The 1153433-nt window shown below is 37.2% G+C and overlaps 5 protein-coding genes, 8 long non-coding RNA genes, 4 other non-coding genes and 2 pseudogenes across 28 annotated transcripts in view; 10 read left to right on the top strand and 9 right to left on the bottom strand.

The window, feature by feature from the left end:
- The first annotated feature begins 1529 nt into the window (after nt 1–1529).
- LOC105219969 (uncharacterized) lies at nt 1530–835498 on the top strand. 11 transcript variants are annotated; one of them, XM_054225499.1, is made up of 16 exons: nt 1531–2058; nt 2116–2218; nt 163759–164426; nt 205635–205835; nt 205915–206066; nt 312843–312943; nt 313001–313568; nt 313630–313734; nt 336714–337177; nt 351521–351619; nt 446188–446499; nt 549729–550109; nt 599522–599850; nt 757162–757395; nt 797745–798002; nt 835306–835498. In XM_054225499.1, the coding sequence occupies exons 1-16, from the start codon at nt 1645–1647 to the stop codon at nt 835495–835497; spliced, it is 4581 nt and encodes a 1526-aa protein (XP_054081474.1). In that variant the 5' UTR covers nt 1531–1644; the 3' UTR covers nt 835498. The 11 variants fall into 11 exon arrangements, with proteins under 11 accessions (XP_054081478.1, XP_054081477.1, XP_054081481.1 ...); XM_054225500.1 differs by having other exon boundaries at nt 313016–313568; XM_054225503.1 differs by lacking the exon at nt 797745–798002 and having other exon boundaries at nt 1530–2058.
- On the bottom strand, nt 17579–18443 carry LOC128919895 (uncharacterized). The gene is made up of 3 exons (XR_008470031.1): nt 18003–18443; nt 17808–17947; nt 17579–17718 (listed from the first exon to the last, which is right to left on the bottom strand). It is a non-coding gene; the product is annotated as an uncharacterized LOC128919895 (long non-coding RNA).
- On the top strand, nt 17620–17974 carry LOC128919896 (uncharacterized). Its single transcript, XR_008470032.1, has 2 exons — nt 17620–17760; nt 17819–17974. It is a non-coding gene; the product is annotated as an uncharacterized LOC128919896 (long non-coding RNA).
- LOC128919892 (putative nuclease HARBI1) lies at nt 266654–276412 on the top strand (annotated as a pseudogene).
- Nucleotides 471384–471561, bottom strand: LOC114805085 (small nucleolar RNA U3; annotated as a pseudogene).
- LOC114805153 (uncharacterized) lies at nt 601787–608189 on the top strand. 2 transcript variants are annotated; one of them, XR_003753246.2, is made up of 4 exons: nt 601787–606405; nt 606470–606662; nt 606733–606853; nt 606920–608189. It is a non-coding gene; the product is annotated as an uncharacterized LOC114805153 (long non-coding RNA). The 2 variants fall into 2 exon arrangements; XR_008470034.1 differs by having other exon boundaries at nt 601801–606662.
- Nucleotides 608469–609158, bottom strand: LOC128919901 (uncharacterized). The gene is made up of 3 exons (XR_008470038.1): nt 608819–609158; nt 608659–608761; nt 608469–608609 (listed from the first exon to the last, which is right to left on the bottom strand). It is a non-coding gene; the product is annotated as an uncharacterized LOC128919901 (long non-coding RNA).
- LOC128919899 (uncharacterized) lies at nt 662221–664312 on the bottom strand. The gene is made up of 4 exons (XR_008470036.1): nt 663519–664312; nt 663286–663457; nt 662644–663228; nt 662221–662576 (listed from the first exon to the last, which is right to left on the bottom strand). It is a non-coding gene; the product is annotated as an uncharacterized LOC128919899 (long non-coding RNA).
- On the bottom strand, nt 664833–667190 carry LOC128919900 (uncharacterized). The gene is made up of 4 exons (XR_008470037.1): nt 666397–667190; nt 666164–666335; nt 665523–666106; nt 664833–665455 (listed from the first exon to the last, which is right to left on the bottom strand). It is a non-coding gene; the product is annotated as an uncharacterized LOC128919900 (long non-coding RNA).
- Nucleotides 668323–682830, bottom strand: LOC128919893 (uncharacterized). The gene is made up of 2 exons (XM_054225516.1): nt 682548–682830; nt 668323–668963 (listed from the first exon to the last, which is right to left on the bottom strand). Exons 1-2 carry the CDS (start codon nt 682813–682815, stop codon nt 668692–668694), a joined length of 540 nt encoding a protein of 179 aa, XP_054081491.1. The 5' UTR covers nt 682816–682830; the 3' UTR covers nt 668323–668691.
- Nucleotides 694540–696154, top strand: LOC128919891 (uncharacterized). The gene is made up of 2 exons (XM_054225510.1): nt 694540–694979; nt 695041–696154. The coding sequence occupies exons 1-2, from the start codon at nt 694668–694670 to the stop codon at nt 696016–696018; spliced, it is 1290 nt and encodes a 429-aa protein (XP_054081485.1). The 5' UTR covers nt 694540–694667; the 3' UTR covers nt 696019–696154.
- Nucleotides 835499–859282: 23784 nt separating the features above from the next.
- On the top strand, nt 859283–860541 carry LOC128919902 (uncharacterized). The gene is made up of 2 exons (XR_008470039.1): nt 859283–859813; nt 859891–860541. It is a non-coding gene; the product is annotated as an uncharacterized LOC128919902 (long non-coding RNA).
- Nucleotides 860542–925409: 64868 nt separating this feature from the next.
- LOC128920036 (small nucleolar RNA U3) lies at nt 925410–925623 on the top strand. Its single transcript, XR_008470156.1, has one exon. It is a non-coding gene; the product is annotated as a small nucleolar RNA U3 (small nucleolar RNA).
- Nucleotides 925624–929306: 3683 nt separating this feature from the next.
- LOC128920037 (small nucleolar RNA U3) lies at nt 929307–929520 on the top strand. Its single transcript, XR_008470157.1, has one exon. It is a non-coding gene; the product is annotated as a small nucleolar RNA U3 (small nucleolar RNA).
- A 51688-nt stretch (nt 929521–981208) lies between these two features.
- LOC128920039 (small nucleolar RNA U3) lies at nt 981209–981422 on the top strand. The gene has a single exon (XR_008470159.1). It is a non-coding gene; the product is annotated as a small nucleolar RNA U3 (small nucleolar RNA).
- Nucleotides 981423–1026286: 44864 nt separating this feature from the next.
- Nucleotides 1026287–1027024, bottom strand: LOC128919897 (uncharacterized). The gene is made up of 3 exons (XR_008470033.1): nt 1026709–1027024; nt 1026477–1026647; nt 1026287–1026412 (listed from the first exon to the last, which is right to left on the bottom strand). It is a non-coding gene; the product is annotated as an uncharacterized LOC128919897 (long non-coding RNA).
- A 10974-nt stretch (nt 1027025–1037998) lies between these two features.
- LOC128920034 (small nucleolar RNA U3) lies at nt 1037999–1038205 on the top strand. Its single transcript, XR_008470155.1, has one exon. It is a non-coding gene; the product is annotated as a small nucleolar RNA U3 (small nucleolar RNA).
- An 88377-nt stretch (nt 1038206–1126582) lies between these two features.
- LOC128919894 (uncharacterized) lies at nt 1126583–1127414 on the bottom strand. Its single transcript, XM_054225519.1, has 2 exons — nt 1127289–1127414; nt 1126583–1127227 (listed from the first exon to the last, which is right to left on the bottom strand). Exons 1-2 carry the CDS (start codon nt 1127368–1127370, stop codon nt 1126989–1126991), a joined length of 321 nt encoding a protein of 106 aa, XP_054081494.1. The 5' UTR covers nt 1127371–1127414; the 3' UTR covers nt 1126583–1126988.
- A 25613-nt stretch (nt 1127415–1153027) lies between these two features.
- The window catches only part of LOC105220365 (uncharacterized), a 1230-nt gene continuing 824 nt past the window's right edge, over nt 1153028–1153433 (bottom strand). The window contains exon 1 of the mRNA XM_011196806.2: nt 1153028–1153433. This exon is cut by the window's right edge and continues 824 nt beyond it. Within this exon, the coding sequence (XP_011195108.2) occupies nt 1153028–1153433 (406 nt within the window).

Raw genomic sequence — 1153433 nt, forward strand, 5'->3', positions numbered from 1 at the left:
TTGTTTCGTTTATAGCAAGTCTCTCTTGGGTGTCGTGCATGTCGGCAATATTTGTGATGGCCAACCGGGCCAACCAAAAACCTTCATCACTAAAAATTACGTTTTTACACTCGTCCCCACAAAACCGATATTTGTCGATATCATAATTATACATATGTATACTCATAAATTGTTATCGACAAAAAAGTTCAATCGTCCCAATGTTCTCTGAATTTCTTTGAAATTGGTTGAATAGTTTCTGAGATATGCTTTTTGACTCAAAAGTGGGCAGAGCCACGCCCAATTAAAATTTTGTATAGAAATTTGAGGACAGCCCTTTGGGCCCATCTTTTCCACGAAATTAAGGTCTTTGCTGTTTTTTCTTCCAAATTAAAGTATTTTTAGTAGTTTTCAATATAATCATTATATGGGAGGTAGGCGTGGTTACAATCCGATTTCCTCCATTTTTAGACTGTAAAAGGAAGTAGCTAAAGAAAACAAAAAAACCTATTAGTGGGCTGGGTTACACACACTTTCCTGCAAAAATTACATTAAAATCTGTCCCTTCCTAGTATCAGCATTTTTACCAAATTTTATTTTATAGTTCTACTAGCAGACCGCTCCGGCTTCGCACGGGTTTAAACAAACATTTCAAAAGTTATAAGTTTTTACACACTTATACACACTCTCCCATACATATGCATGTACTTTCCCCTTTCTTGTATATATCTAATATTTTGTTCTTCAAACCGCTGCATACGCCCCGTACTCGACTCAAGCGCGTACATGGGAGGTTTTGAAATTTTGTTCAGCAAGCAGCTGCGAGCGCTCTTTACTCGACTCTCTGGCACGCGAGAGTCTCTTGCGCTGCGAAGAGAATGACTTGCAAGACGATTTAGTTTTTGAGTTTATTCATTACAAACATACATACAAATCTTTCCTCTTTATAATAGTAGTATAGATTTATGGCTTAGGTACAGCAATTTATAGATTTTGGATTATAGCCGTTTTACATATACAATATCAACCTTCTTATGGTGCCAAGAAACACGTGTACCAAGTCGCATCAATATATCTTAGTTTTTACTCATGTTTCAGCTTGCGTGGACGGACAGATAGACATCCGTATTTCAAATCTTCTCTTCACCCTGATCACTTTGATATATGTATATAACTGTATATCTAACTCTTAGGTTAGTTTTGGGTGTTAGAAACAACCGTTATGTGAACAAATTTATTAAAAGCGCTTTTCAACATGTTGAGAGAATATAATCATGAGTTTGCTGAGACTATACTATCTATTCTTTATTTGGAGAATCTCCTTTATCTGCTTCTACCAACTTTTGGCTTTGAATTCGGAGGATCGTAGATTAAAATGTAACCCTCTATTTTCAGAGTTTTAAGATATTACAAACAACTGTTATGAGCAATTTCACCCCGAATTAAAACCCTTTTGATATAATTTGGTAATAATTCGATCGTACGAAAGATATGTGCCTACATTGCTCGTCATTCAAAAAATGTTCGATACAAATAGACATACAGACATTTGTTTCAAATAATCGCATTACAAATATTGATGTCACTTTTTAATTGTATTATATTCGTACACATACGTATTTCATTGATCCAAAAATCAGTTCGAAAATAAATTAATATATATTTATGTACAGCTATTTTGAAATACAAATGGAAATAATACACATAATGTTGGTGGCTTTACTATTACTGTCTAATAAAGTAAATGGACTCGAAGATATTTTTATGGAAACTCCAATTACTTCCATTTCCATGAGTCCGGAGGAAGCTCCCATTATTACTGCTGCACTATTGGAATGCTCAAAAAACATAAAGGATGGCAATCGACAGAAATTGGAAAACTATAGCCAAATACGAAGGCAATTGTTGGTGAACATTCGAGTAAATCCCAGTTTTAATGTAGAAAAGGTCGACAAGTTTCTAATCCTGGATGAAGTATTTGATGCAAAAAAGAGTTCAAAAGCTAAAATTATGTCACCTTATTTAATTGAAATTAGTAGAGGAGAGCCAGTTATTATGTATCCTTTGGAATTTGCTAGGGTAAGGCGAAATAAAAATTTCTTCATTTCTTCAGTACAAATAAAATATTTTTTTTAGTCTTTAAAACTTGACGAATTGAACAATACTAAGTTAATTGACAATTCTTATCATGGGCAAAATGTCACGAATCAAATGGAAGAAGTCCCTAAATTGAAATCAGGTATGTCGGAAAAGCAAATACTTTGAATTCAATCAGTTTACATTGATAAAATAATGAATCTCTGGAGAAATAACTTTTATATGTTTGATCGAACAAACTATGTAACTTGATAATGTGGTTGGTTTTATTCGGCGAAGTGAATTCGGAAAATCCACACTCCGTTCTCGTTGGTGTATATTCTGTATAATTGAGTTGATGTTTGCAGTTTAATAGGAGTCAGTGGGTTTTGGATATCTAACTCCTCCTTGTTTGGTATAGATTTTTCCAGGATAATTAGTAAATTAATTTAATTTTATACAATTTGTTTTTTTTTTTCTAATAGACAATTTTAATCATGACCATCACATAAGCTGTAATCGATTGGTCACTTCTCTGCTTGCTTTCTTCGGGCGCTGCTCGCCTGTCAAAAATTTTACTCCTGCATCACGGATGGAGTTACTTATCTTATAGTCCAGTGGTTACCAGTAAAAAAAGGTTGTATTATTTTCGTGGTCACTCTTGTTCTAGCATCACTTCTCCTCTTATACAACACGTTGGTGTGATTATCTTGCTCGCTCTATCTCATTGATTTTGGTGCAAATGCTGCATATGTCTTTCTGCTCTAATTTTTCTATTCTTTTGGAAAGCCAATCGTCACTATGTGGTTAGAAGACCCCCCGCCGTCGTTTGTTTGCTTCATCATTGCCATGGTCACCCCTTAGTCACAGGAAGTGGTCACCGCCTCCTTACTAAAATTTGGGTCAGTAGTCACCTAGTTCATGCTAGCTGTTAAATTTTATTTCGTTTCGAAAAAGAAGTTTATATTTTTTTACTTTCATGTATTTAATTGTATGAGGTATTTACATTTATAAATTAGTATGGTATTTTACATTATTAATTAATATTATAGAATAATTTTAAAATTTAAGCATTCCAAGTACAAAGTAAATTTTAATTTTTACAAACATTTATGTGGCTATCATTTACGTATAAAGTTAGTATTAATTATTAAATTTTATAATTTACAATTACTCAAAAGTTTTAGGTATTGATTTTTTTTTGTTAAAGCTCAGTTATCCATGCTTGACTTAACCTAGAGAGACTTGAGAACTGTCACATAAAAGATCCGTTTAATGGGCCTTGCATGTATTTGATTACCGAACGCATGACTTGACTTGAAAGTCTGTTGAATTTAGAACTCTAAGTTTACGTTTCATTCTCATTATGACACTATTCCAGAGTTGCCTGAATGTTTTCGTTTAAAATTAAATATGTTAAAATTCTAATCTTTACTATTTATAAATCTTCAAATAAAGAAAAAATAAGATAATTCGGAGGAAAATACCTTTTTCACAACAATTATTTTTTAATGTGTTTAATAAAAAACTCTTTTATTTTATTTATAACGCAAATACTTGTTTAACTTTAAGTGCAATAAACAAATCAAATCAAATAGGTACGATATGAGGGTAATTTTTGCAACAGAAACATAACTATTGCGAATCTCTCCAAGAATTTGTGGTGATCTGCTCAGAAAAAAAATATTTTGCGAATTTATGTAATGAAAAATTGATTGTAAATGTTCAAATACAATTTGAATAAATTATTTATTCACCTATCATTTATAGGCTTGGCTGGCTCCAATTTATTACATCTTCTAACAATTCTAAATATCGAAAAACTGAACTACGCGTGCACGTTTCTTTTGCGTATTCTGCTCAAAGCTATATTCATATATTTATTAAAGAGTTTTCTTTCAAACAGAAAATCTTCACGTGTTCACAGATTTCCTAATAGTGAAGATTTTTTTGTATACTAGTTTTAAAATCTTCAATCTTGGTGATATTTTAATTTAAAAAACTTAATTTTAAAGCTAAATCTGAACATCTGGCAACTCTACCCAGAAGCTATAATAATAACAGCTGAAGTTGAAGTTGTGTGAAGTATAACTGGATCTAGGTTTTCCAAGCCAAATTTTTCGAAGCTGAGTCAAGTCAAGCATCGGTAACTGGAGCTTTATACGATACAAATTAAGTTTCACTACTATTACGACTGTACATTTATTTGTATTTTGATGCAAATTAAACAATATTTTACGTTTAAATTAATAAATTAAGTGCTATTGCGAACGTTTAAAATTTATAAATTAACAATCATAATAGGCGTGTTTTATTTGACCAGCTTATTATGTATGGAAGACCTAGCCAACATAATTATGTTGGCTTGTCATAAGCTATCATAGATTGTATATTGAACTAGAGGCATTGCAAGTTCATAGCTTTTTTTCATTCACAATTGTTTCGGTTTTTCCTAAAAAGTAAAAAAAAAGTAGTATATTGAACTAGAGGCATTGCAAGTTCATAGCTTTTTTTCATTCACAATTGTTCGGTTTTTCCTAAAAAAAGTAGTTGGCAATAGCGAAAAACCCCATTTTGACATTCATATGTATGTATAAAAATGTTAACAAACAAAAATTTTATCGAACTTTATCCATATTTATTTTGACCATCCTGGATCCAACATTGTAGATTCCTTAAAAGCTCTGAATATTATAGAAAAGCGGGTTTCAACTTTTTTTTTCAAACAAATTACATTTCAGCTGAAAGTTTGGGCCACATTGCCAACACAATTCATTTTTAAGCGAAAATATGAAATAAGCTAAATGCGTTTTATTTGTCCATGATTTAGCTATTAGTTTGTGGTGGTCAAATAAAACACGCCTAATATCTATATGCGTAATTTCAATAATATCTGTGTTGTAGCATATTTTGTGTTGTATTTCTAGGTGCACGATTTTAGTTACTTCCTGACACAATGGCCAAAGGAATACCAGTGCTTCTCCATCGTACGGCGTATTTGAGTTCGAATTTGTATTGCATGATTGAAAGACAACTATCGTTGTATAAGTTGATGTGCTGCTGGTAGGGTTCTTTATACATGCGAGTAATACTTTATATCTACTTGTTGCGAATTCTGTTGATTGTTATCTCCATAAGTATTCATTACGTTTTTATTATTATTATTGCAATGTTGGTGTACATTAATGCAACCTGTTTCTATGAGTCCTCTGCCGGGAGTCGCTATTGTTTTACCATAGTTTGTGACACTATTAAAAGTACTGCCAAGGTGGTATCCAGCTAAAGCTTAAGTTTTTCTTCCGAAGTTTTATATGAACGTATGTATATTCAAACAAAATATTTCATGGTATAGTATATACCAGAGAACGGCATTTGCTGAATGAAAAACATTCGTACGCGCTCAACAGCCGAATAATCACACTGTTCGGATCAGCCGATCAAACTTGCCTGCGCTCACATTTTCGTTGTTGATTTTAAATTCACTCGTGTGTGTGCGATTTTTTGTTTCACTCCGAGTTTGTTCGGCTCGTGTTCAATATAATGATTTCAGGCGCTTGCTCATTCGGTTCAACAATCATTGTTTTGAACAAGAACAACACTCAACTCGCAAAAATCAACTCGTATGATTTTACTCATGCGCGCAGCAAGCGGCACTTTTTCTGCACAGATGAAATGTGAGAAGAAAAACAAGACAAGCTACAACAACAAACTGCATAGAAATTGTTACGGTACATGCAGTCGTTACGCTCACATCGTGTCGTCTTGTCGCTAATTGTTTACTCACAATCGATCAACACAGGCTCATTTTATTAAACGCTGACTTTTGTTCAGTGAGTTGAATTGAGTGAGAAATTTTGAACCGAGGACTCAAAATCCAAAGAATGATGTGTACGGCAAATTGAGTTGATTTTTACTCATCACTCTGTTTTTTTCAGTGAGTTGAGTTGAATGAAAAAGTTCGTGTATGAGTAAATCAAGAAAATAGTGATTTTTGCAGTTCTCTGGTATATACATATGTAAGATTTAATTTTATCAACTCACCCATCTACCTCCAGTGGCATACTCCTTTTTCTGCTTCTCTTCTTTGTTTTGCAGCTGGCTTTGCCTTCTAAAAGAACTAGTTGCTGAAATTATACTACTTTAAAATACTCTGCAGCACCCAGCCAATAATAGTATCGATATTTTAAAGGAAGATGTATTATAAATATAAAATAATATCAGTAACAAGTTAATAATACGCATGTTCATTCATTCCAAATTTTCTTTTCTAATGAATGGCGGCCATGGTGGCGATTTTTGAACGTTCCAATGTAGTACGTGCATCTCTCTCTTATTCATTTAAAAATTAGTGAATTGAATGAATGAATTCTAATTATCGAGATTGCCACTTAACTACAAAAAGTTGGTATTGCGTATGTGTTGGTAAAAACTGAAAAATTTGCATATATAGTGGTGTACGAGTTAGCTCCGTCTTGTAGGGAAGTTATCTAGTTGAATTCGTGCAGGAGAGTATGCGGATACCTCTTTAAAAATTCTATAGCTGCAAATTCTATATTCACAATGGTAAACACGACTCAAAATTCAAATTTTAGACAAAAGGGACCATACAAATATATACTTTTGTTGTGTTTACTTTGAAATACATTTTAATTGATTAAATAGAACGTAAGGCATAGACGCAGCTCGAATAAAATGGATAACAAATATTTTTGTGCAGATTTAAGTATTTCTCCACCTAAGACGATGGTGCTGCACTATTGCGCATGATTAAGAGGACATTTTAGCGCCTGTCTGTCTGTTTGCATTACAGTATAGTGCGTTCTATTGACTTCTCTATACCGCTTAGCCAGTCGATGACAGCTACAATATTTTTGAGTATTATTTTATTAGAAAAAAATGTATACTGTTATTTTGCGATTATCATCCTGTTTGTCTAATATTTTTTCGTGTTTCTACATAAATAATTTGAAAACTTTGTTTATCATTACAATTGTACACATTATAAATTATTAAATACTAACAGCAATTTAATTAAAATAAGTTAAAAATAATAATTAAAAGTTAAATGTTAGAGAAATTCATTTGCTGCTACAGTTCCCTTGCTAAGTCTGAAGGCCTCTTACATTTCAGTCGGTTTTCTCGTTCATCAGTTCTGATGAGTTTGGATGCCTCTTTACATGCTGTCTAAGCCTCATTTCGTGAGTCTCTGCAAGTTTGGTTATTTCGTTTACAACTGAATTCACACCAAGATCACGGTGAAAGTCAGCAGATCCAATCTTCTTAGTACGTTATTTTGGAAGCGCTGAATGCAGGCAATACAGTTTTGACTTGAGCAACCCCATAGTTTAGCTCCATAGGCCCAAATTGGCTTTAGTACTTGATTATATATAAACAGCTTGTTTTGTATTGAAAGCGTGGGTCTCCTACCGACTAGATGGTAAAACTTAGCAAATTTTAGATTAAGCTCACCCCTTTTTTCTTGACATGCTCTTTCCAGCGAAGCTTAGCACCTAGGGTGATCCCTAGGTACTTAGCTTTATTGTGATGTCGTATAGGAGTACCATATATATAAATGGGATGGAATAATATTTTTTTAAAGTAAAGTCTTCGTGCATTGATTTGGAATCGTTTAATTTCATGCGCCACTTTTAAGTCCATTTAGTAATTGTATTGACTGCTGTTTGCACTCGAAGGGTAGACACTGAGGTTGATTCTCCTGCTGCTAATTGGGCAGTGTCATCCGCAAATGTCGCTTTCACTTAACTTGAGTCAGTGGGGATATCACTTGTAAAAAGCAAGTAAAGCTATTGGGGCCAATACACGCTTCCCTGGGGAACACCGCAATTATTTCGAATATTGCTTGGGTAACTTGCATTTCAATTTTAGCAGTAGACCCGAATGCCAAACTATCAAAAGCCTGAGACACGTCTAAGAAGGCAGCCGAACAAACGTTATTTTTATCCATAGCATTTACAACGAAATTAACGATTCGGTGCACCTGATCAATTGTTGAATGGTAACCACGAAAACCGAACTTATGTAGTGGTATAAGGTGTTTTCGATCTATTATTGATTTGAGCCTCTTTGTGAGAACATTCTCGAAGACTTTCGATAGAGCTGGCAGCAGCGATATTGGACTATAAAATGTGACATCATGTAGTGGTTCACCCTGCTTAGGTATCATAATAACTTCAGATACTTTCCAAAGCGATGGAACGTATCTTAAGTATAATGCACTGTTTACAATGTTTTCAATTTATTTTTATACAATTCTTTGGCAGATTGCGTAATATTTCTCCGGTTATTAAATCAAACCCAGGAGCTTTTTTGAGCATTGCGTTCCTGATAATACTTAATTTATTTACTAGTAACTGGAGAAATGCTGACGAGTGGATCCAACCAACTATTTTCACAGTTTAGCTCATGTCCATCGTTAGGTGTAAATGTGTTTCTCAAATGATTCGCAGATACTGCAGCTTATTTTTTCGTTCGTTTTGGCCCACTCAGGATCGTTTATTTTTATTGGTGCGACATGTTTTATTTGTTTGCTAATATTCCTTGTAATTTTCCAGAGCGAATAATCGGTAGATTTATCAACAGTGAGTTTGGACAAATACGTTTTGAAGGAATAGTTTTTAAACTGTCTAATTTTTGTTCTTACATCTATTAAGCCCAGATTTGAGAGCAGCCGATTGAGTTTGCTGCCATCTTCGTCGAAGTTTGCGTTTTCTATGGATACCATCTAAACTTCTGTTTGTGCGTAGGGTTTGGGACCGACCACTTAAAAAAAACCTCCCCAATGAAACACCGAACAGAGCCTCGGATGAGAAACCCCACTCTTGGTGACAACCCCTGCAAACGTTTTAAGGATCACGAGCACAAGAAAATTCATCAAGCAACGTGGCTGTCCCCTGACCGAAACACGCGCAATCAAATCGATCACGTTGTGATAGAACAGGATCGACTTGCACTCCTGCTCTCTGAGAGCACTCATCAGCATCTCGATATAAGGGAGCTGTGGAACGGCATCTCAAACTCATTGCATACCGCTGCAGCCGAAACAATTGGTCTCCGGCAACGCCAAAAAACCAGTTGGTACGATGAGAATCTTCGTTCCGCAGTGGAGAGAAAACAGACTGCCTACTTCGCAACGTTGCGATCGACCACAACACGTTCTGGGTGGGATAGATATCGAGAATTGAAGAGGGAAGCGAGATGCATATGCAGACGTAAAAAGATAGAGGCCGAAATGCGTGAGCATGAAAAGCTTAAAAAGCTGGCCGACATGGGTAACGCTCGAAAATTTCAAGACCGGAGCATTATCATGTAGGGACCGAGGAGGTAATCTGGTAACAGATGTCCAGAGCATACTGAGATTATCACAGGGAATACTTCTCCGACCTGCTGAATGGCAGTGAAAGTACAACACCAGGAGATGCCGAACCCGATTCCCCAATCGATGACGATGGAATAGATGTTCCATTACCCGACCATGAAGAAATTCGAATAGCAATTACACGCATGAAGAACAACAAAGCGGCGGGGCTGATGGATTACCGGCCGGGCTATTCAAATACGGTGGCGAAGAACTGATAAGGTGCATGCATCAGCTTCTTTGTAGAATATGGTCGGAAGAAAGCATGCCTGACGATTGGAATCGCAGTGTGCTCTGCCCAATCCATAAAAAAGGGAGACCCCACAATCTGCGCCAATTACCGTGGGATAAGCCTCCTCAACATTGCATACAAGGTCCGGTCGAGCGTATTGATTGAAACACTAAAGCCCACCGTCAACGAACTGATTTGGCCTTATCAGTGTGGCTTTAGACCTGGAAAATCCACCATGGACCAGATATTCACCATACGCCAAAGCTTGGAAAAGACACGAGAGAGCAGAATCGACACTCACCACCTTTTCATAGATTTTAAGGCTGCCTTCGACAGCACGAAAAGGAGCTGCCTCTATGCCGCGATGTCTGAATTTGGTATCCCCTCTAAACTTATACGGCAATGTAAACTGACGTTGAGCAACACCAAAAGCTCCATCAGGATCGGGAAAGATCTCTCTGAGCCGTTCGATACCAAACGAGGTTTCAGGCAGGGGTACTCACTATTGTGCGACTTCTTCAATCCATTGCTGGAAAAAATAATACGAGCTGCAGAGTTAAATATAGAACATCCACTTAGATTCTTCTATAAGAGTGTACAGCTCCCGGCGTACGCCGATGATATTGATATCATCGGAAGCAACAACCGCGCCATTTGTACTGTGTTTTCCAGACTTGAAAAGGAAGCGAAGCGTATGGGTCTGGTGGTGAATGAGGACAAGACGAAATATCTCCTGTCATCAAACAAACAGTCAGCGCACTCGCGTCTTGGCTCTCACGTCACTGTTGACAGTCATAATCAGGGATGGGCACCACCACAATCAAACGAGCATCACAAAATGAGATTGTGTTAGTGTGCTTACTGTGGTACCAAACGAATCAGCAATCAAAAATATTCAGTCTGCTTGCAGAGGTTGAGCGAGCAGGTCTATGCCGCACGGTTGCACAATGCGAATATATGCACGTGCTAATGAATGTAAAAATTAATAATAATTTATATTTAATATAAATTATAGTAAAATTGGGTAATATAATAATTTAAAAAAGTAATTTAGTGCTATTTTATAATGAAAGAATTGTTTTCATTTCATACGTAAAATATACAACTTCGTTAGCATCGACCTGCACAGTCAACTGCTGATTGCAGATTGATGCTGAACACAAAGACGACGACACGACACGACTTAGCGACGGCTGACTACAAATGTCGCTTTGAAGCCAGCGTTTTGAACATTTTGAATACGGCAGCGACAGTGACAACAGCTGATTTTATAGTTTGAAGTTTGTGAGAGTTTTAATTATTGAAATTTTGTGTTTTGAATCAAAATAAATATATTCAATATGAATAACGAATATGTAATACATTTTGTGAGAACAATTGAAAATATTGCGCGCAATACAACTATTGCTAATGAATTACACAATAAGCTGCATGTAAGCAACCGAAGATGGTGGGTGCGTCCAGTCAACTTAACACGCCAAGAAGAAGGTTTTTTTAAAACGTGTATCAACCAACTCCAAGAAAAGGATGAAGAACATTTTTTTAAAGTGACTCGAATGAACGTTCCCAGTTTTAATTTATTGTTGTCGTTATTAAAACAACGAATGGAACGCTTTTCGAATAGAAAAGCAATTGATCCTGAAACGCGTTTGGCGGTAACCTTACTGTAAGTTAATTTTAAATAATTCTTACATAGAATACTTAAGCGTTTTTTAATTTCAGTTTCTTGGCACAAGGACGTAATTTTAATGTGATTTCTCGGTCTCGTAGTGCCTTTGGAAGTAAATTATTGAATGGCACTCTAGAAGTTCCTTCCAATTCAAACTTGCCGGGTACATCTACCAGCTTTCCGTATTATTATGTCGGTGACAGTGCGTTTCCACTGAAACCAAATTTAATGCGACCATATCCCGGCCGTCAGTTAGACGAAGATAAAGACAAATTTAATATAGTGTTATCTAAAGCCCGCGTGCACATAGAAAACGCATTTGGAATTTTGGCAAACCGATGGAGAGTTCTGCATACAACAATATCAGCTTTCCCTAAGCATGTAGATGAAATTGTTTTAGCTACAGTAGTACTTCATAACTTTTTATGCTACAAAATGACAGGAATTACTTCACCCCTGAACATGCTGACCACTCAGTAGGCAACCAAGAAATAAACGGCCGTTGGAGAGAAGAAGTACCTTCTCTTGAATCGTTTCACCCAAGAACTGTTAATCGTTCAACCACAAACGCTTTTCAGTTACATGAAAACCTAAAAGAATTTATTTCAAGAACTACTTTGTAATGCTACTCATGAAATATATTTATAATTAAAACAAAATATTATTTAAAAAAATGTTTTATTCGAAATTTTAATTTAGTGAAATTCTAATATATAAAAATAAAAAAGGTATTTCAGTCTCATAGTTTACATAATTCAAAATTAAAAATTCATTTTAAAATATATTTACATACATGTATACATTTTGTAAAAAAAAAGTATTTCAGTTTGTAGTATTACATTTTGTAAAAAAAATGTATTTCAGTTTGTAGTATCACATTTTGTAAAAAAGGTATTTCAGTTTTACTGATTTACTTAAAAACTATAAAAGCTATGTACATATATACATTTTGTAAAAAAAGGTACTTCAGTCTATAAAGATTTACTTAAAAACTAAAAAAGCTATTTACATATATGTATGTGATTGGCGTTGCAACCGTTTAGCCGGTTATAGCCGAATCGACGATAGTGCGCCACCTCTCTCTCTCTCCTTCGCAGTTCGGCGCCAGTTGGAGATCCCAAGTGTAACCAGGTCGCTCTCCACCTGGTCCCTCCAACGGAGTGGAGGTCTTCCCCTTCCTCGGCTTCCTCTGGCGGGTACTGCATCGAACACTTTCAGGGCTGGAGCGTTTTCGTCCATTCGGACAATATGACCTAGCCAGCGTCATGTGTCTGTCTTTTTATTCGCTGAACTATGTCAATGTCGTCGTATAACTCGTACAGCTCATCGTTCTATCGTCTGCGGTATTCGCCGTTGCCAATGTTTAGAGGACCATAAATCTTACGCAAAACCTTTCTCTCGAAAACCCCAAGAGTCGTCTCATCGGATGTTGTCATCGTCCACGCTTCAGCGCGGACGGGAATAATGAGCGACTTATAGAGTTTGATTTTGGTTCGTCGAGAAAGGACTTTACTTTTCAATTGCCTACTCAGTCCAAAGTAGCACCTGTTGGCAAGAGTGATTCTGCGTTGGATTTCAAGGCTGACATTGTTGGTGTTGTTAATGCTGGTTCCTAGATAAACGAAATTATCTACAACTTCAAAGTTATGACTGTCAACAGTGACGTGGGAGCAAAGACGCGAGTGCGCTGACTGTTTGTTTGATGACAGGAGATATTTCGTCTTGTCCTCATTCACCACCAGACCCATACGCTTCGCTTCTTTATCTAGCCTGGAAAATGCAGAACAAAAGGCGCGGTTGTTGCTTCCGATGATATCAATATCATCGGCGTACGCCAGGAGCTGTACACTCTTGTAGAAGATTGTACCTTCTCGGTTTAGCTCTGCAGCTCTTATAATTTTTTCCAGCATCAGGTTAAAGAAGTCGCACGATAGTGAGTCACCTTGTCTGAAACCTCGTTTGGTATCGAACGGCTCGGAGAGGTCCTTCCCAATCATGACGGAGCTTTTGGTGTTGCTCAACGTCAATTTACACAGCCGTATTAGTTTTGCGGGGATACCAAATTCAGACATCGCGGCGTAAAGGCAGTTCCTTTTCATGCTGTCGAAAGCAGTTTTAAAATCGACAAAAAGGTGGTGTGTGTCGATCCTCTTTTCACGGGTCTTCTCCAAAATTTGGCGCATGGTGAATATCTGGTCAGTTGTCGATTTTCCAGGTCTAAAGCCACACTGATAAGGTCCAATCAGTTCGTTGACGGTGGGCTTTAGTCTTTCACACAGTACGCTCGATAGAACCTTGTATGCGATATTTAGGAGGCTGATCCCACGGTAATTGGCGCAGATTGTGGGATCTCCCTTTTTATGGATTGGGCAGAGCACACTGAGATTCCAATCGTCAGGCATGCTTTCTTCCGACCATATTCTGCAAAGAAGCTGATGCATGCACCTTATCAGTTCTTCGCCGCCGTATTTGAATAGTTCTGCCGGTAATCTATCGGCCCCCGCTGCTTTGTTGTTCTTCAAGCGGGTAATTGCTATTCGAATTTCTTCAGGGTCGGGTAATGGAACATCTGTTCCATCGTCATCGATTGGGGGATCGGGTTCGCCATCTCCTGGTGTTGTACTCTCACTGCCATTCAGCAGGTCGGAGAAGTGTTCCCTCCATAATCCCAGTATGCCCTGGACATCGGTTACCAGATTACCACCTTGGTCTCTACATGAGGATGCTCCGGTCTTGAAACCTTCGTTAAGTCGCTTCATTTTTTCCTAAAATTTTCGAGCATTCCCTCTGTCTGCCAGCTTCTCAAGCTCTTCGTACTCACGCATTTCGGCCTCTTTCTTTTTTTGTCTGCAGATGCGCCTCGCTTCCCTCTTCAGCTCTCGGTATCTATCCCATCCCGCACGTGTTGTGGTCGTTTGCAACGTTGCGAGGTAGGCAGTCTGTTTTCTGTTGCGATTGCAGCTTTTCCTCGTCGAACCGTCCTTGTGTTTGTTGACGGGCATTCTTTCATTCAGCGCTCATAGGTGCGTTCTAGGCGCTCATAGAAAGCATCTTTGGTCACATCGTCCTTCTCCTCCGTTGGGGCGTGGGCGCAAATCAGCGATATGTTGAAGAACCTCGCTTTGATGCGGATTGTGGCTATACGTTCATCCACCGGGGTGAATGTCAGGACTCTGCGACGGAGTCTCTCTTCCACCACAAATCCAACACCAAATTTGCGCTCCTTTATATGGCCGCTGTAGTAGATGTCACAAGGACCCACCTTCTTCCGTCCTTGTCCCGTCCATCGCACTTCTTGGATGGCGGTGATGTCAGCCTTGATGATTGGGTGTCTCATCCGAGGCTTTCGTAGATTTTTCATTGGTACTTCGTTTTTATGTGGTGGGTCCCAAGCCCTACGCACAACCGCATAAGCGGGCTTCGCCTTCTCACTTTAGCTCGCCTTCAAACGGATGTCTGTTGGCTACCCAGAGGATACTTGGTCTAAAACCGGAAGTCGTGAGCTGCTTGAACCATGTGGAGAAGAATATTCATTTTGTAAAAAAAGGTACTTCAGTCTATAAAGATTTACTTAAAAACTAAAAAAGCTATTTCATATATACATTTTGTAAAAAAAGGTACTTCAGTCTATAAAGATTTACTTAAAAACTAAAAAAGATATTTACATATATAGATTTTATAAATATATAAATTTTATAAAAAAAGGTACTTCATTCTATAGAGATTTACTTAAAAACTAAACACTTATAGTGTGTTGGTGGAATAAAATTTTTTAATTTCACCAAACACTAAATTTGAAACCTTTTCTTCATTTCATTTATTACGTTTTGTGGAAGACCTGATTCAACTATTTTTGCGGCCAATGACGAAAAGTGCAGGGTGGTGGAGTTTTGCTTCCTATTACTTTCAACAAATCTAGCACAAGATTCGGTAATGCTTCTTCCTGCCATGTCTAGAAATTGTTCAAATTTTGCGCAGTCCTTTTTCTGTGAACATAAATTATTAAGTAATTAAAATAATTATAAAAAATAATACAAACTATATATTTTTACCTTTCGTCTATTTACATCAGAATCTGTATTCGTTGTTTCTTGTACTGAATTATCCTGGGAGTCGTCAATAATAACGATGTCACTATCCTCGAGACATTCCACTTCATAGCTGACATTGCTAATAGTTCTATAAAATAGATTATTAGCTTATATACATATATAATCATTGGTATATTTACTTACCGCCTGGAAGTTGTTGCACTCTCCAAAAACGACATCGCATCCAAGTATTTCCGTTTTTTTCTATTAACCACAGCACCACTTCCAGAAGGGACCTGCTCCATTCGCCTGCATCTCTTGTAACAATCACGAAGGCTCTTCCATCTTTTCTTGCACTCCAGTTCTATTAATGAATTATAAGTAACAATTTTATGTACTATTTATATAATTTACTTACCACTCAGTTTTATGCACACTGCGACTTCCTTCCACGCATGATCCTTCTTTCTCAAATTTTTATAATCCCCATTCCCAAGATCGTATAAAAGTGGGCGATGACGCACATCTTTTATTAAAGCTTCATCGAAATCCATAATTAAATCTGAAATATAAAATTTTAATTGCAAACAAAGTAATTTAATAATTAAACTTAAAAATCTTACCAAATAAAAGTAATGTGCAGTGATAATTTTACATTTCACATATTAGTGGCAGCTCTATAGCGGCCATTGTCGTCGTCAAAATTAGAAACATTTTTAATTTAGCGACAACGACAACTACAAGCCGGTTGTCGCGTAGTCGTGCTGTTGTCAAAAAATCTGTGCCCATAAGAACGCGTGTATTTTAATATTTGACAGATGTCGCTCGTCGATTGTCGTCTTCTATGTGTTCAGCACATGATTTTATCGTCGTTTATTTATCGTATTATCCCATCGTAGGTGCTCGTTTTACGCTCTTCGCTTGTGCGTGTTAGTGACAATCGGTGTGTGTACGTATACGATCACTTACGCTCTTTTAGCACCTGCTAAGACTTTGCCCATGACTGGTCATAACTTTGAAGTTGTAGATAATTTCGTTTATCTGGGAACCAGCATTAACAACACCAACAATGTCAGCCTCGAAATCCAACGCCGATCCACTCTTGTCAACAGGTGCTACTTTGGACTGAGTAGGCAATTGAAAAGTAAAGTCCTCTCTCGATGAACCAAAATCAAACTCTATAAGTCGCTCATTATTCCCGTCCTGATGTATGGCACTGAAGCGTGGACGATGACAACATCCGATGAGACGACTCTTGGGGTTTTCGAGGGAATGGTTTTGCGCAAGATTTATGGTCCTCTAAACATTGGCAACGGCGAACGATGGAACGATGAGCTGTACGATTTTTACGACGACATTGACATAATTCAGCGAATAAAAAGACAGCGGCTATGCTGGCTAGGTCATGTTGTACGGATGGATGAAAACACTCCAGCTCTGAAAGTGTTCGATGCAGTACCCGCTGGTGGAAGTCACGGAAGAGGGCGACCTCCACTCCAATGGAGGGATCAAGTGGAAAGTGACCTGGCTTCACTTGGTGTTTCCAGTTGGCGCCAAAAAGCATAAAGGAGAAACAAGTGGCGCGCTCTGGTGGATTCGGCTATAACAGCTTAAAGCGGTTCCTACGCCAAATATATATAAATTTATGTGACCTGGTCTACGAAAAAGGAGCTAACGTGCGAAAACTAGTTTTCTGGGAAACAGCATCTCACGTGAAAAAGCATCTCATCTTCCATCCGAATCAACTAAAAAGTGAAAATTGATTTTTTGACTCCTATGCCCCCTTTCCGTAGATGTATTTTGGGAATTTGTTTCCACTTAGATTCACGCGAATATTCGGTGTACTGTTCCACGCAGCATTTTGAAATACTTTTGTGAAAGATTCAACTTCTCAATCTAAATCAACATCTGTCGAAATGCACTTTAGCTTAAAGTCGACTTTATTCAGAATAGTCTTAAATTTATACCAATCAGTATGATTACACTGGTCTACAAAATGTAACTTTTTGTGTGCCTTTCAATTGAATACTTTATTTTTATATTGCTTTGAGGTCCCACGATGTATTTTGGGAATTTGTTTCCACTTAGATTCACGCGAATATTCGGTGTACTGTTCCACGCAGCATTTTGAAATACTTTTGTGAAAGATTCAACTTCTCAATCTAATGCCGGTATTCTGCGAGCAGTCTCAAGTCTCTAATAGAGACGAATCTGTGGTGTAATCTCTATAGTGACTTTTTGGTATTCTGGCGAGTTTGTCTCATCTCTATTTGAGCAATATCAGTCTCTAATTTGTGATGTGCTTTAAACCAGGTCACAGAAAAACAAGAGCACAATAATGGTTGATGCAATTGGCCTAATATATATTATAATGAAAAAAAAAACGAGAAGAAGAGAGGTAATGTATTAATATTTGTAATTTTGCAATAATGGATAACAAAGTACCTATGTTTTAGCTACACTCGTAGGCGCAATCTGGCTATTTTGCGCAACAAGGAAGATCACTTTTTATATGAAGAAAATACGTTTAGGAAATTCTTTCGATTTCCAAAACACAAATATGTATGTATATATATATCCAAAATCTAAAATATATAATAATCATAAAATAATGAATTTGTATTTTTTACAATTATTTACCTTCGATTGCCATTATGCTCAAATGTAAGGATGAGAACATGTGTTAGTCGATTGTTAGGTTGTTAACATTTTTCATATTTACTTAACAATTGATTCAGATAAAATGCATATATTACGCATTTATTATAAACTATTTCAGTATTATTTTCATTAATAGTATTATCCAATTATTTACAAGAAATTTTTCTGCTGAAATTTGGTAAAAAAAAAACTAATTGCGTGCAATCAATTCATAAAGTATCATTGTGAACATGCACTCATCTCTAATCAACTAAAATAAACAGCTGATAGCTTGCTTTTCTTTTCACCACACTATTTGGTGAACTTTTTTGAGACTGTATCAGCCAGAATACCAAAATGATACTTCCTGACTAACAGGGTCGCCAGTTCGCAATTGTGACAAATAAAGACATGAGACAAATGTGACAAGCAGAATACCGGCATAAGTCAACATCTGTCGAAATGCACTTTAGCTTAAAGTCAAGAAGAATTCTTTATTCCGTTTTAAGGAATTGCTTAGCTTAAATCTTAAACTAACGGCTTAAACTAGTGGTAATTGTACGTACATATTATAAAAGGGGTAAGTATAAGTATTTTCGAACTTTCGTTAAAAATTGTAATAGAGTAATTTTAAGGTAAGTATTAAGGTAAGTAAAAGATTGGTATTATAATTAATTCTTAGGGTAAGTACATATGTAAATTTTATAATTCAGTATATATAAATTCAATTATTTAATATTTCTTTTACAATTTATTTTCTTATTTTAAGTTTTAGGTTTTTACAATTGTATATTTATGTCGCTTGACGCAACACCGGCCACCTTGACAGGATCAGGTTCCTTCAACATCCATTGGAAGCAAGGCCAGTTTGTGGATGGGGCTTGCCGTCTTGCCCTTCGACGGTTGCGACGACGCGTCCGAGGACCCACTGCTGTGGTGGCACGTTGTCCTCGTGGACGAGTACGAGGTCGTTGAGCTGCATGTTGCGTGTGGGGTGCAGCCACTTGTTCCGCTCCTGAAGGCCCGTCAGATGTACTTTGGACCACTGTCGCCAAAACTGTTGCTTGAGACAGCAAACAAGTTGCCATCTCTCGCAACAACGAATTGGGTCCTCTGGCACCTTCTCTGGGGGTAGTGCTCGCAGGGAGCACCCAATCAGTAGATGCGCTGGGGTGAACGCTTCGCCGTCGTTGGGGTCCTGGCTCAACGGTGTTAGGGGCCGAGAGTTGAGTATGGCCTCCACTTCGGCCAACAGTGTTGCTAGCTCCTCTGCGGTGAGTAGCGCGTTGCCTATTACGCGAACGATGTGGTGCTTGGCGGACTTCACCGCGGCTTCCCATAATCCTCCGAAGTGCGGCGCCCTCGGTGGTATAAAGATGAACTTGAACCCTTCGTCTGCGGCGAATCTCTTCAATTCTGGAGCCTGGGCCAGAAATGCTTCTGTCAGCTCGCGCAGCTTGCGGTCGGCGCCGACGAAATTGGTGGCGTTGTCGCAGGTACCGTAAATATGTTATAACGAAGTGCGAATTTTTATTTAGTAATAGCGGAAATTTGGCTTCGTATGGGAGAGGTGCATTTAATAGGCGACCTCCTACTCGGATTAATTTAAACGAAAGCGATAAATCCGAGTATTCATGCAAAAATGGATTGAGTTTTTGCAAGTTTGCGGGTAGGGTGGTACCTTTATGCAATTTTTGAATAACATCCGAAAACTCTGAATGTTGGACCACCTGTGCAATTTTTAAAAAACTCAAGTTCAATTCATCTGAAGTCAGATCCTTGCCCATGGAGGATTTTGATGGTCGTCTGATCCATCGTAATATATATGCGACCACACGAAGCAATTTTTTATGAGAAGAGACTTTTTCAATAAGATCCAATATTGAATTTTTCTCAGTGGTCGAAATTAGTGTGAATGTATTTTTCTTCCTCTCTAATGCTTCGTCTTCTGGTGAGAGCTGGAAGTGGGTATTGATTGGCCATAATGCAGGGTCTTCTAGGTGGAACTGTGGACCGCCAAACCATATCGAATTATTCAATTCGTCCACGTTACAACCCCGAGACACTTGATCCGCAGGATTTTGTTTTGTTGGTACATGCCGCCAATGTACTTTGTCAGTCAACTCTTGGATTTCGGACACTCTATTTGCGACGAAGGTTTGTAATGAAGATGGATGCGTTTTGATCCAATGTAAAACGATTTCAGAGTCTGTCCAAAATGTTATATTTTCGAAATGTCGACTCAACATAGGCGCTACTCTTGACCATAATTTCGAAAGAAGATGTGCTGCCGAGAGCTCGAGACGCGGAAGAGACTTGGTCTTCAGCGGAGCCACTCTAGACTTTGCAGTAAGCAGCATACACTTAATACCACTAGCAGATTGGCTTCGTATATATATGCAGCATCCATACGCCCTTATTGAGGCATCGGCGAAGCCATGTATTTGGCAGATGGCACTCGACTCTACGTTTACATAGCGAGGAATGCTGATTGATGAGAGCTGCAGTAGGTTGGCTTTGAAGTTCTGCCAGCTAGTGTCAAGGCGCAATGGAATCGACTCATCCCAATCCAGTTTTTGAATCCAAAGCTCTTGTAATAAGATTTTTGCTTTGGTAACTAGAGGGGCTAGTAATCCAAGAGGATCAAAAAGACGAGCAGAAACTGATAATATGTTTCGTTTAGTGGCTCGAAGATCATTAAAATTGTCATCTAAGACAAATCGAAACAAATCCTCTTTCGGCAACCAATGGATTCCTAACGTTTTAGTGGAATTGTTGTCATTGAAGCTTAATGACTTTTCAGTGTAATCACTGTCGAAAAATTTAGGGTGGTTCGAAAACCATTTCGTTGGGGTGAATCCAGCCGAGTCTAATATTTTAATTACCTCACTTCTTAAAAGATCTAGAGACTCAAAATTTTCGGATCCTGTTAATAAGTCATCAACATAAAAGTCTCTTTTAATGGCCAATGAACCGAGTGGATATTTAATTGTATTGGCATCGCTGAGCATTTGCAAACACCGTGTTGCGAGAAATGGAGCAGGCGCAGTGCCGTAAGTGACGGTGTTAAGTCGAAAAATTTGAATTTGCTCTGAAGGATGCTCTCTCCACACTATGAGTTGACAATTTCTGTCTTCTTCATGCATAATAATTTGACGGTACATTTTAGTAATGTCCGCTGTTAGTGCATACTTATGTAAGCGAAAACGTAGAAGAGTTGAGTATAACTCTTCTTGGATGGTTGGACCTACCATCAAAAGTTCATTCAATGCTACTTGAGATGAAGATCGGCTCGAAGCGTCAAAGACAACACGTAATTTGGTTGTAGTGCTTTCGGGCCTTAAAACGCATTGATGCGGAATGAAGTAGTGTGGCTCACTCGGGATCTTATTGTTTGTTGGGCTCATGTGTCCCAGTGCTCTGTATTCATTCATAAAGTCCAGATACATTTTACGAAGTTCTGGATCTTTTAATGTCCTTCTCTCCAGGGCCTGAAACCGCCGAACTGCGGTTTCATATGAGTGACCGAGTAACTTACGGTCAGCTTTAAAGGGCATTCTGACTTGAAGCCGTCCTGATGGTAATACTTGAGTTGTATTAACGAAAAAATTTTCACACTCTTGTTGCTCTGGTGTGAATCTATTGCCATTTGATTCTGAAGGTAATTCTTCTAAAGCCCACAATTTTTGGACTACTGAATCTATTGACGTTAAGTCTTCTTCAGCTTGGCATAATGTGCTTTGTATTTTGGGAGGAGAACTTAAATTGCTGGCGTATTTGCCAGATACAATCCACCCTAATAGCGTCTTTTGAAAAGTTGGTTGATTAGGACCATTTTTAATTTGGCCAACAGCTAAAAGCTCGAAAAATATTTCTGCACCCAATAGGATGTCAACTTTTTTAGATTTATGGAATTCTGGATCCGCCAATTCAATATTGTGCGGAATTTTCCAGCCATTAACATTAATGTTATGGTCTGGATGATTAGCCGAAATGCTACGCATTATCCAGAATTCCGCCGAAAATTCATAGTTATTTACCCGCGACTTAACAAACGCGCTTAATTTCGCCCCCACTTTCGTATTGGAATTGCCGATTCCAATTACTCTCAATATTTTATGTTGGCGTCGAATCCGCAACTTCTGCGCCAAGTCCTCCGTCATAAAGTTGACCTGGGATCCTGAGTCCAGCAACGCTCTGGCAGGCAGGTACTCTCCACAACTGGTCCTCACTTGGATGACTGCTGTTGCCAACATGACCCGATCCGGCATACTCGCTGTATGCATGGCATGAGTGGTTGATGGCTGCGGATGAGGTGCAGCGGGGAAGGAAACCGGATACTGATGCAACAATGTGTGATGCGATCGATTGCATACACGACATCGATCCGCTCTGCACTTGGATACAGTATGCCCCTTACGCAAGCAATTTATGCATAAGGGCACCGATTTCACAAACTCGAACCTCTGCTGCACCGGAAGCGTCTTGAAAGTGGGGCAGGCAGTTAAGTAGTGGTCCTTTGATTTGCACTGCTGACAAAGAGGCTGCCTCGTATTAGCTGCAACTAGCGCCGATTTGGTCCTATCCATATGTTGTTGTTTCCCATGGCTCGCACTGGCTGTTGGTATGGGCTTCGTCCTTGAATGTGAGGCTCCTTCCGCTGATAATTGCTGGTATCGTCTATTTAAGGTGGCTTCGCAGTCCTTCCACAGTGGCAGCTTGTCGTAGTCCAGCTGTTCTTCCCATTTGGATCGGGTGGCAGAATCGACCTTTGTCATCACTATGTGTATAATTATCGCGTTTGTTATCTGCTTCTCATCGCCCAGCGATAGCAATGAGTCGTATACTGCAGACACTTCGTCAATCATTGATCGCAATGACGGCGCGGATGGCTTTGGGATGGTTGGCAGCTCAAAAAGTTTAGATATTGTATTGAAAAATATCAAACATTTATTATCATAAACTTTTTTGAGACTTGCCAACGCTTTCGGGTAATTTTCATCCGACATTTGGAACGCTTTCACTATTCCCAAAGCCTCACCAGATAAACAATTAATCAAATGGTTAAATTTTTCAATATCTGGGATATTTGGATCATTATGAACCAAACTCTCAAACAAGCTCATGAAATTTTTAAATTCGGAATATTCTCCCTTGAATTTCGGCAGATTCATTTTTGGAAGACGTGAGCTGTGAGAAGCTACGAATGATGTTTCGGCAATTGACGTTCTATGTTTTGATAAAATTGATTTAATTAGGGATTTCGTTTCTACGATTATATCCTCTAACTCCCCTCGGGCCATGTCATCTTCATCAATCTCTTCAATTTTAGATTGGCATTTCATTAATTTTTCACTATGTGAATTCAAGATGTCGAGCCGACATTCTAATTTAATAGGATCAAGTGACATAGTTTTTTCGAGAAGGCCCGTTTTAATGCGCAAAATGCTACTTTTCGCAACCGTTCTTTGACGTCTTAACGACTTTAAGTCCGTCAACTCCTTAGTTGGAGACAGGTTAGCGATAGTTGGCTTTAACTTGCTCATTTTGCTTTGTTTGAATTAAAATTCACGAAAAAGAAAATTTGGCAACAGAATAAGTTCTGAAAATATTGGGAATCAATTCACGAAAACGAAAAAAAATATCGATTCCCAAATAAAAAAGCCAAATCGAAAATAATGCAAAATGAGCAATAGCACAATAGAATTAATTTAATGTACGAAAATCGATAAAATTGCGAAAAATCGACCGATAAATTGTGAAAAATGATTTGGAAAAATTGCGAAAAAAAACTAATAATTTTAATTTTATATATTTTATTTCTTTATTTAATAAATAATTTATTGCTTTATATATAAGCTACCGCAATCCCAAAATCCCTTATTGTTTCACTTCAACTTTGTACATTTAGATATAAATATACGTGGGGTTCAAATATATAATATGTATATATGTATATATTGTTATATGTGTATGTATTTAAGTCAATATAGTGAAAAAGGGAGAGCCAAAAACTGAAAGTGTGCACTTTTTTATTTATTGTAATTTTCTTTTGTTTGCACCACTTTCAATAATCCGCACTCGTTACCTGTTGTGAATGCGTAGGCGGTTTGCCTGCGTTCACTTCCCTTTGGCAGATGATGCAGCGGCAGCTCATTCCTACGAAGCGTAAGTAGTGTTGTAGATGCAGCGTCGGTGGCCGGTGTAGCAGCAGCGATGACGTTGGCGTAGCAGTGGTGAATGTAGCAGCAGTGATGACGTTGGCGTTAAAGTCGCAGCGGCGATGGTGGTGACGTAGTAGCAGCAGCAAGGATGATGGCGCAGCAGCAGCAGCGAGGATGGATGATGACGTAGGGTTTTTTAAACAGTAAATGCTAACTGATCACCGCACAGTAAATTTGGTACGTATATTTATTATGATTTTTTTTTTTTTAAACGGTGTTGTATCTCTACACCGGCACTTTTTCCTTAACGGATTTAGCGGCACCGGATATTTTAGCGGTTTCAGAGTTTACGGCACTAAAAGCGGTATTTTATAAAAAATATATATGCTTGTATGTCGTATAGATTTATATATATTTTTTTTTTTGTTACACTTTAGCCGATTATTTAGGACACTCACTGTACCTTTCTCTTTTCGCACGTTTTTTGGTTACACTCTTTTGTTTGGTTGTCACTTTGAGCACTTGTACATATGCACCTCTTTGGTTTTGTTGTTTTTATTTTTTGAAGGTTTAGGAAAGTTGAGGTAAGTTGAGTATTTAGCATTAGCATATGTACATTTATCTCACTTTCAGCACACACTTCTTCTCACGTAACGTTGGGTAAGTATTGTTGTTATATACACTTTATAATTGTTATTTTTATTTATTATTTTATTTTCTTTTATTTCACAGGTATTAGGTAACCGCCGGTAAGTATATAGAGTATACGTATATGTGTATGTACGTATATTTAACCAACTTTTTGCACTCTCCACTTCACTTATGTATGTATATTTATTTATGTATATAATTTTTAATTATTCTTTTTTCCCTTTTTTACTCCTTTAGGTACCACTACACTGCACTATCGACACTTGCACTTGATATACCGATTATGTTATTGTATATATATGTAATTGTACTTTCAAATTTAAGCACTAATTATTTTATGCACTGTATTCGTTTGCACTTTTTATCTTATTTGTTAATTTTCACCACACTTCACTATATAGCAAATTATTTGCTGTTTGCTATGTACATGTATATATAGGTACACTATTGTATTTTAATTTCCAATGTGCTTTTATGTATGTTTTATATGTTCAATTTTTATTTGTTTTCACTTCACTGTCACGAAAGCCGAAAACCGAAAAGAATTACAGGCAATTGGTACGAAAAGAGTATATTAGCACTAACACTATTAGTTGGCACTTTTCAATAAGTTTTTAACTAAAATCGCGCACAAAGTCCCTGCTCGGGCGCCATGAAAATTCTCAAGCGTTTTTGAGAAATGAAAAGTTACGATTACGAAAAGATAAGGGGGTGCGCGATTAATATAAAAAACCTAATTGCCTGTATTAAATGAAAAGATAAAATAGCCGTCAAAATAAAACGCGTGCGTACGGTTTCACGGTTAAAACAAGAAGAATTCTTTATTCCGTTTTAAGGAATTGCTTAGCTTAAATCTTAAACTAACGGCTTAAACTAGTGGTAATTGTACGTACATATTATAAAAGGGGTAAGTATAAGTATTTTCGAACTTTCGTTAAAAATTGTAATAGAGTAATTTTAAGGTAAGTATTAAGGTAAGTAAAAGATTGGTATTATAATTAATTCTTAGGGTAAGTACATATGTAAATTTTATAATTCAGTATATATAAATTCAATTATTTAATATTTCTTTTACAATTCATTTTCTTATTTTAAATTTTAGGTTTTTACAATTGTATATTTATGTCGCTTGACGCAACAGTAGGGAATATCTTTCTTCTGCTTTGAAGGTGCGTAAAATGTCCATAAATAAAACAAAACCAATCTCTTAATTTGCAAACAGAATCCGCCATGTTTATTTAAGCTTTAATTGTTCTTTTTTTATATTAATTTTAGTAAAAATCACATCCGATATGTACTGCTTAGTAAGTCAATTATGCTTAATTTTATCACACCCGATTTGTAAGTCACATCTGCCTAAACGCGAGAACTCAGTGTTTGGCCCGGCCGAACTTGACGACGTTTTCACCTACTTTGTATATGTTGGCGTGTAATTTTGCCAATTAATCGTAAAGAGCTTTATTTACATCAATGGTGTCTTTGGTGACCCCCACTGAATGTTGATTTTGTTGTTATAATACGGAACTATTGAACAACAAGTCCAATAAAATGGCTTAAAAAAGTAGTAAATGTATTTATATATTTATTTTAACTAATATCCAACGAGAAACACAACAAAAAATCTATAGTATGAAATGAAAATAGTATTATGAATGTGAAATACAGTTTTTTTCAGAAAATGCTGTTCTCGGGTATACAAATTTTTGGATTTCGTTATCTCCTAGACTTTCCTTTTGATAACCGCTCCCAGTCCATCGGCCCCTTGCAAAAAAAAATATATTCTAATGAAAACTATTTTAATTATTTTATAAAATTAACCAGACTTGATAATATAAATTTGATTTTAAACTGAGAGCAGTTACCTTAAAAAAAATAAATATTTTAGAAAAGCAACTAAAGGATTTCTTAATTTTGGTTAAGAGATTTATCAAGAAAATAATATGTCATACGTTAACTTGTCACTTTTAAAAGCAAACGATTTTCCCTTACAACCTTGTTAAAATGAGCACTCTTATTTTGATTTGGAAGCCTATAATTTTCGTCAAAATCTATTTGAATAGCTATTTCAGTGGAATTTAAAGTGCGGTTTTTGCTCATATGTAAATAATTAATGTAAATGTATATATTTACATACTTAAGTCAATTTTATAAAACAAAAAATAAATTTCAATTTTTAAATTCCATACCTACGATGTCGCACGGGACCAATTTTAAGTAGTTACCAAAACCACAAATCTTCTGATTTTTGAACAAGGTTTTTTTTATTTTAATTGTATACAAGTTTACTGTTTATACCCAAACTTTGGCGAGCTTCCTGCTTATATTTGCGATGATGTGGGAAAAAGCGTTGTTTTTTGATGTCACACGGGACATTAAAATATAGGATAATAAGAGAGCAAAAACTTACAGTTATTTGCAATCGCATGCTTCCTTATGCATTTTATTTTGCTCTTTGTACCCTTATAAAGGTTTTACATAAAGCAAAAAATTATACATGATATGTGTCTTTAACAATTGACGAAAAAACAAATGCAGTAGAAAAATCGAAATGAGAAAAGTAGCTCCAATTCGACTTGGCTTTGGTATATCTCGTTATTGGTTATGAATTAATTTAATATAAATAAATTTAAATATTTTCCTATGAAAATATGCAAAAACTTTGTAATTCTAATAATGTTTAATATTTTGTCTGTGGTAGACCTTCTGGCGGAAATGCCCTTATATAAAATTGGAAATATTAAAATTAAAAAAAAAATAACATATTTGATTAAGATTTTCTCTTCTTTTTCGTTTGTCTTTTGTAATCACTGTTAGGGGTATCGCTTTTCAAATTCCAGCAGTAGTCCGCTAACATTGACGCATCCCATCGGCCCTGGTATCTCTTTTCCATTGTCGAGATATCTTGGTGGAATCCTTCACAATGTTCGTCACTTACATCACCGCAATTAGAAGGGAATAAATCACCAAAAAAAAAAACAAGTAAGGAAAGGCTAAGTTTATTTTATACTCTCGCAATTTAACCAATACATATATGCGGAATAAAGCTCACCGTATTTTTGAAAAACCTACAATGAGGTATATGGAAATGTTATGACCCGATTTTAATAATTTTTGGAACAGAGACACACTATTAGAAGAAAACAATTTCCTCTGAATTAAATTGAGATATCTGAGAGATTTACCCATATTTTCGGTTAAAATTTATCTTTAGGCACTGAGTTCAACATGCTCGATATCTGGGGCCTTGAAAAGTTATAGTCCGTTTTAGACAATTTTTTCACAAGTGATGCCACAGATCATATACTGTATTTGTGTAAAGTTTTATATCGCTATCATCATTTGTTCCTAATGTATATATTATAAAGTGAAGGATTCAGATGGAATTCAAAATTGATTTATAAAGAAAGTAGTCGTGGTTGTGAACCGATTTCATCCATTTTCCACAAATGGAAAATCAGGGTGTCCATAAAATATTATATACCGAATTTCATTGAAATCTGTCGAGTAGTTCCTGAGATATGGTTTTTGACCCATAAGTGGGCCATGCCACGCCCATTTCCCATTTTGTAAAAAGATCTGAGTGCAGCTTCCTTCTGCTATCATTTCTGTGAAATTTTGTGTTTCTGACGTTTCTCGTTAGTGAGTTAACCCACTTTTAGTCATTTTCAACCTAACCTTTGTATGGGAGGTGGGCGTGGTTATTATCCGATTTCTTTCATTTTTGGACTGTATAAGGAAACGGTGAAAAGAAATGACTGCAGAAAGTTTTGTTTATATAGCTTAATTGGTTTGCGAGATATATACAAATAACCGATTTGGGGGCGGGGCCACTCCCACTTCCCCAAAAAAATTACATTCAAATATGCCCCTCCCTAATGCGATCCTATGTTCCAAATTTTATTTTCATAACTTTATTTATGGCTTAGTTATAGCTCTTTATGTGTTTTTGGTTATCGCCATTTTGTGGGCGTGGCAGTGGTCCGATTCCGCACGTGTTCCAAGTTTCATTAAGATATCTCAATTTTTACTCAAGTTACAGCTTGCACGGACGGACAGACGGACAGACGGACAGACGGACAGACAGACATCCGGATTTGAACTTTACTCGTCACCCTGCTCACTTTGGTATATATAACCCTATATCTAACTCGTTTAGTTTTAGGACTTACAAACAACCGTTAGGTGAACAAAACTATAATACTCTCATTCGCAACTTTTGTTGCGAGAGTATAAAAAGCATCTAAAATAATTTCATATTTTCGTATGTTTCTTTAGTATGCACAGTGTGGCATAATGGAATCGAAGGTTGTGTGTTACCATTATGGAGAAGAACAGCTTTTAATCTTAATTTTGAGGAGTCTATGAACAGCCGCCATTTCTGTGGATGGTATTCAATGTTCAAAGCTTTCATCAAGCCATTTACGATATTACAGAATGCAAGCTGGTTTTCGGATTTGAAATAGGGCATCAAGTTCTTGTGACGATATCTGTATAAACAGATTTTGACATCCGGTTGAAGCAAATTCCATTGCTTATGTCTCGATCCTAGTAATTCCGCTTTATCTTTTGGCAAATTTAATTCTCGTATAAGGTCGCTGAGTTCATCTTGCGAAATTCTATGAGGTTTGTCACAAAAAATATTGTCACCCACAAACTGTGGCGATTGTGAGGTTGTAGGCTCATTGTAGTCAACTTCCATTGAATTAATCGCTTCTTCAGAATCTTGCTGGTATACTTCGGGAGGTCGAGGAACAGGTAAATCGATTCCATGTAGTACAGGTCGCGATACAGAGGCTTCGTCAGGGTATACTACGCTTCGTTTCTTTTTTCTTGATATACCGTACTGGCAAAAGTAACAGTCATTCGCATGATTGGTAGGTTCCCTCCACATCATTGGTACACCAAAAGACAATGAACGTTTCTTTTTGTTTAGCCACTTAATCAGATTTGTGGAGCAAGTTGTGCAACTAAAATGTGGTTCACACGATTTGTCTTGGCTTTTAATTTTAATTCCAAAATAATCCAGTTTCTAAACGTTGTGTTATTGAGCATCTTTGGTTAGTAAGGGTCACCTTACCACAAATGCAGCAAAAATTGTCTGCACAATTAACACATTTACGCGACATAAGGAAATTGTAGATTTTTCACTAAAAATTACAAAAAAACGGTAACAATTTCACGTTTTAACTGTTGAACAAAACACAGTCAACGTTAAACACAACAAACAAATGTGAAATAATAAAATTTCCGCGGGTAATCACTAAATATTTTGAGTTATCATTATTAATGTGATAAATCTGTCGCGCTACCCTCTATTATATTTATAAGGCATAAATGCACAATAAGAGCTAATTATGAATTTTAACTTGTATATTTATGTTCAACGAGTGAAATACAATCAATAGTAGTATATTTTCATGTTGAAGGCAATTTTGATGTAGACCAGTGTTATTAGATAAAGAAGATGTGCCGGACGAAATTACTGGTTTTTCACATAGAGTTAGTAACACTGGTGAATGATCAAAACTTAAATCTGAGCTATTGTCAATACTTAAATTGATTATCGATACTTTGTTGATGACAAAAAAGTCAAGTAAATATGATAATTTCCTATTATCTGCAGGCCAATAAGTCTCCCTGTCGAAATGACATTTCATCCAATAACTTGTATAGCTTTCAGAAGTTCTCGACCTTTGGTTGTATTTAAACGAGATCCCCAATGAGTGTATTTTGCAATAAAGTCAACACCCATAATGTACCTTCCGTCATATTTTTGTAATAAACTCGTATAAGTATCAGTTTTTATTTATGCCTGGGCGGACTATGTAGAGCAATTAAGTATAATGACTAACTGTGCATTTTCACTCAAATTGCTATAGCTTGAATTTCTTCAGTGTTAATCTGAGCTTCTTCGAAATGTTTAATAACACTTTTGATTAAAACCGCGCTTCCTCCTCGTGCTGAGTTTGCTGGGTGCGGAGTGTGGTATAAGTCATAATTTTTGAATTTAAAAAATGAATGCTTTGTAAAATGTGTTTCGGACAACAAACATACATCAATATTTCTGTCGTTTAGTATAACTTCCAACTCATTTTTACTTTTAGAAAGACAATTGGCGTTCCTTAGCATTATTTTCAATGAGTTACTGTTCATCAATAATTTGTATATGGTATTCAAGAGCGCTGAGGAACTGATTTATGGACTTAAATATTTTTTTTTTAATATCCAGGAAGCGATATGTTTTCTGTTTCAAAAAATTATTTTGTATATAAATTTTACTTGATGCTAGTATATTTTATTATACATATCTGATCCTTTATTGTATATCAGTGTACAATTGTATTATGTTATACACTGGTTTGACTTTTTAAAATAATTTAGAATAAGACAATTATCATAACTATTTCTTTTTTTCTTTCCACGTTACGCGCAACACGACAGTGACCAGTGAGTATGCCGACCATATTCCTACATTTGCCTCTATCGAACGTCAATAGAAATTTCGTGTACTTCTTATCTACCGCCTTGCACATAACTTTTGCCGTTTTGCATCCCGGTATATTCTTCCTGCGCACTTTGAACTTTTTTACCAAGCTTATGTCTAGATCATCATATAGACAGTGTATGGGTTTATTTCGTTCATCATGTTTTCGGATGACAGTCTTACGCCTCGTTTGGCAATCTCGTCCACTATCTCGTTACCCTCTATGCCCTTGTGGCCTGGCACTCAGTAGAATTGAAGTCGCCTATTTCTGGCGACATCATCCACTGCTGTCCTACCACTCAAGACACTTTTGGGCGATATACTGAAGAAGGATATTGCCTTGATTGCCGCCTGACTGTCTACGTATATGTTTACTTTAGAGTATCCTATTGGTGTGCTTAAGGATAGCTCAGCGGCTTTTCCAATTGCCAACACCTCCGCTTGAAATATACTGCAGTGATCCGGTAATTTGAATGGTTGCGTTACACCTAACTCCGGGCAGTATATCCCCGCGCCTACTCGGTCCTCCATTTTCGAGCCGTCCGTAAATATGTTTAAATTGCTGCGTGCAGGTGCTATGCCCTTACACCAGCCATCTCTTTCTAGGTTTACTTTGAACCTTCTTTCCCATTTGAAAAATGGGGTCAGGTAGTCGGTGTCCGCCAAACTGCCATGCTATGCCCGAAGGTTCTATACATAAATTCTCCTGCTGCCAAAAGGCGCCCCGCCAATTTTGCAGCGCTGTTTTCAGCGAAGAAGGGTGGATCTTAGTGCTCCCGTTATGCAAAGAGCCGCAAGTCGCTGAACCCTTTCCATTGGTTTTCTATACGTTGATTTCCGTGCGCCTGTCCACCACACTAGAGCACCGTAGAACAGAATCGGTCTTACCACTGCTGTGTAGCATCAGTGCATAAAAGAGGGAGAAAGCGCCCAGGTAATACCAAGCATCTGCCTGCACTCATATAAAGCATTGCTATCAGTTTGCTGTCCAAGACTACCCCCAGGTACTTGGTGCGGTCCTTGAGAGGCAGTTCTGTCCCATTTAGCGAGGGGTGTCTCCATGTGGGAATTTTGTACTTCCTCGTAAAAACAAACAAGTCAGTTTCCTCCGCATTCAACCCCAAGCCTGTGCTCAAGTATGAGTTCAATACAGTACTGAGAGTGGTTGTCATAACGTTGCTAATAGTGGGTAGACACCAGCCCGTTATTAAGATGGCAATGTCGTCCGCATATGCTACTATCTTAGGGGCTTTGCCGTCCAGCTTCTTTAATAATTTATTCACCACTAATGTCCATAGGAGCGGAGATAACACCCCACCTTATGGGGTACCCCTGAGGACCTCCCTGGTCATTCTGACATCGTTCCATTCTGCTATTATCCTTCTTGAAGTCATAAGGCTTTTGACCCACCGTTGTATTGCAGTCTTAACGCCTATTGACTCGATTCTGTTCAGAATGGCTTTTGTTGACACGTTGTTAAAAGCTCCGGAGATGTCCAGGAAAGCTCCGAGGGCATATTCCTTATATTCCAAGGCTTTTTCGATGCTGAATACCAGCGAATGGAGTGTAGTCTCCACGGATCTGGCTTTTGTATAAGCATGTTGCGCTTTAGACAAGCTGCCGAGAGGCGCTGCATCCCTGATATGCACATCCAGTATTTTCTCTAGCGTTTTCAAGAGGAAGGAAGTTAAGCTTATGGGTCTAAACTCTTTCGAGTAGGTTGGGTTGTTTTTACCTGCCTTTGGTATAAACACATTCCTAGCCTCTCTCCATGAATGCGGCACATAGCTGAACTTCAATCACCACCCTGAAAATCGGTTTTAGCCACGGAACAACCAACCATTGAGCTTTTTGCAGCGGCAGGAATAATTCCATCCGTACCGGGTGATTTAAATGCGTCGAAAGACTGGATTGCCCATTCTATCCTCAGTTCTGTTATGATATTTTCGGGTACACTTACAGCCCTTTTCCCTTCGTTAAAGGGACTATCCGTGTTCTTGCAGCCCGGGAAGTGCACACCGAACAGGTCTTCTAATGAATCCTTACAGTTATCCGTCCACTCCCCGTCACCCTTGCGAATTAGACCAAGCAGGACAGGGCTTTTGGATAATAGCTTCCTGGGTCTCGCTAACTCGTTGGTCTTTTCCAAGCTGCTACAAAAGTTTTTCCAGGACTGACGTTTGGTCCTGCGCACAAACTTTTTGTAGTCCCTTAAAAGATCCTTGTACTCGTTCCAACAGTCCTCACTTTCTGCTTGTTTGGCCCAGTTGAACATATCACGTACCATGCGTCTATGCAAACCGAGCTCCTTGTTCCACGAAAGGGGCTTCGTTTTGCGCTTTAATGGTAGAGTAGGTCATGCGGAATGAAATGCTTTATTGAGAGCATTTGTGAATAGATCCACGCCTGCCTCTACTTCTTCATGAGAATTGAACACTCAAGGTCTTAGTCTTTTGTGCTCAAGTATTTGAACATAGATATCCCAGTTTATATTTCTGGGATTTCTCCTAACGTCTACCTTAATTTTCGGTTCAGATTTTATAGAGAAATAGATGTACCTGTGGTCAGAGAATGACGGTGTACTTAGCACTCTCCAATTCTCTACCAGTGTTATGTATAAGACGTTATTGAGGTGGGTCCTATATACGTAGGCTCCTCTCCTCGGTTAGCTATCACTAGACTACTTTGTAAAACGAATCTGCGTAGGGACTCACCTCCTTGATTGATGTCGGTGCTGCCCCAGATCGTGTGGTGGGCGTTGGCATCGGCTCCCACTACTAGCGCTTGCTTCCTTCTTCGGGATGCCGCTACCAGCCTATGAACTTCCGTCGTGGGTGGGGTATAGGCTCATCCTTGACATCCTTTACCGTCACAACAGTCAGATCGTCTGTGGAGAGGTTAAGATCAATATAAGATCTTTTCTAAACGGGGAACGCCCCACGCCATCTTCCCGAACCTTGCGTACAGAATGTCGTCCGCCGCCTTATTGATCTGAAGGATGTAGCTTTGGCCTCCATCTTCATTTGACGATTTTGCCACGCTCAACACCCTCCAGTCGCTAGTCGGCACGTCCGAATTCTGGTGTTGTACCAGCCGCAAAGCATATTCCTGGTCCACTAAGCGAGGTATAATAACCTTCGCCTTGGGCACCGATGGAATATCATTGCGGTCCACCACCTCCAGTCTCTTATTCTCCCATAGGCTAGGAAGCATTCTCACTGCATCCTTTACCCATGTAAGCGACGGGTCATCCTTACAGTTTAGGATTTTAACCCCGCTAAGCCACCCAGCTCCATCAAATGTGGGCATGAATGCGCTTGGCTCAGCATCCATCCTCGCGAAGAGGGCTTTCAATAGCTTCATTTCCACTATTTTCCACCGCTCCTGTGACATCTGCGCCAGCGGGTTACTACGGTCAATAAGTGCCACGATCAGATGTCGTTTTGCAATTTCACTGGCCGCTGCCGCTGCTTTGGATGTTATTGGTCTGTCATCCGCGTGCCTGACTTGTTGCTTCTCAGCAACGTCCTTTCACTTCCTCTTTTTCGCTGGTGCCTTTGGTTCGCTCTCCGTCGAACGCTGCCTCTTTTCAGCTATTTGCACCTCAATCCGATTAGTAAATCCGAGGCATTGCACCAGTTCCGTGTTGCGAAATGAGCACGACCGGTCTTCACCTCCTCTCTGGCCCAAGCCAACTGTTGCACCTCATCTTCCTTCAGGTTGGACTTGCCCTCGAGTCGGTTACATATTCCGACCGCCACCTTGTATCTAGCTTTGGCTTTCATCCCCTCCTTGTTAGGCTTCTTCCGGGGCCCTCTCTTGTTACCAGAGTTGGTACCCACGGTCGACAGCTCAGGAATGCGAAGAAGCTCTTCTTTTTTCGCGTTGATGCTTACGGCTCTTTGGCAGTAAAACTGCAACCACTGCAGGATATAGCTAAGAGGATTTTTGTCGACGTTTTGTCTCTATATAGACAACGAATTATTTGAATATTTATTTCTTATTTTAAAACGTACCCTATTTTTCCAAATCATCGCAATAAACAAGTGGGCACACCTTTCGTAAAATTTTCGTCAGCAAGGATTGGTATGCACACAAACCCATACGCGAGAAAATCTCCACTTTAATCGAATATATTATTGGTAACCTTTTAATGTCGCAAATTTATGGCATTTATTGTAAATTTCGTGAAATGACAACATCGCGAGGCAGGTGTTCATTTATGTGCCTATGTGAGATTATTTTCAATGGCATAAAGCGTGTGTTTTACTTATTCTTAGGCCGGAATTGGACAATTTCCCGTCATTGGCAAATGCCAACTCTCCACTAGTTATCGACACAGGAAGTGTTAGCATCACTCGTATTGCCGTAAACCAATTTGGAACGATATCTATTAATTCGTTGAACGAATATAGTTGTACTTTAATGAGAAATTTTTCTTCTATATCCTTTATCTGAAACCGAAAATCTTGCAAGTCATTCACTTCGCATCATATTCGCGTGCCAGAGAATCGAGTAACGAGCACTCGCATCTGCTTGCTGAACAAAATTTCAAAACAACAAAATATTACAAATATACAAGCTCGTTTATAATCAGAGAGAAAGACAACGGACACCAAAGACTAGTGGTCGTAATCAAGTTTTAGTTCATTACAAATAAAATAATTTCATGTTCGATTTTTCTCATTTTACTATTTTAAATTAACCCTCGGAAGAAACGGGAAAGTACATACATATGTATGGGAGAATGTGTATAAGTGTGTAAAAACATATAACTTTGAAATGTTTGTTTAAACCCGTGCGAAGCCGGATCGGTCTGCTAGTAATATATATGTACATTAGTATGTAACAAGTACTAGTATTTTGGTTTGCTAAAATTACGCATGCATCATTTTGGAAAAATATAAATTCTAAGAAATAGAGTTTCATATATTTATTGATGAGGAAACATTAAATTTAGATGTTATCCAGCAGGATAACGCGCTTATCCACATCACCGGGTATACTAAAGCATTTTTTGAGTCGCGTAATATTCCCGAACTTCGGTATCCGTCATTAAGTCTAAGTTAAATTCAATAGAGGATTTATGGGAAATACTTTCCGCAACATTTTTTAGATGAACAAAACAGTATGACAGCTAAAACAAGCCATTGAGGAGGAATGGGCGAAGATAAACGTTTCAGTACCGTAAATGTTGGTCAATTCTATAAAAATTTGGCTAAAACTTTTGGAAAACAATAACGGAGGACCAATTTCATATTAATAAATAGAAAATATTTTATTCAAATTGTTTACCTATTTAAAAGTTAATACTTAACTAAAAATTTTACTTTTACACAAGTAGCTATTTTCTATGGTATAATATGAAGTTTTATTAAATTGGTTACTTTTTCTTCTTTCATGTATATGTATGTTTTTGTTTCTTTAGTAGTATTACTAACATTTAAGAAAAAAAAATCAAACATGAATAAAATATGCAATGGTTTAAATAAAATTGAGAAAAATAACAGTGAACAAATATCAATTTTGCTGAGGTACGTAGTAAACACAATACCATAATACTTTTATCATGGTATTTTTACCACATCTCTGTCTCAGGTATTAGTGTGCGGGATTTGCGTGTTATCATTTTTACATTTTGTTTCCACTATTCCATTCCTTTAGTTCTTGTAATACCGTATATGCTACGATTCTATCAAAAGCTTTCCCAAAGTCAAGGCTGATGACCAATTGGTGGTTTTTCGCCGATAATGTTGTTGATGCGCAATTTTCAAAGTAGTGGGTATATGACAAAAACCACTTTGAAAAGCGAACTGATTGGGCCTTATAAAACTATTTTGTTTGGCATACCACATGATATGTTGGATTTAGGGATAGGGATAATTGCAGCATTTTTCCTGTCTTGGGGGAATATACCTTTCTCCAATATGTAAAGTAATTAGTCTGATTTTTAAAGGAAGTGGAAGATTTTTTAAGAGGGGTAGGAAATTTTATCTGATCCAGGCGTTTTTCCGGATAATTTTATTATGAAAGTTAGAATTTTTGGAATTGTTTGACAAAATTTTGTTCAATGTGTCGGGAAACATATATAGGACCTAATGAATTTTGGAAAAATCAATTTTATTTTTATTGTATCCACTTGAAAGAGCTTTAATATTACAACATATTTTTTAGGGCTTGAAGTGGGTTTTATATTAGCTGTTAGTTTTTCAAGCGTTATACAAAACACCCAAAACTAAACGAGTTGGATAAAGAGTTATGTATACCAAAGTTACCAGGGTGATGAGTGGAGTTCAAATCCGGATGTCTGTCTGTCCGACCGTCCGTCCGTCTGTGTAAGCTGTAACTTGAGAAAAAATTAAGATATCTTGATGGAACTTTGTACACGCGTAGCACGTTAGCACCATAAGAATGTTGCTTTCGAAGATGGGTGAAATCGGACTAGTGCCACGCAAAAAGGCAATTGTTTTGGGGAAGTGGGAATGGCCCTGCCACCTACTAAGTTTTTTGTACATACCTGTGGTTCTAGTTAGCGTACACTTTCCGGGATGCAAGAACCCGGTTAACTCTCCACACGAAGGAAATACTGCTGTTATCCTGTCCGAGTGTATAATTACGGAGGATAAATAATGGGCAATCCGCTCCCTCGACTCTTACAAATCTCCCGGTACGGATTGCATCTTTCCAGCCATGGTAAAGAACGCAATGCAGCTGGTCGTGCCGTGGTTGCGAGTGATATTCAGAGGATGTCTAAGGTTTGGTTATGTACCGCACTCATGGAGAGAGGCTAGGGTGGTTTTCATACCGAAGACAGGTAAAAACAATCCAACCTACTCGAAAGAGTTCAGGCCCATAAGTCTTACCTCTTTCCTTCTGAAGGAGAAAATACTAGATGCACATATAAGGGACACAGCGCCTCCTGGCAGCTTGACCAAATCGCAACATGCGTACACAAAAGGCAGATCCGTGGAGACTGCACTCCATTCATTGGTATACAACATTGAAAAAGCTCTAGAATACAAGGAATATGCTCTGGGAGCATTCCTGGACATTTCGGGAGCATTCATCAATGTGTCTACGGAATCCATACTGCGAAGTATTAAGTCAATGGGTGTTGAGCCTGTCATACAAAGGTGGGTGAAAAACCTCCTGACTTCTAGAAAGATAAAAGCAGAATGGAATGAAATGATGCCAGGGTGTCCAAGGAAGTCTGTAGAGGTACTCCGCAAGGCGGAGTGCTATCTCCACTCTTATGGACATTAGTGGTAAACAACTTACTAAAACAGTTTGAAAACAAAGCTCCCAAGATAACAGCGTATGCGGATGACATCGCCATCTTAATAACGGGAAAGTGTCTGCACACTGTCAGCAGTATAATGACCAGCACTCTGAGCACTGTCAAAAACTGGGCAACGCTAGCTGGACTGGGGCTCAATGCGGAAAAGACAGACCTTCTGGTGTTTACTAGAAGGTACAAAATACCTGCATGGAGGCCCCCTTCGCTAAATGGGACCGAGCTCCCGCTCAAGGACCGTACCAAATACCTAGGGGTAGTATTGGACACCAAACTTCTGTGGAATTACAATGTGGAGGAGAGAGTGAGGAAAGCCAGTAATGCTCTGTATGAATGCAGGAAGATGCTTGGCACTACCTGGGGGCTTTCTCCCACTCTCATGCACTGGTGCTACACAGCAATAGTGAGACCAATTCTGCTCTATGGGGTTCTGGTATGGTGGACGGGTACTAGAAAATCTACGTATCGGAAGCCGATGGAAAAGATTCAGCGGCTTGCAGCGCTATGTATAACGGGGGCCCTAAGAACCACCACAACGGCTGCTCTAGAACAAATATTTAACCAGCCACCTATAGAACTCTTTGCCGAAAACTGCGCGGCGAAATCGGCGGGTCGACTGATGGAAATAGGTGAATTCACATACAGATCCTTCGGACACAGCTCGGTTGCTAAGGGCAGTCTGACAGGTATCGACTATCTGGTCCCATTCTACAACTGGGAAAGAGGTTTCGTGGTAAACATGGAAAAGGATGGTTGGCGCAAGGGCACCGTAACTACACGCAACACCTTAAATTTCTATACGGATGGCTCTAAAATGGATGAGGGAGTAGGTGCAGGAATATACTGTCCGGAATTAGGCATAAGACAACCGTTCAAACTGCCGAACTACTGCAGTATATTTCAAGCAGAGGTCTTTGCTATTGGGAAGGCAGCAGAGCTAGCCTCTAACGCACAAGGCCAATCCTCTCAAATTAACATCTACGTAGACAGCCAAGCGGCAATCAAGGCAGTAACCTCGTGTCGAATATCGGACAAAAGTGTCCTGAGCAGCAGGGCAGCAGTGGTGAGGGTCGCCAGAAATATGAGGCTACACTTCTACTGGGTGCCAGGCCATAAAGGCATCGAGGGCAACGAAATCGTAGACGGGATTGCCAAGAGTGGTGTACAGCTGATCAACATCGCTAAACCCATGCACATTCTATACGATGACATAAACAGGTGAACAAGAAGAATCATATCTCCCTTGAAGGATCTACCGGGGTGTAAAATTGCAAAGGTCATGTGCAAAGCGGTAGATCAAAAATATACAAGGTTCCTACTGGTCCTCGATAGAAAGGGCTGTAGGACCATGGTTGGCATTCTTACCGGTCACAGCCTTGTAGCGGCATAAAAATGGGGCTGTCAGATCGGGAGGAATGCAGAAAATGTCAAGAGCGGGGCACCAAGGAAACAGTGGAGCATCTCTTGTGCGTTTGTGCTGCGTTAGCGAGACAGGGTTTTAGGAACTTAGGGGCCCCACAGTACGATAAGTTAGAGGAGATATCGTCAGTGAAGCCTCATAAACTATTAAAATTCACGACAGGAGCTGGCATCCTGAACGATGACTACTACTCAGGTAACACGTAAAGGCACTCCATTCTGGTATCGCAAAGGACTATAACTGGTCTATGCGTAGCTTGCAGGCCTACCGGACCAACCTAACCTAACCTATGGTACATAAAACACCATAAACCTCAAACTTCATTGCAAAGATGGCACTCAATTTGGTACACAAAATTTTAAAAGGGTGTGGCTCCGTCCACTTATGGGTCAAAAACCATATCTTCGAATCTACTCGACCAATTTCAATACAATTCGATCTGTAATATTTTCCTGACATCCCAATGATATGTTATACAATAGGCCAAATCGGTTCACAACCACGCCTACTTCCTATAAACCAGAACTTTGAAGTCAATCTGAACCGTTTACTTTACAATATAGGTTAAGAGCTAGTGAAGATATCGGAACAGAACTTTGCACAAATACTGCATTTATAGTTGGCATCGTCCTTCTAAAAATCGCCGAAATCGGACCATAAGTTTTTAAGGCCTCATATATGGAACATGAGGACCACAGTGTTTCTAATAAATTTTTTAATGAAAATATAAGTTAGTCTCTCAGATATTTTAAATAAATTCAGATGTAATACTTTTATTCTAATAATATGTCTCCGTGCCAAAAATAAGTGAAATCTGGTCATAACTTGACTTGGTGCTCCCATACCTAATATTAGGGTTTCCAACTTTCAATGGACTTAATACCATGTACAGAGGTAGTCAAAATTATTTACACATCGGACGTTTTTTAACAAGTTTCACATAAAAAGCTTTTGCTTGTTGTTATTGTTGCAGGTAATGATATGTCGTTGTAAACCTTGATCAATTCCAGAGCAAATGAAGTCGTTTTGCCAAGAATAGCTAGAAATATGGCGGAGAAATAAGCAAATGAACTGAAGACTCGCAGTAGTCAAAAGTATTTACACACATTTTTTTTGCGTCAAAAGTATTTACACACGGCGATTTAGCCTTTAATCATTGGATTTGGTTTGAGCAAGAGTAGAAATTGGATTCTATTGCATTCATAACTCAGCAATAAAATATAAAAAATTGGTAAATAAAATGCAGAAAACAAAAGAATTATCGATTATAACTAGATCGGAGACTGTTACTAAGTTTAAGACTGGGGTTTCGGCTTCAGAGTTAGTTAAAATTTATAGAATTTGATGAAATACTGTTTATAAAGTTATTAAAAAAGGACACGAAATATTGCAAGGGCAATTTAAATATAACTGGGCGGAAACCTGTGATAACTCAAAGAAACTGCAGAAGATTAGTAGGAACTGCCATACAAAATCCCACAATTAGTCCTGTTAATATTGCAACTGCATCGAATCAGTATATTGCTTGAACAGTCAATGATGCTACACTGCTCAGGACATTAAAAAGTTTACATAAATACCTGACGTTTGGCAAAACTTGGACAATATTTCCGAAAATAAAAAAGCGATATGCCAGTCATTTGTTATAAATTAGTTAGTCGGCCTTTTCCAACAACTTACTACATTTTACAACAGGACAATGCTCCATTTCATGAAGGATCTTTACCAACAAAACTTTTAAATGAAGCAAATCAAGTTGACCTCTGCAGAGTCTCGGCTTGAACTTTATTGAAAATATTTGGGGTTTCTTTAAATATCAGAGGACAATTGATATAATAACCGAAAACGCCGAAATTACCGACATTTGGTCTAAATTAACAATTAACTTAACCCAAATGCATTGAATAAATTCGGACCATAAAATGTAACCAATTACGAATATATCGCCTTAGAATAGTAACGTAGACTAAAAATTATCATTAAACAAGTAAGGAAGGGCTAAGTTCGGGTGCAACCGAACATTTTATACTCTCGCAATTTATTTATTTAACTTAATTAATATTATATACTACACAATTTGACGCACATATTCGTCATATATATTGTATAAAGTCTATTGAAAGTTGGAAACCCTAATATTAGGTTAGAAGCACCGAGGTTCTCATGTTCGATATATGGGGCCTTGAAAACCTATGGTCCGATTTCGGCGGTTTTTAGAATGGGGCTGCCACACTATAAACGTAGTATTTGTGCAAAGTTCTGCACCGATATCTTCACTAGTGCTTACATTATATATTGTAAAGTAAACGATCCAGATCGTCTTCAAAGTTCTGGTATATAGAAAGTAGGCGTGGTTGTGAAGCTATTTGGCCAATTTTCACAACATATTAGTGGGATTTAAGGAAACTATTACAAACCAAGTTTCATTGAAATCGGTAGAGTAGTTCCTGAGATATGGGTTTTGACCCATAAGTGGGCGATGCCACGCCCATTTTCCATTTAGTAAAAAAATCTGAGTGCAGCTTCCACCTGCCATTTCTTATGTGAAATTTAGTCTTTCTGACGTTTTTCGTTACTGAGTTAACTCACTTTTAGTAAGTTTCAACCTAACCTTTGTATGGGAGGTGGGCGTGGTTATTATCCGATTTCAACTATTTTCATGGGGTGTGGGGGGTACGTAAGAGAATTGACTACAGAAAGTTTGGTTAATATAGCTTTATTGGTTTGCGAGTTATATACAAAAAACTTATTTGGGGGTGGGGTCACGCCCACTTTTAAATAAAAATTACATCGAAATGTGCCCCTCCCTAATGCGATCCTATATTCCAAATTTTATTTTCATAACTTTATTTATGGCTTAGTGATGACCCTGTATAGGTTTTCGGTTTTCGCCATTTTGTGGGCGTGGCAGTAGACCGATTTCGCCCATTTTTGAAAGCAACCTCCTCCTGCCAAGGAATGTGTATTCCAAGTTTCATTAAGATATCTTAATTTTTACTCAAGTTATCGCTTGCACGGACAGACGGACAGACGGACGGACAGACATCCGGATTTCAAATCCACTCGTCATCCTGATCATTTATATATATATAACCCCATATCTAACTCTTTTATTTCTTGGTGACACAAACAACCGTTATGTGAACAAAACTATGATACTCTGTGCAACAGGTTGCGAGAGTATAAAAATAACAGGATAATCCATTTCAAGTTGTGTGTAAATACCTTTGACGCAAAAAAATGTGTGTAAATACTTTTGACTACTGCGAGTCTTCAGTTCATTTACTTATATCTCCGCCATATTTCTAGCCATTCTTGCCAAACTGAGTTCATTCTCTCAGGAATAAATCAAGGTTTATAACAACATAGCATTCCGTTCCCTGCAACAACAAGCAAAAGCGTTTTCTGTGAAACTTGAAAAAAAAGTCATTTTTATATCTATAGATTAGAAATTGTTTGTATGAGAATTTAAAAAAGTGTGGATTTAAGACTTTTTCAGGACCTTATACTTCAAGGAATGTTGCAAAAAAAGAATTAGCGAAATCGGTTCAGCTGTTCTCGAGATATGCGCTTAGCAACACATTTTGCGATTCATTTTTAATTAATTTTTCTTAAATGCGTTTTTTAATACTTCACTATTTAATTTTTTATAATTTTCCAACATACAAACCTTGTCCTAACAATAAAGAATTCATAAAACCAAGAATCATCGGATTTGGTGCAATCGTTCGAAAGTTATGGGCGTACATACATTTCGAAGATCCATTTTTATTTATATAGAAGAAGAAGATAGATGTGTTCTGTTAGAAAAAAGTACAAAGACAATAAGAAAAGTAATTCAAGCAACGGTGCGTTGCTGCAAAATAAATAACTGTAAAACAGAGTAAATATAGTTGACACTGTATTTACATATCTACATACATGCATACATACGGCAATTTATGCGAGCATTTGATTGTGCTGTTTAGCGTTATTTCACTTGTTCTGCGATCATTTATATATGCAAACATCTTTGCTTTGTACTTTACTTCAATAAGTTATGTAGTGAAAGATGCGAGAGATGGAAGAGAGAGAATGCATACATATGTATGTACTTTACTTCATTACGTTATGCTGGAAAAGATGTGCAGAGATGGAAGAGAGAGAGTGCGTGCCGCAAACGTTAAAGAGCACACGCACACACACAAAGCGCGCTTCGCTGTAAACTGCGTTTGGTGAACGAAAAATCTTATGCTTGCAATATTTTTGATTTTTCAAAAACTTCAACCCGAAAGAAAAAGGATTTGATTTCGGAAAATTAAAAAAAATAAGTATGCCACTCGCGAGCCTAGAGCAAATGCTTCATTTTAAAAAAGAAATTATAAAAATCGCTTCAGAACTTTAGGAGATTAGCCGTTACAAACATTTTTCATATAAGCGATTTTATATAATTAGTATAGATTAGTAACAAAAATACTTATTAATATCAATAAATATGAAAAAAAAAAAACAAAATTATGTACAATGAACCAAAAAAAAGAACTTAACTTAAACTTAAACTGATTAAGATTTTGACTTGAATCCAAAAGTCAGATAAAATGCGTTTAATTAGTTATTTTGTAAATAAAATGTATTTAAAAAAATTAATTAATTTATTAATTCCGTTTCGGAAGCCATAAAAAACTTGAACAGTTTGCATTGATGAAGATTAGAAAGTTGTTTAAGAAAAATTAATGCTTTTATGGCTATTAACTTTGGGTTCTAGTAGCTTTATCTCCATATAGACCCACAGATGTTTGCCTATATTTTGTGGGATTGAGGGCTAAGCTATGTGGAGGATGTGGCAGCACTTTCAAATGTTGTACAATAGCCATTCCGTAACCAATAAAGCGGAATGCTTTGGATAGTTATCCTGAACGGGGCACGAATCACCATTGAAGTTAAGTTTATGTGCTTACTGAGCCAAAATATGTTTTTAATATTGCAAAATAGTCCATTCTTTTCACTATTTTTTCGATGAAGAGAAGATTGCCGACGCCAGTTGTGGCTATGCCCCCCACAAATACAAATCGACGATTATCGGATCAAATTAAATTAAATTTGTACTCATCTGTAAAATTTTTTGAATTCTAAAGTAAAGTTATCAAAATGGATATATGCTTTGGTATAGTAAACGTTTCGCAATATTTCTCTTCGATAATTGCGACTTGTTTCGTGATGTATACAGTTTATAATGAGAGCAAGAAGTTCCGCATAGTTTCTAATTGGAGTTATGTATGCAATATCAGGTTCCTCCAATACCATAGCGATAGCCACAGGGGATATTTTGGGACCTTTCTTGATCCTTCGTGCAGTTTTCCTTTCAGCTTGGGACGCGAAAAAATTGGGCCTTCCGCTAACCTCAAATCTTCCAACTTCACCGATTTTTATACTCTCGCAACCTGTTGCACAGAGTATCATAGTTTTGTTCACATAACGGTTGTTTGTGTCACCAAGAAATAAAAGAGTTAGATATGGGGTTATATATATATAAATGATCAGGATGACGAGTGGATTTGAAATCCGGATGTCTGTCCGTCCGTCTGTCCGTGCAAGCGATAACTTGAGTAAAAATTAAGATATCTTAATGAAACTTGGAACACACATTCCTTGGCAGGAGGAGGTTGCTTTCAAAAATGGGCGAAATCGGTCTACTGCCACGCCCACAAAATGGCGAAAACGGAAAACCTATACAGGGTCATCACTAAGCCATAAATAAAGTTATGAAAATAAAATTTGGAATATAGGATCGCATTAGGGAGGGGCACATTTCGATGTAATTTTTTTTTAAAAGTGGGCGTGACCCCGCCCCCAAATAAGCTTTTTGTATATAACTCGCAAACCAATAAAGCTATATTAACCAAACTTTCTGTAGTCAATTCTCTTACGTACCCCACCACACCCCATGAAAATAGTTGAAATCGGATAATAACCACGCCCACCTCCCATACAAAGGTTAGGTTGAAACTTACTAAAAGTGAGTTAACTCAGTAACGAAAAACGTCAGAAAGACTAAATTTCACATAAGAAATGGCAGATGGAAGCTGCACTCAGATTTTTTTACTAAATGGAAAATGGGCGTGGCGTCGCCCACTTATGGGTCAAAAACCATATCTCAGGAACTACTCTACCGATTTCAATGAAACTTGGTTTGTAATAGTTTCCTTAAATCCCACTAATATGTTGTGAAAATTGGCCAAATAGCTTCACAACCACGCCTTCTTTCTATATACCAGAACTTTGAAGACGATCTGGATCGTTTACTTTACCATAGGTTTTCAAGGACAAATATATCGAACATGAGGACCTCGGTGCTTCTAACCTAATATTAGGGTTTCCAACTTTCAATAGACTTTATACAATATATATGACGAATATGTGCGTAAAATTGTGTAGTATATAATATTAATTAAGTTAAATAAATAAATTGCGAGAGTATAAAATGTTCGGTTGCACCCGAACTTAGCCCTTCCTTACTTGTTTTTTTTAATTTAACGATAGTTTAATCATAGTGGATATTTCGGGACTATTTCTGTTTCGCCAAGATTTTACTGCCTGTGTTAGTAAACTTCGAGGTGTTTGATTGAGCGGGAAAATGTAAAATGTGAATTTCCGGGTACTTATTTGATTCAATTTTGTTATTGTCAAGTAACTCTTTTCACAATTCGTTTTTATTTATTTTTTACAATGTATTAAACAATTGACAGTAATTTACCATTACATGTATGTATGTGATTGGCGTTCATCCGTTTAGCCGATTATAGCCGAATCGATGAGAGCGCGCCACTCCTCTCTTTCCTTCGCAGTTCGGCGCCAGTTGGAGATTCCAAGTGTAACCATCGGCGTGTACTGCATCGAACACTTTCAGAGCTGAAGTGTTTTCGTCCATTCGGACAACATGACCTAGCCAGCGTAGCCGCTGTCTTTTTATTCGCAGATTTACCGTTACATACTCTTCGTAATAACATTAAAAACGAATTTTTGAATTAGTAGACGATTGATTTTTAATTTTTTCCCCACTATTGACCCCAATGAAGTAAAAACATTTGGGAGCTATCAGAAATGTTTTCTGTGGCCCTCTAAAGAGTGTAAAATTTAAAAAATTGATCGTAAAATAAGAAAATACTAGAACAAAAGCGATGAAGAGGCCCTAAATTATAAATCATTGGACGTGTACAGCACTCAAAGGCGCCTGCTACACGTGCAATATATATCGTGAATTTCCTGTATTGCGATATTTATTGAACGTTTAGCATGCAATATATTGATGGATTACGTCCATATCACAAAATATTGAAATATTTTGAAATCAAGATAATGGATCGTGGATCGCGTGATAAATATTGAAATATTGAAAATATTTGTGATTTGTAAGTCCGAATTGGTGAAGGACAATAGTGCCAAAATCTTAAAATCAACTACATACATATACTCTAATAAATTGAACATGAATTATAATGTTTACAGTAGAATATTTACCAACGTTATGCAAATCATCTGCCAAAGGTTTTTTGATAATGTCCAAATATTGGATGCATATAATGAATTGCTGTGAGAGCAAAAACAAGAGTCAAACATGATGTTCTTCGGTTGTCTTCCGACATTTAAAAAAAAAAGTACGAAAACATAAACATATAAATTTTTATGCTCTCGCAACAAAAGTTGTAAGAGAGTATTATAGTTGTCCACATAACGGTTGTTTGTAAGTCATAAAACTAAACGAGTTAGATATAGGGTTATATATATCAAAATGATCAGGATGACGAGACGAGTTGAACTCCGGATGTCTGTCTGTCCGTCTGTCCGTCCGTCCGCCTGTCCGTGCAACGGATAACTTGCCTAAAAATTTAGATATCTTAACGAAACTAGGAACACGTATTCCTTGGCACCCTGAAGAGGTTGCTTTCGAAAATGGGCAAAATCGGACCACGCCCACAAAGTGGCAAAAACCAAAAACCTATAAAGTGTCATAATTAGGCCATAAAATTTGGAATAAAGGATCGCACTAGGAAGGGATGTAGTTTTTTTGGGGCAGTGGGCGTGGCTCCGCCCCCAAATCGGTTATTTGTATATATCTTCAAACCAATGAAGCTATATAAACCAAACTTTCTGCAGTAGGTTCTCTTACGTATTCGACCACACACCATGAAAATAGTTGAAATCGGATAATAACCACGCCCACCTCCCATACAAAGGTTAGGTTTAAAATTACTAAAAGTGGGTTAACACACTATTGAAAAACGTCAGTAACACTAACTTTCACAGAAGAAAGAGCTGAAAGAAGCTGCACTCAGACAAATAGTGCATATCATCTCTGGCTTTACTTGTGAAAAAATTGTCGAAAACTATAACTTTTCAAGGCCCCGGATATCGAACATGTTGAACTCAGCGCCTAAGGGCAAATTTTAACCGAAAATATGGGTAAATCTCTCATATAATTTAATGTAATTTAGAGGAAATTATTTTCTTCTAATAACGTGTCTCTGTTCCAAAAATTATTAAAATCGGCATCTTTTAGCTCCCATATACCTAATTATAGGTTTTTTTAAAATACGATGGGTTTTATTCCGCATATATGTATTCGTAAATATGTGAGATATCTGTATAAATGAATGAAATCGGTTCAGGAATTACCTCAGCCCTCATATACATGCATACTATATATGACGATTTTCGTTCGTTGTTTATAAATCATTTTACCGCAGCTGCATGAGTACCATCACTTCATCCTATCACTCCTGGTATTCCAAATTTTTGCCCAAAACGACGTCGACGTTGTGCTTTTCTGGAATCCACTTCAGACATTTGAAGCTTAATCCACTTCGAGTTCAAAATATTTTCTTAAACACTAATCACTTCGGCTAAAATTTTGGAGATTGTGCTTCTACCTATAGCAATATCGGTATACTTTCCAATTAAACGTTGATATGAACCTTCAGCGAAAAACCTAAGACTTGACTTAAACCGCCAATTTCATTAAATTAGCATGTATGTTTTGGCGCGCAGCTTCATAAGAAATCTGTATGTTGCACTCTCCTAGAACTATTTCATAAGAACACTGACCGAAATTTTTGGAATTTGGTGCAGTTTTCGAGACATTAGGCACTGTACATGTCCACTTATTTATAAATTAAGGCCTTTTCCTCGCTTTGGCTCTAGAATTTCCATATTTTCCGATCAATTTTAGCGATTATACACAATTTGGAGGGTGAAAGAAAACATTACTGTTAGATCTCAAACATTTTTACCCCATTGGGGATTATGGGCCAATAATTGGACCTCTTCAAACAAAACCCTTTGCACGGCATATTAAAAAGACAATATTGGGTATTTTAGATATGAAAACAAGCAAAAATTAATCACTAACTAATTGACAAATGCATTGAAAATGCCTTTACGAAGAATAGTTAACGGTAAAGTACGGTTAACTGTGTAACACGTGCTTAACAAGTCAAAACACGAAGTGTGTAAAGTGTTTCTTGACACTAACAAAATTGAATAACATAATTGAATTTTTTTTGTTGTTCTTGGTTTGTTTTTGCATTGCTTTCGCTGATTTTTTTGCAACAATTCTCTTTAAATACTGTATGTAACCAAACCCGATGCAAAAAAAAGTTGAACTGAAGTAAAAAATTTTGCTGCGGAAAGTGAAATGGTGTATTTATTTTCAATGTGTAAATTGTTTCTTGACAAACTGTATACAGTTATCCCCGCTTAAGTACAAATTTAAATTTCTGGGTTTTCGCGTAACATAAGTAAATTAATTAGTGAAACTCATTCTGAAAAATACCTGGAAAAGGGCGGAAAATAACTTCTTTAACGATAAAGCAAAAGATCGAGATTATAAATATAGTTAACCGCGATGAAATATCAAAAAAAAGGGGTTTCTAAAAAATACAATTGCAAAGTTTCGACTATTCGCCGGATTTTAAGAAACCAAAAAGAAGTGGAGTTATCTGTTACCAGAAATAATTTAAAACGTCATGTAATATTTTCAACGCAGACGAAAGCGGACTATTCTGTAAGGCCTTGCCAAATGGAACATTGTGCAGAGGGGGCATCAAATCAGTGGGCGGTAAAACACAAAAGACCCGCCTAACCCTTCTATTACTTTGTAACGCCGATGGAACTTTAAAAAAAGTGTTCGTAATCGGAAAATCAAGAAATCCAAGGTGTCTTAAGGGGAAAGTACCTCCAGTGGCATACTCTTCGCAAAATAAAGCATGGATGACAGGCTCATTGTGGTCAATGATAATGAAAGAATTCGATTGTGAAATGGGAACGCAAAAAAGGAAGGTCTTGTTAGTTGTTGATAACGCTGCTTGTCATAAAGTTAATGGGTTGAGCTTGGACAATGTCAAAATAGAATTCTTGCCACCAAATACAACTTAAGTGTTACAACCTCTTGATTAAGGAGTAATTCACTGCTTCAAGATTTATTACAGGCATATTTTGATACGGAAACAGATACTGTCCATCGAGAAAGGCGAATCAATAAACAGTTTATAAATGTTCAATGTTCTCACATATATAAAACGATCATGGTGGCTTGGTTAAAGCGAAACTATTAAAATTTGTTTCAGAAAGGTAATACTTTAACATTATTATAAATACATATGAATGTGAAATTTTCTACAGTTTAAATTTACTATTTCTTATAATTTTGCAGGCAAGATTTCAATCTTCTGAAAATTAATTTAATTGTATTGAGAAGGTTATCGATACAATAAATATTCCCCTGGAAATAGAAGAGTTTCAAGAATATGTCGCTTGCGATAACAATGTAAATTGTTTTGGAACCCTTAATGACAATGAAATAGTGGAATGTGTACTAAATGAAGATAACGAAGTCTGTCAGTCTCCAGAGGAAACTTCTATGATTAATATCCATCCACCTTCATTTGCAGAAGCAATAAATGCGCTGATCATTGTTAAAAAATTCATGGAGTGTAACAATATTGAAGGAGAGGAAGTTGAAAATTTTGAAGAAAAGCTTTTTAAAAGCAGATTTTTAAATTTTCATCAGAAAAAAATTACAAACTTTTTTAATAAAGTAACCAATAAATATGATCTCATACTTCAAAACAATTTTTAGCGCATACATACTACGTACATATCTGTACACTATATATAAGAATTAACATTTTTGTATATTTTAAGTTCCTATTTTTGTGTAAACTGAAACATACACATATTAATTTTATATTTTACTTTTGTTTTTATTGTTATTAAAAAGATTAATAAGATTAATAAGAAATAAATAAAATTTTCATTGTAAAAGAAAAAACTAGACGATCGAGATATTGAAGTAAAATTTTGGTAAGTGCCTCGAGGCACTAAAGCGGGATTCTTTTAAGTGTCTTTCCCGCTAAAGTGACCCAAAAGTCTTCCATGAGAAGAAGGGGCACTTAAGCGGGGATTACTGTATACATATCTAATTGAACATACAAGTTATCACGAGAAACACAGTTGGGTTTAGAATTACCCAAAATTGTTGCGAGTGGCCTGACAATTTTGTATTTCTTCAATCAGAATTATTCATAGTTCTCACCAGTGCAGACGTGCTGCGAAATAAATATAAATGTAAAAATAAAGGAACCTATTTTTTTTATTATTGGCGCTCAACGTGGGACAATCTATCAACGAAGGACATCAGCTACTACTATCAACTGATGTTGAACCGTGAAGCAGCCAAGAGTTGAAATGATCAGCTAAGATATTATCAGCTACTACTATCAACTGATGTAAAACCATGAAGCAGCCAGGAGCTAAAATTATCCACCAAGATGCCACCACCATCCAAAACCAAACGGGAAGCACCCAGGAATTAAGAGGGTCAACGGAAACTATCAACCAGCAGTTAGCCAAACATTGCCGTAAACCAAAGAAACCAATGATGTAAGTTGAGGGACTCAAAATCATTTTAATGTTTTTTTTTTGTTTTTTTTTTTTGTAAAATTGTGATTGAAAGTTGGCAATTGAAATTAATTTTGTGGATTTAAAATTTAATATTTTAACTGAATTAAACAAATCTCTAGTGGATTTAAAATTTTAATTGAAGTGAATAAAATCTCTAGTGGATTTAAAATTTAATATTTTAATTGAATTAAATAAATCTCCAGTGGATTTAAAATTTAATATTTTAACTGAATTAAACAAATCTCTAGTGGATTTAATATTTTAATTGAAGTGAATAAAATCTCTAATGGATTTAAAATTTAATATTTTAATTGAATTTAGTGGCTGATGCGCTATCACGCCAATTCATAAATTCCTTAGATTCTGATCCTAAATCAGATGCCGCCACTATTCACAGTGAGCAATCCTTTACTCTATTCTGGAAAAAGACAATACTCCGTTGAAGAAAACATTTGTGCTTTTCAGAAACAAATTACGCCATTTCCTTCCATTTACTGATAATGAAACATTGTTCAAAATGGTGCAGAAATAGTAAAATCTGATGTAGTCAATGGTATTCATTGCGAGCTACCTCTGTTGGCTAAGATCCAACATTGGCTAGTAACTACATTCCCAAACACCACATTCCGTCACACAAATAAATTTGTTACATACATTTTTGATCCTAATAAACAAAGGGAAATAATTGCACAGGAGCATAATATAGCTCATCGTGCTTCTCAGGAAAACATTAAGCAAATATTGCAAGATCATTTTTTTCCAAAAATGGAGAAAAAAGCTAGGGAAGTATCGACAAATTGTAAAATTTGTGTAAAACCTAAATATGTTAGGCACCCAGTGAAACATCCCATAGGGAAAACACCTGTCCCCATATTTCCTGGAGAAATCCTTCACGTTGACATTTTTTCAACCAATGCCACCTATTTTCTTACTTGCATGGATAAGCTATCAAAATTTGCGGTAATGCAACCCATTCCTTCACGAACCATAATATTGATATAAAATTAATATCGATTAAACCCCGCATTTTGCAGTGGGTCAACCTATTTACAGGGACAAAAACCATATTCTGCGATAACAAAAAATCGCTAAACTCGAATACAATAAAATCATGTCTCAGAGATCTAACATAAAAATTGTGAATGCTCCGCCCTTGCGTAGTACCTCTAATGGACAGGTGGAAAGATTCCATAGCACCTTAGCAGAAATTGCTAGGTGTCTAAAATTGGAGAAAGGAATTGAGGACACTACGGATTTACTTGCAACAATCGAATACAATAAGAGTATTCACTCTGTAACAGGCCAGAAACCCAAAGACATTTTTCAGTCGAGGGTGGGTGAAACATTAAAAACTCATAACAAAACTAGAGTAGAAAGAAAATGTGCAGTAGGAGAAATAATTCATATTAAGTCAAATAGGCGTTTAGGGAGCAAACTGACATCCCTATACATAGAAGGTATAGTTCAGGAAGACCTGGGGTCTACTGTAAGAATTAATGGTAGAATAGTTCATAAGGACAATCTTCGGTAGCTAAATAAAATTTGTTTTTCTTCTGTAGATTTCTTATCCTTTCGATTTTTATGACCCTAACCTTGACAAAAGGGAAAGTTGTAGACTACACACATTCAGAATACTTACCGATTACGGATGGCGACGTGGTTTTATGGGACTCGTACGGTTACATTAGACATACGACAAATTTGACGGCTTATGCGGAATTAACATTTGACACTCGTTCTACATTACGCCTTTATCCACGTAGTTATATGACGAAACTGATGATAGCGGATTTAGAAAGAATAGACAAACTCCTTCGGACGATAATGGGACCAACAAGACACCGACGCAGCTTGAACATTTTAGGAAGTCCTCTCAAGATTGTAGCTGGTACACCAGACTTCGGCGACTTTCAAAAGGTGACGATAGAACTTGACAAACTTAAGTACAATAACAAACGACAAATAGAAATAAACTCAAAATTCCAGGAACAAGTTACCGAATTAACTAACACAGTAAATGAAATTTAAAAAATAGAAAAACTGAAAGAAATCGATACCGGGCACCTTTCTTTTGGCCAGAAATAGGGCTGTCATTACAGACCTGGATAATATTATACTTTCAATTACTCTAGCTCAACTAGGGTTACTGAACCCAACTATTTTTGGTAATAATGAGATAAATTCTATATTGAATACTGAGTCTCTCAACAATCTAACAATAACAGATTTACTTTTAGTTTCTAAGTTTAAAGTCTATCAAAATGACAACCTTTTTAATTTCTTAGTTAAGTACCCTAGACCTAAGTAAAAGGAAATTTATTTTACCAGTAGCGCACAATTACCAAATGCTATCACTACGAAACAACGCTGTGGCAGTCTGTGGAAAAAACATCTATTCCTTGGACGACTGTGCAGAAACGGTCATGAGATTTTGCAGAAAATATAACATCTCGACTTGCGCTCAACAACTAGCACTACAGCTCATTGTAAAACCGCAACTGGTGAACTAGATCCCGTACAGGAGATTGATGACGGCATGGTTGTGATAAACGATCGTGCAGCTTTGGTAACATCTGACAACGAAACTATTGTATTGAAAAGAGGTACTTACTTGGTAACGTTTTCAAACAAAGCTAGCGTGAATGAAACAGATTTTGTAAATCGAAATGCTATTCAGATAAAAGTAGCAGAAATTCCTTGGGCCACTCAAATAAATATAACTGGACATGATAATATAATGTGTCTACCTTACCTGCGACATCGTGCACTAGAAAACCGTCAGCTGATGGAGCAACTAAATGATGGTTGCAAGACAGGATTGACAGCAACATCAGTCATCCTAATCTTACTGGCTATCATCGGCGTTTTGCTTGCCTAGTTACTTGCTCTAGAAAGCATAAGAGACAAGCGGCAATTGTAAGGGTAATTGAAAACATCACCCAAGTGCAAACCAGAAGGTCCGAGGACGTCCCTCACTTAGGAGGGGAAGATTTATCACGAGAAACACAGTTGGGTTTAGAATTACCCAAAACTGTTGCGAGTGGCCTGACACAGCAGACTCCACGCAACAATTAGCGGTCGGTAAACAAAATATTCAAATTACAAATGTTGCGAGTGCAATAAATCAGCACTTCTGCATTCTCACGTCTGCAGTTGTAATTTGATACAACTGACTGTTTAGCGACTGCACTGCCAGCAGCATCGTTTGGATAGCTTGCAGGGTAGGCTAAGTAATTACAATTTTGTATTTCTTCAATCAGAATTATTCAGAGTTCTCACCAGTGCAGACGAGCTGCAAAATAAATATAAATGTAAAAATAAAAGGAACCTATTTTTGAAGTTTAACTTCTTATACGAGTTCGGAAAATGTTGCGTTAATTGTTGCGCAACATGCAACATTATGCATAAACATACATATGTACATGTTTATATCTCATTGAAAAAATACACAAACTTACATTTGTATATGCGTGCACGTAAGTTTGTCAACCACCAAAAATCAAAAGCAATGTTCTACAAAAACAACAAGCGCCAAAAATTTATGTCGATATGTTTGCATGCTCATACATATTCATACATATTTACGACAAGCCGATTTTCTACCAACAGGCGGCCATAAATTTTTCGACACATCGAGCTTTACAGAGTCGTTTCAAGTGACCCCTCCGTAATTATAAATGCGCAAAATATGTATTGGAAAGTATTGACTTACTATTAGCAAATATAAATAATTAAATGTATTTAAATATTCTACTAATATATGATGCCAAATATTAATTTACTACAATTGATTTTAGTAAGAATCAAGACATAAAACAATCCATAATAATATGAGTTGGGGACATGGACCTCTTTGCCTGCGAATACGCGACATTGATTACAAGTCTGTGACAAAAAAATTACTATTTGCGGTCATTCGTTGTCCTTGGCAACGAAGATTTTACAAGAAATGTACTACAAGTGCACATATTTACGCACATATGCATGTAAACAAATTTGCGATCATTATGCGTATGGTTCTTTTGATTTTTTTTTCTTTCGTTTCTGTTTCATTTCTGCGAATTCTCCACTAGTTTATGTGACTTTTGGTTGAAATTCTCTGCGTTTGCCGTTGAAAATTTAAGACTATGCTTCACAGGATCATTTCTTGTAGTCCGTCTTCATTTACTTTATTTGCAAATCGAAAGTATTACTTTTGGTTGGTGACATATTCACATGTGTATGTATAACCATATTCATATGTGTACGTACTACATAATAATCTTAATCTTAAGGTTGTGGGTTCGAGCCTCACCCGGGGCATTAAATTTTTTATTTATTTCAATAAAATTAAATATTTCAAATTTTTTAAGGTTTTGGGTTCGAGCCTCACCCGGGGCAGTAAATTTTTTACTTATTATTTCAATAAAATTAATTTTTTTTGAAGTTATACTTCTTATACGAGTGCGGAAAAATGTGTATGTATGATTGTATTTCAAATGATCAATTGAAGAAATGATCCTACGACAAAAGGAGGTACGACTATTGATACGGTATTCGCGAGAAATATAGATAAAATAGATGTAAGAGTTTTCATATCGTATATTAGTTATTATAATCCAATTGTAAATATTATAGATATCAATCCGTCAGAACCCAGAAATGATAATTGATTTGGACTTTGGTTTATAAAATGTGCATAATAAATTTATAAAATGTTAGTATGTACATATGTACAAAATGATATCACTAAGAATAACTTCTTGGAATATCACTATGTTTAAAACAAGCTGATTTCAAATATCTCTTACCGCGGGTCGGGGAAAATATTGAAACACCAAGCTTGAGTGAGAACTATTTCTTTCTGATTTTATTTTGGTTTTTCTCTTATTTATATACAAATTTTAGAATTATCTTAACTATATAAATATTTGTGTATGTTTGTATGTATGCTGCATATTGTTTATGCCGCAATGCATGGGGTTATTTTCAAGTGCACATGCACATTTGTATTCAATTGCCTAAATTTATATCTTAGGTCAATAGGTTATCTTAAGTAAATATGTTTGTATTTTTGAGTGCATGTGTATTGCATACGTACGTGCCTCACATAATTGTATGTTTATTTGCCTGTTCATGTATGTATGTATGCCTTTTCAATATATTTGAACATACATATTTAAGAGTAGTGGACTGTATCTGTTCTTACATATTTCTTATATTACATATTTCTATTCTTATTCTTTATATGTAGTATAATAAAAAACTAAATATATAGATGCGTATTGAAAGTGATGCCCTTTGGCATCAACGCACATGTTCATTTTTGAACATTCTCCCGTGCGATAATGTTATCATCTTTTCATATATTAATTTCTTCACATAGTGGTATTTCTTTTTCATTCGTGAATCAAGCATGTTATTTTTTGTCATATATGTTGTACTGTTGTCTGGTATCTTCTTAACACAAACGTCTCCATCAGTCATCTTTGCCGGAATCGGTGTTAAGGTTATTCCCCTGTTTCTGTACGATTTGTTTTCTTCGATTCCGTTACTTTTGTTGTCCATTTCTTCTTTGATTTTGCGATCCTTGGTATCAGGTTGAAACGGAGTTCCGTTTCTATCTTTTTCTTTGTCTTCAACCAATTCAGTTGGTTTTTCCTCAGCTAAAAAGAATTCATGAGCCACGTCACATGATTCTTTTGTAACTTTATTGTCTGCTAAAGAACTTTCTGTAATAAGTTCTTTTATTATATTGGATCCATTTTTGGTAGCAGCATCAGCAAATAATGAAATGCCATTGGGACCACTCCAATAAAACATTTTATGTAATTTGGAATACATTAATCTTTCCGTAGCAGGTGTGGAATGGTCTTTTGTTTTTGCGTCAAAACAACTAGTAGCTGTAGCTTTGAAAGGTTTACTCGAAAATTTAATGTTGAACAATTCTTTTTGCATTTTCAACATTCGCACAATTTCAGCGACTTCAACCAGTAATTCCTCTGCTTCCAAATTTTGCTCCACGAGGTTTTGAAAATGTTGCAATCGATTTTCATACCTTTCGAGTGCAGCTTCGTCAGCAATATATATATTTGCTTTTACCTTTGCAATTATAGATCTAATTCTTTCCGATCTTTTTTCAATTGCTTGCAATAAATAGTCTGCCACCTTTTCGGTTGGGCTATACGTTCTTGCCCCTGTATCCATTCCTTTGGATGCTTGTTGTTGTCTCCCAACTCTACAACAAATGCGGCATACTTCCATATATTTTTTTTTATATTAAAATTTTATAAAAAAACAAACTTTTCTTCAAAGAATTTGAGGATTTTTTGTTTCGATCGCCTTGTTGATCTTGCTGTGCCTCGACTCACAGCTGCCTGTATTTCTATATACAGGTCTTTTTATTTGTCTGAGCTCACATTCTGCTCTAACGACCAAAATTTGTAATAGGTGCCTCTATATTCTAATAGCAGGAGAACTATTTCATTCTGATTTTATTTTAGTTTTTCTCTTATTTATATACAAATTTTAGAATTATCTTAACTATATAAATATATGTGTATTTGTGTATGTTTGTATGTATGCTGCATATTGTTTATGCTGCAATGCATGGGGTTATTTTCAAGTGCATATGTACATTTGTATTCAATTGCCTGAATGTATATCTTATGTCAATAGGTTATCTTAAGTAAATATGTTTGTATTTTTGAGTGCATGTGTATTGCATACGTACGTGCCTCACATAATTGTATGTGTGTTGCATATAAATGCATATATGTTTATTTGCCTGTTCATGTATGTATGTATGCCTCTTCAATATATTTGAACATACATATTTAAGAGTAGTGGACTGTATCTGTTCTTACATATATCTTATTTTACATATTTCTATTCTTATTCTTTATATGTAGTATAATAAAAAACTAAATACATAGATGCGTATTGAAAGTGATGCCCTTTGGCATCAACGCATATTTTCATTTTTGAACAACTAAGAAGTATAACTGCTTCCGCGCGTAGGGACTCCACGCACTCTTTTGTTATTACTTACATACATACACAAGATCTGGTTTGCCAGACTGTCCCTATGCCAAATATTTTTTTGAAAGGGCAGAGCATATATTACTTCTTTAAAAAGTGTTTTTGAGAGAGCTTAAGAATTTTTATTTTATTTTCGTTTCGTTTATTTATACTAGACAGTGACTTTAATTTATTTGTTAATTTGTAACATTCTTTTAAATTTATGTTTTACTTTTCTTCTTCGTCTTCTTAGAATTTGGAACAGTTGGTGTTCTGGAAAATAATAAATAACAATCTTAGTATGTGAATGCGCTTTTAATGTTTAAAAAAACGATAAATCGCCTTATTTATGTTTTACTTTTCTTCTTCGTCTTCTTAGAATTTGGAACAGTTGGTGTTCTGGAAAATAATAAATAACAATCTTAGTATGTGAATGCGCTTTTAATGTTTAAAAAAACGATAAATCGCCTTATTCAAATTATGTCTATCGCCCACCCCTAAATTTACTCATGTGAAAATTGCTTTGGTGAACACAAGTGTTTAGTGGCAATTTGGATATACAGTTTGTCAACTAATTAATTGCAAATTGCAAATAGATACAAAAAATCCACTTTTACATGAAATTCCTACAGCAAAAGTTCAGTTTTTTATGATTTTTCTTTTACAGTATTATTATAAAATACATATAAAAATAGAAAATGTTGTTTTTAATTTATTTTTATTTACAATTGTACCTAGTATACAATGATTAAATGCTAACAACAATTTAATATTAATAAGTTAAAAATAATAATTAAAAGCTAAATGTTAGAGAAATTCATTTGCTGCTACAGTTGCCTTGCTAAGTCTGAAGGCCTCTTACGTTTCAGTCGGTTTTCCCGTTCAGCAGTTCCGATGAGTCTGGATGACTCTTCATTTACATGCTGTCTAAGCCTCATTTCGTGAGTCTTTGCAAGTTTGGTTATTTCGTTTTCAACTGAATTCACACCAAGATCACAGTGAAGGTCAGCAGATCTAATATACCAAGGAGTATTAACTATACTTCTTAGTACCTTATTTTGGAAGCGCTGAATGCAAGCAATACAGTTTTGACTTGAGCAACCCCATAGTTGAGCTCTATAGGCCCAAATTGGCTTTAGTACTTGATTATATATAAACAGATTGTTTTCGATTGAAAGCGTGGATCTCCTACCGACTAGATGGTAAAACTTACCTTAACTTTTGTTTGGAGACATTTGCGGATGACACAGCCCAATTAGCAGCAGGAGAATCAACCTCAGTATCTACCCTTCGAGTGCAAACAGCAGTCAATGCAATTACTGAATGGGCGCATTAAATTAAACGATTCCAAATCAATACAGGTAGACTTTACTTAAAAAAAACATCATACCATCGCATTTATATAAATGGTACTCCTATACCACATCACAATAACCCTATGTACCTAGGAATCACCGTAGATGCTAAGCTTCGCTGGATAGAGCACGTCAAGAAAAAGAGGGGTGAGCTTGATCTGAAATTTGCTAAGTTTTACCATCTAGTCGGCACGTCTAAAACACTGGAGACACGTCTTCCGTCTATCACAACGTGATCGATTTGATTGCACGTGTTTCGATCAGGGGACAGCCACGTTGCTTGATGAATTTTTTTATGCTGGAATCTGGTACTACAGATAACCATATTTCGGGCCCCAGCGAAGTCGATCAGCCTCAGGCCGTTTGGCGATGTTTCGTCATGGAGGCTGAATTTTCCGACTGTTGTGCCAAAGACACCTTCTTTACCCACCCTGGCGTTAAAATCGCCAAGCACGATTTTGACATCGTGGCGGGGGCAGCGCTCATAGGTGCGTTCTAGACGCTCATAGAAAGCATCTTTGGTCACATCGTCCTTCTCTTCCGTTGGGGCGTGGGCGCAAATCAGCGATATGTTGAAGAACCTCGCTTTGATGCGGATTGTGGCAAGACGTTCATCCACCGGGGTGAATGCCAGGACTCGGCGACGTAGTCTCTCTCCCACCACAAATCCAACACCGAATTTGCGCTCCTTTATATGGCCGCTGTAGTAGATGTCACAAGGACCCACCTTCTTCCGTCCTTGTCCCGTCCATCGCACTTCTTGGACGGCGGTGATGTCAGCCTTTAGTTGTATGAGGACATCAACCAGCTGGGCAGAGGCACCTTCCCAATTAAGAGTCCGGACATTCCAGGTGCATGCCCTCAAATCATGATCCTTAGTACGTTTGCAGGGGTCGTCATCAAAAGGGGGGTTTCTCATCCGAGGCTCGGTGTTTGTTTTCATTGGGGAGATTTTTTTATGTGGTGGGTCCCAAGCCCTACGCACAACCGCACAAGCGGGCTTCGCCTTCTCACTTTAGCTCGACTCCAAACGGATGTCTGTTAGCTACCCAGGGGATACTTGGTCTAAAACCGGAAGTCGTGAGCTGCTTGAGTCATATGCAAAAGAATCGTTCCTGGCCACTCCCAAGTGAATGGCAATCAGAAACTTTCCTCACTTACGTGAACTTCTACATATGACCCCATCCCCCAAAACAATATTCCGAAATAATTGCTTCCTACTTAAAAGATAGATACTTTCGCATAAAACAAGAGGATGCATACTCAAACTTGCAAACGACAGAAGCAGGTGTTCCCCAGGGAAGCGTGTATTGGCCCCAATAGCTTTACTTGCTTTTTACAAGTGATATCCCCACTGACTCAAGTTAAGTGAAAGAGACATTTGCGGATGACACAGCCCAATTAGCAGCAGGAGAATCAACCTCAGTATCTACCCTTCGAGTGCAAACAGCAGTCAATGCAATTACTGAATGGGCGCATTAAATTAAACGATTCCAAATCAATACAGGTAGACTTTACTTAAAAAAAACATCATACCATCGCATTTATATAAATGGTACTCCTATACCACATCACAATAACCCTATGTACCTAGGAATCACCGTAGATGCTAAGCTTCGCTGGATAGAGCACGTCAAGAAAAAGAGGGGTGAGCTTGATCTGAAATTTGCTAAGTTTTACCATCTAGTCGGCACGTCTAAAACACTGGAGACACGTCTTCCGTCTATCACAACGTGATCGATTTGATTGCACGTGTTTCGATCAGGGGACAGCCACGTTGCTTGATGAATTTTTTTATGCTGGAATCTGGTACTACAGATAACCATATTTCGGGCCCCAGCGAAGTCGATCAGCCTCAGGCCGTTTGGCGATGTTTCGTCATGGAGGCTGAATTTTCCGACTGTTGTGCCAAAGACACCTTCTTTACCCACCCTGGCGTTAAAATCGCCAAGCACGATTTTGACATCGTGGCGGGGGCAGCGCTCATAGGTGCGTTCTAGACGCTCATAGAAAGCATCTTTGGTCACATCGTCCTTCTCTTCCGTTGGGGCGTGGGCGCAAATCAGCGATATGTTGAAGAACCTCGCTTTGATGCGGATTGTGGCAAGACGTTCATCCACCGGGGTGAATGCCAGGACTCGGCGACGTAGTCTCTCTCCCACCACAAATCCAACACCGAATTTGCGCTCCTTTATATGGCCGCTGTAGTAGATGTCACAAGGACCCACCTTCTTCCGTCCTTGTCCCGTCCATCGCACTTCTTGGACGGCGGTGATGTCAGCCTTTAGTTGTATGAGGACATCAACCAGCTGGGCAGAGGCACCTTCCCAATTAAGAGTCCGGACATTCCAGGTGCATGCCCTCAAATCATGATCCTTAGTACGTTTGCAGGGGTCGTCATCAAAAGGGGGGTTTCTCATCCGAGGCTCGGTGTTTGTTTTCATTGGGGAGATTTTTTTATGTGGTGGGTCCCAAGCCCTACGCACAACCGCACAAGCGGGCTTCGCCTTCTCACTTTAGCTCGACTCCAAACGGATGTCTGTTAGCTACCCAGGGGATACTTGGTCTAAAACCGGAAGTCGTGAGCTGCTTGAGTCATATGCAAAAGAATCGTTCCTGGCCACTCCCAAGTGAATGGCAATCAGAAACTTTCCTCACTTACGTGAACTTCTACATATGACCCCATCCCCCAAAACAATATTCCGAAATAATTGCTTCCTACTTAAAAGATAGATACTTTCGCATAAAACAAGAGGATGCATACTCAAACTTGCAAACGACAGAAGCAGGTGTTCCCCAGGGAAGCGTGTATTGGCCCCAATAGCTTTACTTGCTTTTTACAAGTGATATCCCCACTGACTCAAGTTAAGTGAAAGAGACATTTGCGGATGACACAGCCCAATTAGCAGCAGGAGAATCAACCTCAGTATCTACCCTTCGAGTGCAAACAGCAGTCAATGCAATTACTGAATGGGCGCATTAAATTAAACGATTCCAAATCAATACAGGTAGACTTTACTTAAAAAAAACATCATACCATCGCATTTATATAAATGGTACTCCTATACCACATCACAATAACCCTATGTACCTAGGAATCACCGTAGATGCTAAGCTTCGCTGGATAGAGCACGTCAAGAAAAAGAGGGGTGAGCTTGATCTGAAATTTGCTAAGTTTTACCATCTAGTCGGCACGTCTAAAACACTGGAGACGGCCTGAGGCTGATCGACTTCGCTGGGGCCCGAAATATGGTTATCTGTAGTACCAGATTCCAGCATAAAAAAATTCATCAAGCAACGTGGCTGTCCCCTGATCGAAACACGTGCAATCAAATCGATCACGTTGTGATAGACGGAAGACGTGTCTCCAGTGTTTTAGACGTGCGTACGCTCCGAGGACCAAACATTGACTCGGACCATTATCTAGTAGCAGCAAAGATACGCACTCGCCTCTGTGCAGCAAAGAACGCCCGTCAACAAACACAAGGAAGGTTCGACGTCGAAAAGCTGCAATCACAACCGACAGCCGAACGATTTTCTACTCGACTTGCACTGCTGCTCTCTGAGAGCACTCATCAGCATCTCGATATAAGGGAGCTGTGGAACGGCATCTCAAACTCATTGCATACCGCTGCAGCCGAAACAATTGGTCTCCGGCAACGCCAAAAAACCAGTTGGTACGATGAGAATTGTCGTTCCGCAGTGGAGAGAAAACAGACTGCCTACCTCGCAACGTTGCGATCGACCACAACACGTTCGGGGTGGGATAGATATCGAGAACTGAAGAGGGAAGCGAGACGCATTTGCAGACGTAAAAAGAAAGAGGCCGAAATGCGTGAGTATGTAAAGCTTGAAAAGCTGGCCGACATGGGTAATGCTCGAAAATTTTATGAAAAGATGAGGCGATTAACAGAAGGTTTCAAGACCGGAGCATTATCATGTAGGGACGGAGAAGGTAATCTGGTAAGGAATGTCCAGAGCACACTGGGATTATGGAGGGAACACTTCTCCGACCTGCTCAATGGCAGTGAAAGTACAACACCAGGAGATGGCGAACCCGATTCCCCAATCGATGACGATGGAATAGATGTTCCATTACCCGACCATGAAGAAATTCGAATAGCAATTACCCGCTTGAAGAACAACAAAGCGGCGGGGGCCGATGGATTACCGGCCGATTCAAATACGGCGGCGAAGAACTGATAAGGTGCATGCATCAGCTTCTTTGTAGAATATGGTCGGAAGAAAGCATGCCTGACGATAGGAATCTTAGTGTGCTCTGCCCAATCCATAAGAAGGGAGACCCCACAATCTGCGCCAACTACCGTGGTATAAGTCTCCTCAATATCGCATATAAGGTTTTGTCGAGCGTATTGTGTGAAAGACTAAAGCCCACCGTCAACGAACTGATTGGACCTTATCAGTGTGGCTTTAGACCTGGAAAATCCACAATGGACCAGATATTCACCATGCGCCAAATCTTGGAAAAGACCCGAGAGAGAAGAATCGATACTCACCATGTTTTTATCGATTTTAAAGCTGCCTTCGATAGCACGAAAAGGAGCTGCCTTTATGCCGCGATGTCTGAATTTGGTATCCCTGCAAAACTAATACGGCTATGTAAGCAGACGTTGAGCAACACCAAAAGCTCCGTCAGGATCGGGAAGGACCTCTCCGAGCCGTTCGATACCAAACGAGGCTTCAGACAGGGTGACTCACTATCGTGCGACTTCTTCAATCTATTGCTGGAAAAAATAATACGAGCTGCAGAACTAAATAGAGAGGGTACAATCTTCTACAAGAGTGTACAGCTCCTGGCGTATGCCGATGATATTGATATCATCGGAAGCAACAACCGCGCCGTTTGTTCTGCGTTTTCCAGACTAGATAAAGAAGCTAAGCGTATGGGTCTGGTGGTGAATGAGGACAAGACGAAATATCTCCTGTCATCAAACAAACAGTCAGCGTACTCGCGTCTTGGCTCCCACGTCACTGTTGACAGTCATAACTTTGAAGTTGTAGATAATTTCGTTTATCTGGGAACCAGCATTAACAACACCAACAATGTCAGCCTTGAAATCCAACGCAGAATCACTCTTGCCAACAGGTGCTACTTTGGACTGAGTAGGCAATTGAAAAGTAAAGTCCTCTCTCGACGAACCAAAATCAAACTCTATAAGTCGCTCATTATTCCCGTCCTGATGTATGGCGCTGAAGCGTGGACGATGACAACATCCGATGAGACGACTCTTGGGGTTTTCGAGAGAAAGGTTTTGCGCAAGATTTATGGTCCTCTAAACATTGGCAACGGCGAATACCGCAGACGATGGAACGATGAGCTGTACGATTTATACGACGACATTGACATAGTTCAGCGAATAAAAAGACAGCGGCTACGCTGGCTAGGTCATGTTGTACGGATGGAAGAAAACACTCCAGCTCTGAAAGTATTCGATGCAGTACCCGCTGGAGGAAGCCGCGGAAGAGGACGACCTCCACTCCGGTGGAAAGACCAAGTGCAAAGTGACCTGGCTTCACTTGGTGTTTCCAGTTGGCGCCAAAAAGCAAAAAGGAGGAATGAGTGGCGCGCTCTAGTGGATTCGGCTATAATCGCTTAAAGCGGTTCCTACGCCAAATATATATATATATATAACTTGCATTTCAATTTCAGCAGTAGACCCGAATGCCAAACTATCAAAAGCCTGAGGCACGTCTAAGAAGGCCGCCGAACAAACGTTCTTTTCATCCATAGCATTTACAACGAAATTAACGATTCGGTGCACCTGATCAATTGTTGAATGGTAACCACGAAAGCCGAACTTATGTAGTGGTATAAGGTGTTTTCGATCTATTATTGATTTGAGCCTCTTTGTGAGAACATTCTCGAAGACTTTCGATAGAGCTGGCAGCAGCGATATTGAACTATAAAATGTGACATCATGTAGTGGTTCACCCTGCTTAGGTATCATAATAACTTCAGATACTTTCCAAAGCGATGGAACGTATCTTAAGTATAATGCACTGTTTACAATGTTCACCATTATTTTTTAAACTGTCTAATTTTTGTTTTTAGTTGCGCAATACATCTATTAAGCTCCGACCTAGGGTGCGGAGTGTGGTATAAGCCATAATTTTTGAATTTTAAAAATGAATGGTTTGTAAAATGTGTTTCGGACAACAAACATACATCAATATTTCTGTCGTTTAGAATAACTTCCAATTCATTTTTATTTTTGGAAAGACCATTGGCGGTCCATAGAATTTTTTCAAAGAGTTACTGTTCATCTATAATTTGTATATGGTATTCAAGAGCGCTGAGCCGCTGATTCATGTACTTAAATAATTTTTCTTGTTCGTTTAGTTTATCCAAAAATTGGGATAACGGACTACTTTTTTGAACTGTATGTATTTGTCTGACCTTGCTTAGCCATTTGCGCAAATGTAAGTTTAGAAGTTGATGGGAGAGGTCTTACTTCCTTCCTTCCTTTGTCCACAACGGGGTTTTTTGGCTGAGCATTGCACAGTGGTTGCGCCCATAGGAGAAAATTCAAAAATTTCATAACAACAAAAATTTGCGAAAAGTTACCAAATCGTCTCTAAAATGTCCAAGCTTCTTCATGGCAAAACGGTTTTTACTGCAAATCTAATGGGACATTCTAAAAATAGAATGCAAAGTGTGATCAACTGTTCAATTTTGCAGCGAAACTGCGCTAAGTTAGCTTTTTGTGAAAACAAAATTGAATTTCAAAGTGGTCAAACGTTTGCTAGAGAGGTCCGAATTTGATTATTTAAAATGAATTTTATTGTTGCAGGTATTTACTTTAATAAATTCATATTGTGAAATTAATTTTATTGATTTATTATTTGTTGTGTACTTTTGATTGATTATACTTTTTTTGTGTATTTTTTTAACGTAATTTTTATGTTTAAATAAACATTTAGTTATGTTACCCCACGACCCCCCCTTTATAAGTGTTATCAGTGTATTTGTCAATGTTTTAAGGTACTATAAATGTTAGGTGTAGCTGCCGATATTTGCCCATATGTTTATATTCGTGAATAAACTTAAGCTGTCGTCTTACTGTTGCTCAAATTTGGTTTGGTAGAACAAAGCATTAAAAACAAAGGCTACGCAGTAGAGATGAGAAAACTTAACATTTGTATTGGTTACATTTGCAAAAAAATTATTGCTTATTGGACTAAATACAATCGTTGTAAGATTTCAATTGTTCAGTGGTTCCGCCGTAGGCCAAAAATCAAAAAATCCATCTATCGATTTTTTTGACAAAATGTAAACCGATGGCCTCTAAATTGTCCAAACTACTTGTTTTCAAACCGGGTTTTCCCAAAAATCTAACGGTACTTTCTAAAAATAGAGTTAAACGCATGAACAACTGTATTTTTTAAAGCACATCAGACATTAAATTAAATTCGCAGCAACAACGCAATTCAAATTGTTCTGGTAATTGTTCAAGTTAACGAATCAAGATTATTTCAATGGCTTTTGAAGCTAGAGGTATTTATTTTAACTTGTGAAATTAATTAAGACTAACGTGATTTGTATTTTTTGTGAAATTAGTGTTTTATACTCGGATTACCTATTTTTTGAACCTTTTTTCTGCGTCTTCAATGTGTTTACATAAAGTTTTGGTTGTATTCCCCGCGATCCCCCGTTAGATTTATTTTACATTATCTTTACCAGAGTCTTAAGGTAATAAAAGTGTTAAAGTTAGGTGCGGAAATTTGCAGATGTAGAAATAATCGTCAAAATAATAATGGCCTTTGAATTAACTATTTTTAAGTTCAAACTCATTATATTTGGACTAAAAACGCTTGGAAAGAAGGATAAACCATCTTTATTTCAATCTATGTACGGTCTACTAGAGGATGCATTATAAGTTTTTGTTCTAATTATAATGGCTGTAGAATGGCAGTGAAAAAATGAACTGTATTAAATTGGTTGATAATTTGCTTTTTTCCTACATGATTTGTTTATATGATATTATTCTTAAGGTTGAATGTGGGGGTTGGATGGGGGAAACTATAACGACAAATCATGTTCAGCTTGTTTATCGCTTTCTTAAATGTTTTTACAAAGCCTTACTGAAAGTTTTGACGCTCCGACCATGGCCATGAGAAGTATTTTTGCCCATGATTGCCATATAATGGCAATTACAGTTCTATGGGAGCTATTGAACCTAGTAGTCCGATGGGTCCAATTTTTTTACTATATATTTAAAATAATTTTCTAGATTTTTGGTGAAAATTTCAAAGCGATATCTCAACGGGAAGTATTTATGACCGCACCTTCATACAAGCCCAACCCCTGTGCATTGGCATTCTCCTCAACTGTATTACCATTCTTTTTGTTTCTAATTTTTTGCAGTTCTTTTGCAATGACACAACCGCGGTAGCTTGCAGGATGGGTTTCGCCGCAGTTGTAACATTTGTCAGGATCTTTTTCGGCTTTGGTGCATTCAGTTGTAAGATGTTTGCCTCCACATTTCACACATCTCGATGGCTTACCGTAGAAGTTTTTTGTATGTCCAAAAGCTTGACAGTTTTCACACTGAGGGATTAATTGAGAAGCTTTGATAGGCTCAACCTTGAAAACAGGTTTTTTGCATTTTCGTTAAGTATAATATCTTAAAACAAGTAAGGAAGGGCTAAGTTCGGGTGTAACCGAACATTTTATACTCTCGCAATTTATTTATTTAACTTAATTAATATTATATAATACACAATTTGATCCACATATTCGTCATATATGTATATTGTATAAACTCCATTGAAAGTTGGATACCCTAACATTAGGTTAGAAGCACCGAGGTCCTCATGTTCGATATATGGGGCCTTGAAAACCTATGGTCCGATTTCAGCGATTTTTAGAAATGGGCTGCCACACTATAAATACAGAATTTGTGCAAAGTTTTGCACCGATATTTTCACTAGTGCTTACTTTATATATTGTAAAGTAAACGATTCAGATCATCTTCTAAGTTCTGGTATATAGGAAGTAGGCGTGGTTGTGAAGAGATTTGGCCTATTTTCACAACATATTATTGAGGGGTAAGGAAACTATTACAAACCAAGTTTCATTGAAATCTGTCGAGTAGTTCCTGAGATATGGTTTTTGACCCATAAGTGGGCGACGCCACGCCCATTTTCCATTTTGTAAAAAAATCTGAGTGCAGCTTCCATCTGCCATTTCTTATGTGAAATCTATTGTTTCTGACGTTTTTCGTTAGTGAGTTAACTCACTTTTAGTAATTTTCAACCTAACCTTTGTATGGGAGGTGGGCGTGGTTATCATCCGATTCTAAATATTTTCATGGTGTGTGGTAAGGTACGTAAGAGAATCAACTGCAGAAAGTTTGGTTTATGTAGCATCATTGGTTTGCGAGATATATACAAATAACCGATTTGTGGGCGGGACCACGCCCACTTCCCCAAAAAAATTACATCCAAAAATACCCCTTCCTAGTGCGATTTTTCGCCATTTTGTGGGCGTGGCAGTGGACCGATTTTTCAAAAGCAACCCTTTCACGGTCCCAAGGAACATTTGTTCCAAGTTTCATTAACATATCTCAATTTTTACTCAAGTTATCGCTTGCACGGAGAGAAAACAGACTGCCTACCTCGCAACATTGCAAACGACCACAACACGTGCGGGATGGGATAGATACCGAGAGCTGAAGAGGGAAGCGAGACGCATTTGCAGACAAAAAAAGAAAGAGGCCGAAATGCGTGAGTACGAAGAGCTTGAGAAGCTGGCAGACAGAGGGAATGCTCGCAAATTTTATGAAAAAAATGAAGCGACTTAACGAAGGTTTCAAGACCGGAGCATCCTCATGTAGAGACCAAGGTGGTAATCTGGTAACCGATGTCCAGGGCATACTGGGATTATGGAGGGAACACTTCTCCGACCTGCTGAATGGCAGTGAGAGTACAACACCAGGAGATGGCGAACCCGATCCCCCAATCGATGACGATGGAACAGATGTTCCATTACCCGACCATGAAGAAATTCGAATAGCAATTACCCGCTTGAAGAACAACAAAGCAGCGGGGGCCGATAGATTACCGGCAGAACTATTCAAATACGGCGGCGAAGAACTGATAAGGTGCATGCATCAGCTTCTTTGCAGAATATGGTCGGAAGAAAGCATGCCTGACGATTGGAATCTTAGTGTGCTCTGCCCAATCCATAAAAAGGGAGATCCCACAATCTGCGCCAATTACCGTGGGATCAGCCTCCTAAATATCGCATACAAGGTTCTATCGAGCGTATTGTGTGAAAGACTAAAGCCCACCGTCAACAAACTGATTATACCTTATCAGTGTGGCTTTAGACCTGGAAAATCGACAACTGACCAGATATTCACCATGCGCCAAATCTTGGAAAAGACCCGAGAAAAGAGGATCGACACACACCACCTTTTTGTCGATTTTAAAGCTGCTTTCGACAGCACGAAAAGGAGTTGCCTTTACGCCGCGATGTCTGAATTTGGTAACCCCGCAAAACTAATACGGCTGTGTAAATTGACGTTGAGCAACACCAAAAGCTCCGTCATGATTGGGAAGGACCTCTCCGAGCCGTTCGATACCAAACGAGGTTTCAGACAAGGTGACTCACTATCGTGCGACTTCTTTAACCTGATGCTGGAAAAAATTATAAGAGCTGCAGAGCTAAACCGAGAAGGTACAATCTTCTACAAGAGTGTACAGCTCCTGGCGTACGCCGATGATATTGATATCATCGGAAGCAACAACCGCGCCGTTTGTTCTGCTTTTTCCCGCATGGATAAGGAGGCGAAGCGAATGGGTCTGGAGGTGAATGAGGACAAGACGAAATATCTTCTGTCATCAAACAAACAGTCGGCGCATTCGCGTCTTGGCTCCCACGTCACTGTTGACAGTCATAACTTCGAGGTCGTAGATAATTTCGTATACCTGGGAACCAGCATCAACAACACGAACAATGTCAGCCTCGAAATCCAGCGCAGAATAACTCTTGCCAACAGGTGCTACTTTGGACTGAGTAGGCAATTGAACAGTAAAGTCCTCTCTCGACGAACCAAAATCAAGCTCTACAAGTCGCTTATCATTCCCGTCCTGCTTTACGGTGCAGAAGCTTGGACGATGTCAACATCAGATGAGACGACACTAGGAGTTTTCGAGAGGAAAATTTTGCGCAAGATTTATGGTCCTCAGAACATTGGCAACGGCGAATACCGCAGACGATGGAACGATGAGCTGTACGAGTTATACGACGACATTGACATAGTTCAGCGAATAAAAAGACAGCGGCTACGCTGGCTAGGTCATGTTGTCCGAATGGACGAAAACACTCCAGCCCTGAAAGTGTTCGATGCAGTACCCGCCGGAGGAAGCCGAGGAAGGGGAAGGCCTCCACTCCGTTGGAGGGACCAGGTGGAGAGCGACCTGGTTACACTTGGGATCTCCAACTGGCGCCGAACTGCGAAGGAGAGAGACAGGTGGCGCACTATCGTCGATTCGGCTATAACCGGCTAAACGGTTGCAACGCCAATCACATACATACATATCGCTTGCACGGACGGACAGACGGACAGACATCCGGATTTCAACTCCACTCGTCATCCTGATCATTTATATATATATAACCCCATATCTAACTCTTTTATTTCTTGGTGACACAAACAACCGTTATGTGAACAAAACTATAATACTCTGTGCAACAGGTTGCGAGAGTATAAATATTATCTGAAAATTCGAAGTTTATTCGATAATAACTCTTCCAGTTATTCGACAAATAACAAAGATCGCGCGGGCGCTCCAAAACGCCCGAAACTTTAAATGCGTAACTCGAAAACCGCTCAGTAGATTTTAATGGAATTCATACTTACAAAAATTTCGATTTTTAAGACCAATTAACTGTTGATTTTTTCCCGAAAATCTAGACAAAAATTTCCTGAGGACGCCATTTTGTTAATTAAAAAAAAATGCTTCGATCAGGCCCAGGATTATATATTTATAAAACTAATTTTTATTATCCGATTTTAGATGAATCTCCAAGGACTTATGAGTGTCACCAAAAGACCTTTTTTTGAAACTGGGTCAACACAGATAACTTTGGAAATTATAATTTTTTTTTTAAATTTTCGTGTTAAAACATTGTGTAATAATGCCATATTATTACTTTTGTAAAATAACATGATCTAACAGCAAACAAATTACTGAAAATTCTTATTTTTTCGTGTCCCTGACTACCCCTAACCCCTTTATAATGCTTTTGATCTGATAAACTTTCTTAATGTCCCCGGTAGCATCGAATACTACTAAAGGCTTATCTATTGGTTCTTTAGTCTTCCATTTAAGTTTGTTAACTGCAATTAACACATTAAAGCCTTGATCTTTAAGGTCGTTCAAGATGGATTGAGTATCACATGAGTGGTGTAAATTTTTATACTTTCGCAACAAAAGTTGCTAAGAGAGTATTATAGTTTTGTTCACATAACGGTTGTTTGTATGTCATAAAACTAAACGAGTTAGATTTACGGTTATACAGTATACTCTCGAAAATTCTCAGAAAGTAAATAATCGCGGAAAAGTTAATCACCTTTAAGATTACACATTAGGGTGGTCCTTATTTTTCGACTTTTTAAAACTTAACCGGGCACCCCGTAATATGATTCTCTATCCTAAAATAAGAAATAAGAATTTTTAAAATTTATTTTTTGAATAGTTTTAGAGGTCGCTACCTTAAGTCGAACTTTGAAAAAAAACAGTTTTATAGACATTATAAGTATGAAGTTATATAATTACTTTCAGATATTTTTGTAACGCATTTTAAATTTTTCGCCATTATTTTTACATGGTTGGCATTTCTGAAATTCCTAACCCGTCAAAGTTTAATGTTAACAGATCTTCAATACTTCGAAATCGTTTAAAAATCGAAAAGAAATTGCACAATCTCTTAAAAACGAGTTTCAACCTGATGTGCCATTAACGATTTTTTCGGATGGCAAGTTAATTGAAGACATAAGTGGTCACGAAACTGTAGATCGTCTACCAATTTTAGTGTCGGGACTTGGAGTAGATCAGCTTTTAGCGGTTCCAAATTGAATTGAATTGTGGAACAGGGAAAGCTTGTGCATCAGCTGTTTACGAATCAATAACTTCATGGGGTTTAAGCGATAAAATAAAATGTTTATGTTTTGACACTACAGCTGTAAACACCGGTCTGATAAATGGAGCTTGTGTTCTTCTGGAACAGAAAATGAAGAAAGATATGCTTTGGCTGGCCTGTCGCCACCATGTAGGGGAAATTATGTTACAAGCTGCCTTTGATCAAGCTCTAGGTCCATCTAGTGGGCCTGATATTCTATTGTTTAAAAGGTTAAAAAAAATTGGGAAAAAATTGACCAAAATGATTATAAAACAGTAATTCATGTACCACGTCCTTCAAGATCATAGAAAATATTGCTGAAGACAGGATTTCTTTTGCACAAAACCAACTCCAAATATATCAACCTCGAGATGACTATAAAGAGTTGCTGAATCTTACGATCATTTACTTGGGAGGAGTTCCTGAAAAAGGAGTATCATTTAGGAGGCCTGCTGGCCTTCATCGCTAGGTGGATGGTTAAAGCCATGTACTGCTTGAAAATTTTCCTTTTTCGACATCAGTTTAAGTTTTCAAAGATGAAGAAAAAACAATCAAAGATATATGTATTTTTATAATATATATGTAAAATACTGGTTTCAAGCTGCTATCGGATATTCAGCACCAAGAAACGACTTACAATTATTAAAAGACCTTGACTCCTTTAAAAATATAAACCCAGTAATAGCCAAAATTACTATGAAAAAAATACTGGGCCATTTATGGTACTTATCAGAAGAGTTGGTGTCTTTTGCATTTTTCGACGACGAACTATCAGCTCAAGATAAGAAAAAGATGGTAAATGCACTAAAAAACAAAGGTGTAGCGAATTGTCCAAAAAGAAAAAGCATTGATGTCGAATACATCAGTGAAAAAAGCATAGAATATTTTGTGACTAGCAACTCTTAACGATTTTTTCATATACTGGGCATCTCATCACAGTTTTTGAGTAAAGACGTTGAAACTTGGAAAGATGATTCTGATTTTAAGGCTGCAAAAGCAATCGTCCATTCTATGCGGGTAGTGAATGATATTGCTGAGCGTGGTGTTGCCTTAATGGAGGAATATAATAAATTGATAACAAACGATGAAGAGCAAAAGCAGTATTTGCTTTTGTTGGTAAAAGACTACAGACAGAAATATCCTGATTCAAAAAAATCAACACTTCTATCCTGATTTTACACAATTTCAGTATTAAAACATACTCTTATTTGTATTGTTTACTTAAATTTTGCATGTAAATGTTTTATATCAATAAATAAAAGTTAGTGATTAATATATTGATTTTATTGTTTTAAATTAAAATTAAAACATTGGTAGCGACCTCTAAATATTATTTTAAAAATTAAATAAAAATACTGAGAGTGTTTCTTAGCATAGAAAAACAATTGAGATGGTGCCCGGACAAAAATTCCAAAAAAAAATTTTTTGACACATATAAGGACCACCCTATTACACATGCACCTCGAAAAAGTAAACTTTTTAATTTACTTTTCAGAGAGTGTGATAAAAAATTCGAAACGAAGCAAGCAGCGTACTACTTGATCCACTGGTTTAAAAATGAAAACGATGCAAATCAGGTGTCAGACTTTTTGAATTATCGTACAAAAATGGTCAGAAAATATATTGCAAAAGAAAAAAAACAAAAGAATATTCAAGATTTTTTCTCTTCATAGTAAATACATATGTATGTATGTAAATGTAAATATTTTTTTCATGTAAATCCATATGTTTTATTGAAGCAAATAAATGAATGAATTTTTTAAGTTTAAAAATGCATTTAATATTATAAAAACAGATAATTTATGTATATCTTTGGAAAAGTAAATTATTCGAAAAAGTAAATTACCCAAAATACCAATCGATTTACTTTTCGAGAGTATACTGTATATATCAAAATGATCAGGATGACGAGGCGAGTTGAAATCCGGATGTCTGTGCAAGCTGTAACTTGAGTAAAAATTAAGATATCTTGATGAAACTTGGCACACTTATTTCTTGGCACCATAGGAAGGTTGCTTTCGAAAATGAGCAAACTCGGACCACTGCCACGCCCACAAAATGGCGAAAACCGAAAACACATAAAGTGCCATAACTAAGCCATAAATAAAGCTATGGAAATAAAATTTGGTATGAAGGATCGCACTATGAAGGGGCATATCAGGATGTAATTTTTTTGGGGAAGTGGGCGTGGCCTCGCCCCCTACTAAGTTTTTTGTACACATCTCGCAAACCATTAGAGCTATATAAACCAAACTTTCTGCAGTCGTTTTTTAGCCACTTCCTAATACAGTCCAAATATGAAATAAATCGGATCATAACCACGCCCACCTCCCATACAAAAGTTAGTTTGAAAATTACTAAAAGTGGGTTAACTCGCTAACGAAAAACGTCGGAAACACTAAATTTCACATAAGAAATGGCAGACGAAAGCTGCACTCAGATTTTCTTACAAAATGGAAAATGGGCGTGGCGTCGCCCACTTATGGGTCAAAAACCATATCTCAGGAACTACTCGACCGATTTCAATGAAACTTGGTTTGTAATAGCTTCCTTACATCCCAATGATATGTCGTGAAAATAGGCAAAATCGGTTCACAACCACGCCTACTTCCTATATACCAGAACTTTGAAGACGATCTGAATCGTTTACTCAATATATAAAGTAAACACTAGTGAAGATATATATAATATATAAAGTAAACACTAGTGAAGATATAGGAACAGAACTTTGCATAAATACTACGTTTATAGTGTGGCAGCCCCATTCTAAAAATCGCCGAAATCGGACCATAGGTTTTCAAGGCCCCTTATATAGAACATGAGGACCTCGGTGCTTCTAACCTAATATTATGGTTTCCACCTTTCAATGGATTTTATACATTATATCCTTACATCCCAATGATATGTTGTGAAAATAGGCCAAATCGCTTCACAACCACGCCTACTTCCTATATACCAGAACTTTGAAGAGTGAACTAGTGAAGATATCGATGCAGAACTTTGCACAAATATTACGTTTATAGTGTGGCAGCCCCATTCTAAAAATCGCCGAAATCGGACCATAGGTTTTCAAGGCATCATATATCGAACATTAGAACCTCGGTGCTTCTAACCTAATATTAGGGTTTCCAACTTTCAATGGACTTTGTACAATATATATGACGAATATGTGGGTCAAATTGAGTATTATATTAATAAAGTTAAATAAATAAATTGCGAGAGTATATAATGTTCGGTTATACCCGAACTTAGCCCTTCCTTACATGTTTTTACCTATGTTGTTTATATTTTCAGTTGCTTCGAAGGTAAGAAGAAACATATCGGCTCCTTCGTTTTTCATTTAAGTTTGTTAACTGCGTTTAAAGCTTTGAATCCTTTTTCATGAAGATCTAATATTATGTCCTCTGGTTTATTTGAGTGATGTAAGTTTTTGACCATTACTTTAATTGGTCGCGATTGCTTATTCTCGTAAGAAAACCATGGTAAACTCTCGTTAGATAAGATCTTGGTTAACTTTATGTAATCATCAGCGTCTGATGTATTGATTTTATAGACATTGTTATTAAGAAGTTTGATAGAAAAAACCTTTTTTAGCTTTCTTATTCGTAGTACTGCAAATTTTTTGGTATCCACAGTCACCTGATATCATTGTTGGTGGAGGCCTTGAGCTTTTTTCTTTTTTTTATCAATTATGCCTGTTTATGCGGTATTTGACGTAGTTGGCACATTAAACTGAGGAGATAGTTCAGCTTTTCTTTTTTTACTGGGTCTTTTTTTCAAGATCCAATCTGTTTCATGGGCGAGCTCTTCCTCATCAGTTTCAAAACTTTCATGTGTTTCTTTATTTGTCGAAATTATATTTTTGGTTTTCAAGTACTGATTTTCAGCTTTGAGCAAGGCAATTTCTTTTTCTAATTCAGCACACAGTTGCTCGATTGATTCCAACTGCCTGGTTTGTTGGTTTATTATGGTTTCATAATGATTTGTTTGGGGTTGTTACCGGGTTTTTGGATAGTTGGCCTCCACCAGGTGGAGGCGTTTGGAAATTTTCGATAATAAACCACTAGTTAGTAAAACTGTGAAGTGAGTTCAACTTACAGGTGTTCTCCGTGATAATCACTTCCGTGTAGAATCAAGCTTTTTATACTCTCGCAACAAAGTTGCTACGAGAGTATTATAGTTTTGTCCACATAACGGTTGGTTGTAAGTCCTAAAACTTAACGAGTTAGATATAGGGTTATATATATCAAAATGATCAGGGTGACGAGAAAAGTTCAAATCCGGATGTCTGTCTGTCCGTCCGTCTGTCCGTCCGTCAGTGCAAGCTGTAACTTGAGTAAAATTGAGATATCTTAAAGAAACTTGGAAGACGTATTTCTTGACACCATAAGAAGGTTAAGTTCGAAAATGGGCGTAATCGGACCACTACCACGCCCACAAAATGGCGAAAACCGAAAACACATAAAGTGTCATAACTAAGCTATAAATAAAGCTATGGAAATAAAATTTGGTACAAAGGATCGCACTATGAAGGGGCATATTTGGATGTAATTTTTTTGGGGAAGTGGGCGTGGCCCCGCCTCCAAATCGGTTGTTTGTATATATCTCGCAAACCAATTAAGCTATATAAACCAAACTTTCTGAAGTCGGTTCTCTTACGTACCCCACCATACACCATGAAAATAGTTGAAATCGGATAATAACGCCCACCTCCCATACAAAGGTTAGGTTAAAAATTACTAAAACTGGGTTATTTAACTAAGGAAAAACGTCATATACACTAAATTTCACATAAGAAATGGCAAATGGAAGCTGCACTCAGATTTTTTTTACAAAATGGAAAATGGGCGTGGCGTCGCCCACTTATGGGTCAAAAACCATATCTCAGGAACTACTCCACCGATTTCAATGAAACTTGGTTTGTAATAGCTTCCTTACATCCCAATGATATGTCGTGAAAATAGGCAAAATCGGTTCACAACCACGCCTACTTCCTATATACCAGAACTTTGAAGACGATATGAATCGTTTACTCAATATATAAAGTAAACACTAGTGAAGATATATATAATATATAAAGTAAACACTAGTGAAGATATAGGAACAGAACTTTGCATAAATACTACGTTTATAGTGTGGCAGCCCCATTCTAAAAATCGCCGAAATCGGACCATAGGTTTTCAAGGCCCCTTATATAGAACATGAGGACCTCGGTGCTTCTAACCTAATATTATGGTTTCCAACTTTCAATGGATTTTATACATTATATACGACGGATATGTGGGTCAAATTGTGTGTTATATTAATAAAGTTAAATAAATAAATTGCGGGAGTATAAAATGTTCGGTTGCACCCGAACTTAGCTCTTCCTTACTTGTTTATTTTATCTTTTATAACTTGTATTATTTTGTAATTTCAATTAGTTTATTTCTATTACACTTTAATTCACTCCAGTTTACTCCAGGGTTGCATTCATTATACCGTCAACATAAGATGAGACAGCTAGGAGTTTTCGAGAGGAAAATTTTGCGCAATATGGAACGATGAGCTGTATGTGTTATACGAATACGTTGACATAGTTCAGCGAATAAAAAGATAGCGGCTAGGTCATGTTGTCCGAATGGACGACCGAGGCAGGGGAAGGCCTCCACTCTGTTGGAGAGACCAGGTGGAGAGCGACCTGCTTATACTTGGGATCTCCAACTGGCGCCGAACTGCGAGGGAACGAGAGGAGTGGCGCGCTATCATCTATTCGGCTAAACGATTTCCACGTCAATCACATACATACATACACTATACCATGGTCTTGTATAAGAATAAATGTTGGACTAGACGAAGAAGTTTGATAGGTGGTCCAAAATACAATGGTCTTGTGTAATAATATATGTTGGGCTAAAGGAAGTAGTTTGCTGGGTGATCCTAAATTATGCAGCGTGAGACCAGATGTGGTCATGTACAATGACATCGCAATATTAATGTAACTATATTTTTGGAACACAATCCAATCCAATCCTAGTAAATAATGTGGCCCCACATTTTGCAGGGTTAGTACCTAGGTACATTCTACACCACCTTCTAACACCCACACAATAACACACACTCGTCACTCAAGAGACCAACACACACCAATACACCTACTATACGTCAAACCAAAAGAACAAAAGGAGAGAATATGATCGGAATCTCTTCTTGCGCTACGACATTTCTTTGGCGAATAATTTGCGATCACTCCGTTTTAAACTTAAAATCTATTTTACCTTTTTCTTTGAATCAGTAAATTAAAAATTTGATTGCTACTCTCATTAAATTATAAACGAATTGTTACGATATTATACGAAAAAAAAATATAAGCGTGTGTTCAAAGTTAATTTACGTACAGTATGCAAAATCCGTATTCGTACACCCTATTTTTTCAGCGAAAATAGAAATTTTCAAACCAATTTCGAAAACAAAAACTAGATTTGGATGAAAACTGACTGCAGAATGCCAAATGCATTGAGTTTTAAAAGTAAATAACATTTCCTCAAAAACTAAAATTATAGCATAGGCACAGGCAAAATCCGTATTGGTATACCCCTATGTGATACCTATAATCAATAGCATAAATTAAAATCAGTACTTAGTGAGATATAATTTTTATACTCTCGCAACAAAGTTGCTAAGAGAGTATTATAGTTTTGTTCACATAACGGTTGTTTGTAAAACCCAAAACTAAACGAGTTAGATATACCAAAGTGATCAAGGTGAAGAGTGGAGTTCAAATCCGGATGTCTGTCTGTCCGTTCGTCCGTCTGTGTATGCTGTAACTTGAGTAAAAAGTAAGTAAGATATCTTAATGAAACTATGCACACTTGTTTCTTGGCACCATAGGAAGGTTGCTTTCGAAGATGAGCAAAATCGGACCACTTCCACGCCTACAAAATGGCGAAAACCGAAAAGATATAAAGTGGCATAACTAAGCCATGAATAAAGCTATGGAAATAAAATTTGGAATGAAGGATCGCACTATGAAGGGGCATATTTGGATGTAACTTTTTGGAGAGGTGCTTCTTTCCAACTTTCAGGGGATTTTATATACATATGTATATGATGAATATGTGGGTCAAATTGTGTATTATATAATATTAATAAAATTAAATAAAAAATTGCGAGAGTATAAAATGTTCGGTTACACCCGAACTTAGCCCTTCCTTACTTGCTTTTAATAACTTCGTGCAATCGTCTTTGCATTGATTTCCCTAACTGGGGATAATTTCTTGCACTTCTTTTGCAATGTTTCTTTAAGTTGTTTCCAGTCCCTAATATTAGGCGTGTTTTATTGGATCAGCAAATTAAGCTATTAGCTTATTTTGTATGGTAGACTTTGGTTTAAAAAAAAAAGTAGTTGGCAATAGCGGGAAACCCCATTTTGACAGATAAAAATGTAAAAAAAAACAAAAATTTTAAATTCTATCGATGTGCAAAATGGCAAATAAAAAGTGTATCTATATTTATTTTGACCATCCCCGATCTAATAATGATTGTTGATTCTTTAAAAGTTCAGAATATTATAGAAAAGCGGTGTTTAAGACAAGCTGATTTCAAATACCTCTTACCGCGGGTCGGGGAAAATATTTTAAAACACCAAGCTTGACTGAGAACTATTTCATTCTGATTTTATTTAGGCTCTTCACTAATTTATATACAAATTTTAGAATTATCTTAACTATCTAAATATATATGTTTGTGTGTAGCTGAGCACGAAAGTTAAGATTCTCAGTGTGAATTTTGTCACATTAAATTTTTCATTATTTCATTGAATATGCATTTTCGTGCGTCTTTATTCATTTTCAATATATTAATATTAAAAGAAATATATTAGAACCTAAAAGTATTAACTTTACTGTCATTAAATAACTTAAAACATTAAATGTAATACATAATATCAACGAACAAAACACATCGTTAGTCAATTCCCACAGGCCACATTTGCCTGGCGGCGACACAGACTTCGTCAGTTTTACTTTGATCATATTGGTATCACTTTATTCATTCAGCTATACTCGTGGTGTTTTTTGGTGGTATGGCTCATTTTGGTTTAGCTTGACTGAATTATTGTCTCATGAGACAATTGAGCACTTCAACGAAACGTATCAAGAGAAACTTACTCATTCATTATTCATACTCTCGCTTTGTGTGCTGTGCGTAAATGTGTTTTAGTGGATATTAGTGTTTGATGAGTTTTGACTTATGTATATGCACTAATACTATTTTTTATGTTACTCAACCAATGACTCAAAAAATGGATTAATTGCAGTTCTCTGATATACACCGAGTGTATTCTTATAATATACTTATGTCTACTACATATATGCAGCCTTTGCATAGGAATTCGTTAGTGCCCTCGCGACAGACAAGATTGAGTGTTTTTTATATTTATTTTATAAATGAATATTAAATGGAAAACTTATTTATTTAAGTATTTCATTTGACATTTATTGATTTAATTTCTACAAAAAAAGGGTTATCTATTTTTTATATTCAATTGTCAAAGCTTACGACGACATGTACATGACCTATCAGTTGATGCTCTTGTTGAGAAAATGAGTCTGTTAATAATATCAGAAACTCAAGTGTGTAACGAAGAAACCATTAACATTCCAAATTTCAACATTATAGCAAGTTTCAAAAGAGACAATTGTCCAGCAGGTGGGGTGGCTATTTATCATCGGTCCGATGATACTATGGCTATATGAATATAAAATGGAAAACTTATTTATTTAAATATTTCATTTGACATTTATTGATTTAATTTCTACAAAAAAAGGGTTATCTATTTTTTCATTTAATTGTCAAAGCTTACGACGACATGTACATGACCTATCAGTTGATGCTCTTGCTGAGAAAATGAGTGTGTTAATATTATCAGAAACTCAAGTGAGTAAAGAAGAAACCATTGACATTCCAAATTTCAACATTATAGCAAGTTTCAAAAGAGACAATCGTCCAGCAGGTGAGGTGGCTATTTATCATCGGTCCGATGATACTATGGCCACATTTTCTACAGATCATATATGTAGAAGTGCATGCGAGATATACCAGTATGTTTAGCACTAATGTTTCGAATATTGGTGATATATGTACAAACAATAAAAATGGCTGCCGTTTATATTTCACCAAAACAGACTTTACAAGCAATACGAGAGTTCATGTATTCAAATTTATTCATTTATTCTAAAGCTGCTTCCGCACTATTTATGATGAAAATTAATAGAAGAGTTGATCATTGTCATATGATTTTTAATGGAAATTTCAACATAATCTTTGCAGATGTCAAAAATCAATCAGTAATTGAATTTTTATATGAAGAATTTGATTTAACGATGTCCAATGATCGCAATCTTAGCACAACAAAATACAAAACTACTATTGATGCAGTATTCACAAGATATTTAAATAGATTTAAATCAAAATTGTTCATTTCATACCATAGTTACCATAGATCTATTGTTTCAGTTTTAGAATTTGATGAAAATCCTGATAATAATGATGAAAATGCTGATAATGATTGTATACGTATGACACTGGTATACTTACGTGCGGAAAGTATGAGTCGAAAGTGAAAGCGCAAACACGCAAGATTCTTTAAACGTTATAATAAGAGCTTCTAAGAGCTGCTCTTCCCTTGTCTCCCTGACTGCTGCGGTAGATGATGATCGCATAACCGTGGTTCTTGGAGCGGCAACGGGTGCAGCTGGCGCTATGGGTGTAGATTTTTCGGACCTCAATGTCTCGCTGATAATTTGTACGTCTTCTACGTCCATTTCTATGGGAATAGGAATACATATTAACATGATTTGACTCTTAATTTGGAACAATATTATATTTGGTTATGGGGTACATATACATATCGATATACACATATAATTGATCTAATCGCGTTTGTTAGGATTTGTTTTGTGTCTAAGAATTTTAAAAGATTGAATTTCGGATTTTTTTTGCGAATTTGCGGTATTGATTATTTATTTTTGATTAATTTTGCGGTTTATTTTGCGGTTTTGGTTGGTGCTCTTCGCTGTTTGGAAGAAAGCACAATTTTACGACTGGTCGAGTTAATATGCCGGTTTGTGTTCGTATATCGACTACTCTGATGTGACCATCTGATCCTCGATGGACCTTTTCAATGCGGCCTAGTCGCCATTCCGTTGGAGGAAGGCATTCGTCCTGGATGATGACGCATTCTCCTGCATTGGGTTCCTTTTGGGCTGTTTTCTATCTATATCTCTTATGGAGATCTTTAAGATAATCCTCCTTCCATCTGTGGCTGAATTAGTGATGGAGAATCTTTATTCTTTCCCATCGATTTATTAAAGAGAGTGAGTCTCCTTCTGTCTCAGGTATGGCGAGAAGGGGAGCTCCTCTTAAGAAATGACCTGGTGTGAGGGCTGTGAAATCGGAGGGATCTTGCGAGAGAGGTGATATTGGTCTTGAGTTTAGTACGGGTTCTATTCTAGCCAGTAGTGTGGTAAACTCCTCGTAATTGAATTTATGATTACCGGCCGTTTTCTTCAAATGGGACTTAAAGCTTTTTACTGCTGATTCCCAGAGTCCGCCCATATGTGGAGAACATGGGGGTATAAATTGCCAATCGATCCCTTCGGGTGCATATTTATTGACAATTTCAGGAGAGACTTCTTTCATGAAGTTTATAAACTATAAAGTTTTTACCATTGTCGCTCATTATCTTTGAAGGAAATCCGCGTCGTCCGACAAAGCGTGCAAATGCTGCAAGAAAAGCCTTTGTCGTAAAGCATACAAAAACAGCCACATACCCTTTTCTGAAAGAGGACGACCTTAACATTGAGGCCTTTATCTGGAAAGGTCCAGCAAAGTCAACCCCAGTGATGGTAAAGGGTAGAGCATAATTGCAACGTTCAGGTGGTAAGGCTGCCATTATCTGCGTACGCATCTTGTGTTTGTATATAGTACACTGTTTACACATGAAGATGGTTCGTTTAATTTGTGGCTTTAGTCGCGGTATATAAAATTCTTGTCGGACCATTTGTTGCATCAAGTGATGCTCACCATGCATTGTAAGCTGGTGGAGATATATTAGGAATAGATAAGTAAAGCGAGATTTCTCTGGAATAATGATGGGATGCCGTAACTGAGGCTGGAGTTCGCTAGTCTTCCATTTGCCCTGATTAATCCCTTAGCGTCCAAGAATGGATTTAAGACGAGAAGAGAGCTTCCCTTTTCGAGAGGTTGTCTATCTAACAACTTAGATTTTTCTCGATTGAAATAGCGAGTTTGGGTGTATGTGATGATACTAACTTTGGCATGTCGCAAGTCGGAATGCGTTAGTTGCACGAAAGGGTCATTTGGTATTCCTTTTATTTTTTGTCTAAGTCTTTGGGTAAATTTGTGCATATAAGCGACTACCCTTAGTGCTCTAGGAAATGATGAAAATCGGTGGAGAATATCATCCTCTTCGGGGGTGATATGGAAATTTTCAATTCTCCGACTTTCTGGCGGTATTATATTCCGAGCAGGAGACTTTGGCCAGAACTCTTGTGATTCTGTTAGCCATGTAGGACCGTTCCACCAGAGTGTAGTGCTGGTGAGGTGAACCGGTTTACAACCTCTTGTCCCAAGATCCGCTGGGTTATCTGCACTTGCAACATGTTGCCATTTGGCTGGGCCAACTAAATCTAAGATTTGTGATATGCGATTAGATACATAGGTCTTCCATGTATATGGTGGTTTTTCTAACCATGCTAAAACTATCTCTGAGTCTGACCAAAGATACATTTTGTGATTGTTTAATTTGAGATGGGTTTGAACTATTGAAATTAATTTTGCTAACAGAAGAGCACCATTCAGTTCGAGCCGTGGCAGGCTTAGTGTCTTCAAAGGTGCAACTTTGGCTTTTGCTACCAAGAGATGTGAAGATATTTCGCTATCGTACTGAGTTCGTACGTAGACCGTTGCGCAATATGCCTTTTCAGAGGCGTCACAGAAACCGTGTAATTCTACATTAATGTCAGGGGTGAAGTTAACCCATCGAGGGATTCGAATTTCTGATATGGTGTGTAAGTTGTTAGCAAATTGAACCCATTTAGTTAAACGTACAGGTTTTACCTGTTCATCCCATTCAGTGCCATCTTGCCACAATTCTTGAATGAAGATTTTTGCTTGAATCATTATTGGCGAAAGCCAATGATGATGTAAGAGTTGTTGAAATTATGGATGAGAATTGATAAATTTTGTATTTACTATTTACTAATATTTAATCATTTAAGTATAACCACTTCCTTCGAATATAGTTTCTATATTATTATACTTCATGTCCATTCAAAAAGTGCCCACATTGCTTTGATAAACTTGATTTTTTATGAATTTCCCGTGTCACGAGCGCATCTAAAAATGCTCACCCAAAGAAGTGCCCAACGCGGCATAAATTCAAGTTTTCACTTCTGCCTGCACTCCCGGAGTGCAATCCCACTCGGTTTTTATACTCTCGCAACAAAGTTGCTACGAGAGTATTATAGTTTTGTCCACATAACGGTTGGTTGTAAGTCCTAAAACTAAACGAGTTAGATATAGGGTTATATCAAAATGATCAGGGTGACGAAAAAAGTTCAAATCCGGATGTCTGTCTGTCCGTCCGTCCGTGCAAGCTGTAACTTGAGTAAAAATTTAGATATCTTGATGAAACTTGGAAGACGTATTTCTTGGCAGCATAAGAAGGTTAAGTTCGAAAATGGGCAAAATCGGTCCACTGCCACGCCCACAAACTGGCGAAAACCAAAAACACATAAAGTGCCATAACTAAGCCATAAATAAAGCTATGGAAATAAAATTTGGTATGAAGGATCGCACTATGAAGGGGCATATTTGAATGTAATTTTTTTGGGGAAGTGGGCGTGGCCCCGCCCCCTACTAAGTTTTTTGTACATATTTCGCAAACCAATAGAGCTATATAAACCAAACTCTCTGCAGTCGTTTTCTTTAGCCACTTCCTAATGCAGTCCAAAAATGAAAGAAATCGGATCATAACCACGCCCTCCTCCCAAACAAAAGTTAGGTTGAAAATTACTAAAAGTGGGTTAACTCAGTAACGAAAAACGTCAGAAACACTCAATTTCACATAAGAAATGGCAGATAAAAGCTGCACTCAGATTTTTTACTAAATGGAAAATGGGCGTGGCGTCGCCCACTTATGGGTCAACAACCATATCTCAGGAACTACTCAACCGATTTCAATGAAACTTGGTTTGTAATAGTTTCCTTACACTCCAATGATATGTTGTGAAAATAGGCCAAATCGCTTCACAACCACGCCCACTTCCTATATACCAGTACTTTGTAGACGATCTGAATCGTTTTCTTTACAATATATAAAGTAAGTACTAGTGAAGATATCAGTGCAGAACTTTGCACAAATACTATGTTAATAGTGTGGCAGCCCCATTCTAAAAATCGCTGAAATCAGACCAGGCCCCATATATCGAACACGAGGACCTCGGTGCTTCTAACCTAATATTATGGTTTCCAACTTTCAATGGACTTTATACAATATATATGACGAATATGTGGGTCAAATTGTGTATTATATAATATAAATAAAGTTAAATAAATAAATTACAAGAGTATAAAATGTTCGGTTACACCCGAACTTAGCCCTTCCTTACTTGTTTTTATTTCAATTGTATAAAAATTTGCTGTTTATACCCAAAATTTGGCGAGCTTTCTGCTTATATTTGCGATGCAGTGGGAACAAGTGTTGTTTTATGATGTCGCACGAGACATCAAAATATAGTATAATAAGAGAGCAAAAACTTACAGCTATTTGCAATCGCATGCTTCCTTATGCATTTTATTTTGCTCTTTGTACCCTTATAATTATATATATATACAAATGCAGTAGAAAAATCGAAATGAGAAAAGTAGCTCCTATGCGATTTGGCTTTCGTATATCTCGTAATTGGTTATGAATTAATTTAAAAATAATTTAGTATAAATAAATTTAAATATTTTCCTATGAAAACATGCAAAAACTTTGTAATTCTAATAATGTTTAATATTTTGTCTGTGGTGGACCTTCTGGCGGAAATGCCCATATGTTGATAGAAAAAATGGGTTATTCGCATTCTATCAAAGTGAATCAGCAATATAGTATTTTTCCTTTAAGAACAAATATGGGCATTAAGGCCAATATTCGAAAATAGTAGGTCTAGTAAAAATAATCCGTTATTTTTAAAGATATGAATTTTGTCATTTATATCTCGCATTGTGAAAGGCGTCACATAGTGATTCGATAGAAACTTGGGAAGATTGTTTGGAAGGTTCTTGTGCATGCACCTTATAGTCCAGGCCAGCACCAAGTGATCCGGTCTATGGCGAGCTTTTAAAAATAGACTCCTAGTTACGAATGCTTCTATACTAATAGCTTTATGACATTATTTCAAAATCTCAACAAGTTGTTAAACAAAACTGTTAATATTTGACATAAATCGAATCATTCTAGCAGTGCTAAACAAAACTTTGAATTTAATGCAAAATTATGTAATTCCTTTATACTAGACTTAAATTATCGTCGTGATGAATTATTAGTTTAGTCAAATGTGAATCACTGTGTTTTATATAGTAAACAGACGAATTCCAATTTTATGCTTTCAAGAAGTCAAAACAAGTAAAGAAAGGCTAAGTTCGGGTGCAACCGAACATTTTATACTCTCGCAATTTATTGAAGAAACATACAAACATACAAAATTTACCCATAAATTCGGCATAAAGTATAATATAATAACGAAAATCGTAATATATACTATATGAGGGCTGAGGTAATTCTTTCATTTTCACCAGCAGGGTACACTATATCCAAGACTATACGCTCACTTAATTTTGCTAAGATATCTCACATATTAACCATTACATATATGCGGAATAAAGCCCACCGTATTTTTGAAAAACCTATAATTAGGTACATGGGAGCTAGGAGATGTTATGACCCGATTTTAAAAATTTTTTTAACAAAAAACTATTTGAAGAAAACAATTTCCTCTGAATTACATTAAATTATCTGAGAGATTTACCCAAATTTTCGGTTAAAATTTACCCTTAGCCGCTGAGTTCAACATGTTCGATATCTGGGGTCTTGAAAAGTTATAGTCCGTTTTCGACAATTTTTTCACAAGTGAAGTCAGAGATGATATGTACTATTTGTGTAAAGTTTTATTCCGCTATCTTCATTGGTTCCTTATGTATACATGATAAAGTGAAGGATTCAGATGGAATTAAAAATTGAGTTATATGGGAATTAGGCGTGGTTGTGAACCGATTTCGCCCGTGTCATCAGGGTGTCAAGAAAGTGTTATATATCAAATTTCATTAAATTCTGTCGAGTAGTTCTTGAAATATGGTTTTTGACTCATAAGTGGGCGATGCCACGCCCATTTTTCATTTTGTAAAAAAATCTGAGTGCAGCTTTCTTCTACTATTATATCTGTGAAATTTAGTGTTTCTGTCGTTTTTCGTTAGTGAGTTAACACACTTTTAGTAATTTTCAACCTAACATTTGTATGGGAGGTGGGCGTGGTTATTATCCGATTTCAACTATTTTCAGGGTGTGTGGTGGGGAACGTAAGAGAACCGACTGCAGAAAGTTTTGTTTATATAGCTTTATTGGTTTGCGAGTTATATATAAATAACCGATTTATGGGCGGGGCCACGCCAACTTCCCCAAAAAAACTACACCCAAATATGCCCCTTCCTAGTGCGATCCCTTGTTCCAAATTTTACTTTTATAACTTCATTTACGGCTTAGTTATGACACTTTCAGCCCTATTCTGTACACTTGACAAAATAACAAAAAATTGAAAATTTTACAGATTTTTAACAAGTAAGACATTTTTTGGTATTCTGTGACAATTTTGATAAAAGAAAAAGCTTCTGTACGCATAGCTTTTCCCCACACGTGTGGGAAAAAAATAATGTAAACAGAAACAGCTGAGTTCTGTCCAATTATGTTCGAATTGAGTTGAAATTTGAATTGAATTATTTTATTACGGAAGTTTTCAAATGCATTCCAATATTTGTTATAAAATAGTTAATAATTTAACATTAATTTCACAGTAAGTCCTTTGCTCTTTGGCTAGATGTGAAGATTCAGAGAATGCGCAAATATTCCATGCTCCGAATCTGGATTTATTTTTCTTTTTTTATTTATTTTGATTGACCTGTTATCAGTTTATCTATCCGGTTTTTATACCAATGATAAGGTTATACCGCCTTTACTCGGTCGCCAGAACCTCGTTTGCTAACCATACAGAGGGTGCCGCGTAGATGAGGTGATAATCAGATGGCAGGGGCTATATATTCGCTTTTTGATCCCACATCCCCCGGAGTCTTTTGCTCCTCCGCGGAGGATATATAAATTTCATGTCGCGTTTTTTATCCGGGATTGACGCCTAAACTACTGAACCAATTTTACTGAAATTTTGCACACGTCTGCAGTTTGGTCTAACTTAAAAGATAGTATAGTTTGTATTGAAAATTTTAGTCGCAATGTCCATCCGTCTGTCCATTCGGCCATTCGGTCAAGCGATAATTTGAATTGAAATGAATTCGTTCGTATACGTTACAGTTAGCAATATGAGATTGTATTGTAGATAGGCAAAATCGGACAAATGCAAAAAATAAAAAAAGTAAATAAATTAAGACTTTTGCAACAGATATTCACAAGACCGAAGGACAATAGGATTTACACATTTTTACGTAAATGGACGTGGTTACAGCTCAACATCCGTCTATCCGGTCGGTCATTTGGTCAAGCGATAATTTGATCTGGAGATCCTAATATAACTTAGCTCAAACTTAAGCATTTTGTTACTATGAGAAGGTTGGAATTCTTGATGGCCAAAATCGGACTTCTGCAACGACTAAAAAATTATAGTTAAACAAAAAGGAATATAACAAACCTACAATTTGAATTATAAAATTCGGAACACATGAAATAGGTACGAAAAAACCCAAGAGAAAGTTTTGGTATATTTATCGTAAATCACTAAAGCTGACGGAGAAAATGGAGAGTAGTTAAATAATTTCAATTTATCAAATATACCTTATCCACAGCAATGCGTGGTCCGGTCACTAGTAATATTATATAATATAATGAATATACATTAGGGTGGGTCAATTTGTATGGAGCAAAAAAAATGCACCAAGCGGTTATCAAAATCGTAAACTACGATGAATTCTAAGAAAATTTGCCCAAGAAACCATGGGTCTAAAATCAAAATGGAGCTTCCGGTTTTTAACGAGAAACTTTTCATTTTGTTTTTTTTTTATATGTTACCTATCCACCCATAAAAATTAAAATAATAATAAATAAAATTTCAAACTTTAGTAGCTTTAATCTTCCGCGAAATCGTATTGCAGTTAACAATTTCATTTTATATATGTAGGGCCAAACAAAATATAATATACTTCTAAAGTTCACAATTAATTAGTTTTAAGGTCTTGTTTGCTGTCCATCCTAGATGTTGCGTTTCGACTTGCAACCGTCACTGCAATAACACCATCACGATTTTTTTCTATAGTTCGACGTGAAACGCTAGTCAGCAGTTGCACAAAGCGCTCGGTTCCTTGAATATGTGTCAAATTTCCACGAAATCGATAAAGTAGTTCCAGAGATTTACATATTTTACATATGCACTCAAAAGTGGGCGGTGACATGCCAAAATTTTCATATAGTCGGATTTCTGGCTGCAATACAACATCGAATACCAAACTCAAGATGTTTCCCTTCAACAGTTATTAAAATTTCTGATCTTTAGTGTTTTCAAAAATTACCGTTATATGGCAGGTGGGCGTGGTTTTTGTCCGCTTTTGATAATTTTCCAAATATCGCTTACATAGGCATAATGTAATACGTATACAGAATTTGAAAAAAATCGGTGAGGTGGTTCCAGAGATATACATATGAACTCATAAGTGGGCAGTGCCACGCCCCCTATAAAAAATTTCTGCAATGTCGAATTTTCTGCTTAAATACAACATCACATACCGAATTTGAGCAAATTAGCTTCGATATCTACAAAACAAGCAAACAATCCACAGTGGAATAGGAATTGCATTTTTTTTTTACAAAATACAAAATACGAAAGTTTCTCGTTAAAAACCGGAAGCTCGATTTGCATTTTAGACCCATGGTTTCTTGGCCAAATTTTCTTAGAATTCATCGTAGTTTACGATTTTGATAACCGCTTTGTCAAGAAAAAAATTGACCCACTCTAATATACATACATACATACAGAGGTCCTTTGTAATAGATTTAAAAATATTTGGAATGTAATTTTGATTTAGTTGGTTTAGCTTGAGAAAAGTTCCTTGGGGACTACGAAATCTAAACTTTGTTCATTATTGGCAAAAATGTGCTAAGCTGTAATCGAATGCAATATATGTACATATAGAAAACAATTTCGTCAAAGTTACCCTCATTATATTCATTTTTTTATACAAAAAAAGGGAAAAATAAACTTCTTAATATAAAAACGGCTCAATAACGCGAGCCATCAACATGTTCATATTTTTCCTCTTTGTATAAAAATAACGACAAAAGTAAAATATCTCCTTTACAACAAATTCATTTTTACCACTATCCATAACGAGATATTTTATTTGTCAAGAGCATTTTACTTCTTAACAACTTATCAAGAAAAAAGCTTTTTATTTTAGACATGCTTAAATGCTTGATAAATTTCAATTTTTTACAAATTAGAAATTTGTTGAATTTGTAAAGTGCACAGAATAGGGCTGTTTATGTGTTTTCGATTATCGCCATTTTGTGGGCGTGGCAGTGGTCCATATTCGAACTTAACCTTCTTATGGTGCCAAGGAACACGTGTTCCAAGTTTCTTTAAGATATCTCAATTTTTACCCAAGTTACAGCTTGCACGGACGGACAGACAGACATCCGGATTTGAACTTTACTCGTCGCTCTTATCACTTTGGTATATATAACCTTATATTCAACTCGTTTAGTTTTAGGACTTTCAAACGACCGTTATGTGAACAAAATGTGATATTACATGAAAAATAAATATAATTCATTAAATGGTTTCAAAACTATACATAAAAATTTGAAGAATTTCACTATTTTAACTCCAATAAAGTCTTCGTACATTCGTTATTAAGTAAAATAATTTTATAAATAAAATTATTTGATTTTGGTTTTAGTATTTTGTGGGATAACCCTTGTTTTTAATGACGGCTTTAAGGCGGTCTGACATTGATTCCACAAGCTTTTGGGTATGTATGTATGTGATTGGCGTTGCAACCGTTTAGCCGGTTATAGCCGAATCGACGATAGTGCGCCATCTCTCTCTCTCATTCGCAGTTCGGCGCCAGTTGGAGATCCCAAGTGTAACCAGGTCGCTCTCCACCTGGTCCCTCCAATGGAGTGGAGGCCTTCCCCTTCCTCGGCTTCCTCCGGCGGGTACTGCATCGAACACTTTCAGGGCTGGAGTGTTTTCGTCCATTCGGACAACATGACCTAGCCAGCGTAGCCGCTGTCTTTTTATTCGCTGAACTATGTCAATGTCGTCGTATAACTCGTACAGCTCACCGTTCCATCGTCTGCGGTATTCGCCGTTGCCAATGTTCTTAGGACCATAAATCTTGCGCAAAATTTTCCTCTCGAAAACTCCTAGTGTCGTCTCATCTGATGTTGACATCGTCCAAGCTTCTGCACCGTAGAGCAGGACGGGAATGATAAGCGACTTGTAGAGCTTGATTTTGGTTCGTCGAGAGAGGACTTTACTGTTCAATTGCCTACTCAGTCCAAAGTAGCACCTGTTGGCAAGAGTTATTCTGCGCTGGATTTCGGGGCTGACATTGTTCGTATTGTTGATGCTGGTTCCCAGGTATACGAAATTATCTACGACCTCGAAGTTATGACTGTCAACAGTGACGTGGGAGCCAAGGCGCGAATGCGCCGACTGTTTGTTTGATGACAGGAGATATTTCGTCTTGTCCTCATTCACCTCCAGACCCATTCGCTTCGCCTCCTTATCCATGCGGGAAAAATCAGAACAAACGGCGCGGTTGTTGCTTCCGATGATATCAATATCATCGGCGTACGCCAGGAGCTGTACACTCTTGTAGAAGATTGTACCTTCTCGGTTTAGCTCTGCAGCTCTTATAATTTTTTCCAGCATCAGGTTAAAGAAGTCGCACGATAGTAAGTCACCTTGTCTGAAACCTCGTTTTGTATCGAACGGCTCGGAGAGGTCCTTCCCAATCATGACGGAGCTTTTGGTGTTGCTCAACGTCAATTTACACAGCCGTATTAATTTTTGCGGGGATACCAAATTCAGACATCGCGGCGTAAAGACAACTCCTTTTCGTGCTGTCGAAAGCAGCTTTAAAATCGACAAAAAGGTGGTGTGTGTCGATCCTCTTTTCACGGGTCTTCTCCAAGATTTGGCGCATGGTGAATATCTGGTCAGTTGTCGATTTTCCAGGTCTAAAGCCACACTGATAAGGTCCAATCAGTTCGTTGACGGTGGGCTTTAGTCTTTCACACAGTACGCTCGATAGAACCTTGTATGCGATATTTAGGAGGCTGATCCCACGGTAATTGGCGCAGATTGTGGGATCTCCCTTTTTATGGATTGGGCAGAGCACACTGAGATTCCAATCGTCAGGCATGCTTTCTTCCGACCATATTCTGCAAAGAAGCTGATGCATGCACCTTATCAGTTCTTCGCCGCCGTATTTGAATAGTTCTGCCGGTAATCTATCGGCCCCCGCTGCTTTGTTGTTCTTCAAGCGAGTAATTGCTTTTGGGTATATCTTACATATATCTTACATATATTTTGAGCCATTCGTCTTCATGTGGAATATTATACGCCAAGTACATCCTTGTATTATGAGCCATGTGTTTGGGGTCGTTGTCTTGCTGGAAATAAAATCCTTCTGACACGCCCAGTTTTTCTACGTTTGGCCTTAGATTTCGCTTCAAAATATCTATGTATGCACGATGGTCCATAACCTCTTCTAATTTTTCGAGGTTGCCAACGCCACTAGCAGGCATTCTCCACCACCTCCGTGTTTTACTGTCTTAATTGTATTTTTAGGGTTGTATGCTTCTCCCGGTTTCCTCCATACTTTAGTTCGACCAACAGATCCAAAAATTTGGTATTTAGATTCGTCAGAGAATATAACATTTCGCCAAAACGTGGGTGATGCATTTTGGAACTTCTGAGCGAAGGCAATGCGCTTTCTACGATTTATTAAGTTTACGAGTGGCTTTCTGCGAAGCGTACGAGACTTAAACCCAGCATTTATTATAGCTTTTCGCACAGTTTCGGGATTAACTTTTTTTTGGCTGATTTGGTGAATTGTTGTAATTTTTTGAGCACTTATACATAAATGGATCTGCCTTAACCATTCGCTTGAATTTTAGCTGATCTCCATCCGCGAGAACTGACGGTCGTCCAGATTTGCTTTTGGTTTCTACACGACCCTCATATTTAAAGCGACCAATAACAGATTGTATTGTTGAACGGCTGCGGGACAATGTCTTGGCAATTTCCGCGTATGATTTCTATGGTTTCACGTGTAAATTTACTATAAGCTCACGATCTTTAATTGTCAAATATTTTCCAGGCATTTTTTTAATCACGAAAGTTCTATTGAAATTCGCGACTTTTACGATTCGAATGAGGCACTGAAATATCCCGCTAGCTTACTTTGTCCATTTTAGCAAAGTACCGTTATAAAGAAAGTTGCCCATTATTATTTAGGAAAAGTAAAAGCGAAATGTACGAAGACTTTATTGGAGTAAAAATAGTGCAATTCTTCCAGTTGTTATGTATAGCTTTCAAACCATTTAATGAATTATATTTAATTTCATAGTGTTTGTTTTGTTTTGCATCAATATGTGAAAACAAATATGTATGTAAATATTTGAGTGTTATAAGTAGCATGGAGGAACTATTTTATTTTGTTTGTGTGGCTATTGTTGATGAGCAGGAGTAATCAGGGAATAGGAGGAAAATTCTTAAAGGTCTGCGACCAGTCGCAGAACCTGCAAATGCAAGGGAAGTGCGATGCAATAAGTTGCACGCCAAAGCGCGCAATACCATTGAGAGAGTCTTTGGTGTTTTGAAGTCACGATTGCGGTGCCTCTCAAAACACCACATTCTTCATTACAGCTCTGAAAAATCGGCGATTTTACTTACGCGTGTACAACTCTTCAAAACATTTTACTGAAGCATGGTTTGGCTGCAGACCTTGACTTCGAAGAAGTTTTAGAAGAATCACAAGACAGCGAAATTGTTATCGAAAATCCCAATTAAAGGAAGGGTGCTAGAGTTAAAGAACGCTACATTATGTCTTCAAAATGTACAGATTTCCAGAAGCGTTGTGTATTATAAATGTAAGTTGGGTGTTTATTGAAATAATAATGCTACTTACGGTCTTTGCAGATTTTACTTCCTTCTAAATATGAATAAAAACATTTTTTTTTAATAATTGAGTGTTTTATTATTAATAGCTTTTATAACAATAACTTATAATATACTTATTAGTTATTTAACTAAAATACTTATTAATTAATCAAACTCCTTCCACTTGGCTGCTTTATGCGTTGACGCCACGTCCAGCATAGACACGACAAATGTCTTGTGGGAGGTGCGATGCGTTAAATCACAAATCCAATCCAATTCCACGCACGATTTTGGTGGTCCGCAAACACCTCACCCGTGTCTACTCTGGACGTAGCGTTAAGGCATTAAAAGTGTCTGCTAACATCGACCATAACATTTGCAGCCCTTGAGGGTGGGTGTATAATACTTTCTTGACACCCTGATGGCACGTGCGGAAAATGGATGAAATCGGTTCACAACCATGGCAACTTCCCATGTAACTCAATTGTGAAGTCAATCTGATTCCTTCACTTTATAATATATACATATGGAACCAATGAAGATAGCGAATTAAAACTTTTCACAAATACCGTATATGATCCGTGCCATCACTTGTGAAAAAATTGTCGAAATCGGACTATAACTTTTCAATGCCCCGGATATCGAATATGAAGAACTCAGTGCCTTTTGGTAATTTTTCACCGAAAATATCGGTAAATCTCTCAGATATCTCAATTTAATTCAGAGGAAATCGTTTTCTTCTAATAGTGTGTCTCTGTACCAAAATGGTTAAAATCGGGTTATAACTTTCCCTTCTCATATAGCTAATTATAGGATTTTCAAAAATACGATGGGCTTAATAGCTTATAAATTGGTTAATATATGAGATATCTTAGCTAAATTAAGGAAGCATATACATATATGATGATTTTCGTTTTTCTATTGGACTTTATGCAGAATACATGGGTCAAAGTGTATGTGATCTTAACAAAGATTTAGCAATAAATTGCGAAAGTATAAAATATTCGGTTGCAACCGAACATAGCCTTTCTTTACTTGTGTCTTATGAGGCTCGAGCCAGAATAGCTTCACAAAATATGACGCTCAAGAAATCTCTCAAAATTTTCCTCTCATCACAGTTATGACGTTCTTACAGAATAGGGCTGTAAAGCAGTGGTCGGCACGAGAGGAATTGTGACTGTATAGGTGAGCATGAAATAATGAATACCCAGTGAGAACTCTGTAGCCCAACATTTTAAGAATGTATTTAATTTTTTCATATAACATGAATTTTTGTGCTTATTTATTCATTTTAGTTATTTTATTATTTAAACAAATATATTAGAACACAAAAGCATTAACTTTTCTGTCTTTAAATAGCTTAAAACCATAAATATAATACATAACATAAAACGACATTTATAAAAGTAGGCATTTCGCGCAGGGCACTTATGCAAAGTGCCATAGCCAAGCGCGATGTATGTATACTCGTTGCTGGTTCGACAACGACTGAATGATAGAGCGTAAGCGTACGTGTGACTTGAGGCGGCACAATTGTGGTATGGAGTGCCGACCACTGGCTGTAAAGCATAAGTACATGCACATAAACACATACATACACACTTAAGTAAGGGTAATTGAACCATTCCGATATGCGCACAGGGGCGTACCAAAAAGTCCGGAAAATAAAAAATACTCGCAAAGCATTAAAATAAAAAAACAATAAACATTAACGCAAGTCCATACAACCGCGTGTTATAAAAACTATATAAGCGAATTTTATTAATTTTATCGGAAATAAAAGCTTTTATTTACATAAAAGAGTTTTCGGTTGCTACAGTTCTCAATATACACTGAAAGAAAATAAATACGAATATTTTATAAATTTATACTCTCTAAATGAATCTAGAAAAATCAATGAACACCACCACAATCACCGGATATGAATCCAATTGAACACCTTTGGGCGCTATTGCAACGTAATATAAGGAAGCACAATATTACGAGTAAATATATGTTTAAAGAAGTCTTTAGAGAAGAACGGGATAAAATTTCATCCGAGGAGACTAGAAAGCTGGTTTTTTAAGTACTTAAATGCCGTGGGTATCCAACTCATTACTAATGTATTTACATTTTTTATAACAATTTATGTATAATATTTTGATTTTTTAATTACTTTTATACTTTTATGTATAATGAAATATATAACACACAAATAATTTATTAAGGTGTCTGATAAGTTTTAATAAAAAAGAATTTTTGAAAAAATGAAGTGGTTTATTTTTTTACAAATAAAGCATTTTATAATTAAAACATCTTAGGAGCGTAAACTTATGACGCCTTGTATATATGTTTAAAATTATGTGTACAAAATTTTGAATATATGGGTGTGTGTTTTCACAATATTGGATAATTGTTTTATGTGTAATTAGTGAGGATTAAGTGTGTTATACCCCCGGGGTTAATTCGAGAGTTCTCTCAGTTAACTCCGTTTGCTAACTCCCATTTAATCCTCAAAATTTTAGAGAGTTAGTGGGAGTTTGTGGCAAATTGGATATGCAGTTTGTCAACTAATTATTTGCAAATTGCAAATAGATACGAAAAATCCACTTCGACATGAAATTCCTATAGCAAAAGTTCAGTTTTTTATGATTTTTCTTTTACAGTATTATTATAAAATACATATAATAATAAAAAATGTATTTTTTTTATTTTTTACAATTTTACCAAGTATACAATGGTTAAATACTAACAACAATTCAATTCTAATAAGTTAAATATAATAATTAAAAGCTAAATGTTAGAGAAATTCATTTGCTGCTACAGTTGCCTTGTAAAGTCTGACGGCCTTTTACGTTTCAGTCGGGTTTCTCGTTCAGCAGTTCCGATGAGTCTGGATGCCTCTTCATTTACATGCTGTATAAGCCGCACTTCGTGAGTCTTTGCAGGTTTGGTTATTTCGTTTACAACTGAATTCACACCAAGATCACGGTAAAGGTCAGCAGATCTGACATACCAAGGAGCATTAACTATACTTCTTAGTACCTTATTCTGGAAGCGCTGAATGCAGGCAATACAGTTTTGAGCTTCATAGGCCCAAATTGGTTTTAATACTTGATTATATATAAACAGATTGTTTTCAATTGAATGCGTGGATCTCCTACCGACTAGATGGTAAAACTTACCAAATTTTAAATCAAGCTCAACCCTTTGACCCATTGGCCCCAACACGCTTCCCTGGGGAACACCCACTTCTATCGATTGCAAGTTTGAGTATGCAACCTCTTGTTTTATGCGAATATCTATCTTTTAAGTAGGAAGCAATTAATACGCAATATTGTTTGGGTAACATGCATTTCAATTTCAGCAGTAGACCCGATTCAGTTGTATTGATTAATGCCGATAGTTCGCAGGTCTCATCTAATGGTGACTGCCATGGAATTAGTATGTCCCAAATGGTTGGTATTATATAGTTTTTTCCAATTGAGTCTGAGTAACTATTTGTCTTCAGTTGCAACTTCGTATTTTAGAGAAACGTAGAGAAACTTCTGTTTGGGTTTGGTTCAGACTGTCTTAAATGAAATCGCGCAAAAAGAATGTCACTTAATGGTTTTTTCATGCCTGCAATAAATATCCTCAGTGCATCTGTTCTGTATTTCTCGTTACGAGAGGCAGCTATGGTGCTTTCATATGCCATTATAGTTTTATTAATGAGGAGCGTTAACTTACGCTCGATCTCCTCATAGAACTGTATCGTAAGAGGACAACACCAACACCAACAATAATGTATAATGCATGGCAGTGTTTAGAGCTCTCCACAAAAAATTCAAAACTTTTATAGGCCATATGAGCAGCCTTTCACCACGAGACATACATATGTCTCTTGTTTCCTTTCGAAGTCAGGTAGTGACATTACCATGTCTAATGTTTCATCGCAACGTATTCCTGGTACTATTTCAGCATCTTTAAATACATTTACCTCGGCTACCGTTAATGATACAAGTGTTAACCGCAATATCGACAAGCGCTCTTATTTCAGATTCTCTGAGCGACATTTTATAAGGTGACACGTAAAAATATCACAATATTTTGCTTTAATACTTGATTATATAAATTAAACGATTTTATTATTCCGTTAAACGAATTATAATTAAATTTCTTTATTTTCCACAGCTCGCTGCTGTTCGGTTTAAGTGAGTCTTAAAAACTAAAGTTTACAATCATTTCCTAGCCTACAACTAACCAACGGCGTCGCGCTGCGCTGCCACCGCTTTGCCTGTGCGAATTCAATTCTGCTGACACCGTGTGAACGCAGTTATGCTGACACAACGGTTCGCATGGAATATTTGGCAGTCGACTGCGTAAACATAATTATGTTGGCTCGTAGGTATCGGATTACACTTAGTATGAGCGACCTGAGTGAAGGTTGCGTCGACGGATGTGTTTTCGACTAATTGGTCATCGTGAGAGTTAATTCACGATAACTCCTCCCCTTCTAGGTGGGGAACGTCCTCGGTCATCGTAGCTGCGTTTTTGATAGCCACTTCTACTGCTTTGTTTATGGAAATTCTCCTCCTGGACATGGCCATACTCCGTAGTACGAAGGCGACCAGTCCCGCAACGAGGAGGATACCAATAGCTGTCACACTTACTATATGACCTTGCTCAACATTTCGTTGCAGATGTTTTATATATTGAAGATTCTGTTGGTTTACATGGTGGAGGTAAGGCGCACTCAATATCTCGGTGTGTTGAGTTAAGTTGATTGTGGAGGCCCATGGCGTTTCAGGCTTAAGAGTCGCCGTGGCGTTTTCATTGTAAAATATCGTGTCATTAATCTTTACACGATCCTTGAAGACAACTAGGTAGGTACCGTTTACTGTGATCGGAGCCTCGTTATTTTCTTCTATGGTAACCAGCTGATCGTTAACGATTACCAAACCATCACTTATTGGCGCGATCGGTGGGAGGTTGTTAAATGTTATGCTGCAGTTGGCGGTGTTGCGTGTCGTAAGTTGTAAAGCGCATGACGTCATTGATGATGCTAGGCAGAACGATGGTGTAGTATCGCTACAGTTTCTTACTGCCAGCGTGTGATCGTGGCACGTGGCTAAGGTAGATTCTGGTAGGTGCAGGATTTGATGGCCGTGAGCTACCGGAAAAATAGTTACTTTCTTACATCTAAACTTAGGGATAGGGTATCTTATTAAAAAATATATTATATTATTATATTGTAAAATCTTAATCCTAGCTACAGCTATAACATCGGCTACAGTCAGGTTTGTGAAGTGCTCATTTCCTATTATGGAATTTACTTCATTACTGTCCAAAAGGATTGGGTTCAAAATACCAGCTTTTGCGAAAGTAATGAATGTAATTAGGTTATCTAATACAGTTATTATTGCTCTATTTCTGGCCATAAGTACGTCATAAAGATGACCTGTGTCTATTTCTCTTTGCTTTGTTGCTTTCAAGATTTTATTTATTGTAACTGTTAGGCTGTTTATTTCCTTTTGTATTTCGGTGTTAATGGTAAACTGTCGGTCCTCTGAGTCAATCAGTTGTTCCGCTGTGTTCGTTAGTCGGTCGAAGTCATCATGATCGGGAGTCCCAGTAATGTACTTCAGTATTGTTCCTAGTGCGTTTAAACTTCTCGTCTGACTGTGATGAGTATTTACCGTCTGTATTAGTCTACTTATCTGGTTTATGTCTGCTTCCAACAACTTTTTCATATGTGTTTGAGGAAAGTGTTCTGTAGCGTTAATTGTCTCGTCTCTTAGAAATTCGTATAGTGTCAGGTTAGTAACGTGTTTGATGTGTCCGAAGTTCTCCCAGATTACAAGTTCCCCTTCGACAACCGGAATGTACATTGCCTTGGAGTAGTCTATTGTCCGTCCCGTCGATGCCGATACTAATATGGCTATAACCAATTCTAAAGTAATCCTAAAAGCATATAAATTTTTAAATCTAATAAATGATCCTGAAAGAATATAAAAAAAAATTTTTGTCTATCTAATTTCAGCGAAGGTTGTCCTTATGGACCCTCCTCCCTCTTATAAGCACCGTTGTGCCTAAGTCTCTTTCAATGTTTTCCTCGGTATAGAGAGGAGTCAATTTATTGCCTAGTCTCTTATTGTTTTTGACAAGCACTTTGTCCCCCATCTGAAACTCTCTATCCTGTCTCTGTTTATTTTGGTTTATTAATTCCTTATCCTGTGCGTTTTTCAGGCGAGATGATATCTGTGTGTTGGCTATTGCCGAACGAAAAATGTTAATGGGTTTCTCCCCAGTCACCGTATGAATAGAGTTATTATATTTTATTGTGGCTAGAAGGACTATTTCCTCGATATCATCCAGTTTTTGATCAAGTTTAAGGCATCGCGATATTTCCATCAGTGTGCTGTGGAATCGCTCTACCTGGCCGTTTGATGTACTGTGTAAGGGTGGGGCATTCGCGATGTCGATGTCGAAATGATTTTTTAGAATGGCCTTGATGCTGTGCGAATTTAGTGACTTTTCGTTGTCACAATAAATGGTTTTTGTACTTGAAAACATGTTTAGTAACTGTAAAAGCTGTGGTTTTACGTCCACTATCGTTCTAGACCTAAGTGACTGTACTATCGCAAACTTTGAAAATTTGTCAATGCAAGTCAGAAAGTACTTTGATCCGGTGGAAAATATATCAATGTGGAGGATTTCTCCACAATATCTTGGTATGGATGTCTGAGCAATAAGTTGCTTTTTTGGGTGGCGGTCATACTTTGCTTGAGAGCACACACGGCAGTTCGCAGCAAACTGCTTAGCCTTTTTTTCCATTTTTGGAAAAAAATAGTCTTCTAATATCTGTTTTGTATTCTCTTGTGCCGCCCGATGCGCTCGATTATGCTCGGCCGCAATGATCTCTTGTTGTTCGTTTATATCTGTAATATCATTGACGAACTTCTCTGTATGTCTAAATTTTACGGTTGGAAATAGTTCAACTAACTTATGCTGAACCTGTGCTAAAGTATGCAGATCGCTGTAAATTGCGTTAACCACGCCAACTTTCACAGCCTCCTGTAGGAGTTTCAACAAATCGTCCGTTGTTTGATATGAAATGAGGTGTCGTGTTTTTTTCCCAAAAATTATGAAAGTTCTCCTCTGCGGCTCTACACCCTCTTCTATAAGGATCTGGTTGCGGAAGCAATTTACCGGCTTAACGGTTTTTTCGATTGTATTGGTTGACGACTCTTCACTGTGAATTGTTTCAACACTTGCACTATCTAGGGCGTTTATGTGCTGCCTAGATAGTACGTCTGCAACCACATTTTCTTTACCCGGTTTGTAGATGAGCTTCGCGTTGCACTCATCAATGAAAGCTTTCCATCTCTTAATTTTTGAATTCGGATTTCTGTCGGAAACCGCAAAGGTTAGCGGCTGGTGGTCTGTAAACACTCTAAGGTTGGGAACTCCGTATAGGTAGTTTCTGAGCGTTTTTAATGCCCATACAATGGCTAGTAATTCCCGCTCATTGGTCGCGTAATCCTCCTCGCTACTGGACAAGGTGCGAGAAATCATGGTAATAGGTTGGCCCTCCTGCGAAAGGACGGCACCTATGGCGTGTGAGGATGCATCCGTAGTCAAATCGAATGATTTACTAAAATCTGGATAAGTTAATGTTACGTCTTCAGATGCTAAAATTTCCTTTAATGTATTGAAGGCCTTTTCCTGTTCGTCAGTTAAATCTATTTTGATTTTTTTTGATTGTGACGCAGTAACTCGACCGTATGGGCCCCTCATAATATTCGACAGGGGTTTTGCTATCTTGGCGAAATCTCTTATGAAACAGCGGTAATACCCCGCCAAGCCCAAAAATGATCTCAACCCTCTTAAAGTGGTGGGCTGAGGGAAATTTCGAATTGTGTCGACTTTGTCAGGACACGTTTTAATTCCTCCTTGCGAAACCAAAAATCCTAAGCATTCAACTTCGCTTTTAAAAAATTTGGACTTTTCTGCCGAAACTCTCATATTGGCTTTGAATAAACTTCTTAATATTGCTTCAACATCTTTCAAGTGCTGTTGTTCATCCTTCCAGAATATAATGACATCGTCCACGTACACGAAACAGTTTTTTCCTATGTGTTCCCTCAACACGTCATCTATAGCCCTCTGAAAAATACCGGGAGCATTCTTCAGGCCGAAAGGCAGCCTGCAGAATTCATACTTCCCGTTCTTCACGGAGAAGGCAGTCTTTTCTCTATCGCGCTCCGATAGTTTAATCTGGTGGAAACCTGACTTCAGATCTAGAGTGGTAAAAAATTTACTCCCACCAAGATTGGACAATATTCCTGTAATATCGGGAATCGGGTATTTGTCACTGATAGTTTTCTCGTTCAGTTTACGAAAATCTATAACCAATCGTTTTTTCTCGAAGCCGTTTTCATCAAGTCCTTTCTTCTTCACCACCCATATAGGGTTGTTATATGGGGACCTAGAAGGTCAAATGATGCCATTCGCCAAAAGGTCTTGAACTTCGTTATTTACGAAATCCGAAACGCCCAGTGGATATGGGTATAACCTTGAGTATACCGGTTCCTCGTTTTCTGTGCGAATCATTGCAACTACATTAGTATTGTATGGAAGTGCCTCATTGGGATCTGCAAATACCCCGTTTACACCGCCAATTATTTTGACGAACGCCTTTTCTAAATGCTTAGGAATTGACTTGACCTGTAGTTGTAAATGACTTATGTCCTGGCTATTGATGAATAAAATAACCTCCTTGCCAAAGTCATGTTTAATCGTGTTTGTCCTTAAGTTTATATTCGTGCGTACCTTGTTCAATAAATCCAGACCAATCACACCATCGAACGATGTCAGATTGGGTAATAAAAAAAATTCTGTTACTACTCCGAAAATTTTAACTTGGCATTTTTGATTGATAGGGGTAACTCCGTGAATTGATTTGACTGAAAATGGATTCTGGACCGATTGTATTCCTTTTAACTTCGGTAGGGGTTTGATGTAACCCTTTGATGCTCCAGTATCGACAAGGAGTTTGACTTCCTTCCCCCCTATTACCCTTGAAATCCAGGGAAGGAGGGACTTTGCTCTAAAAAATTGAGCTCATCATTTTCAATGTTATCGGCAGCTTGTTCTGCTTCTTTATCGTATGTTGCTTCGTTAGGTAAATCGACTTCGTCATTTAGATGATTTACTCGTTGCAACTTAGGTCCGGTGTATCGTCCCGAATTCGCTGTACGTTTCTGCAGATTTCCCTGCGACCTGTTATTTTGAATCTGGGTAGGGTTATTAGATAAGCGTTTATATTGAGATATGGAAGAATCTACTTCCATAGGCTCGACGTGCCTTTGACCAGAATAGTTATTATTGGTATAAGATTTCAAGTTACTAACCGAATTATGTGTGTGACTGGCCTGACTGGTTTGCTTAGCGACTGAATAATGTGGATTTTTATGACCCGCACTGCACTCAGAGTTAAATGTCTTTTGATTACTGGTGTTCTGAGTAGTGCCAGTTTTTTTGTTGTACGAACCTTCATGTAATCTATTCGCAAAATTCGTCGCAAAAGCGTAGCGTTCGTTATTAGCGTCTACCTCCTGTGCCAAGGCCAGGGCAGATGGAAGATCTGATGGTCTCGACGCGAACAGGATGTCGCATAGAGGCTTCCTTAAACCTGATATGAATACCCTGAGCGCATCGGCTCTATACTTTTCATTTATGGTGTCCGCCACACCGCATTCGTAGGACATAATAGTCTTGTTTGCTAACAGAGTTAGCTTCTTTTCTACCTCATCGTAGAATTCTAAACACGACATTGAACCTTGCCTCAGTGTGGATAGCTCTTGCTCGATGAGATATATGGGCCGCTTATCCGCGTAGGTAAAGTCGAGGCGGGAGATTATTGCATTAAAATTCAATACCGTGTTAAAGGACGAAAGTACTGCGGCGGCTGCACCTCGTACCTTATTTCTAAGAATAGTAACCGCTTGGTGGTGACGTTCGCTGCCATCATATCTTTTAAATAACTCATATGCATTGTGTGCAGCTTCACGCCAGGACACATAGGTGCCCGGGTGACCGAAAAAATCTGGAAGAGATTTTATTGCATCAAGTGTGATTTCACAAGATATTGCAGGTATGATGGCCATCTTTGTGAATTTTTCAATTTTTGGCTTCGTCAGAGCAACCTGGTTCTGAATTGCAACTATTTTCTCATCGAACTCTAGTTTTTGGGCAGCTAATGCCCTGCCCATCTCTGCTCTAACCAACTCACCTACTTGTTCAGCGTTCATGATTTGTTCTTCTGTATTCTTCAAATTAAGTTTTCTGAATAAGTCCTCTAACTCCCTATTCATCTACTTCCGTAAAAATTTGTAATTCAATTTCACTTTATTTTATTAAAAGTTATTCATTCATTCACAATTCGCAAAAGCTGTATTCTCACTTCCTTATTTCACTTTTTTTCATTTAAATTAGAACGAGATAAGCACTTCACTCACCTTTTCATCCTTAAAATTGGTGACTTAAATTAAATCCTCTTCGAGGCTGGAGTGTCCTTTACTGCGTTCCTCGTTAAGGCCGGAGTGTTTTACTGCGTTACACTATTGTCGACTTAATTTTCGCGTGCCCCACGTTGGGCGCCAATTAAACGATTTTATTATTCCGTTAAACGAATTATAATTAAATTTCTTTATTTTCCACAGCTCGCTGCTGTTCGGTTTAAGTGAGTCTTAAAAACTAAAGTTTACAATCATTTCCTAGCCTACAACTAACCAATGGCGTCGCGCTGCGCTGCCACCGTTCTGCCACCTCTTTGCCTGTGCGAATTCAATTCTGCTGACACCGTGTGAACGCAGTTATGCTGACACAACGGTTCGCTTGGAATATTTGGCAGTCGACTGCGTAAACATAATTATGTTGGCTCGTAGGTATCGGATTACACTTAGTGTGAGCGACCTGAGTGAAGGTTGCGTCGACGGATGCGTTTTCGACTAATTGGTCATCGTGAGAGTTAATTCATGATAACTTATATAAACAGATTGTTTTCAATTGAATGCGTGGATCTCCTACCGACTAGATGGTAAAACTTACCAAATTTTAAATCAAGCTCAACCCTTTGACCCATTGGCCCCAACACACTTCCCTAGGGAACACCCGCTTCTATCGATTGCAAGTTTGAGTATGCAACCTCTTGTTTTATGCGAATATCTATCTTTTAAGTAGGAAGCAATTAATACGCAATATTGTTTGGGTAACATGCATTTCAATTTCAGCAGTAGACCCGATTCAGTGGTATTGATTAATGCCGATAGTTCGCAGGTCTCATCTAATGGTGACTGCCATGGAATTAGTATGTCCCAAATGGTTGGTATTATATAGTTTTTTCCAATTGAGTCTGAGTAACTATTTGTCTTCAGTTGCAACTTCGTATTTTAGAGAAACGTAGAGAAACTTCTGTTTGGGTTTGGTTCAGACTGTCTTAAATGAAATCGCGCAAAAAGAATGTCACTTAATGGTTTTTTCATGCCTGCAATAAATATCCTCAGTGCATCTGTTCTGTATTTCTCGTTACGAGAGGCAGCTATGGTGCTTTCATATGCCATTATAGTTTTATTAATGAGGAGCGTTAACTTACGCTCGATCTCCTCATAGAACTGTATCGTAAGAGGACAACACCAACACCAACAATAATGTATAATGCATGGCAGTGTTTAGAGCTCTCCACAAAAAATTCAAAACTTTTATAGGCCATATGAGCAGCCTTTCACCACGAGACATACATATGTCTCTTGTTTCCTTTCGAAGTCAGGTAGTGACATTACCATGTCTAATGTTTCATCGCAACGTATTCCTGGTACTATTTCAGCATCTTTAAATTTACCTCGGCTACCGTTAATGATACAAGTGTTAACCGCAATATCGACAAGCGCTCTTATTTCAGATTCCCTGAGCGACATTTTATAAGGTGACTCGTAAAAATATCACAATATTTTGCTTTAATACTTGATTATATAAATTAAACGATTTTATTATTCCGTTAAACGAATTATAATTAAATTTCTTTATTTTCCACAGCTCGCTGCTGTTCGGTTTAAGTGAGTCTTAAAAACTAAAGTTTACAATCATTTCCTAGCCTACAACTAACCAACGGCGTCGCGCTGCGCTGCCACCGCTTTGCCTGTGCGAATTCAATTCTGCTGACACCGTGTGAACGCAGTTATGCTGACACAACGGTTCGCATGGAATATTTGGCAGTCGACTGCGTAAACATAATTATGTTGGCTCGTAGGTATCGGATTACACTTAGTATGAGCGACCTGAGTGAAGGTTGCGTCGACGGATGTGTTTTCGACTAATTGGTCATCGTGAGAGTTAATTCACGATAACTCCTCCCCTTCTAGGTGGGGAACGTCCTCGGTCATCGTAGCTGCGTTTTTGATAGCCACTTCTACTGCTTTGGTTATGGAAATTCTCCTCCTGGACATGGCCATACTCCGTAGTACGAAGGCGACCAGTCCCGCAACGAGGAGGATACCAATAGCTGTCACACTTACTATATGACCTTGCTCAACATTTCGTTGCAGATGTTTTATATATTGAAGATTCTGTTGGTTTACATGGTGGAGGTAAGGCGCACTCAATATCTCGGTGTGTTGAGTTAAGTTGATTGTGGAGGCCCATGGCGTTTCAGGCTTAAGAGTCGCCGTGGCGTTTTCATTGTAAAATATCGTGTCATTAATCTTTACACGATCCTTGAAGACAACTAGGTAGGTACCGTTTACTGTGATCGGAGCCTCGTTATTTTCTTCTATGGTAACCAGCTGATCGTTAACGATTACCAAACCATCACTTATTGGCGCGATCGGTGGGAGGTTGTTAAATGTTATGCTGCAGTTGGCGGTGTTGCGTGTCGTAAGTTGTAAAGCGCATGACGTCATTGATGATGCTAGGCAGAACGATGGTGTAGTATCGCTACAGTTTCTTACTGCCAGCGTGTGATCGTGGCACGTGGCTAAGGTAGATTCTTGTAGGTGCAGGATTTGATGGCCGTGAGATACCGGAAAAATAGTTACTTTCTTACATCTAAACTTAGGGATAGGGTATCTTATTAAAAAATATATTATATTATTATATTGTAAAATCTTAATCCTAGCTACAGCTATAACATCGGCTACAGTCAGGTTTGTGAAGTGCTCATTTCCTATTATGGAATTTACTTCATTACTGTCCAAAAGGATTGGGTTCAAAATACCAGCTTTTGCGAAAGTAATGAATGTAATTAGGTTATCTAATACAGTTATTATTGCTCTATTTCTGGCCATAAGTACGTCATAAAGATGACCTGTGTCTATTTCTCTTTGCTTTGTTGCTTTCAAGATTTTATTTATTGTAACTGTTAGGCTGTTTATTTCCTTTTGTATTTCGGTGTTAATGGTAAACTGTCGGTCCTCTGAGTCAATCAGTTGTTCCGCTGTGTTCGTTAGTCGGTCGAAGTCATCATGATCGGGAGTCCCAGTAATGTACTTCAGTATTGTTCCTAGTGCGTTTAAACTTCTCGTCTGACTGTGATGAGTATTTACCGTCTGTATTAGTCTACTTATCTGGTTTATGTCTGCTTCCAACAACTTTTTCATATGTGTTTGAGGAAAGTGTTCTGTAGCGTTAATTGTCTCGTCTCTTAGAAATTCGTATAGTGTCAGGTTAGTAACGTGTTTGATGTGTCCGAAGTTCTCCCAGATTACAAGTTCCCCTTCGACAACCGGAATGTACATTGCCTTGGAGTAGTCTATTGTCCGTCCCGTCGATGCCGATACTAATATGGCTATAACCAATTCTAAAGTAATCCTAAAAGCATATAAATTTTTAAATCTAATAAATGATCCTGAAAGAATATAAAAAAAAATTTTTGTCTATCTAATTTCAGCGAAGGTTGTCCTTATGGACCCTCCTCCCTCTTATAAGCACCGTTGTGCCTAAGTCTCTTTCAATGTTTTCCTCGGTATAGAGAGGAGTCAATTTATTGCCTAGTCTCTTATTGTTTTTGACAAGCACTTTGTCCCCCATCTGAAACTCTCTATCCTGTCTCTGTTTATTTTGGTTTATTAATTCCTTATCCTGTGCGTTTTTCAGGCGAGATGATATCTGTGTGTTGGCTATTGCCGAACGAAAAATGTTAATGGGTTTCTCCCCAGTCACCGTATGAATAGAGTTATTATATTTTATTGTGGCTAGAAGGACTATTTCCTCGATATCATCCAGTTTTTGATCAAGTTTAAGGCATCGCGATATTTCCATCAGTGTGCTGTGGAATCGCTCTACCTGGCCGTTTGATGTACTGTGTAAGGGTGGGGCATTCGCGATGTCGATGTCGAAATGATTTTTTAGAATGGCCTTGATGCTGTGCGAATTTAGTGACTTTTCGTTGTCACAATAAATGGTTTTTGTACTTGAAAACATGTTTAGTAACTGTAAAAGCTGTGGTTTTACGTCCACTATCGTTCTAGACCTAAGTGACTGTACTATCGCAAACTTTGAAAATTTGTCAATGCAAGTCAGAAAGTACTTTGATCCGGTGGAAAATATATCAATGTGGAGGATTTCTCCACAATATCTTGGTATGGATGTCTGAGCAATAAGTTGCTTTTTTGGGTGGCGGTCATACTTTGCTTGAGAGCACACACGGCAGTTCGCAGCAAACTGCTTAGCCTTTTTTTCCATTTTTGGAAAAAAATAGTCTTCTAATATCTGTTTTGTATTCTCTTGTGCCGCCCGATGCGCTCGATTATGCTCGGCCGCAATGATCTCTTGTTGTTCGTTTATATCTGTAATATCATTGACGAACTTCTCTGTATGTCTAAATTTTACGGTTGGAAATAGTTCAACTAACTTATGCTGAACCTGTGCTAAAGTATGCAGATCGCTGTAAATTGCGTTAACCACGCCAACTTTCACAGCCTCCTGTAGGAGTTTCAACAAATCGTCCGTTGTTTGATATGAAATGAGGTGTCGTGTTTTTTTCCCAAAAATTATGAAAGTTCTCCTCTGCGGCTCTACACCCTCTTCTATAAGGATCTGGTTGCGGAAGCAATTTACCGGCTTAACGGTTTTTTCGATTGTATTGGTTGACGACTCTTCACTGTGAATTGTTTCAACACTTGCACTATCTAGGGCGTTTATGTGCTGCCTAGATAGTACGTCTGCAACCACATTTTCTTTACCCGGTTTGTAGATGAGCTTCGCGTTGCACTCATCAATGAAAGCTTTCCATCTCTTAATTTTTGAATTCGGATTTCTGTCGGAAACCGCAAAGGTTAGCGGCTGGTGGTCTGTAAACACTCTAAGGTTGGGAACTCCGTATAGGTAGTTTCTGAGCGTTTTTAATGCCCATACAATGGCTAGTAATTCCCGCTCATTGGTCGCGTAATCCTCCTCGCTACTGGACAAGGTGCGAGAAATCATGGTAATAGGTTGGCCCTCCTGCGAAAGGACGGCACCTATGGCGTGTGAGGATGCATCCGTAGTCAAATCGAATGATTTACTAAAATCTGGATAAGTTAATGTTACGTCTTCAGATGCTAAAATTTCCTTTAATGTATTGAAGGCCTTTTCCTGTTCGTCAGTTAAATCTATTTTGATTTTTTTTGATTGTGACGCAGTAACTCGACCGTATGGGCCCCTCATAATATTCGACAGGGGTTTTGCTATCTTGGCGAAATCTCTTATGAAACAGCGGTAATACCCCGCCAAGCCCAAAAATGATCTCAACCCTCTTAAAGTGGTGGGCTGAGGGAAATTTCGAATTGTGTCGACTTTGTCAGGACACGTTTTAATTCCTCCTTGCGAAACCAAAAATCCTAAGCATTCAACTTCGCTTTTAAAAAATTTGGACTTTTCTGCCGAAACTCTCATATTGGCTTTGAATAAACTTCTTAATATTGCTTCAACATCTTTCAAGTGCTGTTGTTCATCCTTCCAGAATATAATGACATCGTCCACGTACACGAAACAGTTTTTTCCTATGTGTTCCCTCAACACGTCATCTATAGCCCTCTGAAAAATACCGGGAGCATTCTTCAGGCCGAAAGGCAGCCTGCAGAATTCATACTTCCCGTTCTTCACGGAGAAGGCAGTCTTTTCTCTATCGCGCTCCGATAGTTTAATCTGGTGGAAACCTGACTTCAGATCTAGAGTGGTAAAAAATTTACTCCCACCAAGATTGGACAATATTCCTGTAATATCGGGAATCGGGTATTTGTCACTGATAGTTTTCTCGTTCAGTTTACGAAAATCTATAACCAATCGTTTTTTCTCGAAGCCGTTTTCATCAAGTCCTTTCTTCTTCACCACCCATATAGGGTTGTTATATGGGGACCTAGAAGGTCAAATGATGCCATTCGCCAAAAGGTCTTGAACTTCGTTATTTACGAAATCCGAAACGCCCAGTGGATATGGGTATAACCTTGAGTATACCGGTTCCTCGTTTTCTGTGCGAATCATTGCAACTACATTAGTATTGTATGGAAGTGCCTCATTGGGATCTGCAAATACCCCGTTTACACCGCCAATTATTTTGACGAACGCCTTTTCTAAATGCTTAGGAATTGACTTGACCTGTAGTTGTAAATGACTTATGTCCTGGCTATTGATGAATAAAATAACCTCCTTGCCAAAGTCATGTTTAATCGTGTTTGTCCTTAAGTTTATATTCGTGCGTACCTTGTTCAATAAATCCAGACCAATCACACCATCGAACGATGTCAGATTGGGTAATAAAAAAAATTCTGTTACTACTCCGAAAATTTTAACTTGGCATTTTTGATTGATAGGGGTAACTCCGTGAATTGATTTGACTGAAAATGGATTCTGGACCGATTGTATTCCTTTTAACTTCGGTAGGGGTTTGATGTAACCCTTTGATGCTCCAGTATCGACAAGGAGTTTGACTTCCTTCCCCCCTATTACCCTTGAAATCCAGGGAAGGAGGGACTTTGCTCTAAAAAATTGAGCTCATCATTTTCAATGTTATCGGCAGCTTGTTCTGCTTCTTTATCGTATGTTGCTTCGTTAGGTAAATCGACTTCGTCATTTAGATGATTTACTCGTTGCAACTTAGGTCCGGTGTATCGTCCCGAATTCGCTGTACGTTTCTGCAGATTTCCCTGCGACCTGTTATTTTGAATCTGGGTAGGGTTATTAGATAAGCGTTTATATTGAGATATGGAAGAATCTACTTCCATAGGCTCGACGTGCCTTTGACCAGAATAGTTATTATTGGTATAAGATTTCAAGTTACTAACCGAATTATGTGTGTGACTGGCCTGACTGGTTTGCTTAGCGACTGAATAATGTGGATTTTTATGACCCGCACTGCACTCAGAGTTAAATGTCTTTTGATTACTGGTGTTCTGAGTAGTGCCAGTTTTTTTGTTGTACGAACCTTCATGTAATCTATTCGCAAAATTCGTCGCAAAAGCGTAGCGTTCGTTATTAGCGTCTACCTCCTGTGCCAAGGCCAGGGCAGATGGAAGATCTGATGGTCTCGACGCGAACAGGATGTCGCATAGAGGCTTCCTTAAACCTGATATGAATACCCTGAGCGCATCGGCTCTATACTTTTCATTTATGGTGTCCGCCACACCGCATTCGTAGGACATAATAGTCTTGTTTGCTAACAGAGTTAGCTTCTTTTCTACCTCATCGTAGAATTCTAAACACGACATTGAACCTTGCCTCAGTGTGGATAGCTCTTGCTCGATGAGATATATGGGCCGCTTATCCGCGTAGGTAAAGTCGAGGCGGGAGATTATTGCATTAAAATTCAATACCGTGTTAAAGGACGAAAGTACTGCGGCGGCTGCACCTCGTACCTTATTTCTAAGAATAGTAACCGCTTGGTAGTGACGTTCGCTGCCATCATATCTTTTAAATAACTCATATGCATTGTGTGCAGCTTCACGCCAGGACACATAGGTGCCCGGGTGACCGAAAAAATCTGGAAGAGATTTTATTGCATCAAGTGTGATTTCACAAGATATTGCAGGTATGATGGCCATCTTTGTGAATTTTTCAATTTTTGGCTTCGTCAGAGCAACCTGGTTCTGAATTGCAACTATTTTCTCATCGAACTCTAGTTTTTGGGCAGCTAATGCCCTGCCCACCTCTGCTCTAACCAACTCACCTACTTGTTCAGCGTTCATGATTTGTTCTTCTGTATTCTTCAAATTAAGTTTTCTGAATAAGTCCTCTGACTCCCTATTCATCTACTTCCGTAAAAATTTGTAATTCAATTTCACTTTATTTTATTAAAAGTTATTCATTCATTCACAATTCGCAAAAGCTGTATTCTCACTTCCTTATTTCACTTTTTTTCATTTAAATTAGAACGAGATAAGCACTTCACTCACCTTTTCATCCTTAAAATTGGTGACTTAAATTAAATCCTCTTCGAGGCTGGAGTGTCCTTTACTGCGTTCCTCGTTAAGGCCGGAGTGTTTTACTGCGTTACACTATTGTCGACTTAATTTTCGCGTGCCCCACGTTGGGCGCCAATTAAACGATTTTATTATTCCGTTAAACGAATTATAATTAAATTTCTTTATTTTCCACAGCTCGCTGCTGTTCGGTTTAAGTGAGTCTTAAAAACTAAAGTTTACAATCATTTCCTAGCCTACAACTAACCAATGGCGTCGCGCTGCGCTGCCACCGTTCTGCCACCTCTTTGCCTGTGCGAATTCAATTCTGCTGACACCGTGTGAACGCAGTTATGCTGACACAACGGTTCGCTTGGAATATTTGGCAGTCGACTGCGTAAACATAATTATGTTGGCTCGTAGGTATCGGATTACAATTAGTGTGAGCGACCTGAGTGAAGGTTGCGTCGACGGATGCGTTTTCGACTAATTGGTCATCGTGAGAGTTAATTCATGATAACTTATATAAACAGATTGTTTTCAATTGAATGCGTGGATCTCCTACCGACTAGATGGTAAAACTTACCAAATTTTAAATCAAGCTCAACCCTTTGACCCATTGGCCCCAACACGCTTCCCTGGGGAACACCCACTTCTATCGATTGCAAGTTTGAGTATGCAACCTCTTGTTTTATGCGAATATCTATCTTTTAAGTAGGAAGCAATTAATACGCAATATTGTTTGGGTAACATGCATTTCAATTTCAGCAGTAGACCCGATTCAGTGGTATTGATTAATGCCGATAGTTCGCAGGTCTCATCTAATGGTGACTGCCATGGAATTAGTATGTCCCAAATGGTTGGTATTATATAGTTTTTTCCAATTGAGTCTGAGTAACTATTTGTCTTCAGTTGCAACTTCGTATTTTAGAGAAACGTAGAGAAACTTCTGTTTGGGTTTGGTTCAGACTGTCTTAAATGAAATCGCGCAAAAAGAATGTCACTTAATGGTTTTTTCATGCCTGCAATAAATATCCTCAGTGCATCTGTTCTGTATTTCTCGTTACGAGAGGCAGCTATGGTGCTTTCATATGCCATTATAGTTTTATTAATGAGGAGCGTTAACTTACGCTCGGTCTCCTCATAGAACTGTATCGTAAGAGGACAACACCAACACCAACAATAATGTATAATGCATGGCAGTGTTTAGAGCTCTCCACAAAAAATTCAAAACTTTTATAGGCCATATGAGCAGCCTTTCACCACGAGACATACATATGTCTCTTGTTTCCTTTCGAAGTCAGGTAGTGACATTACCATGTCTAATGTTTCATCGCAACGTATTCCTGGTACTATTTCAGCATCTTTAAATTTACCTCGGCTACCGTTAATGATACAAGTGTTAACCGCAATATCGACAAGCGCTCTTATTTCAGATTCCCTGAGCGACATTTTATAAGGTGACTCGTAAAAATATCACAATATTTTGTGAAAAAATGAAATTCTTGCGCAAAGATTCTATTTTTTTCTCCTATATAATTTTTAAAACAAAACAATTTTTTTGATTTATTTATTTTGATATTTTTATAAGCACTACATGTTTCTTTATTAATTTCTACTGCTGCTGCAGTAGTTATTGGTTGCCAATTAGGGATGGCCATTAAAAAAACATCGATGTTTTATTCGTTATGATGCATCGAAACATGACATAGATATTCAAGGTTGCATTTTGGTCCATTTGTTTTCTCTTGGTTCATTGGTCCATGACTTGGTGAAATGGTCCATTTTGAATGCAACCTTTTTTTCAATAAATGAACAGGGTTTTTTTTTTCATTATTACAATAAGATTTCAATTTTATCAAAAATTCGACGTATCAATTTTGCTTTGACCAATTTCCTTAATTGGTAATTGATTCGAGCGTAATCGGATCTCAATTTAATGTAGATTTTTTGGGAAAGAATAGGTTCCATAAATAATAGGTTAGGACAAGCAGCTTTCGGAGACTTGAACAACTTTGTTTATAATGTATTTAGCCTTCCGCACAGTTCAGACGCTGTCGAGCGAAAGTTAAGAAATCGCGGCACCCTCATTACAATTGGTCAGCAAAAGATTTTTTTAAATACAGTAGAACTTCAATTATCCGAATTAATGGGGACCGGGACCCATTCGGATAATCAACTATTCGGATAATCGGATTTTTTTTTTAATTGCCATTGGAGAGAATGTAAGCAACGTTTTGATATTACACTATTTTTATACTCTCGCAACAAATGTTGCTAAAGAGAGTATTATAGTTTTGTTCACATAACATTCATAACTAAACGAGTTAGATATAGGGTTATATATACCAAAGTGATCAGGGTGAAGAGTGGAGTTCAGATCTGAATGTCTGTCTGTCCGTCTGTCCGTCCGTCCGTCTGTGCAAGCTGTAACTTGAGTAAAAATTAAGATATCTTGATGAAACTTGGCACACTGATTTCTTGGCACCATAGGAAGGTTGCTTTCGAAAATAAGCAAAATCGGACCACTGCCACGCCCACAAAATGGCGAAAACCGAAAACACATAAAGTGCCCTAACTAAGCCATAAATAAAGCTATGGAAATAAAATTTGGTATGAAGGATCGCACTATGAAGGGGCATATTTGGATGTAATTTGTTTGTGGAAGTGGGCGTGGCCCCGCCCCCTACTAAGTTTTTTGTATATAACTCGCAAACCAATAAAGCTATATTAACCAAACTTTCTGCAGTCAATTCTCTTACGTACCCCACCACACCCCATGAAAATAGTTGAAATCGGATAATAACCACACCCACCTCCCATACAAAGGTTAGGTTGAAACTTACTAAAAGTGAGTTAACTCAGTAACGAAAAACGTCAGAAAGACTAAATTTAACATAAGAAATGGCAGATGGAAGCTGCACTCAGATTTTTTTACTAAATGGAAAATGGGCGTGGCGTCGCCCACTTATGGGTCAAAAACCATATCTCAGGAACTACTCGACCGATTTCAATGAAACTTGGTTTGTAATAGTTTCCTTACACCCCAATGATATGTTGTGAAAATATGCCAAATCGCTTCACAACCACGCCTACTTCCTATATACCAGAACTTTGAAGACGATCTGAATCGTTTACTTTACAATAAATAAAGTAAGCACTAGTGAAGATATCTGCAGAACTTTGCACAAATACTATGTTAATAGTGTGGCAGCCCCATTCTAAAAATCGCCGAAATCGGACCATAGGTTTTCAAGGCCCCATATACCGATACGAGGACCTCGGTGCTTCTAACCTAATATTATGGTTTTCAACTTTCAATGGACTTTATACAATATATATGACGAACATGTGGGTTAAATTGTGTATTATTAATATAAATAAAGTTAAATAACCAAATTGCGAGAGTATAAAATGTTCGGTTACACCCGAACTTAGCCCTTCCTTACTTGTTTTTATTGAATTAAATGAAAGAAACATGAAATTTTCACATGTTTTAAATATAAATAAAATGTACTTATGTACAAGTTTAGAAATAAAAATCATTGTTTTTTAAACATCTCCGTCAATGTAAGCTGTTTTACGGTCTTCAACCGTTTTCGGGCAGCCAGGTCACGCATTCGCTTGACGATGAGCAGTTGCAAGTGGTCACACTCGGGCTGACGCTCCATCCACTTCAAAGCAGTCTCTGTTTTTTGTGATTCGGATAATCGGCGATTCGGATAGTCGGAGTTCGGATAATTGGAGTTCTACTGTACTCTTAAGATCTCTTATTTTAAGAAGTTATATATATTGAGGTGCGGGAAAATGCGGAAAATTTTGATTTTCTGTAGAGGTATGAAGCCATATTTTTATTGAATACTTGGTATACTTACGTCTTGCGTAGTACAATGTCTAATCTGAAAAATTAGCTCAAGAACATAAAAAATACTAATATTTATAAAAGTTTATATGACATTTTACGCAAAACGCGTTTTTTTTCAAAAAGGCTACGTGACTACGATTCCAGTCCATTAGCTCAATTGAAAGTATAAAATCAAACAAATTTCGTTGGTATCGGGCCGATTTTCTCAAAAAGGTATTGCAAATGAAAAATTTTGACATAAAAATTTAAACGAAAAAGTTAAATAGTTCAAATCACGTCAAATAAATTTCGAACAATTTGAAAAAAGAAGAAATATGAATTCGGTTGAAAACTCTTTCCGCAATCCAAGTCACCGCAATGCCTTTTGCAGGAAAACATGACTTCGAGATAAATGCGTTTAAAGTTTTAAGTACAATTTTGTCTAGTGTAGCGGAGCGAAATGAGAGACGCTATAACTTCGTTCTCTATAAAATATCTTAAATCTCTATAAAAAATTTAGAAATTTTTATATCGACTTTAACATATATAACCCCTTAAAACACTTCACAATATTATCATATTTTATGTTATTCTGCGTGATATAAGCACCTGAAGAATATCCAATATTTGTTAATATATATTTGTTATTTGTGATCCCCGCTTAAGTGAACCGCACCTCCCCCCCCCCCCCCTGCCTTTTCCGTTTAAGTGACCATATTTTGCGGCATCGTTATTTTTTCTCTCAATTTACATATAAAATTCCCCTGTTAAGAGCCCCCGTTCAAGTGCCTTTCCCGCTTAAATGCCTGCAATATTTAAGCCACAAAAACAAAATTGTTTGCAAATTTCCTCTTTTAAGTGCCTTTTAATATCTTTGACATTAAATGCGCTGAGTATTGTCAAAAGTAAAACATCTACATAGTTTTTAATGTAAACAAACGGAGGCAAACAAAAACAAGTAAAGAAGGGCTAAGTTCGGGTGTAACCCAACATTTTATACTCTTGCAATTTAATATATTTAACTTTATTTATATTATATAATACACAATTTGACCCATATATTCGTCATATATATTGTATAAAGCCCATTGAAAGTTGGAAACCGTAATATTAGGTTAGAAGCACCGAGGTCCTCGTGTTCGATATATGGGGCCTGGTCTGATTTCGGCGATTTTTAGAATGGGGCTGCTACTCTATAAACATAGTATTTGTGCAAAGTTCTGCAGATATCTTCACTAGTGCTTACTTTATATATTGTAAAGTAAACGATTCAGATTGTCTTCAAAGTTCTGGTATATATGAAGTAGGCGTGGTTGTGAAGCGATTTGGCCTATTTTCACAACATATCATTGGGATGTAAGGAAACTATTACAAACCAAGTTTCATTGAAATCGGTCGAGTAATTCCTGAGGTATGGTTTTTGACCCATAAGTGGGCGACACCACGCCCATTTTCCATTTTGTAAAAAAATCTGAGTGCAGCTTCCATCTGCCATTTCATATGTGATATTTAGTGTTTCTGACGTTTTTCGTTACTGAGTTAACCCACTTTTAGTAATTTTCAACCTAACTTTTGTATGGGAGGTGGGAGTGGTTATGATCCGATTTCTTTCACATGCATTAGGAAGTGGCTAAAAACAACGACTGCAGAAAGTTTGGTTTATATAGCTCTATTGGTTTGCGAGATATGTACAAAAAACTTAGTAGGGGGCGGGGCCACGCCCACTTCCCCAAAAAAATTACATTCAAATATGCCCCTTCATAGTGCGATCCTTCATACCAAATTTTATTTCCATAGCTTTATTTATGGCTTAGTTATGGCACTTTATGTGTTTTCGGTTTTCGCCATTTTGTGGGCGTGGCAGTGGTCCGATTTTGCTCATTTTCGAAAGCAACCTTCCTATGGTGCCAAAAAATAAGTGTGCCAAGTGTCATCAAGATATCTTAATATTTGCTCAAGTTACAGCTTGCACAGACGGACGGACGGACGGACAGACAGACATTCGGATTTGAACTCCACTCTTCACCCTGATTACTTTGGTATATATAACCCTATATCTAACTCGTTTAGTTTTGGGTGTTACAAACAACCGTTATGTGAACAAAACTATAATACTCTCTTTAGCAACATTTGTTGCGAGAGTATAAATATAATATTACACGTATGGATCATCTAACAAAGGCATAGGCCATTGACGTCAAAAGCCAATAATAGCAAACTGCAACAAACAAAATTACAGAATACATGTTTTAACGTATGAACATAATACTTTATGCGAATTTAATAAATATAACAGTGTATAAATCTATATTTTACAGTGTTTTGAAAATGTATATGTTTTAATGAAAATTCTATAACTCGAAGTTTTTTTTGTATATTTATTTTTAACTTTTTAGTTTGATGTGATGCCGGTAATAGTGCTGCCAAGAGGGGAAATCTCAAAATCAATGATTAGGCAGTATTCAGTTTTTACCCAGAACCTTCCTGGGGCTTTGGCTTTTATAGAGATATTTTGGATCATATGTACATATGTCAAGTAACATCATCGATGGTTGAAACTTGTAGGTTGGCGTTACATACTTTTAGGGCACTGTAAGCATCTGAAGTTTAGCTTCCTAGCTTTGCAACTGCAAAACTAAAATATATTACCTGAAAGCCATGTGTTTTGGATTATTTCATATTATTTCTCTTGGTGTGATGTTATTTTTATGTATCACAAAATTTCCTACCCCCTCCTAAAAAGCCTTCCACTTTCTTTAAAAATTAGACTAATTTTTTTATACAATAACATATTAGAAAAAGGTATAATCCCTCAAGACTGGAAAAAAAACATGTTATTATCCCTATCCCTAACCCAACAAATCAAACTCCTCAATAGCTGACTTCAGACCAATTTCTTTAATACCCTATATGGCAAAAGTATTGGAAAAAATTATATCAAAAAGAATCATGTGGTATGACAAACAAAAGATTTTGATAAGCCCCAATCAGTTCGCTTTTCAAAGTGGTATTGGTGTCATGACCCTTTACTTTACTTTGAGCATTGCGCTGCAACAACATTATCCGCGAAAAACCACCTATCAGTCCTCAGCATTGTCTTTGAAAAAGCTTTTGATAGAATGCATACGGTATTACAAGAAATAAAAAATGGAATTTTGGAAACAAAATTTACAACTTTATAAAAGCATTTCTCTCAAATCACAAGTTTTCAGTAAGTGTTAACAACCACAACTCTACTATTTACCCCATACATAATGGCATACCACAAGGATCTCCTCTCTCAACTACGCTATTTATTATAGCCTTTAATCAACTCAACATCCTATTAGCCTCAAAACTTTATGTAGACCACCTCATTTTTGCTGACGATGTTTTAATATTTTCCACTCTAAAATATTTGAACAAAGTTAAAATCACTTTTACAAACATTCTAACCGACATAATGGAGTGGTCTAAAAGGTCAGGACCCAAGGTTTCTGCAAGCAAAAGTTCAACATTTCACATTTGCAGAAAAAGAAAATGCACCTTCCCAAACCTTTCCCTCGATAACAACCAAATCCCGCACACTAACACTTTACGAATACTTTTTGATAAAAAACTTACTTTTAAGGAACATTGTAAATATGTTAGATTAAGCTTACTTAATAGATTAAACATTATAAAGTTTGTTTCGTCAAAACACTGTCACATTCATACCACAACTCTTGTAAATATTGTAAAAGCACTGATGTTGTCAAAAATAGACTTTGGGCTCGCAATTTATGGTCATTGCGCTAAATCACACCTCGCACTCATTGAAACCCTTATCACATAGCGGCAAGAAGAAGCATTCGCGCATTTCCAACCTCCAACCAAAGTAGTATTAACCGAAGCAGGTCTACCTAACATTCATATTAGAACTAAACACAACACTATGATGCTCATACCAAAACGCAGACGCTGTCGAGCGAAAGTTAAGAAATCGCGGCACCCTCATTACAATTTGGTCAGCAAAAGATTTTTTTAAATACTCTTAAGATCTCTTATTTTAAGAAGTTATATATATTGAGGTGCGGGAAAATGCGGAAAATTTTGATTTTCTGTAGAGGTATGAAGCCTCTATGATGCTCATACCAAAACTTCACAAGTGTAAAAATTCGATGTTATTTAACCTAATGAAATCAAATTGCTCTACCAACAAACCATCTACGATCATAAGATGCATAAACATAATCAATCAGCTTGATATAACTTCGAAACCACAACTCATAAAAGATAACACTCATCCGCACTGGCTATCGCTGAAATAAGTACACACTTCAAATATCATAAATCAAACACCAATGCAGAGCAATATATTCAACTATTTATCGACACAGTAGATATGTATAAATGTATGGAAAACCATCTACACCGACGGATCAAAATCAGTAACCCACACTTCGTTTGCAGTGACAAACGACAAGGTGTCACTATAACAGTCGGTATTTTACCAACGTACTCCTCTGTACTCACAGCTGAAGCGGATGTGGATTCCAGGACATGCTGATATTAAAGGCAACCAATTTGCAGACGACCGCGAAAAAAAGCTAGCAAAGAACCTCTACTCTCATTCGCACACTATACATATAAAGACATACGCAATATGATAAAGAAAGTACTCCACGAGTCGGTTTCGAGAGATTGTTCAAATTTTCAACACCATTACAAGGAACATAATCCCTCAGGGGACAAACCAGATTACCCAACAGATTGCTCTTGCGATAACATAAAGATATTTCTTCGCCTTAGAATTGGCCACACAACAAAACGGAAAAACCAAATTGTACACATTGTAATCAGGCAAATGTTTCAGTCAATCACATCCTAAATGAATGCACCGCTTTAAATAATCAAATAACAACTAATTTTGGAAATACCATACCATCAAATCTATTAAAGACACCAAATACGGACAACATCAAGGCAATAAATAATTTTCTTAACATATGTAATATATTCAATTTAATTTAATTGTAAGTAAGTTAGTATAACTTGTGTGGGTCTTTGCATTTTAAATTCACCGTTATATATGTATACATAGTTTTTCTATATAAGTATACTTTCTTTAAGTATATACATATGTTGCATACGTTTATGCACATCTTTTTGCTGAGTTGCTCACTCGCAGTGTCAGTACCACTGGAAAAAGTTACAAACAAACATACATACATACATACAAGTGAAACTAATAAAAGCGTATTAAAAATGTTGTCTATTACAAGAGGGTAACCTATGCACCAAAATACATAGCTCATAGAGAATCATTAAAAACCTGATTTTTTAGATTATCCTAATAAAAAATTGACTAAATAAAATTAAACAAGTAAGGAAGGCTAAGTTCGGGTGTAACCGAACATTTTATACTCTCGCAATTTATATATTTAACTTTAGTTATATTATATAACACACAATTTGAGCCACATATTCGTCATATATATTGTATAAAGTCCATTGAAAGTTGGAAACCATAATATTAGGTTAGAAGCACCGAGGTCCTCGTGTTCGATATATGGGGCCTTAAAAACCTATGGTCCGATTTCGGCGATTTTTAGAATGGGGCTGCCATACTATTAACATAGTAATTGTGCAAAGTGCTGCACCGATATCTTCACTAGTACTTACTTTATATATTGTAATGTAAACGATTCAGATTGTCTTCAAAGTTCTGGTATATAGGAAGTAGGCGTGGTTGTGAAGCGATTTGGCCTATTTTCACAATATATCATTGGGATGTAAGGAAACTATTACAAACCAAGTTTCATTGAAATCGGTCGAGTAGTTCCTGAGTTATGGTTTTTGACCCATAAGTGGGCGACGCCACGCCCATTTTCCATTTTGTAAAAAAATCTGAGTGCAGCTTTCATCTGCCATTTCTTATGTGAAATTTAGTGTTTCTGATGTTTAGTGAGTTAACCCACTTTTAGTAATTTTTAACCTAACTTTTGTATGGGAGGTGGGCGTGGTTATTATCCAATTTCTTTCATTTTTGGACGGCATTAGGACGTGGCTAAAAAAACGACTGCAGAAGGTTTGGTTTATATAGCTCTATTGGTTTGCGAGATATGTACAAAAAACTTAGTAGGGGGCGGGGCCACGCCCACTTCCCCAAAAAAATTACATCCAAATATGCCCCTTCCTAGTGCGATCCTCTATTCCAAATTTTACTTTTACAACTTTATTTATGGCTTAGTTATGACACTTTATGTGTTTTCGGTTTTCGCCATTTTGTGGGCGTGGCAGTGGTCCGATTTTGCTCATTTTCGAAAGCAACCTTCCTATGGTGCCAAGAAATAAGTATGCCAAGTTTCATCAAGATATCTTAATTTTTACTCAAGTTACAGCTTGCACAGACGGACGGACGGACAGACAGACATTCGGATTTGAACTCCACTCTTCACCCTGATCACTTTGGTATATATAACCCTATATCTAACTCGTTTAGTTTTGGGTGTTACAAACAACCGTTATGTGAACAAAACTATAATACTCTCTTTAGCAACATTTGTTGCGAGAGTATAAAAATCAGCTAATTTATTGTCTCTAAGGCAGAAGAAAATTCGTATTGGAGGGATCTATCTAGAGGGATATAGGCTGCTCTTAACGCCAAAAAGAGGTCTCCCATTTGCCTTGTCCCGAGTAGTATGAAAGCAAAATATATATGGAATTGCTGGACAGTGAACTAATCACGTTTGCTAAGGAATATCATGGCGACAATTTGGTGTTCCAGCAGGATAATGCGCATATCCACGTCGGGATATACTAAAGCCCTTTTACTTGTGTTAACTTACTGAATTACAGCAATTTTAGTGACTTGCAGATAAAAATAATTCAAGACAGTTATGGTTTAAGAAGAAAAACCAACAATTCTAATCAAGTCGAAAAAGTTCTGAATCAGCCAAATTTTTTCAATAGCACAACTTTTTCATGTGCGCGCGAGTTAATTCATAAACTTATGAATGGTTTCAAAAAATATATATTATTTTGCTGAATGTGATCTTTATTCTTGCAAATTACATTCTTAATTGAACCTGTTTTTGTATTATCCTATGTGTTATATACTATTCGTTAAGTTGATAACATATCCATGTTTTGTGGCTTAGGTCTAAAGTTTAATCTTATTATTTATTGTAAACAAGTGCTTATCATGCGGCTTATCTTGCGGCCTATGCATGTCTTGTATTCAGATATGAGTTCAAAGTCTTGTTTTGATACTCTTGTTTATTTGATTAGGCAGAGCTGGCTTTATCAGCGTTTCTCATATACTTGTGTATAAATGTCGTTGATACTGGTATTAACTCTCCTCTCTCTTATAAAAAAAAAACAAAATGTCCTCATTTTTATAATGTAAAGTTGGCTGTGAGTTTTTAGAGTTCGTGTAGTTTCTTTCTTTCTTGAGTAACTTGTCGTAGTTTGATTAATTTGAGTAGTGTCCAAATTATCAGGATTATAATTCCAAATGTTGTAATTGTGTAGCAAAAAGTTTGGATCGGGTGATCTTCAATTGGAATGAGTAGTTTATGTAACTTCCGGATATTCGTAAATTTAGTTTCTTCATTGGAATTGATTACTTCATCAATTGTTATGGTGCCTTCATGTTGGATTATCTGCTTTATTGTATCCTGTATGTTTGTGTACTTTCGTCCATTTATTTTAATGGTGTCATTGAACTGGATCAGGTTTACTCCTGAGATAGTTTCGTTATTAATTTCATATTTTCCATCTAATATTATATTACCATAATCTAATATTGTGATATTTGCATTTGTTTCTTTAATAGTTTTACAATTTGCTTTTTCTTTTAGCACTAATTTCGAAATACTTTCATTATCCTTGTTGGTTTTACATATGAAAGTATTTAGTGATTGTTTACATTCTTTTACTCTTGAATAATTATTTATATTACATTGAGCTATATATTTGTCTAATATATATTTGCCATGCAGATAGCTTAATGATGCTATTTTAAATAATTTACATTTTTGCGTTATTAAAGGATATTTATAAATGATTACATATGTATTCTTAACTCTAATTACATTTATTGTAGAGTATTCCATTACATTTAAAACTGGAATATCTAACTTTTCGTTTTTTTATTATTTGTTTTATATCATTTAAATTTAAAGACTTAGACAAGTAATTTCCTGTCTTTACAGAATTTATAGTTTCGAATAGGGTTTCTAATTCCTTTAAAGTTTCTGATATGACCAGGCTTGTTGAGATTGATTGAGGATCAACCTTTGAGATTGATTGTTCAAAGTGTGAGTTAATGACTCTTTGTTGATTATTATTTTCTATTATTTCATTTAAATGTGTTTTTATTTCAATAAGATCGTCATGATCTGGAATCCCAGTTATAAATTTTATTAGAGTCCCTAAAATGTTTACTGATCTTTTTTGTATTGAGTGTGAAATAGTTTGTTCAATTAAATTTGAGATTCTATTTTCGTTTATAATATCCTGTTGTGTCCTGCCAATTGATCTATATTCTATCTGTTTATATTTTTCCATTATTGTCGTTAAATTAAATAAATGATATAAAAATTCGGTATCTTCATATAGGTATGCGTCGTCAGTTTCGGTGAATATAAATTTTTTATTTTTTAGATTGCTCACTGTGTATGCTTTTATGTTTATTATTAAATTCAATAGGAGTGTTACGAATGTTATCTTTATGTAAGACATGTTGTCTTCCTCCTCTCTCTACTAAAACTGTGTCCTCACGGTTTTCTATAACTATGTATTTTAGATATTTTTGTTCAGTTTTTGTACGTCGTTTTGATAGTGCGTAAATTATTTGTTTTGGTTCATAAACTTTTTGTGTTCTTTTTTTATTATGATATTCTAAAACTTTGTCTTTGTTTTTTTCAATCAATTGTTTAATTTCCGGATAATTCTTCCTATTAAAAAATACTTCTACCGGTTTTTGTTTGGTCACCGAGTGTATTGTCCTATTATACTCGTATACTGCGTTAAATATTTCCGTAACTGGATCGGTGTTATTTTGTTTAGCTAATGTTGCTGCGATTTCTATCAGTGTGCTATGCAAGCGTTCAATTGAACCGTTTGATGTCGAATGAGCTGTTGGCGTACGATTATGTGTTATATGAAGTCGTCGGTATAGTGACAAACAAGATATCGATCGCGTTATTGAAATTAGGTGTAAAAATTTCTTTTAAGGTTTTTGTTAGATATTCAGTGTTTTGATATTCAATAGTGTGTCTGTGATACTTTGGAAAAGTCGCTTGTGTTTCTTTTTTATTTCGTTCAGTTTTCTTTAATATGATTTGATTCTTAAATGAATTTATCGTTTGTTTTGCGTATGTATAGTTTTCGTTTGGTGAACTACGTGTCGAGTGCATCGATTCTATTGTTGAAGTGTTAATTTTTTGTCTTGATAATGCATCTGCTACTACGTTTCCATCTTTTTAGTTTTATATTTGAATTTTTTGTCCGAAATAGAAAATATCAAAGCCTGGTGATCAGTGTGTATAGTTAAATCTGCTATATCGTAAATATAATTCCTAAGTTTTCCTATAGCCTAATAATTCTTTTTCCGTTGTACAATAATTTTCTTCTGTTTTTGTTAATGTTCTTGATATAAAAAATATAGGTTTCTTTTCTTGTGATAAAACTCCTCCTATGGCAAAATTACTCGCATCTGTAGTTAAATCAAAAGGTTTTGAGAAATCTATTCAACTTGTTCTTTTAATTTTGTTTTAATTATTTGTATAGCTTTTATGGCTTCTTTATCTAATTTAATTTCTTTCTTAGCACAATTTTTTTACTTGTTATACCATTTTCTCCTTGTAGATGTGTGGTTAGTGGTTTTGTTATTTTGCTTTATCCTTGTATAAATTTCCTATAATATCCCGCCATACCTAAAAATGACCTTCATTCTTTCAGGGTTTGAGGTATCGGATACTTGTCTAATGTTTCTACTTTCTTAGGATCTACCGTTATCCTATTTTGTGTTATTATATGTCCTAAATATACGACTTGATTTTTAAAGAAGTGTGATTTTTCATCAGAGATTTTCATAATTGCTTTATGTAATGCGCTTACTATTATTTGGATGTGTTTAATATGTTCTTCAGGTGAAGGAATATATTAATACGTCGTCGATATATACAAACGCAAATTTATTTATATATTCTCGTAGAATATCATCAACACATCTTTGAAATATTGAGGGTGCATTTCTTAATCCGAAGGGCATTCGTATGAATTCATATTTTGCTCCATTTATGGAAAATGCTGTTTTTTCCCTATCTTCTTTTTTATCATAATTTGGTGAAATCCTGCTTCTAGATCTATCGTAGAAAAATATTTTGCTTTACCTAACGCTTGTATTGTCATGTTTATGTCCGGAATAGGATATCTATCTGTTATAGTTTTTGAATTTAATTTTGAAAATCTATCACTAATCTTTTCTTGGGTTTTCCATTTTCATCTATACCCTTTTTAGGTACTGTCCAAACTGGTGAGTTATAAGGACTTCTACTAGGTTGTATTATATTATTCTTTAATAATTTTTTTATTTCTAAATTGACAAAATCGTTATCTGCGTACGGATATTGGTATTGTTTCGTCCAAACAGGTTCATTATTATCTGTCCTAATGGTTGCTTCTATCGTTGTGGTAAATGGTAACTTTTCTGTTTTATTATTTCTCCTAATTATTTCTCTAATCTCCCCTTCATAATCTTTATTATCATTTGTGTAATTTATTTTTGATTTTTGTTTTTATTTTTATATTTTAATTGTAGTGACGTGAAATCTATTTCTGCATTTAATTTTTTTAATCCACAAAATCCTATTATCATATCAAAATCTTTGATATCTTCTAGTTCAAAAAATGGTAAATCATGCCTTAACAGATGTATTATTTTTTTACTAGTCATGATGGAATATCCATGCATTGATTTTGATTAGTTGGTCTTTGCCAAAAGTTATTTAAATTTTGTTTTTGGATTTCGATAGGTCGTCTTAAAATTTTTTTTCACTAGTTTGTTGTAATCGTATTTCGATTTGTTTAGCACTTGTATAGGTTTGCATTAAGCTTTGATATTGATTGGATGCTAAGGCTGTTGCCAAATTTTTATTTTTTAATCCTTTAATAAATTGTGTTATAGATTCTTGTTCAATATATTTGTTATTTATTTCTGTTTTTAGAAGGTCCACTGTATTTTTAATTAGCTTCCTGTGCAATGTCAATGTGTATTGGAAATAAGTGTCCAAGTCTTCTGTTGGTTGTTGTGCCAAGTTCTTCATGTGTTCTTGTATTTCATACAGTGCGTTTGGGTCGTGATATAGTGCGTCCAAAGCTTCCATGATACTGTAGAAGTTGAGAGGTGTGTTGTTGCATTCAAGTAACATATCTGCATGCCCCGTGATTCTTCTTCTGAAGGTTGTAATGATATTGTAGAATTGAGGTGTGTTCTGGAATACTTGGATGCTTTTTTGGACTTTTCCATGACTTTCATTACATGTGACTTCCATATCGTATACTCTTCTTTGTTTCCTTGGAAAATAGGTAATTCCTTTATGACTCCGATTTGTATATCTGTTACATTCTGGTATTGCATCGTGGCTTCTTGGTATATTGTTGGAGTAGAAGTTTCGCTAATATTAGGATTTGTAGTTTGGAACATCCGTAATATTATCTCCTTTTCCTTTCTCCTTTCTTCGTCCAATTTCGAGAACTGATTCTGAATGTAGGACATTATGTAGTTTTCAGGAGTGGTAGGGACTGTAGCTGAAGGATTTATGTCCTCGTTAGGCATTTCCCGTTTTGCTCCTTGACTCATTTTGTGAGTGTCTGTCTTCGTTAAGGAAGATTTAAAGATTTTGGCTTTTTTTAGTAAGGATTTCAGCTTAAGGATTTAGATTCCCTTCTTTATGTGCTTCGAAGATTCTTAAGGATGCCGAAGTCCTGTTGTGCGATCTCCTCCTTCCCAGTAAAGAGCGGTTGAGCCCCCAGCTAATTCATAAACTTATGAATGGTTTCAAAAAATATATATTATTTTGCTGAATGTGATCTTTATTCTTGCAAATTACATACTTAATTGAACCTATTTTTGTATTATCCTATGTGTTATATACTATTCGTTAAGTTGATAACATATCCATGTTTTATGGCTTAGGTCTAAAGTCTAATCTTATTATTTATTGTAAACAAGTGCTTATCATGCGGCTTATCTTGCGGCCTATGCATGTCTTGTATTCAGATATGAGTTCAAAGTCTTGTTTTGATAATCTTGTTTATTTGATTAGGCAGAGCTGGCTTTATCAGCGTTTCTCATATACTTGTGTATAAATGTCGTTGATACTGGTATTAACTCGCGCGCTCTACTTGCACTCATAGAGCGGTACACTAGGGCACTCTTACATATTAATGAAAAGTTGTGCTATATGAAAATTTTTGACTGATTCAGAACTTTTTCGTTTTGATTCTTATAGTTGACAGTTTAAGCTTCAATTTAAGCCTAATTACAGACTTCTAGCACGTCAGCATAATTCTCTACGCGTGATCAAAAAAGGCCAAAAACAGGTGTTTTTGAGACTTTGGGTCCATTTTGCTCAAAACCTCGACGTGATGGGCACTTTTGGAGGTCATATTCGTGTTCAGCGATGAAAATCTCATAAGAATACCATTGTCTGATCTTTGATGCAGAGAAAAAGTTACTTTTTGTCGACCAGTGTAATAAATATAATATAAACCATAAAAATTGTTTTGAATTTCTACAAAATTTTATGGCAAACATACTCAAATTTATAGATATTATCAGAAAAAATGCCATCAATGCATTAAAATACAAGTTCGGGAGGTAGAAAAAAACCAGCTATTATATAAGCTTGGCCGAAGAAATTTAAACGCCATGGAAATAATAGGAAATGTAGTTTATACCAATATTTTTGTAATTATAATAGTAACAATGCTAACAATGTTGTGAAATCAAAGACAGATTTGCTCAATTATCGAAGGGCAAACCAATTCTGATTTTCAATGGTATCACAAAATCTTATTGGATGTTCTTCTTTCCGAATGTTAGCAAAACCAAATCAGCTCTGCGTCTATTTATTTATAAATGACATTACTTACAAATTTTTTGGAATTTTATATGAACAATATATATAAAATGAGAATTTATTTCAGATTTTATTTTATTGAAAAATGAAAGTAGAGCAAGCGCGAAAAGGAAATTTTTCGCGAATCACAGTATTTTACTTTATGCTCACGAGAATATATTTTGATGATTTATATTTTGATTTTTTCAGTTAAATTAAATAATTACGTAATTTAGTTTGAGAAGTTCGTAGAAGTTATACCAGCTTTTATTTTATTTTGTTATTTTATTGTTTAACTTTTATGTAAAAAGTTAGATATTTCCTCATTCTAATTTGAATTTTCTATTTTGTGAATTTCTTTAAATTTTTTGATTTTTCCCGTTAACTTCAATAATTACGTCATGTAGTTCGTGTCTTCCATTTTAATAATTATTATATTTTTCCAAAGCGTTTAACGGTAAATCAAAATAAATTTGAGCATAATATATAAAAATTTTTTGGCGCTCCGCTACCATGAGAAGTATTTCTGCGCAACATCGCCATATAAGTGCAAAGACTGTACTATGTAAGTTATATGATGTAACAGTCCGATGCCGAGACAAAAAACCTGCAATGAATTACCTTAACAACATGGGAGCCGAAGTCAGCGTGATTTTACCGGCGCAACAACAGCAAAGAAATCCTGATTAAAGGTCCATCATAAAAACGAACGGCGAAAAAGTCATGTTTCTTAATTTGCGTCAACGCCGCCAATTTTCCTGAAAATGGAATGGAATGATTTCTTTTCATGTGCTTAGATCTATAGAATGCCAGTCAAACCTTCCAAAGGGTACTGGATCACAACTTCTGCGAATACGATTTTGCCTGGCCACATCTCGATGATATTTCGATGTCATCGAAGGATATGAACAAACATGACTAACATCTCCAATTAGTATTTGAAATGCTGCGCGAATAACAGTTAGCTATCAACCGATCGAAATAAACTGCAATGGAATCTCACCACCAGAAGAACGAGTACAAGACTTCCGAAATTTTAAACTAACTTAGCATGTGCTTTGCGACGCTTCCTCGGCATGGTCAACTTTTTTCCTGTGCTGCTGAAAGGCAATTGACTTTATTTAAGCTAGTGAAAGGAGTATGGTGTCATAAGTAGAAGTTCACGTAAGTGAGGAAAGTTTCTGACTGTCATTCACTTGGGAGGGGCCAGGAACGATTATTTTGCACGTGGCTCTAGCAGCTCACGAAGACCTCCTGGAAGACCCACAGAGTTGACTAGTAGTTGATGACCAGAGTATACTGAGTTTGCGGGAACACTTCTCCAGCCTGCTGAATGGCAGTGCAAGTACAACAAGCGACGAGGACCGATGGATTGCTAGCGAGCTATTCAAATACGGCGGCGAAGAACTGATAAGGTGCATGCATCAGCGTCTTTCCATAATATGGTCGAAAGCATGCCTGACGATTGGAATCTAAGTGTACTTTGCCCAATCCACAAAAAGGGAGACCCCACAATCTGCGCCAATTACCGTGGGATCAGCCTCCTCAACATCGCTTATAAGATTCTTTCGAGCGTACTGTGTGAAAGACTAAAGCCCACCGTCAACAAACTGAATAGATCTTATCAGTGTGGCTTTAGACCAGGAAAATCTACATCTGACCAGATCTTCACCATGCGCCAAATCTTGGAAAAGACCCGTGACACACCATCTCTTTGTCCATTTTAAAGCTGCTTTCTGAATTTGGTATCCCTGTCAAACTAATACGGCTGTGTAAGCTGACGTTGAGCAACACCAAAAGCTCCGTCAGGATCGGGAAGGACCTCTCCGAGCCGTTCGATACCAAACAAGGGTTCAGACAAGGTGACTTACTCTCGTGTGATTTCTTTAACCTGATGCTGGAGAAAATAATACGAGCAGCAGAGCTAAATAGATAAGATGCAATCTTCTATAAGAGTGTACAGCTGCTGGCGTACGCCGATAATATCGATATCATTGGAAACAACACCCGCTCCGTTAGTTCGGCTTTCTCCATACTGGATAGGGAACCGAAGTGTGTGGGTCTGATGGTGAACGAGGACAAGACTGTCATCAAACAAACAGCGACGCATTCGCGTCTCAGCTCCCACGTCACGTTTGACAGTCATAACTTTGAAGTTGTAGATAATTTCGAGTACTTAGTTGTAGATAATTTCTTGCACCAGCATCAACACCAATCATAATGTCAGCCTTGATATTCAACGCAGAATCACTCTTCCCAACAGGTGCTACTATGGAGTGAGTAGGCAATTGAAAAGTAAAGTCCTCTCTCGACGAACAAAAAACAAACTCTACAAATCCGTCATCATTCATGTCCTACTTTATGGTGCAGAAGTATGGACGATGTCAACAACCGAAGTTTAGGAGTTTTCGAGAGAAAGGTTTTTCGGAAGATTTATGACAACGAAAAACGATTTATACAAAGCAAATTCAATTGCTATCACAAACCAGAGGCCTTATCGAAACACAAACAAGATACAGCACTTACAATCGTGAACTATTAGCGGTGTATAAAGCAGTTAAATATTTACAACGTATGCATTTTTTATCATCACTGACCAAAAGCCAGTACAATATGTGATTCAGCAAAAGCTAGAAAAGGCATCCCCGAGTTAAATATGTAATTTTGAATTTATCGCTCAATTTACAACAGATATTCGATACATTTCCGTAACAGTCAACATAGTAGCAGATACAATGTCAGGTATTGACGACATACTACTCCAACACTCTCAACCTCATAAAAATTGCGGAGATTCAAAAATCTGAATTACTAAATTCGAATTCCAGCCTAATAATTAAAGCTGTTACGATGCCTGGCACAGATATAAAAATCGTTTGTGATGTAAGTACCAGCAAAGCACGACCATACTCAACTCCTCCTTTTCGCAGAACAGCTTTCAACTCAAAACATACCGGCGCCGCTAAAACCACAAAATTGATTTCGGAGAAGTTCGTGTGGCCTGGTTTCCGCAAAGAATGTCGCTTGTGGACTAGGCGCTGTTTTCCTTAAAGAAGAGCCAAAGTACAACACCGCAACAGCGCACCGCCATCAATATTCATGTTACCGGCGCAACGAATAAACCACATCAACATGGATATTGTCGGGTCATTACCACCTTGCAAAGGATATCGATACTGCGATAATGCTACATAAGAGATAAGTGGTAAAGTAATTTATCGAACATTTATGCATACGCATGCAGGCACTGAAGCCGTCTCCAACAACAAATAATTCAGCGCATGCACCATTCGTAGAAAAGAACACTCAATGCTATCAGTTTTCGTACGCAATGACGCAATTCGACCTTGAGACCGATTAAATTCGGCTTTCGCCGCGGAGGATAACCAAGCCCGATGTGTACGGTTTCGCTTTCCCGCTTAGGGAGAAGAATTGTGGGAAGGCCAAACATAATTAAAATGCAACTCTGCAAGGATAATTTAATGATGGTGATATGGCAACGTTAAATGTTATGTCAATCTGATATTCTTTCCTTTTCTCCGGTGACATTGATCTTAAGCTTTAAGCCGTTTTGTAAATATAACCACATAAAAATCGAACATTATTATGGACATTCCATGTTTTTATTTGCGTATTTACCGTTGTATTTATACCATACATATTGGTAATTGTGACATACAGTTACTCAATTTATTGATTGAATGTTCACAACTTTTTGAATATTTCTTCCTTCTTCTTGACTGGCGTAGCCAACGCTTACGCGGTTATAGCCGAGTCCAAAACAGCGCGCCACGTATCCTTCCTTCTGGCAGTTTGGCGCCAATTGGTTATACCAAGCGAAGCCAGGTCCCTCTCCACCTGGTCCTTCCATCGGAGTGGAGGTCTCCCTCTTCCTCTGCTTCCACCAGCGGGTACTGTATCGAATACTTTCAGAGCTGGAGTACTTTCATCCATTCGAACAACATGACCTAGCCAGCGTAGCCGCTGTTTTTTTATTCGCTGGACTATGTCTATGTCGTCGAATAACACATACAGCTCATCGTTCCATCGTCTGCGGTATTCGCCGTTGCCAATGTTTAAGGGACCATAAACCTTCCGCAAAACCTTTCTTTCGAAAACTCCTACTGCCGTCTCATCGGATGTTGACATCGTCCACGCTTCTGCACCGTAAAGTAGGACGGGAATGATGAGGGACTTGTAGAGTTTGGTTTTTGTTCGTCGAGAGAGGACTTTACTTTTCAATTGCCTACTTAGTCCATAGTAGCACCTGTTGGCAAGAGTGATTCTGCGTTGGATTTCGAGGCTGACATTGTTATTGCTGTTAATGCTGGTTCCCAGGTAGACGAAATTATCTACAACTTCAAAGTTATGACTGTCAACAGTGACGTGGGAGCCAAGACGCGAATGCGCTGACTGTTTGTTTGATGACAGGAGATATTTCGTCTTGTCCTCGTTCACCACCAGACCCATACGCTTCGCTTCCTTATCCAGTCTGGAAAAAGCAGAACTAACGACGCGGGTGTTGTTTCCAATGATATCGATATCATCGGCGTACTTGTAGAAGATTGTACCTTCTCTATTTAGCTCTGCAGCTCTTATAATTTTTTCCAGCATCAAGTTAAAGAAGTCGCACGATAGTGAGTCACCTTGTCTGAAACCTCGTCTGGTATCGAACGGCTCGGAGAGGTCCTTCCCGATCCTGACGGAGCTTTTGGTGTTGCTCAACGTCAGTTTACACAGCCGTATTAGTTTTGCGGGGATACCAAATTCAGACATCGCGGCATAAAGGCAACTCCTTTTCGTGCTGTCGAAAGCAGCTTTAAAGTCGACAAAGAGATGGTGTGTGTCGATCCTATTTTCACGGGTCTTCTCCAAAATTTGGCACATGGTGAATATCTGGTCTGTTGTTGATTTTCCAGGTCTACAGCCACACTGATAAGGTCCAATCTGTTTGTTGACGGTGGGCTTTAGTCTTTCACACAATACACTCGACAGAACCTTATAGGGGGTCTCCCTTTTTGTGTATTGAGTAAAGTACACTGAGATTTCAATCGTCAGGCATGCTTTCTTCCGACCATATTCTGCAAAGAAGCTGATGCATGTACCTTATCAGTTCTTCGCCGCCGTATTTGAATAGTTCTGCCGGTAATCTATCGGCCCCCGCTGCTTTGTTGTTCTACAAGCGGGTAATTGCTATTCGAATTTCTTCATGGTCGGGTAATGGAACATCTGTTCCATCGTCATCGATTTGGGGATCGGGTTCGCCATCTCCTGGTGTTGTAATCTCACTGCCATTCAGCAGGTCGGAGAAGTGTTCCCTCCATAATCCCAGTATGCCCTGGTCATCAATAACTAGATCGCCTCTGGGGGTCCTACAGGAGTGTGCTCCGGTCTTGAAACCTTCAGTTAGTCGCCGGATCTTTTCGTAAAATTTTCGAGCATTACCCATGTCGGCCAGCTGTCCAGTCTTTTCATACTCACGCATTTCGGCCTCTTTCTTTTTACGTCTGCAAATGCGTCTCGCTTCCCTCTTCAGTTCTCGATATCTATCCCACCCCGAACGTGTTGTGGTCGATCGCAACGTTGCGAGGTAGGCAGTCTGTTTTCTCTCCACTGCGGAACGACAATTCTCATCGTACCATCTGGTTTTTTTGCGTTGCCGGAGACCAATTGTTTCGGTTGCAGCTGTACGTAAGGAGTTTGATATGCCGTCCCACAGCTCCCTTATACCGAGATGCTGATTAGTGCTCTCAGAGAGCAGGAGTGCAAGTCGAGCAGAAAATCGTTCGGCTGTCGGTTGTGATTGCAGCTTTTCGACGTCGAACCTTCCTTGTGTTTGTTGACGGGCGTTCTTTGCTGCACAGAGGCGAGTGCGTATCTTTGCTGATACTAGATAATGGTCCGAGTCAATGTTTGGTCCTCGGAGCGTACGCACGTCTAAAACACTGGAGACATGTCTTCCGTCTATCACAACGTGATCGATTTGATTGCGCGTGTTTCGATCAGGGGACAGCCACGTTGATTGATGAATTTTTTTAAGTTGGAATCTGGTACTACAGACAACCATATTTCGGGCCACAGCGAAGTCGATCAGCCTCAGGCCGTTTGGCGATGTTTCGTCATGGAGGCTGAATTTTCCGACTGTTGTGCCAAAGACACCTTCTTTACCCACCCTGGCGTTAAAATCGCCAAGCACGATTTTGACATCGTGGCGGGGGCAGCGCTCATAGGTGCATTCTAGGCGCTCATAGAAAGCATCTTTGGTCACATCGTCCTTCTCTTCCGTTGGGGCGTGGGCGCAAATCAGCGATATGTTGAAGAACCTCGCTTTGATGCGGAATAAAGCCCACCGTATTTTTGAAAAACCTATAATTAGGTATATGGAGATGTTATGACCCGATTTTAATAATTTTTGGAACAGAGACACACTATTAGAAGAAAACAATTTCCTGTGAATTACATTAAATTATCTGAGCGATTTACCCATATTTTCGGTTAAAATATACCCCTAGGCGCTGAGTTCAACATTTTCGATATCTGGGGCCTCGAAAATTTATAGTCCGATTTCGACAATTTTTTCACAAGTGAAGCCAGAGATGATATGCACTGTTTGTGTAAAGTTTTATGCCTCTATCTTCATTGGTTCCTTATGTATACATTATAAAGTGAAGGAATCAGATGGAATTCAAAATTGAGTTATAAGGAAAGTAGTCGTGGTTGTGAACCGATTTCGCCCACTTTTTATCTGTTTTATCAGGGTGTCAAGAAAATATTATATAGCAAATTTTATTCAAATCGGTTGAGTAGTTCCTGAGATATGGTTTTTGACAACGCCCATTTTCCATTTTGTAAAAAAACTGAGTGCAGCTTCCTTCTGATATTTCTTGTGTAAAATTTAGTGTTTCTGACTTTTTTCGTTGGTTAGTTAACCCACTTTTAGTAATTTTCAACCTAACGTTTGTATAGGAGGTGGGCGTGGTTAATATCCGATTTCAACTATTTTCATGGTGTGTGGTGTGGTACGTAAAAGAACCGACTGCAGAAAGTTTTGTTTATATAGCTTCATTGGTTTGCGAGACAAATACGAATAACCGATTTGGGGGCGGGCCCACGCCCACTTTCCAAAAATATTACATCCAAATATGCCCTTTCCTAGTGCGAGCCTTTGTTCCAAATTTTACGTTTATAACTATATTTATGGCTTCGTTATGACTGCTTATGTGTTTTTGGTTTTCGCCATTTTGTGGGCGTGGCTGTGGTCCGATTTCGCCCATTGTCAATACTAACCTCCCCAGGGCGCCAAGGAATATATGTACCAAGTTTCGTCAAGATATCTTCGTTTTTACGCAAGTTATCGCTTGCACGGACAGACGGACGGACGGAGGGACAGACATCCCGATTTTAACTGTACTCATCATCCTGATCATTTTGATATATATAATCCTATATCTCACTCTTTTATTTCTGGGTGACACAAAACTACATACTCTCTTTAGCAACTTTGTTGCGATAGTATAAAAATAGCTGCACGAAATAAGCTGTGAGCTATTTTTTTTAGAAATACTTTTTCGACGATTTACCATGGGAAGCTAATTTTTTTTAAATATGAATTATAAAGAATTTGATTTTACAAATATATAAAATATATATATATAAATATATATATAAAATATAAATATATATGTTTTGTCTTTTATCCATGAATAAGTTAACAGACCTCAAACATTCGATCAATTGTTTGAGGAACTAGTAGCTTATTTCGTGCAGCTGTAAACTACTGATGATATCAAAAAGATTTAAATGCAGAATTTTTATAAAATAATTTTTTTATTCGAACAATAACTCAATTTTATTCTATTTGAGTGTTTGTGTAAATGAAAAAATAAGGTCACAGTTTATTTCGTGTAGTGTAATAGTAAAACTGTTAGTACTTCGTATGACCTCCTTTTTGTTTAATTACGTCATTAATACGATTTTCCATTGAAACAACAAGTTTTTGTGTAGTTTCCTGGCTGATCTTTTGCCACTCCTCGAACAACGCTGTTTTTAGATCATTCAAGTTACTAATCTGTCTTTTCCGTATCGCCAAGCCCAAAATTGCCCACAAATTGTCAATGACGTTTAAGTCAGGAGATTGTGGGGATGGATTCATGAGGTGTGGACAGTTTTAAATCAGCCATGATTGCACAATCGCCGATTTGTGTTTCGGGTCATTGTCCTGGTAATATCGGAAACTATCGCATACACCCAAAGCATCGGCACTTTGCAACAAATTTTCTTTTAGTATGTTTAAATATACATGCTTGTCCATTGTGCCGTCAACGAAAACTAGTTTTCCAACTCCAGAAGCAGCCATGCAAGTCCAAACCATGGCACTTCCTCCACCGTGCTTAAAAGTTGCCTTAAAATTTTTATATTGAAGTTCTGTATTGGGTTTGCGCCACACATAATTCAGTCCGATCCAAAAATGTTGAATTTGGACTCATCGACGAAAATGACAGCTTCCCAGAACGAATTTGTCTTCGTAACCTTGTCTCGAGCAAATTTAAGCCGACTGCCATTATCCACCACTCGATTTTCACGCACAAAGCGCTGTATGATGTATTGAACTGTACGAGTACTCAATCCTACCATCTCAGCTATTTTTCGCTAGCTTTGTCCTTGTTTAAAACATTAAAAACTACTTCTCTGTTTTCAACGCTAGTCCGTGGACCCATCTTTAAAAATACGTTTTTTATACTCTCGCAACAAACTTGCTAAAGAGAGTATTATAGTTTTGTTCTAATAACGGTTTTTTGTTTCACCCAGAAATAAAAAATGGATATGGTTTTATATATATACTAGCAGACCCGGCCTCACGTTTTTGTTGCTAAGGTATACATTAAATTAAGTTGGTCCAATCTTGGCTTCGGCGACGATATTGATTACTCGAGCTTGATTTATGTTACGCAGCATGATGACAACTCACACCACTTTTAATTGCAAAGTGAGTGGTGATAGTACAATCAATTTTAAATAGTTTTGGATAATTGACTACGTCATCCTAGTTTGTAGCTGTGTCAACTCTCTTGGACCGAAATTCTAAATTGTCGCATTAAGATCATCGATATCTTTGTTTTACCACCAATATAGGTCATTCATTTATGGTTATCATATTGAGGTTTCATGTCAGGAAAACTTCTCTTTCGAGTCAGTGATGTGACAGAAATCTGTTGGAAATGCTATTAATCCATCGAGGTGTCAACTGCCGACTGCTTCTACAATCGCAATTTGATATTGTTGCAAAAACACTCATATGTAAGTTGGTAATTGGCGATTCTTTATGTGTCGCCACAAATTAAATGATTTTAAGCATGCGATTAGCCCGTCAGTAACAGTTGATCCAGGAATAATAATTGGAAGAGTCTGGCGTAAATCACCTGCTAACAGAATCCTGGCTCCACCAAAAACGTTCATCGACAATCAAGATCTTTTAAAGTCCTGTGCAGTACCTCCAGCGACTTCTTGAATATTTGGAAAATCTTCGTTAAAGCGCTATTTTTGGCGATTTTTCCGACTGGTGTTTCGTTCATTTGCAATTTAGGAGTAATTTCAAGGCCGAATGTGCCGTTTGTTTGCCTACTAACAGGTGACAAGTTGCTGTTCCCGTTAATCTTGGTGGTGAAAATGAGTGAAATTGGTTCAGGAATTACATCAGCCCTCATATACTATATATGATGATTTTCTATTGGACTTTATGGCGAATATATATGTCAAATTGTGTGTTATCTAAATAAAATTACATCAAAAATTGCGAGAGTATAAAATGTTCGGTTGGACCCGAACTTAGCCTTTCCTTATTTGTTACAAATTGTTTTGGGTTATCGACACAACCTTATACAATTGAACAATAACAAAAATATTTTAACAAAGCAACAATGATAATCTTCAAAAAATTCTTTTTTTGTTTTCTCTGGAAGACCCACAGAGTTGACTAGTAGTTGATGACCAGAGTATACTGAGTTTGCGGGAACACTTCTCCAGCCTGCTGAATGGCAGTGCAAGTACAACAAGCGACGAGGACCGATGGATTGCTAGCGAGCTATTCAAATACGGCGGCGAAGAACTGATAAGGTGCATGCATCAGCGTCTTTCCATAATATGGTCGAAAGCATGCCTGACGATTGGAATCTAAGTGTACTTTGCCCAATCCACAAAAAGGGAGACCCCACAATCTGCGCCAATTACCGTGGGATCAGCCTCCTCAACATCGCTTATAAGATTCTTTCGAGCGTACTGTGTGAAAGACTAAAGCCCACCGTCAACAAACTGAATAGATCTTATCAGTGTGGCTTTAGACCAGGAAAATCTACATCTGACCAGATCTTCACCATGCGCCAAATCTTGGAAAAGACCCGTGACACACCATCTCTTTGTCCATTTTAAAGCTGCTTTCTGAATTTGGTATCCCTGTCAAACTAATACGGCTGTGTAAGCTGACGTTGAGCAACACCAAAAGCTCCGTCAGGATCGGGAAGGACCTCTCCGAGCCGTTCGATACCAAACAAGGGTTCAGACAAGGTGACTTACTCTCGTGTGATTTCTTTAACCTGATGCTGGAGAAAATAATACGAGCAGCAGAGCTAAATAGATAAGATGCAATCTTCTATAAGAGTGTACAGCTGCTGGCGTACGCCGATAATATCGATATCATTGGAAACAACACCCGCTCCGTTAGTTCGGCTTTCTCCATACTGGATAGGGAACCGAAGTGTGTGGGTCTGATGGTGAACGAGGACAAGACTGTCATCAAACAAACAGCGACGCATTCGCGTCTCAGCTCCCACGTCACGTTTGACAGTCATAACTTTGAAGTTGTAGATAATTTCGAGTACTTAGTTGTAGATAATTTCTTGCACCAGCATCAACACCAATCATAATGTCAGCCTTGATATTCAACGCAGAATCACTCTTCCCAACAGGTGCTACTATGGAGTGAGTAGGCAATTGAAAAGTAAAGTCCTCTCTCGACGAACAAAAAACAAACTCTACAAATCCGTCATCATTCATGTCCTACTTTATGGTGCAGAAGTATGGACGATGTCAACAACCGAAGTTTAGGAGTTTTCGAGAGAAAGGTTTTTCGGAAGATTTATGACAACGAAAAACGATTTATACAAAGCAAATTCAATTGCTATCACAAACCAGAGGCCTTATCGAAACACAAACAAGATACAGCACTTACAATCGTGAACTATTAGCGGTGTATAAAGCAGTTAAATATTTACAACGTATGCATTTTTTATCATCACTGACCAAAAGCCAGTACAATATGTGATTCAGCAAAAGCTAGAAAAGGCATCCCCGAGTTAAATATGTAATTTTGAATTTATCGCTCAATTTACAACAGATATTCGATACATTTCCGTAACAGTCAACATAGTAGCAGATACAATGTCAGGTATTGACGACATACTACTCCAACACTCTCAACCTCATAAAAATTGCGGAGATTCAAAAATCTGAATTACTAAATTCGAATTCCAGCCTAATAATTAAAGCTGTTACGATGCCTGGCACAGATATAAAAATCGTTTGTGATGTAAGTACCAGCAAAGCACGACCATACTCAACTCCTCCTTTTCGCAGAACAGCTTTCAACTCAAAACATACCGGCGCCGCTAAAACCACAAAATTGATTTCGGAGAAGTTCGTGTGGCCTGGTTTCCGCAAAGAATGTCGCTTGTGGACTAGGCGCTGTTTTCCTTAAAGAAGAGCCAAAGTACAACACCGCAACAGCGCACCGCCATCAATATTCATGTTACCGGCGCAACGAATAAACCACATCAACATGGATATTGTCGGGTCATTACCACCTTGCAAAGGATATCGATACTGCGATAATGCTACATAAGAGATAAGTGGTAAAGTAATTTATCGAACATTTATGCATACGCATGCAGGCACTGAAGCCGTCTCCAACAACAAATAATTCAGCGCATGCACCATTCGTAGAAAAGAACACTCAATGCTATCAGTTTTCGTACGCAATGACGCAATTCGACCTTGAGACCGATTAAATTCGGCTTTCGCCGCGGAGGATAACCAAGCCCGATGTGTACGGTTTCGCTTTCCCGCTTAGGGAGAAGAATTGTGGGAAGGCCAAACATAATTAAAATGCAACTCTGCAAGGATAATTTAATGATGGTGATATGGCAACGTTAAATGTTATGTCAATCTGATATTCTTTCCTTTTCTCCGGTGACATTGATCTTAAGCTTTAAGCCGTTTTGTAAATATAACCACATAAAAATCGAACATTATTATGGACATTCCATGTTTTTATTTGCGTATTTACCGTTGTATTTATACCATACATATTGGTAATTGTGACATACAGTTACTCAATTTATTGATTGAATGTTCACAACTTTTTGAATATTTCTTCCTTCTTCTTGACTGGCGTAGCCAACGCTTACGCGGTTATAGCCGAGTCCAAAACAGCGCGCCACGTATCCTTCCTTCTGGCAGTTTGGCGCCAATTGGTTATACCAAGCGAAGCCAGGTCCCTCTCCACCTGGTCCTTCCATCGGAGTGGAGGTCTCCCTCTTCCTCTGCTTCCACCAGCGGGTACTGTATCGAATACTTTCAGAGCTGGAGTACTTTCATCCATTCGAACAACATGACCTAGCCAGCGTAGCCGCTGTTTTTTTATTCGCTGGACTATGTCTATGTCGTCGAATAACACATACAGCTCATCGTTCCATCGTCTGCGGTATTCGCCGTTGCCAATGTTTAAGGGACCATAAACCTTCCGCAAAACCTTTCTTTCGAAAACTCCTACTGCCGTCTCATCGGATGTTGACATCGTCCACGCTTCTGCACCGTAAAGTAGGACGGGAATGATGAGGGACTTGTAGAGTTTGGTTTTTGTTCGTCGAGAGAGGACTTTACTTTTCAATTGCCTACTTAGTCCATAGTAGCACCTGTTGGCAAGAGTGATTCTGCGTTGGATTTCGAGGCTGACATTGTTATTGCTGTTAATGCTGGTTCCCAGGTAGACGAAATTATCTACAACTTCAAAGTTATGACTGTCAACAGTGACGTGGGAGCCAAGACGCGAATGCGCTGACTGTTTGTTTGATGACAGGAGATATTTCGTCTTGTCCTCGTTCACCACCAGACCCATACGCTTCGCTTCCTTATCCAGTCTGGAAAAAGCAGAACTAACGACGCGGGTGTTGTTTCCAATGATATCGATATCATCGGCGTACTTGTAGAAGATTGTACCTTCTCTATTTAGCTCTGCAGCTCTTATAATTTTTTCCAGCATCAAGTTAAAGAAGTCGCACGATAGTGAGTCACCTTGTCTGAAACCTCGTCTGGTATCGAACGGCTCGGAGAGGTCCTTCCCGATCCTGACGGAGCTTTTGGTGTTGCTCAACGTCAGTTTACACAGCCGTATTAGTTTTGCGGGGATACCAAATTCAGACATCGCGGCATAAAGGCAACTCCTTTTCGTGCTGTCGAAAGCAGCTTTAAAGTCGACAAAGAGATGGTGTGTGTCGATCCTATTTTCACGGGTCTTCTCCAAAATTTGGCACATGGTGAATATCTGGTCTGTTGTTGATTTTCCAGGTCTACAGCCACACTGATAAGGTCCAATCTGTTTGTTGACGGTGGGCTTTAGTCTTTCACACAATACACTCGACAGAACCTTATAGGGGGTCTCCCTTTTTGTGTATTGAGTAAAGTACACTGAGATTTCAATCGTCAGGCATGCTTTCTTCCGACCATATTCTGCAAAGAAGCTGATGCATGTACCTTATCAGTTCTTCGCCGCCGTATTTGAATAGTTCTGCCGGTAATCTATCGGCCCCGCTGCTTTGTTGTTCTACAAGCGGGTAATTGCTATTCGAATTTCTTCATGGTCGGGTAATGGAACATCTGTTCCATCGTCATCGATTTGGGGATCGGGTTCGCCATCTCCTGGTGTTGTAATCTCACTGCCATTCAGCAGGTCGGAGAAGTGTTCCCTCCATAATCCCAGTATGCCCTGGTCATCAATAACTAGATCGCCTCTGGGGGTCCTACAAGAGTGTGCTCCGGTCTTGAAACCTTCAGTTAGTCGCCGGATCTTTTCGTAAAATTTTCGAGCATTACCCATGTCGGCCAGCTGTCCAGTCTTTTCATACTCACGCATTTCGGCCTCTTTCTTTTTACGTCTGCAAATGCGTCTCGCTTCCCTCTTCAGTTCTCGATATCTATCCCACCCCGAACGTGTTGTGGTCGATCGCAACGTTGCGAGGTAGGCAGTCTGTTTTCTCTCCACTGCGGAACGACAATTCTCATCGTACCATCTGGTTTTTTTGCGTTGCCGGAGACCAATTGTTTCGGTTGCAGCTGTACGTAAGGAGTTTGATATGCCGTCCCACAGCTCCCTTATACCGAGATGCTGATTAGTGCTCTCAGAGAGCAGGAGTGCAAGTCGAGCAGAAAATCGTTCGGCTGTCGGTTGTGATTGCAGCTTTTCGACGTCGAACCTTCCTTGTGTTTGTTGACGGGCGTTCTTTGCTGCACAGAGGCGAGTGCGTATCTTTGCTGATACTAGATAATGGTCCGAGTCAATGTTTGGTCCTCGGAGCGTACGCACGTCTAAAACACTGGAGACATGTCTTCCGTCTATCACAACGTGATCGATTTGATTGCGCGTGTTTCGATCAGGGGACAGCCACGTTGATTGATGAATTTTTTTAAGTTGGAATCTGGTACTACAGACAACCATATTTCGGGCCACAGCGAAGTCGATCAGCCTCAGGCCGTTTGGCGATGTTTCGTCATGGAGGCTGAATTTTCCGACTGTTGTGCCAAAGACACCTTCTTTACCCACCCTGGCGTTAAAATCGCCAAGCACGATTTTGACATCGTGGCGGGGGCAGCGCTCATAGGTGCATTCTAGGCGCTCATAGAAAGCATCTTTGGTCACATCGTCCTTCTCTTCCGTTGGGGCGTGGGCGCAAATCAGCGATATGTTGAAGAACCTCGCTTTGATGCGGAATAAAGCCCACCGTATTTTTGAAAAACCTATAATTAGGTATATGGAGATGTTATGACCCGATTTTAATAATTTTTGGAACAGAGACACACTATTAGAAGAAAACAATTTCCTGTGAATTACATTAAATTATCTGAGCGATTTACCCATATTTTCGGTTAAAATATACCCCTAGGCGCTGAGTTCAACATTTTCGATATCTGGGGCCTCGAAAATTTATAGTCCGATTTCGACAATTTTTTCACAAGTGAAGCCAGAGATGATATGCACTGTTTGTGTAAAGTTTTATGCCTCTATCTTCATTGGTTCCTTATGTATACATTATAAAGTGAAGGAATCAGATGGAATTCAAAATTGAGTTATAAGGAAAGTAGTCGTGGTTGTGAACCGATTTCGCCCACTTTTTATCTGTTTTATCAGGGTGTCAAGAAAATATTATATAGCAAATTTTATTCAAATCGGTTGAGTAGTTCCTGAGATATGGTTTTTGACAACGCCCATTTTCCATTTTGTAAAAAAACTGAGTGCAGCTTCCTTCTGATATTTCTTGTGTAAAATTTAGTGTTTCTGACTTTTTTCGTTGGTTAGTTAACCCACTTTTAGTAATTTTCAACCTAACGTTTGTATAGGAGGTGGGCGTGGTTAATATCCGATTTCAACTATTTTCATGGTGTGTGGTGTGGTACGTAAAAGAACCGACTGCAGAAAGTTTTGTTTATATAGCTTCATTGGTTTGCGAGACAAATACGAATAACCGATTTGGGGGCGGGCCCACGCCCACTTTCCAAAAATATTACATCCAAATATGCCCTTTCCTAGTGCGAGCCTTTGTTCCAAATTTTACGTTTATAACTATATTTATGGCTTCGTTATGACTGCTTATGTGTTTTTGGTTTTCGCCATTTTGTGGGCGTGGCTGTGGTCCGATTTCGCCCATTGTCAATACTAACCTCCCCAGGGCGCCAAGGAATATATGTACCAAGTTTCGTCAAGATATCTTCGTTTTTACGCAAGTTATCGCTTGCACGGACAGACGGACGGACGGAGGGACAGACATCCCGATTTTAACTGTACTCATCATCCTGATCATTTTGATATATATAATCCTATATCTCACTCTTTTATTTCTGGGTGACACAAAACTACATACTCTCTTTAGCAACTTTGTTGCGATAGTATAAAAATAGCTGCACGAAATAAGCTGTGAGCTATTTTTTTTAGAAATACTTTTTCGACGATTTACCATGGGAAGCTAATTTTTTTTAAATATGAATTATAAAGAATTTGATTTTACAAATATATAAAATATATATATATAAATATATATATAAAATATAAATATATATGTTTTGTCTTTTATCCATGAATAAGTTAACAGACCTCAAACATTCGATCAATTGTTTGAGGAACTAGTAGCTTATTTCGTGCAGCTGTAAACTACTGATGATATCAAAAAGATTTAAATGCAGAATTTTTATAAAATAATTTTTTTATTCGAACAATAACTCAATTTTATTCTATTTGAGTGTTTGTGTAAATGAAAAAATAAGGTCACAGTTTATTTCGTGTAGTGTAATAGTAAAACTGTTAGTACTTCGTATGACCTCCTTTTTGTTTAATTACGTCATTAATACGATTTTCCATTGAAACAACAAGTTTTTGTGTAGTTTCCTGGCTGATCTTTTGCCACTCCTCGAACAACGCTGTTTTTAGATCATTCAAGTTACTAATCTGTCTTTTCCGTATCGCCAAGCCCAAAATTGCCCACAAATTGTCAATGACGTTTAAGTCAGGAGATTGTGGGGATGGATTCATGAGGTGTGGACAGTTTTAAATCAGCCATGATTGCACAATCGCCGATTTGTGTTTCGGGTCATTGTCCTGGTAATATCGGAAACTATCGCATACACCCAAAGCATCGGCACTTTGCAACAAATTTTCTTTTAGTATGTTTAAATATACATGCTTGTCCATTGTGCCGTCAACGAAAACTAGTTTTCCAACTCCAGAAGCAGCCATGCAAGTCCAAACCATGGCACTTCCTCCACCGTGCTTAAAAGTTGCCTTAAAATTCTTATATTGAAGTTCTGTATTGGGTTTGCGCCACACATAATTCAATCCGATCCAAAAATGTTGAATTTGGACTCATCGACGAAAATGACAGCTTCCCAGCTGTAAATGGATATGGTTTTATATATATACTAGCAGACCCGGCCTCACGTTTTTGTTGCTAAGGTATACATTAAATTAAGTTGGTCCAATCTTGGCTTCGGCGACGATATTGATTACTCGAGCTTGATTTATGTTACGCAGCATGATGACAACTCACACCACTTTTAATTGCAAAGTGAGTGGTGATAGTACAATCAATTTTAAATAGTTTTGGATAATTGACTACGTCATCCTAGTTTGTAGCTGTGTCAACTCTCTTGGACCGAAATTCTAAATTGTCGCATTAAGATCATCGATATCTTTGTTTTACCACCAATATAGGTCATTCATTTATGGTTATCATATTGAGGTTTCATGTCAGGAAAACTTCTCTTTCGAGTCAGTGATGTGACAGAAATCTGTTGGAAATGCTATTAATCCATCGAGGTGTCAACTGCCGACTGCTTCTACAATCGCAATTTGATATTGTTGCAAAAACACTCATATGTAAGTTGGTAATTGGCGATTCTTTATGTGTCGCCACAAATTAAATGATTTTAAGCATGCGATTAGCCCGTCAGTAACAGTTGATCCAGGAATAATAATTGGAAGAGTCTGGCGTAAATCACCTGCTAACAGAATCCTGGCTCCACCAAAAACGTTCATCGACAATCAAGATCTTTTAAAGTCCTGTGCAGTACCTCCAGCGACTTCTTGAATATTTGGAAAATCTTCGTTAAAGCGCTATTTTTGGCGATTTTTCCGACTGGTGTTTCGTTCATTTGCAATTTAGGAGTAATTTCAAGGCCGAATGTGCCGTTTGTTTGCCTACTAACAGGTGACAAGTTGCTGTTCCCGTTAATCTTGGTGGTGAAAATGAGTGAAATTGGTTCAGGAATTACATCAGCCCTCATATACTATATATGATGATTTTCTATTGGACTTTATGGCGAATATATATGTCAAATTGTGTGTTATCTAAATAAAATTACATCAAAAATTGCGAGAGTATAAAATGTTCGGTTGGACCCGAACTTAGCCTTTCCTTATTTGTTACAAATTGTTTTGGGTTATCGACACAACCTTATACAATTGAACAATAACAAAAATATTTTAACAAAGCAACAATGATAATCTTCAAAAAATTCTTTTTTTGTTTTCTCTTTTTATATTTTTCTTGTCAACTCGACAAAAATTCTCTTATTATTATCTTCCTCTCAATTTTTCCATATTTACTCACTTTCTAACCTTTTCCTGGCTTTCCACGAATATTTCAAGACTAAAATTAGCCAGATCGGTTTGGCCGTTCTCGTTTTTTTGCGGCACAAACGAACAGCAATTCATTTTTATATTATATTATTATCAAGCAACAATTTTTTTTTAATTCCGCACACGACCATTCAGTCGGGAGCCGATCGCGCGAATGATCTTAACCCCCTCTCCCGTACCCCGTGCCCGAGTGACGCCTACAACTCTACAAAGCATAGTTAGCAGCCGAGCGGCTTTTCAAAATTTAATTTATTTTAACTCGTGATATCTTTTGAATGGAATGTCAGAATCTAATAATTCAAAAAGTTATATAAAGGTTTTGAAGCGATCTTAAATAATAAATCATTTATTTTGATAAGGATTAATACTAAGGTACAAATAAAGAGCCTTTTCAAGTAGTGGTATTTTGATTAATTTTTTTATATAAAATTGCTTATTGTGACAAAACTATAATAGTTAGAGATATCATGTCGCGTTTTTTATAGGTAATGATAAGTTCAACAAAATTGTAGTACATCACTTTGTTATATCTTCAATCGTTTTCGCAGCATTCGCGATTAAAGAAAGTTTTTTGGTATTTTTTTACATTATCGGAGTTTTTGTAAGGAACCCAATTTTTTTTTTTAAACTAAATATAGCCTATGTCACTCAGGGATAGTATAGCTTTCCAACGGTGAAAGAATTTTTTAAATCGGTTCAGTAGTTTCGGAGCCTATTCGAGACAAACAAACAAAAAAAACAAACCTTTCCTATTTATAATATTAGTATAGATATGTAAATGATCAGAAGGTCGAGTGAGAGTTGAAATCCGGATTTCTGTTGCACATTTGGATGTAATTTTTTTTAGAAAAGTGGGCATGACCCCACCCCCAAATAGGTTTTTTGTATATAACTCGCAAACCAATAAAGCTATATAAACCAAACTTTCTGCAGTCGTTTATTTCAGCCATTTCCTTATACAGCCCAAAATTTTTTTTACAATTGATGCAACAGATCATATACAGTGTTTGTGTAAAGTTTTATTTCGCTATCTTCATTGGTTCCTAATGTATATATTATAAAGTGAAGGAATAAGATGAAATTCAAAAATGAGTTATATGGGAAGTTGTCGTGGTTGTGAACCAATTTCGTCCAGTTTCCACACGTGTCATCAGGGTGTCAAGGGCGACGCCACGCCCATTTTCCATTTTGTAAAAAAATCTCAGTGCAGCTTCCTTCTGCCATGTCTTATGTAAAATTTGGTGTTTCTGACGTTTTTCGTTAGTGAGTTAACGCACTTTTAGTAATTTTCAACCTAACCTTTGTATGGGAGGTGAGCGTGGTTATTATCTGATTTCTTTCATTTTTGGACTGTATAAGGAAATGGCTAAAATAAACGACTGCAGAAAGTTTGGAAAATTAGCTTTACTGGTTTGCGAGATTTGGGGGCGGGGCCACGCCCACTTCCCCAAAAAAAATTACATCCAAATATGCCCCTTCCTTGTGCGATCCTTTTTCCAAAGCTTACTGTTATAACTTTATTTATGGCTTAGTTATGACACCTTATGTGTTTTTGGATTTCGCAATTTTGTGGGCGTGGAAGTGGACCGATTTTGCCCATTTTCGAAAGCAACCCTCTCACGGTCCCAAGGAACATATGTTCCAAGTTTCATTAAGATATCTAAATTTTTACTCAAGTTATCGCTTGCAAGAATGGACGGACGGACAGACATCCGGATTTCAACTCCACTCCTCATCCTGATCATTTATATATATATACATATATAACCCCATATCTAACTCTTTTATTTTTTGGTGACACAAACAACCGTTATGTGTACAAAACTATAATACTCTGTGCAACAGGTTATATATATATATATTTGGCGTAGGAACCGCTTTAAGCGATTATAGCCGAATCCACCAGAGCGCGCCACTCATTCCTCCTTTTTGCTTTTTGGCGCCAACTGGAAACACCAAGTGAAGCCAGGTCACTTTGCACTTGGTCTTTCCACCGGAGTGGAGGTCGTCCTCTTCCGCGGCTTCCTCCAGCGGGTACTGCATCGAATACTTTCAGAGCTGGAGTGTTTTCTTCCATCCGTACAACATGACCTAGCCAGCGTAGCCGCTGTCTTTTTATTCGCTGAACTATGTCAATGTCGTCGTATAAATCGTACAGCTCATCGTTCCATCGTCTGCTGTATTCGCCGTTGCCAATGTTTAGAGGACCATAAATCTTGCGCAAAACCTTTCTCTCGAAAACCCCAAGAGTCGTCTCATCGGATGTTTTCATCGTCCACGCTTCAGCGCCATACATCAGGACGGGAATAATGAGCGACTTATAGAGTTTGATTTTGGTTCGTCGAGAGAGGGCTTTACTTTTCAATTGCCTACTCAGTCCAAAGTAGCACCTGTTGGCAAGAGTGATTCTGCGTTGGATTTCAAGGCTGACATTGTTGGTGTTGTTAATGCTGGTTCCCAGATAAACGAAATTATCTACAACTTCAAAGTTATGACTGTCAACAGTGACGTGGGAGCCAAGACGCGAGTGCGCTGACTGTTTGTTTGATGACAGGAGATATTTTGTCTTGTCCTCATTCACCACCAGACCCATACGCTTCGCTTCTTTATCTAGTCTGGAAAACGCAGAACAAACGGCACGGTTGTTGCTTCCGATGATATCAATATCATCGGCATACGCCAGGAGCTGTACACTCTTGTAGAAGATTGTACCCTCTCTATTTAGTTCTGCTGCTCGTATTATTTTTTCCAGCAATAGATTGAAGAAGTCGCACGATAGTGAGTCACCCTGTCTGAAGCCTCGTTTGGTATCGAGCGGCTCGAAGAGGTCCTTCCCGATCCTGACGGAGCTTTTGGTGTTGCTCAACGTCAACTTACATAGCCGCATTAGTTTTGCAGGGATACCAAATTCAGACATCGCGGCATAAAGGCAGCTCCTTTTCGTGCTATCGAAGGCAGCTTTAAAATCGATAAAAAGATGGTGAGTATCGATTCTTCTCTCTCGGGTCTTTTCCAAGATTTGGCGCATGGTGAATATCTGGTCCATTGTGGATTTTCCAGGTCTAAAGCCACACTGATAAGGTCCAATCAGTTCGTTGACGGTGGGCTTTAGTCTTTCACACACTACGCTCGACAAAACCTTATAGGCGATATTCAGGAGGCTTATTCCACGGTAATTGGCGCAAATTGTGGGGTCTCCCTTTTTGTGTATTGGGCAGAGTACACTGAGATTCCAATCGTCAGGCATGCTTTCTTCCGACCATATTCTGCAAAGAAGCTGATGCATGTACCTTATCAGTTCTTCGCCGCCGTATTTGAATAGCTCGACCGGTATTCCATCGGCCCCGCCGCGATTAGCCTCAGGCCGTTTGGCGATGTTTCGTCATGGAGGCTGAATTTTCCGACTGTTGTGCCAAAGACACCTTCTTTACCCACCCTGGCGTTAAAATCGCCAAGCACGATTTTGACATCGTGGCGGGGGCAGCGCTCATAGGTGCATTCTAGGCGCTCATAGAAAGCATCTTTGGTCACATCGTCCTTCTCTTCCGTTGGGGCGTGGGCGCAAATCAGCGATATGTTGAAGAACCTCGCTTTGATGCGGAATAAAGCCCACCGTATTTTTGAAAAACCTATAATTAGGTATATGGAGATGTTATGACCCGATTTTAATAATTTTTGGAACAGAGACACACTATTAGAAGAAAACAATTTCCTGTGAATTACATTAAATTATCTGAGCGATTTACCCATATTTTCGGTTAAAATATACTCCTAGGCGCTGAGTTCAACATTTTCGATATCTGGGGCCTCGAAAATTTATAGTCCGATTTCGACAATTTTTTCACAAGTGAAGCCAGAGATGATATGCACTGTTTGTGTAAAGTTTTATGCCTCTATCTTCATTGGTTCCTTATGTATACATTATAAAGTGAAGGAATCAGATGGAATTCAAAATTGAGTTATAAGGAAAGTAGTCGTGGTTGTGAACCGATTTCGCCCACTTTTTATCTGCTTTATCAGGGTGTCAAGAAAATATTATATAGCAAATTTTATTCAAATCGGTTGAGTAGTTCCTGAGATATGGTTTTTGACAACGCCCATTTTCCATTTTGTAAAAAAACTGAGTGCAGCTTCCTTCTGATATTTCTTGTGTAAAATTTAGTGTTTCTGACTTTTTTCGTTGGTTAGTTAACCCACTTTTAGTAATTTTCAACCTAACGTTTGTATAGGAGGTGGGCGTGGTTAATATCCGATTTCAACTATTTTCATGGTGTGTGGTGTGGTACGTAAAAGAACCGACTGCAGAAAGTTTTGTTTATATAGCTTCATTGGTTTGCGAGACAAATACGAATAACCGATTTGGGGGCGGGCCCACGCCCACTTTCCAAAAATATTACATCCAAATATGCCCTTTCCTAGTGCGAGCCTTTGTTCCAAATTTTACGTTTATAACTATATTTATGGCTTCGTTATGACTGCTTATGTGTTTTTGGTTTTCGCCATTTTGTGGGCGTGGCTGTGGTCCGATTTCGCCCATTGTCAATACTAACCTCCCCAGGGCGCCAAGGAATATATGTACCAAGTTTCGTCAAGATATCTTCGTTTTTACGCAAGTTATCGCTTGCACGGACAAACGGACGGACGGACGGACAGACATCCCGATTTTAACTGTACTCATCATCCTGATCATTTTGATATATATAATCCTATATCTCACTCTTTTATTTCTGGGTGACACAAAACTACATACTCTCTTTAGCAACTTTGTTGCGATAGTATAAAATAGCTGCACGAAATAAGCTGTGAGCTATTTTTTTTAGAAATACTTTTTCGACGATTTACCATGGGAAGCTAATTTTTTTTAAATATGAATTATAAAGAATTTGATTTCACAAATATATAAAATATATATATATAAATATATATATAAAATATAAATATATATGTTTTGTCTTTTATCCATGAATAAGTTAACAGACCTCAAACATTCGATCAATTGTTTGAGGAACTAGTAGCTTATTTCGTGCAGCTGTAAACTACTGATGATATCAAAAAGATTTAAATGCAGAATTTTTATAAAATAATTTTTTTATTCGAACAATAACTCAATTTTATTCTATTTGAGTGTTTGTGTAAATGAAAAAATAAGGTCACAGTTTATTTCGTGTAGTGTAATAGTAAAACTGTTAGTACTTCGTATGACCTCCTTTTTGTTTAATTACGTCATTAATACGATTTTCCATTGAAACAACAAGTTTTTGTGTAGTTTCCTGGCTGATCTTTTGCCACTCCTCGAACAACGCTGTTTTTAGATCATTCAAGTTACTAATCTGTCTTTTCCGTATCGCCAAGCCCAAAATTGCCCACAAATTGTCAATGACGTTTAAGTCAGGAGATTGTGGGGATGGATTCATGAGGTGTGGACAGTTTTAAATCAGCCATGATTGCACAATCGCCGATTTGTGTTTCGGGTCATTGTCCTGGTAATATCGGAAACTATCGCATACACCCAAAGCATCGGCACTTTGCAACAAATTTTCTTTTAGTATGTTTAAATATACATGCTTGTCCATTGTGCCGTCAACGAAAACTAGTTTTCCAACTCCAGAAGCAGCCATGCAAGTCCAAACCATGGCACTTCCTCCACCGTGCTTAAAAGTTGCCTTAAAATTTTTATATTGAAGTTCTGTATTGGGTTTGCGCCACACATAATTCAATCCGATCCAAAAATGTTGAATTTGGACTCATCGACGAAAATGACAGCTTCCCAGAACGAATTTGTCTTCGTAACCTTGTCTCGAGCAAATTTAAGCCCACTTTGTATATTTTTTTCGAATAAAGGGCTTTTTGAGACTACTCGACCATTGAAGGCATTTTATTGGGCGCATTTCTGCCATTATCCACCACTCGATTTTCACGCACAAAACGCTGTATGATGTATTGAACTGTACTAGTACTCAATCCTACCATCTCAGCTATTTTTCGCTAGCTTTGTCCTTGTTTAAAACATTAAAAACTACTTCTCTGTTTTCAACGCTAGTCCGTGGACCCATCTTTAAAAATACGTTTTTTATACTCTCGCAACAAACTTGCTAAAGAGAGTATTATAGTTTTGTTCTCATAACGGTTGTTTGTTTCACCCAGAAATAAAAAATGGATATGGTTTTATATATATACTAGCAGACCCGGCCTCACGTTTTTGTTGCTAAGGTATACATTAAATTAAGTTGGTCCAATCTTGGCTTCGGCGACGATATTGATTACTCGAGCTTGATTTATGTTACGCAGCATGATGACAACTCACACCACTTTTAATTGCAAAGTGAGTGGTAATAGTACAATCAATTTTAAATAGTTTTGGATAATTGACTACGTCATCCTAGTTTGTAGCTGTGTCAACCCTCTTGGACCGAAATTCTAAATTGTCGCATTAAGATCATCGATATCTTTGTTTTACCACCAATATAGGTCATTCATTTATGATTATCATATTGAGGTTTCATGTCAGGAAAACTTCTCTTTCGAGTCAATGATGTGACAGAAATCTGTTGGAAATGCTATTAATCCATCGAGGTGTCAACTGCCGACTGCTTCTATAATCGCAATTTGATATTGTTGCAAAAACACTCATATGTAAGTTGGTAATTGGCGATTCTTTATGTGTCGCCACAAATTAAATGATTTTAAGCATGCGATTAGCCCGTCAGTAACAGTTGATCCAGGAATAATAATTGGAAGAGTCTGGCGTAAATCACCTGCTAACAGAATCCTGGCTCCACCAAAAACGTTCATCGACAATCAAGATCTTTTAAAGTCCTGTGCAGTACCTCCAACGACTTCTTGAATATTTGGAAAATCTTCGTTAAAGCGCTATTTTTGGCGATTTTTCCGACTGGTGTTTCGTTCATTTGCAATTTAGGAGTAATTTCAAGGCCGAATGTGCCGTTTGTTTGCCTACTAACAGGTGACAAGTTGCTGTTCCCGTTAATCTTGGTGGTGAAAATGAGTGAAATTGGTTCAGGAATTACATCAGCCCTCATATACTATATATGATGATTTTCTATTGGACTTTATGGCGAATATATATGTCAAATTGTGTGTTATCTAAATAAAATTACATCAAAAATTGCGAGAGTATAAAATGTTCGGTTGGACCCGAACTTAGCCTTTCCTTATTTGTTACAAATTGTTTTGGGCTATCGACACAACCTTATACAATTGAACAATAACAAAAATATTTTAACAAAGCAACAATGATAATCTTCAAAAAATTCTTTTTTTGTTTTCTCTTTTTATATTTTTCTTGTCAACTCGACAAAAATTCTCTTATTATTATCTTCCTCTCAATTTTACCATATTTACTCACTTTCTAACCTTTTCCTGGCTTTCCACGAATATTTCAAGACTAAAATTAGCCAGATCGGTTTGGCCGTTCTCGTTTTTTTGCGGCACAAACGAACAGCAATTCATTTTTATATTATATTATTATCAAGCAACAATTTTTTTTTAATTCCGCACACGACCATTCAGTCGGGAGCCGATCGCGCGAATGATCTTAACCCCCCCTCCCGTACCCCGTGCCCGAGTGACGCCTACAACTCTACAAAGCATAGTTAGCAGCCGAGCGGCTTTTCAAAATTTAATTTATTTTAACTCGTGATATCTTTTGAATGGAATGTCAGAATCTAATAATTCAAAAAGTTATATAAAGGTTTTGAAGCGATCTTAAATAATAAATCATTTATTTTGATAAGGATTAATACTAAGGTACAAATAAAGAGCCTTTTCAAGTAGTGGTATTTTGATTAATTTTTTTATATAAAATTGCTTATTGTGACAAAACTATAATAGTTAGAGATATCATGTCGCGTTTTTTATAGGTAATGATAAGTTCAACAAAATTGTAGTACATCACTTTGTTATATCTTCAATCGTTTTCGCAGCATTCGCGATTAAAGAAAGTTTTTTGGTATTTTTTTACATTATCGGAGTTTTTGTAAGGAACCCAATTTTTTTTTTTTAAACTAAATATAGCCTATGTCACTCAGGGATAGTATAGCTTTCCAACGGTGAAAGAATTTTTTAAATCGGTTCAGTAGTTTCGGAGCCTATTCGAGACAAACAAACAAAAAAAACAAACCTTTCCTATTTATAATATTAGTATAGATATGTAAATGATCAGAAGGTCGAGTGAGAGTTGAAATCCGGATTTCTGTCCGTCCGTCTACCGGTACAAGCGATAACTTGAGTAAAAATTGAGATATCTTAATTTAACTTGAAACACATATTTGAATGTAATTATACTCTCGCAACCTGTTGCAGATTTGGATGTAATTTTTTTAGAAAAATGGGCATGACCCCACCCCCAAATAGGTTTTTTTGTATATAACTCGCAAACCAATAAAGCTATATAAACCAAACTTTCTGCAGTCGTTTATTTCAGCCATTTCCTTATACACATTTGGATGTAATTTTTTTAGAAAAGTGGGCATGACCCCACCCCCAAATAGGTTTTTTGTATATAACTCGCAAACCAATAAAGCTATATAAACCAAACTTTCTGCAGTCGTTTATTTCAGCCATTTCCTTATACAGCCCAAAATTTTTTTTACAATTGATGCAATAGATCATATACAGTGTTTGTGTAAAGTTTTATTTCGCTATCTTCATTGGTTCCTAATGTATATATTATAAAGTGAAGGAATAAGATGAAATTCAAAAATGAGTTATATGGGAAGTTGTCGTGGTTGTGAACCAATTTCGTCCATTTTCCACACGTGTCATCAGGGTGTCAAGGGCGACGCCACGCCCATTTTCCATTTTGTAAAAAAATCTCAGTGCAGCTTCCTTCTGCCATGTCTTATGTAAAATTTGGTGTTTCTGACGTTTTTCGTTAGTGAGTTAACGCACTTTTAGTAATTTTCAACCTAACCTTTGTATGGGAGGTGAGCGTGGTTATTATCTGATTTCTTTCATTTTTGGACTGTATAAGGAAATGGCTAAAATAAACGACTGCAGAAAGTTTGGAAAATTAGCTTTACTGGTTTGCGAGATTTGGGGGCGGGGCCACGCCCACTTCCCCAAAAAAAATTACATCCAAATATGCCCCTTCCTTGTGCGATCCTTTTTCCAAAGCTTACTGTTATAACTTTATTTATGGCTTAGTTATGACACCTTATGTGTTTTTGGATTTCGCAATTTTGTGGGCGTGGAAGTGGACCGATTTTGCCCATTTTCGAAAGCAACCCTCTCACGGTCCCAAGGAACATATGTTCCAAGTTTCATTAAGATATCTAAATTTTTACTCAAGTTATCGCTTGCAAGAATGGACGGACGGACAGACATCCGGATTTCAACTCCACTCCTCATCCTGATCATTTATATATATATACATATATAACCCCATATCTAACTCTTTTATTTTTTGGTGACACAAACAACCGTTATGTGTACAAAACTATAATACTCTGTGCAACAGGTTATATATATATATATTTGGCGTAGGAACCGCTTTAAGCGATTATAGCCGAATCCACCAGAGCGCGCCACTCATTCCTCCTTTTTGCTTTTTGGCGCCAACTGGAAACACCAAGTGAAGCCAGGTCACTTTGCACTTGGTCTTTCCACCGGAGTGGAGGTCGTCCTCTTCCGCGGCTTCCTCCAGCGGGTACTGCATCGAATACTTTCAGAGCTTGAGTGTTTTCTTCCATCCGTACAACATGACCTAGCCAGCGTAGCCGCTGTCGTTTTATTCGCTGAACTATGTCAATGTCGTCGTATAAATCGTACAGCTCATCGTTCCATCGTCTGCTGTATTCGCCGTTGCCAATGTTTAGAGGACCATAAATCTTGCGCAAAACCTTTCTCTCGAAAACCCCAAGAGTCGTCTCATCGGATGTTGTCATCGTCCACGCTTCAGCGCCATACATCAGGACGGGAATAATGAACGACTTATAGAGTTTGATTTTGGTTCGTCGAGAGAGGACTTTACTTTTCAATTGCCTACTCAGTCCAAAGTAGCACCTGTTGGCAAGAGTGATTCTGCGTTGGATTTCAAGGCTGACATTGTTGGTGTTGTTAATGCTGGTTCCCAGATAAACGAAATTATCTACAACTTCAAAGTTATGACTGTCAACAGTGACGTGGGAGCCAAGACGCGAGTGCGCTGACTGTTTGTTTGATGACAGGAGATATTTCGTCTTGTCCTCATTCACCACCAGACCCATACGCTTCGCTTCTTTATCTAGTCTGGAAAACGCAGAACAAACGGCACGGTTGTTGCTTCCGATGATATCAATATCATCGGCATACGCCAGGAGCTGTACACTCTTGTAGAAGATTGTACCCTCTCTATTTAGTTCTGCTGCTCGTATTATTTTTTCCAGCAATAGATTGAAGAAGTCGCACGATAGTGAGTCACCCTGTCTGAAGCCTCGTTTGGTATCGAGCGGCTCGAAGAGGTCCTTCCCGATCCTGACGGAGCTTTTGGTGTTGCTCAACGTCAACTTACATAGCCGTATTAGTTTTGCAGGGATACCAAATTCAGACATCGCGGTATAAAGGCAGCTCCTTTTCGTGCTATCGAAGGCAGCTTTAAAATCGATAAAAAGATGGTGAGTATCGATTCTTCTCTCTCGGGTCTTTTCCAAGATTTGGCGCATGGTGAATATCTGGTCCATTGTGGATTTTCCAGGTCTAAAGCCACACTGATAAGGTCCAATCAGTTCGTTGACGGTGGGCTTTAGTCTTTCACACACTACGCTCGACAAAACCTTATAGGCGATATTCAGGAGGCTTATTCCACGGTAATTGGCGCAAATTGTGGGGTCTCCCTTTTTGTGTATTGGGCAGAGTACACTGAGATTCCAATCGTCAGGCATGCTTTCTTCCGACCATATTCTGCAAAGAAGCTGATGCATGTACCTTATCAGTTCTTCGCCGCCGTATTTGAATAGCTCGACCGGTATTCCATCGGCCCCGCCGCGATTAGCCTCAGGCCGTTTGGCGATGTTTCGTCATGGAGGCTGAATTTTCCGACTGTTGTGCCAAAGACACCTTCTTTACCCACCCTGGCGTTAAAATCGCCAAGCACGATTTTGACATCGTGGCGAGGGCAGCGCTCATAGGTGCATTCTAGGCGCTCATAGAAAGCATCTTTGGTCACATCGTCCTTCTCTTCCGTTGGGGCGTGGGCGCAAATCAGCGATATGTTGAAGAACCTCGCTTTGATGCGGAATAAAGCCCACCGTATTTTTGAAAAACCTATAATTAGGTATATGGAGATGTTATGACCCGATTTTAATAATTTTTGGAACAGAGACACACTATTAGAAGAAAACAATTTCCTGTGAATTACATTAAATTATCTGAGCGATTTACCCATATTTTCGGTTAAAATATACCCCTAGGCGCTGAGTTCAACATTTTCGATATCTGGGGCCTCGAAAATTTATAGTCCGATTTCGACAATTTTTTCACAAGTGAAGCCAGAGATGATATGCACTGTTTGTGTAAAGTTTTATGCCTCTATCTTCATTGGTTCCTTATGTATACATTATAAAGTGAAGGAATCAGATGGAATTCAAAATTGAGTTATAAGGAAAGTAGTCGTGGTTGTGAACCGATTTCGCCCATTTTTTATCTGCTTTATCATGGTGTCAAGAAAATATTATATAGCAAATTTTATTCAAATCGGTTGAGTAGTTCCTGAGATATGGTTTTTGACAACGCCCATTTTCCATTTTGTAAAAAAACTGAGTGCAGCTTCCTTCTGATATTTCTTGTGTAAAATTTAGTGTTTCTGACTTTTTTCGTTGGTTAGTTAATCCACTTTTAGTAATTTTCAACCTAACGTTTGTATAGGAGGTGGGCGTGGTTAATATCCGATTTCAACTATTTTCATGGTGTGTGGTGTGGTACGTAAAAGAACCGACTGCAGAAAGTTTGGTTTATATAGCTTCATTGGTTTGCGAGACAAATACGAATAACCGATTTGGGGGCGGGCCCACGCCCACTTTCCAAAAATATTACATCCAAATATGCCCTTTCCTAGTGCGAGCCTTTGTTCCAAATTTTACGTTTATAACTATATTTATGGCTTCGTTATGACTGCTTATGTGTTTTTGGTTTTCGCCATTTTGTGGGCGTGGCTGTGGTCCGATTTCGCCCATTGTCAATACTAACCTCCCCAGGGCGCCAAGGAATATATGTACCAAGTTTCGTCAAGATATCTTCGTTTTTACGCAAGTTATCGCTTGCACGGACAGACGGACGGACGGACGGACAGACATCCCGATTTTAACTGTACTCATCATCCTGATCATTTTGATATATATAATCCTATATCTCACTCTTTTATTTCTGGGTGACACAAAACTACATACTCTCTTTAGCAACTTTGTTGCGATAGTATAAAAATAGCTGCACGAAATAAGCTGTGAGCTATTTTTTTTAGAAATACTTTTTCGACGATTTACCATGGGAAACTAATTTTTTTTAAATATGAATTATAAAGAATTTGATTTTACAAATATATAGCAAAAATTTCGCGTTTTAATTTTTTTGATACCATGGTTAGGTTTTATACTCTCGCAACAAAAGTTGCTAAGAGAGTATTATAGTTTTGTTCACATAACGGTTGTTTGTGAGTCATAAAGCTAAAATAGTTAGATATAGGATTACACATATCAAAATGATTAGGATGACGAGACGATTTGAAATCCGGATGTCTGTCAGTCCATCCGTCCGTCTTTCCGTGCAATGGATAACTTGAGTAAAATTGAGATATCTTAACGAAAGTTGGAACACGTATTCCTTGGTTTTTTTTGTGAAACTGGGAAAATCGGTAATTTGTATATATCTCGCAAACCAATTAAGCTATTTATATAAACCAAACTTTCTGCAGTCGGTTCCATTACGTACCCACCAAACACCATGAAAATAGTTAAAATCGGATAATAACCACGCCCAACACCCATACAAAGGTTAGGTTGAAAATTACTAAAAGTGGGTTAACTCACCAACGAAAAAGTCAGAAACACTAAATTTTACACAAGAAATATCAGAAGGAAGCTGCACTCAGTTTGTTTACAAAATGGAAAATGGGCGTTGTCAAAAACCATATCTCAGGAACTACTCAACCGATTTGAATAAAATTTGCTATATAATATTTTCTTGACACCCTTATAAAACAGATAAAAAATGGGCGAAATCGGTTCACAACCACGACTACTTTTCTTGTAACTCAATTTTGAATTCCATCACTTTATAATGTATACATAAGGAACCAATGAAGATAGCAGAATAAAACTATACACAAATAGTATATATGAAGCCAGACTTCACTTGTGAAAAAATTGTCGAAATCGGGCTATAAATTTTCAGGGCCCCAGATAACGAACTTGTTGAACTCAGCGCCTAAGGGTAAATTTTAACCGAAAATATGGGTAAATCGCTCAGATAATTTAATGTAATTCAGAGGAAATTGTTTTCTTCTAATAGTGTGTATCTGTTCCAAAAATTATTAAAATCGGGTCATAACATCTCCATATACCTAATTATAGGTTTTTCATAAATATCATCTCCTAACTCCCATATACCTAATTATAGGTATTTCAAAAATATTCCGCATATATGTATTGGTTAATATGTGAGATATCTTAGCAAAATTAAGTGAGCGTATAGTCTTGGATATAGTGTACCATGCTGGTGAAAATTAATGAAATCGGTTCAGGAATTACCTCAGCTCTCATATCAATATATGACGATTTTCGTAATTCTATTAAACTTTATGCCGAATTTATGGGTAAATTTGTGTGTTATCTTAATAAAATGTTTTCAATAAATTGCGAGAGTATAAAATGTTCGGTTGCTGTATATCAATATATATCCTTAGGACCAATCAAAACATTCCTTAAACTATAAATATAGTGAGTAATGTTAAGTTGGTTTACTTTAATGTGAAAAATTTGGAAATGAAGCAAGATATACCGATGAAATAAATTATATAGCAAACATACAAATAGCAGCAAAAGTAACTAAATACGCTAATGTACGAATCTTAACAGTATTTCTAAATAATTGCAGGACCAAGAAATTCGTCTTCATATTTGGAGAGAGAAGGAACTCAAAGAAAAAAAAATTATGGTTCAGAAACATTGTACGGAAATAATCAATCTTTAAACAATTCTCGCCAGGATTATTTTGCCAGTGATGTTAGTGAGATAGAAGACAATTTCGATCCAGCGAATGCTAACGGTATTAATAGATTGCCGATCTCAAGTGCAAGCGTAGAAAATCAATTTGTGGAGCAAGAAAAGAAAGAGTCTTCATCAGATAATAAACAATTTCCAGAAAGTTTTAAAGCGGAAGCTATTTTCCCAAAAGTTTCAAGGCTTCATGACAATAACTATAATGGGCCTAACGGCCAAAAAATTAAAGGTATTGTAGAAACCAAGCGACAGGTCGATTTATGGAAAAGCAATACCAACAAATCTGAATCCTCAAATATTGTTTACGCTGAACCAAAAAAGTACTCCGGTGGTATTTATGATGGTTCAGATAGAACTGTAGATTCAATAGAGAATTTAGTTCATTATCAGCATTCCATGCTAAAATCACCAATCAGCTTAGGTTCGCGTAAGGGCCATAGGAGAGTTTATAAACCGAGATTTTCAAAACACCGTCAACATCCAAAGATTTTTAACAGTGGAGGTAATGAATACGACATAAGCTCAGAGGAAGGGAATCGATATGTAAGTAACTTTTTTTTTGTAAAATTGGAAGCGGAACTAATGATAATTGTTAGTGACTAACTCATTCTTATATAACAAAAATCGTATTGAAATAGGTAAGATAATAAACAAATAAACCTTAAACGTTAAATTAACGATGCTACTATTCAAATAGTTGCTTTGCTGCGACTATTTGAATAAATGAAAATTGTTTGAAATCCAAGCAGCCTTTGATTTTTGTTTGTGAAAATGAAAATAAAAATTTTATGAACTTGCGCTATTCGAATAATCGACAAACCGAATAGTCGGAAAATAGCGGTTAATCGAATAGTCGAGAACTTACCACTATCTAGATACTGCAAACCGAATACTATTATTCGAATAATGCCCTATCCGGTTAATTCGGTTAGTCGATAAGACGACTCTAATACACAGCACTACATCTAACTCGTTTAGTTTTAGGACTTACAACCAACCATTATGTGAACAAATCTAGTATACTCTCTTAACAACTTTTTTGCGGGAGTATACAAATAATGTATTTCTAGTGTGACATCACCCATCTTAAAAACATAACATAACATTTATATGTAAGAGATACCGAAAAAGAGGACCACAATGTTTGTTGTCTTTTTTTCCGAAAATATACTTAAATCTCTTGTATATTCTAAAGAAATTCAAAGGAGATCGGTTTTTTTCTACTGGAGTGCCTCTGTGCCAAAATTATATATAGTGATTCTCGTTATTCTAGTGGACTTTAAGCCGAATATATGGGTCGAATTAAATAACATTAAATATATAACTTGAGATAGTATAAAATGTTTGTTTACACTTAGCCCTTCTTTCTTGTTTATTATGAACTAGCTTACAAAGAAAAATGTAATAACTTTAATAATATGTTAAATAACAAAACATGGAAATGAAATGTAAATATTTTTCCATGATCAAATCATATATTTTGTATTCAAATTTACGAAATATACATAAATTACACAAAAAAAATAAGATTACAAAATTGCAAAATATTTCTGGGTATGCTGGTTTGTTATTATTAATGTATACGATATATGTATGTATGAACATTAAAACATGTAGATGGCTTTCCACTGCAGCTAAATGCAGCCCATGAAATCAAGGTACCCCTTCCAAAACATCGCTTGTAGCAGGACCGTCGTTCCTGGTGCGAATCTCCCCAATATTTCTTGCAATGATCTGGGCCGACCAAATTTAATTTTTTGTCACTAAAGACTGTATTCTATTGGACTGTATTCTGTATTCCAGCCGTGGAATCATCCTTTCGCACCGATCATAAATGTTGTTTTTCGTCCGCTGCGTCGCAATGTACAATAACACAGCTCGACAAAATTAAAAATTGCTTCTTTGAATTTATCAACTGATTCTAGTTAATTTGGGCGCGCTGAATTCAAATCTGTAATCAGTTTGTCTCTAGTTTTCATGATATAGCTTTTTTTACCCGCCACTAACATATGACCTGAAAAAAAAATCGCAAAAAAAAATTTTTACCTGAATGTTTTTTTTTTAATTCAAATATTTTTTTCGTTTCATAAGTATATTTTACCTTCCAGTCAACTTATAGGTATCAAACCGGTTCGCTTAAGATATGCTTTTTTGATGAATTCGGTTAATTTAACTTAGTAACTCATTGTTGTTACTATTGATGGTATATAAAATATTTCCGAAAATATTATTTTTTGTGTAGTTGCTAGTTGATTAACGGGAATTTTATTTGTATAATATTATTGAGAGTGTTATTTTTTCTTATTGCGCTCCAATTGCATATCGGAAGTTAGTTGCTTGTAAGAAGTGGTTTATTGCAGTTGGCAAAGTTTATTAAAAAGTGTTGATCTCAATAGAAATGACTTCCAGTAGAAGACGGTGTAAAAAAACATAAGACCTATTTCGGAATTTGTTAAAAAATCGTATTTAGATTACTTTAGAGTTGATCTTGGCCAAGGTAAAAGCTGGGCTCCACACATTGTGTACAATACTTGCATTGTAAATTTGCGACAGTGGACTCAAGGAAAACGAAATAGGATTAAGTTTGGTTGCCGATGGTTTGTAGAGAGCCCAGAAATCATTTGGACGACTGCTACTTCTGTTAGTGAATATTGCTTTTATTAATAGGAAAAATCGAAATAAATGGCAGTATCCCGAATAACCGTCAGCTCGCCGTCCAATTCCCAATCCGAAGATGTTCCCATTCCAAAACTGAATGATTCTCTATAGCCGAGTTCGGGGTTTGAACATAATGCCGCTAATGATCTAAGTGATTGCTACAGTGTTTTCGAAGACACAGAAACTATTCCTCAACGTTTTAATCAATGCGAGCTGAATAACTTAATTTGGCCTTATCAAAAGAAGCGTCTGAAGTGTTAGCTTCGAGCTTAAATGATAATAAATTGTTAGAACGTGGAACAAAAATTACTTGTTACCGCACCAGGGATAAAGCTTTTTAAATTTTTTTTATAAGGAAGGCAATCTGGTGTTTTGTAATAATATAAATGGTCTTATGCAGGAAATGGGCTATCCAAGTATCTACCTATCGATTGGCGTCTCTTCGTGGACAGTTCCAAGAGAAGTTTGAAGTGCGTTTTATTGCACAATGGCAATGTGTATGCATCAATTCCAATTGCGCACTCAACAATGAGCACACAGCAATGAAAGAAGAATATAACAATATTGCATTAGTGATGAAAAAGATAAAATACCAAGACCACCAATGGATCATTTGTGTTGATCTTAAAATGGTCAATTTGACCGAAACTGAACGAAATGCGTAGGCATCATTCGTGCAAGTTATAAAAAATTTCTTGGAAATAATAAAGTTCCAAATTATGTTCAATTAGTGGAGAATATGCTAGATAAGTTCAGAGACCTTGGCTGCAACATTTTTTTTTTTTTTGGTTATTTTATATTGCAACTAGTTCTAAAATATTTACAAAAGAAAGACTAACAAGCAACTTATTACAAAATTACAAAAATACTCTGAGAGTATTGGCTAATTTAAAAGATCGCTGGGTTTTACGCGTTTGAGTCGTCTTGGTGGTCCATCTCTTGAAGTTAACATGACTACTTCTTCGTTACAATGCTTTGGCAACCTGGCTTCATGTGTTGCTGCAATTTTTAATATTTCAGCGTTAACTGAGTTTACGTTTAGATCACGCTCTATATCAGCACATCTACAATACCAAGGCGCTTTGACAATAATCCTTAGTATTTTGTTTTGGAATTGTTGGATGACTTTCTTATTATTTGCGTTAGTACATCCCGAGAGTTGTGCATCATAGCTCCATATCGGTTTGAGTACTTGTTTATAGATAAGTAACTTATTTTCGATGGATAACACTGATTTGTTACCAATTAGCCAATTAATATTCTTCAAGTCAAGTGTCATTCCCAAGTATTTAGCGGAGTTGAAGTATGGTATTCGTACACCGTCCAAAAACACGGTTGAACAAAATTTCTTTTCCTCAAATGCTTTTTCTATAGTATTTGTAAATCTATGGATTTGATCAATCGTAGAATGGTTAGCTCGAAACCCAAACCGATGAGCTGGAATTATGGCTTCTCTTTTTATGATTTTATTGAGACGTTTTATGAGAATTTTCTCAAAAAGTTTCGATATTGTCGGTAGAAGTGATATGGGCCTGTAAGAAGATATCCTGGTTTTCATGGCTTTTGAATCATAATAACTTCAGCAATTTTCCAATAAGTTGGCACGTATTTAAGATTAAAAGACGCATTTATAATTCTGGTAATTTTTACTATACTTATGGGAGCAAGCTGTTTTAGAACCTCGGCAATAATCAGGTCGTAACCGGGGGATTTTTTGTTTTTCAGATTTTTATTTCCTCACTTAACTCACTGCTTGTATAATTTCCTCGCTTTCCTGACTGCAGACAGAAGGATAATCTACATTTGTTTCATATGGGGAGAATATTTTAGCTAAATAATCGGAAAATACTTCCGCTTTTTTTGAATTACCTCTGGCCCAAGTATCAGCGCCTATTTTAATGGGACATACGTGAGTTTTTGGTTTTTGTTGTCTTTTACAGCTTTTCCAAAGAAAGTAATCGGAATTTCTTTCATTCGTTAAGGACCGAAGATATTTTGCGAAGCTTTCATTTTTGAATCTTTTAATTTTCCGATTAAGATCTTTTGACACTTTATTTAAAATGGATTTATCAACAGGGCAACCAGTTTGATGCCACTTACGTCGCAGCTTACGCTTTAATTTTATAATTTCTCTTATATCATTGGGATATTGAGAGTTCACAGCATATTTCCTTACTTTCGGTGTACTTTTCCAAACTGCATGTTGCACGCTTGTTTAAAATGTAAAATTTCAGATTCCAGTTAGTCTATATTTAATATAGAGTCATATTTGCTTTCATAACATTCCATGATCTTTCTGAAGTATTCCCAATCTGTACGTTTATTGCACAATGCCGCTGTATTGTCTTTAAAAATTACGGTTTCACTATAGGTTAAGTAGATTGGCGAATGATCCGAGTTTAGGTCATAACCCTGATTAATCGATAGATAGTTCCGCGATATTTTGCCGACAATGAAAACATCTATCAGGTCTGGAATCTTTTGACTATCTGTTGGCCAATATGATGGTAGGCCCGTCGATAATGCAAAACTTCCGGTTGACTGCAGTGCTTTATAAAGTTCTAGCCCCTTTGTAGTCGTAAACCTCGAAACCCAGTATGTATTCTTTGCGTTGAAATCTCCACCCATTATGACTCTATATCTGTGTCTATTTATTAAGTTTTGGTACTCTTCACATTGGATTTGATGTCTTGGTGGACTATACACCGAGGTAAATGAGAGTGGACTTTTAGCTCCGTAAATAGTCACTGTTGTAGTTTGAAACTTATCAGTTATAAGTTTTTCTTCCTCAACATGTTTAATCGTATTTTTAATTAATATTGCACTTCCGCCGCGTGCGCAATTGCTTATCATACATACGTGAACATTTTCCGAGTTCAATATAATTTCGATTTCATCCTTATGTTTGATTAACCCATTTGAGTTCCATAGAAGAATCTTTATTGAATTAGACAGCTTTGTTGTTTAACAGATATTTTTCAAGTTTACATAAACGATTTTGAAAGGAGGTGTTGAATTCCTCTTACTTATTGAGTTTCTGTAAGGTCTGCGATAAAATGCCATTATTGGAAATGTTCTCGTTATTATTAGCTTTTGAAACATGAGCAAAAGTAGATTTTTTCAATATTTCAGTTATAATTTTAGGGCCTTCTTGTTCATTAGTTTTCATTTTGAAATCTGCAGGATCTTCTACCTTTCGAGTTATACTGTCAGATTTTTTGTGGCCAATTGTTTTAGCTCGTAGTTTATGTAATTCTTTGACAACAAGGCAGCCTCTATAGTTGGCTGGATGCGCTTCGCCATAGTTCCAACATTTAGGCTGCTGTTGCTCTGGTTTTGAACATTCAGAGGTCTTATGCTTGCCGGAACACTTAACGCATTTTGGTCGTTTACCACAATAATTTTGTGTGTGACCAAATGACTGCCAATGTTTGCATAGTTTTGGTCTCATAGATCTTTTTTTATATCTTCCATGGGATCAAATGATACCAAAAACATGTCGAGAGGAGTTTTATCTTTCCATTTAATTCTATTGACAGCACTCAGTGCATTTAAACCTTGCTCTTTCAAGTCATTTATAATAGATTTCGGATCATAAGAAAGCAAATTTTTTATAATTACCCTAATTGGCCGTGTTTGTTTATTCTCAAAACTATACCAAGATATATTCCTGTTCGAAAGTGCTTTTGAAATGTTTCTGTAGTCTTCCTCAGAGAAAGTATTTAGCTTATATATTCCACTATTTAATAGTTTAATGGTAAAATTTGTTTTTGCTTCCGATTTTGCAATTGTATATATGTAGCTGCTGATAATTGCTGCCGTTAGAATCTCCAGACACCATAATTGGGGGAGGCCGCGAACTATTTTTTGGTGTAAGCGGTTTTGATGGTACTTTATCTGCCTGCAGGAGAATACTCCGCTTTTCGTTTTTTAGCTGGTATTTTTTTCAATATCCATTCAGTTTCTTTTGCTAATTCTTCTTCATCCGTTGAGAATATGGCCTTATTTTCTGAGTTAGGAATTTTGTTTTCTTCAATAGACTTAAGCTTCAGGTTTTCAGCTTTTAGAGTATTTACTTCTAATGACAGTTTTGCGCACATTTGTTCCATTTCCTCAAGTTTTTTCGTTACTCCTTCAATAGTTACATCTGTTTAGCTGTTTTATTTAACTTACCACTTCCTGCAGGTGGTGTTTTAATAATTGGCATTACGTTTAAAAATTGCTTATTATTATGTATATAATTGCATATAAACAATAAAGATTACAAAATAAATAATACTTGGTAACTCTATAATTTAGTTGCCTTGTGTAAAATTATTGACCTTAATTTTAGTATACTTTTAGGCTAAGGTACAATAAGCTATAATATTAGGTTAACTTTTGTGGCGCCAAAAAGTCTCCAATCCACTGATTTATGCGAAATAATTTAAAATAATTCCAATAATAATGAAAAAAATTATTTAATTTAATAATTATTTAAGTACTGTTCATCGGACTTTAAAATTTTTGTGAACATTAAATCTAGCACAAAGCCCTAAGTACGCCTCGGTGGTGTGTTAAAAGATGAAAATTAATGTAAACAAACCAAAGGTTTTCTACTGTATATACTGAGCCGCTGCTTCTACACTCCAACGTACCTGAACGTCGCGCTTTGCATTCTTCAGATTGATTTTGTTATATTTCTCGCCTTTTTCAGTAAATTATTTTATTTTTTTTTAACACACACTATTATTCACTCTTTTATCACTCAGAGTTGCCAACTAATCTTTTGAGTTGCCAACTAATCTTGGCTGCAACATGAGTATTAAAATCCATTATTTGCACAGTCACTTGGACCGATTTCCCGAAAATTTGAGCAATTTAAGCGAAGAACAAGGAGAAAGCTGTCACCAAGATATCAAAATTATGGAGAATCGGTACCAGGGAAGGTGGGATACACATATGATGGCAGACTACTGTTGGAATTTGCAAAGAGGCTCTGATCCGGCTGTTCATTCCAGATTGTCTCTTAAAAGAAGCTATACATTACACTGGTCGACACAAAAAATGAAACAAAGATCAGACAATGATATTCTTATAGGATTTTCATCGCTGAACACGAATATGACCTCCAAAAGTGCCCATCACGTCGAAATTTTGAGCAAAATGGACTCAAAGTCTCAAAAAACCCTGTTTTTGACATTTTTTGATCACGTGTAGAGAATTATGCTGACGTGCTAGAAGTCTTTAATTAGGCTTAAATTGAAGCTTAAACTGTCAACTATAAGAATCAAATCGAAAAAGTTCTGAATCAGTCAAAAATTTTCATATAGCACAACTTTTTCATGTGCGCGCGAGAGTTTTAGGTTTGTTCGAGCGGAGGAATAAAAATGCCGACGATGTTACTTCTATGACATTATATTTTATTCTCTGCTGTTTCAAGTTATGTTCTGCTTATATAACTACTAAAGTGATTACAATTTTCTTAATCTATTTCTTTGTTTTGTTTATTTTCTTATGAAATACAATATTTGTAAAATGTAATCTTATTTTCTATTGAATGCAAACAAACATGACTGTGGTTTACCCGATAATGTTTGGGTTATCATTACAGTCAAACATAAGGACCAAAACATGTTTGTATGCATTTGCATTATGTTCTTTATCTCAACTTGTTATCTTATATTTTTTGTAATGTTTACTTGTTTTTCTTTAATCTTTTATTTTGTCCAATTTACAATATTTTGTTGTGTGGTGTTTGGTTGGGATGATAGTGTACACATAACTCCTCCCTCCCTTAATGGAAAACTCTCCTGAGTTTGAATAGTATTGTTTTTCTTTTTTTTAATTTTACAAGATATTAAAATTATTATTATAATCACAATAAAACTTAAAATTGATATTCCAATATGAGAGATTAATTTCTTTTAAATTTTCTTCGTTTTTAAATACAAGGTCGTTAATTGTAATTTTGTTAGTGAAATTGTGAGTATCATAGTTTGGATAATAAAATCTCTGATGGTATGACATTTTAGTATTCGAGAATGTTTGGTATAGGGTCTTAATAGTGCAGTTATTATAATGAATCAATGTAGTGTTTTTCAACTTAATTTTTCTGTTGTCGCAGTTCTGGTTTAGTTCTATGCTATTTGCATTTTTTATTAAAATAGTTTCTTCATCAATTTGAAAAATTTCTGTAATGCTATTTTTGATAAGTACACAATTTAATAAGTAGATGCAATGTTTAGAAATTTGTAGTTCATTGAGTGTTTTAGCTTCTTCGAATTTATACGTGACATTTTTGTATTCAAAAACATTTTCGATTTCTTCTGTTATTTCTTTACCTGCTGTGTTTGGTATAGGAATAATAGTTTTTAATTGTACTTCCAGTTTGGCTGCATTGCTAATTATTACAATTGCTATCATCAATGTTATTTTGAAGATGCATTTGACCTAAAAATTTGTTTGGACGTTTAATATTTGTCGGGTGAATATTATCTAATGGCAATTTTCTATACCTTGGTTCGTATTTGTGCCGAACCGCTTTATAATTTTTTACGTAACCTTCTTTTTGAGTGTTATTAAACTTTTCTCTATTTCTATTTAGTTTTCCTATGTATTTTTCTTTAGTCTTCTGAATAGTGTCTTTAATCAAATTCTTATCAGTTTTTCCATTTATAACCTCAAGAGGTGTGGCTTTAATTGTAGAATGATAAGATTTGTTATATCATTCTATGCTTTGAAATACTTTTTCCGCTGTCGAAAGGCTTGGTTTTTCAATTTCTAGGACTCTAATTCTTTCGGATAGAGTATTATGAAATCTTTCGATATCTGAATTCCCAGTATGACTGTTTGGTTTTGTAAAATGAACTTCTATTTCTTCTTTCCTAAAAAAATCTTTTATGTTAATTGAGTTGAATTCATTATCTAATATTAATATTCTGGGTCTACCTTTGATAGAAAAGAATAATCTAAGCTTTTCTATAATAGTTATACTGTTTCTATCTTCTAGCTGAAATGCCATAGCAAATTTCGCAAATTTGTCTATAAAAGTAAGGAAGTAACATTTTTTATTTATGTATATATCCGCGTGAACTATTTCATTTATATCTGATGGTGTTTTCGTTAATTGAAATTTTGGTTTTAAAGGTTTTCTATCATATTTTGCTCTATTGCAAACATCGCAATTATTTATATATTTTTGAATCAAAACTTTCAAATTTTTTCAGTATATTAGTTTTTTCAAATTTTCATAATTTTCGTTAATACCTGCATGGCCTGTTTCATTTTTATGATATTGAGCAATTTGTTTATAAACTTGTTCTTCATTTTTCATATCTTTAGCATGGCATTCACATCTAAAAAACTTTACCTGTCTATTAAATATTTGAATAAGCTTTTGCTGAACTATATTGTACTGATTATCGGTTAAATAAGAAAAAATACCTACTTTTCCACTATTTATGTGCTTACGACATAGATCAGATAAGAGATCAAATGCTCTGCCGTAAATGTATGGTCTATAATATGTCACTGCCCAGACAATAGCTAGTAGTTCTTTTTCTGTAGTGGAATAACTTCTTTCGTGTTTGTTAAGTGTTCGACTAGCATAGCTTATAGGATGACTGATGACGCCAATTGCAAAGTCACTTGCATCAGTTGAAATGCCAAATTTTTTGTTAAAGTCTGGATATTTCAATATTGGTGGGCTTACTAATAGATTTTTAAGTTTTTCAAAGGATGATATGTACTGAGGATCGCGAGTGTTTATTTTAATATCCTTTTTTAAATATTTTGTTAAACCATGTGCTACTTTAGCGTAATGTCTTACAAATTTTCTATAATAACCTGTTATACCTAGGAATGATTTAATTTGCTTTGATGTAGTAGGCAACTTTAGTTTTTGAATGTTTTCGATTTTGCTTAAATTTGGTTGTATCCCTTCTGTTGTTAAAGTGTGACCTAGAAATTCAGTTGTTTTCGCGAAAAATTTGCATTTATCTACCTGAATCTTTAAATTATGGTTTCTTAATGCTGAAAATATTTTGGTGATATTTTGGGTATGTTCTTCAATACTTGAACTAAAAATTAAGATGTCGTCTAAATAAACTACACATATCTTGTTGATATATTCCCTAAGAACTGAATTCATTAAACGTTGAAAAGTTGCTGGTGCATTCTTTAGTCCGAAAGGCATTCTTATAAATTCAAAGTGTCCTTGGGGTGTAGAAAAAGCTGTTTTTGGTCTATCTTCTTCTTTTATTAATACTTGATGAAAGCCTTTTGCAAGATCTAATGTTTTAAAATACTGAGCTCTTCCAAGTTTGCTGAGTATTGTTTCTATATGGGGTATTGGAAATTTGTCATCTATAGTGACTTCGTTTATCTTTCTGTAGTCAATAACTATTCTCCATTTTTTTTCCTTGAATTGTCTTGCTTTTTCGGTACAATCCAAAGAGGCGAGTTGTACGGGGAATTACTTTCTTTAATTATACCTTGGCGCAACATCTCGTTCATCTGTCTACTAATTTCTTCTTCATGAATTTGGGGATATCTATAAATTTTATTATAAGTTGGTCTACTTGTTTTTGTAACTATTTCATGCTGAATTTCATGAGTATGAGAAAGGTTTTTACCTTCTTGGAAAAATAAATCGCTATTTGCTTTTAGAATGTATTCTAATTTTTGCTTTTCTTCTTCATTCATGTCACTATTTGATAAAATATCTAGCAAATTCTCTTTACATTCTGTAAGTATATTAATATCTTCGTAATTGTAAGGGCATGAGTTTATAAATTTAATTTTGTTGCCGTTTATTTCTACATACTCCTTTTCTGAATTAATTATTGCTTTAATGTATGCGATTGGCGTTGCAACCGTTTAGCCGGTAATAGCCGAATCGACGATAGTGCGCCACCTCTCTCTCTCCTTCGCAGTTCGGCGCCAGTTGGAGATCCCAAGTTTAACCAGGTCGCTCTCCACCTGGTCCCTCCAACAGAGTGGAGGCCTTCCCCTTCCTCGGCTTCCTCCGGCGGGTACTGCATCGAACACTTTCAGTGCTGGAGTGTTTTCGTCCATTCGGACAACATGACCTAGCCAGCGTAGCCGCTGTCTTTTTATTCGCTGAACTATGTCAATGTCGTCGTATAACTCGTACAGCTCATCGTTCCACCGTCTGCGGTATTCGCCGTTGCCAATGTTCTTAGGACCATAAATCTTGCGCAAAATTTTCCTCTCGAAAACTCCTAGTGTCGTCTCATCTGATGTTGACATCGTCCAAGCTTCTGCACCGTAGAGCAGGACGGGAATGATAAGCGACTTGTAGAGCTTGATTTTGGTTCGTCGAGAGAGGACTTTACTGTTCAATTGCCTACTCAGTCCAAAGTAGCACCTGTTGGCAAGAGTTATTCTACGCTGGATTTCGAGCCTGACATCGTGTTGTTCGTGTTGTTGATGCTGGTTCCCAGGTATACGAAATTATCTACGACCTCGAAGTTATGACTGTCAACAGTGACGTGGGAGCCAAGACACGAATGCGCCGACTGTTTGCTTGATGACAGGAGATATTTCGTCTTGTCCACATTCACCTCCAGACCCATTCGCTTCGCCTCCTTATCCATGCGGGAAAAAGCAGAACAAACGGCGCGGTTGTTGCTTCCGATGATATCAATATCATCGGCGTACGCCAGGAGCTGTACACTCTTGTAGAAGATTGTACCTTCTCGGTTTAGCTCTGCAGCTCTTATAATTTTTTCCAGCATCAGGTTAAAGAAGTCGCACGATAGTGAGTCACCTTGTCTGAAACCTCGTTTGGTATCGAACGGCTCGGAGAGGTCCTTCCCAATCATGACGGAGCTTTTGGTGTTGCTCAACGTCAATTTACACAGCCGTATTAGTTTTGCGGGGATACCAAATTCAGACATCGCGGCGTAAAGGCAGCTCCTTTTCGTGCTGTCGAAAGCAGCTTTAAAATCGACAAAAAGGTGGTGTGTGTCGATCCTCTTTTCACGGGTCTTCTCCAAAATTTGCCGCATGGTGAATATCTGATCAGTTGTCGATTTTCCAGGTCTAAAGCCACACTGATAAGGTCCAATCAGTTGGTTGACGGTGGCCTTTAGTCTTTCACACAGTACGCTCGATAGAACCTTGTATGCGATATTTAGGAGGCTGATCCCACGGTAATTGGCGCAGGTTGTGGGATCTCCCTTTTTATGGATTGGGCAGAGCACACTGAGATTCCAATCGTCAGGCATGCTTTCTTCCGACCATATTCTGCAAAGAAGCTGATGCATGCACCTTATCAGTTCTTCGCCGCCGTATTTGAATAGCTCTGCCGGTAATCTATCGGCCACCGCTGCTTTGTTGTTCTTCAAGCGGGTAATTGCAATTCGAATTTCTTCATGGTCGGGTAATGGAACATCTGTTCCATCGTCATCGATTGGGGGATCGGGTTCGCCATCTCCTGGTGTTGTACTCTCACTGCCATTCAGCAGGTCGGAGAAGTGTTCCCTCCATAATCCCAGTATGCCATCGGTTACCAGATTACCACCTTGGTCTCTACATGAGGATGCTCCGGTCTTGAAACCTTCGTTAAGTCGCTTAATTTTTTCATAAAATTTTCGTGCATTCCCTCTGTCTGCCAGCTTCTCAAGCTCTTCGTACTCACGCATTTCGGCCTCTTTCTTTTTTTGTCTGCAGATGCGTCTCGCTTCCCTCTTCAGCTCTCGGTATCTATCCCATCCCGCACGTGTTGTGGTCGTTTGCAACGTTGCGAGGAAGGCAGTCTGTTTTCTCTCCGCTGCGAGACGGCACTCCTCATCGTACCAGCTTGTTTTTTGTCGTTGCCGAAAACCAATTGTTTCGGCTGCAGCGGTACGCAGTGAGTTTGAGATGCCGTTCCACAGTTCCCTTATACCGAGATGCTGATGAGTGCTCTCAGAGAGCAGGAGTGCAAGTCGAGTAGAGTATTTCGTGGCTGTCTGTCCTTCCTTGTGTTTGTAGACGGGCGTTCTTTGCTGCACAGAGGCGGGTGCGTATCTTCGCTGCGACCAGATAATGGTCCGAGTCTATATTTGGTCCTCGGAGCGTACGCACATCTAAAACACAGGAGACATGTCTTCCGTCTATCACAACGTGATCGATTTGGTTCCGCGTGTTTCGATCAGGAGACAGCCAAGTAGCTTGATGTATTTTCTTATGCTGGAATCTGGTACTACAGACGACCATATTTCGGGCCCCAGCGAAGTCGATCGGCCTCAGGCCGTTTGGCGATGTTTCGTCATGGAGGCTGAATTTTCCGACTGTTGTGCCAAAGACACCTTCTTTACCCACCCTGGCGTTAAAATCACCAAGCACGACTTTTACATCATAGAAAGCATCTTTGGTCACATCGTCCTTCTCTCCGTTGGGGCGTGGGTGCAAATCAGCGATATGTTGAAGAACCTCGCTTTGATGCGGATTGTGGCTAGACGTTCATCCACCGGGGTGAATGCCAGGACTCTGCGACGGAGTCTCTCTCCCACCACAAATCCAACACCAAATTTGCATTCCTTTATATGGCCGCTGTAGTAGATGTCACAAGGACCCACTTTCTTCCGTCCTTGTCCCGTCCATCGCACTTCTTGGATGGCGGTGATGTCAGCCTTAAGTCGTATGAGGACATCAACCAGCTGGGCAGAGGCACCTTCCCAATTAAGGGTCCGGACATTCCAGGTGCATGCCCTTATATCATTATCCTTAAAACGTTTGCAGGGGTCGTCATCAAAAGGGGGGTGTCTCATCCGAGGCTTTCGTAGATTTTTCATTGGGGGGTGTTTTTATGTGGTGGGTCCCAAATCCTACGCACAACCGCATAAGCCGGCTTCGCCTTCTCACTTTAGCTCGCCTTCAAACGGATGTCTGTTGGCTACCCAGAGGATACTTGGTCTAAAACCGGAAGTCGTGAGCTGCTTGAACCATCTGGAGAAGAATCGTTTCTGGCCACTCCCAAGTGAGTGACAATCAAAAACTTTCCTCACTTGCGTGAACTTCTACACATGATCCCATCCTTACCTATATTTTCGGGAAAAAAAATTTATTTGAAGCACTCAGGCATGTTCAATATATGGGGTCTTAAAGACTTATGGTTCGATATCGGTGATATTTAGAAAAGCGAAGCCACACAGTGCAGTATTTCTGCAAAGTTCTGTTCCGATATCTTCACTAGTGTTCACTTTATAGATTGTAAAGAAACGATTCAGATCGACTTCAAAGTTCGCCCACTTCTCCGAGAAATTACATCCAAATATGCCCCTTCATAGTGCGATCCTTTGTATCAAATGTTACTTCCATAGCTTTATTTATTGCTTAGTTATGGGACTTTATGTGTTTTCGATTGTCGTCATTTTGTAGGCGTGGCAGTGGTCCGATTTTGCTCATCTTCGAAAGCAACCCTCCTATGGTGGCAAGAAACAGTCGTACCAAGTTTCATCAAGATATCTCAATTTTTACTCAAGTTAAAGCTTGAACGGACGGACAGATTAACGGACGGACAGACATCCGGATTTCAAATCTACTTATCACCTTGATCACTTTGGTATATCCGTATCAAACTCTTTCAGTTATAGGAGTTGTAAACAACCGTTATGTGAACAAAACTATTATGTATACTCTTGTAGTAACTTTGTTGCGAGAGTATAAAAATAAATCAATAGTTCACTTAGAAACAAATGAAATATTATTGTCCAAAGATACCATTCTAAAAGAACCAAACAATTGTAAAATATCCTATAATATAAAAAATGTGTGAAAAACAGCCATGCAGACATTAGCTTAAGAGAAACAAAAGGTATTTCTAAGTTAGTGGGGGCAAAGAATCGCTGTGTGACTTCAGTAATATCTATATCCAAGAAATTGAAGAAATTGACAACAGCTTAATATTACTTTAATGGCAGCATAATACATAACAATATAACCCGTCACCTGAAAGGAACATTCCTTATACATTATTGAAATGAAACGATTACTATCAAAAACAGAGAATTCAGCAATAGGGAGAAAACGATATTGAAACCTGGAATTCCACTCATCCAAATGACACCAAAAAAAATTGGAACGCCAGACACTAAAAATATAAAATAGAAAACAAATATGTAGACCAAATAAATACAGCATCCTCTTCGAATCACATCGCTATAATTGCGCTATCAGTCATTTTTATAGTGATAATTATGATACAAAAATTTTGCATAAAACCCAGGAAAAAATGATCCTATAAATAGAAAATGAGCCAACACAAATTCATAATAAAACAAGTAAGGAAGGGCTAAGTTCGGTTGCGACCGAACATTTTATACTCTCGCAATTTATTTATTTAATTTTATTAATATAACACACAATTTGACCCACATATTCGTCATATATATATATGGTATATAGTCCATTGAAAGTTGGAAACCTTAATATTAGGTTAGAAGCACCGAGGTCCTCTTGTACTATATATAGGGGCCTTGAAAACCCACGTCCGATTTCGGCGATTTTTAGAAAGGGGCTGCCACACCATAAATATAGTATTTATGCAAAGTTATGTTCCAATATCTTCACTTGTTAAGTTAGGTTAGGTTGTAAGGCTGTTTCCCAAACGGAAATACACGTAGACTTTAAAATATAGCCCTTTTTGAAGCTTGAATCTCCTAGTTTCGCAATTAGGAGTCGACAAAGCGCCCTGAAACTACCACAAATCTGCAGAGATTTTTAACTTCTATTTTCGCTATTTTGCTCGAAAAAGTGAGATCCGAGAAATCTCTTTCTTGATCTCGCAAAGGCGAGACATTCCAGAAGAAAGTGATGAGACGATTCCACCTCATCCTCCTCCATGCAGCTTCTACAGCTAGCGTCCGGTAAGATTTTTAACCTTACAGCGTGGATCCCAATGGCACAATGGCCAGTAAGATCCCGTACGACTAAGGAGAGATAAGGCTTACTGAGGGCGACAAGTACGGTCGACTTACCGCGGTTTACCTTAGGCAAGAAGGCTCTTGAGGCTGCGCATATGTTGGTAACTGACCAGCGCCTACCCAGCTCAGCCAAGGCCCATCTGTCCATTAGCAAACCGCAATAGGACAACGGTGCTCCTCCATGCTCCCATGCTTCTAATAATGAGTCCTTCGTTCCTGACCTTGCAAGCTCATCAGCCTTACAATTCCCCACGATTCCGTAGTGGCCAGGAACCCAAACTAATCTAATTGAAAAGGATGACGATGCCACCGACAATGACGATAGGCATTCCTTAACCAACCCTGAGCAGCTGGACAGTGAACTCAGGGCTAATATCGCCCTATTACTATCCGAGTGCATCGTCACCTTCCTAAAGGTTGTTGCGTTTCGAATCAATATATCCGTCGCTGCCTTAATAGCAGCCACTTCCGATTGAAAAACGCTGCAATAATCGGGAAGCCTGAAACTAAGGTTGATGCGAAGCTCCCGACAGTAAACTCCCCCGCCCAACTTCAACCCATCCGTGAAGAAGCTCACCGCGTTTCTCCTCCAACGGCTCCTTCCCGCCTAAACGTTCCTTGAGGGAATATGAGCAGAGAAGTTGATGTCCGGGCTATGCTCGGCGGTATGGAGATAATCCAATAACCTCGGGATGAAGTCGAAGTGTGCGAGGATACTTGAGTGCCAGGCACGCACTCGTCTATATACCCGGATTCCCTAAGTCTGACAGCAGCTTTCGCGGCTAAGCACCTTCCAGCTTTGTCCACGGGTGCTACATGCAGTAAGGCGTTAAGTGCCAAGGTTGGTGTCGTTCGAAGCGCTCCACTCATACTTACGAGAGCTGCTCATTGAACATTTACTAGTCTTTTGGCTAGTGAAGCCTTCTCAAGAGACTTCCATCACACGAGTATCCCATAAAACATAATTGGCTCGACTATAGTTTCATATAGCCAGAGAACCACCTTAGGTGAGAGACCCCATCTTTTTCCGATGGCTCCTCTGTAGCAATATAAGGCAATCGAGGTCTTCTTAGCTCTCTCCTCTATATTGGGTTTCCATGAGAGCTTTTTATCCAGGATGAGCCCTAGGTACTTGACTTTATCCGCTGGACGGAGACAAGTTCCGCCCATCAAAGGCAAGGACGCCTCCGGTATTTTGTACCGTCTTGAGATCAGAACCATTTCAGTTTTGCATGGATTTACGGAAAGGCCACATTCCGCAGCTCATTTCATTACGACGCCGAGGTAACTTTGTGTAAGTTCATACACAGTACCTAGGAATTTCTCCTCAACCATGAGAGCTACGACGCTCTGCAAGGTTCTCTAGCAGTCCGTCAATGACCATGATCTAGAGTAGAGGCGAGAGAACTCCTCGTTGGGGGGTTCTCTTGTTAACAGCACGATGTATACGCGCGCTACCCCACTCCGCCACGATCGTTCTTTTGCATAGAAGGGTGAAAACCAGATGTTTGAGGTTAGATTCAACCCTGTACCTATTCACGGCTCCAATTACCGCTTAAGGCAGAACATTGAACACTGAAGACATCTGGTAGAACAAATCTGAGTCTCCTACCGTATAGTTCCCAGTTCGTCTTCCTAAAATAGCTTTTGTTGGGCGGAATTGCTTCATCAAGACTAAACGCGATGTATATATGGTCCGAGAAAGAGTGGTCCTCTAGAACCCTCTAGTCTGAGATCATAGGTTCAATCGTCTTTGAGGCAAGGGTGAGGTCAAGGACCTCCTCCCTGCCCGCAGTCACAAAGGTAGGGGTGTTTCCCCTGCCACAAACAAAAAGATCTAGTCTACGATGAACTCAAAAATTGAATCACACCGTTTATTAGTATCCGAGCAGAACCAGATTTGATGTCGGGAGTTCGCGTCACATACTTTGATGACCCTGATTCTACCTGATTCATTTACCGCTAGCAACTTATGGCTCTCTTCGTCCTCAATCCAGAAATGCCGTTACTGCTCAGCCAAGACGACGTCGACTCCGTCCGGAGTAATAGCTCTGCGGAAGCCGCCTTTGCATGTTGGAGGTTAATCTGGAGAAATTTCATTCTCCGGACGCTCTCCAAGAGCGCTAATTCACCGCTTGGGCTGATTTCGTCCTGCTCCACGACGAATAGCCGGTCCAGGCCGAAGACAGACTCATCGATCGACGAGCCGCCCCCAATACTGGCCAGGTCTGATGGAGTGTGGTCCACCTCCATGGTCGTTTGACCGTCCTCTTCATCCTTCTTGTCCGCACTTGGAGGTTGTTGGCCATCCGCCTTGGGATCCAAAGAGAGGATCCTTAGAGCCACTCTCTCAAACCCATAGCTTATGACTCCCTTGGACTCGTTGAGAAAACCGAGAGACTCTGCGTTTAGTAGAATCACAGCTTGTCGATAAGGTTCCTCGGTCTTCTCAACCCGTACTAACTTCCAATCGTGCGTTGGCAGCGAGGGATGACAGTACCTCATAATCTCCCCTTCTTCCCCCCTCCCCCACTCGAGAGACTGCCTCCTTATAAAACGCTGCCGATCGTTTCCGGTTTCTCTTCTGCCCTTACGTTCCTGTGGAAACTCCCATGAGTCTAGCCGAAGTCCTCTACTAGTGCTGGCGACTTCGTCAGACACCACAGCCACGTTGTGGTCAGCAATCGGTAGGATTCCGCCGACACCACCCGTCCGTCCGTCTGTGGTTTTCCCGGAGACGGAGCCCACGCTAGTCCTGTTAGATAACCTGGGAGGGGACGATTTCGTCACCCCAGGGGTCAAGTTCCCATCCGAGACCAGGATGGATCCAGGTGTCGGTTCCGACTTCCTTTCACCTTCCCCTACACTTCTGTGGTTTGTATTTTCGTTTGTTATATTGTTTTTGTTGTTGTTTTCTGAATTCATGTTAAATGGGTCTCCACTCAGAGCCGCTATCCACCCCCCGAGAGTAGGGATGCAAACGATGTATCGATGTTTCTGAAACATCGATGTTTTCGTCAAAAAGCATCGATGTTAGCCATCGATGTTGTGATTCTAAAAAATCGATACATCGATGTCACTTTCAACGATGTTTTATGTCGATGTTTTTTTTCAAATTTTACTCCACATCTTTGTAGCACTTTTTCTCGGTATTAATGCGAAAACATCTGCTACGGAGAATTCGTTGGTTGAATAATACTGAGAATTCGCTTATGAATTAATGCGAAATAAGTTTTACAAAAAATCGAAAATACATTTTGTGTGACAGTCTATTTCGTGCTATGTGTGTTAGAAGTTGTTTTTGAGCGTTTAATATAAGTGTTGTTTCGAATTCATCTGTTATCAATCACAACTTTATTACAGGTGTAGTGAATATAAAATATATGTAAATAATTGCATTAGACGATTAAATATGTACACAATATTTCAGATTTTCAAAATGCTTCCTTCAAAATTAAAAAGCAGGGTCTGGAGCTTCTTTATAAGGAATTCAGATGCTTCCGCCACATGCAAAATCTGCAGCAAGAAATTATAAACATCAGGTAACACGTCGAATCTTCGCTGTCACGTTGAGAATGTACATAAAAAGGTATTACTCGATCAAGTTGATGATGCAGAATGCTCCTCCAAAACTACGCCGCACTCGGAACCAAAACAGCGAAAAATTTCTGATATAATGAACATAACACCAACCGCTGGGACGACAGCGTGAAGTGAGTTATCCGATAATAGTAGTAAGAAGACTGCATGTATTGAATCGTCTCCTAGTACATGTACTCCGTCAGTACTGCAAAATAAATCGGATCAGTTGCCAGCGCTGATCCAACCTAATGTGAAAGACTTTTTTGAGCAGGTCAAAAGTATTTCTTACCAAGATGGGTCTAAATCAAAGAAAATTACTGAAGCAATTGTGAAATATATTATAATGGACAACAAGCCATTTTTCACTGTAGAAGGAAAAGGTTTTCTGCAGATGATGAAAGAACTGGTTCCGCTTTTTAAAATTCCAAGTAGAGAAACAATAAAATTACGAGTGGATGAAAAATATGAAGCGCTGTCTTCAATTTTCAAAGAGTATATTCGAAAGTGCGACAGTTATTGCCTAACGTATGACATATGGACGGAGACAATGAAAAAGCAGTCGTTCCTTGGGGTAACAATTCATTTTTTGGACAATTTACGTTTGTTGAGTGGGACGTTAGGAGTAATCGAACTGCACGAAAGTCATACAGCAGCTTATATAGAAGAAACTATGCGTAAACTTTTCAACGAGTGGAACGTTTCCATAAATAAAGTTTCTGCTTGTGTAACTGATAATGATTCAACCATGATGAAATTAAATAGAAGCTTGTTTGGCGAAAAAAATAATACCCTGCTTCGCACACACGCTTAATTTGGTTGTAACGCAATCAATAGATAAGTCCACGGAAGTATCAGCTTTGATAACTAAGGTGCGCGACATTGTTAAGTTTATTAAAAGAAGTGTTAATGCCAGTGATCAATTGCGGCAGAAACAAATAGACACCGGGGCTTCTACAAGTAATACCAAGAAAATGATTCTTGACGTAAGAACACGATGGAATTCATGTTTTTATATGTTAGAGAGATTTTTCCAGTTAGCCCCTATTTTAAGTGAAGTACTGCTCACTCGCCCAGAAGCACCCTCTATGGTTAATGCCTCCGAGCTGAACAAAATTAAGGAGCTGATTGAATTATTAAAGTGTTTTGAAATTGTGACCACGGAGATTTCGGCTGATACCTACGTTACCATTAGCAAGGTTATACCTTTAGTAAGCTGTTTAACTGAAGCTCTGATAAAAATTTCAGCTCAAGATGCTATTGTAGGGGAGCTAAAAAGTGAACTGCAAAAGAACATGAATAAGAGATTTGACAAACTTGAATTTAATTCAGTTCTGGCGTTGGCTACTGTATTGGATCCGAGATTCAAATTACTGCATTTTAAAGATGCACTGGCTAAAAAAAAAACAGTTTTGTATTTAAATAGTTTCATAAAGATGCAAATAATAGCGTTAGTACGTCGGAATCTTCGGATGAGTTTACAACAGAAAACCCGTTTGATATTTGGAGCCATCATAAACAGTTGGCCCACCAAAATATGAAATGTAAGTTTTCCAATTCATCTGCTATTACAACAACGGAAGTTGAAGTGCAAATGTATCTTGGATCGGCTGTTGCTTCTATCAATCAGAATCCAACAGAAATGTGGGATGATATGAAAAATGTATTCCCGGAATTGTATAAACAAGCTTCCAAATATTTATCTATTGTGGCCACTTCAGTACCTAGTGAACGACTGTTTTCTAAAGCTGGAGCAACGATCACACAGCAAAGAAATCGCTTGACAGGAAAAAGACTTTCCAAATTGTTATTTTTAAATTCTGTTTTAAATAAATAATTTGTTGTTTGTTAAAAAACTATTTATATATTTTATTTATTGAGAAAAGGTTTTAATAGGTAGCTCAAATATATATCAACTAAAGGCGTACTACTGTATTTCACTTATTTATGGTTCTGAAATAAGCCTTTTATGCTCATTTATAAAATACGTTAAAAAAGTTCAAAAATACATCGATGTTTCGATGTATCGATGTTTTAATGGCCGATGTTTTTGATTTCGATGGGCTTTGGAGAAACATCGATACATCGAACCATCGATGTTTAATTTCACGATGTTTGCATCCCTACCCGAGAGGTAGTCGCCTTTGATGGTCGCCAAGGTTATCTCGTAAACGAGGCCAAGGCGAGCGTTGACGCATTCCATTATGAGGCTATGCGTTCAGAGCCGACCTGTGTAAAGAGGGATTCTTCTCAACCAACACCTACCACACCAACTGAATGGTGACGGGGGAGAACGTACACCGCGGCCTGCTCAAGTTTTAACGGGACGGAGGCGGTTTCGACATTAACCTGCCAGCCATTTTTGATGTATGTCACCACATCATATTCAGGTGACAGAATTCCGCACCCACCAGCCCAGGGTTCAACCAATACATTTACATATTGTAAAGTAAACTATTCAGATCGACTTCGAAGTTCTTGTATATAGGAAGTAGGCATGGTTTTGAAGCTATTTTCACAACATATCATTGGGATGCTAGGAAAATATTGCAAACCTAATTTCATTGATATTGGTCCAGTAGTTTCGGTTTTGTCCCATAAGTGGGCGGAGACACACCCATTTAACATGTTGTATTCCAATTTGAGTGCAGCTCTTCGGTAAGTTTGTTTATAATGAAATTTATCTAGTATTTTCCCTTTCTGAATTAAATCAGTTTTAGTAGTTTTCAACATGACCTTTGTATGAAAGGAGGGCGTGGTTATAATCCGATTTCCTACATTTATGGACTGTATAAGGTAGTACCTAAAATAAACGATTCTAGAAGGTTTCGTTGATATAGCTTAAGTACATAGTTTACGATATATGTACAAAAAATTTAGTAGAGGGCTGGGTCACGCCCACTTCTCCAAAAAATTACATCCAAATATAATTTTACTTCCATAGCTTTATTTATGGCTTACTTATGGCACTTTATCTGTTTTCGGTTTTCGCCATTTTGTGGGCGTGACAGTGGTCCGATTTTGCCCATCTTCGAAAGCAATCTTCTTATGGTGCCAAGAAATAAGTGTGCCAAGTTTCATCAAAATGTTTTAATTTTTACTCAAGTTACAGCGTGCACAGACGGACGTACTCCACTCTTCCCTGATCACTTTGGTATATATAACCCTATATCTAATTTGTTTTGGGTGTTACAAACAACCGTTATGTGTACAAAATTATATTACTATCTTACGAGAATATAACAAACAATGCTTCTAGATGAATGATTGATTTTGTACTGAGTGAAAAAGTAGATCGTGATAACAAATATAGAAATCATAGGAAAACAAACTGGCTAGCGCACATGCAAGAAGGGAAGAATTAGGCCCCAATGGTGATCCCCCGAACTTAAGAAATCTCAGAAAAAGTGCAGAAAGCAATTCAATGTAGCAAAACTATCAAAATAGAGCAGGAATGGATCGCTACTACAGCCTTCTGAGGTCATACAAAAAGGAAATCAGGAAATCAAAACGAAATTCGTGGAAATCCTTCTGTGAAGAAATTCAGACCACGGCAGAAGCGTCTCGGTAATAGCGAAATCTGCACATAACATTGAGTACCTTCAGAAGCCAGACCAGAGCTGGACGGAATCCAGTGAGGAAATTCTAAAATTGCTGATGGATACTCACTTCCCAGGCAGACCAGAAAAGTTAGCAGTTTCGCAACACGCATACTCCAAAGGAAAATCCACGGAAACAGCTTTAAACACTGTGGTGACAGAGATTAAAAGGGCTCTGGAAGTAAAGGAATACGCTCTCATAACTTTCTTGGATATAGAAGGAGCTTATAACAACATCCAGCCTAAGGCTATTATCAGCGCGCTTAAAGATCTGCATGGTTCATTACTTCAATGCTGGGGGTTTCAACGATATGCAGATCTGTCCGTAGGGGTACACCTCAAGGAGGCGTGCTATCCCCACTCCTATGGATCTTATCTTAAAGGGGAGTTCATGTTGTGGCCTATGCTGATGATATGGCGTTTTCAATTAGAAGAAAATTCCCAAGTATCCTCGCGGACCTTATGCAAACATGGTTAAATGAGTTAAGTCAACAGGCTAAATCCTGTGGATTAAGCCTAAACGCAAGTAAAACTGAGATAGTACTGTTTACAAGGAAAAACAAGATTCCAGAGTTCACACCACCTTCAATAAATGACACATCACTAACAATAAGTGAGAAAGCAAGCTATCTGGGACTAATTTTAGACAGAAAGCTATCATGGAAACCAAACTTGGAAGCTAGGGTAAAGAAGGCAGCTTTGGCCTTATACACCTGTAAAAGGATGGTCGGACCAAAATGGGGACTAACACCCCGCGTATCGCATTGGATCTACACAGCTGTGGTAAGGCCGATTATGACATACGGTTGCCAATAATCTGCAAGAAGTACGCAGTAAAGAGCATGGGAAGTCTGCAAAGAGCGGCATGTATATGTACAAGTGGAGCTCTCAGAACAATGCCGAACCAGGCATTAGATGTTATTCTGTACTTACTGTCTATAGACATATTCTGTAAGCAGCAGGCGGCAAAATCGGCACTTAGAATGAGAATCTTCACTACAAAACTGCAATAGGGGACCTTCTAGTATACTCGGCAAGTTCCCATTTCTACCAAATAGGACGGATTTTCGTAATCCAATAGAAATGAATCTAAATTCTGAACTACATATATCGTCCCCTCAATATAACAATAGCGTATGTGCTCATACGCCATTATTTTTTTATTGCATATTTAGAATCTCCATCATTGATTCTATGTCTGGTCAAAATTTCGTCAAATTCTACTTCCACATAGTGGGTCAAAATGTCATTGGAAATAATGGTGTAAAATAATGTTCAAAAATTTCCTTTAATAAGTGTATAAGCTCATATGCGCTATTTTGCTTGAAATTGCCACTGCAAAGTTGTTAAAAGAATAATAGTGTATGCGCATTATACTCCATTTTAGCCTGTAGAAATAAATACAATTTCTCAAAACTTTAACTCATAAAATAGATTATAATAATATATGTACACTATTGTTTGAGAAATAGTTTTATTCCGACTATTTCTATACTCCACATAAGCTGTTTTATTTTCAATACAAATTCGAAAGTTTTATCAGAAATTTGCAAGAGTAGTAGCCTATGCGATTTTTACGTTGTTTTGACTACATGAATGCCAAGGAAATATTGTAGTCATTTGAAATTTCAGCTTGCAAATTCATTTCGCAGAGAAAGTTTGTTCATTAAAAATATGGATTTTAAACATCTGAGTGAGTACCGTCTTTTATATAATGTAAGTGAAGTAAGTAAGGTAAATATCAACAGGCTGTGACACGAAACCACCAGTCGTTGTGGAAATTGTTCCAAAGACTGATGAGTTTGATTTCGCTGTGGGATTGCCGGACATAGAGATACCTCAATCAGATGATGAGAATGGTACAGACTTCTATGCAGGATCGTCGGACGAGTATGTCCCCGATTCGGATGATGATGCACTGGCTTTGGCAGATGAATTAGATAATGCAGTGATATAGACATCAGATGTAGTTTTAGAAGAAATCGCAGACTGTGGTGATACTTATATCAATAACAAGAATGAAAATGGTAGAAATATACTTACGCGAAAGAGAAAGGTGAGTACAGCAAACAGCTTTTGAGAAATATTATTGGGTCTAGCCAAGTCTAACTCTGAAATATTTCCGATCAATAGATTGAAAGTCATAAATGGGTGCAGAATAAAAGGAAGTATCATCGCAACAAAGGGAACCCGTATGTCACTAAGAGTGGCAAAAGAGTTGAAGAACGTGTTCCGAAACCCATTGACTCATTGGCGGCACGTACCGCCATAATTGCACAGAAAACTTCTCAGAAAAAGAGCGCACAGAGATCAATGCAGAATATTGAAATTTAGGCGACTATTCGAGGCAGCGACTGTTCCTGGCCAATTGCGTGAAAATTGAGAAGTGCAAAAGGACGTTGACAATTGGATCACGACGGGCGAACACATTTAATTCTACTCTCAAAGCCAAACAGGTATGCAAGAAGTTTTTTTTAAATAGTTTGAACTTGTCAGACGGCGCAATATCTGTGTTAGCCAAGAAGATGTGCCAAAATTAATTTACTGATAAGAGGAGTCAACATGGCCACCAGAGAAAATTAGACGAAGAGGCAGTTGCGCTTATAAACAGCACATCGAGTCATTTCCAGCCGTCGAAAGCCATTACATTCGAGCAAAAAGTCAACGACTTTATATTGCCTCCGACTTAACAATATCAAAAATGTACGATTTATTCAAAAAGCTCCACCCGGACGCTATCATTAAAGAAAACGTTTATCGCCGGATATTTTGCATGAATTATAATTATTCTTTCCACCGTCCAAAAAAGGACACCTGCTTAACAGCGAGAGGTACAAAAACGCTGAGGACAAATACTAATTTCAGAAATTTTATGATGAACACATCTTAAATAAGACAAAGGCAAGAACTAACAAGCAAACTGACAAGGAATCAGCTAAAAGTAACAGTAATTTAAAAGTGTTTACTTTTGACCTCCAGTCAGTGTTAACGACTCCTTGTAGCAACGTAAGCACGATGTATTACAGTCGAAAGTTCGCCACGTATAATAACACAATTTACGACATTGCCAGTGGAGAAGGTTACTGTTTTCTATGGGATAAAAATCAGGGTCAACGAGGATCGGATGAAATTGAGACCACAATATGGAAAATGATGAACTCGTTAGACGAATCGGTAACCGATGATATTCTCTACTCAGACTGCTGCGGGGGACAAAACAGAAACAGGTTCATTGCTACACTATTGATTTATATCAACAATACCTTCAAGCTTAATTCGATAACAATTAACTACCTCCAATTTCGATGCACTCTGCAATAGAACGTGCAAAGAGAAGTATATGCGTTTATTCGCCGAAAGAATGGCCAACTATAATGAGACTGGCAAGACGGAAAAACTCATATGATGTAGAGAGGCTTCAATACAGTGATATGATTGATCTCAAAGCCATGTTTTCGAGTTTAGGCCATAGCCTTAAGAAAAATATAAAAAATGACTCGGTAAATTGGCTTAATGTTAAATTACTCCAAGTGAACAAAATTCAACGAAAACAATTATTATACAAGGAGGAATGGGATGGAGACTTGAAAGTAATTGATATTGGAGGAACGCGAAAAACAAAAGAGGTGTTCAACTTTTCGTTTACTGGTAAATACAATAAAGAGCTGCCAATTTGTAATCGAAAGCTGCATGATCTTCAAAATTTGTGCAAAAAGAGTGAATTCCTCGTGGCTCACAGTCATTTTTTTTAACTTACGAGGTGGAAGAGAATGAAGACGACTGAATTTCTAGTTATTTTGTAATGTATACCTTTATTTGTCATATTTTTTTGTTTATAATAACCCAAATTGGACAGTAATGAATAAATGCCACTGAACTAACAAAACTACGAATTAATAACTGTTTTATAATGTTACAAATTGATATTTTTGAGATCAAATATTTTAATAAAAATACCGTAAAAATATTGAATAAAACAGCGTATACCATACAAAATAAAATAGTGTATCAGATACATCGTACGAATTCCTTAAAAAATAAAATGGCCTATATGGAGGACTTGCGCTTTGAATAACATAATTATGGTCTTAAAAGATGCGTAGAATAAAAAAAACTTGGTAAATTTAAAGACAAGAAACGGTATAATGTACTCATCGAAAAATCCACTATGAAGAATTTTTATTTACCGCGATATTGAGGTTTTAATAGACATCTGATTTGACAAAAAAAATTATACGCTACTGTTACATTGAGAGGACGATATCATTCCCCTCTAGAGAAGAGTGAGATATGGGAAAAGTGAACAAAGATTCAGTGATAAGTATTTACACAGACGGGTCAAAACTAGTTGGAGGTGGGGTATTCTCAGGAAAACTAGATACCAGAATCGCCTTCCGGCTACCGGATCATTGCAGTGTGTTCCAAGCCGAATTCACTGCAATTAAAGAAAGCCTTCCCGTTCTGTCAAAAAGAGTGTTAGCGACCAGACAAATATTCTTATTCTCGGATAGTCAAGCGGCTTTAAAATCATTAAAGTCACATAGAATATCTTCTAAGATAGTGAAAGAATGGATTTATTATTGACAATGACGTCATGTTTCACGATACACCAGCAATGGGTCCCAGGACAGAGTGACATCCCTGGGAACTGTGTGACAGATGAACTAGCCAGATTGGGCACCACACTGCAGTTGAAGGCCGATAAAGAGGGAATCTATATACCTCTGGCAACCTGCAAATACTTAAACGATAAACATGCAGTAGATACGGCTGAATCACAATGGAAACAAATATCGACTTGCTCCGTAGCAGACAAACTTGGCCAGAGTGGAATAAGAGCCGTACTTGTCGCTTATTGAAATTTAAGAGGAATGAAACAAGAACCCTTGTAGGGCTGTTAACGGGACACTGTCTGATTGGGAGACTGTGGCTACCATTCAATGATTACTACAGGAGCTGCCAAGAAGAAGAAGAAGAAGAAGAAACGATTACACACCTTCCTTGTGGATGCAAGGTTCTGTATAGGAAAAGAATCGCAACTATTGGACGCGGCTTTCTCGAGGATGTGGGCGAAGTTGCGCATGTCAAATTGTGTGAACTTTTTCACTTTATCAAGACCACAGGGTGGTTCAATGATGTCTCGATAGTGTGAGGGATCTCAGTCCCAGTGGTATCACAATGGGTCTCCCAAAGGCCTAGGTGCGTCGTTTGACAGCCACTTAACCTAACCTAGATCCATACAACCACAATTTAATAAACATATATTCAACATACCAAAATTCATTACAACAATGTATCGACATGCATTACAACAATGTATCAAAATTAATTACAACAATGTTTATTGCCACATAAGTGGGCAATGCCACGCCCATTTTCCATTTTGTAACAAATCTGAGTGCAGCTTCTTTCTGCTATTTCTTCTGTAAAATTTAGTGTTTCTGACGTTTTTCGTTAGTGAGTTAACTCACTTTTAGTAATTTTCAATCTAACCTTTGTATGGGGGGAGGGCGTGGTTATTATCCGATTTCAACTATTTCATGGTGTATGGTGGGGTACGTAAGAGACTCGACTGCAGAAAGTTTGGTTTATAAAGCTTCAATGGTTTTCGAGATATATACAAAAAACCTATTTGGGGAGTGGCCACGCCCACTTCCCCAAAAAAATTACATCTAAATATGGCCCTTACTAGGACGATCCTTCGTACCAAATTTTACTTGTATAACTTTATTTATAGCTTAGTTATGACACTTTATATGTTTTCGGTTTTCGTCACTTTGTGAAAATGAAAGTGAATCCAAAGTAAATACTGAATCGAAGCGTTATACGTGTCCGCAATTTCTCCGTTTCATTGCTTTGCGACTTGTTAATTGTCATTGCGATCGCAAGGCGAACTGGAAATAGCAATCGTTTGAAGTCAAACGGAAGATCAGCCGAAATCATTGGTATTCGAAGAAGACATACATTTTTACCTGCGTACTTTCCGTTAATAATGGTTGCCTCAATCAAATTCGGCATAAGTCTTTTTACCGAAAGTCGAGTACCGTTGCAAAGTCGCGATGGATTCATATTACGCAATATCATAATAACTGTACCAACTTTGAGTTGCAAGTTATGTAGTGGAAATCCAGGTAACTCCAAAAGTTCTAAAAGGAGTTCAAAAACTCCGTTGGATAATTTACTACATCATCGGGATTTCTTATGGAATCAACTGATTTGTATGTCACCAAATCGCCAGCAATTTTTGATTGCATGGTGAAATTCAGTGCGTGTACATCATTATTCTTTGCGGCAAGAATTTGAGAAGAAGTTGACTTAACCAAGCATTATTCTGATAATTCTCACTAATGTTTGAGAAAACATTTTCAATAAGAGCTAATTGAGAGTCTACAAATCGGCAAAAGTCGTTGGTAAGAATAATTAATCCAGATGTTTCATCAACTGGAACTTTTCCATTTCCAACAGCTAACAATTGTTTAGAAAATTGTGCAGCACTTTGATCATTTTGAAGTTGAATTCTCATATTAGTGGTTAGCGATAATGTTAGCTTGTTTGCAATAGTCAAGCATTGATCCTCAATCAGAATCAATCCTTCATTGTAGATTTCATCGGTTATTTGGATGTCACGATTATTAGTGTGAATGCGCAAGCGATGCAAGATATGTACATATCTTCACATACATATGTCGTCTTTGTATTTGTTCCATAACTGAATGGGTTGTGGAGGAAAACATGTGGTGATGATAATTGCGAACAGAGTTCGTATTTGTTACGCATTTGATGAAACAACTGAATCCGCAAGTGTTAAATCCCAATGAGAATCGTTCTCCAGCAAACCCAATAGTTGACATGCTTCCCAATATATTTGGCATTGGTGGCCGCTTCTGCCATTCCACCGAGTACATATAACAACGTGTGTAACTAAAAACTCGATACTTAGTAAGCACATCCATCATAACCTTGAGTTTTTGCTGAAAAGTCATTGCGATCTTGCGGTCATAGCGTCTTGAGCGTATTCGTGCATGTGGCGTGGGCTTCCGATATAAGATCATGGGAGAATCGTCAGACGTCCAATATTCTGAACATCACCATCTGAATGAATAGCATCGCGCAAGTGTATATAGTCCTCAGATCGTAGCTTTGCCTGATTGAATCGGATGAACGCTACACGTTCGGTCTCGACTTTGACATACATGTCGACAGCGAATTGTTGGAATAGCCGACGGCACTTCAGAATGACATTCTACTCATACGACATCATTAACGGTGGGTGCATTGAATCTTCGCACATGTTCACTTGTTGGGGTACAATCCGCTCTTATGAGAAATTGTGCGTATCCGATGGCATTCGTTCCAATGCTGTTTTGAACATATTAACCACATCAGTGTTGTATCTTTTACCTTGCAAGTCGGCATGAAGCCGCCTTCTCGAATGACATTAGCTCCAAAGGATGTCACGCGAAAGCAGTTTTTGTATTCAAGGATGTGTTGAAGAAAATGGCTGGAATCGGGATCACTTCCATCGAACAATGGTTTCAGTGGCTGTGGTGGTGTAAGTAATGGAACCAGGTTGACTTTTCCACTTGCGCAGCACAATCCAGCCGTTTCTCTTTTGAACTTTCACGCATTGCAATATCGGCATATAGTCGTCATTGATCCAATATCTAAATTTACATCATCACTATAGTTCACAGTGTTTGGACAATGGACAGGTGGTGAATTTAACCTCAAACTTACCACTTTAAGACAAATACCTGCTGTTGAAATTAAATAAAAATTTGCACAATACACGTGATTGATTTGATGGTTTACAATTGAAATGTTAGGAAACGAATAACTTATTTTTTTTAATTTTTTTTTTTTCACAATTTCACAGCAGAGAACAATGAGTAGCTGTCAAACAATGTATCACGCACCGGCGCCATCTACTAAAAATATTTGTTTGTAGTACATGCTATGTATCAGAGCTGTATCTGAAAAAAGATTTTCTGTTGAAATTTTTCCTGATTTTTTTTTGCTATAAACCTCACGGAGCCCGAGACCTATCCAAGGAATGCAAAACCGTGGAAATCGGTTCGTGCATTCTGGAGTTATAGCGTCAGGAAGGATATATGTAGTAGATTATATACATATATAATTAACAGATGTATAATGTTGTCACAATATATAATTTACATATTTATAAAGCTGCCAGAGTTCGACCATCCTGACTTGTAATCGTCCCGTCTGCTTCCTTATCCCTAATTTCTGCTAAGTTACGTTCATTTTTGCTTAAAACATTTTCTTCTAGTCTTTCTCTAAGAAAGCCAACGACAGTTCCCCTTTGTGAAACTCCGAAAAATAGTTCGCTTGGAGTTGTGCCTATACAGTACTTTTTGCTTAATTGCACATCAAAATTTACACAAATTTTCGTTCAATTAACCGAGGAACCAATTAACAGATACTCGAACCAATAAACAGAATCCCGTATAAATGAACAATTTTTTCAATTACAGGAATCATTCTTATTTAGACCAACTGGTGAATTAACCCTAGAAGGGTACTGTGAGTAAAATTTACTCACGTACGGAATAGTTTTGTTCGTAAATCAGCAGGTTGGCCACACTGAAAGTCAAGCCACTAGCAGTGCTTGTCCCACTCTGTCATAAGTCGGCTGCCGCAAGCATTGAATGGTGTTGCTTGATTTATCGTGCTTGTGGACAATTTAAAAAAAAAGTTAGTGAGTAAAATTTACCTATCGGTACCCTTTACATACTAAATTGTGTGAGTCAAATTTACTCATCAGTACCCTTTACGTGAGTCATATTTACTTATCAGTAACTTACTAAGTGTCTAAAAAATATATTTTGTGCTGCATTGTGATAATTATGTTTTTCTCTTGTATTATGTTACCGTAAAGAAAACTATAGAGCATATAAATGGCAGGTCACGGGCTATCAGAACAAAATATTTTGGATGCAATACTTGAACTAGAATCTGAGGAAGAAGACAATTTGGAGTTGGAGCTTTGTAACTATGAGGCGGATTCTTGGGCCAGTGTTGCAGATCCGGAATATCAACCAGAAACGGAGGAATTAAATGATGTCGAAGAAAATTTGATACACGGAATCATAAATGCAGAAGAAGCTGAAACAGAAGAAAGGGAGGAAACACCTGGAAGCAGCAAACGTAAAAAACAGAAACTTAGTGAAGGGAGAAGAAATGAAAGATCAGCTGCTCAAGAAATTCGTGAAACAGGAGAGGTAATTACAATTATTACACCTAGTACCAACAATCTGATGGGAAAATATGGAAATTTTATTTGGAGTAAGGAACCTGTTGCTGCGCTAGGTCAAAAAACTCCCTCCATAAATATTGTTCACATTCGCGATGGCCCAACAGCAAATAAAAGAAACTCATTGTGTCCTTCCAGCTGCTTCAAACTATTTTTTACCGCAGACATATTGGAAGGGATTTTGGTTTATACAAATAAAGAAATAAACATTCAAAGGAAGAACTATAACGATAAAACTCACTCGGTTTTGTCAAATTTGGAAATGGACGAACTTGAAGCATTTCTTGGTTTGTTAGTCTTGTCCGCTGCTCTCAAAGGTAATCACTTGGCAACACATATGATGTTTGACACTACCTACTGTGGGGAAAGGTACAAGGCAACCATGCCTGAGAGAAGGTTCAAATTTATCCTAAATTGTCTAAGATTCGATGACAAAGAAACAAGTACTGCTAGAAGAGAAATGACCAAACTATCTCCAGTTTCTTCTATTTGGGACAAACTTCTAAAGAATTGCAGGGCCAACTATAAACCTGGAAGCAATATAACCATTGATGAGCAACTAGTTCGATTTAGAGGCAAATGTCCATATATGATGTATATTCCTTCTAAACCGAACAAGTATGGGATCAAAATTGTCATGTCTTGTGATAGCGGAACAACGTATATGTTGGATGCCATTGTTTACCTTGGAAAAGGAAGTGTACCTCCTGCAATGGCTGCTGGTGAATATTATGTTGTTGAAGTGCTGAAAAATGTAAAGGGCACCAATCGAAATGTCACGATAGACAATTGGTTTACGAGTGTACCACTCATTCAACGTCTCCGTCATGAATACAAAATAACAACTGTTGACACAATAAAAAAAATAAACCACAATTGCCTATTGAAGCTACAGATATAAAGTTTCAAAAACGAACCGCATCCACTTCATTATTTATATTTCATGAGGATTTGACAGTTGTATCATACAAGCCCAATAATAATAAACTTGTATTATTGGCGTCTAGTATGCACCGTATGGGTAGTATTCATGAGACCACTGGAAAACCAGAAATAGTGCATGTGTACATCTCAACAAAAGGAGGAGTTTACAGTTTGGATCAGATGTACCAAAACATTAACCATGGCAGGAAAACCAGAAGGTGGCCTCTAGCATTTTTCCAAAATATGATGAACATAGCTGCAATAAACGCATACATCATTTACGCGCACAACATGTGTAGCCATGGGCAAAAGCCAGAATCGCGACTTAATTTTATATTATCTCTACACATGGAGTTAACGGAAGGATTTCAAAGGAAAAGATTAACTACTAATACAAACATGAGTCTGGCGTTGAAAAAATCCATTCAAAGTATTGTAGGCACAAGTCAAGAGGCCCATAGTGCCGGAGAAGACCAAAAGGGGCCAAGAAAGTACTGTAATTTTTGTAGTTATACCAAACGTAGATATACCACAAGTTATTGCAATTGTGGATTAGCTATTTGCGGTGAACATGCCCAAAAAAAGTGCCCCGACTGTGATAGAAAAATTTGTATGCATTCATAATCGTCAAAAATTAATAAACAAGTATTATTTTTGCTTTCTTTATATATTTTAATAAAAAACTACACTTATTTTATATGCTGGCTTTCCATTTTTTTTTCATTCAAAAATACTACTTTACAAAATAAATCAGATAATAACGTAAAAATTCTGAAGTGAGTAAAATTTACTCATCGGTACCTATAAGCGCCTACAAAATAACCGTACCCTTCTAGGGTTAATGGAATAGGGATTCAAAATTTGAAATTTTTATGTCTTATTAAATAGTACAACATTAAAATATCCAAAATTATGATATAGATACGATTAAAATTTCAAGAGATATAAGGAAAATCCTACCATTCTCCCAATCATGACGGAGCTTTTGGTGTTGTTCAACGTCAACTTACACAGCCGTATTAGTTTTGCGGGGATACAAAATTCAGACATCGCGGCGTAAAGGCAGCTCCTTTTCGTGCTGTCGAAAGCAGCTTTAAAATCGACAAAAAGGTGGTGTGTGTCGATCCTCTTTTCACCGGTCTTCTCGAAGATTTGGCGCATGGTGAATATCTGGTCAGTTGTTGATTTTCCAGTTCTAAACCACACTGATAAAGTCTAATCAGTTTGTTGACGGTGGGCTTTAGTCTTTCACACAGTACACTCGACAGAACCTTATATGCGATATTTAGGAGGCCTATCCCACGGTAATTGGCGCAGATTGTGGGATCTCCCTTTTTATGGATTGGGCAGAGCACACTGAGATTCCAATCGTCAGGCATGCTTTCTTCCGACCATATTCTGCAAAGAAGCTGATGCATGCACCTTATCGGTTCTTCGCCGCCGTATTTGAATAGCTCTGCCGGTAATCTATCGGCCACCGCTGCTTTGTTGTTCTTCAAGCGGGTAATTGCTATTCGAATTTCTACATGATCGGGTAATGGAAAATCTGTTCCATCGCCATCGATTGGGGTCTCGGGTCCACCATCTCCTTGTCTTGTACTTTCACTGCCATTCAGCAGGTTGGAGAAGTGTTCCCTCCATAATCCCAGTATGCCCTGGACATCGGTTACCAGATTACCATCTTGGTCTCTACATGAGGATGCTCCGGTCTTGAAACCTTCGTTAAGTCACTTCATTTTTTCATAAAATTTTCGAGCATTACCTCTGTCTACCAGCTTCTCAAGCTCTTCGTACTCACGCATTTCGGCCTCTTTCTTTTTTTGTCTGCAGATGCGTCTCGCTTCCCTCTACAACTCTCAATATCTATACCATCCCGCACGTGTTGTGGTCGTTTGCAACGTTGCGAGGTAGGCAGTCTGTTTTCTCCTCGCTGCGAGACGGCAATCCTCATCGTACCAGCTTGTTATTTGCCGTTGCCGAAATCCAATTGTTTCGGCTGCAGCGATACGCAGTGAGTTTGAGATGCCGTTCCACAGTTCCCTTATACCGAGATGCTGATGTGTATTCTCAGAGAGCAGGAGTGCAAGTCGAGTGGAGTATTTCGTGGCTGTCTATTGCGATTGCAGCTTTTCGACGTCGAACCTTCCTTTTGTTTGTTGACGGGCGTTCTTTGCTGCACAGAGGCGAGTGCGTATCTTTGCTGCTACTAGATAATGGTCCGAGTCTATATTTGGTCCTCGGAGCGTACGCACGTCTAAAACACAGGAGACATGTCTTCCGTCTATCACAACGTGATCGATTTGGTTACGCGTGTTTCGATCAGGAGACAGCCAAGTTGCTTGATGTATTTTCGGGCCCCAGCGAAGTCGATCAGTCTCAGGCCGTTTGGCGATGTTTCGTCATGGAGGCTGGATTTTCCGACAGTTATCCCAAAGACACATTCTTTACCCACCCTGGCGTTAAAATCTCCAAGCACGACTTTGACATCGTGGCGAGGGCAGCGCTCATAGGTGCGTTCTAGGCGCTCATAGAAAGCATATTTGGTCACATCGCCCTTCTCTTCCGTTGGGGCGTGGGCGCAAATCAGCGATATGTTGAAGAACCTCGCTTTGATGCTGATTGTGGCAAGACGTTCATCCACCGGGGTGAATGCCAGGACTCGGCGACGGAGTCTCTCTCCCACCACAAATCCAACACCAAATTTGGAACCAGCTGGGCAGAGGCACTTTCCCAATTAAGGATCCGGACATTCCGAGTGCATGCCCTTATATCATATGGGTATATAAACACACTAACAAAATTATAACTTCGACTTTTGAAGATATCTTATTTATTAGGTTTACTTAAAAAGATAAATGAATACACGGAATACATTACTTTTCTAACTTCACTTGCCAGCGTTCGTTCTTAGATCATGTGGCGTTCTTCTTCTGCTGTCAGTTTGTAGGACGCAAGCGGCTTTTACACCTTTCATGTTCCACACATGGAAGAGCTGTCATCGGCTACAAGTGGCAGAGTTGCTATCGCTTACAGCTTTGCTATCGCTTTACGGCTTTCCTGACCCATTGCGGCGCCCTCGCCCGAGGTTCTGTCGTCTTCTTCACCCACGTCGTCTGGATCATCTGGTGGTAGTTCACTTAAAGATTTAAGTTAATCTGATGAAAATACAGAAGTGCAGTGACGTTTGGTAGGCATGAGGTAGGTCCTCAACTGCATAGCGATCATTTGTCAAGACTTTGCTGATGATGAACGGTCCTTTGAATCGAGGTTCTAACTTACCTAATGTACCGGTGCTTATTGGCTCGTTCGTGGTCAATACTATATAATCTTGGTTGTATGTCGTCGGATGAGTATACTTTGCATCGTATAGCTTTCTGGAGTGTGCTCTTATATCGTTCACTCGCTGAGCCGTATCAGCCCGTAGTTGCAGTATATCGGAGTCGGTCATCAGTTTAGAAGTGCCTGGATGAATTGGTTCTGTAGGATGTCACGTGGCGTGTACCCGTAGAATAGTTGGAATGGTGTACAACCTGTTGTTTTATTATGAATGGTTTTGATGCTCCATTGTATTTGGCGTAAATTGTTGTCCCATTGTTTTTCGTCATCGGTAGAAGACAATAGCATGGATAGGACGATGCGGTTGGCGTACGCACTGCGTTGAGGATATGTTTGACGTTATTTTCGTTGCAAAACTTTTGGAACGTTTTCGAAGTGAAAGCCGTTTCACGGTCGGACACAATGCATTCAGATATTCCCAGATAACTCGTTATCTCTAACAACCCTTGAATTACATGTCTTGACTGCTCGTAAAATCGTGAATTTTGTGAAAGAATCTACAATTACCAGGACATGCTCATTGCGTTTGGAACTTTTTGGGAATGGTCCCAGATGATCAATGTGAATTATCGTAAACGGTATCGACTTAACGTCGTCGTAGTGATATCGGCCGTCTCGTCGTCCACCAGGGGTTTTGTTAAAGCCACAACCCAAACATGTTTTAATGTAGCTTTTCATATAGTTGCGCATTTAGGGGAACCAGAATAGATTGGTGATTCGTTTTATTGTTTTGTCAACATCCATATGTCCTGCCTTATCGTGGCATTCGTGAAGTATCTGGAATCTCAACTATTTTCGATATAAACGTCCTAGTTGGATGACGTCGTCAGCGTATTCAGGGCTCGGAGTATTTGGCATTTCCTTAACGATGTTCTTAATTTTCTCATCTTGTAGTTGGACACTTAACAACCAATCAGACTTGTCGATAATTAGTTTTGAAACTTCCAGATCAGCGGTATCTAATTCGTGTGCATTTTCATAAGGTGCGCGACTAAACGCGTCGACTTGACCGATACGTGAACCTGGTCGACGTTGAATCTCAACGTCGAATTCTTGGCTTCTCAACCACCATAGAGCAATGCGTGACATGAGCTCTCGTTTCTCCATCGTTGTTCTTAAAGCATTGCAATCATTGATGGCCTTTACTTTTTCCGTAGACGTAATATTTGAATCTTTCCAAAAGTTCCATCACTGCTTCATAGCAGTGAAAACGTTTTCGTTGTCGGTAGTAGAGCGACTGTAATATGCGATCGGGTGCAGTTGTCCATTCTTGGCTTGCAACAGAACGCTTGCAAGGCCGATAGAGCTGGCGTCTGTATGTATCGATAAAAATAAAATAAATATGTAGAAACAAATTAGTGAAGTGTAAATACATGTAAAGAACAAAATATATGTGAAAAATTCGGTGAAAAGTAACGTGTTAAAAATTGTTAATTTTTAAACTTTGAATACGAATATCTCGAAAACTATAGTTTGCGGCGGCTATAATTATATATCGTCGAAATCGTGGGACGATATACTAAAGCCGACCCATATTGCTGACATTGAAGGCACTGAGAATTGTCAAAAGAAAAACATACACATGGTTTTGTAATGATTTTATCTTTATAATTGTTATTAAAAAGTAAATTTTTTTTAATAAGAAATTAATGCGACTTTCAGTCTAAAATAAAAAATATTAGATCGAAGTATTTGAGAAAATGCTTGGTTAGTACCTCGAGGCACTTAAGCGGGATTCATTTAAGTGCCTTTCCCGCTTAAGTGTCTCAAAAGTCTTGCATGTTAAGAAGGGGCACTTAAGCGGGGATAACTGTATTGTTTAATTTTGTCCTTCATTTTGGGAACCCAATATGATTGTATTATGCACTGAAAACTTTTTCACTTCCCATTTGACCCATTTCATCGCGAATACTTTCTCAATAAATGTACTTCCATCTCATTTGTTATATAAAATTGTATATTTAGCCCGTTTTTTTCTATAAGCTAAGCCATTCCGCATTTCAAAAACATTATTTTTCCTGTTTTGCAACTCTCCCCGGATCTCAATAATTTACAACCCTATTTTGACAAATTGATAGATTGAGCTCAAACGTGTTTTCTTCAAGAACTAGGATTACGATGTTCGAGAACATAATGAAAGTTTTGCAATTCAAGATAACTCGTTATCTCATTAACGTTTTTTTATACTCGCAAGAAAGTTGCTAAGAGATATTATAGTTTTGTTCACATAACGGTTGTCTGTAACACCCAAAATTAAACGATTTAGATATAGGGTTACATATACCAAAGTGATCAGGGCGACGAGTCGAGTCAAAATCCGAATGTCTGTCCGTCCGTCCGTCTGTGCAAGATGTAACTTGAGTAAAAAATAAGATATCTTGATGAAATTTAGCACACTTGTTTCTTGGCACCATAGGAAGGTTGCTTTCGAAGATGGGCAAAATCGGCCCACAAAATGGCGAAAAACGAAAACACATAAAATGCCATAACTAAGCCATAAATAAAGCTATGGAAATAAAATTTGGTACAAAGGATTGCACTAGGAAAGGGCATATTTGGATGAAGTGGGCGGGGCTACGCCCACAAATAGATTTTTTGTATATATCTGGTAAACTAATAAAGCTATATAAACCAAACTTTTTGCAGTCGGTTTCCCTACGTACCCCACCATACACCATGAAAATTGTTGAAATCGGATAATAAGCACACCCACCTCCCATACAAAGGTTAGGCTGAAAATTACTAAAAGTGCGTTAACTCACTAACGAAAACACAAATTTCACACAAGAGATAGCAGAAAGAAGCTGCACTCAGATCTTTTTACAAAACGGAAAATGGGCGTGGCATCGCCCACTTATGGGTCAAATACCATATCTCAGGAACTACTCGAAAGATTTCAATCAAATTCGGTATATAATATTTTCTTGCCATCCTGATGACACACAACAACGACAACTTCCCATCTAACTCAATTTTGAATTCCATTTGATTCCTTCACTGTATTAGATATACATAAAGAACCAATGAAGATTGTTAAATTAAAGTTTACACAAATACTGTATATGATCCGTGACATTACTTGTGAAAAAATTGTCGAAATCGGACTATAGCTTTTCAATGCCCCGGATATCGAATATGATGAACTTAGTGCCTTATGGTAATTTTTCACCGAAAATATCGGTAAATCTCTCAGATATCTTAATATAATTCAGAGGAAATCTTTTTCTTCAAATAGTTTGTCTCTGTATCAGAAATGGTTAAAATCAGGTCATAAGTTCCCCTAGCTCTTATATAGCTAATTATATGATTTTCCAAAATACGATGGATTTAATAGCTTATAAATCGGGTAGCATATGAAATACGTAGCCAAATTAAATGATCATATATTAGGCCTGTTTTATTTGACCACCATAAGCTAATAGCTAAATCATGGACAAATAAAACGCATTTAGCTTATTTCTTATCTTCGCTTAAAAATTAATTGTGTTGGCAATGCGAGCCCGAACTTTCAGCTGAAATGTAATTTATTTGCTTTTCTATAATATTCTGAGATTTTAAGGAATCTACAATTATTATTAGATCCAGGATGGTCTAAATAAATATGGATAAAGTTCGATAGAATTTAAAATTTTGGTTTGTTTATAGTTTTATCTGTCAAAATGAGTTTTCTCGCTATTGCCAACTACTTTTTTAGGAAAAAACCGAACTATTGTGAATGAAAAAAGCTATGAACTGGCAATGCCTCTAGTTCAATTATGTTTTGAAGCAACAATGCTTGGTGAGACAAATGTCATACAAGCATTTGCTTTTGCTTCTCTTAGTGTGTTGTTGATTTGATTTGTTCGCTGAGAGCAAAACATTGCATTGTCATGTTAAAAGAAAGACTTGAAACAAGGAGTAAGCCCGCTTGTGCAGCAGTTTAATGTGTACCAAGTTTCGTCAAGATATCTCAATTTTTACTCAAGTTATACAAGTCAGACAAACATCCGGATTTCGAATACACTCGTCATCCTGATCATTTATGTACATATATATAACCCCATTTATTTCTGGGTGATACAAACAACCGTTATGTGAACAAAACTATTATATTCTCTTTAGCAACTTTGTTGCGAGAGATTAAAAAGCATTTGCTCATTTCTGTAATACTAAATTGAAGCTAATGAAGTTTTGATGTCGACGCTTAAAAAACGATTATCTTTCATGACTTGGCAAATTCCGCACATGTGCAGACTGCGCTCCTCACATCTGTTGGGCTGGAGGAGGATAATTGGTGGGTTTATTATTATTATAAATAAATTAAATATGTATATTTGTAATTATAATTAATATATTTCATTAAATCATAAGAAACAGCCTGAGTATTCATCAACTCAACCTATACTTAGCTTTAGCTGTATTTGTTAAAAGTTTTTCTAGAAGAAAATTCTCTAAATATACTAAATAGAACATATTTCTATATTTATAGTTTAAAAAGGGATATTGCCCAAATATTTACGACTGGTTAAATAAAAGAACTGCTGATTATGCTTTCCAAAACTTACTGAATGAAAGCTTTAACAGTAAATTTAAAAATGAACGAAAGAAGATATTTGAAAAAGGAGACAAAACATTTCAAAAAGATTCCACCGGGGTTCATATATTTCCAACAATTCCAGATAAGAGGCGGGTATGCTACTCATAAATAGTTTACAAATAATTGGAGCTATATACATATATAAATTTGCTATTACATAATTTATGAACAGAATCACGACAACTACGCAGAATTATTTGAATGCAGAGTTCGTACGCCAAAGAAAAACACCCGTAATTCTAATATTAATTCTAAGGAACCTAACATTCATGAAAAAATAATGAAGAATGATGAAGGCTTAATTTCCCCTAATGGTTTTCATGCGTAAGTTAACATCATTAAATAATAAATAAATATTATCAACTTTTTTTCTTAAATTTTCTAGCTTCGTTAGATCGCTTATTACCATCGAAAAATTATTAATGTTAATTTCACTCAAGATAACGCGTGTTCATAAAAGCTGATTGGCTCACAAATTACACAGCCACAAAAAAAATTGTCATGACCTTAGTGTCTTACTATATGCCTTATGGTTTTTGGGTCGCTGAATCCGAATCCCAGGTCCATTTAATCCCATCAGATCAGGGTTATGACATAACTCAGAAAACCAATATGGTGGACAGCGTTTTTAAAAATTCATCGGCCAAATTCTTTGTCAAATTAGACTATTAAAAACAGTCCTTTGTAATGCCATAAAATTCAACCCCCTGACTTAAATTTAAGAATTGACAAAGTGCCTCGAATCTCCCACAAATTTGCAGAGTTTTTTTGCCTAGATCTCGTAAAAGTGGGGCATTGCAAACGGAAATGTTGGAACGATTCTTCTTCATCCAGTAGCGTCGGAATGAAGTCGAAGCCCCCGAGAACGCACTCCCTTATATGCCTAGCCTCTCTGATCCTCATAGCAGTTTTTACGGGGTGTTATATGCAGTAGGGAATTCAGAGCTTTTTAGCTGTTGAAGTCTTTTCAACAACAGCACACGTGAATTCCGTAGAACATTATAGGTTTGATTATTGATTCATATAGCCAAAGAACTACTTTTGGTGAGAAGCCCCATGTTTTACCGATGGCTCCTCTACAAAAATACAGGACAACCGATGCCTTTTATGCTCTTTAGGCAATGTTGGCTTTCTTTTCTCAAAAAAATTTTAACATTAATTCTGCCCAGTACTCGGGTTTTCAAATTGTGAGTGAGAGTTGATGTTTAGTTGAAGCACATTTGTTCAGTTGAAGCACTGGTATACTTACTTATGGAATTATCACCAGACTTTAAAAAGGGCAAACACACAATATTTCGAAAACGTTATAAAATTTTATTCTTAAATTTAATAAGTTGCACTTCTCCTTGATGGAGGATAATTCGTTTATTACAATTTTAAAATGAATAAGTAAATGTTGGGATGGTTAACCACACACACACACAGCGCGCGAAAAGATTGCTCCAGGTGGGACTACGACTGCGAGTTGGTAACACGATATGTAGAAACGTAAAGGATGTCGAACTCGAAAAGTTACCAAACCTTCTGGTTCACGAATGAAATCGAATGAGAGTGATCCCGTTGGGATCAATCCCTTTTAATGATTTGGATGGTGAATACCACACTCGACTCGTTGATGATCGTGTGGTTGTTGTGTCGTACGATGAGCGGTGTTAGATTCTGTGTATAATGCGTGCGTGTGTAGTGGTGTGGGTTGTGTCTGTTGTGTTGAGATGTGATATGATGTAATGTGATGTGATGCGTGGTTGATGTCGCAAGGCCATATGAACATGTCATGTGAACATCCCGGCCCCCCTAGGCGGATTAATCGCCCAGGAGCCTCTGCAGCTGTTGCAGCGTGTCGACTACAGCTTTCAACCCTGTTGAACGTCGTTGTTGTTGGCGATGAGTGTGGCGTGGCGGAGATGGCCGCGAGCGTGCAGTGGTTGATCTAGTGCGATGGGCTCGTCGTCGTTGGATTGGGTTGCTGTGGGGTCTGTGCCGTGTGTTGATATGATTTGATGACGGGTTGGCTCGCCTGGGAAATCGGTGGAATAGAGTGTGATCCGGCAGTTGGCAGTATTGACATGCGCCGTCAGCCCAGCATTCTATGGTGGCGTGGTCATCTGCCAAGCAGGTCATGCAATGCCCGTGGGCTCTTGCAACCTGTTGTCTTTGAGCGGGCTTCATGCTCTGGAATATGGAACACCTTTTAAGGACGTGAGGGCGATGGCACAGGCTGCACCGTGGATAAACCCGGTTTTCTCTTGGCTGCTCTTCGCCTCTTTCTCCTGCTGCGGTAGCGGATAGTGGTCCCGTACTCATTAGTGTCCTCGGAGCAGCGACGGGAGCAACTATTTCGGACCTAACAGCTTTGGGGCCACTTGGTCTGTCTTCTACGTCCATTTCTATGATGATAGGAATATATATTAAATCTTGGTTCATGGTTTAAATTAATGATATTTATGGTTATGTTTGGTCATATATCAATATACATATATTCTAGTTTAATTTTGTTAATTTCTTTGCATATACGGATTGTAAAGATTGTATTGCGGAGGTTTTTGCGAATTTGCGGTATTTGTGATTTATTTTTGATTAATTTTGCGATTTATTTTGCGGTTTAGGTTGGTGTTCTTCGCTGTTTGGAAGAAAGCACAATTTTACGACTGGTCGAGTTAATATGCCGGTTTGTGTTCGTACATCGGCTACTCTTATGTGACCATCTGATCCTCGATGAACCTTTTCAATGCGGCCTAGTCGCCATTCCGTTGGAGGAAGGCATTCGTCCTGGATGATGACGCTGTTTTCCATCTATATCTCTTATAGAGATCTTTAAGATAATCCTCCTTCCATCTGTGGCTGAATTCGTGATGGAGAATCTTTATTCTTTCCCATCGATTTATTAAAGAGAGTGAGTCTCCTTCTGTCTCAGGTATGGCGAGAAGAGGAGCTCCTCTTAAGAAATGACCTGGTGTGAGGGCTGTGAAATCGGAGGGATCTTGCGAGAGAGGTGATATTGGTCTTGAGTTTAGTACGGCTTCTATTCTAGCCAGTAGTGTGGTAAACTCCTCGTAATTGAATTTATGATTGCCGGCCGTTTTCTTCAAATGGGACTTAAAGCTCTTTACTGCTGATTCCCACAGTCCGCCCATATGTGGAGAACATGGGGGTATAAATTGCCAATCGATCCCTTGGGGTGCATATTTATTGACAATTTCAGGAGAGACTTCTTTCATGAAGTTTATAAACTCCTTCTCTGTGGCTCTTTGGGCTCCGACAAAGTTTTTACCATTGTCGCTCATTATCTTTGAAGGAAATCCGCGTCGACCGACAAAGCGTGCAAATGCTGCAAGAAAAGCCGCAGTAGTCAGATCTGAACATAGCTCGAGGTGTACTGCCTTTGTCGTAAATCATACAAAAACAGCCACATACCCCTTTCTGAAAGAGGACGACCTTAACATTGAGGCCTTTATCTGGAAAGGTCCAGCAGAGTCAACCCCAGTGATGGTAAAGGGTAGAGCATAATTGCAGCGTTCAGGTGGTAAGGCTGCCATTATCTGCGTACGCATCTTGTGTTTGTATATAGTACACTGTTTACACATGAAGATGGTTCTTTTAATTTGTGGCTTTAGTCGCGGTATATAAAATTCTTGTCGGACCATTTGTTGCATCAAGCGATGCTCACCATGCATTGTAAGCTGGTGGAGATATATTAGGAATAGATAAGTAAAGCGAGATTTCTCTGGAATAATGATGGGATGCCGTTCGTTGTAACTGAGGCTGGAGTTCGCTAGTCTTCCATTTGCCCTGATTAATCCCTTAGCGTCCAAGAATGGATTTAAGACGAGAAGAGAGCTTCCCTTTTCGAGAGGTTGTCTATCTAACAACTTAGATTTTTCTCGATTGAAATAGCGAGTTTGGGTGTATGTGATGATACTAACTTTGGCATGGTGCAAGTCGGAATGCGTTAGTTGCACGAAAGGGTCATTTGGTATTCCTTATATTTTTTGTCGAAGTCTTTGGGTAAATTTGTGCATATAAGCGACTACCCTCAGTGCTTTAGGAAATGATGAAAATCGGTGGAGAATATCATCCTCTTCGGGGGGTGATATGGAATTTTCAATTCTCCGACTTTCTGGCGGTATTATATTCCGAGCAGGAGACTTTGGCCAGAACTCGTGTGATTCTGTTAGCCATGTAGGACCGTTCCACCAGAGTGTAGTGCTGGTGAGGTGAAGTGGTTTACAACCTCTTGTCCCAAGATCTGCTGGGTTATCTGCACTTGCAACATGTTGCCATTTGGCTGGGCCAACTAAATCTAAAATTTGTGATATGCGATTAGATACATAGGTCTTCCATGTATATGGTGGTTTTTCTAACCATGCTAAAACTATCTCTGAGTCTGACCAAAGATACATTTTGTGATTGTTTAATTTGAGATGGGTTTGAACTATTGAAATTAATTTTGCTAACAGAAGAGCACCATTCAGTTCGAGCCGTGGCAGGCTTAGTGTCTTCAAAGGTGCAACTTTGGCTTTGGCTACCAAGAGATGTGAAGATATTTTGCTATCGTACTGAGTTCGTACGTAGACCGTTGCGCAATATGACTTTTCAGAGGCGTCACAGAAACCGTGTAATTCTACATTAATGTCAGGGGTAAAGTTAACCCATCGAGGGATTCGAATTTCTGATATGGTGTGTAAGTTGTTAGCAAATTGAACCCATTTAGTTACACGTACAGGTTTTACCTGTTCATCCCATTCAGTGCCATCTTGCCACAATTCTTGAATTAGGATTTTTGCTTGAATCATTATTGGCGAAAGCCATCCTGCGGGGTCGAAAAGTTTTGCCACCGAGGAAAGTATTTGGCGTTTTGTAATGGCGGACATTGCAGATATTGACTCAATTGTATATGAGAATTGATCTGTTATCGCATTCCATTGAATCCCTAGAGTTTTGGTTGTGCTAGCCTTTTCAAATTTAAGAAAGTCTGTATCTAATAAGTCTTCCATTTTTATATCTTTTATTATTTCGGGGTGATTTGATGTGATTTTCTTTAAAGGAAAACCTGCTGATTTCAGTGCTTCGATCACTTGCGATAATGATTCGCCTGCTAATTGAATACTGTGGCTACCTGAAAGTATATCGTCCACGTATGTTTGTATTTGCAACACAGAAGATGCTAAAGGCAAGTTTTGTTTACATGTTTTTGCAACTTCATGTAACGTTCTAATGGCCAAATAAGGTGCGCAATTTATGCCAAAGGTTACTGTTTTGAGTTTGTAGTCGTTAATTGAACTATTGTTTGATTTGCGGAAGACTATGCGTTGAAAATCTTGGTCATCTTCGTGTACTAGAATTTGCCTATACATTTTTTCTACATCCCCATTGTAAACGTATTTAAACATGCGCCAATTTAGAATTAGCAACATGAGATCAGGTTGTAACGTTGGCCCTGTGTATAGTACATCATTAAGTGATTTGCCTGAGCTAGTACTCTTCGAGGCATTGAAAACTACTCGTACTTTTGTTGTAATTTTATCTGGTCTAATTACCCCGTGATGTGGCAGATAAAAAGATAGATATCTACCTTTAGATACTTTTTCATATGGTACAGTCTCTTCCATATGATTGAGATCGAGATATTCATCCATCACATTGTCATATGCTGATTTAAGCTCGCTTTTCTTTATCAGGCTTTTTTCCATGCTTACAAATTGCTGGACTGCTGATATTCTAGAGTGGCCTAGAGCTGTGGTTTCTGGAAAAGTTGGTTTGAATGGTAGTCGCACAACATAACGACCATGTTCGTTTCTTGTTGTTGTGGACTTGTAGTAGGCTTCGCATGCCTGGTCTTCTTCTGAAGGTTGTATAGTCTGAGGTAATTCTTCTACTTCCCAGAATTTTTTAAGTTCATTATTAAAATACTCGTTTGAGATATTTTTTACTTGTGTGGTGAAAGAATTTATTTTTTCAGTGACTTGGCCACTTATAATCCACCCAAAGATTGTATTTTGGGCTAACAATTTATTGGAGATTTTCTCAATACCTTCAAGAATTATTTGAGGTATTAAATCACTGCCTAATAATATGTCGATTTGGGATGGGGTATGACAGTTGGGATCTGCTAACTTGAGATGTGAGCATTTTTCCCAGTGTATTTTATTAACTTCATAACTTGGAAGCAAGTTTGTAAGTTGCGGTAGAACGATGGCTTGCGCATCTATTCTAATATCCGCACTTGGAGATACTATGGTGATTGGGCATATTTTGTTGGAATTTTGAATAATTCTTCCACCCATTCCCGTGATTTGAAAGTTGGAATGTTTTATTGGCAGTTTGAGCCGATTTTGAGCCTTTGAAGATATAAAGGATCTTTGAGAGCCTTGATCTATTAGTGCTCTTAGTTTGAATAAATCACCCTTATGTTCAATGGTGATGACCGCAGTGGGTAAAAGAATTTTGCTTTCATTTTCTGAATGAAGCGCTTGGATTTTTGCTGCTTTAGAGCAAGATGGTTGTTCTTCCCTTTTTTCGCGATTTGATGTTTCGGGATTGCTACATGAAGTTGTAGCGACTAACCACGTGGTTTTTTGAAATTGATTTTGCTTCATATTTTGAAAATTGTTAATATGAAGCAATGAGTGATGTTTTCATTGGCAATATACACAATTGAATTTGCTTTCACAGTCTTTTGTCATATGATAGTTTGACAGACAGTTTTTGCAAAGTTTGTGTTGCCGAACAAGATTGTTTCTATCTGAAGTGGGTAATTTTTTGAATCTCTCGCAAGATCTTAACTTATGACCTCCTTTACAGAGTTCACATAACGATTGCCGTTGATTATTTTGATTTGACACGAAGGAATGACTTTTATTAACGTGTCTGTTGTATTGAATATTATTGCTGGCTTGAGGTTTAAACGAGGTTTTACTCGACTCATTTGGCGGACTTGATATATTCATATTTTGGCTGCCCATTCGCTCAGCTATCTCGTATTGAGCAGCGAGGAATTTTTTCATTTGCTCCCATGTGGGCATTGCTCTTCTATCGTCAAGTGATTGCTCCCATCGTAGTACCGCAGCCTGAGGGAGTTTTTCTGTACAAATAGTTACTATCATATGGTCCCAATATTCTACGGGAGAATTTTGTGTTTTTAACACTGACAGGCAATTAGTCACTGTTGAGTAAAATTTTTGATATTCCTGTCTGGTTTCTTGTTTAATTTTTGGGTAATGTAATATAGTTTTTATAGGGTTTTCTATCATTACCCTTTTATTTTCATATCTTTCAACTAGTGCTTCCCAAACCAGCTTAAAATTGTCGCCATTTATATCGAATTGCTTGACGATAATGCCTGCTTCCCCATGTGTCTTGTACCTTAGTTGGAATAGCTTTTGGGCTTCTGCAAGTCTAGGATGGTTTATGTAAAGGGCTGTGAACATGTCCCGGAAGGACGGCCATTGTTCATAACATCCAGTAAAAACTTCAGTATCACAAGTTGGTACATTTAAATACATGCCTTTATCTAGGTCTTCTTTTGTTGTTGTGACTACTCTGGGTGGGTGAGTAGTGGCGCTATTTGGCCTTATTACATTTAATTGTTCGCTGATCATTCCATTTATTATTTCTTCCTGATCACGGCAATTATTTAATTTGGCTGTCGCCGAAGCTTTTATGTTTTCTGGGAGTTCAGCGTCGTCAGCTTCAATTACTGCATCGTACGCTGCCAGAAGGCGTGCCCATATTTCGTCGACACTTTCCAGTTTTGCCTTTAAAACCGATTCAGAGATGTCAGCGATAGGGGAAGCTTTGAATCTTGTGCAATAGTTTATAAAAGTATCACCTTCATTGATGAATTTTGATAATAAATGATCTTTTGTTTTTTTTTTTTGTTTTACACTCTGCTTTGAGCGTGTAGCTTCTGCAGGTGGGCCTTGTGTTTTATCTTCATCAGCCATTTTAGGAATTTCTAATGATATAGGTGTTCTTGGTTTAACCTCTTTCGATTTGTCGGATTGCATTTATTTGAAATGTATTGGAAGCTTTTAGCTTAAAAGGAGTTTGAAATTTGATATTGCTATATCAATGTAGTTCAATAAATTTTTGGAAAAATATAAAATTTTTTTTTTTTTTTTAAATTTAAATTTGAAAGATAATTAATAATTTTGATATAATTGAAAAAATTTTGTGAAGAGATTTATTTTCCTGTAAAGTCGTAAATCGGTACCGCATAAGCCGATTAATGGTATATTTAAATAAATATGTTATTATAATAATATATTTATATTATATATATATTAAGTATACATATATATATAAATTTTTTTTGTATAGATGACTGGAAGAAAACAAAATTTTGTTTTGTTTTACAGTGTATCCGTGTATCTCCAGTTCACTTGCGCTCCTTTTGTATATTTGTATCTGTAACCGAATCAAGAACGCGAAAGAAAAATTTATTTTCATATGTTTGCATATGCATATGCTTTATGTGTACCATATGATGTTTTCCTTCCTTGTTTTGTTTTGATCGTGTCCCTTGTAGTTAAGTATAATTGTTGTATATATATGTATATGTGTAACAAGTAAATATATAATGAGTGAAGTGAGAGCGCGAAATAGTTAAAATAAATATTTTTATGTATATTTATGTGTGTTTATATGTATATTGTGGTTTAATATAGTATGTATATGAAGAGAGAATATGTATGGGAAATGAGAGAGCACAAGGATGGGTACGATTGCGGTATCATTTATATAGCGCGAATATATATAGCGAGGAATATATGTACATACATAAATCTCTTTAAGCACTGTATTGTTTTTTATTTCTCTTTTCTTCTGCCTTTACTTAGAATTATTAGCGATCCTGCTTTTTGCTTTTTAGCTTAAGGGGTATCGCTGTAGAAATTGCAAGTATGTAATACTTGACTTATGTAAAATATTAGTTTTGTGGTTTTTTTTTTTGGTGTGTTTCGGGACACAGAATAAGTATATAGGCAGGTATGACTTTTGGTTTTAAGTATTTATGTATGTACAGTATATATATGCGAAAACTTACGAAGCCGTACGCGTAAATGGCTCGTTTTTTTGTTTTATTTATGTTCAATACGTTTCGCGACAGAGTTTTAAGTAGGGGAGCATGTAATGTTGGCTCTGCCCATATGTATGTATGTATGTTGGTAATATGTATATATATTTTCTTGTTGTATAAGTTTCGTATTCTGCTTTTGCTTTTATATAGGCGATCCTGCTTGTTGCTTTATTCGCTCAAGGGGTATCGCTGGAAAATTGCAAGTATGTAATACTTGTCTTTGTATATACATATATATTTTTTGTTTGAAGGTTATAATGGGTGTTTAGTTACACCAATAAGCAAAAGGGCAGTTACGTTTATTTTCTTTTCAGTTATTTAGGTACAGATATAACCGAACTGTTTTGCGGTTATTAAGAACAGTTCGGTGATATATTTTTTTTTCTTTTTAATTAACGGTGTACCGTAATACCGTCAAAAACTGTACCGAAATACTGTTAAAACTGTACCGTCAACATACATATGAGCGTACCTATTCTTTTATATAATTCGATAAGTAAATGGAATGGACTCACTTAATTATCCGCCAAGGGTTTTTGGGTTTTACTTATTTGCTCTCTTCCTTTTGCTCATATGCTAATTGCTTTTCGTTTTCCTATTTTGTTGGTTTCCAAGCTGCGTTGGTGTCCTCCTCCCTCGTTGATTGTTTGTGTATCCTCTTTCACTTGATATGTTTAGTGGTGTTTTGTTCTTTTTGTTGGTTTTTAAGTTAGTTCACTTTAGTTTTGTAATATTATATTGTATCGCGCCCGTTTTGTTCAGTTGAGGTTGTTGACCTTTCAGATTAATTTTTTGTGTTATATCGCGCCCGTTTGTTGTTGTATGTTAATATTTTATATGTTTTTGAAGTATTTAACTTTTTTATTTTCTTACACTGTTCGTTTATATGTGTGTATAATATTAAATGTTTTCGTTCTTTTAGGTGCTTTTTTCATTTTTTTTTGTTTCTTTTAACACTGCACTTTCACTTTTGAAAATTTTTCACTTATGTATACTTAGGTGCCTTTCCGGAAGGCTCGAAGGACCATTTGTTTAGTTGAAGCACATTTGTTCAGTTGAAGCACTGGTATACTTACTTATGGAATTATCACCAGACTTTAAAAAGGGCAAACACACAATATTTCGAAAACGTTATAAAATTTTATTCTTAAATTTAATAAGTTGCACTTCTCCTTGATGGAGGATAATTCGTTTATTACAATTTTAAAATGAATAAGTAAATGTTGGGATGGTTAACCACACACACACACTGCGCGCGAAAAGATTGCTCCAGGTAGGACTACGACTGCGAGTTGGTAACACGATATGTAGAAACGTAAAGGATGTCGAACTCGAAAAGTTACCAAACCTTCTGGTTCCCCCGTTATGGATCCCGTTGGGATCAATCCCTTTTAATGATTTGGGTGGTGAATACCACACTCGACTCGTTGATGATCGTGTGGTTGTTGTGTCGTACGATGCGCGGTGTTAGATTCTATGTATAATGCGTGCGTGTGTAGTGGTGTGGGTTGTATCTGTTGTGTTGAGATGTGATATGATGTAATGTGATGTGATGCGTGGTTGATGTCGCAAGGCCATATGAACATGTCATGTGAACAGTTGACCAGCACAATAGGAAGCCATTTTATTATTATTTTGTCATGTAAAAATGTGTGGGGTATCCACAATATTACTGGAATATTTATTTTCAATATATAATTATAATACAATACTTATATTTATAAATTATGCGTGAAACCACCATAGAAAAAAGAACATAGAACACCTGATCAGAGAATGACATTTAATGTTGCCATATCCATATCAATAAATTATCTTGCAGGGTTGCATTTTACTTGCTGATATTATTGTTTGGCCTTGTCACAAATGGAACACATTCAAGGAGGTAATGCAGCATGTGTATAATGTTGAAATATACAGAGGTAGCATTTTATAAGTTTTTCTTCAGGTCCAGCCATGAGACCGCTTTTATCGTGAACTCTGTACCTTATGGCCATTTCGTGATGTTTTTCATCTGAATCAGTTGAACTTGTATAAAAAACATAATAGAGTTCATTTCATTGCCTGAAAAACTAAATGTAAAAAAAAAAAACAAAAAAACTTAATATAAAAATAAAATTTCTATTCGTTTGATATCGAATGCGGCTACTCGAAACGTTACGAAATTTCACTCGATACGATTACTTGCTCGTTCAGGACCCATCAGAACAGGGTTTTGGCATAACCCCAGAAAACCATTATGGTTTTTGAAAAATATAAAATATTCTATTTTGACGTTGCCGGTTTTTTTTAAAAAAACTTTTCAAAAATTCAAAATGGTGAACCTATATGGTGGACGCATTTTAAATATTCACCATATTGCATCCGCCATTTTCAATTTGAAAGAAACTGAATTTTACAAAATAACGAATTTTATATTTTATTTCGGATTCGGATTCACGGATCCCAAAAACATAAGCCACATATAATAAGACCCCCAAGTCATGACAAACATTCTCCCCCCCCCCCCCCCCTCCACTAAATGCTGTTAAACTATAAAAAAATGCTGAAAAACTATAAATTAGTTATATCAATTTATAGTCACAAAAAATAAGTCTGTGTACTAAGTGCTGCCAAGTGTTAATTAGCAGAAACTAGCAGAAGTTTAGTGATTTAGTTCTTTTTAACAATTTTTTTATTAAAATTAAAATTAAATATTCATTAAATAACGATGAAATCACAAATTGTGAATGTTGAAACTAATTAGAATTTGATATAAACGATAATATTCGGGCATATGTGCACATATTAGTTAATTTATTGTTTTTCATTATAAAAGTTAATTCATTTTTTACTGTCATTGGTTGAATTGTGTTTAAAAGAATTTGAATAACAATTTATTCAATATTATATTGATTAATTTTTAGGAAGTAATACGATGTAATTGCCAAAAACAGCACTCGGATATATATCTGCTTTTCCGTTTTTTTACTTTCGCTAGCTGTGAGAGTAACTTGCTATTTTTGACATTCTCCTCTCCTAAAAAGCCAGTAATATAGTACAGAGAGATTCACATATACATACATATGATTATAAATATACTTATACACAATCGTGTGACGTATGTTTCAACGCTTAGCCAGTCGACTCAATCTGGTTACATTAATCAAGGGCGATATTTTGTAAGGCGTTGCGCAAGTGAAAATACAAGCAAACATAAAAAAGATACTCCGTAAAGCGACAATCTCTTAGTAAATTGGGTTTAACGCACTTCCTTTCTCCTTCAGAAAGTTGATTTCAGGCGAGTTTGACATAATTTTTGTAATCCCTTAAAAAAAGACTTTGAACTTTGTTAAAATTTTATTGTTCAGAGACGCGTACGACTTGTTGTTAAAGTATTCCGTTCGACAGTTCTGTTTGAATACTTTATTACAAACATACGCAAAAAAAAGCTGTTATAAACAATAAAGCGAACTATTAAGTGTTTGACAAATCAAATCAACATACTTATGTATATAGTGTGCAACCAAAAGAAAAAAGCCGCTAAATCGACGAATGACATCATCCACTCCCCAGTTGAGGACTAACGCTTCTAAAAGGATTAAGTGGACCGTCCAAAGAGAATGAAGAAGCTGATACTCCTGTAAGTTAATTTTAAGCTTATAAGCTATAAAATTTATAACTACCCGATATATTAAAAATGCTAATACCAATAAATATAGTCGGACAAATAAAATTTGAAGTTATAAGTACCCGATATGTGTATAAAAAAACTTAAAAGATTGTTAATAGTGGGACAAATAAAATTTTAAGTTTATATAAAATTTAAAATATTAAAAAAATTGTGAAAGCAACGGGTCATGTTAAGAAGTTCACGCAAAAAGGTTAAAAGCCTCAAGCAGCTCACGACATCCTGTCTGGATATCATGATGATTAGTATCTCCCGTGGCCACAAATTCTCTCTCCTGGCAGTTATTTTGCCAGGGAGAGACGATTTCATGATAATTTTAATTTTTTTAATTGACTGAATTATTTTTTGGGTTAATTATTTATCTCACTTTAATTATCACAGTATTAATAATTTAGGATAAGGGCAAATAAATTATTATAATTATTCATAAGTTTTATGAATTTCCAAGGGAAAGACAAAATCACTTCGCGAAACCAGTACACCGCCCGAAAAAAGAAATTTGGCAGGGTAGATACATAAGAAAAGCGGGACAAAAGTTTGTTTTAAAAATTATATGAAGTAAACAAAATTATTTTGTTTTTTATTTAACAATAAATAAGTATAATTATTTTCTTCCGATTGAACTTTGTTTAGGTTTGGCATCTCATACAAAAATATATGAATTGTCACACGATTTGACCCATATATTCGGCATAAAGTCCAATAGACTAACGAAAAGGACAAGGTTTATGAGGGCTGAGGTAATTCCTGAACCAACATACATTATATCCAAGATTATATGCTCACTTAATTTGGCTCAGATATTTCACATATTAATCGATATATGTGGAGTAAAGCCCACCGTATTTTTGAAAAACCTATAATTAGGTATATGGGAGCTAGGGGAAGTTATAACCCGATTTTAATAATTTTTGGAACAAATACATACTTTCAGAAGAAAAAAAGTTCTCTGAATTACATTAAAATATATGAGATATTTATCGGTGAAAAATTACCTTAGCCACAGAGTTCTTCATGTTCAATGTCCGATTTCGGCAATTTTTTTCACAAGTAGGGCCACAGATCATATTCAGTACTTGTGCAAAGTCTTTTTCCGCTATTGGTTCCTTATGTATATATTATGAAGAGAATGAATCAGATGGAATTCAAAATTGAGTTATATGAGAAGTAGTCGTGGTTGTGAGCCGATTTTCCCGATTTTAATATTTGTTATCAGAGTGTCAAGAAAGTATTATTTACCGAATTTCATTAAAAAAATCTGAGTGCAACTTCTTTCTGCCATTACTTCACAGTTTTAGTGTTTCTAATGTTTTCCGTTAGTGAGTTAGCGCACTTCTAACAATTTTCAACCTAACCTTTGTATGGGAGGTGAGCGTGGTTATTATCCGATTTCAACTATTTTCATGGTGTGTGGTAGGATACGTAAGCGAACCGACTGCAGATTGTTTGGTTTATATAGCTTTATTGATTCGCGAGATATATACAAAAACCCTATTTGTGGTCGGGGTCACGCAACATAAAGGACACAACGAGTTTTTTAGGTAATTACCGTACAAGTTACCTCTTATCGTAGAATCATCCATTTAATAAATATATTGTTGAAAATTTTGTTAAAGGAATTACTTAAAATAAGGATAATATTAGAATACAAATATGGCAACCGACAACTATTCGACTGTATTCCTTATCCAAAATATTGATAATTGGGAGTATATATATATATGTATGTAAATATATATATATATATATTTATCTATATATATTTGGCGTAGGAACCGCTTTAAGCGATTATAGCCGAATCCACCAGAGCGCGCCACTCATTTCTCCTTTTTGATTTTTGGCGCCAACTGGAAACACCAAGTGAAGCCAGGTCACTTTCCACTTGATCCTTCCATCGGAGTGGAGGTCGTCCTCTTCCGCGGCTTCCTCCAGCGGGTAATTCATCGAATACTTTCAGAGCTGGAGTGTTTTCATTCATCCGCACAACATGACCTAGTCAGCGTAGATGCTGTTTTTTTATTCGCTGAACTATAGAGGACCATAAATCTTGCGCAAAACCTTTCTCTCGAAAACCCCAAGAGTCGTCTCATCGGATGTTGTCATCGTCCACGCTTCAGCGCCATACATCAGGACGGGAATAATGAGCGACTTGTAGAGTTTGATTTTGGTTCGTCGAGAGAGAACATTACTTTTCAATTGCCTACTCAGTCCAAAGTAGCACCTGTTGGCAAAAGCGATTCTGTGCTGGATTTCGAGGCTGACATTGTTATTGCTGTTAATGCTGGTTCGAAATTATCTACAACTTCAAGGTTATGACTGTCAACAGCGACGTGGGAGCCAAGACGCAAGTGCGCTGACTGTTTGTTTGATAACAGGAGATATTTCGTCTTGTCCTCATTCACCACCAGACCCATACGCTTCGCTTCCGTATCCAGTCTGTAAAAAGCAGAACAAACGGCGCGGTTGTTGCTTCCGATGATATCAATATCATCGGCGTACGCCAGCTGCTGTACACTCTTATAGAAGACTGTACCTTCTCTATTTAGCTCTGCAGCTCGAATTATTTTTTCCAGCAATAGATTGAAGAAGTCGCAAGATAGTGAGTCACCTTGTCTGAAACCTCGTTTTGTATCGAACAGCTCGGAGAGGTCCTTCCCAATCATAACGGAGCTTTTGGTGTTGCTTAACGTCAGTTTACATAGCCGTATTAGTTTAGAGGGATACCAAATTCAGACATTGCGGCATAGAGGCAGCTCCTTTTCGTGCTGTCGAAGGCTGCTTTAAAATCGATGAAAAGGTGATGAGTGTCGATTCTTCTCGGGTGCATTTTTCATGTCTAAAGCCACTGATAAGGCCCAATCAGTTCCTTGACGGTGGGCTTCAGTCTTTCACACAATACGCTCGACAGGACCTTGTAAGGAATCTTGAGGAGGCTTATCCCACGGTAATTGGCGCAGATTGTGGGGTCTCCCTTTTCATGGATTGGGCAGAGCACACTGAGATTCCAATCGTCGGGCATGCTTTCTTCCGACCATATTCTACAAAGAAGCTGATGCATGCACCTTATCAGTTCTTCGCCGCCGTATTTGAATAGCTCGACCGGTATTCCATCGGCCCCGCCGCGATTAGCCTCAGGCCGTTTGGCGATGTTTCGTAATTGAGGTTGAATTTTCCGACTGTTGTGCCAAAGACACCTTCTTTACCCACCCTGGCGTTAAAATCGCCAAGCGTTCTAGGCGCTCATAGACAGACATCCGGATTTCAACTCTACTCGTCACCCTGACCAGTTTTGTATATATAACCCTATATTTCACTCGTATAGTTTTAGGACTTACAAACAACCGTTAAGTGAACAAAACTATAATACTCTCTTTAGCAATTTTGTTGTGAGAGTATAAAAACACAAATGTTGTTTCATTGAGAACTTCGTTCACATGAAGTGCAGTTGTTAAATGTATGTAAGTTATCACAGCTAGCATAGCTAACAAAATACACAGACAAGAATGTTGCAACTATAACCTTAAATTCAATTCAACAATATTCTGCAAATAAACAATATTATTGTTGTTCAATAAAGTTCATTTCTAAAAATTACAAAAACAGAACATTTCTTCTGCACTAAATCAGAGCGAAAGCCGTGCCGCCGCAATGTACATAGGTCGTTTCTCGATCAAACTGAGGTTCGCTGTGATTATTGCTTACGTTATAATTATTGAGTACATTATTTTTACTAGTAAGTACTTACTTACTAGTAAGTAAGAATTCGTACATATGTATGTTTATAGTAAATAAGCAAAATTTTGTATAAAAAAATGTATTTAATTAAGAAATTGAGTTCAACTTTGAAATTCGAAAGAACGTGTTATTGATTGTACGGTGGCGACCATTAATTAGCGCCCGAGAACTTAAAAACTTGAAGTTGCCTACACCAAAAGTATTAAAGTAAATCATTCAATTAAAATCTGTACGTACAAATATTTTTATAACTGAAAAGATAAACGACGGACACTAAAAAAGCCTGTGAACTTTGTTAAAATTTTATTGTACGTTTCGACTTGTTGCCGAAGTATTCCGTTCGACAGTTCTGTTTGGATACTTAATTACAAACTTACGCAAAGCAAACGGGCGTCAAGTGTCTTGACAAACCTTAAATTCTGTTACCAGCAATAAAGCGAACTATTGAGTATTTGACAAATCAAATCAAAATACTTATATAGTGGGCAACCAAAAGAAAAAAAAAACCGCCAAATCTACGTCTAAAATGACATCATCCACCCCCAGTAGCAGACTAACGCTTCAAAAAGTATCAAGTGGACCGTGCAAAGAGAATGAAGAAGCTGATACTCCTGTAAGTTAATTTTAAGCTTATATATATAAAATAGATAAAAATTGTTAACATATATAGTAAGACAAATAAAATTTTAAGGTTATATAAAACTTATAACTAACCGAAATATAAAAAAATATTAAAAAATTGTTAAAGCAATAAATATACTCTGTGCAATTTGTTGTAAATAGTAAACCTCAGAAATGGAACAAATTCGGGAAGCCATTACACACCTAACAGGTGTTGTTAATGCACAGATCCAACAATTCAAAATATTGAGCAATATGATAAATCAGTTAGGAAGCAGAATAAACCCCCACAACGAAAGTTCTATTTCTAATAACTATATTCACTTAAGTGAGTCAGACCTAATCCTGAACCTCCCAACATTCGAAGGAGACCCGTTCCAATTCATATCCTGGATCCGCAACGTCGATTCTGTTTTGCTGGACTACGAAGTAGTCAGAACAAAGCCACTGTATAAAGCTACCTTACGGCACATTATACAGAAAATTAAAGGCCCTGCAGATACGGCCTTAATTTCAATGATGATTGGGGAACAATCAAAAATTGTTTGTCACTGCACTATGCAGACAAACGCGACTTTAGGACTCTGGAACAAGGAACCTTATCCCAAAAACACTTCGGTGTAGAGCAATTCTACGCAAAGACAATTACCAATTATTAATATTATTAAACAAAATAAAGTCAGGATTATCCCAGAGAAACAAATAATTTTCTTCTGGAAACCTGGATATATTTATCAGAGCCCTAAACGGTGAATTGTCCAGAATGCTAGTCATTCAACAGCCCAGGAACCTACCCTCCTAAGCATACGTTTCCTGTCTAGAAATTCAAAACATTAACTTAAGAAATTATTCAATCTACGCTAAGAATGGAGGTAGCTCCAATCAAATGCAAAAACCCGAAATTAAACCAAAACCATTATTTGTACCAAGGGTATTAAATTTAATCTATAATAAAAACTTTCAAAATCAAGCACCGCCAAAACCCAGACAAACCATTACTAAACCGCCAGTCCCGATGGAGTTGAACCCTTCAATACATTCACGAAGAATAAACTATATGAATCGACCATTCATACGCCTATAGTAAGGCCATCCAATTATTCTTCAAATATTCCTAGGAAAACCCAAAAAATATTCAATGTCCAAACAGAAGACGAGGGATTAAATTTTATGACAGACGTCTGTCTAGCCTACCCTATTTAGAACTAACTTAAAAAACGGGGATATCGTTAAGTTCCTTATAGATACGGTAGCTAATAAAAACTTTGTCGTCGAAAAACTTTCAAAAAATTCAAAGAAATTTTAGTGTCCATTTAAGGTTCACTCATCCGCAGGTCAGGTAAATATAACTCATAACCTAATAATTTTGATTTTTTTTATATTACCTAAAAAAAAATACCATCAAATGCTTTTATATCATAGGCGATGATATCCTCAAAGAATTGGGAGCAGTCATAAATAGAAAAAATTACACAATAATCCTCAAGGATGTAGTACTGCCACTAAAGCAAAATATTTCATAACAAGTAAATAATATTCAAGAAAACTCCTATGAACATTAAATTATATTTGGAAATTTTCGGTCTTGTCTCCGAGAGCGGGACAATCGACACAACTGTATTAGCAGAAATTAGAACAACAAGCGAAGAACCGATCTATACAAAATCATATCCTTTCCCAACCAACCTACGGGGTGAAGTAGGAAAACAAATAACAGAACTTCTAAACAATGGTGTTATAAGGCCTTCAAAGAATCCGTACAACTCCTCATTGTGGATTGTTCCAAAAAAACCAGGTCCATCAGGAGAAAAAAAGTATAAAGTAGTTGCTAATTTTAAACGACTAAACGCAATAACAATACCCGATTCCTATCCAATACCTGATATAAACAACACTTAGGCGAATGTAAGTATTTTACTACACTCGACCTTACATCCGAATTCCACCAAATCAGGATGAAGGAAAGGGACATAGAAAAGACAGCTGTTTCTACAGCCAATGGGAAATATGAATTTACTAGGTTGCCATTCTGTCTTGAAAATGTCCCTTTAACTTTTCAGAGAATGATCAATAATGTTCTCAAAACAATTATAGTAAAATCCTGCTACGTTTATATCGATGACATTATAATAATGGGAAAAACTAAAGAAAAACACTTACAAATCAATCTGGAAAAATCTAAATATTTTAGAACAGAAGTGAATTTTCTAGTTTATATCGTTACGGGCTAAGGTATTTTGCCAGATCCTGAAAAAGATATCCGCTATTAAAAAAATTCCTGCACCTGCTAACCTTAAGGAATTAAAAGGTAATAGGTCTAGCATCATATTATAGGAGATTTATAAAGAAAAGAAAATAAATGCTCAAATAAAACAAGTCAGTCTAAACGGATACAAATATCAATAACAGAGGAAGGCTAAAAATCATTTAATGATATAAAATATTTACTTACGTCTTTTGAAATTCTGGTATTTTCAGACTTCAATAAACCCTTTATTCTGACGACAGATGCTTCCAATACTGCAATCGGAGCAGTGCTTTCACAAGGAACAATCGTTTAAGACAGACCCATCACTTACATATCTGGATCACTCAATAAAACCGAAGAGAATTACTCGACAATAGAGAAAGAAATGCTCGCCATAGTATGGTCTCTTGACAAATTAAGGACTTCCCTGTATGGAGCTAAAGAAATAAAAATCCTTACTGATCATCAGCGTTTGACGTTTACATTAAGTAACAGTAATAATAATGCCGATAGATTACCGGCAGAACTATTCAAATACGGCGGCGAAGAACTGATAAGGTGCATGCATCAGCTTCTTTGCAGAATATGGTCGGAAGAAAGCATGCCTGACGATTGGAATCTCAGTGTGCTCTGCCCAATCCATAAAAAGGGAGATCCCACAATCTGCGCCAATTACCGTGGGATCAGCCTCCTAAATATCGCATACAAGGTTCTATCGAGCGTGCTGTGTGAAAGACTAAAGCCCACCGTCAACGAACTGATTGGACCTTATCAGTGTGGCTTTAGACCTGGAAAATCGACAACTGACCAGATATTCACCATGCGCCTAATCTTGGAGAAGACCCGTGAAAAGAGCATCGACACACACCACCTTTTTGTCGATTCTAAAGCTGCTTTCGACAGCACGAAAAGGAGTTGCCTTTACGCCGCGATGTCTGAATTTGGTATCCCCGCAAAACTAATACGGCTGTGTAAATTGACGCTGAGCAACACCAAAAGCTCCGTCATGATTGGGAAGGACCTCTCCGAGCCGTTCGATACCAAACGAGGTTTCAGACAAGGTGACTCACTATCGTGCGACTTCTTTAACCTGATGCTGGAAAAAATTATAAGAGCTGCAGAGCTAAACCGAGAAGGTACAATCTTCTACAAGAGTGTACAGCTCCTGGCGTACGCCGATGATATTGATATCATCGGAAGCAACAACCGCGCCGTTTGTTCTGCTTTTTCCCGCATGGATAAGGAGGCGAAGCGAATGGGTCTGGAGGTGAATGAGGACAAGACGAAATATCTCCTGTCATCAAACAAACAGTCGGCGCATTCGCGTCTTGGCTCCCACGTCACTGTTGACAGTCATAACTTCGAGGTCGTAGATAATTTCGTATACCTGGGAACCAGCATCAACAATACGAACAATGTCAGCCTCGAAATCCAGCGCAGAATAACTCTTGCCAACAGGTGCTACTTTGGACTGAGTAGGCAATTGAACAGTAAAGTCCTCTCTCGACGAACCAAAATCAAGCTCTACAAGTCGCTTAGCATTCCCGTCCTGCTCTACGGTGCAGAAGCTTGGACGATGTCAACATCAGATGAGACGACACTAGGAGTTTTCGAGAGGAAAATGTTGCGCAAGATTTATGGTCCTAAGAACATTGGCAACGGCGAATACCGCAGACGATGGAACGATGAGCTGTACGAGTTATACGACGACATTGACATAGTTCAGCGAATAAAAAGACAGCGGCTACGCTGGCTAGGTCATGTTGTCCGAATGGACGAAAACACATCAGCCCTGAAAGTGTTCGATGCAGTACCCGCCGGAGGAAGCCGAGGAAGGGGAAGGCCTCCACTCCGTTGGAGGCACCAGGTGGAGAGCGACCTGGTTACACTTGGGAACTCCAACTGGCGCCGAACTGCGAAGGAGAGAGAGATGGCGCACTATCGTCGATTCGGCTATAACCGGCTAAACGGTTGCAACGCCAATCACATACATACATACATACAATAACAATGCCAAGTTAAAAAGGTGGAAAGCAAGGATAGAAGAATATAATTATAAACTCATTTACAAACCAGGAAAAACAAACATAGTCGCCGATGCGTTATCACGACTGCCAATAGAAGTTAGTACGCTAACATCCACGGATGAAAATTCATTCAAAGCAAAGCGCAGAAGAGGATAGCTCAAAGCTCATTATTCACGTTCATTATTCAGTATTCAAAAATCAAGTTATATTTATAGAAGTAAAGGAGGAAATTATACATAAAGAACCTCATCCAAGCTTTCACAGACACCGCTTTAAATGCGAAGTTTACGATAAAGAAAACCTAATTAAAATCTTGAAAAGCGTTCTAAACGCAAACATAATCAATGGAATTAAAATCCAAGAGAAATAATGAAATGTTATTACAGCAAGTATATCAAGAAAACTTCTCACAATTTCGTATCAGGATAACACAGAAAGTATTTACCGATATCGCAGATTAAGACGTTAAATTTAAAATAATAGAACAAAAACACAAAGAGCCTATCACAATGGTAAAGAAAATAAAGACCAGATATTAAAAAATACTATTTTTCACAAATGACTAAACTGATTAAAAAATACACTAAGTCGGCATCCACAAAAACCCAAGTTACAAGCTACACCAATACTTTCGTACCCAACAGAAATACTGCATATCGGCATTATAGAAATGTCCGGCGAAAAATATATTTCGTGCCTTGACAAAATCTCTAAATTTGAATGAAATGAATGCAGCTTTAAAAGCCCAATAACTCTGAACTATTTGGAAGGGTTAGGAATTGAAATCTATCTAGCACCACTTCAGAAAAGGGAAGTCAATGGTGCGATAGAAGTGTGCATTCCACTATTATTGAAATAATCAGATGTCTAGAAGTGGAATATCCTAATTGTTCTGTTAAAGAAATCGTCAATATTGAAGTTGACAGATACAATAACACGATACATTCACTTACGAAACGGAAACCAGCCGATGTTTTTTTTTAAGAACACAAAGAATTAATTACCAAGATTTAACAAACTTTAGGGAAATAGTTAATTGTGACCTTCGAAATGAAATATCCAGAAACCAAAAAAATACGCTAAATTATCACAACAAAAATAGATCAAAAATAAAGATTTACTAACCAGGTGATACTATATTTAAAAATAAAATAAAAATAAAGGTAAAACGCAACCCATTTTTAAGAAAGACACTGTCGCTAATGACAATACCGCCACAGTAACTACTAAAAATAACAGAAAGATTCATAAATCACATTCAAAAAATTACTGACATTTACTCTTTAGACACTTACCGTACTGGACAACTGGAACGGTGGACACCTACGAATAAGACTACCTGCTCGCGACGAGCAAACAAGGACTAGGAAAAATTACAAAAAGGACCTAACGGAGGATGGAGTCATATGTAGAAGTTCACGTAAGTGAGGAAAGTTTCTGACTGCCATTCACTTGGGAGTGGCCAGGAACGATTATTTTGCATGTGGCTCAAGCAGCTCACGGCTTCCGGTCTTAGACCACGTATCTTCTGGGTTGCCAACGGACATCCGTTTGGAGGCGAGCTAAAGTGAGAAGGCGAATCCCGCTTATGCGGTTGTGCGTAGGGTTTGGGCCCCATTACATAAAAACGAATAACCAATGAATAGGAAGCTTCGGATGAGACACCCCCCTTTTGATGACGACCACAGCAAACGAATAAAGGACTATGATTTAAGGGCATGCACCTGGAATGTACGGACCCTTAATTGGGAAGGTGCCTCCCCCATCTGGTTGATGTCCTCGTAAGAGTAAAGACTGACATCACCGCAATCCATGAAATGCGATGGACGGGACAAGAACGGAAGAAGGTGGTGGAGTGACATCTACTACAGCGTCCATATAAAGAAGCGCAAATTCGGTGTTGGATTTGTGGTGGGAGAGACTCCGTCGCCAAGTCCTGGCATTCACCCCAGGAGATGAACGTCTAGCCACAATCCGCATAAAAGCGAGGTTCTTCAACATATCGCTTATTTGCGCCCACGCCCCGACGGAAGAGAAGGACGAAGTGATCAAAGATACCTTCTATGAGCGCCTAGAACGTACCTATGAGAGCTGCCCCCGATGTCAAAATCGTGCTTGGCGATTTCAACGCTAGGGTGGGTAAAGAAGGTGTCTTTGGCACAACAGTCGGAAAATTCAGCCTCCATGACGAAACATCGCCAAACGGTCTGAGGCTGATCGACTTCGCCGGGGCCCGAAATATGGTCGTCTGTAGTACTAGATTCCAACATAAAAAAATACATCAAGCTACTTGGCTGTCTCCGGATCGAATCACTCGCAACCAGATCGATCATGTTGTGATAGATGGACGACATGTCTCCAGTGTTTGTGATGTGCGTACGCTTCGTGGTCCCAACATCGACTCGGACCACCATCTGGTAGAAGCTAAGATACACACCCGCCTCTGTGTAGAATAGCGCACACGTCAACAAAGACAAGGAAGGTTCGACATCGAGAAGCTGCAATCACAACCGACAGCCGAACGATCTTCTACCCGACATGAACTCCTGCTCTCTGAGAGCACTCAGCAGCATCTCGGTATAAGGGAACTGTGGGACGGCATATCAAACTCCTTACGTACAGCTGCAACCAAAACCATTGGCTTTCGGAAAAGTCAAAAAAACAGCTGGTATGATGAGGACTGTCGTCTCGCAGTGGAGAGAAAACAGACTGCCTACCTCGCAATTTTGCGATCGACCGCTACACGAGCGGGATGGGAAAGATACCGAGAGCTGAAGAGGGAAGCGCGATGCATTTGCAGATAAAAAAGAAAGAGGCCGAAATGCGTGAGTGTGAGGAGCTTGACAAGCCGGCCGACAGGGGTAATGCTCGAAAATTTTACGAAAAGATCCGGCGACTAACTGAAGGTTTCAAGACCGGAGCACACTCCTGTAGGACCCCCAGAGGTGATCTAATTGTTGGTGACCAGGGTATACTGTGTTTGCGGAGGGAACACTTCTTCAATCTGCTGAATGGCAGTGAAAGTACAACACCAGGAGATGGCGAACCCGATTCCCCAATCGACGACGATGGAACAGATGTTCCATTGCCCGATTACCCGCTTGAAGAACAACAAGGCGGCGGGGGCCGATGGATTGCCGGCCGAGCTATTCAAATACGGCGGCGAAAAGCTGATAAAGTGCATGCATCAGTTTCTTTGCGCAATATGGTCGGAAGAAAGCATGCCCGACGATTGGAATCTCAGTTTACTCTGCCCAATTCACAAAAAGGGAGACCCTACAATCTGCGCCAACTATCGTGGGATAAGCCTCCTTAACATCGCTTATAAGGTTCTATCGAGCGTACTGTGTGAAAGACTAAAGCCCACCGTCAACAAACTGATTGGACTTTATCAGTGTGGTTTAGAACTGGAAATCAACAACTGACGAGATATTCACCATGCGCCAAATCTTCGAGAAGACCCATGAAAAGAGGATCGACACACACCATCTATTTGTCGACTTTAAATCTGCTTTCGACAGCACGAAAAGGAGCCGCCTTTATGCCGCGTGTCTGAATTTGGTATCCCCGCAAAACAAATACGGCTGTGTAAGCTGACGTTGAGCAACACCAAAAGCTCCGTCATGATCGGGAAGGACCTCTCCGAGCTGTTCGATACCAAACGAGGTTTCATACAAAGTGACTCGTTATCGTGTAACTTCTTTAACCTGATGCTGGAAAAAATAGTTCGAGCCGCAGAGCTAAACAGAGAAGGTACATTTTTTTATAAAAGTGTACAGCTACTGGCGTACGCCGATGATATCGATATCATTGGAAACAACACCCGCTGCGTTAGTTCTGATTTTTCCAGCCTGGATAAGGAAGCGAAGCGAATGGGTGTGGTGGTGAACGAGGACAAGGCGAAATATCTCCTGTACTCAAACAAACAGTAAGCGCATTCGCGTCTTGGCTCCCACGTCACTGTTGACAGTCATAACTTTGAAGTTGTAGACAATTTCGTATACCTGGGCACCAGCATCAACACTGATAATAATGTCAGCCTTGAAATCCAACGCATAATCACTCTTGTCAACTGGTCCTACTATGGACTGAGTAGGCAATTGAAAAGTAAAGTCCTCTCTCGACGAACAAAAACTAAACTCTACAAGTCCCTCATCATTCCCGTCCTACTTTATGGTGCAGAAGCGTGGACGGTGTCAACATCCGATGAGACGGCACTAGGAGTTTTTGAGAGAAAGGTTTTGTGGAAGATTTATGGTCCCTTAAACATTGGCAACTTTCTTACTTACTTATTATTATATGAAAGTGCAACATTTGAAGGATACTTAAAAAAAAGTTTTATCGAAAAATAGCGAGGAATAACGGATTTATCGTCGATCTCTGCAGGCACCTCGAAAAAAAGTTGTTGTGCGGTGACCAGCCTACAGCATTACTGAATCATCCGAAACCAAAAAATCAAAATGCTTTCTTTAGTTTATTAGTTTATCTTTCAATTGACGTCGAGTTTTTTTTTTTTTAATTTTTAAATTTTTCAATTTTTGGTACCATTTTCAAGCCAAAATGACGATTTTAGACGAAAAAATCGACCTATTTGTTATTGTAAAATTGTTAGTAATCACAATTTTTGGAAAAACTCGACGTCATTCGAGAGCTATATATATGTAGAATATTTGTTCAAAATTTCAAAACGATCGATGCAGTAGTTTTTTCTGTAGGCTGGTCACCGACTTTAAAAATAACATATTTGGGAAAATCGATTCAAAGTTTTGTACACTCAGCGCAGATAGCTGGAGGCACCGTTATTCAACCTGCTGTAACTTCGTTAGTTTTTCTCCGAATGACCTAAAATTTTAACACAATATTCTTGAGATGTTGATGGTTCAGAAAAAAAATTAAAAAAAAAAAATATGAAAAACAAAATTTGTCAAACCTTACATCAGCTGTTATTCTTACTAACATCCCTGCCTTTTAATTTTTTTGATGCCAAATATCAATAATGGTGAAACGCAGGAAATTTAAGTGCAAAGTTAAGTAAAAATTATAATTAAAATTAAATGGAACTTAATTTTCAATTAAAAACTTTCGTGAAACCGGCTGTTAAACTATTTACATAAATTACATTTAAATAATCTAAATGAACTAGGACGAATAACATCAAAAAACATTTAGGCTGTTCACGATAAGGCGGTTATCGAGTTATGTGGTTATTTGATTAAGTAAACAACAACAAAATTAGGTATGACAAAATAACCAACTTTGACCAACCTAGGCCCTTGTTTACAGATTATGTGGTTGTTTGCTTATTTCCAGTGTTAGAAAGTCGTTGGAATTTTACTAATTGGCAGCACAAAAAATAAATAAAACTAAGCGAATGACATTTCCAATTAGATTTTCTTATTGGAAAATCTGCTATTAACAGCTGTTTTTTGTTTACAATCGGCAAATTAAAACCGAAATAAAAAGCTTCGGAATGCCTCACAAAGAATCAAAAAGCATTAAAATTATCAAAAATCATCAAAGTAAGTAAGAAATAAGACAGAATATTTGTCATTTATTTATACTCCAATTTTAGTGTCTACAGAAATACGAAATTCTGCAAAGAATTTTTTGAACCCTTAAAATTCGGATTAATTAATAAGCACATACCTTCAATAAAGTCCATTTCCTGAACAGCAGAAAATGCAGAGATATCTTAATGAAACTTGGAACACATGTTCCTTGGCACCCTTAGGAGGTTCCTTTCGAAAATGTGCAAAATCGGTCCACTGCCACGCCCACAAAATGGCGGAAACCGAAAACCTATACAGTGTCATAACTAAGCCATAAATAAAGTTATAAAAATGAAATTTGGAACATAAGATCCCACTAGGGAGGGGCACATTTGGATGTAATTGTTTTTGAAAAGTGGGCGTAACCCCGCCGCCAAATATGTTTTTTGTATATAACTCGCAAACCAATAAAGCTATATAAACCAAACTTTCTGCAGTCGTTTATTTTAGCCAAAAATGAAAGAAATCGGATAATAACCACGCCCACCTCCCATACAAAGGTTAGGTTGAAAATTACTAAAAGAGCGTTAACTCACTAACGAAAAACGTCAGAAACACCAAATTTTACATAAGAAATGGCAGAAGGAAGCTGCACCGAGATTTTTTTACAAAATGGAAAATGGGCGTGGCGTCGCTCACTTATGGGTCAAAAACCATATCTCAAGAAGTAGTCAACAGATTTCAATGAAATTCGGTATATAACACTTTATTGACTCCCTGATGACACGGGTGGAATATGGTTCACAACTACGTCTCCTTCCCAAATAACTCAATTTTGAATTCTTTTGATTCGTTCAAATGAAGATAGCGGAATAAAACATTACACAAATACTGTATTTGAGATGTGACATCACTTGTGGAAAAATTTTCAAAATCGGAACATGACTTTTCAAGGCCCCTGACATCGAACATGAAGAACTCAGTGCCTAAGGGTAATAGTGTAATTTTTCACCGAAAATATAGGTAAATCCCTCAGATATTTCAATGTAATTCATTCCCTCTGAATTTTTTTCTTATAACAGTTTCTCTCTGTACCTGAAATGGTAAAAGTCGGGTCATAACTTCCCGCAGATCCCATATACCTAATTATAAGTAATATTAAATTAAGTGAGCGTATAGTCTTCGATACATTGTATTTTGGTGGTGAAAACGAGTGAAATCGGTTTAGGAATTACCTCAGTCCCCATATACTATTTATGATGATTTTCGTTATTCGATTGAACTTTATACCGAATATATGGGTCGAATTGTGTTATCTTTATAAAATTACATCAATAATTTTAAGTATAAAATGTTCGGTTACACCCGAACTTAGCCTTTCCTTACTTGTTTCTTTAAAATGGTTTTTATATTTTCTTACATTTTGACTTTTAAATATACTTACTTGTTAAACTTTGTTTATGCATTTTATAAGTAGGAATTTCATTGAACTAAAATTGTAAACAATGAACAGCCGTTTGTGTAAAAATAAGCAAATAACCATACATAGGATGTTCACGGAGCATAGAGGTTATTTTTAATGTAATAATCACATAACCCAATAACCACCTAATCGTGAACAGCCTAATTATTTCAATTAGCTCAAGCTGCTAAGCAGTTCTTGTTGCAGTAACACTATCATTAGCTTTCTATATCATACTTAAACTAAGAAACAGAAATTCATTCTTTATCCCATCAATAATAGTTTATCCACAGCTTTCCGTAGCCAATAATTCTTAAAGAGCGAGCCGCTGGTGCTTAAGAAGGGGGAGTTATCACAGCTAGAGTAGCAAATAAAATTATAACAACAACAACAAAGCTGACGTAGCTTTCAAAATATACAAAAAAAAGTTTGTTGAACTATAATCAGAAATACAATTCAGCAAAATTCTGCAAATAAACAATATCATTTGTTGTTTAATAAAGTTCATTTCCAAAAATTACAACAACAACACATTTCGTCGGCACTAAACCAGAGCGGAAGCCGTCGCAATAAAGGCTGTTTCTCGATCAAACTGAAGTTTGCTGTGATTATTGTTTAGGTTAGCATTATTGAGTATATAGAAATAAGTACTAGTAAGTACGAATATGTACATATGTAAGTTTATAGTAAATAAGCTAAATTTTTTATAAAAAGAAATGTTTTCAATACAGAAATTGAGTTCAATTTTGCAATTCAAAACAGCGTGTCATTGATTATACGGTGGCGACCATTAAGTTGTATATACCAGAATGAGAAGAATTGAAATCAGGGCCCGAATCGCGGCAGTCGTGAGCGAGAAAGTAATCGTATCGAGTGAAATTTCGTAACGTGTCAAGCGTGAGAAAAGACGAGAAAAACGCTATTAGTATTTTAAATCATTTACATATTCAGGAAGTGGTTTAGACTGACCAATGAGTAATAAAGGGTGATTTTTTAAGAGCTTGATAACTTTTTAAAAAAAAAAAACGCATAAAATTTGCAAAATCTCATCGGTTCTTTATTTGAAACGTTAGATTGGTTCATGACATTTACTTTTTGAAGATAATTTCATTTAAATGTTGACCGCGGCTGCGTCTTAGGTGGTCCATTCGGAAAGTCCAATTTTGGGCAACTTTTTTGAGCATTTCGGCCGGAATAGCCCGAATTTCTTCGGAAATGTTGTCTTCCAAAGCTGGAATAGTTGCTGGCTTATTTCTGTAGACTTTAGACTTGACGTAGCCCCACAAAAAATAGTCTAAAGGCGTTAAATCGCATGATCTTGGTGGCCAACTTACGGGTCCATTTCTTGAGATGAATTGTTCTCCGAAGTTTTCCCTCAAAATGGCCATAGAATCGCGAGCTGTGTGGCATGTAGCGCCATCTTGTTGAAACCACATGTCAACCAAGTTCAGTTCTTCCATTTTTGGCAACAAAAAGTTTGTTAGCATCGAACGATAGCGATCGCCATTCACCGTAACGTTGCGTCCAACAGCATCTTTGAAAAAATACGGTCCAATGATTCCACCAGCGTACAAACCACACCAAACAGTGCATTTTTCGGGATGCATGGGCAGTTCTTGAACGGCTTCTGGTTGCTCTTCACCCCAAATGCGGCAATTTTGCTTATTTACGTAGCCATTCAACCAGAAATGAGCCTCATCGCTGAACAAAATTTGTCGATAAAAAAGCGCGAAACACATTTCGAACCGAACACTGATTTTGGTAATAAAATTCAATGATTTGCAAGCGTTGCTCGTTAGTAAGTCTATTCATGATGAAATGTCAAAGCATACTGAGCATCTTTCTCTTTGACACCATGTCTGAAATCCCACGTGATCTGTCAAATACTAATGCATGAAAATCCTAACCTCAAAAAAATCACCCGTTATATGCACTTATACAGCTACAAAATATATTTATAGACATACATATCTACATATTTTCTCAATTAAAAGGAGATTGTGGATATTCTTTTTAACCTAGGTGTTTCACAGCATATAGAATAATAATTTTGACTCTGAGCCAAGTACGGTTAGAACGAACCATTGGTTTACTGAAGGGCCGGTGGAAAATTCTCAGCAGTGCCGCATTAAGCCGGCGCGGGGGGGAATACGATCCTAAGGAATTGTTGCTGATAATCGTCTTAGCCGGAAGGATTCCCAGAATTTCTCCAATGCGCAAAGCGCTCTCACGTATGGAGACGGCTATCAGACACAAAGAATATGCAGCGGCAACCTTTATTGATAGATTGAATAGATTCGAAGTTGAGTCCATCCTTAAGTATCTTGTGTTCGGACTTCTCTGCGATAGAACGATCGTGGCGGAATTGGGCATCGTTCAGGTGCTCCGCGTTGTAAGCAGGGGTACACCCAGGGAGGAGTTCTCTCACCTCTCATCTGGATCATGGCCGTAGACGACCTTCTGGGAAAGCTTAAGGAAATCGGATGCCGGGTGATTGCCTATACAGACGACGTGGTTCTCATGGCTGAAGGTAATAGTTCAAACACAGAAAAACGTACCGCCCGTCCGTATTTGTCGCGCGTAGCAACCAAAATTTATCAAAAGTTATTTATTTTATTATTTAAAAATAATATAATTGGACTTTAAATTTTTGTTGTTTTGAGAAATTTTTAAATATTTTAAAGTTTATTTTTTAATTAATACAAAATATCAGTACTGGTAACCCTGCTGTGAGAGACTCGAGAAGTAGAAGCGGCCGACTCTTCTCTACGGGAAAAATCCAAATGACTAGAATATCTGCCTTAGCGTACGGTAGAAGCGGGCGGTAGCAGCGGTGATGACTGTTCATTTACATTGAAATCTCATAAGACAGGTCGTTTCAGTTCTCTCCGTCTACGGGTTTACGTCGTTCACTGTTTGAACTATAAATCTTGCTGTCGTAACTAGTTGGGCTTTGACAACGGTGTTTCTGTAAATCTGAGCTAGTTCTTTTTACCAGAAGATACAAGATACCGGTAACATCTCTACCGTCGATGGGTGGAGTTTGCCTTCACCCCGCAGACAACGTTAAGTACTTAGGTGTTGTCTTGGACAAAAAGCTTTCTTGGAAAGCCAACATTGCAGAAAGAGCAAAAAAAGCATCGGTTGCCCTGTATTTTTCTAGAGGAGCCATCGGTAAAATATGGGGCTTCTGACCAAAAGTTGTTCTTTGGTTATATAAAACAATAGCCAGTTCTACAATGTTCTACGGAATTCACGTGTGGTGGTGCTGAAAAGATTTCAACAGCTAAAACGCACTGAATTTCCTACTGTATATAACACCCGTGGACATATCCGGAAGCTGTATGGCCGCAAAAATCAGGCTCAGAGAGGCTGGGCATATAAGGGAGTGCGTCCCTGGGCCCTCTAGAATCCTCGGGCGCTTCGAGAGGTGACAATCCACTCTGATAGTAGAGCGGCGATATTAACCTTAAGCTCGACATCTGTGCGCTTCAGCCTAAAGGATTGCTAGTCTTCGATATCATTTGCATCGGATCACTTCGCAATCATACTAGTTTGGGTGCCTGGCCGCAGCGGAATCCCAGGAAACTGCACGGCTAATGATTGGAAAAAATTAGGAGCATCGTTATCCTCTTGCAAATTACCTCTGGATGAATGCTGGACAGTCACTAGCATCTATTCTGTCGCTAGATCCTTCTGGTCCAAAGTAAATCGGAAGAGGTCAAAAGAACTCCTCAGCCTCAGCAAGGTCAATCTAGCAGTCATAGCAGTTCTAACTGGTCATTGTGCTATCGGGATTCACGCGGTCAAACTAAAATTTTTACGGGATGGTAGCTGCAGAAGCTGCTTAGAAGAGGATGAGGAAGAATCCTTCAAACATATCCGTTTGCAATGCTCTGCTTTTGCGAGATCTAACCTCTGCAAATTTGTGGGATTCGAGGCACTTTGTCGATCCTTAAATTTAAGTGAGGGGGTGAATTTTATGTTATCACAAAGAACTGTTCTCAATTGTCTAATCCGGCACTAATTCTAAGTAATGATAAAAGAAGTCGGCATAGACGTGAAATGGCAAAATTCGGCCATCTATGTGCAGTGTTGCATAACATGTGCATATAATGTAAAAATTCAACATATTGCAGATATTGTGTAAATGAAAACAATGATAAAAATAATACGGAAAATAAGAGTTATAACGTTTAACAAATAACTAACGAGTGATATTTTGATTCCTTCGTACAAACGAGAAGTCATTATCGAATGACGTAATTTCAAATTCCGAAAGTGCATATTCGATAACGAGTCCCGCGATTGGGGCTCAGGATGTCTGTTGTATGTTCGTTTGAGCCGTAAATCTATCTTCATGAGATATTATTCATATTACAAAGAAAATTTATTCAGCCTGAAAAGCTTTCTTTTGGTACTGAATTTCTATTCAGTTTTTTCTCTCAGGCAGAACTTTGTTAAGTCCTTACTACTGACTTGTATAATGAAAACTATATGGACTACAATAAGAAATATTTTTTCGTTGCCTGCTTGATATAGAATACTCAGCTACAACTGTTGTTACACAAATTTCAGAACTACGACATAGAAATTAAATAGTAATACAAGAATAAATGTATTACATATTTATAAATGTTCAGCTTTAATGTAAACTTCATGTGACATGATGAGGTATTTCCATGAATATTAATTTTAAAACGAAAGAAAAATTCTTATCATTAATTTCGGGTGAATCAAACCTTATACTATGTTTACATATAACAAGATTATTTCCATTTACAAGCTTAACCCTATAATCTGTAATTAAGAAACGAGATTTATCATACAAAATTTCTCTCTTGATAATCCGAGATTATAAAATTATCTCGTTTTATACAACTCGATTTTCGGTGTTATTACTAGTTTTATCGATAATTTTGCGAAGAAGAGGAGAAATGACAAATGAAAATGTAAACAAAAATGGCCGACAGCGAGAGAAATATGTGTAATAAAACAACAAATATAAAACATTATGTACACGGTTAGATTATTGAACGAGCTTAAAACGAGATTATTTTCATATGTAAACATACTATTTCATTCGAATTTCGGACTTTTGTGACACATATTTTTATACTCTCACTAGTAGTTGCTAAGAGAGAATAATTATTTGTTCATATAACGGTTGTTGTTGTAATAAAACAACGAGATAGATATAGGGTTATATACATACATACATCATAATGATCAGGATGACGAGACGAATATTTCTGTCCTTTCGTCCGTACGTGCAACGGATAACTTGAGTTTCATAGCAAAAATGGGATTTCGTTCTAAAACTTATGTTTTGATCCATGCAAAATCTGTCAAACGAAATCACATTTTTCGCTGAAAACTTACATTCCACTCATTATATACAAACCTATACAAACTTTTGTCTAACATGATTTAATCGGCGCCCCAAGTTCCTTTATTATACCTAATAGGATTAATTGTTGTTTGTTCAACTTTTCTATCTTTTTTGCAAGGCGAAGGTGCTGCGTTGGAAGGGTCTCGATCAATTCTCTTGAAGAATAAGCGTTGCGCAAGACATTTATCTAGCTTTTCAAAGCCAATATCTTCATTATTAAAATTTAAAGAATAAATATTAAAGATTCTAAAGCATACCATTCTCGTTGCTCAAAACTTAAACAAACAAATAAGTTTGTGAACTATCAATGAAAACGTATCGAAAACACATGATGTCGGTCAGAACGACTTTGGTTCCACAATCCACAAATTGTGTTTTCAAGATGTTTTCAATGTCGGCCCGAACGTAGTATCTTGTATCTTGACGTAATTTTTACGCATGTTCCTTGAAACCATTGTCACGTTCACAGAATGGCAAAACCGAAAACTTAGAAAGTGTCGAAACGGAGCCATAAACAATGTTATGAGATAGTTATTTGGTACAGATAATCACACTATGGAGGGGCATATTTGGATATAATTTTTTTGGGAAAGTGGGCGTGGAACCAATGAAGATAGCGAAATAAAACGTTACACAAATATTGTATTTAAGCTGTGGCATCACTTGTGGAAAACTTGTCGAGATCGCACTATAACTTTTCAATGTCCCTGATATCTAACATGAAGAATTCAGTCCCTAAGGATAATCACTTGTAATTTTTTCGATTTAAGATTTAAGATTTCACGCCTTGTTTTTAAAATAATACCTACTATCGATCGATCGATGCATCGTAATATTCGTAAGCGGATGATAGGCGCGCGCGCGCCCGCACGTGTCAGTCACCGCTGATGACTGACCTAAAGTTGAAACAAAAGAGCGAGGCGAAAGCTCAGCCAGAGAACTTAAAGATATAGAGAAGGTCCAAATTGGAGTCGTAAGCCATCTGAAATTATGTCATTGTTTTTCCTTACAAGTCGATGAAAATACAGACATTTCCGATAATGCCAATCTGATACGTTTTGTACTATTATTATGATAATACTATTTATGAAGAGTTTTTGTTCTGTAAATCTTTGCCACACGAACGACCTCCGAAGAAATATTTAACTTGATTATTGATTATATCAACAAAAATAACATTGAATGGAAGAAGTGTGTGGGATTAAATAGTGATGGCACACGAGCAATGTCAGGAATTCGTACTGGACTTTATCCAAGGATAAAAGCCATAGCTCCGGAATGTGTATGGACCCACTGTATATAGGGAAGCATTAGCCGTCAAAAAATGCTTTTACACCTGACAGCAAGGATGCAAGAGTGTGTACAGTTCATTAACTTCATAAAATCTCGTCGACTTTCCTCAAGATTGTTCTCTGTTTTGTGCAAAGAAATGGGAAGTGATCACGAACATCTTCTTTCACACTGTGAGGTGCGATGGCTGTCAAGAGGTAATGTCCTAAAAAGGCTTATTGAATTCAAAGAAGAAGTAAAAGTTTTTGAAGTTATACTTCTTATACGAGTTCGGAAAAGGTTGCGATAATTGTTGCGCAACAGCAACATTATGCATAAACATACATATGTACATGTTTATATGTCATTGATCAAACACACAAACTTACATTTGTATATGCGTGCACGTAAGTTTTTCAACCACCATAAATCAAAAGCAATGTTAACAAAAACAACAAGCGCCAAAAATTTATGTCGATATGTTTGCATGCTCATACATATTCATACATATTTACGACAAGCCGATTTTCTACCAACAGCGCATTGTTGCGTCGCTTTGGCATTGCGCAGGCGGCCATCAATTTTTCGACACATCAAGCTTTACAGAGACGTTTCAAGTGATCCCTCCGTAATTATAAATGAGCAAAATATGTTTGGGATATAAATATAAATGTATTTAAATATTCTACTAATATATGATGCCAAATATTAATGTACTACAAGTGTACATATTTACTCACATATGAATGTAAACAAATTTGCGAACATTATGCGTATGGTTCTTTTGATTTTTTTCTTTCGTTTCTGTTTCATTTCTGCGAATTCTCAACCAGTTTATGTGACTTTTGGTTGAAATTATCTGCGTTTGCCGTTGAAAAGTTAAGACTATGCTTCACGGGATCATTTCTTGTAGTCAGTCTTCATTTACTTTCTTTGCAAATCGAAAGTAATACTTTTGGTTGGTAACATATTCACATGTGTATGTATAACCATATTCATATGTGTATGTACCACATAATAATCTTAATCTTAAGGTTGTGAGTTCGAGCCTCACCCGGGGCATTAATTTTTTTATTTATTTCAATAAAATTAAATTTTTCAAATTTCTTAAGGTTGTGGGTTCGAACCTCACCCGGGGCATTAAATTTTTTATTTTTTATTTCAATAAAATAAAATTTTTTTGAAGTTATACTTCTTATACGACTTCGGAAAAATGTGTACGCATATGTATGATTGTATTTCAAATGATCAATTGAAGAAATGATTCTACGACAAAAGGAGGAGGAGGACGACTATTGATACGGTATACGCGAGAAATGTAGATAAATTAGATATAAGACATTTCATATCGTATTTTAGTTATCATAATCCAATTGTAAATATTATAGATATCAATCCGTCAGAACCCAGAAATGATAATTGATTTGGATTTTGGTTTATAAAATGTGAATAATAAATTTATAAAATGTGAATTTAAGAAAGTGTCTCTCGCTAGTTTTCTTTTATACAAAATGATATGCATTTCTTGGAATATCACTAAGAAGTACGAGGGCTGCTATATATATTTCTGGCCTAGGCAACACTAAGTGTTGCCAGGTGCAATCTGACATTTCCATTGGAAAGTTTGACATTTTTTAGCATAACATCACTCAGAACGTTTTGTCATTTTATCGTGAATTGTTTTATTTGCAGGGAATTAAAAAATTCATCTCGGCCAAAAAATGGAATTAACTCGTGAACATTTTCGTGCGATCATTTTTCACAACTTTCGACGTGGATTATCGCGACAAGAGTGCATCGATGAACTAAAATCTTTGTATGGCTATGAAGCACCATCCAAGCGCCGTGAAAAACTGGTACAACGAATTCAATCGTGGCCGACGCTCGCTCAAAGACGAATTCCGTGAAGGTCGTCCAAAACAGCCGTTGTGCCAGAAAACGTCGATGCCGTACGTGAACTGATAATGCAAGACCGTCATGTAACATACCTTCAGATAGAGGCATGCCTATGCATTTCTCCCACCAGCATACATTCGATATTGCATGAACACCTGGCCGTAAAAAAGGTTTGTTCTCGTAGATCCCGCACAATTTGACAATCGCTCAAAAAAAGTGCTTCGAAATTTGATTTGAGCGCATGTAAAAGTGTATAAATCTTGATGGAGAATATTTTGAAAAACAATAAAACCATTTTCGTTGATAAATATTCCTATTTTCATTATTAGGTCAGAAATATATATAGCAGCCCTCGTATAACTTCTTCCGCGCGTAGTGACTCCACGCACTCTTTTTTTTGGAGCAACATCCCCCAACCGCTAGAGATGTAATATTTGAATTCAAGGACAGATTTCATGATGTTAGCTGGTTGGTAAAAGTGGTTTACATATCTGATATTTTTGAATTTTTAAATAATCTAAACATGGCATTGCAAGGTAACAATATAACAATATTTAAAGTGCAAGACAAAGTGGAAGCTGCAACGCGCGGAGATAGGGAACTTTCAAACATTTAGTAATTATGTGAAATACAAAAAGAGTATAACATTACTGCATTGCCACATGACATCTTAACTCAATTTAAAGAACATTTATTAGAGCTGGAGAGGAATCTTCAAGAATATTTTCCTCCAATCAATGGCAACAAAGCTTGGATAAGAAGCCCATTTACATTCAAGTTAGATTCCGAAACAAATTTTCCAGATTCAGATGTCGATTCGTTGATTGAACTGTCAACTGATACAGCATTCAAGTATACATTTGACGAAAGGACAGTGTGAAAATTACCGGGTAATGGCAAAACTAAGTTTGGGAAGCACTGCCATAGATCATATACTCTATGGGCGCTAGAGTATTGTGCAAAGTTTTATTTCGCTATCTTCATTGGTTCCTTATGTATATAATATTAAGTGAAGGAATAAGATGGAATTCAAAATTGAGTTATATTTTCCACACGTGTCATCGGGGTGTCAAGAAAATATTATATACCGAATTTCATTGAAATCTGTCAAATAGTTTCTGAGATATGGTATTTGACCCATAAATTGGAAGGTGTACAAACTTTCATTAGGATATCTCCATTTTCAGGCATCCGGATTTCAAATTTACTCGTCACCCTGATAACTTTGGTATATATGACTGTATATCTAACTCTTTTAGTTTTAGGTGTTCCAAACAACCATTATGTGAACAAACCTATTATACTCTCTTAGCAACTTTGTTGCGAGAGTATAACAATTGTCAATGAATTCTTTGCTAAATGCAAACACAAGTCGAAGAGATATTCATGAGAAACGAACGGGACATTCTTTCAAAAAAAACCAACAAGTGTTCTTCTTGGAATATTCTGGCATATATTCATGTTTTGAATGGCACAGATCTAATTGGAAATAAAAATTTTCATGCAAATGAGTTCACGAGAAATTTAACAAGTTGGTATATTTTCATTACTTCAAAGAAAAAATAAACAAGTAAGGAAAGGCTAAGTTCGGGTGCAACCAAACATTTTATACTCTCGCAATTTATTGATGAAATTTTATTATGAAAACACACAAATTTACCCACAAATTTGGCATGAAGTTTAATAGAATAGGGAAAATCGTCATATAAGTATAGATATGAGGGCTGACGTAATTCCTGAACCGATTTCATTAGTTTTCACCAGCAAGGTACACTATATCCAAGACTATACGCTCACTTAATTTAGCTAAGATATCTCACATATTAACCAATACATACATACATATGTATATGCGGAATAAAGCCCACCGTATTTGTGAAAAACCTATAATTAGATATATGGGAGCTAGAGATGTTATGACCCGATTTTAATAATTTTTGAAGCAGAGAGAATTCAAAATTGAGTTATTATATGAAAAGTAGTCGTGTTTCTGAACCGATTTCGCCCATTTTTATCCGTGTTATCACGGTGTCAAGAAAATATTATTCACCGAATTTCATTGAAATCTGTCGAGTAGTTCCTGACATATGGGTTTTGACCCACAAGTGGACGATGCCACGTCCATTTCATTTTCCATTTTGTAAAAAAAATCTGAGCGCAGCTTTGTTCTGCAATTTTAGTAATTTTCAACCTAACCTTTGCAAAGGAAGTGAGAGTGGTTATTATCCGATTTCAACTATTTCGTGGTGTATGGTACGTAAGAGAACCGACTGCAGAAAGTTTGGTTTATATAGCTTCATTGGTTAGCGAGATATATACAAATAACCGATTTTGGGCGGGGCAACGCCCACTGCCCTCATACAAATATGCCCCTTCCTTGTGTGATCCTTTATTCCAAATTTTACTTTTTATAACTTTTATTATTTTTATTTTACTTTTATAACTTTATTTATGGCTTAGTTATGACACGGCGGTGGCTTTTCCTGGCTACATGGGACGAGTACTGGGGAAGATTCAACACTTTTTTCACTTCCTCTTGGTTAATGTTGTTGTTGCAATATTTTTTATATTTTTCCGCAACTCTTTCAAGCAAATTTTTGGGTTTTTTATCTACCTATTGTAATATTTAAGAAAAATCCCAAAGTGAAAGCTCTGAAAGTTTGCCTCCAGAGTTCTTCAGCTTAATATTAAAAAATTTGGACACCTATTTTTAATATTTTTCTTTGAAAATATACCAATTGGTTAAATTTCTCATGAACTCATTTGCATGACAATTCTGATTTCTAATTAATTCGAAACATGAATATATGCCTGCATATCCCCAGAGGAACACGTGTTGGTTTTTTTTTCTAATAATGTCCCGTTCATTTCTTATGAATCTCTTTTAGACTTGTGTTTGCATTTTGCAAAGAATTCGTTCACAATTGATTTTTATTGTTTTTGCTTATTCGAGGCCTGGCACATCAGAAATAGCCAGAAATAACATGAAATCAGCGCTTAACATTTTTAAAGGAAAAATTCCCGAGCCAATGAAGATTATATTGATTTGTAGAAATCCAAACACACTGGAAGAAGCAATGGAAATCCTTTTCCAAGCAGGCTACGCATATAATGGCAACGAGACCAAACAAATCGAAAATGAGCCACGAAATAGAAATTTTAATAAACAAAACTACAAAAATGATAACGGAAATAATTCTAATTCAAAAAGACCAAATTCAAATTTTCAATATAGACATAATTTTAATTCTAATAATTATCACAGACAAAATATCCAATATAAACCTAATTATAATTCGCAAGAAAATTATCCTAGACAAAATTTTCAATATAGGCCTAACAATAATTCAAACCAACAAAGAAATCTTTATAGCTCTTATAATACACCCCATACAAGTCACCAGCAAAATAATCAACCAGAACCTATGGACGTAAATGTTTTCCAAAACGTCAAAAAACAACCAACATATGAAAATTTTCAATTTCCAGCCTCACGGGAAAATTACCACATATAACAGTAAAATCTAAATTAGGCTACTTAAAATTTTTAATTGATACAGGAGCTTCACATTCAATTATTAATCCAGACATATGCCACCCAAAATGGAATATACCAACGAATGAAATAACTATTAAAACTCTACAGCATATAATCAAAATAAATAAAAAAGTTCGTATCCCTCTTTTTGAAGAACTAGGTAGTAAGGACGTACCAATTGAATTTTTTATTTGTAACTTCCATAATTTTTACGATGGATTGATAGGAAATAATATTTAAAAGCCATTAGGAGCAATAATAAATTTAAACGACGATGTAATCATTATAGGTGAAAATAAAATACCTTTAATATATGGAGATCAACAAGTGGAACATCATTTTGGAAAACTAGGAATATATCAAGTTGAATTACCAGTAGAGTGCAAAGAAGGATTAGTGTACAAAAACGATATTTTTCAAACGATAAAAGTCTAGAAATATTAGAAGGCATATATGAAGCAGATAACAATAAATTTTAGTGGAAACACCCCAAAAATAATAAAATTTTCACCTTTTAAAATTGAAAACGCTAATACAAAAAATTTTTGCATATATAATGTAGGAGAGGAAACCCAACAACTTCCAATTTCGGAACAAATAAGAGTTGAACACCTCAATAGCGAAGAAAAAATATTACAGTTAATAAACAAATAAACAGATTTAACTTTTACCAATGCAATAAAGCATGAAATAAGGACTGTGAATAACATTCCAATTAATACGAAAACTTATCGATACCCATACATTCATAAGAAAGAAGTGGGTAGACAAATTAAAGAAATGTTGAATGCCGGAATAATCAGACCCAGCCATTCACCATATTCAGCTCCAGTATGGATTGTACCGAAAAAACTGGATGCAAGCGGAAAGAAAAATAGGAGATTGGTGGTTGACTATCGTAAGCTAAACGAAGTCACCATTGATGATAAATACCCCATTCCCAACATCGACGAAATTTTGGAGAAATTGGGAAGGTGTCAATATTTTACGACCCTTGATCTTGCTAAAGGCTTCCATCAGATTGAAATAAATGAAAAAGGTATTCCAAAAACCGCATTTAACGTAGAAGGCGGCCACTACGAGTTCCTTCGTATGCCGTTTGGACTAAAAACAGCCCCAGCCACTTTTCAAAGGCTGATGAATAATGTCCTAGGTGATTTTATTAATAAAATTTGTCTCGTATACCTCGATGACATAATAATATTCTCAACCTCACTTCAGGAACATTTGGAATCTATAACAAAAGTATTTAACGTTTGAAAGAAGTAAATTTAAAGATCCAGTTAGATAAAAGCGAATTTATGAAAAGAGAAACTAGTTTTTTAGGGCATATAGTAACTAAATCAGGAATAAAACCAAACCCAGATAAAATTTTATGCGTACAAAAATTTCCATTACCAACAACCCAAAAACAAATTAAGCAATTCTTAGGTCTCGCAGGATATTACCGCAAATTTTATAAATAAAATTTGTCTCGTATACCTCGATGACATAGTAATATTCTCAACCTCACTTCAGGAACATTTGGAATCTATAACAAAAGTATTTAACGTTTGAAAGAAGTAAATTTAAAGATCCAGTTAGATAAAAGCGAATTTATGAAAAGAGAAACTAATTTTTTAGGGCATATAGTAACTAAATCAGGAATAAAACCAAACCCAGATAAAATTTTATGCGTACAAAAATTTCCATTACCAACAACCCAAAAACAAATTAAGCAATTCTTAGGTCTCGCAGGATATTACCGCAAATTTTATTAATAAAATTTGTCTCGTATACCTCGATGACATAATATTCTCAACCTCACTTCAGGAACATTTGGAATCTATAACAAAAGTATTTAACGTTTGAAAGAAGTAAATTTAAAGATCCAGTTAGATAAAAGCGAATTTATGAAAAGAGAAACTAGTTTTTTAGGGCATATAGTAACTAAATCTGGAATAAAACCAAACCCAGATAAAATTTTATGCGTACAAAAATTTCCATTACCAACAACCCAAAAACAAATAAAGCAATTCTTAGGTCTCGCAGGATATTACCGCAAATTTATTAAAGACTACTCTAAAATTGCACTACCAATCACAAAGTATTTAAAGAAAGACGCTAAAATTGATGTTAAGGATCCTGATTATAAAGAAAGTTTTGATACTCTAAAAAAATTATTAACTAATTCCCTGTCTTGGCATATCAAGACTTCAATAAAAAGTTTGTTTTGCAAACGGATGCAAGCAACTTTGCAGTGGGAGCAGAGCTGTCCCAAGATGGACATCCTATTTGTTTTGCTAGTAGAACACTTAATGATCATGAGCAAAACTATAGTACTATAGAAAATGAATTACTAGCAATTGTATGGGCTACTCAACAATTGAGACCATATTTGTTCGGCAGGCGATTTCTGATAGAAACGGATCATAGACCCTTAACGTGGATATTTTCTATTAAAGAACCGAATTCTAAATTGGTCCGATGGAGACTTCGTTTACAAGAATATGATTATGAAATAAAATATAAGAAAGGAGTTTAAAATGGTAATCCAGATGCCTTATCAAGAGTTGAAATAAATATTAATGAAGAAACCCAAAATTCTGAAATGGATGAAACTGCCGAGATGACTCAGAATGAAAATATCATTTTAGAAACTAATTACCCAATAAATTTCTATCGACAGCAAATAATTTAAAAAAAAAACTGTATCAGGATCAATAAAAAATCAGGAAAAATAAAAAACGAAAATATTTTTAAAAATAAAAGAAAAACATAAACTGCAAAAATATTCGACGAACAAACACTTATCACTATAATAAAAAACCATTTTAATCCTAATAAGACTAATGCCATATTCACTACAAATGAATCTTTATGTAATATTTTCAATGAAACATTCAAGAAATATTTTAACGATAATAGGCAATTCAAAATCATTAGATGTAAAAAGCTACTAGAAGATATCACAGATGAAAATCAGTTAACAGAAAAAATCGAAAACACAAGCGAAATAATCACTGAGGAATAAATGAAAACTTTGCTGAAATGAAAACAATAATCTATCACCCCCAACTAAGAATACGAATAACCCAATATATAAATAACTGCGATATTTGTAACAAGGAAAAATATGACAGGCACCCAATCGAACAAGAATATAAAATAACTGAAACTCCCGAGAAACCTGGAGAAATTATTCACGTAGATGTTTTTTATAGTTTACAAAAAAAACTCTTTTTAACGTTTATCGACAAATTCTCGAAATTTGCGCAGGCAATTAAAATTAAAAATAGATCTTGAATAGAATTTAAATTAGCCCTAACGCAGTATTTATCAATAGTAGGAAATATAAAGAAATTGGTTGTAGATAATGAACTAGGTTTTAAAGCTCTGCCTCTATTGGTATTTCTTAGAGAACAAGAAATTTAGATACATTACACGTCAAATAATAATCATACATCTAACTCAGATGTAGAGAGGTTACACAACACTCTAAATGAACATATTAGAATTTTAAAACATGATCCTAATAAAGATACAGAAAATACAGAAAAAAAATATATAAAATAATTATGTTTTATAACAATACAATCCATTCAAGTACAGGAAAGAAACCAATTAATTCTAGAAATGGAAATATAGACCCAAGCGAATATCAAATAATTAGAGAACGAATAATAAATAATAAAGAAAAAGCTATTAATAAACTCAACAAAACACGCGAAAATGTAGAAATTCAGACAGGCCCTGTTTATTTAAAGGATGAAAGAGGAGGTAAAAACCATTCTAAATTTCGAAAAATAACCGTCATCGAATTAGATAATGAACACGTTATAACAGATCAAGGACTAATAAACGCAATAGGGAAAGGACTTAAATTTGTAGTAGGGACAATGGATAGTGATGACGAAAAAGAAATTATAGACAAAATTCAAACTCTAGAAAAAAGTAAGACTGAGACAATGACCGCCCTAAACGAAATGAATTATTATTATTAACCCAAACGATTACCCTCCTCCCGCCCAACCGACGCGTGGGGCGCAGTCCGCATACGAGCGGAATTTGCCGAGTCTAGAAAGGCAAGAGATTTTTAAGCGTCCGGTTCTCAAACTGCTCAGCTACAGAAACAAACATTTCAACAGCTGAGAATTAAAAATTTATAAAAACTAAAAGTTATAAATTTCTGAATATTACTTATTGAGAGAAGACAAAATAGTTTTTTTGATGCTAAATATTGAGTCAGATGGATCAAATGTGCTGGAATGTGAATTAAAATCATGACATATTCGGCGGAATGGTTCATTTAACTCAAAATTTGTTCTAGAAGATTTTAGAAATAATGGTCTAAACTGCCTGGATGAACGCAATGGGACATTAAACTTAATATCAGACAAAAGGAATGAACTACAAACTAAACCATTCAGAAGTTTTACTAGGAATATTATACCTAGCATTTCTCTGCGACTAGTGAGTGTGGGAAGATTTATAAGTTTTAAACGACTAGTATACGGGGGAAGATTCAATCTTGAATCAGAATGTAAGTGGCCTAAAGCAAAAAGTAAAAATTGTTTTTGAACGGACTCAAGCTTATCAGAATGGGATTGATAGCTAGGATTCCATACCACAGAACCATACTCCAATATAGGCCTTACCAATGTTGTAAAAAGAATTTTAGTAATATACGGATCATTAAATTCTTTAGACCAACGTTTAACAAAGCTAAGAGCACCTTTAGCTTTTAAGACAATTGAATTTACATGAGAATTAAAATTTAGTTTAGGGTCCATATTAACTCCTAAATCAACAAAGCTAAAAACTTGCTCTAAACTGAAGTTATTTATTACATAGGGAGAAAGATCAACAGTTCTACGGGAAAAGGACATCGTTTTACATTTTTTAAGATTCAGTGGCATATCATTTTTGTGACACCAAGTAACTAAATTATTTAAATCCGATTGCAACTCAGTCCTTTCGTTTTGAGAAGTATATGATTTAAAAAGTTTTACATCATCCGCATATAATAAAATTTCTGAAAACTTAATTACTGAAGGTATATCATTGATGAACAACAAGAACAGAATCGGGCCGAGATGACTACCCTGTGGAACCCCTGAAGTGACACTAATTAAATCGGATAATGTATTATTAAATAAAACTTGTTGTTTTCTGTTAGTAAGATATGAGGATACCCATTCAAGTAGTCTTGGTTGAAAACCAAGAAGATCCAGTTTTTGCAAAAGAATTGAGTGGTTTACTCTATCGAATGCTTTACTAAAGCCTGTATATATAACATCAGTATTCTTATTATCCCTAAAACCCATTGACACATGGTTTACAAATTCAAGCAAGTTTGTTACTGTAGATTTCCCTTTACAAAATCCATGCTGAGAAAATGAAATTAAAGGAGAGATTAAGAAAGTTATTTGGTCAGTGACAATAGCTTCAAAAAGTTTGGATATAGCTGACATTTTAGCTATCCCCCTATAGTTCTCAACAGATGATCTAACTCCACTTTTATGCAAATGTAATATAAAAGAGTTTTTCCACATTGACGGAAAAATACCTTGTTTAAGAGATAGGTTAAAAAGCTTAGTTAAGGGCAGATAGATATATTTTGCACAATTTTTAAGAAAGCTTGAGGGAATCATATCAGGGCCATATTTAAACGAATTAACGTAACTTAATAATTTAAGACATCTGTTTCAGAAATAATTGGTGTATTAATTACAGTACTCGGACATAACACTTGATATGGCACATTCATAGGGTTGTTTGAACAATAATTGGATTTGAAGAATTCTGCAAACATATTAGAAATAATATAATTATCACATGACATTGTTGATTTATATTTCATCGCGGACGGAAAATTGGAAATCCTGCGTTTGGAGTTAACGAAACCATAAAACAATTTCGGATTACGAATAATATTATTTTTTACTTTGATTATGTAGTTTTTATAACATTTTTTGTTATCTAGGGAATTCTATAGAAAATAAATTATTAAATATCACAAACCATATTAACAAACAACAGAAAACTATTCAAAAATATATAAATAATTTTAAAACCGAAATCCAAAACAAAATTCTCAATTTAGAAGACGAAACAAATTTCCTCGAAAATATTTTTCAGATTAATAACGATATCAACTTGTTAATAGACCACGTAAATGAAATAGGACACGTCATTTTTAATTCAAAACTAGGAATAATTCCATCAGACATATTGACAACTGAAGAATTCAATTTTATAAACCAAACAGAACCTTACCTACATACAAAAGTATCCGTTACATATAAAGAAAAGTTAGTAGTTTTGACATTAAGCATCCCAAAATTTTTAAATGAAACATTCGCTGAAGTTGTATTTGAACCACTACCAAACATCCAAAATAAAGCTGTAATTTTAAACAAAAATACTGTCTTAATATATAAAAATGAAATATATGAACCGAAAACTTTAGAATATAAGAAACTAACAAATATAAATGATAACTGCTTAACAAACATTGTAAAAAATTTAGAACCTAATTGTAATATGACTACAATGCAAAACCAAGAAGGAAAAGAAATTTATCCAGGCTTACTTATATTTAAGAATTACCATGATAAAATTATTACCAATTGTGAAAAACCACGAATATTTGAAAATTTAAAAACATTTCTGATAAAGTATGATAATTATAAAATAAATGTGAAAGAAATGTTTATCCTAAACAACCTAACATTAAGAGTTAAGGAAAATAATATATCACTCCCGAATTTAAATCTTAACGAAATACATTTTAACGAAACAATAAAGGCTGTAAAACGTAATCTTTTTAGAAATGCTATAATAAACACTGGGAGTAATATAGGAATACTAATGATTTTTACCTGTACTATTATTATAATCTGTATAAAAAACAATAACAGAACTTATGTAATCTCTTCGTCGGAGCCTCAGGCTAACGGTGGGGGAGTTATGATATCCACTTCACCATCACACAAAACATTAATATAAACATACACGTATGTATGTTTACATACATGTACACTTAACCCATCTTTACCCAACGTTGCGCAAACGCAACATTTCAAATTTGTTTTTTTTTTTATTTCTAAAATAAGGAAATAAATCTATGAAATGTAAGCCAGTCTCAAAAAGAAGAACTAACAGATAAATAAAAATTGTTTTTAAGGTTTTTCAAATACAAATGCATTTTATTTTTATCATTCAAAAACTGCTAATTGAGTCATCTCGGGATCGGTATATTCATCCAATCATAAAAAATATTAATTTAAATAAAGCTTTACTTTTTACACTGTACAATATCTTATTTGTGATATAAACCCTTTTGGTGGACAAAACTACCCACCCGTGTTGTTTATCTTACATTTCTAGGAAATGTTGAGTATACGCAACGTTGAGAGTAACAATAGTCAGTTTTTATTGTTACTCAGCATGCCATTCGTGTTAGAAATGTATTGTCAATAATGGGTTCTCGCTATTCAAGGAGTAGTTCTGTTTTGTTTTTATTATACAGTTGGTTCTAGAACGTTGAGCTAATAGCATAGATAACTTGATACGAGACTCTTTGGTTCGAGAGAGAGCTGTCAAAACTCACATTTTTTATAACATTTGCCAATGATGTCACTGCTGAAAAATATTAGCCTGGGTATTTAATAAATTATACAAAACACTAAATTAAACACTTTGAAAATGCATACATATTTTGCCAAAATATGTTCACACAGTTCAATGAAATTTCATTTCACACTAATTTCGTCAAGTAAATCATCAAAGGAAAGCCTGTAAGATTTGGATTCAAGATATGGTTCTTGTGTAGTTCAAATGGTTATCTGTATCGGTTTATACCATATGGCGGAAAGGATACTAACGACAATAGAAATGATTTAGGTCTAGGAGAAAAAAATGTTCTGGACCTATTGTCTGTCATTGAAGATCCTCGCAAACATCGCATTTTTTTTGATAATTTATTTTCTTCGCACAAATTATTTTGCATTCTGAAAGAGAATGGCTATTTTGCCACTGGTACTATTCGAGAAAATAGAACTATGAATAAAACCATGATAAATACGAAAACTCATCAGAAAAACGAGAGAGGGTCATTTGATTTCAGCTTTGACCAAAAACATGAAGTACTATTAGTTCGATGGAATGACAATTCTGTGGTGAATGTGGACTAACAACGCAAAAATCGAACCATTAGTTACAGCAAAACGTTACGATAGAAAACTAAAAAAATGGTGAATGTGCCACTGCCCCAGGTTATAGCAGATTATAATAAAATATGGGAGGCGTCGATCTGCATGATAATGGAATTGCCAATTACAGGATTCGAGTAAGAGGGAAAAAGTGGTGGTAGCCACTGTTCATCAATTTGATAGATAGTGTTTTAGTAAACTCGTGGAAGATTTACAATCTGGCAAATAAGCAATCTATGACTCAATTAGAATTTAAATCTTACTTTGCTGTTAGTTTGATGAAAACCGAAGAAGCCCAACTTGCAGATAATTCTCACTTTTTGAGTAATTCAAATAGAAATTTACGAAGACCATCCAAAAACGCATTACTTTGCAGATAATTCTCACTTTTTGAGTAATTCAAATAGAAATTTACGAAGACCATCCAAAAACGCATTACCTTCCAATACTTGCTTCGATAATATTGGTCATGTCATAGAGGAGCACTAAAATAAACGTCGAAGAAGATGTAGACAGTGTAGAAGTACAACAATTTATATGTCTAAAAAATGTCAAATACATCTTCATGCTGATTGTTTTAAAATATTTCACTCACGCTAGTCGCTATAGTATTAGCGTATGTGAAATATTTTAAATGTGTTTTTATGACTTGCTTGTATAATATAAGTTCAGTAATCCCAACGTTGCGTAGGCGCAACATTTCACGGAATGAAAAATAATTAATCAATATTTTTTTTTTTAATGATTTTCTCTTAATTTATGTATTTTTAAACGTAATAAACAATGAAACCATAAAATATGCATTTATTTTTACCCTTGGGATTTAATGGGTTAACACTTTTATTTAGTTTACATACTTATGTCATTAATACATAAATTAAAATAAACTATGTTCTTTTATTGTTTTCCACTTAATTGTGGGCAACTTACTTTTCATACGAGGCATCGAACTCTTTAATTTTCATATTAAGAATTATATCGAATTTCATTTGTTTATAAAATAGTTGAAATTGCATTGACAATATTTGTAACCAAAATTCTAAAGAATTTTAAGTGAGTTTCCGTTTTGCTTTACGATCGAAATTCTTAAGAGGCATTGCACTTATTAATTTTGCTGATAATAATTCTATAGAATTTTAATTGTATTTTGCTTTCTGTTTTTACTATTGATTTTGCATTTAAGATTAAGAACTTTTGTAAACTAACTCAGTCATATTCTTTGATTCAATAAAGTAAGAACTACTTTAAGAAAATTAACAAATGTTTTAATTACTAGTCTCATTGTGAAGATCTAATTTGCATCAACTGAAAGTGAGGGTAGATATTTATTTACCAGTCTCGAGCGCGTAGTCAGCGAGCACTTACTAGAAGTATTGCCACTCGAGAAAATACATATTTACGTACCAAAATGCTACCAAAACTCCTTTCAAATTAACAAATTTTTTTTCATCAAAACATGGCACCAAATATACATACAAACATAATTGTATAAAACAAGTAATTTAAAAATGTTCACCTTTTCGACTTGAATTAAAAATAAAGTAAACCTTTTTCTAAATATGAAATATATGCATACTCTGCAGATAGCCAGAGAAAAAAGTATCTAAGGAATAGCTTTCCTTTTATGTAGCAATTTAAGTGACACAAAAAGGCTAAGTGCGACAAAGAAGAACAATATTAATTTCAACAAGTAAGGAAAGGCTAAGTTCGGGTGCAACCGAACATTTTATACTCTCGCAATTTATTGCTACATTTTTATTAAGATAACACACAATTTGACCCATATATTCGGCATAAAGTCCAATAGAAAAAGGAAAATCATTATATATAGTATATTATATTAGATTATATTGTGAGGATTGCACCACGACCTAAGGTCTATTGTGCCAGGTCTATGCAGTCCAGTTATCACAGCACCCCCTCCAACCCCGTCCCGTTAAGAAATCTTAACAGTGTTGCAGGGCTGATGCATGCGATACTTCCTCTTTGGGGATAATGAGCCCCAATTGACTGTCCCCTCTCCTTCGCGATCGCCGGGCAGTCAAGGAGTAGGTGCTCTGGTGTCTCCGCCTCTAAGTCACAAAATCGGCAAAGGTCCGACGAGTGTATTCCCATTTTGTGCAGATGACACCGTAGTCTGCAGTAGTTTAAAGTATCTATGCAGTCCATGACCAGCACCGAGTCCACCTCGAAGGATGATAGTGCCTGAAGAGCTGCTTGGCTATCGCTGATAATGGCTATGCGTTCCTTATAATATCCCCTTTCCAATATTACCTCTGCACACTTGGTAATGGCATAGACTTCAGCTTGGAAGATGCAGGGGAAATTGCCCATGGATAAAGACAGCTTCAGGCGTGGCCCCGTTATCCCGGCGCCTATACCAACTGCTGTCTTTGATCCGTCAGTGTACCATTGTTGTGTGCTTCTACTTATGAGTTCCTTGAGAGTTGAGTCCTCCCATTCCCTTTTGTTGGATATTACTGTTTTGAAACGTCTAACAAGATAAACCCTTTTAATGATATCGTCCCTCGGCAGGAGAGTCATTGGAAGCTTCCTACCGATGATATCCAGTTGCCGGGCGCTTAGCATCCTGCTGTTTCCTAAACCTGGCCTTGTTAGCGCCAGTAGGGTTTTCTTGGCCATAGTGCCAACCACCAAATGAAGTGGGGTAAGGTTTAGGATTGCCTCCAAAGCTGCAGTTGGACACGTGCGCATAGCACCAGTGATGCATATACAAGCCAACCGCTGCAATTTGACCAGTTGCTTTTCAGCTGTGGCCAGGGAGATCCTTGAAGACCAGACCACCGCTCCATAAGTGGTTATAGGCCTCACAATCATGGTGTACATCCATCGCAGTATGTGTGGGCTACAGCCCCAAGTTTTGCCTGCCAGGCGTTTGCATACTATTAGTGCCTTGGTGGCCTTCGCTATCACGGAGTCCACATGCTTCTTCCGCCTCAGTTTCGTATCTAATAATCTTCTTCTTAACTGGCGTAGAAACCGCTTACGCGGTTATAGCCGAGTCCACAACAGTGCGCCACGCATCTCTGCTTTTGGCGGTTTGGCGCCAATTGGTAATACCAAGTGAAGACAGGTCCTTCTCCACCTGGTCCTTCCACCGGAGTGGAGGTCTCCCTCTTCCTCGGCTTCCACCAGCGGGTACTGCATCGAAAACTTTCAGAGCTGGGGCACTTTCATCCATTCGAACAACATGACCCAGCCAGCGTAGCCGCTGTCTTTTTATTCGCTGGACTATGTCTATGTCGTCGAACAACACATACAGCTCATCATTCCATCTTCTGCGGTATTCGCCGTTGCCAATGTTTAAGGGACCGTAAATCTTCCGCAAAACCTTTCTCTCGAAAACTCCTAGTGCCGTCTCATCGGATGTTGACACCGTCCACGCTTCTGCACCATAAAGTAGGACGGGAATGATGAGGGACTTGTAGAGTTTAGTTTTTGTTCGTCGAGAGAGGACTTTACTTTTCAATTGCCTACTCAGTCCATAGTAGCACCTGTTGGCAAGAGTGATTCTGCGTTGGATTTCAAGGCTGACATTATTATCGGTGTTAATGTTGGTTCCTAGGTATACGAAATTATCTACAACTTCAAAGTTATGACTGTCAACAGTGACGTGGGAGCCAAGACGCGAATGCGCTGACTGTTTGTTTGATGACAGGAGATATTTCGTCTTGTCCTCGTTCACCACCAGACCCATTCGCTTCGCTTCCTTATCCAGGCGGGAAAAAGCAGAACTAACGGCGCGGGTGTTGTTTCCGATGATATCAATATCATCGGCGTACGCCAGGAGCTGTACACTCTTGTAGAAGATTGTACCCTCTCTATTTAGTTCTGCAGCTCGTATTATTTTTTCCAGCAATAGATTGAAGAAGTCGCACGATAGTGAGTCACCTTGTCTGAAACCTCGTTTGGTATCGAACGGCTCGGAGAGGTCCTTCCCGATCCTGACGGAGCTTTTGGTGTTGCTCAACGTCAACTTACACAGCCGTATTAGTTTTGCGGGGATACCAAATTCAGACATCGCGGCATAAAGGCAGCTCCTTTTCGTGCTGTCGAAAGCAGCTTTAAAGTCGACAAATAGATGGTGTGTGTCGATCCTTTTTTCACGGGTCTTCTCCAAGATTTGGCGCATGGTGAATATCTGGTCAGTTGTTGATTTTCCAGGTCTAAAGCCACACTGATAAGGTCCAATCAGTTTGTTGACGGTGGGCTTTAGTCTTTCACACAGTACGCTCGATAGAACCTTATAAGCGATGTTAAGGAGGCTTATCCCACGATAGTTGGCGCAGATTGTGGGGTCTCCCTTTTTGTGAATTGGGCAGAGTACACTGAGATTCCAATCGTCGGGCATGCTTTCTTCCGACCATATTTCGCAAAGAAGCTGATGCATGCACCTTATCAGCTCTTCGCCGCCGTATTTGAATAGCTCGGCCGGCAATCCATCGGCCCCCGCCGCCTTGTTGTTCTTCAAGCGGGTAATTGCTATTCTAATTTCTTCACGGTCGGGCAATGGAACATCTGTTCCATCGTCCTCGATTGGGGAATCGGGTTCGCCATCTCCTGGTGTTGTACTTTCACTGCCATTCAGCAGGCTGGAGAAGTGTTCCCTCCACAAACACAGTATACTCTGGTCATCAACCACTAGATCACCGCTGGGGGTCCTACAGGAGTGTGCTCCGGTCTTGAAACCTTCAGTTAGTCGCCGGATCTTTTCGTAAAATTTTCGAGCATTACCCCTGTCGGCCAGCTTGTCAAGCTCTTCATACTCACGCATTTCTGCCTCTTTCTTTCTTTTTCTGCAAATGCGTCCAAGATATTTTATTTCCTCTACCCTAGCTACCGCTTCGCCATTGAGTGTAATGGAACCCAAGGCTGGGAGCGATCTTCTTCTTGTGAAGGGGATAATGGCTGTTTTTGATGGATCCAACATTAATACACCATTTCCTCGCTAGGGTTAGTCCTCTTTGGACAATGTCTCCAAGAGTGCTTTCGAATTTGCCTCTGGCGATGATTACGATGTCATCCGCATATCCCTGACATCGTATTCCTTTTTCTGATAGCACCTCTAATAGCTCGTCCACGACTAGACTCCACAGAAGCGGTGAGATAACCCCACCCTGGGGACAGCTTTTTGTCGTGCCTAGACGTATACTGCGTGAGCCTATCTGCGTTTCTGCGATTCTTGTACTGAGAACTGCACTAACCCATCTTACGATCGATGGATCGATCCGCCTCCTGTTTAGGGCTCTAGTAACACTTTCGTGGGAGGTGTTATCAAACGCACCCTCTATGTCTAGAAAGGCACACAGGACCACCTCACCGGTCGCAAATGCATCCTCAACCTCCGATACCAAGCTGTACAGAGCCGTGTCAGTTGATCTACCAACTCTGTAGGCGTGTTGGCTCGAGTGTAACGGGTAAGCCTCTAATGCCACAGTCCTGATGTAGTTATCCACAATTTTTTCCATGCCTTTCAGTAGGAAAGAGGTAAGACTGATTGGCCTGTATGATTTCGCCAAGGAGTAGTCCCTCCTACCAACTTTCGGTATGAAGACTACCTGTGCGATTCTCCATTTTTCCGGGATGTAGGCATGTGCTAGACTATCTCTCATCAACCTAACTAGGTGATTGAGGATATGTTCCCGACCATGCTGGAGCAGCGCTGGGAAAATCCTGGTGATTTGTACTTTTTAAAAGTTCCTATGGCCCATCTTACTGAGTCGGTGGTAAAGACTTCCTTAGCCACCTTCCAGTCCATTGGACCAGGCTTATGATCCTCCGTCCGGACTAGCTGTTCCGTAGGGATCGCACCTGGGAAGTGCGTCTCCAGCAGACATTTCGCCCTTTCCTCCAGACTTGTTGTGAACGTGCCATCAGGCTTCCTGATTGCTAATTTCGTCTCGATGGCTCCTTTGGCAAGGGCTTTGTGGAGCCTGGCTGCCGCAGGAGTTGAAGAGACGTTCTCACAAAATTTCCTGAAGTTGTCCCTTTTTGCAATCCTAATTTCCTTACTGTACTCAGTCAGGTTTCCCCTGTATTCGGTCCATTCACCAGTGCGTTTGGCTTTGTTAAATAGCCGCCGCACCACCCTCCTTAGTGACGTGAGTTTTTTGGACCACCATGGGTTTTTGTTTTTAACTTTCAGGGATGTCAGCGGCAGCTTGCCTGAAATGCATCTGTTATGATGCTCTCCATAATAACTGCCCTCTCTTCGATTCCCCTGCATCCACTTTTACCGCTGTTATACACAACACTCTCCGCGATAAGTCCGAGAATATCGTTATATTTGGACCAATTTACGTTTCTAGGGTTCCGTACCTCTGTACGATTCCCAACAACTAACCCCACCTTGAATTTAATAATTCTGTGGTCGGACAAAGAGGGTTCTGTGGAGACTCTTCACTGAGTGATCAGACCATTTGCAAGGTGGTTACTGAGGGTAACATCTAGTACCTCTTCTCTAGCCCTAGTGACGAATGTTGGTTGGCAGCCAACATTACTTATTTCTAGGTTATTACTTAGTATAAACTCCAATAGTGACTCACCTCTGTTATTGCAGTCGCTGCTTCCCCACTCCCAATGATGAGCGTTTGCATCGCAGCCCCAAACCAGGGGAAGATTGGCCATAATACAGTAGTCGACCAGCTTCTGTATACCATCTGGTGGTGCCACGGACGATTCACCCGGGAAGTAGGTTCGAAGGTTTTGTCAACCTGCATGGCCTCAGGGGCAAGTCCTTCCTAGAGCTCTTGGGTGGTTGGTAGGGCGGATTGCTCCCCCCTATCGGACTGCTCTTCCATGTTGGTCTCGACGTCGTCCACTCGGTCAGAGGACAAAACGGGCGGAGTAGCCTCGGCAACCGGATTGTGCGTATCGGTAGACTTAAGACCGGAAGACAAAACGGGCGGAGTACTAGCCTCGGCAACCGTTTTTGTCTTGTCGACCTTAGACTCCGTACCCTTCTTAAGCCAGGGTCTTATCGTAACCGTGCTATACCTGAAGTACAGCCGATATCCTTGTTGGCGGATTTTCGCATAGGACTCATCATCGATGCCGATATTAAGCCTGAGCCCCGCCTCCTCATCGGTACTACTGATGACTCTCCAAGCTGAGAGGTTCAGACCTTCGTTCTGCGCTTTCAGCAGACCAAAAACATAGTCTGTGGTTTTACCAGCACATCTCGGAAGAAACACCGTCATGTTATACGTGCTCGGTATGTCGTCACCTCGCCTGGTGCATAGTACCGGACCTTTCCATCCTGCTAGGCGCGGAGCAGTCTCCGCCAGCCAGGATGCCGTTTGCCGATTGGTGGTAGCCCTGTCGGTGTGGGACTTCCCACTGTCCGAGACAACGCCTCTATCTCGCTCCAGAGTGAGAGCCCTGGCTTCACTGGGCGATTTGCCTTTGCTAAGGTACCTAAGGTACCACTTTACGCTGGCCCCACTCATTCCAGCTCTCATTGGGTCATCATAGCCCCCTGGGCAACCGTCAGCCGGGATTTGAATAGATTTAGACCTCCTCCGATTTCTAATCCTTTTCCGGCTGTTACTAGGCGGCGTAGTTTGCCGTGATACCTCTTCTGCCCTCTTGCTGGTTCAGGGAGCCTCGTCATCGTCCCTGGCATGTTCCTCGAAGAGATCTCTCTCCTCAGAGGTTAGTCGTGCCAAGAATTGCCGACGTTTGACACCAGCCGCTCCTGGTGTGCGAGTACCTTCACCCTTAGCTGCCTCCTTAGGTGTTGCTACAGGGTTGGTTGGTTTCCGTTTTTGACTTTTGTCTTGTCCTTTTACGTTGCCAGTGTCGTTGCCTTTAGGGGTGTTGTCATTTTTGTTAGTTGTGTTTTTGTTGTTGTCTTTGTTCATCTTTGTCGTACGACCGGTTGCTCGAGTAGCCAAGCATCGCGGTCTAAAATTCTGAAGGGGAACTTGCGGTCCACCGCGCCAGCGCCCCATAGCGCGGTAAGGCCACAGTTACTTCCCAAGGCGGCCCGGTATTGGGAAGGCTCCATAATACTACAGCCGAATTTACCTCCCGGCTGCAAATCATCCAATGGGCACAGTACGCATAACACCCTGGATTGGGAGGTGGTAGCTCTTGGTCACCTGACACCGCTCCACCTAGGCGGGGCGAATGTCCGGCTAAGCCTCTGCACCAACGACAAGCTACCATCGCAAGAGGGGTATATAGGCTGAGGTAATTTCTGAACCGATTTCACTTAATTTCAAAAAGATTACATCCAAATATGCCCCTTCCTAGTGTGATCCTTTGTACACTTTTACTTTTAGTTTTATAACTATATTTATGGCTTAGTTATGACAGTTTATGTGTTTTTCGTTTTCGTCATTTTGTGAAGGTGGCAGTGGACCGATATCGCCAATTTATACCCATTTTATACCAAACTCCTCAGTGTGCCAAGGAATATGTGTACCAAATTTCATGAAGTTAACTCAATTTTTACTCGAGTTATCGCTTGCACGGACAGACGGACGGACGGACAGACAGACCGACTACAGACATCCGGATTTCAACTCTACTCGTCATCTTGAAATTATTTATTGAAAAACATACCTCAAACATAGTCCTCGTATTTACGAAAAAATCGATATAACGTGTTCGTTTTTTCGGAATACTACAGTATATAATACGTATACAGTATGTCAAGAAACAATTTAACACATTGAAAATAAATACACTTTTTCACTTTCCGCAGCAAAATTGTTTACTTTTTACTTCAGTTCAACATATTTGAATCAGGGATGGTTACTTACTGTATTTAAAGATATGTGATGCAAAAAAAAGCTGCGAAAGCAGTGCAAAAACCAACCAAGAACAACAAAAAACAAAAATCATTCAATTTTGTTAGTGTCAAGAAAATCTTTACACACTTCGATTACACTGGATCACAAATTTGAATTTGTTTTTTGTTCCACGGATGCCACTATCCAATTTGTATGTGAAATGGCTCGCTGATTTCGAAAATCGAGTTAATTTTTTTTTGATGGATACGTTTTTGAGATATTTGCAATTTACCGTTATTCGACCAAAAAAAAAAGGTGTCTTCATTTAATCATGTATATCCAGGCACTGACAAGTTGAGCAATCTTACTGCAAATTATGGAAAATAAAAGTGAATGAAATTTCCTAAAAATTTCCTAAAGTGAATGAAATTTCCTTATAATTTCTGAGAAATTGATTAATAACTTCGAGTTTTTAAATTTTTTTATGAAAAAATTGAAAAAAATAAACTTTGGCAAGAAAAACATTTTAAAACAAAAGATATTTTTATTTTATATGAAGTCCTGTTTATTAATAAAAAATTAAGCTACCAACGAACAAAATCCATGGATAAATAGGAAATATATATATATAATATACATGATCAAATAAATATATCCAAGTCGAGCAAAGTCAATGTATACGTATATGCGTATGTAGTGTGTAAAGTAGGGGTGGGATATCTGGCTATGCGCTGTTTCTGTTAAGTAAAAAGTCAATTTTCATGTCGTTTTTAGTTTTTATAAACTCATTTATTTATATATTAGTAATATATATTAAAACAATGTGTTATTTTTGTCTTAAGTTGATGTTCTTACATTATAGTCGAAATGATTATGTGTTTTGTTTTGTCGTTTATTTAGTTTAGGATCGGTTTCTCTTATGAGAAACCAACAGTAGTCACCCATCATACCGACGTCCCAGAAACCTTGGTATCGATTCTTCTGCGCGATCCTCGATCCCGATGTTGCCATTATGCAGTTATACGGCCTTCAAGCTCAGTTTATTGCTGTCTATGAACAATCGCCACTCCTCGGAATCCTATGGTTGACCAAACTCTTTGAATAATCCTGGAATGTCTTTGCAATAGCATACATTGTCTTCCTTCGTATAGTGTTTGACAAATGGTTCGTGACGATTTCTATAATATGTCACCTTAAATGGGGTGACACGAATTGAAATTGTTGCATACGAGAGGCATGTAGCTCAGCTTTTTCCTTGGATAATTCCAAATCTCTAATCCAATCGTTTAGTTTCGCTTGTGATAGAACGTTTCTCTCGTTTTCCATTAAAAATTCATTACAACTTGATTTCCCATATTCAGATGATCCTTCAGATACTGCTGTTGACAACGAAACTGGATACGCAACTTCAGCTGAATGTGGACCTGGCAATGAAACGGTAGGTGCGTTAGCAATCTTTTTCATAAAAAAATTTAAAAACTCGAAGAAGAACTTTTATTTTACACATTGTGTTTCTACCTCTTTTTTTAAAATGCTTGAATTTCTCAAATACATCTGATTTGTACACAATTGGTATAGCGAATACCTTTCTTGAGAAATCATCAACAAAAACCAACAAGAGTCTTGCGCCGCTGAACGATTTTGTGCTAATAGGACCAAGCACGTCCGAATGTATAATGTCCAGCAAATTTTCAGCACGTGTACCAGCTGATTTAGTTATTATTCTAGTTTGTTTACCCTTACAGCATACAATACATCCATTTTCACTTGCGCCGCTGTAATTTACTGACTGATTTACTGATAATTTACGTTGAATTCTGCACCTGATTCATGCTGTTTTTGCAAATATGTGCTAACCTTCGATGCCAAAGTTCAAAACTGTCAATTGTTGTCATTGCTTTTCCAACTGGAATTTTGGAACAGTCCAGTTTATACAAAACATTTTCTACGTACGCTTTTGCAATTAATCGGGTTTTTACATCATAAACCTTACATACATTGCCTTCGAACACCACCTTTTTGTTTTGTTTTGTTATTTGCTGCACCGACAAAAGATTAGCGCAAAGACTGGGAACATATTCAACATTTCGAATATTGGTTTCGATCTTCTGACGGTTTACATTTAAGACTAGGTTGACTTCGCCTACACTGTTAACAGGAACTCGCTCTCTGTTAGCTAAAATTACTTCATTATGCTCAGCTGTTCTAAACTTCAAAAATAACTTCTGAACGTTCGTCATATGTGACGTTGCGCCAGAGTTGATATACCATACACTTTCGCCGCTCTGAGAATGCAAACACGAATTTGCTAAGAGCGAATTCGAAAACATTGCCGTCTTATTTTTACCTTCATTCTTATTTACTTTCATTGCTTGCGTAGACTTGCGACACTCTTTTCGCACATGGCCTTCTTGACCACAGTTGTAGCACCCAAACTTTTTCCGTTTGAAATTTTTAACATTTATTTTTTGTTGGAAATTCTTCGAATATAATGCGTTGTCAGTTGATTCTTTGTTGCAATCAAATTTGACATCCTGCAACAACAAACTCTTAACGCTAGCGAAGCTAACTGCGCTCTGGAATTTTCTACAGCCATAACGAGTAATTGGTATTCGTTTGGCAATCCAGCGAGCAATAATGATGCTACTAATTCATCGCCCACGTCCAGACCAGCATTTCGCAATTTAATTGCAGTCATGACCACCTCGTTGACATAATCCTGCACGGATTGAAATTGCTCCAGTTTTAACTGCACCAGCATTTTCAAAAGCTCTACCTTGCGAGTTTAACCGCTGTCTTCATATGCTGCCATTAAAGAATCCCACGCGTCTTTTGCAGTCACTGCACTTGCAATATGTGAGAAATTACACCGCTCCACCATGAGAGTAATCTCCGCCAGTGCTCGTTCATTGCTGTCATGGTCTTTTTCCGATGAACCCTCGGATAAGCCGTTTTGGGTTATTTTCCAACAACTTTTTAACACAAGATACGATTTTGCGTTTCGCCGCCAATTATCAAAATTTTCGCGGCCCCGAAGTTTTTCAAATGGAAAACTAAGACTACCAGACGCCATTTTCGATTAAATAAAAAACTAATTTTAATTTTATTTATATTTAGTGAATAGGCCCATAATCTGTTGAGCAAAGTAAGGTACGCGCAGTTTCAAAGTAATAAAATTAAAATTTAGTGATGCCAGATTTACATTATTTATTTCATAACATAAGTCTTGGAGACAGCATCCAGAATCAAGTCTTTCTTGGACTTTATGTAGCTGATTGCAGACTTCGTAACATTAAAATCCCTAGCCAGTCGATTGGCTTGAACATCTTTATCCAGTTTGTTTAATATTTGAACCTTTTGCTCCAAAATAAGTGTATTTTTCTTACGTTTAGACGACATTTTTCAATATAATATAATAATGGTAAAAATTAAATCAAATCTTCACATCAAACATTTTATGTTTGAAGAAAAGAAAAAACATATACAGGTACACATTTCATATGTTTAAATAAAGTTTAAACATATTGCATATTTCACGAATTTCTCATTTTAATTATATACTTTTTTGCAATAAAATCAAAATTCCATACATCTTTAAAACATGTTATCGTAATATGACCTTGCCAGCCAAAGGTGGTGAAAAAACTGGTTCTACCGAAGCTTTTCAAGCCCACAAAAGTCGTAAAAAAGTGGTGAGTTTGCCATAAGCCAGCATAGTTGCTTCTGCATTTTTCAGCCTCTATTCCCCTCACACCTACGTATACAGAGATCTTACGTCTCTGTTGCGCTCATTAAGCAGTGTCATATAAATTATATAAATAAAAATATAGCCGAACTATTCTAATATCCCTAATCGTCAGCTGATGCTGGATTGCATTTTTTATTCCTATTTTAAATTTTCTTAAAATTTTCAACAATTTTTTTTTTATTTTAAAATGATTTATTTAACTTTATTTATACAGTCGAAGATCTCATTAACTCGAACTTTTGTATTGGCAATAGCGTTTAGAAATCAAATGTCATACAAATTTATTTCCATAACTCAAACTCCGTTAACTCGAAGTTCTCCATAACTCGAACTTTTGAAGTGGCAATAGAAGTCAAATTTCATATAAACTTCCTTCCATAAATCGAACTTTTGGACTATGGCATCATACAAAATTTAAAATTTTACTATAAGGAACAATTTTAAAGGAGTCCCTATATTCTTATGGAGGGGAACAAAAAATATGATATTACACTTATAGATTGCATAAATCAAATTGCATACAGACGAAAAGATCCAAACAATAGCAAAGTGCAAAGAAACATGGCTTCTAAACACTATTGCCAATTCAAGTGTTCGTGTTATGGAGATCTTCGAGTTATGGAAGTTCCAACGTAGTTATAAAATCTGCAAATACAAAAATTAATTAATTAGTTTTTATAATCGATGCCCGCAAATCTTATGTAATTTAAACCGCACATATTTGTTTGCAATGGATATGGATTCTATAAAATTTTTGATTTGCGCAGGCCGCACATATTTTTTTTTAATAATTTTACAACCGCGCAGAAATCTTTAAACATATTTATTTTCACACAATTTTTGCAACTGCGCAGACCACTTTAAACATAGAAGAAAACTTAGATGCAGTTATACTAAACACAGCGCGTAGAAATCAGCTGTTTTTGAATGTTGAGAGAGCACACAAATGTGACATTTTAGTTGATTTGTGAAATTTGTGAAGTTTGTGAAAATTTAATAAATATTAAAACAATTTGTTTTGCCGAATACTTTAATAATAATAATAAACTTTAATAATGGATAGTGATTTATTCCATGAACTAGTTTATTTAAATATTCTTCGCCTTCAAAGAAGAAAAGTATTGAGAAGACGTAAACGCCGCTGGTTCCAGCTAATCGGGATAGAAACCCAAATGGTTTCTTCTGGAAGAACTTTCTAAAATTAAAAGAAGACGACCAAAAATTATTTCTTTTAACACGAATGAATCGGAGAGTATACAATATTCTTTTAAATATAATTAGTCCGTTTTCAAAAAAAACCAAAACAACAAGTTGTCGTCGAGGAGCGAGTGGTTATAACATTAATGTAAGTTAAACAATCCTTGAAACATATTCATTTAATTGTATTCTCATATATTTTTTAGGTACCTCGCTTATGGAACACCTTTTGAGGTCATAGCCTCGATGCATAAATTAGGGAAAACAACAGTGTGGAATATCGTACTTGAAACGTGTGGAATACATTGGTTACATCTGTCCCCGATATACCTTAGCGAGCCAAGTACCGCACAATATAAAGATATTGCTGAAGATTTTTTAAAACTGTGGAATATACCCAACTGTGTCGGAGCAATTGACCGGAAGCATATAGCTATTATTCGTCCACAAAATTCAGGCGCATTATTTTATAACTATAAAAAGTTTTATAGTATAGTTTTAATGGCATCCTGCGACGCTAGGTATACGTTCACCTCTGCCAGCATTGGTAGCTATGGAGGACAAAGTGACGGAGGTACATTAAAAAATTTGCAATATTTATTTATTTTTATTTTATTTCAAGGTGTCTTTCAGCAATCTAAATTTGGTAAAGCACTCTTGGAAAACAAATTGCCACTACCACCAAGAGCTCCATTATGGAATGAATCCTCAACAGATTTTCCACATTTTTTGTGGCCGACGCAGCGTTCCCGTTGAAGGAAAACTTAATGCGACCTTACCCCGGTGCACAGCTGCCACGAAACAAAGCAATTTTCAATTACCGGTTATCGCGAGCTCGTAGAGTAATCGAAAATAGCTTTGGTATTTTAACCGCTAGATGGCGTGTTCTACGAAAGGTCATAGACTTTAGCCCAAAGAACTGCGAAACAATTGTGTTAACCTGCTTGGTTCTTCACAATTTTGTAATGTTGAATGACCATGATCATTGGTATTGTCCAGATACATTTGTAGACACAGACACCGCAGACCATGGAATATTGGAGGGAGAATGGCGTGAAGATTTAGAGAGTGTTGGAGGTGCATTACATTCAATAAGTACAACTCGACGCAATGCATCTTGTATCGCATTCCGTGTAAGAGATTTTTTGGCAGAATATTTTATAAACCAGGGAGCAGTTTCATTTCAAGAAGATCGTATTTAGTGTATATAAATGTTTGTGTATTTTATGTATTTGAAATATATACATATTTGTATGTATAAAATTGTAATCCAAGTATGAAGTACTATACTTTTTGTTACGTTACCTTTTTTATGATATTTTATTAAACCATATGTTTACATGACTTAGTAACATGCAACAACATCTCACACACGTCATCGCATCACATTACATCACGCATCACATCATTACATCTCAATGCAGTCCGACCAGGATAATTATTTTCACGCGCTGTGTGTGTGTGTGGTGAATCATAGTAACCCTCATTAATTTTATTAAACTTGTAACAAACCAATTGTATTTCATCAAAGAGAATTTCCATTTAATAAACTTAATAATAATTTTTATAACGTTTTACAAATATCGTGTGTTTGCCCCTTTCACATACTGGTTATAATTCCGCACGTAAGTATACTTGTGTCATACGTATACACCATAGATATATCTATAAATATTGTTTTATTTACTGAAAAAGATGGTAATAATCTGTATTAGGAAGATTACACAGGCATATGGCAAATGAATTCTGTATAGTAAAGTTTATTACGAAAATATGTGTATATATTTTATTTACCGACAATGATTACGACGATATCTAATTAGTAAATAAGACATAGGCTGTATAATCAAATAAATGTAAATAAACTAAACTTACAGTATATACACACATACTTTAGGCAAAATAGGATAAGTTTTCCCTATCAAAACGCCATTATACTTAAAAAAAAATTGGTGAAGGTTTTCTGCAACTACACAATGACAACAACCTTCCAATCACTAATCACTACCAACATAACTACATATCACACAAAAAATAAAAGACAAAGACACAAAATTAAAGAGTTATAAAAACAAATTGTTTTATTTTTTTTTTTCAAATACATTCTTAAAACTATTTTTGAAAAATGAGGTACATTGTTGTTTCTTACGTCTTTTAAACATTTTTACATATTAATTCAATATGTATAAAACATCAAACAAATGATTTAAAAATTAAAAAAAAAAATTATTCGGGTTCCGATTTAATAGCAAATAATGAATTTGTTAAAGCTTGTATTGCTTTCATTTGTTTTACCTCGCTCATATCGTTCATGATAGAGGTCAACATAACACCAAACGACCTCACCGCCTCGCTGCCTTTGCTCCTCTCTGCGCACATGCTTTTGCATAGCTCGCACGCTTCTTTGAAGCAGCCGTCGTCATCGCTGTTTGTTTTCTTTACTCTTTTCCGGATCGGAGTTGAAGACGACAACTCCGAAGACGACGATAAATTAGTCGGAGAACATTCAAAACTAATTGGCTCCAACAGCGAAAACAAATCATCTAAAATGTTTGTGGTGCAACGATTTCTGTAAAAGGGAAATAAATATTTAATACGTATAAAATATTAAAAAAGATTAACTTACAGTCTGAGCTGTATATATAGTTTTAAAAAGCTCATATTATCGAACAATGACCAGGTTTCGGCGTTACTCGCCCCACTTCCTGATGGTGCTTCCATTTTCCTTACCTCCCTACTGAATCTCACCCTTAGAGTCAGCCACCTCTTCGAGCACTGCTCTTCTGTAAAATAAACACAACATAAACTATTAACATCTACCTATATATATACATATATAAAATATATTACAATCTAATAAATAAATTGTTAATAACAATTACTTACCAGTAGCACCTAGCTCCTTCGCCACGTGTCCCTCTTCCGGCTCGGCACTCGGTAGCCTACGCAGGCCTTGCTATATAAAATTTCACGCGCCCGCACTTCTTCTATTAATTTTTCATCATTCATTGTGTTTATTCGGATTATTTATCAAATGGCAAATTAAATTTAGAAAATTAAATGATATTATGAAAATGAAATGATGAAAATGAAATGAAGCGTGCCATTAAAAAAGCGAGCGAAATAACTGAGCAGTCACCCTCTTAAATGTCAAAATAAAGGGAGAGAGCAAAGATGCCACTCTCTGAAATATCAACGTAACTTGAAATTCTAAATTCAACCGACTTTCAAGTCAAATCATGCGTTCTGTAATCAAATACATGCAAGGCCCATTAAACGGATCTTTTATGTGACAGTTCTCAAGTCTCTCTAGGTCAAGTCATAGGTAACTGGAGCTTTACAATTTTTATGTGCTGCTCCTGAGTTGAATGATCAAAACTGCTCCCGAAAAGCGAATGTTGCAACGTCTGAATACTAAAATTGTGCAGAATAACATTACATTAATTAATTTAATACAAATTGAAATTAAAAATAACAATCAATTCATTCGACTTACCTTTTTTGTTTAATGAGCGCAAATGACGTTTTTTCAATATTTTTTATTTCCCATTTTGGGATTTTTCTTTGACACTAATGAGACAAATATGTTTTCTCATTTGTACTCATTCTATAAGAACAAGAAATGAGATAACTAGTTTTCTTTTATTTGGGAAATTCTAATTACATATGTTTTCAAAAATGACGTATACATGTGCGTTGGTGTTGGTACTTCACAAAAAAATGTGTAAATGTGTTGAAACCTATGGGGAAAGTGGTTAGGCTTGTCTGGCATATAGTTGGCAACTCTCAATTCCACCTATTAAAAAAATACATTCCCGTTAATAGAAATAAATAAATTCTAAATTAGGTTTAAACGAAAAATTTCAATACGTAAAAAAATAAATGAATCTGTATGAAGAAGTAAAGAAAAGTAAACGTAACATATTTTCATAAACTTTGAAATGTATTATTATTTTTTTTTTTTGCAATCCCAGACAAGTTTTTGTTTGTTTCTTTTAACAGTGATAGGTACATATCGCACATTTACATGAAGTGTCACAACTCAAATAGCCGATTTTTCAGGAGAGCGGTTTAAAGTTTTCAATTGTCTCTTATTTAGCAAATACAGAAAAACGGTATAAGTTTATTAAATAAACTGGTAGCATGTAATATATTAAACATAATGCTGTGCAAAAGTGGACAAAAAAAGAGTGTAGTACAGCTTTTTCTTAGGCATAAAAGTGACCTCTTTTGAATTATGTCGTTATTTATTTGTGAAAATATAAATCAATTTCGATATTATAAGTTAAATGTGTCGTTATTGTTAAAAAAGTAACACGTACAAGTAAGGAAAGGCTAAGTTCGGGTGCAAACGAACATTTTATACTCTCGCAATTTTTTGAAGACATTTTATTAAGATAACATACAAATTTACTGTTTAAACAATGTAGTTTCTAACAAACCTTACCGCTGGTGGGGGGTAATGAAAGACTTGCATTGAGTGAGAATCTAATTCATTCTAAATTTATTTTCATTCTGTCACTGCTTAAATACAATTTTTGAATACATCTTAAAAACTAATTATATGTGTATGTGTGTATGTCTATATGTATATTATATATGATGCACGATAAGGAGTTATTTCAAATGCACACAAGCAATTGCCCAAATGTATTTTTATAACCAATAGGTTATCTTGTGCATACAAATATGTTTGTTTATTAATAGTTGAGTGCATGCGTGTTGCATATAGACGCATGCGTGCCTCATATAAGTGTATGTGTGTTGCATGTATGCGTGCAACATATAATGTATGTTTGTTGCATATTAATGCATATATGTTTATGTGGTTTCTTTTATATGCAATGAATTTTAGATTTTTATGAGCAAGTCTCATATTAAAATTTTGTTGCTAACCATTGCACTTGACATTTAGTGGACTGTATATACTTTTTATTTAATTTATTGCTTACATGTATATTTTTATGTATTAATGTATTTGTGTAAAAATATAATGTTCTACATATAATTCAATTTTAATGTAGTAAGACTTTCATGTTCATATATTTATGAACATTCTGCCAGGGGCCAAAGTTGTATCTTAACTTTACTTGTATATTATGTTTTATTATTAATATTTTTTAATTATGTCTAACTGGAAGTTCAAATGGAACAGTTACACTCGTTGTTACACATTTGGATCTTATATATAAAATTGTAATTATTAATGTTATTATCAAAACTACTGTTAGCGAAACGTGACCACTTATGTGATGAACATTTATACCTTTTAATTTTATATTTTCTGTTGTGAGGAGTTCTATTTGTTGTTTAAGATGTACGATAAATGTTGAATCAAAAGGTTTTATTTTGTAGTATTTTTTGTTATTCTCTAAGTCAGCAAACTTGTAACATGATTTGCTTCCTCTGTTCTACTGCTGTTTGTTATCTCCAGTGGGCATAATTTGTGAACAGGCCGTTTAAGTATGCCATTTTGTAATTTTAGAGTTACAACTCTTATATTTCCATCCTTTCCTGGATGAGTTTCAATAACTTTTCCTAATGGCCATTTGGCTGGATGAGTTTCTTCATCTTTAATAATAACTATTTGTCCTTGTACGAGATTTGCTTGTTTGGTTTTCCACTTCATGCGTTGTTGCAACATATTCGCTTTCCCATCGTTTCCAAAAGTCTTTTTTAAGTTTTTGTATTAATTTCCATCTATGTAATGAACCTATTTGGTTATCATTAATTGCTTCAGGACAATCTATTATTGGACATCCTATTAAAAAATGGCCAGGCGTTAATATGTCTATATCGCTTTCACTATCTATCGAACATAGAGGTCGTGAATTCAGTACTGCTTCAATCTGTGATAGTAAAGTAATCATTTCTTTAAATGTCAACTTACTTTCGCCTATCACTCTTTTTAAATGATATTTCACCGACTTCACTCCTGCCTCCCAAATTCCTCCGAAGTGAGGAGCTGCCGGGGGCCCGAAATGCCATTGAATTTTATCTGTTTCTAATATGGGAGCTACGGTGGAATTATTTTTGATTGCCATTTTAAAATCTCGGTCTAATCTTCTACAAGCTCCGACAAAATTTGTTCCATTGTCCGAGTATAAATGTTGACTTTTACCTCTTCTAGCAAAAAATCTTTTCAAAGCAGCTGGGAACGCTTCGGTTGTTAAATCACTCACTGCTTCTAAATGAATAGCTTTTGTTGCCATACAAACAAATACAGCTATATATCCTTTAAATGTTTTTTGTCCTCTTCCTTTTGAACATTTCATATGAATCGGTCCTCCATAGTCTATACCAACGTGTGTAAATGGAATTGACATAGATACTCGGAATTCTGGAAGATTTCCCATTAATTGTTTCGCTACTTCTTTGAGGTAACGTACGCATCGACTACAAGTTCGAATTGTATTTTTTATGGAATTCTTCAATCCAACAATCCAGTAATTCCTTCTAATCATTGATCCATTAACTTGTTTCCTCCATGTAAAGTTATTTTATGAACATTTTCAATTATTAATGATGACTAATGTGACTTATTTAATATTATTGGGTGCTTTTGATTAAATTGAAGATTTGCATTACCCAATCTACCTCCTTCACGAAGGATTCCCTTATTATCCAAAATTGGATTTAAGCTTGCAATGCTACTTTTATGATTAATTTCTTTTTTTATTTCTAAACTCTGAATTTCCTCTCTAAATTGTAATTTTTGCTGATATCTTATTAACATCTCTTCAGCTTCTTTCATTTCTGATTTTACTAAGTATTCAGGGCATTTTTCCCCTCGTATTCTTTTAATAAATCGCAAAATATAAGCGACTACCCTTATTAATTTGCTTAAACTAGAATATTTTAGTATTACCTTATCCAAGAAATGTATTTCTTTTGATGTTGTCATATATGTTGCATCGATTTGAATAATCTTCATTGGCCAATGATGTTCCTCTTCTCGCAACCATTTGGGACCCTTCCACCATAGATCGTGTTCTATTAGTTTATTCGCCAGTACCCCTCTGGATGCTACATCAGCTGGATTATCCTTTGTTCCAACGTGTTGCCATTTCGCATTGGAAGCAAGTAATTTGATTTCTTCTACTCGTGTTCTAATAAATCTGTCTTTACTTTGGCAATTATTTATCCATGCTAACGTTATAGTTGAATCGCTCCAAGCAAATATTTTCATTTCTCTGTTGATGACTGTTTTTATCCTTTGCAGCAATTTAGCAAGTAGGTGAGCTGCGCATAGTTCCAGTTTTGGTAACGTTTTCTTATTTTTAATTGGATTCACTTTAGTTTTACCAGCAACAATTGTTATAACTGATCCAACTTTAGCATATACAACTGCTGCATAAGCTTTCTCTGAAGCATCTGCGAATCCATGTAGTTCAAATTTAAAGTTGTTTTTAGTTTCAAACCATCTAGGAATTTTTATTCGTTTTATCTCTGGTATATGCTGCATAAACTCTTGCCATTCTTTTGTTAAATTCTCGTCAAGTAACTCGTCCCAGTTGAGTTTCATCAGCCAAAGTTTCTGTATAAATAACTTTGCTATAACGGTTATTGGTGAAAGCCATCCCATTGGGTCGAAAATTCGCGCTAAATCAGACAAAGCTTGTCTTTTTGTAACTAGCTTTTGCGTTGAAAGATTCGTATTAAATCCAAACATGTCTTTGGTAGGATCCCATTGAATACCCCATGTCTTTATTGTTTCGTCTTCTGCTATTTTTATTACTTCAATTGCTTTATTTACTGGAATTGTTGCTATGATTTCACTGTTGTTTGACATCCACTTCCTTAAGTGGAATCCATATTTTTGTAGTTGTTTCGATATTTCATACTGAATGGCCTTACATTCATCTATTGAATCTGCTCCTGTCATTAAATCGTCCATGTAGAAGTCATTTTTAATGATGTTTGAAAGCAAATAGTTGTGGGACTCGCATAATTTGGCAATTTCTTGTAAAGTTCTCGTTGCCAAGAAAGGAGCTGATGCTGTCCCATATGTAACTGTTTGTAGTTTGTATTCTTCTATCGGCTCTCCTTTTGTTTCTCTCCACAATATACGTTGGTAATCTTGATCACTATCTGTTATTTTAATTTGTCGAAACATCTTTTCAATATCACTTGTTAGTACATATTGCCAAAGTCTCCATTTGATTATTATGTCAAATATATCTTTTTGAAGTCTCGGTCCTATGAACAGGATGTCATTTAAACTACTTCCATTTGTAGTTTTTGCAGACGCATCGAAAACTACTCGTAGTTTAGTCGTTCTACTGTCTTCTCTAATTATTGCTTGATGTGGCAAATAGTATTTTCCGCATCTATTTTCACTTGCTTTTTTCATGAATATTCTTTTATAAATTGCACATATTGTTGTTTTAACTCGTCATTTGTAGCGAACCTTTTCTCACTGTATGTGTGTATGTCTATATGTATATTTTATATGTTGCACGATAAGGAGTTATTTCAAATGCACACAAGCAATTGCCCAAATGTATTTTTATAACCAATAGGTTATCTTGTGCATACAAATATGTTTGTTTGTTAATAGTTGAGTGCATGCGTGTTGCATATAGATGCATGCGTGCCTCATATAAGTGTATGTGTGTTGCATGTATGCGTGCAACATATAATGTATGTTTGTTGCATATTAATGCATATATGTTTATGTGGTTTCTTTTATATGCAATGAATTTTAGATTTTTATGAGCAAGTCTCATATTAAAATTTTGTTGCTAACCATTGCACTTGACATTTAGTGGACTGTATATACTTTTTATTTAATTTATTGCTTACATGTATATTTTTATGTATTAATGTATTTGTGTTAAAATATAATGTTCTACATATAATTCAATTTTAATGTAGTAAGACTTTCATGTTCATATATTTATGAACATTTACCCATAAATTCGGCATAAAGTTTAATAGAATAACGAAAATCATCATATATTGTATATAAGCGCTGAGGTAATTCCTGAACCGATTTCATTCATTTTCACCAGCAGGGTACACTATATACAAGACTATAAGCTCACTCAATTTTGCTAAGATATCACACATATTAACCAATACATATATGCGAAATAATGCAATAATGCAAATCCTTTCCTATGAATTGCATTAAAGTATCTGCGAGATTTACACATACATATTTTCGGCGAATAATTACTCTTAGGCACTGAGTTCTTCATGTTCGATATCTGGGGCCTTGAAAAGTTATAGTCCGATTTCGACAATTTCTCCACAAGTGAAGCCATAGATGATATACAGTATTTGGTTAAAGTTTTATTCCGCTATCTTCATCGGTTCCTTATGTTAACATTATAAAGTGAAGGAATAAGATGGAATTAAAAATTGAGTTATATGGGAAGTAGGCGTGGTTGTGAACCGATTTCGCCGGTGTCAAGAAAGTGTTATATACCGAATTTCATTGTAATCGGTCGAGTAGTTCTTGAGATATGGATTTGACCCATAAGTGGGCGACGCCACGCCCATGTTCCATTTTGTAAAAAAATTTCACTACAGCTTTTTTCTGATGGTTCTTCTGTATAATTTAGTGTTTTTGACGTTTTTTGTTAGTGAGTTAACGTACTTTTAGTCATTTTCAACATAACCTTTGGACTGTATAAGGAAATGGCTAAAAGAAACGACTGCAGAAAGTTTGGTTTATATACAAAACCTTATTTGGGGGCGGGATCACGTCCACTTAAAACAAAATTACATCCAAATGTGCCTCTCCCTAATGCGATCCTATGTTCCAAATTATATTTTCATAACTTTATTAATGGCTTAGTTATGACACTGTATATGCTTTCGGTTTTCGCCATTTTGTGGTCGTGGCAGTGGACCGATTTTGCCCAATTTCGAAAGCAACTTCCTCAGGGTGCCAAGAAATATTTGTTCCAAGTTTCATTAGGATATCTTAATTTTCACGCAAGTTATCGCTTGCACGGACAGACGGACGGACAGACATCCGGATTTCAACTCCACTAGTTATCCTGATCATTCATATATATACGAGTATAAAACCTTATCTTAATCTTTTATTTCTAGGCGACACAAACAACCGTTATGTGAAGAAAACTGTAATACTCTGTGCAACATGTTGCGAGAGTATATAAATTTAATTACCTTTTCGCAAATACTGTGGAACTTCCAAAACTCAAAGATCTCCATAACTTGAACTTTTGAGTTGGCAATAGTTTTAGAAGCCAAATTTCATACAAATTTCCATCCATAACTCGAACTTCTATAACTCGAACTCTTGAAATGGAATTGAAATTCCATACAAATTTCGTTCCATAAATCGAACTTTTCGACCAGGTCATAATTCAAAATTTAACATTTTACTATCAAGGACAAATTTTAAAGGAGTCCCATCTATATCGAACGGAGGCAAAAAAAATGCAATATTACACTTATGGATTGCTAAATCATGTAACAAAGGCATGGGATACAGACGTTAAGAGCAAAACAATAGCAAACTGCAACCAACAAAATTACAGAATACATGTTTCAACGTATGAACATAAAACTCTATGCGATGTGAATAAATAAAACGGTATATAAATCTATATTAATGTTCTCTCTAACTCGAAGTTTTTTTGTGGATTATGGTGATTCGAGTTAGAGAAGTTCCAGTGTATCTTTGCAACACAAAATACGTCGTTCTTTCGGAAAAGAAATCAAACTTCACCCTATGACAATACTATGTGTTGTAACACAAAATTCGTCGTGTTGTTGTGGTTAAAAGATAATGCAACATAACAAGTTTAATAACGGCATAATCTTATTTCACGGCTTATATTTCTACGCAACAGAAAGAAATTTTTATACAATATGGACGATGAATTTGCGTACATTTCTGCATACTCAACTAAAAATCGTGTTTTTTGAGTTATGACGCTATTCATGTAAATGTGCGATATATGTACATACAAATATATAATACCATAAAAATCTACAATGTAAAAATAAAATGAGATCCTTTTCACATGTTTTCTATTTCTTGGACGGTTTTTTCTAATTGGTCTTAATAGTGAGTTTAGTGTGAAAAGTTTGTTTCTTTACACGATGTTTGTTTTTTGCACGGGTAATTTACTGTCTCAGTTAACCTGGGCAAAAAGGAGATCAAGTGGACTTATTTAATATGTTGTGCAAATTCTGAAACTGTGCGGTAGAGTGATTAGATTAAACACAAACTTGAACAAATCAAAGAAACAAATCCTATTCATACAATTTTTAACCAACGGTACTCCAAAATGTTTTGATTTTTTTTATTATTATCAGTAACTTCCATTGACTTATTATCGATTAGATTTCTCACACCTACCCATTTACAGCTCAAATTTCTCTGCCGAACTAATAGCCATTCACGAAGCTATCAAATACGCCACAAAACTACCAGGAAAATTCGCAATCTGCACCGATTCCCTCTCTTCTATTGACTCGATAAAAAATGTTAACAACCAAAACTTTTACTCCAACTCAATTCGTAGATATCTACTAGAGAAACCAAATAAGTTAAAATTAATTTGGATCCCAGGTCACGTATAGATATCCGGCAACGAATGTGCTGACATGGCAGCTAAAAATGCCCTAAACGCACCACTCACTATTACACCCAACCTACTCTTCTCAGACATAAAATGTTTCTTAAAATCTCACTTCCTCCAAAAAGACCAAAACTATAACAACAATACTTCACAATGGTACTCAAATATATCACAAATCTCCAAGACAGTCAACGACTACTTAAAAATTAATACAACCTCTCTGACTAGAAAAGACCAAACAAAAATTATAAGACTAGGACACAATAATCTCACACATAAACACTTAATTGACAAAAACCTATCCAACATATGTAACTTTTGCAATAGTCATACAATTAGTACCCAACACATCCTTGATTCATGCACATTCTTCGATATCTACCGACTGTCACTCCCAGACCCAACACCCTCAAACCTACTCAAAAACCCTTCAACTAAAAACTTAATAACACTAATAAATTATTTAAAGTTTTGTAACCTATATAATAAATTATGAACTTACTATTCCTTCACATCTTTCACTCACGCTAACATGTTCCATCCCATCTAAATTAACTGCACTACTATATATCCTCACATACATATTAGCTTAAGGCCCCAGATGCCATAGCTTTAACTTAATATATTGTTCTATAATTTAGTTATATCTTCAATATTCTTGTAAATAAATAAATAAATAAATAAATAGATTTGGTCTAAAAGCTCCATATAAAATTCAAGAACGTTAGTTTTAATCTCACTTATTTCATTATCGTTTCATTTACTTTTAATATATGTATGTTTGACAATGTGTTCTAACAAATACTTTTGAAACATGGCCATGGTTCCACCCATGGTTTCAAGTGTGGATACGGCCAAAGAGAAACTTTTTGTCAAGAAACCTCTGTGTTATGATTTTTGTCCCTTTTATTTATCTTCTCACGTTAGGGCAAGCCACTTTATACATATTTTATTACTTTTTCGATGACTAAGGTAAATACATGGGCCAGGGGAGAGACGTCAAGACCAGTATAGATACCTAATTTACCAAAAGCAAAAAATAAATTGAAATTAGTGTTACAAATTAAAGGTGCCCTATTTTCTAGACTAACAAACCATAAAATTAAAATAACAAATAAATCAAAGTCACTATCTAAAATATTATTATAAAGAGAAAATATTTGTATGTATGTTTGTAATGAATAAACTCAAAAACTACTGTGCCGATTTCAAAAATTATTTCACCATTGGAAAGCTACATTTACCCCGAGTAACATAGGGTATATTTTCTTAATCTGAAACCGAAAATAGTCTAGCAAGTCATTCTCTTCGCATCGCAATCGCGTGTCAGAGAGTCGAGTAACAGCTGCTTGCTGAACAAAATTTCAAAACGTCCCAAGTACGCGCTTGAGAGTCGAGTACGGAGCGTGTGCAGAGGCTTGAAGAACAAACTCAAGCTCGGACTAGGGCGTCGAACTCTGAGCGTTCCCAACGCAAGTTTAGAGAGAAAGACATCGGACACCAAAGACTAGAGGTTTTAATCAAGTTTTAGCTCATTGCAAATAAAATATAATTTCATATTCGTATTTTCCTCATTTTACTATTTTAAAATGAACCTTCGCAAGAAACGGTAAAGTACATATGTATGTACATATGCATGTAAAAACTTATAACGTGTTAATTATTGTACGGTGGCGACCATTAACTGGCGTCCGATAACTTAAAAACTTGAAGTTGCCTACACCATTAAAGTAAATCGTTCACTTAAAATCTGTACGCACAAATATTATTATAGCTGAAAAGATAAACGACGGAAACCAAAAATTTTTACAGAAAGTTGATTTCAGTAGAGTTTGACATAATTTTTGTAATCCTTTACAAAAAGTCTTTGAGCGTACGACTTGTTGCCAAAGTATTCCGTTCGATAGTTCTGTTCGTTACTTAATTACAAACACACGCAAAAAACGATGCAAAACAAACACGCGTCAAATGTCGTGACATACCTTAAAACCTATTATAAACAATAAAGCGAACTATAAAGTGTTTGACAAACCAAAACAAAATACTTATATAGTGGGCTACCAAAAGAAAAAAGCCGTCAAATCAACGCCTAAAATGACATCATCCATCCCCCAGTAGAAGACTAATGCTTCAAAAAGGATCAAGTTGACCGTCCAAAGAGAATGAAGAAGCTGATACTCCTTTAAGTTAATTTTAATCTTATATAAAATTTATAACTACCCGATATATAAAAAACCTTAAAAAATTGTTAATAAATATAGACGGACAAATAAAATTTTAAGTTTATATAAAAATTATAACTACCCGATATATAAAAAATCTTAAAAAAATTATGAAGGCAACGGGTCATGTTAAGAAGTTCACGCAAAAAGGTTAAAAGCCTCAAGCAGCTCACGACATCCTGTCTGGATATCATGATTAGTATCTCCCGTGGCCACAAATTCTCTCTCCTGGCAGTTATTTTGCCAGGGAGAGACGATTTCATGATAATTTTAATTTTTTTAATTGACTGAATTATTTTTTGGGTTAATTATTTATCTCACTTTAATTATCACAGTATTAATAATTTAGGATAAGGGCAAATAAATTATTATAATTATTCATAAGTTTTATGAATTTCCAAGGGAAAGACAAAATCACTTCGCGAAACCAGTACACCGCACGATCGCGAAAAAAAATTGGCATGGTAGATACATAAGAAAAGCGGGACAAAAGTTAGTTTTAAAAATTATATGAAGTAAACAAAATTATTTTGTTTTTTATTGAACAATACATATGTATAATTATTTTACTTCCGATTGAACTTTGTTTGGGTTTGGCATCTCATACAAAAAATATATGAATTGCCACACGATTTCAGCCATACATTCGGCATAAAGTCCAATAGAATAACGAAAAACATCAGACAAGGCTTATGAGGGCTGAGGTAATTCCTGAACCAAATTTAATCATTTTCACCACCAACATACATTATATCCAAGATTATATGCTCACTTAATTTGGCTCAGATATTTCACATATTAACCGATATACATATGTGGAGTAAAGTACACCGTAATTTTGAAAACCCTATAATTATGGGATCTAGGGGAAGTTATAACCCGATTTTAATAATTTTTGGAACAAATACATACTTTCAGAAGAAAAAAAGTTCTCTGAATTACATTAAAATATATGAGATATTTATCGGTGAAAAATTACCTTAGCCCCAGAGTTCTTCATGTTCAATGTCCGATTTCGGCAATTTTTTTCACAAGTAGGGCCACAGATCATATTCAGTATTTGTGCAAAGTTGTTTTCCGCTATCTTCGTTGGTTCCTTATGTATATATTATAAAGTGAACGAATCAGATGGAATTCAAAATTGAGTTATATGAGAAGTAGTCGTGGTTGTGAGCCGATTTTCCCGATTTTAATATGTGTTATCAAAGTGTCAAGAAAGTATTATTTACCGAATTTCATTAAAAAAATCTGAGTGCAACTTCTTTCTGCCATTACTTCACAGTTTTAGTGTTTCTAATGTTTTCCGTTAGTGAGTTAGCGCACTTCTAATAATTTTCAACCTAACCTTTGTATGGGAGGTGAGCGTGGTTATCATCCGATTTCAACTATTTTCATGGTGTGTGGTAGGATACGTAAGCGAACCGACTGCAGTTTATATAGCTTTATTGGTTTGCGAGATATATACAAAAATCCTATTTGTGGGCGGGGTCTAACTCTTTTATTTATATTATCAGCCCCATTCTGTGCACTTTACAAATTCAACAAATTTCTTATTTGTAAAAATTTCAAATTTATCAAGCATTTCGTATTCTATGTCTAAAATAAAAATTTTTTTTCTTGATAAATTGTTAAAAATTAAAATGCTCTTGACAAATAAAATATCTCGTTGTGATAGTTGTGAAAGTGAATTTGTTGTAATCGAGATATTTTACTTTTGTCGTTATTTTTATACAAAGAGGAAAAATATGAACATGTTGATGGCTCGCGTTATTGAGCCGTTTTATATTAAATTTATATTTCCCCCTTTTTGTATAAAGAATTAAGATAATTAGGGTAACTTTGAGGAAATTATTTTCTCTGTGTTGCATGCGATTACAGCTTAGCAAATTTTTGCCAATAATGAACAAAGTTTAGATTTCGTAGAAATATAACAACCAACTAAATCAAAATTGCATTCCAAATATTTTTAAACATATTATAAAGGACATATGGACAATATATGTTCTATTATGTCATATGTTATATTATCCAGTATTCTATGACTTTGCGGGGGAACAAAAGACTAGGGGGGGATCTGGGATCAAGCAACCTCATTTACGCACGGCACTCCCTGTTTGGTTAGGGAGGTTAACGAGGCTCTGGCGACCGAGTAAAGGCGGTATAACCTTATCATCTATATAGAGTAAATGGGGTTATGAAACCAAACCAAATACTTTATATCAGGTCGGGGAGGCTTCATTCGATATCTCGACATCAGAATCGGATAGATAGGCTCATAACCGGTCAATCGTAAACCAAACTTATCAACGAAGCCACAATGAAGAAGACTCGGCTAAACCAAACACTCATCCAAATAACGACCTTTTGCATGAAAAATAGGGCCAGATTCGGAGCATGGAATATCTGCGCATTCTCAGAAACTTCACATCTAAGCAAAGAGCAAAGGATTTATTCTGAAATTTAAGTTAACTTATTAACTATTTTGCAACAAATATTGAAATATATGTGAAAACGTACTTTGTAAAATAATTCAAATAAATTTTTCAATTCTATTCAATATAATTGGACAGAAATCAGCTGTTTCTGTTTACATTATTTTGTTTGTTAGGGAAAAGCTTTATTTTATTTTATCAAAATTGGCACAGAATACCAACAAATTTCTTAATTGATAAAAATATGAAAAAAAAATTCAATTTTTTTGTTATTTTGTCAAGTGCACAGAATAGGACTGTATATGTACTGTCTTTAACAACTTTGTTTCGAGAATCGGAGAGGTCCTTCCCAATCATGACGGAGCTTTTGGTGTTGCTCAACGTCAACTTACATAGCTGTATTAGTTTTGCGGGCGCATGGTAAATATCTCTTTCTTTTTTGGTCTGCAGATGCGTCTCGCTTCCCTCTTCAGCTCTCGGTATCTATCCCATCCCACTCGTGTTGTGGTCGTTTGCAACGTTGCGAGGTAGGCAGTTTGTTTTCTCTTCACTGCGGAACGACAATTTTCATCGTACCAACTGGTTTTTTATCGTTGCCGAAATCCAATTGTTTCGCCTGCATCTGTATGCAGTGAGTTTGAGATGCCGTTCCACAGTTCCCTTATGCTGATGAGTGCTCTGACAAAGCAGGAGTGGAAGTCGAGTATAGTATATCGTGCCTGTCTGTTGCGATTGCAGCTTTTCGACGTCGAACCTTCCTTGTGTTTGTTGACGGGCGTTTTTTTGCTGCACAGAGGCGAGTGCGTATATTTGCTGCTACTAGATAATGGTCCGTATCTATATTTGGTCCTCGGAGCGTACGCAAGTCTAAAACACAGTAGACATGTCTTCCGTCTATCACAACGCGATCGATTTACTTACGCGTGTTTCGATCAGGAGACAGCCAAGTAGCTTGATGTATTTTCTTAACTGGAATCTGGTACTACAGACGACCATATTTCGGGCCCCAGCGAAGTCGATCAGCCTCAGGCCATTTGGCGATGTTTCGTCATGGAGACTGAATTTTCCTACCACCTTCCTTCTTTACCCACCCTAGCGTTGAAATCGCCAAGCACGATTTTGACAACGTGACGGGGGCAGCGCTCGTAGCTGCGTTCTAGGCGCTCATAGAAAGTATCTTTGGTCACATCGTCCTACTCTTCCGTTGGGGCGTAGGCGCAAATAAGCGATATGCTGAAGAACCTCGCTTTTATGCGGATTGTGGCTAGACGTTCATCCACCGTGGTGAATGCCAGGACTCGGCGACGGAGTCTTTCTCTCACCACAAATCCAACACCAAATTTGCGCTCCTTTATACGGCCGCTGTAGTAGATGTCACAAGGACCAACCTTCTTCCGTCCTTGTCCCGTCCATCGCACTTCTTGGATGGCGGTGATATCAGCCTTTAGTCGTATGAGGACATCAACCAGCTGGGCGGAGGCACCTTCCCAATTAAGGGTGCGGACATTCCAGGTGCATGCCCTTAAATCATTATCCTTAAAACGTTTGCAGGGGTCGTCATCAAACGGGGGGTGTCTCATCCGAAGCTGTTGCTTCCTATTCATTGGTTATTCGTTTTTATGTAATGGGTCCCAAACCGCACAACCGCAGGAGCGGGTTCGCCTTCTCACTTTAGCTCGCCTTCAAACGGATGTTTGTTAGCTACCCAGAGGATACTTGGTCTAAAACCGGAAGTCGTGTGCTGATTGAATCATGTGGAGAAGAATCGTTTCTGGCCACTCCCAAGTGAATGACAATCAAAAAGTTTCCTCACTTACGTGAACTTCTACACATGATCCCATCCTCCTAATATAATTGGGAGTACATACGTTAAAAACCAAAAAGGAGGCTCACATTTTTTAGTTCTTAGTGTTTGCTAAATCTGCGGATATAATTCCATTGACTTCATGTTAATCTATATATATAAAAGAAAGACGTGTAGTTCAAGTCTTTATAACTGAAGAACGGCTGAACCGATTTAGCTTAAATTTGGTTTGGAGGTAGCTTAGCACCGGGGCAGGACATAGGATACATTTTATACATTTTTCGTGACAAGAACGTGAATAAACTGTGGAATAAAAAACGCAACTGACATTCCATGTAAAACACAAATCTATTGTTCAAAAGTTTCATTGAAATCGGTCAAGTAGTTCCTGAGGTATGGTTTTTGACCCATAAGTGGGCGACACCACGCCCATTTTCCATTTTGTAAAAAAATCTGAATGCAGCTTCTATCTGCAATTTCTTATGTGAAATTCAGTGTTTCTGCCGTTTTTTGTTAGTGAGTTAACCCACTTTTAATAATTTTCAACCTAACCTTTGTATGGGAGGTGGGCGTGGTTATTATCCGATTTCTGTCATTTTTAGACTGTATTAAGAAGTGGCTAAAAAAACGACTGCAGAAAGTTTGGTTTATATAGCTTCATTGGTTTGCGAGATATATACAAATAACCTATTTGGGGGCGGGACCACGCCCACTTCCCCAAAAAAATTACATCCAAATATGCCCCTTCCTAGTGCAATCCTTCGAAAGCAACCCTCCCACGGTCCCAAGGAACATGTGTTCCAAGTTTCATTAAGATATCTCATTTTTTACTCAAGTTATCGCTTGCACGGACGGACGGACGGACAGAGATCCGGATTTCAACTCCACTCGTCATCCTGATCATTTATATATATATAACCCCATATCTAATTCTTTTATTTCTTGGTGACACAAACAACCGTTATGTGAACAAAACTATAATACTGCGAGAGTATAAAAAAAAAAACAAAAAAATGTATATCATGATGAAAACTAAAATAAGCGCAAATGACACCAAACTTACAGCCGGTTTCACGAAATTTTTTAATTGAAAATTAAGTTCCATTTAATTTTAATTTTTATTTAACTTTGCACTTAAATTTCCTGCGTTTCACCATTATTGACATTTGGCATCCAAAAAATTAAAATGCAGGGATGTTAGTAAGAATAACAGCTGATTTATGTAAACAAATAAATTGTATTTCTTTGTCAAAATGGTAAACAAATGGGAATTCAGCTGATAGAAAAGCGTAACCATGGTTACATATGACAGTATTTAAATAATATTTAAATGGCAAAGCGTGACCATTAAATTAAAAATTAAGTCAAATGGTGAAACTGAAATTAATTATTTTTCACTTAAATTTGTTTCGTGAAACCGGCTGTTAATGTTGTCTGTGATTGTATATCATGATTCAATTATGTAAGGTTTGGTAAGTAAACAGATTTCTCACTTTTTTTGGGTGCTAATGTTTTTCTCGAAATAGTATATTCAGAAAACCGTTTAAAAAGTTGTATATAGTAGCAGATCTAGCAATATATTTTTATAACTTTTAATTAAAAGTACGTGAATAGAAAATAGTTCGCAGAAATTAAATGTTTGTGTAAAAACCTTGGAACCGCTTTTTAATTATCTTATTCAGTTGTATACATATATTGAGATGCTGATATGAGTCATATCATATGACTTCACCGTAATGGATTTCAAACATCTACGATTCAAGAAAACTAAACTACAGTTCAAAAGAAATTGCAAGAACGTGTTTAAAGACACCAAATAAAACTGTTTTAGTAGACAATCGGTCCATGTCATCCTAAATGTAATCAGTCATCATTTTGTATCCATTGACCGAACATTCCTTGACTTTAATTGTAGCGAAAGCATAATTTTTAATTTTTTTTTTGTAAATGTCTGATAATTTATTATAAAAGTTTCATTCTAATTTCCGATAATAAAATTAAATGTTTGATTCCATTCTCTATAATTATTATTATAAATATATATGAACTCATAGTACTGGACGTGACACATGTATTATAAAATTACAATTCAAACCATTATTAGAAGACGACCGATTAGGCTTTCATGCTACTTATTAATTTTGGTTGGAGAGTAGTAATATATTTTATACTACACAAAAATAATGAAGCAAGGCTAAGAATAAAAATGAACCTAAAATACATAATTCAGAAAGAGATAATTGGTACACTTCATTCATTCAAATCTATTAATTGTGTAATAAAAGTCACTAACTGTGATCGAATTAATTTTTTAAAATTCTTGGACGTGTCTTGCTTGCCATCGCACAATTTACGACTATTGCCTCCTTAGTAGTCATGCTTCGAAACTTAAACCAAAAGATACTGGCTAACTGAACGCGTTTAGTGGTAAAGAAAATTTATGAACAATGTGATCTATGCCATGATACTCAAAGGAAAGTTCGAAGGTGAAGAGTTCTCATTCCGAGGATTCCGGTGATAGCAACCGATTTGCCGTTGGAGTTTAAACGACTTCAATTTGCGATCCGTCTTACATTCTCTATGACCGTTAATAAATGAGAAGGCTACTCCTTGAAAGCATGTGGCCTGAATTTAGAAAATTCATATTTTTCAAATGGTCAATTATGTGTATGTGGTATGTTCACGGGACAGACAACCATCTGCGTTATTTGTTCTTGCCTGATTATAAAATGAAAAACGTCTGATTGTAAATTACAAGGTGCTTCACTGAAGAGTGCAACCTATGCACCTAAATACATAGATAATAAAGAATCATTAAGATACTTAATTTTTTTTATTATCATAATCAATGCATGAAAATGAACTCAATAAAATCAAAAATCTGCTCATTTATCGCCTCTAAGGCGGAAGAAACTTCTCCGCTGGGCCAGCTAGTTTGAAATGAAATATACTGTTTCGCAAATTACATTTACAATTAGTGAAATTTTTCGAATATGTGAGATTTTCCCCATGTGGAATTCATCATATAAACAAGTAATGAAGGGCTAAGTTGGAACATTTTATACTCTCGCAATTTGTTTATTTAATTTTATTAATAACGGGTGATTTTTTTGAGGTTAGGATTTTCATGCATTAGTATTTGACAGATCACGTGGGATTTCAGACATGGTGTCAAAGAGAAAGATGCTCAGTATGCTTTGACATTTCATCATGAATAGACTTACTAACGAGCAACGCTTGCAAATCATTGAATTTTATTACCAAAATCAGTGTTCGGTTCGAAATGTGAAATCCGCTTTTTTATCGACAAATTTTGTTCAGCGATGAGGCTCATTTCTGGTTGAATGGCTACGTAAATAAGCAAAATTGCCGCATTTGGGGTGAAGAGCAACCAGAAGCCGTTCAAGAACTGCCCATGCATCCCGAAAAATGCACTGTTTGGTGTGGTTTGTACGCTGGTGGAATCATTGGACCGTATTTTTTCAAAGATGCTGTTGGACGCAACGTTACGGTGAATGGCGATCGCTATCGTTCGATGCTAACAAACTTTTTGTTGCCAAAAATGGAAGAACTGAACTTGGTTGACATGTGGTTTCAACAAGATGGCGCTACATGCCACACAGCTCGCGATTCTATGGCCATTTTGAGGGAAAACTTCGGAGAACAATTCATCTCAAGAAATGGACCCGTAAGTTGGCCACCAAGATCATGCGATTTAACGCCTTTAGACTATTTTTTGTGGGGCTACGTCAAGTCTAAAGTCTACAGAAATAAGCCAGCAACTATTCCAGCTTTGGAAGACAACATTTCCGAAGAAATTCGGGCTATTCCGGCCGAAATGCTCGAAAAAGTTGCCCAAAATTGGACTTTCCGAATGGACCACCTAAGACGCAGCCGCGGTCAACATTTAAATGAAATTATCTTCAAAAAGTAAATGTCATGAACCAATCTAACGTTTCAAATAAAGAACCGATGAGATTTTGCAAATTTTATGCGTTTTTTTTTTTTAAAAAGTTATCAAGCTCTTAAAAAATCACCCTTTATAACACATACTTATATATTCGCCATAATGGTATAAAGTAGAGCTCTTGGTATTTGACAAACCGAATTAACCGAATAGGGGATTATTCGAATAATAATATTCGGTTTGCAATATTCGGATAGTCGTCAGTCATCGACTATTCGGTTAATCGTTCGTTGTCGATATTATATATTAATTTTCTTATTTTTATTGTTCGAACATTTTTATTGAAAAAAGTGAAACATTAAAACTAACAAAAAACTTACTTTAAAATACAAAAAAAACAATGATTTCATGGGATCCATTAAGTAATGACAAAATAGTTTTAAACCTTTTCTATTTTGATATAAGAAAGTTAAAGGGTAACATTTGTTGGTTGCAAGCAACTTCTACGTGGTAACACAATGTTTCCAGCAATGGAGAACGTCCTCTCTGATTCTGATAAAGTGGATGGAATGCGAAATTTGAAAAAATCAAAGGCTGTTTGGATTTCAAACAATTTTCATTTATTCGAATAGTGACAGTATAACTATTCGAATAACCGCAGTAGAGCGACTATTCGAATGGTCGTAACATTGTGAGTGGCGACGGGCACGGAGACATATTATTAGAAGAAAAATATTCTCTCTGAATTTCATCAAAATATCTGAGAGACTTTTCGGTAAAAAAAACTATTCGAAGCTCTGAGGACTTTATGTTCGATACATTGAATACTTATGGTCCAAATGCGGTTCGTGTTCGATTTTTAGAAAGGTGATGCCTCACTATTTGCAGTATTTGTGCAAAGTTCTGTTTCGATATCTTCACTAGGGCTTACTTTGGCTTACTTTGTATATTGTAAAGTAACCGAGTCAGAACGACATCATATTTTTGTTATATGGGAAGTAGGCGTGGTTGTAAACCGATTTGGACTATTTTCATAAAATATCACTAAGATGCCAAGAGAATATTATGAACCGAATTTCATTGAAATTGGTGGAATTTTCGGAGATATAGCTTTTGACACATAAGTAGGCGGACCACATCCTTTTAAAATTACCAATTTGGGTGCAGCTCTTCTGTACCATTTTTGTAGTGAAATTTTCTGGTGGTTTTCCTTACTGAACTAAATTATTTTTAGTAGTTTTCAAAATAATCTTTGTATAAGAGGTAGGCGTGGTTATAATCCGATTTCTTCCATTTTTGGACTGTATAAAGAAGTGACTGAAAAAAATGACTCCTGGGAGTTTCGTTGATATATCCTCAGTAGTATACGAGATATGTACAAAAAAACTTAGTAGGGGGCGGAGTCACGCCCACTTTCCAAAAAAAAATTATATCCAAACATACCCCTTCCTAGTATTTACAATCCTTTGTACCAAATTTCACTAATTTATGGCTTAGTTATAGCTCTGTATAGATTTTCGGTTATCGCCATTTTGTGGGCGTGACAGTGGTCTGATTTCGCCCATCTTCGAACTTAACGTAAGGTACCAAGAAATACGTACACCACAGCTTGCAAGGACGGACGGACATCCGGATTTGAACTCTACTCGTCACCCTGACCACTTTGGTATATATAACCCTATGTCCCACTCGTATAGTTTTAGGACTTACAAACAACCGTTGTGTGAACAAAACTATAATACTCTCTTTAGCAATTTTGTTGCGAGAGTATAAAAACACAATTTTTTTTTTCATTGGGAATTTCGTTCACATGAAGTGTAGTTGTGAAATGTATGTAAGTTATCACACCTAGCATAGCTAACAAAATACACAACAACAAAGTTGTCATAGCTAACAAAATATACCTACAACAAAGTTGTCGTAGCTAGTAAAATATATATACAAGAATGTTGCAACTATAATCAGAAATTCAACTCAGCAGTATTCTGCAAATAAACAATATTATTGTTGCTCAATAAAGTTCATTTCCAAAAATTACAACAACAACACATTTCGTCCGCACTAAATCAGAGCGAAATCCGTGCCGCCGCATGTAGGTCGTTTATCGATCAAACTAAGGTTCGCTATGATTATTGCTTACGTTATATATATATATATATATATATATATTTGGCGTAGGAACCGCTTTAAGCGATTATAGCCGAATCCACCAGAGCGCGCCACTCATTTCTCCTTTTTGCTTTTTGGCGCCAACTGGAAACACCAAGTGAAGCCAGGTCACTTTGCACTTGGTCTTTCCACCGGAGTGGAGGTCGTCCTCTTCCGCGGCTTCCTCCAGCGGGTACTGCATCGAATACTTTCAGAGCTGGAGTGTTTTCTTCCATCCGTACAACATGACCTAGCCAGCGTAGCCGCTGTCTTTTTATTCGCTGAACTATGTCAATGTCGTCGTATAAATCGTACAGCTCATCGTTCCATCGTCTGCGGTATTCGCCGTTGCCAATGTGCAGAGGACCATAAATCTTGCGCAAAACCTTTCTCTCGAAAAAACCAAGAGTCGTCTCATCTGATGTTGTCATCGTCCACGCTTCAGCGCCATACATCAGGACGGGTATAATGAGCGACTTATAGAGTTTGATTTTGGTTCGTCGAGAGAGGACTTTACTTTTCAATTGCCTACTCAGTCCAAAGTAGCACCTGTTGGCAAGAGTGATTCTGCGTTGGATTTCAAGGCTGACATTGTTGGTGTTGTTAATGCTGGTTCCCAGATAAACGAAATTATCTACAACTTCAAAGTTATGACTGTCAACAGTGACGTGGGAGCCAAGACGCGAGTGCGCTGACTGTTTGTTTGATGACAGGAGATATTTCGTCTTGTCCTCATTCACCACCAGACCCATACGCTTCGCTTCTTTATCTAGTCTGGAAAACGCAGAACAAACGGCGCGGTTGTTGCTTCCGATGATATCAATATCATCGGCATACGCCAGGAGCTGTACACTCTTGTAGAAGATTGTACCCTCTCTATTTAGTTCTGCAGCTCGTATTATTTTTTCCAGCAATAGATTGAAGAAGTCGCACGATAGTGAGTCACCCTGTCTGAAGCCTCGTTTGGTATCGAACGGCTCGGAGAGGTCCTTCCCGATCCTGACGGAGCTTTTGGTGTTGCTCAACGTCAGCTTACATAGCCGTATTAGTTTTGCAGGGATACCAAATTCAGACATCGCGGCATAAAGGCAGCTCCTTTTCGTGCTATCGAAGGCAGCTTTAAAATCGATAAAAAGATGGTGGGTATCGATTCTTCTCTCTCGGGTCTTTTCCAAGATTTGGCGCATGGTGAATATCTGGTCCATTGTAGATTTTCCAGGTCTAAAGCCACACTGATAAGGTCCAATCAGTTCGTTGACGGTGGGCTTTAGTCTTTCACACAATACGCTCGACAAAACCTTATATGCGATATTGAGGAGACTTATACCACGGTAGTTGGCGCAGATTGTGGGGTCTCCCTTCTTATGGATTGGGCAGAGCACACTAAGATTCCAATCGTCAGGCATGCTTTCTTCCGACCATATTCTACAAAGAAGCTGATGCATGCACCTTATCAGTTCTTCGCCGCCGTATTTGAATAGCTCGGCCGGTAATCCATCGGCCCCCGCCGCTTTGTTGTTCTTCAAGCGGGTAATTGCTATTCGAATTTCTTCATGGTCGGGTAATGGAACATCTATTCCATCGTCATCGATTGGGGAATCGGGTTCGCCATCTCCTGGTGTTGTACTTTCGCTGCCATTGAGCAGGTCGGAGAAGTGTTCCCTCCATAATCCCAGTGTGCTCTGGACATCCGTTACCAGATTACCTTCTCGGTCCCTACATGATAATGCTCCGGTCTTGAAACCTTCTGTTAATCGCCTCATCTTTTCATAAAATTTTCGAGCATTACCCATGTCGGCCAGCTTTTCAAGCTTTTCATACTCACGCATTTCGGCCTCTTTCTTTTTACGTCTGCAAATGCGTCTCGCTTCCCTCTTCAGTTCTCGATATCTATCCCACCCCGAACGTGTTGTGGTCGATCGCAACGTTGCGAGGTAGGCAGTCTGTTTTCTCTCCACTGCGGAACGACAATTCTCATCGTACCAACTGGTTTTTTGGCGTTGCCGGAGACCAATTGTTTCGGCTGCAGCGGTATGCAATGAGTTTGAGATGCCGTTCCACAGCTCCCTTATATCGAGATGCTGATGAGTGCTCTCAGAGAGCAGGAGTGCAAGTCGAGTAGAAATAATAATTTATAATAAGTTTATAGTAAATAAGCAAAATTTTGAATAAAAAGAAATTTATTTAATTGCCGAAGTATTCCGTTCGACAGTTCTGTTCGGATACTTAATTACAAACATACGCAAACCAAACGCGCGTCAAGTGTCTTGACATACCTTAAATCCTGTTATAAGCAATAAAGCAAATTATTGAGTGTTTGACAAATCAAATTAAAATACTTATATAGTGGGTTACCAAAAGAAAAAAGCCGCCAAATCAACGCCTAAAATGACATCATCCAAATCAAAATGGATCAAGTGAACCGTCCGTCGTAAAAATTGTTAACATATATAGTCAGACAAATAAAATTTTGAGGTTATATAAAACTCGTAACTACCTGATATATAAAAAAAATATTAAAAAATTATTAAACCTCAGAAATGGAACAAATTCCGGAAGCCATTACACACCTAACAGGTGCTGTTAATGCACAGATCCAACAATTCAAAATATTGAGCAATATGATTCAGTTAGGAAACAGAATTAATCCCCACAACGGAAGTTCTATTTCTAATAACTATATTGAGTCAGCCTTAAGCCTGAACCTCCCAACATTCGACCCGTTCCAATTCATATCCTGGATCCACAACGTCGAATCTGTTTTGCTGAACTACGAAGTAGTCAGAACAAAGCCACTGTATAGAGCTACCTTACGGCACATTATACAGAAAATTAAAGGCCCTGCAGATACGGCCTTAATTTCATATAACATATTCAATGATGATTGGGGAACAATCAAATTTGTTTGTCACTGCACTATGCAGACAAACGCGACCTTAGGACTCTGGAACACGAACTAGGAACCTTCTCCTAAAACACTTCGGTGTGGAGCAATTCTACGCAAAGACAATCACCATATATAGCTGATACGTTTCCTGCCTAGAAATTCAAAACATTAACTTAAGGAATTATTCAATCTGCGCAAAGAATGGACGTAGCTCCAATCAAATGCAAAAACACCAAATTAATCCAAAACCATTATTTGTACCAAGGGTATTAAACCCTATATGAATCGACCGTTCATACGCCTATAGTAAAGCCATCCAATTATTCTTCAAATATTCCAAGGAAAACCCAAAAATTATTCAATGTCCAAACTTAAAAAAAAAATTATGATAGACGTCTGTCTAGCCTACCCTATTTAGAACAAACGTAAAAAAACGGGGATATCGTTAAGTTCCTTATAGATTATAGAAAATTCAAAGAAATTTTAGTGTCCTTTTAAGGTTCACTCAGCCGCAGGTCAGGTAAATATACCTCATAAACTATGTGTGTAATTTTGATATTTATACTCTCGCAACAAAAGTCGCTAAGAGAGTATTATAGTTTTGTCCACATAACGGTTGTTTGTAAGTCCTAAAACTTAACGAGTTAGATATAGGGTTATGTATACCAAAGTGATCAGGGTGACGAGTAAAGTTCAAATCCGGATGTCTGTCTGTCCGTCCGTCCGTCTGTCCGTCCGTGCAAGCTGTAACTTGAGTAAAAATTGAGATATCTTAATGAAACTTGGAACACGTGTTCCTTGGCACCATAAGAAGGTTATGTTCGAAGATGGGCGGAATCGGACCACTGGCACGCCCACAAAATGGCGATAACCAATAACACATAAAGAGCTATAACTAAGCCATAAATAAAGTTATGAAAATAAAATTTGAAACATACAATCGCATTAGGGAGGGGCACATTCGAATGTAATTTTTTTGGAAAAGTGGGCGTGACCCCGCCCCCAAATAGGTTTTTCATATATATCTTGCAACCCAATAAAGCTATATAAACCAAACTTTCTGCAGTCGTTTCTTTTAGCCGTTTCCTTATACAGTCCACAAATGAAAGAAATGTGATAATAACCACGCCCACCTCCCATACAAAGGTTAGGTTGAAAATTACTAAAAGTGCGTTAACTCACTAACGAGAAACGTCAGAAACAACAAATTTTACATGAGAAATGGCAGAAGGGCGTGGCGTCGCCCATTTATGGGTGAAAACCCATATCTCAGGAACTACTCTACAGATTTCAATGAAATTCGGTATATAACATTTTCTTGACACCCTGATGACACTGGTGGAATATGGGAGAAATCGGTTCACAACTACGTCTACTTCCCATATAACTCAATTTTGAATCCTTCTGATTCGTTAACTGAATGTATACATAAGGAACCGATAAAGATAGCGAAATAAAACTTTACACAAGTACTGTATTTGAGCTGTGACATCACTTGTGGAAAAATTGTCAAAATCGAACCATGACTTTTTAAGGCCCCTGATAACAAACATGAAGAACTCAGTGCCTAAGGGTAATTTTTCACCGAAAATATAGGTAAATCTCTAAATAAATTGCGAGAGTATAAAATGTTCGTTTGCACCCGAACTTAGCCTTTCCTTACTTGTTTATATTACCAAATTTAAAATCATTTGATGGTATCATTGGCGATGATATCATCAAAGAATTGGGAGCAGTCATAAATAGGAAAAACAGAGTGCGTGGAGTCCCTACGCGACTTTCGTAATAGATGCCGAACGATTTAGAATTTTTGTTTTAAAATCTTTATTGACTTTACAATTCGGTTGGTTCTTAAGAACTAACTACATTCTTTAAAAACTACTTATATTTATATGTTTCTTAAATTTTCAAATGCAGACTCAGCACAACATCAGTTGAACTCATTCATATGTTTGTGAAATCAATTAAATCAACGAAATCGATCGTTGCACCAAAATTATTAAAATAAACAAAAACGGAAGTATCGAATTACTATTGCAGTGTTCAATGAATTTTTTTGTTGTTATATACAAAACAAAATTAATTAGGTGACATTATTGTTGTGTAAGCAAACAATTGAGTTTGTTAGTTCGAAAATTAAAAAATGTGATTGGTCTGCCGTTTTATTGCGTAAACAACTAAAGCTTATTGTTTGTCATTTGCCCCAATTTATTGGAAGCGAGTTGAACGACTCATTGGAATGAGAAGTGGACGTATCTCCTCCCCCATTTGACTGAAAACTCTCCTGAGTTTTTATAATAAATTCTGTTTTGTTATTTTTACCTTTTTTGTAATAATAAAGAAATGTGAGTATTGCTATAAAAGTTGTGACACTGCAAGCTAAAGCAAGTCCGCTAGAAGTATAATTAATTTTTTTATGAAATCTAAGTTCTTCAATTTTTTCTATATTTTTAATTTGGTTTGCAATGAGTTCATCAAATCTTAACTGAGTTTTTGTATTATTAATGAAGAAAGTGCCAGGCATTGTGAAACTTTCATGGAATTCATTATTATAGTTGTAAAAGATTATTCCATTTATTACTATTTTACAATTATTGAACGTGATTAAAGCATTACCTTTTAAAGTTAATTGTCTTTCATTACATGTATTATTAACTACTGAGTTGACATGGTTTTTCAAAATTAGCAAGCCTGGTCGTATTTCCTTAGTTTCTAACTTATGATTTTTGATTCTTAAACAAGTTTTTGTAAATATACATAATTGTGATATTTTTAAATTGTTTAATAAAGATTCATTGTTATAATCATACATAGTTCCATTAATTTTTATGACTTCTTGGGCTTTAAACAAAAGCTCTTCATGTTGGTAATTTGGTATTGGTATAAATAAAGATCTTTTTACTTTAATTATTTCGTTTGGTATTTGTATAACAAAAATTGTTTTATTATTTTTATATTGAGCTGTGCTAACTTTAATATTTTGTAATTTATATAAATCTATATTGTAACGAACTAGTTCTTCTCCAGTTAGTATATTGTTATTCATTATATTCATTTTTGCAGACATAAGGTTGTTTTGTATGTGTTCAACATTGTCTAATAAAATTTTAATTTTTAACAGAGTATCGAGATACATTATTTTTCTTTCTAATTGTTGATCACTTGTAGCGATTTCATTAAATTTTCTTGTAAATTTTTCCCTATCTTCATCTATAGCTTCTTTAAGTTTTGCAATTGTTATATTAAATACGTTATTTATTTCTATATTTTGGTTTGAATTTTCTATTAGTGCATGGTTATTCTCGTCTATTGTTTGGAGATGTTGTTCTATTTCTTTTCTGTCGCTATCGTCCATTGTACCATATAGCCATTTCATACCTGATCCTGTGATATTAATTAATCCTCTTCGTTGTCTATGTGGGTTAATAGTTATTAATTGAGATTTAACCTTATTTAATTCTTGTATCAAAAAATGTTTTTCTTCATTATCTGTAATTTGTTCGATATTATGTTCAAAGTTTCAGTAACTTTAATAATTTCTAACGGGTTGATAATATGTAGTATTGTGCTGTAATTGACTGTTATCTTTACGTCTTCAAGAGAAATTTCAGTAAAACCGTTTGTACCATCAACGTTTTCCATCATTAGGGTTGCGTTGCTCAATATCAGAAATGTCATTATTGTTGTAATCGTCAGTATTGATTTTACCTGAAAATTTGGTAGTTCTTTTAATATTAGTTGTGTGAATGTTGTCGATTGCCATTTTTTTGTATCTGGGTTCCTGTTTGTGTCTAACAGCTTTATAATTTTTTACATATTGATGTCTTACTTTCTCAACCTCGTATCTTAAAAAAGGTAACTTTTCAGGAAAGAAAAAAACTGCTTATTTATTTACCGTCACTGTTTATGCAAAAATTGAAATGCAATTATTAAGGAATGAATTTAGGCGATGTACATAAGTAAAAATAATATACTTATCACTTTTAGTTTACGCATAAAACGAATTTTTTAAGATACGCGTTTACTGCATTAAAAATCATTTTCATTTTTGAAACTTGATTAAAAAGATACTCGTTTGCTGCACTTATATGTATACAACGAAGATATTTCAAAATAATTTAATGAAAACAATATTTTGTTTGAAATGAAAGTTTTATTGTTTAGAGAATATTAATTAATTTTAATTTAATCCTAGTTGCAAGTTGTCATAAAATGAATGATAGTCAGCTGGAATCATATGTTTCAAGTCGTCATATTTTCTTTTAGAAATCGGTAGTTGCTGATTATAGAGGCCCGGTATTACTAAGTCATCATTGTGCTGCACTTGTGGTCGCAATTTACGATGAGGTAGTAGTTTCCATTCTTCATCAAAACATAATTTATATTGAACTCCGTCATTTAAGGTATATTTGAGAGCTCGCAAATCAACAACGCATGGCCTTAGTGCCTGGTCGAATTGACTTCAAGTAATTTTTTGAAGTAGTTTGCTCCAGTTGAAAGTAGAGGAATTGTTTGCACTGCTTGCAAGTCTACTGTGAACATTTGAATATCGCCTTTTAAACCAAGTTCCTTGTCTTCGGATTTCTCTTTCCTAGCACGCTCCTTATTTTTTATATGAATCTGATATTCAAACTCTGGGACATTTGTATTTTTCTAAGCAAAGCAGATATCACATTGGTTTTTTTTGTCCTTGAATATACTTATATTGGCTCTAAAAAGCATTTGTACGTGGCTTTTTCAGTCTCATCAATGTTGCGATCTATCAAATATTTTTCAAAATCTTTGTAAACTTCTGCCCAAGTTTTGTACTGTACGTCGACATGTTCTCTATTTGTACTTTGTCGGCAATAATGTGAAGGCATTTTAGGTAAATTCTGTAGAAAATAGTTCACGTGATTTACTTTGGCAACGTTTGTTTTGCTTTTTCGATTTACTGTTTTACTTTTCTTTACCAAGCCAAGGTTGCTTGTATGTAGATTGCCAGTAACCCATTCGGACACGCTCCATTCACCAAGAGACAGCGTACCCAAAAAAAATTTTTTACAAACAATCTTGACCTCTCCTGATGTTTTTAAAGTGTAGACTAATGTGTTTACTCGCCGAGGAATAGTAGCAGTCGTTCTTGAAATGACAAGTCTTTGAGACACCATATCAACGACAAACGCCTTTTTTTCTTCCTATGGCAGTGACCAAAATACTTTAAAAATATCCTTCCTATCTTCTTCTGTAATTTCGTTGCACTGCTTTCCAAATTGTTGGGCACATATTTCCTAACGGCACCGAACTTTCACAGTTCTTTCTTTTCTAATTTGCATTACTCCAGTCTCTTTTTTGCTCCTCTTAATCGATGAATATTCCTGACCACGCTTTCGTATATGTTTTTGGCGGTTTCTAGTCTAGTTTTGCCTATCTCCCTGGCCTTGCCGTGCTCTTTTTATTTTAATGACACCAGAGGATTCATTCAACAATACTGAAGAAGATCCATTCTCAGATAGATCTGATTCAGTGCTGGGATGGTACTCGCTTTCACTTGCGGAAAAGTCGGATTCTGAGGAGAAGCCAGAGTTATCAGAACCTACTGAGAGAAAATGTCCTGTTTTCTCATTCAAAATTACGTTTCCAGTTTGTTGTGTTTCTGGTTTGTGGCATTGATTCTTGATAACAAAATGACCGATTTCAGCATCAAGATCTTTTTGGAGAATAAGAAAACGATTAATACTCAATTAAATATACATGTATATTGAGATAAGAGTTTGACGCAGTTACGAAAACAGGATTGCATGAGATACCAAGTTTTGTATTCTTAATTTTTTTACGATAGACACAACTTATTGAGATGGGAAGTTGTTGCAGTTATGGAACAGAGAAATAGCAATCGTTTGATATGAAAATCTCAAAACCGCAATTTTTTAAGATACGAGGTTGAGAAAGTAAGGCATCGATATCCCTCTCTGTCGGTGTGTTAATAATTTTCTCTTCTAGTGTTAAGCTTTTCGATTTGTTTTTCTTTTACTGTTTTAAGTCGTTCAAATATTTAATTTTTATCATAATTACCGTTTGTAATATCTATTGGCTTTTTCCCCGTTGTTGAATGTATGGATGTGTTATACCATTCGGTGCATTTATATACTTTTTCCTGAACTGACAATTCCGGCGTTTCTATTTTTATTATTCTAAACCTTTCGCCTAAAGTATTATGAAATCTTTCGATATCAGCATTGCCAGTGTGAGCATAAGGTTTTGTAAAATGAATTTCTATTTCTTCTCTTCTTAGGAAATCCTTTACATTAGTTGAGTTAAATTCATTATCGGCAATTATGCGTTTTGGCTTTGGTTTTAAGGAAAAATATAAACGAATTTTTTCTATTATAGTTATGCTGGTTCTGTCTTCTAAATAAATTGCAGTAGCTAATTTAGAAAATTTATCTATGATCGTCAAGAAACTGTGCTTTTTTATGACATATGTGTCCATATGGATTATTTCATTTGTATCTGTAGCGGTTTCTGTTAAAAAATATTTTGGTTTAATTGGTCGTCTATCGTATTTGGCTCTACAACAAACATCGCAATTATTAATGTATTTTTGGATAAGTTGTTTTAGATTTTTATAGTAAATTAAATTTTTTAGTCCTTGATAATTTTTATTAATCCCGCTATGCCCTGTCTCGTCTTTGTGATACTTTTTAATATATCTAAATGTTTCTTCTTCATTTCTCATGTCTTTCTCATGATATGTACATCTGTAAAATTTTATGGTATTATTGAACATTTCTATTAGTTTTAATTGAACAATATTATAATCGCTGTCCGAGATACCTGAGTATATGCCTACTTTTCCCGTTTTAATAAATCTTTTAAAAATATCGCTCATAAATCCACTTTTTATGTCGTCTAAACTTATATATATTTTTCGTTTACTTCCAATTATTTCGATTTCTCTGGTTTTACTTTCCGTTAAGATAATTTGTGTGTGAAAACGGTTGACAAAGTGGTCATTATTTTTTTCTTGTTGAGAATGTATAGTTGGAGATGTACTCATATTGTCTACTTCGTTTTCTCTTGTGCCAATGATTTCTGGATTTTCAGATTCTATTGTTAAAATTTCTCCGGTATCGGCATTTAATCGACTAAGAAAATCAGCTAATGTATTTTCTTTTACTTTAATATAGCCAATGTTAATATCATATTCACCTAGTTTAAGCGGCCAGCGTTGCAACCTGGTGTTTATATCTTTCCCTTTATATTTTGTTTGCAACCATTTAAGTGGCTGATGGTCAGTCATAAGGTCAACGATAGCCAAGAGCTCTTTTTCTGTGGTGGAATATTTTTTTTCATGTTCATTTAGTGTTCTACTAGCATAGCATATTGGATGATTTTCTTGTGTTAAAACTGCGCCAATCGCAACTTCACTTGCATCTGTACACAATTTAAATTTTTTCTTAAAATCGGGGTAACGAAGAATTGGTATGTCAATTAGAAGTCGTTTTAACTTATAGAAAGCATCTGTATATTGTGGGTCATTTTTTCTTAACTTAATATCCTTTTTTAAATACTTTGTCATTCCATGTGCAATTTTCGAATAATCTTTTATGAATTTTCTGTAGTATCCGCATTGAAAATTTTCTGGATATTTTGTTCGTGTTCTTGTATTGTGCTACTAAATATTAGGATATCGTCTAAATAAACAACACACGTTTTATTTATGTAGTCCCTTAATACAGAATTCATGAGCCTCTGAAATGTGGAGGGGGCGTTTTTGAGTCCAAAAGGCATTCGGACGAATTCGTAGTGTCCTAGGAGTGTGGAAAAAGCTGTTTTTTTCTGTCCTCTTCTTTAATGAGAATTTGGTGAAAACCCTTTGCAAGATCAATTGTTGTAAAGTATTCTGCACGGCCCAATTTTTCCAACATATTTTCTATGTTTGGTATTGGAAATTTGTCACTGACGGTTATTTCATTTAGGGCTCTGTAATCAATTACAATCCTCCATTTTTTCTTTCCAGAATTGTCCAATTTTTTCGGAACAATCCATAAAGGAGAATTGTATGGAGATGAACTTTCTCTAATGATACCCTGGCTCAGCATATCTCTCATTTGCCTATTAATTTCCTCTTCATGGATTTGGAGATATCTGTCTTTTGTGGTTACTATCTCATGTTGTATTTCATGAGTATGGGTTAGCGAATGCCCCTCTTCAAAAAATAAATCTGAGTTTTGGTTTATCAGTTTTTCCAACAAGGATTTTTCCTCTACATTCATATCTTCCCTTGTTAATTTTTCTAACACTTCTTCATTGGGTGGTGATATATTGAACGTTTGTATCTCGTTATATTGAAATGGACAACTTTCAATGAATTTAGTTTTAATGTTATTTATTTCGACGTACTCTTCATGTAGATTAATAATTGCTGAGAGTGGTTTTAAAATATTTTGACCTATTATAGCATCAAATTTTTTATTCTTAAAAGTAGTCAATTTCCAACACATAAATTTTTTTTCATTAAATTCGATTGGCAAAGGAGTTATGATTTCCTCATTAATACTAAAAATTTCGTTAATAGTGTTAAAAGTTAATGGTTGTATAAGTCGTTTGCGTTGATATTGTGGTAAGGATCCCGTGTCAAGTAAGCACCTAATTCTTGTGTTATTTATTGTTATTGTGATTATCGGTAAACTATATTCTCGGCCTGATATTGCAAATTTACCTCTTCACCATCATTAGTTTCAATGTGGTCTACTTCCATTTGTGTTACTCTATTATTTTGCCTAGTTCGTTGTGAATTTGGAAATTGTTGACGAAATGACCCTATTATTTGAACTATTATTATTTTGACGTAACTGTCCAGAGTTATTATATTGGTTATTACTGTTTTGACGTAACTGTCCAGAATTATTATATGGGTTATTACTGTTTTGACGTAACTGTCCGAAGTTATGATTGTTGTTATCCGTAAATGTTTGTAAGTTATTGTTTTGGGGAACCCTATGTTGTGGTAAGTATTGTGACTGTTGTCTATTGTTTGGTGTAAACCTGTTCTGTATATTCGGTCTACTGTCGTATCTTTTTACCATGCCTGTTTCTTCTAATATATAATATGCGCTTCTAAGACACGTTATGTTTCTACTATATATAATACTTGCTAGATTTGGCTCAATGTTTAAAAATGTTTTTAGAATTAGCGACTCATTTATTGACGGCTTAAATTCTGGAGGTTTATTATTATCTTGTTGTCTTGTTACTGCTTGGTGATACAGGTTATGGTACGTTTCCTTTATGCCGAAGTTTTTGATGAGTTCTTCCTTGATGTCTGGCCATGTGGCTTCTCGCCCCAATGTCCTTATTGTTGCTAGGGCTGGTCCTTGAATTTTATTTCTTACATACCTCTCAAATATAAATCGTTGCATTGGAATGTTGTTGTTGAAAAGGGGGAGAATTAGTTCTACCTCCCTTATAAAAGATGATAAGTCGTAGTCTTTGCCCGTATACTCTTTTATTCTTGACGCTTCTTTTATTAACTCCGAACCCGTTAAGTGAAGGGTTGATTCAGTTGCCATGTTTCTTCTTTTCTTTTTTTTTTGTTCACTTAAAACTGATTAATACCGACCGATTAATTATTATTAATCGTTGTAATTTTTATTATTAATCTTTAGATTGATACCGTGGTAATCTTATGATTACTTGCGAGGATTATCGACTGCGTAATAATTTTTATTATTAATCTTTAGATTAATACCGTGGTAATCTTATGATTACTTGCAAGGATTATCGACTGCGCCACTTTCGTAATAGATGCCGAACGATTTAGAATTTTTGTTTTAAAATCTTTATTGACAATTACAATTCGGTTGGTTCTTAAGAACTAACTACATTCTTTAAAAACTACTTATATTTATATGGTTCTTAAATTTTCAAATGCAGACTCAGCACAACATCAGTTGAACTCATTCATATGTTTGTGAAATCAATTAAGTCAACGAAATCGATCGTTGCACCAAAATTATTAAAATAAACAAAAACGGAAGTATCGAATTACTATTGCAGTGTTCAATGAATTTTTTTGTTGTTATATACAAAACAAAATTAATTAGGTGACATTATTGTTGTGTAAGCAAACAATTGAGTTTGTTAGTTCGAAAATTAAAAAATTTGATTGGTCTGCCGTTTTATTGCGTAAACAACTAAAGCTGTTTGTTTGTCATTTGCCCCAATTTATTGGAAGCGAGTTGAACGACTCATTGGAATGAGAAGTGGACGTAACTCGCGCGGATGAAGTTATACTTCTTAGTGATATTCCAAGAAATGCATATCATTTTGTATGAAAGAAAACTAGCGAGAAGCACCTTTTTAAATTCACATTTTATAAATTTATTATGCACATTTTATAAACCAAAGTCCAAATCAATTATCATTTCTGGGTTCTGATGGATTGATAACTATAACATTTACAATTGGATTATGATAACTAAAATACGATATGAAATGTCTTAAATCTCTTTTATCTATATTTCTCGCGAATACCGCATCAATAGTCGTACCTCCTTTTGTCGTAGGATCATTTCTTCCATTGATCATTTCTAATGAAAATTTCTCTCTGAGGAATGCCAGTAATGGTTCAGCTTCTGGCAATGAGAAATTTACATTAAAATCTCCCGCAAGGAGTACCGGTTGTTCGCTATACTCTACCGATAATATCTGCAAAAGCTTGCGAACCTGCAGTTGACAACGGTAATAAAGCTTTACCGTTGAACAATTTTATATCTCTCATTGATAAATTTGGTGATATATAAATAGCAATTAAATTAATTTTTTTATTATTATGATTATCGCTAGGGTTCATTTTGCATTCTACCGCACACAAATCGCCAATTCTTGTTGATGTTGATATCGTCACATCAGCATCACTCGCGTACGGAGCCTTTATATCTAAATGAGGAGTGAGAATATGACATTTGTCTTGTTCATTGTGATAAATAGCAACGCCTGAATTTCTGGTTTCATTTCGTTGAAATCCTACAACGAAATCAAAATTTGTTACGGATACAGGAGGCTCGTTGTCGTTCATAAATGTTTCTGATAACATCAAGATGTTTGACTGTTTAAACACTTTATCTGAGAAATCATCAACATGAGCACGAAGACTTTGACAATTGAATTATATTATTGATAAACATTTTCTTGTGCTAAGAAACTCGAATAATCCTTTTTCTAAGGTGACAATTGGATTTCGACGTAATTTTATCATTTCATATCGCAAAGCGCGACATGACCTGTCATTGCTTCCAATGCCATGATTAAATTTTTTCTGTTTGTTCACTGGGATAATGTAAATTTGGTGGTTGACAAACTTACGTGCACGCATATACAAATGTAAGTTTGTGTGTTTGTTCAATGATATATAAACATGTACATATGTATGTTTCATAGTACATTTCTTGCAAAATCTTCGTTGCCGCGGACAGCAAATGACCGCAAATAGTAATTTTTTTGTCACAGACTTGTAATCAGTGTCGCGTTTTCGCAGGCAAAGAGATCCATGTCCCCAACTCATATTATTATGGATTGTTTTATGTCTTGATTCTTACTAAAATTAATTGTAGTACATTAATATTTGGCATCATATATTAGGATAATATTTAAATACATTTAATTATTTATATTTTCTAATAGTAAGTCAATACTATACAATACATATTTTGAGCATTTATAATTACGGAGGGATCACTTGAAACGACTCTGTAAAGCTAGATGTGTCGAAAAATTTATGGCCGCCTGCGCGACGCTACATTGCGTTGTTGGTAGAAAATCGGCTTGTCTTAAATATGTATGAATATGTATGAGCATGCAAACATATCGACATAAATTTTTAATATTTATCGCAACTGTTCCGAACTCGTATAAGAAGTATAACTTCAATAACTCTCAAGGGTGTGGTATTGCCACTAAAACAAAATACATATCTCTAAACAAGTAAATAATATTCAAGAAAACTCCTATGAACATGAAGTTATATTCGGAAATTTTCGGATTTGTCTCCGAGAGTGGGACAACCGACACAACTGTATTAGCAGAAATTAAAACAACAAACGAAGAACCAAATCCTTTCCCAACCAACCTACGGGGCGAAGTAGGAAAACAAATAACAGAACTTCTAAGCAATGGTGTAATAAGGCCTTCAAAGAATCCGTACAGCTCCACATTGTGGGTTGTTCCAAAAAAACCAGGTCCATCAGGAGAAAAAAAGTATAAAGTAGTTGCTGATTTTAAAGGACTAAACGCAATAACAATACCCGATTTCTATCCAATACCTGATATAAACAACACTCTCGCTAGCTTAGGCGAATGTAAGTATTTTACTACACTCAACCTTACATCCGGATTCCACCAAATCAGGATGAAGGAAAGGGACATAGAAAAGACAGCTTTTTCTACAGCCAATGGTAAATATTAATTTACTAGGTTTCCATTCTGTCTTAAAAATGCCCCTTCCATTTTTTAGAGAATGATCGATGATGTTCTCAAAACGCTTATGGAAAATCCTGCTACGTTTATATCGATGACATTATAATAATGAGAAAAACTAAAGAAAATAAAAATCCTTACTGATCACCAGCCTTTGACGTTTGCATTAAGTAGCAGTAATAACAATGCCAAGTTAAAACTATGGAAAGCGAGGATAGAAGAATATAATTATAAATTCATTTACAAACCAGGAAAAGCAAACGTAGTCGCCGATGCGTTAACACGACTGCCAATAGAAGTTAATATTATGTATTCAAATTAAACGTATTTAAAAATCAAGTTATATTTATAGAAGGAAAGGAGGAAATTATACATGAAGAACCATATCCAAGCTTCCACAGACACCGCATTAAATGTGAAGTTTACGATAAAGAAAACCTAAGTAAAATCTTGGAAAACTTTTTAAACCCAAACATAATCAATGGAATTAAAATCCAAGAGAGATACATTTCAATATTACAGCAAGTTAATCAAGAAAATTTCTCACAATTTCGTATAAGGATTACACAGAAAGTAGTTACCGATAACGCAGATGAAGACGTTAAATTTAAAATAATACAACAGGATTACAAAAGAGCCCATCGCAATGGTAAGGAAAATAAAGACCAGATATTGGAAAAATTCTATTTTCCACAAATGACTAAACTGATTTAAAAATGCAATAAGTCATGTGAAATTTGCAGATGTAATAAGAACGATCGGCATCCACAAAACCCAAGTTGCAGGCAACACCCATCCCTTCGTACGCAACAGAAATACTGGATATCAACGTTATAGAAATGTTCAGCGAAAAATATATTTCTTGCGTTGACAAATTCACTAAATTTGTTAAATTTTTCAGGATAAAAAAATCAGTATTGCATATCAGGCATAAATTGATAAAGGCTCTACACTATTTCACTGTACCAAAGAATTTGGTAATGGAGAAAGAAGGCAGCATTTTAAGCCCAATAACTCTGAACTATTTGGAAGTATCACTTTATTTATCTCATTTCCTCCATTTTTGGACTGTATTAGGTACATAGTATCTAAAAGAAACGACTCTATAGAATTTGCTTAATATAGCTCTAGTAGATTACGAGATATGTACATAATACTTAATAGGGGACAGAGCCACACCCACTTCTTCAAAATAATTACATATATGTCCCTTCATAGTGCGATCGTGTGAACCAAATTTTACCATAGATTTATTTATGGCGTAGTTATGGCACTTTATGTGTTTTCGGTTTTCGCCAATATGTGGTCCGATTTCGCCCATCTTCGAAATCAACTTTTCACCACGATATCTCAATTTTTACTTATGTTACAGCTTGCACAGACGGTCAGACAAACACCCGGATTTCAAATCTACTCGTCACCCTGATCACTTTGGACACCTACGAATACGACAGCCCGCTCGTGACGATCAAATAAGGACTAGGAAAAATTACAAAAAGGACATAAAATTATCCACATATTGGCTCGGACGAGTCGCTGATGCTTAAGAAGGCGGAGTTATCACAGCTAGAGTAGCTATCAAAATATATCAACAACAAAGTTGTCGTAGCTTTCAAAATATACAAACAAGAATGTTGAACTATAATCAGAAATACAATTCAGCAATATCATGCAAATAAGCAATATCATTTGTTGCTCAATAAAGTTCATTTCCCAAACTTCAACAACAACACATTTCGTCGGCACTTAACCAGAGCGGAAGCCGTTCCGCCGCAATGTACGTCGTTTCTCGATCAAACTGAGGATTGCTATGTTATCATTATTGAGTATATCGAAATAAGTACTAGTAAGTAAGAATTCGTACGTAAGTTTATAGTAAATAAGCAAAATTTTGAATAAAAAGAAATTTATTCAATAAAGAAATTGAGTTCAACTTTGCGTGTTATTCATTCTACTGTGGCGACCATTAACTTGTATGTATGTAATCGGTTAAAAACTGTATATTTGATTATATCCGAATCGATAATAGTGACGTTGGAAATCCCCAGTGAAACCAGATCCCGCTGTATTTTTATTCGCTGAACTATGACAATGTCAATGTGTGGACTTTACTTTTGAATTCCCTACAAAGTAGCACCTGTTCGCAAGGGTGATCCCGCGCTAGATTTCAAGGCTGACATTGTTCGTGTTGTTTATGCTGGTTCCAAGGTATACGAAATTATTATTATTATTATCCGCTGTGTTTTTGAGCACCGTGAGGTAAGGCCGTCGTCGGCAGGTACTCACGTTAATATTGGCTTTAGATGTCCACAGTGATGTGGGAGCCCCGACGCAAATGCGCTAACTGTCAGGAGATATTTATCTTGTCCTCATTAACCACCAAACCCATTCGCTTCGCTTGCTTATCCAGTTCAGAAAAAGCAGAACTAACGGCGCGGTTGTTGCTTCCGATGATATCAATATCATCGGCGTACGCCAGCAGCTGTACACTCTTATGGAAGATTGTACCTTCACTATTTAGCTCTGCAGCTCGTATTATTTTTTTCCAGCATCAAGTTAAAGAAGTCACACGATAGTGAGTCACCTTGTCTGAAACCTCGTTTGGTATCGAACGGATCGGGGATCCCAAATTCAGACCTCGCGGCATAGAGGCAACTTCTTTTCATGCTGTCGAAAGCAGCTTTAAAATTGACAAGGAATGGTGCGAATGGATTCTCTTTTCACGGGTCTTTTCCAAAATTTAGCCCATGGTGAACATCTGATCAGTTATTGATTTTCCAGGTCTAAAGCTACACTGATAAGATTCAATCAGTTCTTTGACGGTGGGCTTTAGTCTTTCACACAGTACGCTCGATATTTACGAGGCTTATCCCACGGTAATTGGCACAGATTTTAGGATCTCCCTTTTAATGCTTTGAGATTGCTCTGCTTCCTTCCGACCATATTCTGCAAAGAAGCTGATGCATGCACCTTATCAGTTCTTCACCGCCGTATTTGAATAGCTCGGCCGGTAATCAAGCGGCCCCAGCCGCTTTGTTGTTCTTCCAGCGGGTAATTGCTATTCGAATTTATTCATGATCGGGTAATAGAACATTTGTTTCATCGATTGAGGAATCCGGCTCGCCATCTCCTGGTGTTGTACTTTCACTGCCATTCAGCAGGTCGGAGAAGTGTTCCCTCCATAATCCCAGTATGCCCTGGACATCGGTTACCAGATTACCACCTTGGTCTCTACATGAGAATGCTCGGGTCTTGAAACGTTCGTTAAGTCGCCTAATTTTTTCATAAAATTTTCGAGCCTTACCTCTGTCGGCCAACTCTCAAGCTCTTCATACTGACGTATTTTGGCCTCTTTCTTTTTTGTCTGCAAATACGGTCCGCTTCCTTCTTCAGCTCTCGGTATCTATCCCATCCCGCACGTGTTGTGGTCGTTTCGGCTGCAGCGGTAGTTCCTTTATACCGAGATGCTGATGAGTGCTCTCAGAGAGCAAGAGTGCAAGTTGAGTAGAGTAGTTCTTGGCTGTCTGTTGCGATTGCAGCTTTTCGACGTCGAACCTTCCTTGTGTTTGTTGACTTGCGTTCTTTGCTGCACAGAGGCGGGTGCGTATCTTCGCTGCAACCAGATAATGGTTCGAGTCAAGATTTCGTCCTCGAAGCGTTCGCACGTCTAAAACACTGGAGACATGTCTTCCGTCTATCACAACATGATCGATTTGGTTACGCGTGCTTCGATCAGGAGACAGCCATGTTGCATGATGCATTTTCTTGTGTTGCAATCTGGAGATACCATATTTCGGGCCCCAGCGAAGTCTCTCAGCATCCGGCCGTTTGGCGATGTTTCGTCATGGAAGCTGAATTTTCCGACTGTTGTGCCAAAGACGCCTTCTTTACCCACCCTAGCGTTGAAATCGCCAAGCACAATTTTGACATCGCTCGGGCAGCGATCGTAGGTGCGTTGTAGGCGCTCAGAGAAAGTATCTTTGGCCACATCGTCCTTCTCTTTCATCGGGGCGTGGGCGCATATAAGCGATATGTTGAAGAACCTCGCTTTTATGTGGATTGTGAGTAGAAGTTCATCCACAGGGGTGAGTTCCAGGACTCGGCGACGGAGTCTCTCCCACCACAAATCCAACACCAAAATTTGCGCTCCTTTATAAGGCCGCTGTAGTATATGTCACAAGGACCCACCTTCTTTCTTTTATCGCACTTATTTGAGCCCGGACATTCCAGGTGCATGCCATCATCAAAAGGGGGGGTCCGAGGCTTTCTTCGATTTTTCATTGGTACTTCGTTTTTATGTGGTGGGTCCCAAAACCTACGCACAACCACAAAGCGGATTCGCCTTATCACTTTACCTCGCCACCAAAAGGCTGTTTAGGTAGCCCAGAGGATACTTGGTCTAAAACCGGAAATCGTGAGCTACTTGAACCATGTGGACAAGAAGTGTTTTCGGACACTCCCATGTTAATGACAATCAAAAACTTTCCTCACTTACGTGAACTTCTATACATGATTCCATCCTCCTAATATAATTTCATCTCACCCCTTGTTTTCGGCCGCTTAGCTGATGGCTTAGCCTCTTCAGCTGACCTTTGCCTTTTAGTAACACCTTCTGGCGGTTCCAAGCTAAAGTTGGGTAAAACCGCTTTTGCACACTCCAAGGTTTTCTGGAGCTCTTTTGTGAGCTCCTCCTTTGTTGGTGGGTGCAGGTGCGCTCTTCGTAGAATATATGCAGCGCGTTTCCTCTCTGCATACTTCGCCTTCGAATGCTGTGATATTGAAGAGCAACAAACACTCAACAATGGAATAGTATTGAGCACAATTCACTTTCGTAACACATTTCTATTTGTAACGCTTTACAGAGTAGCCTCCCTGATTGTGGTTTGCGACAAATGCGATGCGTGAGTGGCATCCCTACTAAAAATAATCTCACATTGTTGCAATTTTGTCGTGAAATAATACATGTACATGTAAAAATGAACAATAAATACCCTACATTAGCGGGATTAAATGAGTACAACGATTTTATAAGCTTTATAACTTCCCTTCTCTCACTAGCAGAGAAAGCGTGCGTATCAACATCTTATATAATTAGCTCTTTTTTCAAAATAGGGTCCGCCATATTGGTTTTCTGAGTTTATCCCAAAACCATAAGGCCCATATATGTAGTAAGACCCCCAGGTCATGACAAAACAATTTTTTTTTGTGTGGCTGTGTAATTAATATCACAAATTTCACTTCATTTTTATTTATCGTCTGGTTAGTGCTATTTTCTGAATCAATAACGCTATCCCATAGATACTTAGTTTTTTTAATGAGTTAACAAAGACCATAATATTAAAATATTTTCAGATCCGGAATATTTTCAAAGAACATGAACCCTCATTTATCCGAAGATATTTCTATGACAGAGAAAAATACACCCGATTTTAACAATTTTTATGAAGATTATTGTAAGAAATTTAAACCTGTTCTGTAATAAGGTACTAATAACATTTTATACGCAAAAGTATTCCCACAAATAGGCACAAAAATCCATATAAAATTTCAAAATCAACAACTGCCTGGATGTATGCAAAAATTCGAGAGAACTATTCGAGATCCTCATCATAAGTATAATGATAAACAAGGCATTATAGAATCCATTGAACCACATGATGTACAAACTGAAAAAATATTAATAAATTTATTAAAAGAAACGGAATATCCTTTGTTAGTGAAGACCAATCCCTTTCCAGTGCTTTCTGACTTTTCGAAAGAAAAAGCGTATATTAAAACAATTATTGAAAACTCTAAACAAAAGAAAAGTTTGACACACAACGCCTTAAAATTAAGAAGCAAATTCAATGACAACAATTACGATACTATTGAATATCCAATATTAACATCAGGCTCAAAGTCTCGGCATATAGAAGGAGATGAACAACCTTGTTCTTCATGTGGTGGCAAGAATAAGAAACCTCCCACAAAAACAGACAGCAATGTAATGACCAGAAATAAAAAATGTAACTGCAAGGTATATCAAAACGAATGCTTATGTACTTCGAAGAAAATTCCACGCTCAATACATGATACTTGGTAAGTTTTAAGTAAAATTTGAAGTGATTTCAGTAAGATCCAGTTACTTACCAATCATCAGGTATTCAGTATTCAATATGAGTGCGCCCTTGCCGTTCCTAACAACGAAAGTGAGAATATTCCGCAAGAGGAGAAATATTTGGTTCAAAACTGCCCCATCAATAACGTAAGATATTTACATTTTTAAACAAATAAATAATGATCTTATTAATGACCGACCGATTCCCAATTCTTGGTCGATGCCGATCAAGGCAAGTTTGGATTTTCACATACATTCACAACATACACACGTTGGCTGCCAATATATCACCGGTGACACACGCCTAGTTCCCTACAATTTAGAGGCTAAGGTCCTTAAAAATGTATAAGCTTATTTTAAAAGAAAAAATATTTTATTCCATAGTGAAACACAAAGTTTACAAATAATACTAATACTATACTATTCATTTCGGACATTATGCGCAATATGTGGCTACTAGTTTGGCCTTCTTTCTTTTAGCAGACGTTTGTAGTTTTCAGCTCGAAATTGCTCTCTCCGCAACGATGTCTTTTTCGCTTTCCGTCCTTTGTTGCCTCCACTGATGTCATTAAAAGCCCCTTGCCTTGAGGACGTGTTCGTATTGAAGCGCCAGCTCTTCCACTTAAGCACCTAATTATATTTTACCGAAAGTCAGATATTTTCATATTGAAATTATTTTGGTTGTATAAAATATACTGTACGGCGTATATTCGTACATACGACATCGTATCACATCGAACGGAACGTATTAGAACATAAAAAGAACTTTTATGAAACCAGCGAATAGTTTTGCAGAGAGGGCTGAAGTAACTTGATTTTTGATCTGCCAAATCCATTTTTGCGCGAATATCCTGGTATTCTTGAATACTGTCATCACTTCATGTATAACTGCTGGAATCTGGAATGTTCGAATCTCCCCAGTAACACTAGAAGTTTCTGCTGATTCCAGCATGTGACATATTTCTTCGGAATTTATAATTTCATTACTTCACTAATTTTTAACAGAACTTTTGCAACCAACTGATCGCTATGAACTATGGATTTACACCAGTGATCGGCAGCCCATTGCCCGCGGAGCGCTCTCTGAGCGCACACTGAGTGCACGTGTGAAACACACGTACTTGCAATCATTGTTACACCATAGAATAGATGTGAGGTCAGTTGCTTGCTGACTTCACAGCGAGCAAGACGTGTGGTATGGATTGTACTCATGCATGTATCAACACAAAATACAATGTTTTTATATATTATTTGATTTCTATTTTGATTATTAATTTCTTTTATTATTTTTGAAAGTCAGTTCATATATACACAACTATTAATTTTCCAACTTCATTCGCCATTTAATATGTTAATAATAATTAATAATTGTGTTGTTAATTCGAAGTTGTACTACCGACTTTTTTTTTGCAAAAATTGATTGACACTATAAAAACGATTGTTAGGAAAACAGTATTGGTCCTAATTTCACTAGTTCTAAGAAAGTTCGGGACCAGTAGAACATACCCTTGGTCAGTTGAGTAGCTCTCAACACGCATACACTCTCACAAAATAAATTGTTTGATTGTATAAGTTTGCCGACCACTGATTTACACTGATTTACGTTTTCGAATTGTGATCACAGCTTAAACACGAAACACGACTTTTATTCCTTAAAACAATATAAGCAGAGAACCTAAATAGCACGAACACAAAAGGCACAAACAAGCAACACTTGTTCATGATCACGATGCAATATACTGATGCAATGCACAGTAGTTGGCCATGTATAAATACATACCATAAATACTTCTAGTTGTGATATCGTTATGAAATTTTCACCAAAAATAAATATTTTAAATATCTTGTAAAAAAATGGCCAGATGGGGCGACTATATTCTATAACTTCCATAGGAACGATCGATAATTTTGTTATTTTTGTTTTAAACTTTTACATTATATTGTAATAACAGTGAAATTAATATAAAAAGAAAAGTTTAAAAATTGAATTTTGGACAGATTTTGAACTAAAAAACTTACTTTTATGGTAAAATTTCCGCCATACACTGACTCAAAAAATAGTTGTAATAAAGACGTGTGGAAATTTTTCAACAAAATCGACTTCAAAATTCGAGATAAACCCGCTTAATGCTTTACATTCTCGAAATTTTAATCACATCGATTTCATAATTTTGGATAATATTTTAATATTGTACGATTTAATAAGACAAAAAACTTTCAAATTTTGATTCCCACGTAATCGCTTAATTCCCCAAATGGTCCAAATAAGCGTGATTCCTGTAATTGAACAAACTGTTCATATAAACAGGATTCTTTTAATTGAACAAATTGTTCAATTAAGCAAGTATCTGTTAATTGATTCCGGTTAATTGCAAAATTTCGGCAAATTTTGATGTGCAATTAAGCGAAAAGTACTGTATCTGCAAACTTAATATCTAATAAGGAAATGTTTTTTTAGATGAAAATTAAATTCAAAAGAAACTGAAATCAAGAAACACAATTTTTAAAAATTATAAAAATAATATGTTAAACCCAATAAATATAACGGAAAAAACACTTTTAGAGTGTTTGCAGTAATAGCTAAGTCGGAATTCATTATCCAGCCTTTTATTCATAATTTAATTTTGTGTCAATTCATATGCATCAGCTAATGGATGCCAACTTCGTACAACACTACATGTGTGTCATTATGCTGGCACATGGTTTCTTGAGCTTTTATTGCTCCTGACAAATTATTTGCAATTATCTATTGATGTGCAGAAAGACTGCCATTAATCCGCATTCGCTTTCCGAACAGCTTTTGTTTTCTTGCTGGTGTTCGGGTTTTTTTGAGATTGCTGTTCCAACACGGAGGAGACTTCATCTTTTTCTCTTATCTATTATCGCTAGTTCTTTTGTTACTAACCTAGTATATTTGTCCCACCAAGTTTTTCTAGGTTTTTGCAGAGTATCCAGGAGTGATCCGACATTCTTAGGTTGCTATTGAGAATGAATTGTAATTTCTACTGACCTCTGCTGTTTATGTAGCTTCCCCATACAGTGTGTCTCGCGTTAGTTAAGGAACACATCGTTGACCCAAAATTCTTATCAACTAAACATACATAATAAACATAAACATATACAAATATCAAATATCAATAGTTAAACATGCTTATCACCTCAACAAACATCACTATCGGTTAGACGAACCACAGCGGCACATCGGCTAATCTTTATCAGGAAAATAGTAAAAACATCTTTATCAGGAAAACAATAGAAACATCCTTATCAAGAATGCAGCAGTACATCCCAATCAGCAAACCACAACTATATAAGTAGTCTTAAGTCTATTATAAGCATCGTTTGTAAGAAGAGGGAGTTGTAAGAAGACGGTTCATTAATAAAAATGTTAAAATAAAAAAAAAAATCATAACATTATTAACTGGGGGCTCAAACCGGTCAATTAAGCCGTTTTTTACTCTACAGTAATGAAAGAGTAAAATAGACAAAAAATTCCACGGGAAATAAGATTTCCAACACTAAATGTTAGAAAAAAGTGCTAAAATAATTAACAAAAAAACAGAAGTATAGATCCTGAAATAGCGGACAATACATCACTAAGTATAGATCCTGAAAAAGCGGACAATACATCACTAATTAACTAGCAAACCTGGACGCACTAAAAAAACTTCGTAAGTCAATAAAAAAACAAACATTTGACGACAACAGACAAATAAAACCGCAAAACGAAATGGAAGAACAAATGGCTCAAATGCATGCACAAATGGCGTCACTGATGTCATCTCTGCAGCAGCAACAAGAAGAACTGAAACAACGACTATTAGCAATGGAACAAAAACATATTCCAGAAGTCACACCATTCATCGAACTTGAGGACATCAAACTCAACGTCCTCGATCCAAAAGAAATTGATTTGGAACTTTTCAAATCACTGCCTAAATTTGATGGCAGTCAGGCAGCATACAGATCATGGAGGTCACAAGTATGGACATTCATGGAAGCCATAAAAAACTTTAGCCATCATCCAAAGTACTACAGCGCTCTCGGAATCATAAGGACGAAGATCGTAGGACAAGCGGCTGATATTTTGACAAATCACAATACGAAGATGAATTTTTACTCCATTATCAACCGATTGGACTATACCTTTGCCGATCAATGTCCCCTATACGTTTTATTGGATGAAATGAAAAAAATTACACAAGGAAGGAAATCCCTAGCAGAATTCCATAGCAATGTGTCCAAAGCGCTCATTTTAGCACTGTCCAAAATTTAGATGTCTAATAAACATAATAGTATGGATATGAAGGACTATGCTAACCAAGAAGCAGTCAGGACATTCATTCTGGGCTTGAATTCAAAATACACAAGTGGAACGTTGTATGGCAACAATCCAAACAACTTGGAGGCAGCGTATGCAATAGCTTGTACCATCCATCATGACAACGCAAACCAGCAATTCGAGATACAATCTACTCCACCGAGATACAACCAAAATCCTCGCTTTCAACCCACACAACGTCACCAACAATTTGTGTCACAAAACAAGACAGAATATGATGATCCATCAAGACACAACTACAAGACCAACTATAATCCTCAATTCAACCATAACCAATCTGCATATCGTCACCAGCAGCAATATTGAGCAAATGACAGGATGCAGCAAATTAACAATCAACCTCAACAATGGCAACCTGCACTAGTTCCAATGGACATAGACAGCTCCAGACAATTTGTAAGTACAACAAGAAATATCGTAGTAAATCGTAGCTATAATAATAGACATAATACGAACAAAGGAAATAAGGAATTTAGCAATGGAAATGCGACCCACAAAATAAATCAAACCAAAAGGGAAGAAGATTTAGAATCTGTAGACTACTCGAAATATGAAGAACAATATGAATCAGGGAGCACTTTTTTAGGCGAATAAACGGGCTGAACTGCATTCAAACAATATGTGGCCTAACAGGCACGCTCGTTAACTTATTAGTAGATACAGGATCAACAAACAATTATATAAATAAAATTTGTAACATAGGGAAATCAATTAAAGTTAAACCATTTAAAACTAAAACATTGCACGGTTATTCCGTCATAGATTCTAAAAAAGTAATCACGATGTACGGCCATCATTTAACCTTTTTTGAAATAAATGAGCTTAACGAATTCGACATGATTCTTGGGGAACAAGGATTACGTCAAATGAAAGCAGAAATAAATTTATTCAATTATAGCCTAAAGTACCAAAAATAGATACTTTCAAAAAATGAACAAACAATTAACTATACTATTAATAATGAACAATTCAAAGACCAGGTAGACAAACTCATGAAAAGAAATAATTGTATTAGTGAAACATTTCCCTTCACAACCACCATTCAAGCATCAATTAGGACAGAATCAGAAGATCCGATATGGACAAAACAATATCCATATCCTATGGCTGATCACGACTTTGTCAGGAAAGAGATTGAGAAACTGTTAAATGACAGTATAATTCAACCAAGCAAAAGCCCATATAACTCACCTATATGGACTGTTCCAAAAATGGGCACCGATGACCAAGGTAGACCCAAGAAACGATTGGTTGTTGACTTCCAAAAAATTAACGCTCATACGATTACTGACAGATATCCTATACCAGACATTAATATGACAATACAAAATTTGGGAAAAGCAAAATTTTTTTCCACAATTGATTTGGAATCTGGGTTTCACCAAATCTTAATTAAACAATCTGATCGAGAAAAGACATGCTGTTTCTGTCAACGGTGCAAAGTATGAATTTATTAGGATGCCATTCGGTCTAAAGAATGCTCCATCCATATTTCAACGATGCGTCGACGACATTCTTATGGAATACATTGGTAAATTTGCATATGTCTATATTGATGACGTATTAATATATTCTTCCACACCAGAAGAACATATGGAACACATTAAAATAATAATTAACGCATTACATAATGCAAACATGACGATTTCTGACGAAAAGTCAACCTTTTTTCAAGATTCAGTCGAATACCTTGGGCATATCATAAAACATAACAAAATAACAGTTGATCCTAAGAAAATCGATACTATAAAAAACTACCCTCAACCAAAAAATTTAAAAGAACTAAGATCTTTCCTAGGACTTGCCAGTTATTACAGGAAATTTGTGAAAGATTTTGCTAAACTCACGAAGACACTAACAATTCATTTAAGAGGAGAGTTAGGAATGGTAAAAAAATATCAAAGCGCTAAAGTACTCATAAATCTGGATGATGCTGCAATAGAAGCTTTAAATAAAATAAAAAACGCATTGCAAGAACAGGTTGAACTTTTCCAACCAGATTTCTCCAAACCATTTAGTTTAACAACAGATGCAAGTAATTTTGCTATTGGAGCAGTTTTATCACAAAACCGTCAGCCGATTGCATTCATCTCACGTACATTGAATTTAACGGAACAAAACTATAGCACCAATGAAAAGGAACTATTAGCAATAGTATGGTCCCTACAAAAACTCAGAAACTATTTGTACGGTATAGCAGACATTACCATTTATACACACCATCAATCATTAATATTTTCTATTTCCGAAAGAAATCCCAACTCAAAATTAAAAGGTGGAAAAATTTGATTGAAGAATATGGTGCAATATTAGTTTACAAACCAGGACACCAAAATGTCGTAGCCGATGCTCTTTCCAGGCAACAAATTAATACTAACACTAGTTGTTCAGACCATTCACAAAAAGTTCATCAAACGATATTATTAAAAAAGTTAAACAACCTCTTAATTCATTTAAAAATCAAATAATACTATCGCAAGATAATGAAAGAAATGAAATAATCACCCAAACAATATTTCCTTGTCAACGTAGACATACAATATATTTCAAAGACACAGCAGATTTATTAACTAAACTAAAAGACACAATAACGCTAAATATTACTAATGCATTGAAAATAGATGACGAAATAATTTTCCATTTAAAAAATCAAATCGTTGCGGCTTTCCCAAACTATACTTTTGTATTAGCTCAAAATCAGCTTATTGATGTCACTTCTAGAAACGAGCAAATTGAAATAATTACATAAGTACACAAACGTGCCCATAGAAATTACAAAAATAATACCCAGTAAATACTATTAACTCATTTCTGGCCTAACATTAAAGAAATGTGTAAAAAAAAAACAATAGACGGCGAGATATGTCTACGAACGACAACCAAATAGACAACCTATAGGAAAAACACCAATTCCAACACAAACAGGAGAGTACATTCAAATGGACATATTCCATATCAATAACACGCAGTATCTCACCTCTATAGATAGGTACTCTAAATATTGTTTCTTACGAAAACTAGACACAAAGATAAACTGTCATGAATACATAGAAGAAGTACTAACACAAGTGTACCCGAACGCCAAATATCTCATGACTGATAACGAAAGTGTATTTAACGAAAACACTGCAAGATGCGTATACAATCGACTACATATTACACACGTAATAACACCAGTGCATCACTCAACTTCCAACGCTCAAGTCGAACGGTTGCACGGTACAATCATCGAGCTCTGTCAGAGTTTAGCCGCCCAAAATAGTTCCGCGCCGGGTGAAGAAATATTTAATGCTGTTCCCCAATATAATCGAACAATACACTCCTCTACAGGATACAAACCTGAAAAATTTTTTTTTAATCGTGAAAAATATCCCGACATCAAAAATACACTTGAAGTAAAACAATATAAACTACTTCAATATCATAATAAAAATAGGCAAATTATAACATACCAACCAGGCGATATAATATACAGTCGAACAGACCGCCGCACAGTGGGGCCAATGGAGATCATTTCTCGGATTAATTAACTGGAGCTTTATTTTTATAATTTTTGATTATTTTATATTTTATTCAAATCCAGTTAGTCACAACAAATAGTTTTTAAGAAGATTTGGATGCAGCTGTAATATTAAAATAATGGTTTACTATATATGACTATAGAATTGAAGCAATTCCAAAAAGTTCTTATTTAATATCGATGTCATCTGTATCTAAACTCTCATTGTAATAATTGTCACCTTCACTAACATCATCATCGTCATCGTCGACGTCATCATCATCATCATCATTATCATCATCATCAACATCTTCACTATCATCATCGCTATTTCCATACTCATCACTTATAATTAAATCGACGGCCTCTTCTGGTAAATTTTGCAAGTTCTTTTTTGGCAATCTTCGCATGCTTGAAATTATTGGATCTGAGGTTAAAAAAAAAGAATTGAGAATATCTTGATTAGACTTTTCGCGGCTGCACTTTCTTGAATGGAATTCCCGATATTTTTTAAAATCTTTATTGCGAGCTTCTTGTGCTTCTTCTGATAATTGGCCAATAGGCAAAAGTGCGTTATCAATAATTTCAGGTCCGTGTATAAAGTATTTGTGCAAAGTCGGGGGCATGTTGTACCACGGATACAACTTAACAAAAAGTTTTGCTGTTTTACGTGAAAAAAATCAAAATTTTTTGTTGTTTATTTCATACCCACTAGATACCACAATTAAAAGAATGTGCATTTGCTTTATCAAATTTAAATTTATAGAGGTTATTTCAGCAGACTTTTCTGCATTTAAAAAAAAAACGTCTGGCGGTATTACCATCATTTGTGTTTCCAAAGCCAGGTTTTGGTTGGTCCACTATTAATCCTAAAGTTTCTTTAAATTGCTTCTGAATTTTTCGCTTCGTCTCAGAAACGATTTGATTTTCTGAATCGGTTCTAGCTTGCCATTTCTGTATCGGCAATTTGTATGAAATATGTAGGAGGCTTTCAAAAAATCTAATCCTGCCGTGAAGAATAGATAAGCCAAATTTCAAGTTTTCTACATTTACAGGTCTTTCGATCATGTCTTCTATTATATTGTTAAAATCCTTAGTAGTTGCCCCACATAAATAGCACTTTTGTGTTGATGTAGTTCCAGTTAAAGCATTGCACACCTTCCCATCAATCATTGTCAAAATTAATTTGTGATCCACATATACAACTTTGTCATTAACTAGTATAATTGTACAAATTAAATTCTTAATTTCTTGTTCTACCCTTTCCTTTTCCGTAATCGCCACAGATTTGGTTTCCTTCACAAATTCAATTTTTAGGGGCCTACAAAATCTAGTTGATGATGGTCGAGGATTTTTCCAAATTACTTGTTCAGCCAACATAAGTTTTAGAGGCACAATTGTAGTTAAAAATACGGAGGAATCGATACCATCACATCCATGAAAAGCTTGCTTGTACGAACTGTGACCAGAGCTTCCATCAAATCCCCATTTAGTATACAGTTGGAGTTTTTGGTTAATTAACGAGTCAATACGGTTTTCATGAATTTGTATTAATCGTTCTGCTGTGTGGTTTAATAGTGCTTGTAAACTTACTTCAGCGGAAGTTTCGCTTATTGTAATGTACCGATAATCTGGATAGCACTTTTTTTTCTCGTTTTGTATAATTTTATATGACGGAAACTTATCTGGAGCAGATTGTCTAACAACAAAAAACGCATAAAATTTGCAAAATCTCATCGGTTCTTTATTTGAAACGTTAGATTGGTTCATGACATTTACTTTTTGAAGATAATTTCATTTAAATGTTGACCGCGGCTGCGTCTTAGGTGGTCCATTCGGAAAGTCCAATTTTGGGCAACTTTTTCGAGCATTTCGGCCGGAATAGCCCGAATTTCTTCGGAAATGTTGTCTTCCAAAGCTGGAATAGTTGCTGGCTTATTTCTGTAGACTTTAGACTTGACGTAGCCCCACAAAAAATAGTCTAAAGGCGTTAAATCGCATGATCTTGGTGGCCAACTTACGGGTCCATTTCTTGAGATGAATTGTTCTCCGAAGTTTTCCCTCAAAATGGCCATAGAATCGCGAGCTGTGTGGCATGTAGCGCCATCTTGTTGAAACCACATGTCAACCAAGTTCAGTTCTTCCATTTTTGGCAACAAAAAGTTTGTTAGCATCGAACGATAGCGATCGCCATTCACCGTAACGTTGCGTCCAACAGCATCTTTGAAAAAATACGGTCCAATGATTCCACCAGCGTACAAACCACACCAAACAGTGCATTTTTCGGGATGCATGGGCAGTTCTTGAACGGCTTCTGGTTGCTCTTCACCCCAAATGCGGCAATTTTGCTTATTTACGTAGCCATTCAACCAGAAATGAGCCTCATCGCTGAACAAAATTTGTCGATAAAAAAGCGGATTTTCTGCCAACTTTTCTAGGGCCCATTCACTGAAAATTCGACGTTGTGGCAGATCGTTCGGCTTCAGTTCTTGCACGAGCTGTATTTTATACGGTTTTACACCAAGATCTTTGCGTAAAATCTTCCATGTGGTCGAATAACACAAACCCAATTGCTGCGAACGGCGACGAATCGACATTTCACGGTCTTCAGCCACACTCTCAGAAACAGACGCAATATTCTCTTCTGTACGCACTGTACGCATTCGTGTGGTTGGTTTAATGTCCAATAAAGTAAACTGAGTGCGAAACTTGGTCACAATCGCATTAATTGTTTGCTCACTTGGTCGATTATGTAGACCATAAATCGGACGTAAAGCACGAAACACATTTCGAACCGAACACTGATTTTGGTAATAAAATTCAATGATTTGCAAGCGTTGCTCGTTAGTAAGTCTATTCATGATGAAATGTCAAAGCATACTGAGCATCTTTCTCTTTGACACCATGTCTGAAATCCCACGTGATCTGTCAAATACTAATGCATGAAAATCCTAACCTCAAAAAAATCACCCGTTATATTGTTAAAATCCTTAGTAGTTGCCCCACATAAATAGCACTTTTGTGTTGATGTAGTTCCAGTTAAAGCATTGCACACCTTCCCATCAATCATTGTCAAAATTAATTTGTGATCCACATATACAACTTTGTCATTAACTAGTATAATTGTATAAATTAAATTCTTAATTTCTTGTTCTACCCTTTCCTTTTCCGTAATCGCCACAGATTTGGTTTCCTTCACAAATTCAATTTTTAGGGGCCTACAAAATCTAGTTGATGATGGTCGAGGATTTTTCCAAATTACTTGTTCAGCCAACATAAGTTTTAGAGGCACAATTGTAGTTAAAAATACGGAGGAATCGATACCATCACATCCATGAAAAGCTTGCTTGTACGAACTGTGACCAGAGCTTCCATCAAATCCCCATTTAGTATACAGTTGGAGTTTTTGGTTAATTAACGAGTCAATACGGTTTTCATGAATTTGTATTAATCGTTCTGCTGTGTGGTTTAATAGTGCTTGTAAACTTACTTCAGCGGAAGTTTCGCTTATTGTAATGCACCGATAATCTGGATAGCACTTTTTTTTCTCGTTTTGTATAATTTTATATGACGGAAACTTATCTGGAGCAGATTGTCTAACAACATTGTATTGGTAGCGAGATAGCTTAGCTTCTACGAAGACAGCTAGAGCTTTAAGATTTGACATTTTTGTACTGACTACAGGTTTCTTTAAACTTTCGTTAAACCTTTTGGCTGTTGATGGTGAAAAATGTACGATACTACGTATCGCTTTTGATTTTTCTACGGAGCCGGTTGTTCTTAATTTAGTTTCTGCTGCATGAAGTAAAACTGGTAACTCTGTGGTATCTCTTAAAAATTTAGTTTTTTTTTTAATTTAGACGAATCACTAGAGTCATTAAATGAAATTTCTTTTCGACCTCTTTTACATGCTTGACCTAGTGGAAACCCAATTGACGATTGTAGCCAATTCTTATTAATATCAGATAGAAATCTATCTTCCCTTCTATGGGCCTTATTCCATTTTTTCTTAAACTCAAATACAAATTTTTTTATTCGTTCATTGAAAATTTGAGAGTTGTCTTCAGAATAACCAGTACGTTTTTTTAGCTCTTCTTTTAAATGCATGATTTTATCATCCATTGTCCTACAGCTGACACAATTGAAAATATTGTACAAGCTGAGGCGAGTAAAAAAAACGACGTTTGAGCATGTTCCTGCAAAATTTAATCACATGACTCTTAAAATATGGTATATTAAAACAAAACGAAAAATAAAAATATAAAATAACAACAACAAAAGCAACGAAACTCCAACAATATAAACAACAACAGTAAATGTAACAACAAAAACAACAACAAAACCGTTAGGCGCACAAGCTACAGTCCAGAAGCAAATTTAATTTATAAATTGCATACGGAATATTATTACAAATGCGAGGATATCTTCTGAGGCGCACTGATGCGCAACCTAAATTTCTCTAAAATAACATTTAATTGTTCAGGCTTTCCAATGGTGTTTAAATCTTATCTGAACTCAATTGAACTACCAACTTTTTGTCTACTTAAACTAAGAAAATTAATTTTTTTTTGGACTCCATATATATAATCTCAAAAAAACATACTTTTGCAATTATAACTTTACACACAATTTAGCAAACTAGTTCAATTATTACCTGAGTTTGATGGTTCCATGGTAAAGTTTTACAAACTTTTAGAATTACTTTACAAAAACACAATTTACGTACAAAAGATCTGCGGCTTTAAAAAACAAAAAATTAGATTTTTGTTTCACAAATATCAAGTTTGTAGCTTCACTACGTAAGCACTATTACGTATTTGACATTTATTTTTTTGCTTACTGATGTAGAATTTTGTGTACTTTAAGCAAGTATACTTAGTTTTGAAGGATCTTCATATATTTTTTTTTAATTAATCCGAGAAATGATCTCCATTGGCCCCACTGTGCGCCGTAACAAAATTGCTGCGGAATACAACAAACACAAGGTAAAAGAAGACCGTGGGGACACGATCTTAACAGAGAGGGGGAAAATCATGCATAAAGACAGCATACGTAAACAAAGCACACAATGCAACCCGCAAATATAGGACTAATAATATTTTCTTGTGTAATTTCATTCGGAAATTCCGATAAAATTACAGATCTCACGAACAAAAAATATGTACTTACTGAAACAGATGCAGTATACACTTACAATTATTCTGCTTATCTTTACCACGTGACGAACATATCTAAAATATTAGCACCCTACGAGAGCTTAATGAAAAACCAATATAATTCGAAGGAATACCATGTAGATAACATACTTTCAAGAAAAATAGAAACTCTTAAAGCTCAACTGCTACCATCTGCACATCGTACAAAACGTGCCATTAATTTTTTAGGTTCAGTTTTAAAATTTATAACAGGAACACCAGATCACGATGATCTAATAGAGATAAAGACAGGACTCAATCAACTCATTGATAATAATAATCAACAACAGCAAATTAATTCTCGATTCGAAAAGATTTTAGAAACAATAGATCCACAATCACTAACCGATGATTTAGTTATTACTGAAGTATATAAAGAATTAGAAACGATCACAAACACAATCAATTTTGCAAAAACAGGCAGTTTTTATTCAGGAACACTTAATATTAAAGAAGTAGAAGAAATCATAAAAAACGAAATTTATGATATTCCAATAATAAATATATTAGAATATTCCGATGTTGACATATGTATATTTAATAACGCCATTATTACAATTTATAAGTACCCAATAATAAAAAATAAATGCGAAATGTATAATTTAACACCATTAGCTTTCAAACACGGAAAATATGAACTTAAGAAAAGAGTTGCAAAATGCAATAACGAATTTACTAACATATCAAATTGTAAAAATTATATAGGAACAAATATTTGCAAAGAAGAGCCGAAAGACAATTGTACTATCCGATTATTAATTAAACAAAAGGCTCTATGTAAGGTAATTCAAGAAAATAATCCTTCAATACAAATCTTGGATCACGGTAATATAATATTAGATAACGAACATATATGGAATGGATTAAAAATAAATGGTCCACATTTAATTCAATATAATGATAATACCATCATAGACAATAAGATTTATATAAATCACGAGCAAGAAATAAAAGATATAATACACGCTCATCAAAATGACCAAGTAGAAATATTGAATAATTAAATTTAAATTCCAATTCAATAATATTCAACAAATGTATAAGTTTTTAATACCAATAGAAGAACATCCCATAAGATTTACTCTGCATTGTATCTTAATAATCATAATTCTAATTTTAATTATATACATATGCATAAAATTATACGCATGCCAACAATTACGCGAGAAAACAAAACGCCGCAAAAACTTCGAACAAACATACAACATCGAACTTCAGCGAATTACCCAGACGTCTTGAAATGGGGACATTTCATTTTCAACACAGGGGAGAGTTAAGGAACACATCGCTCACCCAAAATTCTTATCAACTAAACATACATAATAAACATAAACATATACAAATATCAAATATCAATAGTTAAACATGCTTATCACCTCAACAAACATCACTATCGGTTAGACGAACCACAGCGGCACATCGGCTAATCTTTATCAGGAAAATAGTAAAAACATCTTTATCAGGAAAACAATAGAAACATCCTTATCAAGAATGCAGCAGTACATCCCTATCAGCAAACCACAACTATATAAGTAGTCTCAAGTCTATTATAAGCATCGTTGTAAGAAGAGGGAGTTGTAAGAAGACGGTTCATTAATAAAAATGTTAAAATAAAAAAAAAAATCATAACATTATTAACTCGTTGGCGTTACACCCAATTAGGTCTTCTCTTTTGTTGTCTTCTATTAGCCTGATTAGAGATTCCGGTGGTACGACCCGTTCATTGGCCATATAGGCTGATGTCAGCAAGAAGTCTTCCCTTTTGTTCCACCATTACCACTGCGTTATCAGCTGTACTATAATTTAGGAATGAACTTATATATTTTATTATAAGAATACATGCTTTAGGTTTACCTTCCGTATGTTTGTAGAATATACTTTAGTTACTGCTGTTTAACCCTTTGAATATATCGTCCTTAACCCAGGGCTCCTGGTTTATACAGATGCCGATGCACCTCTCACTTAATAGGGCTACCAGATGTGCTGTAGCACTTTTTAAATGGTGCAGGTTTATCTGCACGCGCCTAACATGCTTGGTCATTGCTTGAATCTTTGATGACGATATCTCTTAACAACTGGTTGGGTTTGTAGACATCTTCTGTGTCGTCTTTATCAACCGCTTTGTCCCCTTGAAATATCTTCATTCTGGCATTGCGGATACCGAATCTCCTCGCATATTGCCACTAGTATCGGTATGATCGCTTTATTTGCCTTTTCTTCTTTTATGAGCTGTCAGTTATCTATACCAGGTACAGACTTATTTTGCAGCTTGATACATTGCAGAAGTTTTTCGCCCAGTTCCTCAAGAGGGGCAACCTCCAGAATTCCTCTTCGGCATATCCATAGCGGGTAATAGCCTAACCTTTGTATTCCTCCACTATATGTTTTTGGCGTTTGAGATCCTCTTAATCAATAGGGTTGCCTCCGCCTGGTCCTTGGCTACCTTACCTAAGATAAAGACTGCCCTTTGGTACCGGCTCTTCCACACTTGATTTTGGATTTTTTTCCTCTTTTTCTTTTGGATTACTCCTTTCGCCTCCAGTATACTTTGATTGGAACTCACGGTTGCATTGTAGGTGGAGGGTTCTAGGGTTATGTTATGGAAACATTGGTAGGTTCCTACTAGTTTTTCCCCGGTCACTACCGGCGTACATCCGGTGGAACTCTTTTTCGTCTCCTGACTGGAGTCGAGAAGAGTGTCTTCGTCTGATTCCGTGACAAGTTCCGGATTCCGATAAGTAGTAGTCATTGTCCTTGATGTTGTAGCGTTGGTCGTCAAAGTATCCATTTTTGTTGTTTCTGTTTTGTATTTTTGTATCTTCTTCCACGTTTTAGGCCCACGAGTAGGCCGGAAAGAGTTGATCACCCGTCAGCAGGGCTAAAAACTACTCTGTTAAACAACAATCGCATCATAAATTGTTTTAATGCACTTGCTTTTTCCCTTCGCAACGAAAGCACTCTGTATTATATTTGAGAGTTTCTAACGCAACAAATAAAAAATAAGGTTTCCATACATATTTGTATATTATATTTACTAAACAAATTTCTTTAAATTCCAAAAATAAGAAACATTAAATGGGAAAAAGAAAATATAAGTTGAAAAATTAGTACTAAAAATGCAAATATTATATAGATATTACCTAGTGTGGCCAATAAAAACGTTATATTTTAATCATCATTTTACATAATGTAATAATACTTGTATAATAAATATGTAATAATCGCTAGAAATTTTAATATTTATCTAAAGACTAAGGGAATATAATTTATATCAGTGAGGAAAGTTTCTAATTGCCATTCACTTGGGAGTGGCCAGGAACGTTTCTTTTGCATATGACTCAAGCAGCTCACGTCTTCCGTCTATACTCCGGGTAGCTCACAGACATCCGTTTGGAGGCGAGCTAAAGAAAGAAGGCGAAGCCCGATTCTGCGGTTGTGCGTAGGTGGGGCCCACCACATAAAAAAACATCCCCAATGAAAGACCAAACAGAGCTTCAGACGAGAAATCCCACTTTTGATGACGACCCCAGCAAACGTTTTAAGGATCATGATTTAAGGGCAAGCACCTGGATTGTCCGGACCCTTAATGGGTCTGCCCAACTGATTGATGTCGTCATACATCTAAAGGCTGTCATCATTCATCCAAGAAGTGGCGATTTTAATGCGGGAGCCGAAACAATTGGTCTACGGCAATTACAAAAATCCAGTTGGTACGATGAAAATTGTCGTTCCGCAGTGAAAAGAAGACAGATTGTCTACCTCGCAGAGTTGCGATCGACCACAACACGTTCGAAATGGGATAGAAATCGAGAGCAGAAGAGGGAAACGAGACTCATTTGCAGACGTAAAAAGAAAGAGGCCGAAATGCATGAGTATGAAATGCTGGCCGACATGGGTAATTCTCGAATATTTTATGAAAAGATGAGGCGATTTACAGAAGGTTTCATGAAGGGACCAAGGAGGTAGTCTGGTAACGGATGTCCAGAGTATACTGGGATTATGGAGGGAAGACTTCTCCGACCTGCAGTGAAAGTACAACACCAGGAGATGGCGAACCCGATTCCCCAATCGATGACGATGAAATATATGTTCCATTACGCCCCAACGGAAGAGTAGGACGATGTGACCAAAGATACTTTCTATGAGCGCCTAGAACGCACCTACGAGCGCTGCCCCCGTCACGTTGTCAAAATCGTGCTTGGCGATTTCAACGCTAGGGTGGGTAAAGAAGGAAGGTGGTAGGAAAATTCAGTCTCCATGACGAAACATCGCCAAATGGCCTGAGGCTGATCGACTTCGCTGGGGCCCGAAATATGGTTGTCTGTAGTACCAGATTCCAAACACAAGGAAGGTTCGAAGTCGAAAAACTGCAATCACAACCGACAGCCGAACGATTTTCTACTCGACTTGCACTCCTGCTCTCGGAGAGCACTCATTATCATCTCAATATTAGAGAGCTGTGGAACGGTATCTCAAACTCATTGCATACCGCTGGAGCCGGAACAATTGGTATTCGGCAACGATAAAAAACCAGTTGGTACGATGAAAATTGTCGTTCCTCAGTGGAGAGAAAACAAACTGCCTTCCTCGCAACTTGTGATCGACCACAACACGTTCGGGGTGGGATAGATATCGAGAACTGAAGAGGGAAGCGAGACGCATAAGCAGACGTAAAAAGAAAGTGGCCGAAATGTGTGAGTATGAAAAGCTTGAAAAGCTGGCCGACATGTAACGCTCGAAAATTTTATGAAAAAATGAAGCGACTTAACGAAGGTTTCAAGACCGGAGCATCCTCATGTAGGGACCGAGGAGGTAATCTGGTAACGGATGTCCAGAGCATACTGGGATTATGGAGGGAACACTTCGCCGACCTGCTCAATGGCAGTGAAAGTACAACACCAGGAGATGGCGAACCCGATTCCCCAATCGATGACGATGGAATAGATGTTCCATTACCCGACCATGAAGAAATTCGAATAGCAATTACCCGCTTGAAGAACAACAAAGTGGCGGGGGCCGATAGATTACCGGCCGAGCTATTCAAATACGGCGGCGAAGAACTGATAAGGTGCTTGCATGAGCTTCTTTGTAGAATATGGTCGGAAGAAAGCATGCCTGACGGTATGATCGCTTTATTTGCCTTTTCTTCTTTTATGAGCTGTCAGTTATCTATACCAGGTACAGACTTATTTTGCAGCTTGATACATTGCAGAAGTTTTTCGCCCAGTTCCTCAAGAGGGGCAACCTCCAGAATTCCTCTTCGGCATATCCATAGCGGGTAATAGCCTAACCTTTGTATTCCTCCACTATATGTTTTTGGCGTTTGAGATCCTCTTAATCAATAGGGTTGCCTCCGCCTGGTCCTTGGCTACCTTACCTAAGATAAAGACTGCCCTTTGGTACCGGCTCTTCCACACTTGATTTTGGATTTTTTTCCTCTTTTTCTTTTGGATTACTCCTTTCGCCTCCAGTATACTTTGATTGGAACTCACGGTTGCATTGTAGGTGGAGGGTTCTAGGGTTATGTTATGGAAACATTGGTAGGTTCCTACTAGTTTTTCCCCGGTCACTACCGGCGTACATCCGGTGGAACTCTTTTTCGTCTCCTGACTGGAGTCGAGAAGAGTGTCTTCGTCTGATTCCGTGACAAGTTCCGGATTCCGATAAGTAGTAGTCATTGTCCTTGATGTTGTAGCGTTGGTCGTCAAAGTATCCATTTTTGTTGTTTCTGTTTTGTATTTTTGTATCTTCTTCCACGTTTTAGGCCCACGAGTAGGCCGGAAAGAGTTGATCACCCGTCAGCAGGGCTAAAAACTACTCTGTTAAACAACAATCGCATCATAAATTGTTTTAATGCACTTGCTTTTTCAAATTTCTTTAAATTCCAAAAATAAGAAACATTAAATGGGAAAAAGAAAATATAAGTTGAAAAATTAGTACTAAAAATGCAATATTATATAGATATTACCTAGTGTGGCCAATAAAAACGTTATATTTTAATCATCATTTTACATAATGTAATAATACTTGTATAATAAATATGTAATAATCGCTAGATATTTTAATATTTATCTAAAGACTAAGGGAATATAATTTATATCAGTGAGGAAAGTTTCTAATTGCCATTCACTTGGGAGTGGCCAGGAACGTTTCTTTTGCATATGACTCAAGCAGCTCACGTCTTCCGTCTATACTCTGGGTAGCTCACAGACATCCGTTTGGAGGCGAGCTAAAGAAAGAAGGCGAAGCCCGATTCTGCGGTTGTGCGTAGGTGGGGCCCACCACATAAAAAAACATCCCCAATGAAAGACCAAACAGAGCTTCAGACGAGAAATCCCACTTTTGATGACGACCCCAGCAAACGTTTTAAGGATCATGATTTAAGGGCAAGCACCTGGATTGTCCGGACCCTTAATGGGTCTGCCCAACTGATTGATGTCGTCATACATCTAAAGGCTGGCATCATTCATCCAAGAAGTGGCGATTTTAATGCGGGAGCCGAAACAATTGGTCTACGGCAATTACAAAAATCCAGTTGGTACGATGAAAATTGTCGTTCCGCAGTGAAAAGAAGACAGATTGTCTACCTCGCAGAGTTGCGATCGACCACAACACGTTCGAAATGGGATAGAAATCGAGAGCAGAAGAGGGAAACGAGACTCATTTGCAGACGTAAAAAGAAAGAGGCCGAAATGCATGAGTATGAAATGCTGGCCGACATGGGTAATTCTCGAATATTTTATGAAAAGATGAGGCGATTTACAGAAGGTTTCATGAAGGGACCAAGGAGGTAGTCTGGTAACGGATGTCCAGAGCATACTGGGATTATGGAGGGAAGACTTCTCCGACCTGCAGTGAAAGTACAACACCAGGAGATGGCGAACCCGATTCCCCAATCGATGACGATGAAATATATGTTCCATTACGCCCCAACGGAAGAGTAGGACGATGTGACCAAAGATACTTTCTATGAGCGCCTAGAACGCACCTACGAGCGCTGCCCCCGTCACGTTGTCAAAATCGTGCTTGGCGATTTCAACGCTAGGGTGGGTAAAGAAGGAAGGTGGTAGGAAAATTCAGTCTCCATGACGAAACATCGCCAAATGGCCTGAGGCTGATCGACTTCGCTGGGGCCCGAAATATGGTTGTCTGTAGTACCAGATTCCAAACACAAGGAAGGTTCGAAGTCGAAAAACTGCAATCACAACCGACAGCCGAACGATTTTCTACTCGACTTGCACTCCTGCTCTCGGAGAGCACTCATTATCATCTCAATATTAGAGAGCTGCGGAACGGTATCTCAAACTCATTGCATACCGCTGGAGCCGGAACAATTGGTATTCGGCAACGATAAAAAACCAGTTGGTACGATGAAAATTGTCGTTCCTCAGTGGAGAGAAAACAAACTGCCTTCCTCGCAACTTGTGATCGACCACAACACGTTCGGGGTGGGATAGATATCGAGAACTGAAGAGGGAAGCGAGACGCATAAGCAGACGTAAAAAGAAAGTGGCCGAAATGTGTGAGTATGAAAAGCTTGAAAAGCTGGCCGACATGTAACGCTCGAAAATTTTATGAAAAAATGAAGCGACTTAACGAAGGTTTCAAGACCGGAGCATCCTCATGTAGGGACCGAGGAGGTAATCTGGTAACGGATGTCCAGAGCATACTGGGATTATGGAGGGAACACTTCGCCGACCTGCTCAATGGCAGTGAAAGTACAACACCAGGAGATGGCGAACCCGATTCCCCAATCGATGACGATGGAATAGATTTTCCATTACCCAACCATGAAGAAATTCGAATAGCAATTACCCGCTTGAAGAACAACAAAGTGGCGGGGGCCGATAGATTACCGGCCGAGCTATTCAAATACGGCGGCGAAGAACTGATAAGGTGCTTGCATGAGCTTCTTTGTAGAATATGGTCGGAAGAAAGCATGCCTGACGATTGGAATCTTAGAGTGCTCTGCCCAATCCATAAGAAGGGAGACCCCACAATCTGCGCCAATTACCGTGGGATCAGCCTCCTAAATATCGCATACAAGGTTCTATCGAGCGTACTGTGTGAAAGACTAAAGCCCACCGTCAACAAACTGATTGGACCTTATCAGTGTGGCTTTAGACCTGGAAAATCGACAACTGACCAGATATTCACCATGCGCCAAATTTTTGGAGAAGACCCGTGAAAAGAGGATCGACACACACCATCTTTTAATCGATTTTAAAGCTGACTTTGATAGCACGAAAAGGAGCTGCCTCTATGTCGCGATGTCTGAATTTGGTATCCCTACAAAACTAATACGGCTATGTTAACTGTCGTTGAGCAGCACCAAAAGCTCCGTCAGAATCGGGAAGGACCTCTCCGAGCCGTCGTCGATTGGGGAATCGGGTTCGCCATCTCCTGGTGTTGTACTTTCACTGCCATTCAGCAAGCTGGAGAAGTGTTCCCTCCACAAACTCAGTATACTCTGGTCATCAATAACTAGATCACCTCTGGGGGTCCTACAGGAGTGTGCTCCGGTCTTGAAACTTTCAGTTAGTCGCCGGATCTTTTCGTAAAAATTTCGAGCATTACCCCTGTCGGCCAGCTTGTCAAGCTCTTCATACTCACGCATTTCGGCCTCTTTCTGTTTTTGTCTGCAAATGCATCTCGCTTCCCTCTTCAGCTCTCGGTATCTTTCCCATCCCGCTCGTGTTGCGTTCGATCGCAGAATTGCGAGGTAGGCATTCTGTATTCTCTCCACTGCGGGACGACAATCCTCATAATACCAGCTGTTTTTTTTTTTATTTTTCCGAAAGCCAATGGTTTCGGTTGCAGCTGTATGTAAGGAGCTTGATATGCCATCCCACAGGTCCCTTATACCGAGATGCTGATGAGTGGTCTCAGAGAGCAGGAGTGCAAGTCGAATAGAAAAACGTGCGGCTGTCGGTTGTGATTGTAGCTTCTCGTTGTCGCTGCACTGAGGCGAGTGCATATCTTAGCTGCTACAAGATAGTGGTCCGAGTCGATGTTGGGACCACGAAGCGGGACCCTGCGAAATCGATCAGCCTTTGTCACGTTTTTGACATAAGTAAGCGATATGTTGAAGAACCTCGCTTTGATGCGGATTGTGGCTAGACGTTCATTCATCGGGGTGAATGCCAGGACTCGGCGACGGAGTCTCTTTCCCATAACTAATCCAACACCAAATTTGCGCTCATTTATATTGCTGCTGTAGTAGATATCACAAGGACCCACCTTCTTCCGTCCTTGTCCCGTCCATCCCACTTCTTGGATGGCGGTGATGTCAGCCTTTAGTTTTATGAGGACATCAATCAGCTGGGCAGAGGAATCTTCCCAATTAAGGGTGCATGCCCATGTCGTCATAAAAATTGGGATTCCTTGTCCGAAGCTGTTGCTTCCTGTTCATTGGTTATTCGTTTTTATGTGATGGTTCCCAAACCCTACGCACAACCGCATAAGCGGGGTTCGCCTTCTCACTTTAGTTTGCCTCCAAACGGATGTCTGCTGGCTACCCAGAGGATACTTGGTCTAAGACCGGAAGTCGTGAGCTGCGTTAGCCACATGCAAAATAATCGTTCCTGGCCACTCCTAAGTGAATGACAGTCGGGAACTTTCCTCACACATGACCCCACCTTCCATTATTTGGGTGTGTTTAATTCCTACCTGTTCTGTGGTTGGTACGGAGGAATCAATTTATTGTGTACTGTGTATTCGTCTAGTAAGCATTCAATATGCTAGTTATCCGTAAAGAAATGCTCTTCCAGAACCCTTAATTTGGATAACTCATTTATGATTTCCACCGTCACAAATGTTATATCTAACACTTCCTGTATTGCATATCAAAATGTAAATATGATGCCTAATAGATAATTATTTTTTATTAATACATATATTAATAAGTATTAACTGGCAAACTGCACAAACAGTTAAAGTTAAAGGCTCAATTTGTATCATGTGAATATCTTACCCGTATATTCAACATATTGAGAGTATATTCAAATTTTCGAAAAAGTCCTAATTTTTATATATAAGATTTTAAATTTTGATAATCAATATACATATATTTATTTTTTATTTTTTGTAGCCTGAGCAGCTTATCAGGAATCTTTGCCAACGCGAATCTCTCGATTTTGTTCTCATCCCATGTGGACATAATTCAGTTAGAAAAATCACTTCTAATACAAAAGCACCAACTACTAATTCCGAAAGATGATGTTAATGTATATCAGGGGAACATATTCGACAAAACTTTTAAAAATGAAAAAAATTGGCTGAATTTGAAAAATAATGAAAATATTAGAGGACCACATCAAGTTTCTCCTGAAAATAACTTGTTAGCGTACCACGCTCTCGATGATAAATACTTCATCTTACCGCAATATCCGCGTTCGCTAGACGTAAAAGAACATTTTAAAAGAAAATCTTTACATACATTCATAAAAACATTAGCTGATTTAGGCTATTTTCCTAGAACTATGAATATGTTAGATCGATGTCCAAGCAATTCAACAAGACTATGCCTAAATATGTTGAGTGACAAAGTTCCAGGTAAGTATTTTATTATTTATTCCTTTATGTTAACGTATCTGTTATCTATTGTTATGTAATGAGAATTTTGTCCATCTTGGAAGTAACTAAAATATTCAAAAGCAAATGGAACCGAAGATCTGATACTAAATCAAATTTATAGCACTAAACTGCAACATTACCTTTTTTCTGGGTATTGGACCAAACCAAATTTCTTAGGGAGATGAAACCATAAAAAGGTGTAATACTTTCTTCGTTTTTCGAAATTACTCGTTTCGTCATCTTGCTCTTTTTGATATACATATATAACCTATTCTCCAACTCGTTTAGTTTTATGACTTACAAACAACCGTTATGTGAACAAAAGAGAGTATAACTCATAGCAACTATGTTGCGAGAGTATAAACATTATAAACGCGTATTTTAGTATATATATCGGAAATAAAATCTCTTATTTTCTGAAAAGAAATTTTTGGTGTTCCCCTTTTATCAGTTTACACTGAAAATCATATTTTTAATTTGCATCTACGAAGTTAATATATATATATACATATGTATATATAATTTCCTTTAACTCCTGTTGGAGCGTAAGGCCAAACCTTGTTTATAGTTTCAGTAATCGGGTATTGTTCAAAAAATGGGTAAATATATATTCAAAATAAACCAATACCAAAATTTCTTTTTAAATTCTGGAAATTGATTTATGACGACAAAAGTTCAGGTACATATGCTCAAAACAAGGTGCAACAAAGAAAAAATGGGGTGAAACATTTAATACAGTAAATTTTTTCCTGCGAGTAACAGTTTTGTTAGATTCTGCACCAGATTTCCCTCTGCACCGTTTCATGACAACTCTGTATCGGTATTAGAAATAACAAGTAATGAAGGGCTAAGTTCGGGTGTAACCGAACATTTTATACTCTCGCAATTTATTTATTTAACGTTATTTATATTATATAATACACAATTTGACCCACATATTCGTCATATATATTGTATAAAGTCCATTGAAAGTTCGAAACCATAATATTAGGTTAAAAGCACCGAGGTCCTCGTGTTCGATATATGGGGCCTTAAAAATCTATGCTCCGATTTCGGCGATTTTTAGAATGGGGCTGCCACACTATAAATGCAGTATTTGTGCAAAGTTCTGCACCGATATCTACACTAGTGCTTACTTTATATATCGTAAAGTAAACGATTCAGATCGTCTTCAAAGTTCTGGTATATAGGAAGTAGGCGTGGTTAAGAAGGGATTTGGCCTATTTTCACAAAATATCATTGGGATGTAAGGAAACTATTATAAACCAAGTTTCATTGAAATCGATCGAGTAGTTCCTGAGATATGGTTTTTGACACATAAGTGGGCGGCGACGCCACGCCCATTTTCCATTTTGTAAAAAAATCTGAGTGCAGCTTTCATCTGCCATTTCTTATGTGATATTTAGTGTTTCTGACGTTTTTGGTTAGTGAGTTAACCCACTTTTAGTAATTTTCAACCTAACCTTTGTATGGGAGGGGGCGTGGTTATTATCCGATTTCTGTCACTTTTGAACTGTATAAGGAAATGGCTAGAAAAAACGACTGCAGAAATTTTGGTTAATATAGCTTTATTGGTTTGCGAGTTATATACAAAAAACCTATTTGGGGGCGGGGTCACGCCCACTTTTCAAAAACAATTACTTCCAAATGTGCCCCTCCCTAATAGGATCATATGTTCCACATTTCATTTTCATAACTTTATTTATGGCTTAGTTATGACACTGTATAGGTTTTTGGTTTTCGCCATTTTGTGGTCGTGGCGAGATATATACAAAAAACCGATTTGGGGGCGGGGCCACGCCCACTTCCCCAAAAAAATTACATCCAAATATGCGACTTCATAGTGCGATCCTTCATACCAAATTTTATTTTCATAGCTTTATTTATAGTGTTTTCGGTTTTCGCCATTTTGAGGGCGTGGCAGTGGTCCGATTTTGCTCATTTTCGAAAGCAACCTTCCTATGGTGCCAAGAAATAAGTGTGCCAAGTTTCATCAAGACATCTTAATTTTTACTCAAGCTACAGCTTGCACAGACGAACGGACGGACGGGCGGACGGACAGACAGACATTCGGATTTGAACTCCACTCTTCACCCTGATCACTTTGGTATATATAACCCTATATCTAACTCGTTTAGTTTTGGGTGTTACAAACAACCGTTATGTGAAAAAACTATAATACTCTCTTTAGCAACATTTGTTGCGAGAGTATAAAAGAAGGTGCACCCATTCTATCCATATCTAAACCAGGTATTGAGTCGCTATCCTTATTTGAACCTGTGGAAAAATTCAGAAAAGGTCATGGCGATCGTCAACCTCCAACGACGATTATATCCGAGTAGTGCACCAATCGCCGTTAATAGCTTATAAAAAATAAATATTAAATACATCAATAAAACGGAAAAATACACAAATTGGCAAACACAGTGGCAGAAAATTTAAAACCGCTTTCTATATATACAACACCTCGCACGACATCGAGTCTACAATTTTAACGAGAGTATATTAAGTAGGTCTTGTGTTTTGTGAATATTTCGGCCCTCATAGGCGAACGAATCGACTAGGAGGCGCTGCAGCTGTTGCAGCGAACTAAATACAGCGTTCAACCCAGTTGAACATCGTTATTGACTGCTGGTTGGTACACATATTCCCAACCTTCCCAGTTGATTGGTATTGCATATGGGCGTAATCGGCCCATAGCCATCCCTCAGTCCTCATATACTATATATGATGAATTTCGTTATTATAGTGTACCTCATGCCGAATATATGGGTAAAATTGTGTTATCTTTATAAAATTACATAAAAAAATTTCGAGAATATAAAATGCTGGGTTACACCCGAAGTTAGCCCTTCCTTACTTCTTCATTGTGGCCTTAGTCGCGGTGTTTAAAATTTTTGTCGGGCCATTCATCGCAAAATTACTTATGCAAGTCCTAAATGCATACTATTAAAAACAACGCTTCTAAATAAATTTGAAGTGTAACAGTTATTATAAAAGGATATAAAAATTATGGTATTCAATAGTTTCACCTTTTAAACCTTAACTAGATCTCCATGAATATTTCAAGACTAAAGGTCCAGACCCAATGCTGGCTGGCTTTACTTGCTTTGCTGTGAGAACTGTCAAAACTGAATAGAAATATACTAGAGCATATTAAAAGAGACTAAATGGATGGGATCATGTGTAGAAGTTCACGTAAGTGAGGAAAGTTTTTGATTGTCATTCACTTGGGAGTGGCCAGAAATGATTCTTCTCCACATGATTCAATCAGCTCACGACTTCCGGTTTTAGACCAAGTATCCTCTGGGTAGCTAACAAACATCCGTTTGAAGGCGAGCTAAAGTGAGAAGGCGAACCCGCTCCTGCGGTTGTGCGTAGGGTTTGGGACCCACCACATAAAAACGAAGTACCAATGAAAAGCGACGAAAGCCTCGGATGAGACACCCACCTCTTGATGACGACCCCTGCAAACGTTTTAAGGATAATGATTTAAGGGCATGCACCTGGAATATCCGGACCCTTAATTGGGAAGGTGCCTCTGCCCAGCTGGTTGATGTCCTCATACGACTAAAGGCTGACATCACCGCCATCCAAGAAGTGCGATGGACCGGACAAGGACGGAAGAAGTTGGGTCCTTGTGACATCTACTACAGCGGCCATATAAAGGAGCGCAAATTTGGTGTTGGATTTGTGGTGGGAGAAAGACTCCGTCGCCGAGTCCTGGCATTCACCACGGTGGATGAACGTCTAGCCACAATCCGCATAAAAGCGAGGTTCTTCAGCACATCGCTTATTTGCGCCTACGCCCCAACGGAAGAGTAGGACGATGTGACCAAAGATACTTTCTATGAGCGCCTAGAACGCACCTACGAGCGCTGCCTCCGTCACGTTGTCAAAATCGTGCTTGGCGATTTCAACGCTAGGGTGGGTAAAGAAGGAAGGTGGTAGGAAAATTCAGTCTCCATGACGAAACATCGCCAAATGGCCTGAGGCTGATCGACTTCGCTGGGGCCCGAAATATGGTTGTCTGTAGTACCAGATTCCAGTTAAGAAAGTACATCAAGCTACTTGGCTGTCTCCTGATCGAAACACGCGTAAACAAATCGATCGCGTTGTGATAGACGGAAGACATGTCTCCTGTGTTTTAGACGTGCGTACGCTCCGAGGACCAAATATTGACTCGGACCATTATCTGGTTGCAGCGAAGATACGCACCCGCATCTGTGCAGCAAAGAACGCACGTCAACAAACACAAGGAAGGTTCGACGTCCAAAAGCTGTAATCGCAACAGACAGCCACGAAATACTCTTCTCGACTTGCACTCCTGCTCTCTGAGAGCACTCATCAGCATCTCGTTATAAGGGAACAGTGGAACGGCACCTCAAACTCACTGCGTACCGCTGCAGCCGAAACAATTGGATTTCGGCGACGACAAAAAACAAGCTGGTACGATGAGGAATGCCGTCTCGCAGCGGAGAGAAAACAGACTGCCTACCTCGAAACGTTGCAAACAACCACAACACGTGCGGGATGGGATAGTTACCGAGAGCTGAAGAGGGAAGCCAGACGCATCTGCAGACAAAAAAAGAAAGAGGCCGAAATGCGTGAGTACGACGAGCTTGAGAAGCTGGTAGACAGAGGTAATGCTCGAAAATTTTACGAAAAAATGAAGCGACTTAACGAAGGTTTCGAGACCGGAGTTTCCTCATGTAGAGACCAAGATGGTAATCTGGTAACCGATGTCCAGGGCATACTGGGATTATGGAGGGAACACTTCTCCGACCTGCTGAATGGCAGTGAAAGTACAACACCAGGAGATGGCGAACCCGATTCCCCAATCGATGACGATGGAATAGATATTACATTACCCGACCATGAAGAAATTCGAATAGCAATTACCCGCCTGAAGAACAACAAAGTGGCAGGGGCCGATAGATTACCGGCAGAAGAACTGATAAGGTGCATGCATCAGCTTCTTTGCAGAATATGGTCGGAAGAAAGCATGCCTGACGATTGGAATCTCAGTGTGCTCTGCCCAATCCATAAAAAGGGAGACCCCACAATCTGCGCCAATTACTGTGGGATAAGCCTCCTCAACATTGTATACAAGGTCCTGTCGAGAGTATTGTGTGAAAGACTAAAACCCATCGTCAACGAACTGATTGGGCCTTATCAGTGTGGCTTTAGACCTGATAAATCCACCATGGACCAGATATTCATCATGCGCCAAATCTTGGAAAAGTCCCGAGAGAGAAGAATCGACACTCACCACCTTTTCATCGATTTTAAAGCTGCTTTCGACAGCATGAAAAGGCGCTGCCTTTATACCGCGATGTCTGAATTTGGTATCCCCTCAAAACTAATACGGCTATGTAAACTGATGTTGAGCAACACCAAAAGCTCCGTCAGGATCGGGAAGGACCTTTCCGAGCTGTTCGATACGAAACGAGGTTTCAGACAAGGTGACTCACTATCGTACGACTTCTTCAATCAATTGCTGGAAAAAATAATATGTGCAGCAGAGTAAATAGAGAAGGTACAATCTTCTATAAGAGTGTAAGCTGCTAGCGTTCGCCGATGATATCAATATCATCGGAAGTAACAACCGCGCCGTAAGTTCTGCTTTTTTTGAACTTAATAAGGAAGCGAAGCGTATAGGTCTGGTGGTGAATGAGGACAAGACTATATTTCGTCCTGTCGTTCCTGTCATCAAACAAACAGTCAGCGCACTCGCGTCTTGGCTCCCACGTCACTGTTGATCGTCATAACTTTGAAGTTGTAGATAATTTCGTTTATCTGGGAACCAGCATTAACAACACCAACAATGTCAGCCTCGAAATCCAACGCAGAATCACTCTTGCCAACAGGTGCTTCTTTGGACTGAGTAGGCAATTGAAAAGTAAAGTCCTCTCTCGGCGAACTAAAATCAAACTCTTTAAGTCGTTCATTATTCCCGTCCTGATGTATGAGCTGAAGCGTGGACGATGACAACATCCGACGAGACGACTCTTGGGGTTTTGGAGAGAAAGGTTTTGCGCAAGATTTGTGGTCCTCTAAACATTGGCAACGGCGAATACCTCAGACGATGGAACGATGAGCTGTACGATTTATACGACAACATGGACATAGTTCAGCGAACAAAAAGATAGCAGCTACGTTGGCTAGGTCATGTTGTTCGAATGGATGAAAACAATCCAGCTCTGAAAGTGTTCGATGCAGTACCCGCTGGACGAAGCCGCGGAAGAGGACGACCTCCACTCCGATGGAAGGATGAAGTGGAATACATGGTTAAATTAGATGACTGTCTGAGATATTTAAAAAGCTGCCAGATAACTGCATTTCCATCGATTAGTGGGATGTATATACATATATATATACTAGCAGACCCGGCCACACGTTTGTGTGGCTAAGGTATACATTAAATTAAGTTGGTCCAATCTTGGCTTCGGCGACGATATTGATTACTCGAGGTCGATTTATGTTACGCAGCATGATGACAATAATAGTTCAAAATATTATTTTCTTGTTTTCTCTTTTTATATTTTTCTTGTCAACTCGAATAAAATTCTCTTACAGTGATCCCCGCTTAAGTGCCCCCCGGTTTAAGTGACCAAATTTTGCGGCATCGTTCTTTTTTCTCTAAATTTACATATAAATTTCCCCCTTTAAGTGCCTTCGCCTAAGTGCCTTTCCCGCTTAAATGCCTGCAAAATTTGGTCATAAATAAAAAAAATATGTGCAATTTTCCTCTTTTAAGTGCCTTTTTAAGATTTTTTAAAAACTCATACAAATATTTAATTGTGTGGTAACATCGCCTTTTTCAACTATTTAATTGTGTAATCGAAAAGAATCGTCCATCTCTAAATGTCAAATTTAAATTTCTCGGTTTTCGCGTAACATAAGTAAATTAATTAGTGAAACTCATCCTGTAAAATGTCTGGAAAAGGGCGGAAAGTAACTTCTTTAAAGATAAAACAAAATATCGAGATTATAAATATAGTTAACCGCGATGAAATATCAAAAAAAGAGGTTGCTAAAAAATACAATTGCAACGTTTCGACTATTCGCCGGATTTTAAGAAACCAAAAAGAAGTGGAGTTATCTGTTACCAGAAATAATTTAAAACGTCATGTAATATTTTCAACGCAGCGGACTATTCTATAAGGGAGGGCATCAAATCAGTGGGCGGTAAAACACAAAAGACCCGCCCAACCCTTCTATTTCTTTGTAACGCCGATGGAACTTCTAAAAAAGTGTTCCTAATCGGAAAATCAAGAAATCCAAGGTGTCTAAAGGGGAAAGTACCTCCAGTGTCGTACTATTCGCAAAATAAAGCGTGGATGACAGGCTCATTGTGGTCAATGATAATGAAAGAATTCGATTGTGAAATGGGGAAGCAAAAAAGGAAGGTCTTTTTAGTTGTTGATAACGCTGCTTGTCATAAAGTTAATGGGTTGAGCTTGGACAATGTCAAAATAGAATTCTTGCCACCAAATACAACTTCAGTGTTACAACCACTTGATCAAGGAGTAATTCACTGCTTCAAGATTTATTGTAGGCAAATTTTGATACGGAAACAGATACTGTCCATCGGGAAAGGCGAATCAATAGATCATGGTGGCTTGTTAAAAGCGAAACTATTAAAAATTGTTTCAGAAAGGTAATACTTTAACATTATTATAAATACATATGTGAAATTTGCAACAGTTTAAGTTTATATTTCTTATAATTTTGCAGGCAAGATTTCAATCTTCTGAAAATCAATTTGATTGTATTGAGGAGATTATCGATACAATAGATATTCCCCTGGAAATAGAAGAGTTTCAAGAATATGTCGCTTGCGATAACAATGTAAATTGTTTTGGAACCCTTAATGACAATGAAATAGTGAAATGTGTACTATATGAAGATAACGAAGTCTGTCAGTCTCCAGAGGAAACTTCTATGATTAATATCGATCTACCATCATTTGCAGATGCAATAAATGCGCAGAGCATTGTTAAAAAATTCATGGAGTGTAATAATATTGAAGGAGAGGAAGTTGAAAATTTTGAAGAAAAGCTTTTTAAAAGCAGATTTTTAAATTTTCATCAGAAAAAAATTACAAACTTTTTTAATTAATTAACCATTTAATGCATTGAGTGTACATTAATTTCATTTTGATGTATTAAATAAAGATCTCATACTTCAAAACAATTTTTAGCGCATACATACGTACATATCTGTACACTATATAAGAATATAAATTTTTGTATATTTTAAGTTCCTATTTTTGTGTAAACTGAAACATACACATATTAATTTTATATTTTACTTTTGTTTTTAATGTTATTAAAAAGATTAATAAGAAAAAATTAAAATTTTCATTGTAAAAGAAAAAAAACTAGACGATCGAAGTCGATCGAGAAGTAAAAAAAATGTTAATAATTGTGAAGACGATTAATTTGAATAATAACTATCCTATCATCGAAATTTTTTTCCTTCTGTATTTCTTTATTTATTGAATCTGCTTTGTTTAAAGCCTAACAATAAGTATTAAAATCTTAAATCTATTTACAACTAAGTAAGCTCAAGAATGTGGTTGAGCTGTTTTGGTAAAACGTTGCTCTTTGGTAGGCAGGTAGATCTCTTCTTTTTCTTTTCTTTGATTGCAGGAATGTACCAAGGCATTAGCCAATGGGTTTGAATGTTCACGAAGTTTAGAAATACATTTATCTCTGCTGTCCTCTATTTCCTTCTTTACCATAGGAATATCAAGATCTTTATGGATATTTTCGTTACGGATGTACCATGGTGAACCCGCTAAGCTTTTTAGATTGGAATCTCAGAATTATATCAATGTTGGTTGCACAAGTCGTACCCTGCAGTTGAATACCATGCATCCAAACCGGTTTTATGATTGCATCGCGTTTAAGTGCTTTTTTTAACGTACGTACAGCCGATTTCAGTTGATGCAGAGTTGAAGGGGAACGACTTAACTGCCATTCACGTCTCGCTTGCCTTTTCTTATTTACAAGCTTTTCTATTTCATTATTTGTGATGTTTCTAAAAACCTTAATGTTTCTTTTAGGTGTTGCAAAGGCAGCTGCATTAGTTATTACATCATTGAATTCCATTATTCTTTCATCAATATCTCTTTCTGTATTTATTTTTAAATCGATATTAATGTGGCTACTGATATATTTTCTATATTTCAACCAGTTAGTTTTAAAATATGTTAGAGATACTTTTGGCTCAACTATCTTGGGCTGTTCGCATAACTTTATAAGTACAGGAGAATGATCAGAACATAAGTCAATACATGTATCTACTGTTATAAGCGTTCTATCTATGTTATTATCTATGTTCTATCACTGGGCCAGTATGTCAGCTTACAAGGAGATATTATATCAATGTTATTGTGCTTATCTACAATAGTGTAGTACAGCTGTCGTCCTTTCGGATTAATAAGACGTGAGCCCCAGTACACGTGTTTTTCATTGTAATCTCCATCTGCTAGAAATTTTGGACCTAGCGTTCCAAAAAATTCTTTAAATTCTTAGTCTGTAATTTTAAAACGAGGTGGACAGTATATAGCCGTCAGATTGAGTTCAGCACCTCGATTTTTCAATGATATTGTTGTAGCTTGTAACTGCGATGTAGCATACGGTTCTAAAGCATGGTGGTTTAGCCGATTTCTAACCAATACTGCTGTACCACCGTGCGCCTTTCCATCTGGATGATTTGTAGCAAGAAGTCGATATCCCGGTATAAAGAAATTGTTTTTATTTGTTAAATGAGTTTCTGACGGCAGCATTACATCTATGCTTTTTTCAGTCAGAAATCGTATTAACTCCAGTTTGTGTTGGTCTACATCGTTGGCATTCCATATACAAATATTTAGTATACATACTCATATTTTAGATAATAAGGTTTGCAACATTTGGTTTTGAGATTTGATCAAATCTTGGATCATGTTTTGCATCGTAGACATAAATTGTGTCATACATTGAGTAAGATTTAGAATCATTTCAATACCTCCAGGGATATTCATCATTTGGTTACGACGACATTGAATTCCCTGTAGTTAGCAGTGTGATTTCCTCCACAATTACTGCATTTTTTATTTGTATCCTCTTTTTAAGAGCACATTTGGTGTTGGGTGTAAATCACCACATACCACGCAAAAACTGCGAAGAGTGCAATAAGATTTGGTATGCCCATACTCCTGGCAGTTAGAGCATTGTACCGGAACATTTCTTTTACGAGGTTCTTCAACGGTAATTCTACGATGGAGTAAATATTTTAAATTGTATATTGGATGTGTTTCATTCTTTTTTATTGGATTAGGGTTTGGCAACAATTCGATATTAAACATTGGTTGTGGTACTTTATTTCTATTTAAGATATTTACCACATTTTTAATTCCAAAGCCGCATTCTTCAAGGGCATCTTTGATATCATTAGATTCTACCGAAGACTCAATGCCTTTTACAACAACAACTAGGCTTTTAGAGCTCTTCAGTTGATAAGAATAATAATTCTTGTTGTTATTTGACAAAAATTTTACTATATCCATAAAACTTTTCTCAGTGTAAGACTGTATTTTAGTTTCATCTTTTTTTTGTTGGTACCTACAACTTCACTTAGTTTATCAACAAGTGCACTTGAGCTACGCTCACGCAAATATATTGGCGGCGGTTTGGCATTCACGACTGTGGTGGCACCCTTCGCATCGTCGTCCAAACCATTGCTTAGTATTGCAAATCTGTTGCCATTTAAATTTCCAGGCTTATTTGTATTAAGCGTGGCGGGTTGAAACTTTTTGGTCAGTGCCAGTCTGTACAGAATGTACTTTTCTTTTTGGTACATGCTCACCTTGCATTGTTTTTTCCTTTGGTCCGCTCATCTGATACCTGCTTGGTTGATGTTGCCTGCTGATTTGTTGTTGCGCACTTGCTGTTTTTTCTGCTATTGCTGATCCCTTCTGCTGCTCGGCTGAGCACTTCGATGACTGATCTTTCTCACCGTTGGATTGTTTATTTGTGAGAGCAGATTTTGCAGGCTCAACAAAGCTGAAGAAAGCATTCAGAGAATGCCTACGACCTTGCTGTTGAGGCTGCGCAGCGCTCATATTTGTTTTTTATACTCTCGCAACCTGTTGCACAGAGTATCATAGTTTTGTTCACATAACGGTTGTTGTGTCACCAAGAAATATAAGAGTTAGATATGGGGTTATATATACATAAATGATCAGGATGACGAGTAGATTTGAAATCCGGATGTCTGTCCGTCTGTCCGTCTGTCCGTGCAAGCGATAACTTGAGTAAAAATTAAGATATCTTAATGAAAGTTGGAACACATGTTCCTTGGCATCCTGAGGAGGTTGCTTTCGAAAATTTGCAAAATCGGTCCACTGCCACGCCCACAAAATGGAGGAAACCGAAAACTTATACAGTGTCATAACTAAGTCATAAATAAAGTTATGAAAATGAAATTTGGAACATAGGATCCCATTAGGGAGGGGCACATTTGGATGTAATTTTTTTGGAAAAGTGGCCGTGACCCCGCCCTCAAATAAGTTTTTTGTATATAACTCGCAAACCAATAAAGCTATATAAGCCAAACTTTCTGCAGTCGTTTTTTTAGCCATTTCCTTATACAGTCCAAAAATGAAAGAAATCGGATAATAACCACGCCCACCTCCCATACAAAGGTTAGGTTGAAAATTACTAAAAGTGGGTTAACTCCCTAACGAAAAACGTCAGAAACACCAAATTTTACATAAGAAATGGCAGAAGAAAGCTGCACTGAGATTTTTTTACAAAATGGAAAATGGGCGTGGCGTCGCCCACTTATGGGTCAAAAACCATATCTCAAGAACTATTCGACCGATTTCAATGAAATTCGGTATATAACACTTTCTTGACACCCTGATGACACGGGTGGAATATGGGCGAAATCGGTTCACAACTACGTCTACTTCCCATATAACCCAATTTTGAATTCCATCTGATTCGTTCACTTTATAATGTATTCATAAGGAACCAATGAAGCTAGCGGAATAAAACTTTACACAAATACTGTATTTGAGCTGTGACATCACTTGTGGAAAAATTGTCAAAATCGGACCATGACTTTTCAAGGCCCCTGATATCAAGCATGAAGAACTCAATGCCTAAGGTTAATTTTTCACCGAAAATATAGGTAAATCCCTCGGATATTTTAATGCAATTCATTCCATCTGAATTTTTTTCTTATAACAGTTTTTCTCTGTACCTGAAATGGTAAAAATCGGGTCATAACTTCCCCTATATAATATATGGGGATATTCCTTACTTGTTTTTGTTTTGCTATTATTATTATTTGTTTATAAAAGTTTTTTTCTTTGAAAGCTCTTGCCCACATATGTTGTTTGTTATTTATTGTTATTTTAAACTGATTTGTTTTGGGTAAATTTGTTTTGATTTTAAGTATCAAGTTGGACCAAATACAATTACTCGTTTGTGAGTTCATTCGGAACATACACACGGACACTGGATTTTTATATATTAAGATATATATGTATATGTATGTGTGTATAATCGGATAGTTTTGCGGTTGCTACAGTCACGAAAAATATCACAGTCTATAGCCTAAATAGAAAAATATAGTTTAGAATAGGAAATGTAATTTAGACTTATCTGAAATTGTTCTAATGGACTTCTCTCCCTTTAATTAGAACCGCCGTTCCAAAGTCGGCTTCTACTTTTCACCTCTACTCTACTTCTACTTTATCACCTACCCGAAAAGTTCTGTTACGTCTTGTCTCATTATGCGTCCGTAGTTGTATTTCTTTGAACGTTTAAAAAATTTTCCAGAAGTGATTTTATTGTCCCCGAATTTAAAGATGGCTCATTATCGCAAAATATAATTCTGGTATGCGCATAGAAATTCATAAGTTGTAAAATTGATGGTTCAATGTCAATTATAGTTCTCGACGCTAATATGTCACTTAAATAAATCCCGCTTAAGTGTCTCGACGTACTTACCCAGCTTTTCTCAAATACTTCGATCTTATATTTATTTTTTTAGAAAAAAAGACACATTTATTCCTTATTAATAACAACAACCGAATATTTTATACTCTCGCAATTTATTGATGTAATTTTATAAAGATAACACAATTTGACCCATATATTCTGAATAAAGTTCAATAGAATAACGAAAAGCATCATAAATAGTATATGGGAACTGAGGTAATTCCTGAACCGATTTCACTCGTTTTCACTACCAAGATACAATATATCGAAGGCTATAGCCCACTTAATTTTATAATACCTATAATAAGGTATATGGGATCTGGGGGAAGTTATGTCCCGATTTTAATCACTTTTGGTACATAGACAAACTGTAATAAGAAAAAAATTCAGAGGGAATGAATTACATTAAAATATCTGAGAGATTTACCTATATTTTCGGTGAAAAATTATTCTTAGGCATTGAGTTCTTCATGTTCGATATCAGGGGCCTTGAAAAGTCATAGATTTTGACAAGTGATGTCCCAGCTCAAATACAGTATTTGTGTAAAGTTTTATTATACTATCTTCATTGGTTCTTAATGTATACATTATAAAGTTAACGAATCAGAAGAATTAAAAATTGAGTTAGATGGGAAGTAGGCGTAGTTGTGAACCGATTTTGCTAATATTCCACCCGTGTCATCAGGGTATCAAGAAAGTGTTATATACCGAATTTCATTGAAATCGATTTACTAGTTCTTGAGATATGGAGAAAGTTTGGTATATAAATTTTTTTGGTTTGCAAGATATATAAAAAAAAAACTGATATGGGGGCGGGGTCACGCCCACCTTTCAAAAAAAATTACATCCAAATGTGTCCCTCCCTAATACGATCTTATGTTTCAAATTTAATTTTCATAGCTTTATTTATGGTTTAGTTATGATACTCTATAGGTTTTCAGTTTACTCAATTTTGTGGGCGTGGCAGTGGGCCGATTTTGTCCATCTTCGAAAACAACCTCTTCAGGGTGCCAAGGGATATGTGTTCCAAGTTTTAAAAATTTACCCTTTGTTCAAAAATTTGAGCTTGATTTGAAAGTGCAGAGTTAACCGCAAACTCAATAAGCGTTTTTATTTCCGATTCTCTAAGCGACATTTTATGTAGTCCGGACACTCTACTTCACTATCACTCGTAAAAATATTACAATATTTAAAAAAATTAATCAATCTTTCGCACATATTCTATTAATAACTCTCTTGAAAGCAAAACATTTTTTTTTTATTTCGATTTTTTTGTTTAATAAGCACTCTACTTACATGCTTCTTTATTTATTTATAGTAATTATCTTCCAATCCGTTTTTGTTGGGCGCCAGTTACATAAAATTAAACAATTCTTGTTATTGCGTTGGATAAGGATTTTGTTCACTCAAGACACGCGTGAGTTCTCCGTCTGTGTATGAGCTATTTGTGTTAACTCATATGGTAAGGTAAACAATTCAGATCGACTTCAAAGTTCTGGTATATGGAAAGTAAACGTGGTTGTGAACCGATTTAGCTTATTTCATAACATATCATTGGGATGCCAGGAAAATATCATGAACCGGAGATATGGTTCTTAACCCATAAGTGGGCGGTCATGCAAATATGCCCCTTCCCAGAACGATCCTTTGTACCAAATTTCACTTTCAGAGCTTAATTTATGGCTTAGTTAAAGCTCTTTATATGTTTTTGGTTGTTGCCATTTTGTGGGCGTGGTAGTGGTCTGATTTCGCCCATTCGAACTTAACCTTCTTATGGTACCAAGCAATACGTGTACCAAGTTTCATCAAGATATCTAAATTTTTACTCAAGTTACAGCTTGCACGGACGGAGAGACATACATCCAGATTTCGACTCTACTCGTCATCCTGAAGACTTTGGTATATATAACCCTATATCTCACTCGTTAAGTTTTAGGACTTACAAAGAACCGTTATGTGTACAAAACTATTAAAACAAAAGGCAAAAATGCCTTTGCTCTTTATATTCTCGCAACAAAGTTGCTAAAGAGAGTATAATAGTTTTGTTCATATTTTTTTTTTTTTTTCATATAATTCTTTATTTATTGAATCTGCTCTTTGGAGCCTAACAATAAGTTATAAAATCTTAATTCTAATTAAAACTAGACAAGCTCAACCAATTGATTGAGTTGTTTTGGTGAAACGTTGCTCCTCAGTGTGCTGGCATATCTCTTCTTTTTAGACGTGATTGATTACAAGAATGTAATAAAGCATTAGCCAATGGGTTTGGGTGATCGCGGAGTTTGGACAAATATTTATTTCTGCTGTTCTCTACTTCTTTCTTTACCATGAGAATACCAAGATCTTTATGGATATTTTCATTACGCATATACCATGGTGAGCACGTGATTGTTCTAAGCATTTTTGATTGGAATCTCTGAATTATATCGATATTGGTTGCACAGGTCGTACCCCACAGTTGGATGCCGTACATCCAAATCGGCTTTATGACCGCGTTGTATAATAGAACTTTGTTGTCTAGGCTAAGTTTTGAATTTTTATTTAAAAGCCAATTTAAATGTGCTGCTCTTATCTTCATGCAGGTTATTTTGCACGATATGTGTTTTCTCCACGTGAGCCTTCTATCCAAGTGAATACCAAGATATGTTACTTCAGTCGCTTGGGGTACTAAAATATTGTTCATTTTAACTGCCGGACACGTTTTTGGTCTTAGAGAAAATGTAACATGCTTGCACTTCTGTTCGTTTACATTTATACGCCAGTTTGCTAGCCATTCTTCGACAAAAATCAAATGCGCTCCTAATACTTTTGATGCTATAATTGGGCATTTGTTTCGGCTCACTAAAGCTGTGTCATCCGCAAAAGTTGATGTCAAAATATTACTAGCTGTTGGAAGGTCTGCTGTATATATTATGTATAGAGTTGGCCCTAAAACACTGCCCTGAGGTACACCAGCTTTTATTGGTCGTTCTACAGATATGAAGTCTCCTACTTTGACAGTAAACTTTCTATTTTTTAAATAAGACTCCAAGGTTTTATGCATTTCGAGAGGTAAGCTTTTTTTAATCTTATATAAAAGCCCGTCATGCCACACTTTATCGAACGCCTGAGCCACATCTAGAAATATAGCAGAACAGTACTCTCTATACTCGAACGCCCTTCTGATTTCGTTAGTAATTCTATTTACTTGTTCTACAGTGCCATGTTTTGCACGAAAACCGAATTGGTGCGTTGGTATTACATTATTTTCAAGGAGGAAAGGAGACATCTTTGATAGTAACACTTTTTCAAATATTTTAGAAAGACAGGGTAGAAGACTGATTGGTCTGTATGAAGACGGCTGTGTCAAGTCTTTACCTGTTTTCTCTATCATGATGATCTGCGACTTTTTCCATGAACTTGGATAGTACCCGAAACTGAGAATAGCGTTAAAGAGCAAGGAGAGTACTGTTAAAGCAATATTTGGTAACTCAATTAGCATTTTTGGAGTAATTTTATCGTGTCCTGCCGACTTTTTAGGATTCAGCTCTTTTATGATTTTAATAATTTCAGAAGATGACGTTTGAATAGACCCAAGCGACTCGTTAGCGCTATTGGAGATGATTGGCAGCTTAAAGCTGTTCTTTGGGCAATTAGGTTGAAATACCTTTTCTAGGTGATTTGCGAAACAATTTGCCTTATCCTCGTCACTTCTTGCCCAGTTTCCACCCAAGCCTCTTATAGGCAAGTTGGAGTCGACTGGAGGCTTCATTGACTTTTGGGCTTTCCAAAGAGAATTTCCTTTGTTTGAATTTGGACACAGTTTCTTTATATAATTGTGAGTGTGGTATTCTTCCTCACGTTTAAGCGCTGTTTTTAGTTTTCGTACAGCATATTTTAGTTGCAGCTGAGTAGAAGGGGAGCGATTTAACTGCCATTCACGTCTAGCTCGCCTTTTTTCATTTACAAGCTTTTCTATTTCATTATTAGTGAGTTTTCTGCGGATAATCGGTTTATTGCTTATGTTTGGTGTTGCTATGACAGCTGCATTTGATATTACATCATTAAATTCTCTTATACCTTCATCAATATCTCTTTCTGTATCTATTTTTACATCAATATTAATGTGGCTACTCACATATTTTTTGTATTTTAACCAGTTCGTTTTGTGAGATGTTAGACCCACCTTTGGCTCAACGAATATGGGTTCTTCACACAACTTTATTAGTACAGGTGAATGATCTGAAGATAAGTCTGTACATGTATCAACTGTCACAAGTGATCTATCTATATTTTTGGTTACAGCGAAATCAATTAAATCTGGTATTTTGTTACGATCACTGGGCCAGTATGTAGGCTTACCAGGAGATATTATATCAAGGTTATTGTGGTTCATAATGGTTTGGTACAACTGGCGTCCTTTCGGATTATTAAGACATGACCCCCAGTACATGTGTTTTGCATTATAATCTCCACCTGCTAGAAATCTATGACCTAGCGTTCCAAAGAAGTCTTTAAATTCGCTATCTGTAATTTTAAAACGAGGTGGGCAGTATAAAGCCGATAGATTTAAATCACAACCCCGATTTTTTAACGATATTGTTGTAGCTTGTAACTGTGCTGTAGCATGAGAACCCAGAGTAAAGTTAACCGATTTCTAACCAATACTGCCGTTCCGCCATGTGCTTTCCCATCCGGGTGATTTGTAACATACAGTCTAAATCCCGGTATTTTAAAATTGTTTTTGTTTGTCAGATGAGTCTCTGATAATAACATTACATCTATATTTTTTTCAGACAGAAATCTAATTATCTCTAGTTTATGTTGGTTAACACCGTTAGCGTTCCATATACAAATGTTTAGTATGCTCATTTTTTACTTAATAAGGTTTGCAGCATTTGGTTTTGTGATTTTATTAAATCTTGGATCATGTTTTGCATCGTAGACATGAATTGTGTCATACATTGAGTCAGATTTAGAATCATATTTTCAATACCACTATTTGGAGGATTTTGCGGTGGTTGCATTTGTACATTGTTGCCTTTTACAACATTGGCATAGCTCCCTTGTACAGTATTATTTTTAATATTACTAGATTTCGGAATATGGTCTGTGATATCTATAATGTCAGTACGGGGAGTATGTAACATTTGGTTACGTCGTGCTTGAATTCCCTGTGACAACTTCGATTTCAAATCTTTATAAACAGGACAACCCCTGTAGTTGGCAGTGTGACTTCCTCCACAGTTGCTGCATTTTTTGTTTAAGTCCTCTTTCTTGAGGATACATTTTGAAGTGGGATGTAAATCTCCACATACCACACAAACACTGCGTAGAGTGCAATAAGATTTGGTATGCCCATACTCTTGGCAGTTGGTGCATTGTACCGGACCGTTTCTTTTGTGTGGTTCTTCTACGGTTACTCTACGGTGCAGCAAATATTTTAAATTATATATTGGATGCACTTCGTTCTTTTTAAGCTGGTTAGAATTCGGCATCAATTCAATTCTAAACATTGGTTGTGGTACTTTGTTTCTGTTAAAGATGTTTACGACAGTTTTAACTTCAAAGCCACATTCTTCAAGAGCTTCTTTGATTTCACTAGAGTCTACAGATGACTCTATACCTTTAATTACTACAGCTAGGCCCTTTGAGCTCTTCAACTGATAGGAATACTAATTTTTGTTTTTATCCGACAAAAACTTTACAACATCCATAAAACTTTTCTCAGTGTATGTCTGTATTTTCGTTTCATCTATATTGCCTTTTTTTAAAGGCACTATATGAAAGTTTTTTGTACCTACAATTTCGCTTAATTTAGCAACAAGAGTATTTGAGCTACGCTCACGCAAATATATTGGGGGCGGTTTGGCATACGCGACTGTGGTGGTACCCTTCGCATCATCATCAGAACCATTGCTTAGTACGGCAAATCTGTTGCCATTTAAAACGTCAGGTTTATTCTTGGTTGGCGTGCCGCCTAGAAATTTTTTAGGATTGACCGCTGACTTCACAGGACTTAATTTCCTTTTAATATTGACGTAGCGGTCAATGCCAATCTGAACAGATGGACCTTTTTTGATTTGTGCATTCTCACCTTGCGTTTTCTTCGCTGTCTGCTCGCTTGCAGGTACCTGCTTATATGTTGATGCGTTCGTGTTTGTTGCTGGCCGTTGTTGGCTGCCGTTCTCTGCTACTATTGTTGTTGCTAAGCTCTGCTTAGGGTGCTGCTCCGTTGATCGCTGAGATGTCTCATCCTTCTCGCCTTTGCCTTGTTTGTTGGTAGGAGCTGGTTTTGCAGGCTCGACAAAGCTAAAGTAGGCATTCAGAGAATGCCTACGGCCTTGTTGGTGAGGCTGCGCAGCGCTCATGTTATTGTTTATTGTTTATTTTCTCGCACTTAGAATTTGTTATTTTGTATTTATTATTGTTTGTACACTTTTATTTTTGTTTTGTTCATATAACGGGTGTTTGTATCACCTAGAAATAAAAGAGTTAGATATTGGGGGAGGGATATATGTATATAAATGATGGGCAGATTTGGATGTAATTTTTTTGGGAAGTGGGCGTGACCACCCGCCCACAAATAGGTTTTTTGTATACAGTTTGTCAACTAATTCTAATTCTTCCTTATGGTTACTGTTGTTGTTTTAATATTTTTTTATATTTTTCCTCATCTCATTCAGGCAAATTTTTGGGGTTTTTATCTAATTACACTGTCCAACAAATGAAGACTTTTTGAATGGAACAGAATAGCTACCCCATAATTCTGAAAGGGTATGTTGAGTAGATCATTTTTATAGAACCGATATGTACTGCTTAGTAAGTCAATTATGCTTAATTTTATCACACCCGATTTGTAAGTCACAGCTGACTAGACGCGAGAACTCAGTGTTTGGCCCGGCCGAACTTGACGACGTTTTCACCTACTTTGTATATGTTGGCGTGTAATTTTTCCAATTAATCGTAAAGAGCTTTATTTACAACAATGGTGTCTTTGGTGACACCCACTGAAATTTTCCGCCAAACATTTTCGTAGAATATTTTAATCCTTAAATGTCCTTTTTTAAAGGATTTTTTGTGGTTTTCTCGAAAAAGGGTCAAATTGACCCATAAGGAAACCAGTTAGAGGGTTAAGATCCTCCACAAAAATAATCCTCATACAATTCCACAACACAACTCTGACCATAAGAATTCTCTCAGACATTAACTTACAACATTTTTTTCATATAGTATAATGCTCCCTTCGACCAAAAAATTAAAACTTTGACCCACTGTAAAAAAAAACTCAGACGTGCTGGACCATAAGTTTGTTCTACAAAAATGATCTACTCAACATACCCTTTCTGAATTATAGGGTCGCTATTCTGTTCCAAAAATGCTGTTGGACAGTGTAATTAATAATTACATTTGTAAATTGTAAAATGGAAATTTTACAACAAAAATATAAAAATAATAAAACACAGTATAATCATACTAACATATATAATGTAGAAAAATTAAACCAAAGCAATACAGCAAAATTAACATTTAACGATTATGCAATAAAAAAAAAGTAAAGCATAAAAGAAATTCCAGAATTCAAGTACCATAAAAATTTATCCTATGGTATTAATATAACATTGATAATCATTGTAATAGTAGTAATGTAATCCTTGAAAAAATGGAAAATAAGAAAAAAACAAAAATAAAAAATTTTAAATACAAGAACTCAGGAGTGTTCTAACAGTAACGCTGGGGGAGTTGCATCCTAAGATGACTCCACTAATCCCAAACTGCCACAAGCCAATATGAATAAAAGTATTTTTTAAATAAATAAATACCAACATGTATATTCACTATTTATTGTAGTGAACGATATACATACATATGTTTATGCAATAAATTATAAAAACATATTATATTAGTGGAACTAATTTAACGTCACAAACGTTAACGTATCGTAAAACAGCTGTCAATTTGTACATGCATTTTATTTTATGACAATCTTGCAAATATGCGAAACCATTTTCAGTGGCAACCAGGGCAAGTTTACTCAATTCACAATCAGCTGATTATTTAAAGCGCTTATTTGGTTTAAAAGATAATTTGTGGTAATATTAATATAAATATGTGTTATTGACTCATTTAACATTTCACGATTTTGTTCGGACAACTAATTAGAAATGACTACATATATACTATTTTCAGATAAACATAATAATAATTGAAAATATTAATTTTTCATTCCCCGCAAAACTAATACGGCTGTGTAAGTTGACGTTGAGCAACACCAAAAGCTCCGTCATGATTGGGAAGGACCTCTCCGAGCCGTTCGATACCAAACGAGGTTTCAGACAAGGTGACTCACTATCGTGCGACTTCTTTAACTTGATGCTGGAAAAAATTATAAGAGCTGCAGAGCTAAATAGAGAAGGTACAATCTTCTACAAGAGTGTACAGCTCCTGGCGTATGCCGATGATATTGATATCATCGGAAGCAACAACCGCGCCGTTAGTTTTGCTTTTTCCCGCCTGAAACGATCAGCGCACTCGCGTCTTGGCTCCCACGTCGCTGTTGACAGTCATAACTTTGAAGTGGTAGATAGGTTCGTATATCTGGGAACCAGCATCAACAACACGAACAATGACAGCCTCGAAATCCAGCGCAGAATCACACCGAATGGACACCGCCGGAGGAAGCCCGCCGGAGGAAGACGAGGAAGGGGAAGGCCTCCACTCCGTTGGAGGGACCAGGTGGAGAGCGACCTGGTTACATTTGGGATCTCCAACTGGCGCCGAACTGCAAAGGAGAGTGAGAAGTGACGCACTATCGTCGATTCGGCTATAACCGGCTAAACGGTTGCAACGCCAATCACATACATTTGGTTTTTTAACCTTTTTACTTCAACACTGCCCTAAATCGGTTGCATCTTGATATAATAAAACTCAAACAACGCGCCACTTATACTGATTTCAATGTCGTTCTTATTTTATCAAAAAATACATCAATATTAGGGTTATTTTTTGGTATTGACGGCTCTTTAACGTAACCCCAGAGATTTTCTTTAGTGTTAAAGTTAGAACAAAATGATGGCCAAGCCAAAATTTTGATGAAAGTTTATTTTTCTTTTTTTTTGGTCTTTTCGGAAGAGGGTGGCTAGTTTGTGGTCTATTCCTACTGAACTTTCCGGGGTATTTTTACTTCCAACATTAACAACATTTGGGAATTTGGAAAGCCCAAAAGTCAGTGACTCCAACATGCCTATAAGAGGCTTGGGTGGAAACTGGGCACGAAGTGACTAGAATAAGCAAATTGTTTTGCAAATCACCTAGAAATGGTATTTCAATCTAATTGCCCAGTTGCCAATCATGCCCAATACCACTAACGAGTCGCTTAGGGCTTTCCAAACGTCATCATCTGAAATTATTAAAATCATAAAAGAGCTGAATCCAAAAAAGTCGGCACGACACGATAAAATTACTCCAAAAATGCTAATTGAGTTACCAAATATTGCATTAACAGTGCTCTCCTTGCTCTTTAACGCTATTCTCAGTTTCGGGTACTATCCAATTTCATGGAAAAAGTCACAGATCATCATGATAGACAAACCAGGTGAAGACATGACACAGCCGCCTTCATACAGACCAATCAGTCTTCTACCCTGACTTTCTAAAATATTTGAAAAGGTGTTACTATCAAAGATGTCTCCTTTCCTCCATGAAAATAATGTAATACTAACGCACCAATTCGGGTTTAAAATAGGTAAATAGAATTACTAACGAAATCAGAAGGGCTTTCGAGTATAGAGAGTACTGCTCTGCTATATTTCTAGATGCGGCTCAGGCGTTCGATAAAGTGTGGCATGACGGGCTTTTATATAAGATTAAAAAAAGCTTACCTCTTGAATTGCATAAACCTTGGAGTCGTAGTTAAAATATTTTGTTGGTAAATATTTGTGCAGTGACTCTACCTGATGCTGCGTTGCTACGATGGGAGCAATCACTAGTGGGAAGAAAACAATCGCCCATATGGTAACATAGTATACAAAAAAAAATATTAACCCATAAATTACTCAAAATTACTCAAGAAAACACTTGTTGCAACCCTAAGCCACCAAATATTCAATGTAGATACATTAATAGAAGCCAAACATTCGTGTCAAATCAAAAACTAAATAATTCAACTAATCAAAAGCAATCACTATGTGAAAACTGTAAATTATAAAATAAGATCTTGCGAGAAATAAAAAATGTCCGTTTCAGATAGGAACAACCTTGTCCGACAACATAAACTTTGCATCAGCTGTCTGTCGAATTCTCATTAGACATAGGACTTTGAAACCAAATTCAATTGTGTGACCTGTCAACGAAGATATCACGCATTGATTAATTTGAAGCAAAATCAAATTCATAAAAAAAAAGGGCCACGACAACCAAATCAGGTAATCCCGAAATTCCACAGAGGTATAGAGAAAATTTCCAAAATATTGTTAGCCCAAAATACAAACTTTGGGTGGATTTTAATTGGCCAAATCACAGAAGAAATAAATTCTTTCACAACAAAAGTTGAAAATATCTCCAATGAATATTGAAATATATAAACTAGTGGCCAGGCCAAGTATTGCTGTGGATAAGGAATATGTATGTTAAATTCTATTCTGGTTAACTATTTGATAAAGTGAAATTATTGGGGGAGTAACTAATTATTTTCCTAACTAACTACTTTCCAAGTTTTCCGTCAGCTTTAGTGGTGTGTGATAAACTCCCTCTTGGGTTTTTTTCTCGCTAATTCATCAAACAATTAATCATAAATATCCTTCTGTACCTAGATCATGTGTTCCGAATTTCATAATAAAGTCGCTTAATCAAATGGCCAAACGGACAGAAGGATGTTGAGCTGTGACACGTCCACTTACCTAAGAATGGACGTGGTCACTAATGGCCTTTCCATGCTGTGAATATCTGTTGCAAAGGTCTTATTATTTTCTTAACTTCTCTTTTTGGATTTTGCATTTGTCCGGTCCTATCCACAATACAATCTTATATTGCTAATTGTAACGTGTACGAAGTGTTATTAAGATATCTAGTCTTCAATTCAAATTATCGCTTGACCGAATGACCGATTGGACAGACAGATGGACACTGCGACTAATATATGAGATATAAACTCTCCTATCTTTTAAGTTGGACCAAATTGTAGACTTGTGCAAAATTTCATTAAAATCGGTTCAGCAGTTTAGATACCAATAACGGGCAATCAACATGACATGAAATTTTTATATATATGTATAGATTTACACAAATCCTGGTACATAAAGATGACCAAGATTTCCAAATCAATTGATAGTCCATCAATTGATTTGCCATCAATTGCGCACCCTTTTTTTCGATTCTTCTCCACATGGTTCAAGCACCTCACGACTTCTGGTTTTAGATCAAGTATCCTCTGGGTAGCCAATAATCAGACGTTTGGAGTCGAGCTAAATTGAGAACGTGAAGCCCCAGGTGCGGTTGTGCGTAGCCTCGGATGAGAAGCCCCACTTTTGATGGCGACTCCTTCAAACGTTTTAAGGATCATGATTTGAGGGCATACACCTGGAATGTCCAGACCCTTAATTGGGAAGGTGCCCAGCTGGTTGATGTCCTCATACGACTAAAGGCTGCAATCAACGACATCTAGAAGAGCGATGGACTGGACAAGGACGGAAGAAGGTGGGTCCTTGTAACATCTACTACAGCGGCCATATAAAGGACCGTAAATTTAGTGTTGAATTTGTGTTGAGAGAGATACTCCGTCGCCGAGTCCTGACATTCACCCTGGTGGATGAACGTCTAGCCACAATCCGCATAAAAGCGAGGTTCTTCAACATATCGCTTATTTGCGCCCACGCCCCAACGGAAGAGAAAAACGATGTTTGTCTCCTGATCGAAACACGCGTAACCAAATCGATCATGTTTTGATAGACTGGAGACATATCTCCAAAGCCGTGCGTACGCTCCGAGGACCAAATATAGACTCGGACCATTATCTGGGAGCAGCAATTATACGCACACTCCTCTGTGCAGGAAAGAACGCCCATCAACAAACACAAGGTTCGACGTCAAAGAGCTGCAATCGCAACAGACAATCAAGACATTTTTTACTCGACATGCATAAATACTTTCTGTTTAGATATCGCTATGAAATCTTCACCAAAAATCTAGAAAAATATTTTAAATATATATTAAAAAAATTGGCCCCATCGGACTACTAGGTCCTATAGCTCCCATAGAACAGAATTAGAACAAAAACTTAAAATGTCGCCTCTAGTAAACCGTACACAGATTGAAATAACGACTATTTATCCTTCTTTCCAAGCTTTTTTAGCCCAATTATAATGAGTTTGAACTTAAAAATAGTTAATTCAAAGGGCATTATTATTTTGACGATTGCAAATACATTTGCAACTTTTCGCACCCAACTTTAACACTTTTATTACCTTAAGACTCTGGTAAAGACAATATAAAATAAATCTAACGGGGGATCGTGGGGGAACACAGTTAAATCTTTATGTAAACACATTAAAGACGCAGAAAAAAGATACAAAAAAAATAGGCAATATAAAACACTTATTTCACTAAAAACACAAATCACGTAAGACCTAATTAATTTCACAAGTTAAAATATATACCTTTAACTTCAAAATCCATTAAAAATAATCTTGATTCGTTACCCTGATCAATTACCAGAATAAATTGGAGTTCGTTGTTTAACTCTATTTTTAGAAAGTACCGTTAGATTTTTAGGAAACCCCGTTTTGCAAATAGGAAGTTTAGACAATTTAGAAGACATCTGTATATATTTTGACAAAAAATCATGAGATGAATTTTTTGATTTTTGGCCTATGGCGGAACCACTGTGCAATGTCAGCCTCGAAATCCAGCACAGAATCACTCTTGCCAACAGGTGCTATAGGTGAGTAGGCAATTGAAAAGTTAAATCCTCTTTTGACGAACAAAAATTCATCTCTGCAAGTCGTTTATCATTCCTGTTCTGCTTTATGGAAGCGTGGACGATTTCAAGATCCGATAAGACGACACTAGGAGTTTTCGAGAGTAAAATTGTGCGCAAGTTTTATGGTCCTCAGAACATTGGCAATGGCGAACCGCGGTTTCTACGCCAATTACATACATACAATTTCAATTTGAAGGGTTTGCGATGTCATGCTTAAAAACTTTTAATATAGAAACAATTTGTTTTATATATTAAATATTGGTTTTTAATAATCTAATACCTGAGACAGAAGATATGTAGTACATATTATTGTATGTTGTAGAAACCACGGTATTCCGAATTTAGTTTGAAAGCAAATGGTGTTACGTACTTCAATACGGTTCTAGAAACCATTGAAATATTGTGGTGTTGTCATTTTCACCACCAACATACATTATATCCAAGATAATATGCTCACTTAATTTGGCTCAGACATTTCACATATTAATCGATATATGCGGAGTAAAGCCCACCGTACTTTTGAAACATCTATAATTAGGTTTACGGGAGATAGGGGAAGTTATAATTTAATAATTTTAATAATTTTTGGAACAAACACATACTTTCAGAAGAAAAAAAGTCATCTGAATTACATTCAAATATCTGAGGGATTTACCGATACTTTCGGCAAAAAATTACCTTAGCCACTGAGTTCTTCATGTTCAATATCCGGGGCCTTAAAAAGTTATAGTCCCATTTCGGCAATTTTTTCACAAGCAGTGCCATAGATCATATACAGAATTTGTGCAAAGTTTTTTTTCCGCTATCTTCATTTGTTCCTTATGTATATACATATGTACATATTATAAAGTGAAGGAATGAGATGGAATTCAAGATTGAGTTATATGAGAAGTAGTCGTGGTTGTGAGTCGATTTTGATTTGACACCCTGATAGTCAAGAAAATATTCCGAATTTCTTTGAAATTGGTCGAGTAGTTCCTGAGATATGGATTTTGACCCATAAGTGGGCGACGCCACGCCAATTTTCCATTTGCGACTTCTATCTCCCATTACTTCACATTTTTAGTGTTTCTGATGTTTTCCGTTATAGAGTTAGCGCACTTGTAGTAATTTTCAACCTAAACTTTGTATGGGATATGGGCGTGGTTATTATCCGATTTCAACAATTTTCATGGTGTGTGGGGTACGTAAGGTAACCAACTGCAGAAAGTTTGGTTTATATATGTAGCTTTAATGGCTTGCGAGATATACAGTTTGTCAACTAATTCTTTGCAAAATGCAAATTGGTGCAAAAAATCAACTTTTACATTAAATTTCTTTAACAAAAGTTTAGTTTTTTATGATTTTTCTTTTACAGTATTATTATAAGATATATCTAGTAATAGAACAAGTTGAAAAAAAAAAACAAGTAAGGAAGGGCTAAGTTCGGGTGTAACTGAACATTTTATACTCTCGCAATTTATTTATTTAACGTTATTTATATTATATAATACACAATTTCACCCACATATTCGTCATATATATTGTATAAAGTCCATTGAAAGTTGGAAACCATAATATTAGGTTAGAAGCACCGAGGTCCTCGTGTTCGATATATGGGGCCTGGTCTGATTTCGGCGATTTTTAGAATGGGGCTGCTACTCTATAAACATAGTATTTGTGCAAAGTTCTGCACCGATATCTTCACTAGTACTTACTTTATATATTGTAAAGTAAACGATTCAGATTGTCTTCAAAGTTCTGGTATAAAGGAAGTAGGCGTGGTTGTGAAGCGATTTGGCCAATTTTCACAACATATTATTGGGAGGTAAGGAAACTATTACAAACCAAGTTTCATTGAAATCGGTCGAGTAGTTCCTGAGATATGGTTTTTGACCCATAAGTGGGCGACGCCACGCCCACTTTCCATTTTGTAAAAAAATCTGAGTGCAGCTTCCTTCTGTCATTTCTTATGTGAAATTTAGTGTTTCTGACGTTTTTCGTTATTGAGTTAACCCACTTTTAGTAATTTTCAACCTAACCTTTGTATGGGAAGTGGGCGTGGTTATTATCCTATTTCTTTCATTTTTGGACTGTAAGTTTGGTTTATATAGCTCTATTGGTTTCCGAGATATGTACAAAAAACCTATTTTGGGGCGGGGCCACGCCTACTTCCACAAAAAAATTACATCCACATATGCCCCTTCCTAGTGCGATCTTTCATACCAAATTTTATTTCCATAGCTTTATTTATGGCTTAGTTATGGCACTTTATGTGTTTTCGGTTTTCGCCATTTTGTGGGCGTGGCAGTGGTCCGATTTTGCCCATTTTCGAAAGCAACCCTCTCACGGTCCCAAGAAACATGTGTTCCAAGTTTCATCAAGATGTCTCAATTTTTACTCAAGTTATCCGTTGCACGGACGGACGGACGGACCGACCGACAGACAGACATTCGGATTTTGACTCGTCTCGTCACCATGATCATTTTGATAACTAACTCGTTTAGTTTTATGACTTACAAACAACCGTTATGTGAACAAAACTATAATACTCTCTTAGCAACTTTTGTTGCGAAAGTATAAAAATAAACAAGTAAGGAAGGGCTAAGTTCGGGTGACACCGCACATTTTATACTCTCGTAATTTATTTATTTAACTTAATTAATATTAAATACTACACAATTTCACGCACATATTCGTCATATATATTGTATAAAGTCTATTGAAAGTTGGAAACCCTAATTTTAGGTTAGAAGCACCGAGGTCCTCATGTTCGATATATGGGGCCTTGAAAACCTATGGTCCGATTTCGGCGGTTTTTAGAATGGGGCTGCCACACTATAAACGTAGTATTTGTGCAAAGTTCTGCACCGATATCTTCACTAGTGCTTACATTATATATTGTAAAGTAAACGATTCAGATCGTCTTCAAAGTTCTGGTATAGAGAAAGTAGGCGTGGTTGTGAAGCTATTTGGCCAATTTTCACAACATATTATTGGGAGGTAAGGAAACTATTACAAACCAAGTTTCATTGAAATCGGTCGAGTAGTTCCTGAGATATGGTTTTTGACCCATAAGTGGGCGACGCCACGCCAATTTTCCATTTGCGACTTCTATCTCCCATTACTTCACATTTTTAGTGTTTCTGATGTTTTCCGTTATAGAGTTAGCGCACTTGTAGTAATTTTCAACCTAAACTTTGTATGGGATATGGGCGTGGTTATTATCCGATTTCAACAATTTTCATGGTGTGTGGGGTACGTAAGGTAACCAACTGCAGAAAGTTTGGTTTATATATGTAGCTTTAATGGCTTGCGAGATATACAGTTTGTCAACTAATTCTTTGCAAAATGCAAATTGGTGCAAAAAATCAACTTTTACATTAAATTTCTTTAACAAAAGTTTAGTTTTTTATGATTTTTCTTTTACAGTATTATTATAAGATATATCTAGTAATAGAACAAGTTGAAAAAAAAAACAAGTAAGGAAGGGCTAAGTTCGGGTGTAACTGAACATTTTATACTCTCGCAATTTATTTATTTAACGTTATTTATATTATATAATACACAATTTCACCCACATATTCGTCATATATATTGTATAAAGTCCATTGAAAGTTGGAAACCATAATATTAGGTTAGAAGCACCGAGGTCCTCGTGTTCGATATATGGGGCCTGGTCTGATTTCGGCGATTTTTAGAATGGGGCTGCTACTCTATAAACATAGTATTTGTGCAAAGTTCTGCACCGATATCTTCACTAGTACTTACTTTATATATTGTAAAGTAAACGATTCAGATTGTCTTCAAAGTTCTGGTATAAAGGAAGTAGGCGTGGTTGTGAAGCGATTTGGCCAATTTTCACAACATATTATTGGGAGGTAAGGAAACTATTACAAACCAAGTTTCATTGAAATCGGTCGAGTAGTTCCTGAGATATGGTTTTTGACCCATAAGTGGGCGACGCCACGCCCACTTTCCATTTTGTAAAAAAATCTGAGTGCAGCTTCCTTCTGTCATTTCTTATGTGAAATTTAGTGTTTCTGACGTTTTTCGTTATTGAGTTAACCCACTTTTAGTAATTTTCAACCTAACCTTTGTATGGGAAGTGGGCGTGGTTATTATCCTATTTCTTTCATTTTTGGACTGTAAGTTTGGTTTATATAGCTCTATTGGTTTCCGAGATATGTACAAAAAACCTATTTTGGGGCGGGGCCACGCCTACTTCCACAAAAAAATTACATCCACATATGCCCCTTCCTAGTGCGATCTTTCATACCAAATTTTATTTCCATAGCTTTATTTATGGCTTAGTTATGGCACTTTATGTGTTTTCGGTTTTCGCCATTTTGTGGGCGTGGCAGTGGTCCGATTTTGCCCATTTTCGAAAGCAACCCTCTCACGGTCCCAAGAAACATGTGTTCCAAGTTTCATCAAGATGTCTCAATTTTTACTCAAGTTATCCGTTGCACGGACGGACGGACGGACCGACCGACAGACAGACATTCGGATTTTGACTCGTCTCGTCACCATGATCATTTTGATAACTAACTCGTTTAGTTTTATGACTTACAAACAACCGTTATGTGAACAAAACTATAATACTCTCTTAGCAACTTTTGTTGCGAAAGTATAAAAATAAACAAGTAAGGAAGGGCTAAGTTCGGGTGACACCGCACATTTTATACTCTCGTAATTTATTTATTTAACTTAATTAATATTAAATACTACACAATTTCACGCACATATTCGTCATATATATTGTATAAAGTCTATTGAAAGTTGGAAACCCTAATATTAGGTTAGAAGCACCGAGGTCCTCATGTTCGATATATGGGGCCTTGAAAACCTATGGTCCGATTTCGGCGGTTTTTAGAATGGGGCTGCCACACTATAAACGTAGTATTTGTGCAAAGTTCTGCACCGATATCTTCACTAGTGCTTACATTATATATTGTAAAGTAAACGATTCAGATCGTCTTCAAAGTTCTGGTATATAGAAAGTAGGCGTGGTTGTGAAGCTATTTGGCCAATTTTCACAACATATTAGTGGGATGTAAGGAAACTATTACAAACCAAGTTTCATTGAAATCGGTAGAGTAGTTCCTGAGATATGGTTTTTGACCCATAAGTGGGCGACGCCACGCCCATTTTCCATTTAGTAAAAAAATCTGAGTGCAGCTTCCATCTGCCATTTCTTATGTGAAATTTAGTCTTTCTGCCGTTTTTCGTTACTGAGTTAACTCACTTTTAGTAAGTTTCAACCTAACCTTTGTATGGGAGGTGGGCGTGGTTATTATCCGATTTCAACTATTTTCATGGGGTGTGGTGGGGTACGTAAGAGAATTGACTACAGAAAGTTTGGTTAATATAGCATTATTGGTTTGCAAGTTATATACAAAAAACTTATTTGGGGGCGGGGTCACGCCCACTTTTCAATAAAATTACATCAAAATGTGCCCCTCCCTAAGGCGATCCTATATTCTAAATTTCATTTTCATAACTTAATTTATGGCTTAGTTATGACCCTGTATAGGTTTTCGGTTTTCGCCATTTTGTGGGCGTGGCAGTAGACCGATTTCGCCCATTTTTGAAAGCAACCTCCTCAGGGTGCCAAGGAATGTGTGTTCCAAGTTTCATTAAGATATCTTAATTTTTACTCAAGTTATCGCTTGCACGGACAGACGGACAGACATCCGGATTTCAAATCCACTCGTCATCCTGATCATTTATATATATATAACCCCATATCTAACTCTTTTATTTCTTGGTGACACAAACAACCGTCATGTGAACAAAACTATGATACTCTGTGCAACAGGTTGCGAGAGTATAAAAATAGGTGTCCAAATTTTGTAATATGAAGCTATGGAGTATATACAATATTATTCAGAGGCAAAAAAATATAATATACTGCATTGGAAGAACTCTGGATGCAAACTTTCAGAACTTTCATTTTGGAATTTTTCTTAAATATTACAATAACACTGTCCAACAGCATTTTTTGGAACAGAATAGCGACCCTATAATTATGAAAGGGTATGTTGAGTAGATCCTTTTTGTAGAACAAACTTATGGTCCAGCACGTCTGAGTTTTTTTTTTTACAGTGGGTCAAAGTTTCAATTTTTTGGTCGAAGGGAGCATTATACTATATGAAAAAAATGTTGTAAGTTAATGTCTGAGAGAATTCTTATGGTCAGAGTTGTATTGTGGAATTGTATGAGGATTATTTTTGTAGAGGATCTTAACCCTCTAACTGGTTTCCTTATGGGTCAATTTGACCCTTTTTTCGAGAAAATCCCAAAATATCCTATAAAAAAGGACATTTAAGGATTAAAATATTCTACGAAAATGTTTGGCGGAAAATTTCAGTGGGGGTCACCAAAGACACCATTGTTGTAAATAAAGCTCTGTACAGTTCATAACAAAATTATAATTTTGTTTTAATAGTGGTTTATTATAGTATGTACATATTTTTTTTTTGCTTCAGCAGTAGTAGGACAATGGATTAAAGATTAAACTTAATATGCTTTCCTGTATTTAGCTTGACGTGAATGTTCCGATGTGTCAAGGTTTCTGTACAAGCCCCATACGTATTCAGCAAGCATTAGAGTTTGGGATTTCCCTTTGAATCTTTTTTCCAATACCTTTATATCCTGATGAAACCTTTCACAGTGTTCATCTGAAACCGCTCCAAGGTTTTCATTAAAAAATTGAGATGAGAGTGCAGAAAATGCAGCTTTAGTGACATCTTAACGCCAATATTGTTAAAACCGATTAGCATGCTTTCAATATTTTCTGCATAGTTTTGTGCTTTTGAGTTTCCAAGGAATTCTGGAAGAATACAAATGCTGTATTTTGCATATCCGACAGATGACCATACAATTCTTCATCTTGTAATAATTTTCTTATATCGGGTCCAACGAGCATTCCTAGAAAAGGTAGTTTACATTAAATGAAATAAATTATTTCAGAAAACCGTATTTTACCTTCTTTTAATTTTGCTGCAGATAATCTGGGGAAAATTGTTTGAATGCGTTTGAAAGCATATCCTTGTGTATTTAAGCTTATAATAAAATTTTTCACCACGCCCAACTTAATATGCAGCGGTGGAAGTATGACCTTATCTTTTGGGATAAGAGATTCATGGATTACATTTAAGTCACCAATAATATTTTCTTTACGTTCTTCGAAATATTTAATATGATAATGGCTGCTGGTAGCACGTGAATCCCATTTACAAAGAAAGCACATATATTTTCTGTATCCTGTTTGCATTCCAGTCAATATTGCAATCATTATGAACACACCCGATATGTACTGCTTAGTAAGTCAATTATGCTTAATTTTATCACACCCGATTTGTAAGTCACAGCTGACTAGACGCGAGAACTCAGTGTTTGGCCCGGCCGAACTTGACGACGTTTTCACCTACTTTGTATATGTTGGCGTGTAATTTTTCCAATTAATCGTAAAGAGCTTTATTTACAACAATGGTGTCTTTGGTGACACCCACTGAAATTTTCCGCCAAACATTTTCGTAGAATATTTTAATCCTTAAATGTCCTTTTTTAAAGGATTTTTTGTGGTTTTCTCGAAAAAGGGTCAAATTGACCCATAAGGAAACCAGTTAGAGGGTTAAGATCCTCCACAAAAATAATCCTCATACAATTCCACAACACAACTCTGACCATAAGAATTCTCTCAGACATTAACTTACAACATTTTTTTCATATAGTATAATGCTCCCTTCGACCAAAAAATTAAAACTTTGACCCACTGTAAAAAAAAACTCAGACGTGCTGGACCATAAGTTTGTTCTACAAAAATGATCTACTCAACATACCCTTTCAGAATTATGGGGTCGCTATTCTGTTCCATTCAAAAAGTCTTCATTTGTTGGACAGTGTTATTATTTAGTACGATTTTTCTATCATCGCAGTTCTGTTTTAGTGTATCGTTATTGACATTTCATATATATTTGAAAATATACAGTTCTTACTTAATTTTAAAATTTTAAATGCTTTATTTTTTTCGTAATAAAAAAAATTTTCGCCAATTTCGGTAACAAATTTTTCTTTTCATTAATTTGTAATTTATTTTTATTTGGCAATGGAGTTATTGATTGAATTTTAGTTTGAAAAAAGGTTTTTGATATCTGTATTGCAAATATTATTCTTTCATTTTGAAACCTCTTCATGAAACCTCTATATAATGATTTTTGCCCCTATTATTTATCTTCTCACGTAAGGGCAAGTCACTTAATACATATTTTATTACTTTTTCGACGTAAATACATCGTCCAGGGGAGAAACGTAAAGTTTATGGTAGATAATTATTTTACCAAATGCCAAAAATAAATGTGAAATAGTATTATAAATTAAACGTACTCTCTTTCCCGGATAAATAAACCATACAATTAAAATACCAAATCAATAAATTCACTCTTTATCCTAAATAAACGAAACAAATATTAAATATGAAATCTTAAGATGTTTCAAAAACATTTCTGACTTTTTAAAGACGTAATATATCTTCTGCCCTTTCAAAAGATGATTTGGCATGGGGAGAGTCTGGCTAACCTGATCTTATTTATATGTACATACATACATATATATACATATTTGGCGTATGCATCGCTTATGCGATTTTAGGCCAATTTAGTTTTGCGCTAGTTTTCTCTCCTTTTTGCTGTCTGGCACCTATTGGAAATAGCAATAGAAACCAGGTCACTTTTTACCTGGTTTTTTCAACGAAATGGAGGGCTTACTGTTCCTTTGTTCTCACCAGCGGGTACTGCATCGAACAATTTACGAGCTGGAGCGCATTCGTCATTCGAACAAAATGACCTAGCTCATCGTTCCATCATCTGCGATATTCGCTTTTGCCAACGTTCAACCGACCATAAATCTTCCCCAAAACCTTTTTCTCCTAGTGCCGTCTTATCGGATGTTGACATCGTCCGTGCTTCTGCACCATAAAGCAGAACGGGATGATAAGGGACTTGTAGAGTTTGGTTTTGGTTCATCGAGAGAGGACTTTAAAATTTAAATGTCCACTCAGTCCAAACTAGCATCTGTTGGTAAGAGCGATTCTGCGTTGGATTGCGAGGCTAATATTTTTGGTTTTGTTGATGCTGGTGATGGCTGGAGGTGGGGAAGGGGTCATGTTCATAAGCTCACGCAAGAATGTATCAAGAACCAAGCAGCTCACGATTTCCGGTCCGGGTGTCATGATGAATAGTAACTCCCCTGGTCTCTAACTCTAAATACGACAGGGGAGAGATGTTTTTATGAATAATTTAATTGTTTTAATTGACTGAATTATTTTTTGGGTTAATTATTTATTTCACTTTAATTATCACAGTATTAGTTATTTAGGACAATAAAGGCAATAAATTAAATTAATAGTATACATTATATGAATTGCCAGGGGAGAGACAAAATCAGTTTTCGAATCCAGTACACCGCACGATCGGGCCGCAATAACTAAAAAACTACAGCGATCAGACGGATTTCGGGATTGTTGTTAACTTCAGGCTGAAATGAGCCCATGAGCTTTTGTTTCAATGCGATCGTCTTTGAATTTATGTCGTACCAACGGAACAAAATTTGGCAGGGTAGATACATTAAAAAATCGGGACAAAGGTTAATTTTAAAAATTATATGAAATAAACAAAATAAATTTGTTTTTTATTTAAGAATACTTAATTTTAATTATTTGACTTCCGATTGAACCTAGTTTAGCATCTCATACAAAAAATATATGTATTGTCCGAAAGTGAAATAAAAAGTAGCAAGGGTACAAGCCAGGGGAGATACTTTTTTAGACTTTGTAAGGAATTTCAGAAAAAATTGCGTTAATTATGCAGTAAGTTGTAATGTTATTTAATACATTACATTAATATGATGTGATTCATTTAAAAAAATAGACAAAAACAATAATTTAAACTGATTGCCGCACAAGTTACCTCTTATCGTAGAATCACCCGAATACTACTTATACATAAACTCACTTTCTTTAAAAGGAAAAAATACGCAATTGTTTCCGAATAAAACGTTATAAATATTTATTCATTTTACCCGTTGTGGAAATCAACTACTCGAACGTGACCGTCGGAGCCGTAATGAAGCTGTTTTATGCGTCCAAGTCGCCATTCCTTAGGGGGAGACAATCGTCTTGTATAGGACACAATCTCCAAGGTCTTAAAAGCTAAAGGTGCTCTTAGCTTTGTTAAACGTTGGTCTAAAGAATTTAGTGATCCGTATATTACTAAAATTCTTTTTACAACATTGGTAAGGCCTATATTTGAGTATGGTTCTGTGGTATGGAATCCTAGCTATCAATCCCATTCTGATAAGCTTGAGTCCGTTCAAACACAATTTTTACTTTTTGCTTTAGGCCACTTACATTGGGATTCAAGTTTGAATCTTTCCCGTATACTAGTCGTTTAAAACTTATAAATCTTCCCACACTCACTAGTCGCAGAGAAATGCTAGGTATAATATTCCTAGTAAAACTTCTGAATGGTTTATTTTGTAGTTCACTCCTATTGTCTGATATTAAGTTTAATATTCCATTGCGTTCAACTAGGCAATTTAGACCATTACTTCTAAAATCTTCTAGAACAAACGAACCATTCCGCCGAATATGTCAGGATTTTAATTCTCATTCCAGCACATTTGATCCATCTGACTCAATATTTAGCATCAAAAAAACTATTTTGCCTTCTCTTAATCTATACTAATATTATAAAGAGGAAATGTTTGTTTTTTTTGTTTGTTTGTCTCGAATAGGCTCCGAAACTACTGAACCGATTTGAAAAATTCTTTCACCGTTGGAAAGCTTTCCTATCCCTGAGTGACATAGGCTATATTTAGTTTAAAAAAAATAGGGTTTCTTAGAAATACTCCGATAATGTAAAAAAAATACCAAAAAACTTTCTTTAATCGCGAATACTGCGAAAACGATTGAAGATATACTACAATTTTGTAGAACTTATCATTATCTACAAAAAACGTCGCGACATCATACCTCTAACTATTATAGTTTTGTCACAATAAGCTATTTTATATAAAAATATTAATTAAAATACCACTACTTGAAAAGGCTCTTTATTTATACCTAAGTATTAATCCTTGTCAAAATAAATGATTTATTATTTAAGATCGCTTCAAAACCTTTATATAACTTTTTGAATTATTAGATTCTGACATTCCATTCAAAAGATATCACGAGTTAAAAATTTTGAAATTTTTCGGCGGCTAACTATGCGTTGTAGAGTTGTAGGCGTCACTCAGGCACGGAGGTACGGGAGGTTGAGATCACTCGCGCGGTCGATTCCCTACTGAATAGTCCTGGGCGGAATTAAAAAAAATTGTCGCTTGATAATAATATAATATAAAAATGAATTGCTGTTCGTTTGTGCCGCAAACAAAACGAGAACGGCCAAACCGATCTGGCTAATTTTAGTCTTGAAATATTCTTGGAAGGCCAGAAAAAGATTAGAAAGTTGACAAGAAAAATATAAAAAGAGAAAACAAAAAAATAATATTTTGAAGGTTATCATTGTTGCTTTGTTAAATATTTTTGTTATAGTTCAATTGTATAAGGTTGTGTCGATAGCCCAAAACAATTTGTAACAAATAAGGAAAGGCTAAGTTCGGGTCCAACCGAACATTTTATACTCTCGCAATTTATTGATGTAATTTTATTAAGATAACACACAATTTTACCTATATATTCGACATAAAGTCCAATAAAAAATCATCATATATAGTATATGAGGGCTGATGTAATTCCAGAACCAATTCCACTCATTTTCACCACCAAGGTTAACGGGAATAGGGGCAACTTGGCACCTGTTAGTAGGCAAACATACGGCACATTCGGCCTTGAAATCACTCCTAAATTGCAAATGAACGAAACACCAGTCGGCAAAATCTTCAAAAATAGCGCTATAACGAAGATTTTCCAAATATTCAAGAAGTCGCTGGAGGTACTACACAGGACTTTAAAAGATCTTGATTGTCGATGAACGTTTTTGGTGGAGCCAGGATTCTGTTAGTAGGTGATTTAAGCCAGACTCTTCCAATTATTCCTGGATCAACTGTTACTGACGGGCTGATCGCATGCCTAAAATCATTTAATTTGTGGCGACACATAAAGAATCGCCAATTAACAACTAACATATGAGTGTTTTTGCAACAATATCAAATTGCGATTGTAGACGCAGTTGGCAGTTGACACCTCGATGGATTAATAGCATTTCCAACAGATTTCTGTCACTTCATTGACTCGAAAGAGAAGTTTTCCTGACATGAAACCTCAATATGATAACCATAAATGACTAGGGATGCAAACATCGTGAAATGAAACATAGATGGTTCGATGTATCGATGTTTCTTCAAAACCCATCGAAATCAAAAACATCGGCCATTAAAACATCGATACATCGAAATATCGATGTGTTTTTTAACTTTTTTTAAATTTAGTGTGAAAAGCTAAGGGATACAGAAGCAGAAGCATAAATCAATGAAATGTAGTACGTCTTAAGTTGATACATTTTATTTCACTTAGAATTATATGTCTGTTAAAGTTTTTTCTCAATAAATAACAGAATTTCAAAACAACGACATGGAAAGTTTTTTCACTGTCATTTCTTTTCGATTTTACTTCTGCGTGATAGGTACCCTGGATTTAGAAAACGGTCGTTTACTCGGCACTGAAGTGGTCACAATGTGTAAATATTAATAAGCCTATTTATACAACTCCGAAAACACAGTATTCATGTCAACCCAAACTCTATTGGCTTCTGATTGGTAGGGGTAACAGCCGAGATACACTTTCTCTTCAACCTTCCGTCCCTGTAATTGTAGATAAATTTGACAGCTTACATTTCACCTTTTGGTGGACCAAATGTTTATTCTGGTTCCAAATATCAAACGAGTATTCTGTTTCACACTCATCCGAAGATTCTGTTCTATCAGCGCGATTCTTTGAATTTTTTATGAAACAAAAAAAAGTATTTCTTTTAGCCATAGCATCTTTAAAATGCAGTAATTTGAATCTCTGATCTAACGCAGTAGTCTACGCCAGAATCAAAGTGTATAAATAAATCATAAAAGTAACTGCAGTATTGTCCAAGCGCACATTCCCTTAACGAATTCTTCGTATTTTACAAAAATCGAATTCCAATGTAATAAAGCGAATCCAAATAGAGGGTTTCGAGTTAATACCCGAAAAAGTGTGAAGTCAAATTTTTATATAAAACATCGACATAAAACATCGTTGAAAGTGACATCGATGCATCGATATTTTTAGATTCAAGACATCGATGGCTAACATCGATGCTTTTTGACGAAAACATCGATGTTTCAAAAACATCGATACATCGTTTGCATCCCTATAAATGACTGATTGAATGACCTGTATGGTGGTAAAAAAAATATCGGATGTCGCATTAAGGACAATTTAGAATTTCGGTCCAAGCGAGTTGACACAGCCACAAACCAGGATGACGTAGTCAATTATCCCAAACTATTTAAAATTGCCTGTACTTTGCAATTAAAAGTAGTGTGAGTTGTAATCATGCTGCATAACATAAATCAACCTCGAGTAATCAATATAGTCGCCGAAGCCAAGATTGGACCAACTTAATTTAATGTAAACCTTAGCCACAAAAACGTGTGGCCGGGTCTGCTAGTAAGTAATATTCAGAAATTTTTAACTTTTTCTTTTTATAAATTTTTAAATCTCAGCTGTTGAAATGTGTCTTTCTGTAGTTGAGCAGTTTGAGAACTGAACGCTTAAAAATCTCTTGCCTTTCTAGACTCGGCAAATTCCGCTCGTATGCGGACTGCGCCCCACGCGTCGGTTGGGCGGGAGGAGGGTAATCGTTTGAGTTTATTATTTATTATTATTATTTTCGAAAGCTTCCTGTGGTGCCAAGAAATAAGTGTGCCAAGTTTCATCAAGATATCTTAATTTTTACTCAAGTTACAGCTTGCACAGACGGACGGACGGACCGACAGGTAGACATTCGGATTTAAACTCCACTCTTCACCCTGATCACTTTAGTATATATAACCCTATATCTAACTCGTTTAGTTTTGGGTGTTACAAACAACCATACTCTGGGCAATAGGTTGCAAGAGTATAAAAACACAATTTGAATAACATGAACAAACCATAAATTTATTTTATTTCATAAGATAGGAATTTTCAAAACTATAACAAATATATATATATTTCTTATAATTATATAATAGTAATTATTTATATCATTAATAAACTATCCTGGGTTTTCAAATAAGTCCCGTAGTTGCTTTAATTCTCAAACCGGTAAATGTGTACCGAAATCAAATAATTCTGGAAAAAGGCAATCATCCGTTGAAGAAAACATTTGTGCTTTTCGGAAACAAATTACGCCATTTCCTTCCATTTACTGATAATGAAACATTGTTCAAAATGGTGCAGAAATAGTAAAATCTGATGTAGTCAATGGTATTCATTGCGAGCTACCTCTGTTGGCTAAGATCCAACATTGGCTAGTAACTACATTCCCAAACACCACATTCCGTCACACAAATAAATTTGTTACATACATTTTTGATCCTAATGAACAAAGGGAAATAATTGCAAAGGAGCATAATAGAGCTCATCGTGCTTCTCAGGAAAACGTTAAGCAAATATTGCAAGATCATTTTTTTCCAAAAATGGAGAAAAAAGCTAGGGAAGTATCGACAAATTGTAAAATTTGTGTAAAACCTAAATATGTTAGGCACCCAGTGAAACATCCCATAGGGAAAACACCTGTCCCCATATTTCCTGGAGAAATCCTTCACGTTGACATTTTTTCAACCAATGCCACTTATTTTCTTACTTGCATGAATAAGCTATCAAAATTTGCGGTAATGCAACCCATTCCTTCACGAACCATAATATCGATATAATAATCGATAATATCGATATAATATCGATTAAACCCCGCATTTTGCAGTGGGTCAACCTATTTACAGGGACAAAAAACCATATTCTGCGATAACAAAAAATCGCTAAACTCGAATACAATAAAATCATGTCTCAGAGATCTAACATAAAAATTGTGAATGCTCCGCCCTTGCGTAGTACCTCTAATGGACAGGTGGAAAGATTCCATAGCACCTTAGCAGAAATTGCTAGGTGTCTAAAATTGGAGAAAGGAATTGAGGACACTACGGATTTACTTGCAACAATCGAATACAATAAGAGTATTCACTCTGTAACAGGCCAGAAACCCAAAGACATTTTTCAGTCGAGGGTGGGTGAAACATTAAAAACTCATAACAAAACTAGAGTAGAAAGAAAATGTGCAGTAGGAGAAATAATTCATATTAAGTCAAATAGGCGTTTAGGGAGCAAACTGACATCCCTATACATAGAAGGTATAGTTCAGGAAGACCTGGGGTCTACTGTAAGAATTAATGGTAGAATAGTTCATAAGGACAATCTTCGGTAGCTAAATAAAATTTATTTTTCTTCTGTAGATTTCTTATCCTTTCGATTTTTATGACCCTAACCTTGACAAAAAGGAAAGTTGTAGACTACACACATTCAGAATACTTACCGATTACGGATGGCGACGTGGTTTTATGGGACTCGTACGGTTACATTAGACATACGACAAATTTGACGGCTTATGCGGAATTAACATTTGACACTCGTTCTACATTACGCCTTTATCCACGTAGTTATATGACGAAACTGATGATAGCGGATTTAGAAAGAATAGACAAACTCCTTCGGACGATAATGGGACCAACAAGACACCGACGCAGCTTGAACATTTTAGGAAGTCCTCTCAAGATTGTAGCTGGTACACCAGACTTCGGCGACTTTCAAAAGGTGACGATAGAACTTGACAAACTTAAGTACAATAACAAACGACAAATAGAAATAAACTCAAAATTCCAGGAACAAGTTACCGAATTAACTAACACAGTAAATGAAATTTAAAAAATAGAAAAACTGAAAGAAATCGATACCGGGCACCTTTCTTTTGGCCAGATATAGGGCTGTCATTACAGATTAATATTATACTTTCAATTACTCTAGCTCAACTAGGGTTACTGAACCCAACTATTTTTGATAATAATGAGATAAATTCTATATTGAATAATGAGTCTCTCAACAATCTAACAATAACAGATTTACTTTTAGTTTCTAAGTTTAAAGTCTATCAAAATGACAACCTTTTTAATTTCTTAGTTAAGTACCCTAGACCTAAGTTTATTTGTAAAAGGAAATTTATTTTACCAGTAGCGCACAATTACCAAATGCTATCACTACGAAACAACGCTGTGGCAGTCTGTGGAAAAAACATCTATTCCTTGGACGACTGTGCAGAAACGGTCATGAGATTTTGCAGAAAATATAACATCTCGACTTGCGCTCAACAACTAGCACTACAGCTCATTGTAAAACCGCAACTGGTGAACTAGATCCCGTACAGGAGATTGATGACGGCATGGTTGTGATAAACGATCGTGCAGCTTTGGTAACATCTGACAACGAAACTATTGTATTGAAAAGAGGTACTTACTTGGTAACGTTTTCAAACAAAGCTAGCGTGAATGAAACAGATTTTGTAAATCGAAATGCTATTCAGATAAAAGTAGCAGAAATTCCTTGGGCCACTCAAATAAATATAACTGGACATGATAATATAATGTGTCTACCTTACCTGCGACATCGTGCACTAGAAAACCGTCAGCTGATGGAGCAACTAAATGATGGTTGCAAGACAGGATTGACAGCAACATCAGTCATCCTAATCTTACTGGCTATCATCGGCGTTTTGCTTGCCTAGTTACTTGCTCTAGAAAGCATAAGAGACAAGCGGCAATTGTAAGGGTAATTGAAAACATCACCCAAGTGCAAACCAGAAGGTCCGAGGACGTCCCTCACTTAGGAGGGGAAGAGTTATCACGAGAAACACAGCTGGGTTTAGAATTACCCAAAACTGTTGCGAGTGGCCTGACACAGCAGACTCCACGCAACAATTAGCGGTCGGTAAACAAAATATTCAAATTACAAATGTTGCGAGTGCAATAAATCAGCACTTCAGCATTCTTACGTCTGCAGTTGTAATTTGATACAACTGACTGTTTAGCGACTGCACTGCCAGCAGCAGCGTTTGCAGGGTAGGCTAAGTAATTATAATTTTGTATTTCTTCAATTAGAATTATTCAGAGTTCTCACCAGTGCAGACGAGCTGCAAAATAAATATAAATGTAAAAATAAAAATAACTTATTTTTTTATTACTTGTACAATGTTTACACATGAAGATGGTTCTTTTAATTTTGGCTTTAGTCGCGGTATATAAAATTCTTGCCCGACCACTTGTTGCATGAAGCGATGCTCCCCATGCAGTGTAAGCTGATGGAGATATATCAGAAAAAAATGGTTAAAACGGGATTTCTCTGGAATAATAATGGGATGTCGTTCGTTATAACTAAGGCTGGAATTTACTAGTCTTCCATTTGCAGGGCCGTCTTAAACCAATCTGGGGCCCTTGGGCATACACAAATTCGGGGCCCGTTTTGTAAGTAAAAAAACGACTTTTACTAATTTATTTTTTTTCATTTAATAAAGGTAATCAAATACAGTATGATATAAATGTTATTAAAGATGATGCGTGTAGGTGTGTGTGTGTTTGTGGGTGTGAGTGTGTGTGTGATTACGATATTAAGATAACGATTTCTTTCGGGATTTCTGTTGAGCAAAATCCTCTATTATATCTTTAAAGTCAATTTTTTGAAGGATATCACTTTCTATGCACATAATTGACAAACTACTCAGTCGTTCTTGTAACATTGTTGTTCGCAATTCATTTTTTATTCTCTTAAGCTGCGAAAATGACCGCTCTCCACTGCAATTTCTACGTTTGGAAAAGTTTCTTCCAATTTATCTGATTTTATTAGGTTATGTAAGTTTGAAATATTTAAATCCGCTGATTGCTTTGCTGTGTTTTTTAAATATTGGCTTAAATGAAAACATTTTGTTTTGAGCTCATCTGCATTAATGTCTTCATAATAAAATTCTGAAAATTCTTTGCATTTTTTGATCAACTCGCCAGATTCAATTGTTGTTAACTGACAAAGAAAACTAAATCGACTATAAATTTCTTGGTATGCTGCCGAACGTTTTTTTTTAATGTGTATTTAATGTGTCAATTATGGGAATGAAAGTATCTACACGAAACTTATCCTTGCCTCTCAACTGCGCAGTCTCTGATGATCCTTCAAAAAAAGTGATACTTGTGCTGCGATTTTTTTTTTCTTTCAAATGTATCTTTGTAGTCAGCAAATGGATTTTTTTCTTTAGCAGCCGTTTCGTACAGATCAAAATTATTGCGTGCGGTATTGACGTAACTGATCAGAGATTCGTAAAGTTTCGTTACAACGTCCATGGTCAGGGTGCTATTCTGTAAACTTAGGCTTGTTTTATTCATATTTCTCAAAAGATCATTCCGTATTTCCGTTCGAAGAGCAGTCTCAAATTTTCCCATTTTTTTCTAGGCTTTAGGCTTCCTTTCTAGTGTCTCCTGGTTGGTTGGTGTCACTTGCGATTGAAGACAATGCTTCAGAAATATTTAAATAACCATTTTGCAAAGCATAAACTAGCTAACTTATAGCATCTACGCTAATAGAATAGTATTTTGCTGATTTAAGTTCTTTGACAATGGTTTTCAAAACTTGCTGTCCCATTAAATTAATAAATTCATTACAAATATTTGCCGATAAATATGATGTACTTCCTTTTCCACGATTTCCGCAGTTTTGAATGCGATCAGCAAGAAAAGGTTCAAATTCACTAATCAGTTCTAAGCATCCCAAATAATTTCCATTATATTGCGATCCTAATGTCTCATTATCGCCACGTAAAGCAAGACCTCTTGAAGACAAAAATTTCACTACTGCAACAATCCTCCTAAGCACATTCTTCCAATAGTTAATTTCTGTATTATATTGGGACTGCAACTCAGTATCAAATCGTCCAGTAGTTTTGATTCTTACAATATTATTGATCATAAATTCCCTGTGCTGTAAACTGTTCTCATGCTCTATCAATAAGTTACTTATATGTTTCCAATCTTTATATCCATGAGGAGAACTTAAATTATATCCGGTACCTGTAATGGTATTAAATAGACGCCAGCAATAACAGTATAACAGATTTCTTTGCTGGTGAATAAAGGAGCCATTTTCTTTGTAAAGACTCACCTTTCGTCAATTTACGAGAAAAATGTTTTTAGTTAAGTATGTAGTTTTCGTATTTATATTTTGGAAAAACTTTGATCCTTTTCGAATCCAAATATCACGGACTTCTTCCGGTAAAATGTTGTCACAGTAAGTACCAGGGTCAGGAGACGCAGATACATTCCCTAAGCTTGCAGTTATTAATTCACAGGGGCTTGAAGTCGATGGTTAAGCATCTAATGTATGTTTGTCATTTTTGTCACATGTAACATCTTTTTCCTGGAGACATTCAGAGGTACTTTTGTCTTGCGGTGATAAGAATAAATAATCCCTCGACTTATTTGTTTCTTCAACCGTAAAAAACGAAGTGAGCTTTGGAACTTTACCGTTGTTTCTTTTTGAGCTGTAAGTTTTTTTCTTTTTTGTGAAGCACTCAAATATGTTCTTTTCAACATAAACAATCACTTAAATAAATAATTAAATACTTAAAATGCATTGTCATGCAAAACAATAGCATTCAACAGACAATAACACAAACATTACTAAGGATAAGATGTTTGGATACCAGAGAACTGCAAAAATCACTATTTTCTTGATTTACTCATACGCGAACTTTTTCATTCAACTCAACTCACTGAAAAAAAACAGAGTGATGAGTAAAAATCAACTCAATTTGCCGTACACATCATTCTTTGGATTTTGAGTCCTCGGTTCAAAATTTCTCACTCAATTCAACTCACTGAACAAAAGTCAGCGTTCAATAAAATGAGCCTGTGTTGACGAAAGCATCATTCGGTTCAATTTGAGTTGATCGATTATGAGTAAACAATTAGCGACAAGACGACACGATGTGAGCGTTACGACTGCATGACTGCATGTACCGTAACAATTTCTATGCAGTTTGTTGTTGTAGCTTGTCTTGTTCTTCTTCTCACATTTCATCTGTGCAGAAAAAGTGCCGCTTGCTGCGCGCATGAGTAAAATCATACGAGTTGATTTTTGCGAGTTGAGTGTTGTTCTTGTTCAAAACAATGATTGTTGAATCGAATGAGCAAGCGCCCGAAATCATTATATTGAACACGAGCCGAACAAACTCGGAGTGAAACAAAAAATCGCACACACACGAGTGAATTTAAAATCAACAACGAAAATGTGAGCTCAGGCAAGTTTGATCGGCTGATCCGAACAGTGTGATTATTCGGCTGTTGAGCGCATACGAATGTTTTTCATTCAGCAAATGCCGTTCTCTGTTGGATATGATAACCCATGGGTCCTTATAATACATTTTAGCAACTGTTTGTAAATGTACTCACATTAAAACAAACCCAAGGTCACACAACATAGATTCCAACAATAACCAACACATGAACATGTACACATACACATATATTAAGATAGTTCCTAAAATTGTATTATCATTCTGGGATTCCCCCAACCATAGACAATGTCGACATTTATGTTAGGCCTTGTTTACACGGTGCGGCTTGACTTTAGAATCGGAGTGATCGCTAGATGGCGTACTTAGTAAATTAGGTAGAATGTGTTCGGAAATATACCCTCTGATAAGATTACTGATTTGTGAAAAAAATGTAATATGCCCGACAAAAATGTGTGAGAGAAATTGTCGGTCCTTCGGGGCCCCCAGGGACCTGGGCACGGGCCCTGTGTGCCCTTATCGTGAAGACGGTAATGTTCATTTGCCCGTATTAATCCCTTAGCGTCCAGGAATGGGTTTAGGACAAGAAGTGAGCTTCGCTTTTCGAGAGGTCGTTTTTCAAGCAACTTTGATTTCTCTCGACTGACATAGCGATAAGACTAACCTTGGCATGTTGCAAATCGGAGTGAGTTAGTTGTGCGCAATGATCTTCTGGTATTCCTTTAATTTTTGGTTTAATTCTTTGGATAAATGTATGCATGTAAGCGACTACCCTTAGTGCTCTAGGAAATGAAGAAAATCGGTGGAGAATATTTTGAAATTAATTTCGCTAACAGAAGAGCATCATTCAATTCAAGCCGTGACAGGCTTAGTGTCTTCAAAGGTGCAACTTTTGCTTTGGCTACCAAAAGATATGAAGATATTTTGCTATCGTACCTAGTGCGTACGTAGACTGTTGCACAATAAGCCTTTTCAGAGGCATCACATAAACCGTGTAATTCTACATTAATGTCAGGGGTGAAGTTTACTCATCGAGGGATTCGAATTTCTGATATGGTGTGTAAGTTGTTAGCGAATTGAACCCATTTTGTTAAGCGTACAGGTTTTACCTGTTCATCCCATTCAGTGCCATCTTGCCACAAATCTTGAATGAGGATTTTAGCTTGAATCATTATTGGCGAAAGCCATCCTGCGGGGTCCAAATTTTTTGCCTGAGCTCGTACACTTTGATACATTGAAATCCACTCGTACTTTCGTTGTGATTTTATCTGGTCCATGATGTGAAAGATGATGTGATGTTGAAATATTTTGCACTTGTGTGGTGAACGAATTGATTTTTTCAGTGATTTGACCACTTATAACGGGTGATTTTTTTGAGGTTAGGATTTTCATGCATTAGTATTTGACAGATCACGTGGGATTTCAGACATGGTGTCAAAGAGAAAGATGCTCAGTATGCTTTGACATTTCATCATGAATAGACTTACTAACGAGCAACGCTTGCAAATCATTGAATTTTATTACCAAAATCAGTGTTCGGTTCGAAATGTGTTTCGCGCTTTACGTCCGATTTATGGTCTACATAATCGACCAAGTGAGCAAACAATTAATGCGATTGTGACCAAGTTTCGCACTCAGTTTACTTTATTGGACATTAAACCAACCACACGAATGCGTACAGTGCGTACAGAAGAGAATATTGCGTCTGTTTCTGAGAGTGTGGCTGAAGACCGTGAAATGTCGATTCGTCGCCGTTCGCAGCAATTGGGTTTGTGTTATTCGACCACATGGAAGATTTTACGCAAAGATCTTGGTGTAAAACCGTATAAAATACAGCTCGTGCAAGAACTGAAGCCGAACGATCTGCCACAACGTCGAATTTTCAGTGAATGGGCCCTAGAAAAGTTGGCAGAAAATCCGCTTTTTTATCGACAAATTTTGTTCAGCGATGAGGCTCATTTCTGGTTGAATAGCTACGTAAATAAGCAAAATTGCCGCATTTGGGGTGAAGAGCAACCAGAAGCCGTTCAAGAACTGCCCATGCATCCCGAAAAATGCACTGTTTGGTGTGGTTTGTACGCTGGTGGAATCATTGGACCGTATTTTTTCAAAGATGCTGTTGGACGCAACGTTACGGTGAATGGCGATCGCTATCGTTCGATGCTAACAAACTTTTTGTTGCCAAAAATGGAAGAACTGAACTTGGTTGACATGTGGTTTCAACAAGATGGCGCTACATGCCACACAGCTCGCGATTCTATGGCCATTTTGAGGGAAAACTTCGGAGAACAATTCATCTCAAGAAATGGACCCGTAAGTTGGCCACCAAGATCATGCGATTTAACGCCTTTAGACTATTTTTTGTGGGGCTACGTCAAGTCTAAAGTCTACAGAAATAAGCCAGCAACTATTCCAGCTTTGGAAGACAACATTTCCGAAGAAATTCGGGCTATTCCGGCCGAAATGCTCGAAAAAGTTGCCCAAAATTGGACTTTCCGAATGGACCACCTAAGACGCAGCCGCGGTCAACATTTAAATGAAATTATCTTCAAAAAGTAAATGTCATGAACCAATCTAACGTTTCAAATAAAGAACCGATGAGATTTTGCAAATTTTATGCGTTTTTTTTTTAAAAAAAGTTATCAAGCTCTTAAAAAATCACCCTTTAATTCATCCAAAGATTGTATTTTGGGCTAACAATTTATTGGAAATTTTCTCAATACCTTCAAGAATTGTTTGATATTAAGACACTGTCTAATAATATGTCGATTTGGGATCTGCTAATTTCAGATGTGAGTATTTTTCCTAGTGTATTTTGTTTACTTCATAGCTTGGAAACAAATTTTTAAGTTGCGGTAGAACGATGGCTTGTGCTTCTATTACTATATCCGCATTTGGAGAAACTATAGTTATTGGGCATATTTTATTTGAATTTTGAATAATTCTTCCGCCCATTCCCGAGATTTGAAAGTTAGAAAGTTTTATTGGCAATTTAGCTGATTTTGAGCCTTTGAAGATATAAAGGATCTTTAAGAGCCTTGATCTATTAGTGCTCTTAGTTTGAATAAATCACCCTTATGGTCAATGGTAATAACCGCAGTGGGTAAAACAATTTTTCTTTCATTTCCTGAATGAAGCGCTTGAATTTTTGCTGTTTTAGAGCAACATGGTTGTTATTTCCTTTTTTCGATACGACGTTGATCGATTTACATCTCCGTGTTTTCGCAGCATCCCGGTTTTCTATATATTGTATTATTATATTTATTTCTCGATTTCTATATATTTTATACATTTAACATCCGATTTTTCATATATACATAGTATATCAACATTTAATACAAACATTATACCTTTTTTTTTAATACATACATACATAAAACAGCCCAACAAAATTAAAAAAAAATTTTGCTTCTTTGAATTTATCAACTGATTCTAGTTAATTTGGGTGCGCTGAATTCAAATCTGTAATCAGTTGGTTCTATCAACTCTAGTTTTCATGATATAGCTTTTTTATACCCTCTACTTAACTTATGACCTGAAAAAAATTATAGCTATCAAACCGGTTCGCTTAAGATCCTACCTATTTCGGAATTTGTTAAAAAATCGTATTAAGATTACTTTGGAGTTGATCTTGACCAAGACAAAAGCTGTCAAGGAAAATGAAATAGGCTTAAGTTTGGTTGCCGATGGTTTGGAGAGAGACCAGAAAACATTTGGATGACTGTTACTTCTGTTTAGTGTATATTGCTGGTATTAATAGGAAAAATTGAAAAAATGGCAGTATCCCGAATTACCGTCAGCACGCCGTCCAATTCCCCATTTCGAAGATGTTCCAATTCCAAAACTGAATGATTCTCCAGAGCAGAGTTCGGAGTTTGAACATAATGCCTCTAATGATCTAAGTGATTGCGACAGTGTTTTCGAAGACACAGAAACTATTCCTCAACGTTTTAATCAATGCGAGTTGAATAACTTAATTCGAGATACTTCCTTATCAAAAAAAGCGTCTGAAGTGTTAGCTTCGAGGTTAAATGATAAGAAATTGTTAGAACGTGGAACAAAAATAACTTATTACCGCACCAGGGATAAAGCTTGTTTAACATTTTTACTAAGGAAGGCAATCTGGTGTTTTGTAACAATATAAATGGTCTTATGCAGGAAATGGGGCTATCCAAGTATCTACCTATCGATTAGCGTCTCTTCGTGGACAGTTCCGAGAGAAGTTTGAAGTGCGTCTTATTGCTAGGGATGCCAACGATGTATCGATGTTTTCGTCAAAAAGCATCGATGTTAGCCATCGATGTCTCGAATCTAAAAACATCGATGCATCGATGTCACTTTCAACGATGTTTTGTATAAAAATTTTACTTCACACTTTTTCGGGTATTAACCCGAAACCCTCTATTTGGATACGCTTTATTACATTGGAATACAATTTACATAATTCTGGCGTAGGCTACTGCGTTTGATCAGAGATTCAAATAACTTCATTTTAAAGATGCTAGGGCTAAAGGAAATACTTTTTTTTGTATCATAGAGAATTAATCGCGCTGATACAACGGAATCTTCGGATGAGTGTGAAACAGAATACTCGTTTGATGTTTGGAACCAGAATAAACATATGGTCCACCAAAAGTGAAATGTAAGCTGCCAAATTTATCTACAATTACAGGGACGGAAGGTTTGGGTTGACATGAATACTGTGTTTCCGGAGTTGTATAAACCCAGGGCAACTATCACGCAGAAGTTAAAACGAAAATAAATGACAGTGAAAAAACTTTCCATGTCGTTGCTTTGACTACATTTCATTTTTTTAGGCTTCTGGTTCTGTATCTCTTAGCTTTTCACACTAAATTTAAAATAAGTTAAAAAGTTCAAAAATTCATCGATGTTTCGATGTTTTAATGGCCGATTTTTTGATTTCGATGGGTTTTGAAGAAACATCGATACATCGAACCATCGATTTTTCATTTTACCAATTCCAATTGCGCACTCCACAACAATGAAAGAAGAATATAACAACATTACATTAGTAATGAAAAAGATAAAATACCAAGACCAGCAATGGATGATTTGTGTTGATCTTAAAATGGTCAATTTTCTTCTTGGACAACAGAGTGGTTATACTAAGTACCCTTGCTTTTTGTATCTCTGGGATAGCAGATCCAAGCAACAACATTGGCGGGAAAAATATTGGCATACGAGAGAAAAAATTATTGTTGGCGATAAAAATATTGTCAATGAAGCTCGTGAAAAGATCGTCCTACTGTTGCACATCAAATTAGGATTCATGAAGCAGTTTGTTAAGGCTCTGATCGCGATGGGAAATGTTTTGCATATATTTGCAGCAAAATGCCTAATCTAAGTAGAGATAAGATTAGAGCAGGAGTTTTTGACGATCCCCAAATAAGGCAGTTTGTGAATGACAACGATTTTGATAAGTCAATGACCGAAACTGAATGAAATGCGTCTGCATCATTCATGCAAGTTTATTTTTTTTATATTCCTATGGAAAAGTTTTACTTTTTAAATACTTAAAAAGGTTGGGCATTTTTTTTGGCAATAACTATAACAGCAAATAAAAAATTTTGCTGAAAAAAGATTTTGGTAAAAACTGTTGGTCATAATTGAAGTCATGAGTGGAGGGTATAAAAAAGCTATATCATGAGCTAGAGCTGATGGAGACAAATAAAAATAAATTTCGTATTTTTTTATTTCTTCCCCAGAAAACATTCTTGGGTGCACAATATTCTACTTGGCTGCCGCTATATCGTTTTGTATTTCTTAAACTTTATTTTCTATTAATTTTAGTTTGTATATTTGGCCATTAAACAAAAACTTTCTAAAGTCTATTCTATTTTATTTTCTTCTATGGTTATTATGTATAGTGATTTTATTATTTGTTTCCTATTTGCATTTTATTATCTATTAAGCCGTTGGATTTTAGTCGACATCCCTACCATGGTTATATTCTTGAAAAACCCCGTACCCACTGGGGTAACAATGTTATACAAAAAACAAGTAAGGAAGGGCTAAGTTTGGCTGTAACCAAACATTTTATACTCTCGCAACGTAAAGTGATATATGTATATTAATATGTACAGTGGGGAGCAAAAGTGATTCCACGATCAACATTTTCAAGTTTGAGCGCGCATAAAAAATAAACGAATGAAGTAAATGACAAAAACTTTTTTTTTCTTGAATATCTAGTTTATTTGTAACAATTAGGCGTAAAAAGCAAAATAGTAACGGAGACAATGGCATAGTTATAATACAAAAACAAAAAAAAGCGGCATGTACTCAGTTTTGCACCATCCGTGAAAAAAATAAAAGAAATGCATTATTAATATTTAGTCCATAGACCCTTACTTTCTATGACATTTTTTATATGTTCTGGCATGCTCACGAATAGATTTTCAACAATTCCTTTCGGAATATTATTCCACTCTTGTTCAACACGCCCCCAAAGATCGTTTAGGTTGGAGGGGGCTGATTGATACTGTCCGAGCTGTCGCTTCACAATTGACCACAGATTTTCAATTGGATTGAGGTCGGGACTTTGCGCTGGCCACTCCATCACCTTAAAATTTGGTTTCCCAGCCATTCTTTTAAAATTTTCGCAGGTTGCTTGGGATCCCCATCTTGCTGAAAAGTGATTTCATGCTCTGGATACGCACACTGGTCAAGAAAATGAGGAAGCAGGGTTTGCAAAATACTTAAATAATATTTCTTACGCATAATCCCGTCAATTTTGTGCAACGGTCCCACTTTCCAAACGTGACGCACCCCCAAGCCTCCAAAAAACAAACCAGCTTTATCCGAGAAAAATTTTAAGGCACGACAAAAATTCGCAAAGGCACACAGAAACTGGACAGTTGAAGACTGGAAACGTGTTATCTGGTTGGACGAATCCAAGTTTAACCGTTTTCAATCGGATGGAAAACAGTACTGTTGGCGTAGACCCGGTGACAAGCTTCAAAGGCAACACGTGAAGCAAACAACAGAACGTGGAGGAGGCAACATAATGGCTTGGGGGTGCTTCACGTTTTGGAAAGTGGGACCGTTGCACAAAATTGACGGGATTATGCGTAAGGAAGATTATTTAAGTATTTTGCAAACCCAGCTTACAAATTTTCTTGACCAGTGTGCGTATCCAGAGCATGAAATCACTTTTCAGTAAGATAGGGATCCCAAGCAACCTGCGAAAATTTTAAAAGAATGGCTGGGAAACCAAATTTTAAGGTGATGGAGTGGCCAGCGCAAAGTCCCGACCTCAATCCAATTGAAAATCTGTGGTCAATTGTGAAGCGACAGCTCGGACAGTATCAATCAGCCCCCTCCAACCTAAACGATCTTTGGGGGCGTGTTGAACAAGAGTGGAATAATATTCCGAAAGGAATTGTTGAAAATCTATTCGTGAGCATGCCAGAACATATAAAAAATGTCATAGAAAGTAAGGGTCTATGGACTAAATATTAATAATGCATTTCTTTTATTTTTTTCACGGATGGTGCAAAACTGAGTACATGCCGCTTTTTTTTGTTTTTGTATTATAACTATACCATTGTCTCCGTTACTATTTTGCTTTTTACGCCTAATTGTTACAAATAAACTAGATATTCAAGAAAAAAAAAGTTTTTGTCATTTACTTCATTCGTTTATTTTTTATGCGCGCTCAAACATGAAAATGTTGATCGTGGAATCACTTTTGCTCCCCACTGTATATATGTATATTAATTAAAAGTATAAAGTATAATAATTAAAATTTGAAATGTTGAGGAATATGAAAAAAAAAACAATTATTAACAGTGAATTCAAATTTTATTTCTTAAAAGAACTTAAAAGTAAGAAAACATATAATTCATTTATTAAGTAAATATAATGTTTTTAAATTTTAAGATTACAAACAGTCTGATCAACATTTTCCCTACGTACATTTCATTTATTCTTAAACTTTGTGTTATTAAGTCTTGCTTATATTTATAAATTATTTTATATATATACAAATAGTACAATTGATTTAAATATTCTTAGCTAACATCTTTGTCATTTATCTTAATTTATATATTTATTATATTTTCTAAAAAATATTATAAAATTATATAACTTTTAAATCTACCTTATACTTTTACAACTTATTATATATTAACAAATATTACATATGATTTAATTTTTCTTGGTTACAATAATTATTTCTTTATTATATTTAAAAATATTTTTCTAAAAAAAACGGCTGTTAAAAATTTTATTATAACCATTATTAATGCCATTATGTGTGAAAAAGAGAAATATTATATTAAGCCTTAGTTTGAAATAGAGACACAAATACCATCATGATAGCTATACACTGTCTCGTAAGTGATAGCATTAACATGGGAATGATCCATCTTTGAAAATGTATGTATGTGATTGGCGTTGCAACCGTTTAGCCGGTTATAGCCGAATCGACGATAGTGCGCCACCTGTCTCTCTCCTTCGCAGTTCGGCGCCAGTTGGAGATCCCAAGTGTAACCAGGTCGCTCTCCACCTGGTCCTTCCAACGGAGTGGAGGCCTTCCCCTTCCTCGGCTTCCTCCGGCGGGTACTGCATCGAACACTTTCAGGGCTGGAGTGTTTTCGTCCATTCGGACAACATGACCTAGCCAGCGTAGCCGCTGTCTTTTTATTCGCTGAACTATGTCAATGTCGTCGTATAACTCGTACAGCTCATCGTTCCATCGTCTGCGGTATTCGCCGTTGCCAATGTTCTGAGGACCATAAATCTTGCGCAAAATTTTCCTCTCGAAAACTCCTAGTGTCGTCTCATCTGATGTTGACATCGTCCAAGCTTCTGCACCGTAAAGCAGGACGGGAATGATAAGCGACTTGTAGAGCTTGATTTTGGTTCGTCGAGAGAGGACTTTACTGTTCAATTGCCTACTCAGTCCAAAGTAGCACCTGTTGGCAAGAGTTATTCTGCGCTGGATTTCGAGGCTGACATTGTTCGTGTTGTTGATGCTGGTTCCCAGGTATACGAAATTATCTACGACCTCGAAGTTATGACTGTCAACAGTGACGTGGGAGCCAATACGCGAATGCGCCGACTGTTTGTTTGATGACAGGAGATATTTCGTCTTGTCCTCATTCACCTCCAGACCCATTCGCTTCGCCTCCTTATCCATGCGGGAAAAAGCAGAACAAACGGCGCGGTTGTTGCTTCCGATGATATCAATATCATCGGCGTACGCCAGGAGCTGTACACTCTTGTAGAAGATTGTACCTTCTCGGTTTAGCTCTGCAGCTCTTATAATTTTTTCCAGCATCAGGTTAAAGAAGTCGCACGATAGTGAGTCACCTTGTCTGAAACCTCGTTTGGTATCGAACGGCTCGGAGAGGTCCTTCCCAATCATGACGGAGCTTTTGGTGTTGCTCAACGTCAATTTACACAGCCGTATTAGTTTTGCGGGGATACCAAATTCAGACATCGCGGCGTAAAGGCAACTCCTTTTCGTGCTGTCGAAAGCAGCTTTAAAATCGACAAAAAGGTGGTGTGTGTCGATCCTCTTTTCTCGGGTCTTTTCCAAGATTTGGCGCATGGTGAATATCTGGTCAGTTGTCGATTTTCCAGGTCTAAAGCCACACTGATAAGGTCCAATCAGTTTGTTGACGGTGGGCTTTAGTCTTTCACACAATACGCTCGATAGAACCTTGTATGCGATATTTAGGAGGCTGATCCCACGGTAATTGGCGCAGATTGTGGGATCTCCCTTTTTATGGATTGGGCAGAGCACACTGATATTCCAATCGTCAGGCATGCTTTCTTCCGACCATATTCTGCAAAGAAGCTGATGCATGCACCTTATCAGTTCTTCGCCGCCGTATTTGAATAGTTCTGCCGGTAATCTATCGGCCCCCGCTGCTTTGTTGTTCTTCAAGCGGGTAATTGCTATTCGAATTTCTTCATGGTCGGGTAATGGAACATCTGTTCCATCGTCATCGATTGGGGGATCGGGTTCGCCATCTCCTGGTGTTGTACTCTCACTGCCATTCAGCAGGTCGGAGAAGTGTTCCCTCCATAATCCCAGTATGCCCTGGACATCGGTTACCAGATTACCACCTTGGTCTCTACATGAGGAAAATGCCCAGTCAATTTGTGTACCCTCAGGTGTAGTTGAATATTCTACATTAAGCAGGGAACCAAAGTTTTTTTGTTGAAGAAGATTTCTTATTGTAGTCCCCGAAGACTTTAGACAAATGTTAAAATCCCCAACAATTATCACATTTTGATTGCACAACTCAGTAGTAAGGACTTCTTGAAGTTCTGCATTTCAATGTCTGAGAGGAAAAGCTGAGTTTCTGTAAAGAACCAGAAAATTATTGTTGAAACATTTAAACAAAACTGCTTCTAAAACTTTGCGATCTGTATAAATTTTCTTCATAATTTTAGGTTCTATCGAGCTAGCAATACTATGTTTTGCATAAATTATAAGGCCCCGTTTATTTCGATTGCTTGTCGAAGTGATATCTATCCTCAGCTCGTTTATTAGACTAAATCCTGGTATTTCAAAATGTTCGCCAGGATAACTCCAGGTTTCTACGAAACATTAAATATCTGAAGATAGCATCAAGAAGTCGCCTTTTATATTATTAATGTGAGCATGAAGACTCTGAACATTATGAAATAATAATTGAAGTGTTGATGTTCTAGAAATCATAAAATTGAAATTTGTAATCAGGGCTTTAGATGTGCTCAATTCCATCAGTTCCCTAAATACTGGATCCGATTAAGAAAACTTATTAGGAGGAATAAAATTTCCGACAATGAAAAGACCTTCTGCCGTAGTAGCTCTACTGCAAGCTACATATATCGAAGCTCTAGGCATTCTGGGTCGAGTATGAACGACAACTTTACTATATGTGGCACCCTGATTTTTATGAATAGTTATTCCCTCAGCCGGAACAACTGGAAATTGATTTCTTTCAATTGAAATTTGTTCATATCTTTTATATTGAAAGGATCTCATAACTTTCTCAATTGGAGTCCAAGAACTTTCTAGAGGATGAGGCCTTTTTGATCGTGCTATCAAACCAACAGAAGGTTCCAAGAATTTAACCCAAATAATTGCTGGAAAATTACAATGGAAATCAATTTGCATAAGTTGCCCAGTTGCTCCATTAACCAACCCATCACTTGTGTTAATATTCACTGTTATCATATATTTGGCAGTGGTTTTTAGTGTCAACTCATAAGGAAGTCCCTGCGTTTCAGACGTTTTGAAAAGTTTAACTCTTGCCAAAATATTCTCTAATTGACCACCTATACCAATTCCTCTTAACGAATCTTTGGCAATTGAAGAAATAGCTTCAGTCGGAATTCGATTTAGCTTAAGGGCATTGAAATTATTCGTCTCTTCATTAGACCAAAATAAATGGATCGCATCTTCGGGAACTTCTTCAGAATTAACTACCCGAGTTTGAATTAATGATATATCATCATTTGTCATAGTGCCAGATGCCATGCGGTTTAACGCTATAGCAAAATCTTGATCCTCCCGTCCGGGTTAGTAGTAGACTACCGTAAACTAAATGAAAAAACTATTAAAGACAAATATCCCATGCCTAATATAAGTGATGTATTAGACAGAATTGGCAGGGCTAAATATTTTACAGCGTTAGATTTAGCTAGCGGATACCATCAAATTGAGATGCATCCGAAAGATGTAAGTAAGACAGCATTCTCCGCGGACACTTCGAATTCGTAAGAATGCCGTTCGGACTTACCAATGCCCCAGCCACTTTTCAAAGGGTTATGGATAATGTTCTGGCTGAACTGAATGGTAAATGTTGTCTTATATACCTAGACGATATAACAATTTTTTCTGCATCCCTACAGGAACATATCAACGACCTAAGAACAGTTTTTAAAAAACTTAATAATGCTAACCTCAAACTTCAACCTGCAAAATCTGAATTTCTCAGTAAAGAAATCGAATACTTAGGGTCACGTGGTTACCGACAAAGTGATCAAACCAAACCCAAAAAAAGATCGGTGCTATAAAATCGTTTCCACTCCCAAAGAACAGGAAACAAATGAAATCATTTTTAGGCCTCTTAGGGTATTACAGAAAATTTATAAAAGATTTTGCGACAATCATAAAACCTTTAACTCAACAACTAAAGGGTAAAGACACTGTTAAAATTGGCGAAGAGTTCTTATCCGCATTTGAAACTTGTAAAAATCTATTATGCAATGATCCTCTTTTAGAATATCCAGATTTTTCAAAACCCTTCACTCTAACGACAGACGCAAGTAATGTTGCTTTAGGAGCCGTCCTCTCTCAAGGTACACCTAACAATGAAAAACCAATATCATTTGCTAGTCGTACACTTACAGATACCGAATTAAAATATTCAACCACTGAAAAAGAAATGTTAGCCATAATATGGGCTACTAAATATTTTCGCCCCTATTTATACGGACAAAAATTTAAAATTAACACCGACCACAAACCACTAACGTGGCTAATGAATTTTAAAGAACCCAATTCCAAATTGATTCGATGGAAACTCCAGTTACTAGAGTATGATTATGACATATCATATAAAAAAGGATCTGAAAATGTAGTGGCCGATACACTTAGCCGAGTTAATATAGCGGAAGTCAACACTAATAGCTTTTTTTCAAATAACAGTAACGAAAAAACGAACCCAATTTTAACCTTAAACAAACCAATTAACGAATATAACCTACAGTTTATATTTAAAATTGACAAAAATTCTCAAATAATAAACTCAACCGCTTTCAAAAACAAAATAAGGAAAGTCATCACAGAAAGTTCGTTTGATAATAAAAAATTAACAAAAACATTCAAAACAATTCTAAAACCAAATAAAGTATACGCTATTTTTGCTACTGACGAAATTTTTGACATTATCCAAGATGTACTCAAAGAATATTTCTTACCAACTTATACACCATCCGACTTAGACACCATCAATGGAAAAACAAATTTAACTATTATCGACAAATTTTCAAAATTTGCAGCTGGATATACGATTCCAGCAAGAGACAGTCTAAACTAGTTAAAGCCTTGAAAACCTTCTTTACCATTTTTGGCACTCCTATGAAACTAGTCTGCGATCAAGGCGCAGAGTTTTCAGGAAGGATATTTAAAGATTTTTGTCAACAATATAATATTCAAATACATTTTACTTATTTCCAACAATCCTCTAGCAACTCACCAGTAGAGAGGTTGCACTCTTCTCTAACAGAATAAGGAGAATAATGAATACAAAAAAAGAGAACAAACTAGATTGCGACCATAACGATATTGTTAGCGAAACATTTATTACATACAATAACGCTATCCATTCGACAACTAAATACACTCCATATGAGATTTTTTATGGAAGACCACATTTATTTAACAAAGAGATGACTTTCAACAACGAACACGACTATATTCAAAAACTGAATGACTTCCAAAGAGTAATATATCCCAAAATTAAAAATAAAATAGAAAATAAAATGAAGAATAGAATCAGTAAGTTAAACAATAACAGAAAAAATCCAGGAAAGCTAGAAATAAATAATGTAATATTCAGAAAAGAAAATAGAAGAAACAAGCTTACACCAAGATTTACAAAACATAAAGTATTACAAGATAAAGGTGTGACCATCGTCACAACCAAAAATCAGAAGATTCATAAATCAAAAATTAAGAAACGAATTAAAGAACACGAAACTTTGCCCACTTAAATATTCTAATTTAAACTTTAATTAAGCTGTCTAAACTATTTATAAGATAAGTTCAATGGGCTTTCAATTGTTAAACACAAAAATATATGTACATATATAAAAAAAATGTTTTATATTTCACTTATGAATTTATATTATTATTTTTTTTTTGTTATATTACTTAGACTTAATACACTGAATAATACATATTTTTATGTTATAAGCAAACGATGTAAACACTATCTATGTATATATTATTATTTACATTATAATATATCTGAATATGTAAACTAAACTTTAATAAACTAAGCAATACACTATAAGTGTTCCACACTGCGAGATGTGTCACGCTACAACTTCCTTTGAGATGATACCCCACGGATCGGTGCAGGAGTTGGCAACTCATCAACAACTTCTGTGATGATGCCACCACGAATCGGTACAGGAGTTGCCAACTCAACATCTTCTGTGACGATGCCACCACGAATCGGTACAGGAGTTACCAACTCAACTTGATTTTGAGTTGATGCCACAGAAACGCCACAACGAATGATGCGACTCAAGTAACAGAAGATCAAGAAGCCTAGCGAGAGTGACGCGGCAGCGGCGACGAGTTGAGTTGATTTTTGAATGCCAGATAGGACGGTGGTCGAGCCTATCGGTAACTCCGGCGCTGATGGCTGCATTGACTTAGCAGCGTAAAGAAGAAGAATAAGATGTCGTTGGTTCAGCGGGAGCGAAGTTTGCCGGCAGCAGCAGTGTTGTCCGGCAGTGTTTGAAGCGACGTAGCAGCAGGGAATCTATGCTGACTAACAGGAACAAATTTCACTATGTCACTTTGTTTCTTATTTTAAACATTCTTAAACAAATTGCTTTTCACTGTTTGTTTGTATGTTTTCTATGTTATTTTCTTCCTTACCGCACCTTCTCAATTTTGTTGTTGCACTTAGTGTTGTCACAATGATTTGCACACTTGTAAGTACATATGTATCACTTCTTTTTATACTCTCGCAACAAATGTTGCTAAAGAGAGTATTATAGTTTTGTTCACATAACGGTTGTTTGTAACACCCAAAACTAAACGAGTTAGATATAGGGTTATATATACCAAAGTGATCAGGGTGAAGAGTGGAGTTCAAATCCGAATGTCTGTATGTCCGTCCGTCCGTATGTGCAAGCTGAAACTTGAGTAAAAATTAAGATATCTTGATGAAACTTGACACACTTATTTCTTGGCACCATAGGAAGGTTGCTTTCGAAAATGAGCAAAATCGGACCACTGCCACGCCCACAAAATGGCGAAAGCCGAAAACACATAAAGTGACATAACTAAGCCATAAATAAAGCTATGGAAATAAAATTTGGTATGAAGGATCGCACTATGAAGGGGCATATTTGAATGTAATTTTTTTGGGGAAGTGGGCGTGGCCCCGCCCCCTACTAAGTTTTTTGTACATATCTCGCAAACCAATAGAGCTATATAAACTAAACTTTCTGCAGTCGTTGTTTTTAGCCACTTCCTCATGCAGTCGAAAAATGAAAGAAATCGGATCATAACCAAGCCCACCTCCCATACAAAAGTTAGGTTGAAAATTACTAAAAGTGGGTTAACTCACTAACGAAAAACGTCAGAAACACTAAATTTCACATAAGAAATGGCAGATGGAAGCTGCACTCAGATTTTTTTACAAAATGGAAAATGGGCGTGGCGTCGCCCACTTATGGGTCAAAAACCATACCTCAGGAATTACTCGACCGATTTCAATAAAACATGGTTTGTAATAGTTTTCATACATCCCAATGATATGTTGTGAAAATAGGCCAAATCGCTTCACAACCACGCCTACTTCCTATATACCAGAACTTTTGAGTGATTTATATTATAGTGATGCACATATTTTTCGAAAATTCGCACTTCAGCACACACACTCCACGACACTTCTTTCTTTTTTTTATTTAAGTAGAGGAAATTATTATTGGTCAGAATTACTTCGCTCTGACACTCAACTTCACTATTATCTATGCATATATGTTTTTATTATTTCCTAGGTATTTTTAGCACTTCACGCACTCGATGCATTTTTGTAATTTTTTATGTCTTCCTATTTAGGAATCACAGTTGTTTTAAGTGACACTTGCACATATATGCATAGTTCAATATTTTGTTTCTTTTTTAGGGTTTTTTGTATGTTTGTTTAAAGCTTGATTTGTTATACTCTCGCAACCTGTTGCACAGAGTATTATAGTTTTGTTCACCTAACGGATGTTTGTGTCACCAAGAAATAAAAGAGTTAGATATGGGGTTATATATATATAAATGATCAGGATGAGGAGTGGATTTGAAATCCGGATGTCTGTCCGTCCGTCTGTCCGTCTGTCCGTGCAAGCGATAACTTGAGTAAAAATTAAGATATCTTAATGAATCACAACACACATTCCTTGGCACCCTGAGGAGGTTGCTTTCAAAAATGGGCAAAATCGGTCCACTGCCACGCCCACAAAATGGCGTAAACCGAAAACCTATACAGTGTCATAACTAAGCTATAAATAAAGTTATGAAAATAAAATTTGCAACATAGGATCACATTAGGGAGGGGCACATTTGGATGTAATTTTTTTTTGAAAAGTGGGCGTGACATCACCCCCAAATAGGTTTTTTGTATCTAACTCACAAACCAATAGAGCTATATAAACCAAAATTTCTGTAACCGATTCTTTTACGTACCCCACCACACCCCACGAAAATAGTTGAAATCGGATAATAACCACACCCACCTCCCATACAAAGGTTAGGTTGAAAATTACTAAAAGTGGGTTAACTCACTAACGAAAAACGTCAGAAACACTAAATTTCACATAAGAAATGGCAGATGGAAGCTGCACTCAGATTTTTTTACAAAATGGAAAATGGGCGTGGCGTCGCCCACTTATGGGTCAAAAACCATATCTCAGGAACTACTCGACCGATTTCAATGAAACTTGGTTTGTAATAGTTTCCTTACCTCCCAATAATATGTTGTGAAAATTGGCTAAATCGCTTCACAACCACACCTACTTCCTATATACCAGAACTTTGAAGACGATCTGGATCGTTTACTTTACGATATATAAAGTAAGCACTAGTGAAGATATCGGTGCAGAACTTTGCACAAATACTACGTTTGGCAGCCCCATTCTAAAAATCGCCAAAGTCGGACCATAGGTTTTCAAGGCCCCATATATCGAACATGAGGACCTCGGTGCTTCTAACCTAATATTATGGTTTCCAACTTTCAATGGACTTTATACAATATATATCACGAATATGTGGGTCAAATTGTGTATTAAATAATATTAAACCTCCTAAATAATATAAACCTCCTAATAAGGTTCTATCGAGCGTACTGAGTGAAAGACTAAAGCCCACCGTCAACAAACTGATTGGACTTTATCAGTGCGGCTTTAGACCTGGCAAATCCACAACTGACCAGATATTCACCATGCGCCAAATCTTGGAGAAGACCCGTGAAAAGAGCATCGACACACATCACATTTTTGTCGATTTTAAAGCTGCTTTCGACAGTACGGAAAGGTGCTGCCTATACGCCGCGATGTCTGAATTTGGTATCCCCACAAAACTAATACGGCTATGTAAGTTTACGTTGAGTAACACCAAGAGCTCCGTCATGATTAGAAAGGACCTCTCCGAGCCGTTCGATACCAAACGAGGTTCCAGACAAGGTGACTCACTATCGTGCCACTTCTCTAACTTGATGTTGGAAAAAATAATATGAGCTGCAGAACTAAATAGAGAAGGTACAATCTTCTACAAGAGTGTACAGCTACTGGCGTACGCCGATGATATTGATATCATCGGAAGCAACAACCGCGCCGTTTGTTCTGCTTTTTCCCGCATGGATAAGAAGGCGAAGCGAATGGGTCTGGAGGTGAATGAGGACAAGACAAAACATCTCTTGTCATCAAGCAAACAGTCGGCGCACTCGCGTCTTGGCTCCCACGTCACTGTTGACAGTCATAACTTCGAAGTTGTAGATAATTTCGTATACCTGGGAACCAGTATCAACAACACCAACAATGTCAGCCTCGAAATCCAGCGCAGAATCACTCTTGCCAACAGGTGCTACTTTGGACTGGGTAGGCAATTGAACAGTAAAGTCCTCTCTCGGCGAACTAAAATAAAACTCCACAAGTCGCTTATCATTCCCGTCCTGATTTATGGTGCTGAAGCTTGGACGATGTCAACATCAGATAAGACGACACTAGTAGTTTTCGGGAGGAAAATTTTGCGCAAGATTTACGGACCTCAGAACATTGGCAACGGCGAATACCGAACGATGAGCTGTACAAGTTATACGACGACATTGACATAGTTCAGCGAATAAAAAGACATCGCCTACGTTGGCTAGATCATGTTGTCCGAATGGACGAAAACACTCCAGCTCTGAAAGTGTTCGATGCAGTACCCGCCGGAGGAAGCCGAGGAAGGTAAAGGCCTCCACTCCGTTGGAGGGACCAGGTGGAGAGCGACCTGGTTACACTTGGAATCTCCAACTGGCGCCGAACTGCGAAGGAAAGAGGGGAGTGGCGCGCTCTCTTCGATTCGGCCATAACCGGCTAAACGTTGTTCGCTCTTTGTTTAGACTTCCAGTAGATAACTTGTGCAGTGAAGAAGACAGTTTATTTCAACAATTTGTATACTAGTTTATTAAAACTACGTATTTTCATTTTCATACATATTGTGTGTGTATGTATATATTTGTCAACACTTCAAAAGCAGCTGAAAACAGGAAAGAGCATAAAAAGGATTCAATCTCGCGGAAAGTACACCGGAACCCAGGATCACACTTTTAACACTCGAGCGGACGGACTCATAACCGTATAATCTTCAATAATTATTTTTAACTATTTTAGACTAAGTAAAAGATCTCTCATAATAAATCGTATTGATAATAGAAGACGCATGCAACTTCTACGCAAACAATGCATATAGAATTAGTGCGCAAAGTAGAGATACTCGAGCGCATAGATCTCTGCGCAAGACTTCCGAGGTACGTACTGTTGAACGAAGTTTAAATACTTCTCAACATAGGAGTAGGAGTCCAAATCCTCAAATTCGTTCCGAAAAGCAAGTTAGAGATGCTCAAGGACATAGATCTCGGCGCGACAATCCCGAGATACGCTCCGAAGAGCAAAGTATGAATAATCTAGAACATAGATCTCGGCGCGAGAATCCCGAGATACGGTCAATTGAACAAAGTATAAATACTGTTCAAAGAAAGCTGTATCACGGCGAGATAATCCCGAGGTACGGTCTTTTGAACAAAATATAAATACTGTTCAACATAGGACTAGGAGTCAAAATCTTCAAATTCGCTCCGAAGAGCAAAGTAGAAATACCCGAGCTCATAGATCTCAACGAGAAAATTCCGAGGTAAGGACTTAGAACGCATGCATGATCGAGTACTAAGACAACATGCAAGAAGAAATTCTGAAACAAGGAGGGAGGAGAGTTGTAGGGAAACACAACGTCGACTGCTGATCAGGAGGGGGTGCAAGGGAAGAGGTTTTAAATCAGAGACGCCGTCGATTCAGTCAGATTCGTCTTCATAGAGAAATCTTGGTAAATAGGCAAACAAAAGGCAGTCTCAGCGAAATAGATTAAACAGAGGCAATAATTTTGTAGAATATGATATTTTCGCAAATGGTTGCAATTCAAGAGATTTTCGAAGCATTTATTTTGAAAATATAAAGAAAGGTCCTACCCTGATATGCATTTGCTGTAGGGGATTAAAGTTTTCACACCAAATACGCAGGTTGAATTTTGAAACTATCGCTGAAAATCACCCGATTGCTACATCTGCTTTCTTTTTAATGGAAAGGTTTCTTTCTGAAGACGGAACTTACAATTTTTGTGCACCTTGTAAAAATGCAATTGCTAATAATAAGATTCCCAAAATATGTTTATCAAATGAGCTAGACTCCCTGAAATATCAGATTGTTTGAAAGATTTAACTGCAATCAAAGAAGGTTAATAATGCCTAGATTGCCTTTTATGACTATCCGTCCTTTGGGATATCAATGGCAAAGTTCGCTTAAAGGCGCCGTTGTTAATATTTCCATTTCTGTTAATAATATTCTGACATTTTTACCTCGTTCATTTGATTAGACTCGTGTGAATCAAATTCACTTAAGAAGACGTTTAGAATAAAGTAATGATTATATGACTGATACCATAAGGCCTGCGAAGATAATGGAAGCATTGCAATTCCTAGTAAATACCCCTCTTTATCGTGAAAACAATATACGTGTTAATGAAAACTGGATTTCTGGTTTTAATAAGCATTCTTGTTCTTTTATTGCATCTGATCAGAATTGTGTGAAAGCTCAAACTGAACGCATCAAACCTAATTACGTCCGTGAGTTAAAAGCAAACATAAAAATTAAAACAAACAACAAAATTAAACGCACGTCAAATAACGTTTCGGTCATGTCGCGAATGAGTAGCGCAAAAAGGAAAAAACAATTATTGACACTGGTCAAGGTACCTTCGATTATTATAATTATTTTTCTCCTTTGCAAACAATAGATGATAACAGCGACGAAAATACAGATATCATTGTTTCAAAAGCAAAAACAATTCATGTACCACCGATTACAGCTATTAAGTGCACAATTGAACAACTGCATACATTTTTCAAACAAACAAAGATTTCAGATTATTCAATACGGAAAATCTCAATTGGCTTGAAATTGCATTGTGTTTCAAAGTCGGACTTTGATTTAGCATGCCAAAAAATGAAATCGGAAAATATAGAATTCTACACTTATGCTACTAAAAACGAAAAACCGTATAAAGCTTTGCTATTTGGGCTGGATAAGTTTGGGCCAATTACAATTAAAAATTCTCTTATACAAATGGGACTTAAGTGTCTAGATGTTAAACTCATAGAAAAACGTAGACCAAACAACAGTGTCCTAATTCTGTATGTAGTATATTTTGAGAGACAATCAATTTCAATGAATGAATTAAGAAAAAACTATTCCACAATTGAATACGTTAAAGTAAAATGGGAATTCCAAAGGCAAAACAGCAACAAAATAACGCAATGTTTCAATTGGCAGATGTTCGGGCATGGCTCCAGTCGCTTCGCGGTTAATACATTTTGTGCCAACTGCTCCGGACGCCAGAAAACAAAGGATTGCACTGTGCAAACAATAAAATGTGCTAATTGCAACGGTGATCATAAAGCATCATCATATGACTGTCCAAGCAGACTGCATTATATTAATATTAAGAGTAAATATCAGCCCAAGAGCAAGATCTCTCCATCGTTACAGTCAGGAAGGACGCCGTATGCATCTATAAAATCGAGTTCGTACAACGAAAGCTTCCCAAACATCTTAAACCAAGCTGCACCACGCTCTAAGCCAAGCTGGAATATTCAAGCCAGAACACAAGAAGTGAACAACATGTTTACCATTCAGGAAATTAAAGAACTAACATTAGAGAGAACTAACGGAGAGAGCTTTCAACCTATACGGACGTGTATTTGATGCGCTCCGTGATTATTCTCTAAAACCTAAAATTAAAATAAAATACGTAAAAAACAAAACAACTTAAACAGTGCATTAAGCCAAGCGTTAGTCAATAACGCCGAAATTGTTAGCAAAACAAAAAAAATCACAAAAATAAAAGTGTACAAACAATAATAAATACTAAATAACAAATTATAAGTGCGAGAAAATAAACAATAAACAATAACATGAGCGCTGCGCAGCCTCACCAACAAGGCCGTAGGCATTCTCTGAATGCCTACTTTAGCTTTGTCGAGCCTGCAAAACCTACCAACAAACAAGGCAAAGGCGAGAAGGATGAGACATCACAGCGATCAACTGAGCAGCACCCTAAGCAGAGCTAGCAACAACAATAGCAGCAGAGAACGGCAGCCAACAACGGCCAGCAACAAACACGAACGCATCAACATATAAGCAGGTACCTGCAAGCGAGCAGACAGCGAAGAAAAGCATAACGCAAGGTGAGAATGCACAAATCAAAAAAGGTTCATCTGTTCAGATTCAACCAAGAATAAACCTGACGTTTTAAATGGCAACAGATTTGCCGTACTAAGCAATGGTTCTGATGATGATGCGAAGGGTACCACCAAAAATTATTATTCCTATCAGTTGAAGAGCTCGTCTTGTCCTCGTTCACCACCAGGCCCATACGCTTCTCTTCCTTATCCAGTCTGGAAAAAGCAGAACTATCGGCGCGGGTGTTGTTTCCAATGATATCGATATCATCGGCGTACGCCAGTAGCTGTACACTCTAATAGAAGATTGTACCTTCTCTATTTAGCTCTGCAGCTCGTATTATTTTCTCCAGCATCAGGTTAAAGAAATCACACGAGAGTTTAGCTTTGTCTGAAACCTCGTCTGGTATCGAACGGCTCGGAGAGGTCCTTCACGATCCTGACGGAGCTTTTGGTGTTGCTCAACGTCAACTTACACAGCCGTATTAGTTTAGCGGGGATACCAAATTCAGACATCGCGGTATAAAGGCAGCTCCTTTTCGTGCTGTCGAAAGCAGCTTTAAAGTCGACAAAGAGATGATGTGTGTCGATCCTATTTTCACGGGTCTTCTCCAAAATTTGGCGCATTGTGAATATCTGGTCTGTTGTTGATTTTCCAGGTCTAAAGCCACACTGATAAGGTCCAATCAGTTTGTTGACGGTGGGCTTTAGTCTTTCACACAGTACGCTCGACAGAACCTTATACGCGATGTTGAAGAGGCTTATCCTACGGTAATTGGCGCAAATTGTGGGGTCTCCCTTTTTGTGTATTGGGCAGAGTACACTGAGATTCCAATCGTCAGGAATGCTTTCTTTGGACCATATTCCGCAAAGAAGCTGATGCAAGCACCTTATCAGCTCTTCGCCGCCGTATTTGAATAGCTCGGCCGGTAATCCATCGGCCCCCGCCGCCTTATTGTTCTTCAAGCGGGTAATTGCTATTTCTTCACGGTCGGGCAATGGAACATCCGCTCCATCGTCGTCGATTGGGGAATCGGGTTCGCCATCTCCTGGTGTTGTGCTTTCTCTGCCATTCAGCAGGCTGGAGAAGTGTTCCCTCCACAATCTCAGTATACTCTGGCCATCAATAACTAGATCACCTCTGGGGGTCCTACAGGAGTGTGCTCCGGTCTTGAAACCTTCAGTTAGTCGCCGGATCTTTTCGTAAAATTTTCGAGCATTACCCCTATCGGCCAGCTTGTCAAGCTCTTCATACTCATGCATTTCGGCGAGACGACAATCCTCATCATACCAGCTGTTTTTTTGACTTTTCCACTGGAGACATGTCGTTCATCTATCACAACATGATCGATGTGGTTGCGAGTGATTCGACGACCATATTTCGTGCCCCGGCGAAGTCGATCAGCCTCAGGCCGTTTGGCGATGTTTCGTCATGGAGGCTGAATTTTCCGACTGTTGTGCCAAACACCTTCTTTACCCACTGTCGAGTTACGATGACGTTGGGGCCGATTCCGTTTGAAGAAAAGAGTTCGTGTTTTAGAGTGAGCTTTATAATATTTAATTTATTTATATGGGTGTGTGGGTTGACAATATTTGTTAATTGTTTTATATAAAATTAGTCATTATTTATTGTTAGTGTACCGAATGTTTGTATATTGACCTGTGTTATAATTCCTTAAGTTGTGTTGGGTATTTGTTCCTCTTCTCCTTCTTTAGTTTGTTGTGTACACTTTGATTGTCACAGTTTTGGGTTTTTGTTATCACTGTAGTTTATTTTCCTTCGTTTTCACTTGTTTTAAATATTGTGTGAATTCGGTTTGTGTTTTGTTATGTGTTACTAGTGGAAAGCGCGGTTTTTATTATTTCTTCACTCAGATGCGAGGGTTTGGGTTGTTGTGTTATTCAATCGTTCTTCTTTCTATATGTTGATGGAAGATGGCGATAGGTGAAGTTGGGGCGGTTTATTTATTACATTATTACCTATCTTTTACTTTTTGGAGAGTAATGCGGAGGAATATTTGTTTGGACTAAACATCCCGGCCGCCTTGCTGTATCTGCGAAATAAATAATTATTAGTGGGGTAGGAGTAAACTTATGGAGTATACTTATCTATTATAGGGTGCAAGTTAGGGTCCAGATGAATGCTGTGCTTTGGGTTACCGCTGTGCCATTGTCTGGGTTGAACAATCCGGGTAATGTGTGGGTAGATATCCGCTCCGATCTCCAACATTATATCTGCTTTGCTGTGAGTTTAAGGGTGAGAGAGGACTATGTTGTCAAAGGGTATTTGATCAACGTCACTTAAGTCTCTTAAGGGTCGGGTTTAAGAGTGTGTGGGTCTGTTTAGCCAGTAAGGATTATAGCCGGGTCTCTGTGGGTAGGGTTTAAGATCTGGGTTATTCAAAAATTTCTTTCTCGTTGACTGGGTGTAGTCTTGGGTGACCATGTAGGGTTGAATGATGTTTCCCATTGCAGGTGGAACATCGATATCTGCTCGTGCATCCTTCTGTTTTGTGTGTATGACAAGTATTTGGTACATGTGGCTAACCGGTGGTCATCTTTGCATAACCCACATGCAACATGACGATAAGTTCGTCGGTGAGTTTTCGGGTCGGGTTGTGATGATTATCGCTTTCAATTTTCTTCTCTGTAGTGGGTAGAGTTGTTATATAGCGCCCATCTGAATTACTTCGGGTAGTTTTTTGAAATTTTCCTTTACGTATTTCATCAGAACTGGGATCCTTTGGGGTTTCCTCCACCTCTCCAAAACGAGTGAGTAGATACTATGGGTTGATTTTGTGATGAAATGATGCTGTTCTGTTTCTTGGGCTATGAGTGAGCCTAGAATTTTACCTTTTACTCCATCTAGTAGGATATTTGGATAGATATCACTACCAATTAATATATCCACGGGTCTCGGTTTGTGGAATTGGGTATCCGCTAGTGTGAAGCCAAGATTCTTTAGAGCCAGATTTGGGTTTATTGGGTATGTGGGTACATTGTCGGCCAAGCTATTCATAATGAATGCTTGAGTCGATATTTTGTAATTTGTCTTTACGGGTGAACAAAAGGTTATATTGCCAGTTTTCCTGGGGGTTGCTAAAACCGTGTTGGTTATTCCTGTCACCTGGTCTGCTACAGGGTGAAAGGGTATATCCAGGCTTCGTTGAAGTCTTTGAGATATAAATGTCGCCTCCGATCCTGAATCTATGAGTGCTCTTGCAGAATACAGGTGGCCATTATGTTATATCTGAACCAATACCCAATAATGTTTGCTTCCTACTTGAGTTGTGAGGGTCTTGAGTTGATGAAAGAGTGGACTGTATAGTAGTAGTGTAGGCTTGCTGATTGACGTTTTGTGTGGGTATTGTGGTACTTGCAGCAGTAGCAGGTGTCGAGCTAGTCACTCTTGAAGTCTCCGGGGTGGATTCAGATCTAAGGTTATATTCTCTGTGTATTAGGGTATTGTGTCTTTTGTGACATTTTCGACAAGAATATTTACTCATGCAGTTCTTGGAGCTGTGTGATATAGCTAGGCAGTTGTAGCAATAGCCATACTTATTAATTGTGGTTATGCGGGTCTCAACATTCATTGTTAGGAATTGGGGGCATTCACGAATCGAGTGATGCTTATTGCAAAGTTTGCAACCTTCTGCTTCCGGGTGGGGAAGGGTGAGAGTAAGCGTTTGAGGGTTTAGCTATCGGGTTTTCTGACACATTAACATATGACTTTCTAACTGTGCCAATGTGGGGTGAGTGGGATTTTATTACTGAATCCTTGAAATTTGCTACGGATTCGATGGTTTTATATTTATGGGTTAAGAAATTGTCGAATTTTGACCATGTGGGTATTGTAGAATTATCTGATAGGGTGTATTCGAAAGCTTCAAAAGTTTGTTTGGGTAGTTTCGAACTACAAGGTATATCAGTCTCGGGTCCCAACTTTTTGTGTCAATCTAAAGATGGGTTAAATTGGTTAAAACATTGTTAACCGTTCGTTCAGGGCTTTTATGGCGCAGCCTGTTTCTTGAGTCACATCGGGTAGGTTGAGAAGAGTTTTTAATTTGGTGTTGACCTGCATTCTTTTGTTTTCATACTGCTCAACCAGATTTTTCCAGGCCAGTATGAAACCATCATTTGTTAGGGGTGTGTTTTGAATTGCTTCTCTTGCTTCGCCTCGGGTCTTCTGGGTTAGATGAAAGAGTTTTTCGACGTTACTGATCTTTGGGTTATGGAAATACAGGGCGGTGAACATGTCACGAAATGTGGGCCAAACCGTGTAATCCCCGTAAAAGATGTCGGTGTCGCAGAGTGGTAATTGAATTGTGCTGCTGAAATCTATTGTAGAGGCTTCTGAGGCTCTTTCCTTAATTGGTTGGGTTGATACCTGGGTTTTTCGTATGTTTATATCTACATTTATTGAAGCTAAGCAAGATAAGTACATTTGATAGCATTTTTTATATCTATCTTTGACTTCATTAAAATCAATGGTCTCGCGGGTATCACCAGATATCCTTCGAATTGTATTGTATGCTTTCTTTGCTTTATCGTAAAGCGAGTTGAGTTCGACTCTTTTGATTTCGAGAGTGAAAACTGTTTCATCTTCAGTTTGAGTTTGGAAATGATCTTCCACAAATTCGACTAAATCGGTAGTTGTGTATTTGAAATCCTCCATTTTAATAATTTGGGTGAGAGTAAGAAAACGAATTTAATACACGAAAATATAGACATACACTGAGAAAAGTTTTATGGATGTGGTAAAGTTTTTGTCAGATAAAAACAAAAATTATTATTCCTCTCAGTTGAAGAGCTCAAAGGGCCTAGCTATAGTAATTAAAGGTATAGAGTCATCTGTAGACTCTAGTGAAATCAAAGAAGCTCTTGAAGAATGTGGCTTTGAAGTTAAAACTGTCGTAAACATCTTTAACAGAAACAAAGTACCACAACCAATGTTTAGAATTGAATTGATGCCGAATTCTAACCAGCTTAAAAACAACGAAGTGCATCCAATATATAATTTAAAATATTTGCTGCACCGTAGAGTAACCGTAGAAGAACCACACAAAAGAAACGGTACGGTACAATGCACCAACTGACAAGAGTATGGGCATACCAAATCTTATTGCACTCTACGCAGTGTTTGTGTGGTATGTGGAGATTTACATCCCACTTCAAAATGTATCCTCAAGAAAGAGGATTTAAACAAAAAAATGCAGCAACTGTGGAGGAAGTCACACTGCCAACTACAGGGGTTGTCTTGTTTATGAAGATTTGAAATCGAAGTTGTCACAGGGAATTCAAGCACGACGTAACCAAATGTTACATACTCCCCGTACTGACATTATAGATATCACAGACCATATTCCGAAATCTAGTAATATTAAAAATAATACTGTACAAGGGAGCTATGCCAATGTTGTAAAAGGCAACAATGTACAAATGCAACCACCGCAAAATCCTCCAAATAGTGGTATTGAAACTATGATCATAAATCTTACGCAATGTATGACACAATTTATGTCTACAATGCAAAACATGATCCAAGATTTAATAAAATCACAAAACCAAATGCTGCAAACTTTATTAAGTAAAAAATGAGCATACTAAACATTTGTATATGGAACGCTAACGGTGTTAACAAACATAAACTAGAGATTACTAGATTTCTGTCTGAAAAAAATATAGATGTAATGTTAATATCAGAGACTCATCTAACAAACAAAAACAATTTTAAAATACCGGGATTTAGACTGTATGTTACAAATCACCCGGATGGAAAAGCACATGGCGGAACGGCAGTATTGGTTAGAAATCGGTTAAACCACTTTACTCTGGGTTCTCATGCTACAGCACAGTTACAAGCTACAACAATATCATTAAAAAATCGGGGTTGTGATTTAAATCTATCGGCTATATACTGTCCACCTCGTTTTAAAATTACAGATAGCGAATTTAAAGACTTTTTTGGAACGCTAGGTCATAGATTTCTAGCAGGTGGAGATTATAATGCAAAACACATGTACTGGGGGTCACGTCTTAAAGGACGCCAGTTGTACCAAACCATTATGAACCACAATAACATTGATATAATATCTCCTGGTAAGCCTACATACTGGCCCAGTGATCGTAACAAAATACCAGATTTAATTGATTTCGCTGTAACCAAAAATATAGATAGATCACTTGTGACAGCTGATATATGTACAGACTTATCTTCTGATCATTCACCTGTACTAATAAAGTTGTGTGAAGAACCCATATTCGTTGAAGTAACATATCTTGGTATTCACTTGGATAGAAGGCTCACGTGGAGAAAACACATATCGAGCAAAATAACCTGCATGAAGATAAGAGCAGCACATTTAAATTGGCTTTTAAATAAAAATTCAAAACTTAGCCTAGACAACACAGTTCTGTTATATAACGCGGTCATAAAGCCGATTTGGATGTACGGCATCCAACTGTGGGGTACGACCTGTGCAACCAATATCGATATAATTCAGAGATTCCAATCAAAAATGCTTAGAACAATCACGTGCTCACCATGGTATATGCGTAATGAAAATATCCATAAAGATCTTGGTATTCTCATGGTAAAGAAAGAAGTAGAGAACAGAAGAAATGCTTTATTACATTCTTGTAATCAATCACGTCTGAAAAGAAGAGATATGCCAGCACACTGAGGAGCAACGTTTCACCAAAACAACTCAATCAATTGGTTGAGCTTGTCTAGTTTTAATTAGAATTAAGATTTTATAACTTATTGTTAGGCTCCAAAGACCAGATTCAATAAATAAAGAAATATATGAAAAAAGAACTAACTTTCGAGTTTATTAAAAATTTAAGTAATTGTAAATCAAAGGCTGACCAATTCGAAGTTATAACTAATCTAGCTTGTGAATTCTTATCATAATAATGTTAAATCGTTTACATATAGTCACATGGAATGCCAGGGGAGTTGCCAACAAAAAAGGGGAACTATTCCATTTCCTCTCTCAGTACAACGTAGATATATGTCTACTAACAGAAACCTGGCTAAAAATTAATACATCTATTAGCCATCGTGAATATTATTGTTATCGTAATGACCGTGAGAATTCAAGAGGAGGGGGAGTAGCAATACTAGTTAAGAAAAATATTCGTCACCGTTTACTTCCTCTGTCCAAGTTTCAAACTCCCCTCATGATTGCACTGATATATTTTCTTGTTACTTTCCAGGGGGCCAAGCAAGTAGAAACAGCAACAAAAAACAACAGTTTTCTGCTGACATTCACAAGTTAACAAGTAGAACTAACAATTATATCCTTGGTGGTGACTTCAATTGTAGAAATCAACTCTGGGGGTGTATAAGATCCAACTGTTGGGGAAATCTAGTACATGAAAAAATGGTTCCATACAATTTTCATATTGTCTCTCCCTCTGATCAAACTCACATTCCTGCTGGTAGAGGTCGACAAAGTTCCACGCTCGACATATTTCTTACAAATTTTGCACCTATATTGTACAACACGGTTGTGTTAAACGATCTAAGTTCTGATCACTTACCGGTGTCAGTTATCCTCAATTCGCAAGTCGTCAACTCAAATTTTTTAAAGTTTGACTACAAAAAAGCTAATTGGTCACAATATTCAAGATATATCACTGCAAATTTACCAAATGTCGATCTGAACTCTATTTGTAGTAGGGATCAAGTCGATTCAATGATATCAAATTTGAATGTAGTTATATTAACTGCAAGAGATTTAAGCATCCCAAAATTGAAATTCAAGTTTTCGCATAAGCCACTACCAACCGAAATTCAACAGTTAATGCATCTAAGGAACCATACTCGACGGAACTGGCAGCGTTACAGGGTAATCGCTGATCTAGTTCTATTAAATCGACTTAATAGATGCATAAAAGACGAAATGTTAAAACTTCTTAACAAAGACTGCAACAATCTTCTTTCAAGTTTGGAGGAAAGGTCTTCTCCCTTTTGGAATTTAACAAAAGTTTTAAAGAAGAAACATTCAAGCATTCCAACGTTGAAAGATAATACAAACTGTTACAGTACTGCTTCTAAAAAATGCGAGGTTCTCAGTCATATTTTTTAGTAAAAATCACACTGCCTCGGCTCATTTGAGTGATTCATCTACAGAAGCCGATGTCGCAAATTTCATTTCGTCATTTAACACAGAAAATACGTTGCCTTCCGATAGTTTCTACATCAATTCTGAAAAAATTCGTACATTATTCAAGAATCTAAAAGCTAAAAAATCTCCGGGCATTGACGGTATTAACAATAGCTGTCTAAAAGCTCTTCCCAAAAAAGGGGTTCGTTATTTTGCTAATATAATAAATGCATGTCTACGGTTGAGTTACTTTCCTAAGGTATGGAGAAAAGCTGAAATCATAGCAATTAAAAAAACTAATAAACCACCAGACGATCCATATTCTTACTGTCCCATAAGTTTACTCCCTTCACTTAGTAAAATCTATGAAAAGGTAATTAAAAGGTAAAGAAAAATTAACAGCTTTCATTGAAGACAATGGTATTCTTCCAAACCAACAGTTCGGTTTCAGAAATGAGCACAATACTGTTCACGCCCTGGTCAGAATAAGAAAAGTCATAAAAAGCAATTTTACAAGGAACCAATCTACAGGCATGGTACTAATGGATATCAAAGCTGCTTTTGATTCAGTGTGGCATGATGGACTCCTTTACAAGATGAATCAATTTAACTTTCCGATAGAACTAATTAAAATCGTCCAAAACTTTCGTAGTTTTTCAGTACATATTGGAACCAGTCAATCCCCATATCTCGAAATCCCATCTGGATGTCCCCAAGGCGCTTGTTTATCGCCTAGGTTGTACAATATCTTCACAGCTGATTTTCCCCAATTAAACGAATGTAATACATCAATATTTGCTGATGACACTGCTATCCTAAGTTCTGGAGAACTTTCTGTAGATATCATTAATAACTTACAATCAGCTCTTAACGCATTGACCAACTATTTTACTAAATGGAAGATTCTTATAAACCCCAGAAAACTCAGGCTATTTTTTTCAGTAGAAAACGAAAACCATGTTACTTGCCCCAGAACTGCGTTGTACTGAGCAATATCACTGTTCCTTGGGATGATACGGTAAAATATCTTGGTGTTATTCTAAATACAAAACTAATTTATAAACACCATATTTCGTACATTATTAACAAAATTAATATTTTAATTAGAACTCTTTACTCCCTCATAAATCGAAAATCGGGCCTAAGCACTTACAACAAACTGCTCATATTTAAATCAATTTTCCAACCTATAATCTTTTATGGTGCACCAGCCTAGTCTAATATTGCAAATTGCCATTTAAAAAAGTTGCAAGTGTTCGGGCAAAAGTTCGGGTGCAACCGAACATTTTATACTCTCGCAATTTATTGAAGAAATTTAACCAATACATATGTACATATATGCGGAATAAAGCTCACCGTATTTTGAAAAACCTATATTTAGGTATATGGGAGCTAGGAGAAGACACTTTTGAAAAAACCTACAATGAGGTATATGGAAATGTTATGACCCGATTTTAATAATTTTTGGAACAGAGACACACTATTAGAAGAAAACAATTTCCTCTGAATTAAATTGAGATATCTGAGAGATTTACCCATATTTTCGGTTAAAATTTATCCTTAGGCGCTGAGTTCAACATGTTCGATATCTGGGGCCTTGAAAAGTTATGGTCCGTTTTCGACAATTTTTTCACAAGTGAAGCCAGAGATGATATGCACTAATTGTGTAAAGTTTTATTCCGTTATCTTCATTGGTTCTTTATGTTTATATTATAAAGTGAAGGAATAATATGGATTTCAAAATTGAGTTAATAGGAAAGTAGCAGTGGTTGTGAACCGATTTGTCTGTGTTATCAGGGTGTCAAAAAAATATTATATGCCGAATTTCATTCGAATCGGTCGAGTAGTTCCAGAGATATGGTTTTTGACCCATAAGTAGGCGATGCCACACCCATTTTCCATTTTGTAAAAAAATCTGAGTGCAGCTTTCATCTGCCATTTCTAATGTGAAATTTAGTGTTTCCGACGTTTTTCGTTAGTGAGTTAACCAACTTTTAGTAATTTTTTACCTAAATTTTGTATGGGAGGTGGGCGTGGTTATGATCCGATTTCGTTCATTTTTGGACTGTATTAGGAAGTGGCTAAAAAAAGACGACTGCAGAAAGTTTAGTTTATATAGCTCTATTGGTTTGCGAGATATGTACAAAAAACTTTGTAGAGGGCGGGGCCACGCCCACTTCCCCAAAAAAATTACATCCAAATATGCCCCTTCATAGTACGGTCCTTCATACCAAATTTTATTTCCATAGCTTTAAATATGGCTTAGTTATGTCACTTTATGTGTTTTCGGTTTTCGCCATTTTGTGGGCGTGGCAGTGGTCCGATTTTGCTCATTCGAAAGCAACCTTCCTATGGTGCCAAGAAATAAGTGTGCCAAGTTTCATCAAGATATCTTAATTTTTACTCAAGTTACAGCTTGCACAGACTGACGGACAGACAGACATTCGGATTTGAACTCCACTCTTCACCCTGATCACTTTGGTGTATATAACCCTATATCTAACTCGTTTAGTTTTGGGTGTTACAAACAACCGTTATGTGAACAAAACTATAATACTCTCTTTAGCAACTTTTGTTGCGAGAGTATAAAAATGATTTTGAACCTCCCTTGGCATCACTCCACTATCAATCTTCACTTAATTGCTAACATAGAATTAGTATCCGATAGACTTTATAAGTTAACCCAGAATTATAATTTCAAATGCTGTTATTCAGTATATCAACATATAATTGAACTTGTGTCTTAACCCTAGTGTAAGCTTTTATAAATAATATAATTTTTTTTTTTTTTTGTGTTTCAAATGGGATTTTATCTTAATTTTGCCCGCAATTATATATAAGAATTAAAAAATTTTTTTTTTTTTTAGATTATAAAAACGTTGTTATAATAAAGCAGAAAAGACAATTGTTTGTCTCAACTCTTATATATAAAGTATTACTAGTCGTCAATACTTTTGTATATAAAACATAATATTGCATCTGATGAAGATACTAGTCTGGTTGAAGAACAAATTTGCTATAATAACCTCTCAGATAATCGTTTTCCCATAGTACCGATACCTGCAGAACTCTATCCAGGTGGTCAAGAGACACTTTTGGATAACATTCCTATAGAAAACTTAGACTATAACCGCATAGTTATAGCGGACAAAGACCAATGGACATAATTCAGGATAATAATTCAGAACATTTGTCATTTGGAACTATATACGGTGGGCAGAAACGTACATGCTCTGAAACATATAGTATGATAGTACGTTCTGAAATCCGACGTTTTGACCGGAGAGCATGTTCAAAATTTGATTCAACATGATGATGGTTATAAAGCTTTGAAAGGTGTTAGATCCTCTCCTGCGCATTGGGAAGCTGAGGAAAAAAGGCAATTGCAATGATTCGCCAATTTGGACTTCCGACCTTTTTTATTACACTACTAGCAGACCCGGCCACACGTTGTTGTTGCTAAGGTATACATTAAATTAAGTTGGTCCAATCTTGGCTTCGGCGACGATATTGATTACTCGAGGTCGATTTATGTTACGCAGCATGATGACAACTCACAATACTTTTAATTGCAAAGGGAGTGGTGATAGTACAGGCAATTTTAAATAGTTTGGGATAATTGACTACGTCATCCTGGTTTGTAGCTGTGTCAACTCTCCTGGACCGAAATTCTAAATTGTCGCATTAAGATCATCGATATCTTTGTTTTTTTCCACCAATATAGGTCATTCAATCAGTCATTTATGGTTATCATATTGAGGTTTCATGTCAGGAAAACTTCTACTTCAAGTCAATGAAGTGACAGAAATCTGTTGGAAATGCTATTAATCCATCGAGGTGTCAACTGCGACCCTACCATTTCCAACTGCTTCTACGATCGCAATTTGATATTGTTGCAAAAACATTCATATGTTAGTAGTTAATTGGCGACACATAACCACAAATTAAATGACTTTAGGCACTTCAGGCCTGTTAACAGCATCCTGGCTCCACCAAAAACGTTCATCGACAATCAAGATCTTTTAAAGTCCTGTGCAGTACCTCCAGCGACTTCTTTAATATTTGGAAAATCTTCGTTATAGCCCTATTTTTGGCGATTTTCCCGACTGGTGTTTCGTTCGTTTGCAATTTCAATAATTTCAAGGCCGAATGTGCCGTTTGTTTGCCTACTAACAGGTGCCTATTCCCGTTAACCTTGGAAACCTTGGTGAAAATGAGTGAAATTGGTTCTGGAATTACATCAGCCCTCATATACTGTATATGATGATTTTCTAATGGACAATATGCCGAATATATAGGTGTTATCTTAATAAAATTACATCAATAAATTGCGGGAGTATAAAATGTTCGGTTTGACCCGAACTTAGCCTTTCCTTATTTATTACAAATTGTTTTGGGCTATCGACACAATAGTCTAAGAGCTAGCAACGTTTTTGAGCAAGAATTTCAGGTAGGCCAGTTTTTAGATATGCTATCTCTCTCACTCCCCTGGACATCATACAGGCTATCTGGCTGGCGGTAGCGGTTGCGTTCATCAGTGCGCATCATTTTAATATCATTTTAAGAAGTTTTTTTTTAATATTTTTATTAAACAATTCTCAACAAAAACTTATTATTGCCAGATATTTTTGATATTGTTTAAACGGTGCCAAACGCCTATTTTTTATTAAACGACAACAGCTGCTTGTAGTCAATAAAAATTATTTCAAACAAGTAAGGAAAGGCGAAGTTCGGGTGCAACCGAACATTTTATACTCTCGCAATTTATTGAAGAAATTTAACCAATACATACATATATGCGGAATAAAGCTCACCATATTTTTGAAAAACCTACAATGAGGTATATGGAAATGTTATGACCCGATTTTAATAATTTTTGGAACAGAGACACACTATTAGAAGAAAACAATTTCCTCTGAATTAAATTGAGATATCTAAGAGATTTACCCATATTTTCGGTTAAAATTTTATCCTTATGCGCTGAGTTCAACATGTTCGATATCTGGGGCCTTGAAAAGTTATGGTCCGTTTTCGACAATTTTTTCACAAGTGAAGCTAAAGATAATATGCACAATTTGTGCAAAGTTTTATTCCGTTATCTTCATTGGTTCCTTATGTTTACATTATAAAGTTAAGGAATAAGATGGAATTCAAAATTGAGTTATAAGGAAAGTAGTAGTGGGTGTGAACCGATTTCGCCCATTTTTTTCAGTGTTATCAGGGTGTCAAGAAAATATTATATACCGAATTTCATTCGAATCGGTCGAGTAGTTCCTGAGATATGGTTTTTGACCCATAAGTGGGCGATGCCAAGCCCATTTTCCATTTTGTAAAAAAATCTGAGTACAGCTCCCTTCTGCTATTTCTTCTGCAAAATTTAGTATTTCTGACGTTTTTCGTTAGTTAGTTAACCCACTTTTAGTAATTTTCAACCTAACCTAGGCGTTTGGCACCGTTTAAACAACATCAAAAATATCTGGCAATAATAAGTTTTTGTTGAGAATTGTTTTATAAAAATATTAAAAAAAAAAACTTCTTAAAATGATTTGAAATTATAATATTTTACCTGTACAGGTACGATGCGCACTGATGAACGCAACCGCTACCGCCAGCCAGATAGCCTGTATGATGTCCGGGGGAGTGAGAGAGATAGCATATCTAAAAACTGGCCTACCTGAAATTCTTGTTTTTTTGACGTTGCTAGCTCTCGTACTACAACCTTATACAATTGAACAATAACAAAAATAGTTTAACAAAGTAACAATGACAACCTTCAAAATATTATTTTTTTGTTTTCTCTTTTTATATTTTTCTTGTCAACTCGAATAAAATTCTCTTATTGATATCTTCCTCGCAATTTTTCCATATTTACTCACTTTCTAATCGTTTTCGGGCCTTCCACGAATATTTCAAGACTAAAATTAGCCAGATCGGTTTGAACTTCAACAACCAATAACTTCCCGATTTTAGAAAATTTTTTATTTTCATCGCGGAAAGTTAAAAAAAATTTAGGGGTGGACCACCCTTAACATTTAGGAGGATGAAAAATAGATGTTGTCCGATTCTCCACCCTAGCCGATATGCACGCTAAGATTCATGAAAATCGGTCGAGCGGTTTCAGAGGAGTTCAATAACGTACACCGTGACACGAGAATTTTATATATTAGATTAGCTGCTGAATCTGAGTGGGTTGAACTTTTGGTAATCCTATCAAAACTGTCGATTCTAAAGATATTTCTGAAGAGGAATCCAACATTTTATCAAACCGAGATAGATATCTCTTAATCCGCTCAGATGCGGTTACTTGTGCTAGATATTTTGACCACCGCTACCGACAAATCCTTAAACTGTTTAAAGATTATACCGGCATTTTTGGAGCACATTTTGTTAAAAACTATTACTGGAGTGTAGAGTTTCAACAAAGAGGTTCACTGCATGTACATGCCATGTATTGGCTTAATAAGGCTCCCAGGATCAACCTTCAAAATCCTGAAACATTCCTCGATGTCATTAATTTCATTGACAATTATGTTTCTACAGATGGTTCGGTAAGCCACTTAGAAAATTATTTCGATTATCAAAAGCATAATCACAGTCGGTCGTGTATCAGAGAAATAAGAGGACAACAATTTTGTCGATTTGCCATGTATCCACACAAATATTGTTACCTCTTTCCGAAGCAACCCAAAATGTTGAAATACCTAAGGAAAACTTTTCTAGAATTCAAAATATTTTAAATTCAAACCTAAAAAAACCTAACTTCTGAAGACATTTCGAATCTAAATGATTTTGATTATTTTCCCTCTGACAGTAGAGTAAATATGTCTTTTGATGATTATTTTCTGGCTGTGAGATCTAGCTTATCAAAACCTAAAGTTTTTCTTAAAAGAAAAATAGAGGATCGTTTTATAAATGCCTCCATAGGCCAAATATGGATAGCCAATATATATATATTGGATACATATGCTGCTGGCAATTTCATTTCAATTATTTATTGTTGTTATAAATTCTTCTTTTATACTTTTCATATTGATTTTGTTGTTTTTCGTTTCTTGCTCACAGCTGTTCGCGTTTAAAGTGTTTCAGTGCCTCTCAAACTGCTCACTATATTGGTTGTGATCTTTGGTCTTCTATTATTAGCGAATTACATTTATTTTATTATTGTTTCCTTTTTTTGATTTTCATTCTACTTAAACTTTTCGTAGTCTTGCTTAAAATGTAGACCAACAGAAGTCGAATTATTTAAAGTTTTTAAACAGGCGCGTAATAATTTTAAGGAATCGGCCGCGAACTTGAAACCTTTACTGAAAATTTTAGGCGTTATGAACTGACGTTTCAATCATTTAAATGTCTAAATGATCCAGACGACAATACTAAACCCTCATCTAAACGTAAACGTCCGTCTGATGAAGAACATGCCACTTTGTCCGTAAAGAGTATGTCACCTGTAAAAATAGACCTAATAAATCTCTCATCTCCTTGCCCTCAAGGAGAGAAGCCAACGTCATCAAAAGAGCATAATCCTCCGAAAATAATTACTGATAACCTTAAGCGGAAAACAACTCAGGATCCGCCTCCTATTAACTCTGAATTTGTGGCAAAAAATTTGGTCGTCATGACACAAAAAAAATCAGTTTTCGTTTCGTGATTTGCTTCGGATACTGCAGTCGAAGATATTAAGTTTTACATCTCGTCGCAATTAAAAACGAAAGATATTGATATCAGAAAATTTAACTTTAAATATGAAAGGAATATATCATCTTTTAAGATCAAAGTAAAAATTTGTGGTTTTCGAAAGAGCTATGTAACCTAAAAAATAGAAAAGCTCGTGCTTTCATGTGACAATTATACTATTTCTAATATGTTTGCTGAATTCTTTAAATCTAATTACACTGGATCACAAATTTGAATTTGTTTTTTGTTCCACGGATGCCACTATCCATTTTGTATGTGAAATGGCTCGCTGATTTCGAAAATCGAGTTAATTTTTTTTATGGATACGTTTTTGAGATATTTGCAATTTACCGTTATTCGACCAAAAAAAAGGTGTCTTCACTTAATCATGTATATCTCACTGACCAGTTGAGCAATCTTACTGCAAATTATAGAAAATAAAAGTGAATTAAATTTCCTAAAAATATTGCCTACTCCATTTTTCCATAGGCCTTATAATTTCTGAGAAATTGATTAATAACTTCGAGTTTTTAATTTTTTTTATGAAAAAATTGAAAAAAATAAACTTTGGCAAGAAAAAAATTTTAAAACAAAAAATATATTTTTTTTATTTCATATGAAGTCCTGTTTCTTTAGAAAAAAATAAGCTACCAACGAACAAAATCCATGGATAAATAGGAAAGTTATACATGATCAAATAAATATATCCAAGTCGCGCAAAGTCAATGTATACGTATATGCGTATGTACTGTGTAAAGTAGGGGTGGGATATCTGGCTATGCGCTGTTTCTGTTAAGTAAAAAGTCAATTTTCATGTCGTTTTTAGTTTTTATAAACTCATTTATTTATATATTAGTAATATATATTAAAACAATGTGTTATTTTTGTCTTAAGTTTTTTTTATTTTTAGGAAATTTCAATCACTTTTATTTTCTATAATTTGCAGTAAGATTGCTCAACTGGTCAGTGAGATATGCATGATTAAGTGAAGACACCTTTTTTTTTGGTCGAATAACGGTAAATTGCAAATATCTCAAAAACGTATCCATAAAAAAAAAAATTAACTCGATTTTCGAAATCAGCGAGCCATTTCACATACAAAATGAATAGTGGCATCCGTGGAACAAAAAACAAATTCAAATTTGTGATCCAGTTTTTAATATTTTTGAAAGATTTGTTCCGAAATGTTTTATTACCAAAAGAAAAAGTTCAAATTTGTGGTATTCGAATGAGCTATGTAAATTAAATAATAAAAAAGATCGTGCTTTTAAACTTTATAAAAAAACTGGAGCTCTTGTTGACTATTTAAAATATTCTAATTTGCGTCGACAGTTTGAGGAACTTAACAAAAAATGTTATAAAAACTACATAAATTGTTTTATGGTTTCGTTAACTCCAAACGCAGGATTTCCAATTTTCCGTCCGCGATGAAATATAAATCAACAATGTCAAGTAACAATTATATTATTTCTAATATGTTTGCAGAATTCTTCAAATCCAATTATTGTTCTAACTCCCCTACGAATGTGCCATATCAACATGTGTCTTGTCCGAGTACCGTTATTAATGCACCAATCATTTCTGAATTAGATGTCTTAAACCATCTAGATACATTAAAAAGTTAGTTTAAATATGGCCCCGATATGATTCCCTCATGCTTCCTTAAAAATTGTGCAAAATATATTTATCTACCTTTAACCAAGCTTTTCAACTCATCTCTTAAAAAAGGTATTTTTCCGTCATTGTGGAAAAGCTCTTTTATAATACCTTTGCATAAAAGCGGTGTTAGATCATCCGTTGAGAACTATAGGGGGATAGCAAAAATGTCAGCTATACCCAAACCTTTAGAAGCTATTATCACTGACCAAATTACATTCTCGATTTCTCCATTGATTTAATTTTCTCAGCATGGATTCTGTAAGGGGAAATATACTTCAAGGATCAATCTTCAAGATCCGCACACGTTCCCTGAAGTTATCGGTTTTATTGACAATTATCTTTCTTCAGATGGTTCGGTGAGCCACTTGGAAAATAATTTGGGTTACCAAAAGCATAACCACAGTCGATCTTGTAATAGAGAAATAAGAGGACAACAGTTTTGTGATTTTGGTATACCATACCCACCAATGCCTTCCACACAAATAATGCTTCAATTCTCTGAAGATATTGAAATTTTGGAAAGACATAAGGAATACTTTTCTAGAATTCAAAATGTTTTAAATTCAACTTTGACTATAGAAGACATTTCGAATTTAAATGATTTTGAATATTTCCTGAGAGATGAGGGTAGCCAATAGACATCCGTTTGAAGGCGAGCTAAAGTGAGAAGGCGAACCCGCTTCTGCGGTTGTGCGTAGGGTTTGGGACCCACCACATAAAAACGAAGTACCAATGAAAAATCGACGAAAGCCTCGCATGAGACATCCCCCTTTTGATGATGACCCCTGCAAACGTTTTAAGGATAATGATTTAAGGGCATGCACTTGGAATGTCCGGACCCTTAATTGGGAAAGTGCCTCTGCCCAGCTGGTTGATGTCCTCATACGACTAAAGGCTGCCATCACCGCCATCCAAGAAGTGCGATGGACGGGACAAGGACGAAGAAGCGCAAATTTGGTGTTGGATTTGTGGTGGGAGAGAGACTCCGTCGCCGAGTCCTGGTATTCAACCCGGTGGATGAACGTCTTGCCACAATCCGCATCAAAGCGAGGTTCTTCAACATATCGCTTATTTGCGTCCACGCCCCAACGGAAGAGAAGGACGATGTGACCAAAGATGCTTTCTATGAGCGCCTAGAACGCACCTATGAGCGCTGCCCCCGCCACGATGTCAAAATCGTGCTTGGCGATTCCAACGCTAGCGTGGGTAAAAAAGGTGTCTTTGGCACAACGGTCGGAAAATTCAGCCTCCATGACGAAACATCGCCAAACGGCTTGAGGCTGATAGACTTCGCTGGGCCCCGAAATATGGCCTTCTGTAGTACCAGATTCCAGCATAAAAAAATACATCAAGCTACTTGGCTGTCTCCTGATCGAAACAACCGTAACCAAATCGATCACGTTGTGGTAGACGAAAGACATGTCTCCAGTGTTTTAGACGTGCGTACGCTACGAGGACCAAATATAGACTCGGACCATTATCTAGTAGCAGCAAAGATACGCACTCGCCCCTGTGCAGCAAAGAACGCCCGTCAACAAACACAAGGATGGTTCGACGTCGAAAAGCTGCAATCGCAACAGACAGCCACGAAATACTCTACTCGACTTGCACTCCTGCTCTCTGAGAGCACTCATCAGCATCTCGGTATAAGGGAACTGTGGAACGGCATCTCAAACTCACTGCGTACCGCTGCAGCCGAAACAATTGGTTTTCGGCAACGACAAAAAACAAGCTGGTACGATGAGGAGTGCCGTCTCGCAGCGGAGAGAAAACAGACTGCCTACCTCGCAACGTTGCAAACAACCACAACACGTGCGGGATGGGATAGATACCGAGAGCTGAAGAGGGAAGCGAGACGGATCTGCAGACAAAAAAAGAAAGAGGCCGAAATGCGTGAGTACGAAGAGCTTGAGAAGATGGCAGACAGTGGTAATAATCGAAAATTTTATAAAAAAATGAAGCGACTTAACGAAGGTTTCAAGACCGGAGATGGCGAACCTGATTCCCCAATCGAAGACGATGGAACAGATGTTTCATTACCTGACCATGAAGAAATTCGAATAGCAATTACCCGTTTGAAGAATAACAAAGCAGAGGGGGCCGATAGATTACCGGCAGAAGAACTGATAAGGTGCATGCATCAGCTTCTTTGCAGAATATGGTCGGAAGAAAGCATGACTGACGATTGGAATCTCAGTGTGCTTTGCCCAATCCACAAAAAGGGAGATCCCACAATCTGCGCCAATTACCGTGGGATAAACCTCCTAAATATCGCATACAAGGTTCTATCGAGCGTACTGTGTGAAAGACTAAAGCCCACCGTCAACACACTGATTGGACCTTATCAGTGTGGCTTTAGACCTGGAAAATCGACAACTGACCAGATATTCACCATGCGTCAAATCTTGGAGAAGACCCGTGAAAAGAGGATCGACACACACCACCTTTTTGTCGATTTTAAAGCTGCTTTCGACAGCATGAAAAGGCGCTGCCTTTACGCCGCGATGTCTGAATTTGGTATCCCCGAAAAACTAATACGGCTGTGTAAGTTGACGTTGAGCAACACCAAAAGCTCCGTCAGGATTGGGAAGGACTTCTCCGAGCCGTTCGATACCAAACGAGGTTTCAGACAAGGTGATTCACTATCGTTGGACTTCTTTAACTTGATGCTGGAAAAAATTATAAGAGCTGGAGAGCTAAATAGAGAAGGTACAATATTCTACAAGAGTGTACAGCTACTGGCGTACGCCGATGATATTGATATCATCGGAAGCAACAAACGCGCCTTTAGTTCTGCTTTTTCCCGCTTGGATAGGGAAGCGAAGCGAATGGATCTGGAGGTGAATGAGGACAAGACGAAATATCTCCTGTCATCAAAAAAAAAAAAAAACAGTCAGCGCACTCGCGTCTTGGCTCCCACGTCACTGTTGACAGCCATAACTTTGAAGTAGTAGATTGTTTCGTATATCTGGGAACCAGTATCAACAACACGTCGATGGAACAATAAGCTGTACGAGTTATACGACGACATTGACATAGTTCAGCGAATAAAAAGACAGCGGATACGCAGGCTAGGTCATGTTGTCCGAATGGACGAAAACACTCCAGCCCTGAAAGTGTTTGATGCAGTACCCGCCGGAGGAACCCGAAGAAGGGGAAGTCCTCCACTCCGTTGGAGGGACCAGGTGGAGAGGGACCTGGTTACACTTGGGATCTCCAACTGGCGCCGAACCGCAAAGGACAGAGATAAGTGGCGCACTCTCGTCGATTCTGCTATAACTGGCTAAACGGTTGCAACGCCAATCACATACATACATACTGAAGTCAAACTTATCAAAACCTAAAATTTTTCTAAAAAGAAAAATGCAGGATCGTTTTATTAATGCTTATATCCTCTTATTTTGGAACTCCATCGAGCATATATTCAATTATCCAGTATTCAATATATACTGGATGCATATGCCTGCTGTTCTTATATAATTAATTATATTAACAAATCGAACAGAGGAATTTCTAGACTCTTAAATCAAGCCATATCAGAAGTTAATGCTGGAAACCATACATTAAAGTAAAAACTTAAGCATATAGGTCACAAATTCATATCTGGCACGGAAATTTCTGCACAAGAAGCAGTCTGTTGTTGTATTGGGATCCAAATTTTGGGAGGCCAGCAATGCAGAAATGTTTATAAATAGCTCACGACCTGAAGAGCATGTTCGCATGGTTAAATCTAGAGCGGAACTTCAGAACCTTCTTCCAGATTCTACGGAAATATTCACAGCTGGTAGTTTAGACCGTTATGTGCAGCGAATTGAGCAGTTAGAAATTGTTTGTTCAGCTGATTTTGCATCACTGTATTCAATTTTTAAATCAGGTAGAAGAGAACAAGACAGTGATTTAGTCCTGACGTGGCCAGAGTTGAGTATTACCGCGAAATGGTAATGATTTTCTATCCATGGCGGAATGAACAGAAATATCTTATTGAAAATGATAATGAGCAAACTTTCATAACACATCGTATATTAATTGAGGGAAATCGAAAAAATATGATGTTTTTGAGCAAAGAGAGCTTGAAAATGTCTTACAAACTCTTTGTAATGAAATAGACTTAGAATAAGCTGTACAAAATGAACTACCTATTGTGGAAAATGAGCTTTGGGTGATAGTACTTCCAGAAATAAACCCTGATATTAATTTGCTGGATTAGCATGTCGAAGATTCAACAAATAATGGTACAGAATCTGATTGCAAAATTAAGCTTATTAAACTACTCTCTTTAATTCCGGCTGAGGAATTATTTTCTTTAGTTCAGAGTTTAAATATTAAGAAAAGAACCTACTTAACTAATTTGATGCATCAGATTAAAACAAGTCGCCCATTTTACGAGTTCTTTGGGGTGGAGCAGGTGTAGTAAAAAGTCGTTTGATATCTGCAATATATCAAGCTCATAACCATCGCTTCAATTCCACACCTGGATACAACACAAGTACTTTAAAGATTCTCCTTTGTAAAATTAAGCTTATTAAACTACCCTCTTTAATTCCGGTTGAGGAATTATTTTCATTATTTCAGGGTTTTAAATATTAAGCAAAGAACCCACTTAACTAAATTGATGCATCAGATTAAAACAAGTCGCCTATTTTACGAGTTCATTGGTGGTGGAGCAGGTGTAGGAAAAAGTCGTGTGATATCTGCAATATATCAAGGTCTTAACCATCGCTTCAATTCCACACCTGGATACAACCCAAGTACTTTAAAGGTTCTCCTTTGTGGGCCTACGGACAAACCAGCATTCGGAATAAGTAGACTGACACTTCATTCAATATTATCTTTACCTGTCAATCAGTTGAATAGAGATTTTAGGCCGCGGTTAGTTAATTCTGAAGAAGTTCCCGATAATGCGATCCATATATTTTGGTCAAACGAAGAGACGAAAAATTTCAATGCTCTTAAGCTCGGTCGAATTCCAACTGTGCTATTTCTCCAACTGCCAAAGGCTCTATAAGAGGAATGGGTATAGGTGATCAACAAGAGAATATTTTGGAAAGAGTTAAACTTTTCAAAACATCTGAAACATTGTATAAACCTACAAGTAGATAATCTGAAATACATATAAAGAATTTGCGATACGAATGCAATAGAATGAAGGAAAACGCAAGACATTTTGCGAGGACTTACGTCGATAAATACTACTAAATCGACACTTGGCGCGGGTTGTCGTACAGATTTTGATACTATGAACAACAACAACTCAAGGCAATGGACACTTCGCGCGGGTTGCTTGGTACTAAAAAAGACCCAAATCTACAATGTCGAGTTGCCGTGTTATACTACAATATTTATTACTTTTAGAAAATTATTAGTAATTTTTTTGTTTGTCGATATTAGTTGGAATTAAATCTGGGTCCGTTTGACTAACTGTCTATATGGGTCGGAATATAATGAGTCTGTGGTTTTGTCTTTTTTTTTGAATTTTTGTTCATAATTGAATGTAATTTTCATTTGATTAGATATTTTTAAAGGACGACGTTTTTTTGTTAGAATTAGTTTGTACGTTTATTATTGTTTTTTTTTTGTGCTTTTAAAACGTTTCGTGTACCAGGTTTAGAACACTTTTCTCCACCACTATTCTTTTGATAGGGTTTTTTAGTTAAGAGTTCGCTGTAGGTGACTTTTACATGTATTGTTATTGCATAGTAGATTGTTTAGATCGTTATTTCTTGAACTATATATATACTAAAAAAAAGTGATAATGCGCCTATATTGCAACCTCAGAGGTGGTGAGGAAGAGTAATACATACGCAATTAATTATTGTTACGAATGAAATTTTTCATTAAAATATTTCTATTTTCAGTACGTTTATTTAAAACTCTGTGTCGAAATACGTAGTAAATCGAACAGGTGATCTCAGCTGTGAAAAATTTCCCGTTATCCAGCTAATTCTTTTGCTACTTGTAGGCATATACAATGATCTGAAATGAAGGTACTTCCTTATGAGTTGACACTAAAAGCCACTGCAAAGTACATGGTTACCGTGAATAAGGATGGCAATTTTTTTTTTAATCGATTAAATAACACGGGTCAACACAAAATTTGACCATAACTTTAAAGCAGCAAATTTTCATTGTTTAGGTCTTAATTAGACGAAAAAAAATATATGCCATGAAAAAGTTTGCTTTTTTATTTAGGACACTGTTTTAACGATATTTTTTAAAATATGTGGTTTTAATTTTTAATTGAAAATGAAATCATTTAAAGAAACATTTTAATTAAGTTTTACTACCAAAATAACTTACAAAAAAGTAAAGAGTAACTTAAAAGTGCACACTTTTACTTTTTTTATGTTCATGGGTACTATCTCTTAATAAACCCCAAATATAGTCTCCCATCATGTTTTCATTGTATTGGCCTTGATAACGTTGTTCGAAGCTCATAATGTCCTGGTGAAAACGTACTCCTTGGGCTTCTGAATACGCTCCCATGTTGTTTTTGAATTTATCTAAATGAACATGCAGCATATGTACTTTTAATGACATTCTGCAGCCCATGGCCTCAAAATTTTTTAGCATATTTTCAACTAAGTTTTCGACTTTGCTATTTCCTAAGAAACAACTTCTTTGAAACTGTTCCAACTCGCTTTTTGAATACGATCCAGCAACGTTGGCAATTTCTGATCGGCGTTGGCAAAATCTGTCTGATTTGCGGACCAACAAAAACCCCGGCTTTAACCTTTGCTTCGGATAACTTCGGGAAAAACTTTTTTAAGTATTCAAAATCTTCTGAGGTTTGATCCAGTTTTTTAACAAATTGTTTCATCAACCCTAACTTAATGTGCAGTGGCGGCATTAACACTTTTTCTGCTTCAACAATTGGCTCAAAATTTACGTTTTCTTTTCCGATACAAAGTTCTGTTATTTCAGGCCAAGACCGTTGAGTATAATGCTTAGCATCCGCTCTACTATCCCATAAGCACAAATAACACGGATACTTTGTATATCCGCTTTGAAGCCCCATAAAAAATCCCACCATTTTCGATTCGATTCGAGCAAAATTACACTTTCATAATTTTCTTTAAGATATACCGAGTGAGCGATTGGAAGAGATGGAAATTTCTTTCCGTTATGTAATAAAACAGCTTTTAAGGATCATTTGCGATCTCAAGGGTCTCAAGGGCAAACAATCCTTTACATTGCATACATTAAATACTAAGGTCACTAACCAATATACCGTTAAAACGCCGTTTTAAATTTTTTTTGAAATGTGGTTTTAATTTTTAATTGAAAATGAAATCACTTAAAGAAACATTTTAATTAAGTTTTACTATCAAAATAACTTACAAAAAAGTAAAAAATAATTTAAAATTGCACACTTTTACTTTTTCTTTTATGTTCATTGGTACTATCTCGTAATTAACCCCAAATATAGTATTATTACTATAACTTTTACAAAAGCAAACTTTATACGAAAAGAAGGTACTTTCTTGTCGTTTTTGTTCATAATTAATCAAAAAATCATAAAATAAACTTTAGGACAAAGAAACAATTTTTTTTTTGTAGAGTCGTGTAATCAAATGATTAATTGCAAGATATAAAAAAATAATTGCAATTAATGTAAAAAAATCGATTAATTCCAATGTTTTCAAATAATACTAAATTGCATAAAGACCACCACCAAGCTTCAGCGCCGAATCTTGTATTATAATGCTCTATCACAGAGTCCCAGACATATCCTAAAAGAGAATATTGCCTATATTTGAAGTTAATTAGCAAAATGACATTGAATTTTTCAAAATATGTACAGCAATCTTAAGGTAAAAGAATTGCCTCTTGCTTGAAAGACTATGTTTTGCAACTTTGCGTAAAAATAAAACCAATAAAATATAGGAGACTATATTCTTATTTCAGACATTCAAATTATGTTGGTATATACACAAAAACAAAAAAGGAAATAAAATTAAAATATCGTATTAAAAATTCATTTGTCTTAGCATAAATGAAAATATATTCATTGAAGTCTAGAAAATTTGTTTTGTTGTCAAACGATTGCGTTTTTCGGTCGCAGTTGCACCCGCTTTTGAGAAAAGACGCTTAGGTGGTACTGAGGTACCAAGTAGATGACAATACTTTTTTGAAAGTCCGTACAGTTTTGGGTAAACGGGTTTCATTTCATCCCAAGCGTCAAAAGTTTTTCGACTTAGTTCTAATATCCGATAATTCAAATAAAAGCTCAATTCATCTTGTGGAGATGCAAAATGTTGTCCTTCCTCCTTCTTTTGTGCACTGGGGTATTTGAAATGAATTATTTTGAATATCGGGTCGAGCAATGTTGATGCAGCTAGCAAAAAGGAATGTTCGATGAAGCCAAATCCACGATCAAACTGATTTGACCCGACATCTTTTAGTTTTCCAGCGACTGGCTGTTTAGCTGTTATTCTCACTATTTCTTCCCGACCACAGTGAACTAATGGAATCACTTGACTTAACTTTGCACGTTGTTCACCACTTAGTTGTACAGTCATTGCCTCTAATGGTCTCAATATACTGAATATTTCCATGATATCATCTTTTTCATGGTAGTAGGTCGAATTTCAACGTGTTTTCACATCCAAAATTGGCTTTAGCATTTTGCCTTCAGCTACTCCTGCAGCAGCTTGCATATTTGGAAGATCATCATTAGCTTTAACACTTCTTTTTAGCCACTATGTCTATTTCTTTGCATTTTACAACTACTGCATTTACTTCAGGATTGTTCAGTGAGTTTTCACATACCAAATTCACACCCTCAAAACAAGGAATATGGCGTTTTTTGCCAAATGAATCATGTACTGCTTTTACGATGTTTGTACCATTGTCGGTCACTACAGCCATTCCTTGTTTTTCGTCAATGGAAAAATCTTTCAAAGCAGCAATGAAAACTTCGGAAATATGTGATACAGTATGTGCTTCCGATAATTTATAAACACCATTTGTTCCATTAAATTGCTCCGTCCCATTTACACCATGAATGGTCACACCAAGCATGCTATTCATTTCTACATCTGTCCAGATATCTGTCGTTAAACTCAAATATGAAAAAAATTTTAGCATCGCTACACATATTTCTTTTTCTTCATTGTACATTTTTTCAATGTGAGCCTTGATGGTATTTCTTGTTGAGACTTTGTAAAGAGGAAAATGTTGCTTCACGAAACTTAAGAAGCCTTTACCTTTTAAAAAATAAATGAAAAAAAGCGTCATTAATTATCAATTTGTTTTGTATTGTATTTTAATATACCTTCAACAAAGTCAAAAGGTAGATTATCCTTGATAACGACTTCCACTATTCCATGCTGTAGCTTTTGGTTCTTTGAGCCATCAAGCGAAAAGTTATCAATATTTTGGAAGACTTTAGAAATGAGGGGTTGAGGATTTTTACAGCTACAGCTGGGTAGCTCTCTCATGCTGCTTTCATTCGGTTTCTTGCTGCTAAAGCTTGGTCCCTCACTCAAAGGGCTTTCATTAATTGGTTTGCTGCTGCAATTCGGAATTTCAATCATGGTGTCAGTGTCATCATCACATCAGGGAAACATTGTCTTTACTCCTAGATTGCAGAGTCTAATTTGTACACATATATTTATATATAACTAGTAGAAATTTAAAATGTAATACCGATTGCTCCAACTTTCCACCAATTTGCAGACTACAGTTGCATGCTTTAATTTTAAATGCTGCAACATATTTGATGTGTTATTAGAAAATTTAAAATTCTTGCAGCAAAGTTGACATTTAACGTAGTTATTGCTTATTTTATTAAAAAATTTCCACACTTCGCTTTTAACTGGCGCCATTGCTCTTCAAACAACTGAACGTAAAATGCGTTTGACTTAACTGTAAATGCAGTGTTACCAGACATTCATTTCTTGATATTAAACTACGTTGACATATTAGAATTCAACTATGTTTTCACCGTTTCCAGTCATAAATGACTGATGCAACCAATTTCGACCCTTGTACGCTAACTTAGATGAATATAAAATGTATTAAATTTCAAAATGCTGTTTGAGATGCTATTACTCGAGTAATAGTCGAGTAATTAGTAAAGGTCTTTCGATGCAATTAAATCGTAAATTGAATGAAAATAATCGATTAATTTAATCAAATGATTAATCGTTGCCATCTCTAACCGTGAATATAAACACAAGTGATGGCTTAGTTAATGGGGCAACTGGACAACTGATGCAAACAGACTTTCATTGTAATTTCCCATTAATTATTTGGATTAAATTCTTGGAACCTTCTGTTGGTTTGATAGCACGATCAAAAAAAAAAGCCTCATCATATAGAAAGTTCTTGGACCCCAATTGAAAAAGTTATTAGATCCTTTCAATATAAAAGAAATCAGCAAATTTTAATTGAAATAAATCAATTTCCACTTGTGCCAGCTGAAGGAATAACTATTCACAAAAGTCAGGGCGCCACATATAATAAAATTGTAGATCATACTCGACCCAGAATGCCTAGAGCTTCGATATATGTATGTTACTTGCAGTCGAGCTACTACGGCAGTAGGTCTCTTCATTGTTGGAAATTTTATTCCTCCTAATAAATTTTCTGAATCGGATGAAGTAATGGGAAATGATAGGGAAGTGATGGAATTGGGCAAATTCAATTTTATGCTTCTCGGGCATCAGCACTTACAATTTTATTTCATAATGTTCAGAGTCTCCATGCTCACATTAATGATATCAAAGGAGACGACCTGATACTAACTCCGGATATTTTTTCCTCTTTTTATACTCTCGCAACATGTTGCACAGAGTGTTATAGTTTTGTTCACATAACGGTTGTTTGTGTTACCAAGAAATAAAAGAGTTAGATATGGGGTTATATATATATATAAATAATCAGGATGACGAGTGGAGTTGAAATCCGGATGTCTGTCCGTCCGTCTGTCCGTGCAAGCGATAACTTGAGTGAAAATTAAGATATCTTAATAAAACTTGGAATACATATTCCTTGGAACCCTGAGGAGGTTGCTTTCGAAGATGGGCAAAATCGGTACACTGCCGGTACACTGCCACGCCCACGAAATGGCGAAAACCGAAAACCTATACAGTGTCATAACTAAGCCATAAATAAAGTTATGAAAGTAAAATTTGGAACATAGGATCGCATTAGGGAGGAGCACATTTGGATGTAATATTTTTGGAAAAGTGGGCGTGACCCGTCCCCCAAATAGGTTTTTTGTATATATCTTGCAAGCCAATAAAGCTATATAAACCAAACTTTCTGCAGTCGTTTCTTCTAGCCGGTTCCTTATGAAAGAAATCGGATAATAACCACGCCCACCACCCATACTAAGGTTATGTTGAAAATTACTAAAAGTACGTTAACTCACTAACGAGAAACGTCAGAAACACTAAATTTTACATAAGAAATGGCAGCAGTAAGCTGCAGTGAGATTTTTTTACAAAATGGAAAATGGGCGTGGGGCATTTGAGCTGTGACATCACTTGTGGAAAAATTGTCAAAATCGGACCATGACTTTTCAAGGCCCCTGATATCGAACATGAAAAATTTAGTGCCAAAGGGTATTTTTCACCGAAAATATAGGTAAATCCCTTAGATATTTTAATGTAATTCATTCCCTCAGAATTTTTTTCTTATAAAAGTTTCTGTCTGAACCAGAAATGGTTAAAATCGGATCATAGGTTCCTTCAGATCCCATATACCTATTTATAAGTTATATTAAATTAAGTGAGCGTATAGTCTTCGATATATTCTATCTTGGTGGTGAAAACGAGTGAAATCGGTTTAGGATGTGTATGATGTGTATGTTATTGGCGTTCAACCGTTTAGCCGGTTATAGCCGAATCGATGAGAGCGCGCCACTCTTCTCTTTCCTTCGCAATTCGGGGCCAGTTGGAGATTCCAAGTGTAACCAGGTCGACAAAACCAGCAGAACAAACGGCGCGGTTGTTGCTTCCGATGATATCAATATCATCGACGTACGCCAGGAGCTGTACACTCTTCTCTATTTAGCTCCGCAGGTCGTATTATTTTTTCCAACATCAAGTTAAAGAAGTCGCACGATAGTGAGTCACCTTGTTTGAAACCTCGTTTGGTATCGAACGGCTCGGAGAGGTCCTTCCCAATCATGACGGAGCTTTTGGTGTTGCTCAACGTCAACTTACACAGCCGTATTAGTTTTGCGGGGATACCAAATTCAGACATCGCGGCATAAAGGCAGCTTCTTTCCGTGCTGTCAAAAGTAGCTTTAAAATCGACAAAAAGGTGGTGTGTGTCGATCATATTTTCACGGGTCTTCTCCAAGATTTGGCGCATGGTGAATATCTGGTCCATGGAGGATTTTCCAGGTCTAAAGCCACACTGATAAGGTCCAATCAGTTTGTTGACGGTGGGCTTAAGTCTTTCTCACAGTACACTCGATAGAACCTTATAGGCGATATTTAGGAGGCTTATCCCACGGTAATTGGCACAGTTTGTGGGATTTCCCTTTTTATGGATTGGGCAGAGCACACTGAGATTCCAATCGTCAGGCATGCTTTCTTCCGACCATATTTTGCAAAGAAGCTGATGCATGCACCTTATCAGTTCTTCACCGCCGTATTTAAATAGCTCAGCCGGTAATCTATTGGCCCCCGCCGCTTTGTTGTTCTTCAGTCGGGTGATTGCTATTCGAATTTCTTCATGGTCGGGTAATGGAACATCTGTTCCATCGTCATCGTTTGAGGAATCGGGTTCGCCATCTCCTGGTGTTGTACTTTTACAGCTATTCAACAGGTCGGAGCAGTGTTCCCTCCATAATCCCAGTATTCCCTGGACATCGGTTACCAGATTACCACCTTGGTCTCTACATGAGGATGCTCCGGTCTTGAAACCTTCGTTAAGTCGCTTAATTTTTTCGTAAAATTTTCTAGCATTACCTCTGTCTGCCAGCTTCTCAAGCTCTTCGTACTCACGCATTTCGGCCTCTTTCTTTTTTTGTCTGCAGATGCGTCTCGCTTCCCTCTTCAGCTCTCGGTATCTATCCCATCCCGCACGTGTTGTGGTTGTTTGCAACGTTGCGAGGTAGGCAGTCTGTTTTCTCTCCGCTGCGAGACGGCATTCCTCATCGTACCAGCTTGTTTTCTGTCGTCGCCGACATCCAATTGTTTTGGCTGCAGCGGTACGCAGTGAGTTTGAGATGCATAGTTCCCTTATACCGAGATGCTGATGAGTGCTCTCAGAGAGCAGGAGTGCAAGTCGAGTAGAGTATTTCGTGGCTGTCTGTTGCGATTGCAGCTTTTCGACGTCGACGGGTGCGTATCTTCATTGGAACCAGATAATGGTCCGAGTCTATATTTGGTCCTCAGAGCGTACGCACGTTAAAACACTGGAGACATGTCTTCCGTCTACCACAACGTGATCGATTTGGTTACGCGTGTTTCGATCAGGAGACAGCCAAGTAGCTTGGTGTATTTTCTAATGCTGAAATCTGCCCCAGCGAAGTCGATCAGCCTCAGGTCGTTTGGCGATGTTTTGTCATGGAGGCTGAATTTTCCGACTGTTGTTTCATCGCCAAGCACGATTTTAACATCGTGGCGGGGGCAGCGCTCATAGGTGCGTTCTAGGCGCTCATAGAAAGCATCTTTGGTCACATCGTCCTTCTCTTCCGTTGGGGCGTGGGCTCAAATATGCGATATGTTGAAGAACCTCGCTTTTATGCGGATTGTGGCTAGACGTTCATCAACCGGGGTGAATGCCAGGACTCCACCACAAATCCAACACCAAATTTGCGCTTCTTTATATAGCCGCTGTAGTAGATGTCACAAGGACCCACCTTCTTCCGTCCTTGTCCCGTCCATCGCACTTCTTGGATGGCGGTGATGTCAACCTTTAGTCGTATGAGGACATCAACCAGCTGGGCAGAGGCACCTTCCCAATTAAGGGTCCGGACATTCCAGGTGCATGCCCTTAAATCAATATTCTTAAAACGTTTGCAGGGGTCGTCATCAAAAGGGGGGTGTCTCATCCGAGGCTTTCGATTTCTCATTGGTACTTCGTTTTTATGTGGTGGGTCCCAAACCCTACGCACAACCGCAGGAGCGGGTTCGCCTTCTCACTTTAGCTCGCCTTCAAGCGGATGGTTATTAGCTACCCAGAGGATACTTGGTCTAAAACCGGTAGTCGTGAGCTGCTTGAATCATTTGGAGAAGAATCGTTTTTGGCCACTCCCAAGTGAATGACAATCAAAAACTTTCCTCACTTACATGAATTTCTACACATGATCCCATCCTCCTTTTATATATATCATGATTTTCGTTATTCTATTGAATTTTATACCGAATATATTGGTCGTATTGTGTTATCTTTATAAAATTACATCAATAAATTGCGAGAGTATAAAATGTTTGGTTGCACCCGAACTTACCCTTTCCTTACTTGTTTTTAAATGAATTTCACTAACCTGCGACTGACTTCTGTACTTCCTCTGGCAAGCGGTGCATTGTTTCTTGCAGATGGGGTGGCCGACGAGACGAATCGAGTGTGGTTCGGTCCGGGAAATGCCGCTGAGACGAATCGAGTCTCAGGCGGTCATTGCCATGCCGTCAATCTGCATAGAAGTTACCACATTCCGAGGTCGACGAGACGACTTGAGTCTAACTCGATCCTGGGTAGATGGTAAATGTGAGAGGCGTCGGTAGTCAGTGCACTTTATTGTGCCGATATTATACGACGCCGGATATTATATATCCTAGCGTCGTATTTTGGGCGACGGGTTGTCCCACGGCCGCTGGTTGTAATCCTGGCAGTATGAGCCGGGAGTAAACGTCCGCTCCCAAACTTGGACGTTCTGTTGGGGATGTTTCCATTTCTTTCGCTTGTGAAGTTCCTTTAAGTATTTGGTCTTCAATCTCTGACAAAAGTGCTGACTTAGGGCCTTTAATTTTTCCATCGGTTCCAGCGGGTTCTCAGTGATTTCTGGTTCTGCCGTTGCTAGTAGGGGAGCACCGACCAGGAAATTACTTGGTGTTAATGGAGTAGGGTCGTTGATGTCATCCGTCATAGAACTTATAGGCGAAGAGTTCAGACAGGCTTCTATTCGAGCTAACAGCGTAGAAAGTTCCTCGAATGTGTACTTCATAGAACCTGACAATTTTTTGAAGTGAATTTTAAATATTTTCACTTCAGCCTCCCACAAGTCCCCCATATGAGGAGCACCTGCAGGAATGAAATGCCATTTTAGGTGGGGTAAATTGCTGGTGTTAGCTATCGCGTCAGCGCATGTCTTCAAGAAGGCTTTGAAATCTTTCTTAATTTCTTTCGATGCTCCAACAAAATTAGTGCCATTATCCGAATAAATGTGATTTGGACAGCTTCGACGTAATACGAATTTTGTGAGAGCACTCATGAATGCAGCTGTAGATAAATTACTAGTGGCTTGAAGATGGATAGTCCTTGTTGAAAAGCAAACAAAAATGCATACATATCCCTTTGTTATCAGGCAAACTCAGCCTGTATAGTTTTTGATGTCGATTGGACCAGTGAAATCTACTCCGGTCGACTCATAGGGCCTTGCAAGATTTGTTCGTGGCGAGGAAAGTGATGCCATAACTTGTGTTTTTTTATATAAAACGCAGATATTACAATTATGTATCACTGTGCGAATTAGGTTCCTTGCCTTTAGAATCCAAGATTGCATACGTAAAAGCCGCAGGACTAGTTGATTACCTCCGTGAAGTGAAGTAATATGAATAAATTTGACCAATAATTTTGAAAATCGACAGTTGTGTTGTAGTATAATTGGGTGCTGCTCATCGAAGCTGAGGGAGGGAGCGTTGGTTAAGCGTCCTCCTACTCTTATGACTCCGTTATCATAAACAAAGGGATTTAATGATAGAAGCGAAGATTTATTATTGATAGGTACATTTTTGGTTAAATCTGAGTACTCAGAAGAAAAATTTGCCTTCGGAGTTAACTGAATAAGTCTGTGTTTAACAAAAGTACTGGTAGTTGACCACCGTTTGACGAGCTCATGCGTAGTCTGCATGTCCAGCGCTCTTGCGCAGGTGGACCATGGACTACCAATACGCTCCCATTCCGACGTCAATGTAGCTAGGGTACCCTCCTTTGCAAGCTTGTCCGCTATACAGTTACCAACGATCCCTCGGTGTCCGGGTACCCACACTAGTCGGATCTCAAAAAAGCTAGAAGCTATTGATAAGGATTTAAGACACTCCTTAACTAGCACAGAGCGTACCGTCATCGAATCCAATGCCAGTATTGCCGCCCTGCTGTCGGAGTGAATACGTACCTCTCTATAGAGGTCACCATACGGAGCAGTGCGTCCACTGCCACTTTAATCGCAGCGACCTCTGCTTGGAAGAAACTACAGTAGTCAGGTAGCCTAAAGCTGGTATTGATAGAGAGCTTTCTGCAGAAAACTCCCCCACCCACCTTTCCCCTTAGCCTCGATCCATCCGTGAAAAAGCTGACTGCACTTCTCCTCCATTGACTTCTTCCTTCCCACATATCCCTCGTAGGTACATGTGCAGAGAAGAAACCTCTCGGGGATGGTTCCGCGGTGCAGTGGTCCAAGTAGTCAGGGATGCAATCGAACCGACGGAGAATTTCCCCTGCTTGGGACCGATCATATACTCAGCGTCTCTGAGTCTGACAGCGACCTTTGCCGCAGTGCATCTACCGGCGATATCCACAGGTGCGACGTGTAAGATAGCATTCAAAGCCATAGTTGGTGTTGTTCTTGGCGCTCCGCTGATTCCAATGAGAGCCGCTCTTTGGACACGTTCCAGCTGTTTAGCTAGTGTGACTTTCTCGAGTGCCCTCCACCAGACGACAACGCCATACAGCATTATAGGTTTATTAATGGTCTCATACAACCATAAAACCACTTTCGGTGAGGGGCCCCACCTTTTTCCAATAGCCCCTCTACAGGAATAGAGAGCTACCGAAGCCTTTCTTACCCTCTTCTCAATGTTCGGCTTCCATAAGAGCTTCCAATCAAGAATAAGCCCCAGGTATTTCACCTTGTCCGCAGGTTGCAGACTGGAGCCTCACATTGAGGGGAGAGTGGCATTAGGAATTTTATATCTTCTAGTGAATAAGACGAGTTCCGTTTTACTCGGGTTTATGGCCAAGCCACTTCTATGCGCCCAGCGGGTAACCACTTCTAGGTAACCTTGGGTCATCTCATAAACGGTATTCAGGAATTTACCTTTAACCAAAAGGGCTACATCATCAGCATAGGCCGTCACTCGATAGCCTTGATTTTCAAGTTCCCCCAGTAGGTCGTTCACTACCAGGATCCAGAGCAAAGGGTAGAGAACGCCGCCTTGCGGGGTACCCCTATTTACAGTCCGAAGCGCATTTGCACTTCCCCACTCTGCAAAGACAGTTCTGTCGCTGAGCAGACTGTAGATGAGATGCTTAAGGTTCGCTTCTACCCCAAAATCGTCTAATGCACCAATGACCGCTTCCGGTCTAACATTATTAAAGGCTCCCTCGATATCGAGGAAGGTACCTACCTCGTAATCATTATTTAAAAGGGCTTCCTCTATCCACGACACTACAGAGTGTAAGGCGGTGTCCACCGACCTACCCTTACAGTAGGCGTGTTGAGCTTTAATAAGTTTATTTCTGGGGATTTTGCTCCCTTATGTACAGATCCATGAGCCTCTCCAGCGTCTTCAAGAGGAACGAGGAGAGGCTAATAGGCCTGAAATCTTTTGCAGTAACATGAGAGCTTTTACCAGCCTTCGGGATGAAAGACACCTTAACCTGCCTCCAAGCCTCCGGAATATGACCCAGTCTGACGCAGTTCGCGAAGATCGGGCCCAGCCAGCTGCATGATACCTTGGCCGCTCGCTGTAGCGGCGCAGGTATAATGCCATCTAGTCCGGGGGACTTGAAATGTTTGAAAGAGTTCAACGACCAGGTTAGGTGGCGATCATCCAGAAGGCTTTCGAAGGCGCTTTCACCCCCTTGAAGCTCTCCGAGGGAAGCTCTTTCCGCTATTTGGTTTTTTGGGAAATGAGCATCCAAAAGTAGCTTTAGTGGCTCCTCACTGCTCGAGGTCCACTCACCAGCACCGTTCCTCAAGTAACCCACGGATATTGGGCTCTTGGCCAGAATACGCCTAAATCTCGAGGACTCCTGGCAGCCCTCCACGCTTTCGCAGTAGGCTCTTCAAGAAGACCGTTCTGCCTTCTTTATTTCGGACTTAAAAATGGCAAGTCCGACCTTATACAAAGCCCAGTCGTCAGCTAGACCACTTTTACGGGCTTTATTGAAGAATCTTCGACTAGAAGATCTGAGCTCCGAAAGTTCCGACGTCCACCAAAGAGGTTTCCCTTTGCCTTTCTGAGATCTCAGTGGACAGGAACTTTCAAGGGCTAACCTGCACCCAGAGCTGAAAACTTCGACACACTCATCAATCGCGTTGGCCGAGAGAACTGAGTCTCATGGAGGCGCGGCCGGAAGAGCTGAGCGAAGCTTCCTGCAATATAGAACCAAATTTGTGTTCCTAAAGTTCCTAAAAGGTTTGCGTACTGGACAAGCTCTGTCCAGGTTGAAACTGATATACCTATGGTCCGAGAAGGAGTGATCATTGAGAACCTTCCACCCTGAGATCAAAGGTACGATGTCTCTAGATACCAAGGTAAGGTCGAGGACTTCCTCCCTACCCGCAGTCACGAACGTAGGGGAGTTCCCCCTATTGCATATAAATAAGTCAACACTACTAATAAAATCAAAGAGCGACTCACCTCTAACATTTATGTCCGAGCTTCCCCAGACCGTATGTCTCGAGTTGGCATCCGAGCTAATGATGGCGTTGACTCTCCTTCGCCTGGCCTCCCAGGGAGCCTCTCTCAGTAAAACGGGAGGTGGTTCCACCTCGTCGTCGTGCGGCATATAAGCCGAGATTAGCTAGAGTTCTCCGGCATCACCCTCCAATCTGGAGTCACAACGTCTCCGTTACTGAAATTGGGTAAAAGAAAAACGTTACACATTACGGACAAGCATGCGAACTCTGTGTCCGAGTGGGATGATGCCCGTTTGGGCATCAATTCCCTCCTCTCCCGCTCCTGGAGGTAGTGGGACATCAGATTTGGCATCGGTCGGGAGGACCCGAAGGACCACCTTTTTAGAATGGTGTTAACCCACTTTTAGTAATTTTCAACCTAACCTTTGTATGGGAGGTGGGCGTGGTTATTATCCTATTTCTTTCATTTTTGGACTGTATAAGGAAATGGGTAAAAAAACGACTGCAGAAAGTTTGGTTTATATTGCTCTATTGGTTTCCGAGATATGTACAAAAAACCTATTTCAAAAAAAATATATCCGGATATGCCCCTTCCTAGTGCCATCCTTTGTACGAAATTTTACTTTTATAACTTTATTTATGACTTAGTTATGACATTTTATGTGTTTTCGGTTTCCGCCATTTTGTGGGCGTGGTAATGGGCCTATTTCATTTTCATTACCAAGAGTCATTTTCAATACCAAGAGTGCTAAGGATCTTTTATTTCTGTGTGACACAAACAACCGTTATGTGAACATAACTATAATACTCTGTGCAACATGTTACATGAGTTACATATGTACATAAATATGAAGGTTTCTATTAATTCAATTAATATTTAAAACTAAATAACTTATTTTTATAATATATAGATAGTGAAAATAAGTTATTCGTCTTTTTTCAAAATGTTCTGATGGAGTCTCTCGCCTTTTTCGTTACTCGAGAAGTTGTGCAATTGTTATGCAATAATGTATTATTTCTTATTATTCTTCTTCTTTATTTATTCCGCTTTATCACTTGCTGTAGATGAGTTTGCGTCGTAAAGACATGGTACAAACGAAATTCAGGCTGTTTTGAAAAAAAAACCGAGTGGGGTTGCACTCCGGGAGTGCAGGCAGAAGTGAAAACTTGAATTTATGGGCGTTAGGCACTTTTTTGGGTGAGCATTTTTAGGTGCATGAGAAATTGTATATAAAAAATCAAGTTTATCAAAGCAATGTGGGCACTTTTTGAATGGACATGAAGTATAATAATATAGAAACTATATTCGAAGGAAGTGGTTTTATTTAAATGAGTAAATATTATTAAATTGTAAATACAAAATTTATCAATTCTCATCCATTATTTCAACAACTCTTACATCAGCATTTTCATCATTATTATCAGGATTTTCATCAAATTCTAAAACTGAAACAATAGGTCTATGGTAATTAAGATATGAAATGAGCAATTTTGATTTAAATCTATTTATATATCTTGTGAATACTGCATCAATAGTAGTTTTGTATTTTGTTATGCTAAGATTGCGATCATTGGACATCGTTAAATCAAATTCTTCATATAAAAATTCAATTCATTATTGATTTTTGACAGTTTATGTTGAAATCTCCACTCAAAATCATAGGATAATGATCAAATCTTCTATTATTTTTCATCATAAATAGTGCGGAAGCAGCTTTAGAATAAATAAATAAATTTGAATACAAGAACTCTCGTATTGCTTGTAAAGACTGTTTTGGTGAAATATAAACGGCAGCCATTATTGCTGTTTGTCCATTAGAATGGCATTGGGAAATACATATATCACCACTATTCGAAGCATTAGTGCTAAACATACTGGTATATCTCGCATGCACTTCCAAATGATCTGTAGAAAATGTGGCCCTAGTATCATCGGACCGATGATAAATAGCCACCCCACCTGCTGGACGATTGTCTCTTTTGAAACTTGCTATAATGTTGAAATTTGGAATGTCAATGGTTTCTTCGTTACTCACATGAGTTTCTGATAATATTAACACACTCATTTTCTTAACAAGAGCATCAACTGATAGGTCATGTACATGTCATCGTAAGCTTTGACAATTGAATGAAAAAATAGATAACCATTTTCTGTAGAAATTAAATCAATAAATGTCAAATGAAATATTTAAATAAATAAATTTTCCATTTAATATTCATTTATAAAATAAATATAAACAAGTAAGGAAGGGCTAAGTTCGGGTGTAACCGAACATTTTATACTCTCGCAATTTATTTATTTAACTTTATTTATATTATATAATACACAATTTGACCCACATATTCGTCATATATATTGTTTAAAGTCCATTGAAAGTTGGAAACCATAATATTAGGTTAGAAGCACCGAGGTCCTCGTGTTCGATATATGGGGCCTTGAAAACCTATGGTCCGATTTCGGCGATTTTTAGAATGGGGCTGCCACACTATTAACATAGTATTTGTGCAAAGTTCTGCACCGATATCTTCACTAATACTTACTTTATACATATATTGTAAAGTAAACGATTCAGATTGTCAGATAGGAAGTAGGCGTGGTTGTGAAGCGATTTGGCCTATTTTTACAACATATCATTGGGATGTAAGGAAACTATTACAAACCAAGTTTCATTGAAATCGGTCGAGTAGTTCCTGAGATATGGTTTTTGACCCATAAGTGAGCGACGCCACGCCCATTTTCCATTTTGTAAAAAAATCTGAGTGCAGCTTTCATCTGCCATTTCTTATGTGAAATTTAGAGTCTCTGTCGTTTTTCGTTAGTGAGTTAACCCACTTTTAGTAATTTTCAGCCTAACATTTGTATGGGAGGTGGGCGTGGTTATGATCCGATTTCATTCATTTTTGGACTGTATTAGGAAGTGGCTAAAAAAGACGACTAAAAAAAGTTTGGTTTATATAGCTCTATTTATTTGCGAGATATATACAAAAAACCTATTTGGGGGCGGGGTCACGCCCACTTTTTAAAAACAATTACATCCAAATGTGCCCCTCCCTAATAGGATCCTATGTTCCAAATTTCATTTTCATAACTTTATTTATGGCTTAGTTATGACACTGTATAGGTTTTCGGTTTCCGCCATTTTGTGGGCGTAGCAGTGGACCGATTTTGCCCATTTTCGAAAGCAACCTTCTCAGGGTGCCAAGGAACATATGTTCCAAGTTTCATTAAGATATCTTAATTTTTACTCAAGTAAAAGTACAGACGGACAGACGGACGGACGGACAGACGGACGGACAGACATCCGGATTTCAAATCCACTCGTCATCCTGATCATTTATGTATAGTTAACCCCATATCTAGCTCATATATTTCTTGGTGACACAAATAACCGTTAGGTGAACAAAACTATTATACTCTGTGTAACAGGTTGCGAGAGTATAAAAACTCTCAATCTTGTCTGTCGCGGGGGCACGAACGAATTCCCATGCAAAGACTGCGTATAGTATACATATATTATAAGAATACACGCGGTGTATATCAGAGAACTGCAATTATTCCATTTTTTGAGTCATTGGTTGAGTAACATAAAAAATAGTATTAGTGCATATAAGTCAAAACTCATCAAACACTAATATCCACTAAAACACATTTAGGCACAGCACACAAAGCGAGAGTATGAATAATGAGTAAGTTTCTCTTGATACGTTTCGTTGAAGTGCTCAATTGTCTCATGAGACAATAATTCAGTCAAGCTAAACCAAAATGAGCTATACCACCAAAAAAACACCAGGAGTATAGCTGAATGAATAAAGTGATACGAATATGATCAATGAATAAGTGAGTAAAATCAAATTGTTACTATAAACTCATTTGAGTCATAAATTGACGGCACATATAAGTATAGAAATACTATGAGTTTTTTTGGTTTCGTGGAAATGAGTCTTAGTCATTTGTGATATTAGTATTAGTACTCATTAGCACTAATTTATTTGGCTCATGAGTTAGTGCACTAATTTCATTAGTACTCAATCTGGTATATATCTGTGCAAATTCTCAGCTGTCGCGAAAACGGCGTAAAATGCTCATCCACAAATGTGCCTAACGCGCCATAAGAAGTTTTCACTTCAAAAATACTTTCGCAGAAGATATTCAGAGTGGTAAATAACTTTATCAATTTCTAAAGCAATTTCGCAATAAATCCAGGGCAATTAGTGCCACGAATTACTTTAGCACAGTAACACCAAAAAAAAAATTGATGATGAATTGACCGACGCAATATAAAATCAACAAAACAGCTTTAGCAGTCATGAAAATTCACTTAACACAAATACATATGTAGTAATGAGATCCAAATAAACCCATTTCATATCTCTACAAATGCCATTGATTTATTTTAAAATTATTATTATTTTTATTATTTTAAAATTAAAAATTTCCAGAGTGAAAGCAAGTGGGAAGAGTTGCTGACTATAAGTATACTGACAATTTTTGGATAGTCATTCTTTCGAGCATGCGTTCTCTTGTATGAATACAATTAAAAGTAAAATAAGAACCCAACTAAGAAATGAGTATTTAAAGCCTAGTTAAAAACTTAAGAAACAAGTTATTAACCAAATTTATCTAAACTCTCTAAAACCATTCTATTATTCATCATTGATTGTTATTAAAAATTAATAAATTGTTTTAATTTTACAGGTTACAGTATAAAACTAAAGATGCCATTCCAAGAAAACGATATTATATTCCAAAACGCCTTTAAAGTGAAAATAGCAAGGATTATTACGGACACCACAACCAAAGATATACTTCAAATTTCAGTTGATGTCATTAGCGAAAGTTTAGTCGGCCAAATTTTCTCAATTTTAATTAGTAATTGTGGTATACCATGTAGTGCTGCTAGATCCACCGTTATGAGACCCTTACTACCATATATTGGAGATACCATTACTTTTTTGTTGCCATTAATGCAGGATGTCTCCAACAAGCGCCAAAAATTTAAGTGCGACGGTAATTTTTAACTTTTATTATTTACATCCTATAATCGTATGAATGTATTTCATATTTCGTATAGCCATGTATTTATAATCCAGCAAGTCCCGCCCTATACGCTATTGATGTTGTAATAGTAGATAGATTGTTTATTGTAAATCAAATTATTCCTTTGACAGTTTTAATATCTTGCTTAATATCTAACCATTATATAGGGGGATTGGTAAGTTTAATTTCCAATTATCATTTCCCAAAGTATTTCAAAACCTGATTATATTTTGAAATATTAAGTGCCCCCCTTTAAGTACGTTTCCCGCTGACAATATTTTGCGGCATCGTGTTTTCTCTAAATTTACATATAAAATTCCCCGCTTAAGAGCATCCGCAATATCACATTTTATTGAATGCATTCGTTACTTTTAAAATATGATTTCACGATTTCATACGAGCCGTAATGGTGGTGAATACCAAAATTAGTATACATACCCAACATACCTGAATACACATGTACAGTTAATGTACTGTGTATAATATTTTTGTTCACTTGTGTTTGGGTTGTTGTCGTATTTCAGCGATAACTTTAGTAAAACGTAAGATATCCCTGCATTGTAGAATTTTCTGCCCGTCTGACCATTCAGCCATTTGGTCAATCAAAAATTAAAAAAAAAAATCTTGAAATATTTATAAATCTTGGTACACTTAACCTTTGGGACTATCAGAAGGTTGGAATTGTGATGTAATTTTAATAAGATAACACAATTTTTTTTCATACATTTCTTTATTTATTGAATCTGCTCTTTGGAGCCCAACAATAAGTTATAAAATCTTAATTCTAATTAAAACTAGACAAGCTCAACCAATTGATTGAGTTGTTTTGGTGAAACGTTGCTACTCAGTGTGCTGACAAATCTCTTCTTTTTAGACGTGAGTGATTACAAGAATGTAATAAAGCATTAGCCAATGGGTTTGGGTGATCTCGGTGTTTGGATAAATATTTGTTTCTGCTGTTCTCTACTTCTTTCTTTACCATGAGAATACCAAAATCTTTATGGATATTTTCATTACGCATGTACCATGGTGAGCACGTGATTGTTCTAAGCATTTTTGGTTGGAATCTCTGAATTATATCGATATTGGTTGCACAGGTCGTACCACACAGTTGGATGTCGTACATCCAAATCGGCTTTATTACCGCGTTATACAGAGGTAGTCAAAATTATTTACACATCGGACGTTTTTTACAAGTTTCACAGAAAAAGCACTTGCTTGTTGTTGCAGGGTAACAAAATGATGTTGTTGTAAACCCTGTTTTATTCCTGAGGGAATTAAGTCAGTTTGGCAAGAATAGCTAGAAATTTGGCGGATATATAAGCAAATGAACTGAAGACTCTCAGTAGTCAAAAGTATTTACACACATTTTTTTGCGTCAATAGTATTAACACGCGGCGATTTAGCCTTTATCCTTGGATTTGGTTATGCAAGAGTAGTAATTGGATTCTATTGCATTCATAACAACCTAACTCAGCCTTAAAATATAAAAATTGGTAAATAAAATGTCGAAAACAAAGGAATTATCGATTATATCTAGATTGGAGACAGTTACTAAGTTTAAGACTGGGGTTTCGGCTTCGGAGTTAGTTAAAATTTATAGAATTTGATGGAATACTGTTTATAATCTTATTAAAAAGAAGGAGACGAACAATTGCAAGGATACTTTAAAGAGAACAGGCCAGAAAACTGTGATAACTGATAATGCAGAAAATTAGTAGGAACTGTCTTACAAAATCCCACAATTAGTCCTGTTAATATTGCAGTAGCATCGAATCAGCATATTGCTTGAACAGTCAATGATGCTACACTGCTAAGGACATTTAAAAATAGTAACATAAATACTTACGTTGTGTATAAAGTTGACCACTTTCGAATCCAAAAAAGCTTTATTTCCGAAACCAAAAAAGCGATATGCCTCTCAGATTGCATCCTAAAGGTTGTCGTGGGCAGATAAGGCTAAATTTTAGTTCCAGGGCTTCTTTAGTAAACGCTTTATGCATTTACCACGTGAAATGAAGAATAATGCAGTTTAGACGCTAAATAGTGTCGGGAGTGACATTATGATTTTTTGGGAAATTTTTCTTACTTCTGTTTTGGAGATTTGGTATTAATTTAGGGACCCTAAATCATCCGGATATATCAGAATTCACATAGCCATGTCATTGTAGAGGTCCGTCGGCCTTTTCCAACTATTGACAATATTTTACAACAGGACAATACTCCATTTCATGAAGGATCTTTACATACAAAAGTTTTAAATGAAGCAAGTCAAGTTGACCTCCGCACAGCCCTGACCAAAACTTTAGTCAAAATGGTTGGTCTTTCGTTAAATATCAGAGGACAATTGATATAAAAAAATCAAATGCTCTCCTAATACTTTTGATGCTATAATTGAGCATTTGTTTCGGCTCACTAAAGCTGTGTCATGCCACACTTTATCGAACGCCTGAGCCACACCTAGAAATATAGCGAACAGTACTCTCTATACTCGAACGCCCTTCTGATTTCGTTAGTATTTCTATTTACTTGTTGGTGGGTTGGTATTACATTATTTTCAGGGAGGAAAGGAGACATCTTTGATAGTAACACCTTTTCAAATATTTTAGAAAGACAGGGCAGAAGACTGATTGGTCTGTATGAAGACGGCTGTGTCAAGTCTTTACCTGGTTCGTCTATCATGATGATCTGCGACTTTTTCCATGAAATTGGATAGTACCCGAAACTGAGAATAGCGTTAAAGAGCAAGGAGAGTACTGTTAAAGCAATATTTGGTAACTCAATTAGCATTTTTGGAGTAATTTCATCATGTCCTGCCGACTTTTAGCATTTAGGATTTAGCTCTTTTATGATTTTAATAATTTCAGAAGATGACTTTTGAATAGACTCAAGCGACTCAATTAGGTTGAAATACCTTTTATAAGTGATTTGCAAAACAATTTGCCTTACCCTCGTCACTTCGTGCCCAGTTTCCACCCAAGCCTCTAATAGGTAAATTGGAGTCGACTGGAGTCTTCATTGACTTTTGGGCTTTCCAAAGAGAATTTCGTTTGTTTGAATTTGGACACAGCTTTTCTTTTAGAAGCCAATTTAAATTTGCTGCTCTGAACTTCATACAAGTTACTTTACTCGCTATATGTTTCCGCCACGTAAGCCTTCGATCCAAGTGAATCCCAAGATAAGTTACTTCATTCGCTTGGGGTACTAATACATTGTTTATTTTAACTGTCCGACATGTTTCTGGTCTTAGAGAAAATGTAACATGCTTGCATTTTTGCTCATTAATATTTATACGCCAGTTGGCTAGCCATTCTTCGACACAAGTTAAGTGCTCCTCTAATACTCTTGATGCTCTAATGGGGCATTTGTTACGGCTTACTATGGCTGTGTCATCCGCAAAAGTGCATGTCAATACGTTATTAGCTATTGGAATGTCTGCTGTATATATTATGTACAGAGTAGGGCCTAATACACTGCCCTGAGGTACACCAGCCCTTATTGTTCGTTCTTCTGATATGAAATCTGCTACTTTAACTGTAAATTTCCTATTTCTTAAATATGACTCCAATGTTTTATGCAATTCGTAAGGTAAAACGTTTTTGATTTTCCATAAAAGGCCTTAATGCCAGTCCTTATCGAACGCCTGAGCTACATCGAGAAAAATAGCTGAACAGTACTCTCTGTGCTCGAATGCTTTCCTGATTTCGTTTGTAAATATATTCACTTCCTTTACGGTGCCATGTTTAGCACGAAACCCTAATTGGTTGGTTGGTATTATATTATTTTCGTGGAGGAAAGGAGACATTTTTAATAGTAAAACTTTTTCGAATATTTTGGAAAGACATGGTAAGAGACTTATTGGTCTGTAGGAAGACGATTGTGTTAAGTCTTTTCCAGGTTTATCTATCATGATGATCTGCGACTTTTTCCACGAAATTGGATAGTACCCGAAACCAAGAATTGCATTAAAGAGCAAAGAGAGCACTGATATTGGCAACTTAAAATTGTTTTTTGGGCCATTGGGTTGAAATACCTTTTCTAGGTGATTTGCAAAGCAATTTGACACATTTAAAGTTTTGTTCATAAATTTGAGTGCAGCCCTTCTGTAACATCTTTATATGGAATATATGAAATTTAAGGTTTATGGAGTGAGATTTGAACTTCGCCAAATATTTATAGTTGCTATATAAAGTTCATCAATACAAACAGAACATAGGATCATAGTTGGTTCGAATCGCTTAATGCAGACTAATTTTATATATGTACATCAGAGAACTGCAATTATTCCCTTTTTTGAGTCATTGGTTGAGTAACACAAAAACTAGTATTAGTGCATATAAGTCAAAAATCATCAAACACTAAGATCCACTAAAACACATTTACGCACAGCACACAAAGCGAGAGCATGAATAATGAGTAAGTTTCTCTTCATACGTATCGTTGAAGCGCTCAATTGTCTCATGAGCCAATAATTCAGACAAGTCAAACCAAAATGAGCCATACCACCAAAAAAACACCAATAGTAAAGCTAAATGAATTAGTGATACGAATATGATCAAAGTAAAACTGACGAAGGCTGTGCCGCCGCTAGGCAAAAGTGCCCTGCGGGAAATGACTAACGATGTGTTTTGTTCTTTGATGTCGTGTATTACATTTAATGTTTTAAGTTAATTAATGACAGTAAAGTTAATACTTTTAGGTTCTAATATATTTCTTTTAATAGTAATATATTGAAAATAAATAAAGACGCACGAAAATGCATGAATTAAATAAATGGTTAGACACGGTGCTCTGCGCTTAGTGGTCAATTTATTCTGGTTTTTCTTTTTCAAACTACTTCTATTTTTACTTATGCTAGTACCGACGCGCAGGTCAGTTGTTTTCCAAATCTTATGTGTACTTATCTACTTCTAACAAAGGAAGGGAAATATTTATGGTTTTGGGACTATTTGTATTTACATTCTATTGTTCTGATTTGTACTGATAATCATAAGTATTTGTACATATGTGTGACTATCTATAACTAGTACTTATATGTATGTGATTGGCGTTGCAACCGTTTAGCCGGTTATAGCCGAATCGACGATAGTGCGCCACCTGTCTCTCTCCTTTGCAGTTCGGCGCCAGTTGGAGATCCCAAGTGTAACCAGGTCGCTCTCCACCTGGTCCCTCCAACGGAGTGGAGGCCTTCCCCTTCCTCGGCTTCCTCCGGCGGGTACTGCATCGAACACTTTCAGGGCTGGAGTGTTTTCGTCTATTCGGACAACATGACCTAGCCAGCGTAGCCGCTGTCTTTTTATTCGCTGAACTATGTCAATGTCGTCGTATAACTCGTACAGCTCATCGTTCCATCGTCTGCGGTATTCGCCGTTGCCAATGTTCTGAGGACCATAAATCTTGCGCAAAATTTTCCTCTCGAAAACTCCTAGTGTCGTCTCATCTGATGTTGACATCGTCCAAGCTTCTGCACCGTAAAGCAGGACGGGAATGATAAGTGACTTGTAGAGCTTGATTTTGGTTCGTCGAGAGAGGACTTTACTGTTCAATTGCCTACTCAGTCCAAAGTAGCACCTGTTGGCAAGAGTTATTCTGCGCTGGATTTCGAGGCTGACATTGTTCGTGTTGTTGATGCTGGTTCCCAGGTATACGAAATTATCTACGACCTCGTAGTTATGACTGTCAACAGTGACGTGGGAGCCAAGACGCGAATGCGCCGACTGTTTGTTTGATGACAGGAGATATTTCGTCTTGTCCTCATTCACCTCCAGACCCATTCGCTTCGCCTCCTTATCCATGCGGGAAAAAGCAGAACAAACGGCGCGGTTGTTGCTTCCGATGATATCAATATCATCGGCGTACGCCAGAAGCTGTACACTCTTGTAGAAGATTGTACCTTCTCGGTTTAGCTCTGCAGCTCTTATAATTTTTTCCAGCATCAGGTTAAAGAAGTCGCACGATAGTGAGTCACCTTGTCTGAAACCTCGTTTGGTATCGAACGGCTCGGAGAGGTCCTTCCCAATCATGACGGAGCTTTTGGTGTTGCTCAACGTCAATTTACACAGCCGTATTAGTTTTGCGGGGATACCAAATTCAGACATCGCGGCGTAAAGGCAACTCCTTTTCGTGCTGTCGAAAGCAGCTTTAAAATCGACAAAAAGGTGGTGTGTGTCGATCCTCTTTTCTCGGGTCTTTTCCAGGATTTGGCGCATGGTGAATATCTGGTCAGTTGTCGATTTTCCAGGTCTAAAGCCACACTGATAAGGTCCAATCAGTTTGTTGACGGTGGGCTTTAGTCTTTCACACAATACGCTCGATAGAACCTTGTATGCGATATTTAGGAGGCTGATCCCACGGTAATTGGCGCAGATTGTGGGATCTCCCTTTTTATGGATTGGGCAGAGCACACTGAGATTCCAATCGTCAGGCATGCTTTCTTCCGACCATATTCTGCAAAGAAGCTGATGCATGCACCTTATCAGTTCTTCGCCGCCGTATTTGAATAGTTCTGCCGGTAATCCATCGGCCCCCGCCGCTTTGTTGTTCTTCAAGCGGGTAATTGCTATTCGAATTTCTTCATGGTCGGGTAATGGAACATCTGTTCCATCGTCATCGATTGGGGGATCGGGTTCGCCATCTCCTGGTGTTGTACTCTCACTGCCATTCAGCAGGTCGGAGAAGTGTTCCCTCCATAATCCCAGTATGCCCTGGACATCGGTTACACCAGATTACCACCTTGGTCTCTACATGAGGATGCTCCGGTCTTGAAACCTTCGTTAAGTCGCTTCATTTTTTCATAAAATTTTCGAGCACTCCCTCTGTCTGCCAGCTTCTCAAGCTCTTCGTACTCACGCATTTCGGCCTCTTTCTTTTTTTGTCTGCAAATGCGTCTCGCTTCCCTCTTCAGCTCTCGGTATCTATCCCATCCCGCACGTGTTGTGGTCGTTTGCAATGTTGCGAGGTAGGCAGTCTGTTTTCTCTCCGCTGCGAAACGGCACTCCTCATCGTACCAGCTTGTTTTTTGTCGTTGCCGAAAACCAATTGTTTCGGCTGCAGCGGTACGCAGTGAGTTTGAGATGCCGTTCCACAGTTCCCTTATACCGAGATGCTGATGAGTGCTCTCAGAGAGCAGGAGTGCAAGTCGAGTAGAGTATTTCGTGGCTGTCTGTTGCGATTGCAGCTTTTCGACGTCGAACCTTCCTTGTGTTTGTTGACGGGCATTCTTTGCTGCACAGAGGCGGGTGCGTATCTTCGCTGCGACCAGATAATGGTCCGAGTCTATATTTGGTCCTCGGAGCGTACGCACGTCTAAAATACAGGAGACATGTCTTCCGTCTATCACAACGTGATCGATTTGGTTCCGCGTGTTTCGATCAGGAGACAGCCAAGTAGCTTGATGTATTTTCTTATGCTGGAATCTGGTACTACAGACGACCATATTTCGGGCCCCAGCGAAGTCGATCAGCCTCAGGCCGTTTGGCGATGTTTCGTCATGGAGGCTGAATTTTCCTACTGTTGTGCCAAAGACACCTTCTTTACCCACCCTGGCGTTAAAATCACCAAGCACGACTTTTACATCGTGGCGGGGGCAGCGCTCATAGGTGCGTTCTAGGCGCTCATAGAAAGCATCTTTGGTCACATCGTCCTTCTCTTCCGTTGGGGCGTGGGCGCAAATCAGCGATATGTTGAAGAACCTCGCTTTGATGCGGATTGTGGCTAGACGTTCATCCACCGGGGTGAATGCCAGGACTCTGCGACGGAGTCTCTCTCCCACCACAAATCCAACATGTCACAGGACCCACCTTCTTCCGTCCTTGTCCCGTCCATCGCACTTCTTGGATGGCGGTGATGTCAGCCTTAAGTCGTATGAGGACATCAACCAGCTGGGCAGAGGCACCTTCCCAATTAAGGGTCCGGACATTCCAGGTGCATGCCCTTATATCATTATCCTTAAAACGTTTGCAGGGGTCGTCATCAAAAGGGGGGTGTCTCATCCGAGGCTTTCGTAGATTTTTCATTGGGGGGTGTTTTTATGTGGTGGGTCCCAAACCCTACGCACAACCGCATAAGCGGGCTTCGCCTTCTCACTTTAGCTCGCCTTCAAACGGATGTCTGTTGGCCACCCAGAGGATACTTGGTCTAAAACCGGAAGTCGTGAGCTGCTTGAACCATGTGGAGAAGAATCGTTTCTGGCCACTCCCAAGTGAGTGACAATCAAAAACTTTCCTCACTTGCGTGAACTTCTACACATGATCCCATCCTCCAACTTACTTACTTACTTATAACTATACATAAATATTTATGTTTTCTCAGCTGCACTTACATAGGTTGTAAACAATGTACCTGTAAACATGTATGTACATATAACCAAATACATGTGTAACTGTCTATAATCTATAACTATCCCCTCCCTTAAACAGATGCGTCCCGAATCTGCTTTATAGTATGTTTACATGTGAAAATAATCTCGTTCTAAGCCCGTTCAATAATCTAACCGTTTACATATAGCCAAATGAGATTATCAATTGTCAAATGTGTTGCATTTGTTGTTGTATTACACAGATTTCTCTCGCTGTCGGCCATTGTTGTTTACATTTTCATTTGACATTTCTCCTTTTCTTCGCAAAAGTATCGATAAACCTAGGAATAACACCGAAAATCTAGTTGTATAAAACGAGATTATTTTATAATCTCGGATTATCCAGAGAGGAATTTTGTATGGGAAATCTCGTTTCTTAATTACAGATTATAGAGTTATGCTCGTAAATGGAGATAAGCCTTCAATAGTTTTCATCGTCAGGTCATCATGCTCACTTGTAAAAAGGTTACTTGGCTGCGATGGATTGGAAAATGTGCTGATTACTGAATCTGATCTTTTACATTTTAGGTACACAATTATGGTTGTTATTAATGTACCTGTTATTGAAATGAGGACATACCAATAAATATTTCGTTTTGATGCATCTTCACTAAATTTTTCTATCTTCTGTAGGTTTTGTATGTGTATTTGATGCAGGTAAGGTAGCGTTGGGATTGTGGCATGCTCGGAGATATTCAATTTGAAGCGGTTCGTTAATTCAGGCACCATAGATGGACTTTTTTCGCTCACCGGGTACTTTGTATTATTTATTAAAATATCGTTGTCGTACATTATTAAGAATGTCCCCATCAATTCATTCGTTTAGTTTCCTTCTGTAAAGATTATATTCTGGTTGTTAACTAACAGAATGTTTTCGTCGATTTGGATGACCGGAGGTACATGGTATGTTGTCTTACAGGTTGCCGAAATGTCGTTTGGCATTTGGTACATGCAGGAATCAAATGTATCAATTTGACAGAAAGGGATATTTACAGTTTCCTTGCAGTTATAAAGCGGACTACGGTGTTTCCCGTATTTAGCAGCATATTTATTTCTTAAATCTGATATCGTGTTATTGTATACTACCGGAAAAATTTCTATTAATGGGCAAACAGAGTGCTCTTTTGGTATTTTTACCAAATATTTTAATATCTCATTATTAGAGTAGATCTTAACATTTCCAGCAGCCATAAGGGCACTTATACCTAGTTGGTAATTTTCTTGATTTAATACTTTCTTAATTTCGTTATCTGATAAAATTAGCGAGCGTAAATGAATAGACAACATTAGTGAGAAGCGAGATTACTCTTTGATTACGAACAGCTATAATCTGAAATAAGTCTGGATACATTTTACTTTCTACTTTCTCGTAATGATTATATTTGAGTTTATTAATTTGAGAAGTTAACTCGTTTATCTTATTTACTAAATCAGCATTTATCTCTATCTGCTGGTTTTCAGCTTCTATTAGCCTTGTTTGCCTTTCTCCTAATATCTCGAAATCACTGTGATCCGGAGTGCCAGCAACAAATTTCAATGCAGAACCTAAAAAATTTATTGATCTAGTTTTCTACTACGAAAGCTCAGTGCATTAATGAGGCGAAGCATCTCGTTGGCATCGGCCTCCAAGAATTCCTTTTTCTCCTGGTTTTCGAAAAGCTTTTTCAGGTTGGAAATGTCAAGGGCCACTTCCTCAAATTCAGTTATGTTTATGGTATGTACAAGATATATGTAGGTGTCATAAATAGCTACTTCTCCTTTCTGAAATGGGATATACCTGGAGTGGCTGTAATCTAGAATCTTAGCCTGGATGGTGACCATATTGAGGAGCCTGTAATAATAAGTTATTTAGCGAATGTTGGCTTTATGTACTTGTTTTCCATCTACTAGGACAGTTGAACCTAAATCCTCTTGTACTGTTCTTTCAACATATCTATTGGTTACTTTAGTACCTCTTCGTTTGTCTAACTTAATACAAATTTTTTGACCTGGGAAGAATTTTCTACCCTCCGATTTATATTGGTAATCTCATTTTGTTGGTTCTGAACTTTTAGTAAAAGCTCTCGAATTCTCTCTTTCTCAGGTTTTGGTAAGGAAAATATAACATCTATCGGCTTTCGCTGGATCGTTGAATGGATTGAGTTGTTATATTTTTTAACTGCTACCTGCATTAACTCTTTTATGTCCGTAAGTCCAATTTCCTGTTTTACTGTTCTAGCAATTTCGCTAAGTGTAGAGTGAAATCTCTCAACTTGGCCATTTGTACTGCTATGCATTGCAGGTGCTGTGAAGTGCGTCATATCAAAATTGTCTCGAATGACTGACTTTATTGTTTGAGAGCAAAATGTTGCTTCATTATCTGTGACTAAAATTTTTGGTTTTTTGAAAAATCCTAATATCCTAATTATTGGTACTTTAAATCTACAATTGAACGAGACTCTATGGGTTCAATGAACGCAAACTTTGAAAATTTATCCAAGCACGTAAAAAAATATTGGCCATTTGTACTGTATATATCCATGTGCAGGATTTCCCCAGGGTAAGTGGGTATTGGGGTTGATTTCATAATCTGCTTTTTAGGATGTCTAACATATTTACTTTTCGCGCAAATGCTGCAATTTTTCGCAAAGTCTGTTATCTTTTTCCTCATTCTAGGAAAAAAATATTCACTAATTAATTGGAGAATATTTTCTCCAGCGGCTCGATGAGCGCGATTATGTTCTGTAGCGATTGCTTCAATTTGATCACTTTCGTTTGGTAAGTCCATAACCAAGTTTTCTGTGTGTTTGAAGCGAACCGATGGAAATAGTTCTACAATCTCATTTTAATTTTTCCTAGCACAGTGAGTGGGCAATGAATACCATTAACAACATCTGCATTAATAGCATCCTTTAGTAAATGATATAGAGACTGAATGTCGCTAAATTGAATATCGTGACGCTTATATCCAGGAAACGGAGAAGTTACTACACGGTCAGAAATTTGCGCTTCTGATAAAACAATTTGATTTCTAAAACTATTGATATTTGTTGGTACGGTCTGAATAAACTGGGTAAAAGAAAGCTCGCTGTTTGTGCAGTATTGTGTACTGTACTGATCGGTATTATCGCATTGATTCATGTGTTGAATGTACTGCCGCGAAAGGGCATCTGCTACCACATTTCCAGTACCTGGTTTGTAATGGAATTTGGGCGCAAATTCTTCTACAAAACTTCTCCACCGTTTTAGTTTATTATTGGGGTTACGGTCCGAAATGGAAAATGTTAGCGGCTGGTGGTCTGTAAATATGTTAAGGTTGTTAACGCCGTACAAATAATTTCGTAAATTCTGCAATGACCAAACAATCGCAAGCATTTCTCTTTTATTAGTAGCATAGTTTTGCTCTGCGGAAGATAGTGTCCGGGATATAAAGGTTATAGGTCTTTTCTCCAGCTCCGGTTGCTACAGAAGAAGCGTCGGTGGTTAAATCAAAAGGTTTACTAAAATCTGGAAAGCGAAGAGTAACATCTTCAGATGCAAGTATTTCTTTTAGTTTATTAAACGCCTTTTGAGCCTCCTTTGACAATGTTATTTGTTTACTACTTGAATGTTTCGGGTTTATGTGGCCGTTTTCTCTCCTTAATATTTCCGTTAGCGGCTTTGCAATTTTCGCATAATCTCGAATAAATCTCCTATAGTATCCTGACAGTCCTAAAAAGGAGCGTAATGCCCGACGAGTTTTGGGTTCGTCAAATTTTAGTATGGCAAGTGTTTTATCGTCAGCTGTCTTAAGGCCATTCTCGGAAACTACAAAACCAAGGAACTGTACGCTAGTTCTGAAAAATTTGCAACGTGTCCCGATATCTTCTCTCAATATGTCGTCTATCGCTCTCTGAAAAATACTAGGAGCATTTTTCAACCCAAAGGGTAACCTGCAAAATTCATACTTGCCGTTATTAACGGAGAAGGCTGTTTTCTCACGATCCTTTTCAGCAAGAAAAATTTGGTGAAATCCCGACTTTAGATCGATCGTTGTAAAATACTTTGATTTTCCAAGATTCGTTAGAATCACATTTGTGTCAGGAATACCGGTCAGGAATAGTTTTTTTCATTTAATTTGCGATAATCTATTACCATCCGTAGCTTTTTGCTACCTGTCTCATCAATTCCTTTTTTGTCTACAACCTATACTAGGTTGTTATAGGGAGAGCGACTTTTGCGACTTCGGAATTTACAAATTTTGTTGCAGACATTTGATAAGGATAAGATTTCGAATAAATAGGTTCGCTAGTTGTTGTTTTGATTGTCGCCACCACTTTAGTGTTATACGGTAAAGCTTCTTCTGGGTCTGCAAATACTTTTTCAAATGATTTCAACATATTTTGAAACTTTAGGTTTGCCCTGGGCGGAACATTTTCGACAATAGTTTGCAATGTATTAATTTGAACACATTCCAAAAAACGTATCTGTTCCCTGCCATTATTATAGTTCGAATATCCAGTATTTGTATTTAAATAGATTTCTGTTATTGTACCAAATACTTCTATCCAACATTTCGAAAATAGTTGTGGTACCATTAATGGATGATAAACTGAAAGGTTTTTCCAGTTTTTTGATTGACGTTAGAAATTCATGGTTAAATACATCATTTTTCGATGTTCCCGTGTCAATAAGTAATTTAAGTTCTTTCCCATTACGTATTTTAATTAACACATACGGCAATTGAGAATTGTTATATCCTTGGAAGTATTCTTCATTCCTTCACTTTCATATATTTGGTAATGATTCACATGCTGACCACAATTGTTTTGTCTATTATCGTCTAGCCACAATCCGCATAAAAGCGAGGTTCTTCAACATCTATATTTGCTGTCCTCATACGACTAAAGGCTGACATCACCGCCATCCAAGAAGTTCGATGGACGGGACAAGGACGGAAGAAGGTGGGTCCTTGTGACATCTACTCCAGCGGCCATATAAAGGAACGCAAATTTGGTGTTGGATTTGTGGTGGGAGAGAGACTCCGTCGCCGAGTCCTGGCATTCACCCCCGTGGATAAAAGTCTAGCCACAATCCGCATAAAAGCGAGGTTCTTCAACATATCGCTTATTTGCGCCCACGCGTCAACGGAAGAGAAGGACGATGTACCCAAAGATGCTTTCTATGAGCGCCTAGAACGCACCTATGAGCGCTGTCCCCGCCACGATGTCAAAATCGTGCTTGGCGATTTTAACGCCAGGGTGGGTAAAGAAGGTGGAACAACAGTCGGAAAATTCAGCCTCCATGACGAAACATCGTCAAACGGCTTGAGGCTGATCGACTTCGCTGGGGCCCGAAATATGGTGGTCTGTAGTACCAGATTCCAGCATAAGAAAATACATCAAGCTACTTGGCTGTCTCCTGATCGAAACACGCGGAACCAAATCGATCACGTTGTGATAGACGGAAGACATGTCTCCTGTGTTTTAGACGTGCGTACGCTCCGAGGACCAAATATAGACTCGGACCCTTATCTGGTCGCAGCGAAGATACGCACCCGCCTCTGTGCAGCAAAGAACGCCCGTCAACAAACACAAGGAAGGTTCGACATCGAAAAGCTGCAATCGTAACAGACAGCCACGAAATACTCTACTCGACTTGCACTCCTGCTCTCTGAGAGCACTCATCAGCATCTCGGTATAAGGGAATTGTGGGACGGCATTTCAAACTCACTGCGTACCGCTGCAACCGAAACCATTGGCTTTCGGAAAAGTCAAAAAAACAGCTGGTACGATGAGGATTGCCGTCTCGCAGCGGAGAGAAAACAGACTGCCTACCTCGCAACGTTGCAAACAACCACAACACGTGCGGGATGGGATAGATACCGAGAGCTGACGAGGGAAGCGAGACGCATCTGCAGACAAAGAAAGAAAGAGGCCGAAATGCGTGAGTACGAAGAGCTTGAGAAGCTGGCAGACAGAGGGAATACTCGAAAATTTTATGAAAAAATGAAGCGACTTAACGAAGGTTTCAAGACCGGAACATCCTCATGTAGAGACCAAGGTGGTAATCTGGTAACCGATGTCCAGGGCACACTGGGATTATGGAGGGAACACTTCTCCGACCTGCTCAATGGCAGTGAAAGTACAACACCAGGAGTTGGCGAACCCGATTCCCCAATCGATGACGATGGAATAGATATTCCATTACCCCACCATGAAGAAATTCGAATAGCAATTACCCGCCTGAAGAACAGCAAAGTGGCAGGAGCCGATAGCTTACCGCATGCATCAACTTCTTTGCAAAATATGGTCGGAAGAAAGCATGTCTGACGATTGGAATCTCAGTGTGCTATGCCCAATCCATAAAAAGAGAGATCCAACAAACAGTGCCAATTACCGTCGGATAAGCCTCCTAAATATCGCCTATAAGGTTCTATCGAGTGTACTGTGTGAAAGACTTAAGCCCACCGCCCACAAACTGATTGGACCTTATCAGTGTGGCTTTAGACCTGAAATGTCCACCATGGACCAGATATTCACCATACGCCAAATCTTGGAGAAGACCCGTGAAAAGAGAATCAACACACACCACCTTTTTGTCGATTTCAGAGCTGCTTTCGACAGCACGAAAAGGAGCTGCCTTTATGCCGCGATGTCTGAATTTGGTATCCCTGCAAAACTAATACGGCTGTGTAAGTTGACGTTGAGCAACACCAAAAGCTCCGCCATGATTGGGAAGAACCTCTCCGAGCCGTTTGATACCAAACGAGGTTCCAGACAAGGTGACTCACTATCGTGCCACTTCTTTAACTTGATGTTGGAAAAAATAATATGAGCTGCAGAACTAAATAGAAAAGGTACAATCTTCTACAAGAGTGTACAGCTACTGGCGTACGCCGATGATATTGATATCATCGGAAGCAACAACCGCGCCGTTTGTTCTGCTTTTTCCCGCATGGATAAGAAGGCGAAGCGAATGGGTCTGGAGGTGAATGAGGACAAGACGAAACATCTCCTGTCATCAAGCAAACAGTCGGCGCACTCGCGTCTTGGCTCCCACGTCACTGTTGACAGTCATAACTTCGAAGTTGTAGATAATTTCGTATACCTGGGAACCAGTATCAACAACACCAACAATGTCAGCCTCGAAATCCAGCGCAGAATCACTCTTGCCAACAGGTGCTACTTTGGACTGAGTAGGCAATTGAACAGTAAAGTCCTCTCTCGACGAACCAAAATCAAACTCTACAAGTCGCTTATCATTCCCGTCCTGCTTTATGGTGCATAAGCTTGGACGATGTCAACATCAGATGAGACGACACTAGGAGTTTTCGAGAGGAAAACTTTGCGCAAGATTTACGGACCTCAGAACATTGGCAACGGCGAATACCGCAGACGATGGAACGATGAGCTGTACGAGTTATGCGACGACATTGACATAGTTCAGCGAATAAAAAGACAGCGGCTACGCTGGCTAGGTCATGTTGTCATTAAGGGGTCGATTTAACCCTGAAATGAAAACACGTAAGGCATCATTCCTATACTTCTCATTAAGAAGTTTCAAGGCTTCTCTGTCCCCGTTATATTGCATAACTGCTTTATTTGTAAGGAGTGTCAGATGCTTCTCTACTGAATCGTAATAGTCCGTAATGGATCGTCTTCCCTGTCGCAAAGTGGAGAGTTCTTGCTCTAGAAGATATAACGGTCTTTTATCCGAGTATGTTTGGTCAGGCCTTGCTATTATAGCATCAAAATTCAGGGGCGTGCTAAATGCTGATAACATGGTATCCGCCGCTCCTGTTATTTTATTTCGTATTATAGCTATGGCTTGATAATACCTATTTGAGCCTAAGTATTTTTCATAAGGCTTCATAGCTGCTTTTGCAGACTGTCGCCATGATGGATATCGAACCGACTCATCGGAAAACTCGGGTACAGTCTTCACAACATCGAGTCCAATATCGCATTGGATATTTGTATCTATTTCTATGTCCTCGTACCTCAAAACTTTTGGTGTAGAAACATTTAAACTCAACGCGTCAAAATTAGCTTACACCTGCCTAATCTGTTCAGATACGCGCTGTTCCAGCTGATTCGCATGTCCCGTTGTCCTGGCGTGGAATTGTTGACTTCCTTTTTTTCGATTGTCCTTGGCGTGGGATTGTTGACCTCTTTTTTCTTCCCGATGCACGATTTTTCCACTTCACTTTATTTTTTTATTTTTTTTTTGTTTTTTTAGGGTGTTCTCCTGCTGTTCTATTATCCTGACATAAGGATTTTGGGGGGATGGGGTCATATGTAGAAGTTCACGCAAGTGAGGCAGTTTCTGATTGCCATTCACTTGGGAGTGGCCAGGAACGATTCTTTTGCATATGACTCAAGCAGCTCACGACTTCCGGTTTTAGACCAAGTATCCCCTGGGTAGCTAACAGACATCCGTTTGGAGGCGAGCTAAAGTGAGAAGGCGAAGCCCGCTTGTTCGGTTGTGCGTAGGGCTTGGGACCGACCACATAAAAAATCTCCCCAATGAAAACAAACATCGAGCCTCGGATGAGAAACCCCCCATTTGATGACGACCCCTGCAAACGTACTAAGGATCATGATTTGAGGGCATGCACCTGGAATGTCCGGACTCTTAATTGGGAAGGTGCCTCTGTCCAGCTGGTTGATGTTGATGTCCTCATACAACTAAAGGCTGACATCACCGCCGTCCAAGAAGTGCGATGGACGGGACAAGGACGGAAGAAGGTGGGTCCTTGTGACATCTACTACAGCGGCCATATAAAGGAGCGCAAATTCGGTGTTGGATTTGTGGTGGGAGAGAGACTACGTCGCCGAGTCCTGGCATTCACCCCGGTGGATAAACGTCTTGCCACAATCCGCATCAAAGCGAGGTTCTTCAACATATCGCTGATTTGCGCCCACACCCCAACGGAAGAGAAGGACGATGTGACCAAAGATGCTTTCTATGGGCGCCTAGAACGCACCTATGAGCGCTGCCCCCGCCACGATGTCAAAATCGTGCTTGGCGATTTTAACGCCAGGGTGGGTAAAGAAGGTGTCTTTGGAACAACAGTCGGAAAATTCAGCCTCCATGACGAAACATCGCCAAACGGCCCGAGGCTGATCGACTTCGCTGGGGCCCGAAATATGGTTGTCTGTAGTACCAGATTCCAGCATAAAAAAATTCATCAAGCAACGTGGCTGTCCCCTGATCGAAACACGCGCAATCAAATCGATCACGTTGTGATAGCCGGAAGACATGTCTCCAGTGTTTTAGACGTGCGTACGCTCCGAGGACCAAACATTGACTCGGACCATTATCTAGTAGCAGCAAAGATACGCACTCGCCTCTGTGCAGCAAAGAACGCCCGTCAACAAACACAAGGAAGGTTCGAAGTCGAAAAGCTGCAATCACAACCGACAGCCGAACGATTTTCTACTCGACTTGCACTCCTGCTCTCTGCGACCACTCATCAGCATCTCGATATAAGGGAGTTGTGGAACGGCATCTCAAACTCATTGTCGTTCCGCAGTGGAGAGAAAACAGACTGCCTACCTCGCAACGTTGCGATCGACCACAACACGTTCGGGGTGGGATAGATATCGAGAACTGAAGAGGGAAGCGAGACGCATTTGCAGACGTAAAAAGAAAGAGGCCGAAATGCGTGAGTATGAAAAGCCTGAAAAGCTGGCCGACATGGGTAATGCTCGAAAATTTTATGAAAAGATGAGGCGATTCACAGAAGGTTTCAAGACCGGAGCATTATCATGTAGGGACCGAGGAGGTAATCTGGTAACGGATGTCCAGAGCATACTGGGATTATGGAGGGAACACTTCTCCGACCTGCTCAATGGCAGTGAAAGTACAACACCAGGAGATGGCGAACCCGATTCCCCAATCGATGACGATGGAATAGATGTTCCATTACCCGACCATGAAGAAATTCGAATAGCAATTACCCGCTTGAAGAACAACAAAGCGGCGGGGGCTGATGGATTACCGGCCGCGCTATTCAAATACGGCGGCGAAGAACTGATAAGGTGCATGCATCAGCTTCTTTGTAGAATATGGTCGGAAGAAAGCATGCCTGACGATTGGAATCTTAGTGTGCTCTGCCCAATCCATTAGAAGGGAGACCCCACAATCTGCGCCAACTACCGTGGTATAAGTCTCCTCAATATCGCATATAAGGTTTTGTCGAGCGTATTGTGTGAAAGACTAAAGCCCACCGTCAACGAACTGATTGGACCTTATCAGTGTGGCTTTAGACCTGGAAAATCCACAATGGACCAGATATTCACCATTCGCCAAATCTTGGAAAAGACCCGAGAGAGAAGAATCGATATTCACCATCTTTTTATCGATTTTAAAGCTGCCTTCGATAGCACGAAAAGGAGCTGCCTTTATGCCGCAATGTCTGAATTTGGTATCCCTGCAAAACTAATACGGCTATGTAAGCTGACGTTGAGCAACACCAAAAGCTCCGTCAGGATCGGGAAGGACCTCTCCGAGCCGTTCGATACCAAACGAGGCTTCAGACAGGGTGACTCACTATCGTGCGACTTCTTCAATCTATTGCAGGAAAAAATAATACGAGCTGCTGAACTACATAGAGAGGGTATAATCTTCAACAAGAGTGTACAGGTCCTGGCGTATGCCGATGATATTGATATCATCGGAAGCAACAACCGCGCCGTTTGTTCTGCGTTTTCCAGACTAGATAAAGAAGCGAAGCGTATGGGTCTGGTGATGAATGAGGACAAGACGAAATATCTCCTGTCATCAAACAAACAGTCAGCGTACTCGCGTCTTGGCTCCCACGTCACTGTTGACAGTCATAACTTTGAAGTTGTAGATAATTTCGTTTATCTGGGAACCAGCATTAACAACACCAACAATGTCAGCCTTGAAATCCAACGCAGAATCACTCTTGCCAACAGGTGCTACTTTGGACTGAGTAGGCAATTGAAAAGTAAAGTCCTCTCTCGACGAACCAAAATCAAACTCTATAAGTCGCTCATTATTCCTGTCCTGATGTATGGCGCTGAAGCGTGGACGATGACAACATCCGATGAGACGACTCTTGGGGTTTTCGAGAGAAAGGTTTTGCGCAAGATTTATGGTCCTCTAAACATTGGCAACGGCGAATACCGCAGACGATGGAACGATGAGCTGTACGATTTATACGACGACATTGACATAGTTCAGCGAATAAAAAGACAGCGGCTACGCTGGCTAGGTCATGTTGTACGGATGGAAGAAAACACTCCAGCTCTGAAAGTATTCGATGCAGTACCCGCTGGAGGAAGCCGCGGAAGAGGACGACCTCCACTCCGGTGGAAAGACCAAGTGCAAAGTGACCTGGCTTCACTTGGTGTTTCCAGTTGGCGCCAAAAAGCAAAAAGGAGGAATGAGTGGCGCGCTCTGGTGGATTCGGCTATAATCGCTTAAAGCGGTTCCTACGCCAAATATATATATATATAAGGATTTTGGGAACAGACTTACAAAAACTCGTTGGGCGCCAATTAAATAAATGGTTAGACACGGTGCTCTGCGCTCAGTGGTCAATTTATTCTGGTTCTTCTTTTTCAAACTACTTCTATTTATACTTATGCTAGTACCGACGCGCAGGTCAGTTGTTTTCCAAATATTATGTGTACTTATCTACTTCTAACAAAGGAAGGGAAATATTTATGGTTTTGGGACTATTTGTATTTATATTCTATTGTTCTGATTTTTACTGATAATCATAAGCATTTGTATACATGTGTGACTATCTATAACTAAAGGGTGATTTTTTAAGAGCTTGATAACTTTTTAAAAAAAAAAAACGCATAAAATTTGCAAAATCTCATCGGTTCTTTATTTGAAACGTTAGATTGGTTCATGACATTTACTTTTTGAAGATAATTTCATTTAAATGTTGACCGCGGCTGCGTCTTAGGTGGTCCATTCGGAAAGTCCAATTTTGGGCAACTTTTTCGAGCATTTCGGCCGGAATAGCCCGAATTTCTTCGGAAATGTTGTCTTCCAAAGCTGGAATAGTTGCTGGCTTATTTCTGTAGACTTTAGACTTGACGTAGCCCCACAAAAAATAGTCTAAAGGCGTTAAATCGCATGATCTTGGTGGCCAACTTACGGGTCCATTTCTTGAGATGAATTGTTCTCCGAAGTTTTCCCTCAAAATGGCCATAGAATCGCGAGCTGTGTGGCATGTAGCGCCATCTTGTTGAAACCACATGTCAACCAAGTTCAGTTCTTCCATTTTTGGCAACAAAAAGTTTGTTAGCATCGAACGATAGCGATCGCCATTCACCGTAACGTTGCGTCCAACAGCATCTTTGAAAAAATACGGTCCAATGATTCCACCAGCGTACAAACCACACCAAACAGTGCATTTTTCGGGATGCATGGGCAGTTCTTGAACGGCTTCTGGTTGCTCTTCACCCCAAATGCGGCAATTTTGCTTATTTACGTAGCCATTCAACCAGAAATGAGCCTCATCGCTGAACAAAATTTGTCGATAAAAAAGCGGATTTTCTGCCAACTTTTCTAGGGCCCATTCACTGAAAATTCGACGTTGTGGCAGATCGTTCGGCTTCAGTTCTTGCACGAGCTGTATTTTATACGGTTTTACACCAAGATCTTTGCGTAAAATCTTCCATGTGGTCGAATAACACAAACCCAATTGCTGCGAACGGCGACGAATCGACATTTCACGGTCTTCAGCCACACTCTCAGAAACAGACGCAATATTCTCTTCTGTACGCACTGTACGCATTCGTGTGGTTGGTTTAATGTCCAATAAAGTAAACTGAGTGCGAAACTTGGTCACAATCGCATTAATTGTTTGCTCACTTGGTCGATTATGTAGACCATAAATCGGACGTAAAGCGCGAAACACATTTCGAACCGAACACTGATTTTGGTAATAAAATTCAATGATTTGCAAGCGTTGCTCGTTAGTAAGTCTATTCATGATGAAATGTCAAAGCATACTGAGCATCTTTCTCTTTGACACCATGTCTGAAATCCCACGTGATCTGTCAAATACTAATGCATGAAAATCCTAACCTCAAAAAAATCACCCGTTATTACTTATAACTATACATAAATATTTATGTTTTCTCAGCTGCACTTACACAGGTTGTAAACAATGTATATGTAAACATGTACATATCTAATCTATAACCCATGTTCAATGAAATAATGAAACATGTAATGTGACAAAGTTCTCACTGGGTATCTTTACTTTCGTGGTCAGCTACGAAGTCACAATTTCACTCATGCCGATCAGTGTAGCGAGCTCATTCAAGTTTATTTTCATCGTGACCAATGAACAAGTGAGTAAAATCAAATTGTTACTATAAACTCGTTTGAGTCATAAATTGACGGCAGATATAAGTGTAGAAATACTATAAGTTTCTTTGGTTTGGTGGATTTTTGATATTAATATTAGTACTCATTTACACCAATTTGTTTGGCTCATGAGTTAGTGCACTAATTTCATTATTCCTCAATGCAGATCTCTGATGTACATACTGAATTTCATTCATAAGGTAAACCCGTCTTTGACAAAATAAAGTGCGTGCACATGTCGTTTCAGTACGATGATGATGGCGAAATCCCTTATCTACAATTTCTTCACGTCATTGTTAAAAATCAAGAGTTGAAGAATTTTCTAATGATCACTTAAGAAGTGAAAAGAGGCAACATAGCCCTCTCCAGATTCATAATATTTAATGCGAAGCATGTCTTCTGGGGATCGCGCCTAACGTCAACTAAAGGGCGAGATTTATTCCAGACAGCGCAAGAAACGGGGTGTGAATTCGTATCGACTGGAACATCAACTTACTGACCAACGGATACCTGCAAAATACCGGATGTTATAGACTTTTATATAACAAGAAAAGTATCTCGAAATTTTATTGAAATAGAAGGTGGTTTTCATCTGAGCTCTCATCACTCCCCACTATATCTAACACAAAGTGAAACAGTCATTAAAAGAGATCTTAGTTTGAAGCTATACAACAAAAATACGGACTGGACTTCATTGAAACAAATCCTTCAGACCAAAATAAACTGTCCCCAAATCACAACAATAGAAAAACTAGAGCTAGAAGTTGACAAAATCACGAAAGAAATTCAAGAAGCAGCTTGGGATAATACTCCGGAGATAAAGCGGAAAATTATAGGTTCAAATTACGCTAAAGAAATAAAAATGCTCATTACTAAGAAAAGAAAGTTGCGACGGAAATGGCAACAAACAGGCTCACCACTCGACAAAACCAACCTTAACAAGGCAACAGCTGAATTAAAACGTGAAATCGCTCATATTAAGAATGAGTCAATTCATAAATATTTATCTCAACTAATCGCTGATAAAAAAAATGATTACACACTCTGGAAAAGTACCAAGTATCTTAAACGCCCAACAAGGTACATTGCACCATTAAAAAATTGCACCAAATACATGTGCTAGAAGTAATTGTGATAAAGCTAATGCATTTGCAAAACACCTAGCTGAAACCTTATGTCCAAATGAGAGTAGTGAAAACACATTCCTCAGTAACATTCAATCAGATCATGCAATCCCACCAATCACCATATGTGAACTTAAAAAGCTTAAAGTTAAGAAAGCAGCTGGATTCGATCTAATTACAGCTGAAGTTTTAAAGCAGTTACCATATAAAAGTTTAATGAAGCTCACATATCTTTCAATACATCAAACCGTCTGACACATTTTCCAAGTCTTTGGGAAGTTGCTAACGTTGTTATGGTTCCTAAGCCAGGAAAGGATCCTCATATTGTCTCGTCATATAGACCAATTTCACTACTTCCACAAATCGCAAAACTTTTTGGAAAATTAATTTATCAAAGATTGAAATCTATAATCGATGAAAAGCAATTAATCCCATCGCATCAGTTCGGTTTCAGAAACAAGCATTCAACAATAGAACAAATTCATAGAATAGCATCCGAAATTGATAAATCATTGGAAGAGGGGAACGTATGCTCCGCTGTATTTCTTGACGTTGCGCAGGCATTTAACAAGGTGTGGCACGAAGGCCTTATGCAAAAACTACAATCATATCTTCCAATTGAGTATTGTGCTCTTCTACATTCATATATAACCATGAGATTTTTTCACGTAAAACTAGAAGAAATTTAAGCAGGAGTACATCAGGGAAGTATCTTAGGTCCACTTTTGTATATTCTGTATACAAGAGACTTACTGTTAGCGCCAAACAGTATGACTGCCACTTTTGCTGATGACACCGCAATACTATGTGTCGAAAAAACAGCTGAAAAAGCTGCGCTAAATCTGCAACATGCAATTAACTCTGTGGTAAATTTGACTAAAAAATGGAGAATAAAACTAAACGGTGGCAAGTCGGTTCATGTAAATTTTACAAACAAAGTATTCTCGGTGCCTGCATACCATATGCAAATACAGCCAAATATCTTGGTATAACGCTCGATGCCAAATTACGTTGGAAAGAGCATATTAAAATAAAAAAAGATTGTACTTAATTTGAAATTATCAAAAATGAAGTGGCTAATCGGACGAAGGTCAAACCTGTCCATACACAACAAACTACTTATATATAACCAAATAATCAAGCCAGTATGGTCATATGGTGCGCAACTGTGGGAATGTGCCAATGATAGCAGTATTAATATTAAACAACGGTTTCAGAACAAGGTGCTAAGTAGTATTGTAAATGCTCCTTGGTGCAGGAGATCTAAAGATGAATACAGTCGCTGGCGAAATAAGGATTCAGGCAGAGGCCCATTACAAAAGCCTTAATGAACATGTTAACGAGGAGGCGAGAAATCTCCTCTTAGACACATGCCTTTCTATTCGATTATGTCGAAAAAGATCCCATAATTTAGTTGGAAGCCAAAACATGTAAATATTATTATTAATTTCTTTGTAATTTGTTTTTAAGTTATTCAAATCAAACTGTTCGTTAGCTTTTAAAAACTAGTTGTAGTGATATCAAACATTATTATAGTTTTAAAAAAATGATTGTAATAAAAAAAGGTGCGTGGAGTCCCTACGCGCGGAAGAAGTTATACTTCTTAGTGATATTCCAAGAAATGCATATCATTTTGATCATGGTGGAGTGACCAACACTTTCTTAAATTCACATTTTATAAAGCAAACTCCAAATCAATTATCATTTCTGGGTTCTGACGGATTGATATTTATAATATCTACAATTGGATTATGATAACTAAAATACGATATGAAATGCCTTGCATCCATTTCATCTATATTTCTCGCGAATACCGCATCAATAGTCGTACCTCCTTTTGTCGTAGGATCATTTCTTCCATTGATCATTTCTAATGAAAATTTCTCTCTGAGAAATACCAGTACTGGTGCAGCTTTTGGCAATGAGAAATTTACATTGAAATCTCCCGCAAGTAGTACCGGTGGTTCGCTATACTCTACTGGTTCCACGCACCTTTTTATTATATATAATTATTTGTATAAAACCTTGGAATTTATTCATTCATTAAAATCACCACTCAGAAGTCGTTTTATCCGTTGTAACCGAGCGATCATCGAATAAACATAATTTCTAATATGCCACAAGACAAAATTAGAAATGAAGTTCATAAACTCCTCATCGCGGGTGCTAATTTTGCAAAGAAAGTAAATGAAGACTGACTACAGAAATGAACCTGTGAAGTATAGTATTAACTTTTCAACGGCCAATGCAGAGTATTTCAACCAAAATAGTTGAGAATTCGCTGAAATGAAACAGAAACGAAAGAAACATAATGCGCAAGCATACAATCATACATATGCGTACACAAAACCAACCAAAAATTTAAACATTGTTCTACAAAAATAAGAATTGCTCAAATAGCATAAGCATGCCAAGTGCTTTAAGTTCTCTGCTTTACTCTCATTCACTCTCTCTCTCTCTCTCTTTCGCGTTAATTGTTCAACGTTATTCCCTATCCACTGAAGCGTTAAAGAATTATCGCAACCTTTTCCGAAGTCGTATAAGAAGTATAACTTCAAAAAAAAAAAAAAAACAAGTAAGGAAGGGCTAAGTTCGGGTGTAACCGAACATTTTATACTCTCGCAATTTATTTATTTAACTTAATTAATATTATATAATACACAATTTGACCCACATATTCGTTATGTATGTTATATAAAGTCCATTGAAAGTTGGAAACCCTAATATTAGGTTAGAAGCACCGAGGTCCTCGTGTTCGATATATGGGGCCTTGAAAACCTATGGTCCGATTTTGGCGATTTTTAGAATGGGGCTGCCACACTATTAACATAGTATTTGTGCAAAGTTCTGCACCGATATCTTCACTAATGCTTACTCTCATTGTAATGCTTACTCATATTGTAAAGTAAACAATTCAAATCGTCTTCAAAGTTCTGGTATATAGGAAGTAGGTGTGGTTGTGAAGCGATTTGGCCAATTTTCACAAAATATTATTGTGAGGTAAGGAAACTATTACAAACCAAGTTTCATTGAAATCGGTCGAGTAGTTCCTGAGATATGGGTTTTCACCCATAAGTGGGCGACGCCACGCCCATTTTCCATTTTGTAAAAAAGTCTGAGTGCAGCTTCCATCTGCCATTTCTTATGTGAAATTTAGTGTTTCTGACGTTTTTGGTTAGTGAGTTAACCCACTTTTAGTAATTTTCAACCTAACCTTTGTATGGTTATTTTCCGATTTCAACTATTTTCATGGTGTGTGGTGGGGTACGTAAGAGAATCGACTGCAGAAAGTTTGGTATATATAGCTTCATTGGTTTGCGAGATATATACAAATAATTGATTGGGGGGCGGGGCCACGCCCACTTCCCCAAAAAAATTACATCCAAATAAGCCCCTTCTTAGTGCGATCCTTTATTCCGAATTTTACTGTTATAACTTTATTTATGGCTTAGTTATGACACTTTATGTGTTTTTGGTTTTCGCCATTTTGTGGGCGTGGCAGTGGACCGATTTTGCTCATTTTCGAAAGCAACCCTCTCATGGTCCCAAGGAACATGTGTTTCATTAAGATATCTCAATTTTTACTCAATTTAAAGCTTGCACGGACGGACGGACGGACAGACGGACAGACGGACGGACAGACATCCGGATTTCAACTCCACTCGTCATCCTGATCATTTATGTATATATAACCCCATATCTAACACTTTTATTTCTTGGTGACACAAACAACCGTTATGTGAACAAAACTATAATACTCTGTGCAACAGGTTTCGAGAATATAAAAAGAAATATGTATGCGAGCTTATTGATATGTTTATAGGCAAAGTTGTCAGGGGTATGGGACGCAATTGCTTATTTTCAACGTAAAGTCGTCGTTTTTTCGAATTCTTTTCAATAGATACATTCACATACATATTTTCAAATATATTTTAATTTTTAAAGAAAAAAAATGTGGTGATTATTGCGATAATCTTAAATGAAAGACATTAAATATTTAAACTAATGTTATATTTGATTTGATTCGCTACTAGATCAAATAGAACATATTTAGTAGGGATGAGCGATATTTCATTACCGGTGATTTTATCTCTGCGAGAGTGACTGCTAGGCCGTTATATCAGTGATTGGTGATTTTTCTACAAGCCACTATTTTACTTTGAATGAAATTTATCACTGGAACGATTAGCGGTGATTTTTTGGTGTTTGAACTAGATATATTGTGAATATATTAATTTGAATAATATTCCACGGTTGATTTAAAAAAAAAAACTTCAAATACGAAGTTTGATTTCGTGAATCACGTGATAAAATTATATATATATTATTGTTATAATATAAAAATGCGAAAATATCTTTTAATAAAAAAGAAATTAATTGTGGCAATTTTTCGACCCAATAAGTGAAATTCATTCAAAATTTAAAATTTGCGAAAAAACAATTTCGTATAAAACAACGAACGAAAAATGCACGGTATAACATTAAAAACAATGCTAAATAAACATACACATATTTGGCTTTATAACAGGGTGGTTTGTTATATGTTAAATTTTTTTTACATATTCATATTATTAAAGCAAATTTCGATCGCTAGACGCTATAAAAAATTACTGTGATTTAAAAGTCGCCGTCCCTCTTTTCACTGATTCGATTAAAAATCACTACTTCGTTCATCATTTATAATTAGGAATAAGCACTAAGTTTTATACCTGCAAGTGCATTCATACCTAACTCTTGCTTATTTAATGTTTGTTCCCTTTTAAGGATGGGATCATGTGAAGGAGTTCACGTAAGTGAGGAAAGTTTTTGACTGTCATTCATTTGAGAGTGGCCAGAAACGGTTCTTCTCCACATCAATGCAGCTCACGACTTCCGGTTTTAGACCAAGTATCCTCTGGGTAGCAAAAAAACAGCCGCTTGGAGGCGAATTAAAGTGAGAAGGCGAACCTGCCCCTACGGTAGAGCGTAGGGTTTGGGACCCACCTTATAAAAACGAAGTATGTATGTATGTATGTGATTGGCGTTGCAACCGTTTAGCCGGTTATAGCCGAATCGACGATAGTGCGCCACCTGTCTCTCTCCTTTGCAGTTCGGCGCCAGTTGGAGATCCCAAGTGTAACCAGGTCGCTCTCCACCTGGTCCCTCCAACGGAGTGGAGGCCTTCCCCTTCCTCGGCTTCCTCCGGCGGGTACTGCATCGAACACTTTCAGGGCTGGAGTGTTTTCGTCTATTCGGACAACATGACCTAGCCAGCGTAGCCGCTGTCTTTTTATTCGCTGAACTATGTCAATGTCGTCGTATAACTCGTACAGCTCATCGTTCCATCGTCTGCGGTATTCGCCGTTGCCAATGTTCTGAGGACCATAAATCTTGCGCAAAATTTTCCTCTCGAAAACTCCTAGTGTCGTCTCATCTGATGTTGACATCGTCCAAGCTTCTGCACCGTAAAGCAGGACGGGAATGATAAGTGACTTGTAGAGCTTGATTTTGGTTCGTCGAGAGAGGACTTTACTGTTCAATTGCCTACTCAGTCCAAAGTAGCACCTGTTGGCAAGAGTTATTCTGCGCTGGATTCCGAGGCTGACATTGTTCGTGTTGTTGATGCTGGTTCCCAGGTATACGAAATTATCTACGACCTCGAAGTTATGACTGTCAACAGTGACGTGGGAGCCAAGACGCGAATGCGCCGACTGTTTGTTTGATGACAGGAGATATTTCGTCTTGTCCTCATTCACCTCCAGACCCATTCGCTTCGCCTCCTTATCCAAGCGGGAAAAAGCAGAACAAACGGCGCGGTTGTTGCTTCCGATGATATCAATCTCATCGGCGTACGCCAGGAGCTGTACACTCTTGTAGAAGATTGTACCTTCTCGGTTTAGCTCTGCAGCTCTTATAATTTTTTCCAGCATCAGGTTAAAGAAGTCGCACGATAGTGAGTCACCTTGTCTGAAACCTCGTTTGGTATCGAACGGCTCGGAGAGGTCCTTCCCAATCATGACGGAGCTTTTGGTGTTGCTCAACGTCAATTTACACAGCCGTATTAGTTTTGCGGGGATACCAAATTCAGACATCGCGGCGTAAAGGCAACTCCTTTTCGTGCTGTCGAAAGCAGCTTTAAAATCGACAAAAAGGTGGTGTGTGTCGATCCTCTTTTCTCGGGTCTTTTCCAAGATTTGGCGCATGGTGAATATCTGGTCAGTTGTCGATTTTCCAGGTCTAAAGCCACACTGATAAGGTCCAATCAGTTTGTTGACGGTGGGCTTTAGTCTTTCACACAATACGCTCGATAGAACCTTGTATGCGATATTTAGGAGGCTGATCCCACGGTAATTGGCGCAGATTGTGGGATCTCCCTTTTTATGGATTGGGCAGAGCACACTGAGATTCCAATCGTCAGGCATGCTTTCTTCCGACCATATTCTGCAAAGAAGCTGATGCATGCACCTTATCAGTTCTTCGCCGCCGTATTTGAATAGTTCTGCCGGTAATCCATCGGCCCCCGCCGCTTTGTTGTTCTTCAAGCGGGTAATTGCTATTCGAATTTCTTCATGGTCGGGTAATGGAACATCTATTCCATCGTCATCGATTGGGGAATCGGGTTCGCCATCTCCTGGTGTTGTACTCTCACTGCCATTCAGCAGGTCGGAGAAGTGTTCCCTCCATAATCCCAGTATGCCCTGGACATCGGTTACCAGATTACCACCTTGGTCTCTACATGAGGATGCTCCGGTCTTGAAACCTTCGTTAAGTCGCTTCATTTTTTCATAAAATTTTCGAGCATTCCCTCTGTCTGCCAGCTTCTCAAGCTCTTCGTACTCACGCATTTCGGCCTCTTTCTTTTTTTGTCTGCAAATGCGTCTCGCTTCCCTCTTCAGCTCTCGGTATCTATCCCATCCCGCACGTGTTGTGGTCGTTTGCAATGTTGCGAGGTAGGCAGTCTGTTTTCTCTCCGCTGGGAGACGGCACTCCTCATCGTACCAGCTTGTTTTTTGTCGTTGCCGAAAACCAATTGTTTCGGCTGCAGCGGTACGCAGTGAGTTTGAGATGCCGTTCCACAGTTCCCTTATACCGAGATGCTGATGAGTGCTCTCAGAGAGCAGGAGTGCAAGTCGAGTAGAGTATTTCGTGGCTGTCTGTTGCGATTGCAGCTTTTCGACGTCGAACCTTCCTTGTGCTTGTAGACGGGCGTTCTTTGCTGCACAGAGGCGGGTGCGTATCTTCGCTGCGACCAGATAATGGTCCGAGTCTATATTTGGTCCTCGGAGCGTACGTACGTCTAAAACACAGGAGACATGTCTTCCGTCTATCACAACGTGATCGATTTGGTTCCGCGTGTTTCGATCAGGAGACAGCCAAGTAGCTTGATGTATTTTCTTATGCTGGAATCTGGTACTACAGACGACCATATTTCGGGCCCCAGCGAAGTCGATCAGCCTCAGGCCGTTTGGCGATGTTTCGTCATGGAGGCTGAATTTTCCGACTGTTGTTCCAAAGACACCTTCTTTACCCACCCTGGCGTTAAAATCGCCAAGCACGATTTTGACATCGTGGCGGGGGCAGCGCTCATAGGTGCGTTCTAGGCGCCCATAGAAAGCATCTTTGGTCACATCGTCCTTCTCTTCCGTTGGGGCGTGGACGCAAATAAGCGATATGTTGAAGAACCTCGCTTTGATGCGGATTGTGGCAAGACGTTCATCCACCGGGTTGAATGCCAGGACTCGGCGGCGGAGTCTCTCTCCCACCGCAAATCCAACACCAAATTTGCGCTCCTTTATATGGCCGCTGTAGTAGATGTCACAAGGACCCACCTTCTTCCGTCCTTGTCCCGTCCATCGCACTTCTTGGATGGCGGTGATGTCAGCCTTAAGTCGTATGAGGACATCAACCAGCTGGGCAGAGGCACCTTCCCAATTAAGGGTCCGGACATTCCAGGTGCATGCCCTTATGAAAAACGAAGTACCAATGATAAATCCATGAAAGCCTCGGATGAGAAACCCCCTGCAAACGTTTTAAGGATTATGATTTATGTCCGGCCCCTTAATTGGGAAGGTGCCTCTGTCCAGCTGATTAATGTCATCATACGACTAAAGGCTTACATCATCGCCATCGGGACATCGACATCGCCCGAAATGTGGTCGTCTGTAGTACCAGATTCCAGCACAAGAAAATTCATCATCGAAACACGCGTAACCAAATCGATCATGTTGTGATAGACGGAAGACATGTCTCCAGTGTTTTAGACGTGTGAACGCTCCGAGGACCAGATATAGACTCGGACCATTATCTGATTGCAGCGAAGAACGCCCGTCAACAAACACAAGGAAGCTTCGACGTCGAATCTCGGTGTGCTCTGCCCTATCCATAAGAAGGGAGATCCCACAATCTGTGCCAATTACCATGGGATAAGCCTCCTAAATATCTCATATAAGGTTCTATAGAGCGTACTGTGTAAAAGGCTAAAGCCCACCGTCAACAAATTAAACAAATTAATTGGATCTTATCAGTGTGGCTTTAGGCCTGGAAAATCCACAACTGACCAGATATTTACCATGCGTCAAACCTTGGAGAAGACCCGTGAAAAGAGGATCGACACTCACCATATCTTTGTCGATTTTAAAGCTGCTTTCGACAGCACGAAAAGGAGTTGCCTTTATGCCGTGATGTCTGAATTTGGTATCCCCGCAAAACTAATAAGGCTGTATAAGTTGACGTTGAGCGACACCAAAAGCTCCGTCATGATTGGGAAGGACCTCTCCGAGCCGTTCGATACCAAACGAGGTTTCAGACAAGGTGACTCACTATCGTGCGACTTCTTTAACCTGATGCTGGAAAAAATTATAAGAGCTGCAGAGCTAAATAGAGAAGATACAATCTTCTACAAGAGTGTACAGCTGCTGGCGTCGTTAGTTCTGATTTTTCCCGCCTGGATAAGAAAGGCAAGCGAATGGGTTTGGTAGTGGACGAGGACAAGACGAAATATATCCTGTCATCAAACAAAGCCTCGGAATCGGTGGCAGAATTACTCTTGCCAACAGGTGCTAGTTTGGACTAAATGGGAAATTAAAAAGTGAAGTCCTCTCTCGACGAACCAAAATCAAATTCTACAAGTCCCTTATCATTCCCGTCCTGATTTATGGTGCAGAAGCGTAGACGATGACAACATCAGGGGGGTTACTCTGTAAGGCGTTGCGCAAGTGAAAATACTCCCAAACGCATTTCAGAAGAATTACACATACTTACAAATAAAGACATATAGTACATACATATGAGCAAGAAGAGATTAACCCATATATCATTAGTAGGAATTTTAATTATATTATTTACTTTATTAAATAAATAGACCTCAATATTTAAGAACTATAAAATAATCATATTGTTTTGTATTTGCTTGAAAGTTTGGCTTCAATCTCATATTCCAATAAATAATTTAAAACACAATACAATTAGAATTATGGATGAACATATGATTGTTTATATTGTGCTCTCGCAACTTATTTTACAGAGAGTACAATAGTTTTGTTCTTATAACTGTTGTTTTTAACACCTTAAATTAAACGTGTTAGATAGAGTTAATCGAGAATGACCAATTTGAGTAGAAATTATTGAAATCCGAATGTCTGTCTTTTGGAACTTCATTGATATTGAGATTTTTCTGTCAGAGATTTGTTTGCAGAACTTCATTATGTAAGTCCTCTCTAATAACTAACTGTAATAATCGCTGAAGATTTTAATATTTGTCAAGTCTAAAGGGACTACAATAAGATATACTCTCGAAGAAACAATTTTCATGGCCTCTGAGTCTTACAATATATAATAATATGATATTATTGAGACGACATTAGGAGTTTTCGAGAGGAGAATTTTGCGCAATATTTATGGTCCTCAGAACATTGGCATCGGCGAATACCGCAGACGACGGAACGATGTGCTGTACTAGTTATACGACGACATTGAAATAGTTCAGCGAATAGAAAGACAGCGGGTACACTGGCTAGATCATGTTGTCCGAATGGACGAAAACACTCCAGCTCTGAAAGTGTTCGATGCAGTACCTGGCGGAGGAAGCCGAGGAAGGGGAAGGCCTCCACTCCGTTGGAGGGACCAGGTGGAGAGCGACCTGCTAACACTTGGGATCCCCAACTGGCGACGAACTGCGGGGGAAAGAGAGGAGTGGCGCCCTATCATCGATTCGGCTATAAAATCACATACATCACATCCCTTTTAAGCTATATTCGTTTCAGCATTCATGAAAGTAAGCAGGACTTGCTGACATTCTGGCATTATGGTCTCATGTTGATTAATATAAAAATTTATTGAAATGTTAATCTGAACTGAGATCCGCTAAAATTTCATTAAAAAAAGTTGAGTCTGTATCAGAGACCTGCTCACATAATTTTCATACTTCTGTATCAAAAACACTCAGTCAAATATGTCGCGATGGTTTAAATACTCACAGAATTTTTCCACTAAACTCAAAGCGGTTAAGAACACTTAACTCTCTTCAGCTTATTCATGTTATTACTTAAATGACATTCTCAAATTGTTGCAACTCTGCGAGTATTGAGTTCATCTAATACTTTGTTGTCCTTTGCATGCTCGTTTTGGGTGGTTTGTATGTGATTTACACGAGTGGCAGATTGAGCAGTCGAAGCCGCTGCCATGCATGTGCTAAGGACCCTGTAAGAAACCACTAATGGTCAAATCATCAACAAAAAATAGTTAGAGTTAATGTGCATGGTGAAAAAATTATAAATTTTTAGCAAAAGCAAAATTTGTCTATGTTAAAAAGGGATATAAATATTTTAATTCTACAAGCTAACCAAATTTTTCAATCCTAACTATTATATGAAGAGTCAAATTATTGACATTGTTCTTGCAGGGAATGTTCCACAACGAATGACACAATTGCGTCAGCACACATAAAACAACAAAAATGTTCGCAGTTCCTAATAATCAACGCACAAAACACTGAAGCACGACAAAAAAAGAATACACAAACAACAATACAATAGGAAACACTCAAGTACACGCGCTACTGGTGATGAGTGTTTCTTGCTTTTTCCTTTGCTGGGCAAGAGTAAGAGCGCCACTTGTCAGTGAAAATCAAAAAGAAAGGTGTGTAAAAAAATACAAGTACAGTGATCCCCGCTTAAGTGCCTTTCCCGCTTAAGTGACAACAGTTTGCGGCATATTGTTTTTCCCCTAAATTTACATATAAAATTTCCCGCTTAAGGTACTCCACTTAAGTGCCTTTCCTGCAAAAATGTCTGTAATATTTTGGTCACAAATACAAAATTGTTTGCAATTTTCCTCTTTTAAGTCCCTTTTAATATTTTTGACATTGAATGCGCTGAGAATTGTCAATAACATATGCATATGTACCTACCTACATAGTTTTGTATATTTTTTATACCTTCGCAAAAAAAGTTGCTAAGAGAGTATAATAGTTTTGTTCACATAACGGTTGTTTGTAAGTCATAAAACTAAATGAGTTAGATATAGGGTTATATATGTATATCAAAACGATCAGGGTGACGAGACGAGTCAAAATCCGAATGTCTGTCTGTACGTCCGTCCGTGTAACGGATAACTTGGGTAAAAATTAAGATATCTTGACGAAACTTGATACACATGTTCCTTGAAAACACATAAAGTGTCATATACATATATTTAGCGTGGGAACCGGTTTAAGCGATTATAGCCGAATCCAACAGAGCACGCCACTCATTCCTCCTTTTTGCTTATTGGCGCCAACTGGAAACACCAAATGAAGCCTGGTCACTTGATCCTTCCATCGGAGTGGAGGTCGTTCTCTTCCGCGACTTCCTCCAGCAGGTACTGCATCGAGCACTTTTAGAGCTGGAGTGTTTTCATCCATCCGTACAACATGACCTAGCCAGCGTAGACGCTGTCTTTTTATTCACTGAACTATGTCAATGTCGTCGTATAAATCATACAGCTCATCGTTCCATCGTCTGCGGTATTCGCCGTTGCCAAAGTTTAGAGGACCATAAATCTTGCGCAAAACCTTTCTCTTGAAAACCCCAAGAGTCGTCTCATCGGATGTTGTCATCGTCCACGCCTCAGCGCCATACATCAGGACGGGAATAATGAGCGACTTGTAGAGTTTGATTTTGGTTCGTCGAGAGAGGACTTAACTTGTCAATTGCCTACTCAGTCCAAACTAGCGCCTGTTGGCAAGAGTGATTCTGCGTTGGATTTCGAGGCTGACATTGTTGGTGTTGTTAACGCTGGTTGCCATATAAATATCATCGGCGTACACCAGCAGCTGTACAATCTTTTAGAAGATTGCACCTTCTCTATTTAGCTCTGCAGCTCGTATTATTTTTTCCAGCAACAGATTGAAGAAGTCGCACGATAGTGAGTCACCTTATCTGAAACCTCGTTTGGTATCGAACGGTTCGGAGAGGTCCTTCCCGATCCTGACGGAGCTTTTGGTGTTGCTCAACGTCAGTTTACATAGCCATATTAGTTTTGAGGGGATACCAAATTCAGACATCGCGGCATAGAGGCAGCTACTTTTCGTGCTGTCGAAGGCTGCTTTAAAATCGATGAAAAGGTGGTGAGTTTCTTCTCTCTCGGATCTTTTCCAAGGTTTGGCGCATGGTGAATATCTGGTTCATGGTGGATTTTCCAGGTCTAAAGCCACACTGATAAGGTCCAATCAGCTCGTTGACGGTGGGCTTTAGTCTATTATAGGCGATGTTGGGGAGGCTTATCCCACGGTAATTGGCGCAGATTGAGGGGTCTCCCTTTCTATGGATTGGGCAGAGCACACTGAGATTCCAATCGTCAGGCATGCTTTCTTCCGACCATATTTTACAAAGAAGCTGATTCATGCACCTTATCAGTTCTTCGCCGCCGTATTTGAATAGTTCGGCCGGTAATCAATCGGCCCCGCCGCTTTGTTGTTCTTTAAGCGGGTAATTGCTATTCGAATTTCTTCATGGTCGGGTAATGGAACATCTATTCCATCGTCATCGATTGGGGAATCGGGTCCCCCATCTCCTGATGTTGTACTTTCACTGCCATTCAGCAGGTCGGAGAAGTGTTACCTCCATAATCGCAGTATGCCCTGGACATCCGTTACCAGATTACCTACTCGGCCCCTACATTAGGATGTTCCGGTCTTGAAACCTTCCGTAAATCGCCTCATCTTTTCATAAAATTTTCGAGCGTTACCCATGTAGGTCAGCTTTTCATACTCACGCATTTCGGCCTCTTTCTTTTTACGTCTGCATATGCGTCTCGCTTCCCTCTTCAGTTCTCGATACGCTGAACGTGTTGTGGTGGTTTGTAACGTTGTTACCTCCCTACCGGCAGTCTTTCTTCTCTCCCTGCGAGACGGCAATCCTCATCGTACCAGCTCGTTTTTTGTCGTTTCCGAAATCCAATTGTTTCGGCAGCAACAGCACGCAGTGAGTTTGAGTTGCCGTTCCACAGTTCCCTTATAGGGAGATGCTGATGAGTGCTCTCAGAGGACTCAGCAGGAGTACAAGTCGAGTAGAGTATTTCTTTGCTGTCGGTTGTGATTGCAACTTTTCGACGTCGAACCCTCCTTGTGTTTGTTGACGGGCGTTCTTTGCTTCACAGAGGCGAGTGCGTATCTTTGCTGCTACTAGATAATGGTTCGAGTCAATAATTGGTCCTCGGAACGTGCGCACATCTAAAACACAGAAGACATGTAATTGATTTGATTGCGCGTATTTCGATCAGGGGACAGCCACGTTGCTTGATGAATTTTTGTGTGCGGGAATCTGGCACTACAGGCAGATTATCATAACTAAGCCATAAATTAAGCTTTGAAATTTGGTACAAAGGATCGCTGTTTGACGTAGTTTTTTTGGGGAAGTGGGCGTGTCCCTGCCCCCAAATAGGTTTTTTGTATATATCTCACATACAAATAAAGCTTTATAAACCAAACATTCTGCAGTCGGTTCTCTTACGTACCCCACCACACACCATGAAAATGGTTGGGCCCACTTCCCATACAAAAGTTAAGTTGCAAATTTCTAAAAGTGAGTTAACTCACTAGCGAAAAACGTCAGAAACACTAAAGAAGTTGCACTCTGATTTTTTTACAAAAAGGAAAATGATAAAGTGAAAAAGTTCATACAATTTGACATGAGCAACTTCGCCCACATCATCGAGAAAACCGCGTCTAATAGTTGCGATTCTTTTCCTATACAGAGCCTTACATCCACATAGAAGGCGTGTAATCGTTTCTTCTTCTTCTTGGCAGCTTCTACAGTATTCATTGAAAGGTATCTCTAATCTGCTGTCGTGTCTCCCAATCAGACGGTGTCCCGTTAACACCCCTACAAGAGTTCATTCCTCCTAAATTTCAATAAGCGACACGTACAGCTCTTATTCCACTCTGGCCACGTTTGCCTGCTTACGGAGCAAGTCGTTACTTGTTTCCATTGTGATTCAGCCATATCTACTCCATGTTTGTCGATAAAATATTTGCAAGTTGCCAGAGGTATATAGATTCCCTCTTTATTGGCCTCCAACTGCAGTGTGGTGCCTAATCTGGCTAGTTCATCTGCCAAACAGTTCTCAGGGATGTCACTGTGTCTTGGGACCTATTGCAGGTGTATCGTGAAATATGACGTCATTGTCAATAATAAATCCAAGAATTCTTTCACTATCTTAGAAGATATTCTATGAGACTTTAGTGATTTTAAAGCCGCTTGACTATCCGAGAATATGAATATTTGTCTGGTCGCTAACACTCTTTTTGACAGAACGAGAAGGCTTTCTTTAATTGCATTGATCTCTGCTTGGAACACACTACAATGATCCGGTAGCCGGAAGGCGATTCTGGTATCTAGTTTTTCTGTGAATACCCCACCTCTAACTCGTTTGTCTAGTTTTGAACCGTCCGTGTAGATACTTGTCACTGAATCTTTGTCCACTTTTTTGAGTTCGCTGATAATGGCCATAGGCTGGATGTTGTTAAAAGCTCCTTCTAAATCCAAGAAATTTATGGGAACGTATTCCGTTACTTCCAGAGCCCGTTTGTGTTTTGAACCTTTTGCGAAACTGCTAACTTTTCTGGAGGTAGTCTGCTTCTTATGTTAATTTCTATTAGTCCTTCCAACGTTTTCAGTAGAAATGAGGAAGGACTGATTGGTCTAAAGTACTTTGGACTGCCGTGAGAACTTTTGCCCGCTTTTGGTATGTGTATTACATTCACGTTTCTCCATAATGAAGGAATATCGGAGAGTTCCATCGAGAATGGTTACTAACCAACCCGTTTCGTAACTGAACGATTTTTGTAATTGAGCAGGAAATATGCCGTCAGGTCTAGGTGATTTAAAAGGCTTGAATTGACATCTTATCTTGTCTTCTGATATTAAGTCAGCGATATTAGGATCTGCCTCAATTTTAGTATCTAGTGTATACTCAGCGGTGAAGCTTTCTGAGCTGCCCGGGAAGTCAGTATCCATCAGCAATTTTAGCGTTTCCTCACTGGATTCCGGTCAGCTCTGGTCTGGCTTCTGAAGGTAGCCTATGTTATGTGCAGACTTCGCTATTACTTTTCTTAACCGAGACGTTTCTGCCGTGGTCTCGATTTCTTCACAGAAGGATTTCCACGAATTTCGTTTTTTTCTTTTTGTATGACCTTAGAATTTAGCTATATTTATTATCACGACCTACCTTTTCACTCAATATAAAATCAATATACCAATGATCGGAAAAGGAGTGTTCTTCTAAAACACTCCATCGAATTACTCTATCTATCAGTTCTTCTTACGCAAGTGTTATATCAAGAAGTGCTAATACTTCTTGTCGGTTTCTAGTAATAAAAGTTGGCGTGTTACCCCTATTGCCCGACAAGAGCTTAGTGCTTACTAAATAATTAAAGAGAAACTCACCTCTTACGTTGGCCCATAGTGAATGATGAGCGTTTGAATATCATCCAAGTATTAATAACCTCTTGGACACCACGCTTTCTTGTACCAGCCTTTTTATAAGCAGCCATGGCACTTGTTCCTCGTCGTACGGCTCGGTGCGGTAACTACCTCTGCCCGTCTCCCAGCTTACTGCCGTAGTTGTTACTATATTTGTATAATATAAAAACATTAAGATCTTTTCTAGCCAATATACATGTCCTGTTCTTACCTTTGCAATGTGACATGTTTAACTTATAGCTCGGTGTCCTCAGACCGCAAATCCGCCCTCCATTAACCCTTGGCTCCTGAATGAGCACAAAGTCAGGCTGATTTGTGGCCACGCGGTTAATTAGAGCTACTGACGCTAGTTTACTATGGTGAAGATTTATTTGTAACAGATGCATTAGTTAAGGTTACATCTATGTACATCACCTTGAGAATCGCTTAAAAGCTATATATTATATAAATTTGAGAGCCTGCCCGCTAGTTCAGACTCTGAGGAGCACTCACCTTGTTCGAGACTATCGACGTCGCTCGAGGACTCCATTGAATCTTCCTCTACTTCACCCATCTCGTTATCCGAGGTAAGATGGTCGATAGCGCCAGCATCTGCTTTGTATGTCTTCACTTTGACTTTAGTGAAGCCATAATTAATTTCACCGCCACTTTTGTTCTGCGGTTCAATTGAGTCATTCGTTAGAATCAACAGAATCTGCATCGTGGACCTTTTGGTCTCAACGCACGATTTGGTTATCGCTTCGTCGAACGACTTGACAAATTTCCAACGCTCCGTTGGTAGGTTTGGGTTGCAAGCTTTAAGGTGCAGCATAATCTCTTCCGGCTGGGATGGTGTAGCCGGTATCCAAACTCTTGCCCTTGGCCTGCACGGTATGTAACTGGACCGATCTTTCGTCATCACAAGCTACTATATTGATCTGGCCATGGTATCATCCAGCATCTGTGCATGACGGCGGTGGACCTGGATTGCTTAATAGCACTTCCAGGGCCACGTTAGCCAGTGCAGCCTGTACCTATTTCCATTGGGTTCTGGGAATCCTGCCTTCGGGATCTCCCGCGTCCAGAACACCCCGGTTCCGGGCCACATCTATTGGGCACATTACCCCTTGTTTTCGGCCGCTTAGCTGACGGCCTAGCCTCTTGAGATGACCTTTGCCTTTTTGTAGCACCTACGAGTGGTTCCAAGCTAAAGTTGGGTAAAACCGCTTTTGCACACTTCAAGGTTTCGTGGAGCTCTTTTGTGGGTGCAGGTGCGCTCTTCGTAAAATATATGCAGCGCGTTTCCTTTCTACTTCGCCTTCGATGGCTCTTCCACCTTAAAGGCAGGCCATTCTCTGGTTAATACATCAGCAACTACACACTTGGCCTTCCTTTGTCTTCTGCCTCTGGTTGGTAGACCTGGCTCCGGCTGATTGAGAAACCCTTTTTTCCCGAAGTCTATTTTTGACAACATTAGTGCAAGTGTTGTGATATGGATGTTAGCTTAATGAGTAAGCTTAATCTAATAGCGTTTTTACACAGCCAAATTAATTTATCAATCAAAAGTTTGATTGAGAAACCCTTTTTTGGCTTTTACAATGCCAGCTACTCGATAACCGATCAGCTGTTATACATTTTTGTTTTTGCTTTTCATGTAGAAGTTGGCAGTTTCATCAGCTGATTGATATTTTTAGCGGCGGCATCTACCGTAGTATTATTACAAATACGGTCTTTGTCACAGAGTTAAATTTCATTTTCAAGTCGATTAAAATACAATCAAAAATTACTGTAATTTTTTATTTTGTATGGTAAATCGATCTTAACCCGGTACTGCCCAGAACTTTTTACGTTTCAGAGTTTTCTGAAATGAAATATATATATATTTGGCGTAGAAACCGCTTTAAGCGATTATAGCCGAATCCACCAGAGCGCGCCACTCGTTCCTCTTTTTTGCTTTTTGGCGCCAACTGGTAACACCAAGTGAAGCCAGGTCACTTTGCACTTGGTCTTTCCACCGGAGTGGAGGCCGTCTTCTTCCTCGGCTTCCTCCAGCGGGTACTGCATCGAACACTTTCAGAGCTGGAGTGTTTTCATCCATTCGTACAACATGACCTAGCCAGCGTAGCCGCTGTCTTTTTATTCGCTGAACTATGTCAATGTCGTCGTATAAATTGTACAGCTCATTGTTCCATCGTCTGCGGTATTCGCCGTTGCCAATGTTCCGAGGACCATAAATCTTACGCAAAACCTTTCTCTCGAAAACCCCAATAGTCGTCTCATCGGATGTTGTCATCGTCCACGCTTCGGCGCCATACATCAGTACAGTAATAATGAGCGACTTGTAGAGTTTGATTTTTGTTCGTCGAGAGAGGACTTTACTTTGCAATTGCCTACTCAGTCCAAAGTAACACCTGTTGGCAAGAGTGATTCTGCGTTGGATTTCAAGGCTGACATTGTTGGTGTTGTTAACGCTTGTTCCCAAGTATACGAAACTATCTACTACTTCAAAGGTATGACCATCAACAGTGACGTGGGAGCCAAGACGCGAGTGCGCTGACTGTTAGTTTGATGACAGGAGATATTTCGTCTTGCCCTCATTCACCACCAGACCCATACGTTTATCCAGTCTGGAAAAAGCAGAACAAATGGTCGGTTGTTGCTTCCGATGATATCAATATCATCGGCGTACTCCAGCATCTGTACACTCTTATAGTACCTTCTCCATTTAGCTCTGCAGCTCGTATTATTTTTTCCAGCAATAGATTGAAGAAGTCGCACGATAGTGAGTCACCCTGTCAGAAACCTCGTTTGGTATCGAACGGCTCGGAGAGGCCCTTCCCAATCCTGACGGAGCTTTTGGTGTTGTGGGTTAATTATGGTTAATAAGCGTTTTAATTGAGCAGAGACCAGTTAATTGATCAATTAGCTCTTGTGTAAATAGGCTATTTTTGGCATTATCTCAGTAGGGAGGAACGTTTTAAAATTTAAAATAAAAATTAAATGCATACGACGCAAAACAATTGGCCACTGCACTATGTCAATCTCGTCGTATAAATTGTACAGCTCATTGTTCCATCGTCTGCGGTATTCGCCGTTGCCAATGTTTAGAGGACCATAATAAAGGAGCTGCCTTTATGCCGCGATGTCTGAATTTGGTATCCCTGCAAAACTAATACGGCTATGTAAGCTGACGTTGAGCAACACCAAAAGCTCCGTCATGATTGGGAAGGACCTCTCCGAGCCGTTCGATACCAAACGAGGTTTCTGACAGGGTGACTCACTATCGTGCGACTTCTTCAATCTATTGCTGGAAAAAATAATACGAGCTGCAGAGGTAAATGGAGAAGGTACTATAAGAGTGTACAGCTGCTGGAGTACGCCGATGATATTGATATCATCGGAAGCAACAACCGCCCATTTGTTCTGCTTTTTCCAGACTGGATAAACGTATGGGTCTGGTGGTGAATGAGGGCAAGACGAAATATCTCCTGTCATCAAACTAACAGTCAGCGCACTCTCGTCTTGGCTCCCACGTCACTGTTGATAGTCATACCTTTGAAGTAGTAGATAGTTTCGTATACTTGGGAACAAGCGTTAACAACACCAACAATGTCAGCCTTGAAATCCAACGCAGAATCACTCTTGCCAACAGGTGTTACTTTGGACTGAGTAGGCAATTGCAAAGTAAAGTCCACTCTCGACGAACAAAAATCAAACTCTACAAGTCGCTCATTATTCCCGTCCTGATGTATGGCGCCGAAGCGTGGACGATGACAACATCCGATGAGACGACTATTGGGGTTTTCGAGAGAAAGGTTTTGCGTAAGATTTATGGTCCTCGGAACATTGGCAACGGCGAATACCGCAGACGATGGAACAATGAGCTGTACAATTTATACGACGACATTGACATAGTTCAGCGTATAAAAAGACAGCGGCTACGCTGGCTAGGTCATGTTGTACGAATGGATGAAAACACTCCAGCTCTGAAAGTGTTCGATGCAGTACCCGCTGGAGGAAGCCGAGGAAGAAGACGGCCTCCACTCCGGTGGAAAGACCAAGTGCAAAGTGACCTGGCTTCACTTGGTGTTTCCAGTTGGCGCCAAAAAGCAAAAAGGAGGAATGAGTGGCGCGCTCTGGTGGATTCGGCTATAATCGCTTAAAGCGGTTCCTACGCCAAATATATCTTAATATATAAAAATCACGTGTCACATTGTTTGTTTTCGATGGACTCCTAAACTACTGAACCGATTATAATGAAATTTTTAACACTGTGTGCAGTTTGCTCCAACTTGAAAGATAGAATAGTTTATAACTCTCCTTATAGTCGCATTATTTATTTATTGCAAATTATTTGTTTATTATTAGCAAAGAGCTATCCACCAGTTGGTGGCGCTAAGTACGCTATGTAACAGTAGATGGCGCTATATTCCTTTTTAAATGTTCATGAATTTAGGCTGTCATAACAAAAGCTGCCACTTGCTAAAAACATTAAATGAAATTGCGTTGTTTGAAGTTTATATTATTTGTGGTAAAGTCACATACAATCCGTGAAATAAATAAAGTTATGTACATATGTATGGTCAGACAAATAAGCAATGAACAGAGTTCAAAAAGCGTTTTAACTATTTCAAATAAAAATTGGGCGGGGCGAAGTTCGCCGGGTCAGCTAGTATATATATGTGGCAGCACCGTCACTCTTTTCGGAGTTACTATTATTTAATTATAATTACATTACGCATGGTAACTCTACCTGCCAGTTTGACATTTTGCTTTGTACACTTTTCCTTTCCTTTAATGACAAATAAAGCACGAGGCTCGTCCCTTTTCTTCTTGACGACTCGTAGAGTAAAGACGTGCCTACCTCAACATACGCTCTACGTTGGTGACCCCTGGTGAAAATTAACACATTTATATTATTAATTTTTCAACTTTTTTACAATGAGTCTCGACGAAAGTCAACTGGTTTCGGAAGGAGGGAACATCCTGGAAAATGTTACGACACAACATTTTGCACCACGATTGCCGCTGCCTTAGATGCGAGAGGATAACATCGAGGCGTATTTTTACTCGTTAAATTTTTGGTTCGATGCAACGGGCATCATGGCGGACGTGACCAAATTTAACATTGTTTTGGCAAGCGTTCCTCCTCCAAAACTGATGGAACTGCGCACCATAATCGATGCTGCACCACGTACCAATAAGTACGGATACATTCGAACAAAATTACTCGAAAATTTCACCGAAAGCCAGCAGCGACGCCTGCAACGTGTACTTCGCGAGATGCCTCTGGGCGAACGGCGCCCAAGCGACCTCTACAACGAAATGAAGCGCGCCGCGGGAACCGCGTTAAGTGAGAGCATTCTCCACGACTTATGGATCACACGATTACCAACGTATACCCAAGCAGCAATTATAGCAACGAATGTGTCAATCGTCGAAAAGTTGAAGATCGCCGATTCCATCACGGAATCGATCAAATTGCGTCAAGGAGAAACCAGCGAGGTATGTACCGTGCAGCAATGTACCGAACAAGATCTGAGAGCCGAAGTAGCAGCGCTCAGACAACGACTCGACCAACTACTCACCAATCACGGAAATCGTTCTCGGGCTAGATCTAGGACCCCGGCAGGTAATCGCGACTCGCACAACTCCTCCAACGAAACATGCTGGTATCACACCAAATTTGGACGCAACGCTCGTAAATGCAGACAGCCGTGCAAAATGGCCCATCCGCAATCATCAACCGACGCAAAATAGGCCCGCTCAGCGAACTGTTTCTCAGAATCAGGCAAACGTTCTGAAAAACTATCGAACAAACGACTTCATATATGCGACACTACAACTAAAATGAGTTTTCTTATCGACTCCGGCGCAGAGGTGTCAACTATACCAAAGTGTTCGACGTTCGCTGAAGCATCCAAATCGGATACAAAACTGTTTGCCGCAAATGGCTCACCAATTCAAGTGTTTGGTGAAGCTTTATTGAAATTAAACCTAAACTTACGAAGAGAGTTTGTGTGGAAATTTATCATCGCCGACGTTTCCCAGGCTATAATAGGGGCCGACTTCCTATCACATTTCGATCTTTTACCAGATCTAAAACGACATCGATTGTTAGACCGCCGCACCGCGTTAAAAACAATATGTTCGGTGAAATCAATCTGTACGCCAAATATTTCGACAATCAACGTAAATCTACCATTCTCGGATATTTTATCAAGTTTTGCAGACATAACTCGTCAACCTCCTCTGGAAGCAGCAACAAAATCTACCGTCATCCATCGCATCATTACGTCCGGACAACCCGTATTCAACAGACCAAGAAGATTATCACCGGAAAAGCTTGTAGCTGCACGTTCAGAATTCGAGCTCTTAATGAAACTCGGCATATGTCGGCCGTCTAGTAGCGACTGGGCGAGCCCTCTACATATGGTACGCAAAGCAGATGGTTCTTGGAGACCTTGTGGCGACTACCGCGCCTTGAATGCAGTCACGGTACCGGACAGGTACCCAATCCCATTCTTGCACGACTTTACGCACATATTATCCGGCAAAACAATTTTTTCAAAAATCGACTTACAAAAGGCTTTTCACCAAATTCCTATACATGAAGAAGATGTATGCAAAACGGCAATTACAACGCCTTTCGGACTGTACGAGTTCACTCACATGACCTTCGGACTACGCAATGCGGCGCAGACATTCCAAAGGGTCATCAACGAAGTTCTTCGCGGCGTAGAGAACACCTTCGTTTACTTGGATGACATTTGCATAGCCTCTACCTCAACAGAAGAACACCGTAACGACCTTCGAAAAGTATTTCAACGCTTACGAGATCACAGCTTAACAATAAACGTCGCAAAATCGGTACTCGGAGTACCCCAACTCGAATTTCTTGGACATCTTATCACCCAAGACGGCATACAACCACTACCAAATCGTGTTAAAGTAATCACGGACCTTAAGCTCCCGACCTCAGCGAAGGATCTCAAACGCTTTCTCGCCATGGTAAATTTCTACAGACCTTTTTTGAAAAATCCGCTTCAACATCAAGCACCATTATTTGAGATGGCGCCGGGCAACAAACGTAATGATCACTCACCTCTTGAATGGACCCAAGAGAATATTCAACACTTCGAAGCCTGCAAAGAAGACCTAGCTAAATGTACGCTACTAGCACATCCTACTCCCAACGCACAGCTTTCGTTGTGGATTGACGCATCCGACTACGCAGCCGGTGCAGCGCTACACCAAGTAGTCAACAACACGCTCCAACCGCTAGGTTTCTTCCAACGTAAATTCACAAAAGCCGAACAACGATACAGCACCTACGACAGGGAGCTAACAGCCATGTATCTTGCAATCCGACATTTCCGTTTTATGCTTGAAGGACGAGAATGCCACGTCTACACAGATCACAAACCTCTGAAATTTGCATTTTATCAACGCCTCGAAAAAGCTTCAGATCGTCAAGCGCGACAACTCGATTTTATCGCTCAAATCACCACAGACATACGACACGTTTCTGGTAAACAAAATGTTGTTGCCGATATGATGTCTCGCATCGAAGTAATTACCTCGGAATCAACACCACAAGCAATCAACTATGACGACTTAGCCACCGATCAAGCAACAGACGAAGAGCTACAATCATACCTCAATGGGCAATATCGCGCACCCTGGTACACACGCAACATCAAAGATGATGACCGAACGATTCACCTGGCCAAAAATTCATCGCGACAGCCGAAATTTCGCAAAACAGTGTCTACAATGTCAACGTAACAAGGTCAACCGACACAACGTCACTCCTCTTCAACGACGAACTTGCGTCAGCGAACGTTTTGCTCATTTACACATCGATATCGTCGGACCGTTTCCGCTGTCCGAGGGACATCGCTACTGTCTTACAGTAATCGATCGTTTTACCAGATGGCCTGATGCTTTTCCAATCCCAGATAGCACCGCTCCAACAGTAGCTAAGGCATTAATCAGCGGCTGGATATCGCGTTTCGGAATTCCTACCGATATAACTTCCGACCTAGGGCGTCAATTTGAATATACGCTTTTTCAACATTTACTTCAATGTATCGGCGTCAAACACCTACGAACTACGCCTTACCACCCACAGACCAACGGCATCGTCGAACGTTGGCACCGAACACTCAAATCAGCCATACTTTGTCACAACACGGAACATTGGACAAATTTTCTACCGATAATACTTTTGGGACTACGCTGCTCCTTCAAACCAGATATTGGAGCATCCCCGGCCGAGTTAGTTTTTGGGACCACCCTACGCTTGCCATCCGAATTTTTCATCGACTGTCCTGCACCAGCTAGTGAGACTGAAGTTGTAGCACAGTTGCGACAGATAATGCGCGACCTACGTCCAGTTAACACGTCTTGGCATACGACTCAAAAATCATTTGTTCACGCAGATTTGAAGACTTCTGACCAGATCTTCATCCGCGACTTGTCGGTACGACCATCATTATCTCCACCATACAAAGGGCCTTACAAAGTCATTCATCGACATCCAAAGTACTTCGCCATCGACATTAACGACAAAATAGTCAACATTTCTATCGATCGTTTGAAACCTGCATACATCGCCGCAGATCCCAACTAGGAGGGGAGTAATGTGGCAGCACCTTCACTCTTTTCGGAGTTACTATTATTTAATTATAATTACATTACGCATGGTAACTCTACCTGCCAGTTTGACATTTTGCTTTGTACACCTTTCCTTTCCTTTAATGACAAATAAAGCACGAGGCTCGTCCCTTTTCTTCTTGACGACTCGTAGAGTAAAGACGTGCCTACCTCAACATACGCTCTACATATATATATATATATATGTCAATCTCGTCTGCGCTAAATTTTCCTCTCGAAAACTTCTAGTGTTGCCTCATCGGATGTTGATATTGCCCACGCTGCTGCGCCATAAAGCAGGACGGGAATGATAAGCGACTTGTAGAGTTTGATTTTTGTTCGTCGAGAGAGGGCTTTACTTTTTAATTTCCTAGGCTGCGAGGTTTTCGAAATATAAATAAATAAATAATAATGGTAAATAAAGTGAATTTATACGTATCAACTGGCAATTCATTATTTTTTTTTTTATTTTTTCCATGGAAAATTAAAATCCCGTTTAAAATTTTTATTTGTACTGACGTGGCCACGATGGACGAAATATTGTCAGATTGATTTGATATGTTTGGATAATATTTTAAACATATTTTACTATTTAATAAGACAATACATTTTTTTTAAACCCAGCTAACCCCTTAACTTTGTGGTATGTCTCACAAAAAAATTTATTCCAATACAAACATAACAAACTATTCACAAAAAACTCGAAATAACCAATGACAAAAGTGCTCATACGACGAACTAGAATCAGCATTTATAACTATTTGTAAGCATCTAAGCTTAGCAGAAGCTTAACTTTAAATCTCAACGGATGTTATTTGTTCCCACTATTAGTGTTTTCGAGCTTGTACAAAGGTTAGGTTGAAAATTACTAAAAGTGGATTAACTCACTAACGAAAAACGTCAGAAACACTAATAACAGAAGGAAGCTGCACACAGATTTATTTACAAAATGAAAGATGGGCGTGGCATCGCTCACTTATGGGTCAAAAACCATATCTCAGGAACTACTCGACAGATTTCAATGAAATTCGGTATATAATACTTTCTTGACACCCTGATAACACGGATAAAAAATGGGCGAAATCAGTTCACAACCAGTACTACTTTCCTTATACATATTTCAATTTTGAGTTCCATCAGATTCCTTCACTTTATAATGTATACATGTAGGATAGCCCTTCCAAATAAATGCACTTGGTTCAACTTTATAATTAGAATACACCTTTTATTTAAAATAAATGTTAAATGTTAATGTACAAATTGAATGTGTGAAGTCCGTCCGTTTGACCGTCCTATATGTATGATGACTGTTTAACGACTTTGTTCTTGTCCTGTTTGTTAAGTTGGTCGTACCCTATCAGTGCTGCCTATTGTCGTAGGTCAGTGTTGCCCTTTGTAAGTGTGGTGAGTATGCGTACGTAGTAATAGGAGTATCCACTACGTGTTGTCCTGTCATCGCTTCCCACAATCGGCCATCCTGCACTTTCATTCGACCCGAATGAAGGATACAATTTTTTCATGAATTCCGCGACGGTAGTAGTACGTCCGGGTCTTTCGTGATCTTCAACTTTCACAACTTCGTATCTGCCATGTTTCAACTGCTTAATGATCTTGTACGGTCCAAGATAATTTGGCTTCAGCTTCAGCCTAGATCCATACTGTGTACGTTTGATTGCTACCACTTCATTAATTTTGTACTCAACTTCAGCTTTACGACGAACATTATAGGTCTTGCGACTTTCTTCTTGTAAACGAACTATGTTCTCTTTCGCTTGAAGACGGCTTTTCTCACGCTCTGAGTCGATTTCTTCTATTGCGAAGTTTTCTAAAAGGTCTTCCAGATTCGGCATTCAGCATTTCTAATCCGGTTAATATCTTATACGGCGATATTTTTGTACTACGAGTAGTGATGAGCGATATTGCTATTTTTTAATCACTGTGATTTCAGTGATTGCTATTTTTAAATCACTGTGATTTTATATTGCTATTGTGATCACAACAAAAAAAACGAATTTATGAGAATTTATACTCCACATTTTTTTTTTAATTTTTTACATTTACATTTTTATTAACTTTAACAATATCCAAAATTTACCTGCTTTTGTAATCACAATTAATTAATTAATAAATTTTAGGTACATTTAACTGCTTTTGTAATCACCGTACCCAAAATTATCAAAATCGCTATTGCTACAGTGATCGAATTAGAATCACTGAACTGGTACTGTTACAGTGATCGAATTAGAATTACTGAACTCGTATATGTACTGTGATCGAACAAAAACACTGAACTTCTCTATAGCAACTGTGATCGAACTCAAATTACTGAACTGCGATTGTAAATCACTGATATTTACAAAAATTGATCACAGTTGCTATATGTGATTTTTCAATCACAGTGAAAAAATCACCGGTAGTGAAATATCGCTCATCACTAACTACGAGGTGGAGTGTTGTTTATAGTCTGTTGTATGCGTTCTACATGTTTGTACCACTCACCAGGACTTGCGTGGCATAATTTCGATATCATAGGTATCAAGATTTTGTGTTTTCGCTCAACCTGTCCGTTCCCCCTTGGAACACCCGTGGCAATTGTTAGATGCTGAATACCAGAGACCTGCACAAGCGCACCGCCACTCAAAATACACCGCGTGCTTACTCGCATATTTCTCATACTTGTGTATCAAAAACACTTAGCCAAATATGTCGCGATGGTTTTAACACTCACAGAATTTTTCCACTTAGCTCAAAGCGGTTAAAAAAACACTTAACTCTCTGCTGCTTATTCATGTTATAACTTAAGCTGAGCGAAAACACAAAAAAGGCGGTTTGAGTAAATGACATTCTCAAATTTTAGCAACTCTCTGAGTATTGAGTTCATTTAATACTTTGTTGTTCTTTGCACGCTCGTTTTGTGTGTTTTGTATGTGATTTACACGAGTGGCAGATCGAGCAGCCGAAGACGATGTCATCCATGTGCTAAACCCCTGTAAGAAACAGCTGAAGGTCAAATGATCAACAAAACAATAATTAGTGTGTATATGCATGGACAAGAAATAATAATCGCTTTTTTCCAAAAGCAAACTTTGACTATATTAAAAAGGGATATACATATTTCAATTTTACATGCTAAAAATTTTTTGAATTCTAATTATCGTACGAACAGTCAAAAGGTTGACATTGTTCTTGCAGGGAATGTTCCACAACGAATGACCAACTTGCGTCAGCATACATAAAACAACAAAAAAGTTTGCAGTTCTTAATAAGCAACGCACAAAAAACTGAATCACGACAAAAAAAGAATACACGAACAACAATACAATAGTAAACACTCAAGTACACGCGCTACTGGTGATGAGTGTGTCTTTCTTTTTTTTTCAGGCTCAGTAGATTCTCCACTCATACTTCTTTGAGTAGATGTTAGCTCACAATGCATGTCTATGAGTGTGAGCGGACACCGCCATCGCTTTTGAAGTAAGTTTACTCTCAGTAAGGGAATTAGGCACTCATGTAGTTCTCTGTCGAATACCTTCTTTCACACAGTACACTTTGAAAAGAGTTGACGTAAATGCAGAGCCTCTGTCGCTGATTATGCGCTTTGGATTTCCAAATACCGACGACTGCTTCCTAAGTCTGTCAACTACTGTCTCTGCTCCCGTGTTTTTTGTTGGATAAAGCCAAACAAATTTGGAAAATGCGTCGACAACCACAAGTAAATAATTATAAGATTTCTTCGACATTTCCATAGGTCCAACGTGGTCGACGTGGTATGTACCTAAAGGACAGTCCTCCTTGTTATATGGATTTACCAAACATTCGATACAGCTTTCTACTACGCGAGATGCTTTCGCTTTCAAATTTGGAATATAATATGTTTTCTCCACTATGTCCTACTGGAGAAGTGACCTTGTTTATGTGCAATCCTTATCACTTCCTCCTCCATGAGTGAAGGTACTACTATCAACTCTTTGATGGGGTCCTTGTGTAATATGCCGTATTTCATATAGTAATCCTCGTAATTGTCCTCTTCTTGAGCTTGCTTTCACCGGTGTCGCAATGAATCTTCCATGGGTAGACAGGAAACTCTGCTCAACGCGTCTACGTGCCTTATTTTAGTGCCACTCCGATGCTGTATTTCGTAATCAAAATCTTGTAAATACATTGCCAAGCGCGAAACTCTTAAGGGCACGTCTCGTTTCTTCATGGCGAACGCATTACAATCGGTTACTATTCGAAACTATTCGAAGATATACACGCCATTTCTTGAGTGCTTCGATGATGGCTAAGACTTCAAGTTCGTACGAATGGTAAAACCCCTCACACTGTTTCGTCTTCTGACTCATATACTGGACTGGATGAAAGTTCTGATCATCTCTATTCCTCTGCAATAGTACTGCCCCATAGCCGAATTTCGATGCGTCTGTATGCACCTCTGTTACTGCTCGCGGATCATATAACGTTAAAACTGGCGCATTGATTAGTGCCGCTTTTAGTTGCTGAAATGCTGTTAGTTGCTCATCTCTAGTTTATATCGTACATCTTGTTTTAACATTTCAGACAATGGTCTCGCAATTGTTGCGTAACCTTCGATAAATCGTCTAAAGTACGAGGTTAGTCCAAGGAATCGTTGCGTAGCTTTTTTATCACGTGGCAGCGGGAACTGTTTGATGGCGTTCGTCTTCGCCTCGGATGGTTTTATGCAACTATTCTTGATGATATAACCCAGGAACTCAACTTTCTTCACCAGAAACTGACACTTGCTCCAAATGATTCGCAATCCACTAGCTGCAGCTGTCTTCAGCACAACTTCCAAGTTCTTGATGCCCTCGAATTCGTCTTTGGAAGGAATTATAAGGTCATCCATGTACGCAATTACGATCCCATCTTTTATCAAATCTCTGAATACGGCTAGAATGAATCTCGCAAACACTGCTGGTGAATTACAAATTTCAAATGGTACATACAAAAACTCATACTGTCCGGTACCCGTAACAAATGACGTATATTTTGTGGATTCGGCGCTTACGGGCACGTGAAAAAATCCATTTACCAAATCAAGTGTCGTATATATCTGGGCATCTTGCAAACACTCGACTACTTCATCCATCAATGGCATCGGGAAATTGTCCCTTAGTATTTTCGCATTCAATCTCCTATAATCGCAACATATCCTTTATTCACGGTACTTTTTAGGTACCACAACAACTGGTGATGCATATTCCGATGTGCTGGATTTAATGACCCCTTCTTCCAACCATCGTCCAACTTGTTTATCGACCCAAATCCTATCTACGTAGGATAGTCGCCTCGGCCTCTCGTATACCAGCTCTTCGTCTTTCATTACAATTTTCATCTCGACAGGCGACTTCACGTTCTTTTCTGGTCGATACTCGGTTATCAACTTATCTATCATCACCGCATGTGTGTGACTGAGATGCTGCAGATCGATATGTGATGCTACACTCATATCAGAAGCCAAAAAAATGTCTAAAAACTCGCCGAACAATTAATCAATCCGATTCTCATCTTGTTCCATACTGTTCCCCTTCACAGCGCATACATCGGCGCTTCCGTATAATGACGTTGATGCCTTGCCACGCTTCATACTATTAGCTCCTTGGGCTCGCTTATTAGTTGTTGACTCTGCAACTAAGCGCTCATTTACGCTTACGCTGTTCTTTTCCATTGTTCCACTCGACCCTCGTCCATGTTTGCGAAGTCCATTATCTTCTTCCTTGTGCTTCTCTGACTCTGATTCTCCTCCGTACCTCTCGATGGCATCATCTGACACCGAGCTGTGTCCACGCAGTTCGCTGACTGCCCTCACGTACTCTCCAGTATCACCATTCTCGGTTATGTTGTGACTTCTATCGCACATCACGTGTTCCTTCAAAACACCCTTCGACAACTCACTGTGTCCACGCAGTTCTCTGATTGCCCTCACGTATTCCTCAGTACCACCTTTCTCAGTTATGTCGTGCCTTCTATCGCACATCACGTGTTTTTTTGAAACACCCTTCGACACCTCACAGCGTCCACGCTGCCCCTTGGCACCAACTTCTTCTCCACACGCCTCAGATGAAACTTCTTCGGTACAAACACTTCTGCCGGTCTTCTGCTGCACTCCCTTTATCTGCTTTGACCCTTTCTTGCAAAATTTAACGTCTTCCTCAGTCACGATCAAATCTACTTGCTTCTGGATATCACGACATAATAACTTAAATCACGCTCATTTGCGACATGAAACTTAACTTCCAAAGGTATATTGTCTATAACCATTGACATCGTAAAACTGCCCATGGTTACCAATTCGCTGTTGTCAAAGCCAACTAAATACTTCTTTTCGTTACTTAATTCAACATCAAACCGTAGTATCAACAAAGCATCATTCCGAATTAGACACAAAGCGGAACCAGTATCAATTAACGCAGACATCGTTTGGGGCATCCTATTATCCGTTCCTGCTTATCTTCCTCATTGTATTCATACTCCCTTTTGCACCCCTTTCTGGCTTGCTGACTTTGACGAAAGTTTTACATTCGGATGCTTTATGTCCTTCTCTTCCTCAACTGTAGCAGTTGAATCTGCCCCGTGGACAATCTCTGGCCATGTGTGAACTTTCTCTGCATCTAAAACACTTTCTATCTCCGGGATTGAAATTCGATGTTACTCTGTTTGACGACGATGGTTTGAACGGATTTGCAAATTGGAATGGAGGCTTTGCAGCGTTGATTTTGATCTGTTCTTTGAGATCACCGATAGATCTTCCTTGGTATAAATTGGATTTATTTACTTTAGAATCCGGAATACCATCGACGAAGTACTCTATAAAGCTGTGGTCATCTAAGTTTATAGGTTTCCCGATTTCCATCAGACAATATAGGTATTCACGCGTATCTTCGTTCTGTCGTTTACGTCGGTTCCTCAATGTGCGATGTACATCAATTGCTGATACGGTGGTACCAAACTCGCTCTTCAATGCTGATTTCAACGAACTCCAATTACAAATACCAGCTTACCCACGTACGAACATCTTTGCAGCTCCCTTCAGTAATTGCTTGGCATAGATATATTTCGGTAGCTGTACTGCTTCCGCATTATCTTCGAAGTCTTGTAGCCATAGTTCAAAATTAGGCTGTCCTGAACCGCTAAATGGAGTCATGGAATCTTCCACATCACGAAGTGTAAACATCGATCGGTCTACAATCGGTGTATTCACGCTACGTCTACTACCAGCGTCATCGGCCTCATCCTCACTTGCATTCAGGCCGAAGTGTTCCAGCAATCTGTCCTGCAGTACGGTTTTCCGTCCACTAGCTACTCATCCCATTCCAAGTTTTCCCTAAGTCCGACCACAGTCAATGCTAAAATCTGTTCGCGGTCCATTGTCTTACAATGCACTTACAAATTCAATTACAAAATCAATATCAATACAAATTAAGGAAGAAGTGAAATATTACAAATTTTGAATTTTATATAAGTACGTACTAAAAATATAAAATTCCGCAAATTCTTAAAAAAATTTACAATATGTTACAAAATGAATATGGTTACAAAGTTTATTAAAATTATTTTGAATAATAATATTGGAATAATGTTTGTAAAATGAAATTGAATTGATTGAATTGAATATTAGATAAATTGAATAAATATTAGAAAAATTAATATAAAATTATATGGCCTTACTTTATTTGCCTCAACTGTACTTGTGAATTGTTTTACAGTTGTCCTCTTCTGGTTACCGCTACTGTATTTGTTCACTTCTCTGCTACCATACTGCTACCAACGCTTTGCTGCTGCCTTCTCTGCTTTACACCGCTACGAATGCCTTGTTGCTGCCTTCTCTGCTTCTACCGCTACGGACGCCGCATACGCCTGCGTTCCTGATGCTCGCCTTAATACTCTGTTTCTTTATATTCTTACCCTTTGCTGCTATGCTACGTGTTGTCCTGTCATCGCTTCTCACATACATAAGGAACCAATGGAGATATCGGAATAAAACTTTACACAAATAGTGCATATCATCTCTGGCTTCACTTGTGAAAAAATTGTAGAAAACGGACTATAACATTTCGAGGACATCGAACATGTTGAGCTCAGCGCCTAAGGGTAAATTTTAATCAAAAATATCGGTAAATCTCTCAGATAATTTAATATAATTCAGAGGAAATTATTTTCTTCTTATAATGTGTCTCTGTTCTAAAAATTATTAAAATCGGGTCATAACATCTTTTAGCTCCCATATACCTAATTATAGATTTTTAAAAATACGGTGGGTTTTATTCCGCCTATATGTATTGGTTAATGTGTGAGATATCTTAGCAAAATTAAGTGTGCGTATATTGGATATAGTGTACCTTGCTGGTGAAAATGAATGAAATCGGTTCAGGAATTACCTCAGCCCTCAATATACTATATATGACTATATAAAATTTCTTTAATAAAATGCGAGAGTATAAAATGTTCGGTTGCACCCGACTTACATCCTTACTTGTTTTTTCTCCTGTCCTCTACTATATATTTAAATTACATATTTACACTACGCATGTACGAGGGCTGCTATATATATTTCTGGCCTAATAATGTGACCAAAGATGCTTTCTATGAGCGCCTAGAATGCACCTATGAGCGCTGCCCCCGCCACGATGTCAAAATCGTGCTTGGCGATTTTAACGCCAGGGTGGGTAAAGAAGGTGTCTTTGGAACAACAGTCGGAAAATTCAGCCTCCATGACGAAAAATCGCCAAACGGCCTGAGGCTGATCGACTTCGCTGGGGCCCGAAAAAAATTCATCAAGCAACGTGGCTGTCCCCTGATCGAAACACGCGCAATCAAATCGATCACGTTGTGATAGACGGAAGACATGTCTCCAGTGTTTTAGACGTGCGTACGCTCCGAGGACCAAACATTGACGCGGACCATTATCTAGTTGCAGCAAAGATACGCACTCGCCTCTGTGCAGCAAAGAACGCCCGTCAACAAACACAAGGAAGGTTCGACGTCGAAATGCTGCAATCACAACCGACAGCCGAACGATTTTCTACTCGACTTGCACTCTTGCTCTCTGAGAGCACTCATCAGCATCTCGATATAAGGGAGCTGTGGAACGGCATCTCAAACTCATTGCATACCGCTGCAGCCGAAACAATTGGTCTCCGGCAACGCAAAAAAACCAGTTGGTACGATGAGAATTGTCGTTCCGCAGTGGAGAGAAAACAGACTGCCTACCTCGCAACGTTGCGATCGACCACAACACGTTTGGGGTGGGATAGATATCGAGAACTGAAGAGGGAAGCGAGACGCATTTGCAGACGTAAAAAGAAAGAGGCCGAAATGCGTGAGTATGAAAAGCTTGAAAAGCTGGCCGACATGGGTAATGCTCGAAAATTTTATGAAAAGATGAGGCGATTTACAGAAGGTTTCAAGACCGGAGCATTATCATGTAGGGACCGAGGAGGTAATCTGGTAACGGATGTCCAGAGCATACTGGGATTATGGAGGGAACACTTCTCCGACCTGCTCAATGGCAGTGAAAGTACAACACCAGGAGATGGCGAACCCGATTCCCCAATCGATGACGATGGAATTACCCGACCATGAAGAAATTCGAATAGCAAATACCCGCTTGAAGAACAACAAAGCGGCGGGGGCCGATGGATTACCGGCCGAGCTATTCAAATACGTCGGCGAAGAACTGATAAGGTGCATGCATCAGCTTCTTTGTAGAATATGGTCGGAAGAAAGCATGCCTGACGATTGGAATCTTAGTGTGCTCTGCCCAATCCATAAGAAGGGAGACCCCACAATCTGCGCCAACTACCGTGGTATAAGTCACATATAAGGTTTTGTCGAGCGTATTGTGTGAAAGACTAAAGCCCACCGTCAACGAACTGATTGGACCTTATCAGTGTGGCTTTAGACCTGGAAAATCCTCCATGGACCAGATATTCACCATGCGCCAAATCTTGGAAAAGACCCGAGAGAGAAGAATCGATACTCACCATATTTTTATCGATTTTAAAGCTGTCTTCGATAGCACGAAAAGGAGCTGCCTTTATGCCGCGATGTCTGAATTTGGTATCCCTGCAAAACTAATACGGCTATGTAAGCTGACGTTGAGCAACACCAAAAGCTCCGTCAGGATCGGGAAGGACCTCTCCGAGCCGTTCGATACCAAACGAGGCTTTAGACAGGGTGACTCACTATCGTGCGACTTCTTCAATCTATTGCTGAAAAAAATAATACGAGCTGCAGAGCTAAATAGAGAGGGTACAATCTTCTACAAGAGTGTACAGCTCCTGGCGTATGCCGATGATATTGATTTCATCGGAAGCAACAACCGCGCCGTTTGTTCTGCGTTTTCCAGACTAGATAACGAAGCGAAGCATATGGGTCTGGTGGTGAATGAGGGCAAGACGAAATATCTCCTGTCATCAAACAAACAGTCAGCGCACTCGCGTCTTGGCTCCCACGTCACTGTTAACAGTCATAACTTTGAAGTTGTAGATAATTTCGTTTATCTGGGAACCAGCATTAACAACACCAACAATGTCAGCCTTGAAATCCAACGCAGAATCACTCTTGCCAACAGGTGCTACTTTGGACTGAGTAGGAAATTGAAAAGTAAAGTCCTCTCTCGACGAACCAAAATCAAACTCTATAAGTCGCTCATTATTCCCGTCCTGATGTATGGCGCTGAAGCGTGGACGATGACAACATCCGATGAGACGACTCTTGGGGTTTTCGAGAGAAAGGTTTGGCGCAAGATTTATGGTCCTCTAAACATTGGCAACGGCGAATACCGCAGACGATGGAACGATAAGCTGTACGATTTATACGACGACATTGACATAGTTCAGCGAATAAAAAGACAGCGGCTACGCTGGCTAGCTCATGTTGTACGGATGGAAGAAAACTCTCCAGCTCTAAAAGTATTCGATGCAGTACCCGCTGGAGGAAGCCGCGGAAGAGGACGACCTCCACTCCGGTGGAAAGACCAAGTGCAAAGTGACCTGTCTTCACTTGGTGTTTCCAGTTGGCGCCAAAAAGCAGAAAGGAGGAATGAGTGGCGCGCTCTGGTGGATTCGGCTATAATCGCTTAAAGCCGTTCCTACGCCAAATATATATATAACAATGAAAATATGAATATTTATCAACGAAAATGGTTTTATTGTTTTTCAAAATATTCTCCATCAAGATTTATACACTTTGCATGCGCTCAAACCAATTTTCGAAGCACTTTTTTTGAGCGATTGTCAAATTGTGCGGGATCCAACGAGAACAAACCTTTTTTACGGCCAGGTGTTCATGCAATATCGAATGTATGCTGGTGGGAGAAATGCATAGGCATGCCTCTATCTGAAGGTATATTACATAACGGTCTTGCATTATCAGTTCACGTACGGCATCGATGTTTTCTGGCACAACGGCTGTTTTTGGACGACCTTCACGGAATTCGTCTTTGAGCGAGCGTCGGCCACGATTGAATTCGTTGTACCAGTTTTTCACAGTGCTATAGGATGGTGCTTCATAGCCATACAAAGATTTTAGTTCATCGATGCACTCTTGTCGCGATAATCCATGTCGAAAGTTGTGAAAAATGATCGCACGAAACTGTTCACGAGTTAATTCCATTTTTTGGCCGAGATGAATTTTTTAATTCCCTGTAAATAAAACAATTCACGATTAAATGACAAAACGTTCTGAGTGATGTTATGCTAAAAAATGTCAAACTTTCCAATGGAAATGTTAGATTGCACCTGGCAACACTTAGTGTTGCCTAGGCCAGAAATATATATAGCAGCCCTCGTACCATGGTGAACACGTGATTGTTCTAAGCATTTTTCATTGGTCGGTATTTTATCTAGGTAGGTTGCACATGTACCCCACAGTTGCATATCATACATCCAAATCGGCATTAGGACCGCGTTATATAACAGAACATTGTTCACTAGGCTAAGTTTTGATTTTTTTGTTTCAAGGCCAATTTAATTTTGCTGCTCTTATCTTCATCAAGTTATTTTACTCGATATGTGTTTTTTCCACGTGAGCCTTCTAGACATGTGAATACCAAGACACATACATTTATTCACTCGCTTGGAGTAATAAAATTTTGTTTATTTTAAAATTTTTGGTCTTAGTAAATGTAACACATTTTTGTTCATTCACATTTATACGACAGTTGGCTGGCCATTCTTCTACAAATATTAAGTGATTTTTAATAGTCTTGGTGCTATAATTGAGTATTTTTTACGGCTTTATAAAGCTGTATCATCCGCAAAAGTATATATGTATATGCTGTATATATTACGCCGAATGTACACTTATTTTTTAAATAGGCATCCAGGGATTTATGTGATTCGAAAGATAAAAATAAAATTTCATAAAATGCCTACATGTCATTCTTTATCGAACGCCTGTACATCGGAACAGTACTCTTTGCTCGAATACTTTTCTAATCTCGTTAGTAATTCTTTTTACTTACTCTATAGTTCCATGTTTTATACGAAAACCGAATTCCATTTACATTGTTTTCATGAAGGAAAGGATACATATTTGATAACAAAACTTTTTCAAATATTTTAGAAAGACAGGGAAGTTCCTGACTGCCATTCAATTTGGAGTGGCCAGGAACCATGAGAAGGCGAATCCCGCTTATGCGGGTGTGCGTAGGGTTTGGGACCCACCACATAAAAACCACATCAATGAACAGCAAGCAACAGCTTCAGAGGAGAGACCCATTTTGATGACGATCAAACGTTTTAAGGAATACGATTTAAGGGCATGCACCTGGAATGTCCGGATCAGAGAACTGCAAAAATCACAATTTTCTTGATTTACTCATACGCGAACTTTTTCATTCAAGTCAACTCATTGAAAAAAAACAGAGGGATGAATAAAAATCAACTCATTTAGCCGTACACATCATTCCGAGGATTTTGAGTCCTCGGTTCAAAATTTCTCATTCAATTCAACTCACTGAATAAAAGTCAGCGTTCAATAAAATGAGCATGTGTTGACGAAAGCATCACTCGGTTCAATTTGAGTAGATCGATTATCGACAAGACGACACGATGTGAGCGTTACGACTGCATGGACCGTAACAATTTCTATGCAGTTTGTTGTTGTAGCTTGTCTTGTTCTTCTTCTCAAATTTTATCTGTGAATTTCAAAGTGCCACTTGCTGCGCGCATGAGTAAAATCATACGACTTGATTTTTGCGAGTTGAGTGTTGTTCTTGTTCAAAACATTGATTGTTGAACCGAATGAGCAAGCGCCCGAAATCATTATATTGAACACGAGCCGAACAAACTCGGAGTGAAACAAAAAATCGCACACACCCGAATGAATTTAAAATCAGCCGATGCCGTTCTCTGGTACGGACCCTTAATTGGGAACGTGCCTCTGCCCATCTGATGTCCTCATATGACTAAAGGCTGGCATCACCGCCATCTAAGAAGTGCGATGGACGGACAAGTACGGACGAAGGTCCTTGTGACATCTAATACAGCGGCCATATAAAGAGCGCAACTTTGGTGTTGGAATTGTGGTGGGAGAGAAACTCCGTCGCCGAGTCCTCGCATTTAACCCGGTGGATGTACGTCTAGCCACATTCCGCATCAAAGCGAGGTTCTTCAACATTTCGCCCACACCGCAACGGAAGAGAAGGACGATATAACCAATGATACCTTCTATGAGCGCCTAGAACGTACCTATGAGCCACAATGCCAAAATCGTGCTTGGCGATTTCAACGCCAGGGTGGGTAAAGAAGTTGTCTTTGGCACAACAGTTGGAAAATTCAGCCTCCATGATTAAACATCGCCAAATGGACAGAGGCTGATCGACTTTGCCTGGGACGAAATATAGTCGTCTGTTCTACTAAATTTCAGCATAGGAAAATACATCAAGCTAGAAATAAAGTACCACGCCCAATATACAATTTAAAATATTTACTCCATCGTAGAATTACCGTTGAAAACCCTCATAAAAGAAATGGTCCGGTACAATTAGGGATGCAAACGATGTATCGATGTTTCTGAAACATCGATGTTAGCCATCGATGTTGTGATTCTAAAAATATCGATACATCGATGTCACTTTCAACGATGTTTTATGTCGATGTTTTTTTCAAATTTTACTCCACATCTTTGCAGCACTTTTTCTCGGTATTAATGCGAAAACATCTGCTACGGAGAATTCGTTGGTTGAATGTGCACTTGAATAATACGGAGAATTCGTTGGTTGAATGTGCACTTGAATAATACTGAGAATTCGCTTATGAATTAATGCGAAATAAGTTTTACAAAAAATCGAAAATACATTTTGTGTGACAGTCTTTTTCGTGCTATGTGTGTTAGAAGTTGTTTTTGAGCGTTTAATATAAGTGTTGTTTCGAATTCATCTGTTATCAATCACAACTTTATTACAGGTGTAGTGATTATAAAATATATGTAAATAATTGCATTAGACGATTAAATATGTACACAATATTTCAGATTTTCAAAATGCTGCCTTCAAAATTAAAAAGCAGGGTCTGGAGCTTCTTTATAAGGAATTCAGATGCTTCCGCCACATGCAAAATCTGCAGCAAGAAATTAAAAACATCAGGTAACACGTCGAATCTTCGCTGTCACGTTGAGAATGTACATAAAAAGGTATTACTCGATCAAGTTGATGATGCAGAATGCTCCTCCAAAACTACGCCGCACTCGGAACCAAAACAGCGAAAAATTTCTGATATAATGAACATAACACCAACCGCTGGGACGACAGCGTCAAGTGAGTTATCCGATAATAGTAGTAAGAAGACTGCAAGTATTGAATCGTCTCCTAGTACATGTACTCCGTCAGTACTGCAAAATAAATCGGATTAGTTGCCAGCGCTGATCCAACTTAATGTGAAAGACTTTTTTGAGCAGGTCAAAAGTATTTCTTACCAAGATGGGTCTTAATCAAAGAAAATTACTGAAGCAATTGTGAAATATATTATAATGGACAACAAGCCATTTTCCACTGTAGAAGGAAAAGGTTTTCTGTAGATGATGAAAGAACTGGTTCCGCTTTTTAAAGTTCCAAGTAGAGAAACAATAAAATTACGAGTGGATGAAAAATATGAAGCGCTGTCTTCAATTTTCAACGAGTATATTCGAAAGTGCGTCAGCTATTGCCTAACGTATGACATATGGACGGAGACAATGAAAAATCAGTCGTTCCTTGGGGTAACAATTCATTTTTTGGACAATTTACGTTTGTTGAGTGGGACGTTAGGAGTAATCGAACTGCACGAAAGTCATACAGCAGCTTATATAGAAGGAACTATGCGTAAACTTTTCAACGAGTGGAACGTTTCCATAAATAAAGTTTCTGCTTGTGTAACTGATAATGATTCAACCATGATGAAATTAAATAGAAGCTTGTTTGGCGAAAAAAAAATAATACCCTGCTTCGCACACACGCTTAATTTGGTTGTAACGCAATCAATAGATAAGTCCACGGAAGTATCAGCTTTGATAACTAAGGTGCGCGACATTGTTAAGTTTATTAAAAGAAGTGTTAATGCCAGTGATCAATTGCGGCAGAAACAAATAGACACCGGGGCTTCTACAAGTAATACCAAGAAAATGATTCTTGACGTAAGAACGCGATGGAATTCATGTTTTTATATGTTAGAGAGATTTGTCCAGTTAGCCCTATTTTAAGTGAAGTACTGCTCACTCGCCCAGAAGCACCCTCTATGGTTAATGCCTCCGAGCTGAACAAAATTAAGGAGCTGATTGAATTATTAAAGTGTTTTGAAATTGTGACCAGGGAGATTTCGGCTGATACCTACGTTACCATTAGCAAGGTTATACCTTTAGTAAGCTGTTTAACTGAAGCTCTGACAAAAATTTCAGCTCAAGATGCTATTGTAGGGGAGCTAAAAAGTGAACTGCAAAAGAACATGAATAAGAGATTTGACAAACTTGAATTTAATTCAGTTCTGGCGTTGGCTACTGTATTGGATCCGAGATTCAAATTACTGCATTTTAAAGATGCACTGGCTAAAAAAAAAACAGTTTTGTATTTAAATAGTTTCATAAAGGATGCAAATAATAACGTTAGTACGTCGGATACGTTTGCAACAGAAAACCCGTTTGATATTTGGAGCCATCATAAACAGTTGGCCCACCAAAATATGAAATGTAAGTTTTCCAATTCATCTGCTATTACAACAACGGAAGTTGAAGTGCAAATGTATCTTGGATCGGCTGTTGCTTCTATCAATCAGAATCCAACAGAAATGTGGGATGATATGAAAAATGTATTCCCGGAATTGTATAAACAAGCTTCCAAATATTTATCTATTGTGGCCACTTCAGTACCTAGTGAACGACTGTTTTCTAAAGCTGGAGCAACGATCACACAGCAAAGAAATCGCTTGACAGGAAAAAGACTTTCCAAATTGCTATTTTTAAATTCTGTTTTAAATAAATAATTTGTTGTTTGTTAAAAAACTATTTATATATTTTATTTATTGAGAAAAGGTTTTAATAGGTAGCTCAAATATATATCAACTAAAGGCGTACTGCTGTATTTCACTTATTTATGGTTCTGAAATAAGCCTTTTATGCTCACTTATAAAATACGTTAAAAAAGTTCAAAAATACATCGATGTTTCGATGTATCGATGTTTTAATGGTCGATGTTTTTGATTTCGATGGGTTTTGGAGAAACATCGATACATCGAACCATCGATGTTTAATTTCACGATGTTTGCATCCCTAGGTACAATGCACTAACTGCCAAGAGTATGGGCATACCAAATCTTATTGCACTCTACGCAGTGTTTGTGTGGTATGTGGTGATTTACACCCGCCATCAAAATGTTATTCTTAATAAAGAGGATACAAATAAAAAAATGCAGTAATTGTGGATGAAATCATACTGCTAACTACAGGGGCTGCCCTGTATATAAAGACTTTTGTTATTAATATAATTTGATTTACAATCTGTCGTTAAACAATAAGTAAATTTAATTGACTATTGTAAATTACATTGGTGTCTTAAGTGCAATTTGGCCTTAAATTAGGGTGTTAATATATGCTAAGTTTAGTATTATAATTATTTCATTAAATACTATGTTTAGAAAATTTTTACGATCTAAACGGCAGGTCTAGAGGATGAAATCTTTGCAGTCTTCTTGTTTCTTCGCTATTGTCTAATAAGTTTACAGCGTGTGTATTGGGATGATAATTTAATCTTGATATGTACCTTGAGCTATATATTTTTATTTCATCAGTCACCATAGGTATTCTAAGATCCTTGTGGAGATTTATATTTTTTATAAACCACGGTGCATTAGCAATTAGTCTAAGTATTTTTGACTGATATCTTTGAATCACATCTACGTTGGATTTACTTGCTGTACGCCAGATTTGAATGCCATAAGACCATACTGGTTTCAATATAGCTTTATAAAGAAGAATTTTGTTTTTCAAGAATTTTTGGTTTCGACTTTGGACCAAGCAGCCAATACATTTTTCTAGTTTTAATTTTTAGTTGCGTTCTCTTGGCTCTGATATGTTCACGCCAAGTTAGTCTTTTATCCAATTGTAATCCGAGGTATTTTACTCTATCGGATTTTGGAATTATGACTCCATTAAGACTAACACTGGGGGACTCTTCTTTTCTTAGTGTAAATGTGATATGAACTGATTTTGCAGCGTTTACCGAGATGTTCCAGTTGCGAAGCCAGGATTGTAGTATATCTAGCTGTGCTTGTGCAGTTTCAGCAGCTTCGCTAGCCGAGTAGGCGGAAGAGAGTATAGCAGTGTCGTCTGCACAAGTGGCAACGGTCAAGTTGTCGTTTTCCAATGTTGGCATGTCTGCCGTAAAAATTTTATAAAGAGTTGGTCCAAGGACACTACCTTGTGGGCCTCCAGCCTTTATCTCGTGTATGTCTGAGATTTCGTCTTGTATTTTAACGTAGAAATGCCTGTGACTCAGATAAGATCTAAGGAAGAGATAAAGCGGGGTAGGTAGTATCTTTTTGATTTTATACAATAGGCCCGAGTGCCAGACTCTGTCAAAGGCTTGCTGAATGTCTAGGAATATAGCACAACAATACTTCTTATCTTTCAAACTAGTAAGTATAGTTTTCACAACACGATGACATTGTTCTGGTGTACCGTGCATTTCTGTCAGTAATCTTTGGAGAAATATTCGTTCGAGTATTTTCGAGAATATTGTCAGTAAGCTTATTGGTCTATATGAAGACAACTCATTTTCCGGTTTGTTTGGCTTAAATATCATTATAATTTCAGCACATTTCCACTGTGTGGGGAAATGGCTCAAACGAAAGCTACTGTTAACAAGCAAGACCAAAAATAATAGACATTTCTTAGGAAGATTTTTGATTGTCCGTGCGTCAATACTATCGTATCCTGGAGACTTTGAATTTTTTATGCGGGAGATTTCATACAGGACCTCTGAAAATTTTACATATGGTATAGGTTTATCCATTGGACATGGGCAGTCGATATATGCTTCAACATCTTGGCGTTGGAGTGTACTGTTAAAGTTAAATGGTTGAAATATACCTTTAAGATGGTTAGCAAAAGCGTGTGCTTTGCTTAAATTTGATCTGCACCAAGTATTGTTAGCATCTTTAACCGGAACCTGTCTTAAGGTAGGCCGTTTTAAGTATTTGGTGGCCTTCCAAATGTTATATTCGTCAACATTGTTTGAATCAATGTTTTTTAGGTATTCACCAATCGAATCTTCTTTAAGTTCAGCTAACTTAGTTTTAAGTTCCTTGATTGCTTTATTAAGAGCTGTTTTGTCATTTGGATTTCTACTGTTGCGCCAAATCCTTCGAAGTCGCCTCTTGTTTTTAACCAAATCAGAGACTTCATCAGAATATGGTTGCCTGTTTCTTTGCGTTCGAAAAGTTTTATTCGTACATTTGCTTGAAGCTAAAAAGGCAGCTTCGTGTATTTTGTTTTTATATATCTCCACAGCATCATCTAAATCTCTAGCTGAGTTTATCTTCATGTTGGGGTTTATATTGGACTCAAGTCTAGCTTGAAAAAGTTTTATATCAGACTTCTTGTGTAGTATACGCTGCTTCTGAGCAGTGAGTAAAGCAGGCAAATTTAAATTAATAATGAGAGCGGAGTGGTCTGAGCCAAGATCATAATTATTGACTATTTCGAGCAGGTTACCGTCGATTCCTAAATGAAAGTCGATAAATCAGGAGTCTTGCTGGGATCTGTGGGGCAGTAAGTGGGACATCAAAATTTTTTTTTCCCTAATACATTTGTATAGCTCGCGACCTTTGGGATTAGTAAGACGAGATCCCCACCATGGATGCTTGGCATTGAAATCCCCACCGGCTAGAAATCGACTGCCCAATTTATGGAAAAATTAAATAAATGTGTTTTTATTTATGTTGAAACGAGGAGGTAGATATAGTGCAGTTATGACAATTCCTCCATTAAGGCTAGTGATTTCAACGGATGCAGCTTGAACAGTAGGTAAAGATATGGGTTCTAATATGTTATATTTTAAAGTTGACTTAATTATAATCGCAGATCCGCCATGTGCTTTACCGTCAGGGTGGTTACATGTAATGAGATCGTAATTTTGACTACCGCACTACATAAGCGATTAATGTCGAATACACTTTTGTTGTTTGGCGAAGGCTCTAGGTCAGCAAAAAATAATGACATTGGCATTTTTGTTATTTTACTTTTTGCATTAACAATATTTCTCACAGTGGGGCCTTTTTCAGCTAAGTCAAGTTTAATGTCGTCTATGGGTGTAGAAAAATGAATGTTTTTTATGACAATTCTATAGGGCTTATCTTCTTTTACATGATACGTTGGAAAAATTATATTATTAGCTTCTAAGTAAGTCACCAGTTTTCTATAAGAGTCACTGTTTGTAGGCATAACTCTGACTTGTCCGTCTCTGCCAGATATGTATGAAAATTTTTCACTACCAATTAAAACTGAGAAACTGATTACCATTTTATTTATATCGTTTACTTTTGGTATGAAAATAGGTGGTGGCTTGAAACTACTCGTAGTAGTTTCTGTATTTTCCTCATTACTCTTATCATCACCCTGTGTATCATGTTCTTGTGTAGATGTGTCTAACACTGCAAACCGGTTTGATGCGTTTTGATTCATGTTCGCTTTTGGTTGTTTTTTTAATAGATTCGGAGATTCAATATTTTTACGCTTTATTGCTTTGGGTTGGTACGCACTTTGCCAACCTCCGCTGTTATCACACATACCGACCGTCACAACCTCCTCGCCAACCATGAGGCCGATTACTAGTTTTTATTTTATTTTTATTTATTAGTTTTCTTACACCTTTTATTAGATTTGATTTACACAACAATGTAATTATAATAATGTAAATCCTAGAAAAGCAAATGCACTTTTCTGAGTTGTATCAACAATTTTGCGTATTACTACACTCACTAAACTTTGTCTGTGACCGCATTCGCTGAATTCGCTAAAGGAACATATAAAGACTTGAAATCAAAATTGTCACTGGGAATTCAAGCTCGACGTAACCAAATGATGAATATCCCTCGTATCGAAAATATAGCAATTACAGACCAGAGTTCGAAACTTGGTAATTCTAAGAATATCCTCATCCAAGGAAGCTATGCAAGTGTGCAAACAACCGCAAAATCCACCAAATGGAAGTATTGAAAATATAATTTTAAATCTTACTCAATGTATGACACAATTTATGTCTACCATGCAAAACATGATCCATTTGATCAAATCACAAAACCAAATGTTACAAACCTTATTATCTAAAAAAATAGTATACTAAATATTTGTATATGGAATGCCAACGGTGAAAACCAACACAAACTGGAGATAATACGATTTCTGACTGAAAAAAGCATAAATGTTATGTTGCTGTCAGAAACTCATTTACCAAATAAAAACAATTTCTTTATACCGGGATATAGGCTTCATGTTACAAATCATCCAGATGGAAAGGCGCACGATGGAAGAGCAGTATTGATTATGATTTAGAACCTCATTTAGTTACAAGCTTCGGTTGTGGCCGAACATTTTATACTCTCGCAATTTATTTTAATTTTATTAATATTATATAATACACAATTTGACCCACATTATAACCATTGGCATCAATAACAGCCTGCTTTATGGTCCGAATTGATTCAACCCAATTGTGCGCTAAGTTAACTGTTAATTCAGACCAAATGTCGGTAATTTCGGCGTTTTCGGTTATTATATCACTTGTCCTCTGATATTTAACGAAAGACCAAACATTTTGACTAAAGTTTTGATCAGGGCTGATTTGCTTGATTTGCTTCATTTAAAAGTTTTGTTGGTAAAGATCCTTCATGAAATGGAGCATTGTCCTGTTGTAAAATGTAGTAAATAGTTGGAAAAGGCCGACTAACCACTACAATGACATGGTCATGTGAATTCTAATATATCCGGATGATTTAGGGTCCCTAAATTAGTACCAAATCTCCAAAACTTAAGTAAGGAAAACTTCCCCAAAAAATCACCTCCGACTCTATTTAGCGTCTAACTGCATCATTCTTTTTCTCACGTGGTAAATGCATAAAGCGTTTACTAAAGAAGCCCTGGAACTAAAATTCAGTATTATCTGCCCACGACAGGCTTTTGGATGCATTTTAAGGCACATCGCTTTTTTGGTTTCGAAAATAAAGCTTTTTTTTGTTTCGGAAGTGGTCAACTTTATGCACAACGTAGTTATTTATGTTACTATTTTTAAATGTCCTTAACAGTGTAGCATCATTGACTGTTCATGCAATATGCTCATTCGATGATGCTGCAATATTAAGAGGACTAATTGTGGGATTTTTTATGACAGTTCCTACTAATCTTATATATTATCTTTGAGTTATCACAGGTTTCTGACCAGCTCTCTTTAAATTAGCCTCGTAATTGTTCGTGTCCTTCTTTTTAATAACATTATAAACAGTATTCCTTTAAATTCTACAAATTTTTGTTAACTCCGAAACCGAAATACCAGTCTTAAACTTAGTAACAATCTCCAATCTAGTTATAATCCTTAATTCCATTGGTTTCGGCATTTTATTTAAAAAAAATTATATATTAAGTCTTTGTTAGTTAGTTATGAATGCAATAGAAGCCAATCACTACTCTTGCTTAAACCAAATCCAAGAATAAATCCTAAATCGCGGTGTGTAAATACTTTTGACGCAAAAAAAATGTGTGTAAATACTTTTGACTACTGAGAGTCTTCAGTTTGTTTGCTTATATATCCGCCAAATTTCTAGCTATTCTTGCTAAACTGATTTTGTTACCCTGCGACAACAACAACAACAAGCAAGAGCTTTTTCTGTGAGACTTGTAAAAAAACGTCCGATGTGTAAATAATTTTGACTACCTCTGTATATGGAATACAGTCCGTTGAAAGTTGGAAACCCTAATATTAGGTTAAATGCACCGAGGTCCTCATGTATATAGGGGGTCATGATATATAGGGGCCTTGAAAACCTATGGTCCGATTTCGGGGATTTTTAGAAAGGGGCTGCAACACTTTTAAATGCAGCATTTATGCAAAGTTCTGTTCCGATATCTTCACTAGTGCTAACTTTATATATTCTAAAGTAAACTATTCAGACCGACTTCAGAGTTCTGGTATATGGGAAGTAGGCGTTATTATGAACCGAATTTCATTGAAATTGGTCGAGTAGTTTCGGAGATATGGTTTTTGACCCATAAGTGGGCGGAACCACGCCCATATAAAATTTCGAATACCATTTTGAATGCACCTCTTCTGCAACTTCTTTGTAATAAAATTTAAGGTTTGTGTTGGTTTTCCTTACTGAACAAAAGCATTTTTAGTCGTTTTCAACATAACATTTGTATGGGAGGTGGGCGTGGTTATAATCCAATTTCCTCCATTTTTGGACTGTATAAGGTAGTACCTAAGAGAAACGACCCTAGAAAGTTTCTTTGATATAGCTTTAGTAGTTTGCGAGATATGTAGAAAAAACTTTGTAGGGGGCGGGGTCACGCCCACTTCCACAAAAAAATTACATCCACATATGCCCCTTCATAGTGCGATCCGTCATACCAAATTTTCTTCCATAGCTTTATCTATAGCTTAGTAGTTATGGCACTTTATATGTTTTCGGTTTTCGACAATTTGTGGTCGTGGCAGTGGTCCGAATACGTCTTCCAAGTTTCATCAAGATATCTCAATTTTTACTCAAGTTACAGCTTGCACGGACGGACGGACAGACAGACATCCGGATTTGAACTTTTCTAGTCACCCTGATCATTTATATATATATAACCCTATATCTTACTCGTTTAGTTTTAGGACTTACAACCAACGGCAAATTGCTTTGCAAATCACCTAGAAAAGGTATTTCAACCTATGTCCCAAAAAACAATTTTAAGTTGCCAACTTTGCCCGCAAACGAATCAAGTGTGTCTATTAGGACGTCTACTTATGAAATTACTAGGATCCTAAAAGAGCTAAATCCGAAAAAGTCTTCAGGACACGATAATAATAATCCAAAAATGTTAATTAAGTTACCAAATATTGCTATATTAGTGCTCTCTTTGCTCTTTTATGCAATTCTTGGTTTCGGGTACTATCCAATTTCGTGGAAAAAGTCGCAGATCATCATGATAGATAAACCTGGAAAAGACTTAACACAACCGTCTTCCTACAGACCAATGAGTCTCTTACCCTGTCTTTCCAAAATATTCGAAAAAGTTTAACTATCAAAAATGTCTCCTTTCCTCTACGAAAATAATATAATACCAAGCAACAAATTCGGGTTTCGTGCTAAACATGGCACTGTAGAGCAAGAAGAATTACAAACGAAATCAGGAAAGTATTCGAGCACAGAGAGTACTGTTCAGCTATTTTTCTTGATGTAGCTCAAGCGTTCGATAAGGTCTGGCATGAAGGCCTTTTAAGAAATAGGAAATTTACAGTTAACCTTCCTCGATTCTTCGCGTCATATTCGAATCTAAGTTTAATTTATAACAAGTAAGGAAGGGCTAAGTTCGGGTGTAACCGAACATTTTATACTCTCGCAATTTATTTATTTAACTTTATTTATACAGTGGAGTCTGGATATAGTGAACTAATTTCTGCAAGGCCTGTTCGCAGTATCGAGGTTGTTCACTATATTAAGGTTAACTTTTTTTTTAACTTAGTTTATTAGCTTTAAATTCATGTTTGTTTTTTGAAAAATACATACATATTATTGAAAGAATTTACGAATAGATGTTTGCTTTTGGATTTCGGAAATTGACTTTTGGACCGCTTTTTCGCGTAGACTTTTCAGTACTAGTATGCCAGCATAGTCAGTGGTGTTAGCTTCAGCCCATGCGATAGCTATATCGAAGCTTTCAATATCTTGTTCAGTGTAGATTTCCTAAAACAAATAATGTTCACATAAAAACTTAATTAACAGGTGCTTGTCAAGAGGGTGAATAAAATTACCTCGGGTAATACAACTTGCAGCAGGCTCTGTATATCATGAACTTCTTTCCATTTTTCCAGCAATATTTTTTGAAGAAGTAAGCTCAAAGGAATATCATCGTATTCATCCTCGCTTTCATTTGCTTCTGTAGTATTAAGCATTCTAATAAAGGCTTCCAACATTTTACTATTACATTTGCCTGCAGCTGATTCCAAGCAAGCATTAAAAATGATACAGCATCCTTTAAAGTTAAATGTTTTACAAATTGTGTGATGTCATCCTTTCCTACAGTTAAGCGAATCACATTTTGATCCATAGGCTGAATTAAAGGCGTTACATTTGGAGGCACATAAATCACGAATATGGATCCATCAGCAGTTTTAAGTTCATCTTCTGGAGGATGGCAAGGGGGGTAACTGGACAATTTTTGTTTCGTTGAGCTATAAACCACTTGTATAACATCTTCTCCATGCGGGGATACCCGACTTTTCTAAGAGTCTTCCGCTTAGATGCTCCGCTGCCTGGTGGGATATAATACTACTGTTGATTTGGCCACACCATAAATCTTTGCTAAGGATGAAACACTAGCACCTTTCTCGAGTTTTTGAGCAATTTCAAGTTTTTGCTTTAATGGAAGGAATTTCCTCACAGGCACGATAACACTTAATTTATTAGCACATAAACACTTTTAAAAATACATACAACAGTACACATTCACTCAAAAGCGCTTTGCACCCGACAAGAGACAAATAAAGACTGGCACCAAATACATAGCTGCAGCTTTTCCAATAAAAAACATAAAATGAGCAATTTCGGGGAATACCCGACTTAATTTCTGTTTAAGTTTTTTTTAACAGTTTATGCTTGCCGTTGCGTTTAAAACTCTGTTCACTATTTCGAGTTTTCGATAGTTCACTATTTAGAGTACTCAATGTAAATTTTTAGGCGTTCACTATATCGAGGTGTTCATTACACCGGGGGTTCACTATACACAGACACCACTGTATTATATAATACGCAATTTGACCCACATATTCGTCATATATATTGTATAAAGTCCATTGAAAGTTGGAAACCATAATATTAGGTTAGAAGCACCGAAGTCCTCGTGTTCGATATATGAGGCCTTAAAAACATATGGTCCGATTTCGGCGATTTTTAGAATGGGGCTGCCACACTAAAAACATAGTATTTGTGCAAAGTTCAGCACCGATATCTTCACTAGTACTTACTTTATATATTGTACGATTCAGATTGTCTTCAAAGTTCTGGTATATAGGAAGTAGGCGTGGTTGTGAAGCGATTTGGCCTATTCACAACATATCATTGGGATGTAAGGCAACTATTACAAACCAAGTTTCATTGAAATCGGTCGAGTAGTTCCTGAGATATGGTTTTTGACCCATAAGTTTACGACGCCACGCCCATTTTCCATTTTGTAAAAAAATCTCAGTGCAGTTTCCTTCTGCCATTTCTTATGTAAAATTTAGTGTTTCTGACGTTTTTCGTTAATGAGTTAACCCACTTTTAGTAATCTTCAACCTAACTTTTATATGGGAGGTGGGCGTGGTTATTATCCGATTTCTTTCATTTTTGGACTGTATTAGGAAGTGGCTAAAAAAAACGACTGCAGAAAGTTTGGTTTATATAGCTCTATTGGTTTGCGATATATGTACAAACAACTTAGTGGGGGGCGAGGCCACGCCCACTTCCCCAAAAAAATTACATCCAAATATGCCCCTTCATAGTACGATCCTTCATACCAAATTTTATTTCCATAGCTTTACTTATGGCTTAGTTATGGCACTTTATGTGTTTTCGGTTTTCGCCATTTTGTGGGCGTGGCAGTGGTCCTTTGCTCATTTTCGAAAGCAACCTTCCTATGGTGCCAAGAAATAAGTGTGCCAAGTTTCATCAAGATATCTTAATTTTTACTCAAGTTACAGCTTGCACAGACGGACGGACAGACAGACATTCGGATTTGAACTCCACTCTTCACCCTGATCACTTTGGTATATATAACCCTATATCTAACTCGTTTAGTTTTTGGTGTTACAAACAACCGTTATGTGAACAAAACTATAATACTCTCTTTAGCAACATGTGTTGCGAGAGTATAATAAAAGTAGTAATATCTAATAGATTTCATAACGGCTTCGTGACAATTATTAATTATGCATTTATTGTTAAGTAGTGTTGTGAATTTATGGTGATGTTTGCTAAATTAAGGAAATACGCATTTTTTGCTCTTAGGATCCTCGGGTCATTTTGACCCGAGTATGAAAAAATCCTCGGTTCAGAAATACCCGTCTTTGGTGAAGTACAATGCTTTGATTCAAACATACAGCTTCTAAGAACATATTTATTATTGTTGAATATCAATTATACCCAAGTCACTAAGCGATTCATTGTTGATGGTAATCTTAGAAATATTGTTTCTAAGTGGGTAGAATTATATTGCTTTCGTCGCCCTCTTACAAGCGTTGACAGTTTTTGGTATCATTTTGTTTCATTAGTTATTTGTACTCGTCGTGTTCGGTTGTTTTTTTCAATGGCTCACAAATTGAGTGACTCCATGATTTCTCAATTTATTAACTACGACATAAGTTCTGAAGATGAAATAATAAGTGAAACAGAGAATAATTCCGATAGAAATCCTGCGAACAATTTTCAACCTAATTGGAACATTGGAAGTAGTAGTGACGAATCTAGTAGCGATGAAGTACCTCTTTCAAGATATATCACCAATAATAGTGTCAGTGAAAATGAAAAAATGGTGAATTTGTGTGGTCGAAGATCCCATTAGAAGGAAGAGGTCGTTTGGGCAGCGCAAACCTAATAAAACTTACACCAGGAATCACCAGATATGCTTCTTATCGCAGCAATATATTTAGAAGCTCTTTTGATTAATTTATAAACAAACGCATAAAATCTATAGTTTTGAAACAAACAAACATGGAAGTTTCTCTCGTTTGGAAATGAATGGGATGCGATGGATGAAATAGAGTTAGATGCATATCTAGGTCTTCTTATATTTGCTGGCGTTTTCAAGTCTCACGATGAAAGCCTCGGCTTCTTGTGGTCTGAAGTTTATGGACGACAATGTACCTAAAACGGTTCAAATAAATTACCGCCATTTTGCGTTTTGATAAACGTTAGGATCGAGAAGCAAGGAGACAGAGTGATAAATTAGCAGCTATAAGAGATATATGGGATGAATGGGCGACATTATTGCCAATGTACTATAATCCGAATACAAATATCACAATTGACGAACAGTTACTTTCATTCAGAGGTCGGTGTTCTTTTCGCCAATATATGCCAAGTATATATATATATTTGGCGTAGGAACCGCTTTAAGCGATTATAGCCGAATCCACCAGAGCGCGCCACTCATTCCTCCTTTTTGCTTTTTGGCGCCAACTGGAAACACCAAGTGAAGCCAGGTCACTTTGCACTTGGTCTTTCCACTGGAGTGGAGATCGTCCTCTTCCGCGGCTTCCTCCAGCGGGTACTGCATCGAATACTTTCAGAGCTGGAGTGTTTTCTTCCATCCGTACAACATGACCTAGCCAGCGTAGCCGCTGTCTTTTTATTCGCTGAACTATGTCAATGTCGTCGTATAAATCGTACAGCTCATCGTTCCATCGTCTGCGGTATTCGCCGTTGCCAATGTTTAGAGGACCATAAATCTTGCGCAAAACCTTTCTCTCGAAAACCCCAAGAGTCGTCTCATCGGATGTTGTCATCGTCCACGCTTCAGCGCCATACATCAGGACGGGAATAATAAGCGACTTATAGAGTTTGATTTTGGTTCGTCGAGAGAGGACTTTACTTTTCAATTGCCTACTCAGTCCAAAGTAGCAACTGTTGGCAAGAGTGATTCTGCGTTGGATTTCAAGGCTGACATTGTTGGTGTTGTTAATGCTGGTTCCCAGATAAACGAAATTATCTACAACTTCAAAGTTATGACTGTCAACAGTGACGTGGGAGCCAAGACGCGAGTGCGCTGACTGTTTGTTTGATGACAGGAGATATTTCGTCTTGTCCTCATTCACCACCAGACCCATACGCTTCGCTTCTTTATCTAGTCTGGAAAACGCAGAACAAACGGCGCGGTTGTTGCCAAGTAAACCGAGGAAATACGGCATAAAATTTTAGATTTTGTGTGACAGTGAAACAGGATATGTTCGTTCAATTTAATGCTATACCGGAAAACTTCAAGGAAGTGCTCCGGAAAAAAATCAAGGAATGCGTGTTGTTTTAGATCTGACAGAGGGCTACAATCTGACATGTGCTAATTTTTTTACATCATATGAATTAGCCGAAACACTTTTAGACCGTAAGCTTACCGTTCTTGGAACTTTCCGGAAAAATAAACGACAGATACCATTAGATCTTTTGGATACGAAGAAACCAGTGTTTTCATCCACATTTACATTCATATCAAAAATGGTTCTTGTCTCATATATTTCGAAAAAGAACAAAAACGTAATTTTACTCAGTACAAACCACAATAAGATTAAAATACATGATTCAGAGGAGAAAAACTCTAAAATGATCATGGACTATAACGCAACTGGATACTTACTCAGCCTGCCCACGAAATCTTTAGCTTTAAATAATATTTCGACAGACCTTTGATTTTAATAAGTTAATTTTTAATTCGATTGGTTTCCATTTTATATATTTTTTCTATACTTAGGATTTTAGTTTACATTTCACTTTACTTTATAGTTTCACTTTAGTTCAATTTTGTAAATAGGTACGATTTGAAATTTGTTTAATAAATGGTTGTTCTCGGGGGGAACTCGGCAGGAGATTCCTCACGTTGACTGCACGATGCTGCGACGGGACGGAAATCTCGATAAATCTCTTCCTCGCGTGAGGATCCTTTTAAAGTTTATTGCGTGGGGGGTGTGATGATTGTATTGTGGATTTAGTTAGTGGATGGTATGGTGGTATAGGCTGTAGGGATGCCACATGATCACTTGTTATAACTCATGTGAACATCCCGGCCCCCCTAGGTGATGAATAGCTTGACTTATTACGATGAACTGGAACTCTTCGCCGCGGGGCAAAATTGTTCTTTGGTCTGCGCCTAGTGCTCGAGGGAATCGAAGGTGTTTTAGCTCGTCTAGGGAAGCGATGGAATAATGTATGATGTGACCTTTGGCAGTACTGACATGAGCCGTCGATGAGACACTCGATAGTGTCGTGAGTGTTTTCCAGGTAATTAATGCAATGCCCGTGTGTTCTGGCAATCAGTTGCCGTTGCGTGGGCTTCATGCTTTTAAAGATTGAGCATCTCTTCAATGCGTAGGTTCGATGGCACAAACTGCATCGGGGAGGTCCCAGTTCGATAAATGGCTGCTCTTCATTGGTATCTAATGTGGCTGACGACATTGTGGACGGATGTGCTGGTATGAGTGGGTTGGCTGGACGTCCTCGTTCCTCTTTGAGTTCTTGGAGCGGCCACGGGTGGAGCTGATGTCCTTGGTGCGTTAACAGCGGACCTCACTAGTTTTGGAGTATTAGCGATATCTTGTCCGTCCGTTTCTATGGGAATAAGGATATATGTTAAAAACGTGGTTTCGTTCTTAATTTTGGTTATGCTATTTGGTTTGGTTATGTTATTGGTATATCATACATGTTCCTATTTACATATTTTCGTTCAGTTTTAATTGCATTTAAAATCATCGGTGTACTTGCGATTACGATTTTGAGTTAGATGAGTATATTAGCTTTGAGTTTATTTATGCGCATGATTTCGCGGTTTTGGTGTTATCGGTTCTTCAATGTTAGGAAGAAAACATAATTTAACGAGTGTTCGAGTTAATAAGCCGGTTTGCGTTCGTACATCGACTACTCTTATGTGACCATCGGATCCTCGATGAACCTTTTCGATGCGGCCTAGCCGCCATTCGGTTGGAGGTAGGCATTCGTCCTGGATGAGGACACATTCTCCTGCATTGGGTTCCTTCTAGGTGGTCTTCCATCGATGGTGGTTTTTCTAACCATGCTTTTTGTGATCATTTAAGTTGAGAAGGGTGTGAACTATTGAAATTAATTTTGCTAACAGAAGAGCACCATTCAGTTCGAGCCATGGCAGGCTTAGTGTCTTCAAAGGTGCAACTTTGGCTTTGGCTACCAAGAGATGTGAAGATATTTTGCTATCGTACTGAGTTCGTACGTAGACCGTTGCACAATTTGCTTTTTCAGAGGCGTCACAGAAACCGTGTAATTCTACATTAATGTCAGGGGTGAAGTTAACCCATCGAGGGATTCGAATTTCTTATATGGTGTGTAAGTTGTTAGCAAATTGAACCCATTTAGTTAAACGTACTGGTTTTAGCTGTTCATCCCATTCAGTGCCATCTTGCCACAATTCTTGAATGAGGATTTTTGCTTGAATCATTATTGGCGAAAGCCATCCTGCGGGGTCGAAAAATTTTGCCACCGAGGAAAGTATTTGGCATTTTGTAATGGCGAACATTGCAGATATTGACTCAATTGTATATGAGAATTGATCTGCTAGCTTTTTTAAATTTAAAAAAGTCTGTATCTAATAAGTCTTCCTTTTTTATATCTTTTATTATTTCGGGGTGATTTGATGTAATTTTCTTTAGGGGAAAACCTGAATGAAGTGCTTTGATCACTTGAGATAGTGATTTGCACGCTAATGGGATACTGTGGTTACCTGATAGTATGTCGTCCACGTATGTTTGTGTTTGCAACACAGAAGATACTAAAGGCAAGTGTGGTTCACATGTTTTTGCAACTTCATGTAACGTTCTAATGGCCAAATAGGGTGCGCAATTGATGCCAAAGGTAACTGATTTGAGTTTGTAGTCGCTAATTGGACTATTGTTTGATTTGCGGAAGACTATGCGTTGGAAATCTTGGTCATCTTCATGTACTAGAATTTGTATATACATTTTTTCTACATCCCCATTGAAAACGTATTTAAACATGCGCCAATTTAGAATTAGCAACATGAGATCAGGTTGTAACGTTGGCCCTGTGTATAGTATTTACATCATTGAGTGATTTGCCTGAGCTAGTACTCTTCGAGGCATTGACAACTACTCGTACTTTTGTTGTAATTTTATCTGGTCTAATTACCCCGTGATGTGGCAGATAAAAAGATAGATATCTACCTTTAGATACTTTTTCATATGGTACAGTCTCTTCCATATGTTTAAGATCGAGATATTCGTCCATCGCATTGTCATATGCTGATTTAAGCACGCTTTTCTTTATCAGGCTTTTTTCCAGGCTTAGAAATTGCTGGACTGCTGATATTCTAGAGTGGCCTAGAGCTGTGGTTTCTGGAAAAGTTGGTTTGAATGGTAGTCGCACAACATAACGACCATGTTCGTTTCTTGTTGTTGTGGACTTGTAGTAGGCTTCGCATGCCTGCTCTTCTTCTGAAGGTTGGATAGTCTGAGGTAATTCTTCTACTTCCCAGAATTTTTTAAGTTGATTATTTAGATACTCGTTTGAGATATTTTCCACTTGAGTGGTGAAAGAATTGATTTTTTCAGTGACTTGGCCACTTATAATTAGTGTCCGACCGATACCAAAATTTTGGCCGATGCCGATGCCGATGCCGATGCCGATGCCGATTCTTTCATCAACAACTTTATTTAGTAAATTAGTATAGTAACAAAATAAAAACAAAGACAAATAACATCACAAAATAAGTAAACAACTCAATTCATATGTAAATATGAAGTTGTTTATTGATTTAATTAATATTCGAAACTAAATAAATTATTATTATAAGGTATATGTTGATAGAACAAATAAGTTATTCGCGTTTTCTCAAAGCGAATCAGCAATCAGCAATATAGCTTTTTTCCTTGAAGGGGGTATACCGGTGTGACATTTTCAAGAAATCGATTATTTATTTTTTGCTTATTCGAAAGTTTATAATTTCAAAAATATCCTGTGAAAGGTCAGGTCGTATCTTGAATAGTTTTTGAATGGCAACGTTCTAATGAGCAATCTATCTTAAAACGCGTTTTTCTCGAAACGACTTTTTACAAAATTACTGACATCATAACTCAACGGGATATTGACCGATCAACTTCAAGTTTAAATGTTCTTGAATATATTTACTATACAATGACCTACGATCTTTTTGATTTGTTGAAAATTGTCAATTTGGCATTTAAAAAACGACCCTATTTTACCTAAAAAATTTAAATTTTTTTCAGAACTACGCCATTTTGTTAATGTTTGATATCTTTCAATAATCGTAGGTCATTGTATAGGGAATATATTCAACTTTAATAACCTTTTTAAATTTTTGTTTTTCAGTTACTCATTCGGCCGGAATCATGTCAGCAGTTGGGTAACTTTTTTTTTTGGCACCTCCCAAGACAACCCATAGCTCCTTTATTTTTCAAAATTTTTGTAAAATAAAAATCGTAAAATATAGTTGAAAGTACACCTTATTATGTCTTTTACTTCGAAACATTCGACCAAGTACTTTCTTAAAAAAATTCACTAAAATCGCCTAATTTTTCATGGGTTACACTGGGTTACCCCTTAAGGACAAATATGAGCATTAAGGCCAATATTCGAAAATAGAAGGCCTAATAAAAACAATCCGTTATTTTCAAAGATATGACTTTTGTCATATATATCTCACATTGTGAAAGACGGCAAATAGTGATAGTGACTCAATAGAAACTTCGGAAGCTTGTTTGGGAGGTTCTTTTCCATGCACCTTATTATAGTCCAGGCCAGCACCCTGTCTATGGCAAACTTTTAAAAATAAATTAACCTAGTTACGAATGCTTCTATAATAGTGACTTTATGACTTCATCTTCAAAATCTAAACAACTTTAAACAAAACTGTACATATTTGACATAAATCGAATGTTTCTAGCAGTGCTAAATAAACCTTTAATTAATGCAAAATTGTTGAATTTCTTTATATTAGACTTAAATTATCACCATGATGAATTGTTAGTTTAGTCAAATGTTATTCAATGTATTTTATATGGTAAACAGAAGAATTCAAATTTTATGCTCTAAAGAAATCAAAAAATAAAAAAAATGTATTTTAATATAATCCGAAAGAAATAGAAAGAATCGGCCAAATATGACCGATGCCGATACCGATGCCGATGCTTAATTTTGTGGCCGATACTGGCCGATGCCGATACCAAAGCCGATTAATCGGTCGGTCTCTACTTATAATCCATCCAAAGATTGTATTTTGAGCTAACAATTTATTGGAGATTTTCTCAATTCCTTCAAGAATTATTTGCGGTATTAAGTCACTGCCTAATAATATGTCGATTTGCGATGTGGTATGAAAGTTGGGATCTGCTAACTTCAGATGTGAGCATTTTTCCTGAATTTGTAGCGACTAACCCCGTGGTTTTTTGAAATTGATTTTGCTTCATATTTTGAAAATTGTTAATATGAAGCAATGAGTGATGTCTTCTTTGGCAATATACACAATTGAATTTGCTTTCACAGTCTTTTGTCATATGATAGTTTGACAGACAGTTTTTGCAAAGTTTGTGTTGCCGAACAAGATTGTTTCTATCTGAAGCGGGTAATTTTTTGAATCTCTCGCAAGATCTTAACTTATGACCTCCATTACAGAGCTCACACAATGATTGCCGTTGATTATTTTGATTTGAAACGAATGTGTGACTTTCATTGGGGTGTCTATTGTATTGCATATTACTAGACATAGATTTATATTTTGGTTGCCCATTCGGTCAGCTATCTCGTACTGAGCAGCGAGGAATTTTTTCATTTGCTCCCATGTGGACATTACTCTTCTATCGTCTAGTGATTGTTCCCATCGTAGTAACGCAGCCTCACGGAGTTTTTCTGCACAAATAGTTACTATCATATGGTCCCAATATTCTACAGGCAATTTTATGTTTTTAACACTGATAGGCAATTAGTCACTGTCGAGTAAAATTTTTGAAATTCCTGGCTGGTTTCGTGTTTAATTTTCGGGTAATGTAATATAGTTTTTATTGGATTTTCTATCATTACTCTTTTATTTTTATATCTTTGGACTAGTGCTTCCCAAGCCAGCTTAAAATGTTCGCCTTTTAAATCGAATTGCTTGACGATAATGCCTACTTCCCCTTGTGTTTTGTACCTTATATATATATGTCGTGGACACTTTCGAGTTTTACCTTTAAAACCGATTCCGTGATGTCAGCAATAGGGGAAGTTTTGAATTGTGCAATAACTTATAAAAATATCACTTTCAGTGATGAATCTTGATAATAAATGATCTTTTGATCTTTTTTGTTTTATACTCTGCTTTGAGCGTGTAGCTTCTGCAGGTGGGCCTTGCGGCTTGTCCTCATCAGCCATTTTAGGAATTTCTAATGATAGAAGAGTTTTTGGTTTTACCTCTTTTGTTTTATCAGATTGCATTTAATATAATATATATAATTTATTAATTTATTTTTTTTTTCGATAACAGTTTGTTGAGAAATTTTAATTTGTCTCGTTAAGGAATTATATTATTTTTGTATAATCGCCACTAGAACGAATTAACCGATTTTACGTATTTTTAAATTCAATTTCGGTTTTTTTTTTATAACATTAACGCTTAATGATTTATATTATGTTCGAATAATTGTACGCTTTGTAGCGGGCTGAAGAGAATTTGCAAAGAAAATTTAAATAAATGATAAAATGTATATACATATGTGTTTGTTAACCTGTATAAATCAATAATGTAGGTTGTAAGTATGTGAATGCACAAAGAAAATTTTTATAAATAGGCAATGAATTTATATGTATGTATTTATTATACTTTCGCAACAAAAGTTGCTAAAAGAGTATTATAGTTTTGTTCACCTAACGGTTGTTTGTAAGTCATAAAACTAAACGGTATAGGTTTATATATATCAAAATGATCAGGGTGACGAGTCAAAATCCGAATGTCTGTCTGTCTGTCCGTCCGTCCGTCGGTCTGTCCGTGCAACGGATAACTTGAGTAAAAATTGAGATATCTTAACGAAACTTGGAACACGTATTCCTTGGTCCACTGCCACGCCCACAAAATGGTGGAAACCGAAAACCTATACAGTGTCATAACTAAGCCATAAATAAAGTTATGAAAATGAAATTTGGAACATAGGATCCCATTAGGGAGGGGCACATTTGGATGTAATTTTTTGGAAAAGTGGGCGTGACCCCGCCCCCAAATAGGTTTTTTGTATATAACTCGCAAACCAATAAAGCTATATAAACCAAACTTTCTGCAGTCGTTTATTTTAGCCATTTCGTTATACAGTTCAAAAATGAAAGATATCGAATAATAACCACGCCCACCTCCCATACAAAGGTTAGGTTGAAAATAACTAAAAGTGCGTTAACTCACTAACGAAAAACGTCAGAAACACTAAATTTCACATAAGCAATGGCAGATAGGAGCTGCACTCAGATTATTTTATAAAATGGAAAATGGGGTCAAAAACCATATCTCAGGAACTACTCGACCGATTTCAATGAAACTTGGTTTATAATAGTTTCCTTACATCCCAATGATATGTTGTGAAAATAGGCCAAATCGCTTCACAACCGCGCCTACTTCCTGTATTCCAGAACTTTGAAGACGATCTGAATCGCTTACTTTACAATATATAAAGTAAGCACTAGTGAAGATATCGGTGCAGAGCTTTGCACAAATACTATGTTTATAGTGTGGCAGCCCCATTCTAAAAATCGCCGAAAATCGGACCATAGGTTTTTAAGACCCCATATATCGAACACGAGGGCCTCGGTGATTCTAACCTAATATTATGGTTTCCAACTTTCAATGGACTTTATGCAATATATATGACGAAGTTAATAAAGTTAAATAAATAAATTGCGAGAGTATAAAATGTTCGGTTACACCCGAACTTAGCCCTTCCTTACTTGTTCTCTTTACATTTATTACTATTGCCACCGTCCATCATTATGACCTGATGGTCATTATGTGTGTTTATTGCACATATGTAGGTAAATGCCAATTATTATTGAGCCATATCCATTCTTAATATCCAATTCAAAAATATTCTTGGTTCCCGTGTTAAACAGTTCCACGTCAAGTAGTGAGACAGCTTTGAGCAAAGTATTTCGCCCATTCCAGGGCCCATGCATTGAAGTCTCCTGCTATTATATTAGGTGTTGTTATCTGAAAATCTCTAAATGGATCGTAAATCTCTAAATAATTCGCAGATTATTACGTCCTCAATTTTCATCTCGTACACGTTTGTTTAACAACGTTGTTTTCACGGTACATTTTTTTACTTCCAGCTTTGTTAATTGTATTCGCATATCCACGGGTTTTGTTTCGCTTTTCTTATGTTCTTGATGGAACTTTCGTAGGAATTTATTTGCGTTGTGATCGGATACCTTTCACTATATCGTCTTTTGTAGTAACATCATCAACATCACGAATGTGTACTATTTTCTCTTCGGTTAGAACTTTATATCCACCTCGTTGCCAAGGACTTTGAAAGTTTTCTCTTATTACATACAGTACATATTCGTACTTTCTTTTTGTGACCTTTTAGCTCAAGCAGAATATCCCCTTTCGCTGTTTTCCTAATTCGCGACAAATTCTCGCCCAGTTGTTGTAAGGTTTCTTTATTAAGGTCTATTTTAACTGCCTTTATTTCACTATACGTCATGTCGTCATCTCTTACAAGGGCATCTGCATAGGGAAGCCTATGGATCTTCTTCCTTTCTTTTGTCTTTTTCTGTTTGTCCTTGACAGTGACCGAGTTAACATCTTTCGGCATATCCTTTCTATTGTTTAGAGAGAGGGTTTGCTTTTCTTCTCGCATCCTCTTTGGGGTTGCCTCTGCTGCAGATTTAGCAGGAGTAAGGTTTTGACCCACTTTCTTTACATTAGTATTTTGTTCTTGTACATGCGTATTCAACCTTATTGAGCGTTGAGATGGAAGCATCAATCTTACTAGCGTATAACAGTGACAGACGAGCAGAATTAATGCGCCTTAAGAAATGCTATTGCGCATAGAAATTTCAAGGTGACAAACGGCAGACTTGTGCATTTAGACAGCTAGTTGAGAAATCTGCTTATTCATTAAAAAAAGTAAATAAATCTTATCGTTGTGGTTCTTAAAACTGTTCTCTTTTTTCTTTCTGCAATCTAAAATCATTAAAATTAGTTATTGTTAATATATTCGCACTTATTTTATTTGCAAAAAAATAAAATCATAAATTATTTGTCTACGTTTTTCCTTTTTCTTTGTATCAATTAGCATTCACAATAGCAAAAATCGGGCAGTTTTGGCCAACATTACCAATTCAAATTTGGTAAATTCAGCCAAATGAACGAATTTTTTGTGCATTACTAATTTTTACACTCTCGCAACTTTTGTCACTTAAAACTAAACGAGTTAGATATGGGGTTATATATAACAAAGTGTTCAGGGTAACGAATAGATTTGAAGTCCGGATGCCTGTCCTTCCGTCCGTCTGTGCAAGCGATAACTTGAGTAAAAATGGAGATATCTTAATGAAACTTAGTACACATATTCCTTGGCACCATGAGACATTGGTTGGCATTGAAAATGGGAGAAATCGGACCACTGCCACGCCCACACAATGGCGAAAACCGAAAAAAATATAAGCTGCCATAACTAAGCCGTAAATAAAGTTATGAAATATATTTGGGGACAAAGGATGTAATTATTTTGTAATTTTTTTTGTACATATCTCGTAAACTACGAGAGCTGTATCAACCAAAATCACTAGAATCGTTTTTTAGGTATTCCTTTATGCAGTCCAAAAATGGAGAAAGTCGGATTATAACCATGCCTAGGGATGGCAACGATTAATCATTTGATTAAATTAATCGATTATTTTCATTCAATTTACGATTTAATTGCATCGAAACACCTTTTCAAATTACTCGACTATTACTCGAGTAATTGCAAAATAATCGCAAACAGCATTTTGAAATTTAATACATTTTATGTTCATCTAAGTTAGCTACAGGGGTCGAAATTGCAAACGGTGTAAACATAGTTAAATTCTAATATGTCAACGTAGTTTAATATCAACAAATGAATGTCTGGTAACACTGCATTTACAGTTAAGTCAAACGCATTTTACGTTAAGTTGTTTGAAGAGCAATGGCGCCAGTTAAAAGCGAAGTGTGGACATTTTTTTAATAAAATAATAACTACGTTAAATGTCAATTTTGCTGCAAAAATTTAAAATTTTCTAATAACATATCAAATATGTTGCAGCATTTAAAATTAAAGCATGCAACTGTAGCCTGGAAATTGGTGGTAAGTTGGAGCAATCGGTATTATATTTTAAAATTCTTCTAGTTATATATAAATATATGTGTACAAATTAGACTCTGCAATCTAGGAGTAAAGACAATGTTTCCCTAAGTGATGATGACACTGACACCATTTTGTGCACTCTAGTGCACAAAAGAAGGAGGAAGGACAACGATTTTACATCTCCACAAGATGAATTGAGCTTTTATTTGAATTGTCAGGTATTAGAACTAAGTCGAAACACTATTTAGGCTTGGGAAGAAATGAAAACCGTTTACCCAAACTGTACGGACTTTCAAAAAAGTATTGTCATCTACTTGGTACCTCAGTACCAGCTGAGCGGCTTTTCTCAAAAGCGGGTGCAACTGCGACCGAAATACGCAATCGTTTGACAACAATACGTTTATCGAAATTGCTTTTTCTTCAAACTTGGTTGAACAGACTTCTAAATTTGCTTGACTTCAATGAATATATATTCCTTTATGCTAAGACAAATGAATTTTTAATACGATTTTTTAATTTTATTTCCGTTTTTCTTTTTGTGTATATACGAACACAATTTGAATGTCTGAAATAAGAATATAGTCTCCTATATTTTATTGGTTTTATTTTTACGCAAAGTTGCAAACATTGGAATTAATCGATTAATCGATTTTTTTACATTAATTGCAATTAATTGCAATTATTTTTTTATATCTTGCAATTAATCATTTGATTATTTAATCGATAAAAAAAATTTTTTTGCCATCCCTAACCATGCCTACCTCCCATACAAATATTATGTTGAAAATTACATACCAAAAATGCTTTATTTCAGTAACGAAAAACACAACAAACCTTAAATTGCATTATAAAGATGTTACAGAAGGGCTGAACTCAAATTGATATACAAAAGTTTAAATGGGTGTAGCTCCGCCCACTTAAAACCATATCTCAGAAACTACTATGTTCAATGAAATTACTTTCGCTACTTCCTAATATACCAGAATGGTGTCGTCAATCTGAATCGTTTACGTTGCAATATATAAAGTAAGTACTAGTGTGATATCGGACTACAACTTTGCACAAGTATTGCATTTATAGTGTGGCATCGTCATTCTAAAAATCTCCGCAATTGAACCATAAGTATTCAAGGCTCCATATATCGAACATAAGGACCTCAGTGCTTCTAACCCATTTTTAATCGAAAATATAGATAAGTCTCTCAGCAATTTTGAAGAAATTCAGAGAGAATATTTTTCTTCTAATAATATGTCTCCGTGCCAAAATTTAGTGAAATCGGATCATAACTTTACCTAGTTCTCATAGACCCAATTTCAGGGTTTCCAAATTTCAAGGGACTTTATACCATATATATGACAAACATGTCGATAACATTGTGTGTTGTATTAATAAAATTAAATAAATAAATTGCGAGAGTATGAAATGTTCGGTTACACCCGAACTAAGCCCTTCCTTACTTGTTTTTTTTTCGCTCCGTGATGTTTGCCGAAGTTAAATTGATTTAGCGCCCGCTTGTTTTATTTTATTATTTTTCTACCTGTATGCATATGTATATAGATATATTGTACAAATGTATGTAATATACATATATTTTTTTCCCTCTCTCGAAGAGACACTTTTTTAGGTTCACTCACTTCACTTTGGTAAGCTTGGATAGCATGTGTATATAATTTATGATTTGTTTTTTTTTGTTCACTTGGTTTGCTTTAACACATTTATGTATATAATACGATATATGTATATGTATATTTTGTACGATATATTGTATGTAGCAACAAAGTTGCTACGAGAGTATTATAGTTTTGTCCACATAATGGGTTATATAAATCAAAATGATCAGGGTGACGTGAAAAGTTCAAATCCGGATGTCTGTCTGTCCGTCCGTCCGTGCAAGCTGTAACTTGAGTAAAAATTTAGATATCTTAATGAAACTTGGAAGACGTATTTCTTGTCACCATAAGAAGGTTAAGTTCGAAAATGAGCGTAATCGGACCACTACCACGCCCACAAAATTTCGAAAACCGAAAACACATAAAGTGTCATAACTAAGCCATAAATAAAGCTATAGAAATAAAATCTGGTACAAAGGATCGCACTATTATGTAATAATTTTTTTGGGAAGTGGGCGTGGCCCCGCCCCCAAATAGGTTTTTTGTTCATATCTCGCAAACCAATAGAGCTATTTAAACCAAACTTTCTGCAGACGTTTTCTTTAGCCACTTCTTAATACAGTCCAAAAATGAAATCGGATAATAACCACGCCCACCTCCCATACAAAGGTTAGGTTGAAAATTACTAAAAGTAGGTTATCTCACTAATGAAAAACGTAGAAACACTAAATTTCACATAAGAAATGGCAGATGGAAGCTGCACTCAGATTTTTTTTACAAAATGGAAAATGGGCGTGGCGTCGCCCACTTATGGGTCAAAAACGATATCTCAGGAACTACAATACCGATTTCAATGAAACTTGGTTTATAATAGTTTTCTTACTTCCCAATGATATATTTTGAAAAATACTTTGAAGACGATCTGAATCGTTTACAATATATAAAGTAAACACTAGTGAAGATATAGGAACAGAACTTTGGATAAATACTACGTTTATAGTGTGGCTGCTCCATTCTAAAAATCGCCGCGGATCATAGGTTTTCAAGGCCAGATATATAGAACATAAGGACCTCGGTGCTTCTAACCTAATATTATGGTTTCCAACTTTCAATGGATTTTATACAATATATATGACGAATATGTGGGTCAAATTGTGTATTATATAATATTAATAAAGTTAAATAAATTAATTGCGAGAGTATAAAATGTTCAGTTACACCCGAACTTAGACTTTCCTTTTTCTTTTTTCTTTTGAAGATGAATACATATTATTTTAGTGCTTTTTATTTATTTAACTTCCTTGAGTATGCAAATAAGCTGACTAATTGGCAAGGTTTCTCCGGCTGGTAGTTCAAGTGATTCGAAAAAACACTTTAAGCGCTTGAATGTAGGCAACAAGAACGCGTACCTTTGGCATTGGCAGCATGAAATGGAAACTTTTATCGCCACACAACACATTTGCGTGTATCATTTCACTGTGTTTACTCTACTTCTACATATAATTGCGCAGCGCAATTGTAACAAAAGGTGTTAAATATGCGCTTCCAGTATTGTTAGAAGGAAACTTTTGTTTGCTTGTCATTATTTACATATTAAAGGCGGGGGTGTGTGTGTTTCAGCGTTATGCTAATTTTCCACACATGCAGACAATTTAAATTCAAATTTTGGTTGGCAAAAGTTAAGCGCTTAAGTGGAAAAATTTTGACAAACTCTAATGCCAAAGGAACAGCATGTCGTATGAGTAACATGAGCAGTATGCCGTGAAATGGTAAATTGCTTGATAAATGGCAAGTAAATGTGAGAACTTTAAGTAAATAAATAACGCAAAGTGTTCGCGCGGTGAGCAAAAGCGCATATTTGCTTAAATTTTTTGTTGTTGTTGTTGTTCTGTGTGTGATGAAAGTTGCACTTGCTGAAATTAGTTGCAGGTGATACCTAGAACAAACAGGAGAAGACAAATGATAAAATTAAGTGAAATTGTTTAATTTTTTTAATATTTAAGGAAATTAAAATAAAAATCAAGAAAGCAAAAAGCACTAATTTCGAAGTGGTGCTGCTATTTGTCAGCGTCTCGCCTTTGTTGCTCTCAATATTCCACTGAGGTTTGTTGCTAAAAGCCATTTAAGTTCCTTTCACAGACACAGACACACACTTGATTCCACTTTTGATCCGCTCTGTGGCAATGAAGTTTTTTATATAACAACCGAATCATGCATAATAAAATTTAACGATTATGGCATATAATGTAATTCAAAAAGAAAAAAATACCCAGTCATTGCAGAGATCATTGCACAGCACATTTTTATTAAATTTTTACTTTTTTTGCTCAACTGCCAGCATTTGCGTTGTTGTGTCTGCCACACACCCACCGCTTGTAACGGGTAGTGGAAAGTAAGCGAAAACATATAAATAAAATCTACATGTTGCAATAAAAAGTGTAGCGCCAGCGGCAAACATGTGTCGCTTTGGCAACACAAACAACCTCTGCTCGAGTTCAATTTGCATATGCCACGCACGCACTCGAATTACAGAGTAGACTTTCTGATTACGAAAGAAGAGCAGCCGAAAAAAATATACGAAAACAAGCAGAAAAAATACACACAAAAACCAAACCACAACCCACACAATGTGGCGGCGTAAACTTGCTGCAGCGCCTACTTTCCGTAGTAAGCAAACCCTTTTGATAAGCGCTTAGCGGTGCTCAACACATGTGTGTCTGCCAGCTTTGCTGTATTTATTTGAAATTTGAATTCGGGGTCAGCTGCTTGGCCGCAAAACAAAGGTGCAGCGTCGGTACTTTACAGTTGAAGCCGTCTCTTTTTTGCTTTTGGTCTGCACGTGTTGCGATAATAAAGGAAGGGCGCCAAAAATTACAAGCGAAAGGGTCTCAACAATGTCATTTGGATCAAGGCCTCAAACCTTACGGTGGCTCTAAATGGCATTTAATGCGCAATAAAGCGAGGAGACATTATTTCAAATGAGATTTAGATGATTGTAATTGCAGCGCGTTGGAGAAATATCTTTTTTTTTTTTTGAAAATTAAATTCAAATTATTATTTGATTCTCAATTTGAGCTGAAGGAAGTTAGTAGAGTGTCTTCTTGAACGAAAGTTAATATTAGTTTGGCAAATATCTCCCTTCCGCTTTTTTGCTTTATAAAAAGTGTTACAGTGATCGGATTTAGTTTAAATATGCACCGTTTCGTTCTATAATCTATTTGCATCTAGACGGCAACTTCATACCCCCCTCGTAGAATCCCCCTTGTTTATTTGCGAAGAACTCGGACAGCCACTTTTCACAAGCCCCTTTTGAGTTCTACTTTACACCACCAAGGGCGTTCGCCATGGACAGGAACAGGTGGTAATCACTGGGTGCTATGTCATGGCTATATGGTGGATGCAATAAAACCTCCCATCCGGTTTTCCGCCGGCTGGCTTATCCATGGTGTCGTTTTCGCCCGTTCTGAATCTTCGAAACTATTCCTCCGTAGTTCGAAGTGATAAAGTACCATCCCACAAAACTGCATTAATCTCACGGAACGTTTCTCTTTGCTACGTTTGTATTTGGCAACCAAATACTGAAGCATAAAATTCGACATCTTATAGGCATATAGAGCCAAACAGATCATGAAGCAAGAATTATTCGCATGTAGAATCCTCTCTAGTTGCAACAAAATTTAAGTTTTATGCCAAATTTATAAAATTTTGAGACAAAATCAAACACATTTTTTTTCTCTATTTATATTAAACACATATATTCACCACGTAGAAGCAGTTATGGGCGGTGCTTATAACAATTGAGCGCCTTCAAACACAACATATCTCATCTAACATATAATTCAATCATAAACAAGCGAACGATTTAAGCATAGCGCTTTATAGCTTGCCAACGATAAGCAGAAACTGCGTGCAAAATAAAAAGTGATAAGCTTTCCAACCAAGTCTCCTCACACACACACACACTTGCAAACAAAATTGTATTACTTATCCGTTCGTAGGTGCGTTGCTCTCGGTCTATCTGCCACGTCAACTGTATAAAATGGGTTTTTAATCTGCATGGGCGGCATTATTGATGGTTTCGGCATATTATCATGCGCCTTCGCTGCTACAACACACACATAAATACGAGATACACGCACTTAAATGCTAATGGAGTAGCATGGGCATATTATGAGCATGTAAACATTGAAGGTATGATTTCGCTGGAGTATACCAAAATAGAAAAATAAAAACAAAAACAACAAAAACAGCAAAAGAGCAGCCTAATAAATCTTAGCTTATCGAATATTAAATAACTCTGAACATGCAGCGGTAGGCAGGAAGGAAGCGCGCAATAAGCAGACGAATGCGTGTAAGAAATTCTATATGAAAGTAAATATTAAAGCGAAAGCAAATATTAACTGCAGACTAGAGTCGCTTTAACTGCAGAATTTGCATGACTTGCATAACGACTATCAATTGCTTTGAATGCCGCAAAGCGCAATTCTTAAACCCAAATGAACTGTAATTAACCACACATTTGAGACCATTAATTACAGCTATGCCCTGCCAGCCAGGCCTAACCACTTTCCCCTCATGTTTCTTCAATTACTAACACCAACGCACACGTTTGGGTTGTTTTGTTTTTGTATTCGTACGTGTGAGGGGAATAATGGTTAAAAAACTCACAAGCAGCTATGCTGGCCTATGGCAAACTCACCACTTTTTTATCACTTTTGTGGGTTTAAAAAACTTCGGTTTAACCAGCTTTTTCACCACCTTTGGCTGGCAGGGTGCTTAGGCCGCTTCGCCACACCACACCGCGTGCATGTGCTCATTGAATATTTCGTGGAACTTTGTTAGTTTTGCTGCTGCCAAGTGACCATTTTGCTCGGCATTAAACTTAAATGTCCGCCGTTCGTTAAGAAAATCAAGATTTATAACTTAATTTATAAGCGTGAGAATGCGCAATTAGTGTCACTTACGTGCAACGCACAAATTGGCAAAGTTTCAATATAATCACACAATTGCTACAAATTGTGCACACGACTGCATTGAATTTATTTATGTGTACCGTTTGTTTTGGTTTTGGCATTGTATGCGTTGGAAATATAATTACTATATGAGGTGTGTTCAGAAAATAACGGGAATTTTCGTTTTCGGAAAAAAATATTTATTTATGCGTCTACTTTGATGCTGTTGCCTTCAAAATGGTCCCAATTGGATATTATGCACTTATGGGAGCGGTCTGGGTTTTAGCGCAAAAACAACACTTTTTTTGTGATTGTTTATCTCAAATATCGAACAAGCAATTTTATTCAAACCTTCTATACATTATTGAGCATAGTTTTGACTATGTTCTGTAAATTTTTCATGCAAAAATATTAAACCATTAGCCCGTGACAGATCTTCCCCTAGGACGTCTTGAAAAAAAAAAACAATTTGCGGTGTTCACTGTAACTCGGCCGGAAATTATGCGAAAATGAAAAACCATAAAAATTTAGTTAAATTTTAAACAAATCTTCCCCAACGTTCTCTGATTATAATTTTTTTTATTTAAAAATTTTTGGCGGCCATCTAAAGTGTGAACCGTCATTTTCGACTAAAATTTCCGCCATTTTCAGGGTGGGAAACACACTTAATGTTAAAAAAAAAAATTCACTAAACGTAGGGGGGAGGTATTTTATGTGAAGAAAATGTGTACCAAGTTTGAAATGAATCGGTAGAGTAGTTTTCAAATGGCAGTGAACACGGACTTCAAAAAAGTAGTTTTGAGAAAAACGCGTTTAAAGCTGCACTGCAATACCAACCGCCTGTAGCTGTTAGAGTTAGAGCGTTAAAGGTCCCGAGACTAATTACACAATAACTTCAAGAATATTGCTTAGATCGGATTAAAATTTTGAGAACATATTCTTGAAATGTTAAACAATAAGATAAAACAAGCATTTGATTATTTCAGCGATTTCTTGTATGATTGTTGGATAGCGGACCTTTAAGGTTCTCTATACTTTTTTTTTAAATAGGAAAAAGTTACATTGAGCCATGTCTGGTGAATATGGCTGGATGGTATTATTTTTGGCCAAAAATGCACGACCAAGCAAGAAAGTGTGAACTTTTAACAAACCAAAATCGACAAACTCATCAAAACTGTACATTGGACATTTAGAAAATTCCGGTTATTTTTTGAACACACCTTCTTGTTAGAAATATAATTATTGTGATTGCTTTGAGGCTAACTTTGAATTTAATGCTCAAGGGCAAAATATAATTTGGTATTAAACAGTTTTGGTTAAATCTGAAAGCAAATGAAGTATATATGAAGTATGAATATATAGGAGTATATGTGTAGTTAACTCAATCAGAATTATTTCTGTAAAATTATGATATATAAATGAAAATGAATAAAGAAAGTATAATTCGTGTATAAATCAAGCCAACAAGTTTTTGAGCTCCATCCATAGCTGGTATGCTCTCACCAATATAGAACAAATATGTAGTATGTATCTGATCTCCCCCCAATTAATATTGTTTATATTGAGAAAGTAAACACGAGAAAGCAAATAACATCTTCGTTTCACAACAAATAAATATTATTTCACTTTGAAGCAGTCATTTTATATTGACCAACACGACTCACACTTGTTCATGCCCAACTTTCGAGAAGCACACTACATTATTATTTATCGTCTGCAGTGGCACGTTGCAAAGACGTTCAAACTCTGTATTTATTCTCATGTTTCACATGCAAAACTTTGCGCATTCATAAATGAAGATATCAAAAATTGCAACGCGAGACCATTTGCATTTGCATGCCAGAGGCAAACAGCGCACAAATAAAATTTCGATTGCAATACCTTTTCATATTATCAACTGCATAAATGATATGTAAACTTGAACATTCATATCTGTATGCGCAATTTATTTGCATGGCCGCATAGATATCAACGAGGCCGAGGCAATTTGAGTGCAGCAGGCAAAATGTACACCTTGGAGTATACGCAACCAATCAATATGGTACACTGGCAGGGAAATGTATTAAAGTAAATAGCTGAAATGCTACAATAACTACAAAATGTGCGGAAGTAATTAAAAAGCATGAATATTAACGTATGTGATTTTGATGAAATATTTTGTTTATATTTTTTTAATGTTTTTTAATCTTTTTAATTCTTCAATTTTTTTATTTTTTTTTTAATTTTTTTCCGCAAATGTTTGTTATTTGTTTTGTATCATTCATTCGCCTGCAATTGCATGCAATCAATTTGGCGCGCGATTTCATAAAACGCATGGGAGCAAACGCACAACATTTCACGCTAGAATTCATGCGTTAATGCGAATTTATGCCATGCTGTTGATTCAACTTTCAAATCGCACAAAGCAAAAAAATTAAAACTTTTGTGGGCGTCAAAAGCCATGGATTTATAACTTTTTATTCAGGTTCACAGCGCACTTGTAATTAGTTGGGCGCACACAAAAAATACAACAAAAACAACAAAAGGCTGCACAGCTGCAGCTTTATTGTATATATTATATGATTGAATCGCCGGCTGCGTAGAAAGTGTCTATTGGCCAGTGGCAATCCTTCAGATTTTTATAAAAACTAAAAGAGTTAGATATAGGGTTATTATATATATCAAAATGATCAGGATGTCTCGTCATCCGGAAATCTGTCCGGATGTCTGTCTGTCCGTGCGTCCATCTGTCCGTGCAACGGATAACTTGAGTAAAAATTTACATATATTGACGAAACTTGGAACACATGTTTCTTGGGACCGTGAAAGGGTTGCTTTCGGAAATGGGATCATTGCCACGCCCACAAAATGGCGAAAACCAAAAACTTTGGACAATTTGGAACAAAGGATCACACTAGGAAGGGGCATATTTGGATGTAAATTTTTTGGGGAAGTGGGCGTGGCCCAACTCCCAAATCGGTTATTTGTATATGTCTCGCAAACCAATGAAGCTATATAAACCAAAATTTCTGCAGTCGGTTCTCTTACGTAAAAGTGCTTTAACTCACTAACGAAAAACGTTTGAAGCACTAAATTTTACAGAAGAAATAGCAGATAGAAGCTGCACTCAGATTTTTTGGGCGTGGCATCGCCCACTAATGGATCAAAAACTATATCTCAGGAACTACGTGACAGATTTCAGTGAAATTAGGTATATAATAATTTCTTGACACCCTGATAACACGGATAAAAAATGGGCGAAATCGGTTCACAACCACGACTACTTTTCTTATAACTCAATTTTGAATTCCATCTGATGCTTTCACTTTATAAAGTATACATAAGGAACCAATGAAAATAGCGGCATAAAACTTTAAACAAATAGTGCATATCATCTGTGGAGTCACTTGCGAAAAAATTGTCGAAAACGGACTATAACTTTTCAAAGCCCCACATATCGAACATGTTGAACTCAGCGCCTAAGGATAAATTTTAACCGAAAATATGGGTAAATCTCCCAGATAATTTAATGCAATTCGGAGGAAATTGTTTTCTTCTAATAATGTGTCTCTGTTCCAAAAATTATTAAAATCGGGTCACAGCATATCCTAGCTCCCATATACCTAAGTATATATTTTTCAAAAATACGGTGGGCTTTATTCCGCATATAGGTATTGGTTAATGATATATCTTAGCAAAATTAAGTGAGCGAATAGTCTTGAAAATAGTGCACCTTGCTGGTGAAAATGAATGAAATCGGTTCAGGAATTACCTCAGCCCTCATATCCACATATGACGATTTTCGTTATTCAATTAAACTTTATGCTGAATTTATGGATAAATTTGTGTGTTATCTTAATAAAATTTCTTCAATAAATTGTGAGAGTATAAAAAGTTCGGTTACACCCGTACTTAGCATTTCCTTACTTGTTTTTTTTTTTATCATAAATGCCTTTCAAGAAGGCTCGAAGGACCATGGATACTTACTCAGCCTGCCCACGAAATCTTTAGCTTTAAATAATATTTCGACAGACCTTTGATTTTAATAAGTTAATTTTTAATTCGATTGGTTTCAATTTTATATGTTTTTTCTATACTTAGGATTTTAGTTTACATTTTACTTTACTTTATAGTTTCACATTAGCTCAATTTTGTAAATAGGTACGATTTGAAATTTGTTTAATAAATGGTTGTTCTCGGGGGGAACTCGGCGGGAGATTCACTCACCTTGATCGACGATGCTGCGACGGGACGGAAATCTCGATAAATCTCTTCCTCGCGTGAGGATCCTTTTAAAGTTGATTGCGTGGTGAATATGCGTGGGTGGTGTGATGTGTTTGATGATTGTATTGTGGATTTAGTTGGTGGTTGGTATGGTGAGTATGGTAGTATGGGCTGTAGGGATGCCACATGATCACTTGATATAACTCATCTGAACAGCAACTAAGGGAGCTGTTGATTTTCTAGAAAATATGGTTTCGGCCTATAGTTGCAAATGTATGACAAGAAGGTGGCCTGTAGCCATATTTCATAATATGATTAATATCTCATGTTTCAATGTATTATATTGTGATACCAATCCTGATTGGTCAATGATCACATTGAGCGTAGGAAAACTCTTCCTCGGACAAATGCATCGCTGGAATTAGTAAAACGAGTGAAGACAGGTGTTACTGAGACAACAGCTACTTCCGGTACACAGAGATGTAATAACAGAAAAAGGTGTAATGTATGTCCGTCATCAAAAGATGTCAAAACTTCGAAAATCTGTAAAAAATGTAAGAAACCCATATGTCCGAGACATTCGGAAATTATGTGCCTATCATGTTGTCAAGAGTAACAAATGTCATAAATTCTGTATATTTTATTTGAATAAATATACATACATATATAACATAAATAATTCCTTCTGTATTTAATTTATAAAAATAACACCGAGTTTTTTTTTAAATCGGGTCAATATGACCCGTGGACCTTAAGTTTGCGTTGTATTAAGTAGTTTTTACAAAAGTAAACAAACATCAACATAAATAGCATCGGTTAAATTGTCAACAAACAATCAAATCAAAATACAGTGCACAAAAATTACCATAATAAACATAAACAAATAGTGCACAAAACAAAAATAAAAAAACAATAAAATCAAACAAACAATAATGAGTGCTTCGCAGCCTCACCAGCAAAGCCGTAGGTATTCCTTAATTGCCTACTTCAGTTTTGTGGAGCCAACACAACAGTGCTTCGCAGCCTCACCAGCAAAGCCGTAGGTATTCCTTAATTGCCTACTTCAGTTTTGTGGAGCCAACACAAACAACTTCTGCCAACAAAAAAGCAACGGCGGTGATGAGTCCTCGCAGCGATCAGTTGTATTGGTATCGAAGCAAAGGACGCAGTTGGCAGAAGCAGAAGTAAACAGCAATCGCGCAAAAACAAATGCGCTGATAGCGACAAGTATGCAGGTACCAACAAGCACCCGGATAACGAAGGAAAACAAAAAATCGCAGAATCAGGGTGGTAAAAGGCAACACAACACAAATTCAATTGTCCTTAAACCAACCAAATGGAAGCATTGAAACACTGATTTTAAACCTTACCCAATGTATGACACAATTTATTTCAACAATGCAAAATATGATTCAAGAGGTAATCAAAGCCCAAAACCAAATGTTGCGACTCACCTTGTCTGAAACCTCGTTTGGTATCGAACGGCTCGGAGAGGTCCTTCCCGATCCTGACGGAGCTTTTGGTGTTGCTCAACGTCGGCTTACACAGCCGTATTAGTTTTGCGGGGATACCAAATTCAGACATAGCGGCGAAGAGGCAACTCCTTTTCGTGCTGTCGAAGGCAGCTTTAAAATCGACAAAGAGATGGTGTGTGTCGAACCTCTTTTCACGGGTATTTTCCAAGATTTGACGCATGGTGAATATCTGATCAGTTGTTGATTTTCCAGGTCTAAAGCCACACTGATAAGGTCCAATCAGTTTGTTGACGGTGGTTTTAGTCGTTCACATAGAACGCTCGACAGAACCTTATAAGCGATGTTAAGGAGGCTTATCCCACGGTAGTTGGCGCAGATTGTGGGGTTTCCCTTTTTGTGGATTGGGCAGAGTACACTGAGATTCCAATCGTCGGGCATGCTTTCTTCCGACCATATTCCGCAAAGAAGCTGATGCATGCACCTTATCAGCTCTTCGACGCCATATTTGAATAGCTCAGCCGGCAATCCATCGACCCCCGCCGCCTTGTTGTTCTCCAAGCGGGTAATTGTTATTCTAATTTCTTCACGGTCGGGCAATGGAACATCTTTTCCATCGTCGTCGATTGGGGAATCGGGTTCGCCATCTCCCGGTGTTGCACTTTCACTGCCATTCAGCAGGCTGGAGAAATGTTCCCTCAACAAACACAGTATACTCTGGTCATCAACCACTAGATCACCTCTGGGGGCCCTACAGGAGTGTGCTCCGGTCTTGAAACCTTCACTTAGTCACCGGATCTTTTCGTAAAAATTTCGAGCATTACCCTTGTCGGCCAGCTTGTCAAGCTCTTCACACTCACGCATTTCGGCCTCTTTCTTTTTTTGTCTACAAATGCGTCGCGCTTCCCTCTTCAGCTCTTGGTATCTTTCCCATCCCGCTCGTGTTGCGGTCGATCGCAACATTGCGACGTACGCAGTCTGTTTTCTCTCCACTGCGAGACGACAATCCTCATCATACCAGCTGTTTTTTTTTTTTGACTTTTCCGAAAGCCAATAGTTTCGGTTGCAGCTGTACGTAAGGAGTTTGATATGCTGTCCAAAAGTTCCTCTATATCGAGATGCTGATGAGCGCTGTCAGAGAGCAGGAGTGCAAGTCGAGTAGAAAATCGTTCGGCTGTTGATTGTGATTGCAGCTTCTCGATGTCGAACGTTCCTTGTGTTTGTTGATGTGTGCGCTTTTCTAGCTTAGAGGCGGATGCGTATCTTAGCTGCTACAAGATAGTGTTTCGAGTCGATGTTGGGACCACGAAGCGTACGCACATCAAAATCACTGGAGACATGTCGTCCATCTATCACAACATGATCGCTCTGGTTGCGAGTGATTCGATCCGGGGACAGCCAAGTAGCTTGATGGATTTTATTATGCTGGAATCTAGTACTACAGACGATCATATTTTGGGCCCCGGCGAAGTCGATCAGCCTCAGACCGCTTGGCGATGTTTCGTCATGGAGGCTGAATTTTCCGACTTACGTGCCAAAGACACCTTCTTTACCCACCCTAGCGTTGAAATCGACAAGCACGATTTTAACATCGTGGCGGGGGCAGCACTCATAGGTACGTTCTAGGCGCTCATAGAAGGTATCTTTGATCACTTCGTCCTTCTCTTCCGTTGGCGCTTGGGCGCAAATAAGCGATATGTTGAAGAACTTCGCTTTTATGCGGATTGTGGCTAGACGTTCATCCACCGGAGTGAATGCCAGGACTCGACGACGGAGTCTCTCTCCCACCACCAATACCACACCAAATTTGCGCTCCTTTATATGGCCGCAATAGTAGATGTCACAAGGACCCACCTTATTCTGTTCTTGTCTCGTCCATCGCATTTCTTGGATTGCGGTGATGTCAGCCTTTACTCTTACGAGGACATCAACCAGCTGGACAGAGGCACCTTCCCAATTAAGGGTCCGGACATTCTAGGTGCATGCCCTTAAATCATAGTCCTTTATACGTTTGCTGTGGTCGTCATCAAAAGGGCGGTGTCTCATCCGAGGCTGTTGCTTCTTATTCATTGGTTATTCGTTTTTATATGGTGGGTCCCAAAACCTATGCACAACCGCATAAGCGGGATTCGCCTTCTCACTTTAGCTCGCCTCCAAACGGATGTCTGTTGGCTACCCAGAGGATACTTGGTCTAAGACCGAAAGTCGTGAGCTGCTTGAGCGACATGCAAAAGAATCGCTCCTGGCCACTCCCAAGTGAATGACAGTCAGAAACTTTCCTCACTTACGTGAACTTCTACATATGACTCCATCCATTTGACAACTCATGCGCATGAAATAGGGCTGTTATGAATTTAAGAATATAAAACTTTGCCTAAAATAATGTATTTATGAATATTGTGCATTGCATATTGCGTTTACGCGCGCTCTAGTGGATTTGGCTATAATCGCTTAAAGCGGTTCCTACGCCAAATATATATAACTTAAGCTGATAGCTTATTTTATATAGCAGATGTAGCCAACAATTATATTGGCTTGTCATACAGTGCCAATTACCGTCGGATAAGCCTCCTAAATATCGCCTATAAGGTTCTATCGAGTGTTCTGTGTGAAAGACTTAAGCCCACCGTCAACAAACTGATTGGACCTTATCAGTGTGGCTTTAGACCTGGAAAATCCACAACTGACCAGATCTGCACCATACGCCAAATCTTAGAAAAGACCCGTGAAAAGAGGATCAACATACACCATCTCTTTGTCGATTTTAAAGCTTTCGACAGCATGAAAAGGACTCACTATCGCGTGACTTATTTTACCTGATGTTGGTGAAAATAAATAGAGAAGGTACAGAAGATTGAGTGTTAAGAGTGTACAGCAGCTGACGTACGCCGATGATATTGATATATAGCAACAACCGCGTAGTTCTGCTTTTTCCCGCCTGGATAGTGAAGCGAAGCGAATGGGTCTGGAGGTGATTGAGAACTAGACGAAATATATCCTATTATCAACGAAATTTTTCCTGTCTTGGCTCCCACGCCACTGTTGTCAGTCATGGCTTCGAAGTCGTAGATACTTTCGTCTACTTGGGAACCAGCGTTAACAACACCAACAATGTCAGCCTCGAAATCCAGCGCAGAATCCATCTTGCCAACTGGTGCTACTCTAAAATGTGTAGGCAATTGAAAAGTAAAGTCCTCTCTCGACGAACAGAAACCAAACTCTACAAGTCCTTCATAATTCCCGTCCAATGAAACGACGAGAAAGGTTTGAGGAAGATTTACGGTGACTTAAACATTGGCAACGGTGAATACCGCAGATGATAGAATGATAAGTTGCATGAATTATTCGACGACATTGACATAGTTTAGCGATTAAAAAGACAGCGGCTACGCTGGCTAAGTCAAGTTGTCCGAGTGGACGAAAACACTCCAGCTTTGAAAGTGTTCGTTGCAGTACCTGCCGGAGAAAGCCGATGAAGAGGATGGCCTCCACTCCGTTGGAGGGACCAGGCGGTGAGCGACCTGGTTACACTTGGGTTTCCAACTGGCACCGAACTGCGAGGCAAAGAGAGGAGTGGCGCGGAATCATCTATTCGACTATAACCAGCTAAACCGTTTCTACGCCAATCGCATACATACAAAGTGTAAACGAGTTATAAGTTAGAAGATGAAGTAGTGTAATGAGTAATAAAATGTTAACTTGTTTCAATAACAAAACACAAAATAAAGTGTAAAAGTATATGCATTAAATCGTGACTTTTATTCGGCTATCCAGTGATCAAACTCAGAGTAGGGTGTCAGTGGGCGATTGGTTTAGTTAATTCATATACACACTTGTCTGTGTATCTTGAAATGATTAAAATTTCGAGGTTAAACATAACCTAGTCGAGATGCCATGGATTCATTAAAATTTCACACATTGGCTGTCAAGCGGTAAAGTGTAACAGTATATCCATTAAATCGTGACTTTTATTTGGCTATCCAGTGATCAAACTCAGAGTAGGGTGTCAGTGGGCGATTAGTTTAGTTAATTCATATATACACTTGTCTGTGTATCTTGAAATGATAAAAATTTCGGGGTTAAACATAACCTAGTCGAGATGCCATGGATTCATTAAAATTTCACACATTGGCTGTCAAGCGGTTTTGACGAAAACCTTCACCGGGTAGCAAGCATGTTTTTGTTATAAACTGGTGTATATCGGGAATCTATTTAATTTTTACTGTACCCGAGAGTTTTTGCGGTTTAATTTGTGCGACGTGGCACTGTTCAAATGGTACAAAACTTTGCCTCGCGGTTTTTTATTGATTTCTGATTTATTTTATGTTTGCTTTTTATTCTATAAATTTATTTTATTTTATTAAAATGCAAGACAAAGTTGAATCCCGAACAACCCCTGACGCACGTTTACAAGGCATACATACATATATTCCCTGCAAGACGGAGGTAACTGACACAACCAAATTTTTCAAACCACACATTTACTTTGCCTGCAATTTCCAATTGAATGAGAGAAACCTTAAGTAATTTATTGGCACAATTTAATAAAAGAATTGCATTCAAATATGCCCCTTTCTAGTGCGATCCTTTGTACCAAATTTTACTTTTATAACTTACATCGGTTGCACCCGAACATAGCCCGTCCTTACTTGATTTCATTTACATTTAATGAAATTATCCACGGGTTGTTTGAGATGTGGTTTATATGTTAAACTGTTGTAAACAAATGTTAATTCTAAAAAAATAAATCGTATTTCGTCCACCGTAAGCTAATTTATATTTTATTACTTGACTTTCAGTGTTGGTGAAGGTTTCTGTTGAAAAAAACCTTACGCATTATCCTGTGAAAATTCCACCTAAAATAAAATCTGAAGTTATGGTACTCAACAATTCTACAACGATTTCATCTCGAACAATTTTTGTTGAAACTGAAAATCGGTGTTTCTGTATCTGGCATTGTAACTGTCATTGCATCACAAAATTGGAAACACATGTTAATTTCAATATTTGCAAAAAAATGGATTACGAAGATATGCAGAAAGCGGGTCTACTTTCAAGTTTTTCGCTCAATAAATATTTTGAAGACAATTTTTATGAATATGGGGCAACACGTAAACAAGAAATATTGTATTTTTTGATAAGAAATGCAAGCATTCTATTACTCATAATGCTAATATTGGGTAAGACATCGTTGTAAAAATTATTGTTTAACGTTTACATTTAATTAAATTAAATTATTAGTACGGTAGTGTACAGTAGGTTATCCTACAAATAATTTAACCACATGTATTACTTGGCACGCCTCAACATAAAAACACATTCACATCAATTCACAATACGGATCAATCATCACATACCCAAAAGCACAATACTGGTACTCCACATCACTACATGCATTCACCGCATCGTTCCAGAGGACACTCAGAACGTATAATAATAAGAAGGAGCAAATGTTGACCCGCAACTTTTTGAGTGTTACAGTAGAATTGCAGTGGAACTTCCATAACTCGAACTTCTATAACTCAAAGATCTCCATAACTCGAACACTTGAATTGGCAATAACGTTTAGAAGCCAAATTTCCTTCCCTAACTCGAACTCTTGATGTGGCAATAGAAGACAAATTTCATACAAATTTCCTTTCATAAATCGAACTTTTTGGTCAGGCATAATACAAAATTTAAAATTTTACTATCGAGACATAATTTTAAACGAGTCCCTCCATATCGTATGGAGGCGAACAAAAAATTTTATATAAAACTTATATATATATATATATTTGGCGTAGGAACCGCTTTAAGCGATTATAGCCGAATCCACCAGAGCACGCCACTCATTCCTCCTTTTTGCTTTTTGGCGCCAACTGGAAACACCAAGTGAAGCCAGGTCACTTTGCACTTGGTCTTTCCACCGGAGTGGAGATCGTCCTCTTCCGCGGCTTCCTCCAGCGGGTACTGCATCGAATACTTTCAGAGCTGGAGTGTTTTCTTCCATCCGTACAACATGACCCAGCCAGCGTAGCCGCTGTCTTTTTATTCGCTGAACTATGTCAATGTCGTCGTATAAATCGTACAGCTCATCGTTCCATCGTCTGCGGTATTCGCCGTTGCCAATGTTTAGAGGACCATAAATCTTGCGCCAAACCTTTCTCTCGAAAACCCAAAGAGTCGTCTCATCGGATGTTGTCATCGTCCACGCTTCAGCGCCATACATCAGGACGGGAATAATGAGCGACTTATAGAGTTTGATTTTGGTACGTCGAGAGAGGACTTTACTTTTCAATTGCCTACTCAGTCCAAAGTAGCACCTGTTGGCAAGAGTGATTCTGCGTTGGATTTCAAGGCTGACATTGTTGGTGTTGTTAATGCTGGTTCCCAGATAAACGAAATTATCTACAACTTCAAAGTTATGACTGTCAACAGTGACGTGGGAGCCAAGACGCGAGTGCGCTGACTGTTTGTTTGATGACAGGAGATATTTCGTCTTGTCCTCATTCACCACCAGACCCATACGCTTCGCTTCTTTATCTAGTCTGGAAAACGCAGAACAAACGGCGGTATAACGGTATAAAACATATGGATTGCGTAAATCATGTAAGAAAGGCATGGGATATAGACGTCAAGAGCCAACCAATAGCAAAATGTAATAAACAAAATTACAGAAAACAATCTTTTAACGTATGTCCATGAAAACTTTTGCGAAGTAAATAAATAAAACAGTGTATATTACCGTTATTTGAAAAAAATTATGTTTTAATGAAAATTCTGTAACTCGAAGCCTCTCTAACTCGAAGTTTTTTTGTGGATTGTGGTGATTCGAGTTAGAGAAGTTCGACTATATAAGGGAACATCAAAAACTCGCCACTTCGAGATAAAAAAGTACACCACAGCATCCGGGAACTGGGAACAATGCTAACAAACAGACGCAAATGATCAGAACAAAACCTTTTCGGTTTCGACCGAGTTATTTTAGAAATAAGAAAATGTTCTTTTAAATAGAATTCAATTACAATTTATTAGCAATATAAATCGACAAAGAAAGCGGAAAGCGGAGAGCGGAAGCTTGTCGTTAGAGTTTCTGGTGTCGTTATTGTCGTTTGCGAATTTTAAAGGACGTTTAATTTTTGATGTACATATGTACGTTTTCTAAATTTCTTTTAATAAATTTTGGTTCTTCTTTGTGTCTAACGCTTTTGTAATTTCGAATGAAACCTTCTCTCCTTGTTTCTAAATCATTTTCCTTTCTTGTATTATGGTTAGAAATGATCTTCAATTTTGCTTCTTCTAACCGATTTTTGATTATGCTATGTTCAATTTTGTTGTTTTGAACATCTAAAGGTGTGGCTTTTATTGTGGTGTGAAATGAATTGTTATAAAGTTTTACGGCTTTACACATTTGAATAATAATTGGAGCTTTTGTGGCTGTGTGGCTATGAAGTGGCATGGAATTCTATATGTTCTTTATTTAAAAATTCACGGATTGGCTTTGAACTAAATTCATTATCGAAAACAAACTTTTTTATATGACCTTTAATTGACAAAAATTCATTAATTTTTTCAATGATCGTTTGACTATTTCTATCAGGTAAATGGAAAGAAATGACATGTTTTGAAAATTTATCGATGAATATTATAAATGACTGTTTACTATTAACATACGTATCTATATGGATAATTTCATTAACTGTATTTGGTGTTTCGGTAATTTGAAGTTTAGCTTTGATTGGATTTCTATCATATTTTCCACAGCTACAAATATCGCAATTATTTATTATTTCATGGAATTTAATTTTTAATTGCGGATGGTATACTTTATGCTTCATTCCCTCATAAGTTGGAATGATGCCTGAATGTTCATCTTCGATATCTTTGGCAAAGTTTGTACAATTTACAAAAGAAATGTTTTGGTTGTTTGTGTAAGCATTTAAAAGGATTTGTTCTATTTCATTATGTTCTTTTCTGTTAAGTTCGGAATATATGGCGATCTTACCTTTTTCAAAATATTTATTTACAATATTAATAATGTTATGAGAGTTAATATCTCTTATATCGATAAAAATGCGTTTGTTTTTGAAAATATATACTTCTTTTTCTTTTACCTCGACTAAAATTAATTGCTGTTTGAAACGATGTATTACGGTATTGAGAGTGTTAAAATGATTATAAAAAATTTCTTCATGAGAATGGCTAGTTTGGACTTCTATTGAAAGCATTGTTTGGTCTTGTTGTTCACCAGCTTTTAAATCTTTTATTTGTAACATTTTGTAAAGGGTCATTCCCAAATTTTCGGAATTCACCATGTTTATTTCATCACTGTTAATTCGACTTAGAAAATCTGCTATTTTGTTTTCTTTACCGGTTATATAATCGATTTTTGCATCGTACTCTTCTAATTGTATTAGCCAGCGTTGTAGTCTTGGATTTATATCCTTACCAGAATTTTTCTTCTGTAGCCATTTGAGTGGTTGGTGATCTGTTTTTAGGTCGAATTCTCTTCCGTATAAGTAAGGTCTATAATATTTTACTGCCCATACTATGATCGTCTTGTGTGAGAACTGCGCCAATGGCAAAGTTGCTGGCGTCTGTAGTTAATTTAAATATTTTTGTAAAAATAGGATATCTTAAAATTGGAGGGTTTTTAATAATACTTTTTAACTTTTCGAAAGCGGTTATATAACTTGGGTTATTAACTTTAATTTTTGTATCTTTTTTCAGATATGCGTCCATTGGATAGGCTATTTTAGAATAGTCTTTTATAAATTTCCTATAGAAGCCGGTAATACCTAAGAAAGATTTTATTTGCTTTTGAGAAATTGGTAACTCTAATTTTTGAATGACTTCAACTTTATTTGGGTTTAGTTTTATTCCTTCGGGAGTTAGTACATGACCTAGGAAGTCTGTTTATTTCTTAAAAAAACTGAATTTTTCTAAACGTATTTTCAACTTTGCTTGTTTTAATTTTGTAAAAATTTTCCGCATATTATCTATATGTTCTGACAAAGAAGTACTAAAAATCAAAATGTCGTCTAAGTATACAAGGCATATCTTGTTTATAAAATCTCGAAGTACTGAGTTCATAAGACGTTGGACTGTACTGAGTCCATTGTCGATGGAGCATTTTTAAGACCAAATGGCATTCTTTGGAATTCATAATGTCCTAACGGAGTAGAGAACGCTGTTTTCTTTCTATCGTTTTCGTCCACCAGTATTTGATGAAAACCTTTCGCGAGATCGATAGAGGAGAAGTATTGTGCTCTTCCTAATTTATCCATGATACCATCGATATTATGTATCGGGAATTTATCGCTAATAGTCATTTCATTAAGTTTCCTGTAATCGACAACGATACGCCATTTTTTATTTCCGCATGCATCCGCTTTTTTGGGGACTATCCATAAAGGACTATTGTAAGCAGAGTTGCTTTCTCTAATTATATTGTGTTCTAACATTTCTTTTATTTGTTTTTGAATTTCTAATTCATGAATTTGTGGATACCTGTAAATTTTCGAATAAATTGGTATATCGTTTGATGTAATAATTTGATGTTTAATTTCATGAGTAAAAGAAAGTTTGTCTCCTTCTTTGAAAAATAATTCATTAAATTCTTGTAATAAATCTTTTATCGATTGGCTTTCCTCGATATTTAAATGGTTCAAGTTTAAGATTTTCATATCGCTGAATTCGAGTGCGCAAATTTCCGTTTTTTCGTAAGGAATTCGTTGATCGAAATTATTTATGTTTCCTAATATATTAATAAATGTGTTTTCTATATCGATTTTGACTTTAAAAGGAATAAGAAAATTTTGACCTATAATAGCTTCGTATTTGTTGCTATTAAAATCTATTGCTTTCCATGATAAAGTACCTAAGACGTTAAATTCTTTCGGAAAAGGTGTTACAATTTTATATTTGATTTCGTTAATTCCGTTTATTGTTCCATAGCATAATGGTTTGGGAAGTTTTTCTTTTTGAAAATTTTTGAATAAAGGGTTTGGTTTTATGATGCTAGTTGTTGAACCTGTATCTATTAGGCATTTAATTCTGTGATTTCCTATTGTTACTGTTATTATGGGGAGTTGAGAGTATGAGGCGGTGTTAAAAAATTTACTTCTTTTTCTTCACCATTGCCAATTTCCATCAAGTTTGAATTATTGGATAAACGACTTGTGCTTGAGTTGTAATCGACGCTCATGTGGGAACTTTTAGTTGTTTTGGTTGTATTTTATTTGTAGAATTGTTGTACCCGTAATCGTAATTATTCCGATTGTTGTAATTGTTTCGATTAAAATTTGTATTGCGTATGTAATTGTTGTTGTTCCCGCTTTGTTGTCTATTTGGTTGTTTGTTATCGATGCTAGTTTGTCTATTGTCTGAAATTTTATTATGTTCGTAAAATCTATAATTTTTCTTGTAGCCTTCGTAATTTGTTTTGTTTTTATCGACATATTTTCGATGTCTATAATCTATTGCTCTTTTGTCCTGAAGCAATTTTAATTTTGAGTATTTTATAATTATGGCATTTAATGTTTCCGTTTCGGTTATATGTGCCCTTATAGGCCCATCGATTTTCTCTAACAATATATCGACTAGGTCCCTATCTACATTTTCGGGTTTGTAAATGCCCGGTTTTAAAGGGTCAAATATATATATTTCATTTATGTCTGCTTTACATTTTTCAAAAATTACGAATAGTTCATTTAGATTACTTACTTTGACCGTCCTACAATAATTAAATACCTCTGCGTAAGTTTTCCTTGGACGAGATCCTTGTAGAATTTTGGTTTTGATGGTTTCCCACGATGGGTTGCCCTCTAGCTCTCTCGTTCTTTTTCCAGCGGTGCCCAGTATTTTTTCATTGTTTATAATATTGATGCAGTGTTGGATTAATTTCTGGTCTGTGCCGCAGAGAGAAATGTTGGTTTCGACTGCTTTTATAAACGCCTTTGGGTTGTGGTGGTCATCTAGTGGCTTCATTCTTCGGAATTGGTCCATGATGACTCTTGGTGACATGTTGAATTTGTAAAACTGTTGTTGCATTTGGTGTTGGTTCATTTGTAGTTGTAGTAGATGTTGAGCTTGTTGTTGTTGCATTTCATGTTATTGGGTTTGTAGTAACTCTTCTTGCCTCCCGATTACCCTTTCCAGCTCGGCGATGGTTTGATTTAAATTTTCCACTATTGTATAATAGTAGTTATAGGCAAGTAGTTTTAGTAAGTAGTGGTCCGCGAAGTGCTTCTTTTTGGTCCAGTTGCATAAACGTAGAGATGTGGTTTCCTTTCTTGTTTTGATGACGTTCTGGGAACTTTGTTTTTGTATTTGGTTTCTATTTCAGGATACACGTTGGCTTCGTTAGTAGGCCGCTGTCCTTAATATTTTTCTTCAATATTCTGATGGTTCTATTTGATTGTCTGTAGCTGTATATATTTTGTGTTTTATTTTTTTTGTAGTAAATTGTGTTTTCACAAAAATATTTTAGCTTTTCTTAGTTTATTTTATTTTTTCAATATATTATATACATATATATATTTATATTATTATTATTGCTGTTTTTTTTTTTTTTTGTAAAAATGCTTCACTACTGTATGTTGAGAGTTGGCTTTAATTTTGTTGCCATGTGAAATCTATATATATAAAAAGAAGTTACATTTTCTTGGTAATCTTATAACTCAAGAACCGCCGAATCGATTGATACAAAAATTTTAGAGTTCGTTCCTACCTATAAGGAGGTGGTTTGTGTGAAGTTTGTTTGGAATCGGTGCAGCCGTTCCTGAGTTTGACATTTTTTGTGAGTAAATACACTGTACCAAAATCAAGTATTTTCAATACGATTTATCAATTTTACATCGTGATCTCATTGCGAACAGAATATTAATTTGCTGTCATTGGAATTCAGTTGACAGTTTTCTTATGTGCTTTGAGTTCTTTTATATCTTGCTCTCATTTTGAACAAACATACTTTTGGTGAGTGTTAACCATGTGTTTCTTTTTTAATTGTATTTTAATTGCTTCATTTTTATATATATAGTTCAATTGCCAAGCGTTACTTAATTTTCACAATTTTAATTTGATCTCATTTTCCGGTGAGTGTTTTCTTTACTTGCACAATTGAGGTTATGTCCAGTATGAGTGTATGTGAATTCATATTTCCACGCACACACATTGAAGTTTGAATTAAATGTATAATTTTTTCTATAAATAATTTTCAATGTATTGCTTTTACATTCAGTTAGTCATACACTGTACTGAAAGAATGCCACGTTCAAGACGACCAAACATTGGGAGATGTTCACGTCAATCAAATGCTACAGCGTTAAATCGAAGATCACAAAGTGAAGAAGATCGTGTTCGACGAAATGAAACGGAAACACAACGACACAGACGGAGAACTCACTTGGATAATAGTGAAGCACCAAGAAACCGTCGTGGGCGTACGTCCGTTTATGATATACGTCAAATGGAACACGCGGCTTTCAATTACGATGCCACCATTGATTACAGTATGTATGCCTACATTGGCCAGATGAATATAGAATGTATACATTGCAAAGCATTTAAATTCATAAACGAAACGCCTGGCATGTATTGTGCTGGTGGGAAAGTCAAATTACCGGTGCTAGAACTTCCGCCAGAACCTTTGCATTCATTCAAAAATACAATTCATGCTTTCAAATGACATCTTTTGGAGCTACAAATATTATGAAAGATGGATTTATGCCGACGTATAAGGTGATTTCTTCGTGTGGAATTAGCAATATCATTTTTATTTTATGTGCCGTCCCTGTGTTCGATGTGTTTAGAAATTAAGATCCGTTATCATCTATATATATTTCTCGACCGTTACAGATTCAAGGTCAAATATACCATAGAGCTGGGTCTTTGCTACCATTACCAGATGGTAATCATAAATTTTTGCAAATATATTGATGGTGAGAATTTACAACGTATTTCAGAACTCAGAACACCATGGCTATCACATCAATATACCAATGATAAATCCAACAACTGGTACATATACATTTTATTTTGTTTAACACGTTCGCGTTCATTTGAATTTAGCGGGTGGCTGCCATATAATCACTTAATTTTTCCATACAAATTTGAAGAGCGGGAATTCCCGCTTTTTTCTACAGGCTAATTTTTTTAAATAGTCTGAATAAATTAGGGAATTCCCGCCATTACCACATGAATTTCCTATGCACTTTTGTCGGGATTTCCCGCATTTCGTTTTATTGAAAATTCCCCTCAACAAACCACAAATGACTGGCACGTTAACTTTGAATGGGGATTCCCCAAATTAAATTTGTTTGAATTGCGGTTGGCCTGTCAGGGATGGTAGTTCACGACTTTACCAACACTAAAAATGTGCAGTGATAAGAAGTGAACCATTTTTGAAGGTAGCAAAGCCCTATTCAAATAGCGCGAGAATTCCCGCAATTGTTTTATTGAAGGAAACATGAATGACGGGAATTCCTGCAATTTACGCGAATGTGCTAAATATGATTTATAAATCATTTTCATTCGCTAATTAATTTTTGCAATACAGGTCAATAATCAACAAAAAAAGTCAGTGCGATGAATTTTTATTCGTACCGATTGATGATTCGCCCTCAAGAAACAAATTTAATTTGCGATGCAATCAACTTTCGCATCAATATATCGTCGATATGTACGCCAAAATTGAAAGTGAGCGATTAAATTTCATCCGTTACAATCAAGCCCGATTAAGATCAGAGGAATACATATATTTGCGTGACGCAATAATCAATGATGTAAATGTGAATGATATCGGCTGTTTAACAATTTTACCATCATCATATGTTGGTAGCCCACGTCATATGCATGAATATACGCAAGATGCGATGACATATGTACGAAATTATGGACGACCGGATCTATTCATAACATTTACGTGCAACCCGAAGTGTGTCGATGTGTCTGATTGTTTACTTGATGGTCAGGTGCCAAAAGATCGGCATGACATAACTGCCCGTGTATTCCAACAAAAATTGAAAAAATTAATGGATCTGATTGTCAAACGTGTATTTGGAGAAGTGCGGTGCTTTATGTATACCATAGAGTGGCAAAAAAGAGGCTTACCTCACGCACATATTTTGATTTGGAGCGTAAACATAATAACCCTTGATATGATTGATACCGTCATATCGGCCGAAATTCCAGATCAAACCATCGACCCAGGATTATTCGAAGTTGTCACGAAAAATATGATTCACGGTCCCTGTGGTGATATTAATCGAAATTCACTTTGTGTGATTGATGGTAAAAGTTCGAAACGTTTTCCAAAGCAATTACGGTACAACGGTAAATCAACTGTAATTAAAATTAAAAATCAAGATGTTGAAATCGATAACCGGTGGATAGTTCCGTACTCACCGATGCTGTCAAAAATGTTCAACGCTCACATCAATGTAGAATATTGCAATTCTGTAAAATCAATCAAATATATTTGCAAGTATGTGAATAAGGGCAGCGATATGGCTGTTTTTGGAGTGGCTCCTGAGAATAATCATGACGAAATTTTGCAGTACCAAATGGGGCGCTCTATTAGTACGAATGAAGCTGTATGGCGTATTTTATCGTTTCCAATTCATGACAGACATCCGGTTGTTGTACATTTGGCAGTTCATCTTGAAAACGGCCAACGTGTTTACTACACTGCTGCTGGAAGATGGTACGCATTTGGAGGCTACGCTTCGTGATGCATTAATTGTTTCTCCACCAGTTCAAATTCGTATGTTATTTGCGATCATAATAACAACATGTTTTTCATCAAATCCACTGGAATTGTGGAATAAATACAAAGATTTCATGGCTGAAGACATTTTGATTCGACTTCGACATACTCCACAATTAAATGATCAACAAAAATATGTATATGACACAGTGATGCAAGCTGTCAATGACAACACTGGTGGATTTTTTGGATGCACTTGGCGGCATTGATCGCGTTTTCCAAATATTGCTCAAAATTATAATAACCATGATTGGTTACGAGAACGTGCAATTTTAGCACCAAAAAATGTCAATGTCAATGAAATCAATTTCCACATTCATAAAAAACTGCCAGGTAATTCCGAAACGTATAAATCCATTGATACTGCTATGAATGATGAAGACGCAGTCAATTATCCGGTTGAATTTTTAAATTCTTTGGAACCACTAGGCATGCCACCGCATAATTTGAATTTGAAAGTTGGTTCATCGATTATACTTCTTCGAAATCTTAATGCACCGAAACTTTGTAATGGGACGAGACTTTCAGTGAAGAAATTGATGCCAAATTTAATTCAAGCAACAATTCTCACTGGCAAAGCAAAAGGTGGAATTGTACTAATACCGCGCATCCCATTAATACCGACATGCCATTCGAATTTAAACGTCTTCAATTTCCTGTTGGGCTATCTTTTGCTATGACCGTCAACAAAGCCCAAGGGCAAACGCTCCAGGTGTGTGGAGTTAATTTAGAGGAAGCTTGCTTTTCTCACGGTCAACGGTACGTTGCATGTTCGAGAGTTGGAGCCACGAAAAATTTGTTTATTTATGCACCACAAAATAAAACAAAAAATGTTGTGTATACAATTGTATTAAATTGAACATTGCTTTTCTTTTTCATTATTGTGTTAAGAAATCAAATCTTTAAGGAATAAATTTTTTGCGTAGAGAATTTTAGTTTTGTCGGTACTGTACTTTTTACAGGAACAAATTTGTTGGTTGTTTTGTGCACCAAACAGTATTAATTTACCGCAATTTCTTTTTTATGCAATTTTACTGTAGCTTTTTGTAAGACTGTGACTACGTGACGCAATAGCACTTTTTAGCGGAATTTTAAATTTTTTGTAGAAAACTTTTTTTTTGTAACGATTTCCTTTTTTTTATAATTAAAGATGATTTGTATATTTGGTTTGATTTTCACTAAACTTTTATGATATTTAGCGCTTATTTTTACTTTGTGTTCGATTTTCACCAAAAACTGTTCTTTGTACTACATATTTTCGCACTTTTCTTTTTTTTTTGTAAAATGTATATTTTAGTATTTATTTTAAACTGTTTGCACTTTGTTCGTCTATTTTTACTCGCTGTAACACTTTTGACATTTTATTTGGTTTTTCGATGTAAAACTTTAAATTTTTCTTGGTTATATACTGACTATCTAATTAGAATTTAGTACGGCATATTACATATGTAATAGCTATTGACAGAAAAGTGGCGTGACCGCTTACATTTTGTATGTATGTGTAATTCAGCTAAAGGAACAGGAATTAGTTGGGATGTGGAAAATCGTTTAGTTTTGCTTATTATAATGTAATAGATTATGCAATATAATTATTAATTATGTTGCATTTACATCGAGATAATATTGTAACATGTAACTCGCGCATTTCCATTTTCTCTATAGCGCAGATTGTAAGCGCGAAAGAGTTAACGTAACGCGGTCCTGAACATTTACGTTCGAATTCTATAATGCTGAAACTTTTTTTATACTCTCGCAACAAAGTTGCTACGAGAGTATTATAGTTTTGTCCACATAACGGTTGGTTGTAAGTCCTAAAACTAAACGAGTTAGGTATAGGGTTATATATATCAAAATGATCAGGGTGACGAGAAAAGTTCAAATCCGGATGTCTGTCTGTCCGTCCGTCCGTGCAAGCTGTAACTTGAGTAAAAATTGAGATATCTTAATGAAACTTGGAACACGTGTTCCTTGGCACCATAAGAAGGTTAAGTACGAAAATGGGCGTAATCGGACCACTGCCACGCCCACAAAATGGCGATAACCGAAACACTTAAAGTGCCATAACTAAGCTATAAATAAAGCTATGAAAGTAAAATTTAGTATGAAGGATCGCACTAGGAAGGGGCATATCTGGATGTAATTTTTTTGAGGAAGTGGGCGTGGCCCCTCCCCTACTAAGTTTTTTGTACATATCTCGCATACTACTAAAGGTATATGAAGGAAACTTTCTAGAGTAGTTTCTTTTAGGTACTACCTTATACAGTTCAAAAATGGAGGAAATCGGATTGTAACCACGCCCACCTCCCACACAAAGGTTGTGTTGAAAACTACTAAAAGTGGGTTAACTCAATAACGAAAAACGCCAGAAACACTAAATTTCACATAAGAGATGGCAGATGTAAGCTGCTCTCAGATTTTTTTACAAAATGGAAAATGGGCGTGGCATCGCCCACTTATGGGTCAAAAACCATATCTCAGGAACTACTCGACCGATTTCAATGAAACTTGGTTTGTAATAGTTTCTTTACATCCCAATGATATGTTGTGAAAATAGGCCAAATCGCTTTACAACCACGCCTACTTCCTATATACCAGAACTTTGAAGACGATCTGAATCGTTAACTTTACAATAAATAAAGTAGTGATGGGCGATATTTTACTACCGGTGATTTTTTCACTGTGATTGAAAAATCACATATAGCAACTGTGATAAATTTTTGTAAATATCAGTGATTTACAATCGCAGTTCAGTAATTTGAGTTCGATCACAGTAGCTATAGAGAAGTTCAGTGTGTTTGTTCGATCACAGTACATATACGAGTTCAGTAATTCTAATTCGATCACTGTAACAGTACCAGTTCAGTGATTCTAATTCGATCACTGTAGCAATAGCAGTTCAGTGATTCTAATTCGATCACTGTAGCAATAGCAGTTCAACAAGTAACAATCACTGTTCAGTACCAATATCAGTTCGAAAGGAGCAATCACTGTTCAGTACCAATATCAGTTCGAAAGGAGCAATCACTGTTTAGTAACAATATCAGTTCGAAAGTAGCAATCACAGTTCAGTACCAATATCAGTTCGAAAGTAGCAATCACTGTTCAGTACCAATATCAGTTCGAAAGGAGCAATCACTGTTTAGTAACAATATCAGTTCGAAAGTAGCAATCACTGTTCAGTGATCACATTAGAAATTTTAGTTGCGATTTTGATAATTTTGGGTACGGTGATTACAAAAGCAGTTAAATGTACCTAAAATTTATTAATTAATTAATTGTGATTACAAAAGCAGGTAAATTTTGGATATTGTTAAAATTAATAAAAATGTAAATGTAAAAAATTAAAAAAAAAATGTGGAGTATAAATTCTCATAAATTCGTTTTTTTGTTGTGATCACAATAGCAATATAAAATCACAGTGATTTAAAAATAGCAATCACTGAAATCACAGTGATTAAAAAATAGCAATATCGCTCATCACTAATATAAAGTAAGCACTAGTGAAGATATCGATGCAGAACTTTGCACAAATACTACGGTTACAGTGTGGCAGCCCCATTCTAAAAATCACCGAAATCGGATCATAGGTTGTCAAGGCCCCATATATCGAACATGAGGACCTCGGTACTTCTAACCTAATATTATGGTTTCCAACTTTCAATGGACTTTATACAATATATACAATATATATTATTATATATCAAATTGTCTTTTATATAATATTAATAAAGTTAAATAAATAAATTGCGAGAGTATAAAATGTTCAGTTACACCCGAACTTAGCCCTTCCTAACTTGTTAATAATCTTTTTTTTAAAGGAATTTTTGCAGAATTACGTTCATATAATCATTTCAATAGCATATTTTCTTTATCTTAATAATTATAATATTTCATGAAAATATTTGCTCATCTGCCAAACATTCAGCAAAACATTTATGCCTGTGTATGTTTGCATGTGTGTCTTTGGGCATAAGAAAAAAGATGGAATTCAGTATAATATTTACATACATACTTATGTGTGTGGAGTAAAGTCGAGCTGTATATGATTGTGGTCTGCCATAGCAAAGAACGTATAATAATAAGAAGGTGCAAATGTTAGCTATGTATGTATGTCAAAATGCGCGCGATCACACCACTTGCTTCTTCAACTGTACTCGTATAAAAGCAAAACGATAAGCGTATGTGTAATGATGAATGTGTGCGTGAATCTGATTTGCGTAAAATAAAGAAAATATGCTATTGAAATGACTATATGAACGTAAATCTGCAAAAATTCCTTTATAAAAAAGATTGTTAAAAAAGTTTCAGCATTACAGAATTCGAACGTAAATGCTCGGGACCTCATTTCGTTAACTCCTTCGCACTTACAATCTGCGCTATAAAAAATGGAAATTTTGTTCTGATCATTTGTTAGCATTTTTCCCAGTTCCCTGATGCTGTGGTGTACTTTTTTATTTAGAAGTGGCGAGTTTTCGATGTTTCCTTATAATTTCGCACTAAAAAATTTGCTAGTTAACATTTGCTCCTTCTTATTATTATATGTTCTTTGGTTCCGGTGCTAGCCGTGAGAAAAACATGGCATTTCCAGATTTATGCCACACACTTCCAGTGACTGCTACTATCACATTATTCGATAGCTGCGTCACAATCAGTCGGGGCAATTATACAGTTTCAACATATGAATTCACTGCTTCGTCTTCATTTTCAAAACGATCGATCGATTTGTATAAACAAAAATCTCCCGGAATTTGACTTTGAATCGTATAGTTTAAGTTATCAACTAGTGATGAGCGATATTGCTATTTTTGAATCACTGTGATTTCAGTGATTGCTATTTTTAAATCACTGTGATTTTATATTGCTATTGCGATCACAAAAAAAAAAAAAACGAATTTATGATATAATTTTAACAATACACAATTTTTACCTGTTTTTGTGATCTGAATTAACTAATTAATAAATTTTGGGTACATTTAACTGCTTTTGTAATCACCTTACTTAATATTATCGGAATCACAACTAAAATTGCTACTGATCACTGAACAGTGATTGCTACTTTCGAACTGATTTTGTTACTGAACAGTGATTGCTACTTTCGAATTGATATTGTTACTGAACAGTGATTGCTACTTTCGAACTGATATTGTTACAGTGATCGAATTAGAATCACTGAACTGCTATTGCTGCAGTGATCGAATTAGAATCACTGAACTGCTATTGCTGCAGTGATCGAATTAGAATCACTGAACTGCTATTGCTACAGTGATCGAATTAGAATTACTGAACTGCTATTGCTATAGTGATCGAATTAGAATTACTGTACTCCTATATGTATTGTGCCCGAACAAAAGTACTGAACTTCTCTATAGCTACTGTGATCGAACTCAAATTACTGAACTACAATTGCGATTGTAAATTACTGATATTTACAAAAATTGATCACAGTTGCTATATGCGATTTTTCAATCACTCATCCCTATCATCAACATTGGTATTAACGATAATTCGTATACGATAATTTTGGCCAATATTCGGATAAACTTTCGTGATGAGTTAATCTTTCGTTGAAGTGAATTGACAAATGGCAGGGGGAATAGATATCAAACCATTGGAAGTATCAACCGGAATTTGACCATGTCTAATTCTTTGCAGTTCTTCAACGGTACTATCCTGTTGCAGGAACTCTTGCATATTCATAGTCCATCGTATGGTTCTCACGTATCGCCACAAACACGATGACTTGAGACACGCGTTCAATTCATTTACCACTGTTGATTTCGAAAAGAACAGCAAGTGTTTGTCTAAACTCGTTTGCTAACAGTATCATTACGCCACCAAAGCGACTATTATTGTTCCACAGATCTTTCATTGTTCTGTCATGTGCTTCTAAATAATTGCAACACTTTTGCAATTGCTGATTGCGTTGCAAACAGGTGTTTCATTGATTTACGTATTTAACGGAAGCTTCAGTGGCGAATGTGCCGTTCTTCCAACTTCTAGTAGTGTTGCTTCAATTCCAGTAGATGCGAGAGCCAGCGCTCTATTATTTATTATTTGCTGTGCAAATAAGTATCCCGTAATATTTAATCGGACTAACAATTACGGAAAAAAATGTCGTTTTTAAAGAGAAAAAGTTAATCTTTATTGCGCAAATTAAATTTAACACCACTCAGCGTGAAAGAACTCCATTCCATTATTTGCAGTCTTCCAATACACTTCCCTGAAAACTGCCAGCGTACGATGTGTATGAACTGCGGGGATCACCCGTCCTCCGCCAACTCTTGTCCTAAGTTTCAGCAAGCAAAAGAAATACTGAAAATAAAAACCTTGGAAAAATGTATGCGAGATGCCGTTAAAAAGTACAAAGACACTCTTCCAACCAACACCTTAACTGAATCTTTTGCTTATGCACTAAAAACATCACCTCAAATTACACTACACTCAACCTCAAATAATACAAACATCAACCACACCCCAAATAAAGAAAATAATCAGTACCCAGAAAACTTCTCAGCATCTGTCTCCACTCCTTCCATAAGTGAACACAACTCTCCACCGACATTAAATAACAACGATATTCCCATAAACAATAACTTCGCAATTGGTCTTACCTCTCTCAGTCCAACAACATCTTCCCTAATTTTCAGCACTCTAAGTTCCATCAATAAACATCCAACCGCCAACAATAATCCGCTTAACTCAATGGCATCCCACAATAGCTATATGCATGATTCTGATAACCCCACAATACACCAACATTCCAAACAAAAAGAACAAAATAAAACAGAAAATAACAAAGTTGAATACAGCAAAGATTCTCAATAATCACTTGAGTGAGCTTTCAGCAGTTGACATTCAGCCAAGTTGACAACTCATTCTAGTTGATATCTCATTCTCTCTTAAGCTTTCTCATCTTCTTTCTTCTTCAATCTTTCTAGTTATCTTTAATCTAAGCGCTTAATTAAGTACTCTCTTAACATGTGTACGATAATGCAATGGAACCTAAATGGCTACATTAACAATTACAACGAACTCCAGCTCTTAATTAAAGATTACGCACCATCAATAATACTCTTAAACGAAACACATATCGCTTACAAAAAGACTGCTCATACCCCCAAACAATACGTTGGTATATTCCACAACCTTCCACATAACAAAACAAATAAACAAGGCATTGGAGTTTTACTAAGAAGGGACATTCCATACAAAGTGAAACATATCCAGTCAAACTTGGCTGTGCTATCGATTGAAATATTTCTAACACAAAGAATTCACGTAATATGCTTATATATTCCTCCTGATCAACACTTCACCACAAACGATATCATGCAAATAACCAGTCAATTTCCTTCCCCAATGATCTTGGCCGGTGACTTGAATGCATGGAGCCCGATATGGGGTTCAACGACAGTAAACTCCAGAGGAAAACATATAGAAAACGTAATCCTTTCCTCAAACTTAATCTCCTTAAACAATGGCTCAGCCACCCATTTTTCAATGTTCTCCACTTTTTCTCATGTTGACGTTACTTTGTGTAGAGATACGCTCGCCGCCAAATGGAATGGAATATACTAAACTACTTACATGGAAGTGACATCTTCCCCATAATACTAAAAGTACACTTGGGACCAATAAACAAATTCTAAAAACCAAAATATATTTTCAAAACCGATCACGCTGACTGGGTAAAATTCCAAACTCTCTGCAGAGCTAAATGTGAAAAAAGCCCAACAGCAGTAAATCCCAACCGCTCGAATAACGAAAATTATTTGCTCAGCAGCAAACGTTTCCATTCCACAAACTAATCATTCAAATACTTCTAAAAATATCCCTTGGTGGAATAAACAATTAGCTTCTTTAAGAACAAAAAAACAAACTGCGTGGTATGACTACAAACGATGCCGCACACTAGAAAAACTTAGTTGCTTCAAAAAAGCCAACGCCTACTTTCGTCGATCCGTCAAACAAGCCAAGCGCAAATGTCTCGAAGATTTTACACTCAAAATCAATCCTTCTTCCAATCCGAGACAAATCTGGGCTGACCTCAAAAAGTTAGCTGGTTCGCCCACCACGTCAGCAATCAGGTGCTTAAATTTGCCTTCAGGTCACTTAACCAACCCAATAGATATCGCAGAAAAATTTGTCAACCATTTTTCCAACAACAGTTCTGACAACAATTTCAGCACTCACAATACAACCGTGGCTTTCAAATTATACGGACGTGTTATTGATGCGCTCCGTGAAAACTTTCGGAATTACAAAAAACAAAATAAACAAATAACTAAAAAGTGCATTAAAGCAAGTGTTAGGCAATAACGCCGAACGGGATAACCCAAACATAAAATAATCATAATAATAAACAGTGTACAATTAAGCAAAACAAAAAAAATAAGAACAATTATTAGTGAGAAGTAAACAAATTCTCAAAAATATGAGCGCAGCGCAGCCTGACCAACAAAGCCGTAGGCATTCTCTGAATGCCTACTTTAGTTTTGTCGAGCCTGCAAAACCTACCAACAAAAGAGGCAACGGTGAGAAGGATGACCCATCACAGCGACCAACCGAGCCAAAGCAGAGCTTACAAACAGCAAAGTCAGCAGAGAACGGCAGTCAACAAGGGCCAGCAACAAACAAGAATACACCAACAAATTCGCAGGTACCAGCAAATGATCAGACAGCGAAGAAAAACATAGCGCAAGGTGAGAATGTACCAATAAAAAAGGTTTATCTGTGCAGATTGGCATTGACCGCTACATCAATGTAAAAAGAAAGTTAAGTCCTTCAAAGTTAGCGGTCAATCCTAAAAAATTTCAAGGCGACAAGCCAATCAAAAACAAACCTGAGGTATTAAATGGCAACAGATTTGCCTTATTAAGCAAAGGTTCGGACGACGATGCGAAGGGTACCACCACAGTCGCGAATGCTAAACCGCCGCCAATATATTTGCGGGAGCGTAGCTCAAATGCACTTGTTGCTAAATTGAGTGAAATTGTAGGTAGGTAGGATAATTTAAATAAAAAATGCAGCAATTGTGGAGGAAATCACACTGCCAACTACAGGGGTTGTCCTATTTATAAAGATTTAAAATTGAAGCTGTCACAGGGAATTCAAGCACGTCGTAACCAAATGTTACATACTCCCCGTAATGACATTATAGATATCACAGACCATATTCCAAAACCTAGTAATATTAAAAATAATACTGTACAAGGGAGCTATGCCAATGTTGTAAAAGGCAACAATGTACAAATGCAACCACCGCAAAATCCCTCGAATGGTGGTATTGAAACCATGATTATAAATCTTACGCAATGTATGACGCAATTTATGCCTACTATGCAAAATATGATACAAGATTTAATAAAATCGCAAAACCAAATGCTGCAAACTTTATTAAGTAAAAAATGAGCGTACTAAATATCTGTATATGGAATGTTAACGGTGTTAACCAACATAAACTAGAGATTATTAGATTTCTGTCTGAAAAAAATATAGATGTAATGCTAATATCAGAAACTCATCTGACAAACAAAAATAACTTCAATATACCCGGATTTAGACGCTATGTTACAAATCACCCGGATGGAAAAGCGCACGGTGGAACGGCAGTATTGGTTAGAAATCGGCTTAACCACTATGCTCTAGAATATCATGCTACAGCCCAGTTACAAGCTACAACAATATCATTAAAAAATCGGGGTTGTGATTTAAACCTAACTGCTATATACTGTCCACCTCGTTTTAAAATTACAGATGGTGCATTTAAAGACTTTTTTGGAAAGCTAGGTCATAGATTCCTAGCAGGTGGAGATTACAATGCAAAACACACGTACTGGGGCTCACGTCTAATTAACCCAAAAGGAAGACAGCTGTACAACACAATTATGAATAAGCACAATAATCTTGATATAATATCTCCTGGCAAGCCGACATATTGGCCCAGTGATCGTAACAAAATACCAGATCTAATTGATTTCGCAGTAATCAAAAATTTAGATAGATCGCTTGTGACAGCTGATACATGTACAGACTTATCTTCTGATCATTCACCTGTACTAATAAAGTTGTGTGAACAACCCATATTCGTTGATCCAAAAGTGGGTCTAACATCTTATAAAACGAACTGGTTAAAATATAAGAAATATGTGAGTAGCCACATTAAAAGTGAGTACAAAATAAATACAGGAAGAGATATTGACGAAAGCATAAGAGAACTTAATGATATAATAACTAACGCAGCTGTCTTAGCAACACCAAACAGAAACTATAAGCCACTTGGTCTCCGAAAAACCACTAACAGAGAAATAGAAAAGCTTGTAAATGAAAAAAGGCGTGCTAGACGAGAATGACAGATAAATCGCACCCCTTCCACTCAGCTTCAATTGAAATCTGCTGTACGAAAATTAAAGAAAGCGCTTAAGCGCGAGGAAGAATTCAACAACGAAATATATATAAAGAAGCTATGTCCAAACTCAAGAAAGCAAAATTCCCTGTGGAAAGCCCAAAAGTCCATGAAGCCTCCAGTCGACTCCAACATGCCTATACGAGACTTGTGTGGAAATTGGGCTCGAAGTGACGAGGAAAAGGCTAATTGTTTTGCAAATCACCTGGAAAAGGTATTTCAACCTAATTGCCCAAAGAACAACTTTATGTTGTCAATCTTACCTAACACAGCAAATGAGTCGCTCGAGTCTTTTAAGACTTCACCTTTTGAAATTAATTGCATCATAAAAGAACTAAATCAAAAAAAGTCGCCAGGACATGATAATATCACCCCAAAAATGCTAATAGAGTTACCAAATATTGCTTTAACAGTGCTCTCTTTGCTCTTTAATGCGATTTTTAGTTTTGGATACTATCCGATTTCATGGAAAAAGTCGCAGATTATCCTGATAGATAAACCTGGGAAAGACCTGACACAGCCGTCTTCATACAGACCAATAAGTCTTCTACCCTACCTTTCTAAAATATTTGAAAAGGTGTTACTATCAAAGATGTCTCCTTTCCTCCACGAAAATAATGTAATACCAGCGCATCAATTCGGGTTTCGTGCAAAACATAGCACGATAGAGCAAGTAAATAGAATAACTAACGAAATAAGAAAAGCATTTGAGAACAGAGAGTACTGTTCAGCTATATTTCTAGACGTTGCTCAGGCATTTGATAAGGTGTGGCATGAAGGGCTTTTATATAAGATTAAAAACATTCTACCTTTAGAATTGTATAAAATATTGGAGTCTTATTTAAATAATAGACAATTTATGGTTAAAGTAGGAGACTTCATATCTGATGAACGACAAATAAGGGCTGGTGTACCACAAGGCAGTGTTTTGGGGCCAACTCTGTACATCATATATACTGCTGATCTCCCAACAGCTAATAATGTTTTGACATCAACTTTTGCGGATGACACAGCTTTAGTGAGCCGTAACAAATGCCACATTACAGCATCAAGAATATTAGCGGAGCACTTAAGATCTGTCGAAAAATGGCTAGCCAACTGGCGTATAAATGTGAATGAACAAAAGTGTAAGCACGTTACATTTTCTCTAAGACCAAAAATGTGTCCGGCAGTAAAAATGAACAATATTTTGGTGCCCCAAGCGAATGAATGTAAGTTGACGTTGAGCAACACCAAAAGCTCCGTCAGGATCGGGAAGGACCTCTCCGAGCCGTTCGATACCAAACGAGGTTTCAGACAAGGTGACTCGCTATCGTGCGACTTCTTTAACTTGATGCTGGAGAAAATTATAAGAGCTGCAGAGCTAAATAGAGAAGGTACAATCTTCTACAAGAGTGTACAGCTCCTGGCGTACGCCGATGATATTGATATCATCGGAAACAACACCCGCGCCGTTAGTTCTGCTTTTTCCCGCCTGGATAAGAAAGCGAAGCGAATGGGTCTGGTGGTGAACGAGGACAAGACGAAATATCTCCTGTCATCAAACAAACAGTCAGCGCATTCGCGTCTTGGCTCCCACGTCACTGTTGACAGTCATAACTTTGAAGTTGTAGATAATTTCGTATACCTAGGAACCAACATTAACACCGATAATAATGTCAGCCTTGAAATCCAACGCAGAATCACTCTTGCCAACAGGTGCTACTATGGACTGAGTAGGCAATTGAAAAGTAAAGTCCTCTCTCGACGAACAAAAACTAAACTCTACAAGTCCCTCATCATTCCCGTCCTACTTTATGGTGCAGAAGCGTGGACGGTGTCAACATCCGATGAGACGGCACTAGGAGTTTTCGAGAGAAAGGTTTTGCGGAAGATTTACGGTCCCTTAAACATTGGCAACGGCGAATACCGCAGAAGATGGAATGATGAGCTGTATGTGTTGTTCGACGACATAGACATAGTCCAGCGAATAAAAAGACAGCGGCTACGCTGGCTGGGTCATGTTGTTCGAATGGATGAAAGTGCCCCAGCTCTGAAAGTTTTCGATGCAGTACCCGCTGGTGGAAGCCGAGGAAGAGGGAGACCTCCACTCCGGTGGAAGGACCAGGTGGAGAAGGACCTGTCTTCACTTGGTATTACCAATTGGCGCCAAACCGCCAAAAGGAGAGATGCGTGGCGCACTGTTGTGGACTCGGCTATAACCGCGTAAGCGGTTTCTACGCCAGTTAAGAAGAAGAAGAAGCGAATGAAGTTACCTATCTTGGTATTCACCTAGATAGAAGGCTTACGTGGAGAAAACATATATCTAGTAAAATAACTTGCATGAAGATAAGAGCTGCAAATTTAAATTGGCTTATAAATAAAAACTCTAAACTTAGCCTAGACAACAAAGTACTTTTATACAATGCGGTCATAAAGCCGATTTGGATGTACGGCATTCAACTGTGGGGTACGACCTGTGCAACAAATATCGATATAATACAAAGGTTCCAATCGAAAATGCTTAGAACAATCACGTGCTCACCATGGTACATGCGCAATGAAAATATCCATAAAGATTTTGGTATCCCAATGGTGAAGAAAGAAGTAGAGGACAGCAGATTGAAATATATATCTAAACTCCGTGATCACCCAAACCCATTGGCTAATGCTTTAATACAATCCTGTAATCAATCACGTCTAAAAAGAAGAGATAAGCCAGCACACTAAAGAGCAACGTCTCACCAAAACAACTCAATCACCTGGTTGAGCTTGTCTAGTTTTTAGTTAGTTTTAAGATTTTATAACTTATTGTTAGGCTTTAAAGAGCAGATTCAGTAAATAAATGTATATTGAAAAAAAAAAAATTGAGCTCAAACAACGAATCGTCAAACTTTACAATAAAATTCTGGACACCGGTATTTATCCCCAATTTTGGAAGACATCCGGCGTAATCCCTATTCTTAAACCCAATAAAGAATCAACAGATATCGACAGCTATAGACCAATCTCTCTACTACCATGCTTAGGCAAACTTTTCGAAAAAATAATTGCGAACCGGCTGTCGTGGTTCGCCCAGCGGAATAAGTTGATGACACCTAATCAAGTCGGTTATAAAAGAAGCCAAGGTACGTTAGATGTATTACTCCTCCTCGACCACTCCATCTGCAACGCTCTGTCCAGTAGGAATCATTTATCTATATTATCCTTAGATTTCAACAAAGCCTTTGATAAAATCGGTGCCCACATTGTGCTGCGGCAATTAAAAAACTGGAAGATCGGTCCGAAAATTTTGAATTTCGTTAAAAGCTTTCTCACTAACCGTAAATTGAAAGTAAATGTTAATGGATTCTTCTCTTCCACACTACCACTCGCAAACGGCACGCCGCAAGGTTCGCCACTTTCAACATTCCTCTTCATCACTGCCTTTGATGAGATATGTCGAATAATAAACACGCACAAAGGAATCGAGCACCAAATGTATGCAGATGATGTCGTTATTTACTCCAATCGTTCCGATCTCAAACACACATACATTTCCAATATACATTTTCCAATATCCTTAATGAAATCTCTGAATGGTCGCTAGTCTCCGGTGCACAGCTGTCACTAGAAAAAACGCATATCCTCCATATATGCAGAAAAAACAAAATGCAGCGGAATAAAACTTTGCTTTAACAACACTAACATAGAATGCACAAAAGAATTAAAAATTCTAGGGTTAGTTTTTGCATCTAAGTATAATTTTAATTCGCATTGTAAATATATTAGAAACTCTTTGCAATCAAGATTAAACATTGTAAAATATCTTTCGTCAAAATACTCGTTAATACATCCAAATTCGCTCAACAGTGTTGTCAGATCACTTCTTCTTTCATAGATCGACTATGCCCTTCCGCTTTACGGACGAAGTTCGAAGAACAACATCAAGCATCATTTTCGAAAGCAACCTTCCTATGGTGCCAAGAAATAAGTGTGCCAAGTTTCATCAAGATATCTTAATTTTTACTCAAGTTACAGCTTGCACAGACGGACGGACGGACAGACAGACATTCGGATTTGAACTCCACCCTTCACCCTAATCACTTTGGTATATATAACCCTATATCTAACTCGTTTAGTTTTGGGTGTTACAAACATCCGTTATGTGAACAAAACTATAATACTCTCTTTAGCAACTTTTGTTGCGAGAGTATAAAAATAGTAATAATATATGAGAAAAAAGCTGAATAAAATAAAAATTGCTATAAAATCTGAAAAAAGAAAATTAATAAAGTAAAAATAGTAGCAAAATCGGAAAGAAAAATTAATAGTAGCTGAACAACAATGATAATAATAAAAAAGTTAATATTGCAGGTCTGACTCCTGCAATAATGCACAATCTAAAAAAAACAAGTAAGGAAAGGCTAAGTTCGGGTGTAACCGAACATTTTATACTCTCGCAATTTATTTATTTAACTTTATTTATATTATATAATACACAATTTGACCCACATATTCATCATATATATTGTATAAAGTCCATTGAAAGTTGGAAACCCTAATATTAGGTTAGAAGCACCGAGGTCCTCATGTTCGATACAACCTTGGGGCCTTGAAAACCTATGGTCCGAACATACGGCGATTTTTAGAATGGGGCTTCCACACTATAAAGGTAGTATTTGTGCAAAGTTCTGCATCGATATCTTCACTAGTGCTACCTTTATATATTGTAAAGTTAACGATTCAGATCGTCTTCAAAGTTCTGGTATATAGGAAGTAGGCGTGGTTGTGAAGCGATTTGGCCTATTTTCACAACATATCATTGGGATGTAAGAAAACTATTACAAATCAAGTTTCATTGAAATCGGTCGAGTAGTTCCTGAGATATGGTTTTTGACCCATAAGTGGGCGATGTCACGCCCATTTTCAATTTTGTAAAAAAATCTGAGTGCAGCTTCTATCTGCCATTTTTTTTTGTGAAATTTAGTGTTTCTGGCGTTTTTCGTTACTGAGTTAACTCACTTTTAGTAAGTTTCAAGCTAACCTTTGTATGGGAGGTGGGCGTGGTTATTATCCGATTTCAACTATTTTCATGGTGTGTGGTGGAGTATGTAAGAGAACTGACTGCAGAAAGTTTGGTTTATATAGCTTTATTGGTTTGCGAGTTATATACAAATAACCGATTTGGGGGCCCACTTTCCCAAAAAAAATTACATCCAAATATGCCCCTTCCTAGTGCGATCCTCTATTCCAAATTTTACTTTTATAACTTTATTTATAGCTTAGTTATGACACTTTATGTGTTTTCGGTTTTCGCCATTTTGTGGGCGTGGCAGTGGTCCGATTTTGCCCATTTTCGAAAGCAACCCTCTCACGGTCCCAAGGAACGTGTGTTCCAAGTTTCATCAAGATATCTCAATTTTTACTCAAGTTATCCGTTGCACGGACGGACGGACGGACAGACAGACATTCGGATTTTGACTCGATGACTTACAAACAACCGTTATGTGAACAAAACTATAATACTCTCTTTAGCAACTTTTGTTGCGAGAGTATAAAAATACATGCGCAAACCGCTTTTCAATGAATAATCACCACCCACAATGTTTCAAATATAATTTTCTTTTTCAGGCGCAACAATTGCATCGGCAATTTTGTTCACCTTTATGCTCATAATATATATTAATATTTTTTACAACTTATCCACCAATTTCTTTATGCTGCTGTTTTTTTAATCGGATTCCCTTTAATTCTTCCTTAACTTTAATCCTCTGCGCAGATGCAGATGCGAAGTTAAACGATTTTTATACTCTCGCAACAAATGTTGCTAAAGAGAGTATTATAGTTTTGTTCACATAACGGTTGTTTGTAACACCCAAAACTAAACGAGTTAGATATAGGGTTATATATACCAAAGTGATCAGTGTGAAGAGTGGAGTTCAAATCCGAATGTCTGTCTGTCCGTCCGTCCGTCCGTCCGTCTGTGCAAGCTGTAACTTGAGTAAAAATTAAGATATCTTGATGAAACTTGGCACACTTGTTTCTTATAGGAAGGTCCATAGGAAGGTTGCTTTCGAAAATGGGCTAAATCGGACCACTGCCACGCCCACAAAATGGCGAAAACCGAAAACACATAAAGTGCCATAACTAAGTCATAAATAAAGCTATGGAAATAAAATTTTGTATGAAGGATCGCACTATGAAGGGGCATATTTGGATGTAATTTTTTTGGGGAAGTGGGCATGGCCCCGCCCTCTACTAAGTTTTTTGTACATATCTCGCAAAGCAATAGAGCTATATAAACCAAACTTTCTGCAGTCGTTTTTTTTTAGTCACTTCCTAATACAGTCCAAAAATGAATCGGATCCGATCATAACCACGCCCACCTCCCATATAAAAGTTAGGTTGAAAATTACTAAAAGTGGGTTAACTCACTAACGAAAAACGTCAGAAACACTAAATTACATCAAATTTCACATAAGAAATGGCAGATGGAAGCTGCACTCAGATTTTTTTACAAAATGGAAAATGGGCTTGGCGTCGCCCACTTATGGGTCAAAAACCATATCTCAGGAACTACTCGACAGATTTCAATGAAACTTGGTTTGTAATAGTTTCCTTACCTCCCAATAATATGTGAAAATTGGCCAAATCGCTTCACAACCGCGCTTACTTCCTATATACCAGAACTTTGAAGACTATCTGAATCGCTTACTTTACAATATATAAAGTAAGCACTAGTGAAGATATCGGTGCAGATCTTTGCATAAATACTATGTTTATAGTGTGGCCCCATTCTAAAAATCGGCGAAATCGGACCATAGGTTTTCACGGCCCCATATATCGAACATGAGGACCTCGGTGCTTCTAACCTAATATTAGGGTTTTCAACTTTCAATGGACTTTATACAATATATATGACGAATATGTGGGTCAAATTCTGTATTATATAATATTAATTAAGTTAAATAAATAAATTGCGAGCGTATAAAATGTTCGGTTACACCCGAACTTAGCCCTTCCTTACTTGTTTTTTTATTTTATGATAAATCCATAAAATTGGAAAATGTGTAACGTCACGTCAGGGGTGGTGAGTTCAAAATGTGACCACTTGTGACAAGGAGGAGGGGAGGGGTTAAAAATTCCTTAAATTCGTGTGACGTAATTTGTGGATGGCCTCTTACATATAATAATCTATAATTGAACCAACTTCTTCATTTAAACGGGATTCTTTTAATTGAACAAATTGTTCAATTAAGCGAGTATCTGTTAATTGATTCCCCGGTTAATTGAACGAAAATTTGCAAATTTTGATGTGCAATTAAGCGAAAAGTACTGTACTCATATTACTCGTATGTATATAAATTTCGGCTGTTGGGTTAAGGTACTCTACATTTACTTCAATTATTGGTCTTCGTTGTCCTCAAATAAGTGTTTCGAATCCGCTTATCAGAGGTTTTAACTGTTTTCTTTACACTTTCGTTCAGTAATTCAAGTTTATTGTCAGTTGTCGATAGGTCCGCGTCCGCTTTCGAGAGGTAATGAAAATAAAAAGTAGTATAACAAGTAAGGAAGGGCTAAGTTCGGGTGTAACCGAACATTTTATACTCTCGCAATTTATTTATTTAACTTTATTTATATTATATAACGCACAATTTGACCCACATATTCGTAATATATATTGTATAAAGTCCATTGAAAGTTGGAAACCCTAACATTAGGTTAGAAGCACCGAGGTCCTCATGTTCGATATATGGGGCCTTGAAAACCTATGGTCCGATTTCGGCGATTTTTAGAATGGGGCTGCTACACTATAAAGGTAGTATTTGTGCAAAGTGCTAGTGCTTACTTTTTATATTGTAAAGTAAACGATTCAGATCGTCTTCAAAGTTCTGGTATATAGGAAGTAGGCGTGGTTGTGAAGAGATTTCACAACATATCATTGGGATATAAGGGAACTAATATAAACCAAGTTTCATTGAAATCGGTCAAGTAGTTCCTGAGATATGGTTTTTGACCCATAAGTGGGCGATGCGCCGCCCATTTTCCATTTTGTAAAAAAATCTGAATGAAGTTTCCATCTGCCCCTTCTTATGTCAAATTTCTGGCGTTTTTCGTTACTGAGTTAACTCACTTTTAGTAATTTTCAACCTAAACTTTGTATAGGAGGTGGGCGTGGTTATTATCCGATTTCAACTAATTTCATGGTGTGTGGTGGGGTACGTAAGAGAACTGACTGCAGAAAGTGTGGTTTACATAGCTTTATTGGTTTGCGAGATATATACAAATAACCGATTTGGGGGCGGGGCCACGCCTACTTTCCCAAAAAAATTACATCCAAATATGCCCCTTTTTAATGCGATCTTTTGTTCCAAATTTTACTTTTATAACTTTATTTATGGCTTAGTTATGACACTTTATGTGTTTTCGGTTTTCGCCGGTTTGTGGGCGTGGCAGTGGTCAGATTTTGCCCATTTTTGTTTCATCAAGATATCTCAATTTTTACTCAGGTTATCCGGACGGACGGACGGACAGACAGACATTCGGATTTTGACTCGTCTAGTCACCATGATCATTTGGATATATATAACCCTATATCTAACTCGTTTAGTTTTATGACTTACAAACAACCGTTATGTGAACAAAACTATAATACTCTCTTAGCAACTTTGTTGTGAGAGTATAAAAAGAATTCGCGTTCGCAAAATAAAACTTGATTCCTGAAGTTTTGTCGGGTTAAGAGAGGGGTTCGCTTATTGGAGGTGTCCGCAAGTAGTTGTTTCACGGTATATATTTCTTTATTGTAGGAAATGTGAAATATACTATTAAAAAATTATTCTATTCATGTCAGGTTTTTTTCTAATTGTGCTAAAAATATTTTGCTAAGTTTTTTTTCAATACTTCTTTATTTATTGAATCTGCTCTTTGAAGCCTAACAATAAGTTATAAAATCTTAATTCTAATTCAAACTAGACAAGCTCAACCAAGTGATTGAGTTGTTTTGGTGAAACGTTGCTCTTTAGTGTGCAAGCATATCACTTCTTTTTATACGTGATTGATTACAATAATGTACTAAAGCATTAGCTAATGGGTTTGGGTGATCTCGGAGTTTGGATATATGTTTGTTTCTGCTGTTCTCTACTTTTTTCTTTACCATGAGAATATCAAGATCTTTATGGATACCAAGATATGTTACTTCAGTCGCTTGGGGTACTAACATATTGTTCATTTTAACTGCCGGGCACGTTTTTTGTCTTAAGGAAAATGTAACATGCTTGCACTTTTGTTCATTTACATTTATACGCCAGTTGACTATCCATTCTTCGACAAACATCAAATGCTCTTCTAATACTCTTGATGCTATAATTGGGCCGAAACAAATGGCTCACTAAAGCTATGTCATCCGCAAAAGTTGATGTCAAAACATTACTAGTTGTTAGAAGGTCTGCTGTATATATTTTGTATAGAGTTGGCCCTAAAACACTGCCCTGCGAACCAGCAACTATTGGTCGTTCTTCAGATATGACGTCTCCTACTTTGGCAGTAAACTTTCTATCTATTAAATAAGACTCCAAGGTTTTACGCATTTCGAGAGGTAAGCTTTTTTTTTAATCTTATATAAAAGCCGTCATGCCACACTTTATCGAACGCCTGAGCCACATCTAGAAATATAGCAGGACAGTACTCTCTATACTCGAACGCCTTTCTGATTTAGTTAGTAATTCTATTTACTTGTTCTACAGTGCCATGTTTTGCCGAATTGGTGCATTGGTGCATTGGTATTACATTATTTTCGTGGATGAAACACCTTTTCTTTTTTTTTTAGAAAGACAGGGTAGAAGACTGATTGGTCAGTATGAAGACGTGTCCAGTTTCCACCCAAGCCTCTTATAGGCGAGTTGGAGTCGACTGGAGGCTTCATTGACTTTTGGGCTTTCCAAAGAGAATTTCGTTTGCTTGAATTTGAACACAGTTTCTTTATATAGTAATTGTGAGTGTGGTATTCTTCCTCACGTTTAAGTGCTGATATTAGTTGAAGCGGAGTAGAATCGGAGCGATTTAACTGCCATTCACGTCTAGCTTCTTTTTTGCATTTACAAGCTTTTCTATTTCATTAATAGTGATTTTTCTACGGCTAATCGGTTTATTGTTTCTGTTTGGTGTTGCTATGACAGCTGCATTTGATATTACATCATTAAATTCTCTTATACTTTCATCAATATCTCTTTCTGTATCTATTTTTAATTCAATATTAATGTGGCTACTCACATATTTTTTATATTTTAACCAGTTCGTTTTGTGAGATGTTAGACCCACTTTTGGCTCAACGAATATGGGTTGTTCACACAACTTTATTAGTACAGGTGAATGATCAGAAGATAAAACAGTACATGTATCAGATGTCAAAAGCGATCCATCTTTATTTTTGGTTACAGCGAGATCAATTAAATCTGATATTTTATTGCGATCACTGGGCCAGTATGTGGGCTTGCCAAGAGATATTATATCACGGTTATTGTGGTTCGTAATGGTTTGGTACAACTGGCGTCCTTTCGGATTAATAAGACGTGACACCCAGTACATGTGTTTTGCATTATAATCTCCACCTGCTAGAAATCTATGAACTAGTCTAGAATAAGTCTTTAAATTCGCTATCTGCTTTTCCATCCGGGTGATTTGTAACATACAGTCTAAATCCCGGTATTTTAAATTTGTTTTTGTTTGTCAGATGAGTTTCTGATATTAGCATTACATCTATATTTTTTTCAGACAGAAATCTAATAATCTCTAGTTTATGTTGGTTAACACCGTTAACATTCCATATACAGATATTTAGTACGCTCATTTTTTACTTAATAAAGTTTGCAGCATTTGGTTTTGCGATTTTATTAAATATTGTATCATATTTTGCATAGTATACATAAATTGCGTCATACATTGCGTAAGATTTATAATCATTTACAAATGACTTATTACGGCGAAATTGATATATATTTTTCACAAATAACGACATAAAGTGGGTCACATTTATGCCCAAGAAAAAAGCTTTAGTACAATCTATTTGATCCATTTATCCAACATTGTATTTAATATATTACAACATTGTATTTAATCTATTACAGGCCACTAGATTTATCAATAAACTGATGGCATTTTTCTATATTTGCTAAATAAGAGATAATTGAAAACTCGACTTTTTTGAGTTATGACACTATTCAAGTAAATGAGAGATATGTATCAGAGAACGGCATTTGCTGAATGAAAAACATTCGTACGCGCTCAACAGCCGAATAATCACACTGTTCGGATCAGCCGATCAAACTTGCCTGAGCTCACATTTTCGTTGTTGATTTTAAATTCTCTCGTCTGTGTGCGATTTTTTGTTTCACTCCGAGTTTGTTCGGCTCGTGTTCAATATAATGATTTCGGGCGCTTGCTCATTCGATTCAACAATCATTGTTTTGAACAAGAACAACACTCAACTCGCAAAAATCACCTCGTATGATTTTACTCATGCGCGCAGCAAGCGGCACTTTTTCTGTACAGATGAAATGTGAGAAGAAGAACAAGACAAGCTACAACAACAAACTGCATAGAAATTGTTACGGTACATGCAGTCGTAACGCTCACATCGTGTCGTCTTGTCGCTAATTGTTTGCTCATAATCGATCAACTCAAATTGAACCGAATGATGCTTTCGTCAACACAGGCTCATTTTATTGAACGCTGACTTTTGTTCAGTGAGTTGAATTGAGTGAGAAATTTTGAACCGAGGACTCAAAATCCAAAGAATGATGTGTACCAGTGTTGCCGCGAATCACATTTTTATTTTACCAAATCCCTTGAAAAAATTTACCAAATTAAAAAAAATTACCAAACTTTTTTTTTACAAATTTTATTTATAAAAAATAAAAGAAACACATTAACTTATTTTTTTAAGCGTTTTTTATCTACAAGAGAAATAATTAAAAAAATTAAAAGTATTTCAAAAAAACTTCAGTTCTTGTTTCTCTTAAAATTAATATAAAAAAAAGATATAACAAATATCACTTCGTGTTTCTCTTAACATTGATGACAAAAAATTGGTCATAAAATAACTGCTTGTTCCTTTGAATGAAATAAATTTAGTTATTGTTAACAATCGTTAAATGAGCTTGAAGGCCTTACGAATTTTAAGAAAGTTTAAAAATTCATCAACAATCAAAGAGATCACCACATCTCCTCAATAGCTATAACTTAGACCTCTTTGATTGTTGATAATTTTTCGATTTTTCCAAAAATTCTAATGGCCTTCAAGCTCATTTAACGTTTGTTAACAATAACTAAATTTATTTCATTCAAAGGAACAAGCAGTTATTTTATGACCAATTTTTTGTCATCAATGTTAAGAGAAACACGAAGTAATATTTGTTATATCTTTTTTTTATATTAATTTTAAGAGAAACAAGAACTGAAGTTTTTTTGAAATACTTTTAATTTTTTTAATTATTTCTCTTGTAGATAAAAAACGCTTAAAAAAATAAGTTAATGTGTTTCTTTTATTTTTTATAACAACAAGCCAGAAAAAACCAAAAACATTGAAATAAACTTTGTTTTAAGATCAAAGTTGGTTGATCAAAATAAATACATATTCATATGTATTTTTACATTTGACAAAATTAATCAATCAAATATCAAATTTCATTTAAAGTAATGTTTAGCTGCCCACACATAATTTGCTTCATTTTGAGAATTAGCTAGTTCTTTTGCTAGCATTTTGTTATTTATGGTTTTATATAACAATTTATTTCTTGTTTTCGATTTAATTAAAGACAAATCGGAAAACTTCCATTCGGCAGCTGCTGGGGTGAAGTCATCAAATTATATACAAAATTTGTGAGATCTTGGAAGCATGCTTCTTCCATTCCATTTTTAAAAACTGAAATTTTTACCCAAAAATCTAGAATATTCATTTCCGTGTTCAATTCCAAGTTGGTAAGCCTTAATAATTTCCACTGGCTAACTATAATTTCAGGATCGCTAGTTGCCAAACCTGGGAAGTTTTTTAAAATGGTTCAATCGATAGTTCAGAGTTGGATAAAACTTTACCGGGTATTATTACTAAGTTTTTAACATCTTCTCTTGAAAAGTCGAATCGTTGCTTAATTTGTTTTAAGAGCTCTAAGTAAAATTTGAGAACATTTCTTTTTATTCTTACTTTCTGAAACACATTAGTGTTTTTACTGTGGCTGTTGTTATTTGATAAATTTTTTGTTATTTATGGCAACGCTGGAACAGTGCTGGTTTCATTTATGTCAAATGTGCTTAAGACTTCTAACCAGGGAAGAATTTTATAGTACGTTTTTAAAATGTTTCTACAAAACTATTTGAAAAAAATTGAAGATAATACAATTCAATCGAAATGGACTTAAATTTTGAAAATTTACCAAAATGAATAAAAATTTCACATTTTACCAAGAGGAAAATAATTTACCACATTTGGTAAAATTTTACCAAATCGGCAACCCTGATGTGTACGGCAAATTGAGTTGATTTTTACTCATCACTCTGTTTTTTTCAGTGAATTGAGTTGAATGAAAAAGTTCGTGTATGAGTAAATCAAGAAAATAGTGATTTTTGCAGTTCTCTGATATGTATGCACTTGCTAACCTATAGGCTCTAAAAATGCATTTGGGCAATTGCTTGCACATATACACATATAATTAGTGACTTAAGATGTATTCAAAAATGATACTTAAGCGATGACAAAATGTAAATAAAACTAGAATGAATTAAATTCTCACTAAATGCAAATCTATCATTGCCCTCACCAAAGGTAAGGTTTGTTAGAAACTACATTGTTTTATACACTCAATTCATTGAAAAGATGGGAGAAAATCATTATAGTTGGAGTATGGGGTCCAGTCCAATGCCTGGACCGATTTCATTACTATATATATTGGGGATAGAGGAAGGTCTAAGTCAAGCACCTTTTGCCACACACTTTTATTAAGATAAAACGTACAATTCGGTATAAAGTGCATTAGAATAACGAAAATCATTATAAATGATTCATGGCGGCTGGTGTGAGCCGTAGACCGATTTCACCCATTTTAACCACTGAAGTACAGTACATTACCTATATCAGGTATATGGAAGAGGAAATAATTACCCAATGGTATATTTTTAGTAATGTCCGATCGATACCCAATTTTTGGCCGAAGCCGAATCCGATGCCGATTAATCGGCCAGTTGGCAAAGTATATTCTTTCATGAACAAATTGCTATGCTGGTGAAACGGAACGCACTCGATCCATTTTTGAAGCAGATGGTGACTAACGACGAAAAATGGATCACATACGACAATATCAAACGAAAACGGTCGTGTTCGAAGGCCGGTGAATCATCCCAAACAGTGGCCAAGCCACGATTGACGGCCAGGAAGGTTTTCCTGTTTGGAGCAACTCCCAAATGGCCAGACGCCTAAATCTACCATATACTGTGAACAACTGGACCGCTTGAAGCAGGCGATCGACCAGAGGAGTCCAGAATTGGCAAACAGGTAGGGTGCAGTGTTCCACCAGGACAACGCCAGACCAGACACTTCGTTGATCACTCGTCAGAAGCTACGGTAGCTAGGATGGGAGGTTTTATCGCATATACCATATAGCCCGGACATAGCGCCAAGTTCCTGTGCATTGCAAACGCCTTGGTGGTGTAAAGTTGAAATCAAAACAGGCTTGTGAAAAGTGGGTGTCCGAGTTCTTCGCAAATAAGGAGGGGGCTTCTACGAGGGGGGGTATTATGAAGTTGCCGTCTAGATGGAAACAGATTATCAAACGAAACGGCGCGTATTTGTACTAAATCCGATCACTGTAACACCTTTTATAAAGCAGTGAATACAGAACAAAGATATTTGACAACCAATATATAGATATGAAAAATATAATAAGTTATTCGTATTTTCTCAAAACAAGTTGCTACGTCAGCAATATAGCTTTTATACTCTCGCAACATGTTGCAAAGAGAGTAATATAGTTTTGTTCACATAACGGTTGTTTTGTAACACCTAAAACTAAAAGAGTTAGATATAGAGTTATATATACCAAAGTGATCAGGGTGGCGAGTGGAGTTCAAATCCGGATGTCTGTCTGTCCGTCCGTCTGTGCAAGCTGTAACTTGAGTAAAAATTGAGATATCTTGATGAAATTTGGAACACGTGTTCCTTGGATAAATTGAGATATCTTGATGAAATTTGGAACACGTGTTCCTTGGCACCGCCCCTTACCCAGTTCTTTGTACATATCTCTTAAACTATGTCAACAAAACTTTCTGGAGTCATTTCCTTTAGGTACTTCTTTATACAGTCCAAAAATGGGCGAAATCGGATCATAACCACGCCTACCTCCCGTACAAAGGTTATATTGAAAACTACTAAAACAGCTTTAATTCAGTAAGGAAAAACACCAGAAATGTTACATTTCATGGTAAAGATGGCACAGAAGGGCTGCACTCATATTGGCATACATATTTTTAAATGGGCGTGGCTCCGCCCCCTTATGGGTCAAAAACCATATTTCCGAAACTACTCGACCAACTTCAACAAAATTCAGTTTATAACAATGTTTTCGCAATGTACAGTTTGAATATTGGCTAAATCTGATTACAACTACGTCCACTTCCCATATAACAATTCTATAATCGAACTGATTCTTTCACCTTAGATAATGTAAATCAAGTTTTGAATCAGAGACGTCATCGACACAATCAGATTCGCCTTCATCGGGGTATCATAGTCAATAGACAAATTCAAAACGAAAGGCAGTCCCAACGTTTTAGAATAAATAGAGAGAATAATCTTATAGAATCTGATGAACATGTAAATGTAACCGGTTTTAAAAACTTTTATTTTCAAAATAATAAGAAAGGTCCTACCTGTTATGCTGATTTGCTGTGGAGGGTTATGGTTTGCATACCAAGGACGCAAGTTGAATTTCTCAAATTCATCCCAATGCTGCATCCGCTCTTTTTTAATGCAGAGGTTTCCTTCTGAAGATGAGAATTACAATTTCTGTACAACTTGCAAAAATGCAATTGCTAAACATAAAATAAAATAACAATAAAATTCCCAAAATTTGTTTATCAAATGGACTGGACTTTTCTGAAATACCAGAGTGTTTAAAAGATTTAACTCCAATTGAAGAACGGCTAATAATGCCTAGATGGCCTTTTATGACCATCCGTACTTTGGGATATCAAGCACAAAGTTCGCTTAAAGGTGCCGTTGTAATATACCCATTTCAGTTAACAATATTGTGACATCGTTACTTCGTTCATTTGATGAAACTCATGTGATACAAATTCACTTGAGAAGGCGTTTTGAATACAATCATGATTATATGACTATATTTTAGATAATATTAGAACTGAGTTTAATTAATCTGGGTTTTACTGTGCGCAATCTGGCATCACTATTATCAGGTGATCTGTTTATGCTTTGGCATGGCACACCATTCTACCGTTGCTTGGGTCATGCCATTACAAGAACAACCTTGTTACTTATGTTTATTCTCTTACACCTCATTTTTCTATATAAGCATAGCTTAAGCATAATATCATCCTTCTTGATTGTTGATTATTCAGCTGCATATTCAGGTGATCGCATGGTACTTAGAGCGTACCTAATAAATTTGTGAATAATTAAAATCGTGTTTCAATTGAGTGTTTAGTGCAATCCTAAACAGACATAATTCCAGATAATAATACAGAAGAATTATCATAACAATATATGTTGGACAAACACGTACATGCTCTGGAACATATAGCAAGATAGTACGTTCTGAAATTCGCCGAATTATGACCGAAGACCATCTCAAAATTGTTCTACAACTACAAAAAATTAGAGCTGTTGCAAATAAAGATTAGCACATTCATTTGCCTTAGAAAGTATTCTGGACGCAACCGAGCTACGGTCCAAAATCTTTTAAACGAAAATTTTGTACAGAATTTGATGTAACACGATGATGGTTACAAAGTTTTGAAAGGTGTAAGATCTTCTCCTGAGCACTGGGAAGCTGAGAAAAAAAGGCAATTGCAATAATTCGCCAATTTGGACTTCCAACTTTCTTTATAACTTTATCGGCTGCAGAATCTCAGTGGGCTGAACTTGTAGTAATTCTTTCTAAAACTGTTGATTCTAAAGATATCTCGGAAGAGGAAGCCAACATTTTATCAACCCAAGATAGATATCGATTAATCCGCTCAGATGCGGGGTTACTTGTGCTAGATATTTTGATTACCGCTACCGTCAAATCCTTAAATTTTTAAAGAGAATACCGGTATTTTTGGAGAACATTTTGTTAAGAACTATTATTGGAGAGTAGAGTTTCATCAGATTTGAATCTCAGTGTACTCTGCCCAATACACAAAAAGGGAGACCCCACAATTTGCGCCAATTACCGTGGGATAAGCCTCCTCAGCATCGCGTATAAGGTTCTGTCGAGCGTACTGTGTGAAAGACTAAAGCCCACCGTCAACAAACTGATTGGACCTTATCACTGTGGCTTTAGACCTGGAAAATCAACAGCAGACCAGATATTCACCATGCGCCAAATTTTGGAGAAGACCCGTGAAAATAGGATCGACACACACCATCTCTTTGTCGACTTTAAAGCTGCTTTCGTCAGCACGAAAAGGAGCTGCCTTTATGCCGCGATGTCTGAATTTGGTATCCCGAAAAAATAATACGGCTGTGTAAGCTGACGTTGAGCAACACCAAAAGCTCCGTCAGGATCGGGAAGGACCTCTCCGAGCCGTTCAATACCAGACGAGGTTTCAGACAAGGTAACACACTATCGTGTGATTTCTTTAACCTGATGCTGGAGAAAGTAATACGAGCTGCAGAGCTAGAGTGTACAGCTACTGACGTACGCCGATGATATCGATATCATTGGAAACAACACCCGCGCCGTTAGTTCTGCTTTTTCCAGACTGGATAAGGAGGCGAAGCGTATGGGTCTGGTGGTGAACGAGGACAAGACGAAATATCTCCTATCGTCAAACAAACAGTCAGCGCATTCGCGTCTTGGCTCCCACGTTACTGTTGACAGTCATAACTTTGAAGTTGTAGATAATTGAGTCTATCTGGGAACCAGCAATAACAATGTCAGCCTGGAAATCCAACGCAGAATCACTCTTGCCAACAGGTGCTACTTTGGACTGAGTAGGCAATTGAGCAGTAAAGTCCTCTCTCGACGAACAAAAACCAAACTCTACAAGTCTCTCATCATTCCCGTCCTACTTTACGGTGCAGTAGCGTGGACGATGTCAACATCCGATGAGACGGCACTAGGAGTTTTCGAGAGAAAGGTTTTGCGGAAGATTTATGGTCCCTTAAACATTGGCAACGGCGAATACCGCAGACGATGGAACGATGAGCTGTATGTGTTATTCGTCGACATAGACATAGTCCAGCGAATAAAAAGACAGCGGCTACGCTGGCTAGGTCATGTTGTTCGAATGGATGAAAGTGCTCCAGCTCTGAAAGTATTCGATGCAGTACCCGCTGGTGGAAGCCGAGGAAGAGGGAGACCTCCACTCCGATGGAAGGACCAAGTGGAGAGGACTGCCAGAAGGAGGGATACGTGGCGCGTTGTTTTGGACTCGGCTATAACCGCGTAAGCTGTGTCTACGCCAGTCAAGAAGAGAAGAAGAAGAGTTTCAACAGAGAGGTTTCCGGCATGTGCATGGCAGGTATTGGCGTAATTATGCTTCAAGGATCAATCTTCAAGATCCGCACACGTTCCCTGAAGTTATCGGTTTTATTGACAATTATCTTTCTTCAGATGGTTCGGTGAGCCACTTGGAAAATAATTTGGGTTACCAAAAGCATAACCACAGTCGATCTTGTAATAGAGAAATAAGAGGACAACAATTTTGTGATTTTGGTATACCATACCCACACAAATAATGCTTCCCTTTTCTGAAGATATTGAAATTTTGGAAAGACATAAGGAATACTTTTCTAGAATTCAAAATGTTTTAAATTCAACATTGACTATAGAAGACATTTCGAAATTAAATGATTTTGAATATTTCCTGAGAGATGAGGGTAGCCAACAGACATCCGTTTGAAGGCGAGCTAAAGTGAGAAGGCGAACCCGCTTCTGCAGTTGTGCGTAGGGTTTGGGACCCACCACATAAAAACGAAGTACCAATGAAAAATCAACGAAAGCCTCGCATGAGACATCCCCCTTTTGATGACGACCTCTGCAAACGTTTTAAGGATAATGATTTAAGGGCATGCACTTGGAATGTCCGGACCCTTAATTGGGAAAGTCCCTCTGCCCAGCTGGTTGATGTCCTCATATGACTAAAGGCTGACATCACCGCCATCCAAGAAGTGCGATGGACGGGACAAGGACGAAGAAGCGCAAATTTGGTGTTGGATTTGTGGTGGGAGAGAGACTCCGTCGCCGAGTCCTGGCATTCAACCCGGTGGATGAACGTCTTGCCACAATCCGCATCAAAGCGAGGGTCTTCAACATATCGCTTATTTGCGCCCACGCCCCAACGGAAGAGAAGGACGATGTGACCAAAGATGCTTTCTATGAGCGCCTAGAACGCACCTATGAGCGCTGCCCAGGCCACGATGTCAAAATCGTGCTTGGCGATTCCGACGCTAGCATGGGTAAAAAAGGTGTCTTTGGCACAACGGTCGGAAAATTCAGCCTCCATGACGAAACATCGCCAAACGGCTTGAGGCTGATAGACTTCGCTGGGCCCCGAAATATGGTCTTCTGTAGTACCAGATTCCAGCATAAAAAATACATCAAGCTACTTGGCTGTCTCCTGATCGAAACAACCGTAACCAAATCGATCACGTTGTGGTAGACGGAAGACATGTCTCCAGTGTTTTAGACGTACGTACGCTACGAGGACCAAATATAGACTCGGACCATTATCTAGTAGCAGCAAAGATACGCACTCGCACCTGTGCAGCAAAGAACGCCCGTCAACAAACACAAGGAAGGTTCGACGTCGAAAAGCTGCAATCGCAACAGACAGCCACGAAATACTCTACTCGACTTGCACTCCTGCTCTCTGAGAGCACTCATCAGCATCTCGGTATTAAGGAACTGTGCATCTCAAACTCACTGCGTACCGCTGCAGCCGAAACAATTGGATTTCGGCAACGACAAAAAACAAGCTGGTACGATGAGGATTGCCGTCTCGCAGCGGAGAGAAAACAGACTGCCTACCTCGCAACGTTGCAAACGACCACAGCACGTGCGGGATGGGATAGATACCGAGAGCTGACGAGGGAAGCGAGACGCATCTGCAGACAAAAAAAGAAAGAGGCCGAAATGCGTGAGTACGAAGAGCTTGAGAAGATGGCAGACAGTGGTAATAATCGAAAATTTTATGAAAAAAGGAAGCGACATAACGAAGGTTTCAAGAACGGAGATGGCGAACCTGATTCCCCAATCGAAGACGATGGAACAGATGTTTCATTACCCGACCATGAAGAAATTCGAATAGCAATTACCCGTTTGAAGAATAGCAAAGCAGAGGGGGCCGATAGATTACCGGCAGAAGAACTGATAAGGTGCATGCATCAGCTTCTTTGCAGAATATGGTCGGAAGAAAGCATGACTGACGATTGGAATCTCAGTGTGCTTTGCCCAATCCATAAAAAGGGAGATCCCTAAATATCGCATACAAGGTTCTATCGAGCGTACTGTGTGAAAGACTAAAGCCCACCGTCAACAAACTGATTGGACCTTATCAGTGTGGCTTTAGACCTGGAAAATCGACAACTGACCAGATATTCACCATGCTTCAAATCTTGGAGAAGACCCGTGAAAAGAGGATCGACACACACCACCTTTTTGTCGATTTTAGTGCTGCTTTCGACGGCACGAAAAGGAGCTGTCTTTACCCCGCGAGGTCTGAATTTGGTATCCCCGAAAAACTAATACGGCTGTGTAAGTTGACGTTGAGCAACACCAAAATCTCCGTCAGGATTGGGAAGGACTTCTCCGAGCCGTTCGATACCAAACGAGGTTTCAGACAAGGTGACTCACTATCGTGCGTCTTCTTTAACTTGATGCTGGAAAAAATTATAAGAGCTGGAGAGCTAAATAGAGAAGGTACAATCTTCTACAAGAGTGTACAGCTCCTGGCGTACGCCGATGATATTGATATCATCGGAAGCAACAAACGCGCCGTTAGTTCTGCTTTTTCCCGCTTGGATAGGGAAGGGAAGCGAATGGATCTGGAGGTGAATGAGGACAAGACGAAATATCTCCTGTCATCAAAAAAAAACAGTCAGCGCACTCGCGTCTTGGCTCCCACGTCACTGTTGACAGCCATAACTTTGAAGTAGTAGATAGTTTCGTATATCTGGGAACCAGCATCAACAACACGACGATGGAACAATAAGCTGTACGAGTTATAAGACGACATTGACATAGTTCAGCGAATAAAAAGACAGCGGATACGCAGGCTAGGTCATGTTGTCCGAATGGACGAAAACACTCCAGCCCTGAAAGTGTTCGATGCAGTACCCGCCGGAGGAACCCGAAGAAGGGGAAGTCCTCCACTCCGTTGGAGGGACCAGGTGGAGAGGGACCTGGTTACGCTTGGGATCTCCAACTGGCGCCGAACCGCAAAGGACAGAGATAAGTGGCGCACTCTCGTCGATTCTGCTATAACTGGCTAAACGGTTGCAACGCCAATCACATACATACATACTGAAGTCAAACTTATCAAAACCTAAAATTTTTCTAAAAAGAAAAATGCAGAATCGTTTTATTAATACTTATATCCTCTTATTTTGGAACTCCATCGAGCATATATTCAATTATCCAGTATTCAATATATACTGGATGCATATGCCTGCTGTTCTTATATAATTAATTATATTAACAAATCGAACAGAGGAATTTCTAGACTCTTAAATCAAGCCATATCAGAAGTTAATGCTGGAAACTATACATTAAAGTGAAAACTTAAGCATATAGGTCACAAATTCATATCTGGCACGGAAATTTCTGCACAAGAAGCAGTTTATTGCTGCATTGGGCTCTTTCGGAAGCTAGTAATGCAGAAATATTTTTAAATACCTCACGACCGGAAGAACGTGTTCGACTGGTAAAATCTAGAGCGGAACTGCCCAACCTTCCTTCAGATTCTACTGAAATATTTGTAACTGGTATTTTTAGACCGCTATGTTCAGCGGCCCGATCAGTTAGAAAATGTTTGCTTAGCAGATTTTGCATCAATGTTTAAATTTGTTAAATCAAATAGAAGAGTGCAAGAAAGTAACCAAGAAGAAGAAGAGAGGGAAGATGATAACTTATTAGAAAGAGGCATTGCCTTTCGCCTTAGAGATGGTAGCGGTTTTGTTAAAAAACGAACCAAACCTTGTATTATTCGATACAGAAGATTTAGTCCTGATGTGGCCAGAGTTGACTATTTCCGCGAAATGGTAATGCTTTTCTATCCATGGCGAAATGAGCAACAAGATGTTATTCAATATTAAAAATATTAAAAGCTCCTTTAATTCCTGTTGCAGAATTATTTTCCTTAGTTCAGAGTCTTAATACGATATTAGGCAAAGAACCTACTTGACTCATGTGATGCACCAGCTAAAACAAATCGCCGATATTATGAGTTCATTGGTGGCGGAGCAGGTGTAGGAAAGAGTCGTTTAATATCTTCCATATATCAAGCTCGTAGCCATCGTTTTAATTCTACACCTGAATCCTATCCAAGCTCCTTGAAAGTTCTTCTTTGCGCACCTACAGGTAAAGCAGCCTTCGGAATAGGTGGACTGACGCTTCACTCAATAATAATATATTATTAATATTGATGAAATATCAGTGGTAGGCCCTCGTATGTTTAGTTCGGTTGATACCAGATTAAAACAAATTTTCAAAACAGAAAGTCCCTTCGGTGGCATACTGATTATGGTGTTTGAATTAACAGAAATAATGAGGCAAAGAGAGGATCAGGCTTTTGCTATAGCATTATAGTTCCGAAGAAGTACCCGATGCGATACATTTTTTTTTGGTCCAACGAGGAGACAAATCGTTTTAATGCCCTTAAGCTTAGTCGAATTCCAACTGAGGCTACCCTTTCAACTGCTAAAGACTCAGTTACAGGAATTGGTATAAGTGAGAATGAGAATATTTTGGAAAGAGTTGAACTTTTCCAAATTTCTGAAACGCAGGGACTGTCCTACGAATTGACATTGAAAACCACTGCCAAATGTATGAATATAAACACAAGTGATGACTTGGTTAATGGGGCAACTGCACAACTAATGCAAATTGATTTTCATTGTAATTTTCCAGTAATTCTTTGGGTTAAATTCTTGGAACCTTCTGTTGGTTTGGTAACACGATCAAAAAAGCCTCACCCTATAGAAAGTTCCTGGACACCAATTGAAAAAAGTGGAGATATTTTCAATAGAAACGAAACGAACAAATTTCAATTGAAAGAAATGAATTTCCAGTTGTTCCGGCTGAGGGTATAACTATTCATAAAAGTCAGGGTGCCGCATATAGTAAGTGGTAGTTCATACTCGACCCAGAATGATCGAAGCTCTATGTATGTATGTATGTGATTGGCGTTGCAACCGTTTAGCCGGTTATAGCCGAATCGACGATAGTGCGCCACCTCTCTCTCTCCTTCGCAGTTCGGCGCCAGTTGGAGATCCCAAGTGTAACCAGGTCGCTCTCCACCTGGTCCCTCCAACGGAGTGGAGGACTTCCCCTTCCTCGGCTTCCTCCGGCGGGTACTGCATCGAACACTTTCAGGGCTGGAGTGTTTTCGTCCATTCGGACAACATGACCTAGCCAGCGTAGCCGCTGTCTTTTTATTCGCTGAACTATGTCAATGTCGTCTTATAACTCGTACAGCTCATCGTTCCATCGTCTGCGGTATTCGCCGTTGCCAATGTTCTGAGGACCATAAATCTTACGCAAAATTTTCCTCTCGAAAACTCCTAGTGTCGTCTCATCTGACGTTGACATCATCCAAGCTTCTGCACCGTAAAGCCGGACGGGAATGATAAGCGACTTGTAGAGCTTGATTTTGGTTCGTCGAGAGCTCTATATATAGACATATATGTCACTTGTCTCTTCATCGTAGGTAATTTTACTCCCAATAATCAATTTTCTGAGTCAGATCCAGTATTTGATGGAATTGAGCACAAACAAAGCTCTAACCACAAATTTCAATTTTATGATTTCTCGGGTATCAGCACTTCAAATTTCATTTCATAATGTTCAGAGTCTTCACTCTCACATTAACGATATAAAAGGCGACTGCGTGATGCTATCGTCAGATATTTTATGCTTCGTAGAAACCTGGAGCTTTCCTGGTGAACATTTTGAGATACCAGGATTTACTTTCATAAACAAGCTGCGGATATACAGCACTGAGACAAGTAACCGAAATAAACATGGCCTTATAAATTATGCAAAGCATAATATTGCTAGGCCGCAAGTTTTAGAAGCAGTTTTGTTTAAATGTTTCAATAATAATATTCTGGTTTTTTACAGAAACTCAGCTTTTCCTCTCAGACATTTAATTGCAGAACTTCAAGAAGTCCTTACTACTGAGTTGTGCAATCAAAATGTAATAATTGTTGGAGATTTTAACATTTGTTTAAAGTCTACAGGGAGTACAATAAGAAATCTTCTTCAAGAAAAAAACTTTAGTTCTTTGTTTAGTGTAGACTATTCGACTACTCCCGCGGGTACTCAAATTGATTGGACATTTTCAAATATGGATCATTCCCGTGTTGATGCTATCACTTATGAGACAGTGCATAGCTATCATGACAGTATTTCTGTCTCCATTTCGGACTAAGGCTTAGTACAATATTTCTCTTTTTCACACATAATGGCATAAGGATAGCTTACACTTTAATTTTAAAAACACTTTCTTAGAAAAAAAAAAAATATTTAAAATAAAATAAATATATACATAGAATTAAATAGTTTAAGAATAAATTAAATGTATGTATAATAAATATGACTGTTTGTAAAAATATAAAAACTTGCATTCATTGTGAAAAACGATTGTTTTTTTTCATATTCCTCAATATAGTTACAATAAATTAAATTAATCATTACGATTATCTCTTTACCATGCGAAAGTATAAAATGTTCGGTAACACCCGAACTTAGCCTTCTTTACATGTTTTCCTTTAAGAACAGAACAGCTTTTTTGGGAGGTTCTTTTATCGGCACATCATAGTCCAAACCAGCATCAAATGATTATTACCTTTTCCTGTGTTGATTATGATAATATGTCTCAAGAGAAACTTTTTAAAATAGACTCTCTCAGTTTTTTGCCAATAGCAACAAAGGTTTCTATAAAGGTGACATTATGAAATTTTCATCAAAATCTCAACAAGTTGTTGAACAAAACTGTGTATATTTGAAACAAATCAGATCATTCTAAATAATGTAGTAATAAATTTGAATTAAAAAAAAAAATTATAAAGTTTTTTATACTAGACTTAATATTATCATCGTTAGTAATGATTGTTTTAGGCAAATATGAATCAAACTGTGTTTTATAAGGTGAACAGAAGAACAACAAAAATAAACAAAAACATTTAATTTATAAAATAATACTTTCAATATTTACACAAAACAAGGAATTCACATCAAATTATATGTTCCACATCAAATGGCCTACTTATTTAAATGTATGAAAATTCATAAAATAATCAGAAATTTTTTGGAATTAGTACTTAGTGGGATAACCTCTTTGATTTGTAACTGATTTTAATCTATTTGGAATAGATTCTACCAATTCTTTTGTATAGTCGGGTGATATTTTCTCCCACTCTTCCATTAGGGCAATTTTGAGGTCATTTGTATTTGATATTGCAGCTTCCGAATTTCTACTTATGCCAATTTATGAAATAAGTTCTCAATTATGTTTAAGTCGGGAGATTGCGGTGGAGACGATGTGGGCGGTATGCTTCGGATCGTTATCTTGATACAGGTGAAATATACTCCCAATTTCCAGCTTCTTTGCCCTTTATTTTAAATTTTCTCGCAGAATTTATAAATATTGAATTGAATTATTATCCATATTGCCTTCAATGAAGCATAGTTTTCCTGCACCCCACACCATCACATGCCCACCACCATGCTTCACTGTAGGTCTAAGATGTTTCGGATCCAGCTCTTCATTCGGTCTTCGCCATACGTTAACTCTCCCGTCTGATCCAAATAAATTATATTTGGATTCCTCCACAAAAATTACGATTTCCAAAACTCAAAATCTTTCATTTGGTAGTTGTGAGTGTATTCTAAAAGAACTTTATTGTTTTTCTCATTAACAAATGGTTTTTTTCGGGCAATTCTTCCATGTAAACCAGCCTTGTGAAGAATCCTTCTGATCGTAGTTGCACTGCATATTAGTGATGAGCGATATTTCACAACCGGTGATTTTTTCTCTGTGATTGCAAAATCACATATAGCAACTGCGATCAATTTTTGTAAATATCAGTGATTTACAATCGCAATTGCAGTCCAGTAATCTGAGTTCGATCACAGTAGTTATAGAGAAGTTCAGTGCTTTTGTTCGATCTCAGTACATATAGAAGTTCAGTAATTCTAATTCAATCACTGTGGCAATAGCAGTTCAGGGATTCTAATTCGAACACTGTAGCAAAAGCAATTCATTAATTCTAATTCGATCACTGTAGTAATAGCAGTTCTGTGATTCTAATTCGATCACTGCAACAATAGCAGTTCAGTGATTCTAATTCGATCACTGCAGCAATAGCAGTTCGAAAAGTACCAATCACAGTTCAGTAGCAATACCAGTTCGAAAAGTAACAATCACTGTTCAATACCAATATCAGTTCGAAAGTAGCAATCACTGTTCAGTACTAGTGATGAGCGATTTTGCTATTTTTGAATCACTGTGATTTCAGTGATTGCTATTTTTAAATCACTGTGAGTTCGAAAGTAGCAATCACTGCTCAGTGATCACAGAAGCAATTTTAGTTGTGATTTTGATAATTTTGGGTACGGTGATTACAAAAGCAGTTAAAGGTACCCAAAATTTATTATTTAGTTAATTGTGATTACAAAAGCAGGTAAATTTTGGATATTGTTAAAATTAATAAAAATGTAAATGTAAAAAATAAAAAAAAATGTGGAGTACAAATTCTCATAAATTCGTGTTTTTTTTTGGGATCGCAATAGCAATATAAAATCACAGTGATTTAAAAATAGCAATCACTGAAATCACAGTGATTCAAAAGTAGCAATATCGCTCATCACTAGTTGCTTTCAATGAGCAATTAAGCTTTGAGGAAAGAAAGAAATTCAAAATAAATAAAATAGGCCTGGTGTTATAACATGTTTTGAAAACTTCGCAGGTTTGAGTGGAACACACTGTACGTATATAATTTTGTTCCGATATCTGCATTGGTTCTTGATTTGCATTACCTAAGGTGAAACAATCAGTTCGATTATAAAATTGCTATATGTAGTTGTAATCCGATTTGGCTATAACTGTACCATTAGTATGCCAAAACATTGTTATAAACCGATTAAACAATTTTATTCCAATTTCAGTGCAGTCCTTCTATGCCATCTTTACCATGAAATTTAAGATTTCTGGTCCTTTTCCTTACTTAATTAAAGCTTTTTTAGTAGTTTTCAACATAAGCTGTGTATGGGAGGTAGGCGTAGTTTTAATCTGATTTTGACTATTTTTAGACTGTATAAAGAAGTGCCTAAATGAAATGACTCTAAAAAGCTTACTTGATATAGCTTTAGTAGTTTCCGAGATATGTACAAAAAACTTCCAAGCCGTCTGTGCAAGCTGTAACTTGGGTAAAAATTGAGATATCTTAATGAAATTTGGTACACATGATCCTTGGCACCATAGAAAGGTTGTTTGCGAAGATGAGATGATAGTATACTGCATCGAACACTTTCAGAGCTGGAACACTTTCGTCCATTCGAACAACATGACCCAGCCAGCGTAGCCGCTGTCTTTTTATTCGCTATGTCTATGACGTCGAATAATTCTTCATTCCATCTTCTGCGGTATTCGCCGTTGCCAATGTTTCATCTCTGTCCCGTCTCATCGGATGTTGACATCGTTCACGCTTCTGCACCGTAAAGTAGGACGAGAATGATGAGAGACTTGAAGAGTTTGGTTTTTGTTCGTCGAGAGAGGACTTTACTTTTCAATTGCCTACTCAGTCCAAAGTAGCACCTGTTGGCAAGAGTGATTCTGCGTTGGATTTCCAGGCTGACATTGTTATTGCTGGTTCCCAGATAGACTCAATTATCTACAACTTCAAAGTTATGACTGTCAACAGTGACGTGGGACCCAAGCGAAAGGGCTGAATGTTTGTTTGACGACAGAAGATATTTCGTCTTGTCTTCGTTCACCACCAGACCCATACGCTTCGCTTCCTTATCCAGTCTTGAAATAGCAGAACTAACGGCGCGGGTGTTGTTTCCAATGATATCGATATCATCGGCGTACGCCAGTAGCTGTACACTCTTATGGAAGATTGTACCTTCTCTGTTTAGCTCTGCGGCTCGAACTATTTTTTCCAGCATCAGGTTAAAGAAGTCACACGATAGCGAGTCACCTTGTCTTACACCTCGTTTGGTATCGAACGGCTCGGAGAGGTCCTTCCCGATCCTGACGGAGCTTTTGGTGTTGCTCAACGTCAGCTTACAAGGACGTATTAGTTTAGCAGGGATACCAAATTCAGACATCGCGGCATAGAGACAACTCCTTTTGGTGCTGTTGAAAGCAGCTTTAAAATCGACAAAGAGATGGCGCATGGTGTAGATCTGGTCAGATGTAGATTTTCCAAGTCTGACGGTGGGCTTTAGTCTTTCACATAGTACGCTCGACAGAACCTTACACGCGATGTTGAGGAGGGTTATCCCTGGGTAATTGGGCAGGGCAATTTTTGTGTATTGGGCAGAGTACACTGAGATTCCAATCGTCAGACATGCTTTCTTCCGACCATATTCCGCAAAGAAGCTGATGCATGCACCTTATCAGCTCTTCGACGCCGTATTTGAATAGTTGGGTCGGTAATCCATAGGCTCCCGCCGCCTTGTTGTTCTTCAAGCAGGTAATAGCTATTCAAATTTCTTCACGGTCGGGCAATGGAACATCTGTTCCATCGTCGTCGATTGAGGAATCGGGTTCGCCATCTCCTGGTGTTATACTTTCACTGCCATTCAGCAGACTGGAGAAGTGTTCCCTCCACAAACTCAGTATACTCTGATCATCAATAACTAGATAACATCTGAGGGTCTTACAGGAGTACATATTACATGCCACTAGTTTATTCAATAAACTTATGGCGTACCGAAAATGATTAAAATATCAACATATCTTGTTAACCATTAAACAATGTTGGGTTTTATATTTCCCCAAGATTGTCAAAATAAAATGATAAACTTCTTCGATTTCAGGGCTACTGAAAGCTTTAATTGGACGGTTTTGTTCAACTTCTATTGACCGGTGCGGATTTGGCTATGCACAAAGTGGCAAGCGATATGAAGATTCTTCTGACAGTCGCAGATTTTTTCTAAACGTGGTCTTGTTCATTGTTTTTCCGTTCTTTTTCTTGTGTAAATGTTTTGCACCCTCAGATTTGGATCTACTAGCAGCAAGTACAGAGTGGCAATGTGAAATTTTTGAACCGAGTCCTATCTTATCAGAAGACAAAAGTCATTGCAGTGGCCATGGACAACTCAATACCAAAAAAATAGATAAAGACGAAGACATCCTACTATCTCAGGTTTGTACAAATTTTTTTATCATCCCTTAATTTCATATTTTTATTAGATTTTCTTAAACAAATCACAAATAAACAAATTATTTACGGTTAAAATAAAATTGATGTGGTCACTAGGAAAACACTGAAAATTATGAAGTACAATCCAGCTTTCGACTCAAAAACATCCATTTAAAGTCTTTTCTTGTTTTTGATCTTACAATATAAAGTATTAATATTTTAGATGTTACACAATTAGTTGTGAAATTCAAATAAGTGTATAGAGTTAGTTTTTCAGATGAATTCAGTAGACCGTAACAATCAGTGAACTAAATTAAAAACAAGTAAGAAAGGCTAAGTTCGGGTGCAACAGAAAATTTTATACTCTTTATATTGTAACGGATTTCCAAAATCTGTCGTTTACGCTGAAATTCTACCCTGAGTTCGATCACTGAATTGTCAAATAAAAGTCATAATTTAATGGCTATACACCAGAGAACTGCATCAGTGCCTAATTTCCTTACTGAGAGTAAACTTGCTTCAAAAGCGATGGCGGTGTCCACTCACACTCATAGACATGCATTGTGAGCTAACATCTACTCAAAGAACTATGAGTGGAGAAGCTACTGAGCCTGTCGTGTACTTGCTATTGCATATTAATTGTCTTTGTTTTACACACTCTTTTTTTTTTGATTTTCACTGACAAGTGGTGATCATACTCAAGACCAGCAAAAGAAAAAGCAAGACACACTCATCACCAGTAGCGCGTGTACTTGAGTGTTTACTATTGTATTGTTGTTCGTGTATTCTTTTTTGTCGTGCTTCAGTTTTTTGTGCGTTGCTTATTAAGAACTGCAAACTTTTTTGTTGTTTTATGTATGCTGACGCAAGTGTGTCATTCGTTGTGGAATATTCCCTGCAAGAACAATGTTAACCTTTTGACTGTTCGTACAATAATTAGAACTAAAAACATTTTTAGCATGTAAAATTGAAATATTTATATCCCTTTTTAATATAGTCAAAGTTTGCTTTTGGAAAAAAGCGATTATTATTTCTTGTTTTTTTTGTTTTGTTGATCATTTGACCTTCAGCTGTTTCTTGCAGGGGTTTAGCAGATGGATAACAGCGACTTCGGCTGCTCGATCTGACACTCAAATACAAAACACACAAAACGAGCGTGCAAAGAACAACAAAGTATTAAATGAACTCAATACTCAGAGAGTTGCTAAAATTTGAGAATGTCATTTACTCAGACCGCTTTTTTTGTGTTGTCGCTCAACTTAAGTAATAACATGAATAAGCAGAAGAGAGTTAAGTGTTTTTTTAACCGCTTTGAGTTAAGTGGAAAAATTCTGTGAGTGTTAAAACCATCGCGACATATTTGGCTAAGTGTTTTTGATACACAAGTATGAGAAATATGCGAGTAAGCACGCGATGTATTTTGAGTGGCGGTGCGCTTGTGCAGGTCTCTGCTATACACTAATCTTTATATCTAAATTCTAATAACTTAACACTTTATTACTCAATATTCTAGTTTACAACTCTAACTATGTTTACACTTTACTCGACAACTCTCTCTTTAGAATTTTCTTTACTCGACAACTATCTTATCAGAACTATGTCTTGCTGTCAGTCCGGCAGCCCTTATATAGTCGATTGTAAGCGCCAATCGAACATTCTGGCAACTACGAATATCTATGTCTAGATACATCTGGCAAGTTATCGATTTCGATTGTAAATTCTAGCTTGTTCTTGTGCCATTTTCGTTACACTATTAATAAAAAACATCTTTCATAACAAATGTTAATTGCGTATATATTGCACTTCCTCACTATCTCTGTGGTGGTAAAATAGGCGCGTAACGAAATACACACAACAGTTTTTACAAGTCATTACACAAATATTTGCGACATATTTGTAAACATTTAATGTTTTGATACAAAAAATAAAATTGTGATTAAAATCATATAAAGTATTCTTAATTATTTAAAATAATAGAAAAAAGTTTTAAAAATTACTAATAATTTACTTAAAGTAATAAATTTTGTCGTATAACACGTCAACTCGACATTGTAGTTTTGGGTCTTCATAGTAGCAAAATCTGCACGACAACCCGCGCCAATTGTCCTTTTAGTCCATATAAATATTATAAATGCGAAAGTAACTCTGTCTGTCTGTTACTCTTTCACGCCTAAACGGCTGAACGGATTTTGATGAAATTTGGTATGGTGATGGATGATAACCTAGAAATGGTCATAGCCTATACATAATCACGCCGTCGTTCTTAGGTAGTAGGCAGTAGGCAGATAACTAAATTGAGTTAGTGATTTTTAGTCGATTTTGTTGGGACTTTTGCTTTTTCACGTCGAAACGGCTGAACGGATTTTGATGAAATTTAGCAAAATCATCACGTCATCGTACTTAGGGGGTAGGAAGTAGGCAGAAAACTGAATTGAGTTAGTGATTTTTTATGGTTTTTGCAGGGAGTTTTGCTCTATAATGCCTAAACGGCTGAACGGATTTTGATGAAATTTAGTTAGGAGATAGATGGTACTTAGTTACATTTTTTATTATTAGGTAGTTAAGGTAGCTGTTAGATGTAGGTATTTTCTTAACCAATCATTCATATCTCTAGGTTTACTGAGATACGTATTATTCTTTATTTTTGCAGTCGCTTTCATTTGTTAATTCTCAATTCATGTGCATGTTCATATGTATGTAGCATATTGTTTATGCTACTTGGTATGGTATTGTTTTCAAGTGCGATCTTAGACAGACTTTGCCGGTTATCACTAAAGGCACCCCTGCAGAAGAAATAAATGCGTGTTTAAAAGCGTCAACGTTATGGGTGCACGTAAAAACGTTTAGTCTGTCTACAAATATGAGAGGACAGCTACACAGAGATGTACAATCTGGACAATATGCTGCTGCTCTTCTTAAAATTGGAGAAGATCGTATGGCAAAGGATGGTAATGGCATGATTACATTAGATCGTGTATTTTGCAATGTTGTGCATAATCCAGATGATCTAAATAACTTCGTCTATAGCGAAATGCTAACTAATATGAGGAATAGAGAATGGTTATGTGAAAGAGCAATTTTAGCGCCGACGAATGAAATAGTGGGACAGATAAACGAGCAAATTATGTCACGCGTGGGAGGTGATATTGTTGAGTTTTTGTCTGTAGACACTGTAATGGATACTGAACAAGTAACATCATACCCTGTAGAATTTCTTAATTCTTTAGAACTGTCGGGAGTACCTTCACACAATCTGAGGCTGAAAGTATGCGTTCCTATCCTTTTGATGTGAAATTTAGATGCCCCAAGACTGTGTATTGGCACACGGTTGCAAGTAACACACCTCGGTCGCAATATTGTAAAAGAATGATTGGATTGGCAAAAGGAGAGAATGTTAATTCTGACAGATTTGCCATTCAAGTTTAAGAGATTACAGTTTCCGCTGAAAATCGCATTCGCTATGACGATAAATAAAGCTCAGGGGCAAACATTAAAAGTAGCCAGCAATAATTTAGAACAGAGTTGTTTTACTCACGGACAATTATACGTGGCTTGCTCACGTATTTCAAGTTCACAGAATCGGGGGTTGGCAGATAGTTAGTAGTATTTTAAACCGATTTACATTATCTACTTTCTATATTTACTAAGGAAACATTCGGAGCTATCCATTATGTACTTAGGTTGCTTTTGAAGAGATTTTGATGTGAAGTTGAGGACCGGAACACGATAGTTGGACATTGTTTCAGGGGGACTTACAGCCGGGAGAAAACGAAACGAAACGTATGCGGACGAAGCCGCGGGTAAAAGCTAGTAGTATATAACGACCGAAACCATCGCGGAGTGTCTTGCGTTTCCCTTCATTCTATTGCATTCTTACCGCAATTTCATTGTATGTATTTCAGATAATCTACTTGTACGTTTCTACACACATTTATTTTGCGTCAAAAGTATTTACACACCGCGATTAAGCCTTCTTTCTTGGCTTTGGTTGAATCAAGAGTAGTGATTGGCTTCTATCGCATACATAACTTACTAACAAAGAATTAAAATATAAAACTTGGTAAATAAAATGCCAAAAACAAATGAATTATCGATTATAACTAGATCGGAGACTGTTATTAAGTTTAAGACTGGTGTTTCGGCTTCGGAGTTAGTAAAAGGTTATAGATATTAAAGGAATACTGTTTATAATGTTATTAAAAAGATGGAGACGAAATAGTTCAAGGATAATTTAAAGAGAACTGGGCAGAAACCTGTGATAACTCAAAGATAATGTAGAAGATTAGTTGGAACTGCCATACAAAATCCCACAATTAGTTCTCTGAATATTGCACAACCATCGAATCAGCATATTGCATGAACAGTTACACAGTTAATGATGTTACACTGTGCATAAAGTGGTCAATATTTCCGAAACCAAAAAAGCTATCTGGTTTTCATCAGATAAAGGCTAAATTTTAGTTCCAGGGCTTCTTTAGTAAACGCTTTATGCATTTACCACGTCACATGACCATGGCATTATAGTGGTTTTCCAAATATAGACAAGTTTTTCATGAAGGATCTCTACCTACAAAAGTTTTAAATGAAGTAAATCAAGTTGACCTCCGCACAGCCCTGACCAAAACTTTAGTTAAAATGTTTGGTCTATCGTTAAATATCAAAGTACAATTTATATAATAACCGAAAACGCCGAAATTACCGACATTCGGTCTAAATTAACAGTTAACTTAGCGTACAATAGTGTTGAATCAATTCGGACCATAAAGCAGGCTGTTATCGATGCCAAAGACGATGTAACCAATTATGAATTTACCGCCTTGGAATAATAACTAAGAATAAAAATTAAAATTAAAAAAATGCATTAAAAAATAACAGGATAAACAGAGTTCAAGTTGTGTGTAAATACTTTTGACGCAAAAAAAAATTGTAAATACTTTTGACTATTTAAGGTTTACAACAACATAGCATTTTGTTACCCTGCGACAACACAACAATTAATAGCTTTTTCTGTGAAATTTGATGTGTAAATAATTTTAACTACCTCTATATAGTATGTGATAGCTGAGGTAACTTCTGAACTGATTTCACTCATTTTCACCACCCAGGTACATAATATCACTTAATTTAATATTTCACATATTAACCGATTTATAAGGTATTAAGCCCATCATAGTTTTGAAAAACCCATAATTAGGTATATGGGAGCTAGGGTAAGTTATGGCCCGTTTTTAATAAATTTTGCCACAGAAACATACTATTAGAAGAAAAAGATACCCTCCAAATTACATTAAAATATCTAAAAGATTTGCCGATATTTTCGGTAAAAATTACCCTTAGGCACTGAGTTTTTCATGTTCGATGTCCGGGACATTGAAAAGTTAAAGTCAATTGACAATTTTTCCACAAGTAGTGTCACAGCTCAAATACAGTAGTAGTAATTTTTATTCCGGTAACATCACTGGTTCCTAATTTAAATGTATATAAAGTGAAGGAATCAGATGGAATTCAAATTTGATTATATGAGAATTGATTATCGAAGTAGGCGTGATAGTGACTCGATTTCGCCCGTCCATGTCATCAGGATGTTAGGAAAATAGTATATACCGAATTTTATTCAAATCGGTCGAGTAGTTCCTGAGATATGGTTTTTAGCCCATAAGTGGGCGACGCCACGGCCATTTTCCATTTTGTAAAAAATCTGAGTGTCTCCTTTTTCTATTTCTTCTGTAAAATTTAGTGTTTCTGGAGTTTTCCGTTAGTGAGTAAACGCACTTTTAGTCATTTTCAACCTAACCTTTGTATGGGAGGTGGGCGTGGTTATTATCTGATTTCACCAATTTTTATGGTGTGTAATAGGATACGTAAGGCAAGTGGCTGCTGTACGTTTGGTGTATATAGCTTTATGGGCTTGCGAGATATATACAAAAAAACCTGACCAAAAAAATTATATCCAAATTTGCCCCTTCATAGTGCGATCCTTTATTCGAAATTTGATTTTTATAAACTTATTTATGGCTTAGTTATGACATTTTATAGGTTTTCGGTTTTCGCCATTTTGTGGGTGTGGAAATGGCCCGATTTCACCCAGTTTCAATACCAAACTCCTCAGGGTGCCAAGAAATATGTTTACCAAGTTTCATTAAGATATCTCAATTTTTACTTAAGCTATCGCAAACAGTATGAAAACTTATTCAACCATTATATTTTTAATTGACGTTCAACATGGGGTATAAGTAATAAAATGCCAAAGTTGCCAGAGTCGCTCTGAACAGCAAGGACACCCTAATACTAGCCACTAGAGCATGAATTTATGTAAACGAAGTATACAGTAATCCCCGCTTAAGTGCCCCTTCTTAACATGCAAGAATTTTGAGACATTGAAGTGTGAAATAAGAAATTACAAAATTCCTCTCTTGATAATCCGAGATTTTAAAATTATCTCGTTTTATACAACTAGATTTTCGGTGTTATTCCTATTTTTATCGATAATTTTTGCGAAGAAGAGGAGAAATGTCAAATGAAAATGTAAACCAAAATGGCCGACAGCGTGGAAAAGAGGTTTGTAAATATACTTAAAATAAAACATTAATTTACAATATATTTAAATCTATAAATTTTTCAGAAAGAAGATCCAAGTGGAACAAAGTAGAAGTTGAACTTCTCCTGAGCTTGTCGACGTAAAAATTTCCACAATTACGAGTTAAACGAAATTCTCATGTCTATAAAGACATGTCTATGGAAATGGCCGCCAAAGGTTTTATATATTTCGCGAATGAAATTCGTGTGAAAATACACAATTTAACAAATAAATACAGGTAAGTTTATTTAATATTCATGTTCATTTAATATTCATATAAATGTTTTCAAAAATGTACCTATTTACAGAGATGAGAAGAAAATTGTTGGTCCCTCTGGTGGCAGCCCTTCGACTATTATACTAAAATTAATGGCATTCTCGGCAGCTATAAAAGTATAAATTTAGAAACATTGGTGGAAGAGAGCACAGGTTAGTAAAACAAAATAGGAATTTTAATAGTTTGTATTTATTTTTATAAACTTTTATTTGTTACAGTTTACGAATCTGTGGAGTGTGCGCTCTCCCCGAATAACTCTGCCATAGATTCGCAAGAAGAATTTCCGCCTTCAGTCGAGGAACCTGTAAAGAAAAAGAAAAAGACAAATGCATCAGTTAGCATTCAATATGAGTTTTTGGAGGTATTCGAGGCTTCGAATACCAAATTACAGGCAGAAATTGAAGCAATTAAGGAGGATGGCAGGGAGGCCATGCAAATTGAAAAAGAGAGAAATTCCATCCTAGAAAACTTTGTGGAAGTTTTTAAACAAAGCATATAATCAAATAATTCGCGGAAATATACAAAGCTTTGTGTGGCCATTTTCACCGACATGTCTTTAAGCACATGCGAATTCCGTTTTACTCCTCGCAGCTGTATCAATTTTTCTTCTTTCTAGTCCAGGAAAAGTTCAACTTCTTTCTTCTTAATTTTATGTTTTAAATGTTTAATTGTTTTTCTAATGTATTATTTGGTTTGGTAAATGATTTACGAGGGCTGCTATATATATTTCTGGCCTAGGCAAAACTAAGTGTTGTGTAAGGTGCAATCTGACATTTCCATTGGAAAGTTTGACATTTTTTAGCATAACATCACTCAGAACGTTTTGTCATTTAATCGTGAATTGTTTTATTTACAGGGAATTAAAAAATTAATCTCGGCCAAAAAATGGAATTAACTCGTGAACAGTTTCGTGCGATCATTTTTCACAACTTTCGACATGGATTATCGCGACAAGAGTGCATCGATGAACTAAAATCTTTGTATGGCTATGAAGCACCATCCTATAGCACTGTGAAAACTGGTACAACGAATTCAATCGTGGCCGACACTCGCTCAAAGACGAATTCCGTGAATGTCGTCTAAAAACAGCCGTTGTGCTAGAAAACATCGATGCCGTACGTGAACTGATAATGCAAGACCGTCATGTAACATACCTTCAGATAGGGGCATGCCTATGCATTTCTCCCACCAGCATACATTCGATATTGCATGAACACCTGGCCGTAAAAAAGGTTTGTTCTCGTTGGATTCCGCACAATTTGACAATCGCTCAAAAAAAGTGCTTCGAAAATTGGTTTGAGTGCATGCAAAAGTGTAAAAATCTTGTTGGGCAATATTTTGAAAAGCAATAAAACCATTTTCGTTAAATATTCCTATTTTCCTTATTAGGCCAGAAATATATATAGCAGCCCTCGAACTATTGTTTTGTTAATAATTGATTAACTAATTTTGCTTCGTTATTGTGTCTCAATATGTGATATAAAAATGAACTGATTGAAAATGAACTGAAAAAAATAAAACTTACGTAGAAATAGAGCTATAGATTTTCTGATATTCTCAGTATTAGGGTCATCGGTTCCAGAAATGAACAATGGACCTGGTTGCCCTCGTGGGCGTACGATTTCCAAATTATTTTGCACTTCCAACCATTTCGTGTTTATGTTGTCATTCATTTCATTTAAAGATAGGGCTTCATTAGAAACGGAGTAAAGCGAAATGCTGAGTCCCCGAGAACTACAATAGGGACATTAGCAATCACATCATCATCACCAATTCTTTTCGCATTCACTTTAAATAGAGGGTTTTGCAAAATACTTTCAAGTTGGATTTTTCAAATATTTGAGAATCATTACAACGACCAGGTGCTCCAACATTAATGTATATTGAATAATTAGTGTAAATCTATATCTGAAAAAAAGTTTAAGTATTTTCCAAAATATTTATGTTGTTAACTTACCAGTAGCATACGAGGTCATGTAAAACCATTGAGTACCAACCTTTGTAGTTGAAATAGTCAACAGCATCAGATGCGGAGGGCCTAATCTCAATATGGCAATCTTCTGAAATAAATTGTATTTGCATGTTATGGGTAAAATATTTGAAATTCACAAACTTACCTACTGCACCCAGACATTGTGGAAATCCAATCTTTCTAAATCCTTCAACGCACTCCGTTATTTTTTCTTGCGTGAGAAATGAGCTGGTTGAATATTTAGATGATAGCTGGTCCCACACTCCTCGGCTAAAGTCTTTAAGAATACAACATACAGACGCTTTGGAAATCCCGAACAGTCTCCCAAAAGTTCTATATTTAGCAGAAGAATACATTCCCTGTATGTAGTATTAGGTTTGCCAATGTGTGATAGCTAATTACATAAAAATGGGAATGATTCCCGACTCATCCTGAGCTCTCCTTGAAGAATTTGTTATAACGTCGAGCTCCCAAAAATTACCGTACCGTTCCTACAAAACAACGATAAACGGATAACTTGTAGTGGGATATTTATATAAAGTCATATAATTAATTACGTGTTTCAACAAACGTTGTGGTCCATTGTTATTAATTACAAAATGCAATAACGCATTCCGCTCATAAATTTAAACATAGTATTACGTTAATTGTGTCTTAATTTAATGTCTTAAAATAAATATAAATCATAACAAAAATAATAAAATAGAATGCAAAGTCAAACGTTTGATAAAAAACAAAAAAAAATTTAATCAATAATTATAATCTGGATGGAGATTTTGGAATATAAAAAAATTGTGGAAGTGTAGGTAAGTTCTTACCTTCGAAGGTAAATAATGTGACTATTATATATATAGACATACTACCAAGTCGTCATTCAATACTGTACTCAATTTCAGATCTCATCAATCTCGTTTAGACTTGAAGTGAATTTCAAACACATTGTAATTAAGTTAAAATTTTTTACATATAATTTTTCATTATATTCATAAGATCAAAATACAAAAACAAAAGTCAGAGTTCCTATTTAAAGTTTCGAGATAAAGGGATTTAAGTGTGACAACATAGCACGGATTGGCAATGAATTTACTAACTTATTTCCTCACTTGTAATCTGTGACCATTATTTCTGCTTAACATCGCGATGGCCATTAAAAAAATGCATCGATGTTTTATTCGATATGATGAATCGAAACTTGACTTCGATGTTATGCGATGCATCGAATAAAAACATCAATGCATCGAAAAAGTATAACTTTTACCGAAAGTTATAAAAATTGCTTTTACAGCAGAACTGAAAATTAAGTCGTCTAACATATCCAACAAATTGTTTCTATTTATTTTCCAATTTTTTTGGACCAACTTATGATGGTCAGTCCAAATCTAAACGAGTTTTCTGTTTTATCAAAACTATCTGAAGAGTCCATCTCCAATCATGGCGATTCAGTTTCGGCAATATCATCAACTCTTATAATTTCTCTGAGTTTTTTTACATACATGTCAACATGTCATCAGAAAAATGCAGTTTTCTTAATCTTGGTTCTAAAATTGTGGTTATGGCCAGCACTCATTCTTTTACTAATTTCTTTCGCTATTTTTTTTTGCATATCCTTGGCTCGAACGATTGCTTGTATTTTACAGTTGTCATCACTTAGTCATGTCATCATACAGTTGCCATCACATAGATACACCATATCGGACATCACTACCGTGAAGCCTCTTTATCTATATTTATCAATTTTGCCACCTTTTATGCCGAATATACACACTAAATTTAATTTCGTGCAAAAATTTTACTTTTTTCAGAATTTCGGGGACTCATTTGTAAAATTATAATCAAACTCAATATGCTTTCATCGGTTTAGAAGTGAAATCTTTGGTTTTTTACATTACGTACAATTTTATAGCAGTTTCGGCACATACAGTATATACTCTCATACGTTGTTTGTAAGGCTGCGTGCATGTCGGAGCTGTGATAAGCGATAAGAGCAGCGACAAGAGCATGGCGTCGAGTTATAGTTTTGTGTGGTGTGCATAACAGAGCTGCGATAAGAGCGTAAATTGCATTTGCATTTGTTTTGTATAGTGAACAGCTAAAAAAATGAGTGATTCTGAAGAAGAAAATTTTTTGTTGTTAACATCTACTGCTGCATATTATCATATGCATAATACTGAGGGGACAAAATGCTCGTTTTCGGCGCATCCTATAAATCAACAAAGGCCAAATTTCGGAGAATTTCATCATCTTTATTGTAGCTTGAGACAGGATCCAAAAAAGTTTTTCGAATACATGAGAATGACAAGCGATACATTCGATTACATTCTGTCTCAAATTTCGGATCGACTGCAGCACGGCTGGCGAAATTGCCACAACAGGCCCATACTTCAAGAGAAGTGATTGATGCTAACCATAAGGTATTAAACCATATTTTGTGGATATTTCTAACCACAATTTATCCAAAACGAACCTGTTGTGGTGGTTTGGATCTTTTTGATCCCAGATTGCTTATTTCAAAAATACTGCACTTATTAAGTCTTCCGTGTCCATCATCGATAAGAGCGAAGAAATTACTGGCCTACAATTTCTACTCTCTTATCGATGATAGCCAGCAAAGAGTGAGTTCACGCGCTGCTCCGACATGCACACTTGTATTAAATTACATGTATCAATTGTCTAAGCTTCGCTCTTATCGACGCTCTTATCGCTTATCGCAGCTCCGACATGCACGCAGCCTAAGTCATAAAACTAAACGAGTTGGTTATATAGGGATATTATATATCAAAAAAATCAGGATGACGAGACCAGTTGAAATCCCGATGTATGTCAGTCCGTGCAACAGATAACTTGGGTAAAAATTAAGATATCTTGACGAAACTTGGTACACATGTTGCTTGGGACCGTGAGAGGGTTGCTATTGAAATGGGCGAAATAGGACCATTGCCACGAACACAAAATGGCGAAAACCGAAAACCTATAAAGAGTCATAATCAAGCCACAAATAAAGTTATAAAAGTAAAATTCGGTATCTTTATCTTATGATCACACTAGGAAGGGGCATATTTGGATGTAATCTTTTATTGGAAAAGTGGGCATGGCCCCGGCCCTTAATAATATTTTGTACATATCTTGTAAAAAAATAAAGCTATATACATGTACCAAACTTTCTGCTGTCACTTCCCTTACGTACCCCATTATATGTATGTAATTGGTGTAGAAACCGTTTAGCCGGTTATAGTCGAATCGACAACAGCGCACCTTTCACCTTTCTGGAGTCTGTTCGTCCATGCGGACAACATGGCCTAGCCAGTGCACAGTGGGCCAGAAGGTAGGCAAAAGCGGTCAAAACTCGACTATTTTTTTTTTTAATTTTTATTTTGTTTATAGTAATCTACACATATCAAAGTAGATTTTAGCCAATTTCTGTTACATTTAATAAAATATTTTTAACTCTGCAGTACTTTGAATTTCAATTCGACAGTAAAATTGTATTACGTTTTTTGCGCAAAATAATGAATATAGTTTAAAATTGATAAATATTTCATAAAATTTCGAATTAGTTTCTTAGTCTGTATGGAAAAAGAAGTAAGTTGCAAGAAAAAAATATTTAAAAAATTGATATATAAAGCATAATACACAAGATTGTTATTCACCGGTGCATATTATTTTTCGACTATGCTCGCTGCCGAATGCAGATTCCCCGAGATTCCCCTGTATATAAAAAAGTCCGGGGTTTTAATCGATTCATTTTTTCATATACTTTAAGTTTATCCTGCCCACTTTTACCCGTTTTCACTTTTCAATTAGAAATATTGCAAAACAGTCGCGTGCGCGCACTTAACATTTTTCGACACTCATATATAGGCTCGATACTGGCTTGTGGTAACATATATTTACGTATAGTAAATTTTCGACTGACAAAATTAATATTTGGTATTTCGATGCATTGTGTTAATAATATTTATATGCTACGAACAGTTAGATGGCGCCACCGTCGGTTTCCAGTTGAATTTACTTGAAAAACATGTCTTTTCGAATATACTAATCATATATTCTGCTTATGTTGTTTGAAAAAATAAAATCTAAAATACTTATATTCAAATTTATTCATATTCAAATTTAATCATTAAAAAAAAGGTAGAACTGTAATACTTAAAATGGCGGAGTTTACAAAGAAAGAGATTCTTCAAAAGCTTGATGAATTAGGCAATATAAAATTAGTAGGTGAGTATGTTGTTAACAAAATGAATCTTAATCTTTCTGATGTAGATTCTGAATGGATCGAGCAATTAAAAAGAGCTATTTCGACTCTAAAATGTAAGGGCAATTTGAAATTACAGGCAGCTAAAAGAATGAAAACCCGATTTGAATTAAACAATAAAGACTGGCTTAACTCTTTATTTTGTATTCCTAAAGTAATTACTACAACTTCGATTACAACTAATGAAGGCGATAAAAGTATCACAAATTCAGTTGTCGGTGGTCGACCAAGTCTTGAATTTAAAGATAAATCTGAACGATCTAAACGTCGAGAAGTTGCAACTATTGATCGGGCTAAAAAGCATGATGCATTAGCATTGTTAACTTCCTGTCGTCAAGCTGCAAGTAGATCTGGTAATAAAGATTTATACTATGTCGTTAATCACATTTTAAAATCATCAGAACACCCGAAAAAAATTCGTAAAATATTAGAAACAACAGTTTTAAAAAAGTGCGGAGGAGTCTTTAGCCTTCTTGCTGAATAACTCTCTATCTAAAGCAGTTTATACTAACATGAGATTAGAAGTTAAAAAATGTGGTGGTGATATTTGGTCTGCCATAATAAGATCAGGGAAATAAAATTACAATGTAGACCTCCATTGGAAGATACTTCTATCAGCGAGACAAGAGCAGAAGTGTCTCTTCAAGCTCTCTTGAAACATACCGCGAATAGAATTGTAGATTTACAGAAAAAAGTAGTAATTCATTACATGACTGAATCACAAGTAAATGTAGTAGATGCTGTTTTACTGTGTTCATATGGGTTTGATGGCAGCAGTGGTCATTCATGTTATAAACAAACTTACAAATCAGTAGACACAAATCCAAATCATAAAGATGATAATTTATTTGCCACGACGCTCATTCCATTGCGATTACTAACGTCCGAAAATATAGTTCTTTGGAATAACATAACACCTCAGTCAGCACGATTCTGTCGACCTCTTGCAATAGAATATGTTTCCGAATCAAAGGAAGTAATTCTTAGTCAAAAGGAAAATGTAGAAAAGCAAATAGATGAATTAGAAATTATTGAAATTTCTGTAGATAACGATCGACGTATACGGATTCATTGTTCTATATTTTTAACTTTAATCGACGGACAATTTTAAATATTATTACAGGTACAGCTTCCAAGCAAACCTGTCCAGTTTGTCATGCGACACCGAAATTGTTCAATGACTTGAGTAATAAAGAAAAAGGCCTTTTCCTACCAGATTCAAAGACTCTAGTACATGGATTAAGTCCTTTGCATGCCTGGATCAGGATTTTTGAATGTTGTTTGCACATCTCATTAAGACTCGATGTTAAAAAATGGCAAATGAGGTCTCCTAGAGATAAAGAATTATTTGCTGCAAGAAAACAGAAAGTACAAGCAATTCTCTGGGAAAAACTAGGATTAATAGTAGATAAACCTAAGCCTGGAGGTTCTGGGACGACTAACGACGGAAATACAGCTCGTACAGCTTTCGAAAACCCAGAATTATTGGCTGAGTGTCTTGAACTTGATTCTCTATTATTATGTCAATTCAAGACAATTTTAGTTGCTCTTTCCGTTCAACTTCCTATCGATGCATCAAAATTTGATACAAGTATATTACCTATTGGAATTCTTGGTGAAGAAGCATCTGAAGCTAGAAATATGGATTACAAAAATTTTAGAAAATGCCACAGTATAAAACGCGATAGAATATCGAATCTAACTGATGTATTTAATAGAGTAATGGATACTCCAGATGTAATTATATCTAGCATGAGTCTTCAAATGCGACATAATCAAAAGAAGGTATTAACTATTCCAGCAGAAGTTAGAGCGTTGTTTGCAACGCCAAAATCAAACAAGGACGAAGAATTACAATCAGTGTCCACCACTCAAGACAGCGATGATGATGATGATGATAATAATGGCGAAGACCATATTAATAGAAGTGTGTTCGAAGATTATTCAATATTAGACGAAATTGAATTGACGGATGAAGAATATGACTAAATGTGTTTCTTCTATTTTTTCAAAGTGAGAGGCGAGGGGAATCAAACCAAAAAGCACCCCGAATTTTAAAATTTCGTTTCTTAAAAAATTTTATTTATTTTGTGAGAGGCAAGTTCCAACGTCTGCGGTATTCGCCGTTGCCAATGTTCTGAGGACCATAAATCTTACTCAAAATTTTCCGCTCGAATATTTCTAGTGTCGTCACATCGGATGTTGACACCGTCCACGCTTCTGCACCATAAAGCAGGACGGGAATGATAGGCGACTTGTAGAGTTTGATTTTGGTTCGTCGAGAGAGCACTTTATTTTTATACTCTCGCAACCTGTTGCACAGAGTATCATAGTTTTGTTCACATAACGGTTGTTTGTGTCACCAAGAAATAAAAGAGTTAGATATGGGGTTATATATATATAAATGATCAGGATGACGAGTGGAGTTGAAATCCGGATGTCTGTCCGTCCGTCTGTCCGTCCGTCCGTGCAAGCTGTAACTTGAGTCAAAATTGAGATATCTTAATGAAACTTGGAACACATGTTCCTTGGGACCGTGAGAGGGTTGCTTTCGAAAATGGGCAAAATCGGTCCACTGCCACGCCCACAAAATGGCGAAAACCAAAAACACATAAAGTGTCATAATTAAGCCATAAATAAAGTTATAATAGTAAAATTTGGAATAAAGGATCGCACCAGGAAGGGTCATATTTGGATGTAATTTTTTTGAGAAGTGGGCGTGGTCCCGCCCCCAAATCGGTTATTTATATATATCTCGCAAACCAATAAAGATATATAAACCAAACTTTCTGCAGTCGTTTTTTTAGCGACTTCTTAATACAGTCCAAAAATGAAAGAAATCGGATAATAACCACGTCCACCTCCCATACAAAGGTTATGTTGAAAATTACTAAAAGTGGGTTAACTCACTAACCAAGAACGTCAGAAACACTAAATTTCACATAAGAGATGGCAGAAGGAAGCTGCACTCAAATCTTTTTACAAAATGGAAAATGGGCGTGGCGTCGCCCACTTATGGGTCAAAAACCATATCTCAGGAACTACTCGACCGATTTCAATGAAACTTAGTTTGTAATAGTTTCCTTACCTCCCAATAATATGTTGTGAAAATTGGCCAAATCGCTTCACAACCACGCCTACTTCCTATATACCAGAACTTAGAAGATGATCTGAATCGTTTACTTTACAATATATAAAGTAAGCACTAGTGAAGATATCGGTGCAAAACTTTGTCGCCGAAATCGGACCATAGGTTTTCAAGGCCCCATATATCGAACATGAGGACCTCGGTACCTCTCCTATTCAGTCCAAAGTAGCATCTGTTGGCAAGAGTGATTCTGCGCTGGATTTCGAGGCTGATTCAGCTTATTGAACGGCTAGGAGAGGTCCTTCCCAATCCTGACGGAACTTTTTGTGTTGCTCAGCTTACACAGCCGTATTAGTTTTGCGGGGACACCAAATTCAGACATAGCGGCATTGAGGCAGCTCCTTTTAGCAGTCGAAAGCAGCTTTAAAATCGACAATAAGGTGGTGTGCTCCTCTTTTTTCCATTACACAACATAAAAATAGGCGAAATCGGTTCACAACCACACTTACATCCCTGGTAGAACTGAAAAGACATTCCTCATGCCATTACTTTTAGCCACTGTTCCTGTTAGAATTGTCATTTTGAAAATAGAACACATTGTTAGAAGGACTGCGGACGGCTCATACTTCGCGATGTCCCAAATTTTATCAGCATCGAAAATCATCATATGGGACGAATGCACAATGGCGCATAAACGTGCATTGGAAGCACTTAATCGAAGTCTATGGCGTTATGTGTAGAAACTTCAGCTAACAACAGAATTTTTTTCTTTGTTATATACATATTTTATTTGCAATCTATCAATTGACAATCACCAAATTTTTTAAATACAGTAATAGTGACAGGATTGATTGTTCTCCATTGAGACTAACCAATATATTCTTCAATTACATTATATGCTAAAAATATTCTTAAAACTACAAAAATCTATATGGGAGATCCGAAATGTGAGTTCGTTTTAAGCGTCTAACATCCATACTGTTGTCCAGTAAATTTATTGCCAATGAGTTTTCATGGTTAGACAGTCTATCTAGGTATCTTCGACAGGCTTTGCTAATTTCGTCTTTAATAAAAGGTATATTTAAGTCTTTTGTGGATTTCGAAGTTGCTTATATACCCAGGATGCATATGTCCATACTGGTTTCAGAACTGACTTGTAAAGTCGTACTTTATTTTCAAGGCTAAGTTGTGATCGCTGACCTAAAAGCCAATACATTTTTTTAGTTTTAAATTTGAGTTACTTCGTTTTCTCTTTTATATGTGTCTTCCAAGTGAGTCGTCCAAATAAAGACTAAGGTGTTTGACAGTTTCACTCTCAGGTATTGTAGAGCCATTTAATGTTACAGGGCGACATTCGTCAGTCCTTAATGTAAACGTTATCTGAACGGATTTCTGCGTATTTACCTCTATCTTCCAATTCTTTAACATTATTCGACAATGTTGTGTTGTTCTTGTAAGTGAATCCTCACTAGGATTAAAACTTGTGGCAATAAACGCCGTATCATCAGCATAAGTTGCTACCACTAAACCATTAGCGATTGGTAGATCAGCTGTAAATATTGTATAAGACGCTTCCTTGGGAAACTCCAGCGTCAATCGAATAAAATTCAAAAGATGCACCTTTTTCCTGGACATAGAACTTACGATTGTTTAAAAAATTATTTTATAAGTAGATATCAAGGCGCTGGAAGCCATTTCTTTATTTTATAAAGTAACCCTGGGTGCCATACTTTATCAAATGCTTGTTTAATATCTAAAAAATACCTCTGCGCAGTACTTCGAAAGCACTCGTAATAATTTTAACAATTCGATGGCATTTTTCAGAAGTTCCATGCCCCCTTCTAAACCCAAACTGGTGTTCAGGAAATATATTTTGGTCCTCTAAAACAGGTAACATTCTCTTATATATAGTATATTTTCAAATACCTTAGAGGAGGTCGCCAGTAAATTAATTGGACGGTATGAAAAAGGACGGGTTTCAGGTTTATTGGCTTTCGGAATCATTATTTTTTCAGCGCATTTCCATTGACTGGAATAGTGGTCGAGTCTAAGCATAGCATTGTAGATATAAGTAAGCATTCTGATACATTTTAGGGGCAGGTGTCTAAAAGTAATTTTTGAAGTTTAATTTTCTTTGTTTCGTTGTAATAGAAATTCTTCGAATAGGCAGGATCATCTGGCAAGGCGATTCTAGGAAGTTTTTTACCTCAGCAGTGTTTTCGTTATCTGGAATTACGATTGGTGTAAAAACTGAATGCAAATGGTGACCAAAATATTGGCTTTCTCTTGATTATCTCTGCACCTGTGACCATAACTATTTTCAATAATCATGTTTCTCCTAGTGAGTCTCTTCAGATATTTAGTTGCCTTCCACAGGTTATGATCTGGGTTGCTTGCATGTGGATCTATATTCCTAAGATACTCTGATGTTTCTTGATCTTTTATTTCCCGCAGTTTTGACTTCAAGTCGTTGGTTGCTTTGTTTCAAATTCTTTTGTCAAGAGGACTCCGACTAATTAGCCATATTTTCCAGAGTAATTTTCTCTCTTTTATTAACCGTTTGAATTCAATAGGAAGAAATAGTTTTTTATCATCATTAACACTTGATCTAAGTCAATCTCATCGCTAGATTTTAAGGGTATATCTAAACTAGTTCGATTCTCAAGCGCGCATTTAGAGCTGCTATATCTGTATTTTGCGTAATAATATTGTATGGTTTTTCCATACTCGACACAGTAGTCCCAAAAGTTGCTATTGGTGAGTGATCAGAGTTTCAATCAAAGCTCTACTTTATGTGGAGTTGGTGTTGCGATATACCTTTGTACACAGCAAAATCTAACATATATGGTCTTTTTCGAGGATGACTAGGCCATTACGTAGGTTTTCGAGTAGAAATAGTTGAGTAATTAAACTTTGTTATACATTTAAATAGCTCAGTTCCTTTAGCGTTAGTCAGTCTAGATCCCCACCAAGGATGCTTAGCGTTATAGTCCATCCAGCAATAAAGTGGTTATCAAGGCATTGAAATAATATATAGAATGATTTTTTGGTATAGTTTTATTTTTTATTACAATTGTACCAAGAATACAATGATTAAATACTAACAACAATTCAATTCTAATAAGTTAAAAATAATAATTAAAAGCTAAAAGTTAGAGGAATTCATTTGCTGCTACAGTTGCCTTGCTAAGTCTGAAGGCCACTTACGTTTCGGTCGGTTTTCTCGTTCAGCAGTTCCGATGAGTCGGATGCCTCTTCATTTACATGCTGTATAAACCTCATTTCGTGAGTCTTTGCAAATTTGGTTATTTCGTTTACTACTAAATTCACACCAAGATCACGGTGAAGGTCAGGAGATCTAACATATCAAGGAGCATTAAGGGGGAGCCTGATTTAGAGGCTTAAAAAAATCTATATTTTCAAGGTCTTTTTTGGAAAGGAAAGAAATGTCTGATTGAAATGAAACTTTTAGGATTTATTCTTATATATTTGAAGAGTCTTCTCAAATTTTTGTATTATTATAAATTAGATATTCTTCATGTTTGAAGAAATTTACGGAGGCGCAGATGCAGGTCGCAATTTTCATCTGAAACAAAAAAACAAAAGAAATTTTTAATTTTCAATAGTGTAATTCTTAGGTGAACCAAGAAAATTCAACAAAAAGTGAAAAATTCAACAATTTTTCGCAGATTAAAAAAAATGCATTTAAATAAAAATTACTTTAAATCGTTTAAAATCCGGATTAATGTTAAGGTATTTTAGGTTCACCTAGAAGAGAATTTAATTCCAAATACAACGCATTTTGATTCGTTTCGATAGATCGTTTATTTGTTTTCCTTTCTTGACCGCTAGTTTGAAAAAATCATACAAATGAAAATCTGAGAAATCGCGTGTCAAAGGTTTCGTTCGAAAAAAATCGTAAATTTCTTGAACTTACCCTATTAATATGCTAATCAGCGATTCCTGCTTCATATAACTGTCCTTCGAACTCTTCAATAAATAGACAGTTAAGCTGTCTCGAAGGACCGACATGCACGCAGCCTAAGTCATAAAACTAAACGAGTTGGTTATATAGGGATATTATATATCAAAAAAATCAGGATGACGAGACCAGTTGAAATCCCGATGTATGTCAGTCCGTGCAACAGATAACTTGGGTAAAAATTAAGATATCTTGACGAAACTTGGTACACATGTTGCTTGGGACCGTGAGAGGGTTGTTATTGAAATGGGCGAAATAGGACCATTGCCACGAACACAAAATGGCGAAAACCGAAAACCTATAAAGAGTCATAATCAAGCCACAAATAAAGTTATAAACGGTATCTTTATCTTATGATCACACTAGGAAGGGGCATATTTGGATGTAATCCTTTTTTGGAAAAGTGGGCATGGCCCCGGCCCTTAAAAATATTTTGTACATATCTTGTAAAAAAATAAAGCTATATACATGTACCAAACTTTCTGCTGTCACTTCCCTTACGTACCCCATTATATGTATGTAATTGGTGTAGAAACCGTTTAGCCGGTTATAGTCGAATCGACAACAGCGCACCTTTCACCTCTCTGGAGTCTGTTCGTCCATGCGGACAACATGGCCTAGCCAGTGCACAGTGGGCCAGAAGGTAGGCAAAAGCGGTCAAAACTCGACTATTTTTTTTTTAATTTTTATTTTGTTTATAGTAATCTACACATATCAAAGTAGATTTTAGCCAATTTCTGTTACATTTAATAAAATATTTTTAACTCTGCAGTACTTTGAATTTCAATTCGACAGTAAAATTTTATTACGTTTTTTGCGCAAAATAATGAATATAGTTTAAAATTGATAAATATTTCATAAAATTTCGAATTAGTTTCTTAGTCTGTATGGAAAAAGAAGTAAGTTGCAAGAAAAAAATATTTAAAAAATTGATATATACTTTAAGTTTATCCTGCCCACTTTTACCCGTTTTCACTTTTCAATTAGAAATATTGCAAAACAGTCGCGTGCGCGCACTTAACATTTTTCGACACTCATATATAGGCTCGATACTGGCTTGTGGTAACATATATTTACGTATAGTAAATTTTCGACTGACAAAATTAATATTTGGTATTTCGATGCATTGTGTTAATAATATTTATATGCTACGAACAGTTAGATGGCGCCACCGTCGGTTTCCAGTTGAATTTACTTGAAAAACATGTCTTTTCGAATATACTAATCATATATTCTGCTTATGTTGTTTGAAAAAATAAAATCTAAAATACTTATATTCAAATTTATTCATATTCAAATTTAATCATTAAAAAAAAGGTAGAACTGTAATACTTAAAATGGCGGAGTTTACAAAGAAAGAGATTCTTCAAAAGCTTGATGAATTAGGCAATATAAAATTAGTAGGTGAGTATGTTGTTAACAAAATGAATCTTAATCTTTCTGATGTAGATTCTGAATGGATCGAGCAATTAAAAAGAGCTATTTCGACTCTAAAATGTAAGGGCAATTTGAAATTACAGGCAGCTAAAAGAATGAAAACCCGATTTGAATTAAACAATAAAGACTGGCTTAACTCTTTATTTTGTATTCCTAAAGTAATTACTACAACTTCGATTACAACTAATGAAGGCGATAAAAGTATCACAAATTCAGTTGTCGGTGGTCGACCAAGTCTTGAATTTAAAGATAAATCTGAACGATCTAAACGTCGAGAAGTTGCAACTATTGATCGGGCTAAAAAGCATGATGCATTAGCATTGTTAACTTCCTGTCGTCAAGCTGCAAGTAGATCTGGTAATAAAGATTTATACTATGTCGTTAATCACATTTTAAAATCATCAGAACACCCGAAAAAAATTCGTAAAATATTAGAAACAACAGTTTTAAAAAAAGTGCGGAGGAGTCTTTAGCCTTCTTGCTAAATAACTCTCTATCTAAAGCAGTTTATACTAACATGAGATTAGAAGTTAAAAAATGTGGTGGTGATATTTGGTCTGCCATAATAAGATCAGGGAAATAAAATTACAATGTAGACCTCCATTGGAAGATTCTTCTATCAGCGAGACAAGAGCAGAAGTGTCTCTTCAAGCTCTCTTGAAACATACCGCGAATAGAATTGTAGATTTACAGAAAAAAGTAGCAATTCATTACATGACTGAATCACAAGTAAATGTAGTAGATGCTGTTTTACTGTGTTCATATGGGTTTGATGGCAGCAGTGGTCATTCATGTTATAAACAAACTTACAAATCAGTAGACACAAATCCAAATCATAAAGATGATAATTTATTTGCCACGACGCTCATTCCATTCCGATTACTAACGTCCGAAAATATAGTTCTTTGGAATAACATAACACCTCAGTCAGCACGATTCTGTCGACCTCTTGCAATAGAATATGTTTCCGAATCAAAGGAAGTAATTCTTAGTCAAAAGGAAAATGTAGAAAAGCAAATAGATGAATTAGAAATTATTGAAATTTCTGTAGATAACGATCGACGTATACGGATTCATTGTTCTATATTTTTAACTTTAATCGACGGACAATTTTAAATATTATTACAGGTACAGCTTCCAAGTAAACCTGTCCAGTTTGTCATGCGACACCGAAATTGTTCAATGACTTGAGTAATAAAGAAAAAGGCCTTTTCCTACCAGATTCAAAGACTCTAGTACATGGATTAAGTCCTTTGCATGCCTGGATCAGGATTTTTGAATGTTGTTTGCACATCTCATATAGACTCGATGTTAAAAAATGGCAAATGAGGTCTCCTAGAGATAAAGAATTATTTGCTGCAAGAAAACAGAAAGTACAAGCAATTCTCTGGGAAAAACTAGGATTAATAGTAGATAAACCTAAGCCTGGAGGTTCTGGGACGACTAACGACGGAAATACAGCTCGTAGAGCTTTCGAAAACCCAGAATTATTGGCTGAGTGTCTTGAACTTGATTCTCTATTATTATGTCAATTCAAGACAATTTTAGTTGCTCTTTCCGTTCAACTTCCTATCGATGCATCAAAATTTGATACAAGTATATTACCTATTGGAATTCTTGGTGAAGAAGCATCTGAAGCTAGAAATATGGATTACAAAAATTTTAGAAAATGCCACAGTATAAAACGCGATAGAATATCGAATCTAACTGATGTATTTAATAGAGTAATGGATACTCCAGATGTAATTATATCTAGCATGAGTCTTCAAATGCGACATAATCAAAAGAAGGTATTAACTATTCCAGCAGAAGTTAGAGCGTTGTTTGCAACGCCAAAATCAAACAAGGACGAAGAATTACAATCAGTGTCCACCACTCAAGACAGCGATGATGATGATAATAATAATGGCGAAGACCATATTAATAGAAGTGTGTTCGAAGATTATTCAATATTAGACGAAATTGAATTGACGGATGAAGAATATGACTAAATGTGTTTCTTCTATTTTTTCAAAGTGAGAGGCGAGGGGAATCAAACCAAAAAGCACCCCGAATTTTAAAATTTCGTTTCTTAAAAAATTGTATTTATTTTGTGAGAGGCAAGGGGACTCACCAAAAAGCACCCCATGTAAATAAATTTTACAATTATATTATTTTACAAATTATCATTGTTTGTGAAAGGCAAGCACCCCATGTATATATGTGTTCCAATTACATTCTTTTACAAATTATTATTGTTTGATACGCCATATTGGATCCGCCATTTTGAATTTTTAGAAACTAACTTCAGATTCGTAATCAGCGACCCCGAAAACCCCCGAGTAAGGATTTTCGAACGAATTTGATCAATTTTTTAGTTTTGGGCGCTTTTGCCTACCTTCTGGCCCACTGTGCAGTGTAGCCGCTGTCTTTTTATTCGCTGAACTATGTCAATGTCGTCGTAACTCGTACAGCTCATCGTTCCAACGTCTGCGGTATTCGCCGGTGCCAATGTTCTGAGGACCATAAATCTTACTCAAAATTTTCCGCTCGAGTATTTCTAGTGTCGTCACATCGGATGTTGACATCGTCCACGCTTCTGCACCATAAAGCAGGACGGGAATGATAGGCGACTTGTAGAGTTTGATTTTGGTTCGTCGAGAGAGCACTTTATTTTTATACTCTCGCAACCTGTTGCACAGAGTATCATAGTTTTGTTCACATAACGGTTGTTTGTGTCACCAAGAAATAAAAGAGTTAGATATGGGGTTATATATATAAATGATCAGGATGACGAGTGGAGTTGAAATCCGGATGTCTGTCCGTCCGTCTGTCCGTCTGTCCGTCCGTCCGTCCGTGCAAGCTGTAACTTGAGTCAAAATTGAGATATCTTAATGAAACTTGGAACACATGTTCCTTGGGACCGTGAGAGGGTTGCTTTCGAAAATGGGCAAAATCGGTCCACTGCCACGCCCACAAAATGGCGAAAACCAAAAACACATAAAGTGTCATAATTAAGCCATAAATAAAGTTATAATAGTAAAATTTGGAATAAAGGATCGCACCAGGAAGGGTCATATTTGGATGTAATTTTTTTGAGAAGTGGGCGTGGTCCCGCCCCCAAATCGGTTATTTATATATATCTCGCAAACCAATAAAGCTATATAAACCAAACTTTCTGCAGTCGTTTTTTTAGCGACTTCTTAATACAGTCCAAAAATGAAAGAAATCGGATAATAACCACGCCCACCTCCCATACAAAGGTTATGTTGAAAATTACTAAAAGTGGGTTAACTCACTAACCAAGAACGTCAGAAACACTAAATTTCAACTAAATTTAGAGATAAAGAATTATTTGCTGCAAGAAAACAGAAAGTACAAGCAATTCTCTGGGAAAAACTAGGATTAATAGTAGATAAACCTAAGCCTGGAGGTTCTGGGACGACTAACGACGGAAATACAGCTCGTAGAGCTTTCGAAAACCCAGAATTATTGGCTGAGTGTCTTGAACTTGATTCTCTATTATTATGTCAATTCAAGACAATTTTAGTTGCTCTTTCCGTTCAACTTCCTATCGATGCATCAAAATTTGATACAAGTATATTACCTATTGGAATTCTTGGTGAAGAAGCATCTGAAGCTAGAAATATGGATTACAAAAATTTTAGAAAATGCCACAGTATAAAACGCGATAGAATATCGAATCTAACTGATGTATTTAATAGAGTAACGGATACTCCAGATGTAATTATATCTAGCATGAGTCTTCAAATGCGACATAATCAAAAGAAGGTATTAACTATTCCAGCAGAAGTTAGAGCGTTGTTTGCAACGCCAAAATCAAACAAGGACGAAGAATTACAATCAGTGTCCACCACTCAAGACAGCGATGATGATGATAATAATAATGGCGAAGACCATATTAATAGAAGTGTGTTCGAAGATTATTCAATATTAGACGAAATTGAATTGACGGATGAAGAATATGACTAAATGTGTTTCTTCTATTTTTTCAAAGTGAGAGGCGAGGGGAATCAAACCAAAAAGCACCCCGAATTTTAAAATTTCGTTTCTTAAAAAATTGTATTTATTTTGTGAGAGGCAAGGGGACTCACCAAAAAGCACCCCATGTAAATAAATTTTACAATTATATTATTTTACAAATTATCATTGTTTGTGAAAGGCAAGCACCCCATGTATATATGTGTTCCAATTACATTCTTTTACAAATTATTATTGTTTGATACGCCATATTGGATCCGCCATTTTGAATTTTTAGAAACTAACTTCAGATTCGTAATCAGCGACCCCGAAAACCCCCGAGTAAGGATTTTCGAACGAATTTGATCAATTTTTTAGTTTTGGGCGCTTTTGCCTACCTTCTGGCCCACTGTGCAGTGTAGCCGCTGTCTTTTTATTCGCTGAACTATGTCAATGTCGTCGTAACTCGTACAGCTCATCGTTCCAACGTCTGCGGTATTCGCCGGTGCCAATGTTCTGAGGACCATAAATCTTACTCAAAATTTTCCGCTCGAGTATTTCTAGTGTCGTCACATCGGATGTTGACATCGTCCACGCTTCTGCACCATAAAGCAGGACGGGAATGATAGGCGACTTGTAGAGTTTGATTTTGGTTCGTCGAGAGAGCACTTTATTTTTATACTCTCGCAACCTGTTGCACAGAGTATCATAGTTTTGTTCACATAACGGTTGTTTGTGTCACCAAGAAATAAAAGAGTTAGATATGGGGTTATATATATAAATGATCAGGATGACGAGTGGAGTTGAAATCCGGATGTCTGTCCGTCCGTCTGTCCGTCTGTCCGTCCGTCCGTCCGTGCAAGCTGTAACTTGAGTCAAAATTGAGATATCTTAATGAAACTTGGAACACATGTTCCTTGGGACCGTGAGAGGGTTGCTTTCGAAAATGGGCAAAATCGGTCCACTGCCACGCCCACAAAATGGCGAAAACCAAAAACACATAAAGTGTCATAATTAAGCCATAAATAAAGTTATAATAGTAAAATTTGGAATAAAGGATCGCACCAGGAAGGGTCATATTTGGATGTAATTTTTTTGAGAAGTGGGCGTGGTCCCGCCCCCAAATCGGTTATTTATATATATCTCGCAAACCAATAAAGCTATATAAACCAAACTTTCTGCAGTCGTTTTTTTAGCGACTTCTTAATACAGTCCAAAAATGAAAGAAATCGGATAATAACCACGCCCACCTCCCATACAAAGGTTATGTTGAAAATTACTAAAAGTGGGTTAACTCACTAACCAAGAACGTCAGAAACACTAAATTTCACATAAGAGATGGCAGATGGAAGCTGCACTCAAATCTTTTTACAAAATGGAAAATGGGCGTGGCGTCGCCCACTTATGGGTCAAAAACCATATCTCAGGAACTACTCGACCGATTTCAATGAAACTTAGTTTGTAATAGTTTCCTTACCTCCCAATAATATGTTGTGAAAATTGGCCAAATCGCTTCACAACCACGCCTACTTCCTATATACCAGAACTTAGAAGATGATCTGAATCGTTTACTTTACAATATATAAAGTAAGCACTAGTGAAGATATCGGTGCAAAACTTTGTCGCCGAAATCGGACCATAGGTTTTCAAGGGACCATATATCAAACATGAGGACATCGGTGCTTCTAACCTAATATTAGGGTTTCCAACTTTCAATGGACTTTATACAATATATATGACGAATATGTGGGTCAAATTGTGTATTATATAATACAAATAAAGTTAAATAAATAAATTGCGAGAGTATAAAATGTTCGGTTACACCCGAACTTAGCCCTTCCTTACTTGTTTAATTTCCTATTCAGTCCAAAGTAGCATCTGTTGGCAAGAGTGATTCTGCGCTGGATTTCGAGGCTGATTCAGCTTATTGAACGGCTGGGAGAGGTCCTTCCCAATCCTGACGGAACTTTTTGTGTTGCTCAGCTTACACAGCCGTATTAGTTTTGCGGGGACACCAAATTCAGACATAGCGGCATTGAGGCAGCTCCTTTTAGCAGTCGAAAGCAGCTTTAAAATCGACAATAAGGTGGTGTGCTCCTCTTTTTTCCATTACACAACATAAAAATAGGCGAAATCGGTTCACAACCACACTTACATCCCTGGTAGAACTGAAAAGACATTCCTCATGCCATTACTTTTAGCCACTGTTCCTGTTAGAATTGTCATTTTGAAAATAGAACACATTGTTAGAAGGACTGCGGACGGCTCATACTTCGCGATGTCCCAAATTTTATCAGCATCGAAAATCATCATATGGGACGAATGCACAATGGCGCATAAACGTGCATTGGAAGCACTTAATCGAAGTCTATGGCGTTATGTGTAGAAACTTCAGCTAACAACAGAATTTTTTTCTTTGTTATATACATATTTTATTTGCAATCTATCAATTGACAATCACCAAATTTTTTAAATACAGTAATAGTGACAGGATTGATTGTTCTCCATTGAGACTAACCAATATATCCTTCAATTACATTATATGCTAAAAATATTCTTAAAACTACAAAAATCTATATGGGAGATCCGAAATGTGAGTTCGTTTTAAGCGTCTAACATCCATACTGTTGTCCAGTAAATTTATTGCCAATGAGTTTTCATGGTTAGACAGTCTATCTAGGTATCTTCGACAGGCTTTGCTAATTTCGTCTTTAATAAAAGGTATATTTAAGTCTTTTGTGGATTTCGAAGTTGCTTATATACCCAGGATGCATATGTCCATACTGGTTTCAGAACTGACTTGTAAAGTCGTACTTTATTTTCAAGGCTAAGTTGTGATCGCTGACCTAAAAGCCAATACATTTTTTTAGTTTTAAATTTGAGTTACTTCGTTTTCTCTTTTATATGTGTCTTCCAAGTGAGTCGTCTGTCCAAATAAAGACTAAGGTGTTTGACAGTTTCACTCTCAGGTATTGTAGAGCCATTTAATGTTACAGGGCGACATTCGTCAGTCCTTAATGTAAACGTTATCTGAACGGATTTCTGCGTATTTACCTCTATCTTCCAATTCTTTAACATTATTCGACAATGTTGTGTTGTTCTTGTAAGTGAATCCTCACTAGGATTAAAACTTGTGGCAATAAACGCCGTATCATCAGCATAAGTTGCTACCTCTAAACCATTAGCGATTGGTAGATCAGCTGTAAATATTGTATAAGACGCTTCCTTGGGAAACTCCAGCGTCAATCGAATAAAATTCAAAAGATGCACCTTTTTCCTGGACATAGAACTTACGATTGTTTAAAAAATTATTTTATAAGTAGATATCAAGGCGCTGGAAGCCATTTCTTTATTTTATAAAGTAACCCTGGGTGCCATACTTTATCAAATGCTTGTTTAATATCTAAAAAATACCTCTGCGCAGTACTTCGAAAGCACTCGTAATAATTTTAACAATTCGATGGCATTTTTCAGAAGTTCCATGCCCCCTTCTAAACCCAAACTGGTGTTCAGGAAATATATTTTGGTCCTCTAAAACAGGTAACATTCTCTTATATATAGTATATTTTCAAATACCTTAGAGGAGGTCGCCAGTAAATTAATTGGACGGTATGAAAAAGGACGGGTTTCAGGTTTATTGGCTTTCGGAATCATTATTTTTTCAGCGCATTTCCATTGACTGGAATAGTGGTCGAGTCTAAGCATAGCATTGTAGATATAAGTAAGCATTCTGATACATTTTTGGGGCAGGTGTCTAAAAGTAATTTTTGAAGTTTAATTTTCTTTGTTTCGTTGTAATAGAAATTCTTCGAATAGGCAGGATCATCTGGCAAGGCGATTCTAGGAAGTTTTTTACCTCAGCAGTGTTTTCGTTATCTGGAATTACGATTGGTGTAAAAACTGAATGCAAATGGTGACCAAAATATTGGCTTTCTCTTGATTATCTCTGCACCTGTGACCATAACTATTTTCAATAATCATGTTTCTCCTAGTGAGTCTCTTCAGATATTTAGTTGCCTTCCACAGGTTATGATCTGGGTTGCTTGCATGTGGATCTATATTCCTAAGATACTCTGATGTTTCTTGATCTTTTATTTCCCGCAGTTTTGACTTCAAGTCGTTGGTTGCTTTGTTTCAAATTCTTTTGTCAAGAGGACTCCGACTAATTAGCCATATTTTCCAGAGTAATTTTCTCTCTTTTATTAACCGTTTGAATTCAATAGGAAGAAATAGTTTTTTATCATCATTAACACTTGATCTAAGTCAATCTCATCGCTAGATTTTAAGGGTATATCTAAACTAGTTCGATTCTCAAGCGCGCATTTCGAGCTGCTATATCTGTATTTTGCGTAATAATATTGTATGGTTTTTCCATACTCGACACAGTAGTCCCAAAAGTTACTATTGGTGAGTGATCAGAGTTTCAATCAAAGCTCTACTTTATGTGGAGTTGGTGTTGCGATATACCTTTGTACACAGCAAAATCTAACATATATGTCTTTTTCGAGGATGACTAGGCCATTACGTAGGTTTTCGAGTAGAAATAGTTGAGTAATTAAACTTTGTTATACATTTAAATAGCTCAGTTCCTTTAGCGTTAGTCAGTCTAGATCCCCACCAAGGATGCTTAGCGTTATAGTCCATCCAGCAATAAAGTGGTTACCAAGGCATTGAAATAATATATAGAATGATTTTTTGGTAAAGTTTTATTTTTTATTACAATTGTACCAAGAATACAATGATTAAATACTAACAACAATTCAATTCTAATAAGTTAAAAATAATAATTAAAAGCTAAAAGTTAGAGGAATTCATTTGCTGCTACAGTTGCCTTGCTAAGTCTGAAGGCCACTTACGTTTCGGTCGGTTTTCTCGTTCAGCAGTTCCGATGAGTCGGATGCCTCTTCATTTACATGCTGTATAAACCTCATTTCGTGAGTCTTTGCAAATTTGGTTATTTCGTTTACTACTAAATTCACACCAAGATCACGGTGAAGGTCAGGAGATCTAACATATCAAGGAGCATTAAGGGGGAGCCTGATTTAGAGGCTTAAAAAAATCTATATTTTCAAGGTCTTTTTTGGAAAGGAAAGAAATGTCTGATTGAAATGAAACTTTTAGGATTTATTCTTATATATTTGAAGAGTCTTCTCAAATTTTTGTATTATTATAAATTAGATATTCTTCATGTTTGAAGAAATTTACGGAGGCGCAGATGCAGGTCGCAATTTTCATCTGAAACAAAAAAACAAAAGAAATTTTTAATTTTCAATAGTGTAATTCTTAGGTGAACCAAGAAAATTCAACAAAAAGTGAAAAATTCAACAATTTTTCGCAGATTAAAAAAAATGCATTTAAATAAAAATTACTTTAAATCGTTTAAAATCCGGATTAATGTTAAGGTATTTTAGGTTCACCTAGAAGAGAATTTAATTCCAAATACAACGCATTTTGATTCGTTTCGATAGGGCGTTTATTTGTTTTCCTTTCTTGACCGCTAGTTTGAAAAAATCATACAAATGAAAATCTGAGAAATCGCGTGTCAAAGGTTTCGTTCGAAAAAAATCGTAAATTTCTTGAACTTACCCTATTAATATGCTAATCAGCGATTCCTGCTTCATATAACTGTCCTTCGAACTCTTCAATAAATAGACAGTTAAGCTGTCTCGAAGGACCGACATGCACGCAGCCTAAGTCATAAAACTAAACGAGTTGGTTATATAGGGATATTATATATCAAAAAAATCAGAATGACGAGACCAGTTGAAATCCCGATGTATGTCAGTCCGTGCAACAGATAACTTGGGTAAAAATTAAGATATCTTGACGAAACTTGGTACACATGTTGCTTGGGACCGTGAGAGGGTTGCTATTGAAATGGGCGAAATAGGACCATTGCCACGAACACAAAATGGCGAAAACCGAAAACCTATAAAGAGTCATAATCAAGCCACAAATAAAGTTATAAAAGTAAAATTCGGTATCTTTATCTTATGATCACACTAGGAAGGGGCATATTTGGATGTAATCTTTTTTTGGAAAAGTGGGCATGGCCCCGGCCCTTAAAAATATTTTGTACATATCTTGTAAAAAAATAAAGCTATATACATGTACCAAACTTTCTGCTGTCACTTCCCTTACGTACCCCATTATATGTATGTAATTGGTGTAGAAACCGTTTAGCCGGTTATAGTCGAATCGACAACAGCGCACCTTTCACCTTTCTGGAGTCTGTTCGTCCATGCGGACAACATGGCCTAGCCAGTGCACAGTGGGCCAGAAGGTAGGCAAAAGCGGTCAAAACTCGACTATTTTTTTTTTAATTTTTATTTTGTTTATAGTAATCTACACATATCAAAGTAGATTTTAGCCAATTTCTGTTACATTTAATAAAATATTTTTAACTCTGCAGTACTTTGAATTTCAATTCGACAGTAAAATTTTATTACGTTTTTTGCGCAAAATAATGAATATAGTTTAAAATTGATAAATATTTCATAAAATTTCGAATTAGTTTCTTAGTCTGTATGGAAAAAGAAGTAAGTTGCAAGAAAAAAATATTTAAAAAATTGATATATAAAGCATAATACACAAGATTGTTATTCACCGGTGCATATTATTTTTCGACTATGCTCGCTGCCGAATGCAGATTCCCCGAGATTCCCCTGTATATAAAAAAGTCCGGGGTTTTAATCGATTCATTTTTTCATATACTTTAAGTTTATCCTGCCCACTTTTACCCGTTTTCACTTTTCAATTAGAAATATTGCAAAACAGTCGCGTGCGCGCACTTAACATTTTTCGACACTCATATATAGGCTCGATACTGGCTTGTGGTAACATATATTTACGTATAGTAAATTTTCGACTGACAAAATTAATATTTGGTATTTCGATGCATTGTGTTAATAATATTTATATGCTACGAACAGTTAGATGGCGCCACCGTCGGTTTCCAGTTGAATTTACTTGAAAAACATGTCTTTTCGAATATACTAATCATATATTCTGCTTATGTTGTTTGAAAAAATAAAATCTAAAATACTTATATTCAAATTTATTCATATTCAAATTTAATCATTAAAAAAAAGGTAGAACTGTAATACTTAAAATGGCGGAGTTTACAAAGAAAGAGATTCTTCAAAAGCTTGATGAATTAGGCAATATAAAATTAGTAGGTGAGTATGTTGTTAACAAAATGAATCTTAATCTTTCTGATGTAGATTCTGAATGGATCGAGCAATTAAAAAGAGCTATTTCGACTCTAAAATGTAAGGGCAATTTGAAATTACAGGCAGCTAAAAGAATGAAAACCCGATTTGAATTAAACAATAAAGACTGGCTTAACTCTTTATTTTGTATTCCTAAAGTAATTACTACAACTTCGATTACAACTAATGAAGGCGATAAAAGTATCACAAATTCAGTTGTCGGTGGTCGACCAAGTCTTGAATTTAAAGATAAATCTGAACGATCTAAACGTAGAGAAGTTGCAACTATTGATCGGGCTAAAAAGCATGATGCATTAGCATTGTTAACTTCCTGTCGTCAAGCTGCAAGTAGATCTGGTAATAAAGATTTATACTATGTCGTTAATCACATTTTAAAATCATCAGAACACCCGAAAAAAATTCGTAAAATATTAGAAACAACAGTTTTAAAAAAAGTGCGGAGGAGTCTTTAGCCTTCTTGCTGAATAACTCTCTATCTAAAGCAGTTTATACTAACATGAGATTAGAAGTTAAAAAATGTGGTGGTGATATTTGGTCTGCCATAATAAGATCAGGGAAATAAAATTACAATGTAGACCTCCATTGGAAGATTCTTCTATCAGCGAGACAAGAGCAGAAGTGTCTCTTCAAGCTCTCTTGAAACATACCGCGAATAGAATTGTAGATTTACAGAAAAAAGTAGCAATTCATTACATGACTGAATCACAAGTAAATGTAGTAGATGCTGTTTTACTGTGTTCATATGGGTTTGATGGCAGCAGTGGTCATTCATGTTATAAACAAACTTACAAATCAGTAGACACAAATCCAAATCATAAAGATGATAATTTATTTGCCACGACGCTCATTCCATTCCGATTACTAACGTCCGAAAATATAGTTCTTTGGAATAACATAACACCTCAGTCAGCACGATTCTGTCGACCTCTTGCAATAGAATATGTTTCCGAATCAAAGGAAGTAATTCTTAGTCAAAAGGAAAATGTAGAAAAGCAAATAGATGAATTAGAAATTATTGAAATTTCTGTAGATAACGATCGACGTATACGGATTCATTGTTCTATATTTTTAACTTTAATCGACGGACAATTTTAAATATTATTACAGGTACAGCTTCCAAGTAAACCTGTCCAGTTTGTCATGCGACACCGAAATTGTTCAATGACTTGAGTAATAAAGAAAAAGGCCTTTTCCTACCAGATTCAAAGACTCTAGTACATGGATTAAGTCCTTTGCATGCCTGGATCAGGATTTTTGAATGTTGTTTGCACATCTCATATAGACTCGATGTTAAAAAATGGCAAATGAGGTCTCCTAGAGATAAAGAATTATTTGCTGCAAGAAAACAGAAAGTACAAGCAATTCTCTGGGAAAAACTAGGATTAATAGTAGATAAACCTAAGCCTGGAGGTTCTGGGACGACTAACGACGGAAATACAGCTCGTAGAGCTTTCGAAAACCCAGAATTATTGGCTGAGTGTCTTGAACTTGATTCTCTATTATTATGTCAATTCAAGACAATTTTAGTTGCTCTTTCCGTTCAACTTCCTATCGATGCATCAAAATTTGATACAAGTATATTACCTATTGGAATTCTTGGTGAAGAAGCATCTGAAGCTAGAAATATGGATTACAAAAATTTTAGAAAATGCCACAGTATAAAACGCGATAGAGGGTTGCTTTCGAAAATGAGCAAAATCGGATCATTTCCACGGCTACAAAATGGCGACAACCAAAAACACATAAAGTGTCATAATTAAGCCATAAATAAAGTTATAATAGTAAAATTTGGAATAAAGGATCGCACCAGGAAGGGTCATATTTGGATGTAATTTTTTTGAGAAGTGGGCGTGGTCCCGCCCCCAAATCGGTTATTTATATATATCTCGCAAACCAATAAAGCTATATAAACCAAACTTTCTGCAGTCGTTTTTTTTAGCGACTTCTTAATACAGTCCAAAAATGAAAGAAATCGGATAATAACCACGCCCACCTCCCATACAAAGGTTATGTTGAAAATTACTAAAAGTGGGTTAACTCACTAACCAAGAACGTCAGAAACACTAAATTTCACATAAGAGATGGCAGATGGAAGCTGCACTCAAATCTTTTTACAAAATGGAAAATGGGCGTGGCGTCGCCCACTTATGGGTCAAAAACCATATCTCAGGAACTACTCGACCGATTTCAATGAAACTTAGTTTGTAATAGTTTCCTTACCTCCCAATAATATGTTGTGAAAATTGGCCAAATCGCTTCACAACCACGCCTACTTCCTATATACCAGAACTTAGAAGATGATCTGAATCGTTTACTTTACAATATATAAAGTAAGCACTAGTGAAGATATCGGTGCAAAACTTTGTCGCCGAAATCGGACCATAGGTTTTCAAGGGACCATATATCAAACATGAGGACATCGGTGCTTCTAACCTAATATTAGGGTTTCCAACTTTCAATGGACTTTATACAATATATTTATTTATTAACCCAAACGATTACCCTCCTCCCGCCCAACCGACGCGTGGGGCGCAGTCCGCATACGAGCGGAATTTGCCGAGTCTAGAAAGGCAAGAGATTTTTAAGCGTCCGGTTCTCAAACTGCTCAGCTACAGAAAGAAACATTTCAACAGCTGAGATTTAAAAATTTATAAAAACAAAAAGTTAAAAATTTCTGAATATTATTTATTAAGAGAAGACAAAAAATAGTTTTTTTGATGCTAAATATTGAGTCAGATGGATCAAATGTGCTGGAATGCGAATTAAAATCATGACATATTCGGCAGAATGGTTCATTTAACTCAAAATTTGTTCTAGAAGATTTTAGAAATAATGGTCTAAACTGCCTGGATGAACGCAATGGGACATTAAACTTAATATCAGACAAAAGGAATGAACTACAAACTAAACCATTCAGAAGTTTTACTAGAAAAATTATACCTAGCATTTCTCTGCGACTAGTGAGTGTGGGAAGATTTATAAGTTTTAAACGACTAGTATACGGGGGAAGATTCAATCTTGAATCCCAATGTAAGTGGCCTAAAGCAAAAAGTAAAAATTGTTTTTGAACGGACTCAAGCTTATCAGAATGGGATTGATAGCTAGGATTCCATACCACAGAACCATACTCCAATATAGGCCTTACCAATGTTGTAAAAAGAATTTTAGTAATATACGGATCACTAAATTCTTTAGACCAACGTTTAACAAAGCTAAGAGCACCTTTAGCTTTTAAGACAATTGAATTTACATGAGAATTAAAATTTAGTTTAGGGTCCATATTAACTCCTAAATCAACAAAGCTAAAAACTTGCTCTAAACTGAAGTTATTTATTACATAGGGGGAAAGATCAACAGTTCTACGGGAAAAGCACATCGTTTTACATTTTTTAAGATTCAGTGGCATATCATTTTTGTGACACCAAGAAACTAAATTATTTAAATCCGATTGCAACTCAGTCCTTTCGTTATGAGAAGTATATGATTTAAAAAGTTTTACATCATCCGCATATAATAAAATTTCTGAAAACTTAATTACTGAAGGTATATCATTGATGAACAACAAGAACAGAATCGGGCCGAGATGACTACCCTGTGGAACCCCTGAAGTGACACTAATTGAATCGGATAATGTATTATTAAATAAAACTTGTTGTTTTCTGTTAGTAAGATATGAGGATACCCATTCAAGAAGTCTTGGTTGAAAACCAAGAAGATTCAGTTTTTGCAAAAGAATTGAGTGGTTTACTCTATCGAATGCTTTACTAAAGTCTGTATATATAACATCAGTATTCTTATTATCCCTAAAACCCATTGACACATGGTTTACAAATTCAAGCAAGTTAGTTACTGTAGATTTCCCTTTACAAAATCCATGCTGAGAGAATGAAATTAAAGGAGAGATTAAGAAAGTTATTTGGTCAGTGACAATAGCTTCAAAAAGTTTGGGTATAGCTGACATTTTAGCTATCCCCCTATAGTTCTCAACAGATGATCTAACTCCACTTTTATGCAAAGGTAATATAAAAGAGTTTTTCCACATTGACGGAAAAATACCTTGTTTAAGAGATAGGTTAAAAAGCTTAGTTAAGGGCAGATAGATATATTTTGCGCAATTTTTAAGAAAGCTTGAGGGAATCATATCAGGGCCATATTTAAACGAATCTTTTAACGTAACTAAATAATTTAAGACATCTGTTTCAGAAATAATTGGTGTATTAATTACAGTACTCGGACATAACACTTGATGATATGGCACATTCATAGGGTAGTTTGAACAATAATTGGATTTGAAGAATTCTGCAAACATATTAGAAATAATATAATTGTCACATGACATTGTTGATTTATATTTCATCGCGGACGGAAAATTTGAAATCCTGCGTTTGGAGTTAACGAAACCATAAAACAATTTCGGATTACGAATAATATTATTTTTTACTTTGATTATGTAGTTTTTATAACATTTTTTGTTAAGTTCCTCAAACTGACGACGCAATTTAGAATATTTTAAATAGTCAACAAGAGCTCCAGTTCTTTTATAAAGTTTAAAAGCTCGAGCTTTTTTATTTTTTAATTTACATAGCTCATTCGAATACCACAAATTTGAACTTTTTCTTTTGATAATAAAACATTTCGGAACAAATCTTTCAAAAATATTAAAAATTGTTTCATTAAAATGTGATACATTTAATTCAATATTACCACTATAATCAGGCCAAGTCAATTTAGAAAGTTCACAATTAATCTTTTTGAAGTTAGCTTTCGCAAAGTTGAACCGAAAACAAAGGTCCTGTTTGTTGCATACAAGTAATTCGTCTATGATTTCGATATTAATTTCCAAGGCAGGGTGATAAGAGTCCTCTGGCAAAACTAAAGGATCAGATCGGACCACAGAAACTGTTGAAGTATTATCAACATAGACCAAAAAAAATGACGAATATGTGGGTCAAATTGTGTATTATATAATACAAATAAAGTTAAATAAATAAATTGCGAGAGTATAAAATGTTCGGTTACACCCGAACTTAGCCCTTCCTTACTTGTTTAATTTCCTATTCAGTCCAAAGTAGCATCTGTTGGCAAGAGTGATTCTGCGCTGGATTTCGAGGCTGATTCAGCTTATTGAACGGCTAGGAGAGGTCCTTCCCAATCCTGACGGAACTTTTTGTGTTGCTCAGCTTACACAGCCGTATTAGTTTTGCGGGGACACCAAATTCAGACATAGCGGCATTGAGGCAGCTCCTTTTAGCAGTCGAAAGCAGCTTTAAAATCGACAATAAGGTGGTGTGCTCCTCTTTTTTCCATTACACAACATAAAAATAGGCGAAATCGGTTCACAACCACACTTACATCCCTGGTAGAACTGAAAAGACATTCCTCATGCCATTACTTTTAGCCACTGTTCCTGTTAGAATTGTCATTTTGAAAATAGAACACATTGTTAGAAGGACTGCGGACGGCTCATACTTCGCGATGTCCCAAATTTTATCAGCATCGAAAATCATCATATGGGACGAATGCACAATGGCGCATAAACGTGCATTGGAAGCACTTAATCGAAGTCTATGGCGTTATGTGTAGAAACTTCAGCTAACAACAGAATTTTTTTCTTTGTTATATACATATTTTATTTGCAATCTATCAATTGACAATCACCAAATTTTTTAAATACAGTAATAGTGACAGGATTGATTGTTCTCCATTGAGACTAACCAATATATCCTTCAATTACATTATATGCTAAAAATATTCTTAAAACTACAAAAATCTATATGGGAGATCCGAAATGTGAGTTCGTTTTAAGCGTCTAACATCCATACTGTTGTCCAGTAAATTTATTGCCAATGAGTTTTCATGGTTAGACAGTCTATCTAGGTATCTTCGACAGGCTTTGCTAATTTCGTCTTTAATAAAAGGTATATTTAAGTCTTTTGTGGATTTCGAAGTTGCTTATATACCCAGGATGCATATGTCCATACTGGTTTCAGAACTGACTTGTAAAGTCGTACTTTATTTTCAAGGCTAAGTTGTGATCGCTGACCTAAAAGCCAATACATTTTTTTAGTTTTAAATTTGAGTTACTTCGTTTTCTCTTTTATATGTGTCTTCCAAGTGAGTCGTCTGTCCAAATAAAGACTAAGGTGTTTGACAGTTTCACTCTCAGGTATTGTAGAGCCATTTAATGTTACAGGGCGACATTCGTCAGTCCTTAATGTAAACGTTATCTGAACGGATTTCTGCGTATTTACCTCTATCTTCCAATTCTTTAACATTATTCGACAATGTTGTGTTGTTCTTGTAAGTGAATCCTCACTAGGATTAAAACTTGTGGCAATAAACGCCGTATCATCAGCATAAGTTGCTACCTCTAAACCATTAGCGATTGGTAGATCAGCTGTAAATATTGTATAAGACGCTTCCTTGGGAAACTCCAGCGTCAATCGAATAAAATTCAAAAGATGCACCTTTTTCCTGGACATAGAACTTACGATTGTTTAAAAAATTATTTTATAAGTAGATATCAAGGCGCTGGAAGCCATTTCTTTATTTTATAAAGTAACCCTGGGTGCCATACTTTATCAAATGCTTGTTTAATATCTAAAAAATACCTCTGCGCAGTACTTCGAAAGCACTCGTAATAATTTTAACAATTCGATGGCATTTTTCAGAAGTTCCATGCCCCCTTCTAAACCCAAACTGGTGTTCAGGAAATATATTTTGGTCCTCTAAAACAGGTAACATTCTCTTATATATAGTATATTTTCAAATACCTTAGAGGAGGTCGCCAGTAAATTAATTGGACGGTATGAAAAAGGACGGGTTTCAGGTTTATTGGCTTTCGGAATCATTATTTTTTCAGCGCATTTCCATTGACTGGAATAGTGGTCGAGTCTAAGCATAGCATTGTAGATATAAGTAAGCATTCTGATACATTTTAGGGGCAGGTGTCTAAAAGTAATTTTTGAAGTTTAATTTTCTTTGTTTCGTTGTAATAGAAATTCTTCGAATAGGCAGGATCATCTGGCAAGGCGATTCTAGGAAGTTTTTTACCTCAGCAGTGTTTTCGTTATCTGGAATTACGATTGGTGTAAAAACTGAATGCAAATGGTGACCAAAATATTGGCTTTCTCTTGATTATCTCTGCACCTGTGACCATAACTATTTTCAATAATCATGTTTCTCCTAGTGAGTCTCTTCAGATATTTAGTTGCCTTCCACAGGTTATGATCTGGGTTGCTTGCATGTGGATCTATATTCCTAAGATACTCTGATGTTTCTTGATCTTTTATTTCCCGCAGTTTTGACTTCAAGTCGTTGGTTGCTTTGTTTCAAATTCTTTTGTCAAGAGGACTCCGACTAATTAGCCATATTTTCCAGAGTAATTTTCTCTCTTTTATTAACCGTTTGAATTCAATAGGAAGAAATAGTTTTTTATCATCATTAACACTTGATCTAAGTCAATCTCATCGCTAGATTTTAAGGGTATATCTAAACTAGTTCGATTCTCAAGCGCGCATTTAGAGCTGCTATATCTGTATTTTGCGTAATAATATTGTATGGTTTTTCCATACTCGACACAGTAGTCCCAAAAGTTGCTATTGGTGAGTGATCAGAGTTTCAATCAAAGCTCTACTTTATGTGGAGTTGGTGTTGCGATATACCTTTGTACACAGCAAAATCTAACATATATGGTCTTTTTCGAGGATGACTAGGCCATTACGTAGGTTTTCGAGTAGAAATAGTTGAGTAATTAAACTTTGTTATACATTTAAATAGCTCAGTTCCTTTAGCGTTAGTCAGTCTAGATCCCCACCAAGGATGCTTAGCGTTATAGTCCATCCAGCAATAAAGTGGTTATCAAGGCATTGAAATAATATATAGAATGATTTTTTGGTATAGTTTTATTTTTTATTACAATTGTACCAAGAATACAATGATTAAATACTAACAACAATTCAATTCTAATAAGTTAAAAATAATAATTAAAAGCTAAAAGTTAGAGGAATTCATTTGCTGCTACAGTTGCCTTGCTAAGTCTGAAGGCCACTTACGTTTCGGTCGGTTTTCTCGTTCAGCAGTTCCGATGAGTCGGATGCCTCTTCATTTACATGCTGTATAAACCTCATTTCGTGAGTCTTTGCAAATTTGGTTATTTCGTTTACTACTAAATTCACACCAAGATCACGGTGAAGGTCAGGAGATCTAACATATCAAGGAGCATTAAGGGGGAGCCTGATTTAGAGGCTTAAAAAAATCTATATTTTCAAGGTCTTTTTTGGAAAGGAAAGAAATGTCTGATTTGAAACTTTTAGGATTTATTCTTATATATTTGAAGAGTCTTCTCAAATTTTTGTATTATTATAAATTAGATATTCTTCATGTTTGAAGAAATTTACGGAGGCGCAGATGCAGGTCGCAATTTTATATAAAAATTACTTTAAATCGTTTAAAATCCGGATTAATGTTAAGGTATTTTAGGTTCACCTAGAAGAGAATTGAATTCCAAATACAACGCATTTTGATTCGTTTCGATAGGTCGTTTATTTGTTTTCCTATCGTGACCGCTAGTTTGAAAAAATCATACAAATGAAAATCCGAGAAATCGCGTGTCAAAGGTTTCGTTCGAAAAAAATCGTAAATTTCTTGAACTTACCCTATTAATATGCTAATCAGCGATTCCTGCTTCATATAACTGTCCTTCGAACTCTTCAATAAATAGACAGTTAAGCTGTCTCGAAGGACCTTTTCATTATAATATACGTAATAAATCAAGGGGTGGAGCAAGCGGGCTCCAGGCGGTCCGGCCGCTCGTATACCTGCTCGACGCTTTCTCACTATTTCGTCTGTATCTCCGAAAATAATCCGAATTTTGTTCTGAAATTTTGGAGACATATTCTTGGATAGTTTAGGAAGTGATTTACGCAAAAAAAAATCGATTTTTTGAAGCCTCCAAAGCAGGCTCCTCCCTTCACTATACTTCTTTGAACCTTATTTTGGAAGCGCTGAATAGCAAATAGAGGCAATACAGTTTTGACTTGAGTAAACTCATATTTGAGCTCCGTAGGCCCAAATTGGCTTTAGTACTTGATTATATATAAACAGCTTTTTCGATTGAAAGCGTGGATCTCCTATGGGCTAGATGGTAAAACTTAAAACTTAGCAAATTTTAAATCAAACTCACACCTTTCTTTTTGGCATGCTCTTTCCAGCGAAGCTTTCCTTTCCTAGGTACTTAGCATTATTTTGATTGTGATTATAGGAGTACCATTTATACAAATGGGATGGTATGATGGTTTTTTAAGTAAAGTCTACGTGCATTGATTCGGAATCGTTTAATTTAATGCGCCACTTGGAAACCCATTTAGTAATTGCATTGACTGCTGTTTGCACTCGAAGGGTAGATTTTGAAGTTGACTCTCCTGCTGCTAACAGGGCTGTGTCATCCGCAAATGTCGCTGTCACATAACTTGAGTCAGTGGGGATATCAAAAAGCAAGTAAGGCATTGGCCCCACACGCCCAGAAAAAGGAGTGCGACGCTGAGTTGCGAATTTACGCACTTTACTTTGAGGAAGACGAGCGTTCCTTATGAATGAAATTGTTTTTGTTGTAGCTTGAAACATTTAAATGTTCTAAATAGAAACATTTAATACACATACGCGCTTCACTTGCCATCAGAACACAAAGAACTTGTAAATAGAAGTGCTTGAGTAATTCAGTGTTTAGGGGATGATATACAAACCGAACGCTGTCGATCATTTCAATCATTGAAGCATTGGTTTGTATCACTTCGGGTATTTACTGCTGATGCGAACATTCATAAACAAATCAGGCATAAGCTGATCGCTAGTGATTTATATTTGTTCTCTATCGCTGATTTGAAGACAAACGGTACGCTTCGTGTACATGAACCGAAGTGACAGAATCAGACAGAGTAACGTATCAGTACTTAAGTATACACAAACATTTATTACTCGTTGCAGTTCTCTGGTTTGCATGTTTGTCTTTGGGCATAAGAAAAAAAAGAAGGAATTCAGTCTAATATTATACATATATATATATAAGTTAATGACTTATTAATTACAAAGTCAAAAAAATAAATATTTTATGGTCAAGAGTGACCTTTATTGATTGAAATCAACTTAACAACTAACTCTAATTTACAATTAAACATATTCTTAATATTGCCTAAATCTACCTGCGGCAGCAATTATGGTTAACGTTATGGCGGATGTTGGTTTCTGGTTACTTTCGCTTATGCGGCGCATGGCGGATGTTGTTCCCAATTGTTTGATTCTGCTGACTAAACGTCTCGAATATTTCCTATTGGGTGATAGTTGACGTCGGCAGTTATTGGTTTACTTGCAATATTTCTGGTGTTAACTCCTCCACCCCCAAAAACAAACGTCCCCGTTTGTTCTACTGGGATACTGCATTTGGCTTACTAGCGTTATTGACTCTGTTAACTGTGGTGTTTCGGATGTTGTGAACTCTTTAGGGTCACTCACGTTTACGTTTACGTTATAACTTGAACGTTCTACCAGTTTGCTTTTGAAAAGTTCCCTTAGAACTAATGCGATGACTATTACCGCTACGAATATCAGACTGATGATTGAAAGCGATAAATTCGTGATTGAAGCTGCTCTGTGGGTTATATGTAGTGCTTTTAGGTGTTTGATGTTGTTCATGTGGAGTTCTTTCAACATTTCCAAACTTAGGATTTCTTCTTCTCTATTTGAAGGAAGATTTGGTTGCAGGATTGCGGGTAGTGGTTTGGTGCTTAACGTTTCGCTAAAGGTATATTTTTGTTCGTCAATGTTAACTGTAGAATTGTGATATTGTACTGCGTACGATCCAGTAAGATTTATCTTTTGGTTGTCGATCTCTATTGTGCCATTGTACTGATTTAGTAGTATGATACCAGGTGAGATGTTCTCTACTGATGGGATGTGTTGATTGTTTATAATAGTGCATTCCGCTGGTTCGCTTCGAAGTAGTCGAGGGACGCAAGTAGTGTTACTAATATCTATTAAGTTCTTACGGTTACAAATTCTTATATTATTATATTCCTTACATTTATTCTTAACGCCAAAAATTTTGTTATTATTACAATTCATTTTTATTGGTTTTATTAAAATTGAGTCGCAAATATCCTCATTTGTTAAGGGTATTCCGACTATATAAAGTAACATTGTAGTGTTTGACGCGACTTTTACATTTGCTAGTTCTAGTGAGTCTTCCATATTGTTTAATGTAAAATTATTATTTTCAAATACAGATTTTATTAATCTAAGTTCGTCATTTGACAAAATATATGAATTTACGATGCCGGCCTTTGCCCAATGCATTGCGTAATCTATATTAATTATTTCCTCTTTAATAATTTTTAATTTATATTTTATTTCAACAGCCAAATGGTGTTGTATTTCTTCGTTCGTTTGTAAGGTTTTTATTATTTTATTTGATATTGTGGTGATATTGTTAATTCTGTCAAAAATTACTTTGTTAATTATTACTTGTTTATTGTTATTTTCTATTATATTATTAAGTTGATTTTCTAGAATTACTAGGTCGTCATGGTCGGGATTTCCATTCTGTTCTAAGACAGCGCCTATGGCATATTTGGAAGCATCTGTTGTTAAATCGAACTCTTTTTTATAATCGGGATAATGTTAAATGACGTCTTTCGATGTCAATGTGGATTTTATTTTATTAAATGCTGCTTTAGCGTCATTGTTTAATTGGATTTGGATTTTTTTGGAAACATTTTTTGACATTCTACCTTCTTCACCACGAAGTAGAGTTGTGAGGGGTTTGGATAACTTTGCATAATCTTTTATGAAACGTCTATAGTATCCTGAAAGTCCTAGAAATGATTTAAGGTCTTTAAGTGTTTTGGGGTATGGAAAATCTACAATACGTTTTACTTTAGATGGGTTTGTGGAAATACCAGCAGAAGAAATTATGAATCCTAAAAATTCTACTTGGTTTTTATAGAATTCGCATTTGTCTGCTTGTACTTTCATATTAGCTTTGCGGAGTGTATCAAAAATTTTGTCAATATGCTCTGAATGAGATTTTTCATCTTTGCTAAATATTATTATGTCGTCTATATAGACATAACATATTTTTCCTATATATTGTCTCAAAATATCGTCTAATGTACGTTGGAATATGGATGGGGCGTTCTTCAGTCCAAAAGGTAATCTTGTGAACTCATACTTTCCGTTGTTCACTGAAAAGGCTGTTTTCTCCACGTCAGATTCCTTAAGAGGAATTTGATGGAAACCGCTTTTTAAGTCAATTACTGAAAATATTCGGTTTTCTCCTAATTGTGATAGTACTTCATTTATCTCTGGTATTGGGTATCTGTCAGCAGTTGTAACTGTGTTTAGTTTCCTGTAATCAATAACTAATCTGAATTTTTTTTCGCCTGATGCATCGTCCTTTTTGGGTACAACCCATATTGGTGAATTGTATGGCGACCTTGATTTTCTGATAATACCGTCCTCTAATAGTTTATTTATTTGTTTTTCTACTTCTTGTTTTAAACTGGCAGGATATGGGTATGATTTTGAGTAGATAGGTGTATCTGAATTTGTTCTAATTTCCGCTACTACTTTAGTTGTGTACGGTAGTTTTTCATTAGGTTCTGAAAATAAGTTTCGGTGTTTTTGTACAAGTTGTTTAATTTCATTTTTTTCTGAAGTATTCATATGTTCGTCACGGATTTGGATGGAATGAACATCTTGGGCTCTATATTGATGGAGTTGAATTTTACGTTTGTTTGCTACGATCATGAAATTTTCTTTAGTATGGATAATTGCTGATAGTTCCTTTAAACTATCATTTCCAAGAATTGCGTGAAAAGTTGTAAGAGTGGGTAACAAAAAAAATTTTAATTTGCATTCTTCAATATTAAAAAGATTTAGAAAAGTGTGATGGGTAATGTGTATTTTTCCACCGATTGAATTTGCGTAAAAAGGGTTATTGTTTTCTTTGGGATTTGGTACTAAATTTGATTGAATATAGTTTTTATTGGAGCCTGTATCGACTAGGATTTTTAAAATTTCTCCACTCTTCGTTTTGCAGTTGAAATAAGGTAACGAAGAGCTGTTTAATCTAAAAAATGTACATCTGTCAGGTCTAGTGATTGTTCGTTTTCGTCGGTTTGTGTTGTATCGGAAAAGTCATAGTTGTATTCGTTGTTTTGGTAGTCATTGTTGTATTGATAATTTTGTTCGCTGTAAGGTTCAAAGTTTGAGTTTACATGAAAATTCCTTTGAACTTTTGGTTGCAGATCATTTTTGTTTGAAAAATTTGATGGTCGTTTGACAGTGAATTTGGGATTTGGTCTATTGGCGTAATTGATAGCATTTGTTCTTAAGCTAACGTCTACATCCATTGGTTGAGGTGGTTTTGGTGGTCTTGGAGGGGGATTATTTGGTGGTTGATTAAATGGATTTTGATTATGAAAACCATGTTGTTGGTTTACTGGATTTTGGGGATACCGTTGTTGACCATAAGGATTAAATATTTGATTTGGTTTTGGTATAAAGGCTAACTCGGAATGGAATTTGGTTTGAGGAGGTTGTCGATTAGGATTTGGAAAAAAATTCTGTTGTTGGAATTGTTGTCTAGGAAATTGATTGTTAGCGTGATTTGCTCTAAAGTTTTGATTTTCTAACTTCAGGCAAAGGTGAAGAGCTTCTGGTAGGCTTTTTGGTTCTCTGATGCCGAGAAGCCTAGGAAGGTCACCCGAAAGTCCTCTGACAAACGTGTCAAGGGCTTTAGCACGGTAGTTTTCCGTAAGAAGATGTATTGCTTCCTCTCCTACTTCCATACAACCAATTTTGTTGAGGATTAATGATAGGTGCGAATACACTTTTTGGTAAAATTCATTAATCGTTAGTCTTCCCTGTATGAGACAAGTCATTTGATACTCTAAAGTACCAATGTCTCTTTTGTCTGCATAATGGGTAGTTAGACAACGAGATATTGCCGTCCAATCTAAAGGCGTGTTATACGACTCTAGTGCTATATCTGCTTTCCCTATAATTTTGTTTCTAATTACATTTAGAATACCGAAATAGCGTGGAGTGCCTTTTGAGGGTTCGTATATCCTCAAAATCCGCTCGACACTCTTTTTCCAGGAGGTAAACTCCGAAGCGTTTCCTGAAAATTCTCGTAGTGATCGCACTACGTCGGGAATTTTGTCCATTTCGTTCATGTTGTCTCTGTATCTTTCGTCTATAGTTTGATCCCTAATGTTTTGGTTCATACCATTATTCAAAATACTTTGTATTATGCTTTGTCCGTCCGTCTGTAACATCTGAGTTACAGCGTTTTTAACTAAATGTGCCAATTCTGGCGAAATTTGGGTGCCAGAACCGGAAGGTCCTGTTGGTGCAACGGGAGTTGTATTCCCTAGCACTGGTGGTCTTATTAAATTATTTGGGTTAGACATTTTTGGAGAGGTCCTTATATTATTGTGTTATTTATTTTGTTTTAATTAAAATTTATGTTATCCTGTCTAGGAATGGGTTATTTATACTCTAGAGGGTCCGGTCAACTCCTGAGTTGGCTACGGAATCGCAGAGATAATTAATGTTATTTGTTAAAAATATTTTTTTATAGGCTGTACAAGCCTTATTTTATTTGATTTGTTTATATTATGAACAATTTTGTATATTGTTAAATTTGCTTAATATAGATTTAACTTTTACTAATTTTCGTGAGAGGAAGAGAAAAATATGTTTCCTCCTTGTATAACAATTCACTTGATTCTTTTAAAAACTTTCACAATTTTAAAACAATTTTTGTTTTGAAGGATATTAAATGGAAATACATATATGTACATATATTCACTCTTTTAAACTTTTGAATTCTTTTAATTTATTTTGGTTTCTACAAATTTTCACAATCTTAACCTATTTCTTACATTATGATCAGCTTCATGGCGGCTGGCTTTTTACCGAAACTTCCCGTACCGAACAACTATTTCGAGTTGCTTCCCGTTTAGCACTGCATATGGTGCTTTTTTACCGAAACTTCTCGTGCCGTATATTTTAGGCTCGGGCGCCAGTTAATGACTTATTAATTACAAAGTCAAAAAAATGAATATTTTATGGTCAAGAGTGACCTTTATTGATTGAAATCAACTTAACAACTAACTCTAATTTACAATTAAACATATTCTTAATATTGCCTAAATCTACCTGCGGCAGCAATTTTGGTTAACGTTATGGCGGATGTTGGTTTCTGGTTACTTTCGCTTATGCGGCGCATGGCGGATGTTGTTCCCAATTGTTTGATTCTGCTGACTAAACGTCTCGAATATTTCCTATTGGGTGATAGTTGACGTCGGCAGTTATTGGTTTATTATTATTAACCCAAACGATTACCCTCCTCCCGCCCAACCGACGCGTGGGGCGCAGTCCGCATACGAGCGGAATTTGCCGAGTCTAGAAAGGCAAGAGATTTTTAAGCGTCCGGTTCTCAAACTGCTCAGCTACAGAAAGAAACATTTCAACAGCTGAGATTTAAAAATTTATAAAAACAAAAAGTTAAAAATTTCTGAATATTATTTATTAAGAGAAGACAAAATAGTTTTTTTGATGCTAAATATTGAGTCAGATGGATCAAATGTGCTGGAATGCGAATTAAAATCATGACATATTCGGCAGAATGGTTCATTTAACTCAAAATTTGTTCTAGAAGATTTTAGAAATAATGGTCTAAACTGCCTGGATGAACGCAATGGGACATTAAACTTAATATCAGACAAAAGGAATGAACTACAAACTAAACCATTCAGAAGTTTTACTAGAAAAATTATACCTAGCATTTCTCTGCGACTAGTGAGTGTGGGAAGATTTATAAGTTTTAAACGACTAGTATACGGGGGAAGATTCAATCTTGAATCCCAATGTAAGTGGCCTAAAGCAAAAAGTAAAAATTGTTTTTGAACGGACTCAAGCTTATCAGAATGGGATTGATAGCTAGGATTCCATACCACAGAACCATACTCCAATATAGGCCTTACCAATGTTGTAAAAAGAATTTTAGTAATATACGGATCACTAAATTCTTTAGACCAACGTTTAACAAAGCTAAGAGCACCTTTAGCTTTTAAGACAATTGAATTTACATGAGAATTAAAATTTAGTTTAGGGTCCATATTAACTCCTAAATCAACAAAGCTAAAAACTTGCTCTAAACTGAAGTTATTTATTACATAGGGGGAAAGATCAACAGTTCTACGGGAAAAGCACATCGTTTTACATTTTTTAAGATTCAGTGGCATATCATTTTTGTGACACCAAGTAACTAAATTATTTAAATCCGATTGCAACTCAGTCCTTTCGTTATGAGAAGTATATGATTTAAAAAGTTTTACATCATCCGCATATAATAAAATTTCTGAAAACTTAATTACTGAAGGTATATCATTGATGAACAACAAGAACAGAATCGGGCCGAGATGACTACCCTGTGGAACCCCTGAAGTGACACTAATTGAATCGGATAATGTATTATTAAATAAAACTTGTTGTTTTCTGTTAGTAAGATATGAAATAAAACTTGTTGTTTTCTGTTAGTAAGATATGAGGATACCCATTCAAGAAGTCTTGGTTGAAAACCAAGAAGATTCAGTTTTTGCAAAAGAATTGAGTGGTTTACTCTATCGAATGCTTTACTAAAGTCTGTATATATAACATCAGTATTCTTATTATCCCTAAAACCCATTGACACATGGTTTACAAATTCAAGCAAGTTAGTTACTGTAGATTTCCCTTTACAAAATCCATGCTGAGAGAATGAAATTAAAGGAGAGATTAAGAAAGTTATTTGGTCAGTGACAATAGCTTCAAAAAGTTTGGGTATAGCTGACATTTTAGCTATCCCCCTATAGTTCTCAACAGATGATCTAACTCCACTTTTATGCAAAGGTAATATAAAAGAGTTTTTCCACATTGACGGAAAAATACCTTGTTTAAGAGATAGGTTAAAAAGCTTAGTTAAGGGCAGATAGATATATTTTGCGCAATTTTTAAGAAAGCTTGAGGGAATCATATCAGGGCCATATTTAAACGAATCTTTTAACGTAACTAAATAATTTAAGACATCTGTTTCAGAAATAATTGGTGTATTAATTACAGTACTCGGACATAACACTTGATGATATGGCACATTCATAGGGTAGTTTGAACAATAATTGGATTTGAAGAATTCTGCAAACATATTAGAAATAATATAATTGTCACATGACATTGTTGATTTATATTTCATCGCGGACGGAAAATTTGAAATCCTGCGTTTGGAGTTAACGAAACCATAAAACAATTTCGGATTACGAATAATATTATTTTTTACTTTGATTATGTAGTTTTTATAACATTTTTTGTTAAGTTCCTCAAACTGACGACGCAATTTAGAATATTTTAAATAGTCAACAAGAGCTCCAGTTCTTTTATAAAGTTTAAAAGCACGAGCTTTTTTATTTTTTAATTTACATAGCTCATTCGAATACCACAAATTTGAACTTTTTCTTTTGATAATAAAACATTTCGGAACAAATCTTTCAAAAATATTAAAAATTGTTTCATTAAAATGTGATACATTTAATTCAATATTACCACTATAATCAGGCCAAGTCAATTTAGAAAGTTCACAATTAATCTTTTTGAAGTTAGCTTTCGCAAAGTTGAACCGAGAACAAAGGTCCTGTTTGTTGCATACAAGTAATTCGTCTATGATTTCGATATTAATTTCCAAGGCAGGGTGATAAGAGTCCTCTGGCAAAACTAAAGGATCAGATCGGACCACAGAAACTGTTGAAGTATTATCAACATAGACCAAATCTAAGAATTTACCAAACTTGTTCGGAATTAAGTTAATTTGGTTAAGACCCATCCCAGACATTTCTTCCAAAAACTCATTAAAGCTTAAACGAGTGCAAAAAGGGGTAATGCAATCGTCAACAGATTTCCAAGATACACACGGTAAATTGAAATTGCCTAGAACAATTATGTAATCAGTATTCTTAGCAATTGAAAAAACATTATTTATTAAAGAAACATGCTGCGTATATACAGATAAGTCCGATTGAGGTGTCAGACTTTTTGAATTGTCGTAGAAAAATGGTCAGAAAATTTATTGCAAAAGAAAACAACAAAACAATATTCAAGATTTTTTCTCTTCATAGTAAATACATATGTATGTAAATGTTTTTTTTTTCATATATTTCTTTATTTATTGAATCTGCTCTTTGGAGCCTAACAATAAGTTATAAAAATCTTAATTCTAATTAAAACTAGACAAGCTCAACCAATTGATTGAGTTGTTTTGGTGAAACGTTGCTCCTCAGTGTGCTGGCATATCTCTTCTTTTTAGACGTGATGGATTACAAGAATGTAATAAAGCATTAGCCAATGGGTTTGGGTGATCTCGGAGTTTGGATAAATATTTATTTCTGCTGTTCTCTACTTCTTTCTTTACCATGAGAATACCAAGATCTTTATGGATATTTTCATTACGCATATACCATGGTGAGCACGTGATTGTTCTAAGCATTTTTGATTGGAATCTCTGAATTATATCGATATTGGTTGCACAGTTCGAACCCCACAGTTGGATGCCGTACATCCAAATCGGCTTTATGACCGCGTTATATAACAGAACTTTGTTGTCTAGGCTAAGTTTTGAATTTTTATTTAAAAGCCAATTTAAATGTGCTGCTCTTATCTTCATGCAGGTTATTTTGCTCGATATGTGTTTTCTCCACGTGAGCCTTCTATCCAAGTGAATACCAAGATATGTTACTTCAGTCGCTTGAGGTTATAAAATATTGTTCATTTTAACTACCGGGCACGTTTTCGGTCTTAGAGAAAATGTAACATGCTTGCATTTATACGCCCGTTTGCTAGCCATTCTTCGACAAAAATCAAATGCCCTCCTAATACTTTTGATGCTATAATTGGGCATTTGTTTCGGCTCACTAAAGCTGTGTCATCCGCAAAAGTTGATGTCAAAATATTACTAGCTGTTGGAAGGTCTGCTGTATATATTATGTATAGAGTTGGCCCTAAAACACTGCCCTGAGGTACACCAGCTCTTATTGGTCGTTCTTCAGATATGAAGTCTCCTACTTTGACAGTAAACTTTCTATTTTTTAAATAAGACTCCAAGGTTTTATGCATTTCGAGAGGTAAGCTTTTTTTAATCTTATATAAAAGCCCGTCATGCCACACTTTATCGAACGCCTGAGCCACATCTAGAAATATAGCAGAACAGTACTCTCTATACTCGAACGCCTTTCTGATTTCGTTAGTAATTCTATTTTCTTGTTCTACAGTGCCATGTTTTGCACGAAACCCGAATTGGTGCGTTGGTATTACATTATTTTCACTTTTTCAAATATTTTAGAAAGACAGGGTAGAAGACTGATTGGTCTGTATGAAGACGGCTGTGTCAAGTCTTTACCAGGTTTCTCTATCATGATGATCTGCGACTTTTTCGATGAACTTGGATAGTACCCGAAACTGAAAATAGCGTTAAAGAGCAAGGAGAGCACTGTTAAAGCAATATTTGGTAACTCAATTAGCATTTTTGCAGTAATTTTATCGTGTCCTGCCGACTTTTTTCGATTCAGCTCTTTTATGATTTTAATAATTTCAGAAGATGACGTTTGAATAGACCCAAGCGACTCGTTAGCGCTATTGGAGATGAATGGCAGCTTAAAGCTGTTCTTTGGGCAATTAGGTTGAAATACCTTTGCTAAGTGATTTGCAAAACAATTTGCCTTATCCTCGTCACATGTAAATGTAAATATGTTTTTCATGTAAATCCATATGTTTTATTGAAGCAAATAAATGAATGAATTTTTTAAGTTTAAAAATGCATTTAATATTATAAAAACAGATAATTTATGTATATATTTGGAAAAGTAAATTATTCGAAAAAGTAAATTACCCAAAATACCAATCGATTTACCTTTCGAGAGTATACTGTATATACATATGTTTAGATACATTCTTATGTGTGTGGAGTAAAGTCGAGCTGTATATGATTGTCTGTCTTAGCAAAGAACGTATAATAATAAGAAGGTGCAAATCATAGCTATGTCAAAATACGCGCGATCACACCACTTGTTTCTTCTACTGTACTAGCATAAAAGCAAAAGTGACGACAAGCGTAAGTGTATTGATGAATGTGGGCGCGAATCTGATTTGCGTTCATAGGCATAAATGTTTTGCTGAATGTTTGGCAGATGAGCAAATATTTTCATGAAATATTATAAGTATTAAAGTAAAGAAAATATGCTATTGAAATGACTATATGAACGTAAATCTGCAAAAATTCCTTTTAAAAAAGGGTTATTAAAAAAGTTGCAGCATTACAGAATTCGAACGTAAATGCTCGGGACCGCATTTCGTTAACTCCTTCGCGCTTACAATCTGCGCTATAGGGAAAATGGAAATGCGAGAGCCTTAGCCAGTGTTTTGTTCTGATCATTTGCGACTGTTTGTTAGCATTGTTCCCAGTTTACTTTTTTATTTCGAAGTGCCGAGTTTTCGATGTTTCCTTATAATTTCGCACTCAAAAAGTTGCGAGTTAGCATTTGCGTTCAAAACGTTCTTTGTCACAGTTCAGTAGCAATCACAGTTCGAAACTTGCAATCACGAATGTAGCAATCACAGTAGCAATTTTAGTTGCGATTTCGATAATTTTGGGTACGGTGTTTACAAAAGCAGTTAATTGTACCCAAAATTTATTAATTAATTAAGCAAGCAAGTTAATTAACAATTATATATATATATATATTTGGCGTAGGAACCGCTTTAAGCGATTATAGCCGAATCCACCAGAGCGCGCCACTCATTCCCCCTTTTTGCTTTTTGGCGCCAACTGGAAACACCAAGTGAAGCCAGGTCACTTTGCACTTGGTCTTTCCACCGGAGTAGAGGACGTCCTCTTCCGCGGCTTCCTCCAGCGGGTACTGCATCGAATACTTTCAGAGCTGGAGTGTTTTCTTCCATCCGTACAACATGACCTAGCCAGCGTAGCCGCTGTCTTTTTATTCGCTGAACTATGTCAATGTCGTCGTATAAATCGTACAGCTCATCGTTCCATCGTCTGCGGTATTCGCCGTTGCCAATGTTTAGAGGACCATAAATCTTGCGCAAAACCTTTCTCTCGAAAACCCCAAGAGTCGTCTCATCGGATGTTGTCATCGTCCACGCTTCAGCGCCATACATCAGGACGGGAATAATGAGCGACTTATAGAGTTTGATTTTGGTTCGTCGAGAGAGGACTTTACTTTTCAATTGCCTACTCAGTCCAAAGTAGCACCTGTTGGCAAGAGTGATTCTGCGTTGGATTTCAAGGCTGACATTGTTGGTGTTGTTAATGCTGGTTCCCAGATAAACGAAATTATCTACAACTTCAAAGTTATGACTGTCAACAGTGACATCTCATCTCATAACATATTTTCATAAAATTTTCGAGCATTACCCATGTCGGCCAGCTTTTCAAGCTTTTCATACTAACGCATTTCGGCCTCTTTCTTTTTACGTCTGCAAATGCGTCTCGCTTTCCTCTTCAGTTCTCGATATCTATTCCACCCCGAACGTGTTGTGGTCGATCGCAAAGTTGCGAGGTAGGCAGTCTGTTTTCTCTCCACTGCGGAACGACAATTCTCATCGTACCAACTGGTTTTTTTGCGTTGCCGGAGACCTATTGTTTCGGCTGCAGCGGTATACAATGAGTTTGAGATGCCGTTCCACAGCTCCCTTTTATCGAGATGCTGATGAGTGCTCTCAGAGAGCAGGAGTGCAAATCGCCTAGAAAATCATTCGGCTGTCGGTTGTGATTGCAGCTTTTTCTTGTGTTTGTTGACGGGCGTTCTTTGCTGCACAGAGGCGAGTGCGTATCTTTGCTGCAACTAGATAATGGTCCGAGTCAATGTTTGGTCCTCGGAGCGTACGCACGTCTAAAACACTGGAGACATGTCTTCCGTCTATCACAACGTGATCGATTTGATTGCGCGTGTTTCGATCAGGGGACAGCCACGTTGCTTGATGAATTTTTTTATGCTGGAATCTGGTACTACAGACAACCATATTTCGGGCCCCAGCGAAGTCGATCAGCCTCAGGCCGTTTGGCGATGTTTCGTCATGGAGCCTGAATTTTCCGACTGTTGTGCCAAAGACACCTTCTTTACCCACCCTGGCGTTAAAATCGCCAATCACGATTTTGACATCGTGGCGGGGGCAGCGCTCATAGGTGCATTCTAGGCGCTCATAGAAAGCATCTTTGGTCACATCGTCCTTCTCTTCCGTTGGGGCATGGGCGCAAATCAGCGATATGTTGAAGAACCTCGCTTTGATGCGGATTGTGGCAAGACGTTCATCCACCGGGGTGAATGCCAGGACTCGGCGACGTAGTCTCTCTCCCACCACAAATCCAACACCAAATTTGCGCTCCTTTATATGGCCGCTGTAGTAGATGTCACAAGGACCCACCTTCTTCCGTTCTTGTCCCGTCCATCGCACTTCTTGGACGGCGGTGATGTCAGCCTTTAGTTGTATGTGGACATCAACCAGCTGGGCAGAGGCACCTTCCCAATTAAGGGTCCGCACATTCCAGGTGCATGCCCTTAAATCAATATGCTTAAAACGTTTGCAGGGGTCGTCATCAAAAGGGCGGTGTCTCATCCGAGGCTCTGTGTTTGTTTTCATTGGGGAGATTTTTTATGTGGTGGGTCCCAAGCCCTACGCACAACCGCAGAAGCGGGCTTCGCCTTCTCACTTTAGCTCGCCTCCAAACGGATGTCTGTTAGCTACCCAGGGGATACTTGGTCTAAAACCGGAAGTCGTGAACTGCTTGAGTCATATGCAAAAGAATCGTTCCTGGCCACTCCCAAGTGAATGGCAATCAGAAACTTTCCTCACTTGCGTGAACTTCTACATATGACCCCATCCCTAACAATTAATTATTACAAAAGCAGGTAAATTTTGGATATTGTTAAAATTAATAAAAATGTAATTGTAAAAAATTAAAAAAAAAACAAGGAAGGGCTAAGTTCGGGTGAAACCGAGCATTTTATACTCTCGCAGTTTATTTATCTTTTTTTATAAATTTTATATAATATACAATTTGACCCACATATTCATCATATATATGGTATAAAGTTCATTGAATGTTGGAAACCCTAATATTAAGTTCGGAGCACCGAGGTTCTCGATATACGGGGCCTTGAATACCTATGGTCCGATTTCGGCGATTTCTATAAACGGGCTGCCACACTATAAATTCAGTATTTATGCAAAGTTCTGTTCCGATATCTTCACTAGTGCTTACTTTACATATTGTAAAATAAACTATTCAGATCGACTTCAAAGGAGTAGGCGTGGTTTTGAACCGATTTGGCCTATTTTCACAACATATCATTTGGATGTAAGGAAAATATTACAAATCAAGTTTCATTTATATTGGTCGAGTAAAATTTATTAATACCAATTTGGGCGGAGCCCTTCTGTACCTTCCTTATAATGAAATTTAAGGTTTGTGATGTTTTCCCTTACTGAATTAAAGCATTTTTAGTAGTTTTCAACATAACCTTTGTATGGGAGATGGGCGTGGTTTTAATCCGATTTGTTCCATTTTTGGACTGTATAAGGTAGTACCTAAGAGAAACGATTCTAGAAAGTTGATATGGCTTAAGTAAGTATGAGATAAGTAAAAAAAACTTAGTAGGGGCGGGGCCACGCCCACTTTTCCAAAGAAATTACATCCAAATATACCCCTTCATAGTGTGATCCTTTGTACCAAATTTTATTTCTATAGCACTTTATGTGTTTTCGTTTTTTGCCATTTTGTGGGCGTGGCAGTGGTCCGATTTTGTCCATTCCTATGGTCCCCAGAAGCAAGTGAGCCAAGTTTCATCAAGATATCTTAATTTTTACTCAAGTTACAAGCTTGCACAGACGGACGGACGGACAGACAGACATCCGGATTTGAACTCCACTATTCACCCTGATAACTTTGGTATATATAACCCTATATCTAACTCGTTTAGTTTTAGGTGTTACAAAGAACCGTTATGTGAACAAAACTATAATACTCTCTTAGTAACTTTGTTGCGATAGTATAACAAAACTATAATACTCTCTTAGCAACTTTGTTGAGAGAGTATAAAAATGTGGAGTATAAATTCTCATAAATTCGTTTTTTTGCGATCGCAATAGCAATATAAAATCATAGTGATTTAAAAATAGCAATCACTGAAATCACAGTCATCCCAAAAATAGCAATATCGCTCATCACTATTACACTATTTATGCAAATACCTCGAGAAAATTGATATACAGCGTGGTGACAATGATAATAGCGTCCTCCGACAAATCCGTTTACGAGTATCCAAAGCTTTTATTGCTTGTATATTAAACGTAATTACGGAGCACACTCGACTGTTGACTACACGCTTTAATATTCGCAGAACATTTTGTTCGAACTGGTGAGAACTCCAATAAATTATAAACTACCGAAATACAAACTTGTAACCACTTAGCCTACACTTCAAGCTAAATAATCAGTTGTATTTAATTACAACTGCAGACGTGAGATCGCAGAAGTGCTGATTAAGTGCACCCGCAACTTTTGTAATTCGAATCTTTGTTTTTCGTCCGCTACTTGTTACGATACCTGCTGAGTCAGGCAACTCGCCACATTTTTGGGTATTTCTAAACCCAATTGCGTTTCCCGTGATAACTCTTCCCCTCCTAAGTGTGGGACGTCCTCGGACCTTGGGTTTGCATTTGCGTGATGTTTTACATTACTTTTAAAATTGCGGCTCTTCTGCTTTCTAGAGAAAGTAACTAGGTCAAACAAAGCACCGAGGATGACCAGTATGATTAGAATGACTGATGTCTGTGTAATAACCATCATTTAGTTGCTCCATACATGGAATTTCTGCTACTTTTATCTGAATAGCATTTCGATTTACAAAATCCGTTTAATTCACGCTAACTTTGTTTGAAAACGTTACCAACTATCCCTTTTCAATGCAATAGTGTCGTTGTCAGACGTTACCATAGCTGCACGATCGTTTATCGATTCTTAAGGGCGAATTGACAAAAGTACCCGGAACTATTGTGTACGTGTGATCGGTTATCTGTTTCTTGCACATTACATTCATCATTTAACAATTTATATATACCTCTTGCACAATTCTGCGAATGATCTTAGTACAATCACGGATGAAAGACCCAAAACTGCGAACCAAAACTACATGTACACTTTGAGTACTGTTCTTGGTACTATTACGGATGAAAGACCCAAAACTGCGAACCAAAACACCACGTGCACTTTCAGTACTGCGACCCACAAAAGCGCAGAAACTATTAATAACAAAATCATTAATTATATTTCATATTTATTGAAAATATCATGCCATTTAGATGTTTATTATTATATTTACTTTATACATGTATTATTATACTGCACTATATACATATGTAAAACGTATTGAATAGTTGAACAGTTTTTACTATCTGACAAAAGCTGGAGGAAGAGTTGCAAATGTCAAATACCTAGGGATGCAAACATCGTGAAATTAAACATCGATGGTTCGATGTATCGATGTTTCTCCAAAACCCATCGAAATCAAAAACATCGGCCATTAAAACATCGATACATCGAAACATCGATGTATTTTTGAACTTTTTTAACGTATTTTATAAGTGAGCATAAAAGGCTTATTTCAGAACCATAAATAAGTGAAATACAGTAGTAGGCCTTTAGTTGATATATATTTGAGCTACCTATTAAAACTTTTTCTCAATAAATAAAATATATAAATAGTTTTTTTACAAACAACAAATTATTTATTTAAAACAGAATTTAAAAATAACAATTTGGAAAGTCTTTTTCCTGTCAAGCGATTTCTTTGCTGTGTGATCGTTGCTCCAGCTTTAGAAAACAGTCGTTCACTAGGTACTGAAGTGGCCACAATAGATAAATATTTAGAAGCTTGTTTATACAATTCCGGGAATACATTTTTCATACCATCCCACATTTCTGTTGGATTCTGATTGATAGAAGCAACAGCCGATCCAAGATACATTTGCACTTCAACTTCCGTTGTTGTAATAGCAGATGACTTGGAAAACTTACATTTCATATTTTGGTGGGCCAACTGTTTATGATGGCTCCAAATATCAAACGGGTTTTCTGTTGCAAACTCATCCGAAGATTCCGACGTACTAACGCTATTATTTGCATCCTTTATGAAACTATTTAAATACAAAACTGTTTTTTTTTTTAGCCAGTGCATCTTTAAAATGCAGTAATTTGAATCTCGGATCCAATACAGTAGCCAACGCCAGAACTGAATTAAATTCAAGTTTGTCAAATCTCTTATTCATGTTCTTTTGCAGTTCACTTTTTAGCTCCCCTACAATAGCATCTTGAGCTGAAATTTTTGTCAGAGCTTCAGTTAAACAGCTTACCAAAGGTATAACCTTGCTAATGGTAACGTAGGTATCAGCCGAAATCTCCCTGGTCACAATTTCAAAACACTTTAATAATTCAATCAGCTCCTTAATTTTGTTCAGCTCGGAGGCATTAACCATAGAGGGTGCTTCTGGGCGAGTGAGCAGTACTTCACTTAAAATAGGGGCTAACTGGACAAATCTCTCTAGCATATAAAAACATGAATTCCATCGCGTTCTTACGTCAAGAATCATTTTCTTGGTATTACTTGTAGAAGCCCCGGTGTCTATTTGTTTCTGCCGCAATTGATCACTGGCATTAACACTTCTTTTAATAAACTTAACAATGTCGCGCACCTTAGTTATCAAAGCTGATACTTCCGTGGACTTATCTATTGATTGCGTTACAACCAAATTAAGCGTGTGTGCGAAGCAGGGTATTATTTTTTTTCGCCAAACAAGCTTCTATTTAATTTCATCATGGTTGAATTATTATCAGCATCTGAAGCATCTGAATTTCTTATAAAGAAGCTCCAGACCCTGCTTTTTAATTTTGAAGGCAGCATTTTGAAAATCTGAAATATTGTGTACATATTTAATCGTCTAATGTAATTATTTACATATATTTTATATTCACTACACCTGTAATAAAGTTGTGATTGATAACAGATGAATTCGAAACAACACTTATATTAAACGCTCAAAAACAACTTCTAACACACATAGCACGAAATAGACTGTCACACAAAATGTATTTTCGATTTTTTGTAAAACTTATTTCGCATTAATTCATAAGCGAATTCTCAGTATTATTCAAGTGCACATTCAACCAACGAATTCTCCATATTATTCAAGTGCACATTCAACCAACGAATTCTCCGTAGCAGATGTTTTCGCATTAATACCGAGAAAAAGTGCTGCAAAGATGTGGAGTAAAATTTGAAAAAAACATCGACATAAAACATCGTTGAAAGTGACATCGATGTATCGATATTTTTAGAATCACAACATCGATGGCTAACATCGATGCTTTTTGACGAAAACATTGATGTTTCAGAAACATCGATACATCGTTTGCAGCCCTACAAATACCCCGTGCGGCCTGGAAGTGTAAGCTGTGCACATTATGTGAGGACTCTTTTGGTTTATATAGGAGTTTTTGTAAGATCTGTTCTTTCATTAGTTTTACTAGTACTAGATTCATCCAATTTCTTGGAGGAGGGTTTCTATAAAATATAAAGTAAAATTTTAATTTTAACTACATAAAAGTTGGTAATAATTACCTTATGTTTCAGGAATTCTAAATCTAGCACGGGCAACGTTCTAGTCTTAACATCCATGCTCTTGCTGTAGTGTTTCCACTGAACTAATTTCGGTGAATCCATGTCCTTGTAAAGCGATACAACAACGTTATGATTCCTCAATACATGGTGAAAATGAATCAAAAAAGTCCTCCTAATTAAACATGCAAGAAGTTTTTAAATTTTTATGATCACAAACATTCACTTAAATTTACCCTTTAATTTCTGTGCTTTAGCTGCTAATGGCACGACCAACTGAGGTGCCGGTAAGTTCAAAAATACTGCCGCTGCTTTGCCCTCTAGATCATTGGCAAAACCCAGTTAACACACGTCGCGATGATAAACGTAACAAAAGCACCCAAACCACGTCGTTCCAATTCTTCACGTGCTTGTGTTGACCAAAAGGTTTAATTGCACGTAAAAAAGTGACATTAAACCTAATATCTGGTGTGTAAATGATTTGTGTTCGATGTAGCAGCGATTGCATCCATAGTTCTGGAATTGCTTGCAGCACATATTCCATCGCTTCGAAAGTTCTATGCTGCTACCATAACAGACACCAATTAGGTTGCGTACCTTTAACGGGCCGTATGAGGTTTAAAATATCTGTATGGAAAATTAATTAGAATTTAAGGCCAGATAATATTATTATATTCAACAATTATTTACGTATTCAATGGTTTCGCCCTTGATGTTGACCATTGCTGGCGTAGTTTCTATTGCGTGCTTCGAATTGACAGTGCGATGAAGTATTACTTTATCACCCTCTTCAATTCCATATTTTGGCTTTAGAAAACTTTTATTTTACGTTTTACTTATTTAAAAATGCGTGCTTCAATAATTTAATCTTTAATTAGGCTGCAGATCACTGATTTAAATAAAACACGCAAAATAATAATTCACAAGCAGCCATGATATAGCTCAAAACAAAACTTGATCAAATACGAGAACTTTGGTTGTTTCTTTCTATCATTCAGAGAGCTGTACGAGAGAAGAGTTGAGGTAAATGTTTATGCACATTTTGCCCTTTGTTGCATATGTGTGTATGTAGTGGTGTTATCTTTGAATGTGTTGGAGTTTCAGTACCCTTGACTTGCTGGGTCTACAACAGTGGTCGGCACTCCATACCACAATTGTGCCGACTCAAGTCACACGTACCTTTAAGTGCTGAACACAAAGACGACAACACGACACGACGTAACGACGGCTGATCACAAATGTCGCTTTGAAGTCAGCGTTTTGAACATTTTGAAGACGGCAGCGACATATCAAACAGCAATTTCATTGTTGCCGTAATAAAATCTTTCACTACAATAAAATTTACATATTTAGTTTAAAGTGAAACTATTTGTGAAAAAAAATTAAAATGGTCGATTTATTTGTTTTAAATAATCGATTGTTATTTTTTTAGCCAGTGCATCTTTAAAATGCAGTAATTTGAATCTCGGATCCAATACAGTAGCCAACGCCAGAACTGAATTAAATTCAAGTTTGTCAAATCTCTTATTCATGTTCTTTTGCAGTTCACTTTTTAGCTCCCCTACAATAGCATCTTGAGCTGAAATTTTTGTCAGAGCTTCAGTTAAACAGCTTACCAAAGGTATAACCTTGCTAATGGTAACGTAGGTATCAGCCGAAATCTCCCTGGTCACAATTTCAAAACACTTTAATAATTCAATCAGCTCCTTAATTTTGTTCAGCTCGGAGGCATTAACCATAGAGGGTGCTTCTGGGCCAGTGAGCAGTACTTCACTTAAAATAGGGGCTAACTGGACAAATCTCTCTAGCATATAAAAACATGAATTCCATCGCGTTCTTACGTCAAGAATCATTTTCTTGGTATTACTTGTAGAAGCCCCGGTGTCTATTTGTTTCTGCCGCAATTGATCACTGGCATTAACACTTCTTTTAATAAACTTAACAATGTCGCGCACCTTAGTTATCAAAGCTGATACTTCCGTGGACTTATCTATTGATTGCGTTACAACCAAATTAAGCGTGTGTGCGAAGCAGGGTATTATTTTTTTTCGCCAAACAAGCTTCTATTTAATTTCATCATGGTTGAATTATTATCAGCATCTGAAGCATCTGAATTTCTTATAAAGAAGCTCCAGACCCTGCTTTTTAATTTTGAAGGCAGCATTTTGAAAATCTGAAATATTGTGTACATATTTAATCGTCTAATGTAATTATTTACATATATTTTATATTCACTACACCTGTAATAAAGTTGTGATTGATAACAGATGAATTCGAAACAACACTTATATTAAACGCTCAAAAACAACTTCTAACACACATAGCACGAAATAGACTGTCACACAAAATGTATTTTCGATTTTTTGTAAAACTTATTTCGCATTAATTCATAAGCGAATTCTCAGTATTATTCAAGTGCACATTCAACCAACGAATTCTCCATATTATTCAAGTGCACATTCAACCAACGAATTCTCCGTAGCAGATGTTTTCGCATTAATACCGAGAAAAAGTGCTGCAAAGATGTGGAGTAAAATTTGAAAAAAAACATCGACATAAAACATCGTTGAAAGTGACATCGATGTATCGATATTTTTAGAATCACAACATCGATGGCTAACATCGATGCTTTTTGACGAAAACATTGATGTTTCAGAAACATCGATACATCGTTTGCATCCCTACAAATACCCCGTGCGGCCTGGAAGTGTAAGCTGTGCACATTATGTGAGGACTCTTTTGGTTTATATAGGAGTTTTTGTAAGATCTGTTCTTTCATTAGTTTTACTAGTACTAGATTCATCCAATTTCTTGGAGGAGGGTTTCTATAAAATATAAAGTAAAATTTTAATTTTAACTACATAAAAGTTGGTAATAATTACCTTATGTTTCAGGAATTCTAAATCTAGCACGGGCAACGTTCTAGTCTTAACATCCATGCTCTTGCTGTAGTGTTTCCACTGAACTAATTTCGGTGAATCCATGTCCTTGTAAAGCGATACAACAACGTTATGATTCCTCAATACATGGTGAAAATGAATCAAAAAAGTCCTCCTAATTAAACATGCAAGAAGTTTTTAAATTTTTATGATCACAAACATTCACTTAAATTTACCCTTTAATTTCTGTGCTTTAGCTGCTAATGGCACGACCAACTGAGGTGCCGGTAAGTTCAAAAATACTGCCGCTGCTTTGCCCTCTAGATCATTGGCAAAACCCAGTTAACACACGTCGCGATGATAAACGTAACAAAAGCACCCAAACCACGTCGTTCCAATTCTTCACGTGCTTGTGTTGACCAAAAGGTTTAATTGCACGTAAAAAAGTGACATTAAACCTAATATCTGGTGTGTAAATGATTTGTGTTCGATGTAGCAGCGATTGCATCCATAGTTCTGGAATTGCTTGCAGCACATATTCCATCGCTTCGAAAGTTCTATGCTGCTACCATAACAGACACCAATTAGGTTGCGTACCTTTAACGGGCCGTATGAGGTTTAAAATATCTGTATGGAAAATTAATTAGAATTTAAGGCCAGATAATATTATTATATTCAACAATTATTTACGTATTCAATGGTTTCGCCCTTGATGTTGACCATTGCTGGCGTAGTTTCTATTGCGTGCTTCGAATTGACAGTGCGATGAAGTATTACTTTATCACCCTCTTCAATTCCATATTTTGGCTTTAGAAAACTTTTATTTTACGTTTTACTTATTTAAAAATGCGTGCTTCAATAATTTAATCTTTAATTAGGCTGCAGATCACTGATTTAAATAAAACACGCAAAATAATAATTCACAAGCAGCCATGATATAGCTCAAAACAAAACTTGATCAAATACGAGAACTTTGGTTGTTTCTTTCTATCATTCAGAGAGCTGTACGAGAGAAGAGTTGAGGTAAATGTTTATGCACATTTTGCCCTTTGTTGCATATGTGTGTATGTAGTGGTGTTATCTTTGAATGTGTTGGAGTTTCAGTACCCTTGACTTGCTGGGTCTACAACAGTGGTCGGCACTCCATACCACAATTGTGCCGACTCAAGTCACACGTACCTTTAAGTGCTGAACACAAAGACGACAACACGACACGACGTAACGACGGCTGATCACAAATGTCGCTTTGAATTCAGCGTTTTGAACATTTTGAAGACGGCAGCGACATATCAAACAGCAATTTCATTGTTGCCGTAATAAAATCTTTCACTACAATAAAATTTACATATTTAGTTTAAAGTGAAACTATTTGTGAAAAAAAATTAAAATGGTCGATTTATTTGTTTTAAATAATCGATTGTTATTTTTTTAGCCAGTGCATCTTTAAAATGCAGTAATTTGAATCTCGGATCCAATACAGTAGCCAACGCCAGAACTGAATTAAATTCAAGTTTGTCAAATCTCTTATTCATGTTCTGTTGCAGTTCACTTTTTAGCTCCCCTACAATAGCATCTTGAGCTGAAATTTTTGTCAGAGCTTCAGTTAAACAGCTTACCAAAGGTATAACCTTGCTAATGGTAACGTAGGTATCAGCCGAAATCTCCCTGGTCACAATTTCAAAACACTTTAATAATTCAATCAGCTCCTTAATTTTGTTCAGCTCGGAGGCATTAACCATAGAGGGTGCTTCTGGGCGAGTGAGCAGTACTTCACTTAAAATAGGGGCTAACTGGACAAATCTCTCTAGCATATAAAAACATGAATTCCATCGCGTTCTTACGTCAAGAATCATTTTCTTGGTATTACTTGTAGAAGCCCCGGTGTCTATTTGTTTCTGCCGCAATTGATCACTGGCATTAACACTTCTTTTAATAAACTTAACAATGTCGCGCACCTTAGTTATCAAAGCTGATACTTCCGTGGACTTATCTATTGATTGCGTTACAACCAAATTAAGCGTGTGTGCGAAGCAGGGTATTATTTTTTTTCGCCAAACAAGCTTCTATTTAATTTCATCATGGTTGAATTATTATCAGCATCTGAAGCATCTGAATTTCTTATAAAGAAGCTCCAGACCCTGCTTTTTAATTTTGAAGGCAGCATTTTGAAAATCTGAAATATTGTGTACATATTTAATCGTCTAATGTAATTATTTACATATATTTTATATTCACTACACCTGTAATAAAGTTGTGATTGATAACAGATGAATTCGAAACAACACTTATATTAAACGCTCAAAAACAACTTCTAACACACATAGCACGAAATAGACTGTCACACAAAATGTATTTTCGATTTTTTGTAAAACTTATTTCGCATTAATTCATAAGCGAATTCTCAGTATTATTCAAGTGCACATTCAACCAACGAATTCTCCATATTATTCAAGTGCACATTCAACCAACGAATTCTCCGTAGCAGATGTTTTCGCATTAATACCGAGAAAAAGTGCTGCAAAGATGTGGAGTAAAATTTGAAAAAAACATCGACATAAAACATCGTTGAAAGTGACATCGATGTATCGATATTTTTAGAATCACAACATCGATGGCTAACATCGATGCTTTTTGACGAAAACATTGATGTTTCAGAAACATCGATACATCGTTTGCATCCCTACAAATACCCCGTGCGGCCTGGAAGTGTAAGCTGTGCACATTATGTGAGGACTCTTTTGGTTTATATAGGAGTTTTTGTAAGATCTGTTCTTTCATTAGTTTTACTAGTACTAGATTCATCCAATTTCTTGGAGGAGGGTTTCTATAAAATATAAAGTAAAATTTTAATTTTAACTACATAAAAGTTGGTAATAATTACCTTATGTTTCAGGAATTCTAAATCTAGCACGGGCAACGTTCTAGTCTTAACATCCATGCTCTTGCTGTAGTGTTTCCACTGAACTAATTTCGGTGAATCCATGTCCTTGTAAAGCGATACAACAACGTTATGATTCCTCAATACATGGTGAAAATGAATCAAAAAAGTCCTCCTAATTAAACATGCAAGAAGTTTTTAAATTTTTATGATCACAAACATTCACTTAAATTTACCCTTTAATTTCTGTGCTTTAGCTGCTAATGGCACGACCAACTGAGGTGCCGGTAAGTTCAAAAATACTGCCGCTGCTTTGCCCTCTAGATCATTGGCAAAACCCAGTTAACACACGTCGCGATGATAAACGTAACAAAAGCACCCAAACCACGTCGTTCCAATTCTTCACGTGCTTGTGTTGACCAAAAGGTTTAATTGCACGTAAAAAAGTGACATTAAACCTAATATCTGGTGTGTAAATGATTTGTGTTCGATGTAGCAGCGATTGCATCCATAGTTCTGGAATTGCTTGCAGCACATATTCCATCGCTTCGAAAGTTCTATGCTGCTACCATAACAGACACCAATTAGGTTGCGTACCTTTAACGGGCCGTATGAGGTTTAAAATATCTGTATGGAAAATTAATTAGAATTTAAGGCCAGATAATATTATTATATTCAACAATTATTTACGTATTCAATGGTTTCGCCCTTGATGTTGACCATTGCTGGCGTAGTTTCTATTGCGTGCTTCGAATTGACAGTGCGATGAAGTATTACTTTATCACCCTCTTCAATTCCATATTTTGGCTTTAGAAAACTTTTATTTTACGTTTTACTTATTTAAAAATGCGTGCTTCAATAATTTAATCTTTAATTAGGCTGCAGATCACTGATTTAAATAAAACACGCAAAATAATAATTCACAAGCAGCCATGATATAGCTCAAAACAAAACTTGATCAAATACGAGAACTTTGGTTGTTTCTTTCTATCATTCAGAGAGCTGTACGAGAGAAGAGTTGAGGTAAATGTTTATGCACATTTTGCCCTTTGTTGCATATGTGTGTATGTAGTGGTGTTATCTTTGAATGTGTTGGAGTTTCAGTACCCTTGACTTGCTGGGTCTACAACAGTGGTCGGCACTCCATACCACAATTGTGCCGACTCAAGTCACACGTACCTTTAAGTGCTGAACACAAAGACGACAACACGACACGACGTAACGACGGCTGATCACAAATGTCGCTTTGAAGTCAGCGTTTTGAACATTTTGAAGACGGCAGCGACATATCAAACAGCAATTTCATTGTTGCCGTAATAAAATCTTTCACTACAATAAAATTTACATATTTAGTTTAAAGTGAAACTATTTGTGAAAAAAAATTAAAATGGTCGATTTATTTGTTTTAAATAATCGATTGTTATTATAAATGATGTACCAAAGCTATTTTACGTTTCTGCTGCCAAAATAACGTCATACTTGAGAGAACTTTGAATAATTTTACATTTCACATGTTAGTGGCAGCTCTACAGCGGCCATTGCCGTCGGCAAAATTAGAAACATTTTTAATTTAGCGACAACGACAACTACAAGTTTGTTCGTTTAATGTTATGTATTATATTTATGGTTTTAAGCTATTTAAAGACAGAAAAGTTAATGCTTTTGTGTTCTAATATATTTGTTTAAATAATAAAAAAACTAAAATGAATAAATGAGCCCAAAAATTCATGTTTCATGAAAAAATTAAATACATTCTTAAAATGTTAGGCTACAGAGTTCTCACTGGGTATACATTATTTCGTGCTCACCTATACAGTCACAATTCCTCTCGTGCCGACCACTGGTCTACAATGTGCTATAGTGCTGGCTACTAGTTGCTGAGCGCAAGTCGAGATGTAAGATTTCTTGCAAAATCTCATGACAGTTCCTGCACAGTCGTCCAGGGAATAGAAGTTTTTTTCCACAAACTGACACAGCGTTGTTTCATATTGATAGCATTTGGTTATTATGTGCTACTTCTAAAATAATTTAACTTTTAAATAATAATCTTAGGTATAGGAACTGTACAAAATTTAACTCACCTTGGTATTCACGTTTGATGTACGTAAGAAAAAAAAGGTACACTTATTTCCGAATAAACGTTATAATAATTTATTAAGTTTAAAATTGATTATTTTATACAATAATTTACGAATTATTTATGTTAGTTTACAAAGTGGTTGGATATAATGGTTGTTAATTGTTGATATATGTATATATATATAGCGGATGCCAAGTAACTGAAAATCGGGATATTGCGAACACGGAGGTGCGATGCGATCGACGTTGTATCGAAAAGAAAGTGCTGTGGTATGCTTTCTCTTCCTTTTTGTTGAAATTTGTATGTGTGTGTGTGTTAACGTGTAGTGTTCTCTGAAATTTGGCAACGATTGTTGGACGGGCACTCCTGCGTTGCGTGTGTAGTTCTCAGGCAATTCAGGCGGTACCCGTGGGCCTGTGCAACCTGCTGGCGTTGCAGTGGTGGCATACCTTTAAAAATTCCGCAGTGCGATAGCCGATGCGGGCGGCGACATAGTGGGCATCGAATACGCTGCGGATCCGCTGGTAGTGCGGGTGATGCTGGTGTTGATGCCGAGCCATTGCCCGGGGCCGTTGGCGCGGTGATGCCTGTCGTTGGCGGAGGTACGGCGGTTGAAATGGTGGTCCGGCGTGCTGCGATTGGGGTAGCTCCAGAGCGCGGAGTGGGAACAACCGAACGCATGGTTGGCGTTGATGGTAATGCCATTTCTACGTCCATATTGCTCTGTATAGAAAAATTGTTATATTAGTTATATGTATTGTGGAGTCCACAATAATATGCCACGTTATGTGGCATGCATAGATTGTTATTTCTTATCGGACATTTATGTTAGGTTTTATGGCGTTTTTTGATGTTCGAGTTTTCGGTTGTAAGCGGTTTATCTGTTTTAACGATTTATTAATTAACATTCGGTTTTCGATTATATTTAAGTTTCTTTATCTTCGGCGGTTGGCAGAAAGCATAATTTGACGAGCGGTCTGGTTAGCGTTCCGGTTTGGGTGCGGAGATCAACTACTCGAACATGACCGTCGGAGCTGTAGTGAAGCTGCTTTATGCGTCCAAGTCGCCATTCCGAAGGTGGGAGACAATCGTCTTGTATAAGGACACAATCTCCAAGTTTTGGTTCTTTTCCTTGAACTTTCCACCGGTATCTCTTGTGGAAGTCCTTTATATAGTCTTCCTTCCATTTACGGCTGAAATCATGATGGAGAATTTTATTTCGTTCCCATATCTTTAAAAGGATAGCGACTCCACGCGACTCAGGTATGGCCAGAATGGGTGCTCCTTTGAGAAAATGCCCTGGGGTTAAGGCTGTGAAGTCGGAGGGATCTTGCGAGAGTGGTGAGATAGGTCTAGAGTTAAGTACGGCTTCGATACAAGCGAGTAGTGTGTTAAACTCCTCATAATTGTACTTATGGTTACCTGCCGTTTTCTTTAAATGGGATTTGAAGCTTTTTACTGCTGATTCCCAGAGTCCGCCCATGTGTGGAGAACATGGGGGTATGAATTGCCAATCGATCCCTTGGGGTGCATATTTTTTGATAATTTCAGGGGCTACTTCTTGGCTGAATTGTAAAAACTCCCTTTCCGTGGCTCTTTGAGCTCCAACAAAGTTTTTTCCATTGTCGCTCATAATTTTTAAAGGAAATCCGCGTCGTCCGACAAATCGTGCAAATGCTGTGAGAAAAGCTGCAGTAGTCAGATCCGAACATAGCTCTAGGTGTACTGCCTTTGTCGTAAAACATACAAAGACAGCCACATACCCTTTTCTAAATGAGGAAGACCTTAACATCCTTAGGCCTTTATCTGGAAAGGTCCAGCACAATCAACCCCAGTGATGGTAAAGGGTAGAGCATAATTGCAGCGTTCAGGTGGTAAAGCTGCCCTGATCTGCGTACGCATCTTGTGCTTGTATATAGTACACGGTTTACACATGAAGATGATTTTTTTAATTTGTGGCTTTAGTCGCGGTATATAAAATTCTTGCCGGACCATTTGTTGCATCAAGCGATGCTCACCATGCAGTGTGAGCTGATGGAGATATATCAGAAATAAATGGGTAAAACGGGATTTCTCTGGAATAATAATGGGGTGTCGTTCATTATAACTAAGGCTGGAGTTTGCTAGTCTTCCATTTGACCTTATTATTCCATTAGCGTCCAGGTATGGGTTAAGGACGAGAAGTGAACTTCCCTTTTCGAGAGGTCGTTTTTCAAGTAGCTTTGATTTCTCTCGACTGAAATAGCGAGTTTGGGTATATAAGATAAGACTGACCTTGGCATGTTGTAAGACGGAATGAGTTAGTTGTGCGCAATGATCACATGATATTCCCTTAATTTTTTGTTTAATTCTTTGGATAAATTTATGGATGTAAGCGACTACCCTTAGTACTCTAGGGAATGATGAAAATCGATGGAGAATATCATCCTCTTCGGGAATGATATGAAAATTTTAAATTTTCCGACTTTCCGGCGGAATTATATTCCGAGCAGGAGATTTTGGCCAGAATTCTTGTGATTCTGTTAGCCAAGTAGGACCGTTCCACCAGAGTGTAGTGCTGGTGAGGTGAAGTGGTTTGCAACCTCTTGTGCCAAGATCCGCTGGGTTATCTGCACTTGCAACATGTTGCCATTTTGCTGGGCCAACTAAGTCTAATATTTGAGATATGCGGTTAGAGACATATGTCTTCCAAGTATAGGGTGGTTTTTCTAACCATGCTAGAACTATTTCTGAGTCTGACCGAAGATATATTTTGTGATCGTTTAATTTGAGATGAGTTTGAACTATGGCAATTAATTTTGCTAACAGAAGAGCACCATTCAGTGCGAGCCGTGGCAGGCTTAGTGTCTTCAAAGGTGCAACTTTGGCTTTGGCTACCAAAAGATGTGAAGATATTTTGCTATCGTACTGAGTTCGTACGTAGACCGTTGCACAATTTGCTTTTTCAGAGGCGTCACAGAAACCGTGTAATTCTACATTAATGTCAGGGGTGAAGTTAACCCATCGAGGGATTCGAATTTCTTATATGGTGTGTAAGTTGTTAGCAAATTGAACCCATTTTGTTAAGCGCATAGGTTTTACCTGTTCATCCCATTCAGTGCCATCTTGCCACAATTCTAGAATGAGTATTTTAGCTTGAATCATTATTGGCGAAAGCCATCCTGCGGGGTCGAAAAGTTTTGCCTCCGAGGAAAGTATTTGGCGTTTGGTTATGGCGGACATTGCAGATATTGACTCAATTGTATATGATAATTGATCTGTTAACGCATTCCATTGAATCCCTAGTGTTTTTGTTGTACTAGCCTTTTCAAATTTAAGGAAGTCTGTATCTAATAAGTATTCCTTTTTTATATCTTTTATTATTTCGGGGTGGTTTGATGTAATTTTCTTTAGGGGAAAACCTGCTGAATTAAGTGCTTTGATCACTTGAGATAGTGATTCGCACGCTAATGGGATACTGTGGCTACCTGATAGTATGTCGTCCACGTATGCTTGTGTTTGCAACACAGAAGATGCTAGGGGCAAATTTGTTTCGCATGTTTTTGCAACTTCATGTAATGTCCTAATGGCTAAATAAGGTGCGCAATTGATGCCAAAGGTAACTGTTTTAAGTTTGTAGTCGCTAATTGGACTATTAATTGCATTGCGGAAGACAATGCGTTGGAAATCTTGGTCATCTTCATGTACCATAATTTGCCTGTACATTTTTTTAACGTCTCCGTTAAAAACGTATTTAAACATGCGCCAATTTAGTATTAGCAACATGAGGTCAGGTTGTAATGTTGGCCCTGTGTATAATACGTCATTGAGTGATTTGCCTGAGCTTGTACATTTTGAGGCATTGAAAACCACTCGTACTTTCGTTGTGATTTTATCTGGTCTTATTACCCCATGATGTGGAAGGTAAAAAGACAAATATCTACCTTTGGAAATTTTCTCATATGATACAGTCTCTTCCATATGATTGAGGTCAAGATATTCCTCCATCACATTATCATATGCTGATTTAAGCTCACTTTTCTTTATCGGCTTTTTTCCATGCTTAGGAATTGCTGGACTGCTGATATTCTAGAGTGGTCAAGAGCTATGGTTTCTGGAAAGGTGGGTTTGAATGGGAGTCGCACAACATAACGACCATGTTCGTTTCTTGTTTTTGTGGACTTGTAGTAGGCTTCGCATGCCTGGTCTTCTTCTGAAAGTTGAGTGATTTGAGGTAATTCTTCTACTTCCCAGAATTTTTTAAGTTGGTTATTTAAATATTCGTTTGTGATTTTTTCCACTTGTGTTGTAAAAGAATTTATTTTTTCAGTGACTTGGCCACTTATAATCCACCCAAAGATTGTATTTTGGGCTAACAATTTATAGGAGATTTTCTCAATACCTTCAAGAATTATTTGAGGTATTAAGTCACTGCCTAATAATATGTCGATTTGGGATGGCGTATGACAGTTGGGATCTGCTAACTTGAGATGTGAGCATTTTTCCCAGTGTTTTTTAGTAACTTCATAGCTTGGAAGCAAATTTGTAAGTTGCGGTAGAACGATGGCTTGCGCATCTATTCTAATATCCGCACTTGGAGATACTATGGTGATTGGGCATATTTTGTTGGAATTTTGAATAATTCTCCCGCCCATTCCCGAGATTTGAAAGTTAGAATGTTTATTGGCAGTTTGAGCCGATTTTGAACCTTTGAAGATATAAAGGATCTTTGAGAGCCTTGATCTATTAGTGCTCTTAGTTTGAATAAATCACCCTTATGTTCAATGGTGATGACCGCAGTGGGTAAAAGAATTTTGCTTTCATTTTCTGAATGAAGCGCTTGAATTTTTGCTGCTTTAGAGCAAGATGGTTGTTCTTCCCTTTTTTCGGGATTTGATGTTTCGGGATTATTTGATGTGGTCGTAGCGACTAACCCCGTGGTTTCTTTAAATTGATTTTGCTTCATATTTTGAAAATTGTTAATATGAAGCAACGAGTGATGTCTTCTTTGGCAATATACACAATTGAATTTGCTTTCACAGTCTTTTGTCATATGATTGTTTGACAGACAGTATTTGCAAAGTTTGTGTTGCCGAACAAGATTGTTTCTATCTGACGCGGGTAATTTTTTGAATCTCTCGCAAGATCTTAACTTATGACCTCCTTTACAGAGTTCACACAACGATTGCCGTTGATTATTTTGATTTGACACGAAGGAATGACTTTTATTAACATGTCTGTTGTATTGAATATTATTGCTGGCTTGAGGTTTAAACGAGGTTTTACTCGACTCATTTTGAAGACTAGTTACATTCATATTTTGGCTGCCCATTCGCTCAGCTATCTCGTACTGAGCAGCGAGAAATTTTTTCATTTGCTCCCATGTGGGCATTGCTCTTCTATCGTCAAGTGGTTGTTCCCATCGTAGTAACGCAGCCTGAGGGAGTTTTTCTGCACAGATAGTTACTATCATATGGTCCCAATATTCTACGGGGGAATTTTGTGTTTTTAACACTGACAGGCAATAAGGCACTGTCGAGTAAAATTTTTGAAATTCCTGGCTGGTTTCTTGTTTAATTTTTGGGTAATGTAATATAGTTTTTATGGGATTTTCTATCATAACCCTTTTATTTTCATATCTTTGAACTAGTGCTTCCCAAGCCAGCTTAAAATTATCACCATTTATATCGAATTGCTTGACGATAATGCCTGCTTCCCCTTGTGTTTTGTACCTTAGTTGGAATAGCTTTTGTGCTTCTGCAAGTCTAGGATGGTTTATGTAAAGGGATGTGAACATGTCCCGGAAGGACGACCATTGTTCATAACATCCAGTAAAAACTTCAGTATCACAAGTTGGTACATTTAGATACATGCCTTTATCTAGGTCTTCTTTTGTTGTTGTGACTACTCTGGGAGAGGGAGTAGTGGCGCTATTTGGCCTTAATACATTTAACTGATCGCTTATCATTCCCTTTATTATTTCTTTCTGACCACGGCAATTATTTAATTTGGCTGTCGCCGAAGCTTTTATGTTTTCTGGGATTTCAGCGTCGTCAGGATCAATTACTGTATCGTACGCTGCCAGAAGGCGTGCCCATATTTCGTGGACACTTTCGAGTTTTACTTTTAAAACCGATTCCGTGGTGTCAGCAATAGGGGAAGCTTTGAATTGCGTGCAATAGTTTATAAAAGTAGCACTTTCAGTGATGAATCTTGAAAGTAAAGGATCTTTTGATTTTTTTTTTGTTTTACACTCTGCTTTGAGCGTGTAGCTTCTGCAGGTGTGCTTTGTGGTTTATCTTCATCAGCCATTTTCGGAATTTGTAAAAATTGACTTGATTTAGATTCTTTTGAGTCTGTGCTCAATTAGAAGTGAAAATTTGATAGGTTTTCAGTGTTAACTGATAAATCTCGAAAACCGAAACTCTTTTTGGTAAATTAGAGTTATTAAAATTATTAAATTTGCTAAAATACGCGTTAATCGTTTATGTTGACCGCACGTTTGTATTTACTTGCGATTTTATATTTATATTATATATTACGGACTTATCCGTATGTCCTTGTATATTAGCGCTCGTAAAAGAGGTAAAGAAGGTCAGTAACCTTTGTACATATATGTGCCTATTTATGTGCATATGATATGCCTAATTGGTTGGTATACAATCCTGCTAGTTTTTGTAATACAAAGAACAAGGGGTATTGTTGTAATAATATTTGCCTATACGGGCATAAATTGTTTATATATGTACTAATTAATATATTATCACTATTACTAATTTATATGTATATTTTGTATTTAAACCGAATTTCTATGTTTTTTTCAAATAGTATTTGCCGCACCGCTTTGTTTTAAGAAAATTATATGCTCGCGTTTTTTTCTAAGTTCTAGATTTATTAAAATTTTTATATTGGATATACCCGGATGTAGGGTGCATTACCGCGTAGGCAACGAATACCGTATATATGTTTGAGTATATACGTATACTTATATTAGCGTGATAAGAAGAGAGCGAGAAAAGAAAAGTGAAAATTTGCAGGTAATTGACCTCTGCACATGTGAATATATATAAGTTAATGCGTTTCAAGCTATTAATATTTGTTTGAATGTTTGTTTATGTATATAATGAATATTTGACATATGTTTTTGATAAGTGAATATGTAAATATGTATGTTTGAAATTATTCTCTTTTTTTGCAATGGATTCTTTGTGCCTTTTGCTTACTTATTTTATGCAATTCTGCTTACTGTTTGAAGAAACAGAAGGGGTATTGCTTGAAAGTTTTGCAAGTAAATACTTGAATATAATTTGTTGATAGGTTGGTTTGATAGGTGTGTTTGTGTACACAAGGGTAAGCATGTAAGGCAGTAATTTGCTTATGTATTTATTTATACATATTGATGATATATTTTTAAACTGTTTTTAGTTCCCGTTTAGGTGTTATTCAAACGGATTGTATAGGTTTTATATTTGTTAAAACCATATGATATCATACATATTTACATATAAATAAAGAAATGCAAACGACTTACTTTGTCTCGCCTCAATGGGATTTTGGGAGAAAGTATGTGTTTGTATTATTTTTGGGGTTTTGTCCTCAGTTTTTTTTTTTTCAATATACATTTATTTACTGAATCTGCTCTTTAAAGCCTAACAATAAGTTATAAAATCTTAAAACTAACTAAAAACTAGACAAGCTCAACCAGGTGATTGAGTTGTTTTGGTGAAACGTTGCTCTTTAGTGTGCTGGCATATCTCTTCTTTTTAGACGTGATTGATTACAGGATTGTATTAAAGCATTAGCCAATGGGTTTGGGTGATCACGGAGTTTAGATATATATTTCAATCTGCTGTCCTCAACTTCTTTCTTCACCATTGGGATACCAAGATCTTTATGGATATTCTCATTGCGCATGTACCATGGTGAGCACGTGATTGTTCTAAGCATTTTCGATTGGAACCTTTGTATTATATCGATATTTGTTGCACAGGTCGTACCCCACAGTTGAATGCCGTACATCCAAATCGGCTTTATGACCGCATTGTATAAAAGTACTATGTTGTCTAGGCTAAGTTTAGAGTTTTTATTTATAATCCAATTTAAATTTGCAGCTCTTATCTTCATGCATGTTATTTTACTAGATATATGTTTTCTCCACGTAAGCCTTCTATCTAGGTGAATACCAAGATAGGTAACTTCATTCGCTTGGGGCACCAAAATATTGTTCATTTTTACTGCCGGACACATTTTTGGTCTTAGAGAAAATGTAACGTGCTAACACTTTTGTTCATTCACATTTATACGCCAGTTGGCTAGCCATTCTTCGACAGATCTTAAGTGCTCCGCTAATATTCTTGATGCTATAATGTGGCATTTGTTACGGCTCACTAAAGCTGTGTCATCCGCGAAAGTTGATGTCAAAACATTATTAGCTGTTGGGAGATCAGCAGTATATATGATGTACAGAGTTGGAGCTAAAACACTGCCTTGTGGTACACCAGCCCTTATTTGTCGTTCATCAGATATGAAGTCTCCCACTTTAACCGTAAATTGTCTATTATTTAAATAAGACTCCAATATTTTATACAATTCTAAAGGTAGAATGTTTTTAATCTTATACAAAAGCCCTTCATGCCACACCTTATCAAATGCCTGAGCAACGTCTAGAAATATAGCTGAACAGTACTCTCTGTGCTCAAATGCTTTTCTTATTTCGTTAGTTATTCTATTTACTTGCTCTATCCTGCTATGTTTTGCACGAAACCCGAATTGATGCGCTGGTATTACATTATTTTCGTGGAGGAAAGGAGACATCTTTGATAGTAACACCTTTTCAAATATTTTAGAACGGCAGGGTAGAAGACTGATTGGTCTGTATGAAGACGGCTGTGTCAGGTCTTTCCCAGGTTTATCTATCAGGATAATCTGCGACTTTTTCCATGAAATCGGATAGTATCCAAAACTAAAAATCGCATTAAAGAGCAAAGAGAGCACCTCTACAGCAATATTTGGTAACTCTATTAGCATTTTTGGGGTGATATTATCATGTCCTGGCGACTTTTTTTGATTTAGTTCTTTTATGATGCAATTAATTTCAAAAGGTGAAGTCTTAAAAGACTCGAGCGACTCATTTGCTGTGTTAGGTAAGATTGACAACATAAAGTTGTTCTTTGGGCAATTAGGTTGAAATACCTTTTCCAGGTGATTTGCAAAACAATTAGCCTTTTCCTCGTCACTTCGAGCCCAATTTCCACCCAAGTCTCGTATTGGCATGTTGGAGTCGACTGGAGGCTTCATGGACTTTTGGGCTTTCCACAGGGAATTTTGCTTTCTTGAGTTTGGACATAGCTTCTTTATATATATTTCGTTGTTGAATTCTTCCTCGCGTTTAAGCGCTTTCTTTAATTTTCGTACAGCAGATTTCAATTGAAGCTGAGTGGAAGGGGTGCGATTTATCTGCCATTCTCGTCTAGCACGCCTTTTTTCATTTACAAGCTTTTCTATTTCTCTGTTAGTGGTTTTTTCGGAGACCAAGTGGCTTATAGTTTTTGTTTGGTGTTGCTAAGACAGCTGCGTTAGTTATTATATCATTAAGTTCTCTTATGCTTTCGTCAATATCTCTTCCTGTATTTATTTTGTACTCACTATTAATGTGGCTACTCACATATTTCTTATATTTTAACCAGTTCGTTTTATAAGATGTTAGACCCACTTTTGGATCAACGAATATGGGTTGTTCACACAACTTTATTAGTATTCACCTGTACTCAGAAAGATAAGTCTGTACATGTATCAGCTGTCACAAGCGATCTATCTATATTTTTGATTACTGCGAAATCAATTAGATCTGGTATTTTGTTACGATCACTGGGCCAATATGTCGGCTTGCCAGGAGATATTATATCAAGATTATTGTGCTTATTCATAATTGTGTTGTACAGCTGTCTTCCTTTAGGGTTAATTAGACGTGAGCCCCAGTACGAGTGTTTTGCATTGTAATCTCCACCTGCTAGGAATCTATGACCTAGCTTTCCAAAAAAGTCTTTAAATTCACCATCTGTAATTTTAAAACGAGGTGGACAGTATATAGCAGTTAGATTTAAATCACAACCCCGATTTTTTAATGATATTGTTGTAGCTTGTAACTGGGCTGTAGCATGATATTCTAGAGCATAGTGGTTAAGCCGATTTCTAACCAATACTGCCGTTCCACCGTGCGCTTTTCTATCCGTGTGATTTGTAACATAGCGTCTAAATCCGGGTATATTGAAGTTATTTTTGTTTGTCAGATGAGTTTCTGATATTAGCATTACATTTATATTTTTTTCAGAGAGAAATCTAATAATCTCTAGTTTATGTTGGTTAACACCGTTAGCATTCCATATACAGATATTTAGTACGCTCAGTTTTTACTTAATAAAGTTTGCAGCATTTGGTTTTGCGATTTTATTAAATCTTGTATCATATTTTGCATAGTAGACATAAATTGCGTCATACATTGCGTAAGATTTATAATCATGGTTTCAATACCACCATTCGAGGGATTTTGCGGTGGTTGCATTTGTACATTGTTGCCTTTTACAACATTGGCATAGCTCCCTTGTACAGTATTATTTTTAATATTACTAGGTTTTGGAATATGGTCTGTGATATCTATAATGTCATTACGTGGAGTATGTAACATTTGGTTACGACGTGCTTGAATTCCCTGTGACAGCTTCAATTTTAAATCTTTATAAATAGGACAACCCCTGTAGTTGGCAGTGTGATTTCCTCCACAATTGCTGCATTTTTTATTTAAATTCTCTTTCTTAGTGGTGCATTTGGAGGTGGAATGTAAATCTCCACATATCACACAAACACTGCGTAGACTGCAATAGGATTTGGTATCGCCATATTCTTGACAATTGGTGCATTGTACCGGACCATTTCTTTTGTGTGGTTCTTCAACGGTTACTCTACGGTGCAGCAAATATTTTAAATTGTATATTGTAGGATCATGATTTGAGGGCATGCACCTGGAATGTCCGGACCCTTAATTGGGAAGGTGCCTCTACCCAGCTGGTTGATGTCCTCATACGACTCAAGGCTGACATCACCGCCATCCAAGAAGTGCGATGGACGGGACAAGGACGGAAGAAGGTGGGTCCTTGTGACATCTACATGCGATTTTAACGCCAGGGTGGGTAAAGAAGGTGTCTTTGGCACAACAGTCGGAAAATTCAGCCTCCATGACGAAACATCGCCAAACGGCCTGAGGCTGATCGACTTCGCTGGGGCCCGAAATATGGTCGTCTGTAGTACCAGATTCCAGCATAAGAAAATACATCAAGCTACTTGGCTGTCTCCTGATCGAAACACGCGGAACCAAATCGATCACATTGATAGACGGAAGACATGTCTCCTGTGTTTTAGACGTGCGTGCGCTCCGAGGACCTAATATAGACTCGGACCATTATCTGGTCGCAGCGAAGATACGCACCCGCCTCTGTGCAGCAAAGAACGCCCGTCAACAAACACAAGGATGGTTCGACGTCGAAAAGCTGCAATCGCAACAGACAGCCACGAAATACTCTACTCGACTTGCACTCCTGCTCTCTGAGAGCACTCATCAGCATCTCGGTATAAGGGAACTGTGGAACGGCATCTCAAACTCACTGCGTACCGCTGCAGCCGAAACAATTGGTTTTCGGCAACGACAAAAAACAAGCTGGTACGATGAGGAGTGCCGTCTCGCAGCGGAGAGAAAACAGACTGCCTACCTCGCAACGTTGCAAACAACCACAACACGTGCGGGATGGGATAGATACCGAGACCTGAAGAGGGAAGCGAGACGCATTTGCAGACAAAAAAAGAAAGAGGCCGAAATGCGTGAGTACGAAGAGCTTGAGAAGCTGGCACACAGAGGGAATGCTCGAAAATGTTATGAAAAAATGAAGCGACTTTACGAAGGTTTCAAGACCGGAGCATCCTCATGTAGAGACCAAGGTGGTAATCTGGTAACCGATGTCCAGGGCATACTGGGATTATGGAGGGAACACTTCTCCGACCTGCTGAATGGCAGTAAGAGTACAACATCAGGAGATGGCGAACCCGATCCCCCAATCGATGACGATGGAACAGATGTTCCATTACCCGACCATGAAGAAATTCGAATAGCAATTACCCGCTTGAAGAACAACAAAGCAGCGGGGGCCGATAGATTACCGGCAGAACTATTCAAATACGGCGGCGAAGAACTGATAAGGTGCATGCATCAGCTTCTTTGCATAATATGGTCGGAAGAAAGCATGCCTGACGATTGGAATCTCAGTGTGCTCTGCCCAATCCATAAAAAGGGAGATCCCACAATCTGCGCCAATTACCGTAGGATCAGACTCCTAAATATCGCATACAAGGTTCTATCGAGCGTATTGTGTGAAAGACTAAAGCCCACCGTCAACAAACTGATTGGACCTTATCAGTGTGGCTTTAGACCTGGAAAATCAACAACCGACCAGATATGCACCATGCGCCAAATTTTGGAGAAGACCCGTGAAAAGAGGATCGACACACACCACCTTTTTGTCGATTTTAAAGCTGCTTTCGACAGCACGAAAAGGAGTTGCCTTTACGCCGCGATGTCTGAATTTGGTATCCCCGCAAAACTAATACGGCTGTGTAAATTGACGTTGAGCAACACCAAATCATGATTGGGAAGGACCTCTCCGAGCCGTTCGATACCAAACGAGGTTTCAGACAAGGTGACTCACTATCGTGCGACTTCTTTAACCCGATGCTGGAAAAAATTATAAGAGCTGCAGAGCTAAACCGAGAAGGTACAATCTTCTACAAGAGTGTACAGCTACTGGCGTACGCCGATGAAATTGATATCATCGGAAGCAACAACCGCGCCGTTTGTTCTGCTTTTTCCCGCATGGATAAGGAGGCGAAGCGAATGGGTCTGGAGGTGAATGAGGGCAAGACGAAATATCTCCTGTCATCAAACAAACAGTCGGCGCATTCGCGTCTTGGCTCCCACGTCACTGTTGACAGTCATAACTTCGAGGTCGTAGATAATTTCGTATACCTGGGAACCAGCATCAACAACACGAACAATGTCAGCCTCGAAATCCAGCGCAGAATAACTCTTGCCAACAGGTGCTACTTTGGACTGAGTAGGCAATTGAACAGTAAAGTCCTCTCTCGACGAACCAAAATCAAGCTCTACAAGTCGCTTATCATTCCCGTCCTGCTTTACGGTGCAGAAGCTTGGACGATGTCAACATCAGATGAGACGACACTAGGAGTTTTCGAGAGGAAAATTTTGCGTAAGATTTATGGTCCTCAGAACATTGGCAACGGCGAATACCGCAGACGATGGAACGATGAGCTGTACGAGTTATACGACGACATTGACATAGTTCAGCGAATAAAAAGACAGCGTCTACGCTGGCTAGGTCATGTTGTCCGAATGGACGAAAACACTCCAGCCCTGAAAGTGTTCGATGCAGTACCCGCCGGAGGAAGCCGAGGAAGGGGAAGGCCTCCACTCCGTTGGAGTGACCAGGTGGAGAGCGACCTGGTTACACTTGGGATCTCCAACTGGCGCCGAACTGCGAAGGAGAGAGAGAGGTGGCGCACTATCCTCGATTCGGCTATAACCGGCTAAACGGTTGCAACGCCAATCACATACATACATACATATTGGATGCACTTCGTTCTTTCTAAGCTGGTTAGAATTCGGCATCAGTTCAATTCTAAACATGGGTTGTGGTACTTTATTTCTGTTAAAGATGTTTACAACAGTTTTAACTTCAAAGCCACATTCTTCAAGGGCTTCTTTGACTTCGCTAGAATCTACGGAAGACTCTATACCTTTAATTACAATAACTAGGCCTTTAGAACTCTTCAGCTGATAAGAATAATAGTTCTAATTTTTGTTTGACAAATATTTAACTATGTCCATGAAACTTTTCTCAGTGTACGACTGTATTTTAGTCTCATCTATATTGCCCTTTTTCAAAGGCACTATATGAAAATTATTAGTACCTACAATTTCACTCAATTTAGCAACAAGTGCATTTGAGCTACGCTCCCGCAAATATATTGGCGGCGGTTTAGCATTCGCGACTGTGGTGGTACCCTTAGCATCGTCGTCCGAACCTTTGCTTAATAAAGCAAATTTGTTGCCATTTAATACCTCAGGTTTGTTTTTGATTGGCTTGTCGCCTTAAAATTTTTTAGGATTGACCGCTAACTTTGAAGGACTTAACTTTCTTTTTACATTGATGTAGCGGTCAATGCCAATCTGCACAGATAAACCTTTTTTTATTGGTACATTCTCACCTTGCGCTATGTTTTTCTTCGCTGTCTGATCATTTGCTGGTACCTGCGAATTTGTTGGTGTATTCTTGTTTGTTGCTGGCCCTTGTTGACTGCCGTTCTCTGCTGACTTTGCTGTTTGTAAGCTCTGCTTTGGCTCGGTTGGTCGCTGTGATGGGTCATCCTTCTCACCGTTGCCTTTTTTGTTGGTAGGTTTTGCAGGCTCGACAAAACTAAAGTAGGCATTCAGAGAATGCCTACGGCTTTGTTGGTCAGGCTGCGCTGCGCTCATATTTTTGAGAATTTGTTTACTTCTCACTAATAATAGTTATTATTTTTTTGTTTTGATTAATTGTACACTGTTTATTATTATGATTATTTTATGTTTTGGTTATCCCGTTCGGCGTTATTGCCTAACACTTGCTTTAATGCACTTTTTTAGTTATTTGTTTATTTTGTTTTTTGTAATTCCGAAAGTTTTCACGGAGCGCATCAATAACATGTCCGTTTAATTTGAAAGCCACGGTGAATCGCTGAGCTTTTGTTTCAGTTTCCTCCTGTGTTTAATGTTCTCTGACTTCTATTTCCTCCTGTGTTTAATGCTCTTTGTTTATCCTGTTTCCTCCTTTTTTGAATGTTCCTTATGATCCCGTTTCCTCCTTTGTAGATTGTTCCGGTACGCCTTATTTTGTATATTAGTTCGCGCCCGATTTGAGTTTTTATTTTTTGATATTTTTAATGTTAAATCGCGCCCGATTTATATTTTAGATTTTAATTTCGCGCGCGTTTGAATTTTTTTTGCAGATTATTATTTTATTTTATTTATTTATTATTATTATTATTTATTTTTTTTTTCACAGCACTGTATTATCTTTATTGTATTTTGTTGTTTTTTATATGTATGTGGTCTGTTGTCTAGCAGCACTTAGTAAAATCTTATTATTTTGTGTACTTATTATTATTATTTTTATTTTATTTTTTTAATATATGTAAATTTTTATGCTTTTAGCACTTGACTTTTTATAATATATTTAACCTTTATTTTATATGTTTGAACTTTTCTTTATTTTTTGTCACAGTGTATATTCTATGTACATATGTATGTACTATATCTTTTCTTGGGTCACTGCACTTGCTGCTTCACTAAACCGGTTTTTATATTTTTTGTTGTTAGTGTTTAAATATGATTTTGTCACTTGTTTAGTTTTTTATTACACACTTTTTCGCGTATAATTTTTTTTTTTTTTGAATATTGTTTCGAACACTTTATTATTCTTATTGGATATATAGTATTATCCACTGTGCCTTTCTTTACGGCTCGAAGGACCATGTACAAAATTTAACTCACCTTGGTATTCACGTTTGATGTACGTAAGAAAAAAAGGTACACTTATTTCCGAATAAACGTTATAATAATTTATTAAGTTATAAATTGATTATTTTATACAATAATTTACGAATTATTTATGTATTTATGTTGAAAAATGTTATGATAAATGTATGTATAGTGAGTGATGTTAGTTTACAAAGTGGTTGTATATAATGGTTGTTAAATGTTGATATATATATATATATATATATAGCGGATGCCAAGTAACTGAAAATCGGGTTATTGCGAACACGGAGGTGCGATGCGATCGACGTTGTATCGAAAAGAAAGTGCTGTGGTATGCTTTCTCTTCCTTTTTGTTGAAATTTGTATGTGTGTGTGTGTTAACGTGTAGTGTTCTCTGGCGTGATGAGGTGATTGAGCTTTTTCTAAGTGGTGAATTGCTATGAGTGTGCTTTTCGGTTTGACTCATTTAGCCAGGAACCTTAACTAAGAAATAAAATAGATTGTTGTTATGATAGACTTTGAACTTATACTATGTTTACATATAACGAGATTATCTCCATTAACGAGCTTAACTCGATAATCTGTAATTAAGAAACGAGATTTCTCATACAAAATTCCTCTCTTGATAATCCGAGATTTTAAAATTATCTCGTTTTATACAGAAGAGGAGAAATGTCAAATGAAAATGTAAAGCAAAATGGCCGACAGCGTGGAAAAGAGGTTGGTAAATATACTTATAATAAAACATTAATTTACAATATATTTAAATCTATAAATTTTTCAGAAAGAAGAGATCCAAGTGGAACAAAGAAGTTGAACTTCTCCTGAGCTTGTCGACGGAAAAATTGCCACAGTTACGAGGTGTTAAACGAAATTCACATGTCTATAAAGACACGTCTTTGAAAATGACCGCCAAAGGTTTTATATATTCCGCGAATGAAATTCGTGTGAAAATACACAATTTTACAAATAAATACAGGTAAGTTTATTTAATATTCATCTTTATTTAATATTCATATACATAAATGTTTTCAAAAATATACCTATTTACAGAGATGAGAAGAAAATTGTTGGTCCCACTGGTGGCAGCCCTTCGACTATTATACTAAAATTAATGGCATTCTCGGAAGCTAAAAAAGTTTCAATTTAGAAACATTGGTGGAAGAGAGCACAGGTTAGTAAAACAAAATAGGAATTTTAATAGTTTGTATTTATTTTTATAAACTTTTATTTATTACAGTTTACGAAGTTGTGGAGTGTGCGCTCTCCCAAAATAACTCTTCCATAGATTAGCAAGAAGAATTTCCGCCTTTAGTCGAGGAACCTGTAAAGAAAATGACAAATGCATCAGTTAGCATTCAATACGAGTTTTTGGATGTATTCCAGGCTTCGAATACCAAAATACAGGCTGAAACTGAAGCAATTAAGGAGGATGGCAGGGAGGCCATACAAATTTAAAGAGAGAGAAATTTCATCCTCGAAAAATTTCTGGAAGTTTTTAAACAAAGCATATAAACTTGTAGCTGTGTCAATTTTTTTTCTTTCTAGTCCAGGAGAAGTTCAACATCTTTCTGTTTGATGTAATGTTTTAAATGTTTAATTGTTCTGCTAATGTATTATTTAGTTTGTGAATTGAATTGTTTTGTTAATGTTAATTTGTTAATTAACTTTTGGTCTTTTGTTTCGTTATAGTGTAACAATATGTGATATAACAAGTAAGGAAAGGCTAAGTTCGGGTGCAACCGAACATTTTATACTCTCGCAATTTATTGATGTAATTTTATAAAGATAACACAATTCGACCCATATATTCGGTATAAAGTTCATATATAAATAGTATATGGGAACTGAGGTAATTCCTGAACCGTTTTCACCACCAAGATATAATATATCGAAAACTATACGCCCACTTAATTTTATATTATCTATAATTAGGTATATGGGATCTGGGGGAAGTTATGACCCGATTTTAACCACTTTTGGTACATAGACAAAATGTGATAAGAAAAAAATTCAGAGGGAATGAAACATTAAAATATCTGAGAGATTTACCTATATTTTCAATGAAAAATGATTCTTAGGCACCGAGTTCTTCATGTTCGATATCAGGGGCCATGAAAAGTCACGGTCCGATTTTGACAATTTTTCCACAAGTGATGTCACAGCTCAAATACAGTATTTGTGTAAAGTTTTATTACGATTTCTTAATTGGTTCTTAATGTATATATTATAAAGTGAACGAATCCGAAGAATTCTAAATTTAGTTATATAGGAAGTAGGCGTGGTTGTGAACTGATTTAGCCCATATTCCACGCGTGTCATCAGGGTGTCAAGAAAGTGTTATATACCGTATTTCATTGAAATCGATCGAGTAGTTCTTGAGATATTTTTTTTTGACCCATAAGTGGGCGACGCCACGCCCATTTTCCATTTTGTAAAAAAATCTCGCATTGAGTGTGAGCTTTCAAAGAGTACGGACGTGTTTAATGCGCTCCGTGAAAACTTTCATAATAAATTAATAATAAAAGCAAAACAAAAAAAATAAACAACCAATAACTTGTGTATTCGAAATTCGAAATCAAAACACAAAACATAAACAAAACAAATTAGTTTAAAATAACAATAAATAACAAACAACATATAAAAGTGAACAAAACAAACAAATAAAAAAAAACAAATATGAGCGCTAGCGCTGCGCAGTCTCAACAGCAAGGTCGTAGGCATTCTCTGAACGCCTACTTCAGCTTTGTTGAGCCTGCAAAATCTGCTCTCTCAAATAAACAATCAAACGGTGAGAAAGATGAGTCATCGAAGCGCTCAGCCGAGCAGCAGAAGGGATCAGCAGAAACTGAAAAAAACAGCAAGTGCGCAACAACAAATCAGCAGGCAACATCAACCAAGCAGGTATCAGCAAACGAGCGGACAACAATGGAAAAAACAATGCAAGGTGAGCATGTACCGAAGAGAAAAGTACAATCTGTACAGACTGGCATTGACCGCTACGTCAACATAAAAAGGAAATCAAGTCCTATCAAGACAGCGGTTAATGCCAAAAAGTTTCAACCCGCCACGCTTAATACAAATAAGCCTGGAAATTTAAATGGCAACAGATTTGCCATACTAAGCAATGGTTTGGACGACGATGCGAAGGGTGCCACCACAGTCGCGAATGCTAAGCCGCCGCCAATATATTTACGTGAGCGTAGCTCAAATGCACTTGTTGATAAACTCAGTGAAATTGTAGGTACCAACAATTTTCATATCGTGCCTTTGAAAAAAGGCAAGATTGATGAAACTAAAATACAATCCTACACTGAGAAAAGTTTTATGGATATAGTAAAATTTTTGTCAAATAACAACAAGAATTATTATTCTTATCAACTGAAGAGCTCTAAAGGCCTAGTTGTTGTTGTAAAAGGCATTGAGTCTTCGGTAGAATCTAATGATATCAAAGAAGCCCTTGAAGAATGCGGCTTTGGAATTAAAAATGTGGTAAATATCTTCAATAGAAATAAAGTACCACAACCAATGTTTAAAATTGAATTGTTGCCAAACTCTAATCCAATAAAAAAGAATGAAACACACCCAATATACAATTTAAAATATTTACTCCATCGTAGAATTACCGTTGAAGAACCTCATAAAAGAAATGGTCCGGTACAATGCACTAACTGCCAAGAGTATGGGCATACCAAATCATATTGCACTCTACGCAGTGTTTGTGTGGTATGTGGTGATTTGCACCCAACATCAAAATGCACTCTTAAAAAAGAGGATACAAATAAAAAATGCAGTAACTGTGGAGGAAATCATACTGCTAACTACAGGGGCTGCCCTGTATATAAAGACTTGAAATCAAAATTGTCACTGGGAATTCAAGCTCGTCGTAACCAAATGTTGAATATCCCTCGTAACGAAAATGTAGTAATTACAGACCAGAGTTCGAAACCTGGTAATTCTAAGGATATCTTTGTCCAGGGAAGCTATGCAAATGTGGTAAAAGGCAACGCTGTGCAAATGCAACAACCGCAAAATCCACCAAGTGGAGGTATTGAAAATATGATTCTAAATCTGACTCAATGTATGACACAATTCATGTCTACGATGCAAAATATGATCCAAGATTTGATCAAATCTCAAAATCAAATGTTACAAACTTTATTATCTAAAAAATGAGTATACTAAATATTTGTATATGGAATGCCAACGGTGTAAACCAACACAAACTGGAGTTAATACGATTTCTGACTGAAAAAAACATAGATGTTATGCTGATATCAGAAACTCATTTAACAAATAAAAACAATTTCTTTATAGCGGGATATAGACTTCATGTTACAAATCATCCAGATGGAAAGGCGCATGGTGGAACAGCAGTATTGGTTAGAAATCGGCTAAACCACCATGCTTTAGAACCACATGCTACAGCGCAGCTACAAGCTACAACAATATCATTGAAAAATCGAGGCTCTGACCTCAATCTGACGGCTATATACTGTCCACCTCGTTTTACAGACTGCGAATTTAAAGATTTTTTTGGAACGCTAGGTCCAAGATTTCTAGCTGGTGGTGATTATAATGCAAAACACATGTACTGGGGTTCACGTCTTATTAATCCGAAAGGACGACAGCTGTACTACACTATTATAAATAAGCACAATAACCTTGATATAATATCTCCTGGTAAGCCGACATACTGGCCCAGTGATAGAAACAAAATACCAGACTTAATAGATTTTGCTGTAGTCAAAAATATAGATAGATCGCTAATAACAGCAGATACATGTACAGACTTATCTTCAGATCATTCTCCTGTACTAATAAAGTTATTCGAACAGCCCATGATAGTTGAGCCAAAAGTATCTCTAACATCTTTTAAAACTAACTGGTTGAAATATAGAAAATATATCAGTAGCCACATTAATATCGATTTAAAAATAAGTACAGGAAGAGACATTGATGAAAGCGTAATGGAATTCAATGATGTAATAACAAATGCAGCTGTCTTGGCAACACCTAAAAGAAAAGTTAAGTTTTTTAGAAACATGACTAATAATGAAATAGAAAAGCTTGTAAATGAGAAAAGGCAAGCGAGACGTGAATGGCAGTTAAGTCGTTCCCCTTCTACTCTGCGTCAACTGAAATCGGCTGCACGTAAGTTAAAAAAAGCACTTAAACGCGATGAAGAATACAATACTGAAAATTATATAAAGCACCTGTGTCCAAATTCTAGCAAGAAAAACTCCCTTTGGAAAGCCCAAAAGTATTTTAAGCCTCCAGTAGATTCCAAGATGCCTATAAGACAGTCGAATGGTAATTGGGCGCGCAGTAATGAGGAAAAGGCAAATTGCTTTGCAAATCACCTTGAAAAGGTTTTTCAACCCAATGTACCAAAAAACAACTTTAAGTTGCCAACTTTGCCCAATATTGCAAACGAGTCAAGCGTGTCTATTAGGACGTCTACTTATGAAATTATCAAGATCCTAAAAGAGCTAAATCCGAAAAAGTCTTCAGGACACGATAATATTACTCCAAAAATGTTAATTGAGTTGCCAAATATTGCTATATCAGTGCTCTCTTTGCTCTTTAATGCAATTCTTGGTTTCGGGTACTATCCAATTTCGTGGAAAAAGTCGCAGATCATCATGATAGATAAACCTGGAAAAGACTTAACACAACCATCTTCCTACAGACCAATAAGTCTCTTACCATGTCTTTCCAAAATAGTCGAAAAAGTTTTACTATCAAAAATGTCTCCTTTCCTCCACGAAAATAATATAATACCAACCCATCAATTCGGGTTTCGTGCTAAACATGGCACAGTAGAGCAAGTGAATAGAATTACAAACGAAATCAGGAAAGCATTCGAGCACAGAGAGTACTGTTCAGCTATTTTTCTCGATGTAGCTCAGGCGTTCGATAAGGTCTGGCATGAAGGCCTTTTATGGAAAATCAAAAACGTTTTACCTTACGAATTGCATAAAACATTGGAGTCATATTTAAGAAATAGGAAATTTACGGTTAAAGTAGCAGATTTTATATCAGAAGAACGAGCAATAAGGGCCGGTGTACCTCAGGGCAGTGTATTAGGCCCCACTCTGTACATAATATATACAGCAGACCTTCCAATAGCTAACAACGTATTGACATCCACTTTTGCGGATGACACAGCCATAGTAAGCCGAAACAAATGCCCTATTAGAGCATCAAGAGTATTAGAGGAGCACTTAACTTGTGTCGAAGAATGGCTAGCCAACTGGCGTATAAAAATTAATGAGCAAAAATGCAAGCATGTTACATTTTCTCTAAGGCCAGAAACATGTCGGACAATTAAAATAAACAATGTGCGAGTACCCCAAGCGAATGAAGTAACTTATCTTGGGATTCACCTGGATCGAAGGCTTACGTGGCGGAAACATATAGCGAGTAGAGTAACTTGCATGAAGTTAAGAGCAGCAAATTTAAATTGGCTTCTAAACAAAAATTCTAAACTTAGCCTAGACAACAAAGTCCTGTTATACAATGCAATCATAAAACCGATTTGGATGTATGGTATTCAACTGTGGGGTACGACCTGTGCAACCAACATTGATATAATTCAGAGATTCCAATCTAAAATGCTTAGAACAATAACGGGTTCACCATGGTACATGCGTAATGAAAATGTCCATAAGGATCTTGATATTCCTATGGTAAAGAAGGAAATAGAGGACAGCAGAAAGAAATATATTTCTAAACTTCGTGAACATCCAAACCCATTGGCAAACGCCTTGGTACATTCCAATCAAACTCGTTTAAAAAGAAGAGATCTACCTGCCTACTAAAGAGCAACGTTCTGCCAAAAAGCTCAAACACATTCTTGAGCTTACTTAGTTGTAAATAGATTTAAGATTTTAATACTTATTGTTAGGCTTTAAACAAAGCAGATTCAATAAATAAAGAAATATTGAAAAAAAAAAAAAAAATCTGAGTGCAGCTTCCATCTTCAATTTTTTATGTGAAATTTGGTGTTTCTGACGTTTTTTGTTATTAAGTTAACCCACTTCTAGTAGTTTTCAACCTAACCTTTGTATGGGAGGTGGGCGTGGTTATTATCCGATTTCATTTTTGGACTGTATTAAGAAGTGGCTAAAGAAAACGTCTGCAGAAAGTTTGGTTTAAATAGCTCTATTGGTTTGCGAGATATGAACAAAAAACCTATTTGGGGGCGGGGCCACGCCCACTTCCCAAAAAAAATTATTACATAATAGTGCGATCCTTTGTACCAGATTTTATTTCCATAGCTTTATTTATGGCTTAGTTATGACACTTTATGTGTTTTCGGTTTTCGAAATTTTGTGGGCGTGGTAGTGGTCCGATTACGCTCATTTTCGAACTTAACCTTCTTATGGTGACAAGAAATACGTCTTCCAAGTTTCATTAAGATATCTCAATTTTTACTCAAGTTACAGCTTGCACGGACGGACGGACAGACAGACATCCGGATTTAAACTTTTCTCGTCACCTCTCGTAGCAACTTTGTTGCTACATCTATACTAATTATATAAAATCGCTTATATGAAAAATGTTTGTAACGGCTAATCTCCTAAAGTTCTGAAGCGATTTTTATAATTTTTTTTTTAAATTAAGCATTTGCTCTAGGCTCGCGAGTGGCATACTTATTTTTTTAATTTTCCGAAATCAAATCCTTTTTCTTTCGGGTTGAAGTTTTTGAAAAATCAAAAATATTGCAAGCATAAGGTTTTTCGTTCACCAAACGCAGTCTACAGCAAAGCGCGCTTTGTGTGTGTGCTCTTTATCGTTTGCGGCACGCACTCTCTCTCTCTTCCATCTCTGCACATCTTTTCCAGCATAACTTAATGAAGTAAAGTACATACATATGTATGCACTCTCTCTCTTCCATCTCTCGCATCTTTTACTACATAACATATTGAAGTAAAGTACAAAGCAAAAAAGTTTGCATATATAAATGATCGCAGAACAAGTGAAATAACGCTAAACAGCACAATCAAATGCTCACATAAATTGCCGTATCTATGCATGTATGTACATATGTAAATACGGTGTCAACTATATTTACTTTGTTTTACAGTTACTTATTTTGCAGCAACGCACCGTTGCTTGAATTGCTTTTCTTATTGTCTTTGTACTTTTTTCTAACAAAACACATCTATCTTCTTCTTCTATATAAATAAAAATGGATCTTCGAAATGTATGTACGCCCATAACTTTCGAACGATTGCACCAAATCCGATGATTTTTGGTTTTATGAATTCTTTATTGTTAGGACAAGGTTTGTATGTTGGAAAATTATAAAAAATTAAACAGTGAAGTATTAAAAAACGCATTCAAGAAAAATTAATTAAAAATGAATCGCAAAATGTGTTGCTAAGCGCATATCTCGAGAACAGCTGAACCGATTTCGCTAATTCTTTTTTTGCAATATTCCTTGAAGTATAAGGTCCTGAAAAAGTCTAAAATCCACACTTTTTTAAATTCTCATACAAACAATTTCTAATCTATAGATATAAAAATGAATTGCTGTTCGTTAGTCTCACAAAAAGTCGAGAACGGCCAAACCGATCTGGCTAATTGAAGTCTTGAAATATTCGAGGAAGGGCAGGAAAGGTTCAGAAATTAAGTAAATATGGAAAAATTGCGAGGAAGATAATAAAAAGAGCATTTTATTTGAATTGACAACAAAAATATGAAAAAAGAAAACAAATAATTATAACATTTTGAAGGTTGTCATTGTTGCTTTGTTGAAATATTTTTGTCAGTGTTTAACTGTATAAGGTTGTGTCGCTAGCCCTAAACAATTTGTAACAAATAAGAAAAGGCTAAGTGCAACCGAACATTATTTTTTTTAAGAAAACACACAATTTGACCCATATATTCGGCATAAAGTCCAATATAAAATCATCATATAAAGTATATGAGGGCTGATGTAATTCCTGAACCAATTTCTCTCATTTTCACCACTAATGTTAACGGGGCAACTTGGCAACTGTTAGTAGGCAAACCGACGTCACATTCGGCCTTGAAATTATTCCTAAATTGCAAATCGAAGAAACACCAGTCTGCAAAATCGTCAAAAGTAGCGCTATAGCGAAGATTTTCCAGATATTCATGAAGTCGCTGGAGGCACTGCGAAAGACTTCAAAAGATTTACGCGACAACCAAAACTTTTTTGGTGGAGCCATGATTCTGTTGGCAGGTGATTTACGCCAGACTCTTCCAATTATTCCTGGATAATCGCATGATTAAAATCATCTACTTTATGGCGACACATAAAGATTCGCCAATAAACAACTAAAATACCACTAATTTTGCAACAATATCAAATTGCGATTGTAGAAGCAGTTGGAAATGGTAGAGTCCCAGTTGACACCTCAATGGATTAATAACATTTCCAACATATTTCTTGACATGAAACCACAATATGATAACCATAAATGATTGCTTGAATGACCTACAGTGGCTCACAGCTTATTTCGTGTAAGCAACATTTTTGATAATATATATATATTAGAGGTGTTCTACGTTATATGGAGATTTTTGAAATAGTGTTTTAAGTTAACAGAATGGGCTAATTTCTTTCCTTTTTATGTAAAAATGTTTAAAAAAAAAATTTGGGGACAATCGGATGATGGGAAGACGGCGCGGAAACGTTTTTAAATTAAAAATTGCCTTCCTATAGGAAAAAACAAGTTTTATGTATTCAAGAATCAATTTTTCTTTTAGTGTATTTATTAAATGAATATGTATGCTTTAATATGTCTCAACTAGCACGATATAAAGAATAATTTTAATAATATTTTGTTCTTATTTCGAGTGAAAAAACGGTAAATAATATTTTTTTATCGTACCATCGTCGTAACTGTCGATTGCTTTATTTTTGCAACATGAACCAGCAATATTTGCAAAAATAAAAAACGTACGACTGCAGACTTTGGTAACGGTATTTTTGGGCAGCGAAATAAAACGGTAAATGGACTGTGTTCTTTTTAATACGCTTTTATTAGCTTCACTTGTTTCAATAATTGTCACTCTCGTTTGTTTGGCATTTGAAATCAGATGTGTTAATTTGTGCGAAATTGTGATTATTTAATCAAAAACAGAAATGAGTGAATTACCAGCAACTGCGAGTACATTACATATACAAACACGACAACGTTCTGAACAAGTTGTGAATATTGAACGAATTGGAAGAATTTCTCATCAGATAACAGGTGCTAAACTACCATCGAACAAACAAGTACTGCAATTACTATTTTACAACATTAGATTTGTGTATCGGCAATTGAGAGAAAGTGCAAAATTAACAATAAATGCTGTATTAATATTTTGGCAACAAGCTCGAATTCCGACAAAGGATGTAGCTAGGTGTGTCGATAAATTCGAATCTCTGTACAAATTATGGCAGAAGATTCAAAAAACCGTACCAAATAAGAGATCTGATGCTCAGAAAAAAATTGTTGAAGACTTTTCTGCAGAATTGGATAATTTGTTTGACATTGCTCATAGAGATGCCTTACAAAACATGCGTATTAGCGAAGACAAGGAATTTTTGATTCTACAAAGACAAAAAGGTCGGCCTGGTAGCATGGCCGGTGCTGACATGGTATTGTATCGGCGACAAGTTGAGTTGACAAATTGAGAAAGAAATGTCTAGGAAAAGGAAACATCAACAAATGTCGGAAGTGAATCGTAAGTTTATCAAATGAAATTAATTTTATTTATAGTGGTAATGGTCAATTTTAAAATGATATTGTGTAGTCGAACTCAACGAACTCGACGATTTTGGTATGGACTATGAAGAAGATATTGGTGACAGTGAGCCTGAAGTAGCGGAAACCAATGTGAAAAAAAATACAAAACACACTGCTTCAACTTGTACTAACAGGGGAAGAAAACATTTTATCACACCGCGATTGCTTTCAGCACTTGATAGCGCCAAAGTAAGCGATGGAAAGGCGATGCACATTCTGATGACGACTGCAGAAGCATTGGGCCATTGCACTAGCGACTTGGTAGTCAATCGTTCTACTCTCCATAGACTGAGGGAAGAGCATCGCAGAAAAGAATCACAGAGGATTCAAGAGAGTTTTATTGACAAAGTATACCATGATTGAAAATATACGTATAGGTTATTTAAATACTAATAATATCCTATTCTAGCTAAGTGATACACAAGCAATGGTCGTCCACTGGGATGGTAAAGTATTGCCAGATCTAATTGGAAAAATAAAAGTTGAGCGAATTGCAGTGCTTGTTAGTTATAATGGCGAATCCAAATTTCTAGGCGCTCCAAAACTTATATCTGCCACTGGTGAAGATATAGCTACAGCCGTTTTTGATACACTTAGTAAATGGAATATTTTAGATCGCGTAGAAGGCATGTCTTTTGACACCACGTCCACTAATACTGGTCCAATAAATGGAGCATGCGCTCAATTGCAACGCATGTTAGGAAGAAATTTGTTGACGTTACCATGCCGTCACCACATTCTAGAAATATACTTGCGTAGTGTATTCGACCTGCATATCAAAGTGACTCAAGCACCAGAAGTCTCAATTTTCGAGAGATTTGCCAAAGCCTGGCCAAATATTGACACTTCATCATTTAAGAGTGGGCTCGACTGTGAAGATATAAAATCTCATATAAGTGATGGCATCTGCAATGACATCAAACAATTTTGTCATTCACAATTACAAAAAACGTTTGTTCGTGCTGACCACGAAGAATTTTTACGTCTAGTACTTACATTTCTTGGTGACAATGGTGGTAAATTTAAAACTCCCGGAGTTACAAGTCATGCACGTTGGATGTCAAAGGGAATATATTCCTTGAAAATATTTCTGTTTCGTGATCAATTTCACTTGAGTAAAGCTGAATTAAAAGGTTTAAGTCACATTTGCGTTTTTTTAGTGCGTTTATATATAAAAGCTTGGTACAAATGCTCCAATGCAATTACCTCTCCCCTGCAGGATTTAAGCTTTGTAAAAGAATGTATTAATTATGAAAAAGTGAACCCAAGTATTTCTTCGGAATTGCTGAGAAAAATGCAACAACACATGTGGTATTTGTCAGAGGAAAACGTCGCAATGGCTTTCTTTGATTTCAATGTTTCAGTAGATGTTAAGAAAAAATGGTAAAAAATTTAAAATCAGAAGAGCCAACTTATAAACTACAAAACAATCGCAAAATAAAAAAATTAAGTGACTTAGGCAATTCGGATTTAAGCGAATTTGTATCCAAAAGAACTTTAACATTTTTTACGAAGTACAAGTTGTCAACAAACTTTTTGTATTTGGATCCAGAGTCTTGGGAAACAAACGAGGAATTTCAAAATGGTCGCACAATATGCCACAAATTGCTTGTTACTAATGATACAGCGGGAAGAGGTATTAAATTTATAAAGGATTTCAATACTATTCTTACAAATAAAGAAGAAGAAAAACAGTTCCTCCTTCAAGTTGTTGAAGAATACAAAAAAAAATATAAGTCCTATAAAAAATCAGAATTAATTTAAGTTTTAATATTTCTAGATGTATTAAATAAATTGATATGAACAAAAATATTTTCTTGAAGTAGTAGTTTTAAGTTAATATAATGAAAAAAATTGGAGAAAAATAATACACTAAAAGAAAAATTGATTCTTGAATACATAAAACTTGTTTTTTCCTATAGGAAGGCAATTTTTAATTTAAAAACGTTTCCGCGCCGTCTTCCCATCATCCGATTGTCCCCAAATTTTTTTTTAAACATTTTTACATAAAAAGGAAAAAAATAACCCATTCTGTAAACATAGAATACATTTTGAATTTTAAGGACAGGTCTAATATATATATATATATTTGGCGTAGGAACCGCTTTAAGCGATTATAGCCGAATCCACCAGAGCGCGCCACTCATTCCTCCTTTTTGCTTTTTGGCGCCAACTGGAAACACCAAGTGAAGCCAGGTCACTTTGCACTTGGTCTTTCCACCGGAGTGGAGGTCGTCCTCTTCCGCGGCTTCCTCCAGCGGGTACTGCATCGAATACTTTCAGAGCTGGAGTGTTTTCTTCCATCCGTACAACATGACCTAGCCAGCGTAGCCGCTGTCTTTTTATTCGCTGAACTATGTCAATGTCGTCGTAAAAATCGTACAGCTCATCGTTCCATCGTCTGCGGTATTCGCCGTTGCCAATGTTTAGAGGACCATAAATCTTGCGCAAAACCTTTCTCTCGAAAACCCCAAGAGTCGTCTCATCGGATGTTGTCATCGTCCACGCTTCAGCGCCATACATCAGGACGGGAATAATGAGCGACTTATAGAGTTTGATTTTGGTTCGTCGAGAGAGGACTTTACTTTTCAATTGCCTATTCAGTCCAAAGTAGCACCTGTTGGCAAGAGTGATTCTGCGTTGGATTTCAAGGCTGACATTGTTGGTGTTGTTAATGCTGGTTCCCAGATAAACGAAATTATCTACAACTTCAAAGTTATGACTGTCAACAGTGACGTGGGAGCCAAGACGCGAGTGCGCTGACTGTTTGTTTGATGACAGGAGATATTTCGTCTTGTCCTCATTCACCACCAGACCCATACGCTTCGCTTCTTTATCTAGTCTGGAAAATGCAGAACAAACGGCGCGGTTGTTGCTTCCGATGATATCAATATCATCGGCATACGCCAGGAGCTGTACACTCTTGTAGAAGATTGTACCCTCTCTATTTAGTTCTGCAGCTCGTATTATTTTTTCCAGCAATAGATTGAAGAAGTCGCACGATAGTGAGTCACCCTGTCTGAAGCCTCGTTTGGTATCGAACGGCTCGGAGAGGTCCTTCCCGATCCTGACGGAGCTTTTGGTGTTGCTCAACGTCAGCTTACATAGCCGTATTAGTTTTGCAGGGATACCAAATTCAGACATCGCGGCATAAAGGCAGCTCCTTTTCGTGCTATCGAAGGCAGCTTTAAAATCGATAAAAAGATGGTGAGTATCGATTCTTCTCTCTCGGGTCTTTTCCAAGATTTGGCGCATGGTGAATATCTGGTCCATTGTGGATTTTCCAGGTCTAAAGCCGCACTGATAAAGTCCAATCAGTTCGTTGACGGTGGGCTTTAGTCTTTCACACAATACGCTCGACAAAACCTTATATGCGATATTGAGGAGACTTATACCACGGTAGTTGACGCAGATTGTGGGGTCTCCCTTCTTATGGATTGGGCAGAGCACACTAAGATTCCAATCGTCAGGCATGCTTTCTTCCGACCATATTCTACAAAGAAGCTGATGCATGCACCTTATCAGTTCTTCGCCGCCGTATGTGAATAGCTCGGCCGGTAATCCATCAGCCCCCGCCGCTTTGTTGTTCTTCAAGCGGGTAATTGCTATTCGAATTTCTTCATGGTCGGGTAATGGAACATCTATTCCATCGTCATCGATTGGGGAATCGGGTTCGCCATCTCCTGGTGTTGTACTTTCACTGCCATTGAGCAGGTCGGAGAAGTGTTCCCTCCATAATCCCAGTGTGCTCTGGACATCCGTTACCAGATTACCTTCTCGGTCCCTACATGATAATGCTCCGGTCTTGAAACCTTCTGTTAATCGCCTCATCTTTTCATAAAATTTTCGAGCATTACCCATGTCGGCCAGCTTTTCAAGCTTTTCATACTCACGCATTTCGGCCTCTTTCTTTTTACGTCTGCAAATGCGTCTCGCTTCCCTCTTCAGTTCTCGATATCTATCCCACCCCAAACGTGTTGTGGTCGATCGCAACGTTGCGAGGTGGGCAGTCTGTTTTCTCTCCACTGCGGAACGACAATTCTCATCGTACCAACTGGTTTTTTTGCGTTGCCGGAGACCAATTGTTTCGGCTGCAGTGGTATGCAATGAGTTTGAGATGCCGTTCCACAGCTCCCTTATATCGAGATGCTGATGAGTGCTCTCAGAGAGCAGGAGTGCAAGTCGAGTAGAAAATCGTTCGGCTGTCGGTTGTGATTGCAGCTTTTCGACGTCGAACCTTCCTTGTGTTTGTTGACGGGCGTTCTTTGCTGCACAGAGGCGAGTGCGTATCTTTGCTGCTACTAGATAATGGTCCGAGTCAATGTTTGGTCCTCGGAGCGTACGCACGTCTAAAACACTGGAGACATGTCTTCCGTCTATCACAACGTGATCGATTTGATTGCGCGTGTTTCGATCAGGGGACAGCCACGTTGCTTGATGAATTTTTTTATGCTGGAATCTGGTACTACAGACAACCATATTTCGGGCCCCAGCGAAGTCGATCAGCCTCAGGCCGTTTGGCGATGTTTCGTCATGGATGCTGAATTTTCCGACTGTTGTGCCAAAGACACCTTCTTTACCCACCCTGGCGTTAAAATCGCCAAGCACGATTTTGACATCATGGCGGGGGCAGCGCTCATAGGTGCATTCTAGGCGCTCATAGAAAGCATCTTTGGTCACATCGTCCTTCTCTTCCGTTGGGGCGTGGGCGCAAATAAGCGATATGTTGAAGAACCTCGCTTTGATGCGGATTGTGGCAAGACGTTCATCCACCGGGGTGAATGCCAGGACTCGGCGACGTAGTCTCTCTCCCACCACAAATCCAAAACCGAATTTGCGCTCCTTTATATGGCCGCTGTAGTAGATGTCACAAGGACCCACCTTCTTCCGTCCTTGTCCCGTCCATCGCACTTCTTGGACGGCGGTGATGTCAGCCTTTAGTTGTATGAGGACATCAACCAGCTGGGCAAAGGCACCTTCCCAATTAAGAGTCCGGACATTAAAGGTGCATGCCCTCAAATCATGATCCTTAGTACGTTTGCAGGGGTCGTCATCAAAAGGGGGGTTTCTCATCCGAGGCTCGGTGTTTGTTTTCATTGGGGAGATTTTTTTTTATGTGGTGGGTCCCAAGCCCCACGCACAACCGCACAAGCGGGCTTCGCCTTCTCACTTTAGCTCGCCTCCAAACGGATGTCTGTTAGCTACCCAGGGGATACTTGGTCTAAAACCGGAAGTCGTGAGCTGCTTGAGTCATATGCAAAAGAATCGTTCCTGACCACTCCCAAGTGAATGGCAATCAGAAACTTTCCTCACTTACGTGAACTTCTACATATGACCCCATCCCCCACTGATAATACTGATATGAAATTAATATTTTTTGCTCTGAACTAAATGAACGAATGATGCAATTATATTGATAATTTAGTTTTAAATACAAAACATGTAAAAAAATTTACAAAGGTATTCAAATTCAATATTTTATTAAACAAAAACCAAAAACACTCATAATTCATGGGTCACAGCTTATTTCGTGTGTTGATTTTCGTTCAAGTGATACATGGAAATAACGGATGCAGAAAACTAACGGTAAATCAAAGTGTGAACTATGAATACTTAAGAAGCAGTTTATGTTTCAAGTATAAGTATTCATTTTTATATGGAGGATATTATAGATTCCAGTTCAAATTGAATAGGTACGCATACATAAGATAGGTCAGCTATACAAAATAAAGTAGTGCACCAAATTTACGCTAAGGCGGTACGAAGTTCGCCGGGTCTGCTAGTACAAAATATCGTACATATAAATCGTACAAAATATACATATACATATATCGTATTATATACATAAATGTGTTAAAGCAAACCAAGTGAAACAAAAAAAAAAACAAATCATAAATTATATACACATGCTATCCAAGCTTACCAAAGTGAAGTGAGTGAACCTAAAAAAGTGTCTCTTCGAGAGAGAGAAAAAAAATATATATATTACATACATTTGTACAATATATCTATATACATATGCATACAGGTAGAAAAATAATAAAATAAAACAAGCGGGCGCTAAATCAATTTAACTTCGGCAAACATCACGGGCGCGAAAAAAAAAAACAAGTAAGGAAGGGCTTAGTTCGGGTGTAACCGAACATTTCATACTCTCGCAATTTATTTATTTAATTTTATTAATACAACACACAATGTTATCGACATGTTTGTCATATATATGGTATAAAGTCCCTTGAAATTTGGAAACCCTGAAATTAGGTCTATGAGAACTAGGTAAAGTTATGATCCGATTCCACTAAATTTTGGCACGGAGACATATTATTAGAAGAAAAATATTCTCTCTGAATTTCTTCAAAATTGCTGAGAGACTAATCTATATTTTCGATTAAAAATGGGTTAGAAGCACTGAGGTCCTCATGTTCGATATATGGAGCCTTGAATACTTATGGTTCAATTGCGGAGATTTTTAGAATGACGATGCCACACTATAAATGCAATATTTGTGCAAAGTTGTAATCCGATATCTCACTAGTACTTACTTTATATATTGCAACGTAAACGATTCAGATTGACTTCACCATTCTGGTATATTAGGAAGTAGCGAAAGTAATTTCATTGAACATAGTAGTTTCTGAGATATGGTTTTAAGTGGGCGGAGCTACACCCATTTAAACTTTTGTATATCAATTTGAGTTCAGCCCTTCTGTAACATCTTTATAATGCAATTTAAGGTTTGTTGTGTTTTTCGTTACTGAAATAAAGCATTTTTGGTATGTAATTTTCAACATAATATTTGTATGGTAGGTAGGCATGGTTATAATCCGACTTTCTCCATTTTTGGACTGCATAAAGGAATACCTAAAAAACGATTCTAGTGATTTTGGTTGATACAGCTCTCGTAGTTTACGAGATATGTACAAAAAAAATTACAAAATAATTACATCCTTTGTCCCCAAATATATTTCATAACTTTATTTACGACTTAGTTATGGCAGTTTATATTTTTTTCGGTTTTCGCCATTGTGTGGGCGTGGCAGTGGTCCGATTTCTCCCATTTTCAATGCCAACCAATGTCTCATGGTGCCAAGGAATATGTGTACTAAGTTTCATTTAAATATCTCCATTTTTACTCAAGTTATCGCTTGCACAGACGGACGGAAGGACAGGCATCCGGACTTCAAATCTACTCGTTACCCTGAACACTTTGTAATATATAACCCCATATCTAACTCGTTTAGTTTTAAGTGACAAAAGTTGCGAGGGTGTAAAAATTAGTAATGCACAAAAAATTCGTTCATTTGGCTGAATTTACCAAATTTGAATTGCTAATGGTGGCCAAAACTGACCGATTTTTGCTATTGTGAATGCTAATTGATACAAAGAAAAAGGAAAAACGTAAACAAATGATTTATGATTTTATTTTTTTTTTTCAAATAAAATAAGTGCGAATATATTAACAATAACTAATTTTAATGATTTTAGATTGCAGAAAGAAAAAAGAGAACAGTTTTAAGAACCACAACGATAAGATTTATTTACTTTTTTTAATGAATAAGCAGATTTCTCAACCAGCTGTCTAAATGCACAAGTCTGCCGTTTGTCACCTTGAAATTTCAATGCGCAATAGCATTTCTTAAGACGCATTAATTCTGCTCGTCTGTCACTGTTATACGCTAGTAAGATTGATGCTTCCATCTCAACGCTCAATAGGGTTGAATAAGCATCTACAAGAACAAAATACTAATGTAAAGAAAGTGGGTCAAAACCTTACTCCTGCTAAATCTGCAGCAGAGGCAACCTCAAAGAGGATGCGAGAAGAAAAGCAAACCCTCTCTCTAAACAATAGAAAGGATATGCCGAAAGAAGTTAACTCGGTCACTGTCAAGGACAAACAGAAAAAGACAAAAGAAAAGAAGAAGATCCATAGGGTTCCGTATGCAGATGCCCTTGTAAGAGATGACGACATGACGTATAGTGAAATAAAGGCAGTTAAAATAGACCTTAATAAAGAAACCTTACAACAACTGGGCGAGAATTTGTCGCGAATTAGGAAAACAGCGAAAGGGGATATTCTGCTTGAGCTAAAAGGTCACAAAAAGAAAGTACGAATATGTACAAAGAGAAAATTTTCAAAGTCCTTGGCAACGAGGTGGACATAAAGTTCTAACCGAAGAGAAAATAGTACACATTCGTGATGTTGATGATGTTACTACAAAAGACGATATAGTGAAAGGTATCCGATCACAACGCAAATAAATTCCTACGAAAGTTCCATCAAGAACATAAGAAAAGCGAAACAAAACCCGTGGATATGCGAATACAATTAACAAAGCTGGAAGTAAAAAAATGTACCGTGAAAACAACGTTGTTAAACAAACGTGTACGAGATGAAAATTGAGGACGTAATAATCTGCGAATTATTTAGAGATTTACGATCCATTTAGAGATTTTCAGATAACAACACCTAATATACTAGCAGGAGACTTCAACGCATGGGCCCTGGAATGGGCGAAATACTTTGCTCAAAGCTGTCTAACTACTTGACGTGGAACTGTTTAACACGGGAACCAAGAATACTTTTGAATTGGATATTAAGAATGGATATGGCTCAATAATAATTGGCATTTACCTACATATGTGCAATAAACACACATAATGACCATCAGGTCATAATGATGGACGGTGGCAATAGTAATAAATGTAAAGAGAACAAGTAAGGAAGGGCTAAGTTCGGGTGTAGCCGAACATTTTATACTCTCGCAATTTATTTATTTGACTTTATTTATATTAATAATAAAAAATTTGACCCACATATTCGTCATATATATTGCATAAAATCCATTGAAAGTTGGAAACCATAATATTAGGTTAGAATCACCGAGGCCCTCGTGTTCGATATATGGGGCCTTAAAAACCTATGGTCCGATTTTCGGCGATTTTTAGAATGGGGCTGCCACACTATAAACATAGTATTTGTGCAAAGCTCTGCACCGATATCTTCACTAGTGCTTACTTTATATATTGTAAAGTAAGCGATTCAGATCGTCTTCAAAGTTCTGGAATATAGGAAGTAGGCGCGGTTGTGAAGCGATTTGGCCTATTTTCACAACATATCATTGGGATGTAAGGAAACTATTATAAACCAAGTTTCATTGAAATCGGTCGAGTAGTTCCTGAGATATGGTTTTTGACCCCATTTTCCATTTTATAAATAATCTGAGTGCAGCTCCTATCTGCCATTGCTTATGTGAAATTTAGTGTTTCTGACGTTTTTTGTTATTAAGTTAACCCACTTCTAGTAGTTTTCAACCTAACCTTTGTATGGGAGGTGGGCGTGGTTATTATCCGATTTCTTTCATTTTTGGACTGTATAAGGAAATGGCTAAAAGAAACGACTGCAGAAAGTTTGGTTTATATAGTTTTTTTGGTTTGCAAGATATATGCATAAACTCTATTTGGGGACGGGGTCACGCCCATTTTTTAAAAAAAATTACATCCAAATGTGCCCCTCCCTAATGCGAGCCTATATTCCAAATTTTGTTTTCATATCTTTATTTATGGCTTAGTTATGATACTGTATAGGTTTTCGGTTTCCGCCATTTTGTGGGCGTTGCAGTATACCGATTTTGCCCATTTGCGAAAGCAACCTCCTCAGGGTGCCAAGGAATGTGTGTTCCAAGTTTCATTAAGATATCTTAATTTTTACTCAAGTTATCGCTTGCACGGACAGACGGACAGACAGACAGACATCCGGATTTCAAATCCACTCGTCATACTGATCATTTATATATATATAACCCCATATCTAACTCTTTTCTTTCTGGGTGACACAAACAACCGTTATGTGAACAAAACTATAATACTCTGTGCAACATGTTGCGAGAGTATAAAAATGAACTGAGCTATTGATTTTCTGATGTTCTCAGCATTAGGGTCGTCGGTTCCAGAAATGAATAATGGATCTGGTTGCTTTCGTGGGCGTGCGATTTCGAAATTATTTTGCAGTTCCAACCATTTCGTGTTTATGTTGTCACTCATTTCATTTACAAAATTGTGCAAGACGCAAGAACATTTTATTATTGATATTGCGTTTTTAATATCGTTGTCAATTTCTTTCCCTATCCTTCTAAATCTTGCTTTTAGGTGACCAAATGCGTTTTCCACAACCCTTCGAGATTTAAATAAGTTGTAATTAAAACAAGTAAGGAAGGGCTAAGTTCGGGTGTAGCAGAACATTTTATACTCTCGCAATTTATTTATTTAACTTTATTAATATTATATAATACACAATTTGACCCACATATTCGTCATATATATTGTATAAAGTCCATTGAAAGTTGGAAACCCTAATATTAGGTTAGACCACTAGTACCGAGGTCCTCATGTTCGATATATGGGGCCTTGACAACCTATGGTCCGATTAAGGTGATTTTTAGAATGGGGCTGCCACACTATAAACGTAGTATTTGAGCAAAGTTTTGCATATCTTCATTAGTGCTTACTTTATATATTGTAAAGTTAACGATTCAGATCGTCTTCAAAGTTCTGGTATATAGGAAGTAGGCGTGGCTGTGAAGCGATTTGGCCTATTTTCACAACATATCATTGGGACGTAAGGAAACTATTACAAACCAAGTTTCATTGAAATCGGTCGAGTAGTTCCTGAGATATAGTTTTTGACCCATAAGTGAGCGACGCCACGCCCATTTTCCATTTTGTAAAAAGATCTGAGTATAGCTTCTATCTGCCATTTCCTATGTGAAATTTAGTGTTTCTGACGTTTTTGGTTAGTGAGCTAACCCACTTTTAGTATTTTCAACCTAACCTTTGTATGGGAGGGGGGCGTAGTTATTATCCGATTTCTTTAATTTTTGGACTGTATAAGGAAATCGCTAAAAAAAAAACGACTGCAGAAAGTGTGGTTTATATAGCTCTATTGGTTTGCGAGATATATACAAAAAACCTATTTGGCGGCGGGGCCACGCCCACTTCCCCAAAAAAAATTACACCCAAATATGTCTCTTCATAGTGCGATCCTTCATACTAAATTTTATTTCCATAGCTTTATTTATGGCTTAGTTATGGCACTTTATGTGTTTTCGGTTTTCGCCATTTTGTGTTTGGTCCGATTTTGCCGATTTTCGAACTTAACCTTCTTATGGTGCCAAGGAACAAGTGTTCCAAGTTTCATTAAGATATCTCTATTTTTACTCAAGTTACAGCTTTCACGGACGGACGGACAGACGGATTTGAACTTTTCTCGTCACCCTGATCATTTTGATATATATAACCCTATATCTAACTCGTTTAGTTTTAGGACTTACAACCAACCGTTATGTGGACAAAACTATAATACTCTCGTAGCAACTTTGTTGCGAGAGTATAAATATTCTCGTAATTCTCAGCTGCTTGGTTATAGGGATATGGCTTCATTAGAAACGGAAAAAAAGCGAAATGCTGAGTCCCCAAGAACTACAATTGGGACATTAGTTTCACCAATTTTTTTCGCATTCTCTTTAAGCAGAGAGTTTTGAAAAATTCTTTTCAAGTTGGATTTTTCAAATATTTGAGAATCATTACAACGACCAGGTTCTCCAACATTAATGTACATAAATCTATATCTGAAAAGAGTTTAAGTATTATCCAAAATATTTATGTTGTTAACTTACCTGTAGTCTACGAGGGCTAGTAAAACCATTGAGTACCAACCTTTGTAGTTGAAATAGTCAACAGCATCAGATGCGGAGGGCCTAATCTCAATATGGCATCCATCTGAAATAAATTGTATTTGCATGTTATGAGCTGGTTAAATATTTAGACGAGAGTTTGTCCCACACTCCTCGGCAAAAATCTTTACGAATACAACATACAGACGCTTTGGAAACCCCGAATAGTCTCCCAATTGTTCTATATTCAGCAAAAGAACCAAGGGTGTACAAAGCGATAGCTATTCTTTTTTCTAATGGAATACATTCCCTGTAGTATTATGTTTGCCAATGTGTGATAGCTCATTACATAAAATTGTGAATGATTCCCGACTCATCCTGAAGCTCTCCTTGAAGAATTTGTCACTATTGTAAGCAACGTCGAGTTCCCAAAAATTACCGTACCTTTCCTACAAAACAACGACAAGCGGATAACTTGTGGGAATTTTATTAAAAGTCATGCAATTACAGTATACTCTCGAAAAGTAAATCGATTGGTATTTTGGGTAATTTACTTTTTCGAATAATTTACTTTTCCAAATATATACATAAATTATCTGTTTTTATAATATTAAATGCATTTTTAAACTTAAAAAATTCATTCATTTATTTGCTTCAATAAAACATATGGATTTACATGAAAAACATATCATTTACATACATACATATGTATTTACTATGAAGAGAAAAAATCTTGAATATTCTTTTGTTTTTTTTTCTTTTGCAATATATTTTCTGACCATTTGTGTACGACAACTGATTTGCATCGTTTTCATTTTTAAACCAGTGGATCAAGTAGGAGAGTTTATTTACTAAAAAGACGCGATAAACAAGAGAGTAAGTGTTTTTGCAACATCGTAAAAAACGCTGCTTGCTTCGTTTCGAATTTTTTATCACACTCTCTGAAAAGTAAATTAAAAAATTTACTTTTTCGAGGTGCATGGGTAATCTTAAAGGCGATTAACTTTTCCGCGATTATTTACTTTCTGAGAATTTACTTTTCGAGAGTATACTGTACTTACATGTTTCCACAAACCTTTTGGTCTAATGTTATTAATTACAACAAGTAAGGAAGGGCTAAGTTCGGGTGTAACCGAACATTTTATACTCTCGCAATTTATTGATGTAATTTTATAAAGATAACACATGATGTGATTTTATAAAGATCGACCCATATATTGGGTATAAAGATCAATAGAATAACGAAAATCATCATAAATAGTGTATGGGGACTGAGGTAAATCCTAAACCGATTTCACTCGTTTCCACCAGCAAGATACAATGTATCGAAGACTATACGCTCACTTAATTTAATATTACTTATAATTAGGTATATGGGATCTGAGAGAAGTTATGACCCGATTATTACCATTTCAGGTACAGAGAGAAACTGTTATAAGAAAAAAATTCAGAGGGAATGAATTACATTAAAATATCTGAGGGATTTACCTAAGTATATTTTCGGGGAAAAATTACCCTTAGGCACTGAGTTCTTAATGTCGTATCAGGGGCCTTGAAAAGTCATGGTTCGATTTTGACAATTTTTTCACAAGTGATGCAACAGATCATATACAGTGTTTGTGTAAAGTTTTATTTCGCTATCTTCATTGGTTCCTAATGTATATATTATAAAGTGAAGGAATAAGATGAAATTCAAAAATGAGTTATATGAACTAATTTCGTCAATTTTTCACACGTGTCATCAGGGTGTTAAGAAAATATTATATATCGAATTTCATTGAAATCTGTCTAGTAGTTCCTGAGATATGGTTTTTGACCCATAAGTGGGCGACGCCACGCCCATTTTCCATTTTGTAAAAAAATCTCAGTGCAGCTTACTTCTGCCATTTCTTATGTAAAATTTGGTGTTTCTGATGTTTTTCGTTAGTGAGTTAACGCACTTTTAGTAATTTTCAACCAACGACAAAAATTCAGAGGGAATAATTACATTAAAATATCTGAGGGATTTACCTAAGTATATTTTCGGGGAAAAATTACCCTTAGGCACTGAGTTCTTAATGTCGTATCAGGGGCCTTGAAAAGTCATGGTTCGATTTTGACAATTTTTTCACAAGTGATGCAACAGATCATATACAGTGTTTGTGTAAAGTTTTATTTCGCTATCTTCATTGGTTCCTAATGTATATATTATAAAGTGAAGGAATAAGATGAAATTCAAAAATGAGTTATATGAGAAGTTGTCGTGGTTGTGAACTAATTTCGTCAATTTTTCACACGTGTCATCAGGGTGTTAAGAAAATATTATATACCGAATTTCATTGAAATCTGTCTAGTAGTTCCTGAGATATGGTTTTTGACCCATAAGTGGGCGACGCCACGCCCATTTTCCATTTTGTAAAAAAATCTCAGTGCAGTTTCCTTCTGCCATTTCTTATGTAAAATTTGGTGTTTCTGATGTTTTTCGTTAGTGAGTTAACGCACTTTTAGTAATTTTCAACCTAACCTTTGTATGGGGGTGGGCGTGGTTATTATCCGATTTCTTTCATTTTTGGACTGTATAAGGAGATTAAGATATCTTAATTTTTACTCAAGTTATCGCTTGCACGGACAGACGGACAGACAGACAGACGGAAGGAAAGACATCCGGATTTCAAATCCACTCGTCATCCTGATCATTTATGTATATATAACCCCATATCTAACTCTTATATTTCTTGGTGACACAAACAACCGTTAGGTGAACAAAACTATTATACTCTGTGCAACAGGTTGCGAGAGTATAAAAAGCAATAACGCATTTCGCTTGTGTATTTCTGTTAATATTTTAATCAATCTGAGTTTTCGTCTTTTCCGTATTTCTGCCAACTTATTACTACTGGCAGCAATCTGCGCAATCAAGTATACAATTGCGTTCCTTTGTTTTTCTTCCATATCTTTAATATTTCTTATTTTATCCTTTTTTGAGGGTTTCAACGTAATTAATAACATTTATTCGTTCCGGAGTAAACATTTGGTTCATAACAATTTATTTTCATCAAGAAGAAAACAAATACAACAAATTTGACAGTTGATAATCTCCTTTGGCCTATGTAAACGGTTAGATTATTAAACGAGCTTATAACAAGATTATTTTCATATGTAAACATACTATTAGAAACTAATAGCAAATCGATTTTTAATATTGTAACGGAATTTCAAAATCTGTCGTTTACGCTGAAACTCTACCCTGACTCTACTTTACAACTCTAACTTATAACTTTTTTACACTCTACTCGACAACTCTCTTTTTAGAATTATCCCTACTCGACATACATATTGTTGCCACTCGAACATTCTGGCAACTACGAATATCGATGTCTGAATAAATCTGGCAAATTATCGATTTTGATTGTCGATTTTAGTTTGTTCTGGTATCATTTTCGTTACAATATTGAATCGATCTCATTGCTATCGAAAATAATTGATATCAATATACCTAGTTGTGTTAGAGCAATTGAAAGGACAATATTATTTAAGTCTGTACTGACATCCCTATTTCTGACCAAAAGAATTTCGTAGGAGTGCCCAGTATCTATTTATTTCAATTTTCTTCTTTTAAAATTTTATTTATTGCGTTAGTTAATTCGATATCTTGTTCCTGGAACTTTGAGTTAATTGCTATTTGTCGATTGTTATTGTCCTTAAGTTTGTCAAATTTGGAAGTGTCCTATGATGTTCCAGCAGCGTATCTTGTTGGTCCAATCATCGTCCGAAGAAGTTTGTCAAGAAGTCTGGTATCATCAGTTTCGTCATATGACGAGACCCAGTTCATCTATATTATGCTATTTTCTTTTACTACGTTTATGCTTCATTTCTACTCGGTTATATTATACACGTGTAAGTTCCATCCACATGCGTAAACACTTTGTCACCATGAGTTAAATGATCTACTCGGATAGAATATACACATTTTCTTTACGTATGTAGACGAGTTAACTCGGATGCATAAACGGATTTTGAGTTATGTTGAACGTCAAATCAGCTGATTTTTTGTGCTGGTGTAAATTGTTACACAACAGCATTAACAGCAATAACAATGTCAGCCTGGAAATCCAACGCAGAATCACTCTTGCCAACAGGTGCTACTATGGACTAAGTAGGCAATTGAAAAGTAAAGTCCTCTCTCGACGAACAAAAACCAAACTCTACAAGTCTCTCATCATTCCCGTCCTACTTTACGGTGCAGAAGTGTGGACGATGTCAACATCCGATGAGACGGCACTAGGAGTTTTCGAGAGAAAGGTTTTGCGGAAGATTTATGGTCCCTTAAGAATTGGCAACGGCGAATACCGCAGACGATGGAACGATGAACCGTATGTGTTATTCGACGACATAGACATAGTCCAGCGAATAAAAAAACAGCGGCTACGCTGGCTAGGACATGTTGTTCGAATGGATGAAGGTGCTCCAGCTCTGAAAGTATTCGATGCAGTACCCGCTGGTGGAAGCAGAGGAAGAGGGAGACCTCCACTCCGAACTTGGAATAACCAATTGGCGCCAAACTGCCAGAAGGAGAGATGCGTGGCGCGCTGTTTTGGACTCGGCTAGAACCGCGTAAGCGGTGTCTACGCCAGTCAAGAAGAAGAAGTAAATTGTTTTGACAAATTGCATATAAAGGGTTCCCGTATTGCCAAATTTTCGCTAAAAATTTAATTATTTACCAAAAATTTTATCAAAATTTATAATATGTTTTTCCATAATTTAATTTTTCAGCTAAATAAATGTCAATATGAAGAACTTGAATCAAAGAATGATAAAATAAGTGTGCTATAAGATGTAGTTATTGTTTGCTAATATTGAAAACAATTGAAAATTAAAACAAGTAAGGAAGGGCTAAGTTCGGGTGTAACCTAACATTTTATACTCTCGCAATTTATTTATTTAACTTAATTAATATTATATAATACACAATTTGACCCACATATTCGTCATATATATTGTAGTCCATTGGAAGTTGGAAACCATAATATTAGGTAGGAAGCACCGAGGTCCTCATGTGCGATATATGGGGCCTTGAAAACCTATGATCCGATTTCGGCGATTTTTAGAAATGGGCTGCCACACTATAAATACAGTATTTGTGCAAAATTTTGCACCGATATCTTCACTAGTGCTTACTTTATATATTGTAAAGTAAACGATTCAGATCGTCTTCAAAGTTCTGGTATATAGGAAGTAGGCGTGGTTGTGAAGCGATTTGGCCTATTTTCACAACATATCATTGGGATGTAAGGAAACTATTACAAATGCGACGCCACGCCCACTTTCCATGTTGTAAAAAAATCTGAGTGCAGCTTCCATCTGCCATTTCTTATGTGAAATTTAGTGTTTCTGACGTATTTCGTTAGTGAGTTAACCCACTTTTAGTAATTTTCAACCTAACTTTTGTATGGGAGGTGGGCGTGATTATGATCCGATTTCTTTCATTTTTGGACTGTATTAGGAAGTGGCTAAAAAAAACGACTGCAGGAAGTTTGGTTTATTCTATTGGTTTGCGAGATATGTACAAAAAACTTAGTAGGGGGCGGGGCCACGCCCACTTCCCCAAAAAAATTACATCCAAATATGCCCCTTCATAGTGCGATCCTTCATACCAAATTTTATTTCCATAGCTTTATTTATGGCTTAGTTATGGCACTTTATGTGTTTTCGGTTTTCGCCATTTTGTGGGCGTGGCAGTGGTCCGATTTTGCTCATTTTCACCTTCCTATGGTGCCAAGAAATAGGTGTGCCAAGTTTCATCAAGATATCTTAATTTTTACTCAAGTTACAGCTTGCACAGACGGACGGACGGACGGACGGACGGACAGACAGACATTCGGATTTGAACTCCACTCTTCACCCTGATCACTTTGGTATATATAACCCTATATCTAACTCGTTTAGTTTTGGGTGTTACAAACAACCGTTATGTGAACAAAACTATAATACTCTCTTTAGCAACATTTGTTGCGAGAGTATAAAAAAAAATTGCGTGGCAGCCCTGAATTTAAGCCAATTCAGAATTCACCTCGGGTAGAGTATTTGCCGTTTATGCCTATAGGCTTTACCCATCTAGAAATGAAGCATAAACGTAGTAATAGTCGTAATGCAGAGCGAGTGTCAATAGTCAATTCCGCATAGGCCGCCAAGTTTGTCGTATGTCTAATGTAAATATACGAGTCTCATAAAAGGTTTGCGAAGTCAAGGTCATAAAATCGTAAGGGTAAGAAGTTTACAGAGAAGAAAAATGCAATGGAATCTTTCTACCTGCCCATTAGAAGTACTATGTCCTATGAAGTACTTTTAGTCCCTGTGAATAGGTTGACCAACTTCAAAATGTGCGGTTTAATATCGATTATGGTTCATGAAAATACCGTAAACTTTGATTGCTTATCCACGCAAATAAGAAAGTAGGTGGCAATGGTCGAAAAATGTCGTCGTGAAGGATTTCTCCAGGAAATATGTGTACGGGTACGCAGCTAGGGATGCAAACGATGTATCGCTGTTTTTGAAACATCGATGTTTTCGTCAAAAAGTATCGATGTTTGCCATCGATGTGTCGAATCTAAATACATCGATACATCGATGTCACTTTTAACGATGTTTTATGTCGATGTTTTATGTTAAAATTTTACTTCACATCTTTACTTCGGGTATTAACCCGAAATCCTCTATTTGGAAACGCTTTGCCACATTGGAACTCGTTTTGTTGTAAAATACAGAGAATTCGTCAGGGGCAAAATACGGTTAATTTTATGATTTATTTTGACAATTTAATTTTGGCGTTGGCTACTGCGTTAGATCCAAGATTCAAATTACTGCATTTTAAAGATGCTGTGGCTAAAAGAAATACTTTATTTTTTGTTTCATAAAAAATGCAAAGAATAGCGCTGATACAACAGAATCCTCGGACGAGTGTGAAACAGAATCCTCGTTTGATATTTGGAACCAGAATAAACATTTGTCCCTCCAAAATGTGAAATGTAAGCTGTAATTATAGGGACGGAAGGTTGAAGAGAACATGTATCTCAGATTAGCGGACCGCTCCGGCTTCGCACGGGTTTAAACAAAAATTTTAAAAGTTATAGGTTTTTACACACTTATACACATACTCCCATGCATGGGTATGTACTTTTAGGTTTTTCTTACGTGGGTTCATTTTAAAAAAGTAAAATGAGGAAAATTCGAACATGAAATTATATTTTATTTGCAACGAGCTAAAACTTGATTATAATCTCTAGTATTTGGTGTCCGTTGTCTTTCTCTCTCATTATAAAGGCGTTGGGAACGCTCAGAGTTCGACGGTCAAAACTATGAAATTTGTTTTGAAATTTTGTTCATCAAGCAGCTGTGAGCGCTCGTTACTCGAATCTCTGGCATACGATTGCGAAGCGAAGAGAATGACTTGTAAGACTTTCAAGATTTTCAGTTTCACTACTACTATTTGATTGAACTATTTGAAGAAAGTTGAGATTCTAGCAATAAATATAGCCTATGTTACTCGAGGGGAATGTAGCTTTCCAATGGTGAAAGATTTTTTGAAATCGGCACAGTAGTTTTTGAGTTTATTCATTACAAACATACATACAAATCTTTCCTCTTTAGGATAATAGTATAGAAGTATAGATAAGCTATTACTCCTTTGAATCAGTATCCAATAGAGTTTGGTTTGACATGAATAGTGTGTTTCCGGAGATGTATAAACAAGCTTCTTAATATTTATACATTGTGGCCACTTCAGTCCCGAGTCAACGACTATTTTCTTAAATCAGGGCAACTATCACGCCGATGAAAAATCGAAAAACCTCTTGACAGTGAAAAAACTTTCCAAGCTGTTGTCTTTAAATTCTGTTATTTATTGAGAAAAAACTTTAACAGATAGATAAAGCTAAGTGAAATAAAATGTAGTAAATTAAGACGTACTACTAGGTTTCATTTATTTATGCTTCTGCTTCTATATCCTTTTGCTTTTCATACTAAATTTAAAAGAAGTTAAAAAAGTTAAAAAATACATCGATGTTTCGATGTATCGATGTTTTATTGGCCGATGTTTTTGATTTCGATGGGTTCTGAGGAAACATCGATACATCGAACCATCGATGTTTCATTTCACGATGTTTGCATCCCTATACGCAGCAGAGCTAGCTCGCAATGAATACCATTGACTACATCAGATTTTATTACTTCTAGCAGCATTTTGTTTCCGAAAAGAACAAATGTTTTCTTCGACGCATTCGACCTGATTCCAGAATTAATTGATTTCGATAGAAATTTACCGGTTTAGAGACTGTTTCTATGGTGTGGGTAAGCGATTGATTCAGGTTCAGGATCTAAAGAATTTATAAATTGACGTGATAGAGCATCACATATATGTCAATTTTATAATTTAGACGGTCAAAACTATTTTACATAATATTTTGCTCAGTAACATATTTAGAGGATTATCATGCTCTTGCAAAATTGCACGATTCCACGAAATGCAAAAATACTACACTCAAAAATACAACAGCACAGGAACACCCCATAGTAGAAAACAAAATATTAGCGAAATGTATGTATGTGTGCATTTGTAGTTAGGGATGCAAACATCGTGAAATTAAACATCGATGGTTCGATGTATCGATGTTTCTCCAAAACCCATCGAAATCAAAAACATCGGCCATTAAAACATCGATGTATTTTTGAACTTTTTTAACGCATTTTATAAGTGAGCATAAAAGGCTTATTTCAGAACCATAAATAAGTGAAATACAGTAGTACGCCTTTAGTTGATATATATTTGAGCTACCTATTAAAACCTTTTCTCAATAAATAAAATATATAAATAGTTTTTTAACAAACAACAAATTATTTATTTAAAACAGAATTTAAAAATAACAATTTGGAAAGTCTTTTTCCTGTCAAGCGATTTCTTTGCTGTGTGATCGTTGCTCCAGCTTTAGAAAACAGTCGTTCACTAGGTACTGAAGTGGCCACAATAGATAAATATTTGTAAGCTTGTTTATACAATTCCGGGAATACATTTTTCATATCATCCCACATTTCTGTTGGATTCTGACTGATAGAAGCAACAGCTGATCCAAGATACATTTGCACTTCAACTTCCGTTGTTGTAATAGCAGATGAATTGGAAAACTTACATTTCATATTTTGGTGGGCCAACTGTTTATGATGGCTCCAAATATCAAACGGGTTTTCTGTTGCAAACTCATCCGAAGATTCCGACGTACTAACGCTATTATTTGCATCCTTTATGAAACTATTTAAATACAAAACTGTTTTTTTTAGCCAGTGCATCTTTAAAATGCAGTAATTTGAATCTCGGATCTAATACAGTAGCCAACGTCAGAACTGAATTAAATTCAAGTTTGTCAAATCTCTTATTCATGTTCTTTTGCAGTTCACTTTTTAGCTCCCCTACAATAGCATCTTGAGCTGAAATTTTTGTCAGAGCTTCAGTTAAACAGCTTACTAAAGGTATAACCTTGCTAATGGTAACGTAGGTATCAGCCGAAATCTCCCTGGTCACAATTTCAAAACACTTTAATAATTCAATCAGCTCCTTAATTTTGTTCAGCTCGGAGGCATTAACCATAGAGGGTGCTTCTGGGCGAGTGAGCAGTACTTCACTTAAAATAGGGGCTAACTGGACAAATCTCTCTAACATATAAAAACATGAATTCCATCGCGTTCTTACGTCAAGAATCATTTTCTTGGTATTACTTGTAGAAGCCCCGGTGTCTATTTGTTTCTGCCGCAATTGATCACTGGCATTAACACTTCTTTTAATAAACTTAACAATGTCGCGCACCTTAGTTATCAAAGCTGATACTTCCGTGGACTTATCTATTGATTGCGTTACAACCAAATTAAGCGTGTGTGCGAAGCAGGGTATTATTTTTTTTCGCCAAACAAGCTTCTATTTAATTTCATCATGGTTGAATCATTATCAGCATCTGAAGCATCTGAATTTCTTATAAAGAAGCTCCAGACCCTGCTTTTTAATTTTGAAGGCAGCATTTTGAAAATCTGAAATATTGTGTACATATTTAATCGTCTAATGCAATTATTTACATATATTTTATATTCACTACACCTGTAATAAAGTTGTGATTGATAACAGATGAATTCGGAACAACACTTATATTAAACGCTCAAAAACAACTTCTAACACACATAGCACGAAATAGACTGTCACACAAAATGTATTTTCGATTTTTTGTAAAACTTATTTCGCATTAATTCATAAACGAATTCTCAGTATTATTCAAGTGCACATTCAACCAACGAATTCTCCGTATTATTCAAGTGCACATTCAACCAACGAATTCTCCGTAGCAGATGTTTTCGCATTAATACCGAGAAAAAGTGCTGCAAAGATGTGGAGTAAAATTTGAAAAAAACATCGACATAAAACATCGTTGAAAGTGACATCGATGTATCGATATTTTTAGAATCACAACATCGATGGCTAACATCGATGCTTTTTGACGAAAACATCAATGTTTCAGAAACATCGATACATCGTTTGCATCCCTATTTGTAGTACGACAGCAGACACTAGTAATGAGCGATATTGCTATTTTTGAATCACTGTGATTTCAGTGATTGCTATTTTTAAATCACTGTGATTTTATATTGCTATTGCGATCACAACAAAAAAACGAATTTATGAGAATTAATACTCCACATTTTTTTTTTTTTAATTTTTTACATTTACATTTGTTGAGCTACCAAGCTTTTTTGATAGGTATGAATCGCGAAATCAAACAACGAAAATGTATAATTATTATTTATTTATTAATTATATATAAAACAACGAAATGAAGGTTACGAAAGGAAGGTTTTCTTTGTACGTCTGCTGGCGGCGAATGTGAGAAACGATCTCAACGAAATAATTTGCTTAAAGCTAAACTAGAGCACAACTATTGCTTGCATGTCTGTATGTATTAACGAATTAAGGATAAAGGGTAATGATAAAGTGCAATAATAAGTGTCGTTAAGCTTAGGTATGCATACGAGTAAATTAGAGTGACCAGATAACAATTACTAATAATGATTTAGAACAGTTTTTCACCACAGAGTATGGTAAATGTAAATATAAATTTACTTAAATTAGTTACAACTAGTGCGTTCTATTTTGGAAGGAGCTGCTCCGAACATCCTCCCCCCGTTGAAAGGTCCCACTTTCAAGAGAATCTTTGACAGGAAGGATGCACAATTTGCTGACAGCTCGACGCGTTATGCCGGCAGCTGTGCGTAGTATAGCTACTCTCGCAACACCGTCTGCTCCAGTAACGATTTCTGTAACACGAGCTAAAGGCCACTTGAGAGGTGCTGAGTTCTCGTCCTTAATGCGCACAATGTCATTGATCTGGATATTTAAGCGAGGTGTCTGCCACTTGGTGCGCTGTTGTAGATTAGTGAGATATTCTTCACTCCACCGCTTCCAAAATATTTGTTGTATGTAGGTAGCGCGCTGCCAACGATCTAAACGATTGTAGTTTAGAAGTGTGAGATTAGGCTCAGGAATAGCGATAAGAGGGCCGCCAATAAAGAAATGCCCGGGCGTTAATACATCAAGATCTTCTGGGTTTTCTGAAAGTGGTACAAGGGGTCATGAATTAATAATCGCTGAGGTTTGACAAACTAGAGTGCGTAATTTATCAAAACCAAGAAGCGATGCACCAACAGAACGATCGAAGTGCTTTTTTGTCATTTTTACTGCTGCCTCCCAGAGGCCACCAAAGTGTGGCGATCGAGGGGGTATAAACCGCCAGTCAATTCCATTATCGAGACAGTATGCGTGAATATGTTTGTTATGATTTTCACTAAGGAATAGTTCGCGTAAATCTTTCAGCTCGTTCTTGGCGCCAACAAAGTTTGTAGCGTTGTCTGACCAGATGCAACTTGGTATACCACGAGTAGCAATAAAGCGCTTAAGTGCACCAAGAAAAGAGCCGGTTGAGAGATCCTTACTACTTCCATCCATACAGCTTTTGTGGCGAAGCAAATGAAGACGCTCACGTAGCATTTTTGAAGTGCTTTGTTACGCGTTTCGGGTTTGTAATAAAATGGTCCACAGTAGTCTACGCCTATTACGACAAAGGCGCGCGAGCTCTGGATGCGTTCTTTTGGCAAGTCAGCCATGATGTGTTCGACGAGTCGGGGTCTCGATCTGCAGCAAATGATACAATTACGTAATACGCGCGCGATGGTTTTTCTGCCACCTATAGGCCAAAATCGCATACGAATGGAGGCAAGTAGAGACTGAGGACCTGCATGATGATACTTCCGATGAAAAGAAGTGATTATTGACGATGTTAATGGATGATCCTTTGGTAAAATGCTTGGATGGCGCGCGTCAAAGTTCAGTGTTGATTTCTTTAAGCAGCCTCCAACTCGTAAAACTCCAAAGTCATCCAAAAATGGTGATAGCGAAGCGATTTTGCTTGATGTGTGAACAAAATTATTTTTCTTCAAAGCGACGATTTCTGGCCATAACTGCGCTCTTTGGGCAAGGCGTATGAGCAGCTGAGTCCCACCATACATTTCTGCAGTTGTGAGCTGTGATTTATTGATGTTTATAAATTTGTATATGTATCCAAAGATACGTTGCATTGTTCCAAAGGAGTTAATATATTTGAACGAAAGAATTAAGTCGGGTTCATCCGATGAGATTAGTAAGACCTTTTAACGAGTTTCAGGCAGATGAGTCTGAGATGGGCATGGTTGCGGCCAAAAAGATTCAACTTTTTCTAAAAACTGAGGACCATGCATCCAAAGCTTTGATTGTAGAAGCTCCCTTTGATAGTATATCAGCAGGATTCATAGACGTAGGAACGTAACACCACTGCATGCCTTGTGTTAATTGTTGTATAGCGCTGATGCGGTTGGCGACAAATACGTTGAACTTTGAGGGTTCCTCTCGCAGCAATGAGAGGACCACAGATGAATCTGACCAGCAATAATAAGAGCCATTGAAAATATTCATTTTTGTTAAATCTGCTACTAATTGTGCAAGTAGAGTAGCTGCACAAAGTTCTAACTTAGGTACTGTGAGTGTTTTTAGGGGTGCAACGCGGGCTTTAGAGCATAGCAAGCGAACTTGAACAATACCATCCTTGATTGAGCGAACGTAGATACAAGCGCCGTATGCTTCCAGGCTGGCATCACAAAATGCGTGTATTTGAATTGTAGAATCAGGCTGAAGAGCGTACCGCGGAAATGATGTGTGTTGTAGATTAATAAAATCATTACAAAAGTCTAACCATGCCATGAGCATTGAATGTGGTAAACTTTCATCCCACTCGAGCTTATCTCTCCACATCCTTTGCAACAGAATTTTTGCTCTAGTAAGCGTTGGGCCAAGCAGACCTAGCGGATCGTAAAAGCGTGCTATGGTAGACAATACGGAACGTTTAGAAAATTTTCTGATGTTTGCTGGGGTGTATATTTAAACAAAAAAACATCTTTGAATGGATTCCAAACGAGTCCCAAAGTTTTCGTAGTATAGCTGAAGTCATCAAAACTAGGAAAACTTTCCCTATAAGCAACAGGAACTTCGCTGATAACGTCTGAGTTGTTAGAGCACCATTTCCTTAACTGAAAAAGACCTTTAGAAAGTAATGTTGTGGTTTGCTGTCTGATCTCTCGCACTTCTTCTACTGTGTTTCCTCCGGAGATAAGATCATCTACGTAAAAATCTCGGAGAACAATTTGAGAACCAAGAGGATATGATGAGGATTCATCCAAGGCTAGTTGATGCATAGTCCGTATAGCCAGGAACGCAGCGGGCTTGGTGCCGTATGTGACCGTGTTTAAATTGTATATGCGTATGTCATCGTTTGGAGAATCTCGCCAAAGAATACACTGAAGCATGTTGTCTGGGGCAGCTACGCGAACACATCGATACATTTTACATACATCTCCTGTCAGTGCGATTGGAAATGTACGAAGGCGAATAAGAACATTGAAAAGTTTGGGTTGTATGGTAGGACCCGTCATAAGTTTGTCGTTTAAAGATAAACCTGTAGTTGTTGCCGCAGAACCGTCGAAAACAACTCGCAGTTTCGTTGAAGTACTGTCGTCCTTAATGACGCAATGATGAGGTAGAAAGTATTTGCATTCCGAACTCTTGCCGCTAGGGACTAACGACATATGACCAAGATCCAAGTATTCATGCATAAATGCGCTGTATTTTGCCTTTAAATCAGGATTCCGACCAAATTTACGTTCAATGTTTTCGAATCTGCGTCTAGCAGCTGAATATGAATTCCCAAGTGAATCCGGGCTGCGCTTCATGGGCAAGTGAACCGAATACTCGCCTGACGATAAACGTGAATAATTATGTTTGAAATGGTCCTCACACTCGAGGTCTTCCTTAGAAGCTTTGGAGATTGGTTCATGAACATGTTCAATTTCCCAAAATCGACGTACTAATTCATCTAGTTGTGTACAGGAACCAATTTTACTCGACGATCTTTTACTTACAATAAATGTTGATAGTTTAGGGGTTTGTTGTCCACCTCCAGATAACACCCATCCCAGCCGAGTCTTCTGAAGAAGGGGCAATCCAGCTGCCAACTTAATCTGTCCTACGCAAATGAGGCCAAAGAAGAGTCCTGCTCCGATGAGCATATCGATACGTTGTGGTATGTAGAATGTTGGATCAGCTAGCTGAATGTTCGAAGGAATGTTCCAATCCTCGGTGTTGACGGAAACACCAGGTTGATTATCAGTAATAGTTTGAACGACGAGAGCAGTAATGTTTGTTGAGTAATCTGAAGTCCGCGACTTCAGAAAAATATCGACTGAATATCCATCCGTTGAAAAGCTTGCATCTCCTATGTCTGACACTGAAGCGAACGATTTATATTTATGTAGTTGAAGTTGATTTGCGAAACGACTTGTGACGAAATGAATCTGTGAGCCAGAGTCCAAGAGAGAGCGACAAGGTACGAAAGTTCCAGCACGATTTTTAACTAAAATAATCGCAGTGGCTAAAAGTACGACATCAGATGGAGATCGGGAAGCAGAGACGTTAGGCTGCGCTGGCAGCGTTGCAGTCATTGCATTAGCTTGAACTGCTGTTGGTTGTAAGGGTATCCCTTGATTGTTTGTTAATGGTAACCGTTCAAAATGTAAAAGAGTGTGATGTTTCGAATGACATTTTCGACAATAACTAGATTTGCAATCTCGCATCTGATGGCCTTTCTTCAAACAATTTAAACAAAGCGAAAGTTTTTTAACCTCTTTCTGGCGAAGGTTAGGCGACAAATTGGTAAACCGTTGACAATTATAAATCAGATGCTCAGCGCATCCACAAAATGCACAACCACTCAATAATGTATTTGACGCAATAAAGGATTTTCTTTGATGTGTACTCACGGTGTTACAAGTTTTACCAAATGTATCAGTTTGTGTTTGCATTGCATAATCCACGTTTTCAAGTGTTCGACATCGATGTTCTAAAAATATTGACAATGATTCCCACGATGGTAACTCGCTTATTGGACAACTTTCTTCCCCTTTTGCTTGAGTTACTTTGTCAAATTTCTGGATTAAGAACTGTACCACTATGCAATCCGCTATTTGTTCCTTTGATCCAAGTGACTGCAACGCTCGTATGTGCGAAGTGACTTTGTCCGTCAACGCTCGCAGCTTGTCGACTGTAGCATCTGCTTTGTCCATCCCGAAGATCTCCCTGATATGTGCCTGAAAGATAAGACGTTTATTATCGAATCATTTACTAAGAAGATCTAATGCAATTTTGTAGTTAGCCTCATTAATTTCCAAAGATCGTATAGTGTCAAGAGCTGCACCGCTCAAGCAGGAACGTAAATGCTGAAGTTTGTCCACTCGTGTGGGGTCGCTGTCCTTGTCGATGACGGAACTGAACATCGAAGAATAATTTGTCCACTCTATATATGAGCCACTGAATTTAGGCAACGTTAATAATGGTAAACGTGAAAGATTGGTGTTCACTATGATAGGTTGAGATTCGTTGTTGCTGGTCCTGAATGTGGAGCAATGGTGAGATCCGCTACGTTTTCCAATTTCGCGCTGTAGGGTAGCTTTCAGCTTAACTAAAGTTGCATCAAATTGGATAATTAAATCAATGCCAATGGAATCGAGATCATGCTCTTCCAAACTTGAATGAGCCGCCAAGAAGTTTGATTCCAACTTGTTTAATGAATCGATTACTGCCGCCACAGCATATTCATCCATACTCTACAGGCGCTCCGGGTTGTCCTTAACTTCAAAAGAGTCACCCTATCCGTAGGGGAATGTTGACTTATGGGGCTTTCATTTGTCGAATTTTCCATAGCTGGAGTACCATGAGGATGATTCACCGCCATTTCAAATAGGTTTTAAAACGAGGTTAGATTATCAACGTTTTACCGATAACTGCACTGAACCGTTTAAGAAAATAGCGGTACCCGATGTACGGAGCTTAAGTTTTACCGTTTTCGGTTTTAACTGTTTCTAGAAAGTCACGCTACGAAGCGGTACCGATTTACCGATATTTTCCAATTTACTGTTTATTGAAAATCACACCACACGATTTTGCCGAAATACAAATTGAATTTTAACAGCGTGCTCACTTTAACGATCGCATACTGTATGAAAAATTATGTCCACTAACAATACGCTAACAATGCAACGCACAATTGCAATTGCAGTAATGTTTAAACCGAATTTTCACTTTTTCACAACTAAATTCACACAGCGATCACGTCGGGGTCACCAGATGTTGAGCTACCAAGCTTTTTTGATAGCTATGAATCGCGAAATCAAACAACGAAAATATATAATTATTATTTATTTATTAATTATATATAAAACAACGAAATGAAGGTTACGTGGCTGGTGAATTGAGTTGTTCTTTGTACGTCTGCTGGCGGCGAATGTTAGAAACGATCTCAACGAAATAATTTGCTTAAAGCTAAGCTAGAGCACAACTATTGCTTGCATGTCTGTATGTATTTACGAAATAAGGATAAAGGGTAATGATAAAGTGCAATAATAAGTGTCGTTAAGCTCAGGTATGCATACGAGTAAATTAGAGTGACCAGATAACAATTACTAATAATGATTTAGAACAGTTTTTCACCACAGAGTATGGTACATATGTAAATATAAATTTACTTAAATTAGTTACGACTAGTGCGTTCTATTTTGGAAAGAGCTGCTCCGAACAACATTTTTATTAATTTTAACAATATTCAAAATTTACCTGCTTTAGTAATCACAATTAATTAATTAATAACTTTTATGTACATTTAACTGCTTTTGTAATCACCGTACCCAAAATTATCAAAATCACAACTAAAATTTCTACTGTGATCACTGAACAGTGATTGCTACTTTCGAACTGATAGTGTTATTAAACAGTGATTGCCACTTTCGAACTGATATTGTTACTGAACAGTGATTGCTACTTTCGAACTCATATTGTTACTAAACAGTGATTGCCACTTTTGAACTGATATTGGTACTGAACAGTGATTGCTACTTTCGAACTGATATTGGTACTGAACAGTGATTGCTACTTTCGAACTGGTATTGCTACTGAACAACGATTGTTACTTTTCGAACTGCTATTGCTACAGAGATCGAATTAGAATCACTGAACTGCTATTGCTACATTGATCGAATTAGAATCACTGAACTGCTATTGCTACAGTGATCGAATTAGAATCACTGAAATGCTACTGTTACAGTGATCGAATTAGAATTACTGAACTCATATATGTACTGTGATCGAACAAAAACACTGAACTTCTCTATAGCCACTGTGATCGAACTCAAATTACTGAACTGCAATTGCGATTGTAAATCACTGATATTTACAAAAATTGACCACAGTTGCTATATGTGATTTTTCAATCACAGTAAAAAAATCTGCGGTAGTGAAATATCGCTCATCACTAGCAGACACAGGGTAGCAATTATTTTGCTACGATTCATTGCATGAAAGTAAACATGGGCTTTGGTGTAGCATATTTTTCAGTCATTGCATCTTTTATTTTGCTGTTGTCTTGTTGTTGTGGATTGAAAAACTTTGAAGAGAATCCCCCTTTTATATTTCAGCTTCTCTTCTGTGAGCTATAGGTCGTTTTGTTTACAGATGTTTTAAATCTTTTTTCCAGACTGCTTATATTATCAGGTATGTCACTATAACAGGCCAAAAGGTAATTATTATTATAATTTAGTTTTTCATTCAAATTAGGCAAATTATGCAGTTGGAATTTATCGTCGTTTCACTACTTTTACGTCAGAGGCACCCAAAAGCCAAAAAATATGGACTTTATACAATTGTATAGAAAAGTTTTATTTTCTTATTTTGAGACTTCCAATCTTAAAAACCTTTAAGCCGCTCATACGCAGCTATCCGCACCCAAAATATGTGTCGTAAGCTAGCCTAATTGGTCAAATATTTAAATTGTCACGGGGGAATATAACTAATTTATCTTTGAACAAGAAAATTAACAAAAAAAAAAATATTTTTCTACATACCCTCTTTCAAAAATGAACCATTACTATCAAATGAAGTTAACCGCTTGAAAAACATGAGAATATTACAAATCGTACCTGAATTACTTGAATCCATTATAATCTTTGCAAAATATAAAGTAGAAAACACTATAATACATTTTTTTTTTAATTTCGTCCACTGAGATCATAAAAAAATATAATATAATTTATGCGAAGGTGATAGTAATTCTTGTTACTGGGCTATGTTTCTTTATATGCTAGGTATTTCTACTTGCTAACCTTTTATTTAAAAAAATGGACTTTTGGCCAGCTAATTTTGAATAATCGACGTATGTGCATCCACTATCAAATAATCTTTCCCTCGCTTATAATGAAGTTTCGCGTTATATCCTTCTATGAAAGCCTTTCATCTTTTTATTTTCGGGTTTGGATTGCGATCAGACACGGCAAATGTTAGGGGTTGATGGTTGGTATACATATTTATCTCCCTAACCTGTATAAATTATGTGTAAACTCCCGCTCATTCGTGGCAAAATGCTCTTCTTTTCTATCGAGCGTCCTTTAAATTATCGTAATAGGTCTTGAGAGAGTACCGCGCCAAAGTATATTATTTAATTTAATAAATGCGGTAGTTTCGTCTTGATCGAAATAAATTTTAATTATTTTGGATTGAGAGGGAGGTTTTGCAATCGTTGCATAGTTACGGATGAAGCATCGATAGTAACCTGTCATCCATAGAAAAGACCGAACGTCTCTTAATATTGTTGGTTTTGGGAATTATTGAATTGCTTAGATTTTTTGTGGACAGGTTATTATTCATCCTTTGGATATTTGGAAAATAGATATAAACGAAGCAGTACTTGCCAATATATTCTCTAAGAACATCGTCAATAGCCTCTGGAAAATTCCAGGAGCATTCTTTAATCCAAAAGGGAGTCTGCAGAGATCGTATATGCCATTACCCACTTAAAATGCAGTTTCTTTAGCGATCTCGCTCAGCGAGTTCGAATTGATGAAACCCGGACTTCAAATCCAGGGGTGTAAAGCCCAAGTTTGAGAGTTTTACTCCTACATTTGGGATGGGGTGTGAGTAGCGATGGGACAAGGGTAAATACCCAAAAGGTAAAGTGGGTATTTAAATGTAAATACCAAGGTATTTACCAAAGCGCTTGGGTATTTACCCGAAATGTGGGTATAAATCAGAACAAAGAATAATTTAAATAAATTAAAGGAATTAAATTTTTTATTATGAATTATTATTATATTAAATATTAATTTATATTAAATATTAATATCAAATTAAATATTTTTTAAATTTAATCATAATCACTGTCGCTGTCCGTATCTGATAAAAATTCATATCGAGTAGAGTGCGTGATCCCGGCTGAAGTTGAAGGTATATCGTCTTGCGTACATTCTAGTGAAGAATTCACGGAATTTTCAAATTGAGTGGAGTGCGTGCTTTCTGCTGAAGGTGGTAAACTGTTTTTAAAAAGCAAGTTCCAGTTGAACGATATATATGTTATTTTTCCTGCACTTTGTGTTGTTAAACGGTTCCTTTTTTGGAATGAATGAAGCTGTGGGTGCTAAAGGAACGTTCAGTAGCAGATGAAGTACAGGGAGCTGTTAAAATTCGAACAGCTAATTTGCTTAATTCACTTAATTGCGTGCTTCCAAAAATTCCTTTCCACCAAGTTACTGGAAAAATTTCATCCAAACAGCTCCATACAAAAGTTTTTGCCCAGAAATCATTCCTGGCCTTGTAGTTGGCAAAATCTGCCATTACATTTATGTTTAGCGCCTGTGACATTGTGTGAATGAACTCCAATGCATCTACCTCCTCATACGGATCGAGATCACTTCTTTGTGCCTTAGGATCTAGTAAATTCGCAGCTAAATGTATCGGTTTTACGGTTTTTTATAAATCGTGTGGTGAATATGGTTGATAGCTCAGTTTTTTTGGCATCATTCAGTCTCATAGTTGAACCAAACTCCAATTCAAGCTTGCTTTTAATTTCAATAAACGCGAAATATACCATGTGTATATTAAATTCATAAATACCCAGCGTTGGGTAAATACCCAGGTCTAAGCCCATCTCTAGGTGTGAGTCTCCAATTGTTTTTAGCCTGTTTTCGTCGAGGAAAGGAAATCTGCAATCTACCTCTTTACAAAATCGACCACTCCCAGAGGATATGTATAGAACGTAACATAAGTAGGTTCATTATCCCGGCTGCGAATTGTAGCCACAATATTTGTATTATAAGGCAATTTTATATTCGGGAGAAACTTGATCTCCCGTCCCCTAGTGTTTTCGAAAACCAGGGCAGGTGAGACCTTCCACAAAAAATTTACTTTTTTGATTCCAAATTTTCGACAACGGACTCCGAAAATTTTTCGTATGATTCTGAGAAAGAATCACTATCTTCATTTTCGTTCAGATTATTTACTCTTTGATTCTCTCGATACTACTGATTTATTGCTTCTGCAATATTCGCTTTATAAGACATGTTGGTTGTTAACGAGTAACGATAATTTTTTCTCTACCTCGTCGTAAAATTCTAAAACAGTAGAAGAACTAGATATATTGGTCTCTTATCAGTGTATGTGAAGTCCAGACGCGCAATAATAGCCTCAAAATTTAGTACTGTACTGAATAAAGAGAAAAGTGAGGACAAGAGGGAAGCACCACGAAATTTGGTTCCTATAATAGTAACGGCATGATAGTGTCGTGAGCTACCATCAAAGCTTTTAAATATATCATACGCGTTTTGCGCCGCCTCGCGCCAAGACACATAACATTCATAAAATCCCGGGTTTCGTCCTGGTATTATCTGAATCCTTTCGTATCTTTCGACTATTGTTTTCTCGGTCATATTTACAATTTGAACCTGCATAGCCCTAAGCTTCTCTTCGAATTCCCTTCTCTGTATCTCTAAAGCGGCAGATTCAGCCGCGTTTACGACTTGTGATAGCGTCACATTTTAGAATTTTCTGTTAACGTAATTTTTTCGAAGCTAGAAACTAAATCAGTAAGGGCTAGTGTCGTCACGTTCATATACCAGGCATACAAATACTTTAAAAAATTGGTAACCTTCGAAAGATTTCAATTCCACTACAATTTAAATATTCACTAAAAAATTTTTTTATTGTAAACTTTCAATCATAATTTTACAAATTCACATTAAAAATTAATTTCTCAACTTACATCATTGGATTCATTTCGTCTATGGCAATGTTTGGCTAGTTGCTAGTTTCCGTTGATTGTCTTGGTTGGTGATAGATTGCCCCACGTTGGGCGCCGGTAAGAAAAAAGTAATAAGTTCAATTTTACTATATATTTTATTTCGCAGTTCGTCCGAACTGGTGAGAACTCCAATAAATTCTAAACTACCGATATAGAAAAATACGCTGTTGTAGGTAGTGCAGTCGCTAAGTAGCCAGTTGTATTAAATTACAACTGCAGACGTGAGAACGCACAAGTGCTGATTAAGTGATGGAGATGTAATGTGACCAAAGATACTTTCTATAAGCACCTAGAATGCACCTATGAGCGCTGCCCTCGCCACGATGTCAAAATCGTGCTTGGCGATGTCAACGCTAGGGTGGGTAAAGAAGGTGTCTTTGGCACAACAGTCGGAAAATTCAGCCTCCATGACGAAACATCGCCAAACGGCCTGAAGCTGATCGACTTCGCTGGGGCCCGAAATATGGTCGTCTGTAGTACCAGATTCCAGCATAAGAAAATACATCAAGCTACTTGGCTGTCTCCTGGTCGAAACAAGCGTAACCAAATCGATCATGTTGTGATAGACAGAAGACATATCTCCTGTGTTTTAGACGTGCGTACGCCCCGAGGACGAAATATAGACTCGGACCATTATCTCGTTGCAGCGAAGATACGCACCCGCCTCTGTGCCGCAAAGAACGCCCGTCAACAAACACAAGGAAGGTTCAACGTCGAAAAGCTGCAATCGCAACAGACAGCCACGAAATACTCTACTCGACTTGCACTCCTGCTCTCTGAGAGCACTCAGCAGCATCTCGGTATAAGGAAACTATGCATCTCAAACTGACTGCGTGCCGCTGCAGCCGAAACAATTGGATTTCGGCAACGACAAAAAACAAGCTGGTACGATGAGGAATGCCGTCTCTCAGCGGAGAGAAAACAGACTGCCTACCTCGCAAGGTTGCAAACGACCACAACACGTGCGGGAAGGGATAGATACCGAGAGCTGAAGAGGGAAGCGAGACGCATCTGCAGACAAAACAAGAATGAGGCCGAAATGCGTGGGTACGAAGAGCTTGAGAAGCTGGCAGACAGAGGTAATGCTCGAAAATTTTATGAAAAAATGAAGCGACTTAATGAAGGTTTCAAGACCGCAGCATCCTCATGTAGAGACCAAGGTGGTAATCTGGTAACCGATGTCCAGGGCATACTGGGATTATGGAGGGAACACTTCTCCGACCTGCTGAATGACAGTGACAATACAACACCAGGAGATGGCGAACCCGATTCCTTAATCGATATCGATGGAACAGATGTTCCATTACCCGACCATGAAGAAATTCGAATAGCAATTACCCGCCTAAAGAACAACAAAGCGGCGGGGGCCGATAGATTGCCGGCCGAGCCATTCAAACACGGCGGCGAGGAACGGATAAGGTGTATACATCAGCTTTTTTGCAGAATATGGTCGGAAGAAAGCATGCCTGACGATTGGAATCTCAGTGTGCTCTGCCCAATCCATAAAAAGGGAGATCCCACAATCTGCGCCAATTACCGTGGGATCAGCCTTCTAAATATCGCATACAAGGTTCTATCGAGCGTACTGTGTGAAAGACTAAAGCCCACCGTCCACAAACTGATTGGACCTTATCTGTGTGGCTTTAGACCTGGAATGTCCACCATGGACCAGATATTCACCATACGCCAAATCTTGGAGAAGACCCGTGAAAAGAGGATCAACACACACCACCCTTTTGTCGATTTCAGAGCTGCTTTCGACAGCACGAAAAGGAGCTGCCTTTATGCCGCGATGTCTGAATTTGGTTCCCCGCAAAACTAATACGGCTGTGTAAGCTGACGTTGAGCAACACCAAAATCTCCGTCAGGATCGGGAAGGACCTCTCCAAGCAGTTCGATTCCAAACCACGTTTCAGACAAGGTGACTCGCTATGGTGTGATTTCTTTAACCTCATGCTGAAAAAATAGTTCAAGCCGCAGAGCTAAACAGGTAGGTAGGTAGGAGTGCAGCCATATTATTGTATTTCCCCATTAGCACTAAATATGCCATTTTGATACACTATTCGCAGACCTTATAATTTACTGTTACCCCGTTTCATATTTCCGGTCAAACCATTTTGTATTTTCGATGAAGCTACTTATGTCCGATATGCTGTTAGTGGACATCCATTCAAGGCTTGATGCCTGATGGCTTCCAAGTGTCCTGTGTCGGATCTGCGATAGGGCTGGACATTCACAGAGAAGGTACAATTATTTATAAGAGTGTACAGCTATGTACGGCACTATTGACAGTCATAACTTTGAAGTTGTAGATAATTTCGTATACCTGGGCACCAGCATCAATACCGATAATAATGTCAGCCTTGAAATCCAACGCAGAATCGCTCTTACCAACAGATGCTAGTTTGGACTGAATGGACATTTAAATGTTAAAGACCTCTCTGGATGAACCAAAACCAAACTGTACAAGTCCCTTATCATCCCCGTTCTGCTTTATGGTGCAGAAGCATGGACGATGTCAAAATCCGATGAGGCGGCACTAGAAGTTTTCTAGAAAAAGGTTTTGTGGAAGATTTATGATCCTTTGAACATTGGCAAAAGCGAATGCCGCAGATGATGGAACGGCGAGCTATACGACGACACTGACATATGTAGTTCAGCGAATAAAAAGACTGAGGCTACGTCATGTTGTTCGAATGACGAAAGCGCTTCAGCGTGGAAAGTGTTCGTTGCAATACCCGCTGGTGGAAGCAGAGGAACAGTAAACCCTCCATTCCGTAGGAAAAACCAGGTTAAAAGTGACCTGGTTTCTATTGGTATTTCCAATTCGCGCCAAACAGCAAAACGGAGAGATGACTCGCGCGCTCAAAGAGATTCGCCTATAATCGCATAAGCGGTGCATACGCCAAATATATATGCATATATGTATGTAAATTCAGCCTACATGACGAAACATCGCCAAACGGTCTGAGGCTGATCGACTTCGCCGCGGCCCGAAATATGGTCGTCAGTAATTCTAGATTCCAGCATAAGAAAATCCATCAAGCTACTTGGCTGTCCCCCGATCGAATCACTCGCAACCAGATCGATCATGTTGTGATTGAAGGACGACATGTCTCCAGTGTTTTTGATGTGCGTACGCTTCGTGGTCCCAACATCGACTCGGACCACTATCTTGTAGCAGCTAAGATACGCAACCGCCTCTGTATAGAAAAGCGCACACGTCAACAAACACAAGGAAGGTTCGACATCGAAAAGCTGCAATCACAACCGACAGCCGAAGGATTTTCTACTCGACTTGCACTCCTGCTCTCTGAGAGCAGTCATCAGCATCTCGGTATAAGGGAACTGTGGGATGGCATATCAAAATCCTTACGTACAGCTGCAACCGAAACCATTGGTTTTCGGAAAAGTCAAAAAAACAGCTGGTATGATGAGGATTGTCGTCTCGCAGTGGAGAGAAAACAGACAGCCTACCTCGCAATGTTGCGATCGACCGCAACACGAGAGGAATGGGAAAGATACCGAGAGCGGAAGAGGGAAGCGAGACGCATTTGCAGACAAAAAAAGAAAGAGGCCGAAATGCTTGGGTATGAAGAGCTTGACAAGCTGGCCGAAGGGGGTAATGCTCGAAAATTTTACGAAAAGATCCGGCGACTAACTGAAGGTTTCAAGACGGGGCACACTCCTGTAGGACCCCCAGAGGTGATTATTGATGACCAGAGTATACTGAGTTTGTGGAGGGAACACTTCTCCAGCCTGCTGAATGGCAGAGAAAGCACAACACCAGGAGATGGCGAACCCGATTCCCCAATCGACGACGATGGAGCGGATGTTCCATTGCCCGACCGTGAAGAAATTCGAATAGCAATTACCCGCTTAAAGAAAAATAAGGCGGCGGGCGCCGATGGATTACCGGCCGAGCTATTCAAATACGGCGGCGAAGAGCTGATAAGGTGCATGCATCAGCTTCTTTGCAGAATATGGTCGGAAGAAAGCATGCCTGACGATTGGAATCTCAGTGTACTCTGCCCAATACACAAAAAGGGAGACCCCACAATTTGCGCCAATTACCGTGGGACAAGCCTCCTCAACATCGCGTATAAGGTTCTGTCGAGCGTATTGTGTGAAAGACTTAAGCCCACCGTCAACAAACTGATTGGACCTTATCAGTGTGGCTTTAGACCTGGAAAATCAACAACAGACCAGATATTCACCATGCGCCAAATTTTGGAGAAGACCCGTGAAAGTAGGATCGACACACACCATCTCTTTGTCGACTTTAAAGCTGCTTTCGACAGCACGAAAAGGAGCTGCCTTTATGCCGCGATGTCTGAATTTGGTATCCCCGCAAAACTAATACGGCTGTGTAAGCTGACGTTGAGCAACACCAAAAGCTCCGTCAGGATCGGGAAGGACCTCTCCGAGCCGTTCGATACCAGACGAGGTTTCAGACAAAGTGACTCACTCTCGTGTGATTTCTTTAATCTGATGCTGGAGAAACTAATACGCACTGCAGTGCTAAATAGAGAAGGTACAATCTTCTATAAGAGTGTACAGCTACTGGCGTACGCCGATGATATCGATATCATTGGACACAACACCCGCGCCGTTAGTTCTACTTTTTCCAGACTGGATAAGGAAGCGAAGCGTATGGGTCTGGTGGTGAACGAGGACAAGACGAAATATCTCCTGTCGTCAAACAAACAGTCAGCGCATTCGCGTCTTGGCTCCCACGTCACTGTTGACAGTCATAACTTTGAAGTTGTAGATAATTTCGTCTACCTGGGAACCAGCATTAACAGCAATAACAATGTCAGCCTGGAAATCCAACGCAGGATCACTCTTGCCGACAGGTGCTACTATGGACTAAGTAGGCAATTGAAAAGTAAAGTCCTCTCTCGACGAACAAAAACCAAACTCTAAAAGTCTCTCATCATTCCCGTCCTACTTTACGGTGCAGAAGCGTGGACGATGTCAACAACCGATGAGACGGCACTAGGAGTTTTCGGGAGAAAGGTTATGCGACGACATAGACATAGTTCAGCGAGTAAAAGACAGCGGCTACGCTGGCTAGGTCATGTTTTTCGAATGGATGAAAATGCTCCAGCTATGAAAGTTTTCGATGCAGTACCCGCTGGTGGAAGCCGAGGAAGAGGGAGACCTCCACTCCGGTGGAAGGACCAGGTGGGGAGGGACCTGGCTTCGCTTGGTTTAACCAATTGGCGCCAAACTGCCAGAAGGAGGAATACGTGGCGCGCTGTTGTGGACTCGGCTATAACCGCGTAAGCGGTGTCTACGCCAGTCAAGAAGAAGAAGAAGAAGGTTCTATCGAGCGTACTGTGTGAAAGACTAAAGTCCACCGTCAACAAACTGATTGGACCTTATCAGTGTGGCTTTAGACCTGGAAAATCGACAACTTACCAGATATTCACCATGCGCTAAATCTTGGAGAAGACCCATAAAAAGAGGATCTACACACACCACCTTTTTGTCGATTTTAAAGTTGTTTTCGACAGCACGAAAAGGAGCTGCCTTTATGCCGCGATGTCTGAATTTGGTCTCCCCGCAAAACTAATACGGCTGTGCAAGTTGACGCTGAGCAACACCAAAAGCTCCGTCATGTTTGGGAAGGACCTCTCCGAGCTGTTCGATACCAAACGAGGTTTCAGACAAGGTGACTCACTATCGTGCGACTTCTTTAACTTGATGGTGAAAAATAATACGAACTGCAGAGCTAAATAGAGAAGGTACAATCTTCTATAAGAGTGTACAGCTCCTGGCGTACGCCGGTGATATTGATATTATCGGGAGCAACAACCACACCGTTTCTGCTTTCCTGCATGGTGAATGAGGACAAGACGAAATATCTCCTGTCATCAAGCAAACAGTCGGCGCATTCGCGTCTTGGCTCCTACGTCACTGTTGACAGTCATAACTTCGAGGTCGTAGATAATTTCGTATACTTGGGAACCAGTATCAACAACACCAACAATGTCAGCATCGAAATCCAGCGCAGAATCACTCTTGCCAACAGGTGCTACTTTGGACTGAGTAGGCAAATGAAAAGTAAAGTCCTCTCTCGGCGAACCAAAATCAAAATCTACAAGTCGCTTATCATTCCCGTCCTGCTTTTTGGTGCAGAAACTTGGACGATGTCAACATCAGATGAGACGACACTAGGAGTTTTCAGGAGGAAAGTTTTGCGCAAGATGTGTGGTCCTCAGAACATTGGCAACGGCGAATACCGCAGACGATGGAACGATGAGCTGTACGATTTATACGACGACATTGACATAGTTCAGCGAATAAAAAGACAGCGGATACGCTGGCTAAGTCATGTTGTCCGAATGGACGAAAACACTCCAGCTCTGAAAGTGTTCGATGCAGTACCCGCCGGAGGAAGCCGAGGAACGGGAAGGCCTCCACTCCGTTGGAGGTACCAGGTGGAGAGCGACCTGGTTACACTTGGGATCTCCAACTGGCCCCGAACTGCAAAGGAAAGAGACGAGTGGCGCGCTCTCATCGATTCGGCTATAACCGGCTAAATGGTTCAACGCCAATCACATACATATGTACATACATTGGGCCAAATTGTGTTATCATTTAAAAAAAGTACATCAATAAATTGCGAGAGTATAAAATGTTCGGGTTCACCCAAACTTCGTCTTTCCTTACTTCTTTTAAAACGTTTCATTCTCGTTTTCAATAATACTTGTTGGCCTAATTCCAGTATTAATTTTCAACATATGTATTTGTTTTCATGCGTCGCTCCCAGATTGATATGGACGGTAAGATAGCTTTTCGATGTTAAAATACCGGTTTTTTAAAATTGTTACCAAGTTTTTCGGAAAATTTCCCCACTTTTCCACAATTTAGTAATTATTTTTCTATCCGACACACCAATTTCTTAACCTTTGTGGAAACCAAAAAAAAACTATTTAAAACAAGTAAGGAAGGGCTAAGTTCGGGTGTAACCGAACATTTTATACTCTCGCAATTTATTTATTTAACTTTATTTATATTACATAATACACAATTTCACCCACATATTCGTCATATATATTGTATAAAGTCCATTGAAAGTTGGAAACCATAATATTAGGTTAGAAGCACCGAGGTCCTCGTGTTCGATATATGGGGCCTTAAAAACCTATGGTCCGATTTCGGCGATTTTTAGAATGGGGCCTGCCACACTATAAACATAGTATTTGTGCAAAGTTCTGCACCGATATCTTCACCAGTGCTTACTTTATATATTGTAAAGTAAACGATTCAGATTGTCTTCAGAGTTCTGGTATATAGAAAGTAGGCGTGGTTGTGAAGCGATTTGGCCGATTTTCACAACATATCATTGGGATGTAAGGAAACTATTACAAACCAAGTTTCATTGAAATCGGTCGAGTAGTTCCTGAGATATGGTTTTTGACCCATAAGTGGGCGACGCCACGCCCATTTTCCATTTTGTAAAAAAAATCTGATTGCAGCTTTCATCTGGAATTTCTTATAAGTAATTTATTGTTTCTGACGTTTTTCGTTATTGACTTTACCCACTTTTAGCAATTTTCAACCTAACTTTTGTATGGGAGGTGGGCGTGGTTATGATCCGATTTCTTTCATTTTTGGACTGCGTTAGGAAGTGGCTAAAAAAACGACTGCAGAAAGTTTGATTTATATAGCTCTATTTGTTTGCGAGATATGTACAAAAAACTTAGTATGGGGCGGGCCCACGCCCACTTCCCCAAAAAAATTACATCCAAATATGCCCCTTCATAGTGCGATCCTTCATACCAAATTTTATTTCCATAGCTTTATTTATGGCTTAGTTATGGCACTTTATGTGTTTTCGGTTTTCGCCATTTTGTGGGCGTGGCAGTGGTCCGATTTTGCTCATTTTCACCTTCCTATGGTGCCAAGAAATAGGTGTGCCAAGTTTCATCAAGATATCTTAATTTTTACTCAAGTTACAGCTTGCACAGACGGACGGACGGACGGACGGACGGACAGACAGACATTCGGATTTGAACTCCACTCTTCACCCTGATCACTTTGGTATATATAACCCTATATCTAACTCGTTTAGTTTTGGGTGTTACAAACAACCGTTATGTGAACAAAACTATAATACTCTCTTTAGCAACATTTGTTGCGAGAGTATAAAAATATTTCGATTAGCTTTATGTGATTCGGCATTAAACATTTGTTTTTGGAATATATGTACTTTCTTACTCCATTATTAGCATATACCATAAACATCTTGGAAATGAAGTTAATAAGTTACCAAAAACATGTGATTGCAATCTATTCTGTTCGTCGAATAAGGCATACTGCAACATTTACATCTCCTAGCAACATGTTGTTTTCAACATAACTTAAACCTGAACGAGTTATTGGTATATCCAATGTGATGATGAAAAGAGAAAATCAGATGTGTGTTTGTCCGTCTGCCGTTCGTGCTAGCGATATCTTTAGTATAAAATTATATATCTTAATGAAACTTCACGTACAGGTGGTCATCATAAGAATATTCGTATTTTAGACGAACGACTTGGTTTGTTGTTGGTTGTATTAGCCGAAAAATTATAAAGAGCTATAACAAAGTCAAAAATAAAGATATTAATGTAAAATTTTAATAAGAAAGTCCGTTTGGGACCTCGCTCTAATAGAATAATATCTTTTGTGAAAATGGATAAATGAGCCTACTACAGCCCCTACAAAGGTTATGTTGAAATCTATTAAATGATAATAACTCAATGTTAGTACCATCAAAGTTTGCTGTTAGGATGGTACAGAAACGTTCATTCAGGTAAAAATGTCAACCAAATTTCGTACGTATAGTTACAATTACATCCTGATCGTATTGTTTGAAATTAGACGAATTCGGTTCACACCCACGCCTACTTCGCTTATATCTAAAAATCGTCGAAACCCCAAATACCGAACATAAAGACCTCATAACCTATGGCTGAACTCTTCACTGGTAATGTCTGCAAACCTTTCAGATATATTAACAAATTTAAAAGGTGGCATCGGTGCTCAACTTTTCAGTAGGCTTTATAAGTTAAGAAGGTTTTAATAGCTGTCATCGATTGGCTAAGCGTTATGGAGAAGCCAATAGAACGCACTGTCCTGTTATTCAAACATATAGGCAACACTTATGGTGAAAGCCTGCGCTAAAATGTCCTCTTAATCATGCGCAATAGTGCTGCACTATTTTCATAGGTGGAGAAATACTTTAATCTGCACAAAAATATGATTTTTATCCCTTCGAGCTGGTTCTATGCTTTACGTTTTATTTAATAAATTAAAATGTATTTCAAAGTAAAAATAACAAAATTTTTATTGTCATGTTTGACTAAAATTTGTCCTTTGGGTCGTTTTTACTATTGTGAATAGTCTACATAAGTAAAACAATTTGGTAGCACTCAGCAAGTGGCGATAGAATTTTTAATGAGGTATCCGCATACTCTTCTGCACGAATTCAACTAAATAACTTTGTTTTTGTTTTCATATAAAAAAATTTTTGACAGGCGAGCAGAAAAGTGGCCAATCGATTACAGCTAATTCTAATAGCGAAAATTATTTGTAATTACAGTAGTTTTCCGTAATAACGAATATTCGTTTTAACGAAAACCGCTTATAACGAAGAAGCATTTTTTTACATTGAGTACCTTAAATAACGAACATCGGGGATTTGTAAGTACTCGTTTTAACGAACAACATGAAGAAGACATGAGTAGAAAGATATAAAAATCAAATTAAATTGTGATAAAAACAGAATTCAAAATATAAATTGAACAATTTCAAAACAAATGTGCAAATTAAAAAAAAAATAGTTAAAACAAGTAAGGAAGGGCTAAGTTCGGAATTTATTTATTTAATTTTATTAATATAACTTTGACCCACATATTCGTCATATCTATCATATCATCAATGAACTTTATTGAAAGTTGGAAACCCTAATATTAGCTATATGGGAGCTAGGTGAATTTATGTCTCGATTTCACTTATTTTTTGGCACGGATACATTTTATTTGAAGAAAAATATTTCCCCTGAATTTTCTTCAAAATATCTGAGAGACTTACTCATATATTCGTTAAAAAATGTATGAGACGCACTGAGGTCCTCGTGTTCGATATGTGAGGTCTTAAAAATTTATGGCCGGATTTCAGCGATTTTTAAAAGGGCCATGCCACTTATAGTGTGGCATATTTTCATAACATATCATTCGGATGCCAGAAAAATTTCATTGAAATTGGTCGAGTAGTTCGGAGATATGGTTTTTGACCCATAAGTGGGCGGAGCCACATCCATTTAAAATTGTGTGTACGAAATTGAGTGCAGCCCTGCAGCAAGATATCTCATTTTTTACTCAAGTTACAGCTTGCACAGACGGACGGACGGACAGACGGATCACTTTGGTATATATAACTCTATATCTAACTTCCGTTATGTGAACAAAACTATTATACTCTCTTAGCAACTTTTTTGCGAGAGTACAAAAAAAATTAATTTTATAGATTCGCTTAAACTGATTGAAAAGCACCAAATAGATTAGTGTCGGAATTGTACCATTTTGAAAGAATTTAGCTGATGAAATATATGTAAACTTTGTAGAGTGCCAGGGAGAAAAATATCCAATAACAAAAATATCTTCTTCTTGACTGGCGTCGACAACGCTTACGCGGTTAAAGCCGAGTCCAGAACAGCGCGCCACGCATCTCTCTTTTTGGCAGTTTGGCGCCAATTGGTAATACCAAATGAAGACAGGACCTTCTCCACCTGGTCTTTCCAAAAGAGTGTAGGTCTCCCTCTTCCTCGGCTTCCACCAGCGGGTACTGCATCGAAAACTTTCAGAGCTGGGGTACTTTCGTCCATTCGAACAACATGACCCAGCCAGCGTAGCCGCTGCCTTTTTATTCGCTGGACTATGTCTGCGGTATTCGCCGTTGCCATTGTTTAAGGGACCATAAATCTTCCGCAAAACCTTACTCTCGAAAACTCCTAATGCCGTCTCATCGGATGTTGACACCGGCTGCGCTTCTACACCATAAAGTAGTACGGGAATGATGAGGGACTTGTAGAGTTTAATTTTTGTTCGTCGAGAGAGGACTTTACTTTTCAATTGCCTACTCAGTCAATAGTAGCACCTGTTGGCAAGAGTGATTCTGCGTTGGATTTCAAGGCTGACATTATTATCGGCATTGATGCTGGTGCCCAGGTATACGAAATTATCTACAACTTCAAAGTTATGACTGTCAATAGTGCCGTACATAGCTGTACACTCTTATAAAAAATTGTACCTTCTCTGTTTAGCTCTCGAGGCTGTGAACTAGAGGGGAATAAGGAAACAAATTTCCCCTTTCTCTGTGAATGTCCAGCCCTATCGCAGATCCGACACAGGACACTTGGAAGCCATCAGGCATCAAGCCTTGAATGGATGTCCACTAAAAGCATATCGGACATAAGTAGCTTCATCGAAAACACAAAATGGTTTGACCGGAAATATGAAACGGGATAACAGTAAATTATAAGGTCTGCGAATAGTGTATCAAAATGGCATATTTAGTGCTAATGGGGAAATAAAATAATATGGCTGCACTCCTACCTACCTACCAGTTTAGCTCTGTGGCTTGAACTATTTTTTCAATTTTATTTAAAGTCGACAAACAAATGGTGTGTGTCGATCATCTTTTCACGGGTCTTTTCTAAGATTTGGCGCATGGTGAATATCTGGTCAGTTGTTGATTTTCCAGGTCTAAAACCACACTGATAAAGTCCAATCAGTTTGTTGACGGTGGGCTTTAGTCTTTCACACAGTACGCTCGATAGAACCTTATAAGCGATGTTAAGGAGGCTTATTCCACGATAGTTGGCGCAGATTGTGGGGTCTCCCTTTTTGTGGATTGGGCAGAGTACACTGAGATTGCAATCGAGTACACTGAGATTACAATATATAGCAGTCAAAATTATTTACACATCGAAAGTTTTTCACAAATTTCACGGAAAAAAGCTTTTGCTTGTTGTTGTGGCAGTGCCACAAATTGTTATGTTTTTGTAAACCTTGATCTATTCCTAAGCGAACGATGCCAATTTGGTGAGAAAAGCTGGACCAATAACAGAGAAATGGGCAAAAGAACTGATGACTCGCAGTAGTTAAAAGAATTTACACACCGCGATTTAGCCTTTATTCTTGGATTTGGTTGAAGAAAGAGTAGAATTTAAATGAATACTGTTTATAATGTCATTAAAAAGAAGGAGACGAACAGTTGAAAGGATAAACCTGTGATAACTCAAAGATAATGTAGAAGATTAGTAGGAGCTGTCATACAAAATCCCACAATTAGTCCTCTTAATATAGCAGCACCATCGAATCAGCATATTGCATGAACAACCAATGATGCTACACTGTTGAGGACATTTAAAAACAGTAACATAAACACCTACGTTGTGCATAAAGTGATCAATATTTCCGAAACTAAAAACGCGATCCTAAAGCCTGTCGTGGGTCGATAAAGCAAAATTTTAGTTCCAGGGCTTCTCTAGTAAACGCTTTATGCCTTTACCACGTGAGAAGAAGAATAATGCAGTTAAGGTGATAAACAGAGTCGGAGGTGACATTATGACTTTTTGGCGAAGTTTTCCTTATTTAAGTTTTGGAGATTTTATACTAATTTAGGGGCCCTAAATTATCCGGATATATCAGAATTCACATGACCATGCCATTGTAATTGTTAGTCCACCTTTTCCAACTATTGACAGGATTTTACTACATGGCAATTCTCCATATCATGAAGGATCTTTACCTACAAAAGTTTTATATGAAGCAAATCAAGTTGACCTTCGCACAGCCCTGACCAAAACTTTAGTTAAAATGTTTGGTCTTTCGTTAAATATCAAAGACCAATAGATAAAATGACCGAAAACGTCGAAATTACCGACATTTGGTCTAAATTAACAGTTAACTTAGCGCACAATTCTGTTGAATTAAAACCGGATCATAAAGCAGGCTGTTTATGATGCCAAAGGTGATATAACCAACTATGAATTCACAGCATTAGAATAGTAACTTAGAAAAAACATTAAAATTAAAAAAAAATCATTAAACAAGTAAGGAAAGGCTAAGTTCGGGTGCAACCGAACATTTTATACTCTCGTAATTTATTGCTATATTTTTATATATCTGATATCTGAGAGATTTACCGACATTTTCGGTGGAAACTTACCATAAAGCACGGAGTTCTTCACATTCGATATACGGGGCATTGAAAAGTTAAGTCCGATTTCGACAATTTTATCACAAGTGATGCCACAGATCATATACTCTATGGGCGCTAGAGTATTTGTGCAAAGTTTTATTCCGCTATCTGCATTGGTTTCTTATGTATCTATACTAATTATATAAAATCGCTTATATGAAAAATGTTTTTAACGGCTAATCTCCTAAAGTTCTGAAGCGATTTTTATAATTTTTTTTTTTTAAATAAAGCATTTGCTCTAGGCTCGCGAGTGGCATACTTATTTTTTAATTTTCCGAAATCAAATCCTTTTTCTTTCGGGTTGAAGTTTTTGAAAAATCAAAAATATTGCAAGCATAAGGTTTTTCGTTCACCAAACGCAGTCTACAGCGAAGCGCGCTTTGTGTGTGTGCGTGTGCTCTTTATCGTTTGCGGCACGCACTCTCTCTCTCTCTTCCATCTCTGCACATCTTTTCCAGCATAACGTAATGAAGTAACGTACATACATATGTATGCACTCTCTCTCTTCCATCTCTCGCATCTTTTACTACATAACTTATTGAAGTAAAGTACAAAGCAAAAAAGTTTGCATATATAAATGATCGCAGAACAAGTGAAATAACGCTAAGACCGATTTCACACAGGCAATTTTTGTTGCGGCAATTCTTAGTTTTATAGGAGAGGGGGCGACCAAGGGAAGCGAAAGAGAGAGAAATTCTCCTCTCTTCGTCGCCCCCTCTCCTATAAAGTTAAGAATTGCCGCAACAAAAATTGCCTGTGTGAAATCGGTCTAAACAGCACAATCAAATGCTCGCATAAATTGCCGTATGTATGCATGTATGTAGATATGTAAATACAGTGTCAACTATATTTACTCTGTTTTACAGTTACTTATTTTGCAGCAACGCACCGTTGCTTGAATTGCTTTTCTTATTGTCTTTGTACTTTTTTCTAACAAAACACATCTATCTTCTTCTTCTATATAAATAAAAATGGATCTTCGAAATGTATGTACGCCCATAACTTTCGAACGATTGCACCAAATCCGATGATTTTTGGTTTTATGAATTCTTTATTGTTAGGACAAGGTTTGTATGTTGGAAAATTATAAAAAATTAAACAGTGAAGTATTAAAAAACGCATTCAAGAAAAATTAATTAAAAATGAATCGCAAAATGTGTTGCTAAGCGCATATCTCGAGAACAGCTGAACCGATTTCGCTAATTCTTTTTTTGCAATATTCCTTGAAGTATAAGGTCCCGAAAAAGTCTAAAATCCACACTCTTTTAAATTCTCATACAAACAATTTCTAATCTATAGATATAAAAATGAATTGCTGTTCGTTATTCTCGCAAAAAGTCGAGAACGGCCAAACCGATCTGGCTAATTGAAGTCTTGAAATATTCGGGGAAGGGCAGGAAAGGTTTAGAAATTAAGTAAATATGGAAAAATTGCGAGGAAGATAATAAAAAGAGCATTCTATTTGAATTGACAACAAAAATATGAAAAAAGAAAACAAAAAATAATAACATTTTGAAGGTTGTCATTGTTGCTTTGTGGAAATATTTTTGTCAGTGTTTAACTGTATAAGGTTGTGTCGATAGCCCTAAACAATTTGTAACAAATAAGGAAAGGCTAAGTGCAACCGAACATTAATTTTTTAAGGAAACACACAATTTGACCCATATATTCGACATAAAGTCCAATATAAAATCATCATGAAATTATTCCTAAATTGCAAATCGAAGAAACACCAGTCTGCAAAATCGTCAAAAGTAGCGCTATATCGAAGATTTTCCATATATTCATGAAGTCGCTGGAGGCACTGCGAAGGACTTCAAAAGATTTACGCGACAACCAAAACTTTTTTGGTGGAGCCATGATTCTGTTGGCAGGTGATTTACGCCAGACTCTTCCAATTATTCCTGGATAATCGCATGATTAAAATCATCTACTTTATGGCGACACATAAAGATTCGCCAATAAACAACTAACATACCACTAATTTTGCAACAATATCAAATTGCGATTGTAGAAGCAGTTGGAAATGGTAGGGTCCCAGTTGACACCTCAATGGATTAATAACATTTCCAACATATTTCTGTCACTTCATTGACTCAAAGAAGAAGCTTATTCATCGTGTTTTTCCTGACATGAAACCACAATATGATAACCATAAATGACTGCTTGAATGACCTATATTGGTGGTAAAAAACAAGAATCTCTTCGATCTTAATGCGACAATTTAGAATTTCAGGAGAGTTGACACAGCTACAAACCAGGATGACGTATTCAGTTATCTCACAGACTATTTAAAATTGCTGGATTATCCCCACTCACTTGCAATTAAAAGTAGTGTGAGTTGTTATCATGCTGCTTAACATAAATCAACCTCGACTTTGAAGAAGGTATAACGTTTTCGTCTTTATGCGTAAGAATTTTTTCTCTGCATTGAAAAATTTACAAATTTCATGTATACCTTAGCCACAAAAACGAAAAATTAAACCCGTTTTCCGTTATCATGACATAGCATGAAACCGGCTTGACCGATTTGGCTGATTCTTTTTTGTGTGTATTCCAGGGGGTTTGAGGATGTTTCTTACGGAGAGAAAAAAATGCCTGAAAATGCGTAAAATTCACACCTTTCTAATCTCCCATACAAACAATTTGTAATAAGTATTCATTTTTATATGGAGGATATTATAGATTCCAGTTCAAATTGAATAGGTACGCATACATAAGATAGGTCAGCTATACAAAATAAGGTAGTGCACCAAATTTACGCTAAGGCGGTACGAAGTTCGCCGGGTCTGCTAGTATATTATAAAGTGAAGGAATAAGATGGAATTCATAATTTAGTTATATGGGAAGTTGTCGTTGTGAACGGATTTCATAAATTTTCCGCACGTGTCATCAGGGTGTCAAGAAAGTATTAACGGGTGATTTTTTTGAGGTTAGGATTTTCATGCATTAGTATTTGACAGATCACGTGGGATTTCAGACATGGTGTCAAAGAGAAAGATGCTCAGTATGCTTTGACATTTCATCATGAATAGACTTACTAACGAGCAACGCTTGCAAATCATTGAATTTTATTACCAAAATCAGTGTTCGGTTCGAAATGTGTTTATCGACAAATTTTGTTCAGCGATGAGGCTCATTTCTGGTTGAATGGCTACGTAAATAAGCAAAATTGCCGCATTTGGGGTGAAGAGCAACCAGAAGCCGTTCAAGAACTGCCCATGCATCCCGAAAAATGCACTGTTTGGTGTGGTTTGTACGCTGGTGGAATCATTGGACCGTATTTTTTCAAAGATGCTGTTGGACGCAACGTTACGGTGAATGGCGATCGCTATCGTTCGATGCTAACAAACTTTTTGTTGCCAAAAATGGAAGAACTGAACTTGGTTGACATGTGGTTTCAACAAGATGGCGCTACATGCCACACAGCTCGCGATTCTATGGCCATTTTGAGGGAAAACTTCGGAGAACAATTCATCTCAAGAAATGGACCCGTAAGTTGGCCACCAAGATCATGCGATTTAACGCCTTTAGACTATTTTTTGTGGGGCTACGTCAAGTCTAAAGTCTACAGAAATAAGCCAGCAACTATTCCAGCTTTGGAAGACAACATTTCCGAAGAAATTCGGGCTATTCCGGCCGAAATGCTCGAAAAAGTTGCCCAAAATTGGACTTTCCGAATGGACCACCTAAGACGCAGCCGCGGTCAACATTTAAATGAAATTATCTTCAAAAAGTAAATGTCATGAACCAATCTAACGTTTCAAATAAAGAACCGATGATTTATGCGTTTTTTTTTTAAAAAAAGTTATCAAGCTCTTAAAAAATCACCCTTTATATACCGAATTTCATTGAAATCTGTCGAGTAGTTCCTGAGATATGGTTTTTTACCCCTAAGTGCTATTCTTATGTAAAATTTAGTGTTTCTGACGTTTTTCTTTAGTGAGTTATCGCACTTTTAGTCATTTTCAACCTAACCTTTATATGGTTACCCTTTACCCCTAAGTGCTATTCTTCTGTAAAATTTAGTGTTTCTGACGTTTTTCTTTAGTGAGTTATCGCACTTTTAGTCATTTTCAACCTAACCTTTATATGGGAAGGTGAGCGTGGTTATTATCCGATTTCAACTATTTTCATGGTGTATGGTGGGGTACGTTATGTGAACAAAACTATTATACTCTCTTAGCAACTTTGTTGCTATGCGAGAGTATAAAAATAACCGGATAATAGAGTTCATGTTGTGTGTAAATAAAGGGTGATTTTTTAAGAGCTTGATAACTTTTTTTAAAAAAAAAACGCATAAAATTTGCAAAATCTCATCGGTTCTTTATTTGAAACGTTAGATTGGTTCATGACATTTACTTTTTGAAGATAATTTCATTTAAATGTTGACCGCGGCTGCGTCTTAGGTGGTCCATTCGGAAAGTCCAATTTTGGGCAACTTTTTCGAGCATTTCGGCCGGAATAGCCCGAATTTCTTCGGAAATGTTGTCTTCCAAAGCTGGAATAGTTGCTGGCTTATTTCTGTAGACTTCAGACTTGACGTAGCCCCACAAAAAATAGTCTAAAGGCGTTAAATCGCATGATCTTGGTGGCCAACTTACGGGTCCATTTCTTGAGATGAATTGTTCTCCGAAGTTTTCCCTCAAAATGGCCATAGAATCGCGAGCTGTGTGGCATGTATCGCCATCTTGTTGAAACCACATGTCAACCAAGTTCAGTTCTTCCATTTTTGGCAACAAAAAGTTTGTTAGCATCGAACGATAGCGATCGCCATTCACCGTAACGTTGCGTCCAACAGCATCTTTGAAAAAATACGGTCCAATGATTCCACCAGCGTACAAACCACACCAAACAGTGCATTTTTCGGGATGCATGGGCAGTTCTTGAACGGCTTCTGGTTGCTCTTCACCCCAAATGCGGCAATTTTGCTTATTTACGTAGCCATTCAACCAGAAATGAGCCTCATCGCTGAACAAAATTTGTCGATAAAAACATTTCGAACCGAACACTGATTTTGGTAATAAAATTCAATGATTTGCAAGCGTTGCTCGTTAGTAAGTCTATTCATGATGAAATGTCAAAGCATACTGAGCATCTTTCTCTTTGACACCATGTCTGAAATCCCACGTGATCTGTCAAATACTAATGCATGAAAATCCTAACCTCAAAAAAATCACCCGTTACTTTTGACGCAAAAAAATGACTACTGCGAGTCTCCAGTTCATTTGCTTATTTCTCCGCCATATTTCTAGCTACTCACTTCATTCGCTCAGGAATAGATCAAGGTTTACAACAATATATCATTTTGTTACCCTGCGACATCAACAACAACAAGCAAAAGCTTTTTCTGTGAAATTTGTAAAAAAAAGTTCGATGTGTAAATAATTTTTGACTACCTCTGTATATATACAGTAGTTTTCCGAAATAACGAACACAATAATTGTCAGGCCTGTTCGTTACATCGAATTTTTCGTTAATTCGAGTACTCATTAATTGCTTTTATTAATTATTTGTTAAAAAATTAAAAACCATAACGAAACAATTCAAATCCAATAAATTCTTGCAAAATGGAGTAATTTTGACATTTATACTTCTATTTGGTGCTGATCAATAATTTTAAGCTTTTTTATAAAATCCAACATTTTTTTCAATTTGCACATTTCTTTTGAATTTTTTCAAGTTTTATTTTTAATGCTGGTTCGATGTTATTTGATCTTTTTCTCTTTCTTCATATGTCTTCTTCATGTTGTTCGTTAAACCGAGTACTTACAAATTCCCGATGTTCGTTATTTAACGTACTCAATGTAACAAATTTGCTTGTTCGTTATTTCGGAAAACTACTGTGTAACAAAATTTCGCAAAACTTATTGTACCTTCGTGAAAGAATTATATGTGCAACACATCAATCTGAATTTAAAGTATCAAAAACATACATATGGTATATTTCGATAGTATATATTTATACTCTCGCAACAAATGTTGCTAAAGAGAGTATTATAGTTTTGTTCACATAACGGTTGTTTGTAACACCCAAAGGTAAACGAGTTAGATATAGGGTTATATATACCAAAGTGATCAGGGCGAAGAGTGGAGTTCAAATCCGAATGTCTGTCTGTCCGTCCGTCCGTCCGTCTGTGCAAGCTGTAACTTGAGTAAAAATTAAGATATCTTGATGAAACTTGGCACACTTATTTCTTGGCACCATAGGAAGGTTGCTTTCGAAAATGAGCAAAATTGGACTGCCACGCCCACAAAATGGCGAAAACCGAAAACACATAAAGTGCCATAACTAAGCCATAAATAAAGCTATGGAAATAAAATTTGGTATGAAGGATCGCACTATGAAGGGGCATATTTGGATGTAATTTTTTTGGGGAAGTGGGCGTGGCCCCGTCCCTTACTAAGTTTTTTGTACATATCTCGCAAACCAATAGAGCTATATAAACCAAACTTTCTGCAGTCGTTTTTTTAGCCACTTCCTAGTACAGTCGAAAAATGAAAGAAATCGGATCATAACCTCGCCCACCTCCCATACAAAAGTTAGGTTAAAAATTACTAAAAGTGGGTTAACTCAATAACGAAAAACGTCAGAAACACTAAATTTCAAGAAATAAGAAATGGCAGATGAAAGCTGCACTCAGATTTTTTTACAAAATGGAAAATGGGCGTGGCGTCGCCCACTTATGGGTCAAAAACCATATCTCAGGAACTACTCGACCGATTTCAATGAAACTTGGTTTGTAATAGTTTCCTTACATCCCAATGATATGTTGTGAAAATAGGCCAAATCGCTTCACAACCACGCCTACTTCCTATAACCAGAACTTTGAAGACAATCTGAATCGTTTACTTTACAATATATAAAGTAAGTACTAGTGAAGATATCGATGCAGAACTTTGCACAAATACTATGTTAATAGTGTGGCAGCCCCATTCTAAAAATCGCCTAAATCGGACCATAGGTTTTTAAGGCCCCATATATCGAACACGAGAACCTCGGTGCTTCTAACCTAATATTATGGTTTCCAACTTTGAATGGACTTTATACAATATATATCACGAATATGTGGGTCAAATTGTGTATTATATTATATAAATAAAGTTAAATAAATAAATTGCGAGAGTATAAAATGTTCGGTTACACCCGAACTTAGCCCTTCCTTACTTGTTCTCTTTAATTTTAATTTTAACTTTTATTTAACGTTGTACTTAATTTTTCTGGTTTTCCCCATTATTCAAAATTGAAATTCAAAAAATTAAAAGCATGAATGTTAGAAAGAAGAAAAGCATATTTAAGTAAACAAAATTTTTTATTGATTTGTCACAATGCAAAAAATATTGGAAATCAGCTGATAGAAAAACGTAACCATAGTTACATATAACAATATTTAAATGGCAAAGCGAAACCATTTAAATAAAAATTTAGTCAAATGGTGAAACTGAAATAGATAATTTTCACTTAAACTTATTTCGTGAAACTTTATACAATATATATGACGAATATGTGGGTCAAATTGTGTGTTATATAATATAAATAAAGTTAAATAAATAAATTGCGAGAGTATAAAATGTTCGGTTACACCCGAACTTAGCCCTTCCTTACTTGTTCTCTTTAATTTTAATTTTAACTTTTATTTAACGTTGTACTTAATTTTTCTGGTTTTCCCCATTATTCAAAATTGAAATACAAAAAATTAAAAGCATGTATGTTAGAAAGAAGAAAAGCATATTTAAGTAAACAAAAAATTTTATTGATTTGTCACAATGCAAAAAATATTGGAAATCAGCTGATAGAAAAACGTAACCATAGTTACATATAACAATATTTAAATGGCAAAGCAAAACCATTTAAATAAAAATTTAGTCAAATGGTGAAACTGAAATAGATAATTTTTCACTTAAACTTAATTCGTGAAACCGACTGTAAGTAATTGATATTTTAAATATTTTCAGTATCTAATAATACAGTAAAACCTGTAAAGCTGGACACCCTTATAATTTGGACACTCGCTCAAGTTGGACGAAGTGTTCTGCACCAACATAATACAAATAGTCCAAAATATCCTTATATTCACTGCTTAATTTGGACACTGTCTCTCTTGGAAGTTGGACAAAATTTGTCTAAATTTTTAAACAGCAAGCATTAAAATCCCTATCTATCTTGGACAATACATTTAACAATGCATATTTGTATGCTATTTATTTGTCAACCAATGGAATTTTCAAACTTTGTAGTACCGTTATTTTTGTGAAAATTTGTATGTATCAAATTTCATGGATTGGCTATGACACAATTACGCTTATTTGATTTGTGTTAATTTTTACGTTTTTATACTCTCGGAACAAAAGTTGCTAAGAGAGTATTATAGTTTTGTTCACATAACGGTTGTTTATGTCACCAAGAAATAAAAGGGTTAGATACGGGGTTATATATATATAAATGATCAAGATGACGAGTGGAGTTGAAATCCGGATGTCCATCTGCCCGTGCAAGCGATAACTTACCTCAACCTTCATATACTATATATGACGATTTTCGTTATTCTAATAAACTTTACGCCGAATTTATGGATAAATTTGTGTGTTATGTAAATAAGATTTCTTCAATAAATTGCGAGAGTATAAAATGTTCGGTTACATCCGAACTTAGCCCTTCCTTACTTATTTTATTATTAATTCAATTCAATGTACGCATTTTATTTTTAATTCAATTCAATATACACCTTTTACCTAGTTTTTTTAAATAAAGTCAATAAAATGAAAAAAAAAACCATTTCATTATAACATGGACACTCGCTTTTGTAGCGCGAGCCAATGAATGAGAAATTACCGAACTATACAATTTTCGTCATGAAAATCCTCAGCAAAAGCAATGAGCTCACTATCTAGTAGGTCAATGTATACTTTGTCATTCACTTTAGTCGGTAAAAAGCACATATGAGATTTGCTTTTAGACTCAAATGCAGCCCACACCATTAAAAATTCCCACCGTGGTTTTGCTTAAAGCAAGTTTCTCATGTGTCATAGAGAAGTACATTTTCAGAGATAAGGTCATCATTGACTACTACCATTTTTACTTCGATTTTATTATCATCGATTTTTAGCATTGTGTTAATTTTATAGGTAGAGACGTATCCAAAACCATGTAGAGTCGTTAATTCGGTTTTTAAGTTACCGATTTTCTTAGCGAATATTTTGCGTACAAGGGTATCATGTCCATTTACGCATATTACTTTTACTATACCCTCGTTACCTCTTTATTTATGGACATTATTTTCATTAGTTTCATATGTATGATTATCCGCGATTTTATTTACTTTCAAGTTTTTCTTTTCGGGACACTCGTCTGTTTTATGCGTCGTACGTTGGCATTTAGTACACCTTGGCTTTTTCTGTGGTTCAGAGCAATTAATCGCGTAATGCCCGAATTTAGCACAATTGTAACATTTTATATCATTGGACGAACGTTGACTATTGTTATTTGTTGACAATGGAACACTTTTCGTATTTATAGTTTGAGGTTTTACTGTGGACGATACGTTTCTCGATTTAAATGACCAATTAGTATCATTATACACACTATAACTCATGATATCTTTTAATAAGTCTTGGCACCGATTGTATTCATTAGATATTTTACGCTTCAAATCGTTGTCGTTTACACCGTTCACAATATGTCGCGGGATGCTATTTTCTGTCAAACCGCCTTTGTTACCAAGTGCTAGCATTCTATAGAAGTATTCGACCGGTGATTCAGTTTGAGATCGTTTTGTTCGCGATAGTTAAATATGCGTATCTGCTTCGTTTAACATACACGGAAAGTCAATTAAAAATTTATTCACAAATTGTGGCCAATTTACAAAAATACTTTGTTGCGAATCAACCCACAATTTTGCGGGTCCTCGTAATTTCTGTTGCACCGCACAAATCAATATGTGTTCTTCCCAATTATAGGCACTTTTTAACATTTCGACACGTTTTATAAATTGAATCGAATTTAACAACGTTTCGCTTGTTGGGTTATATTCTGGCAACAACTCGACAATATCTCTCATGTTATAACACGACAATGAGAGGAATTTCTAATAGGAACATGGGTTCCAATTGGGAGACCAGTATTTTATGTAATCGGAATTTCCCATTGTGGCATGAAGTTCACTTGCGTAGCTGGCGTTGTTGTTGTATATTGAATATATGTCGCGCTTGTATATAGTGTCCGTTCGGGTGATGACATACACACTGGTTGAAAGTTCGACGCGCACGGAGTATTTTGTACATTATTTTGCTGCGTGTTTGTATGTGTGTGCATATCTAGCAGTCTCTCAATCGTTTTTTCGAGAGCTGATAAACGTTGCACCATTGTTTCGTTGCAATCACTTTCACTTTCATTTTCGTTATTTACATGATTTTTTAATCTTTCCGTTAATTGGATTTTGGTGCCAGACGTAGGCAAACCAGCATCCTTACACTTGTTTCTCTTACACTTGTTTCTTAGTTATTTCAACGTTAACATTTTTCGTTATTTTATTTTTTATTTATTTTTTTGTTTTAATTAGTTGGTTCGTATTAGTCCAATTAGAACGTTCCAGCGAGTAATCGTACGAAAACGAATGTTTGATACAGAAGCGAATGTAAGAAAACGAAGATGTGCAAATAAAGAAGTAAAAGAAGCAATGATGCGAAACTACAAATTTGAATTCGAACCGTTGAGCAGAGCGACAAAACGTATGTCACCAGCACCGATGTTCGCGGGAGTCTCAACAAATGTGAGGTTATGTACGATGGCTACGTGTTAGCCCGATAGAGTCGTTATCACTTCTTTACTTAGCACTTTTTAATGATCGTAGATCTCAAAGCAACTACATTGCATAAGAGTTCAATTAATTTCACAAATTCACAACGCGCACGTAAACGATTCCACTTCTGAACTGTCATAGGTGGACCGTTGTCCTCCTAAGGATGGCTTCTTACCGTTCTCGTTCTCTTCGTTTAAGCAAAACACTTTATTTAAATATTGATACAAAAGTTAATTTTAATTAGTTAGAAAAATAATAGTTTACACAGAACCAGACATCTGACCTTGTTGAATGCGTCGCGGCGAGTCATGTACTACTCAAACTTTTTAGTACCAGTATTCTCGCTTCACTTCACGCAGAACTTCTACGAAATTTGTAAAAAAACGTTCGATGTGTAAATAAGTTTGACTACCTCTGTACATAATTTTCGTATTCCAAAGAAGCGAACGCCGATTAATCAAATTCAAAATTTTTAAATAGAAATATAAGCTTACAAGTACATATAAACTAATGAAAAAATATGGTTTTGCTTATTAAGCACTTTACTCCTTTTAAGACGACATTTGAATTGTTCTGTTATGGATTTTCTTTTTATAACAAATACTTTAATAAAACAATTTATTGAACTGTAATTTACGGATATCTAACTAGTTTTTATCGAAAAACATACCTCTAATGTGTTTGTTGTTTCGGAAAGCTACTGTACATATGTATGTTATCATATCAAAGTTATGTAAGTAATTGTATAGTCTTGGTGGTCAAAACTACACCAGTCCCATATAGTATCTAATGTTTTTTTTGTTTTTTTTTTTTTTTTTTATTCTAGTTAACTTTATACCGAATATATGGGCCAAAAACATTAAATATTTTTCCGATCGTGAATATATATGTACATATATAAATTCTCTGCTTGCTTGTTGTTTTGATATAAACAAGGTATTAAGTATATGAGGCAAAAGTCAACCAGATTTCATAGTTGTAGCAGCAAAAATTGGACAATATCAATATAATAAATACTTCGTGACGAATCTTATTCCTTTTGTCCGTTCGTCGGTAGAAGCGATGACTTAAGTAAAAATTAATATATCCGAATTAAAATTGGTCCTTGGCAATATTAAAATTTATATATTGTGGAAGAGAAATCGGATTGCCATGCCCTCAAAATATTGTTAAGATAAAGAGTTGGGCACGCAATGAGCGGCATAGCTGCGCCGCTCGGAAATAAACCCGTTTATAATTTTTAGTTACTGGTTGAGCGGCAAACATTAAAAATGGCAAATAAATATAGAATTATTAATTTCAGTTGAGCAAATTCGACCGCTATAACTTTTTTATGTTTATGTGTTGTTAGTAAAGGCTTGTATTATTTCATATTATGTTACTGACGGTGCTTCTGCCCAAACGAAAAGCAAATAAAACAAATAAGGAAAGGCTAAGTTCAGGTGCATATCAAATTTAATAATTAATAATGTAATTTTATAAAGATAACACAATTCGACCCATATATTCGGTTCAAATAGAATAATGAGAATAATCATAAATATTATATGGGGACTGAGGTAATTCCTGAACCGATTTCACTCGTTTTCACCACCAAGATACAATATATCGGAGACTATACGCTCACTTAATTTTATATTACCAATAATTAGGTATATGAGATCTGGGGGAAGTTATGACCCGATTTTAACCATTTTAGGTACAGAGACAAACTGTTATAAGAAAGATATTAAGAGGGAATGAATTACATTAAAATATCTGAGAGATTTACCTATATTTTCGGTGTAAAATTACCCTTAGGCACTGAGTTCTTCATGTTCGATATCAGGGGCCTTGAAAAGTCATGGTCCGATTTTGACAATTTTTCCACAAGTGATGTCACAGCTCAAATACAGTATTTGTTGCGCATTTCCGTCATAAGGTCCACCACAGACAAAATATTAAACATTATTAGAATTACAAAGTTTTTGTATATTTTCATAGGAAAATATTTAAATTTGTTTGTAATAAATACATTTTAAATTTATTCATAACAAATGACGTGGTATACGAAAGCCAAGTCACATAGGAGCAACTTTTCTCATTTCGATTTTTCTACTGCATTTGTTTTTTAGTCAAAATTGTTAAAATTCTTTTGTTCTCTTATTATCATATATTTCAATGTCCCGTGCGACATCGAAAAGTATCATTTGTTTCCACTGCATCGGAAAAATAAGCAGGAAGCTCGCAAAATTGTAGGTATAAACAGTTAATTTTTATACAATTTAAATAAAAGAAGTAAGGAAAGGCTAAGTTCGGGTGCAACCGAACATTTTATACTCTCGCAATTTATTGAAGAAACTTACAAACATACAAAATTTACCCATAAATTCTACATAAAGTTTAAAAGAATAACGAAAATCGTAATATATACTATATGAGGGCTGAGATATCTCTCATATGAACCAATACATATGTATATGCGGAAAAAAGCCCACCGTATTTTTGAAAAACCTATAATTAGATATATGGGAGCTAGGAGATGTTAGGACCCGATTTTAAAATTTTTTTTAACAGAACACTATTAGAAGAAAACAACTTCCTCTGAATTACATTAAATTATCTGAGAGATTTATCCAAATTTTCGGTTAAAATTTACCTTTAGGCGCTGAGTTCAACAAGTTCGATATCTGGGGCCTTGAAAAGTTATAGTCCGTTTCGACAATTTTTTCATAAGTGAAGTCTGATATGATATGTACTATTTGTGTAAAGTTTTATTCCGCTATCTTCTTTGGTTCCTTATGTATACATGATAAAGTGAAGGAATCAGATGGAATTCAAAATGGAGTTATAAGAAAATTGGTCGTGGTTGTGAACCGATTTCGCTCATTTTTTGTCCGTGTTATCAGGGTGTCAAGAAAATATTATATAACAAATTTCATTGAAATCGGTCAAGTACTTCCTGAGATATGGTTTTTGACCCATAAGTAGGAAACGCCACGCCCATTTTTCATTTTGTAAAAAAATCTGAGTGCAGCTTCTGTCTGCCATTTCTTATGTGAAATTTAGTGTATTTGACGTTTTTCGTTAGTGAGATAACCCACTTTTAGTAATTTTCAACCTAACCCTTATATGGGAGGTGGGCCGTGTTATTATCCGATTTCTTTCATTTTTGGACTGTATAAGGAAATTGCTAAACGAAAAGACGGACGCACAGACGGACGGATTTCAACTCCACTCGTCAGGATCATTTATATATATATAACCCCATATCTAATTCTTTTTTCTTATCTTTAACTCGCAACATGTTGCGCAGAGTATTATAGTTTTGTTCACATAACGGTTGTTTGTATCACCCAGAAATAAAAGAGTTAGATATGGGGTTATGTATATAAATGATCAGGATGACGAGTGAAGTTGAAATCCGGATGTCTGTCCATCTGTCCGTCTGGCCGAGCAAGCGATAACTTGAGCAAAATCGGTCCACTGCCACGCCCAAAAAAATGGCGGAAACCGAAAACACAAAAGTGTCATAACTAAGCCATAAATAAAGTTATGAAAGTAAAATTTGGTACAAACGATCGCACCAAGGAGGGGCACATTTGGATGTAATTTTTTTAAGAGAGTTTAAACTCTTTATAGAAAGTTTAAAACTTTAAAGTTTTAAAAACTGTATAAACCAAACTTTCTGCAATCATTTCTTTTAGCATTTCCTCATACAGTCCAAAAATGAAAGAAATCGGAGAATAACCACGTGCACCTCCCATACAAAGTTTAGGTTGAAAATTACTAAAAGTGGGTTAACTCACTAACGAAAAACGTCAGAAACACTAAAATTTACAGAAGAAATAGCAGAAAGATGCTGCACTCAGATTTGTTTACCAAATGGAAAATGGGCGTGGCGTTTCCTACTTATGGGTCAAAAACCATATCTCATATATATATTATTTATATATATTGACAACATCCGATGAGACGACTCTTGGGGTTTTCGAGAGAAAGTTTTGCGTAAAATTTATGGTCCTCTGAACATTGGCAACGGCGAATACCGCAGACGATGGAACGATGAGCCTACGCTGGCTAGGTCATGTTGTATGAATGGGTGAAAACGCTCCAGCTCTGAAATTGTTCGATGCAGTACCCGCTGGAGGAAGCCGCGGAAGAGGACGACCTCTACTTCGGTGGAAAGACAAAGTGCAAAGTGACCTGGCTTCACTTGGTGTTTCCAGTTGGCGCCAAAAAGCAAAAAAGAGGAACGAGTGGCGCTCTCTTGTGGATTCGCCTATAATCGCTTAAAGCGGTTTCTCCGCCAAATATATATATATATATATATATAATATATACATAAGGAACCGATGAAGATAGCGGAATAAAACTTTACACAAATACTGTATATCATCTGTTGCTTCACTTGTGGAAAATTTTTCGAAATCGGACAATAACTTTTCAAAACCCCGGATATCTACATTAAGAACTCAGTGCCTAAAGGTAATTTTTCACCGAAAATACCGGCAAATCTTTCAGATATTTTAATTTAATTCAGAGGAAATTGTGTTCTCCTAATTGTGTGTCTCTGTTCCAAAAATTATTTAAATCGGATCAGAACTTCCCCTAGCTCCCATATACCTAATTATGTGCTGGCATTATTCCGCATATATCGGTTAATATGTGAGATATCTTAGCAAAATTGAGTGAGCATCTAGTCTTGTATGTAGCGTAGCTTAGTGGGGAAAATAAGTGAAAGCGGTTTAGGAATTACATCAGCCATATATGATGATTTTCGTTATTCTATTGGACTTTATGCCGAATATATGGGTCAAATTGTGTGGTATTTTAACAAAATTACATAAATAAATTGCGAGAGTAGAAAATGTTCCGTCGCACCCGAACTTAGCCTTTCATTACTTGTTACAACTGACTTTCATTTGTTGCAAGATTCTTATTATATTATATATATATATTATATTATATATGTGTATGTATGTGCATAAAATGTTTTTGTTTTACCTTGAATGATTTATGTCATCAGAAAACACTTTTTCACATTTTACAAAAGCATATGGATTGCTGCTCTAAAAAAACGCTCGACTCCGCGAAATGTAACAACGTTCTAACACGTTTAAGAGCTGGAGATAACTTGTGTGACAAAAAACATCATCTGAATCATATTCGAAGTATTATATACAATGGATTTTTGGATATTAACAAAAACGATGATACTGACGAAGAACATAATACCAAGTATATTTTAAAGACATTGGCTGAGAGTAGAGAATCTTTGAAAAACCTGGTAAGTTATTAATGTGGTAATGATGTAATATTTTTTTCCGATATTTATGTTGATAATTAATTCAAACACGACTAAACCAAATGTTACATACTCCCCGTAATGACATTATAGATATCACAGACCATATTCCAAAATCTAGTAATATTAAAAATAATACTGTACATGGGAGCTATGTCAATGTTGTAAAAGGCAACAATGTACAAATGCAACAAACGCAAAATCCCCTAAATGGTGGTATTGAAACCATGATTATAAATCTTTCGCAATTTATGTCTACTATGCAAAATATGATATAAGATTTAATGAAATAACAAAACCAAATGCTGCAAACTTTATTAAGTAAAAAATGAGTACTAAATATCTGTATATGGAATGCTAACGGTATTAACCAACATAAATTGGAGCTTATTAGATTTCTGTCTGAAAAAACATAGATGTAATGCTAATATCAGAGACTCATCCAACAAACAAAAACAATTTCAAAATACCGGGATTTAGACTGTATGTAACAATTCACCCGGATGGAAAAGCACGTGGCGGAGCGGCAGTGTTGGTTAGAAATCGGTTAAACCACTATGCTACAACAATATCCTTAAAAAATCGGGATTGTGATTTAAATATAACGGCTATATACTGCCCACCTCGTTTTAAAATTACTTAAAGACTTTTGTGGAACGCTAGGTCAAAGATTTCTAGCAGGTGGAGATTATAATGCAAAACACATGTACTGGGGTTCACGTCTTATTAATCCGAAGGGACGCCAGCTGTACCAAACCATTATGAACCACAATAACATTGATATAATATCTCCTGGCAAGCCCACATACTGGCCCAGTGATCGCAACAAAATACCAGATTTAATTGATTTCGCTGTAACCAAAAATATTAATAGATCGCTTGTGACAGTTGAAAAACTACGCTACTCTCGTAGCATTTCATTTTACTCTTGCTACCGCTCCCACTTTGTCGAGAGCCACAGCACAGCATAGCATAACAATGTAAAAGTATGTGCTCTACTCTGCTCCGAGTTTTGTTAGACCGTTTTCACACGGGCAATTTTTGTCGCGGCAATTCTTAGTTTTATAGGAGAAGGGGCGACCAAGGAAAGCGAGAGAGAGAAATTCTCCTCTCTTCGTCGCCCCCTCTCCTATAAAACTAAGAATTGCCGCGACAAAAATTGCCCGTGTGAAAACGGTCTTAGGTAAAAAACTATAGCTGGAGCGGGAGCAAAAAATTAAATTCTGCGCTATGCTCTGGCGTAGCGGTAGCAAAAAATTGAGAGCGGTACCACAGCAGAGCTAATGAAAATTTTTTATGTGCTACAACTCTCGCATGTGTTTGTTATTTTTTCTTTTTCTTCAGAAATCTTTTCGAAGTATTGCACAGAGCTGTGCAATATACATTGAAGTACAGTAGTTTTCCGAAATAACGAATATTCGTTTTAACGAAAACCGCTTATAACGAAAAACCAAATTTGTTACATTGAGTACCTTAAATAACGAACATCGGATATTTGTAAGTACTCGGTAGTAACCGGTTTTCGCTACACCATCAGACTACCCACAGTGCCACAGGTGGGCCAGAAAAAAAACCGGTGCCAAAAAGTAACCAATAACCGGTTACTTGTGGCCCACACGTGGCACTGTGGGTAGTCGGATGGTGTAGCGAAAACCGGTTTTTTTGCAAAAACTTCGAGGAGTGGGTTGTCGGTTTTCGTAGAAAAACCGGTTTTTTTGGGTCGGTTTTGCTCGTGCATTTCTGCCCGAACACTTCTCAACCGATTTATGCCGCACACCCCTTATATCTGGAAAATACGGACATATTTATAATACGAGGTTTCGATGTTATTTGATTTTTTTCTCTTTCTTCATATGTCTTCTTCATGTTGTTCGGAAAACCGAGTACTTACAAATCTCCGATGTTCGTTATTTAAGGTACTCAATGTAACAAATTTGGTTTTTCGTTATAAGCGGTTTTCGTTAAAACGAATATTCGTTATTTCGGAAAACTACTGTACTTCAATGTATATTGCACAGCTCTGTGCAATACTTCGAAAAGATTTCTGAAGAAAAAGAAAAAATAACAAACACATACGAGAGCTGTAGCACATAAAAATTTTCATTAGCTCTGCTGTGCTACCGCTCTCAATTTTTTGCTACCGCTACGCCAGAGCATAGCGCAGAATTTAATTTTTTGCTCCCGCTCTAGCTATAGTTTTTTACCTAAGTAGAGCACATACTTTTAAATTGTTATGCTATGCTATGATGTGGCTCTCGACAAAGTGAGTGCGGTAGCGATATCATAGCAATAATTTTAGAAATTTTGCTGCTACAGAGTAGTAAATGAGAACCCTGGTTGAAACATGTACAGACTTATCTTCTGATCATTCACCTGTACTAATAAAGTTGTGTGAACAACCCAACTTCGTTGAGCCAAAGGTGGGTCTAATATCTCACAAAATGAACTGGTTAAAATATAAAAAATATGTGAGTAGCCACATTAATATTGATTTAAAAAGAGATACAGAGAGAGATAGTTATACCCGAGACATACATGTAGTAACAATACTATTGTTCGTACAAATACCAGATGTGTGTCACCAAATACTAGCACTTTACCATGTGAGCAATGTAGTATTTTGCTGGTAACAATATCAGCATTTTTTTTGTGGTATTTCACTAAACACAGCTAAAAATAGGTAAGAAACCTGGGACAGAGCTTATATACAAAAGCTTTTTAAAATATTTTGTCAAAATGACTTTTCAAAAATAAATAAATAAAATGGAAAATATAAAAAAATTGTGACAAGTTTTTTTTTCACAACGCCATGTTCATGTATCATCTTATTTTGATGGCCGTAAGCGACGGGCTTTTAAGATACATTTCAACTGCTTCTGTTTTTGTGCAGAAAATACATATTTTTGCATTTTTTTTTGTAATTTTAAAAATTTATGTCTCCATTACTCATATATAAATATTTATTGTTTACATTTTTTTGAAATATCTTATGTCTGTGAAACAAAGTTGGTATTTCAGTTTACTACAAATCGACGTGTGTCAATGTACGTTGTAAACACAGTACCATAATACTTTTATCATGGTATTGTTACTACATGTGTGTCTCGGGTATTAGTTGTCATAGCAACACCAAACAGAAATAAGAAACCAATTAGCCGAAGAAAAATCACTAATAATGAAATAGAAAAGCTTGTAAATGAAAAAAGGCGAGCTAGACGTGAATGGAAGTTAAATCGCTCCCCTTCTACTCAGCTTCAACTAAAATATGCTGTACGAATACTAAAAACAGCGCTTAAACGTGAGGAAGAACACCACACTCACAATTATATAAAGAAACTGTGTCCAAATTCAAACAAACGAAATTCTCTTTGTAACGCCCAAAAGTCAATGAAGCCTCCAGTCGACTCCAACTAGCCTATAATAGGCTTGGGTGGAAACTGGGCACGAAGTGACGAGGATAAGGCAAATTGTTTTGCAAATCACCTAGAAAAGGTATTTCAACCTAATTGGCCAAAGAACAGCTTTAAGCTGCCAATCATCTCCAATAGCGCAAACGAGTCGCTTGGGTCTATTCAAACGTCATCTTCTGAAATTATTAAAATCATAAAAGAGCTGAATCCAAAAAAGTCGGCAGGACACGATAAAATTACTCCAAAAATGCTAATTGAGTTACCAAATATTGCTTTAACAATTCTCTTCTTGCTTTTTAACGCTATTCTCAGTTTCGGGTACTATCAAATTTCATGGAAAAAGTCGCAGATCATCATGATGGACAAACCAGTCAAAGACTTGACACAGCCATCTTCATACAGACCAATCAGTCTTCTACCCTGTCTTTCTAAAATATTTGAAAAGGTGTTACTATCAAAGATGTCTCCTTTCCTCCATGAAAATAATGTAATACCAACGCACCAATTCGGTTTTCGTGCAAAACATGGTACTGTAGAACAAGTAAATAGAATTACTAACGATCTCAGAAGGGCGTTCGAGTATAGAGAGTACTGTTCTGCTATATTTCTAGATGTGGCTCAGGCGTTCGATGAAGTGTGGCATTTCGGGCTTTTATATAAGATCAAAACACGCTTACCTCTGGAAATGCATAAAACTTTGGAGTCATATTTAAAAAAAAGAAAGTTTACTGTCAAAATAGGAGACTTCATATCTGAAGAACAGTAGAGAGTAGAGAACAGCAGAAACAAATTTTTATCCAAACTCCGATTTCTCCCTCTACCTCGGCTTCTACCAGCGGGCACTGCATCGAATTCTTTCAGAGCTGGAGCATTTTCGTCCATTCGAACAACATGACCTACCCAGCGCTGACTGTTTGTTTGACGACAGGAGATATTTCGTCTTGTCCTCGTTCACCACCAGACCCATACGCTTCGCTTTCTTATCCAGTCTGGAAAAAGCAGAACTAAAGGCGCGGGTGTTGTTTCCAATGATATCGATATCATCGGCGTTCTCCAGTAGCTGTACACTCTTATAGAATATTGTACCTTCTTATTTAGCTCTGCAGCTCGTATTATTTTCTCCAGCATCGGGTTAAAGAAATCACACGAGAGTGAGTCACCTTGTCTGAAACCTCGTTTGATATCGAACGACTCGGAGAGGTCCTTCCCGATCATGACGGAGCTTTTGGTGTTGCTCAACGTCAGCTTACACAGCCGTATTAGTTTTGCGGGGAGACCAAATTCAGACATCGCGGCATAAAGGCAGCTCCTTTTCGTGCTGACGAAAGCAGCTTTAAAGTCGACAAAGAGATGGTGTGTGTCGATCCTATTTTCACGGGTCTTTCCAAAATTTGGCGCATGGTGAATATCAGGTCTGTTGTTGATTTTCCAGGTCTAAAGCCACATTGATCGGGTTCGCCATCTCCTGGTGTTGTACTTTCACTGTCATTCAGCAGGCTGTAGAAATGTTCCCTCCACAAACTCAGTATACTCTGGTCATCAAAAACTAGATCACCTCTGGGGGTCCTACAGGAGTGCGCTCCGGTCTTGAAACCTTCAGTTAGTCGCCGGATCTTTTCGTAAAATTTTCGAGCATTACCCATGTCGACCAGCTTGTCAAGCTCTTCACACTCACGCATTTCAGCCTCTTTCATTTTTTGTCTGCAAATGCATCGCGCTTCCCTCTTCAGTTCTCGGTATCTTTCCCATCTGGCTCGTATTGCGGTCGATCGCATCATTGCGAGGTAGGCAGTCTGTTTTCTCTCCACTGTGAGACGACAATCCTCATCATACCAGCTGTTTTTTTTCACTTTTCCGAAAGCCAATAGTTTCGGTTGCAGCTGTACGTAAGGAGTTTGATATGCCGTCCCAGAGTTCCCTTATACCGAGATACTGATGAGTGCTCTCAGAGAGCAGGAGTGCAAATCGAGTAGAAAATCCTTCGGCTTTCGGTTGTGATTGCAGCACAGAGGCGGGTGCGTATCTTAGCTGCTACAAGATAGTGGGCCGAATCTATGTTAGGACCACGGAGCGTACGCACATCAAAAACACTGGAGACATGTCGTCCATCTATCACAACATGATCGATCTGGTTGCGCGTCACGGAAGCTGAATTTTCCGACTGTGGTGCCAAAGGCACCTTTTTTACCCACCCTAGCGTTGGAATCGCCAAGCACGATTTTGATATCGTGGCGGTTGCAGCGCTCATAGGTACGTTCTAGGCGCTCATAGAAGGCATCTTTGAACACTTCGTCCTTCTCTTCCGTCGGGGCGTGGGCGCAAATCAGCAATATGTTGAAGAACCTCGCTTTGATGCGGATTGTGGCTAGACGTTCATCCACCGGAGTGAATGCCAGGACTCGACGACGGAGTCTCTCTCCCACCACGAATCCCACACCGAATTTGCGCTCCTTTATATGGCCGCTGTAGTAGATGTCAGAAGGACCCACCCTCTTCCGTCCTTGTCCCGTCCATCGCATTTCTTGGATTGCGGTGATGTCAGCCTTTACTCTTACGAGGGCATCAACCAGCTGGGCAGAGGCACCTTCCCAATTAAGGGTCCGGACATTCCAGATGCATGCCCTTAATTCGTAGTCCTTTAAACGTTTGCAGTGGTCGTCATCAAAATTGGGGTCTCTCATCATGTTGCTTCCTTTTCATTGGGGGGGGGGGGGGGGTTTTATGTGTGCGTCCCAAAACCTATGCACACCCGCATAAACGGGTTTCGCCTTCTCACTTTAGCTCGCCGCCAAACAGATGTCTGTTGGCTAACCAGAGGATACTTGGTCTAAGACCGGAAGTCGTGAGCTGCTTGTAAAAGAATCGTTCCTGGCCACTCCCAAGTGAATGACAGTCAGAAACTTTCCTCACTTACGTGAACTTCTGCATATGACTCCATCCTCCTGTTTTAATTAGAATTAAGATTTTATAACTTATTGTCAGGCTTCAAAGAGCAGATTCAATAAATAAACAAATATTGAAAAAAAATATTAGTTCTGAAAGATGAGACGTTATAATAGGCTTGAATGATATTGAAAGGAAAAACAGTGAACGTTCTGGTGGCCAAACAGGATACAAGAACTGAGAAAGTGAATGGGATAAAACCTCCCATCCGAACTCCCTTAGCTTCTGACTAGTCATCAACGAGGTGTGAGGTCTGGCGTTATCCTGGTGGAACACTACACCCTTCCTGTTGGCCAATTCTGGACGCTTCTGGTCGGTCGCCTGCTTCAAGTGGTCCAGTTGTTCGCAGTAGATGGAAGAATTAAGCGTCAGGCCATTCCCGTCTGGATGATTCACTTCCAATCCCACCAAACACACTGCAAAACTTTCCTGGCCGTCAATCCCGTCTTGGTCACTGTTTAGGACGATTCACCGGCCTTCGACCACGACCGTTTTCGCTTGATATTGTCGTATGTGATCCAATTTTCGTCGCTAGTCAACATCCGCTTGAAAAATGGGTCGAGTTCGTTCCGTTTCAGCAGTATTTCGCACTCGTTGATTCGGTCCGGAAGGTTTTTTTGCGTCAAATCATGCGGCAACCAAACATCAAGCTTTTTTGTGTAAACAGCCTTCTACAGATGGTTTAAAATGATTTGGTGACTAACTCCCATCTCCTGGTGAACTAATCATGCATAGCGTCATTTTGTAGGTTATGTCAAGACCTTTCAAAGATGTATAGTATTGCCAGATACGAGCTCTGTAGCGCTTTATACATAACCGCGAAATTCGAGAGATAAAAAGGCGGAAGGGAGATGTTTGCCAACCTAATATTATCATCGTGAGAAATGATTGGTTGAGACAAATATGAATCAAACTGTGTTTTACAAGGTGAACAGAAGACTATATATTTTAGGCTTTTAAGAAATTAAGAAAGAAAAAAATATTATATAAGTGTAATTCAAAAGAAGTAGGAAGAATCGGCTAAGAATCGGGCAAATATGGCCGATGTCGAAGCCGATGTGCTGGGATACGTAAAAGAATCGACTGCAGAAAGTGTATATATAGCTTCTTTGGTTTGCGAGATATATACAAATAACCGATTTGGGAGCGGGGCCACGCCCACTTCCCCAAAAAAAATTACATCCGAATATGCCCCTTCCTAGTGCGATCCTTTATCCCAAATTTTACTGTTATAACTTTATTTATGTCTTAGTTATGACACTTTATGTGTTTTTGGTTGTCGCCATTTTGTAGCCGTGGAAATGATCCGATTTTGCTCATTTTCGAAAGCAACCCTCTCACGGTCCCAAGGAACATGTGTCCCAAGTTTTATTAAGATATCTTAATTTTTACTCAAGTTATTGCTTGCACGGACATACGGACGGACAGACATCCGGATTGCAACTCCACTCGTAATCCTGATCATTTATATATACAACCCCATATCTAACTCTTATATTTCTTGGTAACACAAACAACCGTTATGTGAACAAAACTATAATACTCTCTTAGCAACTTTTATTGCGAGAGTATAATAATAAAGTTCTTATACCAGACTTTTATAAGCTGAATAGAAGGGTTAATATTTTAGGCTTTTGAGAAATCAAAAAAGTTAAAAAAATATTATGTAAGTGTAAATCAAAAAGAGTAGAAAGAATCGGCTAAGAATCGGCTAAGAATCGGCCAAATATGGCCAATTGTCAATGCTTCTTTTGAATTATACTTATATTAATTTTTCTTGAACTTTCTTGATTTCTTAAAAGCCTAAAATATTAAGTCTTCTTTTCACCTTATAAAACAAAGTTTGATTCATATTTGCCTGAAGATGGAATCATATGTAAAATTCACGTAAGTGAGGAAAGTTTCTGACTGTCATTCACTTGGGAGTGGCAAGGAACGATTTTTTTGCATATCCGGACCCTTAATTGGGAAGGTGCCTCTGCCCAGCTGGTTGATGTCCTCGTAAGAGTATGTGATGATTGATCCGTGTTGTGAATTGATGTGAATGTGTTTTTATGTTGAGGCGTGCCAAGTTATACATGTGGTTAAATTATTTGTAAGATAAACTACTTTACACTACCGTCCTAATAATTTAATTTAATTAAATGTTAACGTTAAACAATAATTTTTACAACGATGTCTTACCCAATATTAGCATTATGAGTAATAGAATGCTTACGTTTCTTATCAAAAAATACAATATTTCTTGTTTACGTGTTGTCCCATATTCATAAAAATTGTCTCCAAAATATTTATTGAGCGAAAAACTTGAAAGTAGACCCGCTTTCCGCATATCTTCGTAAGCAATTTTTTTACAGGTATTGAAATTAACATGTGTTTCCAATTTTGTGATGCAATGACAGTTACAATGCCAGATACAGAAACACCGATTTTCAGTTTCAACAAAAATTGTTCGAGATGAAATCGTTGTAGAATTTTTGAGTACCATAACTTCAGATTTTATTTTAGGTCGAATTTTCACAGGATAATGCGTAAGGTTTTTTTCAACAGAAACCTTCACCAACACTGAAAGTTAAGTAATAAAATATAAATTAGCTTACGCTGGACGAAATACGATTTATTTTTTTAGAGTTAACATTTGTTTACAATGGTTTAACATATAAACCACATCTCAAACAACTCGTGGATAATTTCATTAAATGTAAATGAAATCAAGTAAGGACGGGCTAAGTTCGGGTGTAACCGATGTAAGTTATAAAAGTAAAATTTGGTACAAAGGATCGCGCTAGAAAGGGGCATATTTGAATGCAATTCTTTTATTAAATTGTATCAATAAATTGCTTAAGGTTTCTCTCATTCAATTGGAAACTGCAGGCAAAGTAAATGTGTGGTTTGAAAAATTTGATTGTGTCAGTTGCAGTCAGTTACCTCTGTCTTGCAGGGAATATATGTATATATGCCTTGTAAACGTGCGTCAGGGGTTGTTCGGGATTCAACTTTGTCTTGTATTTTAATAAAATAAAATAAATTTATAGAATAAAAAGCAAACATAAAATAAATCAGAAATCAATAAAAAACCGCGAAGCATAGATTTGTACCTTTTGAACAGTGCCAAGTCCACAAATTAAACCGCAAAAACTTTCGGGAACAGTAAAAAATTAAATAGATTACCGATATACACCAGTTTATAACAAAAACATGCTTGCTACCCGGTGAAGGTTTTCGTCAAAACCGCTTGACAGCCAATGTGTGAAATTTTAATGAATCCATGGCATCTCGACTAGGTTATGTTTAACCCCGAAATTTTTATCATTTCAAGATACACAGACAAGTGTATATATGAATTAACTAAACTAATCGCCCACTGACACCCTACTCTGAGTTTGATCACTGGATAGCCAAATAAAAGTCACGATTTAATGGATATACTGTTACACTTTACCGCTTGACAGCCAATGTGTGAAATTTTAATGAATCCATGGCATCTCGACTAGGTTATGTTTAACCTCGAAATTTTAATCATTTCAAGATACACAGACAAGTGTGTATATGAATTAACTAAACCAATCGCCCACTGACACCCTACTCTGAGTTTGATCACTGGATAGCCGAATAAAAGTCACGATTTAATGCATATACTTTTACACTTTATTTTGTGTTTTGTTATTGAAACAAGTTAACATTTTATTACTCATTACACTACTTCATCTTCTAACTTATAACTCGTTTACACTTTGTATGTATGCGATTGGCGTAGAAACGGTTTAGCTGGTTATAGTCGAATAGATGATTCCGCGCCACTCCTCTCTTTGCCTCGCAGTTCGGTGCCAGTTGGAAACCCAATTGTAACCAGGTCGCTCACCGCCTGGTCCCTCCAACGGAGTGGAGGCCATCCTCTTCATCGGCTTTCTCCGGCAGGTACTGCAACGAACACTTTCAAAGCTGGAGTGTTTTCGTCCACTCGGACAACTTGACTTAGCCAGCGTAGCCGCTGTCTTTTTAATCGCTAAACTATGTCAATGTCGTCGAATAATTCATGCAACTTATCATTCTATCATCTGCGGTATTCACCGTTGCCAATGTTTAAGTCACCGTAAATCTTCCTCAAACCTTTCTCGTCGTTTCATTGGACGGGAATTATGAAGGACTTGTAGAGTTTAGTTTTTGTTCGTCGAGAGAGGACTTTACTTTTCAATTGCCTACACAGTCTAAAGTAGCACCAGTTGGCAAGATGGATTCTGCGCTGGATTTCGAGGCTGACATTGTTGGTGCTGTTAACGCTGGTTCCCAAGTAGACGAAAGTATCTACGACTTCGAAGCCATGACTGACAACACTGACGTGGGAGTCATGACAGGAAAAATTTCGTTGATAATAGGATATATTTCGTCTAGTTCTCAATCACCTCCAGACCTATTCGCTTCGCTTCACTATCCAGACGGGATAAAGCAGAACTACGCGGTGTTACTATATATCAATATCATCGGCGTACGCCAGCAGCTGTACACTCTTATAGAAGATTGTACCTTCTCTATTCATTTTCACCAACATCAGGTAAAAGAAATCACACTATAGTGAGTCCTTTTCATGCTGTCGAAAGCTTTAAAATCGACAAAGAGATGGTGTGTGTCGATCATCTTTTCACGGGTCTTTTCTAAGATTTGGCGCATGGTGCAGATCCGGTCAGTTGTAGATTTTCCAGGCCTTAAGCCACACTGATAGGTCCAATCAGTTTGTTTACGGCGGGGTTTAGTCTGTCAATCAGTACATTCGATAAAACCTTATAGGCGATATTTAGGAGGCTTACTGGCACAGATTGTGCCTCCCTTTTTACGTATTGGTCAGAGCACACTGAGATTCCAATCGATGGACATGCTTTCTTCCGACTATATTCTGCAAAGAAGCTGATGCATGCACCTTATCAGTTCTTCGAAGGCATATTTGAATAACTCGGCCGGTAATCCATCGGCCACCGCCGCTTTGTGGTTCTTCAAGCGGGTAATTGATATTCGAATTTCTTCATGGCCGGGTAATGGAACATCAGTTCCATCGTCGTCGACTGGGGAATTGGGTTCGCCATCTCCCGGAGTTGTACTTTCATTGCCATTCAGCAGGTCGGAATGTTCTCTCCATTTGTTTTTCTTTGTTTACTTTGTTTAAAGCCTAACGATGAGTATTAAAATCTTAAATCTATTTACAACTAAGTAAGCCCAAGAATGTGGTTGAGCTGTTTTGGTAGAACTTTGCTCTTTAGTAGGCAGGTAGATGTCTTCTTTTTAAACGTGTTTGATTGCAGGAATGTACCAAGGCATTTACCATAGGAATATCAAGATCTATATGGATATTTCGTAACCCTTCGATCCAGGTGAATCCCAAGATAAGTTACTTTATTCACTTGGGCTACTTTTACATTGTTTATTTTAACTCCGACATATTTCTGGTGTTAGAGAAAATGTAACATGTTTGAATTTTTGCTCATTAGTATGCCAGTTGGCTAGCAATGGGGGATGGAGTTATATGTAGAGTTCACGTAAGTGAGGAAAGTTTCTGACTGCCATTCACTTGGGAGTGGCCAGGCACTATTCTTTTGTATGCGTCTCAAGCAGCTCACGACTTCCGGTCTTAGATTAAGTATCCTCTGGGTCGCCAACAGACATCCGTTTGGAGGCGAGCTAAAGTGTAAAGGCGAATCCCGCTTATGCGTTTGTGCGTAGGGTTTGGGACCCACCACATAAAAACGAATAACCAATGAATAGGAAGCAACAGCCTTGGATAAGGAACCCTAATTTTAATTTAAAGGCATGCACCTGGAATGTTCGGACCCTTAATTGGGAAGGTGCCTCTGCCCAGCTGGTTGATGTCCTCGTAAGAGTAAAGGCTGACATCACCGCAATCCAAGAAATGCCATGGACGGGACAAGGATGGAAGAAGGTAGTAACATCTACTACAGCGGCCATATAAAGGAGCGCAAATTCGGTGTGGGATTCGTGGTGGGAGAGAGACTCCGTCGTCGAGTCCTGGCAATCACTACGGTGGATGAACGTCTAGCAACAATCAAACGGTCTGAGGCTGATCGACTTCGCCGGGGGCCGAAATATGGTCGTCTATTGTATTAGATTCCAGCATAAGAAAATCCATCAAGCTACTTGGCTGAATCACTCGCAACCAGATCGATCATGTTGTGATAGATGGACGACATGTCTCCAGTGTTTTTGATGTGCGTACGCTTCGAGGTCCCAACATCGACTCGAACCACTATCTTTTAGCAGCTAAGATACGCACCCACTTCTTTGTAGAAAAGCGCACACGTCAACAAACACAAGGAAGGTTCGACATCGAGAAGCTGCAATCATAACCGACAGCCGAACGAATTTCTACTCGACTTGCACTCCTGCTCTCTGAGAGCACTCATCAGTATCTCGGTATAAGAGAACTGTGGGACGGCATATCAAACTCCTTACGTACAGCTGCAACCGAAACTATTGACTTTCGGAAAAGTAAAAAAAAAAACAGCTGGTATGACGAGAATTGTCGTCTCACAGTGGAGAGAAAACATACTGCCTACCTCGCAATGATGCGATCGACCGCAATACGAGCCGGATGGGAAAGATACCGTGAAGAGGGAAGCGCGACGCATTTGCAGACAAAAAGTGAAAGAGGCTGAAATGCGTGAGTGTGAAGAGCTTGCTGAGTGCGTGAGTGTAAAGAGCAAGCTGGCCGACATGGGTAATGCTCGAAAATTTTACGAAAAGATCCGGCGACTTACTGAAGGTTTCAAGACCGGAGCACACTACTGTAGGACCCCCAGAGTTGATCTAGTTGTTGATGAACCAGATACTGAGTTTGTGGAGGGATCACTTCTCCAACCTGCTGAATGGCAGTGAAAGTGCAACACCAGGAGATGGCGAACCCGATTCCCCAATCGACGACGATGGAACAGATGTTCCATTGCCCGACCGTGAAGAAATTTGAATAGAAATTACCCGCTTGAAGAACAAGGCGGCGGGGGCCGAAGGATTGCCAGCCGAGCTATTCAAATACGGCGGCGAAGAGCTGATAAGGTACATGCATCAGCTTCTTTGCGGGATATGGTCGGAAGAAAGCATGCCCGACAATTGGAATCTCAGTGTACTCTGCCCTATCCACAAAAAGGGAGACCCCACAATCTGCGCAAATTACCGTGGGATAAGCCTCCTTAACATCCCTTATAAGGTTCTATCGAGCGTACTGTGTGAAAGACTAAAGCCCACCGTTAACAAACTGATTGGATCTTATGAGTGTGGCTTTAGACCTCGTAAATCTCCATCTGACCAGATATTCACCATGCGCCAAATCTTGAGGTGACGTTGAGAAACATCATAAGCTCCGTCAGGATCGGGAAGGACTTCTCCGAGCCGTTCGATACCAAACGAGATTTCAGACAAGAAGACTCACTATCGTGTGACTTCTTTAATCTAATGCTTTAGAAAATAATACGAGCTGCAGAGCTAAATAGAGAAGGTACAATTTTCTATAAAAGTGTACAGCTCCCTGCATACGCCGATGATATATATCATTGGAAACAACACCCGCGCCGTTAGTTCTACAAGTCTCTCATCATTCCCGTCCTACTTTACGGTGCAGAAGCGTGGACGTTGTCAACATCCGATAAGACGGCACTAGGAGTTTTCGAGAGAAAGGTTTTGCGGAATATTTATGGTTCCTTAAATATTGGCAAGGGCAAATACCGCAGAAGATGGAATGATGAGCTGTATGTGTTATTCGACGACATAGACATAGTCCACCGAATAAAAAGACAGCGGCTACGCTGGCTAGGTCATGTTGTTCGAATGGACGAAAGTGCTCCAGCTCTGAAAGTGTTCGCTGCAGTACCCGCTGGTGAAAGCCGAGGAAGAGGGAGACCTCCACTCTGATGGAAGGACCAGGTGGCGAGGGACCTGGCTTCGCTTGGTATAACCAATTGGCGCCAAACTACAAGAAGGAGAGACGCGTGGCGCGCTGTTGTGGACTCGGCTATAACCGCGTAAGCAATGTCTACGCCAGTCAAGAAGAAGAATCATTCCTCACGTTGATAATATTAAGTCCAGTGTAAAGAACTTTACTATTTATACTCTCGCAACAAAGTTGCTAAGAGAGTATTATAGGTTTGTTCACATAACGGTTGTTTGTAACACCCAAAACTAAACGAGTTAGATATATGGTTATATATACCAAAGTGATCAGGGTTCAGAGTTGAGTTCAAATCCGGATGTCTGTCTGTCCGTCCGTCTGTGCACGCTGTAACTTAAAAAAAATTAATAAAATATAAAAATGAAGATATCTTGATAAAACTTGGCACACTTGTTTCTTGGCCCATAGGAAGGTTGCTTTCGAAGATGGGCAAACTCGGACCACTGCTACGCCCACAAAATGGCGAAAATCGAAAACACATAAAGTGCCATAACTAAGCCATTAATAAAGCTGTAGAAATAAATGTAAAGCATATTTGGATGTAATTTTTTGGGAAATTGGGCGTGGTCCCGCCTCTACTAAGTTTTTTGTACATATCTCGTAAACTACTAAACCTATATCAACAAAACTTTCAGGAGTCGTTATTTTCGTTTCCTTATACAGTCCAAAAATGGATGAAATCGGATTATAACCTCGCCCACCCCCACACAAAGGTTAAGCTGAAAACTACTAATGAAATGTTTAATTCAGTAAGGGAAACACCAGGAACCTTAAATTTCATTATAAAAAAGGTACAGAAGGACTCTACCCAAATTGGTATACAAAATTTTTAATGGGTGTGACTCCGCCCACTTTTGGGTCAAAAACGCTATCTCCGAAACTACTCGACCAATATCAATAAAATTTGGTTTGTGATATTTTCCTTGGATCCCAATAGTATGTTGTGAAAATAAGCCAAATCGGTTCACAACCACGCCTACTTCCTATATACCAGAAGTCGATCTGATGTTAAAGTCCTCTCTCGATGAACCAAAACCAAACTCTACAAGTCCTTTATCATCCCCGTTCTACTTTATGGTGCAGAAGCATGGACGATGTCAACATCCAATGAGACGGCACTAGGAGTTTACGAGAAAAAGGTTTTGTGGAAGATCTATGGTCCTTTGAAAATTGGCAAAAGCGAATACCGCAGATGATGGAACGATGATCTATACGACGACACCGACATAGTTCAGCGAATGAAAAGACAGAGGATACATTAGCTAGGTCATGACGAATGACGAAAGCTCTTCAGCTTGGAAAGTGTTCGATGCAGTATTCGCTGTTGGAAGCAGGTCTTACTCTCCATTCCGTTGGAAAACCTGATAAAAAGTGACCTGGTTTCTAATGGTATTTCCAATTGGCGCCGAACAGCAAAAGGGAGAGATGACTAGCGCGCTCAAATAGATTCGCTTATAATCGCATAAGCGGTACATACGCTAAATATGTATATATGGATATAAGTGACATACATATGTACATACATATATACTTCTTTGTTGTACTATTTTCCGCTATATATGTATGTTCTTTCCCGGGAATTTGACTCGTTGTCTCAAGCTAAACTTAAATCAGTCTGATGTCAACAATCAAGCTATGAATAGCATTTCAACAGTAAACTAATATTTTGTTAAATTATATTTAAACTATCGTGTTTTATTTCACTGGCGCAGACGGTGGGATCACTGAAAATGATCCTTTAAACGAATCTACTTGAGTTTTTTTTAATCGTAAAAACTTCTAAATATAACAAGTAAGGAAGGGCTATTTCGGGTGTAACCGAACATTTTATACTCTCGCAATTTATTGATGTAATTTTATAAAGATAACACAATTCGTGGCTAGACGTTCATCCACCGGAGTGAATGCCAGGACTCGACGACGGAGTCTCTCTCCCACCACGAATCCCACACCGAATTTGCGCTCCTTTATATGGCCGCTGTAGTAGATGTCAGAAGGACCCACCCTCTTCCGTCCTTGTCCCGTTCATCGCATTTCTTGGATTGCGGTGATGTCAGCCTTTACTCTTACGAGGGCATCAACCAGCTGGGCAGAGGCACCTTCCCAATTAAGGGTCCGGAGATTCCAGGTGCATGCCCTTAATTCGTAGTCCTTTAAACGTTTGCAGTGGTCGTCATCAAAATTGGGGTCTCTCATCATGTTGCTTCCTTTTCATTGGGGGGGGTTTTATGTGTGCGTCCCAAAACCTACGCACACCCGCATAAACGGGTTTCGCCTTCTCACTTTAGCTCGCCGCCAAACGGATGTCTGTTGGCTAACCAGAGGATACTTGGTCTAAGACCGGAAGTCGTGAGCTGCTTGTAAAAGAATCGTTCCTGGCCACTCCCAAGTGAATGACAGTCAGAAACTTTCCTCACTTACGTGAACTTCTGCATATGACTCAATCCTCCTGTTTTAATTAGAATTAAGATTTTATAACTTATTGTCAGGCTTCAAAGAGCAGATTCAATAAATAAACAAATATTGAAAAAAATATTAATTCTGAAAGATGAGACGTTATAATAGGCTTGAATGATATTGAAAGGAAAAACAGTGAACGTTCTGGTGGCCAAACAGGATACAAGAACTGAGAAAGTGAATGGGATAAAACCTCCCATCCGAACTCCCTTAGCTTCTGACTAGTCATCAACGAGGTGTGAGGTCTGGCGTTATCCTGGTGGAACACTACACCCTTCCTGTTGGCCAATTCTGGACGCTTCTGGTCGGTCGCCTGCTTCAAGTGGTCCAGTTGTTCGCAGTAGATGGAAGAATTAAGCGTCAGGCCATTCCCGTCTGGATGATTCACTTCCAATCCCACCAAACACACTGCAAAACTTTCCTGGCCGTCAATCCCGTCTTGGTCACTGTTTAGGACGATTCACCGGCCTTCGACCACGACCGTTTTCGCTTGATATTGTCGTATGTGATCCAATTTTCGTCGCTAGTCAACATCCGCTTGAAAAATGGGTCGAGTTCGTTCCGTTTCAGCAGTATTTCGCACTCGTTGATTCGGTCCGGAAGGTTTTTTTGCGTCAAATCATGCGGCAACCAAACATCAAGCTTTTTTGTGTAAACAGCCTTCTACAGATGGTTTAAAATGATTTGGTGACTAACTCCCATCTCCTGGTGAACTAATCATGCATAGCGTCATTTTGTAGGTTATGTCAAGACCTTTCAAAGATGTATAGTATTGCCAGATACGTGCTCTGTAGCGCTTTATACATAACCGCGAAATTCGAGAGATAAAAAGGCGGAAGGGAGATGTTTGCCAACCTAATATTATCATCGTGAGAAATGATTGGTTGAGACAAATATGAATCAAACTGTGTTTTACAAGGTGAACAGAAGACTATATATTTTAGGCTTTTAAGAAATTAAGAAAGAAAAAAATATTATATAAGTGTAATTCAAAAGAAGTAGGAAGAATCGGCTAAGAATCGGGCAAATATGGCCGATGTCGAAGCCGATGTGCTGGGATACGTAAAAGAATCGACTGCAGAAAGTGTATATATAGCTTCTTTGGTTTGCGAGATATATAAAAATAACCGATTTGGGAGCGGGGCCACGCCCACTTCCCCAAAAAAAATTACATCCGAATATGCCCCTTCCTAGTGCGATCCTTTATCCCAAATTTTACTGTTATAACTTTATTTATGTCTTAGTTATGACACTTTATGTGTTTTTGGTTGTCGCCATTTTGTAGCCGTGGAAATGATCCGATTTTGCTCATTTTCGAAAGCAACCCTCTCACGGTCCCAAGGAACATGTGTCCCAAGTTTTATTAAGATATCTTAATTTTTACTCAAGTTATTGTTTGCACGGACATACGGACGGACAGACCTCCGGATTGCAACTCCACTTGTAATCCTGATCATTTATATATACAACCCCATATCTAACTCTTTTATTTCTTGGTAACACAAACAACCGTTATGTGAACAAAACTATAATACTCTCTTAGCAACTTTTATTGCGAGAGTATAATAATAAAGTTCTTATACCAGACTTTTATAAGCTGAATAGAAGGGTTAATATTTTAGGCTTTTGAGAAATCAAAAAAGTTAAAAAAATATTATGTAAGTGTAAATCAAAAAGAGTAGAAAGAATCGGCTAAGAATCGGCCAAATATGGCCAATTGTCAATGCTTCTTTTGAATTATACTTATATTAATTTTTCTTGAACTTTCTTGATTTCTTAAAAGCCTAAAATATTAAGTCTTCTTTTCACCTTATAAAACAAAGTTTGATTCATATTTGCCTGAAGATGGAATCATATGTAAAATTCACGTAAGTGAGGAAAGTTTCTGACTGTCATTCACTTGGGAGTGGCAAGGAACGATTTTTTTGCATATCCGGACCCTTAATTGGGAAGGTGCCTCTGCCCAGCTGGTTGATGTCCTCGTAAGAGTATGTGATGATTGATCCGTGTTGTGAATTGATGTGAATGTGTTTTTATGTTGAGGCGTGCCAAGTTATACATGTGGTTAAATTATTTGTAAGATAAACTACTTTACACTACCGTCCTAATAATTTAATTTAATTAAATGTTAACGTTAAACAATAATTTTTACAACGATGTCTTACCCAATATTAGCATTATGAGTAATAGAATGCTTACGTTTCTTATCAAAAAATACAATATTTCTTGTTTACGTGTTGTCCCATATTCATAAAAATTGTCTCCAAAATATTTATTGAGCGAAAAACTTGAAAGTAGACCCGCTTTCCGCATATCTTCGTAAGCAATTTTTTTACAAGTATTGAAATTAACATGTGTTTCCAATTTTGTGATGCAATGACAGTTACAATGCCAGATACAGAAACACCGATTTTCAGTTTCAACAAAAATTGTTCGAGATGAAATCGTTGTAGAATTTTTGAGTACCATAACTTCAGATTTTATTTTAGGTCGAATTTTCACAGGATAATGCGTAAGGTTTTTTTCAACAGAAACCTTCACCAACACTGAAAGTTAAGTAATAAAATATAAATTAGCTTACGCTGGACGAAATACGATTTATTTTTTTAGAGTTAACATTTGTTTACAATGGTTTAACATATAAACCACATCTCAAACAACTCGTGGATAATTTCATTAAATGTAAATGAAATCAAGTAAGGACGGGCTAAGTTCGGGTGTAACCGATGTAAGTTATAAAAGTAAAATTTGGTACAAAGGATCGCGCTAGAAAGGGGCATATTTGAATGCAATTCTTTTATTAAATTGTATCAATAAATTGCTTAAGGTTTCTCTCATTCAATTGGAAACTGCAGGCAAAGTAAATGTGTGGTTTGAAAAATTTGATTGTGTCAGTTGCAGTCAGTTACCTCTGTCTTGCAGGGAATATATGTATATATGCCTTGTAAACGTGCGTCAGGGGTTGTTCGGGATTCAACTTTGTCTTGTATTTTAATAAAATAAAATAAATTTATAGAATAAAAAGCAAACATAAAATAAATCAGAAATCAATAAAAAACCGCGAAGCATAGTTTTGTACCTTTTGAACAGTGCCAAGTCCACAAATTAAACCGCAAAAACTTTCGGGAACAGTAAAAAATTAAATAGATTACCGATATACACCAGTTTATAACAAAAACATGCTTGCTACCCGGTGAAGGTTTTCGTCAAAACCGCTTGACAGCCAATGTGTGAAATTTTAATGAATCCATGGCATCTCGACTAGGTTATGTTTAACCCCGAAATTTTTATCATTTCAAGATACACAGACAAGTGTATATATGAATTAACTAAACTAATCGCCCACTGACACCCTACTCTGAGTTTGATCACTGGATAGCCAAATAAAAGTCACGATTTAATGGATATACTGTTACACTTTACCGCTTGACAGCCAATGTGTGAAATTTTAATGAATCCATGGCATCTCGACTAGGTTATGTTTAACCTCGAAATTTTAATCATTTCAAGATACACAGACAAGTGTGTATATGAATTAACTAAACCAATCGCCCACTGACACCCTACTCTGAGTTTGATCACTGGATAGCCGAATAAAAGTCACGATTTAATGCATATACTTTTACACTTTATTTTGTGTTTTGTTATTGAAACAAGTTAACATTTTATTACTCATTACACTACTTCATCTTCTAACTTATAACTCGTTTACACTTTGTATGTATGCGATTGGCGTAGAAACGGTTTAGCTGGTTATAGTCGAATAGATGATTCCGCGCCACTCCTCTCTTTGCCTCGCAGTTCGGTGCCAGTTGGAAACCCAAGTGTAACCAGGTCGCTCACCGCCTGGTCCCTCCAACGGAGTGGAGGCCATCCTCTTCATCGGCTTTCTCCGGCAGGTACTGCAACGAACACTTTCAAAGCTGGAGTGTTTTCGTCCACTCGGACAACTTGACTTAGCCAGCGTAGCCGCTGTCTTTTTAATCGCTAAACTATGTCAATGTCGTCGAATAATTCATGCAACTTATCATTCTATCATCTGCGGTATTCACCGTTGCCAATGTTTAAGTCACCGTAAATCTTCCTCAAACCTTTCTCGTCGTTTCATTGGACGGGAATTATGAAGGACTTGTAGAGTTTAGTTTTTGTTCGTCGAGAGAGGACTTTACTTTTCAATTGCCTACACAGTCTAAAGTAGCACCAGTTGGCAAGATGGATTCTGCGCTGGATTTCGAGGCTGACATTGTTGGTGCTGTTAACGCTGGTTCCCAAGTAGACGAAAGTATCTACGACTTCGAAGCCATGACTGACAACACTGACGTGGGAGTCATGACAGGAAAAATTTCGTTGATAATAGGATATATTTCGTCTAGTTCTCAATCACCTCCAGACCTATTCGCTTCGCTTCACTATCCAGACGGGATAAAGCAGAACTACGCGGTGTTACTATATATCAATATCATCGGCGTACGCCAGCAGCTGTACACTCTTATAGAAGATTGTACCTTCTCTATTCATTTTCACCAACATCAGGTAAAAGAAATCACACTATAGTGAGTCCTTTTCATGCTGTCGAAAGCTTTAAAATCGACAAAGAGATGGTGTGTGTCGATCATCTTTTCACGGGTCTTTTCTAAGATTTGGCGCATGGTGCAGATCCGGTCAGTTGTAGATTTTCCAGGCCTTAAGCCACACTGATAGGTCCAATCAGTTTGTTTACGGCGGGGTTTAGTCTGTCAATCAGTACATTCGATAAAACCTTATAGGCGATATTTAGGAGGCTTACTGGCACAGATTGTGCCTCCCTTTTTACGTATTGGTCAGAGCACACTGAGATTCCAATCGATGGACATGCTTTCTTCCGACTATATTCTGCAAAGAAGCTGATGCATGCACCTTATCAGTTCTTCGAAGGCATATTTGAATAACTCGGCCGGTAATCCATCGGCCACCGCCGCTTTGTGGTTCTTCAAGCGGGTAATTGATATTCGAATTTCTTCATGGCCGGGTAATGGAACATCAGTTCCATCGTCGTCGACTGGGGAATTGGGTTCGCCATCTCCCGGAGTTGTACTTTCATTGCCATTCAGCAGGTCGGAATGTTCTCTCCATTTGTTTTTCTTTGTTTACTTTGTTTAAAGCCTAACGATGAGTATTAAAATCTTAAATCTATTTACAACTAAGTAAGCCCAAGAATGTGGTTGAGCTGTTTTGGTAGAACTTTGCTCTTTAGTAGGCAGGTAGATCTCTTCTTTTTAAACGTGTTTGATTGCAGGAATGTACCAAGGCATTTACCATAGGAATATCAAGATCTATATGGATATTTCGTAACCCTTCGATCCAGGTGAATCCCAAGATAAGTTACTTTATTCACTTGGGCTACTTTTACATTGTTTATTTTAACTCCGACATATTTCTGGTGTTAGAGAAAATGTAACATGTTTGAATTTTTGCTCATTAGTATGCCAGTTGGCTAGCAATGGGGGATGGAGTTATATGTAGAGTTCACGTAAGTGAGGAAAGTTTCTGACTGCCATTCACTTGGGAGTGGCCAGGCACTATTCTTTTGTATGCGTCTCAAGCAGCTCACGACTTCCGGTCTTAGATTAAGTATCCTCTGGGTCGCCAACAGACATCCGTTTGGAGGCGAGCTAAAGTGTAAAGGCGAATCCCGCTTATGCGTTTGTGCGTAGGGTTTGGGACCCACCACATAAAAACGAATAACCAATGAATAGGAAGCAACAGCCTTGGATAAGGAACCCTAATTTTAATTTAAAGGCATGCACCTGGAATGTTCGGACCCTTAATTGGGAAGGTGCCTCTGCCCAGCTGGTTGATGTCCTCGTAAGAGTAAAGGCTGACATCACCGCAATCCAAGAAATGCCATGGACGGGACAAGGATGGAAGAAGGTAGTAACATCTACTACAGCGGCCATATAAAGGAGCGCAAATTCGGTGTGGGATTCGTGGTGGGAGAGAGACTCCGTCGTCGAGTCCTGGCAATCACTACGGTGGATGAACGTCTAGCAACAATCAAACGGTCTGAGGCTGATCGACTTCGCCGGGGGCCGAAATATGGTCGTCTATTGTATTAGATTCCAGCATAAGAAAATCCATCAAGCTACTTGGCTGAATCACTCGCAACCAGATCGATCATGTTGTGATAGATGGACGACATGTCTCCAGTGTTTTTGATGTGCGTGCGCTTCGAGGTCCCAACATCGACTCGAACCACTATCTTTTAGCAGCTAAGATACGCACCCACTTCTTTGTAGAAAAGCGCACACGTCAACAAACACAAGGAAGGTTCGACATCGAGAAGCTGCAATCATAACCGACAGCCGAACGAATTTCTACTCGACTTGCACTCCTGCTCTCTGAGAGCACTCATCAGTATCTCGGTATAAGGGAACTGTGGGACGGAATATCAAACTCCTTACGTACAGCTGCAACCGAAACTATTGGCTTTCGGAAAAGTAAAAAAAAAAACAGCTGGTATGACGAGAATTGTTGTCTCACAGTGGAGAGAAAACAGACTGCCTACCTCGCAATGATGCGATCGACCGCAATACGAGCCGGATGGGAAAGATACCGTGAAGAGGGAAGCGCGACGCATTTGCAGACAAAAAGTGAAAGAGGCTGAAATGCGTGAGTGTGAAGAGCTTGCTGAGTGCGTGAGTGTAAAGAGCAAGCTGGCCGACATGGGTAATGCTCGAAAATTTTACGAAAAGATCCGGCGACTTACTGAAGGTTTCAAGACCGGAGCACACTACTGTAGGACCCCCAGAGTTGATCTAGTTGTTGATGAACCAGATACTGAGTTTGTGGAGGGATCACTTCTCCAACCTGCTGAATGGCAGTGAAAGTGCAACACTAGGAGATGGCGAACCCGATTCCCCAATCGACGACGATGGAACAGATGTTCCATTGCCCGACCGTGAAGAAATTTGAATAGAAATTACCCGCTTGAAGAACAAGGCGGCGGGGGCCGAAGGATTGCCAGCCGAGCTATTCAAATACGGCGGCGAAGAGCTGATAAGGTACATGCATCAGCTTCTTTGCGGGATATGGTCGGAAGAAAGCATGCCCGACAATTGGAATCTCAGTGTACTCTGCCCTATCCACAAAAAGGGAGACCCCACAATCTGCGCAAATTACCGTGGGATAAGCCTCCTTAACATCCCTTATAAGGTTCTATCGAGCGTACTGTGTGAAAGACTAAAGCCCACCGTTAACAAACTGATTGGATCTTATGAGTGTGGCTTTAGACCTCGTAAATCTCCATCTGACCAGATATTCACCATGCGCCAAATCTTGAGGTGACGTTGAGAAACATCATAAGCTCCGTCAGGATCGGGAAGGACTTCTCCGAGCCGTTCGATACCAAACGAGATTTCAGACAAGAAGACTCACTATCGTGTGACTTCTTTAACCTAATGCTTTAGAAAATAATACGAGCTGCAGAGCTAAATGGAGAAGGTACAATTTTCTATAAAAGTGTACAGCTCCTGGCGTACGCCGATGATATATATCATTGGAAACAACACCCGCGCCGTTAGTTCTACAAGTCTCTCATCATTCCCGTCCTACTTTACGGTGCAGAAGCGTGGACGTTGTCAACATCCGATAAGACGGCACTAGGAGTTTTCGAGAGAAAGGTTTTGCGGAATATTTATGGTTCCTTAAATATTGGCAACGGCAAATACCGCAGAAGATGGAATGATGAGCTGTATGTGTTATTCGACGACATAGACATAGTCCACCGAATAAAAAGACAGCGGCTACGCTGGCTAGGTCATGTTGTTCGAATGGACGAAAGTGCTCCAGCTCTGAAAGTGTTCGCTGCAGTACCCGCTGGTGAAAGCCGAGGAAGAGGGAGACCTCCACTCTGATGGAAGGACCATGTGGCGAAGGACCTGGCTTCGCTTGGTATAACCAATTGGCGCCAAACTACAAGAAGGAGAGACGCGTGGCGCGCTGTTGTGGACTCGGCTATAACCGCGTAAGCAATGTCTACGCCAGTCAAGAAGAAGAATCATTCCTCACGTTGATAATATTAAGTCCAGTGTAAAGAACTTTACTATTTATACTCTCGCAACAAAGTTGCTAAGAGAGTATTATAGGTTTGTTCACATAACGGTTGTTTGTAACACCCAAAACTAAACGAGTTAGATATATGGTTATATATACCAAAGTGATCAGGGTTCAGAGTTGAGTTCAAATCCGGATGTCTGTCTGTCCGTCCGTCTGTGCACGCTGTAACTTAAAAAAAAATTAATAAAATATAAAAATGAAGATATCTTGATAAAACTTGGCACACTTGTTTCTTGGCACCATAGGAAGGTTGCTTTCGAAGATGGGCAAAATCGGACCACTGCTACGCCCACAAAATGGCGAAAATCGAAAACACATAAAGTGCCATAACTAAGCCATTAATAAAGCTGTAGAAATAAATGTAAAGCATATTTGGATGTAACCTCGCCCACCCCCACACAAAGGTTATGTTGAAAACTACTAATGAAATGCTTTAATTCAGTAAGGGAAACACCAGGAACCTTAAATTTCATTATAAAAAAGGTACAGAAGGACTCTACCCAAATTGGTATACAAAATTTTAAATGGGTGTGACTCCGCCCTCTTTTGGGTCAAAAACGCTATCTCCGAAACTACTCGACCAATATCAATAAAATTTGGTTTGTGATATTTTCCTTGGATCCCAATAGTATGTTGTGAAAATAAGCCAAATCGGTTCACAACCACGCCTACTTCCTATATACCAGAAGTCGATCTGATGTTAAAGTCCTCTCTCGATGAACCAAAACCAAACTCTACAAGTCCTTTATCATCCCCGTTCTACTTTATGGTGCAGAAGCATGGACGATGTCAACATCCAATGAGACGGCACTAGGAGTTTACGAGAAAAAGGTTTTGTGGAAGATCTATGGTCCTTTGAAAATTGGCAAAAGCGAATACCGCAGATGATGGAACGATGAGCTATACGACGACACCGACATAGTTCAGCGAATGAAAAGACAGAGGCTACATTAGCTAGGTCATGACGAATGACGAAAGCTCTTCAGCTTGGAAAGTGTTCGATGCAGTATTCGCTGTTGGAAGCAGGTCTTACTCTCCATTCCGTTGGAAAACCTGATAAAAACTGACCTGGTTTCTAATGGTATTTCCAATTGGCGCCGAACAGCAAAAGGGAGAGATGACTAGCGCGCTCAAATAGATTCGCTTATAATCGCATAAGCGGTGCATACGCTAAATATGTATATATGGATATAAGTGACATACATATGTACATACATATATACTTCTTTGTTGTACTATTTTCCGCTATATATGTATGTTCTTTCCCGGGAATTTGACTCGTTGTCTCAAGCTAAACTTAAATCAGTCTGATGTCAACAATCAAGCTATGAATAGCATTTCAACAGTAAACTAATATTTTGTTAAATTATATTTAAACTATCGTGTTTTATTTCACTGGCGCAGACGGTGGGATCACTGAAAATGATCCTTTAAACGAATCTACTTGAGTTTTTTTTTAATCGTAAAAACTTCTAAATATAACAAGTAAGGAAGGGCTAAGTTCGGGTGTAACCGAACATTTTATACTCTCGCAATTTATTGATGTAATTTTATAAAGATAACACAATTCGACCCATATATTCGGTATAAAGTTCAATAGAATAACGAAAATCATCATAAATAGTATATAGGGTCTGAGGTAATTCCTAAACCGATTTCCCTCGTTTTCACCACCTAGATACAATGTATCGAAGACCATACGCTCACTTAATTTAATATTACTTATAATTAGGTATATGTGATCTGGGGGAAGTTATGACCTGATTTTTACCATTTCAGGTACAGAGAGAAACTGTTGAAAAAAATTCAGATGGAATGATTATCTGAGGGATTTACCTATATTTTCGGTGAAAAATTACCCTTAGACACTGAGTTCTTCATGTTCGATATCAGGTGTATTGAAAAATCATGGTCCGGTTTTGACAATTTTTCCACTAGTGATGTCACAGCTCAAATACAGTATTTGAGTAAAGTTTTATTCCGCTATCCTCATTTGTTCCTAATGTATATATGTATTATAAAGTGAACGAATCAAAAGAATTCAAAATTGAGTTATATGGGAAGTAGACGTAGTTGTGAACCAATTCGCCCATATTCCACCCGTGTCATCAGGGTGCCAAGAAAGTATCATGTACCGAATTTCATTGAAATCGGTCGAATAGTTCTTGAGATATAGTTTTTGACCCATAAGTGGGCGACGCCACGCCCATTTTCCATTTTGTAAAAAAATCTCAGTGCAGGTTCCTCCTGCCATTTCTTATGTAAAATTTGGTGTTTCTGCCGTTTTTCGTTAGTGAGTTAACGCACTTTTAATAATTTTCAACCTAACCTTTGTATGGGAGGTGGGCGTGGTTATTATCCGATTTCTTTAATTTTTAGACTGTATAAGGAAATGGCTAAAATAAGCGACTGCAGAAAGTTTGGTTTATATAGCTTAATTGGTTTGCGAGTTATATACAAAAAACCTATTTGGGGGCGGGGTCACGCCCACTTTTCAAAAACAATTACATCCAAAAATGCCCCTCTCTAATGGGATCCTATGTTCCGAATTTCATTTTCATAACTTTATTTATGGCTTAGTTATGACACTGTATAAGTTTTCGGTTTCCGCCATTTTGTGGGCGTGGCAGTGGACCGATTTTGCTCATTTTCGAAAGCAACCTCCTCAGGGTGCCAAGGAACATGTGTTTCAAGTTTCATTAATATATCTTAATTAAAAAATATATATATATAAATATAACTAACACTTATATTTCTTGGTGACACAAACAACCGTTAAGTGAACAAAACTGTAATACTCTGTGCAACAGGTTGCGAGAGTATAAAAAGTGTAAACACATATTGTGCTGTATTAAATTTTCCATTTTATACGTGGAAGCTGTGATTACAATAGCTGTAACCTTCAATAACCTCTGAGGAAGGAGTCTTAGGAAATAACCTCTACGTGACATTGGCGTCTGCAGTTCTCATTTGTTGGTAAATATATGAGTAATAGCGTAGTTGACGATCTTTGTGAGCAGTTGTTGTGTGTGAGCATTGTACAAGCCACTTCCTCATCAAGAGAAGAACAAAGAGAGCTAGTGTCAATAGCTGAATTTTCGGAAAATTCAATAAAACCACTAACAACTACAACAATGACAGGAGCGAAAGAGAGAAGAGAGCGAACCGTGCAAAGCATAAAGCTGATTGCTCCATTCGATGGCAACAAAAATTACCTGGCTTTATATATTGACAGTTTAAATCAGTGGTCGGCACGAGAGGAATTGTGACTGTGTAGGTGAGCACGAAATAATGAATAAACAGTGAGAACCCTGCAGCCGAACATTTTAAGAATGTTTTTCATTTTATCATAAATATGAATTTTTGTGCTCATTTATTAATTTTATTTATTTTATTGTTAAATCAAATATATTAGATAATAAAACCTTTACTTTACTGTCTTTAGACAGCCTAAATTCATAAATATAATACATACCATCAAACGACATTCATAACAGTAAGGTATTTCGCGCAGGGCACTTATGCAAAGTGCCACAGCCATACGCGATGTTCATTCGTTGCTGGTTCGACAACGACAGAATGATAGAGCGTAAGCGTACGTGTAATGTGAAGTCGGCACAAGCCAAGCAGTTCCGACCACTGGTCGTCGTCGTCTCTTACACAAGAGGAAAAAGCTTTTTATTTTCAATGCGTTGTAAGTACTCTTCGTGGATTGGCGTTGGATGTAGTGAGAAGAGAGCAACCTGCGAGCTGGGAAATATTGAAATGCCTTTTAATCGATGAATTTGCAGATCCCACACCTATTACCTTTGATATTATTAGTAAATGATATAAAATACAGAGGTAGCGTTAAGCAACTATGTGAAGAAAAAACAAGTAAGGAAAGGCTAAGTTCGGGTGCAACCGAACATTTTATACTCTCGCAATTTATTGAAGAAATTTAACAAATACATATATGCGGAATAAAGCTCACCGTATTTTTGAAAAACCTATAATTAGGTATATGGGAGCTAGGAGAAGATACTTTTGAAAAATCTACAATGAGGTATATGGAAATGTTATGACCCGATTTTAATAATTTTTGGAACAGAGACACACTATTAGAAGAAAACAATTTCCTCTGAACTAAATTGAGATATCTGAGAGATTTACCCATATTTTCGGTTAAAATTTATCCTTAGGCGCTGAGTTCAACATGTTCGATATCTGGGGCCTTGAAAAGTTATGGTCCGTTTTCGACAATTTTTTCACAAGTGAAGCCAGAGATAATATGCACTAATTGTGTAAAGTTTTAGTCCGTTATCTTCATTGGTTCCTTATGTTTACATTATAAAGTGAAGGAATAAGATGGAGTTAAAAATTGAATTATAAGAAAAGTAGTAGTAGTTGTGAACCGATTTCGCCCATTTTTTGTCCGTGTTATCAGAGTGTCAAGAAAATATTATATACCGAATTTCATTCGAATCGGTCGAGTAGTTCCTGAGATATGGTTTTTGACCCATAAGTGGGCGATGCCACGCAAATTTTCCATTTTGTAAAAAAATCTGAAAAATCTAGGGAAGGACCTCTCCGAGCCGTTCGATACCAAACGAGGTTTCAGACAAGGTGACTCACTATCGCGCGACTTCTTTAACTTGATGTTGGAAAAAATAATACGAGTTGCAGAGCTAAACCGAGAAGGTACAATCTTCTTTAAGAGTGTACAGCTCCTGCGTACGCCAATGATATTGATATCATCGGAAGAAACAACCGCGCCGTTTGTTCTGCTTTTTCCCTCATGGATAAGGAGGCGAAGCGAGGTGAATGAGAACAAGACGAAATATCTCCTGTCATCAAGCAAACTGTCGGCACATTCGCGGCTTGGCTCCCACGTCACTGTTGACAGTCATAACTTCGAAGTCGTAGATAATTTCGTATACCTGGGAAGCAGTATCAACAACACCAAATGTCAGCCTCGAAATCCAGCGGGGAATCACTCTTGCCAACAGGTGCTACTTTGGACTGACTAGGCAAATGAAAAGCAAAGTCCTCTCTCGGCGAACCATAATCAAACTCTACAAGTCGCTTATCATTCCTGTCCTGCTTTATGGTGCAGAAGCTTGGACGATGTCAACATCAGATGAGACGACACTAGGAATTTTCGAGAGGAAAATTTTGCGCAAGATTTATGGTCCTCAGAACATTGGCAACGGCGGATACAGCAGACGATGGAACGATGAGCTTTTCGAGCTATACGACGACATTGACAGAGTTCAGCGATTAAAAAGACGGCTACGCTGGCTAGGTCATGTTGTCCGAATGGACGAAAACACTCCAGCTCTGAAAATGTTCGATGCAGTACCCGCCGGAGGAAGCCGAGGAAGGGGAAGGCCTCCACTCCTTTGGAGGGACCAGGTGGAGAGCGGCCTGGTTACACTTGTGAGGTTGTTGCTTCCGATGATATCAATATCATCGGCGTACGCCAGCAGCAATACACTCTTGTAGAAGATTGTACCTTCTCTATTTAGCTCTGCAGCTCGTATTATTTTTTCCAACATCAAGTTAAAGAAGTCGCACGATAATGAGTCACCTTGTCTGAAACCTCATTTGGTATCGAACGGCTCGGAGAGGTCCTTCCCAATCATGACGGAGCTTTTGGTGTTGCTCAACGTCAACTTACACAGCCGTATTAGTTTTGCGGGGATACCAAATTCAGACATCGCGGCGTAAAGGCAGCTCTTTTTCGTGCTGTCGAAAACAACTTTAAAATCGACAAAAAGGTGGTGTGTGTCGATCCTATTTGCACGGGTCTTCTCCAAGATTTGGCGCATGGTGAATATCTGGTCCATGGTGGATTTTTCAAGTCTAAAGCCACACTGATAAGGTCCAATCAGTTTGTTGACGGTGGGCTTAAGTCTTTCACACAGTACGCTCGATAGAACTTATAGGCGATATTTAGGAGGCTTATCTCACGGTAATTGGCACAGTTTGTGGGATCTCCCTTTTTATGGATTGGGCAGAGCACACTAAGATTCCAATCGTCAGGCATGCTTCCTTTCCTTGTTTCGGCTGCAGCGGTACGCAGTGAGTTTGAGATGCCGTTCCACAGTTCCCTCATACCGAGATGCTGATGAGTGCTCGCAGAGAGCAGGAGTGCAAGTCGAGTAGAGTATTTCGTTTCTGTCTGTTGCGATTGCGATCACGTCTTAAACACTGGAGACATGTCTTCCGTCTATTACAACGTGATCGATTTGGTTACGCGTGTTTCGATCAGGAGACAGCCAAGTAGCTTGGCGTATTTTCTTATCTGGTACTACAGACGACCTTATTTCGGGCCCCAGCGAAGTCGATCAGCCTCAGGCCGTTTGACGATGTTCCGTCATGGAGGCTGAATTTTCCGACTTTTGTGCCAAAGACACCTTCTTTACCCACCCTTGCGTTAAAATCGCCAAACACGATTTTGACATCGTGGCGGGGGCAGCGCTCATAGGTACGTTCTAGGCGCTCATAGAAAGCATCTTTGGTCACATCGTCCTTCTCTTCCGTTGGGGCGTGGGCGTAAATAAGCGATATGTTGAAGAACCTCGCTTTTATGCGGATTGTGGCTAGACGTTCATCCACCGGTGTGAATGCCAGGACTCGGCGACGGGGTCTCTCTCCCACCACAAATCCAACACCAAATTTGCGCTCCTTTATATGGCCGCTGTAGTAGATGTCACAAGGACCCACCTTCTTCCGTCCTTGTCCCGTCTATCGCACTTCTTGGATGGCGGTGATGGCAGCCTTTACTCTTACGAGGACATCAACCAGCTGGGCAGAGGCACCTTCCCAATTAAGGGTCCGGACATTCCAGTTGCATGCCCTTAAATCATTATCCTTAAAACGTTTGCAGCGGTCGTCATCAAAATTGGGGTTTCTCATCATGTTGCTTCCTTTTCATGGGTGGGGGGGGGTTGTGTGGGGCACCCCCGGGTTTCGCCTTCTCACATTAGCTCGCCGCCAAACGGATGTCTGTTGGCTAACCAGAGGATACTTGGTCTAAGACCGGAAGTCGTGAGCTGCTTCTTGTAAAAGAATCGTTCCTGGCCACTTCCAAGTGAATGACAGTCAGAAACTTTCCTCACTTACGTGAACTTCTACACATGATCCCATCCTCCACATAGCCTCAACAAAACTGCTTTTAAAAATCTCGAATAATAATAAAAAAAGAAACGAATTCCGCGGTATTAATAAAGCTAACACTATTTGAGCTTAAGGCTCCAGGGCTGTAAAGGGATAACATACCAGAAGCGACCGTATTACTCAACACTTGACACACGAATTTAACCTTAATATTTTGGAAGGTATTGGATAAATATGGGAATCGGTTAATTTATGCGCGCACCGATAACTCGACTTAAAGTCCCTTTTATAAAAATGGATTATATCCGATCAACTTACGCGACGATTTTTAAAGAAAACTTGATTTTTATTGTTTTGTAAGCAGTTCCGGCTGTATTTTATCAAATGGGGGTTATAAAAAAAACATATTTCCTTGCCATTAACATTGAAAAAAGGCCGTGACCTGAAACCCCTAACAAATTAGCAAAATTTTGAAAATTAGTATCAGACAAGGAGCTAGTCCTATATTTTGAAGTTAGGTAAGGCTTCAAGATAATTTTTTTTGAGGACATCTCCTTTGCAAGAACCTCTTGCAAAAAAATATGCTATTGGGTGGGACCAAGGTTTGCCACCAATACATTGCACCATTATGGTCATTGCAGTTGTGGCTAATCTAGATGTACGATTTTCATCGCCATAATCTTCGAGACCTATCACCCTATCAAATTTCCAATCATACTGCAAATGACATTTCAAAAATTTCTTCTTTCTATCTGTCCCTGCTGTCAGACCACGACCTGTTTGCGCGACTTTTTCAGAACTATTTAAATGTTCCTCAAGGATTGGAAGAGGCTCTAGAACTATAGCGCGATATCCCGTTTCAAAAAGAGGAAGAAGCTGCTTCGATGCACCGATTGCGTTTGGGACAGCTTCTTCAATAGGAGCGAAATCTTCCGTACCCTTCTCTATGGGGTTTTCAAAAAGAGAATTAGAGGCATTAAATGTAGGCTCGACAATTAAATTAATATCAGGGGGGTTACTCTGTAAGGCGTTGCGCAAGTGAAAATGCTCGTTAATGAAAAAAAGCAACTCTGTAAGGCGACAAGCGAATTCGAAATTGCGTTTTGCGCATTTATTTTTACCCCTTTGCAATGGCAGCACTCTGTATTGCGTAAACGACTGTCAAATCTGTGCGTTTAACGAGTTTTTGATTCGATATCAAACTAGCAAACGCAACGGACAAAAAATGTAAGTACATAAGGCATATTTGTAGTTTTAATTTAAAAAAATAATTTTTTAACAGGGAAAATTCTAAAAATAAACAAACAAACCCAACACAATTCGAAATTTTAATTAATTATATGAAAACACATTCGGAACTTTCCAAAGGACAGCTGAAAACTGTGGACGCGAAAAATGCTGCATATAATTTATGGAAAGAGTTGGTATGTGACCTTAATGCTGCAGGGCCACCATCACGCGATGTCTTAAAATGGAAAAAGGTAAAAAAGATTAATTATAAATGTTTTTTCAAGCACATATTTATTAATTATTTAAAGGTTTGGTCGGATTATAAAACCCATTTGAAAGCAAAAATGCGGCGGAACAAACTAAGCATCTCTGGAACTGGTGGTGGTGCTCCAAGTCATTGCTCCTTAACACCGTTGGAGGAGCAGGTTAGTGAGCTTCTGGCAATGGAAATATCCGTCAGTGGAATAAGTGGAAGTTTAGAATTTGGTGCAGCACAGTTAACGCAACCAAGTGAGTCGGACATCTCAACCGACAAATTCCGACAGAATGAACCAACGCCAGAGGATGAAATGCCACATTGTTCACGTCGAAGAGTCGCTCCGCAAAAGAAAGATAGTCTTTTAAATAAGCAGGTGGATAACCAAATCTCATATCACAAAGGTTCATTAAAAGTGTTGTCTGAAATTAATGAAAACCTAAAGGTGATTTCAAAATGTATGAAAAAAAAACAGAAAATGGGTAAAAGGAAATATAAATTTTCTGTTGAAAAATTCGAACACAAAAAGAGGATTGATTTGGACAAAACAAAACTAAAATTTGCAACATTAGAACTAAAAAAACAAATGCTAGAAATTAAACGGCTCGACCAATAAAAATATGGTATTTTAGTTATTGACATTGAAATCTGTTACTTATTGTTTAATACTTACTGATCATTATTTATTTATTATATTAATAGTTTAAATGAATTGTTTTGATTTAAAAACTTTTTTTTTTTACTTTTTATTACATATATAGATATGTGTACACATGTGCAAGGGACTAAAGCTTTATATCATAATGTGAATTTTAATCAAATATATGTGGAAATGTGAAAAATTAAAAAGTTTACTTCATTAAATAGTGTTATATGTTTATAAAGTAATCATACTGTTTTTTATTTGATCCCTTTAACGTTTAGCAATATTGGTTTCATTCGTATTTCCTATGGTTTCAATATAACTCGACTTCTTCAACTTCTATTGCTATATTGACAGGTGATTCCACATTAAAAAGAGTGCAAATATTATGAAGAGCACAACATACGTTCAAAATTTGCACCACTTTTGGGCATAATGTAGTTCTCTAGCAGCTAAAAAGCATCTAAACCGCGCTTTTAATACTCCAAATACTCGTTCGATAAGGGATCTGGCTTTTGAAAATTTGTAGTTGTAGTAACTTTCAGCAGAGTTTTCAGCAGCATTTCTGTATGGAGTTAAAAGCCATGGCTCAAGCGGATATCCAGAGTCGCCTATAAAAAAAAATTAAGTTAGCAAAATTGATGCATATAATAGCTAACGAGTAAAATTAAAGAATGTGTATATGTTCACCAAGAATGCGAATTCCTATTTCTCCATTCACATAGTTGGTTTGTAAATATTGGCGCTCGCTTGACAAATTCCACACATGTGAATCATGACACGCCCCAGCAAACCGACCGTTAACGGCTTTTATCATCATCTTATGATCACATATCTAGGTTTTGGAAACAATATTTATAAAAAAACAAATAGAAATTAAACAAGTAAGGAAGGGCTAAGTTCGGGTGTAACCGAACATTTTATACTCTCGCAATTTATTTATTTAACTTAATTAATATTATATAATACACAATTTGACCTACATATTCGTCATATATATTGTATAAAGTCCATTGATAGTTGGAAACCCAAATATTAGGTTAGAAGCACCAGGTCCTCATGTTCGATATATGGGGCCTTGAAAACCTATGGTCCGATTTCGGCGATTTTTAGAAATGGGCTGCCATACATACAGTATTTGTGCAAAGTTTTGCACCGATATCGTCACTAGTGCTTACTTTAAATATTGTAAAGTAAACGATTCAGATCATCTTCTAAGTTCTGGTATATAGGAAGTAGGCGTGGTTGTGAAGCGATTTGGCCAATTTTCACAACATATCATTGGGAAGTAAGGAAACTATTACAAACCAAGTTTCATTGAAATCGGTCGAGTAGTTCCTGAGATATGGTTTTTGACCTATAAGTGGGCGACGCCACGCCCATTTTCCATTTTGTAAAAAAAATCTGAGTGCAGCTTCCATCTGCCATTTCTTATGTGAAATTTAGTGTTTCTGACATTTTTCGTTAGTGAGTTAACCCACTTTTAGTAATTTTCAACTTAACCTTTGTATGGGAGGTGGGCGTGGTTATTATCCGATTTCTTTCATTTTTGAACTGTATTAAGAAGTGGCTAAACAAAACGACTGCAGAAAGTTTGGTTTATATAGCTTCATTGGTTTGCGAGATATATATAAATAACCGATTTGGGGGCGGAGCCACGCCCACTTCCCCAAAAAAATTACATCCAAATATGCCCCCTCCTAGTGCGATCCTTTATTCCAAATTTTATTTTTATATCTTCTTTTATGGCTTAGTTATGACACTTTATGTGTTTTTGGTTTTCGCCATTTTGTGGGCGTGGCAGTGGACCGATTTTGCCCATTTTCGAAGGCAACCCTCTCACGGTCCCAAGGAACATGTGTTCCAAGTTTCATTAAGATATCTCAATTTTTACTCAAGTTACAGCTTGCACGGACGGACGGACGGACAGACGGACGGACAGACGGACAGACGGACGGACAGACGGACAGACGGACGGACAGACATCCGGATTTCAACTCCACTCGTCATCCTGATCATTTATATATATATAACCCCATATCTAACTCTTTTATTTCTTGGTGACACAAACAACCATTATGTGAACAAAACTATGATACTTTGTGGAACAGGTTGCGAGAGTATAAAAACAATTGTCTTACTACCATAGCGTTTATACTATGCTTTAATTTCCTATTGAAATATAAATGCTCATTAACTGCCGGACGTTTCATTTGGGTGTGAGTACCATCCACCACTCCAATTACTCCTGGAATTCCAGACACTGAGTAAAAAGCTCGTTTCGCTTCATTTTTCTCCTCTGAAGACATTGTAAAAGTTATGAGTTTTGGACACAGCACTTTCTCAATTGCTTTACAAATTTCAAACGCACAACGCGAAACCGTTTTTTGAGCTAGCCCTGTATGGTGATCTTGTCCAATTTGCTGTTGATAGCCTCCCTGCGCCAAAAATTTTAAAGTTGCCGCTAATTTCACAATTTCGGGTATTCCTGTGGACCTGCGTGGAGTTTTTAGCTCTCTACTTATGCTATCCAACACGTATTTGAATGAATCCTTGCTTAAGCGAAAATTTTGCACGAAACTATTTACGAGTAGAAGCACAAACAATTTTAAAGAATCGCATTACACTTTATCATTCAAACTTACCTTTTTTCACTAAGACTCATCACATTAGAATTGTCTCTAATAATTTTCCGCTCAACTCGTTAATTTTTTGAGTTTTCCTCCCATAACACAACGGAATCCATATTCACAGCTTTTTTATTGATTTAAAATTACTTTTATTTATAAAACAATTCAAATTTAATTATGTTTGTCTGTCAATTTTCTACACTTCTTCACTTTTCTGTTATTTATTTTGTTTTCATTCTCCTTCGTTTCGGTCAGTAATGTCAACTATACTGGCGCTATGTCAACGGGAAAACAGTGCAACACTGTTTACAATGCAAAAGAGTTACAGAGTACCGATTGCCCTTCGCAACGCAATTCGCTTTCGCAACGCATTGCTATTCGTAACGCCTTACAGAGTAACCCCCCAGGAACGGCCCTCGGACGTAATTTTTTTTGTAATTTTTTTCCGAAAAATGCCGTTCACAAGCAAAAATGTGTTTAGGTGTTTCATGATTCATATTTTCAAAAACACCTAAACGTTCGAGCCAACATTTACGCCTATTAAAAGAATAAAGTATAGTATAGATAGCGACGATATTGATTACTCGAGGTCGATTTATGTTACGCAGCATGATGACAACTCAGACTACTTTTAATTGCAAAGTGAGTGGTGATAGTACAGGCAATTTTAAATAGTTTGGGATAATTGACTACGTCATCCTGGTTTGTAGCTGTGTCAACTCTCCTGGACCGAAATTCTAAATTGTCGCATTAAGATCATTGATATCTTTGTTTTTTTTTTTTAACCACCAATATAGGTCTTTCAATCAGTCATTTATGATGAGGTTTCACGTCAGGAAAAGTTCTCTTTCGAGTCAATGAAGTGACAGAAATCTGTTGGAAATGATATTAATCCATCGAGGTGTCAACTGCGACCCTACCATTTCCAACTGCTTCTACAATCGCAATTTGATATTGTTGCAAAAACACTCATATGTTAGTTGTTAATTGGCGATTCTTTATGTGTCGCCACAAATTAAATGATTCTAGGCATGCGATTAGCCCGTCAGTAACAGTTGATCCAGGAATAATTGGAAGAGTCTGGCGTAAATCACCTACTAACAGAATCATGGCTCCACCAAAAACGTTCATCGACAATCAAGATCTTTTAAGTGCAGTATCTCCGATTTTGCCGACTGGTGTTTCGTTCATTTGCAATTTAGGAGCAATTTCCGCCGAATGTGCCGTTTGTTTGCCTACTAACAGGTGCCAAGTCGCCCCTATTCCCGTTAACCTTGGTGGTGCAAATGAGTGAAATTGGTTCTGGAATTACATCAGCCCTCATATACTATATATGATGATTTTCTATTGGACTTTATGCCGAATATATAGGTCAAATTGTGTGTTATCTTAATAAAATTACATCAATAAATTGCGAGAGTATAAAATGTTCTGTTTGACCCGAACTTAGTCTTTCCTTATGTGTTACAAATTGTTTTGGGCTATCGACACAACCTTATACAATTGAAGAATAACAAAAATATTTTAACAAAGCAACAATGACAACCTTCAAAATATAATTTTTTTGTTTTCTCTTTTTATATTTTTCTTGTCAACTCGAATAAAATTCTCTTATTATTATCTTCCTCGCAATTTTTCCACACTCACTCTCTAATCTTTTCCTGGCCTTCCACGAATATTTCAAGACTAAAATTAGCCAGATCGGTTTGGCCGTTCTCGACTTTTTTGTGTGTTGTATTTGTTGTTGTATTACACATCTTTCTCTCTCTGTCGGCCATTTTTGTTTACATTTTCATTTGACATGTCTCCTCTTCTTCGCAAAATTATCTATAAAACTAGGAATAACACCGAAAATCTAGTTGTGTAAAACGAGATAATTTTATAATCTCAGATTATCAAGAGAGGAATTTTGTATGAGAAATCTCGTTTCTTAATTACAGATTATCGAGTTAAGCTTGAAAATGGAGATAATCTCGTTATATGAAAACATAGTATAACGAACAGCAATTAATTTTTATATTATATTTATGTGACTGTAACGTTGTGGAGACGATTAATTTGAATAATAACTATCCTATCATCTAAGTTGGACCAAATTACATGTATATGCAACTTTCATGAATATCAGTTGACTCGTTTTTGAGTTCATTCGGAACATACACACGGACACTGGATTTTTATATATTAAGATATAATATATATATAATAATAATGTTAGTGCAAACAAGCTTTATTTTAATTAGCCGTGCTATCGTTAAAACATATCGATATTTAATATGACTTAATTATTTTATAACTAGCAACGAAAAACGCGAAAAAAAAACAATTTAAAATTAAAATGACGGTATATCGAAAATGATCGAAACACAATATTTTCACTTTTTACTATTATACACACACATTTTTACATTTAAAATATGGAGACAACAACAATTTAAATTCTACTATTTATATCACATCAAAAACATTCAACAATAAGCGCGAAGTTAGTGTTATATTATTTAAAATAAAATTTCGATATATCGCAAATTATCGAAACAAAATTTTCACTACAATTGAAAAGTTATCTATACATTTTTACATTTAAAATATGCAAAGAAAAATTTAAATTCTAATACATCTTAAACATTTAACGATAAGAGCGAAGTAGATTGTTTAATATTATTTAATACTAAAATTTCGATATATCGAACATTGTCAAAACACAATATCTTCACTTTTTTAAATTATAGATTTTTTTTTTCATTTTCTTGTGATTCACTAATATTTCACTTTAACTTATTAAATATTTGATATATTAATTACTTACCGTTCGAGGTCCGTTCCCTCATTTTCAAAATTATAAAATTGTCCTCCCTCGCTGCAGCCAGCAACACACTTCCTCCAATTACCTTTTGCTTTCGGCATATTGTCTATAAAAATGATTAAAAAGAGATTAAATTATCTAGCAAACATTAAAACAAACATGCACAAGAGCTGCTTATTGCTTTTTCTTATTAATAGCCGTACATGGCCGTTACAAATTGAGAGAAAAAATTAGAAATGTCTCGACTAATAATTTTGAGGAATTTCAATCTGGTCGTCCCTCTTTTTCCAATTGCGAAACGTTAAAACCTTCTCATCTCGGCAAACTGTCAAAGTTTAGGTGGTTTTGACGTTTGATATTGCGCTCACACTTCGAGTGAGATGAGAGTTGTACATCTCTTTATCTCTGGTAGAGTCGCTCTCAACACGTACGCACTCTCATAAAATAAATTGTTTGAATGTATGAATGTATACTGCTATACACTATAGAAAACTATCACCTCACCATTATCGATGCATTTTGATTGAAATTGATTTTTGGGATATGCAAGTAATTCGTCAGTAATTTTAACTAAGAGCAAGCTCATGTCGCCGAGTGGTATTCGTTGTTTAACATGCTCGAACATATATTTTATCACTGATTTGGAGACTTGGTTCAATAAATCAGATATCAATGTGTCTATAAAATTAACACATTGCAACGCCATTTTGACCCAAATAGGGGCAAAATCAAAGCGTAAAACCACAACACGTTTATTACGCTAAGCAATATTAATTCCCTGTGTTATAAACCGTATTTTTTTCTTCTACTTAGTTACAGTCGTCTACAATCGATACCTTAAATGTTGTAACAGCGACAAATGAGAAATTTCAACAAGCAAGTATATTTGTTCAAACACTTTGCGATGCACAAATAGTTTATAGAACATTTGATCGCCCCGTTGGAAATGTACAAAACATACCTTACGGCATAACCTACTGCATCCAAGGATATTTTCTTCCTTCTTCAGAAACAATGTATGAATTCGTTAGTTATCACCCATTGGTGCAATATTACGGATTTACTTTCGACGTAAGTAAATATTTAGATATTACAGTAATCCCCGCTTAAGTGTCCCTTCTTAACATGCAAGACTTTTGAGACACTTAAGCTGGAAAGGCAGTTTAAATCCCGCTTAAGTGCCTCGAGGTACTTACCCAGCTTTTTTTCAAATACTTCGATCTTATATTTTTTCTTTTAGAATAAAAGGCACATTTATTTCTTATTAATAACAAAAATACTTATTAATAACAATAAATATGGAAAAAAACCTTACAAATATATGTATATGCTTTCCTTTTGACAATTCTCAGCGCATTAAATGTAAAAAATATGATAAGGCACTTAAAAGAGGAAAATTGCAAACAATTTTGTATTTGTGGTTTAAATATACAGGCATTTAAGCGGAAAGGTCACTTAAGCGGACGCACTTCAGCGGGGAATTTTATATGTAAATTTAGAGAAAAAACAAGTAAGGAAGGGCTAAGTTCGGGTGTAACCGAACATTTTATACTCTCGCAATTTATTTACTTAACTTTATTTATATTATATAATACGCAATTTGACCCTCATATTCGTCATATATATTGCATAAAGTCCATTGAAAGTTAGAAACCATAATATTAGGTTAGAAACACCGAAGTCCTCGTGTTCGATATATGGGCCTTAAAAACCTATGGTCCGCTTTCGGCGATTTTTAGAATGGGTCTGCCACACTATAAACATAGTATTTGTGCAAAGTTCTGCACCGATAACTTCACTAGTGCTTACTTTATATATTGTAAAGTACACGATTCAGATCGACTTCAGAGTTCTGGTATATGGGAAGTAGGCGTGGTTGTGATCCGATTTGGACTATTTTCACAACATATCATTGGGAAGTAAGGGAACTATTACAAACCAAGTTTCATTGAAATCGGTCGAGTAGTTTTGAGATATGGTTTTTGACCCATAAGTGGGCTACGCCACGCCCATTTTCCATTTTGTAAAAAAATCTGAGTGCAGCTTCCATCTACCATTTCTTATGTGAAATTAAGTTTTTATGACGTTTTTCGTTAATGAGTTAACCCACATTTAGTAATTTTCAACCTAACTTTTGTATGGGAGGTGGGCGTGGTTATGATCCGATTTCTTTCATTTTTGGACTGTATTAGGAAGTGGCTAAAAAAATTGACTGCATAAAGTTTGGTTTATATAGCTCTTTTGGTTTGCGAGATATATACAAAAAACTTAGTAGGGGGCGGGGACACGCCCACTTCCCCAAAAAAATTACATCCAACTATGCCCCTTCATAGTACGATCCTTCATACCAAATTTTATTTCCATAGCTTTATTTATGGCTTAGTTATAACACTTTATGTGTTTTCGGTTTTCGCCATTTTGTGGGCGTGGCAGTGGTCCGATTTTGCTCATTTTCGAAAGCAACCTTCCTATGGTGCTAAGAAATAAGTGTGCCAAGTTTCATCAAGATATCTTAATTTTTACTCAAGTTACAGCTTGCACAGACGGACGGACGGACAGACAGACATTCGGATTTGAACTCCACTCTTCACCCTGATCACTTTGGTATATATAACCCTATATCTCATTTAGTTTTGGGTGTTACAAACAACCGTTATGTGAACAAAACTATAATACTCTCTTTAGCAACATTTGTTGCGAGAGTATAACAACGATGCCGCAAAATGTGGTCACTTAAGCGGGAAGGACACTTAAACGTGGGGGCACATATGCGGGGATCACTGTATATCAAATTAAAATGTTTTTAATACTATGAAAACACCCTAGTATCATAAAGACTAATACCACAGCATAATAAGTAACACCGTTCTTATGTAATACCATGGACAGACATGTAGTTAAAAAGCGATTAAAGGCTTGGATAAACCCCCCTTTTGATGACGACCCCTGCTAACGTTTTAAGAATCATGATTTAAGGGCATGCATGATTAAGGGCAAGCTGAGTCAGACCTAATAGAAATTAGCAGATTACCTGACAGCGTGAATAACCTCCCAACATTCGAAGGAGATCCGATTCAATTCATATCCTGGATCCACAACGTCGAATCTGTTTTGCAAGACTACGAAGTAGTCAGAACAAAGCCATTGTATAGAGCCATCTTACGGCATATTAGACAGAAAATTAAAGGCCCTGCGGATACGGCCTTAATCTCATATAACATATTCAATGATGATTGCGGAACAATCAAAAACTGTTTATCACTTCACTATGCAGACAAACGCGACCTTAGGACTCTAGAACACGAACTAGGAACCTTATCCCAAAAACACTTCAGCATATAAAAATTCTACGCAAGAGTCAATCATCAATTATCACTGATAATAAACAAAATAAAGATTCAGGATCATTCCAAAGAAACAAATAGTGTTCTACTGGAAACCTATAGGAACCGAGCCCTTGATATATTTATCAGAGGCCTAAATGGCGAATTGTCCAGAATGCTAGTCATTCAACGGCCCAGGAACCTACCCGAAGCATACGCTTCCTGCTTGGAAATTCAAAACGTTAACTTAAGGAATTATTCAATCTACGCAAAGAATGGAGGTTACTCCAATCAAATTCAACAATACCAAATGAATCAAAAACCAATATTTGTACCAAGGGTATTAAACCCTGCCGAAAAAAATTTAATATATAATAAAAATTTCCAAAATCAAGCTCCGCCACCACCCAGACCAACCAATCATAAACCACCAGTCCCGAGGGAGGTGGACTCTTCAATACATTCACGACGAATAAACTATATGAATCGGCCGAATAATACGCCTATAGTAAGGCCATCCAATATTATTCTTCAAATATTCCTAAGAAAACCCAAAAATTATTTAACGTCCAAGCAGAAGCCGAGGAAATAAATTTTATAACAGACGCCTGTCTAGCCTACCCTATTTAGAACTAACTTTAACCCTAGAATGGTAAACACCGCCTGTGAGGCGAAGAATTTTTTTTTTTTTGTCATATTTCCTGATCGTTCACTCGTATTAAGGCGTGCGCTTGTGCCAACTCAGTTGAGTGTTGTACGAGCTTGGGCACAAACGTATTTTGTTTGGTTGCGTTGCGTTGGTTATATATAGATACGTGTGTCGCCTCTGAGGCGAAGTTTACCAATAAAGGTACATTTTTTGTACATATTCGTTTGCGCATTTGTTTTGTTTTTTTTTGCTAAAATTTTGAGTTTTTGCATAATTTTTATAGTTTTTAGAGATGGCTCCTCCTGATGTGCAGTTACTCAAATGGCTGGAGGAGATATCGCTTGATGGAAGTGAACTTGATGACGATTTGGGTGTAGATATCGATTCAGATGATAGTGTGGCTGATCCCACTTACGTCGATGATTTCGACGATGACATGCAGTATATTGATGTATCTAATGAAAATGATGCGTATATTTCTGCGCAAAATGCAACAAAACTTATTGCTTAGAGCACAGATCACCAAATTGTTGGCAATGTGATGTGAAAAAGTAGGTGGAAAACCCACAAACTTTATTTTGTCTTGCAGAATTTATTTTAAGTTTTAAGATTTATATTATTTTTTAATGTGTTAATTAGATATAAGGTCTACAAGACACTGAAGTTTATTTTTTGATTTCAAACTGTTTTATAATTTTTTATATTTTTTTTGTAAAAGATCTATTCATATTACTGATAAAATATGTGATCTATAAATGTTGTCAATAATATATTTAAGATATTTAAAAAATGAATTGTTTTTTGTTTATTTTTATTACCAAGCATGTAATATATACGTTTTTGCTTTTGTTTTGTTAAGGATAAAATGTGGGTTTTTTATAAAAGTCGCCTCACAGGCGAAGATTACCATTAAAGAGCAAAAAAATATGTTTACCATTCTAGGGTTAAAAACCGGGGATATCGTTAAGTTCCTTATAGATACGGGAGCTAATAAAATCTTTGTCTCCGAAAAACTTTCAAAAAATTCAAAGAAACTTGAGTGTCCTTTTAAAGTTCACTCAGCCGCAGGTCAAGTAAATATAACCCATAAACTATGTGGACCATTCTTCGGAAGTGTAGGTATTACAAATAATTTTGATTTCTTTATATTACCTAATTTAAAAACCTTTGATGGCATCATTGGCGATGATACCCTCAAAGAATTAGGAGCAGTCATAAATAGGAAAAATGCCACTAAAACAAAATATCTCTAAACAAATAAATAATATTCAAGATAACCCCTATGAACATGATGTTAATATATTAATATTAATAAATATGCGGAACTTTTCGGACCAGTCTCCAACAGTGGGACAATCGACACAACAAAAAGTATAGAGTAGTTGTTGATTTTAAACGACTAAACGCAATAACAATTCCTGATTCCTATCCAATACCTGATATAAACAACACTCTCGCTAGCTTAGGCGAATGTAAGTATTTTACTACACTCGACCTTACATCCGGATTCCACCAAATCAGGATGAAGGAAAGGGACATAGAAAAGACAGCCTTTTCTACAGCCAATGGTAAATATGAATTTACTAGGTTGCTATTCGGTCTTAAAAATGCCCCTTCCATTTTTCAGAGAATGATCAATGATGTTCTCAAAACACTTATAGGAAAATCCTGCTACGTTTATATCGATGACATTATAATAAAGGGAAAAACTAAAGAAGAACACTTACAAAATATTGAAGATGTGTTCATGCTTTTGTATAAAGCAAATTTAAAAGTCAATCTGGAAAAATCTAAATTTTTTAGAACAGAAGTGAATTTTCTAGGTCACATCGTTACGGGCAAAGTTATTTTGCCAGATCCTGAAAAAATATCCGCTATTAAAAAAATTCCTGCACCTGCTAACCTTAAGGAATTAAAAGGTTTCCTAGGTTTAGCATCGTATTATAGAAGATTTATAAAAGACTTTTCAAAAATTGTCAAGCCACGTACCAATTTAACTAGAGGTAGAATGCTAAAATAAAAGCAAGTCAATCAAAACGGATACAAATTTCACTTACAGAGGAAGGCTTAAAATCATTTAATGATATAAAATATCTACTTAAGTCTTCTGAAATTCTTGTACTCCAAAACTTCAATAAACCCTTTATTCTGACGACAGATGCTTCCAATACTGCAATCGGAGCAGACCTTTCACAAGGAACAATTGGGCAAGACAGACCCATAACTTACATATCTAGATCACTAAATAAAACTGAAGAGAATTACTCGACAATAGAAAAAGAAATGCTCGCCATAGTATGGTCTCTCGACAAATTAAGGACTTACCTGTATGAAGCTAAAGAAATGAAAACCCTTACTGATCACCAGCCACTGACTTTTGCATTAAGTAATAGTAATAACAATGCTAAGTTGAAAAGGTGGAAGCAAGGATAGAAGAGTATAATTATAAACTCATTTACAAACCAGGAGAAACAAACGTTGTCGCCGATGCGTTATCACGGCTGCCAATAGAAACTAATACAAATTCACAGAAGAGGATAGCTCAAAGCTCATTCCTCACTGTGAAGCTCCACTAAACGTTTTCAAAAATCAAGTTATTTTTACAGAAGGAAAGGAGGAAATTATACATGAAGAACCTAATCCAAGCTTCCACAGATGCCGCATTAAATGTGTAGTTTACGATACAGAAAACCTAAATAAAATATTGAACAGAGTTTTAAACCCAAACAATAAATGGAATTAAAATCCAAGAGAATTACATTTCATTGCTACAGCAAGTATATCAAGAAAATTTCTCACAATTTCGTATCAGGATAACAAAAAAAGTAGTTACTGATATCGCAGATGAAGATGTTAAATTTTAAATAATAGAACAGGAACATAAAAGAGCCCATCGCAATAGCAAAGAAAATAAAGACAAGATATTGGAAGAATACTATTTTCCACAAATGAGTAAACTGATTAAAAAATACACTAAGTCATGTGAAATTTGCGGATGTAATAAGTACGATCGACATCCTCAAAAACCCAAGTTACAGGCAACACCTATACCTTCGTGCCCGACTGAAATATTGCATATCGACATTATAGAAATGTCCGGCGAAAAATATATTTCGTGCGTTGACAAATTCTCTAAATTTGTAAAATTTTTCAGAATAAAAAATAAATCAGTATTGCATATCAGGGATAAATTGATAAAGCTTCTACACTATTTCACTGTACCAAAGACTTTAGTCATGGACAATAAGGGCAGCTTTATAAGCCCAATAACTCTAAACTATTTGGAGGGGTTAGGAATTGAAATCTATCTAGCACCACCTCAGAAAAGTAAAGTCAATGGTGCGATAGAACGTATGCATTCCACTATTATTGAAATAATCAGATGTCTCCAAGTAGAATTTCTGATTGATCTATTAAAGAAATCCTGATTCTTCTATTAAAGAAATCGTCAACATTGCAGTTGACAGATATAATAACACGATACATTCAGTTACAAAACGGAAACCAGCCGACATTTTCTTTGGAAGAACACAAAGAATTAATTATCAGAATTTAACAAACTTTAAGGATATAGTTAATTGTGACCTTCGAAATGAAATAGCTAGAAACGTACATTACCACAACAAAAATAGGTCAAAAATAAAGAATTACGAAGCAGGTGACACTATATTTAAAAAGAATAAATAAATTAAAGGCAAAACCAAACCAATATTTAAGAAAGAAACTGTCGCTAAAGACAATACCGTCACAATAACTCCTAAGGAAATAGAAAAATTCATAAATCGCATTTAAAAAATAACTGACATTTACTCTTTAGACTCTTACCGTACTGGACAACTGCAACAGTGGACACCTACGAATACGACAGCCCGCTCGTGACAATCAAACAAGGACTACGAAAAATTACAAAAGGGACGTATAAATTATCCACATTATCGACTTGGACGATTACAAAAAATTACCAACGACGTTAGACTTACTATATACCACGAAATTAATAAAACAAATATTTTATTTCCACAATTAAAACATCAACTTTCCGAGATAGAAAGCTTATTAAGCCAACTGCGAACAAAAAACACAACCATCAAAAATCGATCAATTGGACAACCAAAAACCAAAAGAGATCGATCAATTGGATAGGATCTGGTTAGCAGGAAACCCCGATGCCACTGACTGGGGCCGAATACTTTCCACAACACATGAACTGACTGAAAACAGTAACATACAATACACTACAAACCAATACCTTATCAAGACAAATAACAAAATATTAGATAGTTATAATATGATTGTGGATGAAATAAGTAAGAATAATAAGGAATTATTCGCACAAACATTATATATTAGGTTAAGTATAGTTAAAGACGAAATTGCAAAAATTATAATGGCAACCCAATTAGCAAAACAAGGAATCGTCCATTCTCAAATTATAAATAAAGAAGATATCGCAAATATTCTTTCTCAAACTGAGACATTACCTTTTAAAAACGAACTGCAAGCACTCAAATATGCAGAACCTTCTATGACCATTAAAAACTCACTTCTTTTATATGTAATTTTACTACCAAAAACAGAAGATACCCTGTACAATAATATTATCATACGTTCAACTGTAAAACACCTTAAACGAGTATACTTAGAATTCACCAATCTTTTCATATCCCAAAACGATAAATATGGCATACTTGGAAATTGCATCGAAGTAGATGATACTACTATATGCAAGAGAAACCAACTTAAAAAATTAGACAAAACCCACTGCATTGCACAAATCCTTAGCGGAGAAAAAGCGCTTTGCGATTACCAATATGTAAACCAGGCTACAATTGAATTAATTAATGAAGGAACAATATTTCTTTCAAATTTTATTGGAAATATAACTTATAATAATACATCTTTTAAACTAAATGGTACTTTTCTTATAAACTTCTTTAACGAAACTATAACTTTGAATAACGTTAGTTACACAAACTGGCAAACAAGTTCCTATCAGATCTTACCTGCAATACTTCAGAATAACCTAACAGATAATGAAATTAAATTAGATTTAAACTATTTACATAAACTACATTTAAACATGTAAATGAACTAGAACGAATAACATCAAAAAACATTATTTCAATTAGCTCAAGCTTCGCAGCAATTCTTGTTGCAGTAACACTATCATTAGCTTTGTATATCATACTTAAACCAAAAAACAGAAATTCATTCTTTATCCCACCAATAATAGATTATCCACAACTTTCCGTAACCAATAATTCTTAATCAGCGAGACGCTGATGCTTAAGAAGGGGGGAGTTATCACAGCTAGAGTAGCTATCAAAATATAACAACAACAAAGTTGTCGTTGCTTTCAAAATATACAAACAAGAACGATGAACTTTAATCAGAAATTCAATTCAGCAATATTCTGCAAATAAACAATATCATTTGTTGCTCAATAAAGTTCATTACCAAAAATAACAACAACAACACATTCCGTCGGCACTAAACCAGAGCGGAAGCCGTGCCGACGCAATGTAGGCTGTTTCTTGATGTTTGCTATGATTATTGCTTAGGTTAGCATTATTGAATATATAGAAATAAGTACTAGTAAGTAAGAATTCGTACATATGTAAGTTTAGAGTAAATAAGAGAAATATTGTATAAAAAGAAATGTAGTCAATAAAGTAGTTGAGTTCAACTTTACCATTCTAAGCAGTGCGTGATTATTTACACGGCGACAACCATTAACTTATATGCGTAATAAAGCCCAACGAATTTTTGAAAAACCTATAATTAGGTATATGGGAGCTAGGGGATGATATTTTTAAAAAACCTATAATTATGTATATGGGAGCTAGGAGATGTTGTGACCCGATTTTAATAATTTTTGGAACAGAGACACACTATTGGTAGAAAACAATTTCCTCTGATTTACATTAAATTAGATGAGAGATTTACCCATATTTTCGGTTAAAATTTAACCTTAGGCGCTGAGTGCAACATGTTCGATATCTGGGGCCTTGAAAAGTTATAGTACGTTTTCGACAATTTTTTCACAAGTGATGCCACAGATCATATACTGTATTTGTGTAAAGTTTTATTTCGCTATCATCATTGGTTCCTAATGTATATATTATAAAGTGAAGGATTCAGATGGAATTCAAAATAGAGTTATAAAGAAAGTAGTCGTGGTTGTGAACCGATTTCATCCATTTTCCACACATGTCATCAGGGTGTCAATAAAATATTATATACCGAATTTCATTGAAATCTGCCGAGTAGTTCTTGAGATATGGTTTTTGACCCATAAGTGGGCGATGCCACGCCCATTTTCCATTTTGTAAAAAGGTCTGAGTGCAGCTGCCTTCTGCTATCATTTCTGTGAAATTTTGTGTTTCTGACGTTTCTCGTTAGTGAGTTAACGCACTTTTAGTCATTTTCAACCTAACCTTTGTATGGGAGGTGGCCGTGGTTATTATCCGATTTCTTTCGTTTTTGGACTGTATAAGGAAACGGCTAAAACAAACGACTGCAAAAAGTTTGGTTTATATAACTTTATTGGTTTGCAAGATATTTACAAAAAACATATTTGGGGGCGGGGTCACGCCCACTTTTATAAAAAAAATTACATTAAAAAGTGCACCTCTCTAATGCGAACCTATGTTCCAAATTATATTTTCATAACTTTATTTATGGCTTAGTTATAGCTCTTTATGTGTTTTTGGTTATAGCCATTTTGTGGCGTGGCAGTGGTCCGATTCCGCCCATCTTCGAACTTATGTGAACAAAACTATAATACTCTCTTAGCAACTTTTGTTGCGAGAGTATAAAAATAGTTGATATAAGACATTTATTTTACTAAAAACACAAATCACCTTAGACTTAATTAATTTCATAAGTTAAAATATATACCTTTAACTTCAAAATCCATTGAAAAAATCTTGATTCGTTACCCTGATCAATTAACAGAACAAATTGAAGTTCGTTGTTGCTGCGATATTAAAAAAAAATGTTTGATGCGCTTTAAAAAATACAGATATTCATGCGTTTAACTCTATTTTTAGAAAGTACCGTTAGATTTTTAGAAAAACCCGGTTTGCAAATAGGATGTTTAGACAATTTAGAAGACATCTGTATACATTTTGACAAAAAAACGTGAGATGGATTTTTTGATTTTTGGCCTATAGCGGAACCACTGTGCATTGTGGTATCAGCTTAGGCAATTTTACTGGTTCAATAGAAACAATTGAATTTAGTATAGTTTTGGTCTCATAGATCTTTTTTATGTCATCCATGGGATCGAACGTTACCAAAAACATAACGAGGGTAGTTTTAGTTTTCCATTGTAGTCTATTAACAGCACTCAATGCATTTAATCCTTGTTCTATTAAATCATTGATAATATATTGCGGATCATAAGAATTGTGCAAATTTTTTATAATAACTCTAACTGGCCGTGTTTGTCTATTCTCAAAGCTATACCAAGATATATTTCTATTCGGAAGTGCTTTTGAAATGCTGCTGTAGTCTTCTACAGAGAAAGTGTTTAGCGTGTATGTTCCATTATTTAACCTCTTCGGTCCTCACGTGCAGTCTACTGGACATTCTTCAAGTATCCGTAGAAATACTTTAAAAATACTTTTTGAGTTTATGACCATTTGTGCAGCCAGCTAGACGTATTATTTGTAGTAAATACCCAAAATTTGTTCTCTATGCTGGCAATACTGTTAAAAAGAGCGCAATGAGTGTAGTCAGCTGAGCGAAACACAGATTTTGTAAAGTGCTAATGATTATTGGTAAAAACTTTGAAAGCTGTGCAACCAAAAAATTCGAAAGTGTGATTAATTTGAATCTAACAATTACAATAAACAAGGTAAGGTATAGATTTTGTCACTAACTTTGTTCTATTACCTATGTGCCTGCTGCACATTTGAAACATATTAACAAAAAAATGGCAGGTAAATTGTCGGAGCAACAGATTTTTGATATGCTATTGGAAAGCGATATTGAGGATATGTCGGACGATGAGGATGACGAGGAAGAGCGAAATGGCATAGATTTTGAAGAAGAAATAATTGCGGATTTATTAGAGGAAGAGGAATCTTCCCCACCCGAAGTTCTGCCACAAACTCAAGTCCGAAGACTTAAATGGTTTTCAAAAAGCTTTTCAAATTCTTCTGAATGTTCCGACGTAATTGAATGGGATGTTGATAATAGAGAGATGTGGACACCTTTCAATTATTTTTCAGAGTACTTCGACGATAACTTCTGGAGCTTAGTTTCATAAAAAAGTAATATGTATGCAATTCAAAACAACCGCAATTTAAACTCCACTCATTCTGAGTATAAAAAGCTAGTAGGTGCTCATATTGTTGCGGGGTGCATGAAACTTCCAAGGATACGTATGTATTATCGACCTCAAATAAAAGTCCCAGCCATCACACAAATTCCCAGAGACAGACTTTTTAAGTTGCGAAATCACATGCATTTTGTTGACAACATGTCAGTTACCGAAGAGGAAAAAAAAAGATAAACTTTGGAGAGTTCGACCAGTAGTAGACGTTTTATTGAAAAGGTGTAGATTGATTCCCAAGCCAAAAAAATGCAGCATCGATGAGCAAATGATTCCGTTTTCAGGAAAAACAAGCCTTAAGCAATACGTAAAAGGCAAACCAAATCCAGTAGGATTGAAAAACTTTGTTCTAGCATCGCCTGATGGTTTAATACTGGACTTTTTTATATACCAAGGAGCAAACACGGGGCCCGATGGAAAGCGGAATAAACATTTGGGAATTGGTGGTACTGTTGTACAAAAACTTGTTACAGATCTCAGTGAAGGTAGTGAAGTATTCATTGACCGATATTTCACCTCTATAAACATTCTCGAGCATTTGTTGGATAAAGGAATATTTGCGACTGGTACTATTCAACTCAACAGGATACCTAAGGAACTTCGATCAAAGTTATCAAACGACAAACTTTATTAAAAAAAGGAAGAGGTAGTCACGAAGAGTTCGCTGGGGAAGATGACAAATTGTGTGTTGTCAAGTGGATGGATAGCCGCTCTGTGCTTATAGCTTCCACGTCAACTGGATCGTTACCCATACAAACCGCTCGACGATGGGATAAAGTAAACAGAAAGTACATTAACGTTGATTGTCCACATGCAATTTCAAGCTACAACAAATACATGGGAGGAGTAGACTTAGCGGATAGGTACGTCTCTTACTACAGGATTGCAATTCGCACCAAAAAATGGCCTTTGAAGGTGTTTTGGCATTTTATCGATGTTGCCGCGTGCAACTCCTGGGTTATGTATAAAAAGACAAATATGCATGCGGTGAACACAAAAAAAATATCATGGATTTACTTGATTTAAATTCTATATCGCCGAATGTTTAATTGCTGATGCTATACTGCAGAAGAGCGCAGAATCGTCATCAGAGAGTGAAGATGAACCACCGCAAAAAAGGGCAAAAAGAACCATAACACCTCTGCCGCCGAAAGATGTGCGTACAACGAAGAATAAACATTTACGTATTTGCGCAGTTTCTGATAAAAATAAGTTTATGCGTTGTCGTAAAGAAGGATGCAATCAAAAAACACGCCTTAAGTGCATTTCCTGCGACATATTTCTATGCATCAACAATGATAGACATTGTTTCATGGAGTTTCACTCTTAATTGCTCATTATTCAAATATTATCTAGTTCTTTTCCTTATTTTAGCAAAGTATTCATCAAAGATTTATGAATTTAAAATTAATATGAAATAAAACATTAATTCTTTATATGCTTTTACAAAACCGAGATTCATTCCACTTGGTTACAAATGTCCAGCCAGCTGCACCTGTCTTATCTTCGAATCCTTTCATCGCATATGTCCTTGAACAAAATTTTTGTTTTAATGTTAACGCGGCAAGCTTAAAAAAATATTTTGTCGACTTCTAAATTTTTTTCCCCCCTTGGGACTGAGGAGGTTAAGAGTTTAATGGAAAAATTTGATTTGGTTTCCGATTGTATAGTTGCTACCGTTGGCCTCCACCACCATAATTGGCGGAGGCCGCGAATTATTTTTTGGTGTAAGCGGTTTCAATGTTGCTTTATAAGGTTTTTCCGGAGGATCAGGAGAATACTTTGCTTTTCGTTTTAAGCTGGCCTTTGTTTTAAATCCATTCAGTTTCTCTAGCTAACTCCTGTTCATCCGCGGAGAAATCGACCTTATTCGAGTTGGGAATATTGTTTACCTCGGTGGACTTAAGTTTCAGGTTTTTAGCTTTTAAAGTATTTACTTCTATTAACAGTTTTCTAAATATTTGTTCCATTTCCTCTAGCTTTTTCGTTAACTCTTCAATAATAACATCTTTTTTGACATCTGTTTTATTTAATTTGCCACCTGGCATTACTTTTAAAATTATTATTATTGCATATAAACAATAAAGATTTCAGTATAAATAATACTTGTATGTACTTGACTTAAGTTTCAGGTTTTTAGCTTTTAAAGTATTTACTTCTATTAACAGTTTTCTACATATTTGTTCCATTTCCTCTAGCTTTTTCTTTAACTCTACAATAATAACATCTTTTTTGACATCTGTTTTATTTAATTTGCCACCTGGTGTCTTAATAATTGGCATTACTTTTAAAATTATTATTATTGCATATAAACAATAAAGATTTCAGTATAAATAATACTTGTAACCCTGTAGTTTAGTTGCCTTGTCAATAACTATTGATTTTATTATACTCTCGCAACAAAAGTTGCTAAAGAGAGTATTATAGTTTTGTTCACATAACGGTTGTTTGTAACACCCAAAACTAAACGAGTTAGATTTAGGGTTATATATACCAAAGTTATCAGGGTGAAGAGTGGAGTTCAAATCGGAATGTCTGACTGTCCGTCCGTCCGGTCATCTGTGCAAGCTGTAACTTAAGTAAAAATTGAGATATCTTGATCAAACTTGGCACACTTATTTCTTGGCACCATTGGCAGGTTGCTTTCGAAAATGAGCAAAATCGGACCACTGCCACGCCCACAAAATGACGAAAACCGAAAACACATAAACTGCCATAACTAAGCCATAAATTAAGCTATGGTAAATTTTAATATTTGGTATGAAAGATCGCACTATGAATGGGCATATTTGGATGTAATTTTTTTGGGGAAGTGGGCGTGGCCCCGCCCCAAATAGGTTTTTTGTACATATCTCGCAAATCAATAGAGCTATATAAACCAAACTTTCTGCAGTCGTTTTTTTAGTAATTTCTGAATACAGTCCAAAAATGAAAGAAATCGGATAATAACCACACCCACCTCCCATACAAAGGTTAGGTTGAAAATTACTAAAAGTGAGTTAACTCACTAACGAAAAATGTCAGAGATATCCACAACGAGATATTTTATAGATTACATTCGGGATAGGGTAAATAGTAAAATATCTTCATTACAACAAATTTTCTTTCACAACTATCCACAACGAGATATTTTATACATTAAATTCGGGATAGGGGCGCCTTAAATTACTTCGTAACTTGAATGCAGCATCTCTAAAAAGTGTGGAAAACGTTCCGTTGACACGTCCGACAATGGCACGATTACACCCACATATTCATCATATATATTGTATAAAGTCCATTGAAAGTTGGAAACCCTAATATTAGGTTAGAAGCACCGAGGTCCTCATGTTCGATATATGGGGCCTTGAAAACCTATGGTCCGATTTCGGCGATTTTTAGAATGGGGCTTCCAGTATAAAGGTAGTATTTGTGCAAAGTTCTGCATCGATATATTCACTAGTGCTACCTTTATATATTGTAAATTCAGATCGTCTTCAAAGTTCTGGTATATAGGAAGTAGGCGTGGTTGTGAAGCGATTTGGCCTATTTTCACAACATATCATTGGGATGTAAGAAAACTATTACAAACCAAGTTTCATTGAAATCGGTCGAGTAGTTCCTGAGATATGGTTTTTGACCCATAAGTGGGCGATGCCACGCCCATTTCTTATGTGAAATTTAGTGTTTCTGGCGTTTTTCGTTACTGAGTTAACTCACTTTTAGTAAGTTTCAACCTAACCTTTGTATGGGAGGTGGGAGTGGATTATCCGATTTCAACTATTTTCATGGTGTGGGGTGGGGTACGTAAGAGAACTGACTGCAGAAAGTTTGGTTTATATAGCTTTATTGGTTTGCGAGTTATATACAAATAACCGATTTGGGGGCGGGGCCACGCCCACTTTCCCAAAAAAATTACATTCAAATATGCCCCTTCCTAGTGCGATCCTCTATTCCAAATTTTACTTTTACAACTTTATTTATGGCTTAGTTATGACACTTTATGTGTTTTCGGTTTTCGCCATTTTGTGGGCGTGGCAGTGGTCCGATTTTGCCCATTTTCGAAAGCAACCCTCTCACGGTCCCAAGGAACGTGTGTTTCAAGTTTCATCAAGATATCTCAATTTTTACTCAAGTTATCCGTTGCACGGACGGACGGACGGACAGCCAGACATTCGGATTTTGACTCGTCTCGTCACCCTGATCATTTTGATATATAACGGGTGATTTTTTTGAGGTTAGGATTTTCATGCATTAGTATTTGACAGATCACGTGGGATTTCAGACATGGTGTCAAAGAGAAAGATGCTCAGTATGCTTTGACATTTCATCATGAATAGACTTACTAACGAGCAACGCTTGCAAATCATTGAATTTTATTACCAAAATCAGTGTTCGGTTCGAAATGTGAAATCCGCTTTTTTATCGACAAATTTTGTTCAGCGATGAGGCTCATTTCTGGTTGAATGGCTACGTAAATAAGCAAAATTGCCGCATTTGGGGTGAAGAGCAACCAGAAGCCGTTCAAGAACTGCCCATGCATCCCGAAAAATGCACTGTTTGGTGTGGTTTGTACGCTGGTGGAATCATTGGACCGTATTTTTTCAAAGATGCTGTTGGACGCAACGTTACGGTGAATGGCGATCGCTATCGTTCGATGCTAACAAACTTTTTGTTGCCAAAAATGGAAGAACTGAACTTGGTTGACATGTGGTTTCAACAAGATGGCGCTACATGCCACACAGCTCGCGATTCTATGGCCATTTTGAGGGAAAACTTCGGAAAACAATTCATCTCAAGAAATGGACCCGTAAGTTGGCCACCAAGATCATGCGATTTAACGCCTTTAGACTATTTTTTGTGGGGCTACGTCAAGTCTAAAGTCTACAGAAATAAGCCAGCAACTATTCCAGCTTTGGAAGACAACATTTCCGAAGAAATTCGGGCTATTCCGGCCGAAATGCTCGAAAAAGTTGCCCAAAATTGGACTTTCCGAATGGACCACCTAAGACGCAGCCGCGGTCAACATTTAAATGAAATTATCTTCAAAAAGTAAATGTCATGAACCAATCTAACGTTTCAAATAAAGAACCGATGAGATTTTGCAAATTTTATGCGTTTTTTTTTTTAAAAAAGTTATCAAGCTCTTAAAAAATCACCCTTTATAACCCTATATCTAACTCGTTTAGTTTTATGACTTACAAACAACCGTTATGTGAACAAAACCATAATACTCTCTTTAGCAACTTTTGTTGCGAGAGTATAAAAATAGTTGATATAAGACACTTATTTCACTAAAAACACAAATCACCTTAGACTTAATTAATTTCGTAAGTTAAAACATATACCTTTAACTTCAAAATCCATTAAAAAAATCTTGATTCGTTACCCTGAGCAATTAACAGAACAAATTGAAGTTCGTTGTTGCTGCGATATTAAAAAAAAAAATTTGATGCGCTTTAAAAAAATACAGATATTCATGCGTTTAACTCTATTTTTAGAAAGTACCGTTAGATTTTTAGAAAAACAGTGTTTGCAAATAGGAAGTTTGGACAATTTAGAAGACATCTGTATACATTTTGACAAAAAAACGTGAGATGGATTTTTTGATTTTTGGCCTATAGCGGAACCACTGTGCATTGTGGTATCAGCTTAGGCAATTTTACTGGTTCAATAGAAACAATTGAATTTAGTATAGTTTTGGTCTCATAGATCTTTTTTATGTCATCCATGGGATCGAACGTTACCAAAAACATAACGAGGGTAGTTTTAGTTTTCCATTGTAGTCTATTAACAGCACTCAATGCATTTAATCCTTGTTCTATTAAATCATTGATAATATATTGCGGATCATAAGAATTGTGCAAATTTTTTATAATAACTCTAACTGGCCGTGTTTGTCTATTCTCAAAGCTATACCAAGATATAATTCTATTCGAAAGTGCTTTTGAAATGCTGCTGTAGTCTTCTACAGAGAAAGTGTTTAGCGTGTATGTTCCATTATTTAACCCTGCATTACTAACCTCAAATCATGTCGCATGGTTACTAACCATGGGTCTTTAAACTCGTCTCGTATAAACTTATAAATTGCTTAAACGTATACGTCTTTTAGTATATTGTAGCATTTTATTGTTAAATTTATAAAATGATGTGTTAAAAAATTAATTTATATACTTAAATTGAAATTAAGTTTGTATTCATTAAAACATAGCTAAAAAAGTTATCCAGCCAGATTCCGCATAAAATGATAAGTTTTAAAGATATTGACTTCAAATAAAGTGCATTTGAAACCTGAAATATAAAAGTAAAATGTTAAAAAGAAAAATTGGAATGACTAATGCAAAAATTTTTCAATTTTGTATGTCTAATCGACCCAGGCTATTTTTTAAAACAATTTTTTATGCATAATCTTTTACATGTTTCTTATTCTTATTGTTTATAAACGTTTAAATATGTACAAATTTAGATTACACATATATCTTGCGTTAAAAAATATTCTTTATTTTTTGTTAATCTGGGTCGATTCGACCCTAAGGTTAGTAATGGAGGGTTAAGAGTTTAATGGAAAAATTTGTTTTGGTTTCCGATTTTGCTAAATAATGTATAGTTGCTACCGTTGGAATATCAAGACACCATAATTGGCGGAGGCCGCGAATTATTTTTTGGTGTAAGCGGTTTCAATGTTGCTTTATCAGGTTTTTCCGGAGGATCAGGAGAATACTTTGCTTCTCGTTTTAAGCTGGCCTTTGTTTTAAATCCATTCAGTTTCTCTAGCTAACTCCTGTTCATCCGTTGAGAAATCGACCTTATTCGAGTTGGGAATTTTGTTTACCTCGATGGACTTAAGTATCTGGTTTTTAGCTTTTAAAGTATTTACTTCTATTAATAGTTTTCTACATATTTGTTCCATTTCCTCTAGCTTTTTCGTTAACTCTTCAATAATAACATCTTTTTTGATATCTGTTTTATTTAATTTGCCACCTGGTGTCTTAATAATTGGCATTACTTTTAAAATTATTATTATTGCATATAAACAATAAAGATTTCAGTATAAATAATACTTGTAACCCTATAGTTTAGTTGCCTTGTCAATAACTATTGATTTTATTATACTCTCGCAACGAAAGTTGCTAAAGAGAGTATTATAGTTTTGTTCACATAACGGTTGTTTGTAACACCCAAAACTAAACGAGTTAGATATAGGGTTATATATACCAAAGTTATCAGGGTGAAGAGTGGAGTTCAAATCGGAACGCTGTCTGTCCGTCCGTCCGGCCGCCTGTGCAAGCTGTAACTTGAGTAAAAATTAAGATATCTTGATCAAACTTGGCACACTTATTTCTTGGCATCATAGGAAGGTTGCTTTCGGACCACTGCCACGCCCACAAAATGGCGAAAACCGAAAACACATAAAGTGCCATAACTAAGCCATAAATTAAGCTATGGAAATAAAATGTAGTATGAAGGATCGCGCAATGAATGGGCATATTTGGATGTAATGTTTTTGGGGAAGTGGGCGTGGCCCCGCCCCCAAATAGGTTTTTTGTACATATCTCGCAAATCAATAGAGCTATATAAACCAAACTTTCTGCAGTCCAAAATGAAAGAAATCGGATAACAACCACGCCCACCTCCCATACAAAGGTTAGGTTGAAAATTACTAAAAGTGAGTTAACTCAGTAACGAAAAACGCCAGAAACACTAAATTTCACATAAGAAATGGGCGTGGCATCGCCCACTTATGGGTCAAAAACCAGATCTCAGGAACTACTCGACCGATTTGAATGAAACTTGGTTTGTAATAGTTTTCTTACATCCCAATGATATGTTGTGCAAATAGGCCAAATCGCTTCACAACCACGCCTACTTCCTATATACCAGAACTTTGAAGACGATCTGAATCGTGTACTTTACAATATATAAAGTAAGCACTAGTGAAGTTATCGGTGCAGAACTTTGCACAAATACTATGTTTATAGTGTGGCAGCCCCATTCTAAAAATCGCCTAAATCCGACCATAGGTTTTTAAGGCCCCATATATCGAACACGAGGACCTCGGTGCTTCTAACCTAATATTATGGTTTCCAACTTTCAATGGACTTTATACAATAGATATGACGAATATGTGGGTCAAATCGTGTATTATATAATACTAGCAGACCCGGCCACACGTTTTTGTGGCTAAGTTATACATTAAATTAAGTTGGTCCAATCTTGGCTTCGGCGACGATATTGATTACTCGAGGTTGATTTATGTTACGCAGCATGATTACAACTCACACTACTTTTAATTGCAAAGAACAAGCAATTTTAAATAGTTTGGGATAATTGACTACGTCATCCTGGTTAGTAGCTGTGTCAACTCTCTTGGACCGAAATTCTAAATTGTCGCATTAAGATCATCGATATTTTTTTTACCACCAATATAGGTCATTCAATCAGTCATTTATGGTTATCATATCAGGAAAACTTCTCTTTCGAGTCAATGAAGTGACAGAAATCTGTTGGAAATGTTATTAATCCATCGAGGTGTCAACTGCCAACTATTTCTACAATCGCAATTTGGTATTGTTAAAAAAACACTCATATGTTAGTTGTTAATTGGCGATTCTTTATGTGTCGCCACAAATTAAATGATGTTAGGCATGCGATTAGCCCGTTAGTTATAATAATTGGAAGAGTCTGGCGTAAATCACCTACTAACAGAATCCTGGCTCCACCAAAAACGTTCATCGACAATCAAGAACTTTTAAAGTCCTGTGCAGTACCTCCAACGACTTCTTGAATATTTGGAAAATTTTCGTTAAAGCACTATTTTTGACGATTTTGCTGACTGGTGTTTCGTTCATTTGAAATTTAGGAGTAATTTCAAGGCCGAATGTGCCGTATGTTTGCCTACTAACAGGTGCCAAGTCGCCCCTATTCCCGTTAACCTTGGTGGTGAAAATGAGTGAAATTGGTTCTGGAATTACATCAGTCCTCATATACTATACATAATGATTTTCTATTGGACTTTATGTCGAATATATAGGTAAAATTGTGTGTTATCTTAATAAAATTACATCAAAAAATTGTGAGAGTATAAAATGTTCGGTTGGACCCGAACTTAGCCTTTCCTTATTTGTTACAAATTGTTTTGGGCTATCGACACAACCTTATACAATTGAACAATAACAAAAATATTTTAACAAAGCAACAATGACAACCTTCAAATTATAATTTTTTGTTTTCTCTTTTATATTTTTCTTGTCAACTCGAATAAAATTCTCTTATTATTATCTTCCTCGAAATTTTTTCTTATTTACTCACTTTCTAATCTTTTTCTGGCCTTCCACGAATATTTCAAGACTAAAATTAGCCAGATCGGTTGCACAGAGTATCATAGGTTTGTTCACATAACGGTTGTTTGTGTCACCAAGAAATAAAAGAGTTAGATATGGGGTTATATATATATAAGTGATCAGGATGACGAGTGGATTTAAAATCCGGATGTCTGTCCGTCCGTCTGTCCGTCTGTCCGTGCAAGCGATAACTTGAGTAAAAATTAAGATATCTTAATGAAACTTGGAACACACATTCCTTGGGTCAAAAACCATATCTCAGGAACTACTCTACCGATTTCAATGAAACTTGGTTTGTAATAGTTTCCTTACATCCCACTAATATGTTGTGAAAATTGGCCAAATAGCTTCACAACCACGCCTACTTTCTATATACCAGAACTTTGAAGACGATCTGGATCGTTTACTTTACAATATATAATGTAAGCACTAGTGAAGATATCGGTGCAGAACTTATTCTTATTGTTTATAAACGTTTAAATATGTACAAATTTAGATTACACATATATCTTGCGTTAAAAAATATTCTTTATTTTTTGTTAATTTAAAAAGTTTGCGTGTCTGGGTCGATTCGACCCTAAGGTTAGTAATGGAGGGTTAAGAGTTTAATGGAAAAATTTGTTTTGGTTTCCGATTTTGCTAAATAATGTATAGTTGCTACCGTTGGAATATCAAGACACCATAATTGGCGGAGGCCGCGAATTATTTTTTGGTGTAAGCGGTTTCAATGTTGCTTTATCAGGTTTTTCCGGAGGATCAGGAGAATACTTTGCTTTTCGTTTTAAGCTGGCCTTTGTTTTAAATCCATTCAGTTTCTCTAGCTAACTCCTGTTCATCCGTTGAGAAATCGACCTTATTCGAGTTGGGAATTTTGTTTACCTCGATGGACTTAAGTATCTGGTTTTTAGCTTTTAAAGTATTTACTTCTATTAATAGTTTTCTACATATTTGTTCCATTTCCTCTAGCTTTTTCGTTAACTCTTCAATAATAACATCTTTTTTGATATCTGTTTTATTTAATTTGCCACCTGGTGTCTTAATAATTGACATTACTTTTAAAATTATTATTATTGCATATAAACAATAAAGATTTCAGTATAAATAATACTTGTAACCCTATAGTTTAGTTGCCTTGTCAATAACTATTGATTTTATTATACTCTCGCAACAAAAGTTGCTAAAGAGAGTATTATAGTTTTGTTCACATAACGGTTGTTTGTAACACCCAAAACTAAACGAGTTAGATATAGGGTTATATATACCAAAGTTATCAGGGTGAAGAGTGGAGTTCAAATCGGAATGTCTGTCTGTCCGTCCGTCCGGCCGTCTGTGCAAGCTGTAACTTGAGTAAAAATTAAGATATCTTGATCAAACTTGGCACACTTATTTCTTGGCATCATAGGAAGGTTGCTTTCGAAAATGAGCAAAATCGGACCACTGCCACGCCTACAAAATGGCGAAAACCGAAAACACATAAAGTGCCATAACTAAGCCATAAATTAAGCTATGGAAATAAAATGTAGTATGAAGGATCGCGCAATGAATGGGCATATTTGGATGTAATGTTTTTGGGGAAGTGGGCGTGGCCCCGCCCCCAAATAGGTTTTTTGTACATATCTCGCAAATCAATAGAGCTATATAAACCAAACTTTCTGCAGTCCAAAATGAAAGAAATCGGATAATAACCACGCCCACCTCCCATACAAAGGTTAGGTTGAAAATTACTAAAAGTGAGTTAACTCAGTAACGAAAAACGCCAGAAACACTAAATTTCACATAAGAAATGGGCGTGGCATCGCCCAATTATGGGTCAAAAACCAGACCTCAGGAACTACTCGACCGATTTCAATGAAACTTGGTTTGTAATAGTTTTCTTACATCCCAATGATATGTTGTGCAAATAGGCCAAATCGCTTCACAACCACGCCTACTTCCTATATACCAGAACTTTGAAGACGATCTGAATCGTGTACTTTACAATATATAAAGTAAGCACTAGTGAAGTTATCGGTGCAGAACTTTGCACAAATACTATGTTTATAGTGTGGCAGCCCCATTCTAAAAATCGCCTAAATCCGACCATAGGTTTTTAAGGCCCCATATATCGAACACGAGGACCTCGGTGCTTCTAACCTTATATTATGGTTTCCAACTTTCAATGGACTTAATACAATAGATATGACGAATATGTGGGTCAAATCGTGTATTATATAATACTAGCAGACCCGGCCACACGTTTTTGTGGCTAAGTTATACATTAAATTAAGTTGGTCCAATCTTGGCTTCGGCGACGATATTGATTACTCGAGGTTGATTTATGTTACGCAGCATGATTACAACTCACACTACTTTTAATTGCAAAGAACAAGCAATTTTAAATAGTTTGGGATAATTGACTACGTCATCCTGGTTAGTAGCTGTGTCAACTCTCTTGGACCGAAATTCTAAATTGTCGCATTAAGATCATCGATATTTTTTTTTACCACCAATATAGGTCATTCAATCAGTCATTTATGGTTATCATATCAGGAAAACTTCTCTTTCGAGTCAATGAAGTGACAGAAATCTGTTGGAAATGTTATTAATCCATCGAGGTGTCAACTGCCAACTATTTCTACAATCGCAATTTGGTATTGTTAAAAAAACACTCATATGTTAGTTGTTAATTGGCGATTCTTTATGTGTCGCCACAAATTAAATGATGTTAGGCATGCGATTAGCCCGTTAGTTATAATAATTGGAAGAGTCTGGCGTAAATCACCTACTAACAGAATCCTGGCTCCACCAAAAACGTTCATCGACAATCAAGAACTTTTAAAGTCCTGTGCAGTACCTCCAACGACTTCTTGAATATTTGGAAAATTTTCGTTAAAGCACTATTTTTGACGATTTTGCTGACTGGTGTTTCGTTCATTTGCAATTTAGGAGTAATTTCAAGGCCGAATGTGCCGTATGTTTGCCTACTAACAGGTGCCAAGTCGCCCCTATTCCCGTTAACCTTGGTGGTGAAAATGAGTGAAATTGGTTCTGGAATTACATCAGTCCTCATATACTATACATAATGATTTTCTATTGGACTTTATGTCGAATATATAGGTAAAATTGTGTGTTATCTTAATAAAATTACATCAAAAAATTGTGAGAGTATAAAATGTTCGGTTGGACCCGAACTTAGCCTTTCCTTATTTGTTACAAATTGTTTTGGGCTATCGACACAACCTTATACAATTGAACAATAACAAAAATATTTTAACAAAGCAACAATGACAACCTTCAAATTATAATTTTTTGTTTTCTCTTTTATATTTTTCTTGTCAACTCGAATAAAATTCTCTTATTATTATCTTCGTCGAAATTTTTTCTTATTTACTCACTTTCTAATCTTTTTCTGGCCTTCCACGAATATTTCAAGACTAAAATTAGCCAGATCGGTTGCACAGAGTATCATAGGTTTGTTCACATAACGGTTGTTTGTGTCACCAAGAAATAAAAGAGTTAGATATGGGGTTATATATATATAAGTGATCAGGATGACGAGTGGATTTAAAATCCGGATGTCTGTCCGTCCGTCTGTCCGTCTGTCCGTGCAAGCGATAACTTGAGTAAAAATTAAGATATCTTAATGAAACTTGGAACACACATTCCTTGGGTCAAAAACCATATCTCAGGAACTACTCTACCGATTTCAATGAAACTTGGTTTGTAATAGTTTCCTTACATCCCACTAATATGTTGTGAAAATTGGCCAAATAGCTTCACAACCACGCCTACTTTCTATATACCAGAACTTTGAAGACGATCTGGATCGTTTACTTTACAATATATAATGTAAGCACTAGTGAAGATATCGGTGCAGAACTTTGCACAAATACCGCGTTTATAGTGTGGCAGCCCCATTCTAAAAACCGCCGAAATCGGACCATAGGTTTTCAAGGCCCCATATATCGAACATGAGGACCTCGGTGCTTCTAACCTAATTTTAGGGTTTCCAACTTTCAATAGACTTTATACAATATATATGACGAATATGTGCGTCAAATTGTGTAGTATATAATATTAATTAAGTTAAATAAATAAATTGCGAGAGTATAAAATGTTCGGTTGCACCCGAACTTAGCCCTTCCTTACTTGTTTTATATAAAATCGCTTATTGTGACAAAACTATAATAGTTAGAGATATGATGTCGCGACATTTTTTGTAGATAATGATAAGTTCTACAAAATTGTAGTACATCACTTTGTTATATCTTCAATTGTTTTCGCAGCATTCGCGATTAAAGAAAGTTTTTTGGTATTTTTTTTACATTAGGCGTGTTTTATTTGACCACCACAAGCTAAAAGCTAAATCATGGACAAATAAAACGCATTTAGCTTATTTCATATCTTCGCTTAAAAATGAATAGTGTTGGCAATGCGGGTCCGAGCTCTCAGGTGAAATGTAATTTATTTAAAAAAAAAGTTGAATTTATAAATCAAATTTCCTTTTGTTTACCGCTTTTCTTCTGAGCTTTTAAGGAACCTACATTCATGATTAGATCCGGGATGGTCTAAATAAATATGGATAAACTTCGATAGAATTTAAAATTTTAGTTTGTTTACATTTTTATATGTCAAAATGGGGTTTCTCGCTATTGCCAACTACTTTTTTTTGTAAAAAAACCTAACGATTGTGAATGAAAAAAAGCTATGAACTGGCAATGCCTCTAGTTCAATATACAAGCTATGATAGCTTATGACAAGCCAACATAATTATGTTGGCTAAGTCTTCCATACAAAATAAGCTAATAGCTTAATTTGCTGGTCAAATAAAACACGCCTATTATCGGAGGTTATATAGCTAAATAACAAACCTCCCAATCCAAATTAGTAAGTGGATGTATGTCGCTGCTTCTGCACTCCAACGTACCTGAATGCCGCGATTTTGATCCTTCGGATTGATGAGCAAATTTTGTTATTTTTATGCTTTTTCAGTAAAAATTGTTTACTTTCTTTAAGCACGCACTATTACTCCTTCTTTTATCAAACAGAGTTGGCGGAGAACCAACAATATTGATGAAATGTTTTTAAGTTTGTGCGATGTTTGTTTTGGCGAACGTTTTTGTTCGTCTGTAAACGGCAGTATGTGATGCGAAATACTCGTTCATAGCAGCTAGTATTGGCAGCTGTGGAAGTCAACGTGACGGAAATACGGTATATAAAATCAATTCATATACGAGTAAACAATTTCCATTAATATGTAAATATTTAGGAATTTTTCAAATTACTCCATTTGGCACCTCCGGTGCCATTGTCGGACGTGTCACCGGAACGTTTTCCACACTTTTTAGAGATGCTGCATTCAAGTTACGAAGTAATTTAATGCGCCCCTATCCCGAATTTAATGTATAAAATATCTCGTTGTGGATAGTTGTGAAAGAAAATTTGTTGTAATGAAGATATTTTACTTTTTACCCTATCCCGAATGTAATCTATAAAATATCTCGTTGTGGATAGTTGTGAAAGAGAATTTGTTGTAATGAAGATATTTTACTTTTGTCGTTATTTTCGATGGAAGCAGAGGAAGGCCTTCACTCCGCTGAAAATACCTCGAGGAGAAGGATCTGGTTGCACATGGGATTACCAACTGGCGTTCGGTAATCAAATACATGCAGAGTCATTAAACAGATTCTCTATGACCGTTTTCACACGGGCAATTTTTGTCGCGGCAATTCTTAGTTTTATAGGAGAGGGGGCGACGAAGAGACGAGAATTTCTCTCTTTCTCGCTTCCCTTGGAGTCCAGAGTCATTAAACAGATTCTCTATGACCGTTTTCACACGGGCAATTTTTGTCGCGGCAATTCTTAGTTTTATAGGAGAGGGGGCGACGAAGAGACGAGAATTTCTCTCTTTCTCGCTTCCCTTGGTCGCCCCCTCTCCTATAAAACTAAGAATTGCCGCGACAAAAATTGCCCGTGTGAAAACGGTCATAGAGAATCTGTTTAATGACTCTGCATGTATTTGATTACCGAACGCTTGACTTGACCTAAAATTCTGTTGAATTTAGTTGCTTTGACATTTTTTTTTTTCAATCTTTATGGATATTTTCATTGCGCATGTACCAAGGCGAACACCTGATTGTTCTAAGCATTTTCGATTGGAAACAGTTGAATACCATACATCCAAAACGGCTTTGTGACCGCATTATATAAAAGTACATTGTTGTCTAGGCTAAGTTGAGAAGTTTTATTTAAAAGCCAATTTAAATTTGCAGCTCTTATCTTCATGCAAGTTATTTTACTAGATATACAGTGGCTCAAACGCAAAATGGGACACCGCTCTATGTTACAAAACAGGCCTCTAATTTGAGTAAAAACGAAAAGTTTTTTCAATAAAAAGTAAGCAACATATTTTGAACATATATTAGTTAGTAATTCCTCGTAAACTTGGTAACCCTTACCCAACTTCATGGGAACTAAGCCAAAAAAAACATACACACATGTCAAATGCAAAATGGGACACCGTTATTTCTTGGAACTGAAATAAGTTCTGCGTTTTTATTTCAATAAATACTCATTGTATATTCATCGTGGGTTATGTTTAAGTGTTTTGTGAAATGGCTCCGTGCGGAAAGCAAACAAATTTCGAAGAGCGGCAAGAAATTGTGAAACTTCAGTCTGAAGGACTATCAATTCGAGAAATTTCCAAAAAAAACTGGAAAGCCCAGATCCACAGTGCAGAATATTGTGACGCGATATATCAAGGAGTTTCGTTTGGCCAACAAAAGTAGGGACGGTCAAGGAAAGAAACTTAATTCCCATGATGAGCGCCGAATATTGAACGAAGTGAAATTGAATCCTTTTGTTAGCGCTCCAGAATTAAAACTTTTTGCTGGAAAACAGCTTGAAAAAACAGTGTGCACAGAAACAATCCGTAATGTTTTACGTTCCAATGATTTTCACGGTAGGATTATGAGGAAAAAACCATTTATCAGCATTAGAAACAAAGCAAAGCGGCTAAAATTTGCTAAGGAATACTTATCAAAAGCAAACAGTTTTTGGAATACGGTAGGACAATTTAAAGTTAACTAATGTGATAAATTTGTCTAAATATTTGATGTTATAGGTTTTATTTACTGATGAAAGTAAATTTAACTTACATGGTTCTGATGGCAGGAGCTACGTATGGAGAAAACCGAACACTGAATTTGAACGTAAAAATACACGTGCCACAGTAAAGCACGGTGGTGGTTCTGTGATGATTTGGGGCTGTATGTCCAGTGCAAGAGTGGGAAAATTAACATTTGTCGAGGGAAATATGAATAGGTTTTCTTATCTTGATATACTAAAGGCAAATGTTAAGCAAAGTGTAGCTAAATTGGGTATCGAGAGAAACTTTGCCTTTTACCAGGACAACGATCCCAAGCATACTTCCCAAGTTGCGAAGATGTGGTTAATCCATAACTGTCCCAAATTATTGCAACCACCTCCACAGTCACCAGACTTAAATGTCATTGAGCTTGTATGGGAAGAATTGGCTAGACGTGTATACAAAAACCGATATAGCTCAATCAATGACCTTAAAACTGCAATAATGGCTGAGTGGCTTAAACTCCAACCAGATATTTGCAAAAAATTTGTGGAATCTATGCCAAGACGTCTCCAAGCCGTTTTAACCGCAAAAGGTTATGCTACTAAATATTAATTTAAAAAAAATGTCCAAATACAAACAAAAGTAAAAGTGTCCCATTTTGCATTTGGCATTCAAATCGTAGGTGTGTATGTTTTTTTTGGCTTAGTTGCCATGAAGTTGGGCGATGGTTACCAAGTTTACGAGAAATTAGAAGTTAATATAAGTTCAAAATATGTTGCTTACTTTTTATTAAAAAAATGTATAATTTTCACTCAAACTGGAGGCCCTTTCTGTAGCACAGTGCGGTGTCCCATTTTGCGTTTGAGCCACTGTATGTTTTCTACAGGTGAGCCTTCATTTTTATTCTTTGGTCCATTGGTCCATCACTTTGTGAAATGGTCCATTTTGAATACAATACTTTAGGAAATTTACTTTATCCCATTAATTTTTATTATCGATACAATAATATTCAGTGGCAGCATTTTTAATTGCTTGCGGCAACAATGAAATTGCTGTTTTATATAACGCAGCTGTCTTTAAAATGTTCAAGACGCTGATTTCAGAGCGTAGTTAGCCGTCGCTAAGTCATGTCGTGTCGTCGTCTTTGTGTTCAGAGCATAAAGATGGTGCAGCATATTGTAGTGCATGTGATAAAACATTGTAGAACGTTGTCGCACATCTCACTCAACTTGCCGCCAATCAAATTCACAGTTCTAACGTGAAAAGAAAAAGCAGCAAATTAAAGATGAATCGTTTCGTAAACGAAGTTGTAAAAACAAGTGTGTCATGCTGAATTAACACTGGTCATGCTTCATGTTTATGCTTTTGCACAATCTGCGGTTTCGATTATTTAATTTTTTACCCGATTACCTAAGTGAGTGTTGTCCAGATAGCAATGTAGCAAGAAGTATAAAGGTGCCGCAGAACTAATAGTTCAAACACTGAACGACGTAAGCCCGTAGACGTAGAGAGCCGATTTTACAGTCATTCGGATTTTTCCCGTAGAGAAGAGTCGGCCGCTTCTCACTCTCGAGTCTCTCACAATGCAGGCTTGCCGGTACCGATATTTTGTAGTAATTAAAAATTAAACTTTAATGTATTTGAAATATTCGTAAACTAACTCAAAATCACATTGGAAAGCAATTATTTAAAAATCGTTAGACTATTTTTAATTTTTAGATATGAGTTTTAATCTTTTCTATTATGAAAAAACAAAACTGAAAAGCTAAATGTGTGAAAAACAATCTAGACAAGTTGAGCAATGGCAACATTAATTTGTAATTTTTTCATTGCTTCTACGGGCATAACTTTTGACAAATTTTGGTTGCTACGGGCGACAACTACAGGCGGGCGGAACGTTTTTCCCTAACTATGAAGGACATTGTGAGCAATTTAAGAACAAGAAATTTTCCTTTGGTGCTGGATGAATCGGCGGATCTAACATGCAAAAAGCCCTTGGTGATGGTGTATGTTACTTTAACGTTAAATCAAGATGTGTAAAAGATCGCGATTGAGTTAGCAGCATGTGATGCTGACACAATCTATACATCTATCTAAATCTGTGCGGCTTCTCTACCTTTATTCAGTCCTGGAAGTAAATTTTAAACTCATTCTCAGCAATTACATGCAAAGCCAATATGTTAAAGACATTGTTTGTTTGAGTCAAGTTGACATTAATAATAAGTTCACATTTTTAGAAGTTGGTAAAATATTTTTAGGCTCTCGAGCTGAGAAATATTTACGAATAATGATTTTTTCGACACAGATCGGCAAAAAATTAAATGTACGATTAGAAACTTTTATATAAACCTTCTGCGGCAAAAGGAAGTCAGGTTTCAATTTAATCGAAAAGATTTGAAATTTATGGAACTGATCACTCCATCAAAAAAATAGTCTTCCTCATTACAAAAAACCTCATTACATTTGGTCGGCGAACGATTTTTTTAATGCTCTCAAGATCTTTTATGTTAAAACATTTATCGTACCTTCACCTGTTTATCATATTTTTTTGTTATTCTATTATACTTTTAATAAGTTTAGTGTGACAGAAGCATATAAGTCTGAAGGACATCCAATATTTGTTTTGTTAAATACATACATATGTATAAAATTGATACTAAATTTAATCCGTGTAATAAGTTAATATATGTACCTATATACTCATGTATCTGAAAAATTAAACAAATGAAAATTAAAACAAGTAAGGAAAGGTTAAGTTCAGGTGAGACCGAACATTTTATACTCTCGCAATTTATTGATGTCATTTTATTAAGATAACACTCAATTTAGGCACTGAGTTCTTCATGTAGATAACCGGGGCCTTGAAAAGTTATAGTCCGATTTCGAAAATTTTTCCAAAAGTGAAGCCACAGATACACTATTTGTGTAAAGTTTTATTCCGCTATCTTCATCCTTATGTATGTATTATAAAGTGAACGAATCAAATGGAATTCAGAATTGAGTTATATGGGAAGTTGCCGTGCTTGTGAACCGATTTCGCCCATTTCAAGAAAATATTATATATCGAATTTCATTGAAATCGGTCGAGTAGTTCCTGAGATATGATTTTTGACCCATAAGTGGGCGATGCCACACCCATTTTTAATTTTGTAAAAAAAATCTGAGTGCAGCTTCCTTCTGCTATTTCTTCTGTAAAATTTAGTGTTTCTGACGTTTCTCGTTAGTGAGTTAATCCACTTTTAGTAATTTTCAACCTAACCTTTGTATAAGAGGTGGGCGTGGTTATTATCCGATTTCAACTATTTTCATGGTGTGTGGTGGGGTACGTAAGAGAACCAACTGCAGAAAGTTTGGTTTATATTAGCTTCATTGGTTTGCAAGCTTTATACAAATAACCGATTTGGGGGCGGGGCCATGCCCACTTCCCAAAAAAAATTGCATCCAAATATGCCCCTTCCTAGTGCGAACGTTTATTCCAAATTTTACTTTTATAACTTTATTTATGGCTTAGTTATGACACTTTATAAATTTTCGCCATTTTGTGGGCGTGGCAATGGTCCGATTTTGCCCATTTTCGAAAGCAACCACCTCAGGGTGCAAGGAATACGTGTTCCAAGTTTCGTTAAGATATCTCAATTTTTACTCAAGTTATTCGTTGCACGGACAGACGGACGGGCAGACAGGCATACGGATTTCAACTCGTCTCGTCATTCTGATCATTTTGATATATATATAAACCTATATCTAACTCGTTTAGTTGTATGACTTAGAAACAACCGTTATGTGAACAAAACTATAATACTCTCTTAGCAACTTTTGTTGCGAGAGAATAAAAAAAAAATAAATTGAATTAATAAAGTGAATGTGTATTTATTTTTTTTTTGTGGAAAAATATTTTTAATTCAGGGCATTCCGATTTGGGGGCAGGGCCATGCCCACTTCCCACAAAAAAATTGCATCCAAATATGCCCCTTCCTAGTGCGAACGTTTATTCCAAATTTTACTTTTATAACTTTATTTATGGCTTAGTTATGACACTTTATAAATTTTCGCCATTTTGTGGGCGTGGCAATGGTCCGATTTTGCCCATTTTCGAAAGCAACCACCTCAGGGTGCAAGGAATACGTGTTCCAAGTTTCGTTAAGATATCTCAATTTTTACTCAAGTTATTCGTTGCACGGACAGACGGACGGGCAGACAGGCATACGGATTTCAACTCGTCTCGTCATTCTGATCATTTTGATATATATATAAACCTATATCTAACTCGTTTAGTTTTATGACTTAGAAACAACCGTTATGTGAACAAAACTATAATACTCTCTTAGCAACTTTTGTTGCGAGAGAATAAAAAAAAAATAAATTGAATTAATAAAGTGAATGTGTAGTTATTTTTTTTTGTGGAAAAATATTTTTAATTCAGGGCATACTCCATCGCCTTCTTCGGAGTCGATCTAGGTTTAGTCCTTTTTTCTCTATTTGATCCATAAATAAAAAGTCAAACGGCAACCGTGATCATGTATTAACCCTCCATAACCAATTCGTTTTAACTAATATTGGTCTTGTTTCTACTTCTTACTGAATAATTTAACAAGTCGTTATATCTATACTAATATTATAAAGAGGAAATGTTTGTTTTTTTGTTTGTTTGTGTCGAATAGGCTCCGAAACTACTGAACCGATTTGAAAAATTCTTTCACCGTTGGAAAGCTATACTATCCCTGAGTGACATAGGCTAAATTTAGTTTAAAAAAAAGATTGGGTTCCTTACCAAAACTCCGATAATGTAAAAAAAAAATACCAAAAAACTTTCTTTAATCGCGAATGCTGCGAAAACGATTGAAGATATAACAAAGTGATGTACTACAATTTTGAAGAACTTATCATTATCTACAAAAAATGTAGCGACATCATATCTCTAACTATTATAGTTTTGTCACAATAAGCGATTTTATATAAAAAAATTAATTAAAATACCACTACTTGAAAAGGCTCTTCTATACTAATATTATAAAGAGGAAATGTTTGTTTTTTTTGTTTGTTTGTGTCGAATATGCTCCGAAACTACTGAACCGATTTGAAAAATTCTTTCACCGTTGGAAAGCTATACTATCCCTGAGTGACATAGGCTATATTTAGTTAAAAAAAAATAGGATTCCTTACCAAAACTCCGATAATGTAAAAAAAATACCAAAAAAATTTCTTTAATCGCGAATGCTGCGAAAACGATTGAAGATATAACAAAATGTACTACAATTTTGTAGAACTTATCATTATCTACAAAAAATGTCGCGACATCATATCTCTAACTATTATAGTTTTGTCACAATAAGCGATTTTATATAAAAACAAGTAAGGAAGGGCTAAGTTCGGGTGTAACCGAACATTTTATACTCTCGCAATTTATTTATTTAACTTTATTTATATTATATACTACACAATTTGACGCACATATTCGTCATATATATTGTATAAAGTCTATTGAAAGTTGGAAACCCTAATATTACGTTAGAAGCTCCGAGGTCCTCATGTTCGATATATGGGGCCTTGAAAACCTATGGTCCGATTTCGGCGGTTTTTAGAATGGGGCTGCCACACTATAAACGTAGTATTTGTGCAAAGTTCTGCACCGATCACTTCACTAGTGCTTACTTTATATATTGTAAAGTACACGATTCAGATTGTCTTCAAAGTTCTGGTTATAGGAAGTAGGCGTAGTTGTAAAGCGATGTGGCCTATTTTCACAACATATCATTGGGATGTAAGGAAACTATTACAAACCAAGTTTCATTGAAATCGGTCGAGTAGTTCCTGAGGTATGGTTTTTGACCCATAAGTGGGCGACGCCACGCCCATTTTCCATTTTGTAAAAAAATCTGAGTGCAGCTTTCATCTGGCATTTCTTATGTGAAATTTAGTGTTTCTGACGTTTTTCCTTAGTGAGTTAACCCACTTTTAGTAATTTTCAACCTAACCTTTGTATGGGAGGTGGGCGTGGTTATGATCCGATTTCTTTCATTTTTGGACTGTATTAGGAAGTGGCTAAGAAAAACGACTGCAGAAAGTTTGGTTTATAAAGCTTTATTGGTTTGCGGAATATGTACAAAAAACTTAGTAGGGGGCGGGGCCACGCCCACTCCCCAAAAAAATTACATCCAAGTATGCCCCTTCATAGTGCGATCCTTCATACCAAATTTTATTTCCATAGCTTTATTTATGGCTTAGTTATGGCCCTTTATGTGTTTTCGGTTTTCGCCATTTTGTGGGCGTGGCAGTGGTCCGATTTTGCTCATTTTCGAAAGCAACCTTCCTATAGCGCCAAGTTTCATCAAGATATCTTATTTTTTACTCAAGTTACAGCTTGCACAGACGGACGGACAGACAGACATTCGGATTTGAACTCCACTCTTCACCCTGATCACTTTGGTATATATAACCCTATATCTAACTCGTTTAGTTTTGGGTGTTACAAACAACCGTTATGTGAACAAAACTATAATACTTTCTTTAGCAACATTTGTTGCGAGAGTATAAAAATTAATTAAAATACCACTACTTGAAAAGGCTCTTTATTTATACCTTAGTATTAATCTTTATCGAAATAAATGATTTATTATTTAAGATCGCTTCAAAACCTTTATATAACTTTTTGAATTATTAGATTCTGACATACCATTCAAAAGATATCACGAGTTAAAAATTTTGAAATTTTTGAATGGTCCTGTGCGGAATTAAAAATAATTGTCGCTTGATAATAATATGATATAAAAATGAATTGCTGTTCGTTTGTGCCGCAAAAAAACGAGAACGGCCAAACCGATCTGGCTAATTTTAGTCTTGAAATATTCGTGGAAGGCCAGAAAAAGATTAGAAAGTGAGTAAATATGAAAAAATTTCGAGGAAGATAATAATAAGAGAATTTTATTCGAGTTGACAAGAAAAATATAAAAGAGAAAACAAAAAATTATAATTTGAAGGTTGTCATTGTTGCTTTGTTAAAATATTTTTGTTATTGTTCAATTGTATAAGGTTGTGTCGATAGCCCAAAACAATTTGTAACAAATAAGGAAAGGCTAAGTTCGGGTCCAACCGAACATTTTATACTCTCACAATTTTTTGATGTAATTTTATTAAGATAACACACAATTTTACCTATATATTCGACATAAAGTCCAATAGAAAATCATTATGTATAGTATATGAGGACTGATGTAATTCCAGAACCAATTTCACTCATTTTCACCACCAAGGTTAACGGGAATAGGGGCGACTTGGCACCTGTTAGTAGGCAAACATACGGCACATTCGGCCTTGAAATTACTCCTAAATTGCAAATGAACGAAACACCAGTCAGCAAAATCGTCAAAAATAGTGCTTTAACGAAAATTTTCCAAATATTCAAGAAGTCGTTGGAGGTACTGCACAGGACTTTAAAAGTTCTTGATTGTCGATGAACGTTTTTGGTGGAGCCAGGATTCTGTTAGTAGGTGATTTACGCCAGACTCTTCCAATTATTATAACTAACGGGCTAATCGCATGCCTAACATCATTTAATTTGTGGCGACACATAAAGAATCGCCAATTAACAACTAACATATGAGTGTTTTTTTAACAATACCAAATTGCGATTGTAGAAATAGTTGGCAGTTGACACCTCGATGGATTAATAACATTTCCAACAGATTTCTGTCACTTCATTGACTCGAAAGAGAAGTTTTCCTGATATGATAACCATAAATGACTGATTGAATGACCTATATTGGTGGTAAAAAAAAAATATCGATGACCTTAATGCGACAATTTAGAATTTCGGTCCAAGAGAGTTGACACAGCTGCTAACCAGGATGACGTAGTCAATTATCCCAAACTATTTAAAATTGCCTGTACTTTGCAATTAAAAGTAGTGTGAGTTGTAATCATGCTACGTAACATAAATCAACCTCGAGTAATCAATATCGTCGCCGAAGCCAAGAGTGGACCAACTTAATTTAATGTATACCTTAGCCACAAAAACGTGTGACCGGGTCTGCTAGTATGAAAATAAAGAGAAAATCGAATATAAGAAGTTTTTGTGTTTTTATCTTAGCAGAAAACTTATAAGAGTATAATTTTTAACCACATTTATTATATTTTATGCAAAACACTCTTTATAAAAGTGATTTTTAACCATTTTTTATATATAGAATAGCTTTAGAGGTTATACGGGGTTATATTTAATATTTTAAGTTATTTAAAGACAATAAAGTTAGCGCTTCCTTGGTCTAATACGCATTCATATTTCTTTACTGTTAAAATATCTAAAATTGATGAATGAGCACGAAAATTCATGTTTAATGAAAATAAAACCATATCAATATGCTAAAGCCGATAAAAAATAAAAATCAACAGAACTCTATGCCAGAACAACAGAACTCAATCAAATACAGGCAAAACCTACTGTACAGATTCTCTATGTGACAGTACTAGGGATGCAAACGATGTATCGATGTTTTTGAAACATCGATGTTTTCGTCAAAAAGCATCGATGTTAGCCATCGATGTCTCGAATCTAAAAACATCGATACATCGATGTCAATTTCCACGATGTTTTATGTCGATGTTTTATATAAGAATTGTTCTTCACACCTTCACACTTTTTCGCGTATTAACCCGAAACCCTCTATTTGGATAACCTTTATTACATTGGAATTCGATGTTTGTAAAATACGGAGAATACGTTAAGGGAATGTGCGCTTGGACAATACTGCGGTTACTTTTATGATTTATTTATACAATTAATTTAATTCTGGCGTAGGCTACTGCGTTAGATCAGAGATTCAAATTACTGCATTTTAAAGATGCTAGGGCTAAAAGAAATACTTTTTTTTGTTTCATAAAAAATTTAATGAATCGCGCTGATACAACGGAATCTTCGAATGAGTGTGAAACAGAATACTCGTTTGATGTTTGGAACCAGAATAAACATTTGGTCCACCAAAAGGTGAAATGTAAGCTGTCAAATTTATCTACAATTACAGGGACGGAAGGTTGAAGAGAAAGTGTATCTCGGCTGTTACCCCTACCAATCAGAAACCAATAGAGTTTGGGTTGACATGAATACCGTGTTTCCGGAGTTGTATAAACAGGCTTATTAATATTTACACATTATAGCCACTTCAGTGCCGAGTAAACGACTGTTTTCTAAACCCAGGGCAACTGTCACGCAGAAGTAAAATCGAAAGAAATGACAGTGAAAAAACTTTCCATGTCGTTGTTTTGAAATTCTGTTATTTATTGAGAAAAAACTTTAACAGACATATAATGCTAAGTGAAATAAAATGTATCAACTTAAGACGTTCTACATTTCTTTTATTTATGCTTCTGCTTCTGTATCCCTTAGCTTTTCACACTAAATTTAAATTAAGTTAAAAAGGTTCAAAAATACATCGATGTTTTAATGGCCGATGTTTTTAATTTCGATGGGTTTTGAAGAAACATCGATAAATCGAACCATCGATGTTTCATTTTACGATGTTTGCATCCCTAGACAGTACTCATGTGTAGCAATGCTGTTTACTGCCCCTTCAGATTGTGTATATGCAATGTTTTAATATCTATCGTCAATGTAGTAACTGTATATCAAAATAAGTTATTTCAAAATTGTTTTAAATAATCCTTATGTTTTTTAACTAGGGAGTTTCGATGGAAGCTTTACGGCCACCAGTGTTGTTATATGCCAAGGAATTCAATCATTTGTATCGAGATAAATTAGAAGTACTAAATGCGAAGGATTTGCATATACAATTACCATATTATGTACCTTGTATAAACGTGTCATCCCCCGATTTTATATCACCTTTTCTGTTTAAGATATCATCAACATAAAGTGTTCGATAACTAGACACAATTACTGCTAACGAATGTAGAAACACGAACCCGCATATTCTAGAAAACATATACATTATATGTAAGTATAAGCATCAAATTCTTCCCATATTTCTTTAATATATTTCTAAAACGCTATTTCATTGTACAATATGAAAGTTGCAAGTTGTTCGCATTAGTGATAATATTACTTAGTTAGTTGTATTATGAAACAATGGTTGTGTTAAGATATGCGAAAGCAAATGCATAATATCAATATGAGTTTTTTGCATTTCAAGCCTGAACAAATAATTGTTATTTGAGAGAAATTTACGTTGGGCATCATTGCGTTTCAGATATGCTTGCACTTGTAATAATCTTCCCTATGCAAATTATTATCAAATTTACTTCTGGAATGTGCCTTGTGCGGCTAACGGTGTTTTTGTTGTTGTTACCTTTACTATTGTTGTTGCTGTTGTTGCATTTTCGTTAGATTTGCATATAAAACAGCAAAACCTTTTTTTGTTGTTGTTTCAACTTTTTTGTTTTTGTTTTAAAATTCTACTACAAGTGTTCAATGGACGAAAAAAATATTTGCTTTTGAGTTTAAAAATAAATGGAATAAGGCCCATAGAATGGAATAAATACTTTGGAAGAAGGAAGAATTAAGAAAAATACTCGACCGTTATTTAGTAGATCTTGTAGACCCAAAAGAAAGTAATTTGTATAATGTTTTACGATGAAGGATACGTACCCACCTCTATGCAGCAAAGCGCGCACGTCATCAAACACAAGAAAGTTTCGACATCGAGAAGCTGCAATTACAACAGACAGCCGAACGATTCTCTACTCGACTTACACTCCTGCTCTCTGAGACTAATCATCAACTCGGTGTAAGAGAACTGTTGGACGGCATTTCAAGCTCCTTACGTACAGCTGCAACCGAAACTATTAGCTTTCGAAAAAGTCAAAAGAACAGCTGGTACGACGAGGATTGTCGTCTCGCAGTGGATAGAAAACAGACTGCCTACCTCCCAACGTTGTAATCGACCATAACATGAGCGGGATGGGTTGGATACCGAGAGCTGACGAGAGAAGCGAGACACATTTGCTGATAAAAGAAGAAAGATGCCGAAACGCGTGAATATGAAGAGCTGGACAAGCTAGCTGAAAGGGGTAATGCTTAATCCAGAATCTAAGTATAAAAAAAAGGGAGACAATCAGTGCCAATTACCGTGGGATAAGACTCCTCAGGCGTATCGCCTATACGATTCTAAGGAGCGTACGGTGTGAAAGCCTAAACCACACCGTCAACAAACTGAGTGTGGCTTTAGACCTGGAAAATCTACAACTAACGAGATCTTCACCATGCGCCAAATCTTGGAAAAGACCCATGAAAAGGGGATCGACACACACCATCACTTTGTCGACTTTAAAGCTGATTTTGACAGCATGAAAAGGAGTTGCTTCCATGCCGCTATGTCTGAATTTGGTATCTCCGCAAAACTAATATGGCTGTGTAAGCTGCCGTTGAGCAACACCAAAAGCTCCGTTAGGATCGGGAAGGATCACACCGAGCCGTTCGGTACCAAACGAGGTTTCAGACAAGGTGACTAACAATCGTGTGTCTTCTTTAACCTGATGCTGGAAAAAATAATACTAGCTGCAAAGCTAAATAGAGAAAGTACAATCTTCTATAAGAGTGTACAGCTGCAAGCGTACTCCGATGATAGCGAATCATCGGAAGCAACAACCGCGCCGTTAGTTGTGCTTTTACCAGACTAGATAAGGAAGCAAAGCTTATGGGTCTGGTAGTGAACGAGGACAAGACGAAATATCTCGTCATCAAACAGTCAGCGCATTCGCGACTTGGCATAACTTTAAAGTTGTCCTAGGAGTTTTCGAGAGAAAGGTTTGCGGAAGATTTACGGTCCCTTAAACATTAGAACGATGAACTGTAAGATTTATATGTCGACATTGACATAGTTCAGCGAATAAAAAGACAGCGGCTACGCTGGCTATGTCATGTTGTACGAATGGATGAAAACACTGCAGCTCTGAAAGTGTTCGAAGCAGTACCGCCTGGAGGAAGCCGCGGAAGAAGACGACCTCCACTCTGTTGGAAGGACCAAGTGGAAAGTGACCTGTCTTCACTTGGTGTTTTCAGTTGGCGGCAAAAAGCAAAAAGTAGGAATGAGTGGCACGCTCTTGTTGATTCGGCTATAATCGCTTAAAGCGGTTCCTACGCCAAATATATATACAGTGGAACTTCCATAACTTGAACTACTATAAGTCGAAGATCTGCATAACTCGAACTTTTGAATTGGCAATTGCGTTTAGAAATGAAATTTCATACAAATTTAGATAATTAAATAAAAGAGTCCCTATATTCGTATGGTGGTGAACAAAAATATGATATTACACTTATAGATTTCATAAATCGCATGGGTTACAGACGTCAAGAGCCAAACTATACCAAGTTACATTAAGATATAAGTTTTACTAAATTTATAATTTGCTATAATTATATTTTTAAGTTATTTCGATAATGAATGGTGTAAATATATCATTTTTAATTACGTAGTCCACTATGAGGATATGACTCCTCAACCAAAGGGGCTGGAATCTTGTTGTTGGCGTCTTCAAATTGAAGAATGCGAAAGTCATCAATGCTGTTTGTTTTGTTGTTAGTACAAGGTTGCTGGCTACCTGCATTTTACCACCAAGCATCAACAAAAGCAAAAGCGATCATTCAAAAGTTGTCACCAACATAACCCAGCATATATGGGGATCAAAATCGATTATTCATCGATGATACGATACAGAAAAATCTGAATCGTAAAAAGTTCTAGGCAGTATCTGGTTAAGGGGATATACCAGTGTAACCCCTAGCTAAGTTCGGGTGTAACCGAACAATTTATACTCTCGCAATTTATATATTTAATTTTATTAATATAACAAACAATTTGACCCCATTCGGCACATATATGGTATAAAGCCCATTGAATGTTGGAAACCCTAATATTAGGTATATGGGAGTTCGATGAATTTATGACCCGATTTCACGTATTTTAGACACGGAGACAAATTATTAAAAGAAAGATATTCCCTCCGAATTTCTTCAAAATTTCTGAGAGTTACCTATATTTTCGGTAAAAAAAGAATTAGAAGCCCTGAGGTCCTCATGTTCGATACATGGGGCCTTGAAAATGTATGGTCCGATTTCGATGACTTTTATAAGGGCGATGAAACGCTATAAATGTTGTATTTGTGCAAAGCTCTGTTCCGATATCTTCACCAGTGCATACTTTATATATTGTAAAGTAAACGGTTCAGATCGACTTCAAAGTTCGGGTATATGGGAAGTAGGCGTGGTTGTGAACCGATTTGGCCTATTTTCACAACATATAATTGGGATGCAAGTGAAATATTACAAACCGAATTTCATTGAAAGTGCCCATTTAAAATTGCCACGCCATTTAAAATTGTGAATACAATTTTGAATGCAGCTCTTCTGTGCCTTCTTTATAATGAAATTTAAGGTTTCTGTTGGTTTTTCTTACGGAATTAAAGCATTTTAATAGTTTTCAACGTAACCTTTGTATGGGAGGTGGGCGTGGTTATAATCCGACTTTCTCAATTTTTGTCCTATATAAGGAAATGCCTGAAAAAAACGACTCCTGAAAGTTTCGTTGCTATAGGTTTAGTAGTTTACGAGATATGTAGAAAAAACTTAATAGGGGGCGGGGCCACGCCCATTTTCCCAAAAAAATTACATCCAAATATGCCCCTTCCTAGAACAATCGTTTGTATTAAATTTTAAGTTCAAACTTAATTTATGGCTTAGTTATAGCTCTTTATGTGTTTTCGGTTATCGCCATTTTGTGGACGTGGCAGTGGTCCGATTTAGCCCATCTTCGAACTTAGCCTTCTTATGGTGCCAAGGAACACGTGTTCCAGGTTTCATTAAGATATCTCAATTTTTACTTAAGTTACAGCTTGCACGGTCGGACAGACAGACATACGAATTTGAACTTTACTCGTCACCCTGATCATTTAGATATACATATATAACCCTATGTCTAACTGAGAGGAATGAGATGGAATTCAAAATTGGTTAAAGCGTTTCTCCAAATCTTGGAGAAGACCGAGGTTTCAAACAAGGTGACTCACTATCGTGCGACTTATTCAATCTATTGCTAATATGAAATAATACGAGCTGCAGAGCTAAATAGAGATGGTACAATCTTCTATAAGAGTGTACAGCTGCTGGTGTACTTCTGCTTTTTCCAGACTTGATAAGAAAGCGAAGCATGTGGGTCTGGTGGTGAATGAGGACTAGACGAAATATCTCCTGTCATCAAACAAGCAGTCAGCGCACTCGCTTCTTGACTCCCACGTCACTGTTGACAGTCAAAACTTTGAACAGCATTAACCAGCATTAACAACACCAACAATGTCAGCCTCGAAATCCAACGCAAAATCACTCTTGCCAACAGGTGCTACTTTGGACTGAGTAGGCAATTGAAAAGTAAAGTCCTCTCTCGACGAACCAAAATCAAATTCTACAAGTCTCTCATTATTCCCGTCCTGATGTATGGCGCTGAAGCGTGGACGATGACAACATCCGATGGGACGACTCTTGGTGTTTTCGGGAAAAAGATTTTGCGCAAGATTTATGGTCCTCTAAACATTGAGCTCAATTTTCATTAAAAAAACTGCAATTTTTTTACCTAAAAAAACATTTTTTTTAAAACTACGCCATTTAGTTAATTTTTGATATTTTTCAAAAATAATAGGTCATTGTATAGGAAAGATATTTAACTTTAATTACCTTTTTGCATGTTTTTGATTCAGCTACGCATTCATCCGGAATCATGTCAGCAGTTGGGGAATTTTTTTTTGGGACCTCCCAGAACAGCTCATAACTCCGTTATTATACTCTCGCAACATGTTGCACAGAGTATTATAATTTTGTTCACATAACGGTTGTTTGTGTCACCAAGAAATAAAAGTGTTAGATATGGGGTTATATATATGGGCATTTCCGCCAGAAGGTCACAACAGACAAAATATTAAACTTTATTAGAATTACAAAGTTTTTGCATATTTCCATGGGAAAAATGTAAATTTATTTATATTGAATAAATTTTAAATTAATTCATAACCAATTACGATATATACCAAAGCCAAGACGCATAGGAGCTACTTTTTTCATTTCGATTTTTCTATTGTATTAGTTTTTTCGTCAAAATTGTTAAAGAAACATATCATGTATTAAATTTTACTTTATGTAAAACCTTTATAAGGGTATAAAAAACAAAATGAAATACATAAGAAAGCATGCGATTGCGATTATAGGAAAGTTTACGTTCTCTGATCTATACTAATATTATAAAGAGGAAAGGTTTGTTTTTTGTTTGTTTGTCTCGAATAGGCTCCGAAACTACTGAACCGATTTGAAAAATTCTTTCACCGTTGGAAAGCTATACTATCCCTGAGTGACATAGGCTATATTTAGTTAAAAAAAATAGGGTTCCTTACCAAAACTCCGATAATGTAAAAAAAATACCAAAAAACTTTCTTTAATCGCGAATGCTGCGAAAACGATTGAAGATATAACAAAGTGATGTACTACAATTTTGTAGAACTTATCATTATCTACAAAAAACGTCGGAACATGATATCTCTAACCATTATAGTTTTGTCACAATAAGCGATTTTATATCAAAAAATTAATTAAAATACCAATACTTGAAAAGGCTCTTTATTTGTACCTTAGTATTAATCCTTATCAAAATAAATGATTTATTATTTAAGATCCCTTCAAAACCTTTATATAACTTTTTGAATTATTAGAATCTGACATTCCATTCAAAAGATATCGCGAGTTAAAAATTTTTAAAAGCCGCTCGGCGGCTAACTATGCGTTGTAGAGTTATAGGCGTCACTCGGTCTCGGGGGTACGGGAGGGGGGTTAAGATCACTCGCGCGGTCGGCTCCCTACTGAATGGTCGTGTGCGGAATTAAAAAAAATTGTCGCTTGATAATAATATATGTAATATGAAAATGAATTGCTGTAACATTTGTTTCCGCTGCATCGGAAATATAAGCAGAAAGCTAGCAAAATTGTAGGTGTAAACAGTTAATTTGTATATAATTCAAATAAAACAAGTAAGGAAAGGCTAAGTTCGGGTGCAACCGAACATTTTATACTCTCGCAATTTATTGAATAAATTTTATATACATAACACACAAATTTACCTATAAATTCGGCGTAATGTATAACGAAAATCGTCCTATATAGTGTATGAGGGCTGAGGCCGATTTCATTCATTTTCACCAGCAAGGTACACTATATCCAAGACTATACACTCACTTTATTTCGCTAAGATATCTCACATATTAACCAATACATATATGCAGATTAAAGCCCACCGTATTTTTGAAAAACCTATAATTAGGTATATGGGAGCTAGGAGATGTTTTTTTTTTCATATATTTCTTTATTTATTGAATCTGCTCTTTGGAGCCTAACAATAAGTTATAAAATCTTAATTCTAATTAAAACTAGACAAGCTCAACCAATTGATTGAGTTGTTTTGGTGAAACGTTGCTCCTCAGTGTGCTGGCATATCTCTTCTTTTTAGACGTGATTGATTACAAGAATGTAATAAAGCATTAGCCAATGGGTTTGGGTGATCGCGGAGTTTGGATAGATATTTATTTCTGCTGTTCTCTACTTCTTTCTTTACCATGAGAATACCAAGATCTTTATGGATATTTTCATTACGCGTATACCATGGTGAGCACGTGATTGTTCTAAGCATTTTTGATTGGAATCTCTGAATTATATCGATATTGGTTGCACAGGTCGTACCCCACAGTTGGATGCCGTACATCCAAATCGGCTTTATGACCGCGTTGTATAATAGAACTTTGTTGTCTAGGCTAAGTTTTGAATTTTTATTTAAAAGCCAATTTAAATGTGCTGCTCTTATCTTCATGCAGGTTATTTTGCTCGATATGTGTTTTCTCCACGTGAGCCTTCTATCCAAGTGATTACCAAGATATGTTACTTCAGTCGCTTGGGGTACTAAAATATTGTTCATTTTAACTGCCGGACACGTTTTTGGTCTTAGAGAAAATGTAACATGTAAAAATCAAATGCGCTCCTAATACTTTTGATGCTATAATTGGGCATTTGTTTCGGCTCACTAAAGCTGTGTCATCCGCAAAAGTTGATGTCAAAATATTACTAGCTGTTGGAAGGTCTGCTGTATATATTATGTATAGAGTTGGCCCTAAAACACTGCCCTGAGGTACACCAGCTCTTATTGGTCATTCTTCAGAAATGAAGTCTCCTACTTTGACAGTAAACTTTCTATTTTTTAAATAAGACTCCAAGGTTTTATGCATTTCGAGAGGTAAGCGTCATGCCACACTTTATCGAACGCCTGAGCCACATCTAGAAATATAGCAGAACAGTACTCTCTATACTCGAACACCCTTCTGATTTCGTTAGTAATTCAATTTACTTGTTCTACAGTGCCATGTTTTGCACGAAAACCGAATTGGTGCGTTGGTATTACATTATTTTCATGGAGGAAAGGAACCATCTTTGATAGTAACACTTTTTCAAATATTTTAGAAAGACAGGGTAGAAGACTGATTGGTCTGTATGAAGACGGCTGTGTCAAGTCTTTACCTGGTTTCTCTATCATGATGATCTGCGACTTTTTCCATGAATTTGGATAGTACCCGAAACTGAGAATAGCGTTAAAGAGCAAGGAGAGTACTGTTAAAGCAATATTTGGTAACTCAATTAGCATTTTTGGAGTAATTTTATCGTGTCCTGCCGACTTTTTTGGATTCAACTCTTTTATGATTTTAATAATTTCAGAAGAGGACGTTTGAATAGACCCAAGCGCCTCGTTAGCGCTATTGGAGATGATTGGCAGCTTAAAGCTGTTCTTTGGGCAATTAGGTTGAAATACCTTTTCTAGGTGATTTGCGAAACAATTTGCCTTATCCTCGTCACTTCGTGCCCAGTTTCCACCCAAGCCTCTTATAGGCAAGTTGGAGTCGACTGGAGGCTTCATTGACTTTTGGGCTTTCCAAAGAGAATTTCCTTTAATTGAATTTGGACACAGTTTCTTTATATAATTGTGAGTGTGGTATTCTTCCTCTCGTTTAAGCGCTGTTTTTAGTTTTCGTACAGCATATTTTAGTTGCAGCTGAGTAGAAGGGGAGCGATTTAACTGCCATTCACCTCTAGCTCGCCTTTTTTCATTTACAAGCTTTTCTATTTCATTATCAGTGATTTTTCTGCGGATAATCGGTTTATTGCTTATGTTTGATGTTGCTATGACAGCTTCATTTGATATTACATCATTAAATTCTCTTATACCTTCATCAATATCTCTTTCTGTATCTATTTTTACATCAATATTAATGTGGCTACTCACATATTTTTTGTATTTTAACCAGTTCGTTTTGTGAGATGTTAGACCCACCTTTGGCTCAACGAATATGGGTTCTTCACACAACTTTATTAGAACAGGTGCATGATCAGAAGATAAGTCTGTAGATATATCAGCTGTCACAAGTGATCTATCTATATTTCTGGTTACAGCGAAATCAATTCAATCTGGTATTTTGTTACGATCACTTGGCCAGTATGTAGACTTACCTGGAGATATTATATCAAGGTTATTGTGGTTCATAATGGTTTGGTACAACTGGCGTCCTTTCGGATTATTAAGACGTGACCCCCAGTACATGTGTTTTGCATTATAATCTCCACCTGCTAGAAATCTATGACCTAGCGTTCCAAAAAAGTCTTTAAATTCGCTATCTGTAATTTTAAAACGAGGTGGGCAGTATATAGCCGATAGATTTAAATCACAACCCCGATTTTTTAACGATATTGTTGTAGCTTGTAACTGTGCTGTAGCATGAGAACCCAGAGTAAAGTGGTTTAACCGATTTCTAACCAATACTGCCGTTCCGCCATGTGCTTTTCCATCCGGGTGATTTGTAACATACAGTCTAAATCCCGGTATTTTAAAATTGTTTTTGTTTGTCAGATGAGTCTCTGATATTAACATTACATCTATATTTTTTTCAGACAGAAATCTAATTATCTCTAGTTTATGTTGGTTAACACCGTTAGCGTTCCATATACAAATGTTTAGTATGCTCATTTTTTACTTAATAAGGTTTGCAGCATTTGGTTTTGTGATTTTATTAAATCTTGGATCAAGTTTTGCATTGTAGACATAAATTGTGTCATACATTGCGTAAGATTTATGATCATAGTTTCAATACCACTATTTGGAGGATTTTGCGGTGGTTGCATTTGTACATTGTTGCCTTTTACAACATTAGCATAGCTCTTGTACAGTATTATTTTTAATATTACTAGATTTCGGAATATGGTCTGTGATATCTATAATGTCAGTACGGGGAGTATGTAACATTTGGTTACGTCGTGCTTGAATTCCCTGTGACAACTTCGATTTCAAATCTTTATAAACAGGACAACCCCTGTAGTTGGCAGTGTGACTTCCTCCACAGTTGCTGCATTTTTTGTTTAAATCCTCTTTCTTGAGGATACATTTTGAAGTGGGATGTAAATCTCCACATACCACACAAACACTGCGTAGAGTGCAATAAGATTTGGTATGCCCATACTCTTGGCAGTTGGTGCATTGTACCGGACCGTTTCTTTTATGTGGTTCTTCTACGGTTACTCTACGGTGCAGCAAATATTTTAAATTATATATTGGATGCACTTCGTTCTTTTTAAGCTGGTTAGAATTCGGCATCAATTCAATTCTAAACATTGGTTGTGGTACTTTGTTTCTGTTAAAGATGTTTACGACAGTTTTAACTTCAAAGCCACATTCTTCAAGAGCTTCTTTGATTTCACTAGAGTCTACAGATGACTCTATACCTTTAATTACTACAGCTAGGCCCTTTGAGCTCTTCAACTGATAGGAATAATATTTTTTGTTTTTATCCGACAAAAACTTTACAACATCCATAAAACTTTTCTCAGTGTATGTCTGTATTTTCGTTTCATCTATATTGCCTTTTTTTAAAGGCACTATATGAAAGTTTTTTGTACCTACAATTTCGCTTAATTTAGCAACAAGAGTATTTGAGCTACGCTCGCGCAAATATATTGGGGGCGGTTTGGCATACGCGACTGTGAATACCAAAAAAATTATAATATTGCTAATAATGAAGCTAAAAAAACAAGCAATCGCGACCAATGAAAGTAATGGTAAAAAATTTACATCATTCAAATAAGCCAGAGGCAATATTAATACATCTTCATGAAAAAGGATTCAAAGCTATAAACGCAGTTAACGAATTGAAATGGAAAACGACGGAGCCTCTAGATATGTTTCTTCTTACCTTCGAAGCAACTGAAATCATAAACAACATATATGGAATAAAAACAATATTACATTCTGTTGTCGTTATTGAGGCTGTAAAGCAGTCAAAGCTAATACCACAATGTAAGTTGTGCCAATCTTATGAACATACTCACAATTACTGTGGCAAACAACCAAGATGTGTGAAATGTGCAGGAAAACATAAAACCATTGAGTGTCAGAAACCTGCTCAACATCAACCAAAACGTTGCAACTGTGGTGAGGCTCACCCTGCAAACTATAGAGGATGCGTAGTTGCAAAAGATTCGTGACCAAAGGACTGGTACAAAGAAAAACGACCCTCGCGCTAAAAACCTGGTTGAAAAAGATGCAAAAGATCTCTCAATAAACACAACACGCCAATTAATTGCAGCAAATAAAATTGCATCATCAAACGGAATTAGTTACTCGCAAGCTGTGAAAGATAACACTTGCTCAAATGACGCTAGCATTCTTCAACAAATATTAGAAAAGCTTACAAAGCGGTATGAGTTTACCGTTTCAATCGAAAAGAGGCTTTATAAGCTCGAAAAAGCAGTAAAAAAAGAAAATAAATATGACTAAATTCTTAAAACTTATGCTAGGGAATGCAAACGGCTTAATGAAACACAAAGATGAGCTAGAACTAATACTCAACACTGAACAAATTGACGTATGTTTAATATCGGAGACCCATTTCAGCAAGGAACCCCATATTAAATTCAGAGAATAGACCTGATCTGCAGCCACAAAAACCGATTCATAATGGGCGGTGACTTTAATGCGAAACATACCCACTGGGGCTCGAGACTTATAACTACAAAAGGCAGAGAGTTATTCAAAGCTATTCAAACGACTGGGTGTAGTACTATGTCTACGGGGACACCAACTTACTGGCCAACAGATCCATTTAAAACACCAGATCATATTGATTTCTTTATCATCAAACATATCTCACAAAACTATATGTGCATAGAAAACGGATTGGATATGACTTCTGATTATTCGCCTACATATTTAACACTACTTGAAAGTGTTGTTATTAAGGAACCACCATTTACACTAACTAATAGAAACACGGACTGGGAATACTTTAAGGCAATGCTGTCCGATGTTGATAATCAACTCAAAATAAGTTGTAGTTCGGAGCTAGATAACGAAATTTTAAGATTGACAAACACAATACAATATGCAGCCTGGAGTAGTATGTATGTATGTGATTGGCGTTGCAACCGTTTAGCCGGTTATAGCCGAATCGACGATAGTGCGCCACCTCTCTCTCTCCTTCGCAGTTCGGCGCCAGTTGGAGATCCCAAGTGTAACCAGGTCTCTCTCTACCTGGTCCCTCCAACGGAGTGGAGGCCTTCCTCTTCCTCGGCTTCCTCCGGCGGGTACTGCATCGAACACTTTTAGGGCTGGAGTGTTTTCGTCCATTCGGACAACATGACCTAGCCAGCGTAGCCGCTGTCTTTTTATTCGCTGAACTATGTCAATGTCGTCGTATAACTCGTACAGCTCATCGTTATATCGTCTGCGGTATTCGCCGTTGCCAATGTTCTGAGGACCATAAATCTTGCGCAAAATTTTCCTCTCGAAAACTCCTAGTGTCGTCTCATATGATGTTGACATCGTCCAAGCTTCTGCACCGTAAAGCAGGACGGGAATGATAAGAGACTTGTAGAGCTTGATTTTGGTTCGTCGAGAGAGGACTTTACTGTTCAATTGCCTACTCAGTCCAAAGTAGCACCTGTTGGCAAGAGTTATTCTGCGCTGGATTTCGAGGCTGACATTGTTCGTGTTGTTGATGCTGGTTCCCAGGTATACGAAATTATCTACGACCTCGAAGTTATGACTGTCAACAGTGACGTGGGAGCCAAGACGCGAATGCGCCGACTGTTTGCTTGATGACAGGAGATATTTCGTCTTGTCCTCATTCACCTCCAGACCCATTCGCTTCGCCTCCTTATCCATGCGGGAAAAAGCAGAACAAACGGCGCGGTTGTTGCTTCCGATGATATCAATATCATCGGCGTACGCCAGGAGCTGTACACTCTTGTAGAAGATTGTACCTTCTCGGTTTAGCTCTGCAGCTCTTATAATTTTTTCCAGCATCAGGTTAAAGAAGTCGCACGATAGTGAGTCACCTTGTCTGAAACCTCGTTTGGTATCGAACGGCTCGGAGAGGTCCTTCCCAATCATGACGGAGCTTTTGGTGTTGCTCAGCGTCAATTTACACAGCCGTATTAGTTTTGCGGGGATACCAAATTCAGACATCGCGGCGTAAAGGCAACTCCTTTTCGTGCTGTCGAAAGCAGCTTTAAAATCGACAAAAAGGTGGTGTGTGTCGATCCTCTTTTCACGGGTCTTCTCCAAAATTTGGCGCATGGTGAATATCTGGTCAGTTGTCGATTTTCCAGGTCTAAAGCCACACTGATAAGGTCCAATCAGTTTGTTGACGGTGGGCTTTAGTCTTTCACACAGTACGCTCAATAGAACCTTGTATGCGATATTTAGGAGGCTGATCCCACGGTAATTGGCGCAGATTGTGGGATCTCCCTTTTTATGGATTGGGCAGAGCACACTGAGATTCCAATCGTCAGGCATGCTTTCTTCCGACCATATTCTGCAAAGAAGCTGATGTATGCACCTTATCAGTTCTTCGCCGCCGTATTTGAATAGTTCTGCCGGTAATCTATCGGCCCCCGCCGCTTTGTTGTTCTTCATGCGGGTAATTGCTATTCGAATTTCTTCATGGTCGGGTAATGGTACATCTGTTCTATCGTCATCGATTGGGGGATCGGGTTCGCCATCTCCATCCATCGGTTACCAGATTACCACCTTGGTCTCTACATGAGGATGCTCCGGTCTTGAAACCTTCGTTAAGTCGCTTCATTTTTTCATAAAATTTTCGAGCATTACCTCTCTCTGCCAGCTTCTCAAGCTCTTCGTACTCACGCATTTCAGCCTCTTTCTTTTTTTGTCTGCAGATGCGTCTCGCTTCCCTCTTCAGATCTCGGTATCTATCCCATCTCGCACGTGTTGTGGTCGTTTGCAACGTTGCGAGGTAGGCAGTCTGTTTTCTCTCCGCTGCGAGACGGCACTCCTCATCGTACCAGCTTGTTTTTTGTCGTTGCCGAAAACCAATTGTTTCGGCTACAGCGGTACGCAGTGAGTTTGAGATGCCGTTCCACAGTTCCCTTATACCGAGATGCTGATGAGTGCTCTCAGAGAGCAGGAGTGCAAGTCGAGTAGAGTATTTCGTGGCTGTCTTTTGCGATTGCAGCTTTTCGACGTCGAACCTTCCTTGTGTTTGTTGACGGGCATTCTTTGCTGCACAGAGGCGGGTGCGTATCTTCGCTGCGACCAGATAATGGGTCTCATGCATAAAAACGATTAAAAGCGCTGAGTTGAAGCATGTGAGCAATTGCTCGTAAGACGAGTTCGATCAAACAGCAACAGCTTTTGCTCAATTTCGTATGCATAAAAATGAGTTCAAACCAATTGCAATTACTTGAGCAAAGGGAGATCAAACGTCTAATTGTTATTGAAATGCAAACATGTCGTCCAATGAAAGTGAAGTAGAAGTAGAATCAAATAATAGTAATAATATAGAAACTAACGACGTTTCTAAATTTTTAGTAGAAAAACTAAAACTAAATAAATATATGGAGTTGTTGCGTTTTGGAATGGTCCCATTAGCCATGGGAATATTCCATAGCCCTCATTCTCGAGTAGTAATGCATCGTTCGTTGCAATTTTCATTATTCTACATACCTAAATTTTATATGAGTACAATTAATCCCTCCTATTGCAAATGGAAAGCAATAATTTGATTCTCATTGCATTTGAGCACCTTTTATTTCATCTGCATCGGGAATTGTATATACTCGCTGCAAAAGCAGATATAAGTTTCGTAACTTCCGCTATAGTCCGCGAAGCATTTGATTGATAGAGTCCAATATCTGTGGCTATAACATTTCGGAATCCAGAATCAGGATCAACCACGTTTTTCTTCTGACTCATCGAAAGAATAATTAGCCAACCAGCAGATGCTACTATCATCGAACTTATGTTTTTATCATTTATTATTAATTATATAAAAACAAGTAAGGAATGGCTAAGTTCGGGTGTAACCGAAAATTTTATACTCTCGCAATTAATTTATTTAATTTTATTAATATAACACACAATTTAACGCACACACTTTGGCATATATATGGTATAAACTCCATTGCAAGTTTGGAAACCCTAATATTAGGTATATGGGAGCTAGGGGAAGTTATGGCCCGATTTCATTCATTTTTGGCACGGAAACATATTTTTAGAAGAAAAATATTCCCTCTTATTTTCATCAAAATATCTGAAGACTTACTCATATTTTCCGTAAACAATTTATTTGAAGTACTAAGGTCCTCATGTTCGATATATGCGGCCTTGAAAACGTATTTCCGATTTTGGCAATTTTTAGAAGGGTTTTAAGGTATTTATGCAAAATTCTATTCCGATATCTCTTTTGGTTCCTAATATACAATTATAAGTGGAATCAGATGGAATTCAAAATTGAGTTATATGGGAAGTAAGCGTGGTTGTGAACCGATTTCGATTTTATTAGGGTGACAATAAAATATTTTGAACCGAATTTCATTTCAAAATTGGTCAAGTAGTTTCGGAGATATGGTTTTTGACCCTTAAGAAGGCGGAGCCACGCCCATTTAAAATTTTACATCCAAATATGCCCTCCTTAACAACCGCTATGTGAACAAAACTATAATACTCTCTTTAGCAACTTTGTTGCGAGAGTATAGAACTTAATAATTTAGAATAGAATAGAATATAAATATAATTTTATAAATTTGTTTTACGCTGTTGTTGGCACAAAATATTCAGTAATGATTCCATTTTTTGTATACGTGAGTCAACTATAAGGCAGCCTCAACAAAATTAGAGCAAGAGCTCACAAAAGAAAGCAAAAGCTTGTTTTTATGCATATGAAAATGAGCGCTAGCTCATCTAACTTCGTTCAAACTGAGCAAGATGAGATCAAACGGAAGCAGCGAGTAAAAGCAAACGCATCAAATTTTATTATGCATACCGCAAGCACCTTTTACTCAAAAAATCGAGTCCGAGCTCAAGCTCACGTTTTATGCATGAGGCCCAATGAATCAATTATAAAACTACAACAACACTTAAACAAAATATATGAATGGACATCCAAATGGCGAATAAAATTAAACGAAACTAAATCAGTACATGTGGATTTCACCTACAATAATATCAGATATAGGCCACTGTACATAAACGGTGTACAAATACCATATCACAACACTGCGAAATACCTTGGTATGACACTAGATACAAAACTTAGATGGAGAGCACATGTTAAAAAGAAAAAAGAAGAATTAGAAATAAAATTCAGAAATATGTATTGGCTATTGGGCAGAAACTCTGCTCTATCCACATTTAACAAAGTTCTTATTTACAAGCAAATACTCAAACCAGTGTGGACTTATGGTATCCAACTTTGGGGCTGCTCAAGTCCCAGCACTGTCGCACAAATTCAGCGATTTCAAAACAAAATTCTAAGATGCGCCGTCAATGCACCATGGTATATTCGCAGCAAAGATCTTGAACGCGATCTCGGAATTGACTCAGTTGCCGCATCAATCCATAAATTTGCAAAATCTCACATGGAAAGACTTACTCACCATGTGAACACCGAAGCCTCTGCTCTTGTCGCTCAAAGCGAATGTAAAGAAAGACTTAAACGCAAAAAGCCGCACCACCTTATGCAGTAGTCAGACACTCCGCAATATACACGCAGAGCATACTTAATTTATTTGTATGATACAATAATCAAAACAAATTGTTCGTTAGTTTGTATTATATTAACTAGTTACAATGGTAAAATAAATAAAAAAAAAATCTGCGCTTCGATCGCGTGTGGAATGAAACGTCTGTAAGTTTATTGTGGCTAAGAAACGTTTTAGTCCGCTGACTGTAATTGGTTTCTCGGGATCTTTTATAGCTTGTACGCGTTGCTGTAGAGGCCTTATGCCTTCTGCTGTGACGGTGTGTCCTAAGAATGGGATTTCGGATTTTCCAAATGTTGATTTTGTTACATTAAGTCTTAGGTTATGTTTCTGTAGGCGCTCGAAAAGTTGACGAAGGTGGGACACATGTTCGTCTAGCGATGATGATGCTACGCAGATATCGTGCATGTAGGGAAATGCGAAGTCTAGTCCTCGTAGGACATCGTGTATAAGTCGTTGTAGTGTCTGCGCTGCGTTGCGAAGACCAAATGGCATGAACATAAATTCGAAGAGGCCGAATGGCATAATTATAGCCGTTTTCGGTACATCCTCTGGACTTACGGGAACTTGGTGGAATGCTTTTTGTAGATCAATCTTGGAAAAGATCGTCTTACCTTTTAAGTTCCTGTAGATACGGAATTGGATATCGGTCGGGGATTGTCACACTGTTGAGGGCTCTGAAATCTTCACAGCGTCGCCAGGTACCGTCTGCTTTCTTTACCATGTGAAGAGGGCTGGCCCAACTGCTGCTCGATGGGCGGCAGATGCATAATTTGATCAAACTTTCGAATTCTGCTTTTGCTGCTGCCAGTTTATCTGGTGAAAGACGTCTCGGTCGTGCTGATAAAGGCGGTCCCCGAGTTTCGATGTGATGAACTACTGAGGACACTGCAGGGCTTCCGAGTTGTGACAAACGTGTTAAATTGCTAAACTCTTTAAGTAGGTTTGCGTAAGTTTGTGTAGACCGTTTTTATCGATATTTTATTATTACTAACGAGTTTTCCAGTCGATGCTATGGAAATTAGGTTGTCGACCAACCGTTTCTACAAGTAACCATAGTGGCTTATAAAGTTGGCGCCTATAATTCCGGTTAATTTAACGGTTGACGGCTTCACGTTGTTGTTTCGAGTGGTTCTGGGAATAATTGCTCCGGTGTCTATTAAAAAGTTGTACTGAGAAAGTCCGTCGAAGAGTTTCAAGCGATGTGTGGCTGCAGGACGTAAGTTACATATGTGTGCTACAGTTTTCGTAGCGGATATTCATTCGTTTTTTCCTAGTTGTTAAAGGAACAAGGTTTTCTACACGTTCGAGCGTTGGCGCCAAATTTATGGTGATACCAGTCACCCTTTGATGAGACGACCGCGGCTTGTGCGTGAGGTAGTAGGCGTGAGGCCCAGAGGTCGATGAGGACTGTCTCGCAGTGTGCAGTACCGGCCACCCTTCGCATTTCATTAAAAAGTTGGCTTGGTTTTAAGTCGCCTAACGGTATTCCGGAGAGGACACGTTGTACGCGCCGTTGCTGGCTGTCCGCGAATTGTGCTATGAGTTTTGATTTGATGTAATTACAGCGGTTTAACGGGGGGTCGCCAGTTTTAGCCACGAGTTTTACGTAGCTAAGCTTTATTAGAAGTTTGGTTAACAATTACAAAAATACTTATACAATTTGTTTATTTCTCCGATGGCACGTCTGATTGCTTCGATTGTTTCAGGAAAAAGGATAGAATGGTAGGATTGAAAAAAGCGGGTTGCTTACGCATAATATAATAAATGTAGTAAAGGGTTGCTTATATGTAGCGAATATAGCGTTGCCACATATATACCAAAGTGATTAGGGTGACGAGTAAAGTTCAAATCCGGATGTCTGTCTGTCCGTCCGTGCAATCTGTAACTTGAGTAAAAATTGAGATATCTTAATGAAACTTGGTACACCTGTCCCTTGGCACCATAAGAAGCTTACGTTCGAAGATGGGCGGAATCGGACCACTGCACGCCCTCAAAATGGCAATAACCGCAAACACCTAAAGAGCTATACCCAAGCCATAAATTAAGCTTTGAAAGTGAAATTTGGTACAAAAGATTGTTCTAGGATGGGGCATATTTGGATGTAATATTTTTTTAAGTATGCGTGTATCGAATATGAGGACCTCAAAACCTAGAATTTTTTTTTTACCGAAAATATAGGTGAGTCTCTCAGATATTTTGAAGAAATTGATATTTAATATTTTTCTTCTAATAATATGTATCCGTGCAATGAGTGAAATCGGGTCATACCTTTCCCTAGCTCCCATATACCTAATGTTAGGAGTTTGAAACTTGCAATGGATTTTATACCATATATGCGTCAAATTGTTATATTAATAAAATTAAATAAATAAATGGCGAGGTATAAAATGTTCAGTTACACCAGATCTTAGCCCTTCCCTATTTGTTTTTAGTTGAAATGTGTGCGGTTGTCACGTTCGACATGGCGGAAATGTCCATATATTATAATTATATTATTCAAAATTGAGTTATATGGGAAGTAGTCGTGGTTATGAACCGATTTCGCCCACATAGTGTCATCAGGGTGTTAAGAAAGTGTTATATACCGAATTTCATTGAAATCGGTCGAGTAGTTCTTGAGATATGGGTTTTGACCAATAAGTAGGCGACGCCACGCCCATTTTCCATTTTGTAAAAAATCTCAGTGCCGCATCTTTCTGATATTGTAAAATTTAGAGTTGCTGACGTTTTCGTTAAAGAGTGGGCGTGGCAGTGGACCGATTTTGCCCATTTTCGAAAGCGACCTCCTCTGGGTGCCAAGGAATATGTGTTCCAATTTTCATTAATATATCTTAATTTTTACTCAACTTATCGCTTGCACGGACAGATGGACGGACAGACATCCGGATCTCAACTCCATTCGTCATCCTTATCATTTGTATATGGGCATTTCCGTCATGTCGAAACGTGACAGTCGCACACATTTCAACTAAAAAAAATATGAACAAAAATGTTTTTTAAATTTTACAGTAGGATTTTTTGATAGCTCTTATATGTATATTTTTTTAATTAAATATTTACCATATTCGCACGGGACATGTCGCTCGGTACATATTTTTCCATCATAATATTTATGTTGATTTTGTTGTTATAATACGGAATTATTTAACAACAAGTCCAATAAACTGGCTTAAAAAAGTAGTATATGTATTTATTTATTTATTTTAACTAATTTCCAACGAGAAACACAACAAAAATTCTATAGTATGAAATTAAAATAGAATTATGAATGTGAAATATAGTTTTTATTTCAGAAAAAGCTGTCCTCGGGGATAAAAAAATTTTCGGATTTCGTTATCTACCAGACATTCCTTTTGATAACTGCTCCTACTGCATCGTCGGCTCCTTGCAAAAAGATTCCATTCTAATGAATTATAATAATTATTTTATAAAATCAACCAGGCTTGAAAATAGAAATTTGTTTTTAAAAAGAGAGCAGTTACCTTAACCCTGGACGGTCATCCTTTTTTTTTGTACATTAACGTATACTTCGTCAATATGACGACGACTTATTTCAAATACATTTTCAGCAGGGTGTGAGTCGAAATAATGAACGCGTTTTATTTTTTTTTTATTTATTTATTTCATTATTAATAAATACAAGTCAAAAATAAAAAGGAAAATTTTATTCTTTTAACTTAAAATTAATAATTCACAGTCTTCTAAAAACATATTTACAGTGAATATAAAAAAATTCGCAGTCATTTTGACGAAGGATGACCGTCTAGGGTTAAAAAAATAAATATTTTAGAAAAGCAACTAAAGGATTTCTTAATTTTAGTTAAGAGATTTATCAAGAAAATAACAAGTTATGCGTTAGTTTGTTGGCTAAATGAGCCTCAATCCCCTATGCTCCACCAACATACTTCACATAAATATCACATTCAATCCCGGAAAACTAACAACATACGCATCACTAACACCCCTGCAGTACGGCTGGTATGAATTCGTGAACTGCACTAGTGAATTCATATATTACAAATAACTAGTGAATTCAGGACACCGAGGCAATGCTGAAAAGTAGTAGTATATGAGAGAGAAGAGAGCATGATCTACGGCACGCTATTTTTTCAATACGCACTCTCAGTGGAATACCATAGCAAAATAAGGGTGGAATGCAAATTTGAGAGATCGAAGCAAAAATAAAGCAGAATTATAACGGCAGAGCAAAGGGTACAGTAAGTACAAGTTTCAAATAATTATTAGATCATTATTGTTTTTGCGTACAAGTCAGTCATTGAAAGCATGATTCACTGTATTAGAAAAAAGAAGACGACAGCGTTTTCTGTGTAAGTCGGATTTTTTGGTTTTTCGGCAAAACAGTTTCTCGCTGCTGGTTCAATTGACATCGCGACGCGGTTTGATGTTTAATAACTTGTATTTTTAAAAAGTGAATAAATTAGTGTAATTAAAAAAATAATTTATTAAAATAAAGTTACGTGAACGCACAGAAAGCTGCGATAGAGTAAAAATAATATTAAAGAAATGAAACATAGGCAGGAAAATGAATGGAAATACGATTAAGAGAGGTAATAGTCGGTAAAATTATTTTCACAAAAATTATATGCATGCAACTACGTGTTTATGTTCAAAGTATTTGCAATTATTTGCGTGAAAATAATATTCCAGCATAGTGTTGAGGATGGGATCATGTGTAGAAGTTCACGCAAGTGAGGAAAGTTTTTGATTGTCATTCACTTGGGAGTGGCCAGAAACGATTCTTCTCCACATGGTTCAAGCAGCTCACGACTTCCGGTTTTAGACCAAGTATCCTCTGGGTAGCCAACAGACATCCGTTTGAAGGCGAGCTAAAGTGAGAAGGCGAAGCCCGCTTATGCGGTTGTGCGTAGGGCTTGGGACCCACCACATAAAAACACCCCCCAATGAAAAATCTACGAAAGCCTCGGATGAGACACCCCCCTTTTGATGACGACCCCTGCAAACGTTTTAAGGACAATGATATAAGGGCATGCACCTGGAATGTCCGGACCCTTAATTGGGAAGGTGCCTCTGCCCAGCTGGTTGATGTCCTCATACGACTCAAGGCTGACATCACCGCCATCCAAGAAGTGCGATGGACGGGACAAGGACGGAAGAAGGTGGGTCCTTGTGACATCTACTACAGCGGCCATATAAAGGAGCGCAAATTTGGTGTTGGATTTGTGGTGGGAGAGAGACTCCGTCGCAGAGTCCTGGCATTCACCCCGGTGGATGAACGTCTAGTCACAATACGCATCAAAGCGAGGTTCTTCAACATATCGCTGATTTGCGCCCACGCCCCAACGGAAGAGAAGGACGATGTGACCAAAGATGCTTTCTATGAGCGCCTAGAACGTACCTATGAGCGCTGCCCCCACCACGATGTAAAAGCCGTGCTTGGCGATTTTAACGCCAGGGTGGGTAAAGAAGGTGTCTTTGGCACAACAGTCGGAAAATTCAGCCTCCATGACGAAACATCGCCAAACGGCCTGAGGCTGATCGACTTCGCTGGGGCCCGAAATAAGGTCGTCTGTAGTACCAGATTCCAGCATAAGAAAATACATCAAGCTACTTGGCTGTCTCCTGATCGAAACACGCGGAACAAAATCGATCACGTTGTGATAGACGGAAGACATGTCTCCTGTGTTTTAGACGTGCGCACGCTCCGAGGACCAAATATAGACTCGGACCACTATCTGGTCGCAGCGAAGATACGCACCCGCCTCTGTGCAGCAGAGAACGCACGTCAACAAACACAAGGATGGTTCGACGTCGAAAAGCTGCAATCGCAACAGACAGCCACGAAATACTCTACTCGACTTGCACTCCTTCTCTCTGAGAGCACTCATCAGCATCTCGGTATAAGGGAACTGTGGAACGGCATCTCAAACTCACTGCGTACCGCTGCAGCCGAAACAATTGGTTTTCGGCAACGACAAAAAACAAGCTGGTACGATGAGGAGTGCCGTCTCGCAGCGGAGAGAAAACAGACTGCCTACCTCGCAACGTTGCAAACGACCACAACACGTGCGGGATGGGATAGATACCGAGAGCTGAAGAGGGAAGCGAGACGCATCTGCAGACAAAAAAAGAAAGAGGCCGAAATGCGTGAGTACGAAGAGCTTGAGAAGCTGGCAGACAGAGGTGATGCTCGAAAATTTTATGAAAAAATGAAGCGACTTAACGAAGGTTTTAAGACCGGAGCATCCTCATATAGAGACCAAGGTGGTAATCTGGTAACCGATGTCCAGGGCATACTGGGATTATGGAGGGAACACTTCTCCGACCTGCTGAATGGCAGTGAGAGTACAACACCAGGAGATGGCGAACCCGATCCCCCAATCAATGACGATGGAACAGATGTTCCATTACCCGACCATGAAGAAATTCGAATAGCAATTACCCGCTTGAAGAACAACAAAGCAGCGTGGGCCGATAGATTACCGGCAGAACTATTCAAATACGGCGGCGAAGAACTTATAAGGTGCATGCATCAGCTTCTTTGCAGAATATGGTCGAAAGAAAGCATGCCTGACGATTGGAATCTCAGTGTGCTCTGCCCAATCCATAAAAAGGGAGATCCCACAATCTGCGCCAATTACCGTGGGATCAGCCTCCTAAATATCGCATACAAGGTTCTATCGAGCGTACTGTGTGAAAGACTAAAGCCCACCGTCAACAAACTGATTGGACCTTATCAGTGTGGCTTTAGACCTGGAAAATCGACAACTGACCAGATATTCACCATGCGCCAAATTTTGAAGAAGACCCGTGAAAAGAGGATCGACACACACCACCTTTTTGTCGATTTTAAAGCTGCTTTCGACAGCACGAAAAGGAGCTGCCTTTACGCCGCGATGTCTGAATTTGGTATCCCCGCAAAACTAATACGGCTGTGTAAATTGACGCTGAGCAACACCAAAAGCTCCGTCATGATTGGGAAGGACCTCTCCGAGCCGTTCGATACCAAACGAGGTTTCAGACAAGGTGACTCACTATCGTGCGACTTCTTTAACCTGATGCTGGAAAAAATTATAAGAGCTGCAGAGCTAAACCGAGAAGGTACAATCTTCTACAAGAGTGTACAGCTCCTGGCGTACGCCGATGATATTGATATCATCGGAAGCAACAACCGCGCCGTTTGTTCTGCTTTTTCCCGCATGGATAAGGAGGCGAAGCGAATGGGTCTGGAGGTGAATGAGGACAAGACGAAATATCTCCTGTCATCAAGCAAACAGCCGGCGCATTCGCGTCTTGGCTCCCACGTCACTGTTGACAGTCATAACTTCGAGGTCGTAGATAATTTCGTATACCTGGGAACCAGCATCAACAACACGAACAATGTCAGCCTCGAAATCCAGCGCAGAATAACTCTTGCCAACAGGTGCTACTTTGGACTGAGTAGGCAATTGAACAGTAAAGTCCTCTCTCGACGAACCAAAATCAAGCTCTACAAGTCGCTTATCATTCCCGTCCTGCTTTACGGTGCAGAAGCTTGGACGATGTCAACATCAGATGAGACCGACACTAAGAGTTTTCGAGAGGAAAATTTTGCGCAAGATTTATGGTCCTCAGAACATTGGCAACGGCGAATACCGCAGACGATGGAACGATGAGCTGTACGAGTTATACGACGACATTGACATAGTTCAGCGAATAAAAAGACAGCGGCTACGCTGGCTAGGTCATGTTGTCCGAATGGACGAAAACACTCCAGCACTGAAAGTGTTCGATGCAGTACCCGCCGGAGGAAGCCGAGGAAGGGGAAGGCCTCCACTCCGTTGGAGGGACCAGGTGGAGAGCGACCTGGTTAAACTTGGGATCTCCAACTGGCGCCGAACTGCGAAGGAGAGAGAGAGGTGGCGCACTATCGTCGATTCGGCTATAACCGGCTAAACGGTTGCAACGCCAATCACATACATAGTGTAAATATGTACATATATACCTACTTATATGCAGTTGGATTTAGCAACATGCTAATTGTATAATTGTTTCTATTTATTTAATTAATTTAAGATCAACCCCGAATGTTAATGGAATGGCAGAAAACAACTTGAAGAGATGAAGCCATACATAAACCAGGTACATACATTTATAATTTTTTATGAAATTTTATTATCAACTCCATTTCCTTTTAATTATTTTCTCCCCTTTTTCAGGTAAAGTCTAAGACGTCTCTTTTGAAACCACTAGGAGTAAATAAAAATTTGGACCGGTACTGGCCGACACTCTTGTACAGATGATGTGCATGGTAAATAAAATTGTAAAAAAAGTATAAATACAAATTAATATTCTTTATTAGATAACATTTAAATAAAATATGTTTTTTTTTTTTTTTTAATTTTGTATGGAATACACTAGGTAGGTAAGGAGGTAGTGATAAAAGTAGTGAATTATAACAGCCTGTAAGTAGTGAGGTAGATAATGAAATATAGTCAGTGATATGTGGTGAACAGAGAACAGCATTTGCTGAATGAAAAACATTCGTACGCGCTCAACAGCCGAATAATCACACTGTTCGGATCAGCCGATCAAACTTGCCTGAGCTCACATTTTCGTTGTTAAAGCTGCTTTCGACAGCACTCGTTAAATTCACTCGTATGTGTGCGATTTTTTGTTTCACTCCGAGTTTGTTCGGCTCGTGTTCAATATAATGATTTCGGGCGCTTGCTCATTCGGTTCAACAATCATTGTTTTGAACAAGAACAACACTCAACTCGCAAAAATCAACTCGTATGATTTTACTCATGCGCGCAGCAAGCGGCACTTTTTCTGCACAGATGAAATGTGAGAAGAAGAACAAGACAAGCTACAACAACAAACTGCATAGAAATTGTTACGGTACATGCAGTCGTAACGCTCACATCGTGTCGTCTTGTCGCAATTGTTTACTCATAATCGATCAACTCAAATTGAACCGAATGATGCTTTCGTCAACACAGGCTCATTTTATTGAACGCTGACTTTTGTTCAGTGAGTTGAATTGAGTGAGAAATTTTGAACCGAGGACTCAAAATCCAAAGAATGATGTGTACGGCAAATTGAGTTGATTTTTACTCATCACTCTGTTTTTTTCAATGAGTTGAGTTGAATGAAAAAGTTCGCGTATGAGTAAATCAAGAAAATAGTGATTTTTGCAGTTCTCTGGTGGTGAAGTAGCTAGTGAAGTATAGGTGGTGAAATCACTCGTGAATAGTGTTAATCGGTTACCGCCAATGACATCGCCTTGTTAAATTCATGAGTGAATTGCATTGCCGCTATTATAGTGGGTAACCAGTGGTGGTTACCAGTAAGTAGTGAACTCACTAGTGTTTCACTAATGAGCCGAACTGAAGGGATATGTATGTTTTTACGCTTGTATGAGTTAGATTTTTAAGTTATAAAAACCATATTTTTTTATTGGAGCATATGTAGCTCCTTTATTGAGGTGTAAATTACAACTGAATTATTTAATTCTAATTTTTCTTAAAATTAGGCTTAAACTCTAAAGCAACGCTGACACTGTTGGAAACGGTTAACATTTTGTTCCACAGGATTACGCTAGATTTGTCAGCACTTGTTGCAGGTGCAATATAGCTTATTGGCAAAAATAAAAAGGGTTATGTTGCCACTTATAACTAATTAAAAAATAATTATGTTTAGTGTGGGGTAGCTTAATTGGTGTTAACTCCTCCATCCTTAAAATCGAACGTCCTCGTTCGACGTTTTTACAATTTTTTTTTGTTTTAATTACCAAATTCATTCTATTTGTTTTCGGTTACATTAGTATTAATTTCATTTTCTTTTCTTAATCATTACTACTATCAAATTATAATTTGAAAATTTTACAATATCTTTTACAAGAAGTACATTTTTTTGTTTTTAGAAAATAGTAAATGAGTAGTTTGAATATAGGTTAATAACAGTATTTCTTATCATTTAAGATATTTTAAATATTTTAATGGTAATTGCAATATTGTTGGTAGTGAAATTTTTTGTTATTCATTATATAAATTAATTTTTGTTTGCTATATACTTTTTTTACATTATTGTATTCCTTATAATATACATATATGAATTTACTTCATTTAATTTTTTCATTTTTATTATTTCAAATTTAAATTATATACTTAAAACTAACTTATATCCGACTTTTCTATTTTATTTAAAATTTTTTTTTTTGATAATTTATTTATGATAATTATTTTTTTTGATAATTATTCATCTTTATAATTTGTTGGTTTTTATTTTTTTTCACATTTTAATTTTATGAGTTACATTATTACAATCGCTATGGTTAGGATTTCATTCTATTTATTCCCATGCGGCATCCATAAAATTTAGTGTTGGTTTCTAAATGGGTTTTTTTTTTTTAATGTTGTAATGAAATAATAATAAAGTAGAGGTTATGGTATAGAATAAAGATATAGGTTTGAACATTATTATTTTCATTATTATTGATATTATTAAGATAAGATACATTATTAAGATAAGAATTAGTGTTTTGTTCTATTTTTTTTTTTCGATTTGTTTTTTTATTTTTTTATAAGGCTTTTGTGAATGATTTTGCCCGTTTGAGTTACCACTGTAGAATTATGATTTTCTTTTACTTTTTCTTTTCTATATCTTGAAGTTAGTTTATTGCCGTATCTTTTATTAATTTTGATGTAAATGGTTTCTCCAACGTTATATGCTTTAAATGGTTTTCTATTTTTATTGTGAAAAATTAAGTCTTGTTCCTGTTTTTGTCTAAGTCTTTGAATGTTATTCTGTCTTGCTTTAATATCGGCTAAAGTGCCGCAAATGGCTAAGAGTCTCACACTATTCTAATTATGCACTGTAATTGTTGCGTGTCTCGATTTAAATTTTTTATTTATTAATTTATTATATTTTAATTTCGCTTTAAACATTGATTATATGTATATGTATGTGTATATTGCTTTCTATTGTGGTGAGTTTTTGGTGTTCTTCATTCGATTCTAAATCTATAGCTTCTGTTTGGATGTGTCTAACTTTGTAATTAAAAAACTGTATTGGATAAATATCTTGAATTCTGTCTATTATTTCTTGTAAGGTTAATTCGTCTTTTTAAATTGAAAATAAATCTTTTGTTGAGTAATTAAATTTAATAGGAATTTGTCGAACTTGAAGTAGTTTCATATCCATTTTTCTATACAAGTTTTAATTATATTGTACAATTATGTATATACAGATATATCGAAAAATACGCGATCTTGTTAAAGATGAATGCGGTGGCATTGACGACGAAGAAAAATAATAAATAAAATTATTATAATTTCTATTGTTTCATTTTATACATTGAATTATTAAAATTAGTAATAATGGTGAAAGGAACTAAATAATATAAAGAATTTGAAAGTATTGAGTAATGCTACTTCATTTAGTAAAAGCTACCATTACCCATGTAAATGTGCCATAATTTAAAGTACAACTTTAATAGTTATCCGTGAAAAGCGAGTCTCGTTCAATAATTTAAAGAAAATGTTTAATTTTTTTTTAATTTTGAGCTTGAAAACGATTTCTTGTCGTCATGATCAATAATGTATTTAATAAAGTAAATTATTGTTGATAACGACAAAAACATGATTACCATAAGTTACAGAAATCTAAATTACACCAACAACCAACGCAAATAAATGAATCAATATAACCAAATCGTTCAGTTTATCCGCATCGCTTTCAAAAATTTATAATACAATGGTTATTTATATAGTTTTATACAACAACCTTGTTTTAACGATATTTTGCTTGTAATTTTGTGAAATTCGAAAACAATAAAAAATATAAACCAATTATTTATATATTAACTTTCTTTAATATTTTTTAAGAGTTTATTTTAAACATATGGCGTAGTAGTGTTGAATAAATTCAATCAAATATTCAATACTGACCTTCATATACATAAAATTTGTTCATTGTTTTTTTACAACGATTATCCAATATTTGGAAAAATATGAAAAAAAATCGTTGATATTTTCACGTCTTAAGCATTTTTAAGTTATTTTCTTTTCTTTTTTATGATTTTGAAATTAAAAAAAATATAATTGTAAATTGATAATCTCTGGTCCCGTTTTTGGTGAATCGCAGAGTTATGTGAATATTGTGTATATATTTATATAAATATTTTTTTTTTTTAATTTTATATACTTTATAAGTCTATTTAAATTTTTTGTTTTCAATTTGATTAAAATTTTATTTTTTATTAATCTCTGGAGGGTCCCTTTTGTGGTGAATCGCAGAATTATAGGAATGATATCTATTTTTTTTGTAATTTTATAGACTGTACGAGTCTTTTTTTAAACATTTTTTCGATTTTATTAAATTTTTAATAATCTCTGGAGGGTCCCCTTTGCGGTGAATCGCAGAGTTATATGCATGATATCTATTTTTTGGTATATTTTTAATATTACAGACTGTACAAGTCTTTTAATAAATATTTTGTTTTCTTTATTTTAAATTTTAATAATCTCTGGAGGGTCCCTTTTGTGGTGAATCGCAGAGTTATATTTTTTTATTTTTTTATTATAGGGTGTACAACCCTCATTTTATATATTTTAAATACGGATATACATGTTTACATATATATATATCTTAATATTTATTATAATTATAATTTTTTCTTATTCTAAATCTTACTTTAGGGTTTTTAGGTTGATGAGGCGGCTGACGCTCCTTTGGTCGTCGTCCTGTTTGTCCATTTTTTGGTCTACTTGGGGGCCTCCTTCCTCACACGTTTTGTGGTTAGTGGCAATTTTATTCCACTTATTCCATTTTTTCAATTTTTTGAATTTTTCATTAATATTGTTCACTTTTTTTTTTTTTGTTTTTTTGGAGTGACCAATATTTAATACTTTTTTCTAATATTGTTCACTTCCAAGAATGATAGAAGACAAGATTACGACAGGCTGAGCGTTCACGACCAACGAATGGGAATAGGCAACAGAAGAATTGTCAAATGGAAAACGGAAATGTGAAACATAGTGAACCAAATTGAATAATGTGCAGATAAAATATCACAATGAACGTTATTCTTAAAATCTTCATTTATAAAATGATCTAATATAATCATGCATATTTATAATTAAAATTATATGTTTTGTTACAAAAAGTTCGCCATTTTGCCAACTTTTTTGTTGGTTGGAAAAGTGAGAAAAAAATCTTTATAAACGACTTTTTTGTACTTCTTCTTCTTCTTGACTGGCGTAGACACCGCTTACGCGGTTATAGCCGAGTCTAAAACAGCGCGCCACGCTTCCCTCCTTCTGGCAGTTTGGCGCCAATTGGTTATTCCAAGCGAAGCCAGGTCCCTCTCCACCTGGTCCTTCCATCGTAGTGGGGGTCTCCCTCCTCCTCTGCTTCCACCAGCGGGTACTGCATCGAATACTTTCAGAGCTGGAGCACTTTCATCCATTCGGACAACATGACCTAGCCAGCGTAGCCGCTGTTTTTTTATTCGCTGGACTATGTCGTCGAATAACACATACAGCTCATCGTTCCATCGTCTGCGGTATTCACCGTTGGCAATTCTTAAGGGACCATAAATCTTCCGCAAAACCTTTCCTCGAAAACACCTAGTGCCGTCTCATCGGATGTTGACATCGTCCACGCTTCTGCACCGTAAAGTAGGACGGGAATGATGAGAGACTTGTAGAGTTTGGTTTTTGTTCGTCGAGAGAGGACTTTACTTTTCAATTGCCTACTTAGTCCATAGTAGCACTTGTTGGCAAGAGTGATTCTGCGTTGGATTTCCAGGCTGACATTGTTATTGGTGTTAATGCTGGTTCCCAGGTAGACGAAATTATCTACAACTTCAAAGTTATGACTGTCAACAGTGACGTGGGAGCAAAGACGCGAATGCGCTGACTGTTTGTTTGACGACAGGAGATATTTCGTCTTGTCCTCGTTCACCACCAGACCCATACGCTTCGCTTCCTTATCCAGTCTGGAGAAAGCAGAACTAACGGCGCGGGTGTTGTTTCCGATGATATCGATATCATCGGCGTACGCCAGTAGCTGTACACTCTTATAGAAGATTGTACCTTCTCGATTTAGCTCTGCAGCTCGTATTATTTTCTCCAGCATCAGGTTAAAGAAATCACACGAGAGTGAGTCACCTTGACTGAAACCTCGTCTGGTATCGAACGGCTCGGAGAGGTCCTTCCCGATCATGACGGAGCTTTTGGTGTTGCTTAACGTCAGCTTACACAGCCGTATTAGTTCTGCGGGGATACCAAATTCAGACAGCGCGGCATAAAGGCAGCTCCTTTTCGTGCTGTCGAAAGCAGCTTTAAAGTCGACAAAGAGATGGTGTGTGTCGATCCTATTTTCACGGGTCTTCTCCAAAATTTGGCGCATGGTGAATATCTGGTCTGTTGTTGATTTTCCAGGTCTAAAGCCACACTGATAAGGTCCAATCAGTTTGTTGACGGTGGGCTTTAGTCTTTCACTCAATACGCTCGACAGAACCTTATACACGATGTTGAGGAGGCTTATCCCACGGTAATTGGCAGAGTACACTGAGATTCCAATCGTCAGGCATGCTTTCTTCCGACCATATTCTGCAAAGAAGCTGATGCAAGCACCTTATCAGCTCTTCGCCGCCGTATTTGAATAGCTCGGCCGGTAAGCCATCGGCACCCGCCGCCTTATTGTTCTTCAAGCGGGTAATTGCTATTCGAATTTCTTCACGGTCGGGCAATGGAACATCTGCTCCATCGTCGTCGATTGGGGAATCGGGTTCGCCATCTCCTGGTGTTGTACTTTCACTGCCATTCAGCAGGCTGGAGAAGTGTTCCCTCCACAAACTCAGTATACTCTGGTCATCAATAACTAGATCACCTCTGGGGGTCCTACAGGAGTGCGCTCCGGTCTTGAAACCTTCAGTAAGTCGCCGGATCTTTTCGTAAAATTTTCGAGCATTACCCCTGTCGGCCAGCTTGTCAAGCTCTTCATACTCACGCATTTCGGCCTCTTTCTTTTTTTGTCTGCAAATGCGTCTCGCTTCCCTCTTCAGCTCTCGGTATCTTTCCCATCCCGCTCGTGTTGCGGTCGATCGCAACATTGAGAGGTAGGCAGTCTGTTTTCTCTCCACTGCGAGACGACAATCCTCGTCATACCAGCTGTTTTTTTGGCCTTTCCGTACGTAAGGAGTTTGATATGCCGTCCCACAGCTCCCTTATACCGAGATGCTGATGAGTGCTCTCAGAGAGCAGGAGTGCAAGTCGAGTAGAAAATCGTTCGGCTGTCGGTTGTGATTGCAGCTTCTCGATGTCGAACCTTCCTTGTGTTTGTTGACGTGTGCGCTTTTCTACACAGAGGCGGGTGCGTATCTTAGCTGCTACAAGATAGTGGTCCGAGTCGATGTTGGGACCACGAAGCGTACGCACATCAAAGACACTGGAGACATGTCGTCCATCTATCACAACATGATCGATCTGGTTGCGAGTGATTCGATCCGGGGACAGCCAAGTAGCTTGATGGATTTTCTTATGCTGGAATCTAGTACTACAGACGACCATATTTCGGGCCCCGGCGAAGTCGATCAGCCTCAGACCGTTTGTTGATGTTTCGTCATGGAGGCTGAATTTTCCGACTGTTGTGCCAAAGACACCTTCTTTACCCACCCTAGCGTTGAAATCGCCAAGCACGATTTTTACAACGTGGCGGGGGCAGCGCTCATAGGTACGTTCTAGGCGCTCATAGAAGGTATCTTTGATCACTTCGTCCTTCTCTTCCGTCGGGGCGTGGGCGCAAATCAGCGATATGTTGAAGAACCTCGCTTTGATGCGGATTGTGGATAGACGTTCATCCACCGGAGTGAATGCTAGGACTCGACGACGGAGTCTCTCTCCCACCACGAATCCCACACCGAATTTGCGCTCCTTTATATGGCCGCTGTAGTAGATGTCACAAGGACCCACCTTCTTCCGTCCTTGTCCCGTCCATCGCATTTCTTGGATTGCGGTGATGTCAGCCTTTACTCTTACGAGGACATCAACCAACTGGGCAGAGGCACCTTCCCAATTAAGGGTCCGGACATTCCAGGTGCATGCCCTTATTTCGTAGTCCTTTAAACATTTGCAGTGGTCGTCATCAAAATTGGGGTCTCTCATCCGAGGCTGTTTTTTATTTTTCATTGGGTGGTGTTTTTATGTGGTGGGTCCCAAACCCTACGCACAACCGCATAGGCGCATTTCGCCTTCTCACTTTAGCTCGCCTCCAAACGGATGTCTGTTGGCTACCCAGAGGATACTTGGTCTAAGACCGGAAGTCGCGAGCTGCTTGAGCCACATGTAAAAGAGTCGTTCCTGGCCACTCCCAAGTGAATGACAATCAGAAACTTTCCTCACTTGCGTGAACTTCTACATATGACTCCATCCTCCATTTTTTGTACTATTGTTGTTTAATTCCGCCATTGCGGACTTCTTTTTCAAATTAATACATTTTTCTCTTAAAATTTTAAATAATAATTAAGCACAAGCCTTGACTTCAATTCTTTGTTTTGGTTTTATTGTTTTGTACCACCGTGCAATTTTGTTTTGCTCGCGTGTTCGTGGTCGTGAAACTTGTCACTCAACAGGAACTCAAAACTCAAAATAACTAACTGTAAACGCCTGTCGTAATCTTGTCTTCTATCATTCTTGGTTCACTTCCCCTTTTTTGGAAGTGACAATATTTTTCCCGCTTTGAAAATTTTGCCATGGTTATGCCATAACCAATAAGCTCCGCACGCGGTCGCCGCCAGATATTAAAAAGGAAGATTGTGGTCTAAGCACAAGTCAGCAGTAGGTTAGGTCAGCCTATGTATCCACTGTTCCCTTTTGTCTTGCATTTCGTTCAGCACGTAAGCACGTAAGCATGTGTGCTGACATAACGTTGCTGTTCTTTTTTTTTTATTTTTTTTTTTACAATTTTATTTGTCTCAAATTTTAAATTTTTATTTTACAATTTTTTAAATTTTGTAACCCTTGTTTTTATTTATTTAATTTATTTTTTTATTTTTTACGGACCTTGTTGTGGAATAATGCCTTGACCTTGCGAAAATTTTGCTCGGGCGCCAGTTAGGTTTTTAAGTTATAAAAACCATATTTTTTTATTGGAGCATATGTAGCTCCTTTATTGATGTGTAAATTACAACTGAATTACTTAATTCTAATTTTTCTTAAAATTAGGCTTAAACTCTAAAGCAACGCTGACACTGTTGGAAACGGTTAACATTTTGTTCCACAGGATTACGCTAGATTTGTCAGCACTTGTTGCAGGTGCAATTTAGCTTATTGGCAAAAATAAAAAGGGTTATGTTGCCACTTATAACTAATTAAAAAATAATTATGTTTAGTGTGGGGTAGCTTAATTGGTGTTAACTTATGCTTTGATTTATTTCCTTTTTGTGTGAATTTTATTATTTGCCTTTGCTCACTTTTGATGCAATCATGCTTGTGTTTTAAGAAACAAAAGTGGTATTGCGCCAGAAATTTGCCAGTAAATACTTGAATTTATTTATTTTTTTATATGTGTGAGTGTTTTTGCACGAAGTTGAGCATCTGTAGGCTATTATACTTCGTCAAATTATGTATGTACATATATGGAAATCTATATTTTTAGCAATTGAGTGTAAAAAACTGCTTAATTTTGCTTAATATCGGTACTTCAATTTAACCGTATAAGCCTTTTTTGTACTGTTTAAACGGATTTAAAATTACTGGTTTTATCTTATATAAACCGTATAAGCATACATATATACATGAAAATTTAAGTTCAAAAATGAAATGGATACACTCACTTTGAACTTCCTCAGGGGTATTGGGTAGATAGATATGTAAGTCCACTTTTTAAAAATACAAGTTATTAAACATCAAACCGCGTCGCGATGTCAATTGAACCAGCAGCGAGAAACTGTTTTGCCGAAAAACCAAAAAATCCGACTTACACAGAAAACGCTGCCGTCTTATTTTTTTTTACAGTGAATCATGCTTTCAATGACTGACTAGTTCGCAAAAACAATAATGATCTAATAATTATTTGCAACTTGTACTTACTGTACCCTTTGCTCTGCCGTTATAGTTCTGCTTTATTTTTGCTACAATCTCTCAAATTTGCATCCACCCTTATTTTGCTATGGTATTCTACTGAGAGTGCGTATTGAAAAAATAGCGTGCCGTAGATCATGCTCTCTTCTCTCTCATATACTACTACTTTTCAGCATTGCCTCTTTGTCCTGAATTCACTAGTTACTTGTAATATTTGAATTCACTAGTGCAATTCACGAATTCATACCAGCCGTACTGCAGGGTATATACATACTCACTTAATTCCTACATACACACATATATATGCATTAGGGTGGGTCGATTTAAAAATCGCTCATTGCTCTGTGAAAATCGTATTCTAGGGATCAAAATAAGATACTTTGCCGAAGGAACCATACCTCTAAGACGAATTTTGATGTCCCCCAATTTGGGTCGAACTTTTGGGTAGGGGCAAATTTTGAAAAATCCCACTTTGACCCATTTATAGTGCTCCAATCGAGTCCAAATGTATGACCGACCCCCACTAACTTTGGACGGCCGATCCACCCATGCCAGTGGCACACCCCCTGGAACTCCCCTGGGGGGTTCCCCATACAATCATTTCAAAATTCACCATTTTTGGCCTTTACATGAAAAAATCAGCTAAATGGCTATGTTTTTTCTTTATTTTTATTTATTTATTTATAATAATATCTATTTTTTCTCTTAAGAAATTTATTTAGTCAGAACATATGTAAATGAAAAAATTAATTTAAGTGAGTTATAGAAAAGAAACTAAAAAAAAATTATTGTTTGAAGTCTTTTTTACTTTCAAGTTTGGGCAATTTCGCACGGCTCTCTAATGTCGTCGCCATAACAGCCTCTACATTTTCCGGTATAACCCGTTTGGAAACGCTAGCTAGCAATTGAACATGTCGTTCCGTTCCTTGAATGTGTGATGGAATTTTTGGATCATTAAACGGTGGATCATCTTGATTTAAATATTCTTTCAATGTATCGTACGGAATGCTTCGCGTGAATGGTGGTTAAAATACGATATTTATATCATTCAAATTGATCATTTCCATATATCTTGTGCAATTAAAGTTTATATCTGGTTTTTTATAAACTCTAAGTTCCATTGGCTCGTCAACATCGGTTCGATAGCGTAGAATTTTCTTGATGGCACAGTCGCGCTTTTCTTTCCTATCATCAAACAACATTGATAACAAGATATTTTCCGAATGCGCATAATAGGAATTATCTTTAATTACTTGATTGACAATTTTGCGTAAACGAGGTTCTAGAAATCGTGACCAACCAATGAACTTGAAAAATAATGCACTGCCGTACACGACTGAGCTGTAATACTTGATATTGAAGTACATTGGCACATAACATTTAATTATAAATTCAACCAGAATTCTGGATTTTCCGTTGTCACATATAATCGCAAAAATCTAGCGGCCTTGGTGAGCCACTGAGAATGTACAATTTTCCCTGGTTTGATGTTAGCCAGATCCACCGGAACCACGCCACTAGAAATTGCATGGACCATGTCGTATAAGTACTTCGAATCGGTGGAAAATTCTTTTTTTTCTGGAGCAGGGGGCATATTTTGCAACTCAATTTTCTGGAAGCCGTCCACCACCTAAAAATATATAATAATAAAATAATTAAAAATGGTTGACAATTATAATAAATGAGTGATAGCAATAACTTACCGGAAGAGTTTCACAAGTTTCGATTTGATGGCTCAGTTTTCCGGTTGCCGATCTTGGTCCAGTGCTGGTTGATTTATCCAAAGCTTCAAACAAATGCCGAAACGGAAGTTCGTTAAAGTGTAGAAGGCAAACAAACCAATGCAATGGTCTTTTTAACAGCAATTCGAATCGTCGTATAATTCCACCGTGTGGGCCAGTGTTTGTTGGCTCACCGTCAGTGCATATTCCAATTAATATATCCAGTGATATATTTTTATCGTTGAAAAACCCATTTAATTTGGTTGTTTTGTATTCAGCGGTTTCATGCTCCAGTCTTACGTAACCAATCAATTCAGAATTGGGTTCTCTCAAAATAACAAGATGAGGTTCTTTTACCATCCTAGTATGATACTTCTCATCAATTTTATCTATCGTTAAAGTATCATCTTTTCTGCCATCGAATGAAAACGCTAATTGGTATCATCTAACCGTTTGCGAAGCACTTATTGTCTGCATTTCTCTTTTTCTCTGCGAACTTTCGATTTATCTATGATGAGAGGTTTCCCATGCTTATCTTTAATTTTACTGTGTCAGGCACAACAAATCTGTCACATACCAAGGCAAAGTTAAAACAATCGAATCTCTCTGTGTATTGTGAACTTGTGCTTCTATCCATATCTTCTTGAACCGGTGGCGGTGCGTATGTTGAATCTTCGGGATCTTGGTATGTTTAGACGTTGCTCCTTGCTCTTCAGTTTCCATCATAAATGCATTCATTGTTAGTCTTCTCTGATTATGTTGATCGTGCATGAACTCTTTGAGGCGTTCGGGAACCCAGCCGCATGCACAAGGAGCTGCCTTCAAATCGCATTTACATGTTCCAATGAAAAAAATTGTTTCCAGATATTTTACATACTCTGCAAATTGTTGGGTGTTGTTTCTTCTCTTGATTTGCTCTTGATACTTGTCAAGCAATTTATTCAATTTATTACATACACTTTTTTTTCAGCATTATTTCCATACCAAGTTTTTCCCAAATTCCAATCAACTTATCTTGTACTTGAATAGTGAATGATTTATGAGAAAACTTTTACTTTTTTAAGATCAGTCAAATCAGTAGACACACCAAAAACAGTAACATCATGCTTGGGTATATGACTCATTGGGTTTTCGATAGTTGTTGATGTAATTGCTTCATCTTGCGGTGTAGAGGATGGTGGATTCATTGCAAACTTTTTGATTTGGAATGGTCACTTCACTTATTATTTTTTTTGAAATACCATAGTGGTTATTGCTTTAGTTCTCCTCACTTTCAGAGGTAATAAGAATGAAATGGTAATTTCAATTCTATTTCAAAGTTTGCCCCTACCCAAAAGTTCGACCCAAATTGGGGGACATCAGAATTCGTTTCAGAGGTATGGTTCCTTCGGCAAAGTTTCTTATTTCTATCCCTAGAATATGATTTTCATAGAGCAATGGACGATTTTTTTGCCTCCCCACAAATCGACCGGGCCTAAAATGCATACATATTTGACATAATGTATCAACTTATTCGCACAAAACTGCAGATGAAATTTACCTGCATATAACGAATTAGATTTACATATTTAATCATTTTTCTAGTAAGGCGTAAAACCAGTCCTTGTTATTATACCCCACGTACACTGGGAAGAATTATTTATTAAAGAAAACATTAATTTGAAAAAATAATTTATTATTTCGAAATTATTACTTACGAATTATAAAATTCAATAAACAGCGAATATATCAAACATATTGTTAGCTCAGGTGGTGGAGTACGGTGTGCTTCTTTTCGTGATGATTGATTTCGTGAAAAAAAGAACAAATATTCTTTGTAATAATTATAATTTTATTAAATAAATTGGAATGTCACTTACCACGTCTGGATCGGCTGAGATGTCGCAAAGGAAGGAAGAAAAGAAAAGAAGAAAGGCAAGAGCGCAACTTCAAAATATTTGGTTGCGTTCGAATTAGACTTCGAAGTAGTGATCTCTCTTCCGACACAGACGTGGCAGTGAAATTAGGCGGGGGCGGCGTCAACATTCCGCCCGCCTTGCAGTATTACTGCAAATGCAGTTTACAATTAATTAATTATTACTTAAAACTACCATGCAACCGGATATTACATATCCCAGCGTCGTATTTTGGGCGACGAGTTGTCCCACTGTCGCTGGTTATAACCCTGGCAGTATGAGCCGGGAGTAGATGTCCGCTCCCAAAATTACCTCGACTGGCGCTGACTTGTAGAAGTCGTTGTCTGCGAGTCTTAGGTTCTGGAAGTGTTGAAGTGTGTGGTCTTCCAGAGACCTTACTGGCGTCGGTGGTAGTTGATGACGTTGTATTTGTGCAGTTATGGAGATTTCTGACTGTCCACCATGGTTGTCTCGAAACATGAGATCGCACACTCGGCTGTCTCCCCGGGCTTGTGTGCGGAGTCACAGTCGTGAAATAGTGGAGGCGAGAATGACAGTGGATGGACTGACCGGGTTAATCATGGCTCGCACTGTCATGAACCTGGTTGCAGTGCGTATATTGATTAAGGCGATCGGTGAAAGCGCTATTTTTTTGCTGCCAAGGTAGTGTTGCGTGATGATACTTGATGATACGGCGTGCGTCTGCTTGACGTCGAGCACCTCGTCCACACCTTCTCTTCGGACGGGGTGGCCGGCGGGACGCATTGCGTTCCGCTGGGTCCGGGTAATGTCGCTGAGACGAATCGAGTCTCAGTCGATCGTTACCATGCCGCCAATCCGAATAGAAGTTACCAGCACGCCGAAGTCGGCGAGACGAATCGAGTCTGGCTCGATCCTGGGCGTGTGGTATGCGGGAGAGGAATCGTTGGTCAGAGCTTTCCCTTGGTTGCATGACTGATGACGTCGGTTGACATGGTTGAGTAGGTATCGAATCCGTCGTAGCGATGGTTTTCTCTTCCATTTCCGCTGCCTCTAGCTCGACTTGTTGTGCCCATGTTAACTCTACGACATCCTCGTCTAGTTCTTCAGCATTTGAACTAATGCCATGGAGCATTGTATGGTGAGGGCTGCCTTTCATTTGGAGGTAAATTTTTATCACGAACTACCACTAGGTCGTTCTGTTGGGGATGTTTCCATTTCTTTCGTTTCTGTTTCAGTGCAATATGACGAGATGCTCCAAAAGTAGTTTCTGCTGGAATAACTTTGAATGGGTGTGAAGCAATGTAACGCGCTTCGCTGTTTCTAATGGTTGTTTTTGAATATAACCTGTCACAATATTGTTCTTCTACAGTGAGATATGGTTTTTTAGGTATTTCTTCTAGTTCCCGGAATTTGGAAAGCTGATTATCTAAAGATACCTCGTTGAAATATGTGACGTAAGTCGGTTTATTCTTCTTTTCTTCGGAGGGAACAGAACCTGTTAAAATCCAGCCGAACACTGTACGTTGAGCAATGAGGGAACCGAAGATCTTTGATTTTACCCCGTTTAATATGATTTTCGGGTAGATATCCCCTCCGATCAACAAGTCAACCTTTTGACTCGTATGGAAATTATTATCCGCTAAGAGGATATTGGGTAACATTTTAACAATTGAAGGGTTGATTGATGTGGATGGAAGCAGTCCAGTGAGTTTTGGTAGTACGAACGCTTCCGCTTCTAGTTTTAAACCTTTGTTACGGGGCGAGCCAATGGTGATTGAGCATACCGTTTGAACTCGTCCCGACACGGTATTATTCAATCCCGAAACTCGTGCGCTGACCTTCCTGCTTGTCAGATTTAAGCGTTTTTGCAGACTGTTGGTAATGAAGGTTCCCTCAGATCCCGAATCGATCAGGGCTCTGACAGTGAAGGTGTTATCGTTGTGACATATAGTCACCATAGCTGTACCTAAGAGCATGCTTCGACTGGTCGGCACATTTGATACATTGGCCTTAATGGAGGCCATATGAGATTTAGTGGAAATCTCAGTAGGGTCAGTGCTGGCGGGTGACTGAGCTATTTCCTCACTCTGATCCCTGTGAATCATAGTGTGATGTCTCTGTTTGCATTTACCACAGTTGAACATGCTTTTACAATCTTTGACTTCATGTGTGTCCGATAAACAGTTTAAGCAGACGTGAAGTTTTCTGACCGCATTTAACCTTGCGTTAGGCTGCATCTCTATAATTCTTTGACAAGTTTTTAAAATGTGCGATTGAGATGAGCAAAGTTTACATTTAAGACTGTTCGTCTTGACATGATGGGAATTTATGGGTTTGGACCCTGCCCTTAATTGCAAGGTTGGTGTCCGACCTTCACCATCAGCCGACTTAACCTTGGGTTGAGTAATCGACTCGCCTTTGAGGTTTGATACTCTCTCTAGCGTTTTAACCCGTTTGGTTAGAAATTTGTCTAACTCAACCCTTTTTGGAATCTCTGAATACGAATCCAGAGATTGTTCCCAAAGCGACAGTGTATAGTCAGGCAATCGGATAGAACACAAATACGTAAATAAGGCATCCCAGCTATCTATATTGATGCCATGTATTTGTAAAGCTGAAATGCAGCTATTTATCTCCCGCTGTACATTTCTGAGTTCGACCTCAGATTCAGTTGAAATGTGCGGAAGCTTGAATTATAAATTTAATTCGCATGTTTTCATATCTACACAACAAATTATTCCAAGCCAATGCGAATCCATCATTCGTCAGGGGTGCTTTCGAAACGATAGCTTTCGCCTCACCTCGAGTTTTTTGATTAAGGTGGAATAACTTTTCGACTGGGGATAACCTCGAGTTGTTCCCATAAATCGCGGCAAATAGATCCCTAAATGAGGGCCATTGCAACACATCGCCATGAAATATTTCTGTATCACATGGCGGTAAGTTGAGGGAATACCTCACGGGTTCTGCCGTCTGTTGCAAACCGTTCAGGTTGAATTACTGTTGAATTTGAACTTGGGCTTTGGTTGAACCCCGTGAGGTTGTGCATGTGTTCGCCCATCAAGGCCGCACAACACACATATGCGTGGTAACTGTTTGTATATTTAAGTTTTATGTCCTCAATTGTTTTTGTATCGGAAGCATTCCACCGAGAGAGATTTGTTGACGCTCCAGAAGTTGTTTGTGCGACCAAGAAAATTAAATTTCGAATAACAGATATTGTTAGAATATATAAAGTGAAGTTAAATGACGAGTGCAAGGCGAGGTGTATTTATTGTTGTACTTAAATGATGTACAATACAACCTGCAGTGTGCGTTGATTTTGTTGGTAGAGTGCCAAAAATAAGTTTCGGTCTCTACTTCACACCGCACAATTGAATTTGTACTTACATAAAGAATTGCATACAAAAGATCAAAGCATAATTATATGCACTTAAATAAGCACATATCGTGAACACTTATATACAAAGGGTATTGACCCACTTTTACTTACGATCGCGCTCATATACGAGGGCAGACGAATAATTCCGTAATAAAAAATACTCTTTGGGAAACGAACAAAGCAAGTAAATACAAACGTGATGAATAAAAATAATAAACGTGTCCTTTAGTAAATTTTCGGCAATAATAACTCTTCTTTATTTAAAAGAGTTTCGGTTTTCGACATTTATCAGTTGACACTGAAAAAATGTATCTTATCAAATTTTCACTTCTAAATGAGCACAGACTCAATCACGATCCTTTATATCAGCAAAAGCTCAAAATCGGATAAAGTTGCCAACAAAACATTCTAATTTCCAAATCTCGGGAATGGGCGGAAGAGTAGTCCAAAACTCAAATAAAATATGCCCAATTACCCTAATTTCACCCCTAGCGCATTCAAGCAGAAGCTATAGTCTTACCGCAACCTACAAACATTTTTTTTTTTCAATATTTGTTTATTTATTGAATGTGCTCTTTGGAGCCTAACAATAAGTTATAAAATCTTAATTCTAATTAAAACTAGACAAGCTCAACCAAGTGATTGAGTTGTTTTGGTGAAGCGTTGCTCATCAGTGTGCTGGCATATCTCTTCTTTTTAGACGAGATTGATTGCAAGAATGTACTAAAGCGTTAGCCAATAGGTTTGGGTGATCTCGGAGTTTGGATAAATATTTGTGTCTGCTGTTCTCTACTTCTTTCTTAACCATGAGAATACCAAGATCTTTATGGATATTTTCATTACGCGTATACCATGGTGAGCACGTGATTGTTCTAAGCATTTTTGATTGGAATCTCTGAATTATATCGATATTGGTTGCACAGGTCGTACCCCATAGTTGAATGCCGTACATCCAAATCGGTTTCATTATCGCGTTATATAACAGAACTTTGTTGTCTAGGCTAAGTTTTGATTTTTTGTTTAGAAGCCAATTTAAATTTGCTGCTCTTATCTTCATGCAGGTTATTTTGCTGGATATGTGTTTTCTCCACGTGAGCCTTCTATCTAAGTGAATACCAAGATATGTTACTTCAGTCGCTTGGGGTACTAAAATATTGTTCATTTTAACTGCCGGGCACGTTTTTGGTCTTAGGGAAAATGTAACATGCTTGCACTTTTGTTCATTTACATTTATACGCCAGTTGGCTAGCCATTCTTCGACAAAAATCAAATGATCTTCTAATACTCTTGATGCTGTAATTGGGCATTTGTTTCGGCTCACTAAAGCTGTGTCATCCGCAAAAGTTGATGTCAAAACATTATTAGCTGTTGGAAGGTCTGCTGTATATATTATGTATAGAGTTGGCCCTAAAACACTGCCCTGCGGTACACCAGCTCTTATTGGTCGTTCTTCAGATATGAAGTCTCCTACTTTGACAGTAAACTTTCTATTTTTTTAAATAAGACCTCAAGGTTTTATGAATTTCGAGAGGTAAGCTTTTTTTATTCTTATATAAAAGCCCGTCATGCCACACTTTATCGAACGCCTGAGCCACATCTAGAAATATAGCAGAACAGTACTCTCTATACTCGAACGCCCTTCTGATTTCGTTAGTAATTCTATTTACTTGTTCTACAGTGCCATGTTTTGCACGAAAACCGAATTGATGATCTGCGACTTTTCCATGAAATTGGATAGTACTCGAAACTGAGAATAGCGTTAAAGAGCAAGGAGAGCACTGTTAAATCAATATTTGGCAACTCAATTAGCATTTTTGGAGTAATTTTATCGTGTCCTGCCGACTTTTTTGGATTCAACTCTTTTATGATTTTAATAATTTCAGAAGATGACGTTTGAATAGACCCAAGCGACTCGTTTGCGCTATTGGAGATGATTGGCAGCTTATAGCTATTCTTTGGGCTATTAGGTTAAAATACCTTTTCTGGGTGATTTGCAAAACAATTTGCCTTATCTTCGTTTCTTCGTGCCCAGTTTCCACCCAAGCCTCTTATAGGCAAGTTGGAGTCGACTGGAGGCTTCATTGACTTTTGGGCTCTCCAAAGAAAATTTCGTTTGTTTGAATTTGGACACAGTTTCTTTATATTATTGTGAGTGTGGTATTCTTCCTCACGTTTAAGCGCTGTTTTTAGTTTTCGTACAGCATATTTTAGTTGAAGCTGAGTAGAAGGGGAGCGATTTAACTGCCATTCACGTCTAGCTCGCCTTTTTTCATTTACAAGCTTTTCTATTTCATTATTAGTGATTTTTCCTCGGCTAATTGGTTTATTATTTATGTTTGGTGTTGCTATGACAGCTGCATTTGATATTACATCATTAAATTCTCTTATGCTTTCATCAATATCTCTTTCTGTATCTATTTTTAAATCAATATTAATGTCGCTACTCACATATTTTTTATATTTTAACCAGTTCGTTTTGTGAGATGTTAGACCCACTTTTTGCTCAACGAATATGGGTTGTTCACACAACTTTATTAGTACAGGTGAATGGTCAGAAGATAAGTCTGTACATGTATCAACTGACCCAAGCGATCTATTTATATTTTTGGTTACAGCGAAATCAATTAAATCTGGTAGTTTGTTGCGATCACTGGGCCAGTCTGTGGGCTTGCTAGGAGATATTAAATCAATGTTATTGTGGTTCATAATGGTTTGGTACAGCTGGCGTCCTTTCGGATTAATAAGACGTGAACCCCAATACATGTGTTTTGCATTATAATCTCCACCTGCTAGAAATCTATGACCTAGCGTTCCAAAAAAGTATTTAAACTCGCTATCTGTAATTTTAAAACGAGGTGGGCAGTATATAGCCGATAGATTTAAATCACAACCCCGATTTTTTAACGATATTGTTGTAGCTTGTAACTGTGCTGTAGCATGAGAACCCAGAGTAAAGTGGTTTAACCGATTTCTAACCAATACTGCCGTTCCGCCATGTGCTTTTCCATCCGGGTGATTTGTAACATACAGTCTAAATCCCGGTATTTTAAAATTGTTTTTGTTTGTCAGATGAGTCTCTGATATTAACATTACATCTATATTTTTTTCAGACAGAAATTTAATAATCTCTAATTGATGTTGGTTAACACCGTTAGCATTCCATATACAGATATTTCGTACGCTCATTTTTTACTTAATAAGGTTTGCAGCATTTGGTTTTGTGATTTTATTAAATCTTGTATCATATTTTGCAGAGTAGACATAAATTGTGTCATACATTGCGTAAGATTTATAATCATGGTTTCAATACCACCATTTGGTGGATTTTGCGGTAGTTGCATTTGTACAGTGTTGCCTTTTACAACATTAGCATAGCTCCCTTGTACATCACTTTTTTTAAGTATACCGGGTTTAGGAATATGGTCTGTGATATCTATGATTTCATTATGGGGAGTATGTAGCATTTGGTTACGTCGTGCTTGAATTCCCTGTGACAACTTCGATTTCAAATCTTTATAAACAGGACAACCCCTGTAATTGGCAGTGTCACTTCCTCCACAATTGCTGCATTTTTTGTTTAAATCCTCTTTCTTAAGGATACATTTTGAAGTGGGATGTAAATCACCACATACCACACAAACACTACAATATGATTTTGTATCCCCATACTCTTGGCAGTTGGTGCATTGTACCGGACCGTTTCTTTTATGTGGTTCTTCTACGGTTACTCTACGGTGCAGCAAATATTTTAAATTATATATTGGATGCACTTCGTTCTTTTTAAGCTGGTTAGAATTCGGCATCAATTCAATTCTAAACATGGGTTGCGGTACTTTATTTCTATTAAAGATGTTTACGACAGTTTTAACTTCAAAGCCACATTCCTCAAGATCTTCTTTGATTTCACTAGAGTCTACTGAAGACTCTATACCTTTAATTACTACAGCGAGGCCTTTTGAGCTCTTCAGCTGATAGGAATAATAATTTTTGTTTTTATCTGACAAAAACTTTACAACATCCATAAAACTCTTCTCAGTGTAAGTCTGTATTTTCGTTTCATCTATAGTGCCGTTTTTTAAAGGCACTATGTGAAAGTTTTTTGTACCTACAATTTCGCTTAATTTAGCAACAAGAGTATTTGAGCTACGCTCGCGCAAATATATTGGGTGCGGTTTGGCATAAGCGACTGTGGTGGTACCCTTCGCATTATCATCAGAACCATTGCTTAGTAAGGCAAATCTGTTGTCATTTAAAATTTCAGGTTTATTCTTGATTGGCGTGCCGCCTTGAAACTTTTTAGGATTGACCGCTGACCTCACTGGACTTAATTTCCTTTTAATATTGACGTAGCGGTCAATGCCAATCTGAACAGATGGACCTTTTTTTGTTTGTGCATTCTCACCTTGCGTTATGTTTTTTTTCGCTGTTTGCTCGCTTGCAGGTACCTGCTTACTTGTTGGTGCGTTCATGTTTGTTGCTGGCCGTTGTTGACTGTCATTCTCTGCTGCTTTTGTTGTTTCTAAGCCCTGCTTCGGGTGCTGCTCAGTTGATCGCTGTGATGACTCATCCTTCTCGCCTTTGCCTTGTTTGTTGGTAGGAGCTGGTTTAGCAGGCTCGACAAAGCTAAAGTAGGCATTTAGAGAATGCCTACGGCCTTGTTGGTGAGGCTGCGCAGCGCTCATGTTATTGTTTATTTTGCTCACTTATAGTTTGTTATTTATTATTTGTTTATTGTTTGCACACTTTTATTTTTGTGTTTTTTTTTTTTTGTTTTGCTTGACACTTTCAGCGTTATTGGCTAAAGCTTAGCTTAATGCACTTAATAAATTGTTTTGTATATTATGTATTTTCTTTTTGCTTTAGATAATTATCACGGAGCGCATCAAAAACACGTCCGTATAGGTTGAAAGCTCTTCGTAAACTGACCTACAAACATGATTCCAAGATACTAAATACAGAGATAAAGTTTTACACCTAAAACTAGCAGATCCCAACTTCAACACTCTATCACAAATAGATATTCTATTAGGCAGCGACTGAAAGCAGTGAAAAATATTAAGATTTTCAACGAATTATTTTCCGAAAATCTCCCAATAGTCAACTACGCGACTTTAAACTAAAAACAGTTACTTTTGGCGTAAACTGTGCCCATTCGTACACTACACGAATTGGCAGAAGACACAAAGTCAGAATTTCCTCTGGCAACACAAGTATTAAAAACACAAACTTATGTGGACGATATACTGTCTGTAATCGTCAGCCTTCCACAGGCATACGAGTCCTTATCACAAGTAATATATATTAAAGAATATACCAAAAGGCAATTTGTTGGATACTAATTTCCTCATATTCGAAAAAGATAGTACAACAACAACACTAGGTATCCAATGGAATGCGATATCTGACCAGTTTTCATAGACTACAGAGTCAATATCCGCATTATCCGCCATCACAAAAAGACAAATTCTATCCTCCGAGGCAAAACTTTTCGACCCCGCAGGATGGCTATCGCCAATTATGATACAAGCGAAAATCCTGATTCAAGAATTATAGCTAGACGGAACCGATTGGGACGAACAAGTGAAACCGCTTCGCTTAGAAAAATGGTCCCAGTTTGCTAATAATCTGAACGACATTTCTCAGATACAAATACTACGGTGGGTACACTATTCCCCCGAATACATGGTCGAACTACACGGCTTCTGTGACGCTTCTGAAAAGGCATATTGCGCCACTATATATGTGCGCTCCCAAAGCGATACCGCAACTACAAGTCACCTACTGGTGGCAAAAGCAAAAGTTGCTCCTCTAAAAACGCTAAGTCTACCACGACTTGAACTCTATGGCGCACTGCTACTAGCTAAATTAGCTTCCATGGTGCAGACCCACTTAAACATGGCCAAATACAAATTATATCTCTGGTCCGATTCTGAAATAGTTTTGGCCTGGTTAGAAAAACCACCACACGCGTGGAAGACATATATTTTTTATCGAACATTTCAAATACTGGACCTGGTAAGATCAGCCACTTGGCGACACGTAGCCAGTGCTGACAATCCTGCCGATCTAGGTACAAGAGGATGCAAACCGCTTCATCTCGCCACCACCACGCTCTGGTGGAATGGCCCCCGATGGTTAACAGAATCTCACGATTCTTGGCCACAATCGCCAATGCACAACATAATTGCCCCTGAAAGTCGAAAAATCGCCACTTATCACACTACACTGGATGATACCGACATCCTTGAACGATTTTCATCGTTCTCCCGAGCACTCAGAGAAGTCGCCTATATGCTCAAATTCATAGAAGTCTCACCTAACATTGTATTGAAATATGCTCCACAAGGCATCAATTGGCAGTTTATTCCTACAAGCGCTCCACATATGGGTGGCCTATGGGAATCCGCTGTAAAAAGCTTCAAATCTCATTTCAAGAAGATAGCTGGTACCTACAAATTTAATTATGAAGAATTTACGACATTGTTAACTAGAATTGAAGCCGTTCTCAACTCACGGCCTCTCGCTGCACTCTCGCAAGACCTACCAGACTTGACTACCCTCACTCCCGGACATTTTCTGAAAGGAGCGCCCCTTCTGGCCTCACCTGAGCCATCCTTATTAAACAGATGGGAAATAATTAAAATTCTCCATCATGAATTTAGTCGCCGATGGAAAGAAGATTACTTAAAGGACCTCCACAGAAGGTACCGATGGAAAACACCAGAGAAGGCGCCTCAGCTTGGAGATTGTGTCTTAATCAATGATGATTGTCACCCCCCTACTGAATGGCGCCTTGGTCGCATAGAGAAGCTTTACTACAGCTCCGACGGTCATATTCGCGTAGTCGATCTCCGCACGCAAACTGAAACATTAACCAGGCCGCTCGTTAAACTATGCTTTTTGCCAACAGCCGATTAAACCATGTCCTAAACCTTAAATAATAAACCGATAATAAACCGGCAAAATAAACCACAAATAATAAATTAATACAAGCAACAAAATAACAAAGGGTCGATCCACATGACGACTGACTGGCAACAATGCTTATATCAATATATTCCACTATATAATTAACATGACCTCTTCTATAGAAAAAGATGGATGTCGATGGGTCAACTGCACCAATACAAACCATGCGTTCGGCTGTCCATGTGCCACGCCCTGTGCAACCCAAGCAACTCCGACGTCGCCACCGAATGAGCCACCCCGTCTCCGATGTCCACTTTGTTGTCGCGCTCACCGGTTGCCTCACTACCGCATATTTAAAGGAATGCAACCTCAACAACGTTTGCAGATCGCCCAGGCCCACCATCATTGCCTGATTTGCCTGGCGCCTACCCACACCACACAGGAGTGTACGTCCAGCTATCTGTGCCAGATGTGTATGCTTCCGCACCACTCACTTCTGCACCGCAACAGCAGTCTCTAAACTGTGCGACTCCCTGCTCCACACAACCGCGGGGGTAGAAGACGTCCCAAACGACTGCAACAACGAAGGCCGATAACCTCTCAGGACAACTCCCGTTCGTGGCAACATTACGACACCATACGGCGGCACCGGACTAGGCCACAATCCCGTCGTCCAACAGGGCTCAGCAACGTGGTAGCCACCCTTTTAGCTCTTACTAGGATAAAAGTTTGTCTAGAGGGGCCTGGATGGCTAAATGAGCCTCAATCCCCTATGCTCTACCAACATACTTCACATAAATATCACATTCAATCCCGGAAAACTAATAACACCTTGGACACACACCATTCCCCACATTCAACATACGCATCACTAACACGCTACATTCACCACACTCACCACCACCTACAATCCACACCATACATCACTCACGAGAGAACTTTGACCGGACACCATACCTACAGGAATAGATAAGTAGAAATTTCTTTTTTATTAAAATTATTTTCACTTGCCTGTTATTTTTTCGCGGCAATTTGTAAAAAACAAACATTATTTCCCCTATCAGCGATTAAGACAAAAAACGTGCTCATAATTTATATTGCCGTTTTGTTTTGCTAGATCAGCTGATCCCGTTTTTTGTTTTCTCTTCTCCTTTGGTTTTGGCGTTGCCAACCATTGGAAATATAAGCAGAGTTTTAGCGTTAGGAACTGAACGTACCTATTGACAGGTGTTTCCAACCATTTTTTTTACTGAGGTATGGCCTCTGAAAATGGTGTTGGGCGAACACCGGAGAATCCTTTTAGGAGGAACTCCAAAATTATGAGAACGCCTCCAAACGGCAGCAAGGAGGTATCCACCGCGGCTGGATCAGCAAAGAACTGCGACAATGCCGATCAAGCTAACAGCGGGGACAAAAATCAGAAATCGCAGATCAGTGAAACTGCAAGTGTTCGCAGTGGACTTGGTAACAAAATTAAAGAGTTGGAAAATATTATGTCTGACCAAAGACATATTAACCAAGCCATGCGCGATGTAGTAAGTAGCATAGTGAGTCTGTATAACAAAGCAGAGAAAAATGAAAGTGTATTGAAAAAAACTATGGTAGAGAAAGTACAAATTAGTAAAGAGGCAAATACCGCAAAAAGACTGCGGGCGTTACAAGGCCAATTACCACCAACAAAGAAGCCTAAAAACATAATCGAAACATCACAGGCAACATACAGCGAGGCCGTGAAATTACCACAGGCATATACCTCTGGAAATAAATCCAGCGCAGGTGAAAAATGGGTGGACGTGGTAAAGAAGTGGAGGCTAATAGAGAAAAAAATCAGGCTGAAACCAGACACTATCATTTTAACAAAAAAAGAGGGAGCTTCTTATGCTGATATCCTGCGTAAAATAAAAAGCAATAGCGAGCTCGAAGAATTGGGTTCGAATGTGACATACATTAGGAAAACACTTAGAGGAGACCTGTTACTTGAGCTAAAAAACCAAGCGGATAAAAGAGCGGAAACTTTTCAAAATGCCCTAGAGGAAGTGGTCGGAGAAATGGCCGTAATACAGCCTAAGACCCACAACGTTACTATAGTATGTAAGGACTTGGATGAAATTACCACCCCTGAAGAAATTTGCGAAGCATTGCAAAAGGAGTGCGGATTCCAAGACAGAGGGAAATCAAATATTAAAAATATTCGAAAAACGCGTAGCGGCACACAAATAGCTCTGGTGTGCCTTCGTGCTCAGGATGACAAAACGGCACTGAAGCTTGGCAAAATTAAGATTGGGTAGTCAATTTGTCGCCTTAGGGAATATGCCCCTATTCCTCGATGTTTTAGGTGTTTCCAACTAGGTCACATGGCACGAACATGCTGCAACCCGATTGACAGGTCTTCCCTCTGCACACGTTGTGGAAATGGGGGTCACGTTGCAAAGTTATGCACTAACGCTCCAAGCTGCATGCTTTGCAAAGGAGATCACTCAGTGATGAGCACGACTTGCCCCAAGTACATAGAAATGTCCAAATCACTGCGAAAATGAAGATTTTGCAGCTAAATTTAAATCATTGCGCTGCAGCACAAGAACTGCTAAAACATACGCTGTTTGAGAATAATATCGATATTGCCTTATTGAGCGAACAATATACTCAGCGCTCGGAAAGCACTTTGATCACTGACATAAGTGGGAAGGCGGCAATATGGTCCTGCAAAGGAAAACCTATCACCTCATGCTCCAGAGGAGCTCAAATTGGTTTCACATGGGCGAATATATCTGGTATTTATTTTGTAAGCTGCAATGCTCGCCCCAGAGCATCAACCATGGAGTTTGAAAACTTTCTACTTGAGCTGTCTCTGGAAATTAGAGGCAAAACGCCTATAATAATAGCAGGTGAATGCATGGTCTACTGCTTGGGGTAGCAGAAGTACAAACCATCGTGGGCGCTTAAGTTCAGAGTTCTTGAGTCAAACTAACCTTACGTTAATAAATAGACTCAGCTAGACGTAGCCTACAGCGCCACCAGGGTAGAGAAAACGAAAGTATCCTTAGAGAAACATTTAAAAGACATAATAAGCTACCTGGGGAACTGCATACAAAATATGTATGTCGAAGTTCAAGGCTTAAAATTGCCCTAGGAGGTAGTTTAATGGTGGAAAATTTGACTGAACTCATGTGTCAGTCCCCCGATAAATGGAAAGCTGTTAGCGAAGCAACAGCTTTTATTATGACAGAACTTAGACATTTACAACAGATTAGGAGCCAGTCAGTCTTGTGTTGGGAGTAGGTTAGGTTTAGCGGATTAAAGTTCCGCACTCCGGCTTTCGATGCTTCCCCCTACAATAAAAAAAAATCACTCACGAGAGATTTACACATACACACTGCATACCAACACACACATATACATTACTCACGAGAGTTTTACACATACACACTGCATACCAACACACACATATAAGCTAAACCGATAACAGCACTCTCGTATATGCCAACATACAAAAAGGGATTGACAGACGGACATCGTTCGATTCTCTTTGATATCGCCAGCGATCAGCCACGCGCAAGTCATAATTTCTTCGTAATCATTTCCGATCAACAAGCATCCCGCCGGCCCAATCTTTTTTTCTTAAAATACATAAACTTAAAACAAATTATACCTATTCAACCTATTATACATTTAAAGTAAAAATACGTTTTGGTGAAAATCTTTCGAAGGGAAAGCGTAAAATTATAAGGTGAAATAAAATAGAAAGCAAAGAAGCGAAATACACCACAACTTATTTTATTTCTATAAAGTGTATGAAAAAAGGTGAGTGGAAGATGTTTAAAACTTATAAAAGCAAACGATTTTCTCCTCACAACATTGTTAAAATGAGTACTATTATTTTGATTTGTAGCTATTTAAATAGCTAGTTAATTGAATTCAAAGTGCGGTTTTTGCTCATACGTAAATAAATACTGTAAAAGTATCTATTTACATACTCAAGTCAATTTTATAAGACAAAAAATAATTAAAAATTGTTTAAATTCTACACCTACGATGTCGCACGTGTCCTATTTTAAGTAGTTATCAAAATCACAAATCGAAAGATTTTTGAACAAGGCTTTTTTTATTTTAATTGTATACAAATTAACCGTTTGTACTCAAAATTTTGCTTTCTGCTTATTTTCCGGTGCAGTGGTAGCAAGTGTTATTTTTTGATGTCGCACGGGGCATTGAAATATAAGATAATAAGAGAACAAAAACATACAGTTATTTGCAATCGCATGCTTTCTTATGCATTTTATTTTACTCTTTGTACCCTTATAAAGGTTTTACACAAAGCAAAAATTAATACATGATATGTTTCTTTAAAAATTTTTAAGAAAAAACTAATACAATAGAAAAATCGAAATGAGAAAAGTAGCTCATATGCGACTTGACTTTCGTATATCTCGTAATTTGAATCGCATGAGATTCTAATGCGTGGTGGTCGTTTTCTAACTAGCACTGCTGTTCTAACATGTGCCTTTCCATCAGTGTGATTTGTAACATAAGAGTCTATACTCCGATATAAAGAAATTGTTTTTATTCGTAAGATGGGTTTCTGAGAATAGCATTACATCTACATTATTTTCATTCAGAAATCTAATAAGCTCCATTTTATGTTGGTTAACACCATTAGCATTCCATATACAAATGTTAAGTACGCTCATTTTTTACTTAAAAAAGTTTGCAACATTTGGTTTTGTGCTTTGATTACCTCTTGAATCATATTTTGCATTGTTGACATAAATTGTGTCATACATTGGGTAAGGTTTAAAATAATTGTTTCAATGCTTCCATTTGGTTGGTTTTGGGGCAATTGCATTTGTGTTGTGTTGCCTTTTACCACGTTTGCATAGCTCCCTTGTGCAGCATTATTTTTAAGAATACATTGTTTTGAAATATGGACAGGGTTTTCAATAACTTCGTTGGAAGGAATATTTATCATTTGATTACGGCGTGCTTGAATTCCAACAGTCAATTTTGTTTTTAAGTATTTGTATAATGGGCAACCCCTATAGTTTGCAGTGTGATTTCCACCACAATTACTACAGAGTCGGAAAATTCAGCCTCCATGACGAAACATCGCCAATCGACTTCGCTGGGCCCCAAAATATGGTCGTCTGTAGTACTATATTCCACACTAAGAAAAGCCATCAAGCTACTTGGTTGTCCCCCGATCGAATCACTCGCAACCAGATCGATCATGTTGTGATAGATGGACGACATGTCTCCAGTTTTTTTGATGTGCCTACGCTCCGTGGTCCTAACTTCAACTCGGTCCACTATCTTGTAGCAGCAAAGATACGCACCCGCCTCTGTGTAGAAAACGCACACGTCAACAAACACAAGGAAGGTTCGACATCGAGAAGCTGCAATCACTACCGACAGCCGAATGAGACCACTCACCAGCATCTCGGTATAAGATAACTGAGGGCGGCATATCAAGCTCCTTATGTACAGCTGCAACCGAAACTATTGCCTTTCTGGAAGTGGAGAGAAAACAGACTGCCTACTTCGCAATGTTGCGATCGAACGCAACACGTCCGGGATGGGACATATACCGAGAGCTGAAGAGGGAAGCGATACGCATTTGCAGACAAAAGAGAAAGAGGCCGAAATGCGTGAGTATGAAGAGCAAACTGGCCGATATGGGTAATGCTCGAAAATTTTACGAAAAGATCCGGCGACTAACTGAAGTTTTCAAGACCGGAGCACACCCCTGTAGGACCCCAAGAGGTGATCTAGTTGTTGATGACCAGAGTATACTGAGTTTGTAGAGGGAACACTTCTCCAGCCTGCTGAATGGCAGTGCAAGTAAAACACCAGGAGATGGCGAACCCGATTCCCCAATCGACGACGATGAAACAGATGTTCCATTGCCTGACCGTGAAGAAATTAGAATAACAATTAAACGCTTGAAGTACAACAAGGCGGCGGGGGCCGATGGATTACCGGCCGAGCTATTCAAATACGGCGTCGAAGAGCTGATAGGTGCATCAGCTTCTTTGCGGAATATGGTCAGAACAAAGCATGCCTGACGATTGGAATCTCAGTGTACTCTGCCCAATCCACAAAATGGGAAAACCCTCAATCTGCGCCAGTCACCGTGGGATAAGCCTCCTTAACATCGCTTTAGACGGTTTATTGACCCGCACTCACCTTTTGATTATACACTCACACCTGTTCCCAAATAAAACAAATATCCACTTCCCGAATAGATTCTTACTTGATCAAACTTGTAGTTTTTATTAACGGATTTAAATTAATTCTCAAATGATATAATTATTAGGAGGGATAATTCAAATATAATTCAAAACGATGTCACGTGACGACTTGTACTCGACGGCGTATCGAAAAAGAGAGGGGGAGATCGCCTATGCGATCCCTTTTTGTATTAAATTGTGTGGCCGGTGTGGTGTCCTCGTTCGTGCTGTTATCGTGCTGATGTATGTGTGTGTAGTGGTGTATCAGTGTGTAGTATTGATGTGTAGCGCGCTCTTGAGTGTTGTATGATGTGGATGGTAAGTGGTGATGTGGTGAGTGTGGTGAATGTAGCGTGTTAGTGATGTGTACTCTCATGTGGAAATGGTGTGTGTCAAGGGTGATTAGTTGTGTTGTGTTGTGTGTGTAGGTGCGAGGCAACTCAGGCAATGACCATGGGCCTGGGCGACCCGCTGACGTTGCGGAGGTGGCATCCCCTTAAAGATGCGACAGTGGGACAAGCGGTGCGGACAACAACAGAGAGGACATCGTATGCGTGGTGCTTCATTCGGTTGAGGGGGGCGTTCCGTTGTGGAACGTGTTGTGTTTCTTGGAACGGTTGGCTGCGGTGTCGCCGTGCTGCTTCGGGGAGCTGGAGTAGGACCAGTGCGTGGCACAGTGATGGCCGAACGAATAGTTGGCACTGGTGCTGCAGGCATATCCGCGTCCATATCAATCTGTATGGGAGAGAGTTATTAATATAATAAATTTCTGGCATGTATATGAATGCCTCGGAATGTGGCAAGAGTGGATCGTCATATGATCGATCAATTATGACACTTTGTTGGTGTTAGCAGATATTCATTATTTATTTATTTTCGTTATTTATTTATTATTTTGTTATTTATTGATTTTCGTTCGGTTTTTCTTCGGTTTTTTTGAGTTTTGTGCGGTTTATTTGTTGCGATTTTACGTTTCGATGTTATCGGCGGTCGGCAAAAAGCATAGTTTAACGAGCGGTCTCGTTAGTATTCCGGTTTGTGTACGCAGATCGACTACGCGAATATGACCGTCGGAGCCGTAGTGAAGCTTCTCTATGCGACCAAGCCGCCATTCTGTGGGGGGAAGACAATCATCATTGATCAAGACACAATCCCCAAGCTGAGGCGCCTTTTGTGATGTTTTCCATCGGTACCTTCTGTGGAGGTCCTTTAAATAATCTTCTTTCCATCGGCGACTTAATTCATGATGGAGAATTTTGATTCTTTCCCATCTGTTTTGTAAGGAGAGCGTCTCCACGCCTGGCTCAGGTATGGCCAGGATGGGCGCTCGTTTAAGAAAATGCCCAGGGGTGAGGGCAGTGAAGTCTGAGGGATCTTGCGAGAGTGCAGCGAGAGGCCGTGAGTTGAGAACGGCTTCAATTCTGGTTAACAATGTTGAGAATTCTTCATAATTAAATTTGTAGTTGCCAGCCAGCTTCTTAAAATGAGATTTGAAGCTTTTTACAGCTGATTCCCATAGGCCACCCATATGAGGAGTGCTTGGAGGAATAAACTGCCAATTGATACCTTGTGGAGCGTATTTTTTCACAATATCGGGTGAGACTTGTTTCATAAAATCCACAAATTGTCTTTCTGTCGCTCGTTGAGCTCCAATAAACGTTTTGCCATTATCGCTCATGATTTTTAAGGGGAAGCCACGTCGTCCGACGAAGCGAGCAAATGCCGCGAGAAAAGCGTCCGTCGTCAGATTAGTACATAGCTCAAGGTGGACTGCTTTTGTCGTGAAACAGACAAAGACAGCCACATAGCCTTTCATGAGCGTGGGTGATCGTAGCATGGACGCCTTTATCTGGAAAGGCCCAGCAAAATCCACACCGGTAGTAGTGAAAGGCAGAGCGAAATTGCAGCGTTCAGGTGGAAGTGCTGCCATAATCTGCGTTCGCATCTTCTGCTTATGCATAGTGCAGATCTTGCACATGAAAATGCACTTCTTTATTTGGGGCTTAAGTCGGGGTATGTAGAATTCTTGGCGAACCATATGTTGCATGAGGCGATGTTCAGCATGCAGCATGAGTATATGAATATATGCGATGACAAAGGTGGCAAATGGACACTTTTCTGGTATAATTATAGGATGGCGTTCATTATAAGTCAGACTTGAATTAGCAAGCCGACCATTCGCACGAAGCAAACCTTTCGTATCTAGAAAGGGGTTTAGCACTAAAAGTGAGCTCCTTTTATCAATCGGCTTCGATTCTTTTAGCAAGGATATGTCGCGGCTGAAGTAGCGCGTTTGTGTAGATGTGATAAGAGCGACCTTTGCCTCTTGTAGGCCTTGGTGTGTCAATGTATCGCATAAGGGATAAGTTAATCCTTTGACTTTCAATTTGAGGCGCTCTATTAATTTGAGCATATAGGCGACTACTCTGAGTGCCCGGGGGAACGATGAAAATCGTTCAAGGATGTAAGGATAATCCAGTGTTGCAAGATAAGAGTCGATTTTTCGACTTTCTGGGGCTATTATGTTTCGCATGAGCGATTGTGGCCAAGAATCGGGAGATTCTGTTAACCATCTGGGGCCATTCCACCATAGAGTGGTGGTGGCGAGATGCAGAGGTTTGCATCCTCTTGTACCTAGATCAGCAGAGTTGTCAGCACTGGCTACGTGTCGCCATGTGGCTGATCCCACTAGGTCAAGTATTTGAGACGTTCTGTTAGAAATATACGTTTTCCACGCATGTGGTGGCTTTTCTAACCATGCTAGAACTATTTCGGAATCGGACCAAAGATATAATTTGTATCTTGCCATGTTTAAATGAGTCTGCACCATAGATACTAGCTTGGCTAGTAGCAGTGCGCCGCAGAGTTCAAGCCGTGGTAGACTTATCGTTTTTAGAGGAGCAACTTTCGCCTTTGCTTCTAGTAGGTGACTTGTTGTCGCTATATCGCTTTGTGTGCGCACATAGATAGTTTTTTTTTTTTCAATATTTCCTTATTTATTGAATCTGCTTGTTTTTAAGCCTAACAACAAGTTATAAAATCTTAAATCTATTTAAAAGCTAGACAAGCTCAACCAAGTGATTGAGCTGTATTGGTGAAACGTTGCTCTTTAGTACGCAGGCATATCCCTTCTTTTTAGGCGTGTTTGATCGCAGGAATGTACTAAAGCATTAGCCAATGGGTTTGGGTGATCTCGGAGTTTAGATATATATTTCAATCTGCTGTCCTCTACTTCTTTCTTTACCATAGGGATACCAAGATCTTTATGGATATTTTCATTGCGCATGTACCATGGTGGGAGGATGGAGTCATATGTAGAAGTTCACGTAAGTGAGGAAAGTTTCTGACTGCCATTCACTTGGGAGTGGCCAGGAACGATTCTTTTACATGTGGCTCAAGCAGCTCACAACTTCCGGTCTTAGACCAAGTATCCTCTGGGTAGCCAACAGACATCCGTCTGGAAGCGAGCTAAAGTGAGAAGGCGAATCCCGCTTATGCGGTTGTGCGTAGGGCTTGGGACCCACCACATAAAAACGAATAACCAGTGAATAAGAAACACAGGCCTCGGATGAGAAACCCCCCTTTTGATGACGACCACGGCAAACGTATAAAGGACTATGATTTAAGGGCATGCACCTGGAATGTCCGGACCCTTAATTGGGAAGGTGCCTCTGCCCAGCTGGTTGATGTCCTCGTAAGAGTAAAGGCTGACATCACCGCAATCCAAGAAATGCGATGGACGGGACAAGGACGGAAGAAGGTGGGTCCTTGTGACATCTACTACAGCGGCCATATAAAGGAGCGCAAATTCGGTGTGGGATTCGTGGTGGGAGAGAGACTCCGTCGTCGAGTCCTGGCATTCACTCCGGTGGATGAACGTCTAGCCACAATCCGCATCAAAGCGAGGTTCTTCAACATATCGCTGATTTGCGCCCACGCCCCGACGGAAGAGAAGGACGATGTGACCAAAGATACCTTCTATGAGCGCCTAGAACGTACCTATGAGCGCTGCCCCCGCCACGATGTCAAAATCGTGCTTGGCGATTTCAACGCTAGGGTGGGTAAAGAAGGTGTCTTTGGCACAACAGTCGGAAAATTCAGCCTCCATGACGAAACATCACCAAACGGTCTGAGGCTGATCGACTTCGCCGGGGCCCGAAATATGGTCATCTGTAGCACTAGATTCCAGCATAAGAAAATCCATCAAGCTACTTGGCTGTCCCCGGATCGAATCACTCGCAACCAGATCGATCATGTTGTGATAGATGGACGACATGTCTCCAGTGTTTTTGATGTGCGTACGCTTCGTGGTCCCAACATCGACTCGGACCACTATCTTGTAGCAGCTAAGATACGCACCCGCCTCTGTGTAGAAAAGCGCACACGTCAACAAACACAAGGAAGGTTCGACATCGAGAAGCTGCAATCACAACCGACAGCCGAACGATTTTCTACTCGACTTGCACTCCTGCTCTCTGAGAGCACTCATCAGCATCTCGGTATAAGGGAGCTGTGGGACGGCATATCAAACTCCTTACGTACAGCTGCAACCGAAACCATTGGCTTTCGGAAAAGCCAAAAAAACAGCTGGTATGATGAGGATTGTCGTCTCGCAGTGGAGAGAAAACAGACTGCCTACCTCGCAATGTTGCGATCGACCGCAACACGAGCGGGATGGGAAAGATACCGAGAGCTGAAGAGGGAAGCGAGACGCATTTGCAGAAAAAGAAAGAAAGAGGCAGAAATGCGTGAGTATGACGAGCTTGACAAGCTGGCCGACAGGGGTAATGCTCGAAAATTTTACGAAAAGATCCGGCGACTAACTGAAGGTTTCAAGACCGGAGCACACTCCTGTAGGACCCCCAGCGGTGATCTAGTGGTTGATGACCAGAGTATACTGTGTTTGTGGAGGGAACACTTCTCCAGCCTGCTGAATGGCAGTGAAAGTACAACACCAGGAGATGGCGAACCCGATTCCCCAATCGACGACGATGGAACAGATGTTCCATTGCCCGACCGTGAAGAAATTAGAATAGCAATTACCCGCTTGAAGAACAACAAGGCGGCGGGGGCCGATGGATTGCCGGCCGAGCTATTCAAATACGGCGGCGAAGAGCTGATAAGGTGCATGCATCAGCTTCTTTGCGAAATATGGTCGGAAGAAAGCATGCCCGACGATTGGAATCTCAGTGTACTCTGCCCAATCCACAAAAAGGGAGACCCCACAATCTGCGCCAACTATCGTGGGATAAGCCTCCTTAACATCGCTTATAAGGTTCTATCGAGCGTACTGTGTGAAAGACTAAAGCCCACCGTCAACAAACTGATTGGACCTTATCAGTGTGGCTTTAGACCTGGAAAATCAACAACTGACCAGATATTCACCATGCGCCAAATCTTGGAGAAGACCCGTGAAAAAAGGATCGACACACACCATCTATTTGTCGACTTTAAAGCTGCTTTCGACAGCACGAAAAGGAGCTGCCTTTATGCCGCGATGTCTGAATTTGGTATCCCCGCAAAACTAATACGGCTGTGTAAGTTGACGTTGAGCAACACCAAAAGCTCCGTCAGGATCGGGAAGGACCTCTCCGAGCCGTTCGATACCAAACGAGGTTTCAGACAAGGTGACTCGCTATCGTGCGACTTCTTTAACTTGATGCTGGAGAAAATTATAAGAGCTGCAGAGCTAAATAGAGAAGGTACAATCTTCTACAAGAGTGTACAGCTCCTGGCGTACGCCGATGATATTGATATCATCGGAAACAACACCCGCGCCGTTAGTTCTGCTTTTTCCCGCCTGGATAAGGAAGCGAAGCGAATGGGTCTGGTGGTGAACGAGGACAAGACGAAATATCTCCTGTCATCAAACAAACAGTCAGCGCATTCGCGTCTTGGCTCCCACGTCACTGTTGACAGTCATAACTTTGAAGTTGTAGATAATTTCGTATACCTAGGAACCAACATTAACACCGATAATAATGTCAGCCTTGAAATCCAACGCAGAATCACTCTTGCCAACAGGTGCTACTATGGACTGAGTAGGCAATTGAAAAGTAAAGTCCTCTCTCGACGAACAAAAACTAAACTCTACAAGTCCCTCATCATTCCCGTCCTACTTTATGGTGCAGAAGCGTGGACGGTGTCAACATCCGATGAGACGGCACTAGGAGTTTTCGAGAGAAAGGTTTTGCGGAAGATTTACGGTCCCTTAAACATTGGCAACGGCGAATACCGCAGAAGATGGAATGATGAGCTGTATGTGTTGTTCGACGACATAGACATAGTCCAGCGAATAAAAAGACAGCGGCTACGCTGGCTGGGTCATGTTGTTCGAATGGATGAAAGTGCCCCAGCTCTGAAAGTTTTCGATGCAGTACCCGCCGGTGGAAGCCGAGGAAGAGGGAGACCTCCACTCCGGTGGAAGGACCAGGTGGAGAAGGACCTGTCTTCACTTGGTATTACCAATTGGCGCCAAACCGCCAAAAGGAGAGATGCGTGGCGCACTGTTGTGGACTCGGCTATAACCGCGTAAGCGGTTTCTACGCCAGTTAAGAAGAAGAAGATGTACCATGGTGAGCACGTGATTGATCTAAGCATTTTCGATTGGAACCTTTGTATTATATCAATATTAGTTGCACAGGTCGTACCCCACAGTTGAATGCCATACATCAAAATCGGCTTTATAACCGCATTGTATAAAAGCACTTTGTTGTCTAAGCTAAGTTTAGAGTTTTTATTTAAAAGCCAATTTAAATTTGCAGCTCTTATCTTCATGCACGTTATTTTACTAGATATATGTTTTCTCCACGTACGCCTTCTATCTAGGTGAATACCAAGATAGGTAACTTCATTCGCTTGGGGCACCAAAATATTGTTCATTTTTACTGCCGGACACATTTTTGGTCTTAGAGAAAATGTAACGTGCTTGCACTTTTGTTCATTCACATTTATACGCCAGTTTGCTAGCCATTCTTCGACAGAACTTAAGTGGTTCGCCAATATTCTTGATGCTATAATGGGGCATCTGTTGCGACTCAAAAGTTGATGTCAAAACATTATTAGCAGTTGGAAGATCAGCTGTATATATGATGTATAGAGTTGGGCCTAAAACACTGCCCTGTGGTACTCCAGCCCTTATTGAACGTTCATTAGATATAAAATCACCTACTTTTACAGCAAATTTTATATTTTTTAAATAGGACTCCAAGGTTTTATGCAATTTTAAAGGTACAATTTTTTTAATCTTATACAAAAGTCCTTCATGCCACACTTTATCAAACGCCTGAGCCACATCTAGAAATATAGCAGAACAGTACTCTCTATGTTCGAATGCCTTCCTAATTTCGTTAGTTATTCTATTTACTTGCTCTACAGTGCCATGTTGTGCACGAAAACCGAATTGGTGCGTTGGTATTACCCTATTTTCATGAAGGAAAGGAGACATCTTTGATAGTAACACTTTTTGAAATATTTTAGAAAGACAGGGTAGAAGACTGATTGGTCTGTATGAAGACGGCTGTGTCAGGTCTTTTCCCGGTTTATCTATCATGATTATCTGCGACTTTTTCCATGAAATAGGATAGTATCCGAAACTAAAAATTGCATTAAAGAGCAAGGAGAGCACTGTTGAAGCAATATTTGGTAACTCAATTAGCATTTTTGGAGTAATATTATCGTGGCCTGACGATTTTTTTGGATTAAGCTCTTTTATGATACTAACAATTTCAGTAGTTGAAGTCTTAATAGACCCAAGTGATTCGTTTGTGGTATTGTGGATGATTGGCAACTTAAAATTGTTCTTTGGGCAATTTGATTGAAATACCTTTTCTAGGTGATTTGCAAAACAATTTGCCTTATCTTCGTCACTTCGTGCCCAATTACCATTTGACTGTCTTATAGGCATGTTGGAATCTACCGGTGGCTTAAAAGACTTTTGGGCTTTCCAAAGAGAGTTTTGCTTGGTAGAATTTGGACACAGTTTCTTTATATAATTTTCAGTGCTGTATTCTTCCTCGCGTTTAAGCGCTTTTTTTTAACTTACGTACAGCAGATTTCAGTTGAAGCTGAGTAGAAGGAGAGCGATGAATCTGCCATTCGCGTCTAGCTCGCCTTTTTTCGTTCACAAGCTTTTCTATTTCATTATTAGTCATGTTTCTAAAAACCTTAATTTTTCTTTTTGGTGTTGCCAAGACAGCTGCATTAGTTACTACATCATTAAATTCTTCTATACTGTTATCAATATCTCTTCCTGTATTTATTTTTAAATCTATGTTAATGTGACTACTGATATATTTTCTATATTTCAACCAGTTTGTTTTATGAGTTGTTAGAGAAACTTTCGACTCAACTATCATGGGCTGTTCGCATAACTTTATTAGTACAGGAGAATGATCAGAAGATAAGTCAGTACATGTATCTACTGTTATTAGCGATCTATCTATGTTTTTGACTACAGCAAAATCTATTAAGTCTGGTATTTTGTTTCTATCACTGGGCCAGTATGTCGGCTTACCAGGAGATATTATGTCAAGGTTATTGTGCTTATTTATAATAGTGTAGTACAGCTGCCGTCCTTTCGGATTAATAAGACGTGAGCCCCAGTACATGTGTTTTGCATTGTAATCTCCACCTGCTAGAAATCTTGGACCTAGCGTTCCAAAAAAGTCTTTAAATTCGCAGTCTGTAATTTTAAAGCGAGGTGGACAATATATAGCAGTTAGATTAAGGTCAGCACCCCGATTTTTCAAAGATATTGTTGTAGCTTGTAACTGGGCTGTAGCATGCGGTTCTAAAGCGTGGTGGCTTAACCGATTTCTAACCAATACTGCTGTTCCACCGTGCGCCTTTCCATCTGGATGATTTGTAGCATGAAGTCTATATCCCGGTATAAAGAAATTGTTCTTATTTGTTAAATGAGTTTCTGATAGCAGCATAACATCTATGCTTTTTTCAGTCAGAAATTGTATTATCTCCAGTTTGTGTTGGTTTATACCATTGGCATTCCATAAACAAATATTTAGTATACTCATTTTTTAGATAATAAGGTCTGTAGCATTTGATTTTGTGATTTGATTAATTCTTGGATCATGTTTTGCATGCTAGACATAAATTGTGTCATACATTGAGTAAGGTTTAGGATCATATTTTCAATACCTCCATTAGGTAGATTTTGGGGTTGTTGCATTTGCACAACGCTGCCTTTTAGCACATTTGCATAGCTTCCTTGGATAAGACTATTCTTAGAATTACCAGGTTTCGAACTCTGGTCTGTAACTACTATATTTTCGTTACGAGGGATATTCATCATTTGGTTACGACGAGCTTGAATTCCCAGCGATAATTTTGATTTTAAGTCTTTATATACAGGGCAGCCTCTGTAGTTAGCAGTGTGATTTCCTCCACAATTACTGCATTTTTTATTTGTATCCTCTTTTTTAAGAGTACATTTTGATGTTGGGTGTAAATCACCACATACCACACAAACACTGCGTAGAGTGCAATAGGACTTGGTATGCCCATACTCTTGGCAGTTGGTGCATTGTAACGGACCATTTCTTTTATGAGGTTCTTCTACGGTAATTCTACGATGTAACAAATATTTTAAGTTGTATATTGGATGGGTTTCATTCCTTTTAATTGGGTTAGAGTTTGGCAGCAATTCGACTTTAAACATTGGTTGTGGTACCTTATTTCTATTGAAAATATTTACTACATTTTTAATTTCAAAGCCGCATTCTTCAAGGGCTTCTTTGACATCATTAGACTCTACCGAAGACTCTATGCCTTTTACAACAACAACTAGGCCTTTCGAGCTCTTCAGTTGATAAGAATAATAGTTTTTATTGTTATTTGACAAAAATTTCACTATATCCATAAAACTTTTCTCAGTGTAGGACTGTATTTTAGTTTCATCTATATTGCCTTTTTTCAAAGGCACTATATGAAAATTGTTAGTACCTACAATTTCACTTAGTTTCGCAACAAGTACATTAGAGCTACGCTCTCGCAAATATATTGGCGGCGGCTTGGCATTCACGACTGTGGTGGTACCCTTCGCATCGTCGTTCGATCCATTGCTTAGTATGGCAAATCTGTTGCCATTTAAAGTTCCTGGCTTATTTGTATCAAGCGTGGCTGGTTGGAATTTTTTGGAATTGACCGCTGACTTTAAAGGACTTGATTTCCTTTTAATATTGACGTAGCGGTCAATACCAATCTGTACAGATGGTGTTTTTCTTTTTGGTACATGCTCACCTTGCATTGTTTTTCCCTTTGGTGTCCGCTCGTTTGCTGGTACCTGCTTGCTTGCTATTGTCTGCTGTTTTGTTGTTGTGCACTTGCTGTTTTGTTCTGCTTCTGTTGATCCCTTCTGCTGATCGGCAGAGCGCTTCGATGACTCATCTTTTTCACCGTTGGATTGTTTTTTTGTTGGAGCAGATTGTGTAGGCTCAACAAAGCTGAAGTAAGCATTCAGAGAATGCCTACGACCTTGCTGTTGAGGCTGCGCAGCGCTCATGTTTGTTTTTCTTTGTTTGTTTTGCTCACTTGAATTTTATTATTATTTATTTTTATTGTTTGTAAACTTTTTTGTTTTAGTATTATTTTTGTTTTGTTTTTATGTTTAGCTTTTGATTTTCCACAGAACTTGTAGTTGTTTTGTTATTTAATTTTATTTGCTTTTAATAATTCAATTAAATCACGGAGCGCATTAAAACACGTCCGTACTCTTTGAATGCTCACAAATGTCTTTTGATAGTGGCACAATATGCCTTTTCAGAGGCGTCGCAAAAGCCGTATAGTTCGATTTTGTATTCGGGGGAATAGTTTACCCACCGAGGAATTTGTATCTGAGAAATGTCGTTCAGATTAGTAGCAAACTGGGACCATTTCTCTAAACGAAGAGGCTTTACTTGTTCGTCCCAGTCAGTTCCGTCTAGCCATAATTCTTGGATCAGGATTTTCGCTTGTATCATAATTGGCGAAAGCCATCCTGCGGGGTCGAAAAGTTTTGCTACAGATGACAAAATTTGTCTTTTTGTTATGGCGGATAATGCGGAAATTGACTCTGTAGTGTATGAAAACTGGTCAGATATCGCATTCCATTGAATGCCTGGTGTTTTTGTTGTACTTTCTTTCTCGAATATGAGGAAATTAGTATCCAACAAATTGCTTTTTGGTATATTTTTTAATATATTTGGGTGATTGGCTGTAATCTTTTTTAAGGGGAACCCTGCGGTGCTGAGCGCACTTATTACTTGTGATAAGGACTCGTATGCCTGTGGAAGGCTGTGGCTTCCAGACAGGATATCGTCCACATATGTTTGTGTTTTTAACACTTGTGTTGCCAGAGGAAATTCTGACTTTGTGTCTTTGTGACTGTTGAGAGATTTTCGGAAAATAATTCGCTGAAAATCTTGATCATCTTTATGTATGGCTATTTGTCGATACATTTTTTCGACATCCCCATTGAATACGTATTTGAATATACGCCAATTTAGTATGAGGAGCATTAAATCTGGTTGGAGTGTAGGTCCCGTAAATAAAATATCATTTAGGGAATTCCCCGAGCTAGTGGATCTCGATGCATTAAATACAACTCTAACTTTTGTTGTTTTTTTATCAGGCTTTACTACTGCGTGATGTGGCAAGTAGAATGAGTGATACTTGCCTTTTATGATTTTTTCGCATGGGCTTATTTCCTCCATGTGGTCTAAATGGAGGTATTCTTCTAAGACCCCATCATATTCTTGTTTAAGCTCACCTTTTCTAAGTAGGTTTTTTTCCATGCTTAGAAACTGCTGTATGGCAGAGGTGCGGGAGTGACCTAAGGCGAGTGTGTCAGGAAATTGTTGTTTTCGTGGTAGTCGTACGACGTACCGACCATTTTCTGATCTAGTGGTTGTGGCTTTGTAAAAGTCTTCACAATACTGATCTTCTGGTGTTGTAATCGATATGGGAGGGAGTTCTTCTAACTCCCAAAATTTCCTTAATTGTGTATTAAGGCATTCATTGGATATTTCCTCAACTTCAGTTGTCAAGGTGTTAACTGTTTCAATAGCTGGTCCACTTAGTATCCAACCGAATATAGTATTTTGAGCTAGAAGGGTGTTTGAGATTTTTTCAACCCCTTCTAGTATAATTTGCGGTATAAGGTCGCTGCCTAGTAGAATGTCTATTTGAGCTGGGGTGTTGTAGTTAGGATCTGCTAGAGTTAGGTGTGAAACCTTATCCCAATGCTTGCTATTTATTTGATAGCTTGGAAGCATGTTTGTTAATTGCGGTAAGACAATGGCATCTGCTTGAATGCGCTTATCCGCTTGGGGCGAAATTAGGGTAATAGGGCATATTTTATTAGAGCTTTGTATTACTCTTCCGCCCATTCCCGTAATTTCAAATTTAGCTTGCTTAGTTGGCAGTTTTAGTTTTGTTTGTGCCTTAGACGCTATGAATGATCGTTGTGATCCTTGGTCTATTAAGGCTCTAAGTTTAAATAGTTCTCCTCTGTGTTCGATGGAGACAACTGCTGTTGGTAGTAGTACCTTGCTTTGAATTTCGCTGTGTAGCGTTTGTGTCTTTTGCGTCTTTGAGCAACATGGCTCTTGGCTAATTTCAGGTTTTTGTATTTCGGGAGTTGCTGTTGCAACTAAACCCGTGGCTCTTTTTATATAAGCGCTGCTTTGAGGTGTAATGGGGGACATGTTGTAGTGTAACATGGAATGATGTCTTTTATGACAATATACGCAATTAAATTTGCTTTCGCAATTATTAAGATTGTGTGCGTGGGACAAGCAGTTTGTACAGAGTCTTTTTGACCTGACAAAGTTGTTCCTTTCGTTTATATTTAATTTCTTAAATTTCTCGCAAGATTTTATTTTATGACCCCCCTTACACATTTCACATACTGTTTGCCATTTGTTGGCTTGGTTTGACACGAAGGAGTGACTTTTATTCACGTGTGTATTGTATTGGATATGTTTGCTGGCTTGAGGTTTAAGTAAGTATTTACTCGACTCATTTTGAAGACTAGTTACATTCATATTTTGGCTGCCCATTCGCTCAGCTATCTCGTACTGAGCAGCGAGGAATTTTTTCATTTGCTCCCATGTGGGCATCACTCTTCTGTCGTCTAGTGACTGTTCCCATCGTAGTAACGTAGCATCAGGGAGTTTTTCTGCGCAAATAGTTACTATCATATGGTCCCAATATTCTACGGGAGCATTTTGTGTTTGTAATGCTGATAGGCAATTTGTCACTGTCGAGTAAAACTTTTGAAATTCATGGCTAGTTTCTTGTTTGATTTTAGGGTAATGTAGTATAGTTTTAATAGGATTTTCTATCATTACCCTTTTATTTTCGTATCTTTCGACTAGTGCTTGCCAAGCCAGCTTAAAACTTTCGCCGTTTAAGCCGAATTGCTTGACGATCATGCCTGCTTCCCCTTGTGTTTTATACCTTAGGTGGTATAGTTTTTGTGCATCTGCGAGTCTAGGATGATTTATAAAGAGAGCTGTGAACATGTCCCGGAAGGACGGCCATTGATCATAACATCCGTGAAATATTTCCGTATCGCATGCTGGCACTTGGAGATAAATGTCTGAATTATTTTCTTGGGGTTTTATTTGTGCCAGCTCTACTCTCGATTGGGGAGTAGGCGCGATTGACTTCAAAAGTTTTAATTGATCTGAGATCACAATTTTTGTGTCTACATACTGGTCTAAACAGTTTTCAAATTTGGCGTAAGCCGAAGATTTAAAATTTTCTGGTAGATCTGAATCATCAGTTTCTACGATTAAGTCATATACAGCTTGGAGACGTGTCCAAAAATTTTCGATTGTTTGACCTTTTATTTCTAATGCCGATTCAGAATTATCTTGCATCGGCGAAGAAGTAAATCGAGTGCAGTATCTAATTAGACTGTCACTCTCAGAAATAAATTTAGTGTATAATATGTCTTTCCCCCTCTTTTGCTTCGTAGTACCCTGCTTAGAGCGTGTAGCTTCTGCAGGTGCACCTGGACTCTTATCGTCTGAAATCATTTTAGAAATTTTTAAAAATTGGGTCGCTTTAAATTTCTTTTGAATCTAAGTTCATTTAGACAATGAAAGTTAATAAAATATATGTATATTTTCTTTGAATTATGGTAACCGAAAACTCTTTTAAATGAATAAGAGTTTTATTTCCGAAAAATTACTCAAAGTCGCGTTTGTCGTTTTTATTTTCGCGTTTCGTTTGCGATTTTTGTATTGCAATAATTATTTAGTATGGAATTATCCGTATGCCCTTGTATGTGAGCGCACTCGTGATTATAGGGGTCAATACCCTTTGTACATATGTGTGCACGATATGTGCTTATGTATGTGCATATAATAATGCTCTATAGGTTGTTCGTTGTCCTGCTTGTTTTTGTTTGACAAAGAACAAGGGGAACTACGTGAAATTCGCCAATAAGGACTTTGAATATTTATGTATGTAAATATATGTACGTAAAGGTTATTGCGCGAAAAAATTTTATTAAACCGATTTTTATTTTATTAACTTAAAATTTTGTAACCGCAATTTAAATATCTTTCAACGTTTATTGTTTTTTGATGGATAAAATATGATTTTCAAAACTGAAATTGTTTTAGGATTTATAATTATTTAAATGTACCCTATGTATGAATGTAGGGTACCGAAACATAGGCAGAGTGTATGCCCAATGTATGTATAAATGTTCGAATGTTTGCGTTATAAGAAGAGCGCGAAAACGAAAAACGATAATGTGCAGGTAATTTGTCTTCCACACTTAAGTATATGTATTTATGTTTTTCGTTCTTGTGTACCCATAGGCTATTGTAGAAAGAATCAAATTTCAAAAAGGATTTGACAGAGTGCAGGGTTTTCACCACTGTACTTGTATATTTTGATATTATGGTGAATGTAATTATGTTGTAACTACAGTATGTGAATTTAAAGAATTGTGTATAAAGGTATTTTAAGCGGGTATGTATGTTAATAAATAAAATTTGCCAGAAAGTTATATTAAGCAAATATAGATATTAATAAATTAAATATGCATGAAGAATGTAAGTATATGATGTATATATATATATGTATTAAATATACGTATGTGTGTCTCTATGATGTCACTTTTCCTCTCGCTTTAGGTGAGTTCTCATTCTCTCTCTTTTTTTTTTTTTGTTCTTCACTTCCTTTTGTGTATGTATTCCATCCAATACTGCTTACTGCAACAGAAGATCCCTTCTTGCCGTGAAGTGTTGCCAGTGGGACTTATTATTTTTTTTGTATTTTTTTTTTTTTTGTTATATATATCTAAAACCGTAATTGGAAAAGTTTGTTGACCGTTTTCATATAATGTATAAACGGTTAATTTTTCTTGTTGTTTTTGCTTTTTTGCATATATCAGTTTACAAACATATGGATATCTTTTGAAATTAAATCAATAAGAGGAATCAATAGGACTCACTTTGTTCCGCCTCAAGGGGGTTTTTGTTTTGGGGGGTATATTTATGTCAGTTTGCCTGTTTTTGTTATTCCTCTTTGCCTTTTTGTTGCTCGTTTCTCCTGCCTTTGTGGGTGATGTTCCAGTGTGCCTCTGTGTTACTGTGGTTTTGTGTCGCGCCCGCTTGTTTGTTTTTGCTTTTATTTTGTCTCGCGCCCGCTTTTTTGTTTTTGCTTTTATTTTGTCTCGCGCCCGATTTTTTTTTTTTTTTTGTTTCTAACACTGCACCTGTTTCGTCACTGTTTCTTTGCTATGTTCACTTTATTCGTGTATGACACTATTTCACTTGCGCTCTTGAGTGTTGTATGATGTGGATGGTAAGTGGTGATGTGGTGAGTGTGGTGAATGTAGCGTGTTAGTGATGTGTACTTTCATGTGGAAATGGTGTGTGTCCAGGGTGATTAGTTGTGTTGTGTTGTGCGTGTTGTGTTGTTGAGACTCATTTAGCCAGCTTATAAGGTTCTATCGAGCGTACTGTGTGAAATACTAAATCCCACCGTTAACAAACGTTGGACCTTATCAGTGTGGCTTTAGTCCTGGAAAATCAGTAACTGACCAGATATTCACCATGCGCCAAATCTTGGAAAAGACCCATGAAAAGTCGATCGACACACACCATCTCTTTGTCGATTTTAAAGCTGCCTTCGATAGCATGAAAAGGAGTTGCCTCTATGACGCTATGTCTGAATTTGGTATTCCTGCAATATTAATACGGCTGTGTAAGCTGACGTTGAGCAACACCAAAAGCTCCGTCAGGATCGGGAACGACCTCTCCGAGCCGTTCGATACCAAACGAGGTTTCAGTAAAATCAAATAAGATATAAAAAAAAGCAAAAACAAATAAAAAGAAAATTGATGAATTTCTGTTGTGATTTTAACTTAGGCAATATATTTGAAGTTGCAATATAAATCTGTCGAAACATGTTGTTCGGTACCATCGGAGAAGAGCTAACGATATAACGATTTTTACATTGTAATGTCCTACGAGAGTAATCGAGCGGTGCGACTCTGCACTACCAGTCATTGGTGAAATGACTAGTTCAAAAATCGTTAGTGAATCGCTAGTACAGAATCACTAGCGTTTTCGTTAATTCAAAATGGCTAGTGATTTGAGTAATTCGAACACGCTATAGGTTTCATTAATTCAAAATCGCTAGCGATTCTACTGGTCCATTAACTCTTGTGGTTGTACGCCTGAGAAAAACTTTTAAAAAGAACACTTTTACACAAAATTAAACAAATGTTTATGAAATATAAATAAATATATTTATTTAATTCGTGTACAAATATTTATTATTAATTTATTTCTTTATTTTCTACTATTCTTATATTCTATATCCTCCAATTTTTCGTCCTTAAAAATTATCATACATTATATCATTCTTATTTACTAATTATTTATTTTCTTTATTAATATTACTTTTTTATTATTAGCTATTTTGATTAATTTTTATTTATTATTTAATAAACATACATATGTGTTCAAAATAAAAAAATATTATTACTTTTTAGTATAATAATGTTAAATTGATATACTTATAATAATATGTTTTCAATTATATTAAGTATATAACCTGATCTATGGGTGGGTAATCCCGCGATGGTTCTATGGGTTGTAGAGTTTGGGTGATTGCGGTGATTGTGTTGTTGTTTGTGCTGATCCGGTGTGGGCGCCTTCTTCTTCTTAATCGTAAAAATGTGAAATGACGCGTCATATTTTTGGAAAATAAATTGTGTGACAAAAGAGTCTAGAGAGAGAGAGAGAGAGCGCGAAATGAAAAAACAAACAAGAGTAGGGTAGAAGGGGGAGGTTTCGACACGTTAAGAGAAAATCCGTTTTTTTAGAGAAACCAAAGTAAGAGCAGATACTTTCTCTCATAATTATTGTTGGTATGAATGTATATTACCCTTATATATATATTTGGCGTAGGAACCGCTTTAAGCGATTATAGCCGAATCCACCGGAGCGCGCCACTCATTCCTCCTTTTTGCTTTTTGGCGCCAACAGGAAACACCAAGTAAAGCCAGGTCACTTTGCACTTGGTCTTTTCACCGGAGTGGAGGTCGTCCTCTTCCGCGGCTTCCTCCAGCGGGTACTGCATCGAATACTTTCAGAGCTGGAGTGCTTTCTTCCATCCGTACAACATGACCTAGTCAGCGTAGGCGCTGTCTTTTTATTCGCTGAACTATGTCAATGTCGTCGTATAAATCGTACAGCTCATCGTTCCATCGTCTGCGGTATTCGCCGTTGCCAATGTTTAGAGGACCATAAATCTAGCGCAAAACCTTTCTCTCGAAAACCCCAAGAGTCGTCTCATCGGATGTTGTCATCGTCCACGCTTCAGCGCCATACATCAGGACGGGAATAATGAGCGGCTTATAGAGTTTGATTTTGGTTCGTCGAGAGAGGACTTTACTTTTAAATTGCCTACTCAGTCCAAAGTAGCACCTGTTGGCAAGAGTGATTCTGCGTTGGATTTCAAGGCTGACATTTTTGAAACGAAGATAAACGAAATTATCTACAACTTCAAAGTTATGACTGTCAACAGTGACGTGGGAGCCAAGACGCGAGTGCGTTGACTGTTTGTTTGATGACAGGAGATATTTCGTCTTGTCCTCATTCACCACCAGACCCATACGCTTCGCTTCTTTATCTAGTCTGGAAAACGCAGAACAAACGGCGCGGTTTGTGCTTCCGATGATATCAATATCATCGGCATACGCCAGGAGCTGTACACTCTTGTAGAAGATTGTACCCTCTCTATTTAGTTCTGCAGCTCGTATTATTTTTTCCAGCAATAGATTGAAGAAATTACGCATCTTCTTCTTAATCGTAAAAATGTGAAATGACGCGTCATATTTTTGGAAAATAAATTGTGTGACAAAAGAGTCTAGAGAGAGAGAGAGAGAGCGCGAAATGAAAAAACAAACAAGAGTAGGGTAGAAGGGGGAGGTTTCGACACGTTAAGAGAAAATCCGTTTTTTTAGAGAAACCAAAGTAAGAGCAGGTACTTTCTCTCATAATTATTGTTGATATGAATGTATATTACCCTTTCCTTTCATATTTAGTCTTCACTTCCATTTGTTTTCCAACTTATAACCAAGTTACTATGAGAACCCATATATGACGAAACCTCCCTACAGTAGGGAGGCTTCGACAACTGTTTGGGAGCCTTCGACACTGATGGGAGGTTCCGACATTTATCGAACATATCAGTAAATTTTTAACAAAAAACATGTTTTTGGAAAATTATACCGCATAGGTATCTTTAATTCATTTATATTTTTACTTCAATAAAAAAACCGAAAAAAACTTATAACTTAACTTAATACAAATGAAATATTACATTAGCTTTAACGCACATCTAAATTTGAAAAATCAACGTTAAAAATAAATTTGATTTGTGTTCGGGAAGTGGATGTTCAGGCGTAGGCAACGTACGCACTATGTCCTGCTTAGAAACCAAGCTTTTGTCTTCGATATTAAGTTCATAAAATATTTGCGTTTTGAGCTGACGTCTTAGATGCACGTAGAACTATTCACTTCTACGACTACACCAATGAAATATAAATCGGTTTTGTTCGTGAATTTAACCAGCACAAATATATTCTCTTTAATATTCATTTCGTCCTCTAAAGATTTGTGTTCATTCATGGGATTTTCGCTTTCAACGGGAGTTCCATCAGTGACCTCCAAAGCTGTTTCCTCGTTGTTGAGATCGTCATCAAAATCAAAGGATTTGTCAGAATCAGCCAAGCTGTAGGAACCGTCTTCACTGGATGATAACATTTTCTTTTGCTGCTTTTTAGCTTTTGGATTGCGCAATGTTTTTGTTTTTTTACAAAGCTTTAGCTTTGGCAACTTGGATTTATTTGTTCTCTCAATTCCTCTAATCATGATTTTTCTGGAGAATCTGTATATATTCTTGACTTGCCTTGGTTTTTACTTAAAATTTTCTTCTTCTTCAGTACGGGAAGCGGGCGGATAACCTCTGGAGAAAAACAATTCGGTTCAGATGGTGGCCTCCGGATAGCATCAGTTGGCACGCAATTCTCAATACGTTCGGCTTGATTAGTTTCGATGGTAACATCAGAGCTTATTTCGATTTCAGAATGGGAAAAGTCACACTAAGAAAAAATTAATGAATTATATGGAAATATTCCAGTGGCTGAAAATCCTTTGATAATATTGTCGGGAGAAAAAGCTCGCGAAAATGGAGTCCTTGTAAGATTTGCTATATCAGAAATTTCGCTTTTCTTTCCCGGATTGTTGATCAAAAAATCATTAAATGATTGCTTACAAAAATTCTTGAAAGGTCCGAATACCGATAGCCTGGCACTGATCTCTTTAAAAAATTAGGATTCATGCGCTTACGAGGGAAAACGTAAATCGGTGGAATATGGTTACCAGATCCGTTAACAATCCCTACCATAGTTACTAAACTTCCACGCTCTGCAGATGCGGCTTGCGATACGGTTCGCTTTCCTTTTTCAGCTATAACCTAAAAGTGTTTGTAGAACTTGAAGGTTATTTGAAATATAAAAATGAAGTAATTCTTACTTTAGGAGAATCCAAAACAGTACTTATTCCAGTCTCATCTATATTGTAAATTCGATCAGAAGTAAAGTTGTTTAAATCGTATATTTTTTTTAAGTTTGAAAAAAAATAAAGAAACCGCTTCCTGAAAAAAATGGCGTGATATGCTGGTGTTTTCAGGTTTTCGTAGACTTAAATCATTATTTCTATGCATGAAACATTTCAACCAATTCATTTTATTATCTTTGTCCCAGCTTGGGGGATATTTTATTTTATATTTAGAAACATATTCGAAAACGAAACGTCTAGCCAAGTCATACGTTAACCCGTGATGAAGACTAAAAGTTTTTTTGAAATATACCGTTAAATCTCTTTCTTGCGCAGCTGTAAGAACTTGGTTCGACGAGTATTTAGACTGATAATCCTTCACAACTCCCACATTCGTTTGCTCCTTTAATAGTCGCGATATAAGTGTTGTGCGCTTTAATTCATATTTGCGGACAGCGCTTGCTGGTGTTTCCTTTTTTCCTTTATATCCTCCAATGCTTTTTTCATATTCTTCTCATCAATTGTTTTGTTCGGAAACTTCTTTTTATATACATATATTTGGCATCTCAATAGCTGTAAAATATTCTTAACTAAGTAAAATATACCAGGGAGGCTTCGACAACGTGTCGAAACCTCCCCAAAAGGTGTTGTCGAATCCTCTCTTGTACGATTACTTACATTTTTTCGCTTTGAAAACTACACAATATTATTTATTGAAAAATCTTAAATAACAGCAAATCACACTTTTATTATAATATGTTTGGGGAAAAAACGAAAGTAATAGGTCTTAAAATGTATTTTTTACACACTAATACTTACGAACACTTTTTACATATCCACACTTGAAAATAGAAAAACACTCCGTACATCACCGTGTTCAAGAAATGACTGAATAATTCATATGAAAGCATCGCAGTCAACGTCACCACTGTTTGTTCTTGGAACTAAACCAATAGCAGTTATAAATCATGCCAAATTTGAGAAAGACGAAGACTCCCACATGTCGAAGCCTCCCCTTCTACCCTACTGTTTTTAGGGGTGGGTTTTGCCAATTAATTTTGTAATGCCTCGTTGCGTCAATTGAAAATGGCAGGCGAAGAATAAAAAACTTTAACAAAAATTAAATTTGTTTGCAGAAAACGTAAGACATGGACGCTGGTTGAAGAGTTCAGTGCGTCAGTATAAACAATTCGATTTCAGTGCTGCCAGTTCGTATGAAAATTTTGAATGTTTGTTCGATTGGCTTGTCTATAGCAGTTAGCCAATCGATAACAGCTAATATTACACAAATGTAATACAATTTCTACCACATATAAAATACCATTAACTTTTTACATTTATTGGCACGAACACATATTCGTATTTTGTAATCGTGCGGCACCGACTCTACTCAACCTCTGCCAGCCGAATATGTTTGATCGTTGATTCGCTTGGTCCACCGTAAAGTGCCTTGGAGACGATCAAATAATTGTGTCAAACACTTTAAGTGTGTTGGTGTCGTCGGCTCTCGTCGGCTACACGTACGCTACACGTACGCTACACCGACCTGTTGTCGGCTCTGTTTGATGAAAATCAAAATTTTTTTGATATTTCTATTTGACGGACGATAATTTGATCGTCTCCACTCAGGTTTGACAAGCATGAGCTCATTTGCAGGGAAGATTTCAAGCTGAGAGGACATAGAAAAGTGAAGTGAAGCGAAGCAGAAAAAAAGTGAATTGAAATAAGTTTGAAATTTTAAAATAAATAAAATCAAATCAAATAAATTAAAATAATAAAATAAACTAAAATCAAATATAATAAAATGAACTAAAATAAATTAAAATAATAAAATAAAGTAAAATCAGATATAATAAAATAAACTAAAATCAAATATAATAAAATAAACTAAAATAATATAAATTAAAATAATAAAATAAAATAAAGTATAGTCAAATTAATAAAATAAACTAAATAATACAGTATACTCTCGAAAAGTAAATTCTCAGAAAGTAAATAATCGCGGAAAAGTTATTCACCTTTAAGATTACACATGCACCTCGAAAAAGTAAATTTTTTAATTTACTTTTCAGAGAGTGTGATAAAAAACGAAGCAAGCAGCGTTTTATACGATGTTGCAAAAACACTTACTCTCTTGTTTATCGCGTCTTTTTAGTAAATAAACTCTCCTACTTGATCCACTGGTTTACAAATGGAAACGATGCAAATCAGGTGTCAGACTTTTTGAACTGTCGTACAAAAATGGTCAGAAAATATATTGCAAAAGAAAAAAAAAACAAAAGAATATTCAAGATTTTTTCTCTTCATAGTAAATACATATGTATGTATGTAAATGTAAATATGTTTTTCATGTAAATCCATATGTCTTATTGAAGCAAATAAATGAATGAATTTTTTAAGTTTAAAAATGCATTTAATATTATAAAAACAGATAATTTATGCATATATTTGGAAAAGTAAATTATTCGAAAAAGTAAATTACCCAAAATACCAATCGATTCACTTTTCGAGAGTATACTGTATAAAATAATACAAAAATGGAGAAATTTTTTTTCATAAGAATTGCAGCACATGCCAATAATAGATAATCATCAACCGACGATGACATGATGACCATTCGTTACGAGCTCAAAACTAAACTGATGTTTGACGTGTTAATTTGAACGTTTGCGGGCAACACACGATTGAACGTCACTAACACATATGCACTGTTTGACGCAATTATGTGATCGTCTCCAGGGCACTTAAGCGCACTAACACAATCTCATTTTGTGATGCTTGTTTGATTGTGATGGTGCCCATCCCTGTACATATGTATTCTAATTAGAACTCTGTTAGCCAAGCCTAACTGCTTTCGCCATAGGTTTCAACACATTTACACATTTTTTTGTAAAGTACCAACACCAATGCACATGTATACGTCATTTTTGAAAACTTAATTATAATTTCCCAAACAAAAGAAAACTAGTTATCTCATTTCTTGTTCTTATTGAATGCGTACGAATGAGAAAACACAATTGTAATTAGTGCCAAATGAGAATCCCAAAATGGGAAATAAAAACAATATTGGAAAAACGTCATTTGCGCTCATAAAACAAAAAAGGTAAGTCGAATGAATTTATTGTTATCTTTAATTTAAATTTATATTTAAAAAATTAATGTAATGTTATTCTGCAGAATTTTAGTATTCGGCCGTTTCAAAATTCGCCTTTCGGGAACAGGTCACTAAGCTCAGGAGCATCACATAAAAATTGTAGGTTGAATTTGTATGTCTTTTGTGTTTGACGTTGCCTGCTCAGTGCAAAAATTGTGTGAAAGTAAATGTGTGTAAAGATTCCTGCGCGGTTGTAAAATTATTCAAAAACAAATATGTGCGGCCTCCGCAGTGCAAAAATTGTATAAAATCCAATATGTGCTATATCTCTCCAGTCCAGCGGTTGATTTTCCATTTCAAACAAATATGTGTTATATTAATTTATATAAGATTTGCGGGCATCGATTAAAAAAATAAATTAAATAATTTTTGTATTTTCAGATTTTATAACTATTGTCGAGGTACTCAACGTTGAGTTGCCGGTGTGCCAAATAAAATAAGATGATTACTTTTAATATAAATTGATTTTAGTGTATTTAGTGTGTGAGGTATAAATTACATACAATTTGTTTGGGTATACGAAATGTACAATTTGTTAGTATTGTATTTATACAAAAGGGTGAGTGGGTTTATACGTATGTGTGTATATAATATATAGGTAGGTTACAATTTAATCTAACTTTTATGTTAATATTAGATTAATGTTTATAACTAAGACCTGATATATGGGTGGGTGTTAAATATTAGAACTAAGTTTAATTAATTTGGGTTTTACTGAGCGCAATCTGGCATCACTATTATCAGTTGATCTGTTTATGCTTTGGCATGTCACACCATTCTACCGTTGCTTGGGTCCTGTCATTACGCCGTTTACAAGAACAACCTTATTACTTATGTTTATTCTCTTACACCTAATTTTTCTATATAAGCATAGCTTAAGCATAATATCATCCTTCTTGATTGTTTATTATTCAGCTGCATATTCAGGTGATCGCATGGTACTTAGAGCGTACCTAATAAATTTGTGAATAATTAAAATCGTGTTTCATTTGAGTGTTTAGTGCAATCCTAAACATTTTTGGTGCCTCCTGTGAGGAATAGTGTTAAAGTTAATTATGGTTTTAATATGTCGGCATTATATTTACGTACATCAGCGCGTATCTATTTTGCGCATATGGACACAAACCCAATCGGAAAGCTACAATCCAGACTGTGTCGAAAGTGAACAGCTCTTGTGTAGCGTTCGCCAACATTTCACTCGTTTCATGGACAATCATTTTGCACTCGTCTCCAGCGCACATGAAGGCGAAATGGTAGATCACGACGATCTCCTAGCTTCAATGGAAGAGACGTTTAACAACATTTGCATCAGATTAAAGCGTAAGATGTCAACGTATGTTGAGATTCCCAAACAGGTGTACAGTCAGGCACCAGACATGCGGTTGGACCCTGTTTCAATTCCGAGCTTCGATGGACAGCCCGCAAATTGGTTGGCGTTCAAGGATATGTTCGAGACCCTTGTACACAACAGAAGTGATTTGCAGCCCACATATAAACTCGGAAAATTACGGCAATATGTGAAGGCGCAAAACGTTCCGTTAGTAGGTGGCTTATACACAGGTGGGTATGAAGAAGTTTGGGCTCAGCTCAAACAACGTTACGACAATTCACGTACTCTTTCCGAGCACCATGTTCAGCATATGTTAGACTTACCGTACCAGCTAGCTATCTAGAGATACGCTGATAAACTTCATTCAAAGCGCTTGAAATGATGAACGTACCAGTGAAACAATGGGATGCCCTAGCCGTACCATTAATACTACCGAAACTACCAGTCGTTACCCGTACCGAATGGGGAATGAGTCTACAAACCAATGACACCCCGAAGATGGAAGACGTAATAATACTCACAGCAAAGGCGTATCAACTAGAATCGTGAAGGCGCATTTGACAACAAACAGCGGAAGAATGCCTCACTCGTCAGCATCTTCAGATATGGCAACTTGTCCGTCTTGTAATGAGAATCGTATTTGGAGAGAGTCTCCAAAGGACCCCTTGCGTACCTACCAACTTAAGACGGTGACATATGGTATGGCAAGCGGGCCTTTTAATGCGATTAGGACACTGAGACAGTGTGCCTATGACAATTGGGAAGTGATCGCAGATGTCAGCCGGGGAACCGCAGCACGGTACAGCATCCTTCATAGCTTTTATGTAGATGATTATTTAAAAAGTGTACATATGACAGAACTGGCCCTCAACCGTGCACATGACGTAGAAGCCATTCTTCAACAAGGTAAATTTGAGTTAGATAAGTGGAACTCCAACTGCGTCCAGACCCTGGAAGGAATCAGCGGCTCTACGGCACCAGCATCGGAGATTAATTTTAGCGATTCCAGCACAACGGTATTGGGCCTACGCTGGAATCCTATTACAGACTCCTTATTTTTCAAGGTTAAGGTATGTAACTTTGACACAGTTCCTACTAAACGGATTGTTTTGAGTGATATAGCGAGCCTATATGATCCATTGGGTATGTTGGCACCAGTTGTCGTTACCGCCAAGATTTTTGTTCAAAATCTGTGGCTGGCGAAACTGAATTGGGATACGCCATTACCATTTGAACTTTGCGAGACTTGGATGAAATATCGGAACAGTCTACAGGCTCTCGAGAGAATCAAAATATCTCGATGGCTAGGAATCCGGGAGAACTCTGTAACGACGTTGCATGGGTACCAAAGCTTACGCGGCAGTTATGTACTTGTGAAATACCAGTCCTGACGGAGAATCCAATACAGCACTAGTCGCGGCGAAAACGAGAGTTGCCCCACTGAAAGAAATGACGATCCCTCGACTAGAGCTTTCTGCAGCCCAGCTATTGGTTACAACCATGAATAACATACGTCGTGCTTTGCAGTTAGAAAACACTGCTTACACGTATTGGGCGACTCCACGATTGTCCTTCACTGGATTCGACGACAACCGTCTTGATTGAAACAATATGTAGCGAATCGCATAGCTTCCATACAAGCTAAATCGGATGTGTGCGCGTAACGCCACATTCGATCAGAATACAACCCAGCCGACTGCGCGAGCCGCGGAATTACACGGGCGCCATCGGAGAGAACGAACTTTGGTGGAAGGGTCCAACCCTCAACCACGCATTTGGTGATTCATCATCATCATCAACGGAAGAGACGTTTAACAACATTTGCATCAGATTAAAGCGTAATATGTATCTATCTGAAATCTTGAGTGCTCAAGTCTCATTCTAGCATCGACTCCTCGAGGAAACAAATGCTGACTTCATGGTGGAATACAGGAGATGTTGCTGTACTTACGCATGAGATTTTGGATTCTGCATGCACGTCAGATGGTCAAGTCATATCAATTGAACTTTTTCTGGGTATATTTGTTTTTTGGGTCAAAGCTTCGTATTCCTCCTGGAAGTGCTTTCTTTGTGATAAAATAATGAGTGCTTTCTTTGTGTTAATGAGTTTTGTGCGGGTAATTTTGAACTCGTCAGGAGTTATTTCCAACGTAGTGCTTGGGTCTTGTGATCTGTTGGATGAGGCATTTGAACTGAATCTAAATAAATATGCTATGACTCGAATGGCTTTGGGTAGTGATGAAAATCTCTCCAGTATTTCCTCTTGCGTTGTGTTGGCGAAAGTCTTGATTGGCTTGAGTTCCAGTGTTGTGTTCACTGTATTTTGGGTAACTGGCCAATGGTTTGGGTCGAGTTTTAGCCATTGGGGTTCGTGGCACCAGAGGTTATTATTCACCATTTCCAGAGGTGTACATCCACGGCTAGCCAGATCTGCCGGGTTGTCCTGGCTTTCAACGTGACTCCAATCGTCTGTTCCTACCTTTTCTGCTATTGTGGCAACTCGATGGGATACAAAGGCTCATGGACAGCAAGGGGGTTTGCTTAGCCACGAAAGAACAATAGTAGAGTCCGTCCAAAGGTGAGTACGATGATGTGTAATATTTAACTGGAGTAGGTCGCATCCACTAGATTTGCCAGAAGTACAGCTCCGCAAAGTTCTAGTCTCGGTAAGGAGATACTTTTTATTGGGGCCGTACGAGTCTTGGACACTAGAAGAGTTGTCCAGGAGTTTGCGTTTATAGAAACTCTGATGTATAGGGTTGCTGCGTAAGCTTTTTCAGATGCATCAGAAAATCCACGGAAGGGGATTATCGCTGATGTCGAGAAGTTTGTCCACCGATGAATTTCAATGAGATTAAGGGCTTCATAATCCTTTATGAAGGTTTTCCATCGATGTAGATTTAATGGTTTTAGGCTCTCATCCCAATCGGATTTATCGAGCCATATCTGTTGCATTACTATTTTGGCTGTGACTACAACGGGGCTGAGCCAACCAGCTGGGTCGAACAATTTAGCTATTGTCGATAGTACTTCTTTCTTAGTAAATGATGTCTAATCTGGAATAGGGTTGATGAGAAAAAAGAATGCGTCTTTTTTGGCATTCCATCTTATTCCCAGTGTCTTTGTGCTATTGGTTTCGGGTAAACTGAGTAAGTTGGTGTCCCATAGATGTTCTTTCGGGATTTCAGATAAGACTTTTGGGTAGTTAGAGGTCCATTTGCGTTGTGATAGTGATTTCTCATTTCGAAGAAATTGAGCTAGTGCTATGTGTCTTGAGTTACCCAATTCGATGTTTTCGGGGTTTTTAAAGGGTAGAGTCACTACATATCGCCCTGATGAGTATTTGCGGGTGGTTTTTTCATAATTCTGCTCACACAAGATGTCCGAAGTTGACATTATAGAGGGTAAAATAGGTTTCTCGGGTGTCGGTCCGGACAGAATCCAACCGAATTCTGTTTCTTGGGCTAATAGTGTCCCGAAAACATTTCTTTTTATCCCAGTGAGTACTATTTGTGGGTACAAGTCACTTCCAATAAGCATGTCAACTGGTCTGGGTTTATAAAAGTATGGGTCCTTCTTCTTCTTAACTGGCGTAGAAACCGCTTACGCGGTTATAGCCGAGTCCACAACAGTGCGCCACGCATCTCTCCTTTTGGCGGTTTGGCGCCAATTGGTAATACCAAGTGAAGACAGGTCCTTCTCCACCTGGTCCTTCCATCGGAGTGGAGGTCTCCCTCTTCCTCGGCTTCCACCAGCGGGTACTGCATCGAAAACTTTCAGAGCTGGGGCACTTTCATCCATTCGAACAACATGACCCAGCCAGCGTAGCCGCTGTCTTTTTATTCGCTGGACTATGTCTATGTCGTCGAACAACACATACAGCTCATCATTCCATCTTCTGCGGTATTCGCCGTTGCCAATGTTTAAGGGACCGTAAATCTTCCGCAAAACCTTTCTCTCGAAAACTCCTAGTGCCGTCTCATCGGATGTTGACACCGTCCACGCTTCTGCACCATAAAGTAGGACGGGAATGATGAGGGACTTGTAGAGTTTAGTTTTTGTTCGTCGAGAGAGGACTTTACTTTTCAATTGCCTACTCAGTCCATAGTAGCACCTGTTGGCAAGAGTGATTCTGCGTTGGATTTCAAGGCTGACATTATTATCGGTGTTAATGTTGGTTCCTAGGTATACGAAATTATCTACAACTTCAAAGTTATGACTGTCAACAGTGACGTGGGAGCCAAGACGCGAATGCGCTGACTGTTTGTTTGATGACAGGAGATATTTCGTCTTGTCCTCGTTCACCACCAGACCCAGTATGGTATGGGTCCGCTAAACTGAAATCGAGTTTCTTATTGACAATTGTTGGGTCGATTGGGTGGTTGGGTAAATTATCCGTTAGAGTTTTTAAGATGAAGTCGTGGGTTGTTATCTTAAACTCTTTGTTTGTTGGAGATTGAATGGTGAGTTCGCAAGTTTTGGTTACTTTTGCGGAGATTGTATTATTTAATCCTGTCACTTGCGCATTTCTTAAGATTGTTGGTATTTCCAATCTTCTATGGAATTTTCCGAAATGAATGTGGCCTCTGACCCTGAGTCTATAAGTGCTCTGGCTGAATATAATTGCCCTTTCTTGTAAACTTGCAGTATAGCAGTACCTAACAAAATCTACTTCCTACATGAGTTGAATGGGTCTTGGGTTCTTTTTTTCAGTGGACTGTAATAGGGTTGTGTAGACTTGCGGATTTGTATTGGGAGTTTGGGTGTGGGAGGTACTACATGGGTTTGAATCAAGAGCCGAGTTTAGTCCTAGCGGGGGGGAATGAGGTCTGGGTGTGACCTCTTTATGAAGAATGGTGTGATGCTTTCTTCTGGATATTCTGCACGAATATTTGCTCTTGCAGTCCTTGAAATTGTGGGATAATACAAGACAATTATAACAATAACCATTATTTATGGTTATGCGGGCTCGACATTCATTTTTAAAAATTTTGGGCATACCCGAATGGAATGTTGTGTTCTACACAATTTACAACTCTCGATATCGACCGATCTTTTCGAGATTTGTTGTTTCTAATAGGGGTTTTGGATTGAGAAACATTTAAAGTTGACGTTTTTGATACGTTCGCATGAAAGGTTTTATATTTCCTGTCCTTCCCTTTTCTAGAGGGTCCACTTTCTTAAGGGGTAGCTGGAACGGGTTCAGTCAGATTTCCAACGGTTTACCGAGATTTGTATCGATGGGTAAGGAATGCGTCGAAAGCTTTCCATGATGGTATTTCGGAGTTGTCTTCTAGAGTGTCTTCAACCTGATGCAGCAGGGTTTTGGGTAGCTTAAATCCACATAAGAATATAAGAATAGGGTCCCAACTGCTGGTGTCTATATATACATTATGAAGATTTGGTAAACAATTGTTTACGGTCCTCTGAAGGTGTTTGATCGCGCTTGCGCTTTCCTGGGTTGCTTGGGGTAGATTGAACAAAGCTTTCAATTGCGCGTTAACCTGCACTCGTTTATTTTCATATTGTGATACGAGGTCCCTCCATGCCATCACGAAACCATCATTAGTTAGGAGGGCGTTTTTAACAATCGCTCGTGCGACTCCTTTGGTTTTTTGGATTAGGTGGAACAGTCTCTCCCGATTATGCGGTTGTGCGTAGAGTTTTGTACCCACCACATAAAAACACCCCCAATGAAAATAAAGAAACAGCCTCGGATGAGAGACCCCAATTTTGATGACGACCACTGCAAACGTTTAAAGGACTACGAATTAAGGGCATTCACCTGGAATGTCCGGACCCTTAATTGGGAAGGTGCCTCTGCCCAGCTGGTTAATGTCCTCGTAAGAGTAAAGGCTGACATCACCGCAATCCAAGAAATGCGATGGACGGGACAAGGACGGAAGAAGGTGGGTCCTTGTGACATCTACTACAGCGGCCATATAAAGGAGCGCAAATTCGGTGTGAGAGAGAGACTCCGTCGTCGAGTCCTGGCATTCACTCCGGTGGATGAACGTCTAACCACAATCCGCATCAAAGCGAGGTTCCTCAACATATCGGTGATTTGGGCCCACGCCCCGACGGAATAGAATGACGAAGTGATCAAAGATGCCTTCTATGAGCGCCTAGAACGTACCTATGAGCGCTGCCCCCGCCACAATGTCAAAATCGTGCTTGGCGATTTCAACGTGCGAAGCGTATGGGCCTGGTGGTGAACGAGGACAAGACGAAATATCTTCTGTCGTCAAACAAACAGTCAGCGCATTCGTCTTGACTCCCACGTCACTGTTGACAGTCATAACTTTGAAGTTGTAGATAATTGCGTCTACCTGGGAACCAGCATTAACATATATGACCATAACAATGTCAGCCTGGAAATCCAACGCAGAATCACTCTTGCCAACAGGTGCTACTATGGACTAAGTAGGCAATTGAAAAGTAAAGTCCTCTCTCGACGAACAAAAACCAAACTCTACAAGTCTCTCATCATTCCCGTCCTACTTTACGGTGCAGAAGCGTGGACGATGTCAACATCCGATGAGACGGCACTAGGAGTTTTCGAGAGAAAGGTTTTGCGGAAGATTTATGGTCCCTTAAGAATTGGCAACGGCGAATACCGCAGACGATGGAACGATGAGCTGTATGTGTTATTCGACGACATAGACATAGTCCAGCAAATAAAAAGACAGCGGCTACGCTGGCTAGGTCAGCTAGGTTGTTCGAATGGATGAAAGTGCTCCAGCTCTGAAAGTATTCGATGCAGTACCCGCTGGTGGAAGCCGAGGAAGAGGGAGACCTCCATTCCGATGGAAGGACCAGTTGGAGAGGGACCTGGCTTCGCTTGGTATAACCAATTGATATATATGGCCGTAAACATGTCTCTGAATGAGGGCCATGTTACAAAATCGCCATCGAATATATCCGTGTCACATGGGGGTAGGTGTAATGAGGTCCATCTTCTTATACGACTTCTGAAAAGGTTGCGATAATTGTTTAACGGTTCAGTGGAGAGCGAAAGCGTTGAACAATTAACGCGAGAGAGAGAGAGAGAGTGACAGAATGAGAGTAAAGCAGAGAACTTAAAGCATTTGCCATGCTTATGCTATTTGAGCAATTCTTGTTTTTGTAGAACAATGTTTAACACTAATCATACCAAGACTTAATATATACCTATTTCTGCGGGTCAAATGAACAGACTGTATGTTTCATGCTTGAATGTATGAAATATGGATGTTAGGAAGGAAATAATAATAAAAATTAAATTTATTATAATTAAAGAAAATAGTAGGTTGAGCATTTCTATTACAAAAGCAAAAAAAAAATTAAAAAAATTATAATAATTTTTTATATAAGTGTTTCCACTGTACATTTTCCGCAAACATATTTTTTACATTTAGAGCAAATTTTGTTGGTTTAATTTTCTTTACAGTATCCAATTTGACATCTGATACGTTTATAAGCATCTGTAGTAGACTTAGGCAACGATCCTTTCGTATTCGCTTGTCTCGAGATATTTTCTCCTGACGTTTGCTTGTACAAAATCCAGGCATTTATGCCAGCTAAAGCAAGGATATTGAAAAAAACTTGGAGAGGCCATGTTCAAATATCATTGAACATGCATTCTTTTATGCCTTAGCAAATCCGAGGAGCTACATATAAAAACATAAATTTGTATACATAAATAAACACATAAACATATATGCATTAATATGCAACAAGCATACATTATATGTTGCACGCATACATGCAACACACATACATTTATATGAGGCACACATGCATCTATATGCAACACGCATGCACTCAACTATTAATAAACAAACATATTTATATGTATGCACAAGATAACCTATTGGTTATAAAAATACATTTGGGCAATTGCTTGTGTGCATTTGAAATAACCCCTTATCGTGCAACATATAAAATATACATATAGACATACACACATACACATATAATTAGTTTCTTAAGATATATTCAAAAATTGTATTTAAGCAGTGACAAAATGAAAATAAAACTAGAATGAAATAATTTCTCAATAAGGCTAGACTATCACTTATTTTCCCCCACCAGCGGTAAGAAATATTTGATACAGCTAGTTTTAACATTTGAGAATGAATTAAATTCTCACTCAATGCAAGTCTATCATTGCCCCCCACCAGCGGTAAGGTTTGTTAGAAACTACATTGTTTTATAAAAATTGGTAGGCCGGATGTTTTTTACATTGGTCCTATCGAGCCTATGATAGAGCTCAGCCAAAACAAAAGCCCTGAATTTAATACAGGCAAAATGTAAGCCCTGTTAGTCATACAGGCAAAATAAAAAGTCCTGTTATTTATACAGGCACCATAAAAAGCCCTGTTAGTTAGACAGGCAAAATAAAAAGCCCTGTTATTTACACAGGCAAAATAAAAAGACCTGTTATTTACACAGGCAACATTAAAGCCCTGTTTATAATTCAGGCAAAATAAAATAATAATTGTAAGACGGGTGCATATTCCCGCATATTAACAATATAAAAACAACAATTTTTGTTGCGAGAATATAAAAATAAGGTTCTACAAAATGTGGAAGACTGAACCTAAATACCAATATCTGGATCGAAAAACGTCCATGATCATGAGGAAAATTGAAATCTTCAAAAATAAAATGGAAAATCTAAGTTTAGAATTAACGATAAAGAATTATCAACTAAGCTATTTGCAATCATTATACAATGATATTCAGAAGATGAAAAACAAATTAGATTTCAATGAAGAAATTGAAATCATATATGACCAAATAGGTGATGAATTTTTTCAAGAGCTTTGTTATTTTAATAGACAATTACAACAAGAAGAGTCAAAAAATACTTTTCGAAGTAATTTGGATAAAGAAGAATTTATAATAATTCCAAAGTTCTCTTCATCTACCACAACAAAGCTGGTTAAAACAAAACCAATACAAAAAGAAAAAGAGGAATTGATAAATATTCCAAATTTAAAAAATAAATTAAACCTATCTTCTGAAGTTGAACGAACTAAAGTTGATAAAACAAGTGATTCAGAAGAAGAAGAATTTATAATTGTTCCCGATCTCAATCTATTTTCTAAAACTAAGAAGAGACCAACTAAATTAGTTGAAGATAAGAAAGTAGAAGAAGAAGATTTTATAATACTTCCAAAATTCTCTCTATCTTCTGCAAATGAATTGGTTAAAAAAACTAAAGTAGAAGAAGAAGAAGAGAAAGAAAGGAACGAAAACAAAATTACAGAAAACAAAATACAGGAAGAGACTACTGAACACCCTACTCTTGAGGAAAAATCAACTGAAGTGGTTGAAACCTCAGATGTAGACATTCATAAAATTAAAAATGAAACTGGAGATCACGAAGTCGAGAGCAATATTCTCGCCAATGAGCAAATAACTTGGCATTTTTCTCCTCCGGCAGACCCACATTTTGGAGAAATGTGGAAAGCTGGCATTACCGATCAAACATGCAAACTTTCAACGTTATTAAAATGCGGGGACACCAACTACTGTACTACAACATTCGAAGACATCACTTCAATCGACATACAAATATATAAAATGCAAAGCGACATCAATCCGAAGCTGGACCCGATCGTGAAAACCATAAAGGAAATTGCAGAAGACCAACTAACTGCTCTTCAAATAAGTAAAATATACGACAAAGAAGAGCAGAGAAAGCTGCGAGATGGCCTTGAGAAGATCAGCAACAACGTACTAAAATTAATATTATTCAATATTTATAAAATTTATACAGTCCTTTAATCTTAAATAATAATTTCTTTCCCTCGGCAATATGTTCAAATATCATTGAACATGCATTCTTTTATGCCTTAGCAAATCCGAGAGCTACATATAAAAACATAAATTTGTATACATAAATAAACACATAAACATATATGCATTAATATGCAACAAGCATACATTATATGTTGCACGCATACATGCAACACACATACATTTATATGAGGCACACATGCATCTATATGCAACACGCATGCACTCAACTATTAATAAACAAACATATTTATATGTATGCACAAGATAACCTATTGGTTATAAAAATACATTTGGGCAATTGCTTGTGTGCATTTGAAATAACCCCTTATCGTGCAACATATAAAATATACATATAGACATACACACATACACATATAATTAGTTTCTTAAGATATATTCAAAAATTGTATTTAAGCAGTGACAAAATGAAAATAAAACTAGAATGAAATAATTTCTCAATAAGGCTAGACTATCAATTATTTTCCACCACCAGCGGTAAGAAATATTTGACACAGCTAGTCTTAACAGGCCATCTGACTTCGATTTTATACTTTCACTTTCTTCCGAACTTGAAAGTAATATTATTCTTTTTCGGCCACTACATACATTCACAATATTTTCCTCTTCATCGTCAGTATCTGTAGAATCAAATTCATTTTTATTTGCAACCAATATATTTTCGTTTTCAGAAAATTCATCTTCACTAATTTCTGAAAACTCTTCGCCAATATTATTTATATCTTCTAAGAACTTATACTGTCTTGTTTGCTTCGACCTTTTTCTGAGTAAAAAATGATCTGTATTACTATAACTATCAAAATAAAATATTAGCTAGGTACTTACTTACCAAGACTTTCAATTTTTGCCACTTTTTCTTACACTAAAAAGCTATTTTCAATATAAAATTTGATATTTTCTTGAAATTATGCTGATCTATTTTCGTTGAACTACTACTACAACAGTATTTGGACGAATGTGCAACTTACTGACTAATATGACGGTATGTTTAGTGTTAAACTTTTGGTTGGTGACATATTCACATGTGTATGCATATATATGTTTGTATGCTTGTGCATTATTTGTTTTTCTTTCGTTTCTGTTTCATTTCTGCGAATTCTCAACTATTTTGTGTGACTTTTGGTTGAAATACTCCGCGTTGGCCGTTGAAAAATTAATACTATACTTCACAGGATCATTTCTGTAGTCAGTCTTCATTTACTTTCTTTGCAAATCGAAAGTACTAGCACCCGCGATGAGGAGGTATATCGTTTTATCTGATAGCGTGAGGTTTATGAACTTCATTTCTAATTTTGTCATGTGGCATATTAGAAATGCTGTTTCTTCGATGAAACTGTTTACTATTATGAAAAAGTTCAATCTCAACAGTTAGTTTATGTCGCACTGTCAAGAGCTGTTGCCATTGAAGAAGTTTACATTATCCCAGTGAACAAACAGAAAAAAATTTATCATGGCATTGGAAGCAATGCCAGGTCATGTCGCGATATGCGAGATGAAATGATAAAATTACGTCAAAATCCAATTATCACCTTAGAAACACAATTATTCGAGTTTCTTAGCACTAGAAAATGTTTATCAATAATATCATTCAATTGTCAAAGTCTTCGTGCTCTTGTTGATGATTTCTCAGAGAGAGTATTTAAACAGTCAAACATATTGATGTTATCAGAAACATTTATGAACGACAACGAGCCTCCTGTATCCGTACCAAATTTTGATTTCGTTGTAAGATTTCAACGAAATGAAACAAGAAATTCAGGCGTTGCTATTTATCACAATGAGCAAGACAAATGTCATATTCTCACTCCTCATACATTATATGTTGCACGCATACATGCAACACACATACATTTATATGAGGCACACATGCGTCTATATGCAACACGCATGCACTCAACTATTAATAAACAAACATATTTATATGTATGCACAAGATAACCTATTGGTTATAAAAATACATTTGGGCAATTGCTTGTGTGCATTTGAAATAACCCCTTATCGTGCAACATATAAAATATACATATAGACATACACACATACACATATAATTAGTTTCTTAAGATATATTCAAAAATTGTATTTAAGCAGTGACAAAATGAAAATAAAACTAGAATGAAATAATTTCTCAATAAGGCTAGACTATCACTTATTTTCCCCCACCAGCGGTAAGAAATATTTGATACAGCTAGTTTTAACATTTGAGAATGAATTAAATTCTCACTCAATGCAAGTCTATCATTGCCCCCCACCAGCGGTAAGGTTTGTTAGAAACTACATTGTTTTATAAAAATTGGTAGGCCGGATGTTTTTTACATTGGTCCTATCGAGCCTATGATAGAGCTCAGCCAAAACAAAAGCCCTGAATTTAATACAGGCAAAATGTAAGCCCTGTTAGTCATACAGGCAAAATAAAAAGTCCTGTTATTTATACAGGCACCATAAAAAGCCCTGTTAGTTAGACAGGCAAAATAAAAAGCCCTGTTATTTACACAGGCAAAATAAAAAGACCTGTTATTTACACAGGCAACATTAAAGCCCTGTTTATAATTCAGGCAAAATAAAATAATAATTGTAAGACGGGTGCATATTCCCGCATATTAACAATATAAAAACAACAATTTTTGTTGCGAGAATATAAAAATAAGGTTCTACAAAATGTGGAAGACTGAACCTAAATACCAATATCTGGATCGAAAAACGTCCATGATCATGAGGAAAATTGAAATCTTCAAAAATAAAATGGAAAATCTAAGTTTAGAATTAACGATAAAGAATTATCAACTAAGCTATTTGCAATCATTATACAATGATATTCAGAAGATGAAAAACAAATTAGATTTCAATGAAGAAATTGAAATCATATATGACCAAATAGGTGATGAATTTTTTCAAGAGCTTTGTTATTTTAATAGACAATTACAACAAGAAGAGTCAAAAAATACTTTTCGAAGTAATTTGGATAAAGAAGAATTTATAATAATTCCAAAGTTCTCTTCATCTACCACAACAAAGCTGGTTAAAACAAAACCAATACAAAAAGAAAAAGAGGAATTGATAAATATTCCAAATTTAAAAAATAAATTAAACCTATCTTCTGAAGTTGAACGAACTAAAGTTGATAAAACAAGTGATTCAGAAGAAGAAGAATTTATAATTGTTCCCGATCTCAATCTATTTTCTAAAACTAAGAAGAGACCAACTAAATTAGTTGAAGATAAGAAAGTAGAAGAAGATGATTTTATAATACTTCCAAAATTCTCTCTATCTTCTGCAAATGAATTGGTTAAAAAAACTAAAGTAGAAGAAGAAGAAGAGAAAGAAAGGAACGAAAACAAAATTACAGAAAACAAAATACAGGAAGAGACTACTGAACACCCTACTCTTGAGGAAAAATCAACTGAAGTGGTTGAAACCTCAGATGTAGACATTCATAAAATTAAAAATGAAACTGGAGATCACGAAGTCGAGAGCAATATTCTCGCCAATGAGCAAATAACTTGGCATTTTTCTCCTCCGGCAGACCCACATTTTGGAGAAATGTGGAAAGCTGGCATTACCGATCAAACATGCAAACTTTCAACGTTATTAAAATGCGGGGACACCAACTACTGTACTACAACATTCGAAGACATCACTTCAATCGACATACAAATATATAAAATGCAAAGCGACATCAATCCGAAGCTGGACCCGATCGTGAAAACCATAAAGGAAATTGCAGAAGACCAACTAACTGCTCTTCAAATAAGTAAAATATACGACAAAGAAGAGCAGAGAAAGCTGCGAGATGGCCTTGAGAAGATCAGCAACAACGTACTAAAATTAATATTATTCAATATTTATAAAATTTATACAGTCCTTTAATCTTAAATAATAATTTCTTTCCCTCGGCAATATGTTCAAATATCATTGAACATGCATTCTTTTATGCCTTAGCAAATCCGAGAGCTACATATAAAAACATAAATTTGTATACATAAATAAACACATAAACATATATGCATTAATATGCAACAAGCATACATTATATGTTGCACGCATACATGCAACACACATACATTTATATGAGGCACACATGCATCTATATGCAACACGCATGCACTCAACTATTAATAAACAAACATATTTATATGTATGCACAAGATAACCTATTGGTTATAAAAATACATTTGGGCAATTGCTTGTGTGCATTTGAAATAACCCCTTATCGTGCAACATATAAAATATACATATAGACATACACACATACACATATAATTAGTTTCTTAAGATATATTCAAAAATTGTATTTAAGCAGTGACAAAATGAAAATAAAACTAGAATGAAATAATTTCTCAATAAGGCTAGACTATCAATTATTTTCCACCACCAGCGGTAAGAAATATTTGACACAGCTAGTCTTAACAGGCCATCTGACTTCGATTTTATACTTTCACTTTCTTCCGAACTTGAAAGTAATATTATTCTTTTTCGGCCACTACATACATTCACAATATTTTCCTCTTCATCGTCAGTATCTGTAGAATCAAATTCATTTTTATTTGCAACCAATATATTTTCGTTTTCAGAAAATTCATCTTCACTAATTTCTGAAAACTCTTCGCCAATATTATTTATATCTTCTAAGAACTTATACTGTCTTGTTTGCTTCGACCTTTTTCTGAGTAAAAAATGATCTGTATTACTATAACTATCAAAATAAAATATTAGCTAGGTACTTACTTACCAAGACTTTCAATTTTTGCCACTTTTTCTTACACTAAAAAGCTATTTTCAATATAAAATTTGATATTTTCTTAAAATTATGCTGATCTATTTTCGTTGAACTACTACTACAACAGTATTTGGACGAATGTGCAACTTACTGACTAATATGACGGTATGTTTAGTGTTAAACTTTTGGTTGGTGACATATTCACATGTGTATGCATATATATGTTTGTATGCTTGTGCATTATTTGTTTTTCTTTCGTTTCTGTTTCATTTCTGCGAATTCTCAACTATTTTGTGTGACTTTTGGTTGAAATACTCCGCGTTGGCCGTTGAAAAATTAATACTATACTTCACAGGATCATTTCTGTAGTCAGTCTTCATTTACTTTCTTTGCAAATCGAAAGTACTAGCACCCGCGATGAGGAGGTATATCGTTTTATCTGATAGCGTGAGGTTTATGAACTTCATTTCTAATTTTGTCATGTGGCATATTAGAAATGCTGTTTCTTCGATGAAACTGTTTACTATTATGAAAAAGTTCAATCTCAACAGTTAGTTTATGTCGCACTGTCAAGAGCTGTTGCCATTGAAGAAGTTTACATTATCCCAGTGAACAAACAGAAAAAAATTTATCATGGCATTGGAAGCAATGCCAGGTCATGTCGCGATATGCGAGATGAAATGATAAAATTACGTCAAAATCCAATTATCACCTTAGAAACACAATTATTCGAGTTTCTTAGCACTAGAAAATGTTTATCAATAATATCATTCAATTGTCAAAGTCTTCGTGCTCTTGTTGATGATTTCTCAGAGAGAGTATTTAAACAGTCAAACATATTGATGTTATCAGAAACATTTATGAACGACAACGAGCCTCCTGTATCCGTACCAAATTTTGATTTCGTTGTAAGATTTCAACGAAATGAAACAAGAAATTCAGGCGTTGCTATTTATCACAATGAGCAAGACAAATGTCATATTCTCACTCCTCATTTAGATATAAAGGCTCCGTACGCGAGTGATGCTGATGTGACGATATCAACATCAACAAGAATTGGCGATTTGTGTGCGGTAGAATGCAAAATGAACCCTAGCGATAATCATAATAGTAAAAACTTGAATTTAATTGCCATTTATATATCACCAAATTCATCGAGGAGAGATACATATAAAATTGTTCATCGGTAAAGCTTTATTACCGTTGTCAACTGCAGGTTCGCAAGCTTTTGCAGATATTATCGGAGAACCAGTAGAGTATAGCGAACAACCGGTACTCCTTGCGGGAGATTTCAATGTAAATTTCTCATTGCCAGAAGCTGAATCATTACTAGCATTCCTCAGAGAGAAATTTTCATTAGAAATGATCAATGGAAGAAAGGATCCTACGATAAAAGAAGGTGCGACTATTGATGCGGTATTCGCGAGAAATATAGATAAAACAGATGTAAGACATTTCATATCGTATTTTAGTTATCATAATCCAATTGAAAATATTATAGATATCAATCCGTCAGATCCCAGAAATGATAATTGATTTGGACTTTGCTTTATAAAATGTGCATAATAAATTTATAAAATGTGAATTTAAGAAAGTGTTGGTCACTCCACCATATTTGTATCCTTTCCCACTCGCTACTTTTCTTTCATACAAAATGATATGCATTTCTTGGAATATCACTATGAAGTATAACATCGCCAGTTTTTTTTTTGCCTTTTTTCCGATTTGCACTAATAAAATACTTTTTCCGTAATTTGGATCTAAGTAATTACAATACTTTCCACGTGTGTATTTAGTGTGTGAGGTATAAATTACATACAATTTGTTTGGGTATACGAAATGTATAATTTCTTAGTATTGTATTTATACAAAAGGGTGAGTGGGTTTATATGTATGTGTGTATATAATATATAGGTAGGTTACAATTTAATCTTACTTTTATGTTAATATTAGATTAATGTTTATAACTGAGACCTGATATATGGGTGGGTAATCCCGCGTTGACTTGAATATGATTTCCTAATAGCTGGTTGTGGTGATCCGATGGTTAATTGTCCGTCCGCTGATTTTCACTTCCTTTTCTTGTGGTATTCTTATAAGAATAAGAATTTCACTTGCTTGTATAGTTGGTGCAGTTGGTGACTTTTGCATTGCACTCTGATTCGTCTTTCGACCAGTTTATGGGACAATGCATGGATGTGTTCATTTGGTATGAACAACTATGTTTATATAATTAATATATTTTTCAGTTATTATTATTCTTTCTTTCAGATATTAATTATATTCTTTTTTTAATATTTTATTTTCAGATATGAATAATATATTTTTCAATTATTATAATTTATGTTATTAATTAAAATAATTAATTAGAATAAATATTGTACAAATTAATTGTAAATATATGTATATGAAGATATAAATAAATCTAAATAATAATTTTAAAATAAAAAAAAAAATTTCTTGGAAATTTAAAATGCAACCCTGCATTAACTGACGATTAGGGATATTAGAGTAGTTCAGTTATATTTTTATGTATATAATTTATATGACACTGTTTAATAAGCGCAACAGAAGAGTATGTATACGTACGTGTGAGGGGAATAGTGGTTAAAAGTTGCACAAGGGGGTATGCTGGCCTATGGCAGACTCACCACTTTTGTGGGATTGAAAAGCTTCAGTTTAACCAGCTTTTTCACTTTTTCGGCTAGCAGTGAACATTTAAATCAGTGGTCGACACGAGAGGAATTGTGTAGGTGAGTACGAATGAAAAGATACCCAGTGAGAACTCTGGAAACTTACATTTTGAGAATTTTTTCCATTTTGTCATAAAACATGCATTTTTGCGCTAATTTCTTCATTTTAGTTATTTTATTATTAAAACAAATATATTAGATCGTAAAAGCCTTAACTTTACTATATTTAAACAGCGTAAAATCTTAAATGTAATACATAATATTAAACAACATTTATCACACTAAGGCATTTCGCGCAGGGCACTTCTGCAAAGTGCCACAGCTATGCGCGATGTTCATTCGTTGCTTGTTCGACAAATGCTGAATGATAGAGCATAAGCGTACGTGTGATGTGAAGTCGGCACAATTGCGCCAAGCAGTGCCGACAACTGCTTTAAATGATTCATACTGCAACAAAAACATTTCATATATACGAACTTGCTAAAAATCAAGAGTTGAAGAATTTTCTAATGTTCACTTCAGAAGTGAAAAGTGACAACATAGCCCTTTCCAGACTCATAATATTCTTCTATCAATTCTGTATATGCTCGCATTTCAATATTCATATTTATCAATCACTCCCCTCTGAAATTCGACGGTATGGATTGCAGGCAAATCGAACTTTGTATTACTACAAAAGAAGCCTTTACATCTTCGACACAACACCATATCCAGAGGCGTTTTAACGATAATAATCAGGGACGATGATAATCAAACGTGCATTACAAAATGAGATGGTGTTAGTGCGCTTACTGTGGGACCTATCGAATCAGCGATCAAAAATATTTAGTCTGCTTGCAGAGGTTGAGCGAGCAGGTTTATGTCGCACGGTTCCACAAGACGAATATGTGTACGTGCTAATGAATATAAAACTTAAAAATATTTTATATTAAGTATAAATTATAGTTAGTTTGGGCAATGTAATAATTTAAAAAAGGCATTTTATGGTATTTTACAATGAAATAATTGTTTTCATTGCATCGACCTGCTCAGTCAACTACGCAGACTGATTTTAACGTCGTTTATTTATCGTATTGTCCCATCGTAGGCACGGTTGCCGTTTTGTACGAAATTTGGTCTAAACTGTAGAACTTTTTTGGGAAAGAGTAGGTTTCATAAATATTAAAATATTAGATTAGGACAAGCAGCTTTCGGAGACTTATACAACTTTGTTTATAATGTCCGTCCGTCCGTGCAAGCTGAAACTTGAGTAAAAATTGAGAAATCTTGATGAAACCTCGAAGATGGGCGAAATCGGACTGCACCCACAAAATGGCAATACCCGAAAACATATAAAGAGCTATAACAAAGCCATAAATTAAGCTATGAAAGTAAAATTTGCAATGAAGAATCGCACTAAGAAGGTATAATTTGGTGTAATTAAGTAGAGTTTTTTGTACATATCTCGTAAACTACTGAAGCTATATCAAGGAAACTTTCTAGAGCCGTTTCTTTTAGGTACTACCTTATACAGTCCAAAAATGGAGGAAATCGGATTTTAACCACGCCCACCTCCCATGCAAAGGTTATGTTGAAAACTACTAAAAATTCTTTAATTCAGTAAGGAAAACCGCCAGAAACCTTAAACTTCATTATAAAGATGGTACAGAAGAGCTGCACTCAATATGGCCTACAAATTTTAAATGGGCGTGGTTCCGCCCACATATGGATCGAAAACAATATCTCCGAAACTACGCAATGAAATTCGGTTCATAATATCTTTCTAGCTTCCCAATGATACGTGATGAAAATAGTTCAAATCGCACAACCACGCCTACTAACTTCAATATTTATGAACTATAATCAAATTATTCTTTTTGCATTTGATTCCTAGAACGTTTAGCAATTTTGGCTTCATTCGCATATTCCAATAATTCATTTAAAACAATCTTGTAAAAAAAAGAAAACAAAATTGCTTAAACGTTTTGTTAGTGAAACGAAAGTTTATAAAAACAATTTGTAGAAAGTGAAAGGAGAAGGGAGAAAAAAAACAACACCAAGCGTTGTTGAAGATGGGGACAGCCGTATAAAACACGTGCGTAAGCAAATGATTATATATACAATCAGCTGTCCTCTTCTTACAATTACCAGCTGTGATCAAAGCTGCCATACAGGTTTAATAGATACAGAATAAAAAGTTTTATTCCCAACTGCATTACCGGCCAAACGACAGGTTGCTAACACCCAGTAGGGACATCGCTAAAAACAAGAAATAGTCTAAGCATGTTTAGAGTAAATAAAATTAAAGAGTTACAAAAGGCTAACTCCCTTGTAAATGAAGCTTAAAACCTTAGAAGCGATGTGTAATCAATTACTCAAAGATAATATAGCACTCAAAAAAGATAACGAAGAACTGAAGCCCAGTATAAGCAAGCCTGCTAGTACAGCACCAAAACCATCAAATGTAAGTGTTGATGAAGTATATAATACGGATGAAGATGAACTAGCTAAAGAAACTGAGTGGATACTCAAAAAGAAGCGCTCTTCGAAAAACGTAAAGCTGATAGTTCCCCAACAATTAATAGCCCTTTGGAAAATAAAAATAATGAAAATGTGGCCATTAATGATACCAAAATTCATCGACCACCACCAATTATAATAAACGATGTTAAAGATTTTAATAAATTACATTGGAATATTACCGCCCTAACAAAAAACACATTTTTAATAAAGCTGTTGAGTAACGGTGCCTACAAACTAAATACGTTTGATCCTACTGACTATCGAACAACAACAAAATTCTTGTCAAAAGAAAATATACCTTGGTTTAGCTACGAGAGCAAACACAACAGGCCAATAAAGGTAATGATAAAGAATTTACACCACTCATGTGATACTCAATCCATCTTGAACGATCTTAAAGATCAAGGCTTTAATGTGTTAAATGCAATTAACAAACTTAAGTGGAAGACTAAAGAACCGCTAGATATGTTTTTAGTAGTATTCGATGCTACCGAGGACATTAAGAAAGTTTATTAGATCAAAAACATTCTTAATACCGTTATCAAGGTTGAGCATATCAAAGCCTCTAAATTAATTCCTCAGTGCAAAAACTGTCAAGCTTTTGGACATATAAAAAACTTCTGCGGTAAGCCATCGAGATGTGTGAAATGTGGAGGCAAACATCTTACAACTGAATGCACCAAAGCCGAAAAAGATCCAGCCAAATGTTGCAACTGCGGCGATTCTCCTCCTGCAAGCTACCGTGGTTGTGTCGTTGCAAAAGAACTGCAAAAAATTAGAGACATAAAGAATGGTAATACAGTTGAGGAGAAGGTAAATGTTCAGGCGAAAAACTCCGTTGCGGAAAAAGGAAGGAAGGAAGTAAGACACCTCCCATCAACTTCTAAACTTACATTTGCGCAAATGGCTAAGCAAGGTCAGACAAAAAAGTAGTCCGTTACCCCAAATTCTGGATAAACTAAACGAACAAGAAAAATTATTTAAGTTCATAAATGAGCGGCTTGAATACCATATACAATTTATTGATGAACAGTAACTCTTTGAAAATAATCCAATGAACGCCAATGGTCTTTCCAAAAGTAAAAATGAATTAGAAGTTATTCTAAACGACAGAAATATTGATGTATGTTTGTTGTCCGAAACACATTTTACGAGCCATTCATTTTTAAAATTCAAAAATTATGACTTATATCACACTCCGCACACAGCAAACTCAGCACGAGGAGGAAGCGCGGTTTTAATCAAAAGTATTATTAAACATTTCGAAGAAGCTCAGATTAAGACTGAAGAAATTCAAGCTACAGCAATTTCAGTAAAAATGCACAGTCAGTCATTATACATAATTGCTCTATATACAGGCACTTATTGGCCTGCAGATAGTAGGAAATTACCAGATCTACTTGACTTTTTGTCATCAACAAAGTATCGAAAATCAATTTACTAATTGAAGATAGCTCAGGTTTAAGCTTTGATCATTCACCAGTGTTACTAACTTTATGTGAAAAACCAGTTATTTCGTCCAGCACGTGTTCTTTATCTAATAAACATACTGATTGGTATAAATTTAAGACTATACTGAATAAAGTCGATTTTAAGCTAAAGTGCATATCTGACTTAGATTGTGAAGTTGAATCTTTCACAAAAGTAATTCAAAATGCTGCATGGAACAGTACACCGAAAATTCGCGTGAATCTAAGAGAAAACAAATTCTCAAAATACATCTTAGATGGTATCCTTAAAAAAATGCAAACTTCGCCGAAGATGGCAGCAAACTGGGTCGGCTGCTCTCAATAGATGTGCAGCGGAACTAAGAACAAAAATTAAAATCAATTCCTTCAAGACGTGTTTGTCCAAACTCACTGTTGATAAATCTACAAGGAATATTAATAAACAAATAAAACATGTCGCACCAATAAAATTAAACGAAACTGAATGGGCCAAAACGAATGCACAAAAAGCTGAAGTATTTGCAAATCATTTGAGAAACACATTTACACCTAACGATGGACATGAGCTAAACCGTGAAAATGGTTGTTTGGATCCACTCGTCAGCATTTCTCCAGTTATTCTAAAAAGAAATTAAAAGTCTTATCAGGAACGCAAGGCTCAAAAAATCTCCTGGGTTTGATTTAATAACCGGAGAGATATTACACAATCTAACAAAGAATTGTATAAAAAAATAGTAAACATTGTAAACAGCGCATTATACTTAAGATACGTTCCATCGTTTTGGAAAGTATCTGAAATTATTATGATACCTAAGCCGGGTAAACCACCACAATATCGCTGCTGCCAGCTCTATTGAAAGTCTTCGAGAATGTTCTCATAAAGAGGCTCAAATCAGTAATAGATCGAAAACACCTTATACCAGTACATCTTTCGTGATTATCATTCAACAATTGACCAGGTACACCGAATCGTTAATTTCGTTGAAAATGCTATGAATAAAAATAACGTTTGTTCTGCGGCCTTCTTAGACGTGTCTCAGGCTTTTGATATAGTTTGGCATTCGGTTCTACTGCTGAAACTGAAATGCATGTTACCCAAACAATATTGCGAAATAATTGCTTCCTACCTAAAAGATAGAAACTTTCGTATAAAGCAAGAGGATACATACTCAAAGTTGCAACCGATAGAAGCGGGTGTTCCACAGGGAAGCGTGTTGGGGCCAATACTTTACTTGCTTTTTACAAGTGATATACCCACTGACTCAAGTTACGTGACAGCAACTTTTGCGGATGACACAGCCTTGTTAGCAGCAGGAGAGTCAACCTCAATATCTACCCTTCGAGTGCAAACAGCAGTTAATGCAATTAGTAAATGGGTTTCCAAGTGGCGCATTAAATTAAACGATTGCAAATCATACCATCCCATTTATATAAATGGTTCTCCTATACCACATCACAATAATGCTAAGTACCTAGGAATCACCCTAGATGTTAAGCTTCGCTGGAAAGAGCATGTCAAGAAAAAAAGGTGCGAGGTTGATGAAGCTGGTCGGTAGGAGATCCACGCTTTCAATCGCAAACAAGCTGTTTATATATAATCAAGTAGTAAAGCCAATTTGGGACTATGGAGCTCAACTATGGGGCTGCTCAAGTCAAAACTGTATTACCTGCATTCAGCGCTTCCAAAATAAGGTACTAAGTAGTTAATGCTCCTTGGTATGTTAGATCTGCTGACCTTCACCGTGATCTTGGTGTGAATTCAGTAGTAAATAAAATAACCAAACTTGCAAAGGCTCACGAAATAAGGCTTATACAGCATGTAAATGAAGAGACATCCAGACTCATCGGTACTGCTGAACGAGAAAACCGACTGAAACGTAAAAGGCATTCAGACTTAGCAAGGCAACTGTAGCAGCAAATCAATTTCTCTAACATTTAGCTTTTAATTATTATTTTTATACTCTCGCAACCTGTTGCACAGAGTATTATTGTTTTGTTCACATAACGGTTGTTTGTGTCACCAAGAAATAAAAGAGTTAGATATGGGGTTATATATATATAAATGATCAGGATGACGAGTGGAGTTGAAATCCGGATGTCTGTCCGTCCGTCCGTCCATCCGTCCGTGCAAGCTGTAACTTGAGTAAAAATTGAGATATCTTAATGAAACTTGGAACACATGTTCCTTGGGACCGTGAGAGGGTTGCTTTCGAAAATGAATTCAGATGGAAGCTGCACTCAGATTTTTTTACAAAATGGACAATGGGAGTGGCGTCGCCCACTTATGGGTCAAAAACCATATCTAAGGAACTACTGGACCGATTTCAATGAAACTTGGTTTGTAATAGTTTCCTTACATCCCAATGATATGTTGTGAAAATAGGCCAAATCGCTTCACAACCACGCCTACTTCCTATATACCAGAACTTTGAAGACGATCTGAATCGTTTACATTACAATATATAAAGTAAGCACTAGTGAAGATATCGGTGCAGAACTTTGCACAAATACTATGTTTATTCAAGGCCCCATATATCGAACATGAGAACCTCGGTGCTTCTAACCTAATATTAGGGTTTCCTATTAGTAGGTAATAGTAATTACATCCAAATATGCCCCTTCATAGTGCGATCCTTCATACGAAATTTTATTTCCATAGCTTTATTTATGGCTTAGTTATGGCACTTTATGTGTTTTCGGTTTTCGCCATTTTGTGGGCGTGGCAGTGCTCCGATTTTGCTCAAAAGCAACCTTCCTATGATGCCAAGAAATAAGTGTGCCAAGTTTCATCAAGATATCTTAATTTTTACTCAAGTTACAGCTTGCACAGACGGACGGACGGACAGACAGACATTCGGATTTGAACTCCACTCTTCACCCTGATCACTTTGGTATATATAACCCTAGATATAGGGTTTAGTTTTGGGTGTTACAAACAACCGTTATGTGAACAAAACTATAATACTCTCTTTAGCAACATTTGTTGCGAGAGTATAAAAATCAAGTTTATCAAAGCAATGTGGGCTCTTTTTGAATGGACATAAAGTGTGATAATATAGAAACTATATTCGAAGGAAGTGCTTTTATTTAAATAAATAAATATTTGTAAATAGAAAATACAAAATTTATCAATTTTCATCCATAATTTCAACAACTTTTACATCATCATTATCAGTATTTTCATCATTATTATCAGGATTTTCATCAAAATCTTAAACTTAAACAATAGGTCTATGGTAACTAAAGTATGAAATGAACAACTTTGATTTAAATCTATTTATATATTTTGTGAATACTGCATCAATAGTAGTTTTGTATTTTGTTGTGCTAAGATTGCGATCATTGGACATCGTTAAATCAAATTCTTCATATAGAAATTCAATTAATGATTGATTTTTGACATCTTGACGAGCAGCTATGTAATAATTTATACAATATATAGTAACACTATAGTATACAAACAATCTCATCTGTAGCGAGAACGGCTGAAAATGCTCACCCACAAAAGTGGCCAACGCGCCATAAGAAATTTTCACTTCAAAAAAAAAGTTAACACACAACAATTTGAATTATGTATGTATGTAAAATATGATTCTTAATATTGTACATTTTTTATACCCTCGCAACATGTTGTACATAGAGTATAATGGTTTTGTTCACATAACGGTTGTTTTTAATACCTAAAACTAAACGAGTTATATGAATACATATATATCAAAATGACAAAGATGACGATTAAAGTTGAAATCCGGATGTCTGTCTGTCATCTCTACGATTTTTTAAATGTTCCAACATTAATCTTTTGATGCTTAATAGAAATTCTGCAATAATCACTGGAGATTTTAACATTTGACAAGTCTAAAGAGACTACATTAAGATATACTCTCACAGATAAAGTTTTTAGTTCCCTGCTTCATAAAGAATATTCAACTACAACTGCCGGTACACAAATTGTAGACGTAAGCCATCGAAATTAAATAGTAGTTTGATAATAAATGTACTATTGATAAATGTAGAGAGGTAGTCAAAATTATTTACACATCGACCGTTTTTTTACAAGTTTCACAGAAAAAGCTTTTGCTTGTTGTTGTCGCAGGGTAACAAAATGATACGTTCTTGGAAACCTTGATCTATTCCTAAGCGAATGTGCCAGTTTGCTGAGAATAGCGGAACATATAACAGAGAAATGAACCGATGACTCGCAGTAGTCAAAAGTATTTACACACATTTTTTTTGCGTCAAAAGTATTTACACTTGGCGATTTAGCATTTTTCCTTAGATTTGGTTTGGGCAAGAGTAGTGATTGGATTCTATTGCATTTAAAACAAACTAACTCAGCCTTAAAATTAAAAAAATTGGTAAATAAAATGACGAAACCAAATGAGTTTTGGATCATAAATAGATCGGAGACTGTAACTAAGTTTAAGACTGGCGTTTCGGATTCGGGGTTAGTTGAAATTTATAGAATTTGATAGAATACTGTTTATAATGTTCTTAAAAAGAAGGAGACGAACAATTACAAGGATACTTTAAAGATAACTGGGCGGAGACCTGTGATAACTCAAAGAGAATGCAGAAGATTAGTAGGAACTGTCATATAAAAACACACAACTAGTTCTGTTAATATTGCAGCAACATCGAATCAGCCTAAAAAAATTACATTAAAAAAAATTAACATAAATACCTACGTTGTGCATAAAGTGGTCAATATTTCCGAAACAAAATGCCTATCATTTGCCTTAAATTTCATCCTAAAGTCTGTAGTGGGCAAATAAATTATTAATTACTAGCAGACCCGGCCACACGTTTTTGTGGCTAAGGTATACATTAAATTAAGTTGGTACAATCGTGGCTTCGGCGACGATATTGATTACTCGAGGTTGATTTATGTTACGCAGCATGATTACAACTCACACTACTTTTAATTGCAAAGTACAGGCAATTTTATATAGTTTGGGATAATTGACTACGTCATCCTGGTTTGTAGCTGTGTCAACTCTCTTGGACCGAAATTCTAAATTGTCGCATTAAGATCATCGATAGACGTTCATCGACAATCAAGATCTTTTAAAGTCCTGTGCAGTCCAGCGACTTCTTGAATATTTGGAAAATTTTCGTTATAGCGCTATTTTTGACGATTTTGCCGACTGGTGTTTCGTTCATTTGCAATTTAGGAGTAATTTCAAGGCCGAATGTGCCGTTTGTTTGCCAACTAACAGGTGCCTATTGACCTATTAACCTTGGAAACCTTGGAACCTTGGTGAAAATGAGTGAAATTGGTTCTGGAATTACATCAGCCCTCATATACTATATATGATGATTTTCTATTGGACTTTACGTCAATTATATAGGTCAAATTGTGTGTTATCTTAATGAAATTACATCAATAAATTGCGAGAGTATAAAATGTTCGGTTGGACCCGAACTTAGCCTTTCCTTATTTGTTACAAATTGTTTTGGGCTATCGACACAACCTTATACAATTGAACAATAACAAAAATATTTTAACAAAGCAACAATGATACCCTTCAAAATATTATTTTTTTGATTTATCTTTTTATATTTTTCTTGTCAACTCGAATAAAATTCTCTTATTATTATGTTCCTCGCAATTTTTTCATATTTACTCACTTTTTAATCTTTTACTTCCACGAATATTTCAAGACTAAAATTAGCCAGATCGGTTTGGCCGTTCTCGTTTTTTTGCGGCACAAACGAACAGCAATTCATTTATATCTTATATTATTATCAAGCGACAAAGTTCTTTAATTCCGCACAGGACCATTCAGTAGGGAATCGACCGCGCGAGTGATCTTAACCCCCCTCCCGTACCTCCGTGCCCGAGTGACGCCTACAACTCTACAACGCATAGTTAGCCGCCGAAAAATTTCAAAATTCTTAACTCGTGATATCTTTTGACTGGAATGTCAGAATCTAATAATTCAAAAAGTTATATAAAGATTTTGAAGCGATCTTAAATAATAAATCATTTCCTTTTTCCTTTCAAGTAGTGGTATTTTAATTAATTTTTTATATAAATCCGGGATAGTATAGCTTTCCAACGGTGAAAGAATTTTTCAAATGGGTTCAGTAGTTTCGGAGCCTATTCGAGACAAACAAACAAAAAAACAAACACTTCCTCTTTATAATATTAGTATAGATTAGTTCCAGGACTTCTTTAGTAAACGCTATATTCATTTACCACGTGAGAAGAAGAATAATGCAGTTTAGACGCTAAATAGAGTCGGAGGTGGCTTGCTGATTTTTTGGAAAGTTTTCCTTACTTAAGTTTTGGAGATTTGCTACTAATTTAGGGACCCTAAATCATCCGGATATATCAGAATTCACATGACCATGCAATTGTAGTGGTTAGTCAGCCTTTTCCAACTATTTATTACATTTTCCAACAGGACAATGTTCCATTTTGGAAGGATCTTTACTTACAAAAGTTATACATGAAGCAAATAAAGTTGACCTGCGCAGTGCCCCGACCAAAACTTTAAACTGTGTGTAAATACTTTTGACTACTGCGAGTCTTCAGTTCATTCGCTTCCCTGTAGTTCGGTACCATCGGGGAAGAGCTAACGATATGACTAATTCCTAATCATTAGAACCAGTTCCAGCCCGATTACTCGCAATGTTATTTGACTAACGATTTTTACATTGTAATGTTTGGGGTTTCGTTAAATATCAGAGGACAATTGATATAATAACCGAAAACCCCGAAATTACCGACATTTTGTCTAAATTAACTGTTAACTTATCGCACAATTGGGTTGAATCAATTCGGACCATAAAGCAGGCTGTTATTGATGCCAAAGGCGATGTAACCAATTATGAATTTATCGCCTTAGAATAGGAACTTATACTGAACATTAAAATTTGAAAGTTATCATTAAATATGAACAGGATAATAGAGTTCAAGTTGTGTGTAAATACTTTTGACGCAAAAAAATGTGTGTAAATACTTTTGACTACTGCGAGTCTTCAGTTCATTCGCTTAAGCTTATTTCTCCGCCATATTTCTAGCTATTCTTGCCAAACCGACTTCATTCGCTCAGGAATAGATCAAGGTTTACATCGTTTCCTTACGTGTTTGACTTTTCTGTTTTTGAATTTGTTTACATTCTCATTTTTTCTGGCAGTAATTTAAACTTTTTTGAAAAGTTTTCCAGAGTACAGATTTCCCTTCACAACGCAATTCACTTTCGTAACGCATTTCTATTCGTAACGCCTTACAGAGTAACCCCCCAGAACTTTGAAGTCGATCTGAATCGTTTTTTTTACAATATATAAAGTTAACACTAGTGAATATATTGGAACAGAACTTTACACAAATACTACATTTACACAAATACTGGCATCGCACTCCTAAAAATCGCCAAAATTGGACCATAAGTATTCAAGGCTACATACATCGAACACGAGGACCTCAGAGCTTCGAATTAATTTTTATCCGAAAATATAAGTAAGTCTCTCAGATATTTTGAAGAAATTCAGAGGGAATATTTTTTTTCTAATAATATGTCTCCGTGCCAAAAATAAGTGAAATCGGGTCATAACTTCCCCTAGCTCCCACATACCTAATATTAGAGTTTTCAAACTATATATATGCCGAATATGTGAGTCAAATTGTTTGTTATATTACTAAAATTAAATAAATAAATTGCGAGAGTATAAAATGTTCGGTGACACCTGAACTTATCCCTTCCTTACTTGTTATGAATGTGTTCGTGATTATGATTAGCATTCATACGAATGATGAATGATTGAATTTTTGGCAGATGAGCAAATATTTTCATGAAATATTATAATAATTAAAATAAATAAAATGTGCGATTGGAATGACTATATGAACATAGATCTGCAAAAACTCCTTATATAAATATTATAAAACAAGTAAGGAAATTTCGCAATTTATTGATATAGTTTTATTAAGATAACACACAATTTGACCCATATATTCGGCATAAAGTTAAATATAATAACGAAATTATTTGTTTTGAAAAGAAAGCAAAGTGGAGTTTCTATTGTGTTGAAAATATTTATTTACGATTTTTCTAATTTTTTTTTCAATGCAACGCAGTTATGTTTTCTATGCCGGTGCGTAACTGTACAGAGATGATGGTTTTCCAACTCACATATTACACTATTCGATGGCTGCGTCACAATCAGTCGGGTTCAATAACCGTCCATCAGTCCAACTAATCCCCATACCCCCAAGGTTCCTAATATCTGAGTACATCGGTCTTTCCGCTATAATATGCACCCAATCCTCAACACACGCCCCACACATATTCTTTGACTTACCTGAAAGGTGCCTCTTATGCAGAAATGCATTAAGAGGCCGGTACCCCGTAAGCAGGAAACCCAAACTCAGAGAGAATCTGAAGTCTGGGTTTCCTTCTACATACTTAACGACCATTGAGACTATTGTCCCAACGGTCTTGCCACCTACATCTGACCCTATTATCTAGAGGCCTCTTGCTCCCTAGATATCGCTCCCTCTCCACATCATCATCGGAAATCAAATCGTTCCGCAGCAATGACACTCAGACACCTTCTTAACCTGAATGACACAGCACGCTGTATGAAAAGCAGGTCAAGAGGGAGCGCACCTAATAACACCTGCAACGCAGCCGTAGAAACGGTGCGACATACAGGTAGACACGCGAGCATCATGCAACGCTGCACGGAGAGGAGCTTTCGGCGACCAAAGACCATAAGTGGCACAAGCCACAAATAAGCCGAAAAACGCGTAGACAGGCGAGCATCATGCAACGCTGCACGGAAAGGAGCTTTCGGCGACCAAAGACCATAAGTGGCACAAGCCACAAATAAGCCGAAAAACGCGCATGACCTTACCAATGACCAACTGCAGTCGCTCCTTCACACTCTCCACACTTGGTAAAATACATTCGTTCACTCATGGTCAACCCCAGGTACTTGACTTGCGTCACATACCTGATGTAGACCCCATTCACTCGGACAACCGGTGGACGCCCCAGTGGCAGTCTTTTAGAAGCATTGTCACCGTTTTGTCCATCGATATGTCAACACCCACACCTATCCCGCAGTTGTGGACAATTTCTAAAAATTTTCCTCCCGCCCGATTCAACTCAGACCTTGAACGACCTTCAACAAGAAGAAGAAGGTCGTCCGCATACGCACAACACCTACAGAGTGGTTCGAGCTGCCCAAGCAGACAGTCCATCATGAGGTTCCATATATATGGACCACAGATGGATCCCTGCGGACAGAAGCGAGCCACTCCAATCTCCACACTCCCATTCATTCCAACGATACAGGCTTTTCTTTCCGAAAAGTAGCTCCGCCAGAGACTAACTTCCGGACAGCCAAGTATCTCTAATCGTTCTATCACTCGATCCCAGATGAGATAATCAAACGCCTCCTTGAAGTCAACAAATATGCCTAGTACACTTTTCCAAGCACCGGAAGGAGGCTGATGCCCCGATAAGAACGAGGATCACTCCTAGTCTTATCAGGGGACTTCGGGAGAGGGACGACACTGGCACTTTTCCACTCATGCGGAAAATATTCCTCTCACACGCACTTATTATAAATGGCCTCCATACACAGTACAGTCAACCGTGGCTGTACAAAAACACTCTCCCGAAATACCGCAAGCCGTGCGCGTATAAATATGCAATAATGCACAAAATATGTGCACTTACACAAACAACACACGCGATCACGTATCCCAACTACACGATGCAGTATTCACGCACGCCAGGCAATACATTTACATTTTGGAAGCCATCTAACAGTTAAAGAGCGTGAGGAAGAAAAACGCCAGAGTATAAACGAGTGGCAAATACAGTGGGACACAGCGACCAAAGGACGATGGACGCACAGGTTGATAAGAAATATTGAAACCTGGTTTAATAGAAAGCATGGCGACGTTGATTTTTACTTGACGCAGTTCCTAAGCGGGCATGGCTGTTTTAGGGAATATCTCTATAAATACGGACACGACGATGCAGAAATGTGTACATCCTGCGGAAACCGAAGAGAAGATGCTGAACATATATTTTTTCAATGCCCAAAATATGAGGCAGAGAGAGTTAATTTAGAGTACGAAAAATCTGAGAAATTAACTCCAGAAAATATAGGAGTACACATGCTGCAGTCGAAGAACGTGTGGTATTACGTAAAACACTGGGTCGCAAATGTAATGGTAGAACAAAGAAGATTAGAGCGTGACAAGTAGTCATATTTAGAAGTAGAAGTACTAGCCAATAGGCCTTGCTTGCCCTGTGATGTAATACCTAACGGTAGTCCCGCAGAGCAAATATCAAAGCTATGAACGGAGATGTTTTTTTAGTGGGTTAAAGTTTCACTTCTCCAGCCTGCTGAATGGCAGTGAAAGTACAACACCTGGAGATGGAACCCGATTCCCCAATCGACGACGATGGAACAGATGTTCCATTGCCCGACCGTGAAGAAATTAGAATAGCAATTACCCGCTTGAAGAACAACAGGGCGGCGGGGGCCGATGGATTGCCGGCCGAGCTTTTCAAATATTGCGGCGAAAATCTGATAAGGTGCATGCATCAGCTTCTTTGCGGAATATGGTCGGAAGATTGCATGGCTGACGATTGGAATCTCAGTGTACTCTGCCCAACCCACAAAAAGGGAGACGATACACACCATCTATTTGTCGACTTTAAAGCTGCTTTCGACAGCACGAATAGGAGCAGCCTTTATGCCGCGATGTCTGAATTTGGTATCCCCGCAAAACTAATACGGCTGTGTAAGCTGACGTTGAGCAACACCCAAAGCTCTGTCAGGATCGGGAAGGACCTCTCCGAGCCGTTCGATACCAAACGAGTTTTCAGACAAGGTGACTCGCTATCGTGTGACGTCTTTAACCTGATGCTAGAAAAAATAGTTCGAGCCGCAGAGCTAAACAGAGAAGGTACAATTTTTTTATAAGAGTGTACAGCTACTGGCGTATGCCGATGATATCGATATCATTGGAAACAACAACCGCGCCGTTAGTTCTGCTTTTTCCCGCCTGGATAGGGAAGCGAAGCGAATGGGTCTGGTGGTGAACGAGGACAAGACGAATAATCTCCTGTCATCAAACAAACAGTCAGCGCATTTGCGTCTTGGCTCCCACGTCACTGTTGGCAGTCATAACTTTGAAGTTGTAGATAATTTCGTATACCTAGGCACCAGCATCAACACCGATAATAATGTAATCACTTTTGCCAACAGGTGCTACTATGGACTGAGTAGGCAATTGAAAAGTAAAGTCATCTCTCGACGAACAAAAACTAAATTCTACAAGTCCCTCATCATTCCCGTCCTTCTTTATGGTGCACAAGCATGGACGGTGTCAACATCCGATGAGACGGCACTAGGAGTTTTCCAGAGAAAGGTTTTGCGGAAGATTTATGGTCCCTTAAACATTGGCAACGGCGAATACCGCAAACGACGTAATGATGACAAGACGAATAAAAAGACAGGCGCTACGCTGGCTAGGTCATGTTGTTCGAATGGACGAAAGTGCCCCAGCTCTGAAAGTTTTCGATGCAATACCCGCTTGTGGAAGCCGAGGAAGAGGGAGACCTCCACTCCGATGGAAGGGCCAGGTGGCGAGGGACCAAGGTTTCTCTTGGTATAACCAATTGGCGTCAAACTGCCAGAAGGAGAGACGCGCGCTGTTGTGGACTCGGCTATAACCGCGTAAGCGGTGTCAAGAAGAAGAACGGTAATTTTTCACCGAAAATATCGATAAATTTCTCATATGACTTATTTTAATTCAGAGGGTATCTTTTTCTTCTAATAGTGTGTCTCTGTACCAAAAATGTTTAAAATCGGTTCATGATCGGTTCCCCTAGCTCCCATATACCTAATTATAGGTTTTTCAAAAATACGATGGGCTTAATAATGAAATCGGTTCAGGAATTAACTCAGACATCATGTACTATATATTATGACTTTCGTTATTCTATTGGACTTTATGCCGAATATATGGGTCCAATTGTGTGTAATCTTAATAAAACTATATCAATAAATTCCGAGAGTATAAAATGTTCGGTTGCATCCGAACTTAGCAACTCCTTACTTGTTTTATTGTGTTTTTGTTGGAATCCGTGCCCGTTATTTGATCCGTTTCAGATCGCCTCCGTTTTTATTCTCTCGCAACAAAGTTTCTAAAGAGAGTATAATAGTTTGGTTCATATAACGGTTGTTTGTAAGTCATACAATTAGAGTGAGATATAGAGTTTTATATACCAAAGTCATCAGGGTGACAAGTAGAGTTGAAATTCGGATGTCTGTCCGTCCGTCCGTCTGTGCAAGCTGTAACTTGAGTAAAAATTTAGATATCTTGATCAAACTTGGTACACGTATTTTTTGGCACCATAAGAAAGTTAAGTTCGAAGATGGGTGAAATCGGACCACTGCCACCCCAACATGGCCATAAATTGAGCTATGACAGTTAGATTTGGTATAAAGGATTGTTCTAGGAAGGGGCTTATTTAGAAATATTTTTTGGGAAAGTGGGCGTGACCCCGCCCCTATTAAGTTTTTTGTACATATCTTGTAAAATACTACAGCAATATCAACGAAACTCTCAGGAGCCGTTCTCTTCACACACTCCCTTATACAGTCTAAAAATGGAGGGAAACGGATTATAACACGCCCACCTCCCATACAATGGTTATGTTGAAACTACTAAAAATTCTTTAATTCAGTAAGGAAAACCACCAGAAACCTTAAACTTCATTATAAAGATGGTACAGAAGAGTTGCACTCAAAATGGCCTACAAAATTTTAAATGGGTGTGGTTCCGCCCTCTTATGGTTCAAAAACCATATCTCTGAAACTACTCAATGAAATTCGGTTCATAATATCTTGCTGGCTTCTCAATGGTATGTTATTAAAACAGTACAAATCGGTTCACAACCACGCCTACCTCCCATATATCACAAGTCGATCTGAATCGTTTACTTTAATATATATAAAATAAGCACTAGTGAAGATATTGGAACAGAAATTTACACAAATTCTGTATTTATAGTGTGGCATCGACCTTCTAAAAATTGCCGACATCAGACCATAAGTATCTAAACCTTATATATCGAACATGAGGACCGCAGAGGTTCTAATCAATTTTTTACCGAAAATATAAATAAGTTGAAGTTTTTCACATATGTTGAAGAAATTCAGAGGGAATAATTTTGCTGCAATAATATGTCGCCGTGCCAAAAATGAGTGAAATCGAGTCATAACTTCCCCTAGCTCCCATATACCCAATATTAGGGTTTTCAAACTTTCACTGGACTTTATACCATTTATATGCCGAATATATGAGTCAAATTGTGTGTTATATTAATAAAATTAAATAAAAAAATTGCGAGAGTACAAAAAAATTCGGTAACACCCGAACTTAGCATTTCCTTACTTGTTTTATTTTAGATTTCGCGTCAGTTGGTGTTGTTAATATTGTGTTGTATTTTTTACATTTTTTTTGTTTTCTCACAGTAAATGAATACGAAGATATTATGTACCTGACTTTGTTTTATTTATATACATATATAGATATAATATGAGTTTTTATTCAGTCAATTCCAACTAAGAACTGCTTTATATTTATTTGAAAAGCTTACATTCTAAATCTTACAAGCGAATAGAGGATGGAGTAGGAGAGAAAATAAGTGTAGAGTTAAAGATTCAGTGTTGGAAAACGTAGGAATATGATAATAAGATGTGGTGAATATCTTTCTTTTTCATTCGTTTTGAATCTACCACATAATTACCATTACGCTCATATTTATTTCATTGTTTGTATTTAGGTTTATTTTTTGCAATCTCTCTGTTAATTACTATATTATCCAACTGATTTGATTCATGGTGTCTTTTTTGGTTAATCTCTTAAATTTTTTTTAAATTTGTATACTCTCGCAACAAAGTTGCTACGAGAGTATAATAGTTTTGTTCACATAAAGGTTGTTTGTAACACATAAAACTATACGAGTTAGATGTAGAGTCATATATACCAAAGTGATCAGGGTGACGAGTAGATGTGAAATCCGGATGTCTGTCCGTCTGTCCGTCTTTGCAAGCTGTAACTTGAGTAAAAATTAAGATATCTTATTGAAACTTGGAACACATGTTCCTTGGGGCAGTGAGAGGGTTGCTTTCGAAATCGGACCATTGCCCACAAAATGGCGAAAACCAAAAATACATAAAGTGTCATAACTAAGCCATAAATAAAGTTATAAAAGTAAAATTTGGAATAAGGGATTTCACTAGGAATATAATATTTTTGGGGAAGTAGGCGTGGCCCCGCCCACAATTCGGTTATTTATATATAACTCGCACACCAATAAAACTATATAAACCAAACTTTCTGCAGTCGGTTCTCTTACGTACCCCACCACACACCATGAAAATAGTTAAAATCGGATAATAACCACGCCCACCTCCCATACAAATGTTAGGTTGAAAATTACTAAAAGTGGGTTAACTCACTAACGAAAAACGTCAGAAACACTAAATTTCACATAAGAATTGGCAGATGGAAGCTGTACTCAGATTTTTTTACAAAATGGAAAATGGGCGTGGCGTCGCCCACTTATGGGTCAAAAACCATATCTCAGGAGCTACTCGACAGATTTTAATGAAATTCGGTATATAATATTTTCTTTACACCCTGATAACATGGATAAAAAATGGGCGAAATCGGTTTACAACCAAGACTAACTCAAATTTGAGCTCCATCTGATTCCTTCACTTTATCATGTATACATAAGGATCCAATGAAGATAGTGGAATAAAACTTTATTCTATTAAACTTTATGCCGAAAATTTACCCATTTGTATGTTTGTAGGTTTATTCAATAAATTGCGAGAGTATAAAATGTTGCATCCGAACTTAGCCTTTCCTTACTTGTTTCTTCTTCATATTTTCAAGATAATTTCTGAATCGATTCTTTATCATAATTTTTAATTATAAAATCAATTAGTCTTATTTTTGTTGATGAATGTATTGTATTGTTATATGACTTAAATATTTTGAAAAGTTTGTCATTTATGTGTTCGCATTTTGCCTAAAAATTGTACCAATTGGCGTCAAACTGCCAGAAGGAGAGACGCGTGGCGCGCTGTTGTGGACTCGGCTATAACCGCGTAAGCGGTGTCAAGAAGAAGAACGGTAATTTTTCACCGAAAATATCGATAAATTTCTCATATGACTTATTTTAATTCAGAGGGTATCTTTTTCTTCTAATAGTGTGTCTCTGTACCAAAAATGTTTAAAATCGGTTCATAATCGGTTCCCCTAGCTCCCATATACCTAATTATAGGTTTTTCAAAAATACGATGGGCTTAATAATGAAATCGGTTCAGGAATTAACTCAGACATCATGTACTATATATTATGACTTTCGTTATTCTATTGGACTTTATGCCGAATATATGGGTCCAATTGTGTGTAATCTTAATAAAACTATATCAATAAATTGCGAGAGTATAAAATGTTCGGTTGCATCCGAACTTAGCAACTCCTTACTTGTTTTATTGTGTTTTTGTTGGAATCCGTGCCCGTTATTTGATCCGTTTCAGATCGCCTCCGTTTTTATTCTCTCACAACAAAGTTTCTAAAGAGAGTATAATAGTTTAGTTCATATAACGGTTGTTTGTAAGTCATACAATTAGAGTGAGATATAGAGTTTTATATACCAAAGTCATCAGGGTGACGAGTAGAGTTGAAATGTTGAAATCCGGATGTCTGTCCGTCCGTCCGTCTGTGCAAGCTGTAACTTGAGTAAAAATTTAGATATCTTGATCAAACTTGGTACACGTATTTTTTGGCACCATAAGAAAGTTAAGTTCGAAGATGGGTGAAATCGGACCACTGCCACCCCAACATGGCCATAAATTGAGCTATGACAGTTAGATTTGGTATAAAGGATTGTTCTAGGAAGGGGCTTATTTAGAAATATTTTTTGGGAAAGTGGGCGTGACCCCGCCCCTATTAAGTTTTTTGTACATATCTTGTAAAATACTACAGCAATATCAACGAAACTCTCAGGAGCCGTTCTCTTCACACACTCCCTTATACAGTCTAAAAATGGAGGGAATCGGATTATAACACGCCCACCTCCCATACAATGGTTATGTTGAAACTACTAAAAATTCTTTAATTCAGTAAGGAAAACCACCAGAAACCTTAAACTTCATTATAAAGATGGTACAGAAGAGTTGCACTCAAAATGGCCTACAAAATTTTAAATGGGTGTGGTTCCGCCCCCTTATGGTTCAAAAACCATATCTCTGAAACTACTCAATGAAATTCGGTTCATAATATCTTGCTGGCTTCTCAATGGTATGTTATTAAAACAGTACAAATCGGTTCACAACCACGCCTACCTCCCATATATCACAAGTCGATCTGAATCGTTTACTTTAATATACATAAAATAAGCACTAGTGAAGATATTGGAACAGAAATTTACACAAATTCTGTATTTATAGTGTGGCATCGACCTTCTAAAAATTGCCGACATCAGACCATAAGTATCTAAACTTTATATATCGAACATGAGGACCGCAGAGGTTCTAATCAATTTTTTACCGAAAATATAAATAAGTTGAAGTTTTTCATATATGTTGAAGAAATTCAGAGGGAATAATTTTGCTGCAATAATATGTCGCCGTGCCAAAAATGAGTGAAATCGAGTCATAACTTCCCCTAGCTCCCATATACCCAATATTAGGGTTTTCAAACTTTCACTGGACTTTATACCATTTATATGCCGAATATATGAGTCAAATTGTGTGTTATATTAATAAAATTAAATAAAAAAATTGCGAGAGTACAAAAAAATTCGGTAACACCCGAACTTAGCATTTCCTTACTTGTTTTATTTTAGATTTCGCGTCAGTTGGTGTTGTTAATATTGTGTTGTATTTTTTACATTTTTTTTGTTTTCTCACAGTAAATGAATACGAAGATATTATGTACCTGACTTTGTTTTATTTATATACATATATAGATATAATATGAGTTTTTATTCAGTCAATTCCAACTAAGAACTGCTTTATATTTATTTGAAAAGCTTACATTCTAAATCTTACAAGCGAATAGAGGATGGAGTAGGAGAGAAAATAAGTGTAGAGTTAAAGATTCAGTGTTGGAAAACGTAGGAATATGATAATAAGATGTGGTGAATATCTTTCTTTTTCATTCGTTTTGAATCTACCACATAATTACCATTACGCTCATATTTATTTCATTGTTTGTATTTAGGTTTATTTTTTGCAATCTCTCTGTTAATTACTATATTATCCAACTGATTTGATTCATGGTGTCTTTTTTGGTTAATCTCTTAAATTTTTTTTAAATTTGTATACTCTCGCAACAAAGTTGCTACGAGAGTATAATAGTTTTGTTCACATAAAGGTTGTTTGTAACACATAAAACTATACGAGTTAGATGTAGAGTCATATATACCAAAGTGATCAGGGTGACGAGTAGATGTGAAATCCGGATGTCTGTCCGTCTGTCCGTCTTTGCAAGCTGTAACTTGAGTAAAAATTAAGATATCTTATTGAAACTTGGAACACATGTTCCTTGGGGCAGTGAGAGGGTTGCTTTCGAAATCGGACCATTGCCCACAAAATGGCGAAAACCAAAAATACATAAAGTGTCATAACTAAGCCATAAATAAAGTTATAAAAGTAAAATTTGGAATAAGGGATCTCACTAGGAAGGGGCATATTTGGATGTAATATTTTTGGGGAAGTAGGCGTGGCCCCGCCCACAATTCGGTTATTTATATATAACTCGCACACCAATAAAACTATATAAACCAAACTTTCTGCAGTCGGTTCTCTTACGTACCCCACCACACACCATGAAAATAGTTAAAATCGGATAATAACCACGCCCACCTCCCATACAAATGTTAGGTTGAAAATTACTAAAAGTGGGTTAACTCACTAACGAAAAACGTCAGAAACACTAAATTTCACATAAGAAATGGCAGATGGAAGCTGTACTCAGATTTTTTTACAAAATGGAAAATGGGCGTGGCGTCGCCCACTTATGGGTCAAAAACCATATCTCAGGAACTACTCGACAGATTTTAATGAAATTCGGTATATAATATTTTCTTTACACCCTGATAACATGGATAAAAAATGGGCGAAATCGGTTTACAACCAAGACTAACTCAAATTTGAGCTCCATCTGATTCCTTCACTTTATCATGTATACATAAGGATCCAATGAAGATAGTGGAATAAAACTTTATTCTATTAAACTTTATGCCGAAAATTTACCCATTTGTATGTTTGTAGGTTTATTCAATAAATTGCGAGAGTATAAAATGTTGCATCCGAACTTAGCCTTTCCTTACTTGTTTCTTCTTCATATTTTCAAGATAATTTCTGAATCGATTCTTTATCATAATTTTTAATTATAAAATCAATTAGTCTTATTTTTGTTGATGAATGTATTGTATTGTTATATGACTTAAATATTTTGAAAAGTTTGTCATTTATGTGTTCGCATTTTGCCTAAAAATTGTACCAATTGGCGTCAAACTGCCAGAAGGAGAGACGCGTGGCGCGCTGTTGTGGACTCGGCTATAACCGCGTAAGCGGTGTCAAGAAGAAGAACGGTAATTTTTCACCGAAAATATCGATAAATTTCTCATATGACTTATTTTAATTCAGAGGGTATCTTTTTCTTCTAATAGTGTGTCTCTGTACCAAAAATGTTTAAAATCGGTTCATAATCGGTTCCCCTAGCTCCCATATACCTAATTATAGGTTTTTCAAAAATACGATGGGCTTAATAATGAAATCGGTTCAGGAATTAACTCAGACATCATGTACTATATATTATGACTTTCGTTATTCTATTGGACTTTATGCCGAATATATGGGTCCAATTGTGTGTAATCTTAATAAAACTATATCAATAAATTGCGAGAGTATAAAATGTTCGGTTGCATCCGAACTTAGCAACTCCTTACTTGTTTTATTGTGTTTTTGTTGGAATCCGTGCCCGTTATTTGATCCGTTTCAGATCGCCTCCGTTTTTATTCTCTCACAACAAAGTTTCTAAAGAGAGTATAATAGTTTAGTTCATATAACGGTTGTTTGTAAGTCATACAATTAGAGTGAGATATAGAGTTTTATATACCAAAGTCATCAGGGTGACGAGTAGAGTTGAAATGTTGAAATCCGGATGTCTGTCCGTCCGTCCGTCTGTGCAAGCTGTAACTTGAGTAAAAATTTAGATATCTTGATCAAACTTGGTACACGTATTTTTTGGCACCATAAGAAAGTTAAGTTCGAAGATGGGTGAAATCGGACCACTGCCACCCCAACATGGCCATAAATTGAGCTATGACAGTTAGATTTGGTATAAAGGATTGTTCTAGGAAGGGGCTTATTTAGAAATATTTTTTGGGAAAGTGGGCGTGACCCCGCCCCTATTAAGTTTTTTGTACATATCTTGTAAAATACTACAGCAATATCAACGAAACTCTCAGGAGCCGTTCTCTTCACACACTCCCTTATACAGTCTAAAAATGGAGGGAATCGGATTATAACACGCCCACCTCCCATACAATGGTTATGTTGAAACTACTAAAAATTCTTTAATTCAGTAAGGAAAACCACCAGAAACCTTAAACTTCATTATAAAGATGGTACAGAAGAGTTGCACTCAAAATGGCCTACAAAATTTTAAATGGGTGTGGTTCCGCCCCCTTATGGTTCAAAAACCATATCTCTGAAACTACTCAATGAAATTCGGTTCATAATATCTTGCTGGCTTCTCAATGGTATGTTATTAAAACAGTACAAATCGGTTCACAACCACGCCTACCTCCCATATATCACAAGTCGATCTGAATCGTTTACTTTAATATACATAAAATAAGCACTAGTGAAGATATTGGAACAGAAATTTACACAAATTCTGTATTTATAGTGTGGCATCGACCTTCTAAAAATTGCCGACATCAGACCATAAGTATCTAAACTTTATATATCGAACATGAGGACCGCAGAGGTTCTAATCAATTTTTTACCGAAAATATAAATAAGTTGAAGTTTTTCATATATGTTGAAGAAATTCAGAGGGAATAATTTTGCTGCAATAATATGTCGCCGTGCCAAAAATGAGTGAAATCGAGTCATAACTTCCCCTAGCTCCCATATACCCAATATTAGGGTTTTCAAACTTTCACTGGACTTTATACCATTTATATGCCGAATATATGAGTCAAATTGTGTGTTATATTAATAAAATTAAATAAAAAAATTGCGAGAGTACAAAAAAATTCGGTAACACCCGAACTTAGCATTTCCTTACTTGTTTTATTTTAGATTTCGCGTCAGTTGGTGTTGTTAATATTGTGTTGTATTTTTTACATTTTTTTTGTTTTCTCACAGTAAATGAATACGAAGATATTATGTACCTGACTTTGTTTTATTTATATACATATATAGATATAATATGAGTTTTTATTCAGTCAATTCCAACTAAGAACTGCTTTATATTTATTTGAAAAGCTTACATTCTAAATCTTACAAGCGAATAGAGGATGGAGTAGGAGAGAAAATAAGTGTAGAGTTAAAGATTCAGTGTTGGAAAACGTAGGAATATGATAATAAGATGTGGTGAATATCTTTCTTTTTCATTCGTTTTGAATCTACCACATAATTACCATTACGCTCATATTTATTTCATTGTTTGTATTTAGGTTTATTTTTTGCAATCTCTCTGTTAATTACTATATTATCCAACTGATTTGATTCATGGTGTCTTTTTTGGTTAATCTCTTAAATTTTTTTTAAATTTGTATACTCTCGCAACAAAGTTGCTACGAGAGTATAATAGTTTTGTTCACATAAAGGTTGTTTGTAACACATAAAACTATACGAGTTAGATGTAGAGTCATATATACCAAAGTGATCAGGGTGACGAGTAGATGTGAAATCCGGATGTCTGTCCGTCTGTCCGTCTTTGCAAGCTGTAACTTGAGTAAAAATTAAGATATCTTGAAACTTGGAACACATGTTCCTTGGGGCAGTGAGAGGGTTGCTTTCGAAATCGGACCATTGCCCACAAAATGGCGAAAACCAAAAATACATAAAGTGTCATAACTAAGCCATAAATAAAGTTATAAAAGTAAAATTTGGAATAAGGGATCTCACTAGGAAGGGGCATATTTGAATGTAATATTTTTGGGGAAGTAGGCGTGGCCCCGCCCACAATTCGGTTATTTATATATAACTCGCACACCAATAAAACTATATAAACCAAACTTTCTGCAGTCGGTTCTCTTACGTACCCCACCACACACCATGAAAATAGTTAAAATCGGATAATAACCACGCCCACCTCCCATACAAATGTTAGGTTGAAAATTACTAAAAGTGGGTTAACTCACTAACGAAAAACGTCAGAAACACTAAATTTCACATAAGAAATGGCAGATGGAAGCTGTACTCAGATTTTTTTACAAAATGGAAAATGGGCGTGGCGTCGCCCACTTATGGGTCAAAAACCATATCTCAGGAACTACTCGACAGATTTTAATGAAATTCGGTATATAATATTTTCTTTACACCCTGATAACATGGATAAAAAATGGGCGAAATCGGTTTACAACCAAGACTAACTCAAATTTGAGCTCCATCTGATTCCTTCACTTTATCATGTATACATAAGGATCCAATGAAGATAGTGGAATAAAACTTTATTCTATTAAACTTTATGCCGAAAATTTACCCATTTGTATGTTTGTAGGTTTATTCAATAAATTGCGAGAGTATAAAATGTTGCATCCGAACTTAGCCTTTCCTTACTTGTTTCTTCTTCATATTTTCAAGATAATTTCTGAATCGATTCTTTATCATAATTTTTAATTATAAAATCAATTAGTCTTATTTTTGTTGATGAATGTATTGTATTGTTATATGACTTAAATATTTTGAAAAGTTTGTCATTTATGTGTTCGCATTTTGCCTAAAAATTGTACCAATTGGCGTCAAACTGCCAGAAGGAGAGACGCGTGGCGCGCTGTTGTGGACTCGGCTATAACCGCGTAAGCGGTGTCAAGAAGAAGAACGGTAATTTTTCACCGAAAATATCGATAAATTTCTCATATGACTTATTTTAATTCAGAGGGTATCTTTTTCTTCTAATAGTGTGTCTCTGTACCAAAAATGTTTAAAATCGGTTCATAATCGGTTCCCCTAGCTCCCATATACCTAATTATAGGTTTTTCAAAAATACGATGGGCTTAATAATGAAATCGGTTCAGGAATTAACTCAGACATCATGTACTATATATTATGACTTTCGTTATTCTATTGGACTTTATGCCGAATATATGGGTCCAATTGTGTGTAATCTTAATAAAACTATATCAATAAATTGCGAGAGTATAAAATGTTCGGTTGCATCCGAACTTAGCAACTCCTTACTTGTTTTATTGTGTTTTTGTTGGAATCCGTGCCCGTTATTTGATCCGTTTCAGATCGCCTCCGTTTTTATTCTCTCGCAACAAAGTTTCTAAAGAGAGTATAATAGTTTAGTACATATAACGGTTGTTTGTAAGTCATACAATTAGAGTGAGATATAGAGTTTTATATACCAAAGTCATCAGGGTGACGAGTAGAGTTGAAATGTTGAAATGTCTGTCCGTCCGTCCGTCTGTGCAAGCTGTAACTTGAGTAAAAATTGAGATATCTTGATCAAACTTGGTACACGTATTTTTTGGCACCATAAGAAAGTTAAGTTCGAAGATGGGTGAAATCGGACCACTGCCACCCCAACATGGCCATAAATTGAGCTATGACAGTTAGATTTGGTATAAAGGATTGTTCTAGGAAGGGGCTTATTTAGAAATATTTTTTGGGAAAGTGGGCGTGACCCCGCCCCTATTAAGTTTTTTGTACATATCTTGTAAAATACTACAGCAATATCAACGAAACTCTCAGGAGCCGTTCTCTTCACACACTCCCTTATACAGTCTAAAAATGGAGGGAATCGGATTATAACACGCCCACCTCCCATACAATGGTTATGTTGAAACTACTAAAAATTCTTTAATTCAGTAAGGAAAACCACCAGAAACCTTAAACTTCATTATAAAGATGGTACAGAAGAGTTGCACTCAAAATGGCCTACAAAATTTTAAATGGGTGTGGTTCCGCCCCCTTATGGTTCAAAAACCATATCTCTGAAACTACTCAATGAAATTCGGTTCATAATATCTTGCTGGCTTCTCAATGGTATGTTATTAAAACAGTACAAATCGGTTCACAACCACGCCTACCTCCCATATATCACAAGTCGATCTGAATCGTTTACTTTAATATACATAAAATAAGCACTAGTGAAGATATTGGAACAGAAATTTACACAAATTCTGTATTTATAGTGTGGCATCGACCTTCTAAAAATTGCCGACATCAGACCATAAGTATCTAAACCTTATATATCGAACATGAGGACCGCAGAGGTTCTAATCAATTTTTTACCGAAAATATAAATAAGTTGAAGTTTTTCATATATGTTGAAGAAATTCAGAGGGAATAATTTTGCTGCAATAATATGTCGCCGTGCCAAAAATGAGTGAAATCGAGTCATAACTTCCCCTAGCTCCCATATACCCAATATTAGGGTTTTCAAACTTTCACTGGACTTTATACCATTTATATGCCGAATATATGAGTCAAATTGTGTGTTATATTAATAAAATTAAATAAAAAAATTGCGAGAGTACAAAAAAATTCGGTAACACCCGAACTTAGCATTTCCTTACTTGTTTTATTTTAGATTTCGCGTCAGTTGGTGTTGTTAATATTGTGTTGTATTTTTTACATTTTTTTTGTTTTCTCACAGTAAATGAATACGAAGATATTATGTACCTGACTTTGTTTTATTTATATACATATATAGATATAATATGAGTTTTTATTCAGTCAATTCCAACTAAGAACTGCTTTATATTTATTTGAAAAGCTTACATTCTAAATCTTACAAGCGAATAGAGGATGGAGTAGGAGAGAAAATAAGTGTAGAGTTAAAGATACAGTGTTGGAAAACGTAGGAATATGATAATAAGATGTGGTGAATATCTTTCTTTTTCATTCGTTTTGAATCTACCACATAATTACCATTACGCTCATATTTATTTCATTGTTTGTATTTAGGTTTATTTTTTGCAATCTCTCTGTTAATTACTATATTATCCAACTGATTTGATTCATGGTGTCTTTTTTGGTTAATCTCTTAAATTTTTTTTAAATTTGTATACTCTCGCAACAAAGTTGCTACGAGAGTATAATAGTTTTGTTCACATAAAGGTTGTTTGTAACACATAAAACTATACGAGTTAGATGTAGAGTCATATATACCAAAGTGATCAGGGTGACGAGTAGATGTGAAATCCGGATGTCTGTCCGTCTGTCCGTCTTTGCAAGCTGTAACTTGAAAAAATTATGATATCTTATTGAAACTTGGAACACATGTTCCTTGGGGCAGTGAGAGGGTTGCTTTCGAAATCGGACCATTGCCCACAAAATGGCGAAAACCAAAAATACATAAAGTGTCATAACTAAGCCATAAATAAAGTTATAAAAGTAAAATTTGGAATAAGGGATCTCACTAGGAAGGGGCATATTTGGATGTAATATTTTTGGGGAAGTAGGCGTGGCCCGCCCATAATTCGGTTATTTATATATAACTCGCACACCAATAAAACTATATAAACCAAACTTTCTGCAGTCGGTTCTCTTACGTACCCCACCACACACCATGAAAATAGTTAAAATCGGATAATAACCACGCCCACCTCCCATACAAATGTTAGGTTGAAAATTACTAAAAGTGGGTTAACTCACTAACGAAAAACGTCAGAAACACTAAATTTCACATAAGAAATGGCAGATGGAAGCTGTACTCAGATTTTTTTACAAAATGGAAAATGGGCGTGGCGTCGCCCACTTATGGGTCAAAAACCATATCTCAGGAACTACTCGACAGATTTTAATGAAATTCGGTATATAATATTTTCTTTACACCCTGATAACATGGATAAAAAATGGGCGAAATCGGTTTACAACCAAGACTAACTCAAATTTGAGCTCCATCTGATTCCTTCACTTTATCATGTATACATAAGGATCCTATGAAGATAGTGGAATAAAACTTTATTCTATTAAACTTTATGCCGAAAATTTACCCATTTGTATGTTTGTAGGTTTATTCAATAAATTGCGAGAGTATAAAATGTTGCATCCGAACTTAGCCTTTCCTTACTTGTTTCTTCTTCATATTTTCAAGATAATTTCTGAATCGATTCTTTATCATAATTTTTAATTATAAAATCAATTAGTCTTATTTTTGTTGATGAATGTATTGTATTGTTATATGACTTAAATATTTTGAAAAGTTTGTCATTTATGTGTTCGCATTTTGCCTAAAAATTGTATACGTTGTTTCAAAGTTGCTAAGATTGCTATCCAATTAATGTCGTTAAGTGTGTGGAACGTTGCGTATTTCGAAAATGTATCTATTGTTGTGCGATACATGATGTTTCTGTATGGAAATACTTGAAATACTTTCGGGATTCTGTTATTTGATAAGGATGTTTAATTTGATTTCTGTCGTGTTTTGCTATTTTGCAAATTGAACAATTATTAATAGCATTACTGCATAACTCTGTGGTTGTTACGAAGGTGTTCGTTTTTTATTATAGTTAGAATTTAATTTTTGTCCGTGCCTTCTATTAGTTTTGTTTGGGACCTATACAATGTTAAATCTTTTAGTTGAAAATGTTCATTATAAATGTCTTGGAATTTAAGAAAAAGTTCGTCATTCTCACACAAAATGTACTTTAACCCCTTTTCTATAAGTAATTTTTGCATTATTTCTTTTAAATTTGAGTTTTCTGTTACAACGATATGTAATTGACACTTTTTGTGTTCAATTTTTATAAAAAACTTTTCATTTTGAACAAAACTAAGATAAATTTAATTTTTGTAAAAATTAACAGTATTTTGTGTAATAAAAATGCATGTTAAGTAATCTTTTTAGTATACTGTGAACTGTCCCGAAGTCTCTACCTGTTCTTCGCTAATATCGTTTTGGATATTTTCCTTATTAAATACGTTTGCGGTTTTGCAATCGTCATTCTTTGAAATTAAATGTTTTGCAAATTTGCTATTAAGTGCACTGTCTAGTAATTCGTTTTTACAACAAAATACCTGCAAATTTTGATTTTTACAATATTTCTATACTTCGTATTCTTTTTCTTCACAAAAATAAATCGGTAGTGTTGTATTGTCTGTAATAAGCTTCCGAGTTCTATAATTAAATATAGCATTTAAGCTGAGCAGTACATTGTTTCTCAATATACCGTCGAAGTAATTGTGAAACAGTAATTCGATAAAATCGATTAATTTATTTTCTTTCCGATATTCTTTAAAAAGTGGTACGCTATGTCATACGTTTGTCGGGAAAGTCTCGTTTAAAAGTTTAATATTGAAAGTAGGTGATATTGTTCTCCATTTCGGATTGCAAAGTTTGGGATTTATTATGCTAAATTCAGCACCAGTATCTATAATAAATTTTAGATTTTTCAATTTCGTATTAATGACTATATAGGGTAGCTCCCTGATTGCCAAATTGAAAAATATGGATTTTTCGTTTTCGTTCATGCCTATATCCATTGGCTCAAGTCCAGGTTCTCTATGAAAAGAATTTGGTAGAAAATGGTTACGATTTTGTGTCCTATATGTCTGGTTGTTAATGTTGTGATATTGTATAAGTAAGTTTCTGTAATTTAATGTCTGTTCGCAATATCTTCTATTTTTGTAATGATTTTGTCTACTATTGAAATTTGAGACAGTGTAATTTAAATAACCGTTCGACTTTATAATTTCAAAAGCTTCTTTAAGACTTGTCGGGTTTCGACTTACGATTATACTATTAACAGGTTCCGATAAACCGTAAAGAACTTAATGCAATTCTATCATTACTTTCACTGTTAACTTCAGGAATTTTATTTTCATTAAAATACAACGCATTGTTTAAACGAAATAAAATAATTGCTAATTTATTATAGAAATTCTATATTGAAGAGTCACATCGGCATGCCCTTATCTTGTCGACTATTTCTTAAACTGAATTTTTTTCACCATGAAAATCAATGAAAACTTTTTTAATTAATGGCCAAGTTTCTAATTGCCCATTCATTAGGAGGGATCGTTTTGCATTACCTGTAAGTTTGTCTTTAATGTTTCCCATTAACAATACTTTATATTCAGGCGGAAATTATTCCACAATAGGCACCATTAAATCAAGTCGTTCAATACAATTAAGAAGAGCGTCTCTATTACCATCGTAATATGGAAGAGAATTTTAATTATTTGAAATAAGCTTGAATTTGCTATTTATGTGTAATTCCTCCATGTTTATAAAATTTTTCTTTTAATAAATTGTTGTGAATAATCAAATATTACAAAATCGGAAAATATAGGTATGTACGTAGCAATTGAATTGTTAATACAACATAGTATTAATACAAATAAAGATTACAATATTTTTAAATTATTATTTATTTAAATAGGTAATATCGAACATAGAAATAAATCAATGTATACTAATCTTTTTCTGAGGGTGTACTCCTGCTGCCTTTAGCTTTTCCTTTCTTTCGTTCCGTCACGTGCTAGCAGTAATCGTTTGCGTTGTGTTTATTCCTGCTGCTGTCTTGTCTTAGCTTTTTCTTTGCGTCACCTTTTTGCTTTGTCGCTCATATGCACATTTTGATGTTTTTGCTTCTTTTTTTCCAGCGTTGGTTATTGTTTGTAGATTTGTTTCTCCTTTTATACTCTCGCAACATGTTGCACAGAGTATTATAGTTTTGTTCACATAACGGTTGTTTGTGTCACCAAGAAATAAAAGAGTTAGATATGGGGTTATATATAAGTATATAAATGATCAGGATGACGAGTGGAGTTGAAATCCGGATGTCTGTCCGTCCGTGCAAGTGATAACTTGAGTAAAAATTGAGATAATTAAGGTAATAAAACTGGGAACATATGTTCCTTGGGACCGTGAGAGGGTTGCTTTCGAAAATGGGCAAAATCGGACCCTTGCCACGCCCACAAAATGGCGAAAACCAAAAAAACATAAAGTGTCATAACTAAGCCATAAATAAAGTTGTAACAGTAAAATTTGGAATAAAGGATCCCACAAGGAATGGGGATATTTGAATGTAATTTTTTTGGGGACCCAATTTTAATGAGTTTTGAACAGAGACACACTATTAGAAGAAAACAATTTCCTCTGAATTACATTAAATTATCCATAGACAGATTTGCCCATATTTTCGGTTAAAATTTACCCTTCGGCGCTGAGTTCAACATGTTCGATATCTGGGGCCTTGAAAAGTTATAGTCCGTTTTCAACAATTTTTTCACAAATGGAGCCAGAGATGATATACACCATTTGTGTAAAGTTTCATTCCGCTATCTTCATTGGTTCCTTATGTATGCATTGTAAAGTGAAGAAATCAGATGAAATTCAAAATTGGGTTATATGGGAAAGTAGTTGTGGTTGTGAACCGATTTCGCCCATTTTTTATCCGTGTTATCGGGATGTCAAGAAAATATTATTTACCGAATTTCATTAAAAACTGCAGAGTAGCAGAGTTCATTTTGTAAAAAAAAACTGAGTGCAGCTTCCATCTGCCATTTCTTATGTAAAATATAGTGTTTCTGACGTTTTTATACTCTCGCAACATGTTACACAGAGTATTATAGTTTTTAACGGTTGTTTGTGCCACCAAGAAATAAAAGAGTTAGATATGGGGTTATATATATATAAATGATCAAAGACTAACGTGATTTGTGTTTTTAGTGAGATAAGTGTTTTATAGCAACTATTTTTTTTACCTTTTTTGTTGCGTCTTCTATTTGTTAACATAAAGTTTTAATTGTGTTCACCTGCGATCCCCCTTTTATTATATTTTAAATAGTATTTAGCAGAGTCTTAAGGTAATGAAAGTGTTAAAGTTGGGTGCGGAAAGTTGCGGATGTATTTGCAATCGTCAAGATAATAATGCCCTTTGGATTAACTATTTTTAAGTTCAAACTCAATATAATTGGGCTAAAAAAGCTTGGAAAGATGGATAAATCGTCGTTATTTCAATCTGTGTACGGTTTACTAGAGGAGACATTTAAGTTTTTGTTCTAATTATAATGGCTGTTGAATGGCAGTGAAAAAATGAACTGTATTAAATTGGTTGATAATTTGCTTTTTTCCTATATGATTTTTTTATATGATATTATTCTTATAGGTTGAATGTGGGGGTTGAATGGGGGAAACTATAACGACAAATCATTTTCAGCTTGTGTATCGCTTTCTTAAATTTTTTTACAAAGCCTTACTGGAAGTTTGACGCTCCAACTATGACCATGAGAAGTATTTTTGCGCATCATTGCCATATAATGGTAATTACTGTTCTATGGGAGCTATAGGACCTAGTAGTCTATTGGGGCCAATTTTTTTAATATATATTTAAAATATTTTTATAGATTTTTGGTGAAAATTTCATAGCGATATCTCGACGGAAAGTATTTATGACCGCGCCTTCATACAAGCCGAACCACTGTGCAATGGTCCGATTTTGCCCATTTTCGAAAGCAACTCTCTCACGGTCCCAAGGAACATGTGTTCCAAGTTTCATTACGATATCTAAATTTTTACTCAAGTTATCGCTTGCACGGACAGACGGACGGACAGACATCCGGATTTCAACTCCACTCGTCATCCTGATCATTTATATATATATAACCCCATATTTAACTCTTTTATTTCTTGGTGACACAAACAACCGTTATGTGAACAAAGCTATAATACTCTGTGCAACATGTTGCGAAAGTATAAATACATGTGATATTCGTATTTAACAACATATGTTTTAAGTTATTTGTTTTAATTTACGAAATCATTACTGAAAAAATTAATGTTTATAAAGGGAACACAATGACAGAGAGGGGACCGAGAAAATTGATACGCGCATCGGATCGCAAGTTGGAAGAGAAGTGGTTGGGGATTTACTCGGCTATTTTTATTTTATTCTCTTTAGTGTTTTGTTCTCATGTGAGGTGTTGTTGTTGGGTGGTGGTGTGGGGATAATGTGTTATGTGTTGCGTAGGGTGATACTCATATAAAAAGTCGTCAAAGAAGAAGAGACGCGAGCTGGGATATCAGCTCAAACGTCCGTGGGAGACGAGGCTGCTATCACCTGCGGGCACAGTGATAATATAAGCTGAGTCGCCAGCGGCCACACTACAACGGGGGCAGGTTGTAGTGCTAGTGCCAAACCAGTTCTACAGCGCGCGGGTGCCACAATCCATTAAGATTTGGACCAAGAAAGCGCTTTATTCATAAATACTGAAAAAGAGGAAAGGCGTCTTTCTCGGTCGGGTCTGTAGCCGACTCGAAGGCAAGACTAACCTGAGTGAAGAGAAAGCGAAACGGTTGGCTTGAGACGCGGACGATATGTCGTGAACGTCCAGAGCAGCGGCGGCGGCAAGTGAAATAGCAAAACGACATTTGATCGTGGTTCTCATTGGCAGTAACACGTTCGGTCAGAAGAAGTTCGTTCGTTGGAAGGAAGTCGAAATGAACTACTAGAAACGCTCTTCCCCAGGATGGACGCCGATCCGAGTGCACCAATGCCTACGTTTGGGGTTTTTTGAGAGAGCGTATTTAGTATGTAGGGTGATTAATTTACTTCCTGCCTTTTGCTTTTGGTTTTTCTTCGTTTAACCATTCGTTCGTTACCATTTGCCTTGTTTATTATACTCTCGCAACAAAGGTTTTTTGTTTATTTCTCGCAAACCAATAAAGCTATACAAACCAAACTTTCTGCAGTCGTATGCCTTACGTACCCCCTTATACACCACGAAAATAGTGAAAATCGGATAATAACCACGCTCACCTCCCACACCAAGGTTAGGTTGAAAATTAATAAAAGTGCGCTAACTCACTAACGGAAAACGTCAGAAACACTAAATTTTGCAGATGAAATGGCAGAAGGTAGTTGTACTCAACCAAGTGATTGAGTTGTTTTGGTGAAACGTTGCTCTTCAGTGTGCTGGGATATCTCTTCTTTTTAGACGTGATTGATTACAAGAATGTACTAAAGCATTAGCCAATGGGTTTGGGGGATCTCGGAGTTTGGCTAAATATTTGTTTCTGCTGTTCTCTACTTCTTTCTTTACCATGAGAATACCAAGATCTTTATGGATAAGGTTCTAAGCATTTTTGATTGGAATCTCTGAATTATATCGCTATTGGTAGCACAGGTCGTACCCCACAGTTGAATGCGGTACATCCAAATCGGCTTTATGACCGCGTTATATAACATAACTTTGTTGTCTAGGCTAAGATTTGTATTTTTGTTTAGAAGCCAATTTAAGTTTGCAGCTCTTATCTTCATGCGGGTTATTTTGCTCGATATATGTTTTCTCCACGTAATCCTTTTATCCAAGTGAACCCCAAGATAAGTTACTGCATTCCCTTGGGGTACTTGCACATTGTTTATTTTAACTGTCCGGCATGTTTCCGATCTTTGCGAGAATGTAAGATGCTTGCATTTGTGCTCATTAATATTTATTCGCCAGTTTGCTAGCCATTCTTCGACCAAACTTAAGTGCTCCTCTAATACTCTTGATGATCTGATAGGGCATTTGTTACGGCCTACTAGAGCTGTGTCATCCGCAAAAGTGGTTGTCAATACGTTATTAGCTGTTGGAATGTCTGCAGTATATATTATGTACAGAGTGGGCTTAAAACACTGCCCTGCGGTACACCAGCTCTTATTGGTCGTTCTTCGGATATGAAGTCTCCTACTTTGACAGTAAACTATCTATTTTTTAAATAAGACTCCAAGGTTTTATGCATTTCGAGTGGTAAACTTTTTTTAATCTTATATAAAAGCCCGTCATGCCACACTTTATCGAACGCCTGAGCCACATCTAGAAATATAGCAGAACAGTACTCTCTATACTCGAACGCCCTTCTGATTTCGTTAATAATTCTATTTACTTGTTCTACAGTGCCATGTTTTGCACGAAAACCGAATTGATGATCTGCGACTTTTCCATGAAATTGGATAGTACTCGAAACTGAGAATAGCGTTAAAGAGCAAGGAGAGCACTGTTAAATCAATATTTGGCAACTCAATTAGCATTTTTGGAGTAATTTTATCGTGCCCTGCCGACTTTTTTTTGATTCAGCTCTTTATGATATTAATAATTTCTGAAGATGACGTTTGAATAGACCCAAGCGACTCGTTAGCGCTATTGGAGATGATTGACAGCTTATAGCTATTCTTTGGGCTATTAGGTTGAAATACCTTTTCTAGGTGATTTGCAAAACAATTTGCCTTATCTTCGTCACTTCGTGCCCAGTTTCCACCCAAGCCTCTTATAGGCAAGTTGGAGACGACTGGAGGCTTCATTGACTTTTGGGCTCTCCAAAGAAAATTTCGTTTGTTTGAATTTGGACACAGTGTCTTTATATTATTGTGAGTGTGGTATTCTTCCTCACGTTTAAGCGCTGTTTTTAGTTTTCGTACAGCATATTTTAGTTGCAGTTGAATAGAAGGGGAGCGATTTAACTGCCATTCACGTCTAGCGCGCCTTTTTTCATTTACAAGCTTTTCTATTTCATTATTAGTGATTTTTCTTCGGCTAATTGGTTTATTATTTATGTTTGGTGTTGCTATGACAGCTACATTTGATATTACATCATTAAATTCTCTTATACTTTCATCAATATCTCTTTATGTATCTATTTTTAAATCAATATTAATGTGGCTATTTTTTACACTTTAACCAGTTCGTTTTGTGAGATGTTAGACCCACTTTTGGCTCAACGAATATGGGTTGTTCACACAACTTTATTAGTACAGATGAATGATCAGAAGACAAGTCTGTACATGTATCAACTGTCAAAAGCGATCTATCTATATTTTTGGCTACAGCAAAATCAATTAAATCTGGTATTTTGTTGCGATCACTGGGCCAGTATGTGGGCTTGCTAGGAGATATTATATCAATGTTATTGTGGTTCATAATGGTTTGGTACAGCTGGCGTCCTTTCGGATTAATAAGACGTGAACCCCAATACATGTGTTTTGCATTATAATCTCCACCTGCTAGAAATCTATGACCTAGCGTTCCAAAAAAGTATTTAAACTCGCTATCTGTAATTTTAAAACGAGGTAGGCAGTATATAGCCGTTAGATTTAAATCACAATCCCGGTTTTTTAAGGATATTGTTGTAGCTTGTAACTGGGCATAGTGGTTTAATATATTTCTAACCAACACTGCCGTTCCGCCACGTGCTTTTCCATCCGGGTGATTTGTAACATACAGTCTAAATGCCGGTATTTTAAAATTGTTTTTGTTTGTCAGATGAGTCTCTGATATTAGCATTACATCTATATTTTTTCAGACAGAAATTTAATAATCTCTAGTTTATGTTGGTTTACACCGTTAGCCTTCCATATAAAATTGTTTAGTACGCTCATTTTTTACTTAATAAAGTTTGTAGCATTTGGTTTTGTGACTTTATTAAATCTTGAATCATGTTTTGCATTGTAGACACAAATTGCGTCATACATTGCGTAAGATCTATAATCATGATTTCAATACCACCATTTGGGGGATTTTGCGGTGGTTGCATTTGTACATTGTTGCCTTTTACAACATTGGCATAGCTCCCTTGTACAGTATTATTTTTAATATTACTAGATTTTTGAACGGTCTGTGATATCTATATTGTCATTACGGGGAGTATGTAACATTTGGTTACGTCTTGCTTGAATACCCTGTGACAACTTCGATTTAAAATAGTTGGCAGTGTGACTTCCTCCATAATTGTTGCATTTTTTGTTTAAATCCTCTTTCTTGAAGATACATTTTGAAGTGGGATGTAAATCTCCACATACCACACAAACACTGCGTAGAGTGCAATATGATTTGGTATGCCCATACTCTTGGCAGTTTCTTTTGTGTGGTTCTTCTACGGTTACTCTACGGGGCAGCAAATATTTTAAATTATATATTGGATGCACTTCGTTCTTTTTAAGCTGGTTATAAGTCGGCATCAATTCAATTCTAAACATGGGTTGTGGTACTTTATTTCTGTTAAAAATGTTTACGACAGTTTTAACTTCAAAGTCACATTCTTCAAGAGCTTCTTTGATTTCACTAGAGTCTACGGAAGACTCTATACCTTGAATTACTACAGCTAGGCCGTTTGAGCTCTTCAGCTGGTAGTAATAATAATTTTTGTTTTTATCTGACAAAAACTTTACAACATCCATAAAACTTTTCTCAGTGTATGTATATATTTTCGTGTATTAAATTCGTTTTCTAATAACACTCACCCAAATTATTAAAATGGAGGATTTCAAATACACAACTACCGATTTAGTCGAATTTGTGGAAGATCATTTCCAAACTCAAACTGAAGATGAAACAGTTTACACTCTCGAAATCAAAAGAGTCGAACTCAACTCGCTTTACGATAAAGCAAAGAAAGCATTCAATACAATTCGAAGGATATCTGGTGATACCCGCGAGACCATTGATTTTAATGAAGTCAAAGATAGATATAAAATATGCTATCAAATGTACTTATCTTGCTTAGCTTCAATAAATGAAGATATAAACACACGAAAAACCCAGGTATCAACCCAACCAATTAAGGAAAGAGACTCAGAAGCCTCTACAATAGATTTCTGCAGCACAATTCAATTACCACTCTGCGACACCGACATCTTTTACGGGGATTACACAGTTTGGCCCACATTTCGTGACATGTTCACCGCCCTATATTTCCATAACCCAAAGATCAGTAACGTCGAAAAACTCTTTCATCTAACCCAGAAGACCCGAGGCGAAGCAAGAGAAGCAATTCAAAACACACCCCTAACAAATGATGGTTTCATACTGGCCTGGAAAAATCTGGTTGAGCAGTATGAAAACAAAAGAATGCAGGTCAACACCCAATTAAAAACTCTTCTCAACCTACCCGATGTGACTCAAGAAACAGGCTGCGCCATAAAAGCCCTGAACGAACAGTTAACAATGTTTTAACCAATTTAACCCATCTTTAGATTGACACAAAAAGTTGGGACCCGAGACTGATATATCTTTGTAGTTCGAAACTACCCAAACAAACTTTAGAAGCTATCGATTACACCCTATCAGATAATTCTACAATACCCACATGGTCAAAATTCGACAATTTCTTGACCCATAAATTTAAAACCGTCGAATCCGTAGCAAATTTCAAGGATTCAGTAATAAAATCCCACTCACCCCACATTGGCACAGTTAGAAAGTCATATGTTAATGTGTCAGAAAACCCGATAGCTAAACCCTCAAACACTTCTTCTCAACCCCACCCGGAAGCAGAAGGTTGCAAACTTTGCAATAAGCATCACTCGATTCGTGAATGTCCCCAATTCCTAACAATGAATGTTGAGACCCGCATAACCACAATTAATAAGTATGGCTATTGCTACAACTGCCTAGCTATATCACACAGCTCCAAGAACTGCATGAGTAAATATTCTTGTCGAAAATGTCACAAAAGACACAATACTCTAATACACAGAGAATATAACCTTAGATCTGAATCCACCCCGGAGACTTCAAGAGTGACTAGCTCGACACCTGCTACTGCTGCAAGTACCACAATACCCACACAAAACGTCAATCAGCAAGCCTACACTACTACTATACAGTCCACTCTTTCATCAACTCAAGACCCTCACAACTCAAGTAGGAAGCAAACATTATTGGGTACTGCAATGGTTCAGATATAACATAATGGCCACCTGTATTCTGCAAGAGCACTCATAGATTCAGGATCGGAGGCGACATTTATATCTCAAAGACTTCAACGAAGCCTGGATATACCCTTTCACCCTGTATCAGACCAAGTGACAGGAATAACCAACACGGTTTTAGCAACCCCCAGGAAAACTTGCAATATAACCTTTTGTTCAATTCCACAAACCGAGACCCGTGGATATATTAATTGGTAGTGATATCTATCCAAATATCCTACTAGATGGAGTAAAAGGTAAAATTCTAGGCTCACTCATAGCCCAAGAAACAGAACAGCATCATTTCATCACAAAATCAACCCTTAGTATCTACTCACTCGTTTTGGATAGGTGGAGGAAACCCCAAAGGATCCCAGTTCTGATGAAATATGTAAAGGAAAATTTCAAAAAACTACCCGACGTAATTCAGATGGGCGCTATATAACAACTCTACCCACTACAGAGAAGAAAATTGAAAGCGATGATCATCACAACCCGACCCGAAAAATCACCGACGAACTTATCGTCATGTTGCATGCGGGTTATGCAAAGATGACCACCGGTTAGCCACATGTACCAAATACTTGTCATACACACAAAACAGAAGGATGCACGAGCAGATATCGATGTTCCACCTGCAATGGGAAACATCATTCAACCCTACATGGTCACCCAAGACTACACCCAGTCAACGAGAAAGAAATTTTTGAATAACCCAGATCTTAAACCCTACCCACAGAGACCCGACTATCATCCTTACTGGCTAAACAGGCCCACACACTCTTAAACCCGACCCTTAAGAGACTTAAGTGACGTTGTTCAAATACCCTTTGACAACATAGTCCTCTCTCACCCTTAAACTCACAGCAAATCAGATATAATGTTGGAGATCGGAGCGGATCTACCCACACATTACCCGGATTGTTCAACCCAGACAATGGCACAGCGGTAACCCAAAGCACAGCATTCATCTGGACCCTAACTTGCACCCTATAACAGATAAGTATACTCCAGAAGTTTACTCCTACCCCACTAATAATTATTTATTTCGCAGATACAGCAAGGCGGCCGGGATGCTTAGTCCAAACAAATATTCCTCCGCATTACTCTCCAAAAAGTAAAAGATAGGTAATGCAGAGGAGATAAACCGCCCCAACTTCACCTATCGCCATCTTCCAACAACATATAGAAAGAAGAACGATTGAATAACAAAACAACCCAAACCCTCGCATCTGAGTGAAGAAATAATAAAAACCGCGCTTTCCACTAATAACACATAACAAAACACAAACCGAATTCACACAATATTTAAAACAAGTGAAAACGAAGGAAAATAAACTACAGTGATAACAAAAACCCAAAACTGTGACAATCAAAGTGTACACAACAAACTAATGAAGGAGAAGAGGAACAAATACCCAACACAACTTAAGGAATTATAACACAGGTCAATATACAAACATTCGGTACACTAACAATAAATAATGACTAATTTTATATAAAACAATTAACAAATATTGTCAACCCACACACCCATATAAATAAATTAAATATTATAACGCTCACTCTAAAACACGAACTCTTTTCTTCAAACGGAATCGGCCCCAACGTCATATTAACTCGACAGTGGGTAAAGAAGGTGTTTGGCACAACAGTCGGAAAATTCAGCCCCATGACGAAACATCGCCAAACGGCCTGAGGCTGATCGACTTCGCCGGGGCACGAAATATGGTCGTCTGTAGTACTAGATTCCAGCATAAGAAAATCCATCAAGCTACTTGTCTGTTCCCGGATCGAATCACTCGCAACCACATCGATCATGTTGTGATAGATGAACGACATGTCTCCAGTGTTTTTGATGTGTGTACGCTTCGTGGTCCCAACATCAGCTCGGGCCACTATCTTGTAGCAGCTAAGATACGCACCCTGTGTAGAAAAGCGCACACGTCAACAAACACAAGGAAGGTTCGACATCGAGAAGCTGCAATTACAACCGACAACCGAACGATTTTCTACTCGACTTGCACTCCTGCTCTCTGAGAGCACTCAGCAGCATCTCGGTATAAGGGAACTGTGGGATGGCATATCAAACTACGTACGTACTGCAACCGAAACCATTGGCTTTCGGAAAAGTCAAAAAAAAAACAGCTGGTATGATGAGGATTGTCGTCTCGCCGAAATGCATGAGTATGAAGAGCTTGACAAGCTGGCCGATAGGGGTAATGCTCGAAAATTTTACGAAAAGATCCGGCGACTAACTGAAGGTTTCAAGACCGGAGCACACTCCTGTAGGACCCCCAGAGGTGATCTAGTTATTGATGACCAGAGTATACTGAGATTGTGGAGGGAACACTTCTCCAGCCTGCTGAATGGCAGAGAAAGCACAACACCAGGAGATGGCGAACCCGATTCCCCAATCGACGACGATGGAGCGGATGTTCGATTGCCCGACCATGAAGAAATAGCAATTACCCGCTTGAAGAACAATAAGGCGGCGGGGGCCGATGGATTACCGGCCGAGCTATTCAAATACGGCGGCGAAGAGCTGATAAGGTGCTTGCATCGGCTTCTTTGCAGAATATGGTCCAAAGAAAGCATGCCTGACGATTGGAATCTCAGTGTACTCTGCCCAATACACAAAAAGGGAGACCCCACAATTTGCGCCAATTACCGTAGGATAAGCCTCCTCAACATCGCGTATAAGGTTCTGTCGAGCGTACTGTGTGAAAGACTAAAGCCCACCGTCAACAAACTGATTGGACCTTATCAGTGTGGCTTTAGACCTGGAAAATCAACAACAGACCAGATATTCACAATGCGCCAAATTTTGGAGAAGACCCGTGAAAATAGGATCGACACACACCATCTCTTTGTCGACTTTAAAGATGCTTTCGACAGCACGAAAAGGAGCTGCCTTTATGCCGCGATGTCTGAATTTGGTATCCCCGCTAAACTAATACGGCTGTGTAAGTTGACGTTGAGCAACACCAAAAGCTCCGTCAGGATCGTGAAGGACCGCTCCGAGCCGTTCGATACCAGACGAGGTTTCAGACAAGGTGACTCACTCTCGTGTGATTTCTTTAACCTGATGCTGGAGAAATTAATACGAGCTGCAGAGCTAAATAGAGAAGGTACAATCTTCTATTAGAGTGTACAGCTACTGGCGTACGCCGATGATATCGATATCATTGGAAACAACACACGCGCCGATAGTTCTGCTTTTTCCAGACTGGATAAGGAAGCGAAGCGTATGGGCCTGGTGGTGAACGAGGACAAGACGAAATATCTCCTGTCGTCAAACAAACAGTCAGCGCCTTCGCGTCTTGGCTCCCACGTCACTGTTGACAGTCATAACTTTGAAGTTGTAGATAATTTCGTCTACCTGGGAACCAGCATTAACAGCAATAACAATGTCAGCCTGGAAATCCAACGCAGAATCACTCTTGCCAACAGGTGCTACTATGGACTAAGTAGGCAATTGAAAAGTAAAGTCCTCTCTCGACGAACAAAAACCAAACTCTACAAGTCTCTCATCATTCCCGTCCTACTTTACAGTGCAGAAGCGTGGACGATGTCAACATCCGATGAGACGGCACTAGGAGTTTTCGAGAGAAAGGTTTTGCGGAAGATTTATGGTCCCTTAAACATTGGCAACGGCGAATACCGCAGATGATGGAACGATGAGCTGTATGTGTTATTCGACGACATAGACATAGTCCAGCAAATAAAAAGACAGCGGCTACGCTGGCTAGGTCAGCTAGGTTGTTCGAATGGATGAAAGTGCTCCAACTCTGAAAGTATTCGATGCAGTACCCGCTGGTGGAAGCCGAGGAAGAGGGAGACCTCCATTCCGATGGAAGGACCAGTTGGAGAGGGACCTGGCTTCGCTTGGTATAACCAATAGGCGCCAAACTGCCAGAAGGAGAGATACGTGGCGCTCTGTTTCGGACTCGGCTATAACCGCGTAAGCGGTGTCTACGCTAGTCAAGAAAAAGAAGGAACAGTCTCTCAACGTTGCTTATTTTTTGATTATTGATATATATGGCCGTAAACATGTCTCTGAATGAGGGCCATGTTACAAAATCGCCATGGAATATATCCGTGTCACATCGGGGTAGGTGTATTGAGGTCCATCGATGATTTTTCTTCTGACTCGTTCCTTAATGACAGGATTTGGGGTCTTGAGATCACCAATCGTTCGGTTGATTGATCCCAAACATTTTAGATATGACTGGTATCCCTTTTTGAACTTTTCCATGACTTTAGCGAAGTCAATAGTCTCGGGTTTGTGTGGGTCTCTGCGAATTCCGAAAACTGGCGGAAAACTAAAAAAAATTGTTTGTCCTCTGAGTGTATAGAGGGTTGATGATTAAGATGTTTTTTTTGTTTGTGGCTTATTAGTACACAAAATCTTGGGATTTGGGTCGCAAAAATTTTTAAGTTCCGATGAACGAAAAATTTCCTTATGGGTCGTGAGTTAAGTGAGTGGGTAATGCAATTGGTACATATGTTCGTGTATGTATGTGCTAAGAGTAAAGCTTGGCTTGCGCTAAGAGTAAAACTTGGCTCTCAAAAGATATGTAAGTATATTGTACGTATGTATAGCTGCCAAGAGTAAAGTGCTGAACACAAAGACGACGACACGACGTAGCGACGGCTGATTATAATTGTCGCTTTTAAGCCTGTGTCTTGAACATTTTGAAGACGGCAGCGACATATCAAACAGAAATTTCATTGTTACTAAAATCTTTCACTTAAAAAATAAAATTTACATATTTAGTATAAAGTGAAATTATTTGTGCAAAAAATAAAAAAAATTGTCGATTTATTTGTTTTAAATAATCTATTGTTATTATAAATGATATATTAAAAGCTATTTTACGTTTCTGCTGGCAAAAAAACGTAATATTTGTTATAACTTTTAATAATTTTACATTTCACATATTAGTGGCAACTCTACAGCTGCCCATTGTCGTCGCCAAAATTGTATGTATGTGATTGGCGTTGCAACCGTTTAGCCGGTTATAGCCGAATCGACGATAGTGCGCCACCTGTCTCTCTCCTTCGCAGTTCGGCGCCAGTTGGAGATCCCAAGTGTAACCAGGTCGCTCTCCACCTGGTCCCTCCAACGGAGTGGAGGCCTTCCCCTTCCTCGGCTTCCTCCGGCGGGTACTGCATCGAACACTTTCAGGGCTGGAGTGTTTTCGTCCATTCGGACAACATGACCTAGCCAGCGTAGCCGCTGTCTTTTTATTCGCTGAACTATGTCAATGTCGTCGTATAACTCGTACAGCTCATCGTTCCATCGTCTGCGGTATTCGCCGTTGCCAATGTTCTGAGGACCATAAATCTTGCGCAAAATTTTCCTCTCGAAAACTCCTAGTGTCGTCTCATCTGATGTTGACATCGTCCAAGCTTCTGCACCGTAAAGCAGGACGGGAATGATAAGCGACTTGTAGAGCTTGATTTTGGTTCGTCGAGAGAGGACTTTACTGTTCAATTGCCTACTCAGTCCAAAGTAGCACCTGTTGGCAAGAGTTATTCTGCGCTGGATTTCGAGGCTGACATTGTTCGTGTTGTTGATGCTGGTTCCCAGGTATACGAAATTATCTACGACCTCGAAGTTATGACTGTCAACAGTGACGTGGGAGCCAAGACGCGAATGCGCCGACTGTTTGTTTGATGACAGGAGATATTTCGTCTTGTCCTCATTCACCTCCAGACCCATTCGCTTCGCCTCCTTATCCATGCGGGAAAAAGCAGAACAAACGGCGCGGTTGTTGCTTCCGATGATATCAATATCATCGGCGTACGCCAGGAGCTGTACACTCTTGTAGAAGATTGTACCTTCTCGGTTTAGCTCTGCAGCTCTTATAATTTTTTCCAGCATCAGGTTAAAGAAGTCGCACGATAGTGAGTCACCTTGTCTGAAACCTCGTTTGGTATCGAACGGCTCGGAGAGGTCCTTCCCAATCATGACGGAGCTTTTGGTGTTGCTCAACGTCAATTTACACAGCCGTATTAGTTTTGCGGGGATACCAAATTCAGACATCGCGGCGTAAAGGCAGCTCCTTTTCGTGCTGTCGAAAGCAGCTTTAAAATCGACAAAAAGGTGGTGTGTGTCGATCCTCTTTTCTCGGGTCTTTTCCAAGATTTGGCGCATGGTGAATATCTGGTCAGTTGTCAATTTTCCAGGTCTAAAGCCACACTGATAAGGTCCAATCAGTTTGTTGACGGTGGGCTTTAGTCTTTCACACAATACGCTCGATAGAACCTTGTATGCGATATTTAGGAGGCTGATCCCACGGTAATTGGCGCAGATTGTGGGATCTCCTTTTTTATGGATTGGGCAGAGCACACTGAGATTCCAATCGTCAGGCATGCTTTCTTCCGACCATATTCTGCAAAGAAGCTGATGCATGCACCTTATCAGTTCTTCGCCGCCGTATTTGAATAGTTCTGCCGGTAATCTATCGGCCCCCGCTGCTTTGTTGTTCTTCAAGCGGGTAATTGCTATTCGAATTTCTTCATGGTCGGGTAATGGAACATCTGTTCCATCGTCATCGATTGGGGGATCGGGTTCGCCATCTCCTGGTGTTGTACTCTCACTGCCATTCAGCAGGTCGGAGAAGTGTTCCCTCCATAATCCCAGTATGCCCTGGACATCGGTTACCAGATTACCACCTTGGTCTCTACATGAGGATGCTCCGGTCTTGAAACCTTCGTTAAGTCGCTTCATTTTTTCATAAAATTTTCGAGCATTCCCTCTGTCTGCCAGCTTCTCAAGCTCTTCGTACTCACGCATTTCGGCCTCTTTCTTTTTTTGTCTGCAAATGCGTCTCGCTTCCCTCTTCAGCTCTCGGTATCTATCCCATCCCGCACGTGTTGTGGTCGTTTGCAATGTTGCGAGGTAGGCAGTCTGTTTTCTCTCCGCTGCGAGACGGCACTCCTCATCGTACCAGCTTGTTTTTTGTCGTTGCCGAAAACCAATTGTTTCGGCTGCAGCGGTACGCAGTGAGTTTGAGATGCCGTTCCACAGTTCCCTTATACCGAGATGCTGATGAGTGCTCTCAGAGAGCAGGAGTGCAAGTCGAGTAGAGTATTTCGTGGCTGTCTGTTGCGATTGCAGCTTTTCGACGTCGAACCTTCCTTGTGTTTGTTGACGGGCATTCTTTGCTGCACAGAGGCGGGTGCGTATCTTCGCTGCGACCAGATAATGGTCCGAGTCTATATTTGGTCCTCGGAGCGTACGCACGTCTAAAACACAGGAGACATGTCTTCCGTCTATCACAACGTGATCGATTTGGTTCCGCGTGTTTCGATCAGGAGACAGCCAAGTAGCTTGATGTATTTTCTTATGCTGGAATCTGGTACTACAGACGACCATATTTCGGGCCCCAGCGAAGTCGATCAGCCTCAGGCCGTTTGGCGATGTTTCGTCATGGAGGCTGAATTTTCCGACTGTTGTGCCAAAGACACCTTCTTTACCCACCCTGGCGTTAAAATCACCAAGCACGACTTTTACATCGTGGCGGGGGCAGCGCTCATAGGTGCGTTCTAGGCGCTCATAGAAAGCATCTTTGGTCACATCGTCCTTCTCTTCCGTTGGGGCGTGGGCGCAAATCAGCGATATGTTGAAGAACCTCGCTTTGATGCGGATTGTGGCTAGACGTTCATCCACCGGGGTGAATGCCAGGACTCTGCGACGGAGTCTCTCTCCCACCACAAATCCAACACCAAATTTGCGCTCCTTTATATGGCCGCTGTAGTAGATGTCACAAGGACACACCTTCTTCCGTCCTTGTCCCGTCCATCGCACTTCTTGGATGGCGGTGATGTCAGCCTTAAGTCGTATGAGGACATCAACCAGCTGGGCAGAGGCACCTTCCCAATTAAGGGTCCGGACATTCCAGGTGCATGCCCTTATATCATTATCCTTAAAACGTTTGCAGGGGTCGTCATCAAAAGGGGGGTGTCTCATCCGAGGCTTTCGTAGATTTTTCTTTGGGGGGTGTTTTTATGTGGTGGGTCCCAAACCCTACGCACAACCGCATAAGCGGGCTTCGCCTTCTCACTTTAGCTCGCCTTCAAACGGATGTCTGTTGGCTACCCAGAGGATACTTGGTCTAAAACCGGAAGTCGTGAGCTGCTTGAACCATGTGGAAAAGAATCGTTTCTGGCCACTCCCAAGTGAGTGACAATCAAAAACTTTCCTCACTTGCGTGAACTTCTACACATGATCCCATCCTCCAAAATTAGAAACATTTTTAATTTAGCGACAACGACAACTACAAGCCTGTTGTCGCGTAGTCGTGCTGTTGTCAAAAAAAGGAAAATTTTGCTTGGCTTTTGGTTTTTTTTTTTTAAGTTATACTTCTTATACGACTTCTGAAAAGGTTGCGATAATTGTTTAACGCTTCAGTGGAGAGCGAATAGCGTTGAACAATTAACGCGAGAGAGAGAGAGAGTGAGAGAATGAGAGTAAAGCAGAGAACTTAAAGCATTTGCCATGCTTATGCTATTTGAGCAATTCTTGTTTTTGTAGAACAATGTTTAACACTAATCATACCAAGACTTAATATATACCTATTTCTGCCATAGAGGGTCAAATGAACAGACTGTATGTTTCATGCTTGAATGTATGAAATATGGATGTTAGGAAGGAAATAATAATAAAAATTAAATTTATTATAATTAAAGAAAATAGTAGGTTGAGCATTTCTATTACAAAAGCAAAAAAAAAAAAAAATTAAAAAAATAATAATAATTTTTTATATAAGTGTTTCCACTGTACATTTTCCGCAAACATATTTTTTACATTTAGAGCAAATTTTGTTGGTTTTATTTTATTTACAGTATCCTATTTGACATCTCATACGTTTATAAGCATCTGTAGTAGACTTAGGCAACGATCCTTTCGTATTCGCTTGTCTCGAGATATTTTCTCCTGACGTTTGCTTGTACAAAATCCAGGCATTTATGCCAGCTAAAGCAAGGATATTGAAAAAAACTTGGAGAGGCCATCTGACTTCGATTTTATACTTTCACTTTCTTCCGAACTTGAAAGTAATATTATTCTTTTTCGGCCACTACATACATTCACAATATTTTCCTCTTCATCGTCAGTATCTGTAGAATCAAATTAATTTTTATTTGCAACCAATATATTTTCATTTTCAGAAAATTCATCTTCACTAATTTCTGAAAACTCTTCGCCAATATTATTTATATCTTCTAAGAACTTATACTGTCTTGTTTGCTTCGACCTTTTTCTGAGTAAAAAATGATCTGTATTACTATAGCTATCAAAATAAAATATTAGCTAGGTACTTACCAAGACTTTCAATTTTTGCCACTTTTTCTTACACTAAAAAGCTATTTTCAATCTAAAGTTTGATATTTTCTTGAAATTATTCTGATCTATTTTCGTTGAACTACTTTACGCAACAGTATTTGGACGAATGTGCAACTTACTGACTAATATGACGGTATGTTTAGTGTTAAACTTTTGGTTTGTGACATATTCACATGTGTACGCATATATATGTTTGTATGCTTGTGCATTATTTGTTTTTCTTTCGTTTCTGTTTCATTTCTGCGAATTCTCAACTATTTTGTGTGACTTTTGGTTGAAATACTCTGCGTACTCTGCGTTGGCCGTTGAAAAGTTAAGACTATACTTCACAGGATCATTTCAGTAGTCAGTCTTCATTTACTTTCTTTGCAAATCGAAAGTATTAGCACCCGCGATGAGGGGGTATATCGTTTTATCTGACAGCGTGAGGTTTATGAACTTCATTTCTAATTTTGTCTTGTGGCATATTAGAAATGATGTTTCTTCGATGAAACTGTTTACTATTATGAAAAAGTTCAATCTCAACAGTTAGTTTATGTCGCACTGTCAAGAGCTGTTGCCATTGAAGAAGTTTACATTATCCCAGTGAACAAACAGAAAAAATTTTATTATGGCATTGGAAGCAATGCCAGGTCATGTCGCGCTATACGAGATGAAATGATAAAATTACGTCAAAATCCAATTATCACCTTAGAAACACAATTATTCGAGTTTCTTAGTACTAGAAAATGTTTATCAATAATATCATTCAATTGTCAAAGTCTTCGTGCTCATGTTTGATTTCTCAGAGAGAGTGTTTAAACAGTCAAACATATTGATGTTATCAGAAACATTTATGAACAACAACGAGCCTCCTGTATCCGTACCAAATTTTGATTTCGTTGTAAGATTTCTACGAAATGAAACAAGAAATTCAAGCGTTGCTATTTATCACAATGAGCAAGACAAATGTCATATTCTCACTCCTCATTTAGATATAAAGGCTCCGTACGGGAGTGATGCTGATGTGACGATATCAACATCAACAAGAATTGGCGATTTGTGTGCGGTAGAATGCAAAATGAACCCTAGCGATAATCATAATAGTAAAAAATTGAATTTAATTGCCATTTATATATCACCAAATTCATCGAGGAGAGATACATATAAAATTGTTCATCGGTAAAGCTTTATTACCGTTGTCAACTGCAGGTTCGCAAGCTTTTGCAGATATTATCGGAGAACCAGTAGAGTATAGCGAACAACCGGTACTCCATGCGGGAGATTTCAATGTAAATTTCTCATTGCCAGAAGCTGAATCATTACTAGCATTCATATCATAATCCAATTGAAAATATTATAGATATCAATCCGTCAGATCCCAGAAATGATAATTGATTTGGACTTTGCTTTATAAAATGTGCATAATAAATTTATAAAATGTGAATTTAAGAAAGTGTTGGTCACTCCACCATATTTGTATCCTTTCCCTCTCGCTAGTTTTCTTTCATACAAAATGATATGCATTTCTTGGAATATCACTATGAAGTATAACTTCGTCAGTTTTTTTTTTTGCCTTTTTTCCGATTTGCACTAATAAAATACTTTTTCCGTAATTTGGATCTAAGTAATTACAATACTTTCCACGTGTGTATTTAGTGTGTGAGGTATAAATTACATACAATTTGTTTGGGTATACGAAATGTATAATTTCTTAGTATTGTATTTATACAAAAGGGTGAGTGGGTTTATATGTATGTGTGTATATAATATATAGGTAGGTTACAATTTAATCTTACTTTTATGTTAATGTTAGATTAATGTTTATAACTGAGACCTGATATATGGGTGGGTAATCCCGCGTTGACTTGAATATGATTTCCTAATAGCTGGTTGTGGTGATCCGATGGTTAATTGTCCGTCCACTGATTTTCACTTCCTTTTCTTGTGGTATTCTTATAAGAATAAGAATTTCACTTGCTTGTATAGTTGGTGCAGTTGGTGACTTTTGCATTGCACTCTGATTCGTCTTTCGACCAGTTTATGGGACAATGCATGGATGTGTTCGTTTGGTATGAACAACTATGTTTATATAATTAATATATTTTTCAGTTATTATTATTCTTTCTTTCAGATATTAATTATATTCTTTTTTTAATATTTTATTTTCAGATATGAATAATATATTTTTCAATTATTATAATTTATGTTATTAATTAAAATAATTAATTAGAATAAATATTGTACAAATTAATTGTAAATATATGTATTTGAAGATATAAATAAATCTAAATAATAATTTTAAAATAAAAAAAAAATTTGTTGGAAATTTAAAATAGGAATAAAAAATGCAACCCTGCATTAACTGACGATTAGGGATATTAGAGTAGTTCAGTTATATTTTTATGTATATAATTTATATGACACTGTTTAATAAGCGCAACAGAAGCGTATGTATACGTACGTGTGAGGGGAATAGTGGTTAAAAGTTGCACAAGGGGGTATGCTGGCCTATGGCAGACTCACCACTTTTGTGGGATTGAAAAGCTTCAGTTTAACCAGTTTTTTCACTTTTTTCGGCTAGCAGTGAACATTTAAATCAGTGGTCGACACGAGAGGAATTGTGACTGTGTAGGTGAGTACGAATGAAAAGATACCCAGTGAGAACTCTGGAAACTTACATTTTGAGAATGTTTTCCATTTTGTCATAAAACATGCATTTTTGTGCTAATTTCTTCATTTTAGTTATTTTATTATTAAAACAAATATATTAGATCGTAACAGCCTTAACTTTACTATATTTAAACAGCGTAAAACCTTAAATGTAATACATAATATTAAACAATATTTATCACACTAAGGCATTTCGCGCAGGGCACTTCTGCAAAGTGCCACAGCTATGCGCGATGTTCATTCGTTGCTTGTTCGACAAATGCTGAATGATAGAGCATAAGCGTACGTGTGATGCGAAGTCGGCACAATTGCGCCAAGCAGTGCCGACAACTGATTTAAATGATTCATACTGCAACAAAAACATATATCATATATACGAACTTGCTAAAAATCAAGAGTTGAAGAATTTTCTAATGTTCACTTCAGAAGTGAAAAGTGACAACATAGCCCTTTCCAGACTCATAAGATTCTTCTATCAATTCTGTATATGCTCGCATTTCAATATTCATATTTAGGCCAATCACTCCCCTCTGAAATTCGACGGTATGGATTGCAGGCAAATCGAACTTTGTATTACTACAAAAGAAGCCTTTACATCTTCGACACAACACCATATCCAGAGGCGTTTTAACGATAATAATCAGGGACGATGATAATCAAACGTGCATTACAAAATGAGATGGTGTTAGTGCGCTTACTGTGGGACCTATCGAATCAGCGATCAAAAATATTTAGTCTGCTTGCACAGGTTGAGCGAGCAGGTTTATGTCGCACGGTTCCACAAGACGAATATGTGTACGTGCTAATGAATATAAAACTTAAAAATATTTTATATTAAGTATAAATTATAGTTAGTTTGGGCAATGTAATAATTTAAAAAAGGCATTTTATGGTATTTTACAATGAAATAATTGTTTTCATTGCATCGACCTGCTCAGTCAACTACGCAGACTGATTTTAACGTCGTTTATTTATCGTATTGTCCCATCGTAGGCACGGTTGCCGTTTTGTACGAAATTTGGTCTAAACTGTAGAACTTTTTTGGGAAAGAGTAGGTTTCATAAATATTAAAATATTAGATTAGGACAAGCAGCTTTCGGAGACTTATACAACTTTGTTTATAATGTCCGTCCGTCCGTGCAAGCTGAAACTTGAGTAAAAATTGAGAAATCTTGATGAAACCTCGAAGATGGGCGAAATCGGACTGCACCCACAAAATGGCAATACCCGAAAACATATAAAGAGCTATAACAAAGCCATAAATTAAGCTATGAAAGTAAAATTTGCAATGAAGAATCGCACTAAGAAGGTATATTTTGGTGTAATTAAGTAGAGTTTTTTGTACATATCTCGTAAACTACTGAAGCTATATCAAGGAAACTTTCTAGAGCCGTTTCTTTTAGGTACTACCTTATACAGTCCAAAAATGGAGGAAATCGGATTTTAACCACGCCCACCTCCCATGCAAAGGTTATGTTGAAAACTACTAAAAATTCTTTAATTCAGTAAGGAAAACCGCCAGAAACCTTAAACTTCATTATAAAGATGGTACAGAAGAGCTGCACTCAATATGGCCTACAAATTTTAAATGGGCGTGGTTCCGCCCACATATGGATCGAAAACAATATCTCCGAAACTACGCAATGAAATTCGGTTCATAATATCTTTCTAGCTTCCCAATGATACGTGATGAAAATAGTTCAAATCGCACAACCACGCCTACTAACTTCAATATTTATGAACTATAATCAAATTATTCTTTTTGCATTTGATTCCTAGAACGTTTAGCAATTTTGGCTTCATTCGCATATTCCAATAATTCATTTAAAACAATCTTGTAAAAAAAAGAAAACAAAATTGCTTAAACGTTTTGTTAGTGAAACGAAAGTTTATAAAAACAATTTGTAGAAAGTGAAAGGAGAAGGGAGAAAAAAAACAACACCAAGCGTTGTTGAGGATGGGGACAGCCGTATAAAACACGTGCGTAAGCAAATGATTATATATACAATCAGCTGTCCTCTTCTTACAATTACCAGCTGTGATCAAAGCTGCCATACAGGTTTAATAGATACAGAATAAAAAGTTTTATTCCCAACTGCATTACCGACCAAACGACAGATTGCTAACACCCAGTAGGGACATCGCTAAAAACAAGAAATAGTCTAAGCATGTTTAGAGTAAATAAAATTAAAGAGTTACAAAAGGCTAACTCCCTTGTAAATGAAGCTTAAAACCTTAGAAGCGATGTGTAATCAATTACTCAAAGATAATATAGCACTCAAAAAAGAAAACGAAGAACTGAAGCCCAGTATAAGCAAGCCTGCTAGTACAGCACCAAAACCATCAAATGTAAGTGTTGATGAAGTATACAATACGGATGAAGATGAACTAGCTAAAGAAACTGAGTGGATACTCAAAAAGAAGCGCTCTTCGAAAAACGTAAAGCTGATAGTTCCCCAACAATTAATAGCCCTTTGGAAAATAAAAATAATGAAAATGCGGCCATTAATGATACCAAAATTCATCGACCACCACCAATTATAATAAACGATGTTAAAGATTTTAATAAATTACATTGGAATATTACCGCCCTAACAAAAAACAAATTTTTAATAAAGCTGTTGAGTAACGGTGCCTACAAACTAAATACGTTTGATCCTACTGACTATCGAACAACAACAAAATTCTTGTCAAAAGAAAATATACCTTGGTTTAGCTAAGAGAGCAACACAACAGGCCAATAAAGGTAATGATAAAGAATTTACACCACTCATGTGATACTCAATCCATCTTGAACGATCTTAAAGATCAAGGCTTTAATGTGTTAAATGCAATTAACAAACTTAAGTGGAAGACTAAAGAACCGCTAGATATGTTTTTAGTAGTATTCGATGCTACCGAGGACATTAAGAAAGTTTATTAGATCAAAAACATTCTTAATACCGTTATCAAGGTTGAGCATATCAAAGCCTCTAAATTAATACCTCAGTGCAAAAACTGTCAAGCTTTTGGACATATAAAAAACTTCTGTGGTAAGCCATCGGGATGTGTGAAATGTGGAGGCAAACATCTTATAACTGAATGCACCAAAGCCGAAAAAGATCCTGCCAAATGTTGCAACTGCGGCGATTCTCATCCTGCAAGCTACCGTGGTTGTGTCGTTGCAAAAGAACTGCAAAAAATTAGAGACATAAAGAATGGTAATACAGTTGAGGAGAAGGTAAATGTTCAGGCGAAAAACTCCGTTGCGGAAAAGGGAAGGAAGGAAGTAAGACACCTCCCATCAACTTCTAAACTTACATTTGCGCAAATGGCTAAACAAGGTCAGACAAAAAAGTAGTCCGTTACCCCAAATTCTGGATAAACTAAACGAACAAGAAAAATTATTTAAGTTCATAAATGAGCGGCTTGAATACCATATACAATTTATTGATGAACAGTAACTCTTTGAAAATAATGCTATGGAACGCCAATGGTCTTTCCAAAAGTAAAAATGAATTGGAAGTTATTCTAAACGACAGAAATATTGATGTATGTTTGTTGTCCGAAACACATTTTACGAGCCATTCATTTTTAAAATTCAAAAATTATGACTTATATCACACTCCGCACACAGCAAACTCAGCACGAGGAGGAAGCGCGGTTTTAATCAAAAGTATTATTAAACATTTCGAAGAAGCTCAGATTAAGACTGAAGAAATTCAAGCTACAGCAATTTCAGTAAAAATGCACAGTCAGTCATTATACTTAATTGCTCTATATAGTCCGCCCAGGCACTTATTGGCCTGCAGATAGTAGGAAATTACCAGATCTACTTGACTTTTTGTCATCAACAAAGTATCGAAAATCAATTTACGTATTGAAGATAGCTCAGGTTTTAGCTTTGATGATTCACCAGTGTTACTAACTTTATGTGAAAAACCAGTTATTTCGTCCAGCACGTGTTCTTTATCTAATAAACATACTGATTGGTATAAATTTAAGACTATACTGAATAAAGTCGATTTTAAGCTAAAGTGCATATCTGACTTAGATTGTGAAGTTGAATCTTTCACAAAAGTAATTCAAAATGCTGCATGGAACAGTACACCGAAAATTCGCGTGAATCTAAGAGAAAACAAATTCTCAAAATACATCTTAGATGGTATCCTTAAAAAAATGCAAACTTCGCCGAAGATGGCAGCAAACTGGGTCGGCTGCTCTCAATAGATGTACAGCGGAACTAAGAACAAAAATTAAAATCAATTCCTTCAAGACGTGTTTGTCCAAACTCACTGCTGATAAATCTACCGATTATTCGCTCTGGAAAACTGCATTGAATATTAATAAACAAATAAAACATGTCGCACCAATAAAATTAAACGAAACTGAATGGGCCAAAACGAATGCACAAAAAACTTTGCAAATCATTTGAGAAACACATTTACACCTAACGATGGACATGAGCTAAACTGTGAAAATAGTTGTTTGGATCCAGTCGTCAGCATTTCTCCAGTCACTAGTAAAGAAATTAAAAGTCTTATCAGGAACGCAAGGCTCAAAAAATCTCCTGGGTTTGATTTAATAACCGGAGAGATATTACGCAATCTAACAAAGAATTGTATAAAAAAATAGTAAACATTGTAAACAGCGCATTATACTTAAGATACGTTCCATCGTTTTGGAAAGTATCTGAAATTATTATGACACCTAAGCCGGGTAAACCACCACAATATCGCTGCTGCCAGCTCTATTGAAAGTCTTCGAGAATGTTCTCATAAAGAGGCTCAAATCAATAATAGATCGAAAACACCTTATACCAGTACATCTTTCGTGATTATCATTCAACAATTGACCAGGTACACCGAATCGTTAATTTCGTTGAAAATGCTATGAATAAAAAGAACGTTTGTTCTGCGGCCTTCTTAGACGTGTCTCAGGCTTTTGATATAGTTTAGAATTCGGGTCTACTGCTGAAACTGAAATGCACGTAACCCAAACAATATTGCGAAATAATTGCTTTCTACCTAAAAGATAGAAACTTTCGCATAAAGCAAGAGGATACATACTCAAAGCTGCAACCGATAGAAGCGGGTGTTCCACAGGGAAGCATGTTGGGGCCAATACTTTACTTGCTTTTTACAAGTGATATCCCCACTGACTCAAGTTACGTGACAGCAACTTTTGCGGATGACACAGCCTTGTTAGCAGCAGGAGAGTCAACCTCAATATCTACCCTTCGAGTGCAAACAGCAGTTAATGCAATTAGTAAATGGGTTTCCAAGTGGCGCATTAAATTAAACGATTGCAAATCATACCATCCCATTTATATAAATGGTTCTCCTATACCACATCACAATAATGCTAAGTACCTAGGAATCACCCTAGATGTTAAGCTTCGCTGGAAAGAGCATGTCAAGAAAACAAGGTGCGAGGTTGATGAAGCTGGTCGGTAGGAGATCCACGCTTTCAATCGCAAACAAGCTGTTTATATATAATCAAGAACTAAAGCCAATTTGGGCACGATTCCGATTACTTTGGCGGTCGGGGTTTGACTTTCGGGTGAAAGAAGAGGCTCTCCAGAGCAGGAATATATATAAATATTCTTGATTGGACTTATAGTTTTTAAAATATTCATGTTTAAAAGTCCAATTTTTTATATAAGTAACACATGTAATTTCACACACTGTAACACCATTTTTTCACATTTTTCACTTCACATATTGAAAATTACACTATAAACATTCAATTTAATTCAAAATATAGATTTATTTAAGATTTTTTAAGCAAAAATTACTTATTTTAAAAATCACTTAGCACACTAATAGCTGAAAAGGTTTCTGTGTTTACAATTATGTAGAAAACGACCGTTGCCACATGTTAGAAACCATAGATGATAGATTTTTTAATGACTGTATTTTATTTATTAGCATATCATAGTTTTTTGTCGTAGAACTCTGTTCTGCATCAAGGATGTATATAAAAAATGTCCGAAGTTTTTTTCGTGTAGAACTCCTTTCTGCATTGGCGCCCTTCGGTCGCGCTTTAAAAAAATAACCCTGGCCGAGCCAAAACCGGGGTGTCCATAGTTTTTTTCGCGTAGAACTCCTTTCTGCACTGGCGGCCTTCGGCCGCGCTTCAAAAAAATTACCCTGGTCGAGCCAAAACCGGGGGTGTTCGAAGTTTTTCGCGTATAATTGCTTTCTGCACAGGCGGCCTTCGGGCGCGCTTCAAAAAAATTACCCTGGTCGAGCCAAAACCAGGTGTGTTCGAAGTTTTTTTGCGTAGAACTCCTTTCTGGTCAAGCCAATACAAGTGTTAAGGTCCAAACCCAATGCTGGCTGGCTTTGCTTGCTTTGCTGTGGGAACTGTCAAAACTGAATAGAACTATACTACAGCACATGAAAAGAGACCAAATGCAGCTTTGCTTCAAGCGCTTGAAGTTTCAAATAGCTCTATGTTCTATTTTCCAGCGCTTTTGTCGCTTTTGACATATAATATTTTAACCAAGGATGCCAGTCGGTATCTTTTTTCTACATTGGCGCATCATTTTTTATCACATTTGTGTATTTTAGCCATTTACGAAACTTTTAAATATTTAACATACATGTACATATATAATAATAATAAAACGTTTAACAAAAAATTAGTTCAAATGAAATTTAAAAATATAATTAAAATATTTTTTTCAACGTTTTGGTCCGTAAGATATTAAGTGGCAATCGTGATTGTGACATCTCCGTCTTTTGGTTTGTTTGAATGAAAATTGCGCAGTTTAAAAGCGTTTTGTAGTTGGACAGATATTTTCAAATTAAAAATGTTCGAAGAAATGCTTATTAGCGAAATTGAAAAAAATAAATGCATCTGGGATAAAACTCAGTTGTGTTACCGGGACAAAAACAAAAAAGACCAAGCTTGGCGAGATGTTTGTGCTGTTGTCGGAGAGTCGGGTAAGTTTTTGTTATGAAAATTCAAAATGGAACATATATAATTATATTTTAAACACTTATCTTTAAAGAGGCTGACTGTCGCAAAAGGTGGAAGTCTTTGCGTGACCGATTCGAAATAGAATTAAAATTGCAGCACCAGCCCAGTGGAAGTGCTGCTGCTTTTAAGAAGAACTGGCCATATTTCGACCTCTTAGTATTTTTGAAAAAAACTGTCGCACATAGAAAGTAAGTATATGCATAAGTGAAAATATTGCTTACAGCTGTGATTACACTAATGTGTTTATATATATTATTTTAGCACAACAACCAATGTTATTAGTGAAACCGAAATAGAATCATCATTTAGTTTTGACATCAACGAAAGTGGGGAAATCATTTTGGATAATGAAGAAGAAAATGCAGTGCCAGTTCCACCTAAGAGGAAGAAGAAAAAATAAGACCTGGACTGCAATTTAAATTCGTTGGATGAAAATGTTAACGTTTTTTTGAAAACACAAAAGCCTCATGATAATATCTTGGGTGCCATTGCCGACATTTTCAAAAAAGTGCCTGAACATCAACAGTTGACATTTAAATTTGATGTTCTGCAATATGTTCACCAAAAATTTAAATATTTAAATGTAAATTAATAAAATTAATGATTAATGATTATCAATTGATTTGAATTGTTATGTTTATGTAAGTGTTTTTTTATAGCAATGAAATGAAACAATTTATTCAAATTTATTTCTTCTTTCAGTAGACACATTTAATAAACAGTTTTTAAAACAAGCATTTGTTGCAAAATTTGGTGTGACAAACATTAAATTTTGTTGTTGAATAGATGTGTTTTTAATTTATCTCTCATATTGTAGTTACTTGTACTGCATCTGTTTGAAGATACTTGGCTAATTGATGGTATGGGAACAATTTCACTTCGCCAAGTACCATCAATCACCGTATCATCTTCATAACTTTCAACGAAGTTTGTACTTATGTAGTTATTTGTTGATAATTTCACAAAATTGTGCAAAACGATACAAGCCTTCACAATTTTTTCCGCACTATTTGTGGATAAACATAGAGTCGTACGAAGGATTCTCCATTTGGCAGTAAGTATGCCAAAAGTATTCTCTATTATTCTACGTGCACGAGAAAGTCTCCTATTAAAATATGCCTGCTCTGTCTGGATACCTCTACCTGGATAAGGCCTCAATAAATACCGACGAAGGGGAAAGCTGCATCACCTACTAAATAATGTGGGAACGGCTCTAATTCTCCCGGTAATGGACAATTTGCCGGAATGTTGAGAGGTTTATTTTCAATAGCTTCAGTAATTTTTGAAAATTGAAGAACACCCCCATCGCTTTGACTGCCGTACGCTCCAATATCTACACATGTAAACGTGTAGTTGGCATCACATATTGCCATCAGTACGATGCTGTAATTGCCTTTATAATTATAAAACATTGAACCTGAATTCGAAGGACATGTAATGTTGATATGTTTCCCAGTTTGGCATATTCCACAATAATTTAAATTCATCAGCAATACGTAACCACTCTATTTCGGAAGGCACCGTCACATAGAGTTCTGACAACAAATTCCATATTACCTCAGACGTTTCTAATGTTATCCTTCTGAGCGTTGTTAGTCCAATTCTATGCACAAGCGTATGGAATTGTCGAGTGCCACCGTGAGCTAGGTATCTTTCAAATGATAATAGAACATTAAAAAAACAGAAAGTTATACAACCATAATATATTTACAATAGGGTTATAAATAATCTGCATTTTGAAGATATTGGTGCTCTTATTGAATTCTTTTGTAATGAATTTTCCAGCAATTCATGTAACACATTGAATAGCGCAAGAGGCATTCGTAATGACTTTTGAAATTGCTCCTCGTCTCTGGCTAGCTTGCCCAAAGCGATTTCAAACAGACCATAGTTGGGTCTATCTAAATAAAGTTCGCGTACCCAAAACTTTCGTCGTTGGCGTATTTTGCGTTTAATCTTTTTCATTTTTATTATTAAAATAAAAATTTTTAAAATGTTTTCATTGCTTCTAGTCAACATCCCTGCTTTTTCTCAATTTACGAATCAGCTAATTGTTTTGACAGCGTTCAAAGCGCTTATTTGGTCATACAAGCATTCAAAGTACGCAAAGTCAACAAAAGCAAGCAAAGCCAGCCAGCATTGGGTTTGGACCTTTAGCAAAATAAACTCCATTCTGCACTGGCGGCCTTCGGCCGCGCTTTAAAAAAATAACCCTGGCCAAGCCTAAACCGGGGTGTCCAAATTTTTTTTCGCGTAGAACTCCTTTCTGCACTGGCGGCCTTCGTCCTCGATATGATTTTTAAAAATTTATTTTGTTAAATAAAAGAGGAATTTTGGCAAAAAAGAGGAATTTTCACAAAAAGAGGAATTTATGGATGAATTTATATATGGTATCTACAATGTGGCAGCGCTCGTTTTCCGCTTAATTGTAAACACATAAATTTGAGAGTGAAAAGTGATTTTTGAAACATATAATTCTAACTTTATAATTATATAATAAAAGTAAAATGTACATTTAATGCAACGCCTACAGTTTTATTTAATATATTTGAGGTGAAGAAAGTGCGTAAAATGTGTTAAAGTGTTGAAATAGCTAGTTGAAAATTTTGATTTTTTTATCTTTAAAGCGGAATATCTCGAAAACTAGGCGTCTGCGGTACCTATTACCCTATATATTTTTGAATCGGGAGGACGTCCTCTTTCCAACGGTGTAATCAGATCGCGGCGCCATATTAATCGGAATTGTGCCCCAATTTGGACTATGGAGCTCAACTATGGGGTTGCTCAAGTCAAAACTGTATTGCCTGCATTCACCGCTTTCAAACTAAGGTACTAAGTTAGTTAATGCTCCTTGGTATGTTAGATCTGCTGACCTTCACCGTGATCTTGGTGTGAATTCAGTAGTAAATGAAACAAGCAACCAAACTTGCAATGATTTAATACTAACAACAATTCAATTCTAATAACTTAACAAGTAAGGAACATTTTATACTCTCGCAATTTATTTATTTAACTTAATTAATATTATATAATACACAATTTGACCCACATATTCGTCATATATATTGTATAAAGTCCATTGAAAGTTGGAAACCACAATATTTGGTTAGAAGCACCGAGGTCCTCGTGTTCGATATAAATGGGGCCTTAAAAACCTATGGTCCGATTTCGGCGATTTTTAGAATGGGGCTGCCACACTATTAACATAGTATTTGTGCAAAGTTATGCACCGATATCTTCACTAGTACTTACTTTATATATTGTAAAGTAAACGATTCAGATAGTCTTCAAAGTTCTGGTATATAGGAAGTAGGCGTGGTTGTGAAGCGATTTGGCCTATTTTGACAACATATCATTGGGATGTAAGGAAACTATTACAAACCAAGTTTCATTGAAATCGGTCCAGTAGTTCCTGAGATATGGTTTTTGACCCATAAGTGGGCGACGCCACGCCCATTTTCCATTTTGTAAAAAAATCTGAGTGCAGCTTCCATCTGCCATTTCTTATGTGAAATTTAGTGTTTCTGACGTTTTTCGTTACTGAGTTAACCCACTTTTTGTAATTTTCAACCTAACTTTTGTATGGGAGGTGGGAGGTCATTTTTGGACTGTATTAGGAAGTGGCTAAAAAAACGACTGCAGAAAGTTTGGTTTATATAGCTCTATTGGTTTGCTAGATATGTACAAAAAACTTAATAGGGGGCGGGGCCACGCCCACTTCCCCAAAAAAAATACATCCAAATATGCCCCTTCATAGTGCGTTCCTTCATACCAAATTTTATTTCCATAGCTTTATTTATGGCTTAGTTATGGCACTTTATGTGTTTTCGGTTTTCGCCATTTTGTGGGCGTGGCAGTGGACCGATTATGCTCAACGAAAGCAACCTTCCTATGGTGCCAAGAAATAAGTGTGCCAAGTTTCATCAAGATATCTTAATTTTTACTCAAGTTACAGCTTGCACAGACGGACGGACGGACAGACAGACATTCGGATTTGAACTCCACTCTTCACCCTGATCACTTTGGTATATATAACCCTAGATATAGGGTTTAGTTTTGGGTGTTACAAACAACCGTTATGTGAACAAAACTATAATACTCGCTTTAGCAACATTTGTTGCGAGAGTATAAAAATCAAGTTTATCAAAGCAATGTGGGCACTTTTTGAATGGACAGAAAGTGTGATAATATAGAAACTATATTCGAAGGAAGTGCTTTTATTTAAATAAATAAATATTTGTAAATAGAAAATACAAAATTTATCAATTTTCATCCATAATTTCAACAACTTTTACATCATCATTATCAGTATTTTCATCATTATTATCAGGATTTTCATCAAAATCTTAAACTTAAACAATAGGTCTATGGTAACTAAAGTATGAAATGAACAACTTTGATTTAAATCAATTTATATATTTTGTGAATACTGCATCAATAGTAGTTTTGTATTTTGTTGTGCTAAGATTGCGATCATTGGACATCGTTAAATCAAATTCTTCATATAGAAATTCAATTAATGATTGATTTTTGACATCTTGACGAGCAGCAATGTAATAATTTATACAATATATAGTAACACTATAGTATACAAACAATCTCATCTGTAGCGAGAACGGCTGAAAATGCTGACCCACAAAAGTGCCCAACGCGCCATAAGAAGTTTTCACTTCAAAAACTCTCAATCTCGTTTGTCGCGAGAGCACGAACGAATGCCCATGCAACGAGCGCATATAGTATACATATATTATAAGAATACACGCGGAGTATATCTGTGTAAAATCTCATCTGTCGAGGGAACGGCTGAAAATGCTCACCCACAAAAGTGGCCAACGCGCCATAAGAAATTTTCACTTCAAAAAAAAATTTAACACACAACAATTTGAATTATGTATGTATGTAAAATATGATTCTTAATATTGTACATTTTTTATACCCTCGCAACATGTTGTACATAGAGTATAATGGTTTTGTTCACATAACGGTTGTTTTTAATACCTAAAACTAAACGAGTTATATGAATACATATATATCAAAATGACAAAGATGACGATTAAAGTTGAAATCCGGATGTCTGTCTGTCATCTCTACGATTTTTTAAATGTTCCAACATTAATCTTTTGATGCTTTATAGAAATTCTGTTTCTATGCCAGAGATTTATTTGCAGAACTTCATTATGTACATATAATGTAATGCAATAATCACTGGAGATTTTAACATTTGACAAGTCTAAAGAGACTACATTAAGATATACTCTCACAGATAAAGTTTTTAGTTCCCTGCTTCATAAAGAATATTCAACTACAACTGCCGGTACACAAATTGTAGACGTAAGCCATCGAAATTAAATAGTAGTTTGATAATAAATGTACTATTGATAAATGTAGAGAGGTAGTCAAAATTATTTACACATCGACCGTTTTTTTACAAGTTTCACAGAAAAAGCTTTTGCTTGTTGTTGTCGCAGGGTAACAAAATGATACGAAAGTAGCGGGACATATAACAGAGAAATGGGCAAATGAACCGATGACTCGCAGTAGTCAAAAGTATTTACACACATTAGTAGGAACTGTCATACGAAAACACACAACTAGTCCTGTTAATATTGCAGCAACATCGAATCAGCATATTGCATGAACAGTCAACGATGCTACACTGCTCAGGATATTAAAAAAAGGTAACATAAATACCTACGTTGTGCATAAAGTGGTCAATATTTTCGAAACCAAAATGCCTATCATTTGCTTTAAATTTCATCCTAAAGTCTGTAGTGGGCAAATAAATTATTAGTTATTAGTTCCAAGACTTCTTTAGTAAACGCTATATTCATTTACCACGTGAGAAGAAGAATAATGCAGTTTAGACGCCAAATAGAGTGGGAGGTGACATGCTGATTTTTTGGAAAGTTTTCCTTACTTAAGTTTTGGATATTTGCTACTAATTTAGGGACCCTAAATCATCCGGATATATCAGAATTCACATGACCATGCAATAGTAGTGGTTAGTCAGCCTTTTCCAACTATTTATTACATTTTACAACAGGACAATGTTCCATTTTGGAAGGATCTTTACCTACAAAAGTTATACATGAAGCAAATAAAGTTGACCTGAGCAGTGCCCCGACCAAAACTTTAAACTGTGTGTAAATACTTTTGACTACTGCGAGTCTTCAGTTCATTCGCTTCCCTGTAGTTCGGTACCATCGGGGAAGAGCTAACGATATGACTAATTCCTAATCATTAGAACCAGTTCCAGCCCGATTACTCGCAATGTTATTTGACTAACGATTTTTACATTGTAATGTTTCGGATTTCATTAAATATCAGAGGACAATTGATATAACAACCGAAAACCCCGAAATTACCGACATTTTGTCTAAATTAACTGTTAACTTATCGCACAATTGGGTTGAATCAATTCGGACCATAAAGCAGGCTGTTATTGATGCCAAAGGCGATGTAACCAATTATGAATTTATCGCCTTAGAATAGGAACTTATACTGAACATTAAAATTTGAAAGTTATCATTAAATATGAACAGGATAATAGAGTTCAAGTTGTGTGTAAATACTTTTGACGCAAAAAAAATGTGTGTAAATACTTTTGACTACTGCGAGTCTTCAGTTCATTCGCTTAAGCTTATTTCTCCGCCATATTTCTAGCTATTCTTGCCAAACCGACTTCATTCGCTCAGGAATAGATCAAGGTTTACATCGTTTCCTTACGTGTTTGACTTTTCTGTTTTTGAATTTGTTTACATTCTCATTTTTTTCTGGCAGTAATTTAAACTTTTTTGAAAAGTTTTCCAGAGTACAGATTTCCCTTCACAACGCAATTCACTTTCGTAACGCATTTCTATTCATATCGCCTTACAGAGTAACCCCCCAGAACTTTGAAGTCGATCTGAATAGTTTTTTTTACAATATATAAAGTTAACACTAGTGAATATATTGGAACAGAACTTTACACAAATACTGGCATCGCACTCCTAAAAATCGCCAAAATCAGACCATAAGTATTCAAGGCCACATACATCGAACACGAGGACCTCAGAGCTTCGAATTAATTTTTAACCGAAAATATAAGTACGTCTCTCAGATATTTTGAAGAAATTCAGAGGGAATATTTTTTTTCTAATAATATGTCTCCGTGCCAAAAATAAGTGAAATCGGGTCATAACTTCCCCTAGGTCCCACATACCTAATATTATAGTTTTCAAACTATATATGTGGGATTCTAAGTAGAGTTATAAGTTATAATTAAAGTCGTAGCATAACAGATGGCAACCACCTGTTCGAATTTCGATATAATAGTTCGAATAGTGAATTGTAACTGGCGGCCATCATAGTTTCTAAGGTGAAATACAGATGTACATAGAATAGCGTAGAACACTTGCTCTGGTACCGCGCACGCGGGGGCACACAGTCTTTTTATAACTATTGAACTTTGCCACTAGAACTTTTAAGTGTTTAATAAATAATTGAATAAAGTGTAATGAAGTAACGAGTTGTGGAATACGAGTTTTTATTAAATCGAATCGCCAATGGGTCCCGGAAAACCGTAGAATCCTCTGCCCGATGGCAGATTATTCTAGAAATTGGGGGCTCGTCCGGGATGCCCAAGCGCGAGTTCGACTTTTGTGAGTGTTGGGGAAATTCCAACCAAATTGGCGAAAGGGCATATTAGCGATATGGCCCAGTGACATTTGTGGTAAAGTGCAAGAAGAAAATGAACAGTGAATTGGTAAAGTATTTATTCGTCGGAACGGCGGTGACTTTTGTACTCAGAAAATGAGAAGTGCGTTGGCGAAATCCCAACGAAATTTGCGAACGGGCATATAAGCGATATGGCCCAGGAGCAGCGTGGTAAAGACAAATTGAACAGAGAATTAGTTAAACGTTTATTCGTCGGAACGGCGGTGATTTTTGTACACAGATAATAAAAAGTGCGTTGGCGAAATTCCGACGAAATTGGCGAACGGGCATATAAGTGATATGGCCCAGGAGCAGCGTGATAAAGACAAATTGAATAGTGAATCGGTTAAGTGTTTATTCGACGGAATGTCGGTGATCTTTTGTTTCGGACATTGAGAAACGGATTGGCGAAATTCCAACCAAATCTGCGAACTTTTGTCGCAAAAGTCGATGGTGAGAAACTGTACCTGCAGTGCGAGGCTGCAGTAGTCGATACCGTTAGAACGCCAATTCTAACAGCTATCGCAACGGTCGTCAAATCGGAATAGCAGTACTAGAACGAAGGGGAAGCAGTTTCGCCAATAACAAAAGGCGTCAGCAACGAAAGGAAAATGAAACATCGAGGAGTACATCGAAGTGTACATAATAGTGAACGGTCAACTGCAACGGTAACTTCTATCAAACGCCAATAAGAAAAAGGCGTCAGCAACGAAAGGAGAACGAAACATCACGTAGTACAATGAAGCTTATATAGAAGCGGTAATCGGCAACAGAGAGAGAGAGCATAGTAGAACAGCGGAGCAGGCATCAGCGGCGGTCAACAATAGCAGCGGCGGTCAACAGTAGCAGCGGCGGTCAACAGCAACAGCAGCGGTCAACAGCGGTGAGCAACTGGCGTAGCAGCAAAGCGGAACAGACAGATAAGCCTTTGACATATTTATGTATACACATTGTTACAATTGTACATCTACATATAAATCAAATAGTTTTGTAACTTGTAAATAATACACTTTATAATGTAATAGATATACGCGTAGTAGCAATGTTTTGAATGTAATTAAATAGTATGTACACATATTATCGCTAAATAATATAAGAATACTGATAAGTTTATAAAGAAACATTTTGTAAGATGGACGCCGAGACTGTAAAGGGTATGACTGTTGACATGCTAAGGGAGAAGTTGAGGGAACTGAACTTGAGCGTAGTTGGCCGAAGGATTTGCAAATGAGATTGTTGCAACATATGGTTTTTGGAGATGAGGTAGATGAGGTTGGAAGTGATAACGAATCGCCAAATTCGTTATACACTACAGAGGATAGAAGTATGAATAGGGTGTTATTTACGTTGCGTGATGTCGAGGATAGTATATCGAGTTTTTATGGAGATAGTACCTATAACGTGTACCACTGGGTTGAAGAGTTCAACGAAGTTGCGGAGACTGTAGGGTGGAATGATTTACAGAAGTTCGTATATGGGAAACAGTTGCTGAAGGGTGCAGACAGGCTGTTTGTGCGAGGGGCTGTAGGAATCAGAAATTGGAATAGTTTAAAGACAGCTTTACTCGATGAGTGCGGTGAGAAGTTGAGTGCCGCAGAGGTACACCGAACGTTAAGGAATAGACGTAAACAGACTAAAGAAAGTTTACATGAATATTTGTACTCCATCATCGAAATCGGTAAGCCAATATCGCTCGATGAAAAGAGTATAATAGAGTATTTTGTAGAGGGTATACCGGATAGTAGAATGAATAAAAGTGTGTTGTATCAAACACGTAGTTTGAAAGAATTGAAAGAGCAAATCCGAGTATATGAAAAAATTAAAGGTGCATCCGTGGCATCTAATAAAGTTTTCAATCCGTCTTCAAGTACCAGCAAAGGTACCGAAGATAGAGTCAAGAAGAAATGTCACCGTTGTAATCAGGAAGGTCATTTGGCGAGAGAATGCCCACGTGGGGGAATAAACAACGTAATTTGTTTTAAGTGTAGTGAAATAGGCCATTATGCCCACGAGTTCAAGGTGCCACAGCCAGTCAGAGCGGTGAAAAATGAGTGTATAAACACAGTAGATGACCAAAACGTTGTGGGAAAAGGTGACTACTATTTCGTGAACGCGGTGATTAATAAGACTACGTTTAGCGCATTGGTAGATACGGGATGCTGTGCGAGTATGTTGAGGTACGATACTTTTAGGAGATTAGGAGAAATTAATCTCAGCAAAGAGAAAAAACGATTGTACGGCATAGGAAAAGGCGAGATTGAAACCATGGGTAACATTATAGCAGAGGTCACTGTAGAAGGTGTGACAATGAAAGGCAAGTTTGAAGTAGTGAGAGTGCAAGATATACCATACGCGGCAATCTTAGGAAACGATATACTTAGAGAAGTGGACTTACTGTTTACAAAAGGTAGTGTGGAATTTAGAAGACCTTATAAGGATGAGGAAGTGTTAGTGAATACGGGTGCCAAAGAGTTGGCGGTTGGAAGTAAATTTATCCAAGGGGGCGATGAAACTGAAATCTCAGTGAGTGAGAGGGTTTCGGCCGTGCAAGTGTGCGAATATCAGGGTAATCCGGAATTGATGGTAAAAGAGGTTGGAAGTAAGTTTATCCAAGAGGTTGGAAGTAAATTTATCCAAGGGGGCGATGAAACTGAAATCTCAGTGAGTGAGAGGGTTTCGGCCGTGCAAGTGTGCGAATATCAGGGTAATCCGGAATTGATGGTAAAAGAGGTTGGAAGTAAGTTTATCCAAGAGGTTGTAAGTAAATTTATCCAAGGGGGTGATGAAACCGAAATCTCAGTGAGTGAGATTGTTTCGGCCGAGCAAGTGTGTGAAGATAAGGTTAGTCCACAAGTGGTAGTGAAAGAGATCCACGTAAGTAAGGAGGACACGGAATGTCCAGATGAAGGCGTCAGCAATGGAAGCGAATTTAAAGTTTTGAGCGGAATAGAAATACAGATGGATAATCAATTGGATAGAGTAGACTTGCCACATTTAGAAGAATCCGATGCAAAGTTCGTCAAAACGTTGATAAATAATTATCAGCCTCGGAAGCCGATTAAAGTACCAGTCGATATGAAACTAACTTTGAAAGATGAGCAACCAATGTATCAACGGCCACGTCGTGTGTCGTATGAAGACCAAAGGTACTTAGACGATCAAGTCGGGGAAATGCTTAAAGATAGGCCATGTTCCTCCAGGAGTACAACTGCGTAGTCGAACACAGATCCGGTACTCGAATGAGACATGTAGATGCACTTAATCGGGTATATTATTTATTGATCGAAGACTCGCTAAAGTTTAGATTGAAGGAAGCCCGATCACAAGACGATTGGATTAGGGTAGTAAAGAAAGAGTTAGAAAACGCACCATATGAAGAGTTTTACATAAGAAATGAATTAGTATATTACGATCCCATCAAGGAGTTATTAGTCTTACTTGAGGGTATGGAGGAAGAGTTTATAAAATTAGCATAGAGTTTATAAAGTTAGAAGGGCTTCTAAGTAAAAATTATTATATAAGAAGTATAAGAAGTACGAGAAAGTACAAAGGGTAGTTAAAGCATGCATTGCGTGTATCATCACAGATGCTAAGAGGGGAAAAAAAAGAAAGATTATTGACGCCAATCGATAAGTCTCAAGAACCGTTAGAAACCTATCACATAGATCACGTAGGTTCACTAACCGAGACTTTTATTACGAAATTAACGATCTAGTTGCAATTAAACGAACGCAGTTTGGGGTTGGTATGAGGTAAATTACCACACGGAAGATACGAAGTAGAAAAAATAGGGAACCACGAAGGACCGAACAAGACCACTACAGTAGCAGAGAATATGAAGAAGTGGGGCTAGCTATTCGAGGGCGAATAACTTGTCAGGACGGCCGATTGTGGGATTCTAAGTAGAGTTATAAGTTATAATTAAAGTCGTAGCATAACAGATGGCAACCACCTGTTCGAATTTCGATATAATAGTTCGAATAGTGAATTGTAACTGGCGGCCATCATAGTTTCTAAGGTGAAATACAGATGTACATAGAATAGCGTAGAACACTTGCTCTGGTACCGCGCACGCGGGAGCACACAGTCTTTTTATAACTATTGAACTTTGCCACTAGAACTTTTAAGTGTTTAATAAATAATTGAATAAAGTGTAATGAAGTAACGAGTTGTAGAATACGAGTTTTTATTAAATCGAATCGCCAATGGGTCCCGGAAAACCGTAGATTCCTCTGCCCGATGGCAGATTATTCTACATATATATGCCGAATATGTGTGTCAAATTGTTTGTTATATTACTAAAATTAAATAAATAAATTGCGAGAGTATAAAATGTTCGGTGACACCTGAACTTATCCCTTCGTTACTTGTTATGAATGTGTTCGTGATTATGATTAGCATTCATACGAATGATGAATGATTGAATTTTTGGCAGATGAGCAAATATTTTCATGAAATATTATAATAATTAAAATAAATTAATGTGCGATTGGAATGACTATATGAACATAGATCTGCAAAAACTCCTTATAAAAAATATTATAAAACAAGTAAGGAAAGGCTAAGTTCGGGTGCAACCGAACATTTTATACTCTCGCAATTTATTGATATAGTTTTATTAAGATAACACACCATTTGAGCCATATATTCGGCATAAAGTTAAATATAATAACGAAATTATTTGTTTTGAAAAGAAAACAAAGTGGAGTTTCTATTGTGTTGAAAATATTTATTTACGATTTTTCTAATTTTTTTTCAATGCAACGCAGTTATGTTTTCTATGCCGGTGCGTAACTGTACAGAGATGATGGTTTTCCAACTCACATATTACACTATTCGATGGCTGCGTCACAGTCAGTCGGGTTCAATTACACAGTTTCGGCGCATGAAGATTGCGATCCAACTTTGAAACGAAAATGATGCGGCGGCATTCCAGGCAAATCCAAAGAATTTAGAAATTCAACTGCATAATTCAAGGCTTTGTCTACATTACCAACACAAATCTCTCGGAAATCTCTTAACGTGGGTACTTGCCGACGACGGCCTTACTCCACGGTGCTCAAAAGCACAGCTGATCAAATCAATGCGATGATCAGCGCCCCAAAAATGCAATGCATTATTCGGTACCAATTGGCGTGTGGAATAGACACACTAACCACCTTGGTGGGGTTCGAGGCCTATTTAACACCTCTGCGTACTTTGGGTCCGGCACCCGGTTACAATGCAACTCCACATTGAGTGACCAAGATCACTCTCCCCGCATTTGGGCATTGAACCACAACCATCACGATACTCCCCGAGGGGCCTAGCCGCATCAGCAGTTTGTAGCGAACTCCAAGGACTCCTGCACCCCGTGGTACCAGAATTAGGTCTCCGGTCAAACCTCGTAGCCGAAACTACTACCAGTTGAGCTTCCATACAGCTCTGGACTGGTGACCAGGGGTTTCCTATTCACTCATCCAGTTCATACACCTTTCATACAAGAAGCTAACCCCGGTCTTAAGCCAATTGTCATCGTCGCCTGAACAACACACGCGCAAATCTTTCAAACGACCCTAACTGTTCGGCATTCCGACTAGTGGAGATCACACCACAAACATCTAACCGTCCATCAGTCCAACTATTCCCCATACCCCCAAGGTTCCTAATATCCGAGTACATCGGTCTTTCCGCTATAATATGCACCCAATCCTCAACACACGCCCCATACATATAATTTGACTTACCTGAAAGGTGCCTCTTATGCAGAAATGCATTAAGAGGCTGGTGTCCCGTAAGCAGGAAACCCAAACTCAGAGAGAATCTGAAGTCTGGGTTTCCTTCTACATACTTAACAACCATTGAGACTTTTGTCCCAACGGTCTTGCCACCTACATCTGACCCTATTATCTAGAAGCCTCTTGCTCCCTAGATATCGCTCCCTCTCCACATCATCATCGGAAATCAAATCGTTCCGCAGCAATGACACTCAGACACCTTCTTAACCTGAATGACACAGCACGCTGTATGAAAAGCAGGTCAAGAGGGAGCGCACCTAATAACACCTGCAACGCATCCGTAGAAACGGTGCAACATACAGGTAGACAGGCGAGCATCATGCAACGCTGCACGGAGAGGAGCTTTCGGCGACCAAAGACCATAAGTGGCACAAGCCACAAATAAACGAAAAACGCGAATGACCTTACCAACGACCACCTCACCAAGTGTGGAGTAAAATACATTCTTTCACTCATGATCAACCCCAGGTACTTGACTTGCGTCACATACCTGATGTAGACCCCATTCACTCAGACAACCGGTGGACGCCCCGGTGACAGTCTGCCTTTTAGAAGCATTGTCACCGTTTTGTCCATCGATATATCAACACCCACACCTATCCCGCAGTTGTGGACAATTTCTAAAAATTTTCCTCCCGCCCGATTCAACTCAGACCTTGAACAACCTTCAAGAAGAAGAAGAAGGTCGTCCGCATACGCACAACACCTACAGAGTGGTTCGAGCTGCCCAAGCAGACAGACCATCATGAGGTTCCATATATATGGACCACAGATCGATCCCTGCGGACAGATGCGAGCCACTCCAATCTCCACACTCCCATTCATTCCAACGATACAGGCTTTTCTTTCCGAAAAGTAGCTCCGCCAGAGACTAACTTCCGGACAGCCAAGTACCTCTAATCGTTCTATCACTCGATCCCAGATGAGGTAATCAAACGTCTCCCTGAAGTCAACAAATATGCCTAGTACACTTTTCCAAGCACCGGAAGGAGGCTGATGCCCCGATAAGAACGAGGATCACTCCTAGTCTTATCAGGGGACTTCAGGAGAGGGACGACACTGGCACTTTTCCACTCATGTGGAAAATATCCCTCTCACACGCACTTATTATAAATGGCCTCCATATACAGTACAGTCAACCGTGGCTGTACAAAAACACTCTCCCGAAATACCGCAAGCCGTGCGCGTATAAATATGCAAGAATGCACAAAATATGTGCACTTACACAAACAACACACGCGATCACGTATCCCAACTACACGATGCAGTATTCATGCACGCCAGGCAATACATTTACATTTTGGAAGACCTCTAACAGTTAAAGAGCGTGAAGAAGAAAAACGCCAGAGTATAAACGAGTGGCAAATACAGTGGGACACAGCGACCAAAGGACGATGGACGCACAGGTTGATAAGAAATATTGAAACCTGGTTTAATAGAAAGCATGGCGACGTTGATTTTTACTTGACGTAGTTCCTAAGCGGGCATGGCTGTTTTAGGGAATATCTCTATAAATACGGACACGACGATGCAGAAATGTGTACATCCTGCGGACACGGAAGAGAAGATGCTGAACATATATGTTTTCAATGCCCAAAATATGAGGCAGAGAGAGTTAATTTAGAGCACGAAAAATCTGAGAAATTAACTCCAGAAAATATAGGAGTACACATGCTGCAGTCGAAGAACGTGTGGTATTACGTAAAACACTGGGTCGCAAATGTAATGGTAGAACAAAAAAGATTAGAGCGTGACAAGAAGTCCAAGTAGTTATATTTAGAAGTAGAAGTACTAGCCAATAGGCCTTGCTTGCCCTGTGATGTAATACCTAACGGTAGTCCCGCAGAGCAAATATCAAAGCTATGAACGGAGATGTTTTTTAGTGGGTTAAAGTTTCACTTCTCCAGCCTGCTGAATGGCAGTGAAAGTACAACACCTGGAGATGGAACCCGATTCCCCAATCGACGACGATGGAACAGATGTTCCATTGCCCGACCGTGAAGAAATTAGAATAGCAATTAACAACAACAAGGCGGCGGGGGCCGATGGATTGCCGGCCGAGCTTTTCAAATATTGCAGCGAAGATCTGATAAGGTGCATGCATCAGCTTCTTTGCGGAATATGGTCGGAAGATTGCATGGCTGACGATTGGAATCTCAGTGTACTCTGCCCAACCCACAAAAAGGGAGACGATACACACCATCTATTTGTCGACTTTAAAGCTGCTTTCGACAGCACGAATAGCAGCTGCCTTTATGCCGCGATGTCTGAATTTGGTATCCCCGCAAAACTAATACGGCTGTGTAAGCGTACGTTGAGCAACACCCAAAGCTCTGTCAGGATCGGGAAGGACCTCTCCGAGCCGTTCGATACCAAACGAGGTTTCAGACAAGGTGACTCGCTATCGTGTGACTTCTTTAACCTGATGCTAGAAAAAATAGTTCGAGCCGCAGAGCTAAACAGAGAAGGTACAATTTTTTATAAGAGTGTACAGCTACTGGTGTATGCCGATGATATCGATATCATTGGAAACAACAACCGCGCCGTTAGTTCTGCTTTTTCCCGCCTGGATAGGGAAGCGAAGCGAATGGGTCTGGTGGTGAACGAGGACAAGACGAATAATCTCCTGTCATCAAACAAACAGTCAGCGCATTTGCGTCTTGGCTCCCACGTCACTGTTGACAGTCATAACTTTGAAGTTGTAGATAATTTCGTATACCTAGGCACCAGCATCAACACCGATAATAATGTAATCACTTTTGCCAACAGGTGCTACTATGGACTGAGTAGGCAATTGAAAAGTAAAGTCATCTCTCGACGAACAAAAACTAAATTCTACAAGTCCCTCATCATTCCCGTCCTTCTTTATGGTGCACAAGCATGGACGGTGTCAACATCCGATGAGACGGCACTAGGAGTTTTCCAGAGAAAGGTTTTGCGGATGATTTATGGTGCCTTAAACATTGGCAACGGCGAATACCGCAAACGACGGAATGATGACAAGACGAATAAAAAGACAGCGGCTACGCTGGCTAGGTCATGTTGTTCGAATGGACGAAAGTGCCCCAGCTCTGAAAGTTTTCGATGCAATACCCGCTTGTGGAAGCCGAGGAAGAGGGAGACCTCCACTCCGATGGAAGGGCCAGGTGGCGAGGGACCAAGCTTCTCTTGGTATAACCAATTGGCGTCAAACTGCCAGAAGGAGAGACGCGTGGCGCGCTGTTGTGGACTCGGCTATAACCGCGTAAGCGGTGTCAAGAAGAAGAACGGTAATTTTTCACCGAAAATATCGATAAATTTCTGAATTAAATATATCGATAAAATTCTGAATTAAAATAAGTCATATGTTATTTTAATTCAGAGGGTATCTTTTTCTTCTAATAGTGTGTCTCTGTACCAAAAATGTTTAAAATCGGTTCATAATCGGTTCCCCTAGCTCCCATATACCTAATTATAGGTTTTTCAAAAATACGATGGGCTTAATAATGAAATCGGTTCAGGAATTAACTCAGACATCATCAGACATCATTCTAATATTATGACTTTCGTTATTCTATTGGACTTTATGCCGAATATATGGGTCCAATTGTGTGTAATCTTAATAAAACTATACCAATAAATTGCGAGAGTATAAAATGTTCGGTTGCATCCGAACTTAGCCACTCCTTACTTGTTTTATTGTGTTTTTGTTGGAATCTGTGCCCGTTATTTGATCCGTTTCAGATCGCCTCCGTTTTTTATTCTCTCGCAACAAAGTTGCTAAAGAGAGTATAATAGTTTAGTTCATATAACGGTTGTTTGTAAGTCATACAATTAGAGTGAGATATAGAGTTTTATATACCAAAGTCATCAGGGTGACGAGTAGAGTTGAAATGTTGAAATCCGGATGTCTGTCCGTCCGTCCGTCTGTGCAAGCTGTAACTTGAGTAAAAATTTAGATATCTTGATCAAACTTGGTACACGTATTTTTTGGCACCATAAGAAAGTTAAGTTCGAAGATGGGTGAAATCGGACCACTGCCACCCCAACATGGCCATAAATTGAGCTATGACAGTTAGATTTGGTATAAAGGATTGTTCTAGGAAGGGGCTTATTTAGAAATATTTTTTGGGAAAGTGGGCGTGACCCCGCCCCTATTAAGTTTTTTGTACATATCTTGTAAAATACTACAGCAATATCAACGAAACTCTCAGGAGCCGTTCTCTTCACACACTCCCTTATACAGTCTAAAAATGGAGGGAATCGGATTATAACACGCCCACCTCCCATACAATGGTTATGTTGAAACTACTAAAAATTCTTTAATTCAGTAAGGAAAACCACCAGAAACCTTAAACTTCATTATAAAGATGGTACAGAAGAGTTGCACTCAAAATGGCCTACAAAATTTTAAATGGGTGTGGTTCCGCCCCCTTATGGTTCAAAAACCATATCTCTGAAACTACTCAATGAAATTCGGTTCATAATATCTTGCTGGCTTCTCAATGGTATGTTATTAAAACAGTACAAATCGGTTCACAAGCACGCCTACCTCCCATATATCACAAGTCGATCTGAATCGTTTACTTTAATATATATAAAACAAGCACTAGTGAAGATATTGGAACAGAAATTTACACAAATTCTGTATTTATAGTGTGGCATCGACCTTCTAAAAATTGCCGACATCAGACCATAAGTATCTAAACCTTATATATCGAATATGAGGACCGCAGAGGTTCTAATCAATTTTTTACCGAAAATATAAATAAGTTGAAGTTTTTCATATATGTTGAAGAAATTCAGAGGGAATAATTTTGCTGCAATAATATGTCGCCGTGCCAAAAATGAGTGAAATCGAGTCATAACTTCCCCTAGCTCCCATATACCCAATATTAGGGTTTTCAAACTTGCACTGGACTTTATACCATTTATATGCCGAATATATGAGTCAAATTGTGTGTTATATTAATAAAATTAAATAAAAAATTCGGTAACACCCGAACTTAGCATTTCCTTACTTGTTTTATTTTAGATTTCGCGTCAATTGGTGTTGTTAATATTGTGTTGTATTTTTTACATTTTTTTTGTTTTTTCACAGTAAATGAATACAAAGATATTATGTACCTGACTTTGTTTTATTTATATGCATATATAGATATAATATGAGTTTTTATTCAGTCAATTCCAACTAAGAACTGCTTTATATTTATTTGAAAAACTTACATTCTAAATCTTACAAGCGAATAGAGGATGGAGTAGGAGAGAAAATAAGTGTAGAGTTAAAGATTCAGTGTTGTAAAACGTAGGAATATGATAATAAGATGTGGTGAATATCTTTATTTTTCATTCGTTTTGAAACTTGTATTTGCGTTTTATAATACTTTGTTCTTCCTTTATTTGATGTATCTACCACATAATTACAAACGCTCATATTTATTTCATTGTTTGTATTTAGGTTTATTTTTTGCAATCTCTCTGTTAATTACTATATTATCCAACTGATTTGATTCATGGTGTCTTTTTTGGTTAATCTGTTAAATTTTTTTTAAATTTTTATACTCTCGCAACAAAGTTGCTACGAGAGTATACAGTTTTGTTCACATAACGGTTGTTTGTAACACATAAAACTATACGAGTTAGATATAGAGCCATATATACCAAAGTGATCAGGGTGACGAGTAGATGTGAAATCCGGATGTCTGTCCGTCTGTCCGTCTTTGCAAGCTGTAACTTGAGTAAAAATTAAGATATCTTATTGAAACTTGGAACACATGTTCCTTGGGGCAGTGAGAGGGTTGCTTTCGAAATCGGACCATTGCCCACAAAATGGCGAAAACCAAAAACACATAAAGTGTCATAACTAAGCCATAAATAAAGTTATAAAAGTAAAATTTGGAACAAAAGATCGCATTAAAAAGGGGCATATTTGGATGTAATTTTTTTGGGGAAGTAGGAGTGGCCCCGCCCACAAATAGGTTATTTATATATAACTCGCAAACCAATAAAACTATATAAACCAAACTTTCTGCAGTCGGTTCTCTTACGTACCCCACCACACACCATGAAAATAGTTAAAATCGGATAATAACCACGCCCACCTCCCATACAAATGTTAGGTTGAAAATTACTAAAAGTGGGTTAACTCACTAACGAAAAACGTCAGAAACACTAAATTTCACGTAAGAAATGGCAGATGGAAGCTGCACTCAGATTTTTTTACAAAATGGAAAATGGGCGTGGCGTCGCCCAATTATGGGTCAACAACCATATCTCAGGAACTACTACAATTTTGATGTGCTTTAAAAAAAAACAGGTATTCATGCGTTTAACTCTATTTTTAGATTTTTAGGAAAATTACTAATTTTTTAGGTTGGAAATTACTAAAAAAGAGTTAACTCAGTAACGAAAAACGTCAGAAACACTAAATTTCACATAAGAAATGGCAGATGGAAGCTGCACTCAGATTTTTTTACAAAATGGAAAATGGGCGTGGCGTCGCCCACTTATGGGTCAAAACCCATATCTCAGGAACTACTCGACAGATTTTAATGAAATTCGATATATAATATTTTCTTTACACCCTGATAATATGGATAAAAAATGGGCGAAATCGGTTTACAACCAAGACTAACTCAAATTTGCGCTCCATCTGATTCCTTCACTTGATCAAGTATACATAAGGATCCAATGAAGATAGTGTAATAAAACTTTATTCTATTAAACTTCATGCCGAAAATTTACCCATTTGTATGTTTGTAGGTTTATTCAATAAATTGCGAGAGTATGAAATGTTCGGTTGCATCCGAACTTAGCCTTTCCTTACTTGTTTCTTCTTCATATTTTCAAGATAATTTCTGAATCGATTCTTTATCATAAGTTTTAATTATAAAATCAATTAGTCTTATTTTTGTTGATGAATGTATTGTATTGTTATATGACTTAAATATTTTGAAAAGTTTGTCATTTATGTGTTCGTATTTTGCCTAGAAATTGTAGACGTTGTTTCAAAGTTGCTAAGATTGCTATCCAATTAATGTCGTTAAGTGTGTGGAACGTTGCGTATTTCGAAAATGTATCTATTGTTGTGCGATACACGATGTTTCTGTATGGAAATACTTGAAATACTTTCGGGATTCTGTTATTTGATAAGGATGTTTAATTTGATTTCTGTCGTGTTTTGCTATTTTGCAAATTGAACAATTATTAATAGCATTACTGCATAACTCTGTGGTTGTTACGAAGGTGTTCGTTTTTTATTATAGTTAGAATTTAATTTTTGTCCGTGCCTTCTATTAGTTTTATTTGGGACCTATACAATGTTAAATCTTTTAGTTGAAAATGTTCATTATAAATGTCTTGGAATTTAAGAAAAAGTTCGTCATTCTCACACAAAATGTACTTTAACCCCTTTTCTATAAGTAATTTTTGCATTATTTCTTTTAAATTTGAGTTTTCTGTTACAACGATATGTAATTAACACTTTTTGTGTTCAATTTTTATAAAAAACTTTTCATTTTGAACAAAACTAAGATAAATTTAATTTTTGTAAAAATTAACAGTATTTTGTGTAATAAAAATGCATGTTAAGTAATCTTCTTGTATACTGTGAACTGTCCCGAAGTCTCTACCTGTTCTCCGCTAATATCGTTTTGGATATTTTCATTATTAAATACGATTGCGGTTTTGCAATCGTCATTCTTTGAAATTAAATGTTTTGCAAATTTGCTATTAAGTGCACTGTCTAGTAATTCGTTTTTACAACAAAATACCTGCAAATTTTAATTTTTACAATATTTCTATACTTCGTATTATTTTTCTTCACAAAAATAAATCGGTAGTGTTGTATTGTCTGTAATAAGCTTCCGAGTTCTATAATTAAATACAGCATTTAAGCTGAGCAGTACATTGTTTCTCAATATACCGTCGAAGTAATTGTGAAACAGTAATTCGATAAAATCGATTAATTTATTTTCTTTCCGATATTCTTTAAAAAGTGGTACGCTATGTCATACGTTTGTCGGGAAAGTCTCGTTTAAAAGTTTAATATTGAAAGTAGGTGATATTGTTCTCCATTTCGGATTGCAAAGTTTGGGATTTATTATGCTAAATTCAGCACCAGTATCTATAATAAATTTTAGTTTTTTCAATTTCGTATTAATGACTATATAGGGTAGCTCCCTGATTGCCAAATTGAAAAATATTGATTTTTCGTTTTCGTTCATGCCTATATCCATTGGCTCAAGTCCAGGTTCTCTATGAATTGGTAGAAAATGGTTACGATTTTGTGTCCTATATGTCTGGTTGTTAATGTTGTGATATTGTATAAGTAAGTTTCTGTAATTTAATGTCTGTTCGCAATATCTTCTATTTTTATTATGATTTTGTCTACTATTGAAATTTGAGACAGTGTAATTTAAATAACCGTTCGACTTTATAATTTCAAAAGTTTCTTTAAGACTTGTCGGGTTTCGACTTACGATTATACTATTAACAGGTTCCGATAAACCGTAAAGAACTTAATGCAATTCTATCATTACTTTCACTGTTAACTTAAGGAATTTTATTTTCATTAAAATACAACGCATTGTTTAAACGAAATAAAATAATTGCTAATTTATTATAGAAATTCTATATTGAAGAGTCACATCGGCATGCCCTTATCTTGTCGACTATTTCTTAAACTGAATTTTTTTCACCATGAAAATCAATGACAACTTTTTTAATTAATGGCCAAGTTTCTAATTGCCCATTCATTAGGAGGGATCGTTTTGCATTACCTGTAAGTTTGTCTTTAATGTTTCCCATTAACAATACTTTATATTCAGGCGGAAATTATTCCACAATAGGCACCATTAAATCAAGTCGTTCAATAAAATTAAGAAGAGCGTCTCTATTACCATCGTAATATGGAAGAAAATTTTAATTGTTTGAAATAAGCTTGAATTTGCTATTTATGTGTAATTCCTCCATGTTTATAAAATTTTTCTTTTAGTAAATTGTTGTGAATAATAAAATATTACAAAATCGGAAAATATAGGTATGTACGTAGCAATTGAATTGTTAATACAACATAGTATTAATACTAATAAAGATTACAATATTTTTAAATTATTATTTATTTAAATAGGTAATATCGAACATAGAAATAAATCAATGTATACTAATCTTTTCCTGAGGGTGTACTCCTGCTATATATAAGTACTAGTAAACCCGGGCACGCTTTGCTGTGAATAATTTATATACATATATACATATATTTATATATATATTTTTTATTTTTTAATATATTTAAATTACTACCTAGGAATATAGTTATAAAATGTATAGTTTGTATTAAAATTCATATATTTATATGATATTCGTCCTGTCCTTGTCAAAATATTAGAGGATATTGAAGTGTGTCAAATGAGCGATGTAGATCTGAAATAATGCTGAGAGTATTGTCCTGCTGTGTGATTTTTATTGATCGATTTTCAACAGGATCGCCAACCATAATAACGAAACAAATTACGTCACACAAAAAACACTTGCTCAAACAAATTGTTTTACACAAAAATATATTCAAATTTCAAAAAATACAATATATAAACAAACACCTGCCGCAATGTAAAAATTTTCAAAAGCCAGCTTTGATATGCACCCACAAACCAACAAATGAGAAAATATACATACAATCGTAAATATATTCAAACACTTGCGGTAATGTAAAAATATACAAAGCCAACTACAGAAAAAGTATACACGTACTGACAAATTTTATCTACACACACAATCGAACATATATTGAAAATGAAATATTTTTATGAAAAAAACACACATATATACACACACGTATAAATGAATATACAAATGCATAAATATGTATCCAAAAGCGCTAAAAAACTAAGACAAACCACAAACTAACGTACAAATATTCAAATGAATGTACTTACATCCAAATCATATAAACTTCAAACAACGCATTTTCATTTAATGCTTTTAGCAAGTGGCAGCTTTTGTTATGACAGCCTAAATCCATGAAAATTTAAAAAGAAATGTAGCGCCATCTACTGTAACATAGCGCACTTAGCGCCACCAACTGGTGGATAGCTCTTTGCTAATAATAAACAAATAATTTGCAATGAATAAATAATGCGACTATAAGGAGAGTTATAAATTATCCTATCTTTCAAGTTGGACCAAACTGCACACAGTGTTAAAAATTTCATTAAAATCGGTTCAGTAGTTTAGGAGTCCATCGAAATCAAACAATGTGACACGTGATTTTTATATATTAAGATATAAATGATCAGGATGACGAGTGGAGTTGAAATCCGGATTTCTGTCCGTCCGTGCAAGCGATAACTTGAGTAAAAATTGAGATAATTAAGGTAATGAAACTGGGACCATATGTTCCTTGGGACCGTGAGAGGGTTGCTTTCGAAAATGGGCAAAATCGGACCATTGCCACGCCCACAAAATGGCGAAAACCAAAAAAACATAAAGTGTCATAACTAAGCCATAAATAAAGCTATGAACATAAAATTTGGTACGAAGGATCGCAGTATGAAGGGGCATATGTGGATGTAATTTTTTTGAGGAAGTGGGCATGGCTCCGCCCCCAAATAAGTTTTTTGTACATATCTCGGAAACCAATAGAGCTATATAAACCAAAGTCGTTTTTTTAGCCACTTCTTAATACATTCCAAAAATGAAAGAAATCGGATAATAACCACGCCCACCTCCCATACAAAGGTTAGGTTGAAAATTACTAAAAGTGGGCTAACTCACTAACGAAAAACGTCAGAAACACTAAATTTCACATAAGAAATGGCAGATGGAAGCTGCACTCAGATTTTTTACAAAATGGAAAATGGGCGTGGCGTCGCCCACTTATGGGTCAAAAACCATATCTCAGGGTCTACTCGACCGATTTCAATGAAACTTGATTTCTAATATTTTACTTACATCCCAATGATATGTTGTGAAAATAGGTCAAATCGCTTCATAACCACGCCTACTTCCTATTTACCAGAACTTTGAAGACGATCTGAATCGTTTACTTGACAATATATAAAGTAAGCACTAGTGAAGATATCGGTGCAGAACTTTGCACAAATACTACGTTTATAGTGTGACAGCCCCATTCTAAAAATCGCCGAAATCGGACCATAGGTTTTTAAGGCCCCATATATCGAACACGAGGACCTCGGTGCTTCTAGTCTAATATTATGGTTTCCAACTTTCAATGGACTTTATACAATATATATGACGAATATGTGGGTCAAATTGTGTATTATATAATATAAATAAAGTTAAATAAATAAATTGCGAGAGTATAAAATGTTCGGTTACACCCGAACTTAGCCCTTCCTTACTTGTTTTATATGATATTATTCTTATAGGTTGAATGTGGGGGTTGAATGGGGGAAACTATAACGACAAATCATTTTCAGCTTGTGTATCGCTTTCTTAAAGTTTTTTACAAAGCCTTACTGGAAGTTTGACGCTCCAACTATGACCATGAGAAGTATTTTTGCGCATCATTGCCATATAATGGTAATTGCTGTTCTATGGGAGCTATAGGACCTAGTAGTCTATTGGGGCCTTTTTTTTAATATATATTTAAAATATTTTTATAGATTTTTGGTGAAAATTTCATAGCGATATCTCGACGGAAAGTATTTATGACCGCGCCTTCATACAAGCCGAACCACTGTGCAATGGTCCGATTTTGCCCATTTTCGAAAGCAACTCTCTCACGGTCCCAAGGAACATGTGTTCCAAGTTTCATTACGATATCTAAATTTTTACTCAAGTTATCGCTTGCACGGACAGACGGACGGACAGACATCCGGATTTCAACTCCACTCGTCATCCTGATCATTTTTATATATATAACCCCATATCTAACTCTTTTATTTCTTGGTGACACAAACAACCGTTATGTGAACAAAGCTATAATACTCTGTGCAACATGTTGCGAAAGTATAAATACATGTGATATTCGTATTTAACAACATATGTTTTAAGTTATTTGTTTTAATTTACGAAATCATTACTGAAAAAATTAATGTTTATAAAGGGAACACAATGACAGAGAGGGGACCGAGAAAATTGATACGCGCATCGGATCGCAAGTTGGAAGAGACGTGGTTGGGGATTTACTCGGCTATTTTTATTTTATTCTCTTTAGTGTTTTGTTCTCATGTGAGGTGTTGTTGTTGGGTGGTGGTGTGGGGATAATGTGTTATGTGTTGCGTAGGGTGATACTCATATAAAAAGTCGTCAAAGAAGAAGAGACGCGAGCTGGGATATCAGCTCAAACGTCCGTGGGAGACGAGGCTGCTATCACCTGCGGGCACAGTGATAATATAAGCTGAGTCGCCAGCGGCCACACTACAACGGGGGCAGGTTGTAGTGCTAGTGCCAAACCAGTTCTACAGCGCGCGGGTGCCACAATCCATTAAGATTTGGACCAAGAAAGCGCTTTATTCATAAATATTGAAAAAGAGGAAAGGCGTCTTTCTCGGTCGGGTCTGTAGCCGACTCGAAGGCAAGACTAACCTGAGTGAAGAGAAAGCGAAACGGTTGGCTTGAGACGCGGACGATATGTCGTCAACGTCCAGAGCAGCGGCGGCGGCAAGTGAAATAGCAAAACGACATTTGATCGTGGTTCTCATTGGCAGTAACACGTTCGGTCAGAAGAAGTTCGTTCGTTGGAAGGAAGTCGAAATGAACTACTAGAAACGCTCTTCCCCAGGATGGACGCCGATCCGAGTGCACCAATGCCTACGTTTGGGGTTTTTTGAGAGAGCGTATTTAGTATGTAGGGTGATTAATTTACTTCCTGCCTTTTGCTTTTGGTTTTTCTTCGTTTAACCATTCGTTCGTTACCATTTGCCTTGTTTATTATACTCTCGCAACAAAGGTTTTTTGTTTATTTCTCGCAAACCAATAAAGCTATACAAACCAAACTTTCTGCAGTCGTATCCCTTACGTACCCCCTTATACACCACGAAAATAGTGAAAATCGGATAATAACCACGCTCACCTCCCACACAAAGGTTAGGTTGAAAATTAACAAAAGTGCGCTAACTCACTAAAGGAAAACATCAGAAACACTAAATTTTGCAGATGAAATGGCAGGAGGTAGTTGTACTCAGATTTTTTTACAAAATGGAAAATGGGCGTGGCGTCGCCCACTTATGCGTCAAAAACCATTTCTCAGGAACTACTCGGCCGATTTCAATGAAATTCGGTTTATATACTATGATTTTCTTGACACCCTGATGACACGTATGGAAAATGTGTGAAATCGGTTCACAACCACGACTACTTTCCAAATTATTATTATTATTTTTTTTTTCAATATTTGTTTATTTATTGAATCTGCTCTTTGAAGCCTAAAAATAAGATATAAAATCTTAATTCTAATTAAAACTATACAAGCTCAACCAAGTGATTGAGTTGTTTTGGTGAAACGTTGCTCTTCAGTGTTCTGGCATATCTCTTCTTTTTAGACGTGATTGATTACAAGAATGTACTAAAGCATTAGCCAATGGGTTTGGGTGATCTCGGAGTTTGGCTAAATATTTGTTTCTGCTGTTCTCTACTTCTTTCTTTACCATGAGAATACCAAGATCTTTGTGGATATTTTCATTACGCATGTACCATGGTGAGCACTTGATTGTTCTAAGCATTTTTGATTGGAATCTCTGAATTATATCGATATTGGTAGCACAGGTCGTACCCCACAGTTGAATGCCGTACATCCAAATCGGCTTTATGACCGCGTTATATAACATAACTTTGTTGTCTAGGCTAAGATTTGTATTTTTGTTTAGAAGCCAATTTAAGTTTGCAGCTCTTATCTTCATGCGGGTTATTTTGCTCGATATATGTTTTCTCCACGTGAGCCTTTTATCGAAGTGAATCCCAAGATAAGTTACTGCATACCCTTGGGGTACTAGCACATTGTTTATTTTAACTGTCCGGCATGTTTCCGATCTTTGCGAGAATGTAAGATGCTTGCATTTGTGCTCATTAATATTTATTCGCCAGTTTGCTAGCCATTCTTCGACCAAACTTAAGTGCTCCTCTAATACTCTTGATGATCTGATAGGGCATTTGTTACGGCCTACTAGAGCTGTGTCATCCGCAAAAGTGGTTGTCAATACGTTATTAGCTGTTGGAATGTCTGCAGTATATATTATGTACAGAGTGGGCTTAAAACACTGCCCTGCGGTACACCAGCTCTTATTGGTCGTTCTTCGGATATGAAGTCTCCTACTTTGACAGTAAACTATCTATTTTTTAAATAAGACTCCAAGGTTTTATGCATTTCGAGTGGTAAACTTTTTTTAATCTTATATAAAAGCCCGTCATGCCACACTTTATCGAACGCCTGAGCCACATCTAGAAATATAGCAGAACAGTACTCTCTATACTCGAACGCCCTTCTGATTTCGTTAGTAATTCTATGTACTTGTTCTACAGTGCTATGTTTTGCACGAAAACCGAATTGGTGCGTTGGTATTACATTATTTTCATGGAGGAAAGGAGACATCTTTGATAGTAACACTTTTTCAAATATTTTAGAAAGACAGGGTAGAAGACTGATTGGTCTGTATGAAGACGGCTGTGTCAAGTCTTTACCTGTTTTCTCTATCATGATGATCTGCGACTTTTTCCATGAACTTGGATAGTACCCGAAACTGAGAATAGCGTTAAAGAGCAAGGAGAGTACTGTTAAAGCAATATTTGGTAACTCAATTAGCATTTTTGGAGTAATTTTATCGTGTCCTGCCGACTTTTTAGGATTCAGCTTTTTTATGATTTTAATAATTTCAGAAGATGACGTTTGAATAGACCCAAGCGACTCGTTAGCGCTATTGGAGATGATTGGCAGCTTAAAGCTGTTCTTTGGGCAATTAGGTTGAAATACCTTTTCTAGGTGATTTGCGAAACAATTTGCCTTATCCTCGTCGCTTCTTGCCCAGTTTCCACCCAAGCCTCTTATAGGCAAGTTGGAGACGACTGGAGGCTTCATTGACTTTTGGGCTCTCCAAAGAAAATTTCGTTTGTTTGAATTTGGACACAGTGTCTTTATATTATTGTGAGTGTGGTATTCTTCCTCACGTTTAAGCGCTGTTTTTAGTTTTCGTACAGCATATTTTAGTTGCAGTTGAATAGAAGGGGAGCGATTTAACTGCCATTCACGTCTAGCGCGCCTTTTTTCATTTACAAGCTTTTCTATTTCATTATTAGTGATTTTTCTTCGGCTAATTGGTTTATTATTTATGTTTGGTGTTGCTATGACAGCTACATTTGATATTACATCATTAAATTCTCTTATACTTTCATCAATATCTCTTTATGTATCTATTTTTAAATCAATATTAATGTGGCTATTTTTTACACTTTAACCAGTTCGTTTTGTGAGATGTTAGACCCACTTTTGGCTCAACGAATATGGGTTGTTCACACAACTTTATTAGTACAGATGAATGATCAGAAGACAAGTCTGTACATGTATCAACTGTCAAAAGCGATCTATCTATATTTTTGGCTACAGCAAAATCAATTAAATCTGGTATTTTGTTGCGATCACTGGGCCAGTATGTGGGCTTGCTAGGAGATATTATATCAATGTTATTGTGGTTCATAATGGTTTGGTACAGCTGGCGTCCTTTCGGATTAATAAGACGTGAACCCCAATACATGTGTTTTGCATTATAATCTCCACCTGCTAGAAATCTATGACCTAGCGTTCCAAAAAAGTATTTAAACTCGCTATCTGTAATTTTAAAACGAGGTAGGCAGTATATAGCCGTTAGATTTAAATCACAATCCCGGTTTTTTGAGGATATTGTTGTAGCTTGTAACTGGGCATAGTGGTTTAATATATTTCTAACCAACACTGCCGTTCCGCCACGTGCTTTTCCATCCGGGTGATTTGTAACATACAGTCTAAATGCCGGTATTTTAAAATTGTTTTTGTTTGTCAGATGAGTCTCTGATATTAGCATTACATCTATATTTTTTCAGACAGAAATTTAATAATCTCTAGTTTATGTTGGTTTACACCGTTAGCCTTCCATATAAAATTGTTTAGTACGCTCATTTTTTACTTAATAAAGTTTGTAGCATTTGGTTTTGTGACTTTATTAAATCTTGAATCATGTTTTGCATTGTAGACACAAATTGCGTCATACATTGCGTAAGATCTATAATCATGATTTCAATACCACCATTTGGGGGATTTTGCGGTGGTTGCATTTGTACATTGTTGCCTTTTACAACATTGGCATAGCTCCCTTGTACAGTATTATTTTTAATACTACTAGATTTTTGAACGGTCTGTGATATCTATATTGTCATTACGGGGAGTATGTAACATTTGGTTACGTCTTGCTTGAATACCCTGTGACAACTTCTATTTAAAATAGTTGGCAGTGTGACTTCCTCCATAATTGTTGCATTTTTTGTTTAAATCCTCTTTCTTGAAGATACATTTTGAAGTGGGATGTAAATCTCCACATACCACACAAACACTGCGTAGAGTGCAATATGATTTGGTATGCCCATACTCTTGGCAGTTTCTTTTGTGTGGTTCTTCTACGGTTACTCTACGGGGCAGCAAATATTTTAAATTATATATTGGATGCACTTCGTTCTTTTTAAGCTGGTTATAAGTCGGCATCAATCCAATTCTAAACATGGGTTGTGGTACTTTATTTCTGTTAAAGATGTTTACGACAGTTTTAACTTCAAAGTCAAATTCTTCAAGAGCTTCTTTGATTTCACTAGAGTCTACGGAAGACTCTATACCTTGAATTACTACAGCTAGGCCGTTTGAGCTCTTCAGCTGGTAGTAATAATAATTTTTGTTTTTATCTGACAAAAACTTTACAACATCCATAAAACTTTTCTCAGTGTATGTATATATTTTCGTGTATTAAATTCGTTTTCTAATAACAATCACCCAAATTATTAAAATGGAGGATTTCAAATACACAACTACCGATTTAGTCGAATTTGTGGAAGATCATTTCCAAACTCAAACTGAAGATGAAACAGTTTACACTCTCGAAATCAAAAGAGTCGAACTCAACTCGCTTTACGATAAAGCAAAGAAAGCATACAATACAATTCGAAGGATATCTGGTGATACCCGCGAGACCATTGATTTTAATGAAGTCAAAGATAGATATAAAAAATGCTATCAAATGTACTTATCTTGCTTAGCTGCAATAAATGAAGATATAAACACACGAAAAACCCAGGTATCAACCCAACCAATTAAGGAAAGAGCCTCAGAAGCCTCTACAATAGATTTCAGCAGCACAATTCAATTACCACTCTGCGACACCGACATCATTTACGGGGATTACACGGTTTGGCCCACATTTCGTGACATGTTCACCGCCCTGTATTTCCATAACCCAAAGATCAGTAACGTCGAAAAACTCTTTCATCTAACCCAGAAGACCCGAGGCGAAGCAAGAGAAGCAATTCAAAACACACCCCTAACAAATGATGGTTTCATACTGGCCTGGAAAAATCTGGTTGAGCAGTATGAAAACAAAAGAATGCAGGTCAACACCCAATTAAAAACTCTTCTCAACCTACCCGATGTGACTCAAGAAACAGGCTGCGCCATAAAAGCCCTGAACGAACGGTTAACAATGTTTTAACCAATTTAACCCATCTTTAGATTGACCCAAAAAGTTGGGACCCGAGACTGATATATCTTTGTAGTTCGAAACTACCCAAACAAACTTTAGAAGCTTTCGAATACACCCTATCAGATAATTCTACAATACCCACATGGTCAAAATTCGACAATTTCTTGACCCATAAATATAAAACCGTCGAATCCGTAGCAAATTTCAAGGATTCAGTAATAAAATCCCACTCACCCCACATTGGCACAGTTAGAAAGTCATATGTTAATGTGTCAGACAACCCGATAGCTAAACCCTCAAACACTTCTTCTCAACCCCACCCGGAAGCAGAAGGTTGCAAACTTTGCAATAAGCATCACTCGATTCATGAATGCCCCCAATTCCTAACAATGAATGTTGAGACCCGCATAACCACAATTAATAAGTATGGCTATTGCTACAACTGCCTAGCTATATCACACAGCTCCAAGAACTGCATGAGTAAATATTCTTGTCGAAAATGTCACAAAAGACACAATACTCTAATACACAGAGAATATAACCTTAGATCTGAATCCACCCCGGAGACTTCAAGATTGACTAGCTCTACACCTGCTACTGCTGCAAGTACCACAATACCCACACAAAACGTCAATCAGCAAGCCTACACTACTACTATACAGTCCACTCTTTCATCAACTCAAGACCTTCACAACTCAAGTAGGAAGCAAACATTATTGGGTACTGCAATGGTTCAGATATAACATAATGGCCACCTGTATTCTGCAAGAGCACTCATAGATTCAGGATCGGAGGCGACATTTATATCTCAAAGATTTCAACGAAGCCTGGATATACCCTTTCACCCTGTATCAGACCAAGTGACAGGAATAACCAACACGGTTTTAGCAACCCCCAGGAAAACTGCAATATAACCTTTCGTTCACCCGTAAAGACAAATTACAAAATATCGACTCAAGCATTCATTATGAATAGCTTGGCCGACAATGTACCCACATACCCAATAAACCCAAATCTGGCTCTAAAGAATCTTGGCTTTACACTAGCGGATACCCAATTCCACAAACCGAGACCCGCGGATATATTAATTGGTAGTGATATCTATCCAAATATCCTACTAGATGGAGTAAAAGGTAAAATTCTAGACTCACTCATAGCCCAAGAAACAGAACAGCATCATTTCATCACAAAATCAACCCTTAGTATCTACTCACTCGTTTTGGAGAGGTGGAGGAAACCCCAAAGGATCCCAGTTCTGATGAAATATGTAAAGGAAAATTTCAAAAAACTACCCGACGTAATTCAGATGGGCGCTATATAACAACTCTACCCACTACAGAGAAGAAAATTGAAAGCGATGATCATCACAACCCGACCCGAAAACTCACCGACGAACTTATCGTCATGTTGCATGCGGGTTATGCAAAGATGACCACCGGTTAGCCACATGTACCAAATACTTGTCATACACACAAAACAGAAGGATGCACGAGCAGATATCGATGTTCCACCTGCAATGGGAAACATCATTCAACCCTACATGGTCACCCAAGACTACACCCAGTCAACGAGAAAGAAATTTTTGAATAACCCAGATCTTAAACCCTACCCACAGAGACCCGACTATCATCCTTACTGGCTAAACAGACCCACACACTCTTAAACCCGACCCTTAAGAGATTTAAGTGACGTTGTTCAAATACCCTTTGACAACATAGTCCTCTCTCACCCTTAAACTCACAGCAAAGCAGATATAATGTTGGAGATCGGAGCGGATATCTACCCACACATTACCCGGATTGTTCAACCCAGACAATGCCACAGCGGTAACCCAAAGCACAGCATTCATCTGGACCCTAACTTGCACCCTATAACAGATAAGTATACTCCAGAAGTTTACTCATACCCCACTAATAATTATTTATTTCGCAGATACAGCAAGGCGGCCGGGATATTTAGTCCAAACAAATATTCCTCCGCATTACTCTCCAAAAAGTAAAAGATAGGTAATGCAGAGGAGATAAACCGCCCCAACTTCACCTATCGCCATCTTCCAACAACATATAGAAAGAAGAACGATTGAATAACACAACAACCCAAACCCTCGCATCTGAGTGAAGAAATAATAAAAACCGCGCTTTCCACTAATAACACATAACAAAACACAAACCGAATTCACACAATATTTAAAACAAGTGAAAACGAAGGGAAATAAACTACAGTGATAACAAAAACCCAAAACTGTGACAATCAAAGTGTACACAACAAACTAAAGAAGGAGAAGAGGAACAAATACCCAACACAACTTAAGGAATTATAACACAGGTCAATATACAAACATTCGGTACACTAACAATAAATAATGACTAATTTTATATAAAACAATTAACAAATATTGTCAACCCACACACCCATATAAATAAATTAAATATTATGGTTTATATAGCTCTATTGGTTTGCGAGATATGTACAAGAAACCTATTTGGGGGCGGGGCCACGCCCACTTCAAAAAAAAAATTACATCCAAATATGCCCCTCCATAGTGCGATCCTTCATACCAAATTTTATTTACATAGCTTTATTTGTGGCTTAGTTATGGCACTTTATTTGTTTTCGATTTTCGCCTCGTCGCCCTGATCACTTTGGTATATATAACCTATATCTAACTCGTTTAGTTTTGGGTCTTACAAACAACCGTTATGTGACCAAAACTGTAATACTCTTTTAGCAACTTTGTTGCGAGAGTATAAAAATTAAAATTCAAACGAATAGTATATGTATGTATATGGTGAAACCCGAAAGAAAAGTTCACTGACTTAAAAACTATTATAATATATTATATTAATTTATGTATAACCATACTAAAAATGCGATAACGAAAATCATAAAAACAAAACAAAGGTGCAGTGCCACAAAATACATATAAATAATATACATACTCCATCGACGGCTCCTTGAAAAAAAATTCTATTCTAATGAAGAGTATTTTAATTATTTTATAAAATCAACCAGGCTTGATTATATAAATTTGTTTTTAAACTGAGAGCAGTTACCTTAAAACAAAAAAAAAAAGAGTGCGTGCAGTCCCTACGCGCGGATGAAGTTATACTTCTCAGTGATATTCCAAGAAATGCATATCATTTTGTATGAAAGAAAACTAGCGAGAGACACTTTCTTAAATTCACATTTTATAAATTTATTATGCACATTTTATAAACCAAAGTCCAAATCAATTAACATTTCTGGGTTCTGACGGATTGATATCTATAATATTTACAATTGGATTATGATAACTAAAATACGATATGAAATGTCTTACATCTATTTTATCTAAATTTCTCGCGAATACCGCATCAATAGTCGTGCCTCCTTTTGTCGAAGGATCATTTCTTCCTTCATCATTTCTAATGAAAATTTCTCTCTGAGGAAAGCCAGTAATGGTTCAGCTTCTGGCAATGAGAAATTTACATTGAAATCTCCCGCAAGGAGTACCGGTTGTTCGCTATACTCTACTGGTTCTCCGATAATATCTGCTAAAGCTTGCGAACCTGCAGTTGACAACGGTAATAAAGCTTTACCGATGAACAATTTTATATCTCTCATCGATGAATTTGGTGATATATAAATGGCAATTAAATTGCATTCTACCGCACACAAATCGTCAATTCTTGTTGATGTTGATATCGTCACATCAGCATTACTCGCGTACGGAGCCTTTATGTCTAAATGAGGAGTGAGAATATGACATTTGTCTTGTTCATTGTGATAAATAGCAACGCCTGAATTTCTTGTTTCATTTCGTTGAAATCTTACAACGAAATCAAAATTTGAATTGAATGATATTATTGATAAATATTTTCTTGTGCTAAGAAACTCGAATAATTCTTTTTCTAAGGTGACAATTGGATTTCGACGTAATTTTATCATTTCATCTCGCAAAGCGCGACATGGCCTGTCATTGCTTCCAATGCCATGATAAAATTTTTTCTGTTTGTTCACTGGGATAATGTAAATTTGGTGGTTGACAAACTTACGTGCACGCATATACAAATGTAAGTTTGTGTGTTTGTTCAATGACATATAAACATGTACATATGTATGTTTATGCATACCCTGCAAGACAGGTACCGGCGAATTCTCCGGTGAAATGCCAGGGAGCGGTACCCGCAGCTTCAATGAAAGTTTCTATGCCATTCTTAAGGGCGAATTGACAAAAGTACCCGAAACTATTGTGTACGTGTGATCGTTCATCCCTTTCTTGCACATTACATTCATCATTTAGCAATGTATATATACCTCTTGCACAATTTGGGGAATGGTATTGGTACAATCACGGATGAAAGACCCAATACTGCGAACCAAAACTCCACGTGCACTTTCAGTACTGCGACCCACAAAAGCCCAGAAACTATACCCTCTGTTTTCGGTTAGTTCTACCAAAATCCCAAATGAGAATTTAATAACAAAATCATTAATTATATACATATTTATTGAAAATATCATGTCATTTAGTTGTTTATTATTATATTTACTTTATACATATATTATCGTATTACACTATATACATATGTATAAAGTAGGTGAAAATGAATATTTGAACAATTTTTGCTATCGGACAAAGGCTGGAGGAAGAGTGGAAAATGTCAAATACCCCGTGCGGTCTGGAAGTGTAAGCTGCGCACATTATGTGAGGACTCTTTTGGTTTCTTTCGGAGTTTTTATAATATCTGTTCTTTCATTAATTTCACTAGTACTAGATTCATCTGGGAGGAGGGTTTCTATAAAATATAAAGTAAAATTTGAATTTTTATAAAATTTGTAATAAAAGTTGGTAATAATTACCTTATGTTTCAGGAATTCTAAATCTAACACGGCACCGTTCAAGTCTTAACATCCATGCTCTTGCTGTAGTATTTCCATTGAACTAATTTCGGTGAATTTATGTCCTTGTAAAGCGATACAACAACGTTATGGTTTCTCAACACAAGTTGAAAATGAATCAAAAAAGTCCTCCTAATTAAACTTACAAAAAGTTTTTAAATTTCTATGAGCACAAACATTCACTTAAATTTACCCTTTAATTTCTGTGTTTTAGCTGCTAATGGCACGGCCAAGTGCCGGTAAGCTCAAAGATACTGAAACTGCTTTGCCCTCTAGCTCATTGGCAAAACCCAGTTGACACACGCCATGTCGTTCCAATTCTCGTGCTTGTGTTGACCAAAAGGTTTAATTGCACGCAAAAAAGTGACATTAAACGTAATATCTGGTGTGTGAATGATTTGTGTTCCATTTGGAAGCGTTTGCGTCCATAGTTTTGGATTTGCTTGCAGCACATATTCCATCGCTTCGAAAATTCTACGCTGCTACAATAAGTGACACTAATAAGTTTGCGTACCTTTAACGCGCCATATGAGGTTTGAAATATCTGTGTGGAAAATTAATTAGAATTTAAGGATATTATTATATATTATATTATTATATTCAATTGAAAAGTAAAGTCCTCTCTCGACGAACCAAAATCAAACTCTATAAGTCGCTCATTATTCCCGTCCTGATGTATGGCGCTGAAGCGTGGACGATGACAACATCCGATGAGACGACTCTTGGGGTTTTCGAGAGAAAGGTTTTGCGCAAGATTTATGGTCCTCTAAACATTGGCAACGGCGAATACCGCAGACGATGGAACGATAAGCTGTACGATTTATACGACGACATTGACATAGTTCAGCGAATAAAAAGGCAGCGGCTACGCTGGCTAGGTCATGTTGTACGGATGGAAGAAAACACTCCAGCTCTGAAAGTATTCGATGCAGTACCCGCTGGAGGAAGCCGCGGAAGAGGACGACCTCCACTCCGGTGAAAGACCAAGTGCAAAGTGACCTGGCTTCACTTGGTGTTTCCAGTTGGCGCCAAAAAGCAAAAAGGAGGAATGAGTGGCGCGCTCTGGTGGATTCGGCTATAATCGCTTAAAGCGGTTCCTACGCCAAATAAAGGGTGATTTTTTAAGAGCTTGATAACTTTAAAAAAAAAAAAACGCATAAAATTTGCAAAATCTCATCGGTTCTTTATTTGAAACGTTAGATTGGTTCATGACATTTACTTTTTGAAGATAATTTCATTTAAATGTTGACCGCGGCTGCGTCTTAGGTGGTCCATTCGGAAAGTCCAATTTTGGGCAACTTTTTCGAGCATTTCGGCCGGAATAGCCCGAATTTCTTCGGAAATGTTGTCTTCCAAAGCTGGAATAGTTGCTGGCTTATTTCTGTAGACTTTAGACTTGACGTAGCCCCACAAAAAATAGTCTAAAGGCGTTAAATCGCATGATCTTGGTGGCCAACTTACGGGTCCATTTCTTGAGATGAATTGTTCTCCGAAGTTTTCCCTCAAAATGGCCATAGAATCGCGAGCTGTGTGGCATGTAGCGCCATCTTGTTGAAACCACATGTCAACCAAGTTCAGTTCTTCCATTTTTGGCAACAAAAAGTTTGTTAGCATCGAACGATAGCGATCGCCATTCACCGTAACGTTGCGTCCAACAGCATCTTTGAAAAAATACGGTCCAATGATTCCACCAGCGTACAAACCACACCAAACAGTGCATTTTTCGGGATGCATGGGCAGTTCTTGAACGGCTTCTGGTTGCTCTTCACCCCAAATGCGGCAATTTTGCTTATTTACGTAGCCATTCAACCAGAAATGAGCCTCATCGCTGAACAAAATTTGTCGATAAAAAAGCGGAACACCGAACACTGATTTTGGTAATAAAATTCAATGATTTGCAAGCGTTGCTCGTTAGTAAGTCTATTCATGATGAAATGTCAAAGCATACTGAGCATCTTTCTCTTTGACACCATGTCTGAAATCCCACGTGATCTGTCAAATACTAATGCATGAAAATCCTAACCTCAAAAAAATCACCCGTTATATATATATATATATATCCCTATGATTCCAACTGATATGCCATTTTAATTCAAACGATTACAATATCCTGTTCGTTTATCATTTGCGATGTCCATCAACAAAGCTCAAGGGCAAACACTTAACGTTTGTGGTGTGAATTTGGAGGAATCATGTTTTTCTCATGGCCAACTTTATGTTGCCTGTTCCAGAGTCGGTACCCCCAGCCGTTTGTTTATTCATACTCAAAATGGAAAAACAAAAAGTATTGTTTATCCAAATGTTTTGGATAGCTAGCAAATAATTAAATATATATTTTTTTTATAAATGAGTTTGATTTAATATTTCACTTTATACGAAGCGAAGCATGTACCGGGCCGCTATAAATATTATATGTATTCATTGTATTGCTTTCAAAAAATAATAAAGTTCTGCTTATCTGTAACACCACATTCATTGACTGTTAGGCGGTACAAAGTTCGCCGGGTCAGCTAGTATGATATAAAAATGAATTGCTGTTCGTTTGTGCCGCAAAAAAACGAGAACGGCCAAACCGATCTGGCTAATTTTAGTCTTGAAATATTCGTGGAAGTCCAGAAAAAGATTAGAAAGTGAGTAAGTATGAAAAAATTTCGAGGAAGATAATAATAAGAGAATTTTATTCGAGTTGACAAGAAAAATATAAGAGAGAAAACAAAAAATTATAATTTGAAGGTTGTCATTGTTGCTTTGTTAAAATATTTTTGTTATTGTTCAATTGTATAAGGTTGTGTCGATAGCTCAAAACAATTTGTAACAAATAAGGAAAGGCTAAGTTCGGGTCCAACCGAACATTTTATACTCTCACAATTTTTTGATGTAATTTTATTAAGATAACACACAATTTTACCTATATATTCGACATAAAGTCCAATAGAAAATCATTATGTATAGTATATGAGGACTGATGTAATTCCAGAACCAATTTCACTCATTTTCACCACCAAGGTTAACGGGAATAGGGGCGACTTGGCACCTGTTAGTAGGCAAACATACGGCACATTCGGCCTTGAAATTACTCCTAAATTGCAAATGAACGAAACACCAGTCAGCAAAATCGTCAAAAATAGCGCTTTAACGAAAATTTTCCAAATATTCAAGAAGTCGTTGGAGGTACCGCACAGGACTTTAAAAGATCTTGATTGTCGATGAACGTTTTTGGTGGAGCCAGGATTCTGTTAGTAGGTGATTTACGCCAGACTCTTCCAATTATTATAACTAACGGGCTAATCGCATGCCTAAAATCATTTAATTTGTGGCGACACATAAAGAATCGCCAATTAACAACTAACATATGAGTGTTTTTGCAACAATACCAAATTGCGATTGTAGAAATAGTTGGCAGTTGACACCTCGATGGATTAATAACATTTCCAACAGATTTCTGTCACTTCATTGACTCGAAAGAGAAGTTTTCCTGATATGATAACCATAAATGACTGATTGAATGACCTACATTGGTGGTAAAAAAAATATCGATGACCTTAATGCGACAATTTAGAATTTCGGTCCAAGAGAGTTGACACAGCTGCTAACCAGGATGACGTAGTCAATTATCCCAAACTATTTAAAATTGCCTGTACTTTGCAATTAAAAGTAGTGTGAGTTGTAACCATGCTTCTTCTTCTTCTTGACTGGCGTAGACACCGCTTACGCGGTTAAAGCCGAGTCCAAAACAGCGCGCCACGCATCTCTCCTTCTGGCAGTTTGGCGCCAATTGGTTATTCCAAGCGAAGCCAGGTCCCTCTCCACCTGGTCCTTCCATCGGAGTGGAGGTCTCCCTCTTCCTCTGCTTCCACCAGCGGGTACTGCATCGAATACTTTCAGAGCTGGAGCACCTTCATCCATTCGAACAACATGTCCTAGCCAGCGTAGCCGCTGTTTTGTTATTCGCTGGACTATGTCTATGTCGTCGAATAACACATACAGCTCATCGTTCCATCGTCTGCGGTATTCGCCGTTGCCAATTCTTAAGGGACCATAAATCTTCCACAAAACCTTTCTCTCGAAAACTCCTAGTGCCGTCTCATCGGATGTTGACATCGTCCACGCTTCTGCACCGTAAAGTAGGACGGGAATGATGAGAGACTTGTAGAGTTTGGTTTTTGTTCGTCGAGAGAGGACTTTACTTTTCAATTGCCTACTTAGTCCATACCTGTTGCAAGAGTGATTCTGCGTTGGATTTCCAGGCTGACATTGTTATTGCTGTTAATGCTGGTTCCCAGGTAGACGAAATTATCTACAACTTCAAAGTTATGACTGTCAACAGTGACGTGGGAGCCAAGACGCGAAAGCGCTGACTGTTTGTTTGACGACAGGAGATGTTTCGTCTTGTCCTTGTTCACCACCTGACCCATACGTTTCGCTTCCTTATCCAGTCTGGAGAAAGCAGAACTAACGGCGCGGGTGTTGTTTCTAATGATATCGATATCATCGGCGTACGCCAGTAGCTGTACACTCTTATAGAAGATTGTACCTTCTCTGTTTAGCTCTGCAGCTCGTATTATTTTCTCCAGCATCAGGTTAAAGAAATCACACGAGAGTGAGTCACCTTGTCTGAAACCTCGTCTGGTATCGAACGGCTCGGAGAGGTCCTTCCCGATCCTGACGGAGCTTTTGGTGTTGCTCAACGTCAGCTTACACAGCCGTATTAGTTTTGCGGGGATACCAAATTCAGACATCGCGGCATAAAGGCAGCTCCTTTTCGTGCTGTCGAAAGCAGCTTTAAAGTCGACAAAGAGATGGTGTGTGTCGATCCTATTTTCACGGGTCTTCTCCAAAATTTGGCGCATGGTGAATATCTGGTCCGTTGTTGATTTTCCAGGTCTAAAGCCACACTGATAAGGTCCAATCAGTTTGTTGACGGTGGGCTTTAGTCTTTCACACAATACGCTCGACAGAACCTTATACGCGATGTTGAGGAGGCTTATCCCACGGTAATTGGCGCAAATTGTGGGGTCTCCCTTTTTGTGTATTGGGCAGAGTACACTGAGATTCCAATCGTCAGGCATGCTTTCTTCCGACCATATTCTACAAAGAAGCTGATGGAAGCACCTTATCAGCTCTTCGCCGCCGTATTTGAATAGCTCGGCCGGTAATCCATCGGCACCCGCCGCCTTATTGTTCTTCAAGCGGGTAATTGCTATTCGAATTATTCACGGTCGGGCAATGGAACATCTGCTCCATCGTCGTCGATTGGGGAATCGGGTTCGCCATCTCCTGGTGTTGTACTTTCACTGCCATTCAGCAGGCTGGAGAAGTGTTCCCTCCACAAACTCAGTATACTCTGGTCATCAATAACTAGATCACCTCTGGGGGTTCTACAGGAGTGCGCTCCGGTCTTGAAACCTTCAGTTAGTCGCCGGATCTTTTCGTAAAATTTTCGAGCATTACCCCTGTCGGCCAGCTTGTCAAGCTCTTCATACTAACGCATTTCGGCCTCTTTCTTTTTTTGTCTGCAAATGCGTCTCGCTTCCCTCTTCAGCTCTCGGTATCTTTCCCATCCCGCTCGTGTTGCGGTCGATCGCAACATTGCGAGGTAGGCAGTCTGTTTTCTCTCCACTGCGAGACGACAATCCTCATCATACCAGCTGTTTTTTTGACTTTTCCGAAAACCAATGGTTTCGGTTGCAGCTGTACGTAAGGAGTTTGATATGCCGTCCCACAGCTCCCTTATACCGAGATGCTGATGAGTGCTCTCAGAGAGCAGGAGTGCAAGTCGAGTAGAAAATCGTTCGGCTGTCGGTTGTGATTGCAGCTTCTCGATGTCGAACCTTCCTTGTGTTTGTTGACGTGTACGCCTTTCTACACAGAGGCGGGTGCGTATCTTAGCTGCTACAAGATAGTGGTCCGAGTCGATGTTGGGACCACGAAGCGTACGCACATCAAAAACACTGGAGACATGTCGTCCATCTATCACAACATGATCGATCTGGTTGCGAGTGATTCGATCCGGGGACAGCCAAGTAGCTTGATGGATTTTCTTATGCTGGAATCTAGTACTACAGACGACCATATTTCGGGCCCCGGCGAAGTCGATCAGCCTCAGACCGTTTGGTGATGTTTCGTCATGGAGGCTGAATTTTCCGACTGAGCGTGGGCGCAAATCAGCGATATGTTGAAGAACCTCGCTTTGATGCGGATTGTGGCTAGACGTTCATCCACCGGAGTGAATGCCAGGACTCGACGACGGAGTCTCTCTCCCACCACGAATCCCACACCGAATTTGCGCTCCTTTATATGGCCGCTGTAGTAGATGTCACAAGGACCCACCTTCTTCCGTCCTTGTCCCGTCCATCGCATTTCTTGGATTGCGGTGATGTCAGCCTGTACTCTTACGAGGACATCAACCAGCTGGGCAGAGGCACCTTCCCAATTAAGTGTCCGGACATTCCAGGTGCATGCCCTTATTTCGTAGTCCTTTAAACGTTTGCAGTGGTCGTCATCAAAATTGGGGTCTCTCATCCGAGGCTGTTTTTTCTTTTTCATTGGGGGGTGTTTTTATGTGGTGGGTCCCAAACCCTACGCACAACCGCATAGGCGGGTTTCGCCTTCTCACTTTAGCTCGCCTCCAAACGGATGTCTGTTGGCTACCCAGAGGATACTTGGTCTAAGACCGGAAGTCGTGAGCTGCTTGAGCCACATGTAAAAGAATCGTTCCTGGCCACTCCCAAGTGAATGACAGTCAGAAACTTTCCTCACTTACGTGAACTTCTACATATGACTCCATCCTCCGTTGTAATCATGCTGCGTAACATAAATCAACCTCGAGTAATCAATATCGTCGCCGAAGCCAAGAGTGGACCAACTAAATTTAATGTATACCTTAGCCACAAAAACGTGTGGCCGGGTCTGCTAGTCACTTATAAAAGCAAACGATTTTCTCCTGACAACATTGTTAAAATGAGTACTCTTATTGAAATTATACTACTTATACGACTTCGGAAATGCTTATGCTATTTGAGCAATTCTTGTTTTTGTAGAACAATGTTTAAATATTTGGTTGATGACATATTCACAAGTGTACGCACATGTATGATTGTATGCTTGCGCATTATTTTTGAAGTTATGCTTTTGGTTGCTGACATATTCACATGTGTACGCATTGATGTATCGTTTGTCAGTAGGTCATTAGCAGGGAAGACTAAGTGGCAGATATGTGAACTATACACCCATAGCGACCATCAAGCCATAATGATAGATATTGACATATATAATAAATGGAAAGGGAGATGTGTGCGGGCAAATAAGTCTCAAACTAGAGGTTCGAAAGACGAGACCAAGACGAAGATTTATGTTGGACGCAGAAATGAACAACTCAAATGACGCGAATGAACAAACAAAACAATTGATTGATTATGTTAGCAAAGCTTGCGATGCTGCCATGATCAGAAAAAAGTGCAACGGCCGCCGAAAGCCAGTATATTGGTGGAATAGTGAAATCGCAGATCTGAGAAGCATCTGCCATAAAGCCAGGCGGAAATTTCAAAGAAATAGAAATGCTGTGGAAAATGAGCTTCTACGAGAAATTTTCAAAAAAAAAAAACGAAAAGAATTCAAAATTGCGATCAGAAATAGTAAATCTGCATGCTTTAAAGAACTCTGTGATGGCTTAGATGGCATCCCTAATAGGGCCCTAAAAATTGCTGTAAAATACAAAACTAAATATTTTGTGAAAGTACTCAATAAATGTCTGCGGGATGGTATTTTTCCCAAAATATGGAAAAAGCAGCGTTTGGTGCTTTTAACAAAACCAAATAAACCGCCATGTGAACCAAGCTCTTACGGGCGACTATGTATGATCAATACTACTGGTAAAATTTTCGAGCGAATAATTTGTGATCGGGTAGAAAAACACCTTGAAGAAGTGGAAGGGTTGTCAGAAAACCAATACGGGTTTCGCAGGAGACGCTCGACAATTGACGTGATCAAAAAACTGACAGAGATTGCTGACAAAGCTATAGAGGGCACTAGGTGGATGTACGGATCCAAGGAATACTGTGCAGTCGTTACATTCGACGTAAAAAATGCTTTCAATTCTGCATGTTGGACCCACATACTTCAAATACTACAGGCTCTTAAAACGCCAACGTCATACGACACAGACATCATAAAAATATTTAGGCATACTGATAGATTCGAGACTAAATTTTAAGACAAATATTGAGAAAGCCTGCGAAAAAGCGAGTGGGCATGGCCTTAACCCGAATAATGGCTAACATTGGTGGACCTAGTCAAAATAGAAGACTACTATTGGCAAAAGTTACGATATCAATAGTAATGTACGCGGCACCGGTATGGGCAAACACCCTCCTACAGAAAACATATGTCAAGCCGGTTAAATCTCTATTCCGGCTTAGTGCACTCAGAGTTGCAAACGCTTTCCGCACAGTATCTCACGAAGCCGCAGCAGTCATATTTGGCATAATGCCACCCGATCTAATGGCTCAGAAGCTGAAAAGAAATTACGAGAAAAGTAAACATTATGGAAGACCTCTAACAGTTAAAGAGCGTGAAGATGAAAGACGCAAGAGTATAAACGAGAGGCAAATACAGTGGGACACAGCGTCCAAAGAACGATGGACGCACGGGTTGATAAGAAATATTGAACCTGGTTTAATAGAAAGCATGGCGACGTTGATTTTTACTTGACGCAGTTCCTAAGCGGGCATGGCTGTTTTAGGGAATATCTCTATAAATACGGACACGACGATGCAGAAATGTGTACATCCTGCGGAAGCGGTAAAGAAGATGCTGAACAAAAATTTTTTTCAATGCCCAAAATATGAGGCAGAGAGAGTTAATTTAGAGTACGAAATCTCTGAGAAATTAACTCCAGAAAATATAGTAGTACACATGCCGCAGTCGAAGAACGTGTGGCATTATGTAAAACAATGGGTCGCAAATGTAATGGTAGAACAGAGAAGATTAGAGCGAATACGCTATAGCGTGATAAGTAGTCATATATAGAATGAAATCCCCTTAAGCTCCAGTTACCGATGCTTGACTTGACTCAGCTTCGAAAAATTTGGCTTGGAAAACTTAGAAGCAGTTATACTTCACACAACTTCAACTTCAGCTGTTATTATTATAGTTAAGTTTTTTAAATTAAAATATCACCAAGATTGAAGATTTTAAAACTAGTATACAAAAAAATCTTCACTATTAGGAAATCTGTAGTGCGTTTCTGTAACTTTTCGTTATGCATAATAACGAACGATATATCGAATTCACTAGTATAACGAAGTGTAGTGTTTCTGTAAGTCTGGTGAAAAGCATTTTCGTTATTTCTCTCGTTATGATATTCGTTATCATATCATTAAAAAAATTGCAGTGATATTATTAAATATGGAAGTCTGAGACATAAAAATGGCAAAAATTCTTAGTTTTTCAGGATTTCAAGCTCCTTGCGGAACCCCTAAACCTTTTTTGATTGACCCAAAACTTTGTATATACTAGTTTTTGGGCTATTCGCATATTTCTAGGGGGTGCGATCAAGAATCCACAAACTTTTTTTATCCTCCATACAGCTAAGGGCCACCCTAATGTACATACACAATATTTTTTATGTACCTATATAATGATTTTTTTACGTTTGTTTTATTTTGTTTTGTTCCTCTAAAGATGTTGGAAATTTAATGTATTTACACATTAATTTTCCTTCAATGATGTTTGTGACTTCTTTTACTGCACGACACACAACTGTCTTACTTAATGAGCACACAAAATCTTTGCCAACGCCTCTTAAATATGATCCTGTCGCATAGTAATGAAGTGCTGCACTCATTCTTAATGATTTTGGGACAAACGTAAGCCTTTCGCCACTTTTCATATGAGGACTTAGCTCTTGTAACAAGGCTATTGCGGGATCTTTTTTAAAATGGAATAGCTCTTCAAAGCGAGCTTCCGGCAAATGAAATGGGTCAGTTGTATCCCTCAGATGTCGCCGATGAACGCGTAACATATTCCGTTGGTCCTCCAATAGGGCAAATAATGCAGCAGCTATCATAATTTGATTCACTAAGAAATTATAACATTGATAATAAATTTATACATTCAAAATATATATATAGTATATAAAATATTATTTGTACTTACGAATAAAAAAATAAGAGTAAACAAACCTTTTTTGCAGTAAACAAAACAAATATATTCGTGTACATTGACAGATGTTTATGCATTCATTTTAGTTATAGCACATTTCCTATAACATTGATAACGACTCACCACAACCATAACGAAAGGTGACTTTTCTGAGTTACAGAAACACTTCAAAACAATTGTTCGTTATAAAGCTTTCGTTACGCAAAAGTGATATTTCTTTCGATATCATAACGAAAAGTTACAGAAACGCACTACTGTGAACACGTGAAGATTTTATGTTTGAAAGAAAACTCTTTAATAAATATATGAATATAGCTTTGAGCAGAATACCACAAAAGAAACGTGCACACGTAGTTCAGTTTTTCGATATTTGGAATTGTTACAATATGTAATAAATTGGAGCCAGCCAAGCGTATATATGATAGGTGAATAAATAATTTATTCAAATTGTATTTGAACATTTACAATAAATTCGCAAAATATTTTTTTTCTGAGCAGATCACCACAAATTCTTGCAGAGATTCGCAATAGTTATGTTTATGTTGTAAAAATTACCCTCATATCGTACCTATTTGATTTTATTTGTTTATTGCACTTAAAGTTAAACACGTATTTGTGTTATAAATAAAATAAACGATTTTTTTATTAAACACATTAAAAAATAATTGTTGTGAAAAAGGTATTTTCCTCTGAATTATCTTATTTTTTCTATATTTGAAGATTTATAAATATTAAAGATTAGAATTTTAACATACTTAATTTTAACCGAAAACATTCAGGCAACACTGGAATAGTGTCATAATGAGAATGAAAAGAGAAGCAGTGAGAGAGGGAGAGCAGTTCAAATATCAACGTAACTTAGAGTTCTAAATTCAACAGACTTTCAAGTCAAGTCATGCGTTCGGTAATCAAATACATGCAAGGCCCATTAAACGGATATTTTATGTGACAGTTATCAAGTCTCTCTAGGTCAAGTCAAGTATCGGTAACTGGAGCTTTAGAAGTACTAGCCAATAGGGCTTGCTTGCCCTGTGAAGTAATACCTAACGGTAGTCCCGCAGGGCAAATATCCAAGCTATGAACGGAGATTTTTTTTTAGTGGGTTAAAGTCTCACACTACTGTTTATAGAGCAATAGTGCTTTTGGATGATTTTTACCATCTCTCAAAAAACAAAAAAAAAAAAACCAAAAACATGTGTACGCACATGTATGATTGTATGCTTGCACATTATTTTGCTTTCGTTTCTGTTTCATTTCTGCGAATTCTCAACTAGTTTATGTGACTTTTGGTTGAAATACTCTGCGTTGGCCGTTGAAAAGTTAAGACTTTACTTCACAGGATCATTTCTGTAGTAATTTACTTTCTTTGCAAATCGAAAGTATTAGCACCCGCGATGAGGAGGTATATCGTTTTATCTGACAGCGTGAGGTTTATGAACTTCATTTCTAATTTTGTCTTGTGGCATATTAGAAATGATGTTTCTTCGATGAAACTGTTTACTATTATGAAAAAGTTCAATCTCAACAGTTAGTTTATGTTGCCATTGAAGAAGTTTACATTATCCCAGTGAACAAACAGAAAAAATTTTATCATGGCATTGGAAGCAATGCCAGGTCATGTCGCGATATGCGAGATGAAATGATAAAATTACGTCAAAATCCAATTATCACCTTAGAAACACAATTATTCGAGTTTCTTAGCACTAGAAAATGTTTATCAATAATATCATTCAATTGTCAAAGTCTTCGTGCTCATGTTGATGATTTCTCAGTGAGAGTGTTTAAAGAGTCAAACATATTGATGTTATCAGAAACATTTATGAACCCTAGCGATAATCATAATAGTAAAAAATTTAATTTAATTGCCATTTATATATCACCAAATTCATCGAGGCGAGATACATATAAAATTGTTCATCGGTAAAGCTTTATTACCGTCGTCAACTGCAGGTTCGCAAGCTTTTGCAGATATTATCGGAGAACCAGTAGAGTATAGAAAACAACCGGCACTCCTTGCGGGAAATTTCAATGTAAATTTCTCATTGCCAGAAGCTGAACCATTACTGGCATTCCTAAGAGAGAAATTTTCATTAGAAATGATCAATGGAAGAAATGATCCTACGACAAAAGGAGGTACGACTATTAATGCGGTATTCGCGAGAAATATGGATAATATATATATGAAAGACATTTCATATCGTATTTTAGTTATCATAATCCAATTGTAAATATTATAGATACCAATCCGTCAGAACCCAGAAATGATAACTGATTTGGAAAATGTGCTTTATAAAATGTGCATTTAAGAAAGTGTATGGTGGACCATATTTTTATCCTTTCCCTCTCGCTAGTTTTCTTTCATACAAAATGATATGCATTTCTTGGAATATCACTAAGAAGTATAAATTCTTCCGCGCGTATGGACTCTCCGCACCTTTTTTTATTTGTAAGCCTATAATTTTCGCCAAAATCTATTTGAATAGCTATTTCAGTGGAATTTAAAGTGTGGTTTTTGCTCATATGTATTTAAATAATAAATGTAAACGTATCTATTTACATACGTAAGTTAATTTTATAACACAAAAATAATTTGCAATTTTTGAACTCCACACCTTCGACCTATTTTAAGTAGTTACCAAAATCACAAATCTCCAGATTTTTTAACAAGGCTTTTTTAATTTTAATTGTATACAAATTAACCGTTTGTACTCAAAATTTTGCGAACTTTCTGCTTATATTTACGATGCAGAGGTAGCAAGTGTTGCTTTTTGATGTCGCACCGGACATTGAAATATAAGATAATAAGAGAACAAAAACTTGCAGTTATTTGCAATCGCATGCTTTCGTATGCATTTTATTTTGGTCTTTGTACCCTTATAAAGGTTTTACTCAAAGCAAAATTTAATACAGTGGAACTTCTCTAACTCGAATCACCATAATTCACAAAAAAACTTCGACTTCGAGTTATAGAATTTGAAAATTCTCAAGCGTTTTTGAGAAATGAAAAGTTACGATTACGAAAAGATAAGGGGGTGCGCGATTAATATAAAAAACCTAATTGCCTGTATTAAATGAAAATATAAATAGCCGTCAAAATAAAATGCGTGCGTACGGTTTCACGGTTAAAACAAGAAGAATTCTTTATTCCGTTTTAAGGAATTGCTTAGCCTAAATCTTAAACTAACGGCTTAAACTAGTGGTAATTGTACGTATATATTATAAAAGGGGTAAGTATAAGAATTTTCGAACTTTCGTTAAAAATTGTAATAGAGTAATTTTAAGGTAAGTAAAAGATTGGTATTATAATTAATTCTTAGGGTAAGTACATATGTAAATTTTCTAATTCAGTATATATAAATTCAATTATTTAATATTTCTTTTACAATTCACCCTTCGTCTGCGGCGAATCTCTTCAATTCTGGAGCCTGGGCCAGAAATGCTTCTGTCAGCTCGCGCAGCTTGCGGTCGGCGCCTACGAAGTTGGTGGCGTTGTCGCTGAATATCTTCGTTGGCATTCCTCGGCGTCCAATGAACCTTTTTAGGGCGAAAATAAATGAATTAGAAGAAAGGTCCGAAACTAATTCTAAATGTACTGCTTTTGAAGTGAAGCAGACAAAAACTGCAACATATGTTTTGACGGGGGGTCGACCGCGTATTTTTAAAATTGTATATATCGGACCACAAAAATCTACGCCACATATAAGAAAGGGTCGTAGGGCTCGAAGTCTTTCGGCTGGCAAATTTCCCATAATTTGGTTTTGCAACTTCGGCTTGTAATGAAAACAATGTATACAGTTTCTTACGGTTCTACTGCAAGCTTCTCGGGCATTAATTAGACATATGCGTTCTCGAAGAAGCGCAACCAACGCTTTTGCCCCAGCGTGGTGATTTCGAATGTGCAGATACCGTAAATATGTTATAACGAAGTGGGATTTTTTATTTAGTAATAGCGGAAATTTGGCTTCGTATGGGAGAGGTGCATTTAATAGGCGACCTCCTACTCGGATTAATTTAAACGAAAGCGATAAATCCGAGTATTCATGCAAAAATGGATTGAGTTTTTGCAAGTTTGCGGGTAGGGTGGTACCTTTATGCAATTTTTGAATAACATCCGAAAACTCTGAATGTTGGACCACCTGTGCAATTTTTAAAAAACTCAAGTTCAATTCATCTGAAGTCAGATCCTTGCCCATGGAGGATTTTGATGGTCGTCTGATCCATCGTAATATATATGCGATATATATGCGAAGCAATTTTTTATGAGAAGAGACTTTTTCAATAAGATCCAATATTGATTTTTTCTCAGTGGTCGAAATTAGTGTGAATGTATTTTTCTTCTTCTCTAATGCTTCGTCTTCTGGTGAGAGCTGGAAGTGGGTATTGATTGGCCATAATGCAGGGTCTTCTAGGAGGAACTGTGAACCGCCAAACCATATCGAATTATTCAATTCGTCCACGTTACAACTTGATCCGCAGGATTTTGTTTTGTTGGTACATGCCGCCAATGTACTTTGTCAGTCAACTCTTGGATTTCGGACACTCTATTTGCGACGAAGGTTTGTAATGAAGATGGATGCGTTTTGATCCAATGTAAAACGATTTCAGAGTCTGTCCAAAATGTTATATTTTCGAAATGTCGACTCAACATAGGCGCTACTCTTGACCATAATTTCGAAAGAAGATGTGCTGCCGAGAGCTCGAGACGCGGAAGAGAATTGGTCTTCAGCGGAGCCACTCTAGACTTTGCAGTAAGCAGCATACACTTAATACCACTAGCAGATTGGCTTCGTATATATATGCCCCCGCAAATTTTTCCTTTTTATGCCAATAACGAAATTCCAAAATCTTAAACTGATTGCCCTAGGTTAAGGCGTGGCACATGCCCACTAAAGTGGCTAAAACCGGTTTATATGGACTTTTCAAGAGACAAGGCACGAAAATATAAGTAAAATGTTTCATATATGTCTTTAGTATATTATTATATTGAAATTAACTTACCTTTAATGATTAATATTCTTTATAATCATTTAAACTTAAGCGCAAAGGTCTGATTGATTAATGCTACAGTATTTTTTCCTATACTCAGTTACTGTTTGCATAAAAGTTTTAAAACATAAGCCTTTAAAAAAATCGCAAAAAGGCAACTCTGTAAACTTATATTTAAATCGTAAAATAAAATGTTGGCAAAGAAAAGCGAAGAAATACTCGTATTGAGAAAGAGGTAATCCGAAAAGGAAAGCAGGATGAAGAACAATTTCAAGTAACAGCGAATGATTTGAGTGACAATACTGAAGAACTAATTGATGTATACGATGATAATACTGATCAAACTGCTAACTGTAGCTTTCAACAAAAAAACAGAAAACGAGGAATGAAACATTTTATCACTTCAAAGCTTGTTGCGACCTTAGACAAGTGCAAAGTCAGTGATAGGGACGCAGTACGTATTCTGATAGCTGCGGCTGAAGCATTGGAACATGATATCAGTACATTGGTAATCAGCAAGACATCGATTCGGCTTTGCCGTAAACAAATTCGTTCGGAAACTGCTGCAAAACTGATGACGGATTTTAAAAACAGCAATATAAATCAAATTACGGTACATTGGGATGGAAAAATTTTACCGTCAATCACAGGAAACGCAAAAGTGGACAGATTACCAGTTGTGATAACAACAGATGGCATTGAACATCTACTTGGAGTACCTGCCCTGTCAGCTGGTACTGGCAAAGAACAGACTTACGCCATACTCGAACTATTAAAGGAATGGAATCTAACAGAAAAGGTATTTAAAAGTAATTTCTTATAATAGTAAATATTAACAACATTCTTTCCGAACAAGGTAGAAGCTTTATGTTTTGATACTATCGCGACAAATACAGGTAGATTACAAGGTACTTGCATTTAATTAGAACAACACCTCAATAGAGAATTGTTATATCTCCCTTGCCGTCATCACATATATGAGCTCTTGCTAAAAAGTGCTTTCGCGAAATATGATTTAAAATTAAGTGGTCCATCATTAGATATTTTCCAGCGTTTACAAAAAAATTGGCCCAAAATCAATCAGCAAAAATTTGCAAGTGGAATGGTGGATAAAAAATAAATCTTGCGCTAAACAAAGCTGAACAAGACCAATTAGCTCAATTTGCTCATAACTATATCACTAAACAACATCCCAGGGCAGACTACAGGGAGTTATTGGAATTGAGCCTTATATTTCTTGGTCGAAACACAGAGCCTGTAAGGTTTAAATCACCTGGAGCGATGCATCATGCCCGATGGATGGCTAAAGCGATATATACAATAAAGATTTTTCTTTTCCGCCACCAATTCTTAATGTCGTCAGATGAGGCAAACGCTATACAAGATATTAGTGTGTTCATTTTGAAAATTTATTTGAGACCGTGGATTGAAGTGCCAATTGCCGCGAAAGCACCCTTAATTGATTTAAATTTTATTAAAAAATATTATTAAATTCAATGAATTGAATGAAATAATAAGCAATGAAGTAACGCTCAAGGTTTCGAATCACTTGTGGTACCTGACACCTGAAGCAGCAGGTCTTTCATTTTTTGATAATGCTGTAGACCTTGGAGAAAAGAGAAAAATGGTTGAAAATCTCAAAAAAGAACAAAATAATGAGAATAAAAGAATAGTAACAAACATGAATGAATTAAACCAAAACAATATTTCAGATTTTGTTAACAAAAAAACAATGAGCTTTTTCGAAAGATTTAATATTCAAACTAACTTTCTAAAACTTGACCCATCCAAGTGGCACAATGAATCCGAATTTCAAAAAGGAATCAATATTGTGAAAAACTTACATGTTGTTAATGATACCGCAGAGCGTTTTGTAAAACTAATGGAAGAATATAATGCAGCTCTAACAAAAAACGAAGAAGAGAAACAATATATCTTGCAAACAGTAACTGAATATAGGAAAAAATACGCTAGCATTAATAAATCAGACCTTTGCGCTTAAGTTTAAATGATTATAAAGAATATTAATCATTAAAGGTAAGTTAATTTCAATATAATAATATACTAAAGACATCTATGAAACATTTTACTTATATTTTCGTGCCTTGTCTCTTGAAAAGTCCATATAAACCGGTTTTAGCCACTTTAGTGGGCATGTGCCACGCCTTAACCTAGGGCAATCAGTTTAAGATTTTGGAATTTCGTTATTGGCATAAAAAGGAAAAATTTGCGGGGGCGGTACACTCTTTTTGCAAAAAAAAAAAATTCCCATACAAAAAAAGACCAGTCTAATGCAGCATCCATACGCCCTTATTGAGGCATCGGCGAAGCCATGTATTTGGCAGATGGCACTCGACTCTACGTTTACATAGCGAGGAATGCTGATTGATGAGAGCTGCAGTAGGTTGGCTTTGAAGTTCTGCCAGCTAGTGTCAAGGCGCAATGGAATCGACTCATCCCAATTTAGTTTTTGGATCCAAAGCTCTTGCAATAAGATTTTTGCTTTGGTAACTAGAGGGGCTAGTAATCCAAGAGGATCAAAAAGGCGAGCAGAAACTGATAATATGTTTCGTTTAGTGGCTCGCAGACCATTAAAATTGTCATCTAAGACAAATCGAAACAAATCCTCTTTTGGCAACCAATGGATTTCTAACGTTTTAGTGGAATTGTTGTCATTGAAGCTTAATGACTTTTCAGTGTAATCACTGTCGAAAAATTTAGGGTGGTTCGAAAACCATTTCGTTAGGGTGAATCCAGCCGAGTCTAATATTTTAATTACCTCACTTCTTAAAAGATCTAGAGACTCAAAATTTTCGGATCCTGTTAATAAGTCATCAACATAAAAGTCTCTTTTAATGGCCAATGAACCGAGTGGATATTTAATTGTATTGGCATCACTGAGCATTTGCAAACACCGTGTTGCGAGAAATGGAGCAGGCGCAGTGCCGTAAGTTACGGTGTTAAGTCGAAAAATTTGTATTTGCTCTGAAGGATGCTCTCTCCACACTATGAGTTGACAATTCATATGTGTGTACGTATATTTTATATATTTATAAATATGTACATATATACAAAAATGTATATACGAAAATATGGATTGTTTTTTTAAATGTAGATATATATATAGGTTTGTAAATGTAATATTGTGTGAAACAGGGAGAGCCAAGAATTGAAAGTGTGCAATTCAGGTTATTAATTTTATTTTATATATTTTTATTTTATCTTTTTTTTTTTGCACCACTTTCAATAAATCGCACTCGTTACCTGCTATGAGTGCGAAGGCGATTTGCCCGCAGTCACGTCTCTTTTGCAGAGGATGCAGCGGCAGCTCATTCCCACGAAGTAGTGTTGAGGATGTAGCGTTGGTTGTAGCAGCAGTGACGATGGCGTTGACGTAGCAGCGGTGGATGTAGCGTCGGGTGCAGCAGCAGTGATGCCGTTGGCGTTGACGTAGCAGTGGTAATGCAGCAGCAGCGGCGTGGTTAATGTTGCAGGGTATATATATATATATATTTTTTTTTAACAGTCAAATCAAACTGTTCACCGCACTGTATTTTAAAACAAAAACGGTGTTGTACCTCTATCACTGTACCGGCACTTTTTCCTTAACGGACTTAGCGGCACTCGAAAATTTAAATGGCACCAATGTAACACTTTGGTACACTTTTTGTGTGCTCACTGTTGATATTAACGAAATTTGTAACGTATGAATATTTTCGTGAGCGTGTGTACAATTAAGCATATATGTATGTATTTTCTTTTACCCACTTCCACAACTTTTAATTATTCTTCATATGTATGTACGTATATTTTATATATTTATAAATATGTACATATATACAAAAATGTATATTCGAAAATATGGATTTTTTTTAAATGTAGATATATATATAGGTTTGTAAATGTAATATTGTGTGAAACAGGGAGAGCCAAGAATTGAAAGTGTGCAATTCAGGTTATTAATTTTATTTTATATATTTTTATTTTATCTTTTTTTTTTTTGCACCACTTTCAATAAATCGCACTCGTTACCTGCTGTGAGTGCGAAGGCGATTTGCCCGCAGTCACGTCCCTTTTGCAGAGGATGCAGCGGCAGCTCATTCCCACGAAGTAGTGTTGAGGATGTAGCGTCGGTTGTAGCAGCAGTGACGATGGCGTCGACGTAGCAGCGGTGGATGTAGCGTCGGGTGCAGCAGCAGTGATGACGTTGGCGTTGACGTAGCAGTGGTAATGCAGCAGCAGCGGCGTGGTTAATGTTGCAGGGTATATATATATATATTTTCTTTTTTTTAACAGTCAAATCAAACTGTTCACCGCACTGTATTTTAAAACAAAAACGGTGTTGTACCTCTATCACTGTACCGGCACTTTTTCCTTAACGGACTTAGCGGCACTCGAAAATTTAAATGGCACCAATGTAACACTTTGGTACAATTTTTGTGTGCTCACTGTTGATATTAACGAAATTTGTAACGTATGAATATTTTCGTGAGCGTTTGTACAATTAAGCATATATGTATGTATTTTCTTTTACCCACTTCCACAACTTTCTTGTTCGCGCACTTTTGTTTTTGCACGTTTTAGTAAACACACTCTTTTGTTTGTTTGTCACTTTGTACACTTGTACATATGCACCTCTTTGGTTTTGTTGTTTTTATTTTTTGAAGGTTTAGGAAAGTTGAGGTAAGTTGAGTATTTAGCATTAGCATATGTACATTTATTTCACTTTCAGCACACACTTCTTTTCACGTAACGTTGGGTAAGTATTGTTGTTATATACACTTTATAATTGTTATTTTTATTTATTATTTTATTTTCTTTTCTTTTACAGGTATTAGGTAACCGCCGGTAAGTATATAGAGTATACGTATATGTGTATGTAAGTATATTTAACCAACTTTTTGCACACTCCACTTCACGTATATATGTATATTTATTTATGTATATAATTTTTAATTATTATTTTTTCCCTTTTTTACTCATTTAGGTACCACTACACTGCACTATCGACACTTGCACTTGATATACCGATTATGTTATTGTATATATACATATGTACTTGTACTTTCAAATTTAAGCACTGATTATTTTATGCACTGTATTCGTTTGCACTTTTTATCTTATTTGTTAATTTTCACCACACTTCACTATATAGCAAATTATTTGCTGCTTGCTATGTACATGTACAAATAGGTACACTATTGTATTTTAATTTCCTATGTGCTTTTATGTATGTTTTATATGTTCAATTTTTATTTGTTTTCACTTCACTGTCACGAAAGCCGAAAACCGAATAGAATTACAGGCAATTGGTACGAAAAGAGTATATTAGCACTAACACTATTAGTTGGCACTTTTCAATAAGTTTTTAACTAAAATCGCGCACAAAGTCCCTGCTCGGGCGCCATGAAAATTCTCAAGCGTTTTTGAGAAATGAAAAGTTACAATAACGAAAAGATAAGGGGGTGCGCGATTAATATAAAAAACCTAATTGCCTGTATTAAATGAAAATATAAATAGCCGTCAAAATAAAATGCGTGCGTACGGTTTCACGGTTAAAACAAGAAGAATTCTTTATTCCGTTTTAAGGAATTGCTTAGCCTAAATCTTAAACTAACGGCTTAAACTAGTGGTAATTGTACGTATATATTATAAAAGGGGTAAGTATAAGTATTTTCGAACTTTCGTTAAAAATTGTAATAGAGTAATTTTAAGGTAAGTATTAAGGTAAGTAAAAGATTGGTATTATAATTAATTCTTAGGGTAAGTACATATGTAAATTTTCTAATTCAGTATATATAAATTCAATTATTTAATATTTCTTTTACAATTCATTTTCTTATTTTAAGTTTTAGGTTTATACAGTTGTATATATATGTCGCTTGACGCAACAGAATTTTCATTAAAACATATAATTTGACAAAAAACAGTTTTAATTATTTACCTCGCAAAAAGTTTTATATTCACATGTTAAAACATGTATTCTGTAATTTTGTTGGTTGCAGTTTGCTATTGTTTGGCTCTTGACGTCTGTATATTCTGCCTTTATTATATGATTTTTGAAATTCTTCAAATAAAATACTAAACTAAAAATGATGTGACTGTAAAAAACAGAAAATTTATAATTGAAAACATATTCGAAAAATTGTGTTCTTTTAAAATAAAAGCTAAACAAAAATCGATGTGACTGTACAAAACATAAGTGACAATCAAAAAGATTAAGATTATTTAATTAAGATTATTTAACTTAATTAATATTATATAATACACAATTTGACCCACATATTAGTCATATATATTGTATAAAGTCCATTGAACGTTGGAAACCCTAATATTAGGTTAGAAGCACTGAGGTCCTCATGTTCGATATATGGGGCCTTGAAAACCTATGGTCCGATTTCGGCGATTTTTAGAATGGGGCTGCCACACTATAAACATAGTATTTTTGCAAAGTTCTGCATCGATATCTTTACTAGTGCTTACTTTATATATTGTAAAGTTAACGATTCAGATCGTCTTCAAAGTTCTGGTATATAGGAAGTAGGCGTGGTTGTAAAGCCTATTTTCACAACATATCATTGGGATGTAAGGAAACTATTACAAACCAATTTTAATTGAAATCGGTCGAGTAGTTCCTGAGATATGGTTTTTGACCCATTAGTGGGCGATGCCACGCCCATTTTCTATATTGTAAAAAAATCTGAGTGTAGCTTCCATATGCCATTTCTTATGTGAAATTTAGTGTTTCTGGCGTTTTTCGTTAGTGAGTCCAGGTTCTTGAAGAGAAAATAACATCTGCAAAATTTCAAAACGATATCTTAAAAACTAAAGGACTAGTTTGTATATATACAGACAGACGGACATGGCTAAATCGACTGAGTTCAACATACTGATCATTTATATATATACTTTAAAGGGCCTACGACGCTTCCTTCTGGGCGTTACAAACTTCCCTGTTCAGGGTATAAAAAGAACATATTACGAAAAAGAGTAACAATTATAAACTAAAATGTGCGGAACTGAACCACTGTACATATCAAGTAGTTAGACCTGAACAGAAATAATGTAAAACTGTACACTATACATGCATCAATGTACATAGCGCTAAATTGTAACTGAAAAAAAATTTTCAAGAAAAAGAGAAAAAAAATCTACAAACAACAATGTAAAATAACCAACCACCCAATCAATTCTAAAGAAAACAAGTAAGGAAGGGCTAAGTTCGGAAGTAACCGAACATTTAATACTCTCGCAATTTATTGAATAACGAAAATCGTCATATACAGTATATGAGGGCTGAGGTAATTCCTGAACCGATTTCATTCATTTTCACCAGCAAGGAACGCTATATGCAAGACTATACACTCATTTAATTTTGCTAAGATATCTCACATATTAACCAATGCATATAGGCGGAATAAAGCCCACCGTATTTTTGAAAAACCTGTAATTAGGTATATGGAGATGTTATGACCCGATTTTTATAATTTTTGGAACAGAGACACACTATTAGAAGAAAACAATTTCCTCTGAATTACATTAAATTATCCATAGACAGTTTTACCCATATTTTCGGTTAAAATTTACCCTTAGGCGCTGAGTTCAACATGTTAGATATCTGGGGCCTTAAAAATTTGTAGTCCGTTTTCGATATACACTATTTGGGTAAAGTTTTATTCCAATATCTTCATTGGTTCCTTATGTATGCATTATAAAGTTAAGAAATCAGATGAAATTCAAAATTGAGTTATAAGGGAAAGTAGTCGTGGTTGTGAACCGATTTCGCCCATTTTTTATCAGTGTTATCAGGGTGTCAAGAAAATATTATCTACCGAATTTCATTGAAATCTGTCGAAAAGTTCCTAGGATATGGTTTTTGACGCAAAAGTGGGCGATGCCACGCCCATTTTTCATTTTGTAAAAAAAATCTGAGTGCAGCTTCCATCTGCCATTGCTATGTAAAACTTAGTGTTTCTGACGTTTTTCGTTAGTGAGTTAACTCTTTTTTAGTAATTTTCAACCTAAAAAATTAGTAATTTTCCTAAAAATCTAAAAATAGAGTTAAACGCATGAATACCTGTATTTTTTTAAAGCACATCAAAAATTTTTTTTTTCGCTGCAACAACGAACTTCAATTTGTTCTGGTTAACGAAACAAGATTTTTTTTAATGAATTTTTAAGTTAAAGGTATTTATTTTAGCTTTTGGAATTAATTAAAACTAACGTGATTTGGGTTTTTAGTGAAATAAGTGTTTTATATAACTATTTTTGCGTTGCGGCTTCTACTTGTTAACATAAAGTATTAATTGTGTTCCCCCGCGATCCCCCTTTTATTATATTTTAAATAGTATTTAGCAGAGTCTTAAGGTAATAAAAGTGTTAATGTTGGGTGCGGAAAGTTGCGGATGTATTTGAAATCGTCAAGATAATAATGCCCTTTGAATTAACTATTTTTAAGTTCAAACTCATTATAATTGGGCTAAAAAGTTTGGAAATAGGGATAAATCGCCGTTATTTCAATCTGTGTACGGTTTACTAGAGGAGATATTTAAGTTTTTGTTCTAATTATAATGGCTGTTGAATGGCAGTGAAAAAATGAACTGTATTAAATTGGTTGATAATTTGCTTTTTTCCTATATGATTTTCTTATATGATATTATTCTTATAGGTTGAATGTGGGGGTTGGATGGGGCAAACTATAACGACAAATCATTTTCAGCTTGTGTATTAAATATTTTTACAAAGCCTTACTGGAAGTTTGATGCTCGAACTATGATCATGAAAAGTATTTTTGCGCATCATTGCCATATAATGGCAATTACTCTTCTATGGGAGCTATAGGACCTAGTAGTCCAATGGGGCCAATTTTTTTAATATATATTTAAAATATTTTTCCAGATTTTTCGCGAAAATTTCATAGCGATATCTCAATGGGGAGTATTTATGATCGCGCCTTCATACCAGCCGAACCACTGTGCAATGGTCCGATTTTGCCCATTTTCGAAAGCAACCCTCTCTGTGCAACATGTTGAGAAAGTATAAATACATGTGGTATTCGTATTTAACAACATATGTTTTAAGTTATTTGTTTTAATTTACGAAATCATTACTGAAAAAATTAATGTTTATAAAGAGAACACAATGACAGAGAGGGAACCGAGAAAATTGATACGCGCATCGGGTCGCAAGTTGGAAGAGAAGTGGTTGGGGATTTGTTCGGCTATTTTTATTTTATTCTCTTTAGTGTTTTGTTCTCATGTGAGGTGTTGTTGTTGGGTGGTGGTGTAGGGCTAATGTGTTATGTGTTACGTAGGGTGATACTCATATAAAAAGACGTCAAAGAAGAAGAAACGCGAGCTGGGATATCAGCCCAAACGTCCGAGGGAGATGAGGCTGCTACCACCGGCGGGCACAGTGATAATATAAGCTGAGTCGCCAGTGGCCACACTATAACGGGAGCAGGTTGTAGTGCTAGTGCCCAAAAAAGGTCTACAGCGCGCGGAGGCCACAATCCATTAAGATTTGGACCAAGAAAGCGCTTTGTTCATAAATACTGAAAAAGAGGAAAGGCGTATCTCTCGGTCGAGTCTGTAGCCGACTCGAAGGCAAGACTAACCTGAGTGAAGAGAAAGCGAAACAGTTGGCTTGGGACGCGGACGATATGCCGTCAACGTCCAGAGAAGCAGCGGCGGCAAGTGAAATAGCAAAACGACATTTGATCGTGCTTCTCATTGACTGTAACACGTTCGGTCAGAAGACGCAGAAGCGTTGGAAAGTAGTCGAAATGAACTACTAGAAACGCTCTTCCCCAGGATGGACACCGATCCGAGTGCACCAATGCCTACGTTTGACGGAACGTGGAGGCTTGGCGAAGACAAAATCCGAAAGTGCGTCCCGTCACTAACATGGGTAATGGAAATGGCTACAACGCTGATAGAGGCCAGAGCTACATACTCCAATTCAATAAGGCGGCAGACGACATTTTGTACGACCATGGGTAACGTGGTTGCTGGACTAAAGTCACCAAACTATACAACGTACATATACTCCGAGCGTTATCAACAAGGTAAAAACGGCGATACTTTTAAACAAAAAGCTGTATTCCCATGATAACTTAAATCTCTCCACAGATGACCTGACGGTGTTGGGGGTAGGGGATGGCAAGGATGAGCTTATACTCCTTGCATCGCCTGCCACATGACGGCGAGGCACCAACGCCAACAATATAAGAGGTGAGTCCCTATTAAACACTATCCTAGTAAGTTATTTAGTGATATCAAAGGAGGACGCGGTCATATGTAGAAGTTCACGCAAGTGAGGAAAGTTTCTGATTGCCATTCACTTGAGAGTGGCCAGGAACGATTATTTTGCATATAACTCAAGCAGCTCACGACTTCCGGTTTTAGACCAAGTATCCCCTGGGTAGCTGACAGACATCCGTTTGGAGCCGAGCTAAAGTGAGAAGGCGATGCCCGCTTCTGCGGTTGTGCGTAGGGTTTGGGACCCACCACATAAAAAAACCTCCCCAATGAAAAAACAATCAGAGCCTTGGAAGAGAAACCCCTTTTTGATGACGACCCCTGCAAACGTTTTAAGGATCACGATTTGAGGGCATGTACCTGGAATGTCCGGACCCTTAATTGGGAAGGTGCCTCTGCCTAGCTGGTTGATGTCCTCATACAACTAAAGGCTGACATCACCGCCATCCAAAAAGTGCGATGGACGGGACAAGGACGGAAGAAGGTGGGTCCTTGTGTCATCTACTACGGCGTCCATATAAAGGAGCGCAAATTTAGTGTTAGATTTGTGGTGGGAGAGACTCCGTCACCGAGTCCTAGTCCCCTGTGGATGAACGTCTTGCCACAATCCGCATCAAAGCGAGGTTCTTCAACATATCGCTGATTTGCGACCCCGCCCCAACGAAAGAGAAGGACGATGTGACCAAAGATGTTTTCTACGAGCGCTGCCCCCGCCACGATGTCAAAATCTTTCTTGGCGATTTTAACGCCATGGTGGGTAAAGAAGGTGTCTTTGTCACAACAGTCGGAAAATTGAGCCTCCATGACGAAACATCGCCAAACGGCATGAAGCTGATCGACTTCTCTGGGGCCCAAAATATGGTTGTCTGAAGTACCAGATTCCAGCCCAAGAAAATTCATCAAGCAACGTGGCTGTCCCCTGATCGAAACACGCGCAATCAAATCGATCACGTTGTGATAGACGGAAGACATGTCTCCTGTGTTTTAGAAGTGCGTACGCTCCGAGGACCAAATATTGACTCGGACCATTATCTAGTAGCAGCAAAGATACGCACTCGTTTCCGTGCAGCAAAGAACGCCCGTCAACAAACACAAGAAATGTTCGATCACAACCGACAGCCGAACGATTTTCTACTCGACTTGCACTCCTGCTCTCTGAGAGCACTCATCAGCATCTCGATATAAGGGAGCTGTCGAACGGCATCTCAAACTCATTGCATACCGCTGCAGCCGAATCAATTGGTCTCCAGCAACGCCAAAAAACCAATTGGTACGATGAGAGTTGCGTTCCACAGTGGAGAGAAAACAGACTGCCTACCTCGCAACGTTGCGATCGACCACAACACGTTCGGGGTGGGATAGATATCGAGAACTGAAGAGGGAAGCGAGACGCATTTGCAGACGTAAAAAGAAAGAGGCCGAAATGCGATGCGTATGAAAAGCTTGAAAAGCTGGCCGACATGGGTAATGCTCGAACATTTTATGAAAAGATGAGGCGATTTACAGAAGGTTTCAAGACCGGAGCATTATCATGTAGGGACCGAGTAGGTAATCTGGTAACGGATGTCCAGATCATACTGGGATGGACTGGAGGGAACACTTCTCCGACCTGCTGAATGGCAGTGAAAGTACAACACCAGGAGATAGCGAGCACGATTCCCCAATCGATAACGATGGAATAGATATTCCATTACCTGACCATGAAGAAATTCGAATAGCAATTACCCGCTTGAAGAACAACAAAGCGGCGGGGGCCGATGGACTACGGCGGCGAAGAACTGATAAGGTGCAAGCATCATCTTTGTAGAATATGGTCGGAAGAAAGCATGCCCATCACTCTGTCTGAAACCTCGTTTGGTATCGAACGGCTCAGAGAGGTCCTTCCCGATCCTGACGGAGCTTTTGGTGTTGCTCAACGTCAGTTTACATAGCCGTATTAGTTTTGCAGGGATACCAAATTCAGACATCGCGACATAAAAGCAGGTCCTTTTCGTGCTATCGAAGGCAGCTTTAAAATCGATGAAAAGATGGTGAGTATCGATTCTTCTCTCTCGGGTCTTTTCCAAGATTTGGCGCATGGTAAATATCTGGTCCATTGTCGATTTTCCAGGTATAAAGATATTTTTATATAAGGTCCAATAAGTTCGTTGACGATGGGCTTTAGTCTTTCACACAGTGCGCTCGATAGAACCTTATAAGCGATGTTAAGGAGGCTTATCCCACCGTAGTTGGCGCAGATTGTGGGGTCTCCCTTTTTATGGATTGGGCAGAGCACACTGAGATTCCTATCGTCGGGCATGCTTTCTTCCGACCATATTCTATAAAGAAGCTGATGCTTGCACCTTATCAATTCTTCGCCGCCGTAGTCCATCGGCCCCCGCCGCTTTGTTGTTCTTCAAGCGGGTAATTGCTATTCGAATTTCTTCATGGTCGGGTAATGGAATATCTATTCCATCGTCATCGATTGGGGAATCGGGCTCGCTATCTCCTGGTGTTGTACTTTCACGGCCATTCAGCAGGTCGGAGAAGTGTTCCCTCCATAATCCCAGTATGCTCTGGACATCCGTTACCAGATTACCTACTCGGTCCCTACATGATAATGCTCCGGTCTTGAAACCTTCTGTAAATTGCCTCATAAAATGTTCGAGCATTACCCATGTCGGCCAGCTTTTCAAGCTTTTCATACTCACGCATTTCGGCCTCTTTCTTTTTACGTCTGCAAATGCGTCTCGCTTCCCTTTTCATTTCTCGATATCTATCCCACCCCGAACGCGTTGTGGTCGATGGCAACGTTGCGAGGTAGGCGGTATGTTTTCTCTCCACTGCGGAACGCAACTCTCATCGTACCAATTGGCGTTGCCGAAGACCAATTGTTTCGGCTGTAGAGGTATGCAATGAGTTTGAGATGCCGTTCGACAGCTCCCTTATATCGAGATGCTGATGAGTGCTCTCAGAGAGCAAGTGTGCAAATCGAGTAGAAAATCGTTCGGCTGTCGGTTGTGATCGAACATTCCTTGTTGACGGGCGTTCTTTGCTGCACGGAAACGAGTGCGTATCTTTGCTGCTACTAGATAATGGTCCGAGTCAATATTTGGTCCTCGGAGCGTACGCACTTCTAAAACACAGGAGACATGTCTTCCGTCTATCACAACGTGATCGATTTGATTGCGCGTGTTTCGATCAGGGGACAGCCACGTTGCTTGATGAATTTTCTTGTGCTGGAATCTGGTACTACAGACCACCATATTTTGGCCACCAGAGAAGTCGATCAGCTTCATGCCATTTGGCGATGTTTCGTCATGGAGGCTGAATTTTCCGACTGTTGTGCCAAAGACACCTTCTTTACCCACCATGGCGTTAAAATCGTCAAGCAAGATTTTGACATCGTGGCGGGGGCAGCGCTCATAGAAGGTATTTTTGATCACTTCAAATCAGCGAAATGTTGAAGAACCTCGCTTTGATGCGGATTGTGGCAAGACGTTCATCCACCGGGGTGAATGCTAGTGCTCGGTGACGGAGTCTCTCCCACCACAAATCCAACACCAAATTTGCGCTCCTTTAAATGGCCGCCGTAGTAGATGACACAAGGACCCACCTTCTTCCGTCCTTGTCCGGTCCATCGCACTTTTTGGATGGCGGTGATGTCAGCCCTTAGTTGTATGAGGACATCAACCAGCTAGGCAGAGGCACCTTCCCAATTAAGGGTCCGGACATTCCAGGTGCATGCCCTCAAATCGTGATCCTTAAAACGTTTGCAGGGGTCGTCATCAAAAGGGGTTTCTCTTCCGAGGCTCTGATTGTTTTTTCATTGGGGAGATTTTTTATGTGGTGAGTCCCACACCCTACGCACAACCGCAGAAGCGGGCATCGCCTACTCACTTTAGCTCGGCTCCAAACGGATGTCTGTTAGCTACCCAGGGGATACTTGGTCTAAAACCGGAAGTCGTGAGCTGCTTGAGTTATATGCAAAAGAATCGTTCCTGGACACTCTCAAGTGAATGGCAATCAGAAACTTTCCTCACTTGCGTGAACTTCTACATATGACCGCGTCCTCCTTTGATATCACTAAATAACTTACTAGGATAGTGTTTAATAGGGACTCACCTCTTATATTGTTGGCGTTGGTGCCTCGCCGTCATGTGGCAGGCGATGCAAAGAGTATAAGCTCATCCTTGCCATCCCCTACCCCCAACACCGTCAGGTCATCTGTGGAGAGATTTAAGTTATCATGGGAATACAGCTTTTTGTTTAAAAGTATCGCCGTTTTTACCTTGTTGATAACGCTCGGAGTATATGTACGTTGTATAGTTTGGTGACTTTAGTCCAGCAACCACGTTACCCATGGTCGTACAAAATGTCGTCTGCCGCCTTATTGAATTGGAGTATGTAGCTCTGGCCTCTATCAGCGTTGTAGCCATTTCCATTACCCATGTTAGTGACGGGACGCACTTTCGGATTTTGTCTTCGCCAAGCCTCCACGTTCCGTCAAACGTAGGCATTGGTGCACTCCGATCGGCGTTCATCCTGGGGAAGAGCGTTTCTAGTAGTTCATTTCGACTACTTTCCAACGCTTCTGCGTCTTCTGACCGAACGTGTTACTGTCAATGAAAACCACGATCAAATGTCGTTTTGCTTTTTCACTTGCCGCCGCTGCTTCTCTGGACGTTGACGGCATATCGTCCGCGTCCCAAGCCAACCGTTTCGCTTTCTCTTCACTCAGGTTAGTCTTGCCTTCGAGTCGGCTACAGACTCGACCGAGAGATACGCCTTTCCTCTTTTTCAGTATTTATGAACAAAGCGCTTTCTTGGTCCAAATCTTAATGGATTGTGGCCTCCGCGCCCTGTAGACCTGGTTTGGCACTAGCACTACAACCTGCTCCCGTTATAGTGTGGCCACTGGCGACTCAGCTTATATTATCACTGTGCCCGGTGGTAGCAGCCTCGTCTCCCTCGGACGTTTGGGCTGATATCCCAGCTCGCGTTTCTTCCTCTTTGACGTCTTTTTATATGAGTATCACCCTACGTAACACATAACACATTAGCCCTACACCACCACCCAACAACAACACCTCACATGAGAACAAAACACTAAAGAGAATAAAATAAAAATAGCCGAACAAATCCCCAACCACTTCTCTTCCAACTTGCGACCCGATGCGCGTATCAATTTTTTCGGTTCCCTCTCTGTCATTGTGTTCTCTTTATAAACATCAGTTTTTTCAGTAATGATTTCGTAAATTAAAACAAATAACTTAAAACATATGTTGTTAAATACGAATATCACATGTATTTATACTTCCTCAACATGTTGCACAGAGAGGTTTGCTTTCGAAAATGGGCAAAATCGGACCATTGCACAGTGGTTCGGCTTGTATGAAGGCGCGATCATAAATAATCCCCGTTGAGATATCGTTATGAAATTTTCACCAAAAATCTAGAAAAATATTTTAAATAGATATTAAAACAAGTAAGGAAAGGCTAAGTTCGGGTGTTACCGAACATTTTATATTCTCGCAATTTATTTAATATATATTATTTATAACAAACATTTGACTCACATATTCGGCATATATATGGTATAAAGTCCATTGAAAGTTGGAAACCCTATTATTAGATATATGGGAGTTTGGTGAAGTTATGACCCGATTTCACGTATTTTAGGCACGGAATCATATTATTAAAAGAAAGATATTCCCTAAGAATTTCTTCAAAATATCTGAGAGACTTACCTATATTTTCGGTAAAAAAAATAGAAGCTCAGAGGTCCTCATGTTCGATATATGGGGCTTTGAAAATTTATACTCCGATTTCGACGATTTTTCGAAGGGCGATGCCACACTATAAATGTACTATTTGTGCAAAGTTCTGTTCCGATATCTTCACTAGTGCTTACTTTATATATTGTACACACTATAAATGTACTATTTGTGCAAAGTTCTGTTCCGATATCTTCACTAGTGCTTACTTTATATATTGTAAAGTAAACAGTTAAGATCGTCTTCAAAGTTCTGGTATATAGGAAGTAGGCGTGGTTGTGAACCGATTTGGACTATTTTCACAACTTATCACTGGGATGTAAGGAAACTATTACAAACCAAGTTTCATTGCAATCGGTCGAGTAGTTCCTGAGATATGGTTTTTGACCCATAAGTGGGCGACGCCACGCCCGTTTTACATTTTGTAAAAAAATCTGAGTGCAGCTTCCATATGCCATTTCTTATGTGAAATTTAGTGTTTCTGACGTTTTTCGTTAATGAGTTAACCCACTTTTAGTAGTTTTCAACATAACCTTTGTATGGGAGGTGGGCGTGTGTACAGTCCGCTTTCCTCCATTTTTGGACTGTATAAGGAAGTACCTAAAAGAAAAGACTCTAGAAAGTTTCCTTGATATACCTTTAGTAGTTTGCGGGATATATACAAATAACCGATTTGAGGGCGGAGCCACGCCCACTTCCCCAAAAAAAATACATCCACATATGCCCCTTCATAGTGCGATCCTTCATACCAAATTTTGTTTAAATAGCTTTATTTATAGCTTAGTTATGGCACTTTAATTGTTTTCGGTTTTCGCCATTTTGAGGGCGTGGCAGTGGTGATTACGCCTATTTTCGAACTTAACCTTCTTATGGTGCCAAGAAATACGTCTTTCAAGTTTCATCAAGATATCTCAATTGTTACTCAAGTTACAGCTTGCACAGACGGACGGACAGACAGACATCCGGATGTGAAGTTTTCTCGTCACCCTGATCATTTTGATATATATAACCCTATATCTAACACGTTTAGTTTTAGGACTCACAACCAACCGTTATGTGGACAAAACTATAATACTCTCGTAGCAACTTTGTTGCGAGAGTATAAAAATCATGTAGGAAAAAAGCAAATTATCAACCACTTTAATACAGGTCATTTTTTCACTGTCATTCAACAGCCATTATAATTAGAACAAAAACTTAAATGTCTCCTCTAATAAACCGTACACAGATTGAAATAACGAGGATTTATCCTTCTTTGCAAGTTTTTTTTAGCCCAATTATAATGAGTTTCAACTTAAAAATAGTTAATTCAAAGGGCATTATTATCTTGACGATTGCAAATACATACGCAACTTTCCGCACCCAACTTTAACACTTTTATTACCTTAGAACTCTGCTAAATACTATTTAAAATATAATAAAAGGGGGATCGCGGGGGAACACAATTAAAACTTTATGTTAACAAATAGAAGACGCAACAAAAAAGGTAAAAAAATAGTTGCTATAAAACACTTATTTCACTAAAAACACAAATCACGTTAGTCTTAATTAATTTCACAAGCTAAAATAAATACCTTTAACTTCAAAATCCATTAAAAATAATCTTGATTTGTTAACCTGAACAATTACCAGAACAAATTGAAGTTCGTTGTTGCTGCGAAATTAGAAATATATATATATTTGGTGTAGAAACCGCTTTAAGCGATGCCTATATATATATAAATCGAGGGTAGGAACATACTTATATATTCTATCAATTCAAGGTGAAGCCCTATTAAACGTTATCCTAGTAAGTGATTTAGTGATAGCAAATCGAGGGAGGAACATACCTATATAGGTCCCACCCCGAAAAACGTCCTAGACTATACGCTCTACACCATCAGTTGTACAACGGTAGAGCACTGGAGGGTGCCAGGTACACCGACATTCCCTGATCAGAAGTATATAATAATATTCTTGAAAGATACACGCTTCTTCGGTGTCAGTCCAAAAACTAAACTAATTTATTACATCAAATTATTACACTCTTAATCTAGGTTATCTTAAATATAAATTACTTCTAATTACAATAAATAAATGTAGAACTCTCTCTCTCTCTCTCTCATCCTTTCCTTAATGTTAACTGTTACATTGTTATATATGTACATACATATGGATATTATTATATTATATTATATATATAGAGAAAGATATATATATATATACTAGCTTTTTACCCGCGGCTTCGCCCGCAGTGGAGTCATTAAATAAGTATGAGAGATAAAGGGTAAGGGTATAATAATAGAAATGAGTCAATATGATAACTAAATTTGATTGTTTTGCTGAGATCAACAATTTTAAAAAATTACTACAGACAGAAGTTTCAACACTTTAATATATGCTTATTGAAATGCAACAACAAATGTTAAAATATATTTCACCGTAACACAAATAAATAATTCTGAATTCTAACAATTTAAAAAAATAAAATACAAAGTATTAATTTAAGATATTTTTGTAGACAATGTTATAAGTTTTCCTGTCTCGTGCAAATTTGTGTAAATTCCTGGCATTGGATACACGTGAACAGGCTACATAAAGATGACCATGAGAGAAGCATGGGTTTTTTAAAAGCACTCCTGCTACCTGTAATGTTTGTCCTTGTGCCTTGTTTATAGTAACAGCAAAGATAAGCTTGACGGGAAACTGAATCCTTTTAAATTGGAATGGAAGGTCAGTGGGAATAATTGGTATCCGAGGTATTATAACACTATTTCCCTTACCGACACCTGTTAAAATAGTAGCCAAGTATGTTTTGTCCCAATTTTGTTATCCGAAGCTTTGTTCCATTACATAGCCGAGGAGCATCTAGATTTCGCATAAGCATTACTGGTACATTTAGTTTCAATTGAAGTTTATGTGACGGGGTGTACCGATAGTTCAAGTGAATTTAAAAACTCCACAGGATATGAAGTACTTAGTTCCGTATCCATAATTGTATCCATTGACAAATATTCCTTCATTTCTCCCTGAACCTCGTTTGGTGCTAATATTGCTCTTGCACACAACCACTGATCACTACACAAATTTTGTTGTAATTCCGGAAAAACATTAGCAATGAGATCCACATCACTTTCTACTAAATTACAAAATTCTCTTGACAGTGATATGTAGCCTTCAGCGTCAACGTCTAAACAACCATCATCAATTTTCAACAACATTTCTGCGTAAAGTCCTGAATCCACGTCATTATGAAGATGCACCCTCATATTCGTTTTCAGGCGGAGTTTTTAACTGTCGACCATAAGCTTGACGATTTAATGCACGCTTGAATTTCATCTGCTGGTGTCCCCCTCTGAATCACTGGGAGGGTTTGACGGAAATCACCAGCCAATAAAACTACCATGCCTCCCATTATATCTGTACTATCTCGCAAGTCCTGGAGGGTCCGGTTTAAAGCTTCTATAGCCTTCTTGTGAGACATTGTACTTTCATCCCACACTAAAAGATTGAATTCTACCTCGTGAACTATTTTTACTAAAATTACAGATGGGCGAATCTTCCTGTGCCAAATTCAATGGTAATTTTAAAACGGAATGTGCCGTACGACCGCCGACGTGACGAAGCTACGGCAACTGCTATTTTTTGGTCTTTTCTGACGGACATTAATAATAAGTTAAGTAAAAACGTTTTTCCAGTTCCTCCTGGTGCATCGAGAAAGAAGAGTCCACCACTACCGGAGTCTATTTTATGTAAAACTTGATGGAAAACATGATTTTGCTCTGGAAGTAATTGAGGCACTAATTCTGTCACTTGATGTTGCAGTGCTATGAAATCATAATCTAGCTCTCGTGCAATTCCATTATCAAAATCATCCATATTGTCTCGTCGAGGGCTCGACATTCAAAAATCATCTAATTTTTTTTTTTTTTTTAATATAAAGTACCCTATGTTACTTCTAGTACCTTCAAGAGTATACGTACAATGTTTCATGATGATCGGTTCAGTAGTTTTTGCGTGAAAGCGTAACAAACAAACTTACATTCGCATTTATAATATTAGTAGGGATAAGTATATAAGTATATATATATATATATATATATATATATATCACTCCTCCAGCACTAGATAAAGACGTCCCTGCTGAATCATTACATATTCAACTTATTATTGAGACAATTGAAATTTATTTTTCCGCTTAACTTGAGTTTTATAAATTTTTTTTAAACTTTGCTTTAGTCGATATTAAATAATTTCCTTCTTTCTTGAAATCTGTAACTTTCTTATATTTTGGTTTTGACTTGCTTACTCAATATCATTTATAAAGTTATCTTCAGTTACCCTATTTGTTTTGGTATTTATTTTATTTATTTTGTCTGTTTTTTGGTTATGTAATATTTGTGAAAATTTTAATATTTCTTCCTGAGAGACTAGGTTATTTAAAAGTTCAATTGGCCGAATTTTAGTTGTTGAGTGGATCGTATTGTTATAAGATACTATTGCTCTAAACACTTTATCTTGAAGTTCGTCTGTATTAGTTTGATCTGCGCTGAATAAACGTATATGTTCATTTTGCGTACCGTGCAATCTCTCTACATCAGCATTCCCAGTTTTTAAATAAGTTGTGGTTGTATTTAAATTTATCCCTTGTTCTTTTAAAAACTCCCTTATAACAACAGTGTCTAGTTCATTATCTACTATTATATTATTTGGTCTACCTAAATATTGTATCCATTCTTTAAATGCTTTAAGCACTGAAACCCAAGTTATATCTTTCAGTTTATGGGCAGTTGCGTATTTTGTGAATTTATCAATACTTGTCAAGTACATGGCTCCCCGTGGATATCATATATCTATGTGTACAATGTCATTATGCTTTTCTGGGGTTGGTGTTATATTAAATTTATGTTTCACGGGGCTTCTATCGTATTTCGCTAGCCTACAAATATCGCAATTGTTTATATACTTTTGTATCTCATTTTGCAATTTGGGGTAAAAGTAATCATTTTTTATTTCTTCAAAAACTTCAGTAATACCCCTGTGGTTATTCCTTAGATGAGTTTTTTCTATTAATTGTAACAACTGCTCTCTATCTTAGATTTTAGTACCTTCAGTAGCTTGATTTTTGCAAAATACTTATTGTAATTTAATTGAAATTCGCGAAATTAATCTATACTTGGGCAAAAAACAACTACCAATCCTTTGGCAGGAAATTTATCTTTCATAAAATTTAATAGCTTATTTTTATCTGAATTTTTTAAAACTAATGCGAATTTTATTTTTAAATATTATTGATGTTTTACGAGAATCATTACTGGAGTTTTCAATAATTATTTGATATTTGAAAATATTTATTAGACGCTCTGTTATTTTAATGAAATCCGTATCATCACTTTCAGCGCTGTGTACTGTATTAATATCTTCGTTAAACAGTTCATGTAAATTTATTATTATTTCATTGTCTAATTTATTATCATTATTATAACTTAGTCTACTCAGGCCATCAGCAATTACATTTTCCACCTTTGTAACTTTGAAATAGGTTTCTTTATATTATTCCACCAAACCAAAGGACGATGATCTGTTTTAATGGTGAATCTGCGATCTGAATCTGTGGTCGAAAATATTTAGTGGCCCACACTATGGCCAACAACTCTTTTTCTATAGTGCTATAATGCTTTCTATAGTGCTATAATGCTTTATTCAAAGTTCGACTGGCAAATGAAATTGTTATTCTGCATAAGAGCTGCTCCTAGGGCAAAATTACTCGCATCTGTCACAAGAGTAAAAGTTTTTGTGAAATCTGGATGGATAAGAATGGGGTCATTTTTGATTAACATTTTTAATTTAAAGAAAGAATCTTTGTAACTCTGATCATTAATATTTATTTTTAAGCCCTTTTTTAAATATTTTATTAGATCGTATGCTACTTTAGAGTAATCTTTTATAAAACGTCTACAGTACCCTGTAATACCTAAGAAAGATTTAATTTCTTTTTGGGTTTTAGGCAAAATTATTTTGTCTATAGCCTTAACTTTTTCAGGGTTTGGTTTAATGCCCTCAGGGGTAATAAGGTGACCTAAAAACTCGGTTTCCTTTGCAAGAAAGGTACACTTGTCAACTTGTACTTTAAGATTGGCTTCTTTCAAACGCTTTAGCACTTTTTCAATAGTTTCTAAGTGTTCTACTAAGCTTGTTGAAAAGATGATAACATCATCCAAATAAACCAAGCAATTCGTGCCAATGTATCCCCTTAATACATTATTTATCATCCTTTGAAAGGTAGCTGGTGCATTTCGTAGTCCAAATGGCATTCGTAAAAATCCTAGTGACCGTTAGCTGTAGAAAATGCGGTTTTTTCAATGTCATCAGGATGCATTTCCACCTGATGAAATCCCTTAGCTAAATCAAGTGTCGTAAAATAATTGCATTCTCCTAGTTTGTCAAAAATGTCATCTACATTTGGTATTGGAAAGCGATCTTCAGTAGTAACATCATTGAGTTTACGATAGTCGATGACTATTCGCCAATTTTGTTGCTTAGACGCATCTAATTTTTAAGGGACGACCCAAATAGGGCTATTGTATGGACTGTTTGAATGCCTAATGATCCCTTGTTTTAACATGCTCTCAATTTGCTTATCAACTTCAGCCTTATGAACCTCTGGATGTCTATATAATCTAGAGTATATTGGTTTATCATTTTTAGTTATTATCCAGTGTTTAATTTCATTTGTAAAAGATAAGTTGTCATCTTTTTTATAAAAAACGTTTTTATATTTATTGACAATTCGAAATAATTTTTCCTTTTTGAACGTTTGCAAATAATCAGTACGAATCATTGCTGCGATATTATGAGTGTCGACTTCACAACTAAATATTTTATCAAAGTTTTCTTTATATGCTTTTTTGTTATAAACTTCTTCTTCTTCAGTGCGAAAGAGAGTTATAACAGCGTTTTTTGTTATGAACTGTCTGTTAGTAAAATCAATAATGTAGTTAAGTCCTCTAAAATATTATTTCCTATGAAGCCATCAGACTTATTATCAAATTTACACTCTAAAAATTCGCAGAAATAATCTAATTCACAAGGTGTCATATTGTGTATGTTTCTTGAGTTCGCTATTCTATACCCCTACCCACTTGCTGCCGAATTTTTTCGGTTTTTTGCGGCATATGCCTAGTACTGCAGTAACCGGTTACTTTTTGGAAACGAAATATGACAAAATATCACATACAACAATTAAGGGTGCTCACAAGTGTCGTATGTTTTCAGAATATTAAATTAATTTGTGAAAATTGTGAATTGTTTGATCGCTTGGTTTAATTTGTTAATCTAGAGCTACTTATGTTATTATGTTTAGGGTTATTGACAAATTGTTGGTTTTGATATGGTAGGTTATGAATATTTTCGACACTGGTAGAATAAGGTCTAATTATTGTTTTCTCTATTGTTATAATAAAATTTGTCGTTTGTATCTATTACTGTCGTTTGCTGAATTTACCTCTACTATTTGTGTTAAAATAGTTTTGCTCTGTTGGCCCAAACTGTGTATAATTTTGGTGTCTTGCATCTATTATAATTTTGAAAGCATCTTCTAAAGTTACAGGATTTCTCGAAAAAATCATGGTGCGGGTTGGTTCTGGAAGATGGTCTCTAAATGTTTTAAGCGCAATTCTATTAAATTCTTCTGTTGAATATGTGTTATCGCCATGTGTTAAATTTCTGTTATGAATCTTATTTGCAATTTTGTTTATTTTATAATAATAGTTTTCAATTGTACCCTTTAATGTACAAGTTTTCAAATTATCCATTAAATCGTTACTGGAATATTTCTCGCCAAAATTAGCTGTAAGAATTGGTTTTAAAATAGGCCATGTAGTTACATTTGCATGTCTATGTACAGCCTCTCTAGTCCTACCTACACATTTATTTTTTATGTAACCAAATATAGCATTTCTGTTATTTGTATCAAACTCTGTTATTGACGGTATTTATATTGTTCTATAAAATCTGGCAATTGATTTGGATCGTTGCCATCAAAAATTTCTATGTTTTTAATACACGTTAACACCAGATTAAATCTGCTTATTTCGAAGGTATCCATATTTGTAATAAGTAAGTATTAATGTAAATGAAATTTCTTAAAATGTAATTAACTTAATGATTATGTATGTATTGCCTAAATACATGTACTTGTAAGTTATTATAAAGAGCTGGTATATTTGTATGTTACCAACGGTTTATGTATACTTATTATATATATATATTTTTTTTTAACTCTCTGCTTTAATAATGTGGTTGCTACCAGAACACTTGCAATGTTGTTGTAACTCCACTGCGGCGGCCAACGCCGTTGTCAATTTGTTTCTACTTGCTGCTGCGCTGCTGCGCTGCTGTGATTTGCCGAATGCTGTCGTGTATGCCGTCGCAAACTGTACTTGCGAGACGTGATCGTTATGTTGTCCCAGGTGGATCCCGTTGCTTTACCCAGGGGTTACCTTGTTTTGCCCAGGAATCACCTTACCTTGCATGCCCTTGAGTTTTAAATATCCTTGACGTAATCGTTATGCTGTCTTTGGATCCCGTTGCTTTTCCCAGGGGTCACCGTCAACCACACATATAAGGGAATTTAAAAGTTTTAAATATATTTAAAATACACCTATAACTTTCTACAAACTTTTGAGTTTATTTTATTTTATTTCACTACTTTGAAAATGTTTGTTTTTTATACTTTTTAAGTTTGTTAAGTTTTTTTTTTAATTTTTTGTAAAAATGTTTTTTATCACTGGAACAACTAAATATTTTTTTTTTTATTTTTTATTATTAAATATATTTCACTTTTCACCTTTGTTGAAAAAGTCTATTTATTAAAAAAAAAATTACGTATTTATTTTATTTATATATATATACGTATTAGGAATTTTAAAATTTGACTCTGGTCAAAAATAGTATTCTTAATAACAGGTTTTCCTTGTCGCCAATAATATTCTTGAAAGATACACGCTTCTTCGGTGTCAGTCCAAAAACTAAACTAATTTATTGTATGTATGTGATTGGCGTTCCACCGCTTAGACGGTTATAGCCGAATCGATGAGAGCGCACCACTCGTCTCTTTCCTTCGCAGTTCGGCGCCAGTTGGAGATTCCAAGTGTAACCAGGTCGCTCTCCACATGGTCCCTCCAACGGAGTGGAGCCCTTCCCCTTCCTCGGCTTCCTTCGGCGGGTACTGCATCGAACACTTTCAGAGCTGGAGTTATTTCGTCCATTCGGACAACATGACCTAGCCAGCGTAGCCGCTGTCTTTTTATTCGCTGAACTATGTCAATGTCGTCGTATAACTCGTACAGCTCATCGTTCCATCGTCTGCGGTATTCGCCGTTGCCAATGTTCTGAGGTCCGTAAATCTTGCGCAAAATTTTCCTCTCGAAAACTCCTAGCGTCGTCTCATCTGATGTTGACATCGTCCAAGCTTCTGCACCATAAAGCAGGATGGGAAAGATAAGTGACTTGTGGAATTTGATTTTGGTTCGTCGAGAGAGGACTTTACTGTTCAATTGCCTACTCAGTCCAAAGCAGCACCTGTTGGCAAGAGTTATTCTGCGCTGGATTTCGAGGCTAACATTGTTTGTATTGTTGATACTGGTTCCCAGGTATACGAAATTATCAACAACTTCAAAGTTATGACTGTCAACAGTGACGTGGGAGCCAAGACGCGAGTCCACCGACTGTTTGCTTGATGACAGGAGATATTTCGTCTTGTCCTTATTCACCTCCAAACCCGTTCGCCTCGCCTCCTTATCCATGCGGGAAAAAGCAGAACAAACGGCGCGGTTGTTGCTTCCGATGATATCAATAACATCGGCGTACGCCAGCAGCTGTACACTCTTGTAGAAGATTGTGCCTTCTCTATTAGCTCTGCAACTCGTATAATTTTTTCCAACATCAAGTTAAAGAAGTCGCACGATAGTGAGTCACCTTATCTGAAACCTCGCTTGGTATCGAACGGCTCGGAGAGGTCCTTCCCAATCATGACGGAGCTTTTGGTGTTGCTCAACGTCAACTTACACAGCCGTATTAGTTTTGCTAGCAACAAAGTTGCTAGAGAGTATTATAGTTTTGTTCACATAACGGTTGTTTGTAACACCCAAAACTAAACGAGTTAGATATAGGGTTATATATACCAAAGTGATCAGGGTGAAGAGTGAAGTTCAAATCCGAGTGTCTGTCTGTCCGCCTGTGCAAGCTGTAACTTGAGTAAAAATTCAGATATCTTGATGAAACTTGGCACCATAGGAAGGTTGCTTTCGAAAATGAGCAAAATCGGACCACTGCCACCCCCACAAAATGGCGAAAACCGAATACACATAAAGTGCCATAACTAAGCCATAAATAAAGCTATGGAAATAAAATTTGGTATGAAGGATCGCACTATGAAGGGACATATTTGGATGTAATTTTTTAGGGGCGGTGGGCGTGGCCCCACTTTCTGCAGTTGTTTGTTTTAGCCACTTCTTAATGCAGTCCAAAAATGAAAGAAATCGGATAATAACCACGCCTACCTCCCATACAAAGGTTAGGTTGAAAATTACTAAAAGTGGGTTAACTCACTAACGAAAAACGTCAGAAACACTAAATTTCACTTAAGAAATGGCAGATGGAAGCTGCACTCAGATTTTTTTACAAAATGGAAAATGAGCGTGGCGTCGCCCACTTATGGGTGAAAAACCATACTTGGTTTGTAATAGTTTCCTTATATGCAAATGATATGTTGTGAAAATAGGCCAAATCGCTTCACAACCACGCCTACTCCCTATATACCAGATATTTGAAGACGATCTAGATATTGCGAGAGTATAAAATGTTCGGTTACACCCGAACTTAGCCCTTCCTTACTTATTTCCATCTATATATTATAAAAATAAATAATTTAGTTTGAATTATAATTGAATTAATAAACACCTTCATATTTACATATGAACTGATTTTTTACTTATTTTGTGACGTTATTTGTTTTTGTTTATCTTTTGTTACTATACTAGTTCATTAATAAACTGGAATAGAAATGATACCAGGATGGCTAAAGAAGACTGTAGAGTTACTCCGAAAGGCGGAGTGCTATCTCCACTCTTATGGACATTAGTGCTGAACAACATGTTAAAACATTTTGAAGACAAAGCCCCCAAGATTACAGCATATGCGGATGAAATTGTCCTCTTAATGACGGGAAAGTATCTATGTACATGCTGTCAGCATTATATTGACCAGCACTCTCAATACTATCAAAAAATGCGCTAGCGGGGCTCTGGCTAGGGCTTTCCCCTCTCTCATGCATTGGTGTTGCACAACTATATTAGACCAATTCTGTTCTACGGTGTTTTGGTGTGTTGAACGGATACAAAGAAATCTACATACCGGAACTCGATGGAAAGGGTTCAGCGACTTGCAGCGCTCTTTATAACGGGGACCCTAAGAACCACCCCTACGACCGCACTTGAAAAAATATTAAACCAACATCATATAGAACTCTTTACCGAAAACTGCAAAATCGGCGGGATGACTGTTGGCGCAGGTGAATTTACATACAGATCTTACGGACACATTGGTTGCTAAGAGCAGTCTGTCAACCAACGACTATTTGATCCCATTATACAACTGGGAAAGAGGGTTCAAGGTAAACATGAAAAAAAGATGGTTGGCGCAAGGGTACTGCAACTAAACGCAACACCTTAAACATCTATACGGATGGCTCTAAAATGGATGATGGAGTTGGTGCAGGGATATATTGTCCGTAGTTAGGCATAAAACAACCGTATAAATTTTGAACCACTGCACTATGTGTCAAGCATAGGTTTTCGCTAGTGAGGCCTAATCCTAAACGATGACTACTGCTCAGAAAATACGTGAAGGCACTCCATCTGGTAACTTTAAGGACCATAACTGGTCTATGCGTGGTCTGCAGACCTACCAGACCAACCTAACCTAACTTATCCAGACAACGAAAGTCGTAGTTGCCTGAATATTCGAGAGGTGATGTATTACTAGCAATCGACAATATATGAGTTGCCGGATTGGCAGCAGCACACAGTTCTAATAAGAAAGTTGTCGAGTAAAGGATAATTCTAAGGAGACAGTTGTCGAGTATAGTGTAATCGAGTTGTAGTCAAGTTTCGATGTATCATATCGAATAAAACATCGATATTTTTATACTCTCGCAACAAAAGTTGCTAAAGAGAGTATTATAGTTTTGTTCACCTAACGGTTGTTCGTAAGTTATAAAACTAAACGAGTTAGATATAGGGTTATATATATCAAAATGATCAGGGTGACGAGACGAGTCAAAATCCGAATGTCTGTCTGTCCGTCCGTCCGTCCGTGCAACGGATAACTTGAGTAAAAATTGAGATATCTTGATGAAATTTTGAACACACGTTTCTCGGGACCGTGAGAGGGTTGCTTTCGAAAAAGGGCAAAATCGGACCACTGCCACGCCCACAAAATGGCGAAAACCGAAAACTCATAAAGTGTCATAACTAAGCCATAAATAAAGTTATAAAAGTAAAATTTGGAATAGAGGATCGCACTAGGAAGGGGCATATTTGGATGTAATTTTTTTGGGAAAGTGGGCGTGGCCCCGCCCCCAAATCGGTTATCTGTATATAACTTGCAAACCAATAAAGCTATATAAACCAAACTTTCTGCAGTCAGTTCTCTTACGTACCCCACCACACACCATGAAAATAGTTGAAATCGGATAATAACCACGCCCACCTCCCATACAAAGGTTAGGTTGAAACTTACTAAAAGTGAGTTAACTCAGTAACGAAAAACGTCAGAAACACTAAATTTCACATAAGAAATGGCAGATGAAAGATGCACTCCGATTTTTTTACAAAATGGAAAATAGGCGTGACATCGCCCACTTATGGTCAAAAACCATATCTCAGGAACTACTTGACCGATTTCAATGAAACTTGGTTTGTAATAGTTTTCTTACATCCCAATGATATGTTGTCAAAATAGGGCAAATCGCTTCACAACCACGCCAACTTCCTATATACCAGAACTTTGAAGACGATCTGAATCGTTAACTTTACAATATATAAAGATAGCACTAGTGAAGATATCGATGCAGAACTTTGCACAAATACTACCTTTATAGTGTGGAAGCCCCATTTTAAAAATCGCCGAAATCGGACCATAGGTTTTCAAGGCCCCATGTGTCGAACATGAGGACCTCGGTGCTTCCAACCTAATATTAGGGTTTCCAACTTTCAATGGACTTTATACAATATATATGATGAATATGTGGGTCAAATTGTGTATTACATAATATAAATAAAGTTAAATAAATAAATTGCGAGAGTATAAAATGTTCGGTTACACCCGAACTTAGCCTTTCCTTACTTGTTTTAAATTGATATCCCTAACTTTAACCCAGTCTGTAAAGTAGTATTATAAGTTGCATTTGGACGGGAAATTGCTTGCTTATTATCTTATCGATAACATCAAACGTTGTTCGGCTGACTCGCATAATTTGTCTAAACCTGTTTTCATCCTAATGTGGTAAAACGTTTCTTAAAAATTCTTTCGATTTTGGAACAGAATGATGAACAAATGGGCATCCATATATAAAATATTTAGAAGCTGTAAAAGCAAGCTCTTCCTTAATTTCATGTTGTTTTTTACATTGGTTCTCTGGTATAATATGATTTTATATTGAACACTCAAAATAGACGCAATTAAATTACCATCATTCTTTCTAAATAGCTCCAACATTTATAAGGCTGTTTTCCAAAAAATTTAAGAAATTTCACATTTTTGGTGGATGGAATGTATCTTAAGTATAATGCTCTGTTTATAATCTTACAATTTTTTTTATATAATTCTTTGGTAGATTGTGTAATATTTCTCCGATTATTAAATCAAACCCAGGAGCTTTTTTGAGCCTTGCGTTCCTGATAAGACTTTTAATTTCTTTACTAGTAACTGAAATGCTGACGAGTGGATCCAACAAACTATTTTCACAGTTTAGCTCATGTCCATCGTTAGGTGTAAATGTGTTTCTCCAATGATTCGCAAATATTGCAGCTGTTTGTGCATTCATTTTGACCCACTCAGTTTCGTTTATTTTCATTGGTGCGACATATTTTATTTGTTTTTTTAATATTCCTTGCAGCTTTCCAGAGCGAATAATCGGTTGATTTATCAACAGTGAGTTTGGACAAATACGTTTTGAAGGAATAGTTTTTAAATTATATAATTTTTGTTCTTAGTTCCACTGTACATCTATTAAGCTCAGATTTGAGTTGATTTGCGTTTTTTATGGATACCATCTAAGATGTAATTTGGGAATTTATTTCCACTTAGATTCATGCGAAAATTCGGTGTACTGTTCCACGCAGCATTTTGAATTACTTTTGTGAAAGATTCAAATTCACAATCTAAGTCAACATCTGTCGATATGCGCTTTAGCTTTAAATCGACTTTATTCAGTATAGTCTTAAATTTATACCAATCAGTATGTTTATTAGATAAAGAACATGTGCCGGACGAAATTACTGGTTTTTATACTCTCGCAACAAATGTTGCTAAAGAGAGTATTATAGTTTTGTTCACATAACGGTTGTTTGTAACACCCAAAACTAAACGAGTTAGATATAGGGTTATATATACCAAAGTGATCAGGGTGAAGAGTGGAGTTCAAATCCGAATGTCTGTCTGTCCGTCCGTCCGTCTTTGCAAGCTGTAACTTGAGTAAAAATTAATATATCTTGATGAAACTTGGCACACTTATTTCTTGGCACCATAGGAAGGTTGCTTTCGAAAATGAGCAAAATCGGACCATTGCCACGCCCACAAAATGGCGAAAACCGAAAACACATAAAGTGCCATAACTAAAGCTATGGAAATAAAATTTGGTATGAAGGATCGCACTATGAAGGGGCATATTTGGATGTAATTTTTTTGGGGAAGTGGGCGTGGCCCCGCCCCTACTAAGTTTTTTGTACATATCTCGCAAACCAATAGAGCTATATAAACCAAACTTTCTGCAGTCGTTTTTTAGCCACTTCCTAATACAGTTCAAAAATGAAAAAAAATCGGATCATAACCACGCCCACCTCCCATACAAAAGTTAGGTTGAAAATTACTAAAAGTGGGTTAACTCACTAACGAAAAACGTCAGAAACACTAAATTTCACATAAGAAATGGCAGATGAAAGCTGCACTCAGATTTTTTTACAAAATGGAAAATGGGCGTGGCGTCGCCCACTTATGGGTCAAAAACCATATCTCAGGAACTACTCGACAGATTTTAATGAAATTCGGTATATAATATTTTCTTTACACCCTGATAACATGGATAAAAAATAGGCGAAATCGGTTTACAACCAAGACTAACTCAAATTTGAGCTCCATCTGATTCCTTCACTTTATCATGTATACATAAGGATCCAATGAAGATAGTGGAATAAAACTTTATTCTATTAAACTTTATGCCGAAAATTTACCCATTTTCGTTATAGCGCTATTTTTGGCGATTTTGCCGACTGGTGTTTCGTTCATTTGCAATTTAGGAGTAATTTCAAGGCCGAATGTGCCGTTTGTTGCCTACTAATAGGTGCCAAGTTGCCCCTATTCCCGTTCACCTTGGTGGAGAAAATAAGTGAAATTGATTCTGGAATTACATCAGCCCTCATATACTATATATGATGATTTTCTATTGGACTTTATGTCGAATATATGGTAAAATTGTGTGTTATCTTAATAAAATTACATCAAAAAATTGTGAGAGTATAAAATGTTCGGTTGGACCCGAACTTAGACTTTCCTTATTTGTTACAAATTGTTTTGGGCTATCGACACAACCTTATACAATTGAACAATAACAAAAATATTTTAACAAAGCAACAATGACAACCTTCAAATTATAATTTTTTGTTTTCTCTTTTATATTCTTCTTGTCAACTCCAATAAAATTCTCTTATTATTATCTTCCTCGAAATTTTTTCATATTTACTCACTTTCTAATCTTTTTCTGGCCTTCCACGAATATTTCAAGACTAAAATTAGCCAGATCGGTTGCACAGAGTATAATAGGTTTGTTCACATAACGGTTGTTTGTGTCACCAAGAAATAAAAGAGTTAGATATGGGGTTATATATATATAAGTGATCAGGATGACGAGTGGATTTAAAATCCGGATGTCTGTCCGTCCGTCTGTCCGTCTGTCCGTGCAAGCGATAACTTGAGTAAAAATTAAGATATCTTAATGAAACTTGGAACACACATTCCTTGGGTCAAAAACCATATCTCAGGAACTACTCTACCGATTTCAATGAAACTTGGTTTGTAATAGTTTCCTTACATCCCACTAATATGTTGTGAAAATTGGCCAAATAGCTTCACAACCACGCTTACTTCCTATATACCAGAATTTTGAAGACAATCTGAATTGCTTACTTTACAATATATAAAGTAAGCACTAGTGAAGATATCGGTGCAGAACTTTGCACAAATACTATGTTAATAGTGTGGCAGCCCCATTCTAAAAATCGCTGATATCGGACCATAGGTTTTTAAGGCCCCATATATATCGAACACAAGGACCTCGGTGCTTCTAACCTAATATTATGGTTTCCAACTTTCAATGGACTTTATACAATATATATGACGAATATGTGGGTCAAATTGTGCATTATATAATATAAATTTAAATAAATAAATTGCGAGAGTATAAAATGTTCGGTTACACCCGAACTTAGCCCTTCCTTACTTGTTCAGATAAAGTTCGTAACACTGGTGAATGATCAGAGCTTAAATCTGAGCTATCTTCAATACGTAAATTGATTTTCGAAACTTTGTTGATGACAAAAAAGTCAAGTAGATCTGGTAATTTCCTACTATCTGCAGGCCAATAAGCGGGACTCCCTGTCGAAATGACATTGCATCCAATAACTTGTATAGCTTTCAGTAGTTCTCGACCTTTGGTTGTAGTTAAACGAGATCCCTAATGAGTGTGTTTTGCTTTAAAGTCACCACCCATTTACCTTCCGTCATATTTTTTTAATAGACTCGTATAAGTATCAGTTTTGATATTATGCCTGGGCGGACTATATAGAGCAATTAAGAATAATGACTGACTGTGCATTTTTACTGAAATTGCAGTAGCTTGAATTTCTTTAGTCTTAATATGAGCTTGTTCGAAATGTTTAATAATACTTTTGATTAAAACCGCGCTTCCTCCTCGTGCTGAGTTTGCTGGGTGCGGAGTATGGTATAAGTCATAATTTTTGAATTTACAAAAGGAATGGTTCGTAAAATGTGTTTCGGACAACAAACATACATTAATATTTCTGTCGTTTAGAATAACTTCCAATTCATTTTTACTTTTGGAAATACCATTGGCGTTCCATAGCATATTTATTAAGAATAAAGCACCAAAAATATTTAATTACTTAAAAGAAACAGGACAATCGTCAATCAATGAAGCCAATGATCAATTCGTAGCTAGTAATAGATGATTTGGAAAATTCAAAAAAAAGACATGCAATTCACAATTTAAAAATACACGGAGAAAGTGCTTCCGCAGACGCAGATGCAGCAGAAAAATATCTTGCAGAGTTCGAAAATATTATTAAAGAAAATGATTATTTACCTGAACAAGTGCAGATGAGACAGGCTTGTGGTGGAAAAAAATGCCTTCAAGAACTTTTATTTCATAAAACGAAAAAGAGCTCCTGGTTTTAAAGTTTCGAAAGATCGAATAACATTATTGCTGTGCATTAATGCGTATGGTGATTTTATGATCAAGCCAATGTTTATTAACCGATCATTAAATCAAAGATGTATGAAACAGTTCAACAAAAAACCTTCCAGTGTATTGGAGAGCCAACAAAAAATCATGGATGACTGCCAGTTTATTTAATTATTGGTTTTATCATTGATTTGTTCCTAACGTTTAAAATTATCTAAAAAAGAACTTAGCATTTAAAGTTTTACTACTTTTAGATAATGCGCCATCCTATTTGACTTATTTAAGTCATCCTAATGTTGAAATCGAATTTTTACCGGCTAACACCACATCGCTATTACATTCGTTAGATCAGGGCTTAATAGCAGCATTCAAAGCTTACTATATTCGGAAATCCTTTGAGGTAATATTAGAGAAGATGGAGTCAGTAAATATTACGGTTAAGTAAGTCAGGAAACAATTTACAATTTTAAATTTCGTTGAAATTGTAGATGCGTCACAAATTGATGACTACGTCAAGAAATTCGTCCTTCAACACTAAAAGCTCGCAGGAAAGCACTAATTCCGGAAATATACGTTCAGGGCACTGTTTCTCTAACAATAGAAGATGAACATAGTGAGATTGGCGCAAGCAATAGAAGGTGATGGATTTGATGAAATAACAATGGCTGATATTCAAGAATTAAATGAAAAGCAGATTTAGTGGCAATGACAAATGAAGAATCAGTTGGAGAAAGCTCTGACGATCTTTCCGATTTTCAAAAAAAAAAAACTATTCATAAAAAAATTTCGAGAAAGTTTTAAATATGGCAAAACAGTTAGAATAATAAATAAATGGTCTAATGGTTGTGTATAATGGAAGAAAATCAATATTTTCGTATATTCTAGGTCTTCCTTTTTAGGTGAGAGGTCTAATACTTTGAATTCGGAGTTGTCATCAAAGTAAGTTTTATAAAACATCTTATATGGGGCATTTTTTAGAAATCTGATACATTGTATTTTTAACCAAAGCGCAGCTTCTCCATTGATGTTTTTCTTTCTATTATTCGTTGATTCTTTTAGTTGTTCTGTAGAAATAAAATCTTTTTGATCCATTTGTACTACCGAAAATGGGTTTCTCTTCTTACATGATTTCATTAAATTTTAATAATGCTCAGGAATGTATAAATAATTCGATTTTTTAATTTTAGTTTCTATCAAACCAAAATTGCGATCATTTAGCAAAAAAGAATTTATCAATTGTTTCAACATTATTATCAGATGACTGAACAATTTTTAACCATATTAATGCTATGTTAATGTTTCGATTTTGTCCTGAGCAGGCATCACTGTAAGCTATTATATGCTTTTGAGTGGTAATGTCCCGAATGTGCTTTAAGATGCAGGACGCAACTTCCTGTGATCCTCTTGAGGCGATTGTTTCATCCCATGCATACATTTTAGCATTTCCATTGTGGAAATTATGAAACCTATAATTGTATACATACATTTTGCGCTTATAGTAAGCTACCGAAACAGAACGTATTGGATAAGGAAGTGCCTTCTGTAGGTCAAATGTGAATCCGTTATTTTCACTCAGGTTATCTTTTGTTTTTTCTATGTCATCTGTTAAACTTTTTCTAGTCTGTTCGGCACTTTTAAGATGTGAATTTTGAATTTCCATAAGATGCAACTTCTCGTCTTCATTACTGGATGCTTCAATTTTTAGTTTTATCGAATCACACTTTTGGCACGTGTCTTTACGAGGAGTATGAAAATTTAGGTTGAACTCAGTATTAAATATTTTTCTATAAGTCCACTCCTTTACATATGATGTATTATTTTCATCTCATGTTTCCACATATAGCCCATATATTTTTCGAATATCTAAGGCAGCACTTAGATACTTTCGACCTGAAGTGCACATGCTGGAAAACTCAGAATATGATCTCGTACTACATTAATTTTTATACTCTCGCAACAAAGTTGCTAGAGAGTATTATAGTTTTGTTCACATAACGGTTGTTTGTAACATCCAACACTAAACGTGATCAGGGTGAAGAGTAGAGTTCAAATCCGAATGTCTGTCTGTCCGTCCGTCCGTCCGCACACTTATTTCTTGGCACCATAGAAAGGTTGCTTTCGAAATGAGCAAAATCGGACCACTGCCACGCCCACAAAATGGCGAAAACCGAAAACACATAAAGTGCCATAACTAAGCCATAAATAAAGCTATGGAAATAAAATTTGGTATGAAGGGGCATATTTGGATGCAATTTTTTTGGGGAGGTGGGCGTGGCCCCGGCCCCAAATAGGTTTTTTGTACATATCTCGAAAACCATTAGAGCTTTTTATTTATTTATATATATATATATATGTTTCATAGCTCCTTGGCTTTGCTAAGACTAAAAAGAATGCATGTTCAATGATATTTGAACATATTGCCGAGGGAAATAAATTATTATTTAAGGTTTGGAATATTGACAATGACCCTATCAGCAAGATCCGCTTTACATTTTTAACGGAAATATGGTATTAAAAGGCATAATATTACAATGACTACTAACACTAATGATATATGTCCGCTATGATTTCTTAAACTTAACTCACTTAATTTTAATTCGTTGTTGCTGATCGTCTCAATGCCTTTTCTTAGCTTCCTCTGGTCTTCGTTGTCGTCTATTTTAATTATTTGAAGAGTAGTTATGTGGTCTTCTGCAATTTCTTTTATGGTTGTCACGATCGGGTCCAGCTTTGGATTGATGTCGCTCTGCATTTTAAATATATGCATGCCGATTAAAATGATGCCTTCGAATCTTGCAGTACACCCAGCCTTGATTGAAAGAATACCTTGTGCTGGAATCTCTAATATCTGCGTTTTGCCCTTTTGACAGCCTAAATGGATGGTGGAATTGTTGAATACTTTAAAGATCCAAGCAGTGTTTAAATTGCTGCAGTCGAAGTAGCAAAAGTCGTAGAATTTTTGCTTTTTACCAAGAATGATAGAAGACAAGATTACGACAGGCGTTTACAGTTAGATTTTTTGGGTTTTGAGTTCCTGTTGAGTGACAACTTTCACGACCCCGAACACGCGAGCAAAACAAAATTGCACTGTGGTACAAAACAATAAAACCAAAACAAAGAGCTGAAGTCAAGGCTAGTGCTTAATTATTATTTAAAATTCTAAGTGAAAAATGTATTAACTTGAAAAAAAAAGTCCGCAAAGGCGGAATTAAACAACAATAGTACGAACAAGTAAGGAAGGGCTAAGTTCGGGTGTAACCGAACATTTTATACTCTCGCAATTTATTTATTTAACTTTATTTATATTATATAATACACAATTTGACCCACATATTCGTCATATTTATTGTATAAAGTCCATTGAAAGTTGGAAACCATAATATTAGGTTAGAAGCACCGTGGTCCTCATGTTCGATTAGTGGGGCCTTGAAAACCTATGGTCCGATTTCGGCGATTTTTAGAATGGGGCTGCCACACTATAAACATAGTATTTGTGCAAAGTTCTGCATCGATATCTTCACTAGTACTTACTTTATATATTGTAAAGTAAACGATTCAGATTGTCTTCAAAGTTCTGGTATATAGGAAGTAGGCGTAGTTGTGAAGCGGTTTGACCTATTTTCACAACATATCATTGGGATGTAAGGAAACTATTACAAACCAAGTTTCATTGAAATCGGTCGAGTAGCTCCTGAGATATGGTTTTTGACCCATAATAGGGCGACGCCACGCCCATTTTCCATTTTGTAAAAAAATCTGAGTACAGCTTTCATCTGCCATTTCTTATGTGAAATTTAGTGTTTATGACGTTTTCCGTTAGTGAGTTAACCCACTTTTAGTAATTTTCAACCTAACTTTTGTATGGGAGGTGGGCGTGGTTATGATCCGATTTCTTTCATTTTTGGACTGTATTGGGAAGAGGCTAAAAAAAACGGCTGCAGAAAGTTTGGTTTATATAACTCTATTAGTTTGCGAGATATGTACAAAAAACTTAGTAAGGGGCGGGGCCACGCCCACTTCCCCAAAAAAATTACATCCAAATATGCCACTTAATAGCACAATCCTTCATACCAAATTTTATTACCATAGCTTTATTTATGGCTTAGTTATGGCACTTTATGTGTTTTCTGTTTTCGCCATTTTGTGGGCGTGGCAGTGGTCCGATTTTGCTCATTTTTGAAAGCAACCTTCCTATGGTGCCAAGAAATAAGTGTGCCAAGTTTCATTAAGATATCTTAATTTTTACTCAAGTTACAGCTTGCATAGACAGACGGACGGATGGACGGACAGACAGACATTCGGATTTGAACTCCACTCTTCACCCTGATCACTTTGGTATATATAACCCTATATCTAACTCGTTTAGTTTTGGGTGTTAGAAACAACCGTTATGTGAACAAAACTTTAATACTCTCTTTAGCAACATTTGTTGCGAGAGTATAAAAAGTCGTCTATAAAGAATTTTTTTCAATTTTCCAACCAACAAAAAAGTTGGCAAAATGGCGACCTTTTTGTAACAAAACTTATAATTTTAATTATAAATATGCATTTTATAAATGAAGATTTTAAGAATTACGTTCATTGTGATATTTTATCTGCACATTATTCAATTTGGTTCATTATGTTTCACATTTCCGTTTTCCATTTGACAATTCTTCTGTTGCCTATTCCCATTCGTGGGGCGTGAACGCTTCAGCCTGTCGTAATCTTGTCCTCTATCATTCTTGCTTTTTACTGCTTCGACTTCTTTTAACTGTTTCAAATTTGCTTTTGCTTTTGCTTATGCTGTAGAAAAAGCAGCAGTCGCAAGCAAAGCAAAAGCAGAAAACAATTATTAGGAAAATGCGCAGCACTTTTGGCAGTCATTGGTTTGCAGTTTTTCACATTGCTTTGCTTGTGTTTGATCAGCTGCACAAACCAAAGCAAAACCGTTATATTTGCTTCGCAAGTCGTCAGCAGTCGCAGTCGCGAAACAGTTTTTTCGATCATTTTAAAACTGTTAAGCACTTCGACAGTTTTTAGTTTGCTGATGCCAAAACTAGATATATGTAGACGTATACGTATACTAGAGTATACGTATTTTCCAGATATATACAATGTGCGGTATAAATCGGTTGAGAAGTGTTCGGGTAGAAGGGCACGAGCAAAACCGACCACTGACCGACCCAAAAAAACCGGTTCTTCACAGAAAACCGACTACCCACTCGTCGAAGTTTTGCCCCAAAACGCCCCAAAGCGAAATTGCGATACGAATGCAATTTTCATTTGATTTGATATTTTGAAAGGACGACTTTTTTTGTTAGAATTAGTTTGTACGCTATTATTGTTTTTTTGTTCTTTTAAACCGTTTCGTGTACCAGGTTTAGAACACTTTTCTCCACCACTATCCTTTTGATAGGGTTTTTTAATTAAGATTTCGCTGTGGGTGACTTTTGTATATATTGTTATTGCAAAAATATTATTGTAGATTGTTTAGATCGTTATTTCTTGAACTATATATATACTAAACCTGGTTACACTTGGAATCTCCAACTGTCGCCGAACTGCGAAGGAAAGAGAAGAGTGGCGCGCTCTCATCGATTCGGCTAAACGGTTGAACGCCAATAACATACATACATACATATATACATATATACTAAAAAAATTGGTAACGCGCCTATATTGCAACCTCAGAGGTGGTGAGGAAGAGCAATATATACGCAATTAATTATTGTTACGAATGAAATATTTCATTAAAATATTTCCATTTGCAGTACGTTTATTTAAAACTCTGTGCCGAAATACGTAGTAAATCGAACAGGTGATCTCAGCTGTGAAAAATTTCACGTTATCCAGCTGATTCTTTTGCTACTTGTAGGCATATACAATGATTCTGTTTCACACTCATCCGAAGATTCTGTTGTATCAGCGCGATTCTTTGAATTTTTTATGAAACAAAAAAAGTATTTCTTTCAGCCATAGCATCTTTAAAATACAGTAATTTGAATCTCTGATCTAACGCAGTAGCCTACGCCAGAATTAAAGTGTATAAATAAATCATAAAAGTAACTGCAGTATTGTCCAAGCGCACATTGTCTTAACGAATTCTCCGTATTTTACAAAAATCGAATTCCAATGTAATAAAGCGTATCCAAATAGAGGGTTTCGAGTTAATACGATGCTTTTTGACGAAAACATCGATGTTTCAAAAACATCGATACATCGTTTGCATCCCTATGTATCAGTCATATTTTAATTTTGCATGTGAAACAATAACAGTGTTGGTATGACAGTCATAAAAAAATATGACAATATGACACCTTGTGAATACCCTAATAGTTTTTCAATCACCATGAACAACACATCACTTATAGCTGCCAAAAAAGTACGCGAAACTAAAAACTGTCGAAGTGCTTAACAGTTTAAAAATGATCGAAAAAACTGTTTCGTGACTGCGACTGCTGACGACTTGCGAAGCAAATATAACGCTTTTGCTTTGGTTTGTGCAGCTGATCAAACACAAGCAAAGCAAGTGAAAAACTGCAAACCAATGACTGCCAAAAGTGCTGCGCATTTTCCTTATAATTGTTTTCTGCTTTTCCTTTGCTTGCGACTGCTGCTTTTTCTAAAGCATAAGCAAAAACAAAAGTGAAGAAAAATTTTATCATAGTTTTTTAAACACTGGATCCAAGTATTTTCTTCAAAGAGTTCTGACCAAAATATTGATTTAGTCACTTCCTCATATTTACAGTTGGTGTGGCCGCTTTTTAATAACGCTGAAAGTTCGCATGTTTGATCTAAAGCAGGTTGCCATGGAGATTTTCCTTTACATATTAGGCGTGTTTTATTTGACCACCACAAGCTAATAGCTAAATCATGGACAAATAAAACGCATTTAGCTTATTTCATATCTTCGCTTAAAAATGAATTGTGTTGGCAATGCGGGCCCGAACTCTCAGCTGAAATGTAATTTATTTGAAAAAAAAGTTGAATTTATAAATCAAATTTCCTTTTGTTTACCGCTTTTGTATAATATTCTGAGCTTTTAAGGAATCTACAATCATTATTAGATCCGGGATGGTCTAAATAAATATGGATAAAGTTCGATAGAATTTAAAATTTTGGTTTGTTTACATTTTTATCTGTCAAAATGGGGTTTCTCGATATTGCCAACTACATTTTTTTGGAAAAACTCCAACTATTGTGAATGAAAAAAAACGATGAACTGGCAATGCCTCTAGTTCAATATACAAGCTATGATAGCTTATGACAAGCCAACATAATTATGTTGGCTAAGTCTTCCATACAAAATAAGCTAATAGCTTAATTTGCTGGTCAAATAAAACACGCCTATTAAATGGTTGTTAAGCCTTTTTGTACACCTATGTATTTAATTCTGCTTGTGACATCAAAAAATATGAATTGAGTCCAAAGTTGTAAACTGAAAATTCGTTTCTTAGTTTTGCTTTTAATACTCTTCCATTATATTCATGTGGAATTACTATTAATTTGTATATTTCTGATGATTCACTTTGTATTAAAGGTAGTTTTGCCTTTATGACTAATTTATTGTCCATAATTAATCCTCGTATTTTCATCAAATTATACACATCTCTTAGTTGTGTGTTGGTAGCTTGTCTTTTATTAACATTAGTTCTGTTTGTAATTGAGTTGGAGTCAAAAGCGTTGGATTTATTCTTCCGTGGTTTAAATCTATCAGCAATTCTATTACTGCATTTTGTATTTTTTGTATGTCCTTCATAATATCGGATTGATATTTGTATATTTCTGTTTGGATTTTAAAGAACTGTAAGTTGACTTCATCCAAATTTTTATGTATAATGTTTGCAGTAGAGTTAATTAAAGAGAATTGAGATTTTAATCTGTCCTTAATCTGATGTTGATTAGCAAGTAATGTTTTGAAATGACTTTCTATTACTTCTTGGTCATCTGTGTCCATTAACCCGAACAACATGTTATAAATAGATCCAACCCATTCTAATGGAGATCTTTTACGTCTTTTATTATTTACAATCGAATCATGATTGTGACTTAAATCTTCGTAGCGTTTTCCTAGTGATAAGGATATGACTTTGCATGCCTATTCAAACTCAGATAAATGCTGGCAATGATCTTTTATTCTAATAATGCAATTTGGCAACAAATTATATTGTTTAAAATATGCATCGAGATCATAATATATGAGCAAATCCCAAGTAGATGTTATAACGTCCATTTTGCCTAGTGAGTCCATGTAAATTGTAGTATTTTTAGGAAATTGGCTCACTGTTGCACTTCTTTCTTGGGAAATGTGTATATTCATACCAAGAGTACTTGTTGCCATTTACAGGAACGCTAATATCAAGAGTGCAAATTTACTTATAGGTTGCTTATGTGTGGCTGCAATTGCTGAAGTTCTTACTTCATTACTTTCTTCACTATTGTCTGCTTGCGTTATAAGTGGACATAATTTGTTAATTGGTCTTTTCAATGTGTTGTTGGAAAGCTTTAACGTCACAACTCGAACACGACCATCACTGCCTGGATGCCTTTCTATAACCTTTCCAATAGGCCATTTGGTAGGCTGTGTATTTTCATCTTTTACGATGATAATATTTCCTTTTTTAATATTATTAGCAGGAATTTTCCACTTATTTCTTTGTTGGAGTGTATGTAAATGCTCATCTTTCCACTGATTCCAAAAATCTCGATGAATTTTTTGCGTTAATTTCCATTTATTTAACGAGGAAATGTTTACATCTGTACCCGAAGAGGGGGTAGATAGTATTGGTTTTCCTATCAAAAAGTGTCCTGGTGTTAACGCATCCTTTCCATTATTCTCGTTTATGGCATATAATGGACGCGAATTTAACGAAGCTTCTATTTGTGCTAAAACTGTTGACATTTCTTCAAAAGTTAGCTTAGTGTCTCCAACCGCTCTTTTTAAGTGGTAATTCATTCCTTTGACTCCTGCTTCCCACATTCCTCCAAAATGTACATATTTGAATTCTTTATCAATACATCTGCTGGCTCCAACAAAATTTGTTCCATTATCGGAGTACATGTGAAGACTCTTTCCCCTTCTGGCAAAAAATCGTTTTAACGCTGCTAGAAAAGCTTCAGTTGATAAACCGCTAGCAGCTTCTAGATGTATCGTTTTGGTTGAAAGACATACAAATACTGCAACATATCCTTTAAATGATTTCTGCCCACGGCATAGGTAAAAGGACTTGATAGTGACACTCTGTATTCTGGTAAGTTACCCATCATTTGCGTTGCAGTGATTTGGTTATATCGTATGCATTTGCAACATTTTCTTATACAACTTTTTATTGCATTTTTTAAACCTATAATCCAGTATTCTCTCCGTATTACTGCTTCAGTTAACCTATTTCCACCATGTATATTGAATTTTTTTTTTATACATATTTCTTTATTTATTGAATCTGCTTTGTTTAAAGCCTAACAATAAGTAATAAAATCTTAAATCTATTTACAACTAAAAAAGCTCAGGAATATGGTTGAGCTGTTTTGGTAGAACGGTGCTCTCTAATAGGCTGGTAGATCTCTCCTTTTTAAACGTGTTTGATTGCAGGAATGTACCAAAGCATTAGCCAAAGGGTTTGGATGTTCACGAAGTTTAGAAATATATTTCTTTCTACTGTCCTCTATCTCCTTCTTTACCATAGGAATATCAAGATTTTTATGGATATTTTCGTTACGCATGTACCATGGTGAACCCGTGATTGTTCTAAGCATTTTAGATTGGAATCTCTGAATTATATCAATGTTGGTTGCACAGGTCGTACCCCACAGTTGAATACCATACATCCAAATCGGTTTTATGATTGCATTGTATAACAGGACTTTGTTGTCTAGGCTAAGTTTAGAATTTTTGTTTAAAAGCCAATTTAAATTGGCTGCTGTTAACTTCATGCATGTTATTTTACTCGCTATATGTTTCCGCCACGTGAGCCTTCGATCCAGGTGAATCCCAAGATAAGTTACTTCATTCGCTTGGGGTACTAGCACATTGTTTATTTTAACTGTCAGGCATGTTTCCGATCTTAGCGAGAATGTAACATGCTTGCATTTTTGCTCATTAATATTTATACGCCAGTTGCTTAGCCATTCTTCGACACAAGTTAAGTGCTCCTTTAATACTCTTGATGCTCTTATGGGGCATTTGTTACGGCTTATTAGGGCTGTGTCATCCGCAAAAGTTGATGTCATTACGTTATTAGCTATTGGAATATCTGCTGTATATATTATGTACAGAGTAGGGCCTAATACACTGCCCTGAGGTACACCGGCCCTTATTGCTCGTTCTTCTGATAAGAAATCTGCTACTTTAACTGTAAATTTCCTATTTCTTAAATATGACTCCAATGTTTTATGCAATTCGTAAGGTAAAACGTTTTTGATTTTCCATAAAAGGCTTTCATGCCAGACCTTATCGAACGCCTGAGCTACATCGAGAAAAATAGCTGAACAGTACTCTCTGTGCTCGAATGCCTTTCTGATTTCGTTTGTAATTCTATTCACTTGCTCTACTGTGGGTGGGTTGGTATTATATTATTTTCATGATGATCTGCGACTTTTTCCACGAAATTGGATAGTACCCGAAACCAAGAATTGCATTAAAGAGCAAAGAGAGCACTGATATAGCAATATTTGGCAATTCAATTAACATTTTTGGAGTAATATTATCGTGTCCTGAAGACTTTTTCGGATTTAGCTCTTTTAGGATCTTGGTAATTTCATAAGTAGACGTCCTAATAGACACGCTTGACTCGTTTGGGATATTGGGCAAAGTTGGCAACTTAAAATTGTTTTTTGGGCCATTGGGTTGAAATACCTTTTCTAGGTGATTTGCAAAACAATTTGCCTTTTCCTCATTACTACGCGCCCAATTACCATTCAAATGTCTTATAGGCTTGTTGGAATCTACTGGTGGCTTAAAAGACTTTTGGGCTTTCCAAAGAGAGTTTTTCTTGCTTGAACTTGGACACAGGTGCTTTATATAATTTTCAGTATTGTATTCTTCATCGCGTTTAAGTGCTTTTTTTAACTTACGTACAGCCGATTTCAGTTGACGCAGAGTTGAAGGGGAACGACTTACAAGCTTTTCTATTTCAATATTAGAGATGTTTCTAAAAACCTTAACGTTTCTTTTAGGTGTTGCCAAGACAGCTGCACTAGTTATTACATCATTGAATTCCATTACGCTTTCATCAATATCTCTTCCTGTACTTATTTTTAAATCGATATTAATGTGGCTACTGATATATTTTCTATATTTCAACCAGTTAGTTTTAAAAGATGTTAGAGATACTTTTGGCTCAAATATCTTGGGCTGTTCGCATAACTTTATAAGTACAGGAGAATGATCAGAACATAAGTCAATACATGTATCTACTTTTATTAGCGATCTATCTATATTTTTGACTACAGCAAAATCTATTAAGTCTGGTATTTTGTTTCTATCACTGGGACAGTATGTCGGCTTACCAGGAGATATTATATCAAGGTTATTGTGCTTATTTATAATAGTGTAGTACAGCTGTCGTCCTTTCGGATTAATAAGACGTGAGCCCCAGTACATGTGTTTTGCATTGTAATCACCACCTGCTAGAAATCTTGGACCTAGCGTTTCAAAAAAATCTTTAAATTCGCAGTCTGTAATTTTAAAACGAGGTGGACAGTATATAGCCGTCAGATTGAGGTCAGAACCTCGATTTTTCAATGATATTGTTGTAGCATGCGGTTCTAAAGCATGGTGGTTTAGCCGATTTCTAACCAATACTGCTGTTCCACCGTGCGCCTTTCCATCTGGATGATTTGTAACATAAAGTCTATATCCCGGTATAAAGAAATTGTTTTTATTTGTTAAATGAGTTTCTGACAGTAGCATAACATCTATGCTTTTTTCAGACAGAAATCGTATTAACTCCAGTTTGTGTTGGTTTACACCGACATATCATTGGGATGTAAGGAAACTATTACAAACCAAGTTTCATTGAAATCGGTCAAGTAGTTCCTGAGATATGGTTTTTGACCCATAACTGGGCGACGCCACGCCCATTTTCCATTTTGTAAAAAAATCTGAGTACAGCTTTCATCTGCCATTTCTTATGTGAAATTTAGTGTTTATGACGTTTTCCGTTAGTGAGTTAACCCACTTTTAGTAATTTTCAACCTAACTTTTGTATGGGAGGTGGGCGTGGTTATGATCCGATTTCTTTCATTTTTTGACTGTATTAGGAAGAGGCTAAAAAAACGGCTGCAGAAAGTTTGGTTTATATAACTCTATTAGTTTGCGAGATATGTACAAAAAACTTAGGAAGGGGCGGGGCCACGCCCACTTCACCAAAAAGATTACATACAAATATGCCCCTTAATAGTACGATCCTTCATACCAAATTTTATTTCCATAGCTTTATTTATGGCTTAGTTATGGCACTTTATGTGCTTTCGGTGTTCGCCATTTTGTGGGCCTGGCAGTGGTCCGATTTTGCTCATTTTTTGCCAAGAAATAAGTGTGCCAAGTTTCATCAAGATATATTAATTTTTACTCAAGTTACAGCTTGCATAGACAGACGGACGGACGGACGGACAGACAGACATTCGGATTTGAACTCCACTCTTCACCCTGATCACTTTGGTATATATAACCCTATATCTAACTCGTTTAGTTTTGGGTGTTACAAACAAAACTATAATACTCTCTTTAGCAACATTTGTTGCGAGAGTATAAAAAGTCGTCTATAAAGAATTTTTTTCACTTTTCCAACCAACAAAAAAGTTGGCAAAATGGCGACCTTTTTGTAACAAAACTTATAATTTTAATTATAAATATGCATTTTATAAATGAAGATTTTAAGAATTACGTTCATTGTGATATTTTATCTGCACAATATTCAATTTTGTTCATTATGTTTCACATTTCCGTTTTCCATTTGACAATTCTTCTGTTGCATATTCCCATTCGTGGGGCGTGAACGCTTCAGCCTGTCGTAATCTTGTCTTCTATCATTCTTGCTTTTTACTGCTTCGACTTCTTTTAACTGTTTCAAATTTGCTTTTGCTTTTGCTTATGCTGTAGAAAAAGCAGCAGTCGCAAGCAAAGCAAAAGCAGAAAACAATTATTAGGAAAATGCGCAGCACTTTTGGCAGTCATTGGTTTGCAGTTTTTCACATTGCTTTGCTTGTGTTTGATCAGCTGCACAAACCAAAGCAAAACCGTTATATTTGCTTCGCAAGTCGTCAGCAGTCGCAGTCGCGAAACAGTTTTTTCGATCATTTTAAAACTGTTAAGCACTTCGACAGTTTTTAGTTTGCTGATGCCAAAACTAGATATATGTAGACGTATACGTATACTAGAGTATACGTATTTTCCAGATATATACAATGTGCGGTATAAATCGGTTGAGAAGTGTTCGGGTAGAAGGGCACGAGCAAAACCGACCACTGACCGACCCAAAAAACCGGTTCTTCACAGAAAACCGACTACCCACTCGTCGAAGTTTTGCCCCAAATCGAGATACACTTTCTCTTCAACCTTCCGTCCCTGTAATTGTAGATAAATTTAACAGCTTACATTTTACCTTTTGGTGGACCAAATGTTTATTCTGGTTCCAAATATCAAACGAGTATTCTGTTCATTGTAGAAACCTACAAGTAGATAATCTAAAATACATAGAAAGAAATTGCGATACGAATGCAATAGAATGAAGGAAACGCAAGACACTTCGCAAGGATTTATGTCGATAAGTACTACTAAATCGACACTTGGCGCGGGTTGTAGTGCAGATTTTTGTACTATGAACAACAACAACTCAAGGCAATGGACACTTCGTTATGTTATACTACAATATTTATTACTTTTAGTAAATTATTAGTAATTTTTTTGTTTGTCGATATTAGTCGGAATTAAATCTGGGTCCGTTTGACTAACTGTCAATATGGGGCGGAATATAATCTGTGTCTGTGGTTTTGTCTTTTTTTTTTTGAATTTTTGTTCATATTCAATGTAATTTTCATTTGATTTGATATTTTGAAAGGACGACTTTTTTTGTTAGAATTAGTTTATTATTGTTTTTTTGTTCTTTTAAACCGTTTCGTGTACCAGGTTTAGAACACTTTTCTCCACCACTATCCTTTTGATAGGGTTTTTTAATTAAGATTTCGCTGTGGGTGACTTTTGTATATATTGTTATTGCAAAAATATTATTGTAGATTGTTTAGATCGTTATTTCTTGAACTATATATATACTAAACCTGGTTACACTTGGAATCTCCAACTGTCGCCGAACTGCGAAGGAAAGAGAAGAGTGGCGCGCTCTCATCGATTCGGCTAAACGGTTGAACGCCAATAACATAAAAAAATTGGTAACGCGCCTATATTGCAACCTTAGAGGTGGTGAGGAAGAGCAATACATACGCAATTAATTATTGTTACGAATGAAATATTTCATTAAAATATTTCCATTTGCAGTACGTTTATTTCAAACTCTGTGCCGAAATACGTAGTAAATCGAACAGGTGATCTCAGCTGTGAAAACTTTCCCGTTATCCAGCTCATTCTTTTGCTACTTGTAGGCATATACAATGATTCTGTTTCACACTCATCCGAAGATTCTGTTGTATCAGCGCGATTCTTTGAATTTTTTATGAAACAAAAAAAGTATTTCTTTCAGCCATAGCATCTTTAAAATACAGTAATTTGAATCTCTGATCTAACGCAGTAGCCTACGCCAGAATTAAAGTGTATAAATAAATCATAAAAGTAACTGCAGTATTGTCCAAGCGCACATTGTCTTAACGAATTCTCCGTATTTTACAAAAATCGAATTCCAATGTAATAAAGCGTATCCAAATAGAGGGTTTCGAGTTAATACGATGCTTTTTGACGAAAACATCGATGTTTCAAAAACATCGATACATCGTTTGCATCCCTATGTATCAGTCATATTTTAATTTTGCATGTGAAACAATAACAGTGTTGGTATGACAGTCATAAAAAAATATGACAATATGACACCTTGTGAATACCCTAATAGTTTTTCAATCACCATGAACAACACATCACTTATAGCTGCCAAAAAAGTACGCGAAACTAAAAACTGTCGAAGTGCTTAACAGTTTAAAAATGATCGAAAAAACTGTTTCGTGACTGCGACTGCTGACGACTTGCGAAGCAAATATAACGCTTTTGCTTTGGTTTGTGCAGCTGATCAAACACAAGCAAAGCAAGTGAAAAACTGCAAACCAATGACTGCCAAAAGTGCTGCGCATTTTCCTTATAATTGTTTTCTGCTTTTGCTTTGCTTGCGACTGCTGCTTTTTCTAAAGCATAAGCAAAAACAAAAGCGAAGAAAAATTTTATCATAGTTTTTTAAACACTGGATCCAAGTATTTTCTTCAAAGAGTTCTGACCAAAATATTGATTTAGTCACTTCCTCATATTTACAGTTGGTGTGGCCGCTTTTTAATAACGCTGAAAGTTCGCATGTTTGATCTAAAGCAGGTTGCCATGGAGATTTTCCTTTACATATTAGGCGTGTTTTATTTGACCACCACAAGCTAATAGCTAAATCATGGACAAATAAAACGCATTTAGCTTATTTCATATCTTCGCTTAAAAATGAATTGTGTTGGCAATGCGGGCCCGAACTCTCAGCTGAAATGTAATTTATTTGAAAAAAAAAGTTGAATTTATAAATCAAATTTCCTTTTGTTTCCCGCTTTGTATAATATTCTGAGCTTTTAAGGAATCTACAATCATTATTAGATCGGGGATGGTCTAAATAAATATGGATAAAGTTCGATAGAATTTAAAATTTTGGTTTGTTTACATTTTTATCTGTCAAAATGGGGTTTCTCGCTATTGCCAACTACATTTTTTTGGAAAAACCCCAACTATTGTGAATGAAAAAATACGATGAACTGGCAATGCCTCTAGTTCAATATACAAGCTATGATAGCTTATGACAAGTCAACATAATTATGTTGGCTAAGTCTTCCATACAAAATAAGCTAATAGCTTAATTTGCTGGTCAAATAAAACACGCCTATTAAATGGTTGTTAAACCTTTTTGTACACCTATGTATTTAATTCTGCTTGTGACATCAAAAAATATGAATTGAGTCCAAAGTTGTAAACTGAAAATTCGTTTCTTAGTTTTGCTTTTAATACTCTTCCATTATATTCATGTGGAATTACTATTAATTTGTATATTTCTGATGATTCACTTTGTATTAAAGGTAGTTTTGCCTTTATGACTAATTTATTGTCCATAATTAATCCTCGTATTTTCATCAAATTATACACATCTCTTAGTTGTGTGTGGGTAGCTTGTCTTTTATTAACATTAGTTCTGTTTGTAATTGAGTTGGAGTCAAAAGTGTTGGATTTATTCTTCCGTGGTTTAAATCTATCAGCAATTCTATTACTGCATTTTGTATTTTTTGTATGTCCTTTATAATATCGGATTGATATTTGTATATTTGTGTTTGGATTTTAAAGAACTGTAAGTTGACTTCATCCAAATTTTTATGTATAATGTTTGCAGTAGAGTTAATTAAAGAGATTTGAGATTTTAATCTGTCCTTAATCTGATGTTGATTAGCAAGTAATGTTTTGAAATGACTTTCTATTACTTCTTGGTCATCTGTGTCCATTAACCCGAACAACATGTTATAAATAGATCCAACCCATTCTAATGGAGATCTTTTACGTCTTTTATTATTTACAATCGAATCATGATTGTGACTTAAATCTTCGTAGCGTTTTCCTAGTGATAAGGATATGACTTTGCATGCCTATTCAAACTCAGATAAATGCTGGCAATGATCTTTTATTCTAATAATGCAATTTGGCAACAAATTATTTATTTATTTATTTTTATTTATTTATTAAATGAAAAATAATAATACAATTATTATTATACAAAATTTAAGGAGCACTAGCTGCAGAGGCTTTCAGCTCGCGGTTACAATTAAGTTAGGCTTAAATAATAAAAGTTGTATTCTATCGTATTAAAGTTATTTACTATCAATATTTTTACGCAATAAAAGTATATGTTATAAATAAATTTAGAAAAGGACAGAATATTTTAAATAAACTTTTTTAAATTTGTACGAGATAAAAATTCAGATATCTTAGTAATATTTTGAATAGATGTCGATTTTAAAAGATCAAGAGCTTTATTATTATGAAATATAATGGTTCTAGTTAAGTTAAAATAGGGACAAACTTCTAATAAGTGAGTTGTGGAAAAGGAAGATAAGTTGCAGTATGGGCAAGTTTGTAATCTGTGACCAGTCAATAAATGAGAATGTGTTATTGCTGTATGGCCTAAGCGAAGACGTACAAAAGCCTTGATGTCGTGACAGCGTCCTGAGGGTGGATAAATAGCTTTTTTCCCATCTTCGTTGCAGAAGGCGTAATGATGTACCTCATTTTTCCAAGCATTATATTTTACAATTTTTTGCTGTGCAGCGATTAGACGAAGTATATCATTTTTTTCGATATATTCAAACATAATCAATGGCTGTTTTGTAGCGCATTTAGCAATCTGGTCGGCACTTTCATTACCGGTAATGCCAGCGTGTCCTGGGACCCACATAATTTTTATATTTATGTTACCAATAAGTATGTCTCGAATTTGCGAAATGAGGTAGGACTTGAAGGACGTATTCTGCAGAGCAGAGATCGTTGATTTGCTATCTGTGCAAATTAATGTTTTTATATTGCAGCCTTGAGCAAGAGTTACTGCATTATATATGGCTGCTGCCTCAGCAGTATATACTAAACAGTAATTGGGTAACTGCCCAACCTTTAACGTGTTGCCAATGTCGTCAATAATAGCAAAAGACGTGTGGAATTCGTTTTTAGAAGCGTCGGTAAAAATAAGTTTCCAATCTACATAATGTTGCACTAAGAGTTCTTTGAATAAACTTTGGTAAACCCGCGAGTTAGTGTTCTTTTTTTGATGATCTTGGAGATGTAACTCGAACGATGATTCTTTTAGCATCCATGATGGTGTAAATGTATTGGATTTTACTACGGGTGCAGATGCGATGTCTAAATCTTTAGCCAGTTTGATGCATCTATATATCGTGGAAGAACCATTGGAGTATGCCACATCGGTCCATTTAGTTTTTACTATCTCATGTAAGATCATATTATTGCACAACAGTAGCTTTGAAATAAGTTTGTGGGTAGTTTGTGTAACCCTTTCTTCAACAGATGGAAGGCCAGCTTCTGTTAACATGAATTTTATCGGTGAAGTTGGAAATGCTCGAATGCTTCTTCTTACAGATGCATGATATAGTGCACAGATTTGTTTTATATTGCTTTTCGCACAATTGCCGTAGATAGGAAGACCATAATCTATCTTAGATAAAATTAAAGCTCTTGTGATGTTGATAAGCGATGAGATATGTATTAGACAGTGTTTGGATGATAAATACTTAATTATATTAAGCCTAGCAGCTAGTTGTTTACGAAGATGTACACAATGATCTTTGAAAGTAAGTCTTTTATCAAATATTAAACCTAAAAATTTAAGGCTAGTAGTATTTACAATATTTACATTATTATATACTAAATTTATACTATTACATTTGTGTTTCCTACAAATATGAAATAATTTGCATTTATTTATAGAGATATTTGCACCTGAACAATTGGACCAATTAGATATTTCAGTTAGAATGTTTAAAAAAGTTTGTTTGACATAATTTAAATTTTTTTCTTTGGAAAAAAGCAGTACATCATCAGCATAAATGATATGGGATATAGAATTATGTTTAGAAATTATAGAACTAATTTCGTTAAATGCGATTACGAATAGTATAACAGATAATGGTGATCCTTGCGGAATCCCATTGTACATGTTGTACGTATTCGAAAAAGTATTGTTAATTTTAGCATTGATTTTACGATTGACTAAGAATGATCTAACAAAATTAAATATTTTTTCACCAATCTGCCATTGCTGAAGTTGTTGTAAAATTATGTGAGCACCGACTCTGTCGAAGGCTTTTTCGAAATCCAAACTCAAAGTGGATACATGATTTCTTTTTGTTAAAGCCGTTTTGGCGAAATCTTCGAAATATAGTAAAGAGTCCATAGTACCTTGCCCTTCTTTAAATGCTACTTGGTTTGGACTGAGCAGGTTTTTGCTTAAAGCGAATCGCGAGATTCGTTTCGATATAATTTTTTCTAATAATTTACCAATGCAGCAGAGTAGTGATATAGGCCTGTACCCAAGCACCTCAGTAGAAGGACTATCGGATTTAGGAATGGCAATTACCATTGCATTTTTCCAGCTTTGGGGATAGATACCTTGATAAATAATATTGTTGTACAATTTAATGATTCTATTTTTAATGTTTGGGGGTGAATTTTTCAACATGGGATATGAGATTCTGTCTGCACCAGGAGTGTGACCTGACATTGATTCAAGAGTATAATCGAATTCAACGACGGTTATCACAGATTCGGTAATATCTAGGGATAAGTTGTTTTTCTTGTACCTTCTACTGAGGAATTCTTTTTTATTTGATATAAATGAGGTGTGAAAGTTCGAGTCACTAGAGTAATCAGACCAAACAGAGGCGAAATGGTTAGCTATGTCTTTTGAGTCGAAAATGGGACCATTCGGGCTATTTATACATTTAAGATTGACTGGAGAATAAGAGCCAGAGAGCATTTTTATGTCAGCCCATAGTTTCTTGGGGTTTGTTAACGGGGTAATAGATTCAGTAAGTTTTTGTAGGCAAGCTCTTTTAGATTCTTTGGCATTTTTACGAAATAAAGCATTCGCTTTCTTATATGCTATCAGATTGTGGATAGAGCGGGATCTTTTGTACATTACCCAAAGTAACTGTTTTTTTTCTCTGAGTTTCGAAAGCTCAGTAGACCAATATGGCACATGACTCTTAAACATTTTTTTACCGGTTTGGGGGATCGCGAAGTGAGCGGCTGTTCTTATTATTTTAGTAATGATAGCTGTTTCTTTATTTATATTGTCGACTGAAGTATTTTCAGCAGAATAACTCTCGCAGAGTTGTTGAAATTTTAACCAGTCAGCCTTGTCTAATAGGAATTTGGGCTTCGCCGAACCTTTATTCGATAAAGGTGTCGATAAATGAGTAACAATGGGAAAATGATCACTGTTATATAAATAAGTTAATGTTTGGCTATTTAATTTAGGGGCAATATTAGAAGAACGAAGAACAAGGTCTACATTCGTAAACGAATTATGTGTTGAAAAGTGCGTAGGAGAACCGTCGTTTAAAATTGTTAAATTTTCCACTAATATAATATCTTCTAGGATTTTGCCTCTTTGGTTTGTATATGTGGAACCCCAAAGAGGACTCCAGGCATTGAAATCACCAAGTATAATTACGGGTGTTTGAAAATGTTGGATTATATCGCGTAATTCTTTGGTATTGAAATTTTGATGTGGTGGAATATATATTGTTAAGATGGTTAACTTAAATCCAATAAAAATTTCCACTGCTATTGTAGCAATATTAAAATTTGCGGGTATAAGTTTGTGTGGGATATCCTTTTTTATTAGGGTAGCAATTCCTTGTTTGCTTGTGCGGTTTTGTGGTAAGTTCGAAAAATAGGCAGCGTATTGTTTAGGAACAGAAGCTGATATATTAAAGGGGAGGTGTGTCTCTTGTAATGATATGACACTTGGTATTTGCTCTTTAATGAGAACTTCTAGATCGATGTAGTTGTTGTAGAAACCATTCATATTCCATTGCAATAATTTAAACATAACTTAGTGATAAAAGGAGAGAATATAGGGAGAGAGAAAATTGTGGAAGTTATTGATCATCATCTTCAGAAGTGATATTTGCGTGAGTAGAAGTATTGGCAGTGTAATTAGGTGGAGAGAGATAATATTTGTCTGTAGTGCGAGAATGAGTTTGACTGTTTAGAAAACCGGTTATGGATATGTTAGGATTGAGTGGAGTACTTATTTGCATTGAGTTTGATTCAGGAAGTGTTAAACTTTGAGTGCTTTTATTTGTTTCTTTCGTAATTTCATTTGGAGTGTTTGGGATGGTATTAGTATTTACAAAGTGTGTTTTGTTCATTTTAGGATTTTGTAATAGGGAAAGATCATTTGATGAGGATTTTTGTGCAATGTCTGTAGAGGGTATTGGGGGGGAAGAAGGTAGTTGATGGTTAATCACATTAGTTATATTTTTGCTTGAGTTATCTTTTGTTATAGCTGCGAAAGAAGTGTTTGTGGGTGTAGAGGGTAATTGTTCTTTATGCAGTCGTATTGCTTCGCGCATTGTGCATTTTCTTTCTGTTTTTATTTTTAGAATATTTTTTGATTGTAGGTATTTAGGACAAGTGCGTGAAGAGGAAGGATGATCGCCAGAACAATTTGCACAATAGGTGCGGTTACATGGTGAAGGAAGATGTGGAGGGAGATTGCAAGTGTCACAGACTGAATTGTTATTGCAGCGTTTAGTTGTGTGACCTAAACGTTGGCAATTTTTGCACCTCATGGGATTTGGGTAGTAAGCTCTAATCCGCATTGTACGCCATGTGATTTCGATTTTCTCTGGAAGTTTGTAGAGGTCAAATGAAAGAAGGGCCACTCCACTAGGTTTTTGAATACCTTCCACGGTTTTTGTAAATTTGTAAATAGATGTAACACCTGACCTGACCTGACCTGACCTTTTAAATTATCAATAATTTCTTGTTCTGAGACATCGTTCAGGAATGGAGCGTAAATTGTACCTTTAGAACAATTCAAATTGTCATGTAATTTCACAGTGATATCACAAATACCGTGTAGTTTTTTTGTTGTTAGAAATTTTTCTGCGATTTTTTGGCTTTTAGCAAGTAAAAGCAAGTTACCATCTCGTAATTCAGTGATTGATAAAATATCTTTGCTTATGGTTTCAAAGCTTTTGTGTACAGCGAAACAAGAGTATTTAGAAATAGTTTTGTTTGGACCTGATGCAGATATTGTAACAAACTTAGGGTTGTCTTTTTTCACTTGGGGAAGTTCTGGAAAGTTTTCGAAAGGTTTATATGACAGTTTTTTCCTTTTTGGGTTGGGACAAGAGGCAAGCAAAGCAAACCTATTGTCCCCAAGATTAGGGGGCCCTGGGGCCATCTTTAACACAAATTAAACACGAGTTCACTGTTTTTATTCACTGCCAACGTATCAAAGTAATTAAAGCACGTGTACTTTTATATATGCACGATGGATTACGAAAGCGAAACACAGGGAAAAGAAGATCGCAGTCTAGAAAACACGTCCGCTCAATAAGAGAGATAGTCGAAGACTGGCAACAAATTATATTGTTCAAAATATGCATCGAGATCATAATATATGAGCAAATGCCAAGTAGATGTTATAACGTCCATTTTGCCTAGTGAGTCCATGTAAATTGTAGTATTTTTAGGAAATTGGCTCACTGTTGCACTTCTTTCTTGGGAAATGTGTATATTCATACCAAGAGTACTTGTTGCCATTTACAGGAACGCTAATATCAAGAGTGCAAATTTACTTATAGATTGCTTATGTGTGGCTGCAATTGCTGAAGTTCTTACTTCATTACTTTCTTCATTATTGTCTGCTTGCGTTATAAGTGGACATAATTTGTTAATTGGTCTTTTCAATGTGTTGTTGGAAAGCTTTAACGTCACAACTCGAACACGACCATCACTGCCTGGATGCCTTTCTATAACCTTTCCAAGAGGCCATTTAGTAGGCTGTGTATTTTCATCTTTTACGATGACAATATTTCCTTTTTTAATATTATTAGCAGGAATTTTCCACTTATTTCTTTGTTGGAGTGTATGTAAATGCTCATCTTTCCACTGATTCCAAAAATCTCGATGAATTTTTTGCGTTAATTTCCATTTATTTAACGAGGAAATGTTTACATCTGTACCCGAAGAGGGGGTAGATAGTATTGGTTTTCCTATCAAAAAGTGTCCTGGTGTTAACGCATCCTTTCCATTATTCTCGTTTATGGCATATAATGGACGCGAATTTAACGAAGCTTCTATTTGTGCTAAAACTGTTGACATTTCTTCAAAAGTTAGCTTAGTGTCTCCAACCGCTCTTTTTAAGTGGTAATTCATTCATTTGACTCCTGCTTCCCACATTCCTCCAAAATGTACATACTTGAATTCTTTATCAATACATCTGCTGGCTCCAACAAAATTTGTTCCATTATCGGAGTACATGTGAAGACTCTTTCCCCTTCTGGCAAAAAATCGTTTTAACGCTGCTAGAAAAGCTTCAGTTGATAAACCGCTAGCAGCTTCTAGATGTATCGCTTTGGTTGAAAGACATACAAATACTGCAACATATCCTTTAAATGATTTCTGCCCACGGCATAGGTAAAAGGACTTGATAGTGACACTCTGTATTCTGGTAAGTTACCCATCATTTGCGTTGCAGTGATTTGGTTATATCGTATGCATTTGCAACATTTTCTTATACAACTTTTTATTGCATTTTTTAAACCTATAATCCAGTATTCTCTCCGTATTACTGCTTCAGTTAACCTATTTCCACCATGTATAGTGGATTTTTTTTTTATACATATTTCTTTATTTATTGAATCTGCTTTGTTTAAAGCCTAACAATAAGTAATAAAATCTTAAATCTATTTACAACTAAAAAAGCTCAGGAATATGGTTGAGCTGTTTTGGTAGAACGGTGCTCTCTAATAGGCTGGTAGATCTCTCCTTTTTAAACGTGTTTGATTGCAGGAATGTACCAAAGCATTAGCCAAAGGGTTTGGATGTTCACGAAGTTTAGAAATATATTTCTTTCTACTGTCCTCTATCTCCTTCTTTACCATAGGAATATCAAGATTTTTATGGATATTTTCGTTACGCATGTACCATGGTGAACCCGTGATTGTTCTAAGCATTTTAGATTGGAATCTCTGAATTATATCAATGTTGGTTGCACAGGTCGTACCCCACAGTTGAATACCATACATCCAAATCGGTTTTATGATTGCATTGTATAACAGGACTTTGTTGTCTAGGCTAAGTTTAGAATTTTTGTTTAAAAGCCAATTTAAATTGGCTGCTGTTAACTTCATGCATGTTATTTTACTCGCTATATGTTTCCGCCACGTGAGCCTTCGATCCAGGTGAATCCCAAGATAAGTTACTTCATTCGCTTGGGGTACTAGCACATTGTTTATTTTAACTGTCAGGCATGTTTCCGATCTTAGCGAGAATGTAACATGCTTGCATTTTTGCTCATTAATATTTATACGCCAGTTGGCTAGCCATTCTTCGACACAAGTTAAGTGCTCCTTTAATACTCTTGATGCTCTTATGGGGCATTTGTTACGGCTTATTAGGGCTGTGTCATCCGCAAAAGTTGATGTCATTACGTTATTAGCTATTGGAATATCTGCTGTATATATTATGTACAGAGTAGGGCCTAATACACTGCCCTGAGGTACACCGGCCCTTATTGCTCGTTCTTCTGATAAGAAATCTGCTACTTTAACTGTAAATTTCCTATTTCTTAAATATGACTCCAATGTTTTATGCAATTCGTAAGGTAAAACGTTTTTGATTTTCCATAAAAGGCTTTCATGCCAGACCTTATCGAACGCCTGAGCTACATCGAGAAAAATAGCTGAACAGTACTCTCTGTGCTCGAATGCCTTTCTGATTTCGTTTGTAATTCTATTCACTTGCTCTACTGTGCCATGTGTAGCACGAAACCCGATTTGGTGGGTTGGTATTATATTATTTTCGTGGAGGAAAGGAGACATTTTTGATAGTAAAACTTTTTCGAATATTTTTGAAAGACAGGGTAAGAGACTTATTGGTCTGTAGGAAGACGGTTGTGTTAAGTCTTTTCCAGGTTTATCTATCATGATGATCTGCGACTTTTTCCACGAAATTGGATAGTACCCGAAACCAAGAATTGCATTAAAGAGCAAAGAGAGCACTGATATAGCAATATTTGGCAATTCAATTAACATTTTTGGAGTAATATTATCGTGTCCTGAAGACTTTTTCGGATTTAGCTCTTTTAGGATCTTGGTAATTTCATAAGTAGACGTCCTAATAGACACGCCTGACTTGTTTGGGATATTGGGCAAAGTTGGCAACTTAAAATTGTTTTTTGGGCCATTGGGTTGAAATACCTTTTCTAGGTGATTTGCAAAACAATTTGCCTTTTCCTCATTACTACGCGCCCAATTACCATTCAAATGTCTTATAGGCTTGTTGGAATCTACTGGTGGCTTAAAAGACTTTTGGGCTTTCCAAAGCGAGTTTTTCTTGCTTGAACTTGGACACAGGTGCTTTATATAATTTTCAGTATTGTATTCTTCATCGCGTTTAAGTGCTTTTTTTAACTTACGTACAGCCGATTTCAGTTGACGCAGAGTTGAAGGGGAACGACTTACAAGCTTTTCTATTTCAATATTAGAGATGTTTCTAAAAACCTTAACGTTTCTTTTAGGTGTTGCCAAGACAGCTGCACTAGTTATTACATCATTGAATTCCATTACGCTTTCATCAATATCTCTTCCTGTACTTATTTTTAAATCGATATTAATGTGGCTACTGATATATTTTCTATATTTCAACCAGTTAGTTTTAAAAGATGTTAGAGATACTTTTGGCTCAAATATCATGGGCTGTTCGCATAACTTTATAAGTACAGGAGAATGATCAGAACATAAGTCAATACATGTATCTACTTTTATTAGCGATCTATCTATATTTTTGACTACAGCAAAATCTATTAAGTCTGGTATTTTGTTTCTATCACTGGGACAGTATGTCGGCTTACCAGGAGATATTATATCAAGGTTATTGTGCTTATTTATAATAGTGTAGTACAGCTGTCGTCCTTTCGGATTAATAAGACGTGAGCCCCAGTACATGTGTTTTGCATTGTAATCACCACCTGCTAGAAATCTTGGACCTAGCGTTCCAAAAAAATCTTTAAATTCGCAGTCTGTAATTTTAAAACGAGGTGGACAGTATATAGCCGTCAGATTGAGGTCAGAACCTCGATTTTTCAATGATATTGTTGTAGCTTGTAACTACGCTGTAGCATGCGGTTCTAAAGCATGGTGGTTTAGCCGATTTCTAACCAATACTGCTGTTCCACCGTGCGCCTTTTCATCTGGATGATTTGTAACATAAAGTCTATATCCCGGTATAAATAAATTGTTTTTATTTGTTAAATGAGTTTCTGACAGTAGCATAACATCTATGCTTTTTTCAGACAGAAATCGTATTAACTCCAGTTTGTGTTGGTTTACACCGTTGGCATTCCATATGCAAATATTTAGCATACTCATTTTTTAGATAATAAGGTTTGTAACATTTGGTTTTGAGATTTGATCAAATCTTGGATCATGTTTTGCATGGTAGACATAAATTATGTCATACATTGAGTAAGATTTAGAATGATATTTTCAATACCTCCATTTGGTGGACTTTGCTGTTGTTGCATTTGCACAGTGTTGCCTTTTACCACATTTGCATAGCTTCCCTGGACAAGGATATTCTTAGAATTACCAGGTTTCGAACTCTGGTCTGCAATTTCTACATTTACATTACGAGGGATATTCATCTTTTGGTTACGACGAGCTTGAATTCCCAGTGACAATTTTGATTTCAAGTCTTTATATACAGGGCAGCCCCTGTAGTTAGCAGTGTGATTTCCTCCACAATTACTGCATTTTTTATTTGTATCCTCTTTTTTAAGAGCACATTTTGAAGTTGGGTATAAATCACCACATACCATACAAACACTGCGAAGAGTGCAATAAGATTTGGTATGCCCATACTCTTGGCAGTTAGTGCATTGTACCGGACCATTTCTTTTATGAGGTTCTTCAACGGTAATTCTACGATGGAGTAAATATTTTAAGTTATATATTGGGTGTGTTTCATTCTTTTTTAATGGATTAGAGTTTGGCAACATTGGTTGTGGTACTTTATTTCTATTGAAGATATTTACCACATTTTTAATTCCAAAGCCGCATTCTTCAAGGGCTTCTTTGATATCATTAGATTCTACCGAAGACTCAATGCCTTTTACAACAACAACTAGGCCTTTAGAGCTCTTCAGTTGATAAGAATAATAATTCTTGTTGTTATTTGATAAAAATCTCACTATATCCATAAAACTTTTCTCAGTGTAGGACTGTATTTTAGTTTCATCTATATTGCCTTTTTTCAAAGGAAATTTTTCAAATGAAAATTATTAGTACCTACAACTTCACTTAATTTAGCAACAAGTGCATTCGAGCTGCGCTCACGCAAATATATTGGCGGCGGTTTGGTATTCACGACTGTGGTTGTACCCTTCGCATCGTCTTCCAATCCATTGCTTAGTAAGGCAAATCTGTTGCCATTTAAATTTCCAGGCTTATTTGTATTAAGCGAGGCGGGTTGAAATTTTTTGGAATTTACCGCTGTCTTGATAGGACTTAATTTTCTTTTTATGTTGACGTAGCGGTCAATTCCAATCTGGACAGATGGTCCTTTTCTTTGTAGTACATGCTCACCTCGCTTTGTGTTTTCCTTCGGTGTAACATTTGCTGGTACCTGCTTGCTAGTTGGTGTTTGCAGATTTGTTGTTGTGCACTTGTTTGTTTTTTCTCCTTCTGCTGATCCTCTCTGCTGTTCGGCTGAGCGCTTCGATGACTCATCAGCATCACCGTTGGCTCGTTTATTTGTTGGAGCAGATTTCGCAGGCTCAACAAAGCTGAGGTAGGCATTCAAAGAATGCCTACGACCTTGTTGTTGAGGCTGCGCAGCGCTCATGTTTGTTTTTCTTTTTTTGTTTTGCTCACTTTTAATAATTTGTTTATTGTTTTTAAGCTCTTGTTTTAGTTTTTTGTTTAGGTTTTGATTTTGATTTTCCGCGAAAGTTTTTTAGTTGTTTTGCTTATTTAATGTTATTTGTTTTATTTTAGATAAATCAAATAAATCACGGAGCGCATTAAAACACCTCCGCACTCTTTCAAAGCTCACAATATTTAGTGGTAATAGTCATTTTATCTTTGAATAATTGCTTTTGAGTTTCTCGAATGATTAAATTTCTAGCTGCTTGGAGTTCGTTGGCAGACAAATTTATAGTTTGATGATTTTTTTGTTTTTTACCAAATCGAAGTATATATGCTACTACTCTTTGTAGCTTCAACCAACTAGAATATCTGCTTAGTAAATTTTCCATAAATTCATTTCAAATTTGGTTCTTTGATGTCAATAATATTCTTGCTGAATCTCTTGTGTTTACTATTGGCGATTGACTCTCAGATAATTGGAGCCATTTTGGCCCATACCACCAGTTGTCTACATTCAATATTTTTTCTACGGGAATTCCTCTTGATGCCACATCCGCTGGGTTGTCTTTAGAGCTTACATGTTTCCACTTTACTTGTGAAGTAAGCTGTTTGATGTCTTCAACTCGATTTCTTATAAATTTGTCCTTGTTCTTTAAATGTTCAATCCAAGCTAAGGTTATTGTTGTATCGCTCCATGTATAGATTGTATGACTAATAGTAATTGTTTTTACCACTTTGTTGATTAACTTAGATAATAGGTGTGCTGAGCTAGAGCTTTGCGCAATTGCTTTCCGATTTTTTAGCGTGTTTACTTTTGTTTTTGCTGTTAAAATTTTAACATTGTTCACTTTTTATACTCTCGCAACAAAAGTTGCTAAAGAGAGTATTATAGTTTTGTTCACATAACGGTTGTTTGTAACACCCAAAACTAAACGAGTTAGATATAGGATTATATATACCAAAGTGATCAGGTGAAGAGTGGAGTTCAAATCCGAATGTCTGTCTGTCCGTCCGTCTGTGCAAGCTGTAACTTGAGTAAAAATTAAGATATCTTGATGAAATTTGGCACATTTATTTCTTGGCACCATAGGAAGGTTGCGAAAATGAGCAAAATCGGACCATTGCCACGCCCACAAAATGGCGAAAACTGAAAACACATAAAGTGCCATAACTAAACCATAAATAAAGCTATGGAAATAAAATTTGGTATGAACGATCGCACTATGAAGTGGTATATTTGTATGTAATTTTTTTGGGAAGTGGGCGTAGCCCCGCCCCCTACTAAGTTTTTTGTATATATCTCGCAAACCAATGGAGCTATATAAACCAAACTTTCTGCAGTCGTTTTTTTTGGACACTTCCTAATACAGTCCAAAAATGAAAGAAATCGGATCATAACCACTCCCACTTCCCATACAAAAGTTAGGTTGAAAATTATTAAAAGTGGGTTAACTCACTAACGAAAAACGTCAGAAACACTAAATTTCACTTAAGAAATGGCAGATGAAAGCTGCACTTAGATTTTTTTACAAAATGGAAAATGGGCGTGGGATCGCCCACTTATGGGTCAAAAACCATATCTCAGGAACTACTCGACCGATTTCAATGATACTTGGTTTGTAATAGTTTTCTTACATTTCAATGATATGTTGTGAAAATAGGCCAAATCGTTTCACAACCACGTCTACTTCCTATATACCAGAACTTTGAAGACGATTTGAATCGTTTACTTTACAATATATAAAGTAAGCACTAGTGAAGATATCGATGCAGAACTTTGCACAAATACTATGTTTAAAGTTCCATTCTAAAAATCGTCGAAATCGGACCATAGGTTTTTAAGGCCCCATATATCGAACACGAGGACCTCGGTGCTTCTAACCTAATATTATGGTTTCCAACTTTCAATGGACTTTATACAATATATATGACAAATATGTGGGTCAAATTATGTATTATATAATATAAATAAAGTTAAATAAACAAATTTCGAGAGTATAAAATGTTCGGTTACACCCGAACTTAGCCCTTCCTTACTTGTTTTATATATATTACTGCGGCATAAGCTCTTTCTGAAGCATCACAGAACCCATGTATTTGAATCTGGGAATCCATATAAGTTCCTATCCATCGTGGAATCCGAACGTTTTCTATTAAGTTCAAATTTTTTATGTACTGCATCCATTCTTTTTGTAAATCTTCTGATAGTAGGTTATCCCAGCTGGATTGCAGAGACCAAAGTTTTTGGATATATAACTTTGCAACTACAATTATGGGAGAGAGCCTGGCCAGTGGGTCAAATATTTGCGCAAATTGAGAAAGAACACTCCTTTTTGTTACTCTTAGAGTTTTTTATATTAATTTTAAATTTGAATTGATCTTTCTGTGGGTCCCATTGCAGTCCAAGTGTTTTCACAAGTTCATTTTCCTTTATTTGAATGATTTCAATATCTCCAGTATTAGAAATGTTTTCAGTGATACTGTTATGATTTGATAACCATTTCCTGAGATGAAATCCAAACTCTTGAAGGTGTTTGCTGATATTTCGCTGTATATATTCACACTCTTATTTCTTATTATTTTTTGTAACTTTTCATTTGGACACTTATTAGCGATTTCAATTAATATACGAACAGCTAGATATGGTGCTGATGCGGTTCCGTATGTTACTGTTGTTAGCTCATATTCATCCAATTTTTGCATATTATTTTCACGCCATACAATCCTGTGATATTCTTGATCCTTTTTTGTTATTTTAATTTGCCTGAACATTTTTTCTACGTCAGCACTGATAATAATTTCCCAAAGTCTCCATTTGAGTATGAAATCGAATATGTCTCTTTGTAGTTTGGGTCCTGTACACATAATATCATTAAGGCTTCTACCATTGGATGTTTTTGCTGATACATCAAATAATACTCGAAGTTTTGTTGTTATATTATTTTCTTTTATAACAGCTTGATGAGGTAAATAATATTTACCTTTTTGATTCTCATCAACTTTTCTCATATGACCAAGGTCTATATATTCTTTGATGAATTTATTGTATTCTTTTTTGAGTTTATTATTGCTCATGTATTTATTTTCCATTGATATTAGACGCGCTACTGCTTGCTTACGCGATTCTCCTAGTTCTTTTTATTTTTTGAATGGAATTTCCACAATAAATCTGCCATCTGCATCTCTTTTGCTAGTTTCTTCGAACTGCTTTAAGGTGGTGTCATCTTCCTTTATATCTTCACAAGTTGATATGTCTTCGAGTTCACAAAATCGTTCCAAATTAGTTACCCTGTCGTTATTTTGCCGGTAACTTTGTCCTTTATTATATCAGATAATATCCAGCCGAATTTTGTCGCTTGACCAAGAACACCGTGATCTTTTTTAATCCCGCTTTCAATTATACTGCTAAATACATCTCCGCCAATTACCATATCAATTCTGTTTGATTTGTTGAATAACATATCAGCAAGCGTGTATTTTTCCCATATTTTGAAGTTGTAATTAAATGAGAGATCCGGTTGTGCGCTGGTTAAAATTAGTAAAACTACGGCATTTACCTTTTCTTCATGATTACTTAAAAATCTTGGTTTAATTTCAACCTTTTGATTCGCCTACTATAGCGTCACTTAAACCATATAGTTTGGTTTTTGTTTTCATCCTCGGCAACTTTAATATTTGTGCTGCTTCTTCGGATATTGTAGTTACAGTATAAACTCGGTAACCGCAACCCTCGATACACGCAACTCCTCGATTCATGCAACACTATAAAACATAGCATTGTAACCTTTATAAGTGCAACTACTCAAAAATATTGTCCTCAATAACTGCAACTTTACATCTAAATATGTTTTGCTTCAGTTCTTTTTTTGTCGGTTTCTTCTTATGGCATTTTTTTTGTTATATATTCAATATATTTTGTTATATATTCGTTGCTCTGTCGACTTTACTGTTTTTGTGTGTGTGTTGAGAGCAATTGTCAACAAATGACTTTCATTATCAGTTTATTTTGCAACGCGCCAGTAGTGTTTTATGTGTAAAAGTCATGATGGTCACAAAAAAATTAATAAAACTAACAATTAAAGAAAAAACTGAAATTTTGGATAAACTAGAAAGTGGTGTATCGACAAAAGCTCTTTGTATTGATTATAAAGTTCACAAGTCGACAATAACGAGAATAAAGAAGAAAAAAGCTTGTATACTTAAATATGCCACAAATATGGAAGCTGGGCCAGGAAAACGGCAAACCTTAAAATCTTTTGAATACCCAAGAATGGAAAAGGCTCTCTACAAGTGGTTTTTGAAACAAAGGAGTAAAAATGTGCCTATATCCGTCGGTATCGTCAAAGCAAAAGCTCGCAAGCTTCATGGGAAAATAAAAGAAAAGACAGGATGTTTTCATGCAAGTAATGGTTGGGTAACTAATTTCAAAAAGCGATATGGCCTCCGCCACATAAAAAAGAAGCTTTCCCCTTTCCAATAAGACAGCGTCCGTCGACCCATTTGTAATACGTTTTAGAATTAAAATCAAGGAGCTTGATCTTTCTGCAGAACAAATTTATTATGCCGACGAGTCCGGATTGTTTTTCAGCAGATACCAGATAAAACGTTGGTGAGCTTCAAGGAATCTGCTCCTGGTCGGAAAGTTAGTAAGGAAAGAATAACATTTCTCGCAAGTTAAGCTCTTTATCATTGGAAAAGCAAAAAACCCTAGAGCATTCAAAAATTTTCAAAAAATGCCCGTTGTCTACAAGGCTAACAAGAACTCTTGGATGACTTATTTGTTTTTCGAAGACTAGTTTCATCATACGTTTGTTCCTGATGTGAGAAATACGAAATGTATTGAATTTTTGTTTAAAATTTATGTGTATTTTTTTGGATTGTTATAGGTACGCGAATTTCTAGAATCAAAGGGACTTCCCAAAAAAGCCCTATTGGTCTTGGATAACTCCCCGTGTCATCCTAAAGACAATGAGATGAAAAGTGATGATAAAATGATATCCGTTATATGTCTTCCACCTAACTGTACCGCGATTCTCTAACCAAAGCACCAAAATGTTATTAACTTAACAAAAGTCTATTACAAAAAAAGTCTTTTGGAGCATTTAATAGGGAATAAAACCCGATATGTTTAAAAAATAAAATTTTTAATAAAAAAATAAGATTTCTATATCATAAAACGATTTTCATTTGTCATATTTCTTGTTATATATTTTTCCTCGCTGGGTGCAACAAACTCAATAAGTACAACTACCTAGATTTCTATTAGTTGCGATTACCGAGTTCGTACTGTATTTGCGATCCTTGATCTATAAGAGCGCGTAGCAATATATAATCTCCACCTGCTGTCATTGCTCTTATTTGAGCTGTGGCTAGAATAACCGCTTGTGAAGTAGTTTTTGTGGACATAGCTTTCTGCTCTCCTCGGTTTCGTTATGTAAAATGGCATGATGATTTCTAGAACATCTCTTGCAATTGATTTTGCTGTAGCAAATTTCTGCCCATTTATGATTTAGGCACCTGTAGCAGACTTTGTTGTCTTTTACATATTTAAGCCTATCATTAGTTGATATACTTCTAAATCTTTTGCATTGCGCTAATTTGTGACCAACAATTTAACAAAAGACACACATCTGCTTGTTTTGTTGTCTTGGGTAAGTCTCTGTATCGTTGGCCTTGAACATATTGTAACGAAAATGGCACTAGAACAAACTAGAATTGACAATCGAAATCGATAACTTGTCAGATCTATTTAGACATCGGTATTCGTAGAAGCCAGAATGTTCGAGTTACGATAACATGCTAGCAATCGACTATATAAGGGCTGCCGGGTTGGCAGCAAGACACAGTTCTAATAAGAGAGTTGTCGAGTTAGGACAATTCAAAGGAGAGAGTTGTCGAGCAAAGTGTAAACAAGTTATAAGTTAGAGTTGTAAATTAGAGTATTGAGTAATAAAGTGTTAAGTTTGTTAAATTGGAAATAAAGATTAGTGTATAGCCATTAAAGTGTGACATTTATTTGACAATCCAGTGATCTAACTCAGGGTAGAGTTTAAGAGTAAACGACAGATTTTGGAAATCCGTTACAATTGGTGTCAGAAGTGGGATTGACAAATTAAATTCCATAAGAGATAATGGCCAAATTCAGTGAATTAAAGATACCACAACTTAAAAAGGATTTGGAACAACGAGGCTTAGCAACGAATGGGTTGAAAGCTGAGTTACAAACCCGGTTAAGAGAGGCTATGGAAGAAGAAAACATCAATGTTGACGAATATGTTTTCAAATCGGTGTTGGAGGAATCAACAACTAAGATAGCAGAAAAGGAAGAGACTTCATGTTCCTCGGGAATACTGGACATGAACATGTTTTTGTCTGCAATGTTGTCACAGTTCCAGGCGCAGTTATTAAAGATGAAAGCTCAGCAGCAATCTCAGTTTGAAGCGCAGGACGCGCGTTGGGCAAGGCGAATGGAAGAACAGGACACGCGTTGGTCAATGCGAATGAAAGAACGGGAGATACGCTTAACAACAAAGTTATCCCAAATATCAGCTCAATTTTCTTCACAGTTAAAAGAGCGGAAGTCGGAAGCGCATGGGCAAGTTTTGTCAACACAGTCGGAAGCGAATAGAGGTTCTTTACAGTTGGAAGAGCAGGAGGAGGAGTCAATGGATATGTCCTCAAATAGAGCAGAGGTGTCAACACAACTTGAAGTACATAGAGAGAATATGTCCACACAGTTGGAAGCGAATCATACGTATATGTTAAGACCTTTAGAAGCGCATGAAGAGATTTTGTTAACACAATTGGAAGTGAATGGGATGTCCTCACAGTCGAAAGAGGAGGAGTCGATGGAGGTGACCTTACAAAGAGAAGAGGCGTCAACACAGCTGGAAGTGCATGGAGAGTGTATACCATCACAGGTTTCGGCACAGGTGTCGACACAGTTGAAGGAACAGGAGGAGCATAAATCGACGCAGGTGATCCCAGAGGAGACAGATGTGTTATGGACAAAAGATTGTGATCGGAAGGAAGAAGACTCTCAACAACATGAGCCTCCAGGTGCGAAACGAAACAAGGAAAGAAGAAAAAGCTGCAGAACGTCCAATCGCAGAGGCACAGTGCAAAAGTTTCAAGTTAGTGGCTGGTTGCTTATATCGGGTATGGAAAAGTAAAAAAGGACAAATCTCCCGATCTTTCATGGTTGGTCGGAATGAGAGATTACCTAAAGTTTGCTACGAGATGCACAAAGGCCCAAGTGAAGTGCACATAAGAATCACGGAAACCTTGGGAAGGTTGAGGACTCAGTTTTGTTGGGTTGGTTGTCGTAAATCAATGAGAGATTGCATTGCAGCTAAAGTGTCGATTTCTAAGAGTCATGGTCAGATGAAGCAGTTCAGTTCGGGAGCGCCATTTGAGCGATTCGCCATGGTTATAGCTGCTCCATTACCTACTATTGAATCAGGAAACAGGAATCTTTGTTGGTCAGGACAAATATGTGCGCAATTCATAGTAAAGAGACTGACGAGATGACGGACGTGGCTATCAAAATTCGGGAAGTGTGCCAGAAGCTATATGTCCGGAAAACACTTGGAGTTCCATTACATCCAAGGTCCGATAGCATCGTGGAAAGATTCATCCGAAATTTGGAAGAGCATTTTAGAAAGCTGGTGGACAGGTATCACCACAGGTCCAGAGGATGTCCATATATCCATGTTCCTGGCTTATCGGCCTGCTGTAAAGGAATCAACGGCGTAGACGACTGCGAGTATTATTTTTGGTTACTGAATAATTTAAGGTTTAGGATTAATGCCAAATGAGAAAGAAATGTAAAGGAGGACGACGGAGTCCTAGAAGATGAAATTAAGGGAAGAAATGCAAAGCATTTGGTTCTGGAAGTATGTCTAATCGGGACGATCAGACTTAAGTGGAGGGCACTGTAACGAAAATGGCACCAGAACAAACTAGAATTGACAATCGAAATCGATAACTTGTCAGATCTATCTAGACATCGATATTCGTAGTTGCCAGAATGTTCGAGTGACGATAACATGCTAGCAATCGACTATATAAGGGCTGCCGGGATGGCAGCAAGACACAGTTCTAATAAGAGAGTTGTCGAGTGAGGACAATTCTAAGGAGAGGGTTGTCGAGCAAAGTGTAAACAAGTTATAAGTTAGAGTTGTAAATTAGAGTATTGAATAATAAAGTGTTAAGCTTGTTAAATTGGAAATAAAGGTTAGTGTATAGCCATTAAAGTGTGACTTTTATTTGACAATCCAGTGATCGAACTCAGGGTAGAGTTTAAGAGTAAACGACAGATTTTGGAAATCCGTTATAATATGCTGTTTACGATGACTGTAAACTTGCCCTTTATCAGCTACTGCTTTCAATATTTGAAAGTGTTGATCCAAAAAATCTCTTATATCGGATAATTGTTGTATTTCTCTCGTCTTTTTTTACTGTTTGCTCGTATAATTTTAGTCCTTCTTCCTTCAGCTTCTTCAGTACTTATTCCTAGTGACTCTATTGCGTTAAGACACTCATTCGTAGTATCTAGTAATTGTCGTAGGCTTTCAGCATTGTCACTATTTATAATTGGTTGATCCAATATTCTGTCCCACTGTTTTGTGAACAAAATTCTTTTATTGTCATACCTTTGCTTAAGTAGACTCCATGCTGCTTCATAATTTCTAGTTGAAACTTGCAGATGCTGTATTAGTCGCGCAGCTTCGCCTTTTAACGAAAGACGAAGACGTACCATTTTTTCTGAGCTTGATAACTGCTCGTTATTATGTACCATATCTTGGAACACGTTATAAAAGTTTGCCCATTTCTTGATATCGCCATAGAAGGCTGGAATCTTTAATTTTTCTAATTCCAAGTTAGGGCGGTAAGAAATGTTAGGCTGCTTTTTTTGTAGTTTTCTTTCAAGATTTGGCAGCCTTTCATAATATTCTTCACGTACTTTTTCGTATAATACTTAAATTTCTTCATTGAAATCAAATTTGTTTTTCATATTCTCAATATCATTGTATATTGATTCCAAATATTTTATTTGATGATTCGTTATCGTTAATTCTAAACTTAAACTTTCCATTTTATTTTTGAAGGTTCCAATTTTCCTCATGAACATGAACGTTTTTCGATCCAGATCAAGGTACTTCGCTGTACTTGAAATTTTTCAATTGTTTTTTCTTTTTCTATTAAAGACATGTCTTCTGCATTACCCATTTTTAAAGCGGTGACAATGTCTTCTATTTTGGTTATGATGTTGTTGTAGACTTCTTTTATGAAGTAGTCTTCCATACCAATACCAATGGTATCGAACTCTTTCTGGTATTTTCCAAGAGTTTTGATGACATCTTCCACTTTTTGCTTCCTTAGTGGTTTTCCTGTTATAGTGTTGGCAGTGTACAACACTTTTTCGAACAAATCTGCTTGGGCTTCTAGAATTTTTTTTCTATTTATCCCCATTTTGAGTACTTTTCCTCTTCTCCTATATGAGTAACTGCTTGGTTTTCTCCAAAGAAATCGTTGGAGGTATATCGATTTGGTCGCCTTGTTGACCTTGCTGTGACTCGATTCAAAGCCGATGAATATCCCTTTGGATGGCAGTTAGATCACTGCGTTTAGTTTCTTGCTAAAACGGCTTATGTGTTCAGTTTAATACGAGGGCTGCTATATATACTTCTGGCCTAATAATGAAAATAGGAATATCTATCAACGAAAATGGTTTTAAACCGTTTTTACGGCCAAGTGTTCATGCAATATCGAATGTATGCTGGTGGGAGAAATGCATAGGTATGCCTCTATCTGAAGGTATGTTACATGACGGTCTTGCATTATCAGTTCACGTACGGCATCGATGTTTTCTGACACAACGGCTATTTTTGGACGACCTTCACGGAATTCGTCTTTGAGCGAGCTACACAGACTAAAATTAAACATCAAATATATTTATTGAAGTGTTTTTGTCTAGGGCATACTGATTAATTATTTTAATCATTAAAACATATGAATAATTTTTTGAGGCGCGGTAATATGTACGTTCTTGTGACTCAACAAATAAATACAAAAAATTATATTAAGCACATCTTTTACTATACAAATTTCAATGTTTTATTGAAATTTTTTTACTTTGGAACCCAACTCTGATTTTTTATGGAGTTAGAGTCTCCTACAACGCGATTTCCTATAACGTGGAGTTTTTCAGGAACCTATTCACCGCGTTGTAGGAGGTTTACCTGTATATACATGTATATATAAGTGTCATATGTATGTACATATAAGTTATCAAAGCTAGAGTAGCTGTCAAAATATACAAACATGGATGTTGAACTATAATCAGAAATACAATTCAGCAATATTCTGCAAATAAACAATATCATTTGTTGCTCAATAAAGTCATTTCCAAAAATTACAACAACAACACATTTCGTCGGCACCAAACCAGAGCGGAACGGGTGCCGCCGCAATCAATGTAGGCTGTTTCTCGATCAAACTGAGGTTTGCTTTGAGTATATAGTATATAGAAATAAGTACGAGTAAGTAAGAATTCGAAAATATGTAAGTTCATAATAAATAAGCTAAATTTTGTATAAAAAGAAATGTATTCAATATCAAACTATCAAAAGAACTATCAAAAAATTCAAAGAAACTTGAGTGTCCTTTTAAGGTTCACTCAACCGCAGTTCAAGTAAATATGACCCATAAACTATGTGGACCATTCTTCGGAAGTATAGGTATTACAAATAATTTGTGTTTTTTATATTACCTAATTTAAAATCATTTGATGGCATCATTGGCGATGATACCCTCAAAGAATGGGGAGCAGTCATAAACAGAAAAAATGACACCATAACTCTCACGGATGTGGTACTGCCACTAAAACAAAATACGAGGGCTGCTATATATATTTCTGGCCTAGGCAACACTAAGTGTTGCCAGGTGCAATCTGACATTTCCATTGGAAAGTTTGTCATTTTTTAGCATAACATCACTCGGAACGTTTTGTCATTTAATCGTGAATTGTTTTATTTACAGGGAGTTAAAAAATTCATCTCGGCCAAAAAATGGAATTAACTCGTGAACATTTTCGTGCGATCATTTTTCACAACTTTCGACGTGGATTATCGCGACAGGAGTGCATCGATGAACTAAAATCTTTGTATGGCTATGAAGCACTATCCTACAGCACTGTGAAAAACTGGTACAACGAATTCAATCGTGGCCGACGCTCGCTCAAAGACGAATTCCGTGAAGGTCGTCCAAAAACAGCCGTTGTGCCAGAAAACATCGATGCCGTACGTGAACTGATAATGCAAGACCGTCATGTAACATACCTTCAGATAGAGGCATGCCTATGCATTTCTCCCACCAGCATACATTCGATATTGCATGAACACCTGGCCGTAAAAAAGGTTTAAAACCATTTTCGTTGATAGATATTCCTATTTTCATTATTAGGCCAGAAATATATATAGCAGCCCTCGTATCTCTAAACAAGTACGGGGCGAAGTAGAAAAACAAATAACAGAACTTCTAAACAATTGTCTAATAAGGCCTTCAAAGAGTCCGTATAACTCCCCATTGTGGAATGTTCCATAAAAACCATGTCCATCAGGAGAAAAAAAGTATGGAGTAATTGTTGATTTTAAACGACTAATACGCTAGACAGACGGCAGAGTTAACTCGGATTAACTGCGCTTTTAATCAGTTCCAATTTTGAGGGTGGCAGACGGCAGCAAAGCGAGTTATAAACTCTCATAAACAGCTGATTGTCATAATCATAATATTTTCAGTGTGATACCGTGAAACAATAAAAATGGAAAGATGGCGAATATTAAGGTTGTTAGCAGTCCAATTGGTTCAAAATCACTTTTTAATACAAAAACAATTAAATACACTACTTCTAAAACTCCATCGGAATAGTAGATTCATTCAATGAAATGCAACAAACGATAGTACAAACTAGTAATGCAGTGGCGACTTTCCAGACACGCCAAAGAAGAACCTGGAAATTTGTAAGTTTAATATGTTGTATTTCGATAATATATATTTATATATCCCTCATATGTCATAATTAAAAGGACCGCAATGGCACTTTTTGGGAGTACGATATGGCAAAGATGGACGACATTAGGTTTAAGGAAAATTTTCGCCTAAGCAAAAAATTTTTTATAAAACCAAAAAGTTAAGGAAATCGAAAAGGCGGACAATAACATGAGACTTTGCATTTCTGCATGCATTCTTTTTAGTCTTAGCAAAGCCGAGGAGCTAAGAAACATAAATATCTTAATATATAAAAATCACGTGTCACGTTGTTTGTTTTCGATGGACTCCTAAACTACTGAACCGATTTTAATGAAATTTTTAACACTGTGTGCAGTTTGGTCCAACTTGAAAGATAGGATAGTTTATAACTCTCCTTTTAGTCGCATTATTTATTTATTGCAAATTATTTGTTTATTATTAGCAAAGAGCTATCCACCAGTTGGTGGCGCTAAGTGCGCTATGTTACAGTAGATGGCGCTACATTTCTTTCTAAATTTTCATGGATTTAGGCTGTCATAACAAAAGCTGCCACTTGCTAAAAACATTAAATGAAAATGCGTTGTTTGAAGTTTATATTATTTGTGGTAAAGTTATACGAATCTATGACTTCCAATATTCTAAAATTAAGAAAAAATCACATACAATCCGTGAAATAAATAAAGTTATGTACATATGTATGGTCAGACAAATAAGCAATGCTGCCACTCTTTTCCAGTAAATCTTCCTCGAATTTGGGAGATTTCAGAGGAATTTAGGAAATCGCAGAGTTGATTTCTGGTTAATTTCTAGGTATAGAATTTTGTATTGCTAATGCCCGGTTTCACCATACTTCCATACTTAAGTTGTGCCTAAATAAAATCATAGCTAAGTATTGTTGCAAACTGAGTAGTCGTTTGCGTTTCACAATCAATGCTTAATTTCTATAAAATTTTATTATGATATATGGCAACGTTATGGGCAACATATGTTTTACAAATGTCATTCATAAAAATATGTTTGAAATATTTAAATTATAACAGACAATACATAAATTTGCGAGGAAAATTATATCAAAAATTGATGAAAACAACAAAAGAACCCCAAATTTCATCACTAGCGAGTATGCACCTATGGGAACTGAAGGAAAAGTACAAGCTGTTATTGAGTGCAAACGAACGGACACTTGCCCTACGCTACGAAAGATGTCGCTGAAAATTCAAAGCAAATTCAAAACAAAAATCAGCTGTTATTTAAGCATTGCTTAAGCCTCCCATTTTCAGTTAAGCATAACCTAAGTATGAACTGTAAAATACTATTTTCCTGTTTTATCTTAAGCACAACATAAGTATGGAGTTCATTTGGAGTTAAATTTAGAGCTATATGTGCTATTGCAGTAGATGGCGCTACATGAGAATACATTTATTGACACTTATTTGTGATACTAACGGCTGACGTTGTAAGGTAATTGAATAAGTGCGCTGTATTAGGCTAGATGGCGCTATGGAAGCAGATGCTGTTATATTAAAAGTCCAAACGTTTATTTTAGCTAAAATATATTAAACGTAAAACGTGTGTTTAAAATTTACCATTTATTAAACGTAAAACGTGTGTTTATAATTTATCAGGCTCGGCCACGCTTTGCTTTCTTTTTATTATTTAAAACTCTTTAAACGAATTAAATAAAAGTAAGTATTATTAGCTTGCTTTTCATTTTATTTATTAAATCTTATTTTGAAAAAAAAAAATCGAACCTCAATAATGCACAGACTACAGTTTCCTATTCGTGTAGCTTTTGCCATGTCCATTAATAAGTTTCAAGGCCAAACAATGTCCATTTGTGGTTTAGATTTGGATAATCCATGTTTTTCCCATGGGCAATTATATGTTGCATGCTCACGTGTGGGAAAACCATCAAATCTATTTGTGTTAGCTCGAGACAGGTTAACCAAAAATATTGTGCACCAATTAGTGCTAAGTTAAATTAAAATGTTTATAATTCAAAAAAATAAATACTACTATTAAAAATTAAGAATTATCTTTCCTAAGATTATAAAATTAAATGTTACATGTTATCAACTAACAATTTTGTAATTAACTTATTTGTTAAAACAAATTTTATGAAAATTTGTGCTTATTATCAACTCTACGAAAATTTTCATCAATAATTTTAAAAATTTTGACCTCAAGTTCAAATCCCAATCCCGTGGATTTTTATACCAGATATGTATATACTAAGGTTTCCGTCTTTATTCATAAATAATAATTCCACTGTAGTGAATAGTTTACTTCAACACAGCAAATCTAAAAAAGAAGGAAATGTTCGTTCTGAGAATTCGAATGATTCAAACCAATTTATCGTTTAAGTTCAAAATTTTACAGTTTCATATGTACATACATGTATGTGTCATGTTAGCGTGTTGGAGAGCCATCTTCTTTATTTGTTTACACGCTACACAACAAAACAAAGAACGAACTTCGCCAAAAATATTTATACTGATCAGAGACGTTATTCCCTGAATATATTAACATTCCATACAAATAAATGGCCTTGAACAGAGTTCAAAAAGCGTTTTAACTATTTCAAATAAAAATTGGGCGGGGCGAAGTTCGCCGGGTCAGCTAGTATATATATAAAAAAACAAATAAGATATATGCATTGACATGCAACAAGCATGCATTCATATGAGGCACGCATGCATCTGTATACAACACGCATGCACTCAACTATTGATAAACAAACATATTTATATGTATACAAGATAATCTATGCGTTCTAAAAATACATTTGGGCAACTGCTTGTGTGCATTTGTAATAATCCCTTATCGTACAATATTCATATAGACATACACACATACACATATAATTAGTTCTTAAGATGTATTCAAAGATTGTATTTAAGCAGTGACAAAATGAAAATAAAACTAGAATGAAATAAATTCTCACTAAGGCTAGACTATCAAATATTTTCCCCCACCAGCGGTAAGAAATATTTGACACAGCCTATGAAAGAGCTCAGCCAAGACAAAAGCCCTGAATTTAATACAGGCAAAATATAAGCCCTGTTAGTCATAAAGGCAAAATAAAAATAATAATTGTAAGACGGGTTTATATTCCCGCATATTAGCAACATACAAATAATAATTGTAAGACGGGTCTATATTTTCGCATATTAACCTTCCTCGGTTCGGTCAATATGACCTGAATCTAAAGTTTAATTTATAATAGAAGTAGTAATATCTACCAGATTTCATAACGGCTTCATGACAATTATTAATTATGCATTTATTGTAAATTAGTATTGTGAATGTATAGTGATGTCTGCTAAATTAAGGAAATACGCATTTTTTGCTCTAAGGATCCTCGGGTCATTTTGACCCGAGTATGAAAAAATCCTCGGGTCAGAAATACCCGTCTTTGGTGAAGTACAATGCTTTGATCCAAACATACAGCTTCTAAGAACATATTTATTATTGTTGAATATCAATTATACCCAAGTCACTAAGAGATTCATTGTTGATGGTAATCTTAGAAATATTGTTTCTAAGTGGGTAGAATCATATTGCTTTCGTCGCCCTCTTACAAGCGTTGACAGTTTTTTGTTTCATTAGTTATTTGTACTCATCGCGTTCGGTTGTTTTTTTTTTTTGAATGGCTCACAAATTGAGTGATTCCATGATTTCTCAATTTATAAACTAATATATTTACTATGCCGTGAAAAATTTTTTGTGCATGAAATAAAGACACAGAGTCCTGGCATGGATTGAATGTGTCTTCACTTTTGTGGTTTGCGGAATCTTGTAAAAAAAGGAAACAAAATTACTTAAACGTTTTGTTAGTGAACCCAAGTTTATAAAAACAATTTGTGGAAAGAGAAAGGAGAAGGGAGCAAAAAAAAAAAACAACACAAAGCGTTATTGTGGATGCGGACAGCCGTACTAAACAAGTGCGTAAGCAAATGATTATATGTACAATCAGCTGTTCTTTTCGTACAATTACCAGCTGTGATCAAAGCTGCCATACAGGTTTAATAAATACAGCATAAAAAGTTTTATTCCCAACTGCATTACCGACCAAATGACCCAGTAGGGAAATCGCTAAAAACAAAAAATGGCTGAACCTTAACATGAGGTGACGCCGATAAATAGTCTAAGCACGTTTAGAGTGAATACAATTAAAGAATTACAAAAGGCTAACTCTCTTGTAAATGAAAGGCTTAAAACCTTAGAAGAGATGTGTAATCAATTACAGAAAGATAATGTAGCACTAAAAAAAAAGAAAATGAAGAACTGAAAGCCAGTATAAGCAAACCTGCTAGTACAGCACCAAAACCATCAAATGTAAGTGTTGATGAAGTATACAATACGGGTGAAGATGAACTAGCTAAAGAAACTGAGTGGATACTCAAAAAGAAGCTATCTTCAAAAAAAAACGTAAAGCTGATAGTTCCCCAACAATTAATAGCCCTTTGGAAAATAAAAATAATGAAAATGCGGCCATTAATGATACCAAAACTCATCGACCACCACCAATTATAATAAACGATGTTAAAGATTTTAATAAATTACATTAAAATATTACCGCTCTAACAAAAAACACATTTTTAATAAAGCTGTTGAGTAACGGTGCCTACAAACTAAATACATTTGATCCTACTGATTATCGAACAACAACATAATTCTTGTCAAAAGAAAATATACCTTGGTTTAGCTACGAGAGCAAACACAACAGGCCAATAAAGGTAATGATAAAGAATTTACACCACTCATGTGATACTCAATCCATCTTGAACGATCTTAAAGATCAAGGCTTTAATGTGTTAAATGCAATTAACAAACTTAAGTGGAAGACTAAAGAACCGCTAGATATGTTTTTAGTAGTATTCGATGCTACCGAGGACATTAAGAAAGTTTATCATATCAAAAACATTCTTAATACCGTTATCAAGGTTGAGCATATCAAAGCCTCTAAATTAATTCCTCAGTGCAAAAACTGTCAAGCTTTTGGACATACAAAAAACTTCTGCGGTAAGCCATCGAGATGTGTGAAATGTGGAGGCAAACATCCTACAACTGAATGCACCAAAGCAGAAAAAGATCCTGCCAAATGTTGCAACTGCTGCGATTCTCATCCTGCCAGCTACCGTGGTTGTGTCGTTGCAAAAGAACTGCAAAAAATTAGAGGCAAAAAGAATGGTAATACAGTTGAGGAGAATGTCAGTGCTCAGGCGAAAAACTCCGTTGCAGACAAAGGAAGGAATGAAGTAAGACCCCTCCCATCAACTTCTAAACTAGGTCAGACAAATACAAATAAGCAAGGTCAGACAAATACAGTTCAAAAAAGTAGCCCGTTATCCCAAATTCTGGATAATTAAACGAACAAGAAAAATTATTTAAGTCCATAAATGAGCGGCTCAGCGCTCTTGAATACCATATACAATTTATTGATGAGCAGTAACTCTTTGAAAATAATGCTATGGAACGCCAATGGTCTTTCCAAAAGTAAAAATGAATTGGAAGTTATTCTAAACGACAGAAATATTGATGTATGTTTGTTGTCCGAAACACATTTTACGAACCGTTCATTTTTAAAATTCAAAAATTATGACTTATACCACACTCCGTACACGGCAAACTCAGCACGAGGAAGAAGCGCGGTTTTAATCAAAAGTATTATTAAACATTTCGAAGAAGCCCAGATTAAGACTGAAGAAATTCAAGCTACAGCAATTTCAGTAAAAATGCTCAGTCAGTCAATATACTTAATTGCTCTATATAGTCCGCCCAATCATAATATCAAAACTGATACTTACACGAGTTTATTAAAAAAATATGACGTCATGGGTGGTGACTTTAATGCAAAACACACTCATTGGGGATCACGTTTAATTACAACCAAAGGTCGAGAACTACTGAAAGCTATACAAGTTATTGGATGCAATGCTAGTGAATTAAGAACAAAAATTAAAATCAATTCCTTCAAAACGTGTTTGTCCAACCTCACTGTTGATAAAACTACTGATTATTCGCTCTGGAAAGCTGCAAGGAATATTAATAAACAAATAAAACATGTCGCACCAATAAAATTAAACGAAACTGAATGGGCTAAAACGAATGCACAAAAAGCTGAAGTATTTGCAAATCATTTGAGAAACACATTTACACCTAACGATGGACATGAGCTAAACTGTGAAAATAGTTGTTTGGATCCACTCGTCAGCATTTCTCCAGTTACTAGAAATGAAATTAAAAGTCTTATCAGGAACGCAAGGCAAAAAAAAGCTCCTGGGTTTGATTTAATAACCGGAGAAATAGTACGCAATCTACCAAATAATTGTATAAAAAATATTGAAAACATTGTAAACAGCGCATTATAGTTAAGATACGTTCCATCGCTTTGGAAAGTATCTGAAGTTATTATGATACCTAAGCCCGGTAAACCACTACATGATGTCACATCTTATAGGCCAATATCGCTGCTGCCAGCTCTATCGAAAGTCTTCGAGAATGTTCTCATAAAGAGGCTCAAATCAATAATAGATCGAAAACACCTTATACCAGAACATCAGTTCGGCTTTTCTGATCACCATTCAACAATTGACAGGTACACCGAATCGTTAATTTCGTTGGCAATGCTATGGATAAAAAGAACGTTTGTTCTGCGGCTTTCTTAGACGTGTCTCAATCTTTTGACAGAGTTCGGCATTCGGGTCTACTGCTGAAATTGAAATGCATGTTACCCAAACAATATTGCGAAATAATTGCTTCCTACCTAAAAGATAGATATTTTCGCATAAAACAAGAGGATGCATACTCAAACTTGCAACCGCTAGAAGCTGGTGTTCCCCAGGGAAGCGTGTTGGGGCCAGTGCTTTACTTGCTTTTTACAAGTGATATCTCCACTGACTCAAGTTATGTGACAGCGACATTTGCGGATGACACAGCCCTGTTAGCAGCAGGAGAGTCAACCTCAATGTCTACCCTTCGAGTGCAAACAGCAGTCAATGCAATTACTAAATGGGCTTCCAAGTGGCGCATTAAATTAAACGATTCCAAATCAATGCACGTAGACTTTACTTTAAAAAAACAATCATACCATCCCATTTATATAAATGGTACTCCAATACCACATCACAATAATGCTAAGTACCTAGGAATCACCCTAGATGCAAAGCTTCGCTGGAAAGAGCATGTCAAGAAAAAAAGGTGCGAGCTTGATTTAAAATTTGCTAAGTTTTACCATCTGGTCGGTAGGAGATCCACGCTTTCAATCGCAAACAAGCTGTTTATATATACTCAAGTACTAAAGCCAATTTGGGCCTATGGAGCTCAACTATGGGGTTGCTCAACTCAAAACTGTATTGCCTGTAATCAGCGCTTCCAAAATAAGGTACTAAGAAGTATAGTTAATGCTCGTTGGTATATTAGATCTGCTGAAATTTACCATGGTCTTGGTGTGAATTCAGTAGTGAACGAAATAACCAAACTTGCAAAGACCCACGAAATGAGGCTTATACAGCATGTAAATGAAGAGGTATCCAGACTCATCGGTACTGCTGAACGAGAAAACCGATTGAAACGAAAGAGGCTTTCAGACTTAGCAAGGCAACTGTAGCAGCAAATGAATTTTTCTAACATTTAGCTTTTAATTATTATTTTTAAGTTATTAGAATTGAATTGTTGTTAGTATTTAATCATTGTATACTAGGTACAATTGTAATAAAAAAAAATTATAAACTACGATATAAGTTCTGAAGATGAAATAATAAGTGAAACAGACAATAATTCCGATGGAAATCCTACGGACAATATTCAACCTAATTGGAACATTGGAAGTAGTAGTGACGAATCTAGTAGCGATGAAGTACCTCTTTCGACATATATGACCAATAATAGTGTTAGTGAAAATGAAATGCGATCAAAAAATGGTGCATTTGTGTGTTCGAAAATACTAGATATGCATATCTAGATCTTCTTATATTTGCTGGCGTTTTCAAGTCTAACGATGAAAGAAAAAAATCAAGGAATGCGTGTTGTTTTAGGTCTGACAGAGGACTACAATCTGGCATGTGATAATTTTTAATTTTACATCATATGAATTAGCCGAAACACTTTTAGACCGTAAGCTTACCGTTCTTGGAACTTTACGGAAAAATAAACGACAGATACCATTAGATCTTTTAGATACGAAGAAACCAGTGTTTTCATTCACATTTGCATTCAATTCAAAAATGGTTCTTGTCTCATATATTCCGAAAAAGAACAAAAACGTAATTTTACTCAGTACAAACTACAATAAGATTGAAATACATGATTCAAAGCAGAAAACATCTAAAATGATCATGGACTATAACGCAACTAGGGGAGCTGTTGATTTTCTAGACAAAATGGTTTCGGCCCATAGTTGCAAACGTATGACAAGAAGGTGGCCTGTAGCCATATTTCATAATATGATTGATATCTCATGTTTCAATGCTTACGTATTATATTGTGATACCAATCCTGATTGGAAACAGAAGAGGACAGTACAAAGACGTCTGTTTTTAGAAAAACTGGGCGTGGAATTGGTCAATGATCACATTGAGCGTAGAAAAACTCTTCCTCGGACAAATGCATCGCTGGAATTAGTACAACGAGTGAAGACAGATGTTACTGAGACAACAGCTACTTCCAGTGCACAGAGTTGTAATAAAAGAAAAAGGTGTAATGTATGTCCGTCATCAAACGATGTCAAAACTTCGAAAATTTGTAAAAAAATGTAAGAAACCCATATGTCCAAGACATTCGTTAATTATGTGCCTCTCATGTTGACAAAAGTAACAAATGTCATACATTGCGTCTTTTTTATTTGAATAAATATATAACATAAATAATTCCATCTGTATTTAATTTATAAAAATAACACCGAGTTTTTTTTAAATAGGGTCAATATGACCCGAAGACCTTAAGTTTGCGTAGTATTTGAGGAACCGAGGAAGGTTAAGGTTAATAATTGTAAGACGGGTGTATATTCCCGCGTACGAGGGCTGCTATATATATTTCTGTCCTAGGCAACACTAAGTGTTGCCAGGTGCAATCTGCCATTTCCATTGGAAAGTTTGACATTTTTTAGCATAACATCACTCAGAACGTTTTGTCATTTAATCGTGAATTGTTTTATTTACAGGGAATTAAAAAATTCATCTCGGCCAAAAAATGGAATTAACTCGTGAACATTTTCGTGCTATCATTTTTCACAACTTTCGACGTGGATTATCGCGACAAGAGTGCATCGATGAACTAAATCTTTGTATGGCTATGAAGCACCATCCTATAGCACTGTGAAAAACTGGTACAACGAATTCAATCGTGGCCGACGCTCGCACAGACGAATTCCGTGAAGGTCGTCCAAAAACAGCCGTTGTGCCAGAAAACTTCGATGCCGTACGTGAACTGATAATGCAAGACCGTCATGTAATATACCTTCAGATAGAGGCATGCCTATGCATTTCTCCCACCAGCATACATTCGATATTGCATGAACACCTGGCCGTAAAAAAGGTTTGTTCTCGTTGGATCCCGCACAATTTGACAATCGCTCAAAAAAAGTGCTTCGAAAATTGGTTTGAGCGCATGCAAAAGTGTATACATCTTGATGGAGAATATTTTGAAAAACAATAAAACCATTTTCGTTGATAAATATTCCCATTTTCATTATTATGCCAGAAATATATATAGCAGCCCTCGTATCTCTAAACAAGTAAATAATATTCAAGTTAACCCCTATGAACAAGTTGTTAAGGAAATGATAAATCAATATTAGGAACTTTAGGACCGACAGCGGGACAATCGACATAACTGTATTAGCAGAAATTAGAAGAACAAGTGAAGAATCGATCTATTCAAAATAATATCCTTACCCAACCAACCTACGGGGCGAAGTAGAAAAACAAATAACAGAACTTCTAAACAATTGTCTAATAAGGCCTTCAAAGAGTCGGTATAACTCCCCATTGTGGAATGTTCCATAAAAACCATGTCCACCAGGAGAAGAAAAGTATGGAGTAATTGTTGATTTTAAACGACTAATACGCTAGACAGACGGCAGAGTTAACTCGGATTAACTGCGCTTTTAATCAGTTCCAATTTTGAGGGTGGCAGACGGCAGCAAAGCGAGTTAAAAACTCTCATAAACAGCTGATTGTCATAATCATAATATTTTCAGTGTGATACAGTGAAACAATAAAAATGGAAAGACGGCGAATATTAAGGTTGTTAGCAGTCCAATTGGTTCAAAATCACTTTTTAATACAAAAACAATTAAATACTTCTAAAACTCCAATCGGAATAGGAGATTCATTAATGAAATGCAACAAACGATAGTACAAACTAGTAATGCAGTGGCGACTTTCCAGACACGCCAAAGAAGGACCTGGAAATTTGTAAGTTTAATATGTTGTATTTCGATAATATATATTTATATATCCCTCATATGTCATAATTAAAAGGACCGCAATGGCACTTTTTGGGAGTACGATGTGGCAAAGATGGACGACATTAGGTTTAAGGAAAATTTTCGCCTAAACAAAAAATCTTCTATAAAACTTTGCCAAAAAGTTAAGGAAATCGAAAAGGCGGACAATAACATGAGACTTCAAGATACAGTTACATTCCTGTTCAAAAAAGAGTGGCTATTGCCTTGTATGCATTAGGTTCGTCTGCAGAATATCGAACTGTTGCCAGTTTATTTGGCGTATGACGCACTACAGTTGGAGAAATTGTACTGGACTTTTGCAACGCTGTTTGCAAAAATTTAGCGGATTGCATCAATAGCTATCTCCCAAGCCAAAAAGATATTAATAAAAATGTCCAAGGCTTTGAGCAACTTGGTTTCCCACAGTGCTTCGGAGCAGTAGATGGCTGCCACATTGAGGTTCAGCCAAAAAAAGAAGACGCTGTCGATTTCTATAACTACAAAGGGTGGTATTCCATTGTTCTATTAGCATAGAAAAGTTATAGAAACTTTTAGAAAAAACATTTAATTACCATTTATCTAAATGTCGCAGAGTTATAGAAAATGCTTTCGGCCAATTAAAAGCTCGATTTCGAAAAGTTGGCAGAGGCTTGCAAGTAGCTCCAAAAAACGTCAACGTTATTGTATATGCATGTTGTATTTTACACAATTTTTTAAAAATTGAAAATGATGAAATTCCGTCTTCGTGGATTCAAGATACTGTAGGAAGAACCAGAGAAAATCAACCACGTCACACCACAAGAGTTGGGGAAAATGATGTAACAGCATCGGCAATTAGAAATGCAATATCTTTGAGTTTTGGTAAGTATCTCTATAATTTATACATCTATAGAAGAGTACTAGAAAACATATTAATCTATACCAACAGCATTTCCATATTTTCCAAAATATTAGTACACATAATTACACAATTTAATGATTTAAAGAAACACAATCTTTATTTTAAATTCACATTTCTTAAAATAATCCAAATAGTATATGTGAAAATCATAAATAAAAATAAAAAAAAGGAGAAGGACTTAAAGTTTTTCGGTTAGTTTTTCCATCATATTTAAAAACCTGTCCGTCATTCTGTTGTGCTCACGAATCGCACCAACAATCTCATCATTCACTACCTTGGCTTCGTCGGCAGTCGATTTTAATATTTCAGTCTGCTCTTTCATGATTTTTACCATTTCACCATTATAATTGCGCTTCCTTTCAGTTGACGACGGTAGTGGTGGAGATGATGGTGATGGCGATGACAACGAAGGTGATGGCGACGGTAGAGAAGGTGATAGAGACGGTAGCGAAGGCGATGGAGACGGTATAGAAGATGGAGACGGTAGCGGAGGTGATGGAGACGCCAACATTAACGATGGTGACGACACCACACATGACGGAGATGGCAGTGCACAGTTTGCGGATGGTTGCTGAGGCGTTTGAATAGATAACGAATTCTAAAATAATAAATGAAAATACAAATGAAATGAATAAATGAAAAGAAAATGATTTGTTTACCATATGATAGGACGACATGCACATCGTGGAATTGACGGCTGTGGACCCGATGATTCGATGCACTGCCTGGTAGTGTTTTCATTCAGAGGGGCTACCGCCAGATGGGCCCATTTTAGTCTTTTCTTCTCTGTTGGATTTCAATGAATATAATGAAATGTAATTAATTTTTTTAGTTAAACTAACCTGTATTTCTTGGCCAAATTCTTAACTTTGCAGTGAATGTCCTCACCCGTGTATCTATTGCCCATTTCCTGGGCCATATTTTGATAAATATGCGCGTTCCTCTTTGCCTTGCGAAGATCTTGGGAATGCGCTTCCCACCTATCAATTAGCTCAATTTCATCACTGAGTGACCATCCGGATCTCTGCTTTCTTAAAGTCAACTATAATTTGAAAAATAATATTATTTTATTCAGCGCTAAATATTACAATGTTCTTACTTTTGCTTGTTTACTTTTTCGTTTTGTTTACATTTAATTGAAAACCAACTGTCAGTATTGCATATTTTCATTCACAATAGATAAAAAGCGGCCATGTTTAACAATGTTGCCAACGAAAATTACACGAAATCCCACTAACTCTCTAAAATTTTGAGGATTAAATGGGAGTTTGTAAACCGAGTTAACTGAGATAACTCTCGAATTAACCCCGATTAAAGCAGTTAACCCGAGTTAACTCTGCCGTCTGTCTAGCGTGTAAACGAAATAACAATACCTGATTCCTATCCAATCCAACAACACTTTCGCTAGCTTAGGCGAATGTAAGCATTTTACTACAGTCGACCTTACATTCGGATTCCACCAAATCAGGATGAAGGAAAGAGACATAGAAAATACAGCCTTTTCCACAGCCAATGGTAAATATGAATTTACTAGGTTGTCATTCGGTCTTAAAAATGCCCTTCCATTTTTCAGATAATGATCAATGATGTTCTCAAAACGCTTATAGGAAAAGCCTGCTACGTTTATATCGATGACATTATAACAATGGGAAAAACTAAAGAAGAGCACTTACAAAATATTGATGATGTGTTTGTATAAAGCAAATTTAAAAGTCAATCTGGAAAAATCTGAATTATTTACAACAGAAGTGAATATTCTATCCGCTATTAAAAAAAATCCTGTACCTGCTAACCTTAAGAAATTAAAAGGTTTCCTAGGTTTAGCATCGTATTATAGGAGATTTATAAAAGACTTCGAAAAAATTGTCAAGCCACATACCAATTTAGCTAGGCTTATCAAGACAAAACATTATGTAAGAGGTTATATATATATAAATTTGGCGTAGGAACCGCTTTAAGCGATTATAGCCGAATCCACCAGAGCGCGCCACTCATTCCTCCTTTTTGCTTTTTGGCGCCAACTGGAAACACCAAGTGAGGCCAGGTCACTTTGCACTTGGTCTTTCCACCGGAGTGGAGGTCGTCCTCTTCCGCGGCTTCCTCCAGAGGGTACTGCATCGAATACTTTCAGAGCTGGAGTGTTTTCTTCCATCCGTACAACATGGCCTAGCCAGCGTAGCCGCTGTCTTTTTATACGCTGAACTATGTCAATGTCGTCGTATAAATCGTACAGCTCATCGTTCCATCGTCTGCGGTATTCGCCGTTGCCAAAGTTCAGAGGACCATAAATCTTGCTTAAAACCTTTCTCTCGAAAACCTCAAGAGTCGTCTCATCGGATGTTGTCATCGTCCACGCTTCAGCGCCATACATCAGGACGGGAATAATGAGCGACTTATAGAGTTTGATTTTGGTTCGTCGAGAGAGGACTTTACTTTTCAATTGCCTACTCAGTCCAAAGTAGCACCTGTTGGCAAGAGTGATTCTGCGTTGGATTTCAAGGCTGACATTGTTGGTGTTGTTAATGCTGGTTCCCAGATAAACGAAATTATCTACAACTTCAAAGTTATGACTGTCAACAGTGACGTGGGAGCCAAGACGCGAGTGCGCTGACTGTTTGTTTGATGACAGGAGATATTTCGTCTTGTCCTCATTCACCACCAGACCCATACGCTTCGCTTCTTTATCTAGTCTGGAAAACGCAGAACAAACGGCGCGGTTGTTGCTTCCGATGATATCAATATCATCGGCATACTCCAGGAGCTGTACACTCTTGTAGAAGATTGTACCCTCTCTATTTAGTTCTGCAGCTCGTATTATTTTTTCCAGCAATAGATTGAAGAAGTCGCACGATAGTGAGTCACCCTGTCTGAAGCCTCGTTTGGTATCGAACGGCTCGGAGAGGTCCTTCCCGATCCTGACGGAGCTTTTGGTGTTGCTCAACGTCAGCTTACATAGCCGTATTAGTTTTGCAGGGATACCAAATTCAGACATCGCGGCATAAAGGCAGCTCCTTTTCGTGCTATCGAAGGCAGCTTTAAAATCGATAAAAAGATGGTGAGTATCGATTCTTCTCTCTCGGGTCTTTTCCAAGATTTGGCGCATTGTGAATATCTGGTCCATTGTAGATTTTCCAGGTCTAAAGCCACACTGATAAGGTCCAATCAGTTCGCTGACGGTGGGCTTTAGTCTTTCACACAATACGCTCGACAAAACCTTATATGCGATATTGAGGAGACTTATACCACGGTAGTTGGCGCAGATTGTGGGGTCTCCCTTCTTATGGATTGGGCAGATCACACTAAGATTCCAATCGTCAGGCATGCTTTCTTCCGACCATATTCTACAAAGAAACTGATGCATGCACCTTATCAGTTCTTCGCCGCCGTATTTGAATAGCTCGGCCGGTAATCCATCGGCCCCCGCCGCTTTGTTGTTCTTCAAGCGGGTAATTGCTATTCGAATTTCTTCATGGTCGGGTAATGGAACATCTATTCCATCGTCATCGATTGGGGAATCGGGTTCGCCATCTCCTGGTGTTGTACTTTCACTGCCATTGAGCAGGTCGGAGAAGTGTTCCCTCCATAATCCCAGTGTGCTCTAGACATCCGTTACCAGATTACCTTCTCGGTCCCTACATGATAATGCTCCGGTCTTGAAACCTTCTGGTAATCGCCTCATCTTTTCATAAAATTTTCGAGCATTACCCATGTCGGCCAGCTTTTCAAGCTTTTCATACTCACGCATTTCGGCCTCTTTCTTTTTACGTCTGCAAATGCGTCTCGCTTCCCTCTTCAGTTCTCGATATCTATCCCACCCCGAACGTGTTGTGGTCGATCGCAACGTTGCGAGGTAGGCAGTCTGTTTTCTCTCCACTGCGGAAGGACAATTCTCATCGTACCAACTAGTTTTTTGGCGTTGCCGGAGACCAATTGTTTCGGCTGCAGCGGTATGCAATGAGTTTGAGATGCCGTTCCACAGCTCCCTTATATCGAGATGCTGATGAGTGCTCTCAGAGAGCAGGAGTGCAAGTCGAGTAGAAAACCGTTCGGCTGTCGGTTGTGATTGCAGCTTTTCGACGTCGAACTTTCCTTATGTTTGTTGACGGGCGTTCTTTGCTGCACAGAGGCGAGTGCGTATCTTTGCTGCTACTAGATAATGGTCCGAGTCAATGTTTGGTCCTCGGAGCGTACGCACGTCTAAAACACTGGAGACATGTCTTCCGTCTATCACAACGTGATCGATTTGATTGCGCGTGTTTCGATCAAGGGACAGCCACGTTGCTTGATGAATTTTTTTATGCTGGAATCTAGTACTACAGACAACCATATTTCGGGCCCCAGCGAAGGCGATCAGCCTCAGGCCGTTTGGCGATGTTTCGTCATGGAGGCTGAATTTTCCGACTGTTGTGCCAAAGACACCTTCTTTACCCACCCTAGCGTTAAAATCGCCAAGCACGATTTTGACATCGTGGCGGGGGCAGCGCTCATGGAAAGCATCTTTGGTCACATCGTCCTTCTCTTCCGTTGGGGCGTGGGCGCAAAACAGCGATATGTTGAAGAACCTCGCTTTGATGCGGATTGTGGCAAGACATTCATCCACCGGGGTAAATGCCAGGACTCGGCGACGTAGCCTCTCTCCCACCACAAATCCAACACCGAATTTGCGCTCCTTTATATGGCCGCTGTAGTAGATGTCACAAGGACCCATCTTCTTCCGTCCTTGTCCCGTCCATCGCACTTCTTGGACGGCGGTGATGTCAGCCTTTAGTTGTATGAGGACATCAACCAGCTGGGCAGAGGCACCTTCCCAATTAAGAGTGCGGACATTCCAGGTGCATGCCCTCAAATCATGATCCTTAGTACGTTTGCAGGGGTCGTCTTCAAAAGGGGGGTTTCTCATCCGAGGCTCGGTGTTTGTTTTCATTGGGGAGATTTTTTTATGTGGTGGGTCCCAAGCCCTACGCACAACCGCACAAGCGGGCTTCGCCTTCTCACTTTAGCTCGCCTCCAAACGGATGTCTGTTAGCTACCCAGGGGATACTTGGTCTAAAACCGGAAGTCGTGAGCTGCTTGAGTCATATGCAAAAGAATCGTTCCTGGCCACTCCCAAGTGAATGGCAATCAGAAACTTTCCTCACTTGCGTGAACTTCTACATATGAGCCCATCCCCCCATAAGAGGTTAGGCATAGTAAAAGACGAAATTACAAAAATTATAATGGCAACTCAATTAGCAAAACAAGGAATCGTTCATTCTCAAATTCTAAATAAAGAAGATATCGCAAATATTCTCTCTCAAACTGAGACATTACCTTTTAAAAATGAACTGCAAGCACTCAAATATGCAGAACATTCTATGATCATTAAAAACTCACTTCTTTTATATGTAATTTCACTACCAAAAACCGAAGATACCCTGTACAATAATATTATCATTCGTTCAACTGTAAGACACCTTAAACGAGTATACTTAAAATTCACCAATCTTTTCATATCCCAAAACGATAAATATGGCATACTTGGAAATTGCATTGAAGTAGATGATACTACTACAGTACTTTTCGCTTTAATGCACATCAAAATTTGTTCAATTAACCGGGGAATCAATTAACAGATACTCGCTTAATTGAATAATTTATTCAATTAAAAGAATCTCGTTTAAATGAACAGTTCAATTACAGGAATCATTTGGAGAATTAAGCGATTGCGTGTGAATCAAAATTTGAATTTTTTTTGTCTTATTAAATAGTACAATATTAAAATATTACCCAAAATTATGAAATCGATATGATTAAAATTTCAAGAATGTAAAACTTTAAACGGGTTTATCTCAAAACTCGAATTTTGAAGTCAGTGGACACGATTTCTTGAAAAGTTATAAAGCGATTCTGTTGAAAAATGTCCCCACATCATTACAACTATTTTTTCGAGGCAGTATATGGCGAATATTCGACAACAAAAGTTAGTTTTTTTGTTCAAAATCTATCAAAAATTCTATTTTTAGTCTTTTCTTTTTTCCATTCCTCCATTAAGAATAAATATTTTTGGTTTGTTGATTTGGATGAGCCAATAATGAGTTATGATTTCCGCGGTCCTTTTTTGAACACTTTATGGAAGATGAGATACCAACGGCTAAGCTTTCGGAATTAATATATACATATAAATTTCACAAAATTCTTTTTAAATATGTATCTTTAATGTGCTGAATGAAATATATGATTGTATACTTTAAAAAAATTTTAAATATACTCATGTTTTCAACCTCTTAAACCTACTTAACCTCTTAAAGGAAACTGCATACATACATTTGTGCACTTAAAGATTTTTAAATATTTGAATACTTTTTATCATTATTGGAAACAATGCAACAACAATTTTATGTACATAGGCATCTATGAATATCTTTATGTACATATATATACAGTGTAACTTCCATAACTCTAACATCTATAACTCGAAGATCTCCACTACTCGAACACTTGAATTGGCAATAGCGTTTAAAAGCCAAATTTCATACAAACTTCCTTCCATAACTCGAACAATGCAACAACAATTTTATGTACATAGGCATCTATGAATATCTTTATGTACATATATATACAGTGTAACTTCCATAACTCTAACATCTATAACTCGAAGATCTCCACTACTCGAACACTTGAATTGGCAATAGCGTTTAAAAGCCAAATTTCATACAAACTTCCTTCCATAACTCAAATTTCTATAACTCGAAGTTCTCCATAACTCGAACTTTTGAAAAAAATTTAAAACTTTTCTATCGAGGTAGAATTTTAGAAGAGTTCTCTATATCTTATGGAGGCGAACAAAAAGTATGATAATACACTTATGAATTGCATAAACCATGTAACAAAAGCATGGAATACAAACGTCAAAAGCCAAACATTTGCAAACTGCAACAAACAAAATTCAGAATACATGTACGTATGACCATAAAACTTTTTGCGAATTAAATAAATAAAACTGGGTATAAATCTATATTTTACGGCTTTTTGAAAAATTATATTTTTTAAAGAAAATTCTATAACTCGAAGTCTCTCTAACTCGAAGTTTTTTTGTGGATTATGGTGATTCGAGTTAGAGAAGTTTAAAAAAAAAAACAGAAAATTCCCTTTTTATTTTTTTAAAATACAACGTACAGTTTGTCAATATTTATTACAGTTTACACATTAAAAATAAATAAAATTTTTCAGTTTGCGCAGCAAAATATATTACTTTCTACTTCAGTTTAACATTTTGTTTATCAGGGTTACATACAGTTTTTAAAGAGAATTGATTAAAACAAGTAAGGAAAGGCTAATTTCGGGTGCGATCGAACATTTTATACTCTCGCAATTTATTGATGGAATTTTACTAAGATAACACACAATTTGACCCATTTATTCGGTATAAAGTCCAATAGAAAACCGAAAATCATCATATATGGTATATAGGCTGAGGTAATTCCTAAGCCGATTAAACTCATTTTGATCACCAACATACATTATAACTAAGATTGTATGCTCATTTAATTTGGCTAAGAAATTTCATATATTAGCCGATTTATAAGCTATTAAGCCCGTCGAATTTTTGAAATTCTTTAATTAGCTATATGAGAGCTCGGGGAAGTTATGACCCGATTTTAACCATTTCTGATACAGAGACACACTATTAGAAGAAAAAGATTTCCTCTGAATTAAATAAAGATATCTGAGAGATTTACCGATATTTTCGGTGAAAAATTATTTTCGGTGAGTTCTTCAAATTCGATATCCGGGGCCTTGAAAAGTTATAGTCCGATTTCAACAATTTTTTCACAAGTGATGTCACGGATCATAAACAGTATTTATGTAAACATTTATTTCGCTATCTTCATTGGCTCCTAATGTACTATATTTCTTATAAAATGAAGGAATCAGATGGAATTAAAAATTAAGTTATATGGGAAGTTGTCGTAGTTGTAAACCGATTTCATAAACATGTGTCATCAGGGTGTCAAGAAAATGCTATATACCGAATTTCATTGAAATCTGTCGAGTAGTTCCTGAGATATGGTTTTTGACCCACAAGTGGGCAACGCCACGCCTATTTTCCATTTTGTAGAAGTTCACGCAAGTGAGGAAAGTTTCTGATTGCCATTCACTTGGGAGTGGCCAGGAACGATTCTTTTACACATGACTCAAGCAGCTCACGACTTCCGGTTTTAGACCAAGTATCCCCTGGGTAGCCAACAGACACCCGTTTGAAGGCGAGCTAAAGTGAGAAGGCGAAGCCCGCTTCTGCGGTTGTGCGTAGGGTTCGGGACCCACCACATAAAAAAACCTCCCCAATGAAAAAACAATCAGAGCCTCGGAAGAGAAAACCGCCTTTTAATGACGACCCCTGCAAACGTTGTAAGGAACATAATTTGAGGGCACGCCCCTGGAATGTCCGGACCCTTAATTGGGAAGGTGCCTCTGCCCAGCTGGTTGATGTCCTCATACAACTAAAGGCTGACATCACCGCCATCCAAGAAGTGCGATGAATGGGACAAGGACGAACGAATGTGGGTCCTTGTGACATCTACTACAGCGGCCATATAAAGGCGCAAATTTGGTGTTGGATTTGTGGTGGGAGAGAGACTCCGTCGCCGAGTCCTGGCATTCACCCTGGTGGATGAACGTCTTGCCACAATCCACATCAAAGCGAGGTTCTTCAACATATCGCTGAATTGCGACCACGCCCCAACGGAAGAAAAGGACGATGTGACGAAAGATGCTTTCTATGAGCGCCTAGAACGTACTTATGAGCGCAGCCCCCGCCACGATGTCAAAATCGTGCTTGGTGATTTTAACGCCATGGTGGGTAAAGAAGTTGTCTTTGGCACAACAGTCGGAAAACTCAGCCTCCATGACGAAACATCGCCAAACGGCCTGAGGTTGATCGACTTCGCTGGGGCCCGAAATATGGTTGTCTGTGGCACCAGATTCCAGCACAAGAAAATTCATCAAGCAACATGGCTGTCCCCTGATCGAAACACGCGCAATCAAATCGATCACGTTGTGATAGACGGAAGACATGTCCCCTGTGTTTTAGACGTGCGTACGCTCCGAGGACCAAATATTGACTCGGACCATTATCTAGTAGCAGTAAAGATTCGCACTCGCCTCTGTGCAGCAAAGAACGCCCGTCAACAAACACAAGGAAGGTTCGACGTCGAAAAGCTGCAATCACAACCGACAGCCGAGCGATTTTCTACTCGACTTGCACTCCTGCTCTCTGAGAGCACTCATCAGCATCTCGATATAAGGAAGCTGTGGAACGGCATCTCAAACTCATTGCATACCGCTGCAGCCGAAACAATTGGTCTCCGGCAACGCCGGAGAGAAAACAGACTGCCTACCTGCAACGTTGCGAAAGACCCCAACACATTCGGGGTGGGACAGATATCGAGAACTGAAGAGGGAAGCGAGACGCATTTGCAGATGTAAAAAGAAAGAAAAAAAAGGCGATTTACAGAAGGTTTCAAGACCGGAGCATTATCAGCATAGGGACCGAGGAGGTAATCGGGTAACTGATGTCCAAAGCATACTGAGATCATGGAGGGAACACTTCACCGACCTGCTGAATGGCAGTGAAAGTACAATACTAGGAGATGCCGAACCTGATTCCCCAATCGATGACGATGGAATAGATATTCCATTACCCGACCATGAAGAAATTCTAATAGCAATTACCCGCTTGAAGAACAACAAAGCGGCGGGGGCCGATGGACTACCGGCCGAGCTATTCAAATACGGCGGCGAAGAATTGATAAGGTGCATGCATCAGCTTCTTTGTAGAATATGGTCGGTAGAAAGCATGCCCGACGATTGGAATCTCAGTGTGCTCTGCCCAATCCATAAAAAGGGAGATCCCACAATCTGCGCCAATTACAGTGGTATAAGTCTCCTCAATATCGCATACAAGGTTTTGTCGAGCGTATTGTGTGAAAGACTAAAGTCCAACTCCGTCAGGATCGGGAAGGACCTCTCCGAGCCGTTCGATACCAAACGAGGCTTCAGACAGGGTGACTCACTATCGTGCGATTTCTTTAATCTATTACTGGAAAAAATTGTACAAGCTGCAGAGCTAAATAGAGAAGGTACAATCCTCTACAAGAGTGTACAGCTGCTGGCGTATTCCGATGATATTGACATCATCGGAAGCAACAACCGCGCCGTTTGTTCTGTTTTTTCCAGACTAGATAAAAAAGCGAAGCGTATGGGTCTGGTGGTGAATGAGGACAAGACGAAATATCTCCTGTCATCAAACAAACAGTCAGCGCACTCGCGTCTTGGCTCCCACGTCACTGTTGACAGTCATAACTTTGAAGTTGTAGATAATTTCGTTTATCTGGGAACCAGCATTAACAACACCAACAATGTCAGCCTTGAAATCCAACGCAGAATCACTCTTGCCAACAGGTGCTACTTTGGACTGAGTAGGCAATTGAAAAGTAAAGTCCTCTCTCGACGAACCAAAATCAAACTCTATAAGTCGCTCATTATTCCCGTCCTGATGTATGGCGCTGAAGCGTGGACGATGACAACATCCGATGAGACGACTCTTGGGGTTTTCGAGAGAAAGGTTTTGCGCAAGATTTATGGTCCTCTGAACTTTGGCAACGGCGAATACCGCAGACGATGGAACGATGAGCTGTACGATTTATACGACGACATTGACATAGTTCAGCGTATAAAAAGACAGCGGCTACGCTGGCTAGGCCATGTTGTACGGATGGAAGAAAACACTCCAGCTCTGAAAGTATTCGATGCAGTACCCGCTGTAGGAAGCCGCGGAAGAGGACGACCACCACTCCGGTGGAAGGACCAGGTGGAGAGGGACCTGGCTTCGCTTGGAATAACCAATTGGCGCCAAACTGCCAGAAGGAGGGATACGTGGCGCACTGTTTTGGACTCGGCTATAACCGCGTAAGCGGTGTCTACGCCAGTCAAGAAGAAGAGACGAAATAATTTTAAATAAAAAACAAAAAAATTAAAAAAAAAATATTTAAAAAAATATTAAAAAATAAAAAAACAAAAAGGGATTAAATGTCTGTTCTGAGTAGATTTTTTATTTGTAGCTCATACAACTATTGCTGTCTCTCGAAAAAAATCGAAATTTTTTTTTCATTTTTTGCTATGAAATATTAATTTTAAAAATTTTTACGATATACAGTTTTAAAGTTTGAAAAATTCTGTACAAAAAAGTCACATGGTGTTTTAAAATCTGTTCATTAGTTTTAAAGTTATGGCGGTTCGAAAATTTTTTTACAAAAAAATTTTGCCCCTTACAGTATGGCAACCCCGCGGTACACAGACCTAACAGCATATGTTTTATTTTAGGTTTTACATATAATATAAGATATATCATTGCCAAAGAAAATAAAGAACTTTTTTTTTCAAGTGGTTTTTTTTTCCAGAGAATGCCTCATATATAAAATAGCTTAACAAATTTTTAACATATATAGTCGGACAAATCAAATTTTAAGGTAATATAATACTTATAACTACCCGAGATATAAAAAAATATTAAACAAGTAAGGAAGAGCTAAGTTCGGGTGTAACCGAACATTTTATGATCTCGCAATTTATTTATTTAACTTAATTAATATTATATAATACACAATTTGACCCACATATTCGTTATATATATTGTATAAAGTCCATTAAAAGTTGGAAACCCTAATATTAGGTTAGAAGCATCGAGGTCCTCATGTTCTATTTATGGGGCCTTGAAAACCTATGGTCCGATTTAGGCAATTTTTAGAATGGGGCTGCCACACTATGAACGTAGTATTTGTGCAAAGTTCTGCACCGACTTTATATATTGTTAAGTAAACGATTCAGATCGTCTTCAAAGTTCTGGTATATAGGATGTAGGCGTGGTTGTGAATCGATTTGGCCTATTTTCAAACATATCATTGGGATGTAAGGAAACTATTCCAAACCAAGTTTCATTGAAATCGGTCGAGTAGTTTCTGAGATATGGGTTTTCACCCATAAGTGGGCGATCCCACGCCCATTTTCCATTTTGTAAAAAAATCTGAGTGCAGCTTCCATCTGCCATTTCCTATGTGGAATTTAGTGTTTCTGACGTTTTTAGTAATTTCATGGTGTGTGGTAAGGTACAAAAGAGAACCAACTACAGAAAATTTGGTTTATATAGCTATATTGGTTTACGAGATATATACAAATAACCGATTTGGGGGCGGGGCCACGCCCACTTCCCCAAAAAAATTACATCCAAATATGCTTCTTCCTAGTGCGATCCTTTGTTCCAAATATTACTTTTATAATGTTCCATATTTTATAATAATATGGTCCATTTTGCCCATTTTCGAAAGCAACCTTCCTATGGTGCCAAGAAATAAGTGTGCCAAGTTTCATCAAGATATCTTAATTTTTACAACTTGCACAGACGGACGGACGGACAGACAGATAATCGGATTTTGACTCGCCTCGTCGCCCTGATCACTTTGGTATATATAACTCTATATCTAACTCGTTTAGTTTTGGGTGTTACAAACAACCGTTATGTGAACAAAACTATAATACTCTCTTAGCAACTTTTGTTGCGAGAGTATAAAAATTGTTAAAGCAATAAATATTGTCTGTCAAATTTGTTGTAAAACCATAGTAAACCTCAGAAATGGAACAAATTCAGGAAGCCATTACACACCCAACAGGTGATGTTAATGCACAAATCGAACACTCCAAAATATTGAGCAATAGGACAAATCAGTTAGAAAGCAGAATTAATCCCCACAACTAAAGTTCTATTTCTAATAACTATATTCACTTAACTGAGTCAGACATAATAGAAATTAGCAGATTACCTGACAGCGTGAATAACCTCCCAACATTCGAAGGAGATCCGATCCAATTCATATCCTGGATCCACAACGTCGAATCTATTTTGCAGGACAAAGTAGTCAGAACAAAGCCACTGTATAGAGCCATCTTACGGCATATTAGACAGAAAATTAAAGGCCCTGCGGATACGGCCTTAATCTCATATAACATATTCAATGATAATTAGGGAACAATCAAAAACTGTTTATCACTGCACTATGCAGACAAACGCGACCTTAGGACTCTAGAACACGAACTAGGAACCTTATCCCAAAAACACTTCAGCGTAGAGCAAATCTACGCAAGAGTCAATCATCAATTATCACTGATAATAAACAAAATAAATAGTCAGGATTATTCCCAGGAAACAAATAAGTTCTACTGGAAACCTATAGGAACCGAACCCTTGATGTATTTATCAGAGACCTAAACGGCGAATTGTCCAGAATGCTAGTCATTCAACGGCCCAGGAACCTATAGCTATCGAAGCTATCAAATATAATCATAAATACAATTAAGCAATATTCTACAAATAAACAATACCATTTGTTGTTCAATAAAGTTCATTTCCAAAAATTACAACAACAACACATTTCGTTGGCACTAAACCAGAGCGGAAGCCGTGCCGCCACAATGTAGGCTGTTTCTCGATCAAAGTGAGGTTTTATAAGTTTATTGTATATAAGCAAAATTTTGTAGAAAAAGAAATGTATACAACAAAGACGGCTGCAACCATTGGCTTTCGGAAAAGTAAAAAAAAACAGCTGGTACGATGAGGAATGCCGTCTCGCATCGGAGAGAAAACGTTGCAAACGACCACAAAACGTGAGGGATGGGATAGATACCGAGAGCTGAAGAGGGAAGCGAGACGCATCTGCAGACAAAAAAAGAAAGAGGCCGAAATGCCTGTGAGTACGAAGAGCTTGAGAAGCTGGCAGACAGAGGGAATGATCGAAAATTTTATGAAAAAATTAAGCGACTTAACGAAGGTTTCAAGACCGGAGCATCCGCATGTAGAAACCAAAATGGCAAGCTGGTAACCGATGTCCAGGACATACTGGGATTAAGAGGGGAACACTTCTCCAACCTGCTGAATGGCAGTGAAAGTACAACACCAGGAGATGGCGAACCCGATTCCCCAATCGATGACGATGGAATATATGTTCCATTACCCGACCATGAAGAAATTCGAATAGCAATTACCCGCCTGAAGAACAACAAAGCGGCGTGGGGCGATAGATTACCGGCCGAGCTATTCAAATACGGCGGCGAAGAACTGATAAGGTGCATGCATCAGCTTCTTTCCAGAATATGTCGTATAGCTTGTACAGCTCATCGTTCCATCGTCTGCGGTATTCGCCGTTGCCAATGTTCTGAGGATCATAAATCTTGCGCAAAATTTTCCTCCGACTTGCGCCGACTGTTTGCTTGATGACAGGAGATATTTCGGGACAGGAGGCGTATTTGAAAAGCTCGACCGGTAATCCATCGGCCCCCGCCGCGAATTATTCGAATTTCTTCACGGCCGGGCAATGCTGGAATCTAGTACTACAGACGACCATATTTCGGGCCCCGTCGAAGTCGATCATCCTCAGACCGTTTGGCGATTTTTCGTCATGGAGGCTGAATTTTCCGACTGTTGTGCCAAAGACACCTCCTTTACCCACTCTAACGTTGAAATCGCCAAGCACGATTTTGACATCGTGGCGGGGCAGCGCTCATAGGTACGTTCTAAGCGCTCATAGAAGGTATCTTTGATCACTTCGTCCTTCTCTTCCGTCGGGGCGTGGGCGCAAATCAGCGATATGTTGACATAGTTCAGCGAATAAAAAGACAGCGGCTACGCTGGCTAGGTCATGTTGTCCGAATGGACGCTGGAGTGTTTGCGTGTTCTGAAAGTGTTCCATACAGTACCCGCCGAAGGAAGCCGAGGAAGGGGAAGGCCTCCACTCCGTTGGAGGGACCAAGTGGAGAGCGACCTGGTTACACTTGGAATCTCCAACTGGCGCCGATCTGCGAAGGAAAGAGAGGAGTGGCGCGCTCGTATCGATTCGGCTATAACCGGCTAAACTGTTGAACGCCAATCACATACATACATACAATAAAGAAATTAAGTTCAACTTCGCAATTCAAAACAGCGTGTCATTGATTATACGGTGGCGACCATTAACTTATGTATATACGTCTTTGTTTCCAATTATCCATTTTATACGTGGAAGCTGTGACTACTATAGCAGTAACCTTCAATGACCTCTGAGGAAGGAACCTTAGGAAATAACCTCTACGTGACATTCAGTGCCTGCAGTTCTCATTAGTTGGTAAATATAATATAAGAGTGATATTGTAGTTGACGATCTTTGTGAGCAGTTGTGTGTAAGCATTGTACAAGCCACTTCGTCATCAAGAAAGGATGAAAGAAAGCTAGTGTCAACAGCTGAATTTTCGGAACATTAAATAAACCCACTATCCGCTATAACAATGATGGTGCAAAGCATAAAGCTGATTGCTCCATCCGATGGCAACAAAAATTACTTGGCTTTATATATTGACAGTTTAAATGCTCGTCATCTCTTACACAATAGGAAAAACGTTTTAATTTTCAATGTGTTCTAAGTACTCTTCGTGGACTGACGTTAGAAGTAGTGAGAAGAGAGCAACCTTGGGAGATATTGAAATACCTGCTAACCTGCTTAACGTTGAATCACAAGTATAAGTTTAAAAAACTTTTAAGAGACAATTACCTATTCATTTAGTAGCATTAGTTAGTGCCAATTTGGTTTCAGACGTGAAATCCGCTATTAGAATATTAAAAGAAAACGATGTTTACGATCATATGAGTATTGTAGTAGAACAGAATATTAAAGATAATTTAACACAAACGAAACAATAATTTAACAATTACAAAAATACAAATCCATATTTAACTTCAGCTCATAATAATTACTCTACAAATTCGCAACAATACCTCCCTTACAATAATAGTTTTACTGAATTTCCACAACAAATTTGTATTTTCAATACTCCTTTTAACACACAATATAATGACAATTTTGGTAATAATTTTAAAAATATGAGTAATAATTCAACACCGCAGTCAGTTCAAATCAACCTAGGATTCGACGTTACGGAATTCCTGAACCAATGCAGGTGGATAAGGAGAATTTACGGGTAGAAACCTCGGATACTTACCAAAAGTAGAATTGATTATTGAAAATCCACCTATTAATTTCTTCTGCATACATGACCATCAATAAGTTTAATTAGATCTAATATTCTTAATAAGGAAATTTTTAATACAAAGTCCTTAATAACAGTTACTGGAAAAGTAACATTAAATAAAATTCAAAAGGTAGAAAAATGGCTGAATTGATATTCTACGTTTTGTTCGTTTTCCTTCAGAAACTTAACTTAGCGAATAAAAACTTAATTTTAAACGATGTTATTTATAAATAATACTGATTCAAAAACACACGGCGATTTGTAGCGATTATCGTAAATTAAACGATATTACCGTAAGTTAAAAGTATCTTATTTCTATTATGGTTACAAAAATTCCTCTTGGCTATATCCTCCGCGCGGGTGTCGACTGGGCAATGGGTGGCGCTGCCTGCACTGCTGGGGTCTCAAGCTGTCTATGACAACCTAAGTCACGGCAGTGCAGGCTGGCGCCATCTAGCTAAGGCTGATGTACTCCACATCCATCATCATATGTTGGAATGCTTTATATGTATCCTCATAAGGCGGTGGAGGCGTGAGTACATCAGCCATTGCCAGTGAGGTACCTGGCGGTAGGTATAAAACGCTAGGGGTAGAGACCCCCGAATACAAAAACTCAATATGGAGGTTAAAAAGGAAGAACAGCGGGCTGGGATATCAGCCCAAACGTCGGTGGGAGACGAGGCTGCTACCACCGGCTGGCACAGCGACTTTTCAAGCAGTGTCGCCAGCGGCCACGTCTCCACTGCAACGGGAGCAGGTTGCGGTGGTTGTAATGCTACTGCCAGACCAGCTCTGCAGCGCGCGGGTTCTGCAATCCATGAGGATTCGAACCCAGAAAGCGCTGTGAGCATAAATACCGACAAAGAAGAAGAGCTTCTTCGCTCTCCGCAGGATTCGACCGAGGGTTCCAACTCTGGCAACAAGAGAGGGCCCCGGAAGAAGCCCAGCAAGGATGGGTTGAAAGCCAAATCGAGATACAAGGCGGTGGTCGGCATTTGTAACCGACTCGAAGGCAAGTCCAACCTGAGTGAAGAGGAGATGAAATGGTTGGCTTGGGCCAGAGAGAAGGTGAAAAGCGGCCGAGCGCACTTTGCCTCACGTAGTTGGTCGACAGAGAGCGAACCGAAAGCGCCAACAAAGAAAAGGAAGACAAAGGACGAGGCAGAGAAGCCAAAAGTCAAGCGAGCGGACGACAAGCCGACAACGTCCAGAGCAGCGGCGGCAGCTAATGAGGTGGCAAAGCGACACTTGATCGTGGCTCTCATTGACCGCAGTAACCCGCTGGGACAGATGTCGCAGGAGCGGTGGAAAGTAGTCGAAATGAAGCTAATAGAAGCGCTCTTCTCGAGGATGGACGCCGATCCTAGCGCACCAATGACAACGTTGGATGGAGCGGGGCGGCTTGGTGGCGTCAAAATCCTTAAATGTAAGGACGACCCGTCGCTGACATGAGTGAAGGAAGCATTGAGAACGTGGAAGGATGGGAAACTCGAGGTTGTAGATCGGAGCAGCATTCCGTCGGTTCCCAAAGCGAAGGTGGTGATACCTCGCGTGGTAGACCCGGAACATGCACTTCGACTGCTACAACGACAAAACCCGGACGTGCCGACCAGTCATTGGAGAGTACTGAGCGTATCTAAAACTGCAAACGCAGATGGAGGCCAGAGCTACATACTCCAAATCAATAAGGCGGTTGACGACATATTATATGCCAGATTCGGGAAGATGGCGTGGGGAGTTGGAAGCGTATTCCTTCGCCTCAAAAAGCGCCACCCTGCGGATGGCAATGAAAACAAACTGGACACGGGTGAAGCCGAAAAAGATGTCGGAATTGAAGAGATAATGGCGACTTCATTAGTTTTGCAGGAGGTGGAGGGGTCACCTGATCAGAACTCTAAGGTTAATGAACCAGGAGCTGACGGTACTTCAGGTGAACCTCCACAAAAGTAAGATCGCATCTGCCGAACTCCTTCTCATTCTAGAGAAGGGCGGCTACGACGTGGCTTTAGTCCAGGAACCATGGATAGCATCGGGTAACGTGGTCGCTGGACTAAAGTCACCTAACTACACAACTTATACCCCGAGCGTCACTAACAAGGTAAGAACGGCGGTACTGGTAAGCAAAAAGCTGTATTCCCATGTTAACTTAAATCTCTCCACAGATGACCTCACGGTGGTGGCGGTAAAGGATTGCAGGGATGAGCTCATACTCCTTGCATCCTGTTACCTGCCACATGACGGCGAGGCACCGACTGCACAACCCCAGAGGCTGGTGGCTACATCCAGCAGAAGGAAACAATCGCTGGTAGTTGGAGCTAACGCGCACCACACGATTTGGGAAGCCGCGACATTAATGCAAGAGGTGAGTCCCTATTAAACTTTATATTAATAAGTAGTCTAGTGATAGCAAACCGGGGGGAGGAACCTACGTATATAGGACCAACCTCGAAAAACGTCCTAGACTTTACACTTTACACCAGTGGTGGTACAACGGTAGAGAACTGGTGCGTGCTAAGTACGCCGTCATTCTCTGACCATAGATATATACATTTCTCTATTAGAAAGGGGGTTAAAGCTAGACTTGAGGCTAGAAGAAACTCCAGAATTACAAACTGTCGAATCGTGTAGACGCAGTGTAAGGAAAATCTTCAACTTGGCCAAGCTAGCGGAGAGCGAGGAATGTTGGAATGAATATAAGGATCTGTTAAGAGACTACAAAAAGTTAATGCGCAGTCCTGGAAAAACTTTTGTAGCAGCTTTGAAAGAACCCACCTCATTTGTTCTTTCAAGATTTAGAAAACTGTTATCTAAGAGCCCCCCTTAGCCAGGCCTGATTCGCAGAAACAACGGAGAGTGCAGGGACTCCTTATAGGTTCTAGTTAGCGTACACTTTCCGGGATGCAAGAACCCGGTTAACTCTCCACACGAAGGAAATACTGCTGTTATCCTGTCTGAGTGTATAATTGTATGTATGTATGTGATTGGCGTTGCAACCGTTTAGCCGGTTATAGCCGAATCGACGATAGTGCGCCACCTCTCTCTCTCCTTCTCTTTGTGTATAATTACGGAGGATAAAATAGAATGGGCAATCCGCTCCTTCGACTTTTACAAATCTCCCGGTACGGATGGCATCTTTCCAGCCATTCTAAAGAACGCAATGCAGCTGGTCGTGCCGTGGTTGCGAGTGATATTCAGAGGATGTCTAAGGTTTGGTTATGTACCGCAGGTAAAAACAATCCAACCTACTCGAAAGAGTTCAGGCCCATAAGTCTTACCTCTTTCCTTCTGAAGGCGCTGGAGAAAATACTAGATGCACATATATAAGAGACACAGCGCCTCTTGATTTCTAGAAAGATAAAAGCAGAATGGAATAATGCCAGGGTGACCAAGCAAGTCTGTAGAGGTACTCCGCAAGGCGGAGTGCTATCTCCACTCTTATGGACATTAGTGGTAAACAACTTACTAAAACAGTTTGAAAACAAAGCTCCCAAGATAACAGCGTATGCGGATGACATCGCCATCTTAATAACGGGAAAGTGTCTGCACACTCTCAGGAGTATAATGACCAGCACTCTCAGCACTGTCAAAAACTGAGCAACGCTAGCTGGACTGGGGCTCAATGCGGAAAAGACAGACCTTCTGGTGTTTACTAGAAGGTACAAAATACCTGCATGGAGGCCCCCTTCCCTAAATGGGACCGAGCTCCCGCTCAAGGACCGTACCAAATACCTAGGGGTAGTTTTGCTCACCAAACTTCTGTGGAAGTACAATGTGAAGGAGAGAGTGAGGAAAGCCAGTAATGCTCTGTATGCATGCAGGAAGATGCTTGGCACTACCTGGGGGCTTTCTCCCACTCTCATGCACTGGTGCTACACAGCAATAGTGAGACCAATTTTGCTCTCCGGGGTTCTGGTGGACGGGTACTAGAAAATTTACGTATCGGAAGCCGATGGAAAAAGTTCAGCGGCTTGCAGCGCTATGTATAACGGGGGCCCTAAGAACCACCCCAAGGGCTGCTCTAGAACGAATATTAAACCTGACACCTATAGATCTCTTTGTCGAAATCGTAGACGGGATTGCCAAGAATGGTGTACAGTTGTCACCCGGAAACATGATCAACATCGCTAAATCCATGCTCATTCATGGCAAGAAGAATCATATCTCGGGGTGTAAAACTGCAAAGGTCATGTGCAAAGCGGTAGATCAAAAATATACAAGGTTCCTACTGGAGCTCGATAGAAAGGGCTGTAGAACCATGGTTGGCATTCTTACCGGTCACAGCCTTGTAGCGGCACATGCCTATAAAATGTGCGTTTTTCCTGCGTTAGCGAGACAGCGTTTTAGGTACTTAGGGGCCCCACAGTACGATAAGTTAGAGGAGATATCGTCAGTGAAGCCTCATAAACTATTAAAAATCACGACAGGCGCAGGCATCCTGAACGATGACTACTACTCAGGGAACACGTAAAGGCACTCCATTCTGGTATCGCAAAGGACCATAACTGGTCTATGCGTGGCCTGAAGGCCTACCGGACCAACCTAACCTATTATGGTTAAAATATTGGATAAACTTGGAGAGTGCTTTTGCATGTACTTTAGTACAATTGTCTTATCAATGTGATTCCATCAATTTGGATCCAGAGGATAGAATGAAAACAGCATTTTCTACACCGAATGTACATTTTTAGTTTTTACGTATGCCGTTTGGTCTGAAGAATGCGCCATCGACATTCCAAAGGCAGATGAATTCAGTCTTAGATGGTTTGATCGGAAATGTTTGTATGGGTACTTGGATGATATTATTGTCTTCAGTACTTCACTTCAAGACACATGGATGCTCTTGAAAAAGTATTTCACATGTTTAATGAAGCAAAGTATTCATTGAAAAAAAGCAAGATTTTTAATGAAAGAAACGAATTTCTCGGTCATATTGTAACCCCAGAGGGGATCAATCCCAACCCAAATAAAAGAGATTCCTTATTGAAGTATCCATTGCCAAAAATTGAAAAAGATATTAAAAAAATTTTGAGATTAGACTTTTATCGAATTTTATAAGAGACTTTTCTAAAATTACTAAACCTTTAACTCAATGCTTGAAAAAGGACAATAAAATGGTAATTAATGAAGAATATATAAACGCTGTAGATTCACTGATGCTTCTAATAAATAATAAAGGACCAGTTTTAGCATACCCGGACCATGAAAGAAAGGTTACTCAAACCACCGACGCATCAAATGTAGCTCTTGGAGCTGTTTTGAATCAACAAGGTCAACCTGTTTGCCTTGCAAACCCTACTCTTAATGAACACGAGTTACATTATTCCACAACGAAGAAAGAGTTGCTGGCAATTGTTTGGGCAACAATATTTTCGCCCATATTTATATGACAGACAATTTCTCATAAATAGTGATCATAGACCTCTACAATGGATCCACAATTTTAAGGAACCAAACGCTAAACGGTAAAGGTATAAGTGGAAACTTAAAGAGTTTGACTTTGATGTAAAATATATTTCAGGAAATGAAAACCATGTGGCGGATTGTGTACTTTGGTGATACTTCATCTAATATTGCTACTATTCATTCCGCAACCGAATCAACTATTATGGTACTATGCTACTATTCATTTAAAACTCTAATCAACAATACAAAACACAAAATATTGAGAGTAACAAAAGAACTCGAAGATTATACGTAATTTAAAAATAAGGCCTTCATCATGGCATTGAAAAGATTGCTAATCGTTTTAAAAATAAATATTACTATCCAAATTACTTAAAAGAAAATACTAAAATTATTAACGAATGCGAATTATGTAATAGGTGTAAATATGATCACATTACTCACAAAACCCTTGATGAAAAACTTAGAATAATTAATAGCTCGGATGATAAAGAATTAAAGTACTTGCAAATCGAACGAACTCTTTTAACATACAACCATAATATACGAGGGCTGCTATATATATTTCTGGCCTAATAATGAAAATAGGAATATTTATCAACGAAAATGGTTTTATTGTTTTTCAAAATATTCTCCATCTAGATTTATACCCAACACTTTTGCATGCGCTCAAACCAATTTTTTTTAGCGATTGGCAAATTGTGCGGGATCCAATGAGAACAAACCTTTTTTACGGCCAGGTGTTCATGCAATATCGAATGTATGCTGGTGGGAGAAATGCTTAGGCATGCCTCTATCTAAAGGTATGTTACATGACGGTCTTGCAGTATCAGTTCACGTACGGCATCGATGTTTTCTAGCACAACGGCTGTTTTTGGACGACCTTCACGGAATTCGTCTTTGAGCGAGCGTCGGCCACGATTGAATTCGTTGTACCAGTTTTTCACAGTGCTATAGGATGGTGCTTCATAGCCATACAAAGATTTTAGTTCATCGATGCACTCTTGTCGCGATAATCCACGTCGAAAGTTGTGAAAAATGATCGCACGAAAATGTTCACGAGTTAATTTCATTTTTTGGCCGAGATGAATTTTTTAATTTCCTGTAAATAAAACAATTCACGATTAAATGACAAAACGTTCTGAGTGATGTTATGCTAAAAAATGTCAAACTTTCCAATGGAAATGTCAGATTGCACCTGGCAACACTTAGTGTTGCCTAGGCCAGAAATATATATAGCAGCCCTCGTAATACATTCTACAACCGGTGAAATCCCGTATAACATTTTTTTAATCACCTATCACCGAATTTTAATGCACAACTTATAAAAGAAAATATAACAAATAATGCGAATAAAACAGGAGTAGAAAATTCTATAGACACTAATTTAATCAACGCTGAATATTCCAGAAAACACCTAAAAAAAAAACAAATAATCCGTTTAGAAAAATAGAGTTAGTCACTGCAATATGAACATTTTGTAGTTAAGTTTTAAAATCGTAAAGTAAGGAAATATAAACCCCAATAGAAACGAAGAAAAAATTCAAAGAGAATTAAATTACAACAAGTAAGGAAAGGTTAAGTTCAGGTGCAACCGTACATTTTATACTCTCGCAATTTATTGCAATATTTTTATTAAGATAACACAAAATTTTACCCCTATATTCGGTATAAATTCCAATAGAATAACGAAAATCATCATATATATTGTATGACGGCTGATACTGAACCGATTTTAATGAAATTTTGCACACGTCTGCGGTTTGGACCAACTTAAAACATAGGATATTTTATATTTAAAATTTTACTCGCAATGTCCATCCGTCTGACCATTCGGCCATTAGGTCAAGGTCGTCGTACACGTTACAATTAGCAATATGAGATTCTATTGTAGATAGGCAAAAATGGACAAATGCAGAAATTAAAAAAAGAAGTCTGTCCGGTCGGCCATTTGGTCAAACGTTAATTTGGTCTAGATAACCTAATATAACTAAGCTCACACTTAAACCTTGATACTAGGAGAAGGTTGGTATTCTCGATGGCCAAAATCGGACTTCTGCAACGACTAAAAATAGTAGTTAAGCAAAAAGGGAATAAAATTCGGAACATTGTTTGATACTGATTGTTTGATAAATTGGGGAGAAGAAACCCAAGAGAGAGTTTTGGTATATTTATCGCAAACCACTAAAGCTGACGGACAACTTGGAAAGTAGTTAAATAATTAGTAACTCCCTTAATTATTTCACTTTACCATATAGTTAACCAGAATAGAATTTAACATACTGTAACGGATTTCCAAAATAAATCATTAACGCTGAAACTCTACCTTGGGATCGATCACTGGATTGTCAAATAAATATCACACTTTAATTGCTTTACACTAATCTTTATTTCTAATTCAAATAACTTAATACTTTATTACTCGTTATACGAGTTTCCAACTTCTTACTTCTAGTTTCTTGCACTTTACTCGGCAACTCTCTAATTAGAACTGTGTGTTGCTGCTAGTCCGACAGCCCTTATATAGTCGATTGTAAGCGATACATCGCCACTCGAACATTCTGGCAACTACGAATATCGATGTCTAGATACATCTGGCAAGTTATCGATTTCAATTGTCAATTCTAGTTTGTTCTGGTGTCATTTTCGTTACACTGCACTCCACTTAAATCTAATCGTCCCGATTAGACATAGTTCCAGAACCAAATGCTGCAAGCCGTTCTAGATGAACCACCTTCATTTTATTCCTATGTCTACCAATTGTTTGTATGCGGTACACTACATCATTTATCCGTTTAACAACCTGGTATGGTCCTTCCCAACTGCATTGAAATTTAGGAGACAGTCCTTTCTTCCGTTGTGGGTTATATAACAATACCCAATCTCCTTCCACAAATCCTTCGGAGTTAATTGCCTTGTCGTAGTTTGCCTTCATTTTATCACTCACTCATGATTTGTGTGCGCTGTCTCACCATAGCATGAATTTCTCTCATTTCGTCTTCTAGGACACCTAGCATTTGCGTTTATTCCGAACTTTAAATCAACCGGTAACCGAAGATGATGTCCAAAGATTACCTTTGCTGGAGTCTGCCCCGTTGTTTCATGTACAGCAGACCGGTAAGCCATCAGGAATAAAGCTATATGGGTATCCCAATCCTTTTGATACTTGTCTACCACCTTCTTTAGATGTTCTTCTAATGTAAGGCTGTTGTACGAGTTTTCCGTATACCCAATTTTTGGCACATTTCCTGGATTAGAGCTGATTCGAATTTCATTCCTTGGTCAGAATGTACTTTTATTGGAACACCATACCATGTTACCCAATTATTGATGAATACATTCGCTACTGTTTCAGCTTCTTAGCACAATTAGCAATCCATTCCGTGACTGATTGCCGACAACCAACCCAATAAAATCTTTGCTTTAGTTTTTCTAAGTTTTTGTGATTCCCAGGTGCCCTCCACTTGGACCGTTAGGCATCTCCTTTAGAACATCAGGAATTCTAATTTTCGGAACGATTATAAGATTTCAGGAACTTTGTCCATCTTGCTTTCCCATACTCGATGCAAGCAGACATATACCAACTTTAAACTGTTCCTCTGTGCCCAATATTCCTTTGCAACTGGACTCTCTGCAGCTATTTCTTCTCTCGTTGGACGCTTGTTCAGCTCCAATCCATGCATTACCAGATCCAAATCTGGATCTTCTTGCTGACATTTTCGTAATTCCTTTGGATTCCAGCCTTCTGTCGAGGTTATTGACATTAATCGGACATCTATAATGTCTTCTTTGGCCTCTGCTCTTGAACAATGTCTACATTCTAAATTACATGGGCGACGGGACATTGCATCCGCATTCCCATGACTACTGCATTTGCGATGTTCTATAGAGAAGTCATAACTTTGGAGTCTCTCAATCCATCGTGCCAACTGTCCTTCTGGATTCTTGAATTGCAGAAGCCATTTTAATGCTGCGTGATCTGTCCTTACTCGAAATCGCTGTCCGTAAAGGTACTTATGGAAATGTTTGATGCACTTCACCAATGCCAGTAATTCTCTTCTCGTTACGCAATGTTTTTGTCTTACTTATTGTCTGGCTATAATACGCGACCACTTTCTCATTCCCGTCAATCACTTGTGATAGAACACCTCCTATTGCATAGCCACGAGCATCCGTGTCAAAGACGAACGTTGAGCCTGGAATTGGATATGCTAACATTGGCGCAGTACATAATCTCTCCTTCAGAGTTTGGAAGGCCAATTCCTGTTATTCATTCCATTCAAAGGCTGTGTTCTTCTTCGTGAGTTCATGGAGGCTATTAGCTACGCTGGCGAAATTTGGAACGAATTGTCGATAATACGTACACAGTCCAAGGAAACTCCGCAATTCATATAAATTTTTAAGGTCTGGGCCAATCGTTTACTGCCTCTATCTTTTCTTGAGCTGTACCAATGCCCTTCGTTGTGACTTTGTGTCCTAAATAACTCACTTCCTTCTTGAATAGTGAACACTTCTTCGAGCTCAGTTTTAAACCAGCGCTATGCATTGAAAAACCTCTTCCAAGTTCTTGAGGTGCTCATCAAAACTCTTACCCAAAACAATGATATCGTCAAGGTATACCAAACATGTCTTCCAATGCAATCCTTTTAACACTTGATCCATAAGTCTCTCAAAAGTGGAAGGAGCGTTACATAACCCAAAGGGCATTATAGTAAATTGCCATAGACCATCTCCAACGCTGAAAGCCTTTTCTTTATCTTCTTCTTTTCTTTATCTTCTTCGTTTACTTCCACTTGCCAATAGCCAATTTTCACATAGAGTGTTGAAAACCAATTCGTGCCTGATAGCGAGTCTAGAGTGTCATCTATTCTAGGAAATGGATAACTGTCTTTCTTCGTGACGTCATTCAACTTTCTGTAGTCTTCACAAGTACTACAGGTGAACTCCATGGGCTCGATGATGGTTCAATTATGCCGCTATCGCTCATTTCACGTATGGTCTGGCTTACAACTTCACGTTTGGCTAATAGAACGCTGCGAGGAGCCTGGCGGATTGGTCTTGCATCTCCGGTGTTGATGAAATGCTTCACAACTTTGGTTCTACCTGGTTTGGATTCATCTTTATCAAATAAGTTGGAGTATCTGAGAAGAAGTTGTTTGGCCTTCTTTTTATGGTCTATCTTTAGTTCTTCGGTCCAAGCGTTAATATTGTTCGAAATATCGTCTTTACCCACAGAATTTCCTTCAAGATGTGTTTCGCAATTTATTATGGGCTCAATCTCCTGACACTGTCCTAATGTAGCTCCTTTGGGG

This window comes from Zeugodacus cucurbitae, chromosome 2 (assembly GCF_028554725.1).
Source record: "Zeugodacus cucurbitae isolate PBARC_wt_2022May chromosome 2, idZeuCucr1.2, whole genome shotgun sequence".
NCBI lineage: Eukaryota > Metazoa > Arthropoda > Insecta > Diptera > Tephritidae > Zeugodacus > Zeugodacus cucurbitae.

Bases quoted from the DNA above. Each gene is read 5' to 3' on its own strand.
- LOC128919894 (XM_054225519.1), bottom strand. From the start codon at position 1,127,370: ATGAAAACACTACCAGGCAGTGCATCGAATCATCGGGTCCACAGCCGT. The intron at 1,127,228-1,127,288 runs GTAAACAAATCA...TTATTATTTTAG, and splicing joins GCATGTCGTCCTATCATATG to AATTCGTTATCTATTCAAAC.
- LOC105219969 (XM_054225499.1), top strand. From the start codon at position 1,645: ATGTACAGCTATTTTGAAATACAAATGGAAATAATACACATAATGTTG. The intron at 2,059-2,115 runs GTAAGGCGAAAT...TATTTTTTTTAG, and splicing joins ATCCTTTGGAATTTGCTAGG to TCTTTAAAACTTGACGAATT. The intron at 206,067-312,842 runs GTAAGTTAACAT...AAATATTTTCAG, and splicing joins TCCCCTAATGGTTTTCATGC to ATCCGGAATATTTTCAAAGA.
- LOC128919891 (XM_054225510.1), top strand. From the start codon at position 694,668: ATGGACTATGAAGAAGATATTGGTGACAGTGAGCCTGAAGTAGCGGAA. The intron at 694,980-695,040 runs GTATACCATGAT...ATCCTATTCTAG, and splicing joins AAGAGAGTTTTATTGACAAA to CTAAGTGATACACAAGCAAT.
- LOC128919893 (XM_054225516.1), bottom strand. From the start codon at position 682,815: ATGAGCGCAGCGCAGCCTGACCAACAAAGCCGTAGGCATTCTCTGAAT. The intron at 668,964-682,547 runs GTGAGAATGTAC...TTTTCTATACAG, and splicing joins GAAGAAAAACATAGCGCAAG to AGCAATATGGACGTAGAAAT.